At 51.7% G+C, this 1,139,795-nt stretch overlaps 16 protein-coding genes, 1 long non-coding RNA gene and 2 other non-coding genes across 34 annotated transcripts; 10 read left to right on the top strand and 9 right to left on the bottom strand.

The window, feature by feature from the left end:
• The first annotated feature begins 31,819 nt into the window (after positions 1-31,819).
• On the top strand, positions 31,820-37,959 carry LOC122681573. 2 transcript variants are annotated; one of them, XM_043883799.1, is made up of 3 exons: positions 31,820-31,951; positions 32,380-32,772; positions 37,226-37,959. In XM_043883799.1, the coding sequence occupies exons 1-3, from the start codon at positions 31,876-31,878 to the stop codon at positions 37,426-37,428; spliced, it is 672 nt and encodes a 223-aa protein (XP_043739734.1). In that variant the 5' UTR covers positions 31,820-31,875; the 3' UTR covers positions 37,429-37,959. The 2 variants fall into 2 exon arrangements, 1 of the variants encoding a protein (XP_043739734.1); XR_006337030.1 differs by lacking the exons at positions 31,820-31,951; positions 32,380-32,772 and adding an exon at positions 32,971-33,161.
• Positions 37,960-82,738: 44,779 nt separating this feature from the next.
• GATA5 (GATA binding protein 5) lies at positions 82,739-92,905 on the top strand. Of its 2 annotated transcripts, none has more exons than XM_043885045.1 (7): positions 82,739-83,080; positions 83,265-83,830; positions 85,137-85,309; positions 90,696-90,821; positions 91,300-91,387; positions 91,666-91,793; positions 92,129-92,905. In XM_043885045.1, the coding sequence occupies exons 2-7, from the start codon at positions 83,293-83,295 to the stop codon at positions 92,282-92,284; spliced, it is 1,209 nt and encodes a 402-aa protein (XP_043740980.1). In that variant the 5' UTR covers positions 82,739-83,080; positions 83,265-83,292; the 3' UTR covers positions 92,285-92,905. The 2 variants fall into 2 exon arrangements, with proteins under 2 accessions (XP_043740980.1, XP_043740979.1); XM_043885044.1 differs by having other exon boundaries at positions 82,748-83,080; positions 85,134-85,309.
• Positions 92,906-128,047: 35,142 nt separating this feature from the next.
• RBBP8NL (RBBP8 N-terminal like) lies at positions 128,048-142,897 on the top strand. 3 transcript variants are annotated; one of them, XM_043883866.1, is made up of 14 exons: positions 128,048-128,131; positions 134,309-134,453; positions 135,498-135,540; positions 136,085-136,180; positions 136,486-136,598; positions 137,169-137,241; positions 137,555-137,691; positions 137,824-137,912; positions 138,171-138,337; positions 138,888-139,593; positions 139,842-139,968; positions 140,413-140,483; positions 140,576-140,702; positions 142,264-142,752. In XM_043883866.1, the coding sequence occupies exons 1-14, from the start codon at positions 128,114-128,116 to the stop codon at positions 142,281-142,283; spliced, it is 1,932 nt and encodes a 643-aa protein (XP_043739801.1). In that variant the 5' UTR covers positions 128,048-128,113; the 3' UTR covers positions 142,284-142,752. The 3 variants fall into 3 exon arrangements, with proteins under 3 accessions (XP_043739801.1, XP_043739799.1, XP_043739800.1); XM_043883864.1 differs by lacking the exon at positions 140,576-140,702 and having other exon boundaries at positions 142,264-142,897; XM_043883865.1 differs by lacking the exon at positions 140,576-140,702 and having other exon boundaries at positions 137,555-137,685; positions 142,264-142,897.
• A 1,531-nt stretch (positions 142,898-144,428) lies between these two features.
• CABLES2 (Cdk5 and Abl enzyme substrate 2) lies at positions 144,429-155,254 on the top strand. Its single transcript, XM_043884039.1, has 10 exons — positions 144,429-144,870; positions 149,189-149,260; positions 149,360-149,452; positions 150,569-150,646; positions 150,915-151,023; positions 151,409-151,574; positions 151,924-152,027; positions 152,143-152,249; positions 152,832-153,036; positions 153,121-155,254. Exons 1-10 carry the CDS (start codon positions 144,482-144,484, stop codon positions 153,259-153,261), a joined length of 1,464 nt encoding a protein of 487 aa, XP_043739974.1. The 5' UTR covers positions 144,429-144,481; the 3' UTR covers positions 153,262-155,254.
• Positions 155,255-155,349: 95 nt separating this feature from the next.
• RPS21 (ribosomal protein S21) lies at positions 155,350-156,679 on the bottom strand. Its single transcript, XM_043884040.1, has 6 exons — positions 156,583-156,679; positions 156,274-156,336; positions 156,131-156,194; positions 155,921-155,992; positions 155,500-155,555; positions 155,350-155,420 (listed from the first exon to the last, which is right to left on the bottom strand). The coding sequence occupies exons 2-6, from the start codon at positions 156,321-156,323 to the stop codon at positions 155,411-155,413; spliced, it is 252 nt and encodes an 83-aa protein (XP_043739975.1). The 5' UTR covers positions 156,324-156,336; positions 156,583-156,679; the 3' UTR covers positions 155,350-155,410.
• Positions 156,680-173,017: 16,338 nt separating this feature from the next.
• On the top strand, positions 173,018-225,037 carry LAMA5 (laminin subunit alpha 5). Of its 2 annotated transcripts, XM_043883358.1 has the most exons (80): positions 173,018-173,440; positions 177,896-178,048; positions 186,571-186,688; positions 187,491-187,609; positions 187,695-187,865; positions 188,052-188,149; positions 192,473-192,588; positions 192,952-193,070; positions 193,178-193,268; positions 193,490-193,624; positions 193,800-193,862; positions 199,774-199,914; positions 199,996-200,133; positions 200,220-200,354; positions 200,438-200,572; positions 200,659-200,796; positions 201,432-201,484; positions 201,687-201,792; positions 201,935-201,987; positions 202,078-202,183; positions 202,595-202,694; positions 202,828-202,984; positions 203,099-203,237; positions 203,399-203,541; positions 203,618-203,724; positions 203,819-203,972; positions 204,499-204,659; positions 204,768-204,876; positions 206,662-206,759; positions 206,840-207,041; positions 207,117-207,243; positions 207,820-207,959; positions 208,474-208,589; positions 208,672-208,883; positions 209,199-209,403; positions 209,628-209,772; positions 209,970-210,110; positions 210,194-210,352; positions 210,557-210,658; positions 210,762-210,845; positions 211,338-211,568; positions 212,011-212,124; positions 212,329-212,456; positions 212,695-212,775; positions 212,883-213,097; positions 213,480-213,580; positions 213,789-213,969; positions 214,065-214,214; positions 214,591-214,742; positions 214,829-214,939; positions 215,164-215,275; positions 215,902-216,072; positions 216,227-216,423; positions 216,625-216,741; positions 216,857-217,011; positions 217,286-217,427; positions 217,552-217,654; positions 218,295-218,405; positions 219,164-219,343; positions 219,438-219,586; positions 219,664-219,834; positions 219,932-220,068; positions 220,152-220,305; positions 220,425-220,558; positions 220,633-220,795; positions 221,043-221,168; positions 221,261-221,409; positions 221,504-221,636; positions 221,717-221,863; positions 221,962-222,092; positions 222,204-222,368; positions 222,466-222,604; positions 222,694-222,839; positions 222,925-223,117; positions 223,204-223,368; positions 223,475-223,637; positions 223,757-223,890; positions 223,966-224,059; positions 224,270-224,389; positions 224,530-225,037. In XM_043883358.1, the coding sequence occupies exons 1-80, from the start codon at positions 173,162-173,164 to the stop codon at positions 224,655-224,657; spliced, it is 11,061 nt and encodes a 3,686-aa protein (XP_043739293.1). In that variant the 5' UTR covers positions 173,018-173,161; the 3' UTR covers positions 224,658-225,037. The 2 variants fall into 2 exon arrangements, with proteins under 2 accessions (XP_043739293.1, XP_043739294.1); XM_043883359.1 differs by lacking the exons at positions 173,018-173,440; positions 177,896-178,048; positions 186,571-186,688; ... (11 more) ...; positions 200,438-200,572; positions 200,659-200,796 and adding an exon at positions 200,858-200,913.
• A 157-nt stretch (positions 225,038-225,194) lies between these two features.
• ADRM1 (ADRM1 26S proteasome ubiquitin receptor) lies at positions 225,195-230,997 on the bottom strand. 3 transcript variants are annotated; one of them, XM_043883361.1, is made up of 10 exons: positions 230,854-230,997; positions 229,921-230,134; positions 229,158-229,274; positions 227,688-227,811; positions 227,262-227,348; positions 226,627-226,708; positions 226,163-226,395; positions 225,861-226,018; positions 225,615-225,717; positions 225,195-225,426 (listed from the first exon to the last, which is right to left on the bottom strand). In XM_043883361.1, exons 2-10 carry the CDS (start codon positions 230,131-230,133, stop codon positions 225,320-225,322), a joined length of 1,224 nt encoding a protein of 407 aa, XP_043739296.1. In that variant the 5' UTR covers position 230,134; positions 230,854-230,997; the 3' UTR covers positions 225,195-225,319. The 3 variants fall into 3 exon arrangements, with proteins under 3 accessions (XP_043739296.1, XP_043739295.1, XP_043739297.1); XM_043883360.1 differs by lacking the exon at positions 230,854-230,997 and adding an exon at positions 230,350-230,738; XM_043883362.1 differs by lacking the exons at positions 229,158-229,274; positions 230,854-230,997 and adding an exon at positions 230,350-230,743.
• Positions 230,998-238,892: 7,895 nt separating this feature from the next.
• On the bottom strand, positions 238,893-274,679 carry OSBPL2 (oxysterol binding protein like 2). Of its 3 annotated transcripts, none has more exons than XM_043883637.1 (14): positions 274,558-274,679; positions 256,393-256,563; positions 252,993-253,137; positions 251,244-251,319; positions 250,960-251,094; positions 250,262-250,359; positions 247,760-247,942; positions 246,111-246,218; positions 245,261-245,350; positions 243,775-243,898; positions 242,390-242,518; positions 241,004-241,127; positions 240,345-240,435; positions 238,893-240,117 (listed from the first exon to the last, which is right to left on the bottom strand). In XM_043883637.1, the coding sequence occupies exons 2-14, from the start codon at positions 256,427-256,429 to the stop codon at positions 240,015-240,017; spliced, it is 1,443 nt and encodes a 480-aa protein (XP_043739572.1). In that variant the 5' UTR covers positions 256,430-256,563; positions 274,558-274,679; the 3' UTR covers positions 238,893-240,014. The 3 variants fall into 3 exon arrangements, with proteins under 3 accessions (XP_043739572.1, XP_043739571.1, XP_043739574.1); XM_043883636.1 differs by lacking the exon at positions 274,558-274,679 and adding an exon at positions 257,558-257,701; XM_043883639.1 differs by lacking the exons at positions 240,345-240,435; positions 274,558-274,679 and adding an exon at positions 257,558-257,704.
• A 15,869-nt stretch (positions 274,680-290,548) lies between these two features.
• Positions 290,549-295,050, top strand: HRH3 (histamine receptor H3). The gene is made up of 3 exons (XM_043885084.1): positions 290,549-290,805; positions 291,822-291,988; positions 293,002-295,050. Exons 1-3 carry the CDS (start codon positions 290,550-290,552, stop codon positions 293,929-293,931), a joined length of 1,353 nt encoding a protein of 450 aa, XP_043741019.1. The 5' UTR covers position 290,549; the 3' UTR covers positions 293,932-295,050.
• Positions 295,051-295,177: 127 nt separating this feature from the next.
• LOC122682220 lies at positions 295,178-298,925 on the bottom strand. 3 transcript variants are annotated; one of them, XM_043885093.1, is made up of 3 exons: positions 298,249-298,925; positions 297,821-297,975; positions 295,178-295,619 (listed from the first exon to the last, which is right to left on the bottom strand). In XM_043885093.1, exons 1-3 carry the CDS (start codon positions 298,653-298,655, stop codon positions 295,360-295,362), a joined length of 822 nt encoding a protein of 273 aa, XP_043741028.1. In that variant the 5' UTR covers positions 298,656-298,925; the 3' UTR covers positions 295,178-295,359. The 3 variants fall into 3 exon arrangements, with proteins under 3 accessions (XP_043741028.1, XP_043741027.1, XP_043741026.1); XM_043885092.1 differs by having other exon boundaries at positions 297,821-297,990; XM_043885091.1 differs by having other exon boundaries at positions 297,821-298,925.
• A 2,516-nt stretch (positions 298,926-301,441) lies between these two features.
• MTG2 (mitochondrial ribosome associated GTPase 2) lies at positions 301,442-310,900 on the bottom strand. 2 transcript variants are annotated; one of them, XM_043885088.1, is made up of 7 exons: positions 310,765-310,900; positions 309,200-309,424; positions 307,329-307,476; positions 306,578-306,693; positions 305,715-305,933; positions 305,412-305,550; positions 301,442-304,689 (listed from the first exon to the last, which is right to left on the bottom strand). In XM_043885088.1, the coding sequence occupies exons 2-7, from the start codon at positions 309,401-309,403 to the stop codon at positions 304,295-304,297; spliced, it is 1,221 nt and encodes a 406-aa protein (XP_043741023.1). In that variant the 5' UTR covers positions 309,404-309,424; positions 310,765-310,900; the 3' UTR covers positions 301,442-304,294. The 2 variants fall into 2 exon arrangements, with proteins under 2 accessions (XP_043741023.1, XP_043741024.1); XM_043885089.1 differs by lacking the exon at positions 310,765-310,900 and adding an exon at positions 309,971-310,752.
• Positions 310,901-311,020: 120 nt separating this feature from the next.
• On the bottom strand, positions 311,021-339,445 carry SS18L1 (SS18L1 subunit of BAF chromatin remodeling complex). Its single transcript, XM_043885090.1, has 11 exons — positions 339,119-339,445; positions 324,636-324,712; positions 324,039-324,123; positions 323,299-323,443; positions 322,669-322,866; positions 321,757-321,918; positions 321,468-321,572; positions 320,588-320,680; positions 316,304-316,423; positions 314,724-314,851; positions 311,021-313,644 (listed from the first exon to the last, which is right to left on the bottom strand). The coding sequence occupies exons 1-11, from the start codon at positions 339,185-339,187 to the stop codon at positions 313,618-313,620; spliced, it is 1,209 nt and encodes a 402-aa protein (XP_043741025.1). The 5' UTR covers positions 339,188-339,445; the 3' UTR covers positions 311,021-313,617.
• Positions 339,446-339,538: 93 nt separating this feature from the next.
• On the top strand, positions 339,539-345,209 carry PSMA7 (proteasome 20S subunit alpha 7). 2 transcript variants are annotated; one of them, XM_043885095.1, is made up of 7 exons: positions 339,539-339,777; positions 341,801-341,927; positions 342,585-342,709; positions 343,334-343,456; positions 343,874-343,993; positions 344,640-344,702; positions 344,996-345,209. In XM_043885095.1, exons 1-7 carry the CDS (start codon positions 339,682-339,684, stop codon positions 345,086-345,088), a joined length of 747 nt encoding a protein of 248 aa, XP_043741030.1. In that variant the 5' UTR covers positions 339,539-339,681; the 3' UTR covers positions 345,089-345,209. The 2 variants fall into 2 exon arrangements, with proteins under 2 accessions (XP_043741030.1, XP_043741029.1); XM_043885094.1 differs by having other exon boundaries at positions 344,640-345,049.
• A 1,693-nt stretch (positions 345,210-346,902) lies between these two features.
• On the bottom strand, positions 346,903-357,384 carry LSM14B (LSM family member 14B). Of its 2 annotated transcripts, XM_043885086.1 has the most exons (10): positions 357,093-357,384; positions 354,994-355,157; positions 353,750-353,885; positions 352,900-353,016; positions 350,684-350,851; positions 350,382-350,459; positions 350,023-350,184; positions 349,521-349,671; positions 348,515-348,700; positions 346,903-348,034 (listed from the first exon to the last, which is right to left on the bottom strand). In XM_043885086.1, the coding sequence occupies exons 1-9, from the start codon at positions 357,217-357,219 to the stop codon at positions 348,529-348,531; spliced, it is 1,275 nt and encodes a 424-aa protein (XP_043741021.1). In that variant the 5' UTR covers positions 357,220-357,384; the 3' UTR covers positions 346,903-348,034; positions 348,515-348,528. The 2 variants fall into 2 exon arrangements, with proteins under 2 accessions (XP_043741021.1, XP_043741022.1); XM_043885087.1 differs by lacking the exon at positions 352,900-353,016.
• Positions 357,385-382,649: 25,265 nt separating this feature from the next.
• Positions 382,650-445,094, top strand: TAF4 (TATA-box binding protein associated factor 4). Its single transcript, XM_043883575.1, is given in 17 exon segments — positions 382,650-382,972; positions 383,054-383,721; positions 383,723-384,014; positions 417,590-417,756; positions 418,669-418,788; positions 420,789-420,908; positions 421,663-421,785; positions 423,428-423,517; positions 424,057-424,299; positions 426,710-426,857; positions 427,221-427,335; positions 428,357-428,526; positions 428,825-428,955; positions 429,750-429,875; positions 430,418-430,474; positions 430,924-431,043; positions 443,605-445,094. Coding segments are annotated over 17 exon segments (3,105 nt in total). The 5' UTR covers positions 382,650-382,725; the 3' UTR covers positions 443,773-445,094.
• A 15,858-nt stretch (positions 445,095-460,952) lies between these two features.
• On the bottom strand, positions 460,953-936,158 carry CDH4 (cadherin 4). 2 transcript variants are annotated; one of them, XM_043884659.1, is made up of 16 exons: positions 935,880-936,158; positions 933,553-933,664; positions 590,078-590,304; positions 566,772-566,945; positions 517,112-517,267; positions 512,545-512,689; positions 495,172-495,344; positions 480,268-480,405; positions 471,112-471,297; positions 466,688-466,941; positions 466,042-466,184; positions 465,380-465,613; positions 464,299-464,532; positions 463,978-464,117; positions 463,135-463,299; positions 460,953-462,572 (listed from the first exon to the last, which is right to left on the bottom strand). In XM_043884659.1, exons 1-16 carry the CDS (start codon positions 935,934-935,936, stop codon positions 462,366-462,368), a joined length of 2,745 nt encoding a protein of 914 aa, XP_043740594.1. In that variant the 5' UTR covers positions 935,937-936,158; the 3' UTR covers positions 460,953-462,365. The 2 variants fall into 2 exon arrangements, with proteins under 2 accessions (XP_043740594.1, XP_043740596.1); XM_043884661.1 differs by lacking the exon at positions 935,880-936,158 and adding an exon at positions 935,166-935,408.
• LOC122682005 lies at positions 613,229-617,404 on the top strand. Its single transcript, XR_006337185.1, has 3 exons — positions 613,229-613,294; positions 615,852-616,038; positions 617,339-617,404. It is a non-coding gene; the product is annotated as an uncharacterized LOC122682005 (long non-coding RNA).
• On the bottom strand, positions 677,177-677,283 carry LOC122682376. Its single transcript, XR_006337378.1, has one exon. It is a non-coding gene; the product is annotated as a U6 spliceosomal RNA (small nuclear RNA).
• TRNAE-CUC lies at positions 683,076-683,148 on the top strand. The gene has a single exon. It is a non-coding gene; the product is annotated as a tRNA-Glu (tRNA).
• Positions 936,159-1,139,795: the final 203,637 nt, after the last annotated feature.

Genomic DNA, 1,139,795 nt, shown 5'->3' on the forward strand with positions numbered 1-1,139,795 from the left:
GGTTTAGGGTATGCATGAGCCTTAACTGGATTTCTGTAAGTTTTATCCAATCAAAATTCCAATGGAAAGGAGTCTGTCATGCTTAAATACCTGACATACCTTAACATACCTGACAATAGCCACACACTTCTGAAGAGGATTCTAACCCCGTGACAACCCCTCTGCAGGGCAGACAGGCTCATCCCCCCACCCCCGATGTTACAGGTCAAGATAAAGCCTTGAGGTTAAGCAGCTTGCCCGGGTGCCACTGCTGGTGAGCGGAGAGCTGGAATGCAGGTCCTGTTTCCCACGGTCCGCCTTTATTCACCTCTGAAAGGCAGGCACTGATTTTTCCTCTTCACCACTCACGTTACCTTTTAAAAATTCTGTTTTAATTGCAAGGAAAATATTATGACAGTGGGCCTGCCCCGGCCGCCCTGCCGCTTCCTCCCCTGTTATTACAGTAATCGACGCACTGAATCGGTTGAAAGGAGGGGCCCGTCGTCCTCGTCTCGTCTGTGTTTGCTGGTCTCATTCAAGTGCGTGCCTCTTTGCATTATGATTCCAGATAATTCAATTGGAAGTGATTTATAGAACAAAATCGATGGGAACAGAAAGCTGATTAGTCAGCAGTGGAGCTAAGAAACCCATCGTCTTGTCATTTCTTCTGGTTTGTAGTGAGAAAGTTCCCAACAGTCGCTTGGTCACCTGAGAGCAGTGACCAGGGTCAACATGCCCTTCACCGTCTACTTATTTACTCATTCCTTTCTTATAAGATAGTGCACACATGTTACCACCCGGTTTTCTCAGCCCCTTCACTCCACTTCACAGTGTACAATGGATACCATTCTGTGCCCGTAAATATTCATCTATAGCTTTCTTGGTGGCTACATCCTGTTCCACCATAATTTATCTAACTTACACGGACTGTTTCCAGCTTTGGGGATTATGTAGGATGACTATCCTTGCATGAAAACCTTCTGGTGGAAACTTTTTTCCTATGGACACATTTCCACGAATTTTACTGGGGTTTTGGTCTGTCTTTGCACCCTCCGAAAACGACACACCCATGTCTACTTCTCCTGGCGGAGCATAAGAATGCCTTTTCTCTCTCCTTTGGCCAGAATTGGCTTTACAATGTAAATCATCATTTGCCAGTTTGGCAGATGATGAATTGAATGTCATTGGCTCTTTCACTGTGTATCTTTGATTCAGGCACAGTCAGGCATTTGTCGTGAGTTGCTCGGTGTAGTTGGTGAAATGCCTGTTCAAGTCTTCTGTTCATTTTCTGTGGATGTGTCAGTGCTTCAGTACTTAAGTACTTCATTTTCAGAACACTGTTGACTGTCCATCTGTAACATGGATTGAAACACTTATTCTTGGTTTGCCGTTTGCTTTTAATTTCAGTTATGGTATCTATAACCATACAGGCATTTTAAATTTTCAAGTGGTCAAATACATCAGTCTTTTCCTCGGTGGTGCTTGTTTCATCATCCCAGAATAATAAAATGATTCATCTGTGTGCCCACTACTTTAGCTGTCTGGCAGACTGGGGTATGTGGTGACTCAACGATTCTAAACGATGCTTCAAATACTTTACTTACCTAATTAGCTGAGGGTCTTGCATTAGTGACCAGAAATTGCAGACAGAATATAATTATATGGTTTTTAAATGGGTTGAAGTTGATAGATCTTCATCAACCCCTCTGAACACAAAGTGTTTCTGGTGGGTGGACTTGGAGAGGGTTGTCTTCCCTTAATTCATCATCTTTCATCTTCCGGGTGGTGACCCCTGAGGTCAGAGTCAGTTTCAGAACCACTGCTGACCCCAGCAAGCGCAAACAAGGTCTCAGAGAGGGGAGCCTGTGAAAGCCATGGAAACACAGAAACAGGATCCTGCAGACACGGCCCGTGTGGGTATGGTTGGGCTCCTTGGGAGGTGTAAACACTTGAGTTGCTTCTGCTGTATCTGGAGGTGTGAGGCACTGGGGCACAGTGGGTGCTGGGAAGGTCTCAGATGGACCTGTCTGAGGTCACCCCTCTGCCTGACGGGCCTGCCTGGGAGAACGCCACTGCTTCTAATGCCGGGCGACATAGAGAAGAACTGACTTGTGGAATTTCATAAATCAAGACTATTTTCGTTCCAGGGACTGAAAATTGATCACGGTCTAAGCCATCACGTGTCAAGCGGATCCAGGAGGCCCGACTCCCTCAAGCTCTCTCTCTGCCAGAGAGTCCCACGCGTCAGCAGTTTTCCCGGAAAGCAATCGTTTTATGTTTAGCATCCTTGCAGCCGATGACTGTAATGTTGCTGCCTGGCCAGACAAGGGGTGTGGAGGGCAGGCGCTCCACTCCTAAAAATCCTGGTCCTTGGATGACCCCTTGGGGGGAAAGTTGAGGCCTCTGGGCTGGAAGCCACTCACTCCTCTGCCCCCTCCAGCTGCCCTCACCTGTATTTCTTCCTTCTTTGGCACGGGCTTGTGCCACCACTGGACATACCTGGAGGAGGAGACTTTTAAAATGGCTTATGCTCCTAGTGTGGAGAAGGGCAGGCTTCCCAGGTGGCTCAGTGGGTAAAGAACCCGTCTGCAATGCAGGAGCCATAGGAGACGTGGGTTGGAGATGTGGGTTTGATTCTTGGGTTGGGAAGATCCCCTGGAGGAGAGCATGACTACCCACTCAAGCATTCTTGCCTGGAGAATCCCATGGACAGAGGAGCCTGGCGCGCTACAGTCCATAGGGTCACCGAGAGTCAGAATGACTGAAGCAGCGAAGCACGCATGCACATTGCTAGTCACTTTGGTTGCTATTTAAAGAGGAAACCAAATAACCTAAAATTAGGTGGACACACAGTGGCCCTCACACTCCTCCATGTGTGACCATTGAGCTGGAATGAACTGAGGTTCCAGCTGTCCCACAGCTCAGAGAATCTGCTTGTGACAGGTGTGTAGTTGAGAGGTTCCCCAGACCAAAGCCTCAGTCACCCACAGTGGGGGACACACCTGGGCCCGCAATTTATGCACAGGGATTTTTGACATTTGAAGCTATAACAAATATTCCTTATCTGCCTCTCATCCATCTGTCTGGGTTCCAAATTCTCAGAAAGTGAGAGCTGACAGCCAGCTTCCTTGGGTGGGGCCTGGGGAGGGGTGGTGAGCTCTGGGAGTATGGGGTCTCTGGGACATGTCCCCAAAGTGTAAGGAGAAGGATGCTGTTGGGGGGTGGTGAGGTGTACACTGCCCAGCCCTGGGGGATGTTCGCCCAGAGTCCCACATCTCTACAACCCTGGAGGCAGCCGGGGCTGTGTTGGGGCCCGGCCAGCCAGTTGAGTAAAACAGCTAATGAATAACACCAGTTAAATCTGGGCCTCTCTCAGCTCTGAGAGTGCTCCATTGGCCCCCAGCCCAGAGCTTCCCGGCGCAGGGTCAGTGCATGGGTCCTCAGAGAGCAGGGAGCAGGAAGTGCCAGCATCGCTGGCTGGGAGTGGGGTCCATTTAGCTGGGCTGCTATTTTTACCCTTTGTTCTCCAGCGAGGGGTTTTTCTTCATCAGAACCTCCCACCTGTCTGTCTCTCCGACCAGCAGCATCTTTCTCTCCTTTCAGAATCTCAGATGCTGCCGCCTACTTCCGTGAAAGTCAAGCAGCTCGGTCCTCACAGGTAGAGGAGGGCGTCACCCACAAGCGCTCTATTCCTTGTTAATGAAATTGTGCCCAAGAGGCATGAGCAGCAACTTGAATGTTATAAAGTGGCTCAGAAGGGTGTGAGGGAGAACTTCGGAGGGGACTTCCCTTGCAATTCCAGAGGGTGAAAAATTTAAATGTTCCAGGCTGCCCAGCCCAACTGTGCATCAAGCCACAGAGTGACTCAGAGAAGTGTTTATGACAGATACAGGTCACGTGATTCCCAGTGGCCAGCACGTCTCCAACGGTGGCCTGTTCACCTGGCCAGCAGCGGCCGATGCTGGGTTCCCAGCCTGCGGCTCGATCCTGACACTGCTGTGAGCCATCCCTCAGTTGGCTCCTGGAGGACGGGTGGGCTGCAGGGCACCCTCCTCCCACTGTCCCTGTTGCAGGCAGCTCTGGGAGAATGGCTGGCCATCTCCAAGAAGCCAGCTCTCACAGGAGGGGCAGGGGAGGGCGGCACCACGCCCCAAAAGGGGTCCCAGTTGGGGGCTCGATGGGAGTTGCTGGAGGGCTGGAGCTGAGGGCTGGGGCTGAGGGCTGGCCCGAGTGGCCCCACCTTCCCACTCAGGGCCCCTCCTACTTGGCCTCTGCCCCTCCTACCTGGCCACGCTGCTGCTGCTGCTGCTGCTCCCGCTGCCTCCCCGCCCGCACAGCTCCGCAGCTCCACAGCTCGAGGGGAGTGAGCACAGTGGGAGGGGGTGTAGAGGCCTTGTCCTCAGACCCCAGCAGGGCTGAGAACCCCGCCTGTCCTCACCCTCCCAGCCCAGCTGATGGAGCAGTTGAGACTGCATAGAGCTTCCCCAAACTAACTTGTTCAGGGGCGGCTGCTTTAACCAAAGGCCATTAAGCTGTCAAGGCCCATATGTCTCACGTCCCCCTTCCTGCCTGTGACCGCGGGGCTGGGTGTGCATGAGATACGCCTGCTTCCCATCTCCTCCTTCCAGCTGAGTCACTGCCATCCGGCCAGACCGCCCCCGCCGCCAGCTCTGAGCTCATCGGCTCTGCCATCAATTATTCACCCCTTGGAGTTGGTGTGTGGGGTGGGAAACTTGGGTCTGACTAAGTCTCTGCCGTCCCAAGCAGCCAGAGTGGCCCAGAGAATGGGGGGTAGGGGTCAGAATGGGCTCCAGCCCTCTGCTCCTAACTCCATGTGTGGACTGGTGGCCCCCAGCTCAGACTGAGTCCAGCCCTGCCCCCCTTTCCCCGTGGTGGAGGCGGGAGGGTGGGCAGCTGATGCTGGTGATGAAGATGTTGGTCAGACTTTGATGTTGAAAAGGAATATGTTGCATCAATGTGCTGACGCCACTGCCCACCTGACCCAGCTTCCGGCTGCACTCTGCCTCCCCCACCAGGCATAGGGCAGCTCAGGCCTGGTCCTCACCACTCCCTGAGTTGTACTGAGCACCGAGCCAGCCACACACTGCAGGGCTAAGTCCACTTTGTTGTTGCTGTTGTTCAGTTGCTCAGTTGTGTCCGATTCTTTGAGGCCCCATGGACAGCAGTACTCCAGACTTTCCTGTCCCTCATTATCTCCCGGAGTTTGCTCAAGCTCATGTCCATTGGGTCAGTGATGCCATCCAACCATCTCATCCTCTGTCACCCTTTTCTTCTCCAACCCTCGATCTTTCCCAGCATCAGGGTCTTTTCCAATGAGTCGGCTCTTCACATCAGGTGGCCCAGATATTGGAGCTTCAGCCTCAGCTGACATTTACTTACTTATGACATATTTATTACTCTTGCTGCATTTGATTTCTCAGTATCTGTTGAGGATTTCTGCATGTCCTGGACTGAGTGTGCATCCTCCTAAAATTCCCCCAAATGCATGTGTTAAAGCCTTGCCTCCAATGTGATGGTGTTTGGAGCTGGGGCTTTGGGAGGCAATCAGGGTTACATTAGGTCATGAGGATATGGCCCTCATGGCCCCATAAGGTGAGTACTCTGTCCACATGCACACCAAGAGCAGGCCCTGTGAGGACTTGGCAGGAAGGCAGCTGTCCACCAGCCAGAGAGGGAGCCAAGAACCAAACTGTGCTCGCCCTGATCTCGGACTCCCAGCCTCCAGACCCCTGAGAAAGTGAATTTCTGTTGTTTAAACTACCCAGTGTGTGGTATTTTGCTGCAGCAGTCTGAGCTGGCTAAGGCAGCCTTGATGTTCATGAGGCCTGGCCTCCCCTGAGGCTGTCCAAGCGAGGCCCAGCACACCCTCTAATACCCAGGCCTGACCAGTACCCAGGCTGACATAGCCAGAGCCCCCAGCAGTTGTGGTCATGATGACGTGAGCAGAGCACCCCCCACAGCCAACCCTTCCTTCCCCAGGCCACAGGGGGCTCATGGGGAATGGTGTCCCCAGCTAGATGCAGCTGATCTGTGTCCCAGGACAGCCACTTGTCCTGACCTGTCTCCCCTCTTGGTGGTTGGAGAATCATTGTCCTTGTCTTACGGCGGTGACTTCAGAGGCTCATCTCCATCAGAATGGGGCACTGGGAGCCATCAGGGCAGGGCCTTGTCCTACTGTGCACTGGGACTCCACCTGTGGGGGCCTCAGTATTCTTTCCTGAACAATGGGCCTGCAACATCTGCCCTCTAGTCACGGTGAATATGGCTCTGAGTGGACGTCCACGGGAGGCCCTTCCTCACCTTTGATGGAAGAGGATGCAGGAGGTGGGTAATGGTTTGCTTGGGTCTGGCATAGCCCCCACACTCCTAGAAGCTTGTGTGACCCGAGCCTCACACCAGGAAGCGGAGGAGGGGAACCATAGCAACGTGGGCACGTGGCCGAAGGGACACCACACTGACACTGGGGACCAGCTTGCTATCTGTTCGTCTGGACTCAGGCAGGTGAGTCCCACAGTCTCTTGACCAGGGAGCTTTGAGCCAATAACTTACTGAAAAGAGTGTAAGTGTTAGTCGCTCAGTCGTGTCCGACTCTTTGCAACCCCACTGACTGCAGCCCACCAGGCTCCTCTGTGCTTGGAATTCTCTAGGCAAGAATACTGGAGTGGGTAGCCATTTTCTTCTCCAGGGGGTCTTCCCAACCCAGGTATCGAAACCAGGTCTCCTGCATTACAGGCGGATTCTTTACTGTCTGAGCCACCAAGGACTTCATGTTTATTGAGCACTTATGGTGTGCTTGGCCAGACTGCACACACTGCATCCCCCAACTTCTCTCTCACACTCCCCATCCCAGCCTCCCCTCTTTTCTCCCCTTCCTGAGGCTGCAGGACTCAGGCTTCCTCTCCCCGCTGTCCACAGTCCCAGTGACCTCAGCCAGTTCCAAGGCTTCAAGGTCACCCAGATATTGATGACCCCAAATTGACACCCACGTTCCAGACCTTTCCCCTGACCTTGTCTTGACCGTGGATTCCTGCTCTTCAGTGGGAGGTCCAGCAAGTGTCCTGAGCCCCGTGTGGTCAGGCAGTGCCCAGGCAGTGCCCTCTGGCAACCCTCTCCCTGGTGAGGCCAAGCATCAGCTCAGGCACAAGTTGAGGGCTGGGTGGGGAGCCCTCCTTACCTCTGCTTCCCCACCATTCTCTCCATGGGTGTGGGGATGACCCGGAACCCACTGCCAGCCCTCGTCCTGCCTGCCCTTCACTGGCTGCTCGGAGCAGCCTTGCCTGCCTCCTGTCTCAGCCGGCCTGCTGAATTATTCACCTGGCATGGGGCTGTGTTCTCCTGGACCACGTCCCATTCCTCTGGTGCTCTCTTAAGTCATCTCTGGCTCCAGCCCGGAGCCTCCATCCATGCTGCTAATGGACCTGCAGCAGAGGCGCCTCCCCTGCAGCTGCCACAGCCTGGCCCATCCCTCCCTTTCCCGCAGCCCATCTTTGTGACCTGGCCCCGCGCTGGCCTGAGCCCTCGCTCAGCTGCCTGCCTGGCACATTCACCATGCCAGGCCCAGCGCTGCAAACACAGGCTCCAACCAGTCACCAAGCCCCACTCTTCACCACTAACCAGGCAAAGACTCGGGACAAAAACGGGCTCCAAGTCTCCCAGGGCTGGGACTGCGCATTTTCACCTGTTATCTCTAAAAGTGCTTCCCAGGGGCACAGAAAGGGTGGCTGTGGGTGTGCTTTGGGTTGTACATGTGTGTACACACATGTGTGAGTGTATGACGTGCTCACACGTGTCATGTATGCAACACTTTGTATTCAACACAGCTTCCATTGCTCTCTGACCTTTGTGCACATGCGTGCATACTTGCGCACATGCACACATGTGCAAAGGCCCTGGCCATGCAGGATTTGGAGTTTAGGGCCTGTGCGTCCAGGCCTGGTCAGCCTGAGCACCCCAGATTTGGTTTCAGGGCTTAGCACTGCCATTTCCTGCTGGCTTAACCAGAATCACCTCCCAATATCTGGGTCCCTGTAAGACTTTCACACCAGCTCTGCTGAGATAAGGGCCCCATGCACCTGCAGGCCTGTGTCAGCCCTGTCTAACCCAGTAGGCAAGGAGATGTGCAGATGGATGGATGGATGGATGGATGGATAGGGAACTCCCAAGACATGGAAGCAATGTAAGGATCCATCAATGGATGAATGGATAAAGAAGATATGGTACAAGCACAAAGGAATATTACTCAGCCATAAAAAGAATGAAACCCTGCTATTTGTGACAACACAGATGGACCTTGAAGGTATTACGCTAAGTGAAATACGTCAGACAGAGAAAGACAAATGCCATATGATTTCACTCACATGCGGAATCTAAAAATACAAAATGAAACAAAAACAGACTGATAGATACAGGGAGCAGATTACCAGAAGGGAGGGCTTTAGGGGTGGGTTGCAGCTGGTCTTGTGGTGGTGACCACTCTGTAGTGTACACTGATGTTGAACTCTAGCACCGTGTACCTGAAACTTATATAATATTAATAGTAAAAGGCCAGGCAGGATGGTAGGAAGTTGGTTATTCATGTCCCAGATAAAAGAGGAAACCTTGTCCCACACAAACCACTGCCTGAGAAGCCATCACCCTAGATAGTTGCAGCACTTTCTGCCTCAGCAGAAAACCATGTAAAATTCTGCCTTTGTGTGGTTTACAAACCTGACCTCAGCCTGCTGCCAACCCAGGCGTCAGTGTCCCAGAGAACACAGACCTCGGTGTGGGGCCAGCACGGCCTGGCAGCTGCTCTCCTTGGTACTGAAAGCAAGCTCACAAAGGGAGGTGGGGGGGCCGTGGACGGTCCCGAGGCCACCTCGGACAGTTCTGGCATCTGCCACCCACAGAGGACATCTGTGGCCTGAGTGGACAGTGTGCGGGGCAGGTGGAGAGCCTCCAGGAGAGAGGCCCCATCCCCGAGGGATAGGGGCTGGTAATAGACACTCAGTGTCCCACACTGGGGCCCTTCACTTGGGGCAACCTCAGGGTCCTTGGTGGAACTGAGCCCCAGTGCCCAAGGTGGTCACCCCTCATCAGCTTGCCCTCATGGCCTCTCCTCTTCCTGGTTTCTCCTCCCAGCTCCTTGAGGCTTTGCTGGCATCACCTCCATACAGACTATGTACCTACCCCAAACCTCTGCCCAGTGCCTGCTTCAGGGACCCAGACGAAGATGCCAGTGCTCCCCAGTGTGGCAGCCTAACCAGAGACTGGCTCTGGGCAGTGTGTCCACCAGGTGTTCCTTGAGAGGGGGTCCCACTTCTGCCCGCCAGTCTCCCAGTCCTGGGATGAAGTTTACCAGAAGCTGCTCTTCCTACAATGGGTCCCAAGGACTGTCGGTCCCATGGCTGCTACATTAGCTATGTGGTCAGAGCCTCAGCTCATGGTGTCCCAGAGGTGGTGTCCCATGGTGTCCCAGAGGTGGTGTCCCATGGTGTCCGAGAGGTGGTGTCCCATGGTGTCCCAGAGGTGGGCTGCAGGCTGGCAGGAGGGGCCTTTTGACATTGGTGCCATGTGCTCCCGGAAGAACTCACTCAGGAAAGCCTCCTCTCTACAGACACCTGTCCGTCCCCCTCCTGGAACCGGTGCTTCCAGGCAGCTTTCCGCTCAGGGAGGGACTCATCAGACGCACTCTTGGAGTGGCTTTTCTTAGCAAGTTTAAGCAGCGTGAAGCCACCAAATTAGGTTTCCACACTCGCCCTCAGGAACACATAGTTCACACATCTGTGGAATCCTGGAGCGGCAGTGATGTGTCATCCACTTGTGCTTCTGTAGCCTCAAGGCAGTGCCCGGGCAGCCCAGGAAGTGTCAGCTGCAGGATGAGTCCTGGGGGGTGTCCAGTCCTGCTTGGGTGGCAGCTCCAGGGCGGTGTCCCTGAGGCACTTCCAGCCTTGGGTGCCTCTCCCCATGGGTCTGGGTCTAAGCACTCTCCCTCCACAATGTGCCCCAATGTGTTGCTTCTCAGTCATCACACTTTACAGATGAAACCGAGGCCCAGACAGATGCAGCAACTTGCCCGGGTCACACAGGCCCTCAGTCCCTAGGCTCCAACCCACTTAGCTGTGGGAAGTCCGGCTGAGCTGGGCTGAGGAGTGTGGCCAGCAGGAGGGACACATGGCTGTGGGCAGGGCCACCTGCTGCCACCTTGGGCTAGGAATATCCTGGATGCCTGCTGGTCACGTGCACTGCACCTAGACACACCCACAGCCAACTCTGATGGGAGAGCCGGCCACCTTGTCTATGTGGTGACCTGTCACCTGCAGGGGATGTGTGAGTGGCCTGTGTGTTTTGGGCATGTGGTCTGTGTTTGTACAGCCGTGTCACACCTGACTGTGGGGCACATGGACCTGGCACTGCAGGTTGGGTCTGAGGGGTTTCTGCTCACACGTCTTGTGTCCAGCTCGGCCATGTGTGTCCAGGTGAGCGCAGGAAAAGTGGGGTGAATTCACTGTGACTGCAGAATAAGCCCTGGAGTTGGTGTGGCTGCAACCTGCAGAAGCGTGCTGCTGGTACTCAGAACACGGGTGCACACCTATCCCCATTCCCAGAGGGCACTCAAGGCCCAGGTGGCCAGCAGGTCTGGGGAAAACCTGGGAGAAGTCACCTGCTCAGAACTCCTACCCATCATGTGGGTCTCAAGATTCATCTCCCTTCCCCCAGGAAGTCCTCCCTGATCACTCACCCAAAGCAGGTAAGGAGTGACTGCCTTGAGCCCTCCCACCCCACGTGCCCTGCCTCCACTGGTCTCTGCTGAGTCTGGCACAGAACCTCTTCAGGTGTTTCCTGAGTGGGTTAGGATGAAGATGAGCACAGAGCTCGACAGTGCCCAGGCCTGCAGGCTCCCAGGAACCAGGAGCTGTGAATCCTTCCGAGACTCTTGCCACTGCATCATAGGTCTCCTTTGGGAGAGCGGGTGGAAGATGTAACTTAATCCCAGAAATACCAGGCCTCCTGGGCTTCTGGTAGTGGGGTTGGGAAGACTCCCCCTTCACACTGGGGAGGGAGGAGGTAACTTCACAGCTCCATCAGCTGGGCCTTGGTGCCCAATTCTTTGGTCAAACACCAGCTCAGGTGCTTAAATCAGCCAACTTCAAGGAAAGCGGGTGACCCACTGTGATGTGGGTGGTATCTGTCCAAGCAGCTGAACAAAGACTGACATCTCCCCTCAAGGCCATCTCCATCAGTGTGCCCACGGAGTGGGGGACTTCAGTGGGAGATGCTAGCGGGGGCGTCCAGCCTGGCAGTGGCCCCACTGGTCGGGGGGAGGGCACAGTTTACTGGTTTTGCTGTTTGTCCATTTCCCCTCTCAGACCAGAGAGGCAGTGACAAGCACCTCTGGGCAGCAAGGGGTTGCCTGCTCTCACCTAGCACACACATACCCAGGTTCCTGGACGAACACATTCCGAGCAGCCTGAGTCTATAGGTCTCAGTCACAGAAACTCACACATAACAGTTAGGCTGGGCTATAAACTCAGGGACAGGGTGGGGGTGTGGGGAGTGCTAAATGCTTTCTTTCTAAACAGCCTGATGGGAGGAGCAAATAGAAGTGAAGTGAGAGACCTGCAGGCCCTCGTGAAGTCCTCCCAGAGGAGGAGATGGTGGGTGGTGGGGGTTGACAGGCTCTTGTGATGTCCTCCCAGAGGAGGGGGCAGTGGGGAGGGGGTGAGTTGAACTGGGACTCCTCCACCCTGCTGGGGGCTTTGCAAGGAAGGCGACTGTGCATGGGGAGGTGGGCGGCTGTCAGACCTGGTTTCTTGGGACCTGGGGTCCTCACCGCCCTCCTCTCTGAATGTTGTGTTCCAAAGTTTTTCAATGCTCGTTTTTGAGTGAAAGCAGCTGTTGCCACTGGTTTAACATCCAGATGGTGAGAAAAATGCCAGTTGCCCCTCTCGCCCCAGCCCCTTGCCCCTCCCACAAGTTGTCTGCAGAGCAGTTTCTCCAAAGTCTTAGGAACAGCTTCTTGATCAAACTTGCTTTAAAGCAAACCCCTCTCCCAACGGGACCATACAGCCTCTAGGGACTGCAGGTTCCCAGGTGTGGGGTTTGGTGCTCGAAGACCCCCACAATCTATGCAGCTGCTACTGGGACCTTGGTGTGACTGCACCAAGACTCTAGATTTATTTACCAGGCCCCCATCGCCATGCAAGCCTGCAGGGCCTCCCCAGCCTGGAGGTCCTCCCTCAAGGCCAAATTCAGGCAGGAACACACAGAAAAGGGGGGAGGTTTGGGAAGAGGGGCTGCCCCTGAGAGGCACCCACAAGCCTCCAGGTTCAGGGTCCACCAGGGGCCAGGCTCTCCTGCCTATTCACCTGGCTCTCTCCATCAGGAGTCTTCCCTTTGACCCTTGGGTGGTCATGAGGGTGCACGGCTGGCCCAGGACACTGATGTCAGGACATGTGGTCACTTGGCTGCGGTCTCCCAGCAGCAGGGGTGCCGCCCCCAGACAGGTCACACTGTCTCTGCACCTTTGCTTCTCCTGGAAGGCCTCCTGCCCCCGAACCCACGGGCACTGAGGACCCCAATCCCACCCCCCCGCCCCCCGCCACAGCAAACCCTGCCTGCTAGTCCCCGTTCCCTGCCTGGTTGCTGAGCCATGTGGGGAGATTCTGCCCAAGAGGGACCTTGCCAGCTGGGCCTGTGTCCCCAAGTTGTCAGCATGACTTGAGGCTCAGGGCAGCCCTACACAGCCCTAGCACAGCCAGCCCTGGGGGGACGGACACTGCCTGGCAGCCTTCCCTGGACAGAAGCCCTGCCCCGAGTGGGCCTGTCGGAGGCAAACCCCACTTCCCGGCAGGGATGAGAGCTAGCCTCCAAGGAGAACTCGCGGTTCACTAGGAGCCCCATCCTACGTCCTCCCATCATCCCCCGTCCTTGATGACCTGCCGCCCCCTCCAGGGAGCACTGGGAAGTGGGCCCTGCTGGTATCTCCCCACGATGCTGAGGGTCTGTTCTGCTCAGGAGAGGCCTATTCTGGCATAAGTTGCCAAAAGGGCACAGAAGCAAGATCCACGACCTTTGTTCACTGTGACAGCTCCGCTCCGAGTCATGCGCCCCAAGGAGCCAGACCACAAAAAGCCGAGGACAACAGCCCATATGGGTAGGTGTGGAGCAGCCGGGGGTCCCAGTGTGTCTGGGAGACCCCAGTGTGTCAGGCCCCCATAAGGGACAGGCTTGCTATGCTCGGGGGCCCTCCAGATAATCATCCTGGAACCATTATTATTACATGGGGGAGAGAAAGAGAGAAAAAAGCATCAGAGAGAAGAAGGGGAGGGGCTGCAGGACTGTGTGAGGGAGGGCTGTTGACAAGGCTCCGGGGGCCACCTCTCCAACTCTTGGGTGGGAGGAGGGGCACCTAGTGGCCCTCCACTCTGTGGTTCTGGAAACTTCTGCCTGTATCTGAAGCCCAGTTCAGGTGTTCCATGGACTGTGACCTTGGATAAGGCCCTTAACTTGCCAGAGTGTCCCTTCCAATCTTTAAAATGGGGCTAGTAACAGTGATCTGGGTGAAAGTGCCCCCATGAAGAGGGACCAGGAACCCAGAGGCAGGAGGGCTCCTGGCACCAGCCTCCATGGGGGTTCTCCAAATATCAGATGCCAAACATCATTCCCTCCCGGCCCTGCAAAAGGGACAAGTGGCAGAGCACTGGTTTGTTTTCATTTTATTTTTAAAACAAGCCTCCCCCAGCAGGAGGTCCCTTGCTCGAGGAGCCCACATGCTCGACCCCCATGGGCCCACCCCGGCAGCACAGAGCTCCAGCCGAAAGTTGGGAACACGTGAGCAACCGGTAAAGACCCACACCTGCCACTGCAGGAGACCTAAGAGATGCAGGTTCCATCCCTGGGTGGGGAAGATCCCCTGGAGGAGGGCATGGCAACCCACTTCAGTATTCCTGCATGGAGAATCCCATGAACAGAGGAGCCTGGCGGGCTATAGTCCATGGGGTCACAAGAGTCAGACATGACTGAGGTGACTTAGCACACACACACAAGCAACTGGTCAGCTGAGGGACACACCTGGCTATGCCCTTGGCCTCCCTCCTGGGCACACCTGGAGAGGGACCTGTGTCACCATGCCATTTGGTGCCACTTTTTCTGCACTGCCCTCTGGCATGGTGGGGTATAGTCAGGCAATGTGCCCACTGCTCTCCGCTGCCCTTTGGCTGGGCTCCACTCCCCCGGAGCTGTGTGCTCCTCATCCCAGGGCAGACATCATGGGAAGGGCGTGAGTAAGCAGCACAGACTAGCCACAGAAGTGGTTATTAGCATGTCATTATTAATTATTGATGAATCAATACAATTAATACAGTGCCGCATGAATAATTCATGTGTCAGCACTAGGTCTGTGGAGGGTATAGTAGAAGCTTGGCAGGCCTGTTTTCAGGCCAGGGAGTCCCCAAATATAGTGAGTCTCTGTGTTAACACCCTCATTCCAAGTTGCGCCTGGAACCATTAGTGAGCAAGCATTTTAATTAAGTTGCTGAGGCTCAGATTAATGGCTCTCGTCTTCCAGCTCAAGGGTTCCTCCTCTGGCATCAGTAGCTCGGGCTCAGAGACACACAGAGGGGAGGGCACAGGGTGGGGCTGGGCTTCTGCAAGCCCAGCTCCCCAGCGTGCGCCGACGGGCATCCCCACACGTCCCCTGCCCACCAGCCTAGGGCTCGCCTGGGGGCAGACGGTGAGCTTGGCAGGGAGCTGTCCACAGGCAAGTCCTGAAAATGCTCTCCACTGGTTTTTCTACTGTTTAAGGAAGCACTATGCCCAAATCCCCCTGCCTGACCCACTGGCCTGCCTGGGCAGGTTTTCCTCACGTGAAGAAGGCAAATTACTACCCAAGGTCCCCCCACGAACCACTGGAGAGTCCTGGAACTTCCTGTCCCCCAGCCTTCCTCTGTGCCCTGTCCGGTCCCCCAATAGTCTTTTCCCAAGCAGGGAACTTCTGGTCAGTTGGGAGGACCTTCTGTTTGGGGGTGACAATGTACATGATGTGCATGTGCTATTTTTATTGTTGTGTTATTATTACAACAGGAATGACTGGAAATTGTGCCAAATCCAAAGCTGACATGTCCTTCATTGAGAGTGGCCAGAAGTTCAGTGCTGTGGATGGGGGAGGGACCACAGGGATGGATGAGGGTTGGGGGAGGGACCACAGGGATGGATGAGGGTTGGGGGAGGGCCTTGGTGGGGGGACTCTGCTGACATAGAAGGAAAACAGGAGGGAGGCTCACAAGGAGACTAGGGCACCCTCCTGGAGTGAGAGACTCTGGATATTCCTGGGAGCATGTCCTGCATCCCATGGGCTGCCCAGCTCTCTCTGCCCCTAGACACCACACATCAGGTCAGGAATGTAGATGGTGGTGTTCCCCTGGTGGGCTGTGAATCCCAGGCATGGCATTTTGGTTCCTCGCCTTTACCATGAAGAGGAATGCAGGGCAGCTCTGGCTTAGATGAGAGCAGGCTTGCGGATCTCCCATAAGGTCCCAGAACAGGACTTCCCAGAGGCCTCTGCACATGGGCCTGGCAGCTTCAGAGCAGCACATGATCTTCCCTGAGAATGGCCAGTGGGCTCATAGGGCTGTCCTCCAGTGAAGGGGCCAACTCTGCCTTTAGGTTCACGTAAGAGGCCTCTCCTTGCCTCCGGGTGGACTTGACCCCTGCCCCTGCTCTGCTGACCCCCGGCTTCCCTCCTAGCTTCTCTTCTCTGAGGAGACAGTGGCTACATGGACAGGGGTCCTACTTGCAGCTTCCAGAGTGGGCAAGGTGGGCAGGGGGTGGCAGGCCCACCTATACAAGCTCACCCTGATTCTAGGATTCCAATCTGTCTGAGTCATGATGGAGTAAGGAGGATGGGGGAAACCTACTTCTTGCAGCAACTTCCCTCATTCTTGGCTCCAGGAATTAACTCTCTGAGGCAGTGCTGAGCTCCGCTGCCCGAGCAGACCCACTAACAGAGAAGCATCTCTGACAAACCCGAGCAGGGACCCAATGTCCTTCAATTTCAAGACAACGGTTGGGTGTTCCTGGCCCTGGTTTTTCTCAGCAGAAGCCAGTCGCCCACCGGTCCTGCCACCTCTGCCAACGACTTCAGCTCACCTTTGTGTCTCTGGTATATTGGGGAATATGGGGGCACAGGAGGGTCTGGGCCAGACCTGGGTTCCCCACCAGGCCCCCTTCCCCTCTGTGCTGGCCAGAGCCCCTCTCCCCTCCCTGGTGGACTGCAGTGTCCACCCCATCCTCAGCGGGTCTTCAAGCAGAGCTGTGACTCCCCAGCCTTGCTCCTCTTCCCCTGATGAGCAAACCAGCTGGAAGAACATGGTCTCCCGCCTACCCCCAATGCCCCTCTGCCTAGCTCAGGAGGAAGGGGGCCAGAAGGGGATACACCAGATGGAAAGAGTTACCTTGGAAATGGAACCAGTATAAAACCTTCAAAGACAGGGACAACCCCAGAGGACTGCAGAAAGTTCAGAGCCCCCAAAGCTGCTCTCCAGGATTTTTCAAGTTCTGGGGGACACAGAACACCTCCTCTTCAGCCCAGCCCCTGGGGCCCTCTGGAGAGACACCAGAGGGGTTGGGCAGGGGCTGTTCCAGGGAGTTACTGCAGCTGACCCCGCCTGAGCCAGCCCCCAACACCCACAGAAGGGCAGGTCAGGAGAAGCAGAAGGCCCACACAGGGAGAAGCAGGTCGTGGAAGCTGCATTTGGTTCATTTGGGAAGAGTGAATGTGTGGCTATTGATCTGATATTTTTATGCAGGACTGGGGCACTTAGCCAAAGCGAGGGATGAGCAGATTCATATACATCGTCATCGGCGTCTCGCGATGTTGGGCTTACATTTAAAGCTGGGACTACATGCAAGTAGTCCCATCAGTGATTGTGTCCCTGGTTGGTGCTAGAAGATGCCAAAAAGAGGCTTCCATAGGGTCTAGCCCTGCTCCCCTGAGAAAGCCATTTCTGGCAGGAGAGCTGAGAACTACGGTTCAGCTTTGCCTGGGGTCTGTTGGGTGTCATTTGCTTTTCACTCCGATCTTGACTGGGCGCACACAACCTGGCCATCTCCCAGTGAACCTACTGACGGGCTTCACCCACAAGCCGGGAACCCCCCTCCCACCCTGGGTGCCTGTCAGGGCCCCACACTCCCACCCACCTCCTGGAAAGGGCCCTGTGTCTCCTGATGCTTGACCATCCTCGTGGGAGGCTCAAGCCCTGGGGACCAGTCTATGTCCTCTTGTGAGTCTCTCACTGTGGACACAACAGTCCTGGAAAACGCTAAACATCTACTGAAACCAGCCCTTCAACGGCCCGGATGGTATCCATCCGGGTTTCAGTTATATTAAGCCTACAAAACATGTGCTTCTTGTTGTTGACATCTGCATTGTAACATTTCTACTTTTATTTATTTTTAGAAATAAAGTCAAAGCCCAGAAAAGAACTTGACAGCCCCCCACCACTATACATAGAAGGCTGGGCCCCCCACCACTGCGCCTAGACGGCTGAGCTGTGGAAGTGATAACCGGCCATTGGCCAGCCCTCCCACACCCACAGCCCTGAGCACAGTGAGGGTAGCTCCAGGTGCAAGGAGCCTGGCTCTGTCTGCCTGTGTCCTTCTCCCATGGTGCTAACAACTCCCTGGCTTTTCTCCGGAAAGCCTGGGCAATTCTGGTGGGGGGCCTCCTACCACCCCCAAGCAGTCAAGGGACCCAGGCCTGGTTCACGAGTAGCCGCCAGGGTGTCTGTTGGTTCTCTCTTCCTCCCACCCTCTCTGCCCCCTCCTTGCTCCCTTGGGCGTGACCAGACCAGAGACGAGACAGGAAGTCGCACATGGGGACTCTGCTGACACTTGGCCCGACTGTCGTGTTTATTCGAAAGTGAGAGGGCTTCCCCAAAACTGGCAGGCAGAGGGAGATGACAAAGCAGGTTGAGCCCCCACTTCTGACAGGCAAACCGGGAAGCAGGCTCCTTCTGCAGAGGCTGTTAAAAAGACAGGAAGGGGATTTCCAGCCTGTGGACCCTCAGCAAAGCCCCCCGACCCCACCCGTCCTCATAGGAAGGACCTGCTACCTTTCCCACCATCATCCCCTCTCATCCTCCACCATCTGGGGCTGGTTACTGGGGAGCATCCATATCGTCAAGGAGAGAGAGAAAGATGAATCTCTTTCAAACAAGAATTTCCTTTTCTTTACTATAATGTAAGGGGCATTTCAGGGCTGCCTGGTAAGAAAGAAATGTCCAGAACAAAAGTGAAGACCAGGCTTCCATCCAAAAACTATAGGCCCTCAGCTACTGAGACCCAAACCTCTACCCAACACAGACATCCATCCACTGGAGCCGAGGGACACCACGTGGGAGAAACAGAGTCAGGAGGTGGGGGGGCAGTGTCCCCTCTATGAACTGGAGATTCAGGATGAAAGAGAAGTCCCCTCATCCCAGCTAAGCCTTTGTAGGGGGCAGCGGTGAAGCTGTGTCCAGGCTCCAATGTGTCACTTTCCTGCTTCAAGAGCCTCCAAAGCTCCTGGATCACAGGTTCTCCCAGAACCTAGAAGGTGCGGTGCTGGGCCCGCACATCCCCAACTCCTGGGCAGGGCCCCGGAGGCACCTCCGCCCTCACCTGGAGGTCTATCCTGGCCAGGCACACAGAACGGGAACCCAGCCAGCAAACTGGCCCCTGGTCTGGGCTCAGCATCTGCAGAGAAGCCCCCCTCCCGAGGGCGGGTGCTCCTTTCCTGGGCTCTGGCAGCTCTAATCCCCACGGGAGATAGACATGAAGTGGATCCAATCCATTGAAAGCTAATAGATCAGCTTCTGGGGCAACAGCCAGCTTTGTGGCGGGGGGCGGGGTTGGCAGGCTGCAAGCCCAGAGTTTTCCCTTCCTGAAGTCGAGGGGTGGGCGCCCAAGTCCTCAGCGGGTGCAGGACTCCACACCAAACTGAGAGCTGCTTCAGCAGGCAGGAGGCAAGAGTGGGGCTCCTCAGTGTGGGGGGTTTCTGGGATGGGCTCTGTCAGGAGCCGACTGATCCAGCAGCCAGCTATCCCAGGACCCAGGGTGGCCCAGGACTTGTGGGGGCAGGGATTCAGTGGGCCTGCCCCCAATCACCACCCTCAGCACCCCCAAGTAAACCAATATGCAGCCCTCAATGGTCTCCTGGACCCAGGTAGCTCTGAAGGGGAAAGCAGAGCAAGGCCGAGCGGGCATGACCAGCTCCTGGACACACACTCTCAGTGATGCTACGGTGTGAAAGCAGACATTTATTTTCACGGTAAACTGGAGAGGGCAGTGGGGGTGGGGCAGCCAAGTTCTGCTGCCTCGTTGCTCGCAAGGGGAGGGTGTCTCCGAGGAACCCACCTCAAGGAGGGGCGTCTGGGTCCCCTGGCCGAGCTGGCCTGAGTGGCCTCCATGTGGCCGTGTGTCCTCCCGCCGGGCCGAGGCGCCATCAATGCGCAGCTACAGCTGGTTGAAGGGGACCAAATCCATCGAACAGTTGATTTGGTTCCATTTTACCAGCTTTAGCAAAGCATTCGGTCCCGGGTCCGCGGGAAACAGCGGCGTCGACGATGAAGGCGGCTTCCTGGTGACGTCTGGATGAGATGGGGCCACAGGGTGTCCAGACTCCGCGCCTCCACCCTTCCCTGAGACCACCTGGGCCGAGGGGCCCCCGAGCTCTGCTGGGCTGGGGTGGAGAGGCATGGGGGAGCGAGGGTGGGGCTCTGAGGGTCAGTCACATGACCAGACACACACGCATGCGCCAGACACAGGCGCACAGACACGTAGATACAGAGAGACAGACACACACCCCCAAAACACACACACTCAGACACAGACTTGCCCAGATATAGACACATACACACACACACTCACAAACTCATCTTTACACACCATTCACACCCATTCACACTCAGAAACACACATAAGTTCACAAACTCAAGGACACACACACACACATGCATACACGGTGTTTGGCCGCCCACTGGGTCGATTGGAGGAGGCAGGGGTGGAGATGAGGGGTGAAGGGGGCCAGAAGGTCCTATTCTTGCAGCTGATGCCCACCCCTCCAGCGTCTGCCTCCCATTCCTCCCACCACTGTCCCTCACTGATTCTTCAGCCATCCTACCTTTTGTCCAAGGCCCTTGGCACCACTACTACCTCGGCCCTGGGGCCCAGGAACCACCATCAGGACCTGCCCTCATGGGTGTACATCCTGGGGGCCGGCCAGAAGGGGAATTGGCCCCCATCACATCTTTAGCTGCAGCCGAGGCAGGACAGGCCCCAGATCCCACCTTGGGCCCCAGCTGACCATGAGCCCAGTTGACCCGGCTGTAGGTGGCCAGGGCCCGAGATTTCCGGGGAAGCCAGGCCTGTGTGCCTGTAGGGGGAGAAGCAAGACAGAGACCCACATGAGGACCTTCCCCAAGGCCCAGGCTCCCAACCTGGGGACCGGCAGCCTGTCAGGTGTGTGAGGGTGGGCCCCCTGGCCAGCCCCGGCCGAATTTGCCTGATCACCCTCGGTGATTCAGAGGGAGCAGATTCCTTTTTAGAAAATTAGTTTTTCTGCCAGCAGTCGATCCATCGGAGCGATGGCAGGGATGGGGTGCAGGGGACGCAACATCCTGTGTGTGGCCCCACCTCTGGGCACAGACCAGCTTGTCCGGGAGATGTGACCACACATGCCTACTGCCCCCGCTCCACCTGCTGCTCTTCTCTGGGACCCTTTCTGCCCCTGTCTCCTCACGCCATGGCCACAGATGCTCGGGCAGTGGGGATGGGCCGCAGGGCACCATGCTCTCCCTCCAGGGTCACTCCAGGACCCCCAAGACCCCAGCCCCCGTCACGCAGCCTGCTACCTTCCCCCGTCCCTGTCTTGGCACCCCCTCCTGAGAGCTGAGCCTGGCTGGGACCCCTCTGTGGATCGCTCTGGCCTTTCACCTCAAGACCACCTCCCCAAAGTTCAGGGGAAGCCCAGGAGTGGGTGCCAGGCCCTCCTAGACTCACACCTGTGACTAGATTGTTGGCCTTTATCAGAACTTAGCTCTGGAGGCAGCGGGGCTGAGAGGACTCAGTTCTGCAAACCCCTTTCTTGGTTAAACTCCAGGAGCACAGGGGTATAGGGGCAGATATGAGACTCCCCAGAACAGTAGCCCCAGTCCCGGTGAAAACACCATGCAGACAAAGCAACCTGGCTGTCTTTATCACCTCTGTCAATATTCCTAATGAAGCCAGAGATTTAACAAGCAACAGAACTGCCCTGTGGGCTCCACGCCCCGGCTGGCATGAGGGGACCAACAAAGAGAGCCAGGTACCCCATTACTGATGCCCAGTCCATCGTTAGGCAAGAACCCAGATATCAGCACAGGTGGGTGACCCCCCAAGCTGTGACCTGCTCTGGCACCTCCCTGCAGCCCACCTCTTCTCCTCATCTCTCTCCATGCATCCCTGCGGCTGGAGGAATTTCCCCAAATGACAGGCCTTTGCTTCTGCATCAAACGCTCTATTCCTGACACGCCCCTTGCACATTTCAGTCCTCCTCCAGCCTGGCTGGCTCCCTGCTCAAGGCCATTTGGAAGCCAAAGCAGAAGACAGCACCCAGGGCAGGGGCTTGGTCCAGACCCCAGCTCTTTCCTCCAGGGAGCTGGCAGACTCTCTTTCACCAAGGAGTGCAGCAAGCATTGCACCCATGGTCACCATGGCAAGGGTGCTGGCTGCAGAACCTCGCCTGACCTTGGACAGTGGCTGATGGCCCTGTGGCCGGGTTGGTTAAGCAAGCCTGCCCTGAGCTGCCCAGAAGCCCACAGGGTGTAAGCACCCAGGCCGCCACCGCCTGCAACCCAGTGGGGTCCTAGAGAGCAGGGCATGGGGACTTGGGTGGCATCGCCTGCTCCCAGACACAGCTTACCCATCTCTCCTCCCCAAGGGCCACTCTCCTGGGGGCCATGGATGTCCAGTCTCTTGCTCCCCTCGCGCCCCCCATGCCTTTGTTCAGGGAATGTTCCAGCAAGCCTTTGCTAAATAAGTGATTACCACACTTGATTGTGCATCTGAAGGGCACACAGGGTGGTGCCCACAGCAGGGTCCACTGTGAGAAGCCCCTGCACCCCGAGTGCCCAGCTGGCAGTTTCAACTCACTTTGGCAGACATCCCTGAACCCCTTCACTGCATCCTGGTGTCCCACCTACCATTAGGGGTCCCACCTTCCTTGCAATACTTTTCCTTTTCTATCTAGAAAAGTCCAAATACTAATGGACTACAAGCCCCAAGCTCTTAAACACGTCCATGGCTCAGAGACCAAATACCCCACAAGCCCACCCTCTACTTCGGAGGTCCCCACTCCTCTTCTCAGGCCCTGCACTCGCCTCCCCCAGGTGACCTTAGGCAGACCACAGCCCCCTCCCCATGAGGCCACGCTGCTGCTCCAGGGCCTCTGACCCCAAAGTTAGAAGGAAGCACAATGGGGCTAAGCCCTGAGGCCTCCCAAGGAAGCAGGAGGGGCCACTGCCAAGTCCTTTGGTGACTTGCAGTCACGTCACAGACTCTGCATTTGTGTGAGCAATGCCTCTGGCCCAGGGCATGGCCTGGCACGGGGATGGCCTGGGTTCTGGTGAATTTGCCATTTGCCGGAGAAGCGGGGCTGCACCCGCCCTCTGCCTCTCTTTTTACCAGCGTGTGAAGAAACAAGGCTGCAGCTAATACAGTTTGTGCATTTTATGAACCAAACAATTAAATAGGTTTTAAAACATCTGCTGATGGAATCACCCCACATGGGGAAGTACACTCAGCATTTTTAAGCAGCAACTGATATGAGATGCGGGGAACCGCTGCCGAAAACACCAGCAGCCCCGTTAAAATCAATAGAAAATTAGATGCTATGAAAAATGTTATCTGTGTCCAATTAGTCCTAATTGGAGCAAACAGCGGTGTGGACAAAGGCCAGCACTCCGTGTGTGCACTGAGGCTCGCCTGCAGCAGGCTCTGGGCCACACCGGTCAGCCTTGCCCAGCAGGGCGGTGACACGCTGACACCAGGGCCGGAAGGTTGTGGGGCTGCTGCTGCTGCTCCTGGACACCCTCAGGCCTAGAGCTGTGGTGACCACCTTATCCAGGAAGCGCCCCTGCATTGGATAAGGCCCCAGACCGAGAAAGCAGGCTCAGTACAGCCTCACCAAGTGAATTCCACCCCGGCGCCCAGCACCCCCAGCAGTCCCCAGGTCTGACCTTTGGTGGTGCAGAGAGCGACCTTGGGCTCTGGAGCATACACATCAAGATGGAGCTCCCGGGGCTTCCTTGGCCCCTCTGAGCCTCCATTTCCCTACGTGGGGGTGCCAGATCCTAGTCACTGTCACTTCATGCCTCGTCACCACTGTCATAGCTCCAGGGGTGCCCCAGCCACTTGCCCCTCAAGGGCAGCGAGGGACCACTTCACCCATGCTGCCCCACAATCTCTGACCCAGGACCTCAGCAAACAGCGTCCACTATGGGCAGAGAACACCCTCAGGGACGTCACAGTGGACACTATGGCCAATGTCCTTAGTGAAGGTGTGGCACCAAATTCTGCTCATGGATGACCAACTGCCCAGACCTACCTGAGACCAAAGATGCTGCCCTCACAGCCCGCTTCATGGGGTTGAAGTTGTGCCCTCCTAGGGTCATCACAGAGACAGGGACCCCAAGAACAAGCCCCCTCCCCTCCAGCTTCGTTCTCATACCCTCAGGCAGTGGGCGGCTCCTCCCTGCCGACTTCCCTCCCCTCCTGACCCGGGAGGTGCCACCCACTTGTATCTGGATCCGTTCTGTGTTTTTCACTATGGAGTTTTAAAAATTTAAACATCAATAACCTAATATTTCTTCAGTGGCAGCACTACCTATTAACACTAGGATTCACCACTAAATTAATTTTTAATTCCAGATTTTGGTTAATTATTAAAATCAGTAGCAAAGAATGACGGTCGTGGGAGTTCGAGTGGCCTGGCCAAAGGAGCCTTCCCGGGGTTCTGTTCAGGCTGCTGTGACTATGCAGGGGAGTCTCAAGGGAGACCCATGATTCAGACATAAAAGGGAACCACACCCCCAAAACAGCCCCGTTTCTCATTATCGCCAGCACTGACCCAGCCGGAGGCCGACCAAGACCCACTCAACCCAGCTCCATAACTTTTCTGTCTATTCCAAAAAAAAATGCATTATTTCTCAACACTGATAAAAGTTTAATACAGAGTTGCCCGGGTTTTTAATAAACTTGTCAAAAAGAGCAGAGCAAATTGATGGCCCCTCCTGGAGATAAATTTTGCCTCAAACAGACCCAAAGAGCAGGGGGACAGGGCAACGGGAGGCAGGGACAGAAAGGGACGAACGAGGGTTTTGCTGTTCTTTGCAAAAACTCCAGGACAGATTTTTGTGTCTTGTTATCTCAGAGACGGACCAGAATAAAAGCTGGTGTGATTTCAGGGGAGAGAGCTGCTAGCCTGAGACTCGATGGGCAAGCCCTGAGGTCTGGGGAGGGGTGGCAGCTTCGGAGCAAATTAATGACTGATGTGTCTGGAGATAAAGAAAGGGCAGTGGGTACCATGGGATCCACGCAGCCCATCCGCCTGTATAGGCAGATCCAGCACCGCAGGACTCAGAGCATGGGACTGGCCTCATCACCCCCAGATAGACTAGTGGGAGGGCCACTGTGGCCACCCACAGGCTGGGGACACCGCCCACACCAAAGCCTGTGTGTATCGTCCTCCTTCCAGCTTGGCCAGGCCTTCAGGATCGGGAGACACAGAAGTGCACTCCAGGCCACAGGACTGGCACCTAAGCTTTGAGGGGGACTCAGCAGGCCCTGTGCCTTCACCCAAGGTCATCTGCTCCACCGGCCTTGGTAGCAGGGGTGAAATTCCAATGTTAGAGATTTACTTCTTGGTTAGAATAGAGGGAGGCAAGGTCCCTGGGGAAGGGGAGTGACAGGCTGCTGGCTGTGAGTCCTCTAGGGCATGTTGCCATGTCCAGCACAGGAGGGAATGGCAGGAGATGATGAGGAAAAGACCACAGGGTGCGGGGCCTTGGGGGACCCCAGCACCAGCCTCTGCCTGCTATAGGACGAGCCCCCCAGCCTCTCACCTCCCCTCACCCCAGACACAAAGCTCCAGCCCAGGCTGGGGTCCTGGCCCTCTTCAGCCCTTGGATGTGGCTGGCAGAGGTCTCCAGGTGCCGCCGGATTTGACGCCCACCAAGGGGGCTGGCAGGGAGCGGGGAACAAAATACGGGTTGGGGCAGAGCTCAGAGCCTCACCGCCTGGTCTGTCGTCGCCACTGCAGCTGCGGTCCCGGGCACTCCGCTGGCGGGCGGGGTGCGAGAGGGCCACCCCGGGTTCATCCAAGTTCAGCCTCTCCAACAGGACAGCTGAGAATGTGGACTAACTATTTATACCGGCCACGGTGGACGGGCGACGGGGGAACACGCAGCCTGGTCGCCATATGTGGGCATGACCCGCGGTGTGCAGGCCTGCCAGGGGGACGGGCCCAGAGCTACGTGTCTGTCCTGGGTGTCCTTCAGCCTCCCAAGTCCCCACGGGCACCCGTGACAGGTTCTGGGGACAGCTGCCCTCTCACCGCCCTGCTGTTAAAAATACCTGGGTCACTCCCCCTCCATCCCACATGTCCTCCTGCACTGGCTCATGCTCACACCTGCCTCTGGCCCCGGCCGTCCTCACTGGTTCCCTCCCCAAACTAGAGGCTTGACCCCCTGGGAGTCCCCAGACTCTCAACCACCAGGTCCTCTGGTGTCACCCCTGGAAGGGAAGCAGCCAGCGACCCTCCTGCAACTTCTGTACAGTGGCCTTCTCGCCTTTGTTCTCTGCCTGTGCTGGATACGGGAGCCTGGGGGTGCCTCTGAGCCCAGCCTCTCTGGCCCCCACCGGCACCTGGTTGGACCACCTGCTTAGCCCAGGAAGCAGAGCGGTCCTGAGACTTAGCGGGGCTCCCGAAGACCCAGGTGGGTCAGCCCAGGGAGCTGGTGCCCTTGTCAGACCCGCTGCCTGCATCTCTCCACCTAGGGAGCAGCGGCGGCTGCAGTGGTGGCCCTCTCGTCCCTGCCCTTGAGACGCGCGGCCCTGCATGCAGCCCGCAGCCGCGCCTCCGCACTGCAGCGCCCTGGGGAGCAGCTCTGCAGCGGTGCGCTGCTCCCCCCACCAAGCCCTCACTGCTGGCGGGCCGGGCCTCCCTGGTCAGGGAGACTTGGTACTTGGGCACTAAAAGGGGAGCCAGGAACACAGCCCGGAGCAACTCCAGCTGTGAACACCTGGGACCTGGCCTTGTGGGGCCAGCTGAGAGAGGCCGGAGCTGGATGTGGGCCGGAGTGAACAGCACCAGTTTCTGAGGCTATGCGGGGGCCCTTCCCTTCCCGAGATTCATATCTGTCTCTTCTCATCCCCAAGCCAGCTGTTGACGGGCCGAGGACAGTGGGCAAGGCCAAGGCCCCTCAGAAAGCCCCAGGGGCTCCAAGCCTGGTGACCCTAAGGAGCAGTGGGCATCAGAGGCAGGGAACAGAGCTGCAGTGAGGCGAGAGGCCCTCTGCAGTTGGACATGCAGCCAGCGGAGCTGGGCTGAGTCAGCACCGCTCAGACAGGACCATGGTCACCCTTTATGCTAAGGTGGCAGCAATTAATGCAACGGCCTGGCCCCGCCTCTGGCCACACCTACTGACCCGCTGGCCCCACCTCCCCTGTCAGCAAAGGGCTCCACGGCCATCTTCCCCACCTGGCCCTCATCCCCAGATTACTCAGATTCCCTCATTTCTTATTTGGGACATTTAAGGGTGGGGGTTGCAATTCAAGCAGTGTTCACTTTCATGGACCCGGGGCTGTGGCAGCTCAAGTGTCTGTCCTGCAGGTCAGTCTCATCACCTCACGAGCAGTTTGTTCTTCAGGCGACATTTTTCACGTGGGGCTGTCAGTTTTAAGAGAGATCTCTGATACCTGCTGACAGAGGCTTTCACCATGGCCACCCCAGCCCCTCTTTGAAAGCCTTGTGCAATCTAGTTTCTTGCCTTTGATGAACCCTCAAACAGAGCCACACGGCCCCTCTTTGGAAACCGTGCCTCAAGGTATGTGGCCCTTGGCTCCAGAAAGGAAAGACAACTTGCCCTCCATGCACAGCACACCTGAGCACACCTGAGTGCACTTGAGCACACCCATGCAGAACCTGACCCTGATTCAGAGCTGCTCTCTGTCCAGTGTGGAAGCTTCAGCTGGAGCATGGCTAGAGTTCGTGAGCCGTAGCATAGAAAATTTCAACTAGTTTCCTCATGAACTGATGAGCCCTACAATCCTTGGACCTACTGTTTCCACCAGCAGAACCTGGACTACCATTGGACTGCTGTGGGCCAGATTCTGCATTCTCAGATGCCTCCCCGGGGACCTGCCCTCTCTGAGCTCTGGGAAAGGGGCATTTGCCACCCCCACCCAACCTGGACTTCTCCCTTCAGCCACGCAAGGCCGTCAGGATCCCCAGGTTGGTGGGTGAGCCCCTGAGTATGAGCTGTCCTGCTCTCACCCTCTTGGCTCACTCCAGGCTCCTCTCCCCTCACTGGAGCCCCAGAGCCCCTATGGCAGAGTGTCAGGGTTTGGGGGCACTGTCCAGCAAAAGACCCTCTGGGCAGAGCACAGGCACTGCTCCCACAGGTCTCCCCCATCCTTCGCAGAGAAAGGCCCAAAGACTCCACCCAGAGGAACGCCAGCCTCGCTTGAGGGCCCGTCCCCAACTCCTCCCCTGGAAAACCAAGAGATGGAGCTTATACAGAAAATACAGCCTCATCAGCATGGCTGGGGGCAGCAGGACTGGGCAAGGGGCTCTCGCCAGGAGGGCCCTCTGGTGCCCCTTTCTAATTCGGCAGGTAAGAGACCCGCCACGATTTACAGCTGAGAAGGCCAAGGCTCTCTCTGCCTGCAAACTCTCTAGTTTTACTGCTCAGTCAAACCTAATTCCAAAACACTAATGCTTTTATTTAAACACCACATCCTGCAATAAAGGCTTAATGTGCAGCGGGACGCATGGAGGGGAAGAGAGCGCGTGTCTGTGGCCAGCCTCGAAGGCTGCACCCGGCTGCTTCCCTCCCTGCGGCCGGAGCTGGAAGCCGTAGGCAGAGATGACCTTCCCAGGATTCAGGGCGCTGACCCCTTCTGGCAAGGTCATCTTCCTTTTGGCCCCGGCGGCCAGAAGGAAGGCAGTGCCAAGGACAGTCCCACCTCCCACGGTGGATGCCAGCAGAGTCAGGAGTGAGGATACTTGAAAACTGGGAAGGGACCCTGGACCCTCAAATATAGTCAGCTCCCCAGGAAGCAGTGGCCACAGGTGAGCTTGGAACTGCCCATACCTCCTTGTCCCCAGCTCCTTGAGGAGCCTTAGCGGCTTACAGAACCTGGCTACCCCTAGACCTTTACAGCAGCTGGAGAAGGAGGCCAGCTCACTCCTCCTCTCCACCCCACCCCCCACCCAAGGGCCAAATTCCTGCCAAAGGTCAGGGTGCAGGAGGGGCCAGGGCACCTGCCATGGGCCTGGGCAGCAGTGCCAGGGAGGGCAGGAAAGAGGTGACGCACGCTTTGGAAAAATAGCCCCGAGGCCGTGGAGGACGTGCCCTGGGCAGGCTGCAGATGCCACCACTCCAAGAGCCAGATACTGACAGGGACACCCCTCCTCCCACAGCGGCCCGGCCCCACCACCTGCCCCCAGAGCCTGCTGCCCTTTGCCTCGCCAGAGAAGGTTCTGTGCTGCAGAGACAGCCTTCAGAACTGGACACAGCATGCCCCCAGTGCCTGGGCGCTCACGGTCCAGCCATGAGACCCAGAGGACATCACCCCAGCCCCTGTTCTGCCTGGGACCTGGCTGGTGCAGGACAGGTGGGTTGGGTCCTGGCCTGCACCACACTGGCCAGCATGACCCCACCGTCCTTCAAACAGCAAAGCGCTTTCAGCCAGAGTTGCTGAAAATCAGAGAGCAGCGTGGGGCCTGGGGGTCAGAGTGGGACCCAGGCCCCAGGAGGGGCTCGAGTTGCCTGGTTCAGACCCTGGTCTCCTGTCTTATGCATCACAGGTGCCCCAGAAATGCTGGGCCAGGGTGTCTCAGAGGAGGGAGTGTGGCCTGGAGCTGGGGAGGCTGAGCCACATGGTGCTCTCACCGTTGCCTCGCAGACGGCCTGACAGCAAAGACCGAGTGTCTCTCCCTGAAAAAGCCCCTCGCACGTGGCCACCCAACCCCTTCCCTCCTAGGCAGCTGGCCCATCCTTCCTGGAACAGGTTACTCTGCTTCTCCTCTGAGCAGTTTCATGCCTGCATCTCACAAACAGCCCCTTCTGCTGGCAAAGGCCCCTTCCAGGGTGGCAACAAGTGATGCCCCAGAGCTACTGGCGCCCCTGCACCCCCAGCCCCTACATGCCCCCCAGTGGACCCCATGCCTGCCACAGGCCGCCTCCCCTCTGCCGCAGTCAGCACGTTGAATATTTAATGTCTGGTGAACGCTTCCACCTGCTGACACAGGCAAAGTGACAGAACAATACCGGCCGGGGACAGGCCGGCCACTGACGCCCAGGCAGCCTGCCACAGAGGCCCGGCCGGCCACAGCTGCCCGTCTGTCTGTCCCCTGGGCGGCCCCATGGGCGCGCTGCCCCCTTCCTCCAGCGAGAGAGTTCCCGACCTGAAATACATACTTCTTTACATTCCATAGCTTAGCAGGTCCATATGGGCACATAAAGAAGTATGTTTCCCAAGCAGGTAGTCCAGCGGGCATGGCTGTGGGCGCAGGAAGGGCCCCCCGAGAAGCTGCCCCGGACCCTGGAGCCAGCACACCCCGCCCTGCATCCCCACGGCCCCCCTGACCCGGCCCTCCCCTCTCTCCCCCACTGTCTCTTTCACACTCTCTCTCTCTGTCACACACACACACACACACACAGTCAGGAAGGGCAGACATAGACAATGTATCTCTAAAGTCTCAGGACTCCCTTGATCACCACACATCTGTTTAGTTTTGCATCAGTGACACAAGAAAGGACCCAGAATGCCACCTCTCACCCTTGGTCCAGGAAGGATGAGCCATTCCCTCCTCCTGCCGGCACCTCCCCTCCACCTAAGCCCCACCATCCTGGCCAAGTGCACGTGGCGGGGGAACTGCATGAAGGGACAGCGCTTGGGAAGACCCCGCCACGGGTGGCCAGGTAGCAGGGTAGTCAGAGCCAGCATAGAGCCGTCACCCCTGGCCACAGATGACCAAGAAGCAGGCAGGCCTTACCTGGGCAGCAGCTGGGCAGCTTCCTGGGCGGGTCCCTGGTGATTCGGCCTCCCAAGAGCCAGTGCCCGAGAGCAGGGCTCGGGCCCCGTCTCTGAAGACATGCATGAGAAAGGCAGTTGCAGGTGGACCTCGCGTCCCCAGAGGGTGGCTGGAAGCTGCTAGGATGGGGCCCAGGCCGTGGCCAGCTCCCTCAGTGCCTTGGTCTGGCCACAGAGCAGACGCCCAGCCCGGTGAGGGACTGGTGCCGGCTTGGCCTCCCTGCACTGACCGCCGCCTCCGCCGACACCCTCCCTCATCCCTTGCTCTCTTCTTCACCCGTTCTCTCCCCTCCCCCCAACTCCTGGCACATCACCACCTAAACCGTTGCTTGTGCCGGTGGCGGGTGGCTCCCACGGGCTCCCAGGGTGGCCGGCCCTCACCTGGCTCTTTGTGGCCTGTGCCCAGCCTCCGCCAGGCCTGATCAATACCAATTTACAGTCAAATGCAGGGGCCGCCTTCCTGTTAATGAATTTCCCCGGTGCTCACCGCTTCTAATGAACCCGTTAAACAGGGTTTAAGTAAACTTAGCAAGCGGCCAACTAAGCACTTTGGAATACTTAATTGTATCGATATTGTTTTCCACAGCATTTCAAAATTTCTCTGTGATGGAAAGCAGAGGCCCCTCCTCCCCACCACCTTCCATGGCCACCACGAAGCCAGGAGTCAGAAAACCACAGGGGTCTGAAGCAGGGTAATGGGACCTTGGGGCCAGTCCCCATGCAGGAAGGGGAGCCACCCCAGCCCAAGCCGGCATTGGGAGGACAGAGGAGCAGCAGGAGACAGGGCCCCGCTGTGGCCAGGTAAGGCCATGGGTAAAAAGTAGAACTTGGAAGGAGGGTGTCACTGACTGCTCGACACTCCTTTGGGGTGGGGAGACAGACCAGGTGCAGATACACAGAGTCTGCCCATTGGGCCCAGGTCCTGTGTGGCTAGGAACTGATCCCTGCCTGAGGACAAGGCCCTGGACCTGAGTGGACTTGTAATTCTCCTTTCATTAGCAAGACAAGGTCCAGGGTTACCCTGCCCGCCCTTCCCCATGGGGCAGCCTGGCCATCACCATGTGGATGGGTGCAGAGAGGGTTCCAGCATTGCTGCCACCCGGGGCAGGGCCGTGTCTGCAGAGCCTGCATCGGGCAGAAGAATCTGAGCGATTTCTCAAGTCCCTGAGCTTGGCAGCCACTCTGGGCACAGCAGAGCTGGAGTTCATGGGGGTGGGGGTGTGATCAGGGCTCCAAGGGGCACCCCACTAAAAGCAGAGCGCTACCCGGCAGAAAGACACAGAGGAACAATGTCCCACTTCTGTGCGCTCTTGCCATTTGTCATCCTCAGGGAACCAAGGATAGAAAAGGACAACTAAGACCGTTGCTCCAGCCCCCACTTCTCCTCAAGCCCCCCGGGGGTGGAGGGCGCCCTTGAGAGAAGCTCGAATGATACCTGGTGTCTGAAGTCCAAGTTTCCAGGCTACCCTCTGACAAATGAGGCCTCAGAGACTGGGAGGTGTGGCCAAGGCTCAGGTCTAGGATCGCCCCTCCGACCCCCATTCCCAGGCGTTCATATGGATGGTGTCTGGAGGTCAGGGGAAAGCTGGGGGCCTCAAGGAGCAGGAGAGTCACCCGAGGTCCAGCCAGAGCCCTGGTGAGTTTCTATCCATTCAAAAATGAACCACAGCCACTTTTCAAGAAGTTTCCTGTCTCAACAGAAAAGGACCACCTCCAAGGGGACCACGGAGGGCAGTGTGCTGGCCCGGCCCTGTGCCAAGTCCAGCCCTTCAGCTGTGAATGCTCCCAGCCCCCAGCCAGGTGGAGGTCGCTCTCTCTGGCAGAGACCACCGGCTGCTCCCTTCCAGCCCCGTCTCCACCCACGTGTGCCCCTGCTGTACACGCCCAGCACAGGGACCCTCCCTACCCTGACCCTGGCTATGAGAGCCGCCAAAGTCCAGAGTCCCCTCCTGGGGCAGCCTCACCACAGGCCCGGCTCCGGGACCCCTGCCCCCAGCATCTCCACAGCCGCAAGTTCCGAGGGAAGTTTCGCCACATCCCCACCCGAGCCACGCTTTGTTGCAGGTCAGTCACGCCTTCCCCTCAGACCCCGCGGCCCCCACCGCAGCACCTCGACCCTCGTGCACCCCGGCAGTGACTGCAGGCACCGCTTCCTTGCAAAACGCCCGCATGTCAAAGTTCTCGCATCGCGGTTGGACGCGCCCTCCCGGCCCTGCTGTCTGCTGGCTCTGCAGTTTTCCAAATGCGGACGATGCCACGAGCCAAGAGAAAACTCCGAAGCACCCCCAGCTGGAGCCACGCGGCGCCGGCACCATGGCTTCCCCCTCGCCGCGGGCACACCCCCACCACGGCCGCCGGCAAGTTTGCGGGGGGCCGGGCGGGCTGAGTGGGACTCACCGCGGAGCCCCTCCGGCCGGGCTGGCGACGGCGGCCGTGGGCGCAGGGTCGCGGCTCCCGGTACGGTGCGCCCCGTGCGGCTCCCAGAGAGATGGTGCTGCAGCCGCGGCAGCCCATCCTTCTCCCCGAGCCAATCGCGAGCGCAGGGGTGGGGGAGGCCCGGCTCCCGACTCGTCCGCACTTGGGGGGCGGGGGTGGGGGGAGCGGAGAGAAAGAAGACACCAGGCACCCCTTCTCCGCACCCTTGCCCTTCCCCCAGCCCTCCTGCAGCAGCGAAGACTTAGCAGGGAGGGAGATCTTGAGAGAGAGAGAGAGGGAGAGAGAAGGGAGGCGCAGGGTGGCAGGCTCTGCGGAGTTAGGGAGCGACCTCTCAGCCCGCACACCTTGAGCCTCCCTGCCTGGGCTGTGTCTGCAGGACGCTTCCGCACCCCGGCCGGGGTCAGCGCAAGGTAGAGGTCAGGTGAACAAAAGGGGACGGTCTGGCGGGTGTGCAGGCTCACGCAGGCAAAGCCGGCCGCACGCGAGACCCACACAGCCAGGGGGAGGGGAGGGGAGGGGAGGGCTGACCCGAGGGGCCAGAGCGGGCGTGGGCCCCCCCCTCGGATCAGGAGCCGGCCTCACCTTTGCAGTCCTTATATACCCAGCCAAGCATCCCAAACACGCGCCCCGGCCAAGTGGCCCCTCGGGCTGTGCTCTCTGACCATATTTAGTCAAGCAGGGGAAAAAATAGCCTGTCAGCTGGGCCGCGGCTGGCCGGCCACCGGGAACAGGGTGGGAGCGCCAGCGCCATTGACTGCCGGTCCCGGGGCCCAGGCTGCCGGCCGGCCGCCGCCCCTACCGGCCCCTCCCCATGGGCCTCCCACTGGAGGTCCCTGCCCTGCCATCCCCCCTGCTATTTTTAGCCCAGCCCAGTGCAGAGGCGACTGGCGGCAGCGGGCAACCACACAGCCCGCCCCAAGGGGTGCCCTGGGGAGACCCCAGCGGCCCCAGGGCACAGGCAGGCAGCAGGCCTGCCACCTCCTCCCATCCTGGGCCCCGGGGGGCTGTGCCCACCTGTGCCCCCTCCACTTGGCCCTGTTGCCCAGAGTTGGGGCCCACATCAGGTGATAAGGGAGCTGCCGGGTTTCCAGAGGCTCCTAGGCCAACCCCATGAGACGACAGGTCACCTTGGACAGCGAGCAGGAGATGTGCTTCCACACTGCATCCCAGGCTGCAGCCAAGGGTGCATGTGAGCAGGGCACCCCAGATCCGTCCACACACCGTGACATGTGGGCACCCCCACCCTGGGCACAGTGAGCTGGCTGTGTGCCGGGCACAGCCTGCAGGCACCATCCTCTCAGGGCCAGATGCAAAGATCCCCTGCCATGTGTGGGCCGGGCAGGTCTCCTCTCATCCTGGGGTCCCCCAGGACCAGGAGAGCAGACGGCATTAACAGGGTGGACCCACTTCCCCAAAGGTCAGGTGCAGGATTCACACGGGAGGGGGAGGGGCAGTCAGCATCACTGTCCCCAGAGTCCTGACCAGGGCATGGGGCGCAGGAGGACCCTGCCCGCAGAAAGCCATGTCCCCTGAACCTTGCAGGCCTGGCCCAGCCAGGAATGTGGGGGTGTCTGTGCCCCTCAGAGTGGGCTCCCCTGTGCCCATCCCCCACGACACCCCAGGCCAGGACTCGGAGTGCAGGGTCCAGTCTTGGGCCCGGGTTGTGGTGAGGATGTTCTCTGTGGATCACCTGGGGATCCAGCCTGTCTCTCATGGAATGTCCCGGGCAGGGAAGGCGTGGCTGCATACCCCAGCAGTGCCGCAGAGGGACATGTAGCAAGAGCAGGGCTAGGAAGTAGCAGGGGTGGGGCAGGGGGACCACACTCCCAGGAAGTGCCCAGCCAAGGGCCCTCTGTTAGCTCTGAGCAGGGGTGGCAGGGTTGGGGTGGGGGGGGATCACAGAGGTTGAGCAGGAGCATCAGGCAGCCAGGGACTCCTGACTGCGTCTGATTGGGGGTGAGGCAGGCCTATCCCCAAGGCGACCCTGTGAGTGATGCTTCAAGCAGTAAGGGCGGGAGGGTGTGGGGCTGGCGCTGCTAATCACCTAACCACCCCTAATCACCTCCTCGTGGCAGCTGGCCCTACCGGGACAGAGCAAGGGCTCTCCTCCCAGGAGAAGGGCTAAGTGTGGGTGGTCGGTCCCAGGGGCCCACAGACGATAGAGCACTCTGTTCACTTAACCATATCACCAGCATCCACGGCTATTCCAGAAGCTTCTCTGGGGATTATCTCCTAATCTTCAAAGCACCCCTAAGAGGCAGGCATCCTGTTGTCCCCACTTTGCTGGGCAGGGACAGGGCTCAGAGGGGGAGCTGACTTGCCCGAGGACACACAGCAGGGGGCAGAGCCGGGCAGCGTCCTGCAGGCTGGTTGCTCTCCAGTCCTGCACCTTCCAGAGCCCCTCAGTGGGGCAGTAAAGACAGACCCAGCCTGCCTCGGACGCCAAGCATGGGAGACACACGGAAGGCCTTCCTCCTAGTGGTTCTCAGGAAGGCCGCAGATGACACGATGGCATTTTCCACGTGAGGATGGATAAACAGTGGCCAGAGAGTCCGGAGGCCCACCTCCCACCCTCGTTCATTCCCCAATAAGGATGTGTGGCTCACCCACCGTGGCCAAGTGGGCTGGCCATGCATGTCCAGTGGAAATTCTGCCGAGGCCGGATGTGCTGTGCTCACCCACGGGGCCACATGTGGCTGCTGAGATCTTGTAGTGGGGCTGGTGTAGCTGCAGACCTGAGTCTTAGATTTGATGTCATTTAATTAACTTTAGTTTCAGTAGCCGCCTGTGAGCAGCATCTGCTGTGTTGAGCGGCAGGTAGGAGAGAAGATGGAGAAGGAAGCGGGAGTTCTAGGATGCACAGAGGAAGCAGTTCGGGGAATGGATGGGCTTGTAGATCAGAGGTCAGGGGAGGCCTCTGTGGGTGATGGACAGGAGCCCGTGGATGTGAGAAGTGTCTAGGTGGGAACACCCACACAGAGGGCATTAGGAGGGCAGAGACAGTAGTGGGTGAAGGGTGAAGGGACCCATGGCCGGGCTGGGCAAAGGCTGGTGCTCATGTGGGAGTAGTGCTGCAGGGGTCAGGGTTGAGCTGCCATGAGACCCAGGCCACCAGGACAGATGCTCCCCAGCGAGGCTGAGGTCCAGCAGGGAGAGGCGCTCAGGTTGTGGCCAGACCTTGAGTTTGTCCACAAGACCTGCTGACCGAGGGGAGGTGAGCAGTCCCTGGGGCATAGGGTGCTTCTCCCAGGAAGGTGGGAGGAGAGGAAAGGGTGGGTGGGGCCTCTGCCTGGTGGGAGGGGCCTCTACCCCAGCAGCTTGGAATCCCACTCCCTCCCCTCCCCCACCCCCCTTCCTCCCCCACCTCCCACTGTCTCCTCCCACCCCTGGTGATGCAGGAGGCACCTGAGTGGCCGTGAGGGGTGGGGGGGCTCCCTCCTCAGAGCCTGTTGTACATCTCAGAGGGGTCCCTGGGATTGGTCTGGGGGAGCATCTCCTGGTAAGGAGCTCCTGTAATCTGGGTAACTGGAGGCAGGGGCAGTTTCTGGGTCCTTCGCCCCTCACCCCTGGAGCTGGGCAAGGAGGGGAGTGGTGGGTAGTGGCTGCTGGAGAGCAGTGATTTCCTGGAAGCACGAGGACAGTAATGGAGCCTGGGCGGCCCCCGGGAGCAGTGGCTGCTGGCTGAAAGTGTTTCCTGAAGCTCTGTCCCTGGGGGCGTGGGGCGGAGCTGGGGCTAGGGGTGTGGGGTGAGGGGCCTCAGGGAGGGGGGCTGGGCAGGCAGCCCTTGTTTGCATCCCTCCATCTGCCAGCCTGGAAAGAGAGGAGCTGCTGAAGCTGGGAGACCCCAGCAGAGCTGCCGGAGCCTGATTCCAGGCTCACTGAGAGACCCTCGGGTACCTGGGCAGGATGAGACAGGAAGAGACCACTCTGACCTCCGAGTCTCAGCTTCCTGGTCTGTGAAGTGGGGCCATGGCCGCTCCTGGGCGGTGATGAGGCTGGTATGGACAGAGCCCCTGGCCGAGGCCCAGTCAAGAAGACCCCCCCCCCCCCACCAGACAGCATCATGGTCTCCCTCACCAGCGGAGCTGAGGGATGGATGAATGAATGACGCATTCAGGGATCAACTGACACCTCCACCACTAGGCAGCATGTGTGGGGAGTGGGGCAGACGGCTGGACACAGGTCAGTGTGCATTCAGCTTTGGGGTGGAGGTGAGGCTGAGGTGTTATTTGGAGTGGCGGGAGACAAGGCCAAGCCAGTGCCCTTGAAGCCACAGTCAGAGGGGGGAAGACCCTCACTCATGTCTGGGAACCCACCTCCCCAGGAGGCATCCAGAGCCATTCCGAGCATCAGTCCTCAGTCAACTGTGTTCCCTCTGACAAGACCTTGCTCCTGCTCACTCATTCTTCCCCAAATCTTTAAACAGAACAAAATAAAACCTAGATTTTATCTTAAAATTTCACTGTACTTTCAGACAACAGCAAACACATTCTCTGCGATGGCTTCTCCGCTAAGATGAGCCCAGTTTTACCCATCAGAGCCCCTGAGCCGTCGACGTCGTCCTGCGGAGGTGACCTCAGCATCACCGGTCACCAGAACAATGACCGCAGCGGGACACCGCCTCACACCGCCGGGACGGCTGGAAACAACAGGAGCCCCAAACCGGAAAATAATTAGTGTTGCTGTTGTCAGTGAGGATATGGCGAAATTTGAACCTCCAGTGTTGCTGATGAGACGGTAACACGGTGTGGCTGCCTTGGAGAATGGTCAGGGAGTGCCTCAAAAATCAAACCATCATGCCAGCAACCCCGCTCCTCGGAGCATGCCCCCACCCCGATGACGGGGACCTAAGCAGACCCTCGCACTGGAGCACACACAGCAGCTGAAGGGGGCCCAGAGCTGGCTACCCATGGATGGACAAACCCACACGGGTCACACCACGCACACACCTGGGAGACGCGGTACTGACTGAACCACACGGGCCACCTCAGCAGGAGGAGCCACAGAGGTGGAGCAGACAGAGGATGCCGGGGCCAGGGGACAGGAGAGCAACCACCTGATGGGAACCCGGCCCTCTTCCCAGGGAGGGGAACATTCTGGAACCAGAGAGAGGTAGCAGTGATGGTGCCAAATGCCAGGAAACTGTTCACTATAAAATAGCTCATTTGATGTTATGTGGAGTTCACCCCAATTAAAAAACAACAAAAAGATAAGTGGCACTCAGGGTTCACCCCACCTCCTCTCCCCACTGACCCCACCACCTGGACACGGGCAAACCCCCAGGCTGTGAAGACCACGTTTCTGCTCTCCTGGGGACCTGAATGATGGAGAGGGTATCCCCAGCTTCACCTCTCTCAACACCCCGGCACCTGCCTCCAGTTGGGCAGGGGACAGGAATGGGGAGGGGAGGAGGGAAGGGGGAGGGGAGAAGGGGGAGCAGGGAGGGGAGGAGGGGGAGGGACAGAAGGGTCAGGAGTGGGGATGGGAGGGGCACAGCTGCTGCCCTTCGGGCTAAGGACGGCCGCAGTAGCAGACTTCGGAGGGATGTCATGTTGCCCAGTCCCGTCTGCCACTGGAATAGTCCCTGTGGGGTGGACAGGATAAAGCCACTCCCCAAAGAGGCCCACATCCCGTCCCCAGAACCTGTGGACACAGCTGTCCCCCTGCCTCGGTGGCAGGACCACAGACTGGGAGGCACAGAGCGGCTCCTAAAGCAACTAGGGTGTCTGCGCTCCATGCATGTCTGCCTGCAGGACTTCTCAGAGCCTTTATGAGACCAGGGCCAGCGTGTGCTGTGAGTCCCAGAGCCCAGCCTCTGCTCACCCACACCTCACCACCCTGGCACACATAGGCACACAGCATCTGGAGGGGCTTGGAGGAGGTGGTGAATGGAAGGGAAGACCATGACGCAGAACCTGGTGTGGAATGTCCATGGTGGGGGGGAGGACCATGAGGTCCTGGTGCCAGACCTCAGTGCCCAGACCCTCAAATGTTCACATGTGCACAGGCCAATGCACAGGCCAGTGCGTCCACACACACATGCATGCACGTGAGCACACGCACACAGCAAAACAAATGTGCATACATTACCATAATGGCAGTGGGAAAACCACCCTGACAGCTCGTAAAGAAAGTGATATTTCACTGCCGTGATGTCAGCAGAGAGCAGTTTGTTTCCAGAGACATCCTCCCCCCAAGAATGGTGACAGCCTCACCGTCATGGAGACGCAGGGTGCTTCAGGGACCTGACCACGGCGCCGCTGCAGGTCCCCAAGGGTTAGTGCAGCTTTGGGTCAGCAGGGCCTGCCCCACCTTGAGCTCCCACTAGATCAGAGCTCCAGGGAGGGGTAAAGGAGGGCCCTAAGGGCAAGTGGCATTGGAGGGGAGGGGTGTTGGGGGTCCAGGCTGAGCTCCGAGCCCTCAGGGGTCACCCCCAGTTCTGAGGACAGAGACTGGCTTCTTACTCCACCTCCCTCTCCTCTCTGTCCCCCCATCTCAGTGTGTGTTCCAGAGGTGACAAGGGCTTCTCCACCCTCAGAAGCCTCCCCCTGGGGAGGACTCACACAGACCTGTCCTAGAAGAAAATGGGCTCTCAGTAAGTAGACACCACGGAAGATGGGCCAGGCTGGGTGGCTCTGGGTCCCACCCCCGAGTCCTGACCCTGTGCCCCACTCCTTCTTCCCAGATGCACCCACAGAGGGGTCCCCACCACCTGGTTGCCCTCAGCATCGCCCCTGAGGGCAGAGCTGACCTCCTGCTTCCATCCCTAGCTAGTCCTGCAGGGAATGGGGGGCAGGAAGCCGTGGAAGGGGGCTGTTGGGTCCCTTCACACACTGCATCCATTGGCCCTTGGGAAGGTGTTTTTCTGGGTCAAGGAACAGACTCCTATTTCCAGGGAGAAAGAAGCCCCTGATCATAAAGATGGGGCAGGGTGGGGAGGTCCAGGAGCCATTTCTGGTTGCATTTGAAGTCCGGCCTTAAACGTGGACGCTCATCACAGCAGAAAGCTTTCCTGGCTCTTGCGCAGATGCAGCCATCAGAACAAGCTGTGAAACAAGGGGATCACGGCTCTGCAGGTGGGTCCCGGCACCCCACAGAGGAACCGGCAGCTGGCCGCCTTCCTTCCACGGGCCACCTGCCCTTTCTTGGGGCTCCTACCTCGTCATGGTCATCTCACAGTTGTCCCAGTCACTTCAGCCCCTGCTGAGGGCTGTGGGAGGCCAGGCAGGAGGGCTCAGAATGTTCCAGAATGACATGGACTTGGTGGCCAAGGAACCCAGGAAATTGGGGGTGGGCTGTGCACAGGCAGGCTCTGGGGAGAAGGGGAAGGGTCCCAGATGAGCACGCCCATCATCTATCCTGTGCTTGCAAGCAGAGCCAACTCAGTTTCCAACCCCTGCCCCCCACCACAGCCACTCCCCTCTGAGGGGCCTGAGTTGCTGTGGGCACATAGTGTGGGTCGGGCAGGAATGCTCTGGTCCAGCTCTCTGCTGAGGAAGCCCTTCTCACTGCAGTTGACACCTCCCTCCTGTTTCTCAGCCAAGCAGAGTTTCCCGTCCTTCACATGACAGAGGAGCCGGCTTCAGACCTACCAAGTGTGGGAATTGATAGAAACAGGCATTTAGACCACTGACTTGCAAACCCTTTTAGCCCCCAAATCATTTCCCCTTGATAATGTTGGACAGTGGGACAGAATGTCCATCAGGTGGGTGATGCACAGGCTCCAAAACGTGTTAGGTGCCTGGACACTCCCTCCCCACTGTCCCTTCCCACCACTGTGGGCAAACACAGGGTGATGGCTGGGGGCACCTGTCCCCTGCCCCTCCCTCCTCCAGGGCTCAGAGAACTTCTCCTCCCCAGGTAGACCGCAGGTCTCTGGCTCTGCCCTGGAGAGGTCGAGGGGTGTCATTGCTCAGTGGATGCAGGCAGGGCCTCCCCAGGGGTCCTGAGAACATCCACAGAGCCCCTAGCGCCCCATTCACACCAGATCTTCTCATTAAGGCTTCTGGGGGAGGGGTTACTTCCTGCCACTGGCTAGCCATCCCAGGAACCCTGAGACAAAGGGTGTCCGGGGGTGTTGACCCAAGAAGATCTCAGCCACAATTAGCTGGGTCCCTTGTCACTGCCCCCTAAATGTTCATTCTACGACTGTTGTGAAAGTGCTTAAAAAAAGACAAGCAAAGCCTAACTCCAGAGACTGAGCAGCTGCCCGCATGCGGGCTGCCATGCCAATCCCACTGCTGATGGGGTGACACAGTTGCCACCCAGTGGCTTCTCAGGGTCCACGTGGGTAGGCACTCTCTGGGTTTTTGCTTAATTTGGGACATTTTTTTTTCATTCCCTGCGTGTAACATTTATAAATGTCACAGTGTGCCCGGGATGTGCTATACCGGAGGCGTGTCCTCTGCAAGGCTGCTGGGCCCTGCAGCTCCAGACTCAAGGGGGCCCTCCTGCTCCCACTGGGAGCTGGCTCTGCAGACTGGCCTCCACACCCCAAGGCCAGAGCTCCCGCCCGCTCGCCCAGGTTGTTACGGCCCATCTTGACCCACTAGGGCTGATGGAAAAAAGGGGTTCCAGCCCATCCCCAGGGCCCCCGAGCCACTCAGATCCGTGTCATACTGGGCACCCCAGTAATGGCGAGCTTCTCAGCCTGGCTGACAGCTGGTCCCATGGTGCTGGTGACAGTGACAGGTCTTCCCTATCTGCCCTGCTCCAACCCCGGCCCGAGGCCCAGCTCCTCATTAACACAGCCCCCTCCTGGCCCTGCAGGCTGGTCTTGCACCAGCCCCGGGCCAGCCATAGGGGGAAGCAGACATTCCTGGGGTAGGCAAGGGCCACAGCCTGGCCTAGAGAGAGGGTAGGGTGACCCACCTGCACTGCCGGGATCTGGGCTCCCACTGACCGAACCCCCGGAAGAGGACGTACTGCGTGCACCCGCTGTGTGTGCGCTCATGTGGCTGCATTGGCCGGGACATTCTCTCATGGAATTCTCTCTCCTTCTTCACCCTAAGTGTCAGACGCCAGACCCACCAGTTCTGTCCCAGAAACATTCCTAAGCCTCCGTAGTGACAGAAACTCGTGGGCTGGGGTGGGGACAGCCACACTCAGGGTCCCTGGTGGGGGGGGGCAGGGGGCTTTTGCTTTCTTTCTTTGTTTCTTTACTTATTTTTGCCTGTGCTGGGTCTTCATTGCTGCACACAGGCTTTCTCTAGTTGCGGCAGGTGGGGGCTACTGTTCGTTGAGGTGTGAGGGTTTTTCCCTCCGGTGGCTTCTGTTGTCACAGAGCAGGGCCTCTAGGGTGAATGGGCCCTATAGTTGTGGCACATGGGCTTGGGTGCTCTGCAGCATTTGGGATCTTCCCAGACCAGGGATCGAACCCATGTCCCCTGCATTGGCATGAGGACTCTTAACCACTGGACCACCAAGGAAGCTCCCTCCTTTTTCTTTCTTGACAGAGCAGTTTCCCTGTAGCAGGTGAGTTGATGGTGAGAAGCAGGGCCCTGACAGGAGCCGTCCACTTAACAAATGGAACTTGCTCAGCCCTGATGGATGGCTTTGCCGGCTCGTAAAACTCCAGAGGAAGTCGAATTCGGGTTCTCAAAACCTTGGAGATACTCCGTGAATTTATTATGTGATCTGATAAATTATTGAATCCCAGTCCTCGCAGATCTGGAACAGGCCTGGCAGGCAGGGGTGACACTCTGAGTCCTGAGGGTCCAGGGGACTCATGGGCTGAGAGTTACGGTTCCCCAAGAAACGCTCTTCTGGTAACTTGGGCTGGAAATCCCAAATCCCAGGGAAGCTTTCCCGAGGCCACAGGGAAGCTAAGCCTGAGAGCCCTTCAGGGTGGTCTTTGGGACTCTCTGTGACTCTCGGCCTGGGGTCTCAGGTATTTCACTGGCCAGCCCTCTCTGGAGAACTTCTCCAATTTCTTTTGAAAATGAGCCTGTGGGAGGCAGCATCCTTGCTGCATCGTCCCCCCAACCCTGGTATGTGGGTAGGACCAGCCACTGTGATAGGGACTCATTCCCAAGATTAAGATGTTGCTCTTTCAACTATAAGTTCATGAGAAGGAATATTCTGCAGGGTGGGCCAGGCCTAATCAGGTGAGTCCTTTAAAAGGAGAAGCATCAGAAAGGCGCTGTCCTGCTAGCCTCAGAGAAGGAACCAACAGCCAGGTCGTGACCTGCCCTTGGGGGGCCACATGGCAAGAGTCTGTGGGCGACCCTTGGCCCATAGCCACAGACAACCTGGGACTGACAGGAATGAATCCTGCCACAACTTCAAGGAGCCTAGAAGAGACCTCAGCCTCAGCCACACCTGCTTTCAGCCCAGGGAGACCCTGAGCAGAGGAACCACACTGGGCTGCTGAGCCTCAGGGACTGTGAGACGATAACTGGGTGGTCATCTGTCCACAGAGCAGAAAATGGACACAAAACTGAATCTTAAACTGTAAAACGTAGGACACAGTTCAAGTTGCATCCATGGGGGAACATGCACAGCTGGTCTCTGCGTCCTCAGCCCCTTTCATCTCCCTGGGGCTGCTGGCTGTGTTGAGAAGGATGCCAAGGTGCACCAGGCTCCATGGAAAGGGCATGGCTAGGCAGGGATGCCCTGTGGGTGATGGCATATGGGCCCTATATCCAGGCCTGGCTGGACTGAAGGCTCACAGTTGGAAGAGTTGTATGGGAGTCTGCTGCAGAGATTTCCCCAGCAGGTGCTTCCTCCCACCCCCACCCCAGGACGGGAAAAGAAGAGCAGATCCCAGGTATCTCTGGATCTGGCTCTGTCACTGAGGTGATGGACAGTCAATTCTGTGTCCTGCTCCAAGCTGGGAACCATGGGTGCTGCTGGCCCCATCCAGGGTGCCATGAGGAGCCCCTGTTACCTTCCCATCCCCCCATTTATTACATGGTGTAGGTCTCCCTGGTCCACCCCCCACCTCCCCCAAGATCTGTCATTATCCCCATCTCCTCCCGGACAATGTCACTGCAGCCCTCACTCCGCACTGAGCTGACCTCAGATTTTTGAGATTGTCAATCAGCTAGCTGGTGCTGGGCTGGGGTCACTGTCTAATGGGACAGGATCCCCGCAGCCACAGGGCTGAGGAGGGGTCAACCCAAAGGCCCACTGCAGTGCAGGGAGTGGTTTCTGCAGTGCGTTCCACCCAGGACTAGCTGCACCCCCCTCTGGGGCCTGCCCCTGTGTGGGGAGCCCCCGGGGCTGCCACCCCCAAGGCAGTGTCTCTGAGCCCCAGGAGTGACCTTCGCCAAGGCTGCGAAGCCCGCAGCCAGCTTTGCTGAAGCACCATGCGTTCACAGTTATGAGCTATTTTATTGCCCAGTCAGTAAAAAACCTTCTGATTATGTCATTGCAGAGGCAGGCGAATGCCAAAAAATATAAATTTTCTTCTGTCCACCACTGACCCCTCTGCCTTCACGCCAGCCTCGGTTCTGGTTCCTTCCCTGGGTTTTCTTTAATTAGTGAGATGCAGAAACAGTCCTGTATCCAGGGCTGCCCCCAGGGCTCCTTTCTGGAGGCCAGGGACAGGGGCAGGGCGGGACGGAGAAGGGGCTGGGGGAGTGAGGGTGGGGACTTGGGGGTGGTCTCCTCAGCTCTGTGCTGGGGAAGCCGCCTGTGGCCCCATGTCTCTGAGTCTGGCCCTTTCAACCAAGGGTGTGGGCACAGAGGTGGCCTCAGGCTGAAGGCTGCACCCACAGGAGACTGGACCCCTCCCCAGGAACCAGGGCCTCTGAGGAGCAGCACAAAACCCCCCTTTAGACAGATGCACTGGGGTAGGGCACATCCATTCACACGTTCACTTGGAAGACACTTGCTGGGCCCACACGGTGCACCCTGGTCTGCTGGTCCACGCTCTGGACCCCGCCCCTGGGGAGGGAGCCCAGCACAGGGAATGATGGAGATTCAGACCCCCACGGCCAGCTCAGACACAATCCAGGCCTCCCTGCCAGAGAGCCCAGCTTAGAATCAGCAGCGGTGTGGGTAACAGGAGGGGAGGGGGCAGGGAGGACTTCTTGGAAGGGGTGGCACCCACCCACCTCGGGGCTCAGGCCCACTCTCCAGCCCCTGGGTGAGGCCTGGAGCCCCCCTGCAGAGCCAGCTGGGGGCACTTGGCCAATCAGGGCAGAGGTGCTAAGCAGGACACTTTGGGAAGCTGACATCACTGCAGAGTCAAGCCCCACCCGGCACCTGTTGCGTAGACCCAGAATAGCCGCTCCCAAGAAGCCAAGCTGGGTTGGATGATCAGAGGACTGGGGGAGGGGCTCTGGGGGATGTGGGTCTGGGGGAGCTGCTGCAGTCACTTTCCCCTTTAGGCCTGCCCGGCCAGCCCACTCCCACCCCACAACTGAGCAGTGAGAGTCCAGCAGACAAGTAGGACGACGTCTGAAAGGCATGTGACGTGGGCACCTTCAACCACTGCCATCACAGCCTGTCCCCTGGTCAATGAACCCCAGAGCCCCAAGAGCCCTGGCTCACTCCTGGCATGTTCTGGACCTGCCGAGGATGGGACCAGCACACAGTAGGTGCTCAACAAACCTTCACAGGCCCCACGGCGGACGTTGAGACAGCACAGTCCACGATGCCTCGGACACCATCTCCCAATCCGGCTCCCCTGCAGGGGCTTTTCTCTCCCCACTTTCTTCCCCAGACCCCCTCCCTGGGGCTCAGCCCCCCAACTTCCCTTGGGCCCCTTTCAGGACTGAGACAAAGATGAAGAAGCACCTTCTCAAGGCTGGAGGCCCACTGAGGAGGCTGGTCCTCCCTTGGAGTGACAACCTGGTGAGCCTGGGGGCCTGAGGCTGCTGTGAGGGAGTTGGGGTTCACCCTGTGCCCCAGCTGAAGACCCCACCACCCCCAGCATCACCCTTTCTCCAAAAAGTTCTCATGGTGAGCTCACGCCTTCCATAGGTGTAATTAAATATGACAACCTCGCTGCCTCTCCCGGCCCCCGAGTCAGGTCAGGCTTTTTAATTAGCCCCACCAATAAATGTGTCAGAAGTCCCCTTAAAAATATGTTTCTCTCCAAGGGCCGTGCAGAGTGACAATGTAAACGGGGCTTAGACACCAGGCATGGTTGTCTCAAGTTCTCACACAGTGGCGTCGCCTGAGAACAGGAGCCCCACCCCCCCCACCTGCCCAGGGATCTAAACACTCAGCCCCACCAGGCCCCTGACCATGGTGGGGCGTCCCCTGGGGCCCCAACTTCACCAGGTATGGTGGGGAAGGAGGGGGCTGTGGTTGGCGGGCTGGAGGCACCCACAGCTGCTCAAGCTCAGCCCTTGTGGGCTGTGCCGGGCAGCAGGCTTTGTCTTTGGCCTCCACCCATGTCTTAGAGGGTATCCTGGTGTTCTGGGGGATTTTCTCTCCAAAGATGGTGGCCCCAGGGGCCATAAGGAGGGTGTCCACCCCCTTGGGGCTGGTAACCAGCTATTCACGCACCCCTCCAGCCCCCACTGTCGAGGGTCACCAGCTCCAAGGCACCTCCAGGGTCAGAGAGAAGATGAGATGGAGAATTTCACATTCGGAATCTGACCATGGGGCCTGGCTCCCCACCCTGCTGCCCGGGTAGATGGGGGTGGGGTAGGCAAAGAGGATGCTTACCTTGGGGAGGTGGTAATTTCAAGAATCTTTTACCTCCTAGGAGGGTCCAGAGCCTCCCCTGTTCTCCCTATTGCCTCACCTGGGTCTAAGTCCCAGTCCATTGGGTGCCCCCCACCCTCTCTAGGTGGCATTGTCCCCAGGAGGCGGCTGCTCGAAGCCCAGGTCCCCACGTGTAGGGTTGCCAGGGGCTCAGCCCATGTGAGCATGACCCTGAGACGGAAAGGATGTGCGTGGGGGTCGTGGCCTGCCCTGGGCGGGGCCTCAATCAGGCAGGACCCTTTTCACCTGCCCTCGGCTCCTTGTGAGCATCTCCCAGATGAGGAGGAGAAAGAGGCAGAGGTGGCTATGTGCCCTGAGCTGGACTGAGGGACCAGTGGGCGGCAGGACAGCCCTCTCCCCCTCCCCATACAGCCCTGGGGAAGGGCCAGGCCCCAGAGCCATCAGGGCACCCACGTGGAGGAAGGCGGAGGCTCTCGCGACGGGTACAGCCAGCATTCATTGAGCACCTGCTGTATACCTGCACTTTGTATTCCCCACTCAGCATCTTTACAAGCCCGCCACGTAGTTCTGGTGTTAAGTCAAGAGGGCGGCCTGGGGGCTGAGGTCCAGTAGGCAGGGCCACACACCAACTCCCGACAAGAACTGAGGGGCCCCAGGCTCACCACCCCTGCCACCCCCTCTTGCACCCCTGGGCGGGTGGGGTGGGTGGGGTGGGCCCTCCCCAGTGGGCCCTCCCCTCCCCTCCCTCAGCTGGCGTCCTGACCAGAGAGCCGGGTATTGACTGAGGGCAGACTAGGCATCGATTGGCTGAAAGGTGAAACCTGAAATAGTCCCCGCTGCCAGTAAACAGGATTTTTAATTGTTTAGGCAGCTAATCTCTGGTCGCCTCCCAGGAAGCTGGGGGGCAAGGGGTGGGCACGGAGGCTTTGATTGTCCACAACCACAGGACAGGCCTGGTAGGGACCCATACCACCCACCCTGTGCATGGCCCATCAGGAGGTCTGTCCCCCTAGGAGCCCAGGCTCCCTGGGCCGCTGGTCTGTGCAGCCGGCCTGAGTCAAGGCTGCAGGAAATGGCACTAGCTCTGAGACCTAGTGTCGGTCCTGGCGCAGCTGCCTTCTGTTGAGATCGGGCACGTTCAGGGTGGTATGGCTATAGACCACAGCTGCCTTCTGGACCAGAGTCCCCAGAGCAAGTCCCATCCATGCCTCCACTTCCTCTTTGCTAAAATAAAACACCAACCACAGATGACACTTGCCCGCCTGAGCCAACGTGGGCACCGCCCAGAGGAGCGTCTGGCTTGGGAGGGGGAGGTTGTTCAGTTAAGGATAGTCATCACTATGAAAGTAAACCTCTAACAAAACTGGTGAAAGTCACTAAGGATGTTCTGAACGTTTGACTACATGTGCTGAGAGGCCTGGGCAGGTGCTATTGGAGAAGCAGGTGTGCTTGTGATGCAGGGGGTCATTGAAATACAGGCCCTGCACCTTGGAGGGCATTAGAGTCCTCATAGGTCATCGTGCGCACCTTCTGCCATCCTCAATGATTCCAAATGTGGTGCTCCCAGGGTGAGGTGGGCTGGGCTCGAGGATCCAGCCCTGGGGGCTACAGAGACCCCTGTAAACAACAATACAACGTGAAGACAGCAGAGGCTGAGAGAGCAAAGATGGGGGTCATGTGGGGTCGCAGGCCAGGATGGGAACTTTGATTTTATTCTAAGGGCAGGGGACCCCCAGGGAGTATCAAGAGGGGAGAATGGTGAGTCCAGGACAGGAGGCTAGGGTGGGGGCTGTGATGAACCAGGAAGGAGGTGGGCACAGCAGGAAAGCCTTCACAACGACTTATTTCTGGGCCTGGGGCCCTTTGCACTCTGACCCTGGGGCAGTGACCTCCCCCTCCTGCACTCATCCCCACTCGCCAAGGCCACCAAGGCCTGGAGCCAGGGCTTCAAACACCCACATGCCCCACAGAGGTGCCAGGTCTGAACATGGGCACCTCCCCCAAACCCTGTGCCCAGCGCCCCCTGGACCCCAGACCCCAGCACTGAGCTTGCCAAGCGGCAGCTCTGCCTACACAGCTCCAACTCATTAGGGCCCGGCTGACATTTCTCCCAGAAATAATTAAGTTTGACATCACAAAGGGCATTTCCCGCAGCCAAGGTCATTTCAGAGCCGGCCACGGCCTCTCTGTCCGCAGTCCCTCCCCAGCCTGCAGCTCTAAGGAACGGAGTTTCAGAGACCTGGCTGCACAATCGAAGAGTCAGGAAAGCTAAGGCCGCTTCTCTTGCAGGAATAACTGCTGCCTCGTCAGCTGCAAACCGCCGGGCTGGGGTGGGGGTGGGGGGCTGGCAGTGCCGCCTCAGACTCAATCCCCACGGGACCTTGGGCCTGTGGGCTGCTCAGGGTCCCCGCACTGTCAGCTTCCGACTCTTTGGACACAAAATTCTCTGGCTCCCCATCACCTGAGTCGGGGCTGTGGGGAGCCAACTGCGAGGCAGGTGATGGGGGCTCTCTGCTCCCACCTGCAAACCAGTGATAGAACCTCGAGCCCGGCATCCAAGGTGAGTGAGACAGTATGCAGGCTGTGTGTGCTGCCCAGCACATGCGTGTGACTGTACAGGGGCCCCTGTAACAAGGCCCCACAGACCAGTCCTGTTCCCAAGGCTGGTTCCTCCCCAGGGAGGCCCTGCCCCCAGCCCCTGTCCAGCTCCGCTGACTGTGGGCATCTCTGGCATTCCTGGGCCCGTAGAAGAATCTCCCTGGCTTCAACTTTCATCTGCACATGGTGCCTCCCTCTGAGCGTGTCTGTCCCAAAGACCCCTTTTCGTAAGTTTATTTGGATTAGGGCCACACTTCTCCAGAGTGACCTCATCTGAGCTAATTACACCTGCAACAACCCTATTCCCAAATAAGGTCACCTTCTGAGGTCCTGAGAGTGAGGACTCCAACAGACAGGTTTTCAGGGGATGCAGTCCATCCCACAGCACTAGAGGCTTCAGGGTAGGAAAACCCTCTGCACACAGAAACTTGCATGTGGAGGTTGACAGCAGCTGTATTCATAATCACCAAACTTGGATGCAGCCAGGATGTCCTTCAGCAGGTGATGGATAAATAAACTGTGGTGTTTCCAGACAGTGGGATATTATTCAGCACTAACTGAAACGCGCTAACAAGCAATGAAAAGACATGGGGGAACCTTAAATGCATTTAACTATGTAAAAGGAGCCAATCAAAAAAAGCTATAGACTTTGTTATTCCAACTCTCTGACACTCTGGAAAAGGCAGAACTATGGAGACAGTAAAAAGATTAGGGGTTGGCAGGAGGTGGGGGGAGGGAGGGATGAACAGGTGGAGCACAGAGGACCTTTAGGGCAGTGAAAATACTCTGCATGATGCTATAATGGTGGATACATGTTATCATGAAAGTGAAGTGAAAGTGTTAGTGTCTCGGTCGTGTCTGACTCTTTGCAACCCCATGGACTGTAGCCCACCAGGCTAGGAGCCTGGTGGGCTACAGTCCATGGGGTTTCCCAGGCAAGAATACTGGAGTGGGTAGCCATTCCCTTCTCCAGGGAATCTTCCCCACCCAGGGGTCGAACTCACATCTCTCTTGCATCTCCTGCATTTCAGGTGGATTCTTTACCATCTGAGCCACCACGAGAGCCCACATGTTATTGGACATTTGTCCAAGCCCACAGAATGTACAACAGTCTGCCCAGATGTAAACTGTGGACCCTGAGTGGTGATGACGTGTCAATGCAGGTTCATCAGTTCTAACAAATGCACCATCTGGTGGGGAGTGTGGATGATGGGGGAGACTGCATGTGCATATGGAGGGGGATGGGAACATAAGGGGAATCTCTGTGCTTCCTGCATGATTCTTCTGTAGAACTAAAACTGCTGTTTAAAATATAGTCCATTACATTAAAAAAAATTTACCAGAGGGACCCTGAAAAGAGGGTCAGGTTTCTATGAGAGTCATAACTGTGTGCCCTGTACCTCTAATCCATAATCAGGACGACAGTGTCTGTCTTTACTGCCCGCCACCCCCCTGCCCCGGAGCCACCTCGGCTGACCTGGAAGGGTCGGCAGTGAGCTGACCCTGAGCTCAGGACCCCCAGGAGGCAGGATGGGACACCAGACATGGGCATGGTCAGCGGTTGCCCCAAGGAGAGGAACTCAGGCCCATGCCACGGCTGGAAAGCTCTGGAAGAGGGGGGAGGAGGGTGAGGGCCCGCCTGGCCACTGAAGGCGGATGGTTGGTGAGAACCAGGCCTGCAACAGCCACCCTCACAGTGCCCTTTGCCTGCACCTTCTCCCCAACATGCTGGAGGGGGGATGGGGGAGGGGGTGGCGCTGAGCACAGACTTGGCCCCAAGTCCCAAGACAGCCCACCCATCCTGCCATCTCCACCATCTCCTTTCCTGTCTGCTTCCCCTCGGCGGCACTTCCTAATCCAGCCCCGCAGTGACCTTTGGCCCAGCGAAGGGATCTGATTAGAAGGCATTCCGAGGGGGCATGGATGTCACTCTGTCCTCCGGGAGGGTCAATGCAGAGCCTTGTCAAGGTTTGACAGAAGCCAGGCTGAGGCTCAGAGAAGCGCAGTGAGGTATGGTGAGTGCAGCACTCCGGCGGGTCCGGTCCACCCGCACGTCCCAGGTTACTGCATCCCGGTGTGAGAGGCAGAACCTGAAGACACGGCGTCCTGACCCTCAGGACAGCAGGGGCTCTGCACGTGTGGTACAGCTAAGGACCACAATGGAGAGACTCTCTTGGGCCCCTCAGTACCTCTGAACACCGGACCACAGACATTTTAACACAGCCGTAGGAGGAGATGTGATGTGGAGCCAGGAGGGACTGAAGGTGCCAGCTGCTGGCTGTGAGCATGGACGGAAGGGCTCTGGACACCAGAACTGACCTCCTGGGGGGCCTCCAGAAAGACCAGCCCCGGGACCACTTGATTTTAGCCCAGGAGATTCATCTTGGACTTCTGACCCTGAAGACTGTGAGATGACACACGTGTGCTTCAAGTCACTGGATTTACGGGGTGTGTTCTGGCAGCAGCAGGGCTCTGGTGTGCCCCGTAAAATACCTTTTGATTCTGGGGCCAACAAGTGCGTCCTGCCTGGCCAGTTGCCACTCTGCTTTCATAGGATTGTGCCTCACTAAGCCTCTATCTCTGAGGCCCCTTCTTTATAGGTGTACCCACCAGCCCTGACCCCTTGTTTCGTGTCCTTGCATGGCACCCTCCACCATGGGAACCCTCCACCAAGACATCAAGCAAAGGGCATCATCTTGCTGAAAGAGATTTCCTTCTCACGTCCCAGTGCAATTTGGGCTGGAAGTTGCCAGACAGAAACTTCATTTTTGCTCAACATTTGTCGCCCAGTTCTCCTTGGCGATTTAGCAGAGTACACTGCAGCTTATAAAAAAAAATTAAATAAATCTAAATAAAACCCAGAGAAAAAGACTGCAAACCATTCAGTACTTCTGCCTCTTAAAGGAAAACTGTCTCCAACTAAGGGAACTCTGACATTGGTGATGACTCTTCAGATACAACACCAACCAAAAGTGAGGTCTGTGAAAGAAAAGATTGATGAATTGGGCCTCATTGAAATTTTAAATTCTGCTCTGTGATAGACACAGAAGAGAATGAAAAGATGTGCCACAGTCAGGAGAAAATATTTTCAAAACACACATCTGATAAAGGATAAACACACATCTGCTTTCCAATAGAGGCTTCCCTGGTGGTTCAGATGGTAAAGAATCTGCCTGCAGTGCAGGGACCCGGGCTCGATCCCTGGGTCGGGAAGATCCCCTGGAGAAGAGCATGGCAACCCACTCCAGTATTCTTGCCTAGAGAATCCCATGGACAGAGAAGCCTGGTGGGCTACAGTTCACGGGGTCACATGCCAAGAGTTGGACACAACTGAAGCGACTAATGCTTTTTCACTTCTTCACACTCAGTAAGAAACCAGATTAGAAGTGGGATGATGATCTTGAGAGCCTTCACCCAAGAAGATAAGCAGATGAGAACAAACACAAGAAGAGATGCTCCCATAGTTTATCATCAGAGAAATGCAAAATCAGAACAATGAGATGCCACTACCTACCTATTAGAACAGTGAAAATCCAGAACACGCACACACCAGGTGCTGGCGAGGAGGTAGAGCAGCAGGAGCTCCCATTTGGGGCTGGTGGTGATGCAAAACGGGGCAGCCACTTTGAAAGACAGATTGGTGATTTCCTATAAGACTTGTCATACTCTTAGTATGCACTCCACTGTGCTTCTTGGTATTTTCCCAAAGGAGTCGAAAACCTCTGTCCACATAAAATCCTGAACATGGATGTTTATAGCAGCTGTGTTCACAGTTGCCAAAATTCAGAAGCAACCCAAGATGTCCTTCAGCGGATGATGGATAAAAACTTGTGGGGCATCCAGACAGTGGAATCTTATTCAGTCCTGAAAAGAACTGCACTGTCAAGCCATGAAAAGACACGGAGGAATCTTAAGTAAATTAAACGAAGGGGAAGAAGCCAATCTGAAAAAGCTACAGACTTTGTGATTACAACTCTATGACACTCTGGAAAAGGCAGACCGATGGAGATAGTAAGAAAGATCAGGGGTTGACAGGGGTTGGGGGGAGGGAGGAATGACCAAGTAGAGCACAGAGGGTTTTTAGGGCAGTGAAAGCTACTCCGTGTGATCTATATTGGTGGACACATGTCATCATGCATTTGTCCAAACCTACAGCATGTATAACACAAGAGTGTGCCCTGATGTAAACTACAGACTTTAGTTAATAATAATCTATCCACATTGGCTCATCATTAATAACAAACATATCACACCAATATAAGATTCTAATAATAGGGGAGGGATATACTGGAAATTTCTATACCTTGCACTCAACTTTTCCGTAAACTTGAAATGCTCCCCCCAAGTTAAGTCTATTAATTTTACATAAAAGCAAAAAAACTACCATAGCCATTCATGCTATCTTCTGCATTGAAAATACTGTACACAGTTGAGATCATCATGGGTACAAGGTGTGGAATCCAGAAAGCCACGGTTTTGGTGAAAAACTTAAATGTGATGAAGAAGCTAGTAACAGGCTTGCAGCCGGCACCCCTCCCAAACCTCCCAGGAAGGCCCATGTCCCGCCTGGGCTTGGCTGGCGGCTCTGACTCCTGCGGAGCACTTAGCGGACCTGGAAGGACATCCTGCAACAGGGCGTTGTGTGCTGGGATCCCTGGACCTTCTTGAACTGGGGTGATGGCCACTTTGCTGCACCTGGATGTGCTGATGCCTCTGGGGTGGGGAGCCTGGGGACCAGGAGACCCAGTGGAATTCCAGGGGTCTCCAAAGACCCCCTATAATGTGGGGGGCAGTGTCTCCGGAGAGGCCAAGCCTGGAGTGCCCCACCTGTTCCTCAGGAAGCCCCCTCCTACAAGCTTCAGGGGAAATGATTCCTCTCCCAGGAAGGTGCCGACACCCCAGATTCAGCTGCCTCCCTCACTCGTGGGTCATCAGCAGCGCCCATCTCTCACGTGCCCCAGGGCCTTGTCATGTGACATCATCCATGAGATCATGTGGCTGGGGTCCCAGGAGGACAGAGAGGGACCACGGGTTTCCCACCACTGTCTCCTAGCACCTAGGAGGCCGGCCTATAGCAGGTGCTTGTGAAACACATGTCGAGTGAACAGATGGATGGAAGAGATCCAGGCTTGTCGTCCAGGAGGCCCCGAGGGCAGTGGCTGCTCCAGACCAGAAGCGGCTGATGCACTGGGCCCACAGGGCCTGGCCAGCTGCCAGGGAGGGGAGGGCCAAGGCGCTCCCGCTGGGTGGCTGGGTGATTCTCGGGTACTTGCAAGCACAGGACGGCCACAGCCTGAGGGGATTAGGGAGCCTCCCAGTGCCAGGATCAACCATCACCTAAGGCTATCTCAGGACCTTGATTCCCAAAGCATTTGAGCTGCCACATCAGGTGGGCCCATAGGCAGCACCTCCTTCCTGCTCAGCCTGGGGATGTGGCCAGAGTGGCTCATGTCCCATGGGGTGGCCTGTCCTGGAGCAGGCGTTCAACACACCCAGGGGGCTCTGCAAATGGCCCAGCAGGTTCAAGTGAGCCCTCAGCATCTCATTCCAAGTGGAGGTGCATGCCCACTCTTGGGGGGACCCAGTGCACAGGGCCTATGCTGTCCTTCATTCTGTTTCCCCACCTCCCTGGGGGTGGACTTGAGAATCCCTGGGCACAGCCCCAACCCTCATTTGAGTCTTGGACTCTACAGAGGCCTCAGAGTCTTCAGACAGAACTGAGTGTCCCCGGACAGACCTGGTGACCACGTGGTCAGCCTGTCTCTCCAGGTCCTCTGACTGCACCCCCCGGGGTCTCATGCCCACAGGCTTTCATTTGCTTCACAAATATTTTTGGAAGGCTTGACCTTTGCTGGGACCACCAGGCACCACCCCACACGTAAGGACCATGCTCTCTTATGAGGAATGCTCACAGGGGTGACTGAGAGCCCAGCCCTGGGTGGCCCCTTCTTGCCCTTGTCTGTGCCCCAGTCTACGGGGCAGGGGGCTCACACAATTACCCCTCAGAGCAGGAAAACCTGGGACAAAATGTTGGCAGGGGTCAAGGTCCTCTCTCCCACTTCATCTACGTTTCAATCAGTCACTCAACAAACGTGTTTAAATGCTTGCTCTGTCCCCAGACCTGTGTGGGGTAGGCCATTCCGGTCCACAAGCAAGTCCAGTCTGACAGGCTCCCACGCCAGAGGCCTGTGGTACAGCATGGGGCAAATCCGGGATTATTGATGAACTCATTTGGAGCATTTCTTTCCCTTTGCCACAATGAAATAAATATTTACAGGTTTACTCCTAACTTCGGGGACTAGAGGAGTTCTTAATTTATGGCTGTAATTATATCATTGGCTCAATTAATGCCCACTAAAAATTTTATGCCATATGTGACATTAACGTAGCACCTCTGAAATAAGTGGCCAATCCCACAGCATAAGAAATTTTGGCATTTATGGGGTTTGCTGCTTAGTAGATTGTCCTAAACTGCCTTTTATTCTCATCTGACTCTGTCTGGGGAGGCTATACCACAGGATCTGAGACCCTGAGCCCTGGGACCCAAGTGGGTCCCCTCAGGTCCACTGGGCCAGCGTCCTCACCCACAGCTCCCAGGCCAGCCCCCAGAGTCACCCCAAGCCCACGCTGCCCCAGGTACCCTCCAGGGCTGCCCTTTAGGCTTGTGCAAGGGGATGCTTTCTGAGCCCTGCAGATTTTTGTTCGTCTACACCAGTTCCCTCTTCTCTCCCTTCCAAATGGAGCTGAAATGAACAGCCTGACTGAAAGGAGAGGTGGCCTCATGCACACGGATGCTTCTAGAAGACCAGTCCACCTGGGGGATGTGGCTGGGGAACCAGGAGGGAGTCCCTCTAAACAAATGTCTCCCCCAGGGACACAGTACCAGGACATAGGGTGGCTCAGGGTCTGTTCAAAAAAAATGATGTCACAAAATGCATGTGTTCTCAGAACCAAAGAGAATGCATCTGCCTTCCCAGCAAAATTAGTTGCCTCAGACCCTTTGGGTTTCTGATGAAAGCTCTGGTTCTGTCCCTAAAATCACTCATGGTCTCAGAAGCCTGGAGGGGATCATGGCCCCCCCACCAAGCCCGGCTCCAGCCTGTATGCCCTCCACAGCCCCACCAGGCCAGTGACAGGGTAGCCCCTCACCCCAAGAGCCAGTCCTGGGCTCCGCACTCCAGGAAGCGAGTCCTTTCAGGCCTCCATCACTTGCCAGGTGCCGGGGGACCTGTCCCCGAGCCCTCCGCCCCAGCCCTGGTCCCAGCACCAGGCACGATGTCAGAGTTATATTAAGGACTGACAGCGGCATGGGGAGGGGTGTGCGTAACCAGATAAGACCATCAGAACAGTTGTCAGAGGAGCCGGATTTATCCTGTCCCAGTCAGCTGATGGGCTCCAGTTACAGCCCGGCGGCCCAGCGGGTGCGTGAGCCTGCTGTCCACGCCGGGCACTGCACGGATTGATCAGGAGAGCGGTTTTCCTGAAGAAATGCACTCACCACACTCAGGTTAAAAATAGCCAGCAGCAGAGCACTGAGGTGCCGGGCGGAAATGGCTCTGGGTGGCTCTGCTCGGGCTCAGGGGGAACTGGAGAGAGAGCTCCGACCACGACAGGATGGACCTGGCCCAGCCACTCCCAGACCTGGGGCGCGGAGTGGGGCTGCTGACCAGCGCTCTGTGGCCACATCACCACCAGCGGTGCACAAAAGGCTTAAATGGCCTCAGCCTTTGGAAGAAGGCAGTCCCAGACTGGGGAGGGTAAGTGGTGGCCGCCCAGGCCCCCTCCCAGGCATCGCAGACTGGCCAGCCCTCTGCTGTGGGAGCCACCACCCCACACCCTGTGTCTCTGCTCTCCTCCTCAAGTTCACGGCAAGCGAGAACCCAAGTGGCCTGGCTCTCCAACCCACCCAATGAGGGTGTCCTCTGGCTACTCTCCGGCTGTGCCCCAGGGCTGGCCAGCCTGCCCATGGGCCGTGGGAAGGGGCGGCTTTTTTGGGAAGTCTGTGCTGTGCACACTGGCCCTGGCGAGGAGCAAGGAACAGGGCGCCTAGTCACAGCTATTTAAAGGCCAGGAATGGACAGGTGCAGGGCGGGAGTTGTGTTGGATGTGGGGGAGGGGCTGGTATTGCAAGGCTTCCCGCTCCTGGGGCAAGAGGGACCCTGGAGGCTTCCAGGCACCCCTGCACACTCCCACTGGGACCTGGATGGTCTCACTACATGTTGCAACTAGAAGGGAGAAACCACAGTGCCCACCCATGAGGACGCCCCAGGCAGGGTCTGGACGAAGCTGGAGGGGCAGCAGCCAGGACAGCCTGTCCCTTCCCCGGTCGGCACCCACACAGGAAGCTGAGTCAGGCCTGCAGCTGGCCCAGGCTTGCCTGGAGATCCAGAAGCAGTTTTCAGGCCTCCAAATGCCCGAAAACCCTGGCTCCCAATGATGGGAATGCACGAAGCAGGAACCAAGTTTCCTATGTCATTTCCAAGTGGACTTTAGCCTTCCCACTAAAGCATCCTCCTCCTCCTAATGGTCAGAGGTCCACTCAGACCCTCCTGGGTCAGGTCATGTCCCCACCACACTCACTCTAAGACTCCAGGCAAGTTTCTTTATCTGAGCCTCAGTTTCCTCATCTTCAAAATAGAAGGATGGGAATTCCTTGGCAGTGAAGTGGTTAGGACTCCAGACACTTCCATTGCAGGGGCCATGGGTTCAATTCCTGGTCGGGGAACTAGGATCCCACATGCTACATGGCATGGCCTAACAATAATAATAATAATAAAATGGGAGGATGGTGGCACTCCTGCCTGCCTCAGGGAGGCATGGCACACCCAGTTGATGGGCCAGGGCCAGAGCCTAACAGGCATGCTGTAAACAGTGGCCACTGCAAAGCCCTTTGGGAAGACAGAGCAGGTTGGCCTAAGTCTCACTAACGTGTAAATGACTGCTACAATCCTCCACTCTGGAAAGGGTTCCTGGGGTAGCTGGTGAGGGAGAACAGAGAGACTAACGGCAGGCACTCTGCTCCAGGCACTGTAGGTCTAGCCTGACTCTGGCCTAGTTGGGCTGGGGTCACGGAAGAGGTTGAGGGTCCCACCCCAGGACCCCCGCCCAGGTGCTCCGTGTCGATCTTAGCAATGGTGACTAAGCACAGCAGGGCTCCACCAGGGTTGGCTAATGGGGCTTCTGTCCTGCAGCGGGCCGGTGGGGGGTGGCGCTCTGAAAACACCCTTGGCCCATGGGCTCCTCCAGGGGATGGAGAGCGGCAGAGCAAGCCAGCCAGCCGGGCAGTGTCTCTGCCCAGCTCTGCGCTGGACAGGGGAGGCATGAGGGTTTGCAGTCAAGGCCTTTTGCGAAAAGGAAATTGCCTTGTCCCCCCTGCCCACTGGCTTTACTTCTGGGCTGATTGGACACGGAGCCCAGGCTGGGATCCGGAAGCCGTGGGGTCAGTGGGGCCCTGGGTGTGAAAGGTAGGGATGGGACTTGGCATCCACATGGTTCATCTCACCTGAAGGCTGGCCCTGCGGAGATGTGGCCACTCTCCCCGTCCTGTACCTTGGAACCACTAAGTCACACCCACACTCCTCACATGGCCTGCCTCGGGAGCGCTGGTGTCCCTGCGCTCCCAGGATCCCTGGGAGCACCCCCACCCCCTCAATGCCTTGTCCCTGCCAGTTGTGGGGTGGCCTGGAGAGCCCTGAGAACCCCTTGGTTCCGTCGTCTCGAGAGGCGGCCACTGCAGGACCTCCCGCCCTCCAGGAGCCCCTGCAGCCCCTCCCCTGCCCCTGCACCTGCTGTTCTGCTGCCCTCCAAGGTCACGTGGGAAGGCAGGTGGTGGGACTGGACCTGTGACCAAGGGGGGCAGGATGGGGAGGAGGGGAAGCCTCCCGACCCCTGTGAGCATCATGATCCCCCATCACCTCTCAGAGGAGGTGGCTCATTCACCCAGGAACAGGGATCCCTGAGGGAGGTGAGGGCTCAGCTGATCCAGAACCAGGGGGACTTAATGGGGGGCCTGGGCTGGGGAGGAGCTGGAGACGGCCAGAGCAGCCACAATGCAGAGACGGCAGACACATGACAGTGTCCCTGTTACCCGAGAGCCGTCAGTGGGTGCCTACACCCCCAGAGGCTTGGTATGAATGGGCTGCAACCCACGGTGCTCTGGGAAACTGAGGAAGGCTCTATGTCCACTCTGAGGGGGACGGTTAGCAGAGGGAGGGGAGGGGACTTGGGCTGTGAGTGAAGGTAGGAATTTTGATCAGAGAATCAGGGGGCTGGTGGGACACCCCCCAGGGCACCTGCTCCACTTCCAGCCCCACCCCCTGCCCAGGCCCTCAGATCAACACACACCTGACAAGTCAGAGACAAGCCCCTAGGGCCCTTCCAGGAAAAGGGAATGAAAACACCAGTGGGGACAGGACTTCTGCTGGACACGGTGCTGGAAAGGGAGCATGAGGAACCTCCCAAAAGGAGAGATGACCTCAGAGTCTAAACCCAATCCCAACCCCTCTCAGCTATCCTGGGACTGGAGGCTCCCAGGGGAGCACCCTCCTGGTCAGCAGGCCCATGGGGTCTCCCCTGGGACAGGGAGCTGAAGCCAGTGGGCTGCAAGACCACAGAGACAGACTTGAGTCTGACCCCACTGCCCCAGGCTAAACTCCTACCCTGATCAGACAGGCAGCAGTAGCTTTGTTCCCAGGGGGGTGGTCAGATGATGGGGGTAGTCATGGGGTCCAGGCAGTCAGGGGTGCAGGCAGCCGGGAGTGCAAGTAGTGATGGGGTGCAGACATTCGAGGGGTGTGGGCAGTTGGCAGATTCAGACTGGAAGACCAGCATCTGGGGCCAAGGCAGGGGTGTTCAGTCTGCTCAAGTCCAGGCACTTCCCAGGCCACTTTGGGACCCTGGACCCCCTGGGGGTGCAACTGGGGGACCCTCTGAGATCCTCGGAGCCAGCCGCTGTTGGGCAGTGTTCTCTGATGACAGACTGCCCCCAGAGTGTCTCACATGAAACAGGCCAACTGGAGGGAACTGTCAGAGCAGCTCAGGGACCAGAAGTCTCCCTGCCAAGTGGCCCGACAGGCCAGGTCAGGTGAAGGGACAGGCCAGCTGCTGGGCCCGTTGTCCTGTGTCTGCTCTGGGAAGAGTCCAGGTCTCATCTCCAGGCTGGTCCAGGGCAGGTGGAGGCACAGAGACCCCTGCACAGATGGTTCATGTAAAGCCCATTTCTGCAGGGCCAGGCGTCCAGCCCCTACTCTGAGCAAATCGAATACTTGGTGGCCAAAGGAAGAGACTCACCCAGGGAGGTGACCCTCGCGGGCCACACCTCTGCCCTCCAGGGCTTTGCTGATGACAGGAGCTGCGGCCAGTCTGTGTGGCGCCGCGGACTCGGATGTGTGCTTGGCCCTGGAATCACTGTGTCAAGAAGTTCTTTTCCAGCCTGGCAGGGCCGTGTCCAGAGCTGCTGCCAGCGCACCCCTCAGTGGGATGACTCCTTGAGATGCCAGGGGGACATGGGCCGGCCCAGCACTCTGAGCACCCTACACCCTCTTTGGAGAGGTTTGGGGGTGCTCAGACCCCTCCTCAGAGACTCAGGGAGGGGAGACCCTGCCAAGAATAGCCTCTATGCCTTTACTGATGGTTCCTGAGGGCCCTGGGGCCCTCTGTGAAGGCCTGGAGACAGAGGATGAGTCACCCACCCTGGGGCTCAGCAGGGTGAGGCCTGTCTGATGGGGGAGACGGTGCCCCCTCCAGTGCCCAACAGGGGAGATGTAGCCCCACTCTGGGGTCTGGGTGAGGACTCAGGACACTTAGACTAAGTGCCCGAAATACCATCCCCAGACCTGGTCTGTCTCAGGGTGGGTGGGGCCAGCAGAGGGAATTTTGGGGTGTGCCCAGTGACAGGCAGAAAGGCCTTGAGGGAGCAGAGCACCCCCTTTCTCTGCAGCCTCTCCCTGCCTCACTGCTGCATGAGCCAGACTGGACAGCTTGGGGTCCTGCAGGCCCGATATTCTAAGCCCAACCTGAGGAAGAGCCCACCTTCACCCCATGCCCACAGGACACCCAAAGGCAGGTGGGTGGGCAGGTGGGCAGCTCCCGGGCCTCCAGAGGCCAGCAGTGAGATGCACACTGGCAGAGAACAGGGCAGGCATCCCTTCCCCTTCAAGTGATGCATTATGCGGGTCCCTCAGGAATGGGAAGGGCCCTTTGGCCGCTGTGACCCTAACCTGATGGGAGACCAGGAGCCTCTTTCCCAGATGCCCTGGGAGACAGTGGCATCTGCACTCATGCCCTCCTTGATGCTTCCAGGATGTGCCCGGGCCACCCAGAAAGGAGGGAGGTGACCACAGGCCCCTCCCCCACGGCTCCCCCTCTCCCTGCCCCCCAGAGAGGATGCTCAGCCCATTAAGTGGCCTGGCGGCTGCCGTATCTACACCTCCTACCTGACACCTCTGTTATCAGAGGAGCCGGGCCAAGGGTCCAGGCAGCCTGCTGTTGGATCACGCTGCCCCGCAGCGCCCTGAGGTCACAGCCCCATCTGAAGCTTGGGAGGTCTCTGATGCGGTGACACCAAGGAGAGGACCAGGTTGTCTGGGGACCAAGCATTCCAGATGGCAGGAAGAGCAGGTGCCAGGGTCCTGGGGCAGGAGCAAGCTTGGCAGTGGTCCTATAGAGCCTGTGCGTGGCAGCCCAGGATGCGGTGCTCCCCCGTCTGGTGATTTGGTGCTCCCCTGTATGGTGACAGGGTCACCCACCCAGGCTAGGTGGCCCCCGGAGTTGTTGGGAGTTGGGGAGGAGGTTGAGGTGCCACGTCCACCTCAGCTGGGTGGACCACCCAGCTGGACCTGTAGGTCCACCCTATTGGATTTGAACAGCACCAGGAGGTGTGTCTGCCAATCACCCTTGCAGCTTGGTGGGTCTGAGTATTTTTAGCTTAAAAGTAGCCCCATCAGAAGGTGGTTTAAGACACATATCAGTGACAGGGCCTTGTCATCTCACTCGCCTGGGGTCTGTCCTGGGACCCACCAGAGGCTCCACTACATCCAGGTTTTAGAGTGTTGGGGGAGGGGCAGCCCTGAGACTAAGCGGGTGGAGGAGGTTGTGTGGGATCAGAGGTTCTAGAGCCCTAGGCAGGCTGCAGCCACTGGGGGGCCACCCTCAGGCTCTGCCTCGGGGTTCTCAGCCAGGGATGGGGCCAGGGTCACTGACTATGCCCCTCTGAAACCCCACCCAGGTCGCTGCTCACAGACCCCAAAGGGAGCTGGGGTCACAGAGAAGATGCTAGTCCTGGGCTAGCAGGCAGCACACGGGCACCGTGTCCATTGCTCAAGGCTGGTTTCCACCCAGGTCAGGGGAGGGGGGGGGTCCCAAGATGCCATATGACACGCCGGCTACGTGGAGAACCAGGGCTCCTGGGTTTGCACGGGAGTCACAGCTCCCAACCCACAGCAGTGCACACAAACGCTGGCTCACACACACATGCGTTCACACACAGGGACACACACACAGAGGGTAAGACACTCCTACACTCACATGAACACACAGATCCACACGCACACCTACGCTCAGACTCACACAGACACAGCACACTCAGGCTCATCTGCACGCTTGCACCCCCATCAGAGACAAGACCTCGGGTACCGCCTAGTGGTGATGTCCTGCACACCACCAGGAGGAGAAAAGTCCCATCGTCTGGGGTGTTTTCTCAAGCAGACCACGGGGCACAGCCCGCTTCCCTAATGGAGACCAGAGGTGGGGTTACCGCTTGACCGAACTCTGAACTTGACCTGCTTTCAGAGTTCCTGACACGCTCAGATGACATTTGCCCAAATAAAATGTTTTCCCCCATAAAACACTCAAATCGCATTCAGTTCAGTTCAGTTCAATTCAGTCACTCAGTCATATCCGACTCTTTGCGACCCCGTGGACGGCAGCACACGAGCCTTCCCTGTCCATCACGAACTCCCAGAGCTTGCTCAAATTCATGTCCATCCAGTTGGTGATGCCATCCAACCATCTCATCCTCTGTCATCCCCTTCTCCTCCTGACTTCAGTCTTTCCCAGCATCAGGGTCTTTTCCAATGAGTCAGTTCTTCATATCAGGTGGCCAAAGTATTGGAGTTTCAGCTTCAGCTTTAGCATCAATCCTTCCAATGAATATTCAAGACTGATTTCCTTTAGGATTGACTGGCTGTATCTCCTTGCAGTCCAAGGGACTCTCAAGAGTCTTCTCCAACACCACAGTTCAAAAGCATCAATTCTTCAGCGCTCAGCTTTCTTTACAGCCCAACTCTCACATCCATACATGACTACTGGAAAAACCATGGCTTTGACTAGATGGACCTTTGTCAGCAAAGTAATATCTCTGCTTTTTAATAGGCTGTCTAGGTTGGTCACAGCTTTTCTTCCAAGGAGCAAGTGTCTTTTAATTTCATGGCTGCAGTCACCATCTGCCCAAGAAAATAAAGTCTGTCACTCTTTCCATTTTTTCCCCATCTATTTGCCATGAAGTAATGGGACCAGATGCCATGATCTTAGTTTTTTGAATGTTGAGTTTTAAGCCAGCTTTTTCACTCTCCTCTTTCACTTTCATCAAGATGTTCTTTAGTTCTTCGTTTTCTGTCATAAGAGTGGTGTCATTTGGATATCTGAGGTTATTTATATTTCCCCCGGCAATCTTGATTCCAGCTTGTGCTTCATCCCACCTGGCAGTTCGCATGATGTACTCTGCATATAAGTTAAATAAGCAGGGTGACAATATACAGCCTTGACGAATTCCTTTCCCAATTTGGAACTACTCTGCTGTTCTATGTCCAGTTCTAAATCACGTTAATATGTGATTAGTGGAAGTACTTAAATTTATCTTCCCAAGAATCTCATTGTAGAGTGGAGACACTGCCCCTCCCAGAGACCCTCAATGTCTGGGCCTTGGTGAGGGGTGGGGGGCACCTGTGCAGGGGCAGGATCATCCCCATCGACTATCAGCCGGTGTCCCCACATCCATTCTTGCCTCTACCTCTGTGACCTGGACCCTCTCTCTTGCCCCAACTGTGCGTGTCTCCCAGGCCAGCCTGAGCCAACAGTAATTGATAATTCATAACAGCAGTCTCCTTGCCTTAAACAAAGATCAAGTGTATTTCAGAGAGTATTGGGGCTTCCAGACAAATGTCCCAAAGGTGAGCTGCTCTCTGAAAAAACATCCCTGTCACTTCCCCCAAGCCCTGGTAAAGGCCACCTGTTGCCTCCCCTTCCCTGAGTGATGGCTCTTGTTAAACATTAGTGAGATGGCACCCACCAGACTCTAGAAGGGGTGCATGCCTCCTTGCACCCCCCATTCCCATGCTGTAATTTTCCAACTCTCACCACAGATAAACTTAGTTATTCCACAAAAATGTTTTGCAGGAAGAAATGATTCTTTGCTCAGTGTCCCCGAGTGTGTCTTGGAAGGAAAGGTACGAGGAGCATCAGGAAGCCCAAGCCAGGCAGGGCAGAGGATCAGGGCCAGTGAGAGAACACTCATGGTGCAGCCAGCCCCAGGCCAGGGAGGGAAGGCTTCTGGGGTCCCTTCCTTTGCTGCTGAACCTCCCCCTCCGCAGAGCTCCGTGGAGGCCGCTCTGAGTGCACACATGCTGTTCCCTCCACCCCAGTGCTGTTCTTCCCCTCCCCACTCTCTCCTGCTCAGCTGTCCTCCGTCTGCCCAGAGACCACCCCCATCCCCTGCCTTCAGAGTTCCTCCCAGTGTGAAACAGATGTGTGTATTTCACTGTCTCATGAACGTCCTCCTGCCCCTGGGGGGATGGGCCAGCCACAGTGGCTCCCACCTTTATTGGATCAAGCTGCCCCATGGACCTATGACCCGAGCCCAGGCATTTCACCAGGCCCTGCAGCCCTGAGCTCCGCCCAGTGGCTTCTCTCGACATGTTGGGGTGGGGGTCCTGCCCAGGCCCCCAGACCTCCACTCTCTGGTGCCTGGCTCAGTTTTGGGGGTCCTGCTTTGAGGCCCAGGGCGGAGGTGATGCCTCAGGGACTGCCTCCTCTCCCTGTCCAGGAGGGGCTGAGATGACTAAGCTGCGGGCGTGGAGAAGGCTCAGCACCCATCAGGCAAGAGGGCGGGGAGAGAGGTGGGAGTGAGGACCCCGCCCGTCCAGGGAGAACTTTGTGTCCGAGTAGGCTCTGAACCCTGTGCACTGAGGCTGGAGGCCCTGAGGTCCTCCTGTTCCAGCCTGTTCTGACCACTCAACGCTCCATGGAGCCACTAGGGGGCGCCCACCGCCCGTCCACCAGACCCAGACACCCCCCAACCAGGATAGACCTGGGGCATGGGAAGAGAACTTCCCACCCAAGACCCAGCAGGGTCCACTGTGGGGTCGGCAGGAACAGGGCTGGGGGCTCATTAACCTTGAACCTGAGGGGTTGGCCCGCTCAGCCAAGCCCTCCCCAAGGTGCCCTGTAGGTGACCACGCAGAGAGCACAGGTGTAGCAAGGGACATGCCCCGCCCAGGGGAAGACCTGTTCCCAGAAGTGGGCGCCAAGCTCTGGCCGAGGACCACCGTTTAGACGCGTCAGGCGCTCAGCCTCTGAGTACAGAACTCACCCTGCTGAAACGCGTCGCCCTCCTCCCCACAAGCCCCCTGCAGGGGAAAGGCGCCCACCTGCCATGGACTTGAACGGCCTGGAGGAAGAGCGCTGGGCGCCTTCCTGGGGCCCCAAGGGGCCGGGTGACCCCTGGACAGAAAGCATCACTGGTTGGACGTTGGTGGTCCCTGCTTGGTCGCTCCCCAGGCTCCTGTCTGCCTGTCATCCATCACGTCATCAGCACACATCTGGGGCCTCTCAGTGCCGGCAGCAAGGAGACCAAGTGGGGCCTGCCTGTGGTGGTTCTTACTCTTCTCCACAAGCGGAAAAGACCCATTGCCAGACAGTGGCCAGGGCCGGGGAGGGGTCCATGGGGGCCAGTGCCAGCAAGGAGGGCTTCCTGGAGGAGGTGACACATGCATCGCATCCCAGCAGCACAGGAGGCTTCCCTGGGGCCCTGACAGGCTTCCTGGCCCTTCCCACAGGATCACAAAGATTCCAGAGAATGGGGATGCCATCGTTCCCCACCTCGCCCCAGCTCCAGTCACAGTCGGGTCACCTAGGGAGTTGAGGGCGAGCCCACTAGGGTCTGTACCCACAACCCCCCAGGCCTCTCCTGGGCGGGGGTGCCGCTGAGCCCTCGGCAGTGGGCAGTGACCCTCCTGCCCCTCTCCCCGTGGGACATGCCAGGTGGGCCTGGCTTTCTCAGGGGACACGGTACTTTGTGGAGCATTCATTATTGGACACTTGGAATGATGTGTTCCGGGAAGTTCCACAACTATATTTAGCCCAGTGGCTTTTAGGCCCGAGGCTGCTCACAGGAGGAGAACCAGGCCCCGCCCTCACCCCTCATCCACACTCAAAGGCCAGGGCAGGGCCCCCTCCACTGGAGACCTGCTGTGTCCTTGGTCTGCAAAGTGGACAGCAGCACACCCATCCCATCTACAGCCCACCTGCCCCCAGCAAGTCCTCAACATCAGGGCGCTGCTGTCTGTGGTGGCCTCAGGGGCATATCTTAATTCATCTTAATTCTGCTGCCTGGACAGTACCCACTCCGCACCCACCCCGCCCCCCGCACCCCCCTCCATGGGCAAAGACGCAGGAAACCCCAGATCTGAGCCAGGGCAGGAACTCAGGGGTGTGGCTGCAGGAAGCAGGCGGTGGGGAGGGGGGCTCTGGGGGCAGGGTCTGTGGAAGCTGGTGAGAGGCCACCCTCTACCCCCTCCCCTGGCCAGGGGGCTGTGGGCTTCTGGAGTCTCTTCTTAAGAAGCCAGACTCTCCACTGGGCTCCCAGCCCCAGGTTAGAACCCGACAGCTGTCCTACCCGAATGGCAGGGGCTTGGCACTGTCCCCCCGCGTTGCTGGGGGCCCCCATGCTCCACAGGCTTTCCTCAATGCCGTTGGACCCGCCAGGTCTCACCCTCCCTCGGGAAGCTGTGACACAGGACTGGCTGGGCCCCCTGCGGGGAGAGGGGGCACCCTTCTCAGCTTGCCCATCCCCCAGCCCCTACACCCCATAATCAGTGGCTCCTGGGGAACCCCCCACACCTCCAGTGCCTGCAGTAAATCAGCTCAGCCTGGGCTCTGCAGGCAGGTGGAGCTGGGCTGGCGCTGCAGAGGCTGCGAATGGACGGAGGTCTTGGATACATCTGGCCCAGTGCAGCTCCAGGACCAGGCTAAGCTCCTAGGCTGGGCAACAGGGGATCCCACCTCCTTCCTGGGGTCTACAGGGTCATGGGGCATCCTCCAGCCTCCCCTTCACCTCTTTGGTCTCTTTCTGTTCTTCAGCTCCATCCTGCCCCAGGGCCTTCGAATATGCTGTCCCCTCTGCCTGGAAGACGCCCTGGGTCTCCAAGCACTGCCCTCCCGGCCCTGGTTCTCAGCACCAAGGGCCCCTCCTCCAGGGGCCTCCCTGACAGTCCATCTCACATAACCCTGCCTCCATTACAGGTCTTCTGTGACCTTCTTGCCCTCGCTATCACCAGATTCTGTCTCTCTGTCCTCTCTGACTACTCTCCCTCCTTTAAGCCCACAACAGCAGGAGCTTGTCTGCTATCCTCTTCCTCTTCTGCTCCCATGCCTGGCACAGAGCAAAGGCCACACCCACCAGGGTCTCAAGGGATGGTTTATCCTCCCAGCCCACCCCACACCCCCAAGTCTGGACAGCACTATTGACCAGACCTCCACCCTCAGCAGCAGGGGCCTGGGGGAGAGGTGGTCCTGTCTGCTGTCAGGATAATAAACAGATGCCATGGCTCTGGAACCCCTCTATCCTTAGGGAAAGAAACTGAGTCCTCTGGAAAGGACAACAGAGAGTCACATGGTGGGTCCTTAGTAGGTGAGGACTGATTCCCTGCATGGCTGGTGACCTCTCCACTTCCAGGCTCCAGGCTTCTGCTGCTGCTCCACTTTCTCCAGAAAACTCCTATGCAGCCTCCAAAGCCCCGCCCAGAAGGCCCCTTGCCCTCAGAAGCCCCTCCAGGTGCCATATTCACATGGGCCAAGTGAGGGAACTGGCTCAGAGCCCCAGCCACAAGGTCAAGGTCACACTGAGAGATTTCCCACCCAAACCTCTGCAATACCCTCGGCAGGTACCAGAGCAGAGGCGCCCAGCAGGGATGGAGTTCTCAGCAGGGACAGGTAATCTGCTGGGGGCCCAGGAGGACTTCCTGGAGGAGGAGACACCCAGAACGGCTGGCAAAGAGAAAAGGGGGAGAGGAGGAGACCTGGCAAGGATTAGGGTGACATTTATGAGAGGGAGAAAGGGAGCAAGGCAGGGTGGATACACCCCAAGCTGCCCACACAAGGGTAGGGTAGGGTGGGAAACCCTGGGGTGGGAGAGTGGGGTGGGAGGCTGCAGAAGTCGGCAGGGGCTGGAGAAGCCCCTATTCAGCCTGGGACTGGCTCCCCCAGGTATCTCCTTTTATGAGGGGGACAAACAATGATCCCATCCCCCAACACCATGAATTCCTCTTTCCAGATTGGGAAACTGAGGCACAGAGCAGCTCAGCAGGTGGCCAGAGGCCAGCGGGGAGGAGGGTCAGTGTGAGTGGTCACCGCAGCTCCTGAGTCCACACTCTTAGTTCTGTCCTCAGCCCCACAGGAGCCGGATTCCTCCAGAAGCACCCACAGGGCTGGATGTCTGAACCTGAGCTTGGCACCTCACACTGGGCTCCCCTCTTCCCCCAGTCTCTAAAACGGGGGGAGGGGTGAGCGGGGACCCTGTGCCGATGTTAGCTCTTTGTGCCATGCGGCTCCCCACCCAGGCCTGTTTTCCCTGTTTTCCCACGTAGCCAAAAGCAGGAACCTAGCGGGGATGGAGTTCTGAGCAGGGAGAGGCAATCTCCCGGGGGCCCAGGAGGGCTTCCTGGAGGAGGGGACACCCAGAATGGCCGGCAAAGAGAAAAAGGGGAGAGGAGGAGATCTGGCAAAGATTAGGGTGACACTCACGAGAGGGAGAAAGGGAGCAAGGCAGGGTGGATACACCCCAAGCTGCCCACACAAGGGTAAGGTAGGGTGGGAAACAGTGGGGTGGGAGAGAGTGGGGTGGGAGGCTGCAGAAGTCTGAGATGAACCCAGAGCTGCCCTGTGGGGACAGAATTCAGCTTGGCTAGGCTACAGGGAGAAGTGGGGTGCGGTAAGCACCAGGGAGCCCGTCACCTCAACTTTATGGTGGGTGAGCCATGAGTCACTGCCAGTTACAGGTCAGGCCATGCGCCGCCTGCCTCCCCAGGGCACCCCAGTCTGCAGTCGGGGTGCTGCCAAAGGTCAGGGCGGTCTGTGCTGGGAAACACCCTCTCCCAGGCGCCACGGGCCCAGGCGCAAAGTCCAGAGCTGCCTGCTTGCAGGGCCCAGGGAATCTGCCCAGAGGCACTCCGCAGAGCAGGAGGGGCAGGGAAAAAGACCCCTGGCAGAGCCCAGAGCTCATAATCCAGAAAAGCCCTAGTGAACCCCAAATGGCCAGGGTGGCTTCAGGACAGCTGAGGCATCCAGCTCCCTCCCTCACAGTTGGAGAGGTTAAGGACTGAACAGCTTCTAATCTGTGAAGGTACACACAGGACTTCAGTCACCCTACGGGTGAAAGTTTCCACTGAAACCTTGGGTTGGGAGGGGAGGAAATGGGCCTCACGAACAAGGCTGCTGCGTCCTTCAGCACTTCTGCTAAGGGATCTGGCAGCATTTACTAAAATAACACGTCCTCAGAGCTGTCCCCAGCAAGCCCACTTCTGGGAATTTATGAAGGTTCCCAGATGTGCCAGCAGGCCACTCAACAGCAGTTTCCATGGCCAAGAAATCACCCTGGACACATCGAAATGTCCATCCTCAGTGGCTGGCTGAACCCGCCATTGCTCGTCCCACCAGAGTTCTGTGCAGCTGCTCAAGAACACATGCTCACGTGGAAGGATCCATGTAGACTGTTCAGGAAAAAAATAAAGCTAATGGCAAGAGATGCAGATTTGTTCAAAAAAAATGAGCACCTTTCCATAGACTGACGTCTGTGTGTTTGTGTAAAGGGGCAGGTGAGTCAGGACAGAGCAGATCCTGAGGTCTCTGGGGGGCCCATGGGGAGGGGGACGGTGAAATAGCATTGGTTTTCCTTCAGAAACTGTTACTGTGGACACAAATTACTTTTGTAATTCATAAAGGCCAACAGGAAATCCTATTGAGGGCTGTGCTTTGATGTCAAAATTTTTTTAAAAACAAAGATTCCTTTGCCTGATACACCAGGTGTATTTATGCTCCCCAGGTGTCTTCCACCACCAGCCACCCAGTTCCAACCACTTGCTCACAGCAGTCACTACCCATGTGCCTTAAAACCCTCTCCTCTGAAAGCTCTTTCCTCTCACCTTATTTGGCAAACTCCTACTCACACCTCAAAGCCCTATCCAAATGCCCTCTCCTCTGCAAGGCCAACAGACACATTTCTGGGCTGGATAAGCCCCTGGCTGGGGATCAGACTGACTTGGGGGCCTCTCAGCCCTTCCTTGCTGAGCCCTGCATTGGCCTCTAGCTGTTAAACAGGGCAGTAGGGCCTCCTGGCAGGAGTATTTCCAGGATTCACAAAGGGTGTCCCCATCAGGCTCTCAGCATTGATGATGATGATAATGGTGAGTGTGAGAACCATGAGCCAGGCCAGGATGAGCTCCCTGGGAGGTTGGGCTCATCACCCTACGTCTCAGATGAGGAGACCAAGACTCACAGGTTGCCCTCACCTGCCCTAGACAAATAAAATGAAGGCCATGCTGGACCTTGCTCCAGGTGGCCTCTATTGAAATTGGAAACAGCACACATGTTCATAAACTGGTGGGTTGGGCTTCCCTGATGGATCAGTGGTAAAGAATCTGCCTGCCAAAGCAAGAGACACAGGTTCGATCCCTGATCCAGGAAGGTCCCGCATGCCATGGAGCAACTAAGCCCATACACCACAACTACTGACCTGTGCTCTAGAGGAGCACACAACTACTGAGATCCATGTACACAGTGTCCATGCTCCACAACGAGAGAAGCCACTGCAATGAGAGGCCTGAACACTGCAACTAGAGAGTAGCTCCTGCTCACCACAACTAAAGAAAAGCCAATGCGACAATGAAGACACACACAGCCAAAATTAATAAATAAAATTATTTAAAAAAAAAAAACACCACTGGTTTGTTAGGGCCCCAAATTCACTTCCTAATGGTCCCCAGAGTCTCCTGGTTAACTGGTCAGTGGCTACAGGGCGCCAGGCAGCTCAGCCACAGCTGGGAAATGGATGGTGGAAGGAGCCTCCCCTGCCCCACCCAGGGTCAAGAGGAATGTGCCTGGTGGAGCAGTGCCAGCTGGACAAAGGTCACATTTCACCTCTTCCAGGGCTGTGGACTCAACTTAGAGTGTTCAGTCCTCAGGAAGGAGGCCAGGCCCATGCTGACCCTGGGATGCCCCTGGCAGGCCTCAGTGGGACAGTGGGCAGAGTGCAGTCCTGGGGGTCAGGAAGGTGGAAAGGACTGTTCCTCCTTGTGCAGATTTGGGCCAGTTCACGTCTCTGGACTGTTTCCCTGTCTGTAACACTAGGCTGCACCAGCTCATCTTTCTGTGGATCCAGGCAAGCTGACCCTTGTTAGAAGCAAAATCAATCCGGGTCCAAGTTCGGAGCTTGGGGACCACTAGAAATGACTCTCTGCAGTTACAGGGGGTCTGTGCAGTGAGACTGTAGTGAGTGGGGATCTGGGAGCTGGGGGCCAATGTGGAAAGGACCCTTGTCCCCAGGCAAGATGTCCCTCCCCAGAGGGGCAGCCTCACCCCTGGTGGCCCCAAGTTGAGTTGAGAAAGGTGTCAGGGAAATTTATTTCCCTTCCATCTCCTCCACCTCCATCTGAAACTGCCCACGGGGGCCAGGATGGGGGCAGGGGGGAGGTGCTGGTGTTCTCCAGCCAAGGCCAGAGGATTACTCAGCCAGATAAGCCCCCAGAAGGCTCTGGCCAGAGCAGGCTCGTTTATCAGACTTGGGCAAAACCAACAGAGGAAAATGCCACAGCAGGGCTGGGCAGACACCCCACCCCAGGCCTCTACTCTGTGCAGACCTCTGCAGGGCCTTTGCTGCTCCTTGTCCCAGAACTGGGACTGGCCCTGATCATGCAAGCTTATCGCCATGAAAAACATCCACCTCCTTGAATCAACGGAGCAAATGCCACCAGCTGTCGGCCACACAACTTATCAGCCCCATAAGTGGGGAAAGTGTGAACAGCCTTTGAGGAGAAACCAGGAGACCAAAGAAAATTGCTCTGTGGACAAACTTGGGAGGCCTAGCACATTCTTCTGCCTGTATCCCAGAAAGGGTACCAGCAGTGGGGGACCCCACTCCTCCCACCTTCCTGCTGAGACCTGACCTCCTTGGCCAGGTAAGGCCTCTGTGGGGCTGCTTCTTACTCTGTGAGCTGTAAGTGAGCACCCTTTATCTGACAAACCACAGAGAAAACCGACAAAAGCAAGATACAGCCCTTCCTCACAGCGGGGAGCAGAGCAGAGGGTGTGACAGACATGCAAGTAATAAACGCATAACAAACATGTTGGACATGTCATATTGCTTAGTCCAGCATTGCTGAAGGGCACTTGGAGAACATCAGTCCTGTGAAATGCTCCTCAAAAGAGGGCTCACTGGCCAGTGCCTTTGGACGCTGCTGGATGTCAGTCTCCCAGCCCCAGCTGCTTGCTCATCACTATATGAAAGATTAGCCAGTCCTCCCAAATACAGTCTTTGTGGGCCATTTCACTTTGCTTCATCCTGATTCTTAATTCCAGACAAGGATTGCCTACAAAGCCTCACAATCTTGCTTTTAGAAACCTGCTCCACGTCTTCCACTCATTCAAAGAATTTAAGGCCCAGAGAAGATGACCCTGCCCCCATGAAGATGGAGCTACATGTAGCTTCATCAAGTCACCTGGACACTCTCCAAGTCACCCCCAAACTTTCCAAATTCAGGTCTGCCTCCTGATGGCAAAGTTATAGAGACCCTTCCCCACCAGGAGAAGGGCTATGTCTTTAGCATAAGTTGATTGAGAAAAATACATAATAACCAAAAATTACAACTAGTCAAGCCATTCAAAGACATGTGAATTTTCTGTGTGGCTTCAGTGGCAAAGACATAGGAGTGCACAAACTTGCCCATCTGCTGAGGGAGTTGTGCACACATAGGGACTTGTGGGTGCTGGGGTCTGGCTCTGAGCCCACCCCCAGGCCACAAGCTCCTATGATTGTGCTGTCTTCTGAGCACACAGGCATGAGGGGCTTCTTCTGGGGATAAAAACACTGAGGCTCAGGGAGGGACAGGGTCCTGCTCAAACAAATCAACAAGTCAGTGACAGGTGTCTGGTCTCCTGAGACCAGGTCAAATGACCCTCCTGCCAACCATTTTGCAGAGCAATGATGTCCAAGTCAGGAGTTGGCCACAAAGGGGCCATGCAGGGAACCAGTGGCCAGTTGGAAGAGGTGCTGTCTGTGGTCTGAGGGCGTGCCCTCACCTTTTCTAAAGGTGGAGCTCTGGCCTAGAGGAAACACTGTGATTTTTTTCAAGAGAAAAAAAAATCTGTATTTTTATTTAAATTCTTCTATTTTTAAAACACAGTGGGGCGGCCATGCAGGGTGGCCTGTTTGCAACCTCTGGCCTCAGTGTTCTCAGACAGGATGGAGTCATGGACAGTTGGAGGTCCCAGGGACAGGGTGGCTGCTCTTGAGCTCCAACTCCCTGAACCCCTCAGCATGGTTCCACCCTGACATGACCTCCTGCATGACCTGTGTGTTTCCTGTGTCTGCCCCACGCTGCATGGCTCACCAAGGCGGCCCAGGCCTTGCCCGTCCAAACTTGGCCGAGGTGTCAGGAGAGGAACACACTTGCTGCTTGTTGGCCAAGCCCAGCTCCAGCAGGCTCTGACTGGAGACGGCAGTCCCCCAGGAATGAGGGTGACCCCCCCATGAATGAGTGCAGCCATGTGCCAGGCACCCCTCCCAGCCCTTTGCCCTAGACCAGCAGGGTGGGCCGCCAGGCACAGACACAGCCAGGCTTAGGCCAGAGGTGGGCCTTGGGCCCCAGGGCTCCTTTCTGTAGCCCCAGAGGAGAAAGGGCTAGGAGAAGCTGCCAGGGGTCTCAGCCGTCTCTGGCACACCCCCACCATCAGCAAGCTATGGGTCTCTAGCCCATGAGATGCTGACAGCTCCTTATCTTCTCTCCAAGGGAAGCCAAGCCAGGGCAGGGGTTCCGGGACCAGGGACGCCAGCCCACGTCTGCGTCGGGAGACAGATACACTGATTTTCCTCGGGACGTCCAGCTGCAGAAATGTCCCAGCTGCCGCTGTGGCTGCACGGGAAATTCTTTACACGTGAGGCACGAGGCTGGTGATCTCTGGGCGGGGGCTCGGAGGCAGGCGCAGCCTGGGACGGGGCGGAGTCAGGCTGGAGCCAGGCAGCCGCCCTGGGGTCAGCCTGGAGGGGCGTCCACCAACCTGCGGCCCCGCCTCCTGGCTGAGGCACCTCCGGCTGAGCTCTGCATGACATCCGGCCCAGAACCGGGTCTCACTCGGACGCCGGCGGGGCACCACTGACCGGGAAGGCCTCCCTCCGGCTCTGGGGGCCACCTGGCCGTCCAGGACTGGGGACTTCCCACCAGTGGTGTCGCTTCCTGGCTCCCCTTGTGCCAGCCAGTGTGCCTGGCAGGCCCGCCCTCTCTCCTGACAACACCCCCTCCGCACAGATCAGGAGAGTGGGGCTCAGAAACCACATGACCTGATCCCACATCACAGGATGGAGCAGCCAGCCCCCTAGGCCACAGACCCAGGCTGCCCCCTGACCAGTCTTCAGGGGGGCAGGCCCAGGACCCTGACCCTGAGACATAACCACTCCCTGTCCAGGGAGGGAGCCCAAAGCACAGGGCTGAGCCTGACTGCCTCCAAGGTGACACCCGCTCCCAGCTCAAAACTCTGCCCAGCAGTGGCCCCAACCACAGCCTCACACAGGTGAGTGTCCTGGGATGCTCATGGGCAGCAGTTCCAGGCCGGGGCCCCAGCTGGCCTCCCCAAAGGACCTGGGCCCTGGAGGAGAGGTGGCAGCTTTCTGCTATCTGTGGAACACCCAGGGAACGTGTTTAATCCCCCCACACATACACTCCTCCCCACCAAGCCCCTGGACCAGCAGGATATGGTCAAGGGCACTGGACAAGGCCCCTCGACACTGAGGTGCCAGTGGGCTTGGCCCTTGCTCCTGGCTACTGGGGAACACAAGGCCTCCTCTGCCAGGAAGGAGGTTTCTGCTGAAGTGGGGCCTGCCTACCGTCCATGAAGTCCTTTTCCGGCCTGGAACCTCCTTCCCTGCCATTGGCTCCCTCTCTGCTCCAGCAGAGCAAATGTGTCCAGCCTTCTGCAAACCCCCAAGGGGCTGGGACGGCGCCTGACCCAAGGCACCCTTGCGCCCTCACTCCCCAAACATGTTTTCCTGTCGTCATTGGAGCTCCTTCAGCCAAACTCTATAAAATGTGATTTATTTCCCATTGCATTTCTGTTTATCTATGTGTTCAATGTGGAAAATACAGGAAATGCAAGAAAAGCAAAAGATGAAGATGAAAGGCGCAGTGGTCCCAGCCGGCAAGTGTCCTCTGCAATCCAGACTGTCTGACTCTTTCGGAGCCCTTTCAAGGTCCCTGATTTTCCTCCCGGTCCTCAGCTGCCAGCAGGAATGGGGCTGACGGCTCTGACACTCCCTGAAGTCTGTACATTGAGCAGATGTGGCTGGGACGTGATAAAGTCCTGGTCTTGGCTGGGAGACCCTGCCATCCTGCCAATGGAGGCTGGCTCCCGGGCGTCCTCCCCCCAACCCCTGGCGGGAAGAGCCCAGAGGTGGCCTGGGGCTCCCACCCCACCTCACAGCACCCGGGAGACCCCCAGCCGAAGATGGACACCTCACGGGGATGTCCTCAGAAAGACAGTGGGGACAGGGCAGAGGGCCAGGGCCAGAGGCAGGTCAGGAGCAGAGAGAAGTAGGGTGAGGAAGGCTGGGGGAGGAGGACAGAGAGAGGAAAAGGGGAAAGAGGAAAGGAAATTTCTTTGAAGATGAGAGCAAAAGAATACAAATCAAGGTGATAGAATGGAAACAAGTAGGCGTCAATACTGCTGAGCATCCAACAAGGCTCCACCCCCCTGCCTGGGCTGTGCCTGAGCACCCTCCACCCACTGGCCCCAGGTGCCTCCAAAAGTGAACCTGCCCCCAGTCCTGAGATGGCGCCCTAGGCACCTCCCACCTGGAGCAGCCAGACCAGGTCACATAGACAGTGCCGTGGTCTAGCTCTGGCCAGACCCACTAGCAGGCCCACTGAACCCCTTCAGGCCTCAGTGCCTGGGTGTGAAAGTGAGAAAGAAATACCTCCCATTTTCATGATAAATCCCTGGAGGCTGGGGTCATCACCTACAAGCCCAGGTGAGTCTGCCATATGGGAAACTCTGGCGGGGGTCGAGGGCAGACTGCCAAGGGGTGGGGGTTAGGCAACTTGCTGAGAGAGGCCCTGGCAGCCCCAAACCTGTTCCTATTGGGCCGAGAAGGGGTATTCTGGAACATGCCTTCAGAGAAGAGTTGCCAGTTGCAAGCAAGCAAAACAGACGCATGTACTCCACAAAACAGACCAGTGTACTCCACAGAGGGGTTCTCACAGACCCACCCCCTCCATGATCCAAATTCAGGGCTGGAACTGGCCTCCCAAGAGTGTCTAGGGCTGGAAAATCCCCTTGGTGGCACAGACCAGTCAGGCAGAGCTGGTCCTGCCCTGGGATGGGTAATTATGGGAGGGGGTGCAGGCCTGACCCTGACTTGGCACAACCACGGGCAGCTCCACCCACCCATCTCCCAGCCCTGGTGAAAACGGACAGCAGGGCCCCTGGCGACCCCCAGCCCTGCCTCTCACCCACCCAGACCAGCAAGGAAGGAGGTAATTTATACCCTGCTGGCCGAGCGGGGTGGCCCAAGGGACACCCGCTTCCTAGGGTTGCCAGACAAGCCCCAGGCTCCCCAGTTAGAGGTGAGCCTGAGGTAAACTGCGAGCACACCCTAAGTACACATGTGTCCTGGACATTGCACAAGATACTGACTCAAAACGTCGCTGATCTGATATTCAAGTTTAACTGGGGGGCAGCATTTCTATTTGCTAACCCTGGCCACCTTCACTCTGTCTCCTGTCTGGGAACCCCCCCCAGCCTCCATGATACCTCCTCACTGGGACTCCAAGGGCTTCTGTGCCCTTGGTTCAACATCCAACCTGTGCTTTTCTCTCCACCCACCCCAACCTTCCCGTCAAGGAGATGTTCCCGCATCTTTGCTGATGTCACCCGGGAGGGTGAATGCAGGGCCAGGAGGGGTGAGGGCTGAGCCCCTGCCCATGGGGACCAGGGAGGGAGCTGGGACAGAGGCCTGGAGGTGGTACCTCCTCAGCCCCCAAGTGTGGCAGCCAGTTGCTCCCCAGGGAGGGACAGGAGGAGCAGTAATGTTGAACCCCCTCTCTGTGAAGCCTGGGCCTGGGGTGAGGGGTGGTGGCTGACCCTGGGAAGGCTCTGTGCTCTCCCTCACACACCCCCCATGCCGCTGTGATACACACACCTCCCTCTCCCCAGAGGAAAGTTCTGGCATCAGCACCTCACTGTCTTGCAGAGTTTCAGCCAGGATGGAATGGGGAGATTAGGGAGAGCTCAGGGCCAGGTGGCACCAGGGATGCAGGTGAGGGTAGGGGAGGCAGGGTCTCTGGGAAATCACACCCCCACCCTTTTCCCAGGGAGCCCCCTAGATGGGCCGTCCCCCTCTAGGCTGGAAGCAGGAGGGGGAGGTGCCCAGGTCCTCGGTCACCATCACTCACAAGCTTCTTCAGGGCCGAGGTCTTCTCCACAAGCAGCCGAGCAGCAGCTCCATACTGGGGAAACGATGGCTCAGTGGGAAATGAAGACAATCAGCTTCATCACCTGCAAGAGTGGATCCCACTTGTGAATTTTCCCAGCCCCACCAGCAGACATCAATTTGGAAATGAAAAGGAAGAGTTGGGGGCTGGGGGGAGGCAGGCGAGGTGCTTTCTGAGCCACCCTAGGTCTTCAGGGTGTTTGATCTTCTGGGGTTTCCCTGAAAGGTTTTGTGTCTGTGACGAAATATGCAAGCATGGGTGGGTACATACATGTGGCTGCATGTGCAGGTGTCTGTGCATGCATGAGCAAGCACATGCATGCCACTAGTGTGCACTCGTGTGTGTGTGTGTGTTCAGGTGGGCACTCCAGCATGTTTGTGTGTGTGTGTGCCCCCGTGTGTTCAGGTGCTGCTAACATGTTTTCTTGTATGAGCTCAGTGCATTTCTGGGAAGGCATAACAGGAACGGGTGTCTCTGGGGAGGGCGTGGGGGACAGACGACCCCAGTGGAGGACCCGTCCCTTCACCCAGGGTGGCCCCCGAGACAGAGTTGCAGGTTAGTTTCCTGAGACCCCCAACCACCTGGGCTGCTACTAACGTGTGGTTACAGCTCCCTATGCATCTACAATGTCCGTGAAACCGTCCAGCAGGACATGGAGGGGGGTGTTGGCCATCCTGCTTAGCAGAGGGTGTTAACCCTTTGGGGAGGGGGGAGATAAACAACCATCCTGAATCCTAAGCCACTGGCGGCAAAATGCGATCCCAGGAAGGACAAGGGAGAAGCCTGCTGCTGGTAGGGCCGTCAAAGGCCAGGGAGCCACATGCACCACGTGACAGCCAAGCATCAATCCCATAGCAGCCTCTGCTTTTCATTCTTCAAGTCAGGGACCCACTGCCACGGAGGGCCTGGGGGTCACAACCTCGTTCAAGTCAGGGAACTGCTGCCATGGAAGGCTAGGGACCTACATGACCTTGTTCAAGGCCCCCAGCATGATGTCACTCAGGTGAAGTAATTTACAGGTAACAGACGGGAAGAGGCTGCCTGCACCAGCCATGTATCCACATATCCATCCTCACTGGAGCCCAGGCAGGGTGGGGGGCAGAGATCCCTGCATCACCCTCCTCCCAGGGGTCAGACGGCCGGCCGTCTCTCTGTCCATGTGCCTGCTCTGTGGCTCTATACCCTCCCTCTGCGGGAACTCCGGGGCCTGGAAGCTGGTGGAAAACAGCGGACATTCGCCATCTCTACAGCCACTGGCTTGCTCCCGACAACAGACGGGGAGATGACTCGCACAAGTGTGATTATGTCTCCCCCAGAACAAGCTCCCTGAGTCCCTTCCCGGAGGACCCCTCACTCTCATGAGGGTTGTCTGGTGACCCAGCCGCGAGGGCCTGCAAGACCAGACTGGGTTACAAAAATGACACAGTGCCCGTGAGCTCTATTTCCATTTTCTGCTCCCCTTTTCTCGGCAGCCACCTCAAGGCCCGACTGGGTCATCCTCAGGGCAAGCTGTGTGTAAGGCCGGGGTCTCCCTCCACTAAGCCTGGGGAGAAGGTGAGTGATGACGCCCCCACCCAACCACATGGACCCTCTAAGGGCTGAGGACCTAGAAATGCAGGCTCTAGAAGAGCCAGTCATGGACCAGGATTGGGGGCAGTGGCCAGAGGAGCAGGTGGACAGCAAGGGCCGAGGAGATGCAGTGGACAGAGCAGAGCAGGCCCAAGAGTGCCCCGGAGTGAGGTTCCAACCTTTGGCCCCCGCCAGGCCTGGCCCTGGTTCTCATCTATGATGTGGCGTGACCGCTCACAGAAATCACCCCCGCTCAGCAGGCAGCCGTGAGCCTTAGAGTCAAAACACAGAAGCTCTGGGCCCAGTCAGGTGTGTGGGAGACCCTCAGGAAACCTAGTGACAGTGATGCCAATGGGGGGCCCTTCCCCCTGCAGCTGCTGCCCCTCGCTCCAGCTCTGAGCTCCCCCAGAAGGGCAGGCAGCCCAAGGCGGCCTTGGGCTCCAGAGCTCAGCCCTCCTTGCAGGAGAGGTGCACGTACCTATGTGTCCACAGTGACTTGTACACCCACGTGGCCCCCCAGCCCCTCCCCATTGTACCTCTGGAAAGTCCCCACCCCAACCTGCCTCACCATGCTGAGTTTTGAAGTTCCTGCTGGGGTTGGAGAGGCCCTGGAACCCTCCATCTGGACCCCACCTCATTCTCCCCAAGGGGCAGGAGGAGTCAGCAGACACCCCAGGTCAGGGAAGAGGGGCCTCAGAGTGCAGAAGGCAGAGGTGGGGCTGACTTTGAAATGGTTTTTCCTACCCAGAAGGGAGGGAGCATGGGGCTTATCTGAATACCTGGGGGAGGACACAGAATTCCTCTGACCTCCCAGCCTGTCCCCACCCCAGGCCCCACCCAGCCAGCCCGGGGCTCCTTCCCTGAGCCCCCACCTATAGGAAGGGCAGACCCTGGGAGGCTGGGGTTGGAGGGAGAGCTCTGGCAGGTGACCCAGACAGCTAGCTGCGCCCTAAGGGGCTGGCTGCTGGGCACTGACCCAGGGGTGGCCCTGAGGCACCCAGGGAGAGGCCTGAGTCCCTCCTGGGGGCTGGCCCAGAGGCCCCGCCCCCTCCTTATTTCCCCAGGAGGTCTGTTTTCATTTCTGATGCATGTGTCTGAGTGAGGGGCTCCCAAGCTCTGGGCTGGGAAGAGGCAGCTGCTGCATAAATGACCCCCAGAGTCCAGCTGGCTGGGAGGGCCTATCCCACCCCAGGACCCAATCCCCCAGCCACTCAGGCCCTGGTCCTCACTTTGCCTAAGGCCCCTCATGCAGCCCCTGTCTGACCTGGAATCATGGATTTCGGCTCTGCCTGGTCACCAGGGGGTTAACAAGCCAACTCTCTTATCTCCTGGGTTGGGAGATAGGGGTAGGGTCCCCACTCCCCCAGACCCCAGGCCGACTCTGGTTGGGTTCCCAGAGTGAACCCAGAGCTAACCTAGAGTTAGCTCCTAGAGGGAGCTCAGGGAGGGGTAATCAGGACTGACCTCCAGGTAGAAATTCCATCTCGTGTCTCTTTCACCCACCCCAGTAGCCCTGATTTCAGGGCCCATCACCCAGCTCTACAGTCTCTTCTGCTGCAGCTGAGACCCTGGGGCCCCAGCCCTCTGCTCCCCCCAGCTGGCTCCCCCTTGGCCTCTGTCTGGTGCCAGCGGAGTGCAAGTCCCAAGGAGACACCAAAGGACCCAGTCACACTAACTCCTCCCCAAGCCAGTGTGAGGGGAGGCAGTGAGGGCCGCAGAGGCGGCGAGGGTTCTACTGGCTTCGCAGTGCTATGGGCTCGGCGCCCTGGCCGCTGGTGAACCTCCCCAGGGAGATGCGCATCCACGAGCCCTGAGGACCTTGGCACAGTGAGTTTCCAGGACCCCCGCCCCCTCTCCTGCCCCACCCACTACGGAAGAGAGAAAGTTGAGATCCACTGGCAGGGTCTGCAGGGGGTAGGGTGAGGAGGGTTTGGACTGGCGGGAGCGCGTGGGGAGTGGGTACCAGGGGAGCCTGTTGGGGTGGTGTGGACCCTGGGGCCCTGAGGGTGGGAGAGGAGGCAGAGACTGGTATGGGTGAGTGTGGGGGAAGCACTGGGAGTGGAGAGTAAAGGGGATAATGAAGACCCCCAAGCCCCCTCCCAATGGCACATGCCTAGGCTTTTGAAGAATCCAGAGCCCGTGGGGAAACTTCCATGGGGTCCCCCGCCCAGGTGAGCGTGGAGCCCTTGCTTGCCATCTTCCAGGGGCCTTAGGTGACCTGATGTGCGCCTCAAATTCTAGTCTTGTCCTGGAGTAGAGGGAGATGAGCAAGTGCCCACCCCTCCACAGGTGGAGAGCACCCAGACCAATGGTGGAGGTGATGGCCCATTTCTGCAAATGAAAAACATTCATTGTCCCAAGTGCAGCAGCCAAGCGCCCTCCAGTGAGCCCTGCTCCCAGGGCTGGTGGTCCAGCGCCTGCTGTAAGGTGGCTGGAGAGTATGGCCTGGTGGGAGGCTGGGTCATCAGCCAGCGAAGCTGCTTGGAGGCCACTTTCACCAGGGTGCTGGCACCTTTGGGCTCACCCAGGGAGTGCCAGGGGCCACCTCCAGACCCGAGTGGCCTCCCACCCTTCCCACATTTCCAGTGCCTTGAGGAGACTCTTTGAGAATTCCCCACACAGTGAAAGTCCCCCCACCAAGGGGTGGAGGCAAGGACCTTGGGGAATGGAAGTGCCTCCAGACTGAGGCTGCCCGCCGGACCTGCGTCCCCAGCAGGGAATGAGAAGGGACAGTGGCCCTGCTTGGTCATTGAGGAAGCTGCGGGACTCCCATAGGACTTCGCCAGTGCCGTGGCCATGGAACAGGATCTGAGTTCAGGGGAACCGAGCTGGGCTGGGCTATCACTTTGGGAGCCAGATCCCTGCTAAGGGCCCCAGACCAAGGGCGCAATGAGGAGTCCGCACCACCATATCCATGATCGCTGCAGAGCCAGGGTCACAGACGCATTCACCGCAGCCCAAGACACTAAACCAGCCTTAGCCGCAGCCCGCCAATAACACCCATCAAGAAGGAGGGCTTCAAAAGCCCTAACACATTTAGAGAAGTCTCGGCGTCGGAGCTCCTCCGGGTAGGCGGCGCCGAGCACCTGGCTGGTTCGTGTTGCCCGCGTTGGCAAGGACTCAGCGCTGGCTGCCCCGGGCCGTGTGCGTCTGGTCGCCTATCCCGCGGAGCCCCGAGCGCCCGGCCTGCTTCGGTCACGTGGCACCGAGGCCGCAGCCCTGGCTCTGACCCCGCGGGGAGGGAGGGGAGGGCCCCCGGGAGGGAAGGGGCGGCGCGGCGGGGGCGGGCCAGGTCCGGGCGGAGCTGTACCGAGGGGCGGCCGAGGAGCCGGGTCGCGAAACCGCAAGGACCCCGGCTTCCAGACTGCAGCCCGCCGCCCGCCGCGCCCTCGCGCCTTCGGATCCCCACGACCAGCGGGCGAGTACCGCAGCCGGGCCCGGCCGCTCGCCCCTACCCAGCCGGGCTCCTTCTCCCAGAGCCCAGAGCCTGCGCCCTGCGGACCCGCCGGTTTCTCCTTCTCTGTGCCCACTGAGCCCACCTGGGAACCTCGGAAGCCCCGGCTGTGAAAGAGGTGAGCTCCGCGTTGTGGCTGCGCCCGGATGCCCCACGGGCCGCTCGAGCCGACCCTGCCCCCGGCTATCCTGTCCCCGCGGGTTCCCACCCCAGGAACCTCCCAGCTGGGGATCCAAAAGCGCGACTCGAGCGATAGCACCTGTGGGGCACAGTGGCCGTGACCTGGACGCCCGTCCCTCTAGTCTGCAGGTCAAGGCCACGCCAGGGAAGATGTACCAGAGTCTGGCGCTGGCCCCGAGCCCCAGTCAGACCGCCTACGCGGACTCGGGCGCCTTTCTGCACACGCCGGGCGCCGGCTCCCCAGTGTTCGTGCCGCCCGCGCGGGTCCCCTCCATGCTGCCCTACCTGCCGGCGTGCGAACCGGGCCCGCAGGCTCCCGCAATCACCGCGCACCCCAGCTGGGCGCAGGCGGCCACGGCAGACTCGTCAGCGTTTGGCTCCGGCAGCCCCCACCCACCGGCCGCTCCGCCGCCGGGGACCACTGCCTTCCCCTTTGCGCACAGTTCCCCGGGGCCCGGAGGCGGCACCGGGACCCGGGACAGCGGCGCCTTTCAGGGCGCGATGCTGGCTCGGGAGCAGTACCCAGCGGCGCTCGGGAGGCCCGTGAGCTCCTCATACCCCACAGCTTACCCTGCCTACATGAGCGCGGAAGTGGCCCCGTCCTGGACTTCTGGACCCCTGGACGGCAGCGTCCTGCACAGCTTACAGGGCCTCCCGGCTGGCCTCCCTGGCCGCAGGGCCACCTTCGGTGAGTGCGGGACTGGGAACTGGCTCCACTGACCAGGGTCCTGGGTGCTGGCGGTACCCGGATGCAAACCCGCACCCTGCGAAATGCCCCCCTCTCCAGGATCAGGGCTTTTTCAGCCAGGTGGGACACCAGCTTGGGGCAGGCCCAGACCCCGGGGAACGTGTAAACCTGGGTGGAAATCCGCGACTGCTGGCACCTCACCCACACCAAGATGAAAACCCGGTCTTGAGATCCTTTATACACATATCTGTTTTCGCTTTTCGTTCATCCAAACCCAGTATCCTGGGATCATACCATTTAGAGCCTATGTCTTAAACGGTTTTTATGAAAAGTTTGGGAAATGACTTTTTTTTTTTTTTAATGCTCAAAATTCTCGTTTATTTAAGTAAACCACCACATTCGTCTCTGTTCTAAAATGTTTACATATTCTAATTTGAGACCCAGTCCCAGTCCCTCTCTGGGATCTAAATTTGAGTGATCGGATTCCAGACCTGTAAAGCTGAGAATTGCTCCCCACCCCCCTTCTGAGTAGTGGGCGCCACCGACCCTTTCTCACCCCTGCTCCCCCAAAACCAAGGCCACTCCTTTTTTTTTTTTTTTTTTTTTTGCTGCTCCGGTCTTTTAGCCTACACTCCTCCTCAGCTCCTTGGCAGCAACGGCGCAGGAAGCGGGATCCACTTGACCCGGCCGCCGAGGCGCCCCACGCCTGGCGCCCACCCCCGGCCAGGCGATGATTGATCCCTGCCCCACCCCCACCCGATCCAGCCGCCCAAGTGTCGCCAGCGCCTGGCCAGGTCTGGAGGGGCCTGGAGGCCGCGCCGCTGTGGCCGTGTGTGCTGCTCAAGTGGGAGGACTGTGCCGAGACCACGAAAGCTGACAGTGAAGGCACCGCGGTCCCTGTAGGATCCCGCGATCCCCGACTGCCCCTCCGATCGACCCGCGTGGGTCTTCTGCCAGTGAAGACGCTCCTGCCTCCCCACTGGTCAAAATTAGTGATACTGGACCCTGTTCCGAGTAGGGCAGTTAGTTCCTGTTGCCCTACCCAGGGTTGCATTTATTAACTCTCCCCCCACCTTATAAAGCATCCCTGACGAGTGACTTAAATCTGGCACAAACATCGCTGTGTGTGAATTTAAACTTAAAAAGAAAGTTAGATTAAAAAAAAAGAAAGTTAGACAAAGTAAATTAGCAAAATAAAGGCACAAAAGGGAAGGGAAGGAAAAGGTGGTGCGAACGCGGCGGCTCAGCGGCTCCCGGGAAGGGCCCGAGCCTCGTCCAGCGGCCGCCCGCCTTGCTCCCGCAGCAGCTGAGCTCCTGGAGGAGTTCCCCGGCGAGGGGCGTGAGTGCGTCAACTGCGGGGCCCTGTCCACGCCGCTGTGGCGTCGCGACGGCACCGGCCACTACCTGTGCAACGCCTGTGGCCTCTACCACAAGATGAACGGTGTCAACCGGCCCCTCGTGCGGCCGCAGAAGCGCCTGGTGAGTGCGGGCGGCCGGGCCGGTCTTCCTCGATCACAGCCTGGGAGCCAGTGGAGCTCCGGGACGGGGAGGGGAGGCTCGGGCAGGATGACAGCACCTGGCCCACTGCCACGGTCCCCCTGTGATGGGGCCTGCTCCCCCAGAGGGTCTGTGGGGTCTCCCCCAAGGGGCTGGGCTGCTCTGAGCTTGACACTGAACCTCCTGTGCCGGGGATCACTGTGCGCCGGCTGGGGACTCAGCCTTGTGACTCTGGGGACTTTGGGCTGCCAGGTGGTGGGGCGGTGGAGAAGTAAGATGACCTGGCCCTCATATGGGACTGGAGGGAAAAGTGGCCGCTGGATGCTGGCTTTGTTGGCTGACAGTGACTCTTACAGGGGAGGGACACTGGGACCGCTGCCCCTGATATTGCAAGGATGGGTCCAGACCAGGTGTGCGGTCGTTCGCTGGGGGAGATTCGTTTTCACTTTCGCTTCTCTCTGCTGTATGGCTGGTTAGCGAGTAGGGGACTGGGCGCCCGAGTTTTGCCCACAGCAGGGCAGAGTCCCCAGAAGCCGTGTAAAGGTTTCCAGTTGCTTCGTTCTCTGCCGTTTTGCAGGCAAACTTTGATGGTCAAGTAATTCTGTCAGTAATTCCATCTGTCCAAAGTCGGGGGGTCGCAAGGGCTTCTTCCCGGGTCCGGGCTAAGGCTTGTGGGAGCCCTACAGGTGGCTTGTTCTGGTGTGTCAGGCCCTGGAGTGTGGAAGGGCTTTCCATGGCAGATGCTGTGGAATGGGCCTGCCACGGCTGCAGGGGCGGTCAGTCACAGGCCTTTACTGGAAACCTTTACTGAAGGTTTCCTTTACTGAAGGCCTTTACTGAAGCCCCAGCTATGGCGGCACCGGGGCTGGACGCTCTGAGGCCCCAAAACGGGTGGGCAGGAAGCAGGACTGAGGCGGTCAGCAGCTTGAGGGCAGCTACTGTTTCTCTTCCTCTGATCTGGCCTGGATTCGGAGGCTCTGTGGGTCCCCCACCTCTCTGCACCCGTGTGGTGCCGCTCACAGAGAGGGTTGCCCTCAGAGTTCACAGCACCCCCACTGTTGTGTCTGCCTGTATTCATGCCCACAGCCCAGACAATGTCTGTTGTGGCCTCCGGGAAGGGGAAACTGAGGCCAAGGGAGAGGGTCCTAGGGGGCTGTGACCTAGGCTGGCTCCCTCCTCTTACTCCCTCTGCTTTTCTTGGGTCAGCCCTGAACCGGGTGCTGAGTACACAGGAGAGGTGGGCCATCCTCTCCACCTCATCCCTTGCAGGGCTCACCTCCCGGCAGAAAATTCCTAACTTGAGGGTGGGCGGGCAGAGGCCACCATCTGCACGCTGAGGCATCTACATTAACAACAGCCAGGTGACCACCAGGGGCTTCCCTGGACTCGCAGCCGGCTAGCGGCAACCCCAGGCTCAGACCAGGACTGTGGCCTCGAGTTCCCACAATGCCCCACTCACGCTGAGCCTCCTGACTCTGCCCTGGGTCTTCTTGTCTAGCCCCCTGCGAGCTGAATTCAGGAACTGCCCACTACTTGCTGGAAAGGGAAATTGGACAGCCGTGGCCAGCGCCATGGGTGGGCTGAGGACAGACAGGCGCTTGGCCTGGTGAAGCCTCTGTTTCCAAGTCTGGGGACATGAAACAATTAGCTTTGGGGTGCCATCTAGGATGGGGGAATTCCTGCATGTCTGCTCATCTCCCTGAGGCTGCAGGGCCTGGAGGGCGAGCATTCTGCCTGCCCTGAGTCCAGGCCCACATGAACCTGAATGTAAAACACACCCAGGAAGTGTTTGCCAAGCGGTGCTGAGGTTCAGGGCATCCTCATGGCCCCTGTACTCCCCGTGTCTCCCTGAGCAGGCTCCTAGGGGGCTCCTCTCACTGGCTGCAGGGTGCCTGCCTGTCCCTCAGGGTGGCCCCACTGCTCACTGCGTGGCTGGTCCTTGCAGGGCCAGGCTCCACGTGAAAACCCCAAGATTCTCAGAGTCCCAAGGCCAGAGCCCCGCCCATGTGCTCCTGGCCAAGGAGGTGCTGGGCTGGTCACCCCAGGCTTGCCCCCACTCTGGGGCCTCACTCTCCCTGGAGTGTGAGCAGAAGTGATGGCTCAGGAGGGCCCTCTCCAGGAAGAGCTGGTCTCGCCCTCCTTTAAATAATTCCAAACGTCCTAGAAGCTTGTCACCAAGAATACAGGAATGTGACGATGACAAGTGTGCATCCCCTCCTCCCAGCAGGAGCCCCTGGCTGTTCTACCTTTTGCCTCCTGTGTGTATCTTGGGTTGCAGGGTAGGGCTTACACCTTTGACCCAAGGCTTCCGTCAGTGAAGACGAGTAGTGGGGGGTTGTCGCAGTGGCTTTGCTGATGTGTGCCTGCGGCCAGGGTCTCTGCGAGTGCCACTTGCCCTGGCCTGACCCCTGAACATCAGAGCCCAGAAGCCAGACTCTGAGGACGGCAGGCCTGTGAGCCTGAGGCTGGTTCTGGCCCCAGCTCCAGGACATGGCTGTGCCATGGACAGCCCAGCTTCCTTGGGACACTCACCAGCCCCGGGTGAGCCTTCCTTGCACAGCCTCGCATCCACAGCACATGCTGCCCCAAGTGCGGGGGGGCTCCCACGTCCATCACAAGTCCATCAGGCTAAGTGTCCCCAGGTCTCCCCGCCAAGAGCACGCGGAAGACCTGTTTGAAATGGCAGCGTCTTTGCTGCTCCACCACCTGCAGCCTTTACTTTCCCAATACCCTCTCCAGAGCCCCCCACCCCTGCCAGCCCCCCACCCGGCTCCAGCTGCCCCCTACCCTCATTCCTCTGGATGCCTAGATCCTTGTGGAACCTGGCACTCAGGCCAGCTCTGCCACTGGCTTTGAATTTCCACTTCTTTTGAAAAGAACCGACTGAAAGAGAAAAAGAAAACGCAGGCTGGAGAGGCCCAGCGATTAGGGGGCCCTGAGAGTGGCCAGGCCTGGCCGCCTGGCCTGGCCATGGGTGCAGAAGGACAGAGGGAGGCTCTGGGTGTCCGTGGATAGCCCCGGGGATGTGGCCACGGGGTGTGTTCAGCCAAGGGAGGAGGTTCTGTCCACCCCGGGACCACCCCTGCACCCTGGCCTCTCATTGTCTGAGCTTCAGTTCCCTACCCCCTGTAAGACGCAGGCACTGAGGGGATGGAAAAAGATAAATCAACAAACGTGTCTGAGAATTTTGTCAAGGCCATTCTTTTTACCCATTTTCTTGATTTTAATCTGATTTCCAGTTTATGGATTTTAATCTATGCTCACTGGAGAAATGTTCAAACGTGACTTTCGGGTTTCGCTGCACCCCCAGGGTCCAGGAGGTGGGTTCACACCACCTGAGCTTGTGTCCTGTGTATACTCGGTCCACCTGAGGAAGTTTCTGCCCCTCCACCACCCGAGTTGGTGTGCGTAGTTCTGCTGCTTCCTAGATGCATGGGCGACTCTGGGGGACGCGTGGGGGCACGTGTGTCCGCAGTGGTGCCCACGTGTGTGCAGCTGTGTGGTGTGTTGTTGAAAACAGTGCTGGCATGAAGGCCTCGCATGGGTCTCTTTACGCCCTTGCGATAGTGTTCCTATAGGAAGGATTTTAGCAGGAAGTGGCCAGACAGCCCAGGAGACAGCACTCCTGTGACCCCTGAGTTTCAGTGATGTCAACTTTTTTTTTTTTGGAATGTGGGATGGCTGTGTGAACTCTAAGGGGGCAAAAGTTGGTAAGAGCCCCCGAGGGTCCCAGCTTGTTTGGAGGGGAGGGGCCTCAGGCCATGGTCCTCCTGGTCTGAAGGCACAGCAGGAGTAAGGAACCATGATGTAGCCCGGGAAGGTAGGTCAGGGTGACCAGATTGATTACTAAATGCACAGTTAGGTGTGAATTTCACACAAAAAATAAATAGCATTTTAAATGTGTCCCAAATATTGCGTAGAGTGTACTTACAGAAAATATTTACTGTTTATCTGAAATTCACTTCTAACTGGGCATCCTGTTTGCATGTTTGTTCAATCTAGGAACCTTGGGGAGGTCCCAAGAACCTCCTCCCACCTTAAGAAAATGAATGGACTGGGGGCTCAGGAGATTCTGGACCGGTGGTGGGGGGAGCGGCAGCAGGGATGGGAGGAGATGCTGCCTCATGCGGGACAGTGGGCTCCGGGGGGTGCTGCGCCTCCATTTGGGCATAGCTCCCTGCAGCCGAGAGGCAGATGGAAGGGAGGAAAGGGGACAGGGAGGACAGAGACTCGGGTAGTGTCCAGTAAAAGCAACTGCTCTCTAGACAAGGTCAGGACGTGGTTGCCAGCCCTCCAGGGCGGTGTCAGGCTGGGGGCCACTTGACCGGGGGGCTGGGGCTCCTGTGTCAGGGCCGTGTCCCACCATCTGCCCTGGGGCTGCGGCCACCACTGACCTTCCACTTCTGCTGGGCCCAGGCCGGCCACCAGCTCTCTGCACTCCAACCAGGGCGCAGGTCCATCCCTAGGCCCCCAGGGAGACCACTGGTGATGCCTGCCAGGCTGGATGTCAGGCCCCATACGGCTGTGGCCTGGAGGCCGCCGGCCAGAGGGTGGGGTCTCTCCAGCCGGGCCAGGAGCTCCGGCCCTGCCCTCCCTCCGGAGCCTCCTAGGCCTCGTCCTTTCTCTGTCTTGGCCTTTGTGCCCCGGATCCCAAGGCAGAGTCCTGCCCTGGAGATCGGAGGCCGGGCCTCAGACTAAACAGGGCGGATTCCCTGAACTTCTGACAGCTGCCCAACCCAGGGAGGGAGGAGATGAGGCTTTTCCAGGTCTGTGTCTTCTTGGGAATGGTTGGTGGGGGTCTCCAGACAGGCCCCACTCTCCCTCCCAGGCCAGTGAGCAGCAAGGGCAGATGTGGACACCCACTGCCCACTGTCTGGTGCAAGCAGTTGAGCTGAGCATGTGCTCAGAGCCCCAAGTCTTCAGAGGCAGGCCCCCTGAATGTTCAGTCTGGGGTCTGACCCGAGGGGGCCCTATGGCCCCTAGGGGTACTGTTCCACCACAGAAATACAGAGTGAAGGCCCAGGGTTGGTTAAAAAGAGGCCACAATGGAAACCCAGCAGCCTGTGTGTCCTGCACTCCTCACAAGATCCTGACCCCGCAATGGACCTAGGCAGGTCTGCTGTCACCCCAATTTTATTGATAGGGAAGCTGAGGCCCAGAAGGGTGAAGTGACCTGTCCCAGGGCTCCTGGGCACTAGGTCAAAGCTCCTGCACACGAGGAATCTTGGGCAGCCTCAGGACCTTAGCGCCCAAAGGCCTCTCACCCAGCCCCTTGCATACCCAACCCCATAACTGGTCAGCCCTGAGCCCAGTGTCCATCCTCCTGCCCGGCTGCACCTGCCATGCTCACCCCGCCTCCCATCCACAGTCCTCATCCCGCCGGGCTGGCCTCTGCTGCACCAACTGCCACACCACCACCACCACCCTCTGGCGGCGCAACGCAGACGGCGAGCCGGTGTGCAACGCCTGCGGGCTCTACATGAAGCTGCACGGGGTGAGCGGGGCCATGGGGCTGCCGGCACAAGTGCACCCCCAGCCCGAGACGGGGCTGAGGAACCGGGTAGGGTGTCGATCAGGCAGGGCCTGGGCTGAGCAGGTACACGCCTGTACACATGTGGCCCCACTGCCCATACCATGCACACATGTTCCTGCTAGACTGGTGGTACAGACGGGCTCTCGGAAACCATAGCTTCACTGCAGCTTCCCTGCAGCCATTCAGCCTGGGACAGAGGCTAGACACCCCCAGGGCTCTTCTGGACCCTCCAGCCCCCAGCCCTGGGAGGCTGGGGTGGGACAGGCTTCGCCCCACCCTGCCTGAAGGAAAGCACTGAGCCTGGGGGTTAGCAACTCCCCAAACAGGGCCACAGCAGTGACTAGCTCTGCAGGGCTGAGATCCTGGCAGATGGCCGTGCAAGAGGCCACAGGTGTGACTGCAGACAGTGACTAGCCATCCACCCCTGCCTCCCTGCCAGGTACCGCGGCCCCTGGCGATGAAGAAAGAGAGCATCCAGACACGGAAACGGAAGCCAAAGAACATTGCCAAGACCAAGGGCTCCTCAGGTATGGGGGCCAGGGCTGGGTGAGGCCTCCTATGGGGAATCACTCTGGGTGCTTCACATTCCACCATTAGGGATTCACATGTTTGGTGCAAGCATCATCTTCCTGAAGTGCGAGTCCCTGCCACTGCCCTGGGATGGTTCTGGCTGGGGAGGGACTGGGGTGGCCTGAGTTCATGGCATGAGGCAGGGGCTCCAGTGGAGGAGGCCACATCCACTCCCACCCCATGTTACCAGATCTGCAGTGTCTATAAATGCCCCATCTTCCCTCACCCCTGCCAGGGTCTGCAGGACACACCACAGCCTCCCCACCAGCCTCTGTCCCTGACCCAGAGGTTTCAGCAGCCACTTTGAAGCCCGAGCCCAGCCTGGCATCCCCTTCATGCCCCGGGCCCAGTGTCACCTCCCAGGTAAGGAAGACGGGGTGGGTGGGGTGCGCAGAGCTGGTTCCCAAGCACTTCCGGGAGGAGCCCTGGCATCTTGGCCAAGTCAGAGCCCCCACGGGCCCCTCCTGGAAACTCGGGGCTGGACACACAGCTGGCCGATGGAGCCAGGGGGTGCCCTGTGGCCAACACTGACTGAGAACCCTTCCGAGGTTATCACATCGTTCCTCACAAGGAGTGCCCACCCCATTCCAGGAGCTGAGGAAGCCCCTTAGGGGAGACCTTCCTGTTGAAGGGCTCCCACCCTCAGGTGGGCCAGCCAACTATTCCCAAGGCTCACACATGGCCCGTCCTCCCTGCAGGGCTCTGCACAGGTGGATGACCCCCTGGCCCCCAGCCACCTGGAGTTCAAGTTCGAGCCTGAGGACTTTGCTTTGCCTTCTGCAGCCCTGGGCCAGCAGGCTGGCCTTGGCGGGGCCCTGCGCCAGGAGGCCTGGTGTGCACTGGCTTTAGCCTAGGTACCTGGGCACCCCATGGACCCACCTCGCTGCCTCTTTACTCCAACACAAAAGGAGACCGCCAGGCCTGCTGCTAGAAGAGACTGGAGCCAGCTGGACCTGGAAGAGCTGGGTGTCCCTCAACGCGGCGGCCATGGCCTTCTGTGTAGATAGGAGGAGGGCTCGAGCCCCCTCCCTGGACAGCAAGGGACCTTCAAGTGATGTGCAAGGCTCTGGCTGACCCAGGGCTCCCAGCCCCCACTTGAATTCTGTCGTCAACACTTGCCGTCGTCATGTTTACAGGTTGTAGCAGCAGGAAAAAACACCTTCCTGTTGTAAAACCAAGATCACAGGTGAAACGACTGAGGCCAGGCAGCAGCAGGGGACGAGGGGGCTGCCAGACACAGGGCTTCCCTGGCCTCCCTCAGGCTGCCCACTTCCCATGTTTGATGGATAGAGACACGGCATGGAGACCTTGCCCTCCTTGGAGCATGGGACAACCAGGGACAGATGGGCAGGTTGTGCACCGTACCAGGATGCCACCCCGAGGGGCCGATCACATTGTAGTCATCGTGGACTGGTATTTATTTGTATGGTTTTCCCCAGACAGGGCAGTAAAGAGCCTTCCTTGTTCTGACTGAATCTGTGGCTATATTGTGACCATTTCGTACGTCAAGGTACGTGGGACCCCCATTTTGACCCACAGGGGCACTCTCAGGGCCGATGGTGGGGTGACCACAGGTCCTGGCTCATCTGGGTCTGTCCCAGCAGCATCACCAATAATACCCCCTTTCACTTACAAAGCCATCCCCCACCCCAGGGCTGGATGACAGATTAGCTGTTGTGCTGGGTAGAGGCACCTCTGCCCAAGGAGCTGACAACGGCTCACAGCCTGACGGCAGAGGCAGCAGAGAGTGGGGCCCCCTGCAGAAGGGCCCCTCCATCCCTCCCATCCTGCAGCTGCCCTTCACCAACAAGACCTTCTGATTTTTCCATGGAAGCCAGAAACTGGGCTTTCTTTTTTTAATGTAAAATCTTCCAATTGAAAGCTTTCACCTCCAACTCCCAATTTGATTCAGAAAGCTCAAGTTTTGTAAACCATCTAGAACAGCCACTGTCGTGCTATCCTATGTAAAAACGTCTCCTTCGTATTTAAGAACACTCATCCTTCCTGAATGTGTCCCTTCATCCTGAGTCTGTACCTCGAGATTCAACCAGCTGCGTCTCCACATGACCTTGTCTTTTTTTTTTTTTTTTTAAGACAAACGACACCGTCAGAAAACATGTAAAATAAAAACTTGATTTTGCTCTCCTCTCCCCATCACCGGTGGGTTCCGGGCCTCACCCCTGCCTGCTGGGATCCATTCAGGTCGTTTCTCCTTCCAGAAACACGTCCCCGGGGGCCGGGCTGCAGGACCTCACTGGCTATCCTGGGTTGTGCCAGGGGTTCCTAAGGACTTGATGAGGCCCCTGAACACCGGGCGCCTTTGAGGGTGCCACCAACACAAGGGCGGGACACTGGGTGGAGCAGCCCAGGGACCACACTTTGAGAAGTCACCACTTGGAGGTCAGGCAGACTCCAGTCGAGCCCCTGTCCCTATCCTGGCCTGGGGCTCTAGGGGAGGGGGAGGGGCAGCAAACATCCCCCTGCAGAGTGAAGGAGTGATGCGGACAGAGGAGGTGGCGGGGAGTGCCGGGTGAGAACCATGAGACAGTGCCACCACTTCGGTGGTCGTGGTGGGAGCACCCCTCCTCCAAGTGAGCACCACACCCTGTGTGGACCAGCGAGTCTCCGACTCCTTCCTCCGAAGGGCAGGCTCCGATCTCCTTCCTCCCCAGAGAAAGAAAAAGCACCTGAGAAGTGGCAGGTGGCTGAGAGAGGTGACACAAGGCGCAGGGCCCCTGCAGGGCCCTGAGCGACCTGAGCAGTCTTCCTGGAGGAGCCTGCAGCTCCGTGAGCAGAATGCGGTAGGGAGGAGGGGGCTGGACGCCCCACCCAGGAAGAGAGGTCCTGAGAAGGAGTGTTTGGCAAAGAGGAAGGAAGAGGCCATCTCTTCCTCCTGGGATGGGGGAGGCTGAGCCCCCACCTCTGGACGTGAGGAGCTTCAGGGGAGAGCATCTCAGTTTAAGCCTTTCTCCCCAGCCTCTCTACAGGACCCGGAAGCTGTCAGGACCAGAGCCTGAATATAGCCGCCTGGCACCCCACTTCCTGCAGCTCTTCCTCCCGCCTGCCGGCCCCGCGGCTCTGCCCGGCCGGCCATAAACAACCGGATGAGCCGGGGAGGCTGGCAGGCGTGGGCAGCTCCAGGCCGCTTATCAGACGACAGGATGGAAAGAAAGGCCACTTCATCTGTGCTGCCTGCTGCCTGCACCTCATTTCCCACGTCTTTCAAACTAGAGCAGTGTCCAGGGAGCCTGGGTGGAGGGGGCCACAGCTCCTCCAGCTGGGGAAGCTCCCTCCCGTCCATGGGAAGTGTCCACCGAGCCCCGCTGTGCTCTGTCCTGGGTGCCTGGGGAAGGGAGAAGATCAGACTGGCCGGGGAAGCTGGAATATTGGGGACATGGCATAGAAACAGGGAGACCCAGGAGCACTGGGGTTTTTGATCCAGAAAAAGCATTTTCAGTGCACCCTTCTCCCCACTTAAAGCTCTTAACCTGTTGCCTCGCTCCAGACGCAGAACAGGGAGGCTGACAGCATCCCAGGGCAGTCTGGAAGCACAGCAGCTCCTCCCCCGGCCTGGCTGGGCATCCTCGAAGAGGATGTCAGGGTGGTGATCCCCAGTGGCTCCCCCTCGCTCTGCTTTCCCCAGTCTTGGGGAAAATGATGCTGTTAGTCAGCAGCATATCCCCTGCCCACAGCAGTATATCCCCTCTACACAGCAGGCGCATGTCCATCCTGTGGGCCCTTTAGTTGGGGCATCGCTGCCACGCAAGCTGCCTGCACCAGCTCAACCCTTCAGGGCAGCCAGGCCGCCGTGTCTAGCTGTGCCCAGACCCCCTGAGCTTCCTGGTGGAGCTGGGGCCAAAGTTAGTTTTCCCTTCGTTACTGAAAAATGTGGCTCTTTAAAAATGGGTGCCAATTCTGTAAGCCTCTCATCTGAAAACATCATGCGCTTCTTAAGAAGTGAAAATCGTCCTTTGGAGGAAGCAGTGCAGGTTACCCACTCTTTATCTGACCAGATAAGGGCCTTTCTTGGACAAGACCTGCTACTGTCGCCATCATCCTAGGCGAGCCATTCCGCCACCAAGCACGCAGGCTGCAGCCTCGGGGGACAGGGTGATAGATGTGTAGTCTTCCCTGCCCTCCCTCTGCCACAAGCCTGGGGGAAGTTCACAGGGCTCGGGGCGGTTGTCCTTCAGAAGTTCCAGCCCCCACGTAGGCCCCTACTCAGCAGAGGGGAAAGGAGGTCAAAGAGATCTAGCACCCCTGAGACTGTGAGGCTGCAGGCCCCAGGGTGCCCCGTCTTGCTCACGTGCACCTCAGTGGGGGCTGAACCGGCCCCAAAGAGGAGGGGGCTGGTGAGTCCCACAGTCCCACTGGAGCCAGGGTGGAGGGGGTCGGCCCTCGAAGACCACGTGGAAGCCACGGGGGGCAGCCCCCCCTGCAATGCCCTGCGAGGCCCGCCAAGATGTTGACACGGACGGCTCCAGCCGCCTTATTTATTATCTGATAAAGGGTTCTCGGCACCGCGGGTGGACGGCGTCTGGCCGCGCTGGGGCCTGGGAGAGGGAGGAGGCTGGGTGGGGGCCGGGGGCCGGAGCAGGCCTCCACACTGGACTCTGGGGCAGGACACACGGAGGAATCTAGACTTTTCCTTCTCCAGCCAACAGCCTTCCTTCACTGCCAACAAGCCTACAGGCCAAGGAGAAGCCCTGCTCCTGCACGGAGGGCCCCGGGGACCTCCTGAATGGGTGTCACACCTCCCGAGAACTGCACCCTACCCCGTGCTCCCCGTGGTTTCCAGAAAACCCCCAGCCGGGGGCCTCCTCTCCATCCAACCCCTCCCACCCAATTACTGCTGCAGCCCATCCCCCACCCTGCTGCTTGGCCTGAAGCTCAGACTTTCCATGATGCAAATCTGGGCCTGTTTCTCCTTTGCTTGCAAATGCTCTGGCCCAGGTACTGCCCAGCAACTGCATGGATGGTCCAGCTACCACCACCTTGTGGCCTCAGGGACCCCCTCCCAGCACCTGCATCACTTGGGTACGGGGACCCTCGCTGACCTCCAAACGTGTCACTCCTCTGGGCCTTTGTATGGGCTGTTCCCTCTGACTGTGCGCCTAACTAGGATGTGGTCCTCAAGGGTCAAGACCCCTGATGCCACCTCCTCCACAGAGCCTTCCTCGGGCAGTCAGAATCCGAAGACCTCCACCAGGCAGGGTTGTCATGGAAACAACCTAGCTGAACAACAAGAGGAGGTGGGCTAAATGGCCGAGCGAATGTATGTGGTAAGCCTCCTAAGAACATTTGACAATTACAGCTTAGCCCAGAGTTTTTTCCTTGAATCTTCCTTTTTTTATGACCAAGAAGGAGACAACTAGGGGCCATCCGTGGGGTCTCCATGTTCAGCCCCGCCCACCAATATCACCACCTCCCTGTGCATCTGAGAGAGACCCACATGAGGCTGCAGGGGAAGGGAGTTGGGGGGCTCCAGGACAGGCAAGGGCCATCTGGGGCCCCTTGGGGGCCTGGTCATCCTAGCGACCAGCTCAGAACCCTCAGACATCTCTCCCAGGCAGTGGGCTGCCCGTGGCCCCTGGTGCTGCCCCCTTTGGCAAGGATGGCTCCTCCCAGCTGATCACTTCCTGTCTGAGCATCCTAAAGTCTAATCCCCACCATTCCAGGCAAGGCCCAGCCCAGTGCCTCCTCTGCGGGGCTGCAGCCATCCTGACACCTGCCCATTCCGTAACCACAGATTTGAATATTCCTGTGCTTGCCTGGTCTCGCCCACTAGAACACAGCTTCCCTGTGAGCAGAGGCCTTGTCTAATCCATTCCCCTGTGTCTGGCGATGAGCCCAGCGCCTGGCCAACACTCAGTGATGGAGGAAGGAATGCATGGATAGACCATGGGCCCGGCCCCTGCTGACTTGTGGGGTTGGGCTGACTAGTCACCTCCACAAAGCTCATCCATCCACCTAGGGGTGACGGGCTTCTGACCGCCTTCTGTCACCCTTTAGGGCTCTCAGTCCTGCTGCGGATGCCAGCAATAGGGACAAAAGGCGTAGGGAGCCTAGGTATCGGGTGTCCCCAGAAATACAGATGTGAAATGAGACCCTGTACCTATCCTGGGTTGGGGGCTGGGTGGGCTGCAGGGCTCTTACATGTCCCTGGATGTTCTCAGGCCTGGACAGCAGTGTGCAGGGACCAGGAAAAGGAGGGGCCACTCAAAGTGCCGCTCGGCGGGCAGGCCTCACCCCAGAAGACCCATGGATGTTGCCCAGGCTGTGTCGGCCAGATTCTGGTTCCCAGAAGCTTGGAAACGACTCTGGGAGGGGAAGGGCAGGAAGCCCCACCATGCTCTGAAGGCTTCACTTCTGGCCTCTGATCTCATCGCTTCCGAGTCATATCTCCCGTGTGTAAAACGGGCCAAGTGGTTGGAGGTCACAATTTCCAAGTTCAGTTCTGGCATTTCTTTGCTTTTTAATATGCAGAGGCGCTCAGAACACAATCAGAGACTAGGCCTTTTGTCTTGACCTCCCAGAGGCCAGGAATACACCGCAGGCTCTGTGGAGGGAGTGAGGCTGCCCACCTGTGCGAGGAGAGGAGTGAGGCCATGTGGGGGCAGGATGGAGACAGAGGACATGGCGCAATGTTGACCCCTGACCTCCCCACCCCCAGGGTCTGGCAGTCACAGCCCCCTCTTCCCATGGCCTGTGCTGGGCCGTGTACCCCTGGACCCAAGGAGTCCCCCAGACCCTCTTTTCTGCACTGTGCTGCCTCTCGGAAGACAAGGCAGATACGAGGGGAGGGGGAGTGACAGAGCCCCTGCCACAGGTGAAGCAGGTGAGATCTACCAAAGAATTTGGAGGACATACCCCCCATAATTTTCACATGTATCAGGCAGAACTGCTGACCACGGGCCAAGACCAGCCGTGTCCCTCTCACAGAAGTCCTTCCAGCAAGTCTAAAATGGGATACGGGGCTGGTGGTGAGAGGAGTCAGGAGGGGCCCCACACTGCTGGGCCTGTTGGTCAAGAGGAGCCCTTCAATCTCCCCACTGGGGAGCTCCCCTGATGGGGGCTCCTGACTCCCCCAGGCAGAACTCAGAGGTCACCCAAGGGCACTGGTGAGCTTGAGGCCAGCCCTCAGACCCCCCAAGGCTGATCACTGCCTTAACCCACCCTGGAAACCAGAGGTCTTGGGCTTGAGGGTTGGGGGTTGCATCCACCTAGAGGACAGGAATGGTCCTCAACTTGAAGGCAGCCCCCACTGGCCCATCTCTCACCCCTGGGAGCAAGGACTGGGAAAAAGGGACAGAAGAAGGGCTGGGGGCGGGACTGACCCTTGGCTCCAGTCACAACGGGTGGTCTGATTTCCTCAACCAAGTCCGGAAGTCCGTCTCAGACACATGGGAACAAAATCAGCTGAGATGAATGGCTTTGGGGATCCTCCCCCCAGAGAGCCCCTGCTGGGTTCCAGAAGGGTAGTCATCCCTCCATGAGCTCCTCCGAGTCCTCAGTACAGAGCCCGGAACCCTGAAATCACAGCCCAGTGGTTAGGGAGAGCATAATGGGTTTCTCTGAAGCTTTTAAACTAAACACAGAAAACCCTTAAAGCAGCGGCCTCCTTAAATCAACAGCTCTGAGCCAGCACGTGCCGCCCACTGATGATCTGGGTTCTCCTCAAGCCGCGCCAGGATTTTCTGGAGAAAGATTTAAGGCCCGCCAGCCCGGCCCCGTGAACCTTCCTAACTAAAACACGGGGCCGTCCACTTCCGGCCTGCTGGTCACTGAGAAGTGGCCACTCCCCCACTCTTGTCCCTAGTGGCTTCCTGCACTGTGGCCCCCAGACTCTGCGGAGCGCCTCGGCCACGCGCAGATAAATCTCCCTTGTTTATTTTATGAATGAGAAGGGACATTAAATACTCAAACGAAGTACGTCTCTGCACTCTGGGGCCAAGAGACACTTAGAGTGCCAGCCCTCCCTGGGGCCCTTAGTCGTGTCCGACTGTTTGAGACTCCATGGACTGCAGCACGCCAGTCTTCCCTGTCTTTCACTTTCTCCCGGAGTTTGCTCAAACTCATGTCCATTGAATCGGTGATGCTATCTAACCATCACATCTCATCTCATCACCAGGACAACTCATCCTCTGTTGTCCCCTTCTCCTCCTGCCCTCAATCTTTCCCAGCATCAGGTCTTTTCTAACGAGTCAGCTCTTGGCATCAGGTAGCCAAAGTATTGAAGCTTCAGCTTCAGTCCTTCCAATGAATATTCAGGATTGATTTCCTTTAGGATTGACAGCTTTGATCTACTTGCAGTCCAAGGGATTCTCAAGAGTCTTATCCAGAGGCTGCTCTGAAACACCCTTGACCCACTGCATTGCCCCCTCACCATCCCTCTACACACTCGCACCCCTGCCCCCAACTGTGGGATCCCACCCTCTGGGCCTCAGCCCAGCTCCAGCTTCCTTAGACTCAGCTATTCCACCAGTGCTCCCCAAGCCCCCCCATACATGGCTGCTCCCCCAACAAAGTGGGGGGCTCCCAGCCTCTCGCTCCCTCCTGCCTCCCGCAGATCCCAGCTCTGAGACGGGCATGCAGCAGGCATTCCATAAAGGTCAGTCCCAGGCCGGTAAGAATGGAGGGGGCCCAGGGCCCATGCCAGGCCTGTGGAGAGTGGGCTGGGCACCCCTCCTCTCAAGACCCAGAGGTATCTCACGCTCCTGTTCCCCCTGCCCCAACCGAGACACGTGGAGAAGAACCCTGTCAGAATGACAATAGGCTCTAAAAATACCCCGAGGGCAGGCAGGATTTCCCAGGAACAGCGTAAATTCTGTCCAGCGGAAGTTATAAATATCAAATAATGCTAATTCGGAGTCGTCAGTCATCCGGGGACAGCCTTGTCCTTTGTGACAGCAAGGGATGTTTTTCCAGATTAGTGATTTATTGCCCTTTACAGTTAAATCCAGCTACAGTCAAAAAGAGGAAAAATGGAAAAAACAGAGTTTCCCTGGAGCCACTGAGAGCTGGGGCAGTGCCTGGACCACCTCTGTCCTGGCCCCCAGGCCTGCGAGCAGCCCCTGCCACTGCCCCAACCTGTCCCCCACCCCCACCCCCCCAATCAGCAGCCCTGACTCAGGTTCCCTCGGGGTCCCAGAGTTGTCCTTTGTTGTTGTTCAGTCGCTCAGCTGTGTCTGACTCTGCGACTCTGTGTCTGACTCATGGACTGCAGCACACCAGGCTTCTCTGTTCTTCACCATCTCCCGGAGCTCACTCAAACTTGTGTCCATTGAGTGGGTGATGCCATCCAACCACTTCATCCCCTGTCGCCCCCTTCTCCTGCCCTCAATCTTTCCCAGAGTCATCCTTGATTTCCCCAAAGAGTGTCCTGGCCTGCCCCCTAAGTGAGGCAGATGACTCTGCCCCTCAGGCCACAGGTGACCTGAAGCCTCCCTCCCCCAACCCCTGCCTTCCTGATCCTCCCTGGTGTCTGCCTCCCAAGCTCAGTCCTCCACGTAATAGCCCTGTGGCTCCCCAGGGCCCAGCAAGCACCACACTTACCCTCCCTCCAGCCTCTGCCCGCCTCCTCCTTGCAAACCCCTCCCGGAGGCTTCATCTCCCACCTCCCCACTCACACTCCCAGCCTGGGCTCTGGTCTGCCCCCTCCCTAGACTGTCCCCATTGGGGTCCTGTAGGCTCCTGGTGTGGCCATCCCTGCACCTGGGGCCCAGCACAAAATTGGCACTGTCGGTCTCCCAGGGATACACCAGCAAATGCCACAGCCTCTTCAGGGAAATTCAGAGGCTGCTGGGCTCCTAGGGCACAGACCTGCCCCAGAAAGGTGGGGAACACAGGGGCTGCAGGGCCCAGATCACACAAGTCCAGGCCTCCTCTGACACCAGGACAGGCAGAGGTCAGTTAAGAAAAGCCAGGTGGTCAAGGAAGGGTGGCCCACGTCCTAGCGCCCTGGGTGGGGCAGCGGGGGTTAATGGCCCTAGAGACATCTGCCACAAGCGGGGTGCATGGGGATCCCAGTGCAAAGGTCCCAGAGAAAAGAAAAACAGCCATAAACCAAAGGGCAGCATTCCAATGAACAGAGCGTTCAGGCAGCAGCTGGTGCCCGGTGGAGGAGACTATGGGTGCTGGGACCTTCCCAGGCCGCTGGGCTTAGGCAGGGGAGCGTCAGGTGGGGACACTGGACTGGAGGATGCGCACCCCTGTGGTGGCCAGGAAGGACATCAGGGCAGGGTGACGACTGTGAGGGGATGAGCCCGGGGGCAGGCAGGGCTGCGCACAACATCACTCCCGCAGTGTGCGTCCCAGACAAGCCCACTCGGGTTCAAGGGAAGCAGTAGAGACCCTTCTCATGGGAAGAGTCCCTGGGCCTGCCCCCAGGAAATGAATCCTGAGTTGCTGGTTCCTCTCTGGGCCCCTCCATGCAGAGGCCCAGGCACCAGCGATGGACGTGGGATGAAGGGCTGATCCACCACTTCCCACGCGGGGCTGGAGCGTGGGTGCAGAAGGTGGACAGGCAGGCATGACGGTGGGCCGCCCATCTCCCAGCGGCTCGGAGCAGTGACCGTGTCAGCTCACAGCTGCCCCAACTCCAGAGAATAGCCCTGGGCAGTGGGGGACCAGGAGATCCTGGGGACAGATGCCCACCATGGAGGGGCAGCCATGACTCGAGACAGACAGACAGAGGCAGGGGACTGACTCTGGGTATTTCCTGCTCCAGAGGGCCCTCGATCACCACCCCCACCACCACCCCCACCCCCTGCCAGGAGCAGGCTGAAGCTGGTCTCCAGCTGAGACCGCCTCCTTGCTCGGCGTCCCCTGCCCCACCCTGCATCCCACCACCTCTCCCTGAGAACCCTCCCAGGGGGTCACTGCACAGGGGTCTCATCTCAGACTCTGCTTCCAAGGAACCTGATCTATCGGGTCCCCGGGTTGGGACAAAGTTTGGGAACCAAGGCCGCACTCTGGGCAGCTGTCCCAGCACTATCTCCTCCTGACCAGAGCTCCTAGCTCAGTTCTCTACCAGCTTCAAGCCAGGTGCAGGAGCAGAGAACTGGTCCTGTCCCCCTCCTGGAGGTGTGGGAGAGCTGGTCCTGCCCCCCTCCTGGAGGTGTGGGAGAGCTGGCCCTGGCCCCCTCCCGGAGGTGTGGGAGAGCTGGCCCTGGCCCCCTCCCGGAGGTGTGGGAGAGCTGGCCCTGCCCCCCTCCCGGAGGTGTGGGAGAGCTGGTCCTGCCCCCCTCCCGGAGGTGTGGGAGAGCTGGCCCTGCCCCGCTCCCGGAGGTGTGGGAGAGCTGGTCCTGCCCCACTCCCGGAGGTGTGGGAGAGCTGGCCCTGCCCCGCTCCCGGAGGTGTGGGAGAGCTGGTCCTGCCCCCCTCCCGGAGGTGTGGGAGAGCTGGTCCTGCCCCGCTCCCGGAGGTGTGGGAGAGCTGGCCCTGCCCCCCGCCCGGAGGTGTGGGAGAGCTGGTCCTGCCCCCCTCCCGGAGGTGTGGGAGAGCTGGCCCTGGCCCCCTCCCGGAGGTGTGGGAGAGCTGGCCCTGGCCCCCTCCCGGAGGTGTGGGAGAGCTGGCCCTGGCCCCCTCCCGGAGGTGTGGGAGAGCTGGTCCTGCCCACCTCCCAGAGGAGGGGGAGAGCTGGCCCTGTTCATCTCCTGGAGAGGTGGGGGAGGGGAGGGAAGGGAACCAGGGACGCTGGGTCCCCTCCATGACACTCAGTGAGGCAGAATCTTGAGGTGGCCTCACTCCATGCCAAACCCTAGCCAGTCGGACTCTGCGGTTAGTTTCCTCCCCAAAGAGGAAGATTGAGACAGTGTTTGCTGAGGACAGAAACCCCAGGCACAGCAACCCCCTCATCCCCTTGTCAGTGACAGATGGGGTGGGTTTTCCATTCAGCCTCCTGGCAGACACCCCGGAAGGGTCCAGCCACCTGGGTGGGGCGGAGGTGGTGCCAGCTCTGCTGCCAGGCAGAGGTGTCTGCTGATGCCCCCGGGAAGGAAGGGAACTGACGGGGAGCCAGCGGCCAGGGGAGGGGAGACTCAGATTTTCCGATGACAGCAGGGTGGCCAGAGGCACCGCTGATGAGAGGACGGCCCCTTCATCCCCACTGGGTCCGCCTCTGCGAATGGTGGCCAGTCACAGCCACAGGACGCGGCCCAGGGCCTGCCCAGGGAGGTCCAGACCAGGAGCCAGTGTCACATGTGCCCCCCGCGAGGGGGTGGTGGCCTCCCCAGGGCCTTAGCCAGCTCCAGGCTCCAGAAATGGGCCATGAGTCCCTCACTCAGTTCTTACACCCACATGGGACAGAACAAACTGGGTTGCAAAGAGGATGAGGATGAAGGCTGCTCGGTGGGAGGGATGAATAGAGGGAGGTCCCCAGGGCTGCTAGGGAAGCACTTGCTCTGTCCCACACAGTCACCAGGTCCTACAGCCTGGGCCCGGCGCGTGCCTTACCAACGGGGCCAGCAACTGGACAGTGGTCAGCACAGGCCATCAGCACTGGCCCCACATATCCTCCAAACATCCAGGGGCAAGACCTGGCTGCACAATCCCACCCCTGCACGTGCCACGGCATCAGGGAGGGGCAGGTGCAGGCTGGTCAGGAGTGAGGACCCTGACCACACCCCATGGGTCCATCCCAGGCCTGCACATGCTGGCTGTGCGGCCTTGGGCAAGTCACTTAACCTCTCTGTGCCTCTGAGCAGCCCTGCTGGTTCCTGAAGACAGCAGAAGCTCCCTCCCCTCAGGCTACGGGGTGGGGGGGGGGGGGGGGGGATGGACAGAGCACAGCAGGGGCTGGCCACCTGGGGACTTCTCCTGGTTGCTCCACTTAGTACAAAATACTAAGCTGCCAAGTGAGGCGTTAGTCTGACCCCACGTCTCTGTCTGCATTCCCAGGGCTGATGCATGGGCCACGTCCTGGGGGGATGAGGTGGCAGGGGGAGGGGACATGCAAGCCTGTGAGTCCACGTGGCAGCCACATCACCCACACTGCTCATTTTCCCTCCCGGCAGCCCCATTCAATACGCGAGGGCCCAGAGGCCCAGGGCTCCTGGTGACATGGCCAAGGCCCCCAGTGAGGGCGTGCCTCTGCTTGTCCCCTGGGCTCCCCCACCTTACCATCCACCAGGCTCCAGGCAAAGTGCATTCACACTTTTGGGAGGCCTCTGGGCAGGATCGACCTGCGGCAGACTCTGGGGCACTGTGGATAGGAATGGGGGGCCCTGGGGAGGCCTGGCCCCTCCTGGCAGCCCAGTGCCTCCCCTCTAGTCAGGCTCTCAGATCTGTAGGGCCAAAAGTCATCCAGCAGGACTGTGATGACTGGTGCTGCCAGTGATGACCCGCAGGGCCCCTCCCCACATCACAGGAGTAGCGGCTACCAGGAGACCAGAGAAAGGGCTGCTGACAACAGAGACGTCCCTCTGAAACCCTTGAGCCTGGCTAGGTTTCACCACCATCCTGAGTAATCATGAGTCCCAGGTGTGAGGGTCCACTCATCAGCCTCTGGACCCTGGAAACAGACTGTGCTGGCCCTTCCCCTCCCCCTCTAGCCACCCCCCCCCCCCGCCCCTTGGGTCACGAGGATTAGTGGGAACCCAGGGGGAGGAGGTCCCAGGTATTTGGCCATGCACTCAGGAAGGCCTGGCTGCACTGGGTTGGGGTGGCCCAAGGATTCTGGGGTCAGAGGGAGGCAGTAGGGGTGAGACCTGGCCAGGCTGGAGAGAACACATGGTCTGTGCCCAAGGGGACAGGACCTGGGAAAGCCCTGGGCAGTGAGGTCAACCTGGATCATCACCAGTGGAGAAGATGTTTCCTCAGTTACTTGTCCAGCCAGACGTGTTTACAAGTGGCCGTCACATGGGTGTTAGTGTCCCGGGCGGCTGAAGCAAAGGACTATAAACTGGGGGGTCTGATGGCAACAGGAACACACTCTCTCACAGCCTGCAGGCGACAAGTCTGAAATCGAGGCGTCCACAGACTGTGCCCCCTCCGGAGGCTCCAGGGGAGGATCCTTCCAGCCCCTCCCTGCTCCCAGCGCTGCAGGCAGCCCCTGCTTCCCTGGGCTTGTGGCCACATCACTCCATTCTCCACCTCTGTCAGCATGCATCTTCCCCCCATGTCTCTTATGGATGTCCTCTTCTAAGGACACCGGTCATTGGATCAGGGCCACCTTGTGACCTCATCTCCACTGGATCACTCCTGCAAAGACCCTATTTGCAAAGGAGGCCATACACACGGGTTCCAAGGTCAGGACCTCCTGGGGGGTCAGAGTTCACCCTCAACAACTGGCAGGTTCTGGGGAGGTGGCCTGGGGGAGGCTGGGCCCCTCATCTCCTGGCAGCGTTGGGGGGAAGCAGGCACAAAGGCCCTGAGGCAGGCACCCAGCTGGGGGAAAAAGAGGGAAGGAGGGCAGAGCCTGGCCAATCACGGGCTCCAGCTTCTCCTGCAAATGAGGTGTGGGCTGCAGGGGCGGGGGGAGGCAAGGGCCTCAAACTTCCATTATGGGGGCCTCTGCAGCCATGATGGGCAGAAGGGTGAGCTGGGCTCAGAGCAGCAGATCAGGAGGCCTTGGAACCACACTCAAGGACCACCGGAACCGGACAAAGAAGGATCTAAATGCCACGCATGGGAAGCCTGAGCAGGGTACCCACCACACAACTTGGGGGAGCAAACAAGATGCCCCACCTGTGACCCAGGATCCACAAGTCCCTAGTCCTTGGGGAGAAGGGTCCCCAAAGCTGAGAAGCGATCAGGGCAGTGGCCTCCTTCCCTCACTCATGTGTTCAGCCAGCCTGGGCTCCGAGAGCCTGGTGGGTGAGAGGCGTCACATCTCCCCAAGGCTCACATGAAAGCAGGTGGAACACCTGGGTCTGCCGTGCTGCCCTGTAAGGATGGGGCCTCAGTGATTCCAGGGGACCCCATGCACCTGCTCCCACACATCCCACATGGTCCCCTCAGACTGCTGGGTGCTGAGCCCCAGGATGGGGCTGCCTCTGAGGGGGGCCTGGCCTCCAGGCCCCCTCTCCAGACCCCAGCCGCATCGCGGTACCAGTGATGAAGGAGGTCCAGGTGCCCCCTAGGAAGACCCGGAGCAGGGTGTCCTGATGCCCGGGGCCCCTCACAAACTCAGCATATCTCCGGAGCAGCGCTGGGCCTCCGCCGGCCAGCTCCCTGGCGCCAGCCATGGGCCCCGAGGCCGGGCAGCTGGCGAGGCGCCCGGCAGCTTGCCGTTGCTCACTGACCAGCATACTCCGCCCCGATGGCCCTCCCTGGACAGGCGCAGACGGCAGCGGTGAGTCCTAATGAGCATCTGGAAGCCAGGAACCCAAGGGGCCTGCCCGGTGGGAAGGGGCCCTGGAGCCGCGACTGCCCAGATCCGAGCTCACTCGGAAGGCCCCGCCTTCGGAAGGACCAGGACGGGTTACTCTGTGTCCTCTTCTCTGAAGAGGAGGTCGTCCCTTCTGCCTTTGATCTTCCATAAAGCCCTGCGGCTTCTGCTTCGTGTCGGCCGTGACATTGACAATTGTTTATTAGTTCTAAAATAGCTGAAATTCATGTCAAACATTCCGCATGTTAGAAAAATGTTTATGAAGTGTTATCACGGTTTATGTAACTGTGCGTGTTTGGGAAAGCAACATAGGATGTGGGGACCACACAGGCCTCAGCCCCAGGCCGGGCCTGCCTGGGTGAGGGAGGGTCTCAGGAGCATCCCACCCTGCTCTGGGGGCTCCCACTGCCTCTCAAGGTCAGGGAACTTTCCGTCCGTCCCCCTGGCCACCCACCAGCCTTGGGTTCAATGGAGGGAGGAGTCTTACCATCCCCACCTCTAGGGGTTTATTAAAGGAAGCCTAATATGACTATTGCTATTACCGAAGCTTCGAAGAGTCTTTCCCACTGGGCTGGCCCCCGGTCTGTCTAGGGGTGAGAACACTGTCCTGCTTGTCTCCCCAGATTTTGAAGTGTCCACTTATCAGTCACTGAATGGACCTTTCTCTGGAGGCCTTTGCAGTCTGTTCCAGGACAGGGGTGCTGGCACAGGCCACGTAGTTCGGGACTAGGAGTCTGGGCTTAGTCGCAGGCGAACTCCGAGTCTCTCCGCATGGGACCCTGAACAGCTCACTTCACCTCTCTGAGCTTCAGTTGTCCTAGCTTCAAAGCAGGATCAATACCCCTTGAGAATGGCTAAAATTTAAAGTACTGACAGCTCTGTGTTGGAAAAGATTGGAGCAGCTGGACTCTCATACCTGCTGGCCAGAATGCAGATGGAGTGGCCGCTGCGGAAAGCAGCGTGGCTGCTTCCTACAATCAGGGAGATGCCATGTTAACCACCATCCGTTTACTCCTGTGTATTTGCCCATAGAAAGGAAAACCAACGTTCACACAAAAGGGGCACACAAACAGCAGCTCCACTCAAAAAGTTGCATCAACAGGAGAGCAGATAAACTAATGTAGTCCACCGACTCGAGGGAACTCTCTCAGCAAACAGAGTGACCACTACAAAGGGACCCGGTGAGTGCCTCTCACACATGTGACTTTGACCAGCAGAGGTTACCCGCCGTGTGACTGTGCTCACCTCTGGTGCCGAATGTGGACTAGAGGCTGGGAAAGACAGACGACAGGAACGTGGATACGCATGTACCAGCAGTCACGGCAGTGCTGCTCACTGCAGCCGCAGGAGAGAACAGCCTGTGTCCATCACAGGATGATGGATCAACAAGGTATGGCCCATCCACACAATGGACCTCAGCTGGTCATAAAAGAGAACAAAGAACCACACTGGTTCCCTCATGGATGAGTCTCAGTAACACGATGCTGAGTGAATGCAGCCAGACATGGGCCACCATGTATCGTAGGACTCCATTTACACAGAACGTCCATTGAGACAGACAGCAGGCTGGTGGTCACCAGGAGCTGGGAGAAGAGAACAGGGGGTGAAGTCTTGATGGATACAGGGTCTCCTTTCGGGAAAATAGAAATGTTTTAGAACTAGATGGAAGTGATGGTCACACAGCGTTGTGAAGGTACTACATACTCCCAAATTGTTTGCTTTAAAATGGCAATTTGAGATCGTGGGAATTTCACTTTAATTTAAAAAATTAAAATAAAGCCTGATCAAAGCTTTGGGAGAGTCTAACCCTGGGTGTGCAGTGTTCTGGGTACACACGGGCGGCAGAGCTCAAGTACCCTGATGACTGGCAAACCCCGGGGAGTGCAGCAGGGACAGAAGCCCCACTGGACGAGAGAATCGATTCACCTGACAGCCCATCACCTGTCCTCACAAAGCTCTCAGCGCCCTGGGGGAATGACAGCCCACTCGAGGGTATGGGACAGCCACCCCGACTTCCACCATCACAGTCCCTTCAGGCCCCCTAATCTGCTCATTTGTAGAGGGTCATTCAAGCTCTTCAATCCATAAAATAAAGGCTTAAATTCTGACCCCAGAGCATTTTCCCTCTGATGGGGAGCCAGAAAAATCCCCTTTCTGGGAAGAACTGGAGTGAAAGGAAGTCCTCGGTGCATTCCAGCCACTCCCAGAGTCAGGGGACCAGGCTGATAGGAGGCCCAGTTGCTGCTCCCAGGCTTCAGCCCTGGACATGCAGTGGCCCCCCTCCCAGGCCTGGCCTGTGAATGTTTGTACAACCCCAGCATCCCTCATCCTATCACGTACCCCCCAAACCTCCCAAGGAGGAGGCTCCTAGAGGGTCCACAGCCCACAAGGGGCTGCTGGAGACTGGCAACGTCCATCACAGGCCCCTCACCCCCAGGATGCTGAGACCAGCAAGGACAGTTTGTGAGCTCCGTTCCCACGTCCTCATCACTTAACTTTTTTTTTTAAGGCCCTAACATTCTGACTTTTAATATTTTCAGCTCTCATTTCTCGTAAAACAACAATATCAGAATTTCTGTAAAGACATATGGCCCATTAATGTATCTTTATGATGTGTGTGGGATCCATGGCGCATGGGCCGTGGCTTTCTGACATCACACTCCGGGCCGCAAGGCCCCATTACAACATCCTGGTCCACAAGGCCCCACCCCCCACACCCCCCCCTCCACCCGAGCACTGCAGGAAGATGCAGTTTTATTATCTGTGAGGTGCCAGCGGACAGCCCAGCTCAGGGCTGGGGTCACTCTCATCACAGACACCTCCTTACCCCTGCCTCCTCTCCTAAAACCCCGGATCGAGCCCCCCTGACTGGCTGTGACTTCCAGTCCTCACTACGCGTGCCCATAAATTCCCGCAGCTCCAGGAAGCCAGGGCCACTCTGCTCAAACATGCAGTGCCCGAGAGCCCAGCCACTGTGGTCCAGGCTGTTTATATTTGGGGACAAGGAAGCAGAAAAACAAGTTTTAAGCTTCCTGGAGTCAGGCGAAGAGGCCAAGAACTGCTGGCCGGGCTCCGGGCAGCCGTCACAGCCCTGGTGACCAGGATGCCATGTCCAGGGGCGAAACCACCTTCGCTGACAGCCCTGCTCCCTAAGCCCACGTGTCATCCGGCTGCAAGGCTGAGGGGTCAGTGCCCTCCTTAGCCACTAACCTCCAAAATGGCAACTAACAAGGAAATCTCAAGACTGCACATTTGAGAGGACTTGCCTGGTGGTCCAGTGGTTAAGAATCTGTCTTGCAACGCAGGGGACACAGGTTTGATCCCCAGTCTGGGGACTAAGATCCCAGATGCCTCCCGGCAACTAAGCCTGAGTGTCGCAGCTACTGAGCCCACGTACCACAACTAGAGGGGAGATCGGGCACCGCAACAGAAAGATCCCGCATGCTGCAACTAAGACCCGACACAGCCATAAATATATGTATAAATTTTGTTTAAAAAAAAGACTGCACATTTGCAAGGACTCAGCAGGCCCGGCACCGCCTGGGCCTCCCACATGGGCATTCTCTCATCAAATCCACCAGGAGACAGATACCTTGGACACCCCCGTTGTCCCCAAAACAAAGTTGAAGTGGGTGACAATCCAAAGCACACCAGGTTTAGCCCCAAGCTCCTCTGCAGTCCTCAGAGCCCCTACCCCAGGGCCAGCAAAGGCTATTTCAGGAGGGTGTGGAAGATTCAGTGAAATCCCAACCAAGATCCTAGCAAGTTGCTCTGTGGATACCAACAAACAGATCCTAAAGTTCACATGGAGAGGAGGTGAAAGGCCCAGAATGGCCCACACAACACTGAAGGAGAAGGGGCTTCCCTGGTAGTCCATTTGTTAAGACTCAGCACTCCCAGTGCAGGGGCTGGGGCTGGATACCTGCTCAGGGACCTAAGACCCCACATGCTGCAACTAAGATTTGCACGCCACATTGACAAGGGATGGTCCTGCAAGCTGCAGCTGAGACCTGACACAACCAAATAAATAAATAAATATCAAAAATTTTTGAAAGAGAAGAACAAAGCTGGAGGAGTGATTACCCAGCTTCAGGACTTACTAAAATGCTACATTAATGAAGACAGAGTGGTTTGGAGAAAGAACAAACAGATCAATGGAACAAAACAGAGAGCCCAGAAACAGACCCCCATAAACACAGTCAACTGGTCTTGGAAAAAGGAGCAAAGCAACACAACAGAGCAAAGACAGTCTCTTCAACAAATGGTGCTGGAATCACTGGACACCCCTCCACCAGCAAAAGACGAATCTAGACGCAGACCTTACATCCATCACAGGAATGAATTCAAACGCATCACAGACCTAAATGTAAAGTACAAACTAAGAAACTCCTAGAAGATAACACAGGAAAAAGCCTAGATGACTTGGGCAAGGTGATGCCTTTTCACATACAACACCAAAGGCACAGTCCATAAAAGAGAAAACTGATAGGCTGAACTTCATCGAAACTGAAAATATCTGTTCTACAAAAGACAGTATCAGGGCTTCCCTGGTGGCTCAGTGGTAAAGAGTCTGCCTGACAATGTAAGAGACACAAGTTCAATCCCTGATATGCCCAGATCCCACATGCCATGAGACAACTAAGCCCGTATGCCACAACTACTGAGCCTGTGCTGTAGAACCTGGGAGCTGTAACTACTGAAGCCCAAGAGCCTGGAGCCCATGCTCCGCAACAAGAGAAGCCGCTGCAATGAAGAGTAGCCTCATCTCTCTGCAACTAGAGAGTAGCCCCCGCTCGCCACAACTAGAGCCAAGTCCTCACAGCAACAAAGACCTAGCATGGCCAAAAATAAATAAAATAGCAAATTTAAAATACATATGTATTTAAAAAGACAGTATCAAAAGAGAACTTCCCTGGTGGTCTCGTGGTTAAGATTTTGCCTTCTAATGCTGGGTGTATGGGTTCAGTCCCTGGTCAGGGAGCCAGGATCCCACGTGCCTTGAGGCCAAAACCCCCCCAAAAAAAACCCATAAACAATATTGTAACAATTTCAATAAAGACTTTAAGAAAAAGGTCCACAACAAATAAAAATCTTTTTAAAAAAATGACAGCAGCTATACCCTAATACAAAATAAAAGTTCAAAAAAAAAGACGGATACAAACACCAGTCCCCAAAGGGCAGAAGCAGTACGATCCCATAGCGTATTTTGGGAATGACAGATTCTAGAAATGCAGAACAGGTCAGTGGCTGCTGGGGTTTAGGGACAGAGGCCCCAGAGGCAGTGTTCATAGAAGGACAAGGGAAAGAAAGGTCACAGTAGGTACTGGGGACACCATCTCAGCACTGGTGGTAGGTCTGGGAAACAACAGAGGAGATGAGATTGTGTAGAACTTCACACACACACCAGGGCAGTTAACAATCTGCAATTCAATGAAGACTTAAAAAATGGTCCACATTGAAAAACAATCTTTAAAACACTTTTTTAAATAAAATAAAAATTAAAAAAATCAAAACCCAGAAATGTACATTATGTCTCTTGATTGCGAAGCTTTTAGTGCCGCCTTACATTTTTATACTCTTTCCTCACCCAGATTCAGCCCTGGTGGGGACTCTGGCCACACAGACAGCCCTCTTCTCCTGCCCCTTGCTCTCCATCAGCCCCCTGTTCAGACTCTACAGGCCAACCTGGATCCTTCACCTGGTCTCCTGCATGGCTCAGCTCAGGACTGGCACAGCCCTCTGGCCTGGAACAAGCCAGGATGGAGCCTAACCTGAGACTCCACTTCTCATCTTTCTGCAAGAATCAGTTGCCCTCCAGCACTCTGTCACAGGTGAAAAACAAAATGAACCCCAGAAATGGAAGTGATATGGTGGGACTTCCTGGGGGTCCAGAGGTTAAGACTCTGCCTTTCAATGCAGGGGGCACAGGTTAGATGCCTGGTCAGAGAGTGAAGGTCTCACTTGCCATGGGGAGGAGGAAAAAAATTTTTTTAAAGAAATGGAAGCAACAGGAAAGTCTGTGAGTAGAAATGGCTAAATTCAGTGAGGTCGCTCATGTGGAGGAATGCCCTGGAGCTGTCAGGATGGAATGAAGACTAGCCTGATCCTACAAACCACCTAAGAGCTTGCTAAAACAAGAGTCTCTGGTCTCACCTCCAATCTGCTGACTCCCAATCTCCATACCAGCCTGGACATCATCCATCCATCCATCTATTAATATCATCCATCTGTCTATCCATCCATTGATCCATTCATCTATCCAACCACCCATTGATCCACCCATCCATCCATCTATTAATACCATCCATCCATTGATCTATCCATCATCCATCCATCCATCTATCCATTTATCCATCCATCCATTGATCCATCCATCCATCTATTAATATTATTCATCCATCCATCCATCTACCTCTCTATCCACCAATCCACCTATGTACCTGTCAGTCAGTCTACCTCTCTCCAGCTATTTGATTACCATCTGTCGTTCTTGACCTGCATTTCATGACCACAATAGACACATAGACAATTTTCAGTAAGAACCCCAGAAGACTCCAACATTAGGATGTGTGAAACATGCTATGCTAAAGACTGTGTGTGGTTCTCACCAACTGCTCAATTAAATCACCTCATTGTTAAAATTCTGAATCCTTTGGCAGCTCCCCAAAAAGTTAAAGAGGAAGTCATCATACAACCCAGCACTTCCACTCCTAGGTATTTACCCAGGAGAACTGAAAACAGGTGATCGGTAAAACATGTGTCCATGAATGTTCATAGCAGCATTATTCCCTGTAGCTAACAGGTGGGGGAAAAAACAAAAGTCTATCAATAGGTAAATGGATAAACAAACATCTGTTCATACAGTGGAATATCATTCAGCCCTGAAAAGGAGTACTGACACATGCTACAACACGGGTGAACCTTGGAAATACTATGCTCAATGAAAAAGTGAGACAGCAAAGACCATATAGTGTGATTCAATTATATGAAATGTCCAGAACAGGCAGATCCATAGAGACAGAAAACAGCTTAGTTGTTGTCAGGGGCTGTGGGGAGTCATGGCTAACAGGTACGGGACTTGCTCTGGGGATGATGAAATGTTCTGGAGTCAGTGGTGTTGATTGCCCAAATCTGGAATTATACTAAATGTGCACTTTTAAGATGATTAAAATGCACAGGTAGGTGGTTACACACAGAAAGATCTGGGGGGAAACGCAGTCAGCCTCAGCAGAGGTTACCCTGGGGAGGGGACAAGAGGTGACAATAAAAAGAGACTTTGGCCTTATTTGTGGCGTTTTACTGCTTTGCAAGGTGGGTCGTCCTTACAGTTCTTGCGTTATCAAAAGGAATCTTCCAAATAGGGTGCCTGGTCTTGAGGCCACTCAGAGGGAGGGTTGGGGGTGCCGCACCCTCTCCCTCCCCTAAGAAATCCCGGGCCCTCTCCACCCTTCCAACTGCCCAGGCCAAGCCCACTGCCAGTTGCCCCTTCCCCCAGCCAGGTCATCAGGAGTCTGTCTTCAGTGAGGGTGGGAACAGCAGTCCCAGACATCACAGGAACCCCTCCCCACCCCCACCCCCCACCCCCGATTTGCAGGGCCATATTAATAGGTGACCCATTTATCTGGGGGCCAGTGCCCCGCACCCCCCTCCCACCCCATCCATCAATCCAGTAACACAAACAGCAGGCAGAACAGGCCCAGCTTTTAAAGGTACATTTGCAAAAGCCTTTGATGCCTTATCTCTAACCCCTCCCAGTGCAGGGATAAAAGCCCAGGAGAGCACCTCACCAGGGCCAGGGTTTTACCTCCAACTGTCCAGGGAGGCAGGGCTGGGGTCCTGGAGCCCGCTTCTGCAGCCCCATTCCCCAAGTATCAGAGGAAGGCCGCCTGGTGCAGAGGACCCCCGGGCTGGGCTCTGGGACCTGCCCCAACTCTCTGCTCTCCTGCCCTGCCAGCTCCAGCCTCAAACTGAAGTGGAAGACTGGGGGCCCTGGAGCAGCCTCTGAGCTCTGACACCAGGCCACAGTCTCCTGGACAACATGCCCTCTGAGGGATGGGTGACCACCTGGTTAGGTCACCCCATCCCCATCTCCTGGCTCCCTGGGGCATCAACTCTGAATGAATGCATGCGTGATGCCAAGACACCATCTCATCTAATCCTCACGTCCACCCTGCCAAGTGGGCATCCTCGTCTCTGGGGTACAGTTGAGTACACTGATACTCAGAGAGTGCTCCTGAGCACCTGATTCTGACAGCCAGACGTCTCCTAAGCAGGAGGGACCTGTTTGCATCAGGGTCACAACCGTGTGTGCACCCAGAGCTTAGGACTGAGCCCTGTAGACGCTCGAATGAGTGAATTGATAAGTGAATGAGTCTGTGGGTGACTGGGAAGCAGCGGGTATCTGCCACCCCCCAGACCCTCCTTTGGATGCCTCTTCCTTAAGCCAGGAGGCACCTTTCCCTGCCCTCGCCCTCCACCCATGACCCCAAAGGTAGAGAAGCTTTGCATGGTGCTCCTGGAAGTTGCTGGCCAGCCCAGTGGTGCCTGCGCCTGAACCCTGGCTAACTGTGGCTCTCCTGATGGCCCCTCAGTCCCAACACACCAAGAGGGGTGTCCCAGAACTCACAGGGCATTTTCCTGCACTTTCAGGAAAAGCTGGTCCAGCTTTCCCAGGCAGGTCCTTGGTGAAGGCCAGTCAGATGAACAGGGAAACTGAGACTTGAACCAGGTCTCCCAGGGGATTTGAGGCAGCTGAGCTCAAGATCCAGGGCTCTTGACATCAGCCCAACAGAGTAAGGGAGACTCCAGGCTGGGGAAGGAGACCTGTCCCTGAGCTCCCAGGCTCTGCACACTCCAGGCACACTCTCTAGCCACGTGGCTTCTCCCTCCTGATCCCACCCAACGTCACCCTCTGATCTCTCAGTGGATGCCTCCTGCTCTGCACTCCCTCTAAAGGCCCCCTCAGTCAGTTAAGTCACAAAGTCATGTCCAACTCTTTGCAACTCCATGGACTGCAGCACGCCAGGCTTCCCTATCCATCACGAACTCCCAGAGCTTGCTCAAATTCATGTCCATCCAGTTGGTGATGCCATCCAACCACCTCATCCTCTGTCATCCCCTTCTCCTCCTGACTTCAGTCTTTCCCAGCATCAGGGTCTTTTCCAATAAGTCAGTTCTTCATATCAGGTGGCCAAAGTATTGGAGTTTCAGCCTCAGCATCACTCCTTTCAATGAACACCCAGGACTGATTTCCTTTAGGATGGACTGGTTGGATCTCCTTGCAGTCCAAGGGACTCTCAAGAGTCTTCTCCAACACCACAGTTCAAAAGCATCAATTCTTCGGTGCTCAGCTTTCTTTATAGTCCAACTCTCACATCCATACATGACCACTGGAAAAACCATAGCCTTGACTAGACGGACCTTTGCCCCCTCACCCTGTCACAAACCGTCCTTCACTTCCTGTTCCCCACAGCTCCAGCACCTGCTCATGTGACCAGGGTGATGGGACGTCACCAGGGCCTGCACACAGTGGGGTTCTGCAAGCAGTGGCCTCCCTCTGTACTACCTGGCCTACAGTGGTGCTCTGTGACCTGCCAGGTGGGGTCCTAGGCTGCGTGTCACCTGCTCCTCTGCACCTGGCTGGTCCCACCGCTCCCACCAATGTGGCACGATTAGCACAGGAACAAATGTCTTATGAACAGTGTCCGCACGTGTCTGGGACAAAAAGAGGGAGCCTGAATAAAGCTGTGCCCCCTACCCCCGTCACCCCTGGCCCCAGGATTACTGGTCCCTGCACAGTGTGGCAGCAAGCGCAGCCGCCGTCACCTGGGAGCAGCCAGCTGATCTGGTCCCTAGCTTGGCTGGACAGTGGAGTCTTATTCTCTTTGGGCATGGGGGTGGAGAGGTACAGGGCTAGGAGAACAGCAAGCCTGCGTGTCCTAGAGAGCATTTCAGCTTTCGCAAAATCAACTTCATTCTTATTAAACTAAACATGCTCTGACTATCCATACCATCTAGCAATCATGCTCCTTCTCTTTACCCAAAGAAGTTGAAAGTTGTGTCCACACCAAAACCTGCACGTGGATGTTTACAGCAACCATATTCATAATTGCCCCAGGTTGGATGCAATCAAGATGTCCTTCAGCAGGTGATGGACAAACTGTGATGCATGCAGACAGCAGAGTATAAAATAATATTCAATTGAATGGCACGAGAAAGAAATGAGCTATCAAGCCATGGAAAGATATAGAGGAAATATAAGTGAGTTTTACGAAGTGAAAGAAGGCAACCTGAGAAGGCTGCAGACTGTGTGATTCCAGCTCTGTGACACTCTGGGAAAGGCAGAACTATGGAGACAGTGAAAAGATCAGGGGTGGCCGGGGGGTGGGGGGGAGGGAGGAATGAATAGGTGGAGCACAGAGGATTTTTACGGCAGTGAAAATACTCTGTATGATGCTATAATGGTGGATACATGTCATGATATGTTTGTCCAAACCCACAGAATGTACAACACAACAGTGAGCCCTGATGTGAACTGTGGACCCTGAGTGGTGATGACGTGTCAATGCAGGTTCATCAGTTGTAACAAACACACCATCTGGTAGGGGGTTTGGATAACCGGGCCGGGGGCGGGCGCGCAGCCCAGGAGGCATATGGGGAATCTCTGTGCTTCCCTCTCATTTTGTTGTGAACCTAAAACTACTCTAGTGCATTCATTTTTAAAAAACTTTATTGGGGTATAATTTGCATAAAACAAAATTCACACTTTTAAAGTGTAAGCTGATGGGTTTTGCCAAACAGGCACTCCCCTGTAATACCAACCACCACAATGCCATATAGAACATGCTGTCACCCTAGGAAGTTTCTGCCACCCTTTGTTCACCCAATCCCGGACCCTGGCAGCCTCCCACTGCCTCTGGCTGTTCCCTCTCTGAGCGCTCTTGGCCTGGAGTCCGCTGGCGTCCCCTCCTGAGCCGCCCTCCCCCAGTGGGATGCCTGACATTCACTGCATCGCTGGGGTGTCAGAGGTCTTCTCCTCCCAAAGAGGTGTGGATGGCTTGTGGATGGTTCATCCACACACCCGTCGATGCACGGTGCGTTGCTAGAGACATGGAGACAGTGCTGCAGGCACCTCGGATCCCTGGGTTGTGGGACAGCTCTGAATTTCCCTTTATGGGGAATGAGAGCTTTTGTTCAACTACTAACATGGTCCAGCCGGAGCCCATGCCCAATCCACTAACAAGCACAGTGAGTGAGCACCCCCTGGGGCAGACCCTGGTCCAGCAGGCATCATGAAGCCAGTTTTCACAAGGCCATGGCTCAGAGAGGTGGGGTGACTGGCCCAAGGTGAGCCAGCTCTCAAGGGGCAGAGTTGGGGTTCAAACCTGGCTGAGGTGGGGGGAGGGGTCAGGGCTCAATTAGGCTGACCCTGGCTGCTTTGAGGGTCAGCCCCGCCCCTGCCCCTGCCTCTGCCCTCCCCGTGGGGACGCCCAGACACACGCACACAAAGCCAAAGCCAAAGCCACACAGCCCACCCTCACATCCACAACCCCGACCTTGAACATGGCACACCACTTACACAACAAGAGCACACCACACACGTGAATAGACACGCTGAGGGGTGAGCACACACACACACACACACACACACACGGTCCCCACAGGCCAGGCTGCGCCACGCTCACCATGTCCACTCCCTTGTGCAGGGCACATGCCAAGGGCCCCACAGCTTGCAGACACCTCCCCCAGGGGCCCAGCCAGGAGGGATCTGCAAATCTCCCGGCAGGCTAGAGCCTGGGGATGCCCAACAGACCACTGCTCCCCTGAGAGTCTGGGGTGGGGGGTGGGGGGCAGCCAGGGTGGGGCAGGGGCCTCACCAGGGAGCAGGAAGTGCTTCCTGGGACCTCACCAGGGAAGCTGGCCTGGAGCCCAGGTCCTCCCCCATGGAGCCCTGAGCACTCCCTGGGGTTCCCTCAGGTACCCCAAGTGAGGACTCCTGTGCAGAGTTGGGGGTAGGAATTTGGGTGTAGCTTAAGTGGGGTCAGGGTGAGGGAGCACAGGGTGGGGGCTTGTGGAAGAAGCAGGGGGAGCCAAGGGGGAAGAGTAGGGGGTGGCAGCTGCGGCCCTCAGGCCAGCTCTTTTCTGCATGAGTGTAGCCAGTGTCGCGAGCAGAGTACAAACACGGAAAACCGCAATGCCTGGCTCCTCCTCTGCCCACGGTGGTGGCCCCTGGCCCAGCCCCACAGGGCACCCCAGGCCGCCCTGAGACCCCAGATGCCCACCCACCTAGGCCACCTGCCTGTTCTCTTCTAGGGGGTGGAGGGACCAGTGAAAGGCAGGGGACCCAACCCAGCAGGACCACTGCCAACTCCAGGTCTAGATTCTGTCATGCGAATGTATGTTCCTCGGTTCTTTGTCTCTGTCACAACAAAAATTTGGAGTGACGGACATTAAAGCCCCCTGGCGGGTCATAGCTCTCGGAGGACAGACCGTGTTATAGCTCTCAGGTCTCAAACAGACCGTGTTATAGCTCTTAAATAAATCAGTGTTACAGCTCCATTTATTTAGATAATAGCAGGAAAATCCATCTTTGAGGCGTGAGGGCACGAAGAGAAGATCGCCCCATCGCGCGGGGGAGAGGGAGGGAGCAAAAAAAAGAAGAGGGTTTTGGCTCCTCTCTTTATGTTTCTCTGTCCCTGGGCCTGTCTTATGTAAATTGGGCTTAGGCAGGAGCGTTGTTTGTTTTACCTGAGGTTCTCACTCCGCCTCGGAACTTTTTATTTTTTTTAATTTTTTTTTTATTAGTTGGAGGCTAATTACTTCACATTTCAGTGGGTTTTGTCATACATTGATATGAATCAGCCATAGATTTACACGTATTCCCCATCTCGATCACCCCTCCCACCTCCCTCTCCACCTGATCCCTCTGGGTCTTCCCAGTGCACCAGGCCGGAGCACTTGTCTCATGCATCCCACCTGGGCTGGTGATCTGTTACACCGTAGATAATATACATGCTGTTCTTTCGAAACATCCCACCCTCACCTTCTCCCACAGAGTTCAAAAGTCTGTTCTGTATTTCTGTGTCTTTTTCTGTTTTGCATATAGGGAACTTTCTTTGTTCTATTTTCGAGGGCTTTCCCTTCCAGGTCTTTTAGCCACTGCCATTTTGGACTCTTTTTCCCTATTCTAACTACCTAACATTCCCCCCTCAAGAGATGGGAGGTCCAATTCTTTGGGAATAGGGGAGTCGAGGTCTCTCTGGCTACTTCCCGCTGAACTGGGACGGCGAGGGGCATTGGGCCCCCCCCTCTTGTCTGGGGTGGGGGGTGGGGGACAGCCAGGTGGGAGCAGGGGCCTCACCAGGGAGCAGGAAGTGCCTCCTGGGACCTCACCAGGGCAGCTGGCCTGGAGCCCAGGTCCTCCCCCATGGAGCCCTGAGCACTCCCTGGGGTTCCCTCAGGTACCCCAAGTGAGGACTCCTGTGCAGAGTTGGGGGTAGGAATTTGGGTGTAGCTTAAGGGGGGTCAGGGTGAGGGAGCACCAGTCCCCCTCTTGTCTAGTCTCAGGCCTCAGAGTCCTTATAGCGGTGTCCATCTAAGGGTGACTGATGTTTTCCGTGGTTGGCTGTAGTTTTATCTTTGTTGAACTGGCGCTGTATGTCGTAGCTTGACCTGGGCAGAGGCAAGACAGCTTAGACAGTTGACAGTACATGGAGCAATCATTAGCAGCGTCAGTATGGCATAACAAGGACTAGTAGGAGCATTAGCCAATTTTAAATTCACATCGCCAGGATAGCTCAAGTCCCTCCTTGTTCAGGGATGAGATCTATCTCCTGTCTGTTTTGGAGTACAATCTCTGCCAAGCTGTGTTGGCTCTTTAGAGCTGTCTTGAGAAATCTTATCCCCAGAGACCAGATTTTGGGGTTGTTTATTAGAAGGGCACTCATTTGTAGTTCTGAATAGGTATCTGAGATCTCCCGGGGGCTCACAGGTGTATTGAGTGTCCTCTTCTGTTTTCTTCCATGGCTTGACTCGTGAGTAGTGAATCCAGGAGTCATGTCCTGGCACCTTGACCGCTGTGGGAGTAGAAAGTATTACAGGGGAGGGGCCCTTCCATGTGGGCTGGAGTTGAGCCTTTGGAGACCCATCTTTTCAGACTTTAATTAGGACTGGAGTCCCTGGAGCATATAGTGGTGAGTCTTTAGAGTCTTTTGGGTCCTGGTTCATACCCCACAAGCATATATCCTGTTGGAATTGCCCAAAGGCCATGGTATAAGACTAGAGTGTCTGAACCTCTGGATCTAGGAAGAGGTCATTGACATAAACAAAAGGTCTCCCATACAGAATCTCATAAGGACTAAAACCAACCTGTTCCTTAGGGGCAATACGGGTACAGAGGAGAGCTATTGGCCTCCTTCCATCCCAGGGAGGTCTCTTGGGTTATCTTTTTTATCACTGATTTTAAGAATTGGTTGGCTCTTTATACTTTTCCTGAAGACTGAGGCCTCCAGGCACAATGGAGATAATAAGTAATGCCCAATGCTTTGGAGATTCCTTGGGTGATCTTAGAAGTAAATGATGTCCCATTGTCACTTTGTAATGACCTGGGCAGACCAAACCTTGGAATGATTTCATGGAGCAGTTTTTTTACTACCTCCTCAGCCTTCTCAGTCCGGGTGGGAAAGCCTTCAATCCATCCTGTGAATGTATCTATCATGACTAATAGGTATTTATACCCTTGAGAAACTGACACCTGGGTGAAGTCCATCTGCCAGTCCTCTCCTGGATAAGCCCCACGTCGCTGGACGGGCTGGGCCAGCTGGGGTCTTTGAGCTCCTTGGGGGTTGTTTAATTGGCAAGTGGGACAAGAGGATTCCCTCGTGCCACGTCAGTGCTCCCTTTTTGGTGTCCTTTACAGTGGGAGACTGAAACCTCAGTGGGCAGATGGACTGCCTCTAAGAGTCTAAGGATTTGATCACCATATTTGATGGGGGACCCTCGGGTGGTCAAATGGCCCCTTTCTTTCCAAATAGCTGCATGTGCATGTAGCACCAGAAAGGCATACTTGGAGTCAGTATAAATGACTATTCTTTTTCCTTTTCCCAGCTCTAAAGCTCGAGTCAGGGCTATGAGCTCAGCTAATTGGGCTGAAGTACCTGGTGGTAGAGGCTTAGCCTCTATGATCTCAAAATTGGAGACTACTGCATATCCGGCTCTTCTTTTTCCATCTAAGACAAAGCTGCTTCCGTCAGTGTACCAGATTTCTTCAGGATTGATCAGAGGATCTTCTGACAATCCCTCTCGGGGTTTTGTCCAGTGGTCCAAGGTTTCTAGACAGGAGTGAAAGGGGAGAGCCCTCGGGGGTAGGCAGGAGGGTGGCTGGGTTAAGAACCTCACAAGGGGTTATAGTGAGGCCTGGATTTTCCATCAGTATTACTTGATATCTGAGGATTCTTTGATCAGACATCCATAAATGGCCTCTCCTATTTAGGAGTTGTTTTACTTGGTGGCTGGTAAAAATAGTTAGTTTGCCCCCAAAGGAGAGTTTTAAGGCATCTTCTATCATGATTGCAATAGCTGCAAGATTTCGAAGTCGGGGTGCCAGCCTTGTGCGGTTGGATCAAGTCTCTTGGATAAGTAAGCTACAGACTAGGGCTCAGATCTCAACCTTTGAGTTAACACTCCCAAGGCTATTCTCTCTTTTTTATGGACATAAAGTTGGAATGCTTTTTTTGGATCTGGCAACCTCAAGGCAGGTGCCTGAGTTAAGGCCTGCTTTACTGTAGCCTCTGCCTTCTTTTGAGGAGTTCCCCACATTAGGGGGATTGAATCATCTCGTCCCTTTAAGCTTTTATATAAGGGCTGGGCAATTAGACCATAGTTGGGTATCCAGATTCTACAGTACCCAGTTAGCCCCAGGAAAGCTCACAAGTGTTTGAGAGTCGTGGGGGAGGGCAACTGGAGGATTCCTTGTACCCGATCAGAGGACAGCCTCCTGGACCCATGTGTAATCTGAACTCCCAGGTAAGTGACCTTTGTCTCGACCATCTGTGCCTTAACACGGGAGACTTTATATCCCCTTTCTGCGAAAAAGTTTAGAACCCGAATTGCATGTTGTTGGGCACTTTTTCTCATCTGGAGAGCAGATTAGTAAGTCATCTACATATTGTAATATTTTCCCATTAGGTCCCAGGTCCAGATCTAGGAGATCCTGGCTAAGGGCCTGTCCAAACAAGTGGGGGCTATCTCTGAATCCCTGAGGTAATACTGTCTAAGTCATCTGTTGGTGTTTTTCTCCTGGGGCCTCCCACTCAAAGGCAAAAAGATATTGGGATTCTTTAGCCAGTGGTATGCAAAAAAATGCATCTTTGAGATCCAAGACTATAAACCACTTGGCACTGGGTGGGATTTCTCCCCAGATTACATAGGGATTGGGTACTGTGGGATGGAGGGGGACTACAGCTTCATTTATGATCTGGAGATCTTTAACCATTCGCCAGGTTCCATCCTTTTTCTTTATTGAGAGGATTGGGGTGTTACATGGCCAACTGGTGGGGACCAATAGCCCACAAGCAAGGAATTTATTTATTAAAGGCTGTAGTCCCTCCCAAGCCTCTCTTTTGAGAGGATATTGTTTCCGGTTAGGAAACCGAGTGGGATCTCGGAGGACAATGATGACCGGTTCAGCTTGGTGGGCTCGTCCAGGAATCCCTTGGTCTCACACCTGGGGGTTAATTTTGTCCTCCCATAGTCTTTGCTCTCTCTCTATTGGAGGTGTGATGGGTTCCTCAGTAGTAACTAGAAGCTGTAGGGCCCTAGGGGCTGAAAAGCTTCCCATCACAAGGGTGGTCCCCAGTTTAGTGAGTATGTCTCTTCCCATTAAGGGAGGAGGACACTCAGGGACCACCAGGAACTGGTGGGAAAATATCTGTCCATCCCAGCAACAAAGAAGTGCTTGGGTGAATCTTCTAGTAGTTGCTTTTCCTGTAGCACCCAAAATGGTACAGGTTTGGGAGGAGAAGCCTCCGGAGTAGGAGATCAAGACAGAGTAGGTAGCCCCTGTGTCAACCAAGAAATTCTCGGACCTACCTGCCACATCCAGTTGCACCCTTGGCTCCAGCCCCGTGATGGTTATCTGTGACAGGCGGGCTAGCTGGAACGGGCCGCTTCAGTCCTCTTGAACCATCGTGAGGGAAGGCTTGGCACTTGACCTTGAGGCTCTTGGGTCCCGAGGGCAGAGTGTCGCCCAATGTCCCAGTTGATGGCATTTGTGGCAAGCTGTTCTAGGAGACTTGTCACTAGGACACTCTTTGGCCCAATGCCCCGCCTGTCTACAGATTAGGCATTTGCCTCGTGTCTTGTCATTCAAGGGCTCGGGGTGTGCCATAGGGCTTCCCTGGAGGGCGGCCAGCATCTGGGCATGCCTTGTCTCTTTCCTTCTCTCCCTCTCCTGGGCCTTGGCCTCTTTCTCCTGTTCTCCGTTATAAAAAGTATTGGTGGCTGTCTGGATCATCTCATCTAGAGAGGCAGCAGAGTCCTGCTGCTGTAGTTGTTGTAACTTAATTCTGATATCTGATGCCCATTGGGACAGGAATTTGTCCTTTAAAATCACCTGTCCTTCGTAAGAGCCTAAGTCCAAATTGGTAAACTTTTGGAGGGCCTCTATTAGCCTTTCCAGAAAGGCAATGGGGTTCTCATTGGACTCCTGAGTTATTGCTGAGACCTGGGCATAGCTGATTACTTTTTGCTGAGCTGCTTTCAGTCTTGCCTTTACACAGATTAGAAAATGATCTCTTCCCCAGATGTGCTCAGGGTCATTATAATTCCAGTTAGGATCGGAGGAGGGGACTGCAGTTTCCCCTACTGGGTATCTATCGCTTGACATGTGAAGCCCTCTTGCATACCTCCGGGCTTCTTTTAAGACCCTAGTATGTTCAGGGTCAGATAAAGTTTGACTAAATATGACCATGATGTCCTTCCATGTCAGGTCAAAGGCCAAGGTAATATGTTGGAACATATCTATGTATTTTCCTGGGTCATCTGTATAGCTTCCCAGGTCTTGTTTGATTTGTCTTAGTTCTAAGAGGGAGAAGGGTTTATGGACTTGGGTTGGTCCAAATTCTCCTCCAGTTTCAACTAAGGGACATACTCGAGCTGGCTTTTGTGGAGGGGGGTGCTCCCGGATATGGGGGCATGCTTGGATACAAGGAAGAAGCACCAGGCAACTAGGGAGCTGTGGGAGGTGAGCCTTCATGGGGGCGGGGGGGGGGGGTCCTTCTCTTGGTTGCCTTTGCCTAACACCGTTTGCCTAGTGGGCTCCCTTTTAGGGCGTACAACAATCCCATACTTAAGACAGAGTTCCTTCATATCTCTCAGTCTGAAGAAAATTTGGACATAGGGGATCTCTGTCCATTTCCCTTGTCTTTTGCAGAATAATTCTAATTGCAGGATGGTATTGTAATTTAAAGTCCCATCCTCGGGCCAGTGTTCCTCGTCCCCCAGTGGATACCGTGGTCACGCAGTGGCACAAAAGAATTTTAACGACTCTTCCTCAGAGTTAGAGGATCGAACAGCTTCCAGTTGTCAAGGATGCATCTCAAGGGCGTCTGCCGGAAAGTGGATTGGTTATTTCCCATCTGAAAAACAGTCATGTTAGGGAGGAAAAGGAAAAGAAAAAAACTAATAGGCTTTTTGAAGCTTATCCTACCCAGTACTGTCGCAACCTGAGAGCCAGGCGTCCCTGGGTCAGGATGCAGATCTCCAGGCAGGCTGAGGCGTGACAGCCTTTCAAGGACCAGATCCCTAGGCAGGTCAAGGCGTGATGGCCTCCTGGGACCCCCGGGCTGCAGTTTGGGCATCCCCAAGGTCTCCAGCGTGACCAGTGCTGGGTAGAATTAAGGGGTTGTAACTCATTGCTAGTTTGTCCACTGTGGATGGGAAGATACCATGATGTAAGCTCATCCTACCTAGTACTGTGGAAACCTGAGAGCCAGGTGTGTCCCCGGGTCAGGATGCAGATCTCCAGGCAGACTGAGATGTGACAGCCTCCTAGAGATCGAATCTCCGGGCAGGTCGAGGCGTGACAGCCTCCCAGAATTGAGCCCCTGGGCAGGTCGAGGCGTGACCACCTCCTGGGACCCTTGGGACTAGCGGATCCCCGAAAGGCTGAGGCGTGACAACCTTTCGAGGACCAGATCCCTAGGCAGGTCAAGGCGTGATGACCTCCTGGGACCCCCGGACTGGAGTTTGGGCGTCCCCAAGATCTCCAGTGTGACCAATGCCAGGTAGGACTAAGGGGTTGGATGTTATACAGTTCTTCCCTCCCAAGGCCAGCTATTTTCTGGTTATCCCCCTAGTAGATTGTAGAGGCAACATTGTGGGCCCGGATGGGGCTGAGGAAAGGAGCATGAAACAGGAAGGAAGGGGGGCAGAGCACAACCTTTGGAAGAATGACACAGCACCAGAGCATAATGTAAACCGATTAAAGTCAATTGGGTCCAATCGAGCAAACTTTAATCCCCAATCTGTAAGCCAATGGCTGGGATGATCCTCCCACTCATTAGCATATAAATTCGCCCTGCTCGCAAAACTTAGTTAGGCCACATTCCATGGCCGGTACCCTGTAGAATGGGCGCTTCTCTCTGAATCTTAGCAAATCCACCTCCCACTTATCGCTTTGTCTCTCACTGAATTTTTGCAATAAGACCTCAGAGCCTGAGCCGGATATCCTGGGTTTTGGTCGGGCTCGAGTCCCAGGAGAAAGAGCTGAAGGAAAAGAGGAAAAAGCAGTGGGAAAGATGTGCCAAGGAATCCCCTTCATAGCCTACTGGAAAATTTGCTAGATATCTGACCGGTGCTCAGTTTTTATTGGCCTGATTTTTGGCACAAAGAATAAGGACAGGAGAACCCCCGCCGGCTTGGGTAACCGCTACTGGGGCTCAGCAGTAGTGCCTTTGGGACATACTGAAGAATAGCCTCTCCAGAGTCCCTCTGGCGCCCACTGCCGCCTGCCTGTTCACGGGGGGTTCAAGGAAACGAGAAACGAGAGATTGTAATTGTTAGGCATGTCCTTCCAGCCATAGGAGCGAGGACCTCCTACCTCAACCGGAGGTCTGCTGGAGTCTGAGGCTGAGCCGCGTGGGCTTTCTGCTGAGTTTGGTTTTCGCTGCCCCGGTTTCCAGCACGACGGGCCTTCCCCTGTGTTGAGGTTTTTTCACGTTCTGCTTCTACCGCAGGAGCTTCGCTGAGTTGGGCTCCTGCTGTGCTTGGCCTCTTCCGCGTGGAGGTTGTTTCAGCCAGGTTTTATCCGAGTCACCGCACCATAGATGTCACACTCCTCGGTTCTTCGTCTCATCACAACAAAAATTTGGAGTGACGGACATTAAAGCCCCCTGGCGGGTCACAGCTCTCGGGAGGACAGACCATGTTATACCTCTCAGGTCTCAAACAGACCGTGTTATAGCTCTTAAATAAATCAGTGTTACAGCTCAGTGTTACAGCTCTATTTATTTAGATAATAGCAGGAAAACCCATCTTTGAGGCGTGAGGGCACGTCGATCCAAAGACGCAAGACGCGAAGAGAATATTGCCCTATCGCGCGGGGGAGAGGGAGGGAGCAAAAAAAATGGAGAGAAGAGGGCTTTGGCTCCTCTTTTTATATGTTTCTCTGTCCCTGGGCCTGTCTTATGTAAATTGGGCTTAGGCAGGAGCGTTGTTTGTTTTACCTGAGGTTCTCACTCTGGTCCTCGGACCTTTCTTTGTTCTATTTTCGCGGGCTTTCCCTTCCAGGTCTTTTAGCCACGGCCATTTTGGACTCTTTTTCCCTATTCTAACTACCTAACAATTCCATCTCCAGAGCTCCAATAGAGGCAGGCCCGTGGTCATCATTCCCAATTTACAGACAAGGAAACTGAGGCAGGACAGCTCAGCCCAGGAGAGCCAGGGGAGAGGCTCGCTGCTGTCCTCCACCCCGAGGTAACAATGTTCCTTCCTCCCCCAGCTCCCCCACAACCTGCCCCTGCCCTGCCCCTCACAGCCACTTCCAGGCTCTGGATTCTCCTTGCTAACTGCCCGGCTCCAGCCAGAGGCCCAGGCCATGCAGAGATCATGGAGAAACAATCCTCTCTCTGTGAGGGTCAGACCCGACCCGTTCTGCCACTTTCTTTGCGATGGCAGAACCCGTTGGGTGGCTTTGGGCCGGCTCTGCCTCCTCTCTGCTCCTGGCCCGGGGAATCAAAAACCTGTCAAGCGGGTTTGGCCAAAATTATGTCTTGTTCCCAAGCAAGTTCATAGTGCTGGTTTCCATCTCTCAGGCGGGAGCTTCCCGGAGCAGAGCGGAGGTCCCCGGAGGTCGATGCGGACACGGGGCCATGTGAGTACCTGGGGGCCCCAGGGCCCCAGCGGCTTCAGTAGTTGGGGGCAGGGGAAGGTACACAAGATCTGGGGTCACTGTGGGGTGCTAGCTACCAGGTGGAGACCCAGCCCCTGCTCGTGGGGGCTGGAGGAGGGGCCAGGGTGGGGTGGTGGCCGCAGCCCTAGCTCTGGGGCACACAGTCCAGGGGACTGAGTGGGAACACAGGCTGCAGCGAGCTTCCTGGGCAGACAGGCTGGGGGAGCCAAGGCTGGGAAGGCTGGGGTTGGCACTGCTGTGCTGGGAAGTCCCTGGGTCGTCTGGGGACACTGGGAACAGGCCGGGGGCCTGGCACTTCATCCTGGTCCGGCCTCACCACCCGGATCCTCAGACAGGCTGCAGCCAGGGAATGAGGGGTGGAGTGCGTGCGGTGCAGCCAGCCACGTCTCCCTGCTGGGCACTGTAGGACATCAGCTGCCCTCAGTTCGGTGTCCCCTGGGAAGCAGTGACAAAAGGCCCCCAGGCCTCGGTCCTGCTCAGCCTCCCCTGCCAGGCCTCAGGGAGGCGGCTGAGAAGTCGCAGTGGCCCTGGGCCAGCCCATCCTTGAGGAATCAGGTTGCAGGGCCCACTGTTACCCGAGCCACCAGCGACACCTCGGCCATGCTGAGCGAGCGCACACCTGCCTTGTGTCTCTGTGCATGTGTGCACACGCACATGCGATACTCAAGTATGCGCACACACGTGCAAGCAGCTTTCCCCCGTCCTTCAGAGTGCCACATGCACGGTGAGGGGAGTGCACGCATGTGCACACGTTTCTCTGTTGTGCACTAGTTGTTGGGATGTTGTTAGGATACTGTTGTGTCTGCACGTGTGGGCATCACATACATATGCACATGTGTCACGGGTCTAGGTGTCTGGCGATGCTAGAAACCATCCAGGCAGTGGCACCTCTCAGGACCTGCCATCTGAGCTGGCCCAGGAGGTTGCAGGAGGCTGCACTGGCCATGTCCCTTGCGAGCTGGTGACTGTGGAGTAGTGCCATCTTTCAGAGCCATAGATCCTTCATCTGCAAAGTAAGGGCTGTCATGGCCACGCCACAGGCAGCATGAGCCCAGGGACTGACTACATGAGACGTTCCTGCCAGACGCCTGGATGTGGGGGCTGGCAGGCTGGCCCCTGACCACCTGCCGTCAATGGGCACTGGATACCTGCCACATGGAGGCGACCCAGCCGCCCAAGGTGGTGCAGACTCCTCAGTCTCCAGGAGCTGGGCCAGGGCACCGCCGTCGTTTCACGGCCCGGGACACTGAGACACAGTGGGAGAGAGACTCAGCTAAGGTGGCCGAAGAAGGGGCTTCTCCCTCACCACATGGGGCGCAGGGAGCCACCACCAGAGCCTCCGACCTGCTTCGCACCTCAGTCCCTGAATCTGTAGAATGGGACAGTGAGCGCCAGAAGGCAAGGTGAGCTCCAATCACCTGTGGGCTGAGCCGGGGCACACAGCAGGTGCTCCATAAAGACCTGTGTGGAGGACATGGAAAGGGCTTGGATGGTGTGCGCAGCCTCGTGAGGTCCTTGGTGACGGGCAGGCGGAGCATCCGTGGATCACCCTGGGACGTGGTAGGGGGCCTGCTGTAGACACCACACAGCGCATAGAGCCCTGGCCCGGTACTCGGCTGAGCGACTGCTCGGGGAACAAAGGCCACCACTGTGGTTACTGCTGCACCATTGTCATTGTGTTACTCACAGGTGGGTGGATGGATCAATGGCAGAACAGGCGCAGAACTGGGGGCCTGGGGCTCCTGGACCCCAGGGCCTGCTGGAGAAGAGGCCCCAATGAGAGAAAGTGATCAGGGCCCTGCCGGCCGGCCCAGGAGCCAGGCAAGAACCTCACCACCAAGGCTTTGTGGCTCAGCGGGCAGCACCCGGCCTGGGGCCACAGCGGGGGCTCTGGTGGCCTTCTCTGTACATGGTGGCAGGGGCATTTCCCTGAGCCATGGCCACCAAGACCCAGTGGACCCTGAGTGTCCATGAGGGGCACGAATGTGTGTCATCAGTGCTGGCATCTGAGACTCTGCTCTGAACTCAGGGGCGTTCTTGTCCTCCTGTAGAGGGCCTTGGTGGCACTTGAACTTGGGCTCCTATAAGGAGCCCTGCTGGACCCCTAGGGCCACCTGCAGGGGAGGGGCTGGCGGGCAGCTGCATGCAGTGGATGCAGGGTCTCCATCTGCAGTTAGCTGAGTGCATGCCAGGCCCTGGGCTGGGTACACACTTCACCCGGACGGCATCGTCCAGACACATGTATTTGGTGGGACACACCCACAACAACCTGAGCTGGCGGCGCGGTTACCCCAGATGAGGGACTCAGGCTCTGGGAACGCACTAGTCCTGTCCACAAAGGCTCCAGGCAGGCCAGGGTGCACTGCGCAGGCTGACCTTGCCCAGGTGAGTGGCAGGTGCATGGGGTCAGCAGTGTGCCTGACCCCTGCCCTGCCCTGCCACCTGCAGCTTCTGGGGCTCCACCCAGCAGAGACCTTCCAGCCTGGGTGTCCAGAGCAGGAGTAGGCATGACCCTGGGCCCTTGAGGAGCAGCCTTCAGGCCTCTGCTCCCAGCGCCCACCGCCCCCCGCCGCAGCGGGCAACTCGGGCCACCCTCTCCATTGCCCAGGGCCCCCAGGCCCAGAGGCAGCAGCCAAGACCCCACCCCATAACCTGCTCACTCCTCCTGACAGCACTGTAGCCCCCACCCCAGGCCTGGGGGGAGCCCTCCTGCCTTGAGTTCCCTGAGCCCCTGAGCCCCTCTCCCCTCAGTGGCTCTCAGCACACCTGGCAAATACCACGGAGGCCCCCAGGGAGGGCTGGCCCACCGCCCCCTGGCAGAGACCACATGCACCTTTTAAAAATAACCTTATTTATGTTCATTTACTTGTTTTTGTCTGCGCTGGGTCTTTGCTACTGCACAGGTTTTTCTCTAGTTTTGGCAAATGGGGCTACTCTCTAGTTGTGATGTGCAAGCTTTTCATTGCAGTGGCTTCTCTTGAGGAGCACATGCTGTAGGCAGGCGGGCTTCAGTAGTTGTAGCTCCCAGACTCTAGAGCACAGACTCAGTAGTTGTGGCACATGGGCTTAGTTGCTCCACAGCATGTGAGATCTTCCCGGACCAGGGCTCAAACTCGTGTCTCCTGCACTGGCAGGCAGATTCTTACGCACTGAGCTACCAGGGAAGCCCCCACATGCGCTTTTACAGCCGAGGTTCTTCCTGCCCACAGCCACCAAACCCCTGTCAGCTGCGGACCCACCTCCTCATCCTACCGCTGCTTCCTTGGACCTACCCCTCCCCCCTGCACTCAGAGAGTGGGGGCTGGGACTGCCCCAGGAGACTGACTGTCCTCTTCTCCTTGGCCAAACACCCTCTGTCACCTGCCAGTCCAGGGGAGCCACACCACCCCCATGGCACTGTCACCAGGGGCTGGACAGCCCTGGTCATCCCTGGGAGATGTGGGGCTCCCAGCAGAACAACACCCTCCAGCTGCGCTGCCCCTGCCTGACCCCGTGTCTGTGTCCATGCTGCCCTCTGCCCATCAGAGACCCCAGAGGGGCAGCCAGGTGGGGCCTTTGGGCGGTTTGGAATAGAGAAGAGCCTGGGGTACCGGGACAGAGGAGGGTGTCTGGGCCTTTACCTGCCCTGCTCCACACCACAGCGCTGTCATTAGGAACAGTGTTGGCCTCTCGCTCAGACCTGCGCCTGTCCGCACAGCCTCTCCAGGGCCTGGGGCACCGCAGGCTCCCAGGGACGGCTCCTTCACGGGCGTTGGCCCAGCCCACGGCCCATGGCAGACGCTGATGGGGAAGAACGGCCTGTCAGGCGGGTCTGGGTGGAATTTCAGGCACAGTGGCTTGGCCCTCCCCAGCTGGCCCACCTCACCCTGCAGGGAGCCTGAGCCGAGGAGAGCTCCTGCCGCAGTCCCGTCTCCCACCACAAGATGAAGATGGGAGAGCCAGCAGAGCAGGGCCACCTGGAGCACATCCCTGGTCCACAGCGGGCAAGAACACATCCTCAGCCCCAGGAAGAAGTCAAGCCCCGAATCCTGCTTCCCACTGGGCAGCCAAGGAGCATGCTTCGATGTCTTTGGGCCTCAGTTTCCCGATCTGGAAAGTTGGCTCCTTGCAGCGTGGTCAGGGTTAGATGGGCTCAGGAAGTGGGGCCGGATTACCTTGTATTCCTACTATAGCCCTGGCTCCCCCAGCCTCTGCAATTCAGCATCTTATTCCCTAACCTGCCAGGATATGCCACTGGCTCCCAGCCTCAAGGAGGGGAACCCCGCCAAGCTCCTCATTCTCAGAGCCCTCACCCACCCAACACACAGCCAGTGAGCAGGGATCCCCCCTTCCCTGGCCATCTCTTGGGAGTGTCCCAGAGGCCAGGCAGGTCTAAAAAAAAGTTTGGGGAGCCCCACCTTCCTGTCACTACATCCCTCCAGCACATCTCTGCCTACGGGCTCTGGTGGCCACTGTGAGACACAGGACCATTCTCTGTCCTCTTGCTGGGCCTGGGGTTCGAGGACCAGGCTGAGAGCCAGCCTCCCTGTCAAGTCCCCTTGGAAAGCTCCAGGATAGTGCTTGCCCTGGCCCCTGGCTTCTCTTGGGGTCACAGGGCCTGCTCCCCTCAGTTAGTGATCCCAGTGCCAGGGTGCCCACCACCCAGCTTCAGAGAGCCTAGAGCAGCTGTGCCTCTTCTACACTCCCTGTGCATGAATCCCGCAGTGCGCTGGCTTCCCCAGTCTGGCCCCTACTCTGCAGTGTCTCAGAACCAAACCGTAATGGCCCTGGGTCGTCATCTCTCTTGCCACTGCTGGACACTCACCAGCAGGCATTGGAGGATTTCCAGTTTGGAGACTACTGCTGCAAACACTCCAGTCTCTGAAATGCAAGACCACAACCCTCCTTCGGGCAAGGCCGAAGGGGTCTTTGGGCAGAGGTTTCCAGGGTTTGTGCAGAGGCCCTCCTGGGGGTGGTGGAGCACTGCAGCAGTGGTTGGTGGCCTGGGCCCAGGCAGGCTCTGTGAAGGAGGGAGTGATATTCTGGGCATGTGCAGAGAGCAAACCACGAGCTGCTGCCAACACCCAGTGTAGGACCCCGGGAGGAGAGGACTCAGTGTACCAGGAGTCAGCCGCTTGTTCTCGAGGTCCAGCGGACCCCTGGGCTCCTCAGGCTGAGAACAAGGAGGGACCAGAGGGGCTGCCTCCCCCCAGCTTGGAGGTGATGGCACGGGTCTGGGCTGGTGGCATCTCTGCTGACCTGGCTATGAGCTGTGGGTCTGACCCCCACTGGGTGACAGATGGTGCCACAGGGTAATGGTAGCCGGTGGTACCCACCACCAGAGATGTGCCACCAGGACCGAGGGGCTCCCGCCTGGAGGAGGGTGGTGCCTGGCACCACAGTAAGGAAGCTGCCGCTGGGCTGAGCCCCGGCCTCACCCCCAGCTCCAAGCTGGACCCTGCAGGATCCCGAGGCATGTTCACCAGGCCCATTAGACAGGCCCCATCACCACTACCAGAGGGAAGAAAGGGCTGCTCAGAGGTGCCAGAGCTCCCAGCAGTCACACGATGGGCAAGGTTATCTAGCTCCCAGCTTGGGTTCTCAATCCCACAATCTTTTAAGTTTTAACAAATGCCTCATGGAGGTGAAACACAGGCAGGAAAACGGGCCCAGGCCATGAGGGGCAGTTAGGTGGACTTCTGCCAGGGCACAGTCACCAGTTCCGGCAGAGAAAATAGCCAGCCGACCCCCGAAGTCTCCACTGTGGCCCCATGGGGCCATCCATGCCACTGCAGGAACCTGGACCCTACTGAGAGAGCTTTCCAGGCTGAACACATCCTGGCTTACTGACCCGCCAGCTGTCGGCCGGCATGGACATCTCCAGTCTGGGGCCTCATCACAGGTCACATGCACCCTTGTGGCGCCAGCATCAAGTGGGAGCTGGTCCCCTCAGGCCATCTGCTTTGCTGTGAAGACTGGATTAGGGAGTTGAGATGAAGTGAGAAGTCCCTACAGGAGGGACATACATGCCCCCCTCAGGTGTGGACATGACCCAGTGGGTGGTCACAAGACAGGACTCCCACACCTGCCTCCTGCACCCGGCAGCCCACAGATCCCTCCTGAGCTAATGTGACTGTACTCCTGCTTCCTACTCCACAGGCTGGAAACAGAGGGGCAGTAGAGGCCAAGGGGCCGTCCCCACACCTGGAGCACAGAGGACCCAGGGCCAGGGCCACGGGAGCCATGGAGAGCTTCACAGAATCACTAAATAGACTGAAGGAAGTCCACGAGAATGAGGTCATGGGTGAGTACCTTGGGGAGGACAAACTTTCAGCCAGACAGCAGTCTAAGGGTCAAGGTCAGGCCAGGGGACTCCCACATGTTGCCTCAAATTCTCACCAAAACCAGGACCACGCCTTCCAGGCCCAGAAAGGGAGTCCTGACCCAGAGCCCAGAGCTGCATAGTGGCCAGGCACCCAGCCTTAGATCAACACCCAAGTGCAGCCCTGAAGGGGTGGTCCCCAAATGGTCAGCTCACATCAGAACAGAAAGAAAAGACCAGCCTGGCCGCAGAGAGCCAAGACACTACAGCCAAGACCAGCCCCTTGCCCAAGGTGGGGGCCTCCATGTCCCCCAGAAGGGAGGTCACCTTCTTTCCTCGTAGGAGTGGAGCCCAAGGCTCTGGAGGCTTGTCTGGAGCCTTCTGGGTGCTGAGCTAAAATCCCTCTGCCGCTTCCAGAACCCCAGGCTAAGCTCTGCCCTGGCATGCATGTCTATCCAATTTCCCCACCAGCAACAGGACTGCAGCCACCTGCTCCATTCACTCCCCCAGCGCCTGGGCCAGACCCTCCCCTGACTTTTCTGAGAGTCCTCACCTGCCCCCCACACCAAAGGCCCAGAGACCCAGAGAGGCAGGAACTGCTTGGGCTAGCCTAGGGCCCAAGCCAGACCATGATAGGGAGGGGAGGAGGGGCTCTGCTGGGGTCTCCCTTGGGGGCCCATTGGCAGCACCCAAAAAGCATCCCTCCCGGGCCTTGGCTGGGTAACTGCTGACTCCCAGCATCCGGGACCCATCCTCAACTGACACCAGAGCCAGAGACAAGGGAGGAGAGAGGCTGGGCCCAGACCGGGGTCCCAGGCAGCCAGGAGACTGAGCAGAAGCTGGCGGCAGACACAGACTGGGAGCCCTTCAAGGGGGTGACCTCAGGGAGTCCGTGCAGGGACCCAGGCAAGTGGCGGGCGTCTGGAGAGGGCTCTGCCAGACAACCAGGGACAGGAAACACCCCAGCTCCATGTAGAGATGGCAGCCCGGCTGGGCCTGACCTCTGCCCCTTTCCTCACTCCTCAGGCCTGCAGAACAAGCTTCTGGAACTGAACTCAGAGAGGTGCCGGTGAGTGAGGACAGGCCTGGCCCAGGAGACTGGAAGGGCAGTGACTCCCAGAGCTCATCTCCCCCTCTTCCCCTGCAGCCCCAGAGCCCTGACACTGCTACCAGCAGTGATACAGGAGAAACTGAAGCTCAGCATAGTGGGTAGGGGGAGGCTGGTCCAAGGTCATGCTTCCAGGAGCTGGAGGAGCGGGGCTGGAAAGTCTGAGCCCAACAGAGTGAACAGGGACCCTCCAAAGGGTTGGGCAAGGAGTATCCATGCAGGGCACATCTGGGACTGATAACTGTCAACAGGGGGACTCCTCATGAGTCCTGGAGACCCACAGGCAGACTCCCCAGGTCCCCACTTCACAGAACTCTGCCAGGTGGCACGGGGATGAGAGAGTCCTCAAGGTGGCTGTACATGCTCACGCTTGGGCGAGCTGGCATAGCCCTTGCAAGGCCCTAAGTCTCAAGGAAGTCCTAGGCTGGTGGCCAGGGAGAGGCTAGTGGGTAGCGGAGGGCTTTCTGGGTAGAGCAGACCCCCAACTTCAGATCATCCCCCACAGGGATGCCCAGAGGGTGGAGGAGCTCTGTGCCAAGAACCACCAGCTCAGGGAGCAGCAGAAGGTGCTGAAGGAGAACCTGCGGGTGCTGGAGAACAGGTGGGGTCACCTCACACCCCACTCATGATGGGGGCAGGAGCAGAGGGAAGACCAGAGCGTTCTGTGGAGAATGAGTCTGGGATGCTCTGGAGTCAACTCCGCCACTGCAGGACTTCTCAGAGCCTTAAGTAAACTGCATTTTTCAAGGTTCCTTCCCAAACTCAATAGCATGTGGTGTGCTGAGCCCACGGGGTGGGCAACGCAGTGGGGAAAGGCAGGGCAGGTCCTGGGAGTGGGGCGGGGGGTGGGGTATCCCAGCCCCTCCCTCTCAGAGCGGCCCCTCGCCATCCCTCCTCGCCCCACAGGCTGCGGGCTGGGCTGTGTGACCGCTGCATGGTCACCCAGGAGCTGGCCAGGAAGAAGCAGCAAGAGTTCGAGAGCTCCCTCCTCCAGAACCTGCAGCACGTCTTCCTCCTCAGTGAGCACCCCCTGCCCCGCGTCCTGCACCCCATCTTCCTGTGGGGGGCGGCGACCCCCCACCTGCTCAGCCCAACGAGGGGTCTCGGGGAAAGGGGAGGAGGTGATCCAGGCCTGCACTGTCAGGAGGGACATCCGCACCGCAACTCACAGACAGATGGTGCAAAGCCCCCCGCTGACCCCCACAGGCCACCTGCTGCACAGTCACCAGGCCGGGGCATCCCTGTCCTCTCAGGGCCTCAGCTCCCTCCTTCTAAGGATGAGGAGGGTCCCGCAGAGAGCTGGGTTCCATGCGGCCTGCTGATGAGCACAAGCCCCTTTCCTTTGGCTGGGGGGGGTCCCTGGGAACTGGGGAGTGCCATCCCTTTTCATGGCCTCCAGGCTGGTTCTGCTCACTCAACATCCACCCACCCACTCAGGCAGCAAGCATCTATGGGGCACCTACTGTATGCCAGGCCCCGAGCCAAGTGCTGGAGTCCCAGTTGGGCCAGGACAGGGGGACTCCCAGGGTCGTGAGGTCCCCACCCGCCCTTCCCTGCCCCAAGTCCTTCCTAATCAGTGCCTTCTGCAGCCACTGAGCTGACGCGGCTGCAGGAGGAAAATGATGCCTTGAAGGAGGAAGTGAAGCGGCTTCAGGGCCCAGGGTGAGTGGGGGGAGCCCCAGGCACTGGTGCAGGGGGAGGGGTCTCACAGGCCAGCACCCTGGGACAGATAGCAACCTCCCCTGGTCTGCAGGCACAAGACACCCCGAAAACAGAGCTGGGCCACAGCACCCATGGCAGCTCTGGCACTTGGGCCACCCCCAGACATGGGTGTGAGCCCACGATGATGTCTTTCCTGGTCACCTGGGTCTCCCGCACAGGCGGCTTGGCCCCCAGGAGGGCACCCTGGCCTTTCTGATCATCTCTGGGATGCTGCCCCCTCACCTGCCTCATCTTTGCCTCCCACTGGGGACAGGCCCAAGCCCCAGCTCAGGGAGGGCGCCTCGGAGCCCCCGTCACCCCTGCTGCTCCCCTCCCTGGGCGCCCGGAAGGCCGTCACTGAGAAACCACTGGGAGGCCACGAGGAGACGGAGGATGACCACGCAGGTGCAGGTCCACAGGAGAGGGGGGTGTGGGGGCAAGGGAGGCTGAGCAGCCTGGGACCAGGGAGCCCTCGGGCCGTGGGCTGAGCTGACCCCTCTCAACCCCTCCCAACCATCCTGCCCTCTGTCCCTCCTCCCACAGAAAGGCCGGGGGTGTACGGGACATCTCCAATGGCCAAAATCTCCCCAAGTCCCAATCTGCCTGAGGCACGGACCCCGGACATGGTGATGGTGAGGGACCCCGAACCCCTGAGCCCACTCCTCCCTCTTCCCGGGCAGCCCAAGGAGGAGGCCAGAACTGTCAGCCTTGCTGTGTGCCATGCACATGGCACGTGCCCGTCCTCGTGCCAAGCAGGGAGTCCTGAGCTCCATGAGACGAGGGTGGAAGCGAGGCTCAGAGTGGGTGGGTGGCCTGCCCAAAGTCGCACAGAGAAAAGGGCAGAGGGTAGCAGCCGAGCCCACCCAGGCTGACCCGCCCACCCCGTGCAGAACCCCCAGCGCATCTCCAACCAGCTGCACGGGACCATCGCCGTGGTGCGGCCAGGGTCCCGGGCCTGCTCCGCCGACCAGGGCTCCACCAATGGGACGCCCCCACTGCCACCCACCAGGAATAGCCCACCCAGCCCACCTGGCGAGCACAGCCTCCCTCTGGACAGGTGAGCACCTGCCCTCTGCCACCACCAGGAGCTGCCTCAGCTGGGCAGCCAGTCTCCTCCTCTGGTCCCAGCTTTAAGGCAGGGGCCAGCAGCAGGAAGTCCCTCGCTTTGTCCCTTCAGGAGACCTGCTCTCCCTGGCTTGGCTTCCCCCTGCCTGCAGCATGGTTCCCACGTGGACATCTGAACTGCCAGGGTGGGGTGGGGATTCGTGGACAGAGGAGATTGGGACTGGGCACCCCTCTCATCATGGTCTGAGGAGAGTAGGGGTGGGGTTGTGGTGGGTACCCAGGTGGGCAGGGTGCTCCAGGGGACTGGGCAGGCAGCTGACGCCCAGAAGGGGGAGAGGCCTTAGTGGCTGGGTGCCTCCTCTGACCCCCAGGCCCCATGTCAACTCTGAAACCAGGCACCCAATCCCCAGGGGCCTGGGCACTCCCCTCCCCACTGCCCACCATGTCACGTGGGCACCCGCCTCACCCCTAGGGCCCCCAGTCCTCCCTGTGAAGTGGGGCTGACCATGCCCCACAGTCACCAGGCTTCTCCTTGCCCACAGCTTCCTGCAGGCCTCTCGGACCTCTGCCAAGACCTGCGAGTCCCTGAAGCACTCCCTCCAGGCCGACCGCCTCTGCCTCCTGAACCGCCACCTAACTCTGCACCTTGGCAGCCCCCCGGCCCCCACCACAGCCCCCAGCGGCCCCCAGTCCCAGGGCCTCAAGGCTGGGGAGGCGGAGGTCTGGGAGGAGCCCTCAGGCCTGCTGGGCCTGCCAGGCGCCCTGGCGGGCATGCGGAACCCACGGCTGGAAGGCGCACTACACATGCTCCTGGCCCAGCAGCTGCAGGCACAGGGCAGGGTGGGCAGTGCCCGGCTGAGGGGCCCTCAGGGGCCCAAAGGGATGCCACCCTCCCCACCAGCAGACTCAGACTCCGAGGGTCCTGAGGGTGAGGCGGCCAGGGCAGCCCTGCCCAAAGGGAGGCACCCACAGCCTGCAGGCCCGGGCAGCCCCCAGGGGAAGGAGGGCACGACCACACAGGACTATGTCCCAGACAAGCCCCTGGACCTCTCAGAGCGAGGTCGGTGCCGGGCCAGTGCCCCCAAGCCTGCCAACCAGTCAGGGTCACTCAGCCCCCCACGGGCCCCCACGCCCAGCCCTGAGCCACCCCAGGGAGTGGGACCACCTGCCCAGTGTGGAGCCCAGAGACTCAGCAATGGCACCCAGGAAGCCAGAGAGCCAGAGGCAAAAGAGCATCCACCTTCCCCGGTGAGCGACCAAGCCCCATTCCTGGGCTCCGTGTATCCCACCCAGAGCACCTGAGCCCCGGGCTGCCCTCTCTGCTCCACCAGCCAGTTCCCGAGGGAAAGCCTGCTGCCCAGGTCACAAGCCACGGGGAGTCAGCTGACCCTCCAGCCCCGCCCTGTCCAGGGCCCCCGCAGGCTGTGCCCGAGGCCGGGTGGGGGAGGGGGAGGGAAGTTGCCTTACATGAGCTCAAGTCTCTTCCTTCTCGCCAGGACGCCCCCTACTCTGCCCCAGGGCCTCACCTCAGCCTGCCCTCTCCAAGTGGGCCAGGAGAGGAGGACAGAGGGAGGCCTAAACTGCCCCCCTACCCACCAAGGCCTGGTGGAGATGGCCACGCAGGTGAGGATGTGAACACAGGAAGTGTTCCACAGTGGAAATGGAACCACCGTGAGCGGGGAGGGCCTGACCCAACAAACTCTGGTCTCAGATTTGGTTCCCCACCTCCAGACCCAGAGTGGAGTGAGGGGCCCAGGGAAGGCACGTTTCTGACCACAGGAAGTGAATGGAGGGCATCCTAGCAACTGGGGCTTCAGGGCAGGTGATGAGTTCCCTGTCACCCAGCAACCAAGCCAGGGGCACCCCAGTGGGTGGGGTCATTGCAGGAGTGCAGGATACTTTGGGCTTGGACTCCACCCCAGGGCAGGTTACTCGGGCTCTCGGTGCCTCAGTTGCCCCAGCTTCAGAGGTGTTGCCACTGATCCCAGCCTGGTAGGTTAGGGGCCTAGGCTTCTACTAGATGCCCAGGCCACCATCCTGGCCTGACCCACACCCTGCGTCCTGCAGAGCTCAGCAAAGCCCAAGGACAACAGCCGGCGTCGGATGAGCTGGACGAGCCAGACACCTCGGACAGTGAGGTCAGTACAGCCGTACACTGGGGTGGGGTGGTGGCACCCTGGCTGCCCCAGGCTTGGGGGATCCTCACCATGACCACACCCCCACCCCTCAGATGGGCCTAAGCACCAGGGCGGAGGCCACACAGAGCTCGCCAGGGGAGGGACCCGGGTGCATTTGCAACAAGGAGTGTGGACGGGGCCCGCAGAAGAGGAAGCGGGCCTCCGACCCCTGGAGCAAAGGTAGGCCCCCGGGTGGAGGCAGGGCCGTTGTAGCACCAATGCCCCCAGCCCTTCTGACTACTTGGAGCTGCTCCCAGAGCAGTCTTGTAAGAGGACCCAGGTCAGGCCTGGGCAGACACTGCGTCCACTTCCTCCTCGCTGGGCTGGTCCCTTCACCCCAAGCCTGTCTCCCTCTGGAAAGGGGGCAATACCATGGCTGATATGAGACAGTAGTGGGACACAGGCAAGGATAGTCGTGTCATCTTCAGGGGAGACGGGGCATCCTGGGCCACAAGCAGTCCCAGGCCTGGTGGTCCTAGACCCCTCCCCTCTCACAGCCCCACCTGGGAGGGGGCAAGCTCTCCTGGACCACCTTGTCCACTTCTGAGGAGGAGACCCAGCAGAGGGTGCTGCCTCCTGGGCGTGAGTGTGTTTGTTCTCGATGGGGGGCTGGGGGCTGCTCTCCCGTTTGCCAAGGGTGGTGCCTGTGGACTCCCCCTCCACCCAGGTCGACGGTATAAGGACAGCTCCCACTTCCTGCTCCGGCCACAGTGGCAGCTTGGGCCAGGTCTCCAGGCGCCCGTGAGAGCCTTTGAACACCTGAGCTGATACTGCACGCCGCCTGGTGTTTGTCCAGGCAGGTCCGTGTTGCAGGCTGGGCCATAGCTGCCACAATGCACCATTGTTGCCGGGAAGGTGACTGCAGCCTGTGTTTGTCAGGCAAGCGCTAGAGGAGGCCAGCATGCTGGTATGACCTCACAGCATAGCCAGCTGGGCATTTTCGGAAGCCATCCTGGCAGGCACGGTTCACAGGGGTACACTGCATCTGCCCCCACCGTCCACATGGAGTCAAGCCACCCCCTTGCCCACCCACCCAGACCATGGCACCCATACCCTCAGCACCTCACAGGTGATAAGTGAGAATAGCATCCTTGTGTTGTGTGCCCATACAGAGAGAGGCTCAAGAAGCGTCCAGTCGTTACTGCCTTTGGGCCTCGTGGGCCTGCCCGGGGATCAGCCATCACTGTCTCATAGATGGCAAAGTGGGGGCTCAGGGTGGGGTAACTTTCCCAGGGTCACAGAGGTGGTACGCGGGGTCAGGATGCCAACCTGATCCATCTGACCCAGAACCAGAGCTGGTTCCGCATCAGAGGCACACCTGAAGCTCAGCATCGTGTAGGTTTCACCTGCAAGGGTGCCAGGAACCATATGTCCCTTCTCTGTGACCCCAGAGGCAGGCCCATGGAAGCACCTGCCAACATCCCAGGTGTTCTGAGAACATTTCCCAGTGAGCTCAGCTTATCCAGATGCCCCAGACCCTCTGCAAGGCAGCAGGGGAGGCCCCAGGGCCAGGCAGATTCCAGGGTCACACACTTTCTACCAAATTCCCAAGGCTTCCCTCCAATCAGGTCGCCCTGTCCAGCATCCGCTGCCATCAGGAGCAGGTCAACTGCCAGTGTGGGCTCCTGTGTTCCCAGAAACTGCCCACAAGTCCCTGGGCAAAAGCCCAGTGTCCCCGCAAGAGAGGACACACAAGGTTACTACCGTGCCTCCCAGCTTAACATTGGTCCACTTCCCCCAGCCTCCAAGAAGCCGACCTGAGGAAGGAGGAACCAGGGAGCCAGGAGCCACTCACCCAGCACCAGCACCTGGGAAAAGACCGGGGCATCCCAGCCTGCCCAGTCATGAACCCCACCCTACTGATTGCCCGCAGCCAGGACAGCCCCCACCACCAGCCAAGCAGACGGCCCCAGGAGTGGGGTAGTGGACTGGGTCCTGCCACATCCATGGGGGTGTGAAGGCCAAGATGACTGGCCTTTGAACCCCTCCATCTCGGAAATGATCTTAACCACCACTCTTACCCCAGCATCTGCTCCCCTGTGGGGAGCGGGGTCCTGGGAGACCGGCATGGCTCAAGCTCCAGCCAAGCCCCGCCCCCAGCCCTGCTTTGCACGGGCAGGCCCTACTGAGCAGTGCCCCTCCTCCCACCAACCCAGACTCTACCCAGACTACTACCCTGGACCCAGGGACTGCATGCCTCGCTACCCATTCCAGATGGGGTGTCGAGCTCCAAGCAGTGGTCTCGGGCGCCCCCTTGAGGGGTCCCACAAGTGTGCTGCCTGGTGAGGGCTAAGAAGGCCGGCAGGCAGCAGTGCAGCGCCTCTGCAGAGAAGGGGTCCCAGGGCATGGGGAGAATAAAGTGTAAGGAAGGATGACGTGTGCAGCTGGCAGGGTTTGGGTTCAGCCAGGCCTCCACCTTCCCCGGGTGGGTGACTCTTGAGTGTCCAGGGATGGGGAGTCTGAAGGGCAGGATCCAAACCAGCCCTGTGTGCTGAGCCTCTGCCGAGGACTTCAGGAACAGAATGTGCACCAGGAGCCACGCAGACCCCCTCCTCACTGACACTTCCATGTCCCTGGCCCCACACCCGCCACTGAACCGTCAGCCCTCTGCACGACCACAGGGCAGCTCATCCAGGACACCGCCCCGCACAGAACCAGGAAGACCATGTTCTGCCCCCCGCCCCCCGCTATCTCTGCAGCAACCTCAAAGCTTAACATGGTGCCAGCTGGCAGAAGAGAGACCACCCCAGAGCCCAGCCCCATTATCCAGCTGCAGATAGCATGGTTTTGGAGCTGAGGGTCAACAAGCAGATGACAGCCCTCCATCTTCCCATCCCCCTTTATCTTCCTCATCTGACATCAGTGTAACTATTAGCCACCAGCTTGTGGATCCCGCCCCCTCCACCTGCCAGGGCCCTCCTACTAGAACAGCGGGCCAGCAGGGCCCTAACCCGTCAATGTTGACCCCAGCTTCTCCTCGCTAACAGAGAGAAATTTGTGTGCCATGTGTGGCACATTGCGTGGGGAGCATTCACAGAGCTGTGTGGCAAATTTCATGCCGAGTGCCCAGTCCCCAGCCTCCAGGCAGACCCAGCGCAGTGACGTTCCCTGGGTGAGCCACTCAGCCCTGACAATACCCTGAGGTCGCAGTCACTGTCCCCACTTTAAGGATGAGTAAACCTACAGGCAGAAAGCTGGACAGAGCAGGCCAGTGGCATACAGGTGGCTATACAACCCTGTCCTGCAAGACGCAGGTGGGCTCCTGAGCATGAAGCCATTGGCTCTGGAGTCTGGGCCGGGAACAGAAGGCCTGGTACCCCGCAGACTCAAGGTCACTTTGCTGCTGAGGGACGAAAGTGCAGGACTCTGCCTGGGGCTCAAGCTCCAGCATCACCCTGCCTGCCACCCCAGGCAGGTGCCTTCTCCCCTCCGGCCTGCGGTCTTCAGTCGCTGGAGACCAGGTGGCATCAACGGTCATTCTTGGAGCTCCTCGAGGGGCCGCCCAGAACTCTGATGCCGGTTGCCACAGCTCCAGTCCTGCACCTCAGCCCTACCCCCCGCAAAGACACACACCCTGAGAGCGGAAGTGGAGCCTAAAGACAGGCTCGACGGAGGCTGACCACGAATGCCGCAGCCCAGCAAAAGGAATAGAGCTCTGGAGTCCCGGGGCCGCGACTTCCGAGCCGGGGACTCGAACCCGCGGCGACGCCGCCACTCGCCCCGAGTCAGGCCTCGCGGGCCCAGAAGCAGACAGACTCGCGGCTCCTGGCTCCCCAGGGCAGCATGAGAACAGCCTCTAGGACCCAGGGGAGCGCCCCCCCACGCCCCCGCGCTGGCCAATGGGCGGGCGCGATGGCGATATATTTGCATGCGAGCGCGCCCCGGCCAATCGGCGGCGGGCCCGGGCGCGTGCGCGAGCGGGCGGGCGGCGGCCGGCGGGCGGCGGGCTCAGTCGGAGGATGGCCGCAGCTGCGGCGGGTGGAGCGCCGGGCACGTCTCCCGGTCCCGCCGCCCGGGTAGCGCCGCAGGCGCTGCGGAGGCGCGGGGACTCGCGGCGCCGCCAGGCCGCGCTCTTCTTCCTCAACAACATCTCCCTGGACGGGCGGCCCCCGAGCCTGGGCCCCGGGGGCGAAAAGCCCCCGCCGCCGCCGCCACCGCCCGCCGAGACGCGCGAGCCTCCGGCGCCGCCGCCTCCTCCTCCGCCGCCGCCGCCCGCGCCCCCCGCCGGCCTGCCCCTGCCCGGGCCCGGAGGCAGGACCTCAGCGCCCCAGAGCCTGCTCAGCCCCGCTCCCGCGCCCACCGGCTTGGGCCTCGGCCTCGGCCTGGGCCTGGACGGGCAGCGCCAAAGGTGAGTGCGGCCCGGGTCACCTGGAGCCTGGGGGCGGCGGAGTGGCCCGAGGCTGGGTCAGCGCGGGGGTCGGGGTCACCTGGCAGTCACCCAGGGTTCAGGGTTGGGGTCACTGGGCTCCGGGTCAGTGGAGTGGCCCTGGCAGAGCTTGAGGTGGCCTAGGGGCCTGGCAGCCCAGGACATAGGGTCGGAGTGACCTGGGGCCATCAGCTCAGTGGCAGGATGGCGAGGTGGCCGTGGGCTGGCTCAGTGCATAACATGGGGCTGAGGTGACCTACGGAAAACCAGGATCAGCCCGTGACACAGGGCTGAAGTGACCTATCAGCATAGGACTTGGAGATCAGGAGGTGACCCTGGTCCTCTGTGAGCCCCAGACACATGTTGGGGTGTCCTGGGCCCTGTCAGTGAGGGAGAGAGACTTAGGGTTTCCTGGGTCTTGCCAGCCCCAGAAGGGAGTCTTGCCTGGGCCCCTCCCCAGCCTAAGGTGTCAGAGTCAAGGGTCTTCTGGGATCTGTCAACCCCCTTTACATGGATGTTAGGGTTTCCTTGGGCCTTATTGATCCCCAGACTTAAGGGTCATGGTCCTCTTAATCCTGCCACCCCTGAATACAGGGTCAGGGTTCCCTCAACCCTTGCCAGCCCCCAGACACGGAGCCCTGTCCGGTCCAGACACACACACACCCCTCCCCCGCCCATTTTATCAGTTCACTGGACACAGGGACTCACAAACATCCACCATACGTTCCCCTTTGTTCTTTGAACTGGGCAAACCCCGCTGTGGGCCAGGGGTCTTTCCTGCACTGTGACCTCTCCCCAGAGTCTCCCACATCCGGCCAGACTCCCAGCCCACAGCTGCTGGTCTCTGGAGCCCCCCCATCACCCTCTCCTCCTTTGTCCTCTCTGAGCTCAGCGTCCCCGGGCCCATCACATCCCAAGTCGCAGGCATTTCCCCTGCCCCTCACCCATCTCAGAGCCTCCCCAACCCCGAGCCCTGCCCCTCTAGTCTGTGCCCCCTGCCCACACGTGTGGCTGCCGGACACCCCACTTCCTTCCCCCAGAGACCCTTTCACAGGCCCTGGAGGTGTGCAGAGTCCTGCAGCTGGTGCCGCACGTGGGTGGGCCAAGACCTTGAACTCACCGCAGTCCCCTGGTGTCCAGAGGCTCTTCTTACCTGGAGGTCATGACGGCTGCACTGGCTGTCGTTGCCTTGCAGCCCTGGTCCTCAGGCAGTTCCAGGTGATGGGTTCTTCTGAGGGACTTCGGCTGGGAGGTGGAGGCCAGGGTATGGTGCTTGTTGCTAGATTTCTTGACTCTACATTCGGAGTCCTTCTGAGTGGCCCTGAGGCCACTGTCACACTGCGTAGGTAGACTTCAGTAAGAGCTGCATCTGCACAGGCTAAAAAGCCTGATCCTGTCCACAGATGAGCCTCGCCAGGGCTCTGACGGGGGCCGGGGGCTGGTTGGGACAGAGTGGTCTGTTTGTCCCAAAAGTGGCAGTAAGTGTACCATGTACCCAGGGAGATGGGGCTGCTTACCCGACGGGACTGAGAGGAGAAAACACTGTTTTCTTGGTGGAAGTCAGCCCACTTTAAAACAGCCCCAAAGCCTGCTTGTCCTCGGTTGGCAGACTCTCCCACAAAGTGGTCCTGTCTCCTGGAGGCCCTCAACCCAAGGACAGTTCCCTGGTCACACCGGGTCTCCTTCAAGCCACTCTAGGGCAGAGTGGCACGGCTGTCCGCTGTGTGAGGCCCTCCCTCCCACTTGGCCTTCACATCCCCGGTCAGATGTCCTTCCTGCCCTTCAGGCCGTACCTGCCCACGCAGACTCTGCCCTGCCTTGGTTTCTGCTCCCGAGCCCAGGGCCCTGCCCTTGGGTCTGACGGATGGAGGGCCCCTGGGGTGGGCGCTGTCCGTTTCTCTGTGCTCTGGGGGTCCAGAGGCAGGGCCGTGGATAGTCGCTGCTGAGTGTGGGAGGGTGGCTGGCCTAGCGAAGTGGGCTGCCATCTACTGGCTGTGGGCTTCAAGGGACACTTGTTCTGGGCATGGAGAGAGTTCTAGGGTCTTTTCTCAAAGTCTGTGTCATAAGAGGGGTGGTCTGAGCCAGGCTCTGGGAACAGACCTGGTTGGAATTCTGACTTCACCACTCGTGAGCTCTGTGACTTGGAGCAGGTGGAACCGCCTCTCTGAGCCTCAGTTCGCTTCCCTGTGAAATGGGTTTGTGTTAAGTACTACCTGCCAGAGGGGCTGTTGCGAAATCAGATGGATGGCCAGGCTCAGCAAGGGTGGCTTGGCAAGACCAGGGCCAGGGAATGGAGACTTGTTACGTCCAGGTTGTCCAGGGCATGCTCATAGTCTGGTGTGGCTTTTTCGCAGAGCCAGGGAGTGAATCCTCAGAACCCTTATCTTCTTCCCTCGAACTTCAGACTCCCTAGAATTTTCTTTTCATATCAACACCATGGTCACTTAACACTTGGCAGGTTCCGGGCTTCCCCAGCTGGTCAGAAGCGGGCTTTCAGGTGCTCCGCCTGCCCCACCAGGCCACTGTGCCCTCCTCCTCTGCCGCGCGTCGCACTCCCCTCCCCCGTGGAAAGCCTGGCAGCTTCATGCAATAGCAGGGTTCCCTCTGGCAATCTTGTAAAGCCTCATCCCAGCAGGGCTCTTGGCTTCCCTCAGGCTGCGGGCCTCTCCTCTGGAGTGGGAGGGTGGAGGGAGGCAGGAAGGCAGCAGCCCCTCACTTGGCTGGCCTGTTCTGTGCTCAGAATTCGCGGTGCCATTGTCAGCGCTATCCTTGTCTCTGCACCCAGGCACCGGCCAGGTTCAGGGAAAGAGCCCTGAGAACACAGCGGCCTTGATTCCAGTGCCCCTGCTGTGGTCAGGAGGGCAGCAGGTGGAAGAGTCTGGTGGTGGAGGCTGGTGCTCAGAGCTCGTGGGATGCAGCTCCCAGGCCCGCCCGCACCGGCTCTGTGCCTCAGTTTGGCCCCTGTACACTGAGTGCTGTGAGGACTGACTTGATGTGTAAGATGCTTAAAACAAGGAAAGATAAAAGGAGACAACAGTGAAGACAGCGGTGCACGAAACCAGCTGGGCTCAGGTGCTCAGCTTGCTGAGGGGAGAGGCCTCTCCTGCAGGGACCCGAGACCAGCAGGAGGAGCCAGGTCAGAGGCCAAGCAGCCTCTAGGCTCTGGGGTGTGTGCGCTGATTGTGCCCCCAAGGGCCCATGGCATCTGCCGGGCGCCTCCATGGAGACTGCCGCTGGCCCAGGCCCTGTCAGTGAGGTCCCAGGTGTGCAGGAGCCATTGGGCCTCACCTGGGAAATTACCTGAGGAAGACAGCCTGAGAAAGCCACGCGGGACTGCTCCTGGGGCCTCTGAGCCCGCCCGCGGGACGCGATGCACACACCTCCCCAGGGATGGTCCGGTCTCCACTGGGCCGGCTTCGCTGCCTGGCTCAGGTCCTTCCTGCATGTCCACCTCCAGCAGGGCACCGTCTCAGGGCAGGGCAGGTCCTGCCTCATCACCAACTGTGGGTCAGTGCTTACCCAGCCCCTACCTGGGGCATTCCCAGTTGCTGGGCAACAGGCAGGAATGGACAGTCCCTGAGACTCAGTCCCAGGATCACGGGTGATGCCAGGGCTGCTGCCCGTGGGAGGATGAGGGCCACATGAGAGCTGAGCATCCAGTTGAGGGGGATGTAGCCATGGGAGGACCTAGAGAAGGAGGATCCAGATGGAGAGAACAACCCCGGTGAGGGCCCTGAGGCAGGAGAAGGGCTGGCACAGGAGTGGGGGGCAGTGAGGGTGGCCTGGCTAGGGGGGAAGGGCTCCTGGGTGTCCCTGGCTGGGGACTGAGCAAGCTGTGTCAGTGCTAATGGTAGCTCCACACACCAAGATGGGCAGAGCGGGTTGGCAGGACATGTGCTCGTCTGCCCTTCAGCCCTGCAGAGCCACCGCCAGGCCCCCGTGTCCCCTTCCCTGGCTTCCACCAGATCCCTTCTGGAAGCACTTCCGCCTGCAGCCTGCTGTGGGCACGCATGATCTGTCTCACCCCATTCCTAGGCCCAAGGGAGCTCTCGGGACCCCTAGGCTGAGCTTTGAGAGGCGGCGGGCAGACCAGGGCACGCCCAGCCTTTCCTCTCAGCACTACGCCCCACCTCAGGCTCTTCTGGCCTCGGGTGACCCTGCCCAGCACTCAGGTCTGCTTGCAGACCTGCTTCTGGCCCATGGCCTGGGTCCCCTCCCCAAGAACAGAGCCCAGTACCGGGGCAGCCTGGGGTTGCCCCCTGAGGCCCCGCACCCTGGGGCTCTTCTGTCCTCCTCACAGAAGACGTGTGGCGTCCCAACGCTGCTCCCTCGAGTTTCTGGAAGACACAGTGGGATGTCCCTCGGGTCAAAGGTAAGGAGCCCGCCTGTGTCCCCCGCCTGTGTCCCCCACCTCTCTCCTGGGGCCAGGATGGGTCTAGGAGGGGCAGAGTGACCTGCTTTTCACCTGCAGAACCAAACACATATCCGGATCGCCAAGACACAAAGGCCTGAAGAAGACACACTTCATCAAGAACATGCGGCAGTACGACACCAGGAACAGCAGGTGCAGGCGCACGGCCCACCGTGTCCTCCCTCCAGCCCCGTGGGACCTTGTCCTGCCTATGTCAGCAGCCCTGCCTTCCTTCAGCTCAGGAGACTTATCCCCACAGCCCATCCCTTGTCCCCTTGGAAGTGGACCCTCCTTCCCTCCCACCCACCTCCATTCATATTCCCTGAGTGCCAAGGTCCACAGCACGTCCTGGGCGAGGGGCCGCCCAGTAGACTGGTCTTGAATAGAAATGCTGAACGTTGAGAACACAGTGGGGAGAAGGAAACCCAGAGGGCACCTGGCTTCCCTGAGCCGGGCACATAGCCCTCGGAGGCCCTGTGTGGGAGTCGCCTGGTCCCTGGTGCCCCATGTCCCTCACGCCCCACCCTCCTGGCCCTGAGGCCATTGTCTTGACCCTGAGCAACCCCTTCCTGCTGGAGGCCGTGCCCAGGTACCCACCAGGTAGCCCTACTTGGGGAGTGCTGAGTCTTCCCCCTGGTGGCCACAGCTCAGACAGTCCAGAACCCCCAACACTGTCCCCATGACGGGCTCCGTCTGGTGCTTAGAAGCAGGCCCCAGGCCGACTGAGTGCTAGCCTGGCCAGGAAAGGGGTCTCCTACCATCGTCCTCCCTGCTGGACCGGGCTGGGCCAGGCAGAGCTGTGCCCAGAGGGAGGAAAGGCCAGCCTTCCTGCCATGTGCCCCACATAGGGCCCCTCTCGGGCCACTTTGGCTCGGGATGTGGAACTTGGGGCTTCCTGATGCTCTTAGGCTCCTGTCTTCCTGGGATGCCTGGAGACTGGCTCCTTCAACCAGCCAGTCCTCCGGGACATGCCTCTGCTCTCCTGCACAGCCTGTCCTCTCCTGGATGACCTGGCCTCCGGCTTCCACCCTGCCTGCAGTGTTGTGCATCATGTGGAAGGGCCGCACTTACTGAGGGGATGATGCACAACGCCCTTCTTAAACCAGAAAAACTGGCGAAAGCTGGGCAGCCAGACGGACCAACCCTGGCCACTGGGCCCCCTTAGCTGGGCGTCCCCTGACCCCTGGGACAAAGCCCAGTCCTAATCCTGGTGGGAAGGGGTCTCCTGGGAAATGCCAGCTGCCCTGTTCTCACCCGTCCCTCCTGCAGGATTGTGCTGATCTGCGCCAGACGGTCCCTGTGCGCGGCCTTCTCAGTCCTGCCGTATGGAGAAGGCCTGCGAGTCAGGTGAGCGGCTAACCGCCACCCAGCGGGGGCTCCACACTCTCGCAGCTTCACCCAGGGGCCAGCAGACCAGCTTCTGCTGAAACTTCTCAGGGACTCCAAAGGCCCTGTGGGTCCTGGTTCTCTGGGAGATGCTGCTAGACATAGGTACCTGGGACATTCCTGCTCAAGGGTACAGAGGTGGGGGTGCTGCCAGCCTTGGGCTCAGCTCCCAGTCTGCGCGAGGTCGGCAGTGGGGAGTGGCAGCTGTGTACCATCCTATGCGTTGCAGTGACCTGAGAGTGGACAGCCAGAAGCAGAGGCACCCATCTGGCGGCGTTTCTGTGTCTTCCGAGATGGTCTTCCAGTTGGAAGGCGTTGAGCTGGGGGCAGATGGAAAGGTGGGAGCTGGCGCTATACTTGGTGGGGGCACAGGGCTTATGCATGTCTTCCGGGAAAGTAGACTCAAAGATGTGTTTGACTGAAATCCTCTTAAGTGTGAGGTCCCGTGGGAGGAGGCCACACAGCCTGTGCAGATGGTCTGGTGGCCTTGTGGGGCTGGGTGACAAGATCGGCTCTAGTGGTGAGAGTGAGGGGCTCAGGACTCCTGGGCCAGGAGAAGTTCCAGCTGCAGATCCCAGTGAAGGATGGGGCATTCTGGAACCTCCGAGGGAGTGAGCAGCATCAGTCCTAGGCAGTGGGAGCTGTGGTGGCCGGGAGGGAGCTTACTGGACCTCTCGTCTTGGACGGGGCAGCAGGGTTGAACCCAACGCACTGCCTTTCCAGGTTGTATCTTACGCCAAGTTCCTGTACCCCACCAACGCCCTGGTCACGCTCAAGCCAGACAGCCACGGCCCAACGCCTCAGCCCCGCCCCAGTGTGCCCCGCACTCTGCTGGGGTCCCGATGCAAACCCATCCCACCCAGGGCAGCGCCAGTCAGCTCGGAGCTAGGTAGTCAAGGGCCCTGACCAGGGGCAGGGCAGGTGGCCCCGGTGTCACATCCCAGCCCATGGTCCTTAGTCCAGGCTTGGGGAGCAGGCTGGCCATGACCTCTCAGGAGAGTGGGGCCCCCACCAATGGCTCCAGGGGTCCTTCATCATCAGGACACCCTTCCTCCCACCCAGCCCCAGGAGAGAGGACCACACCTGGAGCCCCTGAACCCCACTCTCCTTGTCCCACAATGACACCCTCCACCCAGCTGCTCCCTGGCGCTGACAGGTCCTACCCCAGGCTGGGGTTGGCATAACCGCTGACCCAAGCTCCGGGCTCGTGGTGGGTGAGGGCTGCCCTCTGCCCACAGGGGCCGATGCAGGGGATGCCCTGGAGTACAACCCCAACCTGCTGGATGACCCTCAGTGGCCCTGCGGCAAGCACAAGCGTGTGCTCATCTTCGCGTCCTACATGGTAGGGGCGTCGCCCTGGGGGCGGCTGAGGGGTCAGCACTGAGGGGGCGTGCAGCCGCCTCCCCTGGCCGGGCAGGTGCCCCCAAGCTGCATGGGGATGGTCTTCTCTGCTGCAGACCACGGTGATTGAGTACGTGAAGCCCTCCGACCTCAAGAAGGACATGAACGAGACCTTCCGGGAGAAATTCCCCCACATCAGACTGACACTGAGCAAGATCAGGAGGTGAGGCGGCCTTGGTCGTCCCCAAGTCTGCGGTGTCCCTGTGCCCACAGCCCAGCCAGCTCAGCCCTTCTCTCCCATCCCCCATGGAGTCCTGAGCTTGAGAAACCCAAGGCGTCCCTCCTCAGCCCACCCTCCTGCTGTCCAGCCCGACCAATCCTGGCAGCTCCCTGCCACCTCCTTGGTCAGGCGTCTTATTCCTGCCCGCACCTGTGGGGGGCCCCACACCAGCACCCACAGCCCCTAAGCCGGCCACTGACCATCCCCACCTGATGGGTAGGAGGTCAAGGCCCCACACGAGCCGCCCACACATTCCCCCGGTGCCTTGGCACTGCCCTTCCCTCCCAACACCAGTCCCCTCGCTGCCACAGGAGCACAGGGACCCAGTCCTCTGTGGGGTCCCCTTGTGGACAGTGCGGGTGCTGTGGGCCGAGGAGAGACCAAGACCAGCCTGCCACTGCCCCTCACCACCCCAGCTATGGGCCCTCGTGCTGGGCCGCACCCTCTGGGAGGAAAGGGTGCTTTTCTGGGGCCCAAAGACACGCCCCCCAGCCCCACAGTCTGTGGCTCCATGTAAACCCGCAGTTTGAAACGAGAGATGCGGAACCTGTCCGAGGAGTGTGGCTTGGAGCCCGTGACCGTGTCCATGGCCTATGTGTACTTCGAGAAGCTGGTATTGCAGGGTAAGCTCAACAAGCAGAACCGCAAGCTATGCGCCGGCGCCTGCGTGCTGCTGGCCGCCAAGATCAGCAGCGACCTGCGCAAGAGCGATGTGAAGCAGCTCATCGACGTGAGTACGGGCCGTCCCCGCCCCCAGCCCGGCCCAGACCCGGAGGAGGGGCCCGGCTCAACCCCTCTTTCTTCTTGGATGCAGAAGTTAGAAGAAAGGTTTCGGTTCAACCGACGGGATCTCATCGGCTTTGAGTTCACGGTGCTCGTGGCCTTGGAGCTCGCTCTCTACCTTCCCGAGAACCAGGTGTTACCTCATTACAGACGCCTCACGCAGCAGTTCTAGCTGGCCGGCCTCCTCGGGCACCTTTCCAGGCCGGTGTGTGGACGTGGCCCCTCCACACCCTGGCTTCCATTCCTAAGCACACCACACCGCCACGGTACTTTGAGAGCCCTTCTGCGTTCCTCTGAACAGACCTGGGCTCTGTCAGTGCTTCTTATTTTCCTGTGCCCACGACTGCCCTGGCACCAGGACTTTGGTTTACTGCGCCCAGTGGTGAATCCACCGTGCTTCTCCTCTTTGCGTCACCCAGCCTCCTGCTGCTGTCGGAGCCACCACGCTGGTGTCTCATGGAGGCCTGGGTTTCCAGACCCCACTGCAGATGCTGGGTTGTTGGACTTAACCCATTGGAGCATTAATCTCGGCTATTTGGGGTTTTCGGAGGTGGAGACAGCACTGTGGAACCCTCCACCCCGTCAGCCCAGCTCCCCTCCCAGCCCAGCCCAGCCCAGGTGGGTGTCTGTCCACCTCCCCATATCCACAAGCAGAGTTCTGCATCAGCCTAAGCCAACGAGGACAGACTCCTGGTTAGTTGTGATCTCATTTTTTACTCTCAGACCTCTGTTCTTCCAAGGATCGCGTCACTGTGAAGTCCTGAGGGCCTGGGTGGCACACACCCCAGCTGGCCTCTCCATGGAACCAGTCCGCACCACGCAGGGATGTCTCACCGGAAAACCCCACTTGCCCATGACAGCCAGGACCTTCAGAATGACTGGATTGCTGGTTCTTGGATTTTCCTAAGCAATATTGTGGGGGAAAATGTATTTATTATCATTTAGGATTTGGTTCTGTGGGTCTTTTTCTAAGGGAACAAAAACTAGCTGAGTATGTGATCTGAACCACACCTGATCCTCCGGTGGGGAGGAAGACAGACCACTTCAACCATCTTACTCACAAGGGTAAAGGCTCTGCCTTCTTCCTCCCAGGCAGGAAGTGAAAGCCACCTTGGCCAGAGCAGTGGTCACACCAAGCAGACCCCAAGGGCAGGTCGTTGTCCAGGGCAGGCCTGTGTCCAGCTCGCCCACCTCACCAGGCTACATGTTACCCAGTTCTTCCACTTGCTGCCCCACCATAAACACTGAAGACCTAGGACTGGATCTTCTTCATCAGCCAGCTGCCCTCAGAAAGGACCATGTCGGCTGGGCCATCAAGCTGCTTCCCACTGTTGTCCCAAGAACCTGTCACTGGAGGGGCACCGGGGCAGCCCCACGCTGCATCCTGCCCATGTGGACTGGTCCTTCTGCAGAAGAGATGCCAGCCCTCATCAGCGCATTCTACCACCAGTAGCTCAGCAAGATCCCAGCCCAGGAGGGCACAGGGACCCCAGCAGGGGCACAGGACAGCTGCCCCACCCCACTCACTGCTCTTCCTTGGTCACTCACTTAGGTCCAGGGGGGACTGCAGGATGGAGCTCGAAGCTCAACTCTGTACCCAACCTTATTTATTGAGGAGTGCCTCTTCCCTGTCCTCCCCTCAGAACACCCCCAAACTCTGATGTGCACCAAGGGGGCTTGAAGGATGAAGCTGCTAGGCCCCAGGCAACCCTGGAAGGTGTCAATTGTCTCAAGGACACTCCTGTTACAGGCACCTAAAGGGACCAACTTCCAAAATGTACCTGCTGGTTTACAGTTAGCTTTGAGGAACACATCTTGAGAATTTCCCTACAGATGTTAGAATGGCAGTACAGTGTTTATATAGTGAGAACCAGTCATTCACCAGGCCCTGTAACCTTCCCTTCAGTGTGTTGTGTCCTTGTTAATGTCAAGAGCTGCCACTGTGTGGTACTCAAAGTGAAGCCAGTATTTAAGGCATTAAATGTCAGCCTGAACTGTCACCCCAGACACCTGTGTCCAAGGGCCTGGGGCTACTCCCTCAGTGCCTGGGAGGCACCATAGACTTAATGTGTGCTAAGTGGCTGGCTGACCTCACTGTCAAGTGTCAAGGATCTGTTTGCAAAAAGTAATGTATTTGTGCTTTAAGTAAAAATTTGGTTTTGCAACGCATGTCATAGACTGTCTTTCAGCTATCACCCCCAACACTCCAGAGCCCCCAAGAGCCCACCCACCCCCTCCTCCGGCTGCCAAACACACACAATGAAGCAAATAGGTTTTCACTTTATTTATAACAAATATTCCATATCCGGGATCCTCTTCAGTTAGAAGTTCCTGGAACAAAAAAGGACAACATTAAAACCTGGTTTCTGAAGCATCCTGAGCCCTAATGCCCAAACTCCAGTCCTCTTACTTTGAGACAATGCCGTCGGCCTTGGCCAGCCGGAGAATGGAGTCATCTGATTCACCCTAGGGGAAAAAGCACGTTGGGACCAGCTGCCCTTCTGGCCTGAAATCCCGCCCAGCTGCCCACCGGTTGGACCAAGTGGAGACTAGCTAGCAACAGGCAGACCGTCGCCTCTGCAGAGGGGGACAGGGTTTCAAGGAGGTCCCTGTGACAACTGGAGAGCTCCGAGGTTTTCCAAGGTGAGGGGGCCCCTTTCTTGGATCCTGAGCATCCTATTTCTACCCCCAGGAAGAGGCTGGTAACCAGCACAATCTGATCCAACACGCTCCAATCCATTTCGCCAACAAACCCGCTCAGGCCTCAGCGAGGGGGATGCTATTCCGGTTCAAAAGCCCACCAGGTAAGCGCGGGGCCCCAAGACACACACCATCCTGCGAATGGCCCCGCAGATAGCGTAGGTTTTAAACTGGCCGTTGAACCTGCCTGTCACCTTGTCAACCTAAAAATTGAGAAAAGGAGTCGTAAAGAGGTGCCCAAGCACCTTCGGGTCGAAACCTGAGGTTTGGGAATCAACGTGCAAGTCCGCCCGACCTCGCCCCCTCACCCAGCGGGTAGGCCCTGCGGCCGCCCGGCTCACCTCGGCCACGTTCATCTGGATGGACGCGTGGTCCTTGGCGCCGATGATACGGTTGCTGGCGGAGCTGCGGGGGGAGCGCAGTGAGCAGGGAAATGTAGATCGGGGATGGAGGGGGTTTAGGGGTAGCAGAGAGGGACGCTCACCATTTTCGCGGCACATACAGGTCCACGAACTCACCGGCGTCGTTCTGCATGTTGAGCGAGCGTCTGCGGGACCCCAAGGCGGATTCGTAAGGGCGAACTGTGTCCGCGCGCCCCTCCCCACCCAGCCCCGACCACCGCGCGCCTGGGTATCTTACCGTCCCGATCCCGGGCCCAGCGCCGTACCCCCACCCCCCGACCCCGGACCCTAAAGCCGTTCTCCTGCACTGATCCCAGACCCCATGCCACCCTCCCTCCCGACCTCGGGCCCCGCGCCGTCCCCCTTGCCAGTACGCCAGCCTCGCAGCCCACCTGATGGCACCACGATGAGTGCGAGCGCAGAAAGGAAGCGCCGCTTCCCCCGGCAGCGCTATTGGCGGACGGGGCGGGGCCGCGACGAGTACTTCCGGGTCCTGCGCCGCCGCGAGTTTGCGCAGAGAGAGAGAGCGCGCGCGCCCTCGCGGTCCGCCGCTATGACGCATTTCCGCTTCCGGTGGGCGGAAACCTGGCGTCCCAGGGATCTGGGCGGGCGGCTGGTGCAAACTTGCTAGACCGCAGGTTGGCGCGTTTTCGCAGCGGTGGTTTTCGCCCCTGTGGGCGCTTCCCGCCGCCGGGATCGCCGGGCCAGAGTCCTCCCAAGCAGGACCCGACCCGGGTGGGAGGGCGGGAGCGCTGACACGAGCCGGGTTGTCAGCACGTGGGAGCTGCAGACTGCCCCGGGGGTCTTAGCCCAGGGCCAAACCAAGGACCGCGAAGATGGACACAGAACGAGCGCCGCTGGTTATAAGAGCAAGAGCGAGCCCTGGGTTCCTGAGGGAGGAGTGGCAGGGCTGGGGTGACGGGCTCCTCCCCAAAGTGGAACTTAACTGCCCCAGAAACAGGGGTCTGAGCTAGAAAGGAGCTCGGCCACGCCTCGTGGCGGAACCAGGTCAAACCCGCACAGCGGGTGCTCAGCACTATCCGGGGCCTGCCCAGGACCCTTCCGCCACATCAGTCCCACTCCATCCTCCCCAGAGCAGTCTATGCCAGGCCCGTCCCTGGTGCGAGGGTCTGTTAATGAAGAAAATAGAAAAACTCCAGGCTGCAGAGCTAACTCCAGAGCCCCCCGTCCCGCAATCCTGGGATTTTGCCCCGCCGTTTCAGCTGAAACACCCCCTTGAGACTTCATCTTTCAGATGAGAGAGAGGGCCCCTCGGGGGTGGACTCCAGAGCTTGTACACCCCTCCGCCCCAGCTGCCCAGGGCCGAGCCCGGCAGTGGAGCCTCCAAAATCCCGATGCCTCTTACTCGGCAAATCCTCCCGGTCCTCCAAGATTGGGCTCCCACCTCACTTCCCCCACTCAAGTCTCCGTGAGGTCACACAGGTGAGGGCTCTCCCAGGGCTGTGTCTGCTCACCTTGTGGCGACTGCAAATGATCCTGGTCGGCCTGGCCTCAAGGTTCCCCATTTGAGTCACTGCCAACTTCTGTACAGGTCCGGGAGGATTTAATGTCTGGGCCTGGTCAGGGCTGAGGCTACTCATACCTGGAAACCAGTGTTCAAGTGGGCAGTGTGTTTGCTGTTGCTTCCACTGGGCTCTGGCAGCTGGGCCTCAGGTCACTGAGGCCCGCGCCCTGTAGGAAGGTCATCATTCCCTGTTGGTTTCAGCTGGAGAGATGTGTGCCCTTTCCAGGACCCCCAGCACATGCACGGACATCACGTGTTTATGTTTGTGGTTGTATTATGGACCAGGGTTCTTGTCGTCCCTACATGCGTGTGTGCTAAGTTGCTTCGGACTCTGCGACTGCATGGACTGTAACCCTCCAGGCTCCTCTATCCATGGAATTCTCCAGGCAAGAATACTGGAGTGGGTTGCCTCCTCCAGGGAATCTTCCCAACTGAAGGATCAAACCTGGATCTCCTGCATTGGCAGGTGGATTCTTTACCACTAGCATCATCTGGGAAGCCTTTCTTGTCCTCCCTAGTCAATAGAAATTGATATGAGATGAGATAAGAAATTCAGGCAAGGCTTTATCAGGGTTCCTGCTGCAGTAGGAGGGAGTGAAAACAAGTAATAGGTTCCCTGGTTCGCTCCATTATATGGGATGAGGGTAGGAGTGGGTCCAGGGATTGGGCTGGAGGGTAGTTTGCCCATCTCTGGTGATTTTGAATGCAAGGGACATGTGCTGGTATCCTGCTTTTGCTCCCAGCTCTTTAGAAAGGTCAGCTGGATTTTTAATCTCTTTGTGTCTTATCCATAGTTTGCTTTACCTGCACATGTAACAAAATCCACTCACACCCATTAGAATGACTACAATGAATTTGAAAAAAAAAATAAGTGTTGAGGCTGTGGAGAAATTGAAATCCTGTGCATTGTTGGTAGGAAGGTAAAATGGTACAGCTGCTGTGGAAAACAGTATAGTGGTTCTTCAAAAACGTAAAAATAGAACTGCCATCTGATCCAACAGTTCCACCTCTAGGTTACTTAACCGAAAGAAGGCGGTGTCTTGAAGAGATTTGTGCAGCCGTGTTCACAGCAGTATTATTCACAATAGTCTGTGATGGAAGCAACCCACGTGTCTATGGGTGGGTGACGGGATAAGCCGGATATGGTCTGTGCACACAGTGCAATGTTGTTCATCTTTCAAAAGGAGGGAAATTGTGACAAGCATATGGATGAAACTTGAGAAGTTGTGCTAAGTAAAATAAGCCAGTCACAAACAAGTACAGTGTAATTCCAGTTACACAAGGTGCCTAGAGGAGTCGAATAACAGCGGCCAGGGGCTGGGGGTGGGGGTTAGTGTCTAATGGGTGTAGAGCTCCATTCTACAAGGTGAGAAAGTTGTAGAGATGGATGGTGGTGATTGCTGCATAACATTATGAGTGTATTTAATACCACTGAACTGCACGCTTAATGGTCAAGGCAGTAAGTTTTATTTATATATATTTTATCACAATAAAAAAACATTTTAAATACTATAAGACACGCATGGACACAGAGAAGACAACACTGTCTCTTCCTGGTGGGGCCAGAGTTCCTCAGGCCAAGTTCTACAAAAGGAAGCTCTGACCCCACCCTCTGGCAGTGAAATCTGTATGAGCCCCTCTTTAAGAAACTGTTTAAATAAATTTTAAAAATAAGAAGAAACCCTGCTGTCCCAGGTCCCACAGACAGAGGATCGAGTGGTCCCTGAAGGGAGCCAGTTGGGCCTTCCATCAGCAGTGCTCCTGTCATCTGAAGTCAGGGCTGGGGTAGGGGGCAGCTGCTCAGGCTGGAGGCTGCGGGAGGTCCGGAACTGAGGAGAGGTGTCCCCGCTTGTACTCTCCTCAGCAGCCACTATGGGGCGCCCAAGAGCTGCATCTAGCCCTGCCGGCATCGCTGGGCGGGGCTCAAGGACAGGCTCATCAGTCACTTTCCTGCTGGCCTAGGGGGCTGGCCACCTCCCTCAGACCTCTGGCCCCCAGCCAAGGGGTGACTTGTTTACTGAGCTTCCTATGGGGTCTCCAGGTTGGGAAAGGGCTGGAGGCTGGGTGGGATGAAGGGGTTGGGGGCTGGAGGACCTGGCACTTGTAGATACTGTCCTCCTGGGGCAGCCCCCAGGGGCTTAGAGCAGCAGCTGTTGAGCAGGGTGGTCCCCATCAGGATCCCTGAGTACCTCCAGGCCTGCAGAACCTACACCTCTTCCTGCCCCCTGCACCCCCAAGTGCTCTAGATCACCCCGCCTTGCAGTATCACATCAGGAAGACAGGCTGACCTTGCCCCCTCTTCCTGCCTCTTAACTGTGTGGCCAGTCACTTAGCTGTCTCTCCTCCTGGCTGTAAAGTGGGAACAGTGGTAAGAGCACCACCCTGAAGGGTTAACACATCTGGGGAGCTCAGAGTGGACACAGCAGTCAGGGTCCTCAGCAGCCCCACTGTCTCCACTAGCATCACTGTCACCCTCATCACCACCGTCACCATCATTATTTGGGTGGTTATGCCATGACCCCGGGTCTACACGGCTGTAGAGCTGACTCCTGGGTCAACTTGAAGCCGCACTATCACCACCCACATCTCACACAGGACCTCATTTAGGCTGCCCAGGAGGGTGCTGGTGGCCAGAGATGTTGGCCAGTGTCTGCGTCCAGCATCCACTGCCCATTCGCCTGCACTGTCCTGGGGCCCAGCTCATGGCAGGTAAGCGGGGCTCTGATGCATGGGATATAGCCTTCCCAGGCAAGGGGCTGAGGGGCTCCTCCCGGAGAAGCTGTGTCTGGGCTGGGTGGGGCTTGGGCAGCCTGACATGCATTGTGTGTGGAGGGGAACCAGCCCCGAAACCAGGAAACCCTCCTTCCGGGCCTGGACGCGGGCCCAGGGTGAGATACAGGTCAGGGCCAAGGGACAGGATTCTCCCCGTGCAGACCTAGCCAGGAGCTGCAGCCACAAGCTCCTCTTGCCTGCCCTGGTTCCCTGGGAGAAGGTCCAGCTCTGAACACAGACCTGCCTCAGAGGTACTCCAGCAGTCCCTGGTGCCACCGCCTCCAGCCACAACTCCAAACCATCCTCCGGTCTCAAGGAAACAGGCGGTTCTGTCTGACTAAGTCTCCCCAGTCTCTGTGAGTTCAAGGGAGGTCCCAGCAGCTGTGCAGCCCCAGCACGTAGGTCTGACCTCAGTGACCTGGGGTGTGGGGCCTTAGGCACCAGTGCTCACAGGCCATCAGGGCTAGGAGCCTGAGAGCATCCAGCTGGTCACCCTTTCTGCTCTATTTTATTTTGTCATTTTATCATTTATTGTTGTTCAGTCGCTCAGTCCTGTCTGACTCTTTGCGAGTCCATGGACTGTAGCATGCCAGGCTTCTCTGTCTTTTACTGTCTTCCAGTGTGTGTATGTGTTAGCCGCTCAGAGTGTCTGACTCTTTGCAACCCTAGGAACTGTAGCCCACCAGGCTCCTCTGTCCATGAAATTCTACAGGCAAGAATACTGGAGTGAGTTGCCATTTCTTTATCCAGGGGATCTTCCCAATCTGAGGATCAAACCTGGGTCTCCTGCATTGCAGATGGATTCTTCATCATCTGAGCCACCAGGGAAGCCCAGATTTTACTCAAACTATTCTGTGTTAGACTTTTTCATTGAGATATAACCCACACGTGGTGATAAGGAGCACAGACCCTAAGTGCCCCCCACCCCCCTGATTTTTACATCTGCGTTCACCCACGCAGGCAGTGTGTGCTACACACTGCTGGCATTGGGGCAGCATCTGGATGGGCCTCTCCCCTCCCCACCTGGCTCCCAGGAGGCCTTCATGGACTTCTTCCCCAGTTACATGTACAGACATTCTGGAGGTGGGGTGGGGGCCTAAGCTGGGCACCTGGATCCCCACTGACACCCAACAGAGAGCACTATGAGGTCAGAGACACCCAGGAATGTCTCGTCTTCTTGCTCCACCCCTCCCTCGGGGCCGGGCCACAAGGGCTGAGCCAAGGGACAGGAATGGAGGCACTTCCACCCTAGGCATGCACGCGGCAGCCAGCTGGCTCATCCCAGTGGACACGCCACAGGCTCACCACACTGGCCAGAGGCCAAGACATTCCAGCCAAACTGGGTGGAGTTTCAGGTTCAAAGCAAGAAGGCTGCAAGGCCCACCTTTACTCCTGGGCCAGGCCCGCCAGGGGGACACCAGGTTCTATCCCCAGGCTGACCTCTGACCCCACCCAGGTGGCCCCATGTCCACCCTGAGAGGATGTGCAATTATGAGCCCACTGTACAGAGAAAAAAACCGAGGCCGAGGGAGAGGAAGTGGCTCCCCCAGAGTTACAGAGCCAGGGCACAGGGCAGGGCTTGGCCCAGCTTGGGGCTCTGGGGGTGGGGGGTGGAATGTAGTGCAGCCAGAACAGGGCCTTGGACAGGAGGAGAGGAATCCCCCAACACTGCCCCATGTCCAAGCCCAAAGCTGAGCCCTAAGGAGGGTTAACTCCGAAGCAGAGTGTGGGGGTCCCTCACCTGCCCGCTGGGGACACCCAGCTGGGGACCTGGAATGGACTAGAGAGGAAGGCCCTCCCTTGGGCCCCTGGTGGTGATGATCTGCTTACAGGGCCCATCCTCTGAGCTCCAGGCAGTGAGTGTGTCGGCAGCTGCTGGAACGTGCCCAGAGGCAGAGGTTTGCTGGGCCTGGAGAGTGCAGGTGGAGGGTGAGGGGGAGCCCAAATTCCTGCCCCAGTGAGGAGCCTAGCCCAGGCTTGTCTCACTCTGCCCATCCCCAGCTCTCCCCTCCCTGCCCAGCTCTGCAAGTCCTCTGAGGCCCCAGGATGTCCAGCAGGGCCCAGCCAGGAGGTGCCTCTGCCCCCACCCACCATGACCTCATGCAGGTGACTGGGCAGATGGCTGTCCTGTGGCCCCAGGTGAGTCCTGGGCCCGGCAGCGTCCCCAGGGAGCCCCTGGCCCGGTTGTTGTTCACTCACTAAGTCGTGTTTGACCCTTTGCCACCCCATGGACTGCAGCACTCAGCTTCCCTGTCCTTCACTGTCTCCCGGAGCTTGCTCAAACTCATATCCACTGAGTCAGTGATGCTATCCAACTATCTCATCTTCTGTCGTCCCCTTCTTCTCCTGCCTTCAATCTTTCCCAGCATGAGGGTCTTTTCCAATGAGTCATCTCTTCATGTCATTGCATCAGGTGGCCAAAGTACTGGAGCTTCAGCTTCAGCATCTGTCCTTCCAGTGAATATTTGGGGTTAATTTCCTTTAGGATGGACTGGTTTGATCTTGCTGTTCAGGAGACTCTCAAGGGTCTTCTTCAGCACCACAGTTTGAAAGCATCAGTTGTCCTGGAGAAGAGGACAATAAGCCTCTCATCTCAGGAAGGTCTGGGGCAGTGGGTCTCACCTGGGGACGTTCCTTCCCCACCCTGCCCAGGATACACAGCAGTACTGGCTGTCCTGCCTGGGAGAGGGGAGGGCGCTATGGCCACAATTGGGTAGTGACCAGGGATGCTGCTCGAAACCCCACAGCACCCAGATGGCCCACAGGGAGGCATCCAGCCCAGAACACCAGTGGGGCCTGGTCTAGGACTTTGAAGGGCAATGGTCTCTCCGAAGGGGCCATAGGTCAGGTGGTCAGGGAAGGCCTCTCTGAGGAGGGGACATTGTAAAGCAGGGACCAGCCTTGGAAGGTGCCACCCCTTCCCACTGGTCACCCTAGTCACAGCAGCCTGTGGAGAGGAGGGCCAGGGGCTCACTCAGTGGTGGGGGTGGGGAGAAGCAGGCCAGGATCTGATGCCAGGCCTGGGGAATTCCAGAAGGCGGAGGGAGGCCTCTCACCACCCCTCCTCCCGGGCTTCTGGCTCCCAGTAGCCCAGGCCACATTCCTCCCCCGGGGTGGGCAGGTGATGGGAGCTCTGAGCATTCCAGTGGAGATGCTGGAGGCCTGAAGGCTGCTGGCACCAGCCTCCCATGGGGCCCAGGTAACCTCTTGAGGCTCTGCCCCCACTCAGCTTCCTGGGGCTGGGGCCACAGGCCTCACTGAGGACGCGTGGGGTCAGGTGTACCAGAGAGATGTGAACATAGGTCCAGCCAGGAGCAAGCCCGCAGGATAGGGACTGAGCACCTTGCAGATAAGGGCAGGACTTACCAGCCCGGCAGCCTCCTGACTCCTGAACAAAAGGCTGGGTTGCACAGAGCCTCAGAATCATGGTGCTAGCAACAGGCAGAGTCCACAGAACCCTCTGATGCCCTGTCTCCTGTCTCTAAGACAGACTTTTGTGACCATCAGACCAGGCGCCTGCCAAGCCACCAGCACACAGAAAGGGCTGCTCCCTAAAGCCCCGCTAGGTGAGCGGCACAGACGTGGTGCTGAAGGGCTAGGGCCAAAGATGAGGTGAGAAAACAGAATCGGTCCCATTGGCTCTGCGAGCCCAGAGAGGTCGTGCCTCTGACCTGAGGTCACACAGCAAGCCCCGGATGGAGCATAGAGGCCACAGGAGACCAGGCTCCCAAGGAGGGGTGAATCTCAATTCCCACCCACTGGGGAGGCCAGGCACAGACTCCCAGAACCACCCCCCACCCCGAGATGAAGATGGGCTCCCAGGCCACCAGCGCCATGCCTGGCACGAGCCTTCCAAGTCTCGAATGTTTACATTCCTGTAGGAAATACCTCCCCAGAAGAGCCCAGGATGAATGTTCTGTAAATGTTGAAACTTGAGGCAAACAGAGGCCTGAGCTGAGCCCACCCACCACCCTACCTCTCCGTGCGACAGAGGCCCCGCGCGGGTCCTGGAGGGGACCTCCTGTGCTGCCGCCAGGACAGAGCCCTGGGCGGGCAGATGGGGGTCCAACCGTGGGTTCCTGTATGCCCCCCATCCCTTCCATGGTCTCAAGCCCCCTTTTGTGAAGTTGGGGTGACAGGAGATGGGCTTGGTTGGGGTGTCACTTGCACTTGAAGCCCTGGTGGCCCTGGGGGAGCCCCAGTACTTGGGGGGTTTCACAGTCAGGCCCTGAGGTGTGAGCCATAGGCTGACCTGCGTGTGACCAAGGGCCCCGTGTGCGCTCAAGACAGGGTGAGTCAGTCAGGGTGAGTCAGTCTGCTGTTTACGGTTGAGTGTCTTGGTTCCCTGCAGCCCTAAACACAAACCTGCACCTCTGCCATGCTCACGGGATGCACGGGACCAGCTGGCAAGCATGGGGGCTGTGTGGCTGTGGGTGGTCCGGCACCCAGAGGTGACTCAGCCTCCGCCATCTCCGTCTTTCGGCACCCACTAAGCCGCGCCTCCCCATCCACACCTGGGAGAGGCCAGTGGCCCAGGTGCACCCCAGCTGCCAGCCCCCTGGTTCCAGCAGCTTCTTCAAAGAGCCTGCCTCCCAGGCTCAGTGGTGTGGCAGGTGTGGACCTGCCGGGCACCCGAGCGCCTGGACCACCTCCCTCCTGCTCACCCGCTAATGGCATCTGGGCTGGTTCCCCCTTTCAACTGTTAGAGAAAGTGCCGCCACAAACATTCGTGGAGGAGATTCACATGGACCCACCCCTGGGAGTGGAGGTGTGGACCCACGGGGACACTGTTTCACCTTTCAGGAAGCACAAGACTGTTCCACACCCACACCATCTGCATCCCCACCAGCAGTGTGGGTGCTCCAACTCCCCAAATCCTTGCCCACACTTGTTGCTGTCGGTGTTTTTACTATGCACTGTGGCCTTCAGGCTGCGCGAGAGGAACAGGGGCCTGGGCACCAAGCCCTCACCCCTCTGACCTGCCTGTCCCTATCCCAGGCCTCCAGGCCAATGTGAAGGCAATGGGGCACAGGTGTCCCAGCGTCCAGCCATGACTGACCAGCACCAGCTCAGCACAGGACTCAGGACACTAAATAACAAAATAATAAGGTGAAATGTAATAAAATACTACATAGTTGTTGGAGGAAGAAAGGGGGAATGTACCCTGGAGCTGGGGTCTGTAGGGTGAGCCGAGAACTGGGTGGAAGATTTCTGGTGGAAGGTGTGGTTTGTGCAAAGGTCCTGTGGTGCAAGGGAGCACTTAGCATTTGTACGGAGGCCAGTGAGGCTGGAACACTGAGGGCTCTGAGGTGGTGAGGGGCTGCTCAACGACCTTGGAGGCTGTGGGGGGTCTGAAGACAGGAGCAACAGGGCAACCTGCCTCTTAAAAGTCACCTGAGGTTACAGGCAGAGGAGGACCCCTTGTTACAGTCACAGCCAGGGGCCTCAGGGTGGGTGAGTTGCAGCCCCTGGGCAGCATTCAAGTCAGGGCTCCCAAGAGCTGTGCCCGGCCCCTCCTGGGAGGAGATGTCACGGGTTTCTGTCAGCCCAGGGCACGTGCCCATCTGGACTGCAGAGGACGGACTGGCTAAGTGCTGCCCCGGGCCTCCTCCCCTTCCCTGGCCTGGGCAGCCAGGCAGCCCTTGCCCAGAGCATATCCTGGATGGACAGACAGCTGTCGACCCCTCAATGTGTTGTCTCAGGCCCCCTTCCTGGGTCACAGCACTGCCCGAGACTTAGCTTTCCCCAAGAGCCTGCAGGCAAGATGCAGGCCCATGGCAGGGGCTGGCCCCCACACCATCCTCGTCTTTCTTTCATATGGGGAGACATAGGGGGTGGCCTGGGCCGGCCCTGCCCGCTCTGCTCACCTGGTGAGCAGGGTGACAAGAGCCCCTGCCTCCACCGCTGGCCCAGGAATGGCTGCACCGAGCAGTGTGGGCCCTGTCACCACTTGTCCTTCCCGGCCCATGGTCTGGGGCCTCCCCTGGCCGCAGCCCCAATGTGCAGGCAGTGGACTCTGGTCCCCCCTGGAAAGGTGGACTCCACCTCGACTTGCTGTGTCCCAGGGCCATGTGACAGCTCAGGGGCCCAGGGGAGCTGCGTCCTCATCGGCTGGCCCACTCCCCAGCCCTGCCGGCAAGGGCCACCAGGCGCCCACGGCCAGAGCTTCCAGGTGGCAGACAGGCCAGTGGGCAGGAGGAGCCTCTGTCACCACTGCTGCTGCTGATCTTTGGGGGAGGGGCTAGGGCTGCCCAGAGTAGGGGAGCTCAGCAGAAGGAGGGCAGCAGGTGGGAGGAAGAGGGACACCAAGAGACACAGAGAAAAGGAGAGACAGACAGACAGAGGCAGGGAGACAGAGGCAGAGAGAGAGGGTAGCCAGAGTGAGAAACCCAGAGAAGGAGAGAGAGAGGTGGGGGTGATGGAGGGAGGGATGATGGGCTGGGAGGGGGGCGGGGAGGCTGGGCAGGGAGGTTGAATCCCAGCAGGTGTCCAGATGTGGCGTGGGGACCCCGGTGCCACTCTGGGAAGGGCACTGATGCCAGGCTGGGCCTGCCCAGGGAAGGAGGCAACTTGCTGAGGGCCAGTGACCTGGGGCTGCAGGCCCCAGGCTGTCTCAGGCTGTACCTGGTATAGTTCGGGTGGTACTGGGGCGGGTGGGGCAGCTGGCCTCGAATCTTGCAGCTCTTGCCAGGATGGCAGACCCCCAGAGTTCGTCACAGGGCCTCCAGCCAGATGTCCCAAAGTTGGCAAGGGGGTCAGGCTTATCTGGCTGCTTTTAGGGGGCTGTAGGCCAGGGGACTAGAGCCATTCAAACCACTCCCCTTGGCCCAGCCTGGGGCTCAGCCCCACATCCCTGCCCTTCCCGTGGGATCAGATTCCTCCTGGGCAGCAAGGCCTTCTGGCCATATAAGGCCGCCTGTGGGCACCTCCTGGAGGAGCTGCAGAGCCCTCACCCCGCGGGAACCGGAGCTTGGCCAGGCCCCCAGGGACCTGGGGGGAGGGGCCTGCTGCAGGTCAGTCCTGAGAGGGAAGGGGTGCAGGGACAGCCCAGGGCCCTAGGTGCCACCCCCTCCTTCTGTACTGGGGACCCCCTGCCACTCACCTGCTTCCCCCAGGGCTGCCCAGTCCAGAGTACAGAGCAGGGAAGTGGTGAGCGTGGGGGTGGGAGAGTCCTAGGAGCCAAAGGTCAAATGGGGTAAATAATAACACTGCAGACATGTTGGCCCCACGGGTGTCCGACGTGGATGCTGCCGTCCTGTGTGGGGGATACAGGGATTGATGTAAGCCTTCCGGGGTCACCCCCCCGCTCCCCACAGATCTGAGAGCAGGAGGCCTGGACCCCCGATTTTACACCTTAGGAAGGTGCTGGGAGGTGACCCATTGAGGGAGGCACCTGGGCCTGGAGTCTGAAGAGCGACCTCCCTTCTGAACCAGCCCCTTCCTTTGCCCTCTGGATATGATTGGCTCTCCAGGGAGGTCCGGGCCCCCTCCTCAGGGGTTCCTAGGGTGCCCCCCAACTCAGCCCGCCGCTCCCCTGGGGCTGGGGTGGGAGATTTGTGGCTGAGGGTTGCTCTTCAAGCCCAGGGCTGGGTCAGGGGGGCGTCTGGTGAGCCATAGTGGGAAAGATATCGTGCAAGGATGCAGACATGGGGGCTATCTCAGACAGCAGCTCCTTCCTCTCCGCAGGCCCTGCTCTCCTTCCAGCTCACAGACCCCGTGCTGGGAAGGGGTCCCCAGAGCACAGCAGTGGGCTTCTTCTGGGGAACCAGAGGCCCAAGTCTGGTTACAGGGCCCTGCACAGCCTGGAAGGACCTGTGACAGGGTAAACCCAAGAGGCTGTCCTTCATGTGGTGGGCACTACCCAGGCACCTCCTCTTCACCAGGCCGGGGGATATGGCAAGATGGACAGGCAAGACACAGGTGTGATTGAACTGAATCTGAGAAAGGGTAGGTGCATATCTGTCTGACCCACTAGAGGCCCAGGAAAGCAGACAAGGGGCTCTGTTGTGTCCTGGGTAGAGGGAATAAGGCCAAAGTTCCATGAGACAGAAGCGGAGGGAAGGCTGGAGGCTCAGCCTGACGGCCCAGACAGGCAGCGCATAGCTGCGAGGTTCCTTGGAGCCTGGGGGCTTCAGTGAGGGGTCTGGCTTTTATCCTAAGATAAGCAAAAGGCAGTTTGGCCTGGGAGGAGGGAGACAGGATGAGGCGTGGCAGGGCCCCAGCCCAGCAGGCAGCTGGCACCCCTAGCTGTTATCATAAAGGTTCCAGTCCATAAGGTGACTGGTCCGATTCCTCCAGCTCGTGGCGTCCTTCACAAAGCTTGGTGCCCCATGTCAGCAGGGTGGGGGGTTCCCCTACACTCAGCTGGAGACACTGAGGCCACAGGAGGGGATGTACAAGCCAGACCCGGGACTCTGGACTCCTGCCTGATCCAGGCTTTCTGTTCATGGACAGCACAATGACAAGCCCATGGGGAGTCACGAAGCCCCATATTTCTGAGCATCCTGGACGTGTGTGCCTTCTACAGAGCCAGGCCTGCCCATCTAGGACACCGGTCGGGAAGGAGGTGAGACGAGTAGGACAAAGGAGCTTTGGGGAACTTCTGTGGAGAGCCCAGGCCTGGGGGCTGGCCAGCCCAGCCCATGGCACTGGGCACACGTGAGCTTGTCTGGACCCCCTCTGAGGTGCAAACTGCCCACCAGGATGCCCAAGGGTCTGGCCTTTAGGTTGGAGACTGCAGCCTGTAGGCTGGGCACAGAGCATCCAGAGCTCCGGGGACAGAAGGCTCCTAGAGGAAGGCTCTTGGCTGGCCAGCACGGGGGTCAAAAGCATCTGCTGCTCGTTGGGATCAACCCAAAGCCTGGTGGCCTCAGAGGTTTCCCAGAGCCCACGCCCTGGAGGCCTGGGGGAGCCCCAAGGTGGCCCGGCTGGGGTCACAGGCAGGAGACACCAGTCCATCAGGGGCATCCAGGGACCTGTCCCCAGACACTCCTCAGTTGAGAATGAGGGGACTCCAGCCTGGCACCCTTCTGGTGCCCATTCAGGTCATCTGGCCTCTCCTCTGCCCTCCCAGTGGACTGTGCCAGCCCACGGCCAGGGGAGGGCTCTGGACTGAGCAATGGCCCAGAGGCCAGGAAGCTCTCTCAGCCCCAGACCTGCTGGCTTTACAACCCTTTACAACCTCCTAATGAGGCCTCCCCTCAGCTGGTCTGCGTCCTCCCCCCGCAGGCCTGGGCTGGACCAGGGCTGCCAGCAGCCGCCAGCATCAGCCTTGCCGCCTGCCCCACAGCCAGCCCGGATGGACCGGGTACATGTTCTGGCCAGCTGGGCTTCCCTGGGGCAGCGAATATTCCAAACCACAACCAAGCTTCTCCTGAAACCTCTTCCTGCCAAAGGGAGACAGACACTCCCAGTGAGGAGCAGAGAGCTCACCTTCCTCCTCCCACGGGGCATTGCAGTTTCTCCCCCCAATCCCCCCAGAGGAGTGGCGCCGGGTGAGAGCTGGGATCCAGGACAGCGGTCAGGGTCAGGCACAGTCATCTGTTACCGACTGTGACGTGATGATGCGGCTGAGTGTAATGAGGGGTGCCCCTCGCAGCTGTTCCTGGGGAGTTATGGTCGCGGTTAGGACTCAGCTCAGGCTATGGCAGGTGTGCCCTTGTGGCCTGGCCTGTGGCCCCCACAGCTGCCCTGCAGATGGGGCTGAGCAGGGCTCCTGGGCATGACATCAAGGTGGGGGGGTGCAGTCTCGAGGGTGGGCTCCCCTGGCACCAGGCCCCACCACAGGGGTCTTATCCCAGGGCTCGGTGTGGGGGGGATCGGCTGGACCCCCTGCCTGGGTTCAGGAGCACCTCTTTCCCACTCGAGCTGCCACCTGTGTCCGATCTCCCACAGGTCCCAGGGCTCCAGTTACTTTGGGGCTGGATGGGGGGAACTCTGGGTGTGGGGTCCTCCCGTGGGACATGGTCAGAGCGCAGCAGGACAGAGTGGGTCAGGTTGCCTCCACATGCCTCCCCATGAGCTGCCTCCATCCACCACCCACCTGCCAGGACTTGGGGTCCCTCTCCTGTGGACTTAGGACAGAAGGCTAAAGCAGCCTGTTTCAGGGTGGGGGGCACTGCATTACGGACCTGTACCCCAAAGGTGCCCAATACATCTGGGAGGAGAAAATGAATGCCAGTCCAACTCCTTCTCTCCCTTGCTAATCACATGCTCCTGACTGACCCCTGGGCCTTGGAAACTGACCCTCAGTTTCCCAATTCCTAAGTAGGAAAGGTGGCTGGGTGGCCCAGGAGTCAGAGCAAGACTGGACACCCTCGCTGCACCAGCTGAAAATGACTTGCTGGAAATGTGCCTTGGGCATCAGGCATGAAGGTGAGCAGAGACGGGCCTCCTTCCCCTGCCCTGCTCCAGCTGGGGCACCTAAGCGGGCACAGGGTGGGGGCCAAGCGGGCACCTCACTTAGCTCCTTCCACCACATTGCCCTCTGCCCACTTCACCAGGCAATGCGCCTCCCCCTTCACCCCCAGGCCCAGGCCACCAGTTGCTCAGGGCAGCTGTCTCCCGGAAGCCGCGAGCCCACGATTAACCCTCCGCATGCTGGCCCGGCTGACTCAGCGCATTCTCAGGCGGCGGCCCCTCCCTCCCGTCTGCTCTGTGCCCTCTGGACAGCGGTGGCCTGGTCACTGGGAGGCTCAGAGGGCTCCTGCCTCTCACCTCTGTCCCCTGGCCCCTCCATGGGTGTTGAGAAGCTGACATGGGGGGCGGCCCGGGTGGAGGGTTCCCAGCCCCAGCCCCCAGGATGCCAGCTCACCAGCGCTAAGGGGGTGCTGATGCCAGGGCCAGAGCACACTGCTGTGATGTGTGTTATGGGGGCACCTCTGGGCAGTAGGGAGGGCGGGGCCAGGACAGGTCAAATCCCCCATCTGGAAACCCTGCTACTGCCCAGAGGCAGCTGTCCTCTCAAGGGGTCATAAATTAGCTGGTGAGCTGGCCTGTCAAGGCACAGGGACTCTGGATTCCTTCCTGTCCACCTGCCCCTCCCCCCATCTAGGCCAGGCCCTCTCCAACTCAGAGGGTCTCTGGGGAGGAACCACCTCTTCTCCCCCTGCCCAGGTGGAATTACAGAATAGCCTGAGAGCCGAGGGAGATGAGAGAGAAGAAGGGAAAGGAGAGGGAGGGGAGGCGGGAGCCAGCCCACACTGCCGCCTGCCTGTCTTAACTCTGCAGAGAAGCTGCCTCCAGCCCCTGGGGATTCAGGATTTGCAGGAGGCCAGGGACAGCCAGAAAGATGTGACCAGTGGTGTGACCTTCCGGGAACAACTACTGGGGCAGGACCCGCCAGGACCAGCTGGCTGCCACCCCACGCACTTACTCGACTCCCCAGGACTCCAGGGGGTCCCACGTGGGACAGACACCCAGCTGGCCTGGCTCATAGACTGGGGGCCCTGCCAGCCCAGCAGCTGCGCCAGCCCCATCAGGGCTTCCCTTGAGGCGGATGTGGGCCAGGAGCTGAAGGAGGGGAGGAGACCCAGTGGCCGAAGCCACCCAAATACAAAAACAGCTGGGACACAATCCTGAGCTCGACCGACCTCTCTTCCAGCCCCGTTTCCCCAGTGTCCTTGAGAGCCTGCCCTGAACCTGAGGGTTCCACTAGCAGACAGAGACGGTGGGATCCACAGTGCCTCCCAGCAAGGAACCCCAGGCACCAGGGTGGGCTCACACTTGGCCCCTCCCTTCACACAGCAGGTGCTCAATAGATGCCCTCCTTTGCAGCCAGTCTTCCTGGCGCCTACGGGGCTCAGAGTATCCTCCCTTCACTGCAGAGGGCCCCACTTCCCCGTTTTAGAGAATTTTTAAACCAAACCTTGCCCAGGCAGGAGTCAGGTGGGGTAGAATCTGACCTGGCCCCTCGCAAGGAAGCACGGAGTCCACAGTTGAGGGTCTCCCTCTCCCTCTGCAGATCGGATTGCCTCCGGGGCCACTACCAACCGCCATTCACAGCCGGCAGAGCGCACCTTCCAGCACACCTGCTGGATGAGGCAGAATGGGGGCCAGTGCCATGCGCAAAACACCGAAAACCCGCCGGCGAGAGGCGGCCAGGATGCGCTGCGCTCCGGAATTCACATCTCAATCCCAGGGACCCCGCGTTTGGGCTCCCGGGCTGCGGTCACTCGGGTCGCTCTGCCGGTTCTGGGGTCGCGGGTGGGGGCGGGCTGGGCCCGGACTGGACCCGAGAGGAGTGGCGCCAAACCCGGGCCCGCCGGGGACCCTCGGCCGCCGAGAGGTGCCCGAAGTTAGGGAAACAAAGAGCGGATCCGCTGGACCGAGAGGAGCGGGCCGGCGCGTCCGGGGCCGCGGTGCTGGAGGGCGCAGAGGGCCGCCCGGCACCGGGAGCCACGCCCCGGGGCCGCCTCGGCGTCGCGTTCCCACGGCCCGGCCCGAGGTCAGCAGGTGTCCCCCTTCCAGGAGGCCGGCCGGGCCGGGGTCCCAAGGGTTAAGGCGGCCGGCTGCCCCTCCCCCCGGCCTCCCCCGCCCCCTCCCCGGGGCGCGGGGCCGAAGCTCCCGGGCGGGCCGGGGCGGGGCCTGACGTCCGCGGGCGGAGCGAGCCGAACCCGGCCGGGCGCCGCAGACCCGCCGGGCTCCCGCCTCGCCCGCAGTCCGCGAGCTGGAAGATGGCGAAGCCGGGTGCGCGGCCCCGCGGTCCCCGGGGCCCCGCGCCGCTGCTGCTGGCAGGACTGGCGCTGCTGGGCGCGGCGCGGGCGCGGGCGGCGGGCGGTGGCTTCAGCCTGCACCCGCCCTACTTCAACCTGGCGGAGGGCGCCCGCATCGCCGCCTCGGCCACCTGCGGTGAGGAGGCCCCTGCGCGCGGCGCCCCGCGCCCCACCGAGGACCTCTACTGCAAGTTGGTGGGGGGCCCCGTGGCCGGCGGGGACCCCAACCAGACCATCCAGGTGAGCTAGGGCCGGAGGCCGGGCGGGGGTGTGGGGACGCCGGCGCGGGGTGAGCGCCGGGCTCGGACTCCGGAATTCCAGCCCGACTCGGCGAAGAGCCCAGGTACGCACCGCGGCCGCCGCCGCCCGTCCCAAGGCCCCAGTTGTGCATTTCGGGGGACGGAAGGGACCGCAGCTCGGCCCTTCGGGTTCAGCGCAGAGAAGTGCGCTTCCCGCCGGGAAGGCGGCACGCAACCCACCCGGGCGCGGCTGGCACCAGTTGAGTTCGGCCGCGGTGACGAGTTGGACGGGAGGGGTTGGTGCCTGGTCCCCCGCGGCCCCGAGTCCCGGGATCCCGGCGAGGGCGGGACTTGGCCTCCGTGGCCGGCTGCCCTTGGGGAGGGGGCCGACCGCTCCGCCTTCCTCCGGGACAGGCTGGAACCTGCTGGAGACGGGATGGGCCAGGGATGGGGGCGGAGGGGCCAGACACAGGGAGTGCTAACTCCGTCTGGAGGGTTGAAACTGTCCCCGCCGGGGTTTCTAGGGAGTCGGTAGGACCCTCGAGGTGGGAGGGGGACAGACGGAGGGGTTTTTAACTGGGGATGAGAGCTCGGAGCCGCAATCAGGGGCACTTCTCTGCCTGGGGACGGGGTAGGGCCTGCTCCGGAGGTTTCCTGACATCCCATGCTGGGCCCATCCTCCCATCCCTGCCCTACCTAAGGGAGAGTCTGGGGGCCCCAAGGCTGTTGTAATCTGAGCCTCAGCCTCCAGGGACTTGCTGCCACCTTCCTGGCAGGAGAGACGGGGGGAGGGGAGGAGCTTTGATGGGGGTGATGAATGAGGGAGGTACTGCTGGGGCCCCTTTACAGGGCCTGCCTGCCCACTCCCCTTGCTTCCCCACCCCTGTGGGGGTGGGTAGAAGTGAGAGGGGGCCCTGGTGCGGCAGTGTTGTCTGGAGCAGAGTGTCACCTCCTTCGGGCTCCTGGACTCACCTTTCTGGACTCATGCTCTTCTGAAAGCCCTGCCCAGCTGAGGGGGAGGGCTCAAGCCCACGTTTCAGGTGGGGAAACTGAGGCCTGTAAAGCCCCAAAGCAGACCAGGATCTGGCTAGGGTGAGCGGGGCCACCTGGACCCCTACCCTGGGCCCTTAGTGTCTCTAGGTGACATCAGAGAAGCCAGGTCAAAAGGAGGAGCTTGTGGGGAGCTCCAAAGCTGCCCAGAGGGCCTGGCTAAGTGCCCCGCCCCCAGATGCTCAGCTGGGATTCCACAGCTCATCAACGCAGGCTCCCCGGCCAGCTCACCCCTACCAACCTGTGCTGCCTGCCCAGGCCGTTGAGGGAAGGCTGCTTATTACCTCCTCACAGTGTTTAAATGAGCAGCCCAGGAGCTGGTGGCCTGCCTGTGGCCCAAGGCCCTCTCCTTAGCTGTGTGGCTTCCCCCATCCCAGTCTCAGGCTCCTCATCTATAAAATGGGTACATCACGAGGGCCGCTTCACCTGAAACTGTGAGCTTGGCCTGCCTGAGGGGCCCAGGAGGCGGTCCATCACACAGTGACTGCTTGGCAAGTGGCCATGGCCGTGGCGTTGCAGGCAAGGGCTCTGAGCAAAACTTGAGTCCTGCACTCTCAGTCTAGCAGGTTAGGGCTGAAGCCTCACTTTAAAAGTCTGCAGTGCTTAGCTATGGCACCCCTGTGCAGAGGCTCAACCATGGCACCCCTGTTCGGAGGCTGCCTGCATGGCCAGAAACACTGATGGCCAGCCTTGGTCGAGTCACTGGACCTGCTTCCCTGTCCCCTTGGGGGATGAGGTCTGCTCAGCACCCTGGCCTCTTGTTGGGTTGGTGAAGGGCCTTGCCTGTAAGCACTGTCTGGAGCTGAGTGACCAGGCCCACCTCTCCATCCCAAGAGCCCAATTTTGTGGGTGGGTCAGGGGGGTCGTGTGGTCCACGGTTGCAAGCCAGCAGTTCCTGGGGTCTCCTGGGGGAAATGGAGCAGAAGCTGGCTGGGGGCATGCCACCCAGGGCACGGGGTGAGCCCTGCTGTACATCGGGGTGAGGCAGTCCTGTGGGCAGCTGGGGCAGGCAGAGGGTAACTTGGGGATCTGGCCCTGTGACTTCAGGTGGGCACGTGAGAAATTCTGGGCTGGCCCCAGTGCTGCAGGGGAAGTCGGGGGCTCAGCTGCCAGCATGGTGACTCACTGGGAGGGGAAGTCCTTATCACTGCTCCTTGCTTCCTCGCTCTGTTCCCAGCAGGACCCTCTGCAGCGGAGGGGCGGAGTGAACCTCGTTTCCCCACCCCTCCACCCCCGGCTCCATCCACTGTGCGCCCATGTCACGCAGCCCTGCTGTGGCCCCAACTCTCTGGGGAGACCTGAGCAGACACTTACGTTGTCTCCCTTGACCAAGGCAGTCTTCTTTGAAAGGCCCACCACCCCAGCCAGACCGCCCTACCCACCTCCTCTGAGAGCCCCACCAGGCCCCAGACAGCTTGCATACATGTTCTCGGTGTTTCCCATGATCCTCTCTGAGCCCAGCCCCTGGGAGCTCTCAGAGTCTGGGACCCGGAGCCCAGGTTCCTCCATCTGAGCTGGTGGTACGGCTTCTACAGATGGTGCCCCTCTTCTGGGTGTCCTCCATTGCTCCTGCCCTTCTGTGCGGCAGCTCTGGGTCATGGCCTCAGGGATGCAGTTAAGAGCAAGGCAGGGGGACTTCCCTCATGGTCCGGTGGCTAAAACTCTGTTCTCCCAACATAGGGAGCTTGGGTTTGACCCCTGGTAAGAGAACTAGATCCCATATGCTGCAACAAAAAGATGCAGTGTGCCACAAGTAAGACCTGGCACAGCCAGATAAATAAATAAAATAGATATAAAAACAAGGCAGGTGTACCCCCCCCTCTTGCCCCTTCTGCCCAGGGAGGCAGTAAACGGAGAATCGGAGAATCGCAGCAGCCTCATGTGACAGAATAAATAAAGCAGAGTGGTGGAGGGGGGCTGTCAGGTCAGCTTCTTGGGTGGTCCTGCGCAATGGGGCTCTGCTGAGGAGTGACAGCTGAGCTGGAGGACAAGAAATCAGGGTGCGAGGGCTGTAGGGAGAGGGTAGAGGGGCCTCCCCAAGCACCCAACACACGGGGTCCTGCTTCTTGGCGGCTTAGTGCCCGAGTTCCTCTTCTAGGTCTTGCTGTCCTGGGCACATGGTGGAAGCTGTGAGCAGGTGTGTCCAGGGGAGGCAGGGGCACACCTTGCGTGGGTGGAGGCTGGGGGCTGTCTGGCTGCCAGGCCTGGGAGTGGGGACAGGGCATCTCCCACGCTCCCAACTCTTAGGAGGAGGTCTGGCCCCCTGGGAGGCTGGGAGGGGTGGAGCGGCCACATTTCCCAGACGCGGCCTCTCTGGGCCTCAATCAGTGCCAAGTCTCCGAGGGCCGCCTTTGTGTGCGAAGGGACAGCAGGTCTGGTTTCCTCTGGGCTGGGGGGTTGGGCCTCCACTGGGCCAGCAGCCAGGGCCCAGCGCTGCCCCCACCCCAGCCTGGGCTTCCAGCACCTGCTCCTACCCCATGGGGACAGCAGGCCGGGATGGCGCTGGGAGCCCCTGTGTCTCCCGCCAGAGGACAGGGCCCCGGCAGGTGGCTGGACCGTGACAGAAGCAGCTGCCAGGCCCCGCGTGGGATCCATTAATCCTGCAGTGGCCGCAGCAGGTGCCAGCATTACGCCCACTCTTCAGACAGGGCAGTGAGGCTCAGCCGTTGCTGGGACCTGGCCGGGTCCCAGAGCTCGGAAATGGCAGAGCCAGCAGGTCCCGGCCTCGTCTGCCGGCTGCCCACGTGCCTGCCCTCTGGGGCCTCCCCACAGGCTGCCTCCCTGGAGACCCTGCTCCATGGCTCTGGGTGAGAGCCTAGCAGGGAGGTTTGAGGGATGGGCTGGTAGAGGTGGGGAGGGGCACACACTCGGCCTGGGCCTTCTGACTGTAGCCCCACCTTCCTCCCTCTTTAGGTTTCCACTGGGCCCCATCCTGTGCCAGCCCTTCTAAAGCCCCCTGCAGTGGCCAGTTTTGTGGGAGAGAATGACATGTGACTTGCTCCTTAGCCAGCCCTTTGCCCTTCAGCTCCAGTTACACTAGCCTTCTTGTGGTTTACTCTTAGTTTGCTCTTCCTGCCCCAGGGCCTTTGCACAGCCAGCCCTTCTGCCTGGAGCATACCCTCTCTTATGGTGTAGGACTCAGAGCCACCTCCTCAGGGAGGCCTACCATGATTTCCCCACCTGCGCTGGGTGCCCCTCCCCCGCCTGCTCTCCTGTTTCCTCTGTGGCAGGTGTGATCGTCTCATATGAGCCGTGTTGGCACCCAGTGTGTGTTTGCCAAGTGAAAGAGTGAACGGCAGACAAGGCTCCACAGGCTAGGGGTGGGCCCCGTGGGCAGGGGTGGGAGTGACTGGAGAGGCAAAAGGTCACAGCACTCCTTGGCCATCTGACCACCTCTCCCCCACAGGGCCAGTACTGCGACATCTGCACGGCCGCCAGCAGCAACAGGGCTCACCCTGTGAGCAATGCCATTGACGGCACGGAGCGCTGGTGGCAGAGCCCACCACTGTCCCGGGGCCTGGAGTACAACGAGGTCAACGTCACTCTGGACCTGGGCCAGGTACAGTCCCTGTTCCGTCTGCCGCAGCCCCACCCTGTGTCTCTGGCCGTAGGGCTCCCCTTGAGGCATGGACTGGAAGGCGGGGTCTCCACCTACAGTAGACTGGGAGGCTGGGCTGGACCGGGCACGGATGGGCTGCTTGTGGCAGGCTCAGCACAGACACAGGGGTGGCAGGGGGCACCTTCCATTGTTTTCTCAGCATCCTCATGGTTCACAGCAAGGCGGGAGGCCAGATGGGGGCCTTCCCAGAGGTCACATGGAGAATTAGGGTGAGGGGCGCTGGGGGGCTGACACGGAGGTGGGACTGAAGGCTGTGGGCCCTGTGCCCCTGGCCAGGCGCCCTGGTGTTTACTCAGAGGAATTCCTCCGCAGGGAGCCAGGCCCACTGGGGAGTGGGAGGGGCTGCAGGAATGCACAGGCCAGCGGAAGTGGACATTCCTAGGATACCTGTGCTGCGGGGCCACCCAAGGGTTAGGTGTGCACCCCCCCACCCCGCACTCCCAGTCAGGCATGCAGGAGGATGTCAGGCATTTCCCCCTTTGGTGGATCTGGGCTGGTTCAGGCTCACAGGCTTTGTCCCACTCCCCACATGACATTGTTAGGTGTCTAGCCTTGGAATCCTGGCCTGTGAAATGGGCCAGCAGTCCCATCACCTTCTTGGGTGGAGTGGGGTAGGGGTGGCAGGTCGATGAGGCCGAGCCCAGGAGCAGCCAGCTCTGGGCCTGCCTGGGCATCAGGCTCAGGGTTGATCCTACTCAACCCCATGCTCACCCCTTCTCTGGTCATAGGGACTTAGCCACCATCCTGGTGCGTGACCTGGTGGGTTTCTGTTCCTCACTGGGCCTCCATCCTGCTGTCACCTTGAGGGCATCCCAGGAGAGTTGGGGATGCATCTCCTGGGAGCCTGGCTGGGTGGGAGGCGTGCCCTGCAGGTGGGTTTAGGGGGCAGTGTTGGTTGCCTCCTGCCCCCACCTGGAGGCCTGGTGGGCAGGGGGTAGTGAGGGGAATGGGTTTGAGTCCCAGTAAGTGGCCTGGGAGTTCCAGGGGAATGGGGGGGGGGGGTTAGCTCTTAGGCCCTGGGAGGGGCTCCCTTCCCAGGCCCTGCAGGAGGCCCCTGGGCTGCTAGTGCTGCCTGGCCCAGGTCTGGGGGGCGCCAGGCCCACTGCCCTTCAGCTCACTGGGCCTTCACCACACCTGTGCTCTCTTCCTTTCTGCTGGGAGCATGAGAGGGACCTCAGCACCCCTGGGTGCCCCAGGGTGCCCCTGTCTCCGGCACTGCCCTAGTGGGGGCGCCAGGGAGGGAGAGGGGGATGTGGACTCTGCCCCTGCCCCGGGGTCAGCAGGGGAGCTTGTGCGGAGCCACTGGGTCCTTCTCGTCCCTCCTCCTCTGTGGACAAACCTGGCCTGGCTGGGGCAGGGCAGGGGTGCTCTCTGGGCACACAGTGGTCTGGCCTCCCAAAGCAGGTGGGCACAGTGCCCTCCCGAGGTACAGTGGGTGGGGCCAAGGGGGAGCTCGGACAGTGCTAACACCACCCCACCCCCGCCCCGCCTCCATGGCCCCCTGCGCCTCAGTGTCTGTCTGTGTAGGACAAAGATGCGGAGGCAGGCGGGACATTTGCCCTGCAGACTGGGCCTGCACTGGGGCCAGGTTTCACTCTGTGTGCGTCTTGCCCACCAAGACTCGGTTTCCCCAAATGTAAAATGACACAAATGGGAAAGCGACCGTTTCCAGCCCTGCTTGTGGGGAGATCGACTCTCCCACCCTCCCACTGCTCTTACTCTCTCTCTCCCCCATCCTCTCTTTTTGCCACCCTCCCACCCATCCGTCTACCAACCCACCCTCCCACTCATCCATCTACTTACCCACCTTACCAGTCCACCCGCTAACATCCATCCACTTGCCAACCCTTTGCTCTTCCCATGTCCCCACCCCTCCCTTCTTCCTTCTCCTCTTTATGACTTACGGAAACCCCCATCTTGGTTAAGGGGATGCCAGCCTTGGTTGGGGTGGGGGCAGGGGAGCCTCGGACATGCCCAGTTGTGTGCTTTGGAGTTGGGTGGAGTGGAAGCACCCAGTGTCCAACTCTGTGATGAGAGAAAACCCTTTCCTGGACATGTTTCTGAGCCACGGTGGAATTCCAGAGGTGATTCCCATGTTCACCACCTTCCCTTTAGGAAAAGGAGCTCATTGCCCTTTCCTCCCCGAGTCACTGCATGACTACTGGGTCCCTTCGGCCAGTGCCTTCGGCCAGTGGGGGTTGGGAACAGAGACCAGGTCCCTCGTGGGCAGAGGGGCTCATGGGGGTAGGAAATGGGAGCTCTGGAGGATGGAGGGGGCACCAGCTGGAGTGCTGGGGGAAGGTGTTTTGGAGGCACCCTCACAGCGACCCTGGGATCTACCTCCTCAAGTGCCCCCATTCTGGTCACGGGAGCAGCTGGCCTGCAGCCAGACTGAGGGTGTCCCGGGCAGGACCCTCCAAGCACACTGGCTGTGCAGGGGGAGAGAGGCCAGTGGGAGGGGCCTGGGGGTTCCCTGGCTTAGGGGCTGGGCCTTCCTTTGGGGCACAGGTCCCCCTGGGGTGGGGCTGGGTCCTCTGTCAGAGTCGGTGAGTGGGCAGTGAGGCTGGGCCCTCCCCTTGCGGCGGCTGCCAGGGGCCTTTGTTCTGGGATGTGAAGCGGATGCCCCAGGAAAGCGGGTGGGGGCGGGGCAGCTGGCCCTGGGCATCAGGAGGACTTCCTGCCCTGGGAGGCCAGGGAGGACCGCTGGCAGCTCCTCTTCCTTCTCACCCCGGGGGTGGAGCTGCAGCTGGTGGGGCCTGGTCCCTGTAGCGTCCTTCTGTTCTGGGACCTCAAGGAGCTTTCTCCCTGTCTCCTCCTCATCACCTCTGACCTTCCCCAGGATGGGGCAGGGGTCACTGCACTCTATTCCCCTCATTTTGCAGATGGAAAAACCGAGGCCCCAAGAGTGAGGGTCTGGCCGAGAAGGGCATGGAGAAGTCCAGGCCTCCACTCCTGCCCTGCTGACCTTGGCCAGGACCCCACACCTGAGAGGACTGGCTGTGGAGCTGAGCCTGTGGGATGCCAGCCTCAGAAGGGGGTCTCTGGCTGGAGACCGAGGGGGCACTGTCCCAAGTCCCAGCAGTGGCCTGCCTGGGGGTCCTCCAGGGGCCAGCGGGTTTTTGCTGTTTCTTGTCTCCCCCGGGCCTCTTGCCTGTCTCAGGCTCCCTGTTCTGAGCCTCACTTTCTATGTTCCCAGGGGGTCTTAGGGAGCTGGGCAGGGTGAGTAAGGGCTGGTTCTGGGAGGAGTCCCCTCCCTCTCCAGACGCCCCCTGGTGGCCCAGCCATGGGGGAGGGCCTCTCCCCAGCAACCCCCACCTGTGGGCTCAGCCCTCACCCTCAGATGCAGAGGCAGGTGAGGAATAGAGGTCCCCTCCCAGCTGTGGGCTGTGTTCTCTGCTTGTGCCCTGATGGGGCGGCCCTTTGTCCCAGCCCCAAAAGGCCAGGCCTGGAGGGGAGGAGACTGGAGACCAGGTGAGGGGTACAGTGGAGCAGGGTCTGGGCTGGTAGTGGGGTGTAGGCTGGGGGGTTGGGTGGGAGGCCAAAAGTGTTGGTTGAGGGACTGAAAATGCCAGGGTGAGGAGTCTGCCCTCCCTGAGGGACAGTGGGGAGGCAGGGAGGGCACCAGCTGTCTCCCACCCCCACCACAGGGGGATTGGAGCCCCAATGTGGAGGAGAGGCCAGGCTGACTGTGCCTCCGGCCCTCCTCTGGATGTGGGCTGTGAGCATGTGCCTCGGCCTTGCTGCTCACAAGGGCCCCAGACGTGCTGGCTGCTTTGTGGTCAGGACCCCCCATGCAGCCCTACCCTGCCCACCCCAGTCCCGGACTGTACCCACTCTGAGCTGGTCAGTCTGGGGCTCCCTGGGCAGGCAGCCTGGTCCCGGCGTGCCCGCCGGCCTGCTGGGTTATGAGGTCACGGTCACTGGCCAGGCTGGCCAGGCCCAGCTGGGCTCTCAGCCATGTGGGCAGCGCCCCAGGAGGGTCAGCGGGGTTGCTCAAGGGAAGTGGCCGGAAGCAGCCAGGCTCTGCTTACAGGTGGGGGGGGGGCGGGGTCTGAACCGGACACAGCTCCTTGGGCTAGGCTCCCTGGGGGTTGGTGAGAGCGTGGGGGTCTGGGACAGCCTCCCCAGGGTGAGTCCTCAGGTCAGCAGGGGTCCCTTCTCTCCTTGTGGGAGTCGGGAGACCGTGCCTCAGCTCGTCCCTCGGCTTGAAGGATGCAGGGCCAGAGGGGCCATAGGGGGCTGGGACTGGGGGCTATTTGTCCTTGGCCCCTGCTGCCACTCACCCCCGGCCATCATGGCACACAGCAACACTCTGGCCTCCTCATACTGAGCCCCCCAGCCTCCTTTCTTCTGTCTGTTTTTAAACAAACACTATGGCATTGGCTTCCAGCAACACGGCTCATGCTAAAGTCTATAAACTGTTTGGGTGTTGGGGTCCCCTTGGGATAAACTCCACTTCCTATGGCCCGAGGCTGACCATCTGGCCTGACCTGGGCCAGGCTGCAGGTGCTGTGGGACAGGGACAGGAGCTCTGGTGGGGGTGGGGTGGACCCCAAACCCCCCCTTCAAGGCAGGGGACCCAAGACAGCATATGGATGGTTGGGGGTGTCTGAACTCCCCGCCAAGCCCAGCTCCATTGAGCTGGTGAGCTCCTATAGAGCTGTCAGATCGCCCAATCGCTGAGAAACCCCCTACGTGCTCCATTCTACACACCAGTGTGTTGGGCACCTGGCCCCACAGAGTCAGGGTTCCTGGGGCCTCTGCCTGCCCACTCTGTGTTTCCAGGTTTTATTTTTCTTTCCAGCAGTAGCTTTTCCACTCCTGGAGTGGCAGCCACGTGTGGCCTGTTTTCAGCTCCCCGTTGTGTGGATGGCCATTCTTATTGACCCAGCTGGGGGCCTGAGTTGACATGCCCACTAGGCCACCCCACCCCCCCCACCTCCCACTGTTGCATTTATATTTATCAAGGTTTCCAGATGGGGTCTCCAGGGAGAGGGCAAACCCGGGGTGCTGGCTCAACTAGATTCAGCACACAGGGCCCTGAGGCCAGTCCAACAGTCTGGGGTGGTGGTCCAGGAGGTCTGGGTGCCCCTGGGAACAAAGGGGGAGGTGGTCCGGACGCCTGGTCTAGGAGGGGCTTCCTGCCCCACCCGGCGGGGCTGGGACCCTGGCCCATCCCTGGGAATCAGCAGGGGGCCCTGCTTCCTGCAGGGTCAGGCTGAGTCACAGGCTGCCTGGTGATTCATGCTGGTGGCCCAGCCGGTGGGGGCAGGGTCCTCTTTCCCCAGGACAGGGGCACAGGGCCTGGCTCAGGGCAGAGGTGGAGTGTGCTGGCCCTGATGACCTTGTGCTCCCAGAGGCTCCAGCATCAGCCCTGTCCTTGGTACGTGGATGCCTGAGCCCAGGAGGCTTCCTGCCTGCTGTGCCCCCCTGCACCCCCGTCCCTGGCGCTATGGAGACCCCCAGGGGTCTTCAGCAGCGGCTTCCTCTCTGGCCCTCCCTGTGTCTTCTGACACCAGCCCATCCCCTGTTTGCCCTCCCCCCGCCCCCCAATCTCTGCCTCTGGTGTGGCTCTGGGTGACCTTTGCTTGCCTGCAGGAACAGGTGGCCTCTTCTCTTTGGAGATTCCCTGAGCCTTCACACCCTTTCTTCAGGTCTTGCACCCTGACCCCTGGCCTCTGACCTCTACAGTGTTTGTCCCACTACCCCCTGCCCACCCTGGACCATCTAGCCACTGAGGCCTGGGACGCACCCAGGCTCTCCAGGCTCCGTCACCCACTCCAGGCAGCGGTCACAGGGCAGACCCCTTCCTGGCGAGCCCAGCCCTCCGAGGTCAGGCTGGGTGGGGGGGCCGTGGCCGAGAGGCGGGTCCGGCTGCTGTCCTGGAGACGTGCCTGCCCCAGAATAGCAAGATTTTTAAAAATAACTCAGGAGGCTTTTGTTTGGCTTTTGCTTTAAAAGACTTTTTTTCCTTTTGCGCAGAGCTCTGTAGCAGCAGGAAAGGTCAGGGGAGTTGGCAGCTGAGCAGAGTGAAGCAGGCGGGGACGATGTGGGGGGGGCCATGTCCAGGGAGGCCAGGGGTCTGCACTTGCTCTGGGTCGTGCCCAGGGCGGCTGTGCGGCTCCCCGAACCAGATCGGGGACAGATGGGAGAGCTGAACATATGCCTTCCTATCCTTCCAGCCTGCTGTGACAGTGAGACAACCAGGTGGACAGATGGACGGAAGGCAGGGGTCTTCCTTGGAGCGCACCCAGAGGGCTGGGCCTTGGGGGAGGGGGGCGGTAGTTTTCCTGCTGCCCCTGTCCTGCCTGATTAGCATCTTCGAGTCAATATTTGTGCAAGTGCTCTCAGCTGGGAAAAATGTGTGCAGCCCGCCGACCTGAGGGAGGGACCAAGCTGGCCATGGAGGGTGCAGCCTGGTGGCCTCACTCAGGGAAAGGCGGGGGTGGGCCCCACGGGGCTCGGAGCGAGGCTTTAATCTCTCTGGGGGCCTTCTGTGGCAGCCACGCTGCCACCCCCAAAACAGCCTCTCCGTGTCCAGTGCACACTGAGGCCCCCACCCTGCCGTGTCCCCCTTCCTCATGAAGACCCCTCCTGGCACAGGGGCCGTTTTCGGTCCCCAGGGCTTTCTGGAATGCCTGAGGGGTTGGCCAAGGTGTCTGCCAAATGTAGGGTCTGTACCCCCAGAGGCTTGAGCCCTTCCCCTGACTGGGCAGGGCCAAGTGGAAGATGATCTCAAGGCCTGGCAATGGGTGAATAGGCCCTCACCGCCCCCTCCCCCCGCAACACACCCTGGGACAGGCCTTTCCCTGCAAAAGCCAGGCCTTCCTGGAAGCGCAGGGTTAGGAATGGGTGTGTCTCAATGTCCTGGGATCTCACAACCCCCGCCCCCTGCCCTACCCCCACTCCTGGATTCTAGGCGCCTGGTCTCCTGAGGGCTGGGCCCTGAGGGGTCCGTGGTCCCCTCACTGTCCCTCGAGGGGCTACCACAGCAGCTTCAGGCTGACCAGGGGAGGGGGTGACTGTGGGCATTGGGCAGCCCTGGAGGGAACCCCTGCTCTGTCCCTAGGCTTGGGGCCTGGCTGACTGACAGACCAGCTGGTTCCAGAGCAGTGGACACTGGAAAGGGCCTGTTCCCCTGGGCTGGGCAGGGCCTGACTGAGGGGACAGTGAGTGGCCTGAGGTGCGACGTTGCTCTTGAGGCTGGTGAGCACGCCCACCTGTGAGCAGGTCTGGCATGGGGGTGTGACTGAGGGCCCTCAGGGGTGGGGCAGGCGTCGTCCATGGGTGGGGTGCTCACTAGCTGTGTCTCTGCCCTTCGTCTAGGGCTTCAGCTCTCCTTGTGTACAGACTGGGAACCGGGTTCTCCGCCAGCCCTGCCTGGGTCTCCTTGGAGCCCAGACTTTGCACATAGAGAGCAGCTCAGAAAATGGCGCCTCATCTTTGACTTTGGGGCGGAGGTGGGGGAGGAGAAGGGGTCATTGGCCCTCTAAGCTGAGGTCTGGGGCACGGGACAGAGGGACATCCAGGGATGCCGACCTCTGGCCCAGAGGGGAGAGACAAGGGAGTGAGGTCAGATTGAGACCCAGCGACGGAACAGTAGAGGTCAGCCTGGGTCACCTGGCGGGACCTTGGGGGTTCTGGGTGCCTCTGTATGAACAGCCTCCCCCGTCCCCCTGGCCAGGTGCTGCCCCAATGGCTGGGCCCAGCAGAGCTCCAGCTTCTGACTCCTGGGCTGGCAGGGTCTCCCTGGCCCAGCTTTAGGAGGGCCTGTGTTTGTCTGTCTCCCCTCTTGGGGCCTTGTGCCAGTGGCAGGCAGAGGCTGGGCCCTGGTGGATCCTCGCTGCCTGCCCCTGTGGCCAGTCAGTGGGTGAGATGGGCAGGTCCTGAGTTGGCTCTGAGGATGATGGGGTCACCAGGATGACTGTGACAGGGGCCCCCATCCCGGGCAGGGGTTCATCGGCCTGCTGTGCAAGGAGGCCAGGCTCCTGGGAGCTTGGGACATCATCTGGCCACCTTCCCAGGCCAGCCACCAGAGCTCTGGGGACAGTGGGATGAGCTTCTGCCATCACTTTGCCCAGCCCCACTGCCTGGGCCCTGTCTGACTCCAGCCCCCATCAGGCTTGTGTGCAGCCTCAGCTGGGGTGGGGCTGGAGAGGGGGTGTGTCTGAGCCCTAAGGCACCCTCAGGCCCAAGAGGGGAGCCCTCCAGAAATGCTGGGTTCTGCTGGTCATCTCTATGTCCCCGGTGCAGGTCTCACTGGCCCTGGGCTGGCCTGCAAGCCGAGGGGCTGCTTCCTGAGCCAGCTGGCCCTCTTACCTGGGTGTATCTGGCCCCTGAGGGCAAGCCCACAGATATCTTCTGGAACCTCACCTCACAGGGTGGGGGCGGCCCTCCAGGTTGTTTGGGGGCCCCACGTGGCATGGAAGGGGTCTCAGGGGTGTTCACCCATCATCCGGCAGGTTTTCCACGTGGCCTACGTGCTCATCAAGTTTGCCAATTCCCCTCGGCCAGACCTCTGGGTGCTGGAGCGGTCCACGGACTTTGGCCACACCTACCAGCCCTGGCAGTACTTTGCATGTGAGTCTCCCGGAATGAGGGGCTGGCAAGGGGGGATACCCTGGGTGGGTGGGCTGCCGGTGCTGTGCTCTCAAGGCCTCTGGATACCAGGCCTGCCCTCACGCCCGGCTTCTAGGTGGGCCGGGCTGTGGGGTGCATATTCCTGAAGGCAGATGGGGGTTCAGGGCCTTGTGTCCCTGACATGGCACTGCTGGGTCCATCTCCTAGCTCTCTGTGGACTGGCCTTATGCTCCAGCAACTCCCGAGGTGGCAAAGGCCACCAACTTAGCTGCCCCATCAGGGGAGCACGGGAGCGCTGCACCCCTGCTCACTGGTTGGCTCTGCCATGTGCCACCCTGACCAATCATGTCCATGCAGCTTTGATTGGGTGGCCCTGGAACTTGTGTCCCCCTCAAGCTCCAAAGCCCAAGAGTGAGTGCAGGGCAGCCCTATGAGGGACAGTCAGGATGGGTGCCCCAAGGGTGGGGTTGGGGAGGGACACGCAACGGGACACTCTGCAGAGAGAATGGCAAAGGCCTGGACGGTCAGCTCGCCAGGGGTGGGCAAGTTCAGAGCCTCGGGGCAGGGGCACCCTGGGTCCTGACGCGCCCTCTGGAGGAAGCTGCGATGTGCTCCAGGCTCTGTTCAACAAAACCCCGAGGGTGGGCCGCGATCCTGCATTCCGATCCTGCATTCCGGTTGATGCTTCCTGCTGGCTGAGGCCATGGGGCTCCCGGAAGACAGGGCGCGCAGGGCAGCAGGGCACTGCCTCCTCCAAGGGCTTCCCCAGAGCGCCGCGCGCTCACCCTCGGCATTCCCGCAGCCTCCAAGAGGGACTGCCTGGAACGGTTTGGACCGCAGACGCTGGAGCGCATCACGCAGGACGACGACGTCATCTGCAGCACCGAGTACTCGCGGATCGTACCTCTGGAGAATGGCGAGGTGGGCCGGGCGGGACGGCGCGGGGCATGAGGCCTGGCGGTCAGTGACGGCACCATGCCCCCGCCTGATCTGCGTCCATCCTCAGATCGTGGTGTCCCTGGTGAACGGCCGCCCAGGTGCTATGAACTTCTCCTACTCGCCGCTGCTGCGTGACTTCACCAAAGCCACCAACATTCGCCTGCGCTTCCTGCGCACCAACACGCTGCTGGGCCACCTCATGGGCAAGGCGCTGCGGGACCCCACAGTCACCCGCCGGGTGAGCTGGCGGGCAGGCGGGCCTGGTGTGGGCGGGGCCACGGGGGCTGGGGCTGCTGTGGGCGGGGCCCCGTGGGGCCGGGCTGCTGTGGGCGGGGCCACTGGGGCTGGGGGTTGATGAGGCGGGGCCACCTGGGCTCAGGGCAGGAGCGGGAAGCCACGCGCTGACGTTGCGGGCCCTGCACAGTACTATTACAGTATCAAGGACATCAGCATCGGCGGCCGCTGTGTCTGCCACGGGCATGCGGATGTCTGTGATGCCAAAGACCCCACAGACCCCTTCAGGTGAGACCTGCTGCTCCCTACTCATCCCCCTATCTGGTGCTCAACCTGAGGGAGAGGAGGCCTGGTTTCATCGCCCCTACACTGGCCCCTTGCCCCTCGTTTTCCCGTGGCCTCAGTTTCCCCGTCTGCATAGTGAGGTGGAAGGGCAGGGCCTAGTGTCTGGCTTGGGTCTCTGCCCTGCTGCCCACAGAGGTGGAGCCTTACCTGGACCTGTGACCCAGCTGCCCCTCTGGGGTGGGGGGAGCTCTCCCACCTTCCTTGAGGGCACAGATTATACACTCCCTGCCGCCCCACCCTGACCTCCATCCTCAACACAGGCAGGGGCCGAGGCTCAGGACAGGGAGCAGCCCAGAGACCCCCATCTGACACGCTCAGTGGAGGCTCTGAGCTCAGCCAGTAAGGCAGGGCTCAGGAACCTAAGTCTTTAACAAGCTGCCACTGGTGCTATGTGCCTAAGTGGCTCCAGCGCCATGAATTCAGCAGTGAGCACTCAGCTAAATTATCAGCTGGAGCCTGGCACTAGGCCAGCTCTCCTCCTGGCTCGCCAGTGGATTCGTCCGTGTATTCACTCCTCCCTCCCTCCTTTTCCCTTCCCTCTTACCTCTCTTCCTCCCTCCCATCCATCAGCAGCTGTGTGTGGAGTTAACACATGCTGGGCTGTGTTTCTGCTTCAGAGGCACAGGTGGGCTTCCCGCCCCACCCCAGCAGCCCCTGTTCTGGGCATGCAGGGAATGGGAGGCCTCTGCCCAGCACAGAGGTCCTGGCAGGGCTGAGGGCTCTGGGGCATAAAGCAGGTCCAGGGCTGGACAGGCGATGCTGGAAGAGGCAGCAGAGCCTGCCAAGGGAGCCTGAGGCCAGGCTCCTGCAGCCCCCACCCTCTGTCAGCCACCTCCTCCTGCTGCTTCCCTTGCCTCAAAATCATGCAGGCCCCTCAATTCTGGGGTTTATCACTGTGTCCACATCCTAGTTGATAGGGAGGTGGATGAAACCCAGACAGTGCAGAAGCTCACCCCTGTTCTCATAGTCAAAAAACACCAAGAGGTGAACCCTAGACCTCCTCAGGCGTGGCTGATGGGTCTGCAGGGGGAGGGGTACGATCACACTGGTGCAGGCTCCCAGGACCCGTGTGGCCCATGCAGGCTCAGTGTGGCCCTGGGCGAGGATTTCTGCCCACAGCTTCAGGTGCTGAACCCAGGCGCAGCTGGTTGCTCCAGGAAATTAAGTGCCAAGTGGGACTCGTGATGGTTGTTTAGGGCGCCAGCTGGGCGGCCAGATCAGCCCCGGAGGAGAGGCAGGCCTGCCCATGCCTGCCGGGAGGGCGTCGGCATCTGCCCTGACTCACTTGCACCTGGGCATAAACATAGCTCTGCTCACCCTGCAGGGCGTGTGGGGTGTCTCTCCCGGAACCTCAAGTGCCAAAACCCCTCGCACACCCCTGCCCTGCAGCGTCAGCCTGCTGTGTCCTCCCTGTGTTGTGTCTCCTGCCTCTTCCATGAAGGCTCTGCCCTACCAGCTGCTCTTCTCTGCCCCTCAGCCTCTACCACCATCACCTCCACCCCCACCTGCATCCTCTCTGCCCTCTCTACCACCATCATTCTGAGTGCCGACTACCTGCCCAGTCTGTGCCCAGCCCCCAGTCTTCCCCACCCCTCGGTTTGGAAGGCACTTGTTTTGTTTCTGTTGTGCCTTAGTCTGTTCAGGCTGACAGAATGCCAGAGGCTGGGCGGCTTATAAACCATGGAGACTTATTCCTCACGGTTCTGGAGGCAGCTGAGGCCCCCTTCCTGGTTCATAGGTGACTGTCTTCTGGCTGTGTCCTTGTAGTGTGGGAGGGGCGAGGGAGCTCTCCGGGGTCTTTTTATTTTTATTATTTTTTAATTTTTTTAAGATTCTTTTTTGTTTTAAAGCATTTTATTTTTGGCTACGCTGGGTCTTTGTCGCTTCTTGGGAGCTCTCTCTAGTTGCAGAAAGCGGAGTCTATTCTTAACTGTGCTACTTGGGCTTCTCATTGTGGTGGCTTCTCTTGTTCCAGAGCACAGGCTCTACGGTGCATGGGCTCAGCAGTTGCTGTGCGGGCTAAGTTGCCCCACAGCATGTGTCCTTCCGGACCAGGGATTGAACCCATGTCCCCTGCTTTGGCAGGCGGACTGCCAACCATTGGATCACCAGAGAAGTCCTCTTTGGTGATAGTTTAGCTGGCTGTAGAATTCCTGGTTGATGGCTATCTCTTTCAACACTTGAGAACTGTCGTTTCACTGTCTTCTGTTATAATCTTTAAACACTCTCTTTTTATGGTTTCAACCTGATTGCTCCATGAAGTGAAGTTCCTGGGGTGCGACCCTGCTGTTGGTTGCATTGACTGACCCCATTGGGTTGTTTCTGTGCAGGTTTTCAATAGGGCTTCACCTGTGTGATGACCATGTGCCCTAGATTGGGAAGAATCCCTCCAGTGTGGTTTTCCAAGGACTTTTGACAGATGCCCTAATCTTTGTGTTAATCTCTTGGTTAAGGGGTACACTGACAGTGTTCAGTTGCTCAGTCGTGTCCGACTCTTTGCGACCCCATGAACCGCAGCACGCCAGGCCTCCCTGTCCATCACCAACTCCCGGAGTCCACCCAAACCCACGTCCATTGTGTCAGTGATGCCATCCAACCATCTCATCCTGTCATCCCCTTCTCCTCCTGCCTTCAGTCTTTCCCAGCATCAGGGTCTTTTCCAATGAGTCAGCTCTTCGCATCAGATGGCCAAAGTATTGGAGTTTCAGCTTTAGCATCAGTCCTACCAATGAACACCCAGGACTGATCTCTTTAGGATCGACTGGTTGGATCTCCTTGCAGTCCAAGGGACTCTCAAGAGTCTTCTCCAACACCACAGTTCAAAAGCATCCATTCTTCGGTGCTCAGCTTTCTTTATAGTCCAACTGTCACATCCATACATGACCACTGGAAAAACCATAGACTTGACTAGACGGACCTTTGTTGACAAAGTAATGTCTCTGCTTTTTAACATGTTGTCTAGGTTGGTCATAACTTTCCTTCTAAGAAGTAAGCGTCTTTTAATTTCATGGCTGCAGTCACCATCTGCAGTGATTTTGGAGCCCAGAAAAATAAAGTCTGACACTGTTTCCACTGTTTCCCCATCTATTTGCCATGAAGTGAGGGACTGGATGCCATGATCTTAGTTTTCTGAATGTTGAGCTTTACGTCAACTTTTTCACTCTCCTCTTTCACTTTCATCAAGAGGCTCTTTAGTTCTTCTTTACTTTCTGCCATAGGGTGGTGTCATCTACATATCTGAGGTTATTGATACTTCTCCCAGCAATCTTGATTCCAGCTTGTGCTTCATCCAGTCCAGCATTTCTCATGATGTACTCTGCATATAAGTTAAATAAGCAGGGTGACAACATGCAGCCTTGATGTACTCCTTTTCCTATTTGGAACCTGTCTGTTGTTCCATGTCCAGTTCTAACTGTTGCTTCCCGACCCGCATACAGGTTTCTCAAGTGTAGATTCTTGAAAAATGAAACACCAGCCACAGGGCCTTGGTTGCGGATCCTCGGGGCTTCCTATGATGGCCCCTCTGTGGCAGATTATTCCTGGTCCCTCTCTGGATGCCAAGGAGCAGTAGTGTTGACTCTCCAGGCTCTGTATGTAGCCCCTTGTGCAGGAAGGGAGGGGCTCAAGTGGATTTGGAGCTCTCAGTCTCTTCTTCTTGGACTGGCTCCTGGGGCCGGCTCAGGACTTGCAAGCACTGTGGTACTGGTCTAGGACTGAGGTGCACACGGCCCTGGGGCGGGGCTGTTCTTCCTGCTCCCCCTTTGACTGAGTTGTGGAGGTGTGTGCCGAGGGGAAGGGTGGTTCTGTGCTCAGTCCTCAGCTGCAGCCAGCTGTCCCCCTGCCCACTGAGCCAGCAGGAGCTGCTCTCCAGGACAGTAGGCTGGATTCCAGCCCTTTGACTGGAGTCCACCCCCGGCTGGAAGAGGAAGCAGTTCTTGGCCACTTGCCCCTGGGGAGGAGCCCTGGGTAATAGGGGCGTCTCGCTGAGCCCAGGGCTGCCTGCTGAGCAAGACCCAGACCTCAGAGTTGGCCCAGGAAAGCTGCAGACTTGGCCTGAGTCCTGGCTGTGATGGGGAGGGTGTAGCTAGAACCTGAGGGGCCCAGGGCTCAGGCTCACCTGTGGTCAGGGGCCACATGCACGGACCATGCCATGCTCTGCCCGAGCTCCCAGCCTCCATGAAGTCCCTACACAGCCACTGCCTTTCTCCGGTCCCTCTGGGTCCCTGGTGGGTCTGAGCCCTTCCTGTGCCCATGTGTCCCCTACAGGCTTCAGTGCGCCTGCCAACACAATACGTGTGGGGGCTCCTGTGACCGCTGCTGCCCCGGCTTCAACCAGCAGCCATGGAGGCCAGCAACCACAGACAGTGCCAATGAATGCCAGTGTGAGTGCCCCTCCACACGCCTGCGTGGTGCTCACACATGCACTACTACACATGCTCACACGTGCTCAAATGTACTCATACCCACACAATGCACTCTTGTACTCACATCTCATTCTTCATACTCATGTACACACGCATGTTTGTACACATGTGCATGTGGACATGTGCTCACACAGTACACACAGCATTCATACACATTCACACATGCTTATACATGCTCAAGAGAGTGCCTGGCACACAGGCAACATGGCACACTCCATCACCTGCGTCTGGGGTCACCTGCAGTTTACGGGACGTGCCTGGGGGTCCCAGTCTGGCGGGGGTCATGGAGGCCTGGCCACAGCTGAGCCTCTTGCTCTCCAGCCTGCAACTGCTATGGCCACGCCCATGACTGCTACTACGACCCAGAGGTGGATCAGCGCAACGCCAGCCAGAATCAAGACCAGGTCTACCAGGGCGGGGGCGTGTGCATCGACTGCCAGGTGGGTGGGGCTGTCGCTAGGTCTGTGGTGAGGGTCTCGGGTGGGCAGGGCCCGCACAAGGCTGGGGGCAGTGGGTTCCTGGACTCAGTGGCCCTGTTCCATCGCAGCATCACACCACGGGCATCAACTGTGAGCAGTGTCTGCCTGGCTTCTACCGCTCCCCAGACCACCCACTCGACTCACCCCATGCCTGCCGCCGTAAGTGGAGGTGACTGGGTGTGGTCGGGGTGGGTGTGTCCCAAGGGTGTCCAGGAGCAGGGTGTGCCCAGATGGGGGGTCCTGGGGCCTTTGCAGCTATCTGGGAGGCCATGGCTCTCATCCCACATCCCAGGTTGAGGGGTGGCGGTGCAGATGCTGACCCTCCTTAGAGGCCTGAGAGCTCTGGGCTTGGGGTCCCCTGACTTCCCACACCCACTTAGGCTGCAACTGTGAGTCGGATTTCACAGACGGGACGTGTGAGGACCTGACTGGCCGCTGCTACTGCCGGCCAAACTTCACAGGGGCGCGATGCGACGCGTGTGCTGAAGGCTTCACTGACTTCCCACACTGCTACCGTGAGGGCATGATGGGGGTTGGGGGAGTGGGCAGGCACCTGAGTATCCCCCGATACTGGGCTGGAGCCAGTGGGGAGCGGGGATCCCATCCTGCCTGTACCTCTGGTGATGTGGGGAGACCCTGGCAGCCAGGTGCTTACCCCACCTCACTGACATGTGCTGTCCCCTCCCTCAGCGGTGCCTTCTTCCTCCCACAATGACACCGGGGAGCAGGTGTTGCCTGCCGGACATATCGTGAGTAAGTGTCCCTCAAGATCCCCATCCTGCCCTAGGCCCCACTGGAGCAGTGGGGCAGAGTGGGCCACACCCAGGCCCACAGAGACGGGGTGCAAAAGTAATTGTGATTTTGCATTGTTGACCTTTGCTGTTTGATATTGGAATACATTTTTAAATGTGGTTATGTGATGCATCATTTTAGTGCACATTTCTTATTTTATGTTCTTTTTGCTAATGACTTATTGAAAGTTGAAAGTGTTAGTCACAAAAAAAAAAAGAAAGTGTTAGTTGCTCAGTCACGTCCGACTCTTTGTGACCCCATGGACTGTAGCCCACTGTGCTTCTCTGTCCATGGGATTTTCCCAGGCAAGAATACCAGAGTGGGCTGCCATTTCCTTTTCCAGGGAATCTTCTTGACCCAGGGATTGAATCTGGGTCTCCTGCATTGCAGGCAGTTTCTTTACTGTCCCCCAGGAGAGCCCTAATGAATTATTACTTGCTGTTTGTGAAAGTGAAAGTTGCTCAGTCATGTCCGACTCTTTGCAGCCCCAGTTTATTTTATATTTATTTTAGATTAGAGAAAAGATATTAGGCAAAAATCAAATTTCAGCAATTTTCTTATTCGAGTTCAAAATGGGTTGTAAAGCAGCAGAGACAACTTGCAACATCAACAATACATTTGGCCCAGGAACTGCTAATGAACATAAAGTGCAGTGGTGGTTCAAGAAGTTTTGCAAAGGAGACAAAAGCCTTGAAGACGAGTGCAGTGGCCAGCCATCAGAGTTGACAACAACCAAGAGAATCATCGAAGCTGATCCTCTTACAACTACATGAGAAGTTGCCAACTAACTCAACGCTGACCATTCTACAATTGTTCAGCATTTGAAGCAAATTGGAAATGTGAAAAAGCTCAGTAAGACAGTGCCTAATGAGCTGACCACAAATTTTTTAATAATCGTTATCTTTAAGTGTTGTCTTCTCTTGGTCTGTGCAACAACAGTGAACCATTTCTTCATTTGGAATGTGATGTGTGACCAAATGTGGATTGTATACGACAGCCAGTGACAGCTAGTTCAGTGGTTGGACCCAGAAGAAGCTCCACAGCCAAACTTGCACCAAAAAAGGTCATGGTCACTGTCTGGTGGTCTACTGCCAATCTGATCCACTACAGTTTTCTTTGAATCCCAGCAGAACCAATACATCTGAGAAGTTTGCTCAACAAATCGATGAGATGCACTGAAAACTGCAATGCCTGCAGTTTTGGTCAACAGAGAAGGCCCAATTCTTCTCCACAACAACGCTCGACCACACATCGCACAACCAACACTTCAGAAATTGAATGAATTGAGCTAAGAAGTTTTGTCTCATCTGCCATATTCACCTGATTTCTTGCTAACCAACTACCACTTTTTCAAGCATCTTGACAACTTTTTGCAGGGAAAATGCTTCCAACAACCAGCAGGAGGCAGAAAATGCTTTTCAATTGTTCATCAAATCCCGAAGCACGGATCTTTATGCTACAGGAATAAGCAAACTTATTTGTATTGATTGTAATGGTTCCTATTTTCATTAATAAAGACGTGTTTGAGCCTGGTTATAATGATTTAAAATTCACGGTCCCAAACCCCAGTTACTTTTTCACCAACCTGATATTTCCATTTTGTTCACTTTGTCTTTGGTTCTTTTAATTTTGTGCAAATAATACATATTCATTCTAGAAAACCTTAAAAAATATAGGAAAGCGGAAAGTTAGAGAGAGTTATCCAGAATCGCAACTCCTGAAAACAACCCCTCCTCCCTCTGCGTGTATGCTGTGTTTTTATAAACATCCACGTGCACTGTGTGCACTTTTGTGTAATTGCGCTTTCCACCCACACCATCCTGTAAACACGTCATTTCACATTCTATGTTATGTACACAGATGTAGTTCTTGTTTGACCAACTCTCAATTCTTGGTAATTTAGGTTCTTTCCAGAGTTTTTAAAAATAACACCATAAAAAAAAAAAACACACCATAGTAAACATCCTTGCAGCTAAAGCTTTCCATGAATTATTAACTATTTCTGCAGGACAGTTTCCTAGAAGGTTTTGAAACATTTTTGGCTGCACGTTGCCAAACTGCTCTCCTGGCAAAATCGTCTGCCTGGGTGGAGTGGCATCATTCACGTCACTCGTGTCAGAACGTTGCTGTCTCTGCACGGCAACATTCATTATTACAGAAATCTTCAGTTTTCCTGGAGTTGGGGTGCACCTTTTGGTTGGTGGCTTATCAATGTCTAATTGGCCAGTATTTTCCTTTCACAGCAGCTCAAGATAGTGGTGTGTCCTGTAACTGGTTCTTAGATCTGATGGCATTTGGTGTTTCCTTGGTCTTAGCCGTATTTCTTTGCCTCATCTGCGTTTGAATCTTCTCTCATGTTTCTGGACTCTTTCTGTTGCTTTCACGTGGGAATTTCCCATTTGAGGTCATGGCTCAGTTTTCTTTTCACTCGTTTGCTGCTGTAAGCTCTTTCCACATTAACTATAGTATATATGCCTCATGGGTCACATGCTTTTCTCCCAGTGGGTAATTTGCCCTTGTTGTTATTTTCTTCATGTGAATCTGATTAGACCATGGACATCTTAGGTGATGGTTTTAATTTTTTTTTATTATGCATGTTCATTTTCTACCTCATCTTAAGTCAGTTTTGGTTACTTATGTTTTCTTAGCAAATTTTGCTTATATCATTTGGATTTTAAAAGGTGTTGGCATAAAGTTATGCACAGTATTCTGTACGTGATTTTCAAATTTCCTTCCCTTCCTTTTGTCTGTTTTTCTTTTCTTTCCTGCCTTCATGAGATACAACAGAAGTTTGCTGAGTTTTTTAGTGTTTTTGAAGTGCAGCTTAAGGTTTATATTGATAAGATCTGCTGGAGTTTTTCTCTGGTTTGGGAGAGAGATTTTACTTCCTAATATAGAAAAATTTGAGCTAAAATCTATCTTTCTCTCTTCTCTCTTATACCCTGTTGAGGTATAATTCTAAATCAGTATGTTAATTTCAGGTATGTAACACAAAGGTTTGGTATTTCTAGACATTGTGAAATGATCACCACACAGAATTATAATTTTTTTCTCATGATGAGAACTTTTTTTTTAATTTGGCTGAGAACTTTTAATGTCTACTCTCTTATTAGTTAGTTAGTTCAGTCACTCAATCACGTCCGACTCTTTCCAATCCCATGAATCGCAGCACGCCAGGCCTCCCTGTCCATCACAAACTCCCAGAGTTCACTCAAACTCATGCCCATCGAGTCGGTGATGCCATCCAACCATCTCATCCTCTGTCGTCCCCTTCTCCTCCTGCCCCCAACCCCTCCCAGCATCAGGGTCTTTTCCAATGAGTCAACTCTTCGCACGAGGTGGCCAAAGTATTAGCTACTTTCAATTATGCAGTACATTATTATTAACTACTGTTGCCATGCTGTGGGTCATATCCCCATGACTTATTTAACATTGTATTTGGAAGTTTGCATCCTTTGACTCCCTTCACCCATTTTGCCCAACTCCCAATCCCTGCTTCTGGCAATTATCAACCTTTTTTTTAATATCCACTAGCTCAGGGTATTTTTAAAGATTCAGTGTGTGTGTGTATTTTTTAAGATTCTACATATAAGTGAGATCATACAGTATTTGTCTTTTTCTACTTTCTTCTGACTTATTACCATTTTCATAGTTTCTTGCATTATTATTATAGTTTCTTGTAATTATCCACAAAACATTTAAAGCATTTTTTCCTCAACCAAGGCTGATTTTATTCTACAGGAAAATGTCTGGAGACATCTGTGGTTATTATAACTGGAGGATGCCATGGTCATCTAGTGGGTAGGGGCCAGGGATGATGCTAAATATCATGCAGACCACAGGACAGACCCACCCCCACAATAGTCATCCAGCACAGAATGGTACTGGTGCCAAGGTTGAGAAACCCAGGGTTAAAGCTATGAATTTGCTTCAGAATGTAGCTTTGGCTAGGTGTATCCCATAGAGTTGATATGCTGTGTTCTCACTACTGTTCCTTTTAAATTGTGTATCATTTCAGTTTTCACTTTCCTTTTCACCTGAGTTGTTTAGAACTGTGTTTGTCATTCCAGATGGTTAGATTTCCATTCTGTCCCTTCTTTTTATGGTTCTGTTTTATTTTACTGCACCATGATCAGGTTTGGTAGCCTGAAAATTTCTACTTTTTGTCTTTGGATTTTGAGGTTTTCTTTCTCACCTGGAATGTGACCCCTTTTAGATTGTCCGAGAATGTTTGACAGGAACTTGTGTTCTCTGTGGGAATAGATTTGTACACATACGTTTATTAAAGGACATGTTAATTATGCTATTTAAACCCATTCTGTTCTTAGTTTTTGTTACATTCTGGGAACAGTATTTTCAGTCTTTCTCTCTGTTTCGCCAAATTTCCCTCCCAATTTCAATAGTTTTAGTTTTCAGTACCTCTGGACCATGTTTATCCTGCTCTTAGAGCTTTGGGTTTTCAGCATCTTTTGGGGGGCAAGTCCATTTCCTCCACACACAACATCCTTGTCTCCATTAATGCTCATGCCTGGGCTCACCACACTCCACACTCTCCCTTTTGGAAGCTCTTTATTTCTTGTCCAAGTCCTTGGTTCAAGGTGCATTCTTTCAAAAGGGTGCGACCAGATTCTCCTTCAAGAGTCAAACCAATGCCTTTGGGTTTATCTCATGAGAGGAGATGCGGCCTGGCAGAGGGACTGTGGCTGCTATTGGTTTGGGCTTGCCCCTGCCCCAGCTGTATCAGTTCTTTCATTCTGCTTAAATTTTTGCTTTCTTGACTTTTGCTGGATTGACCGCAAAACTTGTTTTGGTTGGCTTGTGTTTTCTTCTCTGAGGGTTTGCAAGTTCTGTTTCTATCTTCTGGTCTGGGCCAAGGTTACCTTTATGTTTTGACAAATAATGAACCATTATTTTGTGCTGCAGTCACAGAATTAAAAGACAGTTGCTCCTTGGAAGAAAAACTGTGACAACCCTCAACAGTGTTTGCTGACAAATGTCCGTATAGTCAAAGCTCTGGTTTTTCCAGTAGTCATGTACAGGTATGAGAGTTGGACCATAAAGAAGACTGAGAACTGAAGAATTGATGCTTTTGAACTGTGGTGCTGGAAAAGACCCTTAGGAGTCCTTTGGACAGCAAGGAGATCAAAGCAGTCAATCCTAAAGGAAATCAACCCTTCCAATTCACTGGAAGGACTGAAGCTGAAGCTCCAGTACTTTGGCCATCTGATGTAAATTGCTGACTCACTGGAAAAGACCCTGGTGCTGGGAAAGATTGAGGGCAAGAGGAGAATGGGGCAACAGAGGATGAGATAGTTGGATGGCATCACCAACTCAATGGACATGAGTTTGGGCAAACTCCAAGAGACAGTGAAGGACAGGGAAACCTGACATGCTGCAGTTCATGGGGTTGCAAAGAGTCAGACACAACTTAGTGACTGAACAATGAACCATTATTTATTTTATGTCAGTAACAAAAATAATATTAGTCCCTTTTCGTGCATCAGTTAAGACATCTAGCACACTTTTTCTTCCTTCTTCCTAATCTCCAGAATTACTTATAAAGAGTAGAATTTTCTTTTTGCCTTGTTAAGATTTTGTTTTTGCATTTTCTTTGGTTATGTCAACACCTGCAGTTGACTTGGTGTCTACATTATAAACAATTAATTATGTGTATATAAAATGCTCCTGATTTCATTGCATGCCACTGTTTTCCTGAAACATCCACTTTCCCTTGTTGGCCTTTTTAAAGTCTTTCTCATTGTGCATAAGTACAGTGTTAAAAGGCAAGGAAAGGAGTTTGTGGAGAAGGGAGGTTTTGAGCAGGGCATCTGCAGGGCCTCTGAGACCCCCATCCCACCCTGTCCCCCTCCAGACTGTGACTGTAGCGCCGCCGGGACCCAGGGCAACGCCTGCCGAAAGGACCCGCAGGTGGGGCACTGCGTGTGCAAACCCAACTTCCAGGGCACCCACTGTGAGCTCTGCGCCCCTGGCTTCTACGGCCCAGGCTGTCAGCGTGAGTCCAGCCCCGGCCCTGGCAGCATCCCCTCGCAAAGCCCAGGAGTCCGGCCCCTCTGTGACCTCCTCCTCTCTGCAGCCTGCCAGTGCTCCAGCCCTGGCGTGGTGGACGGAACCTGTGACCGTGACTCGGGCCAGTGCATGTGCCGGACAGGCTTCGAGGGGGCCGCATGTGACCGCTGTGCCCCCGGCTACTTCCACTTCCCCCTCTGCCAGTGTGAGTATGGCACCCCCAGTGGGCAGGCGGGAGTGGGGTTGGGTCTGGGCTGCCAGCTCAGGGCCCCGTGCATTCTCGGCCTGCAGTGTGTGGCTGCAGCCCCGTGGGGACCCTCCCTGAGGGTTGTGACGACACTGGCCACTGCCCATGCCGGCCAGAGTTCAACGGCCCCCACTGTGACCGCTGCCACCTGGGCTACCACGGCTACCCCGAGTGCCACGGTGAGCGAGTGGCTTTGGTGGGGCTCCGGGCAGGGGGGAGGGCCACTGCAGGTGCCCAGGGCATGACCCCAAGTCCTCTGCAGCCTGCGCCTGTGACCCCCGGGGCTCCGTGGACCAGCTGTGTGGGGCGGGCGGGCTGTGCCACTGCCGCCCGGGCTACGCGGGAGCCACGTGCCAGGAGTGCAGCCCCGGCTTCCACGGCTTCCCCGACTGTGCCCGTGAGTGCCCTGGGAGGGGGAGGGGGGCAGGGAAGGGAGGGCGCGTGCTCTCCACGTGCTGACTCCCCCTCCTCTCCCTCCTGTAGCCTGCCACTGCTCCCCCGAAGGTTCCCTGCACGCAGCCTGCGATCCCCACAGCGGGCAGTGCAGCTGCCGACCGCAAGTGACGGGACTGCGGTGTGACATGTGTGTGCCTGGTGCATACAACTTCCCCTACTGCGAAGGTGGGGCTGGTCCCGTGTGTGTGTGTGTGTGTGTGTGTGTGTGTGTGTGTGTGTAAGTGACGGGACTGCGGTGTGACATGTGTGTGCCTGGTGCATACAACTTCCCCTACTGCGAAGGTGGGGCTGGTCCCGTGTGTGTGTGTGTGTGTGTGTGTGTGTGTGTGTGTGTGTGTCTGTGTCTGTGTGTGTGTGTGTCTGTGTGTGTCTGTGTGTGTCTGTGTGTGTGTGTGTGTCTGTGTGTGTGTGTGTGTGATGTGCTGCGTGTTCCCGCAACGCTGGTGCTGTGCCCTGTGTGCTCTCTCGTGTGTTCATGCGGTTCACACACTGCAATCACATGAGTGTCCATGTGTTGTGCATGTGGTCACGTGCTGTCCATCTCTTCACGCTTGTTCATGTGCTTTGTGCGAGTGTGTGCTCATTGCGTGTTCACAGCTGTGTGGTGGGGGAGAGCACATGCCCTCACAGTTATGGGGACTAGGGCATGAAGGCACCTGTGGTTTCTTACCTGTTCATACATGTGGAAGGCATGTGTGCTGACTCCCATGGGGCCTCAGGTCCTGGCCAGGCCTGGGGAAGCCCTCAGCCGTCAGGATCGATGGCTGAGTAATGACCATGGCCTGGGCCTCTCTCCACAGCTGGCTCCTGCCATCCTGCTGGCCTGGCCCCAGCTGATCGTGTCCCTCCCGAGGTGAGCCCGGGGCAGCCCTCTGGTGCTGAGGCCTTCACTTCTAGAAACCATCACTCACCTGCTGCTCGGTTGCCGTGGCAACCTCAGAGCCCATTTGGTTCCCTGGCTGGGTCATGCCCGAGATGGGGCCAGGCTCCAGGGCTGAGGGTTTGTGCTAGGAGGGCAGGGACCTACTCTGAACCTCAGTCTCATCCTCTCCCAGGCACAGGCCCCCTGTACGTGCCGGGCTCATGTGGAGGGGCCAAGCTGTGACCGCTGTAAACCTGGATTCTGGGGGCTGAGTCCTAGCAACCCTGAGGGCTGTACCCGTGAGTCTGCCTGGGGTGGCGTTAGTGTGCTGGGGGAGACACTGGGGAGGGGAGGACTGGCTCCACAGTGGCCAGGGTGGGGATGGAGTCCAGCCCTCCTGCCCCCCACCCTGCTCTCAGCCCTGCTCTGCCTCTCCCCCAGGCTGCAACTGTGATCCCAGGGGCACACTGGGTGGGGCTGCCCAGTGCCAGCCGGTGAGTCTGAGGGCAGAGGTGCCGGGGTCCATGGGAACAGAGTGTAGGGACCCTCCCAGACCTCGTCCCAGCTTCTCCCTTGGTCTCCAGGGCAATGGCCAGTGCTTCTGCAAGCCCCACGTGTGTGGCCAGACCTGCGCGGCCTGCAAGGATGGCTTCTTCGGGCTGGACCAGGCTGACTACTTCGGCTGCCGTAGTAAGGCCCACTGCTTGGCCCTTGGACCACGTCCTGGGGAGGCTGAGGCCCAGGGAGGGACACATGGGACAAGGGCCAGCCAGGGCCTGGGTGTCACATGGCACTCGCTGAGCCACTCTGGGTGCCTGGCCAGACCTGTGCTGGTGTGGAGGCGGTGCAGATTTCACCCCGTCCTTCTCCCTCCATCCCATGCCCTGGCAGGCATCACTCACCAATCCCAGGGCCCTTGCCCTAAACCCTGACCCTCTGCTGTCCAGAGCCCCGGGCAGCTCCTGGTGGCAGCCACACTCGTCCTCTCAGCCTGGGTCACTCTTGATGGAGGGTGGATGGAGCGGAGTCCTGAGCCACGGGCTGCAGGAGGAGCACGGAGGCTGTGGGGCTGGGCCTCACTCACTCGCTCCCCCATTGCAGGCTGCCGGTGTGATGTTGGCGGAGCACTGGGGCAGAGCTGTGAGCTGAGGACAGGCGCCTGCATGTGCCGCCCCAACACCCAGGGCTCCACCTGCAGCGAGTGGGTACCCCACCCTGTTGGGCTGGGGGTGTGGGCTGGGGCAGCAGCTTGTCCACTGGCTTCTCCCTGGGGACCCCAGTGTGCGGTGCAGGGCCAGTACCTGTCCCGCCCTGACTGCCCCTGCCGTGGCCAGGCCCGCTCAGGACCACTATCTCCCCGACTTGCACCACCTGCGCCTGGAACTAGAGGAGGCGGCCACGCCCGAGGGCCACGCTGTGCGCTTCGGCTTCAACCCCCTGGAGTTCGAGAACTTCAGCTGGAGAGGCTACGCGCAGATGACACCCATCCAGGTGCGGGCTCAATGTTCCTGGCATGATGGCTGGCAGAGGTGGGCTCATGGGTGTGGGCTGAGCATGACCAGGAGGGGCTGCCCCGACTTTCTGTACTCCCCGACCCCACTGCAGCCCAGGATCGTGGCCAAGCTGAACCTGACCTCCCCTGACCTCTTCCGGCTCGTCTTCCGCTATGTCAACCGCGGGCCCATGAGTGTGAGCGGGCGGGTTTCCGTGCGAGACCAGGGCAGGTTCACCACGTGTCCCAACTGTGAGTGCTGGGGCTGCCCCCTCCCCACCCAGCTCCCACCACATCCCCATGCGTGGGTGGGGAGGCCAGACCCGTCCTCCTGACCCTGGGGAGTTGGTGACCGTGGCCTGGGGTGGCCGTCTCATCCCTGCGTCCAGAAAGCCCACTGTCCGCACCCCCAGGCACAGAACAGAGCCAGCCCGTGGCCTTCCCACCCAGCACCGAGCCTGCCTTTGTCACCGTGCCCCAGAGGGGCCTGGGGGAGCCCTTTGTGCTGAACCCTGGCGCCTGGGCCCTGCTCGTGGAAGCCGAGGGGGTGCTCCTGGTGAGGCGGGGCTGAGAGGGCTGGGGCGGGGCCCAGGGCAGGGGCCACGACACCTAACCTCCCCCCTCCCCCCAAGGACTACGTGGTTCTGCTGCCTAGCGCCTACTATGAAGCGGCCCTGCTGCAGCTAAGAGTGACCGAGCCCTGCATGTTCCGGCCAGACGCCCAGCGCTCTGGAGACAAGTGAGGGCCAGTCTGGTGGGGCTGGGGGGGACCTGCCCCTCCCGGTGCTCAGGCCACCTGCCCTTTGCTGACCAGACTGTGTGTCCCTAAGCAGCTGCCTCCTCTACACCCACCTACCCCTGGATGGCTTCCCCTCCGCCGCTGGGCCCGAGGCCCTGTGTCGCCGTGACAACAGCCTGCCCCGGCCCTGCCCCACGGAGCAGCTCAGCCCCTCGCACCCGCCACTCGCTATCTGCTGGGGCACTGATGTGCGTGTCCCCGGGGCCCCTTGGGGACAAGTAGGATCAAGTCCTGGGGAGGCGTGCCCTTGGCCTGGAGGATGGGGGGGTCCGTGTTGCAGAGGGGACATGGGTGCAGGGCAAACGTGACGGGGGCAAGGCCCACACAGTGGCTCGGGCAGTGCCTGCTGCCTTCAGGATTTTGACCTTGAGAGTCAGTGCCTGGGGCCTCAGCTGTAAATGCGGTGAGGGTGGCCCAGCATTCCAGCTTATCACGAGGGGGCAGCAGGTCGTTGGTTCACTTCAGGCACCAGACACTCTCCAGTGATGAGGCTGGTGGGCCACGATGGGCAGGGGGCGCTCAAGAGTGAGCAGAGGTTGGAAGGTCGAGTGGCTGCAGGAGGAGCGCCTCCAGCATCAGGAATGGTGGGCACACAGGCCCTGAGACGGGAGGACGAGGCTCTGGGCACAGAGGGTGGGAAGGGCTGTGTTCAGGAGCACCCTGTTCTCTTGGAGGGGGCCTGGGATGGGGCCTCACATCGCACTGTCCCCCCAGGTGGACATCCAGCTTCAGATGGCAGTGCCGCAGCCAGGCCCCTATGCCCTGGTGGTGGAGTATGCTAACGGGGACGCCCGCCAGGAGGTGGATGTGGCAGTACACACCCCCCAGAGAGCCCCCCAGCAGGGGGTGCTCACCCTCCACCCCTGCCCATACAGGTGTGTGGGGAGTGGGTAGAGGGTGCAAGCCCTGGGTGTGGAGGGCACTGGGGCTGGGTTCGGGACCCCAGGGCTGCCCTACCCACTAACCACCCCTGCCCACCCCAGCACCCTGTGCCGAGGCACGGCCCTGGACGCCCAGCGCCACCTGGCCGTCTTCTACCTGGACACGGAAGCCAGCATCCGGGTCACAGCCGAGCAGGCACGGTTCTTCCTGGTAAGGCCCCGACCCCTCGCCTGCATGGGCCCCGGGACCCCACTGCAGGGCTCCATCTTTCCAAAGATTTAAACATGTGCAGAAGTAAAGTGTGGTGAGCCTGGGTGCCCATCGCAGGCACCGCCCTCAGCTTGTGCTAAATCCAGGTTCTTCCAGAACCCCTCCCCTGCAGGTTTTTTCCTATGGGTATGAAATGTGTATTTGTTTATAGAGAATGCCTGTAGTCACTTAAGGGGAACTATAATGCGTTGGAGCCAGGGTAGAAAGAAATAACCTTTCTAAACTTTTTATTTATTTTTGGCTGTGCTGGTTTCTCTAGTTGTTGCAAGCAGGGGCTACTCTTCGTTGCAGTACTTGGACTTCTCACTGCAGTGGCTTCTCTGTTGCAGAGCACAGGCTGTAGGGTGTGTGGGCTTCACTTCAGTAGTTGCGGAGCATGGTCTCAGTAGTTGTGTACACGGCTTAGTTGCCCTGCAACATGTGGGATCTTTCCAAATCAGGGATCAAACCCGTGTCTCCTGCAGTGGCAAATGGATTCTTTACCACTGAGCCACAAGGGAAGCCCAGAAAGAATGATCTTTTGGTATCAAAAGAAAGGCCGCTTTTTGGTATAATTTACAAAAATGCCACACCATGTGAGCATCTTAGGTCCTGAAGCTTGGGACTCAACTAGCATAGAAGTCAGTTGCTTCTGTGTCCTCCTCACAGAGTTGGAAACTAAATCCCAAGGTTAACTGTTTGCAGGCTTGTTCTGCATCATTAAACTCCGTGCAGTGTTAACCATTAGTTTGATGCCCAGAACCAAGCATACGTGTTTGTTCAGTAAGTGACAAAATAGATGACATTTTTCTCATCAGAGCATTACACAGTTTCATCATTACGTATTCCTAGGCCTTTAAAAGTTTTATCAAAGTAATAGGTGCACATTTTTATAAAAGCTTCAAATATTGAAAAGACTTGCAACAAAAACCACAGTCCCACACCCCATCTGCCATGTCTCATTCCTCCTTCCAGAGTCAGTGTGTCTCTTCCATGTTGCTGAGTGACTCATGTCACATAGCTTTCTCCTAAGTTTTTGATGCTGGAACTCCTGTGATTCCTTCCTCACACACACACACACAGTCCTACAGTCCTGGGCTGGGTCACTGTAAACATCCCATGGAGCTATACCAACTGCCCAAGCGTGATTCTCCCACACGCCCAGTACTCAGGCCAGAGGCAAGACGGCCCCCCCCCGATGCCCCTTAGGCCCCTCCCGTGGTCACCCTGGACACTGGTTGTGCCGCCTAGTATGCCTGTTCTGGAACCTGCCATAACGGGAGTCACGTGGGTGTTCTGTGCTGTCTTCTCTGCCAACGCTGTGTTGGGATGGACTGAGCTGTCTCTGTAGCCTCGCAGTCTTCTGTCTCCGCTGTTAGGTTTTTCTAGACACACTGGGAGGTCATGTTTTACCATACTTGTCACATGTGTTTCTACCCCTTGGGGACAGCACAGGGCGGAGACGCCTGCTCACGAGCCCTGGCTTGCAGAGCACCTACCTGTGCTGGGTTCTGCCCTGTGACCATGGACAGTGGTGAGGGCGCAGGAAGAGGTGTGGCCTGCGGTTGGTTGGGGCTGGAAGGCGCTCCAGGGCCTAGAAACCATGTTTGAGGGCTGGGGTTTGTGCAGCCGGAGGAGAGGCAGGCTGAGTGGGGATCAGGGGCTCAGTGCCGAGAGCCGGGCCAGCCTGGGCAGGTGTGGCTGGGCTTCACCTGCCTTTGCACCCACACCATCTGCTGCCCACAGCATAGTGTCACCCTGGTACCCACGGACACCTTCAGCTCAGAGTTCGTGGAGCCCCGAGTCCGCTGCATCAGCAGTCATGGTGCCTTCAGCCCCAGCAGGTAGTGGGGCTGGGGGCCTGGCGGGGGCGGCAGGGTGGTGGCGGGGACACGGGAGCTCACCGGTGTATCCCCTGCCCCAGTGCCGCCTGCCTGCCCTCCCGCTTCCCGAAGCCGCCCCAGCCTGTGCTCCTCAGAGACTGCCAAGTGCTGCCGCTGCCGCCCGGCCTCCCGCTGACCCGCTCGCAGGAGCTGACACCAGGCGCACCCCCACCCGGGCCCCAGCCCCGGCCCCCCACCGCCGTGGACCCCGACGCAGAGCCCACGCTGCTGCGCCACCCCCAGGTGAGGGCCCGGACTCACAGGCTCGTGGGCAGTCCGCCTGTCCTGGTGTGGGCTCACCAGAGCCTCTCCCCGCAGGGTACCGTGGTCTTCACCACCCACGTGCCTGCCCTGGGCCGCTATGCCTTCCTGCTGCACGGCTACCAGCCCGCCCACCCGACCTTCGCCGTGGAGGTCCTCATCAATGGGGGCCGTGTCTGGCAGGGTGAGCAGAGGGGTTGGACCCCTGGGTGAGAGGGCTGTCAGGGGTCTAGTCCACATGGCCCATGCAGGATGTGGATGGGGTGCGGCTGGTTCCACAGCTCACGAGGCCACAAAGCAGAGCCCATCCCCTGGCTGTGAGTGACTGGGCCACACAACTTGTCCTGCCCTCGGCTCTCAAACGGGGTGCCCCAGGCCATGGCAGGTGGCAGCCCCTGCCCCTGACGTCTGTGTGGTAACTCAGAACTCCCCCACCACATGCCAGGGTGACTGAGGGCTCCCTGGGGACACATGTCCATATGTATTTATTTTCTTCTGCTCTGCAGGGCTCAGAGACCTGCATCTCACGGGCCCTCGTGCGTGAGCACGGCCAATTCGTGTTGCACCAGTGCACCCAGCCATGTGGGCCTCTGTTTGGGTCACACATCCGTGTCATGTTCATAGATGCACAATCCACAGTGGCACGTGCTGCCCTGGGTGCCCCCACCTCCGTGGCGACTGCAGGGGTTCCTGGGACGAGGCCGTGGGGCAGGGGTGGTCTGCATGTGGTGGGTGTTGACCTGCTGGTTCTCACCTCCAGGCCACGCCAACGCCAGCTTCTGCCCGCATGGCTATGGCTGCCGCACACTGGTGGTGTGTGAGGGCCGGGCCATCCTGGACGTGACTGACAGTGAGCTCACTGTGACCGTGCGTGTGCCCGAGGGCCGGTGGCTCTGGCTGGTGAGTTGGAGGCTGGTGTCTGTCCTCCACCCATCCTTCCATTAGAGGTTATCCTGCTAGGGCATGTCCCCTGCTCTCTACAGGCGACTCTGAGCCCGGTGCTAAGGCAGCAGCATCTGGGGACCTCCAGGCCCATCTTGAGAGGCCCTGGGTGTCCTTGAGCCAAGATGACACCCACCAGCTCCTGGGGGCCCTGCTGGTCAGAGTGGCCTTCCTGGAGGAGGAGGCCTGGAAGGAGACAGGGGTGTCTGGCAGAAAAGGATGGGAGCACCCGGAGCCCAGTTGCCTCTTCACAACCTGTTCCTGAGCTCCTGTTTGGCTGCAAAGGCTGGCCTCCCCTCTGAGTGACCAAGGGAGGAACCCATAACCTGGCAGCCTCGCCAGGGTCCAGGACAGGGTGTGATGCTATCCGACTGGATGCTGGCCTGTGGGAGAGAAGCGCTGGTGTTGGCCCCTCCCCTAACCTGGACCCTGAGCTGGGCCCACAGGAGGTGACCGGGCCTTGATGCTCTAGGAGTACGTGCTGGTGGTCCCCGAGGAAGCCTATAGCTCCAGCTACCTGCGGGAGGAGCCCTTGGACAAGTCCTACGACTTCATCAGCCAGTGCGCCGCCCACGGTTACCACATCAGGTGGGCCGGGCTCGGGGCTGGGGATGGGGGTGTGCAGAGGTGTGGCTGGCTGGCAGCTGGCCTTACCCCCACCCCTCCCCAGCCCCTCCGGCTCGTCCGCCTTCTGCCGCAGTGCCGCCACCTCCCTCTCGCTCTTCTACAACAATGGGGCTCGGCCGTGCGGCTGCCACGAGGTGGGCTCCACGGGCCCCACATGCGAGCCTTTCGGGGGCCAGTGTCCCTGCCGCGCCCATGTCATCGGCCGCGACTGCTCCCGCTGTGCCACGGGCTACTGGGGCTTCCCCAACTGCAGGCGTGAGTACCCCAGTCCCGGGAGTGCCCGGGGTGCCCGCCAGGCAAGAACGGTCAGGAGAATGTTCTGGAGCTGATGAACTAGCCCTGCCCCCTCCTGTCTGTGAGAGTCGGGCCTTGCACTGTTGTCCGGAAGGTCCTGGGGATCGGACAGCAGTTTTGAGCACCTGACCTCACATCAGAGGAGCTGCCTGGGACTTGGGGCCCGGAGTGGGTGGATCCAGGCTGGGGTAGGGTGGCCTCGCTCCCCGCCCCACCTTCAGTGCCCTCAGGGCCGCCATCGGGCTTGCTGACCGGGTGCTGTGCCCGCACCCACAGCCTGTGACTGCAGCGGCCGCCTCTGTGATGAGCTCACAGGCCAGTGCATCTGCCCCCCGCGCACCATCCCGCCCGACTGCCTCGTCTGCCAGCCCCAGACCTTTGGCTGCCACCCCCTGGTGGGCTGTGAGGAGTGTAACTGCTCAGGGCCCGGTGTCCAGGAGCTCATGGACCCCACCTGCGATGTGGACAGCGGCCAGTGCAAGTGAGTGCCTGCGCTGGGGGTCTCTGTGGCCTTGGAGCAGTCCCAGGTCCCCTGCCAGCGAGCCCTGACCCCATCTCCCCCAGCAGGGTCTCCCAGGGCTCAGCAGCGCCCTCCCCTCTGGCTCTTGGGGGGTCATCACCATGGTGGGGGGACACCTCTGGTCCCGTCTCAACATGAGGGGCAGGTGGAGGGAGGCCCAGCCGGCTCCTGACCTCTCACGGCAGGTGCAGACCCAACGTGGCCGGACGCCGCTGTGACACCTGTGCTCCTGGGTTCCACGGCTTCCCCAGCTGCCGCCCCTGTGACTGCCACGAGGCAGGCTCTGCGCCTGGCATGTGCGACCCCCTCACAGGCCAGTGCTACTGCAAGGTGAGGGGTCCACCGGCCCGGCCCGCTGCCCACCGCGTACCCCGTCCTGCTTTGTCAGCTGAAGTTCATCCTCTCCAGGAGGGCTCCTCCTGGAACCCTTTGGGACAGCCAGCCCAGTTGCAGGGTGACAGGCAGCACTGGCTGGACCCCCTACACATGGCTGACTGCCCTGCCCTGCCGTGCCCTCCCACCCACAGGAGAACGTGCAGGGCCCGAGGTGTGACCAGTGCCGCCTGGGGACATTCTCACTGGACGCTGCCAACCCCAAAGGCTGCACCCGCTGCTTCTGCTTCGGGGCCACTGACCGCTGCCGGAGCTCGACCTACGCCCGTCGTGAGGTGTGTGGGCAGGCAGGCAGGGACACATCGGCCCGTGTGGACATAGGACGTGAGCCTGTGTGATCCACCTGTGTGCCCTGCAGTTCGTGGACATGGAGGGCTGGACGCTGCTGAGTGGTGACCGGCAGGTGGTGCCCCACGAGCGGCCGGAGGCGCTGCTGCTTCGCGCTGACCTGCAGCGCGTGCCCGAGGCCATCCCCGAGCTATACTGGCAGGCCCCACCCTCCTACCTGGGGGACCGGGTGAGCAGCCAAGGGTCCCCTGGGAGGGCACCTCGAGAGGATCCAGGGCCTCCTGGAGGCTAAGGGCAAGCAGGGAGGGAGGAGGCTCTGTGAGGGTGCTCGGCCCCACCCGCACCCCCAGCCCCAGGGTGCCCAGAACCACTGCTGTCGACTCCGGGCCCCTGGACTGAGTCTGGCCAAGTCACATCTCTGTCTGGCCTCCAGGTGTCATCCTATGGTGGGACCCTCCGCTACGAACTGCACTCGGAGACCCAGCGTGGGGATGTGTTCAACCCCATGGAGAGCAGGCCGGATGTGGTGCTACAGGTGGCCGACCAGGGGATGTTGGTGGGGTGGGCAGTGGGCACAGGCAAGCCGAGACTGTGGTCAGCCAGCTTCCTGGCCCTTATCCACCCACGTGCCTCCCCAGGGCAACCAGATGAGCATCACGTTCCTGGAGCCGGTGTACCCAGCGCCTGGCGACGTTCACCATGGGGAGCTGCAGCTAGTGGAGGTGAGTGGTCATCCCTGGTCCCCAAGGCTGCGGGGCCTGCTCCCTGTGACGTGGAACAGCGTCGAGGAGCAGGATGGGTTAGCTCCTCCAGTGCGCTGTCCTCGTGGTTCCCTCTGCACGCTGCCCACTCCTGTCTTTTACGTGTCTCTTTTCTGGTGGGCCTGTGTCATCCCTGATGCTCAGCCTGTGTCCTGACTTCGGAGCTGTGCTGTCTGCTCTGCATCTGTAGCCTGTGCGTCTTTTTCTAAGATCCCTTCAGGGTCACAGACAGTCTTATATTCAGTAGGCTCAAATAGACCGCTTTCGTGTTTGCAGTTAGTGTTTCTGTGAGTTAAGTCTTTGTCTCTCAGGTCAGGAGTCGCTCACCGTACCACATGTCCCCCACCCTCACCCAGGTGCTCTGAGTGCCCCTGCCCCCAAGGGAGGGTCTGTCTTGGGCTCCTGCTGTGCCCTCCTGTGGCCAGCGCAGTGAGCCCTGTCGTGGTCATGCAGGGGAACTTCCGACACATGGAGACCCACAGTACCGTGTCGCGCGAGGAGCTCATGATGGTGCTGGCTGGCCTGGAGCAGCTGCATATCCGTGCCCTCTTCTCGCAGGCCTCCTCGGCCGTCTCCCTGCGCAGGGTGGCGCTGGAGGTGGCCAGTGAGATGGGTGGGGGGCCTCCAGCCAGCAACGTGGAGCTCTGCATGTGCCCTGCCAACTACCGTGGGCACTCATGCCAGGTGAGGCAGTGGAGGTGGGCACCAGGGCCAAGTGTTCCGCCCGCCCGGCCCACACGTCCCTAAGCATTCACACTTGGCCTCCGTCTCCATCTCACCCCACTTCTCCTCTTATACCTGTTGGGCATCACCCTGCTAGCAGCCAGCCTTCCCGCCTCAGGCCGAGCCGGCTGCTTATTCGACCATCTGCTTGTCCACTGTCAGGCTGCTCCCTGCCTGGCCCCTGTGTGCACTAGCTGGCCTTCACTCATTTAGCGCACAGTTCGTCTTATATCCACAGTTCACCCAGACAGCATCCACTTCACCTCCTCCACACCTCACCTGTGCCTTCAGCCCGTCAGGGTCAGGACCCCAGAGGGCTAACCCATGAGCATGGTCCCTGGTTTGCCCCCGCATCAGGCTGGCCCTGCCTCCTTCCCTGACCACCAATGCCCACCCACTCCAGGAGTGTGCCCCTGGCTATTACCGGGACATCAAAGGTCTCTTCCTGGGTCGCTGCATCCCCTGTCAGTGCCACAGCCACTCAGACCGCTGCCTCCCTGGCTCAGGCATCTGTGTAGTAAGTGGGGCCCCGTGGGGGGTGGGAAGCCGGCACCAAAGACACAGGGTAGGGAAGGCCAGGGCACCTTTGGGTCCGTGGTGGTGGGTACGCTGAGGTGTAGGCAGGGGTGGGTGCCCTGGGCACAGACCCTGCAGAGCTGGGGATGGAGCTGGTGGGAGCCAGGCCTCCACTGTGGGTGCTGAACTGTTCCCTCTGCCCCAGGGCTGCCAGCACAACACCGAGGGTGACCACTGCGAGCGCTGCCAGGCCGGCTTCGTGCGCACTGGTTCCGAGGACCCTGCAGCCCCCTGTATCAGCTGCCCCTGCCCCCTGGCCGTGCCTTCCAACAAGTAAGCTGGGCCAGCCATCCCGGGTCCCGACTGTTGGCTGGTGGCCCAAAGTCTTTATAGACCCAGAAGGGAATACCACCCCCACACCTGGTTGAATCAACACTGCCCTCTGTGGAGGCCATTGCAGCCAGGTGGGCCCATGAGGTGGGACCCCAGCACCTGGTGCCTGGCCCAGCCTAAGTACACAGGTGCTTGCCCAGAGGATGCCAGTGTGTGATGACCACTTCCGTCTTTGCAGCTTCGCGACAGGCTGCATCCTGCGAGGTGGCCGCACCCAGTGTCTCTGCAAACCCGGCTACGCTGGGGCCTCTTGCGAGCGGTGAGCTGGGCGGCAGTGCCTGAGTGGGGCAGGGTCTGTTTGAGAGGCCCAGGGCACTGAGTGCCTGAGCCAGCGCCACCCACTGGCCCCGCTCATCCCCACCCCAGGTGTGCACCCGGCTTCTTCGGGAACCCCCTGGTGCTGGGCAGCTCGTGCCAGCCCTGTGACTGTAGCGGAAACGGCGACCCAAACATGCTCTTCAGCGACTGCGACCCCCTGACAGGCGCCTGCCGCGGCTGCCTGCGCCACACCACTGGGCCCCACTGCGAGAGCTGCGCCCCTGGCTTCTACGGCAATGCCCTGTTGCCCGGCAACTGCACCCGTAAGCGGGGAGGGCAGGAACGAGGGGCGTCCCACCCGAGCAGGCTGTGTCCTGGGCCGAGCCCAGCATGGATGGTGTGGACCTGACCAGGCCCCCCGAGCTCACGGTTAGGCACCCCCTGGCTGGGCCAGGGGTTGTTTGGAGACTCTGGCCTCTCTTGAGGGTGGGGGCTGAGCCTGGGCTGCAGCGAAGTTGGGCACAGTGGGACAGTGAGCGGGCAGCTGTGTGGTCTGGACCTGGATGAAGCAGGGAGGTGGTGAAAAGTAAGCATCTGGGGGCTTCGTTTGGGGCAGGAAGAAGGTGCATGTGGAGTAGGAGCCTAGTAAGGGCTTCCGAGGGCTGGGAAGAAGCTGGGGTGATTTCCCAGGGTGACTTTCTGCAGGGTGTGACTGCTCCCCATGCGGGACGGAGGCCTGTGACCCCCACAGTGGACACTGCCTGTGCAAGGCCGGTGTGACTGGGCTGCGCTGTGACCGCTGTCAGGTAGCACTTCCTGGGAGGGGCGGGGCCTTGGTGTAGGGGCGGGGCTCGGTAGGATGGGTGGGGTTTGTGGGTGGGGCTCAGGGCGATAGGGGCGGGGCCCGGTGGGAGGGGAGGGGCTCTGTGTGGGCGGGACCTCATGGCTCCAGGGCTGAAGGAAGGTGGGTTTTGAGGGCTGGACAGAGCCGTTGACTGCAGTCTGTGCCCCCAGGAAGGACATTTTGGCTTCGAGGGCTGCGAGGGCTGTCGCCCATGTGCCTGTGGACCAGCCGCCGAGAGTTCCGAGTGCCACCCCCAAAGTGGGCAGTGCCACTGCCGACCAGGGACTGGGGGACCCCAATGTCGCGAGTGTGCCCCCGGCCACTGGGGGCTCCCCGAGCAGGGCTGCAGGCGTGAGTGCGAGCAGGCGGGGCACCTTGGGGTGGCGAGTACCCCCAGGGTCCTCAGCCAGCTACTCATCCCGCCTCTCCCGCCCCTCCCACCCAAGGCTGCCAGTGCCAAGAGGGCCACTGTGACCTGCACACGGGCCGCTGCACGTGCCCTCCTGGGGTCAGTGGGGAACGCTGTGAGACCTGCAGCCACCAGCACCAGGTGCCCGTGCCGGGAGGTCCTGGGGGCCACGGCGTGCACTGTGAAGGTGCGTCCCTGCCCTGCCCACTGCCCTGGCCACCGAAACACACCTGGTTCACCCTGCCCTGGGGCAGTGCAGGTCCCAGCCCCGTGCTGACCTGGCGACCCTGACATTCATCTCAACTTCCAGAGCCGCCCTAGAGCCCTAGCTCTCCTTCTCAGTTTTCTGAGACCTCACAGCTGTCCTCCTGTTGACCCTGAGACCCCCCATGCTAACCTCTGACCCCCCACTCACCTCATCACCCTCAGCCCAGCACCCCTGTTATATCTCTGTGAGCCCCGGTGACCATCTCTACCATGCTGACGCCCCCATGACTCCCTGCTGGGCCCCGGCCCCGCCCTCCCTGCCCCTCACCCCACACCGACCTGCCCCCTGCCTACAGTGTGTGACCACTGTGTGGTCCTGCTCCTGGACGACCTGGAGCGGGCTGGCGCCCTCCTCCCTGCCATCCGGGAGCAGCTGAGTGGCATCAACGCCAGCTCTGTGGCCTGGGCCAGGCTACACAGGCTGAATGCCTCCATCACCGACCTGCAGGTACTGCCCTGCCTGACCCCCAGGCACCCTCTCCCGGCCCGTAGCCTACCCATCCTGGGTCACAGACTCACCTTCTTCTCCCCCAGAGCCAGCTTCGGAGCCCCCCAGGCCCCCATTATGAGACCATACAGCAGCTGGAGGCACTGGAACAACAGACCTCAAGCCTCGGGCAGGACACTCAGCATCTGGATGGCCAGGCAGGCCCCTGGGGACTCCTGCCCCAGAACCCCCTGGAACATTCCTCCTCCAGAGAAGCCCCCACTCACTCTCAGCCAAACCTTCCCTGAGAAGTCTCTCTCCTCAGGCCCCAAACCATCCAAAGTCACCCCTGACCTTCAGCTCAGGCTCAAGGTCCCTCCCAGGGCCCCAGGCTTTCCCCAGCCAGCAGGGGCTGAGGCCTGATGGGGAACTTTGTCCACAGGCCACCAGAGCCCGAGCCCAGGCCAGCCAACTACTGGACAGCACTGACGCCACGCTAGGCCGGGCACAGACGCTGCTGGCAGCCGTCCGGGCTGTGGACCTTGCCCTGAGCGGTAGGCACTGGCTCAGCTGGGCGGGTGAGGAGAGTTGAGCAGAATGATGTTCAGGGCTGAGGGCAAGGGGTGTGTCTCTGGGGGCTTGGCCTCTAAACACACTTCGGGGTGTCTGTTTAGACAGGGAGATGGTGTCCTGGTCACAGAAGCATCAGGTCTGAGTAGGGAAGGGAGAGGGGCAGTCCATGTGGCCAGAACGAGAGGGCAGGCAGTCCCTGCAAAGTGGGAAAAGTGGTGGGTGAGCCTTAGTTACAACCTGACACCTGTCACAAGAAGAGATCAGAAGGGACCAGGCCCAGGCCAGGGTCTAGGAGATGAAATTGCAACTGAGCGCTGGGCTGGGAGGAGGGATGTTTAAACCAGGGGGCCAAGGAGTGGGCTGAGCAGAGGGAGTGGTGGGGGTATTGCCGTGGGGGCTGCAGGAGGTGAGGGGACATGGGCCAGAGGCCAGGCAGGCCTCAGAGTCGTGGCCTGGAGCAGGATCTCTGTCCAGGGCCTGCCAGCTCATGTGTGGGGTGCCTGAAGAGGCTTGGCCAGAGGCTTCTGGATGGAAGCTAATGGGCAGAGGTCTGCCCAATAGCAGGCCATCCCTGGGCCCTGACAGCCCGTTGCCCAAACCCCCACAGAGCTTGAGTCCCAGACGGACCGCCTGGCACCAGCCAATGCCTCAGTCCCGTCGGGCGAGCAACTGCGCCGGGTCCTGGCCGAGGTGGAACGGCTGCTGCAGGAGATGCAAGCCCGTGACCTGGGGGTTCCACGAGCAGCCGCTGAGGCCGAGCTGGGGGAGGCCCAGCGATGTGAGTGGGGTCTGCCCAGCAGGGCAGAGTTGGGAGGGCCCTGGGGCTGAGGCCAGCCCAGACTGGTGTCGCATCAGCTTGACAGGGTGGATGGGGGCTGGCAGGCACCAGGGGGCACTGCCCGAGTGACCATTCCTACACTGGGCCTTGCCAGTGCTGGGCCGTGTGCAGGAGCAGCTGACCAGACCCTGGGAGAGAAACCAGGCACTGGTCACACACACCCGAGGCCAGCTGGCCCAGCATGAGGCCGGACTCATGGACCTGCGGGAGGCCCTGAATCGGGCAGTGGGCACCACACGGGAGGCAGAGGAGCTCAACAGCCGCAACCAGGAGCGCCTGGAGGAAGCCCTGGTAGAGAGCTGGCCCTGCCCCTCCTCCTCCCCGCCCCCTCCTCCACCCCACCACCTCCTCCACCCTCCTCTCCTCCCCACCCCCTCCTCCACCCCTCCTCCTCCCCGCCCCCTCGGACTCATCACCACGTCACCCCCACCCCTTTACTTTCCCACCTCACCTCTGTTCTGTTACCTCCCATGCTCTCCCCATCATCTCCAGCAACGGAAGCAGGAGCTGTCCCGGGACAATGCCACTTTGGGGGCTACTCTTCAGGCTGCCAGAGACACCCTGGCCCGGGTCTCTGAGCTTCTGCGTGGCATGGACCAGGCCAGGGAGGTGAGCACCCCCCTCCCCAAGGGCTGCATACTCAGTGGGGACGGGCATGCCCAGATCAGGTTTGGGTGAACAAGGATGGGGACGAGGGTCCCACCTTACCTACCCCTCACCCCAGGAGTATGAGCACCTCGCTGCCAGCCTGGATGGCGCCCGGACGCCGCTGCTTGAGAAGATGCATGCCTTCTCCCCAGCGAGCAGCAAACTGGAACTGGTAGAGGCTGCTGAGGCCCACGCGTGGCAGCTGGACCAGCTGGCACTCAACCTTTCCAGGTATGGGGCCCAAACAGGATGCCGTGGGTAGGGCAGAGCTGGTTTGCGAGGGCTGTTAGATGGAGCAGCCATTGTTCCTGCAGGGCCGGGCAGAAGTTGGGGCCCAGGTTGGCAGACAGGAGCAGGAAAGGAACACTGGGCAATGGAGGGTCATGACCTAGGCCGGGAGTCTGGGGCCAGCAGGCAGGCAGGCCCAGCAGCTGTGATGGGGAGGCCAGTGAGCTGGGCTGAGCCCCCACTCTAGCCTCGGACCTTCCCTGGCTTCCCCTCACAGCATCATCCAAGGAGTCAACCAGGACCGCTTCATCCAGAGGGCCATTGAGGCCGCTAACGCGTACAGCAGCATTCTGCAAGCCGTGCAGGCTGCTGAGGGCGCTGCTGACCAGGCCCGGCAGCAAGCGAGCCACACGTGGGCGGTGAGGCCCTGACCCTCCCACCCCACCCCACCTCCACAGCCCCGGCTGCAGCCCCAGCTACAGCCCCTGTTCCTGGCAGCCCCTTAAGGCAGGGCTAAACCATGTCCTATCCCCGCATCTGCAGATGGTGGTGCAGCGGGGCCTGGCGCCCTGGGCCCGGGAGCTACTGGCTAACAGCAGTGCCCTGGAAGAGGCCGTCCTGGGAGAGCAGCGGAGACTGGACCTCGGTGAGTGTCATGTCCCGAGGGGTGTCCCGGCTCTGTGGGACTCTTGCCCTCCAGCCACGTTGTATGGGGGTTCGTGGATTGCCACTGTGAGAGTCAGGATGGCAGTTGCCATGGGTGTGAATTTTCCCCACTGCCCAGGCAAGTCCACTCCTGGAGCCCTGCAAAGGCTCACCCACCCTATCTTTGTGACAGGCACCCAGGATGTGGAAGGGCCTGGGGAGAGGACACGAGAACCAGCTGATGGTTCTGTTGTCTTGGCTGAGGGCCATGTGTGTGCTAGGCCATGGGGGAGGGCCAGGCAGGCTGTGTGTGTGTGTGTGCACCCTCTGCTGTGTGTGTGTGTGTGCACCCACAGCCGGCACCTCAGGGCGCTGGTGGCCATGCACAGTGGCTTAGCTTTTCTGAGCCTCCATTGTTTCACCTATAAAATGGGGACGGTTGCATTTGCTGTGGGCCCAGGAGGCTGCTCTGAGGCTTGGGCTGCAGTACTTCCCCCCACGCAGATGGCTCTTGTGTCCAGGTGTCTCCCTCTGACTGTGTGTGTGTGAGCCTTAACACTCCCTGGTCAGGAGGACTGAAGTGGCTGTACCTGTACTGTGGGGGCGGGGGCTCCTCAGGATTGAAGCCATCTCCCCCACAGCACGGGCCACCCTCCAGGACACTGGGACCCAGCTCCGCGATGCCCGGGCCAGGAAGGAGCAGCTGGCAGCCCGTGTCCGGGAGGTGCAAGCCATGCTGGCTATGGACACAGGTAGGGTGGCTCTCCTCCCTGCACTTCCCCCACCTCTTGTCCCCAGAACTGAAGGGGCACCTGCCCACACGGGCATCAACCCACCAGCCCTGCCTGTCCAGTGGGGTCACCATCCAGGAGGGGGACCAGGGTGGTTCCAACCCCAGGGACTCTCCCCAGCCCTAAGGACCTTCTTCTGGTTGGGAATCAAGACACCAAACAAAGGTTGCCCCCAACGTCAGCCTGGGTAGCACATGAAGCCAGGAGGAACGGGGAGCATTTGGAGAGAGGACGTGGGGCGGGCGGGGAAGGTACAGGTGTTCAGTGGGCTCAGAGGTGGCGGCAGCAGCAGAGGTCAGTGTGGCTGGAGCTGGACACCCAGGAGACACCTCGAGGGTCTGGGGGCCAGGAGGGCTCAGGGCACAGGAGGGATCCCTGCTGACTTGAGAGTGGACCCTGCCTACCAGCCTAGGGGCCACGGGAACTCTGGAAGGACCTCAGGAAAGATGGAGTGGCAGGGTGGGGGGCCGACTAGGGGGAGATGAGGCTGATCTGATGCAGGCAGGCTTCAGGGGACTCCACTCAGGCGTGTGGCTGGCACAGGCGGGCTATCTTATCTGGGAGAGGGTGGTGGGTGAGTCTCAACTGCCCTGAGATTCTCACGAGGCGAGGGGCCGGGGGTTAATTCCCTGTTGCTGGTCCTGGCAGGGGGGTCTTAGCGGTCTCCCCACATGGGGATGAGCCCCCCCCTCACTGAGCCTGCACATGGCCCACCGCAGATGAGACGAGCAAGAAGATAGCCCATGCCAAGGCCGTGGCCGCCGAGGCCCAGGACACGGCTGCCCGCATGCAGTCCCAGCTTCAGGACATGCACAGGAATGTGGAGCGGTGGCAGGGCCAGTACAAGGGCCTGCAGAGCCAGGACCTGGGCCGTGTGGTGCTTGATGCTGGCCGCTCAGGTGAGCCCTGGGGCATGGTGCCCTGATGGTGGGTGGGCCAGGGTGTGCAGGCCAGGCGCTCAGGGCTGCTTTCCCCTCTGTTCCCTGCCTGCAGTGTCCACCCTGGAGAAGACGCTGCCACAGCTGCTGGCCAAGCTGAACCTCCTGCAGGACCGCGGGGCACACAACGCCAGCCTGGCTCTGTCAGCCAGTATTGGCCGCGTGCGGGAGCTCATCGCCCAGGCCCGTGGTGCCGCCAGCAAGGTGGGTGCGAGTGCCAGGGCCACGTGGGCATCTGGGAGACCAGGAGGCGGACGCTGACAGGCCGTGTGTCCCCACAGGTCAAGGTGCCCATGAAGTTCAACGGGAGCTCAGGGGTGCAGCTGCGCACCCCTCGGGACCTCACCAACCTCGCCTCCTACACTGCCCTCAAGTTCTACCTGCAGAGCCCAGAGCCCACAGCCGGCCAGGTCGTGGGGGACCAGTTTGTGCTGTACATGGGCGGCCACCAGGTAGCAGGCGGGCTCTGCAGGCTGGGTGGAGCTGGGTGCCAGGCTGGAGCGGGTGGGGTGCCCGAAGCCCTGCCCCACTGAGTCTCCTGTCACCCAGGCCACCGGTGACTACATGGGTGTGGCTCTGCGGGGCCAGAGGGTGCACTGGGTGTACCAGCTCGGCGGGGCAGGGCCTGCGACCCTCAGCATCGACGAGGACATTGGGGAGCAGTTCGCGGCCGTCAGCATTGACAGGTAGGACACCCAGTCCCCACAGCACTCCCCCACCTGCGAGTGTGGCCGCGTGTCCACACCTCACCTCCCACTTCTGCCCTCAGGATCCTCCAGTTTGGCCGCATGTCTGTGACGGTGGAGAATCGGATGGTCCAGGAGACCAAGGGAGACACAGTGGCCCCTGGGGCTGAGGGGCTGCTCAATGTCCAGCCGGACGATTTCGTCTTCTATGTGGGGGGCTACCCCAGCAACTTCACGGTGAGCCTGGCCGGCCTGGGTGCGCAAGCCGCCCTGCCCGCCTGTCCCAGGAAGTCCTGCTCAGTGTCTGGCCTGAGCTCCCCGCTGGGGTCTGCCCTGACTGTGCACTGTGCCCACAGCCCCCCGAACCCCTACGCTTCCCCGGCTACCGGGGTTGCATTGAACTGGACACGCTCAACGAGGAGGTGGTCAGTCTCTACAACTTTGAGAAAACCTTCCAGCTGGACACAGCTGTGGACAAGCCTTGTGCCCGGTACGTGTGGTCTGAGCCAGCGCTCACTCCGACTCCGCCCACCCTCAGCTGACCTTTCCACCTCTGACTGGCAGCTCCAAGTCAACCGGGGACCCATGGCTCACAGATGGCTCCTACCTGGACGGCTCCGGTTTTGCCCGCATCAGTATGGAGAGCCAGTTCAGCAACACCAAACGCTTCGACCAGGAGCTGAGACTCGTGTCCTACAGCGGCATCATCTTCTTCCTGCAGCATCAGGCATGTCCGCTTGTCCATGCCCCCCTCCTTCCCCCACCCACTATTCACACCCCCCACCTCGCCTGCTGTCCGTGCCCCCACCCACTATCCATGCCCCTGCCTGCCTGCTGTCCATGCCCCCATCTACTATTCATGCCCCTGCCTGCCTGCTGTCCATGCCCCCATCTACTATCCATGCCCCTGCCTGCCTGCTGTCCATGCCCTCTCCCCTGCCCACTTGGCTGTGCTGACCCTCCCCTTTCCCCAGGACCAGTTCCTGTGCCTGGCTGTGCAAGAAGGCAAACTCGTGCTCCTCTATGATTTTGGCGCAGGCCTGAAGGAGGCCGACCCGCTGCAGCAACCTCCGCCACAGCTGACTGCAACCAGCAAGGCGGTAAGGCTGGGTTCAGAGAAGGCCCTGGGTGGAGAGGGGCAGCGGGGGTCGCAGCTCCCCTGAAGGTGCCCACCTGTGCTGGCGCCTCCCAGATCCAGGTGTTCTTGCTGGGGGGCAACCGGAAGCGTGTGCTGGTGCGCGTGGAGAGGACCACAGTGTTCAGCGTGGAGCAGGAGAATGTGCTGGAGCTGGCTGATGCCTACTACCTGGGGGGCGTGCCGCCCAGCCAACTGCCTGCTAGGTGAGCACTGGCCTGGGGCGGGGGGTGGGGGTGGGGGGGCAGGGCCCGGGGAGGCCACCCCTGTGGCTCATCCCGTGGGCACCGGTGCCTGCAGCCTGCGGCAGCTCTTCCCCTCTGGAGGCTCTGTGCGAGGCTGCGTCAAGGGCATCAAGGCCCTGGGCAAGTACGTGGATCTCAAGAGGCTGAACACCACGGGCATCAGCGCCGGCTGCACCACTGACCTGCTGGTGAGTCCCCTCCCGCCCCCGGCCGTGTGCATGCCCTTTCCAGCTGCCACCGCAGGCCCTCACAGTCGCTCTGCCCGCAGGTGGGACGGGCCATGACTTTCCACGGCCACGGCTTCCTGCGCCTGGCTCTCCCCAGCGATGCTGTGCCCCTCACAGGTGATGTCTACTCTGGCTTTGGCTTCCACAGCAGCCAGGACAGTGCGCTGCTCTTCCAACGAGAGTCCCTGGTACGTCCGCCCCACCTCCAGGGCAGCAGGGTTGGGGCTTGTGGCCAGAGGGAGTCTGGGCCCCCAGCCTGGCTCACTGACCCAACCATGCTCTTCAGGGTGGGCCATGCGAGGTGACCCTACAGCAGGGTCATGTGACCCTCCGGCTGGCCAGGACTGAGCTGAAGACACAAGAGCGTTTTGATGACGGGGCCGCCCACTACGTCACTTTCTACAGCAACAGCACGGGGTGAGCCCGGCTCACCTGGCCTCTCCAGGGCAGGGAGGCAGGGCTGAGGGTTTGGGGACAATGCACTGCGGGTTGGGTGGCAGGGCAGGGAAACACCACTCTCCTCACCAGGGTCTGGCTCTACGTGGACGACCAGCTTCAGGAGATGAAACCCTACCGGGGGCCACGGCCCCAGCCTCAGCCCGCGGGGCCTCCTCAGCTCCTCTTGGGGGGCTCGCCCAAGGCCGATGACGTTCGTAACTTCAGTGGCTGCATCAGCAATGTTTTTGTCCTGCGGTGAGCTGAGTGGGCATGGGGGTGGGGGGTGGTGTTTGCTGGCAAGAACCTGCTGACTTGGCCTCAGCCACTGACCTGCACCCCTCGCCCTCCGCAGGCTCCTGGGGCCTCAGCGCGTGTTTGACCTGCAGGAGAACCTGGGCAGCTTCAATGTGAGCTCAGGCTGCACCCCAGCCCCTCGCACCCAGCTCCCGGAGCAGGTCCCACAAGGGCTGCGGGCCACCGTGTCTCGGAAGGTGGGGTACAGGAGGGGTGTGGGCGGCGGGGCTGGGGTGGGCAGAAGGCCGCCTCCTCATGTCCCCGCATCCCCATCCGACCCACCCAGGCTGCCCGCCGAAGCCGGCAGCCTGCCCAGGACTCTGCCTGCTCGCCACCTGGGTCCCTCAGGACCATCCGAGATGCCTACCAGTTTGGGGGTCCCCTGACCAGTTACCTGGAGTTTGCACATGTCCCGGCCTCCCCCAGTGACTGGTAAGCCTGGGTGGGGACCAGGGTGGGGGGTGCCACCGTGGGGTGGAGGTAGGGCACAAGGCTGACGCCCTTGCTTGGCTTCCAGGTCACAGCTCTCCATGCTCGTCCGCCCACACGCCCCCCGAGGGTTCCTGCTCCTCGCTGTCCCCCAGACAGCCAGCAGCCCCTCCCTGCTTCTCTTCCTGAACCACAGACGCTTTGTAGTTCAGACCGAAGGCCCTGGGCCCCAGCTCCGAGTCCAGAGCCGCCAGCGTTCACGCACTGGCCAGTGGCATACGGTGAGGGACTGGGAGAAGGAACACGGGGCAGCGGGTCAGGGGGCATCTGGGAGCTCCCACCCTGATGTACCTCTCCCCACCCCCAGGTGTCCATGCGCTGGGAGAAAAGTCGGATCCAGCTGGTCACAGACGGGGTCTGGGCCCAGAGCCAGGAGGGGCCAGGCCGGCAACACCAGGGGCAGCAGGGCCCCCGACCACACACACTCTTTGTGGGGGGCCTTCCTGCCAGTGGCCATAGCCCCAGGCTCCCAGTGAGTACCATCTTGCCCAGCCTCCCGCCCCTCCCCAGCCAGATGCTGTCCACCTTCCTCAGCACCCCAGGGACCTGACCCCAGCCCACTCTCTGTGTTCCCACAGGTGGCCATCAGCAGAGCTGGGTTCAGGGGTTGTGTGAAGAGGCTGAGGCTGGATGGGCGGCTCCTGGGGGCCCCCACACGGATGGTGGGGGTCACACCCTGCTTCTCAGGGCCCCTGGAGAAGGGCCTGTTCTTCACAGGCAGCGGGGGAGCCGTCACTCTAGGTCTGTCCCTGACCCATGCCCTCCCAGGTCTCTTGGGGTGGCCGAGGGGCAAGAGTGACAGCCAGAAAGGGCAGGGCCTGGGGTTGAAGCCCTCCCTCTCTCACCGCCCCTCCTTGCAGACACCCTGGGGGCCACACTGCCCGACGTGGCCCTGGAGCTGGAGGTGCGGCCCCAGACAGCCACCGGCCTGGTCTTCCACTTGGGCCGGGGACAGACACCCCCATACCTAGAGCTGCAGGTGCTGGGGAAGCAGGTAAGACAGGTGTGAGCTGCAGCCTCAGGGTGGGATCGGGGCAGGCAGGGCCCCCTTGACCTCTCACACCCCCAGGTCCTGCTGTGGGCCAACGATGGCGCTGGTGAGTTCTCCACGCTGGTGACACGCCCCGAAGCACTGTGTGATGGGCACTGGCACCGACTGGGAGGTGAGCCGGGGCCTCTCCCAGCGGGAGGTAGGGGACACTCCTGACCCCCACCTGCTGCAGTCAAGCCTGGAGGGACTCGGCAGGGGTCAGCCGCAGGCCCCCAGTGGGGAGGGTGGCAGGGACTTAAAGCCAAAGAAACAGGGTGAACAGCCCCTGGCCCTGCGGCTGGCGAGTCCTCCTGGCCAAGCCACAAGGAAGCCGTGCTTGCAGTGACTAAAGGTGGGAACGTGCTCCGGCTGGAGGTGGACCAGCAGAGCAACCACACCCTGGGCCCAGTGCCGGCCACCTGGACCAACACCCTGGTGCCACTGCACCTTGGGGGCCTGCCAGGTGAGTGCAGCCTCGGCCTGGGGGCAGGGGGAGGGGGAAGGCTGCCCTGGGCACCAGGTGCTGAGGTTGAGAGTGGGGAGCCCAGGCCTGATGAGACACCAGCCTCTGCTCCAACCGGGCCCTCTCCTCCCCGCCTTTAGAACCCTGGAAAAGGCCTCCCTACAACGGCTGCGTGCGGAACCTAGTGCTCAACCAGGTGTTGGTCACCTGGCCTCCTACTGCGGGCGTGCAGGGGGCAGTGGGGGCCAGCGGCTGCCCAGCCACGTAGCACAGCCGCACGAGGGGGGTCTTCTGGAGCCCACAGGTGGTCTGCCCCGTCAGGCAGGGTCTTGCCCCCCAGAGCCCCCAGCCCCTCCACCAACGTGCAGATACCACCACCCTCAGCCAGCTTCTTAGATGAAGTCTGTGTGTATTTACCTAGACTCCAGATTCTACGGGTAATAAAGTCTTATTTCTGGGAGTGGTTTTTAAGTTATGTCTGACTTCCTAAAGGAAAGGGTAAATAACACTGTAAAATGGGGGTTTGTATTTTTTATCTTTCAATTTAATTATGAAATTTCCCTTCCACCAATATTCAGTAATAGGAAAGCTGTAAATCACTGGCCCCCCCTGCTTCTTGAAACAAAAATTAAAAAGTAACCTGTGTAACTGAGTGTTGACTTTAAATGTAGAAAAAGAAAAGCAGCCCAGTGGGTCTGGAGGCCCAAGCCCAGCACAAATGTCCCTCAGAGTCAGAACCCAGGCCCAGAGGAGCTTCTTGCACCCAACTCCCGTCAGCCCACCCTGGCACGCAGACAATCCAGAGTTGGCAGATAAAAGAAAAGACTTTTACTGATTAGCACATTGGGGCAGAGGTGAGAGGGTGTGATCACAAACGCCACTACTGAGGCCAAATGACCTGGGGGTTCAGCCCTCGTGGCCACAGGCAACCTAATCCAGGCTCATGTCCTCTTCTTCGTCCTTCTTGTCCTTCCCGTCGCCCTCCTGCTGCTCAGGGCTGGCGCTGTTCTGCATGGCTTTGGCAAATGCTTCCACGTCTAAAACACATTAAAAAGCCTGAAGTGACCTTTCCAGCCTCGGGCCCGGCACTGCTGACCGGGGGACGGGAGGTGAAAGCCAGATGGAGGCCAGGGTCATAGGACTAGGCATCCTCTGCACACGAGGGAAGCCTTTCTTTTCAACAAGGCCTCACCTGTGGCCGAGGGGTGGGGGCGCAGATACTTACCACCCTTGTTGGCGGCCTCCACAGCCTCCGCGGGCAGCCCAAACTGGCACATGAGGGGGCCCAGCTGCCCCGAGGCCAAGGCCGCACTGAACATGCCGAGGGCCTGTGGGAAGAGCCAGGCACCTGAGTCCATGAGGGAGCTGAAGGGGCCGCAGGAACCAAGACACTTGGTGCCAGGGGCTGTGCTGCAGGCAGCAGTGTCCCCGACACCAAGCTTCCCGCAGGACACCTGGGCCATGTGTCTACCTGCTGGAACTGGGGTGAGGTCAGCGTGTTCTGGATCTCCTCCGCGGTTTGCGGCAGGGACTCCCCTGATGGCAGGTACGGCAGCAGGCGCTCCTGGACATCCGCGTTGGCAAGGATGGGGGCCATGATCTCCGGTGTCAGCACGCTGGCCAGGTCAACTAGGGCACAGGCAGTGGCCGTCAGTGGCTGGAGGCCAGCCAGGATGCCCACACGGGAGGACAGTGATAGACTCAATTGTGGACCTTCCGGGCGTGGTGTGGTGAGGCGAGGCGAGAGAGGCAGGGGCAGAGGCTCCGAGTTACCTTGCTGGCCGCTTCCCGGCCCGGCCGGCACACTCATGGTGGCCAGGATGCTCTGCAGGTCGCTGAGCTGGATGGGCTGGGCGGGGCTGGCTGCTGTGCTGGCTCCGTCACCTGAGCTGGGTGCGGGGCTCGGGCTGGTCGCTGAGGCAGCTGCTGGAGCGGAAGGGGCTGGGGTGGCGCGAGTGGAGGAGGTGGTGGAGGACGGGGTGACCGCTGCTGACTGGCTCCGGGAGCTGGGGAGAGCGAGGGGACACTGGAGGGTTACATGCCCACAAAGGTACCACAACACATCCGTCCAGCACCAGACGTCCTTGTGCTGCCAGATCTCTAGGAGAAGTCTGAACCATGAAATGGACAGACCCTCCCCAGGTGCCTACTCTGTGCTTCAGCATCTCGTATGTCCAGCCTCTGTGAAGGAGGCAACACCTGGTGACACCAGAGAGCCAGGGGTGAGGCTCACCTACCTGGACGAAGAGCTGCTTGCCGGAGGCCCTCCGCTCCCCAGTAAGCTGGCCAGGCCTGGCCCAGTCAGGGCCCCCAGGCCACCTGCAAGGAGCAAGGACACAGTTCAAAACTCACGCCTGGCCAGAGGCCCCCTCCCCCACCACAGAGCAGACCCACCCAGCACTACAGCCCAGGACAAGCAGAGGAAGGAGCAGAGAGGGCCTGTCTGTGGGGGCCCAGGGCCGGGACTCCTCAGGCGTGTTCTGGCAGCTTAACCCACTGAGTCTATCACTTCTCCATCCCATGACACTACCAATGCACCCAGACTCAAGGACACAGTCCAAATTCAGTACAAAGTAACAAGCGTTCCCCAACAGACAGGCCAACCTGGGAGACCAGTGGGCCCAGGCAGGATCCCTGTCCCATGTTCTTAGTGCCTGCTCCTCAGCCAGCTGTGCTCCCCTTTAGTATGAAACTGTGTCCTCCCTGGGGGCCCTGGAAGGCCTTGCCCGCCTGGTGCCAGGTCAAACCCTAAGGCAAACCACGCCCCTGCCCAGAGAAGCCAGCACACAGACATGGCTCTGACAGAGCCAATTAGAAGCTGCAAGCTGCCCGACTCTGTTACTAAGAGGCTCCCAAGCCCTCAGCACGTTACCCAGTCCTCCGAGGCCGGCAGGTCCGATGAGCTGCATGAGCTGGCTGTGGCTCATGTTCCCCAGCAGGCTCTGCAGGCCACCCTCCCCTGCAGGACAGAAGGTGCTCAGATCGGGGCTGCGGCGGCCAGGGGCCTCCAGCTGGGTCTGCCCCCACCCCTCCACCGCCACCAGGGTCCTGGGGGCGGCCCCCATCTCAGCTGCCCCTGAGCTGTGCACTGAGTGTCTCCTGCCAGGAGCCAGCACAATAGGGCTCACAGACAGGTCACCAACTGAAGACAAGAGCAAGGACCAACTCCGGAACCGCCCCACGGGGCTCCTAACCTGGATCCTCCACCTCCGCTTAGCCACCGGCCCGCACCACCCAGGGTCCACGTCAGCGGAAACCGACTCCAACCTCACAGCACATCCGGGAAGGTGACCATTACCGCCCAGCGCAGACAGCTCATGGCCTCCGCTCCCACTCGCCCCCAGGGCTCCGGGCATCGGCGGGTTGTTCAGATACTCGTTGACCTTCCGGCAGTGCTCCTCATCCTGGTCCGTCTTGGGCTCCTGTGGGGAGGACACAGCAACAGGCGCAGCTGAGCAGCCCACCCATCTTACAGATGGGGAGACTGATGCGCTAGGAGCACTTGGCATACAAGTAACCCGATCCTCCAGGATGAGGCTCTTTATGTGACTGTCTTAAACCACAAATCCCAGATGTCCCTGGTGGTCCAGTGGGTAGGACTTCAGTTTCCACTGCAGGGGGTGAGGGTTCAAGCCCTAGTCAGGGACCTAAGATCCCACATGCCTCGGGGGCCAAAAAAAACAAAAAATAAAACAGGAGCAATATTGTAACAAATTCAATAAAGACTTTAAAAATGGTTGTCAAACTTTTTTTTTCATTAATTTTTTATTGAAGGATAATTGCTTTACAGAATTTGGCTGTTTCAAACTTCAAGTCAAAGTTTTTTTAAAAATAAAAAATAAAATAAAACCTCAAATCCTTCAACGCATGTAATGCTGTAAAATAACCCTGTAATTACACCACTGTCACCAACCAGCCCTGGCCTGCAGCCCTCCAGAGTTAGCTGGGTGCTGACGGTGAGCACTTGGGCATGCAGGGGGTCATCAGGCAGCATCACCCTGAGGGCACCCTCAGAACTTCGAGACAGAGCACCCATGACTGGTGCACTGCCACCCAGAGGCCCCCAGAGCACACCAAGGGGAAGATACAAGACAGGGTCACCACACAGGGTTCACCTGGCTTCCGGTCTGGGCTTCTCATGACCCTGGAGGGGACACTGGGAGACCAGCAAACCACAGGCAGAGATGGGACCCAGCCCAGAATCACTCCTGTCAGTGGCCCAGGGATTTCCAGCCTTGAAAGGACCCCCAAAGCCAAGCTACACACTCTGGACTCTGGCAGAGTCTGCTACAACATCCCCCTCCCTCACCCTACCCCCCACAAACAGTGACACTCTTGAATCCTTAGGTTCCATGGCAAGCAGGGTCAGCACCAGCTGATAAGTGAAAGCAAATTCTACCATGAGAACAGCTAATTCTGATAAGCTGGCACTTTTCAAAAATTGTGTTTGAAAATAAAATAACATAGGTCAATCAAACAACAATATTTTCTGGGTACCTACTATACGCTAGGCATTGAGCTTGGGTCTCCTACATTGCAGGCAGATTCTTTAGTGCCTGTGCTACCAGGCAAATCCATTATTTTATATACTGAATAGAATTAGAAAACAGACCTAATTCACGCCTTCATGGAATACGACTTGTATATGAAGGGGTTTTGGGGGGGGGGACTACAAAAAACCCACAGATACCCAAAGGCCCGATGAGCAAATTTCTAACCAAATTTTATGGCAAGATTTTAAGAGAAAAAGTAAACAAAACCTGCATACCTGCATCCAGAAGAAGAGTCGTTTGGACCCTGCCTTAAACTTGAGCACGTAGACCCTCCCGCTGGGGCACTGTGGCACGCGCTTGAACTCACAGTCATCGGGGAAGATGATCAGATCCTAAAGAGAGGCACTGCTGGGCCCCAGGACCTCCAGGAATACAGGCCAGGCCCGGGCCTGGGGTTGTGTGGTGGGCTGGGCAGAAGCCCCGGGACACAGAGACCAAGCCCCTCACCAGCAGGGTCTGTGCAGGGCAGACAAACGAGGGTCACAGGCACCCCAGGAAGGTCGTGAGGGCCAGGAGAGGGGCCTGGTACTGAACAGGGAAGGGGGGTTTCCGGCTCCTGGAGGACTTTTAATAGAGACGTTTTGGGAGCAACATTCCAAGATGAGTTAAAAAGTCAGCCCTGACCTGCTCGTGAACTTAACAAAAAAAACGATACTGTCTGAATAAAATGATCACTAAAGAAAGCTTTCTAGAGGGGCTGTGATCAAGGTCAGGATTTTTACACGATTTCTCCAATTTTAGGCACCTGATCTTCAGAGTTTTACACATGCACCGGGTGACAAGAGGAGATGGACATAATCGTTGAGACTAAAAAGCCCACAAGCAGATCCACGTACCCCACCAACACACTCCAAGCTGTCAACCAGTTGCTTCAAGCCCAGAGCGCGGTGTCCTGCTGTAAAGACACGCTGTCCTGACCACTGGGGGGCGGGGGGAGGGTAGGTGTCCTCAAGACAAGGTTCACTCCCAGGCACTTACATCCTCCACGTTCCCCGATGTCCTGTCTTTCCAGCAAAAGTGAATGAGGGAGTCATCCGTCTGCTGAATGTACACAAGCCCTTTCCGTTTATCTGGGGTGACGGTAGTTCCTTTTAATGACATTTTTCCGGCCCGAAACTCCACCAAATACTTGTTGGAGGACCCACGGGAGCCTGGCACCAGGCTTGGAAACAGAGCTCCTGAAGTCGTCATCCTAAAAGAAGCACCATCGCGCAGGCCCGGTCACGACCGCGGACACCCTAACGTCCTCCTCGAATGCTGCGCTCGAACAGCAGAAGGAAAGCGCCTCTCGGAGCCGGGCCAGGCCTCAGACGCCCGACACCTGCGGCCGAACTCATTCCGGGGTGGGCCGGCCCACGGGGCCAGGTTATCAGCTTCTGCTCCCGTTTCTCAAACCCCGAAATTTACCTGTGCATCTAAACCGCATGGCAGCTGGGGACCTTCGTCAACACCACGTTCCGTACATTTTAAATAATCTATTAACCTGAGGCTCCGAAAGATTTAAAACCTCGAGCTGGGCAGACAGGCCGCTAACACGCTGGATGGCAGGCCAGACTTCGGCCTAAACCTCGCTTCTACCGGACACACGGCCGGTAAACTGCAGCGCGGCCGGCTCGCTCCCCTCGGAGAGAAAACCCGAGCGAGTACCTGAGGAAACGCGAGTCCGGCGGCCGGCGAGGACTCTGCGCGAGTGAAGACCCGCTCCCAACCGCAGGCCCCAACCGCCCGGCGCTCTCGGCTGCGGGCGCCGCGGGCCCGGGGCGGCGGCCGGGGTGCCGGAGAGCCCCCGCCCGCGCTTGCCCCCGGCTTCTGCGGCCCCAGCCGACCCGGCGCCCGCCCGGGGACCGCCGACGTCGCAGGCCCCGCCCCCGACCACCCCCATAACCGTCCCCGCCCCCGACGACCCCGCACCTGGCCCGCGCCGAGACTCCGCCGAGAGGCGCCGTCCGGGTTCGCTCTTCCTCCTCAGCGCCTGCCGGGCCCCGCCGGAAGACCCCGCTCGCCCCGCCCCGCCCGCCGCTCTCGCCGCTGATTGGGCTACGTCAGGAGCGGGGCGGGCACTAGTCTGCGGGCGATTGGCGAGGGCCGCCGCCCGTCCCACCAGCAGACCCGCCCCCGCGCCGGCGGCTCTCTTCCGGAGGAAGCGCGGGCCGGCGGCCCGCGGGCCAGAGCGGCCCCTATTGTTGCTGTGTCATAGGGGCCCGGCGGCGGCCCCTGGCGGCAACACCGGGAACGGCGAAGCGGTCGCAGGCCGAGCGGCGGACCTTGGACCTGGGACCGAGAACGGGGCGGGGGGCACCTGCGGGGCGCGGGGCAGGGTGTCTCAGGTGTGCTGACCGTGCGGGACGCCAGGTTCCTAGACCCGGCGAAGTAGTCGCCGGCTTAGGGGAGGGGATGTCATAGGACGGCGGGGCCGTGCGGTGTCTTCGCGTCCCTGGGAGAAGGTGACTGCAGCCCTGGACTCAGGTGCGTGGACCCAGCGTCCTCCCGACGAGCTGTGGTCCCCTGGGGTGGCGCTGCCCTGCGCCTCGAGACCCTGTTGAGAACTACCCTCCATCCTCCCTGTGCCCTGGGAGTCCCCCAGCCCCCCACAACAGTGACGGCATGACTGTGCCCCCATCCTCCCCAGACCTCCTGTAATCGGCCGACAAGCCTGCTCCTTCATTCCGTGTCTGGTGTGTGATGTGTGCAGTCAGAACCGAATGAAATCAGCTGTCCTGCGCACACTGGACGAGGGGAACGGAAGCGCTGCCCTCCCATTGCCTTTACTCCCCTTCACTTACGCTTTGTAGTTTCTGCAGAGCAGCACACACACCTGGAGCCCATGCTGCAGGTGATGTGTGACTCCCCGCTCCAGAGGCAGGGCCATCCTGAACTGTGTGGCCACCTCCATGCCTGCTTGATTTATAAGGGAATCGGCTTCCCTTATAGCTCAGTTGGTAAAGAATCAGCCTGCAATGCAGGAAACCTCGGTTTGTTTCCTGGTGTCGGGAAGATCCACTGGAGAAGGAAAGGGCAACCCAGTCCAGTATTCTTGCCTAGAGAATCCCATGGACAGAGGAGCCTGGCAGGTTACAGTCAATGGGGTTGCAAGAGTAGGACATGACTTAGCTGGCCCCTACCACCATCACCACAGAGGAACCTGGCGGGCTACAGACCTCCATGGGTTCTCACAAGAGCTCGCCACCACTTAGCGACTAAACCACCACCACCATGAACACATAAAATCCATTTTTAAGCTTTTTTTTAAAAGGTATAAAAGTGAAAACTATTCTTTTATTCAGCATTGTTTTTAAGATGTATCCATGTTGACACATACAGCTCTAAACATAGTCTATCTTACTTCCTGTGTAACATTCTGATGGATAAAACACCACAAGTTCTGTACCCATTGCTTTGTGATCTAAAGAGTCTATTTTTTTTGTTTGTTTGTTTGGAAAAATAGAGCTGGTTTTCATTTTTAAATATTTATGTTGATAAATGTGTTTTTTTAATTAATATTTATTTTAAAATTTCTAATATGGTAAATATCCATAGATAAAACCCATGTATGCAGAAGCTCTATGGGGATCCTTGATAGTTTTTGAGAGTCTGAAGAGTTCCTGAGACCAAAGTGATGGGAACAGAGACCCGTGAAGAAATTCGGTGGCCTGTGACTGGGGTCATGATCCCCGCAGCAGTACCATCCTGCGCGCTCTGTGAAACCAGGCAAGAAGACAGTAAAAAAACAACCTGGCTTCCTTGAGAAGGGACCAGCAGGTGGGGGTCACTTTCCAAAGTCTTGAGAAGTTCAAAAGCTGCCAGCAGAGGCCACAGGGAAAGCAACTTTCTAGAACCTGAAGACCCTTCTGGGCAGTGACCTCGGTGGGGCCTCAAATGAGCATTTCCTTGTCCCAAACCAAGGGAGCTTGTGTCCTGGGAGACTAAAAAGAGAAAGCTTTATATACTTTCACTGGTTTCTGTGAAAAACCAGTAGGGAGATGAGCTACTGGTAGATGGCCATCATGGAGGCCAGTCCATGTGCCCCCCGCCCCAGTATGGACTCTGGGAACTGGGCCCCGCAGCAGAAAAAGCAAACCCAGTCCTTCTCCCTGAGCCTCGGCACCTCCCCCAGGCGAAAGGGAAGGGGTGCAGTGACTGTGGGCGCAGGGAGGGTCGACAAGGAAGCTGAGTGCCCAGACATCTCCTAAGGAGGGTGTACCGATGGCCTGACGTGCAGGAAAGGATGGTGGACAGCACTATTCATAAGGGAAATGCAAATTAAAACACATGGATTAGAATGGCTTAAAAAAGGAAAAGCGACAGTACTAAGTGCTGGGGAGTCTTTGGTGCTGGAAATACAAAATGGCCCAGCCACTTAAAAAAACCATTTGGCAGGTGGCTTTTGTTGTTGTTTTTTCTTTATTTAATTATAGATTTTCTTTTTTAGAGAAATTTTATGTCCACACCAAAACTGAACAGAAAGTACAGAGTTCCCACACACCCCATCCAACAGCCTTGCCACCACCCACATCCCCCACCAGAGCTGTGTGTTTGCTACAATCCATGCTCAAACACTGGAGAAGGAAATGGCAACCCATTCCAGTATTCTTGCCTGGAGAAGCCCATGGACAGAGGAGCCTGGAGGGCTACAATCCATAGGATCGCCAAGAGTCAGACATAACTGAAGCAAGTTAGCACATGCTCATATGTGGACACATCACGTCACCAAGAGTCCAGAGTTTACATCAGAGTTCACGCTACATCCACATGTTCAGACAAATGCTTAGCGACATGTGTCCATCTTCACAGCATCACACAGAGTGTGCTCACCGCCCTGAAAATCTGATGTCCTCTTCTTGTCCTTCCCTCCCTCTTGCTTAATCCCTAGCAACCACTGATTTTTTTTCCCCCAGTTTTTTATTATGGTAAAATGACACATAACAGAAAGTTTACCATCCTAATCTCTCTTTAAGTGTAGAGTTCAGTGGTAGTAAGTACATTCATAATGTTGTGCAGCTATCACCACCATCCATCTTCAACCTTCTCATTTGGGAAAACTGAAACTCCATCTCCATTAGACACTGACTCCCCATGGCCCTCTTCCCCCAACCCACCACCATTCTACTTTCTGTCAGCATGAATTTGACTGCTTTCGGCACCTATCAAATTGTACAGTACTTGTCTTTGTTGTGACTGGTTTTTTTCACTCAGCATAATGTCCTCGGGTTTCATCCATGTTACAGCATGTGTCAGAATCCCCTTCCTAAGGCCGAGTAATCTTCTGCTCTAAGTATGTCTACACCACATTTTGCTTATGCGTTCATCAGTGCAGGGATGCTTGGGTTATTTCCACAACTCAGCTATTGTGAATAATGCTGTTGTGAACATGACTTCCCAGGTAAAGATCCTGGGAAAGATCTTGGTAAAGATCTTGGAAAGCTCATGGTAAAGATCCTGCTTCCCAATGCAGGAGACATAAGAGACCCTGGTTTGATCCCTGGGTCAGGAAGATCCCCTGAAGAAGGGAATGGCAACCCATTCCCATATTCTTGCCTGGGAAATCCCATGGACCGAGGAGCCTGGCAGGCTGCAGTCCATGCGGTCGCAAAGTGTTGGACACGACTAAAGTGACTAAGCACACACGAACGTGACTGAACAAATATCACTTCAAGGCCCTGCTTTCAGTTCTTTGGGGGTAAATACTCAGAATGGAATTGCTGGATTATATGGTAATTCTATTTATAAGTTTTTTGAGAAACCGCCATACTGTTTGCCACACTGGCTGTACCATTTTATTCCTACTAACAGTGCACAAATCTTCCTGTTTCTCCACATCCTTGCCCAAACTTGTTGTTTCTGGGTTGTTGGCCATCCTAATGGGTGTGGTAACTCACTGTAGCTTTGTTTTTCATTTCTCCAGTGATTAGTGATGTTGAACATGTTTTCACGTGCTTATTGGCCATCTGTTTATCTTCTTTGGAAAAATGTTTATTCAAGTCCTTGCCTATTTTTGAATCAGCTTTTTTTGTTGTTATTGAGTTTTAGGAGGTCTCTGTATATTCTAGATATTAATCTGTTATCAGATGTTTGATTTGCAAATATTTTCTCCCACTCTTTGGGTTGCCTTTTTACTCTGATGCTAGTGTCTGATGCACAAAATATGTTTAAATTTTCATGAAGTACAACTTGCTTATTTTTCTTCACTTGTTGCCTGTGCCTTTGGTGTTATATCCAAGAAATAATTGCCACATCCAAAGATGTGAGCTTTGTGTTCTATCTTTTCTTCTAAGAATTTATTGTTTAGGTTTCACATTTAGAGCTTTGATACATTCTAATTTTTGTAAATGGTGTGAGGTAAGGGTCAACTCCATTCTTTTGCATATGACTATCCAGTTTTCCCAGCACCATGTATTGAAAAGACAGTCCTTCCTCCCTTGAACCTTGCCATTAAACTATTTATGTTGATAGTCTTGATGGTTACAAGATGGCATGAATCTGTCAACTGTACACAAGGGTGACTGTCACTGTGTGTCAAGGTTTGAATTCCACTTCCTCCACTTACCTGCTCTGAAGCCTCAGGCAAGCCCATCTTCCTGCACCCCCTCTTCCTCCTCAGTGGGTGGGACTGGATGGTAATTTTGGGGATTAAGCACCCAGGACACCAGGCTCAGGCTCTGGCAGGCCTGGGTTCTCTGTGGTCCCCATTGTCAGACATGGTGGCCATGGTGGGGGCCCCACATCTATGTACCTGGGCATTCCCAGGGCATTAAAGTTGTACGAACAGTCTGTCCCTCTGCCCGGAGCTCTCGTGGCTACTGCATAGCTCACCGTTCTGGAAAGCACACAGCCAGTGGGCACCTAGAGCAGCGGTCGGGCACAGGGGCCGCCGAGTCAAGCTGGCTGACACCGTGTTCTGGGTGTTTCATTGCTTCTGGCAATGGGCTCCAGTCCCCGGGGAACCCAGACCCCTTCCTCCATCTTGTGTGCCCGAGCCCCCTCTTCACTGTAACAAGCAGTTTTCTGAAACAATCTGTTTGCTGGGCCAGTCCTACAGGACTACAGTCCAAACGTCTGTCGCCTGATCTCCAGGACACGTCCACAGCCAATTTGCAGTCCTTTCCAGAGAGGCCGGAGCAGCAGACAGTGAAGAAGTGTTCAGTCCAAAACAAATGTCAGCTGCCGCCCTTTGCTACAAGTCTCTACTCAAAACCAGGGTTTAACATCTATCTCCACTGACCTGTCCAGTCCTCCCCCAAATCTGCGAATGACTGATTCCATCTACGTGAACGAATACTGACAGTTACTACATATTATAAAATTATGACAATAAAGCCACTTCATTACATGTTTCTTGCCTGACCTTTTCCTGCTGCACGGATAGGATGAACTGTTCCTGCAGTGATGGAGGGAGGACCCTGTCTGTGTGTTGTCACCTTCTGCAGAGACCAGGGAGCCCTTCGCCATGCCTCTGGTCCAGGACAGCCAGTTCAGAGAGGGAGAGGAACAGGGCCTCCAGTCAAGGGCTGACTGTCCAGGAAACTTGTGCCAGGAGATTTTGAAATGGTGTCTTCACTTTGTGAAACCCTCATGCGAGAACACACAGGATAGTGAAGCCCAAAGGTGACGAGGATTGAGGGAAAGGCTGCCTGATGTCCTGCAGGGGGTTACAGGCCCTTCTGTCAAGAGACCCGATCTTCATGCCCACTTTGGATACAGGAAGGTCCTTCGGAAGATGAAACCAGGTCCTGCAGGAACTTTCTGTTGACTAGACTCTCCTGTGGCGTCGACAGCTCCCCACGGGGCACAAGGCTTCACTGAGCCGCCCCTCCCCTCCTGGCACAAGGGTCGACAGGATGCAAGGGCTATCCTCACTTCTGATTTTTGGAAGCTTGTTAGCATTGTAAATGGCAGCCCACTCCCGAATTCTTGTCTGGAGAACCCCAGGACAGAGGAGCCTGGTAGGCTCCTGCATCCATAGGGTCGCAGTGTCAGACAGGACTGAAGTGACTTAAGATTGTAAATGATGTCTTCTTGGTGGATGCTCGAGGCGAACTTGTTCTCATCCCAGGAGCAGGTGTCCTGAAAGAAAGCCACCTGCTGCAGCAACCTGAGGGGCTGCCTGGCTGGAAGATTCTGGGCCTTTCTCTCATCCTGTTCTGATTTCCTAGCCACGGGGCCTGACAAGGACCCAGCAGCAGATGGCGATGGCTTTGGCTGGACACCTCCACACCCACTGCAACAGGTGAACAGCAGCATCAGCAAGGGCTGTCCGGACACCCAGAGGCCATCAGCACTGGGCTGAGTGCTCCTCCCCAAGTGTTGAGCAGGAGGTTCCTTCCAGGAGCCCCAGCATCATCTCTGGGGACAAGCTCTGAAAGGGAGATGCTGCTAAGAACATGGTCAGAGCTGATCCTTGGGGCCCTGCTGGTGCCATTGCTAGCTCCATTTACTTGGGGAGGCTGTGATGACACCTGGTCATGTGTGGCCAATGCCCTGCACAGACCTATGAGCCTATGAAGGAGCAGAGTTCGGCCTGGCACCTTCGTTTTCCCCTCACAGAGCCACCACGCTGTGGGGTGGAGGGGCCTGGCCTTCACAGAAGCCTGCAGTGGCCAAACACAGCACTGCCTATGAGGGCTGGGCCTGCTTCTCTGATGCCTTCTTGTGACTGGAGGGCACACCTGGTGAGGAGCCTGCCAGTGCTGGGGCGGCCCTGACCCTTGACCCCACCAGGGAGAGCAGCACCCCACCTGGAGGGGACCAGCCTGTGTGTCTCAGGGACGCAGACACTGCATTGGCCCCAGCCCTAGATGGCCTGTGAAGTCCAGCCAGCTCCAGTGTGCGTGCAGCAGGTCCATCGGCCACCATGTTGCCCGTGTGGCTGGCTCCCCAGTGGCTCTCAGAACCTTTCACTAAATCAACAGACACAGAACTGAACCTTCAGAGGCAGCAGAATCAAAGCCTGAAGGTCTTTGGGTGAAGTGGGTCCTACTTTTCATCCCACAAGGACATTCCAAGTTACAAGGTTGCTCTGAAAACCACCCAGACCCTCCATCCAAGCTACGATCACCCACTGGGGGCCCACCCTCCACACACAAGGCCATGCCCTCCACACACCGGTCATGGGGGGGGTCGTCTCTTAAAAGCAAATCCCACGGAAACACTCTTTTATTAAAGAGAGACCCCTGACGTCCCAGTGCATCACGGTGGCCAAGCTGAGGGGCAGCTCTGGTGCGTGTTGAAAACTTGTGCTGCCCGCGCTTTGGAGTCCCAGGCCATCCTGCCTGTTCTCCTTCCACTCGAATCGGGCTTGAAGGAAGCAGCAATGGGGACTACGCTGTGGGATCTGACCCTGGGGAGGACCCAGGGATGCAGATGAAAGTGTCGGTCACTCAGTCATGTCCAACTCTGTGCGACCCCACAGACTGTGTAGCCTGCCAGGCTCCTCTGTCCATGGGATTCTCCAGGCAAGTATACCGAAGTGGGTTGCCATTCTCTTCTCCAGAGGATCCTCCTGATCCAGGGACTGAACCTGGGTCTCCTACATTGCAGGCAGATTCTTTACCATCTGAGCCTGCAGGGAAGTCCCCAGAGATGCAAACCTTGCAGCAAATTACTGGAGTGGTAAGAAACAGGACAATCCGTGAAAGCTGCCAAACTGTCCTAAACACCATTGCTCTAAACGTGTCCTGGGTCCCCCAACCTCACATTCCCCAGAAAAGCAGTTTGTTTTAGTTACCGGCCCCCACCAGGGATACAGGGCTCCCGATGCCAATGACCAGGTGTGTCAGCACCTCCTCTCTGCAGAACTCTGAGACCACACATGCTTGGGGCCTCTGTGTGGTCTGGGGGCCTCTGCATGTTCCAGGGACCTGGCTTGGGTCCCACCAGGCAGATGCCCTGGAACTCGACCGTGGCATCACGCCTCCGGTTTCCAAAGCTACAGAATCAAGCCTTCAGAACAAGGGTTCACTTTTAAAAGTGTTTTAATTACAAATGTGGTTTTGAAGCCATGACACACAATGCCGACACCCTCTTGCTGAGAACCCACACTGTGTACAGCTGCATGTGTGTGCATGTATGCGCTTGTGCATGTGTGCACACGGCAGATTGTCTTCGATTCAAACAGCTCTGCCACGGCCGGTGGTGTTGGCATCTCTACAGAAAGTAAACAGTCACAGGGTGTAGATGTGTGCGGAGGTGGACACGCACAGCGGTGAGGACACCCCCGAGGCGGGTCACACATGCATGACAGGAACACGAGTGCTGCAGGGACAGGTCGACTGTCGTGCGTGCGGGACTCACTCTGTGTGACGGCATGGCCTGCAGCGAGGGGGAGCCTCAGGGACCAGAGGGCTAGGAGCCATCTGAGAACTACTGGTCAGAGTTTCTGGCCACCCTCGTTGTCATGGTAATGCTTCATTTTGGACAGTGTAAAGTGGTGATTAATGCCTATCTTGCTCTTCAGCAAAGTATTATTCAAGTAGTTTGAACTTAAATATTTTCAAAGTAATCTTTACATTATCGAAGATTGATAAAAAATACAAACTCTGACAATTTTTCATTTCATTCAATCAGCTGCTTTGAAAACCTCCACTTCTGTGTTACTGTGATCTAAAAAGCAATTCCTGGCCTGTATAAGGCTCCTGGTGGGACTTTTCTCAAGATCCATCTTTTCCTGTTATTGGTTCAGATTTAAAATACTTTTAGAAACCCTTTGCCGCTGCATTACGAGGAGGAATATGGACCTTTCCCATTAATTCCTTTATTTACAACTTTTTGTAATGAAGAGGGTACTGTACTCTACGCCAGCCCAGCTCGTCCTGTCACATAAAGGGAACTGTAAAGACTGTTCCTTCTCAAACCTTAATGGAAACATGATGATCCCAAGGGAAGTTTTATGAAGAGGCTGCAACAGTAGTAAAATGTTTGGCAATCAAAAGTTAATTAGAATTAAATCCTCAACCAGGGATGGTGCAATCTCCATGAAGTCATGAGAAAAGCTGGTTTCTGCCGTGGCGGAAGCTCAGAGCAGCCGCTTGACGGAGTCCAGCCTCCGGGTCTCCGGGTCTGGGGGCCGGTCCGGCCTCTCAGTAGATGTCGGGGCAGCCTGAGAAATCCCGCTCGAAGTAGCCCCCCGCGTACAGCCAGTCTGGGGTCCCAGTGTACGGGTTACTGCCTCGGTGAAACCACCTGTGACACAGAGCGGGTGGTCAGGAGGCCGGTGGCCTTTTCTCCACTTAGGATCACGGCCCCTCCAGTTAGCGCCGTCACCTGACATGTCATCTCACGTGCAGCCCAGGCTGCAAGCTGCAGTCTCATGGGACACGGGGTAGCTTCGCTCAGCCCCTCCTCACTGCCCCCAGGTGGGTTGGTCTGTGCCTCCCCCGCCCCATCCCCGTGGCCGCCGGGTGCCTCACCGCGTCTGCCACTCAGCCTCCTCCCGGGCCCGCTCCCTCCGGGCCTCCCTCTGCTTCTCCTCCAGCCGCTCCTTCTCCTGGCTTGCCAGATCTAGGTGCAAGCACGGGGCAGGTCAGGGACCAGGGCGACGGGCAGAGGTGAGGCTGAGAAAGTGGATGAGGGACACCCCCACACCCCCCACCCAACCCCACCCAGGTGGGAAGCCACACACAGGGAACCATAGGCAGTAAGTGTGCGGGAAACCAGACCCAGACACAATCCCACAGCCAGGCCCAGGCCCCAGGGCAGCCAGCGCCCCACAGAGGGGCCGTGGGGTAGGACAGGCATGGGGGGGACCCTCCACACCAGAGACTTTCAAATAACAACTTCTGAAATGTAACCTTATTGTCTGTTGAACCTAGTAAGAAAATCGGGGACTTGTATAATATTTTGTATATATTCTCTTTCATTTCCTTTTTCTAGTAACTTAATCTTATTTTATTTATAAAAGAAGAGGCCTGCAGCAAACTAGTAGCTTTACAACTCTTCCCCACAGACGGTTTGAGAAGCACGTCGAGAAGATGTGACGTGTGTTCAGTTAATGGGGATGCGTTCCTTTCCCGCACCACCCACGTGGCCAGGGCTGGGTGCTCGGTCAGCCCCCCACACGAACACGCACCCATGTTGCCATTCTCCATGCCTCGGATGTCGGGGCGTAGCCGGCAGTCAGTGGGGGCCAGGATCTTCTCCATGCCTGTCTCCAGTTCGTTGAGACTCACTGTGAAGCTGGTGAAGTTGTACATCTGGAGGGTAGGCACAGAGTCGTTACTATAAACGATACTCTTTTCCGCACTTGCCTGGATCTCCTCGGGGGCTCATCTTCTCCACCCCCACAGGAGGCACCCAGACTCTCACTGTGACATCTGACCTACACGTCTATCTCCTCATGCCCCAGGGGTCCGAGAGGAATCTCTATCTCAACCCCTCCGCGGTGGGGTCTGCCGCCTCCTGACACCCAGACCTGGGGACTTGCCTCCCTCCGGCCCCTTCTGCTCTGGTCCCGAAGCCTATCTCCACAAGGGGCTGGAGGGGCCCCTGGTCCCTCAAATGACCCCATGGTTCCCCACATCATGTACAGTAAGAGAGGAGATTGGACCCTGGCCGCTCCCCTGCCCGAATGTGGTCCTCTGGCCAATGGCCCGAGCTCCCTAGTCCTTGCTCCATGTACCCATGTCCCCAGGAGGCCCACCTCCAGCCCATCAGACCAATCACTCTGCTGTGTGGGGCTGGGGTCCTCGCCCATCTGTCCTCGGGCTCTACTCCAAGAGATCTGGACCCACCTACTCCAACCCAGTAAACGTTCACTGAACCAAAAAAACGGGTGTGACTTCTAGTTTTTACTGGTTTTGTGTGTGTGTGTGTGTGTGTGTGTGTCTGTGTGTGTATGATCTTTAAACAGAAGCTTTTTCTCTATTATTTTATAATTTGTATTCCACTGAAACTGCAGTAATGGCTGTGCTGAGATCATCTATTTATTGCTGAATGTTTGTTTCTTTTATTTTGCACAGGTTGTGGCTTTACTTAAAGGATGTGACAAAAAATTTTTTAAAAATCTATGGTACACTGTATATATAAATAATATAAAATTTATAATATATTAAAATGAATTTTACTATACATTTATCATATAATTATTTTTATATATTAAACATTACTGTATGTAATATAATCATTTTACCATAGGTAACAAAATTATAAGTGCAATTTTCCAATTTTATCATAGGTAACAAAATTACAAGTGCAACTTTCCAAAATAAATATCAAAAATGTATTTAAGGACTTAAATTGACAAGTCAAAAAAACAATCTCTTGAAACCAGTTTGGAAACCCTTGTGGTCAGACACAGCCGGCGTAGACACTGAGGGTTCGCAGTGTAACCGGGTCCTGAGGTGTGTGTGGATGCCTGAGCTGAGTGCTGACGGGTGGGGGTCATAGGGCTCGGAGGGCAGGGAGCCCCGGGGGTGACAGGATGGCGGGGGGCCTGGCTGGGGCCGGGCACACAGACCTGAGCGGAGTTGGGGGGCCGGGTATTGACTCTCCAGAGTAGCTTGCTGCCTGGAATGACCTGCACCGTTTCCTGAGACTCAGGCACAGTGTCCGCCACATCGCCATCAGCCTTCTCGGGGCCGTCGTCCTGAAAGACACAGCACCCACTGCCCCCGGAGCCCTGGCAGACCCTCCCAAGCCCCCGAGAGGGCAGCAGGCACCACACCTCTGGTAGGGGAGCCCATGTGGCCTCCTGAGCATGACTGGACCTCCTCAGGCAGCTGAGGGCGCCCCCAAGTGGTCCTCTCCCCACACGCTGCCCTTCTGCACACGTGGTGACTTCAGGTGTCTCAGCGTCTCTAGACTAAGCCCTAACTGGGGGTCACACCTCAATAGAAAAGTACAACTGCTACTTCCTTTTCAAAAGCAGTGAGACCTGGAGAAGAAGAGTGGCTTTCAGTTAGCTGTGAGGGAGATACTTAATTATAACGAGCACAGCCTGGCAGTCTTCCCCGCCTGCGGGTTACATGGTGTGGTGCCAGAAGCTAAGTGAAGACACACAGCAGCGGTTTGCACCCCCATGAAATGCTCCCTCCTTGTGACGTCACCCCGAGCGGCAACACAGCCAAGCAAATGCACTAAACATGTCAGTAAACAGATTTAACATCTGCTGTGTGGTCTTCAAATGGAACTTTACTTTTTTTTTTTAGTTTAAAGGAGTATTTTTTAGAAAAGATGTCTAATAGCACCTGTGAAATATTACAATATAAAAAACCAACAGGGATGTCCCAGGCAGTCCAGTGGCTAAGACTCTGAGCTTCCCCTATAGGGGGGACAGGTGTGACCCCTGATTAGGGAACTAAGTTCCCAGACGCCACATGCCTCGTGCCTTGGCCAAAAACAAAACAAGAAACACTAACAATCTCAGCAGAAGTTGAAGATTCTGTTAAACAGACATTGAACACCTCGGGTTTGGTACATTCTAATTTATCATCTAGAAAAACGTGACCCCTCTTTTGAACTACTGCCTCTAGTTTTAAACTCAAGAAGAACTATTTTTTTTTTTTTTTAAGAACTAGTCTTAAGATAATCAGTATTGGGTTTTATCACCTGGAACTCAGAACTAGAAACGCACTTGCTTGTATACTGGGTCTCAGCTAACAAGGTGCGGGGACAGGAGATGTATCAAGAAATATCCAGAAGGAAATGGAAGCACCCTCGATCCTGCTGATAGGGGGGTGGGCAGAGGCACCCCAGCACCCGGCCGCCCAGAAATCAGGTGGACAAGCACCTTCGCTCTGAGAGACAGATTCTGTAATCCATCTCCTCCAGCTGGATCACAAAGGCACTGCCTGGCCAGGCCCCCACACCCTTGCTGGGGACTCCCCCACGGCAGCCCCGTACCGGTTTCGTCTTCCGCAGGGAGTCCCCTCTTCTCTCCTGCTTCCTGAAGGACTCGTACGTGACAGGGTCTATGCCCCACAAGCACTCTGTCCACTTGCCATAGATCATGAAAAGCTTCTTTTTGCTGGAGGGAAAGGGAATTTTTAAAAGCAAGTAACAGTGATTAGCAACCATTCATCCAGACACGCAGCACCCTAACTTGACCCCAAATCAATCCTCATTGTCAGTCTTTTTGTAAACCCCAGGATACTGCTGGTGCAAACATGCAGATGGAAAGTTCCATTTCAGTATCGCCACTCACAGCTTTTAGACTAACTCTTCACACTCCTTTGCCAAAGCAGGGAAGAGAAAACAAGGGTACGAGAACCTGAAGGGCTGCGGGAGGCAGCTGGGGTGAGAACAAGTGTGTAACATAACACCCTATGAGCCTGATTGTCATTTTTTAAATACACTACATCTTTAAGTACCACGTCTCCTGCAGCCCCTTCTCTACATGTTCTATAAACAACCCTCCCCACATTCAGCTGCCGCTGCCTCTTCAGCTCCATAACCTGGAGTCAGACCCCCATCACTTCCACCCACAGCCTCCAGAGAGGGCGCGCTGCCTGATTCCCAAGGAACGATGCACGCTGTGCCCTGTTCTCCTTTCCCGCATCTTCCTGGGTGAGCAGGGAGTTGACCATGTGCTTCTGGAAGGCCGTGCTGGCAGCCGAGGGCCATGCTGGGAGGGCACCTGTGCCTCAGAGGCTGGGCTTGGAGGGTGGCAGGCGGGGACACATGGCCGGTCCTCTCTGTCCAATTTGGGATGGAAAACCAGAAACTCGGAGCTGGGCTGGTGCAGGTGGGTGTCCACTGCTGCAGCCTGTGTCTGTAGGCCAGCTGACGGTGGTCTCTCTCTGGGCTGACTCTGCAGGGCTGGTCGATGCCAGTGCCCCGAACAGGACTGCTGTCCTGTGAAGCCGCACACCAAGTCCCAACAGATTTCAAGGGGCGAAGTGGTCAGAGTCCTAAGTCTAAAGGGATTTGAACAGGTGAACGTCTGACACCCAACAGAGTGGGATAGACTTTTACCCACTGCTTTACACTAGGAACTACTTCTACCTGAAAATGTACATCTTTTAGGAGCTGAAAAGAGTCTTACGGCTGTTATGTGGTCCAAGTTACTTGATGGAAAAAAAGAGAGAGAGAAACTGAGACCCAACACAGTGTAACTAACCCAAAGCAGGGAAGAATCCCCCAAACTTGTTAAAATACTACTGGTCATTTCTCTGCTCACAGAAACTTGAACAAGTCCCAGATTTCCTGATAGGAACGAAAAAATCATGTGGGAAAGGATGCCCATAAACGAGTGTTTGGGTTTTGCCTGACAACCATACTGAGCCCAGCAGAGAGAGCGAAACATGAGGTCAGATTCTAAAACCGTGACTTCTGCAGAAGACGCATGCACCAACTGGGCACCTGTGACCCGACCTGCGCAGGGATCTACCTTTTGTCTTGAATGTACCCCTCCACTTTGTGAAGTTCTTTCCCAAACAGTCCACATGGTTTAAAGTGAAGCACGCACTTATCTCCAGTCCTGCAGGGAAGACAAACACAGGCTTCTGTTGTGGATGGGAAATGTCCAGAAAAGGTGAATCGAGGGGGTAGCGAAAGAGAGAAGGAGAGACAGATGGAGGTAGAGATAGAGAGGGAGAAACCGAGAGTGAGGGGAAGATGGGGAGATAGCAGGGGAGAGAGGGGAGCAAGTGAGAGCTCGTACGAGGGGCTCCCCAGGGCGGGGCAGCATCAGGACTGCACGGACGCCCCAGGGACCTTTCGAGGGGACAGAAAGCTCCAAGTACTGCCTGGTGCTGATGGTTACACAATTCAGTAGATTTACTAAAAATCATTTACATGTCTACTTTAAATGGGTGGATTTTTATGACATGTAAATTATATCTTAAGAAAGCTGTTAAAAAACAAAGCAAACCAGCCATGAACTTCCAAGAATAAGGCCTGACAGACTGGACAGTGGTCACTATTTTCACCAAGAAATCAAACCATTCTTGAGTGTAATTTAAAACTTCAAACTAAACCACTGTGACTAAGAACACAGAAGTAACAACACGGAGCACTAACGATGACTCTGACCAGTGCCGACCAGAATCAGATCCGACTGCACCACGTGTGGTGCCTCGCGGCCAGTGCGGCCCGTCTGGAAGCCGAGCGCACTGGGGACCAGGGAGGGCCCTGGGGAGCTGAGGGTGGCATGAATACACAGCTGAACGCCAGCGGCCGGTGCTCTGGGCGCCCCATCGCCACCCTGACTCGCAGCGTCTCAGCACTGGGCCCATTACCTGTGGTTTAAAATCTCCACTGTCCCATACTGCTCTATCCAGAGCTTGCCGATAATCACGTTGTGGACACAGCACGTAGGGTTGGTCCAGGTGTATGCCTCCTTATGTCTGAAATACGCCAGAGAGCAGAGACACTGCGTGACCCCAGAAGCCAAGTCCCAGACAGAATCACACCATAATTGACTGAAAGCTGCAGAAGGGCACAGCATAGCTTTGAACTCCCGAGCAGGGGCTACTTCTTTAGCATTCGTTTGAAATGTCCTTTGTAGTATCAACAAAGCTTTCTATTTAAACGTGGAGACAAGTTAATCAGCAATAAAAGGCTTCACAAAGGCAAGAGGTTTCCTGTGAAGTCGTCAACAGAACAGCCCCCCTACCCATCCCCGCCCCGCCCTGAAGGAACCACGAGGTCCCTAGCAAGCCTGGGCCCTGGCCTTCTGGGGCCGACTTGAGGCGGGGTGGGTCCTGCGGTGCAAATGCCTTTCCCATCAGTCAGGCCCCTTGCTCCCCAGCTGGGCTTCCCCCAGGAGAAAAGAAACCTCATAAACAGGCAGAGAGCGGAGGGCCAGATCCATGTCTCAAGGGAGGCTGTGTCAGAGCCACAGTTGAGGGCAAAAACCAGGCCAGGGCACAAGTATTTCACGAGGAACATTGGGAACTTTTTGAATGTCCTGGGAACCCAAAGCGTTCATTGACCAGGCTTGCAACTCTGCAGCTCCCGGTGCCCCACCCCAGAAAGCCAAGAGCAGGTGACCAGGAGGGGCTGCCCTAGTCTGCCCTGAGATGCAGGGGTCTGGGGTGGAGACCACGCTTCTCTGGCCAGGTGGGGCTCACAGGAAACACAAATGACATCCAAAGCTCCCACGGAGCTGCAGGTAACAAAGCCCGTGCTTCAGGGAGTCAGCTGTGCCTCTCAGCCTGGATCGTCCACAACAGGTTTGCAGTGCCAGTGGGCTGCTAGAGACTCAGTTTCTGCCTGGAGGGTCTTTGATCAACGTCAGATTGGGCATGTCTGGATTTAAAGGTATGCAGGCATCCTTGAAGACGGCCTCTCCATTCTCCTCCCCTCCTGGAGTTCAGACCCTCGACCACGGCTGGTCTGTGTGACCACGGCACGTGCACGTAGGCTGCGGTCACTTCTGAGGTCAGGTGATAAAGGACACTTCTATCCTGGTGCAACCCTCCTTGGCCCCTAGCTCTGGGGGGTGCCAGCGTCTGGCTGCACAGGTGTACGGAGCAGGGGAGCGGCAAGTAACCCAGGTCTCCGCCAGTGACCGGGGAAGGGACTGCGGGAGCAGAGGCTCTGCCTGGTTGTCTTCAGGGGTTCATCCAGCCCGCAGCCTGGCTGCACCAGCACAGAACCCGAACAGAGCCCCCACATCACCCCCAACAGCACATGAGGACAGGACTGTTTCAGGCTCTGAGCTGGGCTCTCACACAGCAGGGGATGACGACCCCGACCAGGGACTGAACTGCAGAGACCAGGGGAGAACAAACAGGACCCAACCCAATCCTGTAAGGAGCACACTCCCTGCCCAGGAACCACCGCCCCAACGAGGCCTCCAGGCTCCCTGGAGGAGGGCCTGTGCTGCAAGGCTGCCTGCCTGGCAGAACACCATGGCCCCTGCACCGCACAGCTCCCCACTCACTTGAGCAGCTCCAGTGTGATGGTGCCACGGGGCTCTGCCTCCACGCTCTTCCCCCAGAACTTGAGCTTTGGATAGATGGAGCCATGAAACAGGAAGTCCTGGTGGAGGCCCTCCGAGTAGAATGCACTGATCGGGGGGTGGTGGCTGACCTGCTCAGATATGAACCTGAACCCTAAGTCTTCCCTGGGAGCAAAAATGAGGAAAAGAAAGGGGCAGGAGAGATAGCCAAAGGGCCTTGTGAGTGACAGCAAAGCCCATAAAGTCAGCCCAACACCCCCGTCCCCAGGGAAGCCCATAGCTCAGCACCCGCATGTGGGGTGGAGGACCCACAGAGCCCCTGACCCCCACATCTGGGAGGGGTGCTGGGATAAGGGGACCACACATGCTGTCACACGTGGCAAAAACATCCTACACGGCTCTCCAGCGTCACACTTGGCCTAAGGCTGACCACACACACACACACTGTGCCCCTGGGGCGATCATCCACACAGAACAAGCAACTATGCGGACAGGCCTCCTGCCCTGACCCCCTGCCCACCCCAGTGCTCTTAGGACCAGCGACTCAGAGGCCTGACAGCAAACTGTCACCAGAGTTCTAGAGGGATGCCCACTGCCCAGGAAAACCAGAGTAGGACTGTCCAGCCTCCTTTCAAGGCTCCCAGGATGTTTGTGATGAAATGTCTTATGCCCCAAGATATTCCTGGCCAGGAAACAGGATTTTTAGTACACTTTCTTTTTCAATAAAAATGTCAGTTTTTAATTGTTCCAGAACTCTGAATACACCTACAGCTGTAGTCATTAAAAATTATAAAAGCTCAACCACATAATTACTAACTTAACTGGAACCAGAATTTCCAATCATTACAGAGGAAAGAAAGTTGAAAAATTAGATTTTAAAAGGTTGCCTACCAAGGTATGTAATTTACAAAATGAATACTTGTCTAAGAACAGAAAGTGTTATTTTTAGTTATCCATGAGCAAGCTCTAGGGACAAAAGGATACTGGTGAGTGGCCAGTTTAGTTACATTGCCCAAACAGGAAGATGGCTGTCTCACACGCGTGGCACGCGGCAGACACCGGAAGCGTGACTGGGAAGTTGCGGCCTGACACGAGTGTAGAGAGTGTGTCAGTGTTCCCTACCAGTTTGTGAGGCTAGTTCAGCCCTGAACCATGCTCTGAAAGAGACGGACACTGGGCTGTCACTACATTCAGCACCTTGGAAGGCTTGCATGCTCTTAATCCCCCTGCTTACTTTCTGTTGTCTGGAACTCTTAATGTACTATTCTTTGATTTATCTTTTCAGATATTTCAATGATGCTCTTAATATGCACAAATGCCAAAAACTATCTAACAGCTACATAAGGGCAGAATCTCGAATACTGGACTAGAGTATGCTGACCAGAGGGAGGAAGCTCTTGCTCAAGAGGAATATCTAAGGAACATCTACACGAATTCCAGATACAAGGGTCCCCCTGAGACTGACCCTCAGGCCAGCCTTCCCCTGCCTGGGCTTCAGCTTCCCTGTTTCTCCAAGGAGAGGGCTGTGCCTTACAGTCCCTCTAGCTGTGACCTGCCACAGCCCCAGGCCACCTGCTGCACTCCTGTTGTTTACAAGCCCCCTGGCAGCATACAGCATGCCTTCTCCTAACTCATCCAGCTTTCTCGAAGAAAATGAGACGTGGAGAAGGGGTCCTCCAGCACCCAGAGCCAGCCAGCCTCTAAAGCACACTAAAACCCAGGAGGATCCCCACACAGGTCCTGTGCACAGAGGGGCCACTGCTGAGCCATCCAGGACAAGCCAGAAACGGTGGAATCTGAAACTGGCATGAATGCTGCCTCCCCACCTGGGAAGAGATGTATGTGCAGGCTGCCTGCATCACTAAGATAACAACTCCTCCCCGGACGGTCTGAAAGCAGTGCTGACACATATACCTCCGCACACACGGTAAACTGTGACACATCTGAAGGGCCCGTTCTCAGCCGCCTAGCATCCCCACACCCCAGCATCATCTACTCACCACTGGAAAGACTCAACCATTAACAACACATATGCTGACAAGGACCCAAGAACTACAGCCAGAAGTTTGTGGTTCTTTGAATCCAAGATTAGTCACACAATACACCACTGTTTTATAAAGATGCTGCAAATTACAGTAGGCCTCACAGACATGCCCACACACACAAGCACCCAGCAGCCCTATACCCCGCCATCCCCTCTCTGTTCCTGAACCTAACCTAAACTACACATTTAGGTTAGGTCCTGAGCCTAAACCACACATCTCGGCCATTCCTGAACCTAACGCAGTCTTCAGTTTTCAATTCGGTTTCTCACAAGGGTTCTGTTATGCCATTAACACAACACCTCTCTAATGTGAACCATCTTTCCACCCGCAGGAAGCCCCTCAATTCAGTCGCCTGGAGACGTCCATACTGCACAAGGACCCTCCTCACCCGTCACCAGAGTCCTGTGCCCAAGACACCACGAGGGCCCCATCCGCTTACCTGATGAGCTCATACGTCTCCCCCAGGAGTGGGTTGAAGGGCTTGCCGGTCCTCTCCCACTGGGAAGCCACAGCTGAAACCGCAAAGGCCGCCACAGACTGAAAGCAACCAAAGGCCAGTGAGGGGGTGGTGACCACGAGGACATGTGAGCCGAGAGCTGGGGTGGCGCCCAGACATACGCTCGGGGTGACTTCTCGTCTCCCGCTGGTAATGCATGTGAAACCACAGAACTTCCGGGGAAATGCTGTTTATCACCCACCGCTTCCTCAAAGCCACAGAAAGCAGGAACTCTGCCGTCTCCCACCCCAGTCGGGGCCTGCCCTGCAGGCTATCACACATGTGTACACACACACACATGCATGCACATGCACACACTTGCATGAGAGGTGGTGCTGAAAGGACCCAAGAGGGGCCAACTGCCAGCCCCACACCCCCCTGCAGCCCTGCATGCCCAACCGATAGGAGGCTAAGACCACACCCATGGAGAATGTGCCTGTGGCAAATGCCTAGGCCACTGGGCAGGACAGTTCCCCAAAGTCAGTGGGAGCCACTCCAGCCCTGCTCCCAGATGTCCCACTGCTGAGGGCCTGGGTCCCTGCCCCCACGTGGCCAGTCAGATCAAATCACATTCTTAACTGCTGTGGTCTGCATGTAACCAAGCACAGTGCCAGGTGCCCCCCGAAATGAGCTTGCCTCACCTGCATCCTTTCCAGGGACTGGGGCTGGCGGGAGGCTCTGTGAATTAGGTACACATGTTCCATGTACTCTGTGATCCGCTGCAGGAAACTCAGGGGCTCATTGAAGGCTATGGGCATCGTGATCTTGGACAGTTCCTAGGAGGAGCCAGAAAGGACCCGCTCCATTAGCAGCAGGCTCTCCCCACACCCGCCCCTGCTCCGAGCACCACTTCTTGGGAGTCACAGCTGCCTGTGCCAGACAAGATGGTGGAGGCCCCGTGGGAAGTCTGGCTGTCTGAACTTACCAAGCCGATGCACTTCTTCAATATGCTCCACACGCTGAAGTCGCTTCTGGTAAACATCGGGGCAGGCAGAGATGTCCTGCAGAGGAGCAACCAGAGCGACACGTGTGTTTCAACAACGTGAGAGTCACTTACAGTGGATGGCTCTGCTCAGTGGCCCTTGTCTTTCACCTTTTCTAAGCATTAGGGTTTCTCTATGCTGGCTCGCTAGTGGAGGAAAAAAGGACCAGACTGCTGCGGAAGTCCCAGAGAAAGCTTTCTGCACCGAATACTGGAGGGCCTCCTGGGAAATGATCACGGCCACATGGACGACCTTCCCCCATGGAGCTGGGGAGTCAGGTCACCACACCCCCACCCCAGGGCAGCCGGGCGCCAACAGCCAGGAGTAGCTGCAGGACCATGGACAGAGATCAGACAGGAAGGAGTCCCACTCAGAAAATATCTCAGAAACCAGCTCTTAAACCCCTCTGAAGCCGGTGTTTGTCTTTCTTGAGGTCCTGCGTGGCCACAACATGACAGGCCCTGGCTGTGAGGGGTCACGAGGAGGGTGGGCAGGGCCCAAAGATGGCCCTGCATGTAGACAGGAGTGAGGGCAGAAGCTGACAAGATGGAAGAGAAGAGGGCCTGGGGCTGGGGCTGGGGCACAGAGCAGACAGAGCCCTAACGAGGGAAAAGCTGGGGCACCTAGGACCCCACGAGGCTGGGACCTCTGACAATGGGCGGGGCTGTCCCCGGGGAGAGGCACAGGTGCAGGTGTCATCCTTAGAGGAGACCCTTACAGTTCATGGTCCAAACTAACACACTGGAGAAAGGGCTGCCGGCACCCTCACTCAGGGCTGTGTGTCTACTGCCTGGGAGCTTTAAGAAGGGGGCAGACCTGTCCAGAAACGGTGGAATCTGGGCGAGAAGCAGGCACAGGAGGTGCCCACAGGAGGCCCGGTGTGGCAGGGACAGGCCGGGACACAGGAGCTGGCAGAGCTGAGGGCATCCAAGACACATCTCCAGAGGCCAGCAAGGCAGGCTGGGGGACGGATATGGGAGGAAGAGGGGTGCGGCACCAGGGCCAGCTTGAGCCAGATTCCGGGGTATGGGAGACAGCGGGGGGCTGATGGCTGAGCCCAGGCCATGAGACCAGGCAGGAGGTGCTCTGGCAGCTCAGGTTCCCGCTGGGTCCAGTGCAGGGCAGAGGCTGGGTGAAGGTGGGCTCCCTGGGTGGACAGAGGCCACTGCCGCCATCCCAGGGGCTCCACATGCTTCTTGTCTGTCCCACCTGAGTCCTCCCTTCTATTGGCGAACTCGGGTCACTGTCACTGGAGTCTGCTCACATGAGAACCCAGTGGTGGTTAAGAGAGAACGGAATGTGGTCTCACTGCACCAAACCACCCTGAGAAACTCTCAGGGTCAGAGGTTAGTGTGTGGAAAGAGAATGCAGGCAGATCTGCATGAAGCCAGCAAGATGGTCTGGTAACAGTGAGGGCAGGCTGTGTGCAAACACCAGGGCACCCTGGAGCTCAGTCCCGCAACCCGGAGCAGGCACAGTCGCCCTGTCAGCTTACGGATGGGGCTCAAGTTGAAGAAGCACCATCACTGATCTGCAGGGGCCACCCAGAGGCTGGCTGAACAGGCCCTGGATCTGCCCAGTGACGCTGGACAGGACGTTCTCAGCTCACAACCTGCACCCTCAGCATATCTGGAGCAAGTTGAGTACAGGTGTGCTGGGAGATACCAAGATGTACCCATGGGACAACCTACCTGTGCTTCTGAATCCCATTCTCCTGAGGAGTCCTGTCCCCAACTTTTCCGATCCCATTACTTTTGCTGGTGTCCACATGAATCACGCCAGTGAGTCTCTGATTTGCCTCTGAAAATTCCCCGGAAGAGTTATCAGAGTCAAAGCCTGCGTGAGACAAGCAGAGGGTGACATGGCAGGACGTCACCTCTAAGGATTCTCACTGAAAGCAGAAAACCTGAAGCTCTAAAGTGTTTCTAATGGACAGTCAGAGTAATTAACTCCACTTGCCAAGAGCTGCAGACAGAGGTGGAGAACGAGGACTGCTCCCGGGGGCTCCCCAAGGAGGACCCCACCCTGCCACCCACATTGCACGCTCCATGGTCCTTTCCATGTGGGGCAGCCCCAGGGCACTAGGACAGTTTTCCCCCGTGGTCATCAATGACTCATGTCCTCTGGGGTGGTCACACCTAACTCAGGCCACAACATCCTCCTCCTCTGTCCATGTTTGAGGTCAAACTCAAACTCTGCATCATGTTCTGAAACACATCTGCTGTAGTATTTCTAAGACTAAGCACCACGCCAATGAACCAGCAGAACCTAGCCAACCTATGAACAATAACCCAAACCGTGGATGATGGATGTGAACGCAGAGAGTACACGGTACACAGAAAACTTGGAGAAAATGACCCATGAGGACTAATGTGAAACACAGGTAGCCGTCTCCTGGCCTGTGCAGTCCCCGAGGAAGAAGGTCACAACCCTGGGCAGACCTCTGGGTCTTCTCCACCAGGAAGGCTTTTTCCGAAGTGATCAGTGACCAGGGACAAAGGAAGTGTGTTTCCTTTTGCTCCAGAGTGAGCCTGGAGGGAGCTGTGGCTTCCAGGTGAGTCATTCCAGCTGGAGCAGGGGCTCCTGACCGCTGACCCCCAGCAATGAGCTCACGAGGAGCACAGGGTGGGCTCCCATAATAGCCCCTCATTTCTGAGTAGAAAGTGGGGCCCAGCGTGAAAGACCCGGGGGGCTACTGCCACACACAAAACGTAAACCACCTTGCCACTGATAAGCTTCCTTGAGAAAATGCAAAAATACCTTCTTTCACATTCTTCTCTATTGGCAGATCCACAAAATGTAGTAGCACTGAAACCAATGACACAATGAATTTGAAAGGATATATTAAAAATGATCAATACCTTCTGAAATAACCTGTCACCTCTAGTTTTTGCTAACCATCCCCAAAGTGACACCTGCTGATTCCCAGCATAAACGTGGGTCTAAACATAGCCTGAAATGGTTCCAGCTTAGGAATGCTGAGTGCACAGGTATCCCTGTATCCCTCGGGGCTGAGAATCTAGGCCACCGTTAAGTAGAAAGTTCGTTTAGATCACAGGCCTGGGGTAGGCCCCAGAAAACAAGGCAGCTTCTCCCTCACAGGTGCCTGAAGTCTTATCTCTGGTGAAGCCAACGCTCTGTAACAGCTTAATCATCTTAATACACAATGTTTCTTGTTATTACACAAAGAGAAAATACAGAACAGACAAGGAGCAAGCTGAAAGCATCTATAATCTGATTACTTAGAGATACCTGTCTTTGACAGGTCAGTCTGACTTTTTAAACAGCCCTTCATCTGTACATATTCTCATGTGCTTTATTTAAAACCTTTCAATTGAAAGGTACTGATTCTTATAGGGAATAACTGCCCATTGAAGTCATCCATTCAGTAACTGCTGGGTTTAAATATGTTTTAAATTAGAGTCACAAAAGTTAACACCGACTCTAAGACAGGAAAGTACTCACTGGGCATTTCACTGCATTGGGAGACTTCAGATTTTTCATCTTCCTGTTGCTTGTTTGGGAACCAAAGGACTGAGGTGAGAAACTGTTTTCACCGAGAAACCTGCTTCCTCTGCCTCCATCTCAGGGACTTGTGGAAGGTCCCGCCGTGCGGAGAGCCAGGGATGGAGTCATACACACATGGCACCCCACACAGCTCAGGGCCTCTCCAGGGAAAGCCCTCAGGAGAGCCAGTTACACTGGTCCCAGTAAGAGGGCACCTCCAGGAAGCTCCTGGGTGAGAGGGCCTCACTGAGGTCAGGCTCTTTTGGTTTCAGACGTGGTGCCTCTGCCAGGGCCAGGCGGACCAAGGGCATGATTCCCTGACAACCAGCCGCTAGGTGGAATTCAGCTGCTAACAATCACTGATGAGCGGGTGGTTGAGCAGACAATACGCTTCCCAGGAAAACATGTCTACAGGGAACATAATAGCTATGAAATCTCGGGAGATGACTCAGTGGTTCAGCCTTTAAGAACAGCGAGGAGAGCACAATGCCAGCTCCTTCTGGGGCTTCGGACGAGAGTAAGTCCATCACCTGGGGCTGCTGGCCCGCAACTGCTCCAGCCCTCCCTCGGGAGAAGTATGGTCAATGAACACAGGCAGCATGGGGCCAGGGCTCCACCAGGGCTCCAGGTGTCCCGGCGGGGACAGCACAGGTGTCTGGGGACAGCGACCACCACCAGGCAAGAGCCTCCTGTCGTGCTGGGCACCACGCTCTCTCGGCACCAACCATGGTAGGGCCCCTCTGACAGCACTGGGGAGATTATCACTGAAGGATCTGGTGGTAGTAACATTTCAGAGCCGCTGTTTCTATGTCCCCACATCTGAGAGCAGGCCATGGACTGGAAGAGTCCCCTGAAGTCCGTCTCCACCAATAAGAACCCTCAGCAAGAAAAGCAAAGTGATGCTCCCAGTGCTGACAAGTGGGTGGAGGGCAGTGGGGGCATCTTGAACTTGAGTTTGGGGCCCCCTCAGGAGGTGACAGGAGGAGGAGGGGCTGCTCTAAGCAAATGTGGCCTGACCCAGCCTGGCCTCTCCTGCCCCCCACCCCCTGCCCCCCGCAGTCACTCACACACACACAGAACACCGATCCCACCATACATTCCACCCCACTAGCCTGGGTACCAGTGTTCACAATGGTGTTTGAAATGCGAAACAGAACTGAACTTTTTTTTTTATAACCGAACTTTTAACACAGCAAGAGTTGCTGTGGAAGCAGATGATCTACTATTCTTTGGTAGACTTTAAGTGGTACAAAACAAGATATAGTTATAAGACAGGACAGTAAGGTTTTGATCATTATAAACAATATAAGGATGCTGACCAACACATTCAGGAGCCAAATAAAAACATTTACACCCCAGGGCAACCCTTTCAAAGACTGAAACACACAGTTGCCCTTTCATGTTATCTCCTGTGGTCCAAAGTGGATGTTTTCCTCCAAATCTGGGCCAGGACAAGTGCTTTTCCTGGGAACACGTCACCCTTCTCTCCGCGTGGCTCTCCCAGGCCATCCTCATGTCCCCAGGCTATGTCTGAGGGCTTCGCACTCATGACCTGGCCTCTGCGCTGGCACCCCCTCCGCTTACCTGTGACGGCATCGAAGAACTCCTCCTCTCCGTTCATCCTTCAGCAGCCAGGCGCCCGCCGCCTGATCTGGAGGGTCCTCTACTCAATCATTGTACTGAATCTACATCGACAGTGTAAGAAATTTCACGCTGTGAACTTTTTAAGGTAAAAATCCAACAGGCACTGGAGACCTACAGGGGAAAAAAATTTTTTTTGGTGTATTTAGCTTTCAGAGGTTGTATAGTTTAGAAACATCTAAAAATACCCATTCACTATCCTTGAGTTCATCTCGATTACATCTGAGCAAAGTAGTAAAAGGAATGACCTCACACTAGAGGAAACAGTCACATCTGTGTCCATCAGAGGGCACCACTATCTGAATTTACTTTAAAAGCCACTGTCCACAGCTGTATAAGGAGCACTGAAATGACTAATCTGGGGTCACGTGGACAGTTCGAAAGGCCAATTAGTGAAAGTGAGGCGTCCACATATCAAGGCCCCAACACACCTCTGCCACTGCATATCTTCACCAGAAGCTGGAACAAGTGGTTATAAATAATGCAAAGTTCTGTTAAAACATTTATTCCACATTAACCTGAAACCAACTTTCAACTCTGGGGAATTAAGACTGCTGTGTAAGTTCGCTGTCCTCAGCATAAACTGTAATCAACTTAAATTTTTCCAAAATTGTTTTAGCTCAATATTTTGGGAGAACTCATGCATATTAACTTCTCCCTTATGAAGCAGTGTTTCATCAATGGCAAGAGACTGTCCCCACAGGTTTGACGTTCCAGGAAAATCAGCAGAGACCCACGGTTCATTCACTGTGTGAGGTGGGCACAGGACAGAGCGCTCCCCTCCAGTTCTGAGAGCAGTTCCAAAGGAACAGATGGTCCCCAGGCCTTGGAGCGGCCACATGGCACCTGGTATCACCACCAAAGGGTTCATCTCGGGCTCCATCCTGAGCACAGGTTAGCGTCTATGTCATACAACCAACTGGGGTTGGGTTTTCCATCCTTCCTCTGCCCAAAAAGCTCTTTCAGAATTTCCTTTCCTTCCCCACCTTCCTAACCTGCAAGCAGAACCACACCCGGGCAGCTTCAGGAAACACCCATTCAAAGCCTCACTCAGTCATCCATGCTGGTTCTGTTTTCCTTTTGGCAAATTAGAGAAGTTATTGCTCACTTCTGACTCTTCTCTGATGTGACAGGCCCAATCTACAACATCCAGCATCACACTCAGGCTCCAGAAGCCACGAAGCAGAACCAGGGTTCCCTGGAGGAGAAATGGCTGAGTCCAGAAGTGGGGTCCCTCTAGAGGCAGCAGGAAGCTGGCAAGACTACTTGAGTCAGGTCAAAAGGTTCAGACGAACCTGCAGAGGCTCCACTGAGACACCAAGTTCCTGTGAGCCCTGAGAACAGCCAGAGCAGTCACATCACACATTTAAGTCCCCGGGTTCACCGAGATACTGAAAAAGAAATCGACTGGTCACTACTGGATGGATGATGACAATACGTTCTTCTGAAAACTAGGACATGCAGGAAAGCACAAGCCTTTGAGTTGCCTTCCTGTGCAGGCTCTCTGTCCCACTTTTTAAAGGCGTTCCTGCTGATCCATGAAGGACCGGGCTATGTCCATTCTGTGTGCAAACCTGATGAATTCCCATGTCTGAGGCCATTCCATCACAGACCCACATGCGCAACCTGCCTCCTCCTCGGGGGTCCTGCTAAGAGAATGGACCCTCTTCCAACCTTAACTACCAACGTAAGGAACACAGAGAAGACAGGAACATGCCAAACTCCACCAAAGGGACACTGTGGGCAAAATCCAGACCCTGGGCAAGTATACAGGGTGAAACTCAGCTTCTTCAACCAATAAATCACACACACACAAAGTGGCAGGTAAAGGGACACTTCCCTATCTTGAGTGAGATGACAGTTTCACGGGTATAGACAGATGTCAGAACTCATCGTACGCTTTCAATATGTGCAATGTAGGGAACTCCTAGTGGTCCAGTGGTTATGACTCCACGCTTGCACGGCTGAGGGTGCGGGTTTATCCCTGCTGGGGGAACTAAGATCCTGCAAGCTGTGTAGCGGGGCCAAAAATAAACAAATACCTGCAATTTACTGTATGTTAATTATACCCCCTAGTTCAGTTTAGTTCAGTTTAGTCCCTCAGTCATGTCCGACTCTTTGTGACCCCATGGACTGCAGCACACCAGGCCTCCCTGTCCATCACCAACTCCTGGAGTCTACCCAAACTCATGTCCATTGAGTCGGTGATACCATCCAACCATCTCATCCTCTGTCATCCCCTTCTCCTCCTGGCCTTCAGTCTTTCCCAGAACCAGAGTCTTTTCAAATGAGTCAGCTCTTCGCAGCAGGTGGCCAAAGTACTGGAGTTTCAGCTTCAACATCAGTCTTTCCGATGAACACCCAGGACTAATCTCCTTTAGGATGGACTGGTTGGATCTCCTTGCAGTTCAAAGGACTCTCAAGAGTCTTCTCCAACACCACAGTTCAAAAGCATCAATTCTTCGACGCTCAGCTTTCTTTACAGTCCAACTCTCACATCTATACATGACTACTGGAAAAACAATAGCCTTATCTAGACGGACCTTTGTTGACAAAGTAATCTCTCTGTTTTTTAAGATGCTGTCTAGGTTGGTCATAACTTTCCTTCCAAGGAGTAAGTGTCAAAATTTTAATTTCATGGCTGCAGTCACCATCTGCAGTGATTTTGGAGCCCAGAAAGTAAAGTCAGCCACTGTTTCCACTGTTTCCCCATCTATTTGCCATGAGTGATGGGACCAGATGCCATGATCTTAGTTTTCTGAATGTTGAGCTTTAAGCCAACTCTTTCACTCTCCTCCTTCACTTTCATCAAGAGGCTCTTTAGTTCTTCTTCACTTTCTGCCATAAGGGTGGTGTCATCTGCATATCTGAGGTTATTGATACTTCTCCCAGCAATATTGAATCCAGCTTGTCCTTCATCCAGCCCAGCATTTCTTGTGATGTTCTCTGCATATAAGTTAAATAAGCAGGGTGACAATATATAGCCTTGAGGTACTCCTTTTCGTATCTGGAACCAGTCTGTTGTTCCATGTCTAGTTCTAACTGTTGCTTCCTGACCTGCATACAGATTTCTCAAGAGGCAGGTCAGGTGGTCTGGTATTCCCATCTCTTTCAGAATTTTCCACAGTTTATTGTGAGCCACACAGTCAAAGGCTTTGGCCTAGTCAATAAAGAAGAAATTGATGTTTTTCTGGAACTCTCTTGCTTCTTTGGTGATCCAGAGGATGTTGGCAATTTGATCTCTGGTTCCTCTGCCTTTTCTGAAACCAGCTTGTACATCTGGAAATTCACGGTTCACATATTGCTAAAGCCTGGTTTGGAGAATTTTGAGCATTACTTTTCTAGCATGTGAGATGAGTGCAATTGTGCGGTAGTTTGAGCTTTCTTTGGCATTGCCTTTCTATGGGACTGGAGTGAAAACTAACCTTTTCCAGTCCTGTGGCCACTGCTGAGTTTTCCAAACTTGCTGGCATGTTGACTGCAGCACTTTCACAGCATCATGTTTTAGGATCTGAAATAGCTCAGCTGGAATTCCATCACCTCCACTAGCTTTGTTGGTAGTGATGCTTCATAAGGCCCATTTGACTTCGCATTCCAGGATGTCTGACTCTAGGTGAGTGATCACACCATTGCGGTTATCTGGGTCATTAAGATCTTTTTTGTACAGTTCTTCGGTGTATTCTTGTCACCTCTTCTTAATATCTTCTGCTTCTGTTAGGTCCATACCATTTCTGTCCTTTGTTGAGCCCATCTTTGCATGAAATGTTCCCTTAGTATCTCTGATTTTCTTGAAGAGATCTCTAGTCTTTCCCATTCTATTATTTTCCTCTATTTCTTTGCACTGATCCCTGAGGAAGGCTTTCTTATCTCTCCTTGCTATTCTTTGGAACTCTGCATTCAAATGGGTATATCTTTCCTTTTCTCCTTTGCTTTATGCTTCTCTTCTTTTTACAGCTATCTGTAAGGCCTCCTCAGACAGCCATTTTGATTTTTTGCATTTCTTTTTCTTGGGGATGGTCTTGCTCCCTGCCTCCTGTACAATGTCACGAACCTCTGTCCATAGTTCATCAGGCACTCTGTCTATCAGATCTAGTCCCTTAAATCTATTTCTCACTTCCACTGTAATCATAAGGGATTTGGTTTAGGTCATACCTGAATGGTCTAGTGGTTTTCCCTACTTTCTTCAATTTAAGTCTGAATTTGGCAGTAAGGAGTTCATGATCTGAGCCACAGTCAGCTCCCGGTCTTGTTTTTGCTGACTGTAGAGAGCTTCTCTATCTTTGGCTGCAAAGAATATAATCAATCTGACTTCGGTGTTGGCCATCTAGTGATGTCCATGTGTAGAGTCTTCTCTTCTGGTGTTGGAAGAGGGTGTTTGCTATGACCAGTGCGTTCTCTTGGCAAAACTCTATTAGCCTTTGCCCTGCTTCATTCTGTACTCTAAGGCCAAATTTGCCTGTTATTCCAGGTGTTTCTTGACTTCCTACTTTTGCATTCCAGTCCCCTATAATGAAAAGGACATCTTTTTTGGGTGTTAGTTCTAAAAGGTCTTGTAGGTCTTCATAGAACCGTTCAATTTCAGCTTCTTCACACTCCCCCCCAAAAGATACTTATAGGCACAGATGTCATAACTGCATCTTTTAAACTGCTCTTATCTTTTCAAGCTATGCATTGAAACACATCAGATAGAATAACAGCATGTCTGGGAGTTTCTTCAAAATGACTTGGGGAGAGGCCGGGGTGGTTAAGGGGACGAGATGGGCCAGAAGCTGGTGAACTGCTGGGTATGGGGACAGGCTCACAGGGGACCATGGTGCTGTGCTTCCTGCTTCTCTGTACCTTTAATATCTCCCATAATAGAAGGCATGTTCAAAGCCATGGTATTTTCTTTTTATGTGCTTCCTTGCCCATAACAAAAGTCCCAATGTTCAAAGTAAATCAATCAAAACTCATGGAAAGCCTTTAAAATGAAGGTCAGGCTTAAAGTAAGATGTCAGGCTGGACAAACAGTGAAGACAGGAGCTGAGCCAAACAGCTGGGACTGTGACGTGGCTGCAGCCCTGTGACCCCCTGCCACGCAGATCTGTGGTCCAACCACCACCAGGTACCCGAGCCCCATGGAGAAGGCTCCACAAGTCCAGGCCAGAAGCCTCGCAGCCACCTCAGACCTGCACACACCTGCCAGGTACACAGTTAATCCCGCCCAGCGTCCAGGCCATGCCTAGGGGAGTTATCCTAAAAGCCACACACCTTGTATGGTCTTTACTGTGCCAGGAGAAACCAACCACCACTATGGGATCAACATAAGATGGCAGTGATCTACCTCCTTCAGGACAGAGGGCATGCCTGGGAGCGACAGCCCCCAAGGGCTCTCCCTGAGTTTGGGGGGGCCAGGGGCAGGGAGAGTGGGGCCCCAGGGGCATGGGGGCAGGGCATCCTTGGTCCTATCTCGGTTTGGCCGCCCACCTGACCTCTTCTCGGAAGCCTTATGGCTGTGGGACCCTCCATACTCAGTCCCCTGCTGAGTGGCCTCTGACCCCAAGGTGGTCCTTGCCTCCAATCCAGCCCACACCCACGGAGGGACACTAAAGTGGGCGGGGAGCAGAAAGCCTCCTCTCCGGTGTGTCTGCTGGACCTCAGAGAAGACCGGGTTTCAGAAAAAGACTTTCTTTTTTCAAATCAGCTGCTTCCTTTTCTAAGTCCAGAGAAAAACGCAGAAAAGTAAGCTTGTGCTGGACATCTTTGTGGGCCTCCAGGGACTCCCCCTCTGCAGCCCCTCCTCAAGCCCCACAGTGAGCACTCCCTCCAGGTCCCGTCAAGGGCCAGCAGCCAGGGCGCCCCACTGCTTTCAGGTCCCCACAAGGTGCCTGCCCCTCCACAGAACTCCTCACCTCTCTTCAAGGTGCCCACCCCCAGAGTGCTGCCCCATGCTCCCAGGACCCGGCTCTAAATGCGGACTGTCCACCACCACATATATGAATACCCGCACTCAGGTCTTACAAACCCATCTTTACATTTTCTTAGAAAAACAGACCTAGTCACTGAGGAATAAGTGGCTGGCTTAGGGACCTGGTGGTTAATCTCCAAGGTCAACTCACTAAAGAGTCAAACTGTGTATTACTTCTCTGCTCAAAAATGAGCAAGGCAACCTAGATGCAATCTTCACAAAGAAAGAAAAGCTCACCAATAATTTGAAAATTCTAAAGCTACTTTTGCAGTTAAATGTCAATTCTGAATTTAAGTTGTCCAAAATAATATAAATTTTATTTAGTAATTTAAAAATACATTAGCAAGCATCAACCAGATGGAAGATAAGAAACAGAAGACTTGAACAACACCATCAACCAATTAGATCTAACAGATGTATCCAGAACACCCCACCCAACAACAGGACACACCTTCTCAAGTGCACGTGGGAAGTTCTCCAGGACAGACCATATGTTAGGCTACAGACTATGTCTCAGTAGATTTTAAATGATCTGTATCATACAAAGCATCTTCTCTGACTACAAAAGAATGAGTTAGAAATCACTAACAGAAGGAAAACTAGAAAATTCACAACGTTCTGGAAATTAAGTAACATTCTCTTAGGAATTCCCTGGTGGTCCAGTGGTTAGGACTCAGCTTTCACTCTCAGGAGACTGAGTTCAATCTCTGATCAGGGAACTAAGATCCCACAAGCTGCCCGGTACTGCCAAAACAAAAAGAAAAACTATCTTAAACAACCAACAGATCAGAGGAAAAAACTACAAGGGAAAAGTAGGAAATCCTTATAAACAAATGAAAATGAAAACACAACACACCAAAGTTTATGGGACTCAGTGACAGCAGAGCTAAGTGGAAATTTTATAGCAACCAATACTCATGTTAAAAAATAAGACATCAAATCAATAACCTAACCTCACAACTTAAGGGAGGAGAATAACAAATGCCAAAGCTAGCAGAAGGAAGAAAATAATAAGAATAGAAAAATAGAGGAAATCAGTGAAACCAAAAGTCAGTTCTTTGAAAAGATTAACAAAATCGATTAATCTTCAGTTAGACAGACCAATAAGAAAGAATACTTAAAAAACTAAAATCATAAATTGAAATAAGGACATTACTCATTCTACAGAAATAAAAGAATTATAAGAAAGGGCTATGAACCCTGCAAAACTGGATAACCTGGATGAAATGACAAATTCCTAGAAACACAAAACGTACTAAGCTCAAATCAAACAGAAAATCTGAGCAAGCCAATCAGTAATCAAAAATCTCCCAACAGAAAGCAAAACAAAACAAAACAAAAATCTCCCAACAAAGAAAAACCCTGGATTTGACAACTTCACTGGTGAATTCTACAAAACATTTAAAATAGAACTAACATGAATTCCTCTCAAACTTTCCCCAAAATTAAGAAGAATAGACACTTCCTAACCCCATCTATGCAATCAGGCAAAGACCCTACAAAAAAAAACTACAAACCAATATCCCTTACAAACACAGATGCAAAACTCCTCAACATAATACTAACAGATAGAACACAATGACACACATTTAGCAACATATTAAAGAGGATTACATGTCATGACCAAATGGGATTTACTCCTGGAACGAAAGGATGATTCAATACATGAAACTCAATTGATGTAATATATCACATTAATAGAATGAAGAAGGGGGAAAACCACATGATCATCCCAACTGATGCAGAAAAATCATTTGGCAAAGCTCAACACCTTTTCATGATAGAAACACTTGATAAACTGCAATGGAAGGACAACATCATAAGGGCCAGATGTGAAAAAACAACAGTAAATATCATACTCAGTGGTGAAGCTTTTCCTCTAAGATCAGGAAACCACTGATGCCCACTTTCACCAGTTATAGTCACCACAGTACTGAAAATTCTAGGCTGAATAATTAGGCAAGAAGAAGAAATAAAAGTCATCCAAATTGGAAAAGAAGAAGTGAAATTATGTTTGCAGATGATGTGATCTTATATAGAGAAAACACTAAAGATTCCACAAACACACACAAAAAAACTATTAGGATAAATTAATTCAGCAAGGTAGCAGGATACAAACTCGACATGGAAGAATCAGTTGTATTTTTACACAGTTAGAGTGAACCATCTGAAAAGGGAATCCCCAAAACAATCCCTTTTACAATGTTATCTAAAAGGACAAAGTTCTTAGGAATTAACCAAGGAGGTTAAAGACCATACAATGAAAACTATAAAACACTGCCAAAAGAAATGAAAAACATAAGCAAATGGAAACATATCCCATGTTCATGGATTGGAAGACTGAATATTAAGATGTTGATACAATTCAAATCAATCTATAGATTCAATACAATCCCTATCAAGCATCAATGATGTTTTCTGCAGAGACAGAAGAATCCATTCTAAAACTCATATGGAATGTCAAGTGACCTTCAATAGCCAAAACAAACTGAAGAAAGGAGAACAAAGCCAGAAGACCACACTTCCTGATTTCACAACTTACTACAAAACTACAGTATAATCAAAACAATGTGGTACTAGCCCAGAGACCAATGGAAAAGAAGAGAGTCCAGGAATAAATCCTCACATATACAGTCAATTGACTTCTGACAAGCAAGTGTGCTAAGACCATTCAAGAAGGAAAGGACTATCTTTTCAACAAATGGTGCTGGGAAACTGGATATCCACAGGTAAAGGAATGAAGCTGGACCCTATCTTATACCATATACAAAAATTAACTCAAAATGGATCAAGGACCTAAATGTAAGATCTAAAACTAAAAAATTCTTAAAAGGAAGATACAGGGCAAAACCTTCATAACTTTGGATTTGGCAATGATTTATTGGATAAGACACGAAAGTGAAAGTGGCTCAGTCATGTCCAACTCTTTGTGATCCCATGGACAACACAGTTCATGGAATTCTCCAGGCCAGAATATACTGGAGTGGGTAGCCTTTCCCTTCTCCAGGGGATCTTCCCAACCCAGGGATCAAACCCAGATGTCCTGCAACTGCACCAAAGGCAGAGACAAAGAGAAATTAGACAAACTGGACTTCATGAAAAAATTTTAAAATTTGTGCATTATATACTGTCAGAGTATAGCGGCAACCCCAGAATGGGAGAAAATATTTGCAAATCATACATTTGAAAACAGACTAATATCACGACTATATAGAGAACTCCTAAAACTCAATAACAAAAAACAAACAACCTGATTCAAAAACGGGCAAAAGAGTTGAACAGACATCTCACCAGAGAACACATACAAATGGCCAATAAGCATATGAAAAGATGCTCAGCTCACTAATCATCAGGGAAATGCAATCAAAGCTACAATGAGACACAACCTCACACCCTTTAGGATGGCTACTATCAGAAGCAACAGAAACTGACAAGTCTTGGTGAGGGTGTGGAGAAACAGGAACCCGTGCGCATGGTTGGTAAGAACATAAAATGGTACAGCCGTTGTGGCAAACAGGAGGGCAGTTCCTCAAAAAATTAAAAATAGAATTACCACGTGATCCAGCAATTCCACTTCTGGATATGCACCCAAAAGCACTGAAAGCAATTCTTTCAATTTTTTGCGCGCCCATGTTCACAGCAGCTAAAATGTGGAAGCAACCCAAGTGTCCATCCACAGACAAAAGGAAAAGCAAAATGGGGTCCAGACACATGACGGAATATTATTCAGCCTTAAAAAGGAAGGAAACCCTGCCGCATGCTACAGCACTGAAGAACCTTGAGGACATTATGACCAATGAAATAAGCCAGACACGGAAAGACAATTACTGTGTGATTCCACTTACACGAGGACTGTAGAGGAGTCAAATTCATAGAGACGGAAGGAAGAAGGTGGTTGTCAGGGGCTGGCAGAGGGGAAACAGGGAGCTGATGCTTAATGGGTCTTTACCATTTCACAGGATGAAAAGAGCTTTGGGGTGCATGGTGGTGATGGCTGTATATACGACCACTGAACTGCACACTTAAAAATGGTCAGGATGGTAATTTTTATGCTATTTGTATTTTACTGCAACTTTCTAAATTGGAAAAAAAAATACATTAGCAAGTAGGACAAACAAGAAATGAACAACTGTGCATAGAGCTCCACGCGCTGGGTGCCAGGCTCTGAAGCACTGCCCTAGAAAGGGAGAATTCCCCTGGGAACTCTGACAGATTCTCTGCAAGGCTCTCGCTAAAAAGGGTCCCAAACCCCAACCACACTCCAACCTCAGGGTGTGCTGCTCCTTGTAACGGCTCAAACGAATGCAGCCAAAACCTTCCATCCCCATTCCCACTGGGAGAGACCAGGGAACTAGAGCACCAGGGCTGGCGTGGGGGAGCGGATTTGGGAATTGAAGAAGGGTACAGAACTGGCCAGAAGGCCCTCAGAGTGGACTCCACGAGGCCTGGTCCCACCCCCACCTCCTGCTCCCCAGAGCTTACACTCAGAGGGTGGTCACAGAGTAGGTGACCCCAAAGGAATCGCTGGTGAGACCCGGCCAGGGCCTCAGCCGGGGGGCACGCTTCCCTGATAGGACATGTGCTCAACCCATCAGATGCAAAAAACAAGATTTCCGTCAAGAATGAGTCAGAGACAGAAGCAAGGCAGCAGCAGCCAGCAAGAGCCCAGTCTGTCCATAAGTCTCTCAGTGTCCCACAGCTATCAAGGTCAAGATCAAACTCTTCCCGGAGACAGACAAGCCCATGCAAAGTGCAGAGGGCAGCAGTCACTCTCAGGCCAGTGATGGAACAGACCAGAGGTCCCAGCATTGCCCTAGGGCCTCCCCTTCCCGGGGGCAATCTGGCTGGGACCAACCTGGCCACACCCCCGAGGCTGTCCTGTCAGACCCCAGAGAGATGCTACAGAGACGCTTCCACGTTACCAGAGCACACAGGCTGGGATGACCACCAAGAACGTGGAAGCAGCATCTCTTCTGAGTGTGAAAACCAGAGTTTAGCACATAATGGACACCATCAGTATCTGGAGGAATTGAAGAGCCGAAGGATGGGGATGGGAAAATTAAATCTGGAAAAGGGGAACCAAGACTGCTGGGTGATGCCAACTCATCCTGGGGTGGGGCAAGTGTGCCCACAGGCTCTCCTGATCCGGCCGCTCCCCAAGGAAGGAACAAGGCCCAGGGACACCACCAGTCCCGGGGCCTCCCGAGGCCGCATCCCCTCCATTTGGCAGTGTCACTGTGGGTGAACAGTGACCTTTGTGGTCACTGACTGTTTCAGTTTTGAGATGTCCACTTTGTCAAGGAAACCCACCTGTCACCTGGATGCCTGACGACTCCTACCTATCCTCCTCCTGCCACCATGCCACAGAGCCCAGCTTCTTTCTTCTGTAAAATAACAAGACTTAATGGACCCAAGCACGCAGTTTGCACCAATCCCAGCGCCGCGCTAAAAGTACTCTCTCTAACCTGCTCTGTCCGGAGCTGTGGCCACAGGGCCACAGGTGACTCTGAGCTCATGCAGAGAGGAAGCCAACGCTTATTTCTCTATGACGCTACCTGGCTGAATCCCTTCTGCTCCAGTGGCCAACGTGGCAGGTGGTGTCCATCCCAGAAAGAGCGCTGCAGGGCCTCGCTGGGCTGGGACAACACGGGGACCCAGGAAGCTCCGGTGGTCCCGCTTGGCCTTTGCACACAAGTCAGGCAGTGGCAGCAGAGCTGGCCTGGTCCCTGCAACTTTCCCAACCAGCCACAGATGGAGTGCAGAGAAGAGCATCAGGCCAAGCCTGCCCTTTGTTCTTATTTCCAAAGCTGCCCTGGTTTTCACATCTTGAACTCACTGAAATGCGCACTTCACTACCTGCTGAAGAATGATCAGATCTTCATGCTCCTGAGGCTGGAAACGCTTAGTGGTGGAATCAGGTAAACACCCCCACTCTGCTCGCAGCAAGGCCTCTCAAAAGGCTGGCCGTCATCTGCAGAGCACCTATCCACATGCACCTCAGGGACCACAGGAAGGAACCGAGAGTGGCCTTTTGGACACTGGTTCCTTACACTCGATGGAATCCAGCTGAGTCTAGTTGTGCCTGAGGCTCCATCAGGGTGCTCTTTTAGGGCAAAACAAGTACGTGTGTATTTTCTGACTATGGTCTTTCCACAGCCCCAGCCTTCTGCAAGGTGGTGTGATCTTCATCACAGATGAAAATACTACAGGGACCTCAAAATGTCTTCGCTGAGGGGTGGATGTTAGGGCGGGGGGCCAGGGCAGCCCAGCCCCAGAGGCTCCCGTCTTGTCCATGCCAGCGAGCAGTTTAGTCAGCACATGACTAGCCAAGGTTGTTAGGGGTTCAGGCAAGAAACTGAAAGTTTCCAGACTCAGGAAGGTAAGCAAACCTCTCTGCTGTGTAAACAGCTCCATTAATCACCCACTGTTTACCATTCTCCACCCTACAGGGCAAACCAGCCCGGTCCCAGGAGCCACACTTCCTGCTGGGCCTCAGCAGCAGCTGAGACCCCCATCCACCTACTTGTCCATGACAGACTCAGTTTAGACCTATGCGCCCCCCACCCCCACCCCTGGGATCCAACTGCTCCCTGTGCAGTGGCAAGCACCAAGACAGTACATCTTGGTATGCACTTTGAGGACACACTTTGATGACCCAGCACACAGTACTAAAGGCAAGGACTGCACGGGATGAATGGATGCTCTTCTGTGCAGATGCATTTGTTTGAATCAACACAGAGTAAAGCAGAGTGGTGTGAATGCAGCCTGGGGTGTGGGTGAGACAGCTCTAGACAGGGAGCCCGTTCACAGCCTCCGGGGCTGTGTTCATACAAAACCACAAGAGCCGCAGCCACCGTGGAGGCAGCGCACTGAGGGCCGGGAGCAATCAGGCCGTGGAAATGCCCCTCCTGCGGCGGGTCCATCTCTCATGAGCAGGAGCACAGCCTCGACACGTTGGGGGGGACTGCTCCAGATGCCACATCCATCATGGGGCAGGGACCAGTCTGACAGCCTCACCCTTTCGCCTGCTCCCTCTCCCACTCCAGGTCCTTCCCCATCAGCTCCCGCCCAAGTAGGACATACTTGCTCGCTCCCCCAACCAGTTTCACCTGCTAAGAAGTTCACCAACCGAGTCACACCTGCCCCAGGCACTTCCTCAGCGCCAACCAAGGTCAGGGAACTCCACCAATTTCTAACCACCCCACCCCTAAGAAAAATAAGAGAGAAACGAAAAGGGAAAAATTGCAAAGTTCTGTTTGCGTTCATTCTTTTCCCCAGGAACCTGACTCAGACTCTTCATTCAGTTCTCAAAGCAAGGGGCAGCAGGGGTGGGGGGTGGAGGTGGTCCCTGATCCTGATCCAAAACAGGTTAGGACCCTGTAGTAGACCCTAACCCCTGGCAAGAACACCAGCCCCGCTGGAGTCACAGGAGTGGGGCGCACACACGACCCAGGCCTCCCACCTAGGAGCCCGCTCCCAGGAGGTGAGGTCTGGGCCTGGAACCTCCACTTTTTACAGAGTTGCACAAGTTCTTCTGGTAAGAAGCCCTGCCATTGAACCCACAGCACCCTACCTCCAAGACAGACTTCATGGCGGCCCTGGGCCCTCCAGCCCTCTCCCTCACGTGTCGGAAGATGCCCCATGCTTAATGCTTCTTCAGAACACAGGCACTGGTGCCCAACTGGTACCAAGATGGGGACAAGATGCTCTGGCCCTCCCTGGTCACGGCCCCAGTTCCCACCTGCCACTGCTGGAGCTCTCTCTGAGGTGCTCCTTTTCACCCACAAAGCTGCCCGCTTTGGCCGTCAGAGCACACACTTTCCTGGTTTAAGGCAACAGTGGAACTCACCCTTCAGCCAAGCACAGTGGCACAGGTGCCAAGTCACAGCTGATCTTTTCTCACGACCAGCGTTTCATTTGTTCAGTAAAACACACACCTACCCCTGCCCCCCCTTGGCTGCCATCATCTTTTCTAGAATCTGGGTTCAGGAAGACTTTGCACAAGACCATTTCTCATGCCAGGCTCTCCCCCAGCCTGGAAGGCACCTGTCCCGGGCACCTGTCAAGGCCAGTGGGCCCACCGCTCTGACAAAGGTATGAGCTCGAGGTCAGACAGGTCTGCCTCACCCAGAGCCACACAGACCATTCCTCCTGCCATGACCCCAGTGCCCAGGGGTGAGCAGACTTCCTCCCCGCCCCCAGGCCCCCAGGCTAAGGGCCGGGCTGGTTCAGGGCCAACTGGGCCAGCATTGACTCGGAGTTTGCATCTCAAAGAAAATCCTGCAAGAACTCCACTGATGAAATGAGAAAGCAAAGAGACAAATAAACATCAGGCAAAGAGGTCTCCACACCTCCACGTCTCTAAACACGGTCCTTTCTGAAGGCTGACCTCCGCTGTCCAGCTCATCACACAGGTACGAGTGTTTACATCACTGGGAAAGCCAGTTGAAAGATGGTGATGCTTTGAAACGCTGCCCGATGACCCCAAGTGCTTTTCTGAATTTGGAAAAAAGAGGAAATAAGAGCCACAGAGATCCCGGATGGGTTACAGTGACCATTTCATTACATGTTTGTTAAGGAGAGCTGCCGGGCTGGGCCAGTATTCCACACACGCTTCCAGCCAGAGGGCAATACGGCTGCAACGCCAATGCCTGGGATTTATCAGCAAAAATGCTTTGACAAGTACACACTGCAGCAGAGACACAAATTAATCACGGTGCACAGAAACTGCATTGAAAGTCCCAAACTAAGACCTAAACTACTAACGATTCTTAGGATTTAAGTATTTGTAAATAATTATGTTCAAATGCTAACTTCCTCCCAGGATCCATATCAATTCAATCTTAAAGTGCATCAAGTTTCTGTCTGTGGGCCTGAGCCCCAGAAGAGATAATGCTTGGGTCCAGGGGTCTTCCTACAAGACAACTCCACCTGAATAGTCATATCTTAAAAGTGTTACTGTAAAAAAAAAAAAAAAAAGTGTTACCGTAGCTCATTTCAGTAGAACTGCAAATCTACCTATCAAAGATTTCCCTGGTTTCCCTTCACTGATAAGTTGCATTTGTCTGTCTGTGTTAGTGTCGGGAGAGGTCAATTTCAGGGCTCTCAGGTCTGCGACTGAAAGTCTACTGAGAATCTATGACAGTGCCAGGTCCACTCAGTTACATTTTCACATATAACCTACGCAATAGCCCACTTTACAGGCCAGCATCCTTGAGGCAAGAGCAGATGAGTAACTTTCCTCCCATCAAAGAGAGCCAAGGGGCCAGAACCGGAGAGCCTCAGGCCACTTCCGGGAAGATTCCTAACCTCTCAGACAGAACACTTCAGCCACCTGAGGACCAGCATCACAGCCCTTGCTCAAAGACGCAAGCCTTGAATGCCTTATACCCACACAGCCAAACTCCTAGGAAAAGATGGGCATTGGCTTTTCACAGGAATACTAAAGAAATCATTTGAAGACAGTATAAGAATATATAAAATGTTTCCAAAAAAATAAAAAAAGAAAATGTTTCCGACATTTCATAATTAGCTGAAGATTTTACCAAGATTTGTACGAAGATCTCTAAAGTCAGGCTGGTTTTAAGTATTTATCCAAGACTCGTTTGCCAGCACTTCCTGGAAGGCCTAGATAAGATGCAGTGGGATGAAGGTCAAGCGGCACTTTTTAAACACTAAAATGACACTGCTTCTGAAAATGGTAAGCCAGAGCCAGAACCCTCTGAATACACCTAGGAGGAGAAAGGAAAGCCCTCAGTGCACGGTTTACAGCCTTAAGTTCACTGATCAGGCTTGCACAGAAATGAATTCAAAACCACAGGCTTGGGCCCAATAGCATATCCATCCATGTCACCCCTGCCCCCTCAACTTGCCCTCTCACACAGCGAACATTAGCGGCTTCCCCACTGACTGCAGAACTGGGCACCAGGCAGGATATTTCAGCAAAATCCTGGATAGCCAGATAGAGAATTACTACTTTATTTCAGAAGAAATTAAACGGTTTCATAAACATTCATGCTCACCCCAAATGAAAAGCTATCAGTTATGTGTGCTGCAAGAAACAAAGTTCTGACACACAGTCATAAGGCAATTAAATGTTCCACAGAAAAATGCTGAAGGGACCTTGAAAAAGAAAATGTTGGTTTTAAAAGGCAGTATAGAGAGGTATTTAAGGATGTGCACCCTGGAGCCAGACTGCCTTGGTTCAAATCCCTGCTCTATAACTTACTCCTATGTGCTTTAGAGTATGTCACTTAACCTCTCTACTTCGCTGGTGGCTCAGACAGTAAAGAATCCGCCTGCAAGGCGAGAGACGTGGGTTTGGTCTTTGGGTTGGGAAGATCCCCTGGCGGAGGGCATAGCAACCCACTCCAATATTCTTGCCTGGAGAATCCCCAAGGACAGAGGAGCCTGGCGGGCTGCAGTCCATGGGGTTTCAAAGAGTCAGACACGACTGAGCCGACTAAGTACACACACTTAGCCTCTCTGTTCCTCAGCTTTCTCATGACTAGACATAGGATAATGGAACTAAGGAAGAGTCTTGGAGGCTGTTGTGAAAACCACATGAATCAAGTGAATATAATGTGCTTACAGCAGTCCTGGACAACCCTTGTCAGGTATTACTGTCATCTTAGGTAAAAGCTTATTAACAGAAGGACAGGTGAAGCAAATAGAAAAAGTAAGCTCTAAGGAGCTTTCGGCTGTCCCTAGACTGAACAACAGCACCCTGCCAGGAGCTGCATAGGACAAGGAGCAAGTGCAGCCCGTAAGGTTCCTGTCCACAACCAAGGGGCAGAGAGTTAACCGTGTACCTGTCACATGTCAGAGCTGCTGCAGACAAGCGCTGCATCTGCTGTCTTATCAGCCCTGCCAGGAACATGGCTATGTGTCACAGAGGAAGGAACTGAGGCCAGGAGTGCTGGGCAAACACTGTCCAGGGTACAGTCAGGAAGGGCCTTCGCTCTGCCACCAGGACAAGGAGCCACAATGACAGGGGTCCCGGGACACCTCCGCTCCCCAGCCCCACTGGATGGACAGGGCCTGCAGCTCACAGCCAGGCATGCAGCGGGCACCCCAGAGACGTCTGCTGAACTGCAGAGTGAGACCACGTTTCCAAATGTGCACAGGCCGCCCCAGCAAAGGGACTAAGGCACAGGATGCTGCTGCTGGGAGGTCCAGAGTTTGTCCTAGACTGACCCCAAGGACAGGAACCCAGCTTCCTGGGAGGCGATCCTCACACTCAAGAGTGCCAGGGACAGCCTAACACCACCCAGCTGCTTCTCCCAGAAAAACCTGGGAAGACTGATTGCTGATTACCCAATAGTCTTGCCCTTAATAAGTCTTGGGCTTATTAACTCTCAAGATTTATTCTGCTGATTACTGAAATGTAACTGCAGAAAGAAGGAAGCTTTTAAAATCAGATTACATATCTAACTTATCTAACATGTGTTAAGTGTAGAGCTCTCTGCAGTACGTACAGTCTGCTAAGTAGACAAATTAAAAACAAAAGGAAGAGCAGGGGAGGGGGTGGACATGGGCACAAAACCTCGTAGGGCACAGACAAACCCACAGGTGGTCGCAGGGCAGGGGAAGGGAGGGCAGGAGAGGGAGGGCTACACCACGAGCGGGGACACTGGCTCTTCACCGCGTGCCCTTGCAGGCTGGTTGACCGAGGACGCTGCTACCTTAGACACAAGGGAAAGTCGAGGGTCCCGCCACCCCTGCCCAACGCGCCCCTCGACTCATCCCTGCCGCTGAGAGGGGCGCCCGGAGGGCTCCCGGGCCCGCTCTCCAGTCCACTTCCGGGTGCGGCGGCCGGCTGTCCAGCACCGGAGCCGCAGTTGCCCGGAGACGCGGGGTCTGGGCGGCCGCCCGGGACCCAGGCCCGCCGCCCCCGCCCGCGGGCCGTCCCAGCCGCCGGCCGCCAACTTTCCTCCCAAGTTTTCTCGGACCCAGGACACGGCCGGCGGGCTGGCTGGCGGCGGGAGACCGGGCGGGCCGGGGCTGGGGTCGAGGCCTGGCCAGGGGCCGGGGGGCGCGAGGCTCTGGCTCCCCCCTAGCCGGGCCCGGCCTCCCTGCCGCCCGAGGCCCAGGCCCGCCCGCCCGACGCCGGGCGCGGTTCCCGGGAGACGTAGGGTCGGGATGCCAACCGGGTCACTCACCTGGACTGCTGTCCCTCCGCCGCCCGCCGACTCCCGCTGCCCGCCCCGCCCCCGCCCCGCAGGCCAGCGACCCACTGACACCGAGGCGGAAGTGCGGCCGGCCGCCCCGCCGACTGACAGCCCAAGTTCGCCACTCGCTGCGCCCGGCGCCGTCGCGTCAGCCGCCGCCGGTCCAATCAACGCTCGACCCGAGGGCGGTGCTGGGAGGCGGGACTATGCTAATTACGTTGCCAGATAGGCCCCGCCTTCCGCCCCTCTGGAGTCCGGCCCTTGCGGAGGAGTGACGATGCGGGAGACCAATCAAAGAGGGCAGAGGCGGGATTATGCAGATATAGACGCGAAAAGGGTGGGCGAGAGGAAGGAAGGGGCGTGGCTGGGTGAGCTGAGTTTACAAACAGCGAGTCAGGTGGCGGGGTTGCTGATGCGGCGCGCGTGGGGGCCTCTGTGCCTGCCGCTCCCAAACCTTGGGGACGGGCGGAACCCGGAGTCACCCTTCAAAAAACTGCCTTCCTCAGCAGCATGCAGGGCTTCTCACCGTCCACCCTCCGTGCCATACCTTTCACCACTCACCAAAACCCGGCGCCAGTTTACCCTCCTGACCGTTCCCTCCTTTGTTTAAAACCTTTCAGGGCTCTTACTGACGTGGTAGTGGCTCCACGGTTAAACCCAGAAGCTCTGGAGTCAGATCCGAGCTTGCATCCTTACCAGCTGTGTGGCTGTGGGCAAGTAAACTAACGTCTCTGAGCTTATGAGTACCAAGATTTCCTTTGCAAACCAGGTTTCTCCTACCCAATCCCATCTAAATCTTAGGTCTGATTTGGGGTGAGTGGAGTAACATGAATCAGGCTGACTGCTGAGAGTTACAGCAAGTGGTTCATGGGTGAGCAGGTGACCCTGTGCTGGCCAGTGAGGGTCAGTACTGGGACTTTCACTGAGGGTCAGATAGCTCAGGCCAGAGGGAAAGCTGAGGTCAAATGACTCTCCCATCTACCCACAGACCTCCACAGAACTAGTAGGTGAGAGAAAGATGTAAGTCTGGGGCTACTGATGGGCATCTTGTCACTGTGTGGGGAGGGGCCACCTGAGGACAAGACTAACCCAGAGGAAAGCAAGAGCAAACACCCCTGGCTCGCCTGGAACCAGCTGCCACCTTGGCAAGCTCTATCTAGACTTTTCAGGCATGTGCATGCTAAGTTGCTTCAGTTGTGTCTGACTCTTTGCCATGCTATGGACTGTAGCCCACCAGACTCCTCTGTCCATGGGAATCTCTAGGCAAGAATTCAGTCAAGTGAATCACCACATTTTCCTTTCTGCTTAAGCCAGTTTGAGGTGGGACCCTGGAGCCACAAGAGTGCTGACAGACCTCCCCAATCACAGAGCACGTGCTGGGCTTCTGCTCCTCACCATCTCCTCCTCAGCACCAGCCCCCTGGGCCTTTGCTCTCCCTCCTCAGAACACTTCCCCACTTCCAGCTGGGGTGCCTTGAGGGCAGGCCTTAGCTGCCTCTGCAGCCCCGTGCATATGAAGGTGCTGCCTGTAAATAGTGGGGCGCAAGCAAGTGCAGCACGACCAGGGCCTGAACTGTGTTTCTGAGCCCAAAAAACCAGTCATCCCCATGCCAGGGTCTGGCCCTGGCTCACCGGTGGGCCCACTGTCAGTGGGTGCTGGAGATGTACGGGGACTGAAAAGGAGCTCTCCCAGCCTCTGCTGAAGAGAAAAGCTGGGAGGGAGGCGGGGCTCAGCCTCGGAAACAAAGGGATTGCCATGGTTACCTCTGAAGAAACGACTCCAGCAGGAGAGGGAAGGGTGCAGTGTGCAGGCTCCCAAGCCAGGACAAGGACAAGGCCGGTTGCCAGGGAGATGCTCCGCAGTTTCCCTCGTGGGCCTGGCCTGAGTCCAGCGCAGGGTCTGTTACTCTGACAAGCCTCTAAGACTCTGACCCCCAGGTGAAGGACATGCTCCTGAGGGGTTCGACTAACCAGCCCACCCCTCAGCCATGAACTCCAGAGGTGAGTGCACAAGGGTGTGCTCAGGCCAGGAGACAGGCTGGGGTTGAATGATCCTCCGTCTGCCCATGGACCACACTAAGCATGGCCATCTCCGCCCTGGCCTTAGGGGTAGGGGTGGGCTCCAATCCCAGGTGGGTCCCATGGCTGGGGTGTTCATCCCCTTCAAACAAATGCAGCAAACTGGGTTCTGAGTGTCAGCTGTTGCTTCCTCTTTCCTGTGCCTGTGGGTTGGACAGGAATCCTCCCCCAGCTAGAAGCTGCAAGGAGAGTGCCTTGGGACCAGTCAGGAACATTTCTTATGACCTTCACTAGGTCAGGAGGCCAATTCCAGAGGCAAAATTCTCCAGGAATGGGCTGAAAACTAGGAGCAGGAAAGCAGGCAAAGAGGGTGTGGGGCCAGACAATGATGATGAAAGCTGACATTAGCTAGTTTCATGTCTGCAACAGCCAATCCAATAGATACTGTGGGTCATCATTCCCACTTCACAGATGAGCAAACTGAGCCTCAATCAGGGAAGTGACTCACCCAGGACCTGCAATGAGGAAGTGGCCTGACCGGGTGTGTTTCTGCCTGGCCCAGCCCCAGAGCTTGCCAGAAAGACAAAGCCCTGTCCAGACCTCCTGGACCAGGATCTGCATCTGAAATAGGTGCCCAGGTGTTCCTGGAACCTGGAGGGCATGGCTCGTGGCCAGGACATCAGCTGATTCCTGTCCCATGGTTGCAGGGGTCATTGTAGTGTCCCCCTTCATCCTGAGCACTCGGGCCTAGCTTGGCCCCAGAGTCCCTTCAGGACCCCAGGGTCCATCCTGTGTATGCTCTCAGAGTTTGAGAAGTGCTGGGTGTCTGGTCCCACTGCAACTGCTCTCAAATCTGACGAAAATCAGACCAGCCCTGCAGTCATGTCTGCCTGTGACCTTCCCCTGACCCCAAGTGAGCATGACTGGAGCCTCCCTGTCCCAGCTCCTTCTGAATCAGGATCAGGTGATATTGTGGCCCACAACTCCTCTCCCCTCAGTCGCCAACTGAACTCGTGGGCGCGAAGCCCTGCATCCTGGGCTCCAGAGGCCCCAGCGTGGGGGAGCACATGCCCTCACTTTACCCTCAGGAGGCACATTCACGTGCATCATCCCCCTTCCTTCCATCACTTCAGGAGGCAGAACATAGATCATCGCTCCCCCTTCAGAAGTGCAACTGAGGCTCAGAGGCCACGAGCCATGCCACCCAGGCTCCAGGAACACCTGGGCACCTATTTCAGATGCAGATGTGAAGGTCCAGGAGGTCTGGGTCAGTGGTGACACTGCCAAGCAGGCCAGTGGAGCCATCCCTGCCTGCAGCCCACTGCTCTGTCCCCAGCTTCATACTTTCCTTTCCAGCAGGCTTCTGAGCCTGGGTGAATCTTTTTATCTCTATCTGTGGCCAGAGAAGCAACAGAGCTAGGCATCCAAGGATGCCAGGTGCCTGGGATTGCCGACCTGGCCTTTGCCCCTGGGGAGGCCCCCTTGAGGTCACTCCTCTCCCTGCCCATTCTCTTGCTCCACGGGATGGAAATTTCCCTCTCCCCTTCTGTGGAATGCTAGGAAATCTTCTGTCCGGATGCATCCTGGGTGAGCAAAGGGTGACTGGCCACTGCAGGGGGGCCCCAGCCCTCACGTGGCCCACGCAGTACCTTCCCCACACAGCTTTCAACTCTCCTCTGCAACGTGACAGCGCTCGGCTTCCCCGCCGTCGGAGAAGAGTATTTTTAGTTTTGAACCCACCACGTGGAGAGACAAGTTATCAATAGCAATGGCAAAGGGCTTTTTCTTTTTTTTCCCCATGGCTTTGGGACCTGAGCAATCTGCACCTGTTAATTTCTGCCAAAACAGAAAAAAATGTAATCCTCTGATAAACTTTTTACCCCGTGCCTTCCTCGCTGCTGCAGCTTTGCAAACCAACTCTTCCCCAGGTGGATGCCACCCAATTCCGCAGTGCTCTGCCCCCAGTCCCTAGGCCTCTGCAGGGGGCCACCTTGCCCCACAGAAATAGGAGAAAAGGCAGGGCAAGGATGCTGGCCTGGGACAGGCAGGAATGAGGGGCCGGGTGGGGTTGGGGTGACTTCCGTGCTGAGAGTTGACATGGGCCCCACTTCCAGCTTCAATAGGAGCCCTAGCACTTACTGAGCACATACTGTGTGCCCAGCTGTAGGCCAAGTACCTTTGAGTGTTCTGTCTCAGTTAAATGCCCTATTCACCCTTTGAAGGGTTTCCCAAATGAGGTGCCATGAAATCCCAATTCTGGCTGCCATTAGGTGATTCGAGAGGAAAGTGTTCCTTCGTCAAGCAGGTTTGGGAATGCTATTTAAACAAAGCCAACAAGTGTCCCTCTTCTCAGGGCCCTTCCCACTCTGTTGGGTATGGATCCCCCAGGACTCAGAAGGGCCTGCGACAGACCCAGGATTTCCTTGAACTGAACTTTTTTCCCCTATGGAATGCTTTGTATGACTCTGAAGTGGCCTTCTACCTTGTTGGGGGGACATTTGGGCCCACTTGGCTCCTGCTTTTTAAGATTAGTTAGAGCTGCATATATGAGAAAACCCAGAATAACAGAGGTGTTAACAAAACAGAAATGTACTTCTTTTTCACATGCCACAAGCCTAGGCCATCCAGGTTTGGCAGGTACTCAGTTCCTAACTTATTGTGTGCTGTGTGCTATGCTAAGATGCTTTAGTCGTGTTTGACTCTTCTGCAGCCCCATGGACTGTAGCCCAGCAGGCTCCTCTGTCAATGGGATTTCCCAGGCAAGAATACTGGAGTGGGTTGCCATGCCCTCCTCCAGGGGATTTTTCCCACCCAGGGATCAAACCTGCATCTCTTACATCTCCTGCATTGGCAGGTGTGTTCTTTACCACTAGCACCACCTGGGAAAGCCCTTATTGTATCACTCTTCTAATACTGGCTTCTAGCCTCAGTGTCACCTCACAACACAAGATGGCTGCTGGTGCTCCAGCCATCACATGCATATTTGGCCAGGAGGAAGAAGTGAGGGAAAGAACTAGGGCCCCACCAAGTGAATCAGCTCCCTTTGAGAACCTATTCCTGAAGATAACACCAGGTACTTCTGTTCACATCTCACTAGCCAGAAGTTTATCCCATGCCACTTGGTGGAGCAGTAACATTTTAGCTAAGTGCATTTCCAGTTTGAATAAAACAAAGGGGCTGGGGAAGAATATTATGTGTGGTCACTTGTTCAGAGGACCTCTCTACTGGCCTTTCCTGACAGAGACCCCTGAGAATACCCAGAGGATCATGTGTGGTCAGGCCTGACTGTGGCCTGCAGGTCTCCCCCAGCATCCTCTGCAGGCTCAGAAATGCAGTCAGATACCTGGCATGGTGTGGGCTCACAATAGCTGCCCGGAAAGAAGGGGCAGTGCCAGCTGCAAAGAGGCACTCTCAGCTCACAGCCTGTGTGCCTGCTGCATGCCCAGCCTGGTGCCAGGCAGGAGCCTCAGCGTTGTCCCTGGACTGGGCCCTGGTTTCTCTCTTCCTGGCTGTGCCCTGACTGCTGAGCACTGCCTGCACTGCTGGCCCTGCGCTGGGTGCTGGGTGCCATCGTGAGCAAGCATGGGCCTAGGGACCACGGGGGACCTGCAGGCAGGCAGGGTTGCTCGGGTCCTACTCTCCCCACCCCTCCCAGGGGCTCACATGGAGTGGGAAAGGTGGAGGCGCATCTGTGTGCAGGGGACCAGTGGGGCGGGTGGAAGCAAGAGGAAGACAGCTTGGGCTGGGTTAAATTTAACTTGTCGGAGCGGCTGGCCCGGCCAGGGGAGCTCCAGGCGTGGAGGTGGGAGGGGGCAAAGTGTAAACCTGCCCAGGAGCAGGAATAGGGGTGAATCATTCTTCTGCCTGGGAGCAGCCAAGGCCAGTGGGGAGGGGACAGGTGGCAGCCGCCCTGCCTCCCTTCCTGGCAGCTGGCGGTGGGTGGGGATGGAGGCCTTGCATAAGGGCATTTGGGGACTTTTGGAGGTTTAGGGATGCTGCCCCCTATTCTATCCCTGGAGAGGAAGGAGCAGCTAGCAGTCTGTGCCAGGCGGTCACAGCGAGGGTGGGGGCCTGCCCTTGGGGGTCACAGCTGGAGGCAGGGGCAGAGGTGGCCACTGTGGTGGGGGCTCCGTGCTCAGTTTCCGGCTAGCTTCTAAGGAGGGGCCCACACTATAGTCTTGCACTGGGACCCACACATTCCGTAGCCATCCTGGGGAGGATTTGGTGCAGGAATTGGGGCCCATGGGGTGCTACCTTTCCACTTCCTGGGGCCACAGGACTTAGGAGCAGCCGGCCTGGTGGCTCTGTGCCCTCCAGGAAAGGGGGCTGGCTGGGCAAGCAGGCCAGGTTTGTTCTGGGCAAGAGGCAAAAGGGCTGATGATAGGCCTCATGCTCAGCAATTGTCCAGTCCTGCCCCAGCCACTGGAAGGCAGTCTATCCAAGAGCCCCACGGCCTGGAGCTTGGGCTTTCAGGACTGGGTCCCCCCTGAGGCACCCCAGAAGACAAAGTTAACCTGGCACCTCCCACTATTCACGGGCCTCGGGAACCCATGCTGCCTTCTGGGCTCCTAGCTGAGCTGCACATAGCAGATGCTCCATAGATGCTCTGGAGGCCAGCAGGCAGTTGTGGGAGTGGGTTTGGCACACAGCAGTGAGCTGGGGTCGGGGAGGAACCTGCAGCCCCCAAGTTAAGGCTCAGCCACTTGCTCACACAAAACCTTGCGGAACAGCCTGTTTCCCCAGTGGTCAGGCCCTTGGAGGACCTGAGGGCATGGGCGTGGACCCCTGTGATGAGCATCCAGTGCTCCCAACCCTGTATTCTAGCAAAGGCCCCAGAACCTCCCACAGCCTGACCCCATCTCTGGGCCTATCAGTAGTAAGAGTCTGGAACTGCAGAAGTCACTACCTCATTTTGAGATAAGTAGTTAGGCCATGGTCTTGGGCGAGGGGCCCCCTCATCTGCTGCCAGGGCAGTGAGTGATGGGATGTCAGCCTGGAGGGGCCACACCAAAGGGAGAGCTGGTGTGGCCACACCCTCATGAGAGTCGTGTTCCTGGATCCAGCCAGGCCTGAAGGAGGCCCACCACCAGAGAACCATCAGATGCATGCCCTATTGGGCCAAGATTTCTCCATGCTTGTCAGGGAGACCTCTGGACCCTTCCTCTGTCCATCTGGGCTTCCCAGTGAAGAGCCTTCCAGTGAACTTAGCTACTTGTTACATGAGCATTTCCAGCTCTGCATGAATCAGCTAGACAAATTTAGAAAATGTGAGAGGATTATGCAATGCCAGGAAAAGGTGGACCCAAACTGAGGTCTGCCAGGGGCGTGTGAGAGGGGGCAGGGGTGTGAGGGAGTGGGGAGGGGTGTAAGGGAGTTGGCAGAGGTGGGAAGGTGGGCAGGGACTGGGGCAGTGGGCAGGAGTCCCACTAGGGTAACCAGCATCCAGGGCCGTGGGGAGGGCTCAGGTGGTCCCACTGTGCTGTCTACAGACAGCAAGGCTCTAGTCGGGGGCTGGGACTTTGTGGTTCTGAGTCACAGCCCAACGTGGCCACTTTCCATTCGTGGCCCAAGTCAGGCCAGCCTCCCAGCGCAGCCACTGACTAGCCGGGCCTAAGAAAAGCCAATGGCTTCTGATCAAAAGCTCAGAAGGGCGAGACCCCAGCTCCCAGGGCGAGACCCACAAGGTGCTGCTCCTGGGACCCCAGCCTGTGACCCCACCGGCCCCTCTGTCTGCTGAGCTCACTCCCCACCCCCCATCCCCGGCCTGGTAGAGGCTGTCTACTTGTTTCTATGTTGTGATCTCTAGCTGTGGGTGAGTGTGTGCAGAAGTGTGTGTTTGTGTGTGTGTGTGTGTGTGCAGCCAGTGAACAACTGAGACTTGTGCCCAGGCTAGGGGAGGGGGCTGATTCTGGAGCAATCTCTTGACCCCATGACCCCTACCCTGGCCCGGGACCTGGTCCCACAGTCAGGACCACTGTGGAGGGAAGGGGACATTTCTCTGACCTGGCCTGTCCCTACAGGTGGGATGGAGGAGCCCCACCCCTGCTGGAGTCAGAAACACACCCACAGACACACACCTATACACGTGTGTGCTCAGACACATACACTGACTCATAGACACATAGCCAGGCCCCCATGCACACACACATACTGAAAAGCACCCAGACACGTGTGTACAGAGACACATACACATATATAGTCACGAACACACACAGGCATACACAAATGTACTTACACACACATACAGACACACGTGTACACACCTCCTCGAGGACTCAGGGGACGTCTTCATTAACTGCACCCCCCAGCACTGAGCTGGCCGGTCAGTTATTTTCCTGACAGGCACAGGCTCCCCAAACGGCTGCTGGAGCAGCCGGGACTCAGGGAGTAAACAGAGGTTCTGCTCCGGGACTGGGCTTGTCTCCTGCGGGAAGCAGCTCCCAATGTGGGCCTCGTCTTCTGAATCCTCTGAAGGCTGCCTCGTGAGGAAGAGAGACCCAGGGCTTCCTGCCCCCTGCCCCCCGCAGGGTCAGGGCACTGTGCGTGTGCCTTGGGGCTTGCACCAGGCATGCATGACATAGCCACACACGCATGCACACATACACACATGCTCTCTGGACCCCAGTACACGGCAGTCGGGCCAGATGGGGAGACCTAGAGTAACCCTGTGGGCTTCTGGGAGGGGAAGGCGGCATGGCGGGGAGCAGGGGTGCCTATGCTGGAAAGAGAAGGAGGTGGCCTATGGTTCCAGGGTAGGGTCTGGGGGGCCCTGATGGGCTCTCAGCCTCAACCCCAGAGCAGAGTAGGGCAACAGCCAGGCAGGTGGTGCCTGCACAGGAGTCAGACCCCCGCGATGGCTCCCAGTGTGCCCAGCCCAGTGGCCACCCAGCCCCCACCCCAGACCAACTACCCAACCCTCACTGTGACCGTCCACAGGGAGGGCGTCGCTGGCCCATGAACAGGCATGCTGCCCCAGCCCATCCCGCCCAGCCTCAGCCCCAGGCATGGGGCTGCAGAATGGACTGGGGTCACCTGGCCCAGGTCATCTCATCGGCATTGTCACCAGGGCCACCCCATCTGGTCACCCTAGGAGAGGCCCAGACTAGGGCAGGAATGCAACAGGGCAGGCAAGCCAGAGTAAGGTCAGGCAGGACAATGCCTTTGGGCTCTGGCCTGCTGTGACAGTGGCGCTGCTGGGCGCAGGGTGCAGCGCGGGGACATGCTCTGCGGGGGCTGGGCCTCCGGGGGCAGGCAGATGGCAGCCAGCCAGGCGTCCAGACAAAGACGTGGCTCAGCGCCCACTCCCAGCCCTTGCCTCACACTCAAGACTGCGGGGCTGAGACCACAGCAGGAAGCTTTGGGGTTGGGGTGCAGTTGCAGCATGGGAGAGGACCTGGGGGTCAGGCTGGGCAGAGCTGGGCATCGCCTACTGCTTACACACGTGACCCACACTCACCCACTGCCACAGCTCCTCATCGGAGCAGTGTGTCCACCCTGGCCTGGCTCAGTGACCCCAGGAGGGTTGACACTTACTATCCGAGTCTGATCGGGATCTAGTCTGCAGGCCCTGGAGAGTCTTGGCAGGATGCACAGCCTATGCTTAGCTAAGGCCCCCAGTCCCGGTGATACATGATGCTGCTGATCGGGGCCATGGGTGGCCCCACCAAATATTCCTGGGGCTGCAGCGGAAGTTCCCAGGCTGAGACCAGCCCCCACAGCTGGATCTGGGGGCCTCCTGAAGCCACATGCCAGCCCACACCCAGCCCCACCCAAGGCTCTGGAGAAGGCACCCCAGAGAAAGGTTCCCCTTTGCCCTTCTTTCCTGTTTTCTCCTTGGTTTATGCATTTTTAGTGCTTGGAGAGAACCTGCAGAGATGCAACTGGTTTCATCCACTCCCTCAGCAAAGACTGGACGGCCAGCCCTGGGGAGAGGGCACATCCAGAGCCACAGGCCAGGTCCCAGAGGGACTTCAGAGGCACAGCACCTTGTCCTCGGAGAAGAGCATCGCTACCTCTCTGCCTCCCCCTGCACCTCCCCTGGCAGCTGTTCACATGCCCATAGATCACACCTCCTCCAGAGAGTCTTCCTGAGCTCTCTGCTCTTGTGCTAACATCTCCGCGGGTGGGCACTGTCTGTAGGAGGAAAGGGCAGTGGGTGAGAAAATTCAGACTCAGGATCCGGTCCCCACTCCGATCAGCTCCCCAGGCTCTCCATGCTCCCTCCAACCTGAGCCCTCTCCCCGCCCACCACATGGACACCAAGGCCCCAGAGCTCTGTTTTCTGGGGCCATTGATGGGAGATCCTGCCTCTGAGCTGGCAGCAGCGGCTACAGGAGGGCTGGGCACAGACTGGGTGGAGAGGGCTGTCAGCCTCCTTCCTGCAACCACCGCTGGGGAGGACCCCAGCCCCTTCCGGCCCAGGCCCTGCAGTCCTGTGCAGAGAGCTGCCCCTCCTCCCTCAGTGCCTTGCCTCACTCCCCTCACCCTCTCAGCTCACTCTCGCAGAGGACTTTGCACTCACAGCAACCAGGCACAAGAAGACACAGATGCCCAGGGAGAGCCATCGCTGCATTCCCTGGCCCAGCTTCCCCAACTAATCCCCATTCATGAACCTCATCTCAAGGGTCTCCCACTGGGGTCTCAGTGTCCAGGTACGCTGTCCCCCCAGGACCAGGCATGGGCTCCCTGGGCACCGCCAACAAAGGTGCTGTCTGGGGAAGTGGCAGAGGCACATAGTACCCACAGGGGACCACCTGGGATGGGGTTCCAGTGACATTGACTACGTTGCTGTAAACGCAAACAATGCTGCCGCAGCTGGCCACCAATACTGTCCATGCCAAGCCAATGGGGCTAATTCTGGGGCTCTGATGTCACCCCATCTTCCTTCAGGGGAGTAGACGAGAGCACAGGAGAGCAGCCTGGAGTTGCAGGGAAGAGATCTCAGGGGAACGCTCACTCCTAGGAATGAGGTGAACACAGGGGAGAGACAAGAAGTCAGTATTTGAGCTCCTGGATGCAGCTCTGTCTGAAACCCAGTCCTGGACTTTTCAGCCTTGGCCAACAATAAATATACCTTTTCCTCAGGCTTTTTTGAGTTGATTTGTGTCATTTGCAGCCAAACCAAAACTATTTCCTCATTCTCCTGTCCTCTCCTCCTTCCTGCCACCAGGGCCCTGGGCCCAGTTCAGTCTTGTCCCCGAAGACAGAACACTAAGTTTTTCTTTCAAAGCGGTGGCCTCAGGAGCCATCCTGATCACACCCGGGCCTGAGCTCATCAGGACGCAGCCTGAGCTGGCTCAGAATGTCACCAGGAGAAAAAAAAAAAAAAGACAAGGAGCAAAAAAAGAAAAATCTGCATTCCCATATTCAGATGAGCTTCTGCAGAATGAGTGAAAGCGAAGAGGAGTCACAGCACTCGGCCCCAGAGTGCTGACAAGCACCCTGGCAAATGCGCCCTGGCTGGAGAGCAGGACAGTTGCCTGCAGCGGGTCGCTGGCAGCTCCACTGTCCTCATTATTTCTCATTAGCGGGCTGTGTCACCACGCAGCAGGGCAAGGCTCTGTGGGCACCAGCCCAGGGCAGGCGGTCCCGTGGAGAAAGGTCTTCCAGTGGGGCAGTTGGAAGCAGAGCCGCTGCCCAGGGACAGCGCAGAGTGGCCAGCACAGTGAGCCTCAGAGCAGACACACAGAAGTCTGTACCACGGCCACTGGGGAGATGCCCGAAAAGAGGCTGGTCTCAGTGGGGGCGTCACCTGCCCTTCTTTCAGCAACATCCCTGTGGAGGGGCCTCTGAGCAGCTCAGCTCTGTGCAGTGGTGGGGAGGCGGACAGCCCTGTGCTGCGGCTGGTCTCGGGGCCTCAGCTGGTGCTCAGCCCCTCCAGCCTCCACTCACCAGTCCACATCCTCCTTGCTGTCACCTCTGCAGGTCTCAGAGGCCTTCCTGTGAGAGTTACCACAGTGCCAGGAGAGCCCTGACCCCGCATATCTCCTGGCCACTCTGTGTACCAGCAGCGCCACCTCCCCTTGCTGACTGGGGCTAATTAGCCCTAACAGAACTGAAAGCCCTCCTCTTGATCATTGATCCTTGGGTCCAAGGGGCTCAAAATGCCAGGGAGGCAGCGGTGGTCCCCAAACCCCCTGTCCTGGCACCCTCCGTCCCCTGCCTGGGGTCTTTTCTCTCCCTGGAGTGCACAGCTATCTGACACGCTCATTGCTCAACTCCTGTGTTACGCTTGCCTCCCTGCATCAGAATGCTTGATACTCTGATATTCTGTTGACGTTTAGTCACTCAGTCGTGTCTGACTCTTTGCAGCCCTATGGACTGTAGCCCGCCAGGCTCCTTTGTCCATGAGATTTTTCAGGCAAGAATACTGGAGTGGGTTGCCATTTCCTTCTCCTGGGGGATCTTCAACTGAGGGATCAAACCCACGTCTCCTGCATCTCCTGCATCAGCAGGTGGATTCTTTACCACTGAGCCATCAGGGAAGTTCCCTAATATTTAGTAGGAGCTCAGTAAAACCTGGGCTTCTCCGTTAGCTCAGCTGGTAAAGAATCCGCCTGTGATGCAGGAGACCCGGGTTCAATCCCTGGGCTGGGAAGATCTCCTTGAGAAGGGAACAGCTACCCACTCCAGTATTCTTGCCTGGAGAATTCCATGAGCGGTCGCAAAGAGTCAGACACGACTGAGCAACTTTCATGGAGAAGGAAATGGCAACCCACTCCCGTATTCTTGCATGGAGAATTCCATGGACAGAGCAGCCTGGTGGGCTACAGTCTATGGGATCACAAAGAGTCAGACACGACGGAGCGACTAACACTTTCACTCTCAATAAAACCTTGTTGGGTGGATGAATGAATGAATCAGCCAGTTAGTGAATAGGCCTCTCCTCTGTGAGGGCTTGCAGAGGGCCTGATTTCTCTAATCTAGGGCTTATGTGGTCAGGACGTTGCTTCCTTGTTGGACTGGACATTTTGAATCCCAAATGCTGGCTGTTTTGATAAATGGAGAAACTCAAGCTGCAGGCCATAATCTCCAAGGATGTCCTGGTGGGCTGAGAAGAGGGGTCTATGTCTCCTACCCTCAGTCAGCCTTTCCCGGTGTCTTGGGTGGGGGGGGGTTCCTTGCCATCCTGGGGTTTGAATATCCCTCCTTGGGACAGAGGCCTCAAGGCAGGAGGCTCTGTGGGCAGCCACGTGGGGACCTGCCTCATTCATCCCAAATTGCCTTGGCCAAGTTGGGCCCAGCACAGAGGACTCTAGGTTCCCGTCCACCCAAAGTCAAGGCCCCAAGAGTTGGTACCTTTAGTGACCTCAGAGGCCTTGATCTCAGGGCTGGGCCAGGAGTGTGGCCCTCAAGAGAAGGGCCTCTGTCCTTGTGTGACTTGGGCTGGTGGCTTCCTGGGCTCCGTACAGGCTACTGGTCCTATCACTTTGTAGGGTGAACGCGGGGGCTCATGAGGTCATGCCTGTATGTGACAATAGGGGGCGCTCACCACCCACAGCCACGGTCACCCTCAAACCTCTGGGCTAGCTGTGGCTTTCCTTCTTCTGATGGCCTCCTTTCCAGGTCTCCACACTCTGAGTAACTCCCCCAAGGCACACAGCTGGGTCCCCAGTGCCAGGGTCTGAGCTGAGTCCACCTCCCCCCATCACATCCCTGCTCCAGCTGCTGTGGTGTGAGACCACCAGGGAAAGCTGGAGAACACGGACACCACATGGAGCCTGACTGAGTCTGTAAAGGGGTTGCCCTCCGCTCAGACACCCCCTGACTCAGCCCTCCACCCAGGACAGCAGCTGAGGCTGGGGAACAGGCTCCCAGCCAGTGAGGAGAGGACTAGAGCCCCTCTCCAAAACCCCATCCAACTCCATCTCTGGAGACCCAGGGAAGGGGTGTGGGCGTGCCCACGAAGCACGACTGGCCGGAGCCAGCCCTGGGATGGCCACAGCTGAGCACAGGGACGCGAGGCCCTCACCCAGCACCAGTGATGCAGGAAGGCTTGGATGGCGGGAGCGCCTGGCTGCCCACTCCATGAGCTCTCTGCCTCGGCTTGTCTACCCATCAGCTTGCTCCTGGGACAGCCTGGTGCACCATGCAAGTTGGGGTGCAGTCAGGGGGAGCTGCGGGAGCCTGTAAGAGGAGCAAGACTAAAAAAAAAAAAAAGAGGAGCAAGACTGCTGGTAGTGGGGAGGTATTGAGAGAGGGCTTGGGTGCCGGGTGGTGAGCTGGAGTCTCAACAGCTCTCCCCCAGCGCAAGCTGCAAGAAGCCATAGAATCATCACGCATCCTCTGGGGCTGGGGTGAGGGGCTAGGGTCTCCTCCCTGCAGTTAGCCCTGGGGAAGGAGGACGGGGAGCCCAGCACCCCTCACTCCCCAAAGTTTCTAAGGCACCTCAGGGCTAGAGGAGGAATATGTCCCAGCTTGATCAGGAAGCTGATGTAAATGTGGGGGTGCCCGTGTGTGCCAGCACTTGGGGTCCCTCTGCAGCCCCTCCCCCAGCCTCCCGTCCCTACCCCCATGCGCAGACGCGCCCTTCTGTTCTGAGGCTTCCGCGGATGTGCGCCGCTGGCGACTGAGCGGAGTCGCTGCTTCCCTCTCCCTCGGGCTGTGCTCCCTCGCTGTCTGCTGTCTGATGTGTGTGTGTCTAACTGCCGTTCGTGGGTCCCCAGCCTGACGCTGGGTGGCTGTTTCCCTGGTCTGTGGGTGTCTGTGTGTCTGCCTACGGGCGTGTCTGTCTGTCTCGCTGTGTTTGTCTCGTCCTTGACCCAGTCTATCCGAGCGCTTATGCCTGGGGGAGGGGGCGCTCACTCCTGCCGCTCTCCCCCCATCCCCTCCCGCAGGCGCTAACGCAGCGCGCCGCCTTAGCTGCGCCGGGAGGGCAGTGACCTCGTCTGTCCCCGCAGCAGCGACCTCCCGACTGCGCTGTCCACCGGGGGGACCCCGAGGCTGGGTGCCAGGCCGACGGGCGCTTTCCTCCAGCCTACGGCCCCCTGAGCTCAGGATGGGCACGCTCCCTTCCCGGCTGGGTTCGCTGGTTCCCCATCTTCCCTTATGTAACTCCACATCTGTCTGCGCCTTGCAGGTCATCCTGGACCCTGCCCTGGGTCCTGCCCAAGGGAGAGTGAGACCCCGAGTCCCACGCATATGGGGGTTGGAGCGAACCCCTGACCAGGGCACCGGCTCTCAAGACCCCTCCCATCTTTTCTCCTTGGGAGATTCCTTTCTCCAAGTCCTGCTTGCTCGAAGGGTGAAACGAGGAGGAGGTCCCTTGGGGGCAAGTTCCCCTGAGCGCGGATGCAGGAGTTTCCCCTCACTCCAACTCCGGACCCCCTTAGGCGCCCCAGATCCCGATGAGAGCCAGCCAGGGGTCACTGGGACGGAGGGCACGGGGCATGTTAAGCGGCCCAGAGACTGGCTCCTGTGTGCGCGGGCGGCTGACCGCAGGCGAGCCCCCAGCTCGGGCGCCCGCCGTGCCAGGCTCTTCGCCAGCCGGCGTGCGCACTTGGGCTGGGGCTCCGGCGGCCCGGCGGGCACGCGGCGCTGTCCGTGGTGCTGCCGGCGCCGGGCGGGGCGGGGGCGGGGCGAGGGCGGCAGCCAATGGCGGGGGCGCTTAGCTGGGCGCGGGGGGCCGCAGGCTGGGCGCGGGGCTCACTCCGCTGCGCGCGGCACTCCGGGCGCACGGACGCTCAAGCAGCTGCTCGAGCTCCAGCTCCGCCCCGGGTCCGCTCAGGCTGCAGCGGTCGTGCCGCTGGCCCGGTTCGGCTCAGATTCCGGGCCGGGCCCCCTAGGCGCGGCCCGCCCCGGCCCCCGTCTCGGCGCCCGCGGACCATGCGCCGGGCATCCAACGGGGAACCCGGCCGGGCCGAGAGCCCGCAAAGACCAGGCTCCCGGACCGGGGCTCCTCCTGGCCGCCCGGCCGGCGGTCTGCACCCTGCCCCGCGCTCCGGCGCTGCGTGAGCCGGCGGGGCCATGGAGCGCTCACCGCCCGACGGGCCGCTGAACGCGTCGGGGGCGCTGGCGGGCGAGGCGGCGGCGGCGGCAGCGGGCGGGGCGCGCGGCTTCTCCGCCGCCTGGACCGCGGTGCTGGCGGCGCTCATGGCGCTGCTCATCGTGGCCACGGTGCTGGGCAACGCGCTGGTCATGCTCGCCTTCGTGGCGGATTCGAGCCTCCGCACGCAAAACAACTTCTTTCTGCTCAACCTCGCCATCTCCGACTTCCTCGTGGGTAAAGCCCCCAGCCCCCGCCCGAGTCAGGGGCGCCCAGCTGGGTCGGGTCAGCGGGGGCTGGAACGTGGACCTAGTGTGCTTTTCCTCGGGGACACACCCCGCTAGGGAGCCAGGCCTGAGTAGGGGGTGTCCAGGACTTTGGGGAGGTGGGCACAGCAGAAGTTCCTTGCCTCTCGGGCCGCGGGACTCGGGCTGGGGAAGGACGTCCCCAGGGAAGGGGTCCGAGCAAGCGGGCGCTCAGCAAGGCGCAAGGCGCTGCGGCCACGGTGCTGCGCGGGCTCCTGCGCCGTAGCCAAACAAAGGCTGCAGCGGACTCAGGACGCGGGGAGGGTGCTGGGGGGTGGCTGGGAGGAGGGGACGTGGAAGGGAGATTTTTAGAGCCGTGTTGGGGGAGGAGGCCGCGGGGAAGGGGGGGGTTGGGGACATGCTCTGAAGCGCGCGTTCTCACGTGTCCGTGCGCTGCTGCCGGCTGGGGGGGCGGGGCGCAAGGAGGGGGCCGGAGCGCCAGACACCTGTTGGGGCTGAGAGGAGCGTCTGCCAGCTGCTCAGAGCGGGGCTTGGCGGTGGGAGCCGCCCGCGTGGCAGCAGTCAAGTGCCCTTTGAGCCCGGAGAAATGTTTTCTCGGCTTCTGAGCCGATGAGGAGGAGCTACCCAAAGGCCAGGATAGGAGCTGGGGTGCAGCGGGGCGGAGAGGAAGGAAATTCTCCTTCCTTCCTTCAGGCACTGGGAGGGCTAGCAAAAGGCCAGGAATGACGCTTTGGGTCTCCTTGTGCCCAGTGGGCCCTACCGCTGGAGCTTTATCCTGCTTCCAAGTCCAGGAACACAGTGGGGCTGGGGGTGGGGCAAGGGTTGGAGGCCAGGTGCAGGGCTCAGAGCATGCCTAGGAAGGAGGCAGAGGGGGGGTTGCTGGTCCCAGAAAGGGGCCCATTATGTGACCCCAGGTCCTGCTTATCCCCCAGCTGTGGGGGGTCTGACCCTAGGGCCCTGCCCAGCCATGGCCCTCCTCTCCCACAGGGGCATTCTGCATCCCACTCTATGTGCCCTACGTGCTGACCGGTCGCTGGCCCTTCGGCCGGGGCCTCTGCAAGCTGTGGTTGGTGGTGGACTACCTGCTCTGCACCTCCTCTGTCTTCAATATCGTGCTTATCAGCTATGACCGCTTCCTGTCGGTCACCCGAGCCGTGAGTCTGGGATGTGGGTGCCCATGTTCGCTCCCAGGGGGCAGGGTGGCCAGAGGCGGCCAGGAGACCCACCAGGCAGGGGGTATGGCCACTTCTGAATGGGCGGTGCTGGGTGGGCTTGGGATCCGCTCACCTCAGGCATTCTGTAACCACCTGCCTGCTCATCAGCCATCTGCTGCCAGTAGGACTGGTCTGGGTTTGGGCAGAAGGGGCCGTCTAGACCTGAAAGAGGGGATCACTCCAGCCTCCACCCTGGAGCAGGTCCAAAGTCCCTGGAACTAAGGGACTATCTGGGGCCAAGGGCCCCAGGTGGAACCTCCCCGCGGCGGGGGGGCGGGTGGTGGTGTGCCTCAGAAAGACAGGCTCCACGAGCTGCCCTGGGTGTGGGTGGCCACACTTAGGGACCCTGGACTGCCTACCCTTCCCGTGTCGGAGTCACGCAGGCACAGGGCTGGCAGCAGCACTGCAGCAGAGGTCAGTCTGGTGCCGTCTCCTCTGACGGCTCTACCAGGCTCCCTCTGCTGGGGCTGTGTGTGTCCTGGTCTAGGGAAGCAGTGGGTCAGGGCGCAGAGAGCGTGGGTTTGGAGCCAGCTCTGCCCATGGAGCCCCTCCACCTGTGGTCTTCCCTGCCTGACCTGAACCATCAAGAATGTGGGAACCAGGGTGGAGCAGGTGTGAAGATTAAATGAGATGATATCAAAGGTGCCGAGCACAGAGCAGGGCACACGGCGGGTCCTCCAAGGACTGGACAGTGACGTGACTCCTGGGGAGTGCACAGCTGGCGGGGGGATGGCTGACAGGCAGCCTGGCACAAAATTAGGATTCTGAGGGGCAGTTCCAAGCCCATGGGAGAGTCACAGGCCTCAGCCTACCGGGGGTTCATGTAGGAGAAGGGAAGGCATCTTTGCCGAGGAGGGCCCTGCACAGAGGCCTGGAGGCTGCCAGGAGCCCTGGGCGGCACTGTGCCCTGGACTCAGTCCCCTTGCCTCCTGACCCAGCGTGTCCCACTGCAGGTCTCTTACCGGGCCCAGCAGGGTGACACGCGGCGGGCGGTGCAGAAGATGGTGCTGGTGTGGGTGCTGGCCTTCCTGCTCTATGGACCCGCCATCCTCAGTTGGGAGTACCTGTCTGGTGGCAGCTCCATCCCTGAGGGCCACTGCTACGCCGAGTTCTTCTACAACTGGTACTTCCTCATCACGGCCTCCACCCTCGAGTTCTTCACCCCTTTCCTCAGCGTCACCTTCTTCAATCTCAGCATCTACCTGAACATCCAGAGGCGCACCCGTGTCCGGCTGGATGGAGTGCGCGAGGCGGCCACCACCGAGCTTCCGCCCGAGGCCCAGCCCTCTCCACCGCCTGCCGCACCCAGCTGCTGGGGATGCTGGCAGAAAGGGTGTGGGGAGGCTGTGCCGCTGCACAGGTACGGGGTGGGGGTCAGCGAGGTGACCCCGGGCCCTGAGGCCGGGGAGGTGGCCCTCGGGGGTGGTAGCGGTGGGGGTGCCGCGGCCTCGCCCACCTCCAGCTCTGGCAGCTCCTCAAGGGGCACCGAGAGGCCTCGCTCACTCAAGCGCGGCTCCAAGCCGTCCGCATCCTCTGCGTCCCTGGAGAAGCGCATGAAGATGGTATCCCAGAGCATCACCCAGCGCTTCCGGCTCTCACGGGACAAGAAGGTGGCCAAGTCACTGGCCGTCATTGTGAGCATCTTTGGGCTCTGCTGGGCCCCCTACACACTCCTGATGATCATTCGGGCTGCCTGCCATGGCCACTGCATCCCCGACTACTGGTACGAGACGTCCTTCTGGCTGCTGTGGGCCAACTCGGCCGTCAACCCCGTCCTCTACCCGCTGTGCCACTATAGCTTCCGCCGGGCCTTCACCAAGCTGCTCTGCCCCCAGAAGCTCAAGATCCAGCCCCACAGCTCCCTGGAGCACTGCTGGAAGTGAGCTGACCTTCCATGGCACCCGGGATGCTTGAGGCCATTGCCACGCCCTCGAGGCCCTGGGTTCCTGGGCAGCTGGGCCTTCACGTCCACCTGGCCACCCTGCAGGCATGTGCTCTGCCTTGTCTCTGGCCCACCCTAAATGCCATGGCAGCCTCTCAGACCATCCGCTGGCAGTGGAGGCAGCTTGGTGGGCGGCTGGAAGGGCCCCTGCTGCGTGAGCCAGGATGATGCCACCCAAGTCCTGCTGTAGCCCAGGAGGGACAACCCAGGGCTCCCAGTCACTCTGTCCACCCCCACGGACAGTGTGATGGCTGGTCATGTCCTTGCTTCTCACAGTTACTGCTCAGTGTTCTTCCCAAAGCAAGTGCTTGGCGTGTGCTCCAGGCCTCTGGGGCCAGCGCTTGGCCCCTGCACACACACACACCTGCGCATGCCTGCACACCTGCCCTGTTCCAGACAAGCCCTGGCTGCTGGCTTTGCTGCTGTCCATCCCCTGCTTGAGGCCGGACCCGGTCCTTCATCCCTCCTCCCTCCAACTTTATCTGCTCCCAAAGTGCCGGGCGCTCCCCAGGAACCTTGCTCGCAGCAGGTCTCTGCGTCTCCATTCTGGGTGTTTCAGGAAGACGGAGAAGAAGAAAACACGTCCATGAACTCGATGTTCCCTAGATGTTTAATCAAAAGAGACAAAATTGCTGAGGCGCTCGGGGCTGGATTGGCAGGTGTGGGCTCCCACGCCCTCCTTCCTTGTGTGCCGCTTCTGGCTGAGCCGAGCCAGCTGCTCTGCCCACCCCGCCCCCAGCTCAGGTACTGGGCCCCGACTGGAGGCTCTGAGGGTGGCCGGAGCCCCGGACGCCTGATTGTCCAGAAGGCTGCCCCTCCCGCTCCATCTGCTCAACCAGAGTTTCCTGGTTGGGGAGAGGGAAACAGCCGAGCCCTGAGAGTCCTCTCAGGGCAGTCAGAGGAGCCCAGCGGCCAGGGGCCAAGCCCAGCAGAGGGGCCGCTTCGCCGCATCCCGTGCACTGGCTGGCGCGCTGCATGCTTTGCTCCCCACACACCTGCCGTGCTGCCCCTGCAGACCCTGAAGTCCACACAGTAAAGTGTATTTTTTTATTGGTGCTGATTCCTGAGGACTTCATGGGGGTGGCCGAGCATCAGTTGGAACCCATGGGGACACAGGAGCACCCAGGCGGGCATGAGATGCAGGCCTGCCCCTCCGCCTGGCCGCAGTGTCTCTTCAAGCAGGGGAGGGGGCACTGTGATGGGGAGAGAAGGCGAGCCGGCAGTCATACGAGGGTTTAACCCCAGTAAGGGACACGGCGCCCCAGCAGCGCCCCGCCCGCCACTCCCTCTCACTTCAGGCTTGAAAATACACGGCACAGCCCCCACCTGCTGCAGTCTGCCCGCCCTAGGACAGGGGTTCTCACTGTTCTCAGCCATGGGGAGCTTTCAGGGGTGTGGGGGCTGGAGCCGAGCTCAAGAGGACGATGGCCCAAGGTGGGGAGGCATCTCTGGTAGCGTGGCTTCCTGGCCACGACTTGGAGGCGGGACCGAGTGTGATGGACGGGGACAGGGAGAAGGAGATGAGGAGGATGGTGCTGGGTGAGCCTGAGTCCATTGGGCTCCACAGAGGGACAGACACTGGCCCAGCTGCCCAGAGTCCACTTGGAAAGAAGGCAAGACCATCCCAACCTAGGGGTGACATAAACATGGGTGGGTCAGATGCCACTGCCTCCAGGAAGCTTCCCCTCCGTTCCAGCCACTAGGACCCTCCCTGCCCTGACTTCACAGACACCCCCTGCCGTGCCGGCACAGCATCCACAGTCCTGACCACATCCTCTCTTCCTCTGGCTGAGAGACACTCGGCGGCCTCAGTGCCTTACGGCTGGGTGCCGTGGCTCCCAACTCCAGCAGTGAGGTCCAGACAGTGCTGACTCCCACTACAGCAGGGGCGCAGCTATTCACAGCTATTCACAATGTTTAAAACCCACAACCTTCCTCTTCCAGACATTTTTTTTCACCAAACTGGTCCCCCTTCCCCTCCATGATCTCCATCCACCAGAGAGACCCCTCTGATCCAGGCAGGGCAACAGTCTTGTTAGTGGCCCAAGGGAGGGCCAAGCCTCGGGTCCACTTTGGGCCTGGGCACTGTCGGGAGCTGAGCACTGGGAGCAGGGAAGTGAGGCAGGATCGGCAGAGGCCACCCAGTGCCTGTGGCCGGAGCTTGGGGAAGCCCTCGCAGCTCTGGGCCCTGGGGTGAGGCTGGCCACTGACCTTCCCTGCGGCCCTGCAGACCTGCCTGGCCCCTGGTCTGTGGGCGTCATTTCACAGCCCAGAGCTGTCTGGAGAAGGACAAAGAACCCATTCTCTGCAGCAGTGGGCGCCTCTGTGCTGCCCGCACAGCCAGAGCCCACGCTGCCCCTCAGCCTGGCCCTGCTAAATGGCTACAAATTGGAGGATAAAAGTGCAGGCTTTCAAGCAATTTTGCCTTCAATCTCTGGCAACTGCCGCTCCCCAAGCTCCCTTGCAGGGGTGGAGGAGGAGAGAAGAAAGACACAGAGTCTATTGGGTTGTGTCCTGCCACAAACAAACCCGCCAAGGGGGCCTTCCTCCTTGGATCCACTGCTGGGAGCAGAGACAAAGCCCAGAGGCAGGAGCTGCCACCCCCGTGGGCGCCACCCACATCAGCAGCTGCTGTTTACTGAGCACCTACTGTGTGCTGGGCTCTGAGCTGGCCATGGGCTGGTGGGAGGCAGGTAGACAAACAACTGGCCCATAAGCAGGGCCGTTCCCACGGGGGTGGAAGACAGGGTTGGGGGGACCAAGAGGAGGGTCACCTGACTCATCAGCCATGTGGACAGGGAGCCTGTCTGCAGAGCTATTGTTTCATTCCTTCATTCCACAAACCTCCACTGACCCTAGTGGGGGTTTGAGCCCATGGGCTGAAAGAAGGGCATGTAAGTGAAAGGGACCCAGATGGACAGCAGTGATGCTCCGGGGCCTGGAGGCCGAGATGAGGAGGGTGGCCTTGCTTCTGAGGACAACGAGGCCACCAGAGAGTGAGCCTGAGGCCCTAGGATGGCGCGCAGTCGGGGTGGTCTGCCTGTGTCAGCCCAGCCCTAATAGTGGGTACCTGGGGGATTTGGGAGGACAAGTGCAGAGACTGGCAGAGGCACACAGCTGAAGAACTGGGCAAAGGCCTGAGGCAGGGTTCTGCCCTGGGCACTCATGGGTGACCTGGCTCCCCTCAGGGCCAGATGTTGGCCCTCGGGAAGCAGGGCTCAGGGCCAACAGGTCTCCAGGGTCCCCCCTCCTGGGGCTGGCACTGGCTCCATCTGTCTGGCCACCCCCCACCACTGCGGTACTGGCTCTGGGAGAACCCCCTAGGAACTGGCTCTGCGCAACTGCTGGGTGTGGGTCCTTCCCACCTTGGGGTGAAATTCCCAGGAGACTGGCAGGCAGCTCCCATCCTTCTACAAAAGGCTAAATTACTCAGCAGTCCTTTGGGGCATCAGGGTCATGATGGGGGAAGCCTGGGTTCAGCTGGCAGGGCTTCTAGAGGTCTGAGCCATGGGGAGACCCACCCTATCTAGCCCCTGCCTCCACCTCCCATCCTGACACTCGTGGCTGGGCTCAGGGGGTGCAGGAACCTTTCCACCAACAGTTATTGGAGCCTGTGTCCTCAGGGACTCCCCACAGAGAGGGGTGGGCTCAGCTCTACACTCAGCAGGCCCTGACAGTTGGGGGCCTGGAGGCTGGGAGCTCATATCCCACACTCAGCAGCCAGTAGGGGCCAGGACTCCATCTTCCCACCCCCTGGGTCCCTCGGGGCACCACGGGGGATGTGGGGTGTGAGCGGGTCCCCCACCCCACTGTGTCCTCCTGGGACTCACCTGCGTCCCTGGATGACGAGTACAGTGGGGAGACCTGCCTGGTGGTGCGTCTGGGAAGGGCTCCCATGAGCCTTGGGAATGAACTTGACTGTGCTGATCTTAACCCAAAGCACACAGTGGCGCCTGCTGTATGTTCTGTGTGTGGTGCACAGGAGCTGGAAGAAGTTGCCCTTTTGGAGCCAAGAAAGTGGGAGAAAAAAGGGAGAGGTAGGAAGGAGGGTGGAGGAACCTGGACCCAACCACCCAGGTCATGTGGAAAATGTGCTTCAGGGGAAACAGGCCAGGGCAGGGGGCTGCCCCTCCAGAAGGCTAAGGGGACACTCTGCCCTCTCCCACCTTCTCTTCCTCTCCCGAGCCCTACTCTGGGCACCTGGAAACACACACGCTCCTGAGCAAGCCCAAGGCCTCTCACTGCCCAAGCCCAATACCTTCTTCTGGTGGCAGCAGCTCCTGCTTTTCCTTTGGGAACCATCCCCCTTTCACTCCAGTGGGTCCACGGGCTGACACCGTCCCTGGGCTCCAGGATGGCTGTGAGTCCCAGGTGTGGCTGGTAAGAACCACCAGGGGATAGTTGGGGCAGTGCAATCCCCAGTGTGGCCAGATAGCAGCTGTCCTGGGACTTTGGGGGTCCCCGGGAGGCCGATGCTCCCCTGCATCTGGGGTTGCTGGCCTGGTGGCCTCCAACACTGTTCTCTAGAGGGCTCTCCATGGAGGAAGCACCTGGTGCAGCCAAGGCAGAGGAGAGCCACACTGAGAGCTGGCAGATGGCTTCCACCTGCTGCTCTCTGAGCGCCTGGATCCAGCCTGGCCTGAAGCTAGCGCCTTTTGGTTTCATGAGTCACCAAATGCCCCTCTTTTCCTAAAGCCGGCACAAAATAACATTTTGTAATGTGATGGCCCAGCTTGGCATCCCTCTGTCTTGGGGTGGGGGAGGGGAAGGAAACATTCCTGCTCATGAGAGGGCTCTGTCTTTAATAAAAAATGGGGAAGTGAGTTAATCATTTAGTAAATAAAAATTAGTTGTTTGTGATGATTGTGGGCTTCCCAGGTGGCGCAGTTGGTAAAGAACTCATCTGCCAATTCAGGAGACCCAAAAGACAAGAGTTCAATCCCTGGGTTGGGAAGATACCCTGGAGGAGGAAATGGTAACTCACTCCAGTATTTCTGCCTGGAGAATTCCATAGTCAGAGGAGCCTGGTGGGCTGCAGTCCCTAGAGTCACAAAGAGTCGGACATGACTAAGCACACAACACAACAGTTGATTTACAATGTTGTGTTAGTTTCAGGTGTATAACAAAGTGATTCAAAAATGTCATGATTGTTAGTAGGAAATAATGACTGTTGGGATGTTAAGTGTAACATACCGGCTCTAAGGAAGGAAGGGCAGGATGCCAGGCTTTTGGTCTGTGACATCCTTCCCATCCACAGGTCACCAGGCACTCTGCCTTGGCTTAGATTCCTTCTCCACTAAACAGGGTACCCCACACAGCACCTAGCGTCCGGCCCCCAGGGTGGCAGGCTCTGTGTCCAGAGGAGGTGCCTTGCTGTGAAGCTTGTCAGACACAAATCTCAGAGGGGCACAAAAATATCCTTCAAAAGAGAAAGAAGAAAGACAGGAGAGAAGGGAGGGGGAGGGAGGGTTTGGAGCAAAGGGAGGAGGGGGTGGTAGCGCCGGGCTAAAAATGCATCTGTGACATTCCAGAGTCACCGGCTTCCAAATTCAAACACGTCAAACTGGGTGATCTGTAAACGCTCTGCTTTAAATGCTGGACAGTCCTCAAAGAGCTCAGCAAGCCCTGGTTCTGAGCAGAGGTATAGGATAGGGACTGGCCTGCCCTCTGCCCTGGGCCCCAGTTTGGCAGAACCCCAGATTCAGAGTAGCCACGGGGGTGGGCAGGTGGGTGGACTATTCCTTGCTGGCCCCTCCCTGATGCCCTTCAAGGCCCAGGGCTTCCTGTATCAGCGGAGGCTCTGCTCTGCCTGGGAATTGTCTGCCCCTCATCCCAGCTCCTCAAACCTATTAATTCATACTAAAGTGTGATGGGCTGACTACTCCAGAGAGGGGAGATGTGCACTTTAACAGAGGGCCATTTTTGAATCTAAAGGAGTCAAATTCTAACCCAAAGTGTTTCAGACTGCGAGACACCCCAGGTGGGGGAGGGCTGAGGATGGTGTCCACACACTGTCCTGAGCTCCCGCGGTGGAAGCCCATGTCACTGAGGATCCCAGATCATTGACGGAAGTCAACATCCCTCAGTCCGAGCTCCTGGATGGAACCCCCATGCTGGGTCAGCAGCTCTGTGGGCCGATTCCTGGGACCAGGGCTGGGTGCTCCCCGGAGGCCACCTAATCAGCTATGGACTGCAGACAGCCCTCTGTGGTCCTGATGAGCCGGCTGGCCCGACCTCATCAGGGGAAAGCAGCCATGTGGGCCAGCGCCACCATCTGAGGGAGGGGGTCACCACTGCTGGGCCACCCAAGGACACCAGGGGGCAGCCGGCTGAAGGTAAGCACTTGGTGCTGCCCTGGCATGGGCCATCGGGGTGGGTCCTCTGCCCCTCCAGGGACGGGAAGAAGGCAGGACCCTGGTGGGGTGGAGCCTCTCCCCCAGGTGGCCCGGTTCCAAAGCCCTCCCTCCAGGGCCAGTGTCAATAGGGATGTGTTTGCACAACCTCCCCCTGCTTCACCCCTTCACTTCCGCCATCAGATAAAATGCAAGAGCTCAGTGCAACCTGGATTTCAGAGTCACAACAAATAATCTGGTGGCTAAATACAGCATTCTTTGTTGCAAGTCTGAAATTCAAATCTCCCCAAGGTGGTGACCCTCCCTGTGTTCATGGACAATGTGGGGGAGGGGCTGAGCTCTGAAGATCCATCCAGCTCTTTGGAAGCTATGGGAAGGGCCTGGGGCTGGGCAGGTGAATGGCCGGTGGCTGCCTGTGGCCCGAACCCCTGGGCTTGGCCAGGGACGGTATGCTAGCATCTTGGGGGCATGGCCCTCTAGACTCCAAGGCTTGCTCTGTCCTTGGCCATGGGTCCCAGAAGATCCCACATGGGGAAGGGGCTGTGTATCCAGGGTGGGGCTGAAATGAGCAAGTTTTAAGACCCCAGGCCAGACCACGGGCACCCCTATGCTGTTGGACCTTATAGATGCGTCCCAGGTATATAGATGATAAAACCAAGCAATAGGGGTGGGTGACAGGCATATCCCAGTGCCTGCGATATCCCAGTGCCAAGTGTAGTGGGTTCCATGGGCTGGGCAGCCCACCCAGGCCACAGTGAGGCAGAAAGCCTACCCCTCACCCCCACCTCCATTCCAAAACCATAGCAGAAAGTGGAGACATCTCCTAGCTCTGGAAAAATATGGACCCACTGGTGCCTGGCTACTTCTGACAAGGAAAAATTTTTTTTTCTCCAGAGAATTAAAGGTTTGCAAGACGAGACCCCTCCAGATGCCCCTCTTTGGGTACTTACACTCCTATAGGCAGCTCTGGCTCCACCCAAGGGCTGTGTGTCCCCACTGCTCCGTCTGCCCTGTTGCCCTTTCACGAGAGGAGACACCCTGGCCATGGTGGGCGTGAGCATTAGAGCCTCCCTGCAATGAGATCGATGGTGTCAGCAGTGCTTAGCGCTTGCTCACCTGCACATGCGTGCATGTAACTGCATGTGTGCACACAAGTGCGTGTGCTTCGTTCTGTGTGTGTTTACTGTGGTCAAATATATGTAAAACTTACCCTTTTAACCATTTTAAGTGCACAGCTCAGTGGCCTTAGGCACTCTCAAGAGTCGTGCAACCATCCCCAACATCCACCTCCAGAACTTTCTCGCCTTCCCAGACTCTGAGTCCACCCATCAAACCTCAAGTTCTGTGCGACTTCGTCACGTGATGACATGACCAGGCACCTCACGTGCTTTCAGAGCCACAGCCATCTCTACCCCCAAGCCTGACCACCACTGACCCATCTGGACAGAACCCTCAGGGGGTGGTGCCCGCCTCTCCATGACCTTTGAATGTCCCCCCACCCCCCACCATCTGCAAACACACTGGTGTGTATCCCCACACACATGTATGTTTTACCCAAACTACTATGGGCCCAGCAAGTCTGTCCTCCTGCTTCTGGTGTCCTGGCCCTGGGATGCATCGCAAACCAGTGAACTGTGTCTCAAAGAGCCATGTGGCGGCTGATTAATATACCAGGGGCCACATGCCTGAGACAGGCCAGCACGGCCCAGGGCATGGCCGTGTAGGGTGAGGCTGACTTTGATCAGATGGTTGGGGGGCCACCAGCTGGGGGGCACTCATAGCGTGTCTGAGGAAGGGCATTGGCAGCACGGAAGCCTGGTTTCCCAGAGGATCCTTACTGGAGGGTCCCTGATGTTGCAAGGAAAGAGCTGGAGTGGTGGGGCAGGGGGCCCAGGGGCCAGGGGGAGTCAGGCCAGGCACAGGAGAGGGTCGCCAAGTAGGGGTGGGGCAAGGATCTGTGCATGCAAGGATGGGGCCGCATAGGCTGCTGCCTGGGGTGATGAGGGGGCGTCAGCTGGGTATGAAACAGGGTGCTGACGGGGCTGAAGAGGACCCCAAATTCACATCAGTTGGAAACTCACAATATGACCCAGTTTGGAAACAGGGTCTTTGCAGATGAATTGAGAGTAAAACGAGGGAGAAGAGAACAGGGAGGTGGTGGCCACCCTGGCCCAGGAGGCGCTGAGACCACTGTCATCCATGGGGGAACAGAAGGCTGAGGAAGTGGAGAGAAGACCTCAGGGGAGGCTGGTGGCTGAGCTCCGGGGAGATGGAACCAGTGGGGAGGGATGACACTGAACAGACACCACCCGGAGGAGGGAGAAAGCCGTGGGAAAACCCAGGGCCCCACAGCCCACGCCCCGATGGCCCGACGCAGATCCAGGGAGGGAACAGGGAGTAAGCGTGAGAAAGCAAAAGTCCCCGTTCGGGGCCAGAAATCAATAAGTGATGCTCCAGGCTGATCAAGGTAGTTAAGAGCGGCTCAGACTTCAGAGCAGATCACTCAGCAAAACAGCCAGAAGAGGCAGGTCTGGGGGAGCTGGGACGGGGGCTCTGGCTTGGCGTCCACCGGGTCTTTTAATGTCTTTAAAAGCAACCCAAATGCACTGAATGTCTGCCACCACACACTTACTCATTCCACAAATGTATTGGTGCCCCTGAGGGTCAGGTCCTGAGGCTCTGGGGGACACAGTGAGAACTGGACGAACCCCCGCCCCTGCAGTGGGGCCCCTGGCGGGTCAGCCACACGGGCATCTTAAGCATCTCCGCCTCTGAAGAGTGAGCGTGGCGGGGGCCCTGTGAGCAAGATGAAAGGCCGTTGATAATTAAACGCTACTCAGACCTGGCTTTACTCTTTGTGGTGGCCTGAGAGAACAAATAGATGCAAAATCCATCTCTGGTTTCCAGAACACAAGGACCTCTGAAATTACAAGACATTAAAATAAAGCTTCGGGTAAAGAACTCTTGTTCTTGTTGCAGATTTGATGTCAGATCAAAACGGAATTGCTCCTGAAAGCTGAGGCGCTGGCTTATTGTTTGAGGTCTGCCCAGCCCCCATCATGCAGAAACAACACGGGTCTGAGTGATCCAGAGGCTCAGATGCCTTGAGACCCTGAGGCCAACTCCCAGAGGGCCTGTTCCCCTGCCCCCCCTCACCCCTCAGGGACACGTCAGGGGAATCAGACTTTAGCGGGGGAAACAGAAGTTTAAGACCACCTCGCTCGATGCATGGGCTTGTCTTCATTAAGGCATCTGCAGTTGGGGGACCCTGAGGTGTGGGTACAGCTCCCAGTGACACCTAGAAATACAGACCTGTCCCTGACCACCCTGGGGCTCAGGCTGCTGACACCCTGCCTGCAGACTGCAGTTAATAACCCACCGCGAGGCCCAGGTCGGATATTGGGAGCATTCAGTCGTGAAGCTCAGCTTCCACAGAGCACAGCACCGTCTGGGATGACAGGGCGGACGTCACCCTCACTGAGTCCCTGTTCCTTCACAGCTGGGCACCTGCAAACGCTTCCCCACCCCCTGCCTCATGCAGCAGACGGAGCATTCCTGTGAAAGGGTGTCAACAGCTGTGGCATCAGAGGCCCACCTCTGCCTCAGCTGCCACCACCTACAAGTCAGCGCTGCTGACGCTGGCTCCTGTCCACGTGCCCATCTGGTGACGTCAACTAGCATGTAGCCCATGCTATTAATAATTAGGGGCCAATTAACACAGATGAGCCCATTGCAGCGTGTCACTCACACGCAGGCAGGCATGGAAGCACTGGGGACAGACTGGCGGGGGCAGGAGTGTCCGCTGCCCAAGGGGTCCTGTCCCGGGGCAGGGGGTGTGTTGGCTGGGAGCCCCAGGTTGGCAGGAAGGCCCCTGCACCAAGGCCTCCTGGTTCCTTGGGGTTCCTTCCTCATCTCCAGTCACAGCTGGCCTGCCAGGCGCTGCCTTCTCTGCTACCACCGCAGCGGCTGGCGGCCACGCGCCAGCTCGGCGGCCACGTGGCGGTCGTGCAGTTCCTTCAGACGCAGCAGCAGCTCCTCCAGGTTTTCCCCGGTGGCCGCCGACAGGGCAATGGCCTCCTGGCCCAGGCGGGCCTGCAGCTGGGGCAGCCGGGCCCTGGCCTGCGGGAGGTCGATCTTGTTTGCCACGACGGCGTAGGGTCTCTTGGACAGGCCTTCGTCGTATTGCTCCAGCTCATACCTCAGGTCGTCCAGCTGAGTCCAAGGCTCTGGCACCGAGAGGTCTACCAGGAACAGGAGGAAGGGGCAGCGCTCAATGTGCCTGAGGAACGCCAGGCCCAGGCCCCGGTTTTGGTGGGCACCCCGGATGATGCCGGGGATGTCAGCCACTGTGGAGGAGACAAGCAGACAGTCAGGAGGGGAGCCCGGGGCCTCTGAGCACTGAGACTTTCCTTCCAAGGAATATCTCATGAGTGAAGTCGTTCAATTTTCCGCCTTGCTGATTCACCAGGCCGATTCCATCTGAGGCAATGCAGCTTCCAGTCTTGCTAATGCTTTGAAATATTTGGGTGACTGGCATGACGACAGATCAGTCTAATAAGAACTACTTAACACATTCCAATCTTTCTGGCTTCAAAAGTGATTCAAAAAAGGGGAAAACGGCTTCCTGTAATCTATTAATAATTTGATTACTGATAGAAATTATGATAGAGCCCTCTGCAAATATAAAGTGCTATACAAACCATGTTGCCAGCAGGCTTACTATTTTTAATGGGTACATTATCTTCTGGAAAAAGTTTTCTCCTCTCAAAATGGTACAGGAAAAGCTTTTAAATTCACATGTAGTCCACATGACTGATGCTGCCGAATTCCCCGTAGATGGAAGAGAAGAATAGAGGCGGTGAAAAGGAGTAATTTCCTCAGGTTTGAAATTTAAACTCAAATTCCCGAACTGCCACTAACAGATGCCTGGGGGAGGGGGTGGGAAGCAAATCTAAACTGATTTTGATAAAGAACTATAATTTTTAAATGAAGAAAAACAAGTATGCATGTAAGTTACATAAGCATGGCTCTGAACTCCACCATCACCCACTCCTCTGAGAGGTCCTACCTGCTATCTGCTGGTGGTCTTCGTAGTGAACAATCCCCACGTGGGGATTCAGGGTCGTGAATGGGTAGGAGGCCACAGCAGGCCTTGCATTTGAAATGGCCCGGAGAAGCGAGGACTTCCCTGCATTGGGGAATCCAACCTGGAAGACAGTGAAGACTATCACCACAGAGTCTATAACTGGCTGGGGTCAGGGTGTCTCAGGTGGGGAACAGGGGACAAGCAAGAGCAGGGCTCCTAATGAAGCCAAGAGGATCTGATAGGAGAAAGCGGGTTGCCCGGCCACCACGATGCACAGACACCCACCAGTCCAGCGTGTGCCACTGTCTTGAGCTCCAGGAAGAGGATGCGCTCCTGGCCTGGCTGTCCGGGAGTGCAAGTCGTGGGTGCACGGTTGTCGTTAGCCAGGAAGAAGCGGTTACCCTTTCCCCCTGACCCGCCCACCGCTGCGATGAACTCGTCTCCTGGGCGCGAGAGGTCAGCCAGGACTTCACTTCCCTCCTTCACCAAAGTGCCCACGGGGACCTGAAACACAACAAAGCGCTTTTAGGGGCTGGGAAGGACTGGGGGCAGGAGGAGAAGGGGACGACAGAGGATGAGATGGCTGGATGGCATCACCGACTTGATGAACATGAGTTTGAGTAAACTCCGGGAGTTGGTGATGGACAGGGAGGCCTGGCGTGCTGCGATTCATGGGGTTGCAAAGAGTTGAGCGACTGAACTGAACTGAAGAGAAGAGGGTACTTCCAAGCTCCCAGAGGGAGGAGGGCCCTCAGGGGTCTGCAGGGCAGGATGCACAATGGCTTCTCCCAGTAGCACTTCTGTAGCATCAGGGTGAGCAGAGCATCTGCCAATGAGAGCGATGCTGAGGGCATGAACCCACTGCTCACACGGAGATGCCCCAGGGGGGTAGGGCAGGGGAGGCTTGTGGGGCTGCAGATAGGGACTGCGGACCTCTGGGTCCCCTCGCTGGAAGACAGAATCGTCTCGTTGACTGTGAACAGGTCACAGATGCACATGGTATGAAATCGGCCAAAAAAAAAAAAAAAGAAATCAACAGAGTCCCCGTCTGGGGTTGCTCCATGGAAGACAGGCCCCTCTGGACCCCTCGCAGGACCTGGGAACCCAACGGCCCACAGGGTGGACAGGGGACTCTGTGCCTGGCCTACCCGAATATAGAGGATGGAGCCATTCCGCCCAAAGCAGTTCTTCCGGCCGCCATCCTCGCCGTCAAACCCCTGGTACCGCGAGAGGACAGAAGACAGAGACTTGACATGCTGGTCAACTGGAAGTCAAAGCGGGAAGCGTCACCGCCCTCTGTGTTAAAGGCAGACCTGTCTCATTTCATCAAGTTTCTCTTGTTCAGATTAAGAATGCAGATGGGATGAAGTTATGGCAAAAGTTACCAAACAAGCAATGAGACTTTTTGAAAAAGCTAAATTCTTAATTTCTTTTAAAAGATACTACAGTTTCCAAAAAATTCACAACTACCCATAATATCATTGTGAGTTTGAAAATAGCTGTACTTTATTATTATGTTGTGAATGGCTACTAACTTCAAGTGGACTAGTTAGCTAGGCCTTTGTGCTCCATGCGTGTAGGGGTGATCAACACCCTTTCAGCACTTGACTGAGATAGTAACAGTAAACAGATTTAACCCTTGGACATATGGTACCAGAATGTTAGATTCCCTGATAGTCTTTATGTTCCTGAAATGTTAAAAAAAACAACAAACCATCAAAGTTGGTTTGAAAGTCGGTTTGGAGTGAAATATCTAAATGTGAACATCCACATAATTTAATAAAATGATGTCCACCCATCGGTTTTGAATTCAAATTCCTGTTAGGGCAAGAAGGTGCAAACTCCCCACCCAGAGATGGTAGACACAGTGAACTCCCCCAGCTGCCCAAGGGCACCTGCCTCTCAGGATGACATGGCCCCCGTTGCCTCCATCACCGCCGTCAGGGCCTCCAAACTCCTTCCGGGGTTCGCTGTGAAAGCAGCTCACCCCATTGCCTCCGCGTCCCCCTCGGACAAGCACTCGGCGATGATCCACAAAATGCCGTTTCTGCAGAGAGCACAGGGTGCCCTGATTGGTATTAACTCCGCAGTCCTTGCAAGGACCAAGCAGCCGTTTGAAAGGTACCTTTTCTACCTAGGAAGAGCTTTAAAATTAGATGCTAATGATACTAACATTGCTAATCTCACCTAAAATGCAAATATAAGAAAGAGTTCCCAGAAGTCACTGCTATTTATAGGCAAATGGAAATCCAGGACGCAGATGTAAAGAGTGGTCAGCATGGAATACACACCCCAGAAACAAACGCGACACTAACAACCTAAATACAGCACAGCATAGGAGACACTCCTTAAATAAAGCGTCTTCCTACATTTTTTTCAAATATAAACACACTACTGAAATAACAGACCTTTACTAATGAAGTTTCTGTTCCTCAGCACGAGACACTGAGAGGGACACTCCCTGGGCCACTGCCAGGCTTCCCGCTGAGACCAGACGTCTTCTCTGGCCAACTGAGTAGGTCCACATTTTTAAACGTGGTGATGCAAACAGAGCTCTAATCTGTGAGCAAGTTCTTCTCCAGGTCCCTAAGGGAGCTACAACTGACCTAAAGAATTAGACTAACTAACCAACCAGGCTAATATTTAATAAATGTTCACTCGCACAAGACATCCAGCTGCCCGAGGTGCCAGGGTGCAAGTTGGGGCTACCACCCCAGCCCAGCTGCCCTGTCCCAAGAAGCCTGTCTGCTTCCCACAGGAGCACACAAGCAGATGTGGCCGCCCACACAGCCCCTCCGTGGGGACCAAGGCATCTGCATTTCCATAAGCAGATCTTTTTTTAAAAAAGGAAAACACACCAATATGTTAAGATGCTCTGGCACCACCAAATGGAAAAACCATGAATGACTATTCAAAAACACAATGCATAATTTTGAACATGATGGAAAGCAACCTGATGGGAAAAAAGCACAACTGATGAGCACTGTACAGAAGATAAAACTAAGAGTTAATGTTTACATTCTAGGGAGGAGACATAACCATTGAAAACCTGATACATCTGAGTATACTTGCTGACTGCCAAAGTAATTTTTCCACAGGAAGTACTCTCTGCCCTAATGAGCCTCATGTGGAACCCCCTACTTAGGAGAAAACAAAGTGGTCTTAAACATGTACGTTCTTCACTTTGATTAAAGATCATTCATATTTTAAATAGGTTTTGATAAATAGAAGAACAAAAAAGTGTGAGACTTTGAGAACTATAAAACTAAACGTCTATGCGTCCCCCTCCAATGATATAAATTAAGAACTATTCACACATATTTAAGAATATGAAAGTGAAAAGTGAAAGTGTTAGTCACGCAGTTGTGTCTGACTCTCTGTGACCCCATGGACTATAGCCTGCCAGACTCTCCTGTCCTTGGAATTCTCCAGGCAAGAATACTGGAGTGGGTAGCCGTTCCCTTCTCCACGGATTTAAGAATATATATAACACTTATCTCAGACACATAGGCTAGTGATACAGGGGTCTGGGCACCCTCCGGATGAAGGGAGAGAACACCCAGAAGGGTCATCACTTTTAGCACACTGGGCACCACCTTGGGGCTGCCACAGTTTTGGCCAGCACAGTACTTGGTATCCACATGCCTTCATCTCATGTCCTCATTTTCAAGGATAAATGAAGACAAGGTAATGGGAGCTCAAAACAACATCCTGTGACTTCCAATGAGGAAACTGGAGGCAAATCCCTTCAGGGTTTCTAGAAGTCTCACCAGTTTTTTCTCCGAGAGTGGCTGCTTCCTGGGGGGTTCCTGGTGCTTGTTGCAGTCTGCACAGCTGACTGAGAGCAGCCTGGGAGAAGTGCGCAGCAGAAGAAGGCGGTTGGGCCCAGGGACCATGCGGGCTGCCAACGTCCAGCACCCCACACCCTCCAACACCGCCTGGGGTCTCGCTGAGAAAAGCCTCGAAGGTATCATGACTCCTTAACAAAAGGCAAACTGGCAAAATAAGACAGCTGGTTTAAACCTGAACATGAAATTGAAACTAAAGAAGTGTGGGCGCCTAGGCCAGAAAAATCCTGATGTATGTTTCTGAAATAAATGAGCCCACGAAAGAAGTTCTCACCTCACTCGCCACTTTCCACCCGAGTCAGGCCCTCTGAGCCCATATGCCACTTGGAAGGAGCTGCCTGGAAGCCTAATGGTTAGAATTCTGGGCTCTTACTGCCAGAAGCCTAGGTTCACTCTATGGCTGGGGAACTGAGAGCCCATAAGTCTCGAGGCCAAAAAAACCCCCCAAAACAAACCCATTTGTTTCTTACAACCCTATGAGGGGTAACACCACATGCTGGATTTTTCCCATTGGCTTTTCGAGACTTTTCCCACCCTGCTGTTTCAAGAGAATACCCTGCAGGACCACCCTCGTGGCCTTGCTGTTGGGCAGAGACTGGACAGAGTAGCAGAAGAGCTGGATACTGATTGAAGGCTGCACCGCCAGCCAAGCAGCCCATGTCTACGCTCCTCTGTCCTGGTCCTTCTCCTTACCCTGCGGGTGTCCAGGAGCCGAAGCAACTCCACTGTCACCAGCTCCAGATAAAAACACCAACTCTGCTGTTTCCCTGAATGCTCCCCTTCAAATGGGGGCCTTTACACCCTCCTTAAATTGTCCTCAAGAGACTGTGCCAGGATTTTGGACCCCTACATTTTGCATGCCCATTTTAAAGCAGTGGAGGCTGGGACTCAAGAGAGGCTGTCATTTGCCCATGTCCATAATGTCCTCGCTGCACCAGTGATTCACAGCAGTGTTCTTCAAACGCGGGACACACACGCGACCACCGTCCAGTGCAATAAGGCAAGGGTCATTTTTAAAGAATCAATATCGTGTTCCTTAACTCTGGACACGTTTCTTCTGCTAAACTCTATCTGCCTGAGAACTATTTTAAAAGCGTGTTCTCCTTTCCGCTGGTGTCTCGAGAAGGGTCCTCCACAGAAGGAAGCCCCCTCCTGACAGGCCTGCTAGCAGGACGGACCGGGGCGCCCGACCAGGACAAGTCTGGGAAGTCCAGCCTGCCCCGAGCTGCCCTCAGAGCAAGACGCTGCTTCTGCAGAACTGTTTACCACGTGTGTTCACGCTCACACTGTTCTGTACGACCGCGCCACCGCAAGTACAGAACAACACCCGCGAGGACCTCGGCCCGAAGGCATCTCCGGGCTCCCGGAGCGCGCCCACGCGGGCTGAACGGAAGCAGGCAGCCCGGACCGGGGACTCGAGGGCGCGCTCGGTCCCACGCCCGCCCCCTACCCTCTCCCACGAGTACCCGGACTCTACCCACACTCACCGCCCGAGTGGGCACGTCACTTCCGGTGCCGCCTCCAGGGATCACTTCCGGGATCGGCCCCGCCTGCGCAGGATTCCCCAGCGCGCATGTGCGGGAGGGGGAGGGGCTACGGGCGTCCGGACGGAGCCGACGAGGGTTTCCAGCGAGTGGGCGGGCGTTTCCTTTGAACCCCGGGACTCCGAGATCCCGGGCCGGGCAACCCTCTCCCACCGCGGCTTCCGGCTCCCCATCACCTCACGGAAACTCACTCTTCAGGTCGGTTCTCGAAGAGCCAGTTTATTAATCACACCAAAGGCATAAAACAACTTAAGACGCCAAAGTCCGACTGAAGAGAGAAACGGCGGATGAGGACGGCTGTCCCAGGACGGCCTGTGCTCGCGAACGAGACGGGGCTATCTGCCCGGTCACGGCCGGACGGTCAGACGCCCACTTCTGGCTCCGAGGCTGAGCGGCCGCCGGCGCTCAGCGACCGCCGAGGCGAGGCTCCGGCTGGGCGCGGGAGAGATGCTCGGCCGGCCGGGCCGGGCCGGAGGTGCCGAGTCCAGACGGGGCCGGGGCGGAATCACCGCCCGGCCTCCCGCACCTCAGCCGGGAGACCAGGAGGCACCGACCACGCCGCGCGGACGACTCGCTTCGGCCTGAGAGCTTCCGCAGACAGAAGAGACGCAAGCGAGTGACGAGCCGCTGGCATCACTCCCCACATTACATAAAAATGGACGGCACGTTAAATAAACATTTTGTTATTAATCATTAAATATATTAACACCAACAATCGTGTATAAATTAGGAAATAAATGTACAAACTATCTCACAAAGTGCTTTTTAAAATATATACAACAACATTCAAGAAATTCTTAATGTAAGACATTTCAGATTGAAGTTTTGGGATAAGTTTTTTTCAAGTGTCCTTTTCCTTCAAAAAGTATTAATACAGCACTTTAAAAAAAAACACACACGAAAGGCATATTCCCATATTGGCAAAGAATAAAAATAAACTATTTTCACAGTTCTCTGAAATGTTTTAACATTTTCAACGGGAAATTTTAATCCCCGATTGAGTTTGCAAATTACCTCTATGAAAATTGTCAGGAAAGAACAGAACAAAATGAAGGGAAATGACTCCCTAAATTGAAATTGCTAATGTCTGTGTCATTTAGCAATTAAGGGCTCTCACTTCAGTAATTTAATGTAGAGATGTATTTTTTAAGCCCTTACTAGTGTCAAGGGTTTCTAAAACCCGAAAGTCTACAAAATAAACACTTATATCCCACTGTCCGTGTGATTCTGTCTCCACAGAAGAGGGCAGAATGTCCTACAACAGGACTTGTACTGGACCCCAGCTGTCCCTTCAATGAGCCTTGGTGCCTCAGCTGTAAAACAGCAACAGTAACTGTCGCCATGTTCCCAGTGGGGACGGAATTCATTCCGCTAGAAACACATTAAAAATGTCTTATAGGCTGCAAAGCATCCAATTATGGATAAAGTACTACTTTAAAATTTTAAAACATAAGACTTCACTAAAACATCACCTTCAGTAGACTTGAGATATCAAGAATTGGATTTTTTTTTTTTTGGATTTTCTTGGTTCTTGGAAATACGTCAGCATTTACCCAAAGATGTTTTTAAAGGGGCCATAATAAATATGGGTATTATTATCCAAGTAAAGGTTAATAAAATGTCTGTAGGACTTACTAGTGAAATGTAGAATTTTTCCTTTGACTTGACTTTTCCACATGAGCTATCTTTAACGTCTGTGCAGAGTTTAAATGGCATTTAATGTCCTAGGAATGTAAAAACGACTCAGATTTCTCTACGTAAGAGCTTTCCTTTTCTTTAGGAAGAACACAGTAAAATCAGTGGTGTTCTCTTTAAAAATAAGATGTGAATTCCAGATATTCCTAAATGAAAAGGAATGCTTGCTTGGAGATTTGAATAAGCAGGTCCCGGAAGAAGTAGTATAAAATAACTTGTCAACTCTTTGGAGAATTTGGTGTCACTATTTTAAATTATGAATTTAGAATTGAGCATATTACATATTAAAATTCCAGAAACAGCCATCCAATAAACAAGGGTCAAACCCAAAGTAATTCCTTCAGTAATACCCTCTCCTTCCTTCAGTAATACTGCTCTCCCTGGGTGAGGCTGATCACAGTTGCCTTCTTGGATTCCTACTTATTTGGAACAAAGTCATTGATCCCTCTTTACTTTGTAATACAAAAACGTGTAACTTTTTGGATAAACAGAACCTGTGAGAGACACAGGTAAGGAGCGAGCTCTGGAAATAAAGGTTCACAGCCTCTCCAAGTGAAGCTTATTTATCCTTTCCATTGGGTAACAGAGACTGATGCAAACCACAGAAAATGCTTCCCCCACCTCCCCCTCATTGAGGCCCAGGAAGAGGCTGCCAGCCAGGGGCAGTGCAGCCAGTGAGAGACAAGTTTACGACCCCCAGTACAAGCATGACATGAGAGTCAGACCTCAGGTCTGTTCATAAGAGCACGCGGACTGTGGCCTCTGGTAGGTTTGTCCCATCACTGGGCACAGAAGACTCCAATGACAAAAGGACCCCTAAAGCTAGCTAGAAACATGGAGGGGGGGACAAAAAGGGACAACCTCTCCGTTGTATGAACATACAATACTATACACAGCACCAAATATGTCACACCATCAAAGCGCCATCTGGCACCAGCGTGCACGCTTGGTGTCCTACCCCGCATGAAATGTGCGCGCTTCACAAGCAGACGCTGCGTGAGGCAAGGGGCAGCCTACAGGTCACAGCCCCTCAGAACTGTCACTGGCCTGTCCATCCTGGGCGGACATGCCGCCTCAGGATTCCTCACAGATATGGGTTCTTCACTGCTGGTAATTTCCGTACTGGCCCTGCAAGAGAGCAAGACACAGATTATAGCCCAACAGGTCTGCGTGAGAGGGTCCACACCTGAGGATGAGACAGATCCCACCCCAGCCCACACCCAGGATGAGAGGTGGACGGGGCATGGTTGGCCAGCGACCAAATGCCTCAGCCTGTTTCCATGAGGCAGGTGGGTAGCTGATGTTCTGGAAGCCACCATCCAGGCTGAGATGACTGACTTAGGTCAGTGGGTGGAAGAGGTTGGCCTACGTGGTCACACAGTAGCTGACCGCGCTGCGCCTGGGCCAGGTACCCCCGACACATCCCCACCGGACCCTGCCATGAACAGGTTTGGGACGGGCTCCCCAGGCACACTCCCCTTGGCACCGCTTCCCGCACACTCACCGGAACGTTCCAAAAGCCAATAAGATTTGCTCCCCTAATGACTCTGCCCTGGGCTTGTTTACTTCCTGTTGAAAACTCGTTCTCTACGTAAAACTGGCTCATTCTGTATCTCTCTTTAGGGAGCAGGGTGAGAAGTATTTAAATAATGAGATACAGGACCTTACCTATTCAGGTACCAAGAGAAAAACATCCCTAATCCACACAGTGCCTTAAGGTTTTATTAGACATGTAAATGGTCGTTAGTGCCTCTGACCTACCACATAGTCACTGATGGATAGTCACCTCTTGCCCAGGACTATCCTCCAAGGAGACTGCAGAGTGCCCAGGACTGATCTCCTCCCACCTACTGCCCTGCTCCTGCCCCAGACAGGTCTGACTGTGACAGGCAAGATGCAAGCTCTACAATCTGCCCAGGTGCCATAACCTGAAGGCACGCCACGGACACTGACGCTGCCAGGCATGAGGGAAACATCCAAGGTGTGAACGGACGAGACTCCAGGTGAGTTTAGGACACAAAGAGCCAGCTGTGTCTGACCAAAGTGGCAATTTTTAAAATCCTTACAGGCTCAGAGAATTCATGTTCCGGAGGAACCTGGGGAGCCAGCCTGTCCCATTTTATTGTTCCTCGTGGCCACAGGGGGAACTTTTGTCACATGTGATGCACAAGGCGGGGCGTGGGTCTGGAAACGGGCAGAAGGCTTGCCTGCTCGTAGCCATAAGGCCGCTGCTGCTGGGCGGACGGGCCTGTCTGAGATGCTCGGTAGCTTCCGTACTGCTGGCCTTGTCCCTGCTGGTAGCTGGAGTACTGTGAGGGGGCGCCCTGGGCGGGCCCTGGAACACAGCAGGATCCGTGAGATCACCCCCCCAACGCCCTCTCCCACAGGTCCTCCCAAGCCCCTGAGACATGCGTTCGTGCTAATTCAGTCATGTCTGACTCTTTGCAACCCCATGGAACGTAGCCCGCCAGGCTCCACTGTTCATGGGATTCTCCAGGCAAGAATATTGGAGTGGGTCGCCATGTCCTCTTCCAAGGAATCTCCCCAACCCAGGGATCCAACCTGCATCTACTGTGGCTCCTGCATTACAGGTGGATTCTTTATAGCTGAGCCACTGGGGAAGCCCCTGAGACATCGGCACCCGTTTTTCCTCCACATTAAACCTGAGCAGTGAAAGCACCACAGCTGGCGGCCACCCCTGCTACATCCGCATGGTTCCAGCTATGCTCCCCCACATCCAGACAGGGACTGGGGGCCACTCTCAGAGCGCTAGACCTGCTTCCTGGGACCAGTTTACACAGTCACAGTTATCACTGTAAACACAAGTTAAATGCACAGGAAATGGTGAAAATACATGCAAGACAGTGATGGTGCCTTGAAGCCTAAGTGGACAGTGTAGGTGGAATTGACAAAGGCTGAGGGGTTTTTCCAAAACCAGCTGCTTCAAGGGCTGGGACAGGGGAAATGCTATGGTCCCAGAAAGAAGCACATGCCCAAAGCCAAAAGCAGGGGGCACGTCCAAGGGCCATAGGCACCAACCCAAGCTCCCGAGAGGCAGGGCTGAGACAGCTTGAACCGTAAAATAAAGAAGTTTGTATCATAACCCGATGTGTAACATCAGTACCTGTGAGCACCTACCAATAGAAATATATGATCAATAACTAAGTGAACAGGGGAGAAGACACCTGTCTTCCCTGGAGAAGACTTCCTGGACAATCTATGTGGATGATACCTCCTCAGGTGGGGATGGACCCAGTGACACCACAGTCTGGAGGACGGGATGGAGGGAGTCGGGCAGTGGGAAGGCCTGGCAGGCGCCATGAACCACATGACCACGGTCAGCCTCAGCAGAGGCAAGTCACACCCATGGGAGGGGATATGAAGACACTTCCCCACCATGGTCTTCTTTTCAGAATCCAGACAAAGCCAGCCTGATGGAGGGTCTACAAAGTGCCTGCCTAGCCCTCTTCAAAGTGCCAAGGTCAGGAAAGACAAGGCAAGTCTGAGCAACTTGCAACCCAAGGAGCTGTAGGACCCCAGACAGTTCAGGACAGGAAAGGACATGAGGTAGGCCCAAGAGATCTGAAGAAACTGGGTTCAGTCCACGGCCACGCACCAGTGCTGGTTTCTTAGCTGTTACCATGGGGCGCTAGGAACAGAAGAGGTTAGCCGTGGGGTACCATCAGCTCTCCCCACAGCTTTTCTGGAAACCTACAGCTGTTCCAAAATAAGAAGTGTGCAGGCACCCATTGAGTGACCACATTCCTGCAACCCCCCTCCACCTTACCGTAGCCTTGCTGTTGTCCGGGGTAGCTCTGCTGGTTGGGGTACTGCTGTTGGGAGTACGTCTGCTGCTGGGCCGTGCCCTGCTGGTACCCTGTCTGCTGCTGGCTGTACTGTGAGTTTCCTGCAGAGGGAAGTAGACGTGAGCTTGTTTCCAGAGAGCAACGGCAGCTCCGTTGTCCCCCAAGGTGTGGGCTACTTTGGGTTCCATAGATTGACTCTGCTGTTCCAGTACCTTTTCTTTACCACAACAATACAAATTACTTTATTATACTTCTCTCTTACTCTCTGATAGAAATACAAAAATACAGCCAAAATAAAAAGATTACTGCAGTTAAAACAAAGCCTGATACCAGGGCTTTGAGGTCCTGATCCCGGGGACTGGTGGCCTTATTTGGAAAGAGGGTCTTTGCAGATGTAATTGTTAAGGGGAGGCCATACTGGATTAGACTGGGCCCTAACCCAGTGTCCTTATAAGAAGGAGATCTGGACACACACACAGGGAAAGGCTGTGTGACTTCCACAGTTCAAAGGGACCCCACGCGTTTCAGTGCACTTTCGTTTTACAGACAAATGTGCAAGCCAGTTCAGACCTGTAATGTGTTTGTCCTCTGACTTCATGGATGAAAAGATGCAGAAATTTGCCTCTGTATTCTTCATCTATATGTGGGTATAGTCCCAGAGTTGTTTTAGGTTCGTTTTTTCTTTTTTTTCCGAAAAAAATGCCTTAATTCTCATTTTCAAAAATCTTAACTAGTCAGCCAGCACCCATGCTAAAAGCCTCATTTTTAGAAGAAAGCTCATAGTAAACTTTGAGAGAGTGGTAAGCATATTAACAAATAGTTATCAAGGGTTAAGAGCGAATGTAAACAACCATTTAAAAATCCTACACCTACAATGGAAAAGAACCTAAAATAAGTACATATGTAAATATATGTGTGTATATATATATATATATATATATATATAACTGAGTCACTTTGCTGTACACCTGAAACACGACACTGTCAATCAACTATATTTAAATAAAATTTTAAAAATCAATAAAAATTAAAAATATTTCTACAAAGTCTTCCTAACACAGGTCACAAGAGTTTTAGATTGGTGTAGAGATTAAATGCCATTCAGTTTTCATAGTGCTTTTATACAAAGACCAATTTAAGCCTAGTTTCATTGTTTTCTTTCATATAGGGCTTTGCTCTTCAACACCACAGTGCCTGCCCTTTAACTTACAGTATATCTGGTCCTACTTTGCATAAGACCCCACCCTCTAACAGGAGCAGCTGGAGGCAGGGGGCCCAGGAGTGTTTACTCCTCTGTGGCATCAGAGAGCCAGTGAACAGCCTGCCCAGAAAGGAGAGCTATTTGTTGTTTTGTTGTTGTTCTTTAATGAAAACATATTCTGGAAGTAAGAGACAGAGGCACCGTCAAGAGGCCAGGTTATGAACAATGGAATCCAAATAACCCATTTTTCTACATTATTTTTCCAGTTGTAAATAACTTTCCTCTTCTAGGAGTTGTAAATTGTTAAGTATTTAAAAACTGGGATCCTAATAATGTACATTAAAAAATAACAGCTTTATTGAGAGCAAATTCATGTGGAAAGGCTTAAAACCCCACTAGGAAGTCCATTTCCAGCTGCACACAAAGAAAAGGAACACGCTCTGTAATATGGGCAAACTTTTCTCCAAGGTGGGCTCTGAGGAGCCTGCCAGGTCTTTTTAAAAAATTATTTGTTTATTATTTGGCTGAGCCAGCTCTTAGCTGTGCTGTGGCATGTGGGATCTTTAGTTGTGGCAGGTGGGATCTAGTCCCTTGACCAGGGATCGAACCTGGGTCTCCTGCACTGGGAGTGCGGAGTCTTAGCCACTGGACCACCAGGGAAGTCCCTCCTGGGTCTTTCTGACTGATCACCATCTAAGGAAACACCCTGACCTCTGCTCCCTCCTCACAACCATGGCCAGTCCCAGCAATAATGGCCAATGGGACAGCCAATGGCCAAGGAGGTGTCAGCAACTGGTGGAGATGAGGGTTCACTGTCCTTGTGTCTCCTGAGAAGTACATCAGAGACTTGGCAGGTTTCTCCAGGGCTGCAGAGTTTCGGGGCCCATCTGCACGTTCTCATGTCTTACAGTCCCTGTTCTCCTCCTGTGGTAACAGGTAAAGGGGCTAATTTACAACAGCAGCCGCTGAGGCCTGGACACAGCAAGTGTGCAGTAAGAATGCAGTGCAGATCTCACGCACCCAGAAAAACCTTCCCTTGACCCAGAGCCAAACCCCAGCAGAAGATGGGCTGGTTTGGACAACTCTGAAACAAGAGGCAGGACTCTTTGAACATGCCTGAGGGATTCTCAAGAGGGTCTTGTGGGAGCAGCAGAGCCAGGGAGCCCAGATTCTGCCCTTCCTAGAACAACCTGGGGCTTTCCCTCCACTGGAGCAGAGACGACAACTTCCCTTGTTTTTCCGCTCCTTTTCATTTGTTTCTATCTTTAAGACTATTGCGACAGTCTATGATGTGGCCATGAAAAAAGGAAACATTCATTGGTGAAAGAAGAGGCTGGTGTTAATAAATGTGGCAGGAATGTGGCCACAAAACAAAGGAACAAACCCATGATAGTGACTTGTCTATAAAACCTTGTCATCAAGCACAGATGAGCCTTGGGGCCTGAGTGGCGGCTGTCTGGGGCACAGCCACCCTGCTGTCCCGAATGCCCACCCACAGTTACCATTGTCATCGGGAGAAACTGAGAATCGACCCGAGGACTAGGGGTGGGGAGCAGATCTGCACAGCCACAGGGTTAGCGTTTTGATTTTCAACGACAGCCAATAATGTTTAATATTTCGAAGTTTGACTTCTAAATGGACAGATACATTGATGCAATTTGAAATCTAAAACCAAACCCAGTCCACCTTGGAGAGGTCCAGGGCCCGCCTGCACCCGCCTGGCCTGGCCTTATCACCCCGGAGTCACTTCCATCACTGTCCCCAGTATTTCTGGTCTGTCTTTGGTGGGTGGGTGTGCTCTTAGCACTCACTGTTTTGCACAGAAGGCAGCATCCAGACACCCTGGTGCTGCACATCTGGTGTGACCCGGGGGACCTGCCACAGCAGCACTCTGGACATGTCACAGTGGACACTGGCTGTGTCTAGCCTCTGCTCCTGCAAACCTCATGGAGAGGAAATGCCTGTGGGACGCCAGGGTTTCCATGGAGGGCTCTGTAGTGGTCCTGACAGCAACCCTGTCCCACCCAGCTGGGTTTGCTGTGCCACTTCTCGGCATCTCTCACTCCAGGGAACCCGCAGGGCACCTGCCTCCTGTGAACAATACCAGGACCAGCCACCCGTGTCTCTTGAGGTTCCTCATTCCCTTGGGGGACAAAGCTAGTTATGGCAAAGTCCTTCACGTCGGTTTCAAGCCACCCCTTATCGCCCCCGCCCAACACCCCTGCCTTTTTCAGGGCACAGACCACTCCTCTGAAGGAGACACCCCCACCTTCCAACCTAAAAAAGACCAGGCAGGCCAGGCGTGGCCAGTACCGTGTGTGGTCCTGTGCGGGGGTCACTAACCAGGTGGAACAAAATGTTTCCAGATCCAGGAGGAAACCATGCCGTCTGCCACACCTGCCCTAAAAGAAGTCACTGGATGTTTTAGCAAAGTCCTCATCAATTATGGAGGGTGAGTGCTTGTAACCCAAAGCGAGGGTACAAACTGCACTTGAGGCTTTGACAAGCCTGCCCTGGTGAGCAGCGTGGAAGGCGGGCAGGGGCTCCTCCTGAGGAGGAGGCTGAGCCCAGCTTTCCCAGAGAGGGAGGGGAAACAGGGAGGCAGTGTTTCCTGGGGACAGATGGTCAGTTCAGGAAGATGAAGGCTCTGGCGATGACGCTGTGACATCACAGCGTGCACTAGTGCCACTGAAGTGTGCACTTAACAATGGCTAAAACACTAACGTTATGTGTTTCTACAATTAAAAAAAGGTCACCCCCAAAGTCACATTTTCTAGTTACTCATTCCATTTATATCATCTGTCTTTTCTTTCCTGGGCCACTGGCAGCACTGACGTTGTCCCCACTCCTGACCAGCAGACTGGGGCCCTGGATCACATCGCCCATGAGCTTATTAGTGGCCCCTCTCCTCTCAGGGCTTCCTGGGGGCAGCAGGAAGTCCTTTCCAGGGCCAGCTGGCACTCAATCAGTTTGGCGACATCACCTTGGCGGCTTTATCAGCACCCGCCCCATTTCTGCAGGCCCTGTGCACATTGGGCCTGGAGCTCACAGCCAGCTGCCTTACCGCCCTCGTAGTAGTGCTGCGTGGAGTCCTCAAACGACCGGTCATAGGTCTGCTCTGTGTAGGACGCTGGCTGGTAGGCATAGTCGCCGTGTCCTGCAAGGAAACGAGACGCCTAGCGTCAGCGGAGGTCCTGGCTTCCCAGACCCGGGAAAGACCACATGGACTCAGCCATCAGGTCAGGATGGCCTGCCACTGGATGTGGGTCCCGTGTCCTAGACGGAGCCCGTGGGGGCGCTTCCTGCTGTCTGGCAGCCGAGGTTCCTTTAAAGTGCAGATGGCCACCTGCTCCTGGGGCCAACAAGCCAAGGTTTACAGGGCATACTTGGTGCCCCATGTCCGACACACACATGTCCATTAGCTCTTAATGTCGCTATGGTCACCATCCCGCCACCAGCTCCCATCGGAGTGCATGACCCCTCTGGTCTTGGCCACCTCCCCACGGCCCACTGCCTGACCCAGTCACACATCCCTGCATGGGGTCCTCTCCAAATCCCACCTATCCTCTGTAGTCACTTTAAGCCATCTCCACAAACCCTGATTTTAAAGATGCTGGAACGGTGACATGAAAAAGGAAAATAACCTGCAGAAGTTGTAACTGAGCAGCTGGGAGGTGGGTGTTACGGGACATAGAGTTGGCTCAGGTTTGTCACGTTCCTGAAGGCACTTCACCACGAGCTCGTGTCCATCCTTTGGACATTTATGTCCATCCATTCAGAGGACTGTGTCCCCAGCCCCAGGGAGCCCAGTGCCAGAAGCTTTTCTCAACAGAGACCAGCCCCTACCCTCAAAGGGAACTCTGGGTGCTTTGCTGGCGGGGGCACTGGGGCTGAACTGGGAACAGCTGGGAAGTGGGGACAGATGCCAGGGAAGTGGACCTCACCATCGGGGTAGTACTGCTGGCTCATGGGCTCCGAAGCGGCCTGGCCGTGGCCGTACTGCTCACCGCCGTAGTACTCCTCCTGGCCCAGGTACTGCTGGGACGAGCCTGGGGGAACAGTGCTGACGTCACCTCCCCGAGCCCCAGAACCTCCCAGACAGGCCCACTCAGAGGACACCCCACCAGGCCCACCCAGGGGACATGGGGCCCTGCCACATGTCCAGCCCCCAGGAGCCGGGCTTCCCACAGCGGCCTTCCCCCCACCGGTTCCCTGTACCGAGGGTGGCCTCACCTTGCTGGGAGGGCCGGTAGGGCGCCATGGGCCGCTGCCCCATCACGCCGCCCCCCTGCCCGCTCTGGCCCATCATGGCCATGGACTGGCCCTGGTAGTGCTGGCTCCCGCCCTGTGCCGCGCTGTAGTGAGACGAGGCTGCCTGCTGGTGCATCATGGACACTGGGGGACACGACAGACCCCAGTAACCCAAGCAGTTCCCGGGTGGTGCCTCCCCCACCCTCAGACTAGCCTGCACCCTCACCCCAGGCTGAAGCTTCTACAAGGTCCCCCCAGGGGGCCACGTCACCCTTCCTGCCAAACTGCCTTTGGGTGACTCATAAAATGTGAAACGGGGTCCCCACTCTGGTCCCAGAGAAGCCTGTGGCCCTGCCCTCCCCAGACTGTAGCCTCAAAGGGGGCTCCCCCTGCCTATCCTTTCCTGCCCCCCTGCTCGGGACCCTCCAGGCAGCGCTGTCCAGCACAAGGTATGTGAGCCACATCACAGAATGAAAAGAAACAGGTGAAATATATTTCAGCAACATTTTATTTGAATCAATATATCCCAAATAGGTTGTTTTCAGTATGTAATTAACATAACAAGCAAGGAGAAATTTCGTACCCTCTGTTCCTGTTCTAAGCTTTCAAACTCACGGGGCACCCCAGTTTGGACGCAACGCTTCCTGAGTGCTCAAGGCCCCAAGCTGCCCAGCGGGGCTCCCGCCACCCCTCAGCATGCCCTGCGTGCCTCCTGCCTGTGGAAGCCCTACCCCATCCTCCCAGCGCGGGGTGGGGCATGCCACCACCCTTCAGAGCCTCCCCTGAAGCTGTCGTGGGAGCAGCCAAGCCCCCCACCCGCCGGGCCTGTACCCACCAGCGCCGCCCCTTGGGAAGCTGCCAGAGGAGGGGGCCATGGGCAGAGCGGAGTGGTACCTGGGTTGGACTGCATGTTGATGTTGGCCCGGGACACATAGTTGCTGATGGCGCCCTGGCTCTGCAGGGGTACACTCTGCGAGGCAGGGCCTGAGTGGCTGTAGCCGGGCCCTGAGCCGTGGCCGCTGCCCGACATACTCATAGAGGTGGTGGGCAGTGTGCTCTGCGCCGTCTGCTGCAGGGACACGTGGTTCGGACCTGTGGTGGGTGAGGGGGTGTGAAACCCACAGAAGACCGGCTCTGAAGAACCCCCCCACCCCGCTGAGCTTCCTTCACGTGACTGTGCAGGGGGGAGGCTGACCATGGTCAAGCACACAACCAGCGAAGGAAACGGCCTGCTTCCCATCACGTTAATCAACCGTCCCAATGGCTGCCACTGACTCTCAACCCAAGAACAGGACACCTGTGCACTCAGGTGACCAGGTGACGCATGCCGATTTGCAGGGTCACAGTCAATCTGGGGCTGGAACAAGGGCCCTACCCCAACCCCTGTCACCCGCGCACGTGTGCCTGCAGCAGGGCCTCTGGGAAGAGGGGGCCTCCACCGCAGCACCAGCCACTCGGGAGCCCAGTCGGTGACCCGGTTGTTTCCCGGAACCAACCCGAGCCCGACGCGCCAGGGCTGCTCACCGTTGCCGATCTGGGCCTGCATGAGGGAGGACGGTGGCAGGCCGGCCCCGATGGCATCGCTGAGGCTACCCTGCGAGTGCAGGCCCTGGGCCGAGCCGCTCTGGGACAGCCCTCCCGGGCCCAGCGTCATGCTCTGCGTTGGCGGCTGTGGCAACAGGAAGGTCACCGGGAGGAGGGTTAACGCGGAGAACGGCCTCTAGACTGTCTCATCCAGGGACTCAGCCACCCCAAGACCTGTAGCCACATTTGCTGGCTGCCTGGCAAACGTCTCTAAGACAGACCACCACTCTCATACAGCTGGACAGCTTAGGCCAAGACAGAAATGCTACTCCAAGTGTTCCCCGAGCTTATCAACACACACTTTGAGGTTCAAAGCTGGGCCCCCCTTTCCTGGGACTCAGGGAGTTGCTTCACCAGCCCCAGCTGCGTCCACCTCACCTTCTCCACACCCTTCCCCACCCGCCTTGGTCTCAGCTGGCCAGGGTCTCTGTCCCTGGTAGCCCCGAGTCCTTGCACAGTCTGTCCTGTGCTACAGTCTCAGGTGGCCAGGCGCCCTGCTCCTCCTCTACCCCCAGGGCCATCTCTGATCACAGGACTAAAGATGGAGCTTCCAAGTGACCCCCTCCCCGACCTGGGCACCCTCATCTCCCAGATCTGAACCAGATAGTTCTGCAGCTTTGGACCAATGGTGTCTATACCCCCCCCCCCGCCCCCCGCCACCAGCCTTGGTGGGCACTCACGGCGGGCAGCAAGGACTGCATGTTCTGGTTGGAGTCTGCGATCGTGGCCAGGTAGACCAGGTTCCGGTGTAGGATCTGCTGGTATCTGCAGGCGGGGGCGTAGGTGAGGGGAGGAGCCTGCCCAGCCCTGCAGCCAAGCCCTGGGGTGGGGCGAACGGACAGGTGGCACAGCGCTCTGCAACCCAGAAAGGGCCGGGGGTGGGGAGGGATACCCCGACCTGGGACCACTGAGTCTGTTCAGAGGATGGAGGTGGGGGTGGGTCAGAGGGACTTGGGGGCCAGGGAGATGCAGGAGGGGCTGCCAGGGGGCGAGCCTCATCGGTGGACCCTGGCACTGGGCTCACTTGATACCCCAGCCCTCGAAGAGGCAACAGCATCTACGACAGCAGTTTCTGAGCCCACTCTGCACCCAGCCCTGGGCCCCACAGTGGTCCCTTCTCCCCTACACTTGCATTTCCCTCCAAACCCGCCCACCTTTCTGTGGGGAGCCACCCAGGGGAGCCGACTCAGCAGCTTAGCTGACCCTGCGGCCCCACTCGCTCAGGCCACCAAGCCCCAGAGGTGGCTGGGAGGGGTGCAGGCAGTGCGGCCACTCACTGGGTGCACTCAGCCGTCTTGCCCTTGCTCTGATAGTCCAGGATGCACTGGATCAGGTGGTGGTTCTCATCCAGCATCTGAAGGAGAAGCAGACGTGATCGTGGGAACACAGTGTGTTTTCGGGTGGTCTTCGAGGGGGCTCGAGGGCACCATCCCACAGCTCATGAGGCCCAGTGTTGCCATCAGCAGAGCTGCCCCCTCACAGCCCGAGCCAGCAGGGCCCAGCACTTTCCACATGCCTGGGCCAAGCCCGCAGCCCTGCAGGGCCAGGGTCCATCACACCCAGCCCCACCCAGACAGGTCCCAGGTTCTCTGCAGAGGAAAACCCACAGCCTGCAGGACCTGTTTTCCAGGATCCTTGAGGGTGGATCGGAGTCTGGAGAGCATGAAACCTGCAAGTAACAGCCATGTGGTGGGGATGCCTAGGGGAGGCATTCTCCAGAATGGCCACTTGGGGACAGAACCTGGGGTGGCCCTGGAGACCAGGAAATGAAAGAGCCTGCAGAAAAGGTCACCACGTGGGAGTGTGGGAGAGGCTCCCAGAGACCAGCCAGGAGGCCCTGCGTAGACACTTCCCATCTGGACGTGGGGTGGAGATGAGGGCCTTGCCCTACCCGCTCAGCCCCTGAGCCTTTGGGCTTGGCTTCTCTTGCTTGGTTTTTTTAGTTACAGCCTCTTCCTCTTTGCTGGACTGTTTTCCCCACGCTGGAGATGATGTGCCAAATTCTGCCATTCCCATGCCGGCGGTGAAGCGGACCGAGATAGGGAGCCACAAAGTGGCGCTGTGGGCCGGGGCTGCCTGCAGAGCCCAGCGCAGGCAGGCTATTAGACCCACGGGGACTGGACATCCCAGCCATTTGCCCAGGAAGTCTTTCCCAGATTAATTAAGAAAGGAAAACAACCACAGAAGGCCGTGTCCTCTCCCTCTCAGAGCCGCCCCAGAAGGCTCCACAGGCTCTACCTCCTAGGCTCATGTTGCCAGGCCAGAATCCTCTCCCAAGGTCACATGCTTCACATGAACCATAAGTCCATTTCAGCATCCTTCCTATCTGCTCAGAAAAGGGGGGATGCTAAGTGCTCAATGTTGGGATAACTTATGCAATGACAGGAAGACCATAGGATGAGACGTTAACCAGCTGTTAGGAACATTTTTGTAGTTCTAATAACTATGAGAAAATGTTACACTGTTAGGATTTTTTATTTTTTGTTGGGATTTTTTAAAAACAAGGTACTATCTCACTTCATGGAAAGGAGAAGGGGAAAACGTAGCAGCAGTGACAGATTTTATTTTCTTGGGCTCTAAAATCACTGCACACGGTGACTGCAGCCATGAAATGAAAAGACACTTGCTCCTCGGAAAGAAAACTATGACAAACCTAGACAGTGCATTAAAAAGCAGAGACATCACTTTGCTGACAAAGGTCCATATAGTCAAAAGTATGGTTTTTCCAGTAGTCATGTATGGATGTGAGAGTTGGACCATAAAGAGCGCCAAAGAACTGATGCTTTCTAACTGTGGTGCTGGAAAAGACTCATGAGAGTCCCTGTGACAGAAGGGAGATCAAACCAGTCAATCCGAAAGGAAATCAACCCTGAATATTCATTGGAAAGACTGCTGCTGAAGCTGAAGCTACCACGCTTTGGTCACTTGATGCGAAGAGCTGACTCACTGGAAAAGACCCTGATACTGGGAAAGACTGAAGTCAAAAGAAGAGGGAGGCAAAGGATGAGATGGTTAGATAGCATCACCAACTCAATGGATATGAGTTTGAGCAAACTCCAGGATAGTGAAGGACAGGAAAGCCTGGTGCATTGCAGTCCACGGGGTTGCAAAGAAATGGGCTTCTTAACGGAGGCTGACTTCTGTTGTTGCGTCTCACAGGCTCAGCAGCTCCATCTTCCTGGATCAGGGATCAAACCTATGTCTCCTGCATTGGCAGGTGGATTCTTAGCCAGTGGCCCACCTGGGAAATCACTGAAGGAGACTTTCTGAGGAGAATAATCAGACCCTGGGAGAGACTTCCTGAGGTGGGTGACCCAGTTCTGACTGAGACGTTCTGAGGAGGGATGACCTGATCCTGAGGTGGATGACACTCCTGAGGGGAGATGGCCCAATCCTAAGGGAGACTTCCTGGAGAGGAACGCCCCAAATCAGACAGAGATTCCCTACGGAGGGACAGCCTGATCCATGGAAAGGATTTCTGAGGAGGGATTATCCAACTCCCTTTCTGAAGAGAATGACCTGCTCTGAGGGAGATTTTAGAGAAGGAACGACCTGATCCTCAGGGAGACTTTGTGAGCAGGAATGACCTAACCCTGAGGGAGACTATCTGAGGACGAGTGTCGGGATCCTGAGGGAGACAGTCTCAGGAGGGATGACCCGATCCTCAGGGAGACTTTCAGAGGAGGGATGATCTGATTCAGGAGACTTTCTGATGAGGATAATCAGACCCAGGGAGAGACTTCCTGAGGCGGGATGACTCAGTTCTGACAGAGATCTTCTGAGGAGGAAAGACCTGATCTTTGAAACACTTCCTGTGGAGCGATGACCTGATCTTGGGTAAGCCTTTGGAGGAGAGATGATCTGATCCTTAGGGAGACTTGGAAGAGGAATGACCTGACCCTGTGGGAGACTTTGTGAGGAGGGATGAGTGGATCCAGAGGGAGACCTTCTGGATGAGAAATGAGCCAATGGGGAATCTTTCAAAGGAGGGGTGACTCAATCCTAAGGGAAGCACTCTCAGGAGGGATTAGCCCACCTGAAGGGAGACTTCCTGAGGATTGAAGACTCCTGAGGGACATTATCTGAGGGAGCTTATGAATCCTAAGAGACTCTATCAGAGGAAGAATGACCTGATCCTGAGGTATACTTTGTGAGATGGATTACCTGATCCTCAGGGAGACTTTCTAAAGAGAAGACCAATTGCCCGGGAAACTTATAGAGGTGATGACCTAATCCTGACAGTGACTGCCAGAGGAGTGACTACCTGGTCCTGAGGGGTGTCTTCTCAGGAGAGATAACTGGATCCTAAAAGGGCACTTCTGAGAAGAAATGAGGCAATCCCAAAATATCCTGGGGAGCAACAACCCGATCCCAAGGGAGACTTAACATACTTTCTTAACACAAAAAGGAAAAGGCATCTTCCACACTAATTGAGTGCAATGTGTCTGTGTTACTTGTATCCGACTCTTTGAGATCCCATGGACTGTAGCCCGCCAGGCTCCTGTCCACAGGATTCTCCAGGCAAGAATACTGACGTGGATTGCCAGTCCCTCCTCCAGGGGATCTTCCTGACCCAGGAATTGAATCCAGGTCTCCTGCATTGCAGGTGGATTCTTTACCATCTGAGTCACCAGAGAAGCCCTATTGAGTGCAACTGACCCATAATCTTCAAAACATCACAGTTTTAAAGACCAAGATGGAAGACGAATTCCTTACTGGGAAACTGAATATACGTGACTTGGTATTTTCTTTTTCTATGAAGCACATTTTTGGCATAAATGGGGAATTAGAATTAGGTCTACAGACCAGATAACAGTCCTGTGTCCATGTCCGTGCCCACATTCCCATCTCTGTTCTGTGGTTATGTCTTTGTCTTTAGGAAAGTGATGCTTAGACATTTAGGAGTAAAAGTCAGTTTGCAAATCTCAAACAATTCTGGCAAAAATAATATTTATACACAGGGCAGGGGGGCAGAGAGAGGACGAGAGAGCAAATGAGGCAACATGTTAACTTGGGGAAATCAGGGGGAAGAGAATATGGGAATTATTTTAAAGGTTCATGTCTCACACACCTTTTTTCAGGAATCTGTAAAATGACGTGGTCCCATAAAACAAGGGAGCAAATGGCAAAAGGGGAAGACCTCAGACCAACACAGAGGCCTAAAGAATGGGGACCATGGTGGAGGGGAACCTGGAGAGGCCCAAGAAGAGTAGCACTGAGACCATGAACCTGACAGATCACCTGAGCTGAGGCTTCCATGACTGGGAGAAAGTCTAGAATAAAGTAGTGAGAAATGATTTAAAAGAAAGTGAGATTGCCAACTCCAGGGGAAAAAAAAAGACTGGACAGGAAAAATGATCACACACAAGATCGTGCATGGAACAATATTTACACTATCACAACCAAAGGCGGATCAACAACCAGGGGGCCATCCTGGGGCAATTGGAGCACTTGTGTGTGGTGGTAGAGGGAGCACGAAAACGAGCCATGAACCCCTTTGCCATCATCTTCATGTGAGAGCAAATGTTAGGGACTGAATATCTGCTGTCCCCCTAAAACTCCTGTGTTGAAGCCCTAACTCCCAATGTGATGGCGTCTGGAGGCAGTACCTTTGGGAGGTGTTCAGGTTTGGATAAAGTCATGAGGGCAGAGCCCCCATCATGAGATCACTGCCCCGGTGAGAAGAAAACACCAGAGCTTCCTCTGGGATGAAGACAGCAAGAAGGTGGCCGTCCACAAACCAGGGGGCAGGTCCTCGCTGGGAACCAAATCTGCCACCACCTTGGTCTCAGACTTTCAGCCTCCAGGCTGTGAGTGGACTGAGTCAACAGACAATGCTTAAAGCTAAAATCATTCAAGAAGCAGCCACTTGGTTTAGCAATGGTGAGGGCAAGTGGTGTTGCTGGGAGGTGGAAACCAGCATGGGGGTGGAAGAATGACCCTGAATTTCTAATACAAGCCTCACAGCATGATTTGATTCTTTATGTGCAGGTGTGGTTTTGATGAGTGTAAAATCTAACCTTAAAACAAGAAGTAAATGACCAGAGGGAAACCCTGGCTCACTCCAGACTGGAGATTACAGAGATTTTATTTCCTACGAAAGTCACTCAGTCATGTCCGACTCTTTGTGACCCCATGGACTATACAGTCCATGGAATTCTCCAGGCCAGAATACTGGAGTGGGAAGCCTTTCCCTTCTCCAGGGGATCTTTCCAACCCAGGGATCTAACACTGGTCTCCCAAATTGCAGGCGGATTCTTTACCACCTGAGCCACAAGGGAAACCCAAGAATACTGGAGTGGGTAGCCTATCCCTTCTCCAGCAGATCTTCCCAACCCAGGAATCGAACTGGGGTCTCCTGCATTGCAGGTGGATTCTTTACCAACTGAGCTATCAGGGAAGCCCTGATATTTTCTGATGGACTAGAAATCCATCAGGGTCTCCCTGCGAAGGTTCATATCCTGCCAACTACATGGTGGTTATCTGTGAATCAGTTCCTTCTTATTTCCTATATGTGTTCATTAAAATTTCTAAGAGAGGCATTTGTTACTGTTATCATTTAAAAGATGATTCTCTTTAAGCTTCTTTTTTTTGGATCTTTTAAATTTTCATTTAACTTTTTCTTTAAAAAATTTTTTAAATTTTATATTGGAGTATAAATGATTTACAATGTTGTGTAAAAGGTGATTTTAAAGAGTCTGGGACTGCCGGGGCTGGATGGGTCCAGGGGTTCACTTGTTCTTTTTCCTACCAGTGTGTGCATGCTAAATTGCTTCAGTTGTGTCTGACTCTTTGTGACCCTGTGGACTGTTGCCCCCCCAGGCTTCTCAGTCCATGGAATTCTCCAGGCAAGAATATTGGAATGGGTTGCCATTTCCTCCTTCGGGGAATCTTCCTGACCCAGGGATCAAACGCTTGTCTCAGGCATCTCCTGCAATGGCAGGGGTGTTCTTTAACACTAGTGCCACCTGGGAAGCCCCTTTCTCTACCTAGTGTGTGTCTAAAAAGTGTGTATCCTTAATACAAAGTTGAAAAATAAAGACAACACTTACACTGACAGGGGGATTAACAATCTATTTCACATATTTATTGCTGTCTTCTGAGCTTTCTCACAGGAGATTCTGTGTCTTCCTGCACCAGAGGGCATGCCCCTTGCTCTCTGCCCTCTTGGGAAGCCTGGTATTCGTAGGTTCAGGAGGATGGTGCAGGTGATGTCACAGAGAAAGGAGCTGGAGACTCGTGAAGTATAAGAGCTGAAACTCAAGTGCCAGGCGTGGCCCAGGGCCTCTGGAGGCGAGAATCCTGGGGTAGACAGTAGAGAAGGTGGCAACACCATTTGGAGAAGCTGGCGCTCAGCACTGAGGGCCACGACTGCCAAGTTGATGGTGAGATCCCATTTCTGAAGGCCTATCCTAGACCCAGGCAAGTGTGACAAGGAGATGGCCAGACCCCACCCTTGCTTGTGATGGAGTGGGCAGTAGGCGGCCGGAGTCAGGGCGGGTCAGCCATGGGCACACATCTGCTTGGTTGTCACAGGGCAGCTGTGTGTCAACTGTGATCTTGACAGCAGGGATCCAGGAGCACTCAGCAGTGACATCTGAGCCATGGTTGGAAAGCCGACCAGGAACACACAGGTGGAGATGAAGGCAGGGCAGCCTGAGTGGCAGGGATGGCCCAGGCAAAGGTGTGGTAGAGCAGGGCACATCCGAAAGCAGAGACAGAAGTTTCAGGAACATGGATAAGAGGATGCGGTGGAGACGGAGAACTGTGGAGCGGCTGGGGGAGGGGGAGGCCTGTGCCCAGAAGAGGGTGACCCGCTGAACCGCAGCCTGGAGGGACTGCAAAGGCCAACGGGACCAAGGTCATGGGACACAGGGCACAGCTGTTACCTGCTGCATGTCACAAACGTCCCTGTGCCCCGTGGTGAAAATAGCGGCTTCTTAGATCTCATGATTCTGGGCCGTCAGGGCGGTCTGCCGCAGGTCTCTCCTGGCCTCGGCTCTGGCATCGGTGGGGCCTCCTTGGCACGTGGTCACCTTGGTGGTCTCAGGCCCTGGTGTGTAGCCGGACAGCACAGGTCTCATTAAGCCTCTGTTGTGCCAGCCGCTGTTTCAGCGGTCAGAGCCCCATGAAGCAAAGCCCGGGGCCGCCGTGGGGCGGGGGGAACACGGGCTCAGAGCGGGGGTGGCCCCACTCAGCTGTTGTTTCTGTGACAATCCACCACAGGCTTTACCAGGGACTGGACCTGGCTTCAAGGGAGGTGATGACCGACCTGGCACTCTGCTGCCCATGGGCCTGCCTGGAGGTGAGGACACAGGTGATGAGGCAGGGCTGGGCTCAGGGGGCCACTGACGCCACACGTGGGGTCCTGACGGGTGGGTGAGGGATTGAGGATATCAGAAATTTGGGAAGGGGAGGGACTAGGGGCCTGGAACCCCCAAGAGAGCAGGGTACAGGGACTGGAGCCATCAGAGAACCCTGGAATAGGGGCCACAGAGGGACCTGGAGGCCCTGAAACTTGCTGCCAAGGGGGGATCGGGTCACCCCACAATGGGCAGAAAGACCCTTCACAATGTCCTTGTGGCTGTTCTTGTAATTAACAAAGGCTGTACCCTCGATGTGACTTAGCAGCAGCAGCAGTACCCTCGAAATGGGAAAAAAATTCACGGATGTGCTGAAGTCCAGGGGGAGGGTGGGCCTCCCACCTCCAACCTCCCACCTCCCACCTTTGTCTGCCACTCCAGCCAACCTCAGCTGGTTTGTGAAGCATCTCCCTGTCCCTGCTGTGCACACATGGGGAACATTTCCGTCCCACTGGTCTCCCACCATCCCTGTCTCAGAGACTGTCCCGTATCAGCCACAAAGGTCCCCCCTCGTTGTTTCCTAAGCACCAGAGAATTCCACAGAACAAACACGGTATTCAGGGGCTTCTGTGGCTACAAAAGAGACTGCAGAGCATGCCTCCACACATGAGATAACTCCATGTGAGATAATTCCTGGGAGCCACCTGAGCTGTGGGAGGGACGACTGGAGAGCTGGGTAAGCGTCCCCAGTGGCCAACCCTCCTCCCGCCATGGTTCTCAGGGCAGATGTTTTGCTAATCCATCAGGGCTCCTTCCTGCCAGCACACAGGCAGCTGCCACGCAACCACCCTGGAGGATAAGTAGGGGCCCCCAGGCCACAGACCCGGCTGATGGATGCCGACAGGACCCCTTCCAACAATCTGCCTGATGGGACAATCTGTGAATCAGATGTGTGGGTTTCAAAAAACCCCAAACCTTACTCCTATGGTGTCCTTGGGAGGGGCTGGCCCGGCTCTGTGGTCCTCCCTCTGTGGCTAACACGTGTGTTCAGACTCTAAGGACATGGTAAGGCAAATTAACATGGTTGTAGTTGTTCAGTTACTCAGTTGTGTCAAATTCTTTGCAACCCCATGGACTGTGGCATGCCAGGCTTTCTTGTCCTTCACCATCTCCCGGAGTTTGCTCAAACTCATGTTCATTGAGTCGATGATGACATCCAACTACCTCATCCTCTGTCATCCCCTTCTTCTCCTGCCTTCTATCTTTCCCAGCATTAGGGTCTTTTCCAGTGAGTCGGCTCTTCACCTCAGGTGGCTAAAGTACTGGAGCTTCACCTTCAGCATCAGTCCTTCCAAAGAATATTCAGGGTTGATAACCTTTAGGATTGACTGCATTGATTTTCTTGATGTCCAAGGGACTCCCAAGAGTCCTCTCCAGACTACAATTCGAAAGCATCAATTCTTCAGTGCTCAGCCTTCTTTAAGTCCAACTCTCATATACATGACTACTGGAAAAACCATAGCTTTGATTATACTGATCTTTATTGGCAAAGTAATATCTCTGCTTTTTAATATACTGTCCAGGTTTGTCATAGCTTTTCTTCCAAGGAGCAAGCATCTTTTTATTTCATGGCTGCAGTGACTTCACTGTCCACAGTGATTTTGGAGCCCAAGTAAATACAGTCTGTCACTGTTTCCATTGTTTTCCCATCTATTTGCCATGAAGTGATGGGATGAATGCCATGATCTCAGTTTTTTGAGTGCTGAGTTTTAAGCCAGCTTTTTCACTCTCCTCTTTCACCTTCATCAAGAGGCTCTTTAGTTCCTCTTCGCTTTCTGCCATAAGGTTGGTATCATCTGCATATTTGAGGTTATTGATATTTCTCCCAGAAGTCTTGATTCCAGCTTGTGCTTCATCCAGCTCATCATTTCTCATGATGTACTCTGCACATAAGTTAAACAAGCAGGGTGACAGTATACAGCCTTGATGTATTCCTTTCCCAATTTGGAACCAGTCTGTTGTTCTATGTCCGGTTCTAACTGTTGCTTCTTGTCCTGCACACAGATTTCTCAGGAGGCAGGTAAGGTGGTCTGGTATTCCCATCTCTTTAAGAATTTTCCAGTTTGTTGTGAGCCACGTTAATGTGCACACAGCTGCAAACATATGTCCATCCTCCTCAAGGACATGGGGCCCGCACATTATTCAGTCACCGCCACTCTGCCCCTGTGAGCCTGGCTCCCTTCCCTCTTCACAGGACCCTGGACTCCTGCGGTTTGGGATCACCTGCCCTTCAGAATCTACTCTTCGCTTTTGCTCAATGTCAAGAATACCATCAAAGGGCTGAGACCATCACTTACTTACAAGGTGGCTTGCCTTACTGTACCAGGCGATCACGGGTTACCACAAGTGCAGTTGAAAGGACCCAACCATGTCATCTTCCTTAAAACAAGGAACCCGAGGCCTGGAAGTGGGGGTGGGGGGCGCTGGGCTGTGAACTGTCATAGCTCCACCCTCACTGCTGACCCCATGGCCCACTGCCCATCCACCAGCCCTGCAGTCCCAGCGCAATCACCCATCTGCTCAGGAGCTGTGCTGGCCAAGGGGGTTGGGGCCACATTTCAGGAGCCTCAGCTGCACAAACATCCAGCACCTTTGCCCTGGGGCCTTCTGACTCCTGTCATGTTCATGCAGCAGGGCACACAGTCATGGTGCCCGCCAGAGATCAGGCAGTCCAGACTGGCCTGACGTTGCCCACATCCTGCCACTTGGGGACATCAGCGCTAGGTCCCCTCACTGCGGGGGTGAGAGGGCGGCTTCTACTCAAAGCCTGGGGACCGCATGGATGCTGTCATCCAACTCCCAGCACAGGGCCCACCGGCCCAGGGAGCGGGCTGGGGCAGAGGGCCGGGGCCACGAGCAGGGCACAGTGGGGACACCTACTAGTGAGTGTCAGAGGGCCCCTGGCTACCTCCCCCTCCCTCCACCTCCAGGCTCTGGAAGAGAGACACAGCCCTGAGGAGGCAGGCTTGCGGAGGGGTCGGGGGTGGGGCCTGTACTTTATCCAGAGGCTTCCATCCTCCACCAGGGGGCTCCCAGGACAACATCTGGGTTGAGGCAGTGCCTGGGCAGAAGGGCAGAGGCCAGGCGGTGGCTGTTCCCTCCCTGAGAACACCCATATGGGATGCACTCAGAGCCTCCACAGGGCAGGTTCAAGTGCTCTCAGGGGCAGCACCCTGCCTCCCCACCCAGGGCTGGTCCCAGAGACCACAGTGAAGGGGACACCACCATTCCCACCCCGGGAGACCCTTCCCAGGCCTCTGCTCACTGGGGAGAAAGTGCTTTCGGTAATTACTGCCTGAGATGATCAATAGCAAAGTTCACAGGAGGCTCTGAGTCCCCAAGACCCTGTCAGTTGTGAATTTTAAAATGGCCAATCTACCTCCCCCATGAATTAGCCTACATTTTTAAGGCAAGTTTCAGGTCTGAGAGAGTACAGGGCACCCCCCTACAATGGGTCACCCCTTACCCCCGTGCCCCCACCCTGCCCCTGGGCACAGAGGTCCTTGCGGCCGGGCAGCCACCCTGCTGGTCCCTCTCCCATGCCTGACCCGTATCAGCAAACACGCCAGCTGCCTACCCCTCCATGAGCTCCCACAGAGCCTGTCCCGCCTGCACAAGGTACTCGGGTGCAGAGGGACAAGACGCTACCCCCCGCTCTTCAGCTAAGGAAGCCAACATAAACAGTGATGATAAAACTCACATTTATTAAGCAACTACTATGTACGAAGCAGCAAGGAGGCACCTACACATCAGCTAAGGCAAAGCAGCCAAGGGCCCCTCCAACACGCCCCAGCCCAGCCACACAGGCTGCAGAGACGGCGGCACCCCAACCCCCACCAGTGACATCCAGAGCAGCTCAGGGCAGGTCCTGGCCTATAGGTCAGCTGGCCAGGTACAGAGCCACTGGCTTTTCCTGGGGACACTGTCCACCTCCACCTCAGACCCTCTGGCCAAATCATGTCCCCCGTGGTTCTCACCTGGGTTGAACCTGCCCTCACACTACGCTTGGTCACGGCAAGCAAGACCACTAAGTGCATGACTGAGGCACCCCTAATCAGGCTGGCCCTTCCAGCCCCGCCAGTTTTGGTGCCTGATGTGAAGAGCCATCTCATTGGAAAAGACCTTGATGCTGGGAAAGACTGAAGGCAGGCAGAGAAGGCAGCAACAGAGGAGATGGTTGGATGGCATCATTGACTCAACAGACATGAGTTTGAGCAAACTCTGGGAGATGGTAAAGGACAGGGACGTCTGGCATGCTGCAGTCCATGGGGTCACAAAGAGTCGGACATGACTAAGCCACTGAAAAACGCCTGCTCTGCTCCCTGCAGACCACAGGCGGGACCACTGGTGACTCTCAACCTTTGAGACCCTTCCTATCCCCACTCTTTGGTCCTCCTTGTCTGATACGCCCCCGCCCCATGTGTCCTCCTTTAGGAGTTGAACTGTGTCCCTCAAAATTACCTGGTCAAATCCTAACTCCCAGTATCTGGGACCATGGCCTTATTTGGAAATAGGGCCCTTGGAAAAGTAACCAATTTATACTTGAGGTTACATGGATTAATGTGTTAGTTGCTCAGTCGCGTCTGACTCTTTGTGACTCCATGGACTGTAGTCCATCAGGCTCCTCTGTCCATGGGATTCTCCAGGCAAAAATACTGAAGTGGGTTGCCATTCCCTTCTCCAGGGGATCTTCCCGACCCAGGATTGAACTCAGGTCTCCTGCGTTGCTGGCGGATTCTTTACCATCTGAGCCAACAGGGAAGGATTAGGGTGGACCTTAAACCCCACACCCGGTGTCCTCATGAGAAGAGGGAGATTGGACATAGACACATAGGAAGGGGCCAGGTGAAGATGGAGGCAGAGGTCAGGATTATGCATCTACAGGCCAAGGAGCTCCAAGGACCACCAGCAATCGCCAGAAACTCAGAGAGAAGCCTGGAATAGATCCTGCCTCGGAACCCCAGAAAGGAAGCAACACTGCCAACACCATGACTTTGGATTTTCAGCCCTTCAAACTGTAAGAAAATTCATTGCAGCTGTTTTAAATGACCCTGTTTGTGGTAATCTGTTATGATAGCCGTAGGAAATGAATACAACTGCCCATCCCAAACGCTTGACTGATGGAACCAGGGTCACAGATGCTCCAGCACATGCTAGGCACTGACTGTGCTGGACACTGTGCCAGCCTGGGGACACAATAAGAACGGGTCAGCAACACAAAAACTTGGGAGCCCAAGTGACATGTCAAAGTGCTGCACTTACCACATTACTGCCAAGGGTGTACAAGGAAGGGGCATTTCAGTGGGGCCTTGAAGGTTGAGTAGGAGTTTGTGTGGCAAGCTCCTGTCCAAACATACTCTAAGGACAAGAGTGTACTTCCTGCTGTCTCTCTACCAAGTAGGCTTCTGAGGAACCCCTGGCTTTTTCCTCAATGCTCTGAGCATGAGCACATACTGTGGACACAGCTCATATGAGTGCAGAACATGTATTTCTGATGCCCTCTCAGAATACCAGTAAGAGAGCCCTGCGTATATATATTGACAAAACACCAAGGTGACCACACAGACTGCTAGTCCTATCAGGTCAAACCAGATGACAGCCTAAGCCGAAGACCCACCTCCAACAGTCAGCAGGCAGACATTCTGCCCTGCGATGCGGTCTTTCTGATCTGATGTTTGGGAGCAGTGCTCAAACACACACTTCTCCCTAGAGACTTGTAAAGTGCAAACAACTGGATGAATGCTGATGCCAAGGCAGCTTCAGGAACCGTGGCTACACTTGTCACACTTAGCTCCAAACACCAGGGTCCTCAGAGCCTCTTGGGCTGCCAACCTGTGTGTCTGGGTCACATGCTTGACTCTCTGCCCCACCAAGGGTCCCACATGGGGTGTCACTGTCAGGGCAGACCCTGGAGTTGCTGTCCAGGTGTGACTCCTGGCCCCACCGTGTACCAGCACGCACTCAGCCTCCCTATACCTGTCTCCTGATCTGTAAAATGGGGACGATAGTAACTCGAGACATTAAACGAGCTGAGACCTGCAAAGCCCTTAGAATAAGGCCAGTAAGCTCCCCATAAGGGTTAACCAAACAAATAAGAATGCTCTGTTTTTAAACCTGTATTTCTCCTGCTTAAGTCCTCTCTTCCCCATTTAGCATTTATGAGGCTCCTCCTTTGTCAAAACCAGTCACAACAAAAGTCTCAAACAGTCAAGAGGCTGAGGACAAGTCCACCAGGTCCCTGCAGGCCATCAAAGTCAATCCCTTCAGGGGAAAAACAGGCTCACAGAAACCAAGGCATACTGCAGAGGACCACAGGTTAGAAAAGAAAGTAACATAGCTGTCAAAAACACCAAGAAAATTCAAGCGGGAATGACTAACACCCTCTTTCTTCTAAGCTTATCTTCTAAGGAAAAACAGTAGGAAAACTGAAATCTTCATTTTCACAACTTAAGGCTTTGTTAAAGGTGCCCCCAAACCAACTGGGAAGGTTATCTCTAGAAAACCACAAGGCCGAACTTAAAGAACGTGGGCAAGGCTGTAAAGCGAATGTGTAAAGTTTCTGTTAGGTGAGAGACTGGCTAGGTGTCACACTGAAAGACAATTTGACACGCGAATAAGGGCAGCAAGGTTTGGCCGGCAGGTCGGCCCGGGGGTGTAGCGCGCTCCTTGAAGGGCTGCGGGGCTGCTGGAACTGCGTCCCACCCTCTGGATGCGCCCCTTTGTGCATCGGAGTGTACTTAAGCGGGCGGTAGGGGCCGGCTGCTGGGACCTATTCCTGTCGCCCCGTGCACCCCTCGACCAGTCAAGGTGCGCGTAGGGGCCAGGGCCGCCCACCACGCAGCGCCACCGCTTTCGCCAGCGAAGCGGATCCCTTGTGCACGCAGGGTGGCCGGCGGACACCACTCAGTGGGCGGCTGGTCCCACCGTCCTGCACCCCTGCCCACGGACCGTGGCCCCAAAGATGGTGAGTCACCACTGTGCCCGCGCGGCCCGCAGTCGATCCCAGGTTGGATCCGAGGATACCAACCCGCGAGCAGCATCTTTCGGACACCGCCCCTTGGGCAGTCTGTTCCGCCACACTGCGCCCCTGCCCGCGGCCCCTGGTCCCGAAAGCGGCGGGTCCCCACCGTGCCCGGCGTGGCCCAGGGTCGTTCCCGGCTTGGATCCGCCAACACCACCCCGCGGGCTGCCCCGCGCCCTGCTCACGGCCCACGCGCGCCCCCGCCCAAGCTGGCGCACGTCGGCGGCCAAGCGCGCGCGGGGCCCCGGCGGGGTCGCTGCGGTCGCCTGCGCCCCGGCTTTGTTCGCGCCCCGCGCCCGCCGGCTACCCTCGACCCGGCCGGACGCCCGCCCGCACCCCGCGGCTCCCGGGCCCCGACCCCGGGCTCCCAGCCCACCTTCTGGATGGTTTGCTGCGTGACCTCGCCTTTGCCTCTAGGCCGGGCGGACGCGAAAGCCACCGACATGGTAGCGGGCGCTGGATCAGCCCTAGATCATCGGGGTTTATTCTCCGGCTGCGATCGGCAGCCGGAGGCGCTCATTCTCCGCAGTCGCTGGGGGGCCGGGGGGCGCGGGGGGAGCCGCGTTGTGGGCTCGTCCGCCCCTCCGCTGCCGCTTCTCCCTGAAGCCCGCCGCGCCCCTATCCCGAGCACCGCATCAGCTCGAGGCGGAGCCCCGCACGGCGCCCCCGGGCGACCGCTCCGCGCCCCGCGCCCGGCCCGCCGCCGCCGCGCCACCCCCCGCGCCCGGCCGCCGGTGGTTCGGCCGGGCCCCGCCCCGTTGCGCGCGCACGTCAGCCCGGCACCGCCTGACGCCCCGGGACGCCGCCTTACGCCGGTAGCGTAATCGGGGGCGCCGGGGCGCGGGCGCGCGCGGCGCGGGCGCAGCGACGTTGTGACTCGCCGGCTGCGCGGCCGTGAGTGTGCGCTTTTCCCGGGCCCGGCCGCGTAGTCCAGCAGGCATGAGCTACGACCGCGCCATCACCGTTTTCTCGCCCGACGGCCACCTTTTCCAAGTGGAATACGCGCAGGAGGCCGTGAAGAAGGGCTCGACGGCGGTGAGCGGGGAGGCGGGGCGCGGGGGGCGACAGAGGCCTGGGCGGCTGGGTGGGGCCCGGGCGCGTCTCGCCGACCCGCTTCCCCGGGGGCCACGCTGACGGGCGCGCGGTGGTTCGGGATCCAGGGAGGCATGGTGGCCTGGGGCGCACACAGAAGCTGGGACTGGGGCGCCGCTGCGAGAAAGGAGCGCCGCAGGCGGCGGTCGCGAGGGCAGGCCGGGAGGCTCTTCGGGCTCCGGTTTCCGCGTACGGGCGAGCGGGGCTGTTGGTGCCTCGTCAAGGGCTCTGCTGGCTGCGGGCTTCGCTTCCCCGCGCCGTGTCCGGAGCCGAGCGCGCGCCTGCCGCCGACGCCATCTTGGCGGGGGGCCCTGCGCGGGCCTGGGGGGCCGGGGGCGGTGCGAGGGCGTGGGACTTGGTGAGGCAGGGCCCGGCCCTTGCTAGTTCCGAGGCGCTCCTTGAGGGAGTAGGTGGCTGCGGCGGACTCAGTCTGGACAGCTCCCAGGTAGCCGACTCCCCCCTCCCTCTCGTCTCCCGCCCCCAGAAAGTAGTTGCCCTCCAGGTCCGGGGCTATCTCGAGAACAAAGGGCGACCGGTGTCAGCATCGGCCTTGCACTTCCCGGGCCGCCGGCGCGGCGGGCAGGCTCCCTGCTGGGTCCGATTGCTGAGTCCTACCCCCTTGGACCCTGTCCTCGACTCGTGTCCCGTCGCACCTGAGCGGTCTGTCATTTAGGCCGCTGCTTCAGGTGTGAATACTTGCTGTCTTTAAGATACCTGTCAGTTTGTTTATCGGTCTAACTGGATGATGGGTTCTTGTGGGGTTTTTTTTCCCCCCCTAATCATTTAGTGTTTCGGAGGCCTGAGTAGGCAGAGAGAAAACACACGGTTCTGTGAATTTTGAAGTACTTTTTATTTCATGAACCTCGAAATTAAGGCCCCCAAATCCACTTTCTGACCTACCTCAGCTCAGCTTGAAGATTACTGGGGGAATGTCAACTGACACCCCTCCACCGTGGGCCAGCCAGGTGGCTGCCTTTGCTTGCCCTGACTGCTGCCTCTGGGTCTGGCCTTTGCAGACAGTTTATGAGAAAGCTCCTTGAAATCTGAAACACTGCCACCCGGTGCTTCTCTGCACGGGACACGGAGACTTCTAAACATCCAACAGGGCTAAGACCTGGCTCCCCACATTGAAGAATTAGCTGGCCCAGGTGCCTATATGGCCAGGGCTGAGATACCCTGTCCAAACTGAGAGAAGTTGCTTTTACAAGTGATTGTCTCGTTTGTGTCTGCTGTACTTTGAGTGCGTTAACTGGCAGCCAGTGTGGTTTTCTCCCCCATGTATTTAAAACATCTCTTTCTTGTGCTACAGTGTCAGCCATAAGCAGAGAGCCATGGGCCTCCCAGTAACAGTTGATAGTTGTTCACCTGATACCATACCAGGCACTTCTCCACTGCTGTGCACATTGGTTTCAAAAGTGCAGGAGGGGAGTTCCTTGGCAGTCCAGTAGTTAGGACTCTGCTTTCACTGCAGTGGCCCAGGTTCAGTCCCTAGTCAGGGAACTAGGATCCCTTGAGCCTGATGGTATAATCAAAAAAGAAAAAAAAAAAAAGTGCACAGGAGAGAGAGGGAAGGATTTGGGTAGTTTCATAATCACAGCAACATTGCTTTTGGAACACCTGACTTCACTGTTAAGGGTCTCACGCTCAAGCTTTACAGAGACTGATTCACTGGGTTGAAATGACACATGTTCACAAGCACATGGATTATATAGCAGTTATTCCTTAGTTGTGTTGTAACTGAAACTACATACCAGTATTTTAAGGCACAAGGCTAGGTGCCTAGATGGTGATGCCTGGGCTAGCGCTACCAAAAGTGGATTGAGACCCACAGTTTGCAGGGTGTGCATGCCCCCCTCCACCCCCAAGGGTGTTCACAGGCCCATGTTAACATCTGCTCTTAGTGGTGTGTCTCTGGTGGCAAAACCTCTGGTCAGTTTCGTAAGTGCCCCATTGATATTTATTGAAGGTCGGTGTTCGAGGAAAAGACATTGTTGTTCTTGGTGTGGAGAAGAAGTCAGTGGCCAAACTGCAGGATGAAAGGACAGTGCGGAAGATCTGTGCTCTGGATGATAATGTCTGCATGGCATTCGCCGGTGAGTCTGGGGCCAGCACCGTGTCTCTGTCTCTTGGAAGAACGGCCCTCTGGAGGTTAACCTGGTGAAAGGGCTGTAGGGGACATGTGGTTGGGTAAACTGGAATCATTTAGAAGAAAGATTTGGCCTTTAAGAAAAGGGCTGGCCTCAGTTTCAGGGGTAGGATCCTCCCCAGGAGGCTGAAGCAGAGGGGCTAAATGAATAAACAGTTCCAAAAAGAGGGGCTGTGCTGTCTCCTATATTGCTGCTATCAGGAGAAAGGTTAGCTGTCCACAGTTAACCGTGTACCTATGAAGTGGGGAGAGCTGGACAGCACCCTGCTCTCGGGATGTGCAGTGTTCTTGCACTTCTGTGGCTTCACTCATTTCCTCCTTCAGCAGGAAGATCCCAGTTCCCCTAGAGATTGACTTGTCAAAGACCTAGTGTGTGTGTAGCCTAGCACCCATAGCTCCTTAACCATGCAGCTTTCTTAGAGAATTTCACAGAGGCTGCTGGTCCCACTGTGGGGCTCTCAGAGTAACCTTGGTGCTGCCCATCAGGACCAGTTTTAGAACTTGTCCAAGGTTATCTGCTGTCCATGCGTGTGATCTGCACCATTCTTGACAGTTGCCCGGATGAGGCATGGCTTAGGGGGCATTGTCTTTGTGATTCTTGCAGGCCTTACCGCTGATGCAAGAATAGTCATCAACAGGGCCCGGGTGGAATGCCAGAGCCACCGACTGACCGTGGAGGACCCGGTCACCGTGGAGTACATCACCCGTTATATCGCCAGTCTGAAGCAGGTGGGTGTTCCTGCTGTGGCTCGGCTCTGGTGTCGAGCTGTGTCCTGGAGCGTCCTGCCACGGGATATCACTGTGGGGAAATCAGGAAACTGCACTTGTTCCACAGGAACAGTCCTAACCTCGACTTTCTCATCTGTAGTTTTACTGTTGTTTATCCTTTACAGTGGCATTTGTGGTGTTCTTATTTAGTGGTGTGGGGTAGTCCAGATTCGTATTTCTAGAGGGACATGATGTAGTTTTTGTCTTGTTCTGAATGACCAGTCACCAAACAGTTGTGAGGGGGCTAAAAGCCACCCCCACTCTTGGTGAGATTCTAGTCACCTGTGAACCTGGTGTGTAACCAGTTTGTGTCTGCTGTCAAAGTAACTCCAAGGAACCCCAGCCACTTTCCATGATGCATTCTGGTTTTCTAAGAATGAAAATGTAGCACAGGAAGGAGGAATGCTGAGAAACCATGGGCTCGTTTCATTTTTCACTTGAATTACAAGTAACCTGAACATGGGCTTAATTTACTTTCATCCTTTTGTTAAGATCTGTTTGGAACATGGTGTGTGTTTTATTTGCAGTGGGTTCTGGGTGGCCTCTGGGCGGAGGCTGCGATGACAGTGTCTCTTTCTCCACTAGCGCTACACGCAGAGCAACGGGCGCCGGCCATTTGGCATCTCTGCCCTCATTGTGGGTTTTGACTTTGATGGCACCCCCCGACTCTATCAGACTGACCCCTCGGGCACATACCATGCCTGGAAGGTGAGTCCCTGACGAAAAAGGAGCTTGGGGCCATTTTGCCTGTAGAAGCAGTTTTGGAGGCTGTTAGGGACCTTGAGCTGGCCTCATCTTATAGAGGGATGTATGCATACACACGTTTTGTGCTCATGACACTTGTGATGCGGAAGCCGGGAAGTAGTTCAGTGTTGATGTTTGGGAGCAAAGGACAGTGAGCTGTAAGGACACGTGGCGTATGCAAGATGCCCGTATGTCTTTTCATTAAGAGTCCCATTCTTGGTGGGTATGAGCACCAACTCCAAATAGCCCTTTGCAAAAAGAAGCCATGGGGCAGGGCTTTCCCCAGCCCGGCTGCCTCTCCACAGCACGCAGGAGCAGGGTGGCACTGGCTGGCTCTGGATCGTTGCATTCTGTGCCATGTAACACACATCCCTGTTTCAGGCCAATGCTATAGGCCGGGGTGCCAAGTCAGTGCGTGAATTCCTGGAGAAGAATTACACTGACGAAGCCATTGAAACAGATGATCTGACTATTAAGCTGGTTATCAAGGCCCTTCTGGAAGTAAGTTTGTGTTTGAAACCTGGGCAAGATGTAGACACCCATGCCATGGTGGTGGTGGTACTTGGCCTGGGGAATGGACAGCATGGGATAGAACAGCCTAATGTATAGGCAACAAGGAGAGGCACAGGCACTCACAGTACCACCAGGCACCACTTTAGTGCTTTGTCAGCTCCTTACACATCTGGGGCAGTCAGGGTACCAAGTGGCTAAGCTGGCCTAGAGTTCAGACTTTCTGAGGCTTAAGCTATGGCTAGAGTCAGAAGAACTGGGAATAATGGGTGGGAGCTGTGATGTCTGACTTTGTCAAGACCTTGGAGGTGCTGGGAGTGAAGCCAAGAGGCAGAGGGGGATTACAGCTTTAAGGCTAGGCTGGGGCTCAGGCCTCGGTGGTGGGGCAGGCTGCGAGCAGTTGGCAGGGCCCTGAGTACATGTGCTGCAGGAGGAGAAACAGACAGCAAGCCTGCCCAAACCCAGCTGCCCCAAGACAGGAGGAGTGCAGATATCCCGAAGGACTGCATCAGCGTGCAGCTGGGACACCCCGGTGTCCCACCCCTCCCCTTGTGTGGCAGTTCTGGGTTCAGGTTCACGGGGCACTAAGTCTAGTTGAGGTGGGTGAGGTGTCTAACACGCTTTTCTCCCCTCGAAGGTGGTTCAGTCAGGTGGCAAAAACATAGAGCTGGCTGTCATGAGGCGAGATCAACCCCTCAAGGTAATCACCAAGTTGGTTTGCTGTCCTTCTCTTTGGGTATGTTCCCAGTGGTCTGAGCAGGGGGCAGTGCACATTCAGAACTGCTCTAGCACCAAGAAATGTTCTTTCCAGGGGGCCCCACACAAGTGGAAAAGAAAACATTCCCACATTGACCATCTACACATTGGTTCCACCTTGTCCCCTGGGTCAGCCACATGTGACTTCGCTCTCCTGTAGAAGCAGCCAGAGGGGGCATCTGGGACTTAGGTTTGGGGGCACCTTGTGTGGCTAACCGTACACTGTTCCTTTGGTAGATTTTAAATCCTGAAGAGATTGAGAAATATGTTGCTGAGATTGAAAAAGAAAAAGAAGAAAATGAAAAGAAGAAACAAAAGAAAGCATCATGATGAAATGAAATTTTGCTTGTAATGATTTTTTTAAATTCAAATCATGGCTGATTTCCAAAACGATACGTATGCGTTTCCATTCCAAGTGTCCTACAATAAATCTGCCTATTTTTTAACCTTTCTTTCAGAGGTGAATGCATCTTTTAGGTGTACAGATAGCTCTTTAGGGAACTTGCTCACTTTGGGTCTCTGGAGCATTCCTTCCCACTCCTCACCAGGCTCTAAGACAAGGTGATGGCTGAGTGGGATCCCTCCCTTGGGATTTGTGGAAAGGCTGTACGGGGCAGTAGACAACAGGTGCCATGGAGGCAGAAACTTGGGGTTTCTCCACACAGGATGACAATTTCTTTTCACATTTTGTTGGAGTCCTTGATCAATGTATGACGTCAGGACACAAGGCCAGACTGTGCTCAGTTTAAACCAGGAGCTCACTTTGCAGCACAGCTCTGGAACTGGTCTTGAATTTCTGGTTCTAGTAAATCAAGTCAGCATTCCTCCTGTTTTGATCCTTAAAGACTTCTGGTCCCTACCCACTCTCCCTCTTTAGCCCGAAAGATGATCCTTCTTTTAGCTTCCAGCCCACTTACAGGGTAAGTAATGGTCCTCAGCTTTGCCTCGGTAGGAAAACCCCAACCACCCACTTTGCCCGCATAGCTCTTGTGGGCTCTGCCACCAGCTTTAGCAATGGCATTGCCTTTTGGCTTCCAGTACTGCAGGAGAACCCAGAGGGCTTTCTTGAGTCTCTGGGCTGGTGGTCTCTTGTGACTGCACTGGTAGTACTCTAGGGCTCTGCTCTGTCTTGTCTATGGTTTTTCTTGAACTGAGTTCTCAGTTCAATGGATTATATCCATCCATCAGACTTCTAAAGAGTACCGGGAATTCCCTGGTGGTCCAGGAGCAGGACTTAGCACTTTCACTGCTGAGGGTCCCGTTCATTCACTCTTTGGTCGGGAAACTAAGATCCCATAAGCCACACAGCACAGCCAAAACAGTCAAGAGGCCTAGATACATTGTAAACTCAGCCTGAAGTGTCTAGTTGTCACAATGATTGTCAGTTTAAATTTCTAATAGCAAGGTTAGTCATAGGTGGTAAACTGTGACTTAACTACATTTAGACTCTTTAGCAGAGAAATACCTGTTGAGCTTGAGTGTGGAGTCACCTACCTAGTTTAGAGTTAGTGTTTAGGCTGGTTGTATCCAGCAAGTCAGCTGTGGAAGGTGTTTATTTTTCATTGGTCAAAGATGTCAGTCGCTCAAATGGAAAGTTGCCAAGAATTTGTTCAAATTCTGCAACTACCACCAGGGCTCAGGACCTGCTAGGAGTGGTGGACTGCCCAGAAGAGGACGTTGGCCAGAGCACAAGGCTGGGTCCACCTGCTGCCTGGCCCTGCCCTGAGACTGCCTTTGAGAAACCACCTGGACGCTCATTAACAGTGATGTGAGGCGTGTCCATCTGGAAGCAACCAGGTCTCTGCTTTTCTCTGTGGTCCAAAGGTCCAGCCCTGTAACATGTTATAAAGCATCAACATGAAGTTCTGGGGTGTGGAAGCTGCATTAAGGTAGCAAACCTTCTGAAGCTGGTTCTTTAAACCAGTGTTCCAAGCGTCTAGAGAGCAGGATCACTGACCCCAGAAGGGCCTGGCTGATGGCCCACATCCAGACTGACCAGGTCTTGCTCACAGCACCAGGTGTCCCCAGAGATCTGACCAGCTCAAGGCCTGAACAGCACACACACAGCATGCATATGGGATGGGCATGTTAACCCTGATGTAATTTAGGCAACAGAGTCAACAGGACTATTTCTAGAGCGAGAGAAGAGTTTTAAAGGTTTGCGTGTTTATTTATAATTACAAGTTTACATTACTCCAACAGGGCAACCCCACCGCTATGCTCTAATTCTTAGCCATGAAGTCCTACAAAAATAAACCTAAGCCTTTACAGTAACTTAATACAGAACTAAAACCTTTATACCTACTTAAAGGGATTTAGTTACCAAGGTGCTTATGTTCACCACAATGCCCTGTCAGAGGGAACATGCTTCTACTAAAGGTCTCATGCAATGAATTTATATTCCCACCCTCCCCTCCACCTACCAGTAAAACAAAAACATGGAACTATTTACAACTGAGAAGAAATATGCTCTTGGGTCAATCGACCTCGCAAAAAAAAAGACTGGCTCATTTCCAAGTGGATGAGACACCGAACAGTGTTCGGCCTGAGTCCAACACTGACTGGCCTGGGTCAGGGACTGGTGAGGACAGGCACGCCACAGAGGGGCTTGTCCTGGGTGTTCACCCCACCCCGATTCCTATGAAGTCATGCTCCAAGTGACAGCTCACCTCCAGGAGCCCCCCACCCCGACCCCACCAGCCCCTACCTTGACATTGCCCCTTGGGATGTCAGGGTCATCTGCTTTGCTTATACAACATGATCCGTGGGACACCGCACTTTCCCTGCCCTAGGCCCACCCGCCCCCACATGCCCCCGTGCTGGCCATGCCCGGCTCCCGGGCCCCACCTGTGGCAGTGGGGGTGCCAGGCCAACAGCACCCGCGGCCAGTTGAGTTACAGAGATGCGTTTGGCTGCTGCATTTGCCAAATGAAATTTGGTTCCACCTTAAAGTCAGAACTGTCCAAGAAAGGTCACAAAATGAGGATCACGCTTTCGCTCTAGAATCTTTCTGCAGAACACCAAAACCTTACAATCAGGCTGTGCACAACTAAAAACGAAAAATAGGCTAGGACACCTCAGAGCGGTTTCCCATGTACACTTCCCCAAACAAGAGGTTCTAACTCAGACCACATCCAAGTTCAGTCCAAAATTTAAGTAGTAGCGCGGAACTTTCCAAACTCAGTAAACGAAGTGACCATGTCTCCCCCAGTAAGTGCAGCGTTCTCCATCATCCTCGTAGACACGGCCTGGCACCCGTGCTGCTTCAGCAAGAGCCTTCAAGAAGACATGACACCTATGAGTGTCTCACCAGGCAGCTCCCCAGCCCAAGCCCAGCACACCTTGGCCTCCAATGAAGAATGGGCTACTCAACCTTCCCCCGACCCCAAGTCAGCCAACACAACCTGAGGTCATTTTTTGTCCACATTGGGGGTTGGAAGGCAGCTCCAGGTCCCACCTACAGCTCATGCACCATCCAGGCCCCAAGGGGCACACGTGATCCCCCTTGACCTAGTTTAAAGATGCAGACTCGGGGGCACTGCAGGGCCAGGCTGGAGCTGAGCCCCAGCTTGTAATCATTTCTCCTGATTGACCACACTAGAGAAGGAAATATCCCACCCTTCTGTGCCTGGACCCTCATTTTGACAACCTGGAGCCTGAGTCCCACTGTCCCTGAAAGCCCCCCAAGTGATTCATTAAGATCACAGGGCCCAGTCTGGCCACGATGCTAAAGGATCACGAAGCCCCCTCACTCACCTTTGGCTGCCTCCTTACACCCTGCCAGTCCCAGCTCTGTGGGAAGTCGGATTACGGCGGGTTGCACCGTTGCCCCTGCCCCCTCGAAATCCACCGCGGAAACTACGGCCTCGGAGGAACCTCCCTGACACCCCAAAGGTCTCCGTGTTGAGCTTCCTCTCCTCAGCCCACGTCGTCCGCCTGGAACTGAACCACAAACAAAGAATGTGAAACTAACTACAGCAGGCAGCTCCTCACACAGCCTGGGAAGGAAGGACAGATGGTGACTCATCACTGGAGCCATGAGGGGGCGGGGGGGCAATCCAGTCAGGACCTTGGAGCCCGAGCCTCTGCACTGCAAGGGTTCCCAGGCCTGTTTCCCACTGGACAGGTCTCTCACACCTGCAATGTCTTAAGGCCAGCACAAGACCCCCGTGTGCTCAGGGGGAGGGGAGACAAGAGCCTCTTCCTTTCCTTTCTGCTGCACCCCCAGCACAACTACTCCACTTAAGAACGAAAGGACCTATGTGTCCACACCATGCTCATCCTTCAGACTCCATTTACTGTCTAGCATGTTCCCGGGCAGCACCTGGGCATCAGCTGTTGGGTACTAAAACCGTGGACACCCTTGCCAGCTGCCTAGGTGGCAAGGGCCTCAAGCCAGCAAGGTCAGACCAGGAAGCAGGCGCAGGCGAGGTGGTGCAGAACTGAACATCAGCAGTACCAGCAGGGAGCACTCCACCCCCCCTTGATGGGGAAAGGGCAGCTGAACAAAGAGGAGCCTGGATCTGCGTCAGATCACTCCAGCACCAGTGACCGCCAGGGCTCCCAGGCCCCCACCTACTGCTGGTGCCACTGGGGCTACTGTATGCATGATGGTAAAAACTGAATGGGGGCCCAAGAGATCTGCCCTGAACCTGAGATCTGGGTTTGGTCTCCATGGGAGCATGCCCCAGTCTCAAGAGCGCAGGTACACCATCTCCACAGCAGCTCCCCGAGGCCTTGCCTTGTCCCTCAGCCCCCCAACCTGGTCTTGAGTTCAGAGGAGATGTTGTCAAAGAAGGACTTGGACTTGTCGTAGTAGCAGTTGGGTCCCAAGTGGTCCTCCTCAGCAGGGGCCTCGTCACTCTGGGTCACCACGGCCAGGTCCTTCTCTTCCCCTTTCTCAGCTTTGTCATCTGCACAGAGAAGCAGAGCACCGAGATGCCAGGGAGCAAAGCAAGCCCCTTCCGCCAGGACAGGCCCCACTGGGCCACTCCGCCTGACTGAGGCTTTGGGAAACACCCAGGAGTGTTCTGCACTGAGTGGAAGCTCTTCTGCTCCTCAGGGCTGGTCTCGGTCCCCCCTGCACTGCCCCAGGCCCTGCAGCCTGCCTTTGTCCCCACCTCCAGACGCCTCTCCTTGCCGGGACTTCCTTACATGGCAGCACGCTCTCCCACTGACCACCATTCCCAGCTGCCCCCCACCCCCAGCTGTCTTTCCTTGACCCACTCTATGGACACTCCTGGGGTGAGGGAAAATTTTCAGACCTTTAAAATTCAGTTTCTTCTTAAATTCCTTGTCCAGCTCTTCTCGGTTGAACTGGGCATTTGCACTCTCAAAATCAAAGTCACCTTCAAACTTGATTGTGTTTTCCTTGATGTTAGTTGGACGGCTTTGCCCTCTGGAGCGGTTCCTTGTTCGTCTGTTCCCTGTGAGAAGAAAGGGTGGCCCTGGCTGTTAAACCACTAACCCAACATTGCTCAGCGTGAGACAGCAGAGCAAGAGGGACAGAATACATGGAAGCCACCGCTGAACCCAGCCCCCCGAAACTGTCACCCACGAGAAGCAGGCAGGAGCCATGAGCAGAGCACAGCTCCCCAGAACTCTAAATGGCAACACCTGTTACCTGAGCGCCTCCTCTGAGGTCTTCTGTTCTCGTCGTTCACCTGCCCTTGAGTTTGCACAGCTGCCGGCTGAGCTACATCTAAGGCGCAAAAGGGAAGAGTTTAAGGCCAGCACCTGCAGAAGCAGAGCCCGGTGAGGGATGGGGGTGGCACCCCCAGGGGACACGTGGCAAGAGGCTGCCCTGCAAAGCCTATAGGGCTTGTGAGGTGTGGGGCCGGGGGGTCTACTTAAAAAATAGAGACCCCCAGGAAGCGCTGTGCCTGAGAACATGAATAAAGACCAGGGGAGAGAGCAGTTAAGTACCGGGGGTGGCCTTGCTGCCGGGTGGGGCCGGGCGGCCATTGAGCTGCATGCCCACGGTGCCCTTGCCAGGTAACAGCTTCTTGGAGTTCAAATTATCAAGAGATCCAGTCTGGACAGCCTGCTCCACCATGGGGCTCTTGCCAACTGAGACAGACGGAAAGCTGGCTCCTGAGTTGAGGAGAAGAGGATTTAAAAATGGAGAAAAGGAGCAAGCCTCACACCCCGCACCCTGATACTTGTCTCCCACCTGGCGAGTGAGGGAGAACAGGAAGGCAACCGCCTTGAGAAATTCTACTAAACGCAGCACAGCCCCGACCCGTGCCATCCCCTGCATTGAGCCTAGGCAGCAACAAAGCCAGCAGGCTCCCCTAGTTAGGGCACCCCGAGGAGGGAAACCCCTACCACCACCGAACACCTCTCAAGTGCCTTAGAAAACGCTTCCCCCAACCACACAAGCTCTAACCCCATGGGGGCTCGACAGTAATGAGATGCTGGTGAATTCACGGTCTGAGAATGTGTTTCACTCTGGGCCCTGCTGGACAAGAACCATCTCAATCTGGCATCTTCCAAAAAATGCAGTGGTCAGCCTTTGAAGTTAAAAATGCTAGAACATGGTCATTTTTGCTTAAGGTACAATAAAATCAAAAAGGATGAAGTGATGAAAGCTGACTACAGAGAAGTGACAGCCTGCGCTCTTCCCGTGAAGGCTCGTTTTAAGAGCCCAGGGTTCCCAGGCTGCCCCAGGAGTCCTTCCCCACCCCGAGGCATCCCTAGGCCTGAGGGCAGGAGAGACGCCTCGGAAGCCAGTCTTGGCAGAATTCCCAGCTCACGGGAGGGGCTCAGCCACAAGAGGAGGTCAGACAGGGAGGTCAGGCCATCTCCCCTCCCACGTTCCTATGGGCACTGTTGCAACGGACAGCTGAAGACTAGGTGGAGGTGCACAGACTTCTGAGACAAAGAACAATGAATCCTAACTATGGAGTAACTATGTTCGGAGGAGCAGCCCAGCACACATGAACACAGGACAGTCTACCTTAGTTCCACACACAGCAGAAATGACTGTGAGAAATTCCTTGTAAAGATCAGGACTCAGAAGCCAGGCCCTACACACAGGTACTTTTTTTTTATTTTGGCCACACCACAAACCATGCAAGATCTTAGTTTCCTGACCAGGGATCGAACCTGTGCCTCCTTCAGGGGAAGCGTGAATTTTTAACCATTGGACTACCAGGGAAGTCCCCACACTGGTACTTCTAAGTGTTCTCTGTGATGGCATTAATTAACCTAGACCACTTTCTCTGACAATCATGTCACTGAACACGGCCTTCCCCCAACAAGACACAGCTGCGTCCTACTCACACTATAACCAGACTGGGCAAGAACCTTGGGCTTGTTTGCTTTTCACAAAAACAGACCAAACTATCTTGCCCTTAGAGCAGTTCTACATAAAGAGCCCCGAGAACAACCAACTATCTTGGGCAATTTTTAAGTGGGGGAAAAACCACCGCAGCCATAGCTCAGATCCTCTGGCATCCATGCAGGAAAGCAACACAAGCAGGTTAACAGACTGACAGTAGTCGTGGGCTCTAACGGAAGCCCCAGGTACCATCGTGGACCGAGTCTCTGCAATGGTGAGGGCGGCGCACACAGCGCTCTTGTGTCAGATTGCTGGTGAAAGGAGAAGACCCAGAAAGGTCAAGAAACTCCAAGTGCAGGTGCCCGGCAGACAGGTGGCACAAACCAGCATTAACAAGCCAGGGATCAGGTCCACTATTCACCTGGTCCACAGCTCAGGTTGGCCTCCCAATTTTAATGGAGCTTCTTTTCCCAAAGATATCTGAGGCCCCCGATTACTCATGCCCTGGGTGGTGAGGAAAGTGCCACACGGATCCCAGAGCAGCAGGCGATCGCCCTGCAGTCTTCCCCACCAGAAACCGCAGAAAAGGGCCTTCTGAGCAGAGGTAATTATGGCAGAGGTGAAAACAAGCCCTGGACTCAGGATGAGTAAACAAAGTGCACTGCCGGTTCTTCCTAATCAGTCGTTTAAAACTGTGGGAGTCATTACTCCAGGACTGCGTGCAAAACCACACAGAAGCACTTGAACTGATCACGGGCTCAGCAAGTTATCTGCTATAGCTACTGTCATTCTGGGCTACTGGTTTACCCCTCGCTCTTAGCTCGCAACACGGCATGCAGTTCTCCAAAACTGCTGTTACCCTTGGAAGTGAGCTGGTGTGGCTCTGAGGACATGTCAAGCTCTGAAACAGGTTGTGGAGATGGAGAAGAACTAGGGCTGGAAGCCGCGGCTGAGGCTGGAGGGCTTACCAACTTCTCTAAAAGAAGATAAAGGAGACAAGAGCAAACAAGAAAGCACACAGGTGAGTAAGGACAGACCCCGCTCGTACCCAGCAGGCTCTCTCACGGGGCACTCTGTTCACACAGGCCTCATCTAGGAGGCGGGAGCCAGGTGAGAAAGCCTCCTGCACTGCGGGAGCAGCAGTCAAGATGGCAGGAGTCTTAAAGCACGACTCATGAGCCAAGTGGGCAATGCCTGCAACTCTGTGGTCTGAATACACTGCAAACCTATGGCCAGGTAACCCTCAGTCTATGCATGTAGAGGAGAATTTACTGAGCCGTGGGGGAAATTTCATTTTTTGAGCAAAGCGCTGACAGGAGAATGATAAAAGGATAGAATAGGTGGGTGTTGCATTTAACTTTTATATTTATAGGCTGACAAATGTGTAAGTGGTTAGAACTCATCTGTAATTACACATATCAGTTATTTCTTCCTTGAAGCAGTCGTACCACAACTTCCACCCAGACACAGGCTATTTTAAAGGAATTCTGATTCGATTCATCTGTTTTAAAACTCATACTGCTGCCTCTCTCACTCATTTGAGGAATTACTAATTTCTCACTAGCTGAAGGGGCACTGAGAAAGGTACATTACGCAGTGTGCACTACAATCTAGATGTGACAAGAATGCAGTGTCCCCACCACCAGGGTCTGTGCCCATCTCCTGGATGTCACAGCACAGGCAGTTCACAGGTGGCAAGGGTTACTCACCTAAACCCAAGGAAGCGGCATACTGCTGGCTAAGCAGGGAGCTGGCGGCCAGCTGGCTGTAGGGCGGCATCCCTCGGAAGGGGCTGTAAGGCACGTGTGGCTGGAAGGAGGAGGCCGAGCCCGAGCCCAGGGAAGACTGAGCAACGAGACACACAGGTGAGAGCAGCGCAAGGCCTCCCGTCACCCTGCCTGGAGAGCGCCGTGCAGACCAGCAAAGGCAGCCAGGCTACCAGCCTGTGTTCGCAGAGGCTGAGGCGGCGCGGAGGCGCGAGAGCCTCCACGACGACCTCAGAACCGCCAATTCCACACTTCATCCCCACTCCACCAGTATACGAAAGTCTAACACGATCTTCTCCTAACTCTATGAACCCCTCTGATGGCCCCCCGCTGCCTGTGACCAGAAACTCAGAGAACGGGGGGTATCGACTAGGCCCTTCCCCCAACATTCAGGGGCCCAGCTGTGCCACTAGGAAACTGTCTCCACGCGTCTCCTCTCTGGCTGCCCACCTTCAGGCAGACTGGTGCCTGGGCCCCACTGTCTCTCAAGGACTTGCTCGGGTACTTCCTTCTCAGCTTCCTAGGGACACTCATTCCAAACCTTTCCGAAGTCTGGCCTGGGGCTTCTTTATGGGTTCCACAGCCCAGACTGCAAGCTCCTACCTCCCAGGGGGCATGCTCAGCCCCAGAGCCTCCTGCAGTGTGAACCCCAGAAGAGTCAGTGACTATCGAAGTTTACAAGTCAAGAAAGTATCAGCTTGGGCTCCCTAGTAATCCAAGGCAAATGCCCTAATGCAGCAGGCAGGCATGTGGTATGAGACCTGCAACATCAACGTCCCGCAACTCTGAATGCAACGCCTGGACAGTGTAGAGAGAGCGAGTTCTGCTGACCCAAGTCCCTCCAAGCATCTCTGCTGCTCATAGCATGCCACTGGGGCTCCAGGCTTACCCAACCAGACACTAAGGACAAGCCCCCCAGGTGCATATCAGTAATTTCCCCTAGAAGCATCTCGCCCCCACCCCTCCCAGCACACCTACCTCCCTCTTCAGTACACCCCACAGTTTTAGAGGAGGTTAAGACCTCCCACAGAATACCAACTGCCTAGACAAAAATTCAACTACTTTTCATGAAAAGGTCATTCTTTGAGTTGAGCACTCTGGCCATGGCCAGATGACACCAAGTTCTACTTGGAAACCAGCACCTCTTAGAAACAATGCCCACAACAGAAACACAGCAAGGCACTTACTTGAACGATAGCAGGATCCTGGGGGAGCGTGTGCTGAGCTTTCGGAGGTTCACACACCGTAATATCTTTGATATCACTTCCTCGGAAGATGATGTACTCATAAATCTCCTCTCTAGGGGGGGCAGGCCTATCTGTGGGACGGTCTTCAGTACCAAAGGACCTCACTTAGGGGTTGAGAAAAAGAAGGGTTAATTTGTTGTCCTCAACCAAGTGCATTCAATCAGTCCCCTCCTAGGAGCCAGTTTCCACGTTTCAACTACTACCCACCCCCAATTATCAACGGAGAAGACCCCATTATCAACCGACAAGTCCCCAGCTGTCAAAGCTCCAAAAAGTTCTAGGTCACAAAGGACAAGGAAAGATTCATGAAGCTCAATATTCTCATTTTCAAACACAAACCAGCGCTCTCGCAAAATGAGTCGTCTGATTTACAGAACCCCCATTCACATCTGACTTAGCAGATTAAACAGCCCCAAAGCTGCTTTTTGATTGAAACTTCACAACACATCAGCCCTGGGGAGTCTTGTGTTCAACCGAGAAAAGCCGTGGGTTGAGTGCTATCCGCACCCTTCTGTCCACAAGCAGCCTGGGAGGAGCTGGTAGAGAAACAATGGGAGAGGGGTGCCCTGAACATGGACCCCCACCAGCAGTGTCACTGTCTCCCGGCGGAACTTCCTAGGGGGTTAACCCATAATGGCAGGGTTCAAGGAGCCCAAGCAAGTGTCTCCTCCTGGGATCTCTGAGGCACAGATGGGCTTGAGACTGCCTCTAACTAATTTGAGCACAGTGAGGACCAGGGACTACTCTGGGCCTCAGGTTTTCCAACCAGGGTCTCAGGCCAAATGCTGTCAAAAGTCAAGAGTACAAATGACGATATAATCTTCTAATACTAATACTAGTCAGTACTAATACAAATTAGTACTTATACTAACACAATACTAATAGTACTTGTATCAACACCTCCTGGAGCAACGCGTCCATCCAAACACTTAACTACTAGTCTTTAGAGGAGCTATTACCCAGAGCTGGGAACTGACTGCGACCTAAAGGCCTGGGGCTCTAACACAAGAGAGTGGGTGCTTCGCCTTGACCCTTGAAGCCCAGCACAATGTCCCTAGCCTAACAAGACTCACCAACCACATGGGGCTTCTATAGACCTGGCTGCACGCAGCACTTCTACGAGGCAGAGGAACGACACTAGTTACCTTCCCGGAGGATGAAGACAAAGGAACTTTGGAGCCACCTCCTGCCTCAACACACTCAGAAAGACTCTGAGCTCCAGCAGAGGGACAATGCAGCCATCTTTCCCTAAGTCTCCCAGGACTTCAGTGGGGTTACCAACGCCCGCAGGGAGAGGTCTGTCACCAAAGAATAAACCCACAGACCGAACGTCTGAATTAAGAGTAGGAAGGCGCTTTCAAACGGAGCACCTAGCCGCCAGCCGACGCTCTTATCCTAGCAGGAGAATCCATTAAGACGTGGTATTTGTTCAGGCTCAAGGCCCCAGCTGCTTAATAGGTTCCAGAAGGGCTTCCAGGAGTCGTTTTCTCACCCCCCGCCCCCCCAGCGGCCTGGAGAGGCCCGGGGAGACTCGGGTCTGCACGCTCCCCCTACCCCTCCCTTTCCCTCCCCTCCCCCCAGGGTCCGGGTTTTCTCGGCGCCCGCGGCCCCTTCGGCCCTAGGGCAGGTGGGGGAGAAGACAGCCCAGCAACGCCGAGCCCCCACCTGCAGAGGTGGGCTACGCCACCACGGAGAACGGGGGGCGGCGCCGCGGGAGCTGGACCCGCCCCCACCTCCCCACCCCAACTCCGGGCAGAGCCGGGCGGCCGCTCACAATTACGCCGCCTCCGGGGCCGGGAGAGCCCATTGTGCGGGTCGAGCCCCGGAGGGCTGCAACGGGAGAGGGGCGGAGGCCAGGGACGCCCCGGGGGGCGCGGACCGGATGCGGGGGTGCGCCGGGGGGCGGGGGAGGGGCGCCCCGGGAGGTGAGGCGGGACTGGGGAGGGGGCGCGCTGGCGAGGTGGGGGTAGGGCGGGGGCGCGGGCCCGGCTGTTGGCGGGGGCGGGGGCCGGACGGTTGGGGCGGCCGCGGGGCGCTACCTTTGGCGAGAGCCACGGTGGAGTTGTCCGTGTCGATGGTGTAAAGGATGCCCTCGTAGCGGATCTGCGCCTTGGAGATGAGGCTGATCTTGCTGCCCAGGTACGGAGTGCCCGAGGAGCCGCTCATGGCGGCGGCCGCCCGGCCGGGCCTGGCCCGCTCGCCTCCGCGCGGTCGCCTCGTCGCCCTCTCCTCGGCCTCGGCGCCGCCTTACCGCCGCGCGAGGGCCTGCGCGGGGACCAGCGAGTGAGCGGCGGCGGCGCGCGGCCGGGGGCTCTGAGGGGAGCGCGGGGGAGGAGGGGCCACAGCAGCCACATCCGGGGCCTGCGCCGCCACGCCCCGCCCCCACACGCCTTTCGCCCATTGGCTCGCCTCGCCGGCCTCCCTTTAAATATGGCCGTGCCGCCGGCCTGGGGGCGGGCCCGCGATGTGCGCCTGCGCAGCCAGCGCCGCCAGCCCGGGCTGGCTTTCCCCAGCTCTCCGCCCCACTTCTCGGCTGGCTCCCGGCGGGCCCCGCGCAGGGTGGTAGCACGAGACGCGACGGGCAGGACTGGGGGAGGGGTGGGAATCGGCCGGGGCGGAGCGCGCGTGCGCGGGAGGGGCGGGGCACACGTGTGGCGAAAGGGCGGGGCGCCAAGCTCTGCCTGCAGCGCGTGCTAATCTTCTCGCCACCCAGGGACAGGGAGCCAGTGGACAGTGTTAACGGCTCTCAGTTTCCCCTTTTTCAGCAGCTTGCCGGACATCTTTCTCTGGCCCTGGGCGGGAAGGCCAGAGTGCGCCCCAACTCTCCCGTTCCCCAGGGGCAAAGATTGGGGGCTCCCTTCCTCGGGGAGTGACGGAGGGCCGAGGTCACTGCCCGTGGGGTGAAGGTGGGAGGCCGGGGAGGTCTCTTCCTTAAGAGTAGAAGGTAGGAGGCCGGGCCATAGTCATTGCCTGAGGGGTGGAGGCGGAGGGTCCGGGGGCAGGGTCTCTTCCCCGGGGGCACGAAGACGGGATCAAGGTCACTGCCCAGGAGGTTAGGGTGGGGGCCGCCCCTCGCGCGTGGGGCGCCGTAGTAACTGCGGGTAATGAGCGCTTCCGGCGCGTTGGCCGCTAAATATAACATGCTGAGCGCATCTCCTTTAATCCCGCCCCTCCCCCTCTCCTGCGGTGGCGTTCCGCGTCCCTTAAAATAAATCCCCGCCGCGCCACCAGGGCCTCCGAGCCCCGCCTGACCTGGCCTGCTTGCCGCCTTGTCCGGCTCCGGCTGGAGGTCTCGCAGTGAACTGGGAAACGGGTCGCCCCTCCTGTTCGCCAGGCCCCTCTTCCCTGTACAGCCCTGTACTCCATGGGTGGTTACGTCTGCACTTGCTTTTTAATTTTTTTTGGTCTGTCTCTCTTGACATCGGATCAGAGGCCAGCATTGGGTCATGTAAAAGCTTAATGAGTGGTGACCAGCATTTTATAAAAACGAAACAGAATGAGGCGGAGAGCGTCTCAGGGAGAGTGCTCTGGCTCTGGGAACCGTTTATTTCAGGTACACGTATTTAAGTGGGTACTTGACCAAGATGTAAACGGCGTTGCTTGCAGTAAGTGCCCAGTGAAAACGCAAGAGCCACCGCAGTGAACCCCTTACCACACCATGCACTTTGGCTCTGACTCCCCATTTTACAGAAGAGCCCCAGCATGGGAGGGTCACCCAGCCCACAGGTTGCAGATACCACAGACTCCTGCAGCCTGCCACAGACTCCTGCCCTTGTGAACCCCCTAGTCCCACAGGCACCCCGCAACAGAACAGTACTGGGTTGGAGAAAAGGGAGCAGAGAAGGAGCAGAAGACAAGATGAAAAAGTCTTCTAAAGTTTAACTGCCGAGATTTAGCTGTGCTTCTCTGCTGCTGGAGGTGCACTGGTGAGATGGCCCCTGGGTTAGCCCAGCTCCAGTAAGAAAGGTCACCAGGCCTGGGGGCTTCTGCCCATAGGCGTGACACAGGGCTCTCCCTCAGCACAGTACAGTCTTCCCCAGGGTGTGCCTATGTGCTATCAGTGCCCCCCCCCCCAAGGTCTCCTGAGCACCTTAGTGACTATCTGGGCTGGGGTCCCCTGTGCAGCTGATGCCTCCCCACCCACTATCCAGGTCCAGAACATGACTTGCCCCAGGTCACAGGTTCTGTGGCTCACACATCTCGCTCCAGCCGCGTGTGCGCGGCGGGGTGGGGGACTGGAGGTGCGTTCTTCGCCAGCAGGAGCCGACTCAGCCATGGACAGGGGCGCTGGGTCGTGAGCTCCAGGGTCAGGGCAGCAGCAGTGCCCGAGACCTTGGAGAGACCACTGGGCTCCCGGTGTGCAGCCGGCTGGTTCCCTGAAGATGTCAGTTGCTGCAAATGGCAGGGCAGAGGCTAAAAATACACGTGGCGCACAGGTCCAGGAAGGCTGGCTGTGCCATTCATTCCTTGGCATCCTGCCCACAGTGGAGGGCGCTTGCAAAAGGACAGGGGGAGGGGCAGTTGTGTGGGGCTTACATGTATCCCAGGAGTCCATTAGTGTGGTCTGTTTCCCAGGAGAGGACACACCCCTCCAGCTCCACCACCCTAAATAGCCGTTCACAGTGCCCACCTGCTCAGTCATCAAGCCTTAGGCTCCCAAGCCTGGGGATGTAGTGTGTGCTAAGTCGCTTCAGTCATGTCCGACTCTTTGCAACCCCGTGGACTATCCCTCGAGGCTCCTCTGTCCATGGGATTCTCCGGGCAGGAATACTGGAGTGGGTTGCTATTTCCTGTTCCAGGGGATCTTCCCAACCCAGGAATTGAACCCACATCTCTTATGTCTCCTGCATTGGCAGGTGGGTTCTTTACCATTCGGGCTACCTGGGAAGCCTGGGATGTAGAGAGAGGAGCTAAGAACCCAGAAGATTCTGGGTAGGTTGGACTCCCTGCCTCAGTTTCTCCTTTTGCCAGATGGAGATGACAGCTGTCCTGCCTCTCTCACTGGGAGCATGTTAGGACCCCAGAATATAATGCTTGTGATGGGCTTTTGATAGGTGCTGGGGCTCTGCATGGGAGAGGGGGGGCCATGCAGAGGACCACAGAAACGGCTGGCTAGGTTTCCACTGCACCCACGAGCCACACACTAAGCCCTGGTGCTTGGAGGAGAGTGTCCTTTATTAAGGGCTTCCCAGTGGTAAAGAACCTGCTTGCCAATGCCCAAGAGATGCAGGTTTGATCCCTGGGTCAGGAAGATCTGGAGAAGGGCGTGGCAACCCGCTCCAGTATTCTTGCCTAGAGAATCCCATGGACAGAGGAACCTGGCAGGCTACAGTTCACAGGATTGCAAAGAATCAGAGACGACTGAGGAGACTCAGCACGCTCACGCACATGTCTCTTACTAGGGACAAGTGTGAAGATACACAGAATCCTGCCCAGGGTTTTATTGCTGCCTGTGTCCTGCAGCAGGTGAGGGGCAAGTTGCCACAGAAAGCCACTTTGTGACTGATACGCAGCTGAGAAGGAATGCCTGGCCTGGCCACTGACCTCACAGGTATTATGGCTTAGTAGGGGCTTCCCCGGTGGCTCAGTGGTAAAGAAGCTGCCTGCAATACAGGAATCACAGGAGATGCAAGTTCAATCCCTGGTTGGGATGATTCCCCTGAGGAGGTCATGGCAACCCACTCCAGTATTCTTGCCTGGAGAATCCCATGGAGAGAGAAGCCTGGAGGGCAACAGTCCATGGAGTCACAAAGAGTCAGATAGGACTGAAGCGACTTAGCATGCATGCACATGGCTTAGTAGCAGCAAAACAGAACAGGTGAGTTGTTAGTAATAGATAGGTGGTCACAGATAAAGCAGGAATCGAGCCTATGGTCTGAAACTGGGAACATGCCAGCAAGGCAGGACCTCGCCTGTCCCCTCCTCTCCTCCAGGACCTGATGCACACATGGGAGGGGTAGATGTCCACCCTCTGGGAGGGAGACATTGCCCATAGAGAGTGAGGAGCCAGGAGGGAGCTGAGGAGTTACGGGTGGGCTGGGTCAGGGGCAGGGGGCTGGCTTTGGGAGTCTTCCAGGCAGTCTTCCAGGGGTTGGGAGGCCCCGGACAGGTGTGCTCAGGGCTTCAGTGGTCTGGGAGTAAAGACAAGAGGAGCAGGGTTGATCCTGCACAGCCAGGCATCCTCCCCAAGTTCTCATCTCTGTGAATCCACTGGAAGTGCATTCCCTGCCCCAGGGCTTGCAGGGCTGTTTTCCCTGGAGGCTCCCAGAGCTCCAGTGGGTTGAGGTTCATGCATCTTTGGAAACCCCCCTGCCTTCCTTTCCCTTCTCCTTCATCCCTTCCTTCCTCTTCCATCTCCTTCTCCTTCCCTCCCCCCCGCCCCTTCCTCATCTCCTCTCCTCCTCTTGCAGCCCACCATCTACCCAGCTGAGCCTCCTGGTGATGAGGCATGCTGTGGGGAGTAAACAGAAGTGTATTTGGGGACTTCTCTTGTGGTTCAGTGGCTAAGATGCTGTGCTCCCAATGCAGGAGGCAGAGGTTCAATTCCTGGTCAATGAATTATATTCCACAAGCTGCAACTTAGAGTTCACATAACTCAGTGAAGGTTGAAGATCCCTCATGCTGCAACTAAGACCCAGTGCAGTCAAATAAGTGTGTTAAGAAACAGACCTAGCTAAGCAGCCTTGGCCTGCCTTTCCAGGTCCAGCTGGGTGGGACAGTGAGCAGAGTTGATGGGACCCTGGCAGAACCAGATACTTGGTCCCTGAGTATCAGGGGGCTTCCCTGGTGGCCCAGTGGTTGGGAGTCCGCCTGCCAGTGCAGGGGATATGGATTCGATTCCTGGTCTGAGAGGATTCAACATGCCTCAGAGCATCTAAGCCCGTGTGGCACAGCTGCTGAAGCCTGCGTGCCTGGAGCCTCTTCTCTGTCATAAGAGAAGCCCTCACGCACTGCAACTAAAGCGCGCACAAAGCAATGAAAACTCAGTGCAACCAAAAATAAATCTCAAAAGAAAAAAGACAACAAACTTGAAAAAAAAAATAAAAGAGCCCAGGAACAACTTAGGGGGCACATCCTGGGACCCCTTAGCCACCCTCACCACCCAGGGCCGGTCACACAGAACTGGCTGTGTTGTCCTAACCTCTCCTACTCCAGCATTCTAGAGAAAAGTGGGGACCAGGTTGTGGCTCATGTTCTGAGGATGGAAAGTGTGAGCGCCAGGCCAGCAAGCAGCAGGGACTCTCCTAACACCTCATCCTGGGTCACCCCCATCTGCTCGCATGCTCAGAGCCTCCCTGAGAAGGGTGATAAGAAGGGTCGTTAGGGACCAGGGCCCACCATGCATACAGGGAGGGTGGAAGGAGGTTGAGGTCCCCGGGGTCCCCCACATCAGCAGCTGGGCCCACCCTACCCATCCCACAAGGCCCCCACACCCCTTCCATACACCTGGGCTCCCTCACAACCTCAAGGAAGAAGTGTCCAGGCCGGAGAAGTCAGTGGTGAACGTTTGACTCCTGAGAGCAGGGTGGGAGGAAGACAGGTTTCAGAGAGGAGAAGGAAATTGCCCAGAAGCAGAGCCCTGGGACACCATTCCTGGTGCCTCCCACCTCACCCCCTGCTGTGTGCCCTGGGCATCTCCTGCCCACATTCTTCTGGGGTAGTGAGCCGCCAGCCACGGTGATGGGCAGGCCCACGGTTCAGGTGACCTGTCCCCACCCGCTAAGAACCTCCATGCCAGGCTCTGGGTTTGGCACCAGGCACATGCACCATCGCTGTTTATCCAGCTCAGCTCACAGGGGGCCTGCCAGCGCTCCATGCCAGCCACCCAGCCCTGGCCTCCTGGTGGTTCCCAAGGGGAGCTCAGAAAAGGGATGTGGGCAGTGGGGCAGGAGGCTATAGGGAGAGTCCCCTGTGTTCCCCTGAGCACATGACAAGTGTTTTTATTTATCAGTAGAAGGTCGCTCTAAGGGCCCAGTGGTGATGCATGTGTCTGTCGAGCAGCAGATGCTGTGGAGCAATCTCAGCAGAGCTGGAGACCCCCATGAACCATGACTGCTGGCAGGAGATTGGGTCAGTCTGGGCACCACACATAAGCAGACCATGGTCGTATAGACGGGGCCGTGAGGGAAAGAGACTCAAAGAACCCACGCTCTGATCCCCTGTATGGAGTCACAGGCCTGCACTGCACGATGCAACCAGGATGTTGGAGATCAGGTTGGGGCCCCCCAGCCGGGGTGGGGGGGGCCTAATGATGATGAACCCAGCCTGAGCTAAATGCTCATCCAGGGTCATACGGCTAGTGAGTAGCCGGGCTGGGATTCCGATCTGAGCCTCCGGCTTCTGACCATACACCCTGCCTCCTGGCATTCCTTGTTCAGCCCCCAGGGGAGAGATCAGATGCCCACTCCTCACTCAAGGAACCCCCACTGTGTCTGTGCCCAGGGCAGGCTGTCCTGAGCTGAAGCTTGGCTGGGGGGCATACCTTCTTCTCTTGACCCCATGCAGAGAGTGCAGGATGCGTCCCAGGACGTTGCCACAGTAACCCAGAGACTTCCCGGGAGCGTCCTAGAATGTGAACACCCCGTCAGCTCCAAGGCTGGACGCCTGCTTGTCTTTGCACCTGCTGATGATACACGAACACAGACCTGACACAATCGCAGCTCCAGGAATGAAGTCGTGTAAATAAGCAGTAGAGGGCTTCCCAGGTGGCTCAGGGGTAAAGAATCCACCTGCCAATGCAGAAGATGGGGGTGGGGTTCCATCCCTGGGCTGGAAGATCCCCTGGACAAGGGAATGACAATCTACTCCAGTAATCTTGCCTGGAGAATCCCACGGACAGAGGCGCCTGACAGGCTAGAGTCCATGGGGTTTGCCAAGAGTCAGACTAGACAGAGAAACTGAGCACACGTGCAGAGACGGTCCAGCCCCCGAAGCCTGTGGTCACTGCAGTGCTTGGGAGCCAAGCCGAGGGCTTCTTGGCTGCATGCTGACACCCTCACCCAGCGAGAGGCTGGAATGTGGATAGGGAGCATCCTGCCGGGCCCATGGGTGCTTTGGCTCGTGAAGGTCCAGTTTGTTAACACTACACACCTTCTCTTCTGTGACTGCCGGAAGCTCCCTGAACACCAAGGGTTGGCGGCAAGGAGCCAGGTTCGTGGAGAGCCTGGGCCCCGAGGCAGACACTCATTGAACTGCACACGAGCCAGGCGGGCACGTGTATGGTGGGAGGGGCAGCCTGTGGGCCGGGCTGAGGAGGGGGCTCTCCTCCAGGAAGATGCCTCCGCCCAGAGCTGCTTCTGGGTTTTCCAGGAGGTTTCAGCAGCTGGATGGGGTGGGTGGGGGTGGGCAGCGCCAAAAAACACACCCCCATGGCTGGAGTTGCTCACACAAGCCACCGCAGACGTCCACAAGTGTATATTTGTCTTTCCCAAGGAGCAAGCATGAGAAATGTTTGCCTTGGGAGTCTCCCTGGGTTCGGGAAAGTGTTTTCACAAATAGTGTTCACCATGCTCCCTGGAACCTCAGGGCCAGCGGTCCAGAATCTGGTTTCTCTCCACACTGGGCTATACCGAACTCACGTCTGTTTATTCATTTCTTTGTTTAGCAACATTTTTGAGGTATTATTTACACACCATAATATTAACCCATTTAAGGCATTCAATTCAGAGATGTTTAGTATAGTCACAGAGTGATGCAGCCATCACCACTGTATAATTCCAGAACATTCCAACCCTCCAAACCGGGGTTTCCCTGGTGATCCAGTGGTTAGGATGCCGATCTTCCACTGCAGGGGCAGGGGTTCGATCTCTGGTTGGGGAACCCCGCATGCTGTGAGGTGCAGTCAAAGGGAAAAAAGAAAGGTCAACACAGCGCCCCCAAACTCTGTAGCCATTAGGACTCACTCCCCACTGCACTGTCCCCCCAAAGGGGCAGGCAACCAATGTGGATTTGCCTGTTCTGGACATTTCCCATCCATGGAATCGTACCCTGTGTAGGTTTCTGTGACTGGTTGTTTTCACTATGCAAACGTTTATAAGTGTGTTCAAGGCTCATCCAGGTTGCAGTGTGTATAAGTACTTATTTCTTTCTGTAACTGAATAACATTCTGTTGTAGGACAGTGCTTATGTGTTCATCAGTTGATGGATATTTGGGTTGTGTCCACCTTTGAGCTACTGTGAATAATGCTGCTATAAACACTGTGTACAGGGCTTTGTGTGGACATATGTTTTCATTTCCCGCGGTATATACCTCAGTAGAATTGCCTGCTCATATGGTGAGTCTATGTTTAACATTGTGAGAAACCACCAGACGGTTTTCCAAAGTGGCTGCACATCTTTCTGTTCCCACAGCAACGTGTGAGGGCAGCCGGTCCTTGTCTGATGCTATCTGGGGACAGGGTGTCCGTGTCTCTGCAGGACTATTCCTTCCATTTGGGGATGAAAGGCAGTTCCCTGCTCAGATGAGCGCCCCAGCACTGAGTGTCCACCCCTCTGTCAGCAGTCGCCGAAGGGGCAGATTTGTGCTCAGCTGGGCAGGATAGATAGAGGTTTCTTTTAGGACAGGCCTTGGGAGGGGACTGACAGCCTGCTTCTGGGAGAGCTGCCCTGGGGTTGCTGTGTATGCAGCCTGCCTTTCATCCCAGTCAGTCAGCTAGCGCACGAGTCATAGGCCTTCGGCCCAAAGTCCCCAGACCTTACAGCTCCAGGTCTTCAGGCCTGTGGGTCATCATCCTGACCTTGGATACAAGCAGACCGCAGAGGTATTGTGGGTTCCCTGCCATGCCACTGCAATAGAGTGGACGTCAGAATACAGGGAGTCGTGAATTTTTTTTGGTTTCCTAAAACGTATGTTTAGGGTCATGAATTTTTTTTGGTTTCCTAAAACTTATGTTTAGGGACTTTTCAGGACTGATGCTGAAGCTCCAAAACTTTGGCCACCTGATGCAAAGAGGCAACTCATAACACCAGGAGAAAACAAAGGACAGAGAAGCCTGGCGTGCTGCAGTCCATGGGGTCACAAAGAGTTGGACATGACTCAGTGACTGAATAACAACACCTAGTAGTCTAGCAGCTAAGACTCCATGCTCCCAGTGCAGGGGATCTAGGTTTGATCCCTAGTCAGGGAACTAGATCCCACATGCCACAACTAAGACCTGGTGTAGCCAAATAAATATTTTAAAAGTTATGTTTACACTATAGTCTATGAAGTGTGCAATAGCATAATGTCTAAAGGATAATGTATATACCTTAATTTTAAAATAATGCTGTTGGAAAAATGTGTGCTGATAGACTTGCTAGATGCAGGGTTTCCACAAAACTTCAGTTGGTGAAAAATGCAGTATCTGTGAAGTGCAATAAAGCAAAGCATAATTAAACAAGGTATGCTTGCAGGATGCTGACTGTGCATTCTGATTTCTGCAGAGAAAAATAAGGTCCATGGAGCAAACACTTTGAAGGAGTGCTCAGAAAAAAGGACAGCAGCTGAAGTTCACAGTTGCTGAGTGTGTGCTGGCCAGTGTACCAAGCAGTTTCCATCTACACGTTTGATGTTAGAAGCAGTGCTCTGGGTTGGTGGGGGGTTGGGGGGTGGAGTGCTCTACAATTATCCCATTTTATAGACGGGAGAGCAAGGATGAGGGCAGTTATGGAATGTACCTACCGTTCTAGCTATGTGTTAGTTGCTCAGTCCTGTCCAACTCTTTGTGACCCCATGGATTGTAACCCACCAGGCTCCTCTGTCCATGGGATTGTCCAGGCAAGAATACTGGACTGGGTTTCCATTTCCTTCTCCAGGGGATCTTCCTGACCCAGGGATCGAATCTGAGTCTCCTGCATTGCAGACAGATTCTTGCTGAGCCAGATGCAAACCCCAAACATTTGCTGAATGAATAAACCAACCCTCCCCGGTCATCCTGCCTGTCATCACATAATGACCAGGTGAGAGGGTCTCCGGGAAGCAGATGCTGAGATTTGTGAGGGTTCAAAGGGTATGGCTGGGGGGTGGGGTGGTAACACCTCTGAGGGGAGAAATGGAGGAAATTGGCATAGGCTGGGACTTGACAAAGTCTCCCTGCTGAACAGAACTCTGGAGTCCAAGTGAGGAGTCCCATGTGGGCAGAAGTGACCAGGCCCTAGGAACACAGCCTCGCTCGGGGGCTGACTGCGGCCACCCTGAGAAAGGCACCATATCCGTGAAATCTGAGGCAGACCCTAAGCCTCTAATGGCTGTGGGCAATCAGCCAGCCCCGCTCCTATATGGGGCAGTGCGTCTCTTTGGGAAGGGAGATCTGTGTGACCACAGTCCACACCCTTGGGCGAACAGGTTCACTCCCTGGCACGTGGGGGCTCTCCAGGGGTTCTCCAGCCTCTCTTCCTGGGGATACTTAGATGAGAGAGGGAGGTGGATGTGCCCTCGCGGGTCTCGGGGCCTCAGCTGGTGCTCAGCCCCTCTGGTCTCCACTCTCCACTCTCCAGTCCACACCCTCCTCATTGTCACCTCTGCAGATCTTAGGGGTCTTCGTCAGGGAGTGACCCTCACCCTCATTCCAGAGGATCTGAGCCCCAGTTTCTGTTCCTCCTCAGGTTGGGGGCGCTGCTCTGTCCATTCATGGTAATGGTCATATGGGGAGCACCATGGTGCCAGGGACACCCTCAGAATTCACTCCCTACCCTGCAGACTTCACAATATATGTCAGCCAAACCTTGAAGTCCCTTTTCTCCAGTATCGTCCCAGCTACATTTGTGACTTACTTCTCGTTACAGGCCTGGAGGCCCAGAACGCATGTGGGACAGGCATCTGCTGTCTTGTCGGGGAGAGTTCCACATCACTGCTGGGGAGTGGGCCGTGTCTGCAGGCTCACGTGGCAGAAGGCCTCTGTGGAGTCAAATTCTGCATGCACACATTCAGGTCCCCACCCCTTGGGGGTGCCTGGGGTCCCAACCAGGGTCCTGATGTAGGCAGAACAGTCTTGCCTCAGCTGAGCACTCAACCATCTGAAGTATAGCCTCTCTGGCCACCATATTTGAACTTGAGTGTTTTCTGCTCTTGGACCTGAGATGGGAATTGCTTTGAAGTTGCTAATGAGATTGCTGGCCCTCACACCCTGTTCCCAATTATTTAACTGCCCCCAGCCTGTCATTAGCACCTTAATGTCAATGTCTCTAAGTCAGCAACTTAGTTAAGGAAGGTTCCATTATCTCCTCCCTCCTCCAGATGAGCCAGTGGAGATCCCTCCACCAGCCTCTTTCCCAGCCCCTTCCCCAAACCATCCCTGGGGAAAGTGTTCACAGCTGGGCCCCTGGCCAGGGATAGGGTTCTTCTCATTGCCCTGACAGTGAGTGGTCCCATCCACAAGTCCACCCTGCTGCCTTCTTTCCTGAACAGCTCTAGTCCCAGTCCCAACTGTCCAGGAAGCAGACAGTGAAGTGGAGTTGGGAGTGCAAAGGTTTCTTGGAAAGAAATACCTGCAGAGGGGAAAAGGGAGGTGACAGGGCTGAGCAGGAGGGACCACCAATGGTGATGTGTCAGCCCAGGGGGGTGGCTCAGGAGCACTGGCCCATTGTCGGAGTCCTACACTGAGCAGAAATAGCTGGCAGGGCCTGGGATCACCCGATCAGAGAGTGACCTGGGTTTGCAGCTAATGGCTGGAGGTTCTAGGGTCACCCTGCTCCTTGCAGCTGGGCTGTGGTCCTTTCCCAGAGGGCTGTGAGCAGCACATCTCTGCACCTGCACAAAGAGGGTGTCAAGAATCCATCCCTTCCCGGGAAAGCCCTCAACCTTGTCACTTTGGGCTGGCTTGTCAAGAGTGCCATATTCCCTTTGGGAGACTGGCATGGTCCTGGCTCTTTTCTGTGAAATGCAGCCCCACCCAGATGTTTAGCATCTTTTCATGTTCTTATCGGTCTTTTGTATATCTCCTTTGGAGAAATGTCTATTCACATCCTTTGCTTGTTTTAAAATTGGGTTATTTGTCTTTTTATTATTGAGTTGTGATAGTTCTTTATATATTCTAGATACAATTCTCCTCTAAGTGTGATTTAAACTTTTTCTGTCATTTTTTTTCCATTTTCTTGATGTCTTTTGAAGCACAAAAGTTTAAAAATTTGATGATGTCAAATTTATCTTTTTTTGTTGTTATTGTATGTGCTTTTGCTGTCATATACATATATATGTATACATATATATGTATATGTATTGTATGTATATATGTATATGTATGTACATATGTATATATGTATATGTATTGTATGTGCTTTTGCTGTCATATATATACATATACATATATATACATATACATATATATATATATATATATATATATATAAATCACCTAACCCAAGGTCTATATGTGTACTTCGCTCTAAGAGTTTTACAGTTTTTGCCTTCACATTTAGGTGGCTCAGATAGTAAAGAATCTGTTTGCAATGCAGGAGACTTGGGTTTGATCCCTGGGTCTGGAAGATTCCCCTGGAGAAGGGAATGGCTACCCACTCCTGTATTCTTGCCTGGAGAATCCCATGGACAGAGGAGCCTGGTGGGTTACAATCCATGGGGTCACAGAGAGTCGGACTTGACCGAGCAACTAACACTTTCACTTTTTTTTTAGGTCTTTGATCAATTTTTAGTTCATTTTTGTGTCTAGGGTGAGAGAGGGGTTTATTCCTTTGCATTGCAGATGGTATGCAGTTTTACCAGCACATTTGTTAAAAAGACTGTCCTCTCCTCAGTGAATTGTCATGGCACCCTTCTCAAAAATCATTAGATCGTTCATGTGAGGGCTTATTTCTGGGCTCTCTTTTCTGCTCCATTGGTCTCTATCTCTCCATACCCTAGTTCTGCTCTGTCTTGATTACTGTGGTTTTGTAATACATTTGAAATTAGGAAGTGTGAGTCCTTCGACTTTGTTCTTCTTTTCCAAGATTGTTTTGGCTATTCTGGGTCTCTTGAATTTCCATATGAATTTAAGGATTCCTTTGTCGATTTCTGAAAAGAAGTCACCGTGAGTTTGATAAGGATTGTATTGCATCAGATATACAAGTGGTATCAGGGCAATGCAAATAAAAATCAATTTGGGGAGAGAGTTCCCCAGTGGTCCACTGGTTAAGGCTCTGTGTTTCCACTGCAGGGGGCACAGGTACGATAGATAGCTGGTTGGGAAACTAGGATCTTGCATGCTGCATGGCACAGCCTAAAAATTAATAAATACAATAAAAGATGCTGAGTGAAGGAAGACAGACACAAAGGAAGACATGTATTGTATGATCCCATTTATGTGAGATGTCTAGAATAGGTAAATTCATAGGGAGAGAATCTGGATTAATGGTTGCCAGAGGCTGAGGAAATAGGAGATGGAACTGACTGCTTACAGTTTTCCTTTGGGGTGAAGAAAATATTCTGGAACTGGGTAAGGGTGATGGTTGTACAACACTGTGAATGCACGGAACGCCACTAAATTTTACACTGTAACAAAGTTGAAATGGTGAATTTTATGTTATGTGAATTTTACTACAATAAAAAAAATATTAACCTTTACACACAAAATAAAACATTGGGAAAAGAAAGAAGAGAAGTCTGTGTAATTCCACTGGCCTCAGGTCCCCAACCTGGCTGCAGGAGTGCATGCTATGAGAACTCAGGGGGTGGTCACCTGGGGGAGGGGAGCCTGGGAGGGGGGTCTCTGGGATGGTGGGCACCGTTCTGCTCCTTGATTTGCTGCTGGTGATGTGGGCGTGTCAGTTCGAGAAGTCACTGAGTTGTGCATTTTTTTAAAAGTGTGTGTCTTTTTCTTCAAGCACAAGTTAAATGATGAAAAATCAAGCGATGCTTCTCTTTTGTTTCTCTCTCCTTTTTTTTTTTTGCTTCGCTCTCTTTTTAATGATAGCAGAACAACACATCCATTCGAGAAAATGTGGAAACTCCAGAAAAAGCACAGAGGAGAAGGGAAGCAACCTTGAGCTCCCCGTCACCTTTCCAGTCTTTTCGCAGACAGCCCTGGGGAGGGGGCAGCCCAGCAGCTGGAAACTGGTGAAAAACAGCCCTCTGTGGCTTCTGGCGGATGGATCAAGCCCACTTGGACCTGGTCAGCTGTGTCCAGAGTTGGGGGCAGGCCTTCTCTCCTGGTCTCCAGGTCATGTCTTTTAGGTTTACGTTCCTACTTTGATTCTTTCTCATGCTCTCAGGTTCATCAGGGAGAGCCCATGGGGCATCAGGCTCCTAATGAAAAGATTCGCCCTTTTGCACTCAAGAGTTAGGCTATGTTTTTGCTTTATAAGCTTTAAAAAAAACAGCATGTGGGTTCTTGGGGCAGGACATTCATTTTGCAAATGGTTTCTGAATGACACAGTCCATTTTGATAAAAAAACAATATGACTAGCAAAATAAATGCATCGTCATCTTTTAGTGGCTAAGTTGTGTCTGATTCTTTGTGACCCCATGGACTGTAGCCCGCCAGACTCCTCTGACCATGGGATTTCCCAGGCATGAATACTGGAGTGGGTTGCCATTTCCTTCTCCAGGAGATCTTCCTGACTCAGGGATTGAACTCAGGTCTCCTGCATTGCAGGCGGATTCTTTACCGGCTGAGCCACCAGGGAAGCCCAAATAAATGCATGTTGGCATGAATTTGGGAAAGGCTTTAATGTGTGAGCCTCTCTCAAAGATGCGATTCACTGGCTTGTTCTTGACCACTAACCTCATTCTGCACGTGGGACTCCCTTTTGTTCTCCCCAGAAAGGAGCCGGTGACTCATTTTGCTTATTCCCCGTTTTAGGCAATCTGGGGGGAAATGACAGGCATCCCAGGCTTCTTTTGTATGAGAGCAATGGGTCTTAACCTCAGTGGGAAAGACCATAATTCCAATGATTTTTTCAGAATGTAGGCGGCTGCATCCCACCCAAAACCTGTGGACACACCCTCCCAGAGAGAGGCTGGATGCATCTGAATGCACACCTGTGCAGGTGCATGCACCATGTGAGTCTGTGTGGGTGTTTGTTTTACCTTTTAAATGCTAAGTGTCTCATGCATATAAAAGAGTATATACATCACAATGCAGGGCTTCCCAGGTGGCCCTAGTGGTGAAGAACCCGCCTGCCACTGTAAGAGACTTAAGAGAGTGGGTTTGATCCTTGGGTTGGGAAGATCCCCTGGAGGAGGGCATGGCAACTCACTCTAGTATTATTGCTTGAAGAATCCCCATGGACAGAGGATCCTGGAGGGCTATGGTCCGTAGGGTCGCAAAGAGTTGGACACGACTGAAGTGACTTAGCACATATCAGAATGTATCTTTTAACTAACAAGAAGAAAGTGAGTGCCCATGTCCCCACCATCCAACCTAAGGAGTAGGGCATCATTAGCACCTCCAAGCCTGGGAACCTTCTTCAGTGGAAGGAATTTCACTCAATCCACCCCCTCCACCTCGCTGGGCTCCTGCCCCTGTCTGAGTTGTCTTTGGCTTCAATTCTTCAGGAGTGAGGGGAGTACTACCTGGCCATGTAGGGCAGGGGTGGCAACTCGGGGTCCCTCTGCTCAGGACACTGTCAAGCAGGGCCAAACTTCCAGCATCAGGCACCTTCTTGGTCAGTACACTACAGTTGCTGGGTAATCACCACAAATTAGGGGTTCCCTTTTAGGAAGATGGTTATTAAACACTCATGCTCCTGTGTGCTCACTCAGTCATGTCCGACTCTTTGTGACTCCATGGACTCTAGCCCGCCAGGCTCCTCTGTCCATGACATTTTCCAGGCAAGAATACTAGAGTGAGTAGCCATTCCCTTCTCCAGTGGATCTTCCCGACCCAGGGATCGAACCTGTATCTCCTGCATTGGCAGGCGGGTTCTTTACCGCTGAGCCAACACTCACCAACACCTAACTGAATGATTGATCCTTGACTTCTAGGACCTTCAGGTTAGTTGGGGTAGTAAAACCTACAAGTATAAAATAACTAGAGAATGTTGATGAGGTCACTTCTGGGTAATTTATCCAAAAGAACTGAAAGCAGGGGCTTGAAGAGGTATTTGCACACCTGTCTTCATAGCAGCGTTATTCACAGTAGCCAGGAGGTGGAAACAATGCAAGAGTTTACCAGAAATGGGCAGAAAGAAAGGGATTTGATGCAAGCAAATTGCTGTGTTGGGGACAGTACTGACAAAGGATTTAGGAACTTTGTGTTTCCTTCTATGTCTCCATTTCCTGGTGGCCTTAGGCAAGTCGCTTGCCGTTGCTGGGCTCTGGTTTCTGTCTCTTAGAGAATGAGGGGTATGTTTAAGTCTTTCCAGCTTGGAAAGCTGAGTATGCAAAGCCTGATACATTTCCTCATTGACTTTCACTCAAGTGTGACATTTACAAAAAAACTCCACACATCAACACATTCTCTCAAACCAAACACGCCATGTAATGCCATTGAATGAGTGGACTGCCATTTGTTTATCCATTTCACTGGTGATGGAAATTTGGGTTGATTCCAGTTTGGGGTGAGTCCAAACAGTGCTGCTCAGACCGTTCTGGTTCTTCCACGGGGCACACAGGACTTTCATCTATGGGGTGCAGGCGGAGACTTGCTGGGCCCCAGGCTGAATGCCTGCACTGCTTAAGCAGAAATTGCCAAACAATTTACAAGGTGGTTGAACCAATTCCTACTGTCACTTGCAGATACTCCTTCTCCTCAACAGCTAGATGGTGTGGTCCTTTTGAGTACGGTCTTTCTGGCCGGTCTACAGTGGGTTTGGTTTGCATTTCCCTGGTGATCGATGAAGCTGGCCACTTTTTATATTCGAACGAGTCTTTTTATACATCAGAAGTCCTATGCCCATTTCTCTATATTGCGTGTAACTTCTCCCACTCTGTGGGCTGCCTTTCCATTCCTTTAATGGTGTCTTTTTAATAATTTATTTAGTTAGTTATTTTGGGTTGCACTGGGTCTTTTTTGCTGGGAGCGGGCTTCGTCTAGTTGTGCTGAATGGGGGTTACTCTTTGTTGCGGTGTGTGGGCTTCTCACTGTGGTGGCTTCTCTTGCAGAGCACGGGCTCCAGAACACTGCCTCAGCTGTGGTTGTGGCACACAGGCTTACTTGCTTGGAGGCATGTGGGATCTTCCTGGGACCAGGGATCGAACCAGTGTTCCTTGCATTGCAAGGCAGACTCTTAACCACTGGACCACTAGGAAAGCCCCTTCCTGATGTCTTTTGTTGAGAAGTTCTTAATGTAGTCCAATGTATCAACTTTTTTTCCTTTATAATGTTCAGCACCTTTTGTACTTATTTTTTAAAAAGACCTTCAAAAAAATGAATGCCCTGGCAGTCCAGTGTTTAGGACTTGGTGCTTCTACTGCTGTGGCCCAAGTTCAATCCCTGTTTGGGGAACTAAGGTCCTATAAGCTGCATACCACGGCCAAGAAACGGACAAAAACTTTACATGTTCTGAGATTATAAGCCCATTTCCTTCTATAAGTTTTATTATTTTAGCTTTCACATTTAGCTCTTCAATTTACCTGGAATTGATTTTTCTGTATGGTGTGAGGTTTGTTTTTCACCCTTTTGGGGAGCCATGGTCCCAGGACCAGTGGTGAAAAAGACCATCCTTTCTCCGCTTCAAGGCATTGTCCGGTATGTCATAAGTAGGTTGACTAAACACATGTGAACTGTTTTGAGGTCTTGGTATTCATCTGGCCTATTCACCTATTCTTGCACCAACCCCTCACTGTCTTTTTTTTTTTTTTTTTTAATTTTTATTTATTTATTTATTTTTTTGTCATACCTCACTGTCTTAATTACTATCACAGTCATGATATCTGGTAGTGAAGGCCTTCCAGGGTTGTTCTTCAAGATTACCTTTGACTTTTTACATTTCCATATAAATTTTAGGGCTTCCCAGGTGGCACAGTGGTAAAGATATCTGCCTGCCAATGCAGGACAAATGGGTTCAGTCTCTGATTCAGGAATATCTCAGATGCCTTGGGGCAACTAAGCCTGTGTGCCATAACTACTGAGCCTGTGCTCTAGAGCCCACGCTCTCCAACAAGAGAAGCCACTGCAATGAGAAGCCCACACACCACAACTAGGGAGTAGCCCTGGCTCGCCACAACTAGAGAAAAGTCCAAGCAGTAATGAAGACCAGCACAGCCAAAAACAAATAAATAAAATTATAACAAAATTTGGAATTTGCATTTCTAAAATAAGCATTATAAACTAAATTCCCGTTATACATTGTTTATCTTGCAGCCCACACATTTTGATATGCTGTATTTTCAGTAAAATTCAGTTTGAAGTATTTTCAGATTTCCCTTGTGAATTTTTTTGACCCATGGGTTAGTTAGATATTTCCAAATATTTGGAGTTTTAACCATTTTGTTATTGATTTTATTATTCTTACTGTTATCTTAATTGTTTTTACTTTTTGGCCATGCCATGAGGCATGTGGGATCTTAGTATCCCAACCAGGGATCGAAACCACACTGCCTGCATTGGAAGAGCAGAGTCTTAACCACTGGGCCACCACTGGGCCAGGGAAGTCCCTGTTATTGACTTTAATTCCAATATAAACAGAAAACATATTCTTGCATGATTTCAACCTTTTAAAATTTGTTGGGATTTGTTTTATGGCCCAGCATTTGGTTTACCTTGCTGAGTATACTATGTGCAATAGAAAGGAATGTGTTGGATGTAGTGTTGGGTAAATAGCAAGTCAAGACAGTTCGATTTCTGGGTTGGGAAAATCCCCTGGAGAAGGGAAAGGCTACCCACTCTAGTATTCTGGTCTGGAGAATTCCATGGACTATATAGTCCATGGGGTTGCAAAGAGTCGGACATGACTGAGCTACTTTCACTTCACAAGACAATTCAGTGTTGTTCAGATCATTTGTGTCCATCCTGAGATTTTTGCCCATTGATTCAACGGCTGTTATAATCTCCAACAATGGGGACTTCCCTGGTGGGACAGTGAAAAAGAATCTGCCTGCCAATGCAGGAGACATGGATTCGATCCCTGTTCTGGGGAGATTCCACATGTCGGACAACAGCTAAGCCCATGCGCCAAAACTACAGAGACTGTGCTTTAGAACTGGGGAGCCACAGCTACTGAAGCCCGTGCACCTAGAGCCTGTGTTCACCAACAAGAGAAGCCACTGCAGTGAGAAGCCAGTGTACTGCAACTAGCAAAAAGTCCCTGCAGCAACGAAGACTCAGTGCAACCAAAAAAAAAAAAAACCTCCAACGATTGTTGAATTATCTATTTTTTGTTTAATTCTGTTAATTTTTGCTTCATATGTTTTGAAGCTATGAAGCACATAAATTATGATTTTTGTATTCTTAATGAGTTAACCAACCATTTTTCATTAGGGCAGTGTCTCTTTTTATCTCTGACAAGCACTGTGTTGAGGTCCATTTTATCTGATGTTAATACAGCCTCTCTAGCCTTGTTAACCTGTTAGCATGATATATTTTTCTGAAATACATCTCTCAAAAATAGCATATGGCTTTCTTCCTTTTCTATCTTTTTAATTGAAGTGCTTAATGCTTACCATTTGATATGATGATGAAGTTGGTGAGATTTAGGTCTATTGTCTGTTTATGTTCTTTCTAAAAGGTGCTCTTTTGTTTTCTTTTAGATTATCTGAATATTTTCAACATTCTAATTTATTGATCAGATTTTTAACTGTGACTCTGAGTTAAACTTTTTAGTGGTTGCTTTAGGTATGTCAATACATATTATTAACTTTTCAGTCTTCTTTGAGTTGACATTGCACCACATCACATAAAACGTAGAACCCTAAAAAAAAAAAACAAAAAAACAAAAAAATTTAGAAACCTTTCACTAGTATAGGTCCATTTTTTTGCTATAACTTTGCTATAGTATATTTAAATGCAGGAAAACCTCCCACAATTCAGTGTTATAATGTTGCTTTAAATAGACATGTACTTTAGAGAAATGAAGAGGAAAAATATTCTTTCATATTTATTCTGGTATTTACTGTTTCTGATGCTTGTCATTCTTTCCTGTTGACCAGTGTCTATCTGGTATCACTTTCCTTCAGTTTGAAGAATTTCTTTCAGCATTTCTTATAGTTCAGGTCTGCTAGTGATGAATTCTCTTAATTTTCTTGTACGGTAAAATATCTTTATTTACCCTCATTCTGGACAGTTTGAAAGTTTGATGTTCTACAAAAGGGTTCATGGGCTTTCTTTCAATACTTGAAGGTGTTGGTCCATTTTCTTCTGGTCTCCATAGTTTTGGGGAAAAGTCAACAGTGTCATCTCACTGTTCCCTGCATGAGATGTGTTGTTTTCCTGCAGCTGTTGTTGTTTAGTTGCTCAGTTGTATCTGACTCTTTTGTGACCCCATGGACTATAGTCTGCCAGACTCCTCTATCCATGGGATTTCCCAGGCAAGAATACAATACTGGAGTGGGTTGCCATTTCCTTCTTCAGGGGGTCTTCCTGACTCAGGGGTCGAACCCTCATCTCCTAGGAAGCCCTCTCCTGTAGCTGCTCATTAGATTTTTCTTTTTACATCTGGCTGCCAGCTGTTTGACTGTGCTCTCTGCTTGTGCATGGTTTTCTTTGATTCTATCTTAGTTGGGGAATTCGGGAATTCTTCAAGTATATAAATATATGCCTTTCACCAAATATAGAAAATTCTGGAAATTATTTCATCAAATACTCTTTTTTGCCTTATCCTTTCCTCTGTTTTTGTGATTTTGGTTGCACAGATGTTGATATTTCAATACTATTCAGTATTACAGAGATCCCTTATGCTCTTTTAATTTATTCCCCACTCCTTCTTTTTCAGATTGAATAAATTCTATTGATATACCTTCAAGTCTACTGATTTATTTCCCTTTGTCATTCTACTCTTCTGTTTGGTTTCAGTTAAGTGTATGTTTGTGTGTGTGTGTGCTTCAGTTGTGTTTGATTCTCTGTGACCCCATGGACTGTAGCCCGCAAGGCTCTTCTGTCCATGGGATCCTCCAGGCAAGAATAGAGTGGGTTGCCGTGCCCTCCTCCAGGGGATCTTCCCAACCCAGGGATAGAACCTGGGTGTCCCACATTGCAGGCAGATTTTTAATCATCTGAGCCACCAGGGAAGCCCAACTTTATGTTTAGAAAATTTTAACTTTCAGTTATAGAATTTCCTTTATAAAATATATTTGCCAGTCCTCTGTTGTGATTTTTATTTTTATTTTATTTATTTAGTTTTGGCTTCACTGTGTGGCATGTGGGATTCTAGTTCCTGACCAGGGATTGAGACTGTGTCTCCTGCAGTGGAAACTCAGAGTCTTAACCACTGGACCACCAGGGACGTCCCAAGTCTGCTGTTGAGTTTCAAAAAATCTTTTCCCTTGTTAAAGTATGTTTTTCTTTATGTGAGTGATTACAATACTTTGAAATTTTATTTTGCTAATTCTGTTATTTGGATCATATCAAGGATCAATTGCCATTTTTTTTTTCCAGGATGGCTTATATTCTCCTTCTCTTTATTTAGTAATTTTTTTTCTGTATTTAGTAATTTCAGATTGTGTCCTGGATATTGTGTTATTTTGTGTTGACACTAGATTCTCCTACACTAACTCAGAGTGTTGATTTTATTATTTCTGTGTTTGTGTTAGCACACAGCAAATGACTTGGTGGGACTGACAGCAAACACTTTCCCTTGGACAGCAGCTCAGATCTCATCTCAGTTCTTTCATTCTTAGCCAAGATGCTTAGAGTCTGTCCTATACCTGGGTTCCAATGTCACCTGGAGATTTAGGCCCAGATTATAAGTAGAATTGGAGTCTCCCCTTCTCTCACTCCTTCCTTTCTGGGATGACCCCAAATACTTTCCACAGGGTATCACTGCCCCAACTCTATCTCCTGGCTCTCAGGCCAGCAGGCCTGGGGGTGTTTCCTTGGTGTTTATCTGTTGAGGCTGAAGCTCCAATATTTTGGCCACCTGATGGGAAGAGCTGACTTTCTGGAAAAGACCTTGATGCTGGGAAAGACTGAAGACAAAAGGTGAAGGGGGCGGCAGAGGATGGGATGGTTAGATAGCATCACTGACTCAATGGACATGAATTTGAGCAAATTCCGGGAGATAGAAGAGCTAGAAGAGGACAGAAGAGGGAAGCCTGGCGTGCTGCAGTCCATGGGGTCACAAAGAGTTGGACATGACCTAGTGACTGAACAACAACAACAACAATCTGCAGTTAGAGTAGAAGCTGTGAAAACAGGCAGCTCACCCTGCCATTCTCTTTTCCTGAGTGTTGACTCCTCTCCAGCATCTGCCTGTGCTCATGACAGGGGCTCCAGGTTAAGGGTTATTTTGTATTTTGTCCAGAGTTCATAGTGCTATCTATGGGAGGTCAGTTCAGTAGTTTACATATTGGAAATGGAAGCCTAGCTTGTCCATTTCTGTGAAAGGATCCTGTCTGGGATCTTAAAATCCATTTGTATGGAATCTAGATTATCCTGGGGAGAAACGATATTTTTACAATATCGAGTCTTTCAATTCTTGAACTTCGTATATCCCTCCATGTATTTATTTTTTCTGTAATTTCTCTCAATCATGTTTTACAATTTTTTGGTCTGTAGGTCTTGTGCTCTTCCTTCTTAGTTCTGTATCAGGGTATTTGGTGATGCTGCTGCAAGCCAACAATGCCTTGCGACCACCAGGAGCTGGAAGAGGCAGGAAATTCTTCCTGCATTCTCCAGAGAGTGTGGCCCTGCTGACACCTTGATTTTGGACTTTTGGTTTCCAGAACTGTGAGAACAAGTTTCTATTGTTTTAGGCCCTCAAGTTTGTGATAATGTTACCAAGACCCTAAGAGATTCATGGAGCTGCATTTACAATCAGGTATGTGTTCCTGAGCTTGCCCCTGGGATGTGGAGCCATTCTTGACCAGAGCACAGCCCACTGATGCTGTGTTGCTGGTTGGGACCAGAGCCGGGTCACCAGCTGCCACCTGGCTGTATGTCTTTTTTTAAAAAAAATTGTTTTATTGTGTGGTATTTCAGGCAGACAACAAAAGCTAGACGATATAACAAATGCTGCATATCTTTCACAAATCCAGGGCAACACTGCAATTATTGACTTGTGGTTATGTTTATTCTTATATTTAAGAGAGCGTGTCTGATGTTTTCTCTATTTTATTGAAAAGACAATATACCGCTTAATAAACCCTATAGTCCCACATAGCTGCCAGCCTGGGAGGTCTCCTTTTTGCTCATGGCCTTGCACGTTTGCACCGCTGTGGGTGGCGACGATATACTGTTTTAGGGTTCTGCCATTCTCACTTAACAGCAAACATTTTTCTGTTTAAACCTGGTGTGTATATTTACACTCGTTTTCGGGCCCGTTTCTCTTTTCATGCTAGGTGGAATTTTTGTTTCAAACTACGTAAGTCATACGGAAGCTTCTAGTGGGAACAAAACCAAGCAGCGATTGAAAGAAAATGCTCCGAGTCCCCAGGGTGGCCAAGGTTAAGTCTGGCAGCATCTCCCCGCCCTCCATAGGGAGGAGGGGAGGAGCCACGTGGCTACCGCCCCTCCCCCACCCTGCAGGGGGGCAGGTCTCTGGAGGGCGTCCGAGGCGCAAGAGCTGTTTAAGCAGTCGGTAGCCCCCACCTTCCCTTGGGGCGCAGAGACCCCGTCTGGAAGCGGAGTCGCGGCGGAGCGGGGTGGGGAGGGAAGACGGTGCACCGACGCTTCACCTCCCACACTTCCTGCTGGACCGGAGGGCGCCTCGGAGGACGCTGGGGGTGATGTCAGCACCGCTGCGGTGCGGAGGCCTGGGCGGGGGAGGGGCCCCGGGGTTGCCCCTATGGGGAAGCAGGAGGGGCCCGGCACCGTACCACCTGCTCCCTTCACTTTAGATCCCAGTAACTAGAGGGGCGGACCCCCCCCCGCCCCCCCACCGGGCCTCACCGTCTCGCGTCAGCCAGTTATTTGCCTCGTAGCACGGCTGTCACTCTTCTGCCGCGACTCCGATCTGGGTGTTTTGAGTGCAGACCACAGTGTACCCTCTGTTTCCCACTACGGCACCCGGGGCCTGCTTTTGTTTGGCTCACTTAACATTTTCTGATGAGTTGTCATCATTAAAGATGAGATTTTACACATATTCCCACATTTCTGCTCTTGCTCGCAAACCAGATCGTCGGCCCCCGCTGGGCTCAAAGCGCGGTGGGGATGGGACCCAGACACCCCGAGTTCAGGGTACCCCCAAGCCCAGGATTGTTCCACCCCTTTCTTTTCCTGTGTTTTGGGTAGTCATATTCAGGTGCAAAATTCCGATTCTCTCTTTGCAGGGTTTCCCCGACACGGTCGCCCGGGGAGGCCCCTTCGCAGGCTCCAACCCCCGCGCTCATTGTCTGAACCCGCCCCGGGAGCTGGGCTCGCGGGGGCCGCCGGCTCTTTTGTTAGGCGGGTAGAAAAGATCATTTGTGTGTCAACAGCTTCCCGCATTGTGCTGCGGGCCGTGTGACTGCGGCGCGGCCTGTTCGGCCGGAGGCGCTTCTCTGGGTCTACCCCCCTCACCCCCCCAAAAAAGAGAAGAAACCACTAGACATGTCCCAGAATACCATCTTTTGGTTAAAAAAAAAAAAAAAACACGCAGAATTTCACGTGAATTCTTCCTAGAGAAGGTGCTCGTAAGGTTATTTTAAATAACTTACTTCGTCAAAAGGACAGAATGGGAAATAAGGACCCCAGGAAGACCTCCAAGCTGGACGCTCCCCTTCCCTACGCGAGAAGCTGGTCCCGGCCGGCACCGCCGTCTCACCCAGTGATTTAGACACTCGCGGCCAGGGGCCGCGCCGCCGGAGGAGATGAGTCACCCTGGTGTGGCCTCGGGCGCCGACCCCTGCCCCGCCCCCGCCGCCCAAGCAGCGGCCCTCACGGGTTGAGACGCCCGGTCTCGGGCTGACCGAGGCGCCGGTCCGGGGGGCAGGCCCGCGCTCGCCACGCCCGATGCCCCGAGCTTCGGGGCCTGCGCCCGCCCGGGAGCAATGGCGACGACGCCCAGGCCACCTCGCTGATCCGGCCCCCAGGCAGTGCCCTCACGGGGTGCCGCGTTCCCGCGGGCTGCGGCGGCCTTGGTTCCGATATAGGCGTCCCCGCTCCCTCGACCGCCCGCCCGGCGATCCCGTCAGCTCCGGCCGCAGCCATTTTGGAGCAAGCGGAGACAAAGAGCTAGTCATTGCTGCCGCCCCCACCAGGCCCCGGCCGCGGTCCCCGCCCGTCTTGTCCTCTGGGTCGTCGGCCTCTGGCCCGTCCGCCAACCTGGACCCTGACATCCCCGCCAGCCCAAGGACTCCCCGACCCCCAGCCCACTATCCCGCCAACCCCCGGCGGCCCGCCCGCGCCCCGGCCTCTGCCGCTCGCAGCCATTGGCCGCGCCTTTTAAGCGCAAAGCGCGACCAATCGCGGGACGCCGGGCAGCCGGGAGGGGGGCGCCGCGGCCAATGACTAGGCGCCGGGCGGCGGGCGGGGGCGGGCACGCCGCCGCGCCTGCGCACCGCGTTGCCACCGCCCTCCCCCCGCCCGGCCGCCCGCGCCCCCCGCCCGGCCGCCGCCCCCGCCCCGCCCGGCGCGCGCCGCCCCCCGCCCGCCCCCGCGGCCGCCCGCCCGCCAGCCCGCCCGCCCGCGCGGAGCCTCCTCCCCGCCCAGCGCCGGCCGAGCGGCGGCGGCGGCGGGCCGAGGAGGAAAGATGGCGGCGGGCTCGGATCTGCTGGACGAGGTCTTCTTCAACAGCGAGGTGGACGAGAAAGTGGTGAGCGACCTGGTGGGCTCGCTCGAGTCGCAGCTGGCGGCCAGCGCGGCCCACCACCACCACCTCGCGCCCCGCGCGCCCGAGGCGCGGGCCGCGGCCGCCGGCGCGCTCGGGAACCATGTCGGAGCCGGAGCCGTGCCGGCCGAGGGCGCGCCCGCAGCGGCGCCGGAGCCGCCCCCCGCAGGTAGAGCGCGGCGCGGCCTGAGCGCGGGCGGCCGCTGGCCGGGCCCGCGTCCTCACCGCGCCGCCCCGCTTGTCTCCGCAGGGCCCGCCGCGAAGCTGAGCGCGCTCGAGGCCGGCGCGGGCGCCGGGGCCGGAGCCGGAGCGGGCGCCGCGGCCGGGGCCTGCCCGCCGGGGGCAGCGGCCGCGCCCGAGCCCGCCGCCAAGCCCGTCGCCCGCAACGGCCCGCCCGGCGGCCCCGGCGCCGCGCAAACTTTGAATGGGAGCGCCGCGCTGGGGAACTCGCTCCGCGCCGCCGCCGCACCTGCTGTCAGCCTGCTCCACAACGGGCCCGCGCCCGCGCCGCCGCCGCCCAAGCCTGCCGCCGCCACTGTCATCCAGACGCCGCCCTTCCTCGGCGCCCCCGCCGCGCCCGCGCCCCGCGCCCCCTCGCCCCCCGCGGCCCCTGCGCCCGCCGCGCCCCCTGCGCCTCCCGCGCCCGCCGCCGCCGCCCCGCCGCCGCCGCCGCCCGCGGCCGGCAGCCTGGCCCGGCCGCCCGGGCCCCCGGCCGGACCACCGGCGGCCGCGCAGAACGGGGGCAGCGCCGCGCCCGCGCCCGCCCCCACGCCCGCCCCCGCGCCCGCCCCGGCCCCCGCGCCCGCGCCTGCCCCGGCGCCCGCCGCCAACAGTCAGCCCGGGCCCGCCGCCGCGCCCGCGCAGGTGGCCAAGGCCGACTCGCCCAAGACCGCGCTGCAGCAGGCGCCCCCCGCCGCCGCAGACCCTGGCGACCAGCTGCCCGGCCGGCGCGGGGTCCGGCATGATCCTCGGGCCAACTATGCAAGGGGCGCTGCCCGCCGCCGCCGCCGCCGGCCTCCCGCCGCCGGCCCCGGGCACCCCCACCGGGCTGCCCAAGGGCTCGGCCAGCGCGGTGACCCAGAGCCTGCCCAGGACGCCCTCGGCCACCACCGGCGGGATCCGGGCCACGCTGACGCCCACGGTCCTCGCCCCACGCCTGCCGCAGCCGCCGCAGAACCCCACCAACATCCAGAACTTCCAGCTGCCCCCAGGTGAGTGGCTGCGCCGCCGGGCGGCTGTGTGTGTGTGCTCCCCAGCCGGGAGTCCAGGAAGTTGTCGGGCTGGCAGGACACGGAGGTCATGAGCCCTGCGCGGGCTGCCGCGAGCGGGGGTGCGTCTCTGCCCCGGTCGGGGCCGGTCCCCGGCGTGTATGTGCTGGAGTGTTGCGTGATGTGGCTGCGGGGGCCTCTTAGCTGTGCCAGGCTTGGCTTCTACTCTCCGCTTTGCGTTGGGGAACTTTCTCTGTCGGGACTTCCGCCGAGTGGGCCCTTTCCTCTTCTCCTGGCTTTGTGTGTCCCTGCCCGGTGCCCCCAGAGTGGACAGCAGTAGCAGCTGGTGTTCTGGGGACAACTTGCTGGGTTATTCAGTCTGGGCCGGTGACTTTCCCACGCTTGGCTTTTCTCTCCCTGGTTTCTGGGATCAGGCATATGGTCTGTGTCCTCACTGAACTCTTCTGCTCTGTTACTGGGCTGGTCTGTGATTGGTGTCCCCTTCCGGTGGTCTAGGGACTCCCTTTCCCGGTGAGGTCAGGGGAGTGACGCCCCCTCCGGGAGGCTGGGCAAGCCTGCGTGGAAAGCTTTTGCTCCCCTGCTGACACCAGGATGGCAGAGTTCCCAGGTGAGCTTGTAGGGATCCCGGGACACACACCCTTCCTGGTCACAGCCCTTGCCTCACGCGGCTCCTGCAGTCGTTTTTCAGCACTTCTCGTGGTAGCTGTGTGGTTCTGCACTGGAGTCCTCACTTGGAGGACGCAGGGTTACTTTGATTGTTGCTGATGCAGTCCGCGGTGGGCTGGGGTTCCCCGGTCAGTGAGTCCTTTGGAGGTACAGATGGTGTAGGAGGACAGGCAGCGTCTCTGAACCCACACTCCATCTCCCGTCCTCTGGGCAGCTTTTTAGGGCTTTCTAGGTCCCCGCGGCATTCAGTGTATCCCACTGCTTTCTTTCGGGCTTCCTGGGCAGAGAGAAACCCCAGCACTGGAGGCTCCCAGTCTCTGCTTCCATCCCCGGCCTCGCCTGCGTGGATGCAGAGCGCTCCTCCCCTGCCGTGTAGTAACGTGCTGGCGGCAGGAGTAGTGGAGACAGCACTGTCTGTGTGTGCGTCCCCTTGTGCCTTCTGAAGCAGCCGTTGGTCACCTTGAGAGGATTTCAGCGTCTTAGAAGGAAGGTCTTGTCACAGTGCCGTGAGGTTTGGAGCGGTGGTGGCACCTGGCAGGGATCTGATTTCACACCCCAGAAGGGAGGAGGCAAGGTTCCAGCCAAGAGTGCTGTGTTTGGGGGTGCTCGTGAGGGCTGCCCTGCTCCCCGGAAGAGGTGACGTGAAATAGGTACCTGAGAGGTGCGGGGTGCCTCTTACAACACGCTTTGTGTTTGAGTTTGTAGGAGGGTTTCATTAAAGGTTCTGTTTTGCTCATTATGTGTATTTTGACCTTTTAGTGGAAAATATGTTTGATCTTTAGTGAGGTTTAGAAAAGAGAAGTGACGGTGGCAGCAGGTTATGTAAAACGTCAAAATACTTTTTAGTTACTCATTAAAGTACCCCCTCAGTGGTCCTCAGCGCCTGCCCCACTCCTGGCCCGGACAGTTCCCTGCGCGACGCTTTTGTTCTGAAAACTGTCAGTGAAGTTTGAGTCAGTGGAGCTGGTGAGGCTGGCGCTGTGCCCAGGGAGGAGGCCCCCCACCCCGCCCTCCACCCTGGGGCACGCGTGTGATGCCTGTAGGTGTGGCGGTTTGGGGCTGACTGGATCGCCTCGCCTCTGCATAGGTGCAGCCTTCACTGCCTGCCGCCTTCTGGGGGAGGAAGCTGTGGTTCTGAAAGGGCGCCTCTGTCAGCTTTGTCATGATTGACCCTGGACGCACTTTCATCTCCTGTTCTACCGGCGGTGTTAAGGATGTCTGCATGTGACAAGTAGGCGACTCCTTGAAGAAAACTGTAAAAGTGCTGACTCTTTGCATGAGTTCTCATGAGTCTTTGCGGTAGTCCCGTGTGTGTATGTGTGTGAGCAGAGAACAGCTCATGTTGACATTTGGGTGACAAATGCGGAGAGCTGTGCTTTAAAGGGGCCAAATGCTTTCTAGAAAATAAAAAATTCATATCCATCTCTTCATGCTTCCCCTACCCCCACAGTCGATCCGCTGATTTGGAGCTCTGATTAATTCTATTCCATCATTTTAATAAAAGCAGGAGCAGAACAAGCATAGTTAAAACTACTACCAGTTCCCCCAAAACAAAGTACTTTCTTTTAAATAGTACAAATTAATTCTATAAATCAAAGTGACAGATTATGAATATTCTAGTTGCCTCATGTAATTGATCGATTAGAAGATACTAAGTTCTACTTGAGGTCTCCTGTTCATTGAAAGCTCTCATCATAAAAATGTATAAAGCGGAGGTGGAATTAACTTGTGAAAATAGCTATCGCCTGGCTGATAATGCACTCTGGTTAGTACTCAGAGGTTAGGGGTGGGCAGGGTTTTCAAAGCTACACATAGGTGTCAAGTGAAATAACAGACTGTTGGCAATTGGAGTGTGGGTGAGAGAGGCCTGCCCCACCGTGGGGGGTGGTGGTGATGGAAACAGAGGGACAGAGGCTTCGCTGAGTCCCTGAGGGTCCTGCAAGGCGGCCGGCCTTGTGTGTTTCATCCTCCCAGCCCACTGTGAACTCCTGTTGAATTTGGTTTCAGCAGATTCAGTTATGATGTCTTTGTCAGGATGGTTTTGTAAAGAGACATTGATGTTATTGTGATTAATTTACTTGTATGAAGGTACCAGAGTCTCAGTTTTAAGCTGCTGTGGGGAATACTGAGAACACGTAAGTCTTCAGAGAGATTGTTGCAGCAAAGGCGGTGGTCCCAAGAACAGTGAAGAGCACTAGTTAGTTTTGTACAGCTTAGAGTAGTCATAACATCAAAGTAATATTATGATTATAGTTGAAGAGAAAAGTGATATGACACCAAAATTAGCATGTGCGCAAATGGTTTTAAGAGATCTTTTCAGATAGGTGTTACGTTAGAGATCCTCATTTTTAAAGGTTATCTTTTGTTGGCAAGTTTGCATTTTCAGTAGTGTGTGTCTCTGTTCTGCTTTCACGGAGAATTTGTCCTCCTGTGATGCTCAGGTCTGGCCGAAGTACAGTTCTCATTCCAGGAGAGAACGCCTTTCCTCCATACCCTGGTTTCGGGACGTTTGCATGGGGCTGACTTAAGATGAGCAGTCTTGAGGTGGCTGCGCTTGGAAAGACGGGGTCTAGGGTGGAGTTCCCATCCTCGGTGAATGGAATTGTTGGATGGTGGGGAAAGAGGAAGAAGAGTCTGGGGGCCGACTGCTGTGTAGACCGGGTTGAGTTCCGGGAGGGCGGACCCTGAGCAGCATGGTAGGGCTTGGGGCTCAGGATGTTCTGGTGGCGGACTTCTGCAGAAGTGTTTGACACAAGGGATAGTCTTAGGAGTTTATATGTTGTCACTTGAGGGCACTTTTCACCTGGGACAGAATCCATGGTTCCAGGGGCCTCAGTTTCCCCAGGTGGAAAGTGGGCTCGACCCTGTTGTGAAGGCCGTGAAACTGCATCGGGATGAGCCGTGCAGGATTGTCAAGTAGTGTTTATTTACATGGTGTCTCAGCTCCCTGGCATTTGTAAAAATGGCAGCCCACTCCAGTATTCTTGCCTGGAAAACCCCATGGACGGAGGAGCCTGGTAGACTACAGCCCATGGGGTTGCAAAGAGTTGGACACGACTGAGTGACTTCACCTTCACCTTCAAGCAGTATGTGCTATGGATGTAGCCTAGTCTACAGGATGGCTTTATTCCCATCAAATCTGCGCCCAGATTGGATAGGTACTCAGCACCCGGGGAGCCTACACTTTCTCACTGTAGGTGAGAAAGTTGCTGAGGTTTCACAAGTGGGCCGCAGATCTGGGGGATGTGTCCTGACAGACATGGGGGACACGGGGTGCAACTCTCTGCGGAGAGAGTAGATTTGGGCAGGGGCTCACTTTAGGCCAAAGGCCTTGGCCAAGTTTTTCTCTTGATGTACTTAGATAATAGTGGAATTTGAAAAGAAGGAAGAAAAATAACTTTGGGGCAGCTCTGCTCAGCGGCAGATGAAGTGATGTCTCTGAGGTCGCTTCCCCACTCCTAGCTTGGGGTAGGCCCTCGGTGGACAAGCAGGCGTTCCCTCCTCCTCGCTCTCTGCCCCACCTTCTGTCCTGGCTGTCCCCGTCTCTTTAGTGTGGACATAGCTGTCTTGGTGATGTGGCCTGGGATGATGTCTCATGCCCATGTGGGTGTCTTTGGGACTGATGATCCTCACATTTTATAGCAGCAACCTGAAGAGGCGCCCCCAGGCCTTTTGGGGGTGTCTTTTCTCACTGTGCTCCAGGGCAGTGAACCCTGCCCTGGTGGCGGAGTCACCGGAGTTTGAGAAGACAACAGTCAGTCCTGCCGCAGGAGGGGTGAACCCTTATCTGTTAGGGCTCTGGAAGGAAGCAGTTAGGAAGATGGTCTCCTGGCTGGTGGACGGCCATCCTGTCTCCCTGGACGGTGGGGGTGAAGCCTGGGCTCCTCAGATACCTGCAAAGTTGCTGACCGGTGGGCGCTGGGCCCCCAGCAGTGGGGTGGGATCAGAACAGGACTGGCCCAGTTCTGCCCTGCCCTAGCTCAGGAGGTGGCAGTGGGAAAGAGCAGTAGGGGCGGGCACACCTGTTTGTTTCTTTGAAATCGTAATGAGATGACGGTGGTTCTGACATGTTTCTTGAGCCCATTGCAGTGTGTAAATGTAAGCTTTCCTCATCTTAAGTGATACGTCTGAAGAAAGCTTTTTTATAAATCACTAGTTGTGTGTGAATTGATCAAAACATAATTAAAACTGTTTTTGAAAATCTTGAAGCAGAAATTTGAAAGGACTCTGGAGAAACTTGCCTGAGCTTTGGGGTAATTTGCATCATTCTCAAAAGCACTTTTCCTTGTCTTCAAGTTGATAACAAGCAGGAGACTCAGGCTTTCCAGATTGTCTTGATTGACTCAGTTGCTGCTTGGGGCTCTCACCTCTGAGATTTGCCTTTGGCTGGAGGTCGGCAGCATGTTATTTAATCAGGCCTCTGATGGCAACAGGACAAACTCAGAAAGAAAAGCAAGGGAGAGGGGAGCTGTCTGCAGCAGGACCCCCCGTCCTGGGTGCTGGGTGCCTGGCAGGTGACTGCACTGCACTGTTCCTTTCGTGCCTGAGGGGATCATGGCCCTGGTCTGTAAATTACAAACCCTGCACTTCAGACCATCTTAGAATAATCGCTCTTTAACGCCAAGTGAAGTAGATTAAGTGCTATAAAATTATGTTTGAAAATTGGAAACTTGATATTTCTAGGATAGGGCCATGCAAGCTTTAAATTAACAGTTTTGAATTTTCAGTTCAGTTCAGTTACTCAGTCGTGTCCAACTCTTTGCGACCCCATGAATCGCAGCACGCCAGGCCTCCCTGTCTGTTACCAACTCCTGGAGTTTACCCAAACTCATGTCCATCGAGTCATTGATGCCATCCAGCCATCTCATCCTCTGTCGTCCCCTTCTCCTCCTGCCCCCAATCCCTCCTAGCATCAGGGTCTTTTCCAATGAGTCAGTTCTTCACATGAGGTGGCCAAAGTATTGGAGTTTCAGCTTCAGCAGCAGTCCTTCCAGTGAACACCCAGGACTGATCTCCTTTAGGATGGACTGGTTGGATCTCCTTGCAGTCCAAGGGACTCTCAAGAGTCTTCTCCAACACCACAGTTCAAAAGCATCAATTCTTCGGTGCTCAGCTTTCTTCACAGTCCAACTCTCACATCCATACATGACCACTGGAAAAACCATAGCCTTGATTAGACGGACCTTTGTTGGCAAAGTAATGTCTCTGCTTTTTAATATGCTGTCTAGGTTGGCCATAACTTTCCCTCCAAGGAGTAAGCATCTTTTAATTTCATGGCTGCAGTCACCATCTGCAGTGATTTTGGAGCCCCCAGAAATAAAGTCAGCCACTGTTTCCACTGTTTGCCCATCTATTTCCCATATCTTCAAATAGCTACACCAAGAAATTAAAATCTTCAGAAGACAAAGTCCACAGTTTAGATTCCTTCCTTGCCCCCAGTTTGAGAAGCACATGGATGCCACACCTGTTTCTTGTCTGGCTGCCCATCTGGCTGCGCTGCTGCTCGGGGGTGGGTGGAGGCCATGCGTGGATGGAAGGGGGAGCCCCCCACCCTCCCAGCGTGGGCTTCCTGAGGGACCTGACGCAGGCCTGTGAGCGCAGAGCCCCTCTGTGGCCCTGTGAAGCTGGGTCGGACGTTTGTCCTTCCCTCCCGAAGTTAGAGCCTGGATGGGACCTTTCTGTGTTTTCCACGTGGCCTGGGAGGACGGGACATGCCTGCTGATGTTGAGCCCCAAACTTGGGAGGTACGTGACCAGGTGAAGAGGAGGGTGCAGGGGGTTGGTGCTGATGCTGGGGAGCCTGTGTCCTGGAGGACTTGTTATCGTTTGAGTATCGTCCCCCTCCAGAGATGGGGAAATCCTAAAACAGTTCTTCAAATTGGATGTTGGATTTTAGAACTTAGGGGCAAGTGGTAAGAAGGTTTTACCTCGTGAGTGACTTGTTTTGGGGGGTTAGTGGCCTGAGTGGACACTGAATGGATAGGGCAGGTCTCGGAGACCTCAGCCCCTTCCCCAGTGCTGGGCGTGGCTGGCGTGCTGGTCAGGCAGAAAGAGGCCTGTGGGGTCAGCAAGGAGGCTGCGGGCTTTGGGGAGGAAGTGTATACTGTGCTTACACCTGATTCTCGGGGTTGGGGGGAGAAGGCAGCTTTTCTGCTCTTTGTGCAGAAGTACGTGGATAGCCACTCAGGAGAGGTGTTTAAAGGAGTTTATACAGCTCTCATGGGGGGGGCTCGTCTTCATGAAGTTTATTCAGATGGATGCCAGGCGTTAGTGAGCTCAGCACGGAAGAGACAGGCCTGTGTCGAGCCTGTTTGATCTTGTGAAAATGCTGTAAAATAGTAGCGTCTTAAGTATCACGGTGACTATTTGAAGAGTTAAAAAGGAATATGTTCTTGATTTTTTAAAATATAACTGTTACACAAATTGTTGGTCACTTGAAAATGATTTCTTTGTCCACCTGTTTTTTCTGATCATAAAATTAGTTTTATTCATTATAGGAAGTTTGGAAAGAAAGGAAAAGTATAAGGAGGGAAAAGAGATCACTCGTAACCTCACTTTGTCAGACAGGTCTCATTTTGGCGATGTCATCTCAGCCCATGTCAGGTGCAGAAGTGCCTCTAACTTTTACAGAATCGGGGTCACCCCATAAGGTCCGCCTTCTCCTGCCTGAGTTTTGGGTGTGGCTCCCACCCCGCAGTGGTCTTTGAAGATCCCTTCGTCCACTTGATGTCCCTCTGCCTCGGGCCAGTGCTTCGTCTCAGCTCTGTGACACCCTGCAGTGCTCACGTCCACTGGTCTGTCGTGGCCGTCCTGTGTCCACTCTGTGTGCCTGCTGTGCTGAACGTTTGCAAGTCTTTGATACTGGTGTCTTTTGAAGGACTCAACTGTTTACGCTTTTAAAACCGTGGTGTTTAGAAACATGGCCAAAATGTGACTTTTTAGAAACTGGTAGTGTTCTGAAGATTTCCTTTTGCAAGTTGTATCTGGTTTTGTGTCTGGATTCTTAAACCATGTGAGGGTAATTAAGCCCTTGGTTGATGGAGGTGTTGGTGGAGACTGTGTCCTGCTTTCCAGGCGTGGACTGAGCCAGTGAGCCGGGCTGCTGTGGATGCCGGCGTCCAGGCTGGGGCCCCAGACCCACAGAGCCCCTGCTTTCGGGGGCTTGGTTTTGTGGGTTTCTCACCCCAGGTTGATGAAGGCATGGACAAGGGACCAGAAGGCCTTCCGAGCAGGCATTTGAGGCCTGGGTGGTGAGAAAGGAGCTGAATGCTGCCAGGGACCTGGGTTCAGGAGAGGAAGGGGCCAGTGCAGGGACTTGAGAGCAGGTCAGGGAGGAGAGCCCAGGTCGGGGGAGCCATGGGGACCAGCTGGCGGCCGGCTGGTCACAGGGCTGTGCATTCAGAAGTGCTGAGGGTTGAGTTTATTCCAGGGTTCTTGGCAGGGCGGTGGTCGGATCTGAGCTGCGTTATGAGAGCACTTTGTGTGTGTGGAATACAGGGGTGAGGTAGGTAGAGGCAGGTTGGCCAGCAGGGGTTGTTGGTGGCCAGGGCAGCATCCAGGTGTAGGCAAGTAGCCGGGCCTGGGACGCCAGTGTCGACATGGAGCATGGTGGACCTACTGATAGGTTGGAGGTTGGGGTAAGGACAGAGCATCCTGGGGGGAGTGAGGTTGGGGACCGGGGTGACATGAAAGAAGGTGGGACATTCCTTGGGGGGCAGTGGGGGTAGGCACAAGTGTGCTTGTTTGGACATGTTAAATTTGAGGTGCCTGTTTGTGGAGGGAGTTGAATATAAGCAGGAGATTGAGGGAGAGGTCAGAAGAGGTCAGGATTTGGGAGTTGTGGTATTTGCTGGACTTTTTCGTCGTGTGGTCACCCCCACAGGAGCCTCAGTGCAGATCCAGAGAGGGCTGCCTTCTGGGAGAAGGTGGGGAGGGGCAGACCCTGCTGGGCAGAGGGTAAGGAGGAAGGGGGGAGTCTGAATGCTGCCAGCCCTTCTGGGTAGAGTATTTTGTGATGTTGGACGTTGTCACTGGGGAAGTGCTGTCTGCTGGCCTCTCTGCCTTATTATGAAAACCCCCTAAAATGAACGTGGGTACTTTTGGTGTGGGGCTCGAGTTAACGAGCCCAGGTGTGTGCAGTCCTCGACTCCTGCCAGGTGCCAATGGGCAGGCATCTATAGGTCTTCAGGGGCCTGTAGGTTTCTGGAGCTGACGGTCCCCTGCAGATGACCTCCTTTGAAGATGCTGAGACTGGAGGTGAGTCACTTTTCAAGGACCTAATGGCCACTTACCAAGGGGCTGGGCATCCAGGGTGCCTCCTTCCTTCTGGTACGCCCTCCTGGCTGTGCCCACTGAAGCAGCTGGTGTTCAGGGTCCAGGCTTTGCACAGGGGAAGTCCGCGTGTGGAGAGGCTGTCCTAGGGAGCATGCTCGCTTTCTGTCTGGAGAGCAGGTGTGGCAGGGCGTGGAGTGTCCAGCTGCGGGCTTCTCCGAACGGCAGGAACTGTGCGCCATGGTCCTGACTTTGAAAGGCCCCTCATGGTCCCTGCAAGCGCTCCAGTTGAGGCCACCCAGCTGACTGGGAGGGTGAACTGTCAGGAGGCACCCTGGCCTCGGGGGGCAGAGGCTGCGGCTCCTCCAGCTGGGCCTTGAAGGCACAGAGCTGTCTCGGTGGACAGTCAGTGGCCCTACTCGTGGTCCCGCAGGCCAGGGCAGTGGTTCCAGAGCTTGGCCGCTCGTCGATCAGCAAGTGTGAACTGAGCACCAAGTTCAGGTCCGACCTGGTGCTGAAGCAGAACTGTCCTGCCCTCAGGGAGTGCCATTCTGATGGGCGGGGCGTGGCTGAACCTCTGCAGGTCAGTGGGGGTGGAGTGAGTGGAGTGTCATTTCTGAGATGCCGTGTCATTAGTCACTCCCTCCCTTGGTGTAATTTCTCAAAATAGGCTTTTTGCCTGTTCTGTTCAGTTCTGGATGCTCCGCAGTTTTCTCTGCTGCTTTGGACTGATTAGATAACAAGTCAGGTTTCATGCAGCTTAGTGACGTGTTTTGCAGTTAAACTCAGTTCAGAGTGTCCACCTTGAAAGTCCTCGGGTGATGAAGACAGCCTCCAGCTGGGCCATGGGAATGATGGGCAAAGAGCTCATTAGGGATCGTGTGGGTCCAGGCAAGGCTCCCAACCTCTGTGTGCCTTCGCAGCCTGGCCTGGGTCCTCGTGGGTCGACTCTGCTTTCCTTCCATGCTGAGCAGTTGGGAAACCACATGCCTCTCTGAATGTCTCTGAGGCTGCGCTTGGGGGTAGTGTTGGCTTGGTGACCTTGGGGGCTGCCGGCCTGCTGGGGACCTGCCACTCTAGAGAGAAGTGTCATGTCCCGGCCTAGCCTCAGCAAGGTGGGACAGGCCGTGCGGGGACGTGTGGGCACAGGCAGAGCTGACAGAGCATCTGGGCTCCATTCCCTGGGTCAGCATGCCCCATGTGCAGGGAGGGGGCCCAGGATGAGCCCCGTTCCGTGGCTGTGCAGGGACACTGCTGGGGTCAGTTCCCACAGTGTGGTTTGTGTCCTGTGTTCCTTCACTTGTGGGCAGTTGTCCAGAGGATGGGCTTGAACCCTCTGAAGGTGTAGCTCCTGAACCTGCGGCCCCCAGCAGAGCAGGCGCTTCCTCAGGACCATGGATCTCTCCCTGAGGCTTGTCTCCAGGAGCTCCCGACAGCAGGGCAGGTGTTCTGAGTCTGTGTAGGTGGGACTTTCTGGGAATTACCCATTGGTCTCGATTGTGGTCTCATCAGTGAAGCAGGGCCCCTGGGCCTTGCTCTGCCTTGACTTCCACGTTGGCATGGCCCTCACGTGGGGAGTCCCGGAGACCTGGGGGTGTTGTGGACAGTCCATTGTTCAGCAGACCGGCCGAAACTTCGGGAAACATTGGTTGAGACAGAGACCAGTAGAGGGCAGGATGTGTGTTTGGATCTGAGGTGTGTAGAGTTGAATTAGTCACAGTCTCTGGTCGTTTACTAGTTAAATAATCACCTGAGACACCCCTGGCAGGAGACCTGGGTCCTGCCTGCCTCCTGTGTGACTGTCTGGACCTCCCAGGCTGCAGCAGCCCGTGTCCCAACTTGTGATCACCACACCCTCGTTTCCCCCTCCTACCCACTTGGGGCATCTTCCTATATGTAGCTGAACCACGTGTTGGATTTTGTTGTCACTCTGTAGGGAGAGCCGTGCTGTGGGTCGTTTTCTGGGACCTTGTGTGTTATGGTGCAGGGTTCCTCCTCCTGTAGGGTGGGCGTGGGTACCCTTGCCCCTCTCCAGTAGGGGAGCAGGGGGCACAGGCCTGTTGTGGGAGGAATTGTCATCCAGGAAGCATTGCCATTTCCCAGCAGCGTGTGGGACATCCTGCGAGCAGGCCAGTGGCTCCCTTAGGAAAGCCACGTGCTTGCTTCTGGAAGTTTGAGTTTGGGTCGTCTACCCATATGAGTGTGAGTCAGAAAGTGGGTTCAGGGCTGGGACCTAGAAAGGGCTTCTTAAAAGGGGGGTTGCTCTTCACACCACGGGACGGTGTGCTCACCTGGTTCGGGGGAGGGTAGGATAGCCGGGAGAAGAGAAGTTGCCAGAGACGGGTTCTGGGTGTTGTGACACCTGGAGGGTGGAACAGGTGGAGCCCTCGAAGGATGCTGTGGAGGGGAGAGGGCGGCGTGCGTCCCCGCCACAGAACTGCCAGGGGATTCCCGCAACCTCCTGTCCATCTACTCTCTTCTCTTTCGAGCTTAGTACCACTTAGGTTCCTTTAGTCTTGGTTTAGAGGGTCTTGGTGGGGGAGGAGGTTGTTCCACTATCAACCAGTCACTCAGAGGCTGTTTCTCAGGTGTGGTTTGGGGCTCTACTCTGGACTCTCCAAGTACTAGCAAAAGTAGATTTAAAAAAAAAAATAATTTTTTAAAGCATTTTTAGTTTCACAACAATTTAAGAGGAAAATACAGTGATTTCCTATACACCCCTGCCCCCAACACACACAACCTCCCTCCTCATCCACAACCCCCACCAGATGATGCATTTGTTACAGCTGGTAAACCTGCGTCGACACGTCATCACCATGCAGGGTCCACAGTTTACATCTGGGCTCACTGTTGTGTTGTGCATTCTGTGGGTTTGGACAAATGTGTGATGATGTGTTTCCATCATTACAGTGTCACACGGAGTGTTCTACCGCCCTCACAAGTCTTGGTGCTCCACCTAGTTGTCCCTCTTCCTCAGCCCCTGGCGACCACTCATCTTTTCACTCTCTCCATAGTTTTGTCTTTTCCAGAATGTCATACAGTTGGAATAATACACTATTGTTGTTTTCTCTGATTGACTTCTTTCATTTGGTAATATACACTTAGCATTTCGCCATGTCTTTTTCATGGCTTCATAGTTCATTTCTTTTTATCGCTCTGTAACGTTCCACTGTCCAGGTGCACTACTGTTTGTTTATCCATCACCTAGTGAAGGACATCTTGGTTTCTTCCAAGTTTTGACAGTTATGCATATGGCTGCTATAACATCCACGTGCAGGTTTTTGTGTGGATATAAATTTTCAGCTCCTTTGGGTAAATAGGAGCAAGAGTTGCTGCATCGTATGGTAAGAAACCGCCGAACTGTCTTCCCAAGTGACTGCACCGCTTCACATCCCCGCCAGCAGTGAGCAAGTGTTCCTGTTGCTCCACATCCTCACCAGCACTTCTGGGTTTTGGCCTTTCTATTTGGAGTGTGGTAGCATCTCGTTGCTTTGATTGGTGTTTCCCTGATGACATACTATGTGGAGCATCTCTCCATGTGCTTATTTGCCTTCTGTACTTCTTTGCTGAGATACCTATTTAGGTCTTTGGCCCATTTCCAATTGGGTTGTTTGTTTTCTTGCTGAGTTTTAAGAGTTCTTTGCATATTTTGAATTACAGTTTATCAGATGTGTCTTTTGCAAGTATTTTCTTCTCCCAGTCTATGACTTGTCTTCTCATTCTCTTGATATTGTCTTTTGTAGAACAGATGTTTTCAGTTTTGATGAAGTTCAGCCTATCAGTTTTCTCTTTTATGGACTGTGCCTTTGGTGTTGTGTCTGAAAAGGCATCACTGTGCTCACGTCACCTAGGTTTTTTCCTGTGTTATCTTCTAGGAGTTTTCATAGTTTGCACTTTACATTTAGGTCTGTGATGCATTTGAGTTCATTCCTGTGACGGATGTAAGGTCTGTGTCTAGATTCGTCTTTTGTTGGTGGAGGGGTGTCCAGTGGTTCCAGCACCATTTGTTGAAGAGACTGTCTTTGCTCTGTTGTGTTGCTTTGCTCCTTTGTCCAAGACCAGTTGACTGTGTTTATGGGGGTCTGTTCCTGGGCTCTCTGTTTTGATCCATTGATTTGTTTGTCTGTTCTTTCCCTGAACCACTCTGTCTTCATTACTGTGGGTAATCACTCCTCCAGCTTTGTACTCCTTCAGTGGTCTGTGGCCCACTCTGGGTCTTTGGCCTCCTCTCCCATGTGACCTTCAGAATCTGCTTGTTGATACTCATGAAATAACACACTGAGATTTTGATTGGGAATGTGTTGAGTCTACAGATAAAGTTGGGAAGAACTAACATCTAGACAGTATCGAGCCTTCCTCTCCATGAATGTAGAATATCTATTTCTTCATTGATTTAGTTCTCCTTTGACTTCATTCATCATTGTAGGCATTATGTTAGATTTATAACAAAGTATTTCATTTTTTTTGATGCTAATGTAAATGGTATTGTGTTTTTAATTTCAAATTCCATTTATTCGTTGTTGGTTTATAGGAAAACAATTGGATTTTATGTATTAACTTCGTATCTTGAAACCTTGCTATAACTGTTTATTAGTTCCAAGGAGTTGTTTGTTTTTTGGTCACTTCTTTTGGGTTTTCTGCATAGATGATCATATGATCTGTGAACGGAGACAGTTTTATTTATTTCTTTTCCAATCTGTATACTCTTTATTCCCTTTATTGCCCTGGCCAGGACTTCCAGTTTAAGCAGTGGTGAGAGGGGGGCATTTTTGCCTGCACCAGATCTTAGTGGAAAAGCTTTGAGTTTCTCACCATTCAGTATGATGTTAGCTGTCAACTTTTTGTAGATTATCAAGTTGAGGTAATTTATGTTTTTTCCTGTACTGAGACTTTTTATCGTGAATGGGGGTGTTTGGGGAGCCTCCATGGGAAGCTAGGGGCACACACTTGGCAGGGGAAGGCTGAGGGAGACCCTCATCCCGTCCAGGCCTCGGTCCCTGAGTGAGTCCAGAGTTCTGAGAAGGGCATTTCTGGAATGCTAACCCCTCCTCCCCCAAGGGCGAGTCCCCTGTTTGTTCCGGGGTTCTGGTGACAAGGGCCAGTAATACAGCCCAAGGGACCTGGCCCCACCTGAGCCCCCAAGGGCTTTTGGGACTTTCAAGGGTGAATTTTGGTGTTTGTGTTAGAAAGCGACCCTCCCCAACCGGGGTGTCCTGCTCTGGGTTGGGGGTGGGCTGGTTCCCGCACCCACGGGTAGTGAGGAGGGAGGTGCCTGCTGGGTGGCTGGGGTGTGGGGGTGGGGGCCAGCCTTGGTGAAGGGCTGTGAGGCAGGTGAAAGAGTGGGTCTGGGGGATCCCAGGAAACAGTGGCGTGGGTGCTGCTTTGTCCATCAGGCAGCCACGTCTGAGTGTCCTGGTAAGGGAGTCCGGGCACTGTATTGGGACGGTACATCTCTGGTCCCCTTGACGTGTCGTTTTCCATAGGACTAGAATTTGATGGCGGATGTTTGTATTCTCCACACTCTTAGTGTGGAGACCAGGGGTCACTTTTCTTACGGCAGAGCCTGGCTTGTGCAGGTTAAGCCCTTGGTGGTTGCACCGTGTGAGCGCTGCCTTTGCAGCAGAGAGAAGGGCTTGTTGTCTCGGTGTCTTGTGAGATGTCACCACCTCCACTTGTGAGTCTGGTTCTTTACAACCAGGCTGTGCCTCTGGAGGTCTCCCTGCGGGCAGCTTCGCCAGGGATCCACCGGAGCCAGTGTCCTGTTTCTTTCTGTTAGGGTCTCCTCTGCTTGGGCCTGGGCTTCCAGTTTCCCGTTCACGTCCCGGGCTCCTGTTTTAGGGATGAGAATGTCAGGTGACGGAATGTCTAGCGATCTCCAGGCTGTCACCCCTGCTGGGAACGTGTGTGAATGCTCGTTAGCTTTAGGAGCTTGAGGTAGCTTTAGCTCAGTGCCTGCTCACTTCGCTCTGAGAAGGTGGCACCTCAGGGCTGAGCACAGCAGTAAGAAGACAGCTCTGCTCAGAACAGACCGGAGTTTGGAATAGACATGAGACAGGTCTTGAAGATGGCTGGCAAACACATGAAAAGTCATCAGAGGACTTCTAATGAAGGCCCCTGTGGGGTATTCCCACCCTGTCCACCCCCACTGAGGCAGGCAGAGTGAAAAGGACTGAGCACACCTCCAGTGGGCGGATGTGTGGGGGTCGTTTCTGAAGTGGCCTTGGTAAGGTACACATTTCCTCATCTGAGCTTACAAACCAACCAGGTAACATCTGGTCTCTAAATTTATTTTCATTGTAGAAAGTTTGATGAACAGAAAATAAGTGCGGGCAAGGAATGATTATTATTAATGTGTACTGTGTATTTCTGTCACCAAGAGGTCATTATAATAATCTCTGACCCATTGTTTCTTGATGTCTAGAATTTCCCCGGTCCTTAACTATACCCTGGTTAACATGATCTTAATGGGTGTGCACCTAAGTGACCCGTCATTCACTTTTCAGTACTGGTCTAGTGCCAGCTCTGTGCCAGGCCTGTGGTGCATGATGGGACCCTGCGCAGAGGGAAGACTTGCTTCGATGGGCAGGGGCGTGCGTGGGGTGAGTGGTGGAGGGTGGCCTGGTGGGTCCTCACGTGCCTGTGTGGTGGGCTCTCGCTGTGGGAACGACCCAGATGCTCACTTGAGTCTTCTCGTGTGTGTTTCCTCTGGTCTTGGCTGGGTCTGGGGTTGGTCTGTGTGTTGCAAGGCAAGTGGATCACACCGCGTTTCTGGAGGTGCCTCTTTTGTTGTCCCTGTCTCTCCACTGGGGGCCAGGTGGGGTGGGGATGGCTCTTCATTCTGTCCTGCTGGGCTGTGAGCGCTCACTGTGTCCTGTGCTCTCGGGGTCCCAGGCCTGGAGATGAACTTTTCCCAGTGAGATGGGGAATGTTCTTTAGAGGAAAGTGGCTCTGGAAAAGCCAGGGGCTGGACTTGGTCTCTGAGGGGAGGGGCTCCTCTCGGTGTTTCTAACACAGGTTACCCCCCAAGTCTTCGAAGCTGTGTATGTATTTATAGTGTTAAGATTTTATTTATTTATGTTTGTGCTAGGTCTTCATTGATGCACATAGGCTACTCTCTAGTTGCGGTGGCTTCTCTTGTGGAGCATGGCCTCAGTGGTTGTGGCGCATGGACTGGGAGCGGATTCTTATCCACTGTGCCACCAGGAAAGCCTTTCTCTGCAGTCCTTTATATGTTTAAGACTCCATTAAAATAATCTTTTCTTTTGTTCTATGCTACCAATTTGATACATGGTTTACTTTTTTTTCTATTTTTGTTTTACTTTGTTTTAAACTTTAGTTCCTATTTTTTTGTTTGTTGTAATTTTGTATTTTGAATGTGTGAAACATTTTCAGACATTTCCACTGTATGAATGCTGAACTTTTTAGAAGGACTTTCAACTCTAGTCCCGCTTTATTCCTTTCCCCTAGAGGGATAATTTAAAAGTTTTTGATTTTTATTAGTTTGTGGGACATCTTTTCAAGTATGTCTTTTTGTAAAAATAAATATGTGCACACAGAGATATATTCTTTCCCCTTTTTTTTCTACAGGTGGCATATACATTGACTTGAATCTTGATTTCCTTTTTTTAGCAGTGTAACCTGGAGATCATCATCTAGTGACGTTTTGATTGAAAAACTACATTTTATATCTAGCATACTCTGAGAAGAAATAACTTTTCGTAGTGACACCTTCCTGCATGCTCAAACACTAAAACTTAAAAAAGTAGGTTTGGAGGGGGATAGTTGAAAATGACGTTTTAGTTTTCCCTGAACGACCAAAGGCATCCATCAACATGGGCCGGCCGGCGAGTGTTGGGCTGGAGGCGGAGGGCTGTGCTGCCTGCGGAGGGCAAGAGCCCGGGTGGTTCTGGTCCAGCCTGCTGTGCGCTGGGAATGGGGGCCTCGGCTTCCAGGATGACTTGGAGGTCTGGTCTGTGACGTTTTAGGGTTGACAGGGCTCATCTTTAAACACTCATCAGCACCCGTGAAATCTTTTTGGGGGTATTTGCATGCAACAGAGCAGATCCATTTTGCACACACAGATTGAATTTTGAAAAGTGGATGCCCTGTCTGTCCCCTGTCACAGGACGCAGGACGCTTGTTTACCCTAGGCCACCCTGGGCCCACGCAAATGTCCTTTTTGCTCTTCTGTCACTGCCGCCTGGTTTTGCCTTCCTAGAATTTCCTGTGTGTGAAGTCATGCGTCCTGTACTTTCTGGTGTCGGTCGCTCTTCCCTCCATGCACTGTTTGAGTTCACCCACGTGGCTGTGTGTGCCAGTGATGCGTTGATCGTGCTGAGCAGCATTGCACGTTTGGACACACGCCATACGGTCACCCATTCACGGTGGGTAACTTCCCACTTTTGACTGTGACGATCGACACTTCTGTAACATCAGTGCCCTGGCTTCACATGGACGTGTGCGTGGGCATGCTCTCCTCCTGCATGAATCTTAGGAGTGGAATTTCTGAGTCGTGTGGAAGTGTACGTTCAGTCTCATCAGAGGCCACCTCATTGCTTTCCTAAAGTGGTCGTGTGAATTTCCTACAGTTCCTGTTGCTCCGTGTCCAAGCTGGGGGTTGGTGTGGGAAGGCTGTTTCATCTTAGCTGTTCCAGTGGATGTGCAGTGGTATCTCATTGTGTTTATTTTTTGAAGTCTCTTTTATTGAGGCATAGTTTTTACACAGTAAAATTTACCCTTCTCAAGGTATAGTTTTGTGAGTTTTAGCAAACATAAATTATGTAACCATCACCACAGTCACGATAGAGAATTGTTTAAAAAAAAAAAAAAGAGAATTGTTCGAAAGGCTGAAAAAGTTTTTCCTTTTGCCCCTTGCCTCGGTGGTTAGCTGATGATCTGCCCTGTCTCTATGATTTTGCCTTTTCTAGAATTTTATATAAATGAACTTACACAGTGATAGTCATTTCTCTCTGGCTTCTGCTTAGCACAACACTTGTGAAAATTTCCAAGCTGTTGTGTGTATCGGTGTATGCTGTTTTGTTGTAAAGCAGTGTTCTGTGCTGTGGATGGATGTGGCGTTTGTTTGTCTGGTCACCATTTGGTGGGTATTTCGGTTGTTTCCCGCTTTTGACTGTTAAGGATAGCGCTTCTGTGAAGCTGAATAACTGAAACTAGCACAGTATTGTCAATTGGACACACATAAGAAAAAAATAATATTGCTTCTATAAACTTTCTTACCAACCTCTGTATGGACGTGAGGTTTAATTTCTGCTGGGCACATGCATGGGAGTCGGACTGTTGGAAATGGTAAGTGAATATTAACTTTTTAATCTGCCAAGCTCTTTTCCAGAGTGGCTGTCCTATTTTACATTTCCACCAGCAATGTGTGATGGTTATTTCAAATCCTTGCTGTTATTATGGTCAGTATTTTAAATTTTAGCTGGTTTCTTGGGTGTGTGATGCTATCTCATTATGGTTTTAATTTGCATTTCCCTAATGACTAATGTTATTGAGCATTTTTTCGTGTGCTTATTTTTCATTTTCCTATCTTTCCTGAGGTGTGTATTCAAATCTTTCACCTGTATTTTTTTATTGGGTTGTTTGTTTTGTTATTATTGGTTTGGTAAGAGTTTTAAAAACAGATACAATCAGTCTTTTATCACAGAATTGTTTTATAAGTGTTTTTTCTTAATCTGTGTTTGCCTTTTCATTTAACTAACTGTATATTGCAAAGATCAAGTTTTCAGTTTTAACGAAGTCCAGCTTATCGGTTTCTTTCAGTGTTCACATTCAGTTCAGTTTGGTTGCTCAGTCGTGTCCAACTCTTTGTGATTGCGTGGACTGCAGCACGCCAGGCCTCCCTGTCCATCACCACCTCCCGAAGCTTGCTCAAGCTCATGTCCGTGGAGTCGGTGATGCCATCCAACCATCTCATCCTCTGTTGTCCCCGTCTTCTCTTTCCTTCAATCATTCCCAGCATCAGGGTCTTTTCCAATAAATCAGTTCTTTGTATCAGGTGGCCAAAATATTGGAGCTCCAACTTCATCATCTGTCCTTCCAATGAATATTCAGGACTGACTTCCTTTAGGATTGACTGGTTTGATCTCCTTGCTGTCCAAGGGACTCTTCAAGAGTCTTCTCCAACACCACAGTTGAAAAGCATCAATTGCGCGCTCAGCTTTCTTTATGGTCCAACTCTCACATCCATACCTGACTGCTGGAAAAACCGTAGCTTTGACTAGACAGACATTTATTGGCAAAGTCATGTCTCTCCTTTTTAATATGCTGTATAGGTTGGCCATAGCTTTTTTTCCAAGGAGCAAGTGTCTTTTAATTTCATGGCAGCAGTCACCATCTGCAGTGATTTGGGAGCCCAAGAAAATAAAGTCTCTCACTGTTTCCATTGTTTCCCCATCTATTTGCCATGAAGTGATGGGACTGGATACCATGATCTTAGTTTTCTGAATGTTGAGTTTTAAGCCAACTTTTTCACTCTCCTCTTTCACTTTCATCAAGAGGCTTTTTAGTTCTTCGCTTTCTGCCATAAGGGTGATATTATCTGCATATCTTAGGTTATTGTTATTTTTCCCAGCAATCTTGATTCCAGCTTGTGCTTCATCCAGCTCAGCATTTCTCATGATGTAGTCTGCATGTAAGTTAAATAAGCAGGGTGACAGTATACAGCCTTGACGTACTCCTTTCCCAGTTTGGTACCAGTCCATTGTTCCATGTCAGGTTTTAACTGTTGCTTCTTGACCTGCATACAGATTTCTCAAGAGGCAGGTAAGGTGGTCTGGTATTCCCATCTCTTTAAGAATTTTCCAGTTTGTTGTGATCCACATAGTCAAAGGCTTTGGCATAGTCAATAAAGTAGAAGTAGATGTTTTTCTGGAACTCTCTCGCTTTTTCTATGATCCAACAGATGTTGACAATTTGATCTCTGGTTTCTCTGCCTTTTCTAAATCTAGCTTGAACATCTGGAAGTTCTTGGTTCATGTATTGTTGAAGCCTTGGTTGGAGAATTTTGAGCATTATTTTGCTAGTGTGTGAGATGAGTGCAATTGTGCAGTAGTTTGAACGTTCTTTGGCATTGCCTTACTTTGGGATTGTAATAAAAACTGACTTTTCCAGTCCTGTGGCCGCTGCTGAGTTTTCCAAATTTGCTGGCATATTGAGTGCAGCACTTTAACAGCATCATCTTTTAGGACTTGAAATAGCTCATGTGGGAATTCACATTATGTTTTATCAAAGAAGTTTTTGCCTGACCCAAGGCACAAGGATTTTCTCCCATGTATTCTTATAGGATTTTTATTTTTTTAGCTTTTACTCAGTACAATTCAAGTTCACTTTGGGATATTGGTAAGGTCGGGGGTTGAGATTAATTTTTCTCCCCATAAAATACTCAGTGGTACCTATTTGATGTGGTCTTTGTTTATGGATTGTATTCTGGTCCCATTTGTTTATCCCTGTCCACAGTTCTTGATTAGCATAACTCCTTCATAGTAAGTCCTGAACTCAGGTAATATCAATGTTCTGAGTGCTCTTTTTAAAAAATGTTTGGAGCTACTTGTTGTTGTTCAGTTGCTAAGTTGTGTCTGCCTCTTTGTGACCCCGTGGACTGCAGCATGCCAGGCCCCTCTGTGTCCTTGGAGCTACTTGAGTTTCTTGCAGTTCCATATAAGTTTTAAAATCAGCTTGTCCATTTCCACAGAAAAGTCTTCTGATATCTTCCCTGGGATTGTATTGAATCTGTGAACCAGATTTATGATAATTGACATCTGAAAGACATTGATTTCTGATCTATGAACATAGAATACCTCTCCATTTATTTAGGTTTTTAAACATATCTCTCAGAATTATGGTTTTCAGTGTTTATGTCTTAAACATACTTTGTTAAATAAGCATATCTTTAAGCATTCATATTTTTAAGTTACATAAATGGTACTTAAAAATTGAAATTTCCAGTTACTTGTTGCTAGTATTCAGAAATAAAATTGCTCGTTTATTGACCTGTATCCTGTGACTGTGCCTAACTCATATATTAGTTCTTTCAGCAATTTTATGGGTCCTTTAGCATTTTCTGCAGAGACAACTGTTTTGTCTGTAACAGAGAGAGGCTTCCTTCTTCCTTTCTGATCTGCACATCTTTATTTTTCTTCTTGCTATATTGCACCAGCTGGGATCTCCAGTGTAATGTTGAATAGAAGCAATGGAAAGGGACATTTTTGCCTTGTTTCTGATTTGGGGGGATCGTATTAGACTTCTTCCCTTTAAATGTGTGATATTAGCTGTAGGATTTTCATAGATGTCCTTTACTGGGTTGAGGGAACTCCCTTCTCTTCCTTGTTTGGTGAGAATTTTTGAATGGATGTTTAATTGGCAAATGCCTTCCATGTTCATGTATTGAGATGTTCTTGTGTGTTTTTTTTTTTTTTTTTTTTTTGTCTGTTAATAAGGTATTACATGGATTTAGTTTTGACTGTTAAATCATGGTGCATTCCTAGGCTAAACCCCACTTGACTGTGAAGCAGTATCATTTTGTGAACTATTATATTTGCTGAGGTTTTTGTGTGAGTTTGTGAGGGCTGCTGGTGCTGTCTTCCTGCAGCATCGCTGTCTGGCGCTGGTACCTGAGTGATGCTGGTGACTCCAGTCTGCCTGCCTCCACGCAGCGCTCCTGTGGGTCTTCATCCCTGACAGCACTTGGTGTTGTCAGACTTTTCAGTTCTTCAAACCTAGTGCGTGTGAAGTGCTGCCACATTATTGTTTTAGTTTTCATTTCCTTTTCCTTCAGTATTGAGGAAGTTGACATTATGTTGTACACTGCTGTTTGTGGGTATCCTTCTGTGAAATGTCTGTTTATGTCTTTTTGCCCTGTTTTCTTTGAATTTTTCTGTTAATTTGTAGGACTTCTGTCTGTATCCAGCTCACTATTCCTTTATAGGTCATGTAGTGACCAGTTGTTCTTTCAGTTTACGGCTGGTCTTTTCACTTTCTTTATGGTATCTTCTGATGAACAGGAGTTCTTGATTTAACGTAGTGGAATCTGTTTTTTTTTCTTTATGTCAAATACTTTTTCCAGTCGTGTTTAAGAAGCTCTTTCTAACCCCAAGGTGGTCATAGGTGTGGTCTCCTGTATTTTCTTCTAAAACTTTAGTGTTTACTTCCACTTTTATGTCTTTAAACCTCCTGGAATCTGAAGTGCATATGGCACGTGAGAGTTCCGTTTTCACTCTTCATTCCATTTGTATAAACAGTTGTCCTGGCACTGTATTTGCAGTGACCTTCTTTGTCTCAGTGATCTGCATGTCCCTTCTGTAATATTTTTGTTTTTATGTTATGTAGGGGCCTGTTTCTGGGCTGCCAGGATTTTCTCTTTATTTGTTTTTTCATCAGTGGCATCATGTCCATAAATAGTGTGGCTTCATGCTGACTCTTGGTGTCCAGTGGAGCCAGTGTCTCACTAGGTTCTTCCTGATAATTGTCTGTGCTTGTCTTGGTATTTTGATCTTGCTTATACATTTTTGAATCAACTCTTCGAGGCCCAGGTTATTTTGATCAGAATTATATTAACCTGTGGGTCAATTTGAGGAGGATTACCATACACAAATAGTACATATGTATTCATGAATATGGCATTATCACTCTACTTAGTTCTATATCTTTCAGTCGAGTTTTATAATTTTTTTCTGTTATAGGTCTTGTGCATGTTTGATGTTTGGTTGGATTCATTCCAGGACACTCTAAAGTTTATTCTGTTATCGTAAATAGTAGTTTTTAAAAATTGCATTTTTCTAGTTCTTTATTGATGAAATGTTGAATTGTAGTTGAGTTTTGGATATTGATTTTAAATGTAGCGATGTTATCGAACCTTTCATTTAAAAACGTATGTGCAGTGACTTTTCTGGTGGTCCAGTGGCTAAGACTCCTGCTCCCAATGCAGGGGGCCCAGGTTCAATCCCTGTTCAGGGAACTAAATCCCACCTGCTGCAACTAAAACTCAGCTCAACCAAATAAAATAAAATGAGTAAATATTTCAAAAAATACATGTGCAGATTTTGGGGTAGGGGTGTTATATATAGAGAATACTGTTGTATGCATTTATGACAGGCTTATTTCATTCCAGCCCTCATGTTCCCACTTCTCAACCTGTTCTCTGGTCTGTGGGGTTTGCCAGGATCGCTGGTATGGTGTTGGGTAGATGGGTACTGCTGCCACCCTTGAATTGTTCCTGATACCAAAGGAAATGCTCCTGAGGATTTACCACTGGGGCTGGGAGTTTGGAGGTTCATTTCAGAGTTAGCGAGGTTCCTTGTCTTCTAAGACCATTTGTTTGCTTTTCCTGGTGGAGGATATTTATTTTTTAGTCCAGTGGATTTTGAGTTTTATCAGATGCCTCTTCTGCTACTGTGGGGTCCCTTCAGTTATTTAAAACCCAGCTGTGTGCTCATCAGCTCCTCACCTTCCTGGTCCTCTGGCTTCTCCTGCAGAAGAAGAAGACCATGATCCCCACCTGGGCCCAGGGCCCTCCTGACGGGTGGCCGCGGGTCTTGGGCCTCAGCCCCCAGTCCCCTTGGCTTTCTCCTTGGCGTGTTCCTGGGTGGTCTTTGCCTGCTGTGCTGCAGTGTGGGGTGCCCTGCCTTACCCCTCCTGACACTGACCCCCGCCCCTCCCTCCTGGGTCGTTTTGGGGTCCTTCAGTTGAGACCAGGAGTGTGCCCTGGTTGCACAGAGCACTGGGCACCTCCCCCCTGTAGCATGGCCCTGGCGTCGATGGATCAATCACATTAATTGATAGGTGGTTGTGTTGATGGGAGGTGGTGGGTCGTGGCTAGTGCCTGCCTCACCCCATGTGTAGGAAGCCCCTGGCCAGTGTGCATTTCTGGTTTTTCTCCAGGGCCCCATGCAGTCCAGCATGAGTAGGTCCTCAATGAGTGTTGGCGGCAGTGAATGAACGAAGGTGGTTCAGTCTCTGGTTTTGCTTCTTCCTCTCGGGCCTTCTAATGAGTGAGGGCAGGTGGCTAAAGTTTGCCGTGAATCCTGGACCGTGCGCACTGTCTGCCACCTGACCTTGGTTCCCTGGAAACCGTGCAGTTTGCACTGTCCAGATGTCTCACAGCATGCAGACCCACCCTGGGCTTCAGTTGGCTGCCGTAGACCCAGGCCCTGCACCGGCCCTTGGCCTGGATGCTGGAGCCCAGGGTGGGGTGGGGTCAGGGCAGTGGGCCACGCTTCCCGCCTTCAGCTATCAGATCAGAGCAGCCCCTCTGCTCTGGCCTCTTTGCCTGAAGGCCGATTTACTGAGCCCTTGAACATGTGAGAGGGTGGAGATGGACACATCTGTGGCGTTCAGGCTGGAGAAGCTGGTACTGACCCGTCCTCAGAGTCAGAGCCTGCTGAGCACACTGTCTGGAAGAGGGGTTCTCATCTCTTTGCTTATTGACCTTCAGAAGGGCCCAGAAGGTTCCTCCAGAGCATCTTGTGTGTTCCCCTCCTGCCCTGTCTCTGGAGCAGCTCTCGACACGCACAGCTTTGTGGAGGGAAGAGGTGCACCCGCCTCCTGGCTGCACCCCCTCCCCTGTTCTGGGAGGAGCATCTGCTGGTTTTTTTACTTATTTACACACGTTCTTACCCGCAGAAGCAACAGAAGGTGAATAATAAAAACAACAGAAGATAAAGTTAAGGGAAAGTCTGAGGAAAGAGAAAATAAAGGAAAGATAGGGTGGACTGGGTTGACTGGAGAAGTGCCCACCTGGGGTCTCCTGGTGCTGTGTGTGGGGGTGGGGGCACAGACTGGCTAGTGCCAGTCAAAGCGAAGGGAGCAGAGATCTGTGGGCAAGAGGGGCTGCACTGAATCACACGTGGATGCAAGTTGTCCGCTAGCTCGGAGTGTTCAGAACTTGGGACGTGGGCTGCAGTGAAGCATGTTCTTGCAGAAGTTCGGGGAGGCTGCAGACAGGGGCACCAGGGCCTTGGGATGCTGACTGACCTCTCAGCACGGCCACCCTGGCAGCCGATGGGTGCAGGCTTTGGGCGCCAGCACAGGGCTGGGAGGGTGGTTCAGGGCCTCCAGAGGAGCTTGGGGAGGCCTCTGAGACCTGTGGGTTGCAGGGATCTTGAAAACCTGAGGAGATGAGAACCGCTCTGTGCTGACTAAGGTGAGGACAGCAGAGAGGCAGAGGAGGGTCCGGGCCAGCGGTGTCCTCCACAGGTGCGTGGAGAGGCCTGCTGGGCCACACAGTCGTTTCCCATTTGCTGTGCGTGGACATGCAGGGGTGAGGGCCCTGGGCCAGGGGACCTCGTTGGGCAGATGCGTGGACGTGTGCCACCTGTCGGGTGAGGCCTGTGTCAAGTTGGAGGGAGACCTTCCCTCCGTCATGCTGTGCCCTTAGGGGCACACGCCGCGTCCTGTGGCATCGTGTTCCCTCTGTCACCCAGAAAGGAGCGAGGTGACAGGCACCTGGAGCTCAGAGCCGGCCCAGGACACAGGAGGCGAGCGCAGTGTCTGAGACGGGGCGGGGCAGTGCTGGCCGCCGAGGCACATGGTGGCGCCCTTGGTGGTGGACCTCGGGGAGGAGGGCCTTGGGGAGGAGGGGAGTGGAGGCCGCCCCAAAGGTTGAGGGCACTTCAGGACTGGGGGGCTCTGGCACCCCCGCACTTCTTGGGATTGTCTTCCTTTCTGGGATCTCCCTGAAGTGACAGGGCAGTCACAGTGCTAGTTTAAACAACTGTGACCCTGGGTCTTCTCCTGGAGGACAGTACCCTGAGGTGTGTCTAGACCAGGTTTTTATCTCTCGGGTACATAACTGAGCGCGCACACGTGACTTTTCCACGAGCTGGTCACTTGTATTGTGGTGCTGTTGTCTTCTCACATCCCGTCCCATCACACGTCCACGGCACGCATCCCTGCCAGCTCACTGGTGGACACCGTGTGGACACGGCGCATCTGTCTGAGCCCTGAAGGCGAGTGCCGCTGCACAGGACCCCGCACTGCAGTGGCTGGGTCCCGGGGCACCCATCCTGGTGTTGGTGCTCGCCCCACGCCCCCGCCTGTGCCAGGCCTGGAGGGCAGAAAGGACGCTGAGCTGCCTCTGGACGGTCCTCGCCTGAAACCTGCCTCTCCTAGCTTGTCAGTGAGGTTGAGCGTCTGCTGTTTGGCCCTTTGTGTTGCTTTTGGGAATTGCTTGATGGACATTTTTATGGTCAATTTTTAAAGTAGGTAAGACAGTTGTGGTTATTGACTAGTCAAGTTTGGGGTAAAATTTTGTTTTCAGAAATTGTGCTCTAAGCAGGTCCATTTCTGGATTTCAGCCTGTGTGGACGTGCTCGGTGTGGGAAAGATGTCCTCCAGCCCTGACCCCTCACCGCCCACCTCGTCCTGGTCCTCCTCCTCCAGCCTCTCCTGTGGGGACATCTCTGCTGCCCTGTGTGCACACAGCAGTGAGCTGCTTTCCTTTCCTTATTTTTAATTGCAGGGCAGTTGCTTTACAGTGCCGTTTGGTTTCTGTTGTACAGCGTGAATCAGCCGTTAAGTACACGTATGTCCACCCTGGGAGCGAGGTTCAGGCCCAGTGATGCCTTAGCTTACTTAGAGCCGATGCTTGGTTTCATCAAGACTTTGAAAGTCACTGTGTGATGTGAAGTGAAAATCAGGTGTGGAGTCCTGAATCTCCAGCCGTGCTCCGCCATGACCCTGAGCTGTGTTTGTCTGGGGGAAACCTGACTTGGAGGCTGGAAGCAGCGGGAGGGGTCTGCCTGCCCGGGGCTTTTCTTGTTGTTTTTTAAATTGTTTTATTTATGCATTTATTTGTGGCTGTGCTGAGTCTTCATTGCTGGGTGGGCTTTTCTCTAGTTGCAGCGAGCAGGGGCGATTCCAGTTGTGCTGCGCAGTCTTCTCGTGGTGGTGGCTTCTCGTCGCAGACCACGGGCTCTAAGGCACAGGGGCTTCAGTAGTTGCGGTTCCCCGGCTCTGTAGCACAAGCTAGTAGTTGTGCCGCATGGGCTGAGTTGCTCCCAGGCATGTAGAATCTTCCAGATCAGGGATCGAACCTGTGTCTCCTGCACTGGCAGGTGGATTCTTTAGCACTGAGCCACCAGAGAAGTCTTGTTGTTTGTTTTGATCAAATGTTTCACGTGTTGTTTCCTTTCACCTTTAGCTTTGAAAGCTCTGACAGTGCAGGCAGGCAAACACTTCCTTACGTTTGCAGCAGTCTTGCTCCGTCCTCAATGCTCAGGTCCTGTGAGGCTGAGGTGAGGCCAGGACACGGCAGCCCCGCCTCCCACACGTCTGACCCCCCCCACCAGCCTTCCTGGAGTCATAGTTCTGTGGGTTTAGGCACTTTCTTTTAGGTGATTTAAAAGGCAGGCAGCCCTAAGAGTGAAAGAATATTTAGGCTGTAATTAAGTCAGCGTCACTGGTGTCTGTTGGTGTCTGGCTGAGTTTGCTTCTGGTAGAGTAGTTGGGGGACCCTGCCCCCAGGGACGTGCTGGAGGGGCCCCCGGCAGGACTGCGGGTGGTGTGGCAGGAGGCCCCCGTCACACCCTGGCCAGTGGCTGTTCTCTTGGGCGTGGGTCTCAGAGATGCTTCATGAGCCCGGGCTCCTCTTCTGCTGCTGAGGGCTGGGGTCTGGATGGGCCAGTCCTGGGGCTCCTCCCAGGTGCCCCGCATGGCTCTGAGGAGAGAGTTCTCCGGCTGTATCATGCCTCTTTGCATTCCTCTGCTCCTGGTCTGATTCTGGCTTCTTCAGTGTTCATGTCAGGGTTCAAGGGCAGTTTTATTTTGCATCTTGATTATGGAAGGTCTGCCATTCATCTCACCGTCTCTGCAGACCCTCTGAGCTATCTGGCTAGTGACGGGGCTAGGAATGCTTGTTGGGGGCAGGTGGGAGGGCAGGGAGGGGTCTGGCTCCTCCAACATGACTGCTGTTCCCTGCTTGTGCCAGTACAGCCGGGCTGTGTGCCAGGCCTGGGAGCCCCCAGCCGAGGTCGAAGGACACGCGTGTGTCCTGGGGGCAAGGTTGGGGCTGAGCGCTGAAGGCCATGCTGAGACTCTCTTCCCAGAAGTGGTGACTTCCAGGTGGACGATCCCAGGCAGAGTGGAAAATGCCTTTTTAATTTGTCGTGTAGCTCTGGCTGACCTACATTTTGGTTAAAAATACAGTGAAAAATGTTGGTATGAAAGGGATCAGGGAAACTGTAACCTTGGGTACAAATGCTGGAGTTGATCTTGAACTCCGGTTCTTTCAGGAGGGTGGGGCTCATTTAGTCCTAAGGACTGTTGTTGTGCTCGGGCTGTGATGGGGACGTGGCCCCACCCCGACAGAGCTCACTGCACTCTGTGCCCCTGGGTGCCCAGCCTCCCAAACAGGCGGTGCTGTGTGTGTCTGCGGTATGACTGCACGCAAGCGTGGTCTTAACAGGGGTGCTGCGGGTTTATGCTGCGTGTCTTTCTGTAAAATCCTGAGCTCTCACAATGACAGAAAGTAGAAAATTGCCTGCCTTCATCAATAAAGAAATTATAAATACGTTTTGGATGAAATACATAGCCACTGAAAATTATGGTTTTGAAAAGAAAACACCAAACTGAATATCAACAGAATTACCCCAATTTTCTTTATGGTTATCAAAACACATATGTTGTACACGTGCTCATAGAAACAGAGGGTGGAAAGAAACTCAGAGTCTTGTAGCCAGAAGGGGCGGGCTCCTGAGAGTTCCGTCTTCCGGGTTCGTCTCCGCGTTTTTCGAGTCTGCTCTCATGAACGCTTGTGTCTGCACTAAGAAAGATGTTACCATAATTTAACGTGGAAGTTTGAGTGGCTTTCTGTTGTGTGAACTCACCACGTCATGCTTGTCGCTGTGCACACTGGCTGGTTTTGGTTCCAGAGCACCCTGAATGGGGTGTGAGGGGTGCAGGGAGGGGCCTGGTGGGGTCCACGGTGCAGCCAGACCTCCAGGGTGTGTGTGCGGGGGACCTGGGGGCCGTGTGTCTGTAAGGCGGGAGGGTGGCGCCTGCAGGGGCCCTTCCCTGACCGCTCCCAGAGCTGGCCTTGCGCCGGCAGAGGGATGACGGCTCAGACGGCCTCCTGGTCCCCGCTGGGGCCGGGGTGCTGGGAGTCCCAGGCCGGGTGCTGCTGTTGTGAACACACAGTTGCTTTTCCATGATCTTTTATCTAAAGTTTGTTTTAGTTACATTTTGAGACTGTTGTGTTTCCTTGCTTTTGAGTGGTACTGCAGAGTCATCTGTTAGAAATGAGCATTATGACCAGAGTTTATGAGATCCAGAGAGTGTGATGATGTCACGACTGTGTGGCATATTCTCCCAGGTGGCACGGGCATGCCTGACTCCACTTCTGTTGGAATCAGTGGCTGTATGCGTGTTACCCAGGGAAGCTGCCACGCCTTCTGGAGCTGCCACCCGTAGAGCTGCTGGCTGGCGCCGCCCGTGGCCCTCGTGCCTGGAACAGCTGTCCTGGTTCTCTCTTTCCCGGGTCTGTTCCCACCGGAGACGTTGCTGATGCTGCCGAGAGGTCTCGTCAGTACGAGAGTCCCACGTCACTTCTTGGCAGGAGTTTTGCTTCTGTCCTCAGCTTTCCCCACTCTATCGGCACATTGCATGGCCCAGTCTGTTTTTTTTTTTAGACTTTTGTGTCCAAAAGACCACTGTTACTTGACTGGCATATTAATCACATTGCTTTTCTTGAATGTTATTTAGATATTCCTTTGAATTTCTGTGAACATCATTCTTTAAGCAAATAAGCAAGTATTCAATAAAGTGTAGGCATCAGCTGCCCCATTAGCGAGTTTGAAATTGGGGTGTCCAGCTGTGGAAACTGCGGGGCCTGCTGGCCTGCCCTGCTCCCTTGAGTCCCTGTGATGAAGGAGTGGCGTCTCTGGATGGTGCCTGAGTGAACTGGTGAGTGAGTGGCTGGGCGTGTCACTAGGTCCCCTCTTTTGGGGTCCTCAGCACAAACATGGGCCAGGGTTGATGACCATGCAACCCCCTTGAGCTGCCCTGTGGCCCGAGCCTGTCCTGGGCGTGGTGCAGACTTCTCAGGGCGTAGGCATCAGTTCCGGCTGCCAGCCTGCCAGGCCTTTCTCTCCTCAGTGCTTTCACAAGCTCCCAGGTTTTAGAGATTTCAAAACAGTGAGTTATTTGCAGCAGCTGTGTTTTGTTTTGTTTTGAAAATATGGCTTATTGTCTTTCAGTTCAGTTTAGTCGCTCAGTCGTGTCCGACTCTTTGTGATCCCATGGACTGCAGCACGCCAGGCTTCCCTGTCCATCACCAACTCCTGAAGCTTGCTCATACACATGTCCATTGAGTTGGTGATGCCATCCAACCATCTCATCCTCTGTCGTCCCCTTCTCTTCCTGCCTTCAGTCTTTCCTAGCATCAGGGTCTTTTCCAGTGAGTCAGTTCTTTGCATCAGGTGGCCAAAGTATTGGAGCTTCAGCTTTAGCATCAGTCTTTCCAGTGAATATTCAGGACTGATTTCCTTTAGGATGGACTAGTGGGATCTCCTTGCAGTCCAAGGGACACTCAGGAGTCTTCTCCAACACCACAGTTCAGAAGCATCAATTCTTCAGCTCTCAGCTTTCTTTATGGTCCAACTCTCACATCCCTACATGACTACTGAAAAAACCATAGCTTTGACTAGATGGACCTTTATTGACAAAGTAATGTCTCTGCTTTTTAATATGCTGTCTAGGTTGGCCATAGCTTTTCTTCCAAGGAGCAAGTGTCTTTTAATTTCATGGCTACAGTCACCATCTGCAGTGATTTGGGAGAAAATAACTCCCCAAAATAACAAGAAAGTAAAGTCTCTCACTGTTTCCGTTGTTTCCCCATCTGTTTGCCATGAAGTGATGGGACCGAAAACCATGATCTTAGTTTTCTGAATGTTGAGTTTTAAGCCAACTTTTTCACTCTCCTCTTTCACTTTCATCAAGAGGCTCTTTAGTTCTTCACTTTCTGCCATAAGGGTGGTGTCATCTACTTGTCTGAGGTTATTGATACTTCTCCCAGCAATTTTGATTCCAGCTTGTTCTTCATCCAGCCTGGTATTTTGCATGATATACTCTGCATATAACTTAAATATGCATTATTGTCTTTATTTTAGTTTTATTTTAAAATTTGTTGTAAGTTTTAAAGTTTTATTTTATGTTGGAGTATAGCTGATTTACAATATTGTGTTGGTTTTGGATGTACAGCAGGGTGGTCCAGTTACGCATATATTCATTCGTCTAGGTTATCACAGAATATTGAGCCTCCCTGCACTGTACCGTAGATCCTTGGCAGATTATCCGTTTGAAACGATTCATTCATTTATCTGGCTGCGCCAGGTCTTAGTTGTAGCATGTAGGCACTTTTAGTTGTGGCATTTGTATTTTTTGGGCTTCCCCAGTGGCTCAGTGGTAAAGAATCTGCCTGCCAATGCAGGAGACAGGTTTGATCCCTGGGTCAGGAAGATCCCCTGGAGGAGGAAATGGCAACCCACCCCAGTATTCTTGCCTGGAGAATCCCCTGGACAGAGGAGCCTGGCTGGCATGGTCCTTGGGGTTGCAAAGAGTCAGACGTGACAGAGCACATGTATGTACACATTAGAATTCTATAGTTTTGGCATACAGACTCTTCGGTTGTGGCATGTGGGGTCTAGTTCCCTGACCAAAGGTTGAACCTGGGTCCCCTGCATTGGGAGCAGAGAGTCTTGGCCACTGGACCACCAGGGAAGTCCCAGTTATCTATATTACATGTAGCTGTGTGTATATGTTAAACCCAGTCTCCTAAATTACCCTCCCCGACTCCCACCTTCTCCCTTGGTAACCATAAGTTTGTTTTCTAAGTCTCTGAGTCTGTTTCTATTTTGTCAGTAAGTTCATTTGTATCAATTTTTTAGATTCCATATACAAGTGACATCATATGATATTTGTATTTCTCTGACCTACTTCACTAGTGTGGTCATCTCTAGGTTCATCCATGTTGCTGCATGTTGCACTATTGTATTCTTTTTCATGGCTGAGTAGTATCCTGTTGTACATATGTACCACATTGTCTTTATCCACTCATTTGTCAGTGGATACTTAGGTTGCTTCCTTGTCTTGCCTGTTGTAAATAGTGCTGCAGTGAACATTGGGATATGTGTATCTTTTCAAAGTACAGTTTTCTCTGGATATGTGCTCAGGAGTGGGATAGCAATCCCACTAGATCATATGATAAATATGTTTTTAGTTGTTTAAGGATCTCTGTTTAGATCTGCCCATTTTTAAATTTTTTGTTTGTTTTTTTGATATTGAGCTGCATGAGCTGTTTGTGTATTTTAGAGATGATCCCTTGTAGTTGCATCGTTAGGAAATATTTTCTCCCATTCTGTGGGTTGTCTTTTGTTTTGCTCCTGGTTTCCTTTGCTGCAGCATGGCTCACTTGAAAGGGTTGTCTTGGAGGGCGCTCTCATAATGGGCACACATGCGAGAGGTTTTTCTGGACCGAGAGTTGCAGACGTGACCCCGGGGAAAGGCTGTATTTCCTGATGTGATGATGCGTGTTGAAGGAGCCGGGACCAGCAGCTCCAAAGACTTCTCCGACTTCTACGTTGGATGGAGCTCCCGTCTGGTTCAGCAGGGAATGCCTGTTGTTGTGATGGCTGGCAGGAGGTTCTCGGCCTTGAGGTTTTCAGCTGCCCTGTGGGGCTGCCCACTCAGCGGGCTCCTTGGGCCACACCCCTGCCCGGCTGAATCCTTCTTCCGTGGGGTGCCTCGTGCCCATTCTCCTCGAGCCTGGCTTTGGGGCGACTTGTTCATAGGACTCCTTTCAGCCCCATTGCTAATCCGTCATGGGAAATTGTGTGAAAGCTGTGTTACTGTTTCTAATGGAATCTAGGATGTAATTGGTGCTGGTTTTTGAAGCTAGAATTAATGCCACACTCCCTGCTAGGATTTGGTTTCCAGTGATGTAGCTGGAGCCCCATGAAGGGTGAGTGGTCCTCCGTGTCTTTGTGTCTCTGTGGGTGGGTGGGGGGGGTCCCAGGTCACCATGGACACACGAGGGGGTGTCTGGGCTTCAGGCACTCCAGGCCCGGCCCCAGGCATGTGGGTGGTGGGCACTGCTGTCTCGAGGTCCAGTCTAGTCCCCAGGGATGGGGACCTGATGGGAGAAGAGACCAGGCTGCCTCTCCCAGAGCCAGTGGCGGGCTTGGGTGGTGACCTGCTCCTGGGCAGGGCTTGGGTCTGAGGCTCCAGGTGCAACCTCTCCTGAGACACCTGCTGCCTTGTGCACTTGGCCACTCCAGGCGGCCCATGTGGGGAGCACACCTGGCCGCGGGGGCTCTTGCCAGGCCCTGGCTCCCTGGCCTCCGACCTGCAGGCCAGCGCGGGGTGCTGTGGGGTGGACGGGCTGTGAGGAGCTCTGCCTGCCTGGCTGACGGCTGCTACTTACATCAGTGAAAGCCCCTCTCATGTCTCTGTCCTCCTGTGCACATCCTGTCATCATGTCTCTGCTGGCAGGTGTGCTCAGAGCTCAGTGATGGGTTCGTAGCGTCTCCCTTTCCTCCTCAGGGCTGTTGGCTCCCCGTGGAGTCGGGCCCTGGGACGCATTCTTGACACCAGCCCCCCCCCCCCCCCCCCCAGGTATGGTCCTCGTGCGCAGCGAGAATGGGCAGCTGCTCATGATCCCTCAGCAGGCCCTGGCTCAGATGCAGGCCCAGGCCCACGCCCAGGCGCAGCCGCAGACTACCATGGCACCGCGCCCGGCCACCCCCACAAGTGCCCCTCCCGTGCAGATCTCCACCGTGCAGGTGAGCACGCGCCCAGCCTGGGGGGGTTGTCGGGGGTAGGATGGCTCAGCTGCCCCAGGAGGAACTCGGGTTTCCTACCTGCACCCCTCCCCCCGCCACCTCCTGTGATACCTCCCCCACCCCCCGCCCGCGCCTCCTCTTCCTCCTCTGCAAAGTACGGATCCTGCCACCCGGTAGGACCATGACGGATGGTTAGGACACTTGAGTGCAGGACCCAGTGAGCCCTGAGCCTTGTTAGCTGTTGTGACCAGAGGGATGCAGAGGAGCTTTGCAGAACTGTGTTAAACAGCCCCCCCACCACACACAGATGTGTGAGCCTTGGGGGCTACTCCCCCCCACCCCCAGGCTGTGTCCCCCCCGAGGATGCCCCCCCCCCCCCCCCGCCGAGGTTGTGACTGGAGGACAGGTTCAGTGCCTGGGACTCGCCCCTCCCCTAGGTTCTGCCTCCTGGTGCCTTTCTGTCCCTTCTGAGCTGGTTGACTGGTCAGAGACTAACATGGAGACTAGAGGGGTCCTGACAGCTCTGTCGTCCTGTGACTTCAGCCGCATCCCCTGGAGTTGGTGTCCCTGCACTGTAGACAGAGGGGCCCCTCCCTGAGCATCCAAAACAGCCCCAAGCAGCTCGCAGGGTCTGTGGAGGTCTGTTCCGTCAGATGGTTGTAAGATGTTCACTTTGAGTGCTGTGTGATTACAGGAAATCAAAGTGTTGCTTTCCCAGATACACGCCTCCCTCGAAGACCACGTGGGCGGCTCTGCTAAGGAGTGTGTTGTAGTTATATGGTGGCAATTAGGGGGCCTCGCTGACTCTGCCTAGCCTGGGGGCCCAGGTGTGCTCTCTGTGCTGAAGGAAGGACCGTGTGGTGTGCCGCCTCTCACTTCCCTCCTTTTAGGCGACAACTCCTTGTTTTTCAGGCACCCGGGACCCCAATTATTGCACGGCAGGTGACCCCAACGACCATAATCAAGCAGGTGTCTCAGGCCCAGACGACGGTACAGCCCAGCACCGCACTGCAGCGCTCGCCCGGGGTTCAGGTGAGATGGGGGCTGGGTGGTGCCCACGACGCCGGGGTCAGGGGTCGGGCCTCATGAGTTTGGGTGCTGGATGCCAGGGTTCAGGATTTGGGGCAGGAGATGCTTTCTCTGCCCACCAGTGCAGGGGAAGCCAGGCTTCTCTAAAACTACACAGAGTTTAGCACCAGCAGCACTTTCAGAAGCCGCCTACTGTGCCGGAAGCGCAATTAAAAAATGTCACCTACTAACATTTGATGGCGCATGTCTCTGAAGCAGAAACGATCTACAGCTCAGAGTGTGTGTGTGTTGCACTGAGGAGGGTGTGTCCTCACTGTGTGTGTGTTACTGTGTGTAGCTCTCACAACACCCTCCCTGATGGACACCAACAGCGCGGTGTGGGGGCTTCTGGCCCTGATCCTGAGTGCAGCCAGCTTGGCCTCCTTGCTTGCCCTGGTCTCCCCGCTCGCCTTGGTCGTCTGTCTCTTGCCGCCCGCAGCCGTGACACTGCTTTCAGAGCAGCTGGAGGAGCAGTTGGTCCCAAGTAGAAGAGCTTGGTGGTTTCTTCCTGCGATAAGAGCTGCATGGTGATGGTGCTTCCTGGGGTTGGGAGTCGTCTGGCCGAGTTCAGCCTGGTTGGAGTGTCTGAGCTTCAGTTGTAGAGAGAGGAGCCTTTTCTGAGAAGGTGGTGAAGCTCATGGTGAGCTTTTGCACCAGGCTTATCAGAATAGGTTCTGTCTGCCATCTCAGTATTGTCCAGGTGAAAGGTGTTTTCATGGGACTAGTGGGAGCCGTGTGAGGAGTGCATTTTGATAGAAATGACAACCTCCAAGAACTGGATGTGCCCAGGCTGTTTCTGATTGTCCAGAAGCAGCTCTGCTATGCCTGCTGGTCCATTCTTTTCCTTTCTTCCTCTGAAGTTTTTTATTTGCCATTTTCTTGTTACAGAAGTAATAAGTGCTTAATGTTACAAGTGAAAGAATTTATCAATGATAAAGAAAGCCCACCATGTCTTCTGACTGACATTTCTCCTGGGAAACCAGTGTTTACAGCCTGGGGTTGCAGATAGCTTCCTGCCCAGAGGCCCCCCCTGTCCCTTTGCCCCCCACCAGCAGCACCATTGGAGCACCTCCTGGAGCGGGCAGGCACTGGAACCCGCTTTGCTGAGAGCAGCTGCACGCGTCATGTTCAGGGTTATACTGCCCCCTACCTTCCAAAGTCATAAGAAAGTTTGAAAAATCGAAGTGTAGATTTTTACGTTCAGTTCAGTTGCTCAGTCGTGTCCGACTCTTTGTGACCCCATGAACTGCAGCACGCCAGGCCATTGGAAGAGTGCCAATTTAAAATAGAGAAGCAGTGAACATTTGCATGATTACTCACATAGGATAGAAATCTCGAGAATTTGACAAGCCCAGTTGTTTGGTGTCTAGTTGTTCATTTGTTTAAATGTATTTGTTTAGCAAAGTCACCCCTACCTCCCAGCACCGACTACATTGAGCCCCTGCCTGGTTAAAAACCATTTCCAGAGCATTTCTGGATGTGACTCGCTTTGGGGGAGCAGAGAAGGGTGTTGCAGCAGTGGAGGGGAGCCCGGGACCCCAGTGAGTCCCGGTGCTGCCCTGTGGGGTGCCTGCCTGTGTGACATACTGGATTTCTTGTCACCAGCCTCTCTGCACGAGCCAGGGGATGGGCTTTTCAGCTTGTTTCTCTGTTTTCTTTTTTTCCTTTTAATTTCTGAGATGTGATCTGGGTTGTTACGAAAACGTTACTTGTCCTGGCCGCCATGTGACACTCAGGATTGACTCCTGACAGCCAGGTTCCCTCTGGCCGTTGGCTTTGCTTCTGTCAGTTTTTGCTGAAGGTGCAAAGTGCTCCTTCCTTGGTGCTCAGGATCGCAGCTCTTGGGGACACAGTCAGCTGTGGGGCTGGCATGGTCCCTCGAGGTGGCGGGTCCTTTGGGGCCTGCCTGTTGCGGGAAGTCTCACGAAGGCCATTTGTTTACCTTGTGCTTTGGATTCTCGTAGCCTCAGCTTGTTTTGGGTGGCGCTGCTCAGACAACCTCACTTGGGACGGCAACAGCTGTTCAGACGGCGACACCTCAGCGGACGGTCCCAGGGGCCACCACCACCTCGACAGCTGCCACGGTGAGAGCTGCCTCTCGGGAGCCACGGGGCCGTGTGTCGGGGTCATGCTGCCCCAGCATGCACGTGGGGAGCCCTCGGGTCTCCATGGCCCCGTACGTGGCGGGGTCTGAGGGCAGTGGCCTCTGCAGGGTCACAGGGAGGGTCCGGCATCCTGCACCACCAGGATTTCGGGCTGTGGGAATGTCTATGTGGATGAAGCCCAGACCAGCCGCATTCAGGGACGACGGGGCCCACACAGCAGTTGTAGCCTGCCAGAGCAGTGGCGTCGTCCTCTTCAAGTTTATTTCCAGCAGTTTTCCTACATGTGGATGAATCTTTAAACCAGTGGGATTGTGCTCCATTTGTGATTTAAAACTTTTTCATGTTTCTTTGCTGAGTGTTTTTCAGCATCTTTGTTTAGTAGCTGTGTCATGATTCTGTTTCTTTTATTGTGTACTTAGGTATCGGTTTTTCTTTATGATAAGCAACATCACAGTGAATGTCTTGTAGATTGTCTTTTTGCATTTATCAGTTACATTTCTGAAAGTAGAATGGCTGGGCTGAGTGAGCTGTGAATTTGATCTGTGCCTTGGGAGCACAGGTCTTGGCTTATACTCCCATCATCAGGCGATGAGAGTAACTGCATTTTCCTGAGACATTTTAGAGAAGAAATACATTTCTTATATGATACACAGCATCTTAGTTAAACCAAAGGCTATGATAACAGTTTGCTTTGTAAGAGTTTTTCACTTATACCTTCTTAATTTCTATCCAGGAAACTATGGAAAACGTGAAGAAATGTAAAAATTTTTTATCTACGTTAATAAAACTGGCTTCATCTGGTAAACAGTCTACAGAGACGGCCGCTAATGTGAAAGAACTGGTACAGAATCTGCTGGTAAGAGCCCGCACGCCGGCCCCTGCCTTAGAGCGCAGTACTTGGCTACTTGGAAGGGGGGGGCGGGCGGGGGGTGGCGGCTGCAGTCTGGGCCCCTCTGCCCTTGCCCTGACACTTTTGCCCCTGGCTTCTTGGAACCTCGCAGCTGGACAGCTCTCCCAGCGTCTCCTTTTCCACGTCAGTCGCTTGGCGTGCTGGCCACACAGGAGCGATGTGAATTCACCAAAGAGATGGCGGGTGTTTTAAGGGCTTTCCCTCTCACTCCTCCTCGTCTTTTGTGGAGGATTTTGAATGACACGGAAGCGGAAGGCAGAGTGAGGAGCGCTTGTGGGCCAGCTGCTGGCTTCGCGGGTCCTGAGTTCTTATCTGGCTTTGCATCCACTGTGCCCGTGTTGCTGCCCACAGCCCCTCCCCAGTCTCATTCCTGGACATAACCTGGGACCCTGGGGATCCTCGCAGCCCCCAGGCTTCTGGAACCTGAGTCCAGTGTCACCGCAGGGCTTAGTCAGTCATCCGGTCCACTTCTGGCTGCTGCCTCTGTGTTGCTGTTCACCTGGGGTCCCCTCCTTCCCGCTCTTTCCTTGCTCTTGGTCTCTTGGTCCAGGAAGCCTGGTGGTTTAGCACACGGGCTGATGGCCGTTTCTGTCCTGCTGCTGCTGGGTTTGTCGGCGCGACCCCCCCGCTTGCAGCCTCCCTTCCATGCCACGGGCTCAAGCTGGAGGGGAGCTGCCCCTGGGCTCAACACGTGGGTTTGGGGCTGGAAAGGAGTGAAGTTGCGCTCTCACAGCAGAAATGATCACTTCAGATGCGCCTTAAATATTTTCAGGAAACTAAGAGATTGAAAAACAGTGTCACCTCCTGAGAGGAACAAGAACTCCCAGCTTTTTGTTTGTTTCAATTACAGTTTATCTTCTAATGAACATTTGTAGTTAAATACATGCTGTTCTTTCTTCCCACGGCCCCTTGTCTGCGGCCCCTCCTGGGACTGGAAGCACGGGCTCATCTCACCATCTCTCTCGCTTCCCAGAAGAGCCCAGCGCTATCCCCCTGTGCTGTGCCCTTCTCAGGGTTCTGGGACCCCCGTCCTGCCCTCTTTGCAGCCCTGACTGCTCCCTCCTTGACTTGGGCCCAGTCAGCCCCGGGCTTGGAGGCTGGTGGGAGGTGACCCCGCGTGAGAGGGTGCAGGTGGGCACCTTGTCTCGTAGGACTCCTGGGTGTGGGCAGAGCCACCTGGGTCAGTGCTCACGCCTCCAGGGCACCTGTGCTGCCCTGTCCCTGCCCACCTCTGGTCCTCCTGGTCTCATGGCCGCTTGCTGTGGCCCCTCTCATCTGGGCACGTGCTTCTCTCTCTGGCGCCCCAGCTGGGGTCTCAGCATAGGTGTGGTCTCTCCAGGGAAGGGCGTCCCTGGCCTGCCTTACCTTCCGACTTGGTCTCGAGGGTACTTTTAGGCTTGTCTGTCTCCTGGCAGAATGCCTGATGTACAGTGGTAGTAAGAAAACTGAGGAATGGCACAGCGAGCCCACGGCCTGGAGGGAGGAATAACTGTTTGTAAAACTTGAGACCTGGAGAAATACTGCATAAAGATACATGTGTGCAAACTTGTATTCACTGAGGAATTTTAATATGAATTTTGTCTTCAAGGATGGAAAAATCGAAGCAGAAGATTTCACTAGTAGGTTATACCGAGAACTTAATTCTTCACCTCAACCTTACCTTGTGCCTTTCCTGAAGGTAATCCGAAGCCCGCTGTGAGCGCCCAGTGTTGGGGGGGGGGGGGGGTGGGCTCCTCTGGGAAGGGGTGGACTTGGACGGGTGTCACCGGTGCGTTTGCAGCTTTCAAGCCCCTGAGACAGACTGTTAAGTTTTCTGTTCGGAGGCTTTTCTGTAAGTTTCAAGAGCCCTACCGCTGCGACCACAGTGTCGTGTTGCACCTGGGGGTCCAGAAGGGCCCTGTCCTCTTAGAGGGCGGCCCGTGTGCCCGCGGCTGAAGGGGGCCACTCTGCTGGGAGGCAGGTGTCGCTCAGACGCCTCTGCTGCCCTAATGCGCTTTAACCGCCTGTCGGAAATGACGCTGCTGGTTGGTGTTTAAACAGTTCCAGCCAGTTCTCACTGAGGGCCACCCTGCCCAGCGGCAGTGACAGTGTGGGGTGCTGACACTGGATCCCTTGAAGCCCCACACCGACGCTGGGGTGTATTCTCAGGGTTGTGTATTTCTGGGTCAGAGGAAGGGTAGTGCTGCCAGCCGACCCCATGTCTGTCTTTCCGCCCAGAGGAGCTTGCCCGCCTTGAGACAGCTGACCCCCGACTCCGCGGCCTTCATCCAGCAGAGCCAGCAGCAGCCACCGGCCTCACAGGCCACCACCGCGCTCACCGCCGTGGTGCTCAGTGGCTCGGTCCAGCGCACGGCTGGGAAGACGGCGGCCACCGTGACCAGCGCCCTCCAGCCCCCTGTCATCAGCCTCACGCAGCCCACACAGGTGGGCGTCGGCAAGCAGGGGCAGCCCACGCCGCTGGTATGAAGGCCAAGCCTTGCCCTGCTCCCCACCCACCCACCTGCCTGTGGCCCAGAGAAACTGGCAGGGGGAGTTTGGGGTGTTAAATCCTGAGTAGTGAACTGTCAGGTTGAGATCAGGGCCCTGCAGGTTCATAGTTTATTTCTCAGTAAAGCGAAGTAAGCCTGTCGGTTTCTACCCTCTGGCATGTCCGTTATCTGTTTAGGCTTGAACAGACGGTTCAGGGTGTCCCTGGGTTAAGTGGACATAGCATGTGTGTGGTGCATCTCAGCCAGGCGTTGTCTTCCATCAGGAGCCACGGCCCAAACACACGGAACCAACGCAAGTGCTGAGCGTTGGGCACGTCAGTTTTCATGGCTTAGGACCCAGCTCCACAGCATAGTTTGGGGCCTGGGGCTTCCCACACATGCAGCTGCTGATGGTGGGTTGGTGTGTGGTTCTGATCCAGGTTCTGGTTGTGCAGCTGTGTAGAAGGCGTCTCTGCTGGGAAGAGTGAGGTTTGCCGGCAGGCAGGTGGAGTTCGCCAGGCATAGAAAGTCAGTTGCTTTTTTGTCCCCCCTTCCAGTTTCAAAGGGGTGTAGTTCCTAAGCGCGTGTGTGTGTGCAGTCGTGTCCAGCTTGTTGTGACCCCATGGACTGTAGCCCTCCAGGCTGCTCTGTCGATGGGGATTTTTGGGCAAGAATACTGGAGTGGGTTGCCATTTACTCCTCTAAGGGATCTTCCTCACCTAGGGATCGAACCTGTGTCTCCTGGACTGAAGACAGATTCTTTTACCGATGAAATCACCTAGGAAGGTCCTTTGTTCCCACTGTTGTTTATCAGTTGCTCAGTGGTATCCAACTCTTTGCCACTCCATGGATTGCTGCATGCCAGGCTTCTCTGTCCTTCAGCATTTCCCAGAGCTTGCTCAAATTCCTGTCCATTGAGTCAGTGATGCCATTCACTCATCCTCTGTTGTCCCCTTCTCCTTCTGCCTTCAATCTTTCCCAGCATCAGGGTCTTTTCCAGTGAGTCGTCTCTTCACATCAAGTGGCCAGAGTATTGGAGCTTCAGCTTCAGCATCAGTCCTTCCAATGAATATTCAGGGTTGATTTCCTTTAGGATGGACTGGTTGGATCTCCTTGCAGTCCAAGGAACTCTCAAGAGTCTTCTCCAACACCACAGTTCAAAAGCATCAATTCTTCAATGCTCAGCCTTCTTTATGGTCCAACTCTCACATCCGTACACGACTCCTGGAAAAACTAGCTTTGACTATATGGACCTTTGTTGGCAAAGTTTGATGCCTTTGTTTTCTAGTACATTGTCTAGGTTTGTTACAGCTTTTTTCACGAGGAGCAAGCTTCTTTTCATTTCATGGCTGTAATCGTTACCTGCAGTGATTTTGGAGCCCAAGTAAAGAAAATGTGGTGCTGTTTCTACTTTGTTCCCATCTATTGGCCACGAAGTGATGGGACCAGATGCCATGATCTTAGATTTTTTTGAATGTTCCTATAGACAGTTAAAAAATTTAATAAAACAATGCAGGTCTTTGTGTTACTTTCATTGGTTGTAGAGTGTGTATTTTATGATAATGCCCAAGTGATACTCAGGTGGGTGATCAGAGTCATGAGGGGAGTGCTGGTCTCTCACCTGCTCAAATTGAAATCTGTGTTTGTTTCTGCCTTCATCGGTGGTGAGGAAGATGGGCTCCACAGAGGTGGAGAAGTGTCTGCTGGCCACGGCTGGAGCCGGTGTGCCTTGGGCCAGTGTGCCAGTGTGAGGGCAGGGCTCCCTGCGCCCCTCCCCCGGAGGGGAGGGCTCTGCCTCGGTCCTGCTTTATTGCAGCAGAAAGACTAGATGCAGCAGACTCAGGCACCCATCATCACCTGCTGTCCTTGAAGCCTCTGGGGACGGGAAACCCTGAGGCTTTTCTCTTAGCTTGTGCCACAAGGTGGCCTGAACCTCTGGGGAAAATCGTGCATCTGTTCTCCCAGATGGTGTGGATTTCCACAGGACTGGTTGCAGAGATCACATGGGCCAGGGTACCCCCAGCCCCCTCCTCGAGTACCTATAGCACAGGGCAAGCCCCCAGGTGACCGTTATAGAATTCAGAAGCTGGGTTTTGAGCATCCTGCCTGAGGCTGTGGTGGGTCTGAGGTGGCCCTGGCACCCGTGCTGGCATCTGGGGAGAAGCCACTTGTTCCTGCTGGTTCAGGAGCTCTGTGGACCCTGTCCCCCGGGTGCTGACCTCAGGGCCCCACGTGCGGCTCTGCTCCAGGAGCTCGAGGTGGTGGTGGAGGCACTGGACGTGGGGCACCATCCAACCTGCCTGGTCTTTTGGGACGGCTGGGACCCTGGGCTGGGGATGGGTGCTGGCAGCCCCTTTGAGGGTGGGGGTGTGTGCTCATGCTCCCCCGTGGACTCTCCCCAGGTGATCCAGCCGCCGCCCAAGCCCGGAGCGCTGATCCGGCCGCCGCAGGTGACACTGACGCAGACGCCCATGGTCGCGCTCCGGCAGCCCCACAACCGCATCGTGCTCACCACGCCCCAGCAGATCCAGCTGAACCAGCTGCAGCCAGGTGAGCGCCTGACCCTGTCCGCCTGGTCCTCATCGCCGTGGGACTCACAGCTCAAGCTTGGCTACTTCACGTGGCCCGTCAGTGCTGTTAGCCCCGGTCCCCACCCTGGCAGCATGGTTTTTAGAGGACTGGATTCCTTACCAGCAGTCATTCTTAGACCTCAGAAAGTGTGATGAAATGCGGGAAGATAAGTACTTGAGACAGGCTGCCTGCACTTTTCCTGTAGCTTAGAGTTAGTAACGTGGTGTTTCTTACGGTTTAGGAAGCTTCCTCATGGCGGGTTGGGGGTAACGGCCTCCCTTGGCCCACCCAGCCCTGGCGCGAGTCCGTGCAGGGGGCATACCCTTCTCTCTTGCTCTGCAGTCCCTGTGGTGAAACCTGCTGTGTTACCTGGAACCAAAGCTCTTTCTACTGTCTCCGCACAAGCTGCTGCTGCACAGAAAAATAAACTCAAGGAGCCCGGGGGAGGCTCGTTTCGGTAAGGAGTGTGCACAAGAGGTGCCAGAGGGAAGGCCACGTGGGTACCTGCCTGTGCCCAGGAGTGACTGCTCCATGGCACCTTTTGACGCTGTGTCCCCACCACGCTCAGCTCTGATCTCCGAGCTTGTGTTTTCCCACTAAGCGACTCGAGGAGGTTTGCTGCAGACACAGGGTGGGAAAGGCAAGCCAGCTGACTCTGCAAGCCAGCAGGAGGTTTGTTTCTGAGACATGATGGCTCAGCCTTCTGAGTGCATCATGGTCCTCATAGAGGATGCATCCCGTGTCCTCCCATCAGTCTCAGAGCCTTTAGAGGTGCTGTGCTTTGGTCTCTTGATGGGCAGCTGGTCTGAGTATTGCCCTAGGAATGTCTGCGGTATCTCCTCTGGTTTAGGTCCAGAGGTGGTGAAGTGTGCACGTGTTGGGGGCCCATTGGTCCTTCCCTTCCCAGAAGCTTTGGCTCCAAAATGGTTAGGCAGCACTGGGAGGCTTCGGGGCCCACATCAGAGCTGGGCTGTAGGCAGGACAAGGAGGTGGGGGCCGGGCAGGGTGGGAAGGATGCTCATGAGGGTGAGGGAGGTTGTGGAGGTGAGAGACACGTCCACCGGCGGGTCAGAGAGGAAAGGAGCGAGGGTTCCCAGAGGCCATGCTTCCTCCTGCAGGTGAGAGAGCCAGATATGCAGAGCAAGTCAACCAGATGGGCCTGGTGGGGTTGAGTCCCGGCTGAACACTCAGGTGACAGCTCTGGGAAAGCCATCACTGGGGTTGCCCACCTGCCCTGGGGGCCTAGGACCAGTGACACACAACGACAGCAGCACGCCCAGCGCCCTCGTCTTGTTGTCTAGAACCGATTCTTCCACAGTGACCAGGCGCTTCACGAGGCTGCTGGTTCTAGGTGGGATTCAGGAGGATGCAGGATAAGTTAGTGCCTTTCTGGTGGTTAGAAAGCAGTGCTCGAGGGTCAGAGTTCGTAGAGTTCTAACCCTCTTTGAGTTAGAGTCGCCGCCTTTTATTCCCTGAAGGGACGATGATGACATCAATGACGTAGCGTCCATGGCTGGAGTGAACCTGTCAGAAGAAAGCGCGAGGATATTGGCCACAAACTCTGAGTTGGTGGGCACCCTGACACGGTCCTGCAAAGACGAGACCTTCCTACTCCCGGCACCTCTACAGAGAAGGATATTAGAAATAGGTACAGCCCTGGGATGTCGGGCCCCACGTGTGGGCTTGGTGTGGACCACAACCGCGTGCTCGGTGCACAGCTGTCCTGAGCTGGGGGGACACACCTCGTTCCTGGTCACCTGTTTTGCCAGGGCTGTGCTCTCCAGGGGGTTGACAGTGGTGGTCTCAGGGAAGCAGGTGTAGACCCCCTCCCCTGCGGGCCTGCCTGGGGTGCCCTTGGGTGCACAAAGCCATAACCAGTGAATAAGAGGAAGACAGGGAAGGGAAGAACAGCGCTCCAGTGATGGTAAAGTGCTGCCTGTCCCCAGGGAAGAAACACGGCATCACGGAGTTGCACCCAGACGTGGTGAGTTATGTGTCACATGCCACGCAGCAGAGGCTGCAGAACCTGGTGGAGAAGATATCGGAGACGGCCCAGCAGAAGAACTTCTCTTACAAGGTAACTGCTGTTTCCCTGGGGGACGCTCCCTGTTGTCCCTCCCCGGGGGAGGGTGCAGAGGTAGGCAGCCAAGTGTCCAGCCTGTTTGGAGTTTTCCCAGAACTGGATTTGGGGATGAGGATACTGCTTTCAGCCCCATGGCACCTTTGGGTGCCGTCCACCTGGCTGGGGAGGAGGATCCGAGAGCTGATCTGCTGGTCCAGGCAGGGGCCTCTTCAGCTCTACAGTGGGTGGAGTCTTCCATCCATTCTCCACACTCCCCTGCAGTCCTTGGGCCTGAGGCCTGAGCTGTCCCTGCAGCCCTGAGGGGGTCCCGCCTGCCTGTGATTCGGAGCAGCTCTCCGTTTTGTTCTGTGGAGGGCCACTTTTGGGGCACCGTGGAGAGGCCAGGTGCCTGCCGAGCCCTACCAGGCACTGCCTTCAGAGCAGCATTTGGAATAAAAGCATGTAGCTGTTTATTTAAAAAAATTTTTTTTAATGTTACTATAAAAATTTTCGCTGTCACTTAAAAAAAAATCAAGTGATGTTTGGTCCTGGATTTTGGCACCAAAAAAAAAAACAAGTGATGACAAAGTGTGTAAAATGGAAACTTCCCTGTGAGCCCCAAGGAGACTCACTTGTGACGGCATGTGAGCATCCAGAGTACTTATCAGATGTGGAGCTGGGAGGTGGAGGGGGTCGTTGGAGTCTGCACACCAGCCTGGGGATTGGGCCGAGGGAGGCCGGAAGCGGTACGCCGACTGGCTGACTGGGCTGTCAAGTTTATGACAAACAGTGTTTTCACTTTTTTGTAGGATGATGACAGATACGAACAGGCAAGTGATGTCCGGGCTCAGCTCAAATTTTTTGAACAGCTTGATCAAATTGAAAAACAGAGAAAAGATGAACAGGAAAGAGAGATCTTAATGCGGGCAGCAAAGGCAAGTGCTTGCGGCTCACTCAGTTTTCCCATCTCCATCCTGAGGGCTCACACACACGCTCGGGGTGTCTGGGGGCCAGAGCGCGCACACACTCATTCGGGTATCCAGGAGCCCGAGCGCTCATACTCATGCTTGGGGTGTCTGGGGGCCTGAGCGGTGTTTGAGGGTGACCTCATGACATGGTGCACGGGGCGGGGAGCCTTCGAACAGCAGTGGTCACTCAGTGTGTGGGCAGGTCCCCTAGCCGCGCGTCACCCTTGGGCTGCCCGTACCCACCATCCTCATGTCATATCACATCAGATTCTGCAGTTGGCAGACCCACCACAGGCCACACCATGGTTCTTCTGTCCAAGTGGTATTGATTTTCTCAAAAATAATGTTTGTTTTTTGTGATGATATTTGGCTAGGTGCATTTAAAAAATTTGACGTTTTCTGTTGTAAGACTTAGATTTTGTTATATCACGAATAAGATAACATGTTTGTCGGATGAGAAACGTTTAGGTCATAAATTGTTTTTCTTTTTTACTTGTTTGATAAAATAGTCTCGATCCAGACAAGAAGATCCAGAACAGTTAAGGCTGAAACAGAAGGCAAAGGAGGTAAGCTTTTCTAGTCTAAGAACCTGCACAACACACTGGAAAGTGTGTTTGTAGTCAGCCTGAGCGCTGATGGGTGAGAGAGGGGCTGAGGAAGTGATGGCATACCTGAAATGGGCCTCCACATAGCGACTAACACCTCTCCAGGTGTTTGCCTGTGGAAACCGTTTGTGTCCTGCTTTTACGTTTCCTGGTAATTTCTCATTCGGGGCATCTAATCTCTGTACTCTCAAAATTTGCTCACGTTTTCTGAGCTTTTTAAAAGATTTCTTTTATTATTGCTTTACTACTTTTATGATTGTAAAATATGCTTACTGTATATTAAAAAAAGTCAAACTAAAAGTTTAATTTAGAAAAATTTGGAAAACCCTTTGGTGTCTGTGTATTACTTTTGTAGTAAGAAAAAAAAAGGTGCATAAAATGACAGTCTCTGTTTGCTTTTCAAAACAAAGATGCAGCAACAAGAACTGGCACAGATGAGGCAGCGAGATGCCAACCTCACAGCACTAGCCGCCATCGGGCCCCGGAAAAAGAGGAAAGTGGACTCTCCGGGACCGGGATCGGGACCAGAGGTACCGCTTGGATGCAGGGACAGGGGCTGGAGGGCCTTGGGCGTCAGCCTCCCACTCACCCTCCAGGGAGTCGGGCTTTCGCACCATTTACATGTTGTCTCACCGCCCTCAGAATACGTTTTACATTCGATGCTTTATATTCAAATCAACCTATTTGTGGATGTCACTTGAGCCATCCCTTTGCAGGAGGAGGTTTGATCTCTGTAGCTTATACAGTGAGATTTAGGCTGACTTTGGAGACCATGTGGGACATTCAGTCAGCAGAGTGACCTTCCTTGAGGTGACTGTCCTCATTGAGTGTGGATGTGAGGTGAGCCCAGATCCCAGCATGAAGGAAAGCTGTGGCCTGGTTCTGTTTGTCCACATTTTGTTAGTTTCCTGTTTTGTTTGCTCTCGTATCTTTATATATAATTACAAACCCTCTTTTAAAGTATCATGATTTTTTCTTTAAACTGCCAGTTGTGAATCTCAGGAAGACGAGAACATTGTCTTTTATATTTACCTGCTGACTTGCCATCTCTGATGTTTGGTGTTCCTTCCCCGAGTTCCAGGTTTCCATCGGCAGTATTTCTCTTTGGCTTGAAGGACAGCATTTAGTGTTGCTGGTAGTGCAATCTGCTTGGTGATGGGATCTTTCAGCTTTTGTTTACTTGAAAGTGGTTGAATTTCCTTCTTAAAATTTTGAATGAAATTTTCCCTGAATATTCACAGTTCTTTTCTTTCAACTCTGTTTTTTTTAAAGTCAATTTCTCTACCTTCTTGAATAGGCCAAGCAAATCCAGATACGTATAACTAAATTTAATAGAATGACAGACGAACAGGGACAAGCGATTCTGAGAACTTTAGCTGCCTTTACATTTCCCCTATCTCCTGAGGCCTGTCTTAGTGCTGGTCTGTCTCTTCTGAGGGAGCTCCTATTCTCATTTAGTTGTGTTGTCTTGCTCCAGCTCACAAAGAAGATGGGAGGTGTCCCAGTGTGCTTTGCAGAATTACAGAACTCTTATTCTTTCTTAGATGTGAACACAGCCATGAACGTGTGAGCATCTGTATCCTGAAAGAAGTTGTATAGTATTCAGTGTTCCACTGTGATTTCGATCCTTGTTTCCTGTTGGTCATGAGTTTCAAGATGACTGTTTCAAGATGACTGTCTTGCTTCTTAGAAGTTTGTTGTCTTTGTTTAGGCGTGGTTCTCTTGACCTCTGCTGGGGCTTCTCTGAGCTTCTTGGGTCTGTAGGTCACTGTTTCTCCTCAAATTTGCAGCACTTTGGCCTTTACTTCCTCAAACCTTTCTCTGTTTCAGTCTTTTCCTATGGGGTTTCCCAGGTATACCTCTGTTAGCTCTCTTGACACTGCCCTGTGGGTCTCTGAGTCTGTACCTGTTTTTCTGTAATCACTTTCTTCTCTGTTCGAGACTGGATAATCTCTACTGATCTATCTTCAGATTCTCTGTCATCTTGCCTGTCCAGTGAAGTTTTACTTTGTTGACATATTTGCAGCTCTGGGATTTCTGCCTAGGTCTTTTTCTTTTTTTAAATCATTGCTAATTCTTTGCTGAGATTTCCCTGTCTGCTCCTTATTGAGGCCAGATTTTCCCATCATCCTTGGAACCTCTTTGTAAAAGCTGCTCTGACGGTTTGTCAAATCCAACATCTGGGTCATCTTGACTCGATCTCTGTTGACTGCTCTTGCCCGCAACTGTGGTAACAGCTTCCTGTCTCTGCACGTCTAGACATTGTCACCTGTACGCTGGATGTTGTGAATGATATATCATCACCCTCTGAAGAGTGTCACTGCTTGTTTAAGTTCAGCAACCGGCTGCTCATCTTGAGTGTGTGCTTTGCGTTTGCTTCGGTGTTCAGTAGGGTCTGTGGCGATCTCACCCAGTGGGGCTCAGTCAGCACATTTGCCTTCCCTGTGAGGTCAGGGTGGGTCTTGCATAGGGTATGATCCTTACTCCTGGGAAAGGCCTTGGCATCTTGGACTGGACCCCGGGAGTGAGGACGTGGGGCGGGCTGTACTCCTGCAAGGACTGTTAACTTGCGTGTGTTTTGGTTACATCACACAGCTGTTTCATGGTAATCTTAGTTCCATAAGTAACTTGATGGTTAATACTGACTAGTCTTTGTGGATGTCTCTTTAGTCATTTGGTTTTCCACATCTTACTCTCTGTTGGATTCTTTTGGAATGTTTCCTGGGGGCCGAGTTCTCCAAATTTGTGCGTGTTGACGACAGTTTTGATAGCTATAAAATCCTTGGCTCACATTTTCTTTGCTTGAGACTCTTCCTTGAGTAAGTAGTTACATTAGATATTTTCCCCTGATGTAAAAGGTTTGCTGTCTGTCTGATGACTGTCTGATTTTATTTCTCTTGTGTTTCACATGTTCTTTCTGCCCGAAGTTGCCCACAGAATTCTTTTCCCTCAAAGCCAAGCATTTTACTTGGAATCGGCTGTTTTTAGGTGGTTGTTCTTGGGGAGAGGTTGTGTTCATTCAGCATGCAGTTTGAACGTTTTTGTATTCGGGAACATTTTCTTTTTTGTTTTTGTTTTTCTCTTCAGAGATTCCTGTTATTCATATGTTGTATCTTTCATACCTACCGTCAGTATTTGCCTTTTCTCTTCGATCCTTTTAATCTCTCTTTTAAAAAAAAGTTTTATGCTTTTTAACCTTCTTACTGTCTTCTTTCTTCCTTAGTGTCTTATTTGTTTTATTTGCTCTTGTGTTCTTTTTTAGTGTAGTCTTCATTTCTCAACTGAAATTCTCTTTTCTTTCTAATTTTTCCTTGACTTTGTCAACTCATTTCCAAGTTTTGCTAATTTTGATTTATGTTGTTCTTTCATGCATTTTACCATTTTCTCAGTGTCTCTGCCTGTTTGGAAATAGACATCATAGTTTTGATTTCTTATTGATTGTGTTTCTGATGTTTTCCATTATCTCTCTGGGTGGTGTTCTGCTCCTTATTCTCATTTTTCCTTAGGGCAGCTTGTCTAGGGTTCAGCCTTTTAGTGGTTCACTTTTGTGTGAACTGTGTGGTCTTAAACATTCAGGAGGAGGCAGTGTGAAAATCTGCTGGCTTCACTGAGCTCCTCTTCCATAGTTTGCACATGGTGTTAGATGTGCTGTCTGTGATTCTTGGCTCTGCCCCTCTCCACTCTTAGCTGGACCTTTTTGTTTCCTCTGTCCTGTCCTGCTCAGCTTCTGTTTCACTCCTCACAGAGTCCCCTCTGTGTGGGCCCCTGGCTGGTCACAGGCAGAGGTCCTGGTGGCAAGGCCACAGTCAGAGTACCAGCCCAGTCTAGTGGCTGCTGTCAGGTGAACCTGCCCCCTTCTTGGTGAAGACCCTGAGGGTTTGGTTTGAGACCTCAAAGCTGCCCGGCAGCTTTTCGTGCATAGTTTTGAGGTGGTCTCCAGGCTTGTGGTTGCTTGCAGCTCGTCTCCACTGGTTTTGTTCTGTGTGTTGCCTGCTGGCCTTTGGTTTTGCTTCCTAGCTGCTCTGGATTTTCTCTGGCCTTTGGGAAGATTAAAACCTCTGATGTCTCTGGCACCATCTTTCCAGGATGTATTGATTAACATTTTTCAACATGTTTTCTTTTAATTTATAATAGTTTCAAACCTTTAGAAAAGTTGGAAGAACAGAATGAGAATCTCCATATCCAGATTTTCCGTTTTGAACACTTGGCACCTCTATTTCATCACCTCTTCTCTTTACACATGCAGTGTGCCTGTGCACTTGTATATTATACATGATGTGTATAAAATCTTTTCCCGATGGATATCCCATCACCTCTAAATGCTGATGATGCTGGACACTCTCTTACGTTACTACTGCACCCCCCTCCCCCCCCGCAATCAGGACATCGCCCTGATGGCCCAGGGTCCCCAGACCTGCTTGCACTTCACCGCCTGTCCAGGGCGTGTGCAGTGTCCAGCTGGCACGTGGTGTGAGCCTCTGCCTGATGCCTGCATTCCTGACAGCATTAGAGAGGACAGGCTTCTGGTTCTGTAGGGCGATCCTCAGTGTCATTAGGCCGACAGTATTGACTTCTTGCTGCTGGTGACCATAGCCTTGATGACCTGACTGCATGCTTGGTTAAGAAAGCAGCCTTCCCCACTGTGTAGTTGCCTGGTCCCTTGGTGTTCATTAGTGTTGTGTGAGGAGGGGTCAGGGTCACGCACTGCTCTGTCCCTGTCACCCCTCCCCTGGCCTCAGCACCCACGCATGGCTCCCGCTGCGTCAGGACCTCCAGGCTAGGGGCCAGGCTGTGGCGCTCTGTGTCCATCATGCCCCGACATTTACTGGTTGCCTTCTGCTGTGAAGAAGAGCCTCCCTCCCACCCTCCTCCATCCATCCATCCACTCATCACCGTGTGTGGACACATGGATCCTGCCGTGTTCAGGGGGTGTAATCAATGCTCTCGTTGTTTCTAGATTGATCAGTGGAAGCTTCTTCAAGCTGGTTCTATATCCTTTTGAAACGTTGCCCTCAACCTGTAAGCATGAGAGGTGTCTGGGTGACTGTGCCTGCCCTGTCCTCGCCCGCGTGGCACCTGGGAGCGTCCCTGCAGTGGAGGGTGATATTTGGAGACCAGTGTCTGAGCACTGTGCGTGCTGGTCACCACGGGGTCCCTGCCCCAGGCCCTGGAGGCCCCAGCATTCAGAGACTGGAACGTGTGTCTGTGCACAGTTGTGTGCGTGTGTGCGCCTCTCTGTATTGAGAATGACCCTATGCGTTCCAGTGGATCCTGAAATTCTAGTCTAGGACCTCAGGGCTTCTTCCAGGCTCCTCCCCTTCCTTCCTTCGGAGTCCCTTCACAGGCAGTGAGACATCAAGTTTCCATTCTTCTCAGAATATTTGGTTCTTCTTTGTTTTTGCTCCATGTAACCAATCCCACAACCACTCTGGCCGCTGGGGTCCCTGTGCTGGGAGGGGAGGGCCCAGGGGAAGGGCATGTTGATCAAGTTCTGTCTTAGGTACTGAAATACCTACAACGTAGAGACTGGCGGGGTGGGTGTGGGTGAGAGCAGGAGAGGTGTTTGGGAGGATGGAGCACCCCGAGGAGACAGTGGAGACGCGTCACTGGAGGGGGCGTGGCACCGTGCATTGTCGGTGTGCTGATTTGGGACTTTCGGAAAAGTGAGTTTTGTGTGTGATAACAAACACAAAATCTGGAGCTTCAAAAAGTCCTTCAAGTGCTTTTCTTCATCAGAGATAAGGCTTGATGTTTTTCTTTTTTAGTTTAGGACTATATCCTTAGGGTATGTCTTAAGAACTTTTATTATGAGCCAATTGTAGACTTGCAGAAAAGTTACATAAAGGGTAGAGTTTCCGTGTACCCCTCACTCAACTTCCTGATGTGAAGTAGTGCTGTGATACTGTGAACTCAAGACATTACTGGGTTTTGTCTTTCAGAATTAATTTTAAATATGTAAACTTCATATTTTAGAGCAATTTTCGGTTCACAGTCAAATTGAATGTAAAGTACAGTTTTTCCTATGCCTCTGCTCCTCCACCCCCTTGCACAGCCTCCCCCATTATCCATGCCCCCACCAGATGGTGCATATGTTACAGCTGATGAACCTGCATTGACACGTCATCACCACTCAGAGTCCACAGTTTATATCAGGGCTCACTCTTGTGTTGTACATTCTGTGCGTTTGGACAAATGTATGTAATAACCTATCCACCTTTATAGCATCACACACAGAGTATTTTCACTGCGCTAAAAATCCTCTATGCTCTGCCTGTTCATCCCTCCTGTTCCCCACTCCCTTGAAACCCATGATCTTTTTGCTGACTCCATAGTTCTGTCTTTGCCAGTGTCATAGAGTTGAAACCAGACAGAATGTAACCTTTTCTTACTGGCATCTTTCACATAGTTGAATGTTTTTAAGGTTCCTTCATGTCTTTTCATGGCTTGATAACACACTTTGTTTTGTTGCTATTTCATTGCCTAGATGCATCACATTTTACTTAAACATCACCTACCAAAAGACATCTTGGTTGCTTCTGAGTTTTGGCAATTATGAATACAGGAGCTGTAAACATCTGTGTACAGGTTTCTGTGTGGATGTGAGTTTTGAACTTATTCAGGTAAATACCAAGGGACACAATTTTGTGTGGTGAGAGTATATTTACTTTTGCTATAAACCTCCATACTGTCTTCCCAAGTGACTGTACCGTTTCACGTCCCCACCAGCACTGAACGAGCGTTCCTGCTGCTCCACACCCGCACCAGCACTCGTGTTGCCAGTGTTCTGGGTTTTGCCCTTTCTCATAGTTATGTGGTAACGTCTCTTTGCTTTAATTTGCGCCTCCCTAGTGACATACGATGTGGAGCATCTCTTCGTGTGCTTATTTGCTATCTACATATCTTCTTGGTGAGGTGCCTTTTAAGATCCTTGATCCATTTTTAAAATGGGGTTGTTTGTTTTCTTGTTATTGAGGTTTTAGAGTTGTTTGTATAGTTTGGATTTTTTATTTTTTAAGTCAGATGTGGCTTTTGCACATTTCCTCTGTATTTGCTGGTGCCTGCTCTCCATTGATGCTGCAGGGCCCTGTCCTGGTGTTCGGTCTCTGTAGCCCTCCGTGCTTCCTTGTCTTTCCTGACCTGACACTTGGAAGAGTGTTTATCAGTTGTTTGGTAGGCGGTCTCTTGTTCTGGGTGCATTGTCAGGTTCCTCTCGGTGAAATCCAGGTGATATAACGGGGCTGGAGTGTCGCCCCAGCCATGCTGCGTCCTCGGCGCGTCATCTCAGGAGGCGGTGACATCCGGGTGTCCCGCTACAGGCGGTGGGTCAGCTGGGCTTTTGGGTGTCCCCGCTGGAAAATGCGTTTACTCTCTTAATGAGAGTCTTGTGGGGAATTCTGGGGCTGTGCTCCGTCAACCCCTGTTCCTCCCAGTCCGTACCACTGCTCCATGCTCGGGGCCTCGGGCTCTCCCTGGGCCTTTGTTGGGGGAATCTGCCCTCTCTACCTCCTCCATTCCTTGCCTGCCTCTGTCACGGTGGGGCTTGCAGTGGGGTCTCCGGTCCTGGCCCTGCTCAGTTACCACAGGCCCCTTGTGCTTGGCTTCTGTCTCCTCTCACTTAACCCGCTACCTTCTGAAGGTTTCTCTCCTTCCCACACCACCTCACGTTTTCCTGCTGTAGCTGTGGGGTCGGCCATGTCTCCCTGGAGCCATGGTTCCTTTTGCTGGGACACGTGTAGGACCGTGTGTTGCCATGCTGTTGAGTTTTGCAGACCTGCTGGGCAGCAGGGATACTTGGTGTTTGTGAATGCGCTGTGGGTGCTTGTTCTCAGGACAGGGTATCGGCTCTCGTGGGGTTTACAGAACCTCCTGGATTACACCGACTCTCGGCTTATCTGCATCCACCTGCTGTGTTCTGTGCTAGATGTGGAGCTCCACAGTCACCCTTGTCAGTGACTCTGTCTTCATCTCCTGCGGGTTTTGCTTTTCTGGGGGTTGCTGTGGTATTTGATACGTACATACCCGTAAGTGTATCTTCACAGTCAGTTGCGATTTTTAGCATCATGAAGTATCTGTCCGTGCCCAGGGGGCTCGGTGTCCCCCTTGTCCTCAGTCAGGCCTGTTTCCCCTGCTCTCCTGTTCCCCTTGGTCTGGAGCCTCTGTTCCTCCTGGGCCCGTGGCCTCTCCTGTAGGTGCACCTCTGTGTGGTGTGCGGCAGGGTCCTGTCCTCTGAGTCCTGCTGGCGAGTGTCTTTCCATCACGCACAAGTTAAGCCCATCATCTGTGTTGATGCAGCTGACATGTGGGTTCAGACTCTGTCACAGATTCTTAGGGTTATGATTGTTTTGGTGTGATGTGTAGTCTTTGCTCCTTAGTTAAGATAATTGTGTTTAGGAAGGTGTGTGCCTCTGCTCTAGTGGTCACTTTTGTATGTAAGTGTTTGGGTGTCTTTGCCCCGGGTTTTCACGAGGTAACCAAGATGTTTCCTGTTGGACTTCTTAGCTCAGGTCCGCATTCTCCTTGGCCCCAGGCAGCCACACGGCCTCCCTATGGGTCCTGTGACCCCTTCCATTTCACTCTTTGTCACGTCATTTCTACTTCGTCATGGCATACGGTGTCATCTCCCGGCCACTTCCTCAGTGTCACTGTCGCAGCGGCTGTGTGTTTGTATTATAAATGCTTATTTCTCCCTTCTTCTGCGGATTCTCTGTTCTCTCTCACTGGGATGACCCTGACCTGTGGCCAAGCTCTCACGAAGCTCAGGTGCAGAGTCCCTGCCATATTGCAAGTTGAAACGGTTTTTCTGTGGCCTTCATGTGGAGGGCAGTCAAGCTGGATATAAAAATGTTGGTTCATGCTTGCTTTCAGTGATGTTTTTAATGCTTTTCCTTGCTTACTGTATAGGGGTTTCCCTAGTGGCTCAGTTAGTAAAGAATGTGCCCGCAATGTAGGAGACCTGGGCTCGATTCCTGGGTCAGGAAGATGCCCTGGAGAAGGAAATGGTAACCCATTCTAGTACTCTTGCCTGGAGAATTCCATGGACGGAGGAGCTTGGCAGGCTATAGTCCATGGGGTTGGACACTGTGTGACCAGCTTTCACTTTGGCTTACTGTATGGGTTTGGGAAGGAGAAGGAAATGGCAACCCACTCCAGTACTCTTGTCTGGAAAATCCCATGGATGGAGGAGCCTGGTGGGCTACAGTCCATGGGGTCGCTGAGAGTCGGACACGACTAAGTGACTTCACTTTCACTTTTCACTTCATGTATTGGAGAAGGAAATGGCAACCCACTCCAGTGTTCTTGCCTGGAGAACCCCAGGGACGGGGGTGCCTGGTGGGCTGCTGTCTATGGGGTCGCACAGAGTCGGACACAACTGAAGTGACTTAGCAGCAGCAGCATGGTTTTGGGAAAGCCTGATTCCAGGTTAATTTATCTTGGAAAACTGACAGTTTTATGAGGCTTCGTGGAAGTTGATTTTATGGGTTAATTTTCCTAGGTGCCCACTCGCCTTGTCCATGTAGGTTTGGTTTTTGGTTTCCATTTCTTGCAAGTTCCCTCAGATTATGGTTTAGTGTATTACTCCTGCCCTCACCTTTGGCTCCCTCTCTGGGGGCTCCGATGGCTCAGTGTGTGTCCTCCTTTCGTGTCTTCCTTTACCCTGTGTGTTCCTGGCCCTTTAATTTTTTTCCCCTTTGTCTCCTTTCTCTTCTTTTGTTCTGCTTTTCTTCTTTGCCGCTTATGAATTTTTATTCGAGTTTTTTCTCCCCTGAGCACCTTACAGTTTATTTTATTTGTGTATCAGATAATTTTGTCTTTCTTTCTCATTTCTTTCTTGAGTCAGTCCACTCTCATTTCTTTCTGGCTTTTAATCCATCTTGCCCTTATATTTTGAGTTTTTGATTCAAGGTGATTTTCATACCCTCCAATGTGTAAGTACATTTTTTTGTTGAAAGGGTTGTCTTGTAGTTGCTTATTTTTCCATATTGCGTTTGGACCTGATATGTGCGGGATTTCATTTTCTGACTGCTTGTGGTGGTTCTTGGTGGTCTTGCTGATCTTCCTCTTGTTAATTTCGTGGTATGGGTGTTGACAAGATTTGTGGTCTGATGACGCCCTCTCCTGACTGTTGTGCAGAGCCCAATGACTTAGCTGGTGTCTCTCTTGATGTGGAGGGCTGAGGTCCTCTGGTGGAACCCGCAGGACCCTACCCCTCCCGACTCACTTCTTGGTGTGCACTTAGGCACCCCCCAGCCTGCTCTGGTGGGAGGAGGACTCTCGCTGCTGTGTCTACTGCTTGGCATCATGGGGGCATAGCCCCCCTCCTCGGTCTTTGCGGAGCCTGGGCTGCATCTTCATGTAGTGCGGATGCTGTGTTCCCTCCCTGTTCTGGATGGCCCTGGGGGAGATGATGAAAGATACCAGGGTGACCTTGGCTCTCCTCAGCCAAGTGCCGGGGGTCCCTGGCGCCCTCCAGCTGCCTGTGCTCGGGCGTGGACAAGCTCGGGAATTGCACTGGTGTGAAGAGGAGCAGAGCAAGCCAGGGGGTGTCTGTGCTCTTGGTACTTTGACCTCCGTTACTTACCACCTGGCACGTGGGGCATCACTCAGACACCCTCTCATGGTGTGGACCTCTTGCTACTATTGTAGGTGCTCTGGGGGGAGTGGCAGTAAGGCCCCCCGTGCGAGTTCCCCCAGACAGTCCCCGAGGGGCTGGTGCTCTCTGCCACCGTGGTGAAGGCCCGTGGCAGGTCCCTGCAGCTGCAACCAGGTGCCATGGCCCATTGTGCATGGCTCGGGGGCCTGAGTGAAGTGACTGGCGAGCCAGGCAGGTTGGGGCTAAGGTGATTGTTTCCACTTGGTTCCTGCATTGAGTACTTGTTGCCTGTCAAGTTGGTTGTGGCATTTTCGACAGTGTTAAGGTTGCCTTCAAAGGAGACAGTAGGGGATAGCCTTTCATTGATCCTCTTGACAGTCTTGGAATGGGACAGGTTGAATTCACACAGTGCTTTCAGGTGGGGAGCTGGGGTCCAAGGTTGCTGTGTTTCAACCCCAACCGCTGCACATGCAAAACAGAACAAATCCATCATCCTCTGTGCTTGAACCTGTTGGTGAAAGTGGATGCTGGCATCTTCCGTGCAGTTTTCTGTCATCTGAGGTCACTGCTGATAACCTAGGGCCACTTCCTGCAGGCTGGGCACTGGGTTCCTGTGACTGCCTTCTGTGGCTAGGACACCCCAGAGCTAGTTGGTCACAGGCTGGCACTCACCCTATGACATTGGACGACATTTAGTGTCAGGTAGGAGGCCTTTGAGCACAGGCTTCTTGTTAAAGTCCATGAAAGAGTGACATGTGGCCACCTCATGACCACTGGTGCCTGAGACATGATGAGCGTGGCCAGCATGGCCACGGCCCTGGAGTCCCGCTGTGGGCTGTGCTAACGCTTGCTTGTCTTGTTTGGAGCCACTTTTGACTTCTGAAAAAGATTTCATTAGAATATCATTTACCTTGATTTCTGAGTTTCAGCATCCTTTACATTCTGTGCCTGAAGTGATAGCCCTCACCCTTCTCCTAGCTGGTTTTGGTCATTGAACTATTTTGAAAGTAAGAGCGTCAAACACGGTCCAGAATTGTAGTGAGTGTCACAGAAGACACCTGGCCCATGGTTTAGGTAGCGCTTTGTTCTCTGTGAGCCTCGAGGTCAGGTGGTGCCCCGTCCGCTCCTCCCAGCTGTCTCTCCAGACACTGGCCTCTGCAGGCTCCCCCGTGTTGAGGGTGCAGACCCACAGGGCCCCGGGCGCAGGCCAGCTCCCATTTTCCTGGTTCCTCTTGGCTATGTGTTTTCATCACCACCTTTTCAGGGGCGCTGTTTGTTTTGTACACAAAATGCTCCTATAGGGCTGTTATGGAGACTCAGGGAAAACTGGCAAGAAAACCTAAGTAGTTGTTTCAAACACGGACAAGTAGTCACCAGAGGACTTGTCTGGAGGAGGGACCGGTGTTTAAGGTTCTGAAGGGGGGTGTAAGGAACTCGTAAATTAACGGAAGACGCATGGGATGCCTCGCCTGCCATCTGCTGGCCGCTTGCTGCACTGCGGCCTCCTCCAGCATCACAGGACTCATGGCTCCCACCTTCTTAAACTTTGAGAAAACGCAATAAAAGTTCCATTGTAAGTTTTGCACTTGAAATACACATGAGCAACTTTAACCATCAGAATACAGACACTTCCTGTTTATTCTGAACGGAAAACCAAGACCCGTCCAGCTGGGAGTTATATGGTTTGCGCCCACGAGTGTCGGATGGAGACGGTGACAGACGTGCTGAAATCATGGATGCTGCTGCTGGGGGGGGCGGCGACACGGCAGGAAGGCACCCAGAACCCCAGCTCGGCAAGCAGGCAGGCGCCAGAGCTCACACCTTCGGCCGGATCCCCCCGCAGGCTGACCAAACTGGGTGCCGAGCAGTGCAGACCACTGTCAGCCCAAGGGAGTGGGGCCACCCTCCAGGCCGCAGACGACATGGTGACTGAAGAGTCCTGCAGCCCAGCTTGCCGACCGCCAGCCCGCCCAGCCCACGAGCCTGGACCTTGCGGCTTTGGGAATGTGCCTTTGTTGGCGAAGTGGTGGGTGACATGGCCATCGCAGGTGCAGTGCCAGCCCACCTGAGTCCTGGACACCAGCAATGCCAGCCACGAGCCCTGGAGCCGTTCTGCGTCCCTTTGGGGCAGGAGCCGCCACGTTTTCCTTCTGTGCCCGGGGCCAGAGTCTGAGCTCTGTGGGGAATCGCAGGGTTAGCATCTTCCAGTGTGTGCCTGAGAGCACCAGGCCTGGAGGTGGGCGCGGGGTCATGCCCCCTGCCCTCACCCCTTCTGTTAGGGACTGGCTGAGCACCGCGGCTCCAGCAGTTGGCCTAAGCCTGTCCAGGCCCGGCTTCCTCCATAGCCGGGTTCCGTGGGACACCTGTAGGGAACCGTGCGCTGCCCCCAGGCCTGCGGTCCTGGGGTAGCACCTGGCCTTGCCCCTTCCTTCCAGCGCCGAGGGCCCTGCCCACCTCTGCGCTCCACTAACTCGGCTGTCTTCTCCTTTCTCGTCACCAGGGCTCGGGCCCAGGCTCGGCGGTCCCAGGCAGTTCCGGCGTCGGAACCCCCAGACAGTTCACGCGGCAAAGGATCACGCGGGTCAACCTCAGGGACCTCATATTTTGTTTAGAAAATGAACGTGAGACAAGCCATTCACTGTTGCTGTACAAAGCATTCCTTAAGTAGCACGGACGCGGCCTCTTAGCAGAGACGCCTGGGGACTTTTTATATATTTGCAGATTACGCCTTTTTGTAACGAGCAAATGGGATATTGTTTAAAAAACAGCCACCTCTTTACAATGGAACAGTTTTATATTCCTGTTTCTAAGTCAACTCTTCAGTACGGAGGAAAACATGTTTCTGTAACAGAGAACACAGAGGCCTGCGGGTACTCTTACAGGACAATTAAATCCTAACTCATCTTTGATTGAGTGGCCTTCTTGCCAAACAAGCCATATATAAAAACTGATGGAATCGTTTAGCAAATAACTAGCTGCCCTCTTGTCACCTCATAGCGGTTTCTACATCGTTTGTGCATTTGGTTTAGTTCAACCCAGCTTACTGCGTAGGTGTGTGTCTACAGCCAGTGACCTCATTTCACTTATTTTATTTTTGTATTAGTCAGTTGGCAAAGCAAACTGATTTTTTAGACTATTTATCTCCCCCCCTCCCCCGCCCCTCCGTTCAGGATCCTCGAGGAGCAGGCAGCCCACCGTCCGCCTGCGCCTCGGGGCTTGTCCCTCTCTGCTTTGTGGGGCCCCGGTGACGCGCGGCTCCTTCTGAATGTGTGGTCAGCATCTGTACAAATGCATTTTATTTGCTATTGTTTGTAAAGCTGTAAAGTTAAAAGAAATGAAAACCTTTTCAGCATAAATCTATTTTACTTGCACTGTGTTTTTTAGCTAAAAGTGAAAACTTAGATGAAATAAAATCAAAGTTGAGAAGAATCATCAAAAGACTGTTTCTCAGTGTGAATCAAGTGTTGAAAAATGGTTGGTGTATTTTGTCAGTAATTGTACATAATTTTTGGCACATAACATGAAGATGGCTATGTAACTATAATTATTTTGCTAAGAGACTGTATGCAAGCTGTGGGCCCACTTTACAGACGTCCAGAGCAAAAGCCCCTTCTTTGTACCTATTTTTTTATTACAAATATACTAATTGGTTCTTTATATTTTCAGAGGTTATTGTATTAAATTGTCTATTGATAGTACTTTTATGACTGTAAATACTTTGGCTTTCTCTGTGTGAATTCTCATATTAGACTTTATTCGCGCGTGTGAACTGAATGCTGATCAGTATTTTTTATGGACACCCGAAAACTGTTACACCTTTTATTTTGTCTTTTAGGAAATCCCTGTCTTTCCATTTTTTCATGTAAATTTTGCACAGTTACTTGTTCATATGTAAATATTTTACTTTCAAAAATGAAGTTTTTAATTGCTATTGTTTTATATAGGATTGAAAGAAAATTAACTCCTTTATTAAAAACAAATTTATCTGTATCTGTTTTGCCTGTTTTTCCCAGTTTTCCACTTATAGATTCTGCTGCCAGAGATTCAGCTCTGGCTCTGCTGAGGTGTGTCTTTATGAGCCACTTGTTAGGAGTCAGTGTCTAAAACCCAGCGAGTCCGGTAGTAATAGCCTCACCTCCGAGGACAGGACCTGCCTCCAGAGTCAGACCTGGTGTCGCGTGCGAGGGCCCAGGAGCCGAGCTCAGGCCTTGCTCCTTGCCAGGCCACTCTTCCTCGGACACGGATGGACTCGTGCATCGTGGACGCCGGGCTGCTGTCCGTGCAGAGGCCTGGGGCGCCCCTGGGAGAGGGAAGGTAAGGCGGGGGTGGGGACATGCGGGCGTCCTGGCCCCAGCCCTGACGCGGACCCAGCTTGTTGGAGGGGGTGTGGTCTCTGGAGGCCCCGCCCTGTCTGGCGGTGAGTGACAGGTTGGCCTTGAAGCACTGTGGTTCCTGAGCGGGCCTCTGCCAGGGGTTCGGCCGCCGAGTTCATGCCAGCACGGGTCTCGCCAGAGCCGCCGCCGGCCTCGCCTGTGTGATGGCAGTTGGCGTCCATGTCTCATGTTGATTTTGACTGGTTTGCTGGGCCTCCCAAGATACGTGGGTTTCTGTCAAGTTACAGCCTCAGTCTGACCCATGTTGTGTCGGTCTCCCCAGTGACGCAGCACTGCGGTTGGTCGTCTCCGTGCTGGAGGCTGAGGTCGAGACCCAGATGCAGGCAGTGTGGTGTGGAGGGCGCGCCCAGGCCTCCCCGGCTCCTGGCGGTTGTGCACGTGCTGCCGCTCCTTGGCTTGTGGAAGCGTCGCTCTTTGCCTGCCGGGCCGTTTTCTCTGTGTGCACATCTGTCTCCGTGATTAAATTTCTCCCTTTCATAAAATGCCAGTCGTTTGGGTGAGGGCCTGCCCTAGTACCTCATTTGAGCTTTGATGGCCTCTGTGAGGACCCGGCCATGTTCTGAGGTCACGTTCTGAGCTCCTGGGGCGTTGGGACCCCCCCAGCGTGATAATTTTTGGGTAGGGGAGGCAGTTCAGCCCATAACACCTGTGATGCTGGCGATGAAAGAGGGTAGATGTGAATTTTTAGAGCCTTTCTTGGTGGCTCAGATGGTTAAGAATCAGCCTAAAATGCTGGAGACCTGGGTTCAATCCCTGGGTTAGGAAGATCCCTGGAGAAGGGAATGGCAACCAACTCCAGTATTCTTGCCTGGAGAATTCCATGGACAGAAGAGCCTGGCTGAGTACAAGCCCATGGGGTTACAAAAAGTCGGGCAGGACTGAGTGACTAACACTTAGCAGGAAGCACCAGGGCATGATTTCCAATCTTCCCTCTGCACCAGAGTGCTGGAGGTTGAGTACTGAGGTCATACTTGGACTCTCCCCCATGACTATTACTTTGTTCTCACTAAGTCCTTGGCTGGGAAGTATTGAGAGCAGAAATTAAAGGGTGCAATAGAGGATGAGATGGTTGGATGGCATCATCGACTCAATGGACATGAGGTTGAGCAAACTCCAGGAGATAGTGAAAGACAGGGAAGCCTGGCGTGCTATAGTCCATGGGTTGCAAAGAGTCGGACATGAATGAGCAACTGAACAATGATAAGTTCTTGGCCCTGAGATAAACTAGTTCAGTCAGTGAAGGGTGGCAGTACTTGCATTTCTGCAGGTGCAGCCTTGGTTCCAGCTTATCTGCACGTCTGATTGGGTCTGGTCGTCCTGCCCAGGGCCTCGCCCAGGTGCAGACTGACACTCCCTAGGAATGACCCCCGACAGAAGTGTGGCCAGCAGCTGAGAGGCACACATGTGTCTGTGTTTATGCCTCCTGTGAGCACAATTGTTAGTTGTCTCAAGTCTGACTGACGTTCCTGTGTGGGCTTGGGATAGACAGCCATTGGGCCGGGCCAGGACCATGACCAGGATGTCTGCTCTGACCATGTGCACCCCCCAGGGAACTATAGTGGCAGCTGGGCAGAAAGGCAGAGGAGAGAAATGCGGCATGAGGTTTGGAGATGAAGAAGGTGAAGGCAGGACTTTAGACAGCACAATCATGGACATAGAAATCCCCAGAGACTCTACAAACACATTGAAACTGAGCTGTGTGTTTGGTAAGATATCAGAGTGCAAGGTCAGTATCCAGAACAAAACATAATTTCATGTACCAGAAAGGTAGAAAGTACAAAAGAGAGCATCACCACCACCACCGAAAACATGGGGGTACCTTGGAATATATGCAGTTAAAGATCTTTACATTGAAATTAGAAAGAGGACCTAAAGGGAGAAATATGCTGAGCCCTTGGAGGGGACCCAGTATTGTGAAGACAGTGGTTCTGTCTGGACTGATTCAATGCCATTCCAGTCAGAACTGAGCAGTTTTCATAGAAACTGAAATCTGATTCCAGAAGCTTATGTGAATCTGCAGAGGACTTAGAAGAGCCAAGACAGTTTGGAACAAAATTGGAGAATTTCCACCCCTGGATTTCATGATTTTCTGTAGAGAGAAAATAATCAGGACAGCACAGTATTGGTGTAAAGACAGATAGGATCCATGAACAAAATAGAGTCCAGAAATGCATCCATACATTATGGTCACTAGGTTTTTGCTGGTGTGAACCAGATCCCGATGGGGGATGTGCACCTTGGCTCTACCCTCACACCACACGCGTCGCTTACAGATGGATCACAGGCCTGAAAATGGGGCTAACACCACAAAGCTTCTAGAGGAAGATGTCACAGATCATTGTGACCTGGGAGTGGGCAGGGACTTCTAAGGGGACAGAAGGCACAAGCTGTAGAGAAAAGATTGGAAAATTGGAACTTACAGATCCACTCATCAGGTGCTCTTGTGACAGAGAGAGGCCAAGCCAGGGACTTCCAGAAAACATTTGTGGTGTGTACTCTTGACAGCGGACTTGTGTCTAGCATACATTAATAGGAAGAATTCCACAACTGAGCAGTCAATAGACAGCTCAGTAAGAAATGTGCGAGGCCCTTGGATAGGTGCTTCATAGAAGACATGCCAGTGACCCAATACATGAATGGAAAGGTGTTCACCATTACTGGTCATCTGAGAGGAGCAAGTGAAAACCACAGCAAGTTGCCACCACGTGCCCACATTGGCTCAAACTATGATGATCAATGGTATCACATTGTGAGCGTCCTGGCCAGATGGAACTTCATGTGTGCTGTCATTGTGTGACATGGCGGGACCACCTGGGGAACCGTGTCACTTTTTCTAATATAAATGTACTCCATCAAGGTGAACACATATAAACCGGAGGTTATTTATTCAGTGAAATAACCATGCTTGCATGTGTACTCAGTTGTGTTCGAATCTTTGTGACCCTCATAGACTATAGCCTGCCAGGCTCCTCGGTCCATGGATTGCTCCAGGCAAAAATACTGAAGTTGGTTGCCATTTCCTATTCCAGGGGACCTTCCCAGTCCAGGGATTAAACCCATATCTCCTGCATTGGCAGGTGAATTCTTTGCCATTGCACCCTGTGGGAAGCCCTCGATGCAGTACTACCCGGGAGTAAAAGGAACGAACTACAGTAAGTCCCCTACACACAAACCTTCAAGTTGTGAACTTTCAAAGATGCTAACGTGCATTCCGTCAACGTCAGATGTGAGTGAAATTGCAACTTGCCCTCTTGTCTCCTACTGTTGACAATCTTTTGGCTCCACCATCTCTCACCTCCTTCCCTTCCTCCAGTTAGTGACTCTCCCTGCCTGCTCACTCAGTGCTGGCCCCTATATGCCAGCGGTAGTACTTTCAAGGTGCTGTCCTATAAGATTAAAAAGGTTTTATTTGTTGTGTTTGGTTTTTATGTTTTTTTTTAATGTTTTTATGTGTTTTTTTTTATGTGTTATTTGTATGAAAGGTATTGTAAACCTATTACAGTGCAGTACTATATAGCCGATTGTGTTAGTTGGGTACCTAGGCTAATTTGCACAAATTGGGTTTATGACTATGCTCTTGGAATGGAACTCATTCATAAGTAAGGTACTTACTATACTGATGTGGCCAGTAACCTGGGGCATTAGCTCAGGTGAATAGAGGCTGTTTCTGGGCCTGATGTGAGGAGCTGTTAGCAGAGGGGAGGCCAGGGAGGCCCACGGTGTCTGGGAGTGACACCCACGGCAGGGGCGTGGCACAATTTATGTGGCTGCAGAGTCGCCAGTGCCACGTGAGGGCTCAGGCCAGCACACTTAATTATCAGGCTGGGGACAAGGAGCGCCAGAGAGTGGTGAGCTGCTGCCCTGCTCCCAGGGATGCCCTGCAGGTGGGATGCTGCTGAGTAGGGGGTGGAGGTAGAGAGAGGATGGGTTGGGGGTCGAGCTGTGTATATAACCTTGGGAACAGACTGTGTGGGAAGAGGGGCAGGAGGCTGAAGGAAGGCCTTTTAAAGATGGGAGATGACCCCTGAGGGACTGCTGCTGCTGGCAGCAGTGGCTGTTTCAGTCAGTGGTGGTAGGCTGGGGCATGCTAAGGAAAAGAGAGGGTGTGAGAGGGGGCAGATGGGGGATGTAGGGAGGGGGGCTCAAAGGGGGTGGGAGGAGTGGAAGGGGTACAGGGGGAGGGCTGTGGGCAATCCACAGGAGCTCTACATGTTTGGGGGCTGGTAGGAAGTTAGCTTTTCTGGCTGGTGTTTCTGGAGAGTATGGCTGAAACCGAGGTCAATACAGAGGCAAAGAGTGGTGTTCTTGGAGCACCTGATCCAGCCATGCCTGAAGGCACAGCAGTGAGCCTTTTTCAGAGGTGCTAGGGCAAGGTGGTGGCAAGAATTTCACTTGTCAATTCAACCAGGTCTGCAAAAGCAGCCAGGCCCTGAGAACCAGCTCCCAGGAGGTTGGGGAAGGACCGAAGACTGCCCCCTCACCCCCACCCCACCCCAATGTTACAGCCCCCACCCTGGAAGGAACCTGTCTTAAGTGTTCCTTACTCACACCCTCATGGACCCTCCCCTTCTCCCCTTCGCAGGGCAAACTCAGCGAGGAAGCCAGGTGCAGTCCCCAAGTCTGGCTGGGCCAAGGACCCCTCCCCACCGAGAGGAGGGGAGGGACTGCCCCTTGGGAGGGGGTCCTCTGTCAACTGTGGGTGAGAGCATGCAGGGATTTCTGGAAGAGCTGGGCCTGGGGAAGAAGGGAGTCATGCAGGGAGGGAGTTGGGTGGGGGTGACAGCACCAGACCCTGGCCCCTCATTTGGGCACCTGCAGAAGGGGTGGGGTCCTCAGGCCTCCCCCCACCTCATCTGCCCTCACTGGGTTCCTGGCAAGGTTGGCCTATGGCTGCTTCTCCTGCAGCACGGAGTTGGGGCTCGTGTCCCCTCCTCTGGATGCAGCCTTTTCACCCACTGGGCCTCAGTTTGTTCATCTCTAAAGTGGAGACAATAGTAACACCCCCACCCCCAACCCCAGGGTGGCTGAGAGGTTAACCAAGGCACCTGTTCAGAGTGCAGTTTCCATCTTCACTTCCCTGGGGAGGGGCAGAAACCTGGCTGATGCCCTGGGTTTAGAGCCCAGAGGGCCCATTACTAAGCTGATTGCCCGAGGGGCAGCTGTGTGCCCGCCCCCCAGGTCTGTGGGAGTGGAGTACCTCTCCATGCACCCAGAACGCCCCAGTGAAGCTACCAAAATGTTATTAAAAAGCATGGGCATGCAGCTGTGTGTGTGAAAACACTGGTCAAATCTGAGAAAGAAATGGGAAGTTTTTGTGCCAATCTGTGGATTATAACCTAGGAGGCAGCTTCTCAAAGGGCTCTGAGGATGTCTCAAGGAGATGAGGGGAGGGGCAGCATAAGTGAGCTTTTAAAAAATTATTTGTTTTTGGTTTCACTGAGCTTTTGTTGATCCCCGTGGGCTGGGCTTCTCTTTAGGATGGCTTCTCATCTTGTAGCATGGGCTTTAGTTGTGGCTCAATGGCTTTAGAGCACAGGCTCAGTATTTGTGGCCCACGGGTTTAGTTGCTTTGTGGCATGTGTAGTCTTCCCAGACCAGGGATCGAACCTGTGTCCACTGTATTGGCAGGCAGAGTCTTATCCCCTGTACTACCAGGGAAGTCCATGTATGTGACTTTGTTCGTGGGGTGCAGGCACCCAAGCACACAGCTTGGTGGGAGGTAACTGTTGTCTTTGAGTAGGTCTCTTGTTAATAGTTTTAGTGCTTTTCTCAGTATGGGAAGAGGCAAGAAACTGGTTTCCTAAGATTCTCTCCTAAAAATATCTGACTACCTGCAGGCCAGTCCTGCCAGTTTCCCCAGAGCCCAAAGCACCTTGCCCTGGTCTTTGCCGTGAATTCCTGTTGGGCTATGCTGCAGGTCAGCAACTGTGGTGGCTGGTGACTTGATTCTTGTAGAACTGGGTGGCGGGCAAGAGTCTTTGTGTACAGTCTCCTCCCTTTTGGCCTGAATTTCTATGCAGAGTTGGAAGGCATTTCATGACCAGTTTGTCCCCCTGCGCTCATTCTCTGGTCAGGTGAGGATTTTGTTGCTGGGCACTCGATGTGCTATTACTGGACCAGGCCCTGTTAACAGTAGTCAAGACTTTGGGCCACCTTCTCACAATCTGTCATAGTCTAGAATACAGTTCCCTCTTGTTGCTTCCTCAGGCCACATCTAGAGTTACACGATTACAGTCGTTGGTCTTTTACACTGTGTATCTGGTCAGTGGTTTCAAGTTGCCTTTGTTGTTGTCAATCTTAAAGGAACTCAACCCTGAATATTCACTGGAAGGACTGATGCTAAAGCTGAAACTCCAGTACTTTAGCCACCTGATGCGAAGAACTGGCTCATTGGAAAAGACCCTGATGCTGGGAAAGATTGAGGGCAGGAGAAGGGGGCAACAGAGGATGAGGTGGTTGGATGGCATCACCGACTCAATGAACATGCATTTGAGCAAATTCCAGGAGATAGTGAAGGACATGGAAGCCCGGTGTGCTATATAGTCTATGGGGTTGCAAAAAGTCAGATACAACTGAGCGACTGAACAACAACAGTCACATGTTTTTTAACGCAGGAACCAGGAATCTTGTCAAATAGGCAGAGTATGGGTGACATAGCTAGAGACATTGACGAGGTCCTCTGTACGTATTTAGGGCTTCCCTGATAGCTCAGTTGGTAAATTATCTGCCTGCAATGCAGGAGACCCTGGTTCAATTCCTGGATTGGAAAAATCTACTGGAGAAGGGATAGGCTACCCACTCCAGTATTCTTGAGCTTCCCTTGTGGCTCAGCTGGTAAAGAATCCACCTGCAATGTGGGAGACCTGGGTTTGATCCTGGGGATTGGGAAGATCCCCTGGAGAAGGAAAAGGCTACCCACTTCAGTATTCTGGCCTAGAGAATTCCATGGACGTATAGCCCATGGGGTCGTAAAGAGTTGGACACAACTGAGCCACTCTCAGTACATATTTAAGCTGCAAACTTCCATGAGGTGCAGCCCAGGTGTCTCCCCAGGTCATCTGGTTAGTCTCTTCTCTACCAATCCTTATCTTTAAGGGAAATGACGTAGGGGTCTTGTCCATAATGCACAGCAAAGATGTCTGCACACATAAGGTGAGTGATGGGTCATCTGAGCGCCTTCCAGGACTGAGAAAGGACTGAGAAAGTGTGATCTTCTAGGGAGTTACATGGCTAGTGCCAGAAGAAGCAAAACTGATCTTTATGGTTGAGCAGATATTTCTGCTGATGGGGAGGTCTGGTTATTTCATAATGCACCCTAGAGGGGAAGGAGGAGGTCAAAGGGCAGAGAAAAAGATTTAACTTTTTCTTGCTTGCCTTACAATATGAATTTTTATTTCATCACCAACACCACCAGACAGAAAATATGAAGAAGCAGCCCTGGAACCTGACAAAGGTCCTTCTCATGGGCCTCCCGGTTTCCCATGTGAGAAGTCCTAGGGCCTGAGCTGAGCAGGCAGAAAGTAGACACATGCCCTGAGATGTGTCCTCAGGCCCTGAAATGGCCTGGCCCATCTCTGTTCACCACTTGTGGTTGACCAGCCACCCAGGGTCACCAGGGACCCCCTTCCTGCTAACAGGATGAGGCAGGGCAGGGGCTGGTGCCCACCATCTTGCAAAGGGCATGTGAAAGACCTGCTGGATTGCTCCAGGCATAGTCACTGGCCCTTCACGTCCAGCATCCTCTCCCGGCTTCCTCCATACCTGTAGCCTGGTACTCGACCCAGAGAGAAGTCCTGTAACTTTCCAAGAGAGGCTGAGAATCCAGATTTTCTTTCTTTCTACAGAGTCAGAGGGGTGGGGTGCGGGTGACTGTCCCCACCTGGCCACAGGCCCAGCTGATTGGAGCCCAACTATGCCTCCTCCTCAGCTGCTCTTGACTGCCAGCCTCTGTTTCCATGGCAACTGTTCCAGAAATTTAAAAGGAAGGAAAAGTCCTTCCTATGCTGGCTGCCAGCACAGACCCACTCCTGGCTCCAGGTGCAGAGTGCTCACCTCTCACCCCCTGCCTGGCCACTGGGGCCAGCATGCTTCTGGAAGTTTCCTGCCCCCTCCCTAAGTCACCCCCCAGAGTCTTCTACAGCATTTGGTGGTGGGTGGAGGTCTCGGTCAATAGGGCCAGGGTGCAGTGCCCACCAGCTGCCTGGTTGGTTGGTGGAGGAGATGGTGCCTGTTTGGCAAACAAACACATGTGCACACCCTGCCTGCTTGCTGACCATAGCATTCATCCCTGGGGGCTGGCCCTGTAGTGTGGGTCCCCTGGGTGCCTGCCCACCCCTGGGCATTCTGAAGTACTCATGGGCACTTGGCCTTTATCTCCTCTCAGTTCATCTTCATCTTCTCAGCCACCCACTGGGAGGTGGTGTTGGCTCAGAGACCTTTAGGGAACTTGTCCAAGGTTAGAAGCTCCAGGAGGAGCCAAGCTGGACTCTGGCCAGGCTCTGGCTACACACTCGCTGCTGCCCCAGGGAGGCAGGGAGCGGGGGCCTGGTTAGCGAGTCTCATCAGCTGGGGTGCCGGCTCCTCTGGGCCAGGCCATGCTGGCTGCTTGGAGCACAGTGGGGACAGCCAGGGCAATCACTGCCCTGCCAAGATGTAGAGACAGTTCGGGGGAAAACTCGAGGTAAAACCCATGAACATTCAATAGTGAAGTTGTTGAAGGAATCCCATAAGGAGGCAGATGGTGAGAACTGAAGGACCATCTTGGCGGGGGAGCTCTGTGTGCAGAGGAGTCTGATGGTTGAGGACCACGAGAGCCTCCCAGGCGTGCAAGGCGGCAGGCTGCTCCCGTGGAGCCCCGGCTGCTGGGCCCCCTCCCCACTGCCTGGCCCAGCAGGGGAGGGCCAGGAGAAGCGGTGTCCCCGTGGCAGGAGCTCAGCAGGGCCAGCCCTCTCCTCTCTCTGTCGCAGTTCTTGCCTTTGAGGTAAGTTCCCAAGCAGGTGATTTATTCCCAAACAGGCAGAAGTTCCCATGGGCGCTTCCTGAGGCCACACGGGGCAGGGCCAGGCAGCTGAAAGTCAGCACCGCGGACAGCGCCCTTCAGCCTCCCGTGAGTCAGGACAGCTGTGTGTGCGTGTGTGTGCGCGCGCACGCGCGGTGGGGCGGGTTGGGGACAGGGTTGGTGGGCATTATTTGTTGGGGGGGAGTGGTGATGGAGCACGTGGGTTGGGAGGGAGGGCGGAGGGAGTGGACTTGACTGACTGTGGGCAAGTGACCCTGACACCCAGCCATCCCTGCCCCTTTAGCCAGTGTCCAGGGCCTCCTGCTTCCTCAGGGTCAACCTTGAGGACCCTTATTTGGTGAGGTCTGATGGTGTCCAGCTGAGTCAGTGTTTAGGAGGCCTCCAGGCTGCAGAGTGTCCCCCACTCCGATCCAACCCCTAAGGGCCTGGGTCAGGATGAACTTACTGCCACCCAGGCCTCCGGGGAGCTGCCGGGCAGGTTAGCAGGTACAGGGAGTGTAGGGTGGTCTTCAGGCCCTCTCATTCTAGGGTGGGCCCCCCTGGAGGCCTTGGCCTTGGCCTTACCTCCAAAGGGGGCTGACTGAACTACTTACCCCACCCTTGCTCAGGGGCTCTTCTGTCTCTGATGAGGCTGCTTCAAGCTGCAGTATGGAGGGTCGAGAGAGAACTCTACTTGTGCCCATGCACTACCCCTCTTCCCCAGACTGAGGTGCTTCAGGGCTGTGCTTGAGAGGCCTGCCCTGGGCACCATGGGGGTAGGTCCAGTGAGCTGGCAGCACCCCTGCTTTTGTGGACAGGCCTGCTGGGGCAGATCTGTGGCACCTGAGCCCTCCTTCACCTCCCTCACCCGGCTCTGGGCTGTTGGGATGGGGGCATCTCCCGGGGGCATGTCCCTGAGCAGATGGAGGAGGACTATGTGTTGGGGGAGAGGGCACTTAGGGGTTGAGAGAGGATGGGAGAGCAGGAAGGGATAGCCAGGAGAGCCTGGGAGAGCTGAGAGTGCTCCGGGCTCTTGTGAAATAGCGCCCAGCCTGTGTTTATCAGTTAAAATTGGGTTCAGGGTGAAAGTTTATTTTTTTTCTTTTTTTATTTATTTTTTATTTTTTTATTTATTTTATTTATTTTATTTTATTTTATTTTTTTTCTTAAGTGAAAATGTTACTGAACTCAGGTCTGGCTGCTCACTGCTTAAAAATCAATACTGGAGTGGCATGTGTTGGCAGGAATGGAAATGGTGCTTTTAATCAGAAAACCAGCAATCTGGGGAGAAGGGACTCTGTCCCCCAAAACGGAGTCCCAAGATTCTGCTTAGCCATGAGGGTTTTAAGGGGGAAAGAGGAAGTGAGGTCAGTTAATCATGGAGATGGGGGCTGGCCCCCACTGCCTGCAGGCTCGTTGGCTCCTTGTGATCTTTCCTCAGTTGCTGTCTTGTTCATGTACTTTGTTCATGAGATTACTGAAGGCGGAAGCTGGGATAGAGCCCTGGTTATCTATTAATTGCTTGGTCTTCCTTTCTATGTCTTTGATCTATGGAGAGACCCAATAGGTTAGGCCAGGGATTGTGTGATCAAAGATTTGAAAGGTGTGCTTGGGCCAGAGATGAGCAGAGCATGGGGGTGCCTGGTTTGAGGTTAGTGACAAGGCAAAAGGGCCTCCTGCAAAGAGCTCCTTCTTGCAAAGAGCTGCTTACAAATTCCCACTTGTTGGAAAATTATTCCATTTCTGTGGGATCAGGGGTGAAGTCCATCTTTTGTAACTTCTGTATGTTGACATAGTGAAAGTGAAAGTTGCTCAGTCATGTCCAACTCTTTGTGACCCCATGGACTATACAGTCCATGGAATTCTCCAGGCCAGAATACTGGAGTGGGTAGCCTTTCCCTTTACCAGGGGATCTTTTCAACCCAGGTCTCCTGCATTGCAGGTGGATTCTTTACCAGTTGAGCCACAAGGGAAGCCCAAGAATACTGGAGTGGGTATCCTATCCCTTCTCCAGCGGATCTTCCCCACCCAGGAATTGAACCAGGGTCTCCTGCATTGCAGGCAGATTCTTTACCAACTGAGCTATCAGGGAAGCCCTGCATGTTGATAGAGGGCACCATATTCTCAGAGTGGAAGCTGTCGACATGGGTGTGTAGCATGTCTTTGCTGACAATTTTAGTCGTGCATCAACATTGAGTCTGCGACTATGCAGTATTCACTAGCTGCTGGAGCCACTCCTTGTGACTCTGGGAGGCCTGGGAGACTCAGCTTTTCTACAGAGAGAGACAGGGGGTGTGGAGGGGCCTTTGTGTGTTTGTGTGTGGGGAAGGAGGGGCACAGGGTTCTGCTGGGTTCCAAAAGCAGCTCCCGGGGGTGCAGTTGCCCACCAGTCTGTCCATCTGTAGGGCCCGCCAGCATCAACCTGGGGGTTCTCAGCCCTGAGTCTCCGCTCTGTCCCTTATCACCCCCTCCTGGGACATGTGGCTGCTTCCGCTCATGGTGTCCACTTTCCACTGTGCCCTGATGACCCCCGTCCGTCCCACTTGACATCTCCCTGAGCTCCAGACCATCCTGCTGCCAGCACAGGGTATCCAGCCATAAGGCCAGAGCTGAGTGCGGGTCCTCCCCACGCCTGGGCCGAGCTGGAACAGGGCCTCCATGGGGGTCAGTCCACCACCTGCCTCCCACATCCTGCCCTCACCCACACAGCCATTTCCTCTTCTCTTGGCCCTGTTCTCCGTCACTCTCCGAGCCTTGGCTCCTCCTCTGCTTAGGCTCTTCTCCTGTCAAGGAAGCTTTCTCGGGGGTGGGCATCAGGTTTGTGGTGGGGGGCTGCCATGTGGCTGGGGCATATGGAGGGCCATCCTGTATCACTGCCTCCCGTGGCCTCCTGTGTGCATCCCCCAGCACGTCAGTCCCAGAGTCTGCCCCTTCCCCCAACTGCTGGCTGAACCCGGCCTCCTTGGTGGAGCAGCTGAGGCACCAGGGGCTTTGCCAGTGCTTGCCTGTGAACTGACTGCTCTGACTGCCCTCCTGGGCCTGTGTCCACATGTAGGCAAGGTAGTGACCTCTCTCTAACAAAATGACCCAAGGGTAGGCCCTGGGGTCAGAGAAGGGACTGTCTGGCTTCCGAGAGGCCCCAGGCTGGCCTTTGTGTTTGTTCGAGCCAGCCTGGTTGTTAGGGACAGCCAGGCCTCTGCCTCCAACCCCATGGATTGGGGTTTCCCAGGCAAGAATACTGGAGTGGGTTGCCATTTCCTCCTTCAGGGGATTTTCCCCACCCAGGGATCAAACCCATGTCTAATCCTCATCTCCTGCTTGGGTCTCTTGCATTGCAGACAGATTCTTTACCTGCTGAGTAAAGAATCTTCTGAGCCACTTGGGGAGCTGGGAGGGTGACCTTAAGCAGAATGACCCCCCGGGCGTTGCCCCGGGGGTCTGATTACAAGGAGTTTGTGCCCGACCCCTCTTTGACTGCCTATCCCAGGCCCACAGCAGTTGCCTAATTGTGAATGTCATTAGAGGCAAGTGCTAATTGTGCCTGTGATTGTCAGCTGCGCCTGTGATTAGCTGTGATTTGAGGCCCAGAAAGGCCTGGTGGGGGTGGTTGGGGCTCCCTCTGCGGGTCTGACTGCATCACTTAGTACTGGCTGAGCTTGGCACCCCTCAGCCTTTCCGAGCTGCTTCCCTGAGGCTGGCAGAGCCCCAGCGAGCCCAGCAGTGTCCCTGGGGGTCCCCTGTGTGGCTCTGTGACCAGCAAAGTGTGAGCCAGCGCAGCTCAGACTCAGGCCAGTAGTCAAGGGCAGGCTGTGCTGTGAGAACATTGGAGGACTGGGCCCACTTGCCTTGGGGTTTCTGGCCGGCATGGGGCTGGGGCTGCAGTTTGGGCTGGAATGAAGAGCCCCTGTAGTGGGGAGAAGGTGGGAGGTGCACAGAGAATCAGAGGAGCAGGAGAATCCTCAACGTGACCCAGGCCTTTCCTGCTGTTACGAAGGTGTGTCTGCCAAGGCAGGAGGCGGGACGCACCTTGTTTGTTAGCCTGCTTTATACCTTCTAGGAATGTTACCATATTTAGACGCATGGCGCTTGGGTCTTGCTTGTCCACATCCCTGGGCCTCACCTGTGTAAGGAGCCTGGTTCTGTTGAGGGCTGTGCTTGGAGCCCAGAATGGAGGCCGAGACACAGAGGGCCCTGAGATGTTTGCCGAGCGAGCAAGTCCCACTCTGGACACCAAAGCCCCTGTGTTCATCCATCTGCCATTCACAGGGACACGTGAAGAAAAACAAACCAGGGTGAGGCCAACTGCGTAAAAGGGGGGCTTTATTTACTCCCCTGCAGCAGCGTCCGCTCCCGCACACGACGACCCTGCGGAGCCACTGCGCAGTGTGGAACCAAGACCGCCTGGCACTAAAAACACATTGAAAACATCAACGCTCTTCCCTTTTTTTCCTTTTTTTTTTTTTTTTTGGTACAAAATGATACAAACAACAATACAAAATAGTTGTGCTGTTGACGATTACAAAAAAAGTTGGAACGTTTGTCTAACTGCGCGATGCTCAGAGTTGCAGTGAGAATACATCATACTCCAGTATCTTTCCCCAGAACAACCACAGTCATGCGGGCTGCTACACATGTTGTCCATTGTCAGAAAGAAACATGCAAAAAAAAAAAAAAAATCAGAATGGGAAAAGGAGAGAGAAAGGAAAAGCGAAACGCGTTCCAATTATACACAGAGGTGCTCCCCCCATGGGATCCCGGCATCGCGGAGCCTGTCGTATGTACACCACATGGCCAGAGACTGTCTCACAGGGCGCTCTTCGTGGGGGAGACTGTGTTTGCTTTTTTGGTGTTCCTTTCAGCCTTGACAAAACCCAAGACTCCCCTCCCTGACATTTCCCCTCAGAGAGAACAGAGTTGTCTCGAAGACCTGGGTGGGTCAGTGGTGCTCACAGTAGGGAAGCCTGATGGCTGGCTGGTACCCTGACGCTCTGGCGGTGGGAGGCCTGGCGCCTGGGTGTTCTGAGAACACGAGAAGGGGAAGGCCGGCTGGGCCGTGGGGAAGGGCTGCTGAGGCCTGATAGGCTCGGGGCCCCGGGCTGGGGATGCCTGCTTCTCAAGGCTGGGGTGTCCTTGCAGGTGAGTCCTGGTCACAAGAACAAAAATCTCTGCGGGCACAGGACCTGCCCGAGCACCTCGCCAGCGCTGAGTCCAGGCCTTCTCTGGCCGCCCCTCCTAGTCTGGACCCGTCACATCTACAAGCTACGTGAGAAATGTTTGATACTGACTGTGTAGCTAATGCTAACCGTTGGTTGGGACAGAGTTCCCGGATGCTTCTGGGAGTGGGTGGGGGTCTCCAGGGGCTGTCTGGGGTGGAGGTGAGGAGGGGCTGTTCTTCGGCTGCCTGGGAGCAGGGATGGGGCCTGTGTAACATAGACAGATTGTGGGATGGGGGCCTGGCAGTAATGAGAGGAGGGGGAGAGGAGCTGCAGGGAGGCTGGGGGGCTGGTGTTCAGGACAACGAGCTGTGGGTTGGGCCTGGCACCCCATCCCTGGGGTGATCCCAGGACCCTGGGGACCCAAGGAGGCTTCAGGAGTCCAGTGGGGAGAGTTCACAGCTGTCTGGGTCCCCCACCCCATATTCATACTTAGAACTTTGACTGAAACTTGACTGAAACTTAAAACTTTGATTCCAGCTCACATCTCACCAACCCTGAGGACACTAGCAGTCCTCAAATGGCCACGCCCCCAGGTGCTGGGACAATCCTCATTGGCTGTCTGACCCCAAGCGATTTGCATAGCAGGAAGCGGGTATCCCCCCACCTCAGCAGGCTACCCACCCAGGTCTGTGAGATGGCCTGTATGCCTGGGGGCATTAGTACATGACCCAAGTGGCCGCTGCCTCCGTCCACCTGTCCCTTCGTCCCTCCCTGGGCCATTGTGGACGGGGTCAGGATGGACCTGCCTCCCTCAGGCTACAAGCCGAGTCGCCCCCCGCAGCTCAGCTCAGCCCTGGGAGAGTGGATGGAATTAGCGAGGAGTTTGGTTTGGGGAAGACCCTGACGTCCAGCGGAGACACACCCACGCAGATCACACACACACACACGTGTACACTCAAGTTCATCTTTGAGGCTGAAGCTGTTTAGAAAAGAGGATGACCATGGCATTGGGGGCAGGCCATGGGCGGGGGTGTGGATCAAAGACCCCCCTCCATGGAGAACATGGGGAGTATGTGCACCCCTGTCTCAGGTCCTCTGGAGGCCTGACCCCAGGAGCAGGCCCAGGGTGGGGCTCCAGGGCAGGCCCGATGCCAAGTCCTGCTGGGGAGCTGAGAGCAGGTGAGGATTCCCCTGGAGGGGCCTCTCCAGCCAGCCCAGGTGCCTTCATACCAGGCAGGCTATCCCTGGGTGATGCTTGCGGGGAGAAGCTGCTCCAGGGCATTTTCTCACCCGTTCCCCTCTAGCTGCCCACCCCCCGCAACCCTGGCAAACACAGCAGGGGCTCCGGTGGGTCCTTGGGACGCAGCGCCTCTTGCTGTCCTGTGGAACTGAGCCTGGAGTCTGGCTTGAGAGTCACACTGCCCATCAAGAGGGCACATCCAGGTCTGAGAGCTTGAGCAGCTAACTGGCCCAGCAGCTGCTGGGTGCTGACATGGGTCCAAAGGAAAGGAGACTGTTCCCGGCAGGCATGGCCCAGACACATGTGTGGGATGGACGGCACGGATGATGGGACTGTTCCGGCATTGGAGTAGACCTCTGCCATCCTTGTCAGCTCCTGGGTTCCAGAGACCGGTCCAGAGGGGCAGGGCTGGGGCAGACCCCAGAGTCTCCTGCTGGCTGTGATGGTTTCTGGACCCCAAGTGAGCATCAGCTCTCCCTGTGGTCGGTGCAGCCCTGCCGGTGGCCAGAGACATCCAGAGCCTTTGGGGCCTGGACTGGTGCGTGTCTGGGGGCCTTTGACTTGGGGTTCCTTGGGAGTCTCATTGAGAGGGTGGAGGGTTCATGCCAGGGGTTGGTGGGATGCTGGCTGGTTTTGCTTGTGGTTTCTTGGGACACCATACTGTCTTGGTCCAAAGATAGTGGGGACCTGGGTGGCTTTCAGGGTCACAGTTGGCCCTGGGGGAGGCCTAATGATTGACTGGGGGGCCCTGGGGATGGCCAGGGGCAGCCATGGGGAACATCAGGGATGGCCCCAGCTGTTTCCAGATTCTGGGAGTCGGGGCAAAAGTCAGAGTCACAGTGGGTCTTGGGTCCACGGGCTTGGCCTGCACCCAGGGGACTCGCTGCTGCAGAAGCTGAAGGTGGGTCTTCGTGCTGACCTGGGGACCCCATGGGGTAGGAGACCCTGACTGTGGACAGCAAAGCATGAGGACTCAGAGGGGCTGATGGGGTTTAGACCCGTTGTTCTTTGTCAATTTTGTCAAGCGAGTCACCCATTTGTTTTCTTGATAAAAGATTTAAAAAAAAAAAAAAAAGGACACATTCTTCCCAATTCCTTAATTGGTGCCTTCAGAGCTGGGACTAGCCAGGGCTAGAGGTGCTCAGGACCGGGTGGGGGGTCTGTCTGCTTGCTTTTAGTCGCTCCTGAGTTTGAGGGAATCTGATACATGTACCAAAAGGCACTTTCATTTTTTTTTTAAAACAGTGCTTCTGTCCTAAGAAATTCAAGTTAAGACAGAGTGCCTCTTGCTCTCCTCAGTGCTGAGTCAGCCGCGGGTCAAGTGTTCATGCCAGACAGCTGGGGCGGGGGCAGGGCGGGGACCCCCACCACGGAGTGACATGGCCTTGCGGGTCGGGAAGGCCCGTTGCCTCCTCCAGTCCTGCTCCTCCCGTCCGTCCGTCTGTCCATCCTTGCGTCCGGCGGGGAGGCCCGTTAATCCTCCTCACCGCCTCCGTACATGTCCGCTAGCTTCTTGAATCTGGGCCCCCAGTCGTTCAGGTAGTCGTAGTCCTGGTCTCCGGAGCTGGAGGAGTCCAGGGAGCTGACGGAGCCTGCTGTGGAGCCGCTGCCCTCGTAGTCAAACACCAGCAGCGAGTCGTATGGGGGCGCCGTGGGGTCATTGTCGGCTGCGCGCAGTCCCTGGGCCACAGAAACGGGGTTAGAGTGCGGGGCGGGGCCATGCGTGCAGTAGGTGCTCAGTAAGTGCTGCGTATGTCCGTGAAAGGGGTCTCAGAGCTGAGTAGAGCAAGGTTTACCGACTGGCCTGGCGGGGGAGGTGGCCACACACCGGCTTCGCCGTGCCCCCCTTTCCCACAAAGGAAGATGTGCAGAGGTGGGGCGCACCCTTGATGCCCGTGGACTTGGCAGGTGGGCACCTTGGGCTCAGTATCAAGACTGGGGGGGAGCGAGCTAAGGGAGGGACCCTGTTGGCTGGAACTTCAGATCCCAGATGTCAGGAGGGACCCTCAAGTGTGTGGTCAGGGGGCGGCTCTGGATGAATGCCCACCCCCCAGGCCATTCCCAGTGGGGATGCTGGGGGGCGGGGCTTGGCCTGCCCCCCACCACACCCCTAGGCAGGGCTCAGTGAACCCAGGTCTGAATCTGCCTCCTCACGCCACCCTCCTCACAGAAAAGTGAGCTTTTCTGGTCCGTGTGAGCAAGTGTGCCCCCCCGCCCCCCCACCCCCTACCAGACCACCCACCTCGTTGATGAAGTCGCCGATGTCTCCCGGGTGGGGCACCACGGGCCTGACTGGGTACTGGGGTTCGGCGCCCACGGGCCTCTCGTCCACCCGCCGCACTCCGGGGGCCTTGCTCAGCACGTGCTCCATGGCCTCTGGCTGCTGTAGCTGGCTGAGGTCATAGTCCTGTGGGGGGGGTGGTGGAGTCCGCGAGGGGGCCCAGGGTGGGGGACAGCAGGCAGAGACATGGGGGAGGTCCATGGGGTGCATCCTCATCCGTCTCTATCACCTGGTCTGTCCTCCCTGAAAGGCTTGCCTCGCCTCTGTCCATCAGATCCTGTCTGTCCTCAAGGCACATGTAGGGTCTGTGCCCCCAGCCCCCCACAACCTGGGCCCACCCCTCACCTGCTCTGTACCTCGTCACTGACCTGGGACCGCTGTTACCCTACTTCACAAGGATCTCTAAGCTTCCATGGGGTAAAGTGACAGTGAAAGTCGCTCAGTCTGACTCTTTGTGATCCCCATGGACTGTGCTGTCCATGGAATTCTCCAGGCCAGAATACTGGAGTGGGTAGCCTTTTCCTTCTCCAGGGAATTTTCCCAACCCAGGGATTGAGCCCAGGTCTCCCACATTGCAGGTGGATTCTTGACCAGCTGAGCCTGGTAAGGCTCACCCCAAATGCCCAGTGAGGCCCAACCCACAGCTCCCAGGTCCCCTTCAACGAGCCCCGGGATGTAGGGTGGCACAGGCCTGGGGTCAGTGGCTGAGGGAGGTGCGAGTGGGGGCTCAGGGCTGCGGAGGGGAGGTCACAGGGCCTGCTGGGGGTGTGCTCAGCGGGGCTGGGCAGGCCCCCACAGCCTCACCTGGTCCTCCTCGCCGCCCCCTTCCTCGTCGTACTTGAGGATGTTGTCCCGCACGTCGTCCTCGGGGTCGATGAGCAGCTGCTTTGTGTGACGCTCCTTCTCCCGCCGCTTCATCCACACGACAAAGAGCAGGACCATGGCTGCGGGGTGGGGCTGCTGTGAGCAGGCGTGCGTGTGTGCACCCTCGGGAGTGTGTGGAAGGCGGGCACGTGTGGCCACTGGGGCCCGTGTCCATTACCACTCCCCTCGTCTGAATTGGGCTGGTGGCAGACTCTGGTGGGTAGGGTGTCCCCCCACCCTGGAACCTCCAGCCGCACTCACTGAGCAGCATGACGATGCAGATAAGGATGGCCACAATGGCACCTGTGCCCAGCCCGGCTGCCGCCACTGCGCCCACGGTGGTGCAGTCGCCGTTGTCGTCGCATGGGCACACCTTGACTTTGATGATGGACGTGTGGGACAGTGGCGGGTTCCCCGAGTCCGTGACGGTGATGGGGACGTCATACACCCCGGCCTCCAGGTGCAGGACGCGCAGGCTGAGCTGGGCGTAGTCACCTGGGTGGGGGCGGGGCGCGCTCTGCTCAGCGGGCAGCCAGCCCGCCCTTCTGAGCCAGAGAAATGCAGGCAGAGGCTCGGCCTGTCTGGCTAAGACACACATAGGCACACACGCACATGCACACATACATACCACACACCATCTGTTGTCCTGTAAGGTTAAGAGACTTGGCAATTCAGGAATAGACCAATTGCAACATGTAGGATGAAGGAATTATGTCCTTAACATAGAAAGAGTTCTACCAAGTCAATTAGGGAAAAAAAAACCATTCCAAAGAAAAATAGTGAAGGACATTGAACAGATAATTCACAGAAGCAAAAAATGGCAAATAGATGAGAAAATGTCCACTGGTAGTTAAAAGATGCAAGTGGAAACAGTGATTTTGGCTAAGAAATTAGAAAAATGATTTTAAAACAATAATGCTGTGTTGGCAAGGGTTTGGGGAACAAGTAAATGCTATCAGGACTCCAGAACTTGGAAGCCCTGTCCACCAAGACCATGGCTAGGAAAGTGCCTCAGGGAACATGGTGGTGGTGGTGGGGCCCATTGTTCAATGACTGGCTCGGGGAGTGGTCTCGGTCACATGCGGTTACAGTGGCAGAATGGTCGTGTGGAGCTCTTTAAAGGACAAGGTTGGGGCCTGCCTTGGGGCCTCCTTGGTGGCTGAGCCCTGGAGTAGGCAGGGCCCCTGCCCTGGAGAGGGTTGCGCAGCCCCTATGAGACTGGCTCCTGACTCCACTGCTCCTGCTTCCCTGGTGACAGGCCTGGGTGGGGCTGCCCTCCGGACTCGGTCTGACTTTCCCGGTGGCCGGGCAGCCAGTGGGCGGGTGCCCGAGGCGGGCTCACCATTGAGGCGGGTGACAGTCCAGTTGTTGCGCACGCTTGCCGGAACGAAGGGCAGCTCGAAGACGTAGGGCCCGATGTTGGGGTCCACGTCAGCATCAGCCGCTGTGATGTTGATGGCATTCAGGCTGGGCTTCTCACAGACCTGCGCCTCCTTGGGCAGCAGCTCAGGGGCGTTGTCGTTGATGTCAATAAGATAGATCTGGAGGGTCCCAGTACCACTGGCCGGGGGGATCCCTGTGGGTCGGACATGGGCAGTCACGCGGTCACTCCTGGGCTCCACGAGCGCAGGCCTGCCCAGGACACACCCCATGGCCCCATACACTGGCTCTGCCGTGTGACATACACAGCGACTCAGTTGCACACCACGCATGAGCGGCACACGCCTGCGGACGTGTGGTCGTCCTGGAGCCCCCAAGCCCAGCCCCTGCCTCAGTGCAGGCCCATAGTGTGGGAGGACTGGTGCCGGCTGGCCAGAGCTGCTCCCTCTGTCCTCCGCTGACCGTGGTCCTGCCTTTTGGTGGCATCTCCAACCTGAGTAACAATCGTGTTGTTTGGCTGAGGCGGGCTTCGAATGGATGAGGGAGGGGCTCCGGGGCACCAGTGGCTGAGGGGGCCCTGCTCACAGCCCCCCACCCAGCACATCTCCCTGCCTCTGGGCGCACCATTGTCAGCCGCCAGGAAAGTGGCCTCATAGACGTTGTTCTTGATGTAGAGAGACTCGCGGTCAAGCACAGCCGCCGTGCTGATCTGGCCGTTGGTGGCGTTAATGTGTAGCCAGTTCGCTGGGTCTGAAAGCTTTGAGTATCTGCAGGGAGGAGGAGGGGTGAGGCGAGGGGCTGGGGGAGCCCCTCCTGCCCGCCCGCTTGCTCTCTGAGCTCACTGGGGCCTCTCACTTGGGCCGGTGACAGCAGTGGCTGGGAGTCCCTGAGGAGGACGGGCTTCTCAACCTCACAAGAACCGTGGGAGGCAGATTCTCCTATCACCCCCCTTTACAGAGGGGAGATGGGGGAGCAGAGAGGGCTGGTGACTTGCAAAGTCACACAGCTCAGGAATGAGCGGTGGGGTCTGGACCCAGTCTGACACTAGACGTGGATTAATGTCCTTCAAGCTTTTCCCACTGTCTTGTGTCGGGGCAGCTGGGTGGCTGGTGATCCAGCTGTCCCCAGACTGGGCCTCCCTGCCTAGGGGTGCCCCTAATCACCCACCCAGGACTTTCTGGGTCTCAGGTTTCACGGGGCACTTTAGGACTCTTCTCTGTGGAGCATGGGGCACCCCTTCCCAGGGCCTGAGGGTGCTCTGCGGGCCCACCTCACAGCCTGCTGCATGAACCGGTCGGGGTCCACTGCTGAGAACGTGGTGAGTACGGTGCCAGTGGGCACGCCCTCCTCCAGGCGGATCAGCTTGTGGTTGGAGGGGAAGTAGGGGGCCTCGTTGATGTCCATGACGGAGATGGTCACCCCCGCCGTGGACTGGAAGGACATCTGGATCCCGCTGGCCAGGGGCGCCTGGTTGGACACCATCACAGTCAGCATGAATGCTCTGTTCAGCTCATAGTCGACTGCCTGGAATGAGAGGCACCAAGAGGGGCAGCCGGCTTAGTGCCCACGGGGCTGCTTGGTCTGCACCTGCTAGCTCTGGGCCCAAGAGGCCAGTCCCCAGGAATGCCGTCCCCCAGCCTCTGTGTCTGGCTTCCTGTGGGGTTAGGGCAGTGGGAGGAGAGAGAGTGGGGTTGAAGGACCTCACACCTCACCTTCCACCCCCAAGTCATGGAGTGGCAGCAGCTGGGCTCCCTGGGGGCCACAGTTCCCCCAGGCGCCCCCCAACCAGGCCTCCAGCTCTCATCCTGCATTGGGAGTGTGGAGCCCCCACCCTGCCCCTGACACCCTGGGGGACTGTTGTCTGTCCAGGCTGCTCACGTGTTGTGGTGGCTGCAGGGGTGGCCCCCAAAGATGTGTCCACCTGGAGCCTGTGAATGTGCCCTTTGGGCGCATAGGGTCTTTGCAGGTGTGATGAAGGTGAAGGTCTTGAGAGGTGTTGCCCTGGATTGAGGTGGCCCCCAGTCCAAGCATGGGTGCCTGGGAGTCAAGGGAGAGAGACTTGAGATGCAGGGAGGGGCCAGGTGAAGGCGCAGAGGCAGAGATGGGTTGGTATGGATCCAGCCAAGGACAGCACCAGGAACTGGATGAGGTTAGGGGGACCCTCCCAGAGCTGTGAGAGGACGTCCTTCAGTTGTTGTCACCCATCCGGTCAGGGGTGAGTTACCGGACACCAGCCCCTGAGGGCTTGCGGGCCCTTCACCTCTGTGTGGGCCCCTGCATGAACATTCTTTCCAGTTCACACACATGTTGGGGTGTTAGGACCCTGACTGATAAGTGCTGGTGTGGTCTGCAGGGTGTGGCTGGCCTGCGGGGTCATCTTCACGTGTTGAGGAGGATGAAAGCTGCACAGAACTACCTGGGGCCCCAAGACGTGTAATTATTTGTGGCAGAGCTCGCAGCAGTCTCACTGGACAACAAGCAGCACGTCACACTGCGACTGAACTTGAATAATTCTGCTTGGATGCATGTGAAGTAGCACGTGCCCGAGAACGTTCATCACAGCATCATCTGTATCGTTCACCGAGGATGCCACGGTTTCCACGGCACTGGTGGGCGGACGAGCCGCGTCCACACAGTGGGGACATTTGCAGCTGTAAGAACCAGGGTGATGCACACAGAAGTGGCGAGACCTCCAGGATGGATTGGTGAGCTGAAAAGGCAACATCCTTCATGTGCTGCCTCTTGTGTAAAAGGGGGAGAGGAGTGTGGATTTGTGTATGTACCTGCTCGTACTTCTAGAAAGAAATGCTGAAAAGAGGAAAAAAAAACCTCGTTAAAATGGTCACCCCTGAGCAGAGGGAAGGACCCGGTGGAGGGGAGTCTGGGGGCATGAGTTTGCTGCATGTTTTGCCGTATAGCTTTGATTTTTGGAGCCACATAAAATCTTGTTGTTGTTCAGTGGCTAGGTCATGTCCGACTCTTTGCAACCCCTTGGACTGCAGCATGCCAGGTTCCTCTGTCCTCCACTGTCTCCCGGAGTTTGCTCAGATTCATGTCCATTGAGTCGGTGATGCTCAATGGTAATACAACTCCCAAGAAAATAATGATTTCTAGTGACTAGGACAGTATTTAGATCGTGAGTCCTTCGTGGTATTTATTCTGAGGATAACAGTTCTTGCAGAAAAGTCTTAAATTCATTTGGTCTTCCTGGTGTTGGCAGTGCTGTTTGGTTTGTTATTTTTTAAGTTTATTACGTAAAGTCAGTTCTCTATATCTATGGGTTTCACATCTGTGGACTCAACCAACCACCAACTGGAAATATTTGAAAAAAATTCCAGAAATTTCCAAAAGGCAGACCCTGAATTTGCCACACACAGGCATCTATTTACACAGTGTTGGTATTGTATCAGGTATCATAAGTTAAAATATATGTGAGAGTATGTGCAGATTGTGTGGAAATACTGTGCCATTTTATATGAAAGACTTGAGCATCTGTGGATTTTGGTGTCTCCCTGAGCTGGAGGTCCTGGAACCAGTCACCCCATGGACGCGGAGGGGCAACTGTGTGTTGTAGGTTCAAGTAAATTAGCAATTAACATTGTTTGGAGCCAACCAAGAGTTTCAGTGTAAGAGAAATGAGATCAAGTACAAAAAGCAATGAAGTTAAGTAAAACCCTCCTATGTTCAGTTTGGATGGAGTGTTCATGTGAATGAATGGGTGAAAGACTCGAGATGGTCAGGAAGCACATTCTCTAAAATGAGGGACCAGATGTACCATGAGGAAGCCATCGACAGGGCTGGCACCATGGACCCCGAGTTTGTGACAGGTCTGCAGTGGGGGGGGGGGGGGGCGGGGATGGTCTCAGTGTGGAGAAATTCAAGAGATGGTGCAACCGAACACAGTGTTGGGACCCTTTTGGGATCCAGACTTGAAAAACGGCACAGCACAGATGGCCTTAGGAAAATGGAGAGAAGTTAGGTGTGGACACATCCTGGAGACTGCAGAGGTGTGGTTGGCTGTGCCAGGGGCTGTAGCGGGACATGGTTAGGAGAGCAGAGGAGGGCATCCTGAGGTCTGGAAGCATGGATAGAGCAACGCTAGCAACCAGGGAATTGCAGTGCCAGGCGCGGCACTCCTGTCTCTCACGGCTAGGTGCCCTTGGAAACGTCTGTGATAAGTACTGCGACACACCTCTGCTAAAGGGGACTTGATGGCCTCGTGGGGCCAGTGGTCCTGTGAGACCTGTGGGTGCTGGAGGCGGGCCCCCTGCTTGCCCAGCTGAGGTGTCCCCGCCCTGTCTGGACTCCCACCGCAGTCTCTGTAAGCGTTTAGTCATAATGCCTGGTACATCAAACTCATGCCTTTTCAGCCTCTGTTACTACATAAGCTATGGAGTACAGGAAGGAGTTTAAGAAGTAATCTAACTGGGTGGGCATGGAAAGGGGGCTGAGGGTGCCTGCCCATGGGAGGGCCTGGAGGCGGGAGCAGAGATCGGGGTTCTGGGGCCGACACCCTCATCTCCTCCCCACTGTCCCCTTACCACCCCCGATGACCCTGAGGGGGAACTCTTATCCTCTGCAGGCGTGGTCTCATCTGCCGATAAAAGGGGTGTCTCACAGACCCCCCCAGAGCCCCCAGTGAGGCCCCCATCCCTGCATGGCACTTACCCCTTCATGGCTGAGGCCTCCCTGCCCCGCCAAGACCTGTGTGGCTGCCAGGTCTCCAGCCCCTCCCCCAGGGCCCCCCTGAGAGTAAAATGGGGGCCACTTCGCTTGAATACACTGTTTCATAGAATTACAGTGGTTTCGTCTGTGAACAAGTCACTGGAGGAAGTGATCTTTCTCCCGTGTGTGTCAGGTCGTGTCCCTGGAGGACGTGGGATAATGCTGTGTTTGCGTTAAAACTGTGTCACCATGTGAGCGAGGACACCTTCCAGAGGATGGTCATGGCCAGTAAGGTCCACAGGAGGGAAAGGAAAGCGTATTTGTCATGGGGAATATGATCAATTGTAACAGGGAATATGATCAATTGTAACTGGGAAAATGATCAATTTGGGGAAATCAATAGGTGATTTGCTCCCACCCTTCAGTCGGAGTCTGACACACTCACCTGGTCTCTGTTTGGCTGCCTCCCCCCGACAAGGCCACGACCCCTTGCTCAAAGCCCAGGGGCTGGTCTATGCCCCGAGAGGGAGTAGCCCAGTGCGGGGTGCAGGCTTTTGGGCCGGGGGCACTAGAGCCTGTGGGGAACCCAGGAGCCGCACTGTCTCCACGGTCAGGAGGCTCCAGGGGAAGCCTTGCTCTGGGAGCTGCAGGGGGAGGAGGGGCTGGAGGGACTGCGACCCCTGAGCTGGCCTGCTCCCTGGTGTTCTCTCCTCCTGACCCTCCTCCGGGCACCTGGGTCACAGCTTGCTCACTGCCCCCGACAGGGCTTGTCATTTCCTGAGGGGAAGCAGGAGAGGCTGATTCTCGGCTTTCGAGCTTCGGGAGCTTTGGGCTGGGTGTGGAGAGAAGATGGGAGAGTTCTCTCTTGGTGGGGCGGGGGATGCCAGGTCACACTGGCAGCGTCCTGGGGGTCATGTGACTGGTCCTTGTGAGATTGCCTTTGACCCTGGCTTTTGGGAGTGCAGGCAATGAACCTGGACGTCGTTTCCGTTATGTCTGTCTTGGGGCGGGAAGTGAGGGAGCACCCACCTTAACCACGGTGACCATGCCCTCGTTGGTGGTGGGGTCTGTGCGGACGCTGAAGTGGCCCGAGGGGTCCCCACTGATGATGCGGTAGACGGCGTTCCAGTTCGGGGAGTGCGGCTGATCTCGGTCCATCACTGTGAGGTTTGCCACCACCATCTCCACCCGGTTTTCTGGAACTTCCCCAGCGTACTGTAGAGTGTCAGAAAAGACAGTGTGAGGAACCCACATGGAAGCCTGGTGAGATCAGAGAGACCCCTGCCCACCCTGGGGGCTGCCCTCTGCCTCCAGCTGCTTCCACACGGTGATCCCCAGGGGTCGGCCCATCCCACGTCTGTGCCAACCCAGGGGTGTCCAGAGAGGCCCAGGCTTGTCTGCATACCGAACCCCGCCTGTGACACCCGAACGCCAGGTTGCTCCCCTAAGTCCCCTTCATGCTGCCCTGCTCCGTGCAGTGGGGGACCAATGCTAGTACCTGGGGCTTACGAGAGAGTAAAATGTGCTCGTGGGACGGGAAATGAACAGGAGTGGGCAGCAGCTGCAAAGGGCTTCCTGAACCGAATTGCCTCTGGGTCCCTAATGGGCCCTGGGGCCTGTGGTCAGCAGCTGTGGGTGGGCAGGTGACCAGACACGGAGCCTTGGCCCATTTTTTTCCTATCGCAGCTTGGTGAGGGCTTCGAGCCATCCCCGTCAGCGAGTGTGGTTCACAGGGCAGCAGTGGTTATGGGCAGGCAAAGTGTGTGTGAGTCTGCATGGCTGTTGGTGCTGGTGCTGAGGTGCTGATAAAAAGCTGAGCGCCTCCCACCAGTGAGAATCACTGCTGTGCAGACGTGGCCCAGCTCAGAAGAGCCCTGAGCTGGGTTTATGCTCTGCATCAGTCTGGAAATTCTTCCTTGTGAACGAGGGCCCTGCATCCTTACTTTAACACTGGACCTGCAAGTCACGTGACTGACCTATGACTGCGCAGTGTGCTTTTGGGCCACAAAAGCCGGGCACAAACCTGGACAAATAGCCAGGGCTTCCTTGTGTTCACAGCAGCACAGCTCTAACCATGGTTACTGACTTCCGGGTGAAGTTTATTGGAAAAGGGTATTTTAATTTCATGCAGGTTTAATAAAGGTTCTCAAAGAAGGGCCTTAAGCTGGTAAGTCTGGTTTAGGATTTTCTTGTCAGCCTTCCCCTAGCCATCATGAGTTTTTAATTTAATTTCTGAGGTTTTCAGGCACAGGGAAAGCCTCCCCCATGCCCCATGGGATACTAAGGCAGATATTTGGGAAAGGAGGGATTTAAGGAGCGTTGGAATGGGATTTCTTGCCTTGCTGGTGGGTAATCCAGAACTCACACCTACCCACCCCAGGGGCAGGTGGATTTCCTGTTCAATCCTAACTCCTCCCAAGGGAGGGTCACGGTAGCAGAACAGTTGGCAGGGAACAGGGAAGCCCAGCGACCCCTCAGCTGCGCCGAGCAGATGGAGGTGACAGTGCCTGCCCCCCACCCACTGGGGGATGCCAAGCCCCCGAGATGTTGCTCTGTGCCCCCTATTCAAGCCATGACTGGTCCCATCTCGGCTCAGGTCTGAGGACCTGCCCCCTCCTGCCACCTTCTCCCAGGGCCCAGGACCTGGTATGGCTGAGGGTGTGAACTGCGAGGGGGTGCCCCGACCTGGCCCCTGCCTGGGGATCTGTCCTGGCAGCCCTTGTCCAGCCAGGATGTGGTCGAGCCCCGCCAGCCTTGGGGCCTGAGGGGCTGAGTTGGCTTCTGTTGGGAAGTGACATCCCAATAATTTTAATGTATATTTTTTCAGTTTGTTATTTGCAGTTGGGGTTTCCAGTCTCCTCCTCTTCTCTCCTATCCACCCTGCACTTTTGGGCTCCTCTCTCTCTCTTCATTTTTCTACACGTGAGGCCCTGGGGACTCAACAGGGAGGGAAGTTCCAGCTCAGGGATACGGGCCGAGAGGGATGGAGCTTGGGGTGGCTGGTGCAAGGGGTCAGAGGTGGGGGCGGCACAATGTCCCGGTGATTTTAACCTTTGAAGTTTAGTTTCCTGTCCAGTGAAATTGCAGCGATTTCTGTTGGCTGCTGAGTTTGGAATCGGGAGCCGACAGGTGGGAGCCGTGGCTCATAATAACGGGGTGAGACCTGGGGGCTGACGTCCATCCTCCTCCACCCCCGGGAGGAGCCCAGGGCCCAGGACCGGGTGGGACGCTGCAGCCTCGCCCCTCCTCGCGGTGATGTGGTAGGAGCTCGTGAGTAATGCGGGGACGTGCCCCCGTGACACTGGCTCAGGGGAGGACCCGACCCTCAGCCATAAGACACCTTGAAGCCCCTCGCTGGCTTTGTGGTTCACAGGCGGGCTTGGTCACCCCCTTTCCAGAAAGGGGGTACTGGGGCTTGTCCTCTCTTCCATCTTCAGGAAAGCCTGGGATGGGAACCGCCAGAAGCTTACCCTCCATTTTAAAGATACGTATTTCTTGGCTCTGCCAGGTCTTAGCTGTGGCACGTGGGACCTTTTGTGGCACGTGGGATCTTCAAAGTTGTGGCATGTGGGGTCTAGTTCCCTGACCAGGGATTGAACACAGGCCCCCTGCACTGGGAGTAGGGAATCTTAGCCACTGGACCGCCAGGGAAGTCCCCCTTTTAAAAATATTTAACCTAATTTTATTCATGCTTGTCTTGGATGGGGTCATCTGGTCAAATACACAGTGAAAACAAACCTACCACAGTCTACAACTATGTACCTGCAGGACTCCCGGCCTCCTCTTTTGATATTTACATAATATAGTTTATTTACAAGAAAAGGATTGTTGTGCTCTTCACCTGTCCTGTCCACTGGCTTTTCAGTGATTAATCTATCTGGAGGATTTTCCATATTAGAATATTATACATCACTTCATGTTTGTTTCAAGCGGTTCTGTTGTATTGATTGTATCAACATATAAGAATTTCTCTGACCACCTCCTTTGCCATCCTTTTTTTTTTTTTAATTAACAGATAAGGAAACTGGACTTGGAATGAATGTTCTGGCGCCTCCATCCTGACCTCTCCCCTGCTGAAGGCAGAGCTGGAACCCTGTCCACTCAACTGCCAAGTCAGGCCCCTTGTGATGGAAGGCAGGTACCACCCAGTGGCATTTTTAGGGCAGAGAACAAACTTCCCTGTAGTTCAATGGATGCTCCCAGCTTCACCCTGAGCTGTGTAACACTCAGGTGTAAAGAGGGGAAGACACTCCTATGTTCAGAGAGGTCTGGCCATCAGCCCAAGGTCACACAACAGGGACTCTGGGGGCAGAAGGCGTTTCCCGACTCCAGGAGACCCTCCTGTGGGCTTGTGTGTGGCTGGTGAGGGGGCTGGGTCTTGGGGCTTTGGTCTAGGACCGGGGCCTGCTGTGGGGCTGTGTTCTGGGGGCTCAGCCCTGCCCCCCAGGGAGTGCTGAGGTCAGTGGCCTTCTGACAGCAGGAAAGCCATGCAGGGGCAGCAAGCGTAGTGCAGGCCCAGAGCAGGCAAAGGGAAAATGACTTTAATTAACATTTAAGAATAGGAATCGGATCATGCAAATCCACCCTCCCATCTCTTCAGCTTCTGCTGATTGTTCTTGATTAAACTTGACAAAAATAGCCCAGCTGTGTGTGGGGGTGTGGCCAGCCCCCCCTGAGCCCAGCAGACCGTGTCCTGGGGTCCTGCTTGCCACGGGGCCCCAGGAACATGCTCCAGGGTGCCTCCTTGGTCATATGCACACCCTGGCCGGGGTCTCAGTGTAATTCCTGGGCTTCCCACTCTTCAGAGGTGGGTGTGGACCTGGGAGTATCTTGCTGGTCATCCCCCTGCCCTTGTGCAGATGCCCCGGTGCACACAAGGAGTCAGGACAGTGTCCTCCTCCTCCTCCTCTCCCCCTCCCCTTTGCCTCCTTGTGGGTCACCCAGGATCCAGCATTTCTGGGGGCTCAGGGTATTTGCAGTGTGGCTGGTGTGCAGAAGGGCAGATGAGGTTAAGATTAGAAGCACGAAGAGCCACAGGACGCCAGGCTGTCAAAGCCAGACCAGGGCTCGAGACAGTGGACAGAAGTGGTCCCCCGTGGACCCGCCCTGCAGGAGCTTGGGTGTAGGGGCCGCCTCGAGTCCCTCTCAGGAGCTGCAGAAGCCAGGGTTGGGGAGGGCTGGCAGGTGCAGAGGACATGGGAGCTGGGAGGGTCTCGGAGGACAGGAGTGTGGTGAGCAGGTGGCCGGGGGAGCAGGAGACCTCGGGCAGCCCAAAAGTAACTCTCTGAGCCTCAGGTGTCTCTGGTGGGAAAAGGGTCTCAGCCATTTCCCTGAGAGAAAACCCTCCTCTTAAGAAGAGGTGTTTGAACATGAGGCTTCACAACGTATGGCTGATCGTCCAGCCGTTCCGAGGAATTCTGTGGGCACGTCTACAGGGAGCGGCAGGTATGGAGGATGGTGTTGATGGGGTCACGTGAGTGGCTGTTCTTTTTGCCTGAAGTCTAGTTGATTTACAGTGTCTGTTAGTTTTAGGTGCACAGCAAAGTGATTCAGTTGTATGTATAGATATGTATATTCTTTTTCAGATTCTTTCGCCATATAGGTTAAAAATACTGAGTTCCCTGTGCTATACAGTAGGTCCTCGTGGATTATCTATTTTATATATAGTAGTGTATATATGTTAATCCCAAACTCCTAATTTACTCCTCTCCCCACTTCCCTTTTAAGCTTGTTTTCTAAGTCCCTGCTTCTCTTTTCTGTTTTGTAAATAAATTCATTGTATCGTTTTTTTAGATTTGACATATAAGTGATATCATACTGTATTTGTCTTTCTCTGTCTGACTTTATTTACTGTGATCATCATCCGTCCCTGTTGCTGTACATGGTATTATTTCATTCTTTTTTATGGCTGAGTAATATTCCATTATGTCCCACACCTTTATCCATTCCTGTCTCAGGGGACACTTAAATTACTTCCATGTCCTGTCTGTTGTAAATAGTGCTGCAGTGAACACTGGGATGTGTGCATCTTCTCAAATTATGGTTTTCTCTGCATTATATATGCCCAGGAGTGGGACTGCTGGATAATATCTAGATCTGTATTCAGTTTTTTAAGGAACCTCCATACTGTTCTCCATAGTGGCTGCACCAGTCTGCATTCCCACCAACAGTGTAGGAGGGCTCCCTTTTCACCACAGCCTCTGCAGCATTTGTTGTTTGCAGACTTTTAAATGATGGCCATTCTTACTGGTGGGAGGTGGTATCCCTTTGCAGTTTTGATTTCCATTTCGCTACTAATTAGCATTGTTGACCATCTTTTCATGTGCCTTTTGGCTATTTCTATATCTTATCTGGAAAAATGTCTACTTAGGTTTTCTGCCCATTTTTTGATTGGGTGGTTTTTTTATACTGAGCCGCATGAGCTGTTTGAGTATTTTGGAGATTAAGTCCTCGTCAGTTGCTTCATTTGCAAGTATTTCCTCCCATTCCGTAGGTTGTCCTTTCATTTACGGTTTGCTCTGCTGTGTAAAAACTCTAAAGTTTTATTAGGTCCTATTTGTTTTTTTAAAATTTATTTAAAATATTTATTTATTTGGCTGCTCTGGGTCTTAGTTGAGGCATGTGGGATCTAGTTCCCTAACCAGGGATTGAACCTGGCCCCCTGCATTGGGAGAGAGGAGTCTTAGTCACTGGACCACCAGGGAAGTCCCTACTTGTTTTTATTTTCAGTACTCTGGAAGATGGATCTAAAGATATATTGCTGTGATTTATGTCAAAGAGCATCCTCCCTATATTTTCCTCTAGAAGTTTATAGTATCTGGTCTTATACTTAAGTCTTTAATCCATTTTGAGTTTTTGTATGATATTAGAGAATGTTCTAATTTCATTCTTTTACACATAGCTGTCCAGTTTTCCCAGCACCACTTACTGAAGAGACTGTCTTTTCTCCATTATATATTCTTGCCTCCTTTGTCATAGATTAGGTGACCATAGGTGTGTGTGGGTTTATTTCTAAACTTTCTATCTTGTTCCATTGGTCTATATTTTTATTTTCATGCCAGTATCATAGTGTCTTGATGACTGTAGCTTTTAGTATAGTGTGAAGTCAGGGAGCCTGATTCCTCCAGCTCCGTTTTTCTTTCTCATGATTTCTTTGGCTGTCTGGGGTCTTTTGTGTTTCCATACAAATTGTGAAATTTTTTGTTCCAGTTCTGTGAAGAATGCCATTGGTAATTTGATCAAGATTGCATTGGATCTGTAGGTTGTCTTGGGTAGTAGAGTCATTTTGACAATATTGATTCTTCCAATCCACTTAGTGTATTTCTCCATCTGTTTGTGTTGTCTTTAATTCCTTTCATCAGTGTCTCATATTTTCTGAGTACAGGTTTTTTGTCTCTGTAGGTAGGTTTATTCCTATGTATTTTATTCTTTTTGTTGTGATGTTAAGTGGGATTGTTTTCTTAATTTCCCTTCTGATCTTTCATTGTAAATTTGTAGAAATGCAACAGATTTCTATACATTAATTTTGTATACTACAACTTTACCAAATTCATTGATGAGCTCTGGTAGCATCTTTAGGATTTTCATGTATAGGATCATGTAATCTGCCAACAGTGACAGTTTTACTTCTTTTCCAGTTTGGATAAGTTTTATTTCTTTTTCTTCTATGATTGCCTTGGTTAGGAGTCCCAAAACTATGCCAAATAAAAGCAGCAAGAGTGGACATTCTTGTCTTGTTCTCACCTTAGAAGAAATGCTTTTACGTTCTCACAGCTGAGTATGATGGTAACTGTGGGTTTGTCATACATGGCCTTTATTATGTTGAGGTAGGTGCCCTCTATGCCCACTTTCTGGACAGTTTTTTTTTTATCATAAATGAGTGTTGTTGAATTTTATCAAAAGTTTTTTTCTGCATCTATTTAGATGATCATATGGTTTTTATTCTTCAATTTGTTAATGTGGTGGATCACACTGATTGATTTGCAGATGTTGACAAATATTTGTATCCCTGGGATGAATTTTCCTTGCTTATGGTGGGAGGTCCCAGTCTTTTTTTAAATTGATTGATACTTTTAATATGTTGTTGGATTCTGTTTGCTAGTGTTTTGTTGAGGATTTTTGCATCTATGTTCATCAGTGATATTGGCCTGTAATTTTCCTCTTTTGAAGCATCTGCCTGATTTTGGTATCAAGGTGATGGTAGCTTCATAGAATGAGTTGTTCCTTCCTCTGCAATTTTTCAGAATAGTTTCAAAAAGATATGTGTTAACTCTTTTCTAAATGTTTGATGGAATTCACCTGTGAAGCCATCTGGTCTTGGACTCTTGTCTGTTGGGAGTTTTAAATCACAGACTCAACTTCAGCACTTGTTATTAGTCTGGTCATATTTTCTATTTTGTCATGGTTCAGTTTTGGGAGATGGTACCTTTCTAAGAATCTGTCAGTTTTTTTCTAGGTTGTCTAATTTATTGCCATATGGTTGCCTGTAATAGTCTCAAAGAACCAATTTTTAGTTTAACTGACCTTTCCTGAGATGGGATTTGTGTACATTGTGACAGTGCTCTCCTCCCATCGTGTTGTGGTTTCTTCTTTATACCCCTGGATGTAGAAAATCTCTTTTGGCAAGTCCCAGTCTTTTTTTATTGATGACTGTTCAGAAGTTGTGATTTTGAGTTTTGTGGTAGGAGATGGGCTCAAGGCCTTCTACTCTACCATCCTGCCTTCTCCTCTATTCCCCATTCCTATTCTTGCAACATTTCTGTGAACTTGAAATTATTTCTAAACACATGTTGAAAAAATTCCAAGGCCATTTGGAATCTGGATGTGGAAATGTCTTCAGGACACATCATAAACAGAAAACTAGAAACGACTGCAAGGACAGAATTAAAACACCAGGGCCTCTTCCTCAAAGTAATTTTGTAACTTTAAGTTGTTGTGCTATGTGTGTGAATGACCTAACCAAAATTCAAGTTAAAAGAGAATGATTAAGTTGGGAGACATAATGAAAATTTGTTCCTGAAAGTTTCCAAGGATCCATGCTGAGAACAGAAAAACCGCAGAAGGGTGGGGGCTGCCTTGGGGATGGGCTTGGGGTTCCTGCAGGCTGGGGGGATGTCTCACTCATGTCCAGACTCCCTGGACGTTGCCCCCTGGCCCTGGAGAGCCCACAAAACGGAAGCTATCCCACCCTGACCCCACAGGGCGATCTGCCATCTGCCCACCAGGTGGCACTGTGCCCTCACAGCTGGGACTGCCCTCTTCCCGCCTTGGTCCAACGGGACCTAGAGCCTGGGACTCTGGGATGCAGGATAGAGGGCTGCGAGATTGGGATTGAAGGGTGTGGGGGCCGTGGGGAAGCAGGATGAGGGGATGCTGACGTGGGCTCATTGCAAGGGGCTCTGACCTGTGAGATGCCTCTACAGCAAGCTGACCCACCTCCTGGGAAGGGTCTCCTCTCCTTCCCCTGAGAGCTCAGCTTCTGGGGCCCACTCCCAGCTGCTCCTCTCGTGGACTCTGTGGCTCTGGGTAAGTGACTTAGCCTCTCTGAGTCTCAACCTCCTCTCCCATAACTGGGTCCTGAGCCTCACGGGGTTGGTGGGGACCACAGGTTGACCAGAGGCCCAGGCTGGTGCTGGGGGAAAGGGGCTCTGCAGCCTGGTTGGTGCCCCAGGTCTTCATTTGTTGCAGTTACTCTCTCATCTACTCGGTGCCCCAGGAGCCCTCACTGACCACGCTCCCACCACCCACCACATTTCCGGCCAGGCAGCTGCAGGGTGGGTGTAGGTCTCTGTCCTGTCAGCACCTCCACCCCAGGCGAGTGGACCAAAGGACAGATCCTTGGGAACCCAGAGGCGTTGGGAGCCCATGACTCCTGGTGGCTCTGTGATCCCACGTCTGTGCCACTAGGCCGTTCCTGTGGGCACTCAGGCTGTCGGTGGGACCAGGCTGTGGCCTGGTCACAGCCTGCCTGCCGTGCCTGAAGGGGCAGGACACATTGTGGCCCCCACTGCCCTCCTGCTGATGGTGGGCTGTGGAGGGTCCTGCCAGAGGGACCTGGCATGTCCCCCTGCATCCCGCAGCCTGTCCCGCCGAGCACACCCCAAAGTGGCCGACGCTTCAGCCCCTCCCTAGAGCCTGAACACCACTGGCCAACTCCTCCAGATTCAAGAAGGGACACCCACTCACCGTACTGGCAGTGAACTCCGGTGGGTTGTCGTTCACGTCCGTCACTGTGATGATGGCGGTGGCTGTGTTGGAGAGGCCGTAGTTCAGGTTCCCTTCCATGTCTGTGGCCTGAATGATGACCATGTACTGCTGGACTTTCTAGAAGGGACAAGGGGGAAGAACAGAGCCGCCGTTTGGGTTTAGCTGTTTATACTTTCATCAAAGAAACATATTCCCTGGATGGACTCAGCTGCTGCTGGGTCCCCTTCCTGCCCAGGGTATTGGGTGCTGGGTGCTCGGCAGGTGACTTGGCAGAAGAACATTTTCTTCACTCACAGTGGGTGGCAAGGTCTTTGCCTTCATCCCAGCACCTGGCTTTCACACGTGTGGATCAAAGTAGAAGGAAGGGAAAGGGGGCTTGGACTGTAAGACACTGAGGTCTGTAAAATCAGGGTGGAAGTGTGCAAAGAGAGGCGACCCCAGATGTGTGTCTTCAGGGATCTCATTTCTTTAGCATCTTCAGTGTCAGAAATTCAAACAGGAGAAGGGAAGTTGAACCCCCGACCCTGTTATCTGCACACCAGCAGACTGTGTCTGCATGCTGCCTGGAAGGAGCGGTTAGTGTTCGGATACAGGTGTGGGTTTTAGGAGGCAAATAAAGCTGGATGGGGGCAGCGGATTTCTGGGCACTGAAGGGGCTCCCCAACCCTCCTGCAGCCAGACCTCGCCAGGAGCCATCAGTGCAGCACCCCGAGAGAGCAGTGCCTGGTAAGGTGTCTAGACCTTCGTGGGTAGTTGCGAGTCACTGAGGGGCCTTTGAGGATCAGTAAACTCTGGCCTATGGGCCAAATCTGTCTGCCACTGCCTGTTTTTTGTAAATAAAGTTTTATTGGCACACAGCCAGGTTCATTCATTTACACATTGTCTGTGGCTGATTTTGCACAACAGCTGAGCTAAGTGGCTGTGATGAGCTTACATTACTCGCAAAGCCTAAAACATTTGCTATTTGGCCCCTTTCAGATGTTTGAGTCTCTCCAGCAAGTAGTGTTGGGAAAGCTGGACAGCCACATGTAAATGAAGTTAGAACACTCGCTCACACAATACACAAAAAAATATGACACAACACCATAAAACTCTTAGAAGAGAACATAGGCAAAACATTCTCTGACATAAAACATAGCAGTGTTTTTTTTTTTTTTAGGTCAGTCTCCTAAGGCAATAGAAGCAAAAATAAACACAAGTTTTGCACACCAAAGGAAACTTTAAACAAAGTGAGAAGACAACCTACAGATTGGGAGAAAATATTTGCAAATGATGTAATCGATAAGGGCTTAATTTCTGAAATCTACAAACAGCTCATACAAATAAATAACAAAAAAACCAAATAACCCAATAAAAAAATGGGCAGAAGACCCAAGTATACGTGTCTCCAAAGAAGATATACAGATGGCCAACAGGCATATGGAAAGATGTTCAACCTCACTAATAATTGTGCGTGCTAAGTTGCTTAGTCACATCTGACTGTTTGCAACCCCTGTAGCCCACCAGGCTCCTCTGTCCATGGAATTCTCCAGACAAGAATACTGGAGTGGGTTGCCATTTCCTCCCCCAAGGGATCAAACCTGGATCTCCTGTATTGCTGGTGGATATTTTTACCGACTGAATCACCAGGGAAGCCCTTACTAATAGAGAAATGCAAATCAAAACCACAATGAATTATCACCTCACACTGGTCAGAATGGCCATTATCAAAAATATCTATAAGCAATAAATGCTGGAGAGGATGTGGAAAAAGGGAACCCTCTTTCACTGTTAGTGCAAGTGTAAATTGGTGCAGCCACCATGGAGAACAGTATGGCAGTTCCTTAAAAAGCTAAGAATAGACTTACCATATTTTCTAGCAATCCCACTCCTAGGTGTATATCCAGAGAAAACTCTTAATTTGAAAAGACACATATAACCACAATGTTAACAGCTGCATTACTTACAATAGCCAAGGCATTGTGTCCATCAACAGATGAATAAAGATGTGGTATATACATAACAGTGGAATATTACTCAGCCATAAAAAGAATGAAATAATGTCATTTTCAGCAACGTGGGAGGAACTAGAGATTATCATACTAAATGAAGTGAAGTCAGAGACAAACATATGATAGCACTTATATTGTGGAATCTAAAGTATGATACAAATGAACTTCATTTATGAAAGACTCACAGAGAACAGACCAATGGTTACCAAAGGGGAAGGAGGGGGTGAGGGAAGGATGGAGTGGGCGTTGGGATTAGCAGATACAAAGGACTACATATAAACTAGATGAACAATAAGACCCTGCTACAGAGCACAGAGGGCTGGATTCAATATCCTGTGATAAAGTGATGTTTCTCTAGCACTTCTGTCCCTGACCCTCCAGGGCACCGCTGGTCTGAGGGCAGACTCGGGGCCCAATTGTTGTAGCCTTGGGGTGGTTGTGGTGGGGGCTCCCTCTCTGGACATGCTGGTTACCCCCACAGTGCAGACTAACACCGTGCCCCTCTCCAGTTCTGTCTGCGGGTTGTCCCTGACAGCAAACACATTCTTATACTACAGTAAACACATTTAAAAGCAGTTTCTCAGACTCACAGACTTAGAGAATGAACTTGGGGAAGGAGTGGCGGGGAAGGGGTAGTTATGGAGTTTGGGATGGACATGTACACACTGCTGTATTCAAAATGGATAACCACAGGGAACTCTGCTCAATGTTACGTGGCAGCCTAGATGGGAGGGGAGTTTGACATGTGTATGTATGGCTGAGTCCCTTTGCTGTGCACCTCAAACTATCACCACATTGTTATTTGGCTATACCCCATACAAAATAAAAAGTTAAAAAAAAAATAAAAGCAGTTTCTGCCACTGCTATAAATGGCAAACCAGCATCACCCGCCATAAATAGAAATTAGTCCTAAACATGACTGTTTATTTCTAAAGGTCCGTCTGTGAATATCTAGGCCCAGCCCACAAAGTATGCGGAAGAGGGGGACCCAGGCCGACAGAGCCTAGAGCAGCCTCCTGTCACCTCTCATCGCGCAGAGAAACGGAGGCCGAGAGACACATACAGGTGCCAAGAAGACCCTTCCCCTCTCACGTGGCGGGTCTGGTTAACACAGAGCTGGGGGCTCACCTCTGCTTCCTGGGGAGGAGCCACGGGTCCCAGGAGCAGGTGGTGGCCTCAGCGGGCTCATTCTCTCCCCTCCTGCCTCATCCACTTTGCTGTGGCCACGGGGCCTCCTTGCTGCTCCTCAAACGCACATTCCCCTCCCCACCGGGGTCATGCAGGGCTGCTTTACCTGCTCTGACACTGCTTGCGCCCATCAGCCTTCCCTCCTCGAATAAAATACAAGTGTGCACCTGCTCCCCCTGACAGACACCCACTCTCCTGAGACCCTGCTTTTCTTCTCAGTGTCAGCACGGCGGCCCTCTGCCTGTTCTTGCCCCACGAGCCGGGCTCCAGAGCCCGGGACTTTGTGATCAGAGCTCTCCCTCCAGCGTCTAGAGCACGTGTACACACTGTCACTTGGCGGAGGGGACCCTCCCTGGCACCCGCGGTGACCGTCTGCGTCACAGCTTGGCTCTGCAGGCACTGGTCGATTGCTAGCTGATTCCAGCTGTGCTAGACACTGGCCCGGGCTGAGGACGGTGGCCAGGCCGGGGGCACACCTCGGACAGGCCTGTCCTAGAGCAGCTGGCCCAGGACGGGGGTGGGCGTTGGGGATGCCTCTTGGGCTGACCCCCTCCACAGGCCTGGCTGCAGAGATGTTTCTGGACCTCGCACAACATAAACCGCGGCAGGCAGAGTCAGGGAGGGGGCTCCTGGGATCAGTGTTGAATGGAGACCACTTCACGGCTGGCGATCTTGCAGGGCTGAGGCGTCCAGAGTCCCACTGCGGGGCACCCCCAGGGCTCTGCCAACCCAATGTGGAAGCTCTGGCCACCTGGGGTCCTGGGGGATGAGGAGCAGGAAGGAGATGCTGGGCCTCCCGTCTGACCTGCCCAGGCCCTGCTCTGCGCGGGCGTCGTGGGGAAGACGACACGCAAGACCCGGCTCAGGAGCCCACTGTCCAGTGCAGGCAACTCCTCACTAAACGGGTCACACGTGGGCCACACAGCCGGCCCGGGACAGATGGCGCTTGGCTCCTGGGCCCCAGCCACCCACCTCTGTTCCTACCCTGCTCTCGGTGGCCAGCAGAGGTCATACTTCAGGGACAGTAAAGAGATGATGGGACAACCTGGTGACTGGTTAAGTTGTGTTCCCAAGTCCATCATGAGCCTTTTAGATAAAGTCAAGGTCGAGATGGACCTGCGCCCCCTGGGTCAGGGCAGCCCAGTGCAACAACAGGTGTCCAGTAAGAGAAGATGAGGGCAGAGGGCACACGAGACGGGGCAGAGGCTGGAGTGACCACAAGCCAAGGATGCCAAGGGCTGCAGCATGGCTGGAAGCCAGCAGATGCACAGGCAGTGATCCACGACCCCCCAGAAGGGACCAGCGTGGCCCAGCCCTCGTCTCGGACCCCTGGCCTCCACAGCTGTCATTTGACGGCACACAGTGTGTGGTCGCCCCAGGAACCGAGGCCTCAGCGTGCCCTTCCCAGGCCACTGGCAGGACCGAGGCCCCCGAAACAGCCCCATCCCCACGCTGGCCTTCCTTGAAGCAGATGGCGAGACCCCCACTGGGAGAGGCTGTCCTGTGATCCCATGGCCTCAGCATCGGGACTCTGCCCGTGCGGCTGCCTGGTGGGAGGGAGGGAGATCCAGGCTGGAGGGCTGAGAGGAGCGACCTCACCCCAACTTGGCTCCTGGGACCCCACAGCAAAGGGAGGGATTTAACCAGAGCAGAGGAGGGAAAGTGTTCACCCCTTGACACTGCTGTCATGTGACTGACTGCAGCAAGAAGTCACCCCTCCAATCTTTATTATCTCTTTAATTGTGGAATCACCGCCTCTACTTTGAGACCATTATCGGCTGCGGCCCTAAGACGACACTGGAGAACCAAACCATCTCAGAGACAGGGACACTTCATGTGTGTGTTTGCATGGGTGTATATGCATGTGCAAGCTTGTGTTCTTGTGTGTATGCCTGTGCTTCTGGACCCGTATGTATGCATGTGTATGTTTGTGTACCAGTGTGTGTGCACATACATGTACACGTATAGGCACATGTATGTCTGTGTGTATGTATGTACATGTGGTGTGTTTGTGCATGCCTGGGACTGTGTGCACATTGGTGCCTGTGCGAGTGTGTATTGTACAGACAACCACCACTAGAGGGCATGCTGGTCCTGCTTTTGGGAGCCAGGTGGTGGTGGTGGTGTCCTTCTAGGCTGTGTGGTGCAGGGGTGAGGGGAGTGCGGGGTGCAGAAAGAAAATCCAGAGAGAAGGAGGAAATATGGGCAGGGAGCAGAGCCCAGTGTCTCCCCATGGGTGGGGCCTCTGAGATCCAGCCAGCACAGCTGGGCTCAAGACAGGTCATTGTGGGGGCACTGGGGGAATGCGGGCCAGGCTCTGCTGTGGCTTTAGCTTTAGAAAGTATATTTTCCAGACTTCATAATGGTCACCTGAGAGTGGGTGGTGGGGCCCAGGTGGACCCTAGGAAACGTCCCTGGACAGACACCCTCTTGCAAATGTTCCAGCTTTACTTGCTGGGAGGGTCTAGTGTGAGTAAGAGATTTGAGTTTTTATTTAAAAAGCCTTCCTCGGGCCTTGCTTCTTGGCCTTAGCGTGCTTGTCACCATTTGCGTGAGGCCGGGGAGGGGCCCCAGAGTTGGTGGGCTGCGTGGGGCTGTTTTCAGGCTGGTTCTAGTGCCTCCTGCTGGTGGATCCACAGACCACATGCAGTAGCCCCACCCATCCTTCGGCCAGCCCTGGGGAATAGGGTGCAATACCATCCCCACTTTGCAGGTGATCAAACTGGGTTCTCAGGTCGGAATTGGTGAGCCATGTGGCGGCTGGATCCCGGACTCCAGTAAAACCCTCTTCCTGGGTCCCCCTGGGACTCAGAGAGGACCCTGGGCCCAGCTCTGGACCAGTCATCGGCCAGCGTTCCTCCTGCACCTCTCCTCTCCCTATGACGCCCACCCCAGCGGAGCTGGAGGGAGGTGGGGGCGTGGGCCACCCGCTGGAGGATGGTTGGTGATAGCTGCGGCCACCAGGGGGCGTACTGAGCAGGTGCCCCGGCTGGTCAGCCTGGCAGCTGCCCAACAGTCCCCCTGCTCCTGCCGGGTGCACAGCCTCCAGAGCCGGGCAGCAGTGGTGCTGCAGTGAATTCATTAAAACGTGATCTGACCATTTTCCAGTTCAGGAGGAGGGAAGAAAACTGCAAGCGGGAGTCCCTGGGGTTTTCATTCACCTCCCCATAGCTCAGCATTTAAATTTTGCAGAACATCCATCAATAATGCAGCCGGCTGGCCTGCCCTAGAAAAGCATCAAAGATTCCTGCACCCTCCACCCTCGGCCCTCTCCACTTGGGGCTGCCAGGACATGCAGCTCGGACCCTGCTGCCCCACTGCTCCTGGGACTGGGCCAGCCTGTCCCTGGAGACACTGCAGTCTAACCACCTGCCCATGTCTGGTTCTCATGTGCTCAGCCCGTGGGTGTCCTCAGGGCCTGAGAACACAACGGGGGACCCACTAGATGGGCCCTGGGCATGGGGCGAGCCACAAGGCTGATGAACTGTTCACACAAGCGCATTGAGACTTGTCCCAAAAGGCATGGAGAGTGTGGCCACCATGGAAAATAGGCAGTGGGTCCTGGGAATTTACAGTCACCTTCTGACCACAAGTCCATGTCTAGGCATATGCCCAAGAGGACGAGAACAGGCGTCCAAGCAGGGGCTGTTCTGTGATCACAGCAGGACCTGTCATGGGGAGTGGTCTGAACGCCCACCAGTTGACGAGGGGATGAGCAAATGTGCCTGTCTGCAGCAGAATACAATTCAGCCATGAAAAGGGGTGAAGCACTGACCCCAGCCACAGCGTGGACAAGCCTTGAACACAAGATGCTCAGTGAGAACGGCCAGACCCGCAAAGGCTCACGGTTGTAGGCCGCTCCACTGGGAGGGCAGGATAGAGGGGCCGGCCCTGGGGGGCTGAGGGTGGGGAGTCACTGCTGATACCCGGGTATCCTTCAGGGCTAGAAAGGCCCTGAGGTAGACAGTGGTCAGGGGGGTGGGGAGGGAGCACAGCGCTGCAGAGGTGCCAAACACCGCCAACCCACCCACGTGAACACAGTGGGCTTCGCAGACCCAAATGACACTTCCAGGTGCCCACACTCCACTCCTGCCTCGTGGGGTCCCCAGGCACCCGCACCCCATGCTGGGCCTGCAGGCCAACCGCAGGCTGAACAGCCTCACAGGGCACCCACTCCGCACCCACAGCTTCAGCCCGGCGGCACCACCCTGACCTGGATGGGAAGCTGGCCTGTGCCAGGTGGTACCCCAGTCCATCCTCCTGGTGGCTCCAGACTCTAGGCCCCAGGTCTGCTGCTGCTTCTCTTAAAAGCCACTGTCAAGAGTGAGAATACAGGGCTTCCCTGGTGGCTCAGTGGTAAAGAATCTACCTACCAGTGTAGGAGACACAGGTTTGAATCCTGGTGTGGGAAGATTCCACATGCCTCAGGGCAGCTAAGTCCCAGAAAGCAGGTATGGGGCTGAGGGCCTGAGCCACTCCTGGGCATGCTCTGTGGGCAGCTGCTGGATGGCTCTGTCCCGCATGGAGAGAATCCATCAGGGAACTCAGCACAGACCCTGGCTTTTATTTTGCATTTCTCATCTTTCTCTAAAGGAAGTGCTATCATCTGCTTTCCCCGGGGCTTATTTCCCACTGTGACAACATTAAGTGGAGGCCAGCAGGGAGGTGACATCTGGAAAGCCCTGGAAACCCTGGGAGCCGGTTGGACCCAGTGTGGCCAGGAGCATGGTGTCGGGGGTCCTCGTGAAGACAGATGCACAGGCGGTGCGTCCTGAGGGGTTGCCCTGCTCGCTGCCAGACCCCCACATCTGCAAGACCATCCTGTGACTCAGGAGACCCTTGGAAGGCACGGGCGAGGCCAGTCTCGGAGGCAAGCTGCAGCCCTGAGACCCTCCTAGGATCACTTTTCTTCTTCTCTCTGTTCTCTTTTTTTGGGGGTGCAATGACTTCAGGGGTGAGGACCCAGTTGTGAGGGGGGTCAGTAGATTCAATGGGCATTTTTTTTTTCTCTGAGACCACAAAGCCGCATTTGGTGTCTTAAAAAGAGTGTTCGGCAAAAATGATTCAAGAATTGGCCAGTGGGATATATTGAACCCCCTTCGTGGATCACAGCCTTGTCGTGGTAAAGTGACTTGTGTAGCTGAATGAAGCTATGGTAACTCAATGGTGCAGGGCTACACGGATGGATGGATCATAGTGGAGAGTTCTGACAAAACATGGTCCACTGGAGGGGGAAATGGCAACCCACTCCAGTATTCTTGCCCCAAGAACCCCATGAAGAGTATGAGAAGGCAAAAAGACATGACACTGGAAGATAAGCCACCCAGGCTGGTAGGTGTCCAATATGCTACTGGGGAAGAGTGAAGGGCAATTACTAATAGCTCCAGAAAGAATGAAGTGGCTGGGCCAAAGCAGAAACATTGCTCAGCTGGGGATGTGTCTGGTGGTGAAAATCAAGTCCACTGCTGTAAAGAACAATACTGCATAGGAACCTGAAATGTTACATCCATGAATCAAGGTAAATTGGAGGTGGTCAAGCAGGAGATGGTAAGAGTGAACATCGACCTCTTAGGAATCAGTGAACTAAAATGGACAGGAATTGGCGAATTTAATTCAGATGACCATTGTATCTACTAATGTGGGCAAGAATCCCTTAGAAGAAATAGAGTAGCCTTCATAGTCAACAAGATTCCAAAATGCGGTACTTGGATGCAGTCTCAAAAATGACAGAATGATCTCTGTTCACTTCTAAGGCAAACCAACATCACAGTAATCCAAGTTTATGCCCCAACCACTAATGCCGAAGAAGCTGAAGTTGACCAGTTCTGTGAAGACCTACAAGACCTTCTAGAACTAACACCAAAAAAGATATCCTTTCATCACAGGGGACTGGAATGCAAAAGTAGGAAGTCAAGAGATACCTGGAGTAACAGGCAAGTTTGGCCTTGGAGTAAAAAATGAAGCAGGGCAAAGGCTAACAGAGTTTTGCCAAGAGAACACACCGGTCATAGCAAACACCCTTTTCCAACAAAAGAGGTGACTCTACACATGGACATCACCAGATGGTCAATACTGAAATCAGATTGATTATATTCTTTGCCGCTAAAGATGGAGAATTTCTATATAGTCAGCAAAAACAAGACCCAGAGTTGACTGTGGCTCAAGAGCCTGGTGGGCCACAGTCCATGGGGTCACAGAGTCGGATATGACTGAGTGACTAACACACACACACACAGGGAAAAAAAACCACTAGGACATTCAGGTATGACCTAAATCAAATCCCTTATGATTATACAGTGGAGGTGACAAATAGATTCAAGGGATTAGATCTAAGATCATGGCATCCAGCTCCATCACTTCATGGCAAATAGAAGGGGAAAAAGTAGAAGCAGTGACAGATTTTATTTTCTTAGGCTCCAAAATCACTGCGGATGGTGACTGCAGCCATGAAATTAAAAACGTTTGCTCCTTGGAAGGAAAGTTATGACCAACCTAGACAGCATATTAAAAAGCAGAGACATTACTTTGCTGACAAAGGTCTGTATGGTCAAAGCTATGGATTTTTCAGTAGTTATGTATAGATGCGAGAGCTGAACCATAAAGGAAGCAGAACGCCTAAGAATTGATGCTTTCGAATTGTGGTGCTGGAGAAGACTCTTGAGAGTCCCTTGGACTGCAAGGAGATCAAAGCAGTCAGTCCTAAAGGAAATCAACCCTGAATATTCATTGGAAGGACTGATGCCGAAGCTGAAGCTCCAGTACTTTGGTCACCTAATGTGAAGAGCTGACTCATTGGAAAAGACCCTGATACTGGGAAAGATTGAGGGCAGGAGGAGAAGGGGGCAACAGAGGATGAGATGGTTGACTGGCATCACTGACTCAATGAACATGAGCTTGAGCAAACTCTGGGATCAGTGAAGGACAGGGAAGTCTGGCTTGCTGCAGTCCATGGGGTTGCAAAGAGTCAGACACGACTTAGTGACTAAACGACACACACTGAACTCTGCCTGGTCCAAGACCACCACTGACCCCACTCCCCCTGATGCCTGCTATAGTCTTACAGAGAGCTCCTTTTCCAGGAAAACAAATTTTTGGAATTTCCCACGTGGCCTGTTGTGACATTTCTTGTGAGCAAGGGGGGATGCTGGTCTTGTCACTAAGAATGTTTTCCACCTGAGCTGAGTTCCATGAGTGAATTCATAAAGTTAGTGGAGGTCACAATCATCACTGGCCCTGGGATAAGCCATCTTTATCACTCATCACTCTCTGTGAAATCTCATCTGATAGCCACATAGAGTGGAGACGCTTGAAAAATATAGAAAGGTGTTGGAGTTGCTTTCTTAAAAGTCCTATTAAAAAAAAAAATCCTATGAACCATAATATGGTGAATTTCGCCCACCTTTGGGAGAAGTTTCAAGACGGTGAGCTGCCCATGGTCAGCGGTTCAAGGATGGAGCTGGACGGGCAGGTCACATAGCCCAGTGACTATCCTCCCTCCAGAGCACCACCTGCCTGGCTTATCAGGCCATAAATATTCTAATTAGGAGGGAGGCAGATGAGCAAGATTAGCGAGAGGGGCCCCTCGGATGATGGCGATGCGAGAGACACTCAGCCGCTCCTGTGTCACCCCAGCTCTCCTGACATTTTAATCATGTAGAAATGCTCGATTTACATAGCTCTGCCTAATTAGACACAGTGGCAATTATGTTTGTGGATTTTCCTCCTTTCTAAAGACGACTTACTCTGCAAACAGGAAGCCAGTTTTGAAAGAAGTATCTGTAGTGTTTCCCCGCCAAGGGGAAACCTCTGTCCATAGGAGTGGGGGTGGGGGTGGTCAGCATCCTTCAAAGAGAGCAGAAAGGCCCTGCCTGTGTTCCTTTGTACGTTTAGTTCATGCGTGTCCAGACAAAGCCACAGGTCATGTTGGGAAACCACACGGGAAGGGCGCGGCAGGCTGAGTTCCCACCCAGCGTGGGTGCACCCTCCATACATGCAGCCGAGGCCCTGCAATGTCTGTTTCTAAGTAGAGACATACCGGCCACTGCCAAAGGAGTCTGGCATCCCACCCACAGGGGGCAACTCAGGACAGAAAGAGGACAGAGTAGTGGATGGCATCCCCAGCAACTGGGCACTGGCTGCCCCAAGGGGCTTGTCTTTAGTGCAGTTAGTATCGGGAGTGCATGGTACACAGTAGGTGCCCAGTGAACACCACCTTGCTCCCTCCCTCTCCCCACCGCCCACGTGAATGACCATCTCCCTGGGGGAGGCTCAGAGCGAGCCCCCCAACCCTGTGTGTGTTCTCTGACCCACCCCCTTTGTGACTCCAGGCCCCAGGCCACCATCCTCATGCTTCCGGCTCCCACTGGTCCCAGGTGCCTGTGTGACCCCAGACAGGATGGCTATGGTCCCTCCCTCTGGGCCACCAAGCCTCCAGCTCACCCATCCATCCACACTGTGTCCTTATCCTGGCCTCACATGACCTGGGCCCTGGGGATGGAGCCTTCTCTTGGCCCCTCACCAAGTCTCTCCCTGTTCCTCACTGGAGCTGGGGACACTGGCCACCCCCTTGGGTCACATGTCTCCTTGTGGGGACGTTGCCCTGATGGTGGGATGCAGGGGTGCTGGGAGAGAGGCTCATGCATATGTCATGGGCCATGCAGACCCATAGGAAGGGACCCCTGGCAAAGAAGAAAAGTCCCCGGAGTATCTGCCCCACACTGGGCTCTGTAGGAACTGCAGGTTCAGTGAGAGAAGAGGATTCTGGGGGGCTTCCCTGAGGAGGTGGCATCTGGTGAGAATACGGGAAGAGCCAGATGGGAGAGGCCAGTGAGTCTGGTGGCTGGAGAGGGGAGGGGTGGAGACAGAAGCCAGTGTGGTGGTGGTGGTGGTGGGGCCAGGCCACGGGATACCAGGGCCGAGGAGCTCAGGTGTGGGGGCCTCAGGGTGCTAGTCCTGCTGCCCCTGTCCTGGCCCACCCTCCCCCTCGCTCTGTCTGCGGGGCTGCCCTTTCCTGGTCCAGGCCTTCCCAGGCTGCCCCCCACACACCTGAGGGCTCCTCCTGCAGTGGGGAAAGGAGTGGCCAGCAGCTGTCTCAGGATAATTGCAGTCCTGGTCCGTGGATGCACTAATTAGTGCAGACAGCTTGTGCTTAATTATTTCACTTGACCCGCTTAAGATTCAGCAACCACCTGCTCTGGGGGGAGGTGGGGGGAGGAGATTTTGGGGGGGGGGAGCCGGTGGGGTGCCCATGACCGACCCAGGAGCAGTCCCAAAGGAGAGGCCTGGTCTCAGGGGCGGGACTGAGTCAATCAGAGGCCAGAGGACCCTGGGCTGGGCACTGCCCAGGCTGTTTCTTCCTGTTCGGTTGGGTCACTGTGAACTTGAAGCCAGGCTGGTCCCAGAACACCGGCTGGCCCATCCCGTGCCAGGCAGCCAGCCAGGCGCTGCAGAGCCCAAGGAGGGGGTATGCAGGAGGGGGTATGCATACCGAACTCTCCAAGAGGTACCCCTGCCCCCACCTGGGCCCAGAGTGGGCGGCTGATTCAGGGTTGGTTGCCAGACAGAGCAAACAAAAATAGCCTGCTCAGTTAAATGTGAACTTCAGACAACGACGGACAGTTTGTAGAATGGGGGCTGAGCTCCTCCTGAGCTCTGAGACCCTGTGGCCCTGGGCAACTAAGAGCCCTGAAGCTTTGCCTTTCTCATCTGGAAAGAAACGCTGTTCCAGGAGTCCCCCCAGGGCAGTTTCAAGGACTAAGATGTGACAGTGCACACAGTGCTTGGCCCATGCTGGGGTCCCTGGGGCGCCCCACTGTCCAGAGCAGGCTCTGCCATGCATGAGCTCAGTACACACTTGCACAAGTAGCAGACATGCCCACACCTCCTCCTGCTTCTGGCTGACCACCCATCCTCTGTCTGTCCCACTCCACACCTGCCCAGATAGTCGTAGGTAAAGGCAAACCAGGGACAGCCCGCAGGCCACTCACAGGGGAAAGCAGGGGCATGGTGTTCAGAGCCGCCCTGCGCCTTCGGAACGAGCAGCTTCCCCCGCCCACCTCCCCGAGCTTTCCCAGCTGGGGTCTCCCTGCTCTGCATAAGGTCCCTTGGGTGCTGCCCTCTCTCCTCGGGCAGAGGCCCTGGAAACACCTCTTCTCTCCTCCAAGCCTGAAGCTGCAGCCAGGCTCCCAGCAGGACCGTGCGGCGGGCTGCTCGTTATCTCAAACAGGGCAGGTGATGGCTCAGCAGGCTGGGCGACTGGGGCCAAGGGCTGGTACCACCTGCTCCCGCCTCTCTGCTTCCTTCACCTGAAGTCCAGGCTCATCTAGCAATGAGCAGGGGCTCTTTAGAGGTGGTGGAGGCCAGCAAGGTTGTGCTGGGCAGGGGAGTGGATCTGCCCCCCGGGGGAGGTGGGTGGGACCCTCTGCTCTGCCAGGCTGGGGCCCAAGGTTGCCAGGATCTTGGACTCATGGTCTCCAGCACTGAGAGAGGACATGCTTCCTTCGTTAGGACAGCCCTGGGACGCTCATACACACCCTTCCTGAGACCAGGACGGGGCCTCCCTGGACGCCAGCCCCTACCAAATCCTTTGTGAACATCACATGATGCCATTTCCTTATAAGCCACACCACTACCTGGACTCATTTATCTTGTGGGGATCATCCCCCCTCGCCCACTCCTCCCTGCTGTGAAGTCAGCCCCACACAAACAGTCACCACTTGCCCTGTTCACTACTCTCTGTCTGGCACCCTTGGTGGTTTCCAGCACAAAGTCAGTGCTCAGTGAAAATTTTTGATTGAAAGGAGGAGTCTGTGGGGTGGGAATCTGTGATTGCTCAGAACCAGTTAGATGTGTGGTGTGCAGTGTTCAGAAAAAGCGGGTCTTTAGTCCCAAAGGGGAGGAAATATAACTGATTATATCAACCTCCAAGGCTCAGAGCAAGGCCACCTCTTCTGAGAAGCCTCCAACTTCTTCATAGTTAGCTCTACCTCATCCGTTCACGACACCTTGTGGACAGAGTCCACTGCCTATACATGCAGTCCACTGCATATACACATGAACTGCTCTATAAAAACGTGCAAACCACTACACACACATGTGATCTACTGCATATAAACACATGGTCCACTATACATAATGTGATCTTCTCCACATTCACAGCAATCCGCTATATATATATATGCGAAATCAACTACTTATACATGTGATCCACCGAGTATACACACGGTCCATTGTATATACACATAATCCACTTCATATCAACGTGATCCACTTCATATCAACCCATGATCTACTTCATATCAACACACAATCCACATCATATAAACACACGATCCATATAATACACACAATCCATATAATATACACAATCTACTTCATATAAGCATGTGATCCAATCATATAAACATGTGATCCACTTTATATAAACACGAAACCCACATCATATAAACACACCATCCACATAATATAAACATGTGATCCACCACATACAAACACGTGACCCACATCATATAAACACACGATCCACACCATAAACATGTCATCCACTGCATATACACATGATCCCCCTCCTCCATCCCTTTGGTGGCGGCAGCAGCAGCGACCACCACCATTCCACCCAGGCCGGTGGCGACCCCCCTCTGGGCCACCCTCTCCCACACAGACTGCAGTGGGGAGACCGTGGTCTGGCTCCACAGCGCTGCCTCACCTCTCGGTCCAGGCCAGCGGCCACAGTCACGATGTCGCCTGTTTCACTGTTGATGGTGAACATGTTCTGGGAGGGGCTCTGCGGGGTCTGCGTCACGATCCGGTAGCGCACCATCCCGTTGGCTGTGGTGGCGTCATCCGCGTCGTTGGCCGTGACTGTCATCACGTAGGTGCCTGCAACAGAGACAGGCAGCTCCTGGGGGACTTGCCTGCCATCCCCGCCGCTGTCCCTCACACATACCCCGGCAGATGTCTCCCATGATCATGTCTTCCTGGAGGCTGGATGTGGTGTGTGTCCTTCTCCACCGGTGGGCTGGGCCGCTGCCAGGCCCTGGGAATGTGTCTGTCCCTCCCCCCACCCCCAGATCCCCCTGCAGAACCACGGGGGTGGGGCCTTCTTCCCAGGCTCAAGCCTGCTCTGAGGCCGCTGCTCTGACTTCGTCAGGAGAGGGAGCCACCCAGCGTCAGCACAGCCTGCAATTCCGGCTCAAAACCCTGCACACTCCCTCCTGAGCCACACAGCCCAAGGCTCTGGCCGGCATGGTGGGGGCTCAGCACATAGTAGAGAGACAGGGCTGTATCCGGAATGTGCCTAATAGGCACTCAAGGATGCTCAGTGAGAAGAGACCCCTCAGAGGGGATGCTGTGCACATGGGATGCAGAAGCAGGTGCAGTAAATTCGGAGCGTGCGAGCTCAGAGGTGGTGAGTACCTAGACCCTCCCTCGGCTCAGTGCCCGTTCCCCACCAGGCGCCAGGGTTGGGGTCTGCAGAGGACACCCCGGGATAGTCCCCTGCCTCCTGAGAGCAGGGTGTGGTGTTCCTATTGGCACCCACCCTTCCCCATTGGGAGGCCCTGGCTAGATCAAAATGCCCCCCACCCCTGGCCACAGTGGTCGGGTCAGCAGTGGGCACCATACCCAGTCAGAGCTTGGGAGCAAGGAGATGTACTTTTTGGGGTTTCTAGGAATTCAGCGTGCCATCCCTGCCCCTGGACTTGGCTGGGCCGGCGTGTGAGGCTGGGGGCTGTGATCACTTTGTGGCAACAGAGATGGAAACTGGAGGACAGGGCCACCTCAGAGGAAACAAAGCCATGGCAGGCTCAAGTGACCACCTCTCACTGGGCAGCCCCTGGGTCAAGCTGCACCTGAAGCTCTTATCTCTATACAGAAAAAAATGAAGACTTTTCTTTATAAAGCAGTTTTAGGTTCACAGCAAAATTGAGGGGAGGGTCCCTTACAGATGCTTTGTACACCTGAACCAATATTAGAATATATTCCCTTTCTTATTTTATGCTATTTTAGGCTTCCCTGGCAGTTCAGATGGTAAAGAATCTGCCTGCAATGCAGGAGACCCGGGTTTGATCCCTGGGTCGGGAAGATTCCCCTGGAGAAGGGAATGGCAACCCACTCCAGCATTCCTGCCTGGAGAATCCCATGGACAGAGGAGCCTGGCGGGCTATAGTCCATGGGGTCACAAAGAGACATGACTGAACTAACACTACACTACCTTTGTTGCTTGCAACGAAGAGTTCTGACTGGCATGGGCTCCCAGCCCTGCACCTGCCCCTGGGGCATGCCACCCTTGTCCTCATCTGCATGTTCTTGGTTCAGCTCCGTGTTCCCAGGTTGTTCCAGTGTGCTGTCAAGGGCCCACAGGGGAGAGGGAGTGTGGGCACCATCCTCCACTGGGTCCTTTTTGGAGGTGGTGGCTTATGCTGAGGCTGAACTTGGCTTGGGGCTGGGAGGGACCCCAGGCCTGTTGGGATCCAAGGGGGTAATGGGCGGGGGGCTTCATTCATCAGACATATGCTAGGCATTTGCTCTGGGCTGGTGCTGTGCAAGGAGCTGGGCGGACAGTGGTGGAGACACTTCCATGGTCGAGGCAGGGGTCTCACCTGCATGCTCCCAGAGTCTCTCATGTACAAGGTGTGTACCCAGCAGGTCCTCTTGCATGCCTGTCCAGCCTCCCCCACCCTCCTGTCCAGGGAGGGCCTGACACAGAGTCAGCTTTACTGTCGGCTTTAACTGAATAAAAGTTTTTTTTAAGGCAGATGCATTTTATGGAAACAGAAAAGAAGGCAAACAGCAAGAGGAAGGTGGAAATCTGTTTTACAGGGTTCAGGTTTTCTGTCCTCATCCTCCAACCAGAGACAAATGGGCTCAGGACCCACCTTTTCATGACTGAAAGACAGGACATCCTCGGTAGATGGGGCTCAACACTGCAGGAGGCAAGGAGCTCCAGGCCTGCAGACCCTGCTGCCCACTCATAGAATCCTCAGATTTATATAGGTTTTTTTAACAACACGTAATCCACACATCAGAAAATTCACCCTTTTAAAGTGCACAAGTCAAAAAATTAAATAAAGTGCACAAGTCAGTGTATTCTGGCATTTTCAGTTGTTGTGCCATTGTCAGTAGAAAGTATCTAATTCCAGAGCATCCCGTCATCCTCCCAGAGAAATCTGTGTCCACTAAGAGTTTCACCACATCCTCCTTCCCAGCCCCCGGCAACATGTGTCCACTTTCTGTTTCTATGGATCGGCCTCTTCTGAGCATGGCTTATAAATGAAATCATATACCATGTGGCCTTTGCGTCTGGTGTCTTTCTCTGAGGCTAATGATTTCAGGGTTCATTCCTTTTTTTTTTTTTTTTTTAGTTCTACCACTTTATTGCTACCAACCCATTTCCCTCCACCCTTGTGCACACATGCTCAGTCATGTAATCCCATGGACTTCAGCCCGCCAGACTCCTCTGTCCATGGACTTTTCCAGGCAAGAATACTGGAGTGGGTTGCCATTTCCTTCTCCAGGGGTTCATTCCTTTTTATGGCTGAATAATATTCCAGTGTATGGGGATGCTTAGCTCTCAATTTCCTGGTAGCTCAGTTGGTAAAGAATCCGCCTGCATTTATAATAGCCAGGACATGGAAGCAACCTAGATGTCCATCAGCAGATGAATGGATAAGAAAGCTGTGGTACATATACACAATGGAATATTACTCAGTCATTAAAAAGAATACATCTGAATCGGTTCTAATGAGGTGGATGAAACTGGAGCCTATTATATAGAGTGAAGTAAGCCAGAAAGTAAAGCACCAATACAGTGTACTAACACATATATATGGAATTTAGAAAGAAGGTAACGATAACCCTATATGCGAGACAGCAAGAGAGACATAGATGTAATGAACAGTCTTTTGGACTCTGTGGGAGAGGACGAGGGTGGGATGATGTGGGAGAATGGCACTGAAACGTGTAAAATATCATATGTGAAACGAATTGCCAGTCCACGTTTGATGCATGAGACAGGGTGCTTGGGGCTGGTGCACTGGGATGACCCAGAGGGATGGGATGGGGAGGGAGGGGGGTTCAGGATGGGGAATACATGTACACTCATGGAGGATTCAAGTGAATGTATGGCAAAACCAATACAATATTGTAAAGTAAAAAAAAAAAGGAATCCGCCTGCAATGCAGGGAACCCTGGTTCAATCCCTGGGTTGGGAAGACACCCTGGAGAAGGGAATGGCTACCCACTCCAGGATTCCTGGGCAACCCTGGTGGCTCAGCTCATAAAGAATCTGTCTGCAATGCAGGAGACCCTGTTTCATTCCCTGGGTCGGGAAGATCCCTTGGAGAAGAATTTTCTACCCACTCCAGTACTCTTGCCTGGAGAATTCCATGGACAGAGAGCCTGGTAGGCTATAGCCCATGGGGTCGCAAAGGGTTGGACATGACTGAGTGACTTTCCCTTCACTTCACCCCTCAGTTACTGACTGAACACTTGCTGTGTTCAGGCACCAGGCTCTGTGCTCAGTGTGTAGAGAACAACCATATGGACATGGTCCCACCCCTACTAGGCCAGTGAAGAAGGACAGAACACACAGGAGAGACACATCATTGGCAGCTGGGATAAGGGCTTTGAAGTGGGTAAGAATGCTTGTGCGAACATGGAGAGTAACCAGGTGGGAGGGGACTTCAGAGGAAGGAGGGCAGGCCTGAGAGATGAGGGCAGTGGGGTGGGGAAGTAGGGGGCAGGACTGTAGGCAGGGGGGACAAAGGCCCTGGGGCAGAGAAGAGCTCTGGATGTTTGAGGAAAAGGGAGGTGAGGGCATGTGATGGGGCTGGAGGTGGGTTGGGCCCACAGCAAGGATTTTGGACTTTGTTCTAAGATCATAGGGAGATGTTTTCATCAGGAGAGTGGGTCGAATATATGTCTTAAAGACACATAGACAGCTTCCCTACTGGTCCAGTGGTTAGAAATCCACCTTGCAATGCAGGGCGGGGGACACTGGTTCAATTCCTGGTCCAGGAAGATCCTACATGCCTGAGGGCAACTAAGCCTGAGAGGCACAACTACTGAGCCCACACACTGAAACTGGTGAAGCCTGTGTGCCTAGAGCCTGTGCTCGGCAACAAGAGAGGCCACCGCAATGAGAAGCCAGGGCACCACAATGATGAGTAGCCCCTGTTCACCACAACGAGAGAAAGCTGACGTGTAGCTCCGCAGACCCACCACAGTCAAAAAATAAAAAAAGTAAATAAATCAATCTTAAAAAATATATCATTAAACAAAAGACATGCAGAGAACAGGCTGCAGGCAGCCAGAAGTGTGGGGGTCGAGGGTGGCAGTGAACATGAACTCATTTGCTGGATTTCAGAGGGAATTGGCTGCAGTCAGACCAAGATGTTGCACACCCACTAGGATGTTTATTCCTTCATTCCACTCATGTTTATCGAGTGTCTTCTAGGGGAAACATACAGAACTTCTGTGTTTTGAAAGCCATAGGAAGAAAGTCCATCAAACGCATCCACCTACCTTCATGCAATGGCTGTTCTCAAAGAATTGTGTGTAAACCCAATTTTAATGAATTTAATTATCAGTAGAATTCCCCCAGAGGCATTCAGTATTTAAAAGAAATCCAGAAAGTCCTGTTTTTAGCAAATGGTGGACCATGTTATTTTAAACCAATCTTCCTCCCGAGGAAAACGAGAGAAGCTGGACCTCACATGCAATAAGAGCTCATTCAGGGCAGAGACACACCAGCAGCGCAGACTTGGGGGTGCTGGCTGGAAAGGGAAGCCCAGGCCTGGGACCATCTTTCCTCTTGAGATGTTTGCTGATTCCAAATCGGTTTCTGACAGCCGAAGAGCTACATGGATCTTTCAACAGACTGATGGGAATGGGGTGAAAGCACTGAGCTTAGGGCTTGCCGTGGTCGTGTGTGTGGGAGCACCTGGAAAATGCTGATCTGGAAGGGCAGTGCACTTCCAGGGGTGAGGGTGAATGGGAAAGAGATGGCCTCGCAGGAGCACGGCTCTAGTTAAGGTGACTTAGGTTACCAGTGTCCCTGGCAGGAGCAAAAGCACATCCTCCACAGAGAAAGGTACTGTCTCACACAGCCTCAAGTCACCACGGCAACTGTTCACACACAGGGCTCCACCCGTGATGAACCAGGCACACAGGAAGACAAAACCTGTCTGAAAACAGAGGGAAAGAACTGACCAGGACCAGAGCAGGGGAGACTCTGATAACTGAGTCATCAGAGGCAGGTTAAAAACAAATCAGCCAGGAACTTCCCTGATGGTCCAGTGGTTGAGAATCTGCCTTGGAATGCAGGGAACACAGCAGCCAAGATCCCACATGCTGCAGTTGTGTGCCACAACTACTGAGCCCGTGCTCTAGAGTCTGTGGGCCGCAATTAAGGTCCAATGCAGCCAAATAAAAACAAAACCCAAATCTGCCAGAAAAGTCAAAATGCACCCCTAGTCAATCACATAGGATGCCCCACACTAGGCCCCTACTGCCAGTCCCCCAGCCCCGACTGGGGCACACCCAAGCCCCCCTCTCCACGCCTTCCAGTCTGCCTGTGATGGTGGCTGGTGAACCCCCCCCCCCCCACCGCTCCCCGCCCTGCCATGCCCTGAACACACAGCCTCTGCTGGTCCCCATCAGCCAGTCTTTATTTTCACATTACTGTCAGGGAAGGTGGATGCGAGCTCTGTGTGCCTTCTGTTGCACAAATGCATGTGTATCAACAATGGTCTCAAATAAAAGTAGAAAAATGTCCCTGACCCATGAACCTCACACCTAGCAGTGCAAATGAGGAGCACAATTAATAAGTAATTGAGAACTTCCCTGGTGGCTCTGTGGTAAAGAGTCTGCCTGCCAATGCAGGGACACGGATTCTATCCCTGGCTGGGAAGATTCCACATGCCGCCAAGCAACTAAGCCTGTTGCTGAAGCCTACTGTTCTACTACCAAAGCCTACCCATTCTAGAGCCCACGAGCTGCGATTACTGAGCCCGCATGCCCTAGAGCCTGTGCTCTGCAATAAGAGAATCCACCACAATGAGAAACCTGCACACCACAATGATGGGTAGCCCCTGCTTGCTGCAACTAGAGAAAGCCCATGCAAAGTGGTGAAGACCCAGCACGGCCAAAAATAAAAAAAATTAAAAAAATAAGTAATTGATGCTGAAAGTCTGACAACTGGCTGAATAAACTGTGGTACATTCCCACAATGGAATCGTTTAAAGCCAGAATATTTCATGACACTTGAAGTGTTCATGATATACAGCAAAATGGAGAACAATCCAGTTTCTAAACTGTGTTCTTTAATATAACAATGTGTTCGTGCAGAGAGGAGACCAGAGGGATCTTTGACAGATGTGCTCACGGCAATCTGCGTGGCAGGCAAGATGGAAGAGGGTGTTTTTTTCTTTGTGATTTTCTCTATATCTCCCAAGTTTCCTCCAAAGATTATCACTTGATGATCAGAAGGTAAAATGTTATTTTAAAAAAGGAAAACTGATGGGACTTTTTTTCAGCCTTAATCACAATTTGGTTTCCTTCAAAACAGATTCTGAAAACCTGGCGGGTCCGTGGCCACTGCTCTGTGGTCAGGTGACCCAGGCATGCCCAAGTGCTCTGAGCCCAAAGGCCAAGGGCAGGGTTGCCATGGCAACAAACCCAGATGAAATATAAGTGTTCGGGGCCCTGGAACTGATCTAGGGCTCAGGGTTATTTTCACTTCCTTCCTAGAAGAAGAGGGCGGGGCAGGGGTGGAAGGAGCTCCTTTCTGAAACCTGGAGAGCCTCCTGGGGAGACGGCCTCTGCTTGTGGTCTGGGCACTTGTCCCAGCCCCCAGCGCCACCCCCAGTGGGCACTCCGAGATGGTTCCTCACTTGGGGGCCAGGCCTTGACCTGGGGGCCGGCCTTGACCTGGGCGGCACCCTACCTCTGCCCCTGGCCTGTGTCCCATGACTCACTCCCCTTACACTTGACAGCACCCCTTCCTAAACCCTCCAGCGAGTGTTCAGCAGCTACACCACACCTCAGGTTGTGAGCAGGGCTGGCCCCAGTGTCTGGGAAGGCATGACCTGGCCATCAAGTCCCCCGCTAAGCCTGACCCTTCTCCAGTCTGGTCCACGGGCAGCGTAAGCGCGCAGTAGCCTCAGTGTCATGGTGTACCTGCTGAGGCAGCCTGGGCCACCCATGGGAGGGAGCGATTTGGCCGTGGTATCCAGCTGTGCGCTCTGCTGGGACTGCTCACTGCAGCAGCCTCTGTCGTAACCTGGGAGTTAAGCCTCTCCCCACCAGCTGGGCTGTGAGATCCAGGAGGAAATCACCTTCTGGGGCTTTCTCCTTGGGTCTCCCTCCCTCCCCAGTAGAAAGGCCTGACTTCATCTTAACAAATGAAACTGAACATCGCTCTGCATTTTCATCTAAGAGGGCATGCCGTCTGCTGCCTGAGATGCTGGACATCTCTCTATTAATCGGGCCAGCAGGGAAAGGGGGAGAAGACAGAGGTTGGGTTCTTGCGAGGAGTTCATGTACAAACGCTGCCATGAGCCTTAAAGGATTAATTTCACAAGCCTTAAATCGCAGTTTAATTTGAAAACTAATTCAGCCCCATAATTGGCTTTCTGCTCAAATCACTGAGGCTAAAGATTTAAATTCTTAATATTCGGATGACTTTCAAGTATCTGGTGCCATCTGTGCAATAGTCCGTGGCATTAGTCTCAGGGGCACCTCCACTGGCACAGAAATAAAATAAATAAATAAACAGGGCCCACTAATAGAATAATCTATTTAAGCAAAACTCTGCATTATATAGATGAAGGTTTCTTTGACTTCATTTGCAGCATGTAGATTTCTCTGCTATTTAATATTTTAAAGTGACATTAATTTCAAAATTTATAACATAGGCCCTCATGCAGTTACAAGGGGTTAGGAAAAGCAGAGATTCCAATTAGAGCTTTTTTTTTTTTTTAAGTAAAAATAATCGATACGGAGGAATCTTTTCTTGGGAGGCTCGAGAGACGCCATGAGACCCGTCTGGCTGCCTCCAGGCAGGAGACCACACGGCAACTCTGATTTCCAGAGGGAAGGGCTGTTGTAAGGACATGGACCCCCAGCTGGTGCAGGTATGAGGATGGAGCTGTGAGGTCCGTCCTGAGCCCTGTGAGCTTGTTTCCTGAAAAGTGGGGGCTGGGCAGGGTGGCAGGAAGTGTGAGACTGGAGGGTCAGCAGGACAAACCTGACTAGGGGTTGAGCCACATAGCATCAGACACTGCCAGCCGCTGGGGCACACCGCAGGCCTGGCCGCCTCCCTCTGCACAGGTGTGGACCCTCCAGGAGGCCTTCACAGAACTGCTGTGCACCCTCGGAGCTCCAGGGAGGTGGGGCCCTGGGCACGGAGGTGTGGTCCCCACCCCCGAGCTGGCCTGTGGCTCAGGCTGAGCTGTCACTGAATCCCATCCTTGCTCAGGCACATGGTGGTGGTGATGGAGGAGGTGATGGAACAGACAGGGTCTCTGCCCCACAAAGGGGAAAAGCAGTGATGACAACAAACTGAGAGGATGCAGTAGTGATTCGACCAGAGGCCTCAGTGTGAAGGGAGGGGCCTGCTGGTGAGAGCGGTGGGGAAGACAGCTCTGGAGAAGCGTGGAGGAGCCAGTGTACTAGTGGTCAGGGGGAGAATGGCCAGGCTGTGGGCACAGCCCGTGCAGAGGCCCTGGGACAGGAAAGACTTCTCCCATCCTGATGGTCTTTGCCCACACCTGCATCAGATACCATCTGTAGGCCCCTACCTAGCACACCTGTCTTTTGGTTCCTCAACTGGACAATGGGCTTCCTGGAGGTGGAGTTCACGCTTTCCCACCCTGGAAAAAGGGCACCTCACACACAGCTTTGGTGTGTGCTTTTCCAGGGGGATGGTTCCCACGCTACATACTGCCCTTCTCCCCTGATAGCGGATGTGATGCTTGGAGGTACAGCAGCCATATTGTGACCTCGTGGTGAGAAATCAGAGAGGGAGGCAAAGGGCACAGAGATGGTGAGTCTGCCGGCTTCATGCGCTCATCTAAAAGGCTACTTGTTTCAGCTGGGTTTTCTGAGACTTGCGTCCATAGTTATTCCTGACCCAGGCTGGGGAGGGGAGGCAGTTTAGCTCCAAGGTTAGAACTGCAGCTTGTGAGCCAGATCACCTGGTTTTATTCTTCCCTCCACCTGAGCGGAAGCAGGACACACCCGGGCCTCGGCCCCAACTTCCCCGCGCTGGCCCCGCCCCGCCGGCCCCGCCCCCGCTGGCCCCGCCCCCAAGTCCTCTGCACCAGCTCCTCTCTGAAGTACCCGGATAACAGCATCTGATGCTGGTCTCCTGGGTAGGTTAACAAAGCCTGAGACCACCACCCTGTGGAGGACATTAACTATTTGATGACCATGAGTTCTGAGCACCGTGGCCCGACCTACAGGCGCCTAAGAGTTGATAATATTGACCCCTGCGACCCCGCCCTGCCGTGTGACCCCGCCAAGCAGAGAATTGTGCACGAGCTAGTCATCACTCTCCTGCTCGCCCCCCATACCCGCTACCCTCAACCCCGCAAGAAGGGTTTGGATCTTTTGAGCACGAACCGCCTGTCCCCGTTTGGAGCCGTTTCAGTAAACACCACACGTTCCTTCACCACAACCACACCCCGTGTGGGTGGACTGGTACCTCCGCACCGGGGGGCGGCCCGGGTTTGGTTCGGTGACACAGGTTCCCGACACAGGTTCCCGCTGTGTCTCTTCTTACCTGCTCTTCGCCTCTGTTCACTCCTGTCCACAGTGCCTGTCACCGGGCTGTCCGCGATTCAGCAGGTTTCCTGTCTGGAGGCCCTAACGCGGTGCCCAGCCCCCAGGGGGCCGGGTCAGTGCTGTTTTCATGGCGGCCGCGTAGTCAGAGCATCAGTGGCAGGTGCGCCCACTGCGGGGGAGCCCGAGGCCTCCAGCAGAGACGCGGGGCCTCCCCCGTCCAGGTTCAGGAGCCTGGGAAGCGGTCGGGCTCAGAAGCTGCAGGTCAGGGGGCCCAGAGTTTTTAAATCTATCCTTCTTCTTCTCAAAGAGGCCAAGTTCCAAGGAGCCGAACTTGACCTTTTAAAGATGCGCCTGCACCCCAGAGGGGCACCCCGAGGTGCAGGAGAGCCTTGCTTCTGGTGAAGAAAACAGTTGGCCTGGCCGAGGGCCTCCCAGGGTCTCAGCCTCCGCTCTGCAGTGCCACCCCCCAACCCCATGCAACTCTGGGAACAGGACTGGGGTCAGAGGGGTGAGTGGGGGCCCGATGGGGAAGCCAGCTCGGCTGGAGGCCGGGGCTTGCAGGGGTTCCCTCCAGCTTCTCCTCGTGAACGCCCGCCGCTGCGCCCCATTGGCCAAGGCCCAACTGTGGCCTCATCCTAGGAGGGCCCCTCCCCTTCCCTCTCCTGCGCATCCTCCTGGAGGGGGCAGGGCCCGGAGGAGGACCTGGGCCCAATCCTCCCATCAGCTCTGGGACCAGGCCTCAGCTTGGCTCCGGCTGGCCCAGCCCAGGCTGCAAAATGGCCATCATTCAGCCGTGGCCAGTGGAGAGTTTGTGAAAATTCAGAATGTCTGAGGTTTGGCTCGGCCATCAGGTGACCTGAGGGACGCGGGAACATAATGTTGAGGACAGCTGGTTTTAAGCGAGTCTTACGGTTCAATCTGAGATTCCATCTGACAATGTAACTTGCTACCAGAGTTGGGAAAATGAACCGATATTTTGAGTAAGAACATTTAACAATAGAAATAAGGTAATACCTGTTAATAGTAATTACACTATTAACAATAGCACAGGTGTCAGGTGCCTCAGGTGGACGCCTTCAGCTGATTCCCCCAGGTTGGTGGTACTATTACCTCCATTTAACCATGGGACAGAGTGAGTGGCCGGCCGAGGCCCTGCCATGCCACACGCAGGCCACAGCTGGCCACTGGGAGTCTAAGACGAGTGGCTGAGTGCCATGTGACGTCACCTGCCAAGTGCTCAGTCCCACCCCGCGAGGACCAGGGGTAGCTGGGGTCTGAAACAGCCTTTACCTCTGCTCCACTCAAGGTTTCCTATGGAGCTACCGGCATCCAGGGAGCGAGGTGCTGGCGGATCAGTGGATGGGAGCAGAGAACCCAGAGCAAACCCACAAACAAGCCAACTGATTTTTGACAAAGGTACACAAGCAACCCAATGAAAGACAGAAAGCCTTTCCAACAAACAGTGCAGGAGCATCTGGGCATCCATAAGCAAAGAAATGAACCAGACTAAGTCTCACGCCTTCTATAAAAATCACACAGAAATTAACTCAGAATAGAAAAGTCAATGTCCAAAAGTGAATTAGAACAGTCTATAGCATCCCTGAAATGTGAATATAATGGAGTGGGGGGAAGCACATTTTTTTGTTAATAGATGAACAAATTTGAAACATTAAGAGAAAAGAAATTAACTTGGAATGGACCAAGGATGAAATATAAAATGTGAAACTATAAAACCTTTAGAATGAAGCCTAGAACATCTTCAGGACCCAGGGTTTGGGAAGAGTTCTCAATACCCAAGTCCAATCCATCAAAGGAGAGTGAAAAATTAAACTTCATCAAAATGAAAAACTCTTGCTCCCAAAAGACCCCCTGAAGAGCATGAAAACATGAGTCCCAGAGTAGGAGAAATTATCTGCAGACCACACATCTGGCAAAGGGCTTGCATCTCAAAGAATTCTCAAAACTCAGTGATTAAAAAAGCAACTAATTAGAAGATGGACACAAGACATGAAGAGACGTCTCAGCAAGGAGGAGATGCAGATGGCAAGCACAAGAAGGGATCACCACCATAGTTAGCATGAGGGAAAGAGAAATAAAAACCACAGTGAGGTACCAATGTGCATCTGTCAGAATAGCTAACATGACATAATGACACCACCAAATGCTGGCAAGGACACAGAGGAGCCGGAACACTCAGATGGTGGGACGGGAGATTGTACGGTCACGCCAGAAAAGTGCATGGCACTTCCTGGCAGAGCTAAACACCTGGTCCCCGTACCCCCCAGTGACTGAGTCCTCAGGCATTTGTCCCAGAGAAATGAAAATTCACATGAAAGTCTACATGTGAGTGAAAGTTCTTGGCAGCTTCATTACTGCCCCAAACTGGGACAACCAGAATGAGGGTAGGGCATCCACACTGTGTACTTCTCAGCAATGAAAAGAAATGTGCGTAGGACACACAATTTGCCTGAATATCCAAAGAATTATACTGAGTGGAAAAACCCAGCCCCTAAAGGTAACATGGGCTTCCCAGGTGGTGCTCAGTTCATTTCAGTCGCTCAGCCGTGTCCGACTCTTTGCGACCCCATGAACTGCAGCACGCCAGGCCTTCCTGTCCATTACCAACTCCTAGAGTTCACCCAAACCCATGTCCATTGAGTTGGTGATGCCATTCAACCATATCATCCTCTGTAGTCCCCTTCTCCTCCTGCCCTCAATCTTTCCCAGCATCAGGGTCTTTTCAAATGAGTCAGTTCTTTGCATCAGGTGCCCAAAGTATTGGAGTTTCAGCTTCAGCATCAGTCCTACCAATGAATATTCAGGACTTATTTCCTTTAGGATGGACTGGTTGTGCTAGTGGTAAAGAATCTGCCTGCCAATGCAGGAAATGCAAGAGACATGAGTTTGATCCCCAGGGCAGAAAGATCCCTTGGAGGAGGGCATGACAACCCACTCCAGTATTCTTGCCTGGAGAATCCCAGGGACAGAGGGGCCTGGCAATCCACAGTCCATGGGGTCACAAAAGTCAGACACGACTGAGTGACCGAGAGCACACTCAAAGGTAACGTACTGCTATGGTCACAATTATATGAAAGTCTTAAAATGATAAAATCACAGGTATGGAGAGCAGGTCAATGGTTTCAAGGGTAGGGATGGTGGGCAGATGGATCAGTGAGCGGGGAGATGGGTGTTAGCCTTCTTAAATGTTACTGTCTTGACCATGGAGGTCATGTGAATCTGCACACGTGATAAACTGCATGGGCACACACGCACTCACGTACACACACGTGCTGAAGTCTGAGTGAGGGCCAGGGCTTGCACCAGTGTCACACCCTGGTGTGACCCTGCATCTGTGAGAGGTTAGCACTGGGGGAAGTCAGGGGACGGGTCTGTGGGGTGTCTCTGTGTTACTTCTTACAACTGCACGTGCGTCTACAATCATGTCAAAATAAAAAGGTATCTTAAAAAGATATTTCTTCCAATGAGATCCTATCAGGAAGCACATTGAAGAGTTGCTTGGAGTGGTGCTTGCCTAGGAGGTTCAAGGTTGCCCAAAGCCCGGCCTTCCTGCTTCCTGCCCACCCAGGGCCAGAGATGCCTCTGTTACCCCAGGCCTCAGTAAGCACCAGGTCACAATCCTCTTGGGTTTCTTCTTGTTGCCTCTCAGTTGAACCTTTTTTCCGGGAAATTCTAATTTTGGTTCCACTTTCTGGTGCACTTGAAATAAACAAAACTCCATTTCTTTATGGAAAACATCTATATTACAGACATAATTTTTCATAATTATTATTAATCTGAACTCATGGGCACAGGGTCAATTTCAAAGCTAGGGAAAGAGGATTTGATAGAAAAGACTGCTTCCTTAAGACTGGTTTTGCTGGACAGGGATGCGCATCCAGCGCCCACGTGTCCTGACAGCAGGAGCGCGCAGAGCCTGTGTGCACTACATAGCCACTTCTGCAGGTGCAGCTTCTGCCTGGAGGCAAGAGATGGTCCCTCCCCGGGGGGTGGGCACAGCAGTTTTGGGGGACACAGAACAGGGGGGCGTCAAGGCAGAGTTTGGAAAGGCAGAGGTGGGGTGTGTGCCTGGAAGTGGTGGGGCACCCACCCAAGCAAAACTCCAGTGTGGGACATTCATAGGGCAGTCAGCCGACCTGCCTCCCTTTCACATCTCCAGCCTAGCATGCAGTCTCTCAGGTCTTGGTGGCCCCTGGCCAGTTCCCTCCAGGATTTGGGACCATGATCAGGAGGGGACCGAAGATCCCAGGCATGGGGAGGGACTGCTGCTGTGGCCCCATCTGGGTGGGAACCCAACATGGCAACCACTGCCCCCACGTGGCCATTTATATAAATACAATGAGAAATTCAGCTTCTCAGGTAGATGTGAGTTGGACTATGAAGAAAACTGAGCGCCGAAGAATTGATGCTTTTGAACTGTGGTGTTGGAGAAGACTCTTGAGAGTCCCTTGGACTGCAAGGAGATCCAACCGGTCCATCCTAAAGGAGATCAGTTCTGGGTGTTCATTGGAAGGACTGATGCTGAAACTCCAATACTTTGGCCACCTCATGTGAAGAGTTGACTCATTGGAAAAGACCTTGTTGCTGGGAAAGATTGAAGGCAGGAGGAGAAGGGGACAACAGAGGATGAGTTGGTTGGATGGCATCACCAACTCTATGGACACGAGTTTGAGTAAGCTCCGGGAGTTGGTGATGGACAGGGAAGCCCGGCGTGCTGCAGTCCATGGGGTGGCAAAGAGTCAGACATGACTGAGTGACTGAACTGAACTGGACAGCTGTATGAACCGGAATTGTGTGTGAGGCCCCTGTGACTCAGCAAAACCAGAGAGGGCTTCATGACATGGAGGGCCCTGGGGGTCGGGGAGGATGTGGGGTGACCTGGGATCTGGCCCCCGGCGGCTGGCTGATGTCCCCGCCGCAACATCCCAGACCTTAGCCAACTCCTACCCAGCTGAGTCAATACTGAATACATCTTTCCACTTGTTTTCCATTAGAACATGTGTCTGAAACCCTTCATTAGCCTATCATTCCAGAGAATAATGACTAATTTCTGGCGGTAGTTTTTCCTTATCCCACAAAGGCATTGTGTAAAACCTTTTATTATTGTAATTTACTGGGGTGAGAGAAGGACTTATAGAGACTGTTTCCATGTCCTGGGGAGCCTCCTGTGTTGAGGAGGTGGGCCCTGCTCTGTCTGGACATGGCCTCCTCCTCCTGGACCAGGGCGTCAAGCCAGGCCCAACAAGGCACCGTGCAGCTCCATCCTGGCTTTGCACAAAGAGGTCACATCTCTGGTCCCCTCTGATGGTTATTCTGGGACCAGAAGTGGAACTGGGGGCACCCAGGGGCTCCGAAAGTCACCCAACATTTAGTGCAAACAGCCCTGCAAAGGTGTTGAGTGCCCAGGGAATAAAGGGCCAGCCTTCAGCCTGCCTAGGCCACATCCAGAGATCTGAGGATGCTCCAATATCCTGGCTTAAAGGCTTATCAGGATTTTGAGGGGAAGATGAAACAGTTTGTTGTTTTTGTTATCCTAATGAGTAAAGGCAGTCATGCGTTTGGAAAAACTGTCTCATTGATTTGTTCGAAAATAAGACGTGGGAGACTTGATTTGAGGCACCTTCACAGAGTGTCTTGGGTCTTGGGGAGAGAGGACCCACCGCTTCCGTTAACAAGAACGTCCCCACCCGCCTCACACCCACCAAGCCTGACACCCACTGTCCACCCTGCTCCTTAAAGAGCTGGCTGTCAGCAGTCCTCATTCGCTTTCTTTGGCTGTTTGTAGCTAATTTGGCCACCCACCTGCCCCTCAGGGGCCGGCAGGGCCCAGCTGCCTGAGGTTTCTGCAGAAATAATGTCACATTGCTTTCCCTTTGCTGACAGGCTGGCCCAAGCCTCCTGATTCTGAGGACAATCAGTTGTAAACGCATTTCACCTTGTGGAAGCAGCAGCCCCTGGAGACAGAGCTGTGACAACTGCCTCCAGGGAGAAGAGATGATAAATGTTTGCTTTCATGCCCCTCTGCATGCTGGACGCCTGCTGACCCCTCCTCAGAGGCCCGGGAAGTCTTCCCAGGATGGGTGCCCACCGGGGGCTGGGGAGGGGCAGCCTCTGTGATGTTCAGATGGCAGGCAACACCTTTACTGTGCGTATGTTCCCAGTATTGCACGGGGCATCACTCATGAATCAAAATGACCTTTTGTTTCTTTCAAGTTCAAATGTAACCAGAGTCCGAATTTTAGTGGCAGCTTCCAGCAGCCCTTAGCAGGGGCCTCAGCAGTGGTGCTTGGCTCAGCTCCACACTGCCCCCTGCCCCTGCCTGCCCTAAACTGAGTAGTTGTCCTGAGGACAACTGCCCCCCACCCTCCCCCAAGTCAGGAGACAGTGTGGGGCTGGGTTTCTTAAACCTTAGCAAGTGCAGAGTTACTTGGAGCTTGGCTGCCTCCTCGGGGCCCCACCTGCAGAGTCTGAATCAGCAGGTGGCCACCAGCTATGCACTTATAACATGTTCCCAGGTGATGCTGGGGGGTCTCTTAGCTGTTGTGCCAGCATCCGCTGGGGATTCGCACCCATGTCCACACCGAGGGGTTGGGACTGCTTGCTCCACCTCTTCAGGCCTTGAGTCCTGTCTGAGCTGAAGGGGGAGGGAGGCGCCCACTTCTTGGTCATTATGGGATCCAGAGACCAGACACTGTAAAGTGGTCATTATCATTTATGCTGGACAGGAGTCCTTGGGAAGACGGGTCAGCTCTTGGGTCAGCTCTGAGGGGGGCCAAGGGCCTCAGCCACACAGCTCACTTCTTTAGGCCGAGGGAGTCAGCCCTCTCAGGGGCTTCCTGCTATGCCCAGAGGTGCCCAGGAGGCCTCAGATGGCCAGCCTCCTCCCTGACCGGCCTCAGGACCTTCGCACATGCTCTCCCTGCTGCCAGAGTTCTTCCCTGCACTTCTGAGTGCTGCTCCTGATCACAAGTCAGCTCCTGGCCCACAGGTCACCTCTGCAGAGGAGCCTTCCCTAATCTACAGCCATCCCCATGACTCAGCGCCCAGGGGTCTCCTGAGCCAAATCGTCACTGCAGTGGCTCTGGTCCCTTGTTTCAGCCCCTCTGTCTGTGTCTGCCCTGGACTGTGAGGTATGTGGAGCAGGGATGCCCACTCCCTAGTGCGAGCAGTGGGTGCTTAAATAAACTCATAGGCGATGAGTCCCAGGTGTCATCATGGCGGCAGGGGCTGCGTGTCCCTCTTCGGGAACGTCCCTCCCTCGGGGCTCAGGGCTCACCTGGCTTGGAGCCTTCGTCCACGGAGCCGTTATACACCTGGTTGAGGAACTCGGGGCGGTTGTCGTTCATGTCGATGACATAGATGTACAGGTCGATGGGGTTCTCCACCTTGTTGCCGTTCATATCCACAGCATGTGCTCGGAGCTAGAAGGAAAGCAACATATGCTGTCAGGGCTGGCAGCTGCCGCCGGCGGGGATGTGCCTGACCCTAAGCCTTGTGAACCACTAAGAGCAGATTTCCTGTGACCTACAGCCCTGGGGTGGGGTGACAGAGCAGTTCAGGGCCCCCCCCAAGGGGCAGCCTGGGGAGTGCGGGGTGGGCTTGGGACACGTCATGAGCCTGGGTTCTCTCCTCTGTGGGAATGGGGAGGCATCCTGGGAAGGTGAAACAGAGCGACCATGGGAGCTGGAGGCTGACCCGAGGGTCCACGCCGATATCCGTCCCCGCACCACTGATGCTGAGGACTCACGTCTACCTAGAGCAGGTGCAGAAAGGCTGTGTGTGCTAACGGGGCGGGGGCTTAGGCCCCTTGCTGCCAGGAGGCCAGGCCTGGGGGAGGCCCAGAGAGGAGACACAGTGAGTCCTTGAACTTGGGCATCCACTTCAAGTCTACCCTGTTGGCCTGGTTTATCTTTCTTGGGGCAGCAGAGAGGAAATGGGTCCACCCTGGGGTGGAAGGCCCCACTCCAATGGGGAAGGGGCTCCAGGGAGCTCCATCTGGGAACAACTCAAGGTACAAAGGGTAGGTCCCCCAACTTGGGCTGGAGGGCCCACAGGGGCTGCTCAGACTCTCCTCTTCGATTTTGGATTTTTATCTTTTATTCATTCATTCACTCATTAATTCATTCGCTCCATCAATATCTATTGAGGGCCCACCTGTGGGCAGGCACTGGCTGTGCCCTAGTCCGTGACTTCATGAGACCCGGGGCTGCCCTGGGGCTTCTCATGCAGGAGATGGCCCCTGAGAAGGCATGTGACCGCAACGACCCATGGGGTGGGGAGGAGGCCAGGCAGGCCTCTTGGAGGAGGTGATGCTGGAGCTGAACCCTGGATGAGGGGCCCAGAGGACAGCAAGCATGGGGGCCTCCATGGGGGATGCAGAGTGGCTGAGCCCCACGGGCAGCAAAGCGTGCTGGAGTGGGGCCATGGGGGCCCTGAGACTAGACAGGAAAACCACACTTGGAGGTGGAAGGGGCTGGCCTGTCTCTCCAGACCAGCACTGTGACTGTCACACAGCCATGCCCTCATCTCTCTGTGGAAACCATGTCACCCTCGAAACCAAACACGCTGGACTACAGGGTCCTTATGCCAAGACAGCGCCAAGTCAAGGGTGCCCAGAGGAGCCTCCCGCAGAAGGGGTCTCAGAGCTGGGGACCCCGCCTAGTCATCAGGCAGTCCCCTTGATGCCCTGCGCCCCCAGCTGCTCTGCCAGCCTTGGGGGAGGGGAGGGTGCCATCCATGACTGCAGGAGGGGCCTTGAGTTATCCGCAGCCTCGGCCGACAGCCCTGTGTAGAATTTCCCCCTTGAAACCATGTGTTTGGGGGGAGCTCAAGGCAGGCTTCATGGAGGAGACGATCCATGTCATCACAAGGAGACAAATGAGCTCAGGTTCCTGGGAGCTGCAGCCTGCAGAGCCATGCAGCTGCCCCCTTCAAGACAGATCAGCTTGAAGTATCACATTTAAACATCTCAGGATGGGGATTCGGGTGCAGTTGTTTCTCCCAGCCGACTGCTCCCCAATGCCGCCCCGCCGCCTGGCCATTGGGTCGCCATTCCTGAAGCCCGGTTTGCACCTCCCTGCTGTGGAAGTCCTCCTGTAGGCGGCCAGTGTGTGCTTACTAAGTCACTTCAGTCGTGTCTGACTCCCTGTGACCCCATGGACTGTAGCCCACCAGGCTCCCCTCTGTCCATGGGGATTCTCCAGGCAAGAATACTGGAGTGGGTTGCTGTACCCTCCTCCAGGGGATCCTCCTATGGGCGGCTGGGCCATCCTTCATCTTGTCAGACGTGGCCAGGCAATAAGGCGCTGAGCCAAAGGTTGAGGAGGCTTTGAAAAAAGTAATTCTGAGCTAAAATTAAAGTTATTATCTTCTAACTGAAGTGATACCCCAGTTGGGCCGCTATCTTTAGCAGCAGGAGCAGGCCGAGTGGAGCTCTCGATGGAAAGTGGCTGGCAGGGTCTCCTCATCCCCCTCCAAAAGCTTAAAACAACATTTGATAGATTCTGTTGGAAATCTCTAAGAGCCCACCCATCCCCCTCCATCTCTCAGGCTGGACACACAGCTGCAGGCTTGGGGATGGGGGTCTGTCTTGATGTTGGAGACAAGAAATGCTTTGCGACTTGGAGATGAGAAATGTCCTGAGACTTGCAAATCTGGGTGTCTTGTGCAGAGTAAATTTCCTGCGATGCGCTGTGCATGCCTGCCATGTGTGGGATCCTGTTGTCTTCCATCAACCCTGTGCTGGCTCTGGCTGGGAGTGCCCCGAGACCTCCACAGGCACTGCCTCACCTCATTGTTCACAAGAACCGTGAGACAGGTCTGTCGGATCTCTATTTACAGGCAGGGAAACAGAGGCTCAGGAATATCCCGCCCAAGTTGACGGCTCGTGGCCCCAGCAGCAAGGCTTCCTAAGGAAGCCATGAAGGCACCTTCTGGGGGAATCGCCTTGCAGAGCAGACAGTGATGCTCATCTGTCTCGTGATCACAGGCTTCGTACAGTCATCTCCAGGGACCCGTGTCCACGGTCTGTCAGCTCCCTCTCAGGTGGGAGATGCTGCTCCACCCTCCTAACAGCCATGATGACGGTGGGACTCAGGACAGGATTATACGGCACCCGTCGGGGGAGCAGAGAGGACTCTGGGATGTGAGGCGCAGGTTCCAGGTGGGAAGGTTACAGGAGTCACCCTGTGATCGAGTCACGTCATGTAGGGGGTTGACTTTAGTGGCAAGGAGACTGTCTGGGTGGACAGAGGTAACTAAAATCAGAGCCTCACTAAAATCGTGGACTCTCAAATCAGAGTGATCCTCTGGCCCACAGCAGGTGAAGGATTGGGGAGCTGTCTCTCAGTCTACTGCCAAGTGGGTCTCCTTTTCCCAAATGTGGCTCCTGCCTTCCCAGGGTCTGGTTTGGGGGTGCAGGGAGAGGGTGTGTGGTGCTCTTGAGATCGAGCTGCTCTTGGGGTGCCCAGAGCTGGGGGTCCTCAGAGTGGACAGTGACACCCGGGTGTGGCTCTGAGCTGTTTGCACCCAGACGGCCACGAGATGAGGCCCACAAGTCCTCCAGTGTCAGCTTCCTGTCCGTCCCACTTGACAGGGGGCGAGTGTGTGACCCTCATAGTCATTCGGGCCTTGTACTCAGAAGGGTCTGTATGTGGTTTGACGCTCGGCCATCACCATCTTAAAACTCATAGTCAGCTCAGAGGGGTCCTCATTGCATCTTTTGCTGGACTCAGAAATTCTGCAGCCATCCTGGGCTAGGAGCTGAGCAGTTGAGAGAGGAAAGCCTGTGACTGGCCCGCCCCCCGTGGTGGGTTCTGTTCTCTGCCAGGGGATGTGGTATGGACAAGCCTGCCACGTGGAGCCTCCCTTCTCATCCAGGAGGTGGACAGTGAACCTGGAGTATGAAGAGCAGGGTTCACATCTGGCACTGCAGGCTGAAGCCAAGTGAGGTCAGTGCCGGTCCATAGAGGACACAGGGCGGAGGCTGTGAGTGCATCCCCTCACCTGAAGGTCTGTGAACACAACCCGGGAGCTGGGAGTTCTGACGCCCTGGCTGTAGCCACAGAGGCAGCCTTACCACGTGCTGGGCCCTGTCCTGAACACCACAGGGATGGTCACCCTGAGTCCTCCGAGCACACGCTGAGGCAGCCTGACTGTTTCCCCTTTGCAGGAGAGCATGGAGGTCGGAGGGGTTAAGGGCACATGTCTCAGCTGCTGGGTGGGGCTGCCCAATTCTGCCCCCCCAAGTCCGGCTCCAGCCTCTGCCTCCCGAAGGTACATGCTCATCCCATGACAAGGAGGCAGAGCCCAAGGATGCCAGGACGGGTGGTGTGAGAGCCGTGTGCCCACCGAGCTCTAGGGCCAATTGTGTGCCAATAGGCCAGGAGGCCAAGTGGAAAGTGGTGGACGGTTCCTTTAACTGAGTCTCACAGCCTTCACTTTCTCATGGTCTTTTCCTCTCCACTGGCGGCTCCCCATGAAAGCAGCAGTGCTCGCTCAGAGCTGCCTTTCTGCTCTCAGAGGAAGGGGCAGAGGGGCCGGGATGCGTGTCCGGAACTGGAGAGGTGGGGGTGACACAGCAGCTGCACGACCCCTCCCCCAGCAGAACTCCTGGTTGATCACGTCGGTCCACGGCTTCCGACCAGTGGCTCCCCCAGTGTGTCCCAGACCCTCCCGGCATCACCAGGGACACGTTACTAGAGCACATTCTTGGCCCATCTGCTCTGTGAATTGCACAGCCTGGGGAGGTGCCCTGCAGGCAGGTGGGCTTTTCTGATATGGACTTGGGTTTGCATTCCCCTCCAACCCCCTGCCCTTAGGAGCTCGAGTCCAGGGACACTCACATGGTAGGAGGCTCGCTCCTCCCGATCCATGGGCCGTGTGACGTACATCCGGCCGGACATGGAGTCGATGCTGAAGACCTCCATGGGGGGCTGGTCGGCGCCCACGCCTGTGATGCTGTATCGGATGGGGATGTCATTGTCCTTGTCGGACCGGATCTGGAAGGGGGAACAGATGGGGGCAGGGGAAGGTCAGGCTTCTTACCTGGACCTTCTGCTCATCCCACTGGATGGCCTTGCATGACGTCTCTCCCAGGGGCATATGAGGCCACAGCCAGCGCTTGGTCCACTCGGGGGACCAGAAGGGCAGGTGAGGCCAGGGGTTCACTGGGAGCCTACAGTACATGTCCGGTGAGCCCCAGGTGACAGGGAGGAGGGGACACAGCATTCCAAGAGGAAAGGGTCTGCAGGGAGCTCAGCAGAGGTGAGGACGCCCACGGTAGAGCCTCAGTGATGGTCTGAGATGGCCGAGGACCCTGTTCAAATGCCCCTCACGCCAGACCTCAGGAAAGACAAGGGCAAGGACACAGCTCACTCCATGGGGTTTTTAGGGAAAAGGTCAGGGCCCAAGACACTTTTGCCCCCGAGTGATCATCTGTGCAGAAAGGCAGTGGACATGTTTGGGTGCGCAGAGACACAGAAAATGTCCCCTGTTCCTGCTCTGGTCCTTCTCCCCTGCCCTGAGAGGGGGTCATAGCGAAGACCTCGAGAACAGGGGTTGCCTGGGAAATGCACCCCCCACCCCGCACCAGCATTTGGACACAGAAACACAGACCTGAAAGGTGTTGTCAACATGGTTACAGAGCTGCTTACAGGCACAAACAGTGTTTACAGAAATTGTATATTGTGGAAAACAACAATTTAATAATGGTGAAAAGTGAAAATGATAGTTGCTCAGTCATGTCCGACTCTGTGACCACATGGACTGTAGCCTGCCAGGTTCCTCTGTCCATGGGATTCTCCAGGCAAGAATACCTGAATGGGTTGCCATTCCCTCCTCTAGGCGATCTTCTTGACCCAGGGATCGAACCTGGGTCTCCTGCATTGCAGACAGGTTCTTTATTATCTGAACCATCAGGGAAGCCCAAGAATACTGGAGTGTGTTGCCATTCCCTCCTCCAGGGGGTATTCTCGACCCAGGGATTGAACCTGGGTCTCCTGCATTGCAGGCGGGTTCTTTATTATCTGAGCCATCAGGGAAGCCCAAGAATCCTGGAGTGGGTAGCCACTCCCTCCTCCAGGGGATCTTCCCGACCCAAGGATCAAATCTGGGCCTTCTGCAATGCATACAGACTCTACTGTCTGAGCTACCAGGGAAGCCCTCAATAATGGTGATCTGGGTTCCAAATCTAAAGTAAGCTAGCAAAGCCTGAGAGCTGGGTGAAGCAACGGAAAGAACAGAGAAAAAAATGCACGATTCTGTGCTCTACATGGGTTGGGGGTGGACTATGCAGACAGCCCCTCACTTTTGACCAGGTCGTTAGATAAATGCACGACTATAGGAGATAGCAAGGACACCCGCAGAATTAAACATAAGGTGCATGTCTTTCATTCAGATGAAGCAGAGGTCCTGGTCATGTAAGGGGCAGTTGACGGGCAGGATACCATGTAAGACAACAAGCTTCTCCGATGGTGAGAGATTGTAAATAAGCCACAGGGACGTGAAAAGAATAACTGCTGGGGCCAAATTAAGATTAGCATAAACTCTGAATACACCTTTAGAAAAGACAACTTTTAAAAATCAAAGCCCAGGGGACCATGGCAACATTGACCAGGACTTTTTACTAGAATAATACAATTAAAATTTAAAGATGATTCTTAAAGAGATATTTTAGAAAACATTCTGAAGTAACCACAAATTAAGAATCAAAACTGTATTTAGAGGTGATTTAAAAATAGTAATGACAATGAAACAGCAAAACCCAAGGAATTTGGCCAGAGACTGAATCAAAACAAACCCTTAACTTCAAATATTTTCATCATTAAAACAGAATTACAGTGAATGAACTGAGCATTTATATCCAGAAGGAAAGGAATGACAAAGCAGGATATGGTGAACACCCGGGTAATTAAGATGAATGCAGAAATTTCTGAATCTGAAAACAGAAAAGTTGGAAGGACTGATAAATAGATGCAAGAGCTGTACTCTGGGGAAAAAAATTCATAAGAAATAGATGTACCTTTGGCAAGCTTAAGAGGAAAAATAAGACTTAAAAAAATCTATTTTATTCTTTATATTTTATGCGAGCCAAGTTGAAAATCCTGATGAACGGGTTATTTTTTGAGAAAATATAAAACTTCACAGTTGGCTGGAAGGAAGAACAAACGTGAAGGGACTGCTAATTCTTCAGGAAATTCCTTGGCAAAGGGCTCGAGGGTCAGGGGAGCTCACCTAGGAGGTGTTTAAAGTCTTCCATAGAAGAGGACATATAGAGAAAACACCTGCCTTGGCTTTACAAATCCTCCCCGGTACCATTCTCCTAAGACCACAAAGTAAGATAACTGCAGACAACTCCCCCAGGCCAATGGAGGTGTGACGGTCAGCATGGAGACACCAGCGGGTGGGGTCAACCCACCAGAGCTGCCTTCATCAGCTGAGCAGAAGGGCCCAGGGTGACCAGAGAGAGTCCTGGCTAGGAGCTACCGCCCAGCAACCTCCCAAGAGCCATGTCAAATGAGATCAGGCTTCCTTTGCAAAATTGGTTTTACCATGATTATCTGATTATCTTAGAAATGGGGGTGATTAAAGAGAGAAAAGTTAGGTTTCGGTAGAACTCTGTGCCTTGAGATTCTAGTCCTGTTTGTAGTCTTTGAGGTTTTATTTTTTACCTGTAACTGGACTGGATTTAACTTCTAGTTTCCTCAAATATCTGGCTACATGGTTCCAGACCAACGCTTCCGATATCCTCCCACGCTTCCGACTTAGAATCACTAAGAATCGTGCTGCTGCTTTTAGTCGCTCTGTCGTGTCTGACTCTTTTCGACCCCATGGACTGTAGCCCACCAGGTTCCTCTGTCCGTGGGATTTCCCAGGCAAGACTGCTGGGGTGGGTTGTTATTTCCTCCTCCAGGAGATCCTCCCTACCCAAGGATCAAACCCGAGTCTCCTGAATTGGTAGGCAGATTCTTTACCTGCTGAGCCAACTGGGAAGCACTAAAAATGAAGCTGCCCTTTTCCCACAGCCCTGCAAACTAAGGCTGGATGAGTGGGTATGAAATTCAGGGAAGCACCTGAAAGATCTCACGCACAGACAGCCTGCATGCCTGCTGCCGTGCCAATGACCACTCAGAAGGTTCCCCGGACAAAACACGACCCCACCAGAGGCATCCAGACCACAAAGATGCTGTGAGCTTGCCATCCAGAAATCTCGCCTGGCTGCCTCCCACCCCAGGGCTCGGAAACAGGTCTGCTCTAACCAGTAACTTAGATTCTCTTTGGCTTTCATAGAGATGCCTCCTATCATAACCTGACTGTATGCCTGCTCTGGAGCCTGCCCACAACCCGTCCCCCGAAATGAGACAACTGTTTACTGAACTGACCTCCTCTCAGGACTGAGAGATGGGTTCAGGGAGATGGAGCAGCCTGCCAGCCCGGCTTCCAAGCCTAGAAACTGCTGGGGGGAGTGTCAAGGCAGGGAGGAGGGTAGCCCCTGCCATGTGCTGCTGGGTGCAGTGACGTTTCTGCTGCGGGCACTTGAGAGCCATCAGCTGTAGGAGGGGCTTTCTCTCTGAGTTCCCTCATCTACCTGGAGAAGAGCCTCAGAGGGGCTCAGGTGTCACAGCCCTGCCCCCTCCCCCCCCCCCCCCCCCACCGGAGGAGGGATTATCCACGGAGGAACATCATTGCCACCAGTCCTGGAAGGGGGCCTGGAGGAGGGCAGACCTGTCACATGACCGCACCTCCCACCTCTCCTCCGAGGGCCATCATCTTTCCTACAAATCACTTCCTCTCCCCCTTTCTCTGGGTTGGGAAGATCCCCTGGAGAAGGGAATGGCTACCCACTCCAGTATTCTTGCCTGGAGAATTCCAAGGACAGAGGACCCTGGCGGGCTATAGTCTATGGGCTCACAAAGAGTTGGACACAACTGAGTGACTAACACTTTCACTTTCACTTCCTCTTAAACCTGAATTCTAAGGCATCTTGGAGAGCTGCTCATTTTCCCCTGGGTCTCCCCCAAGAGTACACGAGGCACACATGTTAATAAACTTCTGTTTTTTCCTCCTCTTGTTTATCTGTCTTCTATTACAGGGGTCTCAGACAGGACCTCAGAAAGAGGAGGGAAGTTGACTTTTCCTCCCCTACACGCCTAGCAGGATTTACCTCAGAAACTAAAGACAGCTTTTTCTTGGGCAGCTGATCTCTGTAGCAGGACAACTACCACAGGATGGTCTCCATGGAGGTGCCTCAGAGATTTGATAATGAACATCCTTTCCAACTGAATTTGGACCTTTAGCACAAACTACCCCCCTGAAAACTCTGCTTCTGAGAAAATTCGACTTAATAGAGAACCCCTTTCCAGCCAGCTGTGACTGTTTACATATCGGAGGCGACCCCACCAGGGCAAGAGCGTGGGGGTAGGGTCACTGGCCACCCTGACCATGATGGTGGCTTCCTACCTGATACATTAGAGGATGGGGAACAGAAAATGTCAGGAACAGTCGGCAAGAAGGAGGCAATGCCTCATCACACAGGCGTCAGTGACCTGGTCTGCTTGGGTGCTGATCAGGGCCTCTGGGAGAGGAACGGGCACGTGCACACATGGGCATGTGTATACTCAGGCATGCACATATGGGCCGCGCACACATGGGCCCGCACATATATACAGGTATGCACACACACGGGCATGCATGCACATACAGGCTTGTGCACACTTGGGCCTGCACACACAGGTCCTTGAAGTCTGTGAGGGATGTCTTCGCTCTGGCTTTCTGGGCTCCTCCTCCCTCTCATCAGGTTGGGCTCTCCTGTACCTTGTCTGCCCTAAGCAGGAGCACTGACCATGGTCTAACTGGATGCCTGTCTGCACCCCCAGGCTCCAAGGGGCTCCCCTCACTCAATCAGCGCTGCCCCACGTCCTGCTGGAGAGAGATGCGGGGTCCCGGCTGCCTGCCTTCTGCCGGCTCCATGGCTCCGAGTGCTATGCGTCCCGGAGAAGAGGCTCTGGCCCGTCGGCATCACACAACCCCTCTCTGTCCACCAGGGATGGTCCTTCAGGCCACACCACGTCTGACCAGCCCTGTCCGAGGCGCTGAGCGGGGAGGAGTTTCGACCCGGCTCCATTCCTTGGAGTCAGTTTGTAGAAAGAGGGTCCTCCCTGGCTGAACTCCCTTATCACCAGATCTGGGGGGCAGGGAGGTGCCTGTGATGATCGATTGAGGGGAGAAGGGAACTGAGTAACTGGTGCAGAAACTCAAACCAGTTCTTCCTCCCAGGAGTCTGGAAGATTCTAGAAAGGCTGGTGAATTCAGAGGCTTGCTTTGAGTTTAGGTTAAGAGAAGAGGACTTGGGATACACAGGAGGGCCCCCGAGGACAGCAGTTGAGCTGAACTGGATGAAGGGGGGGCGTGTGAGCCCCTACGGTCCTGCAGAGACACAGCCGGCCTGCACCCTCCTGGCCAGACTGCCCATCCTTCACAGGGAAATTTAATTATGAAACTGCTGAAAAGAACCTGCCACACATTTAAAGCTTTTGATTTTTTGCAAAGGAATCTCATTACATCCTGACCATCAGGCTACATTCCCTTAATTCTCCAGGTGCCGTTCACTGGCGCCTCCTGAAATACATGCCGAGTGCGTCCGGGGCTCTCAGGACGCCCTCAATTCTCCCATAGTTTACCGTGTTAAGAAGAAATACTGTGTGAATGAATTCACCAGATCAGGCGAGAGCAGTTTCTCCTTGATTTGTGCCTGGAAAATGAGAAAAACATCCCAGCGGCGTCCGGCAGGGCCGTGAATAAAGAGTGGAGACGGCTTTTCCATCACCCGTCCCAGTTTTATGACGCCACCGAGAATCATGCTGTTTTGCATTTGTTATTAAAGGACAGAACAGATGGTAAAAGGTTAGTTTAAAGTGATGTCTACATTAAAATAACGTATGGTGCCTGGCCATTGTGCTCACCCAGGGACCTCCTTCTAGGGCCGGCTCCATCCTCCGGAAAGGCTGCCTGGATGGCAGGATTCCGGCAGAATCTCCCCCAAGGAGGAGGTATTTTCCTAATTTCAAATGAACTTGAAACTGGAGAAAAAGTCACCCTGTGTGGTCTTGTGAATTGCAAAGGCCTTGGAGGTTTATCCCAAGAACTGAAGGAGCAGAGAGTCCTATGGATGCAGAGAAAACCTCGCCCCAGGAGGGGAAGGGACCTGTCATCCCTGGGACCCTCATTCTTGGCTGGGTACTTCCCACCCTAGTTGTTTTAACGTCTTCACTCAGCCCACATGGCCTGTGCTCTTTGCCAGGCCACCCTGCGCTGGACGGACATGGTCCTGCCCTCACGTGGTTCATGCACCAGCCTGCATGTGAGCTCAGTCGCTCTGTCGTGTCCTACTCTTTGTGGCCCCTTGGACTGAAGCACGCCAGGCTCTTCTGTCCATGGAGTTTCCCAGGCAAGAATACTGGAGTGGGTTGCCATTTCCTCCTCCAAGGGATCTTCCCAACCCAGGGACTGAACCCACATCTCCTGAGGCTCCTGCATTGGCAGGCGGATTCTTTACCACTAGCACCACCTGGGAAGCCTCATGGACCAGAAGGATTAGATTTACAAAGTGACAGCCAGTCAGTGCAGAATTATAAGGTGACAATTATGAAATGGGGAAAGAACAGGGTCTGTGAGAGACTCTGGAAGGACTTGAGGGCAGAGGGGATCTTTGAGAAAGGCCAGTTAGAATTCCATGGTTTTTTTTACTGTGGTATGCAATTCCTGGACAGGCACACACAGATAGAGTAACACACCCAAACATATGTACAAACAACACATGCATAAGTACACACACACACACAGACACACAGACACAGACACACACACACACGTGTGTACATGCATGCACATGACTGGAAGTCCCTGCCTTTCTGCTCTAAACCTTTTGGAAGGCAATGTTATTCTGCAGCTTAATGGCTTTGCCACTAATAAGGCTTGCCTGACCCCGTCTCTGTGTTTTAAAGGATGCTCTCAAAACCCTTAGGATCGGGATCTTCCAAGAGGATGTAATTCTTCGGTGAAGTGTTTTAGCTCTTTCTCTTCGTGTGATATTAAACCCAGGGATCTTCCCAGGAAAGCAGATTGCAAGCTCTCATTTTCTTTACCTGGTGGGAGTTTTGAGTTGCCGGCAGCAGAGTGAAAAGCCCTGAATCGTGACCGCAGATGCTTCATTCCCCGCCTACCTTGGATTTCAGGCAGGCCAATCTGAACTTGGCCGTGACTGCAGCCAGCCAGGAGAGGCAATTTCTTTTAAAATCTGACTCTCATGAGAGTCCAGAGGTAAGAACATGATTATACCTAAACGCATTTCAGCTTCCTTGGCCTCACTGGTCCTCACGCCAGCTCTCGACGCCAGGACTCCTGGATTCTCATGCTGACAGAGAATCTGGATTTTCTCAGGTTCTGTGTCTGTCCTCTTGTCTGCTTTGCAGGGATGGCTCCCTGTCTCCCACCTCCTCCCCCCCTGTTCCCTACTGCCCAGCACTAAGGCTGCCCCACACCCTCCTGGGCCATGGGAACACAGACACCCTGCCTGACCCCAAGGATGGCAGGTGCAGGCCTAGCACCACGCACACAGTAGGTGCTCAGTAATCACCAATCGAACAAATGAAAGAAGGACATGCTGCCCGGTGTGGGGGGGGGGCAGACATGCAAACCGACAGCCAGGGTCACAGCCAGGCGCTCTGGGAAACCAAAGTGGGTGGGAGGCCCTCTTCCTGGAGGAGAAACGTCTTCTCTGAGCCTGGAGGGAGGAGGCAGAGAGCGCAGGGGGTAAGGTGGAGAGGGGAGCCTGAGGGGGTGTCAGGTGTGACAGGGTTCTAAGATCCTAGGTGGGAGGGAGAAGTTCCAGTCAGTCCCGTGCCTACTGTCTGATGGTGAAGAAATAGCAGGGACACGTGGAGTGGGATAAAAGCAGGAGGAAGAGTCAGGAGAGAAGTGATCACCCCTCCCCAGGCGACGAGCAGGAGAGGAGGACCACCCCCACTCCGTCTCCCTCCCCTCGTCCTGGCAGAGATTTCTGGGGGCCCTGTGGGGTTGGAGGAGGGGTCAGAATGGTTTTGCTCTAGAGACACCAGGGGGATGAGGGGCGTGGTACCACCTGGTCTCCGTCTCTGGCAGGAGAGGAAGGGGTGTGTGTGTGAGGGGAGGTGGGGAGGTGGGGGGTGAGGAGATGGTAGTGATGGGGCGAGTGGTGGGGGGGTGGGGTGGGGTGGGGTGAGCGGATGGGGTGGCAGCCTGCCCTCCACTGTGTTTATCTCGGGTCCTCACTATGTCTCGAATGCCTGCAGCTGGGATGAGCTCCCCTGTGAAGAGCAGGGCCCAGGAATCTCCCCTCCTCACCCCCATAGTTCCTTAAGGACCAGAAAAGGGAAGTCCAGGATGTTGGCCCCTGACCGTCGGGTCCAGTCCCTTCTGCAAATAAGGAGACCAAAGCCTGAGAGGCCGAGGACTGGACGAAGGTTTCACAAGCCATCGCGTTTCGAGGGCAGAGTTTCAGGTCTAGTCTTGGTCACGTTGCCTTCCTGGGAAGCTTCATGGAGCAGAAAGTGAGGCTGAGGAAGTTGTGCCCACTTGTGCAGATGGGACGGGGGCCCAGGAGGTCTCTGTGTCTCCCTAGGGTCACTTGACTCCCAATGCAGACTCAAACCCTGGGTGTCGTGTTCACTCTGGTAAGTTCTGCAAATCTGCTGGGATTGCTGAAATGCTGTGTGTTTTCAAAAGACACCACCTCACACCAGTCAGGATGGCCGTCATTAAAAAGTCTACAAACAGTAAATGCTGGAGAGGGTGTGGAGAAAAGGGAGCCCTCTTGCATTGCTGGTGGGATGTAAACTGATATAGTTACTATGGAAGATGGTGGAGATTCCTTAAAAACCTAGGATTAAAACCACCATATGACCCAGCAGTCCCACTCCTAGACATATACCCTGAGGAAACCAAAGCTGAAAAAGACACACGTACCCTGATGTTCATCACAGCACTGTTTACAATAGCTAGAACATGGAAGAAACCTAGATGTCCATCGATGGATGACTGGATAAAGAAGCTGTGGTACATATATACTATGGAATATTACTCAGCCATAAAAAGGATCATATTTGAATCTGTTCTAATGAGGTGGATGAACCGAGAGCCTATTATACAGAGTGAAATAAGTCAGAAAGAGGAATATAAATATCACCTACTAACACATATGTATGGAATCTAGAAAGATGGTACTGATGAGGTTATTTTCAGGGTAGCAAAGGAGAAACAGACATAGAGAACAGACCTATGGACATGGGGGGAGGAGAGGAGGGAGAGGGTGAGATTTATGGAGAGTAACATGGAAACTTACGATTCCATTGGCAAAATAGATAGCCAATGGGAATTTGCTCTATGACTCAGGGAACTCAAACAGGGGCTCTGTGATAGGCTGAAGGGTGGGATGGGGAGGGAGATGGAAGGGAGGTTTGGGAGGGAGGCGACATGGGTGTGCCTGTGGCTGATTCTTGTTGATGTATGACAGAAAACCACAAAATTCTATAAAGCAATTATCCTTCAATTAAAAAAAAAAAAGTCACCATGGCTCAAAGGCCCAGGACTGGAACCTGACTTCAGTTGCTGTTGAAAGCAATCAAGAAGCTGTAACTGAGTTCTGCATGAGGCACTGTTAGCTTGCAGCAAAGTTTAATTGAAAAGCCCTCTGCCCTGGGGCTGGGCGAGCAGTGAGATCTGGCTAGGATAAAACCACTCTCAGCACGTGATGGGACAGACCTGGGGCCGGGGGTGAGTGAAAGTCCGGATTCCTCCCACTCTCCACTTCTCCCTGATACATGAACATGGCTTTAAGAGGCTTGACAATGTTTGTGTTTCTTGCATTTTACAAAATACTTTCCATGCACAGTGAAATTCAGCTTTCAATTACTTTCAATTAGGTTCTTATAATGAGCAGAAAAACCCAGAATGTGATGGGGAAAGGCATTTGTTGTGTAACATTGACACTGTTATACATTTCCATTCACAATTACTTGGAATTTTACAAATCATGAAAAAAATCCTCAAAGTCATATGAATATTAATAACAGCCATGAATATGTTCTTACAAAATTTGCCTGGTGGGGAAGTGTGAATTAGATGCTTCTCAAAAGTGTTCTTCAGGTTGTACCAAATTAACAAAGATAGGTAGCTTCTTAATTCTGGGTATGGGACAACTAAGACATTATTGCTGAAGATGGGAGTGGGGCAGGGTCCACCCCTGGCTCTTCTGGCAACAGAGGCCTGATATTCTTTGGGGAGCATCATTCCCCATTGTCTCAGTCAAGTCAAGGTGTCAGTCAAGTCAGGCGGTTGGTCAAGACTCCCTGCCCTCCCCTGGGCAACAGGCAGGCCCATGAGCTGACCTGGCTGGTCAGCTTGTCTCTCAAGCGTGGATGCCGAGTTGAGAAAGCGTTGGGGCTGGGAAATGTGGCTGGAGCCCCCCACTGCAGGGCCATCTCCCTATCAAGACCAGAGCACTGGACCACCTGCTGTCCAGCCTTCCCTTCCGGGGGGACCCTGCAGTGTGGAGAGGTAAGCCTTGGAGCAGAGATGGCCTCCGGGGGCCGCCCAGGTGAGGAGGGGTCTGTCCTCTCCTGAGGTGTACAGCTAGTCATCAGGGAGGTTTAGTGCGCCTCTTACACCTGCCTATTCGTCTTCCCAGCCCCTACATGGCCAGCATTTTCTTGTCTATGTTTTTGATGACTGCCCTCTTTCTGTCTCCCTCACTGGTCTGTCCAGGAGATGCTCAGGAGAGACGGTCATGTGGCTTTCAGCAAACTGTAATTAACTCACACAGCACCCAGCCTCTAGTGGTGTTCAGTGGATGCAGAGTACCTGGACCACCTCCCGGAAGACCAAAGGCTCTGAACACAGTCTGGGGTTCCCTGCAGATTCTTGAACTTAACCACTATCAAGGGCTGTCATTACACAGAAGCCAGGGCGGATGCAGGTTTCCTTCTAAGCCCCCTGGCTGGACCCCTGTGTGTCAGGGAACAGAGCCCATGGATGGGACCCTCTGCCTGAGCTGGAGAGACGGGGTGCCCAGGGCGGATGGCACCGGTGGTTGGAGTATACTCTCAGACCTGTCACCCACATCCTGCCTGGTGTCATTTCTGGTCCCCAGATGAAGAATCAAGTGTCTCGGGACTTCCCTGGTGTCCAGTGGCTAAGACTGTGTGCTCCCAATGCAGGTTCAATCCCGGGTTTGATCCCTGGTCAAGAAATGAGATCCCACATACTGCCACTTAGAGCTTGCATGCTGCAACTAAGACCTGGAGCAGCCTAATCAATCAATAAATGTTAAAAAAAGAGAGTCAAGCATCCTGCCAGGAACGCTTCTTCACTAATACATAATGTGTGTCCCTGCCCATTTCTGGAAGGCCATGCACACACAGTCTCTGACAAGATGACCCCAGAAGAGATCCAGTCTCTGGGATGGAGGCTATGGCAGCCAGACCATGGATGAGGCTGGGGAGAGGCCCAGGTGAGAGCCCAAGGGTGAATTTTGAATGAGATCTTGTATGTGAAGCATGTGGACAGGGTTTTGTCCACAGTAAGCACTCAGAATTCTTATGAGCGAGCCTTGTGGTGAGGCAAGAGCCAGAGGCTGGATTTATAAAAATTTATACTTTGGTATCATCATATAGGTAATTTCTCAAGTCAGGAGACAAAGGTATGAAGGAGAGAAGAAACAAAAAAATAGCCTTCAACTCTGGACTCCACAAGGCAAGTGAGAAAAATCTACTCTTATGCTGCAAATGCAAACATTTTAAATGTGACTCTGAGATGAAAGAAATGGCCATTGGGTACCAGGAGAAGCGTGGGGTTTGGAGAGACCCAATGCTTAAACATCCTTCTTGAGGAGCCTTGCCTTTGTGCTGCCGACACTCAGAAAATGTAGCTTCATCTTGTAATCTTACGAGGGTTAAGCCTATTCTTACAATGCACATGGCCCCAGTGTTATTGCACAATTTAATGGTTCTTTTATAGAATAAGAGAGAAGAGGCTCTAGATGAAGAAGGCCTTCATCTAGAATTAAAGGATTCTTTTTCTCCTTCTAAATATCCCTACAATTGGATTAAACTTGACCTGGATCTCTTGTTTGGCACTGGCTTACTATTTCTTATCAAGACCTCTTTTCTTGGGAGTTTTCATGCTGGTTAATTCCAAATAAATTAATGAGATCAGTATTAGAAATATGAACATGTGCACACACAGACTCTCAACACAGAAGCAGACAGCTCGGCACGGGAAAGAAAATGAGGGGAGTTTCACCTCCTTAGATGAGACCCAGGACCCTGTAATGTTACTCCCCAGGAGTCTCTGTTTTAATTCCTTCCTCCTCTTTACATCATCAATTCACTTAATTCACATCACAGAGGCAGGAGAGCATCCTTTGTGTATCCTTATCCACCTCTATGAGATTCTGGAGCCATCTTTCACTCTGAGTTATACCAGTTACCTGGGGGTCCAGCTACCCAACGGCAACCCACACTTGCCAAGACAGCAGTCAGTGGAGATGCCTTTGGACACATGATGAGACCACCCTGAGGAGCCCAGATCTGAAAGCTGCAGAGGATCAAGGGATTTTTCCCCAGGGGACCTGTGACTCCCAGACATCTGCTGGAAGATTATAATGTAAAGGAAAACAAGCTGATGTGTTCAACTGTGGCAAACAGAGTAATGGTCCTTAGAGACTTGCTTTCCCTGAGCAACTGCTTCCCCACCCTAAAGACACTGTCTCTTACAATCTTTCCAATAAAACACACCATTTCCACCTAAGAAAGCTGCCCCATGACGTGGCTCCACTGCAGAGTATTACTGACTGAGCCTTACTTTGATGTAAATTTACTTCACGCAGAACAGCATCTCTTGTTTTCTTAAGACTTTGCATGAACTGGCAACATAAATGTGCTACACGTATTTATTCCCGTGGTGCCAAATAAATAATTTAGGTGGACATTAAGGGATCTAGCAATTCAGCTGTGTACAAAACACACAAATTCATGGTGAAGGTATTATATCGACAATGACAATCATGGGTTTCGTGTGAAATAGTTCTGGGTTCAAATCCTCATTCCATTTATTAGCATCCACATGGGTAGATTTGATCTCCTTTTGGGTGTTTCTGTGAGGGCATTTTTGATGGAGATGATCATTAAATCAGTGAACTTTGAGGAAAGCAGATTGCCCTCTTTAACATGGGTGGGCCCCCTACAAACAGGTGAAGGTCTGAACAGAACAGAGACTGACCAGCCCCAAGCAGGTGGGAATTCTCCAGCAGATGGCTTCAGACTTTTCTAGATGGGCAGCTCTCCTGAGTCCCCAGGCTACCAACCTACACTGCTGATTTTGGCATGAGCCACCTCCTTATATCATAAGTCTCTTTCTTTACATCCATCCATCTATCCATCCAAAAGGAAGTCAACCTTGAATATTCACTGGAGTGACTGATGCTGAAGCTCCAACACTTCGGCCACCTGATTCGAGCAGCCAACTCATTGGAAAAGACCCTGATGCTGGGAAAGACTGAGGGCAGGAGAGAAGGGGATGACAGAAGATGAGGTGGTTGGATGACATCACTGACTCAACGGACATGAGTTTGAGTAAACTCCAGAAGATAGGGAAGGACAGGGAATCCTGCTGAGCTGTGGTTCATGGGGTCGCAAAGAGTTGTACACTCTTTAGCGACTGAACAATTTGCTAAATGAAGTCCCAGCTCCTGGAATAGCTGAGACACTTTTAGGGTCCTGGTCAGGATATTGGGGGCCCAGGGATGGGCTCTGTGCCGAACTGTGTCGCCTTGGCTGGGTCATACCCCTAATGTGCGCAAGCTCCGGGAGATGGTGAAGAACAGGGAAGCCTGGTGTGCTGCAGTCCTTGGGGTTGCAGAGAGTCGAACTCAGCTGAGCAACAACAGCGACAACAATCCATCCTACTGGCCTTGTTTCTCTGAATAAGCCTGGTAATTACACCCCCTCCTCTCCCACGGTGGGTGCTCAGGTTGCACAGTGGGGCCAGCTGCCGGCTGGGAGCATGCTGATCTTCAACCTGCTGCTCTGGCACTTCTATGTCCAGAGATCACAGGCGGGACTTCTCTGGTGGATAAGAATCCACCTGCCAATGAGGGGACACCGGTTTGATCCCAGGTCCAGGAAGATGCTGCAGCACAACTAAGTCTGTGAGCCACAACTAACAAGCCCATGTGCTGCAACTACTGAAGCCCGTGCGCCTAGAGCCTGCACTCTGGCAGCAAGAGAGGCTGCCGCAGTGAGAAGTCGGGGCAATAAAGAATAGCCCTACTCTTTGCAGTCAGAGAGAGCCCATGCGCAGCAACGAAGATCTGGTGCAGCCAAAATAAATAAATAAATTTTAAAAAGTTAAAACAAACTCACTAAAATTACAGGTAGATTGCAGCCTCCTGTTATGTCCAGGGTCCAACTGGGGGTAGCCGGCCCTCGTCATCAGGGAGAAGAAAAACTGGGCAGCTAGCCGATTTGACAAGTCCAGTGACCTTCGGTCGGCCATGCTTGAGACCCCCTGAAGCCCAGTGACATCCTCTGTGGGGAAGGTGGGGGCTTGGGGGGGACACACCCTCTAGTGCTTCCTGAGAGAGCCTTCTACCCCCCAGCCCTGCCCCCCCGGGCCGTGCACAGGGTGTCACCACTGCCCACCATGGTGAGTGACGGCTGAGGTGCACCTCTGGGGTAGCCCTTTGCCTCCCAGGCCCTGGGAACTACAGGTATGTCAGCCCACGTTTTTCCTTTATCAGTTTTCATTTTAGCACCATAATAAAAATTCTGATAATCTAAACATGGCAATAACTCTGCTCCATAAAACGACTGTCTCCTCATGTTACTGCTGTCATCAGAGGTGCCGTAATAACACTCACAACACGAGGGAAGATGGTTATTGTATTAAAATGAATAAATGACAAAGGTTTTTATTACATGAGTGATTCTTCTAGGCATCGAGACGCTCTTTCTGCTTTGCTCGTGTAATGAACACATAATTCACCAGCACATTAGAGCACTGGCCTTGGAGTCTGAAGGCACAGTCACGGCAAATAAGTAAATTATTAATGAGATGAAATCTAAAAATAAAATCGCAAAGCCCCACCTTCCTCCATAAAGAAGGAACAAAAATTTCTAGTAAGTCTTCAAGCTGGAGGAGCTGGTAAGGGACCCGCTGGCTGTGCCTCCTTGCTCTAGAACATGCGTGGGAGGTGATCCCAGTCAGGAAGCTCCCTCCTCCCTCCCTGCCTCCTACTGCAGAGGCTGGGGTTTGCCACCATTTGCTGTCACAGCAGCCCTTTGCAGTTCAGAGGGTCTTTGACAGTATCTGAAGGGTGAGATATGAGGAAAAGTCTGGAGGGGAAATCCTGGGCTTTTTAATTTTTTTGCTTTCCTTTCCTGACAATAAGCTTGAAAAGATAGTTACTACTGTCATTTCTTGAAGTGGAGAACATTGCAGGAGCACTGGCAGCCCTTTTGCAACCATGAGGACACAAAACCAATAGCTAAGGGTGGCGGAGTAAGGAAATGGCAGGTTTGATTCCTTGAAGACATTGATGAGCCCATGAACTGGCACCAACTCACTTTTGCTTGTCATAACATGAAATAAAGACTGTGTCCAGGCCATTGTAGATTGGGCACTGTTTCTTGCATGGAAAACTAGATCCTGCATACTGCAACTAAGAGTTCAAATACCTCAACTAGAAGATCTCACATGCCACAACCAAGACCCAGCACAGCCAAAGAAATAAATAAGTTAAAAATAAATATTCAAAAAATTTAGAAAAAAATTCTCAAAGGGAAAAAAAAGGGAATTCTGACCTGTACTACAGCACAGGCAAACCTTGAAGAGATTATGCTAAGTGAAATAAACCAGTCACAAAATGAAACTCTATATGATTCCACTTCTGTGAGGTCCCTAGACTAGGAGTCAAGTTCATAGAGACAGAAAGCAGAACTGAGGGGATTCCAGGGGCTGGAGGTTAGTGTTCCAGGGGGACCGAGTTTCAGGTTTGCCAGATGAGAAGAGTTCTGGAGAAGAAAGAAGGTGATGGCTGCATAGCATTATAAATGCATTTTCAAGCTACTGAAACATGCACTTAAAAATGGCTATGACTGATGATAATTTTATGTAATGTGTCTTTGACAACAATAAAAAATCAGTTTCACATCTTCTTCTTTTACTCTTCTAAATGTGGCTGGTAGAAAATGTGAACTTCACGTGAAGTTTGCGTGTTATCTCTGGAGAGTGACGCTCTGAGCTGGGGTTGTGGCCCCACAGCATCCTGCGTCTCTCCTCTGGCCCTGAGCTGCTGGGGCTGCTAGATTCGTGCTTGTTTCCTCGGGTTCAGGTGTGTTTACTTCTCTGGGTCTCTCTTCAGGTACACTGTGCCCTGGTCACAGAGGGCCTGCTAAATGTTGGCAAAATTGAACCAAATTACAATGATCAGATCCTTTCCTTTGCTGTTTCAAATTTCAAACCCATCCTAAAGATCACAGGGAGCACAGAGTGGGGCTGAATCACAGAGGAGGAGAAGGTGGAACTTGATGGGGGCGGGGGTTGCGGTTTCTGGTTCTTTCACAACAGCTACTGCCTTATAAGGACAGCAAGGAGGTCAAACCAGTCAATTCTGAAGGAAATCAATCCTGAATACTCACTGGAAGGACTGACACTGAACCTGAAGCTCCGATACTTTGGCCGCATGATGTGAAGAGCCGACTCATTGAAAAAGACCCTGATGCTGGGAAAGATTGAGGCAGGAGGAGAAGGGGGCAACAGAGGTTGAGATGGTCAGATGGCACCATCAACTCAATGGACATGAGTATGCGCAAATTCCAGGTAACAGTGGAGGACAGAGGAGCCTGACATGCTGCAATCCATGGGGTTGCAGAGAATCAGACATGACTTAGTGATGACACAACAATAACAACTGCCCCACAAATCCTAGAATTTGCATTTGAGCCCAGCACTGGGCACATGCGATTCCCTGAGAAATGGCAGCTATTCCTAAGGCCCCGTGCCCTGGGGACCCTAAATGACCTTGGAGTTCTCTGGGGAAGGGAAGGCTTGGGGGAGGTGAGTATGAAGACAGGATGGAGTTGAGAGGAGATGGGGACCCCCAGTCTGGAACAAGGTGCAGCCAAGAGGAGGAAGTCGGTTGGAGATGTTCCCCAGAGGAAACCAGCAGATCTCGTGGGAGAAGGGGACCTCAGATTCCAGGAGTCAGTGCCTGAGGACTTGACCCAAGACCTTTCAAAGCAGGTCTGCCACAGCTCAAGGTCACAGAGTCAAATTGGTAACGCGTGTCCCCACTGTGGCGTCCCATCCCAGAGAACCCAGCATGCCTTGCAATAATAGCTAATTAACCCAGCCCCCCCCGCCCCATAAATGAATATGCATTTCATCAGTACAACTAAAATAGATCCTTTAGAAACATCTTTCCTCCTCAGAGTGCACAAAGCTGGGAGAAGGTTGGTAATTATACGTGTATCACAAGCAGTCCCAGCCCGGCGGGGGCTCATTGCTTCATATAAATTATACCAATCAGCAGCAGAGGGAAGAGACCCCACAAGGGGATGGAAAGTGGTGCTTTCCCTAACTGATGCACACAAGTACGGGATCCTGGCAGAATCGTGTGGGTCTGGGGCGGGGGTGTCATCGTAAAGTGAGAGTTGCGCTCCCACTTGGCTGCCGTCAAAAACCATGGAGATCCTCTTGATGATGTGTTTGGAGGAGACGTGATCAACCACAGAGTTAGGGGGTCTGCAGAATACAAATGTGTCTGCAGGTTTCCTCGGGCAGTGGGGGATGGATGATGTGTTTGAATGCATCTGAAAGGAACAGCGGGTGCAAATACCGATACATGCTCTCACTGCTTCTGTGTCCCCCTTTCAGAAGGGGACAATTTCAAGGCTAATGCCATATTCCCTTGGTTGTCTCTGACGCTCCTTCAAGTTCACTCAGTCCCTAATGGGCCTGGCCAACATGCTCTTTGAGGGAAGGTCCTGCTGGGAGGTGGAGATGAAGTCCTTGCATGTGCAAAGACCCTGGACCTCAGGGGTGGGGCTGAGAAGAGAGGAGGGAATCTGGAGGCTCACTGAGGCAGGAGAAGGCAGTGAGTGCCTTTGGCTGCAGCCATGGGGCTCCTGCTGCAATGCCAGCCTCAGGGAGTTCCAGTGGGTCCCCTGACAGCTTTCCCTGGCTCGTTCTAAGCAGACCCACCAGTGAGGGCTGTGAACAAAAAGGAGAAGCTTAGAGAACCCACAGCTATTTGTGTCATTAGTTGGGATGACACGCAAGGCTCCTGCTTGGATGATTGGGGGGTGAAGATGTACAGAGAGCAGGTCTGGGCACCTTCTGGTCCTGGGTCCCCAGGAGACGCCACTGGAGTCTGAGACCTCCCCGGCCCCACAGGACCTGCTCTGGGGTGCTTTGGTGCCTGTCTTAAGCAAGCTGCTATGATGCAGAAGTCACTTATGGAAGCAAGTGCAGGTGGCAGAGACAGCCTCAGGAATGAGCCCATACCCTGTGGTGGGAGTGGAAGGTGTGGGAACCAGGGGGCAGCCTGTGGGAGAGTGTCTAGTCGGTGAGGTCACAGCCGTGTCTCCCGGGAGTGGCTACACCTGCTGTTCGTTAGGAGAGCTTCTGCCTTTTGTCAATCTGTGACGACCAGGATCGTCCCCACAATTCTAGACTCCATCATCTCCCATCTGCCTGTGGACAGATTTCCATGTTTCACCAACAGCTCACCAACTGCAGGAAACCCAGAGGTCACATTTGGCTTTAAATGGTCATTTGCATAAGTCCCGAAGAGCCAAGGGCACGGTTTCCATCTATAATAGGGGCTACATTTTACGTTTCCGGTTGGCAAAACATGGCCTGTTATTATGAAAATTAACATCTCATAGGATAAAAGAAAATAAATTTGGTGTTTAAGGAAGTGGAAAATAGAATTTTCCATCCTCTTCCCCCGAGAATCTCAGCTTAATGTGGCTATCAGGATTGCTACTTTTGTTTTTAGAAAGTCAGGGAGCCGCTGAGAGACTTGTTTGCTAGGCTGTGTACTTTTTAAAAATATATATATATTTTTTTGGCCATGCTGCCTGGCATGTGGAATCTTAGTTCCCTGACCAGGGATTGAACCTGTGTTCCCTGCATTGGAAGGTGGATTCCTAACCCCTGGACCACCAGGGAAGTCCCTCTGCTTCGTATTTTTACCCCTCTGAACACTGGGGAGATATTGCTACTAGGCAAACAACAGTGAAAGCAAACAAACATGTTACGAGGGTTTTCAGGTCGGGAAAGTGGCTGCACCTCCTAAATGCTGCACCCCCCATGACCCCACGCTCCTGTCCTCGAGTTTCCTTTCTCGAAAATCTGCTTCAGGACAGACATCCCCATCATACCCGGGCCTCCAACTGCCCTTGGGTGGATGTCTGCTCCAGAGTGAAGCTGTGACAGTCTTGGGAGGTTGCCCAGGGGCCGCCCTGGGAAGCTCCCATCTGCTCCCCAAATGGAGACATGCATTTCCCAGGTTTTAGGTGACTTTAGTTTCCTCTGTGCCAAGGCCAAGAGAAAGTGCTTGCTGAAAGCTCTTCTGTGAATGAGAGATGTGGGGGTTTAAAGTCAGCACAGCCTTTCCAGGTAGTGGGAGACGACCCAGTTCCTGACTCCAAACCTGCCTGTTGCGACCGGCTCATTTCTGACCGGGGCGTATTTTGCATTTGATAAGCTAGGATTAACAGTTTCAAAGACTTAGAAACAGAAAACCAGTGTTCCTTTGGTTTATTTTCATTCCAGCTTGGAATTCCCTGGGCTGTGGCCTCCAAGGCCTGAGAACATAATCTCTGAGCTTTTATGCCCCCCTCCCCACCTCTTTACTGCAAAGATAAATCCCATTCTGGGGGGCTTCCCGAGGGTCTTCAGGACTCCTGAGTGCTGAGGAGTTTGGCTTCAGACTGTTTATTCTCCAGAAGTCCAAGAGCTAGGCTAAATTCTGAGCCTTCCTGGACTGATGGAATCAGGAAAGACCAGGTCAGGAACTCAAATTACTCTGGAAGCAGCTGTGGGCCACGCTCCCAGTTCATGAGGGCAGAAGGTGCTGGAATTACTGCAGGGGCCACTCCTGGGCCTGGACAGACACCTCAGGGCCACAGAGCAGGACATGTGGCCCCACTGCCCAGGGGAGGAGGGCCAGAGCGGTGATCTGGTCACCACAACTCTCTCGGGAGGAGGTGTCAGGCTGGGACCGTGGTTTCGAGTCAGAAGGCTGTCTCGGGTTATGAGGCATACACCCTTTCTGCCTGCATCCTTTTCTAGCCCTTGACCTCCGCCTTGCACCCTAGGGCATGCACTCTGTCCAGTGCACACATCCTTGGAACTCAAGGGCACCCAGGTGCAGAACTTTCCAGCATCCTATGAATACTTTCAGAGTTCCTGTGTTGCTGTAAAAGTAGGCAGGGAATCCTTGGTTTACAGATGGGAAGAAATTGAGTTTTTGTCAGGAACTGCCTCCCTACACCCACAGCTGTGGTCCCTCAGGCATCACAAAGCCCTGTGCAGCACCAAGGTGCCCCAGGCTGCTGGGCAGGGAGCACCCTGTGGGTAAGTAGGGGCAGAAAGGAGCAGGACCTCCCTCGGGGGGCTTCCTGCAAAGAACAGTCAGTGTTAATCCCACCCCACCCACGACAATGCCCCAGGGCGAGAATGTGCTTCCTTCAAAATGTTCACTGGGGAGGGGCTGCCTGGCCTGGAGGACTCCAGATGCTGGCGATAAAGTGCTCATCACCCGCTGAGGAAGATGCTTGAGCACTGGAGTGAGTGGGAGCAGGAATTAATGAGAGACCACTTACAGACACACCAACATCCTAGAGATGTATTTACGGGTGTGGTGGTGGAATGGGGAGAGCTCATTTTCCTATCACGTAAAGCAGGGTTTAATTGCTGCGAACGTTCCCTCGGAATGGGGGCTCTGCCTTGGGTCTCTCACACCAGGGAGTTTTCTGCCAGGTGCTTTGGGAGATGCCAGCTCACAGGTGAGAGGGCAGCATGCTCCAGTTCACAGGCTGGAGGCAGCAGAAACCAAACCAAACGGCAGCAAGGATGTGGCTCCCAGGGCAGACCAGCTGCCTCCCTTGAACCCCTGGGGAAGGTCTGAAGGGTTGCTTTGCCGGCCTGGGTTCCAGTCCTGCCCCAACGTCCCAGCTATGTGACCTCGGGTGGCTTACTACAGTCTCTGTGCCTCACTTTGCTTGTCCATGAACTGAGGTGACAGTGCGGATGAGAGCAGCTAAGTCCTGGGATGTTCTGGGTGGGGGGGGGGGGTCAGTCCTTGCCTACGGAGGGGCACATTTCAGATGCACAAGTAGACCCAGGGGGGCAGGCTGGTGGCCCCCAGTCACATGCGGGGGGACCTGATGTGAACTCAGAGCTCAAGCTCCAGAGGCTGGGCCCTCCCCTGGGGGGCTCTTCTGGGCCACTAGCCACGAGTGGTAGGGGCCGTGGTGGTGTCAGCGGTGACCGTCGTCCACTGTTTTGGAGAGGACAGTGGACCAGGTTCTGGGGTCCCCAGGTAGCCAGGGAGGGACGGGAGTCACACACTGGGTGGAGGAAATGAAACACAGGCTGGCTGGAGCTGGATGAGGCTGGACGCTTTCCCTGCCCTTGCGGGCAGCTCTTCTGGCCCAGGTATTGGTGTGGGGGTGCTTGGAGGCAGGTGGGCCTGGAATTGCAGCTGCTGCCTTCTGTGTGTGACCCTGGGCAGGTGACTAAGCCTCTTTGACCCTCAGTTTCCTAATCTGTGAACAGAGAACTATCACACGTCCTCATGGACACGCTCGCTCCATCTGACCTTGGGAGACAGGAACCAGGTGAGAAGTGCACCACTTGGCCCCCAAGGGGCTTCCCTGCTGGCTCAGATGGTAAAGAATCCACCTGCAATGTGGGAGACCTGGGTTTGAGCTCTGGGTCAGGAAGATCCCCTGGAGAAAGGCATGACAAACCACTACAGTTTTCTTGCCTGGAGAATCCCAAGGACAGAAGAGCCTGGTGGGCTACAGTCTATGGGGTTGCAAAGAGTTGGACACGAATGAGTGATTAACTTGACCCCCGAGTGTCCCAGCAAGAGGGCGCTGTTGTCACCAGGCAAACCTGACTCTGGAGCCAGAAGCCGAGTTCCCAAGGGTGTGAGGCTTGGGAGGACGGATATGAACCCGGGCTCATTAGCGGATAGGCCAGAATGAGGGTGGGGGCCTCCCAAGTGCTGGAGGGAGTGGAAAGCACATTTTAAACATCCTCCTTGCGCTGTTGTTTACTCTGTTAATTCTCAAAACTGAACGGGTTTGCCGAGGATGCTTAGAAATTCTGTTTGAAATCTGTGGCAGCAATAATTTAAGCTCTTCTGTTGGAGAAGGGAGGCATACTGTGAATCTGGGTCGGCTCTAGTCTATGTGGCGCTTGCAGCCCCTGGAACCTGGGCATCAGCGGCTGCAGTGGGATCCTGACTCAAGCCTTGGGCTACAGAGCCGACCTGCTGGCCAGCACGTCAGTCTTGTTTGTTAGGAGGCTGAGGTTTTTCCCCATCTGTTTCTGCAAGTGCCGCTGACCTGCCTGAAGAGGCTCCTCTCTGAGCCTGGGGAGCAGAGCAGCTGCTCCAAAACCGAGTGCTTCTCTGACACATCTGGGGTGCAGTGGGTGGGGAGGTGGAGGAGGCTGTGTGCCTTCTGCACATGATGCAAACCCCGAGAAATTCACATGTCCGCGTCCTAACTCCTGGGATCCCCCCAGGGGGCTTGACCGGGTAGCAGACCACCTTCTACAGAAATACAGAGACTATCTGTTGGTTGCTTCCCTGTTTCAGATAGTAAAGAATCTGTCTGCAGTGCAGGAGACCTGAGTTTGATCCCTGGGTCGGGAAGATTCCCTGGAGAAGGGAATGGCAACCCACTCCAGTATTCTTGCCTGGAAAATCCCATGGACAGAAGAGCCTGGCGAGATACAGTCCGTGGGGTTGCAAAGACTCAGACACGACAGAGACTCACAGACACATCTGTTGGTTGGTGTGTGAATTATACATCAAGGGTGGGGAACATTCTTACCCAGTTTCAATGCTATGTTTGGGATGGTTTGACTTAAGGTCTAGGCCATATGGAGAAATCCTCTTGGGATGTTGGAAAGCACACCAAAGAGAGAAGCAGATACGCATGTGGCCAGGGCTCTGCCCAGACCCACCTACCTGGGCAGCAGCTTCTCCTCCAGCTGCTGGGAGGGGGCTGAAGAGCTGCCCTTGGCCAAGTGAGCCCCCTCCCATGGGAAGTTACTGCTCCCCGCCCAGGCAGCCATGGCCATGAAGGCTGTGGGCACAAGGGTGGGTGGGGCTGGGCGCCACTCTCCTCCTTGGCTTCAGTTGGACCCAACTCTCTGCTTGGCTTCTTCCTTGCCCACCCCACTTCCCTGCCTCTTCTCCTGATAGCGCTACCCCACCAACCCCCATATATGCACCTAAACCCCAGCCTCAGCTCTGCTTGCAGGAAACCTCAGCTAAGTGCAGGCAGCCACCCTTAAGAGCAGATGAACCGAGCAGGAGGGAAGCTGCTTCCAGAGGCCCCCGGCCAGGGATATTGCTGAAGACACGCAGGTGGTGGATGGCAGAACCACCTGAGCTTCGATGTAGAGTGCAAGCTGAAAGTCAGATGGCTGGGCTGCAGATTGCCGGGGAGGGGCCCCCGCTGGGCTTATCGCCAGGATGGTGGCGAGGCCAGGGCTCTAGGAATCCCAACACCTGTTGGCTCAGGCAACAACCATTTCCCATTTTGCTTTTCCATTTTCAACAGGTTGATTTCATCTGCTTTGCTCATGCCTGTATGGTGAGCATCCTTTTCTCATGGCAAAGGCAAGAAAGCTATTTATTTTTTTCTCCTTGCTTCAGATCGTTAAAAGTTTGATCTTTATTACAGGCCATTGATGGTCACTGCTCTCCCTTCTGGGTGATTCTGTGTGAGCCCAGCAGACGCGTTTAATGCAGAGCCTTGATTAAGGCCTAACTGAGATGCTGGCATGCCAATCCTGCATCTCAGGAAAACCTCGTTTCTTAAGCCTGAGTCCTGCGGATCTTTCTTCCAGCAACTTCTCACTTCTACCTGGATCACATCCTCAGCATGGAGTGCATTTTTTTCTCCCTAAGAGTTTGGGGATGTTTGTGGTTTTTAGAAACGTGATTTCTGCTAGATTCCTCCGGAGCAGTGTGCCTGACAGGAGCCGGCTGCTGATGAAGCAGCTGTCAGCGCATCACCAGCGCTTTTGCAGGAACGAGGTGCGTGAGCATGTTTGATTGATTCCTTTCCAGCTCAGGTTACAAATCCCGTTACAAGGGTGGCATAATTGGCAGAGCAGGGTAATGTCAGGGTCTCCAGCCCCCAGGAAGCCCGGCCTAGAAAGTGCAGAGGCCACACGCTCCTGCCGGTCCCACCCCAGGGAGTAATAGAGGGTGGGGGGCAGCGGAGGTGTTGGGGGCAGTGGCTTTGCTGAGAAGCTCTGAGACTTACAGGGTGACCAAGGGTCTGGAGTACGGAAGTTCTCAGGGACAGTGGCCTCCGACTGGTTCTGCAGAGAACTGATGCGTTTATGGCATTTGGGGTTGCTCTTGAATTGGCAGGGGGAAGGGGAGGGGGCTTGGCGGAGATGGAGGAGAACAGAGTAGGGGCTGGGCAGGGAATCCGGGGAACACAAGCAGACTTGGATCTCCACTGGGAGTGGCTCCATTCTTCTGATTCCTGGTAACCCTCCACATTGAGTGAACAGAGGAGGGAGCCCGGGTGTCACGTGGGTCTGAGAATCCAGGGGGCACATGCGCGGGGCAGGCTGCCTTCAATTTCTATTTGATTACATCTTGACTGTGGGATTGTGGGGTCACTTACTTTCATTTAAAAAATGGGTCTTGAGTGAAAATAGGAATATAATGGGGTTTCCCAGATGGCTCAGTGGTAAAGACTCCACCAGCCAATGCAGAACACGCAGGAAGCGTGGGTTGGATTCCTGGGTTGGGAAGAACCCTTGGAGAAGGGAATGGCTACCCACTTCAGTATTCTTGCCTGGAAGATTCCATGGACCAAAGCGCCTGGCAGGCTACAGTCTATGGGGTCACAAAGAGTCAGATATGATTAAGCAACTGAGCAGACAGCACAGGACAGGAATATGACGCTACAGCATCACTACAGGTCAGAGTCATGGTGAAACATACTCTAGAAAAACTCCCCAAGTTAGAGAGAAGGCTCTGAGTCTGGCTCAGCATTTCTATGTAAAAGACAAATTCTTTTTTTTTTTTTAATAAAGGGCTTTTAGACTTTATTTTATTGCTTTGCTTAGCAATACTCTCTTATTGTGATAAAAGATACACTATGTTAAATCTACCCTCCTAACCATTTCTACATTTGCTGTTAAGCAGATTTTCGCTGTTGGGCCATAGACCCCCCAGAACTACCCCCTCTTGCAAAACGGAAACTGTGCCCACTAAACACCGATCACTCCCTCTTCTCTACCCGCACTTGACTGGAGCTGGTTTTTACTGGCAAGAGTTCTGGGAAGCTGCCCTCAAGCAAAACCACTTAGCACACATAGGGGGCAGAAGGATGACAATAATAATAACACCTACAGCACAGCCTCTTGCAGCTCCATGATGATGGGTGGATTTCACCCCAGTCTAAATCTTCTCCCCATGCCCTCCCCACACCCACCACCCTACCTTCTTCGCTGGGGTCAACCAGCGCCTTGCTTGGCCAGCGGGCCATCAGTGACTGGCCTTGGCTGCCTTCTGCTTCTCTGCTTCTTTCTGGAAAGCCAGCCTGGCTCCTGCTGGGGGATGGAGGCCTTCCGCTCAGCCCAACCCCTACCAAGCCCCCAGGCTCGAGCAACCGTTGCTGGGGTGGTGAGGACTACTGCAGCAAGAGACACAGTGATCTTTTCAAATAAAACTCAGGTCACCCCTCCCTATAAAACTCCCACCGCCCCTGGGAATGCCCATATACCTCCCCGTGGCCTTTGGGTTCAGCTGAAGGCTTCCCATCACCCTTCTCTGGCCTCTCTGCCCTTGCCCCTCAGTCGCCCGTCTGTCTTGTATGTTGGTTGTAATGTCTGCACTCAGCATTCTGCCTTTGTTCCTGAAGAACTGAGCCACGAAAAACAGCTCTGGCCAGAAACGGCCTGCTTTCCTTCACAAATCCTCATGCCTTAAAACTCAAGTTCCTGTTCGGGTCTCCTCATCCATCACCTCCAACTGGATAAGGTTGCACCTCCGCACGTGCCAGCTTTGCCTCCCCTCTTCCTTGTGAACGTTAATTAGTCCTGGTGTCACGGACACGCGGCTATGATTACAGTCATCGCCGGCTCGCAGGACCTTGGTGGCTAACGAGAGGTCCCTCGTTGCCAGGTGCCTCCGAGCTGGGGATCGGCTTTAGTTATGTAAACGGTGGAGATGACAGGTCAGCGTGTCTTCCTGGGTGTCATTTACAATTTGTCACAACACTGAAGACCCTAGATTAATTTGATTTCTGAGTTGTGCTGACATGTCACACCCGTTTTTCATTCGGCTGGCCACCCCTGGAAAGACGGGCTGGTTGTGACAGCACACCGGTCTTAGAAACACTTCTGAACAGCGCAGAGAAAGGAGAAGCCTCAACTGGCGGAATTGGTCATCTATATTAATTCCGAGTTAAAGGTATCAAGTCCATGGAGCACTCTCCACGTGGCTGCCATCAATGACCTTGCCATCTCCCAAGTGGTAGCAGGTGCCGTCCTGCTGGGGCTGCAGTTGGTTTTCAGGGGCGGATGGACAAACACAGCTTTTAAACAACCACATCATTTTGATGCTGTTTTTGGGGGCGGGTCTGTTTTCCTTAGGCTTAGTTCTGGGGGCTTTTCATTAAACAATGATTGCATAGAGTGGCCTTTAAACTTATTTTGAGAGGGGTGGTGATGGGATGAATTGGGAGGTGGGGACTGACATATATACAGCCTCGCCTGGTGGCTGAGTGGTAAGGAATCCACCTGCAATGCAGAGATGTGAGTTTGATCCCTGGGTTGGGAAAAAAAATACCCTGGAGAAGGAAATGGCAACCCACTCCAGTATTCTTGCCTGGAAAATCCCATGGACAGAGGAGCCTGGAGGGCTACGGTCCACGGGATTGCAACGAGTCAGATACAATTTAGCGACTAAACAACAACATTAACAAAATAAAACAAAGAACTAATGAGAACCTACTGTATAGCGCAGAGAATGCTGCTCAGTGCCCTGCGGTCACCTAAACGGGAAGGAAATCCAGAAGGCAGGGGAGACGTGTACATAAAGCTGCTTTACTTTGTTGTACGGCAGAAACGAATACAACGTTGTAAAGCAATTATACTCTAGTACAAATTAATTAAAAAATAAATAAACTTAATTCATAGGAAAAGTGAGCTGATTAAAACAGCACCATCAGGGAAACCATAGCATATGCAGATTCTAACCGAAGGCAGAAAGTACGGAGGTGGGGTCATGAAATGCTCACCCCAAGGGGCTTGACCCAGACCCCACCACCGTCCTGACCCCACCCTGTCCCCTTGGGGACATGGTAGCGTATTTGAAAGGCAAATGGGAGGCTGCAAAGCTGGGAGGGAGGAGGAAAAGCTGAGAAGCTGCTCTGAGGTGCAGAGTCGACTGCTCCTCTGTTTCTAATCACGGTAGGAAGGATCCTGCAACTACCCCTTAATGTTCCGAGACGAGCTCGCTCTAGGAGGGGCAAAGCGGGGTGGAGGAAGCCCCACACATCATTAAGATCTAGAGCCGGGCTTTAATGTGCCCACGGTCTTGAAATGAGGTCTAAATGGAGCCTTTTTTCTGACTGCAGGGCACGGTGGTTATAAATGTGTCTTTGCACGGAGATTTAGCTGTATTTTTTGCAGCTGCCATTGCTGCATTTGAAACGAGGCCAAGAAAACAGATGTACCCGTTAGGTTTGAGATCAGAGTCATGGTTCTGGAAGTGCAGACTCTTGGGTGACCCAGAGCTTTGTGAGGAGGGAGCTCTCGCAGCCCTGCCCCACCCATAGTGGCATCTGTCCCCTCGTCTGTCGGGGCAAGGTTTCCGAGTCACTGCGGCCCAGGTCCTTGCAGCCACAGATGACTTTCAGGCACCTTGAACATGGCCGGAGTACGTCTCACCGCCTTTGTCAGTCTCAGGCATAATTTTGTCTGGATTGGGGCATGGTGGCTGACTGGCCTTTTCCAGCCTCAGGTCTTGCCCAACCCAGCCCAGCCCAGCACAACCCAGTCCTCCCAGCATGGTTTTGGAGCTCCTGATGCCTGCATCCCAGCCATGCCTGCCAGCCCACCGCTTGGCCGATATTATTTAAGGTAACAGCGATGACATCACTGGCTGTGAGTGTTCTGTCTTTGCTGAGCAACCCCAGATACCCTGGGGGTTGATAAAGTGCTATGGGCAAAATCCCAAGGTACCTGGTCGCCCTCTTGATACAAGACACTTTCCCCGCTTGTTCCACCGAGCCTGAAGAGCTGTCAGTAATTTCTCAGCTTGTCTTGTCCTCTTGCTTCTGCTTATTTTCCTGAGCGCAATTACCATGTGGCTGCTCCACACAGTTTATCACAGCGCACAAGACCTGCCCGAGGCTGCCCTCCCTCCTGGATTGTGGGAGTTGCCAGACCTCCAGGCGGGGCCAGGATCCTGGGCTCCCTGTAGGCAGCAGAGGGAGTGGATGGGAAGGAGGTTTCTGGACCCGATCAATTTAGCCTGAATAGCCCCAAACTCAGACACGGTAGGTATCTTGAACCCCCTGTTATCAGATGCTTAGAGAAAGGGCATAGAACAGATAGTTCTCTCAACATCCTGACCGTTCTCAGGCCCCCAACCTCCACAAAGACACTAGCCAGGCAGAGCCAGCCTGGCCCACCCTGTGGTTTGGAATGCAGCGACCTTGGGCTTGACAACATCCATTGCTTCTTCCAACATCACCCACTTTCTTCCCAAGGCAGCTTCTCCCCACCAGGCACCTCCTGAACCCTCCCAGAGGACCCTCCACGCCCCCCACAGCAGTGCTTCAGCTGGGCGGGCGTGTGTGTGGTGGGGGTGTTTCCACGGTCTCGGAAACTCATAGATCAGAACAAACGTCTCCTTCGTTTTCAAAATCGTCTACTGTGGTGGTTTCTTAGCAACCCATTATTAGAGGGCTTCTTGGCAGTTAAAATAAGCTCTGCCTCTCTCAAAAGTGTGGTTCTGGTTTCAAGAAGCCCAGATCCAATCTGTGCCAGGCATCCGTGTCACCTGGCAGGATGTGGCCCTCAACCGTGTCCTCGGGGTCATCTTGGCCCTGCATTGCTCTCAGGGGTGGAGGGGTGGCAGATGGTCCCTCCATCATCCCACTTGGCCTCCCGGAGCACTGATGTGGAGGGTTGCTACACATGCATGTGGCTGAGATGGATGCGGCCGTGGTGGGGATGAAGGGGCCTGCCTTCACTGTCTCCACTCTCCTCCAGAAATTAAACACCTGTCAGAGTGAATGGCTGTGCGGTGTTCCTCCAACAGCCCCACCTCTAGCCTGGTCTGTGCCTAGACTCTGCTATGGCGGTGAACTTCTAACAGGAGCGTCCCTCAACTCTGCTGGGGTCCGTGTGTGGACATCTGTGTGCATGTGGATGTACCTGTGCATGCATGCATGCACGCACAACACATGCACACATGTGTAGGTGTGTGCTTGTGTGTGCATGTGGACACACATGCACGTGCACATATATGCATGGCACGTACACACGTGTATAGGTGTACACACATGTGTGTGCACACATGTACATATATGCACGTGTGTGTGTGTGTGTGCATGTGAGCATCTCTCTGGGGAAAGGGTCTGGAACTACCCTCAGACCCTCAAATGGGTGTGGATTGCCCCCAACCCCACATTATAGTCTTTCATGGCAGCAGAGCACCTTCTGAATTACTGGGTGGCAAAGACTCTTGAGGGTCCCTTGGACTGCAAGGAGATCCAAACAGTCCATCCTAAAGGAGATCAGTCCTGGGTGTTCATTGGAAAGACTGATGCTGAAGCTGAAACTCCAATACTTTGGCCACCTGATTCTAAGAGTTGACTCATTGGAAAAGACCCTGATGCTGGGAGGGATTGGGGGCAGGAGGAGAAGGGGACAGCAGAGGATGAGATGGCTGGATGGCATCACCGACTCGATGGACATGAATTTGAGTAAACTCCGGGAGCTGGTGATGGACAGGGAGGCTTGACGTGCTGCGATTCATGGGGTCGCAAAGAGTCGGACATGACTGAGTGACTGAACTGAACTGAGACCCATGTGGGTGGGTTCTGGAGCCCACCTTCAGGGGTGTAGACTGACCTTGTGCTGTTCTAAACCATGGGTGTAAGTGGAACCTGGTCTCTGTTCTGGGCATGGGACCTCAGGTCCATGCCTCAGCCCTGGGGAGGGAATGAGGACACCCCTCTTCCTGGTGTCTATGAAAGAACAAACAGGCCCCCTGGAGAGGGCCCTGCATCATGCTGGCCCTAGGTGGGTGCACTGGACATGGAGCCCCCTGCCCTCCCCAACCTCTGGGGCCAGGGCTGAGCACAGGGGTGGTGGGGGTGGGGGTGGGGGTGGGAGAAGGTGAGTGGAATTCTGCTCCTTCATTTACTGAATGTCTGCTTCCCATAAAAACACTGTCAAAGACTTTCAGCCTTTCTTCCCACTGTGGATAAGAAAGCAAAGGCTCAGAGTCCCATCAGAGCCCTGTGGTTTCCATGCGACTCCCTCTCCTCTGAGAGGGGTAGATCTCTGCCAGGATGACGGGAGGTTGGGGCGCGGGGAGCTTGCCTGGCACCCTTGTCTTATTACAAAGGGGGCATGGTCAGTCTGCAGGTGGTGGGACAGCCTGGGGATGCCAGACCCTGGCCATGCACCAGGGTTACCTGGGCAGCTTCTGAACATTCCCAGGGCTCCGGCTGCCCCAAGACCAGTGCGAGCAGAGTCTATGGGGTGGTCACTGGGGCTTCCCTGAGAAGCGAGTGCCGTTAGGCCCACGCTGCCCACTGGTCTCCCTGCCGCTTCTAGGATTCAGTTGTGGCTCCTTAAAATGGCGTGACCCTGTGGGGTCTCCAGGATCCAGCCCCATGCCCCTCGGCCTCATTCCTGCCCCCTCTGCCCCCACGGAGCACACGTGCTCTTGGGTGGCTGGTTTGGAGCCGCTGGTCCCTCTGCCTAGGGGCTGTCTTATGTCTTCTCACCTCATTGCTGGGTGTGTGTAGGAGCTAATCAGATTCATGAGTTGCTCCAGAGAATTTGCTGGAACCACTGGTTGGAGAGAGACTCTCTCCTTCCACAGAACTGGGGATGTGGGGGTATGTGCTCTGTGCTGCTCATACCTGGGGTTGAGGGGCGCTGCTGAGAAGGGCTAATGTCAAGGATGGCAGATTCACAAGATGAGGAGAAAGCCACCTGATGATAGAGACTTCGCCTGAGCGCCTAGATCCTACCATGCCTGAAGCTGACACAGCTCATCATGTTTCATCTACATGAGCCATAATCCCTGAGTTTGAGAGTGGACTGGTGCCATTTGCAGGTAGAATCCTGACTCTCCTACCCCAGACCTCAGCCCCCGTCATTTCATATTCAGGTGATGGTGGCTTCCACACTGGCCCCTTCACTTGAGACCCTTCCACCCACCCTGAGTTTCTGAGTCTGCTGCCCCTGCTCATCTGCTGGGTCCCCACTCTGGGCCCCCCAGCTTGACCATAATACACCAGAAGCTGAACTTGCCCCTAGGTGAGAGATGGCCGGGTCTAAGCTCCTCTTATAACGAATTTTCATCTGGACAGTTTTATAATCCAGTGGCTTGGGAGACTGGGAAGACTAAGTTTTCTACAGATGGCCCTTCCTTTGTGGCCAAGCAGGGAGCTGGTGTGTCCCCCTCCTAGGACCACAGATGACACCCTGAAACCGTCGCCTCAGGACTCCCCACCTGGAGAACGCCTGGGTTGAGCCTGGTCCGTGCTTGTTCACAGCAGTGGCACGGAGCCCCCCATTTGGGTGGATTCCATCGGCAAGGGGATAAACTCAGAGGAGCAGAGACTTTGGCTGCAATCCCCCAGCCAAAGCTTCCTTAACGTGTAATCAAGTTACCGTTTCACAGTTCCAAATAAAGTTGAACAGGCGAATGCAAAGATCTCATTCGGGAGTCGAGCTTAAATTTAAATACCGCCTGCCTCCCGGAATTAGGGATTTTCAGACTTTGAAATAACCAGCCCGGGGAAATTGGTTTGGACAGACTCTTTGCCTGCACTTCCCTCTCGGTGGCATGGGTAATTGCTGGCTGGACGGATCACCACCGGCATGCCAAGTACCCTCGAGTTCCTCGCTGGTCCATAAGCACTGGGAGGTTAGAATCTGCTGGGGCCACCCCTGAGAGGACCCCACAGCACTTCACGGGCACACAGGTGAGGCAGATGCCATCGGACACCTCACTGAAGAGACTGGATGGCTCATGGATAGGTGGTTAATTAGCGGGTTGTTGTGTGAAGCGTGGGGGTGGGGGGTGGGTGAGAGAGGAGGCTCCTTGTGGTCCACAACTAGTCAGATTCCAGCAGTGACATCGCAGACATGACTGCCTCCCCATCTGCCTACGTGCAAGGATGCCAGACCCACTCCCAAACGAGGCAGAAATATCTGAGCCAAAGTCAGTCTGTGAGCATTGTGCAAAGGTAGGTGGGGTGAGGAGTACCGGACCCAGCCTGCAGCACATAGGGTGCCCTCCCCCCACCAGTGGCCCCCAGTAATGAGGCTTGGGAGTCAGTGGAGGGCAGCCCCGGTCACCTACCCCCCGCCCCCACATCCACACCCGTGGCTGCATCTCTGCTCAGTAGGTCCTCAGCCCCTCGCTGCCCCAGGCGTGCAAGGCATCTCCATGGATCTCGCTTTGTTTTCCTTCAGTCACTGTCTTGTTTGCAGCCATCCTGGAGCTGGTATGGCTGATTAGCTTGAAGCAGCAAGTGAAAAACACAAGCCATAGATTCCTATTTTTCCTTCCCTCCAACAGAGAAGCTTGTTTTTCTTTCCCTGAGTAAGTTTTCCTTCAAAGAGATATTCTGCAGAAAGAATGCCTTTACTGCCATCCCAGAGATGGTAAAAATGGGGATGATGGCCACCCCTGGACCTGGGTGCTCTGGGCTCCCAGTACACTTTGCCAGACTTTGTGGGTTCCCAGCCTAGCTCTGTGCTTTGAGCTGTGTGACCTCCAGTGAGAACCTTGGCTTCTTTGAGCCTGATGCCTCTGCTGGGAACAGACGTGGGTCAGAGTCTGCTTCTCCTCCAGGGCTCAGGGGTTGAGCTGAGCAGGGGTGGTGTCGCCTGCACTCGGCTCCTAGGGAGGCTAGTAAAGGTGAGCTGTTGTGAACATCCTTGTTTCTGGGGGAGCAGGTGACACAGCATGACAGGAAAGGGGGCAGAGACCAGATAGCACCTCCTCTCCCCCCACCTACAGGGGTCCCCACATCCTGCCTTGGGAGTGACCGGCTGAGCAGGGCCATGTGTCCTATTCAAAGACATCCGGGTCTGGATCCCTGGAGTCCATGAGTGTCACCTCACAGGACAAATAAGAGTCTGCAGCCATGATTGCATTCAGGCTCTTGGTCTGGGAGATGATCCTGGATCAGCCGGGAGGCCCTAAGGTCCTTACGCGGCAGAGGGAGAGGGAATTTTACTAAAGAGCAGCCAGGGGTGGGTGCTGTGACGCTGGCCTTGGAGATTCAGGAGGGGCTGCTGGCCGAGGAACGCAGGTGCCTCCAGAGGTTGGAAACAGCCAGGATTCTCCCAGAGCTTGTGCACTGGCGGGAAGAATAGGAGCCCCACGCTCCTCCCATTCAGAGGGGCCGGAGCAGCATCAAGAGTTCACACAGATTGTCCTGACCCTTGGAGGGTTCTGCTTCACAAGGGACACTGAGGACACACTCCCGGCCCCGAGACTCAACTGGGAAGGGCCGGAGGTGGCCCAGACCCCAAGGCTGACCCCTGATTGCCCTTGGTCTGGCTGCTAAAAGAGAATTCCTGTGGGATCTGGCTACAGACAAGGTGCTCTGAACCAGGCCACAGGGGTGAAGCTGTGTTACCTGGGAAATCCCTGACCACAGTCAGGGTTCACTGGCCTCTGTGCACAGGATGCCCATAGAGGGGTCTCTCCAGGAACCCCTCCTAGGTGGTAGATAAATGTCCCAGAGCTACTGCTGCCCCTCCCCCGCAGGCCTGTGAATGAACACACCCGTCTCATGCCCATCTCTGCTGCCAGCAGCTCAAGAAGCCCCAGAAAGGCCTCTTTGGTCTGTCGTGTTCTGTCCCTGCTCTTGGCCACCGAGTTGTGCAGCTGTCTGGATGGGGCACCTGAGCATGGATAGTAAGCTGTTCTGGGCTTATAGGGAGATATGAGACACAGCACACCTTGCCCCCCAGGGCTGGCAGAGGGGTGGGAGCAGGGCAGCCTGGGGGCATCCACTGCTATTGTGATGGGCCTCCTTCCACTCCAGGATGCTCCTGGATGGAGCTAGTGGCTGGAGGGAGAGGAGACATTGTTGGGAGCACCTTGCTGAGCTCACCAGACATGTTTGCAGAGACCCTGCTGTCAGCCCCCAGCAGGACCCCCAAACTGAGCATCCTTGTCCCGGGAGGGGCCCACAGGTATCTCATGGGGTGTACCGGCCTCTGCCCCCCAAAACCATGAGGGTCAACGCAGAACAAACTGGGGACCCAAGCTGAAGCTGCCGGGCACAAGTGCCAAACGTGAAAGCTGAGTTTGAGGAAGGAGCGTCAGCCTGCAAAGTCCCCCCCAGCCTTAAGAGAATTTCGACTCAGGACTGTTTATGGCTTGCTTGATTTCTCCTGATATTCATGAGGCTATTTAAAAATAATCCTCTTACACTCTGAAACATACTAAACTGTTTTTTTCCCTGGAGTGTAACAGCTGGGCGTCAACAAACTCCACACTTAGAGCAGCCAGATACATGGACCTGCCCCTCTAAAGTTCCCAATTTAAATGCGATTTCCCGATGGAAGCAAAAAGACAGCTATTTAGTTTATTTAAAACATTCAAATATTATCTGATTATTTAGAAACATTTATAGGGGCTAATTATAAGTAACAGTTGATCAGGAATGTAGCGGTTATAAAATTAACCCTCAATAACTACAGCTCTGACGAGTAGCTGGTATGTACCTAACGTTACATTAAAAGCTTTTAAAATTTGCATTAAGAGAGGCTAGAGCTCAGCGCAATCTCCGGGAGCCTGATTTTGAGGAAGGATCTGCCACCCCTCAACCTCTGGCTCCGAATGAGATGGGTCAATGGGGCTAGTTTTTATCGGCTTCCCCAACCTGGGAGCCAAGCAGAAGGCTGGAAACAGCCTGGTTTTTCTTCAGCAAACATCCTCCTGGTGTGAGAGTCTGCAAGTCCCACAGCTGGCCCCACTCATGGGGCCATGAGTGGTCCTGGTCCACAGCACCCCCCCGCTCACAGGCTTGGCCTGGATCCCACCTGGACCTTCTTGATCCGAACCCCAGGCTCCGAGAGGCCTGGCACCAGCACCGTAATGAGCCCTGATGCATATTACTTTTTCTAAACACAGTCAGAGCTCCACATGAGCCAGAACTTGCTTAATTTAAAAACATCGGCTGGGACTTTCTTGGTGGTCTAGTGGCTAAGACTGTTCTCCCAACTCAAGGAGCCCAGGTTTGATCCTTGATTGGGAAATTAGATCCCATAGGCTGCATCTAAGAGTTCGAACGCTGCAACTAGAAAGATCCCATGTGCCTCAATGAAGACTGAAGACCCTTCAGGCGTGACAAAGACCCGGTGCAGCTGAAACAAAACCAAACCTGGGCTGTGGACAGACACATTCTGCTGTCAGGCAAACGTTTACCTCTCTGTCATGATGCTTAAGCTCTTTCGTGGTCATTTCTTGCCCTGGGCTTTGCCATGGTTCACAGGAAGAAAGGATGGTGTGAACCCTTGTAATCGGGGGTGACATTAGTGTCCCTTCAATGCTAGATGGAGGGGAGGGACCCATTGGCTTCCTCACTGACTGGCCTTCTGGCCCCCAGTTACCAGGCTACAGAGCACAGCACGCCCCCCTGGGCCCTGGGGTGGGGCCCCACTTCCTGTGCAGCCAGAAGGAGGGTGCCTTGTGGCTCTGTGGCCCCCCCCGACTTTGGGGCAGGGTTAGGGGCATCCCATGGGCAGTCACCATTCACACCAGCCAGTCAGGAGGCTGCACTGTCCCACTCCTCCTCCGTCTCCCCTCCTGTCCCGCCAGGCCCATGTCAGCATCCCTTGGGCTGAATCCCCCCATCCTGGAGCTCAGGTGCAGCTCCCATCCTTAACTTTCCATCTCTCACATGTAGCCTGCAGCTGAAGGCATATCACAGAGGACGAATCAGACAGCATTCTTGGGTGTGGAGGGCGGGGGTCGGGGATCACCCAGACCTGCCACCTGGTCTGAGGCCCTGAGGGATGTAATTTCTGCTCTCCTCCCTGGTCAGCCTCCCCACCTCCTCTCCCTGCTGGCCACATTCTTACTGCACAGACCTCCATCCCTCTGTGCACCAAGCTCGTTCCTGCCCCAGGGCCTTTGCACTTGCTGTTCTCTCTGCCTGGTCCTCACACAGCTGGCTTCTAGCCCTATAGGAGCTCAAGGGCCTTGGGTGACACACCCCACCTGATGCACCATTTCTGTTGCCAACTGGCCCGTCCCTGCCCGTCTCATCCCCGTGTTTGATTTTATCATGGTTCCTTCCATGTTCTGAACCTCTCTCTTCTCTTGTCTGTCTCCACCACCAGCACGTAAGCTCTCCAGGACAGGATGGGACCACCACCATGGGGCTCAGTGCTGACCTCAGAGTCAATGCTGGATAGATGTCTTTGAAGTGACCAGCTAGGTCACTATTTCCTTCAAGCCTAAACTGGACTTCTCTCTAAAAAAAGACTGAAATTTCCTCTAAGGAGGAATCTGGAGGAATAAACACACTCCTTTCTTGTAAGCCTACATTTTCTTGGCTGTTGATGATCTGAGAAAACAATCAAGATGTCTTCTCTGGTCCTAACATCTTCCTCAGGGATTGGCATCATCATCGAGTCCAATAATTTTGTCATGTTCATAGTTAAGCCAAATGGATGACTCTCCCCCAAACCTGGGGAAGAATTTTCCACCACTGTCAAATACGTATTACCTTTGTCCTCAATGGGGAGTCTTCAGATGTTGAAAGGATTTTAATGATGCCAACTAATGATGTGGGGTTTTTGACTTCTTCAATTTATCCTTTACTTCACAGGCTTTCTAAGTTTTGAAAAATTAGCTGGAGTGTGTGTTGCTGTGGTCATGGCAGAATTCTGCCTTCCAGCATGGAGGGTGCTGAGAGGGTGAGAGTCCTGGATGGCCAGAAGGACGGATGGGCAGACGCTGGGTAGACAAGCAGGTAGGCGGGTGAGGGAAAGATGGATGGATGGACAGACAAACGAGTGTATGGATGGACAGATGGATGGATGCGTGGGCAGTTGGATAGGGACATGGATGGATGGAGAGAAAGACAGACAGATAAACGTACAGAGGGATGGATGAATAGGTGTACAGATGGACAGTCACTGGCCTAATAGGTTACGGATGTACTAGTCACCCCGACATCCTTTCCCACCAACCCTGTCCAAATCTACAGGGTAAGTTTGCAGCCCAGTTTATCTTTGGATTCTGTTCTTTTTATTTAGGTGTTTGACTGCGTCGGGTCTTAGCTGTGGCATGCGGATCTTCGATGCCTCATGTGGATCTTTCTTTGTGGCTCATGGACTTTCTAGTTGTGGTGAGCAGGTTTAGTTGCTCCCCAGCATGTGGGATCTTAGTTCCCTGACCAGGGACTGAACCCACGTCACCTGCATTGCAAGGCAGATTCTTAACCACTGCACCACCTAGGAAGCCCCAAGGATTCTATTCTTTTTAACAGGAAACCTAAGTGCTATCTGGATGCTGATCTCTGGAGACAAAGTGCCCAGGCTTGGGCTCCCTGTTTGGCCATGGAGAACAAGCCTCTCCTCTCTCTTCTCTGTCGGTTCCGCCTCCCTGAGGCAACTGGTAAGTTGAAAACACTGTGCTTCCGACCTCTGGCCAGCTCCGACCTGCACGCAGCTCCCTGGGCTGCGGGGATGAAGTGCGGGGGACAGAGGTGGCCTCGGAGCCCAGCGGAGCATGGAGAGCAGGTTTCTACCGACGCATGGGACACACCAACCGTGCCCTCTCCCTTAATTTGTTTCACGTGTGTAGACCTTTCCTGAAGCCACGACTGCGGTAACCCGCTTCGTCCTCATGATGCACTGCTCAGGGATAGAGGAGTGGTGTGAGGCTGTGAGTGAGGTTGCTGGCACCTCGTCCCGGGGGGCACCCCCTCAATCTTGGGGGCTTAAGAGGGCCCAGGCCTCTATGAGACACTGCTTAATTGTCTGCTTAATTTTGCTTTTAACACATAGACACTGAGGCTCCATGGCTTTTCTTGTTCTTAACGCTTCCTTCTTTGGGAAATGAAATCAGCTTCTTGACTTAAACAAGCCTTTACAGCTCAAGAAGCCCCAAAGCCCAAATCAAGCTGGTAACTCAATGGCCAGGCAGACTGGGAAGCTGAACACCTAAGTGTAGGTGCAAACGCCTCTTTGGACTTGGGTTGATTAAGGGAGGGCAAGTGCTGAGTCTGTTTCTGATGGTTGAGATGGAGAGGGCCCTGTGCTCAGGGCAGTGGTGGCCTGAGACCTAGCCGCTCTTGGACGGGAGTGTAGCCAGAAGTAAACAAAACTCAGAGCAGTCTGGTCGCAAGTCTAGCCGTCAACACAGCCTGTCTCTGGGGTGTCATTTTTAAGAATAACTTTGGAGATGTAGGCTTGACTGCTCCAGCATCATGGGGGCGGCTGAAACCACAGTCTGCTGCTGTCTTCTGTAGGTTACAGGCGGCCTGAGCTCCCTCCCCAGACACTCTCTGTTCTGACTGGCTTTGCTTGTGAGCTGGCGTCTCTGTGCCCTTGTTCCAGGGAGGGGAAGTCAGATCCTCAGCTGGGAGCTTTGTGGACACAGATTGCACTGCCCCCCGCCCCCGCCGACCCCCTGACCTGATTCTGTACAATTTGGAGGAAAAGAGTCTTCAAAATAAAATGTCTGTGGTTTGGAAGTGATTAACAGGAGACAGTAAGTATCAGAAACAAACCTGTGTCTCCTGCAGGACGCAGTACCTGTCGTCGTCCCAGGACGGCAGGGGCCTGTGCGCTTCTCCCCCTAGGCTCCAGGGAGCACCTGGACGACCCCCACACACCAGCAGGGCTGTCCTCTGCCGTCTGCTCCCTCCTGAGCTTGGAGGCGTCTCAGAAAACAAAGACTGCACTGTGCGTTCTCCCTCCTCAGCGCCTGCAGGGACCCCCGTCTGTGACCACCCCGGGGTCATGTGTCCTTCTGGTGGTCTCCCTGCAACTGCTGCTCCCATCACATGCACACTGAGGGTCCGAAGCTCCAGGGCCCCCTGGCCACGAGATGGACTCAGAGTGACCAAAGGGAGCCCCTTATTCTCTGGGGATCACAAGCACCGTATTGGGTCATCCTGATGGGCAAGCCCCTTGTGACCTGGCCCTGGCACTCCCTTCCTCATCACCCTCACCCTCTCTCTGCCCATCCCCATCCACTCTGACCTCCTGGCTCCTCCTTCAAGACTGAGCTTGATGTTCCCTCTGTCCAGAATGCTCTTCCCCTTGGTATCACTCTGGTTCATCTGCCCCTGTATTTGCTCTCATGCCAGGGAAGACTCTCTGGGCCACCTTGTTTGATGGGGACACCCTTGCACCCCACATCTCCTGGTCCCCAATACATAATCAGCAGCTTGCTTCTCCATCTCTCTGAACATAGACTCTGGGGTGGCTAGGCTCTGTCTCACCGTGTCTTTGTGTGTCCTCTGTGCCAACCACAGCAGAGGGGATGCTCCGTGTGCATGTCCAGGCTTAACCTTCACCATGACCTGTCATCATTTCATACAAAAAAAGGAGGCCACACAGCAGAATGAAGGGCACCCCTTCCAGGAAAGGACGGCTGACAGCCCTTCCCCGAGGTACCCTCAAGTCTCTACATCCTCAAGCTTATCTGCAGGCCATCCACCCTGCAGCAGCTCCCCTAACCCCACTCATCAGTGTGGGAATGAGGGTCGGAAAGTCAGTTTCCCTGGTAATGTCCACATAGTCCCGGAGGTGACTTAGGAGTAAAAGAACAATGAACTCAGCCTGCCCACCAGCGTTGGTGGGGGGAGAGTGTGTGTGTGGGGAGAAGCAGGCTTCACCCACATAGCCACCTCTTCCCTCAATTATTGGCCACTGCTCCCCGAGTTCTAGAATCTTCTGAGCTCTGATGAGCCCCACCTGGGCTCTTCTCTGGTGTCCATGGTAAGCACCATGGACATGGTGGGTCGTGTCCATACTTGTGGACATCTGGTCTGTGGACATGAAGCCTGGGGGCCACGGCAGAACCCTGGATGTTGGGAAACAGTCGGGAAGGGGGAGGCCCTGGGAGCTGACCATTCTCAGCAGGTGCTGAGTCCACGTCCTAAACCCCATCCACCCAGGGTGATCCAGAGATTCTACAACTAAATTACATTTCTGAATATTAAATTAATGGTGGAAACCTAAAATATTAATATATTCTAATTGAATATTCTCCAATAAATTATCTGAGCATTTACAGCAATTTGATTTTACTTTCATTTCTTAAGGAACTTTCAGCTGCATAAATATAGCCATTAAAGCAATTCAAGAAAGGGAACATTCTCTACTCAGATGAGGGAGCCGTAAACACAAAGGGACTTGCACGTGTCTTCTGCACGATTGATTAAATCACAGAACCCACGGTGCAGAGGCATTCAACGACGCTTTCTTCAGGTCCCTCTGGCTTTTGTGAGGGTAATGCATGCTCCCTGCAAGTAATTACAGGGAGGCCTGGAGGCTGCCTCGAAAGAGCCCTGAAAGCACGTTTGGGTGGGGGCTGCGCTTTTAGAACTGACTTGGGGGCTGACGGTGCTGACCCTCCCCACCAGGGCTGGACAGGCGGAGGACCCCGCATTGCAGGTGCTGGGCACTCTCGCTGCCCCGCTTCACCAGGAAAGGAGTTCTGCTATTTCTCTGAAACTGTTATTCCCAATACTTGAACACATTCTTGTGGAGGGTGGAGGTGTGTCTCCTGGTGGGGACGAGAGGATGCCCACTGGATTCTCTTCTTCAATCCTTTCAACTCCTTTCATTCCAGATCCTTCTGCTGCAGCTCCTTCCATTTCAGCAACCCTTGAAACAGTGGAAAGTGTGGTGGAGGTAGAGGTGACACTTCTGCAATCTCTTCAGATCTATCTGGGAAGGAAATCCAGACACAAGCAAAATCCCGGAGCAACCCTGCTTTCAGTTTCTCCCCAGAGGCTGAGAAAATCCACTTCCTCTTCACTCACCCATGTGCATTTCTGGCTTTGATGAACAGGCCTGAAAGACCCACTAAAGAGGTTAGGAATTAAAGCATCTGAAGGCTCTGCCTCTTAGAAAGCAGCCACCTCTGCCCAGAACCTGCTCCTAGGTGACTCCTTGAAAGGGAAGTACGCTGAGCTTTCAGAGGGCAACATCCACCTGGGAGAGGGTCCTGTGCACTCGGAGGAGGGCCTTGTGTACCTGGGGGAGGCTCTGGGTACCTGGAGGAGGGTATTGTGCACCTGAAGGAGTTGCACTGCCACAGGGGCGAGTTCCAGTTACACTGCTGTGTGCATCAGACGATCAACCTGACTAGCAAGATTGAGTCTAGAGCTCGGGCCACATTAGTTGTCTTTCTAGCAGGTCCTGTTATTGTCAAATTTGTTATAACTACAGAAACTAAAAACCCACAATATACTGCTATATGTTTGCTTTAAATAGTCAGCTGCCTTTTTAAGTAAGTTAAGAGGAAAAATAGTCTTTTACGTCAACCCACACACTTAGTTTTTCCTGTGTTCTCCATTTCATCCTGTAGATCTGAATTTCCAACTGGTGTCATTTCTTTTCAGCCTAAAGGACATCATATACTGCTTAATGTGGGCCCACTGGTAAGGAGTTCCTTAAGTCTGTTTATCAGAAATGCCTTTATTTTACCTTTAATTGTGAGGGATATATTTTTTCTGGATATAGGATTCTTGGTTGACAGTTTATTTTCATTTAGCAATTTGAAAACATCATTGCCCAGAGACCTCCATCACTCCTAAAGGGAATCCAGCTCTTGCTCTCATTGTGGTCCTTGTTGTGCTTCATTTATCCTCTCTTTCAACGTTTTCTCTCTAGTTTTAGAATTTCAGCAGTTTGACAATAATTAAGGTATGGTTTTGTTTGTTTTTAATCCTACTCAAGATTCACTGAATTTATCAGATCTGTAAGTTTGTCTCTCCACCAAATTTGGGGAAATTTCAGGCATTTTTCTTATCTTATTACCTCTCTCCTCTTACTTTGGGATTCCAGTTACAAACATTGGGCCACTTGGTCTTGTCCTATCGAAACGCTGTGCATTTCAATCCTCTCTCTCCTGCCGTTCTTCAGATTGAATAATTTTTACTGACTGATGCACTGACCTCTCTTCTGCCCTGCACAATCTACTTTGTAAGCCCATCCAGTAAGTTTCTCATTAGAGATATCATGCTCTCCAGTTTTACCATTTCCATTTGGTTGTAGGTTTGGAGTTTCCATTTTTCTGTTGTGATTCTCAATGTATTCATTCATTCTGACCATATTTTCCTTTAAGTCCTTGATGTATATTTGTGAGAGATATTTTAAAGGCCCCATTGCTAATTCCAATATTTGGGTTAGATTCTATGAGCAGTTTTGGCCTAATTATCAGTCATGTTTTCCTTTATTGGCATGTCTAGTAATTTTTGTTTGTATTCTGGTCATTGTAATCATTGTAGATGATGCACTGTAGAGAAGCTGGCTCTGCTGTCTTTTTCTAAAGGGTTTTAACTTGGCTGGACTGAAAAATTTAAATCTGTTTACCTTGCCTGGTAAGTCTCTTCTTGATTCTTTCAATCATCTAGTTGTTGCTTTTCTCTGGATTCTCTGGAATCTTCTGTGGGCATGTGAAGTTCAAGGGGCAGCTGAGGAACTGGACAGAACTTATGAGTATTTCTGGGAGTCTCCACCTGTGGCTACATATTTTACAGGATTTATCCCCTCACGTTCCAGCTGTTTTTAATTCTAAATCCCATCTTCCAACTCTGCTGGCCAGTAAGACTGGTTTTCTGGGTGAGATCTAGCTATATTTTGATGCAAGGACAGATTGGGGGTGCTCTTAAAGACACACAAACACAGGTCACACTCAGTTCTGTTTTCTTTTCAAGGGTGGAGTCCTCAACAGTTTCTGCCTACTATTGATCATTCTCAAGCAACTTCAAATAGTTTTTAGCAAAAAATTTTCCCCAAAGTTTACAACTGCTATTTGAGGAGTATTGGTCTGATATACACTACTCCCGCACTGCCACAAACAGAACTTCCAGTTTCATTATTTTCAAGTATCGTTTATCTAACCCAACAATCTCCATAATGATCATGAAAAGCAGACTAGTAGATGTGGGCACAATTGTTGAATCATTCACTCAGTAAGTACTTAATGACATCTGTTCTGTCCCCATTGTTGTGTTTGACAGGTGAACTATCTCTCAAGGACCTCTGTGTTTACTGGGGAGACAGATTGATAATCACTGGAAAAAAAAAAAAAAACAGTGCCAAAAACTCTGCCACAATGGCAGACAATGCGGGAGGGCCTGTGTTAGTTCTGAGAAGTGGAGCGTTCTCAGAGAACAGAGGAAGTAGCCAGGTTGGGATGGCTAAAACACAGGGAAAACACAGGACTCCAGGCAATCAAGGATGTGATCAGAACTGGAAGCCGCACGTGGCCCAGCATGGTGGGAGTTTGGTGCACAAAGGGCAGTCAGATCATGGGGTCCCATAGGATGCGCTTGGAGGTTAGGTTTTCTCCTGGTGATGACAGGGAAATGATGGGCGGGGGACAAGACATGCACGCTGTGCTTTGAGAGATAACCTGGTTTCCATAAGAAGGTGCATAATGACCACATCCATCATTCACGAATGGATGGATGCCTTCAGAGTACTAGGTTCTGAGGTAGGCTCAGTGACAATTACATTGCTAGGCCACCAAGCAAATGTTTTGTAGGATAACACAGAATTCATACATGTGTAGGATACCTCATGTATTCATACATCTGATGAACATTTATGGAGAGTCTACTGTGGGCAGATCTGGGGTTATCTTCCATTTCCCTGTCACATATCTCATGATGCAGATCCCAGCTCAGGGCACTTTTCATCCCACAACTGGCTCCTGAGCCCTTGTTCCCCAACCCCAGGTCATCCTCTCTTTACACAAAGGTCTGTAAACATTTGTGGATGGACCTGAGGCAGTGTGGTCCACATGCACAAAATGGGAACTAAACTGTCGAGAACATGTGAAGAAAGCCTTTGACTTCAGTTGGTTGAAGTTCATTTGGGTTATCAGATGTTGAGGGGCTGGTTTTTATGACCCTTCCCAAGCCACCTGCAGCCCAGTTCCTGCTCTCCCTACTCTAGGGGAGTCTCCAGCTCATCTTCTCCATGTGGCCATCTTCCACACAGAGCAATTATGTAAGGACTTCATTCTGGAGCCTTCTGTTCAGAGCTCCCTCTCCAGGCTGGCTCTCGGGCAAGGGCTCTGAGGATGGGTTTGGATGACTCATTGTCTATTAAAATGCCAACTTCCAAAATTAAAGGACTTGTCTCCCAAGAGCCTTGCCTGCCTCCTCGTCATCTTGAGCCGACCCTACGGTTGCCCTGGACAACCTCTCAAGTTAACCAGTTCTGAATTTTTATTAGACTCAGCTAAGAAATGTGTCCTCTTTCTAAAAGTTTGATTTTACCCTCATTCTGAATCTTGCCAGAAGTCAAACCTAACATACACACTAGAAAAGCGAGTGTCTTTTCAAAACCCTCCTCTAATCTACATGTGAAGGTGTCTCAACCAAGGTAGTAAAGGGACCAAACTCTGGATGACAAGTGGGAAATGGATGCTTGCTGCTTTTTGAGGCCACAAAAGGGCTGTGTGTTTTCTCCCTTCTGATTCTCCAGCCTGCACGGTGCCTGGCACCCACAGGTGGCTCCAAACTGTTCCATCCGGAGCCCAGACAGAGCTGGAATTCAGGAGCAGGAGGGTCGCCTGTTACCCTTTGCCAGGGGGTCCCCTCCTGCCATTTTCCATGATCCTGGATAACGAAGAGCCTCTGTGCAGCTTCCTAGGGGGTTGGCTTAATGGCTGTGAACTGCTTCCTCCTTCCTTCTGAGAGGAAGCCCAGCCTGGATCTTCCGAATGGGCTCTCCGTGAAGTGACTGCGTCTCCTCACTCACCACTTAATTTAGCTTGTGATTTAATTTGGGTGGGCACAGCCCCCGAGTGGTTCCACGCCTCGCCATGGCCATCATAGCTCCCGGCAGCCCCGCCAGCCACAGCGACCCTTTCCTGGCCCAGGACTCCCCTCTGCCTACCTATTATCTCTTCTCCCAGCACAGCAGAAGGAAGGCTTGTGAAGAAACATGATATCCTTTCCAAGGAAAAAGCCTGTAATTAACGGAGGTTTTTTGGGAAGAACATTCTGCCTGCTCCTCTCCCTCCCACTTTTTCATTTAACATATTTTATCAGAATGAAATGCCTTAATGAGCACAGAATTGCAGCTGATCCCAGCTGCACCTCCATGCTCCACACCCGGCTTCCCGCTCCCATCAAGCTGTATTCACATTCATTGTGATTGGGGGCTTCTTTCAGGAGCACCCCTCCCCCCCCCCCAAGAAAAACACTGACAGGAAACTCATCGACTTCCTGTAGACAGAAATGGGTCAGAAAAGCACCCCAAACCCTTGTCCATGCTACTTAAGAGTTTAAGGAGGAAAGCGGGGAGGAGAGAGGGAGAGAGGGCAGGAGGAGGCAGACAGTGAGCACGTGAGAGTGTGGGTCTGCGTGTGGAGTGGGAACGGGTGTGTGCACACCTGTGTGTGTGCATTTGTATGCATGAGTTTCTGGGCTGAGTTCTTGCGTAATGACTTGGAATCCATTGTGTGTGTGTTAGTCACTCAGTCGTGTCTGACTCTTTGAGATTCCATGGACTGTAGCCTGCCAGACCCCTCTGTCCATGGGATTTCCTAGGCAAGAATACTGGAGTGGATAGCCATTTCCTTCTCGAGGGGATCTTCCCGATCCAGGGGTTGAACCTGGGTCTCCTGCATTGCAGGTGGATTCTTTACCATCTGAGCCACCAGGGAAGCCTTTTGGAATCCATTGGGAAAACACAAATACTGTACAGAAACCACAATGGAGACCCTATTTTCCATCTGCTGAAGATTCATCTCCCCAAAAGGATCAGCTCAACTTGGATGCCTGACTCCGGTGGAAGCAGTCTGACCCCAGAGGAGCCAGGACAACAGTGCCAAGATCCCCCAGATGCCCTGTGTCTTGGCTACCATGGGCGCCCAGGACAGTGTTCACCACTGGGGTGGCTTCAGTCGCTCACTCATGCATTCATTCAACACAGGCAGTGCCTACTGTTCATAGCACTAGAGATGCAGGCAGGCCTGGCCTTCAGGAGGCCTGTCCTTACATGAATAAATAATGACCATGATGTCGGAGCATACTAGGTATGGAAGACATACAGCAGGACAGCAGGGTAAAGACAGACCAGCTCAGAGAAGGGCAGTAAGTCAGGTCAGATCGCTCACCTCCGCCACCCTCTCCTCGGAGCAGAGGGACCCTTAGAGAGGAAAGGACATGCACCATTCTCATCTTGGGGAAACCTGCTGGGTCGGTGCCCAGTGCTTCCCCACACATAGCCCTCCTCCTGGGACAGAGCTGCGCTGCATACCCCAGTTCCCCTGCAATTTGGCCAATGGGATTCTGGCCCAACTGGTGTTTGCCACGTCCAGGCCCAGCCATCCTGTGCACTTCACTCTGGAGCCCTGAGTGACCACCCCCAAGTGACTGTTTCAGGAGCAAGAAATAGGCACGTACTGAGTTACATTTCTGAAATTGTGGGAAAGCTCGTCATAGCATCAGCCCACCCTAAGCCACCCTCTCTTCCTGCAGTCTGCGTCAGGGCAGACATCGACTTGGAGGTAGCCTCTCTCCAAGGGCTGCAGACACATTGGACATCTGAGGAGCAGAGGACACGCTCTCTCCAAACCACAGCAACGCTTCAGACTAGAAAACAGGACAGCTTGCCCCCCAGTGACTCTGAACTGTGTCCGCTGGTTTCTGGCATGTGGAGTGTGCAGCTCTGCCCACCTGACGCCGGACACCTCGCCTGGTCACCAGCAAGGCCAGTCATCGGGAGCTTGTGTGTACAAGGACCTGAGAACCTCTGCCTACTGCTGCTTGCCTGCCCGATGTGCAAGCTTTGTGTTAACTTGGGAGGGGGCGCGTTTTCCCGCATTGGAGCATGCAGACATCACTGTGGCTTGTGAGAAGACGTGTCCCCATCAACATGCCCATGGGCTGGTGGGGTGGTGAGCCCCTGCCAGTGGGGGAACGCCGGCCCTCCCCCTGCCGTCACCAGCCACAACTTCTTTGTCCCTGAGACCCTGGAGGGGGTCAGGAGGAAAGCACACCAGTGTCTTTTCCTCCATCATCCATCAGAGGACAGACACCGCAGGACTAACGGACCCAGCAGATCCTGGGGACCCTCACAGGATAAGGCTCTGCCCGTGGAAGTCTCCTCCCCTTTCACAGGCCTGTGCGCAGCCTGAGACAGAGGAGGGAATTTCCACGTGTCAGGTGATAATATCATTAACCTGGGAGGCTGGGAACCAGGGCAGCAGAATATTCCAGCAGTGCTTCTGACTGGGTGGCTGTAAATCTGAGATTCCAACAATTCCTCTTCGGGTTCAGGTTGGATTAACATGCTAGAGCAGCTCACGGAATTCAGAAATGTGCACTCACTAGCTTGTCAGTTTATTGTAAAGGCTGTAACTTGGGAACAATCAGGTGGAAGAGGGGTGTGGGGTGAGGTGGGAAAGGGGCACCCCAGATTTTCATGTGCTCACCCCCCGAGGCTCTCTGAACCCCGTCCTTTTTGGTTTTTGTGGAGGCTTCATCACGTCGGCATGATTGATTAAATCAGGGCCATTGGTTCAACCTCCAGCCCCCTTTTCACCCTGGAGGTGGGGGTGGCAGAAGTACAGGTCCCAGCCCTCCAGTCTCAGGGTTGGTCCCCCTGCTGACGAGGGTCCCCGCCTTTCCAAAAGTCCCCTTGTGCAAAAATTCAGCTGTGCTAGACAGGGTTTGCTATGAATGTCTGCAGATATCTTTCTTACTCTTATCTTTTAGGAAACTGCACAGGCTTTAGGAGTTCTGGTGAATAATGGGGATGAACACCAAACTATATATTTCTTAAGTCATAGCATCACGTGTGGAGAAGGCAGGATGATGTTCATGACAAGTCACTGCGGCTGTGATGTGTGTGTGATGGGGTGTCTGACCTGGGGTCCCTGCGAAGTTTGTGGCTTCATCTCTGCATACTAAACACCACCCTCCCTTTCTTCATCAAACAGAATCGGAAACAAAACAGACAAATCAGGCCAAGGAATGAAGATGACGCCTTAATAACGGAGTAGGGCAAGGCACTCTCCGTGGAGGGCATTATCTACCGGAATTCTCACTACCATTTTATCAAATTATTGCTCATATTAGGTTGCAATTTTCATTCAAAGGGAAGAAGAAAATGCTAGTTGATGGCCTTGATTATTGAAACATGAATTTGTGAAATGAGTCTTTCCCTTCTTCAGGAGAAGCAACCTCATGGTGGCTGTCGGGAGCAGGTAACACCAAGGGAAGGGACACAGAACTGCCCCCTGGCACCCCAGGCTCATTCTCAGGCCCTCTGACTTCACCAAGGTCGCTGTCAGCACGGACAAGCCATCATTCTCCATTTAGCATCTTAGTCACAATGGGGAAGAAGTGTGCACAAACAGATCAAGGGAAGATGTCAGAGGTCAAGGGCCACGAGCCAAGTTCCTGTCCCATCTCCTCCCATGCACCAGAATCGTCACTTGACAGTGACCGGAGAGAGAGGACCCAAAGCGAGTAGGCCTGTCCACCCTGGAGGATGCGGCCGCCCTTCTGATTTTTTTCTGTTCTGTGCAATACTGATCTTGTTACTGAAAAGGCGAAATCTTGATCTTCTCAGACACCCAGTGCAGAGCCGTCCCAAGCTCCAGGAACATGCCCATCAGGCTCGATTCTCGACATCCTGGGAGGAGAAGCCTAGACTAAAGCTGAGAGTAGCCCCCTTGGCAGGAGGCTCTCCACTCACCCTCACCAGCTGCTGCGGGAAGGGCCCGCGTGAGTTCTCCGGCACGTTGATGGGTGGGATGACCCAGTCCCGTTTCTGCCGCCTCAGCCCGTTGGAGCTCTGGTGCTGCGGCCATGGCAGCAGCGTGTCATTCGGAGGCTGGACGGGGTCCAGGGCTGCGTTCTTCTTTCCTTTCTGCAGAAAGGGAGAGAAGAGGCAGAGAAGCCTGGTTAGGTTTTGCAGAGGAAAAGGCATCATTTAGAATCTGTGTGTGTGTGTGTTTGTGAATCACTAAGTCGTGTTAGACTCTTTGCAAACCCATGGACTATAGGCTGCTAGTCTCCTCTGTCCATAGGAGTCTCCAGGCAAGAATACTGGAGTGGGTTGCCATTTACTTCTCCAGGGGATCTTTCTGACCCAGGGATTGGACTCTGGTCTCCTGTATTGCAGGCAGATTCTTTACCATCTGAGCCACCAGGGAAACCCCCAGAATCTAGATCCAGGAAAAGACTGGATGGTGTTGGGAAAAGTGTGTGTGTGTGGGTATGTGCTAGGGGGAAAAATTCTAGCAAGCCTCTCATCTGTACAAAGAAATGGACTACAGATTGAGTGGGGGTAAAGAAAATATAGCTGACTATTTAACAAGTAGATCAGGGCTTTTAAAGATGAAAATAATGGAAAAAAATGACAAAGGAAAGTACTCATACATTTTAATTTAAAACCCTTATTTATGGATGCTGCTGCTGCTGCTACTGCTAAGTCGCTTCAGTCGTGTCCGACTCTTTGCGACCCCATGGACTGCAGCCTACCAGGCTCCTCCATCCACGGGATTTTCCAGGCAAGAGTACTGGAGTGGGATGCCATTGCCTTTTCCATATTTTTGGATGAATTTACAACAAATATGACCAGAGTTAATAACCTCTCTATATAAAGAGTTCTTACAAATCAATAAAAAATGGAACTTTATTATAATAGGAAAAAGACCACAAATAGATAATTACAGCAAAATAAATACAAAGGATTGATAAACTCATGAAAAATGTTCACATCTTCCAGTTATCAAACCAAACTAAAGCAGTGTATCTTCCTCACCCATCAAAGTGACAGGAGTAAACAAAGTGAACCCTCGGTGCTGGAGTGTATGCTGTGAGTCAGCAGGGCGTGACTGTTGAGGGTGTGGGATTTGGTGTCACACAGACCCTTGTCCAAAGATTTGTGGACATGGGGCAAGGCCCTCAATCTTTCTAAGCTTAAGCTGCTTCTTTTGTAAAGTAGGGATGGTATAACAGTACTGAATTCAGAGAGTTGCTATGGAAATTAGACTGATAAGAGCCCATGCCTGATGGGAATCAGTGGGACTGGATGTTGGCTGCTCTGAAGTCATGGACCTCCTCACTGCTGGGACCAGCATTTAGCCAGTGACTGTCAACGGCCTCAGAAAAGGTCCTCGCTCTTGACCCATAACTCCAGAGCTGAAACCTGTCCCAGTGAAACTGTGTGGACAAAATCCTACAAATAAAGATGTTCATTGTAGTTGTCTGTATGATAATAGTGTGCAAATATAAAATAGTAAAATTATCAGGAAAAAATTCTGGAATTCTGATAGTAGTAAACAGTAGTTAAATTCCTTGCACTACATTCATATTTTGGGATATTACATGTCATTAGAAGTTACTCTTTGAATACACAAAGAAAATTCCATACAATAATAGCAAATGAAGAAATGGTACCAAAGTTACGGGCGATATGAGTTCCATGATTTTTTAAAGGGTAGAGAAAAGGCTGGAAGGAAACACACAGAAATGAGAACTCTGGCCTTCTCTAGTCACCAGTGAGTTTTATTTTACTTGACTTCTTTTACCTTTCTATACTTCAGGATGCTATAATGTACATGAAATTCTATAATTAAAAGAACCCACAGAACTCCTGTGTACATGTGACACCTACCCCTGTGTGGCCTCCAGGTTTATTTTCAAGGCACCTAGTGTGGCTGCCTCTGCACTGTTTCCACAGTTGATGTTCATTTTACTCCAAGCCTCAGAGCCAGGAGCACATGGAAACTCATGGTACGGAGACAGACCTTGGACCAGGATAGCCCAAGCTCGGTTGGAGGCACCTGGCCCTACATGGCCCTTCTCCAGTCACGGCGGGGTCTCCACCCTCAACTGAGCTCTGGACCCAGTGAGAACTCGCTGGCCTTGGTATTGGCCGCTGTGGACAGAGAGCCTCCCTCACTCCCTTTTGCAAAAAAGTTGCATAGAAATGTTAGACACAGGCAGACAAAACTAGCTGATTAAAAAAAACAACAACAACTTGTATCCTTCCTGAATGCCCAAACCTAATGTTGATTTTTTGTTGTTGTTTAGTTCGCTCAGTCGTGTCCGACTCTTTGCGACCCTGTGGACTGCAGCACACCAGACTTCCTTGTCCTTCACTAGCTCCTGCAGTTTGCTTAAACTCATGTCCATTGAGTCGGTGATGCCATCCAACTACCTCATCCTCTGTCATCCTCTTCTCCTCCTTGCCCTCAATCTTTCCCAGCATCAGGATCTTTTCCAATGAGTTGGCTCTTCCCATCAGGTGGCCAAAGGATTCATACTTAAGCTTCAGCATCATTACTTGCAATGAATTTTCAGGGTTGATTTCCTTCAGGATTGACTGATTTGATCTCCTTGCTGTCCAAGGGACTCTGAAGAGTCTTCTCCAGCACCACACTTCAAAGGCATTAATTCTTCAGTGTTCAGCTTTTTTTATTGTCCAGCTCTCACATCCGCACACAACTGCTGGAAAACCATAGCTTTGACTGTACAGACCTTTGTAGGCAAAACCTAATGCTACATCAGTGGAGAAACCTATCTAGGCTAACGGTACTCCACTGAAGACCCCCTCTGGGACTTTCCCCACCAGAGGCCCAGCTGTCTTCCGTGTTGAATTCCTGCATTTAAATGCATTTAAATCGCATTTAAGGCAGTTAAAAACCAAAAGTTTCCCTAAGTTGCATCCCACCTTCATCAGAAGGATCCGTGTGAGGTGTGTGCATCCCCAGAGGCCTTGATTTCTATGGAGACCTGACATCCTCCCAGCCTTGTGACCAACCTTGCGTCTCTCATGATGATGGGCGGGGTCGTCTCTAGGCTCCTTGATGAGCATCACAGAACAGCATTCAGGGAGGTCCTAGCTGTGTGTCTCTACTTCCCTGGCAGCCAGAAGGTGAAAGTGTCAGTGGTTCAATTATGTCCGATTCGTCTTTTTGACAAATATGTCAATTTGTCTTTTTGACCCTGGACTGTAGTCTGTCCATGGGATTTTTCCAGGCAAGAATATTGGAGTGGGTTGTTATGCCCTCCTCAAGGGAATCTTCCAGAACCAGGGATTAAACCCAGGTCTTCTGCATTGCAGGCAGGTTGTTTATTTTCTGAGCCACTAGGGAAGTCCCTGGCAGCCAGGATGCAGATGATTGCTCTCCATGTGCCAGGGTCACTTTGTGGTCACTGAACGTTCTCCACCGTCTCTGCCTGCATCCTTCCTCCCTTCAAGGCCTCAGGAAGGTTATCCTTTCTCTACCAGGGGACCCAGGGAGGCCAAGTCACTTCTGAAGGTAGGATCTGAGTGCCGGGGGTCAGGCCTCAAGGTTGGAGCATCTGGCTGCATGCTACCCTCACTTCTGGGGTTTCTTCATCAGGTCACATCCCCTCTAGGAGTCCTCATGTCAGCATGCAGTGGGCTGGTTAGACAGGGACATTCCCAACTAAGAGGCCCAAAGACATTGGTTCATCTCTGAGTTCCCCACAGGTCAGCTTGCAGGTTAGAAACGCAAAGTGTGAGATCCCTGCCTGGACTCACGCCCTCTGGGATGATGCCTGTGGTGTGTGTTTATGGAGCCCTCCAGGGGACCAGGGGGCTGTCACCCTCCACAGATGCAAGACCTCGCTCCTCGGGAAATGAGGGTCACCTGTCCTAGCAACTGCCTCAGGAGATGGGAGTGAGACAGTGTTTGTTCTGAGCTTGTTTGTGTGAGGGCAGCAGATGGAATCAGCCAAACACACCTTGCATGATGGTGGGGGTTGGTGGGCTGGGGCAGGGGTACCAGCCACAGGTATAATCTCTGGGAGGTGGGGACTGGACATCTGGGCTCCCCCCACATCTCCCTGTGTGTGATGCAGAGAATGCAGGTCTACCTGGCCACCTGCAGAGGCTCATCTGAGCCTCTGAATTGCAGACTCAGGATTTGAAAGGTTTTCATCGAACCGTTCTGTTCTCCTTTAAAAAACCTGCCTCATCCTCCTCTGCTGAGGCTGCGCCTCCATGGCGTTAATTTCCCTAGTGTTGTTTAAATAAATTGCACATATTTGCTACTATTTTAAAGCTGTGAGACAAATGTAATAACAAAATCTGGAGAAGATCGATGCCAGACCTGCGCTAGCTTCGCGGGACGGGAAGACACCCCGTTCCTCTGGGGGAGGGATGCTGACGCCGACATGGACCAGCCGTTGCCAGGGGGCGAGTGTGCGCTTCTGGACCTGTGATGACCTCAGGCCGCTCGGCTCGCAAATCCCAACGCACAGTCACACAGATGGGAAATAACGCTGTGGCCACTGTGGAGAGCATCTCTGAGCCGACGACAGCCAGCATTTCCCCATGCGCCAAGGTCACCAGTGCTTCTGGAGCCACTATGGTGGATGTCGGGTGAGACACGGATGTAGCCTCTGTGCTCCTGTTACTAAAAGCCACACATGTGCGTGTTCATGTCCAGGCCTATATAGGCACATGTATGTATGGACACGGACATGTATGTGTATGTGTACATGTGTACATATATGTGTGCTGTTGTATGTCTCTCTCTCTGTATATAAGGTGTCACAACTTTCTCAGAACCAACAGCCCGGCCCTGACCCGATGACCAAGCCCACATCACTGGTTCCTTACAGACACCTCAGCTCAAGTCAGAGGCCTTGTAACCAGTAGGGGGTGGTTCCTGACTGCCGGGCTGGCCTTGGATTCGGCCACACTCGTACCTGCAGGTCTGCAGAACGGCGAGCACTGAGGAAATCGCCTGGTGGTCTGGTTGGACCCTCGACCCAGCCCACCCGCCTGCAGAGTGGGCGGCTGCGGGGATGGTGTGCAGCGGCGGGTGGCATTCGAATCCTGACGCGGTTCCCCTGAATTCTGTACATCACCCCCTGTGAGTCTGCACCTCTGTTCTGTGAGTCTGGGTGGAGTCTGCTGGCTCTGGGGACCCCTTGGAGCCCTGACCGTAGGATGGGGTGGCCGGTGGGCTTCTATGGGACACAGGGCTGTCCTGCCCACAGGTATGGCCTTTCCTGAAGAGGGCAGATGTGGGTGGGGACCATGGCTAACAGGAGTAGATGACGCAGAGACTGGACGCTTGTTTGTGAAGCCCTGAGTCTGCCTGCTCCTTAATCGGCTCTTACTTACAAAGCATCTCTCCTTTGAGATGGCCTCTCCCACTGAGACTTAGTCGATTGGGTTCAGCACTGGATTCTTCTGCCGAGGAGGCTCTGAAATGGGGAGCTGCCCAGAAGAGTTTCCCCAGGGGCGGCGGGGGCGGGGGGGTGTCCTTGCTCCAGGCCTGGGCTCTGAGTGAGTCTTTTATTTCCCCTGGGCCTCTGTTTTCCTCTCCAGGGGCCAGATGAGCTCTGGGGGGCAGCTGGGCTGTGGGCCAGAGGTGGGGAGTGTCTGCCTCAGGTCACAATCTGGGGATGTTAGGTGGTCTCACTCCCAAGCGATACAGGTGAACTACAGGGTCACATCCTCAATAAACACGCACTCTGTAAAGAAAACATCTGGTGCTTGTGTGGCTGCTTGGGCTGCTCCCCCTGGAGGGACATGTGCCCCACTCTGCCTGTGGCTCTTGGGGATCTGGGTGCCTAGGACAGGGTCTAAGATCCTTCCAGGTCACCTCGTCTCTGGGCTCAGTGCTTCTCTCTTGGCAGGGTTTCTGGACCAATCTCAGGTGTAGCATCCTCTCTCCAGGGAAAAAGGGACGCAACCCTCACACTTAGGAACACACTTCAGTGAACTCAGGAAAGAAAGGGATGCAGGAGGACAAGGACTGTCCTCCTTTCTCAAGGGAAGGCCATGGCCCCAAGTCCACAGACAAGCTATACGATGCCCCCTGCAAAGCCATCACTTTCTACCCTCTCCCTGCCCTGAGCCCAAACCCGGAGCCCAGCAGTGACCCCTGTGCCCATCTCCCCGAGGTGGCTTTCTCCCCAGCTCCTCACAGGGCATACCATCTCATTTTCTTAAGTTCCCGCAGCCCTGCGCCCGCCTGGCCCTGCTCTCCTTTCAAGAGGTTGTCCTCTGAGTCTGATTATGAGCGTAATTGAGAGTGACTCCCTGGTGAGGTCTTCAGGGACTCGCCGACATCAGGAAGAAGCTGGGTCATTTCCCTCCCATCAACGTTCACAAGTGAAAGATGAATAATGCAAAACTATCCTGGGGCAGGTTTTAAATTATCGCTTCTTTTTTTCTTCCTTTTTTTTTCAAAAAGGAAAAAAAAATGAGAGAGAGAAAAGTGTCAGGGGAGGACGATAGTTATACGCTCCTCCTCCGATCTACATGCAAAAACTTATAATTGGTTATATTTTCCTGTTATCCAGCCACTCACTGGTAGGAACACAGAATTATGAAGAGCCAAGTGTAAGCAAATAGCTGACTCATAGAACACTCAGAAGTGAGCAGGGAATACAAACAACCCAGACTCTGTCTCCAATGTAGAAACTCCTTCTTAGACATTCTGGATTGAGGAGGGTGTCAGCTGGTTAGCTGTGGGTAAGTGGAGAATGTTCACCTCTCCTGGTGATGGGAGTGCAGGTGAGGGTCCCACTATGAGCCAGTCTGGGTCCTGGGGCCCTTGGCTGTTGCCTGGAGCAGGTGGACGGGGAGCAGGGCCTGGGACACAAGCCCAGGTCATCACACGTGGGGGCCCGGCCTTTCAGCAAACTGCAGTGAGCTCCAGTCCTCCAGAGAAGACGGCTCCCCAGAGGCCTCTGCCCTCATGGGATGACGTGGATCTGGAAGTGGCTTATAAACTCCCAGACCACAGTGTGTTTCTTAAGAGCACCTAGTCACCCTGCCCCTCAAAGATGGGGTCACAGATGAAGTCTGACGCCCCCACAGCCATTGCATGAAGCTGTTGGGTCCTGGGCTGCTCTGCCTCAGTGCCTTAAATTTCCCCCACTAAAAAATTATTTATTTGTTTTTGGCTGTGCTGGGGTTTTGTTGCTATGCAGGCTTTTCTCTAGATGTGGCAAGTGGGGGGTACTCTCCAGTTGTGGTGCACGAGCTTCCCATTGCAGTGGCTTCTCTTCTTGGGGAGTACGGGCTCTAGGGTGCATGCCAGCTTCAGGAGTTGGGGTACAGGGGCTCAGTAGTTGTGGCTCCCTGACTCTAGAGCACAGGGTCAGTAGTTACAGCACAAGGGCTTAGTTGCTCCGTGGCATGTGGGATCTTTCTGGACCAGAGATCAAACCTGTGTCTTCTGCACTGGCAGGCGGATTCTTTACCACTGGTCTGTTAGCGAAGCTCTCCCCCCACTTTTGAGAGAATAGCATAAGCACAAGTCCACCAGATTCAATAAAAGCTAAATTTATCAGAAAATGTTCAAGCCAGCTCCCCGTGGGACCTGTCCATCAGGCGAGGTAACCCTGATGTCCAAGAGGACGCTTCTTAATCAAGGGGCACAGGGTGGGCTCCCTCCCCCTAGAGGTGATAGTGGGCACTCACCACCCCGGGCAGCTCCTCCTGGGGAAGGTGCCCCACACATTGATGGGCAGTGCAACCCCGGACCCTTAATGCTGAGAGACAAGGCTTCTGTGAGGCTGGAGCCTGTGGCTGCAATTTGCATAAGCAGATAAGGAAGGGATGATGCAGGCAACAGGGAATCCTGTTCTTTAACTTGCTGGTCTTCCCTGCTCTCTGGTTTCTAGGCTGGTCATGTGCCCGGGAGCCACGTGCCAGCACCTCTCTGGGTGGTGGATGCACAGCTGAGGGTCAGAGGTCTGGAACTGGGACCTGCACTGAATTTTCTGGGAAATGCAGGGAGAGGAAGTCCTCAGGTGGAAGGTCCTGGGAGTCCTGATTAGGCTGGGGCTGCTTCTGTTTCAGAGAAGGCAATGGCACCCCACTCTAGTACTCTTGCCTGGAAAATCCCATGGACAGAGGAGCCTGGTAGGCTGCAGCCCATGGGGTCGCTAAGAGTCAGACACGACTGAGTGACTTCACTTTCACTTTTCACTTTCATGCATTGGAGAAGGAAATGGCAACCCACTTTAGTGTTCTTGCCTGGAGAATCCCAGGGACGGGAGAGCCTGGTGGGCTGCTGTCTATGGAGTCGCACAGAGTTGGACACAACTGATGCGACTTAGCAGCAGCTTCTCTTTCATCACAGAGGTCAACCTGTGCCTGTGAGTCTCACTCTACTCCATCTCTGGGTATCCACCCCTTTCCTTTAACCAGCGCCCAGCGTCCAAGCCCTGCCTGCTTCTGCACCTTCTTATGTACAGAGTGACCAAGATCACTTGCAGTCTCATCGGACCCTCTCGGTGGCCCCGATGTTGGGGAAGGGGCTGGCCCATCCCAGCAGAAACATGACTGATGTAGGGCTTTGTGCCCCCAGGTTACAGAATTTGTGGGTCTGTGCTCAGAATGAGACATGAGGGGGTGACATACTGTGTCTGCGTGTGGACTCACAAACGTGTGATGGAACACAGGTGCATGAGATCCACCCTCAAGCATCAGTGTTATTTACGGCTCTCTCCTTGGTTTCTGATTCACCAGCCTTCCTGTTTTCATTGCTTCCTTGCAGCTTTGGGTTAAACATGCTTCAAATAAGGAAACAGCGTCCTACCCATCCCAACTCCCCCAAATGTCAGGTCTAGTACTGATTTTCACTGAGGATAATTAGATTTCGTGAGAAAAAAAGAGAGGCACCAAAATCTATAAGATAGTTCATTCCTCTACCTCCGACTTCCCTTTCAATATACATTTGAAAAATGGTACATTTTGTTTGCCTGCAAGCATGTATATTTAAAATATTTAACTAGGGTTCTGTCTGCAGCCTTCTGGCTGGTTTCCATGGCAGCTAAGGACCGGCAGAATAAAATGGTATTTAACAAACACAAAATAAAACAACAGAAAGATAGCTCCCTTCTTTAACAAATAGAGCATGGGAGCCATTCTAAACAAACATTTGCATGAGTTTGGTTCTGAAAAGCACTTAGTGGAATTTTTTTTACATCCACAACACAATGGGGAAGACCAATGCCCTATCCTTGCCCCTCAAAGCAGCTATGGTATTTCTTACTTCTCATCTCTTCTAAGAAGGGGAGACTGTTTTGAGAATTCCCATGAAAGTCACGCAAAGAAAGGTCTCCTGCACGAAACAGCATGATTATTTCCTTGTGTATCCATATTTGGAAGGAAAGTCTGACGCTAACACTTCTGTACTCGCTGCCTGGGGTGTGGGGGATGCGGGGGTGGGGTGGAGTGGGGGATGGGATGGACTCCCCCCAGCCTCGCTCACTTGTACCCAGAACAACCCAGGAAGGGACGAGCTGACACGGTCGTCACTCATACCCGAGCAGAGGTCCAGGGACTGGCCAGGTTCATACGGCTGTGACGGCGGCTGGGGTCTGAACTCGGGCCGTGTCCCGTGGCCCCTCCCTGCTCATCACTCACAAGGGGAAGCCCTGACCTGGAGGCCGGATGTCGCGGTGCTGTGTGGTTCTGACAGCACTGCCGCTGTTTCCTAAGCAGACGGGTCAGGGACTGTGGGGGTGGGAGCATCCCTGGGGAACCGCGGAGCCCTGTTTCTTCAGGCAACTTGTTTCCATCACCAGCATCCTCAGGGAAGCTTCGTGTTCTCAAGTAGTTTGAAAACCTCATTTCTCTTAACAGACACTCAAAGCACACCCCTTGCCCTCTGCAGCCTTGTATCCCCCACAAAACGAAGACACAAGACAATGTGTCTCCTAGGGCCTGAGAATTTCCCCCTGATCCCGCCTGGCTCTAAACCAGGCTCTCTGCACTGCCAACGTGTGGAAGCAGGGCGTGCTTTGGGGGGGTGTCCTGTGCACTTGTAGGGTGCTTGGGTCCACGCGATGCCAGGAGCACCCCCCCACCCGCTGTGACAACCCAAACTCCAGGCTTCTCCTCCGAGCGCCCTGCTTGGGGACCTGCTCTAGGGAATTAGGACAATTATGTTTTGACAGCAACAACGTAAATGAAATTACTCTTTAGTTTACAGAAAGAAGTACAATTACAGTAAGAGAAGATAAATAAATGAAATGAGCAAGTTAAGCCAAAATGCGTGGCTTTTTCCTGGAGTTGCAAGCGATGGGACTGGCTGGGATCGCTCGCATTGGTGTCAATTAGTGAGAAAAACGGTCAGTTTCGTCAGCATGGATGGTTCTGGAAGGCTTCGGTCAGGATGAAGGTGAGCATTTTGTGGGTGGTGAGGGAGGGTCTCTTTCTGTTTGTACTCACATCTTGGTGCCTGCACAGCTGCAGGAGAGGCAATGAAGGAGGCAGGGGTGTGTCCTGCAGAAGTGACGGGTGTCCCCTCATGGGAACAAGGAGGCAGAGTGGACTTGGCTGGGTGGGGATGGCTTCCGCCCTCTGAGGCTTAAGAGAAGCTGAGAAGGGGGAGGTGCTAGGATCCAGGTGGTGGGTATTGGGTGGTGGGACCTCCTGCAGCAGGGAATGGACAGTGGCCTGGCCAGAACACAATGGTGAGATGCGATGGCCCCCATGGGGCGGGAGAGGCAGTGGGGCCAGCCCCTGGGGGCCTTCATCCCACTTAGTAAACCAGCCCTGACCAGCGCCTACTCCTTGCCTCTCTCTCAGCAGAGACACAGCAGGAAGCAGGCCGGGCATGGTGCTGGCTAAGCCAGGGTGGCTGCAGAAAAAGCCTCACCCTCCTGTTAGGTAGTTAGAATAGGGAAAAGGAGTCCAGAATGGCAGTGGCTAAAAGACCTGGAAGGGAAAAGTCCGCGAAAATAGAACAAAGGAAGGTCCGAGGACTGGAGTGAGAACCTCAGGTAAAACAAACAGCACTCCAGGCTGGCCCAATTTACATAGGACAGGCCCAGGGAGAGAAAAACATAAAAAGAGGAGCCAAAGCTAGCTCTCTCCCTCCCACACGCTGGGGCGCTCTTCTCTTCGGGTCTTTGGGTCGACATGCCCTCACGCCTCGAAGATGGATTTTCCTGCTATTATCTAAATAAAATAGAGCTGTAACCCTGATTTATCTAAGAGCTATAACATGGTCTGTTCGAGACCTGAGAGTGATAACACGGTCTGTTCAAGACCTGAGAGCTGTGACACGTCGAGGGGGGCTTTAATGTTCGTCACTCCAAATCTTTGTTGTGACGAGACAAAAACCGAGGAGCATACACTCTCCTGACACTCCCACCCTTGCTCTCAGCCCACCTGGAACCCCGATACATCTTAGAATAGACACAAGTGCCTCTCCAAGGGCCACCTGGCCTGGGCCCTGCCTAAGGGTGCTCCCCTAGCCCGAAGGTGCTCCCATCTCTGCCTGCTTCTCTTATCTCCAGTCTTGACTCAGATGTTGCACTCCTGGCCCCCGGGACAGACCAGCAGCCTCTGCCCTCTACCGGCCCAGCCCTGGGCCATTCCCCACTCCCACGATAGGCCAGGGAAAGTGACCAGTGACTGTCTTGCCTTTCTCCCTGGGCCTGGACCCTGGGCACCTCTCCTCTGCAAAACGCAGACCCTGACACTCGTTCAAGGACATCAGCAGGCTGAAACATGGTCCAAGTTGGCCCTTTTCCACTGTATCACTCCTGCTCACCCCGGGGCAGCCGGCAGCTCTCCGAAACTGCAGAAGGTGCAGCTTCCAGGGGTTAGAACTCACTTCTGCCTTCGCACTTGCGGAGTTAACAGCTGTGGATTTCTGGAGAGCACTGTGCACCCACTGAGGTCTAACACTGATCACCTATCCCTGGGCGGGGCCACCCGCTGTGGTCACCATGGATTTCCTTCCTGGCAGTCTGTGTGGGCCTGTGACATGGACACTTGGTTCTTGAGTCCCCCAGGCAGTCAAGCCTGTGCCTGAAGCTGGCCCGCATGGGCGGCACCACCTAAACCTGCAGGAGCACCGAGCTCCCCATCACTCATTCACATGGCTGCCATCCTCCGAAGGAGAACAGGCGCATGGACAGCAGTCTGCTCGCTCGCTGGCCGTACCGTCACGTATGGGCCATAGTGGGAATCACTGTTTCTGTCACGTGGAGGCCACCTTTTGGAAAAGCATAAAAGGACCATCTTGCTACTTTCTGAAGGTGCGTGCACACCCTGCTTCCCGGGCTCCACCTGATGACCTTCATGCACTTTCCCAAGGTGACACTACGCGTGGCAAGCTCCACGGGCCCCCTTGGGTTAAAACTCCCAAGTGGGCACCGTAGGGGTTAAGGCACAGTGCTGGTCCTCTGGCGCTCATGGAGGGCTGCTCGGGGGCCAGCCTTTCCTTAGGGACCGGGGTTGGGGGGTCTCAGGAACTGCTTCTCAGCCAGGTCCTCTATTCTGTGTCCTGTCGCCGATCTGGGCGTCTGTGATACCGACGGGCTCCTTCCACTCACAGAGGCAGACTGTGGGGATGGGGCTTTAACACCTGTGGTCTTGGCACGATGTCCTCACCGGGACTGGAGACATGAACAGCAGCGGGAAGAGGACTGCAGGCTCCGAACTCTCATCCACCTTCAGGAGGTTGCACGGACGGTGTGTGTCTCCACCTCTGGGGTCGGGTCTCCACCTCAGCTGGAAGGCACTGGCGACATCCCCGGTGACTGACTGTCCTGGGCCCACCACAGACAGGGGTTTCCATGGCAGACACTCACGTCATCGTTCTGGAGGCCAGACGCCAAGACCAGGTGTGTGAAGGGCAGTACCCCGCAGGGCTGAGCGAGAGCCTCGCCCCAGGCCCCTATCCTGGAGCCTGGTGGTTGGCGGTGTCCTTGTTTTGCAGAAAGGTCACCTCCATCCTTGTCTTCATCTTCACACGGGTTCTGCCCGGGACTGTGCTGTTGTGCTGTGCTTAGCCATTCAGTCTCATCTGACTCTTCGCGACCCCATGGACTGTTTCCTGCCAGGCTCCTCTGTCCATGGGATTCTCCAGGCAGGAATACTGGAGTGGGTTGCCATTTCTTCCTCCAGAGGATCTTCCTGACCCAAGGATTGAACTTGTATCTCCTGCATTAGCAGGCAGATTCTTTACTGCTGCACCACAGGGGAAGCACCAAGGACTCTGTGTTAAAATTTCCTCTTTAGTAAGTTCACCAGTCACTTAGGATTAGGGTCTCCCTGCCCCGAGGACCTTACCGGAACTAATTCCGTCTGACAACCTGGTCCCATTCTGAGGAACTGTGGGCTAGGACTTCCACACAGGAACTCTGGGGGCACAGTTCAGCCCATCACCTGGGGAGGTGGAAATTCCAGGGAAAGATGGCGCTTTGGCATCTCGGCCCGGGCACGGGATAACACGTGACAGAGTTTATTTTTCATAGATGCTGACACACTCTACAATCTAATATTAGTTTCATAAACAACAGTTTCCTTTTTGCAAACTATACCCACAGGTCCCATTGACACTTTCAAGTGATGCACAGCTAGCCAGATGACGAGGGTGCGAGAACTTGATCTCAGTATCGACTGCAAGGCCGAACGTTGCTCCAATTCCTTGGGGGCAATGCAGCTCTCCCGTGGGAAATATGTGACCTCATTTGCATTTTCTAATTGAATTGCTATCAGCTTTCCTGCAAGACTGCACACAAAAACCTTCTTCCAGATTCCAGCCCTGCTGGTATTACCCACAAAAAGACCGCCTTTAAATGGTTGCTAAGAAGGGAGAGGAAAGGGAGAAGTTGCCAGGAGTTTATGGTTCACCTGACCGTAAAGCTCCTTTTGCCCGTGCCTTGAGAGTCGCTGAAATGACGGACGAGGGAGACCGTGCTTGATGGGACCTGACGTGAGAGAGTAGGGATTTATGGAACCGGGAAATTAGGGGGTCCCTTTGGGCCCTCCTCCGGGGATTTGCTTCAAGTCTCCTTTCATGAGAGTTTCTTGGGACTTTTAACCTTGCAAATGGCTCCTTTGAAGCAGGTCCTTTGACTTCCCTGGTGGATCAGACCAGGGCATCTGCCTGCAATGCAGGAGACCTGGGTTTGATCCCTGAGTGGGGAAGATCCCCTGGAGAAGGACATGGCCAGTATTCTTGCCTGGAGAATTCAATGGACAGTGGGGCCTGGCAGGCTACAGTCCAAGGAGTCACAAAGAGTTGGACATGACTGAGTGATTAACACTTTCACTTTGTGTTTCTAGAACCTTCTACCAGCAGAACTCCCACTTGCGGTGTTCCCCTTGAACTCCCCACCTTTCCAAACCCAGCTAGGAAGCCCTCTACATGCACTGAAAAGATGCTTTGAAATTGTGAAGTATAAATGACCTGTGGGAAAGTGCTTGCAACTTCAGTAAACAAACACAGGAATGATAACAGAATGAACACCTGGCCCAGGTCCCCCCTCTCATCCCTCAAAGTCCCCCAGGCCCACCTCCTCCTGCTTCCTCTGTGAGGTTGTACACACACTCCACGTTGTCCAGGTCTGGACCACAGTCTGCATTTCCCAGCCCTCTATCCCTCGATGCATGTCTGTGGGATTTGCCTACCCTGTTCATTTTTGCTGCTACACAGAATTTCACTGAATGAATCCACCCCCAGGTTCTTAACCAACCTAATGCTGATGAGTCTTGGGGTTCTTTTCAGGTTTATCAAATTCTGGTGCAGAGCTCTTGGTATGAATGGGTCCATACTTCTTTTGGGCTTGTACCTAAGACCAGCGGCATGATGAAAAATACACAATTGGTCTCTGCCCTCCATTCCTGACACAGAACTCTTGAAACCCTTGCAACCTCTGCAGTGATGGATTGACAGGGGTACCTTACCCATGGCTCCTAAGTCCCTGGGAATTTTCCAGGTGATAGGGCATCTTTTGTTCTAATGAAGTGACTCTGGGTGGGCTCCTGGAGGGGGCTGGTCACCAGAAAGTCTGAGTCATGATTAGAAACTTGGAGCTCTCAGCCCCCTGCCCACTCCATCTTCTGGGGAGGGGAGAGGTGCTGAGTTGAGGGGTTGAGTTCATGGATCATGCCTGCAGGATGAAGCTTCCACAAAAATCCCTGAACTCTGGGGTATGGAGAGCTTCTGAGTTGGTGAACACATCCATGTGGCAGGAGGGTGGTACACCCATCACCACGGGGATAGAAACACTTGCATTTGAGACCCGTCTGGACCTCCCCCTATGTAGTGCTTGACCTGGACATTCCTTCATGATAAACCAGGAAGAGTAAGTGTGTGCTGTCCCCAGTTCTGTGAAACTTCGTAGCAAATGATTGACCAGAGGTGTGGGTGGTGAGAACTGAGTTGGATAGGAGCGAGTAACCAGGAGGAGACTCAACACTTGTGACCCACATGTGAAGGAAAGTGGGCTTGTGGACTGAGCCCTGAGCCTCACGGTCTGTGCTGACTCCAGGCTGTGAGGGTCAGAATTGAGTTAAATTAGAGAACACCCAGTTGGTGTCCATGCAAAGTCAGAGGATTGGCTGGGGTGGAAAACCTACAGCTTTGGTGTCAGAGGTGTGAGAAGAGGAACAGTTTCCCTCTCAATTAGGCAAAGGTATATTCAAATTTAAATGGAAAATGCTGATTGTTATTGGAGAGGCTGTACCATAGTGCATCCCCACCAAGCACATGGGAATGCCATTTCTCCTCGTTCTCATCGATGTGAGAACCGGTGTTGCCAGTCTTTCAAAGGCTAGTCATTCTGGTAGGTTTTTGGCTTTTATCTGCGTTGCCTGCTGAGGTTGACATGTCCTCACATGGATCTACCACCAGGCTCTCCTCTTTCATAGGCAGCTTGTTGTTTTTAATTTTTCTCCTATCAGGTTATCTGTCTTTACATAGTGATTTGAGGCTCTCTCTCTATTCAGGTGGAGAAGGTAATGGCAACCAACTCCAGTATTCTTGCCTGGAAAACCCTATGAACAGAGGAGCTTGGTGGGCTACAGTCCACAGGGTCACAAAGAGTTGGACACTACTGAGTTTGCACACTCATCTATATTCAGGACGTGCCTCTTTGTCAGTCATTAAGTGTCACAAATATCCTCTCTCATCTCCGGTTTAACTTCTCACTTAAAAAATTATTTATTTTTAATTGAAGGATAATTGCTTTACAGTCTTTCCGCTTTCTTAAGTAGTGATAAGTAGATTCTCATTTTTCATGAAGTCAAATCATCAACCTTTGCTGTATTCTCTGTGCTTCATCACGTATAAGAAAGCTTTCCCCACACATCACTCCCAATTCTCTTCTATTTGTCTACTTTGTCTTGCAAACTCAGAGTTACAATCTACCTGGAACTGATCTGGGGTGTAGCATGGGGTAGGGGTCACTTGGGACTTCCCTGGTGGCTCAGATGGTAAAGAATCCACCTGTAATGAGGGAGACCTGGGTTAAGAAGATTCCCCTGGAGGAGGGCACAGCAACCCACTCCAGTATTCTTGCCTGGGGAATCCTCAGGGACAGAGGAGCCTGGCAGGCTGCAGTCCATGGGGTTGCATAGCCTCGGACATGACTGAGTGACTAAGCAAACACAGGGGTCACTTGACTTTTCCCCTTTAGGGTACCCCATTGGCCCAGCATCACTTATGGAAAAGACAGTCCTCCTCCACTATTCTAAGTAGGCTTGGCAATTTTTTTTGTTAACGGGTCACACAGTTAAATATTTCAGACATTGCAGGCCAAGAAGTAAAGTCGAGGATATTAATTTAAGTGCTTATACAACCATTTGAAATTACAGAAACCATTCTTAGCTTGCAGGCATCAGCAGGCAGGTGGCAGATCAGATGTGACCTTCGAGCTGCAGTTTACTGGCCTCTGCCATCCAGTGCCACTCATAAAAGAGCCAGCGTTGGCACTGTGCATATTTGACAAGGTAAATCAAGTCATTTGTGTGAAGTGGGTGAATTCTGTTGTATAAAAGTTAAACATCCATGAAGATGAAAGTGAAAGTGAGTCGCTCATTTGTGTCCCACTCTTTGCGACTCCATGAACTATACAGTCTATGGAATTCTCCAGGCCAGAATACTGAAGTGGCCTTTCCCTTCTCCAGGGGACCTTCCCAACCCAGGGATCAAACCCAGGTCTCCTGCACTGGAGGTGGATTCTTTACCAGCTGAGCCACAAGGGAAGCCCAAGAATACTGGAGTGGGTAGCCTATCCCTTCTCCAGCAGAACTTCCCAACCCAGGAATTGAACTGGGGTCCTGCATTGAAGACGGATTCTTTACCAACTGAGCTATCAGGGAAGCCTTCCATGAAGATAAGACTTTCCAAAATGTTAAATATTTTTTCTGGGCCACTTTGTTCCATTTGTTTGATCTCAAACAGCACCATCTAATGACTGTAGCTCAGTGGCTCTCAGATGGGGCTCCTGGGGAACATCTGGCGATGACATGAGACAGCTTTGTTGCAAACAGGGGTGGCGGGGTGCTGCTAGCATCTGGAGGGGGGCAAGGGATGCTGGCAAACATCCCACAGTGCACAGGGCTGCCCCACATCAGAGATGATCTGGCCCCAAATGCCAGCAGGGGTGAGGTTGAGAAACTGGTGTGGTTTATTCAGTCTTGATGTCTGAAACACCTGGTCTTCCCATTTTTGTGTCATTCTAGGTTATTCCTGCATGTGTGCTCAGTCATTCAGTTGTATCCAACTCCTTGAGACCCCACGGACTGTAGCCTACCAGGCTTCTCTGTCCATGGGATTCTCTAGGCAAGAATACTGGAGTGGGTTGCCAAGCCCTCCTCCAGGGGATCTTCCCAAACCAGGGATCAAACCTATGTCTCGGGCGTCTCCTGCATTGCAGGCAGATTCTTTAACACTGAGCCACCAGGGAAGCCCTTTGTATTTCTGTTTAAAAATTTAAAGTCAGCTCTTAGCCTTTCTATAGAAAAGCAAAGAAAAAACATGTTGGATTTTTGCCAGGATTGTGTTAAATCTATAGAAACCTTTGGGTAGAACTGACATCATCATAACATTAAGCCTCTTATGAACAGGGTGTATCCCTCTATTTTCAAAGATCTTTAAGTGTTCTCAGTAATACGTAGGGAATTCCCTGGTGGTCCAGTGGTTAGGACTTCATGCTCTCACTGCCAAGGAGCTGGGTTCAATCCCTGGTGTGAGAACTAAAACCCCACAAGCTGCAGAGTGAAGCCAAAGAGGAAAAAAAATTGCTCTCAGTAATATGTAAGGGTCTTGTATAATTAATGTTATTGTAATTGGTATCTGGTTCAGATTTTATTTTCTAACTATTCCTGGTCTGTTGTTGTTCCGTTGCTCAGTCGTGTCCAACTCTTTCGACCCCATGTACTGCAGCATGCCAGGCTTCCCTGTCCTTCACTATCTGCTGCAGTCTGTAGAGATGCTATTGCTTTTACATCTAGCATCCTTGCTAACATCATTCATTAATTTGAATAAATTAGCCCAGATTATTTTGGATTTTCTACATTCACAATTATATAAGCTACACAAAATGCTAGTTCTATTTATTCCGATTTCTTTTCCTTGCCTAAACTTACTGGCATGAAGCTCTGATGTGTGATGTAAGAGTGTTCTTGTCCTATTTTTGAAGTCACGGAAGGCTTTGAGTATTCCAACTGTAGTTCAGATATTTGCTATAGATACTCTTTGTGAGATTAAGAATGGTTTCTTTTCTTCATTTGCTGAACAGTTTTATCTTGAATGAAGTTAAATTTAACAATCACTCTTCAGAAGATCATGTGATGTTTATTCTATTTTGCATTACATGGATTAATGTTTAAGTGTTAAACCAAATCTTGATTTCTTGAAACAGACAAATGTGGCCACTGTTTATCCTATGTAAACATGGGTGGATTCATGTGTGTTAAAATTTTGCTTAGGATTTTTTTCCCATCTATTCTGAGTGGACAGGCATGTAACAATCCTCTCTCTCATTGTTCTTTCAAGGTCCTTGCTGGCTTTGGAAAAAGTTCCTGTTGGTTTTAACATGGTCCCCCTTTGGTTGGGGAAGCCATCCCTCTTGTAGGATGCGTTTTAACTCCTTATAGCTTGGGTAAAACTTACCAGTGGAGCCATCATGGTGAGAGTAATTTTTTTGTGTGATAAAAATCTGAGCTAAAACTTTATTCACAATAATAAAACAGTTCAGGTGTTCCTTTCATGTTAATTTTGGTAAATTTTATATTCTAGAAAGTTACCTATTCCATCTTTGTTTTCAAATATATTGGTATAAATTGTACATAATGTCTTCAAGTGACCTTTCTAATGTCTGTGTGATTGGTCATGAAGTTCTCCTGTCATTCTAGACAGGAATGTAGTAGTTAAAACTACTAAACTGAGCCAACTTCTGTCTTTGTTGATTCTATTATTTTCTATTTCATTATATTCTCCTCTTTGTTTTATTATTTCCTTCTTTCTGCTCTGTATTTCATTTCCCATTTTTATAATTTCTTGAGATAAGTGTTAAAATTGCTGATTTTCTGCATTCTTTATCTTCTAATATATGTATTTAAGGCTAAACATTTCCATCTGGCATGACTTCAGTGATTAATACATCCCAACTAGTTTTATTACTCAGTTCAAAATAGTCTCCCATTTTCATATGATTTAATTTCTACCCAAGGGTTAATAAGAAGGCATTTACTTAACTTCCAAATCTATGGGGGCTTTTCAGTAATTTTCTTTCTTATTGATTTCTAGTTTAATTGCTCTGTGGTAAGAAGAACAGAAACTACATTTTGATTCTAAACTTTTGAAGCATTTTGAAGTTTGCTTGAAGTTTGGCTAATGTTTGTAAATATTCTGAGTATACTTGTAAATAATCTGTATTTAGAAGCAGTTGGTTTCTGTGCTTTATGTACATTTCACCAAGGTCAGACTTCTTAATTCTGTGCTCCTAATCTTCTATTTCCTTACTGATATTTTGTCTGCATGTTCTATTGTTTACTCACAAATGTTAGCTAAAATTTACCATTAATTTCATACTTGTTTATTTGCCTGGTATTTCCCTGCCCCCATGCTTTTACTTCAAGCTTTTCTGTATCTTACACTTTTTAGATGTATCTTTTGTAAGCTGCATCGTGGCGGTTTAGTCGCTAAGTCGTGTCCTACTCTTGTGACTCCATGGACTGTAGACCCCTTGGACTGTGGCCTGCCAGGCACCCCTCTGTCCATGGAATTCTCCAGGCAAGAATACTGGAGTGGGTTCCCATTTCCTTCTCCAGAGGATCTGCCTGACCCAGGAATCGAACCAAGGTCTCCTGCATTGCAGGCAAATTCTTTACTGACTGAGCTATAAGGGAAGCCCTGTAAGCTGCATATGGATAGATTTTGAAAAATATATTGTCAGTTTGTTTTTTTCCAAGTACAAGAGTTAATCTTTTTTTTTTTGAGTTAATCTATTTTTAATGATTACAATTAATAATATAATTGTAAATCTACCCCATGGGTCTTTGATTATCATCTGCTTTTCCTCTTAATTTTTAGTTATCTTATTTTGTTCTTCCAGTCATTTTCAGTTGAGTGCTAGAAATTGTATACAAAAGAAGACAGATATAATTTGAGGTCTGGCAGGATACCTTCCACCGGAGAAGATTGACATTTGCTTCTGGCAGGTGACTAAAGACACCAGCCATCTGGATCACCTTAATCCGTTTACACAGAGTGACATTCAAAGGTTGGCACTGTCTTTGTAAGGGTGCCTCAGCCAGTGTCCCACACTGACCTTCCTCCCTGTCCTCCCAGGCACCACCCTGGTGAGGATCCAGCAAAGAAGTCAGAGGGCTGGGACCGTGCCAATGACAGCAATAAGATCTACTATTTTCCACCTCTTTGGGGACAATGCTCTCATAGAGTCTGCACCCTGTCTGACCTGACATCATCCCACATAATCCTCTTAACAACCCTAGGGTGGGATGTGGGCAGCGTTGCTGTCCCATTTTCCAGAGCAATATGCCTCAGAGAGGTTGTATGCTTGTCCCAGAACATCAGCCGGTAAGCTGGAAGAGCTTGATCCAAACAGACAATCCAGGGCAGCCAGACTCTGTTATGATGCTGGGCTTAGCTGTGCCTAGAACGTCCCTTATTTACTCCTTTCCGGAACATCAGTTCTCCCATGCATCAAGAGGCTGAAGTCAGACAGCTCAGCTTCCCCACCTGTGAAGTGGGGACAGCGACAGTGCCCACTTCTGGAGATGTTGTGAGGATCGATGTGGACACACTTAGGGGAGGGTCCTAGAAAGTCAGAGCAGGGCTCTTTGGGTTGGAAGATCGGAAGCACGGAGCCCTTAGCAACGAAGGCGATGGGAAGTAAACAGGGAAGGACCGCGTCGGGTGGGTGGCAGGGACTGTGCCCACTGCCTACATGGTCACGTGTCACATGCTCAGGGTGCGACCCCATAGTCACCCCATGGATGCTCTCAACCTGGGACGTGGAATCTGCAGATCGGGTGCTTCTCGGCCCTGCCTGCCACGGGGTTGGAGGTGCATGCATCCTGGGGATTGTCTAATTGCAGTCACCTTCTTGGAAGATCAGGGGATTAACTGCCTCAGAAATCACTTCATTAACATGCTTGACAAAAGGTGTCATTATGTTTTTAATTAGTGCCTTTTATCTGAGGCCATCCATGGGCTTTAGAGAGCCCTGCTCCTTGCCCGCAAGGCACCCTCTCCGCATTGCAATTGCAATCAAGATGTAAGCCTTCCACTGCTGTCCTTGGCTCGGCCCTGGCAGGGAGGGGCCCCCATGAGGGCCATGTTGCCCACCATGGCGTGGCTGGTCATGATCACTCAGGAAGGGATGGAAAACCACATCCATCTCAGGATTTTCAACATCCTCAAGGTGAGACTTATGGTCTGAAGGGCACCCCTGTTAGAAGTGTGTTTCAATACCTAGTTCAGGACACCCCCGAGGGCACTCAAGATGTCCTTGGCTAAGGTGTCAGCCTACCTCCCAGGATAAGGCTAGCCCGAGTCACCGATTTTCTAACCTAAATCACCTCCTTGTGGTTTAAAAATATGGCTTAAAAATAAGACAAAAATGAAACACAGCCCCAGTTTTCCAAAGTGAGTTCCTCAGAACACCTGCCTTGAAAGATTTCCTGTAAAGAAGGCTCCTTGGTCAAATAGGTTTGGGGAAACCTGCAGACTGTGTCCCACTGGGGTTTGCTGAGCACTTTAGTTCTGTGAGTTTCTGGACAAATCTATAGAAAGGCATCTGGTCCATCTGGTCTAACCCTCTACTTCCTGTGGGCCTGTCCCGAGCGAATACTGATGGATGTTGTCCCTGACGGCCTGTCTTGCTTTAACTGGTGTGCTTCTTTTCTAGTGAACCACATGCATATCATAACACCAACGGCCACAAGGTCTCCCAAGGGTTCTCCCTCCCTACGGGTCCACCTTCATGTAGATGGACATGCAGTGGGACCCATCATGCGGGTCCTCTGGGCCGCAATTTCTCTGCTGACCTAGCAGCTCCCAGCCTGAGGCCAACACAGCTACAGAAACATGGGCCAAGGTGAGCAGAGCTGGTCCCCTCAGGCTTGGGAAACCTAACGTGGGCATTTCTGGGGGCTGAGGGGTCTGGGCCTGGAGTCCTGGGGCACACGGGGCTGAGAGATCTTTCAGGATGGGGGGACGGTTGGGGGAAGGTGAATTCACCCCTCCCATCCTATCAACATAGCCACGTAGCTAAGTTAGAGGGGAAGTCTGGGGGCCTGGGCACATGGGCTGGTGTGTGTTTATGTGAAGTGTGCCCTCCCTACTCTCCCTCCTCCCTTTCCTCCCCCTCCCTGACCCCCTCTGCTCCCCCTCCCCTCTCTCTGAATCAGTGTCACACCAGCTACCCTGCCTGCCTTGCATGGCCAGCCATGTGGCCTCTGTCTTCTTTCTCGGTCCTCTAGGTCTCAGGAGCCCCCAGGCTGGGGGGTTACAAGCTTAGACAGGAGAGGTGCCCAGTGAGAAATGAAGCCATGAGGCCCTTGTTCACAAAGGAACTGACCATCAGGGTGGTGATGACTGCACCAAACTGATGGGGCCTGTGGGCAGCCCTGCCTGGGAAGGTGGGAGGTCAGGGGTCACCCCCAAGGCCAGTGCCACCCACTCAGGTGTCTGCCTCTGCCAACCAGGCTCCGCTCAGCCACCTGAGGAGGAAGGACATGCGCCCAGCCCCTCCCTGCGTGCAGTCATGCCTTACCTTGTGTCCGGAGTGCGTGGACGAGGTCTGGGCCACCAGCAGCCGCACTGCGGCATCCCAGCGCTCAGCCGTCTGGTGGTCCCACGCAGTCACGGTGAAGGCCACCTGCTCGGAGGGGATGCGCAGCTCCCGTGTGGCAAAGACCGTCCCGTCGGCCCCGACCTTGAAGTCCATGCTGTTGGTCTCATAGTGCATCCCCTTGGTCCCCAGGCAGCTGCTGAACTTGACTGCAAGAGAAAGGGGATAAGGTCAGTGTGGGTGGGGAAAGCCTGGCGGGCAGGCGCCTGCTCAGAGCTTACGTTCAGCTGAGGACCTGGGTCTCTAATGTGGTTGAGAAAGTGGTTATTTAACTGATTGCTTGACCTTCAGGTACTGAGTTTTATCTCTGTGTTTGTGTGTTTAGTTGTGTCTGACTCCGCGACCCCATGGACTGTGTGTAGCCCTCCAGGCTCCTCTGTCCAGGGGATTCTCTGAGCAAGAATACTGGACTGGGATGCCATTTCCTCTTCTGGGATCCTCCCGACCCAGGGATCGAACCTGCCTCTCTTGCATTGTAGGTGGATTCTTCATCACTGAGCCTCCAGGGAAGTCCAGGGGTTTTTATCTCTACCTCCTGAGAATCAGCTGAGGCCTTAGAAAAAGGAACAACAACAAAACGCAAGGAACTTGCTTCATTCTCTCTGAAGCATAGCTTTTCTCATCTCTGCAAACACATCCCCCTCTCCCCCTCTTAACTACCACCTCTGGGCTCAACTGGAGTCTGAGTTGAGGGAAGAGGATTCAGTGGATTCTCTAGTGACCTTGGATAGCTGGAACTTTCTTATGACCTGGAAGCAGGCGTGTAAGGTAGACGGTCTACTGATATCAAACATCCATTAGGCACCTCCCGTGACTCCATCGCCGGACCACTTGTGCCCCCCCGCCCCCTCCTTGCAGGAGAAGACATAGCGGAAGCTGCCTGTTGACTGGGACCACGTCATGACCTTTTTATCCATGTACCTCTGTAGCTGCCACCTGAAGCCATGGTAAATTACGAGGCACCCACAGCCAATGTCACATTCTGCTGATGAAAGGAACGGATAAAGTTACCTAGCATTTATAAAAATGTGGGTATCTCAGCAATTATGGTGGGAGGATTGGTTTTTTAAGCAATTTCACTGTCACAGCTTACATGATTTAATTACTATTTATTCTAGAAACTAAAAAAAGCTCCTCACTGTTAGTTCTGATAAAATGTTTCCCCCGGGTTCACCTTTTATTGTTGGCTGCCTTGAAATAATAAATAACATGAACGTTCCCTCATTTCAAATACGTCACTCCAGACATCTCCCCAGTCACTGACACCTCCCACTTGTGGGTTTAATACAAAAATGCTCTTCAGTGTGATGGAGCCAGGCATCTCCATGTGTGCACAGACTCCAGGGTTCACAGACAAGGTCCTAGGGTGGAAGAGGGCAACCAAGGTGACGAGTGGGTTGAGGCTCCAGGGAAACGCCCCCCAGATGAGGGAATAGTCACATTGTTTCCCAAGTGACAGGAGAACACTAGACTGCTTTCACTGTACCATCGCCCAACGGTATACAAATTAAAGTCAGCAACAAACTGAGTGGATCAATCATTTCTGACGCCCAATTGTCTTTGACGAAGATAAAAATGACAATGCTGTGATTGCCGGAGATTAGCACAAAGTACAGAAATAAGCCCTTTGTTCTCTGAAAGCAAATTTCTAATATCACTAATGGGACTGGACAGCAGCGGGGAGTTTGCATTTCTTCAGGATTAAGTGACGGTGTTGTATTTTTTTTAATTAGTGCAGAGCTTTGGCGGCATTTGAGGGAAGTGTGGACGCAGATGTCAGAGAAAAAAATCACCTGCATAGGCGCTGCCACAATAGGAAGGTTGGGGCACCGTCCATAGGAGCAGGGACCTTGCAGGGGTTGGACGTCCTCCATGGATGGGAGACCCTCAGGACTTTGAAGATGGCACTATCAGATGCGGTCTACAATGATAAAGCCAGCCTCTCCACGCAGGTGCCTTTAAGACCATTTTTACTGTCGGGATCTGACTAGGAACCTCCTGAGGAGGCACAGGGGCTTTGGGACAACACACAGCTGGCCTCCGGCTTGGGTCACCACAGGCTGGCTGATTGGCTCCACACAATGGCTCATTTCACCACCTTGTCTGAGACTCGGAGCCCATGTCAGTGAGGAAGCGGGCGCTGGAACGTGTCTGTGGGAAGTTGGGGGCCGTTCCGAGTGCACGCAGAGTAGGGGAGCTGGCTTTTCAGAAGAAGGAGAGTTCAGGACAGTGCCTTCCTGGGCACTGCTGGGTGACCATCTCTCTGTCAAAGGGAAAGATCAGGAAAGCTTGTTCTTCGTGACACCAGGGGCGTTCATGGCACTTTAGCTCTGAATAAGTGAGCTCCCTCCCACCTGAAACCCTAAGAAATGTGGGTTTAGATTTCTCAACATGCAAATACTGCTCAGAAGGTTACAAACATTATATCTTGACATAAAAATGGGAAGTGAGCTCTTGGCGAGTGGGGGAGGGGGCAGACTCCCCTGAGACACATCTGGGGTCTTGGGCAGGAGCTGCTGCTTCACCCAGGAGCCCATTTGTATTTTCCTGGAGAGTTTTTCAAGGCGGTTGCCTCTTTATCAGTGGCTGGGACGCTCAGAGTTGGCGCTGTAGCCGGGGGTTAGCCGAGCGGAGGCATTTACTACCCTCATTGAATCCTGCCCAATTTTCTCTCTTTGCTTCCTCTTCAATCCACTTCCCTCTTCTTGTTCTTTTTCATTTTGGGATCTACCTCCTGTCTGCAGGTAAAGTCCTTCTCTTTTAGGGATCAGAAGCTGCCGGGCCGTTGCACGCCCATGGACTCCTCTCGGGCCAGGCCGGGTGCTGTGAACCCAGCACAAATGTCCGAGAATGTCCTCCAGCCTCGTGGGAAGAAGACACCTGTGCAGAGTCGCAGGCACCAGGGTCATGACCTCCTCCAGGCTCCACTGGAGAAACCTGCCTGGAGAGGTGACAGCGCCTCCTTCCATCCGTGGCTGGGATGTGGACCCCCTGGGTGCTCGCTCCCCGCAACCCAGATCCGCCACACATCTCTGAGGCCTGCTAATTGCTTCCATTAGTTTTAAACAAACTTGACAAGAGGCAGAAGGATTCCTGAGAGAAATTAGGTCCAGTTGATGAAACATGCACAGTCACAGCCCCCACTGCCCCTGTCCTCTTGGAGGTGTGGTGGGCTGTGGGAGGCCTGGTGGTCCTGGGGGGAGGACTCGGCCACCCGCCTGAGGACAGGGCCAGGGGTAGGGGGTGATGTGTGTGCCCCTGCTGGGATGCCAGGGTGTGGAGGGCCTGCGTGGGGTGTAGCTGACCTCTGCAGTCACGCCCACCCTGGCAAGCCTCCTGGGGATGCAGCTGGGACCCTGGGTCTGCAATCTGACCAGCAGCAGGTGCTCTGAGCACCAGCCTTTGGGAGCAGCAGCAAAGGGTGAACCAGGGCCAGTGCAGGCAGAGGCTGGATGAATCCAGCTCATCCTGCATCCCAGCATGTCACCCATCCAAGGAGATGGGGAGCAAAGACACTGGCCAAAGTCACACAAGGTCATTCACTGCACAAACATATTCATGGGCTTGTGGTTCCCGGCTCTGGAGATCTACCTAGGAACCCCTAGAGTGAAGGCTCCGGGTGGGTGGTGACTGGGAAATGGCAGTGTGGATGGTGGAATCTAACAGAGAGCAGGCCAGGCTGGGGGCCCCTGGGTGGGGAGCCCTGCAGGAGGTGTGGGGTCAGCCAGCCTTTGACATCTGACCATCTTGCATGACTGGAAGCCTAGGTCCCCTTTCCCAGCTGGCCTGGCCCCCGAGAGCCTGCCTCTCCCTTTAGACTGGATTCCATTTCCAAGCCCTGTTTATTTTGAGAACAGACAGCCGCCAGCATCCACTCTGCTCCTGAAATGTAACTTGATGCTGAGAAAGCCCAGTGTTTACAGCAGTAGCAGCACTGTCAATGGCTATTTGAGAAGCGCATGCAAGAACCCAACACCCAGGAAACTGTCTAGTTGGACACTATGGGAAAGGCTGAACACCAGGAAATTCAAGAAGAGTAGGATTTCATCTTCCAGGGGCCTCCCCTCACTGACCCTCACCAGGAAGCCCAGAAAATGAAGTGGAGGCTGATGGGCACCCTGGGCTGGTTGCCCTCGGGCTGGGACCAAGGGCAGGGATGCACCCGGCCAGCCATCTGTCACTGAGGCGTGTTTTCCTTCATGGTGTGTACATGTTAGTCTCTGTTTGTCATCCTCGTGGTGTCCCCGCCAACACGCCCACTGCGGGTCCACTGAGTTATTGCTGGAATCTCTGTGGCCTCCCCCGCCCCAGGGCGGTCTGCATTCTGCCCACCCCTGGAAGGGCCCTGGCCCTTGGAGAAGGCAGCTGCTGACACAGAGCTCCCATGGGAAGCGCCATCCATCCATCCGTTCTTGTGGATTTACAGATGCCACAGTCAGCAAGAAGCACATCCCTGCCAGATGGAGCTCAGGGTGGGGGGGTGGTCATCACACGGGGTGTGGCTCCCAGGGGTTGGGGGGTGGGGGGCTCTGTGTGAAGGAAGGAGCTCGGTTCTGAGAGAGCCTGATCCAGATGCACAGCGGGGAGCGCTTTCCTAGGATGAGGACCTGGTGCCTCTGCCAAGCTCCAGGGATGAAAGGGTCCCCAGGAGGCCTGGGCTGGGGAAGGCTTCCAGGCGTGCAGCATGAGCAAAGATAGGGGGGGAAGGGTGGACTCTCAAGGACTGAGAGCCGGTGTGGTGGGAGCTGGGCTGCCGGGTAAGCCAGGGTCAGAATAAGCACACAGGAAGGAGCTCAGCCGGTGAGGTGACCTGGCAGTAAAGAAACCCCCTGCTAATGCACGAGACCAAAGAGAAGCGGGTTTGATCCCTGGCTCAGAAGATCCCCTGGAGGAGGGCATAGCAACCCATTCCAGTACTCTTGCCTTGAGAATCCCATGATAGAGGAGCCTGGTGGGCTGTATACAGCCTGGGGGTCACAAAGAGTTGGACACGACTGAAGTGACTGAGCACACACGCAGCACGGGAGGGAAGAGCCCCTCACCCCCCAACTCTGGGGGTTTCTAGGAAGGTCCAGTGCCCTTTGAGGCTGAGTGGGTGTCCCGGACGTGACACCCTCTCCTGGAGCCAACGTTGAGAGAGGGTCACAGCCTTTCCCAGCCATAGAAACACCCAGTGAACTGAGTTAGAGGTCCACTGCTATGACTTCAGAGGTATGTCCTCAAAAGTTAGCTACAGTGGATCATAGTATCCCCTGTACCCACTTCACACGTGTCTGCTTGCAGGAGAAGAACTCAAGAGCCAGGAAAAGACAGAGAAAAGGAAGAAAAAGAGTGAGGAATCCAGGAGAGGCTTCTGCAAGTAGTGATTCACCACCCACCCAGCAAGGATGGATCACCAGGGAGATGTGCAGGGAGGCCCTCCATGGTGGGGGTGGGGGGCAGAGAGGAGACCGGCAGCGCCTGCACAACCTCAGGACTCCCGGCTCCCCTGTCCTGGGGACCCCCGAGGGAGTCTCTTGTGGGTCATCCACGGAGCATGGCTGTGTCCCTGTGGGGTCTCCCATTATCCCTCAGCATGCTGCCTGCTGACTGGGGGTCCCTGAGAGACCATCACCATTGCCATTGCCCATCTGGAGGGCTGGCACTGCAGCTATTGGACACAGATGCAGACAAGTGGTGGCCGGTGGCTGGGGAGTGTCTGCCAGTACGTATGGGGTCTCCTTTGGGGGACGAGAAGTGTTGGAACTAGGGAGAGGCGATGACTGCTCCACACTCAAATGTACTGAATGCCACTGGATTGTTGCTCACATTAATGGTGAAATTCATGGTGTATGAATTCACTGCGAAGCAGTTTCCAGGGCCTCCTGGCTGCTAGAAGGACTGGGAGAAGGGTCTCTCTGCTTCTTGCCCCTGGAGACCCCAGTCCCCCAGGCCCCGCACGCCCAGAGCTCACAAAGCCTCCCTGTAAATAGCCGTGCCCTGGGACCCCAGCTGTCCTCCTCAGGCCCCTCCCCTCCTGGCCCAAGCACAGTTCAGAGAGAGAGGAGGGTGGGGTGAGGGGATACTGACTTCATTGGAGAAGTTGGGAGAAGGGGACAGTGCACCTGAGCCCTGGAGGGAGGTGAAGGCTTCATGAAGGGGTGTCCAGGCTGTCCTCCTGGAAGCCACCAGTGTGCATGAACCACGTGTCCACATTCTGGGTACCACGCTCCCCCCCCGCCCACCCTGCCAAGAACCTGAGATGCCCGAGATGGCTTCCCCTTCTCGCCAGGATCTCCAGGGGGTGTCTCAAACCTCTAGGATGTCAGGACTGGAACACGCCCCAGAAGCCATCTATCCCACCCCTCATTTTATCAACAAGCAAACTGCTCTTGCTGGGAGAAGATGACATTGTGGAATGCACTCATTCACTCCAGGAATTCCACAGATCCTCCCCAAGCCTGGTGCTACATTGGCCCCGAGTTGTTACATATGCCAGCGTTTCCCATCCGGGTCCCGGGTACTTTTATAACGTAGCTAACCAACACCCCAAACACAAGGCATTTGTAATGTTTCAGCTGGTGAACATCTCACAGGTCAAAATTGCACATTCCGCAAGCTGGACTCAGCAGCGTGGGGCCCTGGCTCCGGTGAGTCCAAGCTGCTCTGTGTGTGCAGCCCCATAATTAGGCCCTGGGCTAAACAGCAGAGACCCGCTTCTTTTCTTTTTCCAGGACGGTGCCAAGCCCTTTCTTAGGAGAATGTTCCCTCCCCCATGCCCATCTTGCTGCCTCACAGCAGACAGCTGCAGCCATGCTTATCCACAGCATCTGCTGAGAATGCGCGGCACCCATGAAAGGGGGCACAGCAGCCCCCCCAACCAGGAGGGTTTCATTCAACTCCCTACCCTCATCATTTTTGATTGCTCGCTCCCTGACAGGAAGGGGGCGCTAATGTGCTGGGAACGGGCGACCCATGATCTGCTTCTTTGTCGGCACCGGCATCAGCGTGCTGACATTTATGGGGGCAGCGGGCTGCATCTCCCGGAGTCTGCCGTGTTGGAGACGTGAGCCGCGGTTATGAAACCTCTAGTTTTATTATTTTTCTTGTTAGTTGAGTTGAGAAAGATCAAATGAGCCAGGGGTGATCTTGTAACTGGGCCTGTGCTGAGGAATAAATATGTTTGCCTCCCTCCTCTCTCCCTCCTTCCATCCATCACTGGCTGCACCTGCTCAAGTGGCTGCCAACCCTGAGGTGTCCTGTGTGTGCAGGTGTGTCCCCAGGGGCCACCTAAGCTGCACCATGGTCTCCCTCCTTGCAGTCCGAGGCTCAGCCACCCAGGCCTGTTTCATCCCACCCTGCACCCCCTTCGCTTCCCTCTGCTCTGTGTATAGGAATGCTTTCTCCTGCCCAGGGATCGCCCCCCTTCAGGGCTCCCTGTCCCCCAAAATATGGGGGACCATCCTTTGTGCCCCCAAGGCCACTGCCCTGCTCACGTGGCTCCAACCACTTAGGTCAAGTGTGCTGGGCCCCCAGGCATGAGGCCTGCCTTCCTCACTGTGAATCCGAGCACCTGCCATGGGGTTCCTCTAAAGGCTATTGGAATAAATGCACAAGTTCCATTCCCCTTAGCTTTAAAAATGGGAATCCAGGGATACACCAAGTCATGACAAGACGTGGAGGAAACGTAAACACATGTTACAGTGAAAGCAGCCGATCTGAACCGGCTGCAGACTGTGTGAGTCCAATGGCATGGCACTCTGGAAAAGGAAAGAATATGGAGACAGTGAACCATCAGGGGCTGGAATTTACTGATGGTCCAGTGGTCAAGATTCTGCCTTCCGATGCAGAGAGCGTGGGTTCAGTCCCTGGCCAGGGAACTAGATCCCACACGCTACAGCTAAGAGTTCTCATGCCACAACTAATACCTGGCACAGCCAAACACATACATAAATAAAAACAAATATTTTTTAAAAAATCAGGGAGTGCCAGCGGTTGGAGGAAGAGAATGATGAAAAGGAAAAGAGCACAGAGGATTTTCCAGGTGGAGGAAATACTCTGTGATACTGTAACGGTGGATACATGTCATCACACATTGGTCCAAACCCAAAGAATATACAACATCAGGAAGGAACTCTAAGGTTGGCTGTGGGTTTTGGGTGATGGGAGGTGTCAGTGCAGGTTCATCCACTGTAACCATGTCTGGCACTAGTTGTAATTAGTGAAAGTGAAAGTGTTGTTGCTCAGTCCTGTCTGACTCTTTGTGACCCCATGGACTGTAGCCTGCCAAGCTCTGTCCATGGAATTCCCCAGGCAACAATACTGGAGTGGGTTGCCATTTCCTTCTCCAGCGGATCTTCCTGACCCAGGGATTGAACCCAGATCTCCCACATTGCAGGCAGATTCTTTACCTTCAGAGCCACCAGGGAAACCCCTAGTTGTAACAATGTCCTGCACTAATTGTAACAACAGGAGGTGTTAATAGCAGGGGAGACTGCAGGGAAGAGGGGGTGTCTGGAACTCTACTTTCTGCTCTATTTTTCCCATGAATCTAAAACTTCTCTAAAATATAAAATCTACTAAAAAATGGATATTCACTCTCCATCAGACACATCTTCTCCAGAGAAAACACTCTGTCTCAGAGATGTTAAAAATCCCATTTTAAAACAAAACACCAAAACCTCTCTGATGCCATTTCATCTATGGCAGACAACGGGAAACCTGCCTCTCCCCCAGGTTTCTTTTATAATGAGTCTAGCGCAGTGATCCAGCTATCCCGACTTCATATCCATTTTTCTCTCCTGGAAACATCGGTGGAAGTGGTACCAAGTGTGTGCCCTGGTCTGGGTGACTGTGTTTTCCAGTGTGACCTCCGCCCCAGTACTGCTTTGATGAGCTCCTGGGGTCCTAAGTGAGGATTCACACACCCTACGAATCCAGGGATGCTGGTGGGAAAGGCAGAGATTGTCTCTCCACACATTGCCCACCAGAGCTGGGACTGCATCACAAGGCTTCAGTTTCAGAACGGTTCTGAGCCCACGTAGGAGGGGTACTTCTCTCAGTTGTGGGACTAATTAACAGTCCTTTGTTGAGGAAGACAGAGGTGCAGGTGTCTCAGGAGACAGAGGGCTTGGGGAGTTGAGGGAAGGCAGCGACTCCAGATCCGAGGAAGGTTGTTTACACAGACATTCCTTCTGCAGCGGCCGTCAGAACTGAGGTCTGAGCTCCTTGTTAGTAAATCCCACTGACACCCCATCAGAATGGAGCCCGAGGCCTTTAAGTTGGGGGGGTCCTCTGACGAAAGAGACAGTCCCAACCTTGGTGAAAGAGGAGGTTGGCAGTCCTTCTGTCTGCACTCACAAGGCGCCAGCAGGGGTGATGCTGGTGAATCTGGCTGCAGACCTGCCAACTGGCCTGCTGAGTGCCAGGTGTGGGAGGTGCCCAGGTCACAGCTGGAGGACAGCATGATAAATGACTGACCACACCTGTGTCATTCCCACGCTTAGAGATTCGGGCTGTGAAGGATGTTCTTCCTCCAACATCCGGGTGTCACTGGAAGGGGGAAGGGCCCCGTGGTCCATATCTGATCTCGAGAATCTAGGAGCCTTGCTAATAGCCAAGGATGTTGGGGGGTTCTCCAGAATTGGGAGTTGACCCTAGGGGCATGGCCCTGCCCAGATTCTTTGCTCTTTCATCAAGATTCCTGGAGTCCATTTGATTCTTTGGAAAAATGGAGGTGGTTTTTGACCGTTAAGAAGAGAAGTCTATGGGGGCCTCCTCTGGTGGTCCACTGGCTAATAATCCATGCTATCAATGCAAGAGGCCTGGTTTGATCCCTGGTCAGGGAACTAGATATCATATGCTGCAACTATGAGTTCAAATGCCACAACTAAAAACTCTGTTTATTGCAATTATGACCTGGCACAGCCAAATAAATAAAGAAAAATAAGTAATACAAAAGAAGTCTATGGGGACTTCCCTGGTTGTCTGTTGGCTAACAATCCATGCTCTCAATGCATGGGAATCATAGGCATCGTTTAAGAAGCACCACTCCTAAGTTATTTCCAAGGCTCCCCCGATTCTTTCCATCAGCTCTTGCCACTAAGAGCTTGACATGTAAAACCACACCCAGGTGTCCATTCACAAACAGATGGGCATGACTACAGTTTAAGCCACTGCGAGAGACATAGCTACACATGTATGGACAGTCTTGACAGTCTACAAGCACAGTTCAGGCTTGTGGCGGTAATTCTGTGCACTGTGGTGAGGATGGCCTGGGGTAGACCTTTCCCGCGCTCCTGATGAGGATGGTCAGGAAGAGAGGATAAGGCTCGGGTGATCCTTAGACCCCAGGGAGGAGGTGGTGGGCTCTCTGTGAACAGACTCTGCGACACTCAGGGCGGTGCCCAGGGGCTCCCTGTTCCATCCCAGGCGTGGGAATGTCATTGCCACTGGTGTTGCTGGCAATGAATGAATATTGCTAAGCTGCACAAGTACAAGCTAACACGTCTCTTAGGGGCCCTGGTTACAGCTAACAAAGATGATCATTGTAATAATAAGGACTGTGGTTGCTTATAGAGGTCTCAGCACCTGCCAGGCTCTGGGCCAAACTCCACACCCAGAGCACACGGCGTCCCTGCCACTTGGGAAGGACAGCTGTCACCTGTTTTACAGGTCAGGGTGGGGAGGCAACCCCTACACTTGGCCTCTGTTTAGGGAGTGTCGGGGCGGGGGTTCCTGAGAGAAAATAGTGTGAGGTTGCTCCCCTGGTGGGGCTCAGGGGACAGCTGTTTGCCTGGTGGTCACCCCGTGAGCTCCTGGCCGCTCTTCTGCCTTAGTCTCCTTTGGGGGGCCACCCGGTGCCCGGTTGCCCCAGAGAAGACTGTTGCTGTGAGAATAGGGTGGGTTTGTAGCACCTTCCATGGCCCCCTCCGTCCTCTAGCCTCGCCTTCTGCAGGCCCGGCTTCAGTGACCTGGGGCCAGGCTCCATCCCCTCTAGGGCTCCTATCACATCTGAACTGGGTGGGGGGCAAGGGGTAGGTGCTGGGGCAGACAGCAGGCTCAGGGAGGGAGGGGGACAGGCTGGGGGGCAGGCCATGGGGGACCCTTTACAACACAAGGAGCAGGACCGGCTATTTTTAGAACCATCAGCCTCTGTCATTAGCTCCCATGCATCAGGATGAAGCTAATGAAATCATTCACAATTAAGGCCCAGGTAGAGAGGAGGTGCTTTCTGTCCCCAGGGTCCACCTCCCCTCCTGCTTCCCCTTCTCACCTCCTCCCCTCCCTATTCCCTTCTCCCCTCCCCACCTCCCTTGTCTCCCTTCCTTCACTCCCCCTAACTGTCCTCTCTGCAGGTGAGGCCAACAGGAGGAAGGGGAGACCCTGGCTGGGCCCCCAGACTTGGTTTATGATTTTACTCCATTTTACCAAGGGGCAGTGGAAGACTGTTTCGTGCTCTCTGTATTTTAAAAGCACTTGCAAGCATTCCCGCTCCCCAGATCCATCCACTCACAGCTTCCTTCTCCTCTCAAGCTCTCAGAGACTGTTCCTACCATCTAGGGAGGACGTGCTGTTTGAACCTGGGCTGAGGATCGGGAGGGCAGCTCCAGGTGACACAGGGACCTCAGTCTGGTGGGTGACTCCGGAGACTCCAGCTCAGAGAGGTGGGATCAGCCTCCTGGCCCTGGTCCCTTCCAGCCCCGGGATTTGGGGGCTCCCCACACGCCCAGCACCATGAAGAGAGGAGCAGATACATGCTCCATGTCTGTCCATCTGTCTATCCTGATCTGCGTCCATTCATCTGTCCAACTGTTCATTCACATACTGACTGTCCTGGCTCAGCCCTCACACCCTGCTCTCTGCTGGGCCCACCCCCCACCACTTGGGGATCCCCCCCTCTTCTTCAAAGAGGGGAGACCCCCTGGGCAGAACCAAGTAGCCTCTCAGGTGGGGCTGCACCACAGAGCAGATCTTTGGGAAGAGTGGCCACATGCTGCCCTCTGAACTCTCCGGGGTGGGCCTCCCTCTGACTCACTTTGGGCTCTGATGGTCGGGACCTGGAGACACACCCACCAGGCTCACGACGAGGAATGCTCGGTAAAGAGCAAAATCAACCTGGACGTGGAGAGAAAGAGCACAATTCTTCCTGTCCCCCGTCTTTCCAGAGCACCTCGTTCCTTAGCCACGGACCACCCCAAGGAAGCAAAGACCTGAGACATCTGTGCTGTTTCTGGTCCTAATCCTGCATCCACAGAGCTCAAGGAAGCAGGAGCCCATTCACAACATCACCATCCACAGAAGGCCCAGGACCATGGGTCCAGGAAGGAGGGGGGCAGGAACATGGCTTCCCAATGTGGCCGCCATGCTCACTGCTTCTCCCTCTTGCAATCTTCGTTAGAGGCACAGGGGCCTGGGAAGTCTGCGAGGGCCAGGGGGCTCTATAGCCTAAGATGGTTGGATCCAAGGCTGAGAGAGGTGTCTCTGCTCCCATGATTGCTGAGCAAGGAGCACCTGCTGCTGAGAAATGGGGCTCACTGGCTCCTGGGTCTCCTCCTGGGAGAACCTTGCTCTGGCTCCCAGTTCTGGCCAAAGCAGGGCACATGGCAACCGCCCAGGAGTGAGGGAGCCACAGCATGCCCTGCATTGGAGGGAAGGAGGGTGGACTCTGTCAGTAACACGTGAACACGTACGCAGTGACCAAGTTAAGGACAGAGGCTCGGGGAAACCGTTGTTCTGTGGACCCCTCATGACAGGTGTGATTTCTTTTCTATCATAAACACAATGGCGAGTAGAAGGATAAACGTCCAAAGCAAGTCTTGCGTCTAAGGAAACTGTTGTAATAGATGCCTCCAAAGCTGCTACTGTTTCCTCTCAGCCTGGGGCATGAGTCGGATGCGCCCCTGCGAGGGCATCCTGACCTCCCTGCCTTGTTTGCTCGTCCTCTCCTGTCAGTGGTGAGATTCCTGTCGGTAGAATCTGTGATGCTGATCTGTTCTCACCTTGAGCAGAAGACTCAGGTTCAGGGAGGTTTGTCCATGCTTCTGCACCCCGTTTCTCTGATGGAGGCCACTGGACAATTGTTGCTGTTATTCCCTAGCTCAGTCATGTCTCACTCTTCGCAACCCCATGGACTGCAGCATGCCAGGCCTCCCTGTTCCTTGCCATCTCCTGGAGTTCACCCAAGTTCTTGTCCACTGAATCGGTGATGCCATCCCACCATCTCATCCTCTTTTGCCCTCTTCTGCCCTCGGTCTTTCCAAGCATCAGGGCCTTTCCCAAGGAGTTGGCTCTTCGCATCGGGTGGCTGAAGTATTGGAGCTCCAGCTTCAGCATTGGTTCCTTCCAGTGAGTATTCAGGGTTGATTTCCCGTAGGATTGACTCATTTGATCTTGCAGCCCAAGGGACTCTCAAGAGTCTTTTCAAGCTCCACAGTTCGAAACAGTGTGTTGGCCATTAAATCCCGAAGTGGAGGAGAGAGCTGTGTGCTGGGCTGGGTCTTGCAGGAATCTTTGCAGATTCCTGCCTACCTGAGCAGCACTGCAGGGGCTTCACCCTCTGCAGGGAGAACAGCCAGTTAATGAAGTCGATTTGGAGGCGATGGATCCTGGCCCTGCCCTCAGTCCTTGCCAGGCTCCCAGTGCTCCCTCCCAGGCCCTGCCCGTGGACCTTTGTGCAAATGCAACGTTTATCCTGGGGTAATTACCCCTGGTGCAAATTTGACATGAAATCTTGATAAAGAATTGTTTTTTAACATAGTGGCAAAGAGGCTCAGCCAAATGCATAAAAATTATGTGACATTTTACTTCTGAGTGTAAATTAAAATTTGCAGAAAGGTCAATGAACCAGGAATGATTTTGTTTCAGATGATTTAGACCATGAGAAATGGGAAGGCTGGAGGCAGGGGAGAGCTCCTGGTGTCATCCACACCTGCTGAGTGTTTGCCTGCAGGGGGCTGTCCTGCCATCCAGCCCACCACCCTGGCCCAAACTCGATTTGTTCCCAGTGGGCCTCACTCCTGCCCAATGCATGTTAGAGGACTGTGAAAGAAGGTTCTGGACTTTCCTTGTAAGGCCATCTCTCAGAGAAAGGCAGCCTTTGGACTAGACTCCTCTGGCTGCCGGAAAGAGAAAGTCATGTACAGGAGGCTGCAGTTCGTCTCACTGAGTCCCTACTATGTGATCAGCACCTACTATGTGCACCGACTGTGGCTGGTGCGAAAGAGGGCGATGAGCTGCCTTGCCGAGAGCTGAGGCCTGGGAGCCAGTGGCATGAGCTGTGCGGCCTTGGCGCACTTGCTAAACCTCTCTGATCTTCACACCTGAGCCAGCACAATCACCCTCACACCACAGGGTACGAGCCTGTACCCACAGTCAGATTTATGGACTCACTGCAGCAAGGGAGATGGCATGCTGAAATAACAACCTCTGCCTTGAAGGGTTTTGCCGTAATTCAATGAGGTGATGCACAGAACAAGCCCCACACAATTGTGCCCGGAGGCAGAAAGAAGCTGGCTAAGACTCCGGTGCCTCTTCCCACCCCTCCAGGGTCTGCTCTCCACTCCCAGCCCCTCTTCTGTGCCGGAGAAATGCAAGGAAGATGAAAGAATGAGACAATAGCTTTTACAACAAGATGTGAAGGGGTAACTTTGTTTTCTAGGCTCTGCAAGTAACCAGAGCGCAAGGTCTTATCACTTTGCTTCCTTTTACAAAAGCAAGGTGCTTCCCCAGGAGCCACATCTTTATCTCAGCAGTCGGGGCTGCAAAGTGTATCTTAATTTAAAAAACAATTATGAGCGAAACACAAACTCCCAGGAATTATCCATTCTTCAGAAAGAAAGAACAAAGAGCCCGACAGAAAGACACGTGCCCCCGCTTGTGGTACAACATTCCTGCGGATGTTCACAGACACTTGGGGGATGAAGATGCCTGCGTCCTGCCTGGTTCCCATTGTTTCTGTTTGGGGCGGGGGGTGGGGCATGATCGGGTGGCTTTGTAGGTGAGAACAGCCTAAACACAGCCCAGTGCATCCTGCATTCATGTCTCTAAAGGCTTTTGTGATTTAAAGCAGCAATTATATACAGGCCTGAGATAAAGACTCTGAGAACTTATCTCTCCTTGGGGTGGGAGGGGAGGGCAGCAGGCGAAGGTTAATGCTTTGGTGAAATATTTCCACAGTTATTTCATGCAACCGTTTTGCAATATCCCTAATGTTTTCGCACATTACATGCTCTTCCGGGAGAGAAACAGCTTGTGTTTTTGAAAGCAAGGAATAAAAACCTAACAGGCCTGGTGGCTGACTTGTACCTTGGAAGATTCTACAAGGAGGTTACAGCTTGGTGTTGTTCTTTTATATTCAGGCACTGAAGATCCGGCTGTGTCTTTCTCGCAGTTAGTACTAAACAAAAATGGCCAACACTCAAAAGCAATCTCTGATCAGAACCCACCGAAGCTCCCTGTTTGGCTGCAGGTGACACTGAGGACGTGGGTACTGACCCTGATTTCAGCCCTTCCTGTCAGAAGGCCCTCCTCCACGTTCAATTTCTTCCCAGGGACTGTCTCTCACACCTTTGGAACTTGGGGTTCACGTGGGTCAGGGCTCAGAGGGGACCATGCGAGTTCCAGGGGGCGGGCAGCACTTCACCACTTCACCTGCTGCCCAACTTGTTGTTCCCGTTCCCACGTCATGTCTGACTGTTTGTAACCCCATGGACTGTAGCACGTCAGGCTTCCCTGTCCTTCACTATCCCCCAGAGTTTGCTCAAATTCATGTCTGCTGAGTCAGTGATGCCATTCAACCACCGTATCCTCTGTTTCCCCCTTGTCCTCTTGCCCTCAAGTTTCCCAGCATATTAGGGTCTTTTCCAATGAGTCAGCTCTTCTCATCGGGTGGCCAGAGTACGGGAGCTTCAGTTTTAGCATCAGTCCTTCCAGTGAACATTCAGGGTTGATTTCCTTTAAGACTGACTGGTTTGATCGCCTTGCAGTCCAAGGAACTCTCAAGAATCTTTTCCAGCACCATGATTCAAAATCATCAATTCTTCAGTGCTCAACTTTCTTTATGGCCCAGCTGACCTCGGGCATCATCCCCTTTCCCCTCACCCCCAACGGGGGCAGTGGGACTCTCTGCTCAGCGCAGGACCCAACTTTCCTTCCCTGTGACAGGGTAGCCCCCCAGCTCGGCACTCTGAGACGCGTCCTAAAACCATATCTTGAACCCAGCAATCTCTGGGGACAAGGGTGCAGGCTATTTCTTCAGGCTGCACAGGGTGCACTTTAAAAGCTTCTTTTGGGGGGCATTCTTTGTGCATAGGTCCAGATAGAGGTGAGATCGGGCTCTCCTGAGATGTCAGGATGAGAGAACAGGGCAGGCTTGCGAGCAGAATGGCTGTTCAGTGGACCCTGGTGATGTGGAATTTTCTGGTACCTCGCTTGTCCTTCATTGGTCACTCACAAGTTCCAGGGCCATCCCTGGTGAGTCAGGGACAGTTCTGCTGTTTGCTTCCATTAGTTCATTAACATTAAAAAAATATGACTTCCTGCCTGTTCAACATGGAATTCTGGCCTCTAGCCCTGGCTGGAAGCTAAGAGGTTCCCTCTCCAGGTGGCCAGGGGCTGGGGACTCCAGGCTCTGTGTCTGCGTCTGGAAGTGGCGCCCAGCACGCATCTAGGCAGGAGGGCCTCCTCCCTTACCCCAGCCTCTCCCCCTCGCTTGCTGCCCCTCTGACCACTCAGACTCTGCCTGTGATTAGGGACTGCTCCTGGGAGTGGACACTCCCGCAGGGCCAGGGGTGGGTTGGCAGGAATGTTTCTGCAACAGTGGGTCTGATATAGGCTTTAAACTGCCAGGAGGCGGCGGAGGTGGCGGGGGAAAGGGGGAAGGACTGGGGGGTCTTCCCATCCTATATGCTCCCTGGCTCTGCCCTCTCACCCTTCCCCGGGCCTCCAGGGTGGCCGGCCAGCCAGCTCGGACCTGCCTGGAATCAGTCAGGGCCCCTGAAAGCTTCCCAGCACCTCTCCCAGCCCCTCTGTACTTTGCCCACCCCCTCGGCTCCCAGAACCTAATCCTAGAACCTGAAAACACCTCACCTTCAAGGCCAAAGGGATCCCAGATGTTTTCTAGTTAAGGATCTGGAGATGGGAAGTGATCCTGGGCCACCCAGGTGGCCCTGAGTGTCTTGACCAGGGTCCTGATGAGAGGGAGGCAGGAGGTCGGAGCTGGAGAAGGAGATGTGCTGAGGGAAGCAGGTCAGAGAGAGACTGCAAGACGCTGTGCTGCGGGATTTGCAAACGGATGAAGGGCTGTGAGCCAAGAATTGGCTTCTAGAAGCTGGAAAATGCAGTGCAAGGATTTGCCACCCCAGAGCCTCTAGAAGTAGCCAGTCCTGCTGCGTGGGGACAGGGCCCCGGTATGGACAAGTGACCTCACAGATGCCAGGTAATAACACTCATGTGAATTTTTAAAAAAAAATCTATTTATTTATTGACTGTATAGGATCTTCACTGCTGCATGTGGGCCTTCTCTAGTTGCAGTGAGTGGGGGTTACTCTTAATTGTGGTGTGCGGACTTCTCATCGTGGTGGCTTCTCTTAGAGCAGGGCTTGGGCTCTAGGCACACGGGCTCAGTAGTTGTTGGTTGCAAGCTCAGTCACAGCTCTCGGGCTCTAGAGATCTGGCTCAGTAGTTGTGACGCATAGGCTTAGTGGCTCTACCGCATGTGGGATCCTCCTAGATCAGGGATCGAACCCATGTCCCCTGCATTGCAGGGCAGACTCTTAACCACTGAACGACCAGGAAAGGCCCATTCCTGTGGTTTTAAGCCACCACATTGGTGGTGCTTTGTTACAGTAGCCCTGGGAGTCTGACTGGCCCTCCACTGGCTGGCATGCTCCTTGCAGGCAGGCCTGCCGTCCTGGCCTCCTCCTCTCCAGCACGAAGCGGGCTCTCAGCATACATTTGTTGAGTGAATGAATGAGCATCTGGTGCCCTGTTAGTCTGAAGCATAGTTTGCATCTGCAGAGCCGTGGAAATGTGTTGGATGAGCGTGGCTCTGTCCACACCAGCTCCACCCAGGCCCTCTCCTCGTTGTCCCAGCCCACAGCCCTCCTGCCCGAGGACCCAGAGGTGGGCAGGCTGTGAGTTCTCTTGTCCTTGCTCACCAATTTGCGTTGCTTTAATTGCAAATCGTATAAATTTGCACTAGAAGCTAGCTGAGAGGGCCTCTCTGCCACAGGAGAGATGACTCAGGAGCTGCAGAAGGATTGAGGGCCCGGCGTGGCTGCAGACCTCCTATGCTGCAACTCATCCTCCAGAACCTTCCGTGAGGTCGCAAGGCCCTCACAGTCACTCTGCAAGACTGGACCCCTGTGAGCCCAGCGGCTGTAGCTTCTCCCAGATGCTGAGGCTCCCAAAGTGAGCTCACCTGTCTGAAGATCAGCTGGCAGTAGAGGAGCTTCCTGCCACTGTTTTTTTTTTTTTTTTCTGGAAAGTTCTCTGGCTTGGTTTTCAGCAGCCTGGGCTGGGCACACCACCCAGACCAGGGGAGCTGGCCAAGAAGTGAGGAAGGCTGTGGGAGGCCCCCCACCTGGCCTTCTGGTCTCTGCATCCCCGCCCCTCTCTGGCAGCCCCCACACAGGTGAGAAAACATCCCGCTCAGCCCTCGTTTCAAAGTTTTAAACTCACTGTTGGTGGCGAACTTCTCACTAAACACGCAGATGGTCCTGCCCAATCCTGTTAATGGAGAAGCTCTCACACAGCTATGGAAACAGACATGATGATCTGTTTCCCAACATTTGGAAAAAAGCCTACAGAGGTGTAAGGTGGCACACAAATGAGGATAATTAGCGTGTGCCATCTGCGGGAGAAGAAAAGACACAGGCCTCCCTCCCTGCCGTACCTGCTATTTTGGGCTCGTGAAGATGCCGGGAGCGTCTGGGGGTGGGGGGGGGGCGTGCAGCACCAAACACGGTTCAGTTCCCGGCGCCCTTGCCCTCATTCACTCAAGAAATTGTGGGAGCGCCTCTGCCATGCTCCTCTTTCACCTTGAGAGGAGCTGGTGATAACGACTCGTCACTAGGAAGTACTAAGTGGAAGTTCCTGACAGCCCCAACTGAATCTGTGGACAGCAGCTGTCCGGGAAGTGGTTGGGCCTGGCCACAGCCTCACAGATTCGCTCACAGTTCCTGGAGATGGGCAGGTGCGCTCAAGTTCATAATGTGGACAGCCGGCCACAGCGTCCAGGTGCAGGGGTGATGGACCCTGGGGTCATCCATGAACTCAAGCCTGTCTCCCCCATGTCTTCTCAGGCTCCCTGGACCTTCTTCCTAAGGCAAAGCCTACTCCCCACTGCCCAGTCCATTCTGCCGAAAGCCCAGTGTTTTGCTTTTTAATTTGGTTTCTGTCACTCGCTGATACCTCTGTAACGTACAGTAAAGATGAACTGCCAGGGGAAGATGGCGGGCAGGGTGTTGCTGCAGGTTCCTAAGTGCTCATTCGTGATTTCTGTGCTCGTCTAGCCCTGATCTGTAACAAACAGTCTGGGGGCCCATGTCCATCTGGGACCCCACTCTGAGCAGTGCCCACAGCAAAAGGCAGCAACACCCCGTGTGAGGCTGGGGCGAACAGAGCCGGGCAGCCAGGGAGAAGCACAAGGGGGCCTCGGCTGGGGGATTCCAGGTGGCTTCTGGAGGAGGCAGCATTTCACTGAGCCACAAAGGGACGGGTGGGCTGCAAGCTGTGGGGAAGCAGCTGGCTCCCCGCAGAGGAGGCCTGTGAGGCTGGAGTGGGAGCTGGGACAGGAGGTACCCAGGTGAGGAGCCAGGTGGCAGTGTGTGCCCAGGGTGTTTCAGGGAGAGACAGGCAGGACTGTGGCAGGATGGTGGGCGTTGCCATTACCTGGTAGGGGACAATGATGGCTTCAACTCAGGCCAAGGCCAGGAAGAGAGGGGAGATGGAAGGGGCTGAGCTGCTTGTGGACTGTGTGTACTGGTGAAAGACCAAACAGATCAATGGAACAGAAATACACCCCCAATACAGTATACTAGCACATATATATGGAATTTAGAAAGACGGTAACGATAACCCTGTATGCAAAACAGAAAAAGAGACACAGATGTGCAGAACAGACTTTTGGACTCTGTGGAAGGCGAGGGTGGGATGTTTCGAGAGATCAGCATCAAAACATGTATATTATCTAGGGTGAAACAGATCACCAGCCCATGTGGGATGCATGAGACATGTGCTTGGGCCTGGTGCACTGGGAAGACCCAGAGGGATCGGGTAGAGAGGGAAGTGGGAGGGGGAATCGGGATGGGGAATACATGTAAATCCATGGCTGATTCATGTCAATGTATGGCAAAAACCACTACAATATTGTAAAGTAATTAGCCTCCAACTAATAAAAATAAATGGAAAAAAAAAAGAAATACACCCCCATAAGCACAGTCAACTCATCTTGGACAAAATAGCAGAGATAACACACAGGAGCAAAGATATCTCTTCCAAAAATCATGCTGGAACCACTGGACACCCACATGCCCCCCGCCCCCCAAAAAAAATCTTCACACAGACCTCACACTCTTCACAAAAATTAACTCAAAACGGGTCACAGACCTAAATGTAAAATGCAAGCTATTAAACTTCTAGAAGGTAACACAGAAGAAAGTCTAGGTGACCTTGGGTATGGTGACGACTTCTAAATACAACACCAAGGGCATAATTTATGAAAGAAATAATAGATAAGCAGGCTTCCTGCGATTTGCTCACAGATGGGATGATGGGCATAGGAGAGGTCCCAGCTCTGCCAAGGGGGTGGTGTGAGAAGGAGTCCCCACCCCTGCCAAGAGGGAACCAGGGGGGCCACAGGGTCTAGGAGCTGGAAGCCCAGCCTGAACCTGCTGGAGTTGGGCTCCTGCCAGCTTGGGTTGCCATCTACCCAACACCTCTGCAGGTCATGCCTTTCAATCCAGAGTCAGGGGGTCCCTGAGGGACACTTCCTCCCGCACTCCAGCCAACAAACACCTCTTGGGTGGCTGCTCTGAGCCCCCAGGAGGCAGGGACAAACAGAAGTTCTGAACATTCACACAGGAAGCCCTGGGACATCCACTGCCTGTGGCCAGCAGAGCTGGACACCAAGGATGCAGGCTTTACTGGGCTGCTACCCTCACTGAGCCATCTGGGGCCCCCAGGGAGTGATCCCCTGAGCTGATCACCCACTCCAGGCATGGCCAGGCTGTAGATGGATGTGGGTGAGACAAAGGCTCCACAGACACTGCTATGGGGTGCTGATTCTGGGTTCCCTGACACTGTCGCCTTGGGAGGAGATGCACACAGACCCAGCTTCCTGTCCACGGGCCGCGGCAGCCGAGTCTGCTGCTTCCCAGGGAACATGTGACCCCCTATCTGGGCCGGGGCAGCCAGATTCTCAGTCCCAGTGCAGATGCTTTAGCGAAAGCTCCCGACAGCCTCCCAGGAGGAGGACACGTAGGCTCAGAGAGGTGGGCTGTCTTCTGTAGAGCCTCCAGCCCTGCAGCAGGACCTCCATCCCAGTCCATCCACTCAAAGCCTAGGGTCCTGACCCTTCGGGGCACCAGCTTCCCCCGACCGAGCACAGGAAGGATGCTCACCTCCCTTGCTTCGGTTCCCCTTTTGTGGGGCGGCCTTCTTCCTGCCTGCCAGGACTGGATGCTCTGCGCTGTATGCAGGTGAGGACACCAACCTGCCCTTTGACTTGTTTTTACATCACTCTACACATCCTGCATCACGGATTCACCCAGCATGAGTAGGAGGAGGGTGGGGGGATACATGATCATCACAGCTCGTGGCGGCCAGCCATCCTGGGTTCAGATGTCCTTCGTCTTTATAAAAGGCACGGGTTCCCTTTATGAAGCCAAGTCCACGCTGGGTTACCCACTTCAGGGAAAGTCCAGAGCTGATGGCCAAATGAAACTGCTCCGGGGCTGAGCCTCATCATTAACACCTGCCTGACCCTGTTCCACTGAAGCTCACTGTTCATCTGACCTGCGAGCACAGCACCCTGAGGAGACATTAGCCCCACGTTTGCTAAAATGCGAGGGAGCCAACGTATTTTCTGTGAACTTGGAGGGAAAATGGGCTCTGTCGGCTCAGCTCACATTCCTTTGCAGACCTGACAATCTGTGTCCCTGTCTTTGGAAACCCAGCACCTAGTTGGACTGGCCCCTCCATCTGTCCTTCCTCCCCTAGAGCCTGTGCTGTGCCTAAACTCTCTGCTTCCAAGGAACCAGCCTTTGTCGCATGCCTTCCCCTCCCTCATTATATCTATGAAAACTTGTGTTATTGTTGAGAGACGTGGGTCTCCTGCAGAAGAGGCTGACTGAGCTATTGCCAATGGTCAGAGCTTCACGGCTGGTGCCTGTGTTGTCCCCTTGTTCTCCCCCAGCCTCCTTTAATCCGCAGGAAATCTAAAGGCAGGACTGACGCTGTCTGGCTCTGAGACAGGGTCCTGGGCCCCTCCTGCAGAGCTGCTCACCTGAGAAGTTTTTCTGGGCAAGAGCGGCAGCCCGGTGGGCTGCTCCCACTGCCCCCAGTTATGAGCACAGGCCATGGGAGGGCTTGTTCTCTGCCCCGAGGGGAAGAGAGGGACTCCAAGGAGCCAGTGCTCCGGACAGAGAAATCTCTAGGTGTCTTTAACGGGAGGAAGCAACGTGGAATTTACAAGGGGCTGCAAGCTCTGCATGTCACATCTGGGGAATCTTGACACAACTGGGGTTTTGATTTGGCCGTTGGAGATGTGATTTTTCATTGTTGACATAAATGTGTGCAAGAGAGCCCAGCAAACCCCTAGCAAATGGAGCCTTCCAGCGGCTCTGCGGGCTTCTGCCTAATTTAAAACTTCGCTGAAGCGTCTGCTGTTGGAGACAACCCAGACGCTGGCTCACAAGCCTGGGCAGAGTGAGCTGCCAGGCGACACCACTGTTAATCCGCCTGGTATTTCCGCCCGGACTGGACCTGCAAGGGTCAGAGCCAGCCCCATGTGGGTGGATCTCCTGACGGAGGGTCCCTTTGAAGTGTCTGGAGAGGACACAGCTGCTGCTTCCTTGGACAGCTGTCGGCCACGGGCTCCAAGATTGATGGCGATGCTGCCGGGGACAGTCCACTGAGCACTGCAGCCCCTGCTGCTCGGTGAGGTGGGCCTGGGAGTGGGACGGTAATGCAAGCCGCAGCTGAAAGGCTGACCGTTCATGTGATGTGGGGTGAACCTGGTCCCCCAGCCTGGCTGGTACCTGCCACACCCCTCATTGACTGGAAGGGGCATGGCCTCTCCAGGTGACTGAAGGGTATTCTGCTCATTTCGTGGAATCTGTAACAGCCCCATCTGAGGATCTGGAGGGAGTCTAGGGAGAAGATGGGAACAAGCATTTTGTGTGAAGACACACCCCAGAGCTCGTGGTGGGTCTGCCCACGGCTGGCCGGGTTTAGGTATGAAGCCAAAGTGGTGATGGGCGGGGCGGGGGGATGCTCTGGGGTTCAGGTGTCACCAGGCAGAGGGAATGGGACTGGCAGGAAGGCAGTGACTGGCCAGGTACACCAGGCAATAAGGGAACCCTTAAGCCCGCGTGCATCTCCAGGTCAAGCTGGAGCAGCAGGTCAAGGCTGTAATGAGGAACGAGGACAGGTCTCACAGGACTCAGCTTTTTCCCCACTTGGGACAGAGACCAGGGTTCCCAGACCTTGAGGGGCGTGGCCGCCTGCCTGTCTATTCCAGGGGCGAGGACTCAGTGGACAGTGTCCCAACTACACAAATCTGCCCTGCCTCACCCCGACTCATGCTTGTTCAACCTTTTCATTTTATTGGAAAACTTTAATTGGGAGTTCTGAAAGGTCACAATTAATATTTCCAAATGAAAAACACAAGTTAGAGTGGCTCTGAGTAAATATTGTTTAAATCCACATCCAATCTGCTTAAAGTCAAAACAAAAAGGACAGGATTGGGGGAAGGAGGCCAAGTAGGACACAGGGTCTGGTGGGACAGTCCAGTTGGGGCCCAGAGGGGCCACTGAGTCCTGCATAGTAGACCAGATGGCTGCACCCACCTGTTTCAACCATACTTCTCTTTCCCCGTTGATCTGTGGGTGCCCACAAATGGCATCTTTTCAAGATTGGGTTAAATGCTCTGCAAATGCAAGGTCATGCCCCACCCTCCATTCCCAGCCACGTGGTTCCCCCAGCTCCTCTTCTATGGAACTTCCACTCCACAGACACCTCCATCCATGCCAGTCCCATTTACCCCATTAACAATTACAGCCACCTCCCATTTCATCTGTGTGTGTGTGTATGTGTGTGTGTGTGACCTGTCTCCTCAAACAAGGAAGGAAGTCCAGTGACATCATGGTTCCTGCATGCAGAGCAGACCCAGCATGAAGCAAGGTGGATGGTACACAGGAGGAAGGAGGAGATGGGGGCCCAGAGGCCCCCTGGTCTGTGCAGTATGCGTAGCGTCCAATGGCCGTGGTAGCTCTGCAGCTATATGCTTCGCTTGCCCAGACATTCAGCAAAGAGGGGTGATATCTACCGTCATCTGTGCTCTCCCCCAATGTCTGGCACTGACCAAAGCACACAAAAAACGACACATCCAGTTTGCAGAAAAGAGCCTAGGTGCCCTCCACATGGCACAAACACCCACACACCCAGGGGACCACCTTGCACGATGAGCAGGTCGTCAGGAAAACCAGGCCTGATTTGCTTGGAGGAGAGTGACAGACGTAGATCAAGAACTCTAAATTTCCATCAAATTCGACAACAGTTAGCTGCAAAACCTTTCAAGGAGCTTTGAAAAAGACGCCAGGCTGAGGCAGGCAGGCACACACGCCTGGGCCCTCTTCCTGCCATACTGCCCGTCACTGGTCTACAGAGCACTAGGAACCCGTGGCTCAGGTACAGACAGCCTTCGTGGTGTTGAGATGCACACTCAGATAAATAAGAACATGTTTAACGACAAGATGCTGTTTTTTGTTGCTTTAACTCTGAATCAAGGTCGCAGAACAATTGCAGCATCACTGAAATGGGCCTGAGGACTCACAGCTACACACAAAATGCAGAGACTGGCACCCGAATTGGCCACACTTGCTGCCCTGCCCTGGGAGCACGGCACCTGCTCTCCTGTTACAGTGGGGTTCTGAGGGGTTTGGAATATTCTGGAGGTCAGAGGGCTCTGCTGGGATTGTTCCTGTCCCACTCACCTTTGCTAAGCTGCCACCCAGGCCGCCCGGGTCCATAAGGATCACAGGAGCCTCACAGAGCCCCAGGCTTTCTGCTTACTTCCCACCCCACCTGCCTCTCCATGTCTCCTCTTTCCTCCTGATTTATCCTCAGCTCTGATCTCAATTTAAGGCCTGATGACTGGGTGACTTCTGAGAGATAAGCTTGAAGACCCAGGGGTGGAAGGAGCTGAAAAGATTGGGTGGGGCTGGAGAAAATAACTCGGCCAGGGCGCTAGTGACACCTGATCTGCAGAAAATCATAATGTCTGGAGTTGGCAGCAGCCTGTAGCATGAGAGGCTGCCGTTCCATCCAGAGGCTGAGATGAACGCCCCCAGACCCCTCCACCTCTGCCACTGAAGCCCTCTGGAGTCATGGGCTGCCCAACCCTGGGGGTTGATGGGACTCAGGTTGACCATGGGGGTGGTGCGTGGACCTCAGGGACTAGCCTCTCTGCTCCAACCTTAACGGTTGCTGCCAGCTTGCTTTTCCAGCTGCGATGACCTTTTCGGGAGGAAGGAGTGACCAGCCAATTAGACTCGGGAGTGTGGAGAAGATCAGAGCATCTATGAGGCCCTGCATGCTTTCAATTGAGGTTCTGATAAATCACGCCATGGCTGAAGCTGTAATGAGGAGGCAAGAGTCACCTTTCTGCTGATAAAGACCAGGTAAACACACATCCCTCAACACGACTCGGAGGCTACGCTTGCAGAGCATGAAGTGGGGGTGTTCAGTGGGATGTGTTCTCTCCTCCCAGAGGCCCTGGGATCCTCGAACCCCCCAGAGGATGAGCTAGCAGGGCAGTTTCTCAACCTGGCCTCAGTAGGTCACCAGCTAACAAACCATTACAGATGCTTAGCTTCTGGCTCTAGTGCGGACCAGCATCCCTGGGGACCTGCCAAGACCCTGCTTTCCTTTTCCTAATGTTTACCCAGGGCAGATAGTGAAGGACAGGGAAGCTTAGCGTGCTGCAGTTCATGGAGTTGCAAAGAGTCGGACACAACTTAGCGACTGAACAACAGCAAACCCCAGGGCAGTAGTTCTCAGCTCTGTGTCTGGGGCGTTTTGGGGGTTCACTTCTGGGGTGGGTCTAGTGGCCTCTACGGGTAGTAGCCAGGAGCACTGCTACTCATCCCGTGATGCCCAGGGCAGCCCCTCAGCCAAGGGAGACCTGCCCCTGAGTCAGCAGCACCAGGGCTGGGAAACCCTTGGAGCGTGTCTGAGAAAACCCTGAGGCTGACGCCCAGCACAGTGAGAACCCCGTGGCTGTCAGGTGTCATTTGTCCAGAGGGGGATTAGAGAAGCGAGGTCAGCGTGGAGACAGAGGAGAAGAGCTCTCGAGTTGGCGAGGTGTCAGGTCAGCTGTTTTCCAAGTCGACTCCTCTCCCAGATGCTGTGGCTTCTTTGCTGGCCTCTTCCATTCCTTTTGTAGGTGCTACTCAGAGATCCTGAGTGTCCCTGTTTTCTGGTCCTCTAACACACAGCAGCCCCACACCCAGCCTCGCAGGGCCTGGAGCTGACTAGGGGTTCTCTGTTACTCCGTGAACACCGCCACCCATGGTGCTCAGGTTCTGGATGAGAAGCACCAAGATGGGGGCTGGACGGTGATCAGGGGTCAATCTCTCCCAAACTGTGAACCTGCAGGACTTTTCCTGCAGCCCCAAGAGGGGCCTGGCGCAAGCTTGTGGGGCCACTCGAGAACTTCTGATCCCTTGGGCAGTGTGGACAGTGAGTGGCATAAAATTGAGATGGCACTGCCTCCAAGCAGGAAGCCCTCTCCAGTCTGCCCTCTGACCTCTGGCCGAGGGAGGTGTGTGTCTCCTTGCTGGGTGATCCCACCCACCATGCAAAGTGCTAATTACTCTATGTGGGTATTAGTTCTGTGCCGACACTCCCAATCTGCAGACTTGGCTTCAAAGCATTCAAATTCTGCTCAGAAAACACGGTGGTTTTGATCTTCCTTTGCAGCCGAGCAGTAGGAATGGTGCACGTGTTTTCCGCACCTCTCCGAAGAAATCCATCTTTCACACCCTGCTTCGTGCCATATGTTGGGAGCTGAGAGAATGAAAGATTTAGCTGTCAGTCTCTGAAGGCACAACCAGCCCCACTCCAGCTCTTCCGTGGGGCCTTGGATCTGCAAGTATGACATTTCACTTAGCTTCTGTCAGCAGCATCCCCGCGTATTGTTGCCATGCGCCATGGAGACTTCTGAGGCTGCTCCATGCACAGGAGAAAACTGTCCAGTAATCTCTTCATGGTGTCATGTGGGGGTGGGTTGGACTGTGGTCCCAAAAGGATGCAGGAGGTTGTGAGATGCAAGGCGGTTTGATACTGCCCTGGTGCACCCCTGTAGAGGTCCTGCCTCTTACTTCCTGATTTAACCCTCCTCCAAGTGAGCCTGGGGGGCCCTGATGCTCTGAGGATGCATGGCCTCCAGGAAAGCATGTTCACTTTCTAGTTTGAAACCCCAGGTAACATTTTATTTGGCAAAAAAGATTTAAATGTTGGTACTTCCTCATTGCCCTCTTGGTATTTTCACCTTGACCTAAGTGAGAAATAAATTTGTCTTCTGCGTCAATACTGGGAAGGTGAACAGGCTGGTGAAAGTGAAAGTGTTAGCCATTCAGTCGTGTCCGAATCTTTGCGACCCTGTGGACTGTAGCCCGCCAGGCCCCTCTGTCCATGTAATTCTCCAGGCAAGAATCCTGGAGTGGGTTGCCATGTCCTTCTCCAAGTGATCATCCTGACCCAGGGATTGAACCCAGGTCTCCCATGTTGCAGGTGGATTCTTTACCGCTAAACCACCAGGGATTAGGCTGGTAGGATTGCAAAATACAGCATCCTAAAAAAAATGCAGAACAATTAAGTTTCCTTCCCATGGAAGCTGGCTTGTCTTTCTGTTCTGCAAGTTCATAGAGAATGCCATCTTGGGCATCTGAGAAGCAGTTCCAGTTGGAGGGAAACTTGGAGCTGCTAGCGACAATATTCATTTCTCACCAGTAGCACTGGATCCTGCCTCTCTGGTGCAGTTACGGGGAGCTGGCACTGTCTGAGTCCTATCAGGGCACCTTATGCCTGTTGGTTTTGTCTGTGTGTGGGAGTGGACACAGGCCAGGCACGGCTATTACTCTCCAACATTCTAGCTGAAGAAGCTGAAAACCCCAAGTCAATATCCCAGGGAGTGACACAGTGTGGATGGACAGACCCAGGGGCTAACATAGAGCAGGGGCTCCAAAAGGCTGAGAATGAGTGTGATGCCTGTGTGTTCAGGGGCCCGGGTGAAGCTGCAAGTGACTGTTTGCTACCATTGCTCTGAGGCTCCCAAGTCTTTTCATCCTAATCAGACCCCAAACTTCCACGGATGGCAGGCCAAGCCTGCTTCCCTCGGCTGCCCCTCCTGCCCACTCTCTGGGCTCCCGGCAGATGTTCCCATACAGCGTCTGGCACAGTAGATGACAACGGAACACAGAAAGGAAAGAATGACCACACGATGCTCAGATGAGTGACCCACCCCATCACAGGGCCCATCCTGTCCTATCTGCTGTGCCCAGCGAGTGATCAGCAGATCTGGAGGTGGGTTAACAGGGTCCCGCAGGTCCCCAAGTAGCCATTGAGAACCCCCAACACCTTTCTTCCTAGCCTCCCTGGGGCTGGCTGCCCTCATGGCTCATTTTAATTGGATAACTGAAAAAAATCCTCCTTTCATAAACCTCCCAATGCTTAGTTTAAGGGCTTTGAGGAAAGTGTGCTAAGTTTTGACCAATATCCAGTGGGCATTTCCAAGGCCCTATCTAGCAAGAAAAAAAAAAAACAACACTCACTTGCTGGTAGAAAATAGAGCATTAAAATAGAATCTGAATCAATTTTTCTGATCAATTGCGGCAGAAATGTGTGTAAGTGGCTGCAAATTGAGTCTCAGGGAGCACAGATGGGTTTTTGCGATGGTGTAAAGTTGTTATAAATTTGCCCCCTGCCCCATCACACTCAGACGCTCAGGGAATTGTTGGCGAGGGTGTGTATCTGAGAAAATATCCTGGTTGATCAATAAATGCTTATTAGGAAACGTGGCATAACACATGCCCACAGTAAACAAATGTGTTTGATTGTAGACAGATGCCAAGTTTTTCTCATCTTATTTTCCTCTTTTAAGCCTAAAGGAGACTTGTGTGAGGTCAGCCTATCTGTTTAAAACAGATCCTTTTAGGAATATGTTGACCACCCAGGAAAGAAAATGCCTTTGATGCCTCTGGAAATAAAGAAATATACCTTTTAAATTCCTTGATTAAACTTTAGGACACAGGTGGTGAAAGCAAATATAAAAAGATATAAACACACACACATCTTTATCTCCCAATGGACCTCATTTTCCCTCATGTCTAGAAATTTCCTTACACCAAGACAAGGTGAAGAATTTCCCTTCCTAGTCAGAAACAAAAGATTGTTTCTCTGCTGATGCACACTATACTAGAAATTCAAGGAAGACGGTAATGGGTGCTAACTTATTTTTAGGAGTCAAATATTTATATATTTATATCTATACCTACACATGGGCTTCTATGGCTCAGTGGTAAAGAATTCACCTGCCAATGCAGGAGTCCTGGGTTTGATCCCTGGGTTGGGAAGATCCCCTGGAGGAGGAAATGACTACCCACACCAGTACTCTTGCCTGGAGACTCCCATGCACAGAGGAGCCTAGCGGGCTACATATAGTTCTTGGGGTTGCAAAGAGTTGGACACGACTGAGTGACTGAGCTTGCAAGCACACATACCCACACAGACACACACACTCGTATCTGCTGCCGGGTGGGTGAGGTGGGCTGGGGCCTGGTCCCTCCTCCCACTGCAGCTGTCATAACGGGAGTCATGCAGAAGGGCAGGGTCATCAGTCTGAGAATCGTCCAGTAGGTTCCTCTCTGGGAGAGATGCTCGGCCCACAGCAGCTCTGCAGAGGCTGTGGCTGAGTCCTGGGGAGTGCGGCCCCTCCCAGAATCTGTAGCAACACTGCCACTTGGTCCTTAAAACCTGGAAACCTGCAGCCAGTGTCTCGTGTCTCCTCTGTCAGGCCAGACCTGAAGACAGCAAAGCACAAGGCTATGAGTGTGGCCAGCCATTCTCACGGGGAGGTGGGGTGGTCTCGGGAGGGGTCCCTGGGGTCATCAGAGCTCTTTTCTCCCTGCACGAGGTGCACCTGGATAGGCCCCTCAAGTCCTGCTGCTTGGAGTGACTTGGAGGGACAGGGAGACCCACGGGGTCCTGTAGGGAGGAGCCTCGGCAGGAGGACAGGAGGGGGCAGCAGCCCCTCCTCCGCCCTTGGCCACCACTGCCCTTTCCTGGGGCTGACGCCCCACACCAAGAACCAGCCTCCAAGGGCACAGACCTGCCCAATAAGCCCAGCCACACCCAGCATCACCACCTCCTGGAAGTCTCCCGGCCTCTCACCCTTATCACCTGCTTGTCACCCAGCTCCCAGCCTTGGTCCTCAGTCAAGGGAGCTAAAGTGACACCTGGGTGCCCTGATTAGGTTGTGGGGGCCAGTGGTAGCCACTCACACGTGGGTCACATAGGCAGGAGAAACTCAGCCAACACAGACGCTGGGCAATGGCTCAAGTCATACTGGGGAGTGAATCAAAAGGAACGGCCAGAGGGATTTCAGTCGTAAAGAATAAAACACATGATCTCTGTGCATATTTCACTTTATGCAGAAGACAAGCTCTTGGAGGACTATCGCCTGACTCGTGGCTGCTCTCCACGTGGCTGGGAAGACAGAGACGTCTCCATGGACATGACACATCCCCATGTTTGAACTTTCCCTGCATCACAGGCAGGGATATATGACATATGTGAATATGTCATAAGGAAAGATGGGGTTAGAGAGACGCACTTGATGGTGTGATCACTCACCTAGAGCCAGACATCTGGAATGCAAAGTCAAGTGGGCCTTAGGAAGCATCACTATGAACAAAGCTAGTGGAAGTGGTGGAATTCTAGTTGAGCTATTTCAAATCCTAAAAGATGATGCTGTGACAGTGTTGCATGCAATATGCCAGCAAATTTGGAAAACTCAGCAGTGGCCACAGGACTGGAAAAGGTCAGTTTTCATTCCAATCCCCAAAAAAAGGCAGTGCCAAAAAATGCTCAAACTACTGCACAATTGCACTCATCTCACATGCTAGCAAAGTAATACTCAAAATCTCCAAACCAGGCTTCAACAGTGCTTGAACTGTGAACTTGCAAATGTTCAAGCTGGATTTAGAAAAGACAGAGGAACCAGAGATCAAATTGCCAACATCCGATGGATCATCGAAAAAGTGAGAGAGTTCCAGAAAAACATCTACTTCTGCTTTATTGACTTTATGCCAAAGACTTTGATTGTGTGGATCACAATAAACTGTGGAAAATTCTTTAAAAGATGGGAATACCAGAGCACCTGACCTGCCTGTTGAGAAATCTGTATGCAGGTCAAGAAGCAACAGTTGGAACAGGACATGGAACAACAGACTGATTCCAAATTGGGAAAGGAGTACATCAAGGCTGTGTATTGTCACCCTGCTTATTTAACTTATATGCAGAGTATGTCATGAGAAATGCTGGACTGGATGAAGCACAAGCTGGAATCAAGATTGCTGGGAGAAATATCAATAACTTCAGATATGCAGATGACACCACTCTCAAGGCAGAAAGTGAAGAAGAACTAAAAAGCCTCTTGATGAAAGTGAAAGAGGAGAGTGAAAAAGTTGGTTTAAAACTCAACATTCAGAAAACTAAGATCATGGCATCTGGTCCCATCACTTCCTGGCAAATAGATGGAGAAACAAGGAAACAGTGACAGACTTTATTTTTCTGGTCTCCAAAATCACTGCAGATGGTGACTGCAGCCATGAAATTAAAAGACACTTGCTCCTTGGAAGAAAAGTTATGACCAACCTAGACAGCATATTAAAAAGCAGAGACATTACTTTGCTGACAAAGGTCCGTGTAGTCAAAGCTATCGTTTTTCCAGTAGTCATGTATGGCAGTGAAATTTGGATTGTAAAGAAAGCTGAGCACTGAAGAATTGATGCTTTTGAACTGTGGGGTTGGAGAAGACTTTTGAGAGTCCCTTGGACTGCAAGGAGATCCAACCAGTCCATCTTAAAGGAAATCAGTCCTGAATATTCATTGGAAGGACTGATGCTGAATCTGAAACTCCAACAGTTTGGCCACCTGCTGCAAAGAACTGATTAATTTGAAAAGACCCTGATGCTGAGAAAGACTGAAGGGAGGAGGAGAAGGGGGTGACAGAGGATGAGATGGTTGGATGGCATCACGGACTCAATGGACATGAGTTTGAGTAAACTCCAGGAGTTGGTGATGGACAGGGAGGCCTGGTGTGCTATCGTCCATGGGGTCGCAAAGAGTTGGACATGACTGAGTGCTTGAACTGAACTGAACTGAACTGTGTATTGTCACCCTGCTTATTTAACTTATATGCAGAGTACATCATGAGATGGGGGTGCTGCTGAGTTCTAGGCTCAGGTGAGGGCTCTTGGGAGGCACGCTGGGAAGAGGCGGGGCCATGCAGTGGTTGAGATACAGGCCCCTGTGGTGGTGCTGATGCTGAGCCCAAGGAGAATGAGGGTGAGGATGCAGGCCCTGCCCACGGGGCTCTGGGGCAGAGTTCTGCTGGCAGGGTAAGACCATCTTATGATTTTTATTAGAATGATAGCTGTTCTATAAGCGCTCAGCAAACATCATTTAGAACTAAGTTCATCCTATCAGTGGGTGGTAGGTACAAGAGGGGGTCAAATGAAGGGGCAGAGCACAGGGCAGAGAGAGCAAGGGGGCTGCAGAGAGGGGAGAAGGGGGATGGAGGGGGAGTAGGGAGATGGAGAGGGAGGAGAAGTGGGGATGAAGAGGGAGATGACGTGGGGGTAGGGAGGATGGAGAAGGAGGAGGGAGGATGGAGGCAGAAGAGGTTGGAGGGAGACAAGGACCAGAGCAGGTCAGTTTAACTTGATCTGGTGACTATTTGCACAGCAGTTATTGATTTGATGATGGTGGAGAGACACAAGTGTTGGATAAGAATAATCCAGGGCTTCTCTGGTGGTCCAGAGGTTAAAAAATCTGCTGGCCAATGCAGGGGACACAGGTTCCATCCTTGATCCAGGAAGATCCCACATACCACAGAGCAACTAAGCCTGTGTGCTATAACTACTGAAGTCTGTGCACCCTAGAACCTGTGCTCTGCAACAAGAGAAGTGACTGCAACTAGAGAAAGCCTGAAGCAGCAATGAAGACCCAGCACAGGCAATCAATCAATCAATTAAAAAAAATAATATTCCAGGCTACATGTCAACCGCTAGAATTAAGGCAACAGTCTAGCTCAGGAGAGGGTCTCTGAGCTCCCAGGGTGGAGGACAGGCCCCTGGGTTGCAGACCTGGCTTCTGAGACTCAGTTACAACTCGGCCAGCAGGTCCTGTGTTCTGTCCAGTTCTTGGTCTGCTGAACTTAGATATGACCTAAATGAAACACTAGCACTAGTGAAAGTAAATAATAGCCAAACTGATAGCCCTTAACTAACCGGAATTAATTTCCTTTTAAGAAAGTAGGTGCTTGCTTAGTCGCTTCAGTTGTGTCCGACTCTTTGTGAACCCATGGACTGTAGCCTGCCAGGCTCCTCTGTCCATGGGATTCTCCAGGTAAGAATACTGGAGTGGGTTGCCATGCCCTCCTCCAGAGTATCTTCCCGACCCAGGGATCTAACCCACGTCTCCTGTGTCTCCTACATTGGCAGGCGGGTTCTTTACCACTAGCACCACATGAGAAGCTCTGTAAGAAACGACCAGATACTACAAAATCCAACCTAAAACAACGCCCCCACACCCCTCCTACAGTGGCGAGGCGGCTAAGTCTTCTTCCTGGTAAATATTTCCATGCTCCAGACGCTCGGAGACTATAGACTGCATTTCTATTTTTCAAATAAATGCTCCCTCATCAGGTGCTCGAGGACTAGCAGATGCTCCCTGAGATAAATGCTACCTGTCAAGTTGTCCCTCTGATCAGGCTTTAAGGGAGAAAGAATTTCCAAATCATTTACTTGGGAATTTAAGTAATCTTAAGTGAGTTTGTTTCCCAGAAAGGAATCCCTCCCCTATTTCACATTGTCAAAACTATTTTTAAATAGAGTTATTCTTTGTGCTTAAAACTACTCCTAAAAATAACTCCCTGGCTGTTTGGTGGAGTTAAAGCAGGCTCGCTGATTAGAGGGTAGCTTGAGTCAGCAGGTGCCCTCTGCTCCCGGAGGCCATGGGCAGACAGACGGAGGGGCCGGTGGGCTGCTCGCCAGCGCCTGCATCTCTGATGATCACACCTTCCTCCCTCCTTGGCCCAGGCTGCCTCAGGTACAGACAGTTACCACATGGGAGACTCTGGGTTTGGAAAGAAACTATAGTTAACAAGTCACATCCACGGTGGAGGAGGGGAAGAAAGACACTGTCCAGTTCTGTCCGGTAGATTATGTCTGGAGCTGGAGACACAGTCAGGGAGAGAAGCCCAAGGAGGAGGGAAGGTCACGGAGGAGGCTCTTGGGAAAGGCGGTGCTTCCCTTTGGGGAGAGCTGGATGATGAGCATCATTCCTGACGGTTACACTGGGCAGGGCTGGCCAGGTCAGGGATGCCCGTTTATGGTCACTGTCATGGGAAGTGCTGAGCGGTTGGGTCCTGAGACCAGGCAGCAACTTGTCAGTGGGGAGGGAGCAGAACCCCTGGTGGGCTTCAAAAGGAGGCTTTAATCTGACTTGAGAGCTGGAGAGGGGTCAGTAGTTAGCTCATCTCCATTGTCTGGTGCTTGCACATGTGTGTACACACAGCACACGCATGCATACACACACATGTGCACACACATGCATACAACACACATGTGCACACACATGCACACACAGTGCACTCCTCGATAGAGCTTCTGAGCCTAGTCTCTTCACGCTGTCATCACAAAATATCACAGTCTGGGGGCTTATAAACAACAGGAACTTATTCCTCACAGCTCCGGGGACTGGACATCCACAACTGAAGATCCAGTGTCTGGTTCCCAGAGGGCCGTCTACCTGCTGCGTCCTCATGTGGTGGATGGGACCTCTGTTATCAGGGCTCTAACCCCATTCAGGGGGCTCCACCCTCACCACCTCATCACCTCCCAAAGGCCACCTCCCAACACATCACCTTGGGGGTGAGGATTCAACACATGAACTGGGGCAGGGGAGAAACATACATTTAGTCTCTAGCAGGCTCGCAGGTCTCCTGAGCCGAGCAGCTGTGGGGATGGGCAAACACTTAACCAGGGAGACGGCCCAGCAGGGAGACCACCTGTCATCAAATTCACGAACAGTTTGTAAAACTCCAGGAGTTTCACGGAAATTCTGGTTCTTTTAGGAAAAGCTGGCAGGACCCTTATTCTCTTGGCAGAAAAATATGTAAAATTATCAGTACAGACGCCACTGGTCTATTTTCACTGGAAAAAAATCCCACCACCTCTGATGGTGCTAGAATGGGTCTTAATTTTGCCTTCAGTATTTACCAGAATCTGTAAGAACTGCAAAATCTCCTCTGATAAAAGGAGGGAGAGGTGCTTGGAAGGAAAAGCTTTTCTCCTAGGATGCTGCCGTCTGGAATGTCAAATGGCCCAAGGGCGCCATGCCACTGGTATCCAGGGGGCCATCTGCATTGCCCATGATAAGGGAAGTGTTATACACTGGGCACATTTGAGGCTTCTGAAGTGGGTGAGGGGTTACCCCGAGAGGGCTGGATCCTGGAGCTCTAAGATGGTGGGCGTCTTGGTGACCCAGGTCAGGGCAGTGGAAGGGGGTCCGGAGGATGGTCTCATACCATCCAAGGTGGAAATGACCATAGCCAGGCCCCAAGCCGCACAGGCTGTGTCCAGGCTAGAAGTAACGTGATAGGAAGGACCACTGTCTACACAGACGGCAGGATGGAGGACAACCCCGAGGTAAGCGGGGGCAGTGAAAGCTGGTGCTCTCTCCCCGGAGGCCTGACACGTCCCAAGTTCAAGGAGAGGCAGGCAGAGCAGGAATGGCTTGGTGTGCAGTCTTCTCCTTCAGTTCCTATCCTGTGCTGGGGGGCTATCACCCCCACTTCACACCTGGGGTGGCAGATGCTTTCAGAGATCAGTAGGTGGAGGCAGGTTTTGAAGTCAGTGGGAATTTATATACGGCTCTCAGAAAATGATGTTAGCTAAAACATAGACTTACAGACATTCTGCTGAATGAAAAGAAGCTGGAGACAAAGGACCACATGTTGCATCACTACATTTTGGGAGAAATCTCCAGAAATGGGAACTCTACAAAGATAAAGAGACCGCGGTTGTTGAGTGAGGGTGGTGGGCACAGGCTTTCCTTTTGGGGTGATAAAGTATATTCTGTAAAAGGATCTGAGACAGGCTCAGCCAGCAACACCCCCGCTCACATTCATATTAAATGAGACTTACTTCATGGGCATGTTTAAGAATAGGAGGTTCAAAGACATGAGTTCTGTGACTGCTGGAAACTCCTAGGGACTGTGCTGGGGGCCCTCTGAGGACCCTCCCAGGCTGTCCTGCTCTCAACGCCAGTCCTCGTGCTGGTTTTGTTTCGAAGTCAATGGCTTCTAGAGTTGTTTGCTGGTTTCTAGAGTGCTGTGTGTCCCAGGGTGGGGGCCTTGTCTGGAAGGACTCTGTCTACATCCCTGCCAAACAGCGGGTGTGAGTCATCCCGGCTAAGGAATCTGTGAGTAGGGGTGGACACATCCCACATGGGCTGCCAGGCAGACCATCCCAGCCCCCCTGGAGACACCTGCCAGTTAGGATGGCCTCCTGTCTGTCTCCACTGTGGATGAGAGCCAGGCCCGTGTTCGTCACAGCCAGTGGCAGCAAGAAAATCTTCTCTTGAAAATAGGGCTGTTAATTAGGGTCATTTTCTCAGCACAGGGCCTGGCTCAGGGCAAAAGGCCTGTGACCAGTCGCTGGTGTTACGAGGCCAGTCTTCTCCAGAAAGACTTATACTATGGGCAAGCAAACACATTTTAATATTTGACTTGAAGATTATACTTCATTATATAAAGTATTTCAATTGTAGTATTGGAGAAGACTCTTGAGGGTCCCTTGGACAGCAAGGAGATCAAATCAGTCAATCCTAAAGGAAATCAACCCTGAATATTCATTGGAAGGAGTGATGCTGAAGCTGAAGCTCCAATACTTGGGCCACTGGATGGGAAAAGCTGACTCACTGGAAAAGACCCTGATACTGGGAAAGACTGAGGCAGGAGGAGAAGGGGGCAACAGAGGACAAGATGGTCAGAGAGCATCACCAACTCAATGGACATGAATCTGAGCAAACTCCGGGAGATAGTGGAGGACAGGGAAGACTGACATGCTGCAGTCCATGGGGTTGCAAAGAGTTGGACACACCTTGGCGACTGAACAATGATGATATAAAGCATGTGTTCCACTATGCTGGCAGCTGACAAGTTACAAGCAAGGTTCTGACCCGCTGACCTATCTATGCGATGGTCACAAAGCTTGGTGTTGCATATACCCCAGCCCACAGGTGGGCAGGAATCTTCCCTCCCACCCCCACCAGTCCATACCCCTCGGGACATCTGCCTTCTGAGTCCAGCACCCGTAGTCTGAGGGTGCCAGGATGAGGGGGACCACTTGCCAAAAGTCAACCCACGCTGCTCAGTGCAGGGGGTGAGAGGCTTTGCCCGATCTTCCTTCTGTGCCGTATATACAGTCTCTGAAACAGATTATTTCCTCTGTAACTATGGGTCCCCTCTGCCATCCTAATGTCTATTACTCACTACTTTCAAAGATCAGGATTTTACAAGACTAACATATGGATCTCAAGATTTATCATATGCCCTGTACCACACAGACGTGGAAATACAGCTGTGTGTGCTTGCTCACATTCTGCATATTTATACCCAGCACATAAATTCACACAAACACATTCCAGGGAGAAAATAGTGCATCGGAATCAGAGGAGGTGAGTCCTGCTGCCAGCCCCGAATGGCACGGTGACTCTGTATTTATTTTAATAGACTCCCATCTGTCATTTCCAGCTATAGAAAAACATGCTGGAGTTTTAGAAAACCGGCCAAGACAGAGCCATTCACAATTTGTTCTTATGCATCTTTTCACACAGTGCATTTTTCCAAAGAAAGGGTGAAGCTGGTTGGGTGAGCAGCTAATACCCACTTTCAGTATACTTGTTTATGGACATATTGTCCCACAATTGAAAAAGAAGTTCTGATGACAAATGCCATTAACCCTACAAATTTTGAGAGTAGTAGTGTCACACAGATTAGAATCAACCAGAAATTTCCAAGGGGGCTACTCTCTAGTTGCAGTGCATGGATTTTTAATTTTGGGGGCTTCTCTTGTTGTGGGTGGGTGGGCTGCAGGAGTTGCGGTACGTTGGCTTAGTAGCCCTGTGGCATGTGGAATCTTCCCGGACCAGGGATTGAACCCACGTCCCCTGCGTTGGCAGGTGGATTCTCAATCACAGGACCACCAGGGAAGTCCTTGGGACTTGTTTAAAATGAGAATCCTTACGCTTTACCTCAGACCTACTGAGTCAGAAACCCCAGGGATGGAGCTGCAGGTCTGGGTCAACAGCCTCCAGGTGGCCCCGCTGCCCAGTGGGGTCGGGGCTGGGGTCCTCGCTCCCCAGCATTGGTTCCTTCATCTCCCCAACCTGTGATGTCTATGAATTTAAACCTCAACTTGGCCTCTTTGTCTTTTGTTTGCCTATTTTTTGAACCCCTTGTGTGTGAAGGGGTGGGTGCTGATGGAGATTTGGGGGCCTGGCCTTTGGCCCCACCAGCCAGGCAGAACTGGGGACAGGGACTCACCTGTGTCGAGGACACAGATGTACAGTTCTGTCACCGCTGGCGGCTCACACAGGCTCATATGATCAGGCTTTAACATCACAATGTCATCCACACCTGCAAAATGCAAACTTCAAATCTCTCTCTGCCTTCTTCTTGGCCAGGAAAACAGGCACATTAATGAAGAAATCATTTCCAGAAGCAGACAGAGAGCTCCCTACTGTAGTCATACCAATTGCACCCCATTCGAGGCTGTGAAGGGCCCTGACTTTCTTTACACCCCAGAGGCTCTTTTGGGGGGCTCTGTAGGGGCAGCCACAGCCCTGATCCTCTGGGCAAGGATGCTTAGACCATGGCTTTCCTCCACGCCCAGGTCAGTACCCCGTTATCCCCTCAGGGGCGGGAGACTAGCAGATTCCGCAAATCACATGCACAGGTGTAAAGTTCTCAGAATTATCTATTGCATTTTGGCCGCCTTTTGGGTGATTTAAGTCTCATTTTCATGCGTGGCAGAAAATCTTAACAATTCAGAAAGAGTATTTTGTATGATTTGGACAAAAGGGAAAATGCATCCTGAGCCCTGCAGAAAGCTACTTAGTGGTGAGGTGCTGTGTATAATGTGTAGGTAATTCACACCCAATTATGTCTCAGATTTGGCTGTGTGTGGTTCAAAGAGGGGAAAAGCAGTGAGGATGTGAGGGTGGGTGTTTTCCCACCCTGTGAAGTCTCCTTTAAGCACATTAGGGGCCTGAGTTCTCTCCCTTCAGTCTCATGGCCAAGCGATTGGTTAATAAATGCTCGGGTTGAATGTGTCTCAGAGGCCACTTCACATCAAGCACATTTTCCCCCCTAAAACGTGACCCACTGGTTTTCCAACAGAAGTGGGGCACCAGAGGCAGGGTGCTCCCCCCGCAACTCCCAGATGCTATGGTCCTTCAGAAGCATCTACTGAGGCTCCATGAGAGGAACTGTCCCCCGGGAGACGGGTGAGCAGGCCTAGTGGCAAGGAGAGGGAGAGTGCTCCATGTGTCAGCCCAGGAAAAACTAACACAGACCCCGAAACTGCTCGACTGAACAGCTCTTTCTTGACTACTAGATGTTGAGACGTCCACCACAATATATGGTATATAATGCTTATCTACATCGTTTGTGACTTTGAAAGTATTTACTTGGGGCTTCCGAGGTGGCTCAGTGATAAAGAACCTGCCTGCCAATGCAGGGAATGCAGTTTGGATCCCTGGGTTGGGAAGATCCCCTGGAAAAGGAAATGGCAACCCACTCCAGTATTCTTGCCTGGAGGATCCTATGGACGGAGGAGCCTGGTGGACTACAGTCTCTTGGGTCTCAAAGAGTCAGACACAGCTGCGTGAATAACACTTGCACTTTCAGGTAATCCAGGATCATCTCCTAAATTTACTCCCACCTGCAGAGTCCCTTTTGCCCAGTCAGGTGACATCATCATGGGTTCTGGGGATTAGGAGAGTTACCTCCTGGAGGGCCCTTGTTCTGTCCGTCACAGGCACCGAATTGAGCTTGAGTCTGGACACAACACCGAGGTGCCATCTGGGTTATTTCTAGTTCCAAGAAGACTAGAAATAACTTGAGGGAAATAACTACTGAGAAGCTCCTTGCCCTGCAAGGTGGGTGACTTGCACCTGCTCTGCTCCCTGCTGTCACGACCACCACACTGTCTTCTGCCTCGTCCCGCACATCCTTGCAGCCTCCGTCTCCCCAGTGAGCCCTCTCCTCCCTGATCTGCACACTCACTCCTCGGCCCCTCACCTCCCACCCACCCAGCTGAGAAGACAGCTCAGCTCGGCAGGGACATGGGCACAGGCTGGCTCTTCCTCAGCAGCTCCATCGGACTCCATGCATGCAGGCAAGCGCTTTGCACCTTTTTCTGGATAAACATTGGTCTCAACGGCTCCCCCTCTCCTGGTGACAGAACCTCTTCCCTGTCTTGGTGGAGCTCCTCAGGAGGGAAATTCCACATGCAGCCCCACTGGGGACACAAGACCCTGGTCTGGACGATCCAATGATTCCAGGGCCCGAGTCTCCACTGCCCGGGCAGGGATGACACCCTGCTGAGGCTGATGGATGACGTCATTTCCAGTACTTCCCTGGAACCATTGAGGGGGGGGGTGGGCGGGGCGAGAAGTCTCTCTCTCTGTCTTTAAACAGCTGATTAGTCATTTATTGAAAAGGCTGATTTAAGCATCTGCAGTGGTGACTTCCCAGGATGACTCAGTGGTAAAGAATCCACCTGCCAATGCAGGAGATGCAGGAGATGTGGGTTCGAACCCTGAGTTGAGAAGATCTCCTGGAGGAGGGCATGGCAACCCACTCCAGTTTTGTTCCCTGGGAAATTCCATGGACAGAGGAGCCTTGTGGGCTACAGTCTATGGGGTGGCAGAGTCGGACATGACTGATTGACTGAGCACACACAAAGGTGATTTCTGTCTCAACTCCTGGCTCAGTAGGTGGAAGAGGTCAGCATGATGACCTCAGAAGGATGGTGCAGGCTGATGAGTCGCTGGTGGATTCTCACATGGGAAGGATCCCAAGTCTTAGAACCTTAGAACCATTCCTCGTGGTGAATCTCAGAGTCCTGGTGGGCATCCGAACCAGTCCTTTCACTCTGAGGCTCTTTTCCTTTGAGCCTCTGATCAGGTCAGCTCACACCTTCTCCAGCGATTTCGCATGGTGGCTGGGGAGGGTGATGCTGACTTGGTGAGTCACCACCTCTGGCTCCACAGGGTGTCTTCCCAGTGTCATTTAGAAGCCACGGCTGTGACACAGATTCCTGGCTGACTTGCTCCTCAGCAAGAGTGGATGATGCTGGGTCAACCAGGAGTGGGCAGCACCGGCTCTCCAGGGCGATTGCGTCCTCCTTTCTTGACGCTGGGGTGGCTGGAGCACAAGGATGGAAGTTTCAGCAGGGTGGGATCTACCCGAGGTAGGGCCTGCCTGAGGCTGAGGATGGAGTGACCAAGGGGAAGCAGCCAGAGTGTCTTAGGCACCCCGAGTGCTGGGCCCAGCGGTTCCTTCAGCCAGACCTGCTGGGGGGTCGCCGGGAGAGCCACCCTGCTCCTTAGGCTGCTCTGGGCCTGCTGACCCCCACTTCCCGCCAGCTCCTCCTCCTGGGGCCACGTGTCCCTCCTGTGGTGAGAGCAGCTCCTCCTAGGAAGGGTGCTGCCCCGAGCCGAGAGATGCTGGCCTCTCTGGATGACCTGGGTAGGGGCCACTCCATTCCACATCAGTGTTCGTCTGTAAACACGGCTGCCACATGTTATTTTCACTAGAACCTATAGTGGCTGAGGGGAGTGGGGGTGGGTGGGTGGACCCTCCTTTTGTGGAAAAGGAAGAGCGTTAGTGGGAGAAGCATCGCTTTGGCTCAGAGGTAGATTTGAATTTCAGGAAAGGACCTTTCTCTGGGAACATTTCACCTGGGGTAACTTTCTGACGGGCCATCCGTTCTCACTTTCTTGCCACTCTCCAGTTCCTCTGGGCTTGAGAATAGAAGCCAGAGCAGAGGACACTCAGAGGCAATTGAATGCAGATCCCGCCCTCCTGATAGAACCCTCAGTAGCTCCCAGTGGGCTCAGAATAAGCATGACATTTGCACCATGACCTCCCTTCTGTGACCTGTGACCTCTCACTCACTCTATCATTCACTCTTTCAAGCTCCTGGTTGGCCAGTGACTGTGCTGAGGACCTGGAGGGGGGCGTGGTTTGAGGTCAGGGGGCTGAGAGCAGGGGGTACAGGGACATAAAGTTAGGTGCCCCCAAGTCTCACTTATTACCCCAGACCACGTCACCAAGAGCCTTGTGCACACCAGACGCCTCGTTGGCCAATCTCTGTGCTGTTCCAGGGGAGGTCACATCACCAGGCTTGTTGCTATAAATAGGACTGAGTCCACAACTGAGGCCAGAAACACACCTCTCAGGACTCCTGGGAGGAGACTGGCTCCAGGTTGGTCCATGAGGCAGACCCCCAGCTCCTGGCCCAGCCCGCGGTTCCCATCTATGCACCCTCCTCTAGGGAGGCACAGTGGCTCTCTGACCACACTCAGGAAAGACCTTCCCCCTTCACGGAGGTGGGGACCAAGAGCTTGACTTGGAGGGTAGGGGACAGTCACCTTGCCTGCAACCTAGCCGGCCAGCCAAGCCTGGGACATGGCTTCCGGTTCCTGTCTGCACGCTTTGGTACCTGGGCCACAGCGTCCACCTCAACTGGGCTGGATATGGGTCTCGGACCCTCCCCTCCTTGGCCTCTGCCCTGTCTGCCCTGAACAAACCTCCTAGCATGTGACCTTAACACTTAGCCGCTGGGAACCCCTCCCTCCTGCCGCTGTTTCCTCTGCTCCCTGTCATCAGTCAAGATCACTCTGAGATGCAGACAGTCTGAGGAACTCGCCCGCTCCGTGTCAGAGCACTGTATAAACTTTGCATGCACAAGCCGCCAGCCTGCTCGTCAGACACTCAAAGGTCAGAGATAAATCTGATGCTATGTGACCCCCATGTATCATAAGCCAGTTCGGCTGCCCTTGGCTACGTGCACCTCATCAAAAATGAACAAACAGGAGTCTGCCTGGGAGCACCTCCTTGCTTCCCCATCATCCCAGAGCTCTTCTAGTGCTCTTTCCAGACCCCATGAGCTCAGCTTGGCACACTTCACAGGAGGTGTTTATCACTCACTCAGCAGACCCAACTGGGCTCTTGCACCTCGGTGGAGGCAGAATCTGTGGAAGGGACTCACCACGTATCAAAGTGAATCCCCCCAATGTGAAATCATCCCCATCTGATCTGCTTGTAAACAGGCTTTTGTCTCAAGCCCATAGCTGAAAACCCAGACCAATTTGTTTTTAATGTCATGTAACTGACGGAAGGCAGGAGGAGAAAGGGATGACAGAGGATGAGATGGTTGGATGGCATTAGTTGCTCGATGAACATGAGTTTGAGCAAACTCTGGGAGATGGTGAAGAATAGGGAAGCCTGGTGTGCTGCAGTCCATGGGGTTGCAAAGAGTCGGAAACAACTGAGCGACTGAACGATGATGACAAACTGATCAAAGATCAGAGAGTTTTGGGTCCATTTCAGGAGTGAGTTGTCCAGCATGGCCAGTGCTCAGCACAAACTGTGTCCAGATTACAGTGAGTGACGCCCTGACAGCAGCTACTTGGATCTGGAAGACAAGACCCCACAAGCCCCCAGGGGACGCTACTGCCTTCTGGCTTATGGTATGAGACCAAGACTTTTCATCGGCTCAGCAGAGCACATGCCCCTCAGCCTTCATACCCGGGCAGGACTGTCCTACATGTCCCACCTCCTGGCTGTCAGCCACCAGCCACCACCGCCAGTGACATTTTTGCCTGGAGATCTCCATCTCTTAGTAACTAAAGATTTTTATTTACTCAACCCCAGTCGAATGGGTTGGTCGAAATAATTTCAGTTACGAAGCCTCTTTTCTGTTCTTGTTCTGATTTGATGACTTGTTAATTTCAAGAAACTTCATTTGATTCCCGCTGCCTTGTCCCTCCGAACAAACATGGAAAAGGTGAGCCATTGTTGTGGAGTCCGGTACGACGTCGCTGTTTGGGGGCGTCTGCTGACATCCTGGGAGTAAAGGACCAGAGGGTTGGAAGTGAGGTGGGCCGAGCAGAGGCATCTGTGGACTTCAGGAAAGGGTCCCGAGAAGGAAACCCTTTTCTGTCTGTGCAGTAGGGTTCATCTCGGGGATGGGGTGCTTAGGTCGGATGGAAGACCTGTGTCCAGGGTTCCTGACTCAAGGAGGCTGGGCCCTGCCTTTCCCTGTCTCAGAACATGGGTTTACGGGGATGCCTGGACCCGGCTCCCAGCTCAGGCAGGTGGTGGCATTTTAACAAGCTGGTCAGGGGCACGTGGTGCTCCACCAGCACGGCAGGGGGATCGGGGAGGAAGGGGGCACCAGCTCACCCTCTAGCCCGAGCTGTGGCCTCTGCCTCCTCCCAGGCTGTTCTGGTCTGGCTTTCGACTCACAGCAGACAGGAAAAGAGACCAGGCTCATCTCAGCGGCTGAAGCCACTGCCAAAATGTCCAGAGGCAAGTGTGACCCCAGCTCGGGATGGGGCAGGCAGCAACGAGGGTCCCTCCCTGGGCCTTGCTCTCCCAGTAGGTTGGTTCTGGTTCTGGGGGCAGTTAATGTGCTTCCGTGTGGGGAGGGCATCTCAGCTGGGCAGAGGCCGAGGTGGCCCTTGGGGGTCCAGGACCACTCATCTGGGGCAGCAGTGGTCTAGCATTTGCAGACCTCAATCACCATGCCCACCAGCATGGTGCCCGCCAGGCAGGTCACTACTCATCCACCATCCTGCCTCTTCCACTAGCCCTGAAGTCTGCACTCTGACACGTGCACTCTGATGGGTTCATAGCTGAAGGCCCGGAGGGCTTCCTGGGTCAGCAGACAGTCACCTACAGAACCTGGGGCCTCAGGCCCATCTGTCTGGACCTTTGGGTGTGGGGGGCCCATGCAGACCAGGAGGGGTGTGGTGTGGGAGCTGGCCTTGTAGAGGAGGGAGGGGCAGAGAGGTCAGAGCCCTGTGGGGATGGGGTTGGGGAACAGCAGGACAGAGACTCACTAGATGTGTTACTTACTTCCTGATGGCCCGCCTGCCAAGTGCACAGAGAACAGAGGTGGCCATGGAAACTTCTGGAAAGGCTTCTACCCACCGGAAGCCCCTGCTTTCTCTTATCACCCCTGGTACCTCATTGTGTTACAGCGTCCACACCATCAGCATGATGTTATTTTTCTTTACACTGATTCAGTTTATCACCGTCCATACACATACACACCCACACACAGGTATGTGTGTATACACACACGTGCATGCACACTCATGTATTACATACATGGATGCACACATGTATACATGTAGGTATGTCCACACACATGTATGTGCACATATATGTGTATGCACACATGCACACATACACCCATCCTTTCCACCGAATCCTTAAATCTCTCTTTGCTAGAAAATCGGCATCACTTGCTATAAAGAATGGGTCATTGTAAGAAATAAAGGAATGTTACTATGTTCTGGCCAATAGTACACAGTGCTTGGAGGCAGGGTGCATGATGATTACAGACAGGAGCTCTGGGACTGGATTGCCTGGCTGAAATTCCGCTTTGGAGATTTTTTTTTTTTTCCTGTATGATCTTGGACAAGTGACTTAACCTCTCTGTCTCAGTTTCATCATGTATGAAATGGGGCTAATAAAACAACCCATCTCACCGGGTCTTGTGAACTAAAGGCTTTGTCCCCAAATGGCTGAGTGCTGTGTCTGCTACAGGACACAGTGTTCCTGGTCTTGTTACTATTGTTGCTGTCACTAGTAGGGCTGTGATGGTTCCTTCCTGGCTGAAGTTCTGTGCCCGAGGTCTATTCTGCTCTTTGAAAGAGATTAGAAGAATCAAAGACACATTTGTTGAGAACTGGCATTTTCTCCTTGAGGTGGTCAGAACAGATGGGCGAGCCTTGGCGTTAGAAAGCAGATGCTTTCTTTTTAAGGCTCTTCCGTCTGCACTCCTGCACTCTACGTGCCTCCCCTGAGTCCTCGTCCACCTCAGGGATCAAGGGCCACCCTGGAGTCTGGACCTTGGTGTGCATCCTGGCAGGGTAGGGGGTCCTGGAAGTCCTGCCCTTCCTGTACTTCTCACAGTTCATCCTCTCGGGATGCTCCCCAAACATGTGAGAGGGCAGGGCGGTGGGAAGTGGCCGGGGCCACACACAGTGCCCAGTAGCCTGAGGGCACAGGTGCCCAGGAATCTGCCCTAGCTCCTCTCTCTGCCGCCTTTGGTGGGTATGCCAGAGCCATCCTGGAAGACCAGGAGGAAGGAGAAGGGGGTTTTGCCTCCAAATGCTAATTCCTGGAGAGGCCAGGGCGCCAGATGCAGGAGCCTCTGTCTGCTATCACATGTAATTAAACTCCTGAGACTGTGGTCGTGCAGGTAGGAAGTCCTACCACCTGCTGTCCTCTGATTGCTTCCAGGAAGCGGGTTCGCTGACGAGGGAGCCCCACACCCCTGACCCAGGAGGCCCAGCCTCACCAGAGCCTGGAGCTAGAGGCTGCCCGGCCAGGAAACGATTTTTCCAAGAAGAGCACCAAAGACAGTGCAAGACATAACTTTTTTTCAAGCTCGATAATGAGCAGCTTTTCTAGCCTGTGTTCACGGGAAGTGGTAGCAGAGCAGTGGGAACGAGACAAATTAAAACAGGCCTGGACTGAGCGGGCGTTTCCTGAATGAAACATCAAAGGCAGCCCCAGGTGGGAGGCTATTTACAGATTCTGAGAGCCTGAGTTATTCATCACCATGGCCCCTGGGCCATGAGGGTTCTCCCTGTGTGTGTGCTCACCACACGGAGGCCTTGCACGGAGCCTGCTGGTGTCTTCGCATCTACCCAGAGTGACGCAGGCTCCCTGTCCGGACTTGCCTCGGGTCCCCTGCAGAAGGGCAGTCATAGGAGGGGTGGGCTTGGGAGGGAGTGGGGTGATGTGAATGCTGAGCATCTCTGCTAAGTACTCAGGGACCCCAAAGTACTGAGTACTGGGGCCCTCTGCTAAGTACTCAAGCACTCCTAAGTATGCAGTACTGGGCACTTCTGCTAAGTACTCAGGGACCCTGAAGTACTGAGTACTGGGGCCCTCTGCTAAATACTCAAGCACTCCTAAGTACTCAGTACTGGGCACTTCTGCTAAGTACTCAGGGACCCCAAAGTACTGAGTACTGGGGCCCTCTGCTAAATACTCAGGCACTCCTAAGTACTCAGTACTGGCTACCTCTGCTAAGTACTCAGGACCCCAAGTACTCAGGACACCCCAAGTACTCAGTATTGGACACCCTTATGAAGTACTCAGGACATCTAAGTACTTCGTACTGGACATTTCTGTTAAGTGCTCAATATTGGGTGCCTCTGTGAGGTACACAGGCAGTCGACCACCCTGTGAGATCCCACTTCCCCTCTGGGGGTGGTTCACAGCCTGGAGTCTCACCCTGTCTTCTGGGCTTTACCAAGGAAGAGTCACACTTTTCCCCAAATGGTCCCCATCTGCCCTGTCTCACTCAGGCCAGGCTTCTGTTCCATGGGGCTCTGAGGGTGACTGTCCTTCCCTCCAGACACCTGACCCTAGCCCGGCCACTGACATGTCTGCACATTCCATCGATGACCATCTGCCAGCCTGGACCACCGAGGCTCAGGGTGGCCTTTGATACAAAGGAAGACAGTGGCTGGGGTCTCCTTGAGGCTCATGGTTATGAGACAGGGAAGGCGCAGGTGGACATGGCTTAGCATGGGAAGACAGGGACCTCGGGGGACTGGGGAGACCCTGAGGGAGTTCTGTACTCGTGTGTGTGCTGGGGGAGGAGTCATTCATGGAAGCGACTCCTTGGAGGTAAGTCCTAGGAGAATCTGGCTTTAAAAACTCATGTGTGTGCCCACCTGTGGCAAATCCAGGTACGTGGCTGTGGTCAACCTTTCCACAATTTAAGCATAGACAGCCACTGTAGCTCATTCTCATTCCTCTCACAGGAAGATGCTGTTTCTCGGGATTTGGGGTCTTCCTCGCAGCTCCCCTGCAGCCCTAGCTCTCTGGGTCCCCAGCCTCCTTCATGTCCAGCCTCCCTGGGAGGTCTCCCTGATGGCGGGTTTGGCAAATACCATCCCCAGCAGCTACCCCATCCCCGGGGTTCTGTGTAGAGAGTTGAACCTCACCTGGGGCCCCCAACACTGTGCCTGTGGAAACCAACCTCTCCAGGGGTGAGCAACCCCAGCACTCAACTGACTGCAGGGGACACGCTCCTTGGAAGACAGGTGGCCATGATCTTCCCTGCAAGGTTTAAAAAAATTTTTTTTTATTTTAAAAATATTTATTGATTTGACTGTGCAAGATCTTAGGTTCGAACTCTTGCAGGTCCAGCATGCAAACTTTTTAACTGAGGCATGTGTGATCTAATTCCATGACCAGGGATTGAACCTGAGCCCCCTGCATTGGGAGTGTAGGATCTTAGCCACAGGACCACTGGGGAAGTCCCTCTGCAAGCTTTTAAAGACAGGTGCCTCCAGGGACTCATACAATAGGATCTGAGGGTCCTTCCCTGTGGCTGGGTCCTGGGCTCAGAGCTCTCACATGCACTGTCTCATAATTCTGCACAGCAACTATCAGAGTGACTGTGGACTAAGATGGTGCTTCTTGAAGTGACTTCAAGACCACCAGCCCTAGGGAATTGACAGATGCACAGTTTTGGCCCCCCAAAACCTACTGACTCAGAAACTCATTGGTGGATGGGCTGCCCACCTATCCTGTCCACGCATCCTGCCCACAGCCAGGCACCTACCGTCATCACAGGAGGGCACATCAGTGTGTTTTTAAAGGATTAGGTTCCTTCACCAGCATGGATTTAACACTACCAGTTTTGGTCCATCACAAACCCCATGCCATGCCACATTCCACTATGAGCTGAAGGCCATGTTTATATTACTAAGTATTCTGCAAACACCTTCATCTCAAGACCCTCTGCTCAACATCCCTCCAGCAACACACAGAACCTGGATGCACACACGCAGAGACAAGACTTCTGAGCTTCTGGAATGATCTCCACAGCACTGGTTTGCTTTTCCCTTTACTGTGACCTTGAAGAAGTCACAGACATCCCTGTCCTACATTTTCCTAATCTGGGAAACTAGAGAACAACTTATCTGCCTCATCAGAGGTGCTTCAGAATGGATTTTGATAAGCGAGAGAAAAGGACATAAAACTAATAGCATCAGATAGGCATTTGTAAGCTGCTTTGAAAGTCATCTTGTGGGTTTATCTTTATAACCCTCAATCCCTCGAATCACTCAGAAACACACTCATGAAAACGTGCACCAGTTACCATGTGGGACCCTGCTGAAGCATCCTATTTGTGGAGACGAACCTCCTCCTTTCTGACTTAGAGCATGGAGGTGAGCTGGCTCTGTTGTGTCAGCAGTTAGGTTTGCATGTTCATGAGTCATGGTGTGGGGCAGAGGAAAAAGGGTGTCTACCAGGTCAGGCCGCAGGGAGTGCAGCCCATGGAAGGATCCATGGTTAACCACATGTCCCTGAGACGCTTGCCCTGTAAATAGATTCAATCACACATCTGTCAGGCCCTGCTCTGGTCCAAGAATGTTCTAGTTGCTGGGGGTCTCTGTGGCAGCCTCAGTGGGACTTGGCTGTTGTCAGTTGTGCCTGGCAGGTCTCCAGTGAATGTTTCTGGGGTAGTAACAACAAGAGGCACCGGAAATCAGTGGCTAAGAACTCTCTGCATTCTCACGCCATGGCCCTTTGAGAGCGTGGAGGAAGAACCGGGCCAGCACAGGCAACCCGAGCCCTGGTCCACCTCCCTGTCTGCCTACCAGGGCCTTGTCTCCAAATCTGCAAATCCCGCCATGGTTGCATCACCCAGGAGAGGGCCTGTGGAAGCCCGACTCTCCAAAGTCCTCCCCTCCCAGTCGGCCCATCCCTCCACCGAGGGAGGACCATGCTTGGAGGGCAGCCCCTGCAGCCTCCCTGGCCCTCGCACGAGTGGCTGTCCGATCGCCCATGACCATCACGAGGGCTGATGTCACACCTTCCAGGCCCCACACATTCAGATGTTTGGAACAGGGTCATTTCAAACAGGAACAGGGTCACCTGGTCCAGGCAGGTGCATTCTTGGCCCCTGGTTCCTCTTATCAGCTGCCCGCCTTTATCTGTGCTGTGCTGGGCACCCACTGCTCACGGGACCCTGTGATGGGATGCCAGGGACCTGTTCTGTCTGTTCCCTATGCCCTCCCTACCCCATGCCTAGAACAGAGTCAGCACCTGAGCGAGTGAAGGAAGGAATGAGCAGGTAAGCAAACAAGCCCGCTTCCAGAGCCGACATGCTCATGGGATGCACAAACCACCCGTGACAAAGGATGCGATTCCCTGCTTGGCTGAGACCTTCTGCTGAGGCTGGGCCCAGGGAAGGGGCCTCTCCTCCAGAGAGGGGGACACACCCGTGGTCAGAGAGTACCTGGGATATAGGTCACTTCTTTGAGCTGGGTCCCTAGTGCCAGTTCTGGGTGCAGAGGCCAAAAGGAAAGAGTTGTGTGTGTGTGTATGTGTGTGCATGTGTTCCATAATAATGGTCACACTTACACAGCAACCTATCTATTAAAAACTGGAAGGCACACATGGTTACAAAGCAGATGGGTCACAGCCCAAAGCCTCTCACCAGCAAGGAGCCTTGCCTGAGTTTCCATGTTTGCTCCCGGCCACCTGCCTAAGCTGAGATGCACACGAGTACACAGTGCACATATGCACACTGCATTATACAATTAAAAAGGTACTATTCTTATTAAGAAAAGGATCAAAACTTCAATAAATGTAATAGAAAAGTCCTTCTTGGTGCCCCTGGTCCCCGCCTGCCTCCCCAAGCCAGTCACCTGTTTCCACAGGTGGCTGGGAGCCGCCGGCCAGGCTGACTACTGCTCCACTTGGGGAATCCATCTAGAACACCTAGAGTTCTGTCCTCTGGTCTGAAGACCTTTCTAGTCAAGGTTTTTGTGGGTGAGGTCACACTCCCTATAATAATTTAGCTCCTGATTTTATTGTTCAACCTGATTCTATAACTGCTTTATGTCAGTTTTGGTAAACATTTTTAGTAAGTGTTATAGATGCCAAATGAAACTCAGCAATGGATTAACACACATCTAATAAATACAGTTGTGTAATAAATTACAAAAGAGCCAGGTGAAAATCAAATAATTATGCATATGACTTTTAAAAAAGATTACATTGCTTTTCACACAATATAAATTCACAACTAATTAACAACAAAAGCTTCTATAGAATTCTTGAACTTTCTTTGGCATAATTATAGGAAATGAAAATGCATTTTTTTGAAATGAAAAATCACCCCATGAATTAATATCCCAAGCATTAACCTGTGAATAATCATCAGGTAAAATTAAATTTCAATATTCCGTGGATTTGAAGGAATTTTTCTCAAACACTAATGGTGGGAATGCAGATAGTCAATTTTTTTCTAAAGGACAATATGATAGAACTTAAAAAATACTATAAATTTCCATTATTATGACCCAATAATTCTATTTTTCAGAATTTATCCCAAGGAAATAACAGACAAATGCAAAAATGACTGTTTATTATCACATTATTTATAATACTGAAAAATTAAAAGTAACATAAACATCAGTCATTCAGGACTGGTCATATTACAGTTTCCCCATAGTAGTGTATCCAGTCATTTAAAACATTGATATAAATTTATAACATGGATAGCTGCACATGGTTTATTGAGGAACCAGGCACCTTACTCTTTAACATAGAGAGTATCACCCACTGCAATAAATGAACATATATATATATGTAATTTATGGGAATAAGAACCTGCATAAAAGAGGCTATGTAAAAGTAATTTTGCATGGATCCTGGGGTTATGGATGATCTTTTTCTATATTTTTCACTTTTTCTATCATGAATGTCTATTATGTACTTTAAAAAGGTTAAAGAAATGGTGACATTAAAAAATGTTGACATTGACTCAAACCTCATATTATTCAGTTCGCTTTTTCTCCTCTCTGTGATTGCAGGCTGCAGTCCTAACCAAGGACATCCTCTAAGTAAATATGTGGAAGGTCAGTCACTATTCTCTACCCAGCACCCAGCACCCCTTGCTGTGGGACTCTCGTCTCCTCTGAGCATCATCTGGACAGCAGATACTGGGACCTGCCTCTCACCCTGGAGCTGAGGTCTCTTCTCTTAACACCTGCCATCCACAATCACAAAGGTAAGTGAATTAAAAGAGGAATACCCTTTTTCACAATTGTGTTTAAGACTAAGGGAACAGAGAGAAGCCTGAGAGAGGTACTAAAATCACTAAATCATTGGAAAATAAATGAGCATAGATAAAAATTTGGGATTCTCTAAATTAGAAGAGAGGAGGTTGGTGGGAGGCCCCTAGAGTGGGGTTGACCAGATGGCCCTTAGTTCATCTGTGGGGTGGGGCAATCTGTCCAAGGTCACAGGGCTCTTATGAGGTGAAGCCTGAGTTCTGGCTTCACCAGAACACCAGAGGTTTGAGTCCACACCCACGCACTGACCAGGTGAGGGGCTGACTGGACCGAGGGCTCCTGTTAAGATAAGTTGCTGGTCTTAAGTGACAAGGTAAGGAAGCTGCAGAAAGGAAACCAGGGCAGTAACAGGAGCATCCACCTGTTCTTGGGAGACTCTGCACACAGGGCTGGGAGATCCAAGCAAGATCAATACCCGTGAGTCTGGGAAACACCCACCAAAATGCAACTGTCATTTCCCCAAATATGAAGAAACTGTCAGAAGTCACTGCCTTGGCAAACCACAATTCTAACTTGCAAGATAACCCAAATGTCCTCTCTGGAATGTTACTGGTTTTAACACCTCCTTCAGTAAAGGTCCAATGTTAGTCCTGGGTGGAAATAAATATAATGACCCTTTAAGAACATAATTATGTAGACAGTCTATGTATGGATATGTTGATCAAAACCCTTGCTGATATCTAAATTAAATAATTTTTACACCAGCTGCAGAGCCTAAGGTAATTGTTAGCTTTTGGAAAAACTAACAAAATACTACTTATTTCTGAATTAGCAGCACTAAAGACCTGTAATTACTATTACCTTTAAGTATGGAAATAAACCTCTTAAAATATAGTATAAACATAGCATGTGGATGATCATAGATTGATGCAAAAGGATAGTTTTTTTTTAAAGGTGAGAACTAGTCTCTCTCATCAAGACTACATCCCATTGCCTGGAGTAGTGGCTGACATACAGTAGATGCCCAATAAATATTTTTTGGGGAAAAAGGATGACATATTTAATAATAAAGCTTCCTGGCTAATATTAAATGAACTAGTTAATGACAATGTCAGTCAGCATTTGTCCATGTGTCCAGATACCCAGTACATAGACAATCAAATCTATACACACGTCACAGCATAGATAGCAAACGCAGCATTCATTCAACAAGTATATACTGATTCATAGTTTTTCTGTATAGCATTTGTGCTCAGCTGCAGAGTTGTGTCCAACTCTTGACGAACCCACGGATGGTAGTGCGCCAGGCTCCTCTGTCCATGGGATTTGCCTGGGAAGAATACTGGAGTGGGCTGCCATTTCCTACTTCAGGGGATCTTCCCAATATTCTGATTGCCTACTGTGTTTCAGGCATCATCTTAAGCATTATGAATTCAGTTGTAAAGAAAACCCAGTACTGGTCCTCATGGAGCTTATGGTCTGGTGAAGAGATTCATCGTGAATGATAAATATATAATTATAATATATGTAATTACTGAATGGGGAAATGCACAGAGCAAAGGACAGGGCTGTAAGAGAAAAGTGCACAGTGGGGCAGGGGAGGGTCTAACGTACACTGAGGTGGTCAGGGCAGGCGTCTTGGAGGGGGTGACCATCCTGAAGGGAGAAGTGCCTACCAGGTGAAATGCAGGAGAAATGGCATTCTGGTAGCAATGAGCCATAGACTCTGAGGTTAGGAGGCACTTGGCTTCCTCAAGGAAATCGGAGACACTGTGACCGTGTTGGAAAACAGGCCTGAGTGCAGCCACCAGATAATGGAGGGCCTGGAGTCCATGCTGAAGAGCCCAGGGCCCGCTTCACTAATGTGATGCCAAGCAATTGATGGATTCTGAGCAAAGCAGTGATTGACATAATTTTTATTATAAAAATATTGGTCGGCAACTGTGTAGAGAATGAAGGTGAAGAGGCAAGCATAGGTGATGAATGAGACCATAATACCAGGAAAGGTACAAGCCTCCCAGGAGGATGCAGCTAGGACACTTATCCCTGAATTAACTGCGCTAAAGGCCTGTATTATAAGGCTTCCCAGGTGGCTAAGGGGTAAAGAATCTGCCTGCCAATGCAGGAGATGCAGGTTTGATCCCTGGGTTGGGAAGATCCCCTGGAGGAGGAAATGGCAACCTACTCTAGTATTCTTGCCTGGGAAATCCCATGGATGGAGGAGATTGGTGGGCTATAGTCCATGGGGTCGCAAGGAGTCGGACACGATTTCGTTACCAAACAACAAAACAGCAATCGCAAGCTAAGATGCTTCCTTCAAGTTCTCCTACACTTCCTGCTCCTCTCTCTTCCCACACTGACATGGAGCCCCTGTTTGCTCCAGAAGGAGCTGAAGCCTCAGCCATTCCTGGCAGGTGCCAAGCCTGCAAGACTCTTCCTGCAGGAAGCGAGGTATTATAATGAATGCAGAGTTCCTTGATTCCCTGTCTTCATTGTAGGCAAGAATGTTAATTCTTCACTTCTCAACTGGAGTTTTTTGACAACTTATAAACTGTGACCTGGATGTACAACTTATAGACTCTCAAAATTCAGTTCAATGAAGTAGCAAGAGAAAGGCTTTTCTTTTTTTAAAAAAGAAGTGAGAAAGAGAGCTAAAGAATTTAGGACAAGATCCAGGTTGCATTCTTGGCACACAAGGGCCCAGAAGCACTGAGCCTGGCCCACGTCTTTGACCTTATCTCCCACCCTGTGACTTTGGGCTCCAGCCAGAGGATGGTGGTTGAATGCAAACAGCGAGTCCCTGTGTCCCGTGGACTTTGTCCAGATCTGGCGGCAGCCACGGAGAAGGGTGGATCCCAGTGGCCGGGCTGGTGTGACCGGGGTGAGTCAGCACGATGGTGACCACAGTTATACTTGGACCGTCCTCAGAGGGAAGCAGGCAGTACCCTTCATGGTGAGCTCCCTCTCGAAATGCCTTGCAGCAGTAATGCAATGAAGAGTGGACTCTGATCACATGGTTACAGCGCTTTGCGACTGGCAGTGGAAATTGTAGAAAACATGGAAAAAGAGAAACACCAGGGCACGAAGACTCTAGTTGGGTTGAAGGGACAGAAATGTTGGGTGTAAATTGAGTGTCACGGTGTTTGGAGACGGTTCCTCTAAGGATGTTGTTAAGGTTACATAAGGTCACAATGGTGGGGCCCTGGACCTATGGGATTAGTCTCCTTATCAGAAGAGATGCCAGAACTCTTGTGATCGCTGTCTCTCTCTCTCTCCCTGCACTCAGAGAGGTCATGTGAGCACACAGCAGGATGGTAGCTACTACCCTGCCAGGAGGAGAGGCTGCACCATAAAACCTACCACATTGGAAACTTGAACTCGGACTTCCTAGCCTCTGAACGATGAGAAATGAATTTCTGTGTTTAAGCTGCCCAGTCCACATGTTTTGTCATGACAACCTGAGCAGACTAATGCAGTGAAAGCTCTGTTTGTAAAATAAATAGGAAAAAACCATGCAGTGTATCCCCTGTATAAATTCATATATTCTTTGTATTGAGTGTTCTTAAAGACAAGTGTATCTGAATCAATGGAGAAGAAAATGGTAACCCACTTCAGTATTCTTGCTTGGAAAAGTAAATGGACAGAGGAGCCTGGTGGGTTACAGTCTATGGGGTCACAAAGAGTCAGACACAACTGAACGACTGAGCATGTACATACATACTTGAATCAACGTATCCAGTGTTTTTTTTAAATTTGGGCTTATTTATATTTAAAAAATAATATGCTAATTGAACAACATCAAAAGGCTCATCAAAGCTGGCATGTGGCTGTGATATACAATGGAGCTTCCCAAGGTCAGGGACACGCCTGGCAGTAGCACACCTGTTGAGCTCCCAGAGTTCTCCCTGCCTCTGGGAATGAATCAGTGATGTGAGCTGAGGGGGTGGAGCAGCCGTGAGGGTGGGTGTTCTGTGCACGGGGCCCTTCCTGGGATTCAGGGCTCTTTGAGGAGCAAGCATTGTCCTTCCTTCTGCATCATTAGAGCAGAATCTCCCCAGGATGTTCTCATTGCTGGTGGGACAGTCATAGTTTCCTCATGACAAGGCAATTGGTTAATTCACCCTTAACGCCTCCACTTTGCTCTGACACATGACACTTCCTGTCTGACACCACCTCTCTCTGGGCTTAATGAAGACCGTGGCTGTCTTGAACTGCTATCTATTGACTTGGAAGGCATTCGCTTCCTGCTGCACATACTTTTACGGCACTTGACAATCCTCAGCTGTTCTGAAGGTGCTCTTTAGGGGTTGGAGGGGGGGTTCCTAAGCCAGAGGGAGGTTGAAGGAACCCTTCACACCTTAGGTTCACCAGTCTTGAATTGGCTGATGGGAGTCCCCTCCGCAGAGTCCGAGCCAGCCATAGCAGTCCTCCCCGAGTGCCTCTGTCTTTGGGATCCAGCTTCGAGTGCCAGTTTTCTGGAGACTTCACGGGACAGGGGAGGCTGGTTTTTCACCTTGGCTCGTCAGCTCTGCTGCTCCTGGAAGATGGGAGGCTGCCTGTTCGCCTGCAGAGAATCTCAGAAACTGGCAAGTAATCCGGGCCACAGAAGGGGCGAGGAACACATTTCCTTCTGCCCTGATTAGGGCTTCCCTGGCTTTCAGTGGGGTCTGAGTGGGACCTCCCCACCTGCTGAAGCTGCTTGGGTGAAGACCTCTCCTTTCTGCTTCTGCTGGAACTCATGCCTAGCCCAGCCGGTTCTCCTTCATCAATAGAGCTCTCATGCAATCTGGGGGAGGGGACGGGCTCGGTAAGTGACTCCTTACCAAGATCTGGGACCAGCACTTCAAGGGCAGGATGGTCAGTGGCCAGGTTTGGGAGATGGTGTCACCATGGCTGGCTGTGAACCCTTGCTCCCCAACCCCATGGCTCTGTGCGAGCCCCCACATCTGCAGGGACGATGACAGGGTCTGTTCTCGGGCCTCAAACGCACACCCGAGGCCGGGGCTCCCCTCTGACCAAACCTTCATCAGGGTCCTCTGAGCCCTCTTCTCTACCTGGCCTGGACCTTGCCCTGCCAAACCCAGGTTTCATCAGAGAACCCCGCTGGGTGGTTTATGCACAATTCCCCTCGCCCTTGGTATCTGACTCCTTGGCCTGCCTTTAGCAAGAACCCCCACCCTTTTCATCTCATCAAGCTCCTCTCTGTGATCATCCCCTACTCTGCCGGCTGGTCATGCATCCCCAGCTCTCCCTGCTGCATTTGGAGGTCAGGTCGGTCTGCCTCCCCTTCTGCAATTGAATCCAGCAGAGTCTTCTCTGCTTTCTTTAACGAGTGTCAGAATAACGTTTTCTCTTTAACTTCTGCAACATAGCAGGGGCTCAATCTACTGACAGTGTTACAATGTCGGCGAACAGCATAAATGAGGGAGAAAAACGCAGAGGGATCAGGAAAGGGCAGGTTCAAAGTCAGAGAACATGGTCAGAAAATCTGCAGTGGTGGGCTCACAACCAGAGGTTTGCTGCCTGCTTGGTAGGAAAGAAGGGCCACTACTGCCAATAATAACAACCCAAATCACCAGTCATGAAATGGGGGAAAGCCTGAGAGTGTCCCCAGATTCATCCATGGGTGGAAGGCCCCAGTGAGCCCTGCTCTTGGCACCTTCCCCTGTCAAGCTGCCTCCTTGTCAAGCTCCCCTCTGATGCTTCAGGACCCACTCCAAGGACCCCCTTCATCACAGCTGCCAGAGCATGTCACCAGTCTCAGAGGCATGGAATGAAGCAAGAAGAGTGACCCAAACATGCAGCACAAGCAAGAGGCAAGTCAGAACTCAACACCCACTTACATGGGCCTCCTGGTACGACCTGTGAGCCTTGGGGGAGCAGACTCAAGGCTGCCCGCCGAGCTCCTTGTGGAGATGGACATGCACAAGGACCATGTCCTGAGTGGTTGCTTCGCCCGGGGCCCAGCATGGACTCTGACCCCTGTCATTGAACCCGGAGCTGAAACCGGCAGCGTTAAGGAGTCATTAGTACGAGCAGAACCAAGACTCACCCGGAGACAGACCAACAGCATAGCCCAAACTCCTGTTTCTCTTCAAACATTAATCACCATCTCATGTTTAATTAATCTGTGCTGAGTTTGCTGGGTGATGAAAGCAGAATTTTCTATCAGTAGGAAAAACACGTATGGATTCAAGGCTCTTGTGTGACTCTGCCGGCAGATCCCTGCCAAGTCTGAAAGAGCCTTTCAGATCCCTCTCCCCCGAGGCATCCCTCATCTTCCCCTGGGTTGGGACAGGGACTCACATCGAGAGATTACTTTCCCCTTTCTCATGGTGGTATGGCTTGTACACTTGTCTAAGCTCACCAACAATCCCCTTGGACAGTGACAGCCATGGTGTTGGCCCTAGCAGCCAGCACGGGGCTGGGTGGCTGGTCCCCCCTTGGAAGCACACTGCCTTCTGGGCTGTGTCTGCATTTGCCCAGTGCAGGCTCGCCTTCTCCTCTGGAGGCTGGACTGGTGCAACCAGGGATGGAGGGGGGCCATTTAGGGGGTCATGGTGAGCTTGGCCACAGAGACACGACTGAAATCATTATTTGTGCTCTGATGAGCTGGCTTTAAATCTCTCTGTGCAGGAAAGCTAGCCTGGCTTTCCTGTTCAGATGTCACAAAGAGCGAGAAAAGTAAACGATTTTGAGCACATGCTTTCCTCCAGCTAAAGAGAGATTTTGCTATTTTCTCCGGGATTTTCTATCAAAATCTACACTGAACATCAAAAGCTGTGGTGTTTCTTGGGGACGCCAGATCTATGGCTTTCTTTTTCTCATCAGCTCTCCCAAGTGAACCATCCACGAAGATAAAACAGCAAAAACTCCTATAAGAAAGTAATTACTTCAAAACCGAACAGAAGGCAATTATGACTAAACAGAGCTGCGTTTGGGTTCGGCATCTGACAAAACGGCTCCGAGATGACAAAGATGGGCATTTTCATTGCCAGATAACCAGACCGTTTTCTGTTCACAGTGGTATTCTTAATACAAAAAAGGACATAAAATAATTGGCCAGCTAACCTCCAGTCCACCAAGAAATAAAGATGCTGCTCACAGCTCCGAGAGGTCCTGAGAAGCTCCTGCCTTCAGCTCCGCGCTGAGAATATAAATTGCCAGAGGAGACCGAGATGGATCTTTAAGGAAAAATGAACTCTTCTCCTTTAGAATTTTGCAGGATTATGGCCCATGTTGGACAAGTACAAGCTCAATTTATCCTTGACCCCCGATCGTCATGTTAAACTCCAGTTTTAATCACGATGACCTACCACCCGACTTCTTTATCATGTCTCTGAAGAGGCCATGTGCTTAAATTAATATCATCAATGGCTTTATTTCAGGTTGGGAACTGTGAGCATCGGATAGTTAGTGAGCACACAAAGTAAATGACAGAGCAGAAATCTGACACAATCGGGGGAAGGAATCAATTAATTTGATGGTACTTGCCGGCTGGATTGCAGCACTGGCAGAGGGAGCCAGCGGTTGGCCCACGCTGGCTCCCTTATGAGGAGGATGAGGTGGAGAGCACTCTGGGAGGCCCATGCGATCCGTGGGCACTTAACAGCACAGTTCATAATTGCACTGATTACTACCACTGAAGCAGGGTCAGGTGCCTGTATTATGAATTCATGCCCGTCTCTCATTTTCAGTCCATTGCCCTGCTTGAGCTTCAGATGGGCTGCCAAATGCTGTAGAATGTCCTGCACAGAAGCATGATCCAGGTGGATGGTCTCCTTCGTGCATTCATTCCTGCGTTCGTTCATTTGTTCTACCAGCAGCAACACCTGTGACGTCCTTATATGCCCCTTCTGTGCTCTACACGAGACAGTTCACATCACTCCCATGATGACACCATGAGATGCTTATAATTCCTATCATCCTGTCAGCTGGGACCTGAATTGGCTCCAACCCCCATCACACACTTGTGGAAGTTCAAAGCCTCTCTGGGATCTCTAAGAGTTTCTAGGGGGGTTCAGTTCTCAGGGTCCCCTCTGCTTCCACATCCATAGTATGCCTCTGTTCTGTGCTGCATCGTTCCAAATGTCAAAGCAACACCCTAAACCAACTCTTTCTGGAAGCACAGAACTCAAGAGGGCAGAGAGGGAGATGGGAGTCCGCACAGGCAGTATACACTTCAACAGAATGTGAGGCGTCTCTGCTTCACTGCCTGGCTTCCAGGCTGGACCAGGTCTCCACGGCGAGCAGAGGGTGTGCCCCAAAGCCCGGAGCACCCATCATCTTTACCCGCAGCCGATGGCTGAAAATGACCAAAGAAAGGATCCACCCCACGGGCTACCAGTCTTCACCCACCCTGTGGCCTGAGAACTTACACAAGGGTAAGTCAGAGAATGACTCTTACGGAGCATTCAGAGCTGTGGAGAGCAACCTGGTCCACATCAGACAAAGTCATTTAAGGCCATCGATCGAGAGATGACAGGTGACCCGAGGGCAGGGGAAGGGCTGAGTGACTGTCCTGATTCTTAGTGAGACCCTGAGTCCAGGTGCTGGGAAGGGAGTGGGCCAACCAGATCGAGAGAGACCAAGTCTAAGTGAAAAGAGTTATTCACAATTCAAATAGGGAAAAAACCCAAACCTAACCAATTCAGCCTGAGAACCTGATGCTATATGTTGTTATATGCGCATTTCAGGGAATTCAGAGGCTGTGAAGGAAATGGTGGGCAATTCAGAGCATCAGAGAAACAAAGAAGTAAACTGTGAGCTCAGGAGACATCTCCTGGGCTTTACGATCCATGATTTGTCATCGATTTACTCCCCCAAAGGGACTCGATATCATTCAAATTTAGTCAATATGCTTTTTATTTTTATGTTATTTTCCTTCTAATGACAAAGATCCTCTATACTGAAAGAGAACAAAGCTAATATTTTGTAAGGTTTAGGTGCTTGTTTAGATGTGAGGAAAAGTACACAGGAGAAAAATAAAATGGAAAAGAGGAAAGGAAGAAGGTGAATTGACAGACAAGTTGACACAGGGCAGTGAGAGAGGAAGAGAGTCCTGGTTCCTAGGAAGAACTAAAGCTTCAGGGTCAGGCAGAAAGTGGGTGCATGCGGGCAGTGGGGCCTCCCACGTGCTATGGGAGGAGACTGGGTGGGAAGTGAGTGACCCATGGCCTTGCTGGTATGACTCGAAGGGCAGAAGGAGGACGGTAACCACCCTGCTACAGCTCTGTGTCTGCTGCGGGGGCTGCATGAATCCACGTGCATGATGGACAGCAGAGAACTGGGCCGGTGTCCAGTTGTGACTGCGCACCAGAGCTGTGGGCAGTGTCAGCCACTGGAGGTGGGGTCGGGGTGGAGAGTACTATCCCTGAAACTTTCCACAAATGTACAACCATTTCAAAATAAAACAGTTAGAAAAGTATTACAGTAAAAACAAAGAAAAACAAAAATCAAAACAAGTCAAGACAAACTGCAAAATCACAGGAAGACTCAGTGCACCCTGGTCTCCAGGGTGGATCCAGGAGTCTACAGTGGATGAGAGTCCAGAATCTCTCCCTGCAATCTGGGGGTGGAGGTGGGCTCGGTCCAGGTTGTGCGGGGGTCACCCAGGGAAGGTCAGCGGGCTGGCTGAGGAGCGGCTGGAATCCTGTCCCTGGTCCCAGGCTGACACCCCTTCCACTCAGGCTCAGGCTGCAGACTCTTCCGGTAAAGCCTGGATGAAGCTTCCTGGGCAGCTGGACACATCACATCATGAGTTCAGATGGTTGGGCCCCAACATGTCCAGTGACTGAGGGTCTCAGATGTCTCAGGGGTCAGAGGTGGGCTCAGAGTTGGGAGCATCGGGCCCTGGGGGAGATGGTGGAGGGAGAGGGAGGGGGGCAGTGGTGGGGACCAGTGACCACCATCCCCTGCCTTCCAGCCTGAGTGCAGCCAGGGCTGAAAACTGTGTGAGAACTTGCAAACAGGGCTCAGAGGGGAGAGACAGAAAAGTGTGTTCAGATGATCAGGAACCACCAGGGTCTAACAGGAGACACAGGAGACAAACGAACTCAACAGAGATGGAGATTTCATTTCAGTTGGTAAATGAGAAAACTAATTATTCAAGCAAAAATCCCAGTTTAAAACCACACTTGACTTATTAATGTAATAAGAGCCCTAGCAGATCTCTCTCCAAAAAAGAAATTTTTCTCTTTCTCATTTTTAATGGTTTGAGCCAAAGTCTCCTAGATTGAATAGAAATAGACTTTGACTTCTTAAGAAGGTTTTGATTTCCCCACATTCCATCTCAGGGTCTCCTGGAGCCCTTTCCTAGTGGGCAGAGGGTCAGTGCCTCCAGAATTCTGCAGTAGCCCTTAGCACGAGGATCTAAATGAGGGATAGCTGCTTTTTACCCTGGAAATGAGACGAGAGAGAAATAACAGCGTGTAACACCAAGGTTCACGTCCAAGGGCAGAGGTCAGATCTGATGAGCAGAGCAGTGGGCGGGGCTGTCTGTGCTTGGGAGGCCTGGCTCTGCACGCAGTCATAAGAGGTGGTTTCTGGGCTCAGGAGAAGTCCCTCTCCTGCCCCTGGCAGAACTCCAAACCACCTCCAAGCACAGAAGCAGACCTCTGTGGCAGCTCTGAGGCCTCTCTTTGTCCAGCCACCTGCCCTGAGGTCTATGAGGTAGCCTACAGCCTGGTAGCTTTGGGAACATGGGTGGGGGGGGGTGTTAGAAGGGCGGGAGCCAGAAAGATGGTACCCTCAATTCCAGTGCTCAGAAGAAGGGGGTCCCAGATGTGTGCAAAGTGGGGAGCCCCTGGAGAAACCTCCTCCTTGTGTTCTGACTTCAGGAATTCCAAAGCTGCTTCATTTGGGGTTCAGCCTCATCAGGGATGACAGCGGAGACCCACAACATCTCCCTCCTGAGCAACTGGACTTGGGATGGATGGATGGATGGGAAGATGGGAGGATGGGTGGGAGAATGGATGGATGGGAGGATGATTGGGAGAACTGATGGATGGATGGGTGGATGGTGGATAGATGGATGGTGGATAGATAGATGGGAGGATGGATGGATTGATGGATGGATGAATGGGAGGACAGTTGGGAGGATAGGTGGATAGTGGATGGGTTGGAGGATGCATGGGAGGATGGGTGGATGAGGCAGGACTGTAGCCAAATCTGGACAGGCTGGTGAGGAAGCCTGGGGATGGTGGCTGGGGTCTCCAGGGTTTGGGGTGAATTTCCCCTCAGAGCTCACTCTGTAGGATGTCCTGGTCTGAGTCTGTCTCCTTCCAGGCCTCCATGGGCATCAGGAGCTCTGTCAGACGCTGTCACCCTCCTTGGAGCCCAGAGAAAGGCAGACACTGGGATGAGACAGGGCTCCCTATCCCAGGGCTCCATGTGGCTGGAGTCACTACAAAGTGCATTCATCTCCAATAGGAGAAGCAGAGTCCTATGTAAAGACTGAGATCTTCCAGTAGAGAAGCTTGGAGGGGCTCAGTCTGTCTGGCTGCGATGAGGAAGGGCACTTGGGGACACATGTGGCACCAGCACCCCCACGTGGGCAGGACACAAGCTGGACAGCACCAGGGTTTTTGGGAGGCCCCACCCCTGGATCTTCCCCATGGCCTTGGCTACCTCTGGGAACGGCTGGAAAGTCCATGGCTGACTCCAGTGATCATTCTTAATAGGTCTCCCTGTAATTGGAAGACAAACCTTCCAAGTTTGTAGCTGTCTCAAATTCATCTTTAACTTAAAAAGAAATATCAATAATTAAAGCCAACCGCAAGCACCGCGGCGACACGTGTGAGGGACAGATAAGGACCCGCCGAGCCTTTGATTGTGACTCGTCTGTCTTGGCAGATTTACTCCGGAGACCCTGCTCTGAATTATCTTTTTTATTTCATTTCTGGTATCGCCGAGAGCTGAGAGCATCCTGACTCCAGCCCCTGGCAGATGCTCCGTGGGACTCGGGCAGCCAGGGAGCTCCTCAGGCCTGGCGGCCACTGCTGTCCCATTGCAAGCAGGGTGACCACCCATCCAGCCCCTTGCTCCTGCTTCCCACGTGGTTGAAAACAAGGTGAGCACCTTGGGCTCTGCAGACAAGCCTCGGGCTCCCAGCTGAGATGCTGCCCACCGGTTCAGGAGCTGAGGTGCTCGCAGAGAGAGCCCAGACATGTCTGCAATGCCTTGGTGGAGAAGTGCAAGCTAACATTCATGAAGCATTTATTAAGCTCCCCTGCATGCAGTGCACTGCTCAGAACCAGGCTGAAGGGTGTCCAGGACACCATCCTACCCTACAGGGAGGTGAGAGGGGGTGTGGGGTCTGTTGTCCACTCCTGACCTCACACATCCGTCTGGGGATATGGTCAAGTGGCCATACTGGGAGGGTCTGGATGCAGGGGTGAATGTGCTCATGGCTCCGCTGTGTCCCTGCTTCTCAGACTTGAGTGTGAAAGCCCAGGACTGGGCCAGAACAGCCCCGCCCCCATCCAGGCTGGACACACAGATTGTGGGGCTGGGGGTCCTCCCGGTCTATGGATGGTATGCTCTCTCCTGTACCCGGAAGACCAGCCAGGCTCCTGGCAGGAGCACTCACACCCATGCTCAGCCTTCAGTGAATACAAATAAAATACGAATTCGTGCAGCCTGAGTTACGTAGACAAATAGATAAACTGGAGACCTCAGAGGCCAGTGGGGAAGCTGGACACTGATGAGCAAGCCCACAACATTGTCACTGAGGAGGGACTGTCTGGGGAAGGTGTTCAGCCCCATACGCATTGGGGACGAGGAGCGAAATGTGATATGAGTGGTGCCTCTCTTGACAGACAGCACGGGACCTGTCAGTGTTTTCAACCTGACCTTGGTCCTGGGGAGAGGACACAGCACGTGTGAGAGGTGCACAGATCTCCGGGAGGGAGGGCAGTGGGGGTGAGGGTGGGGAATTTCAGAGATGCTGGAAGGAAGACAGCCTTTCCAGGGGCCAGACAAACACCAGGGCCCAAAAGTGAGATGAGAACCCGCTTTGTGCTGTGTGGGGAGGTAGGGCAGGGACCCCTGATGGGACCGCAGAAGCTGAGCAGCCCAGGAGCCATTCCCTGATTTCCTTATCTGAAAAATGTGGCAATGAGGCCAAAATTGCCCTGCTGTCAGGGCGAGTACAGCGCTTAGAGGACGAGCACATGGTGATGCCCTCTGCAGTCTGTGACAGCTTCCGCTTTTTACGTATGGAGGCCCTGAGTATCTGAGTGTCTGCCTAGATGGCTGAGTCTAAAAAAAGACCCTGAAAAACAAACAGACAAAAATCCCCATTTTTTTTTTTCCTCTTTAAAATTATGTTGTTTTCACTGCTTCCAGGTTTGTTTTGGTTGATCTGATGATATTTGGTTCTCCTGATAAGTAGATGATCATTATTTCTGACCCTAATATAGCCCTGTGTTTTCCCTACTTCCTACACCCACACAATCTCTTTGGAACAAACTCTCACACAGACTGCTCAAAACTGCGGACGCCTCCAATACAAATCCTTAATAAAGATGCCAAGTCGGTTCAGCAAATGTCAGAGATTTCTGATGTCACAGAAGAGGGAAAAGTTCTTATTAAATATTTGCATGTTGAATGAATATACAAATTAAACAACCAGAGTAGAAACAAATTTGTTAAAAGTGGCCCTTCCCGTGTTCTCGTGCCCAGGGTGGGTGCCTCTGGGGATCTCAGTACCACCAGGAGAGTCCTGCGGGGGCTCTAGGCACCACGCAGCGAGATGCTCCTCTCTGGTCTTCAAGACCCAGTGGGTCTTGTCCTGGAGATGCTTACACATCCCATCAATGATGCATGAGCCTCAAAAGGCAACCTGATGGCCTAGGAAGACCCCAGCTCCATGACCTAGAAACAAAAACACCTATTACTTAGGTGGAGCCTCACAGTCCACAATTATGTATAATTGAGTTCAATTTATTAACTGTGTGGCTCTGACCAACTGGTTGACCCTCTTTCACCCTCCTTTGCTGCGGTTCTACAGACGGCTTCATTTGGGTCACCTGGATTGGTGCTGGGCTCCTGAGATCAGTCCTGGGAAGAAGCCAGCACCCTGCTCCCTCTCACCCAGGCCTCACCTACTCCTCCCGCTTCTGCAAACACGTCTCTAAGCTCTTGGTTTCATTTTTTTCCTCATCAGAGAAGCCCCCACAGTTCCCTCTGGGGGATTTCCTGGCATTTTCTGGGGAATTTTTTGAGAGATTTTCTGTCCCTCGAAGTTGACACTGTCTTTTCCTTTCTTATTCCTTATCCTTGCATTGAGAATCCCCATCTTCACGCCCCTGGGTGTGGGCACAGGGGGTTGGCCTCACAGTCTACCCATCTGGCCTTGGATTCCACCTGATGAACACTGTCCTTGCCAGACACCCTCAGCCTTGTCTGGAACCACTTTCCTGGGAAGTCAGGAAGGGAGATTGCAAGGTTCCCTGATATAGGCTACATCTACTTCCCAGGGAAGCACTTGAAGACCAAGAAGCCCAAAGTCAGCCTTGCCTGAGGCTGAGACTTGGACAGTAGGGCTCTGTGGGCCCACGACTCCTTGATGTGGCTTTACGGGTGAGTTTTAGGAAAGACGGATGGTAGCTTTCCTTTGTTTGGACCCTGCTCATGAGGGGCAGCAGCATGATGAAGGATGGTCTCATGGAACATTTACTGGGAGCTTGGGGCTTCTTGTTTCATCTTTGCTGTATCCTCCAAGGTAAGACTCTGATCACCTCAATTTACAGATAAGGAAGCAACAGCAGGTGTGTGTGCATGCTCGTGTCTCTTTGCAACCCCATGGACTGTAGCCTGCCAGGCTCCTCTGTCCATGAAATTTTTCAGGCAAGAATACTGGAGAGGTTTGCTATGCCCTCCTTCAGGGGATCTTCCCGATCCAGTGATTAAACCCACGTCTCTTGCACTGGGAGGTGGGTTCTTTACCACTAACGCCACCTGGGAAGCCCCATTGCAACAGCAGGAAGAATAAGCTACTAATACTTGCCCCAAGACCCAGAGTGAGGACAGGGCCCAGATTTGAACCCAAGCCATTTGGTTCCAGAGCCATTTACAGTGAGGTCTGACTGGGGTGGGGATGACCTCTTAGAGTAGGTCCTGCCAGGGTCAGATTTGCTGAAGACAGTGGAAAAACCGTGTTTCCTGATTAGATTTTATTTCATTTACAAAACACTTTACACTCAATGACTTGCTAAAACAGCTTTTCCTGTTGATGGCTGGTCCCCAGGGCTGCACAGTGACAGGTCAGAATGTCCCTAAAGATCAGCTCTGACACACTTTCAACAAATGGTGCTGATGTACAGAGCAGAAAGTACAGCCATCGCACAGGACTCTCAGTTAGCCTACCGGGCTCTCTTTCTGCGGTTTAATTACAGGCAATTGTGCATTTGTAGGTGTTTGGTTTTTTCTTGAAATCACTTCTATTGTAGTGGGAGTCCTAAACACTTTGACAAAGGGTGGAATCTACATAAGGAAGAAACAAGTGGAATTAGCACCTTCAATATTTATTCTAAAAGGGAACTGAGAAGGGGGCTCCAGCTGGTGTGGAGAAATGTAAACCCCAAGGTTCTCCTAGGAAGGTTCCATGTCCCAGGACAGGAGGACAAGAGGTCTGCTGGTGACAAGGTGTCCTCACACTCTGCCATGGGCGTGATCCTGTTTAATCCTCCCATCAACCCAGCTCCATTTCACAGATGGAGAAACTCAGAAACATGTTCCATAAACTCCCAGCCACCAGCTGGCCCAGGGCCTGGCTGGAATGTGAAGCCAGGCCCGTTCCAGTCCAAAGTTCAAGCTCTCAGCTGACACTACCGACCCTGTGTCCCCACTCAACCCAAATACCCGTGTCATTAGTCTAAATATCAGTCTGCCCCAAAGGTATGCCTCTTAGTTGGTTTAATTAGATTAGATACTTTAGCATGGTCCACAATGAAAGCTCAGACTCATCCCACTGCCCCAAATGGCTTCCAAGTGACAGACGGCCTCCCATCCTCATGGCCTGGCTCCTCACTGAACCCCCGAGGTACTTGGCTCTTCAGCCTGCAGCCCCCATTGCTCATCACTTCTACCTTGAACAAAGGTTTCCAACTGGGAGTGATTCTGCCCCCACCCAGGGGACAAGTGGCAATGTCTGGAGACACTTTAAGTGACAACTTGGTTGTTGATGTCAGTGTGCCCCCTCTACAAACGCATGAGCTGACAGAGTGTAGTATTGTGTTAAATGTAGCATATTATGGACTGAGTGTATGTCCACTGAATTCATATGTTGAAACCCGGACCCCCCTGCATGATGGTGTTTGGAGGCAGAGCCCCTCAGGAGGTGATGAGGTCAGAGGATGGAGCTCCCACGATGGGATCAGCGTCCTCATTAGAAGGGACACAGGAAGCTTCCTGCCTTTCTTGTCCCTTGCCCCATGAGGACACGGTGAGAAGCCAGGTAGAGACTCCTCACCAGGAACCCAATCTCCTGGCCCCTTGACCTTGGACTTCAACTGCCAGACTGTGAGAAATCAATGCTGTTGTTCACCCGCCTGTCTGTGGAATCTGTTATGGTCAGCAGGACTGAGACAGGCAAACACATCTATCACTTCCTCCCAGCTCTCCTGTGTGAAACAGGACACAGAGTGTCACAGTCAAACTTCTCTTTTTCCGCCTCTCCTGCTGTAAGTCCTGGAGGGCTGGTCCTTCCCTGAGAGGACAGAACCCAGTTGTGAGATGACTAACCCAAGCTAATGTCGGCAGAGAACTTGGGGACCCTACTTTAATATTACTAATTATAGTGTATACATGTAATCTGGGCTTCCCAGGTGGTGCTAGTTGGTAAAGAATCCGCCTGCCAATGCAGGAGAACTAAGAGACTCAGGTTCGATCCCTGGGTTGGGAAGATCCCCTGGATGAGGGCATGGCAACCCACTCAAGTATTCTTGCCTGGAGAATCCCATGGACAGAGGAGCCTGCTGAACTACAGTTCATGGGATCGCAAGGAGTCAGACAAGACTGAAGTGACTTAGGATGCACATACACATGAACTATCTTTATTTTTGAAGTAAACACCTATGTGAGACAGAAGCACAGACACACTTCATTTGAAAGAGTGTTTTCATCTGTAGCGAATTAAGTGAAATAGAAAATTGACACATGTAAATAATACCAGCAATCTGAGTTAAATATTTAAGCCGTCTCTAACCTCAATGACTATATACTACTTCCAAAACGGACTCTGAACGGTAGAACCCTCCTCGCCAGCACAGCCCCTAGCTGCTGGGTGTTTCATGTTGGATGGCATTTCTGGCACTCTCGCTCATTGTATTTCTGCCAACTTGTGCAACCAGAGGACGGCAGTGATGAAAGCCCCATTTGACAGATGCGGGCATCAACAACTTTGTTACTCTGATTGACTGCATGGTATTTTAGGCAAATTAACCTGTCCAAAAACATTCTTTATTGCTGCGCTCAGGCACAGATGGAAATACGAACTTGACAATTCTGGGGACTAGCTTCGCAATTAACTGTAATGTTTCAATAGACTAATGAACTTTCATTCGAGGCATGTTCCCTGTCAGCAGAGGAGATGGGCAGTTGTCTGAGGAAGTTACAGGATGGCAAACACACTCAACAGCCATGCTCTGTGCTGGGGGGCAGGCAGGGCATTGTGGGGGGCCCCGGGGAGCCAGCACCCAGTCTGGGATCGTGGTCCGTTGGAGGGCTCCTGTCTCACATTCCGACTTTTCCTAAAGAAACCCCAGTTTCAGTGCTGACCTTTGACTAAAGAAATGTTGGCAGTGCCATTTTAAGAAATGCATGAGAGCAAATATTAACAGTGTGACTGGAAGACAGATTCCAAGGACCCCCTGAACACGGGGAAACAGAGAGAGGCCCACAAATCCACAGATGTGATGGACAGAGACCAAACCGAGTGGGGACCAACCCAGAGACACAGGGAAGTGGACCCTTGCTCCCTGGAAGAAGGCCTCTCACTAGGAGATGGCTGGCAAGAGGGCTTGAAGCCCCTCCAGCTGCTGGGGTGCCCAGGGGATGCTTCAGTTTTGTGTCTGATCTGTCACAACATACAGATCACTCTCTACCACAACACTCTTTCCAAGTAGCCCAGTGGGAAATGGAAGATGCTGGTTTCAATTAAATGGACTAAAATGAAAATAATTTAAATATCTTTGCTAATGAATTATGGAACATGCTGGCAAAGAGTAACCGCTATCTCTCTTCTTCTGACTATATTTGCACATCTGTCTATCTATCCATCTACCCTTACCTATCTATTTATCCACTCATCCATCCATCTATCCATCACCCCTATCATCTATCTGTATCTACTTCTATCATTTATGTATCATCTGCTAGATATCATGTACCCACCCATCTTTCCCTTTCCTTTCTTCCTTTTCCCTTTTTCCTATCTATCCATCACACATCCATCATCTTTCCCCTTGCCCCTTCATTCTTTTTCCTTCCTCCTTTTCTGTCAGTCCATTCACCAATCCACCCATCCATCCACCTTCTCTAACACTATCATGGCACAGAGCCTTAGGCATCCACACCCATGAGGAGGCCCTCTTCCTCTGAGCTTGTTCAGTCACAAGGATGTCCAGGAAGACAAGCATGACAGCAGCTGTGTTTCCCTGTCTGGTGCCTCCCGACTTCTAGACTAGAGACATCACCAGCTGCAGTCACCTTTCCATCAGGCATCCTGAAAAGTATGCAGGGAATGCCCAGGAAGATGTAGTCGAGGGGCTCCGTGCTCTTCTGTAGTCTTGCCCCAGCACTTTGCCAGCCTGTGTCTTCCTAGAGAAGGTTCCATCTGAGCTGTTCCTTCACACAGACTCTTCTGTGGCCCCAAAGTCACACAGCCCACCCCTCTGTTGGGCACTTGGCTTTTGGTCAGCCCTGCTTGACAGTTCTCTGAGGGACCAGTCTCCATGGGACGACAGAGCCATGCATGTGGGGCTGTGGCCACAGGGGCAACTCAGGATCTTCCCCTCCTCCCTGATGGAGATGCTCGGGTCCTGCACTCCTGGACCTTGGAAAGGAGATGGCCCCCGACTCAGCCGGGAGGAGGAGCGACAACCCAGGAGCCATGATTAGGACAGAGACAGTCCCCCGACTTGATGGACCACACCTCACCATCACCCTGAGTCTGGAAGTGCAAGCTGCAGTGCCCCCAGTCTCGTGCACACTGATTTTTAACGAGATCATTAATTCTGCCATCTCTCGAATCCCTACATTAATAATCACAAGGTCTGTTGGAAAATGTAGAGCTGGCTGGGCCCAGATACATGCTTTTTCCTTAAGACACTGCAAAGAGACAAGAGGAAACGCCAAACCGAGGATCCTCAGGGAGCCGACAGGGCAGTGTCTCCAGCAGAAAAGTTTCCAACTACCTGCTGTCCATTAACTTAATTTTCTTTACAAAATATTAATACTGGAGACTTAAAAGTTCGCAAATCAGCTGCACTTGAGAACTTTGAGGTTTAACTGATTATAAATCTTTTTCATTGTGGGAAGTTGCTTTCTTACGAAAACACGCAAAATATGTGGATCCATTTCCAGAGCATGGAATTCCGACACTGTGGAAGGGTTTCTGCCAGCAAGAGGTGGGTGCCCATTGACTCTTGCACACTCTGGGAAGGCAGAAGTCAGCGTTTTCTTACTGAATTGGTCACTAGACAGAGCCCAGCAGTAGGAGTTCTCACTTGAGAAAAAAGGGCGGGGAGGGACAGTGCCCCGGGTGGGGTCTGGGCAGGTAGCCCATCCATGGGGTCTGCAAGAACAGCGCCTCCTTACAACATGAGAACCTGGTGCTTGCTCCGCTCACCTCCCCAAACAACAGGGTTTAATTTTTTGATAGCTTTTTGCTCACACCCTCTGGGGTGTTTTCTTTGGCACCAACCAGTTCTCAGGCAACAGAACTGATATACAACCATTCAGTTCCATTGGACACTAGCTACTGACAGAGAACTCGGACCGCACAGGTTCAGAGCTCAGTCCCACGAGACCTTCCCTAATTTAGACACAGTCATAAGTCCTAGGTTGTCAATTTTTGCTTCTGATCAACTGGGGGTTCCCATGACCCCCTTATCAGGTTCAATAATTTGCTAGAACGTTACCTATTAATACATTTGCTGGCTTATTATAAAGGACACATCTCAGGCTCAGTCACATGGAAGAAATGCACAGGCCAAGGGTATGGGTGGAGGCAGAACTTCCATGCTGTTTCTGGGCTCCCCGTCCTTCCCGCACTGCTGGGAAGCTCTCAGGAATCTCAGGGTTCCAGAGTTTTTAATAGAGTTCAACCTCCAGCCCCACCCCCTCCCCTCTTGGAGATTGGTGGTCAGGTGGGGCTGAAAGTCCAAACCCTCTGAGCACTTGTTCTCTCTGGTGAGCAGCCCCTTTGAGGTTCTCCAGGGACCGGCACTAAATCTCCTCACTAGTGTAAACTCGGGGGGATGGAGAATGGTCCTTATGAGGATCTAAAGTTACTCCCACCACTCAGGAGGTTCCAAGACTTCCAGGGGCCCTGTGCCAGGAATCGGGGACAATGACCAAAAAAAAAAAAAAAATCATTTATTTTTATTTACTTATTTATTTGGCTGTGCTGGGTCTCAGTGAATTCTTTAATTGTAGCATGTGGGATCTGGTTCCCTGACCAGGGGTTGAACTCAGGCCACCTGCATTGGGAATGTAGAGTCTTAGTCTCTGAACCATCTGGGAAGTCCTCAAATGTGTTTCTCATTCTATTACTCACCTCCTCTCGGCCGTTCCCACCTCCTGGCAGATCCTGCCTCTACAGGATGAGACAGCTGTATCAGAGACTCACAGGCTCAGTGCTCACAGGGACCCCAAAACATGTACACATTTAAGCTGCAGCACATCTGGAAAATCAAGCACCAGCAGCTGCCATGGGGAAACAAACAGGCACCCCTCTCCCACTGCCCTGTCCCCGATCTGAACTCTCAAGTGTGTTGGAAACAAGCTGCAAAGAGCCCATAGACTGTGCATCCTGGGCCCTGGGAGCAGGCTGGCCACACACACCTGTCCACAAGGAAGCCCAAGATGCTGACAGGAGGGGTGGAGCCATGCTTGGCTGGACCTCCCAGATGGGCTGCTCCTCTCCTTTTTACCTCCTGGAATTAATTATTTCCCTAGTGGTTTAGGCAACCAGGTCACTAGAGTCACTTTTCTTTTGAAGCCTTTTATCCGTTTTTTCTAGTGTTGCATCCCGGATTCTGCTCAGAGGTGTACAAGTTTTGCAAGTATAAGAGTTTACAAGTGACTCTTACTAACACCAGTGTGGAGATGATGAAAGGAGATGCATGTTCACCCTGATGCTGGCGTGTTTCCAGGATGATTCAAGGAGTGGGGACACTGCCACCTTGCACTTATTCTGCTGCTGATCATTGGCTGTCTGGTCGGGTCTGTGATGCAGGTGGGGGTCCCTGCACTTCAAGAGGAGCCGTTCTGGATACTTGAATTGCAGCCTTGGGTTCGCTCTGCCTGGAGGGCGGCTGTGTCTCTCTAAGCTGGCTCTGATTTCTAAACCCCTCTGAAGGCGTGTTAGCTTTCTGAAGCACTGGGGTGAAGACTGGGGGCTGTGGTAATGAGGCTGGGACAGTGAAATGGAGACAGAAAGTGAGGGTTGGGGAGAGAGAAGGAAAACCCTGTATTTTTCAAGACGGAGCACTTGGAGGGGAGAACAGATGAACCTTCTCTAAGCAGGTGCATGAGAAGCATGAGATCAAAAACCCATATCCCTGGGCAAGCAGGACCCCTGATCACACCTTTGCTTGCCTCTGAGAGGTGTGGAGGGCTGCTCCCACATCATTTTCTGCTTCACATACAACACAGAGGGAGCGATAGAGGCTTCTGAATGCTGAGTTCTCTGTAGAAAAAAATGAGGTGGAAGAAGAAATGGTCAAGCACCAGACAAGAGAAAGGAGAGCCTGGAGACAGAAGTCTGTGTGTGACCCCTTCCTCACACCAAATGCAAAAGCCAAGTCCTCAAGGGTCGCAGAGCTCTGTGCAACACACAAAACCGTAACATCAATGATCAAAGATGGAGGGGGCTGTTTGTGACTTGGGAATGAGGAGAGAGTCTTTAAATAAGACCTGAGAGTCTAAACATTGGCAACAGAATGAAGGACTTCTCTTCAGTAACATCCACAATTGACAAAGTCACCCTATGTGTACCCAGTTGGAGACATTCCATCTTGTAAAATCAATAATGTGAATGCTACCTAAGAAACCTTTGCAAAACCACAAGGAAAAGGCAGGACCAACTAAATTCTTAAAATCACAAGGGATGCAAGTAGAGAATTCACAGACAGGGTGTAAGTCAAATGGGAACTAAGTGTGTGAGAAGATGTGAATCACAGAAATGCTCATCGAAGCAGAAACAGGCCCCCAGGGCCCACTGGATTCAAGAACACAAGAGGTACTGTGCTTGTTCCACGTCTGGTTTCTACAGGACAAGCGTTCTGTGTATCAGGTACAAGAACGCGAGGCCTCCCTCTCCGTCTCTCCTCCTTCATTTCCTGCCCTACCTCTACTGCTGCATTAAAATAGATCTTCTCAGAGGAGGGCCATCACCAAACTCTTCTTTTCACATCTGCTTCAACTTGGGAGGCGCTGCCAAAAAGTACGTAAGAAATAAACCAAACTGAGAGCAAGGTGCCAGGTGGAGGTGGCCTTCTATCTCCCAGGTCAGCAGCCTGTACAAAGCCCCATACAAGCACCAGACAAAGGTTCCTCAGTGCAGAAAACCCTAGAGGTGATTCCAAAGCAGGCGAAACCAAGCCTTTGCAGCAGTCATATCAGTAGGTACTAGTGAAGGCAACGAGAATCTTTAGAACACTCATATGTGTTTGGTTTCCAAGTAATAAGACAGAAAGAGACATTCTCCCTATAAAGGCTTGACTGGACTAATTTCAAAAGCCATAACTGCATGCCCTGGACACTTGGCATTTGAGGAGTTCATGGAGCTCTGAAGCCTGAGAGGGGAAAGCAGTGTGGGATTTAGCAAAAGCTGGAGGAACTGGGAATGGCTCTCGATGTCCAGTGTTGGGCTTGGGCATGGGGCTGCAGAGCTGGCACTGCTGGACAGGTCTTGGGGCAGCTGCCGCAGAGCCAATGCTGCAGCGGTGGCCTCCAAGCCTGGCAACCAGGCCTGGCCCTGCACGGAACATGAACATCTACTCTCTGACCTGAGGTCCTGCTTGTCCCCAGTCTGGATGAACGCATGACGGCTTCATGGGGAAATGCCTCCAGGGACCCTCAGCAGTGATGCCGGTGTCCTGCTGGCCACGGGGGCCAATCACAGAGTGAGGTTGATGCAGTGCAGGTGGTTCGTCCAGTGACTCAAGAGTGAGTGTCCTGCATGCAAGTCTGCAGGATCCACCACTTGAATAAAATGAGTGTTAGTCGCTCAGTCGTGTCTGACTCTTTGTGACCCTATGGACTGTAGCCCACCAGGCTCCTCTGTCCATAGGATTCTCCAGGCAAGAATACTGGAGTGGGTTGTCATGTCCTTCTCCAGGGGATCTTCCTGACCTAGGAATTGGACCCAGGTCTTCTGCATTACAGGCAAATTCTTCACCACTGAGCCCGCAGGGAAGCTGAATAAAATAAGAGGAGGTGAGGAAAACGGCAATGGGTCGTGTCAAACATTCCTACATCACAGAGCAAAACTATGTGAGAAACAACCATGCTCCAGAGTCAGGCCACAGCTCCACAGGCTGAGGGGACAGTGACAGTCTAGCCAGGAGTCCCAGAAACTGAGACCCCTGGCTGCAGGCTGCAGAGCTCTGTCCAGGGTGCTGACAACTCCTGGGTGCAGTGGTTGGCCCTGGCAATCACCCGCTGGTGTTTGGGGCTGTTCCATTTGGACAAACAGTGGGCCAGCCTGTTGGCAGGGAGGACTCTTAATGGACCCATTGATATTATTTGTTCTCAAAATGACAGCTGCAACTTCCCATTTGACTGGAGCCCTTGGGTAAATTTATTGTTAGCACTTTCTAGACATGATCAAGACATTCCCCTGCCAATTGGTGTGGCTTAAAAATAAATCTGCTCTTTCCCAAATTGTGTGTGCTGGACTGGGTGTCTGTTAGAGGGCTGCACAAAGAAGGCTGGGTTCCTCTCTTCTAGCCCAGGACACAGTGGCCACTCAAGGGTGGAGAGGGACAGACTTGGAGGGAAAACACTCATTTTCACATCGGTGCTGCTTGAAACCTAACAAGGGTAGAGTTCCTGGAATGTGGAAAAGCAGGAGGGAAGCTGGATGGAGCAGGTGTAGACTGAGTGCTCCTGTCGGGAGGGAGGCTGACCCAGCAGGTCAGACTTGGACAAGGCCAGTGCTCCAAACTGGCCATGAAACAAATGCATAGCACCAGGCACCCGCCAATGAAAACCCTTTCTTATTCCTAATGAAAGCCTCCTAGAGGCACCTTGAGTGGCCCAGATGAAAACTCAGCCAGGATTTAGAAGGCTCTCAAGGGCCCTAGCCCAGGTAAGGAGGACTCTCTCCCAGAGAGGATCCAGGCTGCCAGTCCCTCCCTAACTCTGGCTTCCACAGAGGCTTTCACTAGTCTCCTTGCAGAAAAACTCCTTCAAAAAGTCACATGAGTGAGCGAGCGAAGTCGCCTCAGTCATATCTGACTCTTTGAGACCCTAGGGACTGTAGCCTGCTGGGATCCTCTGTCGATGGGATTCTCCAGGCAAGAATCCCGGAGTGGGTTGCCATGCCCTCCTCCAGGGAATCTTCCCAACCTAGAGATTGAGCTCCAGCAGATCTTCTCGACCCAGGGATCAAACTCGTGTCTCTAAATCTCCTGCATTGGAAAGTGGGTTCTTTATCACTAGTGCCACCTACCATGTATACCCATGTGAAAGCTGCTCAGTTGTGTCTGACTCTTTGAGACCCCATAGACTATGCAGTCCATGGAACTTTCCAGGCCAGAATACTGGAGTGGGTAGCCTTTCCCTTCTCCAGGGGATCTTCCCAACCCAGCGACCGAACCCAGGTCTCCTACATTGCAGGCAGATTCTTTACCAGCTGAGCCACCTGGGAAGCCCAAAAAGTCACACACATTTTACTGAATCTTATTACATCAATGCAGATTTCATGGCTGCCAACCATACTGTATGTCATCTCCCCCATTTTCGCATGACCATGTTAGTTAGGTTTTATGTCCATTTTAAAGAGATGGTGAGGAAAATAATTCATGAGAAAATCATAAGTAATGAGTGTGGGTCACCAAATGTGTTTTTGAAACAGGACTTTATTTCTTCTTAAATGGAATCAAAAAGCTTTTCTGATTTTTAAAAAGTCTTTTTGCATTCCAGAAGATCGTGATATTACTGAGCACTTTTACAAAAGGAAAAAAGCAGACAAATGTTAAAAAGGAAAACATCTTGGCCAGTGCCTCCTGGGCCTGGGGCAATTCCACCTCCGTGGATGTGTCCACTGAAGACCCACGGCCCTCAGCCGAGCGTTGCTTGCTTTCCGTCACGTCTGTGTAATCAGCTGAGCCTCTGTGTTTCGGGGCTGAGTGGCAAAGGCAGATTAAAACAGCGACGGTGTTAAAACAAGATTGTAAAGGTTAACAGACCAAGAAATGGACAAATTACTGCCACTGGCCATGGCCAGCCCCATGCTCTGTCCCTTCTCTGTCCTGCCTCAAGCTGCCTGTCAGGCCTCTGGACCAGCTTCCTGAAGGCCAGTGAGAAAAATCTCTTCTGGACACCCCAGCCCCTCCCGCCCTCGACAAGGTATCACAGCAGGGACCTTGAGGCCAAGCTGGAGGTGGTGGCATATGAGCCTCGTGCCCTTCCCCACCAGCCTCTCCATATAAGGCCACCAGAGCCACTTAACTTGAGTCCGATCTGAGGTTCATTTCTTTTCCTTTCTAGGACGCGTCACTTCCAGGCCCACCCCCTGACCTCATGGGCTGGTCTTCCCCATTTCAGGCAGAAGTCAACACAGGCACGGGCAACGCCCCCGCCTTCCACGTGTTCATAGCAGACACCCTGGAATTGTGCTAGGGACGCAGGAAGCCTGAGTCCAGCCCTGACCATGTGGGCCATGAGACCTATGTTTTCAGGCCAGTCCCTCCCGCCATCTCCCCCAATTACACGGGCATCCCAGCTTAGTTCCCTTTCTCCTGAAGTGATGCCCACAGCAATGTCCACTGGGAGCTCCATAATTAGGCCATTACTGTGAACCGCTGGGTTGGGAGCAGCCATTTGTCAAATGTCTTGTCCAAAAAATGAAAACGAAAAATCCGCATGTGTGTGTGTGGGGAGGGCGGAGCATGTGTGCACACACGCTCTCGTGTGTGTGTGTGTGTGTGTGTGTGTGTGTGTGTTGGGGGGGGAGGGTCAGGAAGAACAAATGCCAAACAGAAGGAGGGCTCCCCCCACCCCCCACCATGTCCCTCACCACGGGGTGCCTGGGCTCCCGGATGTGCCAGGAGCAGTCCTCCCGGCTTCGGATCGGCCTCCTGCTCAGGAGCACGTCCAGGTCGAGTCCAGAGGAGCGTTTCTTACACTGCCAGATGGCTCCCAGTCCGGGTCCTGTGCTCCCCTGCAGCTACTGGAGCTGCCTCCCAGGACTGGGCCTCACCGGGGACCAGCCTCACTGTCCAGGAAGGCTCATTAGTGGCACAGGGCCGTGTAGGGCCGAGCAGGGCCGCAGGGCGACGCCGCAATTTTGTTTGCACCGCCTCCTCCGCGTAAGTTCTTGGCCTCACTGTCAGGCAGTCACCGTCTCAGGAGTCTCCCTCCGGGGCTTAAAGACACTGTGTTCCTGGCTCCTGACACAAAAGTTAATTGGGAAGAGAGCAGTGACATCAGTGTGAACACTGCGGTCTCTGCTAGGATGTGGAGAAGTCGCCGTGTGTGTGTGCTCATATGTGGATGAATGTGTATGTTGCACAGCCACATGCATATACCAACATCCCTGAAGTGTGCTACTGTACCAAAGGCTTTGCTTGTCTTATCTGCCTTAGTAACCCTCAAAAAAGATTACAGGAATTGGAATTTTTACTTTTCTATCTGGGGAACTCCTCTGAAGGTTTCCTGATGCAGCTCAAAGGCCACCTCTTCCCGGAAGTCTCACTAATGTCCCCAGCATGTTGCACACTAGGAATTCTGCCCTGTGGGGCCAGGAAGGGCCTGGGAGACAGGATCCCCTGCCAGAGAGAGGCTCCAAAGAGGTCCAACCTCTGCTTCCACCCCCATCCCAGAGGGTGTGGCTGGATGTGGGCAGAGGTGGTGAGGTGGTGCCTAGGCAGGCACAGGGAGGCCATGGCATCTGAACCAGCCACTGAAGGTCATCCAGAGTCTGCACAGTGATACCTACTGTGCCTTGGGTGTCGGGAGGGCAAGATAGATGTCAGGTCACGGGTCAGGAGTGTGCCGGAACTTGGAGCAGGAGAGGAATGGAAGTCAGGGGAGCTGCCTTAAGGAAGGACAAATGAGCAGGGTGTTGAAGGATGAGTAGGAGTTCACAAGCAGGATAGGGTAAAAATTGTCCTCAAGGTTATGATGAAGTAATTAACACAGACGTCTCTGGCTGAGTGCTTACTCTGTGTTAGATTCTCAGAGCAGCCTGGTGACGTAGGCACCTTCAAGGTTCCCACCACGGAGATGGGAAAACTGAGGCACAGCCCAAGGCCTTGTGGCAGAGAAGTGGAGGAACTCTGCCTGGCACTGAAGTCTGTGTCCTCAATCACCCCGCGTGTGTGCGCGCTGCCTGAAGACAGCACAGCTGCAGAGTAGGTCCCATCCTCCCTGCCCCAGGGAGCGCCACGTGCTGGCATTCAGAAAGCCATGAATCCAGAAACTGATGGTCAGCCCCACTGCCCTCCTCTCTCATGTTGTTTTGGCCAAAAATTAAATGATGCAACATAACCTTTGTGGTTTCATGCAACTCTTGCCCTCCTCACCTGGCCACGGCCCCATCCCTCCAATACCGCATATCCTGCACCTCAGCTATGCTCTTACATGTCCCCCGACTCTCACCCCTTCCCCATATTCATAGCGGAATTCTGGGAGCCAGCTGGTCTTGAGAAACATCTCTTGATAGGCAGGTCATCTGCTTGACCAGAGAGCACTGCTAAATTACAATAAAGCCTCACACCTTCTGTCGTTAAACCCGAGTGAATGCCTGTCACTCCAGCTCAGCTCTGACAGTGGTTCTCTGACAGTGGAAAGACTGATGCTCTGTCCTGCGGCTGGGACTCCTGAGCACAGAGTCATGCAAGGCACATGGATGTGGGGCTCAGCTTCAGCAGAAATAGGAGAGAGTGTTAGGAGGAGGAAGAGGGATGGGAGGTTCAGCTGATGCAGAGAAGGAGGTGTGGCCACGGCCGGTGATCAAGGAGGCACACGGAGCAGATTCCAGGTGCTTATCCATCGCTGCCTCTGCCATTAGCTCGGGGCTTGCTTCAAAGGAGCCTGCCCTCTTGGAGGGTAAACGTGGTTGGACGTCCCTTCCAGCATGTCCCCAAATCGGGGTCACAGCGTCCATGCTGGCCCCCCGATCCCATCATCACCTGTTGTTGCAAGCCTGCCCTGCCAGGTTGGGGCTGAGCCTCAGGTCAGCTTGTCCGCTTAAGACTCACTCTGCAGCCCTCATCTCTGTCCCATGAGAGCCCTTCCTGCCCCCACACTCACCCCATTCATGTCCACTGTTGGCTCCACTTTCCTGGACAGCCCCCCAGGACCAGACGGCCACGCACAGGGGAGAACAAATCTAGGCATTAGTGGGAGGCAGGGCCTGGGGCCACAGAAGATCCACACAGTGAGGCCAGAAGCTGCCAGGGCTCAAGAAAATGCCAGGAGTAAGGACAGCAGAAGGCTTCCCCGGTGGCTCAGTGGTAAAGAAACTGCCTGCCAATGCAGGAGATGTGGGTTCCATTCCTGGGTTGGGAAGATCCCCTGGAGAAAGAAATGGCAACCCACTCCAGTATTCTTGCCTGGAGAATTCCATGGACAGAGAAGCCTGGTGGGCTACAGTTCATGGGGTTGCAAAGAGATGGACACAACTGAAGTGACTGAGCATGCACACACAAGGACAGCAGAAGGAGAGGGGTGGATGGAGGTGTGGGCAGAGCAGATGGAAGGGCCTTCCAGGCCAGGGGTTCTGGCCCTACGTGCGTGTGCCTGGAGCTCAGGGAATCCAGGAATGTAGAGTACAAGCTAGCCCCATCCCACCCCTGTAAGCAGCGCACCCTCCATGTTGTCCCAGGTTTGTATCTTGTGCTGCAGCTGTGGGTGGCCTGAGGGACTGATGGTCAGCACCACTGGGAAATTCCAGAATGTGTTAGAGCCACTGCAGGATACTCTTACTTAGCAGGTTAATAAAAATACACACTTCTATGTCACAGATTTGTTTTTCATATTTTGACAACCATATTCCAATATAATTGCTTGCCTCTGTGATCCAACAAGTTTCATTGTATGCATTTGGAAACATTGCTCTGTTAAGGGGGGGGGGGGGGGGGGTGTCACAGCACAGCTCTGTCCATCTGGCAACAAGATCAAGGATACAAATACCTCAGAAACAGACACATAGCAGCTGGGGGTGGGAGAACACAGAGGAAGCCGGGAAAGCCCAGGTGGCCCCACTGGGGACTTAACCACCCCCGTCCAGTAACATCATGCATCATCACTATTCTAAACATGAGGGCTCCTGGGACATCAGTCTGTCGTCTGTCGAGCTCACCACTGTGTCCCCAGACCCAGACCAGAGCTGGCGCTCATGACCCAAGAAGGGATTATGACTTTAATGTTTTCAAATTAAATGATAAACAACTTTAACTAAATGGCAGCCACTGGTTTTATTACAAACAGCACACTTGATGCCTCTGCTCCTCCAGTTAGCATTTCCTACGGACACTTGGGGCACTGAGATGACTGGAAAGCATGGGCTTCCCTTGGGAAGCACCTGGCTGCATCCCCTCAAGCCACTGGGACTTGCCACTTCCGGTGGCAATGAGCTGTCAACCTTTGGGTGTGGCCGGTGTCCCCAGAGCTACTGGATCAGGACCCCTCCCCTTCAGCAAGCTGAGAATGTGTGTTGGCCTTGGGAAATCCTAAAGATAACCCACCATGAGTGCCTGTAAGAAGGCTCTTTTGCTTGTCAATATAAACACCTTGAATTCCTTTGTTTTACTGTGGTGGGAAGTCTCTGGCAGGGAGGGAGATGATTTTAGAGGTTGAGATCAGAGTTACTTTACCCCCAGTGCTTAATGCTGCTTTGGTCCCTGGAGATTTCTCAGCTCAATTCAGGCAAACTTGCCCTCTCGCTGAGAGATGTGTTTGTTCCAGGCTGTCGCTGTAACAGAGAGCCCGCATATTCCCAGAGGACCACCCCCTCCCCCTGTAGGCTCACACATTCTGGAGGGGAATGAGTGGCCTCTCCTTGCCCTGAGCCAAGAGATTGAATTTTTATGGGCAGACATTATACCAGGAGGGTTTATGGGAAGCCGTTATGGAAAACGTTGCCATCAACCCAGCCCATGGTCATCTCCTTGAGTCAGAGGCAGAGCCTAGTCCCCAACAGTTCAATCTTTCCCACCAACATGCTCCTGAAAAGCAGCCCAGAGAATTAATCCACAGGCACAGGTCTGCGGTGTAGGATGCACCACAAGGCTTAGACAGAAGGGACAGCTCTGGAATCTGAATGAGCTCCTGCTTCTTCCATCCTGCATGGCGCTAAGGAGCCTCATAGAATGCTCTTGAATCAATGAAAACATTTTCCTTAAAGAAAGAACGGTTAACTCCTGTATGCTTCTTGTTTGTTCTATGGGACAGCAGGGAGGAACGGGGTTCCCATGATTGGACGGGGTTCCCATGATCAATTCCATGATTCCCTCACAAGCCCCCTTCTCTCTTCTCAGGCTTCTCTGTGGGGAATGGCCTCTGGAGTTCACTCAGGCAGCTCATGGGGCCTCAGAAAGGTGCCTGCCTGTACACTCCAGTGAGGGAGTCTGCCTGGAGAACTTCCCGTGGTTCTGATGAGACTGGACACTCGGTCTGAGAGGCTGCCCGGCACCCAGTCCTTCCTATGTGCAGAGCCTGAGAGGTAGGCCGGGTGGGGGGGGTGTACACAGTGGACACTGGCAGGGGGGTTGATTAATCCCTTAATGCTTTTAGGAATACAATGGCATTTGGGTTTCCTAATTGTGAAGGAGAGGACCAGGAGGTCACAGGGAGCCAACTTAAACCATTACTGACCTCTCTTTACCTATTTCCTGTTACGCAACTCAGGCCTAACGACAGTCCCCAAATTGCAGGTCATGGTTTACATCCCCAGTGAGTGGCCAATGCAGACACAAAGCAGGAACTCAGTAAATATTGGGTGAACGGATGGATGGGTCCACAGTGAAGATTTAGTGAAACAATGGGTGCAAAGTTCTCAGATACTAGCTATTAACTCTATCCTATTTATTGGTCTTGAAAAGGAACTGTGCCCGTGTGGCCGGCCCTGGGGCCCAGGGCTCAGCTGACACAGGCCGTGTTTAACACCTGGCGTCAGCGCTGAGGTCCTTTCCTAAAGCGGCACATTACTCCTCCTGCTGCATTTTATCAATTAGAGAGCATTCTATGAGGCTCCTTGGCGCCACGCAGGATGGAGGAAGCAAACAGAAGCACAGTCCGGGGTGTGTTCTGTCCTTGGGGCCCAGAGCCCCAATGGAGCGGGTGCTCAGGGCTGGGAGGGGCTCAGGGTCTCATTGAGCTACAGTGAGCTGTTCTCTGAGCCTGTTTACACACCAGGGAACCGGCCATTCTGGAAACTCCTGCTGCGGGAGGAGGTGAGTCGATTCTTCCTTCTCAGAGGCGGGCCTGTTCCTCCCGGAGCAGCAGCGGGGCAGTTACTGAGATAGATTGAAAAAATCTCACAGCAGATGACCCCGTGTTCAGCCCCTTCTCAGGTGCTCACGGGGTCTGGCTCCTCCCAGGGCTGCAGATGACCTCACCCCCACCCCCACCCCAGCTGTGCTTCCCACCTCTGAGCCTGCACCTCCACGTGCACCTGGACTTTTGGCTCCTTCTTTCAGTAAATACACAGTGTCTGCCATGGGGGCTTCCCTGGCGGCTCAGCGATAAAGAACCCACCTGTTAATGTAGCAGACACAGGTTCCATCCCTCAGTAGGGAATATCCCCTAGAGGAGGAAATGGCAACCCACTCCAGTATTCTTGTCTGGAGAATCCCACGGACAGAGGAGCCTGGCGGGCTACAGTCCATGGGGTCTCACAGAGTCAGACATGACTGAGTGAGCAGGCACGCAGGTCTGCTGTGTGTCTGGGAGACATCAGCAAACAACGCAAGTCCCTGCAATGCTTCTACTCCAACGGGGCACACGTTTCCTGTGATTTCACAGCTTCCTCAAAACCCTTTCAGGGGCTCTGCAATGTCCAGTGATTTTTATAATAATAATAAGATATTGAACCTAGAGAGTTCTGGAATGGAGGTGTGAGGACCCCACAGACTCCTTCCCCGGAGAAACAAATGTAACTGGTAAAAGTATTTAATAAACAATCATTCAGCATCTTTGGAAATTGTCCTAAGAACATAGACCAAGTGGAGAAACACTCGTTCAGGCAAAGGTCCTAAATCACAGTAGGAACAGTGTGAGTCTGAGTCTTTGAGACCACCTGCTCCTTAACCTTAACCCTGCCCCTCCAGGTCATCAAGAGGAAAAGCCTACTCCACGTGGGTGTGGCCAAGAAGACAGGGCTTCCTCCCTCTAGTTCCCCGTTTAGGGCAGCAGGTTCTCTCTGGGAGGAGTAGGACTCCAACATTCCTCAAACCTCCCCCAAGCTCTGTGGTGTGGAATGGCTGTTCCAGGCCAGTGTGGCTGAGAGGTCTGGGGCTCCCTTCCCCCATACACCACTCATAGATCAGAGACCTGAGCATCTGGGGAGGAAATATGTGCAGATGACATATCTAATAATGAACTTGTACCCAGAATGCATAAAGAACTCTTACAGCTCAATAGCAAAAAGATGGATAACCCAATTAAAAATGGGTAAAAGACTTGAATAGATATTTCTCCAGAGACCCAGATGGCAGATAAGTGAATGAAAAGATGAACAATATCATTATTGTGGACCCATCAGAACCCAAGCAAATCACAATCACAATGAGCTGTTGTTGTTGTTCAGTTGTTAAGTCATGTCCAGCTCTTTGTGACCCCATGGACTGCAGCATGCCAGCCTCCTGTGTCCTCCACTATCTCCCAGAGTCTGCTCAAATTCATGCCCACTGAGTTGGTGATGCCATCCAACCATCTTGTCTTCTGTCACCCCCTTCTCCTCTTGCCCTCAGTCTTTCCAAGCATCAGGGTCTTTTCCAGTGAGTCAGCTCTTCATATCAGGTGGCCAAACTATTGGAGCTTCAGCTTTAGCATCAGTCCTTCCAAAGAATATTCAAGAATGATTTCCTTTACGATTGATCTCCTTGCAGTCCAAGGGACTCTCAAGAGTCTTCTCTAGAATCACAATTTGAAAGCTTCTATTCTTTGGCTCTCAGCCTTTCCATAATAAGCTACCACTTCACGTCTACTATGAATAGGAATCGATGTAATAATAATTTAAACAAAACCCAGAAGACAACAAGTGTTGGTGAATATGTGGATGCATTAGAACCCTAATACATTGCTGATGGACTGAAAATGATGTAGTTGCTTTGCAAAATGATAACTTGGCAGTTCTTCAAAATGTTCAACATAGGACCCAGCAATTTCACTCCTAGGTGTATATGCCAAAGAATTGAAAACATATGTCCACACAAAAATGTGTAAACAAATAGTCCTAATAGTTTATTCTTAAAAGCCCAAAGGTGGCAGTGATCCAAGTGTCTATCGAGGAAGAATGAATAAACAGAATGTGATAGATCCACACACATTACTTTCCTGCAGCTGCTCTAACGAATGACTACTAACTCAATGGCTCCAGACCACACAAATTCATTACAGTTTTGTAGGCTGGAATCTGAAAAAGATCACAGAGCTGTGTTCTTTCTAGAGGTCAAGGAGAGAAACTGTTTTCCTACCTTTTCTTTTTTTTTTTAAAATATGGAACACTTCACAAATTTGCGTGTCATCCTTGCGCAGGGGCCATGCTAATCTTCTCTGTATCGTTCCAATTTTAGTTTATGTGCTGCCGAAGCGAGCACTTTCCTGCTTTTTCTAGTGTCTAGAGGCACCTTCGTTCCTCAGCTCCTGGCCCCATATCACCCCAACTTCTGCTCCCACTGCCACATCTCTTTCTCTGACTCTGACCTGTGGCTCCTTCTTGTATAAGAGCCCTTGTGATAACACTGCACCCACCAGGATGATCCAGGGTAATTTCCTTATCTCAAGGTCCTTTTTGGTTTGTTTTTTGTTTTTTGTGGCTGTGCCACCCGGCATGTGGGTCCCAGCTCCCCAACCAGGGACTGAACCCTCACCCCCTGAAATGGAAGTGTGGATTCTCAACCACTGTATTGCCAGGAAGTCCCATAAGGTCCTTAACTGACTCAACCTGCAATGTGTCTTGTGCCATATGCAGTGATATAGTCACAGCTTCCCGAGTCAGGAGTAGACCTCTTTGGAGGGCCATTATTCTGCTTATGATATCATATTATGAAAACCTATTCATCAATAGAAGAGAAAGAAGCACTGATAAAACTTCAAAACCCATGAACCTTGAAAACAGCGTGCTATTGAAAGAAACCAGTCACAAAAAACCACATCTTATATGATCCCATTTACATAAAACATTTAGAATAAGTAAATGTACATAGATAGAATGTATGTTGGTGGTTGGTTGTCTAGGGTGTGTGTGTGTGTGTGTGTGTGTGTGTGTGTGCAGTGAGTGGGAGGTTAGGAGGGGAATGGGGAGCAACTGCTAATGCATATGGAGTTTATTTTGGGGTGATGAAAAGGTTCTAAAATTATATTAATGGTGATGGTGGCACAACTCTGTGAATATACTAAAAATTCTGAATTTTACATTTTGAAAGAGTGAATTTTTTGGTATATAAATTTTATCATAATAAAATGGTAAAATGGTGAGTGCCTTGGCAAAAACCAGGGTCATGAAGTCATCATGTTTTTCATCACCAATACTTCACTGTGGGAAAAACATTATTCCATTAAAGAATGTCCTTGTTGAAGCAGAAGCAGAATTAATTTTATTAAACCTTAATATATTTCTTTTTATTATCCAGTGTGATGAAAGGGAAAGTTCAGATACATACCAAAGGGAACTCTTTGTCTCGAGGTGAAGCACTTGCGTGACTGTTTGAGTTGCCAGCTGAACTAGCTACACATTTTTTTTTCATAGAAAATTATTACTTCTTAAAAGAACAACTGACAGGCAAACCATAGTTTGTCATCACCCAGTGTTTGGCAGACATTTGCCTGAAGATGAACAAAGTGAGTCTGTCACTTTGAGGAAAACAACTGACAACATTTGTTTCCAGTGATAAAATTAGAGCTTTTTTTCAAGCGAAAATTAGATTTCAGAAAATTTGTGTCTGTTATTGTGAGATTGAAAGTGTCCCAACAATGAAAGACTTTTCAGATGAGACTCGTGGCGGTATTAATAAATGTGATTTTTAAAATATTGTATGACTGAAGCTACACATAACGCAGAAAAACAACAATTTCAAAAGGCTAATCCATGATGTTTTAAAATTACTCATCAGTTAGAGACTCATTCTAAACATAAGACAGGTCCATGGATTTTAATTTAATGGAGTATGAGAAGTTCAATGAGATGGTCTCAGCTTCCCACATTGCAGCTAGCCTTTAAGAAACTAACAAATCAACTTTTGGTATAATATCAAAGAAGAGTATCCAATATTATCTGAAAAGATGATTAAAACACACACCACAAATCTGAGTGAGGCTAAATTTTTCCATATATTTTTCAACCCAAACAACACAACACATAGGGAATGCAGAAGCAGATATAGCAGTCTTTTTCCAGACATTGAAAGAGTTTTGTAAAAATGTAAAACACTGCTGCTCTTGTCACTCATTTGGTTTTGTTTTTGTAAAATATGGTTATTTTTCATAAAATGTGTTATGTTAGCAATGTAATGGGTTTATTTTTCTTATTTTTAAATGAATTCATCAACAACTAGTTTCAAATATCTCAGTTCCAATGTTTACTGTGGTAAATATGGGAAGATTTCACCTGTATGCACAAAAACGCTTTGGGTCTTGAATGATTTTTCAGAATATAAAGAAGCCCAGAGAACAAACACTTAAGAAGTGCTGGTAGACCCTGCTGGATGTAGGCAGGGGTGGTGCTAAGTGGGGAGAGCAGGATGAGGAAATTCTGAGCTCTGAGGCAAGGAGACAGGCTGCTGACCAGACAGGGTGGTCAGGGCAGGTCTCAGACAGAATGTGTGGGGTGAGCGATGTCCTTCATATGCATGCACTGAAGCCCGAATCCCCCAAGCACCACAGGATGTGACTGCATTTACAGACATGGTCTTCAGAGAGGTGATTAAGGTGAAAGGAACTTGTATGGGTTGGCCCTAATCCAATATGACTGGTATCCTTGGAGAAGATTATGAATACACACAGAAGGACTGATAATGAAGCTGAAGCCCCATACTTTGGCCACCTGATGCAAAGAACTGACTCACTGGAAAAGACCCTGATGCTGGGAAAGATTGAGGGCAGGAAAAGGGGATGGCAGAGGATGAGATGGTTGGATGGCATCACTGACTTGATGGACATGAGTTTGAGCAAGCTCCGGGAGTTGGTGATGGACAGGGAGGCCTGGCGTGCTGCAGTCCATGGGGTCACAGAAAGTCTGACACAGTGAGTGACTGGACTAAACACACAGAAGAGAGCTGATGGAGGTGAGAACGTAGGGAGAAGACGGCTATCTACCAGCCAAGGAGAGAGGCCTGGGGAGGCCAAGCCTTGATCTTGGACATCAACCTCCAGAACTATGAGACAATACATTTCTGTGTTTAAACCTCCCAGATGGCAGTCTAAGCAGGTCTGGGAGAGTCATACAAGAGCTGTGGAGCTGTGAAGCAGGTGGATATAAGGAGGAAGGGCATTCTGGGCAGGGGGAACAGGGAGCAGCAGTGCAAGTGCCTAAGTAACAGCTCCATTGGCGACTGGGACAGGAGGATGGCAAGAGCGGGAAGAGGGTGGGTGGGGAAGTGGGGACTTCCCTAGTGGTCCAGTCATTAGGACTTCATGCTTCCAACGTATGGGGCGCAGGTTCAACCCCTGGTCAGGGAACTAAGATCTCACATGCTGTGTGGCCAAGAATTTTTTTTTTTTCAAAGGAAGAGGGTGGGTGGCGACAAGGGTGGTTGCTGCAAAGCCCTTACTCCGCTTTGAGAGAAAAGTGGACTCTGGAGTCCTGGGGGCTGCCCAGTGATGGGACCTGGTCTGGGCTTTGGCTCGATCCCTCGGCTGTGTTGGACAAGGATCAGGGGTCAGCCAACTACAGCCTGCCCACCACCAACTGATTTTGAAAAATAGTTTGGTTGGAATGCAGCCATGTCCGTTCTTTTACATATTGCCTATGAGGGCTTTTCGGGCTACCGTGTTGAGTAGCTGAGTACAGGAAGCAAAGCTGAAAGTATTTACACTCTGCCCCCTGAGGGGACAAGCGTGCAGACCCCTGGCAGTGACGGTGGGGATGAGTGTGGATCAGAAGACAATTTTGTCCCTCAAGCACAGAGTTTTCAAAACTGAGAGTGCTATCAGCCAGGTGACAGGGTAGGGAGCCCCAAATCCTTCCACAAGAACAATCATGTAATAACAATACATAGATCAATTGCCTTTGAGAAGAATCCAGAAACCAGTTAAGAGAGTCCTGCATCTGAGATGAACCAAGAAGAACCACATCAAAATGGATAGGAAAAAGTGTGACATTTACTCACCCTAGTCCTGCCCCCAGCACAGAAGAATATGATTGATTAAAAACTCCCAACTCTTGGCTGCTCCCTTGGGAGGGAAAGAGAGGCGTGAAACATGGGCCAATACTCTGACTTTTTAGGGGTCTGGCTAAGAGACCAGCTTCTGCCTTGGATGAACCTAAATGTTGACAGGGAAGGGAGCCGGGTTGGGGGCCTCTGAGAAAGGAATTCCATGGCAGTCCAGCACCCGAGAGGCTTAAGTGCCACAGACAGAAACTAGGGAGAAGTCCTGAGTAGAAACAGGCTGTCCTCAGATAGGAGGTTACTTGGACCAGCAGAGAGACTATCATCACTAGAAAAAGTCTTGAGAGGTCTCCAGAATCTTTAACTGGTGGATTGGTGAAGGTCTGTCTCTATAAGCCAGATTATAGAGACTGAGAAAGGCAGTCATTTTTTTTTTTCCCAAATGTGCCAGTCCCAACAAAGAAACACAGAAATACAGATGAACCTATTTGCAGGGCAGGATTAGAGATGCAGATGTAAGGAATGGAGCGCAGGGGTGGTGGGGTGGTGGTGTTGAGGCGAATGGGGACATTGGGATTGACGTGTGTGTAAAATAGAGAGCTAGTAGGAAGCTGCTGTTGGAGAAGGAAATGGCAACCCACTCCAGTATTCTTGCCTAGAGAATCCCGTCGACAGAGGAGCCTGGTGGGCTGTTGTCCATAGGGTCGCAGAGAGTCGGACACGACTGAAGCGACTTAGCATGCATGCATGCATTGGAGGAGGAAATGGCAACCCACTCCAGTATTCTTGCCTGGAGAATTCCAGGGACAGAGGAGACTGGTGGGCTGCCATCTATGGGGTCGCACAGAGTTGGACTTGACTGAAGCGACTTAGCAGCAGCAGCAGCAGGAAGCTGCCATGCAGCACAGGGAGCTCAGCTCGATGCTCCGTGGTGACCTAGAGGGGTGGGATGGGCGTGGGTGGGATGGGCGTGGGTGGGAGGGTGGAGATATATGTATACATATAGCTGATTCATTTTTTCTACAGCAGGAACTAATACAACATTGTAAAGCAACTATGCCCCAAGGGAAAAAGAACAAATTAAATCTCCAAAAATCAACTTTAAAGAAATGGAAATAAATGATTTACCAGATAAAGGATCCCAAATAACCATCATAAGCTTGGTCAAGGAAGTAAAAGATATCAGAAAGACAACTAAATGAAATTGGGGAAATGATGCATGAACAGAATAATGTATCAACAAAGAGAAACTATGAGGAAGAAAGCAGCAGACACTCTGGAGCTGAAGAACACAATGATGGAATTGAGAAATTCACTAGAGGAGTTCAACCTTGAACCTGACCAGGCAGGAGAGAGACTGGAGAACTTAAAGACAGGGTATTCAAAATAATCAAGTCAGAGGATCAAGAAGAAAATAGAATGAGGAAAAATGAAGAGGGCCCAAGGGATTTACAGGACACTATCAAGTGGAAATACTTAAACATTATGGGAACCTAAGAAGGAGAAGAGAAAGTGGCAGAGAGTCTATTTGAAGAAACAGTCAGTGAACATATCCCAAATCTGAGGAGAGAAACAAATACATTAATTCAAAAAGCTTAAAGGTGGCTAAGTGGTGTAGAATCAGCCTGCCAATGCAGCAGACACAGGTTTGATCCCTAGGTCAGGAAGATCACCTGAAGGAGGAAATGGCAACCCACTCCCTTATTCTTGCCTGGAAAACACATGGACAGAGGAGCTTGGTGGGCTACAGTCCATGGTGTCACAAAAGAGTCAGACATGACTGAGAACACACACACACAGACCACCAACTATGTTACATCTAAAGAGACCTATACTGACATGCTATAATCAAACTGTTAAAAATCACAGACAGAGAATCTTAAAAGCAGCAGGAGAAAAGTCACATTTCACACAGGGGCTCTGGTAAGACTGTCGGTGGAGCCTCAGTAGAAATCTTGCAAACTAGCAGGGAGGGGTGAAGCTTCCAAGTGCTAAAGAAAAAACTGCTAACCAAGAAAACGGCGTCTGGCAGAACTGCCTTCAAAAATGAAACATAAGGGACTTCCTTGGTGGTCCAGTGGCTAAGACTCTGTGCTCTCAATGCAGGGGGCCCAGGTTTGATCCCTGGTCAAGGAATTGGATCCCATGGGCTGTAACTAAGAGTTCTCATGCTGCAAGTAAGAGATCCTACATGCCGCAACTAAGACCCGACATAGTCAAATAAATAAATTTTTTTTAAAGGTAAATTAAGACTTTCTCAGATAGACAAAAGCTTAGTAAGTTCATCAGTAGATCTGCCCTGCAAGAAACACTAAACAGAGACTTTCAAGTTGAAATGAAAAGATGCTCAACAGCAAAATATGAAATATCAAACCTTCTGGTGGAGGTGTCTATATAGGTAAATAAAATGCCTGTAGCATCATAATGTTGGAGTAGAAATCACTTTTAATTACAGTGTAGAATTTTTTTAAAAAAAGCATAGAAAGTAACTATAAATCTTTGTGAATGAACTTGCAGTATAAAAAGAGGTAATATGTGTCACAGTAAGATAAATGGGCTGCAGGCTTGTAAAGGATAGTTTCCATATGTGGTTGAAGCTAAGTTCTCATCAGCTTAAGTGAGAGTGTTACAACTTTATGTGTTTTGTGTAATTTCAACAGTAACCACACAGAAAACACCAACAGAATAGACACAAAGGGGGATAAGAAGGCAATCAACATACATTATCATTGGCCTCTGGGTGTCCTAGCATCTAAAGTGAATCTCTTGTAGACAGCATATTGTTGGATTTCATTATTTTGTCTTTTTTGATCCATTCGGTCACTGTGTGTCTTCTAATTGGGGGGTTTAATCCATTTACACTTAGAGTGATTACCAATAGGGGAGGACTTACTATCGACATTTTTACTGTTTTCTGTATGTCTTTTCCCTCTTTGTCTCTCCTTCCCTCTCCTGCTGCCTTATTTTATGTTTTCAGACTTTTTTTTTTTTGCAGTGACAAATCCTTAGTTAGACTGAGAAAAGATTCAAATAACTAAAATTAGAAAGGAGAGAGAGGGCATTACCACCAATGCCAGCAGAAATAAGCAGGATTATAAGAGAATACCATGAACAATGATGAGCTAACAAACTGGATAACCTGGGAGAAATGGATCTATTCCTAGACGCATCTGACCTACCAAAACCAAGCCATGAAAAAAATGAATAAAAATCTGAGCACCCTGTAACTAGCAACTAGAAATGCTGCCAGGAGAGAGGCAACCCCGCCAGAGCCTGCTGGCAGACCCTTCATGCCTCCTCGGGACCGTTACTTTGAAAGATGGGTGATCCCTCGTTTCCAGAGAACCGCTACACCCACGCTGTCAGAGCTGCCGTGCTGTCTGGACGTGTGAGAAGCAGTGAGGGGAGATGGGGTTTAAAGTGCTCATCTCGGGAATTTGGTCTCGTAGCTGCCAGAACCGTCCTGTTAGAACATTCCCTGATGGCATCACTGTGCTGCCGACAGGAGGAGGTGACTGTCGCCCTCCACTCTCTCGCCCTGGCCCCAGGTCCTGGCAGCTCGGGGTCCTCGCCCATCCTGCGTGACTGGCTCCCTGGGTGGCAAGGGTTGGCTCAGGCTCAGCTCCCCGTGAAGCCCTCTCTCCTGCCATGCCCTGTCCCCACCTCACCTCCTGCCCTAGGGAGGTGCCCATTTCTCCGGGGCTCACCAGCTTCCCACTGACACCCACAGGGCCTGTGGGAATGGGCAACCTCCTGTACGTGCCCCCCACCCCAGCCCATCCCAATCCTCCCCACAGGCTGTTTCTTGACATAGAATAAAGCCTCATCTCCCTTCTGAGCACAGAGGAAACGCTGCTTCCCATGGGCGCCTCCCCAGGCAGCACCTCTGCAGCGCTCGCGTGCTGAGAACCTTGCAGTTTGCAGCCGGAGTGGGGCTGTCTCAACACTCATCACAGACTGCAGGCTGGTGGGGGGGTGCGCAGGGCGCAAGGGCTGTCCACAGGGAACCCCCCGCGGGACCCCAGAGGACCCACCAGGGCCACTCACTCCTTGACCAGGTCTTCAGTGAGTGGCTCCTGTGTGCTGGGGATGCCTCTCTGGGGACACGACTGATAAAAAGGCACCGTGAACGAACTAGCAAAGTTATGTACCAGAGCGGGGAGGCGGATGGCAGACAGACGGGCAGCACAGAGAGAACTCAGGCGGAGCGAGGGGCCAGTGGGGCAGGGCAGGTGGGGCGGACGGGAGGCGGCCTTGAGGCCTGGGGAGCCGTGTCCTCGAGACCCTGGCAGATGCTCTGTTGGGCCACTGCCGTGTCCCACGGGAGCATGCAGACCTGATGGTGAGTGTCACAGACAGAGCGAGGCTGGGCATTATTCCTCAGAGTGGAGCCTGGGGACTCAGGGACCCCCAGCGGTCAGCCACAAGTATCTGGATGGTAGCCCAGCACCCAGAGTGACACCAGGACGGTGGACAGTGTGTTGACTGCTGGCCTGCCTCTGACCTGGGGCCCACAGAGCCCCTCAGGCCAGGAGGCTGCCCCATGGTCAGAACCTGGCAGAGGAAAGGCTCTGTGTCCTGCCCGAACTCCCTCCAGATGAAGCATTCCAGAAATCTACTGATTCCAAATACTCTGTTATTAAAATGTGCAAGGAGACTACTCATTTCCTATAAAGAAAAATGTTTTTTTTGCCAGAGAGTCAGTGTGGGCCTGAGTCTACGGTTGCTGACACAGTGGGGGAGAGCCACCCTGTCCCCGGGGTGTGGTGGACACCCGCATCTCCCTGCCCATGGGGTGCTGAGACCCTGCAGGCTGTGAGGAAGGTCCCTTCCTGCCCAGTGGGCACCGAGGCTCCTGGGATCACATGTAAAGCAAACCTAAACCTGCCTCCAGGGCGCCCGGCTCAGGGCAGCATTCTGGCTGGTTCTGTCTGTGCTGTCAAGTCTGGACACCAGCCCCATCACATCCCCCCTCGCTGCTCCCTGTCCATAAATCTTGCACAGGGCTGACCTCTCTCCCTCTGATCCCTTCACACGAGTCTGCCCACAGCAGTTGAGTGAACACAACCTGCATTTCATCAATTACTTGGGCTCTTGGTATAAAATCCTCCAGCGCCTCTGTCTGTGGGGCCACCGGATTCTCTCCCACCCCAGGGTCCTTGCACCTGCTCTTCCCCTGCCCAAGGCTCCCTCCCAGCCCTCCTTCCTGCAGGAGGAACCTCAGCTGCCCCCGGCTGCCCCTTCTCAGGGAGAACCACTCTCAGCACCGGGGGACCCCTCGGCGCTGCTGATTACAGTTTCTGTTTATGGTGTTGGTTCACCTGCTTTTAATTGCCTCTCCCCAAAAGTCTGGGGGTCCCTGAGGCTGGAATCTTGTCTTTCTGTTTCACCCTTGAATTCTCATCATTTATCACTTTACCTGGCACACAGTAGGTGTTCTACAAGTGCATTTTGAAAGGAAGACTCAGGAGAGCTTTGGCTTCTCTTGTGGACTCACCTGTTTCTGTATGTCACTTGTTGAATTATAAGCTACAGGCATATTATATTCACAGAATATAACAGAAATTTTCCAGCAGAAAAAAAAAAGAACCTAAAAATTTATATATTAGAAACAAAGTTAAATGGAAAGGTTAAAACAAACCTAACTTAATTATTTCCCTTCCGCGAACATTGAAAAACTCAGATGAAGAAGAAATCACTCCTGATTAATTTACATCTGTCTTAAATCCAAATGGAGCCTTTTTGTTTTAACATCACTTAATGCTGAGGCAGAGGAAGGCTTGTGTTTTTAAAGACAAATGATTTGAGTCTTATTTTTAAGTCTCCACGTAGCACAGATAATTCTAAGAAGCTTGTTTGGCAAAAGTTAATCAGACATTGGAGATTAAATTTTTCCTTTATAGTATGCACACATTTAAAGTTATGAAGAGAAATTCTAAGCAAATAAATCACGCTTTATAAATTACTAATACCCAAGGAACAGATTAAGACATGTGGTGAAGTTGCGTTCCAGTCTCAGATGTGTAGGGACACACACATCTCTGATCTACTGTCAAACGGCTCTAAATAAAACAATTAGAGATGTTTGCATATATTTATCTTCTTGTGTGTTTGTACGAGCGGGATGCCAAGAGTGTGCTTGGAGCTGCACAAAAGATGAAACAGGACGAGGTCTCAGCCCTCGGGGCCTGCAATCAAAGTGAGGCAGATAAAACAATTCAGACATGAAATACATCAGTTGAGAAGGCTGTTAAAATTTATGAGGTGCAAGGTTTGTTGGCTTTTCCAGGAAAGGCAGAACCGAGAGGGGGGCCAGCTTACTGAGAACCACCGTGGGTGAGTAAGTTCCAGGAGGAAAGTTGAATAAAAGATACAAGTGCCCTGTACTGGGAGAGAGAAAGAGTGGGTGGGGGTCTGCGGGGGGGCCGGCTGCGGGTGGGAAGAGCAGGGCCCCCAGGAGCAGAGCCCCCAGGTAAGAAAGCCAAGGACCTGCGCCTCAGGCCTAAACGGAGACTCGATTTCACCTCTGGGGGGGAAGTGCCATTGCTCAGGTGACCACTGGCATCTGGGACTGGTCCCTCCATGTAGAATTCAGGGTCCTCACTCTACACGTCTCATCCTGCTGAGGGCCTGGAACTGCCCGAGAGCAGGGCTGGTCCTCAGTGTGAGTTGAAGAGAACAGAGCCCTCCCTGCCCTGGTTTCCTGCCCAGACCCTGCTTCTGGAAACAGGCTGACACCTCGGACCACAGAACCTCAGACTGATGGCTACAGGAAGGAGTCCGTCCTCTCTCAGGGCCCGGGGTTCAGTGTTAACTCTGTTAAACTGCTTTGGAAAGCAACCTAAAAATCTGGAGCTTTCTCCATTTGCAAGCCCCAGTTCCATCTCTTTCCCAACTCTGGCTTGCTGCAAGTAATAGGTGATGCTTCCAGAAGAGCCATGATCCTGGCATCTGGGTAAGTAGTTCTCAGGCCCCACACCTCAGAAGGATCCCTGAAGCTAGAAAAGCAAGTTCTCATAGCAGCACGGTAACATCACTTATGTCTCTAAAATGGAAGACAAATCTGTTCACGCTTAGGTATGTTTTTAACTGTGCAGGGAAGTAAACACACGAGGCAGTAAACACGGTTACTCCAGGGGAGAATCGATTGAATGTGGGGCTGTTGCTACTCAAATGGCACGACTTGACTTCCCAACGATAGGGAATCATTCATGTGATAACTCATGCAGTTAAAAATGAAATTTAACAGAAGATGCCAAAGAAAGTGGCTGCTTTCTGCTGCTTAGTTTTCCTTCAAGAAAGATGCTGAGAACTGGGTGGGCTACCAGGAGGCTGTCAGTCTTCAGGTTACCTGCTTCCTCCTCCTCCCCCCAATCCAGGCTGGGGTCTTCCACACTCAACCCACCAGGTAGGGCCAGCTGGTACACCAGAAACAAAGTGCTGTGGAAGGTGCTGGTGGCCTGGCTGCAGGTGGGTAGGTTGGGGAAGGAGGGGGATGTGGGCCTCTTCCACCAGCACCCCCCTGCCACCCTCCCACCCCACTTGCCTTGCTCTCTGCCAAGGACTCTCTTCTGATCCTTTGAGCTGAGACAAGACTGCAACAGGAAGACGGAAGCCTAATTCGCAGTCTCAGAGTCAGTGTTTCTTGGTTAAACTGACTTGGAAATCAGTGTAAAAGTCCAGAAGAGAAGACGCTCTGCTCCCACCCCAGTGGGGGTCTCCAAGGATGAGGAAGTGAGCAGAAAGACAAGGACCAAGTTGGAGGGGGAAATGCTGCTTCATTGTAGTGTCCACACCCCACCTTCTCTGCCCCACTTCAAGCTGCCGCGCTCCTCACCCTCCTCAGGGGTTTCTCCCTCCTGTTGCCCAGGAGACCGGAGGCCAGGTCTCCACAGGGTCCCTTCTCCACTCGTCCTCTCCCCCTCGTCCTCCCCTGTGCCCCCTCTGGTTCTCAATCTCTCTACAGCAATCAGATGAAGACCCTGATGCCGGGAAGCTGAGCCACCTTCTCCAGCCCCTGCATCATCTCTGCGCCCTGAATCCCACAGCATCGTTCTCCACACCTCTTTTTTCAGTCGTGGGGCACCCGGGACAGCAGTGAGGAGGGCAGCTTCCCCCTTCCACCTTAAGCTCCATAAACCACATCCACTTCATCCACACTTCTATCCTCAGGCTTATTAGTACACAGTAGGCACTCAGATGTTTGTTCAGTGAATAAATTAATGATTGAACCACAGTGGGCAATTTCTGAACTGTTATTTGATTGCTTTGAGGTGTGCATGTGTGCGTGCGTGTGTGTGTCTTGTCTCCCACAATCTGGTGCATTCTCCAAAGATGGAGGCTAAGAGCAGGACCTGTGGTCCCAGCAGCCTGGGTTCAGACTGCACCTCTGCTACTCACTGCCTGAGTGACTCTGGAGGTCACGCCAGTTCCCTGTGACTCACATTCCTTGTCTGCAGAAGGCAGATGCTTCATAAGGTTATTGAGAGCATCAGATGAGTTAATGTGTGTGAAGGTCTTAGGACTGTGTCAAAGAACCCATCCATGGTGAAGAGTGTTGGCTGCAATCTTCATCATCATCGCCATTAACATCACCATCACCATTATGACTATCACTATCATTGTCATCATACCACCATCATCATAACCACCATCACCATGACCATCATTATCACCATCATCACTATTGTCACCATTATCACCATCATCATGACCATAATCACCATTATCATCACCACGATTATCACCACCATCATCACCATTATCACGACCATCATGACCATCATTATCATCATCATCACCATCATCATCATGACTATCACTATCATTGTCATCATATCATCATCATCATGACCACCATCAACATGACCATCATTATCATCATCATCATGACCATTATCATCATCACCATCATTATCATCATCACCATTATCATCATGACCATCACTATCATTGTCTTTATCACCACCATCATCATCATAACCACCAACATCATGACCATCATCATGACCATCATCACCATTATCATGACCATCATTATCACCATCATCACTATCGTCACCATTATCACCATCATCATGACCATAATCACCATTATCATCACCACAATTATCACCACCATCATCACCATTATCATGACCATCATGACCATCATTATCATCATCATCACCATCATCATCATGACCATCACTACCATTGTCATTATCATCACCATCATCATCATAACCACCAACATCATGACCATCATCATGACTATCATCACCATTATCATGACCATCATTATCATCATCACAATTATTACCACCATCATCACCATTATTGTGACCATAATGACCATCATTATCATCACCATTATCATCATGACCATCATGACCATCATTATCATCACCATTATCATCATGACCATCATGACCATCATTATCGTCATCTCTAAAGCTCCACCAAACTTCAGCAGGGCCCCACAACAGATCTTCCTATTGAGCTGACATCCTATTGAGCTGAATTTGGGCAAATAATCAGAAAGAGAAAACTTCCTTTGAATATGAAAATTGAAAATTAAGGGGGAAATGATGCATAGATAACATATAAAGAAGAGATCTGCATCTGAACAAGCCTAATAAATAGAAGTGATTTGCTGGTGGGTTTAGAATTGACAGGACAGGAGGAGGTAATGACCCAGGGCTGATGGGGCAGGGAAGACCCAGGGTGAGGAGAACTTCTGCCAGTCAAAGGGGAGATGGCTGGAAATGAACAGGAGCCCACGGTTTGAGCCTATGCCACTCCACACAGCACTCAGCTGTGCAGATGGCGTTTCCCAGCAGAAGCGCTTTGCTGGAATGTTTCAGAGCAGACCTGTGGCTGGGTGCCAGTCCTGCCACTTACCACGCTGGCCACCCTGAGCCAAGATTCCTGAGCTTCAGGTCCCACTTTCCTTATCTGTGTTGTGCAGGAGGAGGAGCAGGGAGCCTGGTGTGGGTGGGAGTGGGGCACGGCAGGCTCTGCACACAGCAGTGGCCGACCGCAGGCATGCAGAGGGGATGGAGGGCTGTCAGTGGCACCCTTGAAGGTGACCTCCCAGGAAAATGCCATCGCTCCTCACGGGGAAGCTGCGTCCTCCTGACAGGCTTGTCCCCTTATGTCTCACAGTGACCGATGGCAGGCAAATATCCCATGGGTGGGAGAGCTGGCGGCCAGGCTGGGCGCCCTGTGCTCCTCACCTCCCTTGGGCAGCCATGGCATGGACTGCTCTGGAGCTGGCAGCCTCTGTGGGCTCTGGGTCACTGCTTCTGTCACCTGGGGGTTCTTTTTCCCTCAACTCATTATATTTTACTGTTGTCTGAGTGAAAATCATATTATGCAGGTGGCACTAGTGGTAAAGAATCCGCTTGCCAATGCAGGAGACTCAAGAGAAGCGGGTTCGATCCCTGGGTTGGGAAGATCCTCTGGAGAAGGAAATGGCAACCTACTCTAGTATTCTTGCCTGGAGAATTCCATGGACAGAGGATCCTGGCAGCTACAACCCATAGAGTTGCAAAGAGTTGGACAGGACTGAGTGAAAATCTACTGGGACACCCTGAAAACCTTCACCTCGCTGTGGCCAGGCAACGTGCTGCCATTGGAGACAGAGCAGCAGGCAAGATTGGGGCTTTTAGAGGGAGAAATAGACTAAATTGATCCATTAAAGACAGGCAATCACAGAGTTGGAGAAGAGCGTGGAAGAAAACTGAGTGATCCGGCAGTGGGCAGAGCAGGCACTCTGACTTGAAAGGGGGTCAGAGAGGTCTCTCTGGGTGGAAGGGGCTTCTCAGATCTGCTGAGAAGGAGTGGACACTGCCGTGGGCACCCAGGGACCAGGATAGGACACCCCAGGCCCAGGAGCAGGGGAGTTGAGTCTAGGCTATCTAGAGGCATAGAGATTTTATTCCCGGAGCAGGGGTGAAGCCAGTGGTGGACCTTAGCAGAAAGAATCCTGACCTTGTGCTTATTAGAGGTCCCTCTATTGTCTGGAAGGCTTGCACACGTGAAGTGCTGTCCTAACCTGTGTGTAAGGGGGGAGAAGTCGGCGAGGGGAGGTGCTTCTAAAGCCCAAGTGATACAGCAGCAAACACAAAGCCTGAACAGTGTGATGTCACAGACAAGACACTCAAATGTGGAAAGAAGGGCAAGTGGTGATGCTGACGTGACTTCAGTGAGAAGAGAGAGAGGCCGGGCTGCCCGGAGAGGAGGGGTCTCCTCGTCCACCCCCCTGTAGGTCCACTTGCTCCTTCTCCTCTCCCAGACGTCCCCACACAAGGTGGGGCTTTTTGCCATGAGGCAGCTGGGAAGGCTTCCCTGAGGAGGGAGCTTAGGCACATATGCTTGTGCTGAGATTTGAATGACAAACGCTGGGAGGACCACCAGGGTGGCGTCCCATGATGATGACAAGACAACCCAAGGACGGGCTGGCCCGCACGCTGGTGAGACCCTAGGACTCTGAGATGGCTCCACTGGGGAGGGTGACAGAAGGGGCCTGACGCTGCCCATGGTCATCAGCCTCCAGGAGAGATTTCAGGTATTGGAGAGAGTCATACTGTGGGGGCTGAGTAACAGCATCCACAAATGTCCATGTTTGAACCTCTGGATGCTGTGAAGATGTCACCTTCCAAGGCAAAGGGGACTTTGCAGATAGGATTAATTAAGGACTCTGAGATGGGAGGTGACCCCGGATTCCCTGGGGGCCCAGTGTTGTCACAGGTCCTCATAAGAGGGAGGTGGGAGGGTCAGAGAAGGGATGTGATGACTGAAGATTTTTGCTGCTCCCTGACCATGGAGGAGGGGCTGGGGGTCCAGGAGCCTGGATGCCTCCAGAGGCTGGAAAAGGCCAGGATCCAGATCCTATCGTGAAGCCATCAGGAGGAACCTCCCGCTGACATCTGGACTTCCAACCTCCGGAACCGTGAGATCATAAATCTGCTATTTTTAGACCCTCTCTGTTCATATGTTACAGCAGCAAGAGGAAGTGAATACACATGATATGTCCACTCTTGCATATTTGGAGCCAGGCTAGACAGGCAGCTCCTAGGATCTCCCTTGTTCATGCACCATTTCTCTCTCAGGCTTTCTGCCTCTTCTGAGAACCAGACCAGAAAAGAGCAAGACGACCCTGGAGGAAGACTCTCCTGCCTCCCCTTCCCTATTCTAGCAAAGAAGTTGCTCTCTGGGTCATGGTTGACTTTGGGGTGTGTTCACTGGCCGTTGGTTTGCAGATAAGCCCTCATGGACAAGAGGCTGGGACCCAGGCCCTGGACAGACTCCGTTTGGTGACTGTGACTTCCCCAGGCCCTTGGGTCCCAGAGAGGCTGCCTGCTGTCACTGACTGTGGCTCAGGGCTCAGGGGGTCTCTGTGAGGCTCAGGGTCACCTCGACTTTTTGGGGAGTCACAGTTCTAGTGCTAAACTTTTGACATGAACAAAACTGGGGGTGGGGAGGTCGTGCCCCACTTCTGAAGCCCCACTGTACATTGCTCAGTATGATTTCACTCTATGTTCCTGCACTTCCACAGACATGGTCTGCAGACAGAGAGGCAGAATCATCTAAACAAGGCATCTCGGCTTCAGCCTGCAGAAGACACACAACAGACTGACTTCCCTCCTTGAGTCTCAGCTCAAAATCAATGAATTGCCTTCACTGTACGGGCAGCGCAGCCGAAATGAGCTGCGTACTCTGCTAATTAAGGCGTGAGAGGTCTGAGCTGCATAGGCACCAACCAGACACGCGTGAAGTGGTAACAAAACACACTCAAACATTTAAAAAAAAATAGAATTTGCCTTGACTTTATGCAGATTTCTCCCCTTTTTACACCAACACGAGTCTGTAAATCAAGGCCTGTGCCCCAGGTTGTGTTATAAACAGAAAGGGTGTGCTCCGCAAGTGGGCTGGTCTCCAGCTGATAAAGATGCAAGATGCACGGAAGGGGCTGGGTGAACCTCAGGTGCACAGATGTTTACTCTACAGTTTTATTTTTATTCAGAAAGTGTGTGCAATTTAATTAGCTACTTATTTTATAAAAAAAAGGTACATTTTGACTCCAAGAGCTTCTGAATGACTGCAGTAGAGGGGGAGGGACCTTCCCGGTGAGCAGCACAGTCGCTCACCTCGGTTTGACTGGACCTTCATCGTGAAGGCAAATGTCATCCGGCTTTGTGTGGAGACGTGCCCGTGACGACAGGTGCCCCCTCTGTGCTCTGCACCGGGCATGGGGGCGGAGGATAGGGAAGTGAGCCATACCGAGGCTCTGTTTTCATGGAATCCAAATCGGGACCTTGCTCCAAGGCAGGAGGGATTCAGAGGGAAGTCCTCCCAGGTCACCTGGCTGCTCCTGGTCCTCCCACTCGCTCTTGTGGACAGGGTGTGGTCCTGTGGATGCGAGTCTGAGGAGTCCTGGGAGGAGCAAGTGCAATGCATATTTGCCAGTTGGAACCCATCATCTCTTTTGGGAAGCCCCTCTGCTCCATCTCAAGTGGGTTTGAGCAGGACAGGCCCTCTCCCCTGGTGCCACATTTGGGCCCCGAAGAGATGACCCGTGTTGCCCTCCCCTTGGCCACAGTGGTTCTGGGGTGGAACCCAGACCTGCCAAGGCACAAGGGAGAGGAAGTGTCCCCTCTCCTTCACAGACCCAGCAGGGGGACACTGTCCTCTCTTCCGCTGGGTGGGGTGCAGGCACCACCTCACTGCAGGCGCGAGGATGGGACCTGCTGGGGGCTGGGCACAGGAGAACTGGAAACGGATGGGAGGATGAGGAAGAAATGATGCTGTGATGACATGAGCTCTCATCAGACGAATGTTGGGTTTGGTTTTGAGTCCCTCGTAACCCAGACATTGCACAGCAAGGAAGAATATGACTCGTGAGGAGGTGGCCCGACAGGCAGCAGGCTCCTGGCAGAGGGACACCTCGAGCTGCCACCTCCAAGGACCATCCCGTGAGGTCGGAGTGTGAATGCTGAGCTGCAGACCTTGTTTCTGACTGCTGAGCTGCGAACGGTCTCTCTGGACCTGTCGCTCATGGCTCCAAGCCCAGGCCAGGGGGAAACCAGAACATCCCCAACTCCTTTGCATTAACTTGAAGAGAAAGTCGGCAGCTACATCCAGTGAAGTCACAGAACATAGTGGTATAGAACCTTCTGACAAACCCAAAAAGTGTCACCATTTCAAGAGAGCCGAGTCTGCTGAGACCCACATGGCACTCACACATAGTTTCGGCCCCAATCCTGCCCGCCTGCCTGCTGCCAGTGGACCGTGAGCATAGCATTCTGTCTGTCTGGGGACCGGCCTCTGCTCTCCAGGCAGTGGATCCTAAGCATCACAGCCACCCCAGGAGTCAGGCCCAGACTGGTGGGGAAGCTGCATAGGCACAGGGGCTGGGAAGGAGGGAAGTGGTTAAGATTCTGTGCTTCCACTGCAGAGGGCTCGGTTTGATTCTTGGTTGGGGAACTAAGAGCGTGCCGTGTTTTTTTTTTTTTTAAAGGATAAGATGGGAGAGAAATGAAGACAAGCTTTGCCTGTTCACAGCTTTGCCTCAGGCTAGTTTGCTTCTAAGGCGGTAGGAGTAGGGAAGACACTGATCAGAAATGTTAATTGTGTCAAGACACACACACCTCTTCCCACGTCCTCCTGTGGCTGCCCAGGGCCACCACCAGGAAGATTTAATCAGCAAGGTGGAGCCACCTCCTCCCACAAAGGCTTCTTCCAGAATGCTGAGAACAATGGCCTCTTCCCAACATGCTGCCCATACACCCAGCCCACCAGCTCCATTTGTCCTCCCTGGGACCCAGACCCCAGCCCATAGCGTGTGTGGGGAGGAGAGAGATTTGGCTGAGCTGCGGTGGACCGTGATGGGGTCCTTCCATCACACAGATCATCAACAGGCAAGAAACCTGCCTGGCAACAAAGGTAAATATCTCCTTGAGCTTCTTGCAGCCATCAGCTGAGTTTTCAAGGCTGCTTTTTAATTTTCTACTGCACTTTATGGCTCTTGCAATGACTTTCTTGTCTGGCATTAAAAATAAATAAATCTCCCAAGACCCTAGAGTCCCAAGGCTTAATGGGGCTAATTGTGGATTTGCGTTTTCAATCTTACAGACGAAGTGCTTAGGGGCACAGATAAATTAATGTGCTTCAGACAAGCCCTCTTTCTTTCTCACCATTTTCGAGCGCCTAGGACGAGGGTGACACGTGGGTTTCTCTGGGTGCTGAGTGACAGTAGTGGCTGCCAAGAGGTCTGAGCTGAGCAGGTTCACAAGTCTCCATCTAACCCAGCTGGGATTGATTAGTGATGTCTGCCTCAGGTGAGGGGGGGATGGGTTTGCACAGATGTCATCATTTCGCCAGCCCACAGCCATGCATGGTGCTGTCCAGGTGCTGAGGAGATGGTTAAGCCAAGTGGCTGCTCAGGCAGGCACCAGTGAAGCCAGGAACATAGGTTAGAGAACAAGGTTAATCCATCCAAGCTTGGTGTTCTCAGCACCAAGAGGTTCTTTATTCTCTCACAACCCTGACGTGCCACCTACAAACACCACTGTCTGGAAGAAGGATGGAGGTGGAGGGGGTTAACAGCACCACTGGCGCTTAACCCAGTGAGGATGGATCTGAAGTGTCGTCTCACTGGAGGAAGAAGCTTTGTTTTATGTTCACACGCACAAATGTAATAAATGTCAAGATGCAACCCGCACTGAGAAGCCGAGCTCCCAGGAGCTGTGTTCCAGTTCCTTCTGCAGCTTCAACTCACTGCCATGCCTGCTGCTTCAGAAGGGAAGCACACACCCCCTGGGGCCATCCTTCACCTCCTCCACGTGTCCCTCCCCACCCCGCAACATCCCACTCAGAAAAGCTGATCCCAGGAGGAGCAGTGTCTTAGAGCCAAAGCCCCTGACCATCTCCCCAGCCCCTCCCATAGTTTCTCTCCCCACTCCGACCTCTTCACTGAATTAAATCCTATTTATTCCCGAGATCCCAGTTCACATGTCCCTAGGGAAGCTTGCATCCATCAGGCCATGCTCCTTTATTCCTTGCTCTGTAGGAGTCAGCAAACGTTTTTTTGTAAAGGGCTGAGAGAGTCACTATTTTAGGCTTTGCAGGGCATATGGACACTTTGCAATTGTTCAGTATTGATGTTGTAGCATGAAAGCAGCCATAGACAATACATAAACGATGGACATGGCTGTGTTCAATAAAACTTTATCTGCAAAAACAGGCAGGGGGTCATAGCTTGCAGACCCCTGCTCTATAGAGTCACGTTCCTTTCTTCTTACTGCTCGTTTTTTCATTCCAAGTTTCGATTGTCTTTCATTAACAGATTTAAACTCTATGAGTACAAATTGTTTTTTTTTTTTTTTTTTTTACCACTATGATAGTCCATCTGACAAATGCTTGTGAAATGTGGCACTGAGCCTGGTGCTGGAGCTTGTGCAAGACATAAGCATGTATCCTGAGAGTCGTACTAACACTGACAGGAAAAACCTCTTCCCCCTCTCCTTAAACTGGAGAACAGGTAGGTTTGGCTCTGCCATTGCCAGTTTGTCTCACTGAGGGGACAGCCTTGATTGAAAGGAGCCAAATTGGAGGTGGCAGAAATAAGAGACACCAGACCCAGATGATAACATCTTCAGCCCCTGGTTCAAGCCACAACTGAAGGTATTGTCTGGATTTCTCTGCTACTTAACTTTTTTATATTAGTTACTTTGAGTTCAGTGTGGCCACCTTCAGTTGAAAGAGTCCTAATTGAAGAACTTGATTAAGGAAATATGGAGCTCTGACCCTATTTTGACACTTTTCTAGTGCCTCAGTTTTTAATGTGGTGGAACACTCCATGAGTTCATTAATAGGCATCTGAGCTGCACTGTGGTTATTCCTATATCCTGAGGCTCTGCCATATTAGTTTTCCCCTTGCTGGAACAATGCCCGGGTGTTTAACTGGCCACCGTTGGGGCATATGGCAGTTGGCACAGCTATGAGAATCTCGGACTTGGCCCCAAGCCCTTATGGGTGAGGACAGAGCCTGCAGAATAGAGCGCACAACCAGTTCCTACAGCAGAGCTGCGGACGCGTCCCTCCATGGAAGAGCCGGGGCTCCCACTGCAGATGTCTCACCCTCTGTGACTGGCAGGTCAGAATCTGCTCATCTGACCAGAAACCTCTGTTTCTCTTATTTGGGTCATTTGCTGAGGCTCTGAGTTATCTTTTTTAAACTCAAACTGAAAATTACATTTTCTCTGTTAAATAAGTTAAATAAGATCCACAAGGTTCCAGTGGCATTCACACCTGGAGACGAAAGTGGGTAGGGCAGTAGCTGGCTAGGAGCAGAGGATGCAACTGTGTGTGATATTTATCTCCCCACAGCGATGTGAAGGCAGTGGGCACCACTCCTGGTGTGCTCCACGGTGCCCCCATTACACAAAATACCTGCATCTGTATTCATTTCATTTTCCTCCTTGGGGCTCATGCGCCTCATGTGAACATAGCCTTGCTTGGTGGAGCACGCATGCAGCTGTCTACTCGGATGGCGATAGCGTGAGATCCCCATTGAAAATATTAATCTTGGCATGGTTACAAGTGAGGAGATGCTCTTTTGAGTCTGATGTATGGGCTGGGCTACTGAGCTGAGAAGGAGGGGAGGGCATTTTGCCACCACAATCAGGAGAGCGGGAACCTGAGGGCTCAGTGAGGGAGGGGCCCCAGGCCACAAGGGTCAGCTGGGGCTGCTGGTGAGAAGTGGATTCCTGGGGCACCGCCCAGGGTGGGGGAATAATTGGCTGGAATGCCCACCTGCAGACCACTGGCTTCACTGTGCCCCTACAAGTGCCCTGATCAATCAGCCCGAGGCTGAGTGGGACTCAGGAGCTGTAGCAATTAAAACTCGTGCCTGTTGTTCCTCCGGGGTGGGGTGGGGGTGGGGGTGAGGGCGCGAGGATGCAGGATGCGTGGTGCGGGGAGGGGTACAGAGTTCCTGGCTGCGCTCGAGATGTTATCGGCACACAGCTTTCCCTTCCATCTGTCCTGGTTTGAGTGTATCACGATTGTGTCTGTGTGCAGTTTACGGATACAATCACAGTTGTGATATGAGGGAATTTCTGCCAGATGAGGACCCAGAACACAGAGGCTGTTGCCACTTTCTCTTCTGCTCCTAATGAAAGGGTGGTATTAGCGAGAGGGCGTGTGGTGGGCTGACTCCTGGCTCAGTGGGCACCAGGGCCTGGGGTCCCCTGAATGGCATGTGCCAGCAGCCAAAGACACAGGCTGCACATGTGACCCTAGGCATGCTCACAACTCCCTCCACCAGCCTTATCTCCTGATCTGTGATGGGTGACAACCACACACTGAGGGGACCCCACAGGGTTGCGGCCAGGTTCCAGGGTCATGACGTGCTCTTGGGACCTCAGTTTCACTCTCAACAGCATCCAGCCTATTCCCCAAAATGCCTAACCAGGGACAGTTCCCCAGAAATCTCCAAATCCTCCCTTTTTTTGGGTTTGTTTATGAAACAAATCTCAAGGTAAATGCCAAAGTGAGTCCTGAGCACTCGGCGGGGCTCAGGGGTTGTCTAGTAATAGGACTTCCACCTTCCCTCCCTGCAGTTACTAGGGTGGCATTTCCTCCACCTCCCTTCATGTTGGGGGTCCCTTCATGATGGGGGTCCCTCTATGACGGGGTCCCTCTCTGATGGGGGTCTGATTTCCCAGGTTTGGAGCTCAGCTGAAATTGGAAACCCCTCCCCAGTCAGCTAGCTCTCCCTAGAGGCAAATTTTATACACAGGTGGGTCTGCAGGTGGAGCCCCATGGCCCCAGCCAGGAAGGGCTCCTGTCCCCAGCTATTTGTCTACAACAGGAACTTTAAAAAACAATTGTGGTTGAAAATTCATGGCACAAAATTGTGCATCTTCACTGTGTTCCAGTGAACAGCAGTGTTGTCTCCACACAGCCATCACTGAACAGAATCTTCTCATCCTACAAAACAGCAACGGTTCTCACTGAACAATGACCTGACTTCCCCTCAACCCTAGCCCAGGGCTTCCATGCTCCTACTTCTGGGGACCTCAGATAAGTGGGATCCTATAGCATTTGTCCCCCTGTGACTGCTCATTTCAGGCAGCATCCTGTCCTCACGGTTCATCTGTGTTGGCAGACGTCAGATCCCCTTCCTTTAAAAGGCTGACTAATATTCCGCTGTGTGGCCAGCGCACAGTCTGTGTACCCACTTCTCTGTCTGTGGAGCACTATAGGATATACATTCTAAATGGGATCTTACAAGAAGGGGGAACTTCTCAACAGCCCCTACACAGTAAAACACAACACACTTGGAAGAGGAAGAAAACTCCAGCTCTGGTGAAGAAGGAATTCATAGGGCCTGAACTCCATCTCAGGCCTGTCCGTGCTGGCTGTGCTCGACTGCCTCTCCAGTGGACTCTGAACTCTCTGCTTAGTGCCTGTGAGGACGACAATGGAAGGATAAGACCCCCTCCAGACAGAGGAATCCTGAAGATCACATCCAGGCTACTCATTGCCTAAGAGGAAGCATACCATAATCACACCTGTCTCCGGACAGGTCGTAAACTTTTTTCATATCTGTCAAGATGTAATCACAGGCTTATCGATTATTAACTGGTTGAAATGTAACTGCGGGCTTATTGACTATTGACTGTTTAAGACACGTACACATGGGGCAGGTGGCGGGTTTAGACACGTACAAATGGGGTAGGTGGCGAGTTTAGACACGTACACATGGGGCAGGTGGTGGGTTTAGACACGTACGCATGGGGTATAAAAGATTTTCACAGATGCTGGACGGGGTCCTTGGCTAAGAGGAGACTCTGCCTTGGGCCCGCCGGTGTAATAAACTGCACTCCACTATCTGCATTGTCCTTCTGAGTGAGTCTGTTTCCCGGAAAGCGTGGCTATAACACTGGTTCCCATGTATCTAAGTTCTCCTTCTTTGTGGCCACCTGCAGTGTTGTGCACAGAAATTATTCTTCTGTAGTGAGTGGTGCAAACCGAGACAAGAAAATGGTAACCACACAAGGCCGTGGAGAAGGGCCTTCTACCTGGAGGTGGGGCAGCATCCCAGGGCCCAGGGGTGATCCCAGGGCATGGTCTGAGCTTCCCGTGTGAATTGGCAAGGCTGCCTGAGGATGGCTGGCAGGAGTTGTGTGCCTCTGCTGCTGCCCTCGAGCCTTCCATCCTCCTCTCAGGCTCACACCACACCCGGGTCCCCTCACCTCACAACTCGGATAACTACACCCAGGCTGGCCCTGGATCCCATCTAAGTGAACACCCCTCCCTCCCTTGACCTGTGTTCTGCCCTTCCACCCACCTGTGCAGGAATATCTGCGGGAACCTCTGACCCTCACTGTGGAGAATGAAACACATGAATGTGTATCATATACATTATCATATGTCACATATACACAATTAATCTATGGGACACACAAGTATCAAAGACAAAGGAAAAGCCCATTTTTAAGCAAAGTCAGCTCAGCTCAGAGCTCATGTGACTGATCCCAAGCTCAGGCAAGGTACCCACCCGAATGTCCATTTCCTTCTTTGATCAAGCCTGCTTCCTGGAAGCCATGGCCCTAGAACGAGAAGTGCTACCAGCTCCAGCTTGTTGTTTCACTCGTTTAAGGCTTGGCTCCAGGGAAAGCTACACCCAGGGCTGAATCTTGCTCTGTCACCTTCCAGCGGTGGGACCCTCTGAGTCTGAGCCTCAGTCTCCTCCTCAATAGCAACAGCATGGCGCCTGATACGAGGTGTCACTCTGAAAGGTCCTCAGGGCGCAGGGGGTGCTCGGGAGGATGGGAAAGCCCTTCCTGTTCCTTGCAGCAGTGAAACTGCCTCGTTTCAGCTCCTAAAGCCTCAGCTGCAGCTGCAGCTCTTGGGCTTCTGTGAACTGGCCCAGACCCCAGGCTAGGTCAGCTAGGCCCGACTCCTGTAGAAAGATGGGCAGGCATTGCCTTGCAACTGCCTTGCAGAGGGTCTCGAAGGGGCCTCCCTGTTGAGTGGAGATGCCTGCCTGCATTTCTGGCTCTCATAGGAACCTGGGAAAACCCCGAGTCCTAAGGTCGCTGAAGCTGGGGGGACCTGCCCCCTGCTGGTCCTGTGCTCACCCACCCTCTGCTCCAGCAGCCCCGGAGATTCCAGCCCTTAAGCCCCGCTCTTTCCTGGGCATCTGGGGGACTGTGATGAAATGTGGATGCATGCCAGCATCGCTGGCCTTAGCTCAGGATAAATATCTCTGAACTGACAGAGGCTGCATACTTGCTGTGGCCACGGACAGCAAGCCCTGGGGTCCTGTTAAGATTGGGGTTGAAATTCCTGTTCAGACCACACATAATGCTCGTTGGTAGAGGACAGCCGACACACCCTCCTTGGGATCTGTTGTTTCCAGAGTGAAAGTCCACACCTTGTCAGAAAGCAGTCTTCAGGCTGGGTATTGAGCCGCCCTGCAGCTGCAGGTCAGGGATGCAGCGCCCTGTTTGCTCAGAGAAGCACGAGGCAGCAGGTGGGGTGGGGGGAGGCTCCCTCACTTTGCAGCCTCAAGACACACAATCTTCCTGTCTCAATGCAGTCTCCCTGCCTTCTGCGTTAGCGCAGACACACTTATGCACGCGGGCTCCACATTTTCTTAGGAGAAGATGGCAACTTCTCAACAGCCACTACACATGCATACAATTCTCTTGGAGGAGGGAGAAACACCAGCAGCCCCAGGGCATGGCAGAAAGGTGATTAGCATTTATTACAGGAGCATCATCACACAATGAGGTCAAGAAGTTCCTCTCCCACTTCTGATTCCCCCTGTCAAGCACCCACTTTATTTGGCATCACTTCCCTGGAACTGGAGTTCCAGATCAATAGCCCAACGACGCATTGCAAACACAGCCGTCCATACATACCACTCCCCCTACTCCCATAGCACTCGTGCTCAGGAAGCACAGGACTCGATGCCCAGGCTGAAAACAAGACTACCTCTTGTCACCCACCTTTTCATTGCCATCCTTAGGGTGGCCCCAGAAGATCCCGTTCCTGGGAAGATGCAGCACAGATCAAGGCTGCAAAAGCATTGGGTTGCCAGGGCCCACCACCCATGTCTGCAGCTACGCCTGCGTGCAAGAGAGTGAAGACGACCCAGAGGGCAGCACACTGTCAGGAGCAAATGTTTCCTCGAGGCCAACATGTTTCCAGCGAGATCTCAGATGCAATGAGCAGAGGCAGGGGGATACCAGGTGTGCTCAGAACCCCAGTCTTGGCTCTGTGGGTCCACAGGGACCTTCTTCCCAGGCGCTTCCCAGAGCAGAATCAGGAGCCATGTCATAACATAGCGAGTGTTTGCCTTTGAAGATGGCTACTTGTACATTCTCTCCTGGAGCCACGAAAGGATGGCAGGAGTGAAACAGAGCTGCTGTCATGCATGGCCAAGCTGAGGCTCTCACAAGCTCGTGCCCACGTGCTATGCCTGCAGCCGGTGGGAACAAACCTGACCAAGGCAGAGGAGGTGGCCTTGTCACTGGAGCTGAGCTGCCCAGGGGTGGGGGATCCCACTAGGGCCTGCAGTCCTGGCAGGGCCGCGATCTCAGGTTGGTGAGACCTTTCCTCTCTTATCCTGGGATAATTTGCTCAGCCACAGTTTACACAGAAAGACAGCTTATTTAACTTTTCAAATTAAAGCTTAAAAGCCCCTAATTAAACCAATAAATCAGAGCCGTTCCCGTGGGAGGGCGGAAGGAGCCAGACAGCCTCTGGATCCCTCCCTTATACGCTGCCTGAGACCTGAGTGGCCATGGTACACGGCGACTTTTGCTGCTCTGCCAGCCCGACTGCGAGGGATGCCCTAGGCTCTGGTCCTGCCAGACACTGTAGGGTGGGGTGCACATGGCTGGCCCCTACCAGACACCCCCAGTTCTCAGGTGACAGTCCTAAGAACCAGGGAAGGACTGGGAACCCCCACACTGAGGCCCTAGCAGCCGAGTGGGTCAGGACTCCAGGGAATCTTGAAATTCCCTGAAGTGGAATGGGAATGGCATTACCACCATCCTGGGCCTGGACTTTGCCCAGAAAGAGGGAATATCAGCAGCTAGACCTGGAGGAGAGCTGATCCTAAGCCAGAGGAGGATGAAAGCTTAAATGTGTGTGTGTTTTTGGTTCTTTTTCTACCTAGGTTAGTAGAGCAGGGGTTGCAGATGTTTTCTTTTTTTTTTTTTTTCCCCCAGATGTTTTCTGTGCAGGACCAGAGAGTAATTAGTTTTTGCTCCGTGGGCACCAAGGACTGTTTCACAATGACTCAGCTCTGCTGTGGGTGCAGGAAAGGAGCAGAGATAATAAATAATAATAATAATAATAAAATGGCCAGACACTGTGTCTTCCAAGACAATGTTGTAAGAGGAGGAAGCAGGCCAGGCTGGGCTCATGGGCCACAGTCAGTCCCTGCCAGGGCCCATCAGAATAAAGATGGTGACCCCCCCCTTAGTACTGCTTTTTATTTTGTTTTATTTTCTGTACTTTTAGGCTGTGTCATGCAGCATGTGGCTTCATCCTTGACCAGGGATTACAGCCCCTGCATTGGAAGAGCGGACAACCAGGAAAGTCCCACTCCCATTACGTTTCATGGGATACTCCTAAGGAATAGGATCCCTCTCCTAATTCCACTGGCCAGGTGCAAGCTGAGGCAGGCATGAGGCTGTGGTGGCTTTGGGTCCCACTAGCTGTGTGGCCCAGAGCAATTACTTACCTGCCCTATGTTTCAGCTTCTCATCTGTAAAATGGGGTAACAGCGTGGCTCCTCTTAGGGGTGCGGAGAGGACTAAAGTGAACTAAGTCCACAGAAGCCCCTAACACAGTCGCCGCTTCAATTCCCACCAATTGGGCATGGTTTATGTACAGTTGCCAGATCCAAAGGATGGAAAGAGAACTGGTATCTGATTTCCTACCTTTACTATCAGTCCAAAAAGAAATAGTTATTCATTTGTGAGTCTGTACGCACCTAGAGGCTCAGGGGTGGGGGTGGCTGGAGGGGCAGTTGTGTCCAGAAGCAAAGGCAAGCACTTCTAATGACTTATCCGGGTGGGACCTGGGGGAGGGTATGCACAGTCCCTACAGGCCCTGCAGGGTGGGAGGTGCTGTCATCTTCAGGCTCCGCGTGAGGGTCAAACAACCTGCTAGGAACTGGTACTTGGCAGCCTGGACCCAGGCAAGGGGAGCTGTCACTCTTAACTCCTTGGATATAATGACACCTGGAAACATCCATGGAACAACTTTTACCATGATGGTTACATGCACTTATAAACCTGAATCAACTGAGTTGCTCCTTTAAAAGACACATGATTTTAGAATCTGTTACCCTGGTCTTGATAAAAGCAACCAGCATCCGTGGGCAAGAAGCCGCTGTCCGTGGTGCTGATGCCAAGAGGGCTCCCAAGCTTTTCAGCCACGCAGTATTGCTTCACCCAGTAACCAGATAATCAAAGCCAATGTCCTCATACGGCTCAGCTCATCTCATCTCTGCAGACACTGCAGGGGACTCAGGACACCTAACAGCTGATGGCAGGAGAGGGAGGTGAGTAGGTGTTTGGGAAAATAAATGAGTTGATGTCAATGGATGAAAGTTTCAGATGTGTGGTGTTTGTGTTTGAAGTATGTGCAGCTGAGGATCTCAGTGCTCCCAGAGGGCCAGCATCTGCTTATGAGTCTTGGCAAGCGAGGGGACCCTGGGAAGCCAGTTGCACAGCCCCTGGGACAGAGAAAAAGGATGGAGAAGCCCCCAAGAAGACTCTGGGTGATCTTTAACTGTAGGATCAGAAGGTGATGCCACCACTTTGCCTCTCTGACCAGTATGCTGGCTCTTGCTGGTGACACATGGATCCTCCCTTCTCTGAACAAACCATATGTTCCAATGAGCAAAGATGCTCTTTCCCTGTCGAGCTTCCCCCAGGCCTGCCCAACAGGGAGACGAGGATTAGTCTTTAAAGCCACTTAGCACAGCTGGTGACTCATCAGTGGGGGGAATGTGAGGCTGGAGCCAACTGGTAGCCAGCAGCCCATTTGGAGGCCCAGCAGCGGTCTCCATGGGGACTGTTGCTTTCTGGCGGCTCTGGAGGCAAGGACGCTGCTGTGCCTGTCAGAGGACCTTCCCTGTGGGTCAGCATGAAGTTTTCCCACCACTTCTACATGATTGATACCGACTCTGACTTTCTCTCTATGGGTTTGCCCCCTTTGCACCTCAGCTTACTCACTTGTGAAAAGGGACAGTAATAGTATCTGCCTCACAGGCTGTGATGAGGATTTGATGAACTACGATAAGTAGAGTCATGGGAAACATTAGATCAACGATGGTGATGACACGATGAAGATGATGTGTTGACAGAGGGCAAAGGGAGAGCATGTGGTACCTGATCCCTGACTCTTCAGGCTCTGGGGCTTTCATCAAGGCATCCTCAGGGGCCCCAGCACATGATCTGACCGTGACCCTTATTCATCTCACATTTGTTCACTGAGCATTTACCACGTTGTGAGAGGCTCTGTGGGGGGGGGGGGGGGGAGGAAGGTGGATGGCAAGGGTACAGTGAAGTACGGGGGACAGAGGATGGTCCCATGATCACAGATGACCACAGCATGCTCTTCTCCAATGCCTCCAGCACTGAAACAAGAGAAAGGCTTGGAGAGGAACCTGACTGCTCATGCTGTTGCTCTAGAACTTAACTTCTCTGTCTGTACTGTCTGCAGTGAAAATGGGTGAGAAGATCAGAGAGAGGGCTTTGAGAACCAGGCACAGCCAGCGTGAGTCTCTCAAAAGGATGGTCCTAGGGTTCAGGACCAACTCCTTCCGGGGACAGGATTCCTGGGGTGAATGACTGAGAATTCCTCTTTGTCCTGGACATAGAAGAGAACTGTGTAATCTTATACGAAAACCCACCATGGGCTGAATGAGGTGAAAAAGATACCATTTCATTATTACCCAGTAATCACAGTTTGCCCTGGTATGCTGTTATCACATTGGTTAAAAAAAAAGTTCAGAATTTAATGAAAGTGAGTAAAAGTAAAACTAGTCCATCAGAATTCCAACTTGAAAACATAACCATTCTCCTTCTAACTGGCAATTTCTGTATAAACCCCAACCTACTACAAGAACCATTTTATTGTCACAGCTTGAAATTTGTTCTGAATTACCTTGATAATAATATAGACATCCATTCAGCAAGGCGTACCACACCGCTAATGGATCTCGGAGGCCTAATTTCTAAAATCCAGTGTTGCAGAGTTATCGTATAACTAGAATTAGTGATGCTCCACCAGAACAAAATGGTCTGAGTTTGTCTTTGCATGATTAAAACGCAGGTAGTTACACATTAATGTTGTTAACAAGACTTTTCGGATTCCAGCAGGGCCATCCATCCGAGAAGTTCACAAACAATACTCGTGCTCTCTCTGGTTGCCCCCACCCTGGAAATTTAAGTGCATCCAATAGTGCAGCGATTCCGTTAGAACAAAGGCTCCATTCAGAATAAGACTGTAAATGAGGGGCAATTTTGCTCACGAATTTTATCTCCCTTTTTCCCTCTAAGCTATCGGATAACAGCCATCACATTAAGAAACTCAATTAATATATAAGCAGAATCTATCGTAAGTAGATCCAGGTCTTGCTGTACATAAAATTTACTTCCACTCGAAGGCAACCTTGGAATTGAATTGCTTTTGCACAACCAGTATTGTCTTGGTCAAGTTACACGGAATGAGAGGTTTCTTGGACCAAAAGTCAATAATTACGGCCTGCCGCCATAGTAAAATGGGATCCGCCACCGGGTTCTGTAAGTCGCTCTGTGGGAAAGCGGCCACCCCATACATATATTTACTGTCTGTGGCTACTCTGGGGCTCGAAGTGGAGTTGACATGATAGAAGCTCCATGGCTGCAAAGCCTATAATATTTGCCATTTTGGCCCCTTTGTGGAAAACATACCTTGACTGCTGCTTAGACCACAGAAACTTCTAAACCAGAGTGAGCTGCCTGGAGACGGAGGAGCCAGGGAAATGAGGGTGCCTTTGCCAGTCCAATTCTCTGTCCTTTGTTCCCACTGGGCCAGTTCTGACCTTTGTAGTGATCAGCTCACGGCTCGTAGGGTACCTGCTCACCCATGAATGCAATACCCAGAAACACCCAACAGCAAGGATAAAACTTAATAAAATTTTCACTAACTCATCAACGGCTGACCTTACATTTGGAAAGACCCAGAAATAAATTTCTCTTTTGATTAAATGGAAAATCGATTTCCAGTGACATTTCTATTCATCAGGCCCCAAATCGAGGCAGGAACCAGTGCCCCAGGAGGAGGACTGGGGTGCCCTGGGCCCTGCCCCTTTTCTGTGACACCCCTGAGCAGAACCGAGCCCCTGCATACCTGTTCGGGGCAGACACCAGGGTCGTGTGACCTGAGGCTTCGGGATTTCAAGGATCTACGCACGTGACCCCTGGGAACAGAGCTGCTGGGTGAGCAAGCTGCAGACTGCATGTGTTCAGAGGGCATGCTACCTGAAGTGGGAATCTGAAGTCACAGCAGTTCCCTGTGATGGATAAGAGGGGTCCTTGGGTCCATTTGTTCTCAACTGTGGCTCAGTTAAGAAACATTCCAGTTCACATGTGGACTCTGGCCAGTTCACTTGAAGGACTTTTCATTTAACACAAATGGGAAGAGCACCCAGGGGTCCTGGCGGTTCTGAGAACACAGTCTCTGCACAGAGGACAGATGGCCCCCACCCCACCCCCAGAGCCTCTCGCTCTGCGATGTCTTTCTTCTCAATCACAAAAAGGTCTGAGTGGCTACCCACTCCTTTCTGAATCCTGGGGGCCTGTGTCTGCCCACATCATCCTGGGTTTATTTTCTAAAAGAGAGCCAAGCTTTAAGGACTTGGTGATGCCCTCATGCACACTCTCATTGACAGAGCCCACGCTGGGGTTACGAGAGCTCTTCTGAGAGAGGCAGAGGGATGTGTGTGTGCTTCCCCGGGAGGCAGGGGTGCTGTGGGCCATCCCACCACACCGTGGGAGGGTGTCCGAGCAAGAAGGGTGTGGGCCTTGCTTGGAGCTGCAGGCAGGAGCAGACACAGGCTGTCTCTTTCTTTAACACCATTTTTGATGTGTCATCAATCGTTATGGGCTGTCCCCATGGAGAAGGTATCATGGAACTGAGTTGTCACACAACTCAAAACCATGTGCCTCCCACTAAAAACAGGACTTTGTCTTACCTCCTGGAGCAGTGCTGATGATTCCTTGAGGTGGGCGGGAATTGTTTCTAAAAATGAACGCTCTGTGTGATTTAGGTAAACTTAATATGATAAAGGAAGGTGCTCTACCAGTCTAATGAGCCTGTAACTCATCGTATGGGTCCAATTCATCCCAAACGGAATTGCTGTTTATGTGGAGTTTTTGAGTAAAGGGTGCGATTTTGTGATTCATCACATCAAATCCGTTTCAGTCCCTGCACAAATGGCTCCAGAGGCGAATATAATCAGAAAGATGGAAAGCAGCTTGTCCTTGAGTGTGGGGCCTGGTGCTCCAGGCAGAGGGGGAGTTGGGTGGGGCAGGCAGGGCTGTTGGAGCGTCCATGACAGGACACCATCCTGCAAGGAGGGGGGACAGGCTACCCCTCTCAGCAGGCTGAGTGAGCCTCACAAATGTTGGGGTGAATGAAGGAAGCAGAATTGACATGGATGGTGCTGGGTGCTCCCCGCACATGAGACTTGCCAACAACATGGGTCACTTGTGCTGAGAGGTGTTAGGGCAGTGGCTGCCTCCTGGGCCGGGACTCACTGAACCAGAGGGACTTTCAGGGATGCAGGAAAGGTCCTGCCTGCCCCTTGATCCACTTGCTGGTCATATGTGCAAACTCACAGGCTGTGCCCTGAAACACACAAAGTAATTATCATGTTTATCAGCTAACAACCCTCCAGTGCCACCATGTGCACACACCTCCTTTCATTACATCTTTATAAACCCTTAGTAGGAGGGTCAATCCTAAAGGCCACCTGATGCGAAGAGCCGACTCCTTAGAAAAGACCCTGGTGCTGGGGAAGATGGAAGGCAGGAGGAGAAGAGGGGGACAGAGGATGAGATGGTTGGATGGCATCACCGACTCAATGGACATGAGTTTGAGCAAACTCCAGGAGATGGTGAAGGACAGGGAAGCCTGACATGCTGCAGTCCATGGGGTCGCAGGGTTGGATACGACTTAGCGACTGAACAGCAACAATAACAAGGAGGAGAGAACTACTATTACCTGCATTTGTAACGGAGGAATCCAATTTATTATGTTATTTTGTTTTATTGGAGTATAACTGTTTACCAGTGTTGTGTTAGTTCCTGTTGTACAACAAAGCGAACCAGCTATATGTGTATATATATCCCCTCCCTCTCGAACCTCCCTCCTATCCCCCTCCACCCCCTAGGTCATCCCAGAGCACTGAGTTGAACTTCCTGTGTTTTATAGCAGGTTCCCACTAGCTATCTATTTTGCACATAGTAGTGTATACACGCGGGCTTCCCAGGTGGCTCAGTGATAAAGAATCCACCTACCAATGCAGGAGACATAAGCAATGAAGGTTTGATCCCTGGGTCGGGAAGATCTCCTGGAGGAGGAAATGGCAACCCACTCTAGTATTCTTGCCTGGAGAATCCCATGGGCAGAAGAGCCTGGTGGACTACAGTCCATGAGGCTGCAAAGGGTCGGACAGAACTGGGCGACTGAGCATACATAATACAGTGTATATATGTAAGTGAGGAATCTGATCTGAAGTGAAGCCATCAACCCCACATCACATGGGTGGGCAGCAGAGCCTGGATCCCAATGTCCTATCTGACCACAAAGTCCACTCCCCTCCTCACTTTCCTTGCTCCCCTCGAGGCAGGAGGCAGCTTGGCACTTGCTGCCTGGAAGCTGAGCCACATAGCTGGTGGGCCCTCTGCATCCTGGAAGCTTGGCTATTTGTCTCTCAGCATTGAGAGAATGCTAAGGATGAATGCGGATGATGCCTTTGCAATGAACAGGATGAGGGGATGAATGGAGAAGGCTGCACACCCTTAAAGCACATGAGGAAAGCCCTGAATTTTCGAGTCTGTCAACAAAGAAGCAACTGTGGACGAGCCTTTGCCGCAAAACTCACCCTTCCCCCGCCCCTTCCTTCAAAGCACCAAACTATTCTTTAAAAATGCCACCAACGTTAGCCTCACTGAGCTGAATCTGCTTCTTGGATAGATACCAGGATGGTGTCTGTAGTTTCTAGGAGCCTTCCTCATGCTCCTTTCTGGCATCGGTGAGCTCTGTTATTCTGCCTGGGCGTGGAGCTCACGGTGCTCCGACTGGTGACTGAAAAATATATTTTACATCAATTGCTACTGGGTCAACCTTGGGGTTGGGAGCTCTGTTTCTCAAGACCACAGGAGGATGGTTTCTCATGGTGATGTTAAAAAATGGGGAAGATATTTTTGGTTGTCTCCTGGGCCGAGACGTGTTTGCAAAGTAGAGATTTGGCATGACTGACAATGCTGCTTAAATGACTACTGTGGGCCTTAATGTACCTCCGCTATCCCCACCCAGCCGCGAGGCATCCACCTGGTTCGCCCCCGAAAAGCTGGAGCCATTTGTAATTTCACAAAACGAGACACAGCGCTTTTCTTGCCGAAGGTTTCAGCTCCGTAATCTTCCAAATTCATTTCCTGAACGAGCCACCTTAGCCATTAGTTGGATGATAATATTCCAATCACTTGCCAATTCCTGTAATATCCCAACTCCCCCTTTTCCCGTCTCCTAATCGGTGACGTTTCTTTTTAGAAGAATAAGCATCGAGGTGTACCGTTAACCGTTCTTTAAAATCTTACAAGGTTGGGCCATGCAATCAGAAGCTGCTAATCTCTGCCTTTTCTCTCTGAATTGCTTAAAACGGGTGCTTTTAGAGGCAATTTGTTTACTGCACTCTGAGAATTTAAATTTCTGTAAATACACTTTAATTTTTTAATAGACATTTTAAGCCATGAAAACGCAACCCATCTGAATAAAAATGTTGCCCCAAGAACTTAATAGTTTCAAAAATGAAAATGTAAACTATTCAGGAGTTGTAACAGGGAGGGATTAATGTGAACGTCACACACAAACACACCAGCTCTGTCTCTCTGTCCCCCAATCTTGAGTCTCTCTTTACTTCTCCTCTTAGGCTGACCCTGGTGCCTGCCTCTGTTGCCCCCATCCCGCCACCCAAGCCTGAGCCTGGAGCCCCCAGGACCCTCCGACCCCAGGCCTGCACTTCTGAAAGGCTGGGCAGTGGTTGGTTATGGGTCCTGGAGTGTTTCTCCCACTGCATCTCCATCACCCTGCATCTCTCATTATCTCTTACTTCTAAAGTGCGTAGGGGACCTGACCCCCTGTGCCCTGATGGATGACCTGGCTGCTTCAGTGAGCTGGATCCTTCCCCAAAACAAATCACAGCAAATCTGCTCAGGTCTCTGGGTGTGACTCCCACTGATGGGCACGCGGTGCGGGGAGAGGAGCCTCTTACACCACACTGGAGATAAAGATGCAAACCCAGAGTTGGGCCTCTACAGGGCAGACCACCACCTCCTCAGCCGCAAACCAGAAAGATGAAGTCAGGGGAAACCATCAATCAAACAGCACTTTTCACAGTGTGGACACATCTGGATCCGAACTCAGATGAGCCATTTTTAAAGATGACATTTGAGCCCCAGGTGTGTGGACATGACTGCGGCCCCCAGAGAACCAGAGGAGGGGTTGAGAAGCTTTCAGGTGGGATGACGATGTGTTTGGTTGTGGGGGTGAGGGCATGGAGGAACCCACCTCCTCTGCAATGTGTGTTCAAACAAATCCCTGAGCCAGGCTGGGTGCCAGAGCTAAACACAGTGCTGAGTTCATCCCTTTCAGAGCAAATGGCAGCAGGTGCTGGGGTGGTGGCTGGAAGGAGACCCTGTCGGTTCTACACCCCCTTCTCAAGCCTCACCACTTACAGTCACTTGCAGCAATAGAGAACTGTGTCCCATGGACCCTGGTGTCCTTGGCAAGGGATTGGCGTACCCTACACCCGCCAAGCCCAGGCCTCCTCTTTGGGGCTGGCCTTACTCCACACTCCCTGCAGGAGGCTGGCTACCTGCTGGCTCTGGTCAGTCCAGTGGCCACCTGGGGGGTCAGCTCTACCTGCTCATGGAAATGACTAGAAGCGGAACAGACATCCAACAGCAGAACAGAAAAATCCCCTTGGGTCTGGACTCCCGGCGTCACCAGCATGGCCCCTGCACTCACCTCACCGCCCCCTCCTCTGTCTGCTCCCCAGTGGGGTGCACTGGGCCCCACATTGACCAGGAGCCCTGAGTCACAGGGCAGACACCCCCTGTTCCAGGAGACAGAACACATCAGGGGCAGCAAGATGTCCTGTCCCTGAGTGCAAATGGCATGTTCTGTTTTATTTTTTATTTATTTTACAAATATTTATACAAAGCTTACTCTATGCCAGGATGCTGTTTGAAGGTTTTTCAAATGTTAACCTAGGCAACCAGTACCTGGGTCACCCTGCAAGCTCTGCCTGGCTCATGGCTGGGCTCTGAGGGCAAGGCTCCCTGAAGTCAGCTGAATGGGGGGACCCCTGCCCCGGGGCCCATCACCTTTTGTCATTGCTGCCTCTCACCTGCATCTGTCTCCCAGCATCACCCAGGGTAGCCGTCCTCTTGCATCTACTAAACAGGCTGGTGGGAGGGGCTTAGACCGCCGTCCCTGGAGACTTGGTGTCTGTCAATGCCGGGTCCCAGCTCGCAGCCCTGGCACAGAGGATGGCAGAGCCCTGCTGAGCACCCCCACCCAGCAGCCAGACACCTGCTCCAAGTCTCACAAGGACACGCACATGTGCAAGGCATAAGTATGTGCATGTGTTCACACACACACGGGCACATGCGCACACACTTGTGTATAAAACACAAACATGCACACATGTATGTACACATTGATGTATGTGTTCACACACGCATGTGTATGTGTATGTTCTTGGTGTGGGTACATACATTTAAGGAAATGTGTATGCTTGTTGTGTGTATAGATGCATATTTTACATGTATATACATATATGCACATGTGCACACACACGCATATAGGTATGCACACATATTTAGTCCTTTAAACAACCCCATGGGTTATCATTTTATGTGTACATGAACAGGTGTTACACACATGCATGTATATAAGCATGCATGCATGCGTGTACACACACCGAGGTTTGTGTGTACATGAAGCTCACACATGTGTGTTTGCACACATATCCAGTCCTGTAATATCCCCACACAGGACTGTGTTACAGGGAGGTGACACAGCAGTGGGAGGGATGATGAGAGCTCCAGGGCTCCTCCCCGGGGTGGCCGAGCCTGGAGTTGGACGCAGCCTCTTCACTGCCACCCTGAGCCACTCTCCAGGCCTCAGCCTCTCTGAGGCTCCGTTCAGGACGGGACCTCTAGGCAGACGCTTATTGCCCTACCAGCTCTGTTTTCAGTTAGTCTCTTCTCTGTTGTAACAGACAAAGAGACACACACCAGCACACACCCCGACCCACCCAGATTTTCAGGTGAAGACTCACCTGAGAAGCAGGTGGGACTTAGCACCTTAGTTAACTGAGTTCTGGGGTGAGACTTTTCAAACATGCTGCAGACAGCGGAGGTCACACATGCCAGGGACACCGTGTGCTGACGATGCAAAGTTAGGCCTCTGACGTGTACGCCAAGTGTACGTATGTTTCACGTGTGTCACACACACACTGTATCACGCACAGTGTGCACACGCACTGTGATACACAAGCGCACACACTCCGTGCAGCACGGAACATGGGTGGTGCTGATCTCCGAGGGCTCCAGGAGAAATGGACGGGCGAACCAGAGAAATGAACCTGAACCACGATTGTGCAGTGGGACTCACGTCACCAGCTGGTTAAAAGAGAGGGGAGGATGGGGTTGGTGTGGGGGCATCCCGAGGGACGACTCAACATCTGACACCAGGGCCTGGTTCCGACGCAGGCCCAGGAGGCCAGGGAAGTCTGCGTGGGCGGTCAGCATCCCTCCTGTGCCCATGACAGCCTGATAGCCATGATCCCTGGGAAAAGACTCTTACCTCTGACAGGCCTCTGCAGTTTGAATAAATTTCCCACAGCCTTTTGATGGATGTTAATTGCCCTTTCATGAGTTTCCCACCACTTCCCAAATGTACACTTGCTGGACATGGCTGCAATTTCAGCATTTTAAAGGTAATTTTTAGCGTGTTGGTTGGCTTGGCCTTTTAGAAAGGCTGTGTTTGTTCCCATGTGGGAACAGTTAATGCCATGCTGACCCAAGGCTGCTCAGCCAAGTGACATGTCCCCTGGGGGGGGGGGGCGCAGAATTGCCCCTGGGTGAGAACCGCCCATCTGAAGAGACCCCCTGGCAGGTGGATCCACACCTGTGGGTCTCTGTCCCTAGAAGCTGGCTGTGGGTCTTGGAGGAGGCGGGTCCTTCCTGAGGTCCTCGGGCCTCAGTGGTGAGTGAAGGGTGGCCATGCTGCTGTATTCTTTCAGCCCAGTTGAAAGGGCATCCTTGCTGACAACAGGGGGAGCCCAGGTCAGTGTCTGAGCCTCTTCTGCAACCCTGGAGGAGGTGATGTGACTGGGAAGGGGCCCTACCTGGACAAATATTCTTCAGCTTGCCTGTCTCTTACTGGCTTTAGGGCAGAGCAGGTACCAATTCTGTGATGCACAACAAAGGTCCACTGACACCCTCATAATCATGGATTATCAGGTGGTGTTCAGGATGGTGGAGTTTTAAAGCTGTGATTTGTGAGCGTGTGATTTGTGTATGTTTGCTGGCTGTGCAGCTTCTTACTTCAATCTCTGCCTCGTCTCAGCACCAACGTAGTTCAGATGTACCCTCAGCGTTTTGGGTTTAAAAAACTTTTTATAACCGAAGTTAGAAAGAAAACAGCGCTTGGTTTGGCAGTGTCGCAAGTGACAAATGAAACCTATTACGGTTGTGAAATTAGCGAGCTGTGACATCCGTGAATTTAGCAACACTTCTGAGTATCAGCCCAACCCTGCATTCCAAGCTTCTATGAACACAAGAAACTGTCATTCTTCCAAACCACAAGAACTTGAAACATCACTTGCAGAGTCACGTTGGACCTTCCCACGGGCTGAAGCCGCTGCAGCCCTCATTATGAGTGACAGGATGTGAGCTGTGAGCTGAATGATGGCCCTTCCAATGCAAGAGTCATTTATTAAAAAGAATAGAAAGACCCTTTTAAGATGCTCTGCTTATGAAATATCCCTCGTGTGGTACCACAAGTTCACTGAGCTGGTAACAGCTTCCTTTTCTCTTATGTCAACATAGAAAATTTCCCAATATTGTGCAAAATATGAATTATTGTTTATTAACAGGGTTGTTGGACTTCCCAGGTAGCACTAGAGGTAAAGAACCCACCTACCAATGCAGAAGATATAAGAGAAGTAGGTTCGAACCCTGGGTCGGGAAGACCTCCTGGAGGTGGGCATGGCAACCCACTCCAGTATGCTTGCCTGGACAATCTCATGGACAGAGAAGCCTGGTACAGCCCATAGGGTTGCAAAGAGTCGGACAAGACTGAAGCGACTGAGCATGCATACATGTACACATGACAGGGTTGTTATTTACATGATCACGGGGGTCTCTAATATTTCAGAGCCTGACATCATACACTCTATCTGAAAAGAGGGCTTCTAGGGAAAATTAAGCAATGGAACAACAAAATTCACACTCCTCAGCCTGGCAAACATGCAACGTCTATAATGTGCTGGGCTCATTCGGAGGGAAGGACTGGTGCATGGAGGGAGGGTAAACTGGTTCAGCCTTTGTGGACAGTGAATCAGCCAGGCCAGAAAAGTTGAAAATGCAACTGCCTGTTGAACCAGAAAATTGAGGTAACCACTCTAGAGAGAGGTGAGCACTCAGACCAGAAGACACATGAGGCTTCTCACTGTCAGGCTGCTTATGATGACACGAGCGGGGACCAGATGCCGATGAGTTCAAATAGGGCGGCTTCTGCTATGCTAACAACCAGTCCAGGTCTCAGGGGCTTAGCCCCATGCAAGGAGTTTATCTCCAGCTTAGGCAGCCCTCCAGACCTACTGCCCTGTGGATGCTGGCTCAGTGTTCTGAGGGGCTTTGAGTCGGAGGATTTCCGGTCACGGGTGTGGCAACTCGTGTGACACACAGGATCCCACTAACCTTTCATCTCCCAAAGCACGCTGCCTGGCCACAGCTGACTCCAAGGGGCAGCTTGGAGCAACACTCTCTGGTGCCCTGGAGGGAGCAGAGGGCGGACACTGTGGAATCTCAGAAACTATATCACACAAAGCAAGCCAGTTCCAGAATGACAGGGTGTGATGCCACATACACACATGCTAAGTAAGTCGGCATAAAAATTCAGCATAATCTTTGCACACATATGATACTGAGAAAGTACAGAAGCATGGATGGAGAGATGCCACACTCAGAAGTGTTGCTTCTGGGGATGGAAGGGGTTGTCACCTTTCCTCTAACGATCTTATTTCTGTAAGAGTTCTATTTGTTGTTGTTGTTCAGTCGCTAAGTCGTGTCTGACCCTGTGACCCCATGGACTGGAGCATATCAGGCTTTCCTGTCCTTTACCATCTTCTGGAGTATGCTCAAACTCATGTCCATTGAGTCAGTAGTACTATCCAACCATCTCGTTCTCTGTTGCCCTCTTCTCCTTCTGCCTTCAATCTTTCCCAGCATCAGGGTCTTTTCCAATGAGTCAGGTCTTCCCATCAGGTGGCCAAAGTACTGGAGCTTCAGCTTCGGCATCAGTTGTTCCAGTGAATATTCAGGACTGATTTCCTTTAGGATTGACTGGTTGGATCTCCTTGCAGTCCAAGGGACTTCCAAGAGTCTTCTCCAACACCACAGTTCAAAAGCATCAGTTCTTCAGTGCTCAGCCTTCTTTATGGTCCAACTCTCAGTGCTGTACATGACCACTGAAAACTGTCTATTAACTTCTATTAATTCTGGACCGTGGCCCTCCCTGAGTTTGCTCTGTCATTTGCACTTTTCGGTGTCATACTGATCCTTTGGACAGATGCAAAGCTAAGCAGGGTGCTTGCTGAAAAACAGAAACACTCCCCGCATGGTGACACAAATGAAGACACAGCGGAGCCCAAGGGTGGCCAGGTTAAACCCAGGGCCGGTGCATCCCACACAGAGCTTCATCTCTGTTCCCTGGTGTAAACTCTCTGCATCTCATCCCCTCCACCCCGTGTCTTCACTTTCACTAATGTTCTCTACACTTTATCTCACGAGCATAAGGTAGGGACTCCAGTCGCATTACAGCAGCTATTGGAGAATTCTGTATTTTGATTACTAACATGAGCAATGCCTATAGCATGAATGTTGACTGGGATATTTGACTATTTTCTGCAAAGGCACAGAGAAGACAGTAAGTTCCCCTTATGACACCTTCTGGGCACACAGGTAAATGGCAGAGGATACACTATTTTAGGGGCTTCCCAGGTGGCTCAGCGGTAAAGAATCCACCAGCCAATCCAGGAGACACAGGTTTGATCCCTGATCTGGGAAGGTCCCCTGGAGAAGGAAATGGCACCCCACTCCAATATTCTTGCCTAGAAAAGTCCATGGACAGAGTGGGCTATAGTCCATGGGCTCATAAAGAGTTGGACACGACTGAGCAACTGGCACCCACACAGTAAGCTACTTTAGGCAGCAGAGGGAACCATCAAGTTTGTCCTCCCCATGTCCTTGAGCCTGGAGAGACTCCAGGGAAACTTGCAGGGAATCCAGGCACCCGCTGACGCCCGGGTAACTGGAGGTGCCACTTCCCTGGCTCTGCAGTGTCGGGGTCTCTCTGACACTTGAACTCTCTGCACAACACCAGTGCTGACCTTGTCCCTGGCCCCCAGTGGGCACCCCAGATACTGCCTTCTGCTCCATGAGAACTGTGGGGTTGGGGTGGGGAAGTCACAGCTCTCCAATGAATGGGCAGCCAGGCTTCACAGCAATGAGGTAAGGCTGGTATGAACCAGGAGGACCCGGTAGTGGCACCAGGATGCGCACACAGTGCAAAAGGACTGGGAAGAGTGGATAGGACTGGACTGGCCCGGCTGCCCCCTCATGGCGCTGTGATGTCTGCCACTTTGGGGACCGTTTTCTCCAGATCTAAGCCAAAGTCGCTCTGCAAGTCTCTTTTTCAATCTCCATTTTGAAAGGCACAGCTGGTTACTCTCCAGGAGCCTCTGCCTAGAGTCTTCTGCAGGGAAATGGGCGGGGAGTGGGGTGGGAGGCTTGAAATTGCTCCTCAAGGCTTCACTGGGGGAGGGGAAATGGAAGGGCCGGTACAGAGACCCGCCCGCCTTCCCCAGTCACCCCTGGCTCCTGCCGCTAAACTCCAAGAGTCCCGGTGCATTTACTGCCCAGCTGTGCCGTCCTGAATGTCTGAATACTCCTTTGAAGGAGGGCCTATGTTTTCATTCATTCTGCACTGGATCTCACAAGTTATGGCTCCGGCTCTGACTCTCCCCACATATAATTTCTTTCTGAAAACATTATATCTGAAAGGTTTTCTGGATGACTACAAATTGATTTTCTTCCTAAGCCTGGTGTTAGGACCATTATTTTAAATCCAGTTCTGTCCGCTCTGGATCAGCAGCCATTTTCAACAAACAGGCCTATGGACTAGATTGGCACATACAAGGTCGAGCCCTAAAGGGCCCCTTGGGGGGTTGTCCCCATCGCCAGGGGCCCCCACGTGACCCAGTGCACCCTCGGTGGGGCTGCTGGGGATCCAGAGGAGGCCACTGGATCCGCTCCTTGTCTGACTGACTCTAATCTGCCCCTGAAGTCAGTAAATCATTAGCTTGTGCTTCTGAGCCTCACCTTCCTCATCTGTGAAATGGGAATCATTATACCCACCCAGCCTGTGTCCTTATATCAACGAAAGTGGGGGCTCGGGTGACAGAGGCCACAGATGCCTCTTGGATGAAAGGCTCAGTTAAGGGCAGGAGCTCTATCTGTATGGATAAGACTGAGACCGCCATTTGAGGCAGGCTTCAGGTATCTGACTGCCCCAGCAGATGGGCACATTGACTTCTGAGCGAATCTGGACCAAGGTCCCTTTCCCACCACACCCACAGGAGGTTGTCAGAAGGGGTGGCATCCTTGCTCTATGGTATCCCTGCTCAAGAGGTCTTGGGAGACCAGACAAGGCACAAATTGGGGAAAGACCCCAAAAGAAAGAGAATCTGATGACTGCAGACACCATGGCTACTTCTGCAGCTGCAGGCTCCATGAACAACCCAACAACAACCTCAGGGTCCTCAGAGCAGGTGCCTGTGGACGTTTCTCAGCGGGCTTGGTAGGTGCCTGGCCCCAGACAAGTCTCGAGCCTGCTTTTCACTGTTTGCTAGCTTTTCAACAACTATATTGAACACAGAACACACACGCCCAGCACAGACGAAGTCCTGGAAACCAAGCATGCGGAGACTGGTTTTTCCCTTCGTATCTATGGCTGGACACTTACCCACGGCCACGCGGACCCCTCCCAGCTCCAAGGGGAAGTCACTCACTGCCCCAGCTGCACGAGATGCAAGAGCACGTGGGAAATGAAGGAAAAAAAATCGAACAATCTCAATAATATTTTAAGCCACAAAGTAATATTTCTATAGCAGAGTGCAAATAGAATTTTACATAATGCACAGAATAAATGCTTCTGAAAATCAATATTTCCAGCTGGATGTACAAATTAAATGATGATATTCAAGTGCGAGATTAAAACAATGATTTAAGATAGAAATTGAGTTATATTATCTCATGCCTGCCTACCGCTGAATATGTTAATAGAACAAATTTGTTAGTATTCAGTCAATTTGTCTCCCTAAACAGAAGGAGGTGGGGATTACCATCTGAAAGGCAAAAGGTTGGTGAGGAAAAAGCTCCCCAAATACATTTTGAGTGGAAAGACAGCAAAGCCAGATGCTCATGGGGGGATCGGGGGAACCTGGGTATGGCTTGTTCTCCTCCTTCAAGGAGAGTGGGGTTAATTTTCCAGATGCTTCCTTGGTCCCACTGTGCCTGTGAGTGAGGCTCCCGCCTCTTCCCCAGTGCAGGGGGGTGATTAGGCCCAGGCATGTGAGGTCTGCAGTGCTCAGGCTCCCATCGTTGACACCCCCGGTCACGTCCTCACCCTATTTATTCTCTTTGAAGACTGGGAGGCCTGCTCTGGCCCCCGGGACACCCGCTCAATAATGCAGCAGGAGGAGGCCCTGTTCACATCTCTGCACGTGGAGCAGCTCTAATTGTAGGGAAGGGTGGCCAGGGGGACTCTAACAGGGGTCGTGCTGGCTGTCTGGCTGCCCTCTCGGGGCACTGGGTCTTCCCATGCCTGGGGCACTTAGTCCAGCGTGGCTTTCTGACCCGTCTGTGCTGAGGGGGTCTGCCTGCTCCTGGGGACAGAGGGAAGTGGTGGGAACACCCACTCAGCCCGGGGCACCTGTGGAGCCGCAGCCCCAGGGGGTTTCCACACACAGAGCGTCCCTCACCTTTTGGCCCTAGGCCTGCCCTGCATTGCCTGCCCCAAAGTTATCAGCTGCTGTGGATCCTCCTTCCCTGAAAACGTGCTTTTACCTTGAGCTCGGTGAAGGTTCCACTGTCCCCGTCCTCCCTGGCTGAACCTTCTCCTCGCAGCCTCCACAGTCTCCTGGGGGCCTAGCCCTGGAAACCTCTCCCCCTTGTCCCTCCCACCTCACTCAGGGGCCTTCCTTGCAGAAGAAACCACATGGGAAACAGAAGGAAGTGAATTCCACCCCAGCTGGAGAGCCTGGGGGACCCTGGCCCTAATGAGAAGGGAATAGCAGCCCCAGCCGACTCCTGCTGTTAGCACCATGAGACCCTGAGCTGTGAGTGGAGTGGCCTTGTGACCACAGGTTGCATCAATGGGTCTTATCTGGAGCCGCCACGTTTGCAATAACAGTGACCTCGGAGCAGAACACTGATATGTGTTCACCTGTCTGCCTGTCCGCCCCCAGACTGGGCCCATATTTCCTCACAGAACTCTGTGGGGGGGCTCCATCTCCCCAGGGCCTTCTCAGCATTGGCATCAAAAGTCTAGATTTCTGCTAATTAGATTTGCCCGTGGGACACTCTGGTTTGTTTTTAAGTGCGTAAACCATTTCTATATGTTTACCACTTACTTGTGTGTTTTCCCATTTATGTCTTTTGCCCACGTCTCCACTTTACTTCTGTTGTGTTGCTCTTTTGCACTGATCTGTATGTAAAGCAGGTCTTCCTACAGATGAGCTGCATTTGACTGGAGGGGTGGGGGTGGGGCTGAGACTTAGCGATCCGTTTGAATGTTTGGCCCAGACGACGAGTCTCCATTTTGATATCTGCCCCTCATGCTTGTCAGGGCGCTGGACTAATCACGACACCACCTGGGATGTCCTTTATGTGTTAAGACCAGGTGAGAACAGAGATTTTGTTTGGGCCCCGTGCTGCCTGGGGTCAGGGGGTGGAGAGAGGAGCCTGTTCCCTGGGGGTCTCGCAGAACTGGGTTTCCTGTGGGACCACCTGGGGTCCGTTCTTCAGGGTGATCATGACAGGGTTGAAAGGGTGTATTCCTCAATCACAGAGTGGGGGGGCCCGGCAGTTGGTTCTGGCTTCGTCAGCACTGGTTTCCATCAGCATCTCTGCCAAGGGCGTCAGGAAGCCACAGGGCCAGTGCAGGGGCCATTTTTGCAGGGATGCCTGGTGCTGTTTCTAGCTGCAGGCTTCTGACCAGGACCCCAAATCCCTTCAAGTTCCTACACTTGAGTGGCACAGAAGATGAAAACAAACTTTAAAATCCCGGATAATCCTCACTTTACTAATAAGCAGTTTTATCTAAATCCTGCCTTTAAAATTGGGCTTCCCAGTCTGATGCTAGTGGAAGCGTTTTGACATCCAATTTCCAGGCTGCATCTGGACAGTGTAACCCCTAGGCTCCACACCCTGCCCGAGGGTTGTCTCAGACCCACCTGGTCTCCACAAGGGGGGGCTTGGGTGATGCTGCCTCCACTGTCTGCCCTCAGCGTCCAAGGGTTACCTGGGAGAACGAGGAGGAGGGTCTTGGCTTCTTGTGGACGAGATCAACCCTTGCACTCCACCAGCCAACCCATTTGAAAAAATCTTTTCATTTAATTTACTTAGGAAACATTTTACAACACATGTTGTGATGTGCCAGGCCCTCTAGTGGTTTCATATTCATTCACTCAGTCCCTATAACAACACATAGGAAGATCCCTCTGTGATGCCCATTTTACAGATGGGGAAAATGAGGCAAGAGGCGGTCACTCAGTGGGGAGTTCTGGAGCTGAACCTCAGACACAGCAGCTGGGTCCAGGCTTGCCCCTCTCGGATGGCAGCCTTGGGCAGTGATTCCAATGATATTAAGGTTGTCCAGTCCGCTTTCTCCCTCAACCTCTAGACATGAATATTAATTGTCCTGACAACAAGGAAGTGCAGCTCCATCTTCAAGCACCACCTCTGTGGACAGCGCCATGCCCCAGACACAGATCCATGACTGTGGATGGACGCGACTGCAACAGAGGGACTGTCATGTTTTCTCCGCTGTCGGGTCAAGTAGAAGGCAGGCCCCTTCACTGGTCAAGTGTACATGCTCCTGGGCCTGTCTCCTGGACCAAGAAACTATGGTCAGTAGAGCAGGTCCATCTGTTTCGTGATGTGAGACTCTCCCGATGCAGCCTCTTCCCAGCCAAGCATCTTCCTTGCGGCTCTGTTTCCCATGAGGCTCTGGCTCTTTCCTGGGACCATTCTTGCTGCCTTGTTCTGTGTCTCATCCGGTTAACCTAGAGGTGCCAGGTCAGGGGCGGCACTGTGTTCCTAGTGGCATGGGCTCCAGTGAGAAAACCCCTGGGTCCCTCCATCACTCACTAGACAGCGTCCACTCAGCCTGACTCCACCCACCCTATGCGGCTTCATCAACACCAGAGGACCCCAGATGTTGTTGGAAAGAGATTCTAAGAAAAGGGCAGTTTGGGGCAACACCCACAACAGTCAGAGATGAAAAATAATGCTGTGAACACATTCCATGCAGCAAACGTCTCTTCAAATAAAAGAATCTAGAGTCAGAACAGGAAAATACGCAGTAAATTCTCAAGGAATCAGGCTATAGATTTCCTGTAGATAGATTCCATGTCATATGATGACACATTTGTATGAAATTATAAAAACCAATATCCATCCTGGGATTGTGCAATAAATAGAATTTATTAAAGTGCTTGTGAAGCGCCTCCAGTGAGAAATTCATCTTTGATCTAGAATTTAATAAGGATTATATAATCATAATGAGACTGTAATAAAACAGCATTACCTGAATAATCCATTTTATTACCAGTTTTATTATGAGTTCCCATTTATTACCATTCATTGGATATTTAAAGCATATGTAAATGATGCAATGTGAAAGATATGAGGAACAAGAATTATGGTATATGTCTATGTAAATTTATCTTCCTGATATCCAAGATCTTCAGAATTCCAAAGTTTATACAGTCAGAAAGGATCTCAAGAGAAGGTTAAAAATGTGGCTTTGGGTTTCAGGCATCAAATATGAATGTCTTGCCAAGAAAATGGCCATTCCTTCCAACGGATATGATATTCAGAGTCACAGGATTAAATCTTTACTAGGAGTAGGAGACTTTACATGACACCAGAAAACCCTGTTTACTTGGGTCTTGAGTGGAAATCTTTCTAAAATGTCTAGCTCCTTACATTAGCAAATATGTGGACCACACCTAGGGCTTCCCAGATGGAGCTAGTGATGAAGAACCCGCCTGTCAATGCAGGAGACATAAGAGACGCAGGTTGGTTCTCTGGGTCAGGAAGATCCCGTGGAGGAGGAAATGGCAACCTACTCCAGTATTCTTGCCTGGAGAATCCCATGGACAGAGGAGCCTGACAGGCTGCAGTCCACAGAGTCGAAAAAGAGTGGGATAGGACTTAGTGACTAAACAACAAACAAATGGTTAGGAATCAGGTACTTGAAATCTTGTTAAAGGGGTAGGGCTCCTGTTACGTGTTTTTACTGCAAACAAACAAGAACCACAGCAAAGGGACAGGGAAACTTTTGGTGGTGACGGACATGTTCACGACCTGGGTTTGATAATGGTAACAGGAGACATATGTCAACACTGATTAAACTGCATGCATTCATTATGCACAGTGTTCTGTACACCAATCATACAAAAAGGTGAGGGGCATAGATCCCATGCGTTTAGGGACGTCCTTGGTGCTCCATTGGCTAAGACTCCACTTCCAGTGCAGGGGGTTGGGGTTCGATCCCTGGCCGGGGAACTAAGACCCCACATACCATGCACCGAAAAAATAAAAATAAATAAAAAATTAAAAAAAGAAGCTTTTATTTATTCAAAAGAAAACATGGGAAGGGGGTATCTGAGGTGCTGCTTATGTGATTGTCATTCCCTTGTGAACATTCAGAGGGATACCGCCTGCAATTTGTTCGTTTTTCTGTATGTACTGTAGTTTATAAAAAGTTTGAGAACGTTAGCCAATATTCCCAGTTTTGGAAGTCCCGCAATGGGCAGAGTGCCCCTCTGAGCACACGGGAGGCCTCGCTCCAGTCTGCCACATGCTGTCGCTGCTGCCTTGAGGGCAGAGCACTTGACAATCAAAACTTGAGTCAATTTTCAAAGAGCTTTCCGGAAGAACATAATTAGATTAGAACGTTACATTTGTTAATTTTTCAGTTGCTCATTAAAATTGACATGTCATTTGATTTTGACAGAAACCTTTTTATCTTGATGTAGGGCTGTAGGCTTTTTTTTTCCCTATAATAAAGCTATATTTAGGAAGTTCTGAAATATGACAACTGCAATAATGAAATGGAAACCACTCGCTCCATCATTCGTATCTAAGAATCATGAAATAAATCATCTTTCTCCATAATATTTAAAAAGAAAAACAAATGAGGCTGAGGTCTTTATTTAAACTTTGAAAAAAATGAGACTATCGTGGGAATGAAGCTCGTGACTCTGGTGATGGTGTTCGGAACTCATGCAGCAAGCCTGCTCTGCAGAGGAGTGGTGGGCATTCGGACCACAGGACATGGGTTCAGGGACATCTCTGCTTCCCTCCTCACGATGTGCGTGTGTGCTATCACTTCAGTTGTGTCCAGCTCATTACGACCCCACGGACTGTAGCCCACCAGGCTCCTCTGTCCTTGGATTCTCTAGGCAAGAACACTGGATTGGGTTGCCATGCCCTTCTTCAGGGGATATTCCCAGCCCAGGGATCTAATCCACATCTCTTAAGTCTCCTGTATTGGCAAGCAGGTTCTTCATCACTAGTGCCCCCTGGGAACCCTCATAAGCCCCCATGTGTAACCTGTGACATGAATGCTAAGTGACCATGTTCATTCCTGCCAAGAAAAGAAAAGATGGCCTTCCTGCTTCGACTGTGTCCTGTCCTGTTCTGTTCTGCAGAGTCAGAACAGAAGCCCCTGGGTGGTCGGTGCATATCAGACAAGAGGGAGTGGGTGGTGGGATGCACTGGGACCCCTGGGAATGGATGGCCTGGGTCCTAGTCCCCTCCTCTGACTTAGCCATGTGCTCTGGGGCAAGATGGCTGTTCCTGGATCTTCTGTTTCCTCATCTGTAAAATGGAAGTAATGCAACTGTTAATTTTGTTCAAAGCAAGGTGGCTGATCCCCAGCATGTGTGCCCTCCATGGGAGCAGGTGCCCACGTGGGGACATGCCTTTCTTCCATCCTGCAGACACATGCCTGTCCAACCCTTAGCTTCTCTCAACTCCAGCAGTTAGATGGAGGGAACTCCAGCGACCCAGGGCAAGTTGGACACTGAAGGCAGATGGAGTCCTGGTTTCTGTGCGATGCTGGGCGGGGAACCTCAGCAGAGCTTTGAGCCATGAGAAAGGCACATGCAGAGTCCCTGGGAGCTGGGCTTTCTTGGTTGTAGCTGCTTATCAATGAGGCCGCAGCAGCTACTGCAGAGCGCGGGTGTGGCCGTTGTGTGGTGCCAGGCACACCGCCGATGCTCCACAAACCTCCCCTTTCCTCTCTCTGTCTTCCTTTAAGCAACTTGCTGGTTCCTGCCTCTGGAGGGGGTTCAGTTGAAGTGTATCTTGGATACAAAGAACACACTTGCTGGGGTCACGGCTATTTCTGAAAAGCCCGCAGACACCCCCAAAGCACCCTTAGTATCCTGCAGAGGCGTCTGTAAGAAGTGTCCGGGGCCACCCTTCCCGGGTGTATATGCTGCCCCCCCGGGTAATGGAAACCACCCAAGGATTCCCAGTGCAAACTCAGGAATGAGGCAGAAGAAATGAACCCGCGAATGTCCTCACTCCCAGTAAAACTCCCACGAAAGTGCTTCCAAATCCACAGCTGCAGCAGTTTACCTCCCCATGCTCCCGCTCTGTTCTAGCCCAGCAAGTGGGCACTGGGATGAACCAGGGTATTTGCCCACGAGACGTCTGACTAAGGTGCCATTTGAGCTTAGTAACAACAGCGATCATTCAGAAAATGACCTGCTCTGAGTCATTTCTGACTTGGGAATAGAAAGCTGGCATTGGAACCAGTCTCACAATTTTAATGCCTATTTCAACGTTCACATTAGAAAGAAGGATTATTTTTTAAATAGCAGGGAGGTGAGAGGAGGTAGAGAGAAGCCACCTTTGTGTGTGAAATTCTGGTTTCTTTTCATTAAAAGTTAGTTTGGAGAATTTGTTTATTGTCCAACCCGAGAAACCTATCTACAGAGGTATCATCTGATGAGAACTGGAAGTGGTGAATGAGGGCTTTTTACATTTTAATTCTGGAATAGTGTAAGACTCACAGAAGTTGCAAACTCAGTGCAGAGAATACCCAAGTCTACCTCCCCTAGCTCCCTGATGACACAACACAGTGGGTCCTTGTCCTGGAGGAGAACAAGGACGGTGTCAGCATGAGGGACCCCAGGGCAGACGGTAGTCAGATTCACCAGTTTCCACGTGTCCTCGTTTTTAAGAGGATGCAGTTCATGGGCTCCATTCTAAACATATTCCTCCAACAGGGAGGTGTTCCAAGTGGAATGTGGCTGTTTTATGGCAATATTCTTCCAGCTCCCCCAGCATAAACAGAAAGTAGCACAACTGATTATAGCAGCTACTGAGTTTCAGTGACTTTGTTTCTTTGTAGCTTTAAGAAATGGCACTAAGAATGATGGGACAATCCCCTGGAGAAGAAGAATACTCCACTACAGTATTCTTGCTTGGAGATATCATGGACAAAGGAGCCTGGTGAGCTACAGTACATGGGATCGCAAGGAGTCAGACACGACTGAGTGACTAACACTACTACTACTATTATTACTAAGAGTGACGGAGGGACAGGCTGATACACTGTTGCTGGGTGCCAGGGAAGCCCCACGTGCGTGACTGAGGCACACACCTCCTCTCCCCTGTCACTTGGGGGACAGAGAAGCCTGCTGGACCTCACAGCCCCCTGTGAGTCCCCTCTCTCCCACTGGCAGGGCCATGGGAACGCTCAAGAAAGGAAATGGCCTGCAGAGCCGCCCCCTATGCCCAGCCCTCCAGCCTCCCCATCTGATTCTGCAGACCTTCCCTCTTTTAAGCCTAAGAGCTGACTTCTGATTACATAACTCTATTCTGAGATGAGCTCTTCAAAAACCTCGGTGCTAGTTCTGGAAAACAAGCAGAATCGTGCTATTTACAACATGAATATGGCTCTGCACCAGCCTCCCTGCGCCCAGGGGTCTGCATCTGCTCCCCTTCTCCTCCTTCAGGTCTCGGTAGCTAAGGGGGCAGCCCCGGGGTCTCTCTGGGTGCTCAGCTAAAGCAGCGGGTCCCTCCTTGGGCTGCTCTGGCCCTTCAGCCTCTTATCACTTTTCATCATCATAATTAAGTGAATCCCAGCTCTGAAGGATTTACTGGAGAGTTACTACAGGCAAAAAACTCTATGTGTGTACCCGTGTGCAAGTGTCTGCAACCTGTGCACATGTAGGTGTGTATACATGTGTGTATATGCATGTGCATATGTGTGTCCATATGTGATGTGTGTGTCCAGGGTGCTGGGGAAGTCTGAGCTGACCCGCTTTGTCACGTGGGCTCATCAAGGGCAAGCAGAATCCATCATATCCCTCCTCCGGGCCTTGTTCTAAGTCAGATTCTCTGTCTCCTGTTGCAGCTGCTTGAGGTGCAGAATCACAGGTGAGGTGTCCCCGTGTCTGAACTTATGTTCCCGTTACTCTCTCCCGCAGCCCTGAGAAATACCCACACAACTGCCTGGGACCCGCGTGGGGAACCGCCCTCACCTGGGCTACAGCCCCCACTGCGGGGAGAGCTCTCTGTTCTCGGCCTTCTGTGAAAGGAGAGCGCTGGCCTTGGTGTCACCTGGGGCAGACTCTCTCAGGAGTCATGCTATTGAAGCGACATGATTCAATAAGGCCGAGCCTCCTCCTGGGAGCCCCCAACAAGGCTCACAGCCCAGGGAAGGAAGCCCCCACAGCTCCCACACAGCATCTTCATTAAAGCAGGAGAGGTGGGCGGCGGGTGGTGGTGGCGAGGCTTGGCAGATAAACCTCAGGGCTCAATCTTATATAAGAAGCAATTTCTAGACATCTTCTCAGTTGTTGCTCCTGTGATATTATTCTGGTTTTCTTCCCCAGATGCTGTGAACTTCTGGAAAATGAAGCCCTGCCTGGACCTTGGCCTCCTCCCTGCCCTGGAAGCCCCGGTGGGCTCTTCCCGTGGAGGCAGAGGAGATCCCTGATGGTCATGATGAGTAGGAGCTGATGTGACAGCCCGGGCGATGGCCTGATGCTCTGATCTGAGGATAAGCCAGTCCTGGCAGACGGTGCGCCTGATGCCAGACCAACACTCAGGAGCTGAGCTTGGCCTGCGATGCCATTTCTGCAGGCCCATCAGATACTCTGCAGCCTGATCAACTGGGGCTACTGGTCCATCTCACTCCCGCCCCAGGGATACTGGGCGATGTCTGCAGACATCTTGGGTGTCACAACTTGGGTGTTGGAAGCAAGGGATGCTGCTGGACACCCCACTGCGTGCAGGACACCCCCCACTCTAGCAGAGGATGGCCCAGCCCTGAGATCAACACTGTCCAGGTTGAGAAACACTAGCTTTCTTATGCAAATATTTCTTATCACAAGTTCTTATAAAAATGTATTATCATTAAAGTTTCAGAAATATATATTTTTGAGAATAAAAATATCCTCAAAAATTATTTAGGGTGGTGGGTCAGATAAAAAAATAGGAAAAATTCACAAGTATTTCATGATATTAAAACAAGAATCTGAGGAATTTCCTGGTGGTCCAGTGGTTAGGACTCTGCACATCCACTGCAGGGGATATAGGTTCGATCCCTGGTCAGGGAACTGAGATTCCATAAGCCTCATGGCACAGACAATAAATAAAGGCAGATTCCTGGAGACTAGTCCAAGTTGGACCCCAGGAATAAGAAAAAAAAAAAAGGAATCAGGCTTTTTTTCTCTTTTTTTCCTTTGAAGAATCTGAAGCAGGGAAGGATGTAGATTTTGTTTCCCCCTTAAAATCACATTTTAATAGACGTCCACAAACCAACTGTGACACAGCTGTGTTTTGCCACCCCTTTTCTCCTCCCCCATAAAAGGTCTGGATTTAATTAATTTATCAGTGTTTTTCTTTGTTCCAGTTCAAGTTCAATTAGTTGGTTAAATGACATAATGGATATGGAGAAAAGCTTTGAGAAGGGTTTAAAGCACTACGCACATATAAAATGTCATCATTGAAACCTGGGAAACAATTTGTCCCAATTATAATCATGGGATATTTGCATGGGTAAATAATGACAGGCGGTGTGCATACTGCTTTGGTATTTACAAACCCCTCTTGCATGCACTATTGCATCAAAAGAAAGTGAAGCATGAGTGAGATGCAGACGCCAGTGCTGCAGAGACAGCCCATCTTGAAATTCAAGCCAAAGATCACTTTCTTTCCCATTCAATAGGTGGACAGAGTTGGCTGAGTTGATATCTGCTCCCTTCATGTGAGAAAACCCAAGTGAAATGGCAGGTTTGTCTCGGTACACATCCATCAGCAGCTCTGGGTTATTATAAGCAATTTCCCCTAAATATTAACCAGGGTTAGTTTTACTTTTATAGAAAAGCAACATTTGCCACTAGGATCCCATACGGGAAATGGGCGCATATCTTTCTGGTAAGGAGGAGAGCTCAGTGCTTACAGGTGACGAAAGCCATGTTGTCTGCACTGACGGTGGGGGAGATGGATGGATGGTATATCCTAACCAGATGAAGGGCAGAAACATGAGTGTCCACTCCTGCCCTGGCTGTTCCTGCCAAAGGCGAGTGGCCCTGAGATGCCCTGAGGCCACTGTCTACGGCACTCCCCACAGAACACCTGTGATCAGCTGAGGTATTTATAAATGAATGCTAGTGAAAATTACAGCTCTCAACTGAGAGGCTGCTGGAGGCAGAAATACTTTACAAAGGGTGCTCTCTATAAGGCCATGGAAGAGAAGGATGGGCAGCGGTGGACTTGTCGTGGGCTCTGGGTTAACCTTGGGCTTCCCAGGTGGCACTAAAGAACACGCCTGCCAATGCAGGAAACATAAGAGATGAAGAGATGTGGATTGGATCCCTGGGTTGGGAAGATCCCCTGGAGGAGGGCATGGCAACCCACACCAGTATTCTTGCCTGGAGAATCCCACGGACAGAGGAGCCTGGTGGGCTACAGTCCATGGGGTCCCAAAGGGTCAGACATGACCAAAGTGACTTAGCATGTTCGCACCAGGTTAACCTTCTAGTTCTCTGAGCACTGTCCAATCCAACCAGGAATTCACCTGAGGACTCAATAGGCTGTGACCTTGGACAGAGCTTCCCAAGCTGCCTGAAAGTTTCCAGCGAGAATGAGGAAACTGGGCCCATGCACCTGAGGTTAGAGAGATAGCTGGAGGACGGATGGGTGCATGGACAAAGCCAGCCAGCTTGGGGAAGCTGGAGTCACCCACCTGTAACCTGGGCTGAGGGAAAAGCAGCAAAGTTCAGACAGAAGCCAAACCAGGTTACTTGTTATGAAGCATCTCATTTCAAGGCATCAGTGGTGGATGGAGCTGGCTAGCCCAACCGCAAGACACGCGCTCTGAATGCAGCATGGTGGCGCAGATGGGCTCATGAGTTGACAGTTCTGTGTGATTCCTTTCCACTCTGCTTAGAGAAGATGTTGAAAAGCTGCAGCCCACCTCAGCAGCAAGTGCCTGACTAATCAGTTGTACAGAATAACCCAACAATAAAAAATTAAAGGGAGAGGTGAGGCCCTGGAGCAGGTAACAAGACACAGAGGCACCTGGGTGGTCAATTAAAGTTTCCACGGAAGACAGTGGCCAGCACTGAGGTGAAGGGGCAGCTGGGGCTCAGCAGGAAGCGGCTCTGCACACAGGCCCCCCACCTCATCCCACCACTGGGGCCTCAGCCTGCCTGACTGGAGGCGGAAAATGAATCAATTAATAAAAACAAATTACCTTTTACCAAGTTAAATAAAAGCTAATATAAATGAAGCACCGTGCGTATGGCAGATTTACGTTCGCTATAACCATTCCATTCCAGGATGGAAACGTTTTAATGTGATATTAAAAAAGATCAAATTAAACTTTAATGGATGCGACACTTGGTGTCAGAATCAGCACGGCGCCAGGTTGCAATTCCAATGACACCAACTCTAGCTGTGGGGAGGCGCCTTTGGGGAGGGGGTTTGCCCTGCGTCCCTGCTAGCCTGCTAGTGGGTTGGCTGTCCCTCAGGGGTCTCCCTCCCCTCCCCAGACTGGAAGCACAGTCCCCAGGCCCACCGACCCTCTGTGTTTTGTGGGAGGTGGGAGGTCTAGGAAGGCCCTGCAGGATCATGGCTGGGCTTGGTCGGAGCTCATGCGAGCACTAGGGCGTCCTGGAGTGCTGACCGTGTTTCTGCAGGAAACGCATCCCAAGTCCTCTGGTCTACTGACCCACATGGCTCCCTGGGAACACAATGTCCAGTCATCAAATCTGGATCTGGCAGGTCAGGATGTGGCTCACTGCTGGTGCAGACAGGGTTCACATCCTGGCCACTCAGAGACCTTGTTGATCCTCCTGTGCTGTGCCCAGGGCTCCCCCTCTGTAAAGCAGGCACGTGCTCATCTCGAGGTCCTCGGAAGGTTGGCGAGGTGGGGCGGGTACGTGCCACATGCCCACCACCAGCACACATGGTGATGTGTTGATCTGGAGCTTAGCTTAAGATGCCCTCAAATAATGATGAGAGTGAGGCTGAGCCCCACCCCTTCTTGTCATTGTCCCTTTGGACTCGTTTCTCCCTTCCGGGATGGGTTTCCTGAGAGAAGCGTTTGAGGCAGTTCTAGAAGACAGTGTGTTACTGTGCTGTTGATGTACCTCCTGGTCTCAGAGGTCATCTCCATCACTCTGCAGCATAAGGTGCTGCAGGTACAGGAGGGACCAGGCCATCCTGGGCCTGTGGGAGCTCGGGGTCCAGCTGGACGTGCAGACACATGGCGTTCCCGGTGGCCCTGGGAACAGCGACGGTTGCTCGTGCTCGGAGAACTATGAAGAAGAGATCCAGGAGACCTGCTTTGACGGAGCAGAAGTCCATTCTGATGGGGATGAGCTTGAAAGAGACTAATCATCTTGTAGGTGTTCTTGAAATCAAAGTAGATAGCATGCTGGGGTTCACAGTTGATCCCCAATATGGGGTGCAGGCCCTTCTCTGGTCTGGAAGGGCCTCCTGCATTCCCACCATGATCTCAATTCTATTTGCCCTTCAGAAGTCGTGTCCCCCACTCCTTGTTGGCCTCTAGCACAGATGCAGATCCACTGCCCATCTGAACATTTAATTATCCCCTTCATTGTCTCACCATAGTTTGGACAAATATAATCTTCGCAACAAGGATGCAGTGGGTAGATGGGGTGGCAACATGGGGTCCAAGGAGTTGCTAGAATTTTCATGCAGAGTGACCCCTCGACTCCACGGAAACTGCAGTCCATGTGAGTCTTCAGGGAGGGGCCCTGGGAGGGAGCCAGTGTCAACTCAAACAGGAAAGGAAGCACCTCAGGCCTTCAGTCACTCTGCAGCTGTCTTAGGAGGGCTCCACTGTGTCCACTGGAAATACACAATCTTGGCTAATCAGATGGCTCTTCAGACCAGCCAGCAGGGCGGTAGCCTTCATGGACTGCAGTGTCCTTTTGTGTTAATCCAGGGCCTTTGGGATGCGGCCCGCCCACATCACCAGGTGATGTCCCAGAGCTGGGAGCTCAAATGGAGGTGGGCGGTGGCCAGGTCCGTGGGGTCTGGGCCAAGCAGAGGCTTTAAAGCTTTTCAACCATTTTGCAAAATGTAAAAGAAAGCCAATTACACATTAAAACAGAGCTCCTGTTTCCTCTTCTTTCAACTCTATTTGTGACTAAGGGCCTGTGCTGTGCCTGACGCTTTGCTGGCACCTCCAGGACAAGAAGCCTCGTTTGCAGGTGAATGGTTCAGGCTCAGCGGGTGCCCGGCCTGTGTCCAGGCCCGAGGCCACTCAAGGACCAAGGTCAACTGTGCTGAGGCCTCAGAGGGGCCCTCCCCCCTCCAACTCCAGAGGCGGTCTGAATGCCTCTCGTCACCACGTCTAGAAAACGTAGTATTTATGACCATCTAAACCCTCTTGACCACAATTCTGGGGCTGCTCTAGAAATGATGACTATCTGGGCCAAATCCATGAGTATTTTCCGGAGGCAAAATAAATCTATGGCTCTCCATTCAGCTCCCTGCTGAGGATCATGTCAGTCCATTACCAGCCAAATTCAGCCTAGGGGATACTTGGCTCTGATAAGACCTGGTCACTCAGTTAATGCCCATGGCCCTTGCAGGGGCCCATGACAAAGAAAAAATCGGGCACGATCATGATGGGGAGGCCAGCCTGCAGAGCAGGGAGGGGTGACAGGGGAACAGAAGGGGACTCATGGCCTGGAGTTATCGGATTTTCTTTTCAATGTTTTTAAGAGAAAAGAAAACTGATTGCATTTCAGGGATGAGATCTGGCTGAAGGGAAGGGAGGCATGCTGAAGGTGACCACGACAGTGGCCACGTATGTGCATCATGGTTACGGACATCATGTTTCCTGAGCATTGGGTTCTTCCCTGTAAGATGGGGGGGCAGTAAGTACAGCACGGCCCTGGGCTGCAATGAGAGGATGCACGGGCGGTCTGAGGATGTGCACCCCCCAACCCAGGCCTGTGTTCTTGTGGAGCCGATGGAGGAGTGCACACCACAGCCCCATTCTGGGCCCTGGGCGCTGGACCCCACTGAGACCCTTTCCCCTTCCCTCCTCACCCTCCCACATCCTGTGATATCACAGGTTGGGGACCTTGTCCCAGGCAGAGACAACAGGTGGCCAGAGGGGCAGGAAGAGGCCAGGCCTGGGCCGGCTCCAGGAGGACAGTGCTCCGGGCCTGGCAGAAATGGCTCTGCTCTTCAAGTGGAAGCAAGCCGATCACATGGGATGTCCAAGGCTGCCTTGTGAGGGGATGGCGTGGCTCTGCTCTTGGGCTTCACCCTCAGTGGAGGTGGCAGGGATGGGGGGAGGGGGTACTTATATGCTTTAATTGTGGAGAAAAAGAACTCAACTGGTATCCAGATTCTACTTTGAAAAACCCATCCGATTTTGATGGACTGAATTTGTAATTTGCCAAAACAGACTAACAAGAAAACCTGAATTACAAAAAACCCGACACCGTCCCAGGGCAGGCTGAGTTCTCTCTTGGGAACATGAGAGAGTTTACAGGGGGAGGCGAGGACAGACCGGCCTGGGGTCACAGGCTCCATGTCACCAGCAGCCTGCCTCTGAGGGGCTCTGGCAGGTGGATGGTGGCCACCAGGGGAGGACGAGGTGAGTCTGGGATCCGGCTCCAGCCCTCAGCTAACCTTCGGAAGCAGCATGGGCACATTTAAGTGACTGTCATGGAATGATTTCTCCCCCTCACCCACTCCATCTCCCTCTGATGACCTACTTTCAGTCTTTCATAAGCCAGCACTTGGAGAACTGGGTCATGACAGGAGGGAGTCTTTGGTGATGCATATTCTCATAGACTCAGCCATTTAATCTCCCTTCTTCTGGGCCTGAGACAAGCCAAGGCTTATTATTCAATCTGCAAACAGGTTACTCAGAGGAGAGAACGGTCACTTTAAATGATCACGGCTCATGTTTCCCTATGTCTGGGGATCCCTCTGTAAAAACTCAAGGGGTCTTTTTTTTTTTGGCAGCATAGCACACAGGATCTTAGTTTCTGAACCAGGGATTGAACCTGTGACCCCCTTCAGTGGAAGCATAGAGTCCTAACCACTGGACCACCAGGGAAGTCCCTCAAGGGGTCTTTAGAGCAGCTCACACACTCAGACACACATGCACACTCAGATCAGCACCATGGGGGCTCTGAAGAGGTGGTCCTGGAGCCTGGGTGTGAGTCAGAGAGGGCATTGGACACTACAGGCTGGACCACTGGGGTGGCCACAGGACAGAAGACTAGTTCTGATTTCCTGTTTGGAGTCAGTACCCTCCCTCACCTCCCAGGAAGCCCAATGAGCTTGATTACCACGTTTACAATCAGTGCAGATGAAGGGTGTTCTTTGTGAAGTGCCAGTGTCCCAGGAGGCAAGCTTCATAGTTCCTGAGAGCAGATAAAGAGAGCTCTTTATCCACAGGCATCTTATCAGCAGCGCAGGAATTTCCCAGATATTTACTCTCCAGGATAGCCAAGGAAAAAAAGAGTCTCACAGTTCAGCATATCAATGTCTTCAGGGCAGGAAATAGTGCTGAGCATCCACAGTGACTTAATCTCTGCAGAATGATTAGCTCTGTTTCTGATTAGGAAGCTCAGAGCTCCTCAACTCTCTGAGTGTAATTCCTCCATCCACACAATGGTCAGCACCTCACTTAACGCAGAAACCTGCTTTATGATTCAATGCAGAAACCTGTTTTATGATTCATGAGCAGATTTGTAAAGAGCTACGAATTGTCTTCAGTAAATGTTGGAAAGTAGCACATGTGCTGGTCAAAATGAAGCAATGTTTCTTTTAGGCTTTTTCTTGGTGGCTGGGAAGGGGCGTGTTTCTGAGTCTACAGTCTCATCCAAGCGAATCTGATTGAGCAGAAGCACTTTTTAAACAAATTCTTCATTTCTGTAAGTGGACAAGAGAACCACAGTACAAGCCATGGAATACGAGGGAGGTTGGAGGGATGGAAGATGCCTTCCAGGCCAGTGGTCCCCAAGGTGGACTTCTAGGCTCTACCTGTGAAAACTGAAGGGGCTCAGGCTCTGAGGTCCCCCAGGCGAGCCTGATGCGTGCGTGCGCGCGCGCACACACACACACACACACACACTAGCAGCAGAGTAGGAAGGTGACGCACTTCCTGCTGAATAAATAGCATGTCTTGCCCGACTTGTGTATTCCACCTCATGCACTTAGGACCTGAAAGTGCTAGTTGCTTCAGTCATGTCCAGCTCTGCAACAACAGGGACTGTAGCCCAGCAGCCTCCTCTGTTCATGGGATTCTCCAGGCAAGAATACTGGAGAGGGTAGCTATTCCCTTCTCCAGGGGATCTTCCCTACCCAGGGATCAAACCCAGGTCTCTTGCATTGCAGACAGATTCTTTACTGCCTGAGCCACCAGGGAGGAGATACTTGGGACCTACCTCCCCTGAAATAATTTAGGATACGCGTTTCTACCACTTTTGTCATGCATGCAATCTCTCAAACTGTCCTGCTATGGATGGCCAATGACAAAGCAACCACAGGGAGAAAGGTGGGGCGGCCAGCCACTTGCTGGACCCTGGAGGCCGTTCCTCCAGCAGTGACCATGGTGGAATGCTAAGCAGGATGCTTGTCTATCTCAGAGGAAGTCATCGCCCCATATGGCAGATCAGAGTCAGATAATAAATGAGCCCTCCACTCCTTGAATGAGAGTGAAGGGGAGAGGCCAGGTGAGGCCTAGCATCCACTGTAAACTTCTGCCCCACGCTTTCCCAGGGACCAGCTTTGGGCCTTAAATCACAGTCCTCAAGGCCAAATCCAAACTCATAGAACTCAAGTTGCAGCCTGTCCACAGCACACACCACACAGCACACGTTAAGGATACGGGTTTTTTTTTTTTTTTTTTTTGCTGCTGCTCTGAGCGGCTTGTGGAAACTTAGTTCCCTGACCAGGGATTGAACCCAGGCCCATGGCAGTGAGACCACTGAGTCCCAACCACTGGAAGGCCAGGGAAGTCCCCCAAGGATACAGTTCTTAGTTGTCCTTTTTCTAAGCATCACTCGGAAGGAGCATCTCAGAGGATAGACACGAGTGTAGCGTCTTTCAAATCACTAAATTTCTGGGTTGGAGATCTTTCTGATCAGATTTTCAAACAACTTTAAATGAATAACATTCTACTGAAAAACACACGCAAAGCTATATAGGCTTTCAATAAGGAAATTTCAAATGCTGAATATAGATGCAGCTGATATTTACAAATGATTTCCAAATGATGTTAACCCAGCCATTAGTGAAGTTTACAATTGATTTTAATGAGAACCTTCACCATATGGAAAGATCCCCCCACCCCTTTTTTTCTCTCTCCCTCCTTTTTTACCCCTAAAATATGACGCTCCTCTCCTTAGCATCATGGTACCAGCTGTGAGCAGTGAGTGAGCTGTCTGTCAGCCTCTGTGAGTGGTCGTGAGCTGTCTTTCCTCAGACCTGATCTGAGCGGTCCTGATTTACCCTTTGATGCTGTGGCTGACATTGCCTGAGGCTGGGGCTGTCTAGCAGAGGCCTGCGGAGTCTCTGAATGTCAGCTCCTCCTGGTTCCACCACCCTATCCAGATTCGTGCCCTCCAGCCTCTGACCTCACTTGGCTCCAAGTCCTGCAAATGACTCCCCAGGCTCCAAAATACTCCCCATACTCCCCAGACTCCCCAGGCTTCTCTCCCCACCTGCTGCCTCCCCCCATTCGGCCCTAGGAGGGAAGGTCCCCATCACCCATCACTCATATCCTCATCCTCCTTCAAGCCCACCTCCTCCAGGAAGCCTTGGCTGATCTCCACTCCCCCCGCTCCACACCCAGCAGCTTTCAGCGGTGCCTCCAGCTTCCAGGAGACAAGAGCGGCTTCTCCAGAGCTCAGCCTCCAACTTGGAGCATTAAGACCGGCACTGGGGCTCACGGGCTGCCTGGGGTTGCGAATGTCTTGTGACACAGAATCCATTTCTGAACTTACTTCCAGTCTCAGGATGACGTCGTGTTCCCCGAGACCGAGTTTATTCACATACTGACTGACCAAATCACTTTTAGTGACACAGGGATGGTTCTCACACTCCTGCATCATTAAGGGGAAAAGCTGGTGATATGGGCCCTTGTACTGGTGTGCTTCTCCCTGTGAGGCAGCGTTCACAGGAACAGCTGAAGACGCCGAGATGCTGACAGCGACGTTTCTTCCCAGCGGTGCAAGAGTGGGTGGTTCTACGTTATCTTGTTTATACATTTTTTAAAAAATTTATATAAAAATATTTATTTAAAATTTATTTAAAAGGCCCTTTATTTAAGAATAGTTTGGTTTTTTAAATGAATTGCTTCTTTTAGTTGCTGGAACCTGGGCCGCCTGCATTGGAAGCTCGCAGTCTTAGCAACTGGGCCACCAGGGAAGTCCCAGAATAGTTTTAAATTTACCGAAAAGTTGCAAAGACAGCACAGAGAGCTACACAATGTGCATCTGCTCCTTCCTACTGTTAATGTCTCACCGTCACCAGGTACATTTGTCATAATTAACGAGCCAGTATCGATACATCATTATTATTAGCTAAAGACCACATTTTATTCTGGAGGAGGAAATGGCAACCCACTCCAGTATCCTTGCCTGGGAAATCCCATGGACAGAGGAGCCTGGTGGGCTACAGTCCATGGGGCCACAAAGAGTCAGGCATGACTGAGTGACTGGTCACATACACTTTATGCAGACTTCCTTAGCTTTTCCCTACTGTCCTTTTCTGCCCAGGATCCCATGTGACTGTGAGTTGTCACTCTCCTTAAGGCTCCATTTGTCTGTGACAGTTTCTCAGACTTTCCTTGGTAGTTGGAGGATTACCAGTCAGTTCTGCTGTTTGTCTTTTCCACTGTACTCCCTTTTTGTTTTCATTCTCCAGATTCTGTTGTAAGTCCCTGGCTTCAACCATCAGAAATATTGATGAAATCCGATCATGACTAGGAATTTTTCAGTGAATATGTATGGAAATATTGGGAGATTCATAAGTTTAGGTTACGGAAGTCTGGGTTATGGAAAAACCTTGATGTTCATTAACATGGAAAAAACTAGATGACTAAAGTAATTAATACTGTAAAGAGCATCATTTTTTCTTAGGTGTTGATTACCACCCACTGAATAATTCCAGGGATCATACACATGGGCCAGTTTTGTGGATAGAAATGGTCAGCCTGCCGGATGCCATCTTCTTTTCTCTATCAGGTATTTGCGCCTGTGGACGTGTGGCCTGGCTACAGTCTGGGAGGCAAAGAGATGGTCTATTGAGAGTGTAGGCAAGGCTTTGTGGTCCTGATCTCAACTCTTTTGGATAAACACCCAGCAGTGGTGTTGATGGTTATATGTTAGTTCCGTCTTTAGTTTCTGCAGGAATTTCCATACTGTCTTCCTTCCGTAGGGGCTGCACCACCAGCACTGTGTAAATGTGACGATTTCTCCACATCCTTTCCAACATTTGTGCTTTTCTGTGGTCACAGCCATCCTGACGGTTGTGAGGTATCGTCTCCCTGGAGTTTTGACCTGCGTTTCCCTGAAGTTACTGACATTGAACTTTTTTGTACATGCCTGTTTATGACTTGCATGTTCTCTTTAGAGATATACTTGTTCAACTCCTTAACATGTTTTAAAATCAGGTTATTTGTTGTTTCTCTGCTGTTGCTATTTTTGTTTGCCATTTAATTGTGGAAGTTACATATGTATTTCTGGCATTAACCCCTAACCTGATACATGGATTGCAGATATTACCCATCAGGTGTTTTGCAGGATGTACCCTTCATTTCCGAGTGCACCATTGTTTGTTTTTCTAGAGGGAAAGCTTCTCTGAGACATAGTGAACCACCCCCCACCATCACTGTGGGTTTTTTTCCAAACTTCCTTCTGAAAAGGCCAAGGCTCGAGTGCCACCAGCCAAGTCTTCGGTTTCCTTGCTTGCTGAAAACCCTTCATCTCCATTTGGATTCCTGGCTTCAAACAAGGACTAAAAATAAACCAAATCTACTTACAAAATAGATGTTCAGTGAGCTAATTTAACAGCGCATTATCTGAAGACGGTTATTATAATCAAGATGGTTGTGCGTTGTTCTACAATCTCTTAATTAGATGTGGTACCAAAAGCTACCCTGGCTTTTAGAAAAATTACCTTTGGAGAAAATGTATGTATTTGTAAGTGTCTCTAGTGTGTGTATATTTATTTTGAGTTGTTGCATTGGACTTGAAAAACTATATTTTGCCACACAAACTCACACGGTGTGAGGCAAAGTCACTTAGGAGAACCCAAAAGCCCCTGAACTCTCAAATGGGACAGATTTTCACTAGTTGAGTCCTAAGGAAGGTGGAGGAGTCACGAGCCACTGAGTTGAGTGATTTTTTATTCTCGCAGTGACCTGGGGCATGTACAGCCTTGTGTTTGATGGTGGGCTTTGACGGCTTCTATGTATACAGAAACTCCTGGCTGACACAGACTGTGGTTCTGTTATAAAACACATAAACCCTAACCAGCACCGTGGCCCCACCCCCCACCCCTCATCCAGCTCAGAGTTAGAAGAGCAGACTTGATGGATATTCCTCACCTCGGGGGGCCCAGGAGCCTTTCTTGCATTGCTGTGAGCACTGCATATGCGGAGTCCACAAAGACTTTTTCTTTCCCCAAATCTTGCAGGTGGGCTCAGGTTTCTATCCACCCAGGGGGAAAAAGTCTTTGCACCTAGTAGGTGCCATATAAATATTCATTGAATGATTTCTTTGATATGTTTTAGGCTAACTCATCAACTTAGTAAAATGGAGGGTTTATCCTAAAGGGGAAAACGAAAAATAATGTAGGTAGGATTTAGTGCTTCAGCAGTTTTTCCTCCCTCACATTTCTTTTACCCAACAAACCCCTGAAAGTCAGCTGCAAATGAGAAGCAGCTCACCAGTGGTGAGAAATGTGAACTGGAGAACCATCACACACAGCCGAGCTGTTTAAACATTTATGTTGCATCCGTAATACCCCAAGTTTAAGGCTGAGCTATTACTGTAATTGGATTTTAATAAGGACAGAGAATTGTCTGGAGTTCCGGTTCCTGCTTGCACCACATCTGAAAATAAAATGCGTGAGCTTCTTCACTCTCCACCAAACGCTTCCTAACTCGTAATTCTGGAAAAGACTCACTTCTATCATAATGTGTCAGCCTCTGTTTACACCCCTCCATAAACTATGTAAATATTTAACACTAATAATAAAGTCGCTTGATTTTTTTTTGCTGCTATTCGCACTCAGAATTCTTACCGGGGAGCAAATGACTACCAGATCCTATATGGTATGAGGTTCATTTATGAAGCTGTAATGGCATGTGTCCAATTCTAACTCTAGATTTGGACACCGTGTTTGGACTTCTCATGGACCTGGCCCACTTATACGCATAAAGGTTCCCTCCTCAACTTATCAATAGCGTTTTCCCACCTTTAAGAGTAGGGAAGATTTAGCAAAGGATGGAAACTAAAGAAGGGCACTCCGTGTGGACCTGGGTATGCTGTGGGAGAAGCAGTGACAGAGCTCACCATTGTGCTCGTCACTGTGATGACCGGGCTTCCCCTAAAACACACCAGACTCTGAGTTTCTTGGGAGTGAAGACACCCTCTCCCATCACTCTCTCCTACTTTCTTCTTTTCTGCCAACTTTAATGAAAGGCCTATCACATGCTAGGCAGGATGCCAAGTGTGGGTGACACATAGAAGGACAAAACCAGTGCCACCAACAAGATCATTTCCCCCAGGCCTGGCACCATCACTGGTAAACACGTGCTGGTTGATGTGTTTCACAGGACCAGCGAGAGCAGGCCCATGATCTGCGGTCCATGTGGCCCCATGAATGAGACAGGGCCAACTGCACAGCCCAAAGTCGGGATGGGACTCCGTCACCCAGGAGAAGTCTCCTCCCTTGACCTCACTGCTGTTGTTCAGTTGCTAACTCATGTCTGACTTTGTGACCCTATGGACTATAGCACACCAGGCTTCCTTGTCCTTCACTGTCTCCCAGAGTTTATTCAAACTTACGTCCATTGAGCCGGTGATGTCATACAACCATCTCATCCTCTACTGCCCCCTTCTCTTCCTGCCCTCAATCTTTCCCAGCATCAGTGGTCTTTTCAAATAAGTCAGCTCTTCACATCAGGTAGCCAAAGCATTGGAGCTTCATATCCCCCAAACCTCATATCCCATTTCTATTGATTGGACCCCAAAGCCTGCTCTCCTGGGGTGACAGTACACTTCTGGTGGGTGAGGAACATACAGAAGTTCATGGTCGGGAATCCGGGATTCATTCTCAATCCCCCTCCCTTCAGCTGGCCAGTAGCAGAAAGTCACGCGGGTTGGCAGGCCTGCCTCCCCAGTTCTAGTCTTCATGTGGCTCCTTAGTCACCAGCTCATGGTGAATTCCAGGACACCCCACACCACATCAAATCTGCCCAACACGCCTCCCGTCACAGACCTTCCTTCCAAGACATTAATAAAAGCAGTGCGAATTGGAAAATAATTTCTAGGAGAAACACAGCCTCCAGCCCTACATCTTAAGCAAAATGTTAAAACGAGAAACAAAGAATGCTGAGCTGTGTAATGGAAGAGAAGCACCTTCCCCACACTCGGAGGGCTTTCGATGGCCTGTTTTTGTTGTTTCATCTTTTTCTCCCCATTAAATCAGACACTTCTTCTAAATCAAGCCCTCGGGGTGGAACCAGGGAAGTGATGAGAAGGCGCCGTGTGGATGGGAGGGGGAGCGTGTGTTCCTGCCTCGGTCTGCACCCGGATCAAGAGGAGTGTTACCACCCACAGCCGTTGCAAAAGAACCCGTGTAACCATGCTTCTGGTACCATTTAGGTCATTAATCAAGCTCCCACGGACAGAGACACCAGGGCTGTGACAGCAGATCATTCCACGGCCGGTTATTAAATGGAGGGGCAGGAGGCTGGGAGAGAGCTTGCACTGGGGAGAACAGGGTCACCCTTCATGCCATGTGGGGTCTCCACCAGCCCAACTCTTGTCTGGGTGAGAAAATGCAGCCAAGTGACACAGCAGGGACTGTGCAGCCGGGACGGAATGGCTCTACCCCTGACTTGCTGTGTGCTCTCGGGCAGCCGCCTATCCCCTCTGGGCCTTGTTTCCCCACCTGCAAGGTGAGGGTGAGAACCACGTGCACCTAAGGGAACCAGGAATTAAATGAGATGATGGACAGAGAGTTTGTACCTCACCCTCAAATCATTGTTTATGTAGCATTAACATCAAAGCTTTTTCTCATCAGGGAACTTGGGGTCTCACATCCTCGGCCTGACTGACACTTGGGATGGGATGAGTCTGTGCTGAGGGGCTGTCCTGTGCGGTGGAGCATGTTGAGTGCCTCCTTGCACCGAGCTGATACCACAGTGCATCTCCCCACAGAACGGTGAGAACCCCAAATGCCTCCAGACTTTGCCAAACACCCCCAGGGGTCAGTCACCCATGGAGAAACTCTGACTTAAAGAAGGGGGAAGCCCAGGTGTCACATGAATAACCCAGAGGTAGAAATCCTCTTAAGATGGTGTTTAAGGACCAAGTCAGCATCGCTTCAGTAGCAAATGTGTCTCTGCAGAGAGCTGGGGTGAGCACCAGGTCTGAAATCAGACGTCGAATGGGGACTCACAGAGTTTCAGACCCAGACGGTCTCAGGTCAGATGAAGGCAGAAGTTCACTGGACAGAATCGCCAGTCCTAGCCACAGAGGTCCCCACCCAAACAGGCTCCATTTTTCAGCGCCACCTGGGGCACTGGCGCCGTGTCCCTGGGGTGAGAGTGCCCTGCAGGGCATCGGGGAATGATGAGGTCTCCACTCCCAGGACAGCAGTGCCTGACCCAAGGTTAGAACACAGGAGAGGCCACCATAGCCCAGGGCGGCAGCTGAGGTGAGTCGGGAGGGGAGTGTGTCCAGCCCCAGTTTCAAACCCCGGGCTCAGGCAGATAGCAGGAGGGGACACCCCACAGAGCCCTGGCCACACCCAGGGGCTCTTGGCTCACCTGTCCAGTCACTTTCTGTCCCTCTGAGGTGAGCCCAAGATACACTGAGTTCAAATGGTAAAACACTTTTCCTTGTGGGAATAAAGGCCAATACTCACATGGAATTAAAAAAAACCATACCCACTTTACCCATAGACTTATGAGATATGTTAAATAACATGATGCAAGTAATAAATAATAATTGGCCAGTTCATTCAGAATGTGTGTCCTTTTACCCTGGGATTCAATTACTCTGAGGCCAATCGCTATGCCTGAATTCAAGGTAAAGCCTGACATATGTCCGTACCACATATGACCTGTGACATGTGACCTATATCCTTCCACAGACTCTAGGAGAGCTGGGACAGGGGAGCGACCCAACATCTGGAACATCCGGGCTGCACCCAAAAAGCATCCAACATTCACGCTCCCATAAGTGAGCTTGTTCAAGAAAACAGCACTTTCTCAAGAGATTTTAGGTTCCCTTTTAGTGATATAGTTATCTTACGATCTTTCTTCTGTTCCTCTTTATCTTTTTTGAGAAGAGAGTCCTGAACATTTGCAGTTAAGTCTGTAGCTGAAGAGTCTGAAATCAGGCTCCCCAGACTCAGAGCTCAAGACATACGCCTTTCCGCTCACCTGCAGGGAGCATCTTCTCTTCCCCAGAGGGTCCCACCTGGTTGTGGGTGTCCTACTACCATGCCCAGACTCCAGGACCCCGCAGCCCAGCCTCATGCAGGAAACAACCCCTCCATTCTCATCCGTGCTTCAGCAGGGAGCTACCTTCCCAGGATCTGTCTCACCCACTTCTCCAGGTGTACAAGGTTCCCCTGGGAGCCACCAAGCCATGAAAAGAAAATCCATTTGGGCCAAATCACCTCGGCCAACAGACACGCTTTCAGTGGGCTATGGTTTAACGTTATTCTCGACCACCTACACTTTCTGCTGCACCCACAGCTGTCTTTCTGCGAGCAGAGAACAACCCTCAGCTACTTACTTTTAACATTTTCTTTAACTGAAAGCACTTTTGAACCATTTGCCACAAACCACAAGAACAACCTTAGTCCTGAGAAGCCAGCCCAAGGACAACCTGGGAGAGGGACAGCCTGACTCCCCAGAAAGTGCTCAGGATTGAGAAACGGGTGCTTCCAGGTCAGATTCGAGAAAAAAGGCAACACACACCACCAGGTCACTCGGACAGGAAAGCCGCCTCATGGCGAGAGCAGGTCTGGAAGCTCATATTGAGATGCTGGACTCAGTCTTACTTGGGTCAGAGCAGAATCGAATCACTGTCCAGGCTGGCTTCTCAGGTTAGAGAGTCCACATCAGGTCCCCTTTATCTGGTTTCCATGTGACTGTCTCACCCCTCACCCCCTCCTTCATCAGCACAAGTCTGGCTAAGAAAGAGGAGTCATGTCGCCAAGGCCCGGGAAATGTGAGCCCATCCTCGCTCTCACCGAGTCCACCCGGCTCACACCTTCCTGAGAAGACTGCAGAGGAGCCGGGGAGTGGAGACAGGTTCTTGTAGGTGAGACGGGCATGTGAGGACACGCGTGTACGTGAGCAGCGGGATCACTTACCTAGGAGGAGAAAAGAGGACAGGTCATTAGCTGAGCCCAGAGCCTCTCCAGCATGCATGGCGCTGATGCTCAAGGTGGACCCTAGTTACCAGAACTAACACCCCAGCAGCCTCTGCATTCTGCATGGCACAGCATGCTTTCACAACCTGCTTCTCTATGTGCTCTGGGCTTAGAGACAGCTGTTGAGCAGTGAGGGTGGGAGACATAGGCTCAAAGGTGTTGAGATTCAGTCGCTGAGGGGGGCTCCTGACCTTTCAACCAGTCCTCTCTCCAATAGCACCTCCATCAACAAATTATTTTTAATGGGATGTTCAGTGACTAGACAGGTATCCAGGTAAATATAAATAATCGGTGGCATTTCCTAAGGACGTTGTCATTCCATCTCTCCAGGCACTCTTTTCCATCAGCTGTAACTGTTCTTACGCACGTGTGTCCTTGTGCTAAGCCGTTCTGTTGTCTCCAACTCTTTGCGACCCTGTGGACTGCAGCCTGCTGGGCTCCTTTGTCCATGGGATTCTCCAGGCAAGAATACTGGAGTGGGTTGGCATTCCCTCCTCCAGGGGATCTTCCCAATCTAGAGATTGAACCTGTGTCTCTTATGTCTCCTGCATTGGCAGGCATGTTCCTTACTACTAGCGTCACCTGGGAAGCCCATTCTTATGCACAGAAGGCAGATACAGTAACGCGTCATCTGTTTGACCTTAAGCCACAGGCTAAGGGGACCACTGAGGACGTCGATACAATGAAGTCTGAAACATCAGATGTGGGGAAGTAGTCTGGATGAAGACTCGGGCTGTGGGTCACCTCCCTGACCCTGGTTCTATATAAACAGGCCCAGCTGGCCAGGCTTGGGAGAGGACACTGCCCTAGAGACCAGGAACCTTCCCCAGGAGAAGGAGGCTCCTTCTCTCTCACCACCAGGAGCACAATCAGGGCTCAAACGCCATGGTTATGTGAGTAATAGCCTCCTGGAGACACACTCAGTGCCCGCTGTAAGGAGAAGTACATGCTGCAGAACCTTAGGAATAATGGATTTGCCTTCCTGTCTCCAAGCCAAGAGAGTCCACATGGTCATCCACATGGCCTGTGTTGGGGACCTCGACCCACCGACTCAGCACCCAGGCTGGTTCGGGACTCGGGGCCACAAGGCTGCTGGTCACGTGCCCGATGCGCCCATGGTGTTAGGAGACAGGACTTGTAAGGATGAACTATGAACATTGATAGAAATGCCTCTGCTTGACACCACGGAAACACCGCCACACAGCCCTTCTTCTCATCATAACGGCGCTTTATGACACTTGAGCCCCCAAGGCCTCACAGGTCTTCCTCTCCACATCTCCAGGGGGAAGAACTCGTGACAGAATGCGGTCATGTCTCTCAGTGTTTCTCGCTATCACTAGTCGACATGGTCACGGAAGTCCCTTTGAGGCGGCTTTGTCATGGCCTGAGATGAAGCCCAGGGAGGTGGACGCTGAGCTGCCTGGGAGACGGGCATTCACTTCTCCCCACTCGACAAGGCAGAACTTTACTGGGCAAGTGCCCTGAGTGGCCTTTGCTCCCAAACGAGCTTCTAGTTCAGAGAAGCAAGTGTGAGCAATGGCTTCATGATTTGTAATCATTGTGAAAGGGGCCTCCTTTGTGCTCCTCCTTTCCGATTAGAGTGTATCACTTATTATAAATTTAATTTCCATTTCTGAGCACAGCCGATAATATCCTCACTATTTGACAAACACAGCAGTGATGTGAATGGATTACTGACCCCTCCTCCCCATGACAAAGCCAGAGGAGGCCCCACCCAGCTGGGCTACCCCTTCCTCTCTAAGGACACACTCTCCTGAGAGGAGAGTGACTGACCTCACAGGGATGGCCATCATCATGGCAACAAGAATGCTCATAAAATTAATAATACTAGTTATAATGGCCCAGGCGACATCTCGGTGACTCTGGAGCTGGGCTTGGCTCTGTTCTATGGGAGCTGTATGGAAACTCCCTGCGGAGAGCCCCCACCACCAGTGGAGAAGACAGAATTGTCACTCACGATCGGGGGCTGGGGGTTGAGCACACATGAGGCTCAGAGGTCCCAGGGGTGGCGGGGCCAGAGTCAATCACAGGCATCTGACCTGGGGCCTGGATGGATTCATGCAGCCCCTGCCCACGAGGTCCATCTCTGCCTCCAGATGTCCCTCAGCACCACTTTCCTGGGGACAGGAGAGGGCAGGGATTCAAGCATGAGGCCCGGGGCCCTGTGCACAGAGGAGGAGGGCATCCTGCCAGGATGCTGGTGGCTGCAGGCCAAGGGTGAATTCTGGTTCTGCTACCTCTTGGCTGGGTGACCTCAGGGACCCCAAACACAATGACAACATCTTGGCCTCCTGAGCCAAGTGCAGGGTTTTTCCCGAGGGACCACGGTGTCCATAGGACATCACTGCCTGTAACTCCTTTCCCATGCGTGGTGTAGACTGCCAGGCCACCCCTAGCCATGCTGGGCAAGCCTGGAGACTTGGTCCCCATGTCACAGCCCCATACCCAGGTATGGTGTCTGCAGTCCTGGGCTCAGTGCCCACGGCTTCTGTCCACACCTCAGTTGGGGTGTCCTCAGGAGGAGTCCAGATCCCCAGAGCCTGAACTCCAGGGTGAGTCTCCCTTATGGAAGAGAGTTAGGGTAGTCAGGATCTGGTTAAAAAACGAGTCTGGTTTTTGGGAGGTCCTCTGGCAACTGTCCAATTATATTAAGAGTGGTTTTAAAAAATTCAGTGGTTATAAGGTTGAATCACAATTTTATGTATTTTTTTGGCTGCACGGCCTGCGGGATCTTAGTTCCCCCACCAGGGATTGAACCTTGCTGCTGGCAGTGAAAGGCAGAGACCTAGCCACTGGACCACCAGGGAATTCCCTAGATTCAATTATTTTCAAAGAGGTAATTAGAAGCCTGAACCATACTGTCACCTGAGTTTGCTTACCATTAATGATTAAAATGTCGATAAATTTACAAGGTGGGGAGAGTTTGAGTATATATTTTCGGTCATTCAGGCCAGGACATTCTGAAGGTCCCCCTTCAGCTAACTGTGAAATCTGCCTGCTGACATCGGTCGACTTCTAACCTATCTGCCTTATTCATGTCACCCACTTTTCCCTCCCACGGCTGCTGCCTGACTTTGCCTTTTAACAACCCCTGGAACAGATTCTGCTTTCCCAGAGATTCCTGGAACCACTCCTGCGACGTCATGCAGAGGGAGAGCTAGAATTCTGATGTGTGTAAGTTGCTTCAGTCATGTCCAACTCTTTGCAACCCCATGAACTGTAGCCTGCCAGGCTCCTCTGTCCATGGGATTCTCCAGGCAAGAAAACTGGAATGAGTAGCCATTTCCTCCACCAGGGGATCTTCCTGACCCAGGGATCAAACCCACGTGCGTTTGATCAACCCCTTCTATATCGCAGGCAGATTCTTTACCATTTGAGCCATAACTGGGGAAACGCATAACTCCAATCAGTTCAGTTCAGTTCAGTCGCTCAGTCATGTCTGACTCTTTGCAATCCCATGAACCGCAGCACGCCAGGCCTCCCTGTTCATCACCAACTCCCGGAATCCAGCCAAACCCATGTCCATTGAGTCGGTGATGCCATCCAACCATCTCATCCTCTGTCGTCCCCTTCTCTTCCTTCCCTCAATATTTCCCAGCATCAGGGTCTTTTCAAACGAGTCAGCTCTCCGCATCAGGTGGCCAAAGTATTGGAGTTTCAGCTTCATCAGTCCTTCCAATGAACACCCAGGACTGATCTCCTTTAGGATGGACAAGTTGGATCTCCTTGCAGTCCAAGGGACTCTCTAGAGTCTTCTCCAACACCACAGTTCAAAAGCATCAATTCTTCGGCGCTCAGCTTTCTTTATAGTCCAACTGTCATATCCATATATGACTACTGGAAAAACCATAGCCTTGACTAGATGGACCTTTGTTGGCAAAGTAATGTCTCTGCTTTTTAATATGCTATCTAGGTTGGTCATAACTTTCCTTCCAAGGAGTAAGCGTCTTTTAATTTCATGGCTGCAGTCACCATCCACAGTGATTTTGGAGTCCAGAAAAATAAAGTCAGCCACTGTTTCCACTGTATCCCCATCTATTTGCCAGGAAGTGATGGGACTGGATATCATGATCTTAGTTTTCTGAATGTTGAGCTTTAAGCCAACTTTTTCAGTCTCTTTCACTTTCATCAAGAGGCTTTTTAGTTCCTCTTCACTTCTGCCATAAGGGTGGTGTCATCTGCATATCTGAGGTTATTGATATTTCTCCTGGCAAACTTGATTCCAGCTTGTGCTTCCTCCAGCCCAGCATTTCTCATGATGTACTCTGCATATAAGTTAAATAAGCAGGGTGACAATATATAGCCTTGACGTACTCCTTTTCCTATTTGCAAACAGTAACTCCAATAAAGAACTGCAAATTAAATTCTAGAAAAATCAATGGATGTAAATAAGGAGGAAAAGAGAAACCATAAAGGGACATGAAATTAAAATCACAAACATCAAGCAATCAATTTCACACCCATCAGTCATGAAACCAAGAGGGAGCATACACTCCAAGCTCAAGACAGAAGTTGTTATCAGTTCAGTTCAGTCATTCAGTTGTGTCTGACTCTGAGATCCCATGGAATGCAGCACACCAGGCTTCCCTGTTCATCACCAACTCCCAGAGCTTGCTCAAACGCATGTCCATCAAGTTGCTGATGCCATCTAACCATGTCATCCTCTGTTGTCCCTTTCTCCTGCCTTCAATCTTTCCCAACAACAGGGTCTTTTCTAAAGAGTCAGTTCTTTGCATCAGGTAGCCAAAGTAATGGAGTTTCAGCATCAGTCCTTCCAATGAATATTCAGGACTGATTTTCTTTAGGATGGACTGGTTGGATCTCCTTGCAGTCCAAGGGACTCTCAAGAGTCTTCTCCAACACCACAGTTCAAAAGCATCAATTCTTCAGTGTTCAGCTTTCTTTATGGTCCAACTCTCACATCCATACATGACTACTGGAAAAACTATAGCTTTGACTAGATGGACCTTTGTCAGTAAAGTAATATCTCTGCTTTTTAATATGCTGTCTAGGTTTGTCATAGCTTTTCTTCCAAGGAGCAAGTGTCTTTTTAATTTCGTGGCTGCAGTCACCATTGGCAGTAATTTGGAACCCCAAGAAAATAAAGTTTATCACTGTTTTCATTGTCTCCCCATCTATTTGCCATGAAGTGATGGGACCGGATGTCATGATCTTTGGTTTTTGAATGTTGAGCTTTAAGCCAGCTTTTTCACTCTCCTCTTTCACTTTCATCAAGAGGCTCTTTATTTCCTCTTCGCTTTCTGCCATAAGGGTGGTTATCATCTTCATATCTGAGGTTACTGATATTTCTCCCTGTAATCTTGATTCCAGTTTGTGCTTCATCCAGCCTGGCATGTCACATGATGTACTCTGCATATAAGTTAAATAAGCAGGGTGACAATATACAGCCTTGACATACTCCTTTCCCAATTTGGAACCAGTCTATTATTCCATGTCCGGCTCTAACTGTTGCTTTTTGACCTGCATACAGATTTCTCAGGAGGCAGGTAAGCTGGTCTGGTATTCTCATATCTTGAAGAATTTTCCACAATTTGTTGTGATCCACACAGTCAAAGGCTTTAGTGTAGTCAATGAAGCAAAAGTAGATGTTTTTCTGGAATTCTTTTGCTTTTTCTATAATCCAACGGATGTTGGCAATTTGATCTCTTATTCCTCTGCCTTTTCTAAATCCAGCTTGAACATCTGGAAGTTCTCGGTTCACGTACTATTGAAGTTGTCATAAAAGAGAAAAAATCAAGATCATTTCAAAAGCACACTATTCACAGGAGCTTCCCATTACAGACAGAGCTGGGTGCAAAGTGTAGACGGGAAGATGCACGCAGGCAGCAGTGAAGTGCCTGGCAGGGGTTGCTCCATCAGCATCGCAGAGCAGGGCTGTCCATGCCAAGGGCAGAAGCACCAGTGTTCACAGCAACTTCCTTCACAGCTGCCCCAAACTGTCTGCAACCTTTCCACTGGTAAAAGGCAAAGCCCACACTAGACCCCAAATCTCAAACAGGGGGCATGACCAGTGGACTCACTGTGGGCAATATTATGATGAAAAAACCAAAACAGCGATTGCCTCTGGACCCGGGGGGAGGGGTAGCCCACCAAAGAGCAGAAGAAAACTTTCTGGAAAACGATGCTCTAGACCAGTGGTCCCCAACCTCCAGGCTCTAATGCCTGATGATCTGAGGTGGAGCTGATATAATAATAATAGAAACAAAGTGCATGATCAATGTAGTGTACACTTAATCTCCATCCCTCCCCACTGGGGTCTGTAGCAAAATTGTCTTCCAGGAAACCGGTCCCTGGTGCCAAAAAGGTTGGGGACCATGGTTTAGAACTTGACAAGACTTTGGGTTACTTGGGCATATACATTTTTCAAAGTTAAAAGGTATGCAGTTTTCTCTCTGTGAAAGCTTGCCTCAACACGTAAACAAACATGAGCTTTATTTTGTGAGCTGCCTGCTGAAGAGTTTAGGGGGGAGGTACACTGATTTCACTGTGAAATCCATCAGAAGCAAGATGGATGGAAAGGGGATGGGGCTGAGGTGAAGTCAACTGGCAGTCTGTGAAGTGTGGGGTTTACACGGTTGTTATGTGCAGGATTTTCATGGTGGGTGTGCTTCTGTCAACTGTTGAGTTCACTCAGCTTTTCTGCAAGTTGGAAATGTTTCATAAACACTGGAGGGAGACCCTGGAGTTGCTTCCCCTAGGCAGCAGGTGCCTGGCGTGTTCTCTTCTGTCTCCTGCTCACGGCCCCTGGCTCCCTGCCCATCCCTCTAGCCTTCCTTCACTTCACCCGGCCGTCCGTCTCCTGGATCCAGGTCCCCTCAGCCTCCTCCCATACCTGGGGAATCCCTGACCATTCGACCCCTCCAGTGCTGTGTTATCAGGGGCCACTGGTGGCCTCCCCGGACAAGGCTAGGTCTCCTCTGTCTATGGTCTTAGACTTTGGTCCCACGCTTCCTGTTGTGTTTTGCAATTAATGGTGTTTTGTGTCTCTAGGGGCCTGGGGCTGCGTTTCTCCACGCCTGACACATAAAAGGTGTGCAACAATCAGTTTTGAATAAAACAAATGAATATATCACCCTCTCTCTGTATCTCACTTCTACGTGACTGGTGTTGGGGTGTATAGGATCGTGTGTTAATTTATTAAAACAGCAGGTATACCCTCTCCGTGGGTCTCCCCACCCTGGGCCCCCACGCCTCACTTTATAAACTCAAGTCTCTGCCTATTCTTTCAGTCATTCAAGGTGTATTCCCTGTGCAGCCCCCTTTCTGCCTCGGCTTCCCTGGTGTAGACACTCCTCCTGCAGACAGACCACGTCCAGAGAACGTGGATTAAGTGAATAAATGTCAATCCTATGTTTGTGGTTAATCATGCTAACCTAACAGCCTAGAGGGCTCCACCTTCCAAAGAAAATGAAACCAGAGAACAGATAAGGAATTCCACCAAGTAGGGAATAACTCCAGTTTTCAATAAATTCCTTCTCTCCCATTCTTTGTTCCCCCAAATTGATGGCTTTGACTAGATGTCTCTTAGAAAAATTCTTAACTGCTATGTAATAAAATCTATTAGGGAATAATTCCAGTTCCCCCACATATAGATTTTTGTAGATACAGAATGTTTTAGGAGAATTATTCTCTCACACGTATTTTATTAAAAAGCCTAGCACTAAACATCCCTCTTCTTAAAGCAAAATTACTACCTGCAAGGGAGTAGCTGTTTTTGAAAGAAAGGAAGGGAAAAAAGCCCTTCCAACTGTGTCTTTCTGTATCTCATTATAAGTTGTTTGTTAAGTACTGAAAGGATAATGGGTAACAATGCATTTGTTAAATGACAAAACTTCAAATATGAAGATTCATTTACGGTTCCTTTCATAGCAGTGTGTGATTTTCTAAGTCTATTCAAGGTTTATAGATTTTATGATTTGCACACAGACTGTGAGGGCAGAGAGGGAAATTTTGCTATCAAGCTTAGAAAAAATAGCAAAGATGAAGGCAGAATTGTACACAAAACTTCTCTAAACTTTTGGGATGAACAGAAGCTGTGATTCCTAAAATGATCAGACTGTAGGGGCATGCGGCCCCTGGGACTCATGGGGACTCATGCACGGTGTGCAAGGACCAGCCCAGACACCACTCTTGTCAACTGGCTCCGGGATCGAGTTACCACTAACCAGCTACAATCCAATGGCCATTTTCCTCCCTCACCACGTCTCGTCCAGGCAGTTTAGCTGAGAACTGTCTTGGCAACACACACCTAGAGTCTCACGTCTGTCTCTGTTTCCTTGGCATTCTTGAAGTGTCACTGGTAAGTGAACCTACACCAGATGCACCTTGGACACTGAAAGGACACGGAGAGTGAAGGGTGACAACAAGTCAGGCAGGGAAGGGTCCCCTGAGCCCAGGTCACTCTGTGCAGGTGTGTGTGCTAGCTCAGCATCAGCTCCCACGCAGGATGTGATAGGAAACGAAACATAGGGTAAGCTTAGGAGAATAAGCTACAGTGACCTATTAAAGGAAAACCCTAGTAATCCTTGTTATTGGTCAAAACTGTGACAATTACAAAATGGCAGCATCTTTTAGCAGACCAATAGCACTTGGCTCTAACAGGAAGGAATCAAGCCCTGATTCCTTACCCAGTGGGTAAAGAATGTGCCTGAAATGTAGGAGCCACAGGAGTGAAGAGTGACATCTTGCATGGGAGTTGCTGCTGAGCTAGTACACATACCTCCACAGGTGAGTGGGCTCTGATCTCAGTGTGACCTGGTCTCAGGGGACCCATCCCTGCCTGACTTGCTGTCACCCTTCTCACTCGAACCTAGGGTTCGATCCCTGGGTTGGGAAGATCCCCTGGAGAAGGAAATGGCAACCCACTCCAGGGTTCTTGCCTGGAGAATCCCATGGACAGAGGAGCCTGGTAGGGGCTGAAGTCCAAAGGGTTGCAAAGAATCAGACACAACTTAGTGACTAAACAACAAACCTAGAAGAAAAGAGGTCCTTGCTGGACTGTGTTGGCTGTGCCCGTTCGCTGCCCGGGCCAACTAGATATCGTGGTCTTAAGGGTCACCTGTCTCCTCTCTCTACTACCTGCCATTTAGAAGGAGGAAAGAATGCGAGTCCTCCAGCCTGGGGCCAAAGTCAGGACTCCAAGGGGAGGGCAGGCAGCCCCATTTTCCCATCCAGCCTCACGGTGACGAACTGCAAACCCGAATTCCCACTGGGCTCCTGCATCTCGGCAATGGCTGGAATCCTTCGTACACAAGCACCCCTCGGACCCAAACAGGGAGGTGGTCATGAGTGAGCATTCTTCACCTGGGGCAGCTCCACAGCGGGGGACCCCTTCACTGCTGCTTTGGATAATAGTTAACATCACCCAAATCACGGCTTACATTTGCTCTAACATGTATCCACTCATCCTTCCCCTCCCCCATCAATCCAGCTCATTTTGGCTTATATCAAAGTCGCTACAGACTTCAGAGTGCTTTGTCCCTAAACATTTCACCATGCATGCCATTAATGAGAGTTCCATATTTCATTTATGTTTCTTTTTCAATATGGAGTGAAATGTAAAAATCTTAGGTGTGACAACGGCAGACCCGTGCCCAGACAGTGAACATGCCCCAGACGTCCCCTCACTGCCCATTCCAGTTCCATCACCAGTGGGCAAACACCCTGATAATTTTTTCAAACCGTCCATTGGCTTGGCTTCTCCTGGAAGGTCACATAAATGGAATTGTACACTAAGTGTGTCCTCTGTCATGTGTTTCTTTCTACTCTGCATGCTTTCGAGATTCATCCGCTGCCTGTGTTAGCAGCTTGCTCCTTTTCATTGTTGAATAGAATTCCACGACACAGAGATACCTGTTGGTCACCTGGGCTGTGGGTTTGGCCTACTGTGAACTCTGTTATAAGTCTTTGGTTCCCTTAGATAACCCCTGAGCCAAACGGTGGTGTGGGTTTGATTTTCTTTTTGATAACAACATGACTGTTGTCCATCAGGAACTTGTGGGTGAAACAGCAGTTCTCAGGTAGGGTCCATCATTAACGCAGATTCCTGGCCCTCCACCCACTGACTCAGGAGCTCCCTGAGAGGGGCCTGAGAGAGCTGTAGTTTTCAGAAGTTTCCCCAAATAATGCTGATGAGGGGCCATGTTTAGAACCACTGGCCATTCAGCTGGGCTGGGTTCTGACTCTGAGACCAGCTGGATTGGGTTCCAAAAGCCAGTTACTTAACTATCCTGCACTGGCAATTACTTTAACCTATAAATTGAGAGTCACAGCAGTGACCACTTCCTAGGGTTGCAGGGAACACGAAAACTTCATAAATGCCCAGCGCTTAGCATCTGACCACAAAGCACAGAACACACTGCTACATTATCAGAACCAACTGACCTATCCACTTAGACCTGGTCAAGGGTTCAGCTCAACTCCAGCTGTGATACTGGCCGTTGGTGCTCAGCCCTTGGGGAATAGGGAGGAATTCATCAAAGTAGTTTAAAGTTCAATGTTACTTTGTCACAACTTTATCTGTGAACGAAGTCATCATGCTGCTGTGCCCAGGTCTTACCTGGGTTCTGTCCACACTCCCAGGAGATGTGGGGAGTTTCTTGGAGTAATGGCTGACAAGCAACTAGAGACCCACAAGGGACCAGAGAAGGACAATAGACTGATGCCTGGAGCCCCAATATAGAGATCTTCAGCAGGGAGACCAAGGGTGGATCTCAAGGTAGCACCTCAAAGCACCAAGTGATGAAGCACCTTCCTTTCCCAAACTGATGGATGAATATAGAAAGGATACTTGAGATGTACACAACAGCCAGACAAGCCAATTTCCTGTCTTTGCATCTTTAAGCAACATAAGCGCTCTCAGGTCACACTGGTCCCAAGACACACTCAAAAAGTGGGTGTGCACCTCTAAATTCTCACCATCTTGGAGAACACTCAAGGATCAGAAGACAGCCAGCAGGAGGGTGCTCTCTGATTTCTTTAAAAATTATTGTAGATGTTTTCAGCCTCACAAGTTGGGAAAGTGAGGGACAAGCTCCTCAAATATCAAGAGCCCAGGAGCCAGCTTCTCTTACTTTTGGTCTCTCCTCATTCAGCCAGCCCTCCCGCTACCAATCAGGCTCCAGGACGCTTTTTATGGAGGCTTGTACTTTAGAATTTATCCCACAATTTAAAGTAAATTAGCCCAGTACACATTCTGCTGCCAGCATAATTCACACCAACGGAAGCGATCTCAGGGCAATCACCCCTGCAGGAGGTCTTTTAGCCAAATCCACTTAGAAGGATCATTCCGGGGGGACCCATGCGAACTCCAAGCATTTGTTTATAGAAGCACTCAACACATGAGTTAATTTGGAAGGTTCTTTAAAGAAATTAAAAATGGGTCCGTTTTATTAAAACACTGAGTTTTGGCAACGGTGGCTTGTTACACTCACTCCCTGCTCCTTGCAGAAGGTCAGGGAGGTGAACTACAGAGAAGGAAGCAGGTGTCGATCCACTTTTCAAAAACTCTGGTCATGCTTACTAACTAGTGGTGCGTACTAGTGGTGAGTACTTCTGCAAACTGGAAGAAGTAAACCTCAGGGAATTTGCCAAATCACCATGTCCCCCACCACCACCCGCAGCATCACTGACCAGACCGCTTCCTTCTGATCTGGGCTGTAAGAAGCAAACGTGGACGCACTGATGGTAGCTGAGGGCTTGGGCATCCTCGTGTCCTCCCACTCGGAAAGCTGATCTCTACTCGTCATTTTCAGGCCCACACGGGGCTGACAACACACAGACATTCCGGTGCACGAGGCTTAGGCATTTTGAGTTGCACTTCAATTACAAAGCAGATGGGCACACGTTGACAAGTCCTTACCAGGTGGACCAGCATTTTGCCGAATGCTGTTGGAGGATGAGCATTTCAAGGTAGATTTCTGACTGGAAAATTGAGGGTACAGGACAGATTAAACTGCCAAAGGGCTGCTGTGTCAGCTGGCAGCTCATTTCCCTCTGAGGCTTGTCCTGGGAGGAACAGTGAAGAGTAAGGATTGGAAAAGCAAGGCAGGCTCAGCTGTTTAAAGGGCGTGTGTGTGTGTGTGTGTGTGTGTGTGTGTGTGTGTGTGTGTGTGTGTGTGTGTGTGTGCTCAGATGCTCTGGTCATGTCTGACTCTTTGCGACCCTATGGACTGTAACCCTTCAGGCTTCTTTGACCATTGGATTCTCCAGGCAAAAATACCCGAGTGGGTTGCCCTTTTCTCCTCCAGGGGATCTTCCAGACCCAAGGATTGAACCCACGTCTCCTGCATCTCTTGCATTTCAGGCAGATTCTTTATCACTAGCGCCACCTAGGAAGCCTTGTTTAAAGGGCTACTGCTGCTGCTGCTGCTATGTAGCTTCAGTCGTGTCCGACTCTGTGCGACCCCATAGATGGCAACCCACCAGGCTCCTCCGTCCCTGGGATTCTCCAGGCAATAACACTGGAGTGGGTTGCCATTTCCTTCTCCAATGCATGAAAGTGAAAAGTGAAGTCTCTCAGTCGTGTCTGACTCTTAGTGACCCCATGGACTGCAAGGCTACCAGGCTCCTCCATCCATGGGATTTTCCAGGCAAGAGTACTGGAGTGGGCTGACAGTGTCTCCTCCGGTTTAAAGGGCAGGTGGATCTAAATTAGGAGTCTGGGATGAACTTATACACATTACTATATATAAAATAGATAAACAACAAGGACTTACTGTACAGCACGGGGATCTCTACTCAATATTCTGCAATAAACTAAATGGGAAAAGAATTTGAAAAAAAATGGATATGTGTAAGGAGAAGGAAATGGCAACCCACTCCAGTATCTTGTTTGGAGAATCCCATGAACGGAGAGCCTGACAGTTTCAAAGATTCAGACACGACTGAGCCATTAACACACAGATACATGTAGATGTATAACTGAATCACTTGCCGTACACCTGAAACTAACACAATGTTGAGAATCAACTAAAGTCCAACATAAAAAAAAAAAAAAAAGGCAAGTTGAGACACGCTCTCTGAGCTGTCTCCCTAAAATCTTGCTCCTGGTTATGTTGTTGTTCAGTCACTAAGTGTGTCCAACTCTTTGTGACCTCATAGACTGCAGCACACCAGACTTCTCTGTCCACTATCTACTGGAATTTGCTTAAATTCATGTCCATTGAGTCAGTGATGCTATCTAATCATCTTATCTTATCCTCTGTCTTCCCCTTCTCCCCCCGCCTTCAATCTTTCCCAGCATCAGGGTCTTTTTTGGCTCTTTGTATCAGGTGGCCATGGTACTGGAGCTTCAGTGAAGTCAGGGGGTTGGCACATGACTGCCTTTGTCTGCGTTAGGTCAGTGACCGTTAGAGTCCTGCATTCGACCTACCAGCTGCAATCTGACGTGCCTTCTCCACTGTGGGAACCGGAGGGTGGGTGGGGGTCCCAGCAGGGACTGGACGTCAAGTGACTATGACCCATCACACCCTGGTGACCCATTCCAAACCTTGGCTGAGGGGCTGCTGTGCAGATAAGCTTGTTTATAGCTCCAGGAAATATCTGCGGTGTATGAACTTTACAGCATGATATGGGGGAGAAGGAGAATGAAAGAACATAGCAGAATTAGACGTGTTGCCTTCAGCTGGGTTTCTTCAATGTGTTTTGTGGATTTTTCTGGTTCATAAAATTTCACAAATGAAAAGAATTGCCCATCATGGAGGCAAATACTTGGCATTCCTCTTTGGAAAGTGGCACACCCTGGCTTTCTATGCCTCAATCCCCAGAGAGAATTATTTAAGCACATGAGCTGGTGCATTTGTGGTTTGTAGGTCCAGGTATAGACAGAAGAAACCGTGCTGAGTTCCTGTGGTGATTCCCTCGATCGGGGAGAACCCAGGGTCACTGCCCCTGTGGGGCCCAGGACTGATGGGAGCAATCCAGCGGCTGTTCCCAGTGACGGTGGCTAGTGGGCAGGGGGGATGTCGCTGAAACCTCCGTTTGGTAGTTGGTGGGAGGAACAGGATCCAGCCCTGGGCAATGAGGCAGGGATAGCTGCCCGGCCCCAGGTGGGGAGCAGTATGCAGCCCATTTTAATTCATTCCGCAGCCGCCCTGCCCTTGGCTACAGCCAGCGGTCTCCTTGAACATCGGCACAGAGCAGCTTCACTGAGGCCCTGGAGGTGGACAACAAGTCTTCTCGTGGGGACCTCGCACATGCTCACACCTGGGCAGTGTGTAGTGGAAACCTGTCCCCTGAGGTTGGCCTCCCCAGCTGTACATCCCCAGGACCCAACACAGTCCCCAGCAGAGTGGACAGGCTCAGGCACATTTGCGGGTGGGATCCATAAATATGAAGAGTCTGGTGTGCTAGCCTCAACCTCCATGCCATGGGATATTCTGGATGAGGCTTTGGGGCTGTGATCCACAGGAGCTATTCAAGACCCAGCCAGAGAGAGCGAGAGAGTGGGGACAGTGAGAGTAAATGGGTAGGGTTCCCTGTTGCCCTGTAATTATGTTAGAGAAGTAAACGGAACACAGTCCCCATCAGGGAGATCTTCAGAAGCTCAAGGCTGCCAACCACATCCTGCATGAAACGGGGGTGCTGACTTCAATTGTGAAGAACCCAAATCCTTGGCCAAAATCATCAAAATGGAGTGTGGTGTGCCAACTCATTTCATGAAAGGAAGCCACCCACTGCAAAAGGATGAAGTTATTTCTTAGCAGGGTCTGGTCTACCGTATTTATTTTTTCATGCCTAACTCCCAACAGTCTTTTCTTAGCCCCAGGAGGAAGCACGGACGACTCTGTGCTCTGATCTGATCAGATCTGCTCTGAAAAGAGAAGAGGTAAGACAGGTGCCAGAAGGCTTTGAGGTGCAGTGATTAGGAGCTGGCTCCACACCGTGAGGAAGATAGCTTAGATCCTGGCTGTGCTGCTCTGCAAGTGACTTCACCTCTCTGTGCTCCCAGTGGGCTGCATCAGGACACCCCTCACCCAGGGTTGGTCTTCAGGTTTTCATGAGAATTGATGTGATACCCTTCCAAGATGCCCACCAGGGTGGGTGTGCCCAGCAGATACAGGTGACTAAAATTATTGAGGACAGACTATGGGCAAAGCCAGCCCAGGGTCTCAGACTGCTTACTACATGTTGGTGGTGACAAAAGGAACATAAGCTGGAGCAACCATGGTGGCAAGTTAGTGGAAGATGAGCAGGGCTGATGAAGAGGGGAGCAGGATGGACTGTGATGGCAGGACTCCCCCTGTGGATGCTCTGAGCTGAGGGTCCAGAGGAGCAGAACTGCCCAGTGAGGTGGTTGTCAAAGGCTGTACAGAGGAGGTGGGAGCTGAGTGGGTCTAAAGAGTTAGCGGAACCTCAGGAAAGACAAGAGTGCACAGTGCACAGCTTGGAAATGGGAATACTAGGGTGAAAGCAGACATGGTGGCAGTGTTTTATTCGAGGGGAGGATGCAGTGGGGGCTAGCGTCGGGAGAGGCCAGGCTGGACTGGCCAGCCCAGTGGGATCGTGAGGAGCACAGATGCAGAGGCTATTTGCTGGCCATTCCCTGTAGTGTGACGTATCTCAACTGCTCTGTGCAGTTGAAACAGACCAGTTGTTTTCATGAGCATCTCCTTATGAATAAAAGAAAGGCAAACCAGGGACAGACAAACACAAATATTTTGAGAAGTGTTGGTATGAGTGCATTTCGGCATCATTCTGCTGCCAGATCTCTGATAACACCTGGCATGCTCAGGGCCCTACAGAATCCTCACTCTGTTAATCTGCATTTTGCAGCACAGGCGGCAGTGGCACAGCGAATCCAGCCACTGGAATAAGCAGGCGTGATGGGGTCAAAGGACGCTGAATTCCAGAGGCTCAGAAGCAGTGGGCTCAGTTTCCTGAAAAACAACGCGTCAGACCCCCTGGCTGGGACCAGCCAGCTGGACCTCGAGAGGGAGATGGAAAAAGAGATGAGCAAGGAGACACAGAGTCATGGATATGGATGGACCTGCAGAAGAATCACCTGAGAACACTGCATAACTAAAAATGCATGAGCACTTTACTGGATTTGAAAAGCATTTGCTGAAGTAGTTTGGTTTCTAGGGAGGGAAAAAAAACATTTTAATGCTTTCTTTTACACACAGAAATGTACAGAGAGCTAGAATGAGAAACAAACTATGTCTTGTTTTAACTTGCTATTGCATTTTTAGCATCAAATTAGCCCTCTAAGCTGTTGTTGATGCCTACAGCCAGCACATTTTAGCCTAGGCTGTGCTTCAGAAGGGAGGCTGCTTGACAAAATGGTGTGGTTTTTGCTTACTCAAGCTTTGCACACCCTGGAGGACATGCCTACTGTATACACCTATGACATCATTGTAATGCACCTGTGTGCGTGCCTGGACAGCAGATGGGTTTAAAGAGATGCACCTCCTTTAGATGTATGAGGGCAGCGGAGCCAGGAACTTGATGACTACTGCATGATCAGGCTGGAATCATGAGATTTTTACATGCACAGCACTTCATGGCTTCTGGAGCACTTTCACAGGAATGTGTGGACTAAGGGTTCTCCACCTCAACTCCGTTCCTCCACTCTGGGGCCACATCACTTTCTACTGGGGGGCATCCTGCCTCCATTGGCCAGTCCCCTGAGTCTAGTAGCAGCCTGCCACCCCACCCCAGCTCTAACAACCAAAACTGCCTCCTGACCTTGCCAAACATTCCCTGGGGGCCAAAACTCCGGATTGAGAATGGCATGAATTTACTCATGATGCTCTGTGTCTGGGGGTAGAGATTTGGTGTTGAGAGACTTGAGTTCCAGACCAAGGTGGTCACTGCCTTATAGTGACCTCTATCCAAGTTTCTCAGACTATGTGCACTTGGGTTCATCCATTGGGGGAACGGACAGATAACTCAGAAAAAATCTGCCTCGGGAGTGGGATGAACTTAGCCCTGGGCTAAATATTGCTCTAGTCCTGCCTCTTATAAAGGACTAAACTGTTTCCAGATAAGCTACCTGTGCACCAAAACAAAGATCGAGATTATTAATAGGTGTACAGAAATGCCCACATCTACCAAAGTAAAACTCAAAATATCTGGCATCCAATGAAAATACCAAACATACAAGGAAGCAGGAAAATATGACCCATAATAATAAGAAAAAGCAATCAATAAAGAGGTCAAAGTGAGAGCTGGTGGACAAGGACAGTGAAAAGGTCTCTCTCTATCTTGCATGTTCAAGTAGGTAGAGGAAAGCTTAACCATGATAAGACACAAAAATGACCCATATCAAACTTATACAGATGAAAACTACAGCATTTGAGATGAAAAATACATTTGATGGGATGCATAGATCAGACACCATGGGAGAAATATTGAACCTGAAGATATACTAATAGAAAGTATCCAAAATGAAATACACAGAAAAATAGAATTAATGGGACAAAGAATCAGTGAGTTATAGGACAACTCTGAGTGGCCTGACAGCCATGTAATTATACTCTCCAAAGGAGATGGGGCCAGAGGGGACTAGAATATTTGAAATGACGATGAGTTTCCAAATTTGATAAATACTGTAAATACAAAGATTCAAGAAGTTCAACAAAAGGGCCTCAAACAAAAGAAATATCAAGAAAACTAGGCCAAGGCAGCATATGATCAAACTGCTTAGAACCACTGATAAAGAGAAAAATCTTAAAAGTATGTGAGGAGGGGTTAGTTTGCTTTATGTCATTAGATTAGAACAAAGTTAAGAAGGATGGCAGATTTCTTGTCAGAAATGATGCAAACCAGAAATCCTTGGGACAGTATTTTTCAAATATTTACAGACCAAAAAAAGTCCAAAACTTCCAACCTAGAATTCTACATCCAGCAAAAATGACAAAACATAGATTTCCTTAGAATACAAATGCTGTAAGAATTCATCACCAGTAGATATGCACCATAATGAATGTTACAGGAGGTCCTCATGACAGAGGAAAATGACACCAGATAAAAGTATGGATTTACACAAAGGAATGACAAGCCCCCGAAATGGAAAGCAGAAGAGACAGCTCTTCCAATTTTATCTCTATTTAAATGGTAAACAAAACATAGTTTATCTCTGTTATGCATTTATCACACCACCATGGTTTCTTGTTTCTGTGTCTGCTGATTCTGGTCTTTGACCCCTGGACAGAGGAAAGTAATGCATATTCATTTTATATCCTTAGCAGAAACATGGAACCTGGCACACATCAGACACTTCATGGTTTGCAGATGACATGATCCTCTATACAGAAAACCCTAAAGACTCCACCAGAAAATTACTAGAGCTAATCAATGAATATAGTAAAGTTGCAGGATATAAAATTAACACACAGAAATCCCTTGCATTCCTATACACTAACAATGAGAAAACAGAAAGAGAAATTAAGGAAACAATGCCATTCACCATTGCAATGAAAAGAATGAAATACTTAGGGATAAATCTACCTAAAGAAACAAAAGACCTATATACAGAAAATTATAAAACACTGATGAAAGAAATCAGAGATGACACAGATAGATGGAGAAACATACCATGTTCATGGATTGGAAGAATCAGTATACTGAAAATGAGTATACCACCCAAAGCAATCTATAGATTCAATGCAATCCTTATCAAGCTGCTGCTGCTGCTGCTAAGTCGCTTCAGTCGTGTCTGACTCTCTGCGACCCCACAGATGGCAGCCCAGGAGGTTCCCCTGTCCCTGGGATTCTCCAGGCAAGAACACTGGAGTGGGTTGCCATTTCCTTCTCCAATGCAGGAAAGTGAAAAGTGAGAGTGAAGTCGCTTGGTCGTGTCCAACTCTTAGCAACCCCACAGACTGCAGCCTATCAGGTTCCTCCATCCATAGGATTTTCCAGGCAAGAGTATTGGAATGGGTTGCCATTGCCTTCTCCACCCTATCAAGCTACCAATGGTATTTTTCAGAGAACTAGAACAAATAATTTCACAATTTGTATGGAAATACAAAAAATAAAAACCCTCGAATAGCCAAAGCAATCTTGAGAAAGAAGAATGGAACTGGAGGAATCAACCTGCCTGACTTCAGACTATACTACAAAGCTACAGTCATCAAGACAGTATGGTACTGGCACAAAGACAGAAATATAGATCAATGGAACAAAATAGAAAGCCCAGAAATAAATCCATGCACCTATGGACACCTTATCTTTGACAAAGGAGGCAAGAATATACAATGAAGAAAAGACAATCTCTTTAAAAAGTGGTGCTGGGAAAACTGGTCAATCACTTGTAAAAGAATGAAACTAGAACACTTTCTAACACCATACACAAACATAAACTCAAAATGGATTAAAGACCTAAATATAAGACCAGAAACTATAAAACTCCTAGAAGAAAACATAGGCAAAACACTCTCTGACATAAATCACAGCAGGATCCTCTATGACCCACCTCCCAGAGTAATGGAAATAAATGCAAAAATAAATGAGACCTAATGAAACTTAAAAGCTTTTGCACAATGAAGGAAACTATAAGCAAGGTGAAAAGACAGCCTTCAGAATGGGAGAAAATAATAGCAAACAAAGCAACTGACAAAGAATTAATCTTAAAAATATACAAGCAGCTCCCATAGCTCAATTCCAGAAAAATAAATGACCCAATCAAAAAATGGGCCAAAGAGCTAAACAGACATTTCTCCAAAGAAGACATACAGATGGCTAACAAACACATGAAAAGATGCTCAACATCACTCATTATCAGAGAAATGCAAATCAAAACTTCAATGAGGTACCATCTCACACCAGTCAGAACAGCTGCTATCCAAATGTCTACAAACAATAAATGCTGGAGAGGTTGTGGAGAAAAGGGAACCCTCTTACACTGTTGGTGGGAATGCAAACTAGTACAGCCACTATGGACAGCAGGTGGAGATTCCTTAAAAAACTGGAAACAGAGCTGCCGTATGACCCAACAATCCCACTGTTGGGCATACACACTGAGGAAACCAGAACTGAAAGAGACACATGTATCCCAATGTTCATCACAGCACTGTTTACAATAGCCAGGATATGGAAGCAACCTAGATGTCCATCAGCAGACGAATGGATAAGAAAGCTGTGGTAGATATACATAATGGAATATTACTCAACCATTAAAAAGAATGCATTTGGGTCAGTTCTAATGAGGTGGATGAAACTGGAGCCTATTATACAGAGTGAAGTAAGAAAGAAAAACACCAATACAGTATACTAACGCATATATATGGAATTTAGAAAGATGGTAACGATGACCCTATATGCGAGACATCAAAAAAGACAGATGTAAAGAACAGACTTTTGTACTCTGTGGGAGAAGGCGAGGGTGGGATTATTTGCGAGAATAGCATTTAAACTTGTATATTATCATATGTGAAACAGATTGCCAGCCCAGGTTTGATGCATGAGACAGGGTTCTCAGGGTTGGTGCCCTGGGATGACCCTGAGGGATGGGATAGGGAGGGAGGTGGGAGGAGGGTTCAGGATGCGGAACACATGTACACCCATGTCTGATTCATGTCAATGTATGGCAAAAACCACACAATATTGTAAAGTAATTAGCCTCCAATTAAAATAAATAAATTAATTTAAAAAAACAGGAAAAAATTTACTATTAGAAATTAAAAAAAAAAAGAATGTCTGATGCATTAACATACACTTGGGGTTTCCCAGGTGGTGCTAGTGGTGAAGAACCTGCCTGCCAATGCAGGAGATATAAGAGACTCGGGTTCAGTCCCTGGGTTTGAATGATCCCCTGGAGGAGGGCATGGCAACCCACTCCAGTGTTCTTGCCTGGGGAAATCTCATAGACAGAGGAGCCTAGTGGGCTACAGTCCATGGGGTCACAAAGACTCAGACATGACTGGAAGCTACTTAGCACAGCACAGAACATTAACATACACTTGGTGCAGGCCCCATGCACATCCCTGTGGACAACAGTAATGCCTGGTACATCACACCTGGATGATTTGCTGGATGGCAACCAAATTCAGCCCTGGGTATCCACCAATCACACTGCTATGGGCTGACCCCTAACCCATGTGTGATGGTATTTGGAGGCAAGCCTTTGGGAGGTCATTAGGTTTAAGATGAGGTCTTGAAGAGGTGTCCTAATAATGGGATTAGTATCCTCATAAGAGGAGGAAGCCATGATTGCATGCCATGAAATTAAAAGATGCTTACTCCTTGGAAGGAAAGTTACGACCAACCTAGATAGCATATTAAAAAGCAGAGACATTACTTTGCCAACAAAGGTCTGTCTAGTCAAGGCTATGGTTTTTCCAGTGGTCATGTATGGATGTGAGAGTTGGACTGTGAAGAAAGCTGAGCACCGAAGAATTGATGCTTTTGAACTGTGGTGCTGGAGAAGACTCTTGAGAGTCCCTTGGACTGCAAGGAGATCCAACCAGTCCATCCTAAAGGAGATCAGTCCTGGGTGTTCATTGGAAGGACTGATGCTGAAGCTGAAACTCCAATACTTTGCCACCTCATGCGAACAGTTGACTCATTGGAAAAGACCCTGATGCTGGGAGGGATTGGGGGCAGGAGGAGAAGGGGACAACAGAGGATGAGATGGCTGGATGGCGTCACCGACTTGATATGGACATGAATTTGGGTAAACTCGGAGTTGGTGATGGACAGGGAGGCCTGGTGTGCTGTGATTCATGGGGTCGCAAAGAGTCGGACATGACTGAGTGACTGAACTGAACTGAAGAGGAAGAAGAGATGTCAGAGCTTCTGTCTCTGCCATGTGAGGACACGCCCCAAAACTAGCATCTGCAAGCCAGGAGAACAGTCCTCACCAGGAGCCGAATCTATCAGTATCTTGATCTTAGACTTCAGCCCCCATACCTGTGTGAAACTGTCTGCAGTTTGAGCCCCGCAGTCTATGGTATTTTGTTACCACAGCCCGGACACACTAAGATCCATATAAAATGACATGTCCTGTTGTCATGTTTGAGACAGAGCAAAATCCCCACTGCTCCACTGTGTCTACAACTGTCCCCAAGCTAAGGGCCACTTGGGCACTAGTTCGGAGGATGAACGCCCAGCTCTGGCCTAGCTGTCTGGATTCTCCTGCCCTGGAACAGACAATGGCTCCTAACATTCCTGCTCCCACTTGACCGCTCTCCTGTGCACACCAGGCTCAGGGTAAGCAGTGGGCGTGGCATCTGGATATCTGGACCTAAATACTTGGGGAGATTCTTCTTTGTTGTCTGGGTTGCCAGAAATGGGTCTCAATTTAGAGGCATATTTTTGTGCTCCAAGCAGCTCCGATCCCTGCCAGCAGACGGGAGGAAATGTCACTCCTTGTATGATTACAGACAGCATCAGCTCCCGTCTTACAGGAGTTATATTTACATCTCATAAATGATGTTGGTGCTTTATTTTAAACAACTAAAGCTCTGTGTCTGGGGGTAGGACTGGGAGAAAGGAATTATTTCCCAGCCCATGAAAACTCCTACAGAATTGAAAGGTTCTGCTTGAGAATACTCTCTCTTAAAGCTTTCACCCAGCAACAGGGTTGTAAACTGCTCCAGGAGGGGAGTTGCCCTCCCCTGGGAGAGAGCCTTGCAATCTTTTTTATGAGCAATGGGATGGAAGGAGGGAATGTTGCTCTGGGGAGGGTGTTCCTGCTGCAGAACTGAGTTCCCCTCACAGTTGCTGGATGAGTCATTCACTGGGTGTTAAGTGCAGGGTAAGAGGGGGACCCACTCAGGAAAGACTGATGACTAAAACAAAGGCATATGGGGTAACGTGCCAATCCATACAAATCTCTTTCTTGTGTGCATGTGTACTTAGTCACTTCAGTTGTGTCTGACTCCTTGCCACACTACAGACCGTAGCCTGCCAGGTTTCTCTGTCCATGGAATTCTCCAGGCAAGAATACTGGAGTGGGTTGCCATGCCCTCCTCCAGGGGATCTTCCTGACCCAGAGATCGAACTGCATTATAGGTGGATTCTTAACTGCTGAGCCACTGGGGAAGATCCTGCTCTCTTGTATTCTACCCCGAAAGTCTTATATGGATTTTAAAAGACCAAGTAAGGGTCAGTCAATTTAGAAAAGTACTGAACATGAAATCCTGCTTTAATTTTTTAATTAACAGACTATTTTAAGAGAAGTTTTAGGTTTGGAGCAAAAGTGAGCAGGAGGTAGAGATTTCCCCTTATACGCCCTGCCCCCTCACATTCACAACCACCTCCATTACCCACATCCTGCACCAGATGGTGTGTTACTTACAACTGATGAACCTGTGTGGATATGTCCTCATCAACCAAAGGCCAGTGCTTACATTTGAGTTTACTCTTGGTGCTATATATTCTGTGGGTTTGGATAAATGTACAATGATGTGTATACACCATTATAGCATCATACAGAGTAGCTTCACTGCCCTAAAAATCCTCTGTGTTCATCCCTCCCTCCTCCGACTCCCTGGCCACCCCGATCTTTTTACTGTCTCCATAGTTCTGCCTTTTCCAGAGTGTCACAGAATTGGAATCACACAGTCTACAGCCTTTTCAGATTGGCCTTTTTCACTCACTAATGTGCATTTAAGATTCCTACATGTCTTTTCATGGCCAACAGCTCAAGTGTCTTTATTGCTGAGTAATAGTCCACTGTCTGGATGCACCATCTCTTGAACAACATCATAGTGCTTCCGAGTGTCAGCGATTATGAATAAAGTTGCTATGAATGAACACGTGCAGGATTTTGTGTGGACATAAATTTCAACTCCTTTGGGAAAATATGAAAGTACGTGATTGCTGGAAATTCTGTTTTTATCTAAGAAACTGCTCCCCAGGTGAAGAGCATTGGATATAACTGCCTATCTTGCAGAGTCACTCTGAGGCCACTTGAACAATGAAACAGCACAGTTCAGTGCTGGCTGTCCAGTGGAATTTTCTTTGGTGATGGGAAGGTTCTGTATCTGCCCTTACAGTAGCCACAATTGGGAGCTCAGCACTTGACACGTGGCTTGTGTGACCGAGAAAGTGCCCACTCACTGTAGTGCACTTTAGTTAATTTAAGTGGCCATATGTGGCTAGTGGCTCCAGCGCTGAGAGGGGAAGGTCTATTGGCTGAGATCAGAGCAGGTGGGGTGGAGGCTGTGCCCAGGTGTAAGGCCTGCTTCTCTCACCTCCCAGGCTCCCTTTCCCCGCCTCTGGAACCAGGTGGGTGGGAGGGACCTCCCTGCTCCCTGAAGCAGGTGCCACATCACATCCGTCTCCAAGGACGCTGTCCCTGAACCTCCCCTACCCAGCACCCACTCCAGTCCTTACTGCACTGGTTCTCGGCATGGTTCTTGTAAACACCTGTTACTGGCACAGCTGTCCTGACCAGCATGTCAATTCCTCCTCTTCTCCGCAGCTTCGAGCACCTGCTTCCTCTCATGCTCCACTCTTAACCTCGGGGCACTTGGCTATGTCGACAAAATCTGCAAGAATTTTTGCAGATCTGGTGCTAGGTGGACAGGGTGGGGAACCCCTTACTGCTCATGTCTCATTGTTCATTTTCATGTGTTTACATTTGGTATACATACATGTCGTGTATTTGTTCAGAAAAAATAGATGAACACCTCTATGTTTGGAGCATGTATTCAAAACACACACACACTAACACTCACACTTTTAGATCAGCGGGACAGGCAGTGAATGTTTAGGAAATTTTCACTCTGACTTCCATCTTCCCAAGGACAGAAACCAGGACTCAGACCTCCCCACTTACCAGAATTTTTCCTATTTCAAGGTTCAACACAAGATTGAATCTAACAAAATGCTTGTTGAATAAGAACTCAAAGAAACAGCAACAAAATGTTAAAACTCATGTCAAAATTATATCTAATGTAAAATTATGCAGTTGGTCTTTAAGTCTGAGTAATATTCCAGCAAAGAACCATTAACCAGAACCAAGCTGCACTGAGTGTGTTTATATCACTGCTATGAGCTGCAACATAGTCCATCCAGTAACACTATTAGTGTTACTGTTCCCGGGGTGACAACACCCAGATCCCTTTGGTCATTAACGTTCACGCTTGCCCCTTACCCAGCCCAGGTTCATTTTCCTGACATCACCTGAAATTCCATCTCTGGCCACAATACTCAAAAGCAGATGCAGAAGCCACAGTGCTCAAGCAAGATTTCTTGCAAAATCAGTACACCTACGCCTTGCAAATTTATCTCGCAAGCAGCATTCATGTGTAATCTGTGATGAAACAGCAATGCACAGGCACTCAGAGGCCCTGATGGAAGCAACGAGGAGGTTTATCAGCAGGCGTGAAGCTTAGTCGCAGCTTCTCAGAGTCCAGAGCTGTGGGGGCGGGACGTAGGGCAAGGAAGAGACAAGTCCTACAGGGAAGGAGAGTGAGGGTGGGGTGGGGGGCAAGCCTTTGAAGCTCCAATTCAGAACACCCTCATTTCTAGGCAGTTATTTTGGTGGAGTAGAATTGAGGTCTGGGTGTCTGAAGGAGGTTGGGACAGAAGGAGGCTGGGGTTGGGGGTAGCAAGCATTTCTAAACCCCACCGCTGTGGTTCAGCTGAGTCCTCTCTCCAGGTATGAAGTCAGCAGACACAGTTATATGTCCCCGAGTGCCTTTCGGTCCTGGGCTCAAAGTGATGGGGAAAAAGAAGTGGCCGCACAGTATCTGACTTCACAGCACACACATCCCCTTTGTGCAGTGAATCCGAGGCTGGTTTATACACTGCGGGCTTCTCAGATAAAGCACATCATTAATTATGTGGGGTTGCTATAATCAAACGGCATCACAAATCAGAAGTGAATAAGAAGACACTGCTTCTGCTGTATTTGCCTTGGGAATTTTAATCTATCCAGAGATGCTGGAAGTAAATTATATTAGGAGACAGGCTTCTAAATGGACAACGAAAAGCCGTAAGTTTACAACCAGACCCTACAGCTTGCACTACTGATAAAACATTTTGAAATGCTCGATAATGCTGTAAAATCTCACTGAGGCAGAAGCCTCAGCCTGCTCTAGAGTACTTGCTGGTAGCATCTGCCACAGCAGGAATTTTCTTAATAGAACATATAAAAATGCCCCAGGCAGGATCAAAATAAAGTTAAAAAAAAAAAAAAAAGGATATTTCCAGAAAAGAGAATGTTGAAAGCAATCATAATTATGTCTTAAAGAGAGGGTTTGATTGCTTCACCAAGTCACCCAGGGCACAGTGATTATAAAACTCATCTCTCCTCCAATCTCAGGTAAGAGGAGTCCTCTTAATAATCTAAAAAATATTGCTACATCTCTCCCAACCTCTGTGAATCAATGCTATTTACAACCCGAGGGTACTGAATTTCTTTTGTATCAAGGAACACTAATAATAATGTACTGTTCCATTACAAAAGAACATCTCACCGAATGGATGTTTTCTGAAGACCCAGGAAGCGGAGGAAGTTTAAAACTCATCCTGTGTGACCCTCAGCAAAAGAGCCTGGATCTTTACAGAGAACCAGAGTGGTCCAATACTCCGTGCTACTTGTTACAACAGAGTCCAGAAGAAGAGCCATAAAAACATGAACTGGTGTGTAGCAAAAGAAGCGAGGAAAAACCCCACCAGTACATAGTTACGCATTCAAAGCTGATCTCCAAAATCACGATTGTCTTTTCCTGCTGTGGATGTAAAAAGAGGTCGGTGTGTGTGTGTGTGTGTGTGTGTGTGTGTGTGTGTGTGTGCGCTCATGCATGCGTGTGCTTGTGTGCCTGTGTTAGTTATTCTGTGCTCAGTGCCTTATTAAAGTTGTTTTAACAAAATCATACAGACTAGGTGGACTTTTCTCCCACAATGTATTTTATTACAAGGGCACAGAACTGAGAACTATAAGCAATCTGCTAAATGAACCAGAAATTCAACTTTCTGCTTATGAGTTAAGTTATGGTGCCTATTGGTTAAAATGTGAGCTCCAAAAGTAGGTTATTTCTAGAAACAAAGCCTTGGGTTGGAGAAAATAACATTCTGGCTGAGTAAGGCAGGAGACCCGTGACTCATCATAAGAGGGGCCCACAAGCTCTCTGGACACAGCGCTCGTGAGTGGGGTGTAGCCAGCTGTGTGTAGCGAACTTCTACAGACACGATGGAGCCCTTTGATAAATATCTAGAAAATGTGTCAGCCTGTTGTGAATCACAACCACGGTTAAAAATTTAAGTGTACAGGGCATCCCCCGTAGTTCAATGGTTAAGAATCTGCCCTCTAATGCAGGGAACACGGGTACAATGCCTGGTCTGGGAAGATTCCACATGCCGTGTGTGGGATAGCCTGAGCCTGTGCGCCACAACTACTGAAGCCTGCACACTCAAGAGCCTGTGGTCTGCAACGAGAAGGCATCGCAGAGAAGTCTGCACGCCTCAACTAGAGAGTAACCCCTGCTCACCGCAACTAGAGAAAGCCTGCAGGCAGCAACAAAGACCCAGTTTAGTACCCTCCACATATTAAACTGTATAAACTCACTATGTGAGAAAGAAAGTTAGTCACACGGTCGTGTCCAACTCTTTGTGATCCCATGAATTGTAACCTGCCCAACTCTTCTGTTCATGGAATTCTTCAGGGAAGGGAGTACTAGAGTGGATTGCCATTTCCTTCTCCGGGTAAGGCAACACACTCCAGTATGCCCTTGCCTGGAGAATTCACAATACATTATATTAAAAACAGTAGTAATGAATACTCAAAATTTCTTTTTAATAACTTCACTATTTTCTACTAATATCTATCCTACTGAGGTTATTTCAGTTTATTTTATCTAAAGGTAGAAATATCATATGATGATGTGCTATTTTCAGCTCTTTGCAATTATACCTCAACAATGTCATGTAGCTTGAAATAAACTACAAAATGACACCCTGGTAACCAGAAAATTCTGTCTACTCTAAGTCCTCTCCAGTCCTAAGAGACGAGGATGTCACTAACCATTTACCAGAACATTGCAGGTACAGCTTATCAACTTCACGTCATACTTTTTAACTGGAAGAGAATTAAGTAAAAGCAAAGTTGCCATGCAATCTAATTTTGTAGGGGACTTGCCAAGTCTCTTTTCTTGCAAAAGGGAAATAGATGATTCATACTTGAACACAAAGCCAACATTATTCAATTCTGCTTACTGGGAAAATATCAGCCAACGGTATTGTTTGCTAAAGAAATTCATCAGTCAATGTTGTAGACTTAACAGAACAAACCATATAACAGGCTCCATGAATAACGGTGGCTTCCTGGGAAGTGGAAAAGTCATGACTGCAGAAGTATTCGAAAAATTCCAACAGTTAAGCTGTGTAAGAAGGGCTTCCCTGGTGGCTCAGACAGAGACCCAGGTTCAATCCTTGGGTTGGAAAGATCCTCTGGAGAAGGGAATGGCAACCCACTCCAGTATTCTTGCCTGGAGAATTCCACGGATAGAAGAGCCTGGTGGGCTACAGTGCACGGGGTCGCAAAGAATCGGACACGACTGAGCGACAAACACTCACTTTCAAGATGGCAATAACTTTACACAGGGAGTGGTCTGGCCTCAGACTCTAAGTCCTTGGGACATCCTCCCTGATAGGAATCTTTCTTTGCCTAGGGGCCTTGGGCCAGCCAGAAAGTAACAATGCGAGTAGGGTGGGGGCTTTGGGTCGCTGCCAGAGGTGCTGGAGATGAGGTCAGCCACTGGGCAGTCATGTGGTGGAGCTGGCCAAGATTCTGGACTCCAAGTGAGCTTCCCAGGTTGGCACTATTCCATGTACCACTCAGCGACGCTAGAACAGCCCTGCTCTGTCTCCCCGGAGAAACCATGTACTCAGTACCCTCCCAGAATCTTCCCATGAGTCTCTTCTCTGGACTGATTTTAATCTGTCCTTTTGAGGTTAGAAACTGTAACCATGAGCATGACAGTGAGTTCTGTGTGTCCCGAGGTTAGTCCCAGGGGCTCCCAGACTCTGCACTTGGTGTCCAAATTAAGGGTAGTCTAGGAATCTGTCCCCTCTAACCTCCCAGCTGGCCACCTTCACAAAGACCACCAACAGGATTGAAAAGGTGAGCATGGCTTGGGAGAGCCACAGTCTCCACCAATCCTGCTCTCAGTAGGGTGGCAGGGTGTGGAGTGTGTCATTGAGAGTCAAACCCTGAGGTCAGGGGTAGCCTTTCTCAACCCATTCTTCTCATATTCAAGACGATGTTTCAGATAATTGACCACAGAGCTCCTCAACGAATAGAAAGTGTTGAGACTCAAGAGCTCAGAAAGAAAATTTTCAAAAAGAACTAGTTGAATTGCAAACTTGGTACTTCATATTTAACGCATAGCAGCTGAGTGAGTTAAAATGTGTAAGACTTCTTTGCTGGTTTTTATTGGTTTGATTCAGGCTCAATGTAGGTGAACTGGTCATGATTTTGAGAGTCTGTAATAAGGAGAATGTGACCCCTTCCCGGAGGCTGGTTTCCTTGTCCACAAACCTGAGAGAAGTCCAATTTCCCCAAAGGTTATTTATGAGGAAATACTGTGATGGTGTATTGAAGAACCCGGCACAGAGCAAACACTCACACATGGCAAATACTATCAACATCACTGAGAATATCATTGCTTTGGTGGAAAACATGGACAGAGACAGGAATTTCAAACCTGAATGAATGTTTTCAACAACTATTAAGAAACAACAATTTGACTGGCCAGCTGTCTGAGCCCTGCCTCTCGAATAGGATTAATTCTCAGTTCACTGTGGACTGCAAGGAGATCAAAGCAGTCAATCTTTAAGGAAATCAACCCTGAATATTCACTGGAAGGACTGATGCTGAAGCTGAAACTCCAGTACTTTGGCCACCTGATGCGAAGAGCCGACTCACTGGAAAAAGACCCTGATGCTGGGAAAGATTGAAGGCAGAAGGAGAAGCAGGCAACAGAGGATGAGATGGTTAGAGGGTACTGCCGACTCAATGGACACGAAGTTGAGCAAACTTGGGGAGATAGTGAAGGACAGGGAAGCCTGGCATGCTACAGTTCATGGGGCTGCAAAGAGATGGACGCAACGTAGCAACTGAAACACAACAACATTGTCACTGTAGGCAGGATGCTGCGAACTGTAATTTATGAAAAGCCTTTTCTGGTCCTGGATGGTGGTTCTGACTTGGCACTGAGTCATCCGCTGCGCTTTTCTGCTCTTGGTTTTGAGACACACTTTGTGTTTTCTCTCTTACGACAACTGTGCTGTAGTCTCTCCCTACTTACCCATAGTTTAGAGGAAAGAAAAAATCATGGGAAGGAAATGTCATTGAATAGGACTGCAGCAAAATCAACTATTTTGGTAAAGATAATCCAGCTGTGTTCACATATTGTCAGACATCTGGAGAGAAGCTTAAAAAAAATCATTCGAGTCAAACCGTCGGATGTCTGGGCCTGCATGAATGCAAACGCTGCTTGCTTCTTTGAAAATCTCTGACTAAATCTTTACATTTTCAGCCTGATGTTGTGGAGGTGTGGGCGTAGCTACAGAGAGAAATAATTGAAAACTCGCATCTCCTTTGGTGGACAGGAGCACGTTACATGCCGTCCACACACTGAGCTAAATGTGATGCAATTTCACAATTAAAGACTGTCCCAAGGGTTGGTTCTATCTTATTTCCTCACCATCCCAAACAAGACGCTTCCTCCATCTGTGAACTCATGCAGGCAAAGTCATTTGGAAACCGGGGAACAGAGGGAAGTCAACATTTGTCCAAAAAAGTAAAGGAGAGGAAAAAGGCTGTATTTTCTACCCTATAAAGGAACATGCTAGACTTGAGAGCCTGTCATGCTGGTTTACAGTCTCTAACAATGTGACCTGCTCACAAGTGAAAATCAAGTTAAAATGTTCAAAGATTGACAGAAACAAAAACCAGGAGATAAATATTCAAAATCAAAGTAAAGCCATTGAACTCCACACCGCCAACAGTTCAGAGAAATGTTCACTGAGATGTCATTCTTCAGATGCACTTCATCTCTGTGTCAAGTCAATATGTGTGGACTGTTTACAGAGACGGGCCCCGTGTCACCCAGTGTGGTGACGGAGCCTCCCTCCCCAAGCATAATCATCTTTAAGACAATAAAAGGATAACTTCACTATAATGAGTACATTTTGCTATGAAATATTGAAGACGTTTGTATGGAGGGAATACAGCAGAGGTTTATAAAAAGATAACCAGGTTCGATTCCCACTTGCCCCTTGCCACTGTCACACCTCCGTGGAAAGTTTTCTTTTTAAATGCATAATTCCAAGAGAAATTCCATTCTTCCTGAATGCTCTGATCAAAATTGGAAAGCCGCAGGTTAGCTAGTCTCATGGAATCAAAACACAGACTCTCCAACAAACCCCTTCCTCGTTCCCAGAGGGACGGAAAAACACACAATTCACTACCCCTTCCAGCTTTCTCTCTGTCTGATCAAAGTCCCTGCTGACAGTCACCTGGGATGTTCAAACACAGCCTCTAAACGTGTAGGCATATGAAACTTGCACACACGTTTGAAGGTCTCTGCACAACGCAGGACCTGCTTAATAAAGGATCCAAATTCGACATTTTCAGACTCTTAGCTTATTAAACAGGGAAAATGTAAAATGCATGACCTGGATAAAAGAGCCATTCTCCTTACTGGGCTTCTTTGTTCTCAGTGAAAATTAGTTTGGTAACAGCTCCAAGTCCACAGCTGGTGGTGAGACCCACCCCTCCACCATTGGTGGGTACTGGCAAGAGGGTCCCCTCTGCTTGGGAGGGGGCCTGGGCTCAGAGAGCGGGAAGACTGAATTGCTTCTCCTCCAGGGAACAGTGGGTACATCAAGTTAGTTAGTGGACTGTTAATAAAGCTGGATCCCTGAGACCTCGTGGTCCAGCTGGTGGCTCTAACCTCAACTCCGAGATCCAGGGAAGCCGTTGGTGTTCACATTTGCCCACACCAATTAACCTTCTCGAGTGCTATTCCCTACTCAGGGACAAAATGCTGTGTGCACAGGCAAAATGAGGGCTTGGCCAGGCCCTCAGTGGTGATAAAAATCCAGCATATTCTGGTCAACAGCCCACCTCTGGATGGTCGTTTCTTAACTGAATTATAGGGAGGCATTAACCTCTCTTCTCCTCTGAGCTGAAAATGGCCAGGAACATGCTCCAAAAACTCACTCTTTACATTCGATCTGGGCCCCATGTGGAGGGTAGAGAGATCACCTCCTGAATATCTCACCTGGAAACTAACCTGTTGGGCCTTCAGTTCACTTCAGTTCAGTCACTCAGTCGTGTCCGACTCTTTGTGACTCCATGAACCACAGCACATCAGGCCTCCCTGTCCATCACCAACTCCAAGAATTCACTCAAACTCATGTCCATTGAGCTGGTGATGCCATCCAACCATCTCATCCTCTGTCGTCCCCTTCTCCCCCTGCCCTCAATCTTTCCCGGCATCTGGGTCTTTTCAGATAAGTCAGCTCTTCGCATCAGGTGGCCAAAGTATTGGAGTTTCAGCTTCAACATCAGTCCTTCCAATGAACACCCAGAACTGATCTCCTTTAGGATGGACTGGTTGGATCTCCTTGCAGTCCAAGGGACTCTCAAGAGTCTTCTCCAACACCACAGTTCAAAAGCCTTAGAACACGTCATATTCTGCTCGGCCATCAGACTGCAGCAGGGCTTCCCCCATCCACCGGGCAGTTTCTCCCCAATACCAATCTGGGGCCCCACATGCCAGGTTTCCCAGAAACTAACAGCCCCTTAACTCTGTTAGCTGACCATAAGCTCTTGGGCATAGTGACATTAGAGTGGAAAATTAATTGTTCAGGGGAGGGTCACTGCCGTGGGCTTATAGTGAGAAAGGCTCAAGTTAAAATCTTCGAATTGTCCTTTCCCCTTTGACCAAGATTGCTGCAATGTTCCCCTCAACTGGACAAAACCCTAGGCAAATTTCTTTCTGACTATGGGCTCCCAACCTCTGTTTCCTTAGAGCATCTACTTAGAAACCTTGTTACTATAAACTCTTCCTCTGTCCCTTTGGACAGGAATGACTTTACCAAGGACCTGAAATGAATCACTGAAGGAGACTGGTCGGCTTGGTCTCTGTGGGCAGAAGGCACCTAACTCTCACAAGGGACAATTAGCACACCCAGGTGGTCTACTCAAGATGCCCACTTAGCCCCAGAGCTCTCCAGGACCCTGCCACCGCCCCCACTGTTGTTCCAGCAGGGTTAAATTCAAATCTGTCTCCTCTATTACAAGAGTCTCTAATAAAGTCTCCCTTGCCTGTTTTACTCACCTGGTGCAATTTTCTCTTTTGGTTCTGGTGCTGTGACTCAGACAGGACAGGGCTCATTACTGGATCCGAGTTCTCTCACCCAGGACCTGGGGCTGCATCCCTGAAGCCTCTGTTTTCCCTCCTGACTGAGCATGATCCACTGGTGAGTCTGAATCCTGGTCCAGTGACCCGGACGGCAGTCCATTTGAGGCATGGGCAGGACAGTTTTGATTCTCAGGATTCTGAGCTCACTCCTGGGGTGGGTTAGAGTTTCGGGTCTATTTGCTTGAGAAGAATCACTGGTTTAGAAATGGGAAATGCTCGTGAGAAATGCTCACTGAGCCTTCACAGGGCTGAACTTTGGTGCCTGGTGTTTTTGTTGTTGTTTTTGTTCAGTTGCCAAGTTGCGTCCGGCTCTTTGCCACTCCATGGACTGGGATTTAGCAGATGCTGTTCCATGCAGAGCATTCATATTGTCTTCACTGCTGTTACTCTGGTGCCACTGTCCCCCACAGGGACTCTGACACTCTTCTGACAGCCTCCTCTGCAGACTCTGCGTCATTTCGATGGTACCAGATGACCACTTCCCTCCTCTTTGGCATGGTTCTGCTGAGATTAATCTGATTTCAATAGAGAAAGGGCAGGGAGACAGCAAAGGACTGGTTCTACTCCAGGTTTGTGGAAGGTCAGTATCACTGTGAGGAGGGAGGACAGAGCGGAAGCTGGGGGCCTGCTGGGTGGGGCGCTCACTGCAGGAAAACTGTCACAGGACTCAGGGGCCGGTGGGATAAGGGAGGGAGAGATGGATGGGTCCCTGATGTGCCCAGATGTGCTGCCAGATGATGGGGAGAGAGGACTGATCGGGGTGCCCGGAGCCCTGGGCTCAGAAGGGAGAAAGTAGGGCAGACTCTCAGAACAAACGTGCTTGGCAACCTTGCAGGACACCTATGGTTAGTAGTAGTAGTTGCAGTTTAATTGTTACATCCTGTCCAACTCTTTTTGACCCCATGGACTGTAGCCCACCAGACTCCTCTGTCCATGGGATTTCCCAGATAAGAATACTGCAGTGGGTTGCCATTCCCTTCTCCAGGGGATCTTCCTGATCCAGGGATCGAACCTGGGTTTCCTGCATTGGCAGGTGGGTTCTTTACCGACTGAGGCAACAGGGAAGCCTGATATTATGGCTACTTAAAGTAATCTCATTACTTTCAGAATACAGACTCAGGAAAAGATTAGAGAATCCTTAGAATGAGGACTGTTGGGTCCTCTGATTTAACAAACAAGAAAGAATAAATTTTTTTTCAGAATCTCAACTTTTGGTATACATGTGTCTCTTTCACCTTTGAAGACCATTCCTTCCCCTCAGAGGACTCCAAGGAAACCCCAACCATGCACGTGCCTGGGCAGGACTTTCGTGTGTTACTTTGCGGGATTCAGAGTGGTATCTGAATCACAGAGCTCTCAGGGCATGTCTGTCTTCATGGCCTCGGTGGAAATGAAAGCAGAATTTCAACTGAAAGTTCTAATCTGTAACGAGATTTCAGGAAGGCTGATGGAGGAGAGCATTCATCAGCTGGCCTTCCAAAGCTGCAGCACTCCTAGGTTAGTTTCAGATTTATTCGCTAATCCGGCTAACACCTATTACTTGACAATTTTCTCATCAAAAAGCCTCACTGTCACTCAATAATTTCAAGCATGTGCGAGTGCCTCAGTGGAGCCCGAACCAGGACTATGAACAGTGGCAATCCTTTTGTCAACTCAATTTTTAATGGCGTCTTAATTTTTCATGGACTTCGCCACCGGGTTTCGCCTTGACTCCTTGGCCCTGGGAGCTCACACAGCTTTCCAGTGCTCTGGGCAGCAAAGCGCTGAGTGATCCCTCTCTCTTCGCTCGCTAGTCAAGTGTAAAGAGCATCTGAGCTCATTCCGTCAGATTCCTTTGCAAACAGTACGCGTCTCTGGCGGGGACGATTCCAGGTCAGCGCACAGGTTAAGTGAACAACCTCACAAATGCAGAAATGACACAGGAGGACAAGACACCAATTCCAGAGGGCGGCAGTTTCCGGGGAGGTAATCAAGCCCCCGCCCCTGCATCACCTTTCCCCACCCGGGGCTTCTGCCTCTCCCAGGCATCCATCTGGACTCGCCCTGGGAGCGTCACTTTCCCTTTGCCTGGAGCCCGTGGCTCCTAAGAGGACCATTTGGGAAGACACCTCCTCACTGGACCTTCAGTCTCCTCCTTTCAGAGGAAGGAAAGTCACTTCTAATTTCCTATAGAGATATTCTACGGAGGCTCTGTCCCAGTGCTGGCATGTCAAGTTCTGACAGTCAATATGTTATTTTTCAATGAACTAATGTAGTTCATTAACCCTGCACAACTGACAATTAAGAGTGCTGGAAAGCTTTGCTTTTCTTCATACCCTTTTTAACTGCAAGAAAAGTTGTGAGGGGGGTGAGCAGTGGCGGGGGGGTGGGGGTGGGTTGTATGCAAGGCTGTCTTCCTTCCTGATTCTGAATTCCAGACAAAGGGATTTTCGCATTTGTTAATCCAATTTGCTTCTGAAATTGCCAATATTTTTAAAAGACATTTTGCATAAAATTGGGGGGAGGGTGGGGTGGGTGGTACAACACTCATTTTTTTAAAGTTTGAATTTAGATGCATGCGTCTACAAATACAGCCCAGTTCTGTGTTAGAGACAGGGTCCTTAGTGAATTCTCACAGGGAACGTCTCTGGAAACTGGCGCAAACAGACCAGAGCAGGACATTTCCTGTCGGGGTATCAGTGGAAGGGGTCCCCCCAGTGGTCCACTTCCTCCAGCCCCCGAGGTCTGCTGTCTCCTTACAGCCGAGTTCAGCACCCATCGCCCCCTTGCCCATGGCCAGACCTCTGTCCCGGAGAGCCAGCTCTGCTTCTTCTCAGGAGTCCCTGGGGCACCCATGCAACCTGTGCCTTTCCTACAGGCCCACCTCCCATCCCGTGCCTGGGGACACCTCTGTTTACACAGGACACTGGCTGCCTGGCCTCTAGAATCCCAGCAGGCTCTGTCCCCACATACAGACCAGGTTGTTCCCAAGGCCGGTGAGTCTAGGGATTTGGGGCCCCATACTGCATCCCTTCAAGACAAAACTGGGACCCAGATACCCTGGCCATTCCAACAAGGCTTGGCTTGTTGGTGTAGCCATCATCATCACCATTCTTGTCATCATCACCATCATCACCAACAGTCAGAGCTCCGAGGCCAAGAGGTGTGCGGGGGAGGAGTGCAGATCACTGAGGGGCACATGGGGCCAGAGGACCACTGCGCCGACCCTAACAAGGCTTCTTCCATCACTGCCATCATCACATCACTGTCACTGCCATCACCAACATCACCATCACAGCTGCCGCCTCCATCGTCACGTCACTGCTGCTACCACTGTCACCATCATCAGCACCACTGTCACCGCCACGGCCACTGTCATCGTCACCTGGCTGCTACTGCCATGTCACCACCATCATCACCACCATCACCACCCTCATCATCACCGCCATTGTAACTGCCACCTCCATCGTCACATCACTGCCATTGTCATTGTCACCACCATCCCCATCCCCACCACTGTCACCGTCACATCACTGCCGTCACCAGATTTTCTCATAGTGGCTCTGTCTCTGCTACTGTCTCTGGCTTTCTCCACATTGGTATTACCTTTAACAGAGCTCCTTGAAGGAGCATAGATAAGCCGCCCCTCCCTCCAGAGCCGGCACTGGCAGCCGTGAAGTTCTGATGAGCAAAGGAGATGCTGTCAGTCTCCAAGGTACTCGGAAAAGCTGGACTGCAGTGGCCACGGCTGCAGAGTCTGTAAAGACTCATTGTTTCTCGACGAGCCGCATGGTGACTGCAACAAGGGAGGCTGGTCCACGAACTCCATGTAGGTACCAATTGCTTTCAAATGACTGTTTCGGCGGAGACTGTAAACATTTGTTTGCCCTCTTTTAAAGAAAATTCACACTCTGAAAGAGGAACTCTGGTACAAAGAGCCTCTTGCCAGTCAGTAATTTTCTGACAAATTAAAACACCGATTTTCCTTTGTGTGGTGAGTTTCCATTTATTACCCTATTGTGAATCCAGACTTCTCCTTCTCTGGGTGTTAACTTGCTCACTCTTAGGAGAAGTTTTCCTATTATTCTCAGAAGTGTCGCTTCATTTAAAGAACAACTGTGTATTCACATAAGTATATATAATCACACTAATAGTACATGCAACATACAGGGCACACTTCCTGTGCTAAGGACACCTGGGGAAAGTTCCTCAGAGACCTCCTCTTGGGAGCTGCCTCCCCTGCATCATGTCTTCTGTAGATGCACAAGCTTTTTGTGCATCCATTTTGCTCGAGGCTGTCTTTAGTATTCCAAAGTCCATTAATTTACATTATGGTGACTTAAAAATAATATAGCTGAGCACCTTCAGCAGAGTTTCTCAGCTGAGCACTCTTGGCCATCTGGCTGGACCATTCTTTGCTGTGTGGGTGGCCTTGCGCTCCTAGGAAGTTTAGCAGCATCCCTGGTCTCTACCCACTCGATGTCAGTAGCACACTTCCCCAAGGTGACAACCAAGAATGTTCTCAGGGATTGCTAAACAATCCCTGGTTGAGGCGGGGTGGCGGTGGGGAGGGGGGTGGTGTAAAATCAGCTCTTGAGAACCAGACCTACAGTAAAACCTCACATTCTTACATAACTTGGTGATTTTACAACGGCCAAATGATTTTCACCTACACGTTACCAACACATTCTACTTAGAAGTGGGAAGGTCCATCCATCCTTAAAGTCCAGAGATGGTGAAGTCAACACATATGCTGGGCAGCTGGTTCCTGAGGGTTTTCCAGGTAAGTGATGTTAAAGCCATCCATCCATCCATCCATCCATCCAGCCATCCATCCATCCCTACCTCTCCATCCATCCACCCATCCTTTATTCATTCATCCAATCATCAAGCCATTAATGCATTCATCACTCATCCATCCATTCATCCCTCATCCATCCATCCTTCACCCATTCACCCATCATCCACTAATCAATTCATTTATCCCTCATCCATTCATTCTTCATTCATCTATCATCTGTTCATCTATCCACTCATCCCTCATCCACCTATCCATCCTTCATCCACACATGTCTGTTTGGCTACTTCACACCTGCCAGGACTCATGCTTCAGATGAAATTTAGGACTAAATACAGGTCTTGAGGAAGTAACTCACAGTTGAGCACAGTGGCTATCTGAGGGGTGGTACCATCCCGAAGAACAGTTTTGGAAATATATGGGCACATTCTGGTTATTCCACATCTGGTTGCTCTGAGCAGTTTGTGGGCAAAGACTTGGATGCCAAGGTGTTCTGCAAAGCCTGAGAAGTTCTGTCTATGCATAGTGGTATGGCCCACTGTCACATCCTGCAAGTCTAGAATTATTTGAGCCTAGAGTTTAATTTTACATATAAACATCACCTGGTTTGGCAGGGTTTTAAACTACAATGAATTTTTCAGGAGTGAAATTGCCACAGAAACAGAAGGAAGGCTGTCCTTTGGGTTGCCAGAACTTTCTAAGAGTTCTTCACCATCAGAAAATCAATGTGGAGCTGAGGCCCTTGTGTCAACTATCAAACATGCCCGTGTCCAGAAACATTTGCCCTCGTCACCCTCCCAGGGGTTCCACAAACAAGTCACAGGTGCCTCGCCTCACCTCCTCTACCTCCTGAGAGTCTGGTGCAGAGCTGTCATTGACTGGACACTCCTTACAATGTTTGAGTGGATGGAACATTAGAGAGGGTCACGCAGCCCTGGGACTGAAAGCTTCTACCAGGTGGAGAGGAAAGGAAGCCCTGTAGGTGCCCCACCATCTGCTTCTACCACCTTGGGGTGTCAGGACCACTCTGGCCCAAGGATGCTTTGCAGTGAGCATGGGTAGGGTGTGCTGTGGCTGGGGTCCATTCCAGAACTCTTTCTCACAACCACATGAGGGTTGGATGATACTTAAACTCGAGGGACCCAGAGGGAGGTTGTGGCTGATCTGGTGTGTGATTCTGAATGAGTGTGTGATGCCCTGGGGGAAGGCAGGGTCCTCAGTGGGCAGATGAAGAAGATGGAGTAGCTGAAGTCCTGAACATACACTAGCCACAGGCCAGGCCTGCAGAGGGGGTCCTCAACTGAAGATGGATCCCTCCCTGCAAAGTCCCTGGTAGGGACGGAAACCAGGTACCTGGCTGGTTAGCCCCTGGCTGTAACCACAAGCAGGGTCATTCCCATGAGAGTTTTAGGACCAAATGCAGGCCACTTGGATGGACTTTTCCATGTTTCAGACTGTATCCCACAATCCCATTAAGGGAGACAGATAAATTGCTTGGCTTTTAATAGAAACAAACCTACAGTCTGCAAACTCTTCCTCCATGGTGCCAGGTGCTTCCCTGGACCTGGCCCCACATGGGTACCCCATGAAACCAGGGCTATTAGCATCCTCCTCAAATTGAAATGTATACTGAACAAGGGTGAGTCCAGCTATGCGTCCAGGGCCTCACGGCGAGCAGGATGGGAGGGGTATGAACACAGACACCACAGGCTGCCACCCTGTCTGGCTCTCTCCCCTCCCACTCTGCCCCTCCAAAGTGAAATCTGAGTTCCCTCGCTGTGAACCTGGCTCTCCAACCCCCACTAACAGCACCATCCCACCCCTGAAAGATGAATGCTTCAACCTGACAATTTCGAGAACTATAAATTGTTCGTGTTCCTAGATATCAAATGATGACATTAAAATTACTTAATTTAATATCCTCAATATACTCTTTCATTGCTTTTCCCCCCCCCCCCTTCCTTTCAAAAGTCTTACAGCTTGTTATAAACTGGGATAATTACTTCCCAGTAAGTTAGATCTTCGCTTCTTCATTTGCTTCTTAATAAAACCCTTTCCTATACAGTTAGCTTGGGAGAGGACACATCGTGAGTCAAACTTGAAGATGTTGCAGGATTAAATTAAATGCCAGCTCTGTGTTTGCTGCCATGTATTATTACAGAAGGAAGTGAGTTGCAGCGGGAGTTGGGGTGTGAATAGATGGAGGGGAAGAATGGAAAGAAACAAGAGTTCCTGGTTTTTCTCTTTTCATCGCACCCCATCCTCCCTCTGTCTTGTCTGATTTCTCAGGGTTTCACCTCCTGAATCACGTACCATGTATGCATGACAAGCAAAGCTTTTGCACTTATCAAAAGAATGTAGCTGAGGATTAATTGTGAAGAAAGAGCCAAGCAACACCCCTGATTTCCCTGCCTTCCTTCATGGGGAAGGTGGAAAACCCTTCCACAACCGCAGAAATTTGGAAACGGAATACATCAGAACACACACAGCAAGCCCACCTGATAAGATGCTTCAACAACCAACTCTACCTTCGAGATTCATTAACCAAGGCGACTTACCGAGCCTGCCCCAGAATGTATTATTCACAGGAGAAGAGCCGCGTTGATAAATATGGAAACCTTGCCTATTCTGCAGGGTGTGAGTGCTTTTACATAAACTCCCACTAGGATTAGCAATCTTTTCAGAAATCAAACGACACACATAAAGCTACTTAAAGTCTGGCTTTTCTTCTCCATCAGGCAGTGTAAAGGAATCTCTAAATGAGGAACTAAGATCCATTACAGGCCAGTGGAATCAGGCATCATCTTGTATAATTTTCCGACACATGAGATTAATTCCAGAGACGCCTGGAGCTCGATGTGTAAATTCACCCACTGGTTTGCGGGCTCAGCCTGGCAGGACGAAGAGGTATGCATTTGATTGCAACCTGGGCACAAAACAGTGACAGTCACAGAGCTCTAAGTGGGGCCTGAGCTGGTGACAAACAAATAAACAAATGGCATTAGATGTCCAAGGGTGCCTGGTCGTTGGGCCAGGGCCAGGGCAATTTTCTGGAGGATGCAAAATGAGTGTATGTTAGGCTGATGATCGAATTTACACTTTTTAAAGTGAACTTAAGTGTTGGGCAATTATCTGGATAATTAATTTTCAAATGGCTTCTGCCTAAATCATCTAAGTGCCCATTAGTTAGGGAGAGGCTAGAGGAGGAGGTCAGGTCTTGGGGCAAGCAGCAGTGGAAGACCTGGTCACTTGGGGGTCAGTCTCTCCTGAGGATGGACCCTTGGGAGAGCAGACCAGCCTGGAGGCTAGAGGTGGTGGTGGGGGGAGGGCTGGGGCGAGAGCTCCTGTCATGGGCTCAGGCCAAATCCTTCCCAGGAATTGTCCTTGTGATAGGACCGTTGGCCAGGAGATGCATGTATGTCCCTCTGATCCTCCAGTGACACAGTCATGTTTCAGAGGTTAGGGGCTGGTACAAACCACACTCCATTGCAGGGAAAACTGACCTACTTGAGCACCAGGGGTGTTTGGGGACAGGCCCAGTGCTCCATCCTTTGCCTGGGATGACGGGGTTAGGGGTGGGTCTCTGCTCTGGGTTCAGGCCTGTGTGTGTGCATCCTTGGGTCTTGTTTAGGCTCCCTGGGAAACACCAGTTTCCCATCCCCACTGGTCTAGAGTTTAAAGCTTGGGGTCTCACAAGGTCCCAGTCCTGACTGGGGGAAGTGTGACCCCATGGAAGCTTGGGGTCTTACAAAGGCCCAGTCCTGGGGAGGGTGGTGATCCCATGAATGGAGTTCATACAGAGACAGTCCTGACTCACAGACTCAGGTTCAACATGAACAAACACAACCACAGAGGACTATTTTGGAAATGTCCAAGATTCCACTAAGACACTCTCAGTCATAATAGCATCATCGTCAACACTGTAGAAATTAACACACCCTGGTTTCCCAGTCTAAATAGGTGTGTGGGTCAGTCAATGACCAGCCCTGCTACAAACTGCTCACCCCTCAAAACAAAGCCTAAACAGTTCCTGCCCTTTAATGACAGGGACACTGAAATAAAGCATATTCTGAACTGATTAGAGAAATTACTTCATTAAGTACTATGGAGTACCACAGAATCTATGCAGCTCTTAAAAACAGATGTCAAAAACTATGTGCAACATGGGAAATAGCCACAGTCGATAGACAAGTTGGGGCAAACCAAAATGGTGTGGAATAATTTCACTTTTGTAGGTTTAATGAAAAAGCCTAGAAAGGATATCTGTAGATTATTGGTGATTTACATCTTAATTCTTATCCATTTTTATTAAAATTTTCTACCATTGATATGTACTACTATTAAAATAAGTTTTAGAAAGCAATAAAAGTTGTTGTAATCCTTCCTTTTCCTCTTGTTAGGAGACTGTGAAAAATGGTCATTTAAGAAAGATGGACTTTAGGTTCAATTAAGAAGTCTTTGCCAGGTCACATGAGATAGAGCCTGGGACTCAGAAGGCAGGATGGAGGATCCTTATTAGCAGAGGGACCTGGGGGACAGGCAGTGTAAAGAGTAGCTGCTCAGAGAGCTGGGAGAAAACTGAGAACTGAAGGGGATGTAAATGAATGGCTTTAATTTCTGCCTTCCTTGGGTTTGGTGGCAGCCTGCCCGGCCATCCGTATTGACCTTTGCTGCCAGGTCCCTCCCCCAGGGGAGATGAGTGTGCCAGACTGCAGGCCTCTGAGGACAGCCTTGGCTGAGGTTAAAACTCGGGTGCCCCTCAAGGCAACAAAGATTAAGCCTGGATGTCCCCCAGCCCCCATGCAGCCCACCACTGTGGGCAGATGCAATCCTGATCCCACTGGCTTCCCGGGAGGCCGTGTGTGAAGTGACAGAAGTTAATGAGAATCCAGATTTTTAAAAATGGTGGAGCAAACCATTGCATATTCACGACCCAGCAGACCTTTCACATGACCTGCTGCATAATCAAGTTGCCGCGGCTGTCTCCCAATGAAAATTTAAATATTTCAGGACTTTTTGATTTCATTTTGTTTTTTTGTGTGTCTGCTGTTGTTGTTATTATTATTGCTATTTCTCCATCACTAAACTCAAAGATCGACCTAAACAAAAAAAGACAATAGCCTTTTCAGAGTACCAAAAAAAAAAAAACAAAAACCCTTGGATGTGTGTGGAGTGCCTATTTGTATATTCATTAAGCAGAGCTGCACATGCACACAGGGAAAGTTCACCGTAACGAGGTTCAGCACAATCATGGTCTCTGAGGCTCGGCTATCTGAGTTAGTTCCTCCCAGCAGCATGGTGATAACGCAGGACCGACTATCCCTCCAGCTCCTATAGCAGCTCAGAGCCGCCTTTGTCCTTTTAAAGCACCCATTGTCTTCCCAGAGAACACAATAGGTGTTTATTGCATGGAACCCCCAACACAAATGGAAATAAAAAACACATTCTGGAGGAGATTAGAGGAGCCTGCGATGTGATGTATGATTAACCGTGTTCTGTCGGGGTGTGAGCAGCAAACAACGATGAACAACCCACATTTCTAGCGTTTCTTTTTTTCCTCCATTAATTTCTACATTCGGCTCATAAAATGTTCACATAATGCCTTTCTGGTCTGGGAGAGTGCAGGTTTGTTTAATAAAAAATCTCTCAAGGAAACTGTGAAAGCACCTTCTTCAGAGTCAGCAGAAGGTGAAACAAGCCCCTCAGTGATGGCAACCCTGGACACATGGAGGGGTCCGGTGCCAGGCTTCTCAGGGATGAGCACTGGACCACCCACGTTTCAGACCCTTCAGGTCCATCTAAATTGGTTACACAGGGAAGTCAGTGTCAAGTGAAGGGAAGAGGTATGAACATAGAACTGAGGACAGAAACTGGGGAATGCAGGGGATTTCAGACAAAGGAGTTAACTCCCTGGTGACAAGGAAACAAGGGAAGTAGAAAAATGAGGGAAGTGGAGCATCGGGGAAAAAAGAGTGATGGAAAGGAAAAAGAACAAGCGAAGAAAGCAGATCAGAGAATGAAACAGGGAACATTAAAGACACTGAATGATGAAGGGCAGATAAGAAAAAGGCACATGGGAAAAGACGTGACAACAAAATAAGTGAAACTCTAATTCAGAAAACATGACTAAAACTGAAAGACCAAAGAAAAACAGGAGCCATATGAGCAGGAGGTACAGGAGGCAGAAAGATTCATGAACAGCACCAAAGAATTCATACAAATCAAGCACAAGTACTTTGTGTTTGAGAACACAAGTACTTTGGTGGGAAAAAATAAGCAAGTAAACCCAAAAAGATAACTAATTTACAAAGAAAAAACAAATGGTCAATAAATTAGTGGCAATACATCTTCAGTACACAGGAGGCAATGGCAACCCTCTCCAGTACTCTTGCCTGGAAAATCCCATGGATGGAGGAGCCTGGTAGGCTGCAGTCCATGGGGTCGCTAAGAGTCGCGCTTGACTGAGCGACTTTACTTTCACTTTTCACTTTCATGCATTGGAGAAGGAAAGGCAACCCACTTCAGTATTCTTGCCTGGAGAATCCTGGGGACAGAGGAGCCTAGTGGGCTGCTGTCTATGGGGTCGCACAGAGTTGGACACGACTGAAGCGACTTAGCAGCAACAGCAGCATCTTCAGTAATGATGGCACATAAAAATGTAAACAAACCTTTTGTCTTCCTTCACAGGTCTTCCCCTAGTGAACCAGCAGAAATGGGTCTACCTGTGGCCCCGACATGCTGGGATTCCTACAATTAGTGAATGTTCACACCTGCTGGGCTTTCTGAGGGCACCTCAGCGACAGGTGTGACAATCCTTAGACATATTCTGAATCTTTAGCCCCGTGACTCAACCTCAGGGAAATGATCAGAAACTCATGAAAAACATGCAAAGGATTGTTATTCTCCCTAATAAAAGGTGGAAACAAGCTAACTTTCTAGAATAAGGTGAATAATTTAAACAGTAATAATGTTTAAAATAATCCATATGATGGAATATTTATGGAGTTGTGAATGTTTGATGACCTGGAAAGTTGTGAGATGAGCCGAACAAAAATGTTTGTTTGAAAGGGTAACTCCTGATTTGGTTTAAAATTGTTTTAAACTATGGGTGTGATTAAAGTGTAAAGTATTTTCATTGGAAAACTGACTTTCATAGTGTGTGCTCAGTAGTGTCCAATTCTTTGTGACCCCATGGACTGTGGCCTGCCAGGCTCCTCTTGTCCCTGGGATTCTCCAGGCAAGAATACTGGAGTGGGTTGCCATTTCCTGCTCCAGGGTATCTTCCCAACCCAGGGGCTGAACACATGTCTCTTGTGTCTCTTGCATTGGTAGACAATTCTTTACTGTGAGCACTGCTTGGGTGATCTTGACTTTCACAGGCAAAATAATTAGTCATTTATTTACTTGCATAGCATTAAATCTTGCTCCCCGATGTCTTTTTAAACATACAATTGAAACAAGGTAAATTTATGAAAGTAGTTTTCAGAAAAATAGCAGTTGGCTATTAGGTCTAAGAATTCTTTTATAATTAATCCTCTTGGCCAGTGGTGCCTGGTCTGTGGCAATCCTTCTCTTCCCTAATTCAATTATGAGAGTCTATGTTTCTAGGTAATCTCAGTAAAACTCATCCTTCCAAATATCACCCACACTTCCTGATCTATTTGGGTGTGAATAAGATCACAAGTTTCTACATTCTGTAAGTCAATATCTGATTAATTGTTTTGCTTATGAAAATTACTACTTTCCCAGTTTAAAAAAACCTTTACACTGTAATCATATTTAAGTGTGGAATATGAACCATATCATTTTCCTAAAAAAGTCTGAGAGTTTTTCATCTTTCATTTTTAGCATCTTTCATTTCTTTCTCTCTCTTTTTATAGTCCAGTACCCAGTGACAAACTTTATTAAATATATTTGCATTTTATTGTCTCTCTTTTATTTAGACATATGTATTCCACTGTTTTTATATTTATCTTTTAAAAAATTATTGAGGAATAATTGACAAATATAGCTGTATATATTTAAAGTGTTAATGGACTTCCCTGGTGGATCAGATGGTAAAGAATCTGCTTGCAATGTAGGATACCTGGGTTCGAACCCTGGGTTGGGAAGATCCCACTCCAGTATCCACTCCAGTATTCTTACCTGGAGAATTCCATGGACAGAGGAGCCTGGCAGGCTCTTTTTGCAAAGAGTCGGACACAACTGAGTAATGAACATTTTCACTTTTCAAAGTGTTACTAGTCTTTTTTCAACTGGTCCTAGGACTAAGCAATTGTAAATAAGCTGCCCAAGATCCCCTGGTCTCAATGTCTGTCTGTCTGATGCATTGTAATGAATCTCCAGGTGCCAGAGGGAATGAGATGCAGAGATAAGGATTCTTCTGGAAGAGAAAGATGCCGAAGATTTTCCCAGACCCCGTCCATCAGAGACAAGGGGTAGGGCTAGCCACCCGCCCCCACATCAAATCCCGAAGGTATGAGTCAAGCCAGGAGCCACTGCCTTGAGCACCAGACTCAAGGAATATGTACATAATCCGTGGGGAATGCCCTGCATTTTGCAGCAGTTTACTTCTGCAATGTGTCTCCCCCTACCATTTAAAAAATTTAGAACAAGCTAAATATAACATGAACCAGGTGGATTTGAAGATGGTGAGAAAACCACATCTTTGGAGCTAAAATTGACATCGTCATGGTCCCTGAGCCGAGTGCTGACTTGTAGGAGGCAGGTGAAAGAGGGATGGAGAGGAAAAGATGGAAGGAGGCGGGGACATAACAGTTCTCTCTCAGAATCCAGCCCTTCTGTCATTAGCACTTCTGTCTTCCAGTAGGTAGGCATGTACGGATGTGAGAGTTGAACCATAAAGAATGCTGAGCATCAGAGAACTGATGGTTTTGAATTGTGGTGCTGGAGAATACTCTTGAGTATCCCTTGGACTGCACAGAGATCAACCATCAATCCTGAATATTCATTGGAAGGACTGATGCTGAAGCCGAAGCCCCAATACATTGGCTACCTGATACAAAGGGTCGACTCATTGGAAAAGACTCTGTAGCTGGGAAAGATTGAAGGCAGGAAGAGAAGAGGACAACAGGATGAGATGGCTGGATGGCATCACCGACTCAATGCATATGAATTTGAATGAACTCTGGGACATAGTGAAGAACAGGGAAGCCTGGTGTGCTACAGTCCCTGGGGTCTCAAAGAGTTGGACACGACTTAGTGACTGAGCTAGGGCTTCCCTGGTGGCTCAGAGGGTAAAGCATCTGCCTGCAAGGTGGAAGACCTCGGTTCGATCCCTCGGTTGGGAAGATCCCCTGGAGAGGGAAATGGCAACCCACTCCAGTACTTTTGCCTGGAGAATCCTGTGGAAGGAGGAGTCTGGTAGGTTATAGCCCACGGGGTCGCCAAGAGTCGGACACGACTGAACGATTTCATTTTTCACTTTAGTGACTGAACAACAACTGCCTTTCAGGGACCCTTGTCAGGTTCAGTCCTGGTAGGGGCACTCCTGCTACCCACCTGGAAGGGGCTGGTCCCAGGGTAACCAGGTAGAGTCAGCCTGGGCTTGGCCAGCCAGACCCTTCCTCCAGAGATGGAGTCTTGAATATTAATTGGTGCCTGCGTGGGAGGGTTGTGGGCACATTGTGAGGCTCCAGGCAGGCCAGGCCAACCCCTGCTGCTTCCACAGCCCCTGATGGCCTGCATACTCTGATTGCTAGAGATGCCAGAGTCACTTGTAATTCCTACAGTGAGGAGCAGGAAGGAGTGGAGGGAAAGAAATGAATGGGATGAAGCATTCTGGGCACCAAGAGGGGTGTGAAGAGTGCTTCCTTAACATACACACACCACACGCAACGCCCAGTCCTGCAAACCTGGCCCGTAACATAAAGGGAAAGAGTTGTAGCCTTCAGATACGTTCATGTTAATAACTTAGGCAGCAGTCCTGTCTCAAAATTAGTATCTGCTCCAGAGGCTCCCAGCTTCTCTTGTAAAAATAATGGCAGTTAATAGGGAAGGGCTGTCATGCACCCCGACTCCAGGTACCGTTGTGTGACAGCTCTGTGATCGGGAGAAGAAAGGTATGCAGAGACAAAAGGAATAATTACCATGAGCCACCAGCACCAGCCCTGGATTTAAATGTTTAAATGTTTTAATTTAAAAGAACAATGGCGCCTTGAAGTGTCTTCACAACTGGTACTGACAACCTGCCATTTATTAATCAGTGTTAAATAACACGGCTCCGGGTTTGACACCAAACATCAGATGATGTGTGATGATCCCGAAAATAGCAACCGTGTCCTAAAGCTGATTTCCAAATGACTCTGGCATAACAAGGAATGTTTACTGCACCGATTAGAGGGTGTCAGTCACTCTTGTGGTAATCACAGTCCAGGGGAGTGAGACTTAAGTGTGCGGAGTCTTTTAGTAAATCCAGGTGCTTTGCACACAGGTAGTGAAGTGGATGGTCCTTGCCCCACCCCACCCCATGTCCTCCGCCTGTCTTTTGTCCGTAGAAAAACTTTAGCCAAAGAATAAGTTTAATCAGAGAAGTGAGAAAATGCAGAAACAAAGGAAAACAAAGGAACCCAAATAATAATAATGCAGTCATTAAGCACAGTCAAGGACCTTTAGTTCCTCCTCTAGGGATATGGATAATATTCTGAACTATCTCCCATGAGATGTCTCACAGGTACTAAACACCAGGTGGAAGAAGTTAACTACACGATGACCGAACTGCAGCCATGACATGAAGCTGCCACAATTCTGAGAACTGGGAACAAACTGCAACTGAAGATTAACTGTACCGAAAGCAACCAAGATGACACTTTTTAGACCATTGATGACCAATTTCAAGATGACTGTCAGAGCTGATTATGCAGTTTCTTCGTGGAGTACCCTCCCTTTGTCTATAAAAGCACTTATCCCCTGATTGTCAGTGGGAGGAGTCAGCCTTTGGACAGATATCCGCCCCCTCCCCCACCAACCCCTACCCTGGATGCCAGCATCCTAAATAAAGCAAACTTTCCTTTCCACCAACCTGGCCTCTTTAATTGTTTTTGAGCGGTGAGCAGCCAGACTCCACTTCTGGTAACAGTAGGGCTTGGGGCATTCCAGCCATGGCTCACAGGACAAAGACCATTTAAAAAAGGCAAATTACTAAGACAGCGGTTCTCCATCAGGGGCTGTTTGGTCTCCAGGAGACACCAAGCAATGTCTGGAGACATTTTTGATTGTCATTCTGGGGAGGGGGAGGTGGTGCTGCGTCATCTGGTGGGTGGGAGTGGGGTCTACTGGTGAACACTCTCCAGGGCACAGGACGCCCCCCCACCAACCCCGCAGAGAATGATCCAGCCCCCAATGTCAACAGCATCCAGGCTGAGGAACCTCACAGGGCTGAAACCCAGAAAATGCATTGTCACAAGTGTGTGTTTCTTCTAATCAGCAAGAAGATGGTTAAAAATCTTCTTTGCTACTTATTTTTGATAAGGGACTACACTTTCACAACCCCAGGGCCGCCCTGACCCCCTTACTTCTATCTGGAATTCACTGACAGTGGCTGAGGCTCTGATGAATGCAGGTTAACGTCCAGCATTTTGTATCTCAGTCTCCGGAATGCAAACTCCCGATCCAGAGGCAAGCCACTTAAACGCAGGTGCATGTACGCCCCCAGAGGGAGAAAGCCCTGAAACACCCCAGTGGGCCCATTGGAAATGCCACTTTTACTTAAAATGGTGGTTAGTTCTGCAGTAATTTTATTGGAGTTCTCAAAATCTGTTATTACCTTTAGAACAAACATTTTCTCAGCAGGATGATAAGCATAAAGGATACAGAGAGCTTTCATCGATCTGACAAGGATGATGTTTGTTTAACAATATGTTCTGAAGGTACGGCATTGGGAGGGTCTCATGTTGGGCCACGTTCGATCTAAGTCAGTGACACAAGGTTCTCCACCCAGTGCCAGCCAGCTCTCCCTGCTAGTGGTCTTTGCAAAAAGTGCACTAACATGGCTTTAAAGGCATCTTGAATAAATCCTCGTTTACTTGCTCAATTTAGCAAAGACTGATAAAATCCATCCTGCTAATTAGTAGCAGTGAAACAGTAATAACTGTGTCTGAAAGTCAGGCTGTGCTTGCTCCTAGGTGGTCCCCTGTGGGGGTTGGAGGTGAGCTCTGGGCCGTCGCTCATAAGGACACCCAGACACACAGGACAATCTCTGAACAGGGCTTGTGTTTCCTGATAACACATTTTCTAGTTGACGGGGTGGGGGTGGGGGCAGGAAACCTGGGTCAATACACTGCAAAATGATTTTTTTTTGACTCTTCTTTTATGAACCAAATGGTGACAAAATGGTAGTGGGAAGAGGGAGGTTTCTCTTTTTTGGTCCATACAGTTCATCTGCTGACCGGCCATGAGGGCCTTGCCCACTTCTGGTCAGCTCATCCTGTGGTCCTGGCCCCACTCTCAGCCCTGGGGTGTGAGGATCTGCCCACTGGGGCTGTGATCTGTGGTCCTCAAGGATGGCAGACTCATTTGGAAACAAGGGGCTGGTGAGAAAGCCCCTTCTGTCTCCTGTTCCCAGTAAAATCCCTGATTCTAGACTGAGCCCCATCTCTGTCCACCTTGCCTGAGGACACACACTTCAGCTCACGCGAAGGCCTGGACCACACCAGGGTTTCTGCTCTGAGGCAGCATTTCAAATCACCAAGCCCAGGCCTGCACACTCCAAGGAGGTGCTCCCTACTTTGAGAAGTGCAAAGAACCATATCTTTTCACTCCAAGACTGAAGCTAGAGAAAGAAAAGTCTTTGCAGTTCTATGTGAATGCAACAGAAACTTTTGTCTCATACTCAGTTCTGTGCCGATGGCTTCACGTCTTTCACAGGTGCCTGCAGGTGCGCTCACCTGGCCTTTCCCCCAAAATACGTCCTTGCAGAGGCAGTTCATTGTCTCCTGACATGGGACCACACTCCCTACCCTGTGTCAGCAAAGCACATGGCAACCTGGGACACCTGGTTCCCCAAAGGTGCTCTCTTAATCCTTTAAGGTCTCAACAGTTCTCAGGATGAACATGTTCTATCATTGGCAGAGAGCTGATTGTCTCTTCAGTGATTTTCTGGTTGAACTTCGCCTTCTTTTCATTTGTCAATAATTGTGAGTGTAATTCCTGAAGTTTCCAAAAACACTCTCATCATCTTCATGAAATGCAGCATTTTTGCATTATTTTGTACTGTAATTTTGTGATCAACTTACATTGCAATTATGGTTTATTATATGCCACTTGCAACACTGGGCAATCGGTTAAGACTGACCTAAGGAGAAGGTGCATCAGGCAGCGACCAGCAGAGGAATTCAGCACACGAGTGCTCTGTACAACGAGGACCTTCTCTGCCCCCAAAAGCCTTGTAATGGGGGTGGGGGATGGCGGGAAATAGTGTTGGGGTGTGAAGGCCCACTCCCTGGGGCTGTGATGGGTGGTCCCCAAGGATGGAACCACTCATCCTCCCTTCTGTGTACTTGCCAGCTGCTATCCCTCCTAGCTATTGTTTTTGTTCAGTCATTAAGTCATGTCTGACTCTTTGTGACCCCATAGACTGCAGCACGCCAAGTTCCTCTGTCCTTCACTATCTTCTGGAGCTTGCTCAAACTCATGTCCATTGAGTTGGTGATGCCATCTAACCATCTCATTCTCTGTCACCCCCTTCTCCTCCTGCCCTCAATCTTTCCCAGCATCAGGGTCTTTCCCTGGACGGGGATGCTAAGCTCCTCCCTCTGAACCAGGACTGGCCGCTGACTGCTCTGACCAACAGAATGCAGAGCAAGGGGTGCCCGGATCAGGAGTCAACTTCCATCTAGGCCTCTGGTGAGGCTGTCTTTTGGGGACACAAACAACCACTATGAACCTAGTCTCCAAGCTGTGAGAAACCTGAAGCTCCAACCCACAGCCCCAACCAATCTCCCAGGTGATGACCATGCGTGCGCCATCTTGGATGTCTGGACTCACAGCCTGGGGAGACCCCAGCCGCAACCACCATCTGACTGCAGGTGCCAGGGAGCCCCCATGGGGAACCGTCCAGCCAAGCCTGTCCACAGATGGGCATCCTACCACAGTCCCACAGGACAAGGAGGATGCTGTGTCTCGGGGCCTCTGCATCTGTGGAGGTTTGTTTGTAGGAACAGACAACCAAAACGCACACATCAACACTCTTCTGGATGCTCGCTCTTAATAGACAGGCCCGCATCTTCAATAACATGACTTCAAGTGTCAAGATTGTTTTGACCATTTTGACAAAAAGTCAAACTATTTTTCCAGTTAAGAGACAAGTCTTTTAAAAGTTAAAAATATATTCAGTCAGAACAGTCAACACAGAAGACAAATGCCATGCTAAGAGGAAAAAAAAGAAAATAAGTGTTCAAACACTTCGCCCGACATGTTTCCGCTGTGTGTATAATAATGGAATTTTGTTTTCTTGGTGTTTTTAAGTGAGTTATGTGTTTGTTTGTTTTTTTTTTTAACCAATTTGTACTATTTTTTTGGGGCATTGGAAATGGACTGGACTCCTGATCTTAGGTCACTGCAGATATTGTTGATTTAATAAGACGCAGCATCTATATTTTGCTGAGGATCTGTTTTAGGACAGGGCTGGGTATATCCTCTGGGTGAGTTGCTTCTACATCTTATCAAAACAGGGTTGCAAAGTTTCACCAAAAGCTTTTTTGAAGCACAGAACATTCTCCCTGATACATAATGCTTTCATGTCAGCTTCCCCACCTTATTCACTTAAAGTTCTGACACTCAAATTTTGCATAAGCTGAGATGTTAAGATACCCACAGTTAAGGACTATGGCCAACCAATTATATCCATGTGTCATTTTGCACTTTTAAAAACCCCTGATAAAAAAGAAAATCTTGAAGAAAATACTTCACACAGAAAATATTTCTTTTATAGCAAAATGTGTCCAATTGATTTATGAGGTCTTTGGTAGGAGAACAAAACACACGCTATAAAACTGGGATGTAAAGAAAGCTTTCCTGGCTTTTCAGAAGAATAAGGCTCACAAGATGGGGGCGGGGAGGGGTTTCATATTTTCTAACATGAATTCTTCACAGAGGCTGCATTTTCCTACTGGTGGGGATGTTTATCTTCATGAAAGAATAAACTGAAGAAACAGTAAATCTTCTCAAGTGCTGGGCCTTTCATGTAAGCCATAATTGGTAAAACGTGATCCACAAATTAGGGAAATATAAGGAAATTTTGTCTGGTTTGGAGCATTTAAAAAAAATCTTTATTTATTTCATTATTTACTTGGCTGTGTCCAGGCTTAGTTCCATCATGCAGGATCTTTTGTTGGGCCTAAAGACTCAGTAGTTGCAGTGCATGGGCTTAGCTGTTTCAAGGGATGTGGGATGTTAGTTCCCTGACCAGGGATCAAACCTGAATCCCCTGTGCATTTCAAGGCAGACTCTCAACCACTGGACAGCCAGGGAAGTCCCTAGTCTGGGACATTGAATCAGAGCTGTTGAAGAGATTGGCTCAGGTATTGATAAACCACTCTTGTGTCCCAGTAGTCTGCACTGTTGTGGGGAAGAAATGCTGCTGGAATCCAGACATCCACCTGTGCCTGTCTCCTTGCCCTGAGGCAGAGCTGAGTAGCCGTGATGCACATCGGGGGCACAAAGCGGAAGGCATGTCCAGCCTTAACGGAGGATGCTTTCTGGGGCTTCGCAGGTGGCTCAGTGGTAAAGAATCCTCCTGCCAATGCAGGAGATGCAGGAGACATGGTTTTCAGTCCCTGGGTTGAGAAGATCCCCTGGAGGAGGAAATGGAAACCCACTCCAGTATTCTTGCATGGAAAATCCCATGGATAGAGGAGCCTGGCAGGCTACAGCCCATGGGGCCGCAAAGAGTTGGACATGGCCGAGTGACTAAGCACGAGCGCTCACTTGACTAACCGAGAGCAGCCAGTCCCTTTGGAATTCCGGGTGTGACTTTAGTTTTCTAAGGGGACGGCACAGACCCAGTGGAATTTCTCATCGGTCTCGGGGGTGTGTCTGCACAATGGGAGGGTCCATAGCGGTGTCATCACTGTAAGAACCCCAGCGACTTAATCCCCCTTAGATGGAGCGCAGCGGACCCTAGTTTCACAATTGAAACCACCAGGCAGTGACACGGGAGCAGAAGAAAAACCCTCTCATTTTTTTGTTACCTGAACACACGAAGATCCATTTTTAAAAGTCAGCCTGGCCGGTGGGCTCTCTCTCCCCTCAGCATGGTCCGTGTTGCTGAAACTCTGATTACAACTGCACTCAGGATGAAAGGAGTGGCCCCGAAACCTCACTTAGCAATCAGTGCCCGGGCGGCAGCTCGCTCTGCCGAGGAGGAGGAGGTGTCTCTGCTGGTCACAGCAATTTTGCTGTGTCACAGGAAGAAGCTGGCAGAGCTGCTATTACGGCAGCTAAATGCTATCATTTTAAGCACCATTCCAAAGAAAATAAGGATCTTGCCAGAGGAAAATAGTAACACACCAAAAAGGGGGGAAAAAATGACATCAAGGTAAATAAACAGATTCCTCTCACGGGCCTAGGATGTCTTCCCTGGATGAGAAACAGTTAAAAAGAGTGAGAGACAGAAGTGGTGGTGGTTGGTGGTGGTGGGGTGCTTGTAGGGTGGTGGGGGCCTGCACTCTGATCTTCAAAGATGCGTTTTGGTGGACAGTTTTTCTCCTGTCTGCTCCCAAGTCTGCCACTGGCTCTGCTCCTATCACTCAGACTGATTGCCTCCTTTCAGTGTTAATATTTGGGGAGCACCCCTGTGTTCTAGGCACAGTGCGGGGTGCTAAGATACAGCAGAGAGGAGAAACGGGCAAGGCCCTGCCTGTCCCGAGCCTGCTGAGGGTGGCAGACAAGAATGGAACAAACACACTGTTGTGTAGTAAGAACTGGGCCTTTGTCCCTGGTCCCTGGCAGGGAGCTTCTAAAGCCCTTGGGATTTCCTGAGTGATGGAGTGTCTTTGTTAGACTGATGAGCTGACTCACTGTGGGCTCTAGCTTAGGATGGGGGCTGGTCATCAGAAGGACAAACCGCGGGCCTGGAGAGCTGGGAGTTTGAGCAGGCCTGACCTCTGGGGCGGGTAGTCACAAGGCCAGTGATGCAACCAACCACACCAGTCATGAGCCCCAACAGCAATGCTGACACAGAAGCTCACTGGTTGGTGAACACACTGGTGTGTGGGGAGGGGGCGCCCTGATCTGAGGGGGCGGGGCTGGACGGGATGCCCAGCCTCCTAGACCTAACCCCACACACTTCATAGTAAAGCTGTAACCCCAGGCGCTGCCTGCCTGAGCTCTGCGAGTCTTTCTACTGAATACTGAATCTGGGAAGGGGACATGGGGAGTCTGTAATTATATCCCAATTGGCCGGAAATGCAGGCAGCCTGGAGATGCCTCAGGACTTGGGGCTGGCATCAGAAGAAGAGAAATCTGCCCTTGACCTGTGGGGTCTGAGATAACTCTGGTGGGCAGTGTCAGGATGGAATTGCAGGACCCCTGGCTGGCGTGGGCTGGGCTGAGCTGAAATGCAGTTCGCGCTGACCTGTGTGACAGTGTTGGTGACAGGGCTGCAGAGAGGGGACAAAGTGAGTCAGACCTGAGACTAGGGGGCCTGACCCAGAAGGAGAGGTCGGGGCAGCTTCCCTGAGGACCTGAGGGGTGAGCAGAGCCAACCAGGCCAAGAAAGGGCAGAAGGAAGAGCTTGTGCACAGGCTCTGGGGCAGGACAGAGAGGAGACAGTGTGGCCCAAAGGTCAGGGAGGAGGTGACCCCAAAGATCATGGAGGTGACCCTGAAGATCAGGGAGGTGGTGACTCCCAAGGTCAGGGAGGGGGTGGTCCTGAGGTCAGGGAGGAGGTGACCCCAGAAGTCAGGGAGTCCCATACTAGCACCACAGGCCCAGAAGGACTCTTCCCCACACCTAGATGGGTGCACCGGGTCCTCTTCCCTCCACGGTGAGAACCTACAGCCTTTGGCAGGTCCTTGTGACTAATGGGAAGGCATCAACCTCTGGCCCCACGCACCCTGTGACCTCTCGCTATGGCAGCTGTTGAAGGTTCTGAGCTTGTCCTTGGGCACAAGCCTCCAGAACAGAGCTGCAAACTCACCCAAAGGATGGGCTCAGCCGTCAGGCCCTGCAGGGGTGGGGGGTGGGCAAGAGCCAAGAGGTGACCAGGACATGTAGCCAGGACAGTGAGGTGACCTGTCTGGGGACAGACAGTGAGCAAAGTCAGGGAGGCTACAGCAGAGCCCAGCTGTGTCCTGTGGGCTGAGCTGGGCTGTTAGGTCCCACCTCACATTTGGAGTAAGAGCTGCCCGGGCCTCCTGGAGAGGAGAGGGCTCGTGTGGACAGGGCAGGGCCTGTGTCAGCTCAGGCCTGTCCTGGCATCTTGCCTGCTCCCCGCTCCCGGACCCTCGGTCTAATGTCCCCTTCCCAGTCGTGTCTCTGAAGCCTCACGTTCGGTCCTTCATCCCTTCAGTCTTCTGTGTGCCAGGTAGGGGCATGAGATGAGGCTAGACTGGGTATCCCTGGAGGGCGAGGGGCCCAGCAGAGCCCTCCTGGGGACCCCAGTCCTGGGTAAGAGCCTCAAGAGTGAAAGCCTGGGGGCTATGCTCAGGGCGGGAGACACGCCAGGTCTCAGAGTTGCAGGTTCGAATCCTTCTTCCTCTGCCTCTGATGGCCAGACCTGGTTGCTAGAAATGGGCTCATAGAGAAATCCACACCTGGGTATCTTGAAGGTTCACACAGATCACGCAGACGCAGATGCCGTAGTTTCTTCAAAAACCAATCCCATGAATCCTATGGCCCCATGGTTTCAGAATAAAAACCATGTCTGCCTATACAATTTGGCTCGAGCAAACAGTCAGTCAATCCAGCTTCGTATGTGTGGGCAGCAGTGGGGGCAAAGGCTGCGCTGGGACAAAGAGAAGGAAACTAACTCACATTTTATCTATGTTGTGTCATGGGAGGGGGGCGGGGGTCCCAAAAGCCAAGGATTAAATTACCTGAAACCCTAACAAGACAAGCATCAGAAAGAAGGTGTGGAAGGAGCAGGAAAAGGAAACTGGGGCCAAAATGAGGGACAGCCACGGAGGAAGGAGCCCCCAGGATCACGCAGGCCGTCTGGATGCTGCTGTGGGCCCGGCGCTACCTTCGTGCCGTCACACTCACAAGATGGGTGTCCTGAGGGTGAGGAGGTGGGGCTGGGCCTGGAAATGAAGCATCCCATGAAGCGCGTAAGAGTTCATCAAGTCCCCTAACGCGCTTAACGCAAGTACCTGCTCCAGGACAGGTGCCACGGAGGCGATTTCCACCGCCATATCTCACCCTGAGCGCTCTGTACAGCTGGCCTCCTCTTCCCCCAGGAGAGTGGATTAGGTGGGGAGGAGCCCAACGTCTCTAATGCAACCTGATCTAGTCTCACTGCACACGCGTAACGTGCCATCTATCTCATAAATGCATCACAATGTTCCACAAATCACCCACGTTTATCCCTTGAGACGTCTTTAACTCGGGGCTTAGAGTTACAAATGAATTCTCCCATGGATCTATTATTCTCTCAAATGCAGAGAGAGAGCCCAGGCTCATTCAGCGCTTTTCAGAGCTGAGCTGAATCGGGTTGTGCATAATCTGATGGGAACCTTCGGAACCAGCATGGAACCATGGCCAGTATGAACTGCAAGCCAGCTCTTGACTGGGCAGGTATCCAGGGGTCAAGTGTGAGTTCCATGAGTTACTGGCTGATGAGACATCTGACACTTGTAGGGACAAGTGACCAAAGAAGAGTTATGTAGCATCCATCATGGGACAAAGCTATGGTTTTTCCAGTAATCATGTATGGATATGAAAGTTGGACTATAAACAAGGCTGAGCACTGAAGAACTGATGTTTTCAAATTGTAGTGCTGGAGAAGACTCTTGTGTGTCCCTTGGGCTGCACAGAGATCAAACCAATCAATTCTAAAGGAAATCAACTCTGAATATTCATTGGAAGGACTGATGCTGAAGCAAAAGCTCCAATACTTTGGCTACCTCATGTGAAGAGCCAACTCATTAGAAAAGATTCTGATACTGGGAAAGATTGAAAGCAGGAGGAGAAGGGGATGACAGAGGATGAGATGGTTGGATGGCATCACCAACTCAATGCACATGAGTTTGAGCAAACTCTGGCAGATAGTGAAGGAAAGGGGAGCCTGGCGTGCTGCAGTCCATGGGGTTTCAAAGAGTGGGCTACAACTTAATGACTGAACAACAACAACCCAGGGTCAAGTCCCTGAAGAATGACTGATCACAGAGAGTACAACCAGACTCCCTGGGAGGAGACTGATGGTCCTGACACAAAAAAGCCATACCACCCAAGAAATACCTACTGAAACACACAGTTGGTGGGTCTCTACATGAGCTGGGTTTAGATGGAAATATCCCCTGGAGTAGGAAATGGCAACCAGGCAGTCTTGCCTGGAAAATCCCAGGGACAGAGGAGTCTGCTGGGCTACAGTCCATGGAGTTTCTCTCATGAGTCTCCAGGGAAATGAGAGTTAAACACCCAGGTCTCACATGACACATTCATCAAAAAGGCTATAATTTAAAGGACTGACCATACCACCTGCAGGGTGGGACTCTCAGGCTGCCGGCAGGAATATAAAATAGTCCAACTGCATTGGGAAACTGTTGGGAAAGTTAAACATAACCCCTACCAGGAGCTGTCCCACTCTTAGGGGCTCACCCAGGATGGCTAAAACATACCAGGCTTAGATCCAAGTGCTCAGAGCAGCTTTATTCACAATAGCAGAAACTGAGAAACCATGCAGAACATCCACCCGCAGGTGAATGATAAACCAAGTGTGTTTCCATACGTGGGAATACTACTCAGCAACAGAAAATGACAGATACACAAATAACTCGGACAGATCCCAGAGTCATTAAACAGGGGGAGAGAAGCCAGGCACCAAATTATTCCATTTCTATAAAATTATACAAAATGCCAACTAATCTATAGTGACAGTAAGCTGATTAGTGCCGCCAGGGGATGGCAGAGAGGAGGCTGACTGCAGAGTGGCAGAGTGAGCTTTTCAGACGGGATGAAATGCTCTAAATCTTGGTTATGGTGGTGGCTTCACGAGCGTGTTCATCTGTCAGAACGCATCGTTGAAATGTACACTTAAAGGATCAGAATTTATTGTATGTAAATTTTATCTCAGTAAACTTAATTTTTTTTTTTAGAATAATTTTGGCCAAACAAGGTTTTCTCCTACATTGGAACTTCAGGTTTGTCAAGGAGATCTTCCCCCATTCAGTACTTTACCTGAAATTGTGGGGGAGAGGGGTTTTGCTTGTTTGTTTAAAAGAAAACTGGGCCCTGGTGGCTCAGTGGTAAAGAATTTGCCTGCAATGCAGGAGACCTGGGTTTGATCCTTGAGTTGGGAAAATCCCCTGGAGGAGGAAATGGCTACCCACTCCAGTATTCTTGCCTGGAAAATCCCATGGACAGAGGATTCTGGTGGGCTACTATCCATGGGGTCGCAAAGAGTTGGACATGACTGAGCGACTAACACTTTAAAAGAAAACTACTTCAGTGAGCCTTTAAAATTGAGGTCCATCCACCCCTGAAGGATGTGCTGTACTTGGCAGGTGATCCCCAGCACGTGTCCAGTTTCACTTTTGAATGAGGAAGCGGCATGTTACAGCTGAGCAGAAAGACACAACCAGAACAACCCTCCATCAGTGCTGCTGGTGGCACCTCTCTGGAAGCAGGGATCTCATCTCAGGGTGTTTTGGGCTGTGGGCACCTCTTGCTATGGAGCAGACAGAACAGTTTAAAACCCAGTTCCTTAGCGAAACTGGGGCCTGGGGGTTGTCGGCACACAAGAGCTCTCAGGCATCTTTCTCTGTCTCTTGGAAGGTAGGAAATAAAGAATACACTTTTAGCTAAATGAGAGTTGAAGTGTATTGGAGAAGTGTTATGAATTGTATGCAGGCCACCAAATAAAATTCAATTTCAGGTGATGGGAAGGTGAAATGTTTCTGGAGAAGCCGTTTTGCATATCACACCAGACAGCAGGTACTAAGAAGGGGGGCGGGCCTTGGGACGGATCCGTCAGCGGTTGTTTCCTTCTCTGTGCTCCTCTAATCGCAGGCTGCAGTGTTGATTCAGAACACGGCGGCCCATGAAAAATGTCACCGTCGTGTCGATGGTGCGGATCTGCCGGCAATTGCGGCGAGCAGTCGCTGCACATAAAGGGTGATAAGGCGCTACATCCTGCCATGCTCAGCAGGCTCCCCATTTCCTGATGCAATTACACATCAAACTGCTTTAGCTTCACAAGCTTCGGCACTATAAATGGCCTGGAGGCAGAAGGCCGCCCGGCACACTGATGAGCGGGCTTCAAAGCGGAGTGCAGACTCACGTTCAGGGCAGGGGCAGCGGAGAGGAAGCTACGGAAAAACCGTATCACTCCCATCTCTGCAGGTACACACCCAGTCCAAGAACCCTTAAGACGTGCCCTAGAAATCACTCTCTCGTTAGCTCTGCTTAGTCCAATTAACAGAGGGTTTACGGGAACATCGTCAAGTATGACGGCAAGAGCTATGGCACAAAGGCGCTGGAGAGCTCTCGATGTCCCGGCCCTGGCATCTCCGGTGTGGTCCAAAACTGAGCAGGGCAGCTCCTCTTGGGAGTTTGGGAGGAATTTGGGATCCCAAGACCTGTCTGGGGCCCGCTGACTCAGAGTCTCTGCGGCGGACTCCTGGAGATCCGCTCCAAGATCCCCTGGAGAAGGGAATGGCAACCCACTCCAGTATTCTTGACTGGAGAATCCCCACAGACAGAGGAGCCTGGTGGGCTACAGTCCGTGGGGTCACAAAGAGTTGGATGCCATTGAGCAACTAAACACAGCACAGAATTCTCTTTTTATTAGATTCTTTTTCCATAAAAGCCATTGCAGAGTATTCAGTAGAGTTCTTGTGCTCTACAGTAGGTCCTTGTTGGTTATCTGTTTTATATATTTGTTATTTAGCCGCTAAGTCATGTCCGACTCTTTTTCAACCCCTTGGACTGTAGCCCGCCAGGCTCCTTTGTCCATGGGATTTCCCAGGCAAGAATACTGCAGTGGGTATTCATTTCCCTCTCAAGGAAATCTTCTCAACCTAGGGATTCAACCCATGTCTTCTGCACTGCAGGCAGTTTCTTTACTGCTGAGCCACTGGGGAAGCCCAATTTTATATATAGTAGTGTGTATGTGGAGCAGCTTGGTGGCTCAGCGGTAAAGAATCTGTCTGCAGTACAGGAGATGCAGGAGACGTGGGTTTAATCGCTGGGTCAGACAGATCCCCTGGAGGAGGGCATGGCGACCCACTCCAGCATTCTTGCCTGGAGAATCGCATGGACAGAGGAGCCTGGTGGGCTACAGTCCATGAGGTCACAGAGAGTTGGACATGACGGAAGTGACTGAGCATGCACACACACAGTGTGTATATGTCCATTCCAATCTCCTCATTTATCTGCCCCCCACCCCATGTTTCCCCTGTGGTAACTGTATGTTTGTTTTTGATATCTGTAAGTCTGTTTTGTAAATAAGTTCATTTGTATCTTTCTAAAAAATTAGATTCTACATATGAATGATACCATATGATATTTGTCTTTGTCTGACTTGCATCACTTAGTATGATCATCTCTAGTTGCAATTCACAACTAGAGCTGGCATTCGCCAAAGGGGAACAGCAGGGGCAAAGGACAGGGGCAGAGAAAGAGAGATAGCCAGGCCTGTGGGGCAGGGAGCAGAGGTGGAAGGGTTGGACTCACACGTTTCCTACAGGGTAGGAAGTGTCCAGACTGGAAGCCTAGTGGGTAGAGGGTTCCTCTCTTTCTCAAACTTCAGGAGAATCAAGATGGCCGGCTGTTATGGCCTGACTGCTGGACCAAGACAGCCAGGGCTCTGCACACAGGGAGGGGGTCAGGCCTCTGGTGGTACCTTCAGAACAGAGGCTTCCTGAGCATGACCTCTGAGGGGCCTCAGGGATAGGGTCAGGTCCAGGTGTGTGCCCCCACCCCCACCCCACTGTACACGCTCGGAGTCTGTCTCCAGCCCCCCCGGGACTATTTCAGCAATAAAACAAACAGTGCAAGTCTGGAGAAACTGACTGACATTCTGAGAAGTAAGCAACTAGAGATGCCCCCCAGGTGCACTGTGTTCAACTCAGCATCCTCAGATATCAGTATATAAACGTGCTGTGGCTGGAGACGGGCCGGTGTGTGGGGCAGTTGCTGGTAACAATCAGCTCAGACGAGGATGTGCAGATGGCCTGATGGTCACTCCTGAAGCACTCACTTGCACCCACAATATTTTCAGAGGAAACAGCTGGCGCTTTGGTACATATTGTATACCCCACAGCTGGTTCAGGTAGAAACAGTGACCTCAGCAGGTTTGGTGGTACAGGGAGTGGGGGAAGGAGGGAGGAAAGAAAGAGCTGGTGTGGGAAGGAGGGGAGGGAGTGAGGGAGGCCTGGACTACACGGCCCTCGAGAGAGGCCTCTCCTTTAGGAGAAGGAGCTGGGCCACAGAATCTGAGTCTCACCCACAGTGCTGTGGTCAGCTCTGCGGGCCTCGTATTTCTCTACTGAGCAGTAATGCCAGGCTGGGCTGGTCCTGCTGAATTCAAAATGAGAATTTCCAAACACCTCCTCAATTCTGCCTCTCCTTGGGTCCACAGTCATTCCATGCAACATGTGGGCCAGCCCAGAGATGTTCACCCTTGTGTCTGTGCAGACGTTCAATCCTCCCCAAGGGCAGCGAGCTGGGAAAAAATAGTCCAGATTTTACCAGCTTAAAAATACTGCCTTAAATTAAAATGCATAAACCCATATCCCCCAAATCAAATTCAGAACTTTGTGTCTGACATCCACCCATGACAAAAACTCTCCAGCAAGTGGGCATAGAGGGACTGTACTTCAGCATAATAAAGACCACATGTGACAAGCCCACAGCTCACATCATATTTGATGTTGAGAAGATGAACGCTTTCTCTCTAGGGTCAGGAATAAGACAAAGATGCCCACTCTCACCACTTTCATTCAACATGGTATTGGAAGTCTTAGTCAGAGCAAGTAGGCAAGAGAAAGAAATAGAAGGAGTCTGAATTAGAGAGGAAGAAATAAAACTAAAACAGAGCCAGGCCCTATTGTCCATTTCTACCCTCCAGGTCCTTTGCCTGCCTTTTCTGTGGAAAACTTTTGTCAAAGAATAAGCTAATTAGAAAAGTGAGAAATGTGGAAACAAAGGAAAACAGTCAAAGGAGACTAAATAATATTAATGTAGTCATTAAACATAATCAAGGACCGTTAGTAGACATTTTTCCGAAAAAAAGAGATAGAGGTGGCCAACAGAGACGATACATGAGACGATGCTCAGCATCACCAGTCACCAGGGAAATGCAGATCAAAAGACCACAATGAGATGTCACCTCACACCTGTTAGGATGGCTGCATCAAAAAGATAAGAGTTAACAAGTGTTGGTGAGGGTGTGGAGAAGAGAATTCCTTGTACACTATTGGGAGGATGTAAACTGGTACAGCCTCTGTGGAAAACAGTATAGAGGTGTCTCAGAAAGTCAAAAGTAGAACTACCGTATGATCCAGCAACTCCAATTCTAGGTATTTATCCAAAGAAAGTGAAAACAGGATATTGAAAGGATATCTGCCTCCCAGGTCCACTGCAGACTTACTTACAATAGCCAAGACATAGAAGCAACCTAAGTGTCCATTAAAAGAGGAATGGGTAAAGAATATAGGGTGTATATACACAATGGAATATTATTCAGCCTTTAAAAGGAAGGAAATTCTGACACATGCCACAATGTGAACAAACCTTGAGGACAATATGCCACGTGAAATAAGTCAGTCCCCAAAAGACAAATACTATATAATTCCACTTATGGGGGTCCTGAGAGAAGCCAAACTCATAGATAGAAAGCAGACTTCCAGATGAAGAAGTTGACAAGGCTGCTACAGACCCAGGTGCCCAAGAGGAGAGACCCACATGGGGCCTGAGGACAAGCGTCTCCCCCCAGGTTGCGACATCCAAAATACAGCAAACTATCTTGTCCACCAGCCTGGCCACTTCACTGACTTTTGAGCAGCAGGCAACCAGCCCTCACTTTCAGTTACACTGTAAGCCAGCCCCAGTCACCCTTGGTTCATGCCCTGCACACAGGTTTTCTTGTTAACACTCACTGAAATTCCCTTGTTTTTCTTAGTATTGACTAGACTCCTTCCCTGGTTGGCTCAGTGGTAAAGAACCTGCCTGCCAATGCAAGAGACACAGGTTCGATCCCTGGGTTGGGAAGATCCCCTGGAGTAGAAAATGGCAACCCACTCTAGTATTCTTGCCTGGGAAATCCCATGGACAGAAGAGCCTGGCAGGCTACAGTCCATGGAGTTGCAAAGAATCAGATATGACTGAGCGACTACACAACAACAACAACAGACCAGACTGAAGACAGATAGTCACCTGCCTACCAGGATTCAGCAATGAGTCAGGCTGGGGCAACCCCAGAAGAGAGAGCGTCTGGTGCCTGCAGGGGAGGGTTGGTTGTCTCAGTGAAGGAAAGCGTCCTCTGTCTGCTCTGCTGAGCAGAATGACAGGGAGGGGCCTAGCTCTTCGGCTCTAAGGGTAGTGGAGGTGGGGGTGGGGGGCTTGGTCTCATTCACCTCTTTCTAGATGAGGCAGGTGGCTGAGAGAAGGGAAGGGATGAACCCGTGGTCACACACTGAGATGAGGCCTTATTCACAGTCCCCCTGCTGGGTCAGGCTGAGGAGTGAGTGTACTGCTGGTCAGACACCCCGTGGGCCTGACCAGTGCCTGGCCTGAGTCTCTGTCCACCCTGCCCATGCCTGCTGGCCGCCTGCTCTGTCTGCCCACGTGTGGATGTACCCCGGCCACACACATGCCCCACCATCCACATGCTGCTTGCCTTCCAGGTCTGGCACTCACTGCTCACTTTATTTTCATTTAATTTTTTTAGCTGAAAACTTGCACTGCACCAGAGTTCCATGAAATGAGCTGCCCGGTGTAGATGCAGAGCATATGGTGGGCCGTGTTGGGGGGTGGCTGCTGGCGGCATCTTTGAGGCGGTGACACAGTGCGCCCAGCCGGCAGCTGAGCCTCCGTGTGGAAGCTGGGCCGTCTGACCCTGTGGGAAAGCTGCCCGTATAAAAACTAAAATAAAGAAGATGAGAGAGTCTCACTTGAGGTTGTGCCAAGGCAATTATCCAGGCATAAGCTCTGTTGAGGTCTTTCCATCTCAAAAGGCAGCTTTTCCTTGCATGAGGGAGTGACTAATGCAGTTCTGAGATCAGACTCGCCCTAGATAAGCCCAAAGGTGGATCTCTGGGGGCCCTGGTCAGGACACCACACAGTCTCCTATTCTGATGATGGTACAGGATGGTGAAGAGTGAACAGTAAGAATGTTAGATTCATGAAAGGAGAGACTCTGTCAGCCTTGTTGACTGCAGAATCCCCATGATCCGGGATGGATGGAGGCATGAATGGATGGATAGATGGATGGAAGCAAGGATGCATGAGTGGGTGGATGGATGTTATGTATAAGGGATACACTGGATGGATGAATGATGGATGGTTGTTTGCATAGATGGATGTATGGATGGATGGATAAGTGGGTGGATGGGTGGATAGATGGATGCATGGGTGAGTGGGTGGGTGTTTGGATGGATAGATGACAGATATATTGATTGGATGGATGAATGAATGATGGATGTCTGGATAGATGGATGGATAAGTGGATGAATGGGTGGATAGATAAGTGGATAGATAGGTAGATGGATGGATTCATGGGTGAGTAGACAGATAGCTGGAAGAACGGATGCATGGGTGGGTGGGGTGATGGATGGATAGATAAGTGATAGATGGATGCCTGAGTGGGTGGGTGGTGGATGGGTGGATGCATGGGGGGTGGGTGGATGGATAGTTACATGGAGGAATGGATGCATAGGTGGATGGGTGGATAAATAAGCGGGTGGTTGAGTGGATGTATGGATTATGGTCACAAGGTATTCTTTTATGACAACTTATGGCAAAGGCACTGAAGTGTCACCAGGCTTCCCTGCAACAGGTCTGTCCTGTCCCAGTGTAGAAGAAGCTGCCTGATCCCAGAACTCAGACTTGCTGGTTGAGATCCTTGCTCAGTTCTGAGCTGTGTGCCCTTGAGCAGGTTGCTTGACTTCTCTGAGTTTCCTAGTTCTCATCAGGGAAAAGAGGGTGAAATGACATTCCCTCTAAGGTCTGCGCAAGGACGGCCTGTGGTCTATGAGTCCCCAGACATGAACTACGGTTATTAGCGTTCTAAAACACCGAATATTCCCAGCTACTTAATGCCGTATCTTTGGTAGCTTTGATTGATCCCCTTTCAAAGTTTCTAAACTGGGAACATCAAAAAATAAATGACATTTCAGGGCCACGGGGAAATTGCAGTGTTATAGAATAGTCCCTAAAATCTTTCCAGAATGATTTCTGGGGCTCACATCTCTCATATACAGAAGCTCTTTCCTGCTCAGGACATGCTTAGTAGTTCTTATCCAGCTTCCTTTTAAAATAACTCTAAAATACACGAAGTGAAGTGACAGCACACACCGAGCTCCACCTCAGGTTGGGGGTGGTTGGGGCCTGATTTCTGACGTGCTCAGGCTCTGCTGAGCATGAAGCCCTTCCTGGGCCCCAGCGAACCCTCATGTTTTGATGCTAATTTTCAATTTGCATCTTTAAAAAGGTAACATTTGATCCAGATGAGCTGGTCTGGTCTGAAATTTTTATCTGTGAAGAACACATTTTAGTTCCTTCTCGGGAGGGAGGGAACCCCTTTCGATGTGGAAGGTATTTAAAGATCGTTACGGGGGTGTGGCGTGCCTCTCTCTGAATCCCAGCTGTTTCAATGTCTCTTTGCCTGTTCTGACTCTGGTATTGAATGAGGGATAAGCTCAAGGTCAGGGCCATGCTCCCCATGGCAGCTGCAGGGCTGGCATGGGCGTCTCTGAGGTCAGTGATAGATTGGGAAGTCCCTGTTGGGGGCCAGCCCAGCTGGGCGCTGGAAGCCAAACACACCATGCAAATGTCCATGGTGCTGCCTTCTGACAAAACTGCCTGGCAGTTTTCTAAGCTGTTCATCATGCAGAAGCTTAAATGTCACACTCGGGAGTGAAGAAGCAGATGGACGTAGGTGTCTGCAAAGGAATGCACTCTGGGTGGCCCCAGTGGACCTGTCCCCCTGGTAGTTGTCTGGCTGGGCAACCTGAGGACACACAAGGGACCAGGGCACCAATGGTCACAGAGAGCTTCATCCCATAGATGTCTGTAAGAGGCCCACCCTGCAGACTGTTAGCATGCGTGCTCAGTCATGTCCGACTCTTTGCGACCCCATGGACTATAACCCTCCAGGCTCCTCTGTCCATAGAATTCTCCAGGCAAGAATACTTGAGTGCATTGCCATTTCCTTCTCCAGGGGATCTTTCTGACCCAGGGATCAAATCCACGTCTCTTACATCTCCTGCATTAGCAGGCAGGTTCTTTACCACTAGCACCACCTGGGAAGTCCACAGACTGTCAGAGGCCCTGTTAAAAAAAAAACAGTTATTCTACCTTCCAAAAGCATGTACCTTCCATGGGCATTGTATGCAAAATGAATCAGAACCCAAGAAGGTCCATAAAACAGGGTTTCTGTCCACCCTCCTTCTGCTCCAGGCCTCACACTCCATCATGGCGAACTGACACTAGAATCTGGCTCTTTATTTATCCCACTGAGAGTGGGGGTGTCAGCGCCACATGGACAGTGCAGTGTCTGTCAGGGGACTGACCTTAACTTTTTTTTCTTTTTCAAAAAATATGTACTGATGTGTAACTCATACACAGTAATAATGTGCACTGGTTTTCAGGTGACAGCCTGATCATTTTCACAAATGCAGATGCCTGTGTAAACAGTACAGTGATGCAGACCATTGAACGTGGCCAGCACTCCTGTCCATTCACAAGCACCACCTCCCCACCAAGGCAGCCTACTATTCTATTGTCATCAACTAGTGTGGGAGCCAGAAGGATGGTCCCCAAAGATGTCCATGTCCTTGTTCCCAGAACCTGTAAAGATGTGACTACATGACAAGAGGGACTTGGCAGAGGCCACTAAGTTAAGGACCTTGAGATGGGGGATGATCCTGGATTCTGGGTGGGCCCAGTGTAATCACAAGGGTCCTTGTAAGAAGGAGGCAGGCAGGTAAGAGTGAGAGGAGGACAGGTGATGATGGAAGCCCAGGATGATGTGGCACCTGTAGAAGCTGGAGAAGCACAGAAGCCGACTCTCCCCCAGAGCCTCCAGAGGAACAGGGCCCCAAGGACCTACCCCAAGGACCCCCTACAGGGGTTAGACGTCTAACCCCTGTGACTGTAAGAGGGTGAATTTAGGTCTTTAAGCCACTATGTCTGTTAACTTGTTATAGCCATAGGAAGCTAGCACAGTAGGTTTGGCCTGTTTATCAATGTCATGCAACTGGAATGGTCAGTGTGTGCTCTTTGGGGTCTGCTTCTCTTGCTGGTGACCCCCATGCATGTCACATGAATAGCTCCTCCCCTCCACTTCTGTGCTGCATCCTGAGGTACACCTGTGCCCCAGTCTTTTTACCCACTCTCCTCTGAGTGTGCACCTGGGCAGCTCCCGGTGTTGATCAGATATGAATAAAGCTTCTGGGGACATGCCTGAACATTTTTAAATTACTTTTTTGTTGTGATATATGTACTCATTTCTCCTGTGAATATCCCCAGGAGTAGAACTGCTAGGGAAATTCTTCATAAGAAAGTTTCTGTCTCGCTTTAGGGAAAGCTGGCCAACCCTTGTGTGAAGTGTTTGCACAGATCTCCACCACTATTCATGAACCACAAAGAAGAGTACAGTTCTTCCACATCTTTGATGACTTCTAATCACAATTTCACCACTTCTTCACTGAAAAGTGACTTATCTGAACGATTACTCGGGGTCAAGGCCCTTGGATTATACTTCTATTTCAGTCTTGGTTTCTCCTCCTCTCAGCCGCAGATGTGAGAATATTAACTACTTTAATAATATGAACATGGGGGCTTAGGGCCATAGCTACGGGTATGTGGTTCAGTCACTCTGATTTCTTATTCCTTGCCGGTGTGGGCACCCAGGTCTGTCTCTAAGACGTGGGACCCAGCCCATGCTGGGAAGTGTCAGTGCTGTGGGGATGGTGGATTTTAGGGCACTTTATAAAGCCTGGGGTCTCCTTGAGGGACGGAAGTGGTAGCAGCAAGGTGTCCACAGGACAGAGGGAGAGGCAAGTCACCAGACCCGAGGAGGGCAGAGGAGGGGAGTGCGGTTGGAGTGGCTTCTGGGGAGTGGGGCCAGAGCTCCTGCATCTCCTAGGGGGGCATGTGCAAAAGATGGGGGACAGACAGCTTTAACTGTGGTCGCCAGGCCCTAAACAAAATCAGCCCGGAGAAGGTGTTTAGACCGTGTCTCAACTGTGCCCATGATTTTCTTGACAATGCTCTCCCTAAAAATGACAAGACCTCCCCCACTGAAAGTCCTCAAAGCCCTGGATGTTGGGCATTTCCCTTAGGAAAGGATGCAGGTTAACAGGAAACCTGGCCTTAAGGGAACAAGGTGCCACTTCCACCCAAACCCCTGCCCACGCAGCTTCCTTCCTCAGTCTCAGCCATGTGGAGAATCATCACATCTCCTTGCGTGACTCTCACAATCACCATTAAATCTTGGAGCCCTGGGTCCGAGCCAGGTGCACTGGGTGCCACTGGATATTTCAGAAAAGGCAGGAAGCATGAAATTTATCTGATGCCTCTACATAAAACCGTTCCACCATTGGGGAGGAGAGTGAAAGGCATGAAAATTAGACAAATCACCCCAGCTTTCCCCAGAAGTGCCATTGTTTCAGACTTCACAGCTGTCCTCATTGTTTTCAGAAATTAAAACAAACAGAAAAAGAGCAAAAAGAGCAGAGGAACGAGGTGGGGCATGCAGGGCCTCTCTCCCGGAGTCAGGAGGAGAAACACCCATGGGACCAGAGACAGTGGGGGGTCGTGGTCCTACGCCCCTGCCTGCCTGGCCTCTGGGCAGTGTCTGGGCATCCTTCCCACCCTCCCTGCCTGGTGCCTGGCCCCTGGGACTCCCGGCTGCACTTTCTGATCAGCAGCACGTGAAAAGACATGGTCCTCTCATTAGTCCTTAACTGAGGTTGTCAGTCATCTAATTGCTTCAATAAAATATAATTAATTAAGAATAACATGTGGCGATATTTCCATGTGCTGAAGATCACACACGGCGATTTCTAGATTCTTCCTGATAAGCTGTATCCTGCCATCCACTTTCTCGTTGTATTTAGCTGAAGGGGGAAGCAATTCCACAGTTAAAGATGGGGCTTTCCATTTGCCCTTTGGACTGAGGGGACAAAGAGAATTTAAGATCTACTATTATTTGTGCAGAACAAGTGTCCCATGTGAAGCCTGGAGCATAGGCAGAAGCTGCTTGGAGAAAGATGCAGATGTGGGAACATGTGAGGTGGAGCACCTGGAGAACAATTCAGAAGGTGATGCTGTGAGATCTGGGCAGAAGTAAGTAATGTGGAAAAGGACCACTTCCTGTTGTCTGGATCTGGCTTAAATATTTTCCATAAGGTTATTTAGTTGGAGTCATTGCACCCATAGCGGGGAGGGCAGCACAAAGCGGCCACTTTCCAGAGTGCTCTGAGTTCTAAAGAGGTGACCACAAGCCACAGAGCATGACAGCAAATGGGGCCAGTACTACGTGCCCCTTACTCATCATGTCCAGAAAAAATAAAAGTTATATAGCAGGAAAAACTGCGTTAAGTTTAACTGGACACACAGACATTCCCTCAAACTTGTAAAGGTATATTTGCTCATGTCAATGAAGGCTAGGGGTGTGCAATCCAGGAGATTATATAGTGGCCAGAAGGATGATGTAGACTTAGCCTCCTCTATTTCTTTGTGCTGTGTACCTGTGGTTTCCCTCCTCAAAGTCCCCTCATGGTCCAATGTGACTGCTGGACCTCCAGCCATCACTTCTATGTTCCACACAGGATAAAACAAGGAAAGAAGGAAGTTGAGGGGCTGGGGCAGGTATAAGGAAAATTTTTCAAAAAAAGGAAAAAAAAAAAACCTTCAATTCCCACGAAATATTTTTGGTGAGAACTTAATTGTCTGGTGAAACCTAGCTACAAGGGAGCCTGGAAACAAGCCTTTTGGCTGGGTAGATTATTTGTTCTGAGTAAATCTGTGGATCTGTAAACAAGAAAGAAAGGGAAAAGGGATGTTCTCCAACAGACTCCACCCCATGGCGACCAGTGAGAACGTGGTTTAACCTTCCTGTTTTCTCATCTGTAAATTGGTTCTAACACTCATTCAGATAAGACAAGTATGTGTTTTAAAGCTAAAGCTCTTTGCAAGCACTCATTATTTAAAAAAAAAAAAAAAAATCCATTCTGCACCAAAGAGCTAAATAACCAGGGCAGACATGATAAACGAGATTTCCAGCCAGAGCAAACTTCAGCTGACACCACTGGATCCCCCACCATGCATCTGTGAGGTGGAGCTGTATCAGTGCCTCAGGAGCCACGCTGTCCCACCACCAGAACTGAAGGTGCTCCCATGTCCCCACCACCCCTGACCCTACCCCCATATTGCAAGGTTTCAGTTTCCCTGAAAAGGCCAGTTTCTCTGAGTGGCCATGAGTCTAGTTCTGGCCAATGGATGCTCTGGCCATGGGTTCCTCCCAGTGGGCGGGTCCCTGCAGTGGTGACCAAGGAGTCCTTGGGCTCTGGATGGAGCAGACAGCCTGGATCCCTGCCTGACTATGTGGAACAGAGCCCTCCAAAAAGACATCACCTTTGATATTAATCCTGATGTTGGGGGGTGTCTGTCCCCCACACAGATCCCAGCTCCCTCTGCTTGTCCAGGCTGCTCTCGGGACTGCACCCCTCTCCTTGGGCGGCTGCAGCTCAGTACTGCCCTCACCCGCCTTGGAACAGCACTACTGGGCTCCATCCTTTCCCTCCTTTCAACAGGCACTTCTGGATTCAACTGTGACTTCTGGGAGACACTATTGGTTGCAAGCATGGTTTCAGCAGCCTTCAACCTGGGGAGTTGTGCTGGACAGATAGAAAAACATTCTGGCCTCCAAGGGTTTCTAAAGTTGAGGGGGTGAAACCCTCCTGGAGAAGACTCCTGAAATGGGGGGTTTCTCTGTTTTGCCACTAGGACTGTGAGAGTCAGGTGAACTATACTCCATGTCAGTGTCCTCTGCGGTCAGGCCATGATCCACCATGGCAAGGGCTGTCCCTGCATGGGAACCTGTCTAAAGAGGACAGGAAAGGGTCCAGGGAGGCCACCCAGCAAACCCTCACTCCACCTCTGGCATCTGGATTGCTGTGTCCAGCAGGGAAAGCTGGGCTCAGGGGTGGCCCCGTGTGCTCACAGCTCCCTCACCCTAAAGGGCACAAGTCACGGCCACCACTTGTCTGGGAGCCTGCGAAGGGCAGGCGCAGAGTTCATTTCACCCTAGTCTCTCCAAGGCTCAGCATCATGCATGCAAGCAGCCACTGAATAAAGCACCGGTTATTGTTCATGACAAATATACATATGGTTCCTCTCCCTTGTTCTAGAGAAAAAGGCCAGTGAGTTGAAGAAAGGAGGGATTGTAGGCCAACTTCCAAAAGTGGACTGTGTGTCTGAGGGTCATCCTGATTCATGAAGGGTTGGTGGCTGAATTGAGGTGGTCTGGGGGACCTGGAGAGAGTGAGAAGCCATCCCAGTCACCTTGACAGAGTGGTCTGGAGGGACTGGCTTCACTGACCAAGACCGTCACAGTCAAGACCTGCAGCCACAGCTCCAGGTCACTTCTAAATAAACATCTGTGCAACAAGTTTTGATAAGAAAACCAAGCAAGAAAATGGACACTTCGTAGCTTTTCCAAGAGCGAGGATGTCATTTGGTGAGAATCTTAATGAGAAAGGCAGTCTGGAATATGTCCAAATCTAGTGCTTTTCTGGATCCTGCATCTGAATACATCAGCACAGAATATACGATGCCCCAGAAATATGTCAAAATCAATCCTCACTCAGCTGGAGTCTACTGGCCCAGGGCAGGGGTGTGCAGCAGCCTGGGTGGGCCTTCCTCTCCAGTTTATAGAGAAGGCCACTGGGGTCACCATGGGGGTGGGCTGGGCACCGTACCCCAGGCTTTGGGGAGGTTAAAGCGCATGACTCATAAGAGCATGCAGGCAGAGGAGGCTGGCCATCCTCACGTCTCTGACCGCTCTGATTTCCTCTCTGTGAGAAACAACAGGGTTGCCAGTGATGCACGGCAAGTGCAGCTCCTGCCCACCCATGTGCATGCTTCTTCCTATTAAGTCAAGTCTCAGTGGCTCATGCAGAACATGATCTGCTTCTCTCAAGAGGCAGGTGGTTCCTCCACCTGCGGCCAGCAGTGAACCTATGAAGCAGAACAGGTCTGTCATGGTTAATGCTGTGGGTCAGCTTCGGCCTTATGTTCTGTCCAATAGCAGCCTGCAGGTGGCCTGAGGTGTTTGGGGATGAGATCAACATAGAAATCAGGAGACTTGGAATAGAGCAGAAGGCCTTCCATAACCTGGGTGGGCCTTGTCTAATCAGGTGATGCCTTGACAGAGAAAAGCCTGCAGTACCTTGACAAAGAGAAAACTCTGCCAGCAGACTTCCTGCCTTCCAATACAACTACACCATCAAATCAGCTCTTCCCTGGGTCTCTGGCCCTTTCTGCAAATTTCCCCCATCATCATGTGAGCCAAGGCCTTACAATCCCTCTCTCCCCATCTATACATCCTACAGATTCTTTCTCTGGAGAAGTTACTAATGCAAAGTCCCTCCTGCTCCCTTTACCCTTACAAGTCTCAAGCAACATGATTCTAGTCTTTTCTTCCTCTTCTTTATCTGTAAATAGCACTCTTGGGAACATCATCTCTCCTCTACGTAAGTTGCAAGAATCCAGGATGCAAATCTATCATAATGCAAAATCAAGCCTCCGTAAATATTTAAAGCTGAAAATCTTTCATGGTACATCATCAATCCCAAGATAAATAAGCCAGGCTGATCTACTTGGATGCTCATTCAATGCTAATGTGAGAACACGGGTCTGTAAATGAAAACAGCAAGCAAATCCTGCAGAAAGGACACTGCGAGCTCACCCTCCCAATGGTACAACGTGTGCGGAGCTGCCACTGCTCAATGTTCGTTTCTGTCACACAAGTAAGGCCCCTGTCCTCTAAAATATCCATTTCACGGATGAGGCGCTTAAAAACAGCAACCTCAACACAGCCAGGCACTTACAGAATTGTCTTCGCAGCCTGGTTCCTAAACTTTGACACGTGGAAGAATTTCATCATTCCTTCCTCCATTCAAACAACATCCGTTTCCTAAGGCAGGTGCAGGGCCCATAGGCACTGCCCACACAGATGCCAAATGGATGGGGGTCTCTACTCAGGCAGAAACTATTTCCTTTTTAAAAAATTAGTTCATTTATTTATTTGCTGCGTTGGGTCCTAGTTGCTTCTTACAATATCTTTCGTTGCAGCACATGGGCTCTCTAGCTGTGGTGCGCATGCTTAGTAGTTGTAGGTCTGCGGCATGCGGGATTCTAGTTCCCCGACCAGGGATCAAACCTGTGTCCCTTGCATTGGCAGGCAGATACTTAACTTTTGGGCCACCAGGGAAGTCCTAGAAATTATTTCTTTTCCCAAAAAAACCCTGTAATTTAAATGCTTAAACTTCATATATCAACATTTTAAACAAGAAAAATATACAATGCCACAAGACTATGCCTTTCTGAAGAAAAATGACAAGACCTATACAAATTACCAATTCCAAGGGCAATGCAGGGGACACCCAGGAACTGGATACAGGTTTCAAGTTCAATTCCATCAGTATGTCAAGGTGACCCTAGGTCACCTTGAGCCTACCTTCTAAAGCCTCTATTTCAAAACACATGTGTTCAGGAAAGCATATAATGCATGCAGAAGGCCAGGACATCCAGACTGATGGATTTTCACAAAGTGAACTCATCTGGGAACCCCTGTTGGGTGGGAGAAGGCCCCTAGAACTGCCCGGACTCCCCTTCCCAAAGGAATCACCCCCAGAAGAGGCTGTATTTTCAGAAACTTCCCAGATGTTTCTGATTTCAATACATATTTTTATCAAAATTCTTTTCAACTAGTTTAAAGAAACCCACTAGACTCCTATCACCCCTCCCCAGTCCTATGGCATCAGCCCCCTGGGGTTGTTTCCAGGGCTGAGATGGGGTTACAGGTGAAGCAGTGACAGGGATAAAGGGGAACCAATACCCCTCTGGTGCCTCCGCATGGCACTCAGGGCTCTGAGCCTGAGGAACCTGGAAGGACTGAGCTGGGAGAGACTAGGACACAGGGCAGGTCATTCTGGGGCTGTGCCAGGCATGGACCCTGCCGCATAGCCTGTCTGTGGCTCAGCTGTGGTTAAAACAACAGATTGCCCACCCGGCAGAGGGGTGGGAGCAGGATATGCACCTGCTGTGAATACCCAGGTGAGCTGTTTCTATGCAGACGGTCTGAGGACAGATTTACCTGGAGAGACCCTGGTCAGGTGGCCTTGAGAAACAGCCCTCAGTGCTTGGCAGATGTGAACCTCACAAGATATCACTGAGAGGCCAGAGTGTGTTCTAGATTCTTCCCAATGACCCGAGAAGCTCATTAAAATAAAGACCCCAGTTTCTGCCTCTGGGATCTGCAGAGGAGGAGTCAGGATCCAGATGATCAACAAGGGCCCCTGGTGGTTCAGGGGTGGCGCACTCCATGTTTGGGAATCATTACTTTTCCAGAAAGGGCTGTTGAGTAAATAGTTTAGACTTGGAGGCCCATGTGGTCTCTGTTGCAATTACTTAACTCTACTACTGTGTAAAAGCAGCCACAGATGATACCTGACAATAGGCTGTGTGCCAATAAAACTTTATTTATAAACTCAGGCAGAGGGCCAGATAGAGTGGCTCCACTTTTATTTTAGCCCATTCTGTCAGCCACATTATGAACACCAAGACCCCTGAAATCTGTAGGGGTACTGCTCTAGCTATCTTGGGAAAACTACAAATAAATAAGAGTGGGAGATAGCTCCCCCCACACAGACCATGCAATCTCCCATCTTGACTCAGGAGGTCTGAAGGATTGCAACAATGATTCCAAAGAGGCTGACAGTGCTGCCAAAGATCGGATTTGATGAAATCATCCCAAACATGTGAAATTAATAAGACTCTCTGGATTTAATATGGATTCATCCCCAGCTCATTTGTGACAGAGCTTGCCCTAGGTGTTTACTGTGCTAGGAGACATGCAGATAGTAGATTTAACAAGGCCTTTAAAAGCTGTGTTTAGAACATTAGTAATGTTATTAATACTGTCATATACATATATATATATACACACACACACAAGCAAAGGATCTCTTACTGTTCACAAATTAAGTAAATATCTGTCTTTCTCATCCTTTAATGTGTCCATTTATGTTGTGTGTTTTTACTAGATAACAGTATTACAGGAGCTCCCGCATATAATTTATAAAATAACAAATATGGGCTAAATGGTTGGGCCTTTACCTCTGGGTTTGAGAATCACTGATCAGTGATGAATGGCTTTTTTTTCAAAGCCTCGAAATTTCAGGCCTAGGAAGAAGTGAAGGCCCTAGAAGCTGAAGGCAGACCCCCAGGGGCCCTCCAAAGGTCCAGCCCTGCCCTGTCATGTCCTGCCCCTCCCGGTTGAGGTGGGGAGAGCCCAGCTTCTGATGGAGAGATGACTACCCCTAATTCACTGGGAGATGCTGACCTCTGGGCTTAGAGCCATGGCTGGGGATCCTGCATGCTCTGAGTCCAGGGACCGATCTTCACGAAGTGCCCTGGAGATGCTGTAGTCACTGTGGGCATGGGGAAGGTGAAGGGAGGGGGCTTGAGGGGCTTACAGTCCAGTGGCTGCTGAGGCTCCTAAAGTACACAAGTGTTAGTTTTGGCCCATGCAGTGGCTGTTGTGGTTTCTGTGTTTTTTAATATGAAGCTTCCAACATTTAAAAATGGAAAGATTTCCCATAAAATGGATTTGACTCCTTTAGAGAAGTTGGTCGATGTGGTGGTTCTCGCTCAGGGATCTGCAGCGGGGAGGGGCTGACTGCTCAGATGAGGCTGGTCGCCTTTGGCCACAGACCACACCCCTGCCCCATAACCGCCCCCCCCCACAGTAGTGCTCGGGGGCAGTGTCTCACTCTGTCCCTCCATCAGGGTGGGAACGTGGAAGGCCAAGGCTCTCGAGGTCCAAGTGAGCAAAACCTTTGTTCATGGAAATACAGCCAGCTCCAGACCCCAGGGCCACTCCCCTCACCCGCCGAGAGAGACAGGCAGGGGTAGGACAGACTTTGGTGGGGAACGAATCCTTGAGTCAAGTCTTGACAGGCGAAGGAGAAGATATCAAGGGGGAGATGACACAACTGATGGAGTGACCCGAGGTCGAAGGTATGGTCCGGGGGAGATGGTTTGAGAGGAGAGAGACTCTCCGGAAACTGCCTGCTTCTCCTGAGATGCAAATCAACAACAGCACCTGGGAACCCCTCCAGGTGAACAGGCAGTCCCCTCCTCTTCCTCACATATCTCAGAACACACAGCACAGTGCTAGATCAATAACAGTAGTAACCATGATGGTAATAACAACATTATCACTTGTGTAAGTATTTTATATTATGATATGGACTTCCCTGGGGCTTCCTAGGTGGCATTGGCGGTAAAGAACTCACCTGCCAATGCAGGAGACTTAAAGATGACTCTAATTCAATCCCTGGTTTGGGAAGATTCCCTGGAGAAGGGCATGGCAACCCCCTCCAGTATTCTTGCCTGGAGAATCCCATGGACAGAGGAGCCTGGCGGGCTACAGTCTACAGGGCTGCAGAGTCGGACACGACTGAAGTGGCTTTGCATGCACGCATGCAGGGGTTTCCCCTGCGGCTCAGTGGTAAAGAATCCACCTGCCAATGCAAGAGACACAGGTTCAATCCCTGGGTAGGGAAGATCCCGTGGAGAAGGAACTGGCAACATACTTCAGTATACTTGCCTGGGAAATCCCATGGACAGAGGAATCCAGTGGGCTACAGTCCGTGGAGTCACAAGAGTCAGACAAGACTTAATGACTAAATAACAACAACAACGTGTGATACATGCACACAGACTAACATCATCACACTGAGCGAACATGATAAGATAGTATCAGTCATGAGGATGATTGGACAGTGACTGGTTCACTCTTCCTGAGTGCACACTCTGCCAGGTGTGTTACAGACCCACTTGACCGGTGATGGGAGCTCCATGCAGTTGCAGCCCAGGTCTGTCTTGGCAGTAAGGGTGGAAGCAGCTGACACTGCATAATCTCCAGATCAAGCAGCCGAGGCTTGAATCCAAGCTCTGCTGTTTCTCAGCTGTATGATCTTGGGCAGGTTACTTAACCTCTCTGAGCCCAATATTCATCTGTTAGAGATATTCTAAGAGTAACTACAATACTCTGCACACTGTATGTGCTAATAGTAAAGTGTTGCTTGGGCCACTGCCCAGCACATGCGAGGATTTAATGAAGGCTGGCGTTGCTGCTGCTGGTGGTGGTCGTCGTCATCCTTATTAATTATTGAGCATTTATCCCTGGCATGATGCCCACCTCCATACATGCATTAGTTCACTTAATCTTCACAAGAGCCCAGCAAGCTGCACTCTTATTTTCCTGATGTGATGGGGGAGTTGGAGGCCCAGAGTGGTCGGAAAAGGCAGCTGGGAAGCCCCCCCCCCCCCCCAAATCTGCGCTGGCTCGACTCTGCCACTGGGGGCATCCCAGGTGGCGCTAGTGGTAAAGAACTCACTTGCCAATGCAGATTTAAAAACGTGAGTTCGATCCCTGGGTTGGGAAGATCCCCTGGAGGAGGGCATGGCAACCCACTCCAGTATTCTTGCCTGGAGAATCCCATGGACAGGGGAACCTGGTGGGCTGCAGACCATGGGGTCGCAAAGAGTTGGACATGACTGAAGTGACTTAGCACTCTGCTCTGCCGCGGGTCTTCCTTACACGACAGGCATGGAGCAGACACCTAACATGAGGCTCACCTGCAGTAGTTGTTCAGCAAACACCTGCTCAGAGATGGATGTGCTGGGTATAGATGCTGCTGACTCAGAATTCTCAGTTTTGTGAGAGCAGCTCCTCTCAAGATGCTCCTTTCTGTTGCCAATCAGAGCTTCCAGGGTTAATTCTGCCAGTGCCTGGGCATCCCCCAGATCAGAGGGGCTAGGGGTTGTTCATCATCCCTGCATCAGATACTCTGTAAGGAAGGCCCCCATCCCCACACACTGATGGGCCAAGTGCTGCTTTGTCTTTTCTCTCGAGGGACAGAGGGTCCCCCATTAGGGGACAGGGAGATGCAGCTGCCCCAGGCTGCCTCATTTGAAGACCAATTATACAGCATTGTCAATGTCACCAAGACCTAGCGGTAGAAAGCAAACAAAGGCCTCAGGTCAAATAAGATAATAAAAAGGATTTTCCTATGGAAAATCAGCGGGAACTGACTCAGAAAGAAATTAGAAACAAAATGAATTGCACCAAGCACAGACTGGGCCCAGCAGGAGGCATATGTGTCACCACTCCCACCCTTTGTCCCCTCGGTCCTTTGGTGGGTGACACAGGCACCCCCGGCCATGGCCCCTAGCCTCTCCAGGGATGGACAGGCCTTTGTACCTTCTTCCCCATTGAGGAGCCTTTGTGTTGGTCAACGTTATTTCTGAGTCAAGTGACACAGGAAGACAGCAGCGGGGCAAAGTGAGGGCTAATGCATTTGACATTTCTGCAGGAATCTTGGGGGGCTGATGTTTCTCCACCCCTGCCCCCCACCATGAAATAAATGTGCAATATTGAGTTTCTGGTGAGTGCTGGGAGAAACAGTCCCAGGTTCTTTGAAAATGTCAAATTTAACAGCACAGGAAAATGTCTTTTGAATCAGAAGATGGGAGCTCAGGGGAGTTGAATTAACAACAGAGGACAACATTTTACCAAGTAATAGGACCATATTTCCCCTTTATGGGACACTGCTCAGGGCAACACTTAATCTCTGGAGTTTAATGAACTTTTAAAACTACTCGATAAATACTCAAGGCCATGACAAGCGCTGTCACAAGATAAATCCAGCCCTACTTCAATGGACTATATCATTTTGTTATTAAAAAAGGTTAATTTTCATATTCAAGGAACTCAGTTCTCTGGAAAATAACGTCAGAGTCTCGCATGTTCCATGCCGGCAGCTCCCCGTGAGGGCGCATACTGAGTGGGCCGGGTGACCTGGAGTCTCTCAGAATATGTGGGCACCTGCTTCCACAGAGGTGGGGCCCTCAGCAGACACAGCAGTTCCATCACCATGGACTGTCCTGCAGCCCGGGGGTCTCCACCCAAAGTCATTTGAGCTGCAAGGCTCTCTGGGCATTTTTCAAAAGCCCACCATGAAGCTTAAAGCCATGCTCACTGCCCCCCACCCTGCCCCTGGTGGTTGGACGGCATCATCAATTCAATGGACATGAACTTGGGTGAACTCTGGGAGATGGTGAGGGACAGGGAGGCCTGGCATGCTGCAGTCCATGGGGTCCCAAAGAGTCAGGCGCGACTTAGCGACTGAACGACAACCACCCCCGCCTTACATTCAGGCCCTAGAACGCATCCTGAGCTCCCAGGACAGCTTCCTTGCGTGCCAGGTCTGGGGAAGGCTGGGGACCCGTCCACTCTCCTCACTTCCCTGTCTACCAGGATCACTTCTGTTCACCACTCGCAGAAGGAAGCTTCCTCGGCTGGCTCCTCATCACTTCTACTGGATGCAGGAAGAGAGAGGGTTCCCTGCAGAAATGATCCCCCCAAACCTGCAGCCAGGGTGTCTCTCTCCTTTCCACTTCTCTGTCCACACTGGCAGGCCCAGGAGAGTTGCCCGATGCAGCAAGCTGGGTGCAGGGTGGATAATTAGGGTCAGACTGTGTCCTCCACTGTGACTGTCTGACCTCCAGGCTCAGAGAAGGGCAGTCCACCAGCACAAAAATATCATCTCCCTATCTTTTTTTATTATTTATTTTAATTGAAGGATAATTACTTTACAATATTGTACAATGGTTTTTGCCATTACTTAGCTATAAAAAGGAAAGCATTTGAGTCAGTTCTAATGAGGCGGATAAACCTAGAGCCTATTATACAGAGTAAGTCAGAAAGAGAAAGACAAATAATGTATATTAATGCATATATATGGAATCTAGAAAGATGGTATGAATGATTCTACATGCCAGGCAGCAAAGGAGACACAGAGGTAAAGTACTGACCTTTGGACTCAGTGGAGGAAGGAGACGGTGGGATGATTTGAGAGATTAGGACTGAAATATATAATTACCATATGTAAAATAGATAGCCAGTGGGAGTTTGATGTGTGATGCAGGGCACCCATCTTTTAACCTGAGGATCTTTCTGCTTATGTCTCCAAAGGGAGAGGGGAGGAGGGGAGCGGAACCAGCCAGAACAGATACGCCAGAACTGGTTGGTTCCCACAGGAAACAATGAGGACGGATGTAGCCCACACTGCGTTGTCTCAGCTCACACACCTGGGCCCTGTGCATGGGATGGGACTTCCCCACAAGGCTGCAGGAACAGTCCTTAGAGTGATGGGGACTGTGTCCAGCCCTGACCATAGCCCTCAGTCCACCAGAGGGGTTCAGGGGGTGCATGGAGTGTGGGGGTGGCCCCTTGCCCTGGCTGATGGGCACCAGTGATGCTGCAGATATCGGCCGAGCGTGTTCTGCCCACATCCCACACAGCCCCGTCCAGCCCGCCTGCTTCTGGGCCCTGGGAATACAGTGCTACAGTTCAGCCCTTCTCCTTAAATGATGCTGGTTCTGCCCCTTTGGGTAAATTACTGATTTCCTCAGCTCACTTAGTGGCAAGCCAGAATGAGCACATCTCAGGGGAGCTTTCTAGAATATTCTTTGAGTCTGCACAGGCTCCAGGGCCTAAGAGCATGTTCAGAGACTTCCCATGGAGGACAAAACCAGCAGGTGGGAGGCTGTGGACAGAGGATTCCTGAGAGTCCCTACTGCTCCCTCTCAGCTCATATCATATCAGCTCATACCTCTTTCATAAGTTTTAATTACACAATGATTTCAGAGACTTTGGGAAACTGACACAATGAAAAGGAAGAAACGACCTCGTGACCTAGAATGGGGGTTCTCAAACTTGGTGCTGCTGACATTCTGCTGGATCCTTCTCTATGGGGAGATGTCAGCGGGGGGAGGGCTGTCCTGTGCATTCGGAGGGTGTTTAGAAGCATCCCTGGACCCCACCCCCTAGATGCCAGCAGCAACTCTCCCCTCTATTTGTGACAAAAATGTCTCCAGACATGGTCCAGTGTCCCTCAGCCCAGCTGGGACATCCTGACCTATACAACCACCCTTGCATGCTGGCTGGCATTTTCCCCACCTTTTCTCTACACGCTCATCAAATTGAACACTCAGGACTTCCCTGGTGGTTCAGTGGTTAAGAATCTGTCTGCCAAAGCAGGGGACATGGGTTTGATTCCTGGTCCAGGAAGATCCCACATGCTGGGGGGCAACTAAGCCTGTGTGCCACAGTTACTGAAGCCCACGCGCTCTACACTCTGTGTTCCACAATAAGAGAAGCCACCGCAGTGAGAAGACCACACACCACAACAAAGAGTAGCCCCGGCTTACCACAACTAGAAAAAGCCCGCGTGCAGCAACAAGACCCAGAGCAGCCATAAATAAACAAAAATTTTAAAAGTATTGATTCCACAAGGCATTTGTGAAGCATCTACCATGTGCTGGGCTTTGGAGTGAGGTGAGAGAGACACTAGGCTTCTCTGGTGGCTCAGATGGTAAAGTGTCTGTCTGCAATGCAGGAGACCCGGGTTTGATCCCTGGGTTGGGAAGATCCCCTGGAGAAGGAAATGTCAGCCCACTGTGGTACTCTTGCCTGGAAAATCCCTCGGACAGAGAGAGACACTGTGGTGAGAAAGACAAGCTCACTTTTTAAAGGGAATAAATATATTTGCAAGTTGTGCCAAGTGCTAGGAAATGCTCCCTGGGACACAGATGGGACCACAGGATAACGAGGTCTCTGGCACAGATCAATGTCGAAAAGCCATGTTGTACCACGAGGCAGAGTCCAGCAGATGAAGGGGCGGAGTCTGCCAGAGGGAGGGGCGGAGTCCTCCAGAGGAAGAGGGTGGAGTTAGTCAGATAGAGGGGTGGGGAGAGAGGCCCAAACCTGCCTCCACTTCCGTCTTCCTCGCTGAAAGCCACACTCAGAGCACGGTCACAGTTTGGCGGGGGCCATGGCTGACACTCTGCCCTCCCCGGGAACTTTTGGTTATTTTCTTTCTTTGAAAACAAAAAGAAACGCCACCAAACAAAAACACCACCACCAAAAAACCTCCATTCTTTTATCCACAGGTATCAGAAAGCTTTTAGAGTCTGTCCTCAACTCGACACTTCTACTACTTAAAATATCTCCCAAGGGCAGAGAAATTCAAATGTAAAAAGATTTAACTCCGAGGCTGTTTATCCCAAAGCTGTTTATAATTGTGAAAAATTGAAACAACTTTCAAGTACAAATATAAAGGATTAGTTAAATATAGTACGTTGTGCTCACACAATAGCATAATTAAGGTTATGTTTTGGAATATTTTGTTTTTATGAAATTGCTTCAGGAGATGCTGTTAAATGAGAAAAAGCAGACCATAAAAGTGTAAAACGTGTCCGCCTGTGTGAGAGTGTGTGTTTATAAATGCACAACATCCATCAGTTGTCATGATGTTTAAACATCATGTCAATTGTCCATGATATATTTAAAATTTGAGTTGTAGCACAGTATGCAGTAGTTCTATTTGTGTTAAAAATGACAAGAAGATAGAAAAATGGGCAGTAGAGATGACTAGGAGCATCATAAGTAACATGGATGGTGCTAGGTCCACAAGGAGATGGTAAACCACATTCACTGTCTGGATCATCTTGACCCAGTTCAGTGCACAGGGCTAGCAGCCCAGCATCGCCAGATTGGGAGAGGGCATGATGGTCAGGCTCTCTCAGCCGGGGTTCTTGGGAGTACATTTTGTTATTTCTACTTTGGAGAGCAATCAGGCACGATTGCCACGTGTGGAACTTTCGAATTCCTCAGACTCTACCCAAGTGAGAGAACTCACCTGTGGGTCCATAGAGATGCAGACCACAGCTTACAACTGCAAAGGTGTCTGATGTTTACACACTGGGGGTGGATAAATTGTCGAACTCATACAACAGAGCCTTAGATGGTCAAATGTACACTTTCTGACTCTTACCAAAATAATTTTGAGTCCAAAAGTCAGTGACCAAAGACTACATACAAAGATCCCCATTTATTAAAATTAAAATAACCAAAATCAAAGGACATACACTTTTCAGTGAAACATACAGATGTAATAAAACTATATGAGAAGGCAAACTGGGAACAGAGATAGCGTGATTTAGGACAGTGGTCTTCTGGGGGCAGGGGCAGTGGGAGGTGAGGACAGGATGTGGGGGAGCAGCCATGAAGGTGGGTACAAATGCCTATGACCTTGTTATTTAGGGGGCTATGACTAAAAATGAATTTATAAAAATGAGAATGTGCCATGAGCCAAATGCTAGCATTGTTTTAATGCTATACTTCATTTAGTGTATGTATCAGCTAGAAGGGCTGTCTGCTCTGTCAGCAGGGTGCACTAGCAGCCTTGGAGATGGGGTGGGGTGTGCATCTTTCACCTTCAATCATTCTGACTTGCAAGGTTTCTCTTTCTCTTCTAACCATGGGTACTTGTTATTGTTCAGTAGGTAAGTAGTGTCTGACTCTTTGCGACCTCATGGACTGTAGCATGCCAGGATTCCCTTGTCCTTCACCATCTCCCAGAGTTTGTTCAAGCTCATGTCCATTAAGTCGGTGATGTTATCCAACCATCTCATCCTCTGTTGTCCCCTTCTCCCCTTGCCCTCAATCTTTCCCAGCATCAGGGTCTTTTCCAATGAGTTGGCTTTTCACATCAGGTGGCCAAACTATTTGAGCTCCAGCTTCAGCATCAGTTCTTCCTATGAATATTCAGGGTTGACTTCCTTTAGGATTGACTGGTTTGATCTTCTTTCAGTCTAAGGGACTCTCAAAAGTCTCCTCCAGCACCATAGTTTGCAAGCATCAATTCTTCGGCTTTCAGCCTTCTCTTGTGGTCCAACTTTCACATTTGTATATTTTCATTTTATAATTTTTTTTTAACAAAATAGCACAATTTAAAAAGAATCCCATCCAATAATATAAACCCAAACAAGAACATGTAAAACTGGTCACAGCAGAGCTGAATGGGCTCTGCCTCTCAGGTCACATGGGCATGGACTGCCAGGAGGGCCAGCGCTCCCTCCTCCGGGTGCCACCTGGTCTTCTGGAGGGTCTAGCTTTGACTTCTTCTAAGAAGCCCTTTGGTGCCTGCAGTTCCTGGATACACAAAATTTCAAGGTCAATAACTACAGTTTCCTGACTTGAGCTCTTAGTTTATGCACCAGGCACTGGACTGGGTGCTTCAGCAAAGCTAGATCACCTTGAGAGTGATCCCAGGGGCTCACGCATCATCCCCAGGGGGAAGTAAGACATGTTCAAGGTGGAAGAAGCTATCTGAGCCTCTGCATAAGGGCAGAACCAGGGAAACCACAGTCCCTGTGGCCCTATAGCACCACCCTGTCTCGTCACATTGGAGACCTCGGGACCCTCGCTCCTTTCTTGTTCCCCCAAAGGAGTGAGTGGTGTAGCATGGGCTCTGAGTATGCTAGGACTGCCGCAGGAGGTCTGGTGGGAGAACAAAGTGAGCTGGAATTATTTAGAACATGCTGCTGAGACAAAGCATCAGGCAGAAGGTCAGGAGGCATGGGGGTGGAGGGAGAAGCTTTAAGACCTCTCGACACAAGCCCAAGGACACTCTGGGGCCCCAGCTCACTGGCCAGCTCCTAGATCAAGGGCAGCACACTGACCCCCAGTCCCCTCTCAGGCTTGGGGCTCCTTTATTCCCCCACCTGGATGAGAGGCCAGCTCTTCAGTACGGGCCAGGTGGGGCTTGGTTCTGACCCAGTTCCCACACTGTGGAGTGACCCTGACTCTAGCCTCATGTTTCCGACCCCCTGTCAGTCCCATCCACTTTGCCACGACGCCCACTGCCCCTACTTGGGGTCACGTTGTGGGATGAATGGTGCCCCCTCAAAAGATAAGTCACATCTGGACCCTGTGAACATGACCTTATTTGGGAAAAGGATCTTTGCAGGTGTGACAAAGCTGAGGATCATCCTGATTGGGGTGGGCCCTAAGTCCTGTGACAAGTGTCCCTATAAGAGGACAGAAGGCGGGACACAGAGAACATGTGACAAGAAGGCAGAGCTTGGAGGGATGTGGCCACAGGCCAAGGATGCCTGGGCCCCTGGAGCTGGGTTTCAGGTGTCTGGCCTCCAGAATGGGGAGAGGATACACTCTTATTGTAAAGTCACTCACTTGGTAATTGGTCATGACCCCAGGAAATGAGCACTGTCACACCCTCTGCCTCTTTATGTGGTGGCGATGGAGACCCTGGTAACCTGCTCAGGGGGACATCCATGCCTGGGGCTGCCTCTTTCCACCCCAGGGTCTCCTGTCTGTTTGCTCACCTGCACCCCTTGCAGAGCCTCCATCTCTCTTTCTTATTATCATCCTGATGTGAAAGTGACCCCACATCCCAGCCTGGTCTTCTCGCAGTAAGTTAGAGCCACCACACCTGAAAATTCCATTCAGCATCTAGATAGTTAACAAGTGAACTCTGCTTCCAGTTCTCATTTCTTATTTTTATATTTGCACCTCTAATTAAAGGAAAGATTTAGCTAGAGGTATCAGATATCCCTTCTATTAGACATTTCTTCTGATAATGGCCAAGTTTTTAAATAGTTCTCTGAAAGACATCTTCTGATTGAGATTTTTTCCTGTTGCTTGATTATGTAAAACTCAAACTGGGGGAAAAAAAATAAGTAAATAACTTACATTCCTTTGAGTGGGTGGATGGGTGGCTCGCTCAAATTTTCAAAGTGGGACTTTCCAAGGTCCAGGCCCTGCTGGTTCTGTTGGATTGCCCCTTAGTAATGATGCCACTTTGTTCTGAGCTTCAATCCACCTTAGGAGGGAGTGTTGAAGCACATTCTTCCCTCCTTTCTCCTCCTCTAAAAGATCTCACCAAGTGAATGTTTTTGTTTATCATCATCTGCTGGTTCATGTGCGATGGACTAATTATTTCCGCACGGCCTAAAACAAGCCCAGGGTAATTGTCTACAATTTTCTGCACTTGCTTTCTCCCAAAGAATGTGTTTTTCTCCCTTAAATTTCAAAACCCAAGTTCCTGATTAGGCTCTGGTGATGTCATGTATAAAATGAGCAGGATCTCGTATCCAGTGTCAATCACAAACGTCCTAGTGACCTTTCTGCCCTCTAGGATCCTTGGAAGGATAAATCAGAGGGAGCCTCATCCAGTGGGGGTGGGGGTGTGGGGGCTGGGACTGCAGGCCCTCCCTCCCCCTCCACACTTAAGATGTTCCATGCTGAGGCCTGCCCAACCTTCCTTTTGCAGAGAGCACCATTCTAAATTTCCATCTGCTGCCTTCAGACGGTGGCGATATCACTTGGCACGGCTTGTAGTTTTCAAATATTTGCTAGATTATAAAAGACTAAGAAGTGTTGTCACTACACACACACTTGCCCACGTCCCCCCCTCCCCCGGGTGATTGGTGCTGGTGCCTTCTGAAGCAGGTGCAGCCGCGAAAACTCTGACGGAGCCCAGATGCCATCTTTCCTTGTAGAGCCCCAAGCTTCTCCTTGGCCAGAGCTGTGGTGGGCCCCCACCCCCTTTTCTCGCTGTTAAAAATCTCCGAGTTGTAAAAACCATGCCCATATTGAGCCATTTAACAGTTCATATGGTCTTTAAAATGCATGTCGTGTGACAGTGGATCTGGATTTGTGAATGACAGCTTTTTATTAGAACTGCCTTCCATCCTCAGGAAGACCGCATCTTCCTGTCGTTGCAACTTGCCAACAGCATCTTGAGGGACCCAACATGGGTTTATGTGGGTGGGAGGCAGCACAGGAGAAGCAGAGTCTGCAAAGAGGAGCGTCTGAATCTTGGAAGTTTACGCAAAATGGACAACGCATCTGTTCATAGGCATGGAGTCCGTGAGATGATTGCAACTCTGTGACGAGGCCCTGAAAGGGAGGGGGCCTTGACAAGGGAGGGGGTGTGATTAATTGGCATGGTGTCTGTCCAACCACTGAGGCAGTGATAAAGGTATTAATTTAGCTTCAAACATTAAAGTATGTACAGTAAGATGGATTTTTTAACAGTTCAGTGTGGCATAACCTTAATGCAGTGTATTAAAATCATTCATTACGATGAATAAATAGCTTAATGAGACTGGAAGCATCGACCAGTCTCCCCGTAAATGTGTGATGAAGTGAAGCAGGCGATGTCTGTCACCGAATATAAATTATGCAAAAATAATACCCTTAATACCTTCTCTCCGGGTGCATTGTTGCTTTTGTTGAATATTCAAAGGGACGGCTTCCCAGGACAATATCAAATTAGTCCGTGTAATAAAAAAAAGTCTGCCACAAATTATCTACACAATCCTTATCTGCGTAACTCTCCGCTTCAAACAAAGGCCAATTACAGTCTGGTTTCCTTTTCAGTGATTTGTCCCTGCTCCGAAGAATGCTACCTGCTATAAGTGATTCTTCTTTTTGTTTCATATTCCCAAAGTTGACACTTCACTTCTAAAACTTGCAGTGGGGACTTAAACAAAGACTGTTCCACCACAGGGGCAGTGAGCAGAGTTGCTTAAACAGTGAGAACAGGAGAGAATGCCACAGAGGTTTTTCTGTTGCTCCTTACTTAGAAGGATGCTTAGTCAAATCAGTGCATTTAAATGAGGTATTGGAATATCATTTTTTTCTTTTTTTTAAAGGTAAGTTCATCCCTCTCTCCATTTTATGTTTCAAGCAGTGGCAGTTATGCTATAAACTGCAGGGAGGGGCAGAGTATTTAAACACCAGTACTAAGAGTCCCCGCCAATGCCTCTTCCCTCGGGAGATGAGGTTCTGAATTTGCTTCATGACCGTCAGAATTTCCTACACAGAGGTTAACGCTGGACCAACTTTGATAACCATAACAATCACGGATGTAACTGTTCTGTCCTGAATGGTAAGCTGGGAGAAGAGCAGGAATATGCCACTTGGCTGACTGCCCAATAACTCAGCTCCATCCTGCAGGCTCGTCTGTCAGGGGCTGAGAGAGCAGAGCTCTTGCTGCAGCCCCCCAGACCCAGGCAACAGGCTCATTCTGAAATCACTGGCATGTTCCACCTCTGATCTCCAGACCCTTTGAAGGAGTAGATCCTGAAACACACATGTTCCAAGCTCCAGCTTTAATCTGTCAAAAGGAAGCACCCCGCCATACCATGGGCAGGCAAGATGTTCCATCCAGGTGTCCACTGTTGCTCAGCTGCTCAGTCATGTCTGACTCTTTGTGACCCCATAGTCTGTGGCCCACCAGGCTCTTTTATCCATAGGATTCTTCACGCAAGAATACTGGGTGGGTTGCCATTTCCTTCTTCAGGGGGTCTTCCTGACCCAGGGATTGAACTCGTGTCTCCTGCCTTGGCAGGTGGGTTCTCCATCACTGAGCCACCAGGGAAGTCCCCGGCATCTGTACGCTCTCCTAATTTTCTCAACCACCTTAGCCGGCATTCTCACTCTCCTTTCATAAATAAAGAAAATAAAACAAAAGAAAACAGCCCTGAGCTCAGGAGGGTGAAACTTTGCTTAAAGTCACATAGCTATGAAGGGGGACCTGGGATGTAGACACAGTCCCTCTGATTTGAAATTCAGCCTTGAATGAAAATTATTCCTTTGGGATTTCCTTCCCTGGTGGTCCAGTGGTTAAGAATCTGCCTGCCAGTGAAGGGAACACAGCTTTCAATCCCTGGTCTGGGAGGATCCCACATGCCACAGGGCAACTAAGCCCATGCGCCACAGCTACTGAAGCCCATGGACGTGGAGCCCATACTCCACAACAAGAGAAGTCACCGCAGCGAGAAGTCCGCGCACCTCAACTAGAGAGTAACCCCCGATTACCACAACTATAGAAAGCCCTCGCAGTAACAGAGACCCAGCATAGCCACACACACAAAAAAAATTAAAATTAAAAAAGAAAATTACGCCTCCAATATAAGGATTGTACCTCTGCCCCATTTCCCGCTTGTGATATTGAACTGGTGCTAGAGTCATGTGACAGGTTAGAGTAGGGGACATTGGGTAAAGGGGCCTTTCTGTGCTCTCTTTGCAACTTCCTTGTAAATCTCTAATTTACCTCAAATTAAAAGTGTATAAGTTAGACCACCTTTTTATACCCTTTTATATTCAAAACTATACACGGTGGGTTGAGTGGTGCCCCCTCTCCAAAAGAAATATCCGTTCATGTCAAGCCCTGGGACCTGTGTAGGTCATCTTATTTAGAAAAAAAAAAGTTTGCAGACATAATTCAGAATCTTGAGATAAGAGACTATCCTGGATTATCTAGTGGGGCCCTAAATCCAACGACAAGTGTCCTTATTAGAGACACACAGAGGATGACTCCGACTCTGCCCACTGCTTGTGACAGCAGCCGTAGGAACTCAATCCACTGTACTCTCCAGCTTTAAAAGGAAGGAGCTCTATGTCTTGTTGAAACATGTAGAACCATTTCCCCAAACGTATCCATCCAGATTCAGATCAAGCAAAACCAACACAACATTAAGAACTAAAAGGACAGTGGTCACAGTATTGCTTACACATGGGGACACAGGGAGCACCCTTGACCTGCCTGCCCACTCCTTATGGGATCTGCGCTGACTGCTCTTCAGCCACAGGAGTGGACCCAGTGAGGTTTAGACCCCTGTGGGCACCACCTGAAGCAGTCAGACAGGAAGGACGGTAGCGCCATTTACAGGGTGCCGAAAGGGTGCCTTAAACTTGAGACCGTCATTCCTTAATTCATAGCAGTCTGGATGCTTCTGAAAGGGACTTGAAATGAGCTCAACAAGGAATTCTTTCAGGGAATTCAGTGCACACTTGTGGGACCTGATTAAAGAGTAAGGTTTGGAAGTGACAGCAGTCAGTGAGCTACAGAAAGCCATCAGCAGGTGGTTTTGTTTCGGATCTGAGCTGAGAGGAGAGAGGCCAAGTTCCCTCCCAGACAAAAGCTCCAAAGGCTGTTAGAATTTGCAAGAGGTCAGTTTTACTCAAACCCTCCAGGGGCCTCTGGACTTTGATATGGGGATGGTTTCTGTCCCCATACCCACTAGGGAGGCCAAAGCAACAGATCCCCACCAGGTGGGATGGGAGGACACTGAGGTCCAGCACCATCCAGAGCGTCCCAAACACCCCTGGAGTCAATGACACTTCAAGGTCACCTTAACCATCACTTCTCATTGAAGTGGCACTTGGCAAATCTTGATGCCAGAGGATTTTGCACTGAGGCCAGGGATGAAGTGGCAGAGGAGGGGATGGAAGGGCACAGGCCACCTGACAGCTGAGCCACTGACTGCAACTCACGGGGCTAGACCCTTGGGACCTGCCGAAGCCCAGGAGCCCCGACCTGCGGCATTTTTTAAAGAGAGTGGGAAAAGCAGAAGCAGAGAGCAGGCCACGAGAGACGACCATGCTCCTCACACTTCTTCCTCAGTTTTAGATCAAGCCACAAAGTCTTCAGTAATTGCAGAGCGCTGCTTGCAAAATATGTCACCACCGTCCCCTCCAAATCCCCCGTTGCCTTGGCAACACAGAGTGAGCGACAGCAGTCGCCCGTCACGTACTGGTGGTGGGCGCACACGAACATTTTGAGCATCCTACCACTCCAAGCTCGCCTGACTGGTGCTCACGGTAGGGCTGAAGATGATGAGACAGCCCTACAGGGAGGGGAAGCACGCCCGTGCATGGGGACCATAGAGGAAGCCAGTGGGACTCAGACACCCTGCAAGGATGTCTTCTGGGAAGATATGGAAACTTCTGGAAGGAGAGGTGGTGTTGGGAGTGTCCCACGCTGCCTGCAGCCCTGACTTGGGAGCACAAAGATGGGAGACTTGGAGAAGTTTTGTCACATTCTTGATGTGGAAGTCTCAGCACCCTCAACCCAGGGCTCACTTGAAAGTCTGTGCTAGTCAGGTAGAAAGGAGGGCCCATGCCAGCCACATGGGGAAGAACACACAGGACGTGGCTGTTCCAACACCAGCCCCTCCCCCATGACTGATCTGAACTCTGTCCCGGGTAGGTATTTTCCATGATTATCATGCCCAAGTCTACGCCTCCACCTGATCCCCTTGCTCCCGCTGTCTCTGTCTTAGGACCCCAGGCCTGTCCTGCCTCCACTGCTGCACTGGGGCCGCTTCTTTGACTAGGAGAGTTGGCCTCCCTCCCCAGGCCTGGTCTGAGCCTCACACCCTAGAGGAGGTTGACCCCTGCTATGGCCTTCCCTCTCTGGAGACTTTGTCTAATAGCACACACATTCCACACCATGGAATCCCACACTGCGGAATCCCACACCACGGAATCCCACACCATGGAATCCCAGGGCAGTTCTTCCTTGTGGCCACTTTCTTATGGATTCTGTGCTCATTTCACCAACCCCATGGGGATGCAGACGACAGAGCATCACCAAGCCTCTCTACCATATTTACCACCAACACACAACTATAGTCACCACCTGGACCACAGTCTCTAACATCAATAGCATCACACAACCACCATCATTGCCAATCCCATCTCTACCACCATCACCTCCACTATGAACTATGACCACCATACCATTCCCAAACCAGTTCTGTCACCACTAATATTATGGTCATCACCATTTCCATCACCTCCACTATGAACCATCACCACCATCCCAACTAATACTGTGGTCATCATCACCTCCTTCACCTCCATCACCACCAGCATGACCACCACCAGCATAATGGTCACCACCATCACCTAGTATCGTCTCTATCACCAAGACCACCACCACCACCACCACCACCATCAACATCTAACTTTACTGGGCACTAAATAGACATGAAGCATATGCTTTTAATCATGTGCATTAGTCACTCAGTCATGTCTGACTGTGTGATCCCTTGGACTGTAGCCCACCAGGTTCCTCTGTCCATGGGATTCTCCAGGTAAGAATACTGGAGTGGGTTGCCATTTCCTTCTCCAGGGGATCTTCCTGACCCAGGGGTTGAATCCAGGTCTCCTGCATTGTAGGCAGATTCTTTACCACCTGAGCCACCAGGGAAGTCAATGCTTTTAATCATAGGGTTGGCCAAAAAACTCCTTTGGGTTTCTCCATAGCATTTTACAAAAAAACAAATGAACTTTTTGGCTAACCCAGTGCCAACCTTATGAAAACACTGTGAAGTGGGTATTTTTATTCCATTTTGCAGCTCAGAAAACAGAGGCCCAGACAACTTAAGTCACTCACCCAAGGCCACAGGGGAAGTAAGTGGTGGAGCCAGGACCGTCTGACCCAAGTCAGCACTCTTAACCCCAATCCCAAGTGCCCCCACCCCTCAGGACTCCCTGGGAAATGCCCTAGCCGGTCCAGACCTGGCCCTCTGTTCGGTGATCCCATAGCTCATCCTCTCCCTGCCCCCACCTTGGCCATCGTCTCCTCCGAGCAGCCTCCCTGGATCCGATGCTTGGAGGGGTTGCACCCTCCTCTGTAGTGCATGGTGCTATGTTCTTCTTACAGATTTTTCTCCCCTGTCAACCTGTGAGCCCCTCAGCAAGGACAGGCCACCCTCCTGTCAGATGACCAGCTCTGTGCTCCATTCCTGGTCCACAGCAGGTGTTTGATGAACGTTTAAAAACTCAGAAGGCCTGATCTGCCAAAGCTGGTTGACTCCCTACAGTCAGGAGTGCCATGATCTCCATAGCTCTAGGCTCTCCCAAACCCCCCATGTGCACCCCAGCCCCATGCGCCCACACGTACACCCAGAGAACTCCCTGCTCTGGGTGTAGCAGTCTCCACACCTGTTTCTGCAGAGGCCTGGGTGTCCCACATGGTTAATGTGAGTCCAGAGACTTTACACAGACACACACATATTTCCACCTCTTCACGTCACCATGCATTTGCCTAGCTTACACTGAGCACTCATGTTGCCCTCCATGTTTTCAATAGTACCCAAAAGAGAACTGTGAGTGTGATGTCACAGTTGACAAAACAGCCCCAGATATACCCCTAGACAGCTGGCCAAGGTCACTTGGCAATTCAGGTGTGATCCTGGAATGAGAACCCATGGCCCTGGTGTCTGGTTTCTAATCCTGTTTAGCGGGGAGGTCAGAGGTGGTGTGGGATTGCTATAGCTTTATCTGCTGCTTTTTCTCCATTAAGTCCAAGTGGTCCTGAGAGGCCCAGGATGACATCCATTATGAGAAATGTAATAGGAGAGACTCTGCTGCATTATCTGCGAAGAACAAAGAATATCATTGCTGTTTTTAGAACAATAAAAGGAGCTTTTGAACAAGTCTCCAGGAATTCAGAATGGGCAGTTAAAGGGCACAGCCCGCTTCACTCGTCTGATGCACAAGAGTGCAGCCAGCCTTACTGCTTACCGATCTGTGCCAGCCATCCTCTTGGAGTTGTGACCGTCCTGGGTCCCAGACTTGGCTGGTGTTGAGTGTCACATGCACAAAGGCACATGACTTTATCTTGGGCCACAGGACTGGGTGGGAGCCGTGACAACACAGGGAACCCACCCAACCAAGGGCCACCACTGCCCCACCCCGGGCCACCCCTGCCAGCAGGAACAAGCCCTACAGCCAAAGCCTCCACTGTGTTAGAGAACAAGGCAGAAATCATGACTTAGTGAAAAATATGATTAAGTGTTGACATCTGATGAAGAAACAAAAATCTGAAGCACAAGGCACATAGAAGATGCAGATCTGGCCCGACTGCTCCTTCATGCTGCAGAGTTAGCACTTTTCATTGTTTCCAGGAACGCAGGGCACTCCTGGCATCACTCCACATGGGCAGTGTCGCATTCCAAACCAGTGACCACCCTACGGCTAAGGAGCTGGCCTTCCTTCCACCTGGCAAAGGCCTGGTGGACAAGGTTTTTCTTCCTCATCTGAGGCAACGTGGTGGGGGTGGGAGGTGCAGAGGGTTGGCCTGGGCATCCTGCAGATGTGATGCCAGGGTGACCAAGATCTCTCAAGGCCTGTGGGAATCCCCGAGATGCCAGAGGCCCAGCCAGTTTGGGAGCTGCTCCTGGTTGTTTTTACTTTATTAAGAGAAGCACCTGCCATCCCTGGTCCAGGGGAAGTCACTGCATCGGCAGGTAGATTCTGTGAAACTGCAGGGAGCACAGCACCCGCGGAGCATAGCGTCTTCAGGGTATAGCGCCTGGCACGGCCACCTTGACTGACAGTCTGTGGCTGAGTGCCGGCCTTGCTGGTTTCCTTTGGATGTGATCACGGGGGCAGGAAGGGCTGGGGTGCCGGGTCCTGACACAGCTGAGTGTGACTCAGGCCATGCCGTGGCCGTGTGACTGCAGGATGGGGCCGAGCCAGACACGAGGCTCGGGGCCTGGGAGGACGTGGTGTTTGGCTCCCAGGGGTGATAAGGCAGCCAAGCTGGTCACATGCTTCTTTTTGGGCCAAAACACCCTGCCAGTAAGAAGTGTGAGGTGGAGACAAGATCCCAGACATGGAGCAAAAGCACTGAATTCAGATGTGCATTCATGTAGAGCGATTTCTTTAACCTGAACTGGACAGTGTGTTTACAAACACAAGCTGCCAGCCTGTCACTGGATCAAACTCCACTGTGAGTCATCTTCACGAGACCGGCCCGTGTGTGTCCCCAGATGAACCTTGGCAGAGGTGAGAGGTGGAAGACTGAGCCATGTCGCGGCAGGGGACAAGTTCAGACTCCAGACCTGCCTCCAAGATGTGCCCAACTCTGCGTGAAGCCTGTTTCCTGCAAGGAGGCTCGGCTGGGCTCCCACAGAGCAGATCTGGGCATGGCCCTGGGTCCCCTGGGAATGCACAGTCCCCACTCTCAGGGCCAGGTTCTAATGACCAAGCTGGAGGGACACACATTCCACTGAGGTGAGGGGTGGGCCCTGCAACAAAGGCCTCCCAAGCCCTGCGGGGGCCAGGGTGTTGTTCAAGCGCAGAATGGGCCAGAAAGCTGAGATGCCCCAAAGAGAGAAGAGGAGTCTGGAGGGCAACCAGGTGGCTGGTCTGCACCACGCTAGCTGGACGGCATTTCCCAGTGGATGGAGGCCTGGCAGGATGAAGTATGTCCCCATGTGCCCCAGTTCCGGAGTGGGAAGCAGTGACTTTATTGATGCCTCCTGGATGCCGGTGTTGGGGGTGTCCCAAGAAGAGTCTCCGTCTCTCTGCCACCTTCTCAGGACAACAAGCCCCGACGGGGTCTCTGGGAGACGCCACAAGGTGACAAAAGTGCTCCCAGACTCCCAAACTCAGTGCGGAGGCCTGCTGGTACTGAGAGCACCTCCTCTGACCCCTCCGCCTCCCCACACTGCACCGTCGCTGCCAGAGGCTTGCGCAGTGCTCTGAGCACCAGGCTGCAATCAGATTACACGCTCCGGTGCCCAGCCCTGCACGCTGCACACAGAACGGAGCCATTCATTAACACCAAGGCCAATTAAAAAGCAGGCAGGCTCCCAAATTAAACCCCCAAGCTGTGCACTTCCACTCTTTCCCAGGAAGTGACCACCACCCTCACAGCTGGCATCCTTGGGGGTACAGGCAGGGCGAGGAGGCGAGGGAGGGGGCAGTGGGCACTCTGTTATCCCTAGCTCAGACAGGAGGGTCACCGTCGGTTCCCAGACCCCTCACGACTTGGGCACAGCACTGAGCCCCACTGCAGCCCACTCCAACCCAAGTTTTATGGGGCCATTTTGTGTATTCTCATTAAAGGGCTTAATATTCAGGTGACGGGGGAAGTGGGGGGAACTGCTTTCTCATTAAGAGTCTCTGTAAAAACAAAATTGTAAAAATTTACCATTGAGCTATTTACAAAGTAAGAGATGTGATCAGTATTTGAACAGCTTGCTGGAATGATCTGTGACCCGTGGTCATTTTGCAAGCCCAGGTTGGCAGCATCTGACTCCTTTTCCAGGACTTTAGAACCAATCAAGGATGGTCTCTGATCTTTGAGGATGAAATTCCTGGCCTTGGTGCAAACAGTGACCCACATGAGGGCAGAGGCCTGCCAGTCAGTGGGAGGAGGCATGGTTATGGGAGGTGCAAAGGCCTTGGGGAATGCCCCCTGCTCCCTGGAACCCACCACTAGCCCCCTCCCATCCTGAGGGCATCACAGATACCACTATCTCATTCATCTTGGAGCCAGGAGCTTCTTTAAGACTCGGGGTCCATCTTAGCTCTCCACCCGGGTGCTCAGGATGAAAGGACAGGGTCATCTATGAGCTTCCCTTCTCCCTGGACCCCCCAGCTCCATCTCAGAGTATATCTGAACCATCCACTCCTCTGCATGTCCCACCCCCCCCGCCCCTAACTCTGCCAAGTGTGGGCCTGCAGCATGGAGGCCTGCAGCCCCATCTGGATGGCAGAATGGCCTTCCTGGCTGGAAGCACCCACCTGATCCCCAATCAGTTCTCTCAGCAGCAGCAGACAACAAATGCTCCAGACCCAGGTGGTTATGGCACTGTGCTGTCTGGAACCCTCTCCCAGGTTCCCCGGTACCCTGTAGGACTCCACATCCTACCTGAGCTCTGAATCCTGCCCCTCCCCATGGTCCCCCAGCCTGAGATAAAACGCGGCCCCTTGCTGTCCCCAGGACTCTGAAAAGCTTCCCGCTGTGGCCAGCTGCACCTCTTCTGTCTCTGATATGTGTGGCTGTGGCTGGTACTCTCACCTCATTCATGTCTCAACTCAAATGGCGCCTCTGCAGGGGTCCTCTCTGACCATCTGATATAAAGATCTCCCTGGAGCCCATCTCTCTCAATCTGACATTGCTCATGTACTTTCTTAAACTCTTATTTCAATATAATTTCTGACTTACAGAAAAGTTACAAGAATATGACAAATAATTCCCCCGTATTCCCTTCACATATATTTCCTCAACCCCATTTGCTTTATCTCTAACAACTCTAATGTATGTTTTCTGCAACCAAGGATGCCCTCTTACACATCCCAGTTTAGATATCAAGATGAGGATGATAATGTTGACTCAATATTATAGCCTAGTCTACAGATCTTACCCATATTTCATTAGTTGTCCCAAGGATGTCCTTTAGTAAAAACAAAACAAAAAAAAAGAAAAAAATCCCAGATCAGGCACTGAACTCTGTTGCTTTCACTCACATTTTCTTTAACCTGGCCAGGTAATCAGTTTTTGCATTTCATGACTTGGACATTTTTGAAGGGCACAGGCCAGTTACTGTAGAATGTTCCTCAGTTTGAGCTTGTGTGATGCTTCCCCAGGAATAAGTTCAGGATGTTTAAGGACAGAATGATGCTGTGTCCTTCTCAGTGCCCCATTTCAGGAGGCAAGTGGTCTCCATTTGCTCCGTTTCTGCTGATGCTAACTTGAATCACTTCACGAGTCAGTGTCAGCCAGGTTTCTCTCGTGTAAACTCACTATTGATTTTATAAACAGTAACTTCAGGGAGGTATTATATACACATCCTGTTGTTCCCTGACTTTCATCAGCTAGATTTAGCATCTACTGGTGCTTCCTGCCTGAATCAACTGTCATTATGCGCTTGTCAAACGGTGATTTTCTGGTTCCTTCACTCACTCCTCACTCATTAGGTGCTGTTCTGCTATAAGGAGGCTCTGCCCCTCCCTACCACCTTTTCTTTGTCATTATGGATTCCAGGATTCTTACTTTATTCTAAAGGCTATGACCCACTATTGTCATCATTTATTTCTGATTCTCAAATATCCTAGAAGGGGCCAGCAGGAGCCACTTGAGGCTGGTCCTGTGTCTCTTCACCACACCCCCTGTTGTACACATTGTTCCTCTTAAATCAGCTCCCTTAGACGGAGCTGGAATGCTGCCTTCTTATTTACTGACTGTTTCACCATCTGGAGCAGAGAGAGCAGTTAACCAGAGACAAGTATCAGATCTGTTTAGATCCAGCAAGCTTGAGGGAGCAGGTATTCACAGAAACCTTAGCGAATACTTTAGGAGCCCCATCTGTAACTAACCCTGGGTTCCCATGTGACAGGTGCTGTGATGGGCAGTCTGACGCTTGCACACGTGTGAGTCAGTGTCTGGGCAGACTGGGCCTGCTGGGTGGACACCTCAGCCAGTGAATGCTTCCTTGGAGAGGTTCTTTATTAATTAATTTTTATAAACTTCTTGGCCACATTGGATCTTTGTTGCTGTGCAGGCTTTCTCTGGTTGTGGTGAGCGGGGACTGCGGTGCTCAGGCTCCTTATGGCAGTGGCTTCTCTTTTCGCAGAGCATCAGCTCTAGGCACGTGGGCTTCAGTAGTTGTGGTACACAGCTGAGTTTCTCTGCAGCACATGGGATCTTCCTGGACCAGCGATCGAACTTCTGTCCCCCACATTGGAAGGCAGATTCTTAACCACTGGATCACCAGGGAAGTCCCCTTGTAGTGAGTTTTATGTGGCTTCTTAGAGGGTGCCCAGAGGGACTGAACTATAGCTGCCCAAGGCTGTGACCCCCATTTATATGCCCTCTGTTAGTTTTCCTCCTTGCTTGGTCACCCCTCCCTAAGCTTCCTGGCCTCACTTCCCGAATAAGCTGCCTGCACCCCATCCTTGTGGCAGGCTCTACTTGTAGGGGATTCTAAGTCAAGATGGGAACCTCATCTTGAGACGACCCCCAAAGCTGCAGACACGACTCTTGCTGGAGATGAACTCGAGGTAGGAGCTCAGCAGTCAGTAGGGTAACACGTTGGACCCCCTGGTCTTCTAATTGCTGAGGAAAACAAGCAGGTCACCAACAGTGTTCATGCTCACAGGTACACATGCGTGTATATACCTTCACGCACACACATTCACACATGTGAGTGCATACACACAAACATGGCCTGGGGGGTTTTACAGTGAAGTTTTACCAAACAATCAAAGGGGAATTTTAATTTTATGCAATTTTTCTACAGAGTAGAAAAATGGGGAGCATTCCCCATTTCATTTCACAAAACTATCAAAAGCTTGATACCCAAATCAAGCCAGAAAAGTACAATGAAAAATTCAGTTAATCTTCTTCTTCAATCAAGATGTGAAACTTAGTAAATTAAATACAGCAAGTTGTCTCTCGTGGCCAAGCAGAGTTTATCTCTGTGATGCAAATGTGTTTATTAATGCAATTTTCTATGTGAACAGATTAAAGAGAAAAATTACAAGATTATTTCAGCGGAAGGAAAAAATTCCAATAAAATGTCATAGCAAACTGGGATTGAAAGAGAACTTCCTTAAGCCTCATAAAGAATATCTTCTAAACCAACAGCAAACACCATCTAATGATGAATCCTCTGAGCCTTTAAATGAGCAGCAAGACCAAATTACAAAGTTATTCATGTCTGCAGTTAACACTGACGGATCGACACAAAAGGACAAGCAAAGGTACAAAGACGGGAAAGAAATAATTAAAAATTGCATTATTCATAGATGATATGATTAATGACATGGAAGAACCCCAATTAATCTACAATTTATTAGAAATAAGAAACTGAACAGATTGCTAAATACACTTTTACAAATGTTCATTGCTTTTCAGTACCATAGAACGGGTAGAACATTTAATTTAGTAAGAGATGGTGTTTCTAACCACATGAGGAATATGAAGTAACTATGAACATCTCTAAGAAGAAATGTACAAGGACTTCAGGGAGAAAATTATACAGTATTACAGGAAAAAATAGAATATTTGCATAATGTAGAAATAAATCTCTAGAGTAAATATGTTAGTTCATATTTTATTGGCCTTTGGCTTGAAAGAAATGCTAATCAGAATTTCAGAATTGTTTGTAGAGGGGGTTCCAGATTTCTACAGAGGAGCAAAGGATGGAGAACAAGTGGGACAGTCTGGGTGGGAATGAAGCGGAAGTGTGCCCACAGAACTCTGAGACTCAGAATAAGGCCTTGTTAATGTGGGGGGGGGGGCGGCCACTGGTGTGGGTTTCAACAAATAAAAAGCCCAGAAACACATCCATACATATATGAAAAGTTTCCACATAAAGAATTTGTATTGAAAATTAGAAGGGAAATGAACAGGTTCCTGATCCACAGTCTGAAACAATCAACTTCCACAAAGAATGAGGTAAAATTGTATTTCTGTCTCACACAGCTCACAAAACCAGTTTCCAAAGGTTGAAGAACTTAAACGTGAACTTTAGGAGAAACCTTAGAAGCAAATAAGGCAGCAGAGTATTTATACAACCTTGGAAGAATTTCCTAAGTAGGACACACACACATACACTTATCAATATATACAGAAGACTACTGATAACTTCCTCAGCACCCAAGTAAGAACTTGTGTTTACCAAAGGACACTGTAAAGACAGTTGAAGGACAGGACACGGATAGGGAGAAAATAGTTCCCCAAACAAGCCTAATAATAAAGAACTAGTATCTAGAGTATGGGCTTCCCAGGTGGCACTAGTGGTAAAGAACCCGCTTGCCAGTGCAGGAGACATAGGAGACATGGATTGGAGTCCTGGGTCAGGAAGATTCTCTGGAGGACATGGCAACCCACTCCAGTATTCTTGTCCAGAGAATCCCATGGACAGAGGAGCCTGGCGGGCCCCAACCTGCTGTGTTGCAAACAGTCTGATATGACTGAAGTGACTTAGCATGCATGCTGCTAAGTCACTTCAGTCGTGTCCGACTCTGTGCGACCCCATCCCTGGGATTCTCCAGGCAAGAACACTGGAGTGGGTTGCCATTTCCTTCTTCAATGCATAAAAATGAAAAGTGAAAGTGACGTTGCTCAGTCGTGTCCGACTCTTCACGACCCCATGGACTGCAGCCTACCAGGGTGCCATTGCCTTCTCCGATGCATGCATCTAGAGTACATCAAAGACAACTATAGATCTGCAAGAAAATGATAGCAGAAAAATGAGTAAAAGATCCAGCTAAAGTTTAACATCAGAAATAAAAATGTCAAACAAACATAGGACAAGGTGCTCAGCCTCATTACAAATTTTGGAAATGGGAACTATCACCCAACAGCAAAACAAACATCTTTTAAACACCTGACCAAAACCTCTGAAAAGTATTTGGAGCAACAGGAATTCTAATACACTGCTGGTGGGAGTGAATATCCCATTTTCCAATCTCTTCGGAAAACAATGTGATGTTTTATATTAAAGTTGAAAGTGAGCCGGTCTTAGTTGACAAGCCAGCAGTTCCATTGTGGGTCTGTTAACTAGGGAAATTCTTACATGTTGACACTAGAGCATGAACTAAGAAAGTTCAGAGAAGTATCATTCATAAAAGAAAAAAAAAACTGGAAACAAACCAATTGACCATCAACAGGCAGGTGAATATGTTACACTGAATTCATACAAACTGTGGCTTTTATAACAATGAATAACTTAGAGCTACAACATGAGGGAGTCACATAAAACTAGTATTTTTTTAGTTTAAAAAACTGCAGGCACAACCAGATGCATACAGCTGCCCTTTGTAAAAACATCAGAATTACGTTTTCCAGATGAGAAAGTGGAGGACCAGGGATCTGGTGGGCTTGCTCCAGACCACAGGGGCCGCCCTGGGACATGAACCCTGTGGCCAGCTCCAGAGTCAACATGGTTAATCGTTTTCTAGGCTGATTTTCAGCATTGAATGAAAAAAAGCCAGATAAGAGAGCATTTGGTACAATTTTCCATTTTTATAAAACTCAATCAAGAAGCAAAACAAAACAATGAGTGTTATGGGAAATGATGAACAGAACATTCATAGGCAGGCAGGGGATTCTATTGGGCGGGTAACTGTCTGTTTTTATTGTTGTTGTTCAGTTGCTAAGTAGTGTCTGACATTTTGAGATCTCATGGACTGCAGTACACCAGACTTCCCTGTTCTTCACTATTTCCTGGAGTTTGCTCAAACTCATGTCCAATGAGCAAGTGATGCCATCCAACCATGTCATCCTCTGTTGCCCACTTCCTCTGCTCCCAATCCTTCCCAGCATCAGAGTCTTTTCCAATGAGTCGGCTCTTTGCATCAGGTGACTGAAGTATTGGAGCTTCAGCTTCAGCATCAGTCCTTCCAATGAATATTCAGAGTTGATTTCCTTTAGGACTGACTGGTTTGATCTCCTTGCAGTCCAAAGGACTCTCAAGAGTCTTCTTCAGCACCACAATTTGAAAGCATCAGTTCTTCAGTACTCAGCCTTCTTTATGGTTCAACTCTCACATTCGTACATGACTACTGGAAAAACCATGACTTTATGTTGGGAGCTTATTTTTCTATTCTTTAAAACATACTTATAAATTTTTGTTGGCATTAAATATTTCATATGTTGTTCTGGAGCCATTTCAGGGGGAAAAAAGCTAAAGTAAAAACAACCACACAGATGAAATCAAAGGAGAGAAGCTCGCCAGCCTGGCCCCTGATCCAGCCTGGAAGGTGTATTTACAGGCATCCTAGCTGACGACTGTGATGGGGCAGGTCTGTGTGTGTGGCCCAGGGCAGTGGGTCCTCAACCTCACCCTGCATCAGAACCCCTGGAGGTCTTGTTAAAACACCATGCGGGTCCCCACACCAAGAGTTAGAGTCAGTAGGTCTCTGAGAACCTGAGTTCCTAACCGGTGATGCTGACACTGCTGGTCTGGGGACCACACTTGGAAAACTGCTGGGAATCGTATGAGCCTCTGTGCTCCTCATTATCTCCAGAAACAGACTCAACATTGCTCGGGTTTGAACCAGAGAAGTTTCTCTTTTCTCAAAGTCCACTCGGTGGAAGCAAGGCGTAGGTCAGGTCTCCATCCTCAGATTCTAAAGCAGCAGCAGTGTGTGCACATTCCTGCATTGTCTGTGGACAGCACGCACACCACGGGAAGGCCCACAGAAGCCTTTAGTCCAGGAAGATGGTGAGTTATGAGTTGGCTGACTGGGCCCCAAGCTCCCCTTGGAAGCACTGTCCTGACTGTAGAATAGAGACAAGAATAGAGGCTGAGCCCTGCGGAAGCAGCTGGAGGCACCCCTCCCACCCAGGCTACAAGGCTCCCGGGGCTTCAGCAATGCTGGATTTGAAGGTGGGAGATGCTCGGAGGCATCAGTAGATGGAGGGCAGACACCGCTGGTCCCTCAGCACCGCTTCCAGATGCCCTGGACCCTGCCCTGAACACTGGGGGCTTGGAACTGGACACACAGAAGAGCAGACGGATGCAAAGCCCCTTCTCTCCTCGCTTCACACCTGCACCGTTTCCTGGCTGGACACGGGCTCTTTTGGCTCGGCCCCTATGCTCCCATGGGTCTGGCACCTGCTGTTGAGCAGGTATCCACTCACGGAGGACTTGGGCCAGCCTCCTTCACAGGCGGTCTCCAGAAACCAAGTTAGGATGGGAGCGTTTCTTTTCCAAAAGCCGACAGACAGATGCTGCACAGATTAGGAGGAGGCCCCGGCACCATGTCTGGGACTCATCTGCTTTGATCACCAGTGCTGTTCCCACCTCCCCCTGGAAAACCACACCCTGGAGGGACTTACAAATACTTGCAACACAAGGTGCCAAGACTCTGTCTTATCTCCCAGTTCCTCAAGTTCACTCATTTCTTTTTGACACATACAGTCATGAAAGCTAAGACGTGATTTCTCCTCCTCCTTCCCCTGCCCAAACCCACTCATGAGCTTGTATGTACACATGTCTAGAAGGGGCTGGAAGGGGCTCCAGGGCAGCGGGAGAGCCCCATGCTCCATGCCAATGGAGAGGAAGATTTCAGTGGCCTCTTCTCTCCAAATCTCAGCCGGGCAAACACCCCCAGACCCCCAGGCAGAGTTTCAGCCTCAACATTGATGCCCCTAAACTCTATGACACTGGTCACCCTCTTGCCCATGTTCCCTGAGTCTCTCATCTCCTGAGGCTAGACCAGAGCTCACAGGTTGCCCACTCTCCTGGAATCTAAATTCTCTAATACCTTGCTCAGAATTCCTCTGGCTGCCTTTTTAAAAAAATGATTTATTTAATTTATATTTTGGCTGTGGTGTGTTTTAATTGCTGCAAGCAGGCTTTCTCTAGTTGTGGCAAGCGGGGGCTACTCTCTAGTTGTGGTATGAGGGCTTCTCATTGCAGCGGCTTCTCTTGTTGCAGAGCATGGATTCTAGGCACGTGGGCTGTGGCAGCTGCAGTGCATGGGCTTAGTTGCTTTATGGAATGTGCAATCTTCCTGGGACCAGGGACTGAGCCAGGGTCCCTTGCACTGCAAGATGGATTCTTAACCACTGGACCACCAGGGAAGTCCCTCTTGCTGCATTTTAACTCCCTTCCTTCTGATAAAACTCTGTGGAGGTGGGAACATCCAGGTAACCTTCTCCTTGGGCAGCAGATTTACAATCACCAGTTCACTGGTGTACAGGTCTTATTTATCAAAACTTTCTTCCCAAAGTTGATCTATATGCCTTTGCTTGTTCTGGCTGCTTTTAAATAGATTGTGTCAAGATTTTTTTCTACTCTGTGTCAAATGCAGAAAGCCCCATGATTCACAAGCCTCAGTATCTGGTTCAGAACTGAGCCCTAACGAATATCTTAGCTCTTCTGGCTCACCTCTTCCTGGACTCCTACCCCAGGTAGCCTCTTTCTGGTCTTGGGACGACTCAAATGAACCTTCATTGCTGTGTTCATCACAGCCTGCTTTGACAATGGCACCCTAGACCCTGAACTCCAGGACAGGGAGGGTCTTATCTCTGCAACCCTGGGCAAAGCCCTGAGCCTAGCTCACAGCAAACAAATAAATGGGAACCACCAAGGAATGAGTGAATAATGGAAGGAGGGATTCAACCAGGAAAAGACCCAAAGATCCTGACTGCGGCTCCCTCCAGCAGACCCTCCACAGCACATGCCAGCCCCAATGGCATCTTTTCTGATTCTTCCCACCGACGGTTCCTTCGCAACTCCTCCTTGTACCCCTCACCCCCCTGAAAGGTTCTTGAGGATGAGGAGCTCATCCATTCACTGTCTGACAACTCTGGTCATGCTGCACCCATGGGGTACATGTCAGTGTCCTCTGCTCTTCCCAACAAATCCAGAGTCTCAGTCCCCCAAGACACTGTCTCCAAGGGGGCCTCGCTCCAATCTGAACGCCTCTGGTTATGTTTTGGGCTTGATGGGAAGAGAAAACTGTGTGTGGAAGTTTACTTCTCTTCAGAACCAGGATCTTGCCAAGAGTTCCAGATTTCAGCTTTTGGATGTTATTTGTTCTTCCTTCCAGAAAGTCATCGTCTCTGTTCACATTCCTTCCAGAGGATGTGTTTGATCTGTTGTCTCATTGCAGCTTATTATGGCTAATTGCTCAATAAAGAACTTCTTTCCCAGGCCTTCCCTCTAAAGTGCCATCTCGCGGGGTAGAAGTGCTGTCTTCCTCTTTTGATTTCCCTCCATCACAAACACTTTCATCAGGACCCGCCACAGACTCTGGTGGGAGCAGTTAGTGCAAAACGAAGCCTTTAGGTTTCCTCTCTCCCGCTGCCTTTCTCACTAATGCTGAAAATGAAGTACGTGGGAAAGGAGACAATGGCTCCAAATCCATCGCCCCCCAAAGAAACGCACTGAGGGTCTGCCAGTGCCAAGGCCACGGGCCGCATGCTTCATTTACTGCTTTGTGGGCAGGACAAAGGCTGCGGCCCAGCCCTCAGGAGCCCTTCAAACCCACCCTGCGGGGGGCGGTGAGAACAAGCCAGGCTCATCACCCAGGCCAGCTGAGCGCTGGGAACTCGGGAATTTTAAAGGCACATGTTTCTCGAGTGAACTCGGCACTTGGACCCCTATGCACTTTATTGCAGGTTTTCCCAGGGAAAGGGAAAGGGAGCACTCATACACGGATACACCTGGGCACGCACACACACATAAGCACAGGCACATATACATATGTGTATATGTATACACATACACACATGGGCACATACATATAAGCACAGGCATACACACACATGGATGCATGCACATGGACACGCACATGTACATAGGCACAAACATGGACACATGCACATATATGGACGCACGCACATGAGCACACACACAAGTAAAGACACACATACACAGGTGCACACATGAACACACATACACACAAGCACAGGCACATGCATGTACATGTGCACACAAGGATACACATGGACTCACATACACACACAAGCAACAGGCACACACCTGCACACAGACACACATGCACATGCACACAGAAAGACATAAGAGACACACAGGGTTACACATAATTTCCGGGGAATGTGCAGAGTGACCCTTGTAATGAGCCCTCTTTCACTGCCTATGAAAGTCAGCCCAGGACACAGAGTAAATAACTCATCAGGTTTAAGAGGGCTTTCCTGTGGTGGTGGTGTGTGAGCTCATTGTTTCTTTACGAAAAGAAAGCCAAGATAAGTCACTGACCCAGAAACTTCCCTTGGAATTAATGAACTCAGGCTGCCAGGGAGAGAAATATGGGCCTGATTCTTTGCTGGCTGCTCTCTGGGCACCTCTGCCTGCTCTCTGCACCCCAGCTGCCCCTCCTGACCCTGACAGGTTAAGGGTGTCACTGTGGTGGACCCTCTGAATAGAGGCCCATCCCCCGCCATGTCCTATGTGGGGTGCACAGAGGCTGGGTACGCACGAAGCAGGCCTTGTCCTTCTATCCCACCCCTGGCTGAAATTCACAGAGCAGATTTGGCAGGACAGCTCCCTGTGGGGCACATGATTTTATATGGTTTTATGTGGTTTCTTCTCCTTCGGCTCCTGCGTTAATGGGATTGTTCCCACTGGTAAGAATTATTGTCTTCGGCCTGAGGCCAGGCTCACCATTGCCTTCAGCCTCTGCACCCAGCCCTTAAGAACATAAGTGAGCGCGTTCCCCAGACAACAACTGTGTGAGTCTGCAACTGGGAACGGTCGTATACTGACCCTCTCCTGGAGAAACACAGGGCCATCTGCTCACAGGGACTTCAGGTTTCACCAATCAATACTGTAAGGCTGAAGCTTTAAAATGTCCTGGTTTAGACAGCAGAGAAACTGTAAAGGAGCTGATGGGCAACCCATAATTCATTTAGTCTTTATTTGGCGAATGTTTATGGAATGTTTACTCTGCCTGGGGGCCCTTGGATAGGCATGGGAATATTTGAAGAAATAGTTAGGCCTGTGCCCCACCCTCATGGGGCTTATGGTTCAAGGGAAATACCACTGGGCAGTGAGAATAAGTCTTAGCTGATGGCCTGTGTGCTGGGCTTGGGGCTCAGTGCTTACGGGGAGTAAGGGGACAGCAGGATGATGACCCCGCTGAGCTCACAGTTTGTGGGTGGTGGGAGAGGCAGATGGCACCACTGCCCATCCCAAACTAACAGCTCAAGGAGAGATTCAGGCTGGGGGTGTGAGTCTGAGTGCCGGAGCCAGGTCTGCCGCGTAGCTCATGGGAACCTCTCAGACTGTGTGTATCCAAGCAGAGGATGATGGGGGTGATTCTTGTTTATTAGCATGAACACATCTTACTGGAACTAATGGTTACAAAGCTAGTATCTACAAACACTTGTTGTTCAGTCACTAAGCCGTGTCAGACTCTTTGCGACCCCATGGACTGCAGCAGGCCAGTCTTCCTTGTCCTTCACTATCTCCCAGAGTTTGTTCAAACTCATGTCCATTGATTCAGTGATGCCATCCAACCATCTCATCCTCTGTTATCCCCTTCTCCTCCTGCCTTCATTTGTTCCCAGCAACAGGGTCTTTTCAGTGAGTTGGCCCTTTGCTTCAGGTGGCCAAACGATTGGGGCTTCAGCTTCAGCATCAGTCCTTTCAATGAACATTCAGGGTTGATTTCCTTTAGGATTGACTGGTTTGATCTCTTACTGTCCAAGGGACTCTCAAGAGTCTTCTCCAGTACCATTGTTTGAAAGCACCAGTTCTTTGGTGCTCAGCCTTCTTTAAGGTCCAACTCTCACATCTGTACATGACTACTGGCAAAACCATAGCTTTGAATATACGGACCTTTGTCGGCAAAGTGTCAGCAAAACTGTTCTAAATGTTAAACATAAAAAGCTTTTTTTAAAAAAAAAATTATTAACTACCACCAGTGTTCAGTTACATAGGTGCTGTGGGGAGCACCAAGGAAAAAAACAAAACAGAACCATGGTTCTAGCTCTTAGGTGTCATCGCATTAAGACAGGAAAGAATGAACTGGTCTGTAGTCCTTGCTGGAGGGGGGTCTGTTTCGTGGGGACTGCACAGTGTTCTGCATGACAAAGGATGAGATGGTTGGATGGCATCACCGACTCGATGGACATGAGTTTGAGCACCCTCTGGGAGTTCGTGATGGACAGGGGAGCCTGGCATGCTGCATGCCATGGAGTCACAAAGAGTTGGACATGACTAAGTGACTGAAATGACTGACTGACTGCACAGTGTTCTAAAAACAGGTGAATTAGTTGCCAATATTTGATGAGAGATTTCACATTTAATTCCAGATTTCTGTCTTCTGAAAAGTGTGAAGAATGGGTCATCCACGCTGGGCCCACTTTCAGGGCTGCTGTAAGTGAGCATAGGGTGGGTCGTGGGTTGCCCATTATCTGTGGTTCTCCCAAGGGCACTGTCTGGTCACTGCAGAAATGGGAACATGGGACCATGATAGTGAGAAGAGGTGACCACCACCAACATGGAGGACAACTCCTCATATCTGAGACCTGAGAGAGGGAGGGATGGCTTCTGGCATGGGGGGGGGCATGGGGCAGGGGGAGAAGCCGAGAGGCTGCCCAGTAGCACAGGTAAGTGGCAACGTGTGGGATTCTCATGAGATACTGGCCAGCCATGCCCTTCTCTTCCTGTCTCACCCAACCTTTCCCAAAGCCAAGGGTGATGCTCAAAGTCCAACGAAAGGCATGAACAAGAAGGCAGGTTTTCACCCAGCAGGACAGGATTTCACGATGGTGGGGCTGGCCATGCCTCACTGCTGGAGGTGTGCTACCTGGAGTGGGCGTCGGGTGAAGGTGGGGGTTGTGGGCTGAGCAAGCACCCAGTGCAGGACTCCATGGGGAGCAGCCCTCCTCTGTGGATGAGGATACCCTGAGGAATCCAAACCTGCTAGTGGCCTTCTTTTATTAGCACCATGCTCTAACCATTTGGGCTAACCGGCCAAAAGACCCCTTCCTTTCTTAGAACACTGGATCCTTGAAAGAACCACCTCTTCCTCCCAAGCAGCTGCCAAAGGAGAGGTTGAATTGGAATAACCTCTTTGAACTTCATTTTACATTAAAAAAATCTGCCCAGTGAATCCCAGCCTCAATCCAATCTCCTGACTTTACATAAGTGTTCCAAAAACTGACTGATTTTCAGTTGCTTTGGCTTAATTTTTTAAAGGGATATTTTCTAATAGATGGAAAAAAATTCCTTTTCATGCTTCACTAATGCAAAAACAGCTGAACCAATTTAGCTCAAACTTTCTCAATAGCTTGTTACAATCCTAATTAAAATATTCACATACGGCACAAGCTTTGGGGAACATAATATTGCACTGCCAATCAAATTCTGGCTGAATATTTACAACCAGCTAAACAGAAAAGCAACTGCATGGCTTTCACTCTTTGTTGCCTCTTGAAGAAAATGTAGTCAGACAATTAATGGTGAGGGGATTAATGCAAGTCCGGGCCGTGGCATTTCTCCGCTTGGCTTAACTCATAAACAATTGGGCATAAAGCCTCTTGGGGCTCTTGGCTGGAGCGGGTGGGGTTCACACAGAAGACCTCATTTGCCCAGGATCTCCCAGGAAACGGTGGCTCTTAACTTGGGAATGGCCATGCTGCCCGGTGGGAGAGGGTGGGCACCATCAGGGAACAGACTTGGTGAGAGACCAGTTGAGCCAGCTTCCAGCTGCAGGACCCTGGGCAAGAGGCTGGACCCTCTACACAGATGGGTTCCCCATCTATTTGGTGGGAATAATGATAGTCCCCAGTGACAGACGGCGTGTCCCAATGCCCCACTGCGCATACCATAAATGCTCCATAAATGTCACTGCCATATCTGCTCCTTCCACCTCAGTGGAACACACTGATAAACAAAGTCAAATCCCTGAAGTGAAAAATAGCAAGAAAATAATTTACTCTTGCTGGAAACAAACTTTTAGCAATTGAACGATAAGCTTCTTGCCTTCTGAAACCCTGGATGCTCTCCTGACAAGCTGATCATTTCTAGAACAATCTATCAACATTTGGTTCCCACTCTACGGGCTGTGAAGAAGGGAGCTGCTGCTGTTGCTAAGTCGCTTCAGTCGTGTCCGACTCTGTGTGAGCCCATAGACGGCAGCCCACTAGGCTCCCCCGTCCCTGGGATTCTCCAGGCAAGAACACTGGAGTGGGAGGCCATTTCCTTCTCCAATGCATGAAAGTGAAAAGTGAAAGTGAAGTTGCTTAGTCATGTCTGACTCTTCACCACCCCATGGACTGCAGCCTGCCAGGCTCCTCCATCCATGGGAGTTTCCAGGCAAGAGTACTGGAGTGGGGTTCCATCGACTTCTCTGGAAAAAGGGAGAGGTTTTCCAAGTTTCCTAATGCTTTTCAGTTCTTGTGATGGCTATGTGTTTGCATGTGTGTGTGCGTGCTGATAAATGTTAATCAGTCACTAAGGCATGTCTGACTCTGTGACAACATGGACGGCAGCATGGACTGCAGCATGCCAAGCTGCTCTGTCCTTCACTATCTGTTGGAGTTTGCTCAAACTCATGTCCATTGAGTCAGTGATGCCATTCAACCATCTCATCCTCTATAGACAGATTGATAGATACAGGTTAGATAAATAGATACACAAACATATATATAGTATATATATATTTATATACATATATAAATATATATAAGACACATATGTGTGTGTTAATCACTCAGTTATGTTTGACTCTGTGACTTCGTGCACTGTAGCCCACCAGGTTCCTCTGTCTAAGGAATTCTCCAGGCAAGAATACTGGAGTGGGTTACCATTCCCTTCTCCAGATATAACACATAGATCATGTACATACACACACACAGATGTATGCATCTCTACTTGTTTCCCTGTGCCTTAACCATCAGCTCCTATTTCCCAGTGTGTGTCTCTAGCCCTATGTTTCTTGCCTGAAACCAGGAGACCAGACGGCTTTATGTGGCTACAGCAGAATAGTCTCTAGATGAGGTTCCCGCACACTCTAATGGACTCTGAGGTTTCCATTTTGGATACAGGTGGCCTCTGCTTCATTTTTAGTGTTTCTCTTATACCTGAAAGCCCCCACAAGAGGAAGATTGACCTGCATCCCCTCCCTACCACCTCCTTAGCCCTGCCAAAGTCCCTCCTTCAGAGCCCCGTGGATGTCTAAAGCCCTTTGCATGACCGTGCCTCACTACACACTTTCCTATGTGGCAAAGGCAGAACAGGAGAAGAGTCCTCTGCCCAAGTCTTCCTCACATTCTGCTTTCTTGCTTCTCTGGGGTCTGCAATTCTCCAGGGAAGAATTTACTGCCTGTTCAGTGTTTACTGCCTGGACATTAAAGGATTTGGGGTCTCTGCCAAGGGGACCACAATGGAGTGCCTTTCTCCCTGTTCAGTGAACACGGCCACATTTCAGGAATTTTATTCCCGCGGCGGCTGCCTTGGATGTGCTGAGTGTGAAGCCGAAACCTCAAAGCCAGCAAGAATTAAGTTGGCTTTGCTTTTCTTTATGACCAAATGGCCTATAAAATGTTAATGCATGGCTCCTAATTAACAGGGCGTCCTTAGGTGTGGAAGCTGCCTGAACACAGCCAGGCAGGGGCTCTGGGCTCTGCTACCCTCCCTATCCAATGCAGCCCTGGCCAGTCTCACAAACTCAATAGTTTGACCAGGAATGCAGTCATCAAATTTGGGACAGTGGCTTATATCAAAGAACCAGCAGCAAGTACCATCTGGACATCTGTCATTTGTAGGTATTTTTCTAAGCTCTAAATATGAACTGTCCTGTTGACAGGTCTTCTTAAGGGCCCCTTATCAGAGTGGGGCTTCCCTGGTGGCTCAGAGGTTAAAGCGTCTGCCTCCAATGTGGGAAACCCGGGTTCGATCCCTGGGTCGGGAAGATCCCCTGGAGAAGGAAATGGCAACCCACTCCAGTATTCTTGCCTGGAGAATCCCATGGGTGGAGGAGCTTGGTAGGCTACAGTCCACGGGGTCGCAAAGAGTTGGACACGACTGAGTGACTTCACTTCACTTCTTCATCAGAGTGGGTAGCCATCTCTAGTGAACATATCAGGAAGCTGGGGTTCAGAGAGTGTAAGTTGCTAATAAGAGATGAGGCTTGAAACACAACAAGTAGGGGACCCCAGCTAAGGAGAATGCCCGCTGGCAAAACTGTGTTCTTCTCACTGGCATGGAGCCTGTGGGGCAAGGAGTCTTGAGTCTCAGCCTCAGCATCTTGGACACTGGGGTCCTTGTTGGTGGTCTGAGGTTTCCTGGGCACTAGAGGCTGTTGAGCAGCATGCCTGGCCTCTACTCACATCCTTGCTGTCATGACAACCAACAATATCCCCAGACATTTGAGAGCAAAATCACCCCAGCTGAAAACTGGGGCCGTAGAATCTTCAGAATCACTGCCCATGCTGTAAATTACTTACTCTCCACACCTCAAAACAGGAAAACAAAGACTTCCAACACTGACACAGGAAATGAGTCCTCTAAACCCAGGGCAAGATGAAAATCCATCATTCTCCATTGTGCCCAAAGATAAATTTCATTAATGTAGCCAAGTGAAAGAGAAGTTTTCATGTTTAGATGTTCCTAAAGTGACACATCCAAGGTTCTGACTCGTCTGTTGGAAGGTGAACTAGGACAGATCATAAATATTGCACTCTCATCAACTTTCACAGGCCAAGAGAAAAAATAAAAAAAAAAGAACAAGGCAAAGAAGGCAGAATTAACCAGAATTAAAAGCCAGGCTACAAGGGGAGTGATTAATTTGAACCGTATCCACTCTCAAGGCTGTGGAATAAAATCTGGCTCCCTGTGAAGACTGTGTTCTGTGGATCATCAGTACATTAAGATGGTTTATAAGGGAAATGGTTAGATAACAGTGTAGAAGTGAATTTACAGGCCAAAACTGCAGGCATTATGCAATCTCCATGACTTGGCATCTCGCCAGAGACTCTGACATTAATTTTAATGGAAGAGGTGACTGTTAGTTGGGAGTCAGGCTGCCTTGGAGACGCACAGTGGCCCAAGGTCCCAGGCCCTGGTGCCTTTACACCACCCTTGAGATCCCCCCACCTTCTAACCAAGCTTGGCTTTAGTGGAGGAAGGATCAAATCTGTCATTTAATTCCACAGAATCTCTGCAGTTTCAAATCAAACTCAGAAACTGGGGTGTGTGGGGCAAGAAAAGTAGGGTGGGTACTCAGGCAGGTGAGGCCACCCCATCAGGGGTCAGAAACCAGAGGAGTAAAGAACCTGTTCTTCCTTACTTCAGGTTGGAAGCAGGCTTCTGTCCCCAAAGTGGTAGGGGAACAGGAAAGCCAGCTGTCAGTTCCCCTAAGGCCTAAGTCCAGCTGAGGCCCTCAGTCCAGCAGGACTTGGGCAGAATACACTGATTGTGCCTGTTGTGCTATAAGACTTCAAGGTTTCTTGAGTCCTCTGACCTTCTGCACCAGGTGAGAATAGAAAATTGGCCCCATTTTTCACCATCTGAGTGTCACCCCTTCAGAGGGTGTCAGGTTATGTGCTGTGTTGTTCAGAAGAACTCAGAAGAGCAGAAAAAGGCAGGTAATGGACTGCCAGAAAGTGAACATAATGTGTGACAGGGAATTAACATATAGCATATATAAAGAGTTCCTGTGAATCAATAAGAAAAAGCTGTTCCCCTGAATATATTCATGTAGTAACATAAATGGTCAATATCAGACATGAAACATTCAACCCTAGTGGTTATCAGAGAAATAAAAGCTAAAACAGAATTCAATGCCTTAATTACAAGATGGCCAGAAATTCAAAGGGCTGGGAAGACAAGCACGGGAGGGGTAGCTCAGAAAGAGCTCACTGTGCATCCTTGGGAGGCATGTGAACAAGGGGACTCACTTTTAAAGAGGAATCATCAGAGTTTCTCACATCTTTAGACGTGTTGTCCACAATGCAGAAGGACATTGGTTGTAATAAAGGACAACACAGCAACAATCTAAATGTCATCAATAGATAAATTAGTGGGACCAAGTCATGGGATATGCTGAAATTATTTTTTTTTAATTGGGAAAACAGTATGTTCTAAAGGTAAGTATTCCAACAAAAAAGAAGCTTAAAAAGCAAGTTGCAGAAATCTATGTATAATAAGTTCCATTTATCCTAGAGTAGGATGTACACAGGTTCATCTGTTTATGTAAATACATTGGAAAGAGGCCCCTGGTCATCTCTGTCAAGCAGAGTGAAAGAGGAGGGGTGAACGGGGGCCATTAGGGTTTGCTGGTTACTCACCCCATTGTCTGTGACAATGACAATATGTCATGAATGATTTGTGGGGTAGAGGAGAGAAGGGGGTAAAATTATGATGCAATAATTTTAAAAATTTAAGATGGTGGATGGAAAGGGAATTTGTGGAATAGCACAGACTTCATTCAGCATCTGCTTTCTCTACCTCAGAGACCCACTCAAGCGACACTGAGGCTGCTTCAGCCACATTTAGAATTCAGTGTATTCACACAGAAGTGGGTGTTGGCTGGCAGGAAGGCCCACCCATGGCCTGCACAGCATCGCCTTCCTCTGGGACCTGAGCTTCTTTGGACTGGAACCTGGAAGAAATCGTCACCCTTGCTGGAAAGCACCCTTCCTTGTGACACAGGTGGGGACAGTCACACGGCTCGTGACTCCTTCTGCAGCAGGTGGGTCTGCAGTCAGGGATGCAGTGGGTCCCTGGTCTCACTTCAGATCTGCTCAGCCTGGGGCAGATTCTGAGTCTTTCATGATTCAGTCTCTGATTTGTACAATGTTTCCTTTCAACATTATCTTTTGAAAATAAAGAAAAGCAACATGTTCATGGAATAGTAACTCCAAGGGAAGCTTGGGCTTCCAATTCCATAGCTTTCTCATGAGACCACAAGGTTTACTTGCCTAAAACTGAGCCTGTCCCTTGAGGCCACATGCAGGGGATGGCTCCAGAGTGGAGGGCAGAGGTGCATTAGCCGCAGTGCCTGACTCATGCACCCAGCCAGGGTCTCCACCAACCTCGGGAGTAGAGGAGTAGGAAGAACAGACCACAGCTGTTCAGGGTCAGAAGTCTGATTCCGCCATAGGCTCCTGGTTGCACTGGTGGGTGCGGCCAGGTCCCTTCCCTTTCCTACATGGCTGTCCCCACACTGGGCAGGAGCGAGATCTGGGCAGGGGCTTCTCTGGCTCACAACACTGAGGTGTGCTTGTGGCCAGGCTGCCCATTCGGAGCACAGGGCTGCCTGCTCTTGGCTTAGAGGGGCTGGGCTCTGGGCAGATGACCCCAACCTGGCTGCCACTGGTCTCTTGGAGTAAGTGCCTGGTCTCCCTCTTTTCAGCTCATGCTTAATTTCCTAGAAGGTCTCTATTGTAGACAGATGGGTAAGATTTTCCTTGTAAGCTGTTTATAGATGTAACTGTTGCTAATCTTCAAAACAACCAGGGCTCACCCCTGAGCTCCTGAAATGGAAAGCGGCTCTGGGGGTCGCTGACCCTGCCAGCCCCTCGACCAGAGTGTATTTGCACCTGCCCCTAGCCTAGCAACCATGCTCAGCTGACAGAAGAGGTAGAAGACGGTGGAAAACTACTCTGCTTGCCTCTACTCAAGGTTGCTTGGAAGGTTTTTCCTCACCGACCTTGTAAATTAACTGGCTCACACTTCAAGTGGCTATTTTTGCCCCAGGATTCAGTTCACAGCAAACATGAGCCAGTGCTCCAGAGGGTAACTCCCTGGAGTTACCAGTTATCAGAGCAGATACAGCACATCTCACCCACAGAGGGGACGGGGACAAACCTGGGTTACATTCTGCCTTCCACCTTGAACCACCAACCCCTCCTGGTACACAGCAACCACTGGTCAGAGTGGGCAGGGTGCTCTTGGAGACCAGTGGGTCCCCCACAACTGCTCGTGATGATGACGACCTGTCCTCTAGATCCCAGGCTGGTTCCAGAGATTGGGTCTATGACCTGTCTCTAGAGTACCTAGAGAAGCACTCAAACCACAACAGAAGATAAGTTCCCAGCACAAAGTCCTGGACATCATGGCTACACAGCATAAAACAAGACAGGAAGCACAATACATTACTGGGTGATCGGACAAAGCAAGGCCACCCTTCCGCTCTCATTAGCCAGAGAAGCCCTTGACAGCCAAGAAAGGACCCAGGCTGTATCCTTCACAGAGGTGGAGGCTTGTGGGGCATCTTTGGGTTTTTTATTAAAAAAAAATGTAGTTGCCTCAAAACACTCAAAACAGAGCTACCATATGATCCAGCAATCCCACTCCTGGGCATATACCTGGAGAAAACCATAATTAGAAAAGATACATCCATCCTAATGTTCATAGCAGCACTATTTACAATAGCTAAGACACGGAAGCAACCTAAATGTCCATTGACAGAGGACTGGATAAAGAAGATGTGGTACATATATACAAAGGAATATTATATTCATTCCAGAAAAAAGAATGAAATAATGCCATCTGCAGCAACATGAATGGACCTAGAGATGATCAGACTAAGTCAGACAGAAAAAGACAAAGACTTACGATATCGCTTATATGTGGCATCTAAAAAACATGATACAAATGAACTTATACACAGAATAGAAACAGACCCACTGACAGAGAAAACAAACTTATGGTTAACAAGGGGGAAAGAGGGGGGAGGAGAGATAAATTAGGAGTTTGGAATTAACATACACACTATTAAATATAAAATAGATAAACAACAAGGACCTACTGTATAGCACAGGAACTGTACTCAGTATTTTTAATAACCTGTAATGGAAAAGAATCCAAAAAAGAATATAATATATATATGTATAAATATATAATATATAGAGAGACAGAGATGCTATACACCTGAAACTAATCCAGCATTGTAAATCAACTAAATTCCAATAAAAATTTTAGTTTGAAAACAAAAAGCAAAAACTAGGAGTTTCTAGAAATCCTGTGTTAATTATATTTAAAAATCCAAACAGTTTTCTCTTCCTTACAGGAAATGAGGAGCAGTTATTAGCTGTCATTGGATTGCTTATTTCAAAGCCAGGAAGAAAGTCACTTCTGAAATGAAAAATCGTATTTCCAGAAGTCTTATATATTTTCACTTCACACCTGTCAGTCCTGCTGGGGAGCCATAACCTCCAAGGCATTTGGAGATACTCAGCCAAATTGTCAAAAGAAGAGACCACCAACTGTAAACTGATTCTGGATTACATAACCAAAGGAAGAAAAAGAAAATTGAATAGAATAATGACGATGCTCTCGTTGGAAATTCAGTTTTAAGGTTAGAGAAAATTGGGGCAGAAATCAGTCTCCCTCATTTTTGCTAAAGAGAATTTTTCGAGGGGGCTATTGTTCAATTGGTCCGAGAGGCAAATGATGTCTTCCTGTCTCCTTACTCTGTCACGTTAAATGTGGACATTTTTACTACTACAGTGAGAAAATAGCCCAGTGGACATCATCATGTTACTTGTACCTGGGTTCACTTGTACTACACAGAACAAAGTTTTCTCTGATAAACACAATTGTGGGTTTCTGGAATTTTCTTCAGTCATGGAAAGGGCTAACCCTAATTTTACAAAATTGCTATTCACTATGGTGGGAAAGACTTGACAGTCCCAGGATAAAGTCAGTAATTCCAATGCTCACCTTCACATACCCCAAGACATCAACCCCAAGACATACCCTGGTCGGCCATGTCAGCTGGAGCTGGGGAGCCTGATGTCTTGATCCAAACCAAGAAAGCAAAGCCTACCCACTCAAGACAAAGACCGTCTATCCAAGACAAAGAGAAGTGAGCTGACATTTCACAAGCACTCAAGCTGGGTGTATTTTGCTTTGTTAAGTGTCTGTGATTCCTGACTTACCTGAATGGGGTACATCTAGGTGTGTGATGAATGGCAACATCCTTCAGAGAATCTCTTGGCCTTCATTACAGGGGAAACCAAAAGGTCTAATTCATTTTAAATAACATGGACAGCTGCCATTAATGATTCCTTCTGTGATTTGTCATAGATATTTATATTTAGTCATCACAGGAAGAACCGTGGGAGGTCCATATCCTGCTACTTTTTTTCCCCTTTGGTAAAGCATGAAGTAGGAAAAATGTGTTGACTTCTTTTCCCTTTAAGCAAAATCTAAGTAAGAACATTTAGAATAATCTAAGGCAAAAAGTTCTTCTAACCTGATCACAGGCTTGTTGCTAAACACAGGTCAGCCACCACACACAGACCACAAGGAACTAACAGGACACGTCCACGGAGCACTCTTGCTTGGTGCATGCCAGGTCAAGCACAGGTGGGAAACGGTTCTTTTAAATCAAAGGTAAGGTCTTGGCTACACAGGGGATGAAGCACAAGGCTGACCTCATGAAGGCCGAGTTCTAATAACCAGACGAGTTGGGGGTGCTGTGAGGTCAGGATCTACGTGGGGTCCTGGAGATGAAGAACCCACAGGCTGGTGAGGGGACAGAGGAAACCAAGGTAAAGGATCATGTGATGTGTGGCTGATTAGGTGCACGTGACAATTGGTAGGGAACAGGAAAAGCAGATGGACTGCCCTGTGGGTGTGTGATGGGGATGAGGGGACAGACAGGCCGCCACCTGTATATGGAACCAGAGGAGCTTTTATCCTGTCCTGAGGCACTCCCCATGGCCTCTCTCCTGCAGTATGCATAGCGGCAATACTGGTTCCCCCTGACCCCTACTCCACTCCTGCTCCCATAACCCACTGTCCACACATAGCCCCTGGTAAAGACCCTCCAAAGCCTTCCCGCTTGCTTAGAATGGAACCCAGGCTCCACACCATGGCCCCAACCTCTCTACCCACAAACCATCTCCTTCCCTGACCCACTGTGCCCCAGACACAGGACCTTCTTGTCCCTTTAGGATTTCCCATCCATCCCTGTCTTAGTTCCTCTGCCCTTGCTGTCGCCTCTTCCAGAAACAGCCCCACGGTTTGACCGAATCCACTCCCGCTCCTGCCCAAGAGCCCAAAGCAAGCACTCAATCTGAGGCAGCAGGCAGTTTCAGTCACACCGCCTGCTCTGCTTCCTTCATCATGCCCTCCTGCATGAAATCACCTTGCTCAGGTACTTCCTGGTGTCATGATCCCCACGAGGGAAGGAGAATTTAAAGCTGAAATGCCCAGGGAAGTAATGGGTCCAGAGCAGGTGCCTGAAAATGTACTGGGTGGAAACAGTACCTTGGACAGCACCCCGGACAGCAGTCCACACAGTTCCTGTCCTTCTGGCAAGCAGGGCATCCATTTGCCCAGCACAGAGCCTGTGACTCAAAGCACAGAGTCTCCTCCTGAGGACTGGGTGGTAGATGGGCCTTAAACATCCTTTCCTGCTTCCACTTAGGTGCTGAGCACACGGACACCTACCAAACTCTCTCTTCTCCCAACTGCAGTTAAAGGTGCCAGTGAACCTGACAGTTTACTCCACACTTGCTCAGTTGGATAAGATGAATAAGTGATCAGCAGTGTCCCAGTTAGGCTGCCTTCTGTGGTTATTATAGATTCGACACCCAGGCATCCCACAGAGGCACGGCTCCTTCATCAATGCGGGCTTCTTTTAGCCCACGCTATATTAAGCTGAGTAAAAATTAAACACTGACTGTTCAATGAAACATTATATTCCCAATGAAACTTGGCTAGTTAATTACAGGGACTAACACTGCTTTTAAGAACAGGAGGGTTTGGATTTCACTGTGCTCATAATTGCTCGGGGGTGTCACGTGAAGTTTCAGAGCTACTCCAGGTAAGGAATTACGGAAGAAATGGCATGCTATCCATCTCCATTTCACTGGGGGATGAATAGCACTTTTATAGATGAACATATCTAACGAATATGTCAACAATGAGGGAAACAAACTAGAACTGGCACCAAATGCTCATACCAATCTACTCATGTTTCTCTTTAGGAGAATGCTCTTGGGAGAATTCAGTCATTTACCAGAAGAGACAGCTAGGAATTAAATGAAAGCATTTTTGCCCCCAACATTATCAGAGCATAAGGACTCTTACCTTAGATCCTTGCTACAATTTCACTTATCACATCACAGAATGGAGTACCATAATGGGTCCTGAACCCCAATCCTACAAACAACTGGTGAAAGCATGAAATTATATTGTTTCAAAGGAGATATACCCAGTACCTCAGAATCCAGTGATTCATTGTTATATAATTCTGCTGATTTTTGTCCCTTTATAGAGTGACTTCATATAGTCAACTTTGAACTTAGGAAAGTCTTATTTTGAGTGTGTGTCTATGAATTTTTGCTGGCATTATAGTTCTCATCAAAAATTAAAATATTAAAGTTGAATAGAAGACACTGAACAATAAGGACTGAGCTGAAATTTATAAGGAAAAATTAACATAGGAAATGTCAAAATGAATAGAATTTTGTAAATTAGTAAGTACCAGGGAAAAGCAACTCCTTGCTTCTTAAGGAATAGGTAGGTCAACCTCTGGCTATCTTGTCACCGGGAAAAATGGCAAACCTAGAAAACAAAGATACTTGAGGGTGTCCATAAGAAAGGAACAGATGTTTCAATGAGTTACCTCTCGCTGTTTCCATCTTACCACTTCATGTATATAGTATTTTATTGAAAATTACCTCAAATCCCTTTCAAATGTGGATAAAGAGAATAAAGACAAACAAATAAACATGGAAAACCCAACAGAGTAGCTAAGCAATTTCCAAACACATGAACCGAGGGCATATGAATATTCTTGCTCATGTGATCCTGGTGGGAGAGAAGGCTTAGAGCAGGTCCCTTCCAAGAAAAGCAGAAAAATATACACCAAGAGAGAGGTGTCCATGTCAGCACTGGCCAGCACTGTCCTCTGACCCCACGAGGGCAGCATGACCTGCCTCCTTCTCTCCATCAGGCACCACTGTGCCTCACACTGAACACTCCCAGAAAACTTCCAGGAAGACCTCGGTACATGTCAAGATCTGTCATGTCTCTAAGGTTTGTCCAGAATTCTCCTTCCTCTGGAATGTGCCTTCTTCATCGTTCACTGAGATACAGTCCTTCAGGTCTAAGTCAAGTCAACTTCTCAGGGAGTCTCTCACTGTTTATTTGCTTTTTATCTCAGCTCTACTGTGTCCATCTTACAAATGTGAGAGTTGGACCGTAAAAAAGGCAGAATGCTGAAGAACTGATGCTTTTGAGCTGTGGTGCTGGAAAAGACTCTTGAGAGTCCCTTGGAAAACAAGGAGATCAAACCAGTTAATCCTAAAGGAATCAACCTTGAATACTTGCTGGAAGGACTGATGCTAAAGCTGAAGCTCCAATACTTTGGTCACCTCATGCAAACAGCTGAATCATTGGAAAAGACCCTGATGCTGGGAAAGATTAAAGGCAGAAGAAGACAAGGGTGACAGAAGAGGAGATGGTTGGATGGCATCACTGATTCAATGGACATGAGCTTGGGCAAACTCCGAGAGATGGTGAGAGACAGGGAGGCCTAGACAGGGAGGCTGTAGTCCACAGGGTCGTAGAGTCAGACGTGACTTGGTGACTGAACAACAACAATAGTGTCCAGCAGACGTGACTGGCTGTCATCACCGTGATGGGCACTCTGCTCTATGGCACTGATACAGTGGCCCACGCCGCCTTGGACCTCAGAGCCTGACAGTTATGCATTAAAAATTCCATCCATTTATAACATGAGCTTTGAAAAATGCCTTGAAGAAAAGCACAGGTGCCTGAAGAGCAACAAACATTCTCAGCCAGGATTCCAAAATAAAGAAGTCACTAAGCCAACCCACAATAGTGTTTTTGAGCAAGACCTTTCCAGAAGTCACTGAGAGCCTGTGGTCATCTGTTACTGCAGTCATAACTTACCGATGCTGACTGATTCCAGAAACATGGAAGGTTTTTCTGCTGGAACACAGGGGAGGGAGGAACAAGCCGACAGGGGAACAATTACATGAGCTCTTGCTGGACTCTTATCCACAGACACAGACCTAGTCCTCTAAACATATCCCAACTGCGGGTTGAGATCTGTCTGGGTTCCCACATGGAGACACAACGTATACACACGCCTGCACACATATATCCCCACAGAAACGTTCAAAAATTCTAGCTAAATATTGTTCTTTTTATGTTCTTGGCTCCCAGCCAAGCTTCTGATATAATCTGAATGGAAATTATTTTTTGGCAAAGACTATGAACCTGAAGTTCCTTTTACCTTAATTCATAATCATTTCACATCTCATTTTCTGGCCCAGAACAGATATTCATCTACTCAGGTCGACATGACGTTGGCTGAGTGAAAAAAAACTCTTCAGGAACATAACAAATTCCACGAGAGGTATGAGCAGATGCCCGCTTCCTAGGCTACAGCACAAAGAGCATCCTCCACCTTCCCCAGAAAGTGGAGTTCGGAGATGACACCATGAGGCACTCAAAGTCCTGTGGATGGATAACCATGGAAACACCTCCAGAAGTCAGGCAGAGCAGCCTTTTCCTAATGGTGAGGTCATTTGTGAGGGTCAGAGGAAAGGTACTATTGACAGGCCATGGTTGGATGACTTCAAATATTTAGGATTCTTCAACTTCTTTGTGTTACTTTTTTTTTTCAAAGGCTAAATGGTACAGTTGAGTGAATTTCATTTGAGATGCCACCTTTACGTGTGGCCAGAATTGCCATGCAGAATTTTAAAATAGAGCACTTTCCATTTGTGACTCCATCTGGTGTCCCTAATCCGGCTCCTGCAGCCTCAGTGATATGTGGGAAGCCACTGCTGAGTCAATAAGATAACCAGAGAAGTGGTCGTGCAGGGGGTGTCCACATTTGCTGTCTGCCTTCCTCTGCCATTACAGAATAGATGGTCTCAATTATGCAGCTGGGTCTTTACAACCTATGCTCTTCCAGGAAGTTCAAGCTCGCCATTCTTCAGACCAACTGCCAGAGATGCAGGACCCTCTCACAGTGTCACTCAAGCCAGCAGGCCTCTCAGACAGTGGCCTGTGCATTTCTAAAGAGTTTTATGAGCTCTAGACCTTGGATTAAACACCTAGGCTTCAGCATCTCCCCACTGTCCACTAATCCTTATGCACCAAAATGGGTCATAAAAATGTGACAAACAGATGCATCTACAAGACCCTTCATCAGTCACTTCCACTGATGCAGTTTCCTATTTGTAGCATGCGGCAATTAACCAACAAATGTGTTTACCATCTTAGAAGAAGGAGCTCTGGCTGAGGAATCACATTATTTACCCATCTTCTCACTGCTAGTTTCCAAGATGGCCAAGAGTCAAGATGCCCATCTCCTTCCTCAATTACAGCTTGTCTTAAATAAAGATGTACACACATCAAGTGAATGAAGCTAGGTAATCTTTTCCAGACATTTCCATCAAACCAAGGGAATGCTGTGTGTGGGCTGCTTCACAATTCCCAAATTTGGTCACTGCTGGCCACATAGTTTGCTTTGTCACTGGAGTCCTTTATTCTCCCCCTGAGTTTATATAGCTGAATCAAAAGTTCCATAGTAGCAATAACAATGACCAACATTTATTGAGATCAAGCCATGGACTGAATTTTGTGTTGAGCACTCACTTCACCTCTGTTTGAAGCACAGCCAAGGGCAATACTTCCGCCACGTGATTTCTGCCTTGGAAATAGTGGAAGGCACACAGAACAGCAACAGAGTCACACGCTGGGATGCACCTGCCCAGTGCTCATTGTCTAGCACTCTAAGCTGGGCAGTGGCTAGCTGCGGCACCCAGGATTGTGCCTGTTGAGATAAGGCCTGGGGTTTCATCCTCACGTCGGAGGGAATCAGGCCCCACCTCTTCAATGGAAGGGTTACTCTCAGTTCCACAGGGGACACAAGGATGCATCTTAGAGTTTGAATTCTAAAGTTGTGACGCGTCCGGCCAATAGGCTCTGTGCTGGGCAAATGCCCCATGTGGTGGTCAATGCCACGATATTTGGGGCTTTGAAGGGAAACAAAATCAAATGCAGACCCAAAGGGCTGAGAAAGGACCATTTATTTTAACAGCATGCTCTAAATTCTTGACCTGGAGATTACTTTAGGAGGAATAACTCTAATACGAGTCATTGTACAATCTGATCTAGAAAATTCAAAACACCCTCCCTTTGGCAAGATCCCTGACAGATGGATGCCTTGCCTGTGTTTGTCCACCCAAGGTGGTGCCTCCCTTATGCAGCAAGCAGAGGGGATGCTGGTTGGTGGCCACTGCTGGAGGCTCCAGCCATGGGTAACACACCCATATGTTCATGGACACCGTCTCCTTGATGCCCCACTGGCTTCATGACCTCGGGATCAGAACAAGTTTCCTTCCTCACCCACCTGTCATCTCCAAATGGGTGACCTCCATTCCTTCCCTACCCATGGACCCTCTTGCTGGGATTACCCGTATGGTTAAATGGTTATTTTCTACTCTCTCATTTGATTTAAGGTTTTAAATGATGGGATTACACTTACCTGGGTTTTTAAATTATGCCAAAGAGGCTTTCTGGGAATTATGACTTCTTAATTAACTCATCTTCTTAAACTCAGAATACTCTTTATATTCGTAAACTGAACTCGGAAGCAATGAGATGGCATTTAAAATGTGCAAGTAACTAACTCTTTAAGAGAGTGACTAATTCAGAGGGCTTCTCCCTTCAAACATTCTAAATTGGTTGCTCTATATGGGGTTCTGAATTCACTCCTCTGATCTGAGCCTGGGGAGGGTACCTTCTCAAATTCTCAGAGATAATGAATTCGTGCAAGGTATCTGATGTCCAGCTGTGCCTGGGAGGGGAAGGAGCTGCAAGAATACCAGAGTGTCCATGTCACAGGTCTGGGAAAGGCAAGGAGCAGGCAGAAAACGTGTGTCATGACCTGTCTCGAAATCCTCTACGAAGTCCTGTAATGTCTTTTGTGCACTCAGCACACCCCAATTTTCAACTAGACCCAAGAATTCTACCTCTTCTGAGGTTCTGATGTTCTAAAACAATTATGTAGAATCCCTTCAAGTACACAACATGACCAACAGTGTTTATTTAACTATGAAAGATCTCATAACCTACAAAAAATAATCACACACACATCACCTAAATTTAACAAACAAAAGCACTCGCATTGGCTATTAAAAAAAAAAAAAATTGGCTGCACCGCATGTGGGATGCTACTTCCTCAACCAAGGATCTAATCCTGCCTCCTGCAGTGGAAACATGGAGTCCTAACCACGGACAACCAGGGAAGTCCCGACCATGCTGACTTGTAATCTTTGGGACATTCACATGTTACAGTGGAAGCCGTCACTGCCCACCCTCTTGCGTCCTGTTTCCACCTTCATATCAGTTAACACTGCTTGAAATTTTGTTGGTATGTTGACTTTCTTCATGTTTATGCTTTCATTCCATATGAAAATACAGTATTTGAGGGCAATCTGAAACATCACATTAATGATACCATTTACTCAATATCACTGCAATTTTTGTGTACATTATGTTAGAGATTTATCCATGGGGATAAATATATAGAGAAATAGTTCATCACAGAATTACACTGAATATGCCACATTTATTCGCCTATCATTGGACTTTTTGGCTTTGTTTTTGCCATTATGAATGTTTTGACAGCAATGTTCTTGTGCATTTTCCTTGGGGACATGTTCAAGAATGTGTCTGGGGGATATATATAGAGATAGTAAATTCACTTTAGGACATCCACAAACATAAAATGAAGGACAGGATTTTCTCTAAAATTTTCTAAGATAATGCTATCTTGGTCCTAAGGATTGTTAAACAATTGAAAAATAAACACTTTTCAGAGAGACATTAGTATAATGACGACATCCCTATCAATTCCATCTTAAGTCTTAGTATTGGGAAAGTGCTTGACATTATTGTTGAAATTAAAGAATAACAGTTGATCAGGGGCCATTGAGGATGAAGGGTCAGGTCTACTCTTGGAGAACAGGGCAGTCGATCTTGGGTCAGAGGGCCAGACAGAGAGAGGAGGGGTGAGGGTTTGGGTAAAAGAAATGGTGACAGCCCCGTTCTATAGCCCAGCTGCCTGCCTGCTGGTTCTCTGATTCCCCTTCTCCAGAGAACACGTCTTCATGGTGAGAAAACCAGCCTGCCTCATCCTCCCACCCCCATTCTCGCCCAAGCCTTATTTACAATTGCTCAATCTGCCAAGACAGAATGTTCTCCTTTGAAATGTTTAGTTGCAGGAAAAGCCTTTTTGCTGGTTCTAAACCCCTGGTTTTCTTCTCCTCAGCATTTCCTCCACCTCCCTTCTAAAAGTATTTGATAACGAGCTTCTTCAAGTGCTTTTAAGTGACATCTGTAGAAAAGGAACAGTTGAGCCAGGGTCAGCAAAATGGCTGACATTTCTCTCCTGGGTTAGACCAAAAAGGCAAACCCAGCCTCACGATTTTCTTGGGAACGGCTAGAGGTGATGCTATGGGAACAGCTAGAGATGATTCTCTGGGAACAGCTAGAAGTGATTCCAGAGGTTCGAATCTCTCCCCCTCCCTGGATTCTCTGTAAGCCCACAGCCCTGCTGCCCAGCCCTGGGACTAGAACCTCGCCAGAGACCTCAGCGAGGAGTAAGAGTCCTTGGGTATCTGCCCAGTTAATAAGAAGACTGTAAATGCTATCGTGAAATAAGTAAACTAATTAACCCCCTGCTGTTTGAGAAAACTAAAAACTCCGGGGCAGAAATTCACACATTTCAAAATGACTAGGAGAAGGAAGGAAGGAAGCGCCATTTCTGTTTTCATAGCAGTGAGACTCAGTAGTGTGGCACCATTCTGAAAGCAGGAAAAGCAAGCACAGTAAAGAAAAAAACCTCAGCACCAAGACAGAGAAATCTTAAAGATGACAAAGGTCACACAACGGGATGCCAAACTTCCAAATGGGGAGGGCCAGGCAGCCCGGGTGTGGGTGTACGAGCGGTGTGAGTGTGCAAGTGGACATCCTCAGGGAGAAGGCTTTGAAAACAAACCACCTAGACTCCTGAATGTGAACATTGGAGAACTTTAAGGACTCGACCCAGAGTGTATCTGCCCAGGGCCATCATCAGCAGTATCATCATCATCCTCTCTTCCTTATCATCATCATCATCATCCTTATCCTTATCATCAGCAGCATCACTATTAATATCAGTCCTCTATTATTATTATCTCCATCATCTTCTTTATCATCACCATTTTCATCATTATCACCACCATCATCACTGTCATCATCATTGTTAACTTCATCATCTCACTACCATTATTTTCTTCATCTTCATCAACACTATCATCCCCATCGTCTTCACCATCATTGTCATCATCTTCTTCTTCCTCATCGCTACCTGCATCATTGTCATCATCACCTGACAATGCACTCTGCCAGCCACATTCAAGAATATAACCCCTACTTTACAGTAAAGCCCCTGCCACTCAGAGAGAAACAGTAACGTCTGGGTCAAGGGGCCGAGAAGCAGAGTCAGGATTCCAGCCTGGACCTGTTTTTCTCAAGCTCTTGCCACAAGACTCGTGGGGAGAAGGACCATGGTTTGTCCCAATCAGCCAGACTGAGGCTGAAATCTAACTGCCACCCAGAGCGCCTGTCCTCACTGCCCTGTGTGAGGGGATATGTTTCTATACTGGCTGTTGTTTCCATGAAGAGAGGCAGGGAAGGAAGAGAGACCCATCCCTGGAAGGTCCAGTGCAGGGAGGAGGGCAGACAGAAATACCCCAGGCCCACAGGGCTGGAATTCTCAAGGACTGATTCCCATCTGATTCTCAAGGACTTGGGCCACTTGTCCTCTGCAGGGAGGACTGGAAATTCTAAGTAACAACCTGCTCCATTTCAATTAAAAAGAAGCTGGTCCCTACACACACAGAGGGCTGGATGTGGCAGGCATTGGCTTACTTCCAACAAACACATAGTGAGGACCTACTGTGGGCACAGGATTGGCACTGACCAAAGGAGAATGAAGAGCTTCCCAGGAGGTACAGTGCTAAAGAGCCTGCCTGCCAATTCTGGAGACTTAAAGAGATGCAGGTTCGATCCCTAGGTTGAGAAGATCCCCTGGAGGAGGGCATGACAACCCACTCCAATATTCTTGCCTGGAGAATCCCATGGACAGAGGAGCCTGGTGGGCTACAGTGCATTGGGTTGCAAAGAGTCGGACACAACTGAAGCGACTTAGCATAACACACTGCAAGGGAGAATGAAAGGGGCCCACAAAAGGTCTTGCTGGAAGAGAACAAAAAGCAAATGGAGAGAAGACTGGTCAGTGTGCTGGGGACCAGGTCCTAGGAGGTAACAGGACAGGAGAATCACTGAAACACTCTGAACCACAGTGATGCTACTGATGGAGAAGGAGTTAACAACCTCACTATGTGCCATGTTTATACATACCATCTGACTTCATCCTTGAAATGACTCTTGAGTGAGGCAGGGCTGCTCTTACCCCAATGTACAGATGAGAACACCAGGCTGAGTGAGCAGCTCTTAGCACAGTCACTCTGTAAACATCCCCAGCAGCCAGATCAGAAGGTAACCACCCTGCACAGCTCACTCCCCAGCCGCCACCAGGACCACACCCTGCTCTGTGGCTCCTGGCCAGGGCAATGCCCTGTGAGATCTATTGTAGTCTCTGCTTGGATGATCTCCATGCAGGGAGCTCTTCAAGTCTGCCCAGGTTGTGCTAGTGGTAAAGAACCCGCCTGCCAATGCAGCTGATGCAAGAAATGCAGGGTCAGTCCCTGGGTCAGGAAGATCCCCTGGAGGAGGAAATGGTGACCCAATCCAGTATTCTTGCCTGGAGAATTCCATGTACAAAGGAGCCTGGGGGGGTGGGGGTGGGGAGGTATAGTCCATGGAGCTGCAAAGAGTCAGACATGACTCAAGTGACTTAGCATGCACGCATGCATGCACAATATATGGACCCCATCTTGGTGTGAATTTAATGCAGATTCTCTCACAGGAATCTGATCCTGGACGTTCAGGAACAATCGTTGGTGTAATTAGGGTCCTGCCAGGACCACCTCTGAGCAGACAGACCCACTCGCCTGGCTGAGTAACCAGCAAGCGGGCATCCACACCAGGTGTGCGGTATCCACGGTGAAATAATCACACTTTGAGCATCACAAAAAGGTGCAATTAGATGCTTTAAATAGCAGATCCATGTGTCCCGAATCTCTAAAAGCTTCATGTGTGGCTCATTCCTAAATTTTTGAACAAAGTGAATATAATTACCTCCTATGTCCCTTGGACCACAAACACTGTTGTTACATGGAAGAGGAAACCGCTGATCTGGACCCGGCTCCTCCATCCTCTTGGACTGGGCAGGGAAGGACAGAATCAGTGCAGACACTGGACATTGGTCCAGGCCCCCACACCCACCTCTGCAGGGCTGCCTGTCCGACACCCGATAGAGCCACCACGTTACCAGGAGCTGTGGGATGTCTTCTTTCATGAGCCCCCTGTAGCACCATTAGAGCTGCCATCGTGCTTGTGAATAAGACGCACAATGCCTCTCACATCTGTTGCGGGGACACTGAGATCTGAACGGTGACTGAAGCTCCGCCAGTTCTTTGCAGTAGCTTCCACCAGGGAGGGGGTCTGGGGGCTTCGTCTTGGCAAGTGAGAAGAAATGTCCTCGCTCTCTTTCCAGGGTTCTTTGTTGGGAGTTGCACACTGTCTGGTCCTTTACCCAGGAGGTGGGTCTCACTCCCATCCCATGGGGCAAGCCCCAGTGGGTGGCCTTCGTCCCATAACCATTTGGGGTTTCAGAGCCCCTGATAAGACCAGACAGGGAACTCCAGGGGATGAGGCTTCTGCTCAGCGCCTGCTCATCCAGGGAGGTCTGAGCACTTACTATGTGCCAGTCATGGGCACAGAGCAAAAGGCTGCCTCTTGACCACAGAGCATCTTGTCTCATGGAGGAAAACAGACAACAAACAAACGAAGAGGAGCAGTGGGTTCAGAGCCTGTGAGTGCTGTGAAAACACAGGAAGGGCACAGCACAGAGAAAGCGGGAGTGAGTGAGGGGCTGAGGACCACCCGCTTCAGACCACAGGTCCATACTGGGGACACGGGAGCTCAGGAGAGGGCACTGCAGGCCTGAGAGGTGAATGAGCCTGGGCACACGAGGACCTGCAGAATTGCCAGTGTGGTGGCTCCCTGTGTGGTTGGGGGGGGGACGGTCAGGAAGGGCAGGACAGGTAGTGTAGTGGAGGAAGGCTGCATGGAGACAGGAAACTGATGCTCTGGGGCCATGAGATGTCCCCAAGTCGCAGGAGCCACCTCTGCCCCTGTGACCTGCTGGGTGATGGAGCTATCGACTCTTGAGTTGGCTGAGCCTTTTCCTAAATAGCCCAGGACTTTTAGGACATTTAGACTGAGACACAGGGTTGCAGACACAGGCTGAGGGAACACAGTGCTGGGTGTTGGGCAGCGAGGACAGAGAGGGTGCAAAAGTGTGTGGGCGTCCCAAGGGGAGAGACCGAGAAAAGGGCTGAGGCAGTCCACCCACCTGCAGGCTGGAGTTTCACCCTCATAACCAGTGAGGCAAGCCCTTCCCACCTGGGGAATCCACAGCCACGTTCACAAATGGAGTGGCCAGTGGGTAGTCCTCTCCCAACCTGGGACTGGCCACAGAAAATGGGACCCCAAGTCCTGGCTACTCAGGAAGAAAGAACTGGAAGGGGGCTCCATCCAATAGGAATAGAACGCAATCCTAAACCTCTAGTGCCATGTTAGAAAAGTAAAAATAGAGGTGAAGTTGATTTCCCTAATGCTTTATTTAATCCAATACAGCTGAAGCAGGAAACAGAACAGGCTCTATCTTGAAAGCAGGACTCCATCTTGGGCTGGACTGTGGACTTTGAGCTATATGCCCCCTATCTATGGAAATGACATACCAATTGGAAAACCATGCCCCTGGAAGGAAGAGCCCCAGGGCTCATACCTAGACTCTCCATCACCTAAAAGAATACCCTAATTATCTCTGTAAATGAACAGAATCATACATTCTATTATGCTTATTGGGGTATGACCACAGGCCTACTGATAATTGTCCAGTGTTAACTAGGCTTAAGGCATATGATCGTTGGTTAACTTTGATTGTATCTTTCTTTTTCCTTTGTTCAGACTAGTTTCAGGGAACCTTATACACTTAGGGTATATAAGGTTTTCACAAAAACTGGTCGGGGTCCTTGGCTAAGAGGAGACCCTGCCTTGGGCCTGCCAGTGTAATAAACTGCACTCCACTATCTGCATTGTCCTTCTGAGTGAGTTTGTTTCCTGGAACGCATGGCTACAACACAGCAAAAAAAATAGTTTATACACACACACTGCACAAAAGGTTATTAGTGGGAGTCGTGTGGGCTCTTCCATGCAACAACTCAGGAATCTAGTGTCTTCTACACTTGCCTCTCCACCACTCCCCGCATCACCCAGCCTCTTCAGGCCTCAGAAGCACTGTGTTCTGAGTGGTAACACTGGAGCTGCATGGAACATGCCCTCACAGCAGGTCTCCCAGAGAGCCCAGAGCTGGATTTCGAGCCAGTCTGCCACAGGCACCATAAACTCTCTATTACTGGCCTGAAATGTCAACTGGGGACTTGGGCACAGGTGTGTGGAAGCCATGGAAGGAAGACAGCTCTGCTCACCACTTCACCCAGAGCAGCCTTGCATTCCCCTTCTACAGCATGGCCCTTGGGGCCCTGGGCCTCCTCCACCCTCCGCCACCTGGACACACACTGGTCCCTGGCGTGGCCCCTGCACTGAAGAACTTCTCAGAGCCTGGCCACCTGGTGACCTGTGTGGTACACAGCGCCTGCAGGGTCTCAGTAAACCAGAGCATGAGCCCTCCTTAGAGCCCATGCCCCTGCAACACCCGAATGGAGGAGGCCAGCTTGGGATTTGCCAAATGTCCAGGAAAGAGAACCTCACCACCCCACCCCCCAGCCCGGCCGAGGTGTGTGTGCGACTGGAGCGTCTGTTGCACCTACTTCTGCCTCTTTTCTTTACAAGAGTTGCTGAAATGCATCTAAAAATAATTCCTTGCTCTCAAAAGGCCAAGCTGGCAGTGGACACCCAGGTAGCTTCTTCAGAGGGGAAGAGCCCCTCCCTTCACAAACAAAAACAGAGTCCAGCTTGGTCCAAAAATAAAGACTCCAGGTCGGGGCAGGCGTGGCTGAAGCTTTATTCCAGAAAAGGTTCTAAGGAGACCTGGGTCTGGGACGGGAGGGGTCCAGACCCCCACGGGGCAGAGAGGAAGCCATCACGGGACAAGCACTAAGACAGCAGCTTAGTCCCAAAATAGCCGGGAACAGGGTGGGCCCCAGGAGGGGCCAGGGCCTTGTGAGCAGGATGGGTACCATCTGTGAAGAAGGCGTATTTTTTACCTTGAGTTGCCAGGTAAGAGCCAAGAGTGTAATCAAGGGTGCTCGCAGCCAGGGGAGGGACCATGGAAAGTCAGCCTCCGAGTTAGCCCAGAGTGGGACTGTGTGCAGGCAGAAGAGCCCTGGATCACCACCCCCAACCCAGGGCAGAAGGAAACCCACAGCATTCTCTCCACCTAGGAAAGGGTCTGTGCTGGGGCTGGAGAAGTTCTTATAAGTACCGCGCACTAACCCATTGCGCCACTGGAGCTCTCGGAGAAGTTCTGACACATGCGGGACAATGGGATGCACCAAGCATCCCCCAGGGCCAGTGAGAACAGGAGGGAGACCCCAGGGCCAGAAAGCGCTCTTCCCAGGGGGTCAGGAATGTCTGGTCCCGTGTGGGTGGCCTGGGGCCTCTGAGCTCCTGCACTTGCTGGGGGCGGGGTGGGAGGGGTACATCTGTAAGGAAGGACCATGACCTGAACACCAGAATTGCGTCCCAGGAGGTGCCCTGGATTCTTCAGGGCTGAAGCTGGACCTGGCTGGCCCTGAACCCTTAACCATGATGGAAACCGATATGCCCAGGAACTCTGGGTTCTTTCCGCATCACCACTCTGACATGGATTTACGTGTTCTAGGTTCTCTCCAAGGAATCACCGAGACAAGCCTATATCCAAACTGACTCTGCTGTGATGGAGATCATTGTGGGGGCAGTGCCTGCTCTGGCCTGCTCTGTTCAGTGTGGAGGGCATGATTTCATGTGGATCTGTGCTTCCGTCCAGGATTGACCTCTGTCTGTCAGGAAAGACCTTTTCAGGCCAACAAGTGCAGAATCCTAAATACATCCTAAATACAGGGGCTTGTGCAGCGATGGGCAGGGCTGAGGACACCTGCAGGGTCCCACCACGGGCAGCAGGTGCTGCTGCCCAGAAGGCAGGCAGCTGAGGCTAAGACATGGGGCATTCTTGACCTTTTTTTTTTACCATACCATGTGGCATGTGGAGTCCTTGCTCCCTGACTAAGGAAGGAACACATGTCCCCTGCAGTGGAAGCAAGAAGTCTTAACCACTGGACCACCGGGATATTCCTGACACCAGGTGTTCTTGAAGGACCAGCAACAACAGCTTGAACTTTGTTAAGCCAAAGCACAGGCCACTCTGCTGACAAACAGTAAATGATGGTCCAGGGTCTGTGGGGTGGGAGGGGATAAGTTCTAGGAGACGAAAACACGTCCGAAGGCAGGAGAACATGAGAGACTATTAACACAGGAGCAAGACTAGAACCCTCTCGTACATGCACCCAGGTCACTATCTGCACTGAGAATTAGAATACAAAGTGCTTGTGCATATTTGTATTACTTTAACATATAATGGGAAATGGGATCACCATCAACACCTAATAGAAAAGGTAAGCTTCCTCCTTGAGAAAACTGTTGTTTAAATTAGCAATTCTATTAAAAACCAAACCAAGTCCAATATGAACAATCCACAACAGGAAGCAAAAGCCCCTCCCTCTTGCCCCCCCCAGCCCCGCCTCCCCAGAGGAACATGTTATCTTTCTCTCAACCCTTCCAAAAATGTTCTATGGATGGATATACTAAAACATAAGAACAAATGTCAGAGTCCCCTACTTTCCACACACAGGGTCCTAATGAATGCATCATCTTGCAAATTTGCTGTTTATCACATAAGGTCAGTTATGAACCGAAGTTCCACGGCCATTCATAGAATTACACCTCATCTTTGATAAAGGTTGGCTGATTTTCTGTTCTGTACTAGAGACACTTCTTGACTGATGAAGACTGTCATTTCCAGTTTCCTATAATAAACAACCTTTCAGTGAATGCACCTGCATACCTGGCTGTATACAGAATAAGTATCTAGAAGTGAAATTGTTGCATCAGCAGTGTGCCCACCTTCCATCTGATGGATGTGGTCAAGTGACCACCCATAACATTGAATACACATCTCCCATCACCTGTGGCCAGTGTCCTCCCAGCATCCCAACGCTGTGCACCAGTTGTTTAATCTTTACCAATCTGAGTGGTGAAATCGTAGGTCAGAACTTTATTTTGTATTTACATGAAAGTGAGAAAGCACCTTCAAAATGTTTCTCAATCATCTAAAATCCTTTCCCCACCATAACTGCTTGTTCACATAATATAGCTATAAAATCACATAATTTAGTTCAACACCCCTGCCTCCCTTCCCCACCAATTTGAGCTCTTTGTCTCATTGATTTTAAAGAGCTCTTTATTTATTAAGGAAAACTGTCAAATACATAAAACCATTTTCCCTAGGATTCTATTTTTTCCTATAAAATTTAAATGGTATGCCTTTGACTGTCAGGAACTTTAATTTTCATATGGTCAAACATGGCTGTCTTTTCTTATATGGCTTCTGGGCACATGAATTTTTCAGATAAAGTATGAAACTTCAAAGCAATTATTTGCTTCCAGCATACCACTTCAGGTGATGTTCACAGAATCCCAGGGCACCCCCTCCCCCTCCTCTGCTACAGGACTGCTCTGGGAATGAAGATGAAGAGGACACCTTAATCCTGCTCGCGGGGGTAGCTCTTAAACCTCACAGCCAGTGAAAATGTACCCGGCAAACAAGTTATTTGAAAACGACATTCAGGAAGGCTACACGAGAAATGGTTATTTCGTGTATCTCACTAACTCCACGGCTGTAGTATCTTGGTTCTTCAGATGCTTCAGGATTACTGAGATGAAAAGTCATAAGAAGGAACATGTCTTGCGTTTACTTGTGCCCTCGTTCCACAGAAAACCAAATAAATTTTTTCTCTAAGAGAATGAAAAACAACTCATTTTGTGCTCCAGATGGATGTGACCTGAGAGATAAAAGCCTCTGTTCATAGACTTAGAGAACGAACTCATGGTTGCCTATACACACTGCTGTATTTAAAATGGATAACCAACAAGGACCTACTGTATAGCACAGGAAACTTTGCTCGATGTTACATGCCAGGCTGGATGGGAGGGGGTTTTGGGGAGAATGGGTACATGTATATGTATGGCTGAGTCCCTTTGCTGTCCACCTGAAACTATCACAACATTGTTAATACAAAATAAAAAGTTTGAAAAAAGAGAAAAGCCTCTAAATTGTAGAATCTCAGCCCCAGTGCTCTGGGGCAGCCAGTCAGCTCCTCTGACATGTAGGACACGGGGTCTCAGTGACCCCTGCACGATGCGTGTGAGCCTTTTGGGTCAAGGAGGAACTGAAATCCATGAACCAGTGTAATGTTAATGCTACTAATACTGTCTTACACTCAGTCTCTGAAAACCGGTCATCTACTGTGTATATAGTAACACACTCAGGCCCCTACCCCATCTGAGTAGCCAAAATTATACTCCTCTGAGATGGCCAGACAACACGTGTGCTGTGAATTTTTAGGAGATTCCCACTGCACATTGGGGAGAAAACCATGTATTTCATAAGAATAACCCCTTTTCTTCCCCCTAAGCAAGCTTCCTGTTATGAATGCAATTTTGCAGCCGTGAGCGAATATAGTTCAAAACATGTCACTCATTCATTTGTTCGTTCGATATATATTCACAGAAACCTACCGTGAACTCCACTCTGGGCTAAACTCTTCCTAAAACAAGTCACTTAAGCGGAGAAGTCTGTGGAGAGTAACTATGAATTACCTGCCTAAATAAAGATTCCATGAGGGAAACTCAAAAAGAATCACCTTATTCCTTTACTATATTTGTCACCTGAAGTTAGTGTCTGAAAACAGAAGGGAAAACATAGTTACAATCAGTTCCAATCAACTTCGTATCTCTCTGGGATCAGTCTGTGTACAGATGGCCCCAGACTTAATAATGGTTCAATTTATGATGTTTTGACTTCAGGATGGTGCTAAGGGATACATGTTCAGTAGAAACCAAAGGCTTTTGAATTGTGATCTCCCGGGTTGGCGGTGTGCCAGTCCTGTGACCAGAAGGGTGTACAAGCAACACACTTATACTCACTGTGGACCCAGACAACCACTGTCCTTCACTTTTCAGAACAGCATTCAGTCAACATGAGATACGCAACATTTTACTATAAGACCAATGGAATGGACATGAGTTTGAGCAAACTTTGGGAGACAGTGAAGGACAGGGAAGCTTGGCATGCTGCAGTCCATGAGACCGAAAAGAGATGTAAGTGAGTGACTGAACAACAATTGTAAAACAGGTTTTGAGTTAGATGATTTGGTCCAACCATAGGCTGACGTCAGCATTCTGAGCACATTTCAGGTGGGTAAGGCAGGTGGGTAGGTCAGGCGCATTGAATGCATTTTTCACTTAAAATATTTTCAGTTTACAATGGATCTGTCAGGACATAATCCCATGTAGGTTGAGGATGATCTGTATTAGGAATGGTGATTTCTCATCTCCTGATGGGTGTGGAATAAGGGATATTGAGAGGTGTGGGAATAGGGTGCTGTGCTGACGAGGCCAACTGGGCGGGTCCAAGGAAAAAAATGGCCAATGTCATTGGGGTCTGCCCTCCAAAGCTCACAGCATGGAGCCCTTTACAGAGATAAACCCACAACACACCTGAGGACAGAGCATGCTGTCAAACCCTCCACTTAGACCAGGGCTCCTGGCTTTGCCTTTACTCCAGGAACTTGAACTCTGTCCCCCACAGCCTGCTCCCCACATGCACTCACTCATGCACACACATACATGCAGAGATACATATGAGGACACATTGAGCTACATACACATGCATATGCAACTTCTCACATTTTTTTAAGGAAAAGTCTTAGCCTTAGCATTCCAAGGCTCTCATTTTAGAAGACATAGGAAAAAGACAAAAACAAAAATCAAGGTGGATTATGGGTTTTGGTTGAAAGGTGACCTCACCTTCAGAATCCGTAAGAGGTGATTACCTCCCCTCCCCCACTCTCCTAAGGAGCACCCTCCTTTCTCAGATCAATGAGACCATGTACTCACTTCCCAGGCAATTAACTGGTCTAATTTGCAGAGTCAGATAACTGCCAGAGCCCTCTGACCTCAATCGAGTACTAACGAGACCCACGGAGCCCCTACCTCCCTGGAAATGTGCAGTGGGGGCTGGTTTCATTTTTTTGATCACTGGCCAAAGGCCAGACTAGCCAGGTCAACACTGCCCCAAGGAGGATCCAAGTGTGGAGAGCCTGGAGGAGCTGGTGTTTCAGGGGCTGGAGACAGACCGCAGGCCACTTCCCCATGCTGGGCTGTAAGACAATGCCTACCCTGTCCCACAGAGGGAGCCAGGCCCTGGCCAATGTCCAACCCCAGCGCCCCTCTTCAGCCCTGTCCTGCCAGCCCCGTGGCCCTGGACTCTCCCAGCTCCTCTTCACCCTTGCTCCTCCTGCCTTATCTTCTTCCCTCTTTTGTCTTCTTGGCTCTTGCTCATTGCTCAGATCTCAGCTAACGCCAGGTTTTCCTAGCAGTAGGAACATTCTAGCTGGATAACCCTCTGTCTTGAGGCGGCTGCCTTGATAACTGCAGGAGGTTATCAGCATCACTGGCCTCTTCCCATCAGATGTGAACAGCACCCCCTCCTCTAGTTGTGGTGAATGTAAAAGTCTCCAGGGTTTCCAGGTTCATGGGGGCAGATGAGCCCTGGCCGGAGACCACCGCACATGGCAGAGGTCCTTCCCTATCCACCCCAACTCCCCTAGCCTCCACCACTGCTCCTGCCTTCTTCTTCAAGGTCACGGGATTGGAGTTCTCAACTGGCCTACTGGGGTCAAGAACCAGCAAATTAGTTCCTGTGCCAAACACAGTTGGCATCTGGTAGATGCCCCCAAATGTTGGCTGAATGAAAGAACGACCATGACAAAAACAGGAAATAGGGAACCAGAAGAATACACACATATGTTTGCACCTGAGGTGCTCAGGAAGAGACTTGCTCACGGACTGCCTGGACACCTGTACCAGCAACACAGGGGCCCCACAGCAATCCAGCCGTGAGCCCTGCCCCAGAGACACTGAACCAATAAGAGCATTTAACTGGTGATCTTCTCACTGAACAAACTGTGGCAGCATCTGTCTATGTATGGTGGACAGCTAGTTCTAGGAGATGCTCAGCTTGCACAACTGACACTTCATCCCCATTCCACTCTCCCAGCCCAGCTACCACCCACCACATGCTCTAGTGAGCCCACTGCTGGGTATGCACCCAACAGACCTGAAATCAGCCTCGCAAAGAGACATCTGCACCCCCGCATCCGTGCAGCCCTGTTCACAACAGCCAAGAGGCGGAAACAACCCACGTGTCCACGGATGGATGAATGGATACAGGCAATTTAAAATCTGCAACAGTGAAAATGCAGTCTAGTCCTACCTCTTGGTATAATAAAGAAGGAAATTTTTGACAGCTGAATTCTCCAATCTGGAAAGTATCAGAAACGTCAACGTATCCAGTTGACCCTGCACCCATGGCCACACCTGTATACAGAACCAGCCATGGCCAAAGACACTGGTTGGAGGCTGGGGAGGGGTCTTCTGCTTAGCCCTCCACCCCCAGTGCCTGGGCAAGTGGCAGGCACATGGAATACGAGCACGTTTGTTGAATGAATGAACAGATAAGAAATATAACACAGTGCAAGAAGCAGACTAGCTCATTGGTTCAATCAATGACTATGCAATGTTCCTTCTCTATGCCAAAAGCCAGCCAAACAGGACACACTTCTTCACTTCATGGAGCTTACAGTTTTCTCACCAGGGGTAATGCTCTGAACTGAGTGTGTAAGCTAGGGTGAGCAAATCACTCCAATTCCTTTGTCTCACTGTGACTGGTAGAGGATGCACCCACATCACAGCCCCCCAGATGCCCTGATTCATGGTTTATTAATGAAGCTGTCGAGTGGACAAGGCTTCCTTAAGAGAGAGTCAATATTAATGCTAAGAGGTAAACAGGTAGGCTACCCAGGAGGCGCTAATGGTAAAGAGCCCACCAATGCAGGAGACCTGAGATGCAGATTTGACCCCTGGGTCAGGAAGATCCCCTGGAGGAGGGCATGGCAACCCACTCCAGTATTCCTGGCTGGAGAATCCCATGGACAGAGAAGACTAGTGGGTAGCAAAGAGTCAGACATGACTGAACATGTTGAGCAAACAAATAGGTAAAAGGGAAGGGAAGAAGAGCATTGCTTTCAGAAATTTTTACATTCTTAGGTTTTTATCATGCAAAGCAGTAGGTCCTAGATGAAATCAAGCACAAGGCAAACTAAAGATCTTGCATGCCACAACTAAGATTCGGCGTGGCCAAACAAAAATAAATACAGCTATTATTTTTAAAAAAGCATTTCCCAGGTGGCACTAGTGGTAAAGAACTCGCCTGCCAATCCAGGAGACATGAGATGTGGGTTTGATCCCTGGGTTGGGAAGATCCCCTGAAGAAGGAAACGGCAACCCACTCCAGTATTCTTGCCTGGAGAATCCCATGGACAGAGGAGCCTGGCGGTCTACATTCCTTGAGGTCTCAAGAGTCAGACACAACTGAGCAAGTAACACACACATATTTTAAAAAAAACAAACCTCAAGGCAAAACTGCATCCTATGTGATGACACGGTTGAGACCCTGTGAACAGTGGACTCACTGAACCAAGTCAAGTCTGCTACATAAACTTTAAGATTCTGGTGGGTGGGGTGGAGATCTACTCGACTTGTGGCACCAGGTCAAGCCTCGTATGTTAGTTCTCTGCTTGTTGAACCTGTCACCCATCCATCTGGAGTGGCTGCCCCTTCTCAGGTCATTCCTGGCCCTCTGTGTGCGGGATCAAATTTTGAATCAACTTCAGCCCTCTGTCTAGAGCTGTGGTTCTTGAACAGGGGGATTCTGCCCCCAGAAGACACTGGCATGATCTGGGGGCACTTTTGGTCGGGTGCTACTGGCATGGGGTGGGTGAAGGCCAAGGATGCTGCTGGACATCTGACAGCGCACGGCACAGACCCTAAAACAGAGAACTACCTAGTGGTGTTCAAGTCGGGTCCCCAGCACCTGCTGCTGCTGCTAAGTCGCTTCAGTTGTGTCCGACTCTGTGCGACTCCATAGACGGCAGCCCACCAGGCTCCACCGTCCCTGGGATTCTCCAGGCAAGAACACTGGAGTGGGTAGCCATTTCCTTCTCCAATGCATGAAAGTGAAAAGTGAAAGTGAAGTCGCTCAGTCGTGTCCCACTCTTTGCGACCCCATGGACTGCAGCCTACCAGGCTCCTCCGTCCATGGGATTTTCCAGGCAAGAGTACTGGAGTGGGGTGCCATTGTCTTCTCTGACCCAGCACCTGGTCTAGAGCAAAACCAGAGGAGGCCGTGGCCCTGCATGGGACCTCAGTGGGATGCCCTACAGCTGCAGCCTTCCCACCTCCACCAGGACTTGCTAATAAACACTTCAATTCAAGCTTGATTCCACAGAATTACAGAGCAGGTACCTGGAGGCTGGGCTGCTCCAGCACCTTCATTTATTGGGTTTCAGAAATAATGGAGAGCATGGTAGACTTATAGTCCCACAACAAGGTGTGTGCTCTGAAGGCTGCCCTGCCAGAAGAGGTGAGGTGGCCACGCCTACCCGGTGCACCTCCCCACCTGGCCTGCACCTCGGCCCTGACTGTCACCCTGAACAAATGATTATACAACAAGAGATGGACGGTTTCTAGCTCTGGGCATCCACTCAGAGACTCGCCCCCGCCTCCACACACAATGTGGGGCAAGGCCACCCTAACCATAGTGGAGTCCAACTTCGCTTTCATCCTCTTTTACACGGTCAACACTTCTTTGCTACCAATTAGCCAATCTGTTTGATCAAACCTTACTCCCAGCCGTCAGCAGCATTTGTGTCCTACTAAATTAATTGTGCTGAAAAGCAACCACTTTTCCTGTAACGGGCAAAGCAATCCTGCTCAGAGAATGCGGCATATGGTGGACGGGCAGAGGCGAGCGGCAGAAAACTGATAAGAGGGAGTTGACAGCTTTATTCTCCCTTCCAGCCAAAGGTTTATTCTACCTCTGCCGGAATAACACATCGGTTTTGCCATCTGAACCTGATTTAAGGGGAAAGGGGACTTTTTCAAACTCGTTAGAGCCTTCAAATTACAAACTTAGTTAAGCTTGGTCTCCATCTGTGAGGAGCGGGGCCTCTTCCATCTCTGATGTTCCAGAAAATCAGATTTTTCTTTTCTTAACTTCTCCTGACGGAATGGATTTTGAGAAACGCAGATCCATCAAAAAATCCCTTCTGAAAACACCCTTCCCTTTGGAAAACGAGCTTCTATTTCCTGTGTCACAGGTTTCCCAGAAATGGGCAGATCCAACCCAAAGAAACATGCCAGCAGTGGGGAGGTCAGAGGATCTGGGTGCGGGCATGCAGGTGGGGAAGTGCCTGGACTCTCCCTCCCCCGAGATGACCTGCATGCCAAGGCCACTTTCCCAGGCCTCAGGAAGCCCACCTTTCCCTGGACCTGCTCCCTGCTAACCCACCCCAAGGACAGAGAGTGATGTCCTAAGGACCAGGTCCAGTGCACTCTCCCCTCATCCTGTCCCTGCTGCCTGACTCTGCCAGTTCTTAGAACCATTCCTTCTCAAGCCCTTGTCCGTTACTTCTCTTTCTGCAGCAGGAGATGGAAAAACCTGACTCCGAGTAGCTTAAGTCAAAGTGGGACTTGTATGATTTTGCAGCTGGAATCTGACCATATTCTCATCGGTGGGGTCACTGTCCCCAGGGACAGCTTCCTCCCTCCATTCTGAGCTCTAGGCTCCCTGGAAGCTCTACCTCTCCTTCCAGACACCAGACTTCTCCAGGGCATCCAGGAAGTTTCTCTTGCCCAGGAACCCAGAAAGCCACAAACGTTTCACTGGCCGTGTCTGATCACAAGCCCACCCCCACATCATTACTGTGGACCCAGGTAAGAGAAGTGCTGCCAATGAGGCTGGGTCCCCACAGCCCCCATGCACCCTAAGTCTGGGAGGACCCTCTGAGAGCACACGGGAGTTTTCTCAGACTCGAGACACGAATGGAGGTTCTATTACCAAAGATCCCTGAAGGGGTGAGGGATGGACAGATAGACAAACCAGATCCCTCTGCTGCCCAGGCCACCTCACACCCCTGAAGTCCAAGGGATGAGTTCCCTGCACACTCAGGGCACAGCCTCCTGAGGCCCCTGACCCCAAGCTTTGGTAACTGTTAATTCCTCCTTCTGAGGTTGTCCTTCAGATCAGCAGAAATGACAGGGTAACCACTGTGCTTGGAAGAGGGTCTGAGGAGTCCCCATGATGGAAGGCTCTTCCCTCACACAAGTGATCAGCTTCTGTGCTATGATCTACCTGGAAGGAAAGAGGCTCATCTACTTAAAAAACAGAGACAAATCACTTCTGGGATGTGCCCAGGCCCCAGCAGGGGGACAGTCCTAGCTCCTCTCACACAGGCTGAGACAAGGGGGCCTCCATTCCCACATGAAATTAACAGCTCGCTCCCCTTGGTTCTAAAAACATATTTACCCAAGGTCCATGCACTGTGAGAAGTGACTGCTGGCTCCCCAGCAGGCCTGTCTGCACTAAACAAAGGTGCCAAGGACAACCCAGCAGGAGCCGAGAACCCAGAGAGACGTGCATCCTCCTTTAGGAAATCCAGCCGTGTTCACCAGAGCACCCCTTAAACCCACGACCCTTCTGGCCCCTGGTCTTTGGCCCTGGCCTCTCCCCATAAGCTGGTGCCCTGGGCCCAAGGGTGGAGGGGAAAGTCACTACAGAACAGCAGCAAGGACTGTTATCCCCCTGCTTGGCTAAACCAGGCCGGTGTAGTACACGGGATTAGGGAGGAAGGAATAAGCAGATTCTAGACACGACTAGGCCCTGATAAGCCACAACGTGAGAGTCACACTGGACTAGGACCAGCCTGTAGTAAGAATTCCCTCCCTGTGTTGTCGGCCTGGTGTCCACTGTGAAGGAACTGGTGTCTCATCCCTGGAAGGCCCAGGGGGTGGGCACTACCCTGGGTAGTGTGGAGGCGTGGGGGCTCAGCAGGAGAATACCCTGCTCACCCCAACTCCCAGCAGGAGTGAGGCCGTGTGTATGTGGGGAGAGGGTGGCCAATTGAATATTGAAGGAGGGAGGGCAGTGCTGGCCGGGTCAGCTCCCAAGTAGTCTGGGGGTTAAGCTCTTTCTCTGCACTGGGGGGTCAACAGTAGGCAGAGGATAAGGGTAGGAACTGTTGGGTTGAGATAAAGGACAGGAGAGGGGCCGGGGGGTGCCGGCCACCCTACGTGTCCCATCAGTACAGGGGCTTGAGGTCCACCCTGGAAGATGGCCTCATGCTGCCCACCCTTGGCCCATCCCTCCAAGTGTCTGCTGCGTGCAACGGGAAGCATAGGACCGAGGGACGTGGCCCTGCCTCCAGGGTTCCCAGCTCACAGGGCAGGTGGAAGTGGAGACGTGAGAACAAGGAAAGTGTAAGTCGCTCAGTCATGTCCAACTCTTTGCGACACCATGGACTATACAGTCCATGGAATTCTCCAGGCCAGAATACTGGAGTGGGTAACCTGTCCCTTCTCCAGGGGATCTTCCCGACCCGGGAATCGAACCTGCATTGCAGGCAGATTGTTTACCAACAGAGCTATCAGGGAAGCCCTGAGAAGCAGGAAGAAAAGCCCCAGGCTGGAAGAGTCACTGTGCAGCCGTGGGACAGTGACTTTTCCCGACCCTGCGGGCTGGGGCGGGGCAGGTACCACAGACACTGCAGAGTGAAGAGCGCTGGGCTGCCTGCAGGCGCCCCCGCCCTGCTGAGGGGGCTGGTCCTACACCCATGGATTCGCCTCCTTTTTTGTATTGACTAGGTCTGGAATCACTGAATAAAAGCACAAAACCATTTCTCTGGCTCTTGGCATGTTTTGTCAATTTCTTTTCTATTTCAATTTAACATTTCTGGATGTAGTATAAAAAATGCTAACTCAACAGATTTGGGCCAGTTTTCAGTAATATCGCTTAAAAGAAAAAGAAAACTTTGTAGAATTGGTAGGACAACAGTGGCAAAATACTGTTTTCAGGTCATTTCCTTGGTTACTCGTGAAACTGAACACTTTTCACTATGTTTATTAAATATCTGCTGTTGTGTAATTTTTCTCTTTAAGGTTTGGTCTGCTTTTCTAATTTGGATTGTTCTCACCAATCTATATTATCTCTTTATATTTAAAGGTGAGAAATTCTGTGTCCTATTTATCAAAGTGATTCTTCCCAATCTGGCTTTTATTGTGAAAGTTTTTTTTTAAATCTTTTTTTTTTTCAGATCCAGCCATTTTTTCCTTTCTGGTTTCACCTGCTTTTCTGTTCAGCAAGCATGTTCCCATTGCTATTCAGAGCTCAGATAAACACTCAATCCTTCACATTTTTATTTAGTTTTTGTCTTTTAATGGGCTAACTTTAAGTATCTGCCCACCCATCTGGGATTCAACTGGCTCTTCAGCTCACCCAGAAGGTCAGACCCTAAGCCTCAGGAGGCCGCCCCTCCCCCTCCCCCTCCTCCTTTGTGTGTCTGGCCCAGCTCTGACCGGGGGTGGGGGTGGGGGTGGGGGCGGGGGAGGGCCATATGTGTCTCTCTCCAAGCCCAGTGGCTGCACCTTGGGATGAAGTGTACCTCCCATCCCAATTATCTGTTGAAGTCCCAACCCCATTACCTTAGAATGTGACTGCATTTGGAGAAAGGGCCTTTGAAGAAGTAGTTTAGGTAAAATAAGGTCATTAGTCCTGATAAAAGAGAACTGGTGTGTGTTAAGAGGAGGAGCTTAGGACACAGTGCAGAGGGAATGCCAGGTGAGGATACAGGATGAAGATGGCCATCTACACACCCAGGAGAGAGGTCTCAGGAGGAATCAACACTGCTGAGCATCTGGTCTTGAACTTTCAGCCTCCAGAACTGAGAGAAATACATTTCTGTGGTTTAAACTCATCGGGTCTGCGGTCCTTCGTTATGATGAGCAGGTGGCCGGAGCAGATGGATATAGAAGACTTCTGATCTGGCTGGTGGGAGAGGACCCGCCCACTGGAGTGAGAAGCCCCTGGTGGCTGAAGCATGGGGTCTGTCCATCACCTGGGCCTGGCTGTTTTGAGACCAAGCCAGCTGTAGATGGCCCTGTGCTGGAAAAGTTGGGGGTCAGCAGAGGAGGGCAGGTGACCTGAGCCAACCCACAGGCAAGAGCCTGGATGATGACTGTGCTATCTCTGTGACCAGTAGGAAGGTCCCCCACCCCCACCACAGACACAGGACTTTTCAAAACTGATCTGGACAAAAGTGAAATTGTTAGTTGCTCAGTCATATCCGACTCTGCGACCCCATGGACTGTAGCCACCAGGCTCCTCTGTCCGTGGCATTCTCCAGGCAAGAGTACTTGAGTGGGTGCTATCTCCTTCACCAGGGTATCTTCCTGACACAGGGAAGCCACATTCAACTCTAAGATCCTCATGGAAGACATTCACCATGTCTAAATTCCCTACGTCTTTCTTGGACTTTGTTCTGTTCGCTGCTACATCCAGGCCCTGGAATTCAGTACACAGTCAAGAAATACTTGAATGTACACAAATCAATCGTTCCACTGCTCAAATCTTCTACTAAATATTATAATTAAGGTCACGTGTTTCCTTCCAATAGAGGCATAAAAAACGATTTGGGGAAATGGTTCTGGAAGCTTTATGACATCTCAACCGTTTCTCTTTCTTCCTGTTTATCTGTGTTTTTTTTTCCTTTTGTTACTTTGCTGTCTGCTTACAACACCCACCCAGCCTGACACAAACTACCTCAAATAAACGTCTAGAGCAGAGAAGGCGGTGTCCACGCCAAGGCAGCTGAAAGGGAAGAGGACAGCTCTGCATGAGTGGTCCCTTTCGAGAGCCCCTCCCCACACTGCAGGGGGTTCAGGAGAGGTGCTCGCCTGAGTTGCCAAGGATGGAGAACCCCCTGGCCCTCCCACCCCAGTACTCAGCTGATCTCAGGACCGGCTCCAAGGAGGTCACAGGATCTTCCAGCACAGCTGTCCCTGGAGCAGGGCTGGCCTTGGGGTGTGCCACCCTCACAGCTACAAGGTGGCCGGTGTTGGGAAGGGCTCCTGCTTGGCTCAGAGCTCTGCTGCCACCGCTTTGAAACTCTTCACGATTTTTGCACAAGGGGCTCCACACTTTCATCACGTACTGGGCCTCGCAACTCTGCAGTCAGCCTGGCTCCGACCCAGGTGGGAGCAGAGCAGTCTGGGCATAGGCTCACCTGCTGGGATCCAGATCACCAGGAATCCATCCTCCTGCCAACTGTGAGCTGCAAAGCCCTGCTCCCATGGCCAGCCTTTGAACGTGTTCTGAGCAACTTCAGATGCACAGGAAAGGGCTATTTCAGGTACCAAGACAGGTTTCTGGCAGCAAAATCTAAGCTCCAGAATCCGGGTGCCCAATCTCCTTACCTGAAATCATCAGAGGCAAGACCTTGGGGTGGGGGTGGTGGTGCCTGAACAGACCCCATCAGCAGAGGGAAACCACACACACTGGAGAACGGGATGCACCTCACATTTTGTCTGGTTTGTGCCAAATGGTAAGCCCAGCTCCCCCCTTCCTCCAGCCCCCAGCATAGGCAATTATTTCGATGAACAAAAGCAGCAGCCGTTTCAGCAGAAAAAAATCTCAGAGGCTGCTGGTGTGTCTGACTTCTGCCAGGATTTGCAGGTGGACAAAGATTAATTGTCTGCGAAGCTTTCTTGCACAATGCAGCTCGAAGGAGGGTGCCACTGGACTTCACAGCTCCCTGCCTCCCTGTTCCCACAAAAGACACTGGGGATCCTACTAGTTCCAACTGCACAAAACCAGTTCCACTCACTCAGCCCCACGGCTTAAGACAGTTCTGTGACAGCTTTGGGTAAGTGTGCAAGCACACGGTGTTTAATATCAAAACACTCATCTGCAGAGCCCTGGAATATCACACTGCCCCTGGCAGTGCAAACTTGTGTGAAAACACATTAGGTACACTTAGAACCAGGAGGCTCACTAGGAATGGACTAAATGATACAGGAATATTTGTATTTTCCCCCCGGGTGCTGAGAAGAGAGTGAAAAAGCTGGCTTAAAACTCAACATTCAAAAAACTAAGATCATTGACTTCTGGTCCCATCACATCATGGCAAATAGATGGGGAAAAAAATGGAAACAGTAACAAACTTTATTTTCTTGGGCTCCAAAATCACTGCGGATTGTGACTGCAGCCAGGAAATTAAAAGATGCTTGCTCCTTGGAAGAAAAGCTATGACAATCCTAGACAGTGTATTAAAAAGCAGAGACATCACTTTGCTGACAAAGTTCTGTATAATCAAAGCTAAGGTTTTTCCAGTAGTCATGTACAGATGTGAACGTTGGACCATAGAGAAGACTGAGTGCCAAAGAACTGATGCTTTTGAACTGTGGTGTTGGAGAAGACTCTCGAGAGTCCCTTGGACAGCAAGGACATCAAACCAGTCAATTATACAGGAAATCCGTTCTGAATATTCATTGGAAGGACTGAGGCTGAAGCTGAAGCTCCAATATTTTGGCCACCTAGTGTGTAGAACTGACTCACTGGAAAACACCCTGAGGCTGGGAAAGATTGGGGGCAGGAAGAGAAGGGGGTGAGGGAGGATGAGATGACTGGATAGCATCACTGGCTCAATCAGTATGAATTTCAGCAAACTCTGGGAGACAGTGAAGGATAGGAAAGTCTTGTGTGCTGCAGTCCATGGAATTGCAAAGTGCCAGACACAATTGGGCAACTGAACAACAACCTGGGTGCTGAGTTCAGACCTGACACACTAAACCGTTTACACCTTTCATTGTAAATGAGAATTCCTGTCCTTACACTAGCACAAGGAGGGCTGTGCTTCAGAAGTTTAGTGCAGAAGCTCAGCAAGTGGCTGTGGTGGGCCCTATGTGACACCGTCTGGCGTGGCACCGTTAGAAAAACCCAAGTGCTTATCAGCATAGACTGGACAGATAAAACATGGACACGCACAGGAAGGAGAGCTCTGTGGCAATGGAGGTGGAAAAGCCTGCCACAGGGAAGCCAACATCCGATGACTTACAGCTTAACCAAAGAAGCCAGAAGCACGAAGAAAGATGCTACAGGATTTCCACTGACGTCCAAAATCAGGCGAAACAGGACGTGCAGTCAACTCCCTTGGAAGGAGAGACGACTAGGAAAGGCCCTGGAGTGTGGGTTCCACTCAGTCCCTTGGTAATAAGTCTGGTGCTGGTGGCACCATGTGTTTAGTTTAAAAAGTTTTGCCATCTGAACGCTCACAACTGATGTGATTTTTCTGCATGTACTTTTAGGTCAATAAAAAGTTTTTAAAAAACCTAATGGCACTGCAGCAATGTAGCCAATCAACCATGTCCTGGAGTGTAAATGGAAGTTTTGAAGGAACCTGGGATGTTTTTGCCTGTGATATTCTAAAGCAACTTGCTGAGTCGAGATTCTCAATCATCATTCTTCCCAACAATTTTGGAAAGACCCTTAAAGTCAACAGATGAAAATAAAATCCTCTGTAACGAAGGGAAGTGGGGAAGCGTCCTTGCTTTTCATGGGGGATAGCCGGGGACTGAGTAGACAGGGCCTCTCCCTGAGCTGTGCTAGTGCGGCCGCTGTTCATAAAAACATTGAAAGGCCTAGAGCAAAAACAGTAAGGGTGCCTTCAGAAGGCTTATCAAGTTCAAGAGCAATATAGGCCATACGTATTTATGGCCCCAAAGGATCTGGCTGAGGCTCCAATTTTCCCATTTGAATCCAGGTGTATAGACACACACCATCCTGCCAGTTATCCTGAACTCTGCACTCACCCACCTGGTGGACACTGGCTGAATCCATATGGGACATGGAGGCATCCTTCACCTGCTTCTTCTATGCAAGTGGACATGATGAGCACCAAATCGTGGCAGCTCATTCTCATCTTGACCTGCTGAGTGGCCACTTCACTGCGGGTGAGCAACAAGCCAGGCTCCTCAGCAGGTGCAAACTTGTGTCCATCAATACCTGGGATGCTGTCAGACCAACGGGAGGAGGTAGGAGAGTTAGGAAATTTGTGGGGGTGGGAGGCTCTGCCCCTTCCTAGAGGCGCCCACACTCCTTGGCCCGTGGCCCCTTCCTCTTATCATTTCAACCTCTGCTTCCACTGTCACACCCACTACTAACTCTGCCCTCCTCCTTCCAGTCAGAAGGGGTCCTCTGGAGAGCATCTCCCACCTGCATGTCCTTAACCAAATCCCACCTACAAAGTCCTTTTTTTGTCATGTAAGGCGACATATTTGCAGGTCCTGGGGATTGGGACATGGCCATGTTTGGGGTCATCATTCAGCCCCTTACACACAGATATCTAGGTTGAGTCTAGAAAGCAGGTGTGTGTCCCAAACCTTAAACTCTCCATCAGGGGTGTGCAGGGCCTGGTGAGGGGACCACCTGCCTCACAATGACATGGCAGGGGGCACTTAATAATGAAGATCCCCTGTCCCCGCTCTGATCTCAGTCAGAACCTCTGCAGGAGGACAAAGGGACCCTACTGATCTTGAGAGAATAAGGTTCATGACAACAGACTTGACACTGAGGTCAAGAGAAAACACACACATCAAACATTCCTTCTGCTTTTAGTTGTCAATCTGAAGTTATACGTCAGGTTAGCTCATCACTTTGGCCCATTTGACTTTAGAAAGACCTGCTTGTAAAGGTCTGGAAACTGCATAATGAATTGACAGACTGAAAACCCATCTTCAGCGGAGTGTGGACCCGGTACGAGATTCAGGAGCAGAAACTTGGCACGGTCCCCAACCCGCACGGTCAAAGTCACCCAGACCAGCTCCCAGGCCTTACACTGAGCATCCTGCAGCCAAGGGGCTCAGATAGCAACTCAGTCGGCTCTGATACCCTTCTCTCCCCAACGAAAGTTGCACAGCTTTTGTTGGGGTTTCTTACTCTTGTCACTTGGATCTGACTGAAAAACTACACTAATCTTTTCTTTCCTCTGAGTTATCCTTTAAGTACTTAAGTTTTAATTATACCTAAGTCTACCTGAAGACGTTCTGGGAAAGTTCCAGTATTGTACGTCAGCAACGGAACACAGTGTAAGAGTGCATGTAGTTTCCAAACCCCCAATTGTTAATGAAATCCCAAACATTCAGATTTTAATTGAACTAGATAAAGATTAAGAAGCTTAGCAGCAGCTGGCATTACGAATTAGTTCTCAGCAGAGTTTTATGTTGTACTCTAAATCATCGCCTTTGTAATCGTCCTAAATTGTCCTTTATCTTGCTAATGCAGATACGGTTCTCAGGGAGCATCAGGCTTCCTGTGTCCCCAACTGCCTGGAATATTTTGATGTGTAAAGTCTTAATAGTAATTTTAATAATATTGTGATCTACACGTATGATGTATATTCAATAAATTCTTACACTAATTAGAAAAAAACATCAAGGCCTTGATGTGCCCTATTTTTAGAGATGAAGTTTATTGCCTGAGTATCATTTCTGGAAACTAGCAGAGAAGCAGAAGAGCTCCCTTGAGGGGGGTCTGCATGGGGTGGAGGGTGGGGGGACAACATGGACTCAGCAGACCAGGTCTGCCCTCAACATTGGTGACAAACATCCCCCGCCCCCTCCAGGCAGCCAGCATGGGCAGACCACGATTCAATTAAACCAAATTTGATTCTGGGCCCTGGGGCTGTTTTCCCAAGTGGGGCGGTCAATGTACTTGAAGTGCGTTGACATAGGCGCCCTTGAAAATGCACAAGGGATGCTCCCCAACTCCTACATCCATATGACAGTGACCTGGAGGGAGGCAGTTATGGGAACAACTACAGAGACAGGCAGGCTCGGGGTTCAGAATCCAGAACAGGACATGCTTGTTTGCTGAACAAATTAAGACACACATGCATAAAATGCTATTTTTAATAATATTCCTTTACATGAACTGGTCCCAAACCTTATCCTCCTTCTAAAACTTCATCTCAAATGATCACACCAGCAAAACAGCAGCCTGGGATGCTTACTGCAAGCACCCACCCCAAAGAAAAGATGTGGGATGACTTTTATGGCTGATTTCAAAGGGCCCCTAGCACTTTTACAGGCTGCTTTTCTTTGACTTTAGGCCTCATCATTGTCTGCATATAGAATGTGATTCTACTGAACTCTCACAAGGCAGAATGTGGAGAGGGCGGGTGGGTGGCTGTGAGTGTCTGAGGGGCCTCAGGAGAGAATCACACATCATTGGGATGACAGGAAAATGACACCCGGACTCTGGACACCAACCCTGTGTGTTTGGAGTGATGCCACTGATCCATCATCAATGGAGCCGGGAACAGGAAACTCACCCAGAGTTCAAGTTCCTCCTTAAAAGTCACTCCTGGGTGTCATCAAGAAGGTAAGTTACCAGCATGCAGCTGAACCAACAGTTTCATTCCACTGTGGTTTCCTCGTGGCCTTGCACAACTGCAGTATCCCTAGCATATTCCTGTCCTGGGGCTCCCGTAACAAAGTACCACCAGCTGGTGTGCTTCAGACAACAGACTTGACTCTCTCATAGCCTGGAGGACTGAGGTCACTCTCAGGGTGTGGACAGGGCCAGGCTCCCTCTGGAGTGTGTGGGGAGGGCGACTCCTGCCCTCCCAGGCCATCCTTGCCTGCAGACACATCACCCCACTCTGCCTGCACTGTCCACCCCGCCTTTGTGGGTCTTTACCCAAAACTGGATTAAAGGTCCTCTTCCTCCCTATGAGGACACCAGTCAAGGGATTTAGGGCCCACCCTAATTCAGTGTGACCTTGATTTACCTTGATTACATCTGCAAAGACCTCCTCCCCTGCCCCCCAAATAAAGCCATACTCAAAGTACCAACCAGTTAGAACCTCAACTAATATTTGTAGGGCATACAATTCAACCCCGAATATTCAGTGATATTCAAAATGCTGCCACTGGGACTGCAAATTCATGGTCTTTAGACACCAACTCTGTTCTTTCGGAGCATCTCTAGGTCCTAAATTTAGACAAGCACCATGTTCACCACACACAAAGACCTGCTCTTACTTCTGCCTTTCCCATTAGCAAGGGAGACTCAGCAGCTATGAATTTCAGACTCCTCTGCAGCCCAACTTGGAAATGATTTTCTTTAGTACATGTTCTTTTAAATTTATTATTTTTCTGGCAAGAGAAGATGGTGATGACTGTAATAGAATTTGGGGGTCCTGTGGGTGCCAGAAGGCTTTGAGTGTCTGCCACAAGTAAACTGTTATTTCTCAAAGGAGAAGCAGTGTTGACAGGTCAACACCAGGACCTGATCCTCTGATGGTTTGTGGCAATGAACGCCAGCCTGTCATCCTGCAATACTTGGAGGACCGAAGAGGACTGACTGGTGAGAACATTCCAGAAACACAACCGAGGAGAGAGGAAGGCGGGGAAGCTGATAGGAAGGGGTGAGGGAGAGACTGAGCCAGGCCTCGCCAGGCTGCGGGTACTTGGTGCTCAGAGGAGACTTGATTGTCTAGGATGATTGATCACTAAAGCACATGGACTTCAATATAATCCCAGCAAATGCATACACACATGACTTCATTTCTCTTGACAGTTCAGAGCCTGTGGCCAAGAGGAATGCGGGTGGTCTAGGACCAAGATACTCTGCTGGTGTCCAAGGTCAGACAGCCGCCAAACACCGGCCAGGAGCCCCGCTCTCGGACAGGTCACCTCGATGGCATCACCTTCTCCCATTTCTCCAAGCCCCACCAAGAGAGCTCCCTGAATGGCAGGATTATTGCAATCACCACCTGTGAGAGCCAAAGCAGTTTTGGGTTCCCCAAAGCAGAACAGTGTTCCCCCAGAGCTGGCCTGAACCCCTAAACCCAAAAGAAAGTAGAGCAGTTTCCAACAGTGATGGTGCCTCCTCCAGCAAAAGAAGCGTCTCCTGATTGCCATTCAAGCCACACCATCATCCTGCCTTCTCTCTGGTCTCCCCACAGACTCAGGGAAGTTCAGCCAAGGGCACATATTTATTAGATTAAAGGAACACACTAAAACAACGGGAAACCCGCTAAAGGGTCTGACACACACTAATGTCTCTATCACACACGAGACCTGGGCTGCGGAGAATGTGCTCACGGCCTTCGCAGCGAGGCAGGAAGACATGAATCTCCATTCAGTGGACAAGTAGTCAAGTGTCTGCTGTGCACCATGCGCTGTCCTTGGCCCTCAGAAGAGCAGTGACTGAGGCAGACAGACCTTGGCAGAGCTGGCCTGTCAGTGGAGTGACGTGCATGAGCTCAAAGGCAACAGCTGATCACCAAAAGTCACCTTCTATGGATGTTTATGGTGAGCAAGACCTCCACCCATGGCACTGCTTTATACCAAACACAGATGCTCTTTGCATGACAAGGCCAGTGCTTTTTTCATGTTTTTTAAAATGAGGGAAACACATTAGGAATACCATACGTAAACAGGTTCTACTCACTTAACTCAGCCCCCAAGTCCTGCCAAAAACACCCCACACCTCCAGAAAAAAATCTGCTGAGTAATAACCATTATGAAGAAACTCAATCCATCCATCCTTCCCTTTACCCATCCTCACACACACCCACCCACCCATCCATCCTCCATCCCTCCGTCTATGAATACACCTATCCATTCATCTGCTTATCAATCTATCCATCCACCTATGAATGTATCTATCCACTCATCCATCCAGCAATCTATCCATCCATGAATCTATGTATCCATCCATCCATCCACTTATCCTTTTATCTGATTTGGCCTGAAATACCCAGTTTAGGGATCTTCAGCCAAACCTATTCTTTCCTAAATGCTGTCCAAACACCCACCCAGAGCTTGTGCTCCAACATTTGCTCTACAGGGAATCCCTGGCAGTCCAGTGGTTAGGACTCCATGCCTCCACGGCAGGGGGCACAAGTTCAATCCCTGGTTGGGAAACTAAGATCCTGCAAGCCTTGTGGTGTGGCCAAATAAATAAATAAAGAAATGCCTGACTGTACTTTAAAAATGTGATTCACAAACTGTGGCCAACAACCTAGTGAGCATGAGGAAGCTTCTAAAACAAAATACAACAGAATGGAAAATATCCATGGTAATTATATCTCTACTAGGAAGGCAAATATTGTTCTATGAGATTTTATTTATGTGTGTATGGGGGAGCTGCTTACTGCTTTACATTTTATAAGTCATTGTTTTCTATAAGTCATGGTCAAAAAGTTTTGAGAACCTCATCTGAACTGTATATTTCACGAATGTAGGAACCTTATTGCTTTGTTACCTCCAACTGCTCCAGAGCTGGGAACTGTGGCAGGTAGTGGGACATGGGGATACACACACACACACACCCCTTATTTCATATGATCCAAAAGGATTCCAGCATGGTGACCCCTTAACAGAGTAGACAAGTCATCTGGTCTACCTGCTGCCCATATTCCTCTCTCCTCCTCTCAGACTCTGGCTTATCCCTTAGTCTCAGTGTAGCCATCATCCTCCTGGACCCCCACCCACCACCACCACCACCTCCTGTGTCCTGGTGTAGACCCCCTCCCACAGATTCCCACTGCCCCCACTCACTCAGTCTCGCAGCCCTTTCTCACTTGACAGCTGCCCTTTGGTTTGTCTGCTCCCTTCAGACTCAGAGGGCAGATGCTGTGCTTATTGCTTTATTTTCTGACTCCAGCCCAATGCTAGTGCAAAGGTGACCAGAGAGCTATATACCAGATGGGCAGATGATGTGCTTGAAGCAAGAACAAGGGCTGGGGTGGGGGTTGGGAATCCCAACATGGTGGTTGGGACAGTAATGAGGCTAACGACAAAGGGAGTCAGCCTGCCTCCCCGCTCCGTGAGGGGCCACAGGACCACTGCCTGCAGCTCTGAGGAGCGGGCGAGTGGATGTCAGGTATGGTGACCCTAGTCTGAGGGGCTAGATTGAGGGTGAGGAGTCTTCTGGACCACCATCTCCTTATTCTTGGCCATATGCTATTCATCTGTGTAAATAGAAGCATCCTAGGAGGTGCCCAAGGCCACATGAGAATCTGCAACTTCCTACAATTAGTATTGCTGTCCCGTGAGCTCAAGCATCAAAATCACAGACTCCAAAAGCCAAAGGGACACTCTGACCATTGCTGTTAGGTCCACTATGCAACCTTCAGGGAAGGTTTCCATATCCGCAAATACATCTGTATTTACAATAGCATCTTATCATCGTAACAGTCTAAGAGCGGATGGGGATGAATGCCATGACCCTCCTATGCAGAGAACAGACCTGGCGCCCTGTCTGAGGCCACAGACTTAATCAGTGTGCCTCCAGGCTGTCGGACTCCAGAGCCTCATGGGGGGACTTACAACTCCAGGTCTCTGTGAAAAACATGCATTAAAACATCGATAAACATGCCCCAACCTAAGCACACTTAAGACTCTTTCCACGAAGCAGGGGACTGCTTTAACTGCATCTCAGAAAACAGAGCATCTTCTTTCAGCCCACGCGCTGGCCCACACTAGCTGCTTGGTCTTCTCCCTTCTGTGATGCAGGGACCGGACTGTGTCCATCAGCAACTCTGTCACCTCTCCATCGACCTGGAGGAGTCTCCCCTCTCCCCAGCTCCTAACTGCCATCTCCCCTCTGCACCTGTGCCCATGGGAGGACCAGAGGACGTGGCCAACGCACAGCACTGTTCCTGACACAGCGACCACATCCGTTGAACTGCGTTTCTGTGGCACTTAAACCCATGGAGCCCTGCTGCCTTTGGGGTATTCTGGTGTCACTGTCTGTTTCATATGAGATCACCAAGCCTGCTTTGTGCAAAGGCTGAAAGGCTGCTGGTGTGGCCATCCTCGCCAGACATCCCCTGCCTCAACCCATACCAAGGAGGCGCCTCCCAAGTGCTGCTAGCTGGTGGGGCTCAGCTCCCACATGGGAAGGCAAGGGAGCCAAAGCAGGCAGAGTTCATGGCTGACCTGTCCTGGAGGATGGGTGGCTGCAGGGGGCAGAGCCAGAGGGCCGTTCCTTGCTGGTCACTGTGACCCTGAGCCTGGGCATGCACATGGTGGGACAGGTGGGGAGGAGGCCCTGAGCACAGCCAGCCCGCCAAGTAGGGTGGGATGCAGTGGAGTCACCCCTTCCCTGGACCCCCATCTCCCCAGAAATACACATGGGAGTATCTCTGAATTTTTCACTTGGCCTGGGAGTGAAAGCAACAGCTCTGTTCTGAAGCAGGTGTGCGCTGCATAAACCACTTTCCCACTATAATGGCTGGAGAGAGAGAATGAGTTCCTGGCTTTTTAAATGTTTTTTGTCCTTTCCTAATAGGATCTCTAAAAGCCACTTTCCTTTAAGCCCCAGTTTACTTGCCAGGAGCCCAAGTCTCTGACTTTCACCTCGGAACATGATGATTTTACTACTCCTGAAGACGATGAATACCTTGACCCTCAGGCACAGAGAAAAGCTGAAATTGCTTGTTTTCTTTGCAGGGCCACCTATCTCCTCTGAGCAGCAGCCCCTGCAGGGCCAACTTGGGCCGGGGGAGAGCTGGGGTCTCAGGAACCCATCATTGGTGGTGTCTCCTCGCCTGCAGCAGTGGTTGCCAGGGCCCTGGCAGCTGACCACAGCTCCACCTACTTACCACAGGCCAGGCCCCAGGGCTGCTGGACATGCAGACTCATTCATCAGGGACTGCTCAGGGTCCACTCCCCTCCTGGGTCTCATGACAGCATGAGCAGATCATGCGATTAAGAGGCAAGCTCCTGCCTATTCTCCCACCCAGCCCTCAGCCCCGAGGAGAGGCCCCCACTGTCCCCACAGGTGGTTGAACTACCCGGCAAATGCTGGGAGCAAGGGTGTTCGGCTGTCAGTAGAGTGACAAACGCGAGGGAAAAAAAAAAGAGTGACAAATGCGATTTTTTCAGCTAAAATAGGTTACACAGTCCAGCACTAGGGGCCTGAACCAAAGACAGGAAAATCCCATTTTTATGGATCAGCCAGGAAGTACGGCCATTGCCAGAAAGGAGACTTTCCGGGGAAACATGTAATAGAACTCCACGGGAGAATATTCAGGAAAAATAACACCATGAGGATAGAAGTAGCCAGTGACTTCTCTCATCAAGTGGATTGGATAAATAAAGTTAAAGGCTGATCACTGTCTTCAGAATCCTATTGGCTGTAACTGTGTTTCAGCATGTGAAACTCCACATCATTGACAATATTTTACCCCCAAATGGACTTGCGCCCTCCCTGGAGGTGCAGCAAAGCCTCGCTTGCCAGGAGACACAGGTCGGTGGCAGAGTGACCATCGGACATCAGGGCTTGGACTGTCTTTCCCCACAGAGGTCAGGGCCCATGTCATGGTTGTACTCCCCACGTGCGATGCCATACATGGGGGTTTGACCAACAGCCACAACTGCCCAGGAGCCAGCTGGATGCTCGGATGCTCACCCAGAGGGAGGCCAGTTCCCCAGCGCATCCTCCAGCAGCCTCTCACCACCACCTATGAGCACAAGGAGGCCATGCCGATGAGGCAGGCCCTGGAGCTGCTGGGTTTCTCGTCCCTGACCGTCCCCAACTCAGGCTCTGACCCACTTGGGAGCCTCGGGAGGGGCTGGGAGGATCTTGCTGTGGTGGGGGGTGACCTGGGCTCCCGCACCCCACATGTGCCCTCCACTGAGCTTATTTCCCCCAAGAGCCACCGTGGGCTGAAGGACCCTCATCTGCCAGCTGCCTGCAAGGTCGCTGGCCATGTACACCCACCTCACCCTTTAGGACGTGGCTTAGAGAGCAGCCGCAACTCTTACCCAATTCTCAGACAGGAAGACTGAGGTGCAGAGGGCACCGGCATGGGGCCTGCCAACTCGTAGGTTCATTCTCTGGTTCCAGGTCCCCCCGATCATGAGAAGTCGCAAACCCAACAGCTCAGGAGGCACCGCAGGGAAAACCGACATCAGACAAGTTTCAACGCCACAAGTTGCTTTTCTGGCTTTAAGTCGTCCGTCCACTTGATTTTAAACTTGGGTGAGCATTCCTCACAGAGTCCAGTTCACCCCGGGGAAGACGTGAGCTCTTGGGCAGCAGGTGCGATGCCAGTGTTGCTTGTGGATGAGTGACCAGGCCCTGTGGTGACTGAGGAACAGGACCTGCTAGCCTGGTGGTGGGCAGGTCACCCAATCTGGATGGTGGGCAGGTGGCTTCACTCAGGGCCATGTCCAGAGAGCAGCCGTGCCTTCGGGGTCCGTGGCACAGGGCACCCAGTCAGTGCCTCCTGGCTTGCACTGCAGGCGCCGAGTGGCCACAGGTGAGGCTGCGTCGTTCATTGGTCTGAGGGTACCCCAGGGTCCCGGCGTCCAGCCAGACAGGAGAGTCAGAAGGAAGGCGACAAGATGCCTTGTGGTCAACTCACCCCCCATCTGAACACCCGAGGTCCCTTCCAGTGTCTCTGCGCCTGGTGAAGACAGGCAGGGACGTCCTGACTTAGCCACAGGGACGCCTCCTCAGCTTAAAAGGTCGCCCTGTGCTCTTAAAGGTGACCCAGCCAGGACCCACCCACCCTGACCCCTGACCTGGATGGAGTGTGCAGAACCGGAAGTGCAGAAGACCGGGCGGCAGGAGCGCCTCAGGAGGCCACAGGTATCCAGTGCCAGACGCTGTAAATAAAGCTCACCTGCACACAGCCACCACTCACAGTGAACTGTCCACAGCTGCACCTGTACTATAGAAGCAGACGTCCCACCTGCCCCATCCTGCAGAGCCTAAAATAACTAATATCTGGCCCCTTACAGAGAAAGCTTGCCAGCCTTGTCCTGGCAGCTTTAGGTTTCAAACTAGGACTCCAGGCTCTCAGAAAGCCCCTCTGCCTTGCAAAGAATCCGTGCTGGGTTTCCGCCAGACTGCATGGACTTGGCTTACTTATTCAGGTAAATAACGGTCCTTGGTTAGGCCAGGTTCCATCAAGTGCACGTCAGCAGCACCTCCACCCTGCAGACACACTGCTCGCACATCCACACGTGTTACACTCGGGGAAAAACTCTAGGAAGACACCAGAACTACTTGGAAGAATCTACAGAACTTTCCTGAGGGATCTCAGTGGCTTACAGGCTTACAGGTTGAAGACAGATGTCGGATTTCTCGTAAATGAATCTCTGTGTTTGTAGGGGCCACTCCAATCACCTCTGAGAGAACATCTGACAAACACAGACACTTTATTTGCAAAAGCAAAAAAGAGGAAAGAAAAGCAGATTTTTAAAAAGTTCCCTACCTCTCTACTAATCACCAATTAAATCAATGCAAGATTAAATAACAGTGTCTTACACCTGTCAGGCTGCAAAACACTTCTAAAAGACTGGCCATGTGACAGGCCTTGGGGCCAGGAGGCTGGGAACAGGGGGTCTCCTAAGTCCTGGCTGGGACACAAACCTTCACCACTTGCCTAAAATATCCTTTAGGTGCGTAGATCCAGGCCCACGTAAGGAAACAGAAACTCTGAATTCTGCCTCTAGTGAGTCATCACAAGGACATAATGAGAGATGAGCCTGAGACAGGTTTACACAGATTTTCTGTATGGCATTCATTGTTTCAGCAGTCAAGAACTGGACTCGTCCTTCTGTCCCTCCACCTGACAGGCACACCACACTTACCGGATATGCATACAAGCCACATATGTGCACACGTGTGCACACCACCCACATGTATAAACATCCATACCTGTACATATGCACACACCACTCACATGCTTATATGCATGTATGCACCACTCTCACCCAGCACATGTGTGTACGTATGAACACATGCTACAGCCTGCTCATATCACACCAGTCACTTGCATGTTTGTGCACATGTGTGGTGAAGTAAAAGTGAAAGCCGCTCCCTTTTGTCTCTTTGTGACCCCATGGACTATAGCCTGCCAGGCTCCTCTGTCCATGGGATTCTCCAGGCAAGAATACTGGAGCGGGTTGCCACTTCCTCTTTCAGGGGATCTTCCCAACCCAGGGATTGAACCCAGGTCTCCCGCATTGCAGGCAGATTCTTTACCATCTGAGCCACCAGGGAAGTCACACAAGTGTGTTCGCATATGATAACACACCATGGTTACACACATGCACACACACACCAATTGATTAAAGGTGGTTGTTTGCGGAGGGAGACAAGGCCCCCAGAGGTTAACTCTTGCTTCATGTCCTCATAACTCAGCTCCTGATCAGCCTCTTCCCCAGTTGTCTTTCTCCTCTGCGTGGCTACCTCCACAGCAGTTGGAATTTTCAATGAAACATCCACATAGACCCAGATGGGGCCAGAGCTCACTCATTCTGCAGGCTCTGGTGTTTTATTTGTGTTTAACGGTAGTAGCCAGGCTGGTGGACAAGGAGATGACTGGGTCTCCTCAGGACAGATGCACATTCTGTGCTCTGTCCCTGATGGGCTTCAGTGCTGGCTGTGTGGACTCCCACCAGGATGTCTGGTATATGTGGGGCTTGCTGGGGTCTGTGCCAGCCCTCACACTGGTGTCAGAGCTGGTGGGGAAGAGAGGCCCGACCATACGCTTGGCTGTCCTGGACTCCAGTGCAGCTCCATCCAGCCCAGGCTCTTGGCCCCGTCTGTGGACCATCTTACCATTTTCCTTTCTGTATCTCTAAAAAAAATTCATCACTTCCATGGGAAACATTTCATCAGCAGGGAGAACGGAAAACTGGTAGCATTTACCACAGAGAGAAAGTAAAGTGGAAGTATCAGTCACTCAGTCGTGTCTGACTCTTTGTGACCCCATGGACTGTAGCCCACCAGGCTCCTCTGTCCATGGGATTTTCCAGGCAAGAATGCTAGAGTGGGTTGTCATGCCCTCCTCCAGGGGATCGTCCCGACCCAGCGATTGAACCCACGTCTCCTACATTGCAGGCAGATTCTTCATCATGTGAGCCGTTGGGGAAACCCCATGACGTTGCCACAAAGAGAAGCAACTGTCAAAATGTTGGAAGATGCGATGCTATGAGATGTTACCTGGACATAGCTGCCCTCCTACAGGGCACAGCACGACTGGACAGCAGCCAAGGATGTCCCATCCCCAAGTCCTCATCAAGGCAGCAAGGGCACACCACACACATGGACACCATGGAGTCACCCAGTTGCAGGCGCCCCAAGGCTTTTGTTTTAATGGACTCTGCGATTTTATGGAAGCTTGTGCCTTTAAAAGGGAAATTTGTATCGCTGACTAATATCTCACTTGTAAATAAGCACAGTAAACGCAAAATAATGCTACTAAACTCTTGCTCCAAGCCCGGTGCTAGCTCCCTTGGTGAAAAAGCGAGATTCTCTAGAATAAGGACATCCCAGCTCCCACGTGAGGCCTTGATGCTGGAAGAGAATGTAAAGGTCACTTTTCTGGGACTCACTCTCCCTGAGGTGACAAGACATAGGACCTTCCCGGGGAAAGAGAGGAGAGGGATGAAGGGCCAAGGAATTCCAGCCGCAGGGGTGGGAGTGGGTGGGAAGGGTGGGGAGCTGGACTAGAGGGCGGGAAGGAGGGTGACAGTCAGGAGAACCTGCTCATGGGGCCTGTAGATGATGTTAGTTGGGGGTGGGGGTGGGGGATCAGGGCAGAGTGGGGACATGACCTGCTCAGCAACCAGCCCTTAGTACCCCTCTGAGTGAGTGAGGAGGAAACCGAGGGTTCTTTTGGCTGCACCACAGACCGCATGTGGGGGGCATTGGGGAGCTGACGCTGTGGGGGTCTGCGGGCTCTGACAGACCCACAGAGTCTGCATGAAGTGCACTTAAAATCCACTTTTCCACCTTGGTGTGAGTTTCTGGTCAAAATGAGCTGTCCTCACTTGCACTGCTTACCTGCACCATCCTGCTCCTTCCTGGACCATGCCCAGCCCTGGGGGCTTGGCCTCAGAGACCACACACTCCTCCCCACCCAGCCCCAGCAGCCAAGGCTCAGGGCCAGTTGAGGGTGGGCAGGCAGGGGTGTCCCCAATCCTGTCTTGGTGGCCCTGGGCCCTGCTGTCCACTCTGCCCTCCTCTGGCCTCCAGTCAGCAATGAGCCCCATTCCAAAGATGCCAGGCTGGGCTGTCTCCACCCTCTCAAGGAGGTTTTCTTCCTTGCAGCCATCAGGCCCTGGTTCAGGTGTCCCCTCTTCTCCAGTGACCCAGCGTCCAGAGGTTTCACAGGTTCACCTGAGTGCGGCCTCCACGCATGGCTGTGTGATCTACAGCAGACTCAGACCTGTAGTCATGGACTGTTGGCCTGAGATTCAGCCCAGAGTTCTGCTGTGTTTGGCTCCTGGAATGTTACACCACTGGGAATTTTCTCACCAGCGTCCAAACTGGCCACATGTCTGAACTGCAAACAAGGCTGAGTCTGTGTCCCCCGGGACTCAGATGAGTGCAATGCCCTCAGAGGTGCCCAGACTTCTACGCCCCTTACTGTCTCCCCCCTGCCCCAGACCCTGGGGGCCTTGAGGGCACCCTGCTTCCAGCATTGGGGGCAGGATCCTTCTCCGCCCAGGAGGACAGCACCTGTGGGTGATTGGCCCCAGGAGCTGCACTCGGAGGATGTGAGGTCCAGTGGCTGAGCTCCTTGGGCTGAGTAACATGATGGCCCCTGCAGCAATGCCCGCCAAAAGGCAGGGGAGAGGTGGGGGGCCAGACCCCAGGGAGGGGCAGGGGGCCTCCAACAGGACTTGCTGCCTGAGGTGACAAGACATAGGAACTTCCCGGGAAAGGAGAGGAGAGGGATGAAGGGCCAAGGAATTCCAGCCACAGGGGTGGGAGCTGCACTAGGGGATGAGAAGGAGGGTTCATGAGAACCTGCTCAGGGCGGGGGGGGGGGGGGGGGGCTGTGGGTGACATCAGTGGGGGCAATCAGAGCAGAGTGGGGATACAACCTGCTTGGTGACTGACCCTCAGTGTCCCTCTGAACATGGCCAGCTCAGGCCCCGGGGCCCGGGTGCTCCTGGAACCTCGATGCAGCGGGGGCAGGTGTGATGGGTGAGAGGATAACAGGGAGGGGCTCTGGGTAGCTGCCCCGAGGCAGATGGAGCAGGGAGACCAGGAGGGCAACAGCCAGCAGGGTCGCCCCCAGGGAAGGGACAGGAGCTAAGGGCCCCGGGCAGGAAGCACAGTGAGGGCAACGGCAGAGGCCCTGGGACAAGTGTGAAGAGGGGGCCAGGAGCCGTGGGCACGTGGCTTAGCCAGACACTCGGGAGGGGACAGGACGAGGGCACGTGGGCTCGCGGTGGCTGTGGCTCCGCCTCCCCAGCTCCTTCTGGCATTTTGGCAAAGGGTGCATTTGTTTTTGTTGTTGTTGTTCTTCTTCAGGGATAAATTATTATTATTTTTTCATTTATTTTTATTAGTTGGAGGCTAATTACTTTACAATATTGTAGTGGTTTTTGCCATACATTGACATGAATCAACCATGGATTTATATGTGTTCCCCATCCCAATCCCCTCTCCCACCTCCCTCCCCATCCCATCCCTCTGGGTCTTCCCAGTGCACCAGCCCTGAGCACTTGTCTCATGCATCCAACCTGGGCTGGTGATCTGTTTCACCCTTGATAGTATACTTGTTTCAATGCTATTCTCTCAGAACATCCCACCCTCGCCTTCTCCCACAGAGTCCAAAAGTCTGTTATGTACATCTGTGTCTCTTTTTCTGTTTTGCATATAGGGTTATTGTTACCATCTTTTTAAATTCCATATATATGCATTAGTATACTGTATTGGTCTTTATCTTTCTGGCTTACTTCACTCTGTATAATGGGCTCCAGTTTCATCCATCTCATTAGAACTGATTCAAATGAATTCTTTTTAATGGCTGAGTAATATTCCATTGTGTATATGTACCATAGCTTCCTTATCCATTTGTCTGCTGATGGGCATCTAGGTTGCTTCCATGTCCTGGCAATTATAAACAGTGCTGTGATGAACATTGGGGTGCACGTGTCTCTTTCAAAGGGTGCATTTGAAAGCAAGCACCAAGGCACAGCCAGGTCTGGGCGAGGGCTGGCCCATCAGCTGGGCGGGAGGACAAGGTGGTTGGGCACCCCTGCCCGCCCAACCCAGGGAATGTTCCTGGACATGCATTCTGTGCTTCCTGGCTACAGTGGAGACCTAGAGGGCAGCTCAAGGAAAGGCGGTCAGGGCCATGTGCTTCTCATCCTTAGAAGTACAGGACCGTGGACGGCGCTCAGATGAGAGAAGCGGGGCAGCCACCCTGGAACCACAGCTCCCAGCAAGCTTACCACCCCTTGATCTCCTCCAGGGGCTCCCACGGCACCTGCTACCATAGATAGCAGAGACCACAGGTCAGTCCTCACCCTCCACGTGGATGGATCCTTGCTGTCGGGACGTAAAGCCAGCCCCCACTTAAGAAGTGAAGCTGATCAGATTCACACCTTCCAGATCACAGCATCAGTGGGCATGCAGGTGAGGCCCCGGGTGCACCTTCTCCCTCAGAACCCCGGCATTACACAGGCTCACATACAGAGGAGCGAGTGGTGACCTAGCAGAGTTCTCACTCCCTGCTCCTGGAGGACACAGAACACTCCTGGAGAACCCCTCCAGCTGCTCCCACACTCCCTTCCTCCCGAATCCCCTCTATTTCTCTTGCACTTTGATCGTTCTCCTCCTGGAACAGTAACTGTAAGCCCTGACCTGCTTTTGGGGGGTTGAACCCCAGGATAGAGTCTCTGGTTCTTCAAGCTCCCTCCTTTCCACCTCTCCCCACACCTCCAGCCAGGTGGGCTGCTGCTGGAGTCCCTGCCTGCTGAGCCTAGATGAAGACCCAGTCCTCAGCCCACTGACACATCATTTTGGCACCGAGAATGAGAACTTCCCCATATGACCACAACCCCAAACATCACTGCCTCATCTGGGGCGGGCTTAGGCTCAGCAAGCAGGGGAAGGAGACGAATCGATGCCGTGTTATCAGCCAAGCAGTTTGATTCCTGCACATTTAAGCACACAAGCACCTCAAAGCTTGATCCCCTCAGGTCAATACAATTTTACAGAGATGCCCCCTTCTCAGCAGTGCAAGATACTGTCAGAGAGGCCTGTCTGGGGAGGGTGGAAGGGGCAAGGAGGGGGCACAGTTCAATGCAATTTTACAGAGATGCCCCCTTCTCAGGCCTACCTGGGAGGGATGGAGGTGTAGGGATGGGGCACGGGTCAAATAATTTTAAAAACAAAGCAGAAGTCTCTGGTGGACATCCTTGGCACCCTGACCCCCAGGTGAGGAACCGCCAACCTTGCAGGTGCCCAGACCAGTAGAGCAGCCCGCTCAGTAGTTCACCAGAGGACAGCAAGAGGGGCTTTTCATCCAGGTCCCAACACGGAGAAGAGTGCCAGGAGCTGAAATGTGAAGGTTTGTGGGCCTGACGGGCACCCAGTGTGCAGTTCCCAGTGGGAACTGCAGCTGGAGTGGTCAGCTCTGCCCTGGCTTCATCAAAAGACCTGTGAGCCGCTGTGCAGAAAAAGCACAAAGGGAGAGGCTAGCCAGCACTAAAACTCCCGGTGCAATAATTGTCATTGTTATCCAATTATGCTCAGGATACCTGAAGCTCACATGGCCCACAGAGGGGCAATTTCATTAGACTGAGACCCACTTGTCTCACTTTACTTTGATAACGGCTTAATAAATAAACTGAGTGAGCCCTAACACCGAGGTGCAAAATGAAAAATACTTTGGCTTTTCCATTTTATGCCCCTCCTTCTCTAATTATCTCGCTTTCATATTTCCTTGCTTGTCAGCTCCAGCCTCTGCCTCCTCCAAGAGGTGGGCAGAACTATCTCCTTCCTCTTGCGAAGATCCCTCCCTGGGTGTGTGCTGGGCCAACTTCTTCTTTCTCCAGCCCCCAACACACACCCTCCCCTCACTTCTCTATTACCCAGAAAACACACTCAGAGTAAGACCACAATTGGGGCAGCCATGGAGGAGAGGATGATAAACATTATTATGTCATTGTACATTTTAATAAAACTGTGAGACAAGGGAGGCGGAAGGAATTAATTTCACTTAGCTCAGGCAGAAGGGGAGGGAGATGACAGCCAAAGAGAGCCCAGTGGAGAGATGACATTTGGATCAGGAGGCCCTGGAAGATTCCCCTAGATGCAGGGGCAAGATCAGAAGGGAGGCAGCCAGGACAAAGGGATGGAGCAGAGAAGGAAAGGATGGCAGAATTGTGCTATGTGGGCAGGTGAGTCAATGTTGGTGCCTGGCAGGGTGGGTGCTGTGGGGGAGAAGGGAAGAACCATGCGGAGCACGGCATGGAGGGCCTAAGACTTTCTAGGGTCCATCGATAATGTGGGTCAAGGATGGCTACAGTCACTTTGAGATCTAGGAATCCAGAGACCCACAGAGTTCATGAAGTGAATCCCTACCACCAATGGTAAAATGAACAACACAATGTCATAGTGACAAATGTGCACCTCACTGGTCCCCTGACCCTGTGGCCTTCTTAGAGCCACTGTGATAGATTAGCAGGTCCATTGTCCTTGGATGGACAGATGTTCCCATCATTATCAAAACATCTGAATTGAGCTCAAGAGCATCGGGAGCACAGGCACAGCTTTGTCACTTTCCTGGTGGGGACAGGAAAACGGCAGAAGCATGGGGTCATGCTGCTCTACTGCTCCACTGCAGCTGCTAATCCTCTCCCCACAAACCCCAGGTACAACACTGAATTGGCACTTGTATCAAGATCACCCCATAGCTCAAGGTATTCACCCATCTAACCAAGCACATCTAATCTCAACCCTTTAGATCATTTAAAAGCAAAAGCATAAACACATCACAGATACAAAGTCTATGGAATGATATTTAGTTCGAAACTGGAGATACACACTCCTGGTCCTTATTCTAGTGAGAAATGGAGGTTTCCTGCCTTGTCAATAAATAAGGATGTCGCAGTCATCAGCGACTCCAGGCCTCCAAACGTGAACTTCTGAGCCCTAAGGGCACCCAGGAAGGAGAAGAAAATCTGCATGATGTGGCTGCCACCGGTCTGTAGCACCGAGCAACTCAGGATGTGAAAAACACAGGACACTGGCTCCAGATAGCTGAGATTCACATGAAAGGAATGATTTCATTGAGCCCAGACTCTTACATCTTCCCATACATAGAAAAGCACTAAATTCCTTAACTTGGGATGTCTGGTTTTCTTTAATTAACAATAATCCTTTGATGTTCAGACCACCTGCCCTTTATTGCAAAATTTCTATATAACCTGACCCTTCCCTCTCCTCGGAGGTATTCTCTCAGGGTCACTTGAGATACTGTCTCCTGGGTTTAAGTCCTTAAAATTTATGTGGAATAAAACATAACTCTCAACTTTAAGGTTGTGACTATTTTTTAAGTCAACACTAGTTTATGAGTTCAATCAACAATGAGACTTTAATTCATGCTTTAAATTCCAGCTGAGCTATTTCAGATTCTAAAAGATGATGCTATTAAAGTGCTGCATTCAATATGCCAGCAAATTTGGAAAACTCAGCAGTGGCTATAGGACTGGAAAAGTTCAGTTTTCATTCCAGTCCCAAAGAAAGGCAATGCCAAAGAATGTTCAAACCATCGCACAATTGCACTCATCTTACATGCTAGCAAAGTAATGCTCAAAATTCTCCAAGCTAGGCTTCAACAGTACATGAACTGAGAACTTCTATACATTCAAGCTGGATTTAGAAAAGGCAGAGGAACAGAGATCAAATTGCCAACATCCATTGGATCATAGAAAAAGCAAGAGAATTCCAGAAAAACATCTACTTCTGTTTCATTGACTATGCTAAAGCCTTTGACTGTGTGGATAACAAAAAACTGGAAAATTCTGAAAGAGATGGGAACACCAGACCACCTTACCAGCCTCCTGAGAAATCTGTATGCAGGTCAGGAAGAACAGTTAGAACCAGAAATGGAACAATGGACTGGTTCCAAACTGGGAAAGGAGTACATCAAGGCTATTATATTGTCACCTTACTTATTTAACTTATATGCAGAGTTCATCATGCAAAATGCTGGACTGGATGAAGCACAAGCTGGAATCAAGATTTCAGGGAGAAATATCAATAACCTCAAATATGCAGATGACACCACCCTATGGCAGAAAGCGAAGAGGAAATAAAGAGCCTCTTGATGAAAGTGAAAGAGGAGAGTGAAAAAGCTGGCTTAAAACTCAACATTCAAAAAACTAAGATCATGGCATTCAGTCCCATTACTTCATGGCAAATAGAGAAACAATGGAAACAGTGACAGGCTTTATTTTCTCGGGCTTCAAAATCACTGCAGATGGTGACTGCAGCCATGAAATTAAAAGACACTTGCTCCTTGGAAGAAAAGCTATGGCCAACCTAGACAGCATATTAAAAAGCAGAGACATTACCTTGCCGACAAAGGTCCGTCTAGTCAAAGCTATGGCTTTTCCAGTAGTCATGTATGGATGTGAGAGTTGGACCATAAAAAAAGCTGAGCATCGAAGAATTGATGCTTTTGAACTGTGGTGTTGGAGAAGACTCTTGAGGGTCCCTTGGACTGCAAGGAGATCAAACCAGTCAATCCTAAAGGAAATCAGTACTGAATACTCATTGGCAGGACTGATGCTGAAACTGAAACTCCAATACTTTGGCCACCTGATGTGAAGAACTGACTCACTGGAGAAGACCCTGATGCTGGGAAAGATTGAAGGCAGGAGGAGAAGGGGACAACAGAGGATGAGATTGGTTGGATGGTATCACTGACTCAATGGACATGAGTTTGAGTAAGCTCCGGGAGTTGGTGATGGACAGGGAGGCCTGGTGTGCTGCAGTCCAAGGGGTCACAAACAGTTGGACACTACTGAGCGACTGGACTGAACTGAACTGAGCTTATGGGTTCAATCAGCAATGAGACTTTAATTTATGCTTGGGAAAATAAAAATAGATTAATAGGATCCAAGTCAAGCTGCTAGAAGAGGTTTTTCTGTGCCAAGAGCCCAGCACTGTGAGTTTCCCTAAACAGGTTATCATTGTAACATTGTAAAGCACTAGACTTATTTTTTAAATAGCAAAACTACAATTATCTCCGCACGCCCATATCATGGCTCTGCAGTGCTCCTGCATAACCATCCGGCTGTCAGCGATATGGCTGGGACAAGCGAGTCTGTGCCATACTAGACGGCTAGCCTTATCAAAACTCAACTGCATTAATCCTTGTCCTTACATCAAAAATCAAATAACTTCCCGGGGAGAGGCTATAGTCACACCAGGGGCCATTCCACTGGGAGACGATGAGTTGAGATTCACAACACAACATGGTAGGAAATAAACAGATAAGTGTTTGCCTCCTTGGCTGCTGGCTGACACTCAGAACTCAGGGCTCCTTCAGAAAAAACACAGGCAAGTATCTGGAGTCACACATGGTCTCGCCGTTAGCATCCACCATCCAGGAGAGAGATCAGGAACTTCTAGGAAAAAAGCACCCTCACCCACAATGCTCCTTCTCAGCAATGAAAGTGTCCACTCGCATGCGTGGTATTTAAGCAAGAAGGAAATAAGATTTCAAAACTGATGAGAGAGAAATGCAGTAAAACAATGTTTAGATAACTGCAGGAGAGATGCCTTCCTGATAGAATAACCACCTTTCAAAGTGAGAAAACAATGCCATTTTCTGCCCATTGAGAGAAGCAGCTAGACGTGGGGGGAGCTGCAGCCTCCTTATTTAGGGAGCAGCCCCTCTGCTCCCCTGGGGCTGGAGGAAGTGATTAATCAGTGCCTCCTTGAAGCTGCAACCTCAGACCAACTGGGGGACTTTGTCTGTGCATGGCACAGAATACTATCTTTCCAGAAGCCTCTTAGAACCCAACAATGGAGCATGGCTCCTATAGTCTTCAGTGCCAGTTGGGGATGCCAGAAGGACGGAGGCCCAGCTTGAAAAGAGCTCTCTTCTTGGTGCCTCTTTTGTGTGGAGAGGAAAAGCCACTCAGGACACAATTTTAACTGAAGAAGGAAGCCACCAAGTCCTCAAGTCCACTCCCAGGTCCCTTCTCTTCTGGTCCCTCTCCCTCTGCCTGGCACCCCTTCCCATCCCTGCCCCCAGTCAGCTGCCTGATTTAAACACAGCCTCACAAACCCCCACCTGCTTCTAAATCAAACCTGGGCACATCGAGGTGAGATCTGTCACCCTTCAATTTCATCTTTCAATTGGGAAAAGGCAAAGCCAAGACTCCCTCATGCCATGACGGAACCATCTTGCGGAAAGGCACAACTTCCAGGCTGATGGTGCTGGAAAATCAAATTCCTATTTTAGGTTCAGGCAACCTCGCCCACCGTGTGAGGCTGACAGGTGAGTACTACCGATGCTGTGTCAGGGGAGCACGGAGGATTCTCAGGATTTAAATGCAGACACATGACCCTACAGGCTGGAGTGTCAGAATGTAAGATGCTGGAGCAGGCCTATGGCTTCACGCCAGCCTGTGGGGAACTCAATCCTGCTCGCAGAGACATCAGAAAGGCAGCCCTTGGCCCCTCCCTTGTGCTGAGTCAGCCAGGCTGGACGTGAGGGCGGTCTTCCCTTGCTTAGGACGAAGAAGAACCCTTATCAAGGGCTGCATTTAATCCAGCAGAAGATGCTGGGCCCAGAGGACACTGGGAAATTAGCACACAAGGAATGATTACTCGCTTCCTCTAACTGCAGGGCGTCTGATCTGCCCCCTCTCAAACCCACCTCCCAGACACAGCACGGAATACCTGGAGAGAGGTGGAGGGGCATAGTTCAGAGGGTTTTTTCCCTCCCATCCCTCAGTCTGTCTCTGTGAAACTAAAGTTCCAGAATCTCTGTGTGCTGGAATTTCAAAATGTGGAAACAACCGCATTCTAATCCCAGGGGCTATAACACAAGCCAGTCACAGTCACTGTATTTTGTTTTTTAATTTTTTTTTTTCCAAAATGTTACAGGAGAAAAGTATTTTATTTTTAACTATTTATTTATTTGCCTGTGCCGGGTCTTTACTGCAGCACATGGGATCTTTAGTTGAGGCATGTGGGGTCTAGGTTCCCTGACCAGGGATTGAACTTGGGCCCCTCTGCATCGGGAATGCAGTCTTAGTCACTGGACCACAGGGAAGTCCCATCGATGTTGTCATATTTAAAATCAGATCACTTTGCTGACAAAGTCCATACAGTCAAAACTATGGTTTTTCCAGTTGTCATGTACAGATGTGACAGTTGGACCATAAAGAAGGCTGAGCACCTAAGAATTTAAGAATATATGATTTTGAACTATAGTGGTGGAAAAGACTCTTGAGAGTCCCTTGGACTGCAAGGAGATCAAACCAGTCAATTCTAGAGGAAATGAACTCTGAATACTCATTGGAAGGACTGGTGCTGACGCTGAAGCTCCAATACTTTGGCCACCTGATTCCAAGAACTGACTCATTGGAAAAGACCCTGATGCTGGGAAAGATTGAAGGCAGGAGGAGAAGGGGGTGACAGAGGATGAGACGGATGGCAGCACTGACTCAGTGGACATGAGTTTGAGCAAACTCGGGGAGATGGTGAAGGGCAGAGGAGCCTGGCGTGCTACAGTCCATGGAGTCACAAAGAGTTGGACAAGACTGAGCGGTTGAACAACAACAAGCTTATAGTATTTCAAATGCAAATTCCCAGGATGCCCAATCCACAGACCCACAAATACAGGTTTATCAAGGGGGACAGATCTGCTGTCAAGCATCTGCAGTTTCCAGGACTAGGAATCCAGAGTGTTTGTTAAGGGTTTAAACCAAAAATACCCTGGAGAAACACTCCCACCAGTCGTGAGACGCTCTCCCTTCTAGCAGAGGTGCTGCGGCTCAGTGAGAGGGAGAGACGCCTGGCGTTCAGCCTGTCCTCCTGCCCTCGGCACTCCCACGGGATCCCGGGCTTCAAAGTGGATTTCAGAGGCCGCTGCGATTTTGGCAGCATGACATCTTATGTCTTACAAGCTATTTTTTTTTAGCCAGGATGGTAGAAAATTGACGTTTACCAGTCATTAACCTTTCAAGCATGTAACGTATTTTTTCCCTTACATGGAAGTATATCTTACACTTCTCCACAGATAAATCCTTAAGGGGTCCAATTTCTTAAAAAAAAAAAAAAAAAAAAAGTGATTGTGAAGCCTCTCTGTTCTTAAGAAAACATAGTTCTATCATTTTATGGACTTCTGATCACAATTTTATCGCCTTCAACCCTTTGCTGGTCTTCAATTTTTATCTTAAACTGGTAAGAACTACATAAGACAAGTGGTATAATCCCTTCTTTGTATCTGAGGGAAGGTGGGAAAGAATAATATAAGATGAAAATAAAGCTTTAAACAGTAAGGAGCCTTACAGCATGGTGACGGCTACCTTCGGACACTCATTGCCCAATGACTCCAGCAGCTCATCACAGCCACATTATTAAATGTGATAAGACATAATCCAATCATACCCAATCCTATTAATAAACGATGGTAGTGAAATTATGTCCATGGGCGGCCTCCCTCCCCCACGAGCCTATGAAGCTTTAAATAAGCCTCTCCATCATTTATTTATTCAATTCTAAAAACATGTCTTTTGCCGAAAGGTCTCTGGCCACACATAAGAATATAAAGGTCAAGAAGGGAAAAAGTCCCCAAAGAAAACCATAAAGAATATCCAATCAAGCTGCTGTCTAATGGAGAAATCACTCCTGGAAAGGCCAGTTCATCACATCTCGGGGGAAGGGCCCAGGGAGAGGAGAGTCTGGGTTATCCGCTAATAAGACCAGTGACAAGGGTGCAGGCCGGCAGTGGGTCGCTTTCCACTGGCCCAGACTTGGCTTCCTGAAAACCACATGTCCATCCCACTGGGCCCTCAAGACCAGCCTGGGCAGTGAACTGTCTTCTCCCCCTGGGGATGCAGCCTCAGAGGTCATGCCGGCCACAGAACATGTCTAGTGCCACAGAGCTGATGATGGGGACTTTGGCCCTGCACTCCTGAAGCTTTCAGACCCTGCACCTTGGGGTGCTGGGTCTCCCTGAGGGGGAATCAGGGCCAAGGTGATGAATAGGATGCAGCAAGGGAGGGCCTCAGGAGGCAGACTACCCCATTACACAGGTGTCCCTACGTCATCTTCCATCTTCTGTCAGTGTCCCCTGCTTCATAAAAGAGGGTTAACTATGTGCCAACCTTAGAGGGTGGTTGTTGGCACCAACGAGGCGCCGGGTACCGGGCCAGATGAAGGTTTGACCCACGGACTGGAAAACAGAACAACTGTCCGACCAGCTCCTCAAATGGGGCCAGATGCAGGCATGGGATGGGGTGCCCATGGGAGCCTGGAGCTCACTGCGGGGCTTGTATGAGGCAGCTCACCCCATTTACAGCTTCCATAACCAGAGCAGCACACACAGCCCGAGCATCAGGAGAGAGCGACCACACAGCTGATCCAGAATGCTCCAACCTGAGGGCCCCTCCCACTCTGCTCCAGCCGTCCTGAGGTTCTCATGTTCTGCGCCGTCCAAGGGGCAGCTGAAACAGTGCCGGGGCCTGAGAATCCTGGTGCTCAGCGGCAGTGGTCGAGCTCTGGAAGGGCCAGGGCCATGTCCGTGCTAGTCACCGGCCTTTGGGTTGGTTGTGCATCCCAACCCAGAAGGACAGGATGGCTACAGCCACTCACTCCCAGTAAGACCTGGAGCCCCCGGGGTACCCAGGCCTCCCCCTCAACTCAGACCCAGCAGGCAGGGCGGTTTGCAATAGTCTAGTGCCATTTGTGCAGGAGGCCACTTGCAACATAGCCGCAGAGGTCTAGGGCCAGGGGAGGGAGCTGGAGGGGTGGCGTGCAGGGAGCCCCCAGGGGGAAGGGTGCCCTGGAACCCGAGCTGAGCAGCTGCCTTCCTCTGCTTCCTGGGGGAAATCTGCTCACCTTGCAGGAGAGCTCAGAGGCCAGGCAGCAAAAACGTGGCTGCTTGAAACACAGAAACAAGATGCTGGGAGCCAGAAATAATGCCTTTTTGCATTTGCAGAGTAAAGCAGTTTTGGGGAGAGAAGAGGCATGTTCTATAAATGCTTTCCTGCCGGAGCGCGCCCGCTCCTTCTCGGGTGCCTCCACATCACAGCAGTGGCAGTTAAACAATCTACTCCCAAACATGGACCTTCAGATTAACAAAATATTTACAGTGTATCTATGAGATCTTATCTGAGCTATAATCCTTGTTAAGAATCCATTTGACCGGGAAAGATAATGGGAAGAGGACAAATGTTCACATACATTTTAATTTCAATGGATTTAATTTCAATGAAACTGTTCTGTGTCAGGCTTCATAATACGAGAGCCTACATTTCTGTATTGAAGTGCCCCATTTACCGTTTTGGGGAGACGGGAACCATAGCATCCTTCCCATTGCTGACCTGAGCCGCACTGTAAGACGCGGGTTACCTGCTGGCAGACACCCTCATGGAAAATACACTTTCCCTTCAGGGATGCTGACCACTGGAATTTGGAAGCTAAAAGTTCTCTAGACAGGAAGCCCTCAGGCTTTAAGGAACATCAGCTTCCCTGGGAGATGAATTAAGCAGGCAGAATCCCAGGCCACAGCCCCAGGATTCCTGATTCAGTGCCTCCCAGGTGGCACTGGGAGTAAAGAACCCGCCTGCCAATGCAGGAGACATAAGAGACGTGGGTTTGATCCCTGGGTCAGGCAGATCCTCTGGAGGAGGGCAAGACAAACCCACTCCGGGGGGTTGCAAAGAGTAGGACCTGAGGTCCACTGGGTCACAAAGAATTGGACATAACTGAAGTGACTTAGCATGTGTGAGTTCCCTGCGGCTGCTGTAACAAGTGGCCACAAACTTAAAATAATAAAAAAAAAAAAACCTTATTCTCTTGAAGTTCTGAAGGCCATTCATCTGAAATCCAGGTCGCAGGGCTACAACCCCTCCACAGGCTCCAGGGGAGGGTCTGCTCTACCTCTTCCCTCCTCTGGTCTCCCAGTTATCCTTGGCTTGTGGCCACATCCCTCTGCCTCCAACGTCACATGGTTTCTCCCCAGTGTCTGCATCTCCTCTTCTGTCTCTTAAAAAGACACCTGTCATTGATGTGGGGCCTTGGATAATCCAGGATGATCCCATCTCAAGATCCCTAATTTAGCTGAACCTGCAAAGACCCTCTCCAAACACGGTCACGGTCACAGTTCTGGGCTGGTGTATCTTTTGTGCCACTGTCCAAGCAGCTGGAGGAGGTGTGAGAGGAGACCCAGGAGCCTACGGGGTTTCACCATGTCCCTCAGGCAGGCAGTTCCTACACTACACTTAGAGCTCAGTGAAGACTATGCACAATGCCTAGACATCCTGCCTCACTGCAGGTCAGCAAACAAGAGGCCCAGAGAAGGATGCTCCCCTCTGCTCACCGTATGAATTTCACTCCTCTCCCAGGAACATCCCCTACCCTGTTGCTCGGCTCACTCTGCACTCCCCACCCTCTCCTGTCCCTGGCTTAGCACAAGTACACACCAAGGGACCCTCTCAGCTTTCCAGGCAGATCAAATTGTGTTTGTTGGTTCAGGCAGATCGACAGAGTTCAAACTCACATTTGGGCAGCAAAACCCAATGAGACTCCTTCATTTCTCCAAGTCAGATGTACAAGTTTGGGCGCACACACCTGAAGGGGGAACATGGTCTGCTCTGTGAGCCTTCCTTCCCATCTGGCTCAAAGACCAGAGAGAGAGGTCTCCTTCCTGGACAGACACAGAGTCTGAATGCCCATCCTGGGAGCTGGAACTAAACTGTTCCAAACGGAAAGTGCACCTGTCCCAGGCCAGGAGAGCCTGCAGCTTCTCTTGAAGCCTTTCTCTGGGCAGGTAAGCTCCCACGTCCAGGAGGACCCTCCTCCTATCGGCAAGGCAGGGGGTGGCCATCTTCCGCCCTGCGTGTATTTATCTGTCACTGAAGGCTTACCTTAATCCTTTCTAAATCCCCACGCGCTGTCAGCAAGAAAACACACTGAAGCCGAACGAGGCGCAGTGAAAGCACCAGATCGGAAGCTGCTGCGGGCTCTGCAGTCACCGTTTCCCCTTTCAGTCTCCAGAGTGGCCAATCTCCATCTCAGGATCCAGGAAGAAGCTGCCAGCCAGGGTCCTAGTTACAGATACGGGAATTGGGTATTGCAGGCAGGAGCTTCTGGACTAGGCAAGATGGGAGGAGGGCCACATGGGCCAGGGCTCAGGCTGCAGCTTTGTGTGCAAATAGCCTCCCTAACCCAGGACTTCTGCTGGGTCACTGAATCCCTCTGGGCCTCAGTTTACTCCCTGAGAACCACTGAGGGTCCACAGGAGCTGAGTGAAGAATATGCACGATGCCGATGTCGGAGACTCAGCACGTCCTCAGCACAAGGACCTGCGAGTTTGTCAGTTTCATGGCAAAAGAGCCTCTGCAGATGCAGTCAAGTCCAGCACCATAGATGGGAGGCGATGCTGGACTATCTGGGGGGTGGGGGCAAGGTTGTATCAGGGGCCTTGTGAGCAGAAGATGCAGTAGTCAGGAAAGGTGATGGGATGGGGGAGGAAGAGGTGTGGGGAGCCATCAGGCTGTCCGTGCTGGCCAGGTAGTGGTATGGAGGAAGAGGAGGGGCAGTGAGCCAGGGAAAGCAGGGGGGACCTCTGGAAGCTGAAAAAGCAGGAAATGGATTTCTCCCCATGCTCCCGGAGCCTCCAGGGGGATCAAGCCTGCCCACACTGGATGTTAGTCCAGGGGACCTGTGTTGGAGTCTGATGTCCAGAAAAGCAAGCTGGTAAATTTGCATCTTTTAAGCTGCTATGTTTTTCACCACACTAAGAAACAATTACAATCCGCAAACTAAGCAAATTTCTCCCTGCGGAAGGCAACATGGGAGTGGAAAAAGTCACGTGGACCAGACAGACCTGGTGATCTGGGGTGTGGCCTCTGGCGGAGCCCACAGGTGTCTCCAAGGTATGAAATATGAGTCCACATCAGCATAGGGTAAGTTCTCAATAAACACCAGCACTGATGGAGACTGGAAGGGAAAGGGCGTTTGGTACCATACACTAGTCAAAGAGAAGTAGGTTTTTGTTCTGTTTTGTTCTCTTTTTGTTTAAAAACAGGGGTGGGTGGACTAAGACAGGACTGGAAGCCACCAGGAGAGGGCAGCCTAGAATCTGGGCAATAAGTTACCAAAATTTCCAGTCTTTAACTAAAAAGCAGACTCTTTACCAGCCCATCTTAGAATATAGCACAGCTCCCTCTGAAGATGAAAAGAAAAAGGAAGTGCCAAGAGGTTTTACAAGAGCACACTGGGGAGAAATTTACCAGCCTTGATGGAAAGAAAGTCAGGTAGCTTACAGTTATTTTGTATAGTGGAATTCACTCAGAGTAAGAATTGCTCCTTCAGACAGTCAGAAAAACAGAAACATTCTCTGAAAAGATGAGTGCTGGTTTCCTCGCTTTTGCTCGCAGTTTGTGGTTAGTTCTGGCATCTACTTAACCATGCTCCAAAGAAGAGAAGGAAAGAAAGAAGAAGGGAGGGAGGGAGGGAGGGAAGAACCTGGAGTTGGAGGCCCCTGCAAACACCCAGAACCCCAGACCTAAGCAAAAAGGACCACCTGCAGATGGAGGGCACAACCCCCAGGAGATCAGCTGGGGCAGGTGGACGACTCCTTCAGACCAGAGTCCTCAGTACTTCTCAGGAGGCCCATCCATGTCTCCCAGGCTCTGAGAAGCAGCAAGAGTGGTTTCTGAAGCCAATCCTGAGCCTCAGCTCAGCTCCTGGCTCCTCCTGGCTGTCTGCTGTGTCCCGGACGCGGGCAGAGTCTGGAAGCCGAATGACAGTGCAACTCAGGGACTGTTTGCTATATGCCTGGAATTGAAAACTCCTGCTGGCATTGCAGAACCCTGGCTCTTCTAATCCCAGGGCCAGCTGTGCAAACCCAAGGTGTCCACCGAGTTTGGACCCACTTCAGATGGACCCTCACATATTAGCAGCCGTGATCAAGCACTTCTGGGTGCACCAGGCCTCTGTTCCAAACGTCCAAGATGAGAAACAATTAGCACGTCTGAATGCCTGATAATTGCTGATCTTACGACGGTGCCCGGAACATCTGGGGTGTTCTCGCGTATGCCTGTAACTCAAATGCTCCAGAAACCAACCCATTCACATCAGAGGGAGATGTAAATGAGCTGAGAGCTGGCGTGGGTCTGGACAAAGAGGGAAGACAAACAAGCTGCATGCCTTTGGGGCAATCTCTCTACCTCCGATTTTCTGTTTCTGATCCACAGGATGGGAATAACTCCACCTCCCCGACAGGCTTTTGTGAGAATTCCACAAGACAGTTGCAGAGTCACCCAGTCACAGATCCAGCTGGGACTCAGGATTATAATTACATAAAGGTTCACATTCCCTCATCTTAAGACTCCATTAAAATACATATTTCTGAAATGCAAAACTCTTAATCTTTAAACCGCAGTGTGGCTGAGGCAATCATCCTCACGTTTGACTGGTGTGGGCACCTCTGCAATGAAGCTTTTTATTTAATGGGGGGTGATAGGAGAGGGGCAAAGGTGGGGGGTGGGGGGAGAGGGGCAGGGACGAGAGGGGTGGGGATGCTCTTGATCTATGGCCTTCTGGACCTAGAGAGGAAGGCCAGGCATGGACACCTCCCTCCTGGCTGCAGAGACAGCAAGGGAAGCAGAGCCAGGCCTGCATGCGGTGTGGCGGCCAAGGGCAGGGCGCCGCAGACCTTGGCCTCCTTCTGGTTTTAAACATGGCTATCAGGGCCCTCCATGTGCACACGCTCTGGCCTGTGGGCAGTGCATAAAGCAGACTTTCCCGGCTTTATCACTGTGCTGGTCTTCCCTCTTATCTGACAAAAGCCACTTTCTAAACTTCCCTTTCTAAATCCCTTAACTCTGCGACCAGGCAGAATCACAGCAGGAAAAGGCTGCTGAGAAACCCCAACAACTGGGCCCTTGAAAATGCCAGGCCGGCCCCAAAGACAGCCAGAGCATCTCCACCACGGGCTCTGGAAGTCGTTCTCAGGGGCCCCGGAGGCATCGCTGACAGAAGGCAGTGAGGGCTGGGTGCTCAGAGAAGCCCTCCTCTGGCTTCAAGAGCAAGGAATGTCCTGGCCACGAGCCAGGGGAGGCCAGCCCCTGGGGTTCAGTCCTGTTTCACCTCCACTCTCTCCACATCTTTGTTGAGACCAAGAGGCCCAGGGCATAATCTCCTGGCTTCCTGGAAGACGGTGGCTAAGAGTCAGGAGAGAGTTCACATTCTGTGATGGGCGGATCAGATAGACAGCCCTAGCTTAATATATTTAATGATTCAGTCATATGCTGGCCAAAGAGAGAGTTTGAAGTTGTGACTCTTGACTTTACCTGTTAAATGTTTACCGAGTGCCCAGACATGCTCTCTGCAATCCACTGTGCTGGGTCTGGATACTAACTTACAAAGGAACGAAGGATCACTAGAGCAGGGGTAAGGACAAGGCCCAAGGAACACAGAATGAGGAGAGGCTCAAGGCAGAGTATGAAATAAGCTCTGAGCTTCCAGTGTGAGACAGGCCCTTGCTAGCATGCATAGCTCTTTTGTTCTCCCCAAGGCAGGGAATGCATTTGGCTGCATGCCCCAAGAAACTCAACTGTGGCATCTCACTCATTTTTCTCATCTCTCAGGGCACAATGAGTCCAGAGGTCTGCAATTGTTCAAGGATGCCACCTGAGAGCTGGTTCCTACTCCACCATCCTTATAGTCACAAGATGGCTGCTCTGCCCTAGACATTATGCCCATATTCCAGGCAGGAGAAAAAAAGCTAAGGGCAAATGGCAGAAGGTATGGCCAGTGAGGTCTGTTCCTCTTCATCAAGAAAAAAAAAAAAAAAAAACAGCTTTCTCACATATCTAACAGAATAATATAGGTAGATTCTGCTGACCAGAGAAAGGCCATATTGCCACTTTGATTTAAGAGTTTACTGGAGGTGTGAGTATTTTAAACAGGTCTCAGTGTGGGCCAAATGGATGAGGAGAGAAGAGGTTTTGTTAGTGAGGAAGAGGGAGAGAATGGGTATCGGACTGGCAACTCCCAGTGTCCAGTGATGCTCAGCACACGGAGTTGGTTTGTCATTTGTGCCATTTATTTAAACATTCAGAGTAGCTCCTGCTTGTCTTGAGTTGATGGAGGGGACTCAGAAACATTGCAGTGTCAGCATTTTCTGGCTCATTCATGACTTCATTTGACAATGATGGTTGCACACCCACCGCCCCACAATGCAGGCATGGCACTGGGTGATGGGTACCCAGTCAGATTTGCTCAGCATCTGGTCCAGACATCTTGTGATGCCTTCCACCCTGCAAGAGTTACCCGTCTTCACAGAGAAGGATACAGAGGCTATTTTCAACATACTTGTGAAGATAAGATAGCGGTACATCTGGCCACATTAGTTACATCACGGTGAGTTCTTATATACCCATTCCAGACTCCTGCATGCATCTGGTTCCTTCTCCGCCATCCCTCCCTCTATGTGCCTTGGTACTCAAATGAGTCAATCATCTGACAATGCATTACTTGTCACTCTGCTTCAGGGAAGGTGCAGGGAGGCCAGAAAAACCTCATGTGGCAGACATTGACACTTGCCTCCTTGGCACACATTTCTCCTTTCTTTATTCCTAAGGCTCCCAATTTTGCTCCAGGTAGCAACATACTCATCTACCAGGTGATGGGCATAATAGGTCGAAGTCAGACCATACAGTTCTCTGCTTCCCAGCCTCCCTACCTCTTTCCTCGGGGAGTGGCCTATGACCTAATTGTCCCCAGTGAGAACTTCTGCAAGGGTTCTGAGAAAGTGTGTACTTTCCTTATACAGGGAAGAGGTGCAGATGGTGCTACTGCTCCTTCCTTTTTCTTGCTTGCTACAAACTCAAATGCAATGCCTGGAGCCACAGCAGCCACTTTGCAACGATGAGGTAACACACTGACAAACTATTACTAAGATGGTAGGATGATAAGAATAAACATTAGGCATGAGATTGGTGCTATTGATCTGGTCATCCCTTGACTACCTATTTCCTCATGGTTATGTGAGAAAAATTAACCTCCATTCAAGATTCTGGTAATTGGGATTTATCCTAATGTTGGCTCAGAACATTCTAAATGTTAAACCAGAGTGACAGGATTGCTGCCCTCATGAGCCTTACAATTTAAGTAAGAGAGAAAATATAAATTTAGATAATATACATTCTCTAATAAGGAAGCAGAGTATGGTTAAAGGCACAAGATGGTCATGAACTGACCTGGATATAGGAGAGGGAAGGCTTTTCTGAGGTAGTCGCATTAAAGGAAGTCACCAGAAATAAAGCTCTTCTTTCTATATTATCTGAACTCATGGGATAATTTTTAGATCCCCCTCCTCTGACCCAGCAGACAGCATTTTCACTCACACATGGCCCTCTTCTCCAGGAGCAAAGAGAGATATGACCCACATGTTCTCGGTTCTCACTAAGCCACCCTTTACTCTCCCATCCTTGGGGGATTTTGCTTTGAAGGGGGTCTGGGTTTTCGCAGAACTCTGCCCGCCACGAGAGAGCGATGCAGGTCAGTGCATCAGCTGTAGCCTCGAGCCCGGCTGACCATTCATTATTAACAAAGCTGAGAAAAAGACACCAGGTTAGCTTCTACCCCATGCTAAACTATGGTGTGGAGAACACTTCCTTGAAGCCAAAGGAAAAGGGCTTAATAATCCTATTTTAGATACGACCATGCACCCGTGATCATGGCCATCAGTGAACGATCCTGGAGACGAATCTACAGAGTAAGAGTGTATGCAGTGACACCTGACTACTCGCCAGAGAGGGCACAGACCAGAACCATGAGGCGGAGTGGATCCAGGAATTACACAACAGCTAAACAAATGGCCCGTGTGCCACATGGAGCGCTCAGCCCGCCATTCAAAAGGTTCTCAATTCCATAGTATTTGCTACCCTATTGGGGAAAACTATTTTAAGCCTAATTAGCATGAAATTTTTCGAATGCAAATGCTTTTCATTTAGACATAAAACAAAATGCCACGACATTTCTTCCATCCATTTATCATAAACAAGTTAATTACTGTGTAACAAATCTCTCCTTCTGGAATGTGGATGTTCAGGGCTGCTGGTGAGCTGACTGGGGCAGAGAGAAGGAGCCTCGAGGCAGTTGTTAACAGCTTACGGTGCATTTAGAATAAAATGGTGACTCCGTGAAGCTTCGCTTGTCAAATTAAGGTTAAGCTCTCTCCATTGGAATAACTCAATTATAAGTAGTCATTATCTGTTTAGTGTGATTCCTACCAGGATAACAGAAATATTGTGCCACTTATTTTTGACACATGCATCTTCACTGTGGTCTCATTGTTTGCAAAGTTTTCTATGTAAATAAATTTTTATCTGCCCTAGCTCAAGTGTATGCAGTGACAGCTTTTGCCTCCACGTGTGTAAAATTATTTCTAAGATATAAAACCTCTCTGTCCCTGAGCACAGAGAGCAGGTGGCACTCACAGGTGAAGGAGATGCTCTGTGATTTCCCCCCAACCACGGTTGGGTTGGGACACTCATCTCAGGGGTATGTGTTTGGACTATGAGTTGTGTATCCACAAATCCCATGAGTTGGTCCAAGTTCATCTACCATGATGGACTCCTGGGGCATACGGGGCAGGCCAGCATCCAGCCAGCAAACAAGGCTTACCTACCACAGGGGCCAAGGGCAGAGGGTCAAGTCAGCCTGGACCTGCGCAGTCCACCAAGAGAGAGGAAAGATGCTAGCTGGAAATCTCACATTTTACTATGAAAAGCATAAGAATGTGTCATTCTCTTACATGGCAGGTGGTAGCACCTGCTGTTACAGAGACAGAGGCACATTTTCTTACATTCCTGAGTAAAATTGATACTGCAGGATCTTATCAAGGTTAGCTCCATATAGGGGAGGTGGCAAGTATGCCAGCCTCCAGACACGCAAACAGCAAGACCACAGTGAACTGCTCCTGTTTTGCCTGCAGTACAGTGCACCGTGTGGGAGAATCTTCTGGGCCTTCTCTGTGCACACATAGGGATTCTCATAAACCCACAGATCCTGAAAGGCGGTCCACACCTTCTAAAATGACATGCGCTGTGCAATTAACAGAGCATCTCTTGAAAACTCTTCCCATAGACGCCCACTCCTGCAGCATACCCATCCTGCTTCTAGGCCCACAGCCAAGAGGCTGGGTTTTTTGGTTTGTTTGTTTTATTTTTTGTTGTTTGATAATCAATGAAAGAAGCAATAGTATCACATCCCCTATTTTGACAGTCAACTCAGATGACAACAAATAAGTTAGCAAAGTTGGACTGAGTGCAAAATAAGATCCTGATTCACATAACCAGGCACACCCTGTAAGTCAACGAGCTGTCCCCACAGAGAGGATCTGAAGAATTCCCCCGCTCTGTGAGAGTCCGTCCCAACAAAGGATCTGCTGTCAGTGCTGCGGGGTGGGGGTGGGCAGAAACTTTGTTTTCCCTGAAATGGAAAACTGGGGACAAAGTCAGCAGCCTGAGTGTGGTTTAGCCATGGATACTGAAACTCAGCTTTGATGCTTCTGCTAAAGTTTGTTCCCTCTATCACTTTGAAACTGGCTGAAATCTGCTTCTGGGAAACTGATGCAGGGAGGGGAGGCACAGGGTCGTGGTATTCGCTGTGCCAGCTTTAAAACCTCAAGGGAGAAAGAATTGATTTATTTCCCCTCCCATGTGAATAAAAAGTTTAACTAGTTTGTCTTGAGAGGGAAGCAGATTGCTATGCAGGAGGATCTACTGTCATTGGAGTTCAGAAGCTGCCTCTGACTTCCCCATCACAAGTGTGGGTATCGCCCTGTAGTGACAATGAAGCTAACTGGCAGCTCCCTCCTGCATGTGTGTTTCCGTGTTGTCAGTGGGACAGTAATGAGAACGCATGAAACGTCTGTGAACAGAACGTCTGTGGGCTTATTTACCACATCCCCAACAACATCGTCTGCTTTATCATGCATTGCAAAGCAGGGATAATTTAAGAACCCAGAATTTCATACACAAAAATACTTGGTAAGAAAGTCTCTCTCTGCACATTATTTGGGTGACACTATATCTGAATTCCAATTTGTTGCCCAGGAAATGATTCACCTCACTCAGAAATGACAGGGACTCTGAATCATTCACCTGTGACGCAAAAGGCCATTTGGGTCAACTGATCTGCACATCACTGACCTCGCCACCTTCGCTTTGCATAGAGCCTGGCTCAAAGCCAGTCCTACCCCTTGTTCTGCAGGTGGCAATGTCTCCTTAGGCCAGAGTGCGGTATGCGAATTCATTTTCACATCCACCTTACCTTTGAGGACCTTCTCTCCTTCCAGAATATTCTGGGAGATTAATGCTGTGTAATCTTCTTCAGAGAATCCAGCCTTGCAGGTCTCCCTGGCTGTAAGATCCCCATTGTGGGCCTGAGAATGGACATAAGTGAGGTTAGAAAAAACACAGGTTCATAGAAACTGCATCCAACCCAAGTTTAGTAGGGCCTGCTACATTCAAGGGCTCCATTATGACAAGCTTTGGTCCACCAGAGTCTCCACTCAGACATAACCCAAGGTCTGCCCCTGTGGTCACCATGTTAGCCAGTGACAGGGGCATGCAACAGGGAGGCCAGGCTGGTGGATAGCAGGGTGGAGGGCCTGATGGAGCCTCACCAGCATGTGGCAGAAGGGAAGGTCTGAGGACTGTCCATCATAGGGAGGCAAGAGAGCCAGGAGGTAGCCAAGGAAGACATGGAGGAGGGGAGGCCAAGGGAGCAGGCCTCTACTAGGGCCATGTCCCCTCCCACCCCAGTGCTCAGGCTTAGGATGAGGTGGAGCGGGCTGTCTCTTCCCTGTGGTGCCGCAGAGGAGGGAGAGGGGCAGGGCTGAAAGCAGATTCTGGGACTCAGCTCTGAGTTTGGCTCTCAGGGAGGTTGCAGGGAGGTGGGGGAGGTTTCTACCATCCAGTCCTCTCCCCTCACTTCCTGGAGGCTTGTCCACTCTTGGAGCCCCCATCTCCAGCCTAACCAGGCTAGAGAGCTCCCGTAATTGACCGAGAAAAGGTGGGAGTCCTCTTGTCCTGTCCCCCCACCCCAGCACTCTGGTGTATCCTGCCCAGTGGGAGGTCTAGAACCCTGGGCGCCCGGAAGGCAGGGTGGGAGAAGGGCCCCTCCCAGGCTGCGGGGAGTGGCAGCGAGGTCAGCCATAGGGATGGGGAATGGAGGGAGAGACTGCGAGTGCCACGGGGAAGCCAGCCCTGCGACAGAAGGAGCGCCACAGCGCCGGCTCCCTGGAGCGCGAGGAGCAGGGGCGCAGCCCGCACCCACCCCACAGTCGCGCCTTCGCGGGGCCGCCGAGCGGAACGCGCCTCCCCGCCGCCCGCCTCCTCCAGCACGGCGCGCAGCCGCCCGCCAGTCCTTGGCTCTGGAGGCCGCCCGGAGCCGGAGCTCCAGGCACCCTGACGCGGGCCTGGACCCGGCGGCCCCACGGAAAATCACCGAGGGGAGGAAGAGCAGAGCGCGGGGTCACTCCTCGCGTAAAGCTCCAAACTGCGGCCCCGTGCCTGGCAAGCGAGCTCCAAATAGGACCGAAAGAGGGGACGGCGGACGGGGGGACGCTAACTCGCCCAGGAAAGTTTCCACCCGCCCAAGCGAGCGTGGGTCGAGTGCACCCGAGCGCCCAGAACCTCAGAGCGGGCCTCCGGCCTCGGGCACTTGTTTATTTCCGAGGTTACAACAGCGCGGCCCGGGAGGAGCAGCGAGGCGGATCGGCCACGAGAGGGGGTTCCTGCAACTCTCGCGGCCCCGCTGCCTTCCCCGAGCGGCGCCCCCCGGCCCTGCACCCAGCGGACGCGGAGCTGGGCTGGGGACAGAGCTCGCGGGCTCCGCAGGAGGAAGGCGGGCGCGGGGACCGCGCTCCCGGTACACCTCACCCTGCTCCTGCCTGGCCCCTGGCTCCTCGACCCCGCTCCGAGCGACGAGGGCCCCGCCGGATACTGGCCGCGGTCGGGAGTCCGGGGCGAGGGTGCCCCGCGGTCCACATCCGTTGCCCACCCGCATCGATGGTCCCTGCCAACGGTCAGAGGACGAGGACAGGGAAGGCGCCGCGTCTCGAGCACACAGTCCCCAGCAAGGGCGGCCAGACCGGGTATCCTCAGCACACTGATGTCCGGCCGCCTGCCGCCAGCCCCCCTCGTCCGCAGCCCCGGCTCGGGCTGGGCTCGCCAACTCCGGAGGAGCGCGGCGAGCCGGCGATGGAGGGCGCGCCGGCTCCGCCAGCGGGCAGCCTGCCCCGGCGCGGGCGAGTCGAGCTCAGGGGCAGCGGCCGCGGACCTGGGGTGGCGGAGGGATGCCCGGCGGGTCCCGATTCAGGCAGAGCTCTCTGCGTCCCCCGCTCACCCATACTCCCACCTCGCTCCGCACCGCCGCTCCCCGCTGCACCGCGGCTCCGCGCTCCTGCCGACCGCAGGCGGCTTCGCGGAGCGCGGGAGCTGGCAGGATGCAGCGGTGAGCGCGGCAGGGGCGCCCGGTGCGGGCCGGGGAAGCCCGGGAGAGCCCCGCCGGGCGAGTGTGAGCCCCGCCGGCTCCGGGAGCGGCCCCGCACTGCCTGGGCTTCCGGGCGGCCGGGACGGGAGGCGGCAACTTACCCGGAGCGCGCCGGAGAGCGAGAGCAGCACGAGGAGCACGCCCGAGCCCGCGGTCATCTTCCCCGCCGCGCCGCGCCCCAGCGCCCGCCCGATGCCCGGCGCCCGGAGCCCGCTCCCCGCAGCCGTCCGGATCACGCTGCTCAGATCGCCGCCGCCGCCGCTCTAGCGGGCCCGGCGCCTCCGGCCAGGCTGCGCCGCCGCGACCGCCGCCCGACTCCGGGAGCGAGGCCAAGTCCAGCGGGCGGCGCGCTCCCTCGGGCCGGTGCGTCCGCGGGCCTCGCAGCCGCCCGCGCCTCTGTTCCGCGCGCTCGGAACTGCAGGTGAAGCCGCGCGGCAGCCCCGCCGAGGCCCCGCCCCGCCGCCCGGCCCCTGCGCTCGCTCGCTCGGCCTGACGCGGGCCTTAAAGGAGCCGCGCCCCCAGCTCCTCACCCGCGCGCCTCGCGCGCTCGCCCCAGCCGCCTGCCCCAAGGTACCACCTAGCTGGGACCGTGCATCAGGAGCCCCGGTCAGCGCATTAGGAGTCCCGGTCAGCCGAAGGGGCCGAGAACATAAAGTCTACAGGGGAAAAGGTGGGGGCGGGGGAGGCTGCTGAGGTCTGAACAAGGCAGGGTAGTCCCAGCTCCCAAACCAGGAGAACGCTTTCTGGATCTGCACCGGGAGCCTCTGCTGCCTTCATCCAGTTTGAGGTCTGAGCCACAGGGGGCTGGGAACGCCCATCAGTCTTGTACATTTTGGATGTCTTCCTGCTAACCCAGACCCACCTCCTGGCCTTGCAAAGCCTTTGGCCTCTCAGGAGTTAGCCTTGAGACCCAAGTGGATTTGAAAACCACAGAGGGAGGGGCTCCAGGCTGCATAGACCCCCAGGGTGAGGAAAAGCTCCAGGTCCAGGCCCTGGCTGTGATACACCCATCAGGACCAAGGAAGGGGCCTGTGTGTGCATCAAAATACCTGGTTAGGCCTAAGAAGCCAAGAAAGACATTGAAGGACTTGAGAAGGTAAGGCGGAAATTCCCGCACAGAAGGGCTGTCAGGACCATCAGGCTTGGATGATTTCTGAACTGAGGGGACCCTTCTTTAAGGGCTCATCAAGTGAACAACAGGTACAGCTTGAAAAGTGAGTAAATGTTTCTGCACATTCCCTTTCGGTTTGGAGATTTTAAGAAAAGTGGTTTTGTTTGCTCAGATATTGCAAATGTTCTTTGTCTTGGTTTGGAGGGCTCTGTGTCCAGAATACATTAGTTCTGGTTTAAGAAATACACTGCCAAGGAGGGGGAAGAAGATGGAGTGAACTCTTGGGGCTTCCTTGATGGTTCAGGGGGTAAAGAATCTGCTTGCAATGTTGGAGACCTGGGTTTGATCCCTGGGTTGGGAAGATCCCCTGGAGGAGAGCATGGCCACCCTCTCCAGTAATCTTTCCTGGAGAATCCCCATGGACAGAGGAGCCTGGCGGGCTGCAATTCATGGGGTTGCAGAGTTGAACACGACTGAACAACTAAGCAGAGCATACAGTTGAGCTCCAAGGTCAGAGCCTACTTGGGCAGGAGAGCGGTTGCATAGCTCTCCCCCTTTCCTGGACCCTGGCACCTGGGTTGGGCAGCCTGCTAGTTAGCTTGCTGCTTTAAACTACAGGAAGTCAGATTCTAGACAACTTGAGAGGGACAGGCAAATTCTATATCTGAGAGCACGGGTCAACTTGTGGCTTCTTACCTAGGACCCATGTGGCAGTTAAAGGGAACACCACATCAGTACCGGCCTGCCACACCTGGCCTGAGCCGACTCTGTCCCCAGCCTCTTGGGATAGGACCAGGTTACCTCTGGGTGTGCCGAGTGTGCCCAACTCATCTTTATGCTCAGACTCAGCACAAATCCTTTATTGCCAGTGAGGTTTCATGGACAGATCCACCCCCAGCCCTGTGCTCACACCTCTCAAAGACCCCTCCGATTCCCCCCTTACTCAGGGTGCTTCATCACTACAGGTGGTTCACAGAGGCCAGCTGCGGCCCTCGCTATTGTTCTGAAATGTCTATCCCTAAGACCCGCCTTTGTCTTCAGAAGGTCTGAGTGTGATGGAGATGGTTCTCAGAAAAGGGGTCCAGAACCCAGCACTTGCTCTGCTGTGCTTTCCAAAATTGCTCAGTGCCAACACGAGTGCCAACTTGAATTAAAAAAGAAAGTGATGTTGGCAGGGGTTGGGGCGGTCCTGAGGCCCAAACACCAGAGGAAACACCTCCCCATCTCCTACTGCCGAGTATTTCAGTCTTGAGTCTGCTGAAGGGTGTGATGACTCGCAGACCCAGCAGGTCCTTCCTGCCTCTAACCAGCCTTGGGGGAGGCACACATCAGGGAGCTCTGTGTGGATTAACTCACAGAACCATCCTGACTCCAGTGTGGGGTCTGCTGTCATCCCTGCTGGTTGTTCCCCCAGGCAGGGGGAGGTGGGATGAGGCCAGACGGAGGCTGCAGGACTCCGTCTCATCCCAGGACTCATGCCAGCCCTGCATACCTGGCCGAGGCAGCATTTTTCCCCCAAACTCATTTGCTGGAGGAGCCCTGGTACACAACATACGATGTCTTATGGGAACTCACATGTTCAGGAATATGGTTTCAGAAACACTGCAGTAGCTGAAGCAGGTCCAGCAGAGAGCATTGGTTTATCAGACTTGCTGTGAGCGAAGCAGAGAGGATCCACTGAGAGGGAGGAAAAGACGGTCTGAAGCACAGGGCAATGAGTTCCATGTGACAGTCCTCGAACCAGCAGCACCAACACCCTATGGGGGCTTGTGGGAATTACAGACCCTTGAGCCACACCCCAGACCATCGAGTGGGAGTCTGCAGGGGAACCAAACTTCCCTTCACCCCTCGGATGATCTGGTTCAGCATCCTAGCAAGGCTCATGAAAAATGTTGATTCCTAGGCTCCACCTAGGGCTTCCCTGGTGGCTCAGTTGGTAAAGAATGTGCCTGCAGTACAGAAGACCTGGGTTTGATCCCGTGAGTCGGGAAGATCCACTAGAGAAGGAAATGGCAAGCCACTCCAGCATTCTTGCCTAGAGAATCCTAGGGACAGAGGAGCCTTGTGGGCCACAGACCATGTGGTTGCAAAAGTTGGACACGACTTAACAAGTAAACCACCACCAGGCTCTACCTGAGACTGATGACTTGGAACTTTGGGGAATGGGGCCTGGGGCCTGGCCTTTTTTTTTTTTTTTTTTAATGTGCTGGCTTTTCGTTGTTCCGCAGGTTTTCTCTAGTTGCGGTGAGCAGGGGCTACCCTCTAGTTGTGGTGCTAGGGCTTCTCATTGCAGTGGCTTCTCACTTGTTGCGGAGCACAGGCTCTAGGGCATGTGGGCTTCAGTAGTAGTAGTAGTAGGTGCATGGGCTTAGTTTCTGCCCCATGTGGGATCTTCCCGGACCAGGGATTGAATCCATGTCCCCTGCGCTGGCAGCCGAATTCTTAACCACTGGACCACCGGGATGGGGACCTGGCCTCTTGGATTACTGTTCTTGAGCCCTAGTGTTTAGAAACCCTCACGTATCCCACGTGCCATATGCATCTCCTGGAAGTTCGTATAAATGCTCCATCCTGGACCACACACTGGACCTACTGAATCTGGGTGTCACAGGACAGAGCAGGGTGTGGGTGGGTGGAGCAGAGAGGAGGTTGGAGACACAGCCTGCCCTGAGGGGGAACTCCAGCCAGCCCCACTCTGGCCAGCTGCCTGAGCCCACCTGGAGGAGGAGCTATGCCCTCAGGCTTCTGGGTAAAGAACCCTGGAGAAGAGTGCTTTTGTTTCTAAGAGAGAGTGTATGAGAATTCCCTGGGGAGGGTAGCTTGTGAGTGTTGGTCCCCTCTTGACTGCGGTGGGGCTGTGGATGTTTGCCCCACTTTTTGAGGATGCTTGGGGAAAGGTCAGCTTTGGAAGCCAATTGAATGCTTGCATGGGGACCGTTTCCCTGTCTTGTCGTCTGATGTCAATTTATTTTTCCTCCATTTATCCTTATAGACACTTCAGTGTTAGACAAAAAGCTGTTTTGTAAAGAAAGCAGGGAGAAGTTAGCAAAAAGTGGATCCCCAGAATAAAGCAGGATCTTTGCGGAGGACTGAAGATGTTTCAGCACTACAGAAACGAGTGCGATCAGCCTGCTACCTGCTCGAGGAAATCTCCCCGCATGCAAGCCAGAACAATTGTAAAGCAAAAAGCAAGAGACAGACAGGCCAGCACAAGGAACCTCCACCTTCAAGTCCACGGAGGTTAACCCTGGAGCCTGCTGACTGGGAAGAAAGAGGAAGGCCCTGGTTATTAACTGCTTTTGTTTTCACTGATGTCGTCTCTCTCCCTTAACACGTGTTGATATTCAGGGTGGGCCAGGTGGCCCACATGGGGGCTTTTGAACTTTATCTCCTGTAATCCTCACGAATGGAGGAGGTGGTCTTTCCCACCTGTCACAGATGTGGGCAAGCCTGTCCAGGGTCACCGCTGGGGCTGGGGCTGGGGTGGCCAGGCTGCAGTTCTGCTCCAGGCAGTGGACAGAAGTCAGTGAGGTGACCTGGCGGTTCTTGGGGCAGGAACCCCAGGAGGAAAGGTGCACAGGTCCCTTTGTCCCTTTCCAGCCTCACCCATCTTCTTCCTTTTTCCAGCCTTGGGCTCAGTCATGCCAACCCTGCCATCCCCCCCACCCCCCGCCTCCCTCCTCCCCCCCAGCAACCAGATCTCCCACCAGGAACTCAGGCATCCTTCCAAGCTCCTGGGCCTGTGTCCCCACCACGCCCTCTGTCTGGACCCCATCAGCCTTTGTATGAGAGGTGATCCCTCTCTCTGTCTCAATCAGCCTTTCTTCAGGGGAGAGGGGCTGACTTTGGCTTCCCTCTGACTTTGTACACACCTCACGCTGTCTCACTGTCATGAAGCTGTTTTCTGTGTGAATCCCCGCTCACAGGGCACTCTGAGAACCTGAGGGCAGGGGCCCAATGTAGTCACCCCTCCCCATGTCACCCAGGGTCCTGTCTCCAGGGCCTGGATGAATGAAGCAGTGATGACAATTGGCTTGCATCAGCAGTTCTCCTGAGCCCCCAGGCACCTTCCTACATGCCCCCATTAGACAGAGGGGAAAACCGAGGCCTGGAGCAAGCAGAGGGCTTGAACCACCTCCCACTTAGCCAGGACCTTTCACGCCTGATTCTCAGTTTATCTCATGTCTGCAGTGGGGTGGGGGCACCCCTACCTGACCCTTGGCTCTCCCCAGCCCTGGACCAGCTTCAGGAAATTTCTGAAAAAGTGAACGTCATGGTGGATGATGGGAAATCTGGGAGGGATGGAGCATCTCCTGGGCAACCTCAGAGGAGAGGGGAGGTTCCCGTGATGCTGCACCTGAACCCTCAACCCACTCCTGGTAATGTGAACGCGGGTGATTTCTTTCATCTCATAAACTCCAGGCAGAACAAGGAGAATTGGGGCCAGAGGAGGTGGTCCAGCAGGAAGGCGCAGGCAGCAAGGAGTCTGGCGGGTGGGTGGGGGAGGGGCTGCAGGGAGGATGATAGACACAAATGTCCGAGGAGAGGAAACCAATTAAATGGTAAAATAGATAATATGAGATTCAAGGGGAAGGAGAAAACGGGGGAGGTGTTGGAAATATGAGTAGACTAAGAGTGGCAATAAAACACAAGAGAGACCAAGAAAATGGAAAGGAAATGGGAAATGGCTTTACAAGTTAAAACATCTGCCTGGAATTATGAGCCTCTCTGAACTGGAGGGTGTCCTGTTGGCTTCAGCCTGTCTGGGCTCTTGGGGGGACTGGCTTCCGCCTACAGTCACTGGGCAGATCCTTCTAAGCTATATTTAACCTGGTTTTATTATTGAACTTTGAGGGGTTACCACTGATCACTTTCTCTGGAATACCAGCAAGGCTGTCAAAAAGGTGCCTGGATTTCTTGTGGGGATGGTGACAGCCCTGGTCAACTCTGCACAGATGCAGGGAGATGTGCTTTGGAAGGCCCCCCCCCCAAGGATACCCTGCTGAGTGCGGGGGACCAGGGATGCTGTCCTGTCCTCAGGAAGCCAGCCCTCAACTTGCCTTTCCTTCTTGGTCTGTATCTGAAGCTCTGATGGAGAGGAGGCTGCAGAGGCAGATGGACGAATCACCTGCCCCCAAAAACATGACCTCCACTAGAGACACACTTCTTTGGGATAAGGCCGAATTCTCACACTTTAGGTAAGCCACCGAACCTCCTGACAAGTGTCTTAAAATATGGGTTGTGGGTGGACCCCAGCCAGCCCCGGAAATTCCCTTTTAGTGAATATTAGGTACTCTGCTCGCCATTTCCCCAGCTAGGTAAGGCATGAGACCACTTCCGAATGTTTCCATCTTGAACGATTTACTGTGGCTTCATTTGGTTCCCATGGGTTGGCCAAACGAATGCCTGATTTGAGGGAGGGAAATGTGACCAGGGGTCCAGAGGTGGTAAGGAGGTCACCTGTTCAGGTGGGGTGTGGCAGGGGATTCTCGGAATGACTGGGAGGGTCTCAGGGCTGCTGGGCTCTCTGTGTACAATGCGAAGAGCCCTGAAAAGAAAGAAAGGGTGGCGGGATAGTACAGGCATGGTCACTGGTCTACTCAGTAGGCAACCCAGTTCTAAAGCTAAACTCTGTAGACTTGATCCATAGGAACAAGGATCCTAGGACTGGTCACCAGCTGTTCACGGAAGAGGCAGGTGCTGGGTGGATTGGTGGAGGTGGCACTGGCAGACAAGATGTAGTCTTTCTGACTGGCTTCTTTCACTTGGCAACATGCATTCATGTTCACGTTTCCCCCATGTCTTTTTATCATCAAATTAGGGCTTCCCAGGTGGCTCAGTGGTAAAGAATCTGCCTGCCAATGTGGAGACGTGAGTTTGACCCCTGGGTCGGGAAGATCCTCTGGAGGAAGAAATGGCAACCCACTCCAGTATTCTTGTCTGGAAAATCCCATGGACAGAGGAGCCTGGTGGGCTACAGTCCACGGGGCCACAAAAGAGTCAGACACAACTGAGTGACTGAGCATGCAACACTCTATCGCGTGGCTGAAGGACCTTCACTGACGTCACATGGAGCAGAATTCCTGACCTGCGAAACTGTGACGTACAATCTGGGGTGGATGATTTAACACACTGAGCCATGGGTGACTTGTTACTCAGTCGTGGTTAGCTAACTGTTACACACCTGCTGCAGAGGCAGGGAGACTGCCTCCAATGCTGGCCCACTTAGCTGCTCGTGGGTGAGACACACCCACGCTTCCATGGCTCGTGATGCACGAGAGCATGAGCTCGCAGGCTGTGCCGCCCTGTGATGCTGTCGGGGAGGGAGATGGGGGCAGCCCGCAGAGGACAGCCAGTCCAAGACAGCCAAGTCAGCCCGGCCTCTCGTCCCCTCAGCCGTAATCACAAGACTTGGACTCTGGACGTCCAACCATGCCCCTAATGAGGTCTGTGTTCCTTGTGCAGCTGGAAGGAAGTGACCGTTCCCAGGAGGCCTCAGCTCGGCATGCCAGTCCTTTCACGCCCGCCCTTCACATATGGAAGGTGTTATTGTGATCACACTCTTGTTTGCAGGGGAAGCAAAACGGGAGTTGTGCATCTCAGCTCACGTTTTCTCCAACCCCAGAAGGAGACAGGGAGGAGGTGGGGAAATACCAAAACAAGAGTGAAACAACGCATTTCAAGAGAATAAATACTGGCTACATGTCCCTCCTTGGGACTCTGCCCTGAACAGCCTGGGATGAAGCCCCTTGGTTCCTGGGAGACATGGGTTGGCTGTGGTGAGTGGTGTCTGAAGCAAGCCCAGAGGAAATTAGGGACATTCGCTGGTTGTTGCTCTGGGCATAGACATGTGCTCCACAGAGGAAAATTTGTTGGGGAAAGTGGGGCATAAAGAGTCTCTATGTAGGAACCAAGCCAGGGATGTGTTTCTATCCTTCTGAAATGCCCTGCTTCCCCAACATCAGAGGCCAGACCCCATGACACTGGTCCCAGCCCCCTCGGAGTGACATCTGATTGAAGGGGTGACCTCTGGGAGGCTGGCTACTCAATAGTCCAGTTTCACAGTTGACGAAGGAAACCTTCCAAGCGTGACTTTGTGGAGGAGGTTTGTCCCAATAGCTACCTCTATAAGCTATAGTCAAAACTATGTTTTTTTTTTTTCCAGTAGTCATGTACGGATGTGAGAGTTGGACTATAAAGAAGGCTGAGTGCCAAAGAATTGATGCTTTCAAACTGTGGTCCTGGAGAAGACTCTTGAGTCCCTTGGACAGCAAGGAGATCAAACCACTGAATCCTAAAGGAAATCAACCCTGAATTTTCATTGGAAGGACTGATGATGAAGCTGAAGCTCCAATACTTTGTCCACCTGATGCAAAGAACCAACTTATTGGAAAAGACCCTGATGTTGGGAAAAATTGAGGGAAGGAGGAAAAGTGGGCGACAGAGGATTAGATGGTTGGATGGCATCATCAACTCAATGCACATGAGTTTGAGCAAACTCAGGGAGATAGTGAAAGACAGGGAAGCCTGGTGCACTGCAGTCCATGGCACTTCAAAGAGTCAGAAATGACTTAGGGACTGAACAACAACAAAAAACCACATTAGCAGAAGTAAGGGTAAAAAAAAAAATCACATGATTATTATCTGTAGATTTGGAGAAAGTGGTTGACAAAATTCAAGATCCTTTCATGATAAAAATTCCCAGGAAACTAGGAATAAAAAGAAACCCTCTCAACATAATAAAGGCCATATATAAAAAGCACACAGCTAACATCATACTCAAGGGTGAAAAACTGAAACTTTCCTTCACAATCAGGAACAAGACAAAGATGCCCACTCTTATCACTTCCATTCAACACAGCGCTGGAAGTCCTGGCCAGAGCCACTGGGCAAGAAAAAGAGAGAAAAGCCATCCAAATGGGAGAGGGAGAAGTAAAGTTATCTCTGTCTGTATGTAACATGATTTTACCTGTAGAAAACTGTGAAGACTTCACACACACACACAAACCATGTTAGAATGAATAATTCAGTAAACTTGCAGGGTTAAAAAAAACCCAACATACAGAAGTAAGTAGAGACCATCTTTAGATTAACTGTCTGCCCCTTAGTTTCTGTCTCAGGCTCTGCTTTCAGGGAATCCACTGAGACCAGAGGACACACGACCTGCTCCACATGAATGTTCAGTGGGACCTCCTCCCTGGGGCATCTCTGCATCAGGAGAGACTGGCCCTGTGTCTTCCACAGTGACAACAATAGACTCTGCAAAACCATGTTGCTGGCTGCAGTCAAACTCATTAAAAGTGTGGCAGAGGCAAACACTCTTTTGCCTCTGTTTGCCAACAGAAAGTTTAAGCCACATTTATGTAAGTTAAAAGTCTAAATCCATGTTTACTACGCACTCAATTGACATTGTGGCTTCCCACGTGGCTCAGTGGTAAAGAATTCACCTGCCAATGAAGAAGATGCAGGAGGTGTAGGTTCAATCCCTGGGTCAAGAAGGTGCCCTGGAGTAGGAAATGACAACCCACTCCAGTATTCTTGCCTGGGAAATCCCATGGACAGAGGATCTTGGTGGGCTACAGTCTGTGGGGTGGCAAAGAGTCGGACATGCCATCTGACATTGGGCTTCTTACATTCTAGGCTCATCTCAATCAAGGAAATCTTCCATTCATCAGGAGACATGGGCCTCCAGCCCAGCTGGCGTTTTTCACTGTAATGAGAAACCCAGGTATTTTCTGAGTTCCAGCTGATTTCCTGAGGTTAGAACAGATCAGGACTGGAGCCACCTGTGTCACAAGATTCGAGGCAAACCTGCCACATCTAGGGGCGTGTTTATGTGGCCTTCTGTGTAATTATGTGTGCTTATTTACATAGATTTTCCTGTTGTGTTCAAAATGCCATGGACTCCAGCTATGTAAAAAAAAGTAACATGAATAGTTCAACTTAGGTGTATTTACACATAGTATTCATACATGCTTCCTCTGTTGGGAGAATGGGGCCAGTGGCAGCTGGCTGGGCTGAAACTTCAGTCATCTGCCCATTTCTCCGAATCTAAGGCCAAGAGCTGGGAGAGTTGAAAATAAAATCTACAGGCTAGGATGGGCTTCCCCGGTGACTCAGATGGTAAAGAAACTGCCTGCAATGCAGGAAACCCAGGTTTGATCCCATATTTTGGAGAAAGAACTGGCAACCCATTCTAATATTCTTGCCTAGGAAATCCCATGGACAGAGTAGCCTGGCAGGCTACAGTCCCTGGGGTTGCAAAGAGTCAGAGGCAACTGAGGAACCAACACTCACTTTTTTCAGAGGCTATTGGAGTATTGGGTTACCTCTAAAGCAAGAGAAAGTGGGTTGGGGATAAAAGAGGAATAGGTGATCACAGTTGCAAAGAAAAGACCATGGATAAAACCTGCTTCCCCTTTTGATTTTAAAATAATGCATTTCTTCCATATACACTGATCCTTTTTCACTCTAACTGCCTGAGAGGTTGGATTTACAAACAATAGCACTTGAAGGAATCCTAAAACTGTAAGAATTTTGAATCAGACTCTCATGGTTGCAAGGAAATTAAAACAATAGCAAAGGGTTGGGGAAATTCTGATGCTTGGTGATTGGGTTCTAAGCTGTATTATCAGAGTATTGTTTTTTAAGCAGAAGAGAGTGAATCCCAAGTCATACTGGCTTATGTTTAAGAAAAAATATGTGTTGGCTCAGGTAACCTGTAAGCCAAGACATAAATGACTTCAGGCATGGCTGGATCCAGGTGCTGGATAGACTTTGCTTGACCACTGGGCTTTGTCCCCTTCTGTTTTGTACATACAACTTCATTCTGAATGAGGCTTTCTCCTTCTAGTAGCAAAATGTTTGCTGTTTATGTTAGCAGCTCAACGTGTATGCCCTGCCTTTCCAGTAACACAGCAGCAAGAATCCTACAATGAACCACATTGGACCAAGCTGGTGATCTTAGCTCCCTGAACTAGCCATTGTGCCAGGGTGACTCAGTGCTCTGATTGGCCAGGTCCAGGTCACATGACCATAAGGAGGCAGGGGCATCTGAACCTTAATGATGGGAAGATTACCTCCAGTGAACACTGAGAGTCTGTTACCAGGAGAAGAGGGGTAGATGGCTGGAAACGGGGGACCCAGTCACCCACAGAACAGTAGCTCTGAGCCCAGGTGCTCAGGCCTGGGCCTAGAGTCCTTCCCTCACAACCCAAGGCAGCCCTTACCACATAGGTGTGTCCTCTGTGAGTGTATATATGAATATATCTATGGGGTAAATGTCAGGGTACAGGCTCAAGGGGTCAAAAGGTCCATATATTTGTCAAATACCTAGAGGTCCATTTTGTTCTTTTTAGTTGCAGCCCTAAAAGAAAAAAATAAAAGACTTGCTTTAAGCAAGCAGCTTGCATCTCTGGCCAGAACCAGTTTAAATATTCAGACTGCTGCATCAAGGACCCTCCCTGTGTCAATGACTCCAGGCTGCCGTGGGACAGCGTGGAGGGGTGCATCCCCGCCTCCCCCGATCTCTGCGACTCCTGCTGCCCCATCTCCTCTGCCAAGGCAGCCCAGCAGCATGCACGCTCCTCCTACAGGGCCGAGAGCTTTCAGCTTAGATCACTGAACAGCAACCAGTGGAGAGGGCGGCTTGGAGGTGTCTCTTCTAAATCAATAGGAAGATGACGTGTGAGACTTTTCACCTTCACAGGGTGCGGCTCCAACAGAGCGGCGCGAGCAGTAACGCCAAGACTAAATGGAATTTCAGGGGTGACGGAGGTGGGGGCCCGGGGGTGGCATAAATTCACACACATTACAGAAAATATCGCCTGGCTCTAAAGCACTTGGCGCAGGGCCAGGAGAGGAGCAGACTGGCTTCGTGTTTACCCAGCATGCTTCAGTAGACTTTCAATCTATTTACAGGTATGCATGACAAACTGCCTTGAATGTGTGAGTTATCGGTTCTGCTATAAATGAAATTAATAATACGAGGTGGAGGAGGTGTAGTAATAGCACATCGCTGAAGCTGGCTCAGCTTGGAGACCAGAGATTAGTTTTCAGGAGACAGAGATTTCTAACAGCTGCGATGTATGGCCAATTGACCCCAACGCCCGCCCTGGGGCTACCTGGCTAGGAAGAGGAGAGGGTGTCTCTGCAGGTGGTTAGTTTGAGTCAATGCTTCCAGGAGGGGAAGTTATCAGACAAAATTGCATCCCTCCATCCCGTCTTCTGGCCAAGGAGGCTGACATGAAACCACGAGGCAGCCCCTCATTTATGGATGGAAAGACTTAGGCACGGTGTCCATGGGCACAGCTCCCGCCTCTCAGAAGTGACAGTGCGAGGGACTGGTGATCCTGAGCTGTTACGTGAGAATAGCCACACAGCTGTGCTTCTAGCAGCCCTCAGGGGTCTGACGCTTGTCCACAGCTACATTTGAGCTTTGTGAGATTTGAGGAGCTCTCCAGTTTCATTCAGCATCAAGACCTTGTTACCCTTACAGTGCTGGGGGAGGTTCCTGCCCCGCCACGAGGCGGATGGTCTGCCTGGGTCCTTGAGGGTACACGTTGTAAATAATCTTCCCACAGTTCAGGGCGTGCATGCATGCTTGGTTGTATCTGTTTTGTGACCCCATGGACTGTAGTCCCTGCCAGGCTCTTCTGTCTGTGGGATTCTTCAGGCTAGATTACTGGAGTGGGTTGCCATGCCCTCCAGGGAATCTTCCTGACCCATGGATCAAACCTGCATCTCCTGTGTTGGCAGGTGGATTCTTTACTACTGAGGAGGCAGATGATGCTCAGAGATGGACAAGCCTCTCCCTATGAGCTCAGGGCAGACAGGATACACATCCAGTGATCTTTGCTCACCAAACACTGAAGATTTGCAGAAAATTCTTACAGCAGGTAGAAATAGGGATTGGCGAAGGTGACGTTTGTTTTCCTGAAATGTGCAAATGCACACGATTCTGTATTCTCTCTGGGCAATTTTTTCCCCATTCATCAAAATATGAAATTTGAATAGTTCACCCCAAACTCATATCCAATCATGTAAAACCTCCCCAAGATTGATGGGGGTGAAAAGTGAGTAATGAGTTTGCCAGTCTCTGGGTTTCCCGTGGTTCTGGGCAAACACAAATTAGGATGAACAGAAAGCGGGTGGTAGGGCGCGGGTCAGCCCTAGTAACACTGCCTCTCCCCACTCTGCTGGCACGCAGGAAGGCCTCCCATTTATTTGTCAGAGGCCAGAACACTTTATAATTATTGAAATAAAGCCGTGGTTTGAAAGTGATGCCAAGTTGCTGGCAGAGTAATGATGCTGCGGCAGACGTGCTGTCAAACAGCCGCGCTGAGGGTGCGGGCCTGGCGGGGCTTTTATTTTGGTGCTTACTGGGCGCCCATCTCTGTCAGACCCTTCAGCAGGCAGCATTTAGTTGGGGAAGATGTACTCTTTACAAGCAGTCAGAGATCCTCAGACAGGATAGAATTGGGCTGCACCCTCAGTTTCCCCTGTCTTTGGAAATCAGTGACCTACTCACTTGGTGACAAAGTTGCTGAAGGCCACTCAGAGTGAACTGACCTGGTGTGGCCTGCACTGACCTGAACTGACCTGGATTTGGCCTGAGTTTGACCATTCACTCCCTCCAAGTCCAGCCTCCCTTGAGGCTTCTTTAAAAAAAATATGTTTATTTGTTTGGCTGTGCCCGGTCTTAGTTGTGGGGTCTAGTTTCCCTGACTAGGGATTGAACTCAGGCCCCCCTGCATTGAGAGCACAGAATCGTGGCCATGCAGCACCAGGGAGGTCCCTCCTTTGAGGATTCTTGGACCGGGCGTTTTTCCTGGGGCTCCACACTTTCTCTGAATGCACCCAGGAGAGCTTTTGGGTTGGGTGTGGGAGATGGCAGGGGCTCCTCCCGGGCGGTTGGGATGAGTATGAATCCGAGGGCCGTGAGTCCAACACTGAGAGCCGGGACTGGGACCAGGTAAGGCCAGGGAGGTGGGCAGGGTGCAGGTGTGTGGCAGCCCTCACTCCTGGGCTCTGAAAGTGTAGGCAGCCTGGAGGACCTGCATGCCGGGGGGCAAATGCTGGGGGGCCTAGCTTGCTACACCCCAGTTGGGGTCTCCTGGCACCTGCCTCGGAAGCGATGAGTGATGAGTTTCTCACTGTCGGGAGAGTCGGGAAGTGCACACACACGCCCCACCGCTCATTACTGTGAATCTCAGTTCACGCTGCCCTGTGACGTGGTGAGCTCCAACCCCTCACTCCCCAGAGACCCTGCTCAGTCAGTGACAGCATCACAGGGATCACTCAGCATTAGAGAGATAGCTTCAGTCCAGACTTGGTCCATTTAGCCTGGATGTGGCTCGTCCCAGCCCCTGGGGTTGCCACACAGGACCTCAATGAAAGCATCCTCCCTGAGTCCTGGAGCCTCGCCAGCCTGGGCAGCAGGGTGTGCCTGGGGCTCTCGGCCGCTAAGCGGCGCTATGTGCAGTTCGACTGGGTCTGGAGGGGCTGCCCGGCTTGGCAGCGGGTTAGAGGTTTGGGCATCATCATCGGACCAGCAGAGATGGTCCCAGTCAGGCCAGACAGGAGGCGGCAGGAGGAAGTTCTCAAAGGAAATGAAGACGCACGAGATGCACAGGGCCGCGGGTTGCAGGGAAACTGAGCAGAGGCAGGAATTTACTTGCAAAAAGCGGCAAAGGGCAAACCCAGTATGAGGCCTTTGGTTTTTATCTCCAGGAAGTGAGAAGAAAACAGAAGAGTTCACGTTTCACAAAGCTCAGGCGTGTGGGAATGAAACATCTTTCCTTCTCGTGGAGGGAACAATGCCTCTGCTTCCAGCATTGTCAAGAGACGGCGGAGGGCTGACCTCAGATTGGGGCCGAGGCTGTTTTCTCACTTGGTTGCTCTGTATATTTTGTGTCTGTTCCATCAGCTGAGGCCCCGGGCACTGCATGGAGATCAGTGAGGCCGTGTCTGCACAGCGTCCAGCTAGGGTGGAGCCCAGGACCTACAGTGAAGCCAGGGGTGCAGAGGCTGAGGCAGAAAGTTCTCATCGGCTCTACTCACAGGGAATAACTGACCTGCAGGTGTGTGACTGTTACAGAGAGCTCTGCAATAAGCCTGCTGTCTCCACGATCAAGACTGAAGGCCTTCCTAGTACCATGAATTCTACATTGTGCATTTTGAAGGATACAGACCCTTCCTTTAAATACTTTTTACGTTTTTTTTCCTTTTTTATTTATTTTTTCTCACAGGGAGTACTCACCAGAGCAAGCACTTCTCATGCAATATCTCATTTAACCCCCCAGTCCTGCAGTGTAGACACGCCCACTGCCTCCACTTTGCAGGAGTGAATGTGGGCGGTCCAAACTACTGGGGCAGCCTGATGGCAGAGCTATGTTAGTTTTCCTCTGGATGCTGAAGAAAATTACCACAAATGCTCCCCTGGTGGCTCAGATGGTAATCTGCCTGCAGCAGAAGACCTGGGTTTGATTCCTGGGTGGGAAAGATCCCCTGGAGGAGGAAATGGCAACCAGCTCCAGTATTCTTGTCTGGAGAATTCCATGAACAGAGGAGCCTGGCGGGCTACAGTCCATGGGGTCGCAAAGAGTCGTACATAACTGAACGACTAACGTTTTTTTCAACAATGAGACATGTTATCTCACAGTCTGGAAGTCAGAGTCTGAAATCGTTCTTGTGGGGCTAAGATCAAGGCAGCTGTGGCCTCCTGGAGACTCCAGGGGAGAGTCCACTTCCTGGCCTTTTCCATCTTCTCAGGGCACCCGCATTCCTTGGTTCCTGGTCCCCTTCTCCAACTTCACATCCAGCAGCTGTGGGTCAAGTCTTTCTACACTGTCTCTCTGTCACTCCCTCTATCACCACATCTCTCTTTCTGCGACCACAGTGAAGACTGGTGCTCTGCTCTCAAAGAACCATGACCTTGGGTTCACCCATATAATCAGGATCATCTCCCAGCTCAAGGTTTGCAATCGTTTTTAAAAAAAAATTTTTTTAAGTTTTGTCTGTGCTGGGTCTTCGTTTCTGTGCATGGTCTACTCTCTAGTTGCTGCACGAAAGCTTCTCATTGTTGTGGCTTCTCTTGTTGCAGAGCACGGGCTCTAGAGCCCAGGCGCCATAGTTGTGGTACACAAGCTCAGTTGCTTCTTGGCATGTGCAATCTTCCAAGAACAGGGATGGAACCTGTATCTCCTGCATCAGTAGGCAGATTCTTCACTACTGAGCCACCAGCGAAGCCCCGAGGTTCACAATCTTCATCACAGCTACAAAGCCCCCTTTTGCCTTGGAAGGCAAATTCATAAGTTTGGGGCATTCAGATGTGGGCACATTTGTGGGGACAGTACTCTGCTGCACGCAGGTGCCCACAGCTGCCTGGAATTGTCTGCACAAGCCTTACAGCCATCATTTCTGATGGCGATTTCACTGCTGTTTCATTTCTCCTAATCTGCGTCTCTACACCCTCCCATTGGCTTTTGAGAGCTTTCTAATTTCTAGCTGTAAAAATCATTGCCTCCATGTTAAATACTCCCCAAACAATGTTTTCCACATTCTGAACAGACATACACCCATTCAGAGCCCCTCACCATCCACCAGGGGACAGCTCACCTCTGCCAGAAATCAAAACCAAGAGCTGCAAGGTGAGAGGGCTTCCCAGGGCCAGTTCTGAAAAAGACACCCCACCGCTGACATGCTCACTTGTCTGACCCAGAAAATCGGTTCAATACAGCCGGCCTGACTAGTGTGGTCATCCTATGCAGAAACTTTAACCAGAATATCAACTCCCTTTTAAGGCAGTTTCTGTCTGATCTGATGTAATTTCCTCAGAATGTGTGTGAGATGGATTTTTAAACTGAAATTGATGTGTGGCCCCTGAGCATGTTCTGAGCAGTGAGCGCGAGAACCTGTGCCTGGTAGACAGAGGGTCGATGGTGATCTGAGCATGCACCCTCCTTCAGCTGAGTCCTGCAGTTTCCCTTGGCTGGTAGAGACTGTATGAAATGCTGACATGGAGAGAAGGGGCCGACATGGTGGGCCAGAGACAGCTTGGGCAGGACCGAGTGCAGGCAGCCTGGCCGGAGCTCAGGAGCAGGTATGCATTGTCCCAAGTGGGAAGTAGACACAGATTCCTTGGCCTCTCCCCAGAAAGTGTGGGTTCTGGCCGATGTGAAGCCCAGGGGGTTCTTACATGTGGGGAAACTACATAGCCTTTAGCTCTACCTTTTTTTAAAAGCTTATTTTATTGAAGTATGGTTAATTTACAAGTTTGTATTAATTTCTGCTGTGCAGCAAAGTGACTCAGTTATGCTCATACATTCTTTTTCATATTCTTTCCCCTTATGGTTTATTGCAGGATATCGATTATATTTCCCTGTGTTGTACAGTAGGACCTTGTTGTTTATCTGTTCTATATATACTACCTCGCATCTGCTAAACCCAAACTCCCACTCCATCCCTCCCCCAGCCCTCCATGCCCCTGGCAACCACAAGTCTGTTCTATGTGTCTGTGAGTCTGTTTCTGTTCCACAGATACGTTCATTTGTAACATGTGTTAGATTTCACCTATACGTGAGGTTAGATGGTCTTTGTCTTTCTCTGACTTACTTCACTCAGTATGATAATCCCTAGGTCCATGCATGTTGCTGCAAATGACAGTATTTTATCCTTTTTTTATAGCCTTCAGCTCCACCTTTTTTAGCTGTATTTGTGTTCAATCACTCTTCTGCAACCTGAGGATGCTGAATTCCACCTGTGGCTGCCTGGTGCCAATTTTCACCACGAGCACACTAGGTTCTGTCAGTATAAAGGTGAAAAGGTTTCAGGAAAGATCAATTCTGCTTAGAGAGACATACAAAGAAAATGCCCAGAGTGATGCTCTATGGGTCCCCTTTCATTCTTGCTCACACACACTCAAGGACATGCACACAGTATGAGTCCTCTTTCCTTGCAGAGACTCAGACACATAGAGAAACACAAACACAGACACAAGAATGGACACACGCAGACACGCACACACAGACACACATGCAGACACACAAACACTTACCCTCATTCATAAATTGTTTTGCTTTAACAGCTTAAACTCCTGCAGAAAAAACAAAGAATAAATTAATCCCTTGCAGTAACAGAATGGACTTGGCACACAAACTGCTCTCATATATTTGCCCACCTTGTGTTAGGGTGAAGGCTGTATCATAATCAAAATGGACACATGTGCTCACCTGCTAACACCCTGCGAGTCCCTTAATGTAATTAACCTGCCAGGCAGCCCGTGAGGTGAGAAGCACCTCTGTCTCTTCTGTGAGACCCATGAGCCTGGGGGACTGGTGTGGCCACAGTCAAACAGTAGGTGTGTGAGTGAATAGCACTCACCCAGGCAGCCAGACTTACCCCTCCTGGCCGCCTACAAGCTCATTGCTGAGCAGGGCACACATGCATCCCCCGCAAGCTACACTGACCTCAGCTATGCCCCACACAGGGAGCTGTAACTTCTAAAGTTAGACAGGATCACCTGCCAACCCCAAGAGACACAGGAGCCTGGGGTAGGCAGAGCCACTGTCCTGCCCGCTGCCTGGGAAAATGAACCGATGCTCTAAGACGCATCCTGCCCCTCCCCCCACCCAGGGAGCCAAGTTCTTGGGCTTCTGGTGTCTTGTGAAGGGCTTGGCCCACCCCAGACACTCTACAAATGACCATCAAGTGAACCAGCTCTAGAACTTCATAGAGGGTTTGTTCCACTTGATGCCACTACACTGTCTTTAAAATGATCAAAATAGTAAATTTCAAACATACAATGGGGAGAAGGGCTTTGTGGTTATTAAAAATATCTTGGAAAAAATGTGGAATAGACTCTTCTTGCATTCAAAGAGGTTGTACAATTTTTTTAACCTACAGACTAATGCATGTGATTTTCACCCCATAATATGGACCTACTAATGACAGATGATGTAGGAGTCACTTGGGGGCCCAGCATCGGCTCCCCTCCTGACCTTACTCCAGCTTCCTTCTGGGGAATTACCCTTGCCCTCATTGAATGGGGCCCTGGCAGGAGCAGACCCAGTGCCCACCTTCCACCCAGGAGGCCAGAGGGCCAGGGCAACTGCCTCCTCCCTCCACCCTGGGCGGTCGGAGGGCCTGGCCACATCTGAGTCCATCCACCTGCACTCTGAGAATTCTGGCCTTTGAGCCTGTGGCTTAAGGGTGGCAGGGATGGTGGGCCCCGCCTGTGGAACCCTCTTCATGACTTTCAGGAGCTTCCTAAGTCTACTTCTCTAGGTGCCTTCCTGCTGGGAATGTTCCAGACTCCTCAGTCCCCAGTGTCCAACCCGACTACATCTTTTTTTTTTTCTTTAAATAAGTTTTTTATTTATTCATTTGGCTTCATCGGGTCTTAGTTGCAGCACCTGGGATCTTTGTTAGCTCTAGTTGTGGCCTGTGGGCTTAGTTGCTCTGTGGTATGTGGGATCGCCTTTCCCAAACCAGGTATTGAACCTGTGTTCCCTGCATTGCAAGGTAGATTCTTAACCACCGGACCACCAGGGATTTTACTGCACCTTAAAATCCCCTAGTGATGTTTTTAAAAAGTACTAATTCCCACAACCCCACCTCCACAGAAAGTATTATTTAACAACTGACTCTTGTGATCTCGGTATTGGTATTGGCGTTTAAAAAATCCTCTCAGATGATCTAATATATAGCCAGAGTTGAGACAACTGCTCCCAAAATGAATCTCTTCTCTTCCCCTTAAGGTGGTTGGAATCAATCTCTTGACTTGGAAGAACCCTGCGGATTATAGCAGTGTGCCCAGGAACACGCACTGGGAATTGGTATTTACCTACATGTAGGAGGCTGGCTGTCTCTTCATTTTCCCTTAGGAGTGATGAGTGTTGACTTCTTGCTGGAAATCACAGGGCGTTATCTCCCTTCCCCGTGTAGCTGCCCCAGAAAATGTTCTCAGTGCCTGGGAGAGTATGTGGCCAGCTCGTGGTGTTTACCCACTGCCCTTTCTCTGGCTTATGAGCAGCCTCAGCCTTAGCTGAGCAAATATTTAAGAGCTCCACACCCGCTGGCACAGGTCTGGCTCTGAGAGATCACTTTTTAGTGGGATTGCCTATCCCCTGCGATCAGTTCAATAACTTCATAGCAAGTATGAGGACTTGGATGTGAGTGTTCAAGGAGCAAAGACAACATCCTCCCATTGAGTTCGATGGGACATGGGGCGAGTGCAACTAATTCTGGCCATCCTGTAGCCGGGCCAGAGACTCTCAGGCTGTCATTTTCCTGGGAAGCCCAATCAGACAGCATACTAAATAACACTTGTCAAATGTAGGGTTCTTACTATGAGGATCAAAATGCCGACACGGGCAAGTAAATCTATAAACCTCGTTTTCCTCGTTTAAAAATGTCATTCACTCTGGATTATGGTCTGGGTGCTCTGACGCATCAGGAGATGTCTGTGACTGCTAGAGTGAAGTTGAAAAATGTGAACCTGGAATGGTCTTTATCATGCCAGAGTGACAGTGGCTACGAGGCTCGTCACGGGATTCCAGGACAAGAGAAAAATCACCTCCCCCAGGGAGAAGAACCCGGGGAGCTACACCTAGGACCCTCCTTTCTCAACAGACATCTGTCTACATGTGGATTTGTTAACTTCAAAAAGTTCAATGATATTTCTTATTATGAGAAACATTTTAATTGATGGTTGTCGTTAGCCCTTGTAGTAATTCCACATGTGCAACAAAAAGTCACCACACGTGGGCCACCCTGGGGTATGCATTTCAGATGAGGTACAATGTGTAATGCAAATTGACAGGTACAGTAGCCAAAGAAATAGATACAAGGCATACAGACTAAAGATTTTTTTTTTTTAAATGATAGGGTGATGGATAGGCGAGCACATGTTTTCATGGAAGGATTATACATCTAGGTCTTGGAGGCTGGGATGAGCCTGACCATAAGGCTGACAACCCCAAGGTCAATAGCCTGTGCTCAACTCCAAGACCAATGTCATGGACACACTTTAGGTTCACACATGTTTCTTCAATTCTGTGCTGTCCAGTACAAGAGTCAGAGACGGTTACTTAAGTTTAAATTAACTGAAACGAACCTAACTTTTATCTTCCTCGTTCTCACTGCACCAGCTGCTTGTCACCAGAGGCCACCATATTGGACAGATCATGAATAGGACATTCCAGCATGGCCAAGTTCTATTGGACAGAAAGGGTCAGCACTCCCAATCATGCCTTTTTATTGTCTCTTTGAATCTCTGCCCTTTTATCTTCCATGACTGTAATAAAATGGGCAGTTGCCAATGATGCTTTTATGTGTGCACAAATTCTGGCCAGTGACCGACCCCACCCCCACCACCCACCCCGTGAGCTAATGGTTACTGGCCAGCGAGCAGTTGGTGAATTGTACTTCTGTTTGCATGTTAAAGGCTGCTTTAGTAGCCAAGCATCCTCATCAGCATTCCGTCATATTAACCCGTACAGCCGTGAGCCTGGCTGGGTGATAAAGTGCTCTCATGCTTATGCTTCTGTCCCCGAGAATTTGAGGTAAATTCAAGGTCCTTTTGTAAGGTCCCTAAACAGGGACAAGGCGAGAAGTAGACCAACATTGAGAGTATATGTTTTCCACACAGAACACTGACCTTGCAGTCTCCTCTCACTGAGAGGAACTGATTGGAGATCACTGGTACCTGGGACATCACAGGGCAGTGGGCAGGTTGGTTTGGGGAGCCGAAACTCAAGAGGTTCAAGCCATGCTCTTGAGATTCGTATTATGAAGACCTGTGAACTTGGGCTGAACCAGCTAAATATCTATTTCCTCAGCTCCAAAGTCAAGCATGTCCTCCTTTATAATCAAGTCTGGGTGAGGAGATGTTGCAGGTGGAGAGAGTGCCTGGGGATGGCTCAGCCCCTGGGGTATTGGTCTCTCTTCGTGTCCTGTGCCCTGACGGATGCAGGCCATTTGTCTGTCAGCCTGTCTGGCTCTCCTGAAACTCTTTCTCTTTTGATGTTGAAATGTCTATGGTGAGGGAGCTGGGTCTAAGCAGCCACTGAGGGAGCTGGCTCATGGGTGGGGGGCATCTCCCTGGTGGTGTGTTATCTGTCCAAGTGCCTCTGGGAAGTGCAGGAAGTTGTTCCAGGTAGTGGATGCATTTGATCTCTCTTGCTGCTCTAACGCATTACTGCACTGCGGTGCATGCATGCTCAGCCATGTCCAACTCTTTGTGACCCCATGGGCAGTAGCCTGCAAGGCCCCTCTGTCCATGGGATTCTCCAGGCAAGAATGCTGGGGTGGGTTGCCATGCCTGCCTCCAGGGGATCTTCCTGACCCAGGGGTTGAACCTACGTCTCCAGCAACTCTTGCTTTGGCAAGCTGATTCTTTACCACTGAGCACCTGGGAAGCCCATACTTAAAACGCCCATTTATCGTTGTGTAATTCTGCAGGTCAGAAACCTGGCCTGGGTCTCGCGAGTCTAAAACCTGGGTGTGGAAAGGGCTACCTTTCTCTCTGAAGGCTCTTGGTGAAGATTGATTTTCTTGCCTTTCCCAGTTTCCAGAAGCCACCTGCATTCCTTGGCACGGGGCCCCTTCCTCCATCTTCAAAGCCCTCTGTGCGGGCTGAGCCCTCCCATTGTGTGGCTCAGGCCCTGCTTCTGTTATTGGCATTGGCATGTCTCTTCCTCTGGCACCACCTCCCTCTCCACCTCTCTTTCTCTGGCCCTGTCTCCCTCTCTCACTGCTAAGGGCTGTGGTGATTACTTGGAGGCCACTCGGATAACCCAGGACCCTCCCCTTCTCTTAAGGTCCCCGGATTAGCAATCTTAACTCCATTTGTACCCTTAATTTTTCTCTGCCCTGAGCCCTAACATATTCATAGGATTGAGAGATTAGAATGTGGACGTCTTGGGCGGGGGGTGACATTATTCTAAGGGGGCAGTAAAAGACAAGCAAAAATCTCAGTGTTGCATTTTTGGAAATGGTCCATTGGAAAATGGACCATCCTGACGTAAAAAGGTTGAGATGTTTCCCATTGTGTTTTTCCAGTTTCTTACTAATAGGGAGGAAGGTTGACAAATGAACCAACTGAATCATGTTTCTTTTCTTCCCCAGAAACACATCACGATAATGCCTCCCCCAGATGCCGGTCCTTTTGCCAGGCACGAAGAAGCAAGACCAAAGTGGGTGGTTAGGGTTTTCTCCTTTTTCTGAGTTAATGATCAAGGAAGGTTATGAATTCTCTCTCTCTCCTAAGGTATGTTTCAGATCTGCCCACTCTCCCTTCTGTACATTGATGGCATTATACATGTGGTACCTTTATTAATTAATTCCTTCGCCTGGAACCTTCTGTAACAATTACATCATGGCTGATGACAAATCACCTTTGTTTAATGATACTAGTTTTCCAGTATGATAGTTAAGGAGATTATTTAATGAGGCTGAAGTCAATGTTACTTAACATTGCATTACTTAACATAACATTACAGCATTATTTAATAAAACAAATTTTAAAATGATGCTGGGGAATTAGGTGCATAACTCTCATTATTGTTAATGGTTGCTGCATACCTAATTCCCTGTTCAGTGCACTCAAATCTTGCCTCCAGCCCCTCCTCCTATGGAAATGAGCTCACCAGCATCTGCACAGAACATACTGGGCCCAGGAATAAATAAATAACCGTGGCGATGTTTCTTTGTGTATGCAGAAGTAGCCCTGACCCGGGGAGAGGCAGTGCCTCAACATAGATTCAGTTTGACAATCAGCAGCGTTTAAGGGTCATTACCAAGGAAATGAGGTAAACATCTAATTAGTTTTTATTGACTTTCACACTCGGAATGTAAATCTTGGGAATAGGTAGGACTCTCGCTTTCTGGGGTCTCAGTCTGGCGCTGATGTGTTTTAACAAGATGGTTTACTCCTCGGCTGGCAGCTTTCTGTGCTCGGTCACTTCAGTCGTGTCCGGCTCTTTGTGACCCCATGGACTGCAGCCCGCCAGGCTCCTCTGTCCATGGGATTCTCCAGGCAAGAATACTGGAGTGGGTTGCCATGCCCCCCCTCCCGGGGATCTTCCTGACCCAGGGATTGAACCTGCATCTTCTGCGGTTCCTGCCTTGCAGGTGGATTCTTTACCATTCAGCCATCAGGGAAGCCCACTATGATCATTACGTAAGTTCAGTACACTTCTCCCTTTTCCACACTGAGGCTTTGTCTTCTTTCTCATCCAAGCGTTCACGAAGGTAGTGGTCACTGCAGCTGGACACCATCTGGGTGCTGATCATAGTGGCTCGGGGAGTCCCCAAGCCATCCCCAAGGAGACGGAATGGAGAACTTGGCTTCCCCACAAAACAGGCCCAGAGGACGCATCACTCCCCAGATGGAAAGGTCAGAGTACGTGGATGAAATGTGTTCTCTTTGTGAAGGATGAAGGGAGGGAGGAGAGTTTGTTTTCCAAATCCCAATTCCCAAATTCAGGAGGTATTTTTGTGCAATGTAAAGAAAATTGTCTCAGACTAAATAAAGGAAACATGATTTCATGCATTTGGAATCAGGCATGTGGAAGTCATTTCTTAAAGGCCCCACATACACGGTACACATTGTGCATAAAGAATTTCAATTCAGCAGTGTGTTTATGAATATTTGCTGAGAGCTTTGCGTATGTATCCTGTTGTGGATGGTCCTGCATATGCAGAACTTCATTGGCCAGTCTGGGAGACCTGTAAGTTATAGGTAAGTAAGCAAGGGGTCAAAGGTCAGGGACAGGAACAAAGTACCCATTCTTTACCACTGAGCCACCTGGGAAGCCCAATTCTCAGGGCAGTGTTGTCTAATTCCCAAGATGATGTGTGGCACCACTATGCCATATGATGTAGGCTGGGATTAGGGTAGCTGCTCATAAAAGAAACAATCTCCACCCCAAAGCAATGGCTTATGAAAGATCAAAGTTGATATCTTGCAGGTGAAAACTTGGAGGAAGGCATCCAGGATATGGTAGAAAACAGTTTCAGGGTGTCATCCTGGGTTCTGGGGTTTTATCCTCCTGCCCATCAGCTTAGCACACGGAGTTCATCTTCCAGACCAGCTGTTGGGCAGAAATGACTGCTGGAGTAACAGCCTTCTGAGTTGTGGGCTGGAAGAAAGAAACAAGGGAAGAACACATCATGTTCTTGCTTGTGTCTCATTAGAGAGAACATGGCCAGGTGTTTAGGTGTCTATGTGTGCTGATCAACATCAGGGTTTTTTTCCTAAAAAGGAACAGGGTATGGCTGAAGAATGCATATCACACATGTCATCTCACTTATCCTGGAGGAGGTAATTCTGACATAGAAGTCAGACAAGTCACAAGGATTGCAGAACGAGAGACAGTCATTCCAGTGAGAGTTGATATTTACATAGTACTGAGGTTGGAGAGGAAAATGTAATGCATAAGATGTTTCTGTGGTAGACCTGGCAGAATCTGGTTACTAAATAGAGAGATTGGGTGACAGAGAAAGGAGGTGACATACTTAAGACTGGAAGATGGGGAGGGTGGTGATGCCTTTAATTGAAAGTGAAGTGAGTGAGCTGGAAATGTCTGCAGGGCTTTGGGGTGACAGTTGAGGATTTAATTGTAAATAGTGGACAGGCTAGAATGGGAGATGGTGGCTTGGGAATTGGCAGCATATAAATTATTATTAAACCCTAGGAACAGGGGAAGTCATCCAAGGAGAGACCAGAAGAACATTGTGTTGGTGTCATGGAAAGGACCAACACCAGAGAGATGCATACAAGGCAAGTCCACAAAACAGGCCCAGAGGTGGCAGGGGCTGGGGGAGTGAGTGGTAAAAGTCAAAGGGGTGGGGGGAGAGCATCAGAAACTAAGGGCGAGATGCAGGCTTCTAAATAGTTTTCCCTCCAAAAGGAGCCAGGGCCAGTGAGACCTGATGAATACGGGTCTGGGGATAGAAAGAATATGATGAAATGGGAACATCTTCTTGGGCTCAAATTGAGCAAGTGCTCAAAAATTGTTAGAGACAAAAAACAGAAAAGAACACCATGGCCAGGTCTGGGAAATGGGTTGTAACATATCAAGTAAGAAGAAAACTGAAAGACTCCATGGGTCCATATGTATGCAAACGAGTGAATGAATGAACGGACATTTTAAAAGTTGGGATACGTGGGAACGCTTTCTTTACAGAAAAATATTAGTGACTAAATGCAGAGGAATCAAAGAAATAGGAAATCACCACTTTACAGTCACCATAGTAACTACTGATTTGGGTAAGAATCATCAATGGATGCTAAAATCACTGGATGAAAGATCATTGGTGAAGAGGGTATCCACATGCTCAAAGTCTTGTGTCATAAATCACTTATTCATTACAATGGGAAAAGGATAAATTGATAGGAGAGAAACTGGGGGACACTGTCTTAGCCAAATGCTCAAACGTAACACGGTGAATCACAAGAAACAGTAATTGCCCATATGCCCAGTGAAGGAAACATTTCCTATGAGAGGTTCTGACCAAAAATGATGATCTTGAATCAAATCACAAGGAAATAATCAGATAAATACATTTTAGGGGTATTCTCAAAAATAACTATCCTGGACTTATCAAAAGATCAATGCCTTGAGAAACAAAAATAAAAATAAAGCCAAGGGAACTGTTTCAGATTAAAAAGGGATTAAGGGAATTTTTCAACTAAAGACAATTTCTGATCCTCAATTGATCCTGGATTAAAGTATAAAACATCTACAAAAGGTGTTATTGGGACAACAAGAGAAATTTGAATATGGACAGCATTTTAGATAATAGGATGATATTAACATTGCATTTCCTGTGTGTGATAACAAAGTTATAGTTATGTGGTTGTTTTTAAAAAATGCATGTTGATATATTTAGTAGTAGTGTCCTGATAGCTGTATGATTCCAATGGTTCAATAAAACAATATACACTGTAAGAACATAGACTAATGTCTGTGTGTGTGCACTATGCTCCTTGTACTAGTTTTGCAACTGTTTATTTTTCAATCTAAAAATTTGGGACTAAAGAAGAGATAAGTGTGCACATTGTGAGATATTGCAGGTATGTGTGTGAATCTGTGTGTCTACAAACACAACACTGGTGGATACAGACATTCTGATATTCTGAACCAGTCCTTCAGAAATGAGAGCATGTACTCATAAGAACTCGTAAGGACTCTTTCTGGGTCAAAAACAAACAAAACAATCCAGAAACAAACTGGCTATCCATCTATCAAAGATTAAAAAGTGGAACATTTATAATGTGGAATTTAATGCAGCTATTACAAAGACTGCCTTCTGGCAGAATGGTGGGCTAGATATGACAAATTCCACGGAAACCGACCAAAAGTACTGGATTAGAGAGAGAGAGAGGAAAAAAAAGCAACCCTTTAAAATGCATGATGTGTCGTCAAGAAAGTAAATTATACTTGGAGGCCAGGGACTGATTATTACGGGGAACCCAGAGAAGTGATAAGAGCAGGGAGCTGGTTCTACCTGGAGGGCATCTGACAACCAAGCACATTTGAGCTTCACTTAGAGCCTCGGGGAAGGAAGAGAGAGCAAAGCTCGGGCTCTGTCCAAGGTGCTAAGTCAACCACGGGTTCCTTCTATGTGAACCTAGGCCCCTGAAGGCCTGCACCCAATATAAGGGGCAGTGGAAACAAACCTTTGGGGGCTGCAAGGCCTCTGTCCTCTCAAACCTCAAGGTAGATTTGAGAAAGAGAAAATCTATCCTGAAATTGTTAACTTGAGAATTCAGCATTGCAGGCTGAATTTACATTAATACCTAATCTGTAAAACATCAGATGCAGAGTGTAATTTAATATAGTCCTGGTTGATAATGCTCTCAAAAATCTGCAGAAGAAAAAGGAAGTCATGTCACCTTCAACACCGAGTTCAAGGAACTGCCATCAATAAAGTCTTAAATAAATATGAACTCATTAAAAAATTGTACTTTCACAGGAACACCAGGCTCCATGAACAAGGGCCAACAAAACAACAGACAGTGTAATAACTATGTAAATTTTAGATATTAACATTACCAGGTATAGAATATCCAGTGAGTCCATTTAGTTAGTTTATGGCAATAAATGAAAGGATTGCAAATATGGGGAAAGTGAGAGACTATAAAATGGCCAGACACATTTAGAAAAGAACCAGTTACAAATGTGAAAAAGGAGAAAGGATCAAATTGAAAACTCAGCAGATGGGTTTAACAGTGGATTACACAAAGATGAAAAGATAATTAGTTTATTGAAATATGTATCTGAAAACATTATCCAAAACATCTAGCCCAGCTAGACAGAGAGCTGGAAAAATATGAGAGGAAAACTGACATGAAACATGAATGGCCAAAACCAATACATATGTACTCAGAGTTCCAAATCAAAGGAAAGAAGTAAAATTGTGGGGACAATAATTGTCTGTACAATGGCTAGAATTTTCCAGAATTGATGAAACACACCAATTCACAGATTCAGTAAGTGCAATTAATCATCATCAGGATAAACACATTTTAAAAGTCTCCCACAATTCTAAGCACATTTTAGGGAAACTATTGAAAACTAAAGATCAAATTGGTCAATGCTAAAGGAAATCTGTCCTAAATATTCTTTGGAAGGATTGACTGATGCTGAAGCTGAAGCTCCATTACTTTGGCCACCTGGTGTGAAGAACTGACCTATTAGAAGAAACCCTGATGCTGGGAAAGATTGAAGGCAGGAGGAGAAGGGGATGACAGAGGATGAGATGGTTGGATGGCATCGCCAACTTGATGGACATGAGTTTGAGCAAGCTCCGGGAGTTGGTGATGGACAGGGAAGCCTGGTGTGCTGCAGTCCATGGGGTTGCAGAGTCGGACACAACTGAGCGACTGAACTGAACTGAACTGAAAGATGAGATACAATCTTCAAGCAACCAGAGAGAAAAGACATATTGCTCATAGATTTATGACAATTAATAAGCAATTGATTGGCTTGTCAATCATTACTGTACAAATTCTTCTTGACAATTTCCTACAATATACAAAAAGAATTGTCTTTTGCATGTATTCCTTTAATCCACATTGAATTGGTTTTGCATATGATATGAGTTAGAGATGTAATTTTTTTCTGCAGGAGAAGCCAATTGCTTGTCACCATTTATTGAAAGCTCCATCACTTATCTATCTCTACTCTGGATTCCTACCAACCAAGTTTTCCCTGAAACATCCTTTGAAATTTTGCTTCCTGATCTTTCTGCTTGAAATATATGTCCCTTGCACCCAGAAAGACTCCATCATCAAGATTCACTGCAAGTATGTTTCCTTTATGATTTTCCTTAATTCTTTAAAGAAATTAATTAATCCTTTAATTCTTCAGGCTACACAATATATAACCCATAAGTTATGTAAGTTATGTCACTGTATCACTTTTTACATCTTTAAAAACTGTGTAGAATCATATCTTTGATGCCAGATGTGGCAAGACTTGAATCTTAACTCTGCCTCTTTCAAGCCACTAGGAATCTGAGTGAACCAGAAAAGCATTATTGAATTTGAGAAAGATACCACTGTCTTCCCAGGCTCTCGGTTGGAAATCTGTATGTCAAAGGAACACATTAACAAGAGTTAAGAATACAAAATATAGTGAGAGTTGGTGAGAAAGCAGAGAAAAGGGAACCCTTGTGAACTGTGGGTGGGAAAGTAAATTGGTTCAGCCACTGTGGAAAATAGCATGGAGTTTCCTCAGAAAATAAAAATAGAACTACCATATATTTTATCAATCCTACTTCTGGGTATATATCCAAAAAAATGAAAATAGAATATCAAAGAGATACATGCACTCTGATGTGTGTATGTGTGCATGCTCAGTCATATCTGACTCTTTGCGACCCCATGGACTGCAGCCCACCAGGCTCCTCTGTTCATGGGATTCTCCAGGCAAGAATATTGAAGTGGGTTGCCATCTTACTCCAGGGGATTTTCCTGATCCAAGCATTGAACCTACATCTCTGGGGACCCCAGCATCGACAGGCAGGTTCTTTAATTGCTGCCTTATTTACAATAGCCAAAATATAGAGGTGTCCTGTGTCCATCAACAGATGAGTAGATAAAGGAGATGTAGTACACACATACACACACACAGAGGAATATTACTCAGTCATGAGAAAGAAGAACATTCTGTAATATGCCATAATATGGGTGAAACTTGGACACAAGTCAGACAGAAAAAGACAAATACTGTATGACATCACTTAAAGTGGAGTCTGAAAGAGCCAAACTCATAAAAACAGAGTAAAGTGGTAGCTACTAGAGATAAGATGAGTGATAGGATAGATTTTGTCTCGGGGCACAAACTTGAAAGGAGTGGTAAACCAGTCCTAGAGATCCAAGGCACAGTATAGTGACAACAATATTGCATTAGAATCATCAAACTTAGATCTTAATTATTCTTACCACTAAACAGATGATAATTATGGGACTTGATAGAGGAATTAATTATCACTACAATGACAATTATAATACAGTGCATGTGATCAAATTAACATGGACACCTTACATGTACATAGCAGTATATGGTAAATATGTTTCAATTAAAACAACAACAATACGGCTCAGATGGTAAAGAATTGGCACAGAATCTGCCTGCAATGCAAGAGATGCGAGTTCAATCCCTGGGTCGGGAAGATCCCCTGGAGAAGGAATGACAACCACTCCAGTATTCTTGCCTGGAGATTCCCATGGACAGGGGAGCCTGGTGGGCTATAGTCTATGGGGTCACAAAGAGCTGGACATGACTCATCAGTTCACACCTTCACCTTTAAGACTTACTACTGAACTGAAACTTTCTGCCTGAGTTGTCAAAGGAATGAATGCGTCCAGTGTTATTCAGCATCCATAACTGCAGTACCAAAATTCACCCACATGCAACTTCAGTGGCTTCCTGAAACCATGTAGGGTGTTTCTAAAAACTACCCACATGGAGCCCATTCCCAGGCACCCAGTGTTTCAGAGTTCTACACAGAGTACAGATTGTCTAAACACCCATCACAGCCTGTAATTCTGTGTGTATATGTGGTGGTAATCAAGGATAGTTCGGTTTACAAGAAAATTCTCCACGTATTACAGGACCCCATTTAAATCAATTCAGCAAGTGTTCCTTTCTTTTTAAAAAATATTTATTTTTTATTTATTATCCATTTGGCTGCATCAGTTCTTAATTGCAGCCCATGGATTTTTTGTTGTGGTGTGCAGGCTTCTCTAGTTGTGGTATGAGGGCTTGGGCTCAGTAGTTGTAGCTCTCAGGCTTAGTTGCCCCATGGCATGTGAGATCTTAGTTCCTTGACCAGGGATTGAACCCGTGTCCCTTGCTTTGAAAGGTAGATGCTTAACCACAGGACTGCCAGGGAAGTCCCCAGCAAGTGTTTCTTTAGTGTCTGGGAGAAACACAGCTCTGAGTCCACTAAGTGGTCTGGAGTGATTAAGAAATGAAGAGAGACTGAACCTATGGATGTTTTCAAACCTGAAGAATTATGTCAGGTATTACAGAAACTGCTAAACGTAGGGGCATTACAGAAACAGGTCACAGCCATTGCACACATTTTTCCAGAACCTATGATTTGTTCTTTGGTTTTATGTTTAATTTTGCTGTGGTACGAAAATGTCGTTATAGGAAGTATTCCTCTTATGCTGTGTCAGGGGCTGTGTAGGGAGGATACACATAGGCTGTGAGTCTTCCTATCTCTTTTAGAGGAATCTTCCTCAGTGATTAGTAACTGGGACGTGTTCTGCGGCTTCTTGAAGGCAAACAAGAAGTTCTTCAAAGCTAGGAGCATGTTGGTCCAGTTAGATTTTTGTCAGTGCAGTGTTTCTCAGCTAAACTCACTGGAGTGGCTTTAAAAAAATACTCTCATACACTTATTCCTGGATATTTTGATTTAATTGTATGGGGGTAGTATTTTCAGAAGCTTCTCAGGTCTCTTTACATTTTACATATCTCTCTATAATGTTTTGATCCTATGGAATATAGTTATAATAATCATACTAATGTCCATCTTTTTCTGCTACTTCTAACAACAGTTCTGGATTGGTTTTAATGAATTATTCTCATTATGGGTAATGTTTTGCTGCCTTTTTGCGAGTCTGTTAATCTTTGTTTACATGTCACACTTGTGTGTTTTTATCTTTTTGAGAACTGCATATTTTTATATTCTTTTAAAAAAATCTGTTTTATTTTTAAAGAAAGAAAATATTTTAATTACATTTAAAATTAGCTAGAACCTTGTGCTTGTGCCAAGGAGTTTCCTGGGCAGGCTGGAACATTTCTGATGAATGGGCCACCTTGGCCATAGCTTATGTAATTGCTTCAAACCCCACCTGGGGAGGTCTGGACCAGAGAAGAGGCTGATTCCTACCCAGAAGAATTACCTGGGGCCAGCAAGATCTAGCCTGGGAATGTCCCCACAGCCTCTTATTAGTATTTTTAAGTATTTTTTTCTTATAGTGCAATTAAGTTACTTGGAGACAGTTTAGTCCTTTTGAATCTTTAATGATGTCTAAGATGGCTTCAGAGCTGTTCTCAGTCTAGGGCTAATTTTTTTTTTTTTTTTTTACTTCTATTGATGCAAAGGTTTCTGAACACTTTGTTAAACGTCCCGTGAATTTTGAGTTTCTTCAACTTGGCTGGGGGATAGAGGTATTATTCTTAGCCCCAGGTGGACACCTGCCAAGGTTCCCTGCATCCTTTCAGGTAGTTCTCTCCTTAGCCACAGGTAAGTCCCTTACCTGTATGTTATTACAGTGCTCAGCTGAATATTCCAGGGGAACTCCCAGTTGGGGACCCTCCAAGATGCTCTTTTTGTGAATTTCCTCGGTTTATTCTGAAGTGAAGCCAAGGCTGATAACATAACCCAGGCTGAGTGGATCAAAAATGGTCATGCAGAGATGGTTTGCTCTTTCCCTTGCTCTGCATCACTGCATTTTCTCCCTTCTTTAACTTTCAGTGAACTGAAGATTTATCTGTCAAGAGCTCTGTTGTCATTGTTGAATGACTTTGAGATGGACAAGCGGAACGAAGCAACAAACCAAACACCAATTGTATTATAGAGACTTCTACTAAAGCTGTGGCAAAAAAAAAAAATACTCAATAAAAGTCTCCATTTGAGATTGGGAGATCAGTGTCAGTGAAATTGGTCTAATTAAACTAATTAGCTGCTTTTTTATTTGTGATGTTGTTGTTGAGCCAAATAATAAGCTCTGTGAACAAACAAACAAACACATACTGCTTCTTCCATCCCTCTCCGAAATGTTATCTTGCCTCAAAATCAACAAGCACTTATTACTGTAGTCTGTGGTTCTTGACTGAAAGGAGGATAGTGACATCAGAATGTACGGAAACACAGAGTCTGTTCCTGGGTTTTGTATTTCAAAAGTCTAGGTCCCTAGGTAAACAAAAGGACTTGGGGAATAATCAGCAGATTTGGGAGCAAACAATGAACAGACTTTCCTACCCTCAGACAAGAAGAGAATCCTTGGGAACATGCAGAGTTTGGGATGATGGAGACATTAAGGACCATACGAGCCTCCCCCTGTCTGAGTGTCTTCTCACAGGGTAAATTAGCTGCAGACACAGGTTGAAGGGATTGTGTGGAGGTAAACATGCCAGGCTTCCCTGTCCTTTACCATCTCCCTCAGTTTCCTCAAACTCATGTCATTGAGTGACGCCATCCAACCGTTTCGTCCTCTATTGCCCCATTCTCCTCTTGCCCTCGATCTTTCCCAGCATCAAGGTCTTTTCTAATGAGTCAGTTCTTTGCATCAGGTGGCCAAAGTATTGGAGTTTCAGCTTCAGCATCAGTCCTTCCAATGAATATTCAGGGTTGATTTCTTTTAGGATTGACTAGTTTGATCTCCTTGCAGTCCAAGGGACTCCCAAGAGTCTTCTCCAACACCACAGTTCAAAAGCATCAATTCCTTAGTGCTCAGCTTTCTTTATAGCCCGATTCTCACATTTGTACATGAATACTGGAAAAACCATAGCTTTGACTATATGGATCTTTGTCAGCAAAGTGATGTCTCTACTTTCTAATACACTATCTAGATTTGTCATATCTTTTCTTCCAAGGAGCAAGCATCTTTTAAGCATCTCCAGTTTGAGAAGCTAGAAAGCTACAAAGCAAGGGCATGGATTTTTAAGATTAATCCATCTACCATGGGGGTCCATGTCAGTGCAGACATGTCGGGAAAGAAATCCATGGAAAGAGAGAACTAAAATTGGACTTCCAGGGGAAAGGAGGGTTTGGCCAGGAGCGGCTTCCCAGTGAGGGGCGTGGCCTGAGCAGAGAGTTAGCACCAGGCAGGAACCTGGTGAGTTTGAGCAAAAGTGGGTTTGGTGGTGGCTGTGGTTATTCTAACAAAACCCTGGCTGAACCTGGGTCCTGTAGACCCAATTTCAATTTACACTTTTCTGTCAGGACAAATGAAAATGACTGTTTGATCTTTAAGTGAATATAATTTTCCAGCACCCACAAGGTATTATTGGTTAAACAGAAGAGAGGCGTAGTAAATTTCCCAGCAGGAAACAGTGCCGTTATTCTTTTCTATGGAAAATAAATACCAAGTTCTAAGTGGTGTTTTTGGATGCATCCACTGAGTCGCTAAATCAGCCAGGCCTCCTCTCCACTGTGTCTCGAATGGGTGATAGACAACCGCTGAATTACTGCCGGCAACTGGTAATTTTGCCATTCACGGCCTCACTCTGCTCATTTAACGTTAGGAAATCTCAATACTTTTGTAAATGACTTAAAATATTTGACATGTATGTCTCGATTCTTTGAATACCGTGGAGACTGTGGAAAGAAGTCTTTGTTAAAAACTTGGCTTTTGAGGAATACTGAGAATGGAGCTTCAGCATCAGAAAAAAAAAAAAAAGGTGCTAGGAGAAACCAAGGCAGCAAAGCTCCAGTGCCAGCTCACCCGTCCTGTTGCACCAAGTTCAGAGCCACACGCCTGGACATATTTCGGGAGGTTAATGAAATAATGAGAAGACTGCCACCTCCTAAGCCCCTCATAGAGAGAAAACCTTTTCATTGCTGAGAAATGTGATACCATGATTTCTGCTAACGATTCCCATGGAAGGCCCGTGAAATTCATCACGGATGTGGTCAGGATAATTATAGATATTACTGGCCCTGCAAAACTGTTCCATTCCAAAAGAGGCATCGCTTTCTGCCATCAGTTTTAAGATCTAGGAGGTGAAGGGACACCCTGAGAAGCAGAGTTAATGGGAGTTAGAAAGAAATATCTTTAGAATTTAGACCCTGAGATCTCTGAGGTGCCCAGCATGATTTCAGAGAATAAGAAATCTGTCTGGAAGCTCAGTCTGAATAGAAGGAAGACCCAGCGGTGAACAGCGTGCCTTTCTCTGCAGTCCTGCCAGACCACAACACTGCATTCCAGCCTGGCTTCCTACTCTTTGTGGGTGAAGCTGATTGGGGCAGAGGTGGCAGAGGGAAGCTTCTCGGTGATTCATAAAGACATGGATGCTCTAACTCCGTCAGGCGGGTTGTGGTCACAATACCAGGACACTCAGGATCTCACGAGTTCCCTTCCTTAACCAGGAGGAAGGGAGGAGGGGCTTTCCCAAGGACTCCCAAAATTGTGCCTTTGGCTCTAGGTTACTTGCTGCTTCTTATCTGATCTGTGCTAAAAATCCAACTCAAACTGGTGCAAACCATTCAGGGAGATTACCAGCTCATATAACTGAGAAGTCTGAGTTGGGGACTGACTTACTGCAGATTTGTTTGTACGTGGGGTCTTGTTGGGGACACATGCATGTCAGGCTGCTTTATCATGAGTGACAGTAAGTTTCATTGTTGGCATAAAGAGGGGGCTTCCAGACACCTCCATTGTGTATTTATATTTTCGTCTATTAACTAGCAAGTAACCTGTGGGGAAAGATTGAAGGCAGGATGAGAAGGGGACGACAGAGGATAAGATGACTGGATGGCTTCACTGACTCAATGGACATGAGTTTGAGCAAGATGTGGGAGTTGGTGATGGACAGGGAAGCCTGGCATGCTGCAGTCCATGGGGTCCCAAAGAGTTGGATACGACTGAGCAACTGAACTGAACTGAACTTGTGGGGTTACAATCTGGCACTGACACATCTTTAATCCCCATTAACCTTTTCTGGACAACTTTTCGAACTTTATACTAACTTGTACCATTTTGGGTGTCAGTATGGACCCATGGTGGCTCAGTGGTAAAGAATCTGCCTTCCAATACAGGAGATGCTGATTCGATCCCTGGGTCAGTAAAATCCCCTGGAGAAGGAAATGGCAACCCACTCTAGTATTCTCGCCTGGGAAATCCCATGGACAGAAGAGCCTGGAAGGCTACAGTCTGTGGGATTGCAAACAGCCAGTACTAAACAACAACAAATGGACCCCTAGCTTTTCACTGAATTGACTTAGTTCTTTATTATTATCTTCCTTTTGCATGGTCCTATTGTCACAGTGTGTCCATTGGGAGATTGTTGGACTAACTTCCTTTGTCCTTTTAGTACTTTCCCCAGACATTTTGGAAAGAATTCTTGCTCTCGGGCAAGAAGATGTTCCAGGACCATCTTGACTTTATTCTCCTGCAGGACGTCAGATCAATGGCTCTTTGAAGAGCTCTATTCCTCTTATAGAAGACTAGTATCTGGATCAAACCCTGGGCAGATCACAGTGTCCCGCATAAATCCCAGGGGGAAGGTACTTATTGTTTAAAACATGAATTCACAATTTAATAATCACACCACTAACACTATCAAACACTTTTTATTCTAAGGTTAAAAAAAGGAATTTTTGCCTTTGATATATTTACCTACCTGTTTCACTGTAATTGCAGCAGTAATTCTTACCTGTGCATTGACCATCATGCTGTGGGTTCCTAGTTGACCTGCCACTTCTTTCTGGATCCAAAGCTCATCACTTGTTTATTCTGGGAGCCCCTTGGTGCCAGGCCTGGAGCTGTGTCCTGGGCACAAGACATGGGTGTTGGACCTTGAGCTTTGCTGACTCAGAGGAAGACACAAACACAAGTGCTTGTGGTGAACCATGAAAACCAAGTAAGTGACGTGAAGCTGGGCCCAGGCTTGAGGCAGAACCTGGGAGGTCAGGACACGTGGCCACTTCCTCTGTCTCTCAAGGGTCCATCATCTTTCCTTTCTGTTCTGCCTTGTCTTCTTCTCTTTGCTTGTTTCTGTGCCTCCCCCTCTCCCCTCTGTCTCTCTGGCCATTCAGCATCCCCTTACCCACACAAGCACTGCTTTCTCACTCTTTCCTGGTCCTGTCACCAGTGGTGGGAGTGAGGGTCCAGCATTGTGTGGGTGGCCTTTTGGGGTTGAGTGACAGCAGATTCTCCAAGATAGGACTGTGGTGAGGGAGCTGATGGTTTGGTACATCCAAAATAACCCTGCTGGGGACATGGGGTCTGCAGTCTAGGTGCTCAGGAAGACTGTCAATGCTTTCCCATCTGGGCATCCTGGTACCCACTTTCCACCCTATCCCTTCAATCCAGTCCTGATTCCAGGACACGTGGCTTGGCTCCTTGTGGTGAACTCTTCCCTTCAGAGGATGCTGTTCCCCTACAAGGATGCTCCAGAAAACGAGGGCTCAGGGGAAACCCCAGGAGGTGTTACCACTCAGCTGAGATTAAGGGACTTCTGTCCTGAACAGTTTCAGGAGGCCAATGGCTACTTCCTAGACATTTTTGTGATGGATACAATATGCACGTGTGTATGAAATCTAATCCTTATGGGGGATTCTATGTAACTGATTAACATGTTTCCAGAATTTGTAAAGGTGACTTTTGAATATCCGAGACTGGTTAGTTTCTCCTGAAACATTCAGTTCAGTTGCTCAGTTGTGTCTGACTCTTTGGGACCCCATGGACTGTAGCAGGCCAGACTTCCCTGTCCATCACCAACTCCCAGAGCTTGCTCAAACTCATGTCCATTGAGTCGGTGATGTCATCCAACCATCTCATCCTCTGTCATCCCCTTCTCCTCCTGCCTTCAATCTTTCCCAGCATCAGGGTCTTTTCCAATGAGTCAGTTCTTCACATCAGGTGGCCAAAGTATTGGAGCTTCAGCATCAGTCCTTCCATTGAATATTCAGGACTGATTTCCTTTAGGATTGACTGGTTTGATCTCCATAGTTTGGTCTCAGGTCAAACAACAGGGAGGGAACACAGTTGCGCCCATCAACAGAAAATTGGATTAATGTTTTAAAGTAATTAGCCTCCAACTAACAAAAATAAAGGAAAAAAATTTAAAAAAAGATTACTGAGCATGGCCCCGCCCATCAGAACAAGACCCAGTTTCCCCCACAGTCTCTCCCATCCCAGCTTCCATAAGCCTCTTATCCCTTGAAACATAGATGTTGCCAGTTAATGAACTCATGTCAAAATTTTAGAATGTTGTATTGAGATACTTAATTTTAAAGTAGTTTAATTAAAAAATGAACATTTCTTATACTCTGCCAGCTCGTCTGGTGGTTCAGCAGTAAAGAATCTGCCTGCAGTGCAGGGGACACAGGAACACAGGTTCGATCCCTGAGTCAGAAAGATCCCCTGGAGGAGTTGATGGCAACCCACTCCAGTATTTTTGCCTGGAGAATTCCATGGACAGAGGAGCCTGATGGGCTACAGTCCACGGGGTCGCAGAGTCGGATAGAACTGAGCATGCAGGTATATACACATACTAGGAATACAGTAAAGCAAGACATAAATCCCCCATCTAAAACCTATAGAACATAATCCCCCAAAACTAAGAGAACAACCAGAACCACAATAAATGGAGGGGAAAAAAGTCAAGCAATAAATACGCCCGTCAATAAATGGTGAAACAGATTGAATAACCACAGCTGCACAGAGGAAAAAACGTATTTGTTGGGAACAATTACTCTTCAAGCAACTTGATTCCGGAGGATTTGCTCAAAAGAGAGTCAATCAGAAACAAAACAGCTGCTTTTAATGGGGGGAGAGGGTGTTGTTTCCTACTGGAGTAATTTGTATTGAGGAGAGAGAGGACCAGAGAAGAGGAGGATGAGCTGGGTCACCAGGTGTTGCAGACACGGAAGACACAGTGAAGGCCCCAGACAGTCTGCCCCGGGGGAGGATCCTGGACAGCCTGACCTGGGGGAAGGCCTCAGAACTGCCCAGCTGGGACTTCCCTCTCCATCCTTCTGATGAAATAACAAACTCAGGGAAAGTAATTTTCCTAAAGGTATGTAAGTCCAAGTGTGTGTGTACCTGCGTACTCCTGCATCCTATTTGCATGCTAATCTCAGCCAACATCTGCTGGATCATTGAAAAAGCAAGAGAGTGCCAGAAAAACATCTATTTCTGCTTTATTGACTATACCAAAGCCTTTGACTGTGTGGATCACAATAAACTGTGGAAAATTCTGAAAGAGATGGGAATACCAGACCACCTGACCTGTCTCTTGAGAAACCTGTTTGCAGGTCAGGAAGCAACAGTTAAAACTGGACATGGAACAACAGACTGGTTCCAAATAGGAAAAGGAGTACATCAAGGATGTATATTGTCACTCTGCTTATTTAACTTATATGCAGAGTACATCATGAGAAATGCTGGGCTGGAGGAAGCACAAGCTGGAATCAAGATTTCCGGGAGAAATATCAATAACTTCAGATATGCAGATGACACCACCCTTATGGCAGAAAGTGAAGAGGAACTAAAAAGCCTCTTGATGAAAGTGAAAGAGGAGAGTGAAAAAGTTGGCTTAAAGCTCAACATTCAGAAAACTAAGTTCATGGCATCTGGTCCCATCACTTTATGGCAAATAGATGGGGGAAAGAGTGGAAACAGTGGCTGACTTTATTTTTCTGGGCTCTAAAATCACTGCAGATGGTGATTGCTGCCATGATATTAAAAGATGCTTACTCCTTGGAAGGAAAGTTATGACCAACCTGGATAACATATTTAAAAGCAGAGACATTACTTTGCCAACAAAGGTCTGTCTAGTCAAGGCTATGGTTTTTCCAGTAGTCATGTATGAATGTGAGAGTTGGACTATAAAGAAAGCTGAGCACCGAAGAATTGATGCTTTTGAATTGTGGTGTTGGAGAAGACTCTTGAGAGTCCCTTGGACTGCAAGGAGATCTAACCAGTCCATCCTAAAGGAGATCAGTCTTGGGTGTTCATTGGAAGGACTGATGTTGAAGCTGAAATTCCAATACTTTGGCCACCTGATGCAAAGAGCTGACTCATCTGAAAAGACCCTGATGCTGGAAAGATTGAGGGCAGGAAGATAAGGGGATGACAGAGGATGAGATGGTTGGATGGCATCACCGACTCAACGGACATGGGTTTGGGTAGACTCCGGGATTTGGTGATGGACAGGGAGGCCTAGCGTGCTGCAGTTCATGGGGTTGCAAAGAGTCGGACACGACTGAGCGACTGAACTGAACTGAACTCAGGAACAGGATCCCAGATGGTTTGAATGGCTATGGCATTCTCTAATTTGGTGATGGAAACTCAAGTCCCATTGAATGCTTACAATGTAGGTTCAGGGTGAACAGTTGCTTTTATTTATGCTTCACCCAGAAGGACCTGAATGCTTGATGGGATCTGGGATCCAGGTGCCCAGTGGCTCTGCAGAGAATCAGAGCCAGTTTTTATTGAGTGCCTGCTATGTACTGGGAGTTTTGCTAACCTCGTTTTATCTTCAACCCCAGGAGGCGGGTGTTACAGGGATGAGGAGATCAGGGCTCAGAAAGTTCACGAAACTTAAGAATCAAAGCAAATCAGTGGAAGCATGGAAGGATGGAGGAGATGGTCTAATTGAAGCCACATCTCTAACTCCCAGGTGACCCTGAAGGGTGCAGAGCAGGTGAATGTGGCTTACACCGATGTCAGAGTCCCGGATTCTGCCCACTGTTCCCTCTGTGTCTGTTACCTTGCTCAAAGTGCTGGAATGCAGCTAAAATTTCCCTCCAGATCAAAACAGTCTGTACCAGTTCTTGGGGAGAACTGAATCTCCTTGTCTCGTGGTGTGTGTGACAGCAACAGCTTGACAGTCTGTGCTGCAAGCAGGTCTGTTTCCTCGAGCACACGCATTCCCAGTCAATGCTTCAAAATTCTTTTCAGCGTGGCACTGGGGCTGGGGTTAGAAAGGTGGGAAAAGGCAATGTGAGCTGTGGGTACCACTGCTTAAAATCCTTGCTCCGTGGATCTCCTTTGCAGTGGGGTTCTACTTCCTTTCTGAAGACTACATGATGGCCCGGGCTACGTGATGGCCCTCCCTAAAATTCCTTACTTGATAAATTATATGTTTCTTTAGATCTTGCACTTGCCAAATTTCAATATTAATTGTGTGCAAGTCTCTTTTCAAGCCACAGGGTAATTATAGCTATTTAGGATTTATCACCATTGTTTCAATGATGCGCTATCATTGTCTCCCGTGTTTTGCCTTGAGCATAAAGAAGCTAAACAAAGAATTTCAAAATGTTGGCAAGAAACACCCATCCAACAACACATGATACAAAAATGTGCAGTCTTCAGTCCTCCACCCAGCTCTCCCATTTCTTTCAACAGCCTGTTAGAAAGAGCTGCTGTGTGTGTGTGTGTGTGTGTGTGTGTGTGTGTGTGTGTGTGTGCGCACGCGCACGCATGCTCGGGTGCTCAGTCATGTCTGACTCTATGTGATCCCATGGACTGTAACCTGCCAGGCTCCTCTGTCCATGAAATTCTCCAGGCAAGAATACTGGAGTGGGTTGTCATTTCCTTCTCCAGGGGATCTTCCCAACCCAGGAATTAAACGCATGTCTCCTGCATTGGCAGGCGGGTTCTTTACCACTTAGCTACCAGGGAAGCAGAAGAAACTGCTGGTCATCATCAAATCATTCCAACAGTGACGAACGTTTAGAAATGGCTCAACCCACCCTTCTCTCTGGGTCTGTCTCCAGGGTTTCACAGTAGACCTGAGTCCATTGATAAAGCTCCCGGGGACCGTTGGACCAGCCGGTTCTCCTGCAAAATACAGGAGGAAGTGTTGATGACATTCGTCGGGGGGCAAATGTCCCTCCCCCAACCTGAACATGCAGGTTAATTTTCCAACACGAGTAGCCCTGGGCGCGATGGACCCCCAGTGGTGCCCAATTCTGGAGAATGCTGGTCTGCCTTGGATACCTTCCAAGGAGTTAATCACCAGAGGGTCACCATGGAAACACATTCTCAACTCGTGAGCAGAACCCAGGTCAGCTGGTTACCGAGTCCGTAACTTGTAGGAAGGCAGGGGCATATTCTGTGTCTTAAATCAGAGCTGCGGAGTTTCATTTAATAAGGCTGGCTGCAGGGGACCTGTGGACCCACGTGTGAGAGAAGTGTATCAGGATGCAGAGGATGACCTGCGTGGTCAGCAAAGACCGACCTTCCCTTGTCTGCAGTGTCCTCTTCCCTCTATGTCCTGTCCTTTCCCTTGAACCTGGGTTCTATCTCTCTTTCCTCTTCAGACACAAACATTTACTGAGTCTCTGTATCATGCCAGACTCTATGCTGGGTGCCGGGCAAACAGATGGTGAGAGACATGGAGCCAAAGGTCCCTCCCAGAGCTGGGACCACAGTGACTGACGGCCATAGGCAGCAGACATACGAACAAGCCAGCAAGGGATAAAGCTGAGGGTGCATGTAGCATGTGAGTGAGGGAATATGTGTGTGTGTGTGTGTGTGTGTGTGTGTGTGTGTATGTGTCTGTGTGTGAGTAGCCTGAATCCACATGTGCATGACTGTAAGTCTGTGTGTGTTTGTGTGTCTGAGCACTATTTCTGGTCCAAGTGACCCAGCCAGAAAAAGCTTGGTCTTGTAAGGAATAAAATAGACTAAGTATGGCTGGAAGACTGTGATCCAGGACAAAGAACAGCCCCTGGGGAGGGCCTGATGAAGGGCAGGGGGAGTGGACACCCCCACGGAGGGGCAGAGGAGGAGCTGGGTGTCTGGTTGAAATTCAGACCCTGGTGCAATAGGCTTGGGGCAGGGCCTGGAGCCCTGCATTTCCAACACGCTCTCAGGTGATGCCCAGCCTGCTGATCCCTGGACCACACTCTGAGAAGCAAGGTGTCTACCTCCTCATGCAGGAGTTTCTAGCTTGCCACACTGCCCAAGATGATGGCCTTTCTGCATCTGGGCTGCCTGGGTGCTGACAGAGGATGATGTCTGAAGGTCTTGGGTGGGAGTCCCAAGTTCCTGCAAATGCTAACTTTTGTGAAGACTGGAAACTTCTGCCTGATCTCCTCTCCTTCATTTCCCTGGCCTGCTCAATACCCAAAGTGATAAATGGGAAACACCCAGCCTGCTCTACTGTGCTGAGCCCAGTTTTTGTAAGTTTGAAGGATTTATATTGGGATAATTTAGATTTGTGGAAGAGTTGCAAAGAGAGTCCAGAGAGCCCCCCATCCCTCACCTCATCTGTCACCCAGCATCACTTAACAGAGATCTCTCACAAAACCACAGTTCAGTTCAGTTCAGTAGCTCAGTCGTGTTCAACTCTTTGCGACCCCGTGAACCACAGCACTCCAGGCCTCCCTGTCCATCACCAACTCCCAGAGTTTACCCAGACTCATGTCCATTGAGTCGGTGATGTCTTCCAACCATCTCATCCTGTTGTCCCCTTCTCCTCCTGCTCTCAATCTTTCCCAGCAGCAGAGTCTTTTCAAATGAGTCAGCTCTTTGCATCAGGTGGCCAAAGTATTGGAGTTTCAGCTTCAACATCAGTCCTTCCAATGAACACCCAGGCCTGATCTCCTTTAGGATGGACTGGTTGGATCTCCTTGCAGTCCAAGGGACTCTCAAGAGTCTTCTCCAACAGCACAGTTCAAAAGCATCAATTCTTCGGTGCTCAGCTTTCTTTATAGTCCAACTCTCACATCCATACATGACTACTGGAAAATACAAAACCATAGACATTTATCAAAACAAAGAAATGAGAACCATTAATGCCTTATGCATAACTCAACTCCAGACATCACTCAGTACCCCCTGTTCCTGGTCAGAACCAGGATGGATGTAAGCATGGTGCTTATTCTCCCAGATCCCCATGTCCCCTCCTATCTGTGACAACCTCTCAATCTTTCTTTGTCTCTCTTGACCTAGAAATGTTTGAAGAGCAGTGGTCATGAGACAGGCTGGGACCTGGGACTCTTTGCTGCAGAGCTTGCATCTGGACAAATGTCTCATTGAGCAACAAAATGCAAAGAAGTTATAAGGGAATAAAAATAATCATGTGTGTGCACAGTTGGGGCACATTATGGACAAGGTACAAAGATCAAGACCTTTCCAGTACCAGTTGCCACTTTTAAAGAATCAGGAGAAAAACTGGGTACTATGCAAGCCTTCTGCACTCAACATCACCTAAAGGGTGGGTAAACCACTAAGCCCCCCTCCAGCTTGACCCCTGAATACACCCCTAACTTTACCCCATGTGAGAAACCAATTCACCCCCCGCCACCCTGGGGGAACGAGCAAGCATGGGGCCCTGTTACTTGTTCTCACTCCCCGCTGCTGCAGCAGGGGCCCCGATAAAGCCTTACATGAATTTCCTGCCTGGCCTCTAATCAATTTCTATTGATAGGGGAAGGCCAAGAATCCTGGCCAGTATCAGCCAGATGCTTCCTAGAATGTCCCTCAATTTGCATTTTTCTGAGGTTTTCTCATGTTCGCATCCAGGTTATGGATTTGAGAGAAGGCAACCCCAGGGGTGGGTTGCCTCACACCACGCAGGGGTACCTGCTATTGGCACGACTTGTTATGAATGATGGGAACCTTGGTCACTTGTAAGGTGGTCTCCCAGACTTCTCTGCTGTAAAAGTGACCATTTTTCCCTTTCCAAGCTCTATTCATTAGAAGCGAATTGCTGAAACCAGCGCATCCTCAAGGGAGAGAATTAAGCTCCATCTCCTGGAAGGAGGAGTATTAAAGAAAGTGTGGACAGATGTTCAACCCACTCCAGGAATTAATAAACACTTTGGGGAGAGGTACTTGAGGCTATGCTAAATGCCCTATTTCCTTGGACTTAATTCCTACCCCAGCCCCACATCTGAGCCATCACTGGTCTCTTTTCCACTCTGCTTTTACTTTTCCAAAATGTTGTATAAATAGCACACTGCATGTGGTGTATGCTCAGTTGCTAAGTCATGTCCGACTCTTTGAAACCCCATGGACTGTAGCCCACCAGGCTCCTCTGTCCACGGGATTCTCCAGGCAAGAATACTGGAGTGGGTTGCCATTTCCTCCTCTAGGGGATCTTCCTGACCCAGGGATCGAACCTGAGTCTCCTGTGTCTCCTGCATTGGCAAGCAGATTCTTTATCACTAAGCCAGTTGGGAAGCCCATAAATGGCACACTCCTATAACCAATAAGAACTAACTGTATAGCACAGGGAACTCTTCTCAATACTCTGTAATGACCTATATGGGAAAAAATTTTTAAAAAGAGTGGATATATGTATATGTATAACCAATTCAATTTGTTGTATAGTAGCAACTAACACAAAATTTTAAATCAACCTATACTCCAGTAAAAATTAAAAACAAAACAAGAAAAACAAAAACAAAATGTTGCATAAATGGAATCATACAGTCCATTGCCTCTTGACTTTGGCTATTTCCACTTACCAAAATGTATGTGAGTCATCCATACTACTGTGTGAATTGATCACTCATTCCTTTATATGAGTGAGTGAGAGTCACTCAGTCTGACTCTTTTCGACTCCATGGACTATGCAGTCCTTGGAATTCTCCAGGCCAAAATACTGGAGTGGGTAGCCTTTCCCTGCTCCAGGGGATCTTCCTGACCCAGGGATCGAACTCAGGTCTCCTGAATTGCAGGCGGATTCTTTACCATCTGAGTTAACAGGGAAGCCCAATAGAGTATTATTCCTTTTCACAGATACACCACTGTTTGATAATCCATTCACCTGTTAATGTGTATGTGAATTGTTTCCAATTTGGCGCAGTTAAGAATAAAGCTTATAAATAGACTTGCAGACATAAAGAATAGATTTATGATTGCCTAGGAGGAGGGCAGTTTTAGCGAGTGTCTCCCTAATGACTAATGATGTTGAGTATCTATGATGCTGAGATTCCTATGAGATCTAGGAATCTATGTTTGCTTGCCATTCATATATTATCTGGGGAGGTGTCTGCTCAGATCTTTGCCCACTTTTAATTGGGTTGTTGAGTTTAAGAGATCTTATATATTCAAAACCTATGTCTTTTATTAGATATGTAATTTGAAAACATTTTTTTCCAAATGTGTAGCATGTTTTCTCATTCTCTTAACAGTGTCTTCCACAAAGTAAAACCTTTTGTTTTTAAAAAGTCCAATTTACCTTTCTTTTGTTTCCTTTTACAGTGTGTCGTAGCTATAAACTCATTGTCAAACTCAGTTCAGGTAGATTTTTCTCCCTAGAAAATCTCTAGAAGATGTTTTCTTCTAGAATTCTAATATTTTATGTCTTCCAGATATTTAAAAACTAAGAATATGCATTTGTTTCTCTCTCTCCCTCCTCCTTCTTGGTAATATCTTTGTCTGCTATTGGAATTAGGATAAACATGGCATCATAAAATAACTTGAGTAGTGCTCTCTTTTTTTAAAAAAAAATTTTTTGAAAATATATCCTGATTTGGTAATATTTCTTTCTTAAATATTTGATTGAATGTGCCGGTGAAGTTATCTGGATCTATTTTTAAAAGATTTTTCACTACTAATTTAATTTCTTTAATGTATATAGGTCTATTTAGATTATTTCTTTCTTTCTAAGTTTTGGTTGTTTTTGTGTCTTTCAAGAGATTGGTATATCTCATTTAAGTTGTTGAATTTATCATCATAACTTTATTTGTAATATTTTCTTCCTTTTCTTAATATCTGGGGGATTAGCAAAGATGATCCTTCTTCCAATTTTGATATTGATAGTCTGTGATTCATTCCTTTTTATGTCTCCTTTTTTGTTTTAATAAAAGTATTAAAAATTTAATATTAATGTTTTTATATTTTAAATGGAATTCTTCTAGACAGCATATGTTTGAGTCTTCCCCTTTTTTAAATCCAACCTGACAGTCTCTGTCTTTTAACTATTTTTCATTTAGACCATTTGTATTTAAAAGATCATGGACAACATTGGAGGAAAATGTATCATTTTGTTTGCTGTTTTCTGTTTATTTCACTTTTTAAAATTATTTCTTCCTCTCTCTACCTTCTCTAGATTTAACTAACAATTCTATGTTTACATTTTATTTTTTCTACTATGTATTTATACATCTCAATTTTTTAATGTTTGCCTTAATATTTGCAATCGACTTAAAAAGAAATCTAAGTTCACTTTCAAGAAATATGATGCCCACTTCATATGTAGTGTGAGAGACCTACAGAAATATGCTCCTAATTTTTCCCTCCCATCCTTTGTGTCATCTCTGTCATGTTTCACATTTACATACAAACATGTGATGCTTGGTGTGTTTGTAAGATGATGCAAGCCCTCACCCATGTCTGTAGTCACCACATGCCCTCCATGCTCGTGCTCACCCACGCTTGGCCTTTATCAATTAGTTAACAGTTTAAGTTTAGTTCTGTTCAGTCACTCAGTTGTGTCTGACTCTTTGCGACCCCATGGACTTCAGCACACTAGGCTTCCCTGTCCATCACCAATTCCTGGAGCTTGCTCAAACTCATATCCATTGAGTCGGTGATGCCATCCAACCATCTTGTCCTCTATTACCCCATTCTCCTCTTGTCCTCAATCTTTCCCAGCATCAAGGTCATCTCCAATGAGTCAGTTCTTCATATCAGGTGGCCAAAATATTGGAGTTTCAACTTCAGCATCAGTCCTTCCAGTGAATATTCAGGACTGATTTCCTTTAGGATGGACTAGTTGGATCTCCTTGCAGTCCAAGGGACTCTCAAGAGTCTTCTCCAACACCACAGTTCAAAAGCATCAATTCTTTGGCACTCAGCTTTCTTTATAGTCCAACTCTCACATCCATATATGACTACTGGAAAAGCCATAGCTTTGATTAGATGGACCTAGATGGCAAAGTAATGTCTCTGCTTTTTAATGTACTGTCTAGGTTGGTCATAGTTTGAAGCTGAATTTTATTAAAATATGTATGCTTATTATAATATATATGAATTTTATTACAATATATACAAGACATCAGATGACAGCTGCTCTGCATAAGCAAATGTGTGGAACTTCTTTTTCCCTGCATGCTGTCTCTCTCCAGGTTTTGACTTTTTTGTTTGTTCTGCAGTCTAGGTTCTTTGATGGGTTCAAGAAAAGTCAGTGGCTTGCAGTTTGCCTAGTCCTTTATTTGTCATAAAGATGGAAGCAATAATCTGCCCCAGGTCTCTCCATCACTGAAGTAAAATCTCGAGTCTTTAACTCCACATTGCTTGAATTGTATTTCACTCTCTTTCAGTGAACAAAAATTCCATTACAGAAACTTGATCTTATCTGACTATCTGACTGGTGCATCTTCTAAGAAACTGTCAGCGTAACTGCCAAGGCTCCTGAGTACCTACCAACTGTATCTCACACTAGAACCTGCAGGATGCTATCTCACCTTTCCATTACTTCCAAGATTTCATTCTTTTCACCTCCACAAAAGAAGTCCCGTGAATTCTGCAAGGTGCCCTTAGAATGGAAAAAGCCTGGAATCAGTCAGATCTGGGTTCAAATTCCTGTTTCACCATTTTTCCTTGAATGACAAAGTCAATTTTCTTAATTCCTCTAGGTCTTCCTGGGTGGAGAGATTATGTGTAATTACACATTATTCCTTTCACATAAGTGACAAGCAAGGTAGCCACCATTTGGTATGGTCTTATAGAGTTACTCCTATAAGATAATCCACATTTGAATAACTCCATAGAAACATCAAGTCCAGTTTTTTTTGTTTTTTTGGAAAGAGTCTCAGATAGATGCCAGTGAGGCATTCAATCCTTTTTGATTCCAGAAGAGCTGTGTCTTCGTCCCCTGCCTCCCTTTTCATGGGACAGAACTGCTTCTTGGACAATGTGCTCCACTCCAGCCAACATCCCTTTCATCTACCCTGATACTGAAGTTCAGAATCTAGGAACCATTCCTAAAGCTTCACTCTCTTATTCAATCCATCTTCAAACCTCATCTCCCTGACTCTCCTGCATTTACTAGCCTTGGTTCCAAAACCACTGTCATCCTTCCATGGTCATCCTGCATGGTCTTCTCTGCAGTGTTCCCTGCTCGTCTGCCAAGGGTTCTTTCTTAAAGGGACTCTTGGTTCCATGCCAAGCCCGTGCTGATTTCTATCCTTTGATTCCCACCATTGTCCCTGGTGGTTCCCCTTGATGTGTTCTGTGGCTCCTGCACCCCTATTTTTAGTTCTGTTTTGTTTACCACAACTAGCTGAGACCTCACCACCAGTATACAGGAGGCGCTCAATAAATATTGGTCACGTAAATGAATGAATGAATGAGCAATGAATGACTGACTGAATGAATGAGTAATAACGGGAGTCTTATGTTGCAGAAGAAGGGATCCAAATTTAGAAAGAAATAATAGGAACTTTTATAGTTAACACTGCTATAGCCCTTATCATGGGCTCAGTACTGCTTTAATTAAGTAATTTAACACATGCCAAACCTGCAAGGCAGGTGCTATTATTTTTGTTTTATAGATGAGAAAATTGAGACCTAGAGATGCCTACTAATTTACAAAAGTTGTAATGTAAGTTGTGTGTCTATTTATAGAAATCTATAAAACTGATTGAGTTTATATTACAAATGGGGACAAGTAATTATTAAAAATTAAATAACAGTACTAATGAAACATTAACTTAATTCTATGCTGAAGCATTAATATTTAACTAAATGCATGAAAACGCCCAAAGATCATTCTGGTAACCCTTCAATGCTCCCGCCCAGTGTTCAGAACCATGACTATAACCAATATCTTCTGAGCAAGAGTGTCTGGTCTCTCCCCTGTCAGAGTCCTGGTTCTTAGAGGGGCATTTCTTTCCTGAGAGCAGTGATGAATCCCAACACAGGTATCCAGACTCTTGGAATTTGTTCGGGCTGGAAGGAGCCCCGGCCTGCCTTGTCCTGTGCACAAAGGCTGTGACCCCTCTTGCTCCCCTTGAGCGTCACCTCACCTCCACGCATCCCAATCAGTAAGCCACGTGGTGTGTTGGGAGCTGGGGTGTGGCCCTCAGCAGAGGTGCAGCTCAGAACCTTTGCCTGTGGTGTTTGTTAAGCTTTTCCCAAGACATTTGTTTAAAATTTGGTCTTTCAAAAATGCAGAGCTTGAGATTAATTCAAGACAAGGAAAGGGTTTCCCAGGTGGCATTAGTGGAAACGAATCCACCTGTAAGAGATGTAAGAGACGTGGGCTCAATCCCTGGGGTTAAGAAGATCCCCTGGTGGAGGACATGGCAGCCCACTCTAGTATTCTTGTCTGGAAAGGCCCATGGACAGAGAAGCCTGGTGAGCTACAGTCTGTGGGGTCACAAAGAGTCAGACATGACTGAAGTGACTTAGCACACACAAGAGAAGCGAGCTGATGATGTTTAGAAATGGTGCTCTCAGGCTGTTGTCCAAAACGCAATTGCAACCCAATATCTTTCCTTGTGGAAGTAACTGTGGTTGAGAGTTTGATGTGAATTCTCAGACATGATGAGGATGGAAACACACACACACCTTACATACACTCATATACAAATTTATGTGGTGTTTTATGCACATGTAAACAAATATATAAATATACATATATAAATATATATCTGCATATGCACATGGCAACTACCTTGGGAAGCAGTGTGGCAGTTTCTTAAAAAGCTAAACCTTATACAAATCTAAAATTATTATATTGTACACTTGAAACTGATATAATGTTATATGTCAGTGATACCTCACTTAAAAAAGGTTAAACCTACAACTAGCATATGATCTAGACTTTCCATTGCTAGGTCTTTATGTAAAAGAAAGCATATGTCTGTGCAAAAACACATAAATGACTGGTCGTAGGTATTTCATTGTTGCTTTTCAGTCACTAAGTCATGTCTGACTCTTTTTGACCCCATGGGCTGCAGCCTGCCACACTCCTCTGTCCATGGGATTCTCCAGGCAAGAATCCTGGAGTGGGTTGCCATGCCCTCCTCCAGGGGATCTTCCTGATGCAGGGATCGAACCCAGGTGTCCTGTGTCTCCTGCGTTGGCAGGTGGGTTCTCTATCCACTAGTGCCACCTGGGAAGGTCCCATTTTATTGGTATTAGCCCCCAAATGAAAATAACCCAAATGTCTATCAACAGAAGAACTGATAAACTGCCAGGCATCCATATAATGGAAACTTCTGGTGATAAAAAGAGATGAGCCTGTGGGACCAGCAGCAATGTGGATGGAGGTGAAAGCAATTATGAGAGTGAAAGAAGCCAGACAACACTGAATATGCCCTGTGTGATTGCGCTTACATAAAACTCTGGAAAATGGAAATTAATCTACAGTGACAGAGAGCAGGTCAGTGGTTGCCTGGGCAGAGAAGCGGGAGCAGAGAGGAAGGCATGCAGATGGGCAAGAGGGAGCCCCAGATGGGGATGTGGTCCAACATATATAAATAGATTGGGGGTGGTTTCACAAGTGTGTCCTGTGTCAAAATGCAACACATCACACACCTTAAATGCGTGAAACTTATTAAAGGTCAATTATACCTCAGTAAGGCCAATTTAAAACACCCTTGGTGGGCTTCTTTCCCTCATTATATTTCAGCCTGCAACCCCATATGGACTGACAGTGTGCTGTGCTCACTTGCTCAGTTGAGTCTGACTTTGCGACCCCCGTGGACTGTGGCCATCTTGCTCCTCTGTCCATGGGATTCTCCAGGCAAGAATATTGGAGCGGGTTGTCATTCCCTTCTCCAGGGCATCTTCCTGACGCAAGGATCAGACCAGCATCTCTGCATTGGCAGGCAGATCTTTACCACTAGTACCACCTGGAGTTCAGTTCAGTTCAGTCGCTCAGTCGTGTGCGAATCTCTGTGACCCCATGAATCGTAGCACGCCAGGCCTCCCTGTCCATCACCAACTCCCGGAGTCTACCCAAACCCATGTCCATCGAGTTGGTGATACCATCCAACCATCTCATCCTCTGTCGTCCCCTTATCTTCCTGCCCTCAATCTTTCCCAGCATTAGGGTCTTTTCCAATGAGTCAACTCTTCGCATGAGGTGACCAAAGTAATGGAGTTTCATCTTCAACATCAATCCTTCCAATGAACACCCAGGACTGATCTCCTTTAGGATGGACTGGTTGGATCTCCTTGCAGTCCAAGGGACTCTTAAGAGTCTTCTCCAACACCACAGTTCAAAAGCATCAACTCTTCGGTGCTCAGCTTTCTTTATAGTCCAACTCTCACATCCATACATGACTACTGGTAAAACCACAGCCTTGACTAGACAGACCTTTGTTGGCAAAGTAATGTCTCTGCTTCTAAACATGCTATCCAGGTTGGTCATAACTTTCCTTCCAAGGAGTAAGCATCTTTTAATTTCATGGCTGCAATGACAATCTGCAGTGGTTTTGGAGCCCCCCCAAAATAAATTCTGCCACTGTTTCCCCATCTATTTGCCATGAAGTGATGGGACTGGATGCCATGATCTTAGTTTTCTGAATGTTGAGTTTAAGCCAACTTTTTCACTCTCCTCCTTCACTTTCATCAAGAGGCTTTTTAGTTCCTCTTCACTTTCTGCCATAAGGGTGATGTCATCTGCATATCTGAGGTTATTGATATTTCTCCTGGCAATCTTGATTCCAGCTTGTGCTTCTTCCAGGCCAGCGTTTCTCATGATGTACTCTGCATATAAGTTAAATAAGCAGGGTGACAATATACAGCCTTGACATACTCCTTTTCGTATTTGGAACCAGTCTATTGTTCCATGCCCAGTTCTAACTGTTGCTTCCTGACCTGCATACTGGTTTATCAAGAGACAGGTCAGGTGGTCTGGTATTCCCATCTCTTTCAGAATTTTCCACAGTTTATTGTGGTCCACACAGTCAAAGGCTTTGGCATAGTCAATAAAGCAGAAATAGATGTTTTTCTGTAACTCTCTTGCTTTTTCTATGATCCAGCGGATGTTGGCAATTTGATTTCTGGTTCCTCTGCCTTTTCTAAAACCATCTTGAACATCTGTAAGTTCATGGTTCATGTATTGCTGAAGCCTGGCTTGGAGAATTTTGAGCATTAAGTTATTAGTGTGTGAGATGAGTGCAATTGTGCAGTAGTTCGAGCATTCTTTGGCATTGCCTTTCTTAGGGATTGGAATGAAAACTGACCTTTTCCAGTCCTGTGGCCACTGCAGAGTTTTCCAAATTTTCTGGCATTTTGAGTGTAGCACTTTCACAGCATCATCTTTCAGGGTTTGAAATAGCTCAACTGGAATGCCATCATCTTCACTAGCTTTGTTTGTAGTGATGCTTTCTAAGGCCCACTTGACTTCACATTCCAGGATGTCTGGCTCTAGGTGAGTGATCACACCATCGTGTGATGTTGATGTTCACTCTTGTCATCTCCTGTTTGACCACTTCCATCTTGCCTTGATTCATGGACCTAACATTCCAGGTTCCTATGCAATATTGCTCTTTACAGCATTGAACCCTGCTTCCATCACCAGTCCCATCCACAACTGGGTGGTGTTTTTGCTTTGGCTCCATCCCTTCATTCTTTCTGGAGTTATTTCTCCACTGATCTCCAGTAGCATATTGGGCACCTACTGACCTGGGGAGTTCATTTTTCAGTGTCCTATCTTTTTGCCTTTTCATACTGTTCATGGGGTTCTCAAGACAATAATACTGAAGTGGTTTGCCATTCCCTTCTCCAGTGGACCACATTCTGTCAGACCTCTCCACCATGACCTGTCCGTCTTGGGTGGCCCCACACGGCATGGCTTAGTTTCATTGAGTTAGACAAGGCTGTGGTCTATGTGATCAGATTGGCTAGTTTTCTGTGATTATGGCTTCAGTGCATCTGCCCTCTGATGCCCTCTTGCAACACCTACCGTCTTACTTGGGTTTCTCTTACCTTGGACATGGGGTATCCCTTCACGGCTGCTCCAGCAAAGCACAGCCACTGCTCCTTACCTTGGACGAGGGGTATCTCCTCACGGCCGCCCCTCCTGACCTCTGCATTTGCAGGCAGATCCTTACCACTAGTACCACCTGGAGTAGTCCCTCAAATTAAATGGACTGCTTTTGATAAGTGTTTAGGTTGTTTCCAGTCCTCTGTGATTATTCATGTGTATATGTCTTTGTTCATTTAGTCAATTATTTCTACAGCTAGAATTGGAAATGGAATTGGGTCAAAGGAGATGCATGTTTTTAATTTCTAAGAGATATGGTCTAACTGCCCTGAGAAGTTAAAAAAACAGAAAAGAAAGGAAAAAGAAACCAAATGAAACAAAGCACAGTGTAAAGATGTTCTGTGGATTTACTCTCTCATGCACAGATTTACTCTTTCTCACAACCCTAAGCAGCATGGCATTCAAATAATACAGCTGACAACCCTGCTATTTCCCTTAAAGATGATAGGGTGGCTGACCCCAGGCTGGAAAGGGCAGGGGTGTAGCTGGGGCACGCTGCCATGGAGGCAGGTCCCAGGGGGACCCATGAATAGGAGAGGTGGCGATATCATGCCTTTAAAAAGTAGCTCAATTCGTAAATGGACAAGTAGGAATTACCACTGTCAAGACGAGTTCTATTTTCAGACAATTGCTCTTGAGGTCGGGCAGGGGCACCACCACGCTGCACCGTCACACAGACTGGGCTCCTGTGCCCAGAGTCAGAGGTGATGGCAGATGGAGACCCTCAGCTGTCCATGCAGAAAGAGCCCTTCCTCCACTGCCCATCGCCCAGAGGCCGGCGCTCGGCAGGAGGGCTGTTTCCATCTGTGTCCAGCGTGATTCTGCTGCCTGTACTTGACCTATGGCTCAGATTTCTGAGATTCAGATTTGCATAAGCAGCTGGGCTTCCAGCCTCACTGTTTGGATTACAGCTCGTCAGCAAAGAGGCGGCTCTTCCCCTTCCCTCACCAGGACCCTCTCTCTCTGACATGCACTGCTCCTCTCCGCACCACCAACACAAAACAAAGTCACTTCCGGTTGGACTTTGCAAACCTAGGATCCTCTCCTTCCACTGTCCACAAATCCTTTCCGTCTGCTCTTCAAGGCAGATGGAGGATCTGGCTCTGGGTCTTCCAGGTGGGGCTGTCAGGATTGCTGAGGCCTCAGGCTCTGGAGCCTGATTCTGAAGACTGTTTCACAGGATGTAAGTGGGTTTTTATTTGAAAAGAAGGACAAGCAGAAGATGTTGGAACTTGAAATATGATGTGAAGAGCCAACTCATTGGAAAAGACCCTGCTGGGAAAGATTGAAGGCAGGAAGGGAAGGGGGTGGCAGAGGATGAGCTGATTGGATGATGTCACTGACAAAATGGACATGAGTTTGAGCAAACTCTGGGAGATGGTGAAGGACAGGGAAGCCTGGAGCGCTGTAGTCCATGGGGTCGAAAAGTCAGACACGACTGAGAGACTGAACAACAGGCTAAGGGCATGCGTTTCCTGGGTTCTGATTGAAGGTAAAGGAAAGTTGAGATTCCATGTTTCTCATGTGTTTTGACTCCTAGTCTACATTTGCCCACTTTACCATTATTCTTATTTTGAGGAAGTCATTTTCATCCTGGTATTCTAGAATGTTGCTTATGTTTTGAAGGGAAGTTTTTAGAGCAGTGGCAATGTCTTCTGTGAAATATCTGAATTAGGTGTGCTGGCTTTTAAAATCCATTTCATTAGGTACTTAGGGGTGCACTTCCAAACACTCAGAAAGACCTCGGGGAAGAAAATAGCTCAGGAGCACTTATAAATGAGACTGCGTCTTGCTGCTTCTTGCAGGTTTTGATAGCCGGAGGTGGGAATGCGTCTTCTGTTCGAAGAGGAAATCGAGAGAGACATGATGAGCAAACCTGGAGCTGGGTGATGGGAGGGTCTTCCCCTGAGGAGGATAAGCAAGACCTCTACTCCTCTGAGCATCCACCAGACCCCAGGGATGCCGACCAGTCTGCCGGGGAACCAAGACATCACTGCAGGGGTGGGGTCAGCGCTCTGAAAGATGTGACAACAGGGTGGGTGTGGGGTCAGGACCAAGATGGGCAGAAAGGACAGAGCTCTGGCAGCTCCTTGACCCTCCCCCATGAACCCTGCTGTCCCCGGGATGTCTCAGAGGTCCTGGGGTCCATGACAGTTGACTGTGCTCACCTCATCCCCCTCCAAGCTTGGGATGCCCTATCCCAGAGTCACCACTGACCACAGAGGGAGTGTTTACATGGTGGAAATTGGCGAACCCTGAGGACCAGGGCCAGAGAAGGCAATGGCAACCCACTCCAGTACTCTTGCCTGGAAAATCCCATGGACGGAGGAGCCTGGTAGGCTGTGATCCATGGGGTCGCTAAGAGTCAGACCTGACTAAGCGACTTCACTTTCACTTTTCACTTTCATGCATTGGAGAAGGAAATGGCAACCCACTCCAGTGTTCTTGCCTGGAGAATCCCAGGGACGGGGGAGCCTGGTGGGCTGCCATCTATGGGGTCGCACAGAGTCGGACACGACTGAAGCGACTTAGCAACAGCAGCAGCAGCAGCAGCAGCCCAGGGCTTCTTGCCCTGTCTCCTGAAAGCTGGATGTTGACAATGGTTGGCCACCCCTGCCCCAAGGGCCCTCTCTGTCCCTGACGTCTCCCCTGCCCGCATCCCCTCATCCCACACCCCATTCCCCCCGCCCCGCCCCATGCAGCTGACTACTGTTGTCAAGGAGCAGCCTGTCTACAGTTTGGGTCAACTCCCTGGACATCCCTTGGAGCTTGGACAGGTGGGTAACACCCAGGGTCACATTTGCAAAGAGCTTAGGCTGTCACAGACCTATCAGGGGGTCTGTCCTTCCTCGGGGGAGGAAGGAGCCCCATGTGGGATGCGTCTCAGGAAGCCCCTCCCCTGGGATGTGCTGCATGTAGACCTTGGGAGGGACACACAGCAGCTGCAATGCATTGGAAGCAGCCTAGGAAGAAGACACAGGAGCAGAACATGGAGGGGCTTAGAGAAGTCCAAAGTCTGGTGGGTAAATTGTAGTGGGTTATCCCTTCTGAAGGGGTTTCCCTGGTGGCTCAGTGGTAAAGATTCTACCTGCCAATTCAAGCAATGCACGTTCAATTTCTGGGTTAGGAGGATCCCTTGGAGAAAGGAACGGCAACACATTTCAAGATTCTCGGTAAATTCCACGGACAGAGGATCCTGGTGGGCTACAGTGCATGGGACTGCAAAGAGTCGGACACAACTGAGTGACTAATACACAACCCCTCTGAGAATAGGAGTGGAATAAAGGGAGATTAGAGGGGAGACCATGGATGCTAATGAACATGTAGTTGTTCTGAATATGAGAAGTATTGGATTATGGGAATAATTAAGAAAGAGCTTGATGAAATGGCTTATTTATTTTTAGTCTCAACACGATTTGTAAAGTAGAGCATTGATTGATTGATGACTCATTGATTCAATCAGAAGCTTATGGAGAGCACACTGCGTGCTGGGCAAAATGTGCTGGAGCTGCAATTGAACAGATTAGATGAGGGCCCTAGTTTACTGCCTGGCAGGAAAGAATCTAATAATGACATCAACAATTAGGTGATTGCAAATTGTAGCATGTGTGAGCTTTACAGACGGAAGGGAGCACGTGCAAAAGTCCTGGGGTGCAAGTGAACCTGTCCTGGCAGGAAGGAGCAGAGTGACCAGGCTGTGGTGGTGGAGAGGCCCGAGGGCTGAGCTGGCCATGGCACCTAGGCTAGGTCTACGGGAGACAGGGAACACAGAGGGCATAAACCAGGCAGGTGGACCCTCAGAGGTTCTGTGTTAAAGTACCCTGGCAGGGATGCTGTGGGGGGACAGATAGGCTGGTGGAAAGTCCTGGGAAGAATAGCTCCCCACTCCCACATCCTGGTCCTAAACTCCACAGTTCCCAGGGCCTGGGAAGTCACAGCCTGACACCTGTTTCCCCAGCTCACCTTGTGATTTTCATAAATGCAAATTCAAGTACTTATCTGCTCTGTAAAGACTTAGTGCGTTTAAATAACCATCATCCCATCAATGAATTCCAGGGATGTTGGAATCATTATTCTCACAGATAGAACAGGCATTAAATCCACAGGGGAGTCATTAAAAGATGGCTCTTTCTCTCCATTTGACCAAAGCAGCAGTTGTAATGTATTTATTCAGGATTTAGAAAATAGAATTCAATTAGAACCGAAATGGTGTTAAATTAAGTAATTCCTATTGTATTTGTCTGACAGACAGGGGTGGCCTGACCTGGGAGGGAAGTGCCCCTCCTACGTCCCCGGTTCCCTTTCGATGGCTGACAGAGGCCACTGGATCCCGCTTAACCCGTTAAACTCTCATTTAATTCTGTTAGTGACACCTGAGAGCCATGCAGGTTTATTGGTGCAATTTGATACGTTAATAGGAATAATCTTCTTTGTTCAACTTCTCTGATGGGACTTCACTCATGCAGTATTACTGTCAGGCACAAGTCATGTGGCTTGATCATGTTCCCTTTAAATAACAAGGTATAATGAAAGGATAAAACAGGTGGAAATGGATACGCCAGTTCCCTTTTTATTTTACTTTTTACCATGATAGAGTTTGAGATTTCAGTGACAAGGAGACTTTGAGCTACTTGGGAAGAAGCTGTTTCAACACCTGCCTTGTTGCAGTTAAATTCTTGGTTGTTGTCTGCCAAAAAAAGGTAGATTTAAGGCAATTATTATGGACCTGAAGACAGAATTTTCTAGCCAATTAGAAAACAAAGTGAAAAATATTCATGGTTTAAAAAAACCCAGAGCACTAAAGAGAAAAAAGGAAAAACGCATGGATTTGGGATTTGGCCGTCCACATCCAGTGCACGTGCTGTATGCTGTGCTATGCTCAGTCACTTCAGTCATGTCTGACCTTTGTGACGCTAAGGCCTGTAGCCCACCAGGCTCCCCAGTCCATGGGATTCTCCAGGCAAGAACACTGGAGTGGGTTGCCATGCCCTCCTCTGGGGGATCTTCTCGACCGAGGGATTGAAACCCAAGTCTCCTGTATTGCAGGTGGATTCTTTAATGGTGCACCACCAGGAAAAGCCCCACCCAATGAATACTTCAAGCAACTATTCAATTTCTCCCTCTGCTGCATAATTACAGTGTAATGTGAATATTCAGATCCTTTATTGGAACAAACATTCACACTCAGGGTTAAAGCTTGCTCTACAGTTATAACAATTACACGTCCAAATGTGGATTCTGAAGACATGAAGAGAATCCTGAATGGCAGACTGCATTTTATCCATTTGAGATTACAGCTAGAGTGTGAGATATGTTGGTAAAAATTAGGCTCCGCTCCCACAAGTTACCATTTATTTCTATAGACTGAGAATCAAATGCAGTGACATCTTTTTCTATGCTTAGAAAATAAATGGTGGACAATTTGGTTTTGAGAGGAAAGGGGATGGGTGCAGGGCTTAGAACATTGCTGTGGATTTCTGAGCTGGGTGTTGAAATCAGAGTGTGAATTGAGACAAATGGTAAGAAATGCTTGCAGTCCCTAGACAAACAGCAACCTCAATGCATTTTTCATATGTGTAGACTTGGCAGTTTTCAAAATGCCTCTGCACTCACAGAAATGGCTAACATATGATAAATACCCCATAAGACATGTACGATCCCTTTGGAGCATCAGGAAGCAGATGGTGTGTCTGTAAAAATAAGGATCAGGCGAAGAGAGCAAAGGGGAGTGGGCTTCGGAGGCTCCTGTTAGTAGAACGCCACCCACCCAGAAGCCCGAAACCCTTTGCTGATCCAGAGAAAATTCTGAGTTCAGAGGAAAGGTTATTTCCCTGGAATACACTGAGGAAGTGATAACTCAGGACATGGACTTTTGTTGCTGTAACATGTTGGTTCTCACTTTTCACTGCAGGCACCATTCAGAGAAGCTCAAGCTGTGGGTGCTTCCTCTTGAAGAATGAGGTCGCCAGCTGGAAAACTGGATCAAATCTCATCATCTCAAATGACCAGAGGAGTCTTGATCCTGGCTAAGAAGGTGGGAGACCAAAGAGGAGGAGATGCCATCCGTGGTTGGTGCTGAGCTCAAGTAGGTGGTTCTTTCCCGGACATGTGGGTGGCGAGTCTGGCATTCAAAGACATGTGTGTGCCATTTAATAAGAGATGCACTTGGCCTCCTGCTGGAGGGCGAAGGCTGTGAATCCCAGACAGGAACCCACAACCCCTCCTCTTCTCCAGGGTCAACCACGAGCCCCAAGCTTTTGCCCAAGGAAGGCTGAGCTGCCCCTCCAGGTGTCGGTGCCCCACTGAGCATCCCCTTGTTTTTGTTCAGTCACTAAGTCGTGTCTGATTCTTTGTAACTCCACGGACTGCAGCAGCCAGGCTCCTCTGATCTCTACTATCTCCTGGAGTTTGCTCAAATTCATGTCCATTGAGTAAGAGATGCTATCTAATCATCTCTTTCTCTGCTGACCCCTTCTCCTTTTACCTTCAATTTTTCCCAGCATGAGGGTCTTTTCAGTGAGTTGGCTCTTCACATCAAGTGGCCAAACTATTGGAAATTCAGCTTCAGCTTTAGCTTCAGTCCTTCCAGTGACTATTCAGGGTTGATATCCTTTAGGATTGACTGGTTTGATCTCCTTGCAGTCCAAGGGTCTCTCAAGAGTCTTCTCCAGCACCATAATTTGAAAGCAACTGTTCTCCAGTGTTCAGCCTTCTTTATGACCCAATTCTCACCTCCGTACATGACTACTGGAAAAACCATGACTTTGACCATGCAGACCTTTGTCAGCAAAGTGATGCCCTGTACATTCTGATTATCTATTGTGCTTGTTATTTCTTTGAACGCCCTGTAGTTTGTTCCAAAGGAGATCTACTAGCAGTTCCACTGTGGTCACTGGCTGGGCCAAGTATCCTGCAAGCCCAGCTTAACCTCGTGAGGTAGGAGCTCTGGCAAAGCTGGGGCAACAGAGGACCAGGATGGGAAACCAAGAAAATAAATACCTCCTTAATTGAGTCCTGGTGCCCCTCTGGGTTGTGGGGGCAGTATCTCCATGTGGTTTATTAACTTAGTTAAGTCCATGTTTCCTTCCTCAAGAGTAGGAATTGTGATAATAACCAAGTCCACGAAAGAAAGTAAAAGTTTGCAATAGTTCATGAATCATGAAACAATTCAGACGCCAGGAGCAAACAGCACAGCAACTCAGACTGTTCAGTGAGCCCTTTGTCTCCTTGCAGGTGGTGGGTGCCCGCTGGTACAAGACTTGGGTTTCCTGTCCCTCTGGCAGGCACGCCCACGTGTACATTTTGAATCAGTTCCTGAAGTGGACAGGCCATGAGAGCTATTGCACAAGCCTCTATTTTCCTAAATCATTGTTTGAGAAAAACTGTTCTGAGTTTTCGATGTAGGAACCAATAGCCATCTAGTTTATTGTGCCACATTCAATCAATTCCTGAAAGTCCTGGGGAAAACAGACCATACGTAGTAATAATAATCATAATGTCTATTTGCTTATCTTGAGCTGCATTTTCACGTTACCTTGTGGAATTCTTAAAAGCAGGAGTTATTACTCTAATGTTAGAGGTGAAGCCTAGAAATAAAATAACTTTCCCAGACAATGAATAGGGGTCCAGGATTTGCATGCCGTGCACTTGAATTGTTAACTGGGACAGCAGCTTCCCCACCACGTTCCGAGTGTCAAGCCCTGTGTTAAGCATGTTATGTGTGCAGTCACTGTTCCCTGGGTGCTCAGGAATTGTTGCTGATCAATAAGTCATGTCAGCATCTGGGAGAGATCACTGCTGAGAGGATGGTTTCTGAAGTCCGCTTTTCCCTACTGCATAGACAAACCCTCTGAGGGGCTCTCGTTAACAGAGACAGGCTCCAAGCCCCTTGGCACACTCTCCTTACCTTCAAAGGTGAAAAGATTCTCCCCCATCTCAGCAACATCTTCAGTGTGGTACCTTAGTTCTACACCCAGGAGAGAGGCAGTCTGTTCTCAGGCCGTTTTCAAGTTCAAGGTCACTCGCTCATTTCTCGATGTCTTCACCAGTCATTCAGTTAGACCCAGGCTGAGCAGCAGGCTCTGTGGCAGGCTGCACTTTGCATGGAAAATAAATGGCCAAAAAAAAAAAAAATCACAGCTTCCAAACCTCATGGCTTCAATCTTTCACTGGTGATTTAAATTTTAAAATGTTTCTATTATAAACCCTGAAGAGTGGTTTCTGCTGGGTTCATTTTAAAATCGCCCTGTAACAATCCTGTTCCTGGAAATATCAGTCAAACTTAATAATAGGAGAGTTGAAAATAGAATGATAAAGACTTTTCTAACACTTCTTCCCCCATTTAAGTTAGATGACAATTTTGTTTACTTGGTTCAGGTGAAATCCAGTTGCATTGTGAGCTTTTCAGAAAAATGAGACATTTATCTTCTCTCCATACAACATGGAGCTCAAAAGCGCCTGTAATCTTGATATAATCTTTACAGTGGTCTATAAAGAAGGCTGCCACAGTATATAAACCTATGATGGCCAGGGCAGCCTGTTTCTCCCAGCTTATGGACCAAATGATACTGAGTTTTCTCCTTGGTCCATTAGGGAAGGATTTAGTGTTAGTCACTTAGTTGTGTCCAACTCTTTGCAACACTATAGACTGTAGCTTGCCAGGCTCCTCTGTCCATGGTATTCTCCAGGCAAGAATACTGGAGTGGGTAGCCATTCCCTTCTTCATGGGATCTTTTGGACCCAGGGATCAAACTCAGGTCTCCTGCATTGCAGGCAGATTCTTTACCATCTGAGCCACCAGGGAAGCCCTTAGGGAAGAAGATGCAGCTGATATCACGTGTACACTTGATCAAGAGTCCTCAAAATCAAATGCCGCTGTGGTCGGGCAGGGCATATATATAAGTAAAACACACTTGGAGTGAAGAGGAGGGAGAGGAGCTCCTCCCTCACCCCCACTGTAGCTCTAGCATCTTCTGGTCACATGGGAAGGGGGCACCATGCTGTCAGATCTTAATTTCCCCGGAAAAGCCAGGAATCCAGATACTTGATGTGAAATCACCTTGGTTATTGGCAGATCATTAAAAAAGCAAAAGAAAAAGCGTCACACAAGCCAAGCAGAGCAGACCAGCAGGCCACGAATGCTGGCACCCTGCAGCCTGTGTTCCTGCTCCATTCTGAGGTCAGGTTGGATCTGAGCATCTCCCTGAATATCATCCTCGACAGGCTAATTATTCTGAGCGTCTGTCCTGGAAGTCATGGCTTTTATACTCACACATTCTTACCTTGTTTTTATTAATATTTCTAGTTCCCCACTTTACAGCTCTGCCTCACGACCTGTTGTCACCCAAATTATTATTATCAGCAGCTGGATTTGACAGGTTTTCTCAGTTCTGCTCCCATTATTATTCTACTCAATCTCCCCCCTGTTTTGCTGTATTTTATACATGCACAAAGACATATTGGGAGCTTCAAATGCATTCAGCACCAAGCAGTTCATTTAATACAGTGATCGCTTAGTGCCCTTTGCAACAATTGCATTTAAAATGTATCGTTCTTTTATTTACTGCTCTGGTCCACACTCTCGGCTTGATGCTAACATTTCTTGACTTACCATTCAATCAATAATTCCAGAGAACAATTGGTTTCCCTGAACTCTCCCACAAATGTCCTTAATTTCCTTGCTTTAATTCCCAGAGTCATTCGTATTAACTCCCCAGTCTAGTGAGGTTACAGCTTTGCAGCTCTCGGCTGTTGGCTGAAAAGGACCCATACAAAATGCTAAAGATCCTTCAAGCTTGTGTTTCTCAGTAGGTCTATAGCATCTTCTCTTTCTGCCTCTTATTTTTAATCCTTCAAAGCAAAACTATTTAATGTATGTATTTGAAAGTAATCTCATTTTGAATTCATATGGGTCATCATTTAAAAAATTACCAAGCCACATATGTACCCAAAAGTATGATAAACACCAGGCCTATTTAGGATATGGAGAAACTTAGAAACTCTTTCCTATAAATTTTCCATAAGGATACATGCTGAAGCTAGAAACATAGAGTGCCAGTGGCAATTGCTTTTCCTAGCAATTTGCTTTTACAAATAAAAGATGTGCTCTCAAAATTGGATATTAACAGTATACAGTGGAAATTGACATGAGCAATGTTTCCGCACCGTGTTGTTAGGTTTCCAGGTATCGGTGAAGAGTTGGCTCAGTGAAAATCAATGATTTTATTAATATATACAGGACCCAGCTCCTCTTCCTGCTTAGAGGCTCTTTAATGAGGTCGATGCTGCAAACACAGGGTTTTAAAAAAAGTGGAATAAATGGCATGTCAGTTCTGTTAAGTCATGGTTGGTGCTGTATTTTTTCCCTTTTCCTCCCCAAATGGAGCACGCTAAATAACCAGAGTCCTCGGATATATATGGTTTTGTTAAAAGAGGCTCCTGTATCCTGAATTAAGTCGCAAAAATGAGGTAGAGACAAAGCTGTATGTGCCCCCCAAAACCACCCAAATGCCCAGATCTCTCAGTGCCTGCACAGCGGGTTCTCTCCAGCACGCCCAGCATCACAGAGCTCATTAGTGTCATGATGGGTGTGAAGTTAACTTCCAGAGCTGCTGAGAGATCTAATTAGATGGAATGACTGATTGTTAAACACTTTAGGCTCTGGATGGCACTCACTTTGCAAAATAAATCAAGTTTCCTATGTATGCGTCCGGGTCTTGTGGGCTGGAAGAAAAAAACATGCAACCCCGTATTTGTCAGAGAGTCAAATTCTCCTCACTAAGGTTAAAAGTACATTTTGTTGTTGTCAAGGGTGAGCAAGAGAACACTTTGACTTTATATGTAGCTCCTTAGGCAATACTATTTAGTTACCAAGTTTTAACTGGAATATTTTATTCTTCTAAGAGAGGAGAAGCATGTAGGGTTGGGGAGTTTTTTAAAAACTGATTTTATTTATTTATTTTTGGCCATGCTGGGTCTTTGTTCCATATGGACTTTTCTGTAGTTGCATGAGTAGGGGCTACTCTTTAGCTGTGGGGTGTGGGGTTTGCCGCTGTGGTGGCCTCTCTCGGGGAGCACGGGCTCTAGGGTGAGAAGGCCTCAGTGGTTGTGGCTCCTGGGCTCAAGAGCACTAGCTCAGTAGTTGTGCTGCACATGCTTAGTTGATCTGTGGTGTATGGGATCTTCCCGGACCAGGGATCGAACCTCTGTCTCCTGCATTGGCAGGCATATTCTTTACCACTGAGCCACCAATAGAGAGAGAAGCGCCCCCTCTTTCTCTGTTTCTAATTGGATACTTCAAAAGTGATACATGTCATATCCTGTTCACGGATGAAGTGCAGCGAGAAGTGCCATGACTCACTGTCTACTTCAAAGCCGCAGCGCCTCCAGAGCACAGGCGATCTGTCTCTGGCAGAGATGCCGCAGTGCGTGGGGCCTGGGCTTGGATGAGAATTCATGACCTTCGGCATGCATTGGTTATTAAGATTTCATAAGTGTTACAGTACATTGTCATAATATTATGTCACTTCCTCCCAAAGTATGGAAGAGATCATGACAACATGTATCTCGTCAGACTATTAACCGTGGAGGCTGATTAACGCAGACAGCCGACGGGAATCCTTCAGGTACGGGGAACGTTCCAAGGGCTGGCATTCCAATGAGACTCATGCAGATGGCTGCGCTGACATCCGTGCCCATTTCTTTGGAAGAATTTAATTTAGAGCAAAGAGAACGCTTTGTTTCTCCTGTGGCTTCATTTTCTGAAGCTCATCCTTACCTGGGCAGTCTGTTCCTTTTTTTTTTTTTTTTGGCAGTCTGTTCCTTAAGTTCACGAGTCAGTTCTATTCCACAGTGATACCAGCATGAGTGTGCAAGGGGGTGTGCTACAAACAATGTTTAGCATGACGTTGTTTGTGTTGGGGGATTGTGAGTCACCATCTCACAGTGCAGGAGTGGAGGAACAGGTGAGTGCATTGTGGTGCATTCATAATGGAGTACGATGGAGTCATGAGATGGTGGGACAATCCTGTGTACTAATGCGGGAAGGGTCCTAGTATGTTGTTGTGTGAAAGCAAATTGTAGGTTGATGTGCATCGCTGAATCTTAGTTTTGTTAAAAAGACTGTAGGAAACCCAAGTTTCCTGTGTGTGGGAGTGTGTGTTTCTTTTTCTGCATGCAAATAGGTGCATGTGTGTACACATGTTCTCATGTACATATGTGTGCACATGTGTGTATAGGTGCATTGCATGCATGTTTGAGTATACGCTGTCTCTGTGTGTACATATGTGGATGTATGTGCATGTATGTCTCTCTGTGCTTGCATGTGAGTACACGAGTTTAGGTGTGTGCTCATGTGTGCACTCATGCCTCACAGAATGTGTCTGGACAACCACTCCTGCCTGCATCAGTCTTCTGTTGTCACTCCATAGATAGCTTTGCATTTGGGTGTGGCTTTCACTTTATATATGACTGTGCTCTGCATTTATTACAGCTGACCTGGATTATTTTGTAATAAACATAAACAACCAAAAACCTACAGTACCAGGGACAAAAAATGTGTGGTCCTTCTGGGGTGGGAGAAAGTGAAGCACTTGAGAGAAAATATTAGACCCGCTCCATCGTGAGATTTGGTCTTCTCTGATGGCTCAGTAAGTAAAGAATCCACCTGCAATGGAGGAGATGCCGGAGAAGCAGTTTTGATCCCTGGGTCAAGAAGATATCCTGGAGGAGGAAAATGGCAACCCACTCCAGTATTCTTGCCTGGAAAATCCCATGGACAGAGGAGCCTGGCGGACTACAGTTGAAAGAGTTGCAGAGAGTCAAACACACTTGAGCAGCTAAGCACACATTGTGAGGTGTGTCCGACGATGCTGTTTGGGGAGGACTGCCCTTGGCTCTTTACGGAAGGAGGTGGCCACGGCCTCTGGCTCCATGGGGGAGGGACTCCCCTCTTTAGGGTATGAGGGTCTGCAGACTTGAGAGTCAACAGCCGGTGCTTGTTGTATCAGCAGTAGTAATAATAAGCTTCATTGTCATCATACTCTCTCTCCTCAGCTTCCGTTTGTTTTCCAGCCAAGCAGCTGAATGGGGAAGGGAGGATAGTGGACCCTGCCGCATATGGGTCACTTCTGCACACACTCAGGAGGGCCCAGAGGTAACTCCCAGCGTCTCCCCTCTGTCTGCACTTTGCAGGGTTGCTGCTTTTTAGAGCAAGGTGGCCTTGCTCTCCAGGGCCTGCAGCTGCTAGGTCTGGTCTCGGATGTTTCTGGCTCCTCTCCCACTCGGGGGGCTGGGAACCCCTGCAGGGGCTTGGAGCATGGGGGTGGGCAGTGTTGGAGCCCCGAGGGAATGGACAGAGCCCTGGAATATCAGGGAAGTTGCTTGTGGGTCGGCTGCTGGAAACAGCTGCTGAGGGACCCCGCCTTCCTCTCTGGGGTGTCTGCATGAATCCTCAGGCCTTTGGAGAAGGAACTGATGAGAATCCAGGTCAGGCAGGTACATGCAGAGAGGAAGGTCCACAGGTGAGTGGGGATGATACAGTCAGGGTCTCACGATGCCCAGACTCACCTGTGAGGGTGGCTCTGGGACCTGGCTCTCCCAGTCTCTCCAGCACCCTACCCTCTCACTCCCAGGACTCAGGGCTCACAATCTGCTGCAGTAGCCAGGGAGGCTTCCCCGTCAGACCAAATGTGGAGCTCAGCCCAAGGTGATGAAATAGGTGGAGTGTGTGGGTTTGTGTGGGAGAACACGTGTGTGCATGAATGTGTAAGTGTGTGCATCTGTGTGCAAGCATATAGGGTGGAGCTGGTGGTGGGTGGGCACAGCTGAACCACGTGGATTGAAAGGTGGGAGGGTGGTTTCCCAAAGGAACACCAGGTGTCACCAAGCTGGAGGGATGCAGGTGATCCTGCAGCCCGGTCCTGTAGAGATGGGGTCAGGAGAATGACCTCATGGCCTGCAGGGCTATACAGCTCTTGGGCTTCCCCTCCAAGAAGGACTGCCCCGCTCCCAGAGGACCTTGTCTCCAGGATTTGAACTTGAGACCCCAGAGCTGATTTCCTTGGTCCCAGAAGCAGGGTCTCACTTACCTGCAGCCTGCTGAATGAGAACCTCTCTGTCACTGAGACGCAGGGTATTTGAAGATACTTTGGACGTGGGTCCAGCCACAGTGCAGGCTTTAATTAGGATCCCTCTTTGTTAATCAGGGTAATCATCGCCAGCGTGGTGATTTATCGGCTCTTCAGGGGCCTCGCCTTGGCACGGTGATTAGACCTGCTCTGATAGCAGCCAGGACGCTTCTTCATTTTAATGACAGAGGAAACAATGTTTGTGAAGGAGATAACTTCATTCTTCCCTCTCAATGGTTGTGAGGCTTTGAGCTGGGAGGAAGAGCATCTTAGGAAGAAATGAGGGCTCCTCCTGGAAGCCAGGGGTTCACTCAACAGCCGGGGGAAGTAACCTCTGATTGCATGTGTCTGGTTGAGGGTCAGACTCATTCAAGCTCTGTTCTTTGGCCTGTGCTCTTGGCCAGCTGGGAAAACATATGCACCTCCTCCCCAGCACTGGTGTGTCCGTCACCAGGCAGGGCAGGACGTGGGGCCCTGGTCTGAACTTGTGTCATGGATGCAATACCTTGGGGGAAAAGTGAATATTTAGAGGTGGCCTGCTTCTCTTTTTACTGCATCCTTCTCAAAAACCTTATTCCTGACAGTTTTGCAGATAAGCTGAGCTGGCTTTCCACAGAAGAGCCCTGAATGTGGGTGTTTCTTGCATAAGTAGATGCATTTGAGGCATCCCCAGGCACTCGGCACCTGAGGGGTGTGATCAGCTCACTGCTCAATGCAGGTCCTGCTGCTGCATGCTCTGGGGCTCCCAGGGCAGAGGGAGAGGTGGGCCGCAGTAACCAGGATGCCCACAGCCTCAGCTTTGGTGGAGCCTCTATTTGAGAAACGAGTGTCCTGTGTGCCTGCTGTGACGGTGACCCCAGAATCATCTCCGAGGTGTCCAGTTACTGGAAGGGGTCGTGTGCACTGACCCAGGGCCAGTCTCCCGCCAGGATGGTGAGGCCCTTCCGATGGAAGGCTCAGAGGGCAGAAAGGCCAGTGGTCACTCCCTCGAAGCGAGCTGGGTAGACCAGGGGGCAGGGGTGGCTGACAGTCAGGACTTGCTATTACTAGGCCATTCTGGCTGCAGGCGTGCACCTTGGACATCATCTGTGCTATGGGGGCCTGGGCAGTACCACCTTTCCATGGCTAGAGGCAGTAGGCAAAGCTCTAGAAGCAGGCAGCTTCTAGAGCCCAGGCAGCTCAGGGGTCATGCAAGTGGTGACATGGCAGTCCCTTTTGGTGCTGGAAGCAAGCACAAACCCCAACTGTTTCTTCCAGTTGCCTGGATTTCTGACTATGAACTAGGACTCCACCCCTTTGCAGGGAGAAGTGTCAGTCCTGAGGGTACCATGAAGGGTCTTTGCTCCTCCAACTCCACACGAGTCCTGTGAACACAAGCCAGACCCTAGGGCCTCTCAGATGAGTTGGGGAGGGACCCCAGTAGACGTTGTAGGGAGGCAGGACTGGACTCCTCCATCTGGACTTGGAGGAGCTCCTGCTGTATTGGGGGGCATATGGGAGGCGAGAACTCTGGGGTCTGCCATCATTTAGGTACCAGGGGCAAAGATGTTTTTGCTTCTCTCCAACTCATCAGGAGCATCCAGGATCATGTCTATGAGTGAACAGTCACTGACTAAGTAAGGGATTTAGTTACTGGGCAGTGGTGCATGATGGCACACATTCCTTCTTCCTAGATTGGTCCTGTGTCCAGCAGAAAGCATCCAAAACTGAAAGAGGAGCCTCTGGACAGTCATAGGCTGCTTGGCATCCGGCCAATTATAGTCATCAATAGGCAGTGATCTAGAACTTGGGGCAGGCCATTCTGACTCGTTTTATGTTTATAACTCTTAGAAAGAGTGTGTGATTTACTGTTAGTGTTTCATCTAGCTGTGGGCTACATGCTCCCATAGTATCCTTGGCTTGGTGATTTGCAAAGAGAGGGCTGTTTCTGCTACAGTTTGCACTGGAGCCAGGAAAGCAGATCCCAGCGAGCTGATTCCACAAAGGACAGATGGGAGAAGAAGGAGGCTGATGGGACAGGATGACGCAACTTCCACATCCGATGACATGTGAGGAATGCAACATCCACTTGCTGCTGTGAAAAGGCTAACCCTGCTCTGCAAACAAGAGCTGGTAAGACACATAGAGCATGTGCCATCATTTGAGACGCATGGGTGCATTAGTGGGCTTTGCAGTGGTGACACCCAGATATTTGGTCAAACATTATTCTAGGAATCTGCAAGGGTGTTTCTGGATGAGGTGCACTGAGTGAACTGAGGACAGCAGATTGCCCTCCTCAGTGTAGGTGGGCCACATCCAATCAGTTGAAGGCATGAGTAAAGCAGAAGGCTGAGTAAGAGGAACTCCTTTGTTTGACTGCTGATCTAGGACACTGGTCCTCTCCTGCCTTCAGGCCTAAGCTGAAACTTCAGCTTCTCCAGCTTGTTGATTGCAGATCTAGGGATTTCCCAACCTCCGTAATCATGGGAGCCAATTCTCTAGAGTAAATCTCTTTCTCTCTCTAAACATCCTGTTTCTTGGGGAACTCTGATGAACACAAGCCTCCAGGGTGGGCCATCCAACGGCAGCACTGCAGAGACTCCACACCCATGCCAGGTCCATGATAAAGTGTGTATAGAGTGGGGGCTATAGGGCCCCAAACCTGGGGATCTACCTTCTGACCTGGGGCTCATTGGTCATTTGGACCATAGACCCTTGAAGGGAGGCTCTATGAAGCTTCCACTGTAAGCTCAGTTCAACCTCCCTGGACTTCGGATCCCTAAGGAGCATCCCTGGGGCCACATCCCATGTGAGGGTGGGACCTGAATCCCCCTGACTACTCAGGACTCATTGTCTCCATCTTCATCTTCATCTTCTGGTTGGCTCTGCTTCCTCATGTTCAAAGGCATCAACTAGATGTTCCTAGGATTCCCAGGTGGCTCTGTGAAGAATCCATCTGCCAACGCAGGAGACCCAGGGGAAGCTGGTTCAATCCCTGAGTTGGGAAGATCCCCTGGATGAAGAATGGCAACCTACTCCAATACTTTTGCCTGTATTCAAATATCTCCATCCTGTTCAAAGGCACCAGCTCTTCCTCTTCCCCTCTGGGACTCCTCCATGAATCTAAGCTCTCCTCAATCCTGTGTTCTCCAGGCAGCCTCTCTATGAGGCCCTGCCTTTGGGACAAGGGCACACATGCATTCTCAGAGAGAAGACAAAAACGCCATGTCCCCAAAATCTCATCCTTTCACAGGAGCGTGAGCTGCCTGTGACATCACACAGTTTGCACAGAGAGCACAGTTTGGATGGCTGCCTGGCCTCTACTTTCACTGGAAGTTCTGAGTCAGTGACTGTTCTTTTGAAAGAATTACAGTTACTCCCAAGTTGACCTCATCTTGAATTCAGCCCACAGGAAAGTGCCCACAGGGATCCACTTATTAAAAACAGGTGGGGAGAGCAGTGAGCCATCTTCTCCCAGCAGAGAAGTGTGGTCAAAGGGAATTTCACATTTTATTTCTGTGGTTTGGAGCTATTTTCTTACTGTAAAAAGCTATACGATTTCATAACAAAACTTGAACGCAAGTTAATGCGGTTCATAATTAGTACATAGTAAGAATTTATAGTGAAACGCATGTCCCCTACCTGCTTGGAATCAGTGTGTGCCCTTAAGCAGGTAATGCCTGTCCCTGGTAATTATATTTGTACTGAGGTTTGTCCACTACATCTAACTTTCCTCCTAAAGATTATAAAGAAATGTTTTAAGCCAAAGCTTGCCTGCATCACAAATTCTGAAGTAGCAGAGTCCACATTAGTGACAATTTCCTCCATTTAGAGTTGTTATCAGGGACCCAATCAGTTACTCCTGGCTGGCTGGGTCCTGTGTGCTACATATTTGGAGAAAGAACAAATGGAGGTGCGTTCATTTTGCTGAATAAACAGGTAAAATATGTCAAGAGCACAAACACTTATTTTGCCTTAGGCTTATAATATCCTGTTCCATGTCTGTTGCAGAAAAGAGAAAAAAAAAACCCACATTTTATCTTTTGATTTATAATTCATACAGTTGGTACACTAGATCTTCTGATGGTCTCAATTGTTAATGTTTTCTCTTTGTAAGACAGGGTTTGAGCAACGTCAATATTTTAATGTTGATAGCTAATGCTTGCTTGACATAATTTGTATAATACTCCCTTTAGAAACTGAAAGGAAAAGAAAGCACCTTTCCTGAAATAAAGTTTTGGGGGATGAAGATATCCACCACATTCAACATTCAGGATCCATTTATCTCAGGATTTTAAAGAAATATTAGAAATATTCACAGCGGCAAGATATCACTAGTGCAGTCTACAAGATAAATTAGAAACAATGGTATCTCGCCTTTGATTTATTACCCAGAAAATGTAAATGTGATTCTATGAATATTACTCAATGAGTGAAAAATGCCAAGGGTAGTTTACTGTGATTATTCTAGGCTAAAAGCTCTGTCCAGTTGTTCTATCAATAGTCTGGTTGCTAGGAAATTTAGGTGGCATCCTTCTCTTGAAGAACACTGGAAATTTTATCCTGTCTCCTGGCAGAGATGAGAGGAACAGAATGGGCTGTATGTGACTGCCAACAGGAGGGCTGTGATTTCCCAGCTGAAAGGTTTTGCTGGACGGTGATAGCTAAGGTAGTGTAGAGTATAACAAAATGTTGAGCACCCACCCAAGCTCAGTGATAATGGTGGTTTACCTGCATTTCCTTAGGCTAATATTGCTGGATATATGGGGTCACTCTCTCCACTGGGCTGGTGGCCCCTGTGTCTGATGTGAAAACTGGGCAGCAGCAGCAGTATCCAGTCGTCAGAGAATTATCATGAAATTGTCTAGATAAGCTGATCAGAATTGGTGCATTTTGCACAAGAGTAAAGATTAAATAAGGGGCTTCCCAGGTGGTTCAGCAGTAAAGAATCACCTGCCAATGTAGGAGGCACAGCTTTGAGCCCTGGGTTGGAAAGATCTCCTGGAGAAGGAAACAGCAACCCACTCCAGTATTCTTGCCTGGGAAATTTCATGGACAGAGGAATCTGGTGGGCTACAGTCCATGGGGTCACAAAGAATTAGATTTGACTTAGTGACTAAACATCAACAGCAACAACCTTTAAACACTGTACAAAATTGAAATTAAAAAGAGAAGTGAGTTCCTCAGGGGCTTCCTTGATAGTTCAGTTGGTAAAGAATCTGCCTGCAATCCAGGAGACCCCAGTTTGACTTCTGAGTTCCCCAGAGGGGAGCACAGATTCACATCTGACAGGTAGGGGCTCTGGTTCCCCTGCAGGCTTCAGGGTGGGAGGTCTTCCCTTTCCTTCCTTAGTGAGGCTGAGAGTACTTGTGTGTTTCAGACTCTTGAGGTTAGGAGAGAGAGTGGGTGTCTCTGGTCCAAATGCCCTGCTTTGTTTCAAGTACTGCTTAATCACATTCTCCATTTAGCCCCTTATCCTGGAGCAGAGCCTCATTCTGGAGGTATATTTTGTCTTCCAGAGCAGAGGAACTTTGTCTAACTCAGAGCATTTCCATTTCAAACAACCATGGAGCCCAATGTGGGCAATTCAATTCTGGCTGAATCACTCTAGACTCAAAATCAAGTGTGTGCTCAGTCATGTCTGACTCTTTTGTGACCCCATGGACTGCAGCTCATCAGGCTCCTCTGTCAATGGAATTTTCCAGGCAATAATAATGGAGTGGGTTGCCATTCCCTTCTCCAGGGGAACTTTCCAATCCAGGGATCAAACCCATAGCTCCTGCATTGGCAGGCAGGTTCTTTGCCAACTGCACCACCTGAGATGCCACCTAGACTCTAAACGTTCCTTTAAAAGTACAGTGGTTCCGTGTCCTGACTATTATAAACAGTGCTGCGATGAACATTGGGGTGCATGTGTCTCTTTCAGATCTGGTTTCCTCAGTGTGTATGCCCAGAAGTGGGATTGCTGGGTCATATGGCAGTTCTAATTCCAGTTTTTTAAGAAATCTCCACACTGTTCTCCATAGCGGCTGTACTAGTTTGCATTCCCACCAACAGTGTAAGAGGGTTCCTTTTTCTCCACACCCTCTCCAGTATTTATTGCTTGTAGACTTTTGGATAGCAGCCATCCTGACTGGCATGTAATGGTACCTCATTGTGGTTTTGATTTGCTTTTCTCTGACAACCTAGATGCCCATCAGCAGACGAATGGATAAGGAAGCTGTGGTACATATACACCATGGAATATTACTCAGCCATTAAAAAGAATTCACTTGAATCAGTTCTAATGAGATGGATGAAACTGGAGCCCATTATACAGAGTGAAGAAAGCCAGAAAGATAAAGACCAATACAGTATACTAACGCATATATATGGAATTTAGAAAGATGGTAATGATAACCCTATATGCAAAACAGAAAAAGAGACACAGATGTACAGAACAGAATTTTGGACTCTGTGGGAGAAGGTGAGGGTGGGATGTTTTGAGAGAACAGCATCGAAACATGTATATTATCTAGAGTGAAACAGATCACCAGCCCAGGCTGAATGCATGAGACAAGTGCTTGGGCCTGGTGCACTGGGAAGACCCAGAGGAATTGGGTGGAGAGGGAGGTGGGAGGGGGGATCGGGATGGGGAATACATGTAAATCCATGGCTGATTCATGTCAATGTATGACAAAACCACTAGAATATTGTAAAGTAATTAGCCTCCAACTAATAAAAATAAATGAAGAAAAAAAAAAGAATTAAAAAAAAAAAAAAAAGTACAGTGGTGAACCAGAAAATTACTAGAGCTAATCAATGAATATAGTAAAGTTGTAGGATATAAAATTAATACACAGAAATCCCTATATACTAATAATGTGTATAGTGCATAGTGCATTCCTATACACTAACAATGAGAAAACAGAAAGAGAAATAAAGGAAACAGTCCCATTTACCATTTCGGTGAAAAGAATATAATACTTAGGGATAAATTTACCTAAAGAAACAAAAGACCCATATATAGAAAACTATAAAACACTGATGAAAGAAATCAAGGATGGCACAAATAGATGGAGGAAATATACCATGTTCATGAATCAGAAGAATCAATATACTGAAAATAAGTATACTGCCCAAAGCAATCTATAGATTCAATGCAATCCCTATCAAGCTACCAATGGTAATTTTCACAGAACTAGAACAAATAATTTCACAATTTGTATGGAAGCACAAAATAGCTCAAATAGCCAAAGAAATCCTGAGAAAGAAGAATGGAACTGGAGGAATCAACCTGCTTGACTTCAGACTATACTATAAAGCAACAGACAGTCATCAAGACAGTATGGTACTGACACAAAAACAGAAGTATAGATCAATGGAACAAAATAGAAAGCCTAGAGATAAATCCACACACCTAAGCACACCTTATCTTTGACAAAGGAGGTAAAAAATATACATGAAGAAAAGACAATCTCTTTAACAAGTGGTGCAGGGAAAACTGGTCAACCACCTGTAAAAGAATGAAACTAGAACACTTTCTAACACCATACACAAACATAAACTGAAAATGGATTAAAGATCTAAATGTAAGACCAGAAACTATAAAGCTCCTAGAGGAAAACATAGGCAGAACACTCTCTGACATAAATCACAGCAAGATCCTCTATGAGCAGAGTAATGGACATAAAAGCAAAAATAAACAAATGGGGCCTAATTAAACTTAAAAGCTTTTGCACAATGAAGGAAACTACAAGCAAAGTGAAAAGGCAGCCTTCAGAATGGGAGAAAATAATAGCAAACAAAGCAACTGACAAAGAATCAATCTCAAAAATATAGAAGCAACCCCTGCAGCTCAATTCCAGAAAAATAAACAACCCAATCAAACAAAGGGCCAAAGAACTAAACAGACATTTCTCCAAACAAGATATACAGATGGCTAACAAACATATGAAAAGATGCTCAACATCACTTATTATCAGAGAAATGCAAATCAAAGCCACAATGAGGAACCATCTCACACTGGTCATAATGGCTGCTATGAAAAAGTCTACAAATAATAAATGCTAGAGATGGTGTGGAGAAAAGGGAACTCTCTTACACTGTTCATGGAAATGCAAACTAGTACAGCCACTATGGAGAACAGTGTGGAGCTTCCTTAAAACACTGAAAATAGAATTGCCATATGACATAGCAATCTCACTGCTGGGTATATGCACTGAGGAAACCAGATTTGAAAGAGATGTTCAGTGCAGCACTGTTTACAGTAGCTAGGACATGGAAGCAACCGAGATCTCCATTGGCAGACGAATGGATAAGAAAGCTGTGGTACATATACACAATGGAATATTGCTCAACTATAAAAAAGAATACATTTGGGTCAGTTCTAATGAGGTGGATGAAATTGGAGCCTATTATACAGAGTGAAGTAAGTCAGAAAGAAAAACACCAATACAGTACATTAACGCATATATATGGAATTTAGAAAGATGGTAACAATGACCCTATATTTGAGATATGGAAAGAGACACAGATATAAAGAACAGACTTTTGACTCTGTGGGAGGAGGCGAGGGTGGGATGATTTGAGAGAACAGCATTGAAATGTGTATTACCTTATGTGAAATAGATGACCAGTCCAAGTACAATGCATGAAACAGGGCACTCAAAGCCAGTGCACTGGGACAACCCAGAGGGATGGGATGGGGAGGCAGGTGGGAGGGGTTTTGGTATGGGGAGACACATGTACACCTGTGGCTGATTCATGTCAATGAATGGCAAAAACCACCAAAATATTGTAAAGCAATTTGCCTCCAATTAAAATAAATTAATTTAAAGAAAAAGTAAAGTGGTGAGTGTGTCTATCAATTTCTCAATATTCAAAGAATAGGAGTGCCTCTTGGGTCCTCAATAAATTACTACAAAGAGCTTAATCTGCGTGCACGTGGCCCAAGGCTGCCCATGTGACATGTCTGTGCCACTGACCTATTGTTTCCAGCTGGCCTGAGTCCCCTGGCTTTTCTTCCTCAGTGGGCTTCAGTGGCCTTGATGAGATCCCGAGAAGCAGCAAGGGCCCTGGTGATACACGGAGACAGCAGCCCGTCAAACAGCATGGAGACAGCAGGCTTTGAAAATAAACTGAGAAAGATAAATAAGGATACAAATCTCCTAAAGCAATAAAGAAGACTTTGACATTTCAGAGCCAATATGGTATCAGAAATAGATTTTTTATCTCTATTTTTCATGTGCCCTTCAGTCTATAGATCACAATTCAGTAAAGCAAATAAAAGGACTGATGTTCTGGGGTCTGTATTTTACACAAGATGAAGACATCATGGTAAAGCCTTCTCTTATATGTTGGTAAATAAAAGAATACTATTACAAGAGGTAATCAAAGAAATAAGAAATATAATCGCCATTGAGGAAACAGACTGCCACTCTGGGCAGGCTCTCAGGAAAGGCATAGATACCAAGGCAGGATGAATTTGTATTTTCTCTCCCTGGTTTGCTATGTCTCTTGCTGACATAAATAGAAACCTAGTACTTCTGTGTCCATGGGACTGAGCATCCCACAAATCACAGAGCACAGCATGGTTCCTGCTCTGACCCTGCAGAATAAACATTCCGAGTTCTGGGACTCTCAGCCAATGCACACTCTAGGGCTTTCAAAGAGTCTGGGGACTTGTGATGACCATTGTCTGGAGGAGGAAAGGTCAGAACCAAGACTTAGCCAAGGAGGAGGGTAGGGGTGACAGAGGCAGGCGTGCAGGGGAGGGAGCTTGGTGCAATGAATCCATGTTGGACAGATATTAACAGGAGGCACCTGCTTGGCTTCCACTTTGGAACAGCCCCTAGATCCCCAGTTTCTAGAGCATTCCTCAATGTTACCAGACAGCCATGATGATCTAGGTACATCGGTGAGCTGTACTTGGTCTCTTAGAACCCACACTCACCCCATTTGATCCCCTCCTCAAATTAATCTACCCAGCATGGTTCAGTGAAGCATGCTACTGTCTTATATCCATTACCCTTGGGGGGTTATGTTCGTGGGGACTCAGCACCCCGAGTTTGGATCTTGCAGCCTCCCTTGGAAAGAGTCATGACTACAAATAAGAGTGTGGCCCTCCCTTCCCTTTTTCGGAAATGTACACTGGTCGGGGTACTGTAATTCAGCCTGTGCCAATGTGGAATTCATAAGGGCAGGCTACAGACTCAATAAAAGTCCCAATAAAAGGGCAGAATACAGACCCAATAAAAGTCTATGAAAGGGTCAGTATGGGTTCAGGGAGAAGCCACTCAAGGAGGACTTGCTTCTCACTACACGTGGCAGCCTGGGTTTGCAGTGAAGCCCTTGGGGTGTCACCCTGCCCTTGTCCCTCCTCTGTCTGTCCTCCCCTCTTGAGATGGTCTGGGCACTGGCTTGTTCCACTGGGTAGATGGCTTTGTGGTTTTCTCCAGCTTTCCTAAATCTCGATATGTTTTGCAGAAGTAAGGGATGGCATAATTTATCACAGTTGAACATGTGCTTTGTTCAATGACAGGGTAATTAGACATTCTTTCAGCAGACACATTAAATATATACTTATGCATTAAAGCTCTATGTCTCCGATCAGCACTGCTGATTTATGCTTTATGCTTGGATCTTTGCCTGTTGATAGCCATATAAAATGAAACTTGCATGCCAAGACATAAAAGTGACAGGGAAGAAGAAATGGCTTCCATATGCTAAGTCAAGTTAAGGGGAGGGGTGGGGGGTTGTCTAGGGGGATGGGGACACATGCACATACATGTATGTATATGTATGTATGAGTATGTAAACACTTAGCCCTCCTGAACAGACTGGGGCTTGAATCTTTTCTCCCTTCCTCTGTAAGTATTAATTATGCAGTGATCAAAATAATTTTGCATGCATAATGCTGACCTCTTTCACTAGAGGGCAACACAACTCCAGCTTCAGGAGCCTCTACCTCTGCTTCCAATGACAGGAAGCATTTAATAAGATGCTGCACGGGTTTTATAATGAACACCCTATTAATTTTACATAAGTGCAAAGTTACTTTTGAAAATCCTGCGACACTTCTGAATACACATGAATTGGCCTTCTCAACAGTTGGCAAGCAGCTGTTCCTTCACTTTTTTTCCCTGTGGACAGGGCACCACCCTGTTTTCACTGGGAGTGCATTCTTATAAGAGGCAGGGCACTTCCCAAGGAGTATTGCATGCGTGCTAAGTTGCTTCAGTCATGTCCGACTCTGTGATTCCATGGACTGTAGCCCAGCAGGCTCCTCTGTCCATGGCATTTCCCTGGCAAGAATATTGGAGTGGGTTACCATTTCTATCTCCAAGGGATCTTCTCAACCCAGGGATCAAACCCACGTCTCTCATGTCTCTTGCATTGGCAGGTGGGTTCTTTACCACTAGTGCCACTTTTCAACCTCACCCATGCCTGCCTGCTCTGGAGCAGAATGACATCTCAGCATCCCAGAAGTACATGGCTGAGGCTGAGCTGTAGCTTGCAAAGGCTCCTACAGTTCTGCCACTCTCTGAGCATCTCAGGATAAAGCTTGCTCTTTGAGCATGCTCCTGGCTTCCTGTTCCATCCCTCCCTCTCACTCAGCCTCAGGAGGGATTCTTGGGGGTGGGAACAGTGGTAGGAGCTGCAGGTTTCAGGGTGTGGATCTGTGGAACTTTGGGTCTTTTTCAGGAGCATTGGAGTTTAATAGGGAGGATCCTAGCTGATCTTCATCTCTGCCCCAAACATTGAAGGTAGTTCACCCACCACCAGAACACACATCAGCCTTGCTCATTCAATTTTTAAAAGTTTGTTTGCTTTAACAAGTGGGGCTCCTGTAGTTCTCTCCGACTTGTCAGTAAGGAGAACCTACTTGCCACCATGCTCTGCTGAGGAGGAAAACCTTTAAAAACCCTGAGAAACTGATTATATAAATTCTGCCAATTGAAACCTCGTTACAGATATCTGTCTTTTTTTCCCCCAAATATGTTAAAAATGTTAGGAATCGTTAGAGGAATGAAACAAAGCTGCAAGTTCCGAGTCTCTGTGCCGAATGTTACATATGCAGAGAAAACACTGAACTTCTTTTCTGAGAAGCATTTCAGGCCAAGATGAATAATGAGGCCCGGTTCTCCTTTGGAGGAGAAGCATGGCATTCTACAAACAGCCTTACTCAGCATTTGTAGTTTTGCTTCCAGAAATAACCATGGCCTTTTCTTTGAAGTAAGTTCTTTGAAAGAGGAGCTCAGGTTTGTAGGGCAGCTTTATTTCCAAGGGGATGGAGGATGTGTGGGTCCTGGGGAGTGTGGAGGGGTAAAAACGCACACGTGTGTTTTCTCACCAGACAGCTGACACCCTTGGAGAAATGGGGGACGGAGACTGTGCAGTTGTGAAACAGATGAGAACATCCAGGGTGTTTTCAATGTGAACTTGGTGTCCTGACATGCCAAGCCCTTGATCAGTGGCAGCAATGAGAGCTGCGTGCTTAGTCACTAAGTCATGTCTGACTCTTGTGACCTCATGGACTGTTGCCCACTAGGTTCTTCTCTCCATGGGATTCTCCAGGCAAGAATATTGGAGTGGGTTGCCATGTTCTCCTCCAGGGGATCTTTCTGACCCAGGGATCGAACCTTGGTCTCCTATGTCTCTTGCATTGGCAGGTAGATTCTTTACCTGATGAGCCAGGTAGGATCCAGAAGGATCTGGGAAAACCCCCAGAGGCCTCCTTGATGCTTCTTGCTTTCTCCTTTCTCTCTTCTCTGGACAACCCACTATGGTCCAGCAAGGCCAGAGGCCACGCTCATAAGTCACGTGGGTGAGATGCATCTCTCTCTACTGCCTCACTGCTTCCTTTGAAATGTAACTCATTATACAGAAGCAGAACTAAATAAAAAATACTCCAGAGAGGGAACAGATTGTTAGCTATAGATTAGAAGCGCAGCCTAATCCTTCACAAGCATTAAATATTTAACATAATCGCACCACAGGTGCCAGGAAGATGTCGGCATTGTTTAATTAGACTTAATTAAACATAAGGAAAACTCTAATACTAATTCAGTTTGAGTTTTTTCATCGATTACAAAACCTCCCCTCCGAGGTCCCTGCATATTGGCTGTATTGTGCCTCACCCTCGTATTAACTAGAAAACCACTGGGAAAGAGTTGAAAAGTCAGGCAAAAAGAATAGAAGGGTTGTCTATAAACAACAGTACTATATATGAAAGGATCAAAGAAAAAGAATATTTTTACAGTAAAGGGATTGTGTGGACACTTGCCCACATCCAACATCTATAGGTGGGCCTAGGTCTTCTGTCTGTCTCATGTCTCATTCCTGATCTGAAATCTTTTAACTGGGAATGGGGACAGTTGGAACTTGAATTGTGTGGTAGTGTGAACATTCTTTGGTTTTGCCTTTCTTTGGGATTGGAATGAAAGCTGACTTTTTCCAGTCCTGTGGTCACTGCTGAGTTTACCAAATTTGCCTGGCATATTGAGTGCAGCATTTTAATAGCATCACCTTCTAGGATTTGAAATAGCTCAGCTTGAATCTGTTCATACATACATGTGTGTGTGTGTGTGTGTGTGTGTGTGTGTGTAGAGCGTTGAGACTGTACTATCCATGCAGGAAAGCTAACAAGAAATGTGACAAATCATCCCTGGACCACATGTTTTCAATACTGACTCTTAGCCCTGTTAAAGGGCAGGCAAATACATTTGCTACACAAAAGAAATGTTTTAACATTTAGTATGTATCACTGAAATAATAACCTTTCTTGATAGCAATGCTACAGTGTGAAATTGTTTTAATTTCCTGCACTAATGTCTCCAAAGTGAAAAAGGAACACAGAACTTCAGAAGAAGTCATGCGAAACATGATGTTTAATAAGTAATTTTTTAAAACTTTTGCTACTATAGCACAATTGCAAACGCACATTTCTCATATGAATGAATGTATATTGGTTATAAGAAAGTTGGCTTCTGTCTCCAGGTCAACAATACAGGTTTTGCAAACTGGGACAAAAGCTCTTTGGTTATATAGTACCATTGATATAGAAATTTAATTCTGAGAATTTCATCCTAAAGAAATAATCATGGATACCCTCAAAGATTAACTGGACAGATGTTCATTGCAGTGTTGTTTAACATAACAAAAAAAGAGAAATAATCTAAGTGTTTAATCTTTACCTAAGAATTTATAAACACTTACATTTTAGAAAAATATTTCATGCCATGAGGAATCTAGCTGCCATTTTGGCTTCAAAGCACATAGATGCTCTTTGGAATTTTGTAATTTCACACAGGTAGGAGGCAGAAGTTTCACCCCTTTAGGAGGTTAGCCAGAGGGAGGGGAGTTCTCCTCCCACTCCTGGCTGAACGAGCCCATGCCCAGAGCTGGAGGAAAACCAGTGAGATGCTTTTGCCCAGAATGTGGAGGCCTGGTAGAGAGACAAAGGCTTGGGGTCCCTCGGAGGTTATTCGGGGCAGCTGTGGGAAGGGAGGATGACTTGTGTCAGAAGACAGTTGGGGTGATGTTGGCCTCTGCTGGGGTGTGGGGTGTGGGGTGTGGGTTCCATTTTACTGGGCACCTCCCAAGTCTGTATTGTTTTATTCCTTTTATTTTGTGTTCATTTGTTATAACAGCCATAAGAAAGCCATATACCTATAGCTCATATTTTCTGAGCCTGTACCTGAGGTCATTGCCTTGGCGTGTGTTTCCTTAGCTTCTGGGGTGTGGTCATGCAAGGAAACCACAAATAGGGAGTGAGTAGAGAGAAGGGCAGCCCACGTTGGTTCTGGATCCTTGAATTCCAGTTCTGCTCTGGTTGTGGGTAACTTTTCAGAGAGAAGCTCGCCTGCTCCCAGCCATGTGTGAAACAGAGGTGGCACACTCTCATTGTCTCCAACCATCTAAACATTTTTTGGAAGTTAAATTAATGTAAAATTCAAGGGAAAGCTTTGAGGTTCTTTAAAGATTTCACCAAGATGTTAACAGAAAATGTGGAAGCAATGCACTTTCAGGCAAATTCTTTACGGTTCAATTCAAAAATCGATATTTTTATTTTTTGTATTTTACAGAAATTAGGCTGTGTCATAAAAATAAAAGAATGCAGTCAGTATGGTGCCCTCTCCCTCCCAGAAGTTGTTTTGAATTTATAGCATGTGGTTGCCAATTCACGGTGTCAAAGAGTGGAGGGAGAATGGAACCGTTTTTTTTTTTTCCTACCTCAATGCTTTAACAAAATAGTTGAAAAGCATTTTTATAATGACTTCTGACCAGTAGGGCTGTCATTTGCAATGATTAGAATCAGTCCTTCAAGTGAAATGAGGGTTAAGTAACCCGGATCTCGTTTTTTTGGCAGCACCAGGACCCTCCTCTGTAAAAGATGGGGAGAGGGTGATGTGATCAGGATGCAGGGGGTCTGATTCCAATTGTTGGGGCCCACTCACCTGGCCGATTGGAATCATAAAGAGCCCCAGACTTAGAAAATGCCACTGGCCATTTCATTTCTTGAATTTTAGTCTTGGTCACAATTTTCTGTGCAGTGTGTTCAAGGGCTTGAGTTCGTCTCCCAAATAAATTGCTTTGGCTTTTCTAGAAATACGGATGTGAGCAGCAATTGTATAAAATAGCTTCAGCCCAAGAACAAGGAGGCTTACAGAAGGGAAACTGGGAAAGGCTCACTTCTAAGAGCCATGGATCCCCTTTCTGTCCAGTCCTTGTGCTAGGAGGAGCGGCCACCTCTAGGGTCCCTCACTCCTCATCACCAACACCAGGGAGGAGGAGTCACACAGGGTCATCCTGGAATGTGGTGATCCAGTCACTTGCCAGGAGCTGGTCACCCCACCTTGCTCACTGTCCTTCCTGCCCCGCTGTTCCCAGCTCTCCCACATCTGCCCAGTCTCTCACTCTGACTTGGCCCTCGACTTCTCTGATGGAATTCTGTGACCAGAGTCTTCCTCTTGTTCTACAATAAAAATGTTTCACCCTCTTCCAAATCACACCAGGTCTTGCTTATGTGAAAGTGTGAATCTGAAGACACTCATTGGACCTTGGATGTGAGCAGGTGATGAGGCCAGGATCTGAGTAAGTGATGAAGCCACACATGCCATCTGTGCCTTACCTTCTGGTTTATACAAGTATGGTGCTAAAACTAGCTCTTCTGGGGCTGGCAAGATTGTCAAGTTTCCCCGAGCCTCTGTCCTCACCTGTGAAATATGAACAGATCCTGCTCACACTCCAGAGATGTTGTCTGCATGCAGCATGGGACTTGAGATGTTTAAAACACTGATCTCTGCAGTTCCACTGTTGTGAATTCAAAGCCTCCCTCTGCCCTAAGAGCTGGACCACTTTAGGCAAATGTGCAAACTCCTGGACAGTTAGTATTCTCATCTGTGAAAGCCAGGCTGTTGCATCTATCTTGCAGATTGTTTTGAAGATTAAATTAACTGGGATTTTGTAGGTGAAGCCTTTGGCATGATGCCTAAGCAAACTCTGAATGATGGATCTGACAATGGATATTTCATATGTTCCCCAAGCCCCAGATGAGTTATTTTTAACATCATTTTAGAGATGAAGAAACTGATTTGACACATTCCTTTTTACAGAAGTTACGAGAAACCTTCCCCTCCCAATTTCTCCACCCCTGCTGGCCCAGAGGGTGAAGTTTCTAAGCCTTAACTCTGATCATGTCAGCTGTCTTTAAGATCCGATCATGGATTCCCATCACTTTTAGGGTAGAGTCCAAGGGGAACATGGGGCCAGGTGACTAGACCATACAATGTGTGGACAGATGTGTCTCCATCTTGGTTTGCTCCTCTGGTCGTGTCCTGCACCCTGACTCCTGATGTACACAGACTTCGTACATTTCTAGCATTTCTCATCTGGACGACTGCAGCAGGCTCTGTGCCCACAATCCCCTCCCCATCTGCTCAAACACTAGCCTGTTCAAAGACACACATGACCAAATTGAACCCTTGAAAATTTTCACTGCTCCCGGGGTTCTAGAGATGCAGTGAGATTGCCAGGTGCTTAGTGGCATGTCCAGGACCCTTGACTGTGGTGTGTCCACCATCCCTGCATCTGCCCTGCCAAACCCCATTCTGGCACGTGGCAGGACTGTGTCAACATCCTTGGGGGTGACTGTGCTCTGAGATGCTCCCAGGGGGGCAGGGGAGGTCAAGCCCTAGAACCTCCTGGTTTCTTAAGCAGTCCTGGAGCCTGTGGGTCTCCTGTCTTCTGAAGGGTGATTGTTACTCTCTAAAGAGGTGCTGAGCACAAGTCCAGTGGTGTCCAGACCTACACCTTGGGATCACAGAGGGCCCAGTTATGGAGCTAGGAGACACGATCCCACTGGTAGAATCCATGGGTTCTTGTCTCCCTTAGGTCCACTCTCTCTTAGGAGATGACTCCCTGGGAGGATTTCCAGAACCATCTGAAAAAGTGCATCCTGGGAAGGTTGGCCTTGTTCAGGGTAATCACACTATATTCTAGCATTGGAAGGTGATTCTTTAAAATGTAGGCTAAGAATGACACACACACATAAACCTGTTCAACAAGGAAGAGCCAGCATCTCAGTCTGTTTTACATCTGACACCCAAGGAAAGGGGATAGATCTTTACAAATATTTTTACCTGGTCCCCTAGAAGCTATGGTTTATCTAGTAGCCATGTATGGATGTGAGAGTTGGACCATAAAGAAAGCTGAGTACCAAAGAATTGATGGTGAACTGTGGTGTTGCAGAAGATTCTTGAGAGTCCCTTCGACAGCAAGGAGATCAAACCAGTCAATACTAAAGGAAATCAGTCCTGAATATTCCCTGGAAGGAATGATGCTAAAGCTGAAATTCCAATAATTTGGCCACTTAATGTGAAGAACTGACTCCTTAGAAAAGACCCTGATGCTGGGAAAGCTTGAAGACAGGAGAAGAAGGGGATGACAGAGGAAGAAATGCTTGGATGGCATCACCAACTCAATGGACATGAGATTGAGCAATCTCTGGGAGTTTGTGATGGACAGGGAAGGCTGGCATGCTGCAGTCCTTGGGGTCCAAAAGAGTCAGACACAATTGAGTGACTGAACTGAACTGAGAATCATCATATCATGCTGATTTTGTGTCACAGAACCAAGGGCAAACTGAAGTTGTACTTGTAATGTGAGAAGGAGCACTTGGCCTCCATGCAGACAACACACTTGTGGAAAAGAGGGGCGAGTCTCAGGTTTCTAGCTGGCATACTGGGTGGAGTGAGGACAAGACAGTGCACAGCCTCCCCTATTCTTGGGCTTATTGCCCTTGGCCTCTCCCTTCAACCCCTGGGCACTTCTGGCCCCGTGGGTCCTTGGAGACTGGGCAGGGAATCAGACTCCATCTGGCTGAGGCAAGGTGGGACAGGGGCTGTGATGTACCTTGACTTGCTGAGAGCAGAGGGACTTGACATGCCCATGATTCAGGGAAGCGAGCCTGGCCCCAAAGCCTCCAGTTCCTGGGAGAACTGCTTCTCTGGCAACTTTTCAGCACAAGCCAGGGAGGCTGTAAGATCAGACTGACCTTCTCAGACACACCGTGTTGGAAAATACACTTAACTTTCCCTCCCAGGTGTGCTCTGGAGGGAAAAGCAGAGACAGTACACACATTGTAGGTGAGATTATTAAAGAAACAACAGGGTCCTTGCATCATTAATGCAGTTGACAGACATTCGATATGGGAGGCCCAGGGGGAGGCTGGGTGGGGTCCCCAGCTGGATGGTCCATGTGCTGCCTTAGTGTTGGCAACGAGGGAGCAGCGTTCAACCTCTCTGATGTAGCACAAAATAATAATGAAGAACTGAAGAATAATCTATCAAATTAACATATTTAAAAACCTGTCATCTTTAATACTATTGGGGACATCGTGTGCTACAATCATAGATTTCTGACGGCACCATAAATTGGCCTAGTTCCTTGGGAAAATAGCTTGATGATAGATAAAAATAAACATAGCAATATCAGTAAGCTTAGATACCAGACATTTAGCTCCCAGGAGCCTATTCCAAGGAAGAAGTTGTAGGACTAATGACAGTGAGGAACCAGCCCCTGATGTGGGTTCTTCCTGTGGGGGCCAGAGGACCTGAGCACAATACACATCCCCCCAGGGACTGCCTTACTCCCCAGATTACAGTGGTGGGCGTGACAATGCAAAGTTTGATCCAGGAATGTGACTGTGTGCAATGGTTCATCCTTACACGTCAGGATCAAGAGGGATTCAGAGGATGGAAGCCGCAACATTATGTCAGTGAGCAAAAATGAAACGAACAGATGAATGTCATCTTAAATTTGTTTAAATTATTCACTTTAATAAACAAAGGATTATCGATAATAACCAGGATGCAGAAGCAACTTAAAAGCCCATAAATAGAGAAATGGATAAAGAAGTTATGGTATGCATATGAAATGGAATATTGTCCAGCCATAAAAAGGAATGAAATAATGTCATTTGCAGAGATGTGGATGGACATACAGACTGCCAGATAGAATGAAATTAGAAAGAGAAAAACAAATATTGTATAATATCATTTATATGTGGAACCTAGAAAATGGCACAGATAAAGCTATTTGCAAAGCATAAATGAGATAGATATAAAAAACAAACTTATGGATACAAGAGGGGGACAAATTAGGAAATTGGGATTGATGTATAGACACCATTGATACTGTGTGTAAAATAAATAGAGATTTTCAGGCAGCTCAGTGGTAAAGAACCCACCTGCCAATGCAGGAGATGAAGGAAACACGGGTCCTGTTTGTTTGACCCCTGGGTCGGGAAGATCCTGACCAGAGAAGGAGATGGCAACCCACTCCAGTATTCCTGCCTGGGAAATCTCATGGACAGAGCAGCTTGGTGGGCTACAGTGTATGGGATCATGGAGAATCCAACACGGCTGCGTAACAGCATGCGTGCATAAAATAGATTACGGATGAGAACCTGCTGTAGAGCGCAGGGAACCCTGCTCAGAGCTCCGTGGTGACCTAAACGGAAAGGAAATCCAGAAAAAGGGGGAGATGTGTATATGAACAGCTGTCTCACTGTATTGTACCGCAGAAACCAAGAAAACTTTGTAAAGTAACTGTATTCCAATAAAAATTAATTAAAAAATAAGTAAAAGAGAGAAATGATGACCCCACGAGCAAATAAAACAGATGACAGATCTGGTCCTGGTGCCCCGAATAAGCACTTGACAGCAGAGTTATCTCTGCCCACATTAGTTCTGGAAGGGCTTGCTTATGGCCACTTAAAATGTTTGCATGATCCCACCCACCTTGTGCTGGGCTCCTAAGTACCCAGAGACCCACCCAAAGTCTGGGTTAACTCATGCCTGGTTTGGTCTTTTTTTTCTTTTCGTTTCCAGCCCTGTTGCTGCACTGGCACCGTCTCACTTACAAAGCAGAAGCACTTTCTCCCTTGTCAGTTTTTCACTGTTGGGATCCTTTGAGCGTGAATGGTGTCACAGGAAGCCAAATTGCCTTCTTCCCTTTTCATAAAATGTCTTCTGATTCCTCATCACTCCACTTTGAAGGGCGCACAATGAAGGCATTCAAGCTGTCTCCACGTGGACCCCCGTGTAAACACATTGTAAATGCCTTGATTTGCTCCAAAGAACCGACAGCTATCTCACGGGGAAAGTAGCTTGGAGATATTCATGCGAGTTGAATCCCCCTGAAGTCAGATTTCAAGGACCTGATCCTTTCAAAAGCAAGACAAGCAACTGAACCTTTGTGAAAAAGCATCGGTCTAATAGCTGCTGTACTTATTATGGGCATTTAACGATTGCATTCAAGAATTATGCACCGATTAGTTTTCACTTGAATTCTGCCTTCCTGTTTCTTTTGACTCAGAAAAAAGAAGAGTGGGGTGGGGAGAAGACGCCACTTAATCTTTGCTTCTCCTTCAGCTCAGCACGGCACGCATCAGCCTCATACAACGCCTTCCGCAGCCACAATAAAAGCTGGAACTGCAAAGAGCCCAGAGTAAGGCGACTAATAAAGACTGATCCGCCAGGTAACCCAAGTTCTGAGCTAAGTCTTCAGTGACAGGAGGACAGTTCATTAATTTGCCATCCCCCAGAACAAGCTTGGAATCAAGTTCTGATTTTTTTTTTTTTTCTTTTTTCAGGCAGATTCAAAAGAATCAGGGAGAGAACGCTGCCTTTGAAATTCTTGTCATCCAAGGCGGCCTTAATCACACCTTTGAGGGCCCTGCTTGGCTGTGTTAATAACTGGGCCCATGTGGGCACCCACGCTGTTCATTGTGCAGCTGGCTCTATTATTGGGTATGAATGTCCGAGCGTAACAAAGTGGCTGTTGGCGCTTTTGAAATGGGGACAGCGAAGCCGCAGAGGTGCCCAGACGAGAGGAGTATCTCGGAGAGAGGCAGGTGTGTGTGGGGCTCAATGCTCTGGCAATTCAGAGGCTGTCTTGGGGTGAGTAACCCTGCTCCTCAGCTCAGCCGTCCATCCGTGGAGTGCTATGTAATGCCAGTTAGGTGGTGAGTGTGGCCTGACTTTTAACACCCTTGGTGGGGACAGTTTGGAGGAGGAGAGAAGTGAAATAAGTAGCCAAGGTCCTTCTAAGTCCGACTATGGTCCTGGAGACCCTGCAGGCGGCGAGTGTCCGTGGGTGCCATGCAGCTAGCCACTCTGGCTCCTCGACAGGCACATGGTGTGGTCTCACTGTAGCTGTAGACTCAGAGACGCCCTGTGTGAGAGTCACCAGGTTTAAAGCATCCAGACCCAGGTGAAGTTAGAGAGAGGAAGTGAGGGAGGGAGGGAGGAAGACCCAAGAACTGACATCAAGCAGCCAGAAGAGGAGAAGCCACGTGGGTGGTGATGGTGGGTGGCCAGCCTCACGTGTCCTGTGTCGAGATCCTCAAGCACACACAGGTCCCCACGGCCAGGCTGCCAGCGCCACATTCTGCAGGACGTAGCCCAGAAAATCATGACCAGGAGGAGGAGAGAGCCTTTCTCATTCATAAGATGATGAGATTCTGTATGTTTTTAATCAGAAATATGTTATCAAAGGGCTTCCCAGGTGGCACTAGTAGTAAAGAACCCACCTGCCAGTTCAGGAGACGTAAAAGACGTGGGTTTGATCCCTGGGTCACAGAGTCAGACACAACTGAGCGATTTAGCATTCATGCACACACCTTATCAAAGTCCCCTGATTATAATTATGTGTCTTTGGAAACAAAATCCTTAGAGTAGGCTCTGGGTCCTGACATTGAGAGGCACTGGACCTCATCGCAGGGGTCCGAGGGCTCCATTCAGGGCTCTACATTGAGCTGGCTGGCAAGTAGAATGATTCGCCAGTGTTGGGAAGCCTTGAGGACAAACAGACCACACTGAAGGGCAGCAGCTGAGCTCAGAGCCTGGGCCCTTAAGGAACGAAGTGGTACTCACGGGACAGGCCAGCCAGAGCATCATGAGAAAGCTGACCCGCATCTCTCAAGAGGTAAGGCACTGGGGCAGACCTCTGATGCCTCTGTGTGGGCAGCCAACCTTGGGTCATATCAGGGGCAGGGAGCTGAGACACAGCCACAGATGCTTGGAAAGAAAGAGCATGTCGGCCGGCATATCTAGAAGATACATGGAGTGGGTGGGATTCAGTCAAGGTGTGAGTGGTCCTCTGGTGACTTCTCTGGGCTCCTGCTCTGTGTGGTCCCTGTGGAAGCCAGGTGGATACCATGGCACTGGCCACTCTCCTATTCACACCCGGAAGGGCTTGTATCAAGGTCCTGAGATCCTCCTTGCTCGGGACCGCTTGAATCACAGGTTAGGTCCCCAGATGGCTCAGTCTGTTGGAACGAGGAGATTGTCCTGTGTACACTGGTGGTCGGGTCCCTCCAGCCTCTGTCCCCAGGGTGTGTGCCCTAGCCCTGCACACGCTGTGACCACACGTGACCTGAGTCTGATGGGTTCAGGCTGACTGATTGTGTCCGTTCTTGAAACTTGAGAGAGGGGCCTGCCCCACTCAAGTGGCAAGGCTGTGGGATTCTAGGCCTCTTTCAGGGCTGTGGGGGGGGGGGAAGGATAAGAGACCAGGGGCTCCTGGGGGCCTGATGCAGTCTTTCTTGGACCCTTGTCCTGGCAGTGAGTTTGGAAACCCGGCTGCCTCCCTCCAGCACTGGGTCAACAACATGGTTAGAATCAGTGACAATCAAGGTTGGTTCTAAATTGGTTTAGAAACATCAAAATCTAAGACTGTGGTACTTATATAGATTTTTTTTAAAGAGTCATTAATTACTGAACATTTCTAATGTATACAAAAGTAAAGAGAATGGTAAAAGGTTCTCCCAATATCTACTGCCCAGATTTGACAGTGATGGCAAATGTTTTTATTTCCTGTCTCTGGGGGGCACGTCAGCTTTGAGGAATAGAAACAGATTTCTAGAGTTGGGAGGCATAGTGGTTGGAGGGTGGTGGGTTAGCTTCCTGCTCTACAGGGCTTGGCTCTTGTCTGGCCATTCTTGGACCTTCCCAATCAGAAGGCATCCTTGGAAGGTGAACCATTTGATCTTTCTGTTATTTTGAGTCATTTCTAACCTTCGATTTTATCACTGTGAGAGTTTGGCAAAGACAGCTGAGAGTCTTATTCTGGGACAGAAGTCCCCAGGCTCTGGGATCTAGTGCCTGATGATCTGAGGTGGAGCTGATGCAATAATAACAGAAAAAAGTAAACAATAGATGTAATGTGCTTGAATCATCCTGAAACCATCCTCCCAGTGCCCCAGAATATTGCAGACTGCTGTCCTAGGAAACCAGGCAGAGAAATACAGGTTTGACTTTTACTAGAATTCTCTTTATTTTGGAGGATGTGAGTGGTGACGGCTTGTACTAACTTACACTGGGCGCGTCTTTATCTGCTCCAAGAATGGCCATGCCCATCATCTCATCAGATGTTTGCAGAGGCCCAGACGGGGAGCTGTCACATCTCCACCTTATTGAAGAGGAGGTGAGACACCCCTCAGACTGCAGGGTGAATCAGTGCAGGCCTGGGTTAGATGACTACACACTTTGCAGGGTCTGATCTCATGACAGGTTGCTTAGGGTCACGTGGCAGGTGCTCATTCCTGAAGGAGTCGGGTTAAGAGTGACTTTCAAGTTTGTTCTCTCTTTACTTGCCCAAACCAGCAGTTTTTATAACCCTTTATATAACGCTTGCTTGTCTTCTTTCAAAAAGATTTGGTGGTCAGAATTGTGTTCATTCCAAAATGCTTTCAGATGCAGCTGTTTATTAAAGTGCCAGGAGCAGTGATTAATTTCAGATGCTCTGCAGTACGTCTGTTTGTCGCCGGATGACACCCCCAGTTTGAGCTGCAGTCTGCAGCATCGCGCTGTGCCAGGGCACATCCACTCCTACCCATGTTTGCTCATGAGATGCGTTTATTTAGTCCAGGGAAGATCTCTCTGTAAGCCCAGTGTCCAAATAACTTTCAGGCCATTTGGCATCTTTACAGACAAATGGCACTTCTTAAAAAAAAGGCACTGCAATCTGTGGGCTCACAGTCTGCATTAGAATCTCTAAAGAGGACATCTGCTAGCTGATATTCCAAAAGTGGTGATTGATTCTTGATGCCTAAGTCACATCTGTACGGGGACGGCGGGTGGATGGGCTGTGGACTCTGGCAGAAAGCATCTGTCAGCAGCCAAATGCAGATCCGAGTTTATACAGTGCAGAGTGCACAATGGTGTCTGACAGTGGATCTCGCTGTGGTTTGGGGAAGAAGCACTCATTTCACATTTCAGTAGGAGGAACCAGCTCCTTGACCTCATCTCTCTAACCCCAAGGTGTTGGAAAAAATGCTTAGCAGAGTTATTCACATGCTCAGCCCACAGGTTGGAAAAGTTGAACCAAAGAAATGGGGCTCTGAGTGGAGCCTAAATGCATCTGCAAACAGCAGAGGACAAGCTCCTTGGAGAAGGTCAACAGGGTCGAGAGGGCCTGAGGCTGAGGGAGAGAAAGTTTTGCACCCGACACACTGGTTGGCAGGACTAACTTGTGGTCAGTCTGCCCCCCAAATGAACACTCTACTGTAGGACAAAATCCCTGAAATCTAACATACTTCACTTCACTGAATTCAGTTTGCAAATTCGTCAATGGGATGCATTACCTAGGTGCTAAATGCATCTGCATGAACTGCTAATAAAATGTGTAGCGATTCCAGTTGCTACTGGTTTCAACAGCCTTTGCAGATATTTCCAAACAGTCTGGGAGGATAAAAATACATCCTGGGTATTTTGAGTTTTAGGCAGGAAGCACCCTTCCCTGGAGCCTTTGTCCTCACAGGGCTTCCCCCTTCTGAGTATCTCTCTGTGATCCACCCTGCTTCCTATTCCTCATGTGTCACTGGGTTTAGGGCAATCCTAAGTCCCGGGCAACTGCATCTTAAGATGCTTGACCTGATTGCATGTGCAAAACCCCTATTTCCAGAGAGGGTTACATTTGCAGGTTTTGGGTATTAGGACTTAGGTGTAATTTGGGGATTCACCATAGGCTCCTATGGGTTTCCCTGGTAGCTCAGTGCTAAAGAATCTGCCTGGTAATGCAGGAGACCTGGGTCCATGGATTTGATTCCTGGGTGAGGCAGAACCCCTGGAGGAGGGCATGGCAACCCACTCCAGTATTCTTGCCTGGAGAAACCCATGGACAGAGGTGTCTGCTGGTTAGGGTCCACGGGGTCACAAAGAGTCGGACACAACTTAGTGGCTAAACCACCACCACCACACTAGACTCCTAAACTGAGTGGGGCTGGAGGTTGCGGGGTGATGCGGTACCCTCAAGGGGTCAGCATTCTCTCGTCCTAGGGGCTGCAGAGGAAAGTCTGGGGAGTGAGTGGCTCAGATTCCTGGGCATGTGCAGTGGCTGTAGGGTCTGCACATAGGAGCTGACCCTCCCCTGCAGACCCTTCTTCTCTCACAGGGCTTCAGCATCTGGGGAGCTCCAGGTTGAGTGTTTTTTAAGGCATGTTTTCTTGTTACCTTATCTACTGGATGTGTATGTATGCATGCTCAGTCACTCGGTTGTGTCCGACTCTTTGCAACCCCATGGACTGTAGCCCACCAGGCTTCTCTGTCCATGGAATTCTCCAGGCAAGAATACTGGAGTGGGTTGACATTTCCTTCTCCAGGGGATCTTCCCCACCCAGGGATTGAACCTGTGTCTCCTGCATTGCAGGTGGATTCTTTACCACTGAGCCACTGAAGAAGCCCCGTCTACTGTACACAGATGACCAATTTTCAAGGAATTAAAATAAAATGCACTTAACACTAAAGCTATTTTAAACTTAATTTCAATTAAGTTCCTTATGAATATCAATTATCACTGTATGGTAGAATCGCCAGTTAATAAGGATTTCCAGCTGGTAGAATGCCAGATTGAACGGCTTTATCATACACAGTGTGGGGCCACCTGGAAAGGCCCGTTACACCACGTGTTGTTTTCTGCCAGAACTTTATTATTTTTTTTCCATTTATTTTTATTAGTTGGAAGCTAATTACTTTACAGTTTGTAGTGGTTTTTGCCATACATTGACATGAATCAACCATGGATTTACATGTGTTCCCCATCCCGATCCCCCCTCCCGCCTCCCTCTCCATCCCATCCCTCTGGGTCTTCCCAGTGCACCAGCCCTGAGCACTTGTCTCATGCATCCAACCTGGGCTGGTGATCTGTTTCACCCTTGATAGTATACTTGTTTCAATGCTGTTCTCTCAGAACATCCCACCCTCGCCTTCTCCCACAGAGTCCCAAAGTCTGTTCTGTACATCTGTGTCTCTTTTTCTGTTTTCTGCAAGAACTTTAGACAAGACCAGCTGAGGGCTGGCCACAGAGTTTGCTGGTGCAAACCCCCACCTTCCCTACGACTCAGCTTCCTCACCTGTGAGTAGGTGTAATGATGACAGCTCCACTGAACAAAGGTTGCTGTGAGAGTGCATACAGAGTGAAGCAAGTCAGAAAAAGAAAAACAAATATCATTATTATCAAATATCATATATTAACACATATATACGGAATCTAGAAAAATGGTATAGATGAACCTATTTGCAAGGCAGGAACAGAAGCACAGACATAGAGAACGGACTTGTGGACACTGTAGGGGAAGGGGAGGGTGGGACGAACTGGAGAATACTATTGACATATACATAGCAACGTGTGAAATAGATTGCTTGGTGCTCTGTAATGACCTAGAGGGGTGCGATGGGGGTGAGGTGGGAGGGAGGCTCAAGAGAGAGGGAATATATGTATAAATACAGCTGATTCATGATGTTGTATAGCAGAAACTAACACAATATTGTAAAGCAATTATACTCCAATGGAAAAAAGATCCCGTAGTAACATTTACTAATGTTTACATAGCATACACAGTGAGCCATTCTGATGGCTTATTATTTCCCCCCACACTATATAATAATATATATTATAATAGTATAAGAATGATTTTATTATTGTTCCCATTTTATAGATACCACTTCACTTTATAGATGAGAAGACTGAGGCTTCAGGAAGGGCCTTGTGGGGATGACTTGCTTTAAAGCCCAGCAGGTGGAAGTCAGGCACTGCTCGATGCTCTGGTGGGCTTGGGGTGGGAAGTTCCGTGTCCTTGGCTCTCTGTGAAGTTTCTCCAGTGGAAAGCAAGTTGGCTCTTGGGGGCCCCACCCTCCAGGACTTCTGAGACTCAAACCTGCCATGTGTTAAGTCAACGCTGAGTGAGTGAGGCCAGTGTGGACCAGTGTCTGTAGCACTTGAGCCTCCAACTGCTAGTCTCCTGCTCTTGGGTCCTGGACCCTCCTGTGTGACTGACTTCTCAGCTCCACACCCCTGGGATGCCCTGCAGGCCAATCCCAGCAAGGACCAAGGGTGGGAGAGCACCCTGGCTGGTCTGGAGTTCTAATGGTTTAGGTACAGAGTTGTAGGCTAATGAACTCACTGGAGTTCTAATGGCCAAGGTCCTGAGTTGTAAATAGAGTCCTTTTATTTCAATACAGCCTGCTTCTGGTTTCCAAGGCTTGCATCTTTCTCTTTTTTTTTGGCCTCATCTCTTGGCATGAGGGATCTTAATTCCCTGACAAGCCAGGGATCAAACCCTTGACTCCTTGAAGTGGAAGCACAGTGTCTTAACCACTGGACCACTAGGGAAGTCCCAAGGCTTGTATTTTTTTTTTTTTTTTGCTTTTTAAAGTCAAACATCTTATGATTTTGTAGAGCAATTCTATCCTTTGTGTTTCTCATTTATTATTTTTTTCAGGATTTCTTCCAGGGCAGAGCCTCTCCCCAGCCCCCACACCACCAGGAGCTGAGACTAGAAGGAAGTTGTTGTTCTGAGTGGGCACAGGCTGAGAAAAGCATCCGTGGTGGTGGGGAAGGGTCTGAGGTGCCTGAACAGCTGCATTTGCTGGGGGTTTGGGAGTTCGAGCAGCATCCAAGACAGAGGGATAGATGGAGGGAGGGGTAGGGAGGTCTGGAGCATGGACGCCCCCCCTCAAAAAGGGCGTGATTGTTTCAATGGACTCCAACTTGTGTTTTTCTAGTTTATTATTTCCTTTCTTTTCCAGTCACTAATTCTGTGACATCTTTTGGGTTTTCACCTGAATTCACCAGTGAGCCCATCTCAGCTGGGTCCTTCCTGTTTTTTTAAAGGTCATTACTTATTTCTTTAGATATTGGCATTCCCAGGGGGCACAACAGTAAAGAATCCACCTGCCAATGCAGGAGATACAGGAGATGCTGGATCAATTCCTGGGTCAGGAAGATCTCGACTGGAGAAGGAAATGGCAACCCACTCCAGTATTCTTGTGTGGGAAAGCTTATGGACACAGGAAGCCTGGCAGGCTGCGGTCCATGGGGTCTGCATAGAGTCAGACATGACTGAGCAACTGAGCATGTGTATGTATATATATATATATGCCTTTTAATATAATCTATTTCTTCTTATGTGAGTTTTGAACGGTTGCACCTTTCAAGGTATCGGTTCATTTCATCTACATTCTCCAATTTGTGGGCACAGAGTTGTTGATAATATTCCTTGATTAGCCTTACAATGTCCATGGTATCTGCAGGGATATTCTCTCTTTTATGATATTAGTAATCTGTGTCCTCTCTCTTTTTCTTAGTCTGGCTAGAAGCTTATTGATTTTTTTGATCTTTTCAAAGTATCAGCTTTTGTTTTCATTGATTTTCCTCTATTGATTTCTTGTTTTCAACTTCATTGGTTTCTGCACTAATTATTCTTATTTCTTCTGCTGCTGCTTACTTTGGATTTAATTTTTTCTTGGCTTCTAGTTTCCTAAAGTGGAAACTTTGATTCTTGACTTTAGGTCTTTCTTCTTTTCTATTACATGCAATCAATGCCATAAGTACTGCTTTCACTGCCTTCCACAAATTTTGGTGAGTTGTGTTTACATTTTCCTTCAGTTAAGAATATTTAAAAATCTCTCTTAAGTTTTCTTCTTTGGCTCATGTGCTGTTTAAACGTGCATTGTTTAATTTCCACACCCTCTGAGATTTCCCGGTTATCTTTCTGTTAATGGATTTTGAGTTTAGTGTGCTGTGGTCTGGAAGCAGACGTAGTGCCATTTCTATTCCTTTAGATTTGTTAAGGAGTGTGTCATAGCCCAGAGTGTGGTCTATGTTGGTGAATGTTTATGCGAGCTGGAGAAAAATGTGCATACTTTTATTGTTGCATGAAGTTGTCTCTATATGGCAATTACATCCAGTTGAGTTCGGCTGTGTCCTTTCTGATTTTCTGCCTGTTGGATCTGTCCATTTCCAAGAGAGGGGTGTTGAAGTTGTCAATTATGATAGTGGGTTTGTCTATTTCTCCTTACAGTTCTATCAGTTAGTTTGATGCTCTGTTGTTAGGCCCATACTTGTTAAAAACTGTTGTGTTTCTCAGGAAACTGACTCCTTCATCATTGTGTAAAGCCCTTCTTTATCCCTGATGATTCTCCTTGCTGTGGCATCTGCTTTGTCTGCAATTATGTAGTGACTCCTGCTTTTCTGTGTTAGAGTTGGTAGATTTTTCTCCATCCATTTGCTTTTAATATGTATGTGTCTTTACATATAAAGTGGGTTTCTTACAAACAGCACGTAGTTGGATCTTGTTTATTGATGTACTCTGACAATCTCTGTCTTTAATTGGTACATTTAGGTCATTAACATTCAAAGTGATTATTGACATAACTGGATTAATATTTAGCTACCATATTCATCAGGGCTTTCCTGGTGGTTCAGATGGCGAAGAATTTACCTGCAATGCAGGAGACCTGGGTTCAATCTCAGGTGGTGCTAGTGGTAGAGAACCCACCCACCAATGCAGGAGACACAAGATGTGAGTTCAGTCCCTGGGTCGGGAAGATTCCCTGGAGACGGGAATGGTTACCTTCTTCAGTATTCATGCCTGGAGAATCCCATGGACAGAGGAGAGTGGCAAGCTACAGCCCGTAGTGTCACAAAGAGTCGGACATGACTGAAGCAAATTAGCACACGCACATGCACCATATTCATTACTGTTTCCTATTTGTTGCACTGGTTGTTAGTCTATTTTTGCTTCTATTCTTCTTATGCCTTTCGTGGTGTTAATTGAGCATTTAGTATCACTCCATTTTCTCTCATTTCTTAGCATGACAGTTATATACCTTTAAAAAAAAAAAAAGACTTTTTTGTAGTTGCCCTAGAGTTTTCAATATACACTTACCACTAACCAAAGTACACTTTCAAAGAATACTGCACCTCTTCATGAATGGTGTGAGTACCTTATAATAACAAAATATTTCTAATTCCTTTCTCTTATCCCTAATATTATGCTGCTATTCATAACATATATACACACACATAAGTATATATGTATATATATATATATATGTATACACATAGGCTTTCCAGGTGGTGCTAGTGGTAAAGAACCTGCCTGCCAATGTAGGAGAGATAAAAGACGTGAGTTCAGTCCCTGAGTCAGCAAGATCCCCTGGAGGAGGAAATGGCACCACACTCCAGTATTCTTGTCCGAAAGATCCCAAGAACAGAGGAGTCTGGCGTGTTACAATCCATAAGGTTGCAGAGAGTCAGACACAACTGAAGTGACTTAGCAGTTACAAATATATATATATATAAGCAAACATAAATCAAATGCATTTTGCCGTTATTATTTTGGGCAACTGTTAACTCTTAGATCAGAGAAGAATTGGAAAAATAAGTTTTTCTTTTACCTTCACTTATCCTCTCTTCAATATTCTTCTTTCTTTATGTAGATTTGAGTTTCTGACCTATATTATTTTCCTTATCTCTGAAGAATGGCTTTAATATTTTTTACAAGGCAGGTCTACCAGTCCAAATGCCCTCAATTTTTATTTGACTGAGAAAGTCATTCTTTCTCCTTCACTTTTGAAGAATAATTTCACAGGTTGAATTCTAGTCTGGTGGGGATTTTTTCTCCCTACACTTTAAATATTTCATTCCACTTTCTCCTTGATTGAATTGTTTCTGTGGAGAAGTGGGATGTAATTCTTATCTTTAATCCTCCATGGGTGAGGTGTTCTTCCCTCTGGCTCCTTCAGGGTTTTTTCTTCATTTTTGATTTTCTGTAGTTTGATGGTGAGGTTCCATATGTAGTTTTTCCCAGTGTTTATAATGCTTGGTGTTCTCTGAGCTTCCTGGGTCTGAGAGTTGCTGTCTGATACTAACTTGATGGGGGCTTTCGAGGTGGCTCAGTGGTAAAGAATCTGCCTGCAATACAGGAGACACAGAAGATGTGGGTTCTATCCCAGGGTCGGGAATATCCCCTGGATGAGGGCATGGCTATCCACTGTAGTATTCTTGCCTGGAGAATCTCATGGAAAGAGGAGCCTGGTGGGCTACAATCCATAGGGTTGCAAAGAATCACCCATGACTGAGCAACTAACACTTTCTTTTCTTCAAGTGGTGGTGAGGAGTGGGAGAGGGGTAGGATCCTCTAGCCTGTGATTAGGTCTCTGTCTTTCATGAGTTTCTGTCTCTAGACTGTGAACTCCTCCAGGGTTCTCATTTTTTTCTTTCCTTTGTTAGAGACAAAGGGGTGGGGTGACAGGAAGAGACTGGAGTTGGGTATTTCCTTTCCCCAGTCATGTGTGTGTTTATGTGCTCAGTCGTGTCCAACTCTTTGTGATCCCATGGACTGTATCCCTCCAGGCTTCTCTGTTCATGGGATTCTCCAGGCAAGAATACTGGAGTGGGTTGCCATGGTCTCCTCTAGGGGATCTTCCTGACCCAGGGATAGAACCCAAGTCTCTAATGTCTCTTGCGTTGGCAGGCAGGTTCTTTACCACTAGCACCACCTGGGAAGGCTAGGCTAGGTTCTGGTTAACTAGTTTCCCTTGAGGTCAAATACTGTTAAGAAGAACAAAGTTCTCTGGAGCAGTCAAAAATGGTTCCTTTTCCCCTTGCTTTGCTGGAAGCCTGAGGGGATTTTTCTCTGATATTTGTTACAAGAGGATAGTCAAGTTCTTGGAGGTGCATCTCACAATATGGTGGGGGACCTATAACTGGGTCCCTTGGGGTTTCTATTCTCAGAGTCATTCACACTGGGCCAACCACCCCATGATTTATGAATTTCAGTTCAGGATCTCCTGCCCCTGCACTGGCTGCTGCCCTGGAGATGCTGGGACTTCCTGCATTTGTGCGTCTCTTCAACTTTGGTGGCAGCATTTGTCTGTGTCTCTCTTTTTAAGAGCCAAGAAGAATTGCTGATTTTTCAGTGTGTTCAGCTTTTCACTTGTTAGTATGAAGTGGTGACTCTCAAGCTCCTTCCATGTAGAACTGGAACCTGGCCAGTTCTTTGTTGGTAAATATTTTTCCCTGATAAATGCCTGTAAATCCGTACCTTTGACTCTGAGCATCACTAGAACAGATCCTAGTGGCCCAGCTGGCGGACCGTGTTCCCTCTGTCCATTACTGTTCATTGAGAGTGACCATTCCCACTCTCTGACCCTTCCCCACAACCTTCAGGCTTCCTCTGCTCTTTGTATCACATGAAACATCCTTAGTCATCCATGGGCCTCACCTTGTGAGTGCACTAAGGTTCCCAACTTCCAGGGGAGCAAACTGAGCTTCAGAGAGGTCACGGGCCCCTCCAGGTTACCCTGAAAGCAAGTGGTCATCTGGAGTCCAAGCCAGGTGCTATGCAAGCCCAGCTGCCTGCTTACCTGGAGGGCCACTGTGCCCCCTGTGTGATGTGTGGAGGGGTGCTCACAGCTGCCAGCAGCCAGCAAAACAGGCCTGAGAACAGGGCTTCTGATCCCGCTTCTGGGAAGCTAGGGTGAAATAATCAGGGCTATTTTTAATGTGGCATTTTATCATCTAATCTATGGAGGGGAATGTACGCAAGTTTCCAGAGTAACAATTTAGATGTCTTGTTTGGAATTAATATCTTGCAGCTCTTAAAGCCTTGGAAAAAAATTGAATATTAGTCAGGTATTTAGTTGCTAAGAGACGATGCAGAAGCAGCAGGCCTGTTCAGAGGAGACCATGGAAATGCCACTCACCATGGGGTTTGAATCGCTGGGTTTGTAGAAACACGGCTCTATCCCTCCAACCACCAGGGCATTTTTTAAACAAAGAAGTTTCCTCTGACTCCTTTTCATGGTCCCCTCATTTCTACACTCAGTCCAGAAAGAATGATGGCCAAGCCCAGACCTGCTCATGTCGGAGGAAGGAAGGGCTGGGGGATGGGATGGTATTTGCTCAGTGGGCACGGTGGTCCACTCCATCCTTCCCTTGCTTCCCAGACTAGACCTCCAGACCATGGTGTGGACACTTGACCTGAGTTGGAACAATCAGATTATGTACCTTGTGAATTTGGACCTGGGTCTGAGAGACTGTCATATGGATGTCTCTCCAACACAAACAGACAGGACTGGGTGTCAGGGGTGATTGTGGGTATGGCCACTGGCTGGGAATCAGGTGGAGGGTGGGAGTGAACGTTTGTGTGCAGAAGCCCAGAGAGGCAGGTGGAGGGGCTGCTTCTGCTCAGCCTGCACCCTGCACCCTGCACCCTGGGTCCCGTGAGACATGGGGATCCTTGTCCTGAGTTCTACCCCTCCTGGCTTAGGCAAGTTCAAGAGGTTTTCTATTTCTTGCAACCAAAAAATCCTAATTAATCTCCACTTGCTATTGGAGCATGCTCAGAAACACACTGTCATCATCAGTGTTCTCCCTGGAGACACGGACATGTGAGTCTCTGGTTTTCAGGCATCCTGAGTCTTAAATTCTGGACTCGATGCCACAGCCCCTCAGGGTTCTCTGAAATCCTGGTTAATCTCCTTCTATTTCTCCTTCCCCAGTACACCTGCCTTGGCCTCATCTCCGGAGCCCCAGGTGACACGAATCACTGTTCTCTCTATAGAAGGGATGCCGGCCGTCATCAGAAATGCAGGTTGGTGATAACTCAGTGTCCTGTGTGAAGGGGAGTCAACTGCGGGAGGGTAGTTAGGCTTGGAACTTGTTGAGGTCTGCATCCTGGCTCCATTATTCACAAGGCTTACGGCACTGGGCCCATTATCTCACTTTTCTAAGCCTCACATTGTGCATCTGTATATGGAGGAAAACAATACTCTCTGGTCTCGAGGATGAAAGGAGGTAGTCTACTGGTCTACTACTGTCAGCTGAACTGAGTCATTCCCACCCCAGCCAAATGTTGGGGTCCTGGCCTCCAGGACCAGAGAAGGTGCCTATATTTGGAGAGGGGGTCCTTATAGAGGTAACTGAGTTAAAATGAAACCACGAGGGTAGATTCTCAAACAATGTGTCCTTATCAAAAGAGAGAGAGTTTAGGCAGAGGTAGGTACACAGGGGGCCTTCCCAGGTAGTGGTAAAGAATCCGCCTGCCAATGCAAGAGACACAAGAGATGTAGGTTGGATCTCTGGGTCAGGAAGATCCCCTGGAGGAGGAAATAGCAGCCCACTCCAGTATTCTTGCCTGGAAAATCACATGGACAGAGGAACCTAGCGGGTCTCCAGTCCACGGGGTCGCAAAGAGTCAAACACGACTGAGCGACTGAGCACACAGGGAGAACACCCTGCGAACATGCAGGGGAGGCCCAGAGATGCAGGTACAAGTCGAGGAGCAGTGAAGATGCCAGTAAAGCAGCAGGAAGTGGGGAGAGGCCTTGCGCACATGTTCCCTCACGGCCCTCAGAAGCAGCAGTCCGGTATGCACTTCAGGTCACTGCACATTCCGGCTGCTGTGTCTTCCAGCGTTACCCTCTTCCCTCTGATCCTGAAGGGCACCCCCCTACCTGAAACCCCATGGGGAGTCCCTCCTTCCTTCCTGGGGAAGCTCTGAGGAATCCAGCAAATCTCAGGATGCTACGGTGGAGAAGCCAAGCCCTGAGCCACATGGAGCCATGACTTAGCGTGTTTCTGGAGGCTCCCCGGATACCCCGCTGTCCGCACTGCACCCACTGAAGACTGAATCCCTTCCATGTGACCCACAGAGGAGAGTCTGGGTCAGAGGCTGAAAGGATGAGGAGAGAGACCCCAGGAGGTGGACATGGGTCACCTCTGGAGGCTGTGGGACTAGAGGTGACATGAGGGTGAAAGAAGCCGTCTCCCTGAGTGCCTGGTGACCGAAGAGAAACACAGACCCACAGCCAAGCCCTCACTCAACCTGTCCTCTGGACCCTGTGCCAGGCTGATTATTGAATCTTGGGATGTATTTTTGTTTTAGCTGGTGATGCCTATCTGTCTAGTCTTCCTTCCCAAAGTTCAGGGCATCTTCCTTCCCAAAGTAACAGGAAGAGCCTGCCTGCCTCCAGCTCAGAGAGGATTTTGAGGATCCAGGGCAAGAAGGCTAGGGAGGAGGGGAAGCCAGTGGGAGTAAGGAGGGGTGGGGAGGCCTGGGTACTGCTTTCTGATGCCCTGGGCCTTGCACTCCTCTGACCAGAGGTCAGAGCAGCGGGTGCAGCCTCTTGGGTTGCCTGCATCTTGACTCGAGTCTCCTGGCTGACAAGCAAGAGACAGGAAGTTCAGCTTCTCCATGGTCCTTCCAGCCATCTCTGTCCCCAGGGCCAGGGGGGTCAGCTGAGTGTCTCTGCAGCCTGGAGGTGAGTGCTATCACCGCAGCCACTGCAGGTTCCCTGAGGTCTTTGAAGCCAGAGTCCTGCTCAAGCTCAGCTCTCCACGCACTGGAGAGAGAAGGACGGCCACTCTGACAAGGGCACTGGACCGAGGGGGCACCACTTCGGCCCTTGTGGCCTCCTCTGGCTTTCAAAGCTTGTCACTTGGGACGCCTAGGGTGACGTGCCCTGGAGGCCCTTCCCAGCAGCATCCAGAGGAAATGCCCCCCCCCCACCAGCCCTGAATCTCCCTGCCTCCCTCCTCCCATCCCTTCAACTCGCAGCTGCCAGTTTCCCATTTTCCCTCTCACGGCAGCACATCAAACTGTGAGCAGGTTAGTGATGCTTTATGAAAATGTTTCATGTTCCCGAGATTCAAAACCACCATCATGCAAGTCGTTCCCATGGAGATGGTGTAAACAAAGTGGCTTTCCCAGTGGTCACTCCCATCAGTGACATTTGGTGGGTGGTGAGGGTCCAGGACGAAGCAGTGAAGCAGCAAGACTCACAGAGTAAACACTCATCCATCCCTTCCCAACCCATTGGTCATCCTAAGCATCTTAGTAACAGGAGTTTCTGTTCCAGAAATCTTGCTGGAGAGAAGACTCGAGGACATTCTAAAACCCAAAAGATTCTCCAACCTCTGATAAAACAAAAACTAGTGCAACCGCTTCAATATATTCATTCTCTTTGCTGTTAAGACAAAGCAACCTTAAATCATTGCATTAAGAAAAGACTTTTTAGCAAGGAAAATGATAGATTCCCTGAATGATGTGTTTCTCCCTACCTCAGGATGTGGGGGACAGCAATGTTTTCAGAGGTGGAATCTCAGCTAACCAGTGAGAGGACCAGAGGATTCTCTCTGGTCAGGGTGGTCCACTGAATAATGGTCCCCAAAGGTGTCCATGTCCAATTTCATGGAACCTATGGTTGTGTCACCTGACTTGGTGAAGGGTCTTTGTAGATGTGCTCACGTTAAGGACCTGGATATGGGAGTGGATCCTGGATTATCTGCTGGCCTTGATGTAATCATAGGATCTTTGTAAGAGGGAAGCAGGAGGGTCAGAGTCAGAGGGAGAGATAGGGAGATGCCACGTGCTGACTTTGAAGATGAAAAGTCCGTGAGTCCAGGGATGTGAGTGGCCCCTGGAAGCTGCTGGAAAAGGCACAGAAACGAATTCTCCCCTGGAGCCTGGAGCAGGATGCCGTTCTTCCTGCTCACACCTTGTTTCTGGGCTTCCGACCTCCAGAACTGGGAGTGGATATGTCTGTGTTGCTCTAACGAGGTTGGTTGTAATTTCTTACAGCAGTGCAGGAAACAGATGCTGGAGTCCAGTGTGTATTCCACACTGTCCCTCCAGTCCTCTCTGCTCTTCCCTCCAAAAATACGGTGGGACCAGCTAAGGGCTGAGGGCAAGGAGGCAGAGGGCAGGAGGCGTTGACACGCATGGCCTAGAGCATTCTTCTTTATTCCCACTGGCTTCCTTCTCTTAGTAGCACATTTGTTTAGGGGACAAGCTAGGCATTTGGGGTTGGGCTGTATGTTTCCCAGAGGTGTGGAAGGTCAGTGAGAGCAGACGCTTGGTCTGTTTGTGCAGCCCACTACCATCCACCCATCCCAACACCTCCACCGAGGCACACAAGTGGATATACAGTAGGTATTTGTTGGTGGAGTGAAGGCATCCTGCTAGACCCAGACTCTTGGCTGTATTGGGTCAGCAATTTGCTTGCATCCAGATCAAAGAGAAATAAAAAGAATGCATTTAAGCAGTGTCAGTGAGCCTCCACCACGGGCAGCCAGGCTCCCACCTGCCCCTTCTCACCCAATGTTTTCCTCCTGTGGCCCAGGACAGCAGGACTTGCTCTTCTGGGGGAATCGCCTTCCTGTGTGAGTCCTAGCTGAATCTGATATCCTAAACATTTTCATTAAGGGCATTCTTTAAGGTATGCATTATCACCCCGGGCAGCAAGTGCCAGGCTGCTCGGAGTGAATTACTATGGTTAGCGCCTGAGCTCCTGCCGGATCGCTGTGGCCCTGCATACAATTCAAACCATTTCAGGCACTCAGAAAGAATTCAGCCTTTTGGAATCATCCAGGGCTATCACAGAGGGTGAGCTGGTGGGCCCGTGCTGTGTTTCAAGGGACAGTGACCTGCCCAGGGGGTGATGACATTGCATCATGTCTGTCCTGGATCAGACCAGACCTGAAACTCACCTGCTTTGAGCTAAGACCTTGCTTTCATTCCATCCCTTATAAAGTATCTTGAATGATGTGGCATTTGCAACATCAACTTCTCTACTTTACAGTGAGGAGAGGTAAAGTGTCTTTTCCAGAGTCCAGCTAGTAAGTGGCTGGCTGCAGTTTGCCCCCACAGGCTGTTGCTAGAATCAAGATTCCCAACCCCACCTATGCCTCTGCCTACTACAGGTCACCACAGAATTTGCAGATGTAAACTTAACACCCGTCAGTCCTAAAGGAAATCAACCCAGAATACTCACTGGAAGGACTGATGCTGAAGCTGAAGCTCCAATACTTTGGCCACCAGATGTGAAGAGCTCACTCACTGGAAAAGACCCTGAATTTGGGAAAGATTGAAGGCAGGAGGAGAAGGGGGCCACAGAGTTTGAGATAGTTGGATAGCATCTCCGACTCAATGGATGTGAATTTGAGAAACTTCTGGGAGATAATGGAGGACAAGAAAGCTGGCATGTTGCAGTTCATGGGATTGCAAAGAGTCAGACACAACTTAGTGACTGAACAACAACAAAAACTTAACACAAAGAAGAGATTGCCAGATGAGAAGGTCTAACCCCGTTAGGTAGTGAGTTCCAGGTCCATAGAAGCATTCAACTAGGGGTTAACCCATGGTTCCAGTCAGTGTCTTCTGAGTGCAGAATAACCTTCCCAATTTTGCCTCCATAACAACACAATTAGCCTTTAATTAGTCCAGTCCCCTTGGGAATAACAGGAAGGGGCACAGTGGGACCAGAGCTCTGAGCATCATGAGTCATTTGTCTACTTTTTACAGTATCACATGCCTAGGATTTTGTTAGCCTTTACGGGTTTCTGCTGTCTGGCAAGAAAGGAAACTCCCAGGCTTGGGGCAGGGCTGGGGTGCGGGGTCTGCCCTACCCTCCTCATCTGAGACAAAGGAACCCCAGGGCTGTAAGTGCAGAGGCATTACTTCTGAGTTTTCAGAAGACAGTTGTGGGACTTCCCTGGCGGTCCAGAGGTTAAAAATTCACCTTCTAATACACGGAGTATGGGTTCCATTCCTGGTCAGGGAACTAAGATTCCCCATGTCATGTACTGTGACCAGAATTTTAAAACAAACAAAAAAAGGCAGTCACTTTCTTGATTTCTTTTCCCCCCTCATTAAAAAGCGATCCGCATCCACGTCATCAGGAACTTTAGCAGAAGACACAGTCGGAAGAGAAGCACAAACTCCTGACCTGCCTGCTCCTCTCCCAGGCTCCGTGAATGCAGGTGGGCACAGGGGAGCCTCTGAAAGGGCATAAAATCTCAGGTCAGCAGAACCAACCTCTGAAAACAGTGGAATATTGGCAGCCTGCATTGAAATACTTCTGGAAAGTCATTTGTTGGTTTGGGAAGAGTTCCAGGAGCCAGAGCCAACTAGATCAGGTAGAAAAAGATGGCTAAGAGCATGCATGCCTCTTTCCATCATGCAAATATTTACTGAGCATTGCTCACTCCAGGGCCTTCAACACTCAGGGAACAGCGAGGCAATTCACTTGCCTTAGCAGGACTTACGGGCAGTGAGCAGAGTGAATGGTGAAATACAGAGCCTGTTGGATGCTGCATGAGAAGCTGTGCTTCTATGGAAAGGAATGCCAAGTGGCTACGCTATGCCTGTCACTGGGACATCCTTACAGAGGTCACCGTGTTACCTTATTCATGGATAAAGGGCTGATGGAGTGACAGCCTGGTGGAGTCCAGTGAAGGGTGGTGGGGATGACATACACCCAGCACACAGTGGGTGCTCTTACTCACAGCTGGTTATTACCCCCTTGCAGGGACAGTCATCTCTCCCACTTTCTGTCCCTGCCACAAAGGCACATGTGCACACACATAGGTGACGCATTTTACTCAGAATAATCATAAATATAACAAAGCCTGGTGTTTTCTCAGCAGCAGAGAGAGGCACACCCTCTGACCAACCAAGTCTGCTCATTCTGCACCTGTGGGTGCATCTGGTGGGTCCTTCACTGTCTCCCAGAGTTTGCTCATGAATTTGTACAGACTCTGGGAGACAGTGAAGGACAGGGGAGTCTGGCGTGCTGCAGTCCATGGAGTCATAGAGTTGGACGTGATTTAGCAACAGAACAACATCTGGCGGACCATTCTAAATACATTGGGCCTTTCCATCTTGGCTGCAGGAGACGGACCCCCTTGTGTCATTCCAAAGCTTCAGGAGGGGCTGACCTGTCTCAGGGTCCCTGTGTTGGGGAGCATCTCCCCAATGTTCTGAAGATGCTGACCCATGTGCAAACTGGCTGGTGTGGGCTTAGGACACAGTGGAGGTATACACAATGGTCCCTTTTGACCACTGTGTTTTGACCATCATAATTAAGATGAGGTTGTTTTTTAATTATCCAGTTAGTGCTTCCTTGTTCCCAGGAAGTGCACGTCTGACTCCAGAGTTGACCTAGGGATGTAACACACGAAAATGCATTATTGTGCTCCCTTGAGCACCCACCTCCAGATGCCCGTGTTTCCAGAGATTCCGCTTCACTGAGCTTTCCTGGCAACCCATCATTTCTCGGATCCCACGGGCTCCCCAGAGGAGCCCTTGCAGGTCGCTGTTTAAATGAGGAGAAAATTGGTTATAAATCAACTTAATTTTCAGAGATATTAATCCAAGGAGAACCCAATTTTGTGTGAGATGGTGGCTCCATTAGAAAGTTACCTGAATGCATAAGAAAAAAAAAAGCATAAATGTATCTCTTAAGTTGAAGTCAGAGAAACATTTTAAATTGTGCCTTGATTACATGTTCCTTAATGTTTCTCCACATTCACTCCCTTCTTGATTTCCTTTATATTGTCAGTTTGTCATAACGAGGAAATACCACAAGCTGGAGGAAAATGGCAGAAGCCGCGTTTACGTGTTGTCAGAAGCTCAGAGCATCTCTGACCCTTGGCTCTTTCCTTCCATCCACTGGGTGGAGACTCTCATTCCCCAGGGTGGGACTGAGAGCTCTGGGCAGCGGATGTGCTATGAGTCTCTTCACTCTGTGGGTCATTTAAGTGTGTTCTCTAGACTCTGACTCCATCTGGGGGCTGGTGGAGAGACACTGGCCACCCCAGTTCCTCCTCCAGGGGCAGTAGGGGGACCTGGAGCCCACCCTTGGATGGATGGATGGATGGATGGACGAACGGCCCTGTCCCCAGGGTGGGGGATGGGAAGATGGCCCCTGAGACTAGATACCACATAAGTGGGAAAGTGAGAAGCGCGTCTGGGGAATGATCAGTGAACCAAGGTTTTATTTGAGTTTGAAACCTGTTCTTTATGCATATGGATTTCCAAGATGTGACCTGGTACCCTGGGGCCAAAGAAGGTGTCTGCTTTGAGCTCTTCACGACTGCTCTTCAGCTTGTTGCTAATCTCTGGATTGTGGTACTGCATTTGCAGTGTTTTATGTACTTATATAAATATGACATTTTCTAATTAAAAAAGAAACTCACGTTTGTATGTACATTTGGGAAAATATAGGAAATTATTAAGAAGAAAATTGAAGTCTCCAGTCATCCTAGCATTCCTGTTTGCCTCCTTTCAATGTCTCCTGCCAGTGTTTGGGTTATAGGCGCGCGCGTGTGTGTGTGTGTGTGTGTGTACAATGCAAGACTTAACCGATCTTTTATTCACAAATCTGTCTCTTGCTTTTTCCCTTCTGTTCATATAAAAGCATAAGCATTTTCCATATTCTCAAAATATTTTCTGAGGATGAATTGGTGAATTGTGTCATATTTCATCGTGTGGCCGTTGCATCATTTTTTTTTTTTTTTTTTTACAACTGGTCTCTTCTTGTAGGTCATTTCAGCTGCGTGAAATTTTTCATTAATTTTGTTGCAATGCCCATCCTTGTACCTAAGGCTCTGGCTATGTACTTTCAGTAAATCAATGATGTTTCTAATGGAGTGATACTGACTGTCACTCTGGTCTCAGAGACTGGACACTGGGAAACGTGATTATGCCCAGCTTAGACAGATCCTGACCCTCCCTTTAAGTGGGGGCTCCCTGCCAGCTGGGGGTTGAGCCCATGCTGAGCCCACAAATGAGGCTGGTTAGAAAGAAGGGGTTTGTAAATGGCTTACGCTGCCTTTGGTTCCAGACAGTCACAACAGGATAGATGTGGTGCTGGCTTCCAGATGAATAGGAGCTTTTTCAGAGATGTAAAAAGAGAGAGAGAGAACAGGTTAGGAGTGGCACGTCAATTTCTGACTGAAAGGAAAAAAATTGATCCAAAGTAAAACCCTCATCATTTCAAATATCAGTGTTTTCTTCTCCAGCTTCATGCTGTGTCCAGCTGATTAGACTTGGAGGGGTTTCCGGACAATCACAGCAGAGTCACTCAAAGCCCACTAGGAGGACGGAGCCTCTCAGGGTGGTCCCCGTGCAAGCCCAGCTCCAGGCCAGTGGCTCCACCTGCCAGAGGAACCACTTGGGGTCAGATGAGGGAAATACTTGGCAGAAAGTGACCCCAGAGCTCTCGGGCAGAGGATCTTGGTAGAACTGGTGTCTCTTCTGGAAGGTTGTTTAAATGAAGCTTCCCCAGGACAAGATGGGCTGATGAGAAGTGGCTGATGTCATGAGGACCCATCCCTCTGTTTGGGGTCCATTGCAAGTGGCTCAGAATAAAGGTGAACTTAGAATCAGGACTGAAGGAGATGTTAGGGTATCTAAGAATCTGAAGATGCCAGAGTCCCACGGGGGACCGTAACCAGGAGAAGGTCCTGAGGGAACCTGGGGTCTCTGCCTCTCCTTCCTGTTCCCTGCTGCTTTCTTCTGCTTCGCTGAGTGTGTGGGGCTGAACGTGGCTTCCTTAGCATTCTCTTCTCTACCCACCATTGCGCTGAGCTGCTGGCAGGCCCGGACAGATCTCTTTCTGCTTCAATGATGTGTCCCACAGAGGGACCACTGACGGGCTCTGTCTGGGCGGGGTGACCACTTGTGCTTCTGTTCCTGTGGCCAGAACTGTAGGGCTGACTCCTCCAGCTCCTCTAATCTCTTTGGACCTTTCTGCCCCCAAGGTCTGGATGGCATGATGCCAGGAATCTCCAAGGAACCTAAGATGTGCTGACCTCGAATGACCACTAGTACCCATGTCCACTCTTCTCAAATGTCTACAGCAAAAGAGTGGAAGGTGCAAACGCAGGCAGTCCTAGGGTTTCCAAACCACCAGGACTGATCTGAGGGTCAGCAGCCAGTTCCTTACAGCTCCAATTGAGACGGTGCTGCTCCTCTTCTGACTGAGCCTAAAATATTGTCCCGCAGCCCCTCTCCCCCTCTCTGATTTTGTCCCTCCACTGGCAGCAGCCCGTTTGAACATGTCGGCACATAGGGATGTTGGTTACACAAAAGGTATCATTAAGTGCGATTGAAAATCAAACTGCTATTTCATTAATGGACCCATTATCAGGAAATACAGTGGTATTTGAATACCTGCCTGTGGTTACTATAGATACACCTCTCCTTGGGTTGCACTTCAAACAAATCGTTGGCGTAGCATTTCCAAGCTTTGTGCACCCGTGAGTGTTCTTTGATAGACGTAATTATCCCAGGCATGCTAGATGATCTTTATTTGAATGCTTCGAATTGATGAAAAATGCTGCAAATGCAGATTGTAGAAGGAAAAAAAGAACAGTGTAATTCATATCCTATCAGGTATTATTATTCCTTAAAAAAATGAAAATCAACAGGTCCATTACCTGCTCCCGGTTCTTATTTGGAATGAGCTGCAGGGGGGAGATGACCATGTTCCACTCCCCGCAGAAATTCTGGGAGCCACGACACCCAGAGATGGATGCCCCATGACCCAGGTGCAGCCATAATCATGCTGGCACCTAACATGGCTGAGCTGCTAACCTGGCTTCCCTGCAGGTTCTTGACTCCTGGGAACATGTGAGACGGGAAACAAGATGCCCAAAGACAGAGAAGCTGCAGCTGAGCAGAGCTGGATGCATGGAAAGTATGGGTGGGAAAATGACTTCTTAATGTTCTGTCTTTCCAAGTCTGCAGAGAATAATAGAATTAGAGCGCAGCCCAGAAGGGCAGCTGATGAGGTCCCTGAAGCGATGGGGCAGGGGGAGTCACCAGCGCTCTCTGGGCCCAGAGTCTGCCCCTGACCGAACCGTGTGGCTCAGAACACCATATGGATGTGGCTTTCTCTCTGTTGGATTTTTACAGTCATGACACCTGAGTTCATGAAGGAGCTGGTTCCTTGGCTCGGGTGTGTCTCCAGAGGTGACAGGTGGTTCTAATGGGAGGTGGGAGGAACACACCCAGTCCACCAGAGCGACTTCTGACATGGGCTAACAGAACAGTGAGGCCGAAGGTGTGCTGTCCGGATCCATCACGCCCACCGGGGAGCACAGAGGATGCCACGGGCCTTGTCATGTGGATAGCAGAGGTGTTCACACCACAGCGATCGGTGGTAGGAAAAGAACACCACAGTGTGACAGCCGCAGTGGGCTGCTGGCATTTCACAGGGATTGCCTGAGAGATGGTGAAACCAGTGAGGATGGGGATGTCTTTTGTTTCCTATAAGCCAGTTAAAGGACCATTTCATGCAGCTTGCAAACAACTAGTATACAGCGTGTCTGGTCAAAGCATTTCAAGGGAACGCATCATGAGAGTTCTCTAACAGAGCATAGGGAGGGGTAGTGAAGAGTCTAGTTAGGCTGTGTAGCAGGATAAAGGGTAGTTTGAACTTCTGCAACAGAGCATGGAGAAAAGAGGTGATGTGATGTTCAGAGCAGAGTCGCTGGCTGGAGTGACTCCAACCATCTCTTTAAACATAAAACTGGTGTCTGGGAGGTGTGTTTGGCTGAGACCGAGCAGGTGGTTTCGGGAGTCAAGAACATGCAGGGAAGATGGGTTAGCAGCTGAGCCTCAGCATCCAATGGCTGTTTTTAGGGACGCCTCCCTGCCTCTTCTCATGACATCTGCGGTGTCCTCCTCTCAGGGAACAGGGTAGGGCCTGAGAAGATAGGTGTGTTCGGTTTTCCTGATGTTACAGTCCAACCTGTTACCTGCATGGGCTGGTCTGATCCCTCATTTCCCAAACTGTGCTGGGCTCTTTAAAATGGCTAAGCCTATGTGTCCCCAACTCTGTCAACAGCACTGCAGCTGGAGTTGATCAGTTCCCTCCTGCCTACGACCTCTCTGCAGCCCAAAACCCCTACCTGCTCACCCCCAAGCTGCTGCCAAGTTGCTCCTCAGGCCTCCCTGACACCACACTGCCCTTCAGACCATGGGCAGACGGTTCCTTCAAAGCATGAACTTGGGTACTGTCACTCCCTTTCCTGAACTCCTCTGGGGGTCCCCTGGTGGTCACAGGCATCTCTCATTGCCTGGCCTGTGTAGCCCCTCTCTCCCTGGCATCACCTTCTTTCTCTGCTCTCTCAACCTTGGTCCTGGGGGTGGGTCCTGACATTTCCATCTTCATACGCCTCCTGGTCTCTTCAATGCTGCATCCCGCCATCATTCCCCAGGGGAGCTCCCGCTCATCTTTTAGGCTCACTTCTGACATCCCTTCCCTTTACCAGGAAGCATTCCCCTGGCCCAGTGGCTAGTGAAGGAGTTGCGGCTCTATCTCCATGGCGCCCCAACCCCTCATCCACGTTGGTGACTGACATGGACCGTGTTGACGCCACACCCACACCTCCTCCTTGTCTGTGTCCTGACCCATCTCTGCCAGCCTGTGCTCCTCTGTCTAGGGCCCTCCTGGTCCTGCACAGTCCCCACTTCTGTGCCCAGCAGGCCAAGTGTCAGATGACTAGAGCCGCCTAGGAGCGGCTTTCCGGCGACCTATCTTGGGAGACTGTCAGGAAATCCTCCAGCTCCCTCCGCCCTCAGGACAGATGACTCTGAGGTGCAGGTCTCCAGTGAGACTATCCCAGGTCCCCACAGTGGCAGCTGCCTTAATGGCACACCTCAATTGACTCCCTTCTTCCTGGGACTCCCTCCAAAATAAGCATCTGACCCTTGAATCCTTGCTCAGGCTCTGCCTCTGGGGGAGCCTAAATGAAGGCAGGGTCCCTCGTCAATCTGCTGTGGTCCCTGCTCTGAGCTCACCAGGGGCGATCTCCTGCCAGGCTGGCGGCTGTATCCCTGGTCCAGAGCATCCTTCCTGGGCATGTGGCTCAGCTTCAATCAGTGCCAGTGAAGGAAGCACATGTGCTTGTTTCACTCTTCAGCCAACCAGAGAATCGAAGGATGCTGGCTGGCCTGTGGAGCCCCCTGGTTTGAGGCCTACTTGTGCCCAATTGTTTGCCTATCAGAGGAAGAATGGACAATTGTTGCTGAAGGCACTCTTATTTAATACTTTCTCTTCCTTTGTGATGTTCTAAGCTTTTCATGGAACTTACAAACTGGTGGGGGCAGGTGGGGTGGAGAGGTGAACACTTGTCTTTAAAATACATGGATGATCTTGACCCTTCTCTTGTTAGAGAAATTCACAAGCTCCTTGGCATTTGGGATCCCTGCTAGAAACATAGCCCTGTAGCCATTATTCCTCTGACTTTAATTAAATTGAGAATGATATCTCACCTGCAAGATAAGCCAAAAAAAATAAAAAGAGGGAGCGAGCAAAACTAGGAGATGTCCTTGTTTCTCTCTGCTTTAGCTCTGCATTGTGAGCATTTTTTAAAAGGGAAAAATTCAGATTATTGACTAAAATCTAATACAACTTTCTTCCTTTATTAATATTTATCCTCATTACTATAGAAATAGTACCCAAACAAACAGAAATTACCTGCAATTTTCTCTTGTCAAAGTTCACTCAGAAGAGTGGGCAGCTGAAGTGAATCCCCAGGAATACTTGAAAAATTATATAATTATCTACAAAGTGTACTAATGGTGCTAAAGCAAATGGCTTTTCATTTCTCTTGCCATCTTTGACCTCTTAGCACAAATAATCCCAGAGAGAGAGAGAGAGACTGCAACCACTTGCTCGCTAATGGGTAGGGGTAACTGCTGTGAGATTTGAAGCTATTTCTGGCAATTTCTGATAATTAATTACCTGAAATAGAGCGATGCTATATAGTGGACGGAGAAGAAGAGAAGACTGCAGCAGAGATGACATTTGGAGCCTGTTTAGCTTAGGGGAGATGGTTATGGGACAGATGGGAGGGCCCCCAGATGTGGTGTGTTTGCTCCCCTGGTTCTCAGGAAGTTGGCCAGAGGAATGGGGTTTCTGATGACTGGTCCAGATGACTTCTCCCCGGAAGAAAAGTTAAAGAGTGCATTTTCAGTGGTTGATACTATGCTGAGAAGGTTAACAATCGCAGTTAATATGGGGCATTTCAGCAGGTCCAGGGGTCACAAGAGTCACCACAGAAGGTGAAGATCGCCATCTTGGGGGCAGAGAAATGGAATGACTTGCTGAAAGTAGTTCGGTCTTGATCAAAAATGGATAGTCTGGGCTTTCCTGGTGGCTCAGTGGTAAAGAACCTGCCTGCCAACGCAGGAGACACAGGTTCCATCCCTGGTCCAGGGAAATCCCACGTGCCTCAGAGCAACTAAGCCTGGGATCCACAACTACTGAGTCTGTGCCCTAGAGCCTGGGAGTTGCAACTACTGAGCTGAGGTACCACAACTACTGAAGATCGTGCACCCTAGAGCCAGTGCTTCCCTACAAGAGAAGCCGCTGCAATGAGAAGTCTGTGCACTGCAGCTAGAGAAGAGCCCATGAAGCAATGAAGACCCAGCACAGCCTTAAATAAAAAAAAAAAAATAAAATAAATAAGTGTTTTAAAAAGTAAGACACGTACTTCTATTAGACTCTATTAGATGAGTTCAGTTTGTGAAGTGAGTGAAAGTCATTGAGTCCTGTCCGACTCTTTGCAACCCCATAGATAGTCCATGGAGTTCTCCAGGCCAGAATACTGGAGTGAGTAGCCATTTCCTTCTCCAGGGGATCTTTCCGACACAGGGATCGAACCCAGGTCTCCCTCATTGCAGGCGGATTCTTTACCACCAGGGAAGCCTGAGTTCATTTAATTGAATAATAAAAAAATGAGGACAGGGTGGGGAACTTTTTAAAATCAAACTGAGCCTGCCCAAGTCTTTCTGTGAGTTTGATGATGTCATCAAAACCTCCCTTTCGACAGGTTGAAATTAACCAAGGTTGGGACCACTTCTGTGTATAAGAACCAATGGATCATGAAAGAGGGGAAACATTTATTCAGAATTCCTTACCTAGGACTCCCTTAGGCTTCCTGGAGCAAAAACACACTTGGTTGTTGCCCTTAGGAATCTCAGATTAGCCCACGATGTTCATTCATGAGCCAGTTAATCAGCAGTTCAGCGGTGGCTTGTTTGTAAGGAGATGGAGAAGGAGAAGTGGGTTTGGGCATGGTTTTTGGCCCAGGCAGCGGGCAGAAGACCTCTCTTCCTCCTGGAGCTGCGACCTGAGTGTGAGATGCTCCTTATTGTTCACCACAAACTCTGAAGCCAAGAGGAAGTCAGACGCACGCGAAAAAGAACCTTCTCTCTTTAGTGACTGAAGAGGCTCAGAAGTGAGGGGTGTGGAATCAGTGTTGACACAGAGCCGGCTTCGAGTGGAGTGGGGAGGCTGTTTAAATAATAATAAAACACTAACTGAATGGGAAGATCCATTTGTGTATTGGTTTCTGAAATGAAAGACGAGGACTGCTTTGCCTGTAATTGCTGTCAGGCTTTAAGCAAGCCTCTTTTCAGAACTCTCCTTTTCAAGCGCCCGTGAAAATTGTTACCAAGCAACAAAGCAGGTCTGCAGTGGTGTGAATTCAGGAGTGATGGACGCGGAGACCTTCCAGCCAGCGGCCGCTGAGTGACGCCCGGGCCCTGGCTGGGGCAGGGCCTGCTGGATATTCAGGATGGGACTGGGGGTGGGGGAGACAGGATGTGAGGTTAAAAGTATTATAAATAAATGAATAGATGTGTTTTCACACACCACAGAGCAACTCTGTATGGTCTGATTTTTTTTGCTGCAAGATGGTAACATCAAAGGGTGGGTGTGCATCTCTTTGTGGGGACAGTTATGTCCAGTTCAGCCTTGGTCACCCGAAGCTGAAGGAAAAGTCCTGATTCAGGACTCCAGGGAGACCTGAGAACAGGGTGGTCCTGAAGCCCCAGTTCCCTTTCTGAAGCACAGCAGTGAACTGACCACCAGGGGCCTGGACCCACTCAGTCTCCCTCAATGGTACCTGGAAAGTGGATCGGTCAGGTCTCATCAGCACTACCTTGTCCCCTCCGAGTCGCTGCTCTGACCTGGCTGTCTCTGTGCCTGGAAACCCCTGGAGTCTGACCCAGCTCCCGTGCAGCACCGGTTGTACTTATCTGAGGGCGTCTGAGGCAAGTTCTCCTGTGTTTCTCAGTTGTAATTCCCTCCAGCTGGAGATTCTGCCCTCATTTGGGGACTTTCTAGCCTGATTCTTGGTCACCAGCTGCCTTCCCCAGGAACGATTTTTTTCCTCCAACTTGAATGACTCATCCACTGCCTTTGTGGTTTCCATCACATCCACCTACCACAGCTTGTTCCACTGCAAGACACAGCAGTTCACTTTCTAGAAATGCAGACAGACAGATATAAAATAAGCGAGGCAAACCATACAAGAATAGAGAGTGAACTTTAAGTGTACAACACACGGTCACTCCTGGATGATGAACATGGAGCAAAAGAAGTCAGATGTGAAAGCGCACGTCCTGTGTTGTTCTGTGGATGGGAATTTCAAGAACAGGTTAGGGTTGGAGGGCTAGAGCACAGAGGAACATGAAGAGTGCTGAAAATGCTGTCTACACCTGGGGGCTGGGGGCGGGGGGTGATTACACCAGTGAAGTTTTGGGACTTTTAAGTGCTCTGGACTCTCTCTGGGTAAGTTATCCCTCAGTTTAAAAGAAAAAGGAGACCCAAAGTCCCTTGCCTAAACAGAGTAATTTGGTTTGGGCCCTTGGCAAAATCAGAGATTCTCCCCTCTGGGTTGGACTAGTTGGCTACCTTGGGCGAGACAAGGGGGGCAGAACTTTCTAGAGATCTCTCCAACCTCAGAGGTGTGGTTCCAGAACCTGCCACAGACCCAGGACCCAAGATGCTCATGTCCCATCGTGGGACCTCTGTTTTGGATTCTCTGCATCTGTGGAATCAACCAGCTGTAGATCCTGTAGGAATAAATGTATTCATTGAAAAAAAAAACTCAGTATAAGTGGATGTGCACAGTTCAAACCCACATTAGTAAAGATCCAACTGTAGGCAGATAGGCCACAGGTGACAGTTAGATAGATAAATGACAGATAGATAGATGATCAATAAATGATAGATGGATAGATTGTTGTTGTTCAGTTGCTCAGTTGTGTCAGACTCTGCCACCTCATGGACTGCCACATGCCAGGCTTCCCTGTCCTTCACTATCTCCTGGAGTTTGCTTAAATTCATGTCGATTGAGTCAGTGATGCCATCCAACCATCTCATCCTCTGTAGATAGATATAATGGAAGAATGGACCATAGAGGCAAAACTGAGCAATTAGGGCCCACGAAATATTACTGCATTCCCGCCTGCCCTTGGCCTGGCCAAGGTGATGGTGGCCTGGACCCGGGCAGTGATAGTGAAAATGAGAAGTGTTCAGAGTCTCTGCGTGTCTCTCAGATAATTCTGGCCAGATTAGCTGATCCACAGGAGGTGGGGTGGGAAGGGGAGAGAGTCAGTGCTGAACTGGGGGGCTTGTTCTGCAGTAGACACCCATTTCCTCTTGCCCAGTGTCAAGAGCATTTTGGCCTCTGAGATTCCAAACCCTGGTGAGTTCAGATCCTACTCAGATGAGGACAATCTCCAGGACAACCGGGACCAAGCAGAAGAGCAGATGGGTATGTCCATGGGGAAGCTGGCTTCAGTCTCTAGGAGGAGCTGTCATCACGGAGTGACCCCTGGTGGCTCCTGAGTGCAGACATGGTCCCTTTGACATCAGCCTTCTGCAGCATCTGTGGGGAGAGGGGTGGGAAGGGGCGGGGAGGGGCTCCCTTTCTGAAGCGGGCTGTCTTCCCTTGTGTCAGCTCCTCGGAGCCCTGACACCAGGACTCTCCTTGCAGAGCGCTTGATGGAGATCAAAGCACGTGTGTGCATCCTGTTATCCTGGAGCCTGTCTCCCCCCTGCCACTTTCAACGAGATTTCCGAGTCGTTCCGGGCACCTTCAGAGGAAGCAGTGCTCTCGCTCTGGCTGGCTCATATGGAGCAGCTCAAAGAAAAGCGTCTTTGAAAGCTTCCTCGCCTGTGTACTGCTTCCGTGAGCGCGGCCTGCTTTCCCGGGCTCCTGGCTCTGGCCTGCAACTCTCTGATCCATCTCATTTCCAAGTCCTTTGTGCAGAGTCCTAGCAGCCGGCTCAAATGGGAGCAATTAGCTTCAGTGGGTAATTAGGCTTCTTTGCTGGCACTGGGCTTGAGCCGCAGGACATAACCGACGATTTTTACTTCAAGTCCACTTTGTATCACCTCTCCCAAGCCTGAATCAAATGGTATGGTGTTTAGAAAACCCAATTACATTCCAGGAGCTTCCAAAACACTCACAATATGGTCTAACGAGGCTTCTTGCCATTAGCTTTAACAATGAATCTCTTCCCTATCTTTGCTATTCAACGTTTGCCTGTTTATAAGGACTTAAAAGCTGATGCTCTGACACTTTAGCCACCTGATGCGCAGAACCGACTCATTGGGAAAGACCTTGATGCTGGGAAACATTGACAGCAGGGGGGGGGCAACAGAGGATGAGATGGCTGGATGGCATCGCTGATTCAGTGAACATGAGTTAGAGCAAACTCTGGGAGATAATGAAGAACAGGAAAGCCTGGTGTGCTGCAATCCATGGAGTCACAAAGAGTCAGACACGACTGAGGAACTGAACAACAACAAAAGACAAAAGTATCTCCTGACCACCCTGTATCCTATCACGGGTCAGCCGCAGGGTGGGGAGCCCAGGGTGCTGCTTTGGCAGCTTGGGTCATACATTTCACAAAGGGGAAGACAGTGAAGATGAGGAGGGTTGTCTTAGAAAGATTTCACCACCCAATGGTAACAAACGGCACTGAAAGGTGATCTTAAGGGTCAAAGAAGAGGGACTCGTGGGAATTTCCATGACATCATTTGCTAAGACCGCACTTCCTACCGAGGTCACCATCTTCAAAGACATGGCTCCTATTAATGTAGAGAAGGATCTTTGTAGAGTCCCTGAACTGTCAGGCATCCCCAGACATTTCTGTTCATTGCTCTTAATTCTGTTCTCTACAACACACAGTCTGGGAAGAAACTCTACAGAGTGGGAGCATTTCAAGCGCTTGAAGGGACATCTGTGACCTTGAGATACCTTTCTCTTGCTGGTCACACACTCTTAGGTCCTCCAAAGATGCTGTTCACACCTGCGTCTGCCGCTTGGACAGGGATCCACAAGCCAATTCAGTGGCTTTATGCCAAGGGAAAAGCATCCATCCAGGTGGGTGAGCTAAGCAAAGGCAGTTCCTCTGGGAGGTGCCTGTGGGCATTTGGCTGAGCCAAAGGCAATTCTGTGTTGAGCAAGAAGGAGACCAAGGACATGGGGAAATTCAACCCCCATTCACCCTGATGGTCAGGGTCTTTGGAAGATGCTGTGATCTTGCCAAAAGCAGGCACTCATGTTCTGGAAATTAACAAGTGGAAAAGCTGGTTCTCATACAACAGGGATGGACACTCACTGGACAGGCAAGCATCACAGGGATGCACATGAGGAAATAACATCTAATGGCTGTTTTCATCTTGGGGTTCATGTTCATAGAACCTGAAGGATGAGGAAGTCAGGAGAACAATAAGTCATGGGAAGTGCCATCCTGGGGAGGAAGGGACTCCAACTGCTGTGGGCCCTGGTGGGGTCCTGGCTCCACCCCTGCTCACTTTGGCCACATGTTTACTCCCCCCTAGTCTTGGTTTCCTTGTTTATAAGACAGGTGGGGGAATGCACAGCCACTTCAGAGAGCTGTTCTGAGAGACAAAGGCTGTGATTTCTGTAGTGCTGCCTGCTAAACTTCTATGTCCCATATGTACTTGAGGTAGGATTACGTCGTCTAATTCATGTTTGGCCAAGATTCAGGGCATCTTGAATTTGCACAGAGAAAAAGCACTCAGGAGCTTGGTGAGAAAATTGAAGGGCTCTCCTCACTTTCCAGGAAACAATATGGGAGCCAGGTGGATCTGCTAGGGCTCAGAGCAGGCAATAAAGACCACTTGATGGGGTAGAAGGAGACAGTGACTTAATATGAGGATTCAGGTGTTCGTAAACTGGCTGGACAGGTAGGGAAGTGAATGCTAGAGATGCACAGACCAGTCAGCCAACATAGACCACATACCCTGCAGAAACCACCTGCCAGGGGTCTACCACCTCACCTACCTTTAGGAAGGTGGGAAATTGGGAGACCCACCAATCTATTGATGACATGTGGGACTGTGATCTCTCCATCTGGGTGCTAGGCTACGATCTTAACCACCAAGATTCTCAGGCTTCATCCTGGCCACCACTTCCTGGAATGCAGGCTGGTGACCTCACACAGACTGGTTGAAACCAGACAGAAGGAGCAAGAAGATGCTTCCCTTCCGTGTTCTACATCCCAAGGAGAATGTCTGATAGGCAGAACTAAACACTGGCCACCTGTTGCTGTTTAACAGGCTATCATAAATTTAGCACATGTTGATTATCTAGTAGGTTCTGTGGGTCAGGGGGCTTGGCTTGTTTCTCTGTCTTGGAGTTTCTTAGAGGTGGAAAAGAACATGCTGGCCAGGACTGGAGTTTCATCTGAAAGCTTGACTGAAGAAGGACCTGCTTTCAAGCTCTCTTAACTGCTGGCCAAGTCCATTCCTCCAGGACTGTTGGGCTGAGGTCTCGACTTCTTGCAGGCTGTTGGCTGGAGGCTATGCTCAAGGGATTGTTGGGGCCACCTGAGTGTCAGCTTACTGCAGAAGGGACTCTGGTAAATATAGCTTTTGGCTGATCAACATTGGCAGGACAGGAAGCACTCAAGAAAGAAGTGTGAATGGATACCAAATTCCAACTGTCCGTATTAGTGGGCAGGAGGAAATTAAACAACACCCAGCACAACAAGGAAGACCTTCAGTGGATCTAGTCTGGCAAATGGCCTTCCCTACCTGCCTATCTGGTGACTAGCAGGTCTTTGCAGGTCTAGCAGCAGCTCAGAGGCCACTTTCTACAAATGACCCTGTAGATGAGCCAGGTCAATGAAGCAAGGTCACATCCTATAGCTGGAAGGAGCCTTCTGCTCACAGAAGAAGACAGTATATTAGAATCAGTAATACAGTAGCAACCCTCAGCCCCTCCGTCCAATCCTGGAGTCTCCACCTGGACATCACTCATCTCTCTGGCCCCAGGATCCTGATCTGATAAACGGGATCATGATGGTCTGTACCTCCCAGTGTGGTGAAGAACTGATAACCATAGAATTATTAATGTTTTAAAATAATTGAGCTCTTAGCACATTTTCCAGAGCATGGTAAATACTCAAAAAACATCGGCTATTTCTATTTTTCAGCCAGATGCCCTCTTTCCCCAGATGAGGAGACTGGGCCAGAGGGCTAACGTGACTTCAAAGATTTTCAGTAGCCGAATGGTCCTGCGGTTGGTTAGTTAGTGCCGACGGTGAGTCCAGAAGCCAATCCTGCATCCTTTTTTCCATAATCCTCAGGAGAGATGTTCCTAATAAAATAGACAATTCTTTCCCCTGTTTAGGTTGGAACATGTGAGACTGGATTTTAGTGCTTTATTATTATTATTATTATTTTTTAGGAATTATGTACTTAAGATTTTAGTGCTTTAAATTTGCTGCATGCTGACAAGTTAAGGGAGACACACTCCCCTCTACAGCCTGATTACCTGGGTACATGTATGGCTGGCTGTCTAGTGTTCACAGAAGTCCCTGGCTCCTTGATCAAGGAAATACCCATGCCTTGACCTCTGCCCCCAGTGGCCCTGGATCTGAAACTAAGATCCTTGAAACTCAGGCAGAGGGACAGCTGGTTTCCTGTGATGAGTCTGCACTAGAGAAACCCAACAATATTTTTTCCTGATTTACTTGAAGATCATTGCTTCCAAACGGGGTTTGGTTTGGTCTCTGTATCCTGCCTACTGGTGTTTCTCTGACAGATAAAACCTGGCATGACTTGGATCTTTCATTAACTAGGCTGAAAGGGACAATATCTATCACTGATGTGCTGTCATAGGCAGATAAGTCCCGTTGGCCATGGCTGCGCTCTGAGACTAGCAGAAGGATGAATAGGTGGCAGGCAAGGGTGGCAGCTCTCGAGCTTGGAGGTGACACTCCAACATCTTGAGATGGCCTTCGAGGCCAGTGAGAAGCCAAGTTGGTGTACGACCCTAGGGGGACATTCCCAGCTAAGAGGTGAGCAGGAAGCCCGTCCCTCAATTCACATCTAGTGGTTCCAGCTTCCTGGTGACCCTGAAGATCACTCTGGGCAGGATGGAGGATGGGAGGAGCTCTTACGTCCACTCACAGAACATTTCACTAGACCCTCTTCTGGGGACACTCTGCAAGAGCCCCCGGGAGGATGACATCACCAGTATTAGTGTTGGTTGAATTTTTGTGTTTAAAATAAAATGTGTATGTGTGCGGGGAGTGGGGAGGGTGGTTGGGGTGCACATTTAATTCAGCCAGAGAGTATTAAAACAAGAACCTCACCCAGGCATCTTGCAGGGTCTCTGTTTAATTGGTCCAGGGTGGGACCCTATTGTTTGTATTTTTTAGAACACCCCAGGTGATTCTATTACTCAGTCCAAGTTGAGAAGCCCTGGTACACACAAATAAGCTTGTACTCGAAAATCTCCCCATGTGTACAATTTTTTATTCACTCACCCACAATATTTACTCCTCCTATTTATTACCATGACAATGGTGACGGAGAAGACCAACATCAGGTCAGTGGCTCATCAAGGAACAGGGCATATCTAGACACCTTCATATACATCCAGAAGGAGCTGGCATTTGCCGAGGAGGCTACTGAGAATGGGAGGAGCTGGATGATTTTGGTTCAGGGCAGGTACATTATGTTTGGGCCACAAGGTGAGAAATTTCGGCTTGGGAATCTTGCAATGGAGAATGGTAGTCACTGCCTGTAGTAGGAATCCAGTAATTCTGAAGGAGGCATGGTGGGTTAAGCCTCCCACACATTGGGTTGTTTGGAGTGATCCCATTATACAGCCTAATGGGAAGATAAGCCAGGATGATAAGACCTGAATGGGCAGCTGCAAGTAAAATGCCAGCCAGTGTGTTTTCTTTTAGACACTCAGATTCATTTCATTCCTAGTGAATTTTCAGGGGACACGGCAGGATGCACTGACAATTTAGAGGCAGAGCCTGTGGAATCAAATGGATGGAGGCTGACCAACCTATTCATGCTTTGAGGGAGCACCTGGCAGTACGGGGACAGATGGCTTGGGGGAAGAGGAAGGACTGGAAGCAGATGGCTCTGGGTTCAAACCCAGTTTGTCCTGCTTATAGACTCTCCCATGTAAGGCACACACCCTTATCTGCACCAATAAGAATTCTGACAACTGCATCTTGGCATCACAGTCAGACCAGAGCTGAGCCTGGAAAGTCCCAGGTGCCACAGCTGTTGCACAAGAGGTGCTTAATGAACTGTAAACATGCTGAGTTTGTATCAGCTACCTACTGCCTCAATGCTGTGTAACAAACCATCACAACAGTAACAGCTCCAGGGAACTACTATACAGTCTTTTTCCACCCACGTACAGGTTGACTGGGTTGCTCTGCTGATATGACTCAGGCTCAGTGGACTCGCTGGAGTTGGCTTGTTCTGAAGTTGGCTGCAGGTGGCTGGGAGCAGCTGGACTAGCCTCCACTCAGTTTTTTTCTGACAAGTTACCCTGAATATGTTCTCTAGGGAGTAGCAGGTGTCAAACCATGAAGGGAGATGCCCAAGTGACTTTTCCAGTCTCTGCTTGAGTCACAGATGCTAACATCCTATTTGACCAAAGGTCACCTGACTGAGCCCAACATTCACAGGAAGGAACAGTCCTGGGACAGAGTATGGATGCTGCATAGACAGCCACTTTAGGGCCTTGGAGGCAACCACATTGTCATGGAGTTTGTGGTAGAAAAACTTGGACCTGGGAGATATTCTACAAATTTCATGTCCTTTCTCCTTATCCTGATCTGAGGTTCTGTGATAACCAGTTTGGTGAAAGGGTGCACATGCAAGTCATGCAGTTGATGAATATAGCCAGAAGACCATGATGACTAGGTGAGCCTGAAGAGTGAACCAGAATAGAATATGAAGTCCAGAGGCTGCAATGACTCAAAAACAAGCAAAATGATAGAATGTCCCTTAGAATTGGCCAAAAAGCCTCCTTTATATAAGACCTTTCAGAATGCATCTGTTGAACGTACATTTTTCTTCTGCAGTTTTCTCAACAGTAAACATCGAAATAATTGAGTGTTTGCTGTTCAGAGATGCCTTTTGTGTGAACTAATAAATGTCTTTCCATCTTGTGTTTGGGGGAGAAGTTCAATAAAAATGGTCACAAATGATTAATGCTGCCTACTGCCAAGATGTTAATTGCTTCATTTCAAAGTCTAAGCAGTGGGTCTTCCTGGGCAACCCCCTCCCAGGACTGAAAGGCTAATCGAGGAACAAAGGCTGAGTGGTACTTGTGGGTGACGGACAAACCCCTAAAAAGAGGAGGACCCTGAGAAAAGGGGGAGGGGTCCTTCTCAGAGCTTCTCTGGACCCCGAGCTTCCCTCTTTCTTTCCAGAAAGCCACTAACCTGTGGGTGGCTTGGGGGGACAACACGTTGACTTTTTGCCCACACAGTCTCCATTATCCCTTGAAGGAACTCTCCTCTGCTGCTGACTTTAACAGTATCATTGCTGGGTTTAGCCAACTGGGGACCAGCCTCCCAAATCTTGACTTCCTTCCCTGGGATGCCCTAACTCATATTTACTTTCACTTAAAAGGGTACGATTTCTTTGGAAGAAATCAACAGTTTCCTCTGCATGCCAGGCTTGTTTTATGACATTAAATGTTTAAATAAAAAAAAATTACACATGTATCATGAAATGCTGATGGAGTGATTATTTTTATTTTGCTTGTGGGGATTACCAATTATAGTTCTTGGATTCTGTGCAGAGTGGAGTGTGTTAGTCCCTGGCCATCTTTCTGGGTGATACAAAGGCCCCCCCACCTGGCAGCTCTGTCTGTGTCATGATGGTGCCAGGAAAAGAGAATAAAGATGGGGGTTGGGGTGGAGGGAGAACTAAGTGCCCCCAAGGGGTGGGAAGTGGGGAATTCTCTCTTTTGTGCCCACTTTCACTCAGCCAACCAGTCCTCCAGGATAGTCAGGTCCTGTGCCCTGCAATTTCGTGGCCCTTCGGGGTCTGCTGAGTCTCTGGTCATGGCCAGTGCTTGAGTGGATGTGTCTGTATTTAAGCCATTACCTGAAGCTTTTTGATCTCTGACCTGGAGCTCCATGGAAACTCCTTAAGCCTCAGTTTCAACATCTGTGAAATGGGCAGTTGCCTCTCCTGCTAGCAATGCCTGGAAAGCCAAGACAGGGCTTCTGAGAAGGTGTACCATGTCTGTGGACCTCCTGAGCACGTATGCCTATCAGACCCTGGTGCAAGCGCTGGGCTTCCTTTGCTGGTCTCCTGAATGTGCTGGATAGCTCAATTTCTTTTTTAAACAGAGACCAAAACTGAGGCTGAAGAATTGATGCTTTCAGGCCAGGGACTGAAAGATGGCCAGGGACTAACAAAGTGTGGAATTGAAGACTCTTGAGAGTCCCTTGGACAGCAAGGAGATCAAACCAGTCAACCCTAAAGGAAATCAACCCTGAATATTCATTGGAAGGACCGATGATGAAACTGAAGCTCCAATACTTTGGTCACCAGATGTGAAGAGCCGACTCATTGTAAAAGACCCTGATGCTGAGAAAGATTGAAGTCAGGAGGAGAAGCGGACAACAGAGAATGAGATGGTTGGATGATATCCCTGACTCAATGGACATGAGTTTGAGCAAACTCTGGGAGGTGATGCAGGACAGGAAAGCCTGGTGTGCTGCAGGCCGTGGGGTTACAAAGAGTTGAACACAACTTAGTGACTGAACAATACTCAGTTAAGTAACTTATAAGTTCAAAAGCAGAATTTGGAACCCAGTTGGTCCAATGCAAGAGTTTGCGCTCTTAATGCAGATGGTCAGCTCTAAGCCATTGACTTCTGAGCTGGAGGGGCAAGGCTATCCTTTTCTCACCCTAGAATGGCATCAGTTTGTCTATCAGTTCTCCCCTAATTGTAGATTGACCAGCTAACTGAGTTAGAAGAGTTACAAACTCTAGGAATTGAGCTGCTGTCTGCCCATCACCCAAGGATTGCTCATCTGTGCTTTTAAAACATCACTCCTCAGTGGGAGTGGTGGGAAAAGGCAGCATAACACAGCAAAACACAGATTTAAAAAAATTGAAAAGCTGTTTGTTTTGCCTGGTGAGTGTGTCTGGTGCTGATGGAGCAGCAGCAGGTTCTGAATCTACAATGATTTTCCCAACTGCCTGTTCTCAGCGTGGGAACCTGTCCTTCAGCCCTCCAGAGCCTCTCGTACACCATGCTGTGGAGTGGGGCCAGCAAAGGTGCACGCCTGCCGCTCCAGGAGTGGGTAAAAATGCAAATCCGGGCCCTTGAAGTCATAATCCTGTTGGAGACATCGCCTCCAGTTGCCATGGTGATGATTATGTTGTCAGAGGATTATCATTTCCCGTGAAGGATGAGTCCGGAGAACCAGACCAACCTAGAAGAAACAAAGGACCTTGTTCATAAACAATTGGTCTGAAAATTAAAACAAAACACAAGGAGTAACACATTAGCTGGCAAACGTGTGACACTCCAGATTCTTTTATTCCAAATAACATGGTTTTCAGGTTTTTAAGTTCAAAGCTTGTGTAGGGGGGAAATTCTTTTAAAAGCCATCACAAGAGAAAAAAAGCGGGGAAATTTAATAAGAAACATGACAGGAGAGCAGAGAAAATACAAAAGTTGAAATATAGCAGATAACAGAACAAAAACATTAAATGGCTTTTAATGAAAGGGTTACCCTGAAAAAATACAACTGAAGGGGAGCAAAAATAATTTAATTATTTTATTACAAAGAGAAAGCAGATGAGCTGTCACTCATAAAATTAATCCACAAATTTGAGCTGAATTTGGAAAGATAGTTTCTGATGCAGACACACGTGGATGGAAGGACCCCATTTTGTCAACTGATTTACATGTAAGATGGATATTCTTCAACAACCCTGTCAGATTATGAATCGATATGAACAATCGAATGTCAGTTAAGCATTAGGTCTAAGCAAAAATCTTTCAAAAGTTAAGTTGAGAAGTAAATGTGTTCATAGGCATCCTGGTATTTCATTCAAAAGACTTCATCAGAAGATTGCTCCGCCTTCTGTCCTGTCTCAAATTCAGATCTCCCCGCACACTCTAAAGAGCCAGCTTAGGAGCTGGTTTCTGGTCAGCATGGCATCACCTAGCTTGAATTTCGTTTTCACTCTGCACTCTCTCTCTAGATCAGAGAATGCTCCATCAATGCTATTTTTGAGGTGTATTCCATGCCTGTGAATTACCCAGACTTTTTGTTGCTTGGTCTCTCATTCGTGTCTGACTCGGTCACCCCACGGACTGTAGCACTGTCCTTCACTATCTCCCAGAGTTTGCTCAAACTTGTGTCTACGAGTTTGAGCCTACCGAGGCTTCCACTCATGTGTATCCGTCAGCACCTGCTACACTAGTCTCAAGTAACGAACCTTCACCGAACCCAGAACTTGGAACAAGTGTTTCTCTCTTTCAAGTCGGTGGGCCACCAGTCATAGTTTTCTTTACACCTTTGCAGAGGAGAGACAGGGAAGAAAGGAAGGCCCCGTGAAGATGCAACCATAAGAGGATGGAAGAAGCAGGAAGGATTCTAGCCCCCCTACATGAGAGCTCGGCTCTGCCCATACCCTGATTTCAGATGTTCATTCTCCAGAATGATGGGGGAATTCATTTCTGCTGTGTGAGCCCCCAGCTTGTGGCCCTTGGTTACTGCAGCCCCAGAATACACACAAGTCATGAGTAGGCTTTGCTTCCAGACAATTTTGGCCTTTCAGACATCCTGAGATCTGGCCATGACGAGAGAGGCAGGGTCCAAGGATGCTCACCTGAGACCACCTGGCCCACAAGGCATGTGGTGGGGTGTCCAGGTGGCAGAAACCAAGCTGACATCTCACTGATCATCTGCTTTGTCAGCTCAATAGCCAGATCACTGTCGTGGCCAAGACAACTGCTGGGCTTCCACGTGCAGAGTTTCTTATCAAGTGCACACCCATGAGAGGTGGATGTCCCTATTCTCATGTCACAGGTGAGGAGCCTGAGGCCTGGGGCAGCAAATCTCCTTCCAGCACCCAAGCCTGCGTCCCCTACTTTGGTGGAGAGGGGGTGGGAGGGGGTGTGAAATAGATTCCCACAGTCCCTCCTGCAGCCCCATGCACACAGCAGGTGTTCACTAAATGCTCACCACGGGAAAGAATGAGTCTTACATGGGGTGTCGGTGGAGTTCTTTTGTTTCAGGGGAGTCTTCCTAGAACACAGGGCAGTGCTACGTCCCAGGGAAGCTGAACATGCGGTACACAGCAAGGCTAGTGAGGTGGGAGCTCTAATAGTGGCACTCAGGCTTCTTGTCCTCTGTCTGCCCTGTGGGTGGAGAGTTTTCTCCTGTCTTTCCTCCAGGGCCCAGGAAACTCCATCCCAGAAACCAAGAGAAACATTCAGAAGACGGGATCAGTTTCAAGACCTGTCTTTGCTCAAACCAAATGGAGGTGAAAGACACCCTTGTCCAGGCATGGAAACGGGTGAGAGTCTGAACCCCCTGAGAAGGGACTGGGGCATCTCTAGCTCCTCTGCTGGTTCTCTGAGGTTTTCCTGAGTGACTCTGCTATGGTTTTCTTTGGAACAGTTCTCCCCAAGGGGAAGTTTCCTGGGAGACCCTGGGAAGGTCATTTTGTTCATCATCTAATTGACTGAAGTTCATTGAGGATGAAAAAAAAGGAAAAGAAAAGAGAAGAAAATGTGCCCAGAGAGAACAGAGACCCAGGGACAAGAAGAAGATAGATTGTCAGATAGAGCACCACGAGGAGACGAAGGAAGCATTGTATTTTCCTTTTCTAATAACCTTAGTTAATATGCGATGATCAATCACACCATCACGGGCGTTTTTATCTCCCCTGAGTATCAATACGAAGTGGCACTGACGTGTTCCCAATACACCCCTGAAAGGCGATGGGCGGGTACTTGTCTCTGAAAGCCTCAGACCTTGATGGCAGATCAATGATGTCAAAACCTCCTGCTCTGTCGTGAAACCAACTCTGATGATGGTAATTAAGCTGTGAGAGTTGGCCTGGCTGAACCCAGCACTCTCCTGCTGCAAACAAAGTTCTCATTGATCAGACATTTTTTATTTTTAATATTCATGGATTAGCCACACTCTCAAGGCACCCCATTACCATGTGCATTTGAAATTAGTCCTTCCCCAAGACCCAGAGATCCTGCTTCAGTGGCCCCAAAACCACATCAGGAAGGCGGGTTTCCAAGTGGACCCGATGGCATCTGCAAAGTAGATGCTGGCACGTTTGGTGGAGCTTTGAAGTAGCCAGAGGGCTCTGCTCACCTGGGTGAACCCTCCCTCTCCCTGGGGAAGCCAGCTCTGCCTGCTGTCCCCTAAGAGATGGAGCCACTTTGCTGAACCAGACCCCGAGGTGGAGGAGGCCACGGAGACATCTAACATATCCTCTAACCATCACGGTGTGCACCTACCAGACATCGATTGTGTGGTCAGGCACTGGGAACATGTAAACATCCAGGCAATGGGTCCATAGTGCACCCGCCCCAGTCCCTTCTTCATGTCAACCCCTCAATGCCTGATGGAGTCCCTTACAAACCCATCTGCTTTCTGAAAACTGGAATGCCCATCTGCTGGGGGCCTGCCCTCCCTCATTCTTGTCCTCGGATATTAGAAACTCATCTTCTTGATATATCTTACTTACCTAGAACTGCCTGGTCACCTAACTGAGATTTATTTCCAAAATCTCATCTGGAAAAATTAGGGAGATTATTTCTTGGGGAAATATTACACATCACAATGGGAGAACATTTTGTTTCAGAGAAATGCTTCTTTCCCGTTTGATTTGCCTTTAAAATCCACCCCACAACACATGCAGAATCATTTCTGACAATTCTCTCATCAACTCGGTTTCCTCCAGCCATGCACAGAGAGACTGTGTTGGCACGCACCATAAATCACGTCTGTCGGCGAGAGCATGGAAGGTGCAGAGAAATGAGGTCTCCTCTGCATTGAGAGGGAAGCATGGCATGGGGGTGTGGCCTTGGGAGTGTGTGCGTGTGCATGCGTGTGTCTCCCAGAAGGACCTGGGGGCAAGGAGAGGACCCAGAAGATGCTGGTCAAAGGCTCCAAGGGGACGCCAGCAATCATGGTGTCACCACCATGGGGAAGTGCCCAGGGCCCTCTGCTCTCTACAACTATCCCTCCCTTTAACCTCCTGTGTCAAACACCCTTTAAGTCCTTGACAAAATAACATTAATGATACCTCTTCAGATGGACACAGTGAAAACCACTGATGAAATAATGTGTTGCCAAGAATCTGGGGCCACAGGGGCACCATTCATTGCTGGTGGGAACACAGAACGGAGCAGTCATGCTGGAGAGCTGATTGGTCGTTTCATCAAAAAGTTACACACCCAATGACTACTGATTCAGGACTCCTACTTCTTGGTGTCACCCTGGACAAATCAAAATGAATGTTCATGTAAAACTTGTACATGAATGTTTATAGCAGTGATTATCCCAAACTAGAGCTAGTCCAGATGACCTTCAGTGAGGGAGTGGGTGGATGAACACACTGTGCTACATCCAAATGGTGGAATATTACTCAGCAATAAAAAGGATTGAACTGATACTCACAACAACAGGGGTGAACCTCAGATGCATTGTAGGTAATGAAAGAGGCCAGACTCAAAGGCTTCATCCTATATAACATCACTCTCATGGTGAAACTGTAGGAATGAAGAGGTGCCGTAGATTAGGAGGAGGAGGTCCTGAGGACAAACAGGAGCTGAAGGTGATGGATTTTCCTGTGTCCTGACTGAGAGGTGATGCACATGGAAAAGCTCATTGAATCTGATACAGAAATGTGAATTTTACTGCATGCAAATTAAAAAAAAATCAAACTGAAGAACAAAGGGGAAAGAAATAGTTCTTATGATTGGTTGGACTTCCAACTCCTTCTGTTTAAGCAGAGTGACTGGTAGAGACGTCCACACTTAGGGAGCAGCCTCCTCATGCATGGGTGTAACCGTCTTGCAAGGCTGTCTTTCCGGCTCTGAGATTGGATGTTTACAGCCAGCATGGAATTACCAACTTGTGATGAGAGTGGAGGTCTGCGCAGACAGATGTGCTTGTTCAGGATCCAGGTGTGAGCCTCTGAGAGGGAGCTTTCAGCTCAGAGGTCTAGGAATGAAGAAAATAAGCTAAGAAAATGCAGAGCCAGGCAGATGCCTGTGGAGGTACAGGAGACTTCCTGCAGGTAAGAATCTGTGGCTGCAAGTCCCCCTAGAAAATAAAAAAATATTAAAAGTATAAATAAATGATAACTAAATGATAACCAGATAAATAAATGATAACCAGAACCAGGCCAGTTAGAACTCTTTAATTATTCAGATTGTGCATTCTCTTTATTTTCCACCACCCTCTGCTTGAAGACTAGAAGGTAAGAGCTATACACATCAGTTACAGTTATAGCACTGAGACACAAAAGACTAACTCAATATCTTAAACCAAAATGGGAAATTCTGGAGATTCCAGGATGGCTGATCTGGTGACCGTTGGTATACTTAAGGACAAGATTTTTTCACCCTTCTGCTCTGCCATTGTGTTGGCATTCATTCCTGGACCTGCCCCTCATGGTCACAGTGTGGCTGCAGTAGCACCCAGCTTCTCATTCTCAGAAAACATCACCCCAGGGCAGGAAGAGAGGACAGTCCTGTGCCTCCTTTTAAGAGGTAGAAAATCTTCTCCAGGAGTCCCTCAGCAGACTGTCCTTCATGCCTCAATCCCAATCCCTGTGGTCACAGGCCACTTGTTATAGGAAATCCTAAACTGATCACCATCCAGAGGAATGGTTTAACTAATCAAGATTTAACCACCCCACCCCTCTGGGCTGGAGCATGATCCCCAACATCTCTAAATTAATAGTCATCTTATGCATGAACAAAACAGATATTTTTTTTTGTCTGAGCAAGGAGGCAGGTTTAGGTCAGAGGTATCTGCCAGCTTCTTTTGTGACTTTTACAAAATAAATCTCTTAGAATTATTTTGTCCTTTAATTTGGGACACACTACTCCACATCTTCATAGCGTGTTGGATTAAAATAAGAAAGTGACTGTTGCCTTAGATTCAGGATAAGAGGCATCTGACAGCTGTATGATCCTTCAGGAGAAGAATTTGTAGGAGATGAGGGGGCATTGAGGGTGGTGAGGGCACCCTGGGAAAGGACTCGTCATGAGAAGTGATGATCGAATAATGATCTTCAACCACCAAGAAGTTCTGTTACGTTATACGGGGCTGCTCCTAAGACAGATGGGCACTTCTATATTTAGAAATATGTTCAACAATGAGGATTTTCATGGCAACTAGAAAAATGTTTGGCGATGACTCTTCAGTTAACTTTAATCATTCATTCATTTAGTTAACGAGAACATTTTGCCCCAGCCCAGCAGTTAATTGAGGCCTTCCGTGGTGCTTTTTGAAAAGCAGGAGAAGAGGGAAAGGAATGTGAGAGAGAAAGACGACATAGTCTGACAGAACTAGACCCTAGAGACAGAGGGCTGGTGGTGGGTGGTGGGGAGCGGGGGAACACCAGGAGTGATGGGCAGTCAAGTATATGGGTGCTGGGCACTTCTGGGAGACAGGAAGAAAATGAACAAGATCTTGTGTTTTAAAATCAATCTTCTCATCCATCAGGGAGATAATACAAGTACACTTAGAATCATAATGCATTATATTTGTGATAGGTGGTTGGAAAAAAATGGGAAGCAATGACTTGTAGCTTCAAAGAACTAAGAGCACATCCCTGCCTGGGGACAGAGGGAGGCTTCTGAGGGGCTGGGGTGCGAGCCACATTTGGTTTGTACACAGTTGTTCTGATTAACCTCCGATGAATGAATGTGGGAGAGTTCTGGATATTTCCTGGGACAGAGGGGGATGATGAGGTAGATTTACTACAAGAAGGAATCAGGTTGTGTCCTTTTATAAACCAGGTTGGGTTCTGCCTTAAATAGACCACTCACAAATTTGATTGACAATCTGCTCCCACTGGTTCTTATGCTTAGCATTCATCCTCTTCCTCACCCCAGGAACACATACATCTCTAGCTCACCTGGGCTCACCATTCCACGGGAAGCACCAGATTTAACAAATTATTATAGTAATATGTGTGTCGCCTTCACCAGCACAAACAAGAAAAGATCTCATAGGTGAAGGCAGAAGGTCAAGTGGGAGTTAGTTATCCAGGAGAACCCTTCCTGCCATTCTGGAAAACTTTTGAGCTATGAGGCATCACACACTGAGTAATCACTTGACCTATATCTGGGAATGAGCTAGTCCAGATCAACCCAGTGTCAGTTGGGCAGGTAGAGAGGTCCATTCCTTCCCTGGTCCCATCTCATGTAGACGGCCACATAAAACTCTCACGTTTTAAATTTCACTTTGGATTTAATTAAAAACACCAAGGTCATTCACTGACTATTCCAGCTAGTTAGGAGGTCTGTTCAATTTTTATGGGAATCCCATTAAAGTTCACTGCAGATATGTTAAAAATGCTAACTGTGCTACAGAAATTTTAAACCACTTTATGTGGCTTCTGCCATGTGGAACAAGGGCATCCGACACCTAAAACATCACCTCAAACCGAAATCAACTGCAGAGTCTGGCAGAGGTGGGACCCCAAGGACATCCATGAGGTCATCATGGCAGAAATTGACTCCAAGGAGACCCAGCTCTTTTGGCCTTGGCTGGCCCACCCCCAAGCTCAGTGCAGGTCTTTCCTGACTTGCAGGCAACAGATCCAGGGCCTGGGCACCCCTGAGCTGTCCTGTCTGGTGGCCAATGGCCATGGGTGACTAGGGGGCCCTTGAGATGTGACTCATCTGGAAGGAGAGGTGCTGTGAGGGCAAAGCACACACCATATTTTGAAGACTTAGTGCAAAAAAACAAAAAAAGCCTGCAAAATGTCTCATGAAGATGTTTCATGTTGATTACATCTTGAAGTAACAGCGTTGGGACCTACTGGGTTAGATGAAGTGCACTGCCTGTTTCTTTTCACCTGTTTTGACGTGGCCACTGCAAAAGTTTCTCATTGCACTGCAGTCCCACCAAACTCCCCCACGCTTCCCTAGCTCACCTCCTCCCATCAGTCTCGGAAATGCTCCATGTTGCAGTGAGATGGAGGCCCAGCTGTCCCCTTGGACATGTCTTCTGGACCCCTCTGTCCTCCTGTGCAAGGGCTTTGGAAAACAACAAAACCGGACACACAGCCCCATCTGTATGTGTGTTCTCTCAGTTCCCCAGTCTTGTCCAACTCTTTCTACTCCATGGACTGTAACCCACCAGATCCCTCTGTCCATGGGACTCTCCAGGCAAGAATACTGGAGTGGTTGCCGTTCCCTACCCTGTCTGCATGCACCTGCCTTCACTGACACCACCATCCACAACCCTTGGCTTTGTGGGTAGAGGAGAGGGTTGACCATTCCATGAAGGGAAAGGATCCGCTTTTGTGCAGCCACCAGGTTCAGTCAGCGTCGTTAATCCCCTTGCACAGATGAACATGTGGAGACTTAGGAGATGAAAGAGCTCTAAGATCTTAGAGTCATCAGGAGGCTGGATTTAGGCCTGTCTGACCCCAAGTCTGATTCTTTTGAAGCGACATAGCATGCATGACCCCAAGCCTGATTATTTTTGTTTCTAAAATAATTGATGTTTAAAATAGCCTCACTGATCAGCACAGCTTATCTGTATTTTTCACACACTCCTCATGAATCCTGAGCTCCTTGCAGGGAGTGAGAGGGATAAAGTTGATCACCTCCTTCTACCTGCCTGCAGGTAAGTGACAGCCATCACCTTCATCTTTTCTTTTTCTTCTCTCTTTTTCAAGCTGACAAGAGAGGGCTGCCATGTCAGCTCTCTCTGTAAGGTCTTCAGGGATTCATGTCTCCCGGAATCTCTCAGGATCCCTTTGGCCACTTTCTTGTTCTGGGAGTGGACACGTGCAGAGAATTTGGGTCTGGCCTCAGGTAGCTTCATTCAGAGGCCTCTGTGGCCCTTTGTGAATTAGAACTGCCCTGCCAGATCTTTCAGTGCCTCTCGTAGTCATTCAAGGATGAGGACATGGGTCATGGGGTCGTTCTCCTGGCAGGTGGGAAATGGGGCCAACAGTGGAGAGAAGCAGACAGTTCTGAGACTCAGGCCCCATTTCTAGAGTCCAAGATCCTGGCTCCCCTGTCCTGAGCTAGTTGGGGCTTTTGGACAATCTTAAGGTCATGACTGGCCCTTGGGTGAATGGTGCCAGCTGCTGCCACCTCGGTCTTTATGCCCTTTGGTGGGGATCCCAGGCCTCCATCTGCCCCCTGGGGAAGTACTGGTCTGGATGGTCTCCACACATCATCTCCTTCCCACAGTCCTGTGAGAGGTCCAATCCCCTGCTTTCCAGAACCAGGTGTAAGCAGAGTGATCACATGGCCCAGAGTTCAGGGACGCGGGGTTCAGGCTCATACACAGAGCTGTGTCTCATGCCGCCCTACGCCCCACTGCTGGGCAAGTTCAAGGGGCTTGGAAGACCTTTGCCTCCTCCTCTGTCCTCTTCCTCCTGATTTCTGCTCTAGACATAAACCTCAGCATCTACCAGGAAGTGATCCCGCATTTAGCACAGAGCACTCACACTTATCAGCTTGGTGGCTCAGTGGTAAAGAATCCACTTGCCAATTCAAGAGACACACATTCAGTCTCTGGGTTGAGAAGATCACCTGGAGAAAGAAATGGCAACCCACTCCAGTATTCTTGCCTGTGAAATCCCATGCACAGAAGAACCTGGAGGGCTACAGTCCAGGGGGTCAGACATGACTTAGCAACTGAGTTCACAGGCACTCACCCTTACACCAAGACACATGGCCGGGCCAGCATGGTCTCCCCCTTTCAGACTTGGCCGTGGGAGCAGGCAGGATCCAGGAGGTACAATCAGCTGCCCCTGTATCACTGCTTCTCCAGTCCTGGTTCCATCTGATTTGCTTCTCCCTCCACTTCAGACCAGCGTGGTCAAAGGAAAACATTTTGCTTCCCTAAAAATAACTAAGGCTCGGTAATACTGAAAAGAGCCATTTGTATATCTACTGTTGAAACCACATGGAAATTAAAGTTCTATCAATTATAACATAGAAAGTCTCTTTCAATGTAAACACCCACATGCAATTTACTCTGGGAGTGTGTATACACACAGTGGATATCAAACATATTCAATGATCATTAGTGACGAGCCACTGAGGCTTCCGGCTGGTGCCTCTTTGGGCTGAAGACGTTGCTAGACCGTCAAAATGCCTGGCATGGGGGTCCTGTGCTCCTTTGCATTGTTTCTGGATTTACTTGGAGGCACTGAGGTCCTTGTTGGTCAAGACTGGAGTGATGGGGAGGCACGTGATCTATCCCGGCTGATCTGAAGGCAATATTTGTGCGTGCTCACTTGCTTAGCCATATCCGATTCTTTGTAAGGCCAGGCTCCTCTGTCCATGGGATTTCCCAGGCAAGAATACTGGAGTGAGTTGCCATTTCTTCCTCCAGGGGATCTTCCTGATTCAGGGATCGAACCCACGTATTCTGTGTCTCCTGCAATGGCAGGCAGACTCTCTTCCACTGAGCCACCTGGGAAGCCTGTTTATATTCAGTTAAAGATGCTAGAGCCATCTTGTCACTCATCTCTGCAGAACAGCCCTGGTGAAGTTGCCACCCCCTACGGCAGAGGCTACCCTTCCTCCCTGTCCTTCCTGCTGCTTCTCAAAGTCCAGCTCAAGGTCCTGAGCCCCCAGGCCAGCTCCCTCCAGCCCCTGCCCGCTTGCACTTGTTCAGACCTTACAATTCCCTTTTGTCATGTAACCCCACGTGTACAGGCTTAGGTGTTTCCCTTCCAGCTGTGTTGGCAGCATGTGGTCAGACAGAAGGCCCATCTTCATGCATTTATTCACTCATTCATTCAGCAAATGCTATTGAACAAATCTGTTATTGATCTATCAGTTTCCTCCATTCACAAAAGTTGTGGTCAAATGGGGGTGATAGACAATGAATAGTGGAAAACAAATGTATCTGTGAAAAGCATCACGGGAGCCCCTGTGGGGTTAGTGAAGACCTGGTCTGAGCAGTGGACCAGCCCAGGCTCAAGGATGCTGGGAACACACTTGACCCATGGTTTATTTAGCAGTTACTAAGTGCCTGTACCATGAGGCTCTATATCTCATGCCCTTGCCGACCCAGTGTCTCCCCTTTCTCTAAATCAGGAAGCAAGGCCAGGGTGGAGGCAGAAACTCAACTGGCCATCAGAGGAGACCGGGTCCTGAAGCAAGGCGGCTGATTCTGAAGTCTGTGCTCAAGGCCACTGCCCGGTTGGGTTCAGGTTTCTCCATCAAAACTGCTGTGTCCCATGATGTCCTAGGGAGGAAGCAGAATTGGCCCTCACACTTGTCTCTACAGACCAGAGGTGGGGTGGGGTGGTTTCCTGCAGTCATGTGGTCTCAGCTCCTATTTGTCAAATGGATGGCAGGCCATTGCCTCCTGGAATTTCTGTGAAGTGTCAATGAAGCAAAGAGTACGTGAAAATTCCAGGAACCAAGCCAAGGACCCGCCCAGGGTGGTTGCTTTAAGAGAGAGCGTGGGTGCTTTGTTCTGTTTTGTTTTCTGGTTTGCAAATCTCCTGCGGGTGCGGGTACTCGGGTACTCATCTGCTGTACGTCCTCTGCATAAACCCACAGGCAGCGCCCACCAAGGCAGAAAGGAAGCGGGTTCCCCTGCCCTTGCTCTCTCCCCACGGGGAGAGTGGAACACTTATTTTATACTTTTTAATTTTGGCGAGACACGCCGACTTTCTCTCCCTTTTTTAGCACATTTGGCCGCCTTCCCCAACCTGCCTTCTAGGGGGTCATCGTTTCTTTTGTGATCTTGATGCTGATAAAAAAACAAAAACAATAAAAAAAAAAAAAGGCCATTCCAGGCAAGCAATCCTCTTGTTTATTGATTTGCCATGTCATGTTCTTTTATGCAGACATACATTTTATGATAAAACTTCAGACTTGCGTTTTATGACAATAAATAATGCATTGGGCTTTCTGAGCTTTCCTGAGTCCACGTGAGGTCCGAGCCAGCTCCAGCTTCAGTTTTCCAGCAGGTCCTGTCCCCCCACAGTCACCGGCTTCCAGAGTTAAGATCAATTTTCTCTTTTTGAAAGATGAGCCATGGCCAGCTGGAAACCACCATCTCTAATTGGCAATTAAATTCTACCGCTTGCTTTTTTATACAATATCTTCTCAGCTGAAGGACCTCTGTCAGCTGGGGAAAGAGCAATGCCACGCCTTGACCAGAAGTTTTCACACTATTCTGACCTTCATCCTGTGCCTGACGTCCCCCCAGGAGGGAAAGCTATGGTTGTTGGAAAGGCCACACGTTTTCTGGGAAGATAAGTGATGGCTGAGCCCACGGAGATGTTCCCCCGAGAAGGAGGATACTTTCCTACCAGTGCTTCACCAGCCCCACCTCTGGCTGAACCCAGGATTCCTCTTGATTTCTGAAGCTTTGAGATTCTCTGCTTGTGGGGGCATGAAGAAGCAAGGTAGGAATCTCTCGCAAAGGGAGAAGCATTGGTTCCCGAGGTCTGGCAGGGTGACCCCTGGGAGTGAGGGTCTGCCCAAGGTTCCACCCTGGATCCACGTAAAGGTTGGTGAGAGTTTCCTGGAGAAGCAGGGGTGGAAAAGGACAGGTGATGGGTGGACCGGAGCCTAATGGGGGAGGAGTATTCCAACCTGCATTTGATGGCTTGTGTTTCCTAAACCACCGCCTTCCTCTGGGTCTCATTCATGCCTAGTCCCACCAGGGATTATGAAGCCCAAATCCATCTCCATTATGGCCAAACGCCAGTGCCCGCAAAGCGATTAGAGCTAATTAATGACTTCCTGGAGAGCATCCGGTGTCCCCACAGCACCTTCAAAGCCAGCTCAGACTCTTGTCTTCAGCCCCACCTGGAGGCCAGGGTGAATCTGGCTGGGTCTGACCCTTGTGGTGAATCCGGGACAGCAAACGGGGAACCATGGTAGTAACCAGTCCTGCAGCCCCCACAGGCATCTCTTAGCTGCTGCATAGTTATGTGGGAAAAGTACAAGTTCTTTGGTGATGATTGCAATCTTAGTGGCTCCCTGGATGAACCAATCGCTTCCTGCGGTAGTAAAATGAACAATTCATCGTAGATTATTTGAAGGCAAATCACTTTAAGTGTAAGAATAAAAAGACAAATTGGCAATTGGATTTTGTGTGAGAACATAAGTGGATGATTTGCATTGGCGAGTGTGCTGGGAAGACTTAACGATGCTGTGGGGAGAGAAAATGCTGAAATGAGGTCAGTCCGAGACGTTGTCATTTCGGGACTTCTACATGGAACCCTGGAAGAGGACCACAGGCCAAGGCATGGGCTTTCAAAAACCTCCCTGCAGTTCACTTTGCCAGAGTGAGGGACCAGCTTTCATAACGGGCTTAGCCTGGGAGGATCTGAACAGCTTGTCAACAATGTAACTGATTTTTATACCACACTTTTTAATGGGACAAATATTGATGTTGTCCAGAATAAGTCTTTCTTGGATTGTATCCAGTTCCCAAGAGCAACTTTGATGGAGACGGCGGCTCTATTAGTTCCAATTTTGCAGGGTGAGCCCGAGAAGCAATTGCCTCTTTAAATTGCCAAGGTCTCCCGGGACAGAAAACCAGCGCTCTGTTGAAAAACATTCAGAAAGAACCTGCCCCCTCCGCTGATGAAACCTCTTCTCCAGCATATTCTGCTGTATGGAAATCTCGTTGATGGAATTCCCAGGGACCCTATTCGGAATAAGCAGCATTGCGAGAACTGATGCTATTGCAGCCTCTCAGGGAGCAGCACCAACAGAGTGCCCCCCATCCCCCCTCCCCACTTTTCTGTTCTTTCTTAAACAATTATCTTTTATTTTTACACTCAACTTGGGGCTGGAGGGTAAGCTGAGCTTGCTGACCTCATACGGTTTACTGTCGATCAGGAAAGAGATGTGGTTATTGGATGCAGATCCCCAGGAGGCTGAGAGGCAGGACTTTGCCGCAGATGAGCCTGGTACCCAGGGTGGCTGCTGGACTCTGGGAAGGAAGAGCATCCTGATTCTCACCTCCTGGTTCCAGCATCACAGTCAGTCGCTGCAAACACCGCATTCCAAGTGGACACTGCCATCACCAGCCTGTGAAGGCAGAAGGAGAGGCTTCTGTCTTAATAACAACCTTTTGGTCGAATGTATTTGGTATAAACTAAGTGTAAACCGGCTCTGTTTGCTATAGGACTTCTCAGAATGTTTCTCAAGCCAACACTAGCATCACTAATCTTCCAAGTGAGGTGGGCTGTTTTGGGGTGCAGTGTGTCTCCAGGGCCGTCATTCAGCAGAGGCTCTTTTCTCAACTACATTTGCACGTGCCCTCTGTACCTGATGGTCTGCTGGGCAAACACACAAGAGTAAAAGAGCCAAAGTGAAAAAAGATGGCACACAAAACCCAGGGGGTGGGCGTGGGAGTGGACTCAGGGGCACAGGAGCCAAACAGACCACCCTGTTTAGAGAAGCAGCACTGCTAAGATTCCCAGCAGCTATAGGGCAGTTTTATTTTCAGATGAGAGAAAAGTCTTTGTGGAGACCAAGTATTCCAGGAGTCAAACTCAGAAAGAAGGGCTTCTTCTGTTTGTACGGGATCCTCCGGGGCTGGAAAGCCAGGGCCCCAGCAGGTCGACATCAGAAATTAGGCCAGAGCATCTGCACGGACTATCCAGCTGAGCTCATCCCTTCTGTCTGCGATTTGCCAGTGTCTACTCAGCAGTGGGCATCCTGCGGTCTGGGACGCTGTCGGGCAGTTGCTAGGTACTCAGAAACGATGAATGAAAGGAATGCACCCATCACTGCAGAGGGTCAGTTCATGATTCTGAGAATGGACTGTGTGACCTCATCCATGGTGGATGGTTATAACCACAGCAGAACACTGACCGCTGGGGTATGCCGAGAGAAAGGTTCTGGATTAGGCTCTGAGCCATGTTCTACGTACCTGCATTCCTGGGTCCAGGTGCTACAGCAACGTGCCACAGACTGGGCAGCTGAGACATCAGACCTTTACTACTCACACTCCAGAGGCTGGACATCCCAGATCAGGGTGTCTGAGGGTCAGATCCTCCTGAGGCCTCCCTCCCCAGCTTGCAGGCAGCTGTCTTCTCACTGTGTCCTCAGGCACCAGCATCCCTCATCGCTCTGTGGGTCTTCGTCCCCTCTTCCTATGAGGACACCAGTCAGAGAGGTGATGGCCTGCCCTAGAGACCTCTTTTAACTCCAGTTTCCTGTCTGCAAACCCTAGCTCCAAACACAGTCACCCCCAGTGGTACTGGGGGACAGGACTTCAGCCGGTGGATTGGGGGGGGGAGCAGATGAATCACAAATCCAGCCCTGCCACCAACACTCCTAGGTTGGTCCAGAAACAGGTGATGGGACTCCGGTGTGTGCATGTGGGGGTGTCCTTGTCCTTGGTCACACATAGAACGGTGTCAGAGTGAAGCTGTAACTCACTCCTGCAGGACTCAGATGTGTGAGATGTATAATAATACATGTCAAGGGGGCTCCTCCAGTTCCCAGCATTAGGGCCCCTTCCCATTCCTCCCTCTGCCTTTTGGCTTCCAGTCCTCCAGGAGAGCCAGCCCCCTGAGCTGGGGTGGGCTCTGCCACTCTGGAAGGTGTTGCCCCATCCCCAACTCCAGCCCATATGCCTTCTGCCACACCGTGGGTCTGGGCTGCTGGCGGGTCCCGCACAGGAGGCTGCAGCCTGGCTGGGAGCTGTGAGGATGCACAGGACCCCTTCCAGGATGAGCAAAGCCTGCACGTCCAGCTGGCACCATGATGGGCTTTGCAGGGATGTCAGAAACCCGAGATGCGAGACCTGCTTGCTCAGCCTGGTGGGATAAACTCAGACAGAGCCAAGCTCTGTAAGTTCAGCCTCCTCCTCCTTACCTGATGTATATACATTTTCTTTTCAGATACCAGGTTTGCTTTATTGACTTGGAGCTGGCCAAGCAGGGAAGAATATGTACATACAAATTTGCCAGCTGCACGCAGTGTCTCGTTGTCGGGGAATAAATCCACTCTGATCTGGCCTTCTTCCCAGCCAGGTTTACACAAACAACCTCACAGTTCAGTCCCACTGTTTTCGACAGATGACTCCGATGTGACACTAGGTGGATGCTCGCTGCCCCGGGCACCGGGCGTGCTGCCCTGAAGAAGCCTAGGGCACCATTACGGACGATGACACTTGTGTCTGGCACGGTCGTGTCTCTGGTGGAAAGGACAGTGGGCCCAGAACTTACAGGGAAATGGAGGTGCCTCCCTGGTGGGATTCGGGGTCTGCGTGGAGACAGGGGCTCTTAGGCAAGGAGCTGGTTGTGTCATGCAGGTAGGAGGTAGGGGCTGTAAAGGGGGATTCTGGCTGTGGTGAGGACCTGAGGGAAGACCAGAGCACAGGCTTGTGTCCTCCTGGCCCCTCAGGGTGGGAACCCTTCATTCTACCTTTTTAAAGAAAAGCAAAGAATGATCATCATGCGAAAAATGCACTGTCTAATAAAAAAGGGAGGACCCTATCTGGTGGTCCTGTGGTTGAGGCTCTGCGCGCCCAATGCAGGGGACCTAGGTTTGATCCCTTGTCAGGAAACTAGATCCTGCATGCCCCAAGTAAGACTCAGTGCAGCCAAAGAAATTTTTAAAAGGTGTACTCAGAAACATCATTTTGCCGACAGATGTCCATATAGTCAAAGCTATGGTTTTTCCAGTAGCCATGTACGGATGTGAGAGCTAGACAATAAAAAAGGCTGAGTGCTGAAGCATTGATGCCTTCGAACTGTGGTGCTGGAGAAGGCTCTTGAGAGTCCCTTGGACAGAAAGGAGATCCAACCAGTCACTCCTAAAGGAAATCGACTCTGAATATTCATTGGAAGAACTGATGTTAAAGCTGAAGCTCCAATACTTTGGCCACCTGATGCGAAGAACTGAGTCATTGGAAAAGACCCTGATGCTGGGAAAGATGGCAGGAGGAGAAGGGGATGACAAAGTATGAGATGGTTGGATGGTATCATCGACTCAATGGACATGCGTCTGAGTAAAACTCTGATATTTTCTCTGATGGGAGGAGGGTTTAAAGCCACCGAAGAATAGTAAGGATTGTCTCTGAGAAGTGGGGGTCACAGTGCTTGTCCACACACTTCAGCCTTGGCTGGGGCAGGGGCCACACTCACTGAGGTGGCTGGGGTCCTGGAAAAATGGCAGCCTGTCCACATGCTGGAGGCAGTGGCCAGTGTCCTGGAATGAACACCAGGAACTTGAGAGCCGCACAGAACATTACCCAGGAAAATCCTAGCTCTGTGGTGGGTCTGGGCTGGGCCAGGGAATGTGTGCTTTCACACAGGACAGACAATCCTTATAACTAACCACATTTGGGAAGCACAAGAATGGAAGGGACTTAAGTCAAGAACAAAAACATGTAAAGTTGGAAGTAAAAACCTAAAGAGGCATCAAAATAATAGTCTAAGGATGTGAGACCGAAAATCAAAATCAGCTGCACATTCTCAAAATTCACCCACTCTAACCTAACACACACAGTGGGTCTCAGCCACATTTGTCTTTTTATTTTCACATGGATAAAGCAACAGAGAAACAAAGGAAGTGTTCATATATTATCCTAAAACCAAAATATTTTCTATGAAGTATCAGCCGTAACTTTTAACTCCCTCAACATTCATCAACTGCCACGGGTGCCCACTGTGGCCTCTGTGAGTGGGGACGTTAAGCCATGTTATTCAAGTAAATTATTACAATGCTGCCGCTGTTGCTGAGTCGCTAAGTTGTGTCTGACTCTTTGTGACCCTGTGGACTGCAGTACGTCAGGCTTCCCTGTCCTTCACTATCTCCCCTTGTGCTCAAACTCATGTCCACTGAGTCAGTGATGCCATCCAAGCATCTCATCCCAATGATTGCAATAGTAACTATGTATTACTACAGTAGTAACTATATATTATTACAATAGTAACTATAGATCATTACATGTTATTACAATAGTTATCACTGTTCATCCTTATGATGAAAACAGAACCAAAGATGGGTCTGGTTAAACATATCAGCAGGGGCCTTTTCTGGAAGTTCCTGGGCCTTTTTCCGGCTGCACGGAAACCAGCCAAGGGGACTTAAGAAGGTTTTTGAAGGTTGCTTACCTTCATCATGTAAAGTGGTTACTAGAGGTAAAAGCAGGAATTCTTAGTGGGATGTTAATGTGTGTGTTTGTTTCTGGAATTTTCTCTTCCTGAGTCTGGGAAAGGAAAACAGCAGGTGCTGAGCTCCCAATGGATCTGACCTCAATACTGTGACAAGCTGGTAAGATGCTTACAGCCTGGCAGAGCTGTTCTCCTGTCAAACACAGATGTGAACATGGACGTGAACCCAGGTGTGAACATGGGTGTGGTCATGGACATAAACACAGGCCTGGGCATGGACACTCTGCAGAAGGTGACAGGGCAGAGGCCTTGTGACTGAGGGGTGACTGCCACTCTCCACTCACAGCTTCATCTTGCCCTGGACTTTCCTCCCATAGAAACAACCACCTGAGACTGCCCCCCATGCCCCATCACAGATCTGCCCCTTTCTGACTGCCCCTAATTCAGAGTGAGACTCCACTTCCTTAGGGGGTATGGAGCCCCCTGGGTGTGCAATGTCGCTTGCTGCAGCAGGTGACAAGCCAGCACGTTCCTCTGTGGACATGACTGGGACATCACATCCCCAGATCCGGAAGAGAGCTGGCCTGTTGGTCCCCTCACCCAGGGCAATGAGCCCAGCTGAAAGCAGAAGGGATTTGAGGACAATTCAGCTTGTGTTGCAGCATCAAAGTCTGAGGATCTCGATCAGGCTTGAGGGTGGCCCAGTGATGAGCAAAGAGGGGAAGAAAGAAAGGGAGGAGGAGGTTAGAGAGAGATACACAAGGGGAGAGAGTCAAGCTGGAGGGAGAGAGAGAGACAGAGCCACCTTACCCTGGGGAGGGGCACAGACCAAGGGCCCTGGGCCGTAGCTCAAGGGCAGTACTGACCGCTGGACCTCTGGGGGCTGTGAGCTGTCATCCTTGTTCAAAGCCCCAATGCCCGTGTCCCCTCTGATGCACAGAAGTAGTGGTACCCAGGATTTCATCTCCCGGCTTGGACAGAGAGCATGCCAGGCTCAGCCAGCAAAGACTGAAGCCAGATGATCTCTCCAGTTTCTCTGCTTCACTTAGGATCCCTGTGATCTTCAAAGGACCCTGGGGATTGGCAAGAGGGCACAAAACAGCTGAGCTTAGTACATATCTGACTTTGCAGCTTCAAAGTGCGACTGCCCTCCAAGTGGCACCTCTTGGAGCAGCTCGAAGAGGTGACAGAGCCAGTCACCTGGCTGCCATCTTTCAGAACAGAAACCCTGGTTCTGTGCTGGAAAAGATTGAACTCTTTTCCCAACTTGTTGAAACTGTTTTGACTCAGTCTTTAAGTCTCACAATTAATCCATCTTCTGAGCAAACATCTTGCACGAGCTGAAAATGTGTGTGTGTGGCTAGGAGCGGGAATTGTATATCCTCAGTGTGGTTAGTTGTGCTGCTCAACACAAAGTGAAAACAGTCAGTGTGAGCCCAGTAAACCTTTCTTGTCAACAAGAGGCTTGCCTCTTTAAAAAGAGGCCCACAGCTTGTTCTCCTAGCAAAACCCTTTGAAAGCTGCAAATTCATAAATAAAGCCCAAAATAGAATTTGAACATTAACTGCTTTACCCAAGGTGTGAAACAATTAACACTAAACAAACCCTCTTGCCATAATTGTTATGTAAACAGTGGGACTGGATATAACCAGGGACAGACAAAGAGCCTGAAGGATTGTGCAGATTTGTTAAGATAAAGCCCCACTTAAGTCTACTTAGGCCAGGCAGTTTCATATTTGGAATGTGGGTTTTCTTCTCTTTCCTTGAAATCAGAAGACAGTGATGGCAAACGTTTTGATTAGTGGACTTACTAGGGTTCAGCCTAAGCTTATTTTGCCTTTAGTATAAGAAGGAGAAATGACCCAGGAATCTGGGGATGTCATAGCACCTAAGGGACATCCCACGTGCCATGTGAGGTCTGGTTCGCGGCCAAGCTGCAGAAGACTTGAAAATTTTCTATCAGGAATGTCTTATAACACCAGCAACCTAACAAGCAAAAGATCTTATAAAGGAGTCCATTTCCTCCATTCTATGTAGAATTAAATAGTGTGCTTGAAAAGCACAAGTGTGTTTATTATTTTTGGGGATAAGAGAGAGAGATGCCAGCTGAGATCCAAAAGCTTCACTTACATCAGAATTCCTTATTTCCCCATAAAAAACTCATATGCAAGTGAAGTCTTTTTCTTTTAATGGCAAAGGAATAAATTTACACTTTGACTTTTTAACACATTCATTCTCTTTGAAAATTCATCTCCACAAGAGTAAGCATGAGTGTAATATTAAAGTGAAAGTGAAAGTGTTAGCTGTTCAGTTGTGTCCGACTCTTTGAAACCCCATGGACTGTAGCCTGTGAAGTTCCTCTACTCCATGGAATTCTCCAGGCAAGGATACTGGAGTGGGTTGCCATTCCCTCCTCCAAAGGATCTTCCTGACCCCGGGATCAAACCCAGGTCTCCTGCATTGCAGGCAGATTCTTTTCCATCTGAGCCACCAGGGAAGCCCAATATTAATATTAAAGATATTAAAAGGTACACTGTCATTAAAAGGTACTTAGAATTGCCATTTTTAACTCCAAGTCTGGCCAGAACAATTTGCCTGTGATTAGCCTCACCTGTAGCCTGAAAACATGCCTCCTCCGTCCACACCTACCCTCCTGGCACCAGATGCCAGGCCCATGGAGAATTTCACACCAGGAAGAGTTAGAAAGAATAATTTGCTAACATTCAGTTCTTTTGTGTTGCATCTGAGTTTCACATTAAGCAGTTTGCACCTCAGAAAACATTATTGGATTTATGTTTCTGAAAGTACTTTTCATTATTCATATTTAAATTATGTTCCTTTGAGAAGGAGATAAAGCCTGGAAATTTTCATCAAGAGACAAATGATGAAGGTAGTGAAAAACCTCAGCCTTTTAGTATTCGAGGTATAAGACATTCCAACAGTAACCAAAATACCGAAATAGCACAAAGTCTGACTGTAATGTGTTTAATGATGCAAGGAATCAGACGGGTTACATACAATACACTATTTAAAACTTTTGACATTCCATCAGGTTGACCAGATGCTCAGCTCCAAGAGAATGTCAGTCCATCCCACTCCAGGGTTTTGAGAGGACAATGCTTCTCAGGTGTGCTGGACTCAGGTACAAGGTGTGTTTAACCTGCCAGACAGGCGTCCAAACCCAGAACGCCCAGCAGGGAAAGCATGTTTTTCTTCATGGGAAGCAATTGTCCTGAGGAAAGAAGCAGAACTCCAGCCATCAGCCCTGTTATTGGGTCGTACTGGGTAGTCTTTCATAAAAAGTCAAACCAAATAAATAAATACATGAAGGTGTCACTTTTCTTTTAAATTCTTGTAAAAGCAATGACCCAGAATAAACTCTTTTTTTTGAGAGAATTTTTTAAAGCATTTGAGTTTGCTACCACAGAAACAAACAAAAACTGTAGCATGAAATAATCTGTTCTTGGAGCTTTATATTGGGGTGTTGTTGTTGGTTAGTTGCTCAGTCTGTCTGATTCTTTGTGACCCCATGGACTGTAGCCCACCAGGCTCCTCTGTCCAAGGGATTCTCCAGGCAAGAATACTGGAGTGGGTTGCCATCCCTTTCTCCAGGGGATCATCCTGATCCAGGGATCAAACCCTTGTCTCATGCGTTGCAGGCAGATTTTTTACCACTGAGCCACCTGGGAAGTCCTTCTATTGGAGTGGTGGATAACTTAGTTTTTGATTTTCTGCTGAGCTAGGAAGTTCATGAGGGGCCCCTGGAATCCATCACAAAGACAGAAGCTACTCATCTGAGTGCTCACTAGGAATCAGGCACTGCCCTAAGGCATAGGATGTGAATGGCACAGGAAATTGGATAGACGGAAATGAGGAAGCACATTCCCTAACTACTCAAGTTTCCCTAACTGCACACCTTATCTGGTAGCTTCCAGCTGAGGCTGCAGCAGCAGGTGTCCCCTCCTGGGTGGGTTCCTTCCAGCCCTGGCAGAGGAAGCTCAGCAATGGTCCCCTCTCTGAGGTTGTCAGGGAGCAAAGCCCCTTCAACATCCTGGGCTTACTGGAGCCTGTGAAGGGCTCCCAGACTTTCAGAGTGTACCACATCTTTTCTCTGCCTGGTCCTAAGGATGACTCCCACAGCCTGGTGGTATAAGTCATCCAGGGAGTTCTCAGGACCCCATGACTTTGAACTCCCTTCCTTTCCAACCCCTCTGTGCTGTGAGGCTGTGAGGTGTGCTGGGCCAGCCCTGTCCCATTGCATGTTCTTTATAGAAGCACTGGGGCAGGTCCCACCATGATACCCATTCCACGGATGCAGAAACTGAGGTACAGGGAGATGAAGTCCCCCCAGAAGCATTTCACAGCCAGCAGGTGGAGGCCTAAGGATCCCAACCTATTTTAGCCAAGCACTGAGCCTGTGGTCCAACCCCACCTGCCATCACTGAGCTGTGGTCCAACCCCAGCCACCAAGGCATGACCCCCCAAAGTTTGTGTTTATGAGTATGAGGTTTGCGCATTTTGGACCCACACAACTCTCTCCAGGACTAGATTCCCAAAAGGCACTCAGTGACAATTTACCATTGATAATTTAGTAAGTGCAAGGGAGAAAAGAATTCCTTTAGTGAGATAAAGAAACCAGACAAGTGTCTGTTGCGGAGGTGCTGGGGGGTTTCTCAGGCCAGAGTCTCTCAAACAGATTCATTGACCAGCTGACCCCAGCTCCATGTCCATCAGATGCCCTGGGAGGGTGCTGCTGGTGATCCTGGTTTTGGCCTTACTGTAGACTTGCTGCCGTAGCTTGAGGAACTGGGATGGGCCCAGAAACAAAACCTTTACGTCGTCCCCTTCATCTCCTGGAGGCAGCAGATATCCCTATTGTCCAGGAAAGGAGTTATATCTTGTGCATTCTTAAAACCAAAGCCAGGGAGCAGAGGTACCCAGAATTCCTGAAGATAAATATTCTCTCGAGATAAAATGTGCTAACATTTGAAGGAAATAGCCTTTTGCTGCAGAGTGAAGGCTAAAGAACACACAAATTGTTCATGGAGTCAGGTAAGAGCCAGGCTCCTTCCAGAAAGTACAGTCGACTTCCTTGGAATGTTTCTCCTGCAAGGAGGCCTCGTGGTGGATAAATAGCCCCTCTGAGGTAGCAGATCAAAAGCACTTACGTGCAGATAAAAGGATGAAATACAGCTGCAATTCTTTGTTATGGGATTTCGCGAGGACACCAAGAGAACAAGGTTAAAAAATGTTAAATGTTAAAAATGGAAAAGGACAGGAAAGAAAGAAATAAATGTTGCAAGGTTCACCAGTAAATAAAACCACGGCTTCTGAGAAAAGTGGCTGTCATGTGTTGTGGCATTCACTTGGTTTTAAACAAAACCAGGAAGAGCATTTGGGTTAAACATGGGGGTTTTGACCTTACACTTGGCCTAGGATATGAAATTTCAGGGAATCTTTCCATGAAACATCCCTCTTTAGAGTGTGGGCCATCGGTACCAGGGCAATGAAAACCTGGCAAAGCCAGGGACCCCCTCAGAGAACAGGATGAAGCAGAGAGAGATGCCAAACACTAATCCTCACCTGGAGATCCGAGTACATCCTTTACTGGCCATGTGGCTCAATGCCCACCGGTCACAAGGAGCAGGTAAGAGGAGGGTTTCAAAGCTTTGGGTTTCATCTCTCTCCTGTGGGCCTGTCTGCCACCCAGTCCTAAACTTGCTGCATCCTTGGGTCCCATGCCCTGAGATGCCACCTTCCCACCCATTGTCTCCGGGATCCACCCTGCATGTCAGTTTCACTTCACTGTAGCCACTGGCTCCTGCACATTTGGTCTGACCTGAGAGCAGAGAAAACCCTCCTCAAGCCACTCCTCTGTTAAAACCTGGGCTCTGTCTGCTGAGAGAGCTCCTGATTTTGTTGTCTTATATCTCCTCCTTTCTTTCCCACTGGCTGGCTCGATTCCAGGCCACCTGTAGCTGCACCTATGTGTCTGGAAGAGGTGATCTTCAGGAAGCTGGATGAACCAGGCTGTCCACTCTCCCCTAAGTGACTGTTTTGCTTTTCACCAATCTTTTGTCTGAGTTAATTTCTTCCTATCTTCCTGTTTGTAAATGTAATAGATCCTTAGAGCATTGTTTTGAGGATTAAATGATATCAGTCAAGTTAAGGTTAAAGGAAGACACAGGTCAAGTGAGTTTGATGGTAGAGAAGATTACGTGTGTGTGTGTGTGTGTGTGTGTGTTAGTTTGTAATTTGGGTGCACAGATTGGGAGATGGCACACCTCCAGCTGGACCCTGGAAGACCTCATCCTCAGAGATGAGACTGAAGAAGACTGACTTTGCTGGGGAGACAACGAGGGGAGATAAAGAGCTGCCATCCGGGCTGTAGAACTGCATGGAGGGAACCTGGGGAAGAGGACCCTGGGGGTCTGGACCACAGTTGCATCATTAAGCCCACCTGGGCTCAGCCGTGTTGGGGGAATCATTGCATTATTTTCTTCTTTTCTTTTAAACTTACGTTGTGGTTCAAGTTCTGTCTCCTGTTCAATTCTTAATGTTATCAATGACTTTATTGTATTTTGTCATTCTTTACCAAGCTTGCATTGTCTTTTCATGGAACAAAGTTTCAAACATTTTTATCTTTTTTGGAATCTTAAATCATGGGAAAATGCCTAGAAAAATATCGATTACCGAAAAATCAAAAGGAATGCAGACTGAGACTGGGGCCGTGAGATCTAACTTCACATCCTCTTTCCCAGTGACTGACAAGGATGGTGACTGTGATGTTGGCCAGGCTGTGCTCAGAGCAGGAAGGGGCTGACCGCAGTGCAGACAGCTGGGTGCTTCTTGGTGGAGGCACCCTCCCCCGACCCTGAGTCCCCAGTTCCCTCCTGGATGAAGGGAACACACACCTGCTCACGTGTGACAGGAGAGGCACAGTGACTTTGATGAACTTGGCAGATGTTCTGGGGCATCAATGACAACAGGGACACTGGGGATAATGTTCATCAGCAGCAAAATGAACAGATAAATGGTGTGACCCACAGGGGACCCCCAACATGGCAGCCCCCAGAGGGAGACGTCAATAAGTCACAGAAGAAATGACGTGTGCTTTTTAGTAGAAAGTTCAACAGCATACAAGGTCATGTGAACACCAAGGGATCCATCCAGACATAGCAAGGTTAAAAAGAGAGGAGAATGAGAAACACACATTTAATTTAATTTATTATTATTAGTTTTTAACTTGGAAGATCTCATTGGCTTTTTTTAATTTTTATTTTTCTTATTTAACTGTTACATTCATTACTATTTTTAAATTGAAAATCTAGTTGACTTTATTGAGTGCTGCATGAATGGGGCAGCGACGCGTATCCTAAACAGAGAGGTGCTCCTGAGAAGCGCATCTTAGGTTGCTGGTTTCTTCTGGGAGGAGGGGGCTGAGAGCAGAGGGGCCTGTGGGCGGTTGTGAGCAGGCTGGCTCTCCCATGATTGGAGGAGTTGCTATGGGTGTCATATGCTGTGATTAGTTGCTCAGTTGTGTCTGACTCTTTGTGACCCCTTGGACTGTAGCCTGCCAGGCTCTTCTGCCCATGAAATTCTCTAGGCAAGAATACTAGCATGGACTGCCATGCTCTCTTCCAGTGGATCTTCCATACCCAGGAATTGAACCCAGGTCTCCTGCATTGCAGGCAGATTCTTTATTGTCTGAGCCATAGGGAAGCCCAAGAATACTGGAGTGGGTAGCCTATCCCTTCTCCAGGGAACCTTCCCAACCCAGGAATCAAACTGGGGTCTCTTGCATTGCAGGTGGATTCTTTACTATCTGAGCTACCAGAGAAGCCCAGGCGTCATATCATTACTCATTATTATGTAAGCTGTACCTACTTATCACACATACCTTTATACACTAAGAAAAAATAATGAAGGAGGAGGGAGTGGTGTGTATCAGGCATGGTCTCGTGGACCCTCTAGGTTTTGCTGGAGGATCTGTGGGGCTCTGCTCCATGAGTCCTGCAGTTGGGTCCCACAGTCACTGAAAAAGTCTTTGCTGTTCACTTGGAAAGTCAAACTGAGTTGGGTGTCCTGTTCATCAAGTTGCTGGCAAGGCCGACTCCACAAGTCTTGAGTGGGGCTCTGACAAGCAGGGGTCAGTTGGGGAGAAGTGTTTGCCACTTTAAAAAAAAAGATGCCCCTGGTCCCCCGTACCCCCTGACATTCCCACAGAGCCAGAGATGCCCACCTCTCAAGATGACAGACTGGGACATAAATAGGTTATAACCTCAAAGAATATTGGGCTCACAAGTGACCATTTGGGCTGTCTTGACAGCTGCTCGGTGGCTGAGAAATAACCCCCTGTGACAGAGACACATCTCAAGACAAATCTTTTCAGGGCAGCGTCTACCAGCGACCTATGGGCACAGAGGCTGGCAGGGATGTCTGCGGGGGTCTGACTGGGTGGCTGTCAGGATCGTAAAATATTTAAGAGGCTGGTGTGATTCCAGGTGATCTCTCTGCCCAGGAACACAGCTAAGGGAAGATGCAAATCAGTAACCCCTCCTAGAAATGACTCAGCCTTGGGGAGCTCTGCTTCCTGCTCGGCTGACCCGGGGGAAACAGGGGACTCTGGCACCTTGAGGCACTGTGGGGTCATGGAGTTGGACTTCGGAGGGCTGCAGGGTAGTGACTGGAACTGCAGTAAGCCGCATGGCCTGTGATCATGTGGGGACATGTCCGCCTGTGTTAACAGCATTCAGGATTCAAGAGAGGTCCCTTCTTCGGGAATTGCCCTGCTTCTCTCACAAAGGTGCTCGTGGTAAGGGGGTTGCTGCTAGGGATCAGCCTCGAGGGTGGGATGCAGGTAGTGGAGGTGTCAGTGGGCATCGCAGGGGAAAAGTGGGCATGTTCCACAGAGATATTGACAGAACTTCCCCAACTGCCTGTCTGGCATTGGCCCCTGATTTTGCAGGGAAGGTGGTCCCCCCTTTTCCCACCACCCCTGGCTGCCGGGACTTGGATGAGGACTTGCATTTGCTTTATATTTCAAGGCCTGTGAGATGGAACGTTCTTTCCCGAGAATAGAGCAGGTGCTTGAGAGAGTGTGAGGGACAAGGGAACACATTAAGCACTTGACTTGAAAGCTGTTGGCCACATTTTCAGAGCTTACATGGAATAATTAGTCAATTATCACCTTGAAAGACAAAAGACTGAGAAATAATGGCCCATAAAGATGAAGACTGTTGGGGAGGAGGAGGGATAAATGAGATTTAATTGAGATTAACATATACACACTGCTATATATAAAATAGATTATTAGCAAGGACCTACTGTATAGCACAAGGAACTCTACTCAATACTCTGTGTGTGTGTGTGTGTGTGTGTAAGTCACTCAGTTGTGTCCAATTCTTTGAGACCCCGTGGACTATAACCCACTAGACTCCTTTGTCCATAGAATTTTTCGGGCAAGAATTCTGGGGTGGGTTGCCATTTCCTCCTCCAGGGTATCTTGCCAACACAGGGGTGGAACCCACATCTCTTGCATTGGCAGGCGGGTTCTTTACACTGAGCCACGTGGGAAGCCAAGGTAATTGGGCTCATAACTATTTCAAGGCTCAGATTGCCAATATCTCCACATCAAAGAGATACTGAAAGAAGAAAAAAATGTAATCCTAGCAGGAGACTTTGAGGTCAACTTAGCATTAATTAATATTGATAATGACAATGATAGCAAAATTGAGTACCTGCTACATGTGCTATGTGATTGCTGGAATTTTGTTTGTTTGCTTGTTTTTTTTAACAAAGGTGGTGCCATTTAATCCCTGCAAAAATCCCTTGAGGCAGGACTAAATGTCCTTATTTTAAGGTAAGGACCTGGAGGCTCAAAAAGGTTCGTTAACTTGCATGAAGTAACAAGACTATTGTTCTTGCTATTCAGTTGCTCAGTTGTGTCCAGCTCTTTGTGACCCCGTAGACTGCAGCACGCCAGGCTGTCCTTCACTGTCTCCAGGAGTTTGCTCAGACTCATGTCCATAGAGTTGGTGATTCCATCTAACCATCTCATCTTCTGCTGCCCCCTTCTCCTTTAGGAAGATAGCTCATGCCTCTCTCCTGATGGGCTTTCTGAGGATGAAGTCCAGATGTCCAAGGCTGCCTGGGCAAGAGGATCTTTTGCCCACTTGATAGACATCTCAGGGTCTACAATCAGGTTTTTTACATCTCAATACATCAAAAAAAAAATATGAGAAAAGGCATCACACTTCATCATCCTCTCAAACCTCATTTTATGTGGCTACTGGGCTCAAGTGAGCTGGGAGCCATCTCATTTCCTGCAACGCCTACCTGTTAAAATGAGTGCCTGTCTTAACAAGGCCCAGGTATAAAGACATTTATCTTCACAGTGGGAGACCCTCTCTGGGGATACTTTCTCTGGGGTTGGTGTTTAGATATAGCAGGGACTGGAAGCAGTTTCTGTCCTCCTCAGCAGTAGGCCAGAGCATGCAAAATCTTCTTAGATGTCTCCTTTCAAGTGGAAAAAAACAAAACATTTGGAATATGGGTATATTTCTTTGTCAATTTGTGCCTTAGAAATGCAGGCTATCAAAGCCCCTGGTTTATAGAAAAAAGCCCCCAAAAGCTCACATTGATAGCTAAATAGCTTAAAAAGCATTCAATAGTAGACTAGATTAACATCAGGACTGTTTATTCAGCACGTTTCTTTTTCATTTATGATTCTTTTTAATTTTATTATTACTTTTTAGTAGTATTTTTTTTTTTTTTTTTTAGAGCTTACTATGGTGGCCAGGCATTGGGCTAAGCTCTGGAGATGTGCAGGTGGGCCAGAATTGGCATGGTTCTCATAGTCATGAGGTTCCCAGGTGGCTCAGTTGGTAAAGAATCAGCCTGCAATGCAGGAGACCTGAGTTCAATCCCTGGGTCAGGAAGATCCCCTGGAGAAGGCTACCCACTCCAATATTCTTGCCTGGGGAATCCCATGGACAAAAGATCCTGGCAGGTTACAGTCTATAGGATGACAAAGAGTTGACATGACTGAGTAACTAGTACTTTCCCTTTCATGTCCTGAGCTTTTTAGCCTAGTGGAGTTGATCCTGAATCAGATAGTCACACAAATGGTGAAACATTACATATTCTCCCTCTTGGATGGGAACTGGGCTATGGTGTGTCCCTCACCACTAAGTCCATCCGACACTGTTCTGAAAGTTCTGGTCAGTAGAGCAAGGCAAGAAAAACAAACAAAAGCTGCCACATACACAGAGTGAAAATAAATAAGCAAAGCTGTTGCTGCTAGCAGTTGACATCATTGTGCACATTCAAAAAATACGGTGTCTACAGTAATGACGACTAGAACTAATAAGTGAATTTCATGTGGTCCTGGGACGCAAGGTTGAGGTGGGGACATTCTGAGATGACTCCATCCATTTTTGCCCACCCCCCCCCCCCCCCCACCATATGTTATGGCATGGCTCCATTGAGAGGTCAAGTCTATGGTTCTCCAACCCTTGAATGTTGCGGGGAGTTCAAGATTTGGTTGACCAGTAAGATGACATGGACATGACAATTTGGGGCCAGGTTATAAGAAGAACCCTCTCTCAGGGGAGATGTCCAGCCACCACGTGAAATATCCACATACTCTGAGGCCACCATGCTCTGAAAAGCCCATGGAGATGCTACATGGAGGACGAGATATTGTGGAAGGGGAGAAAGAGAAAGGAAAGGAGCCCAGGAGCCCTCAAGGGCCAGATGAGCAAGGGGGTCTGAGCTGACACCAGGTAGATCAGTGAGGGTGAAGCCCTTCCTCAATCTGCGGTTTACAAAAGTGTCAGTGAAGTGCATTGCTTGGATTAAGTCACCAGGTTTGGGGCACTGGGTGCTGCATGTGCCCAGGGGCTGTCATGTTAGGCAGCACGATTCTAGAAGAAAACATGGGAGAATGGCTTTGGGACATCGGTCAGATGCAGGACACAGAGAGCACTGACCCCTGAATAGAAGCTTGATTGAAAAAAAAAGTCACCAAAATGGTAAAAATTTGCCTGTCAAGAAACATTCTTAAGAGACTAAATAGGCAGATCTGCTACATGGCCAAGGGAACTATACTCAGTATTTTGCAATAACCTATAAGGGAAAAGAACTTGAAAAGGAATATACACATATATTCTTATATACATTCTTGTACCCCAGAAACTAACAGGATATTGTAAGTCAGCTATGCTTCAGTAAAGAAAAACAATTTTAGCAGATTAAATAGGTAATTCACAAAGATAGAAAAACAAACATGTGCAATACATCCAGCTGACAAAGGACACATATCCAGACTACATACAGAATTCTTTCAAATCAACAGTCAAAAGAGAACCAACCCAGTGAAAATGGGAAAGAGTGTTTAAGACCCACTTCATAGATGAACCTGTCCACACAGCACAGCAGAGCAGTACCCGTGGGTGGGAAGCAGAGAAAAGGGTGCCCAACGTCACCAGCCATCACGAAAACGCAAATGAAAGCCACAGTGAGATACCATTCATCAGAATGGTGTGAGAACATTTTTAAAAAGTGCCGAATGTTGGAGAGTATGTGGGGCGAACAGAATTCTCCTACTCAGCTGGCAGGCATGCCAAATAACATAGCCCCTTGGAGAAGAGTTTGTCCGTTTCTTGTAAAGTTAAGTACATGTCATCCTTATGACCCAGCAATTCCACTTTTAGATATTGACCCAACAGGAATGAAAACCTATGTCCACAAAAATGACTTTTACAACAATTTTTATAGCAGGCTTATTCATAAAATCCAGGAACTGGGGCATCTGAATGTTCATCAGTTGGAGGGTTGAAACCTGAATTCTGCTGTATTGTATACATGAATGCTGCTCTCAAGAGAAAGACTCTGCTGGTACATGCAACAGCATTGATAAAGCCAGACACAAAGGAACGTAGGCTGAGTGGTTCCACTTGCGTGAAATTTGAGACTAGACAAAACTCATCCACGGAAATGAGAAGAACCATTGCTTCTAAGGGTGGGGCTTGCCTCCTGGAAAGAGGAAGGGGGAAATGTTTTGGGTGACTGGTGTGTTCCAGCTGGTTTGGGACGGTATATACAGTTGGTGTGTTGTTATCTGCACAGTTGCTCAGTAGTGTTCAGTTCTTTGTGACCCCATGGCCTGTAGCTCACCGGGCTCTCTGTCCATGAGATTTTCCAGACAAGAATACTGGAGTGGGTTGCCTTTTCCTACTCCAGGGGATCTTCCCAATCCAGGGATTGAACCTGCATCTCTTGCATCTGCTGCATTGGCAGGCAGATTCTTTACCACTAGGGCTACCTGGGAAGGCATATACAACTGATGGGTGTGTGTAATTGTCAGATGTATTGAATAGACACTTAAGATCTGTGCATTTTAATGCCCATAATTTATACCCCAATTAAAATGACAGTCACATAGATAAAGGTGTGTATTTGGGATTCTGCAGGGAAGTTCTATGACCCTGGAAACTTGTAGCAGAGGAATCTGGTCCTCTGTTCCCTGAACAAACAACCTTTGTACTGACACATGAAGGAAGGCTAGACCTTAATTCAGAGAGGTGGTGGGGGCTGGTCTGAAGTCTCATCCAGGGATGTTTCAGTGTTTGGGGAGAGAACAGATGCCTATGACCATCCAGGATTTTGGTGAAGATTCTCTTCTTAAGAACAGGGTGAGGGGGTAAGGGCTTCCCAGCCTGCATTTGTTTTAAAGAACCCACCTATCAATGCAGGATATATAAGAGACTGCGGTTTGATCCCTGGGTGGGGGAAGATCCCCTGAAGGAGAGCAGGGCAATCGATTCCAATATTCTTGCCTGGAGAATCCCATGGACAGTGGAGCCTGGCAGGCTATAGTCCATGGAGTCTCAAAGAGTTGGACATGACTGAGTGGCTAACACACTTATATTCCTAGATATGCATATGTGTATCTTCATAAGCAATTATAAAAAATACCACAGAGAGATCCCATATGCCCTTCACCAACTTTCCCTGACAGTAACATTTTGCAAAATTCAAGCAGGAGATCACAGCCAGGACATCAGCAAGGATATATATAATCCACTAACCTCACCTGACTTCTCCAATTTTATCTGTCCTCACTCCGCTGTGTGTGTATGTTTAATTCTCCAGAGTTTTATTCTTTATATTTTAAATGTTACATCTCTATTTGAGTTTTACTTTTTTCCCTAATAATTTTACAAATTAAAGGAAAGGGAATTGACAAAGAAATTGCAAGCTCACATAAACTTGCCCGTTAAATTAATGATGTGGGACCCACCCATTGATCTATTGTAAAACTTGAAATTTCTTAATTGAAATGGGGACTAGGGGAAAAAATATAAAAATTAACCATAAAAGCTAATGGTACAAATGGATTTCTAACATCCAAATTATTTAGGGCTCTAATTAAATGAACGGTGAAAGCTTGCGTCCTGGGTATAGAACCGCCATGAAAATAGATTCCCTTCACTGTAAGGGTTAGCACCCAAATTTGTTGCCTTAGCAAAGTTGTTAATGCCAGCAATGTCTTGGGGACAGAGAATGAGCAAGGGTCACTCAATTCCTATTATTTCGAAAATGATGCTTTCTCTTGGTGAACATAACCCTAAGTACACAATATGTTTTCTCAGGAGTAAAATGTAAATGACGATGATGAAGATGATTGTCTATCTTTATTGAAGGCTCACTACTCACCTAGAACTCTCCTTAAGGAATCTTGAATAATAACAGAACCACTGCACGGTGGAACATAAGGAGGCAGAGTGATGTTCAATAATTTTCAAGGTCCTTGGAGGGTAATGGCAATTCCACAATGCACACACAAGTCCATTCAACACATGCATCTTAGTTTTTAATTATTTCAGCATTTCCCTCTATTCTATTAATGTAATTAAAACACAAATTGGCTCAAGATTATTAAGTGAAGTTCCTGGTCTAGGTGTCTTACCTCTGGACCCTCCAGTGGACAACTTGGCCTTCCTGACAGCATGGCAGCTGGGCTCAGGGAAGGCTTCTCCAGAGGACAGGGTGGAAGCTACCTCTGAGGCCTGGCTCTGACTTCACAGATCATTCCTTCTTTGTTGCTACCTGTCTGCCCAGATTCAAACGGAGGAAACACAGACCCTTCTACTTGTGGGGAGGAGCCTTAAAATCGTCTTAGCTTGATAAAAGAAATATTAAAATTAAGAAAGTATCTTCATCAAAATGCAAGTCTAAAACCCTGCAAGGGCAAGCCACAGAGACAGAAAAGATACGTACGATATATTTAACAAACAAGGGTCACATGCTCAACCTATACACAGGACTTCCACAAATCATTGCCAGAAGTCAGACAACTCAAAAGACAAATGTGGTGCATGCCATCTAGCATAATCTTGTAGTAAGTTTAATGGAGATATTTTTAATGGTGAAGGAAAAGTGAAAGTGTTAGTTGCTCGTCCTGTTCGACTCTTTGTGACCCTGTAGACTGTAGCCTGCCAGGCTCCTTTGCCCTTAGTAAATAGATGTTATCTTGCAAAGGAAGACTTTAAGAAAAGCAATTCTACAGGGTAGGGGTGGTTTGTGGGCAGTTTGTACAAGACACTCATCTCAGCCCTGGGCTACACAATTTTCCAAACATAAAGCTACTGTTCTATTGATTCTGAGTTATGGAAACCAAGGGCTTCCCTGATGGCTCAGTTGGTGAAGAATCTGCCTGCAATGTAGGAGACCCCGGTTTGATTCCTGGGTTGGGAAGATCCACTGGAGAAGGGAAAGGCTACCCACTCCAGTGTTCTGTCCTGGAGAATTCTATGGATTGTGTAGTCTATGGGGTCCCAAAGAGATGGACATGACTGAGTGACTTTCACTTTACGGAAACAAAGACAATATATAACTGTTCGAATCAGTTGACAGATAGTTTCATGATGAAGATTATCTATTATGATGAATTTTATGAAATGGCTTTGTTTCAAATATTACCTTGAAAGAATTTTAAAATGTTTTTTCAAAGGTGATTTTAACTTATTTACACACATTCAAACATTAACCTTTAAACAAATAAAGCCCCCCCATGCCCCCAATTCTCTTAGAGAAGAATGTGTGGAGCTATTACTGCACCATTTATGGAAGGTGCCATCTGCCTCACTCTTCCAGGGAGTTCATTCCTACAACCAGGTACTGCACCTTCTTGGGGCTCCAGGAGACCCAATCCGCATCTTTGTATGGCATCCACCACATACCAATGGAATCATCTCTCTGTATTAATATCTCACCCTGCCCTGTTCCTTCTCCCAGGCTGTGGAAACTGAAAGTGTTAGTCACTCAATCGTGTCCAACTCTTTGCAACCCAAGGGGCTGTAACCCTCCAGACTCCTCTGTCCATGGACTTCTCCAGGCAAGAATATTGGAGTGCATAGCCATTGCCTTCTCCAGGGTATCTTCCCAACCCAGGGGTCAAACCGTGGTCTCCTGTACTGCAGGCAAATTCTTTACTGAGCCACCAGGGAAGTCCAAGAATACTGCAGTGGGGTTGCCACGTCCTCCTCCAGAGAATCTTCTCCACCCAGGGATTGAACCTGTGTCTCTTATGTCTCCTGCATTGGCAGGTGAGTTGGCTACCTGGGAAGCCCCAGGCTATAAGCAGTTTCAGGCTTTGCAGATAATTAATTCATGTCTATACTCCTACTTATTAGCACTGAAAGAATAAATAAACAAAACGTTTTTGAACAGTGAAGGGATATTTGAATAAATTAATGAAACACATCTTCTTTCTCTTTTTTTCTAATTGCATGACTTTGAGAATGTTGTTCAATGACCTTGATCACCAGTTTCCTCATCTGTACAACTGAGAGGACAATGTCTGAATCACAAGTTGAGTGAAAACTCAAGGTGATGACCTATGCAAAAGCGCTTATAATAGTGGAAGTGCAGAGCGGATGTGAGCTGGACTCGAGAGGGTGCTGATGGTGGGGGGTGTGAATGATAGATGACAGGGAGGTACCAAGTGAAAGATGAACAGGAAAGGAACTATATGGCATTTCCCAAGGAAGACACCTGGGTGCCAACCATAACTTAAAAAAATAGCAGATGATCTTCAAACAATTGTCATTTAGAACAAGCAAGAGCTACTTTATTTAAGATCTAAATATGCTTCCCATAATTAGTTCTCCACTTATCTCAATAAATTCCCCTGTAAGCATATAATTCATTATAAATAAATATTACCATGGAGATGCCATGATTATAATAATTTTAGAGTGTTTACCCTATATGAATGCTTATTAACCATATGCATTTACCATTGTGTAGTAAATGTCTGAGCTTTCTAATGAGCAAGTCTTTTCATGTTTATATTCTGATCATTATCTTCACAAGCACAATCCTGCAGACAGAATTGGGAAGCAGTGTGACATCTTGGGAATGTCCTTGAGGATGGTCTCATTGATTCCTTTTTATTTCAGTTTAGCTCAGAGGTTCTCCAGAATCTGTGAAGAAAGCCTTATTTTCATAACAACACTAAAGATTGTTTGTCTCCCTTACTCTAAGTTTTTTTTTTTAAGTGAACAGTGAGGTTTGGGGGTGCACAACAACTAGAGTGATAATCATCTGATGGCTAAGGTGTGATTGCCTTTTCTGGAGCTTTAAAATCTTCTCAGCTTTACTTTGGAAAAGACCCTGATGCTGGGAAAGATTGAAGGCTTGGGGAGAAAAGGATGAGATGGTTGGATGGTATCATTGACTCAATGGACATGAATTTGAGCAAACTCCAGGAGATAGTAAAAGACAAGGAAGCCTGGTGTCCTGCAGTCCATGGGGTTGCAAAAAGTCAGACACTACTGAGCAACTGAACAACAACAAACAGCTTTAATTTCTTATATGGTAAATACATATAGACAAGCAGAAGAGTTTGGGTATTTTTGCTCATTTCTAAGGGGAAAAACAGTTCCATAGATTCTAATATTTGACAAACATGATCTAAATTGTGTCCTCCAATCTCATGCCCAGATCAGACACCTCCTCTGTCCCGGAGGTACAGCAGTGGGTTTAGAAGACTGTGGAGAGAGATGGAGATGGAGGTGCTGATGGAGAGATGGAGATGAGAGAGGTGGGGCATAAGAGAGACCGAGACAGAGAGATGAGAGGCAGATGGAGAGAGAGGTGGCTATTACTGGGTCTGCACTGGTCACTTCCTCCTGTATAACAAACCATTCTAGAAATTAGTGACTTAATTGTCTCAAAGCATAAAAATTATATTTAACTCTTGATTTTGAGGCTCGGCCGTGGGGCTGGGCTGAGTTAGGTGATTCCCGTATTCTCAGCTGGGCTCTCCTCTCTGAGGTCCACTGTGGTTGCCTAGGCAACCCCTTCTTTTGGGTGGCTGGTATCTGCTGTGGTACCTGGGATCTTCTCCATGCAATCTCTTCTCCTCTGGTAAGCCAGACAGGCTTGCTCTGTTGGCCAGGCCAGATTCCAGAAGATGGAGCAGAGTCTCTCAAGGCTTCCGAGGCTTCCGAGTATAACCCCTCTTGGCCCAGCCAGCCGCAGTTCCAGCCTACTCTCAAGGGCTGAGAACACAGGCTCCCTATCTCCTGGAGGGGTGGCCAAGTTCCCGCAGAGAGTGTCCTGACAGCACCAAGTGGGGCCGCTTTTCAAACTGTCCACCGCTGGCCCTCACTCTGCCGCTGTGCGCCCTGTCAACCCGGCTGTCCCAAGGGGTGCGGTCGGATGGTCATGTCCCCTGACGGCCAGCTGCTGTGTCCACCAGTTGTTTTAGGCAAAATCATACAACTTTGTCTTCAGGAGGTGAACTCTGCACTTACTTAAGTGGTGTTATTTGTAAGAAACAGATGTTTGGAATTATAACCTGTTTTTCTCAGAATCAAGGGCAATTCAGGCTCCTCAGACCGTCTTCTGAAATATGCATTGTGTTGATGGAGTTTGGACTTGACCCAGAAACGGGCACCTGTGGGTACTACTTCACAGCTTTTGACAGGGAGGTCCTCAGAGTAGAATCGGAATGATGTCTGACTCTCCTCAGTCGTTTTCAAATAATTGTAATGCATAAAACACAGCTGGAAATGTGTGTGGGGGAAACCTTTGAGTAGCTGGGTGGTTCTTTATCTCAGCATCAAAGTGGGCATTTAAAGGTAATCTCCATGCGGCAGGAGGCATTTGTTCTAAACTCGATGATAAAACCCAAAGTGCTAGTGTGATTCTGTGGCCAGAAAATACAGAATTTCAAGGAAAGGAAATGATTTAATTTAATTCTTTCTCTGTATTCTGTTTTTTTTTTCTTATTTTGAAATCGCGATGTTTGAGTTTTTAAATAAATGTTAGCATTTTCAATGACACCATATGGTGAGCTCATATCAAAAGCTTTTTCCCCTTTCCAGGATGCTGGAGAGTGTAAACCCCAAAGCCATTCTGAGCGATCACTGAGCTCCAACAAGCACCCCGGGTGCCATTGATAGCAACCTGGATGCCCTTACTGAAGCATCATTAGGAGAGTCCAGAAAAAGTATCCTGGAAAATGAACCACTTCTCAAACCCACAAATCAAAGCAGAGTCTCCAAAGGATTTTAGTGCCCAGAAATCACAAGTCTGTTCAAAAGAGAGTTGTGCCTGTGCTTTCTGGAAAGTTCTCCTGGGCTCCCGAGTTATGGTGAGATAAAGACTGATCAGCAGCATCAGCTGTAAGTGAAGTGAAACATGACTTTGCATCTTGAGGAAACATCCTTCTGAGTTACCGCTTGTCCTACCCATGGTTGCCCGTGGATTTATCACATGAGCGTGAAGTCCGGAGGTGGCTTGCTTCCTACTGCCTGGCCCACGCTTGGTGATTTTTGGCTGTCTCATTTGGTTATGCCAATAAATCTGAGTGTAGCTGGTGATTTGTTATCAGTTCTCCCCGGATGGATCTGAGGTTGCGTTTCCAGTGATGGGTCTTCAGAGTGGGAATACAGTGTGAAGGGAATGCTTAGCCAATTTGGGGAGACTCGAGGGGTCCCTTCCTCTTCCTGATGAAGCACGCACTATCAGAGCTGACTGAATGTTGGTGCAGCTGTTGGGAGGAGGAAAAGGTATGTGTGGAGTAGAGTAGGGAAGCCTGGCTCCAGCCCAGAGCAAGGTCAGGCTTGGACTCTGATGTTAGGAGTCTGAACACAGATGACAGGGCATTCTCAAAGCTTTTTCCATATTATTCACAATTATTACTGATTTTCCCCAAACTTAGCTTTGGAGATGGCAACCCACTTCAGTATTGTTCCCTGGAGAATGCCACGGACAGAGGAACCTGGCAGGCTATGGTCCATCAGGTTGCAAAGAGACAGACACATGACTGAAGCGACTTAGCATGCAAACTTAACTCATTGCCAGCCAAGGTCTCGTCAATGAAAAATTCCAACACGTAAGTGCACTCCATCTCCCATGGAGCGGGTGTTAGGGAAAACTGGAGTTGTCCCAGAGCAAAGGCTTGACTCAACTTTTCTTAGATTCTGTTCTGGAAAAATTTCCCAGCTGAAATGTTTAGGCTTTGGTGAAGGGAATATTAGTTTTTGGATCTTGTTTGGAAATGGGTTGTGGTGTAAAGTTGGAGAAAAGTGAAATGGATCGTCCAGCTTCAACAGAAACTTAAGTAGTTAAAATCGGGTCTCTTCATATGATTGGACCTGCACCGTTGCAACATTACCAGTCAAAGTGAACCACTCTCATGGGTGAGCCTTGTCTTGGCGACTTTCTGCTTTGTTCACCAGAATGTCCACTCACACCTGTTCTACGTATTAGACTTCTGTTGGTCCCAACACACTTTCCTTTATTTTCTGTATTTTTAAATTTAATTTTTATTGGAGTATAGTTGATTTGCAATGGTGTGTTTGCTTCAGATGTACAGCAAAGTGAATCAGTTACACGCATACATATATCCACTCTTTTTTGGATTCTATTCATTACAGAGTATTGAGTAGAGTTCCCTGTGTTGTACGGTAGGTCCTTATTAGTTATCTATTTTGTACATAGCAGTGTGTGTATATGTCAATTCCAACCTCCTGATTTATCCTTCTCCCTTATATAGTTTTATTTAGCAGATTTTCATGACATTCTCCAGTTTTTGCTTCTAAAAGAAAATCTGTATATTTGGAAGAATTTTGAAAATTTGAACTAAAATTGAAGGATAGTTTAAAAGCATCTTTTGAGCAGGGAGATTTTGGAATTCTCAACCTGATTTCTCAGGGGTTCACAGGATCCGCTTCAGATCTCCGAGGTTCCTGAGGCTGCCTCCTGGCACACAGGTCTTCCATCCTACCTCTATGAGGTCCTTCTGTGGACTGACTTTCTGGACAACTTAACTGAGTACACTGTAAGGAGTGTGTTACTTGCTCGGTCATGTCCTACTCATTGTGACCCCATGGACTGTAGCCTGCCACAAGAGCTAAAAGAAAACTTTCAGAGGTTTGGAATTTTTTGTTCCTTCTATTAAATACCCATGGGATATTCTGGGAACATACATTTAAAAAAGTCATTCACTGGGCATCAAAATTTCAGACGTGATCTCCTAAGTTGTGGCAATCTGGAAGGAATGAAATTTTGAAACTCAATTGTGCTCCTGGTGAGTGCAGATGGAAAAAGCCTGTAACCCAATTCTCAGAGCTATTGAGCTTTTATCGGTCAGCGTTTGCTGATAGAGAAACTGCTCAGTAAATCTCTCTCTGCAAAGCAAGCTTGCCTAAGAGAACTGGAAGGAAGGACTTGCCCTTGTAAACCTTAATTCTCCTGGTAACAATCTCTATAATGATTCCCTACATTTCAAAGGATTTCAAAAGACACATGCGCTTTTGAGGGAGTAGGTTGGAGAGAAGCAGGGACACATTTGGGGTTTTCCCTGGTGGCCCAGTTGGTAAAGAATTCACCTGCAATGCAGGAGACCCAGGTTTGATCCCTGGGTCAGAGTGATCCCTTGGAGAAGGAAATGGCAACCCATTCCATATTCTTGCCAGGAAAATCCCATGGACAGAGGACCCTGGTGGGCTACAGTCCATTGGGTTGCAGAGTCAGACAGGAATTAGTGACTAAACCATCGGGGACACATTTACAGATCAAAGTGGACCTTAGGCAGCTCTGTCGTTTTTTGCAGATCATTTATCCCATAGGGCTTCCCTGGTGGCTCAGACTGTAAAGAATTCGCCTTCAATGTGGGAGACCTGGGTTTGATCTCTGGGTTGGGAAGATTCCCTGGAGAAGGGAATGGCTCCCCACTCCAGTATTCTGGCCTGGAGAATTCCATGGACAGAGGAGCCTAGCGGGCTACCGTTCATGGGGTTGCAAAGAGTCGGACACGACTGAACGATTTTCACTTATCCCATAGGTGTTCCAATTTTGTAAATAGTGAAGATGGACTGGCTTTTGATTTTGGTCTTTGGCATAGTTTGAAAACTCCTATACTTTTGAAGATTAAAAACCTCAGCTTTATTTACTTAGTGACTGTTCCTGCCTGGCACAGATCTCAGCTGGGAAAATATCACTGCTTAGCCCTCAGGGTAGGATTGTCACCGTTTCCTCTATCGAGCCTCTTTTGCTTGCAGAAACAGCCAAGCTCTGTCAGAATGTGTTGAAAATCAATATTAAAGGTGCTTTTTAAAAAGTTAAAGAAAAAGTTTTAGGATCTTTCCTCCTCCTCCCTTCACATGGAAATGACAGAAAAAGAGCACAGTTTTGAGATGAAAACATATGTCCTTTTAATGCCAGTAACTCAATGAATATCAGCTGCTGCTTTGAACTATACCAATTCTTTGAGCCTCAGTGTTTTCACTGGAAAATGGGGATAATTGCAATTATGCTGTAGGGCTGTTGAGCAGATTACAATGAGATACATCCCTACGCCCATGACAGGCATAGAAAAGTGTGGATTTTTCTTTTCAAAGATTCTTAAGTGACATAACAAACAACCAAATGTGGTTTGGGCACACTGTCTGCATTCAATCTGAACACACCAGTTATAAGAAAACATTATTGGAGCAATTGGAAAAATTTAAATATGAATGTTTTTTGATGATGTTAGAAGAGGACAGTTGTTTTTCTACATCTAAGAATGTACTGTGGTTTATAAGTAAATGTCTTCTTCTGTTAAGAGAGCAGTACTGAAGTGTTAGGCTTCCCAGGTGGCACAGTGATAAGGAATTCACCTGCCAATGTGGGAGACGCAAGAGATGCTGTTTTGACCCCTGGGTCAGGAAGATACCCTGGAGAGGGAAATGGTGACCCACTCCAGTATTCTTGCCTGGAGAATCCCGTGGACAGAGGAGCCTGGCGGGCTACAGTCCACAGGGTCTCAAACAGTCAGACACGACAGAGCACACACTCACTCATGAAATGTCAGGAATTCCTTTTTTAATGTGCTGAAGCCCAAAACAGTTGAAGCAAATATGGCTAAATAGCAACTGATGCTATTTGGAGGTTTGTGATGCCATTCTCTTTTTTAGTGTGTTAGAATTCTCACAATGAAAAGGTGAAAAACAGTACTATATGTAAAGTTCCTCATGAGGGAACTTACAGATGTTTCAGGCCTGGCAGCATGCAGTCTTTCCTGTCGATCAACAGATATTTAGGGTTCTCTCTCTCCTGATGGAAGCAGGGAATGTGGATAGGACAGGCGTGGTCCCTGCCCTCCCAGAGATTCTCTTGTGGGGAAAGCAGGAGTCTATGTTGCAACTAAAGACGGAATGAAGGGCTCCATTGAGTAGAGTTTCCTAAAATGTGGAGTATGTGTGGGTCTGATCACACAAGGTTTAGACCCCACAACACAAATTTTGCTGAGTACCCTCTGGGTGTTGGGGAGAAGAGGGGGTGGCCCTGATTCCTCACCCCTCCCGTGGCTGGACTCCCCACCTTGGATGAGTCGGTGCCCGGTTTGCAGCACCTGATCCAGACTCATATCGTGGGACTTGCTGTGGCCAGTGGGAGGTGAGTGAACAGGACCTGAGCTGCAGCTGGGGGCTGTGCAGAGTGGGGCGTGTTTGCTGAGGTTCCCCTGGCCCTGTGGGATGACTTGCCAGGTTTGGACCCCAGGGGATGGAGATGCATCTGGGGGTACCCTCACTGCCAGCCTATCAGCTGATATCCAGCTCCAACCAACACAGAAACCAATCTATGCTTGAATTCCAGCCTCTGAGTTTCCAGACAGATTATTGTCGACAGATACAGGGTTCGAACAAGGAGGCTGTGAACTCTGCTTCTTCGTACATACAGCTGGGGTATATTCATAAATACTTAGGCACTATGAATAGGAAATTCACAATAAGATGAAAGAGAGAGGGTTTTGCAGGCTAGTGGGGCTGTTGTGAACTGGCCAGGAGGGGTTTGCTTTGGCCTGGATGGTTTAAATTTGTTAACATTTCAATATTTGAATGCTCTGGACTCAGATTGACTGTCCTTCTTTTCCATCCAGAGAGCTTTACGAAAGACTGAGTCACATCTGGATGGAGCTCTCAGGTCACCCAGGAGAACATCACCTGTACATCCTTCTCCTCCTTCTGCTATCTCTGTGCCTCGAAGCGATGGGAGGCCTTCCGCCTAGCCTGTCACCTGGGAGCAGAAGTGGGTGGGAAAGGCCAGTACGTCCAGTGTGGGGGCAGCAGCTACGGCTCCCGGCCAGTTAGAGGAAGATGTGTTCCTCCTCCATGTTCTCCCGAAGGGGCCAGAAGCCACAGCTTATGGAAAGAGAAGGAAGAAAAAGCCTGAAAACTCTCAGCGGCAGAACCACATCCAGGCGTGTGATGTCAGCTGACATCAGTCAGGTCCCATTACGAGCTGCCGTCCCCCTGGGAGGACGCGACCCGCCGTGTCAGCCAGAGAGACAGGAAAGTGAAGAGAGGACAAACCATCCACGGCAGCTCCAGGAGTGGGTGGGAGGGAAGATTTCTCAGATACGGAGTTTTCTTCATGTATCAAAGAAGGTGAACATGGATATTTCAACACTCCAGATTTTCTGGCTGGAGCTGATAACTAGAAAAAATAAGAGGGATTCTCAACTTTCTTAGATCTTGAGCTTATAACAGCATTTAAAAAAATCCATTTTTATGAAAAAATTCCAAATGTACAGATAAGTAGAGAAAGTGGTATCATGGATTGCCACTCAAAGGTCCCCAGGTGATCATTTTGTTCCCAGATTCACTGTTCTTCTGTCCCCCTGCGGTATGTTAAGGTATATCCCAAGCCCCAAGATAATTTGCCTTTAAATACTTAGAGATACAGGACACTTTCTGAAATGACTCTAATAGCACTAGACTGTACAGATGCCTGGTAGCATTTCCCAAGGGGCCTGCATGAGAACCTCTGGGATAATTGATTAAAACACTGGTTCCAGGGCCCCGTGCTGAACCCACAGAATCAATTTCAGTCATGACCCCTGGGACATGCATTTAACCCTCTTCACCTTGACTCTAATGCACCAGCCAGTCTAGGAACCTCAGGAATGCCTTGCTCTCAGCCCTCCTCATGGAGCCCACCATCCTGGCCCCAGGTCTGGGTGAGCTGTGAGTTGTCTAAGCTGCTTGTCCTTTTTGAGTGTGAAGGATGGAACACTCATATGTGAGATGGGGCATAATGTGCACCTGGTCCTTCCCATAGTGACATCTTCTTTTTCAGGAATGTTTCCAAGGGTTTCCTAAGACTGGGCTGCTCTCCTAGGTGGGAGGACCACGGTATGTGCCTCCCACAGCCTCTGTATTCAGCTCAGTGTTAGACCAAGAAAGTTGGACCAAGTGTGCAGATTTGGGGAGAGGAAGCCTTGCCTGAAACACGAGATAGCATGGGGCAACTTGGGGCTACGTCTTGACTCTCACCCCTTCCTCCTGGAACTGCCAAGCCCCTCCTTGGAGCGTCCCAGAGAAGAAGACAAGCTGTCAGTGGAAAACTGCCTTCCAGTTGCTACCGGGAGATTCAAACTTGCAATTACTGTTAATAAAGGAACGGAGTTGTGTGAGGCGAGATCCCTGGTTAATGTTTACTTTGCACTTAATAAATGTCAGACGCAGAACTAAGCTCTTTATGTGCTTTATGTCATTTAATCCTTTCAGCAGCCCTTTGGGACAGAATATTATAATTTCTGATTTCCAGATGAAGAAGCTGAGCTTCAGGAGCGTTCAATAAGCTGCTCAGAATCTCCCAGCTAGGAAGTGATGAGTAGCTGGTACCCATGTCTGTAACTGTCAGTGTGGAACACCCTCCGACAGGGCAGAGTGGAGTGGTTTTTAGCCAATGATCATTTTTCTTCGCTAAAATTGTACATCATGCGTAGAGCACAGCCCCTGACTTCAGAAAGTGGCATTAGCTTCTGCGGCACAAGGTAAAAAATTTAAATCAGATTAGGAAGCGTGGTTGCTATGGTACCAGGAAAGTACACTTTCATGCAAAGCAATTTAATAGATGTGAAAATGTGTACCTTCTAACAGAAACACTATATTTTAGAGATAAAAATCCTCCAGCAGGCAATGGGCTAATAGACAGGCCTTTCATCCGAGGCCTGGTCCTTTCCTGACATCACTTCCTGCCTCCTCCCGGGAGGGACTGATGTCAGCGGGAGTGTTGGGTGGCCTCGGGCTGCAAAAGGTAAGCCCACCTGCCTGTTGCATCTTGTGTGTAGACTGGGCCTCAGCCCAGCTTCCCAGGACCCAAGGGACAGCCCATTCCACCGTAAGTGCTCACTTTTCTACCTGCTTCTGACTCCATGGCTGCCCTGGGAGCCCAGGTAAAGGAGCATAATCTCACCTCTACCTGTTCCACCCAGAGCCCAGGGACACAGTCTGACACAGTGCTGGAGGCACCTGCTTTGCTTGGTGATGGGGGTCCTTTGTTTGTGCCTGAAGTTGGCCACATTCTATCTGTGAAAACTGGGACAGATTACTTAGCCCCAATCTCTGTTTCCTTGTCTATAAAATGAGCTCATTAATTAATCTATCACTCCCACGTGGTTTTATTGAGCTATTTCTTACATATAGTTTCAGGTGTACCACCTAATAATTGACGATATGTATGTATTTCAAAATGATGACCTTAGTAAGTTTAGTTAACATCGTCACCTCAAATAGCCAGAAGTTATTTTTTCTTGTGATGAGATCTATTCTCTAAGCAGATTTAAAATAAAAGAACCAGTATTATTAACCTGGGTCACTGGAAGGCACATTAATCTATTCTTAAGATGGTTTAAGCAGACTAAATCTAGCCAGGGTTCTCGACTCACTAAAGCTTACGGTACACAGCTGCAGCGCTTGGCATATTTGCTGAATAAACATGCTTCATGTCTCCTCCTTGCTTAGTGCATCCTCCCCAACCTCACCAGTGCCAGGATCTCCACAACCCACCAGGAAGCGTCCAGTAACTAGCCCGCTGCTCCAGCTCACCTTCCAGCCATGACTGTGGTCAGCCCCTCTGTATACTGCTTGAGATCTTTGGATATACTGGTCTAAGAATGTTTTCCCCTCTTTTCTTCATCTTTTTCATACTTACTGATTCTTCAATCTCAGTTCAAATTCCGCTTCCTCCAGGAAGCCCTTCCTGATCTCCCTAACACGGTCAAGTCCACTTTATGTGTCCTAGGAGGCCCCACGTTCCTCTCCTTGGTAGCTCTGTCACTGTACTTGTTGGATCCACATCTTACTCTACAATCTACAGAGTCTACTCTATGAGGGCAAGACTTGAATCTGATGTTTCTTTACTAATTTTTTTTTCCGCATCTCCTTGCAGAATTGAGCGTATAGCAAGCACCCATGACTACCTGTTGAATGAATGGATGGATGGATGGACCAATCCAAGGAAAGCTGAATGTGAGTTTAGTATTGTATTAATCTGAGTTTTGCAAAGAAACATAATAGGATAGATTGATCAACATGTCATTTTTCATCTATCTATCTATCCATGTCTATCCTTCCACCTGTCTACCTTGTCTATCTATCTATCATCTATCTACCTACCTACTATCTCTCTCTCTCTCTACCTCCATATGTACCTACCTATCTAAATCTCTCTCTCTCTCCCTACTTACCTATCTATCTTTTATCTATCCAGGGAGATCTATTATGAGGAATAGTTCACATGATTATGGAGGCTGAGGGGTCCCACACTCTGATGCCTGGAACTGGAGACTCAGAGGAGCCGGTGATGTAAGTCCAGGCTCAGGGTGGGAGAGGATGAGGAGTTCAGCGCACAGAAGGGATTGATTCTCCCTTCCTCTGTCTTTGTTCTGTCCAGATCCACAGCTGATTGAATGGGGCCCACCCACACTGGGATGACCATCTGCTCTACTGAGTTCGCAATTTAAATGCTCGTCTTCCTGGGAACAGTCTTCCCCCAATCCCCCACAAACACCCCAGTATAATGTCTAATCTGGGCCCCGGCCAGAGCACACCCCTGCCCTACGAGGTGGTGGAGTCCTCTATGGGATGTGCCTTGGGTCACAATGGTGGCATCTGCCACTTCTGCTCCATCCCCACCCCACCCGAGCCTCACGCACAATCTAGGCTGTGGACCTGCCTTTCTGACCACAAGCTCTGGGGCTCAGTGCTCAGGAGGGTGAGGGGCTGCCTGGGGGAGATAAGCGGCACCCAGGCTCCCTGGGGAGGGAGAGGCAAGCTACCCCCTCCCCACTGCACCTGCAGGTGGGGAGATTTAGGAGGAAAACCACCACGTCATTACTTAAGAGACCTGGCAGGAAGCATCACAACTCCAGCTGAAGTTTGGAAGATAGAATTGAAACAGGCCCCTCTCCCTCTGTAAATTAACAGTGTTTAATTTAGTGTAGGAGATGGGAGTCTGTGTTAGGAGATGAGCGCAATGCACCCACAGACCCCGTGATTGCTCGCCTCCGATGGGAAAGCTGCCGGCTGACTGCTTCCAAAACTCAGGATGCCATCTCTGTCTGTAACAGCCTCTCTTATGAACCAGATCCCCTGACTGTGCTTGCCTTTTGGGCTCTCATGTGCCCTAAACAGGAAACAGAGCTTTGAAGGCATCAGCCCTGTGCACCACTCGAGGGCAGATTCATAATAAAGAAGGAGAGCGCATGTCTTCTGAGCACTTGCTTTATCGGATGTGCATTCTCCCTTTTAATTTTTATCACAGCAACTCAGAGAGGAAGTTCCTTTTGCTTTTTCCATTTTGTAGATAAGGAAATGGAGCTTCAGACTAGACTATTCCTAGCCCAAGGTCACCTGTCTCGGACACGTGACTGCGACATCCCTCGGGTGCGGAGATGGATGCTATCAGCCAGGATGGGTTTTCAGACTGGGAAGTAAAGATCTACCAGTGAATGAGAGCCGGTCTGTTATCACAGGCAAAACATGGATGAGAAATGCACAAGGCCTTGGGGGACAGAGCCCAGTGTCTCTGGGGCCAGCGAGTGAGGAGGGACTTGATGGGGGTGGCTTTTGGACCAGTCATCCCACTGCCAAGACACCATCACTTTTGTTCTCAGCTCTTGCCATTATGGAACTTGCACATCGGTTCATGTAATTAATATGGCTATGTCACTTAAAATATGTAATTAAAAGCGACTATGTCACTTATGCCAGTCAGGATGGCCAGCACTTGGCAAACCTGTGACATATAGTATATACATTTGGTGGATGGACAGGAGGATGGAAAGATAGAGGGAGAGATGGGTGAACAGAAGGCAAGGGTAAGGGCAATGTGTGGAGGGTCTGGAAGGACATGTAAGGAACATGGGCTCTGGGGGTCAATGCCAGGTCATCCCAGGACCTAGGGCAGTGCTATGCTATGGGTTGAGTTTGGAAGACCAGTTGGGTTTAGAATCCAAGATGACAGAATTACACTTGGGCACAATTGGAAGGGGAATGGGTAGTTGGCTTGTTTTTCATTTTTGCAAGTCTCTAAATCTTTCCAAGTCCAGTTCTCCTCACTCCCTCCGCATTATCCACCCAACCCCAGAATTCCCACCAAGTCTGCTTCCCACTTACCCCTGGAGCTGTACCCTCCCCCGCCATGGGCCTCTGAGATCCCATCTTCTCTACCCGAGACCTCAGCTGCCTCCAACTGGCCATTCCTTTGAGGTTCTTGCTCCCTGATTCATCCTCTGCGAGGCAGCCAGCCTGACCCTCACCCTGCTCACCACCCCCCACCCCAAGTTCACCGACCCCCACCCCATGCTCACCGCCCCCCACCCTACACTCACCACCTCCCACCCAAGTTCACCACCCCCCACCCCACGCTTCCCCACCGCCCTCTTCAGGCTTCCAGCCCCGGTCCACTGTGGTTCCCTCCACTTGCTGATCCCACCTGGTCTTGGGCACTTTGCAGACACCTGGATCTCACTCCACTTCCTTCCTGTTAAGTGTCTGCCCCCAGCTGGAGACTCCACCTTGGGCAGGTCTCCCAAGACCCGGCCGTGTGTTCTCAGCACCGGGGCCCCCTTGCAGCTCCCATTACACAGGCTGTGCTCTGATAAACATAAACAATCCGTTCCCCTGCTCAGCTGTGGCACCCACGAAACTTGGAAAGTGCTGGCCTGTCCACCACTGTGTCCCCAGCAACAGGGCTGGCTCCTACAGGGAACCGAGAAGTAAGTGTTGAATGGAAAAGAGATAGTAATGGAAGTGCCACGTTCCTGTGGAACGATTCAACTGCTTGAGGAAGGGAAGGGCATAGACCCAAGGTTCCTGGTTTGAACCCCTGCCTCTCCACTTACCACTGAGTTTCCATTTTCTCTTTATAAAAGGGGCTGGGGTGGCATAAGGAATAGAGGACATTTTTCAGCTCCTGGCATGTGGAAACCATCCAGAAAACCTCTGCTGTTTTCACTGATTCAAGGGAAGAACGGCTGGATAGATATAGGAAAATGGCCTGGGATTCAGATCAGAGCTGAAGTCCCCGTTATGCTGTTGGTCTTCTGAAATTAACCTGTGTATGAAATTATATTTTCTGAGTGAATACACATGTATTGTGCAGCGATGTTTGTCTGTCCAAATTCGTGTTTATTTTATACACGGGCTTTTCAACAAAACTAGCTGCTGTTGCTAAGTCACCTCAGTCGTGTCCGACTCTGTGTGACCCCATAGACGGCAGCCCACCAGGCTCCTCTGTCCCTGGGATTCTCCAGGCAAGAACACTGGAGTGGGTTGCCATTTCCTTCTCCAATGCGTGAAGTGAAAAGTGAAAGTGAAGTCACTCAGTTTTGTCCGACTTGTAGCGACCCCATGGACTGCAGCCTACCAGGCTCCTCCATCCATGGGATTTTCTAGGCAGGAGTACTGAAGTGGCTTGCCATTGCCTTCCGTCAACAAAACTAGAAACTAAGTTAAAAACTGTTGTAAGATGATGACTTTCTGACAAAAGCCAACCACTTGCTAGGGATGGGTTTCTGGAGTGTTAGCCAGACTCCAGTCCAGAAATATCCATACCTCTGTCTGCATATGGGGTAGCTGGGTGTGGGAGCTCCGGGTGGTGTGAGGCTGTGGGATCCAGGCTGGGACAGCTGGCCTTTGGGTCCTGGTTTCATGACTGTGAAGCTGTGCAACTTTGGGCAAATTCCTTAACCTCTCTTGGCCTTAGTTTTGTCATCTGTAAAATGGGAATAATGAGTGTCCTTATCTCAAAGAGTCGTTGTAGGATGAGTGTGAAAATGAATATGGTGCTTAGAACAGGGTAGGGCACGCAGTACAAGCTCAGAAATAGTTTTTTATTGGTTGTGTTGTTGTTGTTAAGTCACTAAGTTGTATCTGATTCTTTGCGACCCTATGGACTGCCACAGGCCAGGCTTCCCTGTCCTTTACCATCTCCCGGAGCTTGCTCAAACTCATGTCCATTGAGTTGGTGAGGCCACCCAGCCATCTCATCCTCTGTCTTCCCCTTCTCCTGCCCTTTGTTTGTTGTATTGCTGTTTATCTGAGCAGCTTCTGATTGACTCGAGAATGAAAACGCTTTCCTGTGTGTCTGAGAACTCAGGGTTCTCTGTCAACGTTCCCATTTACCATCTCTTTGTTTCTTCTCTCAGTAGGTCAGCTCCATCAAATGTATTTGGAATGTTAAGTTTTAAGATTTTCATATACTTATCGTTTTAATGCAGTATTGGTCTTGACACAGATAGAGGTTGAAATTCAGTTACTGAAAATTAAAAAATACAAAGAAGATTAAAAAAAAAAACAGCCAGGGAGGTATTCTCTGGCAAAAGACAGAACAGCAGGGAAAACGGCTGCAGGAGAAAGAGGGTTTCTTTTTAAGCATCACATAGAATGCAGGATGGGTATTAGCAAAGGGAGGGGACTAATGGGAAGTGACAACAACGTGACAACCGACAAAACAGCTGAGGAGGAAGCCAAGGTCTCCCCCCACACCACTGCTGAAGGTAGTGGTAGTAGCCAAGTGCAAGCCCAGAGAGGCAATGGAGAGACGGCTGAAGTGAGGGCTCGGGTAGGGTGGGGCAGAGATGCAGGAGAGAAAGTGAGGGGTGAGAACCCGGGGGCTTCCAAAGACCTGGGAACCTCCACAATGATGACAGGCAAAGCAGGAATGAGCCATAAAATGAATAAGATAGCCATGGCTCGGAAGCCGGGCTTTCCTGACTTCATGAGCAGTGTATTTCTGGTGTGGCCATGAGATCTGCCAGCCCCACAGCAGGTTGTGTAAGTGACGAGGTGACAGCACCGTCTTCCCCCCTCCCTGTCTTCTCCACCCCCTCTTCTGTCCCTGACCTTCTGCTCATCGGAACGGCACCAGGTCCTGGGCACTTGCTATGGGGTCAGGTACCAGCTGCGGGTCACCCTCCATCCCCTGACTCTCCACAAGGAACTAGAGCATCTTTATCTCATATCTCAAAGCTGATATCTCCCCCATTTTGTAGATGAGGACACTGAGGTTTGGGAGGCTTGAGTGACTTGCTTGAACTGACACTCGCTTACGCAGTGGTCAGGACAGGATTCAGACTCAAAGCTTGTGCCCCAGATTGTGTGCCTGCTATGAATGTCAAGGCCTTAGATACAAGGAGTTTCTGTTTGCAATGCTTGGTAGGATCCAGAAATTCCACTGCTCGGCATTTGCTCAAGACACACAAAAGCATGTGTCTACATAAAGGTAAGTGCTGGGCATGCTCAGTCATGTCTGACTCTTGCGACCCCACAGACTATAGCCAGCCAGGCTCCTCCAGGCAAGAACACTGGAGTGGGTTGCCATGCCCTCCTCCAGGGGATCTTCCCAACCCAAGGATCGATCCTATATTTCTTGCATCTTCCTCATTGGCAGGTGGATTCTTTTTACCACTGAGCCACCTTTGAAATAACCTCCACTGGAAACATTGCAACTGCCCATCAGCAGGTGAGGGACGGACACTCATACAGTGGGGTTTCATTCTTCCACAAACAGGAATGACACCCTGATACAAGCTCAGCTTGGATAAACCTTGGAGACATTATGGCAGGTGAAAGAAGCCATATACAAAAGACCACATAGTATACGATTCAACTTAGATGAAATGTGCAGAAAAGGCAAATTTATAGAGTCAGAGATAGGATGAGTGGTGTTCTGGGGCCAGAGGTAGGAGGAGGTTGATTGCAAATGGACAGGAGGGTCTTCCTGGGGGGATGAAAACATCTGAAATGACTAATGGTGATGGTCGCATCCCTCGGTAAAGTCACTGAAAATCATTGAATTGTGCACTTGAACTGGGCAAGTGTGATATGTAGATCTACCTTCATCAAGCAGCTGAAGGAAAATAAAAAGCAGCACTGTTTCGTTGTCTTGGGTGATTCTCTCTCCTTCTTCAAAAATGAGCCGGGGGGGCCATTGGCAGTTCCCTGATCGCTCAGAGAATGTTCCCAGAAAATGAATAAAACATTGAGCTCCTTCCGTGCAATGTTCTCTGTGATATGCTGGGGAGCAGAGAGCTAGAAAGACCCACATGATAAGACAGCCCGGCCTAGGAAAGGGTTGAGCTGTCAAAATCAGCTTCGTGGCCTGTGGAAGTGTCAGCCCCGTGAACTGGGCGCTCAGCTGAGGCTCTGCAAGGTCTGGGTCTGTGCTTTCTACTCAGTTTCAGCTGCTTATAAAATGGTGGATGCTCTTGATTCCTGGCAGCATCTGGCTCAACAGTGTCTAATTGTTGCTGGGTCCCGATGCTTGTGTGTATGCGTGCTAAGTCACTTCAGTTGCGTCCGACTCTGTGATCCCCATGGACCATAACTCTGTCCACGGGATTCTCTAGGCAAGTTTACTGGAGTCGGTTGCCATGCCCTTCTCCAGGGGATCTTTCAGACACGGGGATCAAACTCACATCTCCTGAGGCTCCTGCGTTGCAAGCGAATTCTTGACCTCTGAGTCACTGGGGAAGCCCTGGTCCTCTGAAACAGCTGGAGAAGGGCGAGTAAGTGAGCAATTCCATCTTGTTTGTTTGAAGTAGGGGTCTCGGGTCTCTCTTCCACTCAGATCCACCCACACTCTCCCTGACTCCAGCGGTTCCTGGAGCTGGGAATGAGATGGGGGGCTATGGGTCCCCCTCCCCAGGTCCTAGGCATCCTCTGCCCCCTTTGTAGAAACTGTCCAGATACTGAAATCTACTTTCTCTGTTCTCCTAAGCAGATGGCTGGCGGGGCACTATAGTGACACCATTGAACACAAACCGAGGGGGTCAGCTGGGCCTGATTGAACCAGATGGCACTCTTTCTGTGGCGAGTGACTGTGGTGACCGTGAGAGAATTATGGGAACTCGTAGATTCCTCTCACTGAAGAGTCCAAACAAAAAACCTTCCACTGTACCCCACCTGGGGGCTCAAAGACATCAAGGCTCGAAGCTTTGTTTGCTATAGGTGGGCACCCATCCCTCAACTCTTCTCCCAGCGTGATGTAGAGGGCTGCCTTGGGAAGCAGGCTGATGGCATTGTTGCAGAAACCAGTACTCGAGAAACCAGGCACCATACTCGGAGACTTGGAGAACTCAGGTTTATTTCATAGGTGGGCCCGGAGGAGTTAACACTCTAAGCTCTGAGCCCCGATCAAAGGGGTTACAGAGTTTTTATACATGGACAGGCATGATTAAGTGGGTTTGCCGATTTGCAGGGGCTGGGAGATTGCAAAGAGCAGGACAAGGGTGAGTGAGATAAGCTCCAGTTCCTAGTATTGTGAGTCCCCACTTTCTGAGACCTATGTGATCCAGACTTTGCAAGGAGCAAGCTGAGTTACAGGCAGAAGGAGCAGGAGGTTATGGAAAATTTTAACTTTTCCTCTTCAGCATCATAGTGTCAGGCGGTGTGGAAGGATGGGGAATTTTCTGGAATTGACTTCCTGCTAAAGTCCCAGGAGGACCCATCTTCAGCTGTGCTCCAGGAGGTTTGTTCCATACACAGAGTCTGCCCCTGGGGACTGAAGAAAAGAGAGTGACAGGCCTAGGCTCCCCTCAGATCTCAGGGGTTGAGCAAGGTCTAAGGATAGCGTCTACTGGAACCTTAGTGAAAGGAAGGGGCAGGGACAAAGCCACTGACCCCGTGTGGGGCCACTGTCCACCATGGATGGGTTTGAGGATGAATTTGGGGCCCGTCCTTGAGGAAGACAGGCTGCTGCAGTCTCTTAAGGAGGTGACCTTTTCTCTTCCGCACCCCCGGGTGATGTCAGAGTGAGACTGTCTGTCAGGACGTTGGTCCTGGGAATTCACTGTGGCCTGGAGTTGAGTCCCTGTTTGTCACGGAGATAAGTTTATAGAGTAAAAAGCCTCCAGGAAGCATAAAATCAGGGCAGTGCTCCAGCACTTTCAAGAATGTCTATTGTATGGAAATCCAGCCAACTGCCTGCTCTAGGGGACCAGAGAGCAGACAGGACAGAAGGGATCCGCTGGCCCCACCTCATTCCTCCCCTCCTCCCCCAGCTCCACACCAACTTCTCAGATCCACACACAGTCATTCTGGCTGGAAAATGACCCTGTCCCTGCCATGCTTCCCCTCACACCCCCAGGACCCGCAGCCGTCCAGGGGTCTACAACCTAACGTCCGGGATTCCACCCTGCCCTGCTGGACGGCTCTCTGACTGACAGGTGGTCACCGTGCCCCATGTCCTCTCCCCACCTTTCCTGTGAGCACATAGTCTCCTGCCCCACTGTCCACAAAGCCAAAGCAGTGTCAGGTCCTCATGGGTCTCCCTTGGATGCTCGTCCTACATAAGTGATTCTCTTTCTGGAAAAGGTGGACCCATGAGCACATTCCAGTTCACAAAACAGCAGGAGGATTGAAGCTCCACTGAGACAACAGAGAGAGCTGAGTGAGGGTTTAGGGTGGGGGCCTCTCGCAACCCAGTGACCATGAGTGCTGCTTCCACCCTGAAAGGGGGGTACTTTTTCAGGGCATTTGTTTCAACAAGGAGCCAATGGCAGAGCTGTTTTTGGCAGTTCCTTGTTACTATTTTTTTTTTTTTAATTTTGCTAGATCAGGTAATGCCACACTTTGATTCCCATTGTGCCAAAGAGAAGGCAGAAAATGCTTGGCTACATGTCGCCTATTTCCACCTGCGCTTCCAACACCGATGATGTCCTACGTGTCAATTACCTTCTGAAAAGCTACACATCAAAGATGCAAACAAGGATGGGGCTGATCGTCGTTGGCTCAGACAGCAGCCACGGGCCTGGGGACACCATGTTTGTGCCCTGGTTTCACATCCTCGCTGCATTTAGGGGTGAGCGGGGTCTCAGGATTCACCTGTGACGATGTTTGTTTGTTAGTTTGTTAGCAGAGGGAACCTGATTGAAATACACCTTGTGTGGAGCACAAGGTTACTTGCTGGCAGTCATCACTGGGTTCGTCCCTTTGCAGGGAGCTGCCAACAACTGACAGTGTTCATAGCACCTGGGCCAGCTTGCATGTGGGTGTCACAGAGGAGACAGAAGAGGCTGCCTGGGACTGTTTGCCTGCAGGACTGAAAAGGATGTCATACCTCATTGCGAGCTAACAAAGTTCACTGAGCGCTGAGCCGCACACTGAGGGGTTGGGACCTGCCAAGATCAGCAGGACACGGCCCTTGTGTCCCAGGAACTCTTGTTTTGGGGTGGAAAATGGTTTGCTCCGACCTGACTTAGGTCCAGGTGCTTGTGTCAGAAAACCAACATTAACAGCATCTTCAGTGGGTAAGGATTTACCCTCTCTCAGTTCAGGGCTCATTCCTGCAAACCCATGGAGGACCAGGTGATTTGTCAGCAAAGGGGAGGGTCCACCTGAAAGAGGCAACCCTTGACGTGCTCCAGGGTGGCTACTGCCCGGCCATGCCTGCTTTGGGAAGATGGCTCTTGTAAGTCAAGTTTAGCTGGAGCCCAGCCAGGCCCACCCATTTATACATTATCTGTGCCACTTTTGTGTGCTGCAGGATAGAGTTGAGCAGTTGTGACAGAGACCATATGGCCCACAAGGCCCAAATATTTACTTTCCGGCTCTTTACAGAAAAGGATTGCCAGTTCCCACTCCAACCAGTCCTGCTCACACCCACCTCTCTGACCTCACAATACGTCATCACCTTTATCCTCTGGCACAGCTGAGGGTCTAGGAAGCAGCTTGGGGGATCCCAAGGGTCTAGAAAGGGGATGCATGATCCTCTGGTTTAGGATGTGTCAGCTGGAAGGAGCGTTTGGCCTGTTACGGTGAACAGGATCACTCTGGGCTTTGGGCTTAAGAGAAAGCAAAGCCAGAGCTGGGCCACGTGTGTTTCAGGTGAACTTCCAGGGAACAGTCTTCACATCACTCGAGATGCAGCTTAGTTAATAGCCATGGGCTGTGTGGGCTTCCCTGGTGGCTCAGTGGTAAAAAATCTGCCCGCCAACCAGGAAACGCAGGTTCGATCCCATGGTTGGGAAGATCCCCTGGAGAAGGAAATAGCAACCCACTCTAGCGTTCTTACCTGGAGAATCTCATGGACAGAGGAGCCTGGTGGGCTACAGTCCATGGGGTTGCAAAGAGTTGGACACAACTGAATCAACCTAGCACACACATAAGCAAACCCAAGGTGTGGGATTCTTCTGAGGATTAAATGAAATTGTCTGAATAATGTTTTGCTCTGTGTCTGGCAGACAGGGAGCCTTCAGTAAGCAATATCATTCATGCTGAGGGCCTGCTATCCAGGGAGGTTTCATGACTTGTGGCAGAAGAAAAGGAGGAAACAGGGAGAGGTGGTGTCCCAGACTAGCGGAAAGAGCAGAAGCTTTCAACAAGGAAGCTCACACTGCCCCTTAGGAAATACTCTTTGTTCTGTTGTGTCCCCTGGACTCTTCTTCATCCTCTAGCATCCTTCAGGAGACGTCTGTCCTTGTCAGAGGTTTTCAGCCTTTGGTAGGAACTTCATGCCCAAGGAGAAACAGAAAGAGAGCAGTTACTACCCTTGGAGCAAATCCTGCTGTTAAGCCTCTGCTTAACTCTTTTGGATGTAAAAGTCCTTTAAAGCTATTTTTGAATCTAATTTTATATTAATCTTTTAATGTGATCAGATTTAATCATGAGTCTTAAATCTCTCACATTGAATGTGTGAGCATCCATCAAACCCGCTCTTGGGAATGCCTTCAGGTGGGTTTAAGGACACTCGTTCTTCCTGCCCTGAAGGCTGAACCAGTCATCCTGTTCCTAGAGACACTGTTCCTCCTTGCACATGGAGCTGGCATCCACGGGAGGGATGAGCTGATTCTGATACCCTTGTGGAGATGTGCAGGATGAATGTGTTAGCCTGAGTCTCTTGCACAATGATGCTAAAGCTTCCTGGGCATGAAATGGGTCTCTTGGGCAGAGTATCCATGGTCTCTCTGCCTGTCTCTAAGGGTGCTTGGGGTCTGTGGTTCCCATTAAATTAAAATGATATCAGAAGCTGGTACTGTGTGGTTTGTTGGGCTCCCTTTATGGCACTTGGCTTCAGGTAGGCAGGGAGCATATCTGCCCCCAGGGGACATGTGTCAGTGTCTGGAGACATTTTTGTTGTCACACCTGGGAGGGGATGGTACTGACGTGTAGTGGATGCTGAGAGACATCCTGTAGTGCAAAAGGCAGCCCTGCCACTGACAGTGATCTGCTCCAGGATGTCAGTGGTGCCAAGGAAGAGAAACTCCAGCTTAGAGTAACTGATTACATTTTACTGGAACAGATGTGACTCAGAACATCCATCCTGATAGTCAGATTCAGGCTTCAGAATCACTATATTAAGGAAATGTTCCCTTGGCACTCTTTATGACTAAAAACCCTAAGCTCCAGGAAAATTTCATGGAAAGTGTGATTTGAGTATCAAGGTCCTGGATGATGCAACAGTGGGATCTCTTGTGAAGTTGTACAGATTCTCATAAGGAGAAGCTTTGTTCCCCCGTCTCTATTCTGCAACTTTAGTTTTACCTGTTGTGAGAGTTAATTCTCTGGCTCAGCTTGACTGGGTCACAGAGTGCCCGATATTGGGTCAGACATTCTTCTGGATGTGTCTGTGTGGGTGTTTCTGGATGAGATTAACATTTGAACCAATTGATGGAAGAAAGCAGATTGCTCTCCCCAATGTGGGTGGGTCTTGTTCAATCAGTTGAAGGCCTGAATAGACCAAAAGGTTGACATTCATCAAGGAAGAGGGAATGCCTGTTGCCTGACTTCCCTTGAACTAGAAAAATTAGTGTTTTTCTACCATTGTTGTTGAATGGGAGCTTTACTTCTTGGGTGTCAGGCTACCTGGCTCTCAGCCTGGACCCACTCCACAGGCTTTCCTGGGTCCCCAACTTGTTGGCTGCACACCTTGGGACTTGTCAGCCCCCTTAATCCCAGGAATAAATCTTGTATAATAAATCTCTCCGTCTGTATACAGATTCTATTGGTTCCATTTCTCTGGAGAACCCTGACTAATACACATGTATTGATTTTTAAACCTGATTTTATTTCTGCATAGGCTTCTTCTTTGTTTGTTTTTTCTTTTCATTTCACTTTCACCCTGACCATTGCAGTAGATTCGGTGTCTGTATTTTGCTTTTATTGGCCAGGATCACTTTTCTGGGCCACTCAGGAGCTTCCAGATGGTGCTAGTGGTAAAGAACACTTCTGCCAATACAGGAGATATAAGAGACACAAGTTTGATCCCTGGGTTGGGAATATACCCTGGAGAAGGAAATGGCAACCCACTCCAGTATTCTTGCCTGGAGAATCCCATGGGCAAAGGAGCCTGGTGGGCTACAGTCCATGGGGTTGCAAAAAGTTGGACACGACTCAAGCAACTTAGCTCAACCACCATCCACTCACTGTGGTTTGGGAAGGGGACTCAGTTATTTCCCACCTGCCCTTTCATCTGTAGCATCACATGGTGATTAGTTAAGAGTCTATGTGTTACTCCTGAAATGGAATAATAGAACCTACCTACACATATAATTGAATAAGAAATCAATTTTATGCCCTAACTGTAATATAAAGGTCAAGGGAAAGGAAAGCAATTTATAATAAAATGCGTATTTCTAAATGTAAATGTGCAGGAGAAACTGCCCTGGGGGACACCGTGGATAGTTAGCTGGTTCTTCCCATGGGGAACACAGCATCTAAAAAAGCTGAACGGATGCAAACTAGCTATTTGGAAATGCAAACCTGTCAGTGTTGTGGCTGTCGGAGACGAGAGTCTGCAAAATGGAGAGAAACTCCTGGTGATGCTTCCCCCACCCTGATGAAAAACTGTGCCATCTTCTCCAGGTTCACATGGAAGTTATGCTCCTGGAAAATTCTGTGTGTCTTACAAATGTCTGTGCTCCTTGCAAACTGGTGTGAGGAAACATGTCTCAGATGATTGTTAACAAGCTTATTCCTCTGTGAGTATCTGGCTGGACGTGTGAACACTGTGGAGGATGGTGCTCAGGCCTTCACTGTGCAGGGTGGCCCAGCACCCAGGCACATGGCATGACATTGGTCATCCCTGAGCACCCCCCACTGCCCTTCCAATATCAGCAGTACCCTCCAATTACTGTGATGTCCAAGGTGCAAATTAGGGCTTCCCTGGTGGCTCAGTGGTAAAGAATCTGCCTGCCAATGCAGGAGACGTCTTATATCTTTGGTCTAGGAAGATCCCACATGCCACAGAGCAACTAAGCCTGTGCATCACAACTACTGAGCCTGTGCTCTAGAGGCTGGGAACCTCAATTACTGAGCCCACGTTTGCAACTACAGAAGCCCGTGTGCCCTAGAGCTTGTGATCCACAACAGGAGAAAGCGAACGCGTTAGTCTCTCAATTGTGTTGGACCCTTTGCCACCCCGTGGACTGTAGTCTGCCAGGCTTTCTCTTTCCATGGGATTCTCCAAACAAGAATACTGGAGTGGGTAGCCATTCCCTTTTCCAGGGGATCTTCCCAACCCAGAGATCGAACCCAGTTCTCCCGCATTGCAAGTGGGTTCTTTACCTGCTGAGCTACCAGGGAAGACCTTGCAACAGGAGAAACCACCACAATAAGAAGCCTGTACACCACAGCTAGAGAGTAGCCCTCACTCACTACAACCAGAGAAAAGACAGTGCAGCATTTTGTAGATAAAATTACAAAGATGAAAAATGCTCCCAGGGGCCTTGAGTCCCTGCTGGGGGCCACAGCGAGGGTAGTGTCCTTCGGCTGGAAACAGAGACTAAGCCTTTCCTGCTGGAACGAAAAGGGAGGAGGTTATGGGGCTTGGGTTGCTGTTGGTCATTTAGTCCCTCACACACAGGAAGCCCAGGAACCTTTGCTATAATGACAGCAAGAGGAGGTGAAACAAGCTGAACGTGCAGAGAGGAGGGCATGCCATCAATGCAGCCCCTGGATCCAGTGGTACCTGAAGGTGGCTCCATCTCTACATCTCCTTTGGAACCTCTGAATCAAAGGTTCCTTCAGTTTCTGTCACTGCAGAAGATGAGATGGTTGGATAGCATCACCAACTCAGTGGACATGAATCTGATCAAACTCCAGGAGATAGTGAAGGACAGGGAAGCCTGGTGTGCTGCAGTCTGTGAGGTCACAAAGAGTCAGACACAATTTAGCAACTGAACAACAGCTGTCCAGGCAATCAAAGGGATTAACCAGTAGCAGTGAGTGTCACACTGAATGTTCTACCAAAATAAAGAATATTAAGATGTACAGATTGAGACTTTTGCACAAAAGCTTCCTCCCAGAGTCCCATTGCACAAAAATGCCCACTCTATCACATATGTGTTTCAAACACAACTACATGGCCATACTGGGAACTCCCACTTTGTTTTCATCTGGTGATTTTTATGTTTTTCCCTTGGGCTATACTTTTATCCCCAATATCAATTAGTCTTAGTACTTATTTTCACAAAACCTTAATGTAGGTAAGTGGTGGGGATGATCTAGGGCTGGTCAATTATTTCTGTGGTAAGTATAATCCAAGATTAATTATTTTTGAAGTCACATGCCAAATGCATTTCACTCCAGAATCTACGCTTCATTGGCAATGTCTTCAGAGACTGTGTATTAATATTTTAACGCAGAGAAAAAGGACAAGAAGACAGAAGACTTATTGCTGCTGCCTTGCAGTGAAATTGTCACTGCCACATTCAAATAGGCTCTAGAACCAGGCGAGATTCCCTCGTAGGATTAAAGGGGTCGGGAAAAATGAAGCAGCTCAGGGGCGGCCTGCAGAGCACGTGTCACCCGTTTGTGTTTGTTCAGTATTTGCTTTTGTTTCTCAGGGAGATTATTCTAAATCCTCATGACTCACTTGCATCTTTGCATCGGTAAAGGTAAATTCTCTTTAAAGAAAATTAGTATTATCGGTTTAAACTTCTAGCACGATCTGTGTGCAGAGGCCCTTCTGTGCCTCCCAGAGAGGAACCTGCTTGGTCCCAGGACGTGGTAATGAGACCTCATGCCAAGCAGCTTCTGGAAGCTCCAGGAGCAAATGTGACTTTTCCTAATCCTTCCACGGGAACCAGGGAAAAATCAGGAGGATTTTCTCCAGGCTTCCTTTGCTGATAATTAAACACTGGGCAGAAAACTGGAGCCAAATGAGCCTTTTGTCATTTCTGTTTGAAATGAGATGCAACTTTCAAAACTAACCCTTAGAAGCCAGAGATGTTAGTGTCTACCCAGCACATTGTATATGTAAAATCAGAGTCATGACAGAAGGATAATATAATCACACTGCTATACTGTGTGTGTGTGTGTGTGTGTTGAAACTGGGTTGAGAAGAGCTGACTTACGAAATGTTCTAACATTTAAAAGTCATGACAGCAAACCTCCTACATATACAAGGCAAGCCCTAACATACCTGGAAACCACACGACTTATTTTCAGCAAGGTAAATAGTGCTTCAGAATCTGTGTGCTTTGCTTTGCAATGAAAACAGTGGTGTGTTCTAAGTCACTTTAGTCGTGTCTGACTCTTTGCAACCCCATGGACTGTAGCCTGCCAGGCACCTCTGTCCATGGGGATTTCCAGGCAAAAATACAGGAGTGGGTTGCCATTTCCTTCCCCAGGGATCTTCCGAAATGAGGGATTGAACCCACATCTTTTGCATCTCCTGCATTGGAAGGCAGATTCTTTACTATTTGCACCACATTTTAATTCTGTAATCACTGTCTTCACCAGACAGGGTTTCTCAATAAGGGGTAGTTTTCTCTCTCTTCTGAGGACCAGAGTCCAGACACATCACCAGAACTAGGTACAAATTTTTCATGTTCCCCACAAAAACTGGGCAGAGAAACAAATGGATGAAACTGATTCAGGTTCTTCCAGAAAAGTTTATATATAAACATGTGAGTCAGATGCTTAGTTAACTTTTCTAACAGAAATTTTGGCTGTGCCTCTACAAATATGTTGAATTCAATATTTCCGCAGGTGTTCTAATGCCCATTTGCTCATGACAGAGTTCCCCCTGGACTTCTTATTTTAAGCGTGTTTTCACTGGATTTATCATTAGACAGTTGCTTTTCTCAACACTCCCCCTTCCTCAGCCTCGCGCAATATCTAAAAATATTTGAAGCTCCTTTTTGTAAATATCTCTTGTGCGTGTGTGCTAAGTCACTTCAGTCATGTCTGACTCTGTGCAACCCCATGGACTGTAGCCCACCAGGCTCCTCTGTTCATGGGATTCTCCAGGCAAGAATAGTGGAGTGGTTGCCATGACCTCCTCTAGGGAATCTTCCCCATTCAGGGATCGAACCTGCAACTCTTATGTCTCCTGCATTGGCAGGTGGGTTCTTTACCACTAGCACTACCTGGGATGCTGTAAATATCTCTTAAACATCTATTTTTTATATATATATTTGAATCACTGTGTGCATTTCTGGGATGGATAGGACAGGACAGAGTTTTTCTTTTTGGTGGCTTTGATTGAATGATTGTTTCTGTAGAGAATGAGACCAAGAGGAAAAAAGTCTCTGGCCTTAAATTAGATCCTTTATTTTAACAAGTTACATGGGATCTGCTGACGTTTCATTTTGAGGCCCCTGGGCGGCTTTGGCTTTAATTGGCTTCTGTCCTGACTCACTCACTTGACCAAGAGCTCATTTCTGCCCTTTCCTCTGAGTGTTCCCCTCCACTCTGCTCCTGAGAACCTCTTTATTATGAAAATCACTGGCTTCATTATGGACCCTCCAATAATCTCCCATGATGGATGAGAGCTGGGATGAACAATTGATTCAAGAGAAGTTGGTTTCCAGGCTGCTCCCATTTCCACCGGCTGCCTTCAGAAGGGGGCCCCATTCCTCCATGACCAGAGCTAGCGATGCTTGGCTCTGTACCAGGCTTTGCAGTTCCACATGGAGGAGATGGTATGGGGAAGCGGATAACCTGGACCACACGTGCTGATGCCCAAAGACAGACGTGTCTCCAGAGGCCCCCCTCCAAAGCTACAAGGGTTGGTTGAACATGAAAGATGCTTGGCCAGAGTTCTTATTCAGAGAGAACTGGAACTAGCACACCTTGTCATTTGAATGATAAGGGGCTGAACCAGGACATCCTGGGGTCCCTCTCTGAGTTCACACACACTTTATTATTCTCGAGGACACCCTTCGTGACTCATTGTGCAGATGCAGAGTCAGCTGGAGCAGGCTGGAACTTCAGAACATTGCACGATGTCCCAGTCCTCCGTTTGCTCATTTGAGAAGTGGGGATGGCAAATATTGTCACCTGTGGAAGGAGTGCCTGCAATTTCTGTTTTTTCCTGTTGCTCTTCTCTTTTCTTCCTGGCTGTGGTTTTCTCTAACACACCCCACCTCCCTTGAGTCTCTGCCTTCATGGGTCCTGGTAATCACTTGACCTTGGCTTGGCCAATTAGAGTAAGTGAATGACACTGGACATCTGGATCCAGTGGAGCCTGAAGCCAGATTCCCTCTGCATTTTTCTATTAGTATTAGTCAAAAGGATGAACTCACTGTCTTATGCCCTAGTGAGTTTCCGTTTGGTTCCCATCACCTGCAACTTTAAAGAATGATTCTCCAGGTTGGGCATTGCTCAGGGTCTATATATATAATATATATATATATATATGTGTGTGTGTTTGAACATTTGATTTTCTTCCCCCTGCAGTACCCTGACTGATACCTCCCAGTAGCCACAGAACATAAGTTGAATCCATGCAGCAGTTCTCAAAATGTGGTCTCAACCAGCAGCAGCAGCACCTGGGAACTCGTGAGAAATACAGATACTCAGACTCCACCCAGATTGGCTGAATCAAAACCCCTGGATGTGGAGCTGAATCAGAACCTCTGGACATGGAGCCTGTGGTGTGCACTCAAGGAAGCCTCCAGGGGACACTGAAAGTGAAAGAAAGGTGAAAGTGAAAGTCGCTCAGTCGTGTCCGACTCTTTGCGACCCCATGGACTACATAGCCCATGGAATCCTCCAGGCCAGAATACTGGAGTGGGTAGCCTTTCCCCAGGGGTTCTGATTCAGCTCCACGTCCAGGGGTTCTGATTCAGCTGATCTGAATCAGATCAGGAGGTATCAGTCAGGGTACTGCAGGGGGAAGAGAATCAAACATTCAAACATATATATTTCATATATGAAATATATATATATAGTTTAAAATATAAAATATTTTATGTTGTAAATATATTTATATTTTATAATTTAAACTACATATTTGTAATTATATAAATATATAATTGAATAAGATTATGTTTAAATTTATAAATATATATAATTATATTATATATATAAATATATACTTTAGACAGTTCAGATTTATTATGTATTACCGGAAACTTGTGGGTTTCCCCAGTGGCTCAGGCCATAAAGAATCTGCCTGCAATGTGGGAGACCTGGGTTTGATCCCTGGGTCAGGAAGATCCCCTGGAGAATGGAATGTCTACCCACTCCAGTATTCTTGTCTGGAGAATCCCATGGACAGAGGAGCCTGGTGGGCTACAATCCATGGGGTTGCAAAGAGTCAGACACAACTGAGTGACTAACACTTTCACTTTTCTTTTATATGAGACTTATACACAAAAGATATATATTATATCTACTAAGGATTTTCTATATGAGACATATATTTAAATATAAAGAATTCATTATGAAGCATTGGCTCATGGAGTTAAAGAGGCTGAGAAATGACATGGTCCACCCCCTGCCAGCTGGAGGCCCAGAAAAGCCAGTGGTGACGTTGGCTGACCTGGAAGCCCTGAGACCAGGTGATGAGTCTCAGCCCAAGGGTAGCAGAAGACCCCAGTCCCACTCAGACAGTCAGGCAACAGTGAATCCCCGCTTCCTCCAAGTTTTTGTGTTGCTCAGGTTTTCACTAGGCAGGATAGGGCCCATCCACACTGGGGAGAGTCTGCAGATTGAAATGTTAATCTTTTGGAAACACCCAGAGACAGCTTTTAACCAACCATCTGGGCCTGCAGTGGCCTGGTTAAATTGGCACATGAAATCAGCCATCACTCTTGCAGACGAGGAGCCTGGTTGCCTTGTGCTCTGAGACAGTGATGCTTCCCCAGAAGGGACCAGTTGTCCTGAGTGGCAGAGCCAGGGGTGTGAGCCCGGGTCAGAGTCAACCAGACCAGTGACGGAATCCAGGCACCTGTGCTCAGAGCAGAGTGAGGCCCAGACCCAGGGCGCTCGGGGCCAGGGCACGGAAAACCAAAGATGGATTTATCAAACTACTCTTCACTAGAGAGTGAACACATGACAAGAAAAATGCATGAGGTGGGCAAGAAGATGGAGCGACCTGCCTTTATGTCTATTCTTTCTACACAAATATGCGTTCATGCCATGTCGCTTCAGTTGTGTCTGACTCTTTGCGACCCCCATAGACTGTAGCCCACCAGGCTCCTCTGTCTATGGGATTTCCCAGGCAAGAATTCTGGAGTGGGTTGCCATGCCCTCCTCCAGGGGATCTTCGCTTCTACACAAACAAGACCCCTAAATTATTAATCATATACCAATCCAGGAATGTCCCCAGTCCCCTGAGTGATTTCTGAAGCTACGAGGAACTAAAGGAACAGATTTTCATTTCTTTTCCTCTGCCCTTCTTGAGCAGTGATTTACTAAAAAGGCTGGAGGTCTTGATTTCTCCCCCAAGAGTCAGTGACTTAAAGGCTGTCACTGGGCTCAGGCACCTCTGGGTGGTGACAAGTAGGGGTAACACCCTGACCTCTGATGCTACTTTCTCAGAGGTGGTGGGTTCCCAAGCGAAGCGGCTTTAGTTATGTTCCCATTTGCAGATGAGACTGTTCACTCACATTCCATCTCGTTATGCCCTGCGATTCAAACCTGTGTGGGAACAGTCAGAAATGACCAAGAGCCTCACTAATGAGCTGACCCGAGAAAACCTCTCACAGAGAGTAGCTTCGGGCCCTTAGAAAAGTTCGGATACTCTCAAGTTTCCTGGTAACTCAGTTTTCCATCCGAATGTTATTTTATTTTTGCAATTTAGTTTATTTTTTTGGCTGAGCCACAAGACTTGCAGGATGTTAGTTCCCCAACCAGGGATTGAACCTGTGCCTCCTGCAGTGGAAGCACAGAGTCCTAACACTAGAATGCCATGGAATTTCCTGAATGTTATTACCCAAGTTTGTGAGTAGGTATACATGCAATGAGGTTAATATTCTATACATCTCTATCTATCAATCTTTCTATCCATTCAATCTAATCTTCTGTCAATATGGCTTTTTAGCTTGTAAATGCTTTGTTATGATGTAAAGATCTCCTTGGTGAGCTGTTTTTTCCTTTGTAGGGAGGTTTTTCTCCCTCACTTAATGTTGCCAGAAGATTAACATTTCCAGACAGTGGGTTGTGCTCGCCCTTGATTCTCCAAAATGCCATGAATTTGTTTAAATTATTCTATTCGTAAAAGGTCTTTGCTTCTTTGTTGTGCATTGTTGTTGTTTAGTCACTAAGTCATGTCCAACTCTTTTGTGACCCCATAGACTATAGCCCGCCAGGCTCCTCTGCCCATGGAATGTCCACCTCCTCAGAATGAGCCAAGAGCCTGGATGTTGGGTTCAGGACAACTTGGCTTTGAGTCTTAGCTTGTGATGAAAGTGTTAGTTGCTCAGTTGGATCCAACTCTTCGTGACCTCGTAGACTGTAGCCCGGCTGTCTCCTCTGTCTATGGGATTCTCCAGGCAAGAATACTGGAAGGGGTAGCTATTCCCTTCTCCAGGGGATCTTCCCTACCCAGGGACTGAACCTGGGTCTCCTGCACTGCAGGCAGATTCTTTACCATCTGAGCTAACAGGGAATCTCCCAACTGATAGAGGGGGTCTTTTTGTTTCTCCGGGACTCCTACTGCTATTAGATGGAGTTGAAAGCAGTCCTTCACTCCCAGAGAATGTGAGTGACTGTTGACCCTTAGGTGCCACTCACAATGGTTAGCTGGGTGGGAGCCTCATGCTGCCCTAAGAAATGGGCTTTGAGACTAATAACCCATAATGTGCCATTGGTTGTCTTCCTAAGGGCATGGTTACTCCCCTTCCGATTTTAGGAAACCCCATTCCGGTTCAGGCAGCTTCAGGCCTTGAGCAGCCAAGCATCACCGTCTTGGTCTCATCCCACCCACTTGCTTCAGGCTAGGTGACTCATGGGCATGAAGCCATTCTTGGCAAATGACACAAGATGGGGAGACTGGGGAAGGTTGAAAGGTGTTTATGTCCTGATTGAAAGATAGACAGCAAAGCTGATCCTTCCTTCCTTCTGTCTTGAATATGGTTATGGGTGGAAGGGTCACTCGAAGACATGCAAACATAGAGCTATAAGCCCCAAGATTAACAGCCCCAAAGTGGCAAAGATGACAGAGGAAAGAAGAGGATGAGTCTGGGTCTCTGGTGGACCACTGCACCACACATGAGAGTCTCCTTCCAAACTCCGAGCTACAGGAGAAAATTACATGTCTTTCCTGTTTGACGAACTCTTAGCTGGTGATACTGTTGCTTACATCTGAATATGTCTTAATGGATAGAATCACACAACCAACCCTTAGTTCTCTACCCAGGCAGCCCTTTCTCATTTCCCCTTTGACCTCCTGGAATTACTTCTACGTGCAGAGCCAGAGAGATAAGATTGTCGTTCCTACAGAGCTGGCCCTTCTTCATCCACAATAACTGGGGGCCAGGAGGGTGAAAGAGAGAGTCAGGGGTGAGAAAGTAAATTAAGAAAACTGAGCTAGTCCTGCTTCCCTAGGCGATTTCTTCCCAGTTGAACTCTCTGCACTTTTTTGATTTTTGCCTTGTTCTTAATGAAGTCCTTACTTGGGCAAACTGCCTAGCAACTTCAGTTGGCAACTTGACCCTGGAAAATCCCTTAATTAAAAATAATGTGATTAATAATGAGGCGTATATGTGCTAATAAATAAACCCTAGCTGAAAATAAAATTTTTGAGACTCAGGGGAAGGGTTAATTTTTGGCTTTGCCTGGGAAGTCTGGGTGCATCTCCTCTTTTCTAAAGAAGAGGACAGTAAAGATGAGTAGCCCAGGGATCAGCTCATTAGGGTGCTTAATAAGTGCTTCATGAATTAATGAGTAGCAAGAGAGACACATTTTCGAGATATGGAGGCAATTAATGAAAAAAGAAACCAGGAGGAGGACAGTGGGGTTTCCCAACTTGGGACCTGGGGTGGCTCTCATCATCAATAGCCTTTGTGTACTGACCATTGTTCCAGGACAGGGGGTCTCAGGTATGGGACGAGCTGAAGCAGAGCTGAGGGGTTAATAGAGCAGGTTGACCTTGGGTTTCCCTGAGAGCTGGGGAATCAAGGTCAACTGGGGAAGGGGGAAGCTAAGTTTGTCCTCGACTACAAAATTTTATGCCGTGAACTCCACAGACATCTGGGGGACCCTCAGTCTCCTTTAAGGGGTCTATAAAGTCAAAACTATTTTCATAATTACACTAAGACAGTGTTTATCTTGCCCTGGGATGACGTTTGCATTGATGGTCAGGAGCTGTGGTGGTGAGCATTCCAGACCTCTGGCGTGGAGTACTAAAGTCACTATCTTCATCTCCAGGCACTTCTGTGAAGTGAAGCCATACCAGTTTCCCTTAAGGATTTCCTTGAGGAAGTGGTAAAAGTGTTAATTTTATTACATTGTGACTTCTGCATGTTCTGATAGAAATACTGTGTGTGATGACTTGGGAAGCACAAAACACTTGTGCTCAAACCAGAACTCGAGGGTTTTCTCAAGGAAGTTTCTTGAGGGTGTTTGAGTTGCCGGATGAACTGTCTTCTTTTTTTCACAGAAACAGCATTTTTCCTTGAAAGAATATCTGACAGGTCAACCATGGTTTTTCAGATCTGGCTACCACGTAGAGTTGTTGCTGTTGCTCAGTCTCTAAGTCATGTCTGACTCTTTGCAACACCTTGAACTTCAGCGCACTAGGCTTCCCTGTTCTATAGTATCTCCCAGAGCTTGCTCAAATTTCAGACTTGCACTGTACCTTTGGGTAACTAGCACTTACTGATTTTTGGTTTAATATCAGAGAAGAATGTCCACAACCACCCAAAGAGACTATTAAAATACCTCTCCCTTTTGCAACTAAATATCTGTGTAAGGATGCCTTTTTTTCATGTATCTCTCCCAAAGTAACATCTCACAACAAACTGAATGCAGAGCAGATGCAAGTTCCCCGCTATTAGATGACTGACTCTCTTATGAAGCAGTATTACCCTTTCCAGAGTTGGCCTTTCACTTGAGCCAACTTGGTCCACAGTTGTCTCTTTCTGATAGGATTGCTTTGAAAACCATGAATGGAAGTCAAGTCACTCCAATGCCTGACACTTTCTACAAAGTCACCTATGACTTATTTGTTTAGATCAGATTTTCAAAGGGTAAGACAGAGTGAGCTCTAGGCTATTATCTGTCAGTTCATACCTGAGCTGAACATACCATACCCGCAAAGTTCATACTGTTTCTTCTAGGATGAGTCAGCTGGGCCTACAGCTGAGAGTCATTCAGTTATAGCATTGTGATTTCACAGTAAGCTTTCAGGATGGATTTAGGACCTTTGCACAGCTCCTTCATAACAGTTTCTATCCATTGGAATTGCCACCTTATGTGAAGTTGGGAGCTGATTGAGTTTTCTGGCTTTGGAACAAGATGCATGTGCATGTACTTAGTTGCTCAGTTGTCCCCAACTTTTTGTGACTCCACAGACTGTAGTCCGCCATGCTCCTCTGTCTATGGTATTTCCCAGGCAAGAATACTGAAATTGGTTGCTCTTTCCTTCTCCAGGGGATCTTCCCAGACCAGGAATTGAACCCACTTCTCCTGCATTGGCAGGAGGATTCTTTACTGCTGAGCCACCAGGGAAGCCCTGGAATAAGATCAGTCAGTTCAGTTCAGTTCAGTCACTCAGTCATATCCGACTCTTTGTGACCCCATGAATTGCAGCACGCCAGGCCTCCCTGTCCATCACAAACTCCCAGAGTTTACTCAAACTCATGTCCATCGAGTCGGTGATGTCATCCAGCCATCTCATCCTCTATCGTCCCCTTCTCCTCCTGCCTCCAATCCCTCCCAGCATCAGGGTCTTTTCCAATGGGTCAACTCTTCGCATGAGGTGGCCAAAGTATTGGAGTTTCAGCTTCAGCATCAGTCCTTCCAATGAACACCCAGGACTGATCTCCTTTAGGATAGACTGGTTGGATCTTGCAGTCCAAGGGACTCTCAAGAGTCTTCTCCAACACCACAGTTCAAAAGCAATAGCTAGAATTAAATTTTGAAACATTCAGTCATGACTTCTTCTTGTCAAGCTGCTTTACTTAAGCTCTAAGCCTAGTTTCTCCATTTGTAAAAAAGGGAATGGTGACTGACCTGACCAGTAGTCCTGTTCCAAGGTTTTGGTGTGGTGAAGCCTATAAACAATATATATATATATATACACATATATATATATGTATATATATATACACACATACACACACACTCATAAAGTATGTATATTTATGTATTTATTTATGTACATTTCACATATATTTATGTGTTTATGTGCATATATCACACACTTTACGTTTAAGAGGTGACAGAGGATGAGATGGCTGGGTGGCATCATTGACTCAGTGGACATGAGTTTGAACAAACTCTGGGATATAGTGAAGGGCAAGGAAGCCTGGCGTGCTGCAGTCCATGGAATCGCAAAGAGTCGGACACGACTGAGCAACTGAACAACAACAACGTTTACATGATCACTGTCATTACTCCTGTACCCTTTCACTGTGAGATTCTGGAAGGTGAAACCATGTCTTAGGTGCCTGATATGTGATTTGACCCAAAGCAAGTCCTCAGCAACTGTTTACTGAAAGGATTTTCTTCAATGGGAGGAGAGTTCCACTGTGTGCATTAAGACATCTATTCTCAGAATAAAACCTCTGTCCCTCTTTCCTCCAGGAAGAGTGGAGCTCTGTCTGCATTCTGTATGGTCACTACCAACAGCTCCAACATCACCTTGATGGGTGGCAGGGCAGAAGAAAGGCAGCCCCTGGAGGGAGTGGCCATGGAGAGGTGGCATGATTTGCCAGGGAAGGAGACACAGAAAGGCGACCTCCACAAGGCCTGGTGATTTGGTGCCTGTCTGAGCACATCCACTGTGAGGCCTCCTGATTAATTTCCATTTTGATCTGTCAACTGAACTTCAGAATGGGGCGTGAAGAAAGCAAAACTTTCTGATTGACCAGGATACATAGACATGTGTGTGTGGCTTCCTGTGTGTGTGGGATGGGGGGTCTGGGTCAGTGTCAAGCATAGGACTCAACCAGGATTGCCCTTTAAGGTGGGAAGCTCTGCAAAGACCATGGACATGGGGGTTAGAAGTGGCCTGAAACCTATCACTTTACCATGGCACAGACTTGGAAAATTATTTCCTCTGCCCTGGACTGAATTCACTCACAACCAAGTCAAAAGGTTGGACCTCTGACTTCTGACAGCCTCTGGTCACGCTGACAGCCCAGAGACTGTAAGATTCCATGCTCTCTCCCCACATGTTTGTTCCCTGTGTCAAACAAAAACAAATCTGGGCTTCGCTTAGAAGAGATTTGATTTGAAAAGACAATTGCTAAAAAGGGGAAGATGGTCTGGTGGTAATCCCTGAAGGCCTCTCAGAGGTCGGACAGAGGGGGTGGGACAAGCTGCATGTGCAGGAATGTGTCTTTAGTGGTCGAGCAGGGCCCTGAGCCATGTCACGCTGAGGGTGGGGCAGGGACCAGGGAGGAAGAGGCTTAACCATCTCTGTTACAGAGCCCAAGCCAGGAGTTCACACTTAGGGTTGCACTAACTCTAGTACTGGTCAAGGTTTTGCTTCCTTCCGAACAACAGGTCTTGGGGAGCTGGAGGGGGGATTACTGAGGTCCAGGAGCCAGGGCCTGTCCACCTCCCCACCTTTCCTTCCGGGCATGACCTTCACCTTCATGGCAGGAAAATCCCGGCATGTGTGTCCGTCATCCTTGTATTCCAGGCAGGGTGCAGCTTTGTCATTTTATTCGAGAAGTGACATCCTTCCTACAGACTGGACTTGTGAGCATAACCCCTTGGCTAGAATTATGTCACCTGGTCTCTCCTGGCTGCATGGAGTTCTGGAAAACTGATCACAGCATAAAAGTGACCCCCCTCATCCTTGACTATTGAAGCCTTATCTTTATTTTTTATTTTTTCCCAATTATTTTTATTAGTTGGAGGCTAATTACTTTACAATATTCTAGTGGTTTCTGCCATACATTGACATGAATCAGCCATGGATTTACATGTGTTCCCCATCCTGAACCCCCCTGCCACCTCCCTCTCCACCCAATCCCTCTGGGTCATCCCAGTGCACCAGCCCCGAGCACTTGTCTCATGCATCCAACCTGGACTGGCGATCTGTTTCACATTTGATAATATACATGTTTCAATGCTGTTCTCTCAGATCATCCCACCCTCGCCTTCTCCCATAGAGTACAAAAGTCTGTTCTATACATCTGTGTCTCTTTTGCTGTTTTTCATATAGGGTTATCATTACCATCTTTCTAAATTCCATATATATGCGTTAGTATACTGTATTGGCGTTTTTCTTTCTGGCTTACTTCACTCTGTATAATGGGCTCCAGTTTCATCCACCTCATTAGAACTGATTCAAATGAATTCTTTTTAATGGCTGAGTAATATTCCATTGTGTCTATGTACCACAGCTTTCTTATCCATTCGTCTGCTGATGGGCATCTAGGTTGCTTCCATGTCCTGACTATTATAAACAGTGCTGCGATGAACATTGGGGTACACTAGTACAGCCACTGTGGAGAGCAGTGTGGAGATTCCTTAACAAACTGGAAATAGAACTGCCATATGGCCCAGCAATCCCACTCCTGGGCATACACGCCGAGGAAACCAGATCTGAAAGAGAAGCCTTGTCTTTAAAAATCTAGTGAATTTACTCTACAAGGCTGTTTGCTTTAATATGAAAATGATATATTAAGTACTCCCCAATTAAATAAGCTATTTTCTCCCTCCAGCACTGGGTTAACACTGAGGGCAGCCTTGTCCATGGGTGACCTTGAGGACTGCTGGGCACAAGCCCTTCGAGACGCACTTTCTTGGACCCTCCCAAGATGTGCCGGGCAATTATCACTTTATAAACTCATAGTTAATTAGGCTTCATAGCGTTGAAAACATGAACCCTGGGAGATCTGAATTTAGAAACACTATGGATTTTCAGTCCAGAGAAAAGCCCATGTTTGGAGAAAAATAGGTTAAAAATATAGTGACTAAAAGTGCCCTAAAGAGAGATATTGATTATTGCTTGATACATCAAATTGCCAGAAATCTCAGGATTTTCAAAAACAAAAGCTGTGATTGAAAAGAACACCATTGGGCTTCTGCATGCTTATGTGCCGGAGACTGGGGTGAAGGGTAAGAAGTGGGGAGGGAAGGGCTGCTATCTCTTTGGCATGGGTGAGATGGTCTCCTTTGCATGAAGACAGAACTGCTGGCCCTTCTGCCTCTCCTTGAGGGACACTCAGACCCAGCAGAGCATCTTGTTCCTTCTCGCACGCATGCACCCACCTGATACATCACTGCCAAGCCCTCCTATTCATCAGATACTCACCCAGGAGCTGAGCATAGGTGGAAAATGTGAGAGAAAGACACAGTCCTTATCAGCAGACAAATACACAAACTACTTTTAGAGAATGATGAGCAGCAGGGTTTATTAATAAATAAAACCGGATAATTATTGCAGCAAAGAGAGATTCTGGGCATCGACGTCAGCCAGAAAGGTCTGGGAAGACTTCTCTGAATAAATGGTATTTAAACTGGATCCAACCCAAGGAAGGGGAAGGCCACTTAATCTCAGAAAGAGAGGATGGCAAGTGCCAATGTCCTGTGGCCTGCTGGAGGAAGTCCTGCAAGGCCCACTGGGCACAGGGAACAAAGAGCGGGTGGAGGGAGGCAAGATCAGAGAGAGGGGAAGAGGTCAGATTAGACAGGACCATGCAGGCAGTATTGACAAATTTAGATTTTATTTTAAACATGCACAGTGACCCTTCTATGAAATGTTTATCCATTTAGCCTGAGTTCTGTTCTCTCCAGCCGCAGAGAGCTCTTCTCCACACTGCTGCTCTTCAAGTAAATGCACACCCCTGCCCCATGAGCCCTTTTCTCAGTCCTGCAAATACTCCTGCTGGGGTTCTGGCACCTTGCTACTCCTGCTGCTCCTTTCCAGCCGGTGACCCTGACCTGGTCACTGTCCTCAATATTCCTGTTGGAAGGCGCTGTCTGGACGTGTGCTCACCCTTCCTCTTACTTTCTCAGTCATCACTGGATCCTGCATCGTTCACATGCACTAATCTCAGCTCCTCTGAAGTCGCCGATTTGTTGGGTTCAGGTCTGTACTTAGGAGCAGAGGCTCCAAGAGAGCTGAATGCCTGAGGCTCTCTTCCTGCTGAACATTCAGATTCTTGCAGTTATTTCCAAGCTTTGTAATTCTACTGAATTCAGAAAAGAGCAAAACTCACCAAAATCCTCATAATAAAAAAAAAAAAATAGGAAAGGAAAGAACATGTCTGTGCCAAGCTGTTGAGAGCACTGGTATGGTAAGACTTTTGCCTGGGAGAGGTTCAGGTGGATCCCTTTTTATCCAAATGAGGTCAACCTTTGCTTTTCTCTTCCTTAACCAGCTGCCTGCCCACTTGTGGGTTCTCCTGGTGCCTGTGATGAGAAGTGTATTCCAGTGTAATTACAGAGAGGGCAGGTCAGGGCACACAGGTGAGAAGAGCAGACATCAGAAATGACTACCTGCTCAGGGCTGGTTGCCTCAAGGCTCAGCTCTGAACTCTGATTGAACTGAAGGACCGGAATCTCATCCTGGGAAACTGTCTTGAGGGTCTTTGTTAGTGAAGCCAAGAAAGGCCTTTCCTGCCCATAAAGCTGAAGTCTCTTACATGATATAAAATGAGAAAATCGTAGCTGTCACTGATCGAGCTCTTGCCATGCCCGCAGGGGACCAAGTGCAGGGCTCACATCTGTGGTTTCATCTCCACACAGTGCAAGGGTAGGAGCTGTACTCCACATTCACAGAGACGTTCTCAAGGGGGTTAAGTGTCAGGAGTCAGATCTCAACAGTCTTCTCCGAGACCCTGGCTCACTGAGTCCTCGCCCATGTGCCGTATTCCTCCCAAGAACAAGCAAGGTCCCAGCTGATGCTGCTCCAGGGACATGGAGCTGGGCGCAAGCTCTCAGGAACAAGCCACAGCCACGGGTCCTCATGGGTCCATCAGGTGCTGAAGGCCTCTGCATCCTGTTACCATAGATACCACTCCCCTCCTCACACAGGAATATTTCTGTGTGTTGCCTGGAAAGCAGTGCTCCAGCTGTATCAGCTGATGGCTTTCACGATGAAGCCATCGTTTACTAGAGAGAAAAGAAAATGTTAAAATAAAAACATTCTGAGGAATCATACACATTTGACTTTTAGCTCTGTGCCTGGGGTTTATTTTTCTTTAATTTTTAAATTTTATATTACAGTTGATTCACCATATTGTGTTAGTTTCAGGTTTATAGCAAAGTGATTTAGTTATGCATATACATATGTCTATTCTTTTTCAGCTTCTTTTCCCATATAGATTGTTATATTGAGTAGAATTCCCTGTGCTATACCGTGGGTCCTTGTTGATTATCTAATGCACATAAACTAATGTGTGTATGTTAATCCCAACCTCCCAATCCATCCCTCCCCACCCTCCTTCCCCCCCATG

Source organism: Cervus elaphus, chromosome 23 (assembly GCF_910594005.1).
Source record: "Cervus elaphus chromosome 23, mCerEla1.1, whole genome shotgun sequence".
Classification (NCBI taxonomy): domain Eukaryota; kingdom Metazoa; phylum Chordata; class Mammalia; order Artiodactyla; family Cervidae; genus Cervus; species Cervus elaphus.

Excerpts from the sequence above, each read along its gene's own strand:
- LSM14B (XM_043885086.1), bottom strand. The coding sequence starts at position 357,219 with ATGAGCGGCTCCTCGGGCACTCCGTACCTGGGCAGCAAGATCAGCCTC. Across the intron at positions 353,017-353,749 it reads TGCCGCTTCCTTGGGTTTAG|AGAAGTTGGTAAGCCCTCCA; the intron begins GTGAGTAACCCT and ends ATCTTCTTTTAG. Across the intron at positions 348,701-349,520 it reads TCCTCTGAACTCAAGACCAG|TTCCAGGCGGACGACGTGGG; the intron begins GTTGGGGGGCTG and ends TTTGTGGTTCAG.
- RPS21 (XM_043884040.1), bottom strand. The coding sequence starts at position 156,323 with ATGCAGAACGACGCCGGTGAGTTCGTGGACCTGTATGTGCCGCGAAAA. Across the intron at positions 156,195-156,273 it reads CTGTATGTGCCGCGAAAATG|CTCCGCCAGCAACCGTATCA; the intron begins GTGAGCGTCCCT and ends CTCCCCCCGCAG. Across the intron at positions 155,556-155,920 it reads GCGGGGCCATTCGCAGGATG|GGTGAATCAGATGACTCCAT; the intron begins GTGTGTGTCTTG and ends TTTTTCCCCTAG.
- RBBP8NL (XM_043883864.1), top strand. Across the intron at positions 135,541-136,084 it reads CTGAACTCAGAGAGGTGCCG|GGATGCCCAGAGGGTGGAGG; the intron begins GTGAGTGAGGAC and ends CATCCCCCACAG. Across the intron at positions 136,599-137,168 it reads GCAGCACGTCTTCCTCCTCA|CCACTGAGCTGACGCGGCTG; the intron begins GTGAGCACCCCC and ends TGCCTTCTGCAG.
- LOC122681573 (XM_043883799.1), top strand. The coding sequence starts at position 31,876 with ATGGTGTCTGGAGGTCAGGGGAAAGCTGGGGGCCTCAAGGAGCAGGAG. Across the intron at positions 31,952-32,379 it reads GAGGTCCAGCCAGAGCCCTG|GTCAGTCACGCCTTCCCCTC; the intron begins GTGAGTTTCTAT and ends GCTTTGTTGCAG. Across the intron at positions 32,773-37,225 it reads GCGCAGGGTCGCGGCTCCCG|ACAACAGCAAACACATTCTC; the intron begins GTACGGTGCGCC and ends CTGTACTTTCAG.
- ADRM1 (XM_043883360.1), bottom strand. Across the intron at positions 229,275-229,920 it reads CATCGGGGAACGTGGAGGAT|GATCTGATCATCTTCCCCGA; the intron begins GTAAGTGCCTGG and ends GCCTCTCTTTAG. Across the intron at positions 225,427-225,614 it reads GGAGGCCGCCAACAAGGGTG|ACGTGGAAGCATTTGCCAAA; the intron begins GTAAGTATCTGC and ends AATGTGTTTTAG.
- OSBPL2 (XM_043883637.1), bottom strand. The coding sequence starts at position 256,429 with ATGAACGGAGAGGAGGAGTTCTTCGATGCCGTCACAG. Across the intron at positions 253,138-256,392 it reads GTTCTTCGATGCCGTCACAG|GCTTTGACTCTGATAACTCT; the intron begins GTAAGCGGAGGG and ends TGTCTCACGCAG. Across the intron at positions 240,118-240,344 it reads GAGGCTGAGTGGCAGACGCG|GTGGTTTCACCGAGGCAGTA; the intron begins GTGAGGCACCCG and ends TCTGTGTCACAG.
- SS18L1 (XM_043885090.1), bottom strand. The coding sequence starts at position 339,187 with ATGTCGGTGGCTTTCGCGTCCGCCCGGCCTAGAGGCAAAGGCGAGGTC. Across the intron at positions 323,444-324,038 it reads TGCAGTCCTTGCTGCCCGCC|CCGCCAACGCAGAGCATGAC; the intron begins GTGAGTGCCCAC and ends CTGTTGCCACAG. Across the intron at positions 321,919-322,668 it reads CAACATGCAGTCCAACCCAG|TGTCCATGATGCACCAGCAG; the intron begins GTACCACTCCGC and ends CGTGTCCCCCAG.
- LAMA5 (XM_043883358.1), top strand. The coding sequence starts at position 173,162 with ATGGCGAAGCCGGGTGCGCGGCCCCGCGGTCCCCGGGGCCCCGCGCCG. Across the intron at positions 200,355-200,437 it reads CGGCTACCCCGAGTGCCACG|CCTGCGCCTGTGACCCCCGG; the intron begins GTGAGCGAGTGG and ends AGTCCTCTGCAG. Across the intron at positions 217,012-217,285 it reads CTGGCACTCAACCTTTCCAG|CATCATCCAAGGAGTCAACC; the intron begins GTATGGGGCCCA and ends TTCCCCTCACAG.
- CDH4 (XM_043884659.1), bottom strand. The coding sequence starts at position 935,936 with ATGACCGCGGGCTCGGGCGTGCTCCTCGTGCTGCTCTCGCTCTCCGGC. Across the intron at positions 466,185-466,687 it reads TTCATGCAGCAGGCTGTGAG|ATACTCAAAGCTTTCAGACC; the intron begins GTGGGCCCGCAG and ends TCCTCCCTGCAG. Across the intron at positions 465,614-466,041 it reads TTTCCTGGCGGCTGACAATG|GGATCCCCCCGGCCAGTGGT; the intron begins GTGCGCCCAGAG and ends TCCGACCCACAG.
- GATA5 (XM_043885044.1), top strand. The coding sequence starts at position 83,293 with ATGTACCAGAGTCTGGCGCTGGCCCCGAGCCCCAGTCAGACCGCCTAC. Across the intron at positions 83,831-85,133 it reads TGGCCGCAGGGCCACCTTCG|CAGCTGAGCTCCTGGAGGAG; the intron begins GTGAGTGCGGGA and ends TTGCTCCCGCAG. Across the intron at positions 85,310-90,695 it reads TGCGGCCGCAGAAGCGCCTG|TCCTCATCCCGCCGGGCTGG; the intron begins GTGAGTGCGGGC and ends TCCCATCCACAG.
- PSMA7 (XM_043885094.1), top strand. The coding sequence starts at position 339,682 with ATGAGCTACGACCGCGCCATCACCGTTTTCTCGCCCGACGGCCACCTT. Across the intron at positions 341,928-342,584 it reads TGTCTGCATGGCATTCGCCG|GCCTTACCGCTGATGCAAGA; the intron begins GTGAGTCTGGGG and ends TGATTCTTGCAG. Across the intron at positions 342,710-343,333 it reads ATATCGCCAGTCTGAAGCAG|CGCTACACGCAGAGCAACGG; the intron begins GTGGGTGTTCCT and ends TTTCTCCACTAG.
- LOC122682220 (XM_043885091.1), bottom strand. The coding sequence starts at position 298,655 with ATGAAACCAAAAGGCGCTAGCTTCAGGCCAGGCTGGATCCAGGCGCTC. Across the intron at positions 295,620-297,820 it reads CTCGTCATCCAGGGACGCAG|GTTGGGATGGTCTTGCCTTC; the intron begins GTGAGTCCCAGG and ends TGTCACCCCTAG.
- CABLES2 (XM_043884039.1), top strand. The coding sequence starts at position 144,482 with ATGGCCGCAGCTGCGGCGGGTGGAGCGCCGGGCACGTCTCCCGGTCCC. Across the intron at positions 151,575-151,923 it reads GCCAGTCAGCTCGGAGCTAG|GGGCCGATGCAGGGGATGCC; the intron begins GTAGTCAAGGGC and ends CTCTGCCCACAG. Across the intron at positions 153,037-153,120 it reads ATGTGAAGCAGCTCATCGAC|AAGTTAGAAGAAAGGTTTCG; the intron begins GTGAGTACGGGC and ends TCTTGGATGCAG.
- HRH3 (XM_043885084.1), top strand. The coding sequence starts at position 290,550 with ATGGAGCGCTCACCGCCCGACGGGCCGCTGAACGCGTCGGGGGCGCTG. Across the intron at positions 290,806-291,821 it reads CATCTCCGACTTCCTCGTGG|GGGCATTCTGCATCCCACTC; the intron begins GTAAAGCCCCCA and ends CCTCTCCCACAG. Across the intron at positions 291,989-293,001 it reads TCCTGTCGGTCACCCGAGCC|GTCTCTTACCGGGCCCAGCA; the intron begins GTGAGTCTGGGA and ends GTCCCACTGCAG.
- MTG2 (XM_043885088.1), bottom strand. The coding sequence starts at position 309,403 with ATGATACCTTCGAGGCTTTTCTCAGCGAGACCCCAGGCGGTGTTGGAG. Across the intron at positions 305,934-306,577 it reads GCTCCATCCTCTATATTCGG|GTCCCCGTGGGCACTTTGGT; the intron begins GTAGGCCAGGCA and ends GTTGTGTTTCAG. Across the intron at positions 305,551-305,714 it reads CAGTGGCACACGCTGGACTG|GTTGGATTCCCCAATGCAGG; the intron begins GTGGGTGTCTGT and ends ACTGTCTTCCAG.